The 983,927-nt window shown below is 43.4% G+C and overlaps 5 protein-coding genes across 21 annotated transcripts; 1 reads left to right on the plus strand and 4 right to left on the minus strand.

Moving 5' to 3' along the window:
- Nucleotides 1–11,520: 11,520 nt before the first annotated feature.
- On the minus strand, nucleotides 11,521–37,070 carry LOC132590609 (eukaryotic translation initiation factor 2 subunit 1). Its single transcript, XM_060263578.1, has 8 exons — nucleotides 36,933–37,070; nucleotides 29,877–30,118; nucleotides 29,545–29,624; nucleotides 24,188–24,339; nucleotides 22,432–22,538; nucleotides 17,910–18,007; nucleotides 16,344–16,487; nucleotides 11,521–12,033 (listed from the first exon to the last, which is right to left on the minus strand). Exons 2-8 carry the CDS (start codon nucleotides 30,115–30,117, stop codon nucleotides 11,908–11,910), a joined length of 948 nt encoding a protein of 315 aa, XP_060119561.1. The 5' UTR covers nucleotide 30,118; nucleotides 36,933–37,070; the 3' UTR covers nucleotides 11,521–11,907.
- A 120-nt stretch (nucleotides 37,071–37,190) lies between these two features.
- Nucleotides 37,191–58,251, plus strand: LOC132590611 (V-type proton ATPase subunit D). The gene is made up of 9 exons (XM_060263582.1): nucleotides 37,191–37,925; nucleotides 48,151–48,268; nucleotides 48,424–48,503; nucleotides 49,714–49,781; nucleotides 50,547–50,591; nucleotides 53,166–53,269; nucleotides 54,277–54,343; nucleotides 55,557–55,635; nucleotides 57,617–58,251. The coding sequence occupies exons 1-9, from the start codon at nucleotides 37,885–37,887 to the stop codon at nucleotides 57,753–57,755; spliced, it is 741 nt and encodes a 246-aa protein (XP_060119565.1). The 5' UTR covers nucleotides 37,191–37,884; the 3' UTR covers nucleotides 57,756–58,251.
- A 109-nt stretch (nucleotides 58,252–58,360) lies between these two features.
- On the minus strand, nucleotides 58,361–194,833 carry LOC132590610 (protein PALS1). 2 transcript variants are annotated; one of them, XM_060263580.1, is made up of 15 exons: nucleotides 194,452–194,740; nucleotides 162,789–162,872; nucleotides 148,693–149,212; nucleotides 131,900–132,108; nucleotides 125,374–125,451; nucleotides 123,646–123,792; nucleotides 112,760–112,921; nucleotides 107,823–107,900; nucleotides 106,026–106,209; nucleotides 76,799–76,870; nucleotides 75,095–75,166; nucleotides 72,590–72,757; nucleotides 71,167–71,369; nucleotides 68,385–68,495; nucleotides 58,361–61,321 (listed from the first exon to the last, which is right to left on the minus strand). In XM_060263580.1, exons 3-15 carry the CDS (start codon nucleotides 149,093–149,095, stop codon nucleotides 61,145–61,147), a joined length of 2,064 nt encoding a protein of 687 aa, XP_060119563.1. In that variant the 5' UTR covers nucleotides 149,096–149,212; nucleotides 162,789–162,872; nucleotides 194,452–194,740; the 3' UTR covers nucleotides 58,361–61,144. The 2 variants fall into 2 exon arrangements, with proteins under 2 accessions (XP_060119563.1, XP_060119562.1); XM_060263579.1 differs by lacking the exon at nucleotides 162,789–162,872 and having other exon boundaries at nucleotides 194,452–194,833.
- Nucleotides 194,834–231,154: 36,321 nt separating this feature from the next.
- On the minus strand, nucleotides 231,155–256,955 carry LOC132590607 (Golgi-associated RAB2 interactor protein 2-like). Its single transcript, XM_060263577.1, has 6 exons — nucleotides 256,787–256,955; nucleotides 254,053–254,255; nucleotides 250,217–250,466; nucleotides 247,237–247,490; nucleotides 245,579–245,625; nucleotides 231,155–231,351 (listed from the first exon to the last, which is right to left on the minus strand). Exons 1-6 carry the CDS (start codon nucleotides 256,868–256,870, stop codon nucleotides 231,305–231,307), a joined length of 885 nt encoding a protein of 294 aa, XP_060119560.1. The 5' UTR covers nucleotides 256,871–256,955; the 3' UTR covers nucleotides 231,155–231,304.
- A 29,775-nt stretch (nucleotides 256,956–286,730) lies between these two features.
- LOC132590604 (gephyrin) lies at nucleotides 286,731–973,592 on the minus strand. Of its 16 annotated transcripts, XM_060263559.1 has the most exons (27): nucleotides 973,346–973,591; nucleotides 856,572–856,650; nucleotides 805,741–805,798; nucleotides 724,098–724,190; nucleotides 649,927–649,965; nucleotides 616,944–617,038; nucleotides 565,413–565,479; nucleotides 512,924–513,196; nucleotides 510,723–510,821; nucleotides 489,734–489,868; nucleotides 435,708–435,764; nucleotides 427,186–427,227; nucleotides 395,486–395,548; nucleotides 392,897–392,939; nucleotides 382,168–382,305; nucleotides 363,272–363,364; nucleotides 356,428–356,483; nucleotides 354,479–354,598; nucleotides 353,606–353,664; nucleotides 353,280–353,433; nucleotides 351,408–351,529; nucleotides 324,712–324,799; nucleotides 322,916–322,989; nucleotides 310,310–310,374; nucleotides 308,772–308,875; nucleotides 301,026–301,122; nucleotides 286,731–287,730 (listed from the first exon to the last, which is right to left on the minus strand). In XM_060263559.1, the coding sequence occupies exons 1-27, from the start codon at nucleotides 973,407–973,409 to the stop codon at nucleotides 287,597–287,599; spliced, it is 2,511 nt and encodes an 836-aa protein (XP_060119542.1). In that variant the 5' UTR covers nucleotides 973,410–973,591; the 3' UTR covers nucleotides 286,731–287,596. The 16 variants fall into 16 exon arrangements, with proteins under 16 accessions (XP_060119542.1, XP_060119545.1, XP_060119544.1 ...); XM_060263562.1 differs by lacking the exon at nucleotides 510,723–510,821 and having other exon boundaries at nucleotides 973,346–973,592; XM_060263561.1 differs by lacking the exon at nucleotides 395,486–395,548 and having other exon boundaries at nucleotides 973,346–973,590.
- Nucleotides 973,593–983,927: the final 10,335 nt, after the last annotated feature.

Raw genomic sequence — 983,927 nt, forward strand, 5'->3', positions numbered from 1 at the left:
AGCTTTTAACAACATTGGAGGCCATTATAGAAAGGTCAAAGTTTTTTTTACAAAATAAACTGGAATTGAACTGTAATAATACTCAAAATCAACATAAATCATCCCCAAAAGGCTAAACAATCTGGACTGTATGCTTGAAAATAAATAATAAGCCCTAGGGAAAAAAGGAAAAGTTTTGAAAAAGTGAGGCTTGGAAATAGCGCGACCGCCATTTTGGAAATATAAAACCTTTAAAAATTAATTTCTCAAGTTAGGGAGCTCTGAGGGTGGCGATTTTGGGCTTGCTGGAAAGGGCATGCTCCAATCTATTAAATGCAACCATCAGATTGTGGATTGGTGAGATCAACTTGGGACCCATTATTTGTAATGGGCAGTCAGTAATGTCTGATCAGATGCAAGGATTAAGAGTTACACAGTTAAGAGCCTCCTCATTGGGAGAGGGAAAAATGTCTAAACAAGGGCAAGAGCAACTGCATGCTATGGAAGCAAGGCTGTTAAAAGCAATGAAGGACTTAATAACAGGAAGTGAAAAGAAGCTCACTAAGGAAATAATCAAAGAAATAAATTCTAGTGCTGAAATAAAGAAAGATATCAAAAAAGAGATTGATGAATTAAGAAAAGAGTCTCAAGCAATAGCCAAAAAGGCTGAAGAGATTGAAGTAAAAATAAAAGATCAAGATGCTACCATTAAGAAGATGCAGGAGAAAGCAATACTACAAGACTGTAAGCTGATGGAGAACATAATTCATCTAATGTGAGTGCCTGAGACTGACCAAGACGACTCAAAGAATTATATTGTTACAATAATGGCTGATTTTATGGAAGATGACCCTGTGGAGATGGGACGTTTGTGTGATTATGTCTATAGGGTCAGTTCAGAATTTGCCAGAAAGCGTAAGCTACCTAGGGATGTGGTAGTGAAGTTTACCACAAGGGACGTGGTGGGAAGGATCTTAAGTAAGCAATTTGAAAGCCCACTGGTGGTGGAGGAAAGCAGAGTGCGAATGATGGAGCTGCCAAGGAAAGTTATCACTGACAGAAAACAATTCAAGAAACTGACAGACAAGTTAAGAGACAAGGGCATAAGATACAGATGGATTTTACCTGAAGGTCTTAGCTTTGAATATAAAAGACTGAGAAAAACAATAGTGGATACGCAGGGCATGAATTAATTTTTGGCGGACAATAAAGAATTTGAGGATACAAAATAATTGAAAAATCATTATGGATTATAAATTAATTTCTTGGAATGTAAATGGACTTAATTCACCTCAAAAAAGAAACACCATCTTTCATTGGATTAAAAAGCAGAAATGTAATATAGTATGTTTACAAGAAGTACATATTAAGCAATTGGATTACAATTTTTTTGTGGAATAAGGTTTTAGGGGAAGAATTTTTTTCATTAGTGAAAGGGGAAAAAAGGGAGTGGTTTTTATATTAAAAAAGAGTTGGAGCCAAAATTGGTTTTTAAAGACAATGAAGGCAGATACATTGCTGTGGAGGTGTTTATGAATGGGAAAAAGACATTGTTGTTGGGATTATATGCCCCTAATAGGGCAAAAGATGCTTTTTAAAAAGATATTCTGCAACAACTTGATCAAATGACTTATGAACAGGTAATGTTAATGGGAGACTTTAATGGTACAATCAAGAACTTTTTGGATAGATCAGGAAATATAAAGAAAAAAAGATGGTAAGCTGCCAAAGTTTTTTTGAAATAATAGCAAGAAAGTTTGGAAGATATATGGAGAAAGTTCAATCCTAATGTACGTGATTATACTTTTTTTTCAGCAAGGCATGACTCCTTCTCTAGAATTGTATGATATGGACTACAAAGGATTTGGGACTTTTTACTAATAAAATAGAGATTCTTCCAAAAATAGGTGCAGACCACAATCCATTAATGTGGTTAGCAAAGGAAAAGAGAAAGAGAAGAAGATGGAGGCTAATAGAAAAATCTTCTCATAAGCAATTCTTTGCCTCTCGAACATATAATACAGTAGATATAATGGGATTAAGTACAGAAACCCATTGCTTCATTACAAGAAGCAAAACGCATTTACAGCAACTGCTGCAAGGCCAACCAAGTCAAATGTTCTTAAAAAATCATGCAGAACTTCCCTTGGTGCTATGCAATTAACTACTTCAGATCTTTATCTGGAAGTGCCTGCCATAAAACATAATTATTATTTACCAAAAATATGCCAAGATAATGCATATAGGTTTATAATTAAGCAAGCACTTGCCTGGTTGTCCATAGTGAATCAAAATTGGAGAGCCAGTTTGGTGTAGTAGTTAAGTGTGCAGACTCTTATCTGGGAGAACCGGGTTTGATTCCCCACTCCTCCACTTGCACCTGCTGGCATGGCTTTGGGTCAGCCATAGCTCTGGCAGAGGTTGTCCTTGAAAGGGCAGCTGCTGTGAGAGCCCTCTCAGCCCCACCCACCTCACAGGGGGTCTGTGGTGGGAGAGGAAGGTAAAGGAAATTGTGAGCCACTCAGAGCCTCTTTGGAGTGGAGGGCGGGATATAAATCCAATATCATCATCATCTTCTTCTTCAAAATGCCTCTAGATAATCAGGGCAACATTAAGATAGACAGCAGAGACCTAGCACTGGTGTTTTTCCCCAGGAGAAAAGTTCACTCCCAGTCACAGCATGCTGCTTTTTTCCATATGCTAGGCCTTTTTCACTCTATCCCAGCTTAATCTCTATCTTCTGAGGGCTCTTTTATATATTATGATGGATGTGGAAGCTGCTGTTTTATGGCATCCTCCCAAGCTATTTCTGAAACATTTGAAGCAACAGTGGCACAGTAACATGGCTACAGCAGCAGCAGAAAAGAGCAAAAGACCAGTAAAACCTTAAAGACTAACAAAATTTGTGGCAGGGTATGAGTTTTTGTGTGCCATTGCTCACTACTTCAGATACATCAGAATGTGAGTCCATCTGTCCTATCTTGTGGAGTGATTTTCAGATGCTGAATCACCTGCTATTGTAATTTGACATCTGAAATCAGTCCACTTTCCAATTATAAGGACTCACATTCCAGCTGTATCTGAAGAAGTGAGCAACAACTCACAAAAGCTCATAGCCTGCCACAAATTTTTATTAGTCTTTAAGGTGCTATTAGACTCTCTCTTGTTTCCTGCTACAGACAGACTAACATGGCTACTAGGATTGCCAGTCCCCAGGTCCAGCCAGATCCCCCAGTCTGTGGGGCTCCAATCTGCTGGCCCAAAGTTGGATGGTGTTGGAACACCCCCCCCCCCCACGTATCGTGAAGATGTCACTCGAAAGTCATGTCATCATGCCAGGGACTTTGCACAATGATATGCTGGTTTTTGGGCAAATCCTATGGTTTTGCAGCTAAAAACCCAGAGTTTTGCCCAAAACCTAGAGTGCCATGAGCAACGTCATGAGCGCCATGGGTGACATTGTCATGCAGTGTGTTTTGCACACAAGGCAGAAGACTCCAGGGACCCCCCTCCCCCCCCCCCCCCCCCCCGTACAGCAAGGTAGGACCTGGCAACCCTAACAATTATCCATCTTGATCTATGGCTGTAGTAGCTGCAACATAGGACTGTAAGGGCAAAAAACAAGGGAACACCAAAAGATGGAGTTGGGAACCTGGCATGTGGACCTACTAATAGATTGGTGGTGGTAGAAAGTGCTGTCAAGTTATAGCTAACTTAGAGAGACCCCCCATGGGATTTTCAAGGCAAGTAATGAACAGAGGTGGTTTGCCATTGCCTACCTCTACATAGTTGCCCATGTGTTTCTCCCTGCTTAGCTTCTGAGAGTTCCCTGCCTGCTGCTTCATAGCCTTGCCTACTACCCAGTAAAGGCTAGTAATAGATTATCACTATATGAAGCACAAATTTGCTGATAACTGTAACACCAGTTATTCTAATATCTAATTTGGATAACCAGACTAGAATAAAGTCAAAATCTATACTCATTCTCCAGGCAGACAACTGTTAGTATTATTTTCTGTCTTGTACTCTGAAAGAAAAATATACTTTTTCAAGGTAACATGAAATGACTTAAAGCATCTTAAATACTCAGCTTTCTTAGTTTTGAACATCCCCTTTTTAACTAGTATAATAACATAGATATGCTTAAATGCAGAATACTTTAAAGCATTGAGACATCCTGAGATGCGCATATAAACTGTAAAATGTAAAAGCCCTTTACACTTTTTTTTTTAAAATTTAGACTGAAACCAGATTTTGGCTAACAGATTCAGTGTGCGCACATGCATGCACACAAGGATGTTTGTATGTATTCCCAACATTTATTAGAGCATAAAATACATAAATGAATGGATCCAATGTATAAACAGGTTGCTTACCTGTAACTGATGATCTTCGAGTGGTCATCTGTGCAGTCACACACATGGGTCTTGCCGCAGGCAATGGATCCATACCTCGGAGTCTCCAATAGCTCGCCTAGAGCGTTTTTTGGCGCGCTTCCCGCTTGCCCTGGGGATCGACTGCGCATGCCTGGAGCGAGCAGGAGGCGTCATTCCCACTCAGTTTCTTCCAGCTGCTACTGACAGTCTACAAAGGTAAAAACCAAGGCAGAAAAAGCCAGCAGAGGGGAAGGCTGGGTGGGCGTGTGTGACTGCACAGATGACCACTCGAAGATCATCAGTTACAGGTAAACAACCTGTTTATCTTCTTCGTGGCCTCTGTGCAGTCCCACACATGGGTGACGAGCAAGCTGAAAGTCAAAAGGAAGGTGGGTGCTGGCAAAAAGAGACATTCTTATACTTACAGCGTGTGCATGCACTCACCTGGGGTAATTTCAGTGGAAGATGGACCTGAGGACCGCTTGGCCAAAGGAGGCATCTTGTCTGGCACGAACCTCCAGGGCGTAGTGTGAGATGAACGTGGAGGGCGAGGACCATGATGCAGCAGCACAGATGTCCTCCAAGGAAATGCCCTCCAGGAAGGCAGAAGAGGTGGCAACTGCTCTAGTCGAGTGAGCCTTAAGGCCTTCAGGTAAAGGTTGCTTGGCAACTGCGTAACACAAACAAATCGCACTGGATACCCATTTAGTGAGTCTCTGGGTAGAAATTTTGTGTCCTCTTTGAGGATTACCATATGCCACAAATAAGTTAGAGTCCTTACGGAATGATTGTGTACGAGAGAGGTAAAAAGACAAAGCTCTTCTAACGTCAAGGGTGTGTAGAGCTCTTTGTCCAGAGTCCTTAGGATCAGGAAAAAACCTGGGTAATGAAGTAGAAGTTGAAAGATGAAACTGTGATACAACTTTGGGTAGGAAAGAAGGATCCGGTCTCAGGACCACTTTGTCCCTATGAAAGACTGTATAAGGAGGGTCAGAACAGAAGGCACACAAGTCACTGGCGTGCTTGCTGGAAGTAAGAGCAACTAACAAAGCAATCTTCCACGCGAGAAGGTTAAGGTCCACAGTGGCCAAGGGTTCAAACGGGGGTCTCATAAGCTGTGAAAGCACTAACGACAAACTCCAAACTGGTACAATCTGTTTGATAGGAGGGTGAAGGTGTATCATGCCCTTTAGGAATGATTTGGACAGCCTATGAGAAAAAACAGTCTGACCGTCAACAGGTTCATGGAAAGCAGAAATGGCTGAAAGGTGAACCTTTAGAGAAGAATAGCTGAGTCCCCACACCTGCAGAGACAGCAGGTATTCCAGGATCGAAGGAAGAGGTACCAACTCTGGATGGAGATGTTGAGAGGATGCAAAGGAGCAGAAGCGCTTCCAGTTGCACTGGTATGAGCGCCTGGTAGGTTTTTTAGCATTCAGGATAACTTCAGCTACTCTTGGTGGTAGGGATGTGGCCGAATTCTCCAAGCCATAAGTCCCAGAATTTGAGGGTTGTGGTGCCATACCTGGCCGTGATCTTGGGTGAGGAGATCGTCTGCCAGGGGAAGGCGGCGATAAATGTGATGGGACATTTGAAGGAGCCTGGTGAACCACGGTTGTTGTGGCCACCATGGAGCTATCAGTATGCAGTCTGTACCATCCCGAGCAATTTTGAGTAGAGATCGGGTGATTAGAGGGGTCGGTGGAAAGGGATAATGAAGAGAACCCTTCCAGTTGTGGAGGAAGGCATCGTTGCCTCTCCTGGTATAAAAGAGAGGGCATTTCGAGTTGTCCTTCGTAGCAAAGACATCTATTTTTGGAATCTCGAAGCATGCAAAAATGCGATGCAGGTAGAGTGGATTGAGGGACCATTTGTGGTCGTCTATGCGAATCCTGCTGAGAGAGTCAGCCAGGACGTTCTCTATCCCTGGAAAGTGAATGGCAGTCAGGTAGATGCTGTTTTTGATGCACCATTCCCAGAGAAGTATGGCTATGCGACACAGACGGAGAGATCTGGTTCCGCCTTGCTTGTTCACATAGAACACTGTGGCCATATTGTCAGTTGTGATCTGGACATGTCGGTTAACCACAGATGGAAAAAAATGATTGAAGGGCCCTGTGAACGGCTATGAGTTCTAGGCAGTTTATATGCATAGCCCTCTCGGGCGCAGTCCAGAGACCTCTGACAGTCTTGTCCTCTAAGTGGGCTCCCCATCCCCACTTGGAGGCATCTGTAGTCACGATGACAGATGGAGGAGGAAGAATAAAGGGCATTCCTCAAAGTAAATTGTCCGGTACTGTCCACCAAACGAAAGCGAGCCGAACCCTCTGAGGTACAGTGAGAACGGTATTCTGCGGTTGTAGATGCGGATGGTAGGCACGAACAAACCAAAGCTGGAGATGTCGCATATGCAGCCTTGCAAACTGAAGGACTGAGGTTGTTGCGGCCATGAGGCCCAAAAGACGTTGAATGGTGACTGCAGGTTGCGTTGGGGTACACATGACCTCCTGGGCCAGGGACATAATGGTGTGGGCATGGTCCTCGGGGAGGAAAACAAGATGAGGAGATGTGCAAAGACGAGCACCTATGAACTGCAGGTCCTGAGTAGGAGTGAGGTGCGATTTGGTGACATTCACACACAGGCCCAGAGAGGCGAGAAGAGAGATTGAGGTAAGCTTTTGAACTATCGGATGGAGACGGACTGGGTGAGTGGAATCCGAGGCGGGAGAGCCTGGATGATCCTCGGAGTCGGAAGAGGCTGAACTGGTAGTAGTCGTATCCATAGTAGGTAGGAGAGCATGAGCAGGCGTCACGATGTCTGACCGGTGAGCGGGATCGAACATGCTGTGTGGAGACCTGTGTCGACGACTCTCAGAAGAGAGGAGAAACTCCGATGTCTCGAAAGGATCCAGCCTGCAGCGGTCGGAGGTGTTCCTGAGTGAAGGTCGGATCCGAACGAGGGTCGGGTTCGAGGATGTCGAAAGGCACCACACTATGAACCGAGGGCGAGTGTGATCGGATCGGAATCACCTTGACAGCACCGCTGGAGTGAGGTGTGAATAGAGGCATCTCGGAGATGATGTCGGAGGGCGCCAAAAGCTCAGGTGGAATAAGCGGTTGGATCAGAGCCGAGTGAGTGGAAGCCGACGCCATCGGTGCCGAAGCTGAAGCCCTCGGAGAAGTCGTAGGAGTCAACCATGTGGGCTCGCAGGAGTTTTTCGGCGCCGAGGTCGACGGTTCGGTATGTCGAGTCTTCTTTGAAGCCTTATGGCCGGAATCGGCGTGCTTCGATGGTCTTTTGTCAGGCTTATGCTTTTTAAGATGAAGAGCAGCTGACAAAGCCATATCTCCCGCGGTGTGGGGGAGGCGGTGAATCGGAGGTGGGCATCAGCCAGAGAGACTTTTCAATCAGGAAACTCTGAAGTCTAGCCGCTCAATTTTTTCGCACCTGTTTGCCAAAGTTGGCGCAATGCGGGCAAACATCTACCCGATGAGCTTCTCCCAGGCAAAAAAGACAGTAGCTATGACCGTCTGAAGTGGGGATCTTAGCTCCACACCGCCGACACTTTTTGAAAGTGATTTTCCCTTCCATACGCTCCGGACAGGGGAGGGGAGGGAGGGAAAGAAATAGGGAAAGGAAAGCGCAGAAACAAGGGCTTTTTAAAAAAAAAATTTTTTTTTATAAGGACGAAAAATAGACTAAATGTAGAGAAAGAAAAACAAAAAATACGATACCAAGTGGAAACAAGGTGGAGGGAGATGAGCTGAGGAGTGAGGAATGCAGCAAGGTAGGTGTTGTCCGGGCGGCAGAAAGGAAGAAACTGAGTGGGAATGGCGCCTCCTGCTTGCTCCAGGCATGTGCAGTCGATGCCTGCTCCCCAGGGTGAGCGGGAAGCGTGCCAAAAAAACGCTCTAGGCGAGCTATTGGAGACTCCAAGGTATGGATCCGTTGCCTGCGGCAAGACCCATGTGTGGGAATGCACAGAGAGCACAAAGAAGATCCATGCAAACACACACATTTCATTCTAGCTAAAGTATTTTAAAATCGCAAAATTTCATTCTAGCTAAAGTATCTTAAATAGTTTATGCTACTACAGAAACTTATGCCACAACAAATCTGTTGATGCTTAAGATGCCACAAGACTCCATTTTGTTTGGACTGTTGTTGTGGCTCAGAATTTTAGCACAGCTTGACTTTTCATCACAAGCAACTCCCAGTTTAGTGGTAAATATAACCACATACAACAGTACACATGTAGAAGCTTGAATGGATGCAAGACTCAACTCAATGTTAGTCTTCTGAGGAAGACAGATGTTGTGCATCTCTTCAGAGCCAGCTGAACACAGCTTTTGTCCTACAGGCCACCCCATATCATGGGAGGCGGAGCTGGCAGTCACCTACCTGTCTGGGAATTCATCAGAAGTTGTCTGCAATCCTGTTAAGATTTGTTAATAATAGGTATGTATGAAGTTCTCCCTTGGAGTCAAAACACCAGCTGCAAAACTGTCTTGTATTTTTCAGTCTTCACAGCAGATTCCTATGGTTATCAGTACAGGCACATATGCAGTAGTGACAATTTTCTACCCTGGGATCTCTAGAGGGTAGGGTTTCCATTATTACTTCATCTTGGTGGAATAATAGGAAAGAACATCTGCATGTGGAGAATTGTATGGCCACCCCAGGCTGTTGCAAAATTTGCAAATGTAAGATTTCACATATCACAGTCCACCCCCACCCACTCCAGCCTGCTTGTGTCCTTTCCCATTCAAGGCATGCTGCACCTTTCTAACTCTTGGAAAAACACCCGCCTCTTCTTTTGTTACAGGCTAACTAGACCACCCAGTCCTATACATTCTACAGTTTTCTCCACCAGCTGCCTTTTTGGAATCCTAGGCATGCACAATTGCAAATTCCCATTTGCTACTATATTATTTTCCCATTGCCTACACAACCTCTATCACAGTCACAGTGCAAAAGAAACAGGGCTCAAGTGAGACTGAAGACATTTCTGGTTACCTCTCAAAATAGAAGTAGTAGGAAGCCCTCAGGCATAGCTTAACCTGTACATATATAAACCATTATGAAGCCTTAAGCTTATACAAAGTGCAAACCACAGCTCTGTTAAACTGCTCAGAGAAACTGGTGGGCAGGATTCCCAGAAAGGACCAAACTAGCTGTAGAATCAGAGTAGGAAAGACTAATAGAGAAAACTGCCCAATTTCTAGATTACCACATGTCTCAGTTTGCCATGCAGCAAACATCGGGCACCACTGTCACTTCAGTTCAAGTGGATAGATCCAGATGGGCAGCCGTGTTGGTCTGAAGCAATAAAACAAAGTTGGCATCAAGCAGCACCTTTAAGACCACAAAGTTTTATTGAGAATGTAAGCTTTTGTGTGCTAAAAGCACACTTCATCAGACAATGAAATGGGTATGGTTAGCAGTGCTACATAAAGCTTACATTCTCAATAAAACTTCAGTTCAAGTGGCTTTCATTACAATGAACACTGCACCAGTCCTTGCAGGCGTGATCGTAGATACGCTATGTCAGATGTGAGCATATCAGTTTTCCTTAATAAAAAAAGTGGCTATAGCTTTGTGACCAGATGCAGTGACCGTTTAAGAATATTGGCAAACTTTCCATGGATTAAATTCTGTCTCCAAGGAACTAAATATTGGCAACAGTCAGTTTAGCACAGAAAGTACCCAAAATGCATGTATTTTTTTAAAATGCCTAGAATTCTGTAACTTATTTTATCTTTCTTATAGCACCAAAAATAACTAAAAGCTTAATTCACATCATCCAGATTACTGTGCCCCACACAAAAGAACATTTTCCTTCTTAGCTTGTCTCCTGCCTTCTAAATTACTAAATGTTCTTTCATCTCAGGCTTCTGTAAACTATCCATCTGTCCACAAGCCCCTCTTATCCTTTGTTTATTTGAACAAATGTGTAACTTGCTTCCTATGAGATTAAGGTGTTTTAAAAGACCTAAAGAAGTCAAAACTCGCATTCCACATTCTGCTGTTCCTGCCTCTTCAGTTTTGGAAGTGCCTCCTGTCATACTATCCAACTTTTCTTAAAACACAAGAGCTAATCTCAAAAGATTGACACTGGCCAGTATTTTTATCTGAAATTACTCATTAAACTTATTAAAAAGGTAAAGGTAGTCCCCCTGTGCAAGCACCAGTAGTTTTCGACTCTGAGGTGACACTGCATCACATCATTTTCACGGCAGACTTTTTACAGGGTGGTTTGCCATTGCCTTCCCCAGTCATCTACACTCCCCCACAGCAAGCTGGGTACTCATTTTACTGACCTCAGAAGTATGGAAGGCTGAGTCAACCTTGAGCCAGCTACCTGAACCCAGCTTCCGCCGGGATCGAACTCAGGTCATGAGCAGAGAGCTTGAACTGCAGTACTGCAGCTTTACCGCTGCACCACGGGGCTGCTTATTAAACTTATTGCAACTGGCCTAAACTTGAACTGGTAAAATAACAGCTAATACTATTAGCACAACTATGTAACCATTCTAGCACATACACGCTATATGCTATTTGTGTATGTAGAAAGCTAATTCTAGTTTAAAAAATATTTTTAAATTACTAGCTTAATTGACTTGCATGTTTCAACATGTTTGCAATCCCTACAGGCAAGAAACAGTAGGTGGGCAGAACAAGAGTAACCTTAAGCTGTGTTTATGTGTACACAACAGCTGTTCAATTATTAAGCACACCGAAGGCCTTATGTAAGAGGTTTTTATAGGACTGTAACAGATGAGGCATTTTGTAGGGAGCAAGCAGGCACTGATGCATCACCCTCTCTGTGAGTTATTCAGAAAACTCCCATTGTCAAATGAATTAGTCATTTATGGTTTGTCTGCCATAGATTAGCATCAAAGCTTCAGTTCCATCCAAGACTTCTAATTATAAAGTTTTAAAACATCAAGAATCAAAAGGTAAAACTACAGATTTGTTCTTTTCACCCTCTGAAATCTTACCCATCTGTATTTTAACCATCTCTACTGTTGCTTGCACTAATTATAAGAGCATAACCAAGACACAGCAGGATTTATCAGCTTTGTCTTCAAAATCTTCTCTTTTCCTCTTCACCTTGTGCTCCATATCTCTCTCAAGAACATGGAATAAGGAAGCAGCAAAGAGTTAAGTATCCAAGGAATTTATTGAATATATGCTTCAGTACAGTCTGTGTAGGAATACTGGGAATCCCAGAATTCTCAGTGACAGACTCACTAAACAATTGCCAATCAAGAGTTCTTAGATATGAAAATATTGAGCAAGGCCTTGAGCCCAACAACTGGAAGTGGGTGTTAAGAGTCTTGAGAGAAAGGCACCTTGCCTTTGAGGAAGTTAGCCCAAGTTGCAGCAGATAATTTCTTATTTCTTTAAAATTTGGTCTCATTAAAACTTGAAAGTGTTTTCCAAGTCTTTTCTTTTGGAGTTTTCCATACCAGCCATCTTGCCAATCAAGGTGTCTTTATTGGTGTAGTTGTATCTATAACTTGCCACCCTATATTCCTCCCAAGCCAGTTAGTCTTCAGTTTTTGCCTCCATCTCTTCAGCATCATCATCTCCATCCACTTCAGCATTTTCACGCTCCAACCTTTCAAGCTGTCTTGCAAGCTCAGTTTCATCAGTATCAGTAACGACCTTGGGCTGAAAAGTTACACAGATATGAACAACATTTAGCTTTCAGTGTGACCAACAAGCTACTCAACCAAAGGCACTTGCACCAAAAATACAGCTGAACAACATAACTTGCTTATTTAAACAGTAAGAAGAGTGGTGTATCAGCCTGGCAGGCAGCCACACCGGTGACAGCATTCAGAGACGCTGCACCACACAAGATGTTTAGCCAGATTATAAAACAGGTCTCTTTCCAAAATACTGACTTAACTGCTTTATAGCTGACAGTCTTAGTAATTTTTATATTCTGCATAAGGTGGATAAACACAAATAAGATAAAGGCAGTGTTTTGAATAATACACTGAGATCTGATTCCTTCAAATAGGGTTAATGAAAACAGTGAGCCAAACACTATTTACAGCACTACAATCAACCACACATGAGACAATGTAAAGTTGACATTAATTAAAAATCATAGAAAAGGAAAAATGTTATATTTTGATTTTAACCCAAAAAAAGTATTTGAGAACAAATACCAGCTGTCTAGCATAGAGATCCAAGCTGTACAAGATGGAATGTTAAGCTGCACAAGGTCCATTTTTCCTTCAAACACTGAAATCAGCGAAGGGCTGTTATTCTTTGCCCTTCCTCCTCCATCTGCCTTGGTGACACTCTGAAAAAGGCACACAGGTCTGCTCCAGCACTTACTTTAACAGAAGCACAGAGGAGGCTATGTGGACACTATGTTGGAACAGATGACATGTAGCCAAAGATTAGTTGAGGAATTTGATAAAAAAAATATTCAGAAAAGGCAGGAAAATCCTGTTTTGTGAAATATAATCACAGTTCTCAGATGCGAGCTGGAGGGGATTATCAGAAAATGAAGCCCACTTGGTTCTACTTGGGGTTCAGTCTTCATAAACTATCCATAGTCAGGCCACCAACAAAGACAAGGTATGAGACTGGGTAATAATAATAATAATAATAAATTTATTTTTATATCCCGCCCTCCCCCACCACGGCAGACCCAGGGCGGCTCACAGGACATGGTATATACCATGATTACATAAAATACAATCATTACTATAAAAGACAGTTAAAATATAGTTAAATTACATTCATAAATTAAGTTAAATAAAACAGTTAAAACCATTATAGATTATCAATTAAGGTGCTACAGTTCAATATATGTATAGGATGGCTAGATGTCATTACCTGGGTTCCATCTTAAAAGCATGTTGAAAGAGGACGGTTTTGCAAGCCCTGCAAAACTGATTTAGATCTCGCAGGGCTCGCACCTCCTCTGGTAGTTGATTCCACCATTGGGGAGCCATTGTTGAGAAGGCTTGCTCCCTCGTTGTTTTCAGTCTGGCCTCTCTTGGTCCAGGGATTTTTAAAAGATTTTGAGAACTAGATCTCAGTGCTCTCTGAGGAACATATGGAGAGAGGCGGTCCCTAAGGTAGGCAGGTACTCGGCCATATAGGACTTTAAAGGTAATAACCAGCACCTTATAACGAACTCGGTACACAATTGGCAGCCAGTGCAGTTCCCGTAGCCTAGGCTGTACATGTTCCCACCAAGGTAGTCCCACTAACAGCCTGGCCGCTGCATTCTGCACTAGCTGCAGTTTCCGCGTTCGGTATAAGGGCAGCCCCATGTAGAGGGCATTACAGTAGTCCAGCCTCGAGGTGACCGTTGCATTGATCACAGTTGCCAGGTCACTGCGTTCCAAGAAGGGGGCCAACTGCCTCACCCTCCTAAGGTGGAAAAAGGCGGATTTAGCAGTGGCAGCTATCTGGGCCTCCATTGTCAAGGAAGGCTCCAGTAGCACTTCCAAGCTCTTGACCCTGCGCACTGGTATCAGTGATGCACCGTCAAAGGTTGGTAGGGAGATCTCCCCTCCTGGCCCGCCGCGACCTATGCAAAGGGCCTCAGTCTTCGCTGGATTCAACTTTAGCCCACTTAGTCTGAGCCAACCTGCCACGGCTTGCAACGCCCGGTCCAGATTTATAGGGACATCGTCAGTCCGGCCGTCCATCGATAGAGCTGGGTGTCATCAGCGTACTGGTGGCAACCCAGCCCATACCTCTGGGCAATCTGGGCAAGGGGGCGCATGTAGATGTTAAACAACATCGGGGAGAGAACTGCCCCCTGAGGCACCCCACAATTAAGTAGGTGTCTCTGGGACAGCTCTCCTCCAATCACCACCCTTTGTCCCCGACCTTCAAGGAAGGAGGAGAGCCACTGTAAGGCTAGCCCCGAATTCCTGCATTGGTGAGGCGGCGGGTCATCAGCCGATGGTCGACCATATTGAATGCAGCCGATAGGTCTAACAACAGCAATACCGCCGATCCGCCTCGATCCAGATGTCACTGGAGGTCATCCATGTGGGCGACCAAAACTGTCTCTGTCCCATGGCCCGGGCGGAAGCTGGACTGGCACGGATCTAAGGTGGAAGTGTTATCCAGAAAATCCTGTAACTGCAACGCCACAGCCCTCTCTATAATTTTGCCCAAAAAGGGCAAATTTGAGACCGGTCAGTAATGAGCCAATTCGGCCAGGTCTGATGTAGCCTTTTTCAGGAGAGGGTGGACCACTGCCTCTTTCAGGGGTGTTGGAAAGGAGCCCTCTGAAAGAGATCTATTTATGATGTCCCGTATAGGACATCTTAGCTCCTCCTGGCAAGCCTTAATTAGCCAGGAGGGGCATGGGTCCAGATCACAAGTTGTTGGACGTGCAGTGACAAGGATTCTGTCGACTTCCTCCAAGCTGAGTGGGTCGAAGCAGTCCAAGATCAAACCAGAAGACACGCATTGGGCCTCAAGTTCACTTACTGTATCTAAATTGGCATGGCAGTTGTGGCCTCGCAGCCTATCTTCAATTCCTTAACTTTTGGATTGCCTTGTGGCATTGTAGTAAAATTCCGAATTATCCTAAACAGTTGTGCCGGGCACGAATTTGCAGACGCAATCTTAGTCGCAAAGTATGTTTTCTTTGCGGCCTTGAATGCCATCTCATAGGACCTCATAAACTTCCTGTAAGATGTTCTAGTCGCTTCGTCACGGGTACGCCACCATTGCCTCTCTAGCTGTCTGAGACCTTGTTTCAGCTGGCGTAACTCCGGGGTATACCATGGGGCCAGCCTAGTCCGAGGTTGTAGAGGGTGTCGAGGTGCGATCTCATCAATGGCCCTAGAGAGCCCGCTATTCCAGGTCTCAACTAGGCCATTGAAAGAATCACCAGAGGGCCAGGAATCCTGCAGAGCCATTTGGAACTGTTCTGGGTCCATCTGGCTCCGCAGGAGAGTCATAATAAGCTCGTCGCCTAAACAGGTTTGGGGTGGCATATCTACACGAGCCCTGAGGGCGAGGTGGTCTGACCATGGCACCGCTTCAGCGGTTATATCGTCCACCATGACCCCAGCCGCAAAGATCAGGTCTAACATGTGCCCGGCCTGTTGAGTGGGGGTTGTAACAAATTGAGAGTCCTAGCGTCGCCATTGAAGACACTAGGTCCATCGCCTGACTGGAGGTCGGGTCATCAGCATGGACGTTGAAGTCACCCAAGATTACCAACCTTGGGTGCTCCAGCACCCAGCCTGTCGCCGCCTCGAGCAGGGATGGTAAGGCGCTTGCTGGTGCATTAGGCGTACGGTACACCAGCCAGATCGCCAAACCCTCTCCAGCCTCCCACGCCAGACCGGCACATTTAATACCCTCGATCCTTGGGGCCGGGAGCGCCCTAAAGGAGTAAGCCTCTCGTATAAATAATGCCACTCCTCCCCCCCGCCCGCTAGTCCACGATTGGTGGAAGACTGAACAGCCCGGGGGAGCTGTTTGTGAGAGGGCTACTGTATCTCCCTCTCGAATCCAGGTTTCAGTCACGCAAGCCAGGTCCATGTCCTGTTCGAGTAGGAACTCTCCAAGGACTGAGGTCTTATTATTAATGGACCTGGCATTGCATAACACCAATGACGGAGGCGAGTTATTCAGCCTGACCCTACTACCTGTCACCCTTGGGATGGGACACAGAATGGAGGAAGATCGAGCACTGTCTTGTCTCAGTCCTCCTCCCTTATATCGTCTGTTCCCACCGCCATACCTCCCCCTCCCCAGGAGCACTGGAATCCCTAGGCCAGCCATTCCCCGCTGGTAGCAGCCGCTATCTTAGCTACCACCAAAGCACTACTATCAGTAATACTACTATCGGTAAAGAATATGCCCCCCCTTTACATGGGTTCTGTCGTCTTGAGAAGTTGCAAGGACACGAAAGTGGTATCTCCACATGCTACCAAAATTCTTGAAATCAGACATCATTTAAGCAAACAAAAGGTTCTTACTTCCATCTGCACATTGAACACTCCTCTCTTCTCTTCAATCTTTTCCTTGATTACAGTCATGGCTTGGCTGAGGACAGAAAGACCTTCAGTCCTCTCCAGTGTTGTAGTGGTCATAACATATCGTGGAGGGGCTATCAAATTTATCTGTCAGAGGGGTGAGATGATAATGGCAGACTTCAATGTCTCAAAGAAAAACAAGCCAGTGTTGATGCATTTTCTTAAATCTTGAACCACCAGAGAATGACTTATAGTTTTTGTTAATAAGAATACAAGAGGAAAAAAACAATACCTAGCTCAGCTTTACATAAACATAATAAAACCTTAAATTATTATATTTATATAAGGTTCAATGTAATGTTAATAAAACTAAGTGTCCAGTGACAGCATTGAGTTATGTCTATTCTTAAAGAAATTACTGATAAAAAGAAGCCATTTTTCTAATAAGTGTGATTTCCCAGATTGAAATTCAGATTTAACTATGTTGTCAGTTACCTTATCTAAAGTAAAATAGTCCCATACTTGAAGATACCATGAATGCACCATTGGGGGTTCCTTATCCTTCTACTTTAAAGCAAATTGGCTGCTTTAAGGATGATTATTATTAATTCTTTTTCCTTTCCAGAAATGTTGTAATTCTCTCATAAATTTAAGAAAATCAGCTGGGAGGGGCAAAGGATTCAGTGGCCAGTTGTTTTGTAGATTTCTGCTATAATTACCAAAAATGTTTAATTCTTCCACACAGCCACCAATTATGCACAAAGGTTCCCTGTTCTCCACATAATTCCCAGCAAAAATCTCATTTTCCACATTAAGGAAATTATTTATGAGTAAAAGTTGAGGTTTACAGCTAAACAGATGGTAACACAAAAACCATGTGCACCCAGTTATTATGCAACTTGCAGAAAAAGTGAAATGGATAATAGATGGGGTGTGCTTTCTGGTATACTGAAGTGCCACCTGCTCTTAGACAGCAGTAGGTTATTTGGCTTTGAAAACAATTTATCCAAAATAGATCCTAATCTCTTCGTGGGAGAGGGAATACTAGATGCATCTGTGGAAATGTAACCGTCACTTGGGTTAGAAGGCAGAACCAACATTATCTGCGCGGAAAAGCAGCCAAGCAAATTAAACAGTTTTGACTCGATTTCTCACTAATAATCTACAGACGCTGCAGGTGGCATGTGCCCTAGATAAGTTTTCTGTATAGATATTTGTTATTTTGGCCTTAAGCAATATGATAGTTTGGAATTACTAAGAGGTCACAGCAGCAGGCTTGCAAGTAATGTTGATAAGGCAGTTGCCCACATTGCCCTGGTTGCACATAGATACACTACCTGCAGTGAGTTCACGGGCAACTAGTTTCTGTGTTTCTATAGGCAAAGAGGAGCAGGAAGAGCATGCACAGCCAATTTAATGCTGAATAACAATCCAAAATTATGCTCCTTCCAACTACCCAAGGCAGCTGCTACTTGCTGCTAATGACCAGACAACAAGAGAACAGTACAGCTAAATAACTCAGCATACTACTAATATCAGAGCAGGACCCACATCAGTGATGTCACTTACTTTGATTGGCATACTCTCTGTAGAACAGCTCAGGCCAGCTCTCAGAGCTTCTTTCACTGCATCAATGCCCTCATAACCATAGCAAGCAACTTCAATATCTAAAGGGACCACAATGGGATTTCATTAAAATCTATACATATACAATCCTGTAAGAAACCCTAGAAATTACCACTCAGCTATACACAGTTCAGTAACATTGTCTGCAATCCCCTTTTAAACATTTCCTCCCAAAAAACAAACACAAAACTAGAAAAAGGAATAAGGGAAAACCCCTCAAAATCTAGCAACTAAACAGAATTCAAAAGAAGTATACATGAAGCAGAAACAATATAACTGGGGTGGCAGATCTAAACATAAGTTTCTATAAAAGGTTTCCAACTATCTAAAAACAGGTCCATACACAATTGTTGTCTATATGTCATGTGTTCAAGTACTGACAGAGTTCTAAGGTCCTCCATCCACTAATTTACTGGAGGTGGGCATTTATGTTTGCAAAAGCCTGCAAAAGAGCCTAAGATAGATAGTCCAACTGCAAGGAGTGATCCCAGTAATCAGTTGAAGTTAACAAGTATGGCTGTTGATATAAAACTAAGATCAGGGAAACCAAATTCTCCTTCATTGAATGGAAGCTGCATCCTCTTTAAAGAAATCCTATGAACGCTTACCTGAAAATAAGCATCACTGACTAAAATGGGACTTTCTGAGTAGACATGCTTCAGCTTACTCCTGCTATATTAAGAAATGTATACACAAATGGAAACTGGCAAACAACCATTCACAGAAAGACAATTATGTTCCACTCTAAATTCATCCCTCCTTAGAAAATTCATCCCCCAAAGGTCTCATATGCATGGTCAGAATTCTTCCAAATGAAAATGCACAGCAACTAGAAAGTAGTAAGAAAACTTACAGAGAACTCTGCTGAAATTCAGTCAATCATGTCTTTTTCCTCCAACAACAAACAAGCCCTCACTACAAACCCTATGCATTGACAAATGACACTGTAAGGCATTTCCAGCTACCGCTGCCTCCTCTTTCCACTAGTGCAGTATTCCTCTCTTGGTTCCCCACTTCCTATACTCTTCTTTTCCTAGGCCCCCCAATTCTGTTTCCTGCTTTGTTAATTCTCTCAGGCCCACTCTTGGCCTACTATTTATACCAACCTCTAGTTTCTTTTCTTTTGTATTCTCTCTCTCTCTGTATGTGTGTATATATATATATATACACAGTTTGGTGTGGAGAGCCAGTTTGGTGTAGTGGTTAAGTGTGCGGACTCTTATCTGGGAGAACCGGGTTTGATTCCCCACTCCTCCACTTGCACCTGCTGGAATGGCCTTGGGTCAGCCATAGCTCTGGCAGAGGTTGTCCTTGAAAGGGCAGCTGCTGTGAGAGCCCTCTCCAGCCCCACCCACCTCACAGGGTGTCTGTTGTGGGGGAGGGAGATAAAGGAGATTGTGAGCCGCTCTGAGACTCTTCGGAGTGGAGGGCAGGATATAAATCCAATATCATCATATATATATATATATATATAATTATGGTGGATAGAGCCTGCCCCTATCCTCTCAATTGGGTATTTCCAAAAAGTTTCCCATTCCAGTACTAACCACAGCTGACCCTGCTTAGCTTCTGAGATCTGATGAGATCAGGTTTGCCATGGTTATTCAAGTCAGGCAATCTCTAGTTTCTTTTGACTCCAATCTTTTGTCTTCCTATCTCCTCCAAACTTCTGTGACACTTAAGTAGAATGGTTATCAAAGGAACAAACTATACATGTTGAAGTAAACATGGGTTTTTGGGAGAGGTTTTTTTACTTGTCAGAATCATTATTTCAGAAATACAATTCCTCATTAATTTCTCCACAATTATGGCAAGTGCTCTCAAAAAAACTTTAGGAAGAATTTTGAAATACAGTAACAATCCCTATCTTCTTTTAAAACTTCAGTAGTTAGCCAGTAGTAACAGGGGTTTTTTTGTAGAAAAAGCCCAACAGGAACTCATTTGCACATTAGGCCACACCCACTGATGCCAAGCCAGTCAGAACTGCGCTCCTGCTCAAAAAAAGCCCTCAGTAGTAATCATATTATTTGAAATTTGAAAAAACAATATTATCTTCTAACGTAGAAAATTAGGGAAATTTACTACGGGAATTTTATAACCTGACCCTACCAGATACTGAAGAAAGATCCCATTAATTTTTACAGGGTTTCACCATTAATTGCAATCCAAAGCTTTACATGGCCCAGTGTGTAGATGAAACTCTGTATTTCTTTAATGCTAGGGCATGTTTTATGCACACAAGTAGAATGAACAAGGGAAGGGCCCATCTGCACAGTGGTGTCTCAGGATCAAGGCAATTATGTTTAGTAACAGGGAGCAATTCTTATGAATAAAGAGGAGAGTTACAAAGTCTCTACATCCTACATGTAACCTGTTGATTCATCAAGCAACACCCATTTCTGGTATTCATTCTGAAGCTGCAGACATGTCAGGATTAGCCGGAACCTGTTTGCCACTCAAAATCCCTAATGATTTGTAACATCCAACTAGTAACTGCAGCTGTCAAGACTGATCTTACATAATATCATAATTAGCCTTGTGAAAAATGTTATGGAAATTCCAGTATTTCCTTAAGAAATGTTAAAATCTGATTTAACTGTGAATGTAAAGTAAAGACTTCTAAGTAATTTTAACATAATCCAACCAAACAGCTTGACTGTGTCATCTTATTCAATATTCATACAATGTCTGAAGCTAAAATGAAATAATTCTTGGGTGTTGTAGGAGAAAGGCAGGTATATAAATAGTTTTAAAAAACCCGTAGAAGTCCTGCCTGACTTCAGCAGATGCTTGTCAGCAGGGAGACTTGCATATGCTCTCACAGACCTGACATCCTGGGATTGGCCTCTAGAGGCTCCACCCCTTTTGAACTCTCAAGGAATCTGAATAATTCTGGTGGAAAATTGTTTCCACTCATATCCCAGCTGTGACTCTCCTCTTTGCTTCCCCACCCCTGCTCAAGGCTGCATCTCAGCTACTCACCAGCTTGTTAGGGCTAGTCAATCAGGCAGTGGAGCAGCAGGCTTTCTCTTAAAAAGTGCTTTGATGCATGGACACTGCAAGAGAGTCCCTGGTATCCCTCAGAGGTGGAGAGCCGGAGGAGGAGATTGCTTAAGTCTTCAACATAAATAAATTTGACCTGGCAATGTATAACTCATACTACAACCAGTCCCCCTTTCGCTTATAGGTGCTTTTTCTACACATGCACATTAAGGTGCTGCTTCTACAAGATATTAAAAACACTAGAAAACAGAGACTAAAAAACAGGCCAGCAGTAGCTTTGGGCCACTCTGAAATTCATATCCTACTTCTCGTCTCTTATCAGCACTTTGTCTCTGCTTCCTTTGTCTTTTTCTTCAAGCTTCCTTTACCTTCCCTGACTTTGTGCCACCTCCTTTCGCCACTTTTTGCCTGGCTTCCTGCCTCTTCACTTACCTACCTTATGGGATCTCTTTCTAGTCTTTAGCCTGCCCTGCACACAGCTACTATCCCCCAAGATCAGCAGTTTTCAGTCTATCTAGATCCAGTATCCACCCTTAACCTTTAGACATAAAAGGGGCCTAGTGAAGTACAAAGCAATGATCAGAAGTCATGCAAGATCACAGCCACATTGCCACATATTGCTGGCTCCTCCAGAATTCCATAGATCCTGTTGGCTGGTCTGCTCACACACCAAAGGCATATAGGGGACCACTAACTGAGAGAAGGGGGCAAGACCTCTGACCATCCATCACATTCCCCTGTTCTCAAAAGGAAATTAGAATAAAGCTACAGGGCCGGATCTAGAGGAGGGCAGAGGGGGGTGCTTGCCCTGGGCGCCGATGGAGGAGGGGCGCCAAATTGGGTATGGAGTCCATTGTTTTCTATGGGACTATAAGATAGAATGGCCCATAAGGGGGCATCATTTTTAATTTTGCCCCCCCCCCTCAAAAAACATGTAGAGCTGGTCCTGTAAAAGCAAAATAAAATGCATGGCTTTTTTTTTTTACACTCAGGCTTAAATTCCAAGAAAGAGTGCAAGTGTTTGCTAGAAAGTATTTCTAATCTGATAAAACACAATTTCAAATTATTGATTCAGTGTTAAAACAAGTCAGAAACCTGTAATTTAGCTCAGTGGTCCCCAACCTTTTTGGCACCAGGGACCAGTTTTGTGGAAGACAATTTTTCCACAGACTGGGGAGGGGATGATTTTGGGATGATACAATTGTGCACTTTATTTCTATTATTACATTGTAAAATATAATGAAATAATTATACAACTCGTGGCCCGGTTGCTAAACCGCCATAAACCGGTCTATGGCCCAGGGGTTGGGGAATCCTGATTTAGCTAATGTATCTAAAATAATATGTAGCAAACAGGTCTTCTGAAGTAAAAAAAAGTAAGCCATTTTGTCTGTTGCCAGAATGATTGTCTATAAAACAGTAGTAATGAATTTTTCTAAATTATTTTGATTTTGGGACTTACCAGCTCGAATTTTTACTGCTTGTGGTGTAAGACGCCTATTAATATTGTCAATTAGCACACGTTTCTCATCTTCTGTCAGATCTAGCCCATCAAGAATGGCAGGATCCCTAGGTAATAAATATTTACCATTATTAATGATAATAAATTGTAATAAATATTTACCATTATTAATGATAATAAACTGTAATAAATATTTACCATTATTCCTTAAAATATATAATACAGCTTTCCAGAAACGACAGAAGTCATGTGTGGTGCAAAAACAAAAATAGGTGTTTGTTCATCAATTTAAACACCAGGGGGCAATAAAGCCACCTTGAGTGAAAGAGAAATATATTCTTAACTATGACTGTTGCCACACACTGGAGTTACTCATGATCTTCTTGGGATTGATTCGCAAGGACTAAAATTGGTCTGGGAAGAATTCTTCTGCACATTTGCCCTCCCTGCACATTTTCATGGTTGTGGAATCAGTTTATTTTCTTCCAAATGTGGCTTAAATAATGAGGATTTTCAAAAGAAGGTGCTGTCATCCTCAGTATTATCAGTGGTGTCAAATCTCTCTCCCCAGCTCTGAAGAATTGCTGTAATGCTGTAATGACAGTAGTTAAAGCAGGGTCTCTGAATCTTCAGCTTTCATTAAAATACAAAGTCTCTAGCTCCTTGCCCTGCAGAAATATGCTTTTTCCCTTATATCTCACCAAGGGATGAAGCTAGAGACTTACTTTTAAAAAGACAAAAGCTGGAAATTCAAAGAACCTGATTAAACTATCATTAGAATAATATAGCATTGTAGTGATAGTTTAGGGCCTTTAAAAAAATTGAAATCACCATCAGGCGTGGGGGGGGGGGAAGGTAGTGGTTTAATAATTATGACAGTCCAGTCATTGAAAAATGTGCTGAAGGTGGGTGGGAATAGGTAAGACAAAGAAAGTCAACATACACTAGAAAAAAGCCAAACCAAAATCAGCTTCTAGAAAAAGATCAGGGTAAAACTGGTTGCAAGAGATTGCGGGGGGGGGGGGGGGGGACGGGGACAGGTAGGAGTGAAAACAAAAGGCACAAAAGTGTGCAAAGAAATCAGGGAATACACCAAAGAAGTATGGGGCCAGAACTTTGACAAAAGAAACCCAAGTGGAAAAGCCCTATAATAATTTGTGCTGAATAACCAGTTTCCTTCATGATGTTCTTACTCCAACCTTGGTAATAATCAATGTGACTAGTACAAAACAATACAATGTGATTAGCACAAGAAGTAACAATATGTCTTCACTTCAGCACTGCAAGTTATTTTAACTAGCTGTAGCTGGTGGGAGGGGGGAGAGCCTGTCCCTTTTAACTACCATTTTAAAGGCAATCTGCTATGCACACATTTTTAGTGAGAAAAAAGTATTTGGCAAATAAGACACTGGATTTATATTCCACCCTCCACTCAAGAGTCTCAGAGCAGCTCACAATCTCCTTTATCTCCCTCCCCCACAACAGACACCCTGTGAGGTGGGTGGGGCTGAGAGGACTCTCACAGCAGCTGCCCTTTCAAGGACAACCTCTGCCAGAGCTATGGCTGACCCAAGGCTATTCCAGCAGCTGCAAGTGGAGGAGTGGGGAATCAAACCTGGTTCTCCCAGATAAGAGTCCGCACACTTAACCACTATACCAAACTGGCTCTCAATAAATAAATAAATAAATAATTAAAACCTATCCTAGCTGTTTCAGAGGCGGCAGAAAACAAGCTGGGAAAGTCGTATATACTTACGAAACTGCATGCTTGAAGGCATCATAGGCACCATATCCAGGCCTTTTATATTTGTCATCAAATACCCAAGCAGTTCTCTGGAACAGGCTCTCCAGTTGCTCATCCTTTGTGTATTCCAAAACTTCAGCAACGTGGCGAAGAATACTATAAACCTATGGCATAAGCATCAGTAATTAAAGCACAAGTGGCAGGGTGGGGGGGGGAGTAATGCAAGAATGCAATGTGGATTATAATTTCCATAGCAACAGCACTATATAAGATGCAATGACTCTCAATAATGGGGAAGGCATTGGATTGATTAAAGACATTACGGTAATTCAAATAAAGAACACACAAAGCTGACAATAACTTGTGGTGCTAAAAAGTCTTCCGGAACCTTAAGCATTTCATCTGTGATACACATAGTGTAAGTTAAGCATCTGTACCAATAATTATTCAGCTATTGCTCTAAATCAGGGGTGTCAAATGTGCGGCCCGTGGGCCAAACCAGCCTGCCCAGGGCTCCAATCAGGCATGCGGAGCTCTCTTATCCCCCCGCTCCTGTCCTCACCCTGTGAAGCTATGAGGCTGCAATGACATTTCCAGCTCCTTCTGCCTTCTCTTTGCAGAGAAGCCGAAAGCAAAGCAGTGAAGAAAATGCGGAATGAATTTCCCACTCAGGTTTATAGGCGGAGCAAATGTGAACAGGGAATCCACTCCATGTTTTCCTTACAACTTTGTCTATGTCTTTCAATGGAGAGGAACTTCCCAGCATTCCTAAGGCCAGCTGAAGTTTCCTAGAGTTGTGTTGCTGCAAACCAAGTGTTGATGTTTTGAGTCAGTTTTGTCTCTTCTCAGTGGAATAAAAACTAGTGCCTAGTTTTACAAATAATCAGTCGGTCCTGGAACATTTAGAAAGAATGGATGTGATTACTAAGAAACAGCAGGGGTTTCTCAAGAACAAGTCATGTCAGACTAATCTGTTCTCTTTTTTTGAGAAAGTGACTACCTTGCTGGATCAGGGGAATACTGTAGACATTATTAATTTTTAGAGTTTTATCTGTTTTAATTGTCTATTCCCTCACATGTTTAAATATTGCTTATTGTTATGTAGGATCTATTGTTGGAAGCCGCCCTGAGCCATTCGTGGGAAGGGCGGGATATAAATTCTAAATAAATAAATAAATAAATTGTTTATCTTGATTTCAGTAAGGCTTTTGATAAGGTTCCACATACTATCCTTGTTGACAAGTTGGTAAAATGTGGTTTGGATCCTGTTACCATTAGGTGGATCTGTAACTGGTTGACAGATCACACCCAAAGAGTGCTTGTGAATGGTTCCTCATCCTCTTGGAGAGGAGTGACAAGTGGAGTGCCTCAAGGATCTGTCCTGGGTCCTGTTTTGTTCAACATCTTTATAAATGGTGATGATTTGGATGAAGGAATAGAGGGAATACTTATTAAATTTGCAGATGATACTAAATTGGGAGGGGTTGTAAATATAGTAGAAGACAGAAACAGGATACAGGATGATCGTGACAGGCTGGAAAACTGGGCTAAAACCCAAAAAATGAATTTTAACAGGAAGAAATGCAAAGTTTTGCATTTAGATAGGAAAAATCCAGTATGGTTATAGGATGTGGGAGACTTGTCTTAGTAGTAGCATGTGCGAAAAGGATCTAGGAGTCTTAGTGGATGATATGCTGAACATGAGTCAACAGTGTGATGCGGTGGCTAAAAAGGCAAATGCAATTTTGGGCTGTATCAACAGAAGTATAGTGTCCAGATCACGTGATATGATGGTATCGCTTTACTCTGCTCTGGTTAAGACCTCACCTAGAGTATTGTGTTCAGTTTTGGGCACCACATTTTAAGAAGGATATAGACAAGCTGAAACGGGTCCAGAGGAGGGCGACGAAGATGGTGAGGGGTCTGGAGTCCAAGTCCTATGAGGAAAGTTTGAAGGAGCTGGGAATGTTTAGCCTGGAGAGGAGGCGGCTGAGAGGTGATATGATCACCATCTTCAAGTACTTCAAGGGCTGTCATATAGAGTATGGGGTGGAACTGTTTTCTGTGGCCCCAGAAGGTAGGACCAGAACCAATGAGTTGAAATTAAATCAAAAGAGTTTCCAGCTCAACATTAGGAAGAACTTCCTGACCGTTAGAGCAATTCCTCAGTGGAACAGGCTTCCTCGGGAGGTGGTGGGCTCTCCTTCCTTGGAGGTTTTTAAACACGAGGCTAGATGGCCATCTGATAGCAATGAAGATCCTGTGAATTTAGGGGGAGGCATTTGTGAGTTTCCTGAATTGTGCAGGGGGTTGGACTAAATGATCCTGGAGGTCCCTTTCAACTCTATGATTCTGTGAGTACTCTAACTTGGGAACCCACAGCCAAAGAGGGATATGACACAAGAGAGCCACAGCTAACCTGAGTAGACCTGGGGAGGTGGGGGGGGGGGAGCTTACAATGCCTTGCCATTTCATGTTTTCCCAGGCTGACAGCATTTTATTTTTTAAAGTTTCTGCTGTGATCTTTGAGATTTTTCTTGATGTTTTATTTTTAAAATTGCACTGCAAAATCCCACTATCTCCCCTTCCTTTTTAAATAAAATATTGCAATAGTTTTAAGCATGTTTGTATTTTAAGTTAAAATTTGATATATTTAATTGTGTTGGCCTGTGTCCTCTATGAAGTCTATCTCTCTGCTCTGGCATTACATTTTAGGATATGCATGGCTTGGCACCACAAAGTCCCATTTATGTCAGATCTGGTCCTTCGAACAAATGAGTTTGTTCGCTCTAAATTATCTTCTAGATTGTAGAGCATATTTCATTACTAACATTTAGAGTATGGTTTTGTCCAGAAGAAGCTTTCTGTGAGTTCACATTTTTCTGTATGTACTTCCCTGCCATCTGTACCCCTTCCTCTGGTACAGACTTTACCTGTGGAGCTATTTAAAATGTTATAATGAGTAAGACACTTTCCAAGAGTGGTTCCCTCAAAACTGGTGTGATGCCTTAAAGGACTCTAGCTGTGAGGTCCAACTGTGCACTGCCCTGATCATAGAATCAGTATTCTGCTGGTGGTGGGAGGGATATGCAATTTGCCCTTGCTCCCATGGCTGGGTCATCTGAACATAAACTTTGTTGCAAAGGAGCTGGTCACAGAAAAAGTGGTACCACATGACTAAGGTCTTTAAAGAGTCACACAAATGAGTATCTTTTCCATTTAGTTTGTGGAACTCCTGGTGTCATTCGAAAGTACATATTCATTCATTTTTGCAGTAACCCCGCAGCCCTGAGAATGTAATGTATAAAGGTTGATTAATGCACTTGTTCTAGAAGTAAACATCTGATAAAATCACAATGAGCAATTCCAACCAAAAACTAGATAGAATATGACTGGAAAATCCTTCACTACAGAAACAACTCAGTGTTCATTCACTTCAGAAGTATAAATTGAGTGTTATCATATCATGCAACAGCTCTAACATGTTAACTATATTAACAAACTACTGTACATTAAAATTCTGCCTTCATGAATGTTCTTCATGTACAGAGTTGAAAACCTGAGGAAAAACCCATAAAGATTCAGGGGGGGGGGGGAATCTTCCCTGTTTTTCACTTCCTATATTTCCAGTTAAACTGGAACACAGAAAAAAAGCTGTGAAATGCCTTCTCTTTTTGAGTGAGAAAGCCTTCTTTTTAAAAAGTATTTTACTAATCCCAAATGGAAAAATTGGGAAATTTCAGGAAACACTGAATCCCCTCCAACAATGCTATTTTATTCTACAAAATGAGTAAAATGAAATACAGTGTTTTACTTAAAATGTGCTGGACAAAAAATTTTATGCAACACAAACTACTGCACAGAATTCATATGTATCCAACATTTAGTAAAATTTATGTTTAAATGTAAATCATGTAGACAATATTGTCATTAAAGAGTTCAGTGTTTCAATTCTAAAATCCACAAGTATGCCAGATACTACAAAAGTGTGCATGTTAACTATGTTATAAACAATGCATTTATGTTGTTAAATCAGAAAAAAAATGTTTAGATTTGATAGGTAAATATGCATATACTTCATTTCCCCAAAAATTTCAATATTTTTCTCCCCAATAACTGAAGAATGAGCAACTATTTTTTCCTGTAGCTTTGAAATTTCTGGTAATTGGCTGTGCAGAATCATGCATTCAATATTGACATCTCTATTAGTTTAGCCATTAATTGGACAAGGAATTCTGTTCACATCAAACACTATGACTTAAGTAGAAAAAAACGTTTATATGCAAATGAAAAAGCCACTGCAATCTGATAAAATGAAGTTACATATACATTCATTAAAGCAATGTAAGGCTTAGGGTTCTCTCTGTCCTAAGAGACTAGGATATTATAGCAAAAAGGATATTATAGCATTGGAGAAAGTCCAGAGAAGGGCAACTAGAATGATTAAAGGGCTGGAGCACTTTCCCTATGAAGAAAGGTTGAAACGCTTGGGACTCTTTAGCTTGGAGAAACGTCGACTGCGGGGTGACATGACAGAGGTTTACAAGATAATGCCTGGGATGGAGGAAGTAGAGAAAGAAGTACTTTTCTCCCTTTCTCACAATACAAGAACTCGTGGGCATTCGATGAAATTGCTGAGCAGACAGGTTAAAACGGATAAAAGGAAGTACTTCTTCACCCAAAGGGTGATTAACATGTGGAATTCACTGCCACAGGAGGTGGTGGCGGCCACAAGTATAGCCACCTTCAAGAAGGGTTTAGATAAAAATATGGAGCACAGGTCCATCAGTGGCTATTAGCCACAGTGTATGTGTATATAAATTTTTTTGCCACTGTGTGACACAGAGTGTTGGACTTGATGGGCCGTTGGCCTGATCCAACATGGCTTCTCTTATGTTCTTAAAGACAAAACCATTCTAAGTTGGTGACTTCACAGGAATTTTCAATAGTTCAGTACTATCTCCTTTCAACTTAATATTGTTTGATTAAGTCCAGTCCAGAAAGAAAACCCTCGTCAGTGCAAAACAGTCTACAATTAGTCTATATATTTTTAGGTATCTATACACTACTTTTCTTGTAGGAACCCCAAGTGGCTTACCACATTATTCTCCCTTTCTCCATCTCAATCATGCAACAACCCAATGAGTTAGGTTAGGCTGATAAGCATATAACTTGCCCAAGATCAGCCAGTGAGTTTCCATGATTGCGTATGGACTGGAAGATGAGACTCCCAGATCCTAGTCTGATATCCTAACCACTTTGGTATAGTCACATAAACAGGGCCTCTCCTTTCAAAAACTAACCCAGTTTACTCACACTTTATTACTCTAGAATGTAGCACAGTAATGACCAATGGTATAGTAACTTACAGTTTTTGATTTGGTGAACTTGTCTTCACATTTAATTGCCTCCTCTGGGGAAACTCTTCTTTTTGACAAGTCAATATAGCCTAATACAGAAAGAAATATTTTAAAATGTAATTAAGATTCAACTCAACTCCTGATTTCCTTTTTAAAGAAAGCCAGTTCTATTCACTGACTGCAGCTAGAAAACTATGTTGCACTTCACATCTGAGAGAGACATCTTTTTAAAAATTCCTCTGATTCCAGATAAAACACCTAGGTCATGGCACAAGATGTCAGGATGAAAACTAAGTGTGCACGTAGGATTTAAAATAGCACTACATGTTTTTTTCACTCACCTTTTTCTTTATCAACCCTTATGACGACAACACATTCATTTCTGCCTATTCGGATTAGTTTGTTTATAGAACGGATACGCCTCCTGGACAACTCACTAAGCAGAATCATGCCTTCAATATTGTTGTATTCCAGGAGGCTAACATACGCTCCCATTTCTGCAATGGACCGAACATTGACCATGACAACATCTTCAACTTCCGGAAATTTATGCTGGTAAAACCTACAACTTAGTCCAGGCATCCTGTAATATTGGGACAGAGAAAGAGAGGCATTTAATTTAGTCATAACAGCAAAACCAGACCATGATTAAAAGAATGAACAAAGAACACTTACCTATGTACACTTTGAAACTGTGTATTAGACTTCACACCCTTGTAAAAAGCAGCATTAACAGATGTAACTGGTGGTGAAAAATGCTGTCAAGCTGCAGCTGACTTATGGTAACCCTGTAGGGCAGGAGACATTCAGAGGTGCTTTACCTTTGCCTGCCTCTGTGTCATGGCCCTGATATTCCTTTGTGGTCTGCCATCCAAATATTACCCAGGGTCGACCCTATTTCATTTCTGCGATCTGACGAGACATCAGGTTAGCTTGGGTTATCCAGGTCAGGGCTAGCAGATGTAGCTAGAGAGCAGTGTTCCCTCTAAGCTGAGTTAGTGTGAGCTAGCTCACAGATTTTTAACCTCCAGCTCACACATTTTTGTCTTAGCTCAGGAAAAATGGCCCCAGAGCACAATAATTTATGCAGTAGCTCACAAATTTAACACCAGTAGCTCACAATGTTAATACCAGTAGCTCACAATATAGAATTTTTGCTCACAAGACTCTGCAGCTTAGAGGGAACATTGCTAAAGAGTATCAAATCTAATGAAAAAACCCATGCAGTTAAATCAAAATACAAGGGGCTGAATCCCACTCACCACCAGCAAAAGGCACCAGTGGCTCTTTCTCAATGTTTTTCTTTCCCTGCTTTGAGCCCTGCAAAGATGATGCTAGGGGACTGGGTTAGCAGAGAGGGCTCCGGGCTGAAGAGGTATTGCCTCCAGATCCCACTCTTTACTGCAGCTGCCCATGCTTGTGTGGCTTTTTAACCGCACAGGTTCCTCAACCTCCAGAATCACCTTCTGGATGCCACCAGTACACAGGATCAGGTATTTATGATTATGCAGTTAAAATATTGGAAGTGTTAGCGTATAAAATTCTGTAAAAAGATTTAAAAAGCAAAACACAACAACTGTATTATATATTTGTGTGGTTCTTCAAAAAGGAAAAGGGAGGTTGACTGCAAATCTAAATCCATGGACACACACTCAAATCCTGCCAGATTCTGTTGGAAAGGTCTTGTGTTGTGTCACAGCTAAAAGTACATTTCAGATCTCACCAAAGCTAGAAATTCATTATGTCTTAAAGGAATGAGTCTCAACTACCTCAGCCCCCTCACCCCAAATCTGTAACAACAAATGTCCAAATGTACATAACAGTAATAAGGGTAACTAAAAATGTACTTTCTCTTCCTGTCTCCAATGGAGCTTCTTAGTTTCTGACTGTTTCGTTTCCCTTTAATTGAGGTTACCAGAAATTCAGACAGCTACACTGTGCCAAGAATCCCATGACTACATAGCCTTCCTTGGCTAGCCAACAAAATTTCATGGCTTTCTGTGAGCCTGCAGAATACTCATGAGAATGCAGTTTTGGCAACAAAAATCTCTAAATGGGACTGCTGTCATAACAATCCACTCAAAAGGGAAAAAATGGATTTTGGAAAATCTTACATTTTGCCTATTTCATAAATTGTTGCAGATCAGAACACTTATTTCCTTTACTTATAGCCCCTCTTCCTTATTGAAATGAAATGAAGATTACACAGTGCAAGTCAATATAATCAATAAGATGAAACTAATAAGCAATATAATAAAGCTAAGGTTACTGAAAGAAATTATGCCTGCAGTTATGAGATTTATACTGTTTTTATACTGAGAAGTACTGTTTTTCAGGCTTGAGGTACATATTGGAAGGTACTGAAAGACCTGCTGAAATATACAAGGAAACTGTCTGAGAGAGTAGGGAAGTACTACTGTGTTCTAAAAGAGGAAGAGGAAGTAGCATGAACAAATGTGTATCACACACTGGCAAATTTTCAGAAACCAAGGGTATGTAAGAAATTCGAAAAATTATTCTGACTGAGCCAAGTTACAGGAAGGCTCTATAAAACCTACCAGCATATCCCCTTCCCTAGGAAGTTAGTCCCTACATTTCTCTCTGTCATGGAGATAAGGATTTCCAAGGCAACTCAACTGCTTTTCTCCTTATTTTTCTCAAATCTAGGGATATGCATTTGGAGCTTCCTGAGCCAAAAATATACCCAAAGATACCTTACCTGTATTTTTAATGTATATTTCAACTTTCCAAATGTAGCTGGGTTCTCTTGGGGAAAGCGAAAAAAATCCAGTAGATCAAAAAACAGCAGAGAGGCAGGAGCAGATTGTTCCTGCCTCTCTGCTGTTTGTTGGGCTTCTACCAAAGGGACTTTAGAAGGCATTAACTGTGCCAGGGGGTGCAGACTGTTCCTGCCAGCTCAGCTTGGGGCTGGCTTCTCATGCAGTTTAAACTGGTTTGCACAATAAGCCAGCCTCAGAAGCTGCTGTGCCACAGGGAGCAATTTACTAGCAGCAGCACAGCCAATCTTGGGGCCAGTCTCTCCTGAAGTGCGGTTTAAACCACGCTGTAGGAAAAGCCATACCAGCTAGGTCTGCATGCAGTGAGAAGAGACCTTCCCATGGCACATAGATCCTGGGGCCAGTTTCTCCTAAAAAGTTTAAACTGTGCTGCAGGAGAAGCCAAGCCAGCCCCAGGGTTGAGCTTGGGTTTTTTTTTTAAGCTGGTATTTTTCTTTTTGGGTCTATTGGACCCACCAAAATTGAGGATTTCCAAACAATCCCAGATCCAAATACTGAATTTTTTTCAGGTCCAATAAACTTGCACCAATAATACCATTTTTAAAAATTGCACACCCCTAGTTAAATTTGAGGATTGAAACATTATTGTTCCAACAGCTAAAACAGGCAGACAAGGTTGAACAGTTCTGGAGACTAATTGATCTAGACAGGGCAGACGATTTTATATAAATCAGAGGTGAACAAATTCACATTCAGCAACTGAAAGGGGATTGTGAAGCAACAGAATCAATTATGGTACCAGTGAAGGCTTCCTGAACTGGCAAGATGACAAATTATACTTAGGAAGTTGCATACAATTACAAGTAGAGGCATTACTTCCAAGAGGCACTGCTTTCAAGGGTCAACCGGCTAAAACAGGGGTGTTAAACATGGGGTCTGAGGGACAAATCAGGGCCCCAGAGTGCTCCTATAAGGCCCCCGAGCAACTGGCTGTCGTCTTCTTCCTTCTCCATCTCTCTTGCTTCCTTCTGTATCACAGCTTGCTCAATCACACAAGAGCTACGGAGCAAAGCCTCTATTTTCTCCAATGGCTGAGGCTAATTCCGTGCGGCGGAATCATAGAATCATAGAGTTGGAAGGAACCTCCAGGGTCATTTAGTCCAACCCCCTGCACAATGCAGGAAACTCACAAATACCTCCCCCCTTAAATTCACAGGATCTTCATTGCTGTCAGATGGCTGTCTAGTCTCTGTTTAAAAACCTCCAAGGAAGAAGAGCCCACCACCTCCCGAGGAAACCTGTTCCACTGAGGAATCGCTCTAATGGTCAGGAAGTTATTCCTAATGTTGAGCTGGAAACTCTTTTGATTTAATTTCAACCCACTGGTTCTGGTCCTACCTTTTGGGGCCACAGAAAACAATTCCACACCATCCCCAATATGACAGCCCTTCAAGTACCTGAAGATGGTGATCATATCACCTCTCAGCCACCTCCTCTACACGCTAAACATCCCCAGCTCCTTCAACCTTTCTTCATAGGACTTGGTCTCCAGACCCGTCACCATCTTCGTCACCCTCCTCTGGACCCGTTCCAGCTTGTCTATATCCTTCTTAAAATGTGGTGCCCAAAACTGAACACAATACTCCAGGTGAAGTCTTACCAGAGCAGAGTAAAGCCATACCATCATATCACGTGATCTGGACACTATACTTCTGTTGATACAGCCCAAAATTGCATTTGCCTTTTTAGCCACCGCATCACATTGTTGACTCATGTTTAGTGTATGATCCCCTAAGACCCCTAAGATCCTTTTTGCACATACTACTGCTAAGACAAGTCTCCCCCATACTATAGCCATGCATTGGATTTTTCCTACCTAAATGCAGAACTTTACATTTATCCCTGTTAAAATTAATTTTATTGGTTTTAGCCCAGTTTTCCAGCATGTCAAGGTCATCCTGTATCTGTCTTCTAAAGTATCTGCAATCCCTTCCAATTAAGTATCGTCTAAAAATTTAATAAGCATTCCCTCTATTCCTTCATCCAAATCATTTATAAAGATTTTGAACAAAACAAGCCCCAGCACAGATCCTTGAGGCACTCCACTTGTCACTCCTCTCCAAGAGGATGAGGAACCATTCACAAGCACTCTTTGGGTGCGATCTGTCAACCAGTTACAGATCCATCTAATGTTAACAGGATCCAAACCACACTTCACCAACTTGTCAACAAGGATAGTATGTGGAACCTTATCAAAAGCCTTACTGAAAGGAAGAGCTTGCTTTGTCAGACTGTCTCAATCACACAGCAGAGCTATTGAGCCAAGCCTCTCTTTCTTCTATTGGCTGAGGATCCACCCCCTCCTGGTCCCCTGGGGAAAGAAGGAAAGCGCTAGAGCTTCCTTTGCCCAGTTCCTTGGATCGCACAGGAGAGATACAAAGAAAGCACCATTAAGACCAACAATGCTAATGTTTTAAGCTTTAAAAAAAAAAATCTTCAATTGTGTTTGTCTGTGTCCTTTATAAAATTTATCTCTCTGCCACCTGGCATTACATTTTATAACACACATGGCCCAGCCTGACAAGGTCTCATTTATGTCAGATTCAACCTTCATAAAAATGAATTTGACACTCCTGGCCTAAAAAGAACACTCAGTTTACCACGTTGGCTACAGTCTAAAGCTTAGATTCTGCCAAAAATTTCAACGGTAGTGCTTCACCAGCTCTCCCCTACAGTGCAGTCCCAAAGTGCACTGATCCTTAGGGGATCAGAACCCCCAGAAACAGGTGGGTGAGGGAGATGGAGATCTGCCATGGAAAGGAAGAACTGATGAAAATTCTACCCCCCTTCTTAGGCAGAATTCAACCCTATAAATTTTAAAGTAGGAAGGGAAAGTACACAACATATAAAATAAAAAAATGCTTCCACCCAAATAGCAGGATGTGACTGTAAATGTATGTCTTAGAACTCAATCCCTGAATGCACATGACCAGTCCCATGTTACGTTTAAATAAAAGGAGAAATAAAGGTACATTAATGTTTTAAACAAAAATTTAATTGCAGTTCTCCAGAAATATTCCAAGCAGGACATCACATGCATTGTTACTGAAACACTTTTTAAAAAGAAAAACTTTACTGCAAATTAGGGCCCGGGGCTTGTTTAAGGCCACCTTGAGAACAAATGACAGAAACAACATAGGAACTGGAAGCTTCTCCAATTAAGAGAGCGATCCTATTCGTCTAAGCCACCATATCAATACACAGACATGACACTGGCACAAACACACACCAAATGGCAACAATTGCCAACTGAGGGGAAGACTGCATAAGGGAAACACTTGTATCCCGCTTATGCCACATACATAAGTGTGGAGAATGATACCTGAGTTTTGTTCAGCCCTTCTTGTCTGGACAGTCTTTTACCACTGTACTGTGTTGATTATGTAAGTTGTATTCTCCAGCTAAAATGTTTATAGCATTAATCTTCTATTTCATTTTACTGATATATGTAATGGGCCAAAACCATATTATGGCATATTTAGCAACGACCTGCAGGATATAATTTTTAAAATCAAACTACATCAGTGTAATTTACTAGTGGAACTCCTTCCCTAATGCATTCTTTTGGTAAGGTCATTTATATGCTGCTCCTCCAAACTAAGCTGGGTCTAATGGAAAACAGGGCCAAATTTCATTAATATTTTATGATGATTGTCTGAGCTCAAATCTTATTTTTAAACTGAATTTAAGCCAGCACATTTGGGGGGGCTATTTTTGGGGTAGCTATAGAAGATTCTGGAGAGTCTCTTGGACTGCAAGAAGATCAAATCAGTTAGTCCTAAGGGAAATCAACCCTGACTGTTCCTTGGAAGCTCAGATGCTGAAGCTGAAATACTTTTGCCACCAAATGAGAAGGGAGCACTCGCTGGAGAAGACTCTGATGCTGGAAAAGACAGAAGGCAAAAGAAGGGGATGGCAAAAGATGAGATGGCTGGACAGCGTTACTGATGTAACTAACACGAATTTGAGCAGACTTCAGAGGATGGTAGAAGACAGGAGGGCTGGCGTGACTTGGCCCATGGGGTCGCAGAGTCGGACTCGCCTGTGCGACTGAACACCCCCCCCCCCAGTTGCATATATGGAAATAGAAGAATTCCAAAAACGACAGTTTGAAAATGGTCCCATGTGACTCCCAGTAACTCCTATTTATTACGGATTTTTATTTTGTTATTTTTTTGTGGGACGAGGAAGCCTAACCAATGAAGTCGAGTTATCTACCAAAGACCGTCTCTCAACAGACACGTTTACAGGGAGCGCCTGCATTTATCATTTGGCTGCCCGATCACAGGGCGAGGAAAGGCTCTTTGAGTTTGAGGCGACACTCGGCACTCTCTGGGAGGCCTGGAAGCCTCGCTTCAGGAAATCCTTCCGGAGAGGAGGGGTGTTCTCGCCGAAGAAAAGCTTCCACATCACCAAGACCCGCCCGTGGAATGAACGGCGGCCGCGTCAAGAGCGCGAAGTGCACCAGGCCCACAAGCGCCCCCTTCTTCGCAGCCACCCGGATGGCCTCAGGCCAGCTTCCATCGCGGATCCTCTGCGCCCCCCGCTTTTCTTACAGCCCCGGAAAGGAGGCAGCTAAGGCCCCCGCAGCTCACTTACCTGCCACTTCGAGGACCCCACTCTCTGGAGCGCTTCACTGGGCTCCGGACCAACGGCGTGTATCCGGTTCGACCGCAGCAAGCGAGCAAACTCAAAGTGCGCAGGCGCCACCCCGCCTCTTCCTGCTTCCCAGAGACCGGAAGCGGATGTATGTAGCTTCAGCCTGCGCTTTCTGCTTTGGTGCCTGTCGGTGTGGAAGAAGCTGCGTGGATCTCAACAACCGTGTCATTGTTAACTAGGTTTCCCCACCCTTTTTTTGGTTACCAAGTTAGGGATCTGCCAGCTTCAGTCCTTTATATGGGAACAGTTGCTATGAACTTGCTTCAGACCAGCACGGCTGTGCCCACCTGAATCTACGCACAGAGACATTAAAATAAAAGAATACAAACTGTTGTATCTGAAGTGCTTTGCTGGCCGAGCCAACATTTTGAGCGGTGTGAAATAACCAAATTCCAGGTGTCTTACTAAAACTCCTGCCTGTCTTACTACAACAGACTAACACAGCTGTCTTCCGGAGTAATGAGCATAGAACGCAGCCTGATCTAGTTCTTGATAAAGATACATTTCAGAATGAGGTTTGTGGCCACAATAGCTACTGCCCGAAGATCAACAAATTAATTAAGGCAGAGGGTTTTGTGAAAGTGACCTCACTTCACTGTCATTTCAGTCAAGCGTTATATTCGTTGCCAGTGTCTTCTGCCGGAAGGCGCTTCTCTTTCTCTTCTTGTCTATGGTGCTTAGCACAGCTGTAGGAGGCTGAGCTGCGCACTCCCCCTCCGCGAAGGAAGGCCCGGGAAGGTTAACATCCGGCAAAGACTCCGCCTTCTCTCTGGGGAATTGGAGGCGGCCCTTGACAACCGGTGCCAATCACGTGACCGAGGCCGGACTGCCAGCTGCCGGGAGAGAAGCGGCGGTGTTTCTTGGGTGCGTTTGTGCCGCCGCTGCCAGCAGGATGTCGGGCAAGGACAGGATCGAGATTTTCCCTTCGCGGATGTGAGTGGCCGTTTCCTTCTCTCCGAGTCCTTCTCAGGGGCTGCCTGGGGTTGTTCCAGACCGCCCTGACTGTTGAGCGCTGGTCCTTTAGGCGTCGAGGACACCAGCAGGTTTCGCTTGTTGTGGGCTCCTTATCCCTCGATATCCTTTTGCCCCCAGGTCGTATTCACTATGGAGGCAGCTTTTGCTGTCTTTGGCAATGCAGTGATGAGCAACACAGGAGGCTTGACTGGTGTTAAGCGACTTCAGTGGACTAGTTGGTCTTTAAGGTGACCTTACCTGCTGCTTTGGACTAAAGGACGGTAGTTGTTCTGGGTAATTTACTCGGTGGTTAAATACCGGAGAGTATGTTCTCTAGAGCTCTCTTTTTAGAAAGAGTACGTCTGTGAATCACGACTTTCTAAACATTTAAAAATATTGTGTTGTAAATGCACATAAAATTCAGTAACAGTCCATCATGAGGTAGACTGCAGAGTGAGGCAGAGGATCGGACACTCCACAGATTCAAAAACTAGCACAGCCAAGGACTTGCTGCCTGGCTTTGGGCATGTTGTTCTGCTTCGGTTGCACATGCCATCTTGTAAACTGAAGTAGCGATGACCTGCCGAGTGAATAAGACATGGAGGCTTATTGTGAACTTCAGTGATTGCATGAGTTACGAAGGGTAATAGTAGTTGGTGTATGCAATTATTACAGAACAACAAGATTGGTTTATTGTTTGTGAGAGATTGAATAAAATGATGATAAAATTCCTTTTGTTATCTTGGGAGGCAGATTCTTACATATCCAACTCATTTGTTCCGAGGTCTGGATCTGATGTAAATGAGGCCTTGTTGGGCCGGGCCATGTTGGGCCAGGCCATGTATATACCTATTTGAGATTTAGGGAGCAGAAATATAAACTTTATAAAGGACACAGACAAATACAATTAATTTTTTTAAAAAAAACTTTAAAACATGCTTAAAACGTTAGCACTCCTTGGTCTAAAAGGTGCTTTCTTTGTATTTCTCCCATGGAATCCAAGGAACTGGGCAAAGGAAGCGCTGGCTCTTTATTTCCTTCCCCGGGAGGGGGAGGAGCCTCAGCCAATAGAAGGAAGAGAAACTTGGCTCAGTAGCTCTGTTGTGCAGTTGAGATAGCCTGGAAAAACAAGCTCTGCCTTCTCCCCTTCCTCACCCTCCCCTTCTTCCCCAAGGGTGGAGGCTCAGCAAATGGAGAAATAGCGATTTTGCTCTGTAGCTCCTGTGTGATTGAGCAAGTCTTGCAAAGCAAGCTGTTATGCAGAAGAAAGCAAGAGAGAGGGAGAAAGAAGCAGATGACAACCAGTTGCTTGAGGGCCTGATGGGAGTCCTCTGGGGACCTGATGTTTGACACCCCTGTAAGTGCTTGTTACTGTCTGGTGTTGCTGTGTTAAATAAAATGTGTGATTCCTATATAGCATCAGGGGGAAGGACCTATATGATTGTGTTGTTGGGAAGTCAACTTGTGGCTGTGTTGCTGATCTTTTGATGGGACTCAGAACTGAACATGCAACTGTTACTAGTGGAGCAGAGCATTTTTTTACCATCACTGACTCCTTTACTAATGTACAAGGCAGGTAACTGCATTTGGGAAGGAAGGACCTTTAGGGTTAAGAAAATGAGGAAGTGTAAAACAAGTAATTTCCAGGCCTAGACAGCAAATGCTTTGTCATGTAGTCACATGTCTTTGACAGTTACAGAACAGGATTATCATCCTTTCAGAACATGAACTTCTTAGAAGTTATTATTTAACCCATTTGTACTAGAGAGAAAAGGTTGCTGAAATGTTCCTCCCTGTGTGAAAACTTGGGATTGTAGTGTTAATTCTCAAATAAAAACTGAAAATAATAAGTTGCTGTGTTTGATTTTTTAAATGAATTCCAAATTGAAGGTAACAGCAAATAATAATATAATTTAAAAATGAAAAGAGAAACTGCGATGTGCCATAGTTCACTGCTTCAGAGAGCTTAGACATGCCTAGATATACAAGACTGATCTGTTAACAACCACACCAAATCCTTCTGTGTCCTAGGTGTCTTTCCTTGGTTCTGTGGAAGGTCATACTTGAGAATGGCAAATACATTTAGCAGGATGTTTGCTTACTCTAATTTGTCAGGTTGCCATTGTTAGTTCTTATGGAATACTTATGCATACACAAAGTCAACCTTGCTGAATGATTACCCATCCACTGATAATATGGTGTATGTGACCTGTGAAAAGCTTAAAGAGTCCTAGAGATGTTAAACATGAAGGTGACCTTCTAATGTTTCTAAGCCAAACCTAGTTCCTCTGATTAATGCCTACATAGCAGAATTATCATTTTGTGACTGGGACTTTGACCTTCCAGTGGTTTTTTATATTCTATTTATCCAATAAACTGTAAAAATAGACAAGGGTGTTTCATCATGAATAGAAAATGCGAGCTTCCTCGAAATGTTTCACCTTTTCCTCTCTCCCTCCCTCAGGTAATCTTGTACAAGGAATTTAGTATTCCTTTTAAATATAATTGCAATGAAAATTGGTAGTTCATAAAACCAATGTATGGATGAAGAATAATTAAAAAAATGTAAGAAGTTATGTTTGCTTCATTCCTTGCCTTGATCTCAAGTGACTTGTGAAGGAACATCTATAGTTTGTGTTTGCTGAATCTGGTCTGACATTCTTGATAGTAAACACAACCATGTTTATTGCAGACACACAGCTCTGCAGAATCTTGTTCCAGCTAGTAAATGAATTAGGTTTCGATATGTAAACAGTGGTACAAGCCAGTTAGTACAGGAAAGCAAAAGCTATCTGAATTTTTACAGTTTGCCCAGCATGTCTAAATGATGCCCTAAATTAATAATGTTAAGGTTTTCTTTGAAGATCAGGGTTGTCATCAGGATCTGTTCAGGTGGGTAGCCATGTTGGTCTGAAGCAGTAGAACAAAGTTTGAGTCCAGTGGCTCCTTTTAGACCAACAAAGTTTTATTCAAAGTAAAAGCTCTCATGTGCAAGCACACTTCTTCAGATACAAACAATGGAATAGAATCTCCTAAAGTCCTACTTATAGGAAAAGAGAGAGTGGGGGGGCTGCCCTTAGGAGGGCCCAAGATGTGGGCTGAAGTAGGATCAGGTGGCTGGTAAACTCAATGAATGGCAGCAAATGAGCATGTAAATACAAGAGCTAACAAGGAGATGCAAGAACAAAGCTGCAGTTCAGCAGCACCTTCAAGACAAACCAAGCTCAACCCCAGGTAAATGAGAGAACAGAGAAGAGAAGGAGAGGGACGGTGGCTCAGTGGTAGAGCATCTGCTTGGGAAGCAGAAGGTCCCAGGTTCAATCCCCGGCATCTCCAAAAAAGGGTCCAGGCAAATGGGTGTGAAAAACCTCAGCTTGAGACCCTGGAGAGCCGCTGCCAGTCTAAGAAGTCAATACTGACTTTGATGGACCAAGGGTCTGATTCAGTATAAGGCAGCTTCATATGTTCATGTGCACACTTCTTCACCTACATTAAAACAGATTTCCTCAAATATTACATGCAGGTGTGTATGGGGGGGTTAGTTGTTGGGAAGAGCTAATTGGAGTCAAGATGCATAAGTATCTGAGCAATAAATACTGCTAAGATTTGAATATGGTCGGATATGTAAATAGCAGCAAACCCGGCATACAGGTCTTCTCCTTCTTGACTTGACTTCGTGAACGAAGATTTAAGAAAGGTGCAGTAGGCCACGTCTGCTGCAGGCTCGCTGGTGGCTGACAAGACCAATGTGGGACAGGCAGGTCCGGCCACAGTGGCTGCAGGGAAAAGTCTGATTTGGGGTTGGTGCTGTAGCAGTGCGATTCTTCCTCAATCTCCTTTTGTCCTCAAGACCAGCTATGCATGCATTCTCAAAGGAAGAGACAGCCTGGTGGATGGTGTGCCTCCATGCTTTGTGATCTGAGGCTAGGTCAGACCACTGGTGATGGTTGATGCAACAGGTACCAAGGGATTTCTTCAAGGAGTCCTTGTACCTCTTCTTTGGTGCCCCTCTATTTCGATGGCCGGTGGAAAGTTCACCATACAGGGCAATCTTGGGAAGGCGGTGGTTTTCCATCCTGGAGATATGCCCTGCCCAGCGCAGCTGCGTCTTCAACAGCAGTGCCTCGATGCTTGTAACCTCTGCCCGTTTGAGGACTTCAGTGTTGGTCACAAAGTCACTCCAGTGGATGTTGAGGATGGTGCGAAGGCAGCGCTGATGAAAGCGCTCAAGGAGTCGCAGGTGATGATGGTATAAAAGCCACGATTCGGAGCTGTAGATGAGGGTTGTCATCACAACCGCTTTATAAACATTGATCTTTGTGCCTTTTTTCAGATGCTTATTGCTCCATACTCTTTTATGCAGTCGGCCAAATGCACGGTTTGCCTTTGCCAGCCTATTGTCAATCTCCTTGTCGATCTTGGCATCTGAGGAGATGATGCACCCCAGGTAGCTGAACTGCTGGACTGTCTTCAAAACTGATTCACCCACAGTGATGCAAGGAGGGTGATAATCTTCCTGGGGTGCAGGCTGGTGGAGAACTTCCGTCTTCTTCAGACTAACTTCTAGGCCGAATAGCTTGGCGGCCTCTGCAAAGCAGGATGTCATATGCTGCAGAGCTGATACCGAGTGGGAGACAAGTGCAGCATCATCAGCAAACAGTAGCTCTCGGATGAGTTTTTCCATTGTCTTGGAGTGGGCCTTTAGTCGCCTCAGGTTGAACAGGCTGCCATCGGTGCGATAGCGGATATAGACACCATCGTCATCATCTAAATCTACTGTGGCTCTTTGAAGCATCATGCTAAAGAAGATCGTAAAGAGAGCCGGCGCGAGAACACAGCCTTGCTTTACACCTGTGCCTATTGGGAAGGGCTCCGAGAGATCGTTGCAGTGTCTGACTTGGCCTCGCTGGTCTTCATGCAGCTGGATGATCATGCTGAGGAACCTTGGGGGACATCCTAAACGTTCCAAGATTTGCCACAGGCCTTTCCTGCTAACGGTATCAAAAGCTTTGGTAAGGTCGACAGAAGTCACATATAGACCCTTGTTCTGTTCCCTGCATTTCTCTTGGAGCTGCCTGAGAACAAATACCATGTCGGTGGTGCTCCTATTAGCTCTGAAGCCACATTGGCTCTCTGGGAGGAGTTCTTCTGCAATGGTGGGCACCAGTCTGTTCAGGAGTATTCTAGCAAGTATTTTGCCTGCGATGGAGAGCAGGGTTATCCCCAGGTAGTTGGAGCAGTCTGACTTTTCCCCTTTGTTCTTGTGTAGAGTAATGATGATTGCATCGTGAAAGTCCCGTGGTAGTTTGCCTTGTTCCCAGCAGGTGACAAGTACTTTGTGAAGTGTGCTATGTAGTACTATGCCCCCATGCTTCCAGATCTCTGGTGGGATTCCGTCAACTCCCGCTGCCTTGCCACTTTTCAGTTGCTTGATGGCTTTAACAGTCTCTTCTAGGGTGGGGATCTCATCCAACTCTGTTTTCACTGGTTGAAGTGGGGTGAGGTGGATTGCTGAATCTTGAACTACACGATTGGCACTGAAGAGAACCTGAAAATACTCCGACCACTGGTTCAGTATGGATGCCTTGTCTGTGAGGAGCACTTGGCCGCCTGCACTACGCAAGGGACTCTGAGCCTGATATGATGGACCATATACTGCCTTCAGAGCTTCGTAGAACCCTCTTAAATCACCAGTGTCTGCACACAGCTGGGTTCTCTCTGCAAGCTTGGTCTACGACTCGTTCTGAATGTCTCAAAGTTTGCGCTGGAGGTTGCTACATGCAGCGCAAAAGATTGCTTTTTTCCCAGGACAGCGCGAAAGATTGCTTTTTTCCCAGGACAGGAGGGCTGAGCAAGATGTGCTTGGTAGGCAGATCTCTTTTTCGCCAGTAGTTCTTGGATCTCTTGATTGTTCTCGTCAAACCAGTCCTTGTTCTTCCTTGTGGAGAACCCGAGGACCTGAGGTCAACAGGATGGTAGTTTTTAGGTGTTCCTAGAGTGCTTCTGGAGAAGGGTCTGTGGGGCAACTGGGTCTGGGGTCCTCAATTCTTGTCTGGAGTTTTGCCTGGAAGGCAGCTTTAACTTCGGCTGACTGAAGGCTGCCAACCTGAAACTTCCTCCGGGGGATACCGCCTCTCCTGGGTGTAGATTTAAAGTGAAGACGGAGATTGCCGCGTACAAGACGATGATCCGTATGACATTCTGCACTGGGCATTACTCGGGTGTGTAACACATCTTGAAGGTCTCTCTGGCGCACCAGAATGTAGTCAATAAGGTGCCAATGCTTGGACCGTGGGTGCATCCAGGTTGTCTTCAGACTGTTCTTCTGCTGGAAGATAGTGTTGGTGATGGTGAGCTGATGCTCCGTGCAGAATTCTAGCAGGAGGCGCCCGTTATCATTGCAGTTGCCAATGCCATGTTTGCCAAGTACTCCTTTCCAGGCTTCCGAGTTTTTACCTACTCTGGCATTGAAGTCGCCAAGGATGATCACCTTGTCCTCTGTAGGGGTCTTCCGTACAAGGTTGTGTAGATCAGCATAGAATTTGTTCTTTTCTGCAGGATCTGCTTGAAGGGTTGGGGCATACACACTGAAGAGTGTTGCATGCTGCTTGTTTTGAAGTGGGAGGCGCATGAACTTGATGCGATCTGAGTGACCTGTTGGCAGGTTTTCAAGTTTAGAGGCAATGGAGTTCCTGACCATGAAGCCAACGCCAGAAAGGCAGCTCTCAGCCTTTGACTTACCTGACCAGTAGAGGGTATAGCCAGCACCGTGTTCTCGAAGACTACCTTCCTCAGGGAAACGGACCTCACTTAGAGCTGCTATGTCGATTTTCAACCTGAGAAGTTCGTGGGCAACTAGAGCAGAGCGTCGTTCAGGGCGACCACTATCTACTGTGTCAAGCATGGTTCTGATGTTCCAACACGCAAGCTTTAGTCTTTGCACACTTTGTGAGGCAGGTGCATGCCTTTTCTTTGTTATTTTTCGACCCCAAGTAAGGATGCCCGTTGACCGGGGCTAGCCAACTGGGGGGGAGGAGACGAGCTTTGTTTAGGCCACCTTTTCTAGGCCCCTCTCCGTACGGAGCAAGCAATGCTGTCCCTAAATAAGGCTGCTTGGTCGTTCAGGGTGCTGCCGAAAAATGATTTCATCTCCGGGTCAGCATCAGGCAACCAATACCCTGAACCGCCTACATGCAGGATCGGGACTGCGGCTTCCAGTGGCATCTTCCACCTGCCGTTTCACCCCTTGCCCATCGCTGCAGGACTTGATATGTTGTGGGTTGTGGATGTGGATACCTTTCAGGCCTGCGCAGAGGAATTTTTAGGTGAAGCGCAGTGTGCGCAGTACTGGCTCCACCCTTTCACCTTGGGGTCATCTGCCATGGCCCAGTACGCCAGGACGCCGGCAGCATATAGGTGGTAGATGTTACATTAACGAGCTCTGTCTGCCCGGGCTTGATGTTAGAATTTTCCTTCTCTTGGCTGGCGAGGTTGGTGAGCCCCGGCTGCCCATCCGGTTATACCGCCGGACATTCGGTCGCACCATGACGTGGCAAACTCTGTGAAAAACGGGGGGGACCAGCGAGAAGGTGTTGCCACGGATGCAGTAATGTAGGAGAGACCATTGCAGTGACCATCTGCCAGGCGTAGCCAGACAGTGACCACGCAGCGTTCACTACACCGGGAGAGGAGAGGCGATGTATTGCGCATACACTTTCCCGGGGGGGGCAGGACACCCAGAGGGAGCCCAGCCCCCCACCCCCCAAGAGGCATACAGGTAATAAAGGAGTTAACAACAGATGTGAGAACCAAGTTTGAGTCCAGTGGCCCCTTTCAGACAAATAAAGTTTAATTTCTGGGTACAAATAAGTACTGAGTGTATAGTATGTGTAGTGAGATAGGAAACTGATATCTCCATCATCCTGAGTGTTTTAATAACTTGTAATTCAGCAATCTGCTGTTTCAGTCTGTTTCTGAAATTCCTTTGCAATAAAACAGCTACTTTGAGGTCTCCCATTGAATTCCCTGGAAGGTTGAAATGGTCTCCCATAGGCTCCTTCAGTTTTGTGATTCTTGATGTCAAATTTGTGTCCATTTATACTTTGGCTTAGGGTTTGACCTGTTCTGTGTAGAGAACTTTTGTGGCTTTAATTTGCTGTCATTCATCAATCTTACTGACCACCTTATCTTATTTCAGTTCAACTTATGCATCTTGGCTCTTCCTAACAGCTGCTTCCACCCCAGGCCTGTAGCCATGGGGGTGGGGGCTCCTGGGACGCTGCCCCCAACTCATGTGCAAGGCCCCCCAACTTCCAAGCCATCTCTGGCTCCCGACTTCCCCATCAAAAATGTGCTACTGCGCAGTTATCATTTGTTTCACCTCCTTCATTATCCTAGCTTCCATTGCATCTAATTGGGCTTGCATTTTCTCTATTGAAGCAGACCTAGCATGAGTTTGTTTCGGGTCTGACATGTAAAAAAATCAAAAATTTTGATCTCACCAAATTAAATTTGAACCATCAGGTTTGATAAAGTGAAGCTTGCCCTTTCCAATGCACTTGATTTCGCTGTCCTCTGAGCCTCCCAGGTTCAGATATTAATGTTTAAAGCTTTTATTTCTCCCAAAATGGCGGTTGCAACTTTTGCTTCACTTTAAAAAAATTTGCTACTGTGCCTCATGCTGCCGTGCCTTGCACTGTCAGCCAGCAGCTGCCCTCTCCCCCTCCCCCTGTGCTTTTGCTCACTCTGTGACAACTGCTGCTGTTCCTTGTATTGCCAGCTGCTCTCTCCTACTCCCATCCTGAGCTGACTTGCACTCGCCTGTGGTTGTGGGTTCCAGGCACTCAGTGGCCTGCACAGCCGGGCAGGTGCTCCATGCCAGCGGAGATTGGGAGAGGAAGTGGGCTGCTATCTGCCTGCCTGCCAAAAGAGGAAGTGGCTGCAGCACAATTGATAGAAAGGAACCCCCCCCAGGCAGGCAGGGCAGGTGGTGGCTCAGCTCAGCTTTCCCTTTTGCAAGCAACTGTTTCTCACTACTGCCTTGTGGTGGGAGGGGGCACATAACCTCACCCGCTTCTCTCCTTGCCCTCATGCTCTTCTGTCCCCTTCTTTGCAGCCATTTGAGCACACACACTAGGCTAGGAAGAGTGTGCCACCACCACCCCAACTCTTGCCACGGCTTCTGCTGCTGCCAAGCTGGGTGGACAAGCAGCAGTGGCAGGGCTGGCCCTTTCCTTGGCCTGGAGGAGCCATAGTCATGGCTGACCAGCCAGGGAAAAGGGGTGCAGGCATTGGGAGTCCAGTGAAGAGTGGTAGCAGCATAGGGTCAGCTGGATGAAGTACCAGGCAGGTGGAACATGCACATGGTCTTAAAGTCCATGGATTGCAGACAAGGAGGGCATGTTCAGAATTTTCTGTTTTTTGGGGGGAAAAAAATATGTAAGAGCAGAATCCTGCCATTTAATACAGGGTTCCTGCTGGCCCTGCCATTCTAGATTGGGGGCTTTTGAAAAATTTGAGTGCTCCCTAAATTTTTAAAAAGCCCTCCGACCTAAGAAATCCTGGCTATGCCCCTGCCCCACCCTCTTTTTCTGTAAGTAGGACTTGCGGAGATTCTATTCCATTGTTTCTATCTAAAGAAGTTGCTGGCGCACGAAAGCTTATACTTTGAATAAAACTTTGTTGGTCTTAAAGGTGCCACTGGACTTGAACATAGTTCTACCAGGATCTGTGCTTACAAATGTCCAATTGGCAAAAGTTGCCTAAGGGAGCAATCCTAAGCAGATCTACTAGGAAGTAAGTCCCACATTATTCCATGAGGCTTACTCCCAATAAAGTGTTTTTAGGATTGCAGCCTAAGTCAAATGTACAGTTATATTTGTGGAATGGATTGTATGTAGAGTCTGACCATATGGTAAGGCAACTGTTGTGTCTTCCCTGCAATGATTGGAAGATAGAGAGAGTGAGGATATCAAATCTGTTTCATTGTATAACCGTTTGCAAGCAGCCATCAAATGGTAAACGTGTTTTACCACCATAAATCTTTATCATGTTTCTTAACTATATATTCAGGTTCTTTGAGCCAAAGAAAACTGATGAGTTTCACTTCTTTCGGGAATGTATATTTCCCCATTTCAGAAACATTTTTGTCTTTTATTGATAGCATGAAGTGATAGGATCAATTGTCCTTTTCTGAATTTGGCAGGGCTCAGACCATCATGAAGGCCCGTTTGAAAGGAGCCCAGACAGGCAGAAACCTCTTGAAGAAAAAGTCTGATGCTCTTACTTTGCGATTCCGGCAGATACTAAAGAAAATTATTGAGGTAAGTGAATAGTCTTTTAATGTGTTTCCATTAGTAGGAACATTTTAGCTTTATCAAATAAGGCAATTTGTGCCTGTCTTGATACAGTAAGTTTTGGTTTACTTTTCTTCATTATTGGTTGTAGCCTCCATGTTGGTATCTTGTTGCAATTGCAGACAAAGATGTTGATGGGTGAGGTGATGAGAGAAGCAGCTTTCTCATTGGCTGAGGCAAAATTCACAGCTGGAGATTTCAGGTAAGGCTTATAAATGTAGTTTTGGGAGTATCTGTTCTGCAAGGAAGGTAGAATAACTAGTGAACTATTGATTTTTCAAATCTATTCTGTTTATGGAGAAGAAATTGGAAGAGGATAATTCTGTAAGAAGAAAAAGCATTTGAACAGGGTTTGCAAAAATAAATAGAGAGAAGGCTGGGGTGGGGTTAAACTTTCAAAACTATTTTCTTACAGAAGAAGCAAGTTCTCAAGGAATTTCTATTACATTTACACATTAAAAGGGTAGCACAACATCTTTAAATACTGTACAGCGCTTGAGATGTCGGCTTAGTCCCACATCCGAAAAAGCAGTTCTTCCTGCTTTTATGTTTTGTAGTATAGTACTAACAACTGCAATGCAGATAGGAAGATACAAAAACATTTCATTGAATTATAGATTTTCTCTTTGCTTTGTTAATCTGTTTGAGGTATTGATGTGTTTTCCCACTGTTGATTTTATGTATAGGCTTGCTTTGATTTATTGAAACCTGTGGTGGCTGATAAGAAATCGTTCTGTGAGCAGAAGACTCAACCTTTTGGCAAGGGTTGACCAAAGAATTACTGTGTCTGGAGCAATGTTTCTGTGTTCTGTAATGAAAATACAGGCTGAGATAATGTCCACTGCATAATTTACTCAGATTCTAAACTTTTAACTGTTAGATATATTAGGACAAAAGATGCATGGAGAGATTTTATGTAGGTAGTTAATCTTATGTTAGCGTTTTATCAGTTTTATTCTGCTGCTGAATAGGCTATGGGCTGTTGTAAAGGCTGACTATATTACGTACTATACTGAGAAAGGTTGTGCTTAGAAGATGTAACAACTTAGTTGGTTTATTTTAATTAATCTCTACAGCCCTCATGTGTTGGGATTGGAAGTTCCCATGCATTTGAGAATTATGCAAGTTTCTTAAAGTAACCAGCTTGTTTGCATAGTTACCTGTAAGATACTAGTTATTTTTGAAAGCTAGTTTTACATGACACGTTTGAAAAACACCCTAGCCTTTCCACCCAGCAAATGTTGGTTGTGCCTCTAAATTAATATCTGAGCTTGGTTTTAAGTGTTTGAAATTGTATATACTGATTTGTTAGCACTAAAGCTGATGGTTGAGTAAATGTTTGACTATTACTTGATTGTCACAGAAGTGATGTCATATGATAATTGCAAAATGAAAATCTTTTGTTTCTGCAGTACTACAGTGATTCAGAATGTGAACAAAGCTCAAGTCAAGATCAGAGCCAAGAAAGACAATGTAGCAGGTGATCAAACTGTAGACTTATTTCTTTCCTAAGACCATCAGGATGTACACAGTGTGTTCTTGAAAAAGGATGCATCTACTCTTGCACAGGATAATCTCCTTACAGATGTGCTTTTTGAATACAATGAAGAACTGGCTAGGGTCTAAAAACTGTTGAGACTAATAGAATGCCATCCCAGTTAGAGTTGAAATGAATGGCCTTAGAAAGTTGTAACTTTGGTTAAGATGGCAATATAAGTATATGATCATTGTTTTTCTCCTAATCAGAGGTCATTCAGGTCTGCTTCTGCAATGTTGTAGAACATGTTCTTATGAATGGAACAGTATAGTCTGGCATGATTCCCAGACTTTCCTAACAGAACAGAACACAGATTAGAACAATGGTGTCTCGTCATGTACCTAATACTCCCAAAATTGTACTAGATACAGATTGTGTGGTGCATATATGTGAAGCAAACTTTCATCAGTACTGTTGTAGAATTTTGGGTTTTGAAACAGAATATTGAAAAGTGCCCGAGCTCACAGTATTTCCAGCTAGGGCCTGTCAGTGATCAGGGTGGTCCAAAACTGCATCCTTTGCTGTAGCATTCCTCCATGTAGCTATGTGTGCAACCCATCACAGGTTTATGCCTTCAAATAGCTGTTGGCTCTGAGTCAAAAGAACAAATGTTTAAACTCCTAAAGGATCCAGTTTCAGGAGTCATGAGAGAAAACTGGGTTGATGCTATAAAAGATTTTTATATAAAGTGTTGTCTGTCTTTTACAGGTGTGACCCTGCCAGTTTTTGAGCATTATCAAGAAGGAGGAGATAGTAAGTAAGAAGTTATGCCCTTCCCCCCCGCCAATCCTCAAGAAATCTCTGTGTTGTTTGTAAAGCAATATTGAATTGGGAGTCTTGGAAGCTATATTTTTTCCATTGTAGCCTCCAGGAAAAATGACAATAAACTGTTTGGGCTTTTTATTACTTCCCTGTTCATCAGTTCTGACCCAGTGGGTTGCTTTTAGCTGCTGGAGGAAAGAGTAACAGGTGAAAGCAGGCAGGACATGTTTGAGATTTAGGCACCAGCCTTGAGCACCTGATACTTTTAGATGCAATCCAGAGTTTTTGAAATGAATAAAAAACTCTTCTGTTTACTTCAGTGGCTAGCACTCTTTGACACTACTTGTATTTTCCATATCATATCACTTTATAATCTTATTGCCTAATAGTGAAGTGTGGCCCACTTCTGCAGACACCTGAATTTGTGGATCAGGGCCACAAAGCAAGAAATCATAGTTTTGCAAACTTGGGGGGACCCCCCCAGGTTTGCAGAAAAATTCAAATGCAATTTAAAAATGCACTGAGGGGTTAATCCCCTTCAAGTAAAGCAGCATTGTCTGCACAACTCAGAGAATGCACCCTACCTCCTCCTTCTATATCAGGCAGCAAGGAGGAGGACAACAACAACCACCGGTGGGAAGAGAGGAACCCTGAGTGGGCCTGGTGGTAGAGGCTGGGAGCTGGACTGGGCTTGCCAGCAGCTGTGGAGGAAGAGAGGAACTGTTGGCGAATCTGGTGGCAGAGGCTGGGAGCCATGCCAGGCCCTAGGGCAGCAGTGGGAGAGAATTATGGTCAGAGGGGAAAGGGATTCCTGTGAGTATTGCATGACCACTGGAGAGGACGCGAAAATCCTTCTAGAATTAGCTTTGAAGTACCGATCGGAACTGGCGCAGGTGCACTATATCCCATCGGTGTGAAGCACAGAGACCACGAAGAAGATCTTTTGCTTCCGTTTTGCAGAAAATCTGTTGCTACGTAACCATAACAATTTGGCTAGCATTCTATGCTTGGTTTCTGTGAGAAAAAGGCAAGGGGAGAGGGTGGGGTCCGTTGTGGGACTGTTTTGGTCTTTGAGAGAGGACTCATTGGACCCAGAGTTGGGAACACCCACTGGGCAACTTGATGTCACCTAGACTGTGTGACTCACTCAGGCCTGGCTGCTTGCTACTGTTCAGCAGCAGCCACCCCACAAAAAGAATGTAGTAGAATTATTAGAGTTTCAGACTGGGACTTCAAATCCCCATTCTGCCCTGGAAACTCACTGGATGACCTTGGGCCAGTTACACACTCTCAACCCAACCTGTCTCACTCGATTGTCGTGAGGATAAAATAAGGAAGAGAATGATGTAAGTTGTCTTGAGTCCTCATTGTGGGACATAAACCAAGTAAATAAATGTTAAGGAATTTGGGTATAAGAACCTTTCCTAGGACTCCCATCCCACTGGGCTCGACAAAGATTTTTAATTTTGAAACTGGTAGGACCCCTATAATTTGAGAAAGAGAGAAACCTGTTCCAGAGTATTCATGATTTATTGGAAAAAAACCATACTGCACATTTTCAAGCAGTATTGCAAGAACCAATTTCAATAGTCAGAAAAGACAAACCAATACTTATAGTGCACTTATTTATTTAGGAATCCATTCTGGCCACTTCTGGCAAGACCTAATCACAGTGTTGGCACAGGGTGTCCTTAGAATTTGAAACACTGGTGTTAAATACCTTTAGAATGCAGCTTTGCTGTCAATCGAGAAATCAAGGGGTCCTGATGAAACCAGACCCTTTTCTTTTCTGATCAGAAAATTCTGCATCAGTAAGTTAAAACAACCTTCCTGTCAAGACAAGGGCTTGGTGCCGCAGATAAGAGAATCTAGATGTTTTGACTTGACACTGATACTCAGAAATGTAAATCGTTCTTTTTACCGCATAGTTCAGTGTCAGTTAGAAGAGTATCCTGCAATGCCTTATGGGAGAAAACCAAATGTAGAGGCCTAGGCAAATTCAGGCTGCTGTATGGAACTGTCCTGTTTCGCCTATAATTCCACCACAGTAAATAAGATGGGTGGCAGATAAAAGTACATTGCATGGATAGGTGTGAAGGAGAGAAGGAAGTAGGGAAAAATTAGGATACAGAAATTGCCATGGTAAGGAAAAGAGGAGATAGTGTGGGACAAAGTGAGGTGCCCCCTTCAAGTAATTGCAGGTTTCTTCCTGTAACTGGGCCACAGTTTTCCTGAGGAGAGGCTGCCGGGGGGGAGGGAAAGAAAAAAACTGAAGGGGTGTGTGTGTGTGTGATAAAGGTAGGTTAGCTGGTGGGTGGAGAGTACAAAGCATGAAAAGCGGTGACGCTATAGGGGCTTTCAGTAAAGAAAAAGGATGTATTGAGGGAAGATAAAATGAGATGCCCCTGTAAATCTTTGCAGTCCCCCGTGTTTTAGAAGAGAAAGCTGAAATGAGTGGCTTGGCATTTCTTTAATGCTTAGAACCAGCCACCTCTATGTGATGCCTTCTGGTGATCTAAATCTGGTAGTATTTTTAATGCTACTATTTTTACTGAATTGCTTCAGGTTATGAGCTGACTGGTTTAGCCAGAGGTGGGGAACAACTGGCAAAACTGAAAAGAAACTACGCCAAAGCTGTAGAGCTCCTTGTAGAACTGGCCTCGCTGCAGGTAGGTGGCAACACAAGACCATCAGAAGGATTTTTGGTAGCAATGCATTTTAGGGCATCAACCAAAGAACTTAGGAACTGCACCACAGTATAATTTTAATGAGGTTCTACAGTATCTGTTCCCTTTTCTGACCCTTTTACTTGCAGTTCGTTTTACAGAATGATTAGCAAGCACATGATGTAATGACCTTGCAGTTCTGGGTCTGGTTGGTGCCTAGATGTGATGTCCGTGGGAATGCCATGTGTGGCACCTTGACTTCCAGGGTGGAAGAAAGGCAGGATATAAACAAAGTAAAAGCTGCAGCTAAAATGTACCACAAGGGCATGTATGCTGTTTTTCAGACAACTCACTGTGTGGCATGCTACAGGCTATCTGAGGGGCTGTGGCAACTATATGCTGGCATGGTTATGTTATGGGAAAAATAGACTGGCTCTGCTGCAGCCTTAGATTTGACTTCCAAAGCAGGCATTGTCTTACAAGTAAAGCATCCCACTTTGTTTTAGCAGGCTGCTGCTGCAACCTAATTACATTCATCTGTAGGGTGTGCCTATCAGCTAGCGCAGCACTGAGCTCAGTTTTGCATTCACATAAATAGACATGTTACAAAACCTTCCTACACCCCTCCTGAGCCATTGTTGCTTCAGATCAGGTATTCCATCCCAATTCTAGCATAATTGTGCAAGGCAGCACTGGGAATAGATAGTGGGAATCTGGTGAGGCCATTTCTATCCTGGTCCAGTGCCACCCCATACAAGTCTTGTGCTGATAAGGTTGTGCCAGGAAGCTTGAAGACTGAATTTCGAGTTAATACTCTGTTTTAGGAAGCTTCCCTGTGAAATACCATCTGAATTATTCGACGCCCATCCTCCAATCATGCCAATGTGACTGTATCTTTTGGGTAATGAAATCCCCAAAGATTTATGCCAACACGGCTTTAAGTCTTGGATTGAGATCCTGAAACCCAACTTGTCATGAATAATTTGTCATTTTTCTGATGCATCTCGTAGACTTCATTTGTTACATTGGATGAAGCCATCAAGATAACAAACAGGCGTGTGAATGCTATTGAACATGGTAAGTGAATGGGGACGGTGCTTAAATGCTGTTCCACATGAGTTGGCAATGTTAGGTAGGCTCAGGCAATATGGAGAGCAACAGGATTACTGTAGAAATAGTCTCCATTTACTTTGTGGTCTGTAATGTGTATTTTAATACCATCACTTGTAGTGATGAAGAGGGCATATTTGGGGGTCCCACTTCACAACAAGATCTTGGGGGAAGATTAGGAATCTAAAAAGAGCTTGTGTTAGGAATAAGTAATCCTTACCACAAGTACTTTAGGCTATTGTATAGTCCACTTCTCAGATTTCTCATTGTAATCATTAGTGGGAAACCTACTCTTTGAGCAGGGCATCTGAGATTTGATAGCTAGACAAAAGGACTTTGACAGTTGAAGTTCAGTGCTTTCTTTCTATAGATGTTATAGAAAACTAAAGACTCCCAGAGCCAAGCAATATTCTGTGGCAGCACACCCTCTTGATTTCAGTGAGATTGTGGCCCATTACCAGGAACAAAAAATGATTTGGAATTCACACATCTTGGGAGTGGTAAATGCATGTTACAACTGTCTGCTTGGGTGCAGCTCAGTTGTCCTCCTAGATTATCATATTTTGCTGTGACATGCTTGTGGTGTCACATACTGGCCAGTGATATGACCCTATGGTGTAATTATGAAGTGTCACAGAGTTAACTACATTATGAAATAACAGGAACTCCCATTCTAAGATCCTTATGCTGGTGCCACTGAGAGATATTTTAAGACTTCTCTTTTAACTACACCAGAGGTCTCAGTAGTATAATATTTCACTGGGGTTTATGCTTGGGGCTGGAAGGGTTTAAGAAGCTGATTGAGTCCTGCTCCATCCGTGGCATGTCCCTGAGATTACCCAGTTCTATACCAGTCTAGCAGGTACATTGGTGGGTGCCAGCACAATGCTGTCCAGGCTTGTTGCTGATACACCTTCAGAATACTCTGATGAAGGGCTTAGTTGCTATGCTAAGCTTGTTCTGGTGAGGGCTTAGGATGGGGTTCTTGATTAGTAACAGCAGAAAGTTTTTATTCTAGTGAGATAAAACCATATCTATGTGAACATGTTTGAAGTCAGAATGCAAAGCTATTAGGATTCTAACAAAAAGTTGTTTTCATCAGTACATTTTTTATGTGTTACTCACCAGGATAACATTTTGCATGACTACATAAATCATGTTTGTTAATTTATTTTCATAGTGATCATTCCCAGGATTGAACGTACACTTTCTTATATAATCACTGAGCTGGATGAGAGGGAGCGGGAAGAATTCTACAGGTGAGTTGGCAGTCTTTTCATTCAAAAAGATTGAACCTGTATTTGTATCCAGTCTTATGAACATTTTAAGTCTGGTTTGTTAACAATCGGAATTTCCTCAAGAACACAGTGAAATCTGTAATAATGAAAGAGTAATTTGATTCTAGGAAGTACTGCTGAACTGTACTACTACTTTTAAAGAGTGTGCTAGCTGCATTTTTCAAGTGGTCCCTCTTAAGCATCCACAGATACAGGTTTATGTAGAGAAGTATTAGTGTGAACAGGGTTATAGATGAACATTATCCAACAGTAGCTGACACCAGTTATTATGGTCTTGGAGATCATTAAAGATTGTTGGCTGTATCAATTTGCATCCTGGTTCACCCTGCTTCTTCTTTACATGATCCTGTACCAGTGAGACTGTCTGTAGGAAGATTCAGTGAAGTAGCTGGCTAGCCACTCCAAAGCCTTGAAACAGCTAAATTGGGTGTTTGGTGGTATATGCAAATAATTCCTGACTCATTTAGCCCCCTAGTCAGTACTGTTTTGCCAAGTGGTTAGCTAATTTTTAAAAGGTTATTGATTGGCAAAGTCTGGCATGTGTGGTGCAGAATGGTAGTTAACAATATTGAGTAAGAGCTCTGGTTTGTTGAAGGTATTAAAATAACAATGGTTTGAAACTTTACTGGCCAATCCTGTGAGTTGTTGTGGGGAGACACCAGCTTGTGCGTAACCCTGCCATTCAATAAATACTAAGGCCAGCACTTACCGTATTAGATTTGGCTAGATGACATCACCACTGAAGGCAAACTTAGTTATGAACAGAGTAGGAGTCAAGTAGCACCTTTAAGACCCAACGAAGTTTTATTCAGAATGTAAGCTTTTGTATGCATGCACACTTCTTCAGACGAGGAGATGGGGTAGTGAGCTGAAATACATATACCTGGTGGGTTAAGAGTGTAAACTGATACAAAGTTAGGATCAGATGGCAAAATAGTGTGATAAATTGGAAGACCATTTGGTCTGTATAGCATTTGCATGGGAAACCAATAAAAGGTAATAGAAGTTGCCTGTTAATTGCTTTTGCTACAAGTCTAGGAAAAACAAAAAGACATGTATTTCCTAGTGATGTTCTTGTCCACCTAACTGTTAAAAAGTAAATCAAACTTTAAGAATGGCGTAGTGGTGTGCAGGAAGGAGTATAAGGCTCTTGATAAAGTTTGGGTTGCTGTGGACAGCCCTGAAACACACATAAAAGTATAGTCGACAAACGCGTTGAGGAGGAAAGTGTTATTCTTTGGATCCTATTCTGTCTGGAGATATCTATTGAACACGGAGACACTCCCTTCTTGTTTACAGTCAGTGGGGTATTATGGATTGATTTCAGCAAAAAAATGAGACTTACCTGTATGGAACATTGAGTGGATATGAGTGGAGAGAGTCTCAAAGGAATTACTCTGGAACAAATTTGATTACCTAACTGACTGTTTTTCCACACACCTTTAGTATTGCAGTATTGTTGTTTGCCTTTAAGAATAGACTATATTGATTTTATTTACCCTTAGAGCTATAAAATTCTATTGGAAAACTTCTATAGCTTGGAAAGTGTTTTGCTGTTGTATATTTTATCATTTGAAAAAATCAGCTGAATGGGCGGGGGAGCTTTTTTCAGGAGAGTAAATGTTCATAAAACATTCAGCTATTCTCCTGTTTTAGCTCACTACTCAGTTGCTGGAGCTTCAGACCATTTTTGTTGTAACGTATCAATGGCAATAGAAAAGACAATAATGGGCTTTTATGAATTATAGTTTTATTACTCATGCATCACAGGTGAAATAGATTGAGAGCTGGTTTTGAAATATTTCAATTTCTATATGGTATTATTTTAAACTCAAAACATTTTCTAAGAATTGTTTTAAAGTTGGGCATATTCTGCATAAAAGCCAGTAGTGAATGTTCGTATGTACCAGAAAGATCAATTATATGAATTATTTATTCTAAGGTTAAAAAAGATCCAGGAAAAGAAAAAAATAATAAAAGAGAAGAATGAAAAAGAACAAGAGTTACGAAGGGCTGCTGGAGAGCATGAACCTGCCAATTTGCTTGCAGAAGACAAGGATGAAGATCTTCTATTTGAATAGCTGTGAACATCTGTGCTGAAGCAAGAGCAGTGATTCACTGAGATACGGTTCCAGACCTGCAGTGATGCTTATTTATGATGTGGTTCTTCATTTGGTGTATTACTCTGTGATCTAGACTCTGGATTTAATCTAAGGGTTCTTCTATTATGGAAAACAGCTCATGTTTGATCACTGAATATGTGCATGAAGCAGAATCATTTCCAATTCAATTTATCCAACCATTTCATTTCTTTGGCCACAGAAGAATTGGAACCTTTGCTTCTGCAGTGCTTTCAGCTATTCTTAGACTCCACTAGAAGTGCTTGTACACCTGCTTTGTGTTCACAGTCAAAATCAGGTACTGCAGCCTTGCAACCCTATTAAATACCAGTTATAGCTGCATCTTTTGTTACAATTTATCTTTCTTGTAAGGAAGGTCCTACTTTGGTTTCATGTTGTAGCTGTGTTGTAGCCATTTGCCTCTGCTGCAGGATCAGTAAAGGAAGCAGTGTCTAAACAGTTGTATGCATCATTTGTCGCCACTGGCTGGTACAATGACCACAGCAATACAGATACATACTTTGGAGTAATCCTAGTACAAGGGAAAACACATTTAGCATAACAGATAAAGTTACAGTGATTTATTTGATGCTGAGAAATATTTTACATCTTTACATTAGTGTGCAGTTCTTAACATCTCAAAATAGAGTACGTGGTATCAAGCTACAACCTAGGGCTACCATAAGTCAAGTTTTTATGCCTTTTGTTAAGTCATCCTATTTAAACACAATTACATTCATGTATTGTCAACAGAGACCCATTAGCAAAGGAAGTAATCTATCTAGAACAAAGTTTTACCAACTTTTTTGCTCTTTGTGATGTGGAATACCATAGGGCATAGGAACACATTTCTTATTTACTTCCCTTATACAAGCACATTCTTCTCCCATGACAAGGTAAGAAAACACTCTTTTATCATGTACACTTCAGCAGAAGGATTGATGCATTTTGATTCAATTATATTGGTCTTCCTTAAGACTTCACTGCAGCCTACCAGTGTTGCACTTCTATAACCTGAGCTCAATATGAATGTTTAGGCCAAACAAAGGCAAAGAACAGCAAATACACTTTGTAGTTTGTTCATTCAAAGACTATATTCCAATTAAATTTTAAACCATATCAAGAATTCAAAAAACAGTAATCAAAGAAATAAAATGAGTTTTATTGCTTAACATACTGATGGTGTGGGATACCAATTGCAGCATTTTACCTTTGATTACAATCAAGATTTAAGTGATAATGTCACATTTAACCTACAATATCAAAAAAGTTTTCAGATTTTTTTTTCTCAAGGCTACTGAAGTAATTAGAAATTTATATCTCACGAATTAGAACTATGCCTCTTAAATGAGGGACAACCAATACTTCGTAATTCTAAGGAAATGATAAGAAATATAACATTTTGCACCCTGACTAGGCATTCCCTTGTGCACAAATTCCACTAACGTTAAATACACATTTTCATGTCTGTATTAATTTTAACCATGATTAATCTCTAATCAGAAAAAGGTTGTAATCAGTTTCAAATGTCAGTTCATAGACTTGCCTTACCTATTGTTTAGGGAATGATATGGTTAAGCCCCCACAGCCCATTCCTGATTTTTAAATTATATCTGCACTGGCCCACGATGTCTTAATGCTCATGACTAAAGAAACCCCACACCAACATGCTCCTCTTTTCACCTGGCATTCCAAGCAAACAATTACTTGCAGGCTTTCTAGTGACACAGCTTATTCTATATTATTTCTTTCTCCTACCCAAAAGGCTTTATTGGATGGAGGCACATCTGAGTGATTTTGTGATCTCTCTATAAATTTGTTGCAGTGTAAAAACTTTTTGTGTATAGCATACACAGGAGTAGAGCCTCTGGGTTCTCCTAAATTTCTCTTCCTTCTCCTCTACAGTGAGGGCATAGCTTCATTTATGAAATTCTTCCAATCCATTTAAGTAAAAATGAAGCTTTTCACATACTCCATGCACCAATGAATAATATGTTCAGCTGTGAAAATGAAAAGTTATCAATCTTGTAAATTTGTTCAATTGAACCTTTTACAAAAAAAAAAATGAAATATGGAAAGACAACTAAATCCTTCACTATTCTATTCATATATGTTGAAGTACTTCCAGTGTATGACTGTATAGAAAAAAATAAGCTATGACTGAAAAGAAAACTATTAATATTCACATTCAAGGATGCCACCAAAAAAGCAACAAAAGTAGTAAAATTCAAAAAGCAAGCTACACTTGGCAGATGTTTTATAAATGTAATCAACATAATATTGGGACCTTCAAAGGTATTTTCAATTGCACGTAGAGATATGCTGGTTCTACAAAAGAGAATATGCCAAATTTTTAATTTAGCCATTCACATTCTCTCACTATTAATTTTATTTTACAGTACCAAGGGTAATAACTTGATTTAAATAACTCCAATTAGCTACCTATATGACAAACAGCCATGAGACATTTTGTAACTGGGTAAAAAAAATACAAGAATATATTCTGATGTTTATCATCCCAAAGTCTGTTTTCTTGGTTATAAAAGACATTTTACATTATAAGGAAGCAAATCCTTTTTTTAAAAATCCATATAAGAATGTCTATTTTCATAAAAATATAACCTTTCTTTCCCTTCTAAATTTTTCTACAGGGATAACAGTGGCTGCCAACCAGTAAGTTTAAAAATATCACATCTAAAATATCAGCTTATATATAGAATTCATGTCCTGTGAGATTTAGGGCTATTTAATAAGTCATCAAATCTGATTTACAAAATAATTCAAGACAAAAAAGTTGAAATATTTACATTATACATATTTTCTGTTCAAAACTGCAGTGCTATCAAGATAATGGAATGTTTTATCAGTAACAAATTCAAGCCTAGCAGGGCAACCCCAGATCAAAGTGGCCCCTTTATACCACTGAAAGAGAATTCAGATTAATTCCTCTATTCAAATTCTGTAAAGGTATGTTTGCAAACTACAAGCATGTCCACAAGACAATTAAGTTAACAGTGTTAAATAATAACCAATACTTATAACAATCAGGGGATTGTACATATATAAAACTTGCTTTAACTGTCAATTTTGAAGAAAAATTCTAAACAGAAAATGTAATTTAAAGCAGCTGCTTGAAAAGCTAACTCAAATGATTTTTAAAAAGGTAGTGGCTTGTTCAGTGTCCATGTCTGCTCAAAAGATGGTGAAAGTTCTTATATCCTAAATTGCACCAGAACTGTTCTGTTTGCTTGATTTCTTTGCACTGACCATCACATACCCAGAGGGAAAGAGCTTAACCCGTTATCAAACATCAGAGATGAGCCAGTCTTCTCTTGGCCAAAGACTTCTTTTTATCGTAGCCAGGAGGATGGGACCCACTGAGGTTCTGTATCAAGTTTGTTGATTAAACGAAGTAGTTCTTGATATGCTTTATCAATATCAGAGTTAACAATTGCAGTATCAAAGTAATGGCCATTATTTTGTTCCATCTCTCTGGTTTTTTCTATGATTTCTCGTAATTCTTCAGGCTGAAAGTGGACAGAAGTAAATACGCTCTTTCAGTGACAATTTAGGGATCCCACATCATAAACACATACAAATGCAATCACACATTGTGCAAACTGATCTGGAGGAAGCAAGATATTGTACCTATGGTAGGCTAGGGCTGCCAGCTCTGGGCTGGAAAATACCTGGATATTTTTGGGGTGCCGCCTGAAAACGGCTGGGTTTGGGGAGGGGAGGGACTTCAATGGAGTACAATGCCATAAAGTCCATCTTCTAAACTGGCCATTTTCTACAGGTAAACTGATCTGTGTTGCCTGGAAATCAGTTGTAATCCTGGGAGATCTCAGCCACCACCTGGAGGTTACTGAAGAGAACCATGATGGCTATTGTGACAAATTGTGAAGGACAGATTTCTTACCTGTAACTGATGATCTTGGAGTGGTCATCTGTGCAGTCACACACACGGGTTATCCGTCTGGATCGAACCCGACCTTGGAGAATTCAAAGCAATCTTAAGCGTTAATTTTGGCATGCACTCCTCGTTCTGGGGAGGAGGCATCCACTGTGCATGCCTAGAATGGGAGGGAGGCGCTCCACCCACTCAGTTTCTTCTAGCCGCTGTATAGAGAAATCTAGTAAGTAGAGAAATAAAACAACCAGCAGCGGGGAAGGCTGGGCAGGCGTGTGTGACTGCACAGATTACCACTCAAAGATCATCAATTACAGGTAAGAAACCTGTCCATCTTCTTCATGGTCTCTGTGCAGTCCCACACATGGGTGACTGGCAAGCTATTCTGCCTGGAGGCGAGTGCTGGATCTGTAATAAGAAGGCAGAGGTTAATTAAGCATATGAAAAAGCAAGGAATGTACTTACAGAATAGAAGACTGGGGACGTCAGTCAAAAATGGAGCGTAGTACAGCCTGTCCGAAGGGTGCGTCATGCCGAGCACGAACGTCTAAGGCGTAGTGCGTGGCAAACGTAGATGGGGAAGACCAAACCGCAGCGGCACATATATCTTCCATCGGGACGCCCTTGCAGAAGGCTGATGACGTGGAAACGGCTCGAGTGGAACGAGCTCGTAAATGTCCTGGTACAGGCTGCTTAGCCAGTCGGTAGCACAAGGTAATGGCCGCCACAACCCATTTAGAAAATCTTTGTGTTGAGATCCTGAAACCTTGGTTGTGGGCTCTATAGGCTACGAAAAGTCTATTGTCGTTACGGAAGGAACATGTTCGCTCGGTGTAGAAAGCAAGAGCTCTACGTACATCCAGGTTATGAAGGGCTCGCTGACCATCATCGCTAGGATGTTGAAAGAATGAAGGTAAAGTAGACGGTTTCCCTAGATGAAACGGTGAGACGACTTTGGGTAAAAAGGATGGGTCAGGGCGTAATATTACTCTATCATGGTGAAAGATAGTGTATGGAGGATCTGCCCTGAAAGCACAAATGTCACTGACGCGAGTGCTACCTGATGCGAGTGCCACCAGCAATGCTGTCTTCCATGACAGAAGTTGCAGGGGGATGGACGCCATAGGCTCGAAAGGTGGTTTCAAAAGTTGGCTTAAGACGAGAGACAAGCTCCAAGTAGGGTGTAATTGACGGATTGGAGGTTGGATATGTATGATTCCTTTCATAAATGCCTTAGTCGCGGAGTGGGAAAAAACAGTGCACCCTTCAATGCGTGGATGGAAAGCTGAGATGGCTGCCAGATGCACTTTCAAAGAAGAATAAGCCCTGCATTAGAAAGGAACAACATATACGTCAAAATCTGGGCTTTAGTGGAAAGTTCAGGGTGAAAGTTATGACGAGTAGCATATGCTGAAAAACGTTTCCATTTCAGAGAGTACAATTTCCTAGTGGAGTGTTTTCTAGCATTAAGCATGACCTGGCGAACATCCTGAGGAAAAATTCAAAAACTGATCTTCCAAGCAGTCAGTTTTAGAAGACCAGGGTCGTGGTGTAGGACATTGCCTTCCTGTTGGTAGAGTAAATCACGTACTCTGGGAAATTGGAGGAATGCGTTGTTCGACAGAAGAAGAAGAGTGGTGAACCAAGGTTGACAGGGCCACCATGGAGTGATCAGGATACAATTGGTCCGATCTAGCTTGATTTTTTGGAGTGACCTTGTGATGAGAGGAATTGGTGGAAATAAGTAATGAAGTGGTCCTGACCACAGGTGGAGGAATGCATCTCCCGGACCTCAAGTGTAGAAGCGTGGACACTGGGTGTTGTGCGCGGAGGCAAAGACGTCTATCTCTGGGACTCTGAAATGTTTGAAGACTGTCTGAAGGTATTGGCGATTGAGGGTCCATCCGTGGTCGTTGACTAGGTGTCGGCTTAGTGCATCCGCCTTCACATTCTGGACTCAGGTAGATGCACAGCTGTCAGAAATATGTCGTGAGCAATGCTCCAATGCCATAGGGACATGACACGTTTGCAGAGGTGGACGATGTAGAAGACAGTGGCAACATTGTCTGAAGTGACCTGAATGTGTTGGCCATGAAGAGATGGCAGAAAAGATCTCAGAGCTCTGTGAACTGCCAAGAGTTCTAGGCAGTTGATGTGGAGGGATCTTTCGTAATCTGTCCATTGACCTTGAACTGTCAACGTTCCCAAGTGGGCTCCCCATCCCCACTTCGAAGCGTCGATCGTGACAATGGCAGACGGGGTCGGCCGTATGAACGGCATTCCAGTCAAGAGATGGTGTTCCAGAGACCAGCATTCTAGAGATGGTAGGATGTACGATGGAACAGTAAGTAGGGTCATTTGGTATTGGCGATGTGGATGAAATGTCCGGACAAACCACAGTTGAAGAGGATGCATGTGGAGTCTTGCAAAGCATAGAACGGAAGTGGTGGCTGCCATGAGACCCAGCATGCGTTGGAAGATGAAGGCTGTTTGAGTATGGTGCATAATGATGGTACTGGCAAGGGATTGAATATGGTGCACTCTGTCCATTGAAAGGTAAGCCTTGTGTGCTAGAGTTGAGAGGTGTGCTCCTATGAACTGAATGTTCTGCATAGGGGTCAGGTTGGATTTCGCTAGATTGACCTGAAGACCTAGTGAGGCTAGGAGAGACAGGATGGTAGAAATGTTCCTTTAGAGTTGCTCTTTGGACTAAGCCACAACAAGCTAATTGTCTATGTAGGGGTAGACGGAGATCTTCTGTTGTCGTAGCGAGGCTGCCACCACCGCCATACATTTTGTGAAGACTCTCGGTGCTGTCGAAAGACCAAACGGAAGGGAGCGAAACTGGTAATGTTGGTCTCCGACGGCAAACCTGAGAAATCTTCTGTGCCAATGATTGATGGTGAGGTGGAAGTAAGCGTCTTGAAGGTCTATTGACGCCATCCAGGCCTGCTCTGGAATCTGGTAGAATAGACTGCAGTGTAATCATGCGGAATTTTTTGTAACGAATGTGCTGATTGAGTTTGCGCAGGTCTAGTATAGGATGTTGACCCCCGTCCCTCTTTGGAACCAGAAAGTAACGGGAGTAGAACCCTGTGTGATGGAACTGCAGTGGAACTGGTTCTATAGCCGCCTTGTCCAGCAAGGTGGCGATTTCTTTTTGGAGTCGGTGCCGTTGGCATTGAGGTTGAAGTGGGAGCAGTCAGGTACGATGCTGAGGTCATAGTGGGAGACCTAGGGACCGAAGACCTATGATCTGTCTTCGGCTTCAATCGGTGGGCTGTCGAATCCGATGGTTTTCCAGAAGTCGATTCCATACGATGCTTCTTTTTGGAATCATCAGACTTCTTGGAGTGCTTCCCGGACTTATGCTTGCTGGGAGCCGATGCCACGGAAGCTGCCAGTCGAGCCACTTCCCTTTGGTTAGTTAGGGATGTTGGCGAAATTTGGGATCCTGAAGCTTGAGACATCACAGGCCGTAAAGATGTCTCTAGAAGGTGGCTTTTGAGCCTGGCTGTGCGATTCTTTCTAGCCTGCTTCCCAAACTGGCTACAGTGGAGGCAAATGTCGGTTCAATGGGTCTCTCCCAGACAGAAAAGGTACAAGGAATGTCCGTTTATTGACGGAATCTTAGCCCCATGCTGAGTACACCTTTTGAAAGTGATTTTGTTGTCTTTCCCTTCCATCCGCCTGGGAAGAGGGGGGTGGAAAGGGGAAGGGGAAAGAGAAAGATAAGGGAGGATATATAGAATTTTTTTTTTTTTTTTACAATACCGGAGAGGTGAAGATCGAAAATTTGGAGTGAAGGGCAGTGAGGATGCAAGGAGCAAGGTGAAGATTGCAGAGAAAAAATGGAGCGCAGCGAGGTAGGTGTATCCAGGACAGCGGTAAAGAAGAAACTGAGTGGGTGGAGCGCCTCCCTCCCGTTCTAGGCCTGCGCAGTGGATGCCTCCTCCCCAGAATGAGGAGTGCGTGCCAAAATTAACGCTTAAGATTGCTTTGAATTCTCTGAGGTCGGGTTCGATCCAGACGGATAACCCATGTGTGTGACTGCACAGAGACCACGAAGAAGATGAATAACTTATCAACATAGTACTTTAAAAAAACTAATGCCAAGTGATACAAAATAAAACCAGAGATACTCCAGTGTGATCTAATAGAACTGCAAAAATATTTATCAACGTATTCAATACAGGAGTGCTTTCTTGTTGGAATTTTGTTGTTGGAGAATGGTCATCTTTTCAATGTCATTCTTCCATACCAACAAGGTGAAAACACCCCACAACACAGGGGTGAACATCCCTCACAACAGCTGATACATCTGTTTCAGTGTTAATTTCTTCAGGAAAGGGATTATCCACAACAGAATATTCAAAATAGGGAACAAAGTCTCCAATCTCTTGACAATTCAAACTGGGACTAAAAGTTTCCACAATTTACAAGATGGCATTTGCTCACCAGGCTTCAAGCTACCTGTAATACTTGGACTTTTTTTTTACTGGTGAGGTTTGGTTGTGGTTACCCAAGAAGCACTGCAGGAAGATAAAATCTAAATTGGATATTTGTATGGGGCAGGAGACACCTATTCTATCATCATCAAATAATCTTCTCCAGGCTGCTTTTTGTCTCACCCCCATGCAGTAAAAACAGGCTCAGAGGAAGCACCATAGATATGAAAAAATGTAGCTGAAAACACTTAAGTACCCCTCTCTCTCAATGTGAATTTGCAATCCAGACAGCAGGTTCCCACAGCTGCTTTGAGCCAAGGGAAAATATTTATATAATTGACCTTGTTTGAGCCTTACATCCAGGGTTGTTTTTTTTTGTAGCAGGAACTCCTTTGCATATTAGGCTATACGCCCCCCTCCCCCGATGTAGTCAATCCTCCAAGAGCTTAGAGTGGGCCTGTAAGAAGGGGGGGGGGCTTTTTTTGTAGCAGGAACTCCTTTGCATATTAGGCTAACCCCCCCCCCCCCGATGTAATCAATCCTCCAAGAGCTTATAGTGGGTCTGTAAGAAGAGGGGAGGGGGAAGAGCAGGAGTTCCTGCTACAAAAAAAGCCCTGCTTACATTGAAACAGCTACACTATAGTATCTTCCTTCTAGACCAGGGGTAGGGAACGTTGGCTCTCCAGATGTTTTTTGCCTACAACTCCCATCAGCCCCAGCCAGCATGGCCAATGGGAGTTATAGGCAAAAAAACATCTGGAGAGCCAACGTTCCCTACCCCTGTTCTAGACAGAATGTGCTTCCCAGAGTAGTAGTTAGCTAATTTTTAAAAACTGCATCCTGCTACTCCAATAATGGACCAAAAACATCTAAGCCAGTGGTACTCACCCTGGCTTGCAGAGAGTTACATTCACAATTACACTCAGCCTAAAAAAACAGATTTACTTCCATCCTTGGCATCTCAGGGAGGCTTGCAACTTATCTGTTACTCTGGCAGCAGCCGTTCTCCAGAACATAAGAAGCCATGTTAGATCAGGCCAATGGCCCATCCAGTCCAACATGGTGTCACACAGTGGTCAAAACAAGCACCATCAGGAGGTCCACCAGGGGGGCTAGAAGTCCTCCAACTGTGCCCCCCAAGCACCAAGAATACAGAGCATCACTGCCCCAGACAGAAAGTTCCAACAATACACTGTGGCTAGTGTCACCCAATAGCATAGGCTGGAATAATGTGTTCCAAACACAAAAATTGTTATCTTGTATTAAAAACAACCAAAAAGGTAAAGGTAGTCCCCTATGCAAGCACCAGTCATTTCCAACTCTGGGGTGACGTCACATCATGATGTTTTCATGGTAGAGTTCTTTATTGGGTTATTTGCCATTGCCTTCCCCAGTCATCTACACTTTCTCCCCAGCAAGCTGGGTACTCATTTTACTGACCTCGGAGGATGGAAGGCTGAGTCAACCTGGAGTTGGCTACCTGAACCCAGCTTCCGCCAGGATCGAACTCAGGTCGTGAGCAGAGCTTTGGACTGCAGTACTGCAGCTTTACCACTCTGCGCCACGAGGCTCTTCCCTATCTTGTAATACCTGTGTCCATTACAAGAGTCTGAAGCTAATGCATATTTGGATGCAAGATTCCTCTGCATTGCAATGCCTGCCTGAGCACTAGCAAACTGGTTTAAGGAGTCATGACAGGAATTGGATTGTCCATCTGCCTCCAGGACCACTAAACTAATTGCCTGTGACTACATTTTTGCCTGTGACAAGATTTTTTGAAGTGCAGGAACATCATCCATACAGCCCACACAACTACATCGACAAACATTAATAATGTATTATGAGCAGCTTTTAAAAAATTGTTCTGGGAAAGTGGAATATTTTTTAACAAAGAGAAAGAAATACTAAAGAAGGATGACCAACATGCAGCATGTGTTTCAAAATTGGCACAGGCAGCCATTTGCAGAACCCCTTGATAGGAGCAGGAGTGCCAATATGCATGGCTATGACATAGGGTTCAGCATGAAATCCTGTCTGCCTCTCTTATACTAAGTGTTGTGTGTTCCAGCTAAGCGTAGTAGAAGAAAATGCGCATCAGTATTTGGGGGTGGTGGTGGTACAGAATGGATTGCATTGTGCTTTAGAGAGAAATTCATACTTCGACCTTTGGAAGGCTTACAAACAAGGCTCACCATCAGCAACAGAAATGATACACAACATGAATGTTACCTTTGGATTTTTGCCCTCTTTGGCCAGTAATGCACGAAGCCGCTCTTGGGAAGGTGGTGCAATGAAGATAATATATGGCTTCAAGTCTGAATTACGTAAGCTCTTCAGTGACTGTTGGGAAATGTAATTTGCGTTTATTAAAATTACTCATTTCACACAGAACAATGTATTCCATTATTCATATCAATTATCCAGTGCCAGTACAATTTCCGCACTGCAACATTATACTTGGTGAATTTCTATGGGAATTGCAGTGCAAGATGTCTGCTTAGAAAAACTTGCTTGACAAGTTACTTGCAATCTTGAAAAAAAAACACTTTGTTTTGGACCACACAAGTGACTGCCAAAATGAACTCAGCTTAAACAGCATGAAGTAGTAAGAAATATACTATGCATGCTAACCTCTGGAACCCAGTACTGGAGGCAACATCAAGAGAAGAAAGCCTCATCTTCTGTGCCCTGTTTGTTGGCCCGGCAGAGCAACTGGTTGGCCATGGCATGAAAACATGAAGGTGGACTTCTTATGTTAACAAAAAATTGCAGTTTCTAATGGTGTTTTTTAAAAAATACCATGATGTTAAGAAGGCCGTTTTTATGTATCTGTCCAAATGTCATATAGTTTAGACACTGGCAGGATGGGGAGGACCACATAGCTAAGAAACAGAAACTGACATATCAGAAAATTTCATTATCCATTTTTAATATATTTATATATAGGAACTGAGACAATTAACTATTTTTAATATCCCCAAGACTCTAAATTTGGAGATGTCACATCCCTACCATGGCTTATTCTTTTTTTTTTGCAAAGAAAAAATATAATGCAACACACCACGGCAGGGTGTGGAAAGCAATAATTTGACAATTTATTACAAATGTGTTTTTGTAGAGTTGTTTTCTGTTTCTCACACAGTGGCACAATTTAGTGGTTAGCAGCATATGGCGCATGGACTCTCTTAAACAACAGCTGAAAAGTTAAAGATTCCAAGAAGTTTCTAACACAACTGTGGAAAAGCCTAAGAAAGTACAGTGACCCCCTTCCAGAGCCATTTCCTGCTGTACACTGCAGAAGGATGGTGCTTGCTGAGACAATCACGTAAAATGTGAAGGGGAGATAAGTACCTAAGCACTCAGGAACATGCCTGAAAATCACATGTGGTCATTGTTTCCTGGCACATGTCTACTATATGTTAGGAATATATGTCCCTCATTCATGCTTCACATATCTGCTACAACTAACTGTGGTGTAAATCAGCTGTTGCATTAAGTTTAAAGCCGCCCCAGAAATCAAGAAGTAAGTCAATTCTTTATCACTTGCATGGATCAAAGACGAGGCTGGTGAGAGGATTTGCACTTTCAGTGTGCTATAAACTTCTCCCACCAAAAGGTCAGAAAAACCTAATTTTAAAATATATGGACCTGATGAGAAAAAGGCTTCTGTATGGCCACTAAATAGTTATTTATTAGAATTCTACTTTTTTTAAAAAGACACTAACATTTACAAATCTGATGCAGTATGCACACAATTTTCCTTTTGGCAAGGCATAATAAAGGAATAAACAGACATTTTTGATGCTGGCTCAAAAAGGTCAGGGCTAACTGACCACCTCTTCCCCCATAATATCCCATCCTGCCTTTTAACTCTCACTAAATTTCACAGATGACATTATTAATACACGGCGGTATGCTGCCTCCCTATGTCTACTACTCAGCATCCAGTTAAATATGTTTTAACTATGTAAGTGTGTTCTAATTAACTATTCCAGGCTACATATTAGTCCACAACACATAACTCAGGCTGAAACTCTGGAGGTTCTTCAATGCTCAAACCTCAGTATTTTTTGAAGCTAATTGAAGATCTTTTTGGGTTGGCAACGGTAGCCAGAAAGGGCAGCAATTCATTTGCGTTATCAAAGCAGCTTGCTACTTTACAAAGGTAGCTGCAGCAGCTAGTGAGGGTTAATGTAGGACAGAAACCATATCTTTGCTGCAAGAATATGGAGAAAGCCAATGTTAAGCCAGTTCCACAACCTCTCTTGCCAGTACTCACTATGCTGAATACTGGTAATAAAGAGAATTCATAGCAGCAGGGACTCCCACCTCTGCATAGTCTTTCAACCTGTTATCCAATAAATCCAGTGATGGGTAGGAAAAATTACAAATAGTCTCCCACGATAAAACAGTATCTTCAAAATTAGGAAGTATTTAGCATTTATATTCTAAAAACAGATGTTCCATACAGCCATAGCACATGTACAGAGCAGACAATAAATATGCAAGTTTCGTGCCTGTGTAGGAGAAATTATAAAGGTCTGTTGTTGTATTACCTAATCTCAGAGGTAAAACAACTGTGCTCAACAGAGTGATTTCACAGGGCAATCAGTGCATGAAAGCTATTTCTAGAAAGAAGATCCTTCACCAACACGTTTATTTTAAACTACCGCAATGCAACAATTACAGCTGGACTGCTTATCTGGACTGGGGTTGGGCGGCATTGTTCTGCGATGGTTCTGATACTACTGGGAAAGTAGGTTTCAGAAAACAGTGCTGGGGACTACTGTTAAGCCCCCTGGCCTTTAGCCTATGGGCTACACCACAAGGTTCCATGTTGTCCCTTAACTCTTGGTAAAATTGTTTTAATGAAGTATGTTTGAGAGGGGGGATTATTTTTATGGTTTTATAATGTATTTTATCAAGAATGTTTAAACAGCCACTTTGGCAGCCCTTGTAAAAACAGAAAGATAGGATATAAATTTTGTAAATAAATAAACTTTGCTGATACCTGTGTATGAAGATTTAAGAGACATATCTTTCCAGAATTGATCACTTGCCGGACAGAGTCTATGCTGGTGCCGTACAAATTCTTCTCAAATTCACCATGCTCAATAAACTTCCCAGCAGCTATGTCAGCCTCAAATACTTGTCGTGACACAAAATGGTAATCTCGGCCAGCTACTTCATTGTCTCTCCTATTTCGTGTGGTATCTAACACCGTGCCCCCCCCCAAAAAAACAAGACAATAAATTAAGACAATTTTTGGAGATGGAAACAATGTAGAAAGCATTTTTATTTTAATTTGCAACCCTTACAGGGGAAAGGAACACCTACTTGAATCTCAGCAGAATATACTTGTGTTAGATGAAGAATACCAGTCTTTAAAGTTGTTAATCCAGAAAGATTTGCAAGTTTTAACCCCAATGGGGGTTAAAAATAGTTACAGAAGTCTCTGTAAGGTGCACAGTACATGTCCAGTCATGCAAAGACATACTTCCTAAAAACGTTATCACATGAAGGAAGGAATGTTATATGCAACTGAAACTCCTGAAGTATATGAAGAATGACAACTGTATCCATGTAAAAGAGTATTTAATCAAGCTGCTGTTAGTAACTAACTGACATCCTTGGGAAAGCAGCTATACAAAGGATTTTATTTTAAAGCAGGCTTTTTTTGTAGCAGGAACTCCTTTGCATATTAGGCCACACATCCCTAATGTAGCCAATCCTCCAGGAGCTTACAGTAGGCCCTGTAAGCTCTTAGGAGGATTGGCTACATCAGTGGTGTGTGGCCTAATATGAAAAGGAGTTCCTGCTACAAAAAAAGCCTGCTTTAAAGTACCCTCATACCTATAAAATACAGTATTTTCAACAGCACACACATACTGGTTTAGTGAATAATCTATTAAAGCAGCTTCCATTCCTACTAAGTTATAACCTGCTCTTGATTTCGTTTACATTGTGACATGGTCAGGCGGTAGGGCAAAGGTGCAGTGTGATATAATGGTTAAAAAGTAGGATTAGGAACTAGGGTACACGGATTCAAGTCCCTGCTTTGCCATGGAAGTTTGCTGGATGACCTTAGGTCAGTCAAACACTCAGCTAGGCTGATTGTTTTAAAGATAAAATGGAGGTGAGAAGAATCAGCTGAGTTGCTTTGGGGAAAAGTCAGTATGAATGAAAACATGGCCTGGGTGTCCCTGTGTAGACCCTGGTGTTCAGCAAACTAAAGAGAGTGGGGGAGAGAGAGTGCACTTGGCCAGACATACTGGGAGAACCTGAGCCCTAGCATTGGAGAATCAAACTGACAAGCTGAGCAAAATGAGTTGAGGTACTGCTAAAGTGCTTGGGGCTGGCTGCCTACCACTGCTGTTGGGGTTTAATTTTAGAACACAGGACCAGTGACAATGTATCCAAAGCTTCAAACTTACGAGGAACTGCAGAAGCAAACCGATCAGCTTCATTATTCATTAGCCTCTGCCGCAGTTCATTCTGGCCACAGTTCTGTGGACCGATCAGGACAATAGGTCGTTTCCTATTTGCGGGTTGGTGATAAAGTGACATTTCTTCATAAGTCAAAATCTCCTCATTGTCATAATCTTCAGAGAGAAAGACCAAAATAAAATGTGAATGTTTTCCAAAGTGAGCAATAATTACTATGACATTCAATAGGGAGGGAGTGTGACTCAGAAACAGGGCGCATCCTTTGCATGCACAAGGTCTCAATCACTGGCACCTTCAGTTAAGAGGATTCTCATGTCTGGATTACATAACAGTAGTCTGAGAAAGCACTATACATCCATACTCATACAAGCTTGTTCTCGAGTCTCTGAGAATATCAGGCAAAATTTCAGGCCATAAACACTATCTGGATGGTAGTTCTAATTTAAACAATAATCACTTTCTCCTTTTCCCTTGGTTTTATAATATATGGCATTTCATACACACATGATCTTGGTCCTGCCTAGATTTCTTTGGGTGCAAGGGGAGCGGGTGATTTTTTTGCTGATTCCTCCCTCTTGTGGATGCCCAAAAGAAACCCTGAAATGCTATTTCACCTTGCACCTGAGGAAATCTAGGTGAGATCGAAGCCATAATCATTGCATCTTGTGGCAATGATTTTCATAAGTTAGTTATGAAAATACACTTCTATTAAAAGAATATAAACCACCACTCAGTCTAGCATCTCAGAAAGCATTTTAGCTCATGAGTGCACACAGGTAATTTAATCAAAAATGGCACATCATTCCTTCTGGATCTACTATATTTCTAGAACTCCTTTCATGCATTTTATGTATCTTACACAGTTTTCAGGGCATCCTATTTATTTTAGGTATTTGTATCCCACAGCCTCTCAGCATTGTACAAATAAATGAAGATTCATAATAATAAAAATCATAATCACAAGCAAATGTAAAATAAATCATATTAAAAATTTAAAAATCAAGTCAGTGGGAACACACAAATAAAATCAACAAAATGTCTGGAAAAATAAAATTCCCTGCCATTGAATCTTAACTCTAACTTATTTCTTGAACTGTTGTCTGGAAAATATACTTCTCAAGGTTTTTTACCCACTTGTATATAGTTTGATTCCCCAATCCTCCACTTACAGCTGCTGGAATAGCCTTGGGTTAGCCATAGCTATCGCAGGAGTTGCTTTTGAAAGGACAGCTGCTGTAAGAGCCCTCTCAGCCCCACCCACCTCACAGGGTGTCTGTTGCGGAGGAGGAAGATAAAGGATATTGTAAGTCACTCTGAGTCCCTGATTCAGAGAGAAGGGCGGGGTATAAATCTGCAGTTTCTTATTTTTCTATGGTGGTTTTCTACAGTAATTCTTTATTTTCACTGCTAAGCTTTGGACTCTGGGTGTACTGATACTGTTCCTTTAATGCTAATAGCTCACAGCTTTAATACCAGTAGCTCACAAAGTAGAATTTTTGCTCACAAGACACTGCAGCTTAGAGGGAACACTGGATATAAGTACAAGTGCTTTGGAGATGATGAATTCAGAGACATATCTTTGATGTATGTCAGTCGGAACAAGGGAAAGAAGGCAAAGAAAGGAAAAAGAAGGAAAGATCAAGAGATCAAGAGAAGGCAGCAACAGTACATTACTATAGGTACTGAATCAGGTTTTGTATTAAAGTGAGCAACAGTTCAATCCAAGGCAGAGTTACATCCTTTTAAGTTCCACTAAAGAAAATTCATGGGGCTGTAAGTGAAATTTCTTAATTGCCAGCTTGTAAAAGCAATACATACCAGTTTCAGAAACAAGTGAACTACATTTTTTATTGCTCAGGATCATACCGATCTATTCCACTACCAGAAACCTTTTTCCTTCTGCTGGACGAGGCTCTTTACTCCCACTAACAGAATGTGCTTTTGCCAGAAGAACATAAGAAAAGTCATGTTGGATCAGGCCAATGGCCCATCCAGTCCAACACTCTGTTGTCACACAGTGGCCAAAAAACCAGGTGCCATCAAGTGGTCCACCAGTGGGACCAGGACACATGAAGCCCTCCCACTGTTGCTCCCCCAAAGCACCAAGAATACAGAGCATCACTGCCCCAGACAGAGAGTTCTACCTATACCTTGTGGCTAATAGCCACTGATGGACCTCTGCTCCATATGTTTATCCAATCCCCTCTTGAAGCCGTCTATGCTTTCAGCTGCCACCACCTCCTGTGGCAGTGAATTCCATGTGTTAATCACTCTTTGGGTGAAGAAGTACTTCCTTTTATCTGTTCTAACCCAACTGCTCAGCAATTTCACTGCATGTGTTCTTGTATTTTGAGAAAGGGAGAAAAATACTTTCTCTATCTTCTCTATCCCATGCATAATCTTGTAAACCTCTATCATGCCACACACTAGTGGGAGTCAATCCTTCAAGTAGGAAAAACCAACAACTCTTGAAATAATTTTAAATATCTTACCATCATTTTTATTGGCATTATACAGAACTTTTTTCCGTTTCTTTTTGTTTTTCTTTGCACACCAAAGTTTCCCTAGAAGTTTAAAATATGAATATGAGATTCAAAGTTGTACAAATATAATAACCAAAATTTCCTTGGTTGGCAGCTGTAATAATTGGAACACGACATTCACACTGTTTCCAAGTATCACACAACTGGTTAAATTAAATGTCAGCCACAAACATAACACTTTTTACTTGCTTTTCATACCAATACTGTGGATCTCTTACCAGCAGCCCATTGTTAATATCTCTCTTTACAAAATTTAATTATTCATTCTTTTTATCATTATTAATCATGATTGAATTCCTTGATAACATCACCATGACAAAGAATAAAACTGAAAGGCACCATGCTAATTCAAATCCTCGAGCAGACCCAGAAGTCAATTGACAATATAATGGTATATTTTATCTGGCTCATTCTGAAATTCAAAGAGCCCTTTCTAGCACAGCATTTATATATTTACTTTGCTCACAGTACACCTTTCTTGCTGAGATGCAAAGTCAATTACAAAATTTAGCAATGTAATAGAACACTAAAAGACAAATAATAAGCACTGAACACAACAGGATTACAAAGTTAGAAAACAACTCAATAAAAACAGTATAAGAAATGATGTAAGACATGCAAAAACTGGATTACAGAAATCAGAATACCATGCAGTAAAAACAAGAAATGCATACAATAAACAGCGCCATAAACTACACTCTTGCTCCCTTGCAAGAGTGTCTTCCTGAACAATTTCCACTTTACAGTCCCTTTTCCTTTTATACTCTCCTCCCAAGCAATTCCTTTTTACACATTCTACAGAATGACAGGATTGGGAGAACCTGCTTGATCTCCTCAGGTAAGCCATTCCACAAAGTGGGCATCACAACAGAAAATGATCAGGTATGGGCAGTCACTGATCAGGTATGGGCAGCATTGTGACAGAAAGCCTAACACCTTACTAGGGCAGAAGTGCCATCTAGAATGTCTGGGATCTTGGGCCCTGGAGAGGTACATTAAAATGACCCATTCATTCCCATTCCACATTGGAGCATCCTGGCAGACTTAATTCCTTTTGGACAAAGGACATTCTGGTTGGGACCAGACCACCTATCTGACTGATGGATGTAAGACTGCATATTATAGGGCTCTGATTGGTAAGAAGCCTCTGACATCACAGATGGAACTTTGCATAGGACTGACTAAAGCTGACTGTCACCCTTAGAAAGGAGGCCGGCTTAGGTCCAATTCCATTTACCATAAATATCTGGACATTTTGGGACTTTCCCTGTCTTCAGTTTTCAGTGGAATCTGAGTCCATAGGATATTAGGTAGGAATTAACAACTCCTTCAACTTCTTGTTACTACAAGGAACTCTGCACGTGCTCTGAGGAACCTGCTACAGCCTAGGTTGCATGTTAGCTTGGCTAGTTCAACTGTATTGCTTTCCATTTGAACATCTCTGTACTGCTATTGTTGTGTATTTTCCTTGTATTTTGTGTTTTGCCCTTTTCCTACCACCCCCGGAATTCACCAGCCTCCCCCCGCCTTTTATAATAAACTTAAAAAAAAATGAAGACCTTTTTAAGCTTTGCTTAGTATAATTTATTTCTCTGGCTTATTGCTCTTAATCTCTTCCCCCACATATTCGACAGTACAGTGCTACTGGCTTACCTGATTTTTCTGGTTCTTTATCTTCTTCTATAGTTTGTTTCATGGCTTCTCTTTGCTGCTGAAAGCTTTTTCCTTAATAAAAATGCATATAGAAAAATAATTAGCAATGGAAAACAACTGCAATTTCCCATGACAGATTACAGTAATAATTTTAAGATGACGGACAGTATCTCAGTGTGGATTCATACATCAATTCCATTAAGAACACAGAAGGAGGTAATTCCACAAGAGAATCTCTTATAACAGTACTGAACTAGTGTAGCACAATAGTACTACAATGACAACATGGAATCCTGCTTCAAAGTATTTAATTTCCTTCAAAATTCAAGAACTCTACAAAAGTAAAAGCTCTGGCCCATCAACAATATGGTCACATGAACTGCTACAAGTTTTCTGAAGGAGATCATATGACAAATATTCAGAATTTTTTTTTGTGTCGAAGGGAAACCTCAGAAATGTTCCTTCCCTTGTGCCGAAGGGAAACCTTAGAAATGTCTATGGACTAATTCCTTCTATTCCCCCACCTTACAGAAATAATAAGAGTAGCTACAAAGACAACTTTATCTTATGAAGCACAGTTCAGAACTTCCACTACTTTAAAAAATAAGACATTTCTCTACATAGATATGTTTGGTAAACAATCTCTAGCAATTGATAGTGATCTAAAGGACTTTGGGGCCTAGAATATATATAAGCAGTCTTATCATGAGTCATTATTTTAACAGAGAATGGAGGCACATGACAGAAATCAGACCTAGAAAGTGATCATTACCAAACATAGATCTTTTCCTCACAAATTTCAAATCTTTAGTGATACTTGCATATGAAGAACCTCTAAAGTTGTGTTACTGCAAACAACATGTCATTTATTAGAGTATCTCTATCAGCCACCCATGATGCATTTTTAGTTCCAATGGATCGCGAATTCTACTTGCATTTGTTGATCTCAGTCTTACTGGACCACATTCTTCTATGACTGAGATCAACAAATTCTATCTGGAATTTATGATCCATAGGGATTACATAAAGTATGTGTATCCCATAGAGGAATTGCAGTATGATGTAATTCCGTCCACTTTTGTAAGCAGCTGTGTTTATGTGGTGAAATGATAATGCTGTCACTTATAAAAGGAAGGGTCTGGTTAAAGGTGGATGCAAGTAGCAAACAATGTATCTAGTTCTTGGCTATTCAATATAGCTACAAATGATATAATACAAGGTTCAGCTTCTCAGGCTGGACATATAAAAACTGCTGGTATGCATACATTTTTATTTATGTAAAAATAACTCTTTTCAATATTTATTTTTCATTCCAAGAAAATATATGCTGGAAGGAATCCAAAAACATGCCAGTCCAAGTTATTGACACACAAGATCTTTTCAGCATCTACCGAATACACCAAGAGTCACCTAGGTGCAGTGGTTAGATCCAGGTTCCCATTCTACCATGAAGCTGGTTAGGTGACCTTAGGGCCAGTTGGTCTCTCAACCTAACACACCATGCAGGATTGTTGTGAAGGTAAAATGATATATGCTGCCTGAGCTCCTTGGAGGGAGGTTGGAATAAAAATGTACTAAGTAAATAAACAAGAAACCAATAATTTTAGCTTTTCTGATGTGGAAGAATGAGAAAATATACTCTAATTCTTTATATTAAAGAAAACAGCAAATATTACCAACATGTTAAATCACTAACAGATGCCAATACTGTTAATTAGAAAAAACAGTAACATGGAATCACAGTTCATATTACAGGAAACACAAACAAACACACACCGTAATAAGCTGGCTAACACAGTCAGTAAAACTGTTTTCCAAATCTTTTGTCACATTATAAAGAAGTACAACCTCATAATATTAAAGAAAATTCCATTCAATCAGTAGGCTTGCTAGTCCTCAGGTTTGGGTGGCGGAGCCCCTGGTTTTGCAGGCTCCTCCCTGCTGCCACCCATGATGTGCATTTACATCTCTGCAGGTTTAAAAGAAGCTACAAACTGTGCTTTGGAATATGTGCACACCTTTAAATCTTAGCTTGAGGAAAGCTGCAAGGGGGCAGGGACAAGCAGGCAGAGCCATGTGGCTCTTCCTGGTGCGTGAAAAAGGAAGAGCAGAGTCCCTGTGTTTGTTTTGCATTCATTTCAGAAGTTGTTTGTATAGTAGAACAGTAAAGAGTTAACTAGAAACTGATTATAGGATGGAAGAAAACTCCACCCCCTAGATTGCTCTGTTCCTTACTTTGCTTTTCCTGTGTTAGTCTGAAGGTAATTGAAATACAGCACATTGTTACAGTCAGCAACTCCCATGAGTAAACTGCCCATTGTCAAGCATGGCTAATTCTGATCAATAACTAATGGTTTTAGGGCCTGACTAGAAACAGACCTGGGAAAGAGCCCAGGGAATCAAATGTTGTTAGTTTATTATTCTTTCCTGGCTTTCCTCTCCTTTATGACTGTTTAATTAGAGTGAACAAAGCAATCAGCACCTTCCCCTGAATTCTCCTCTGGGAGGATGAGCCATCTGGGCATTGCAAGGCCGAATGCCTGATAACGCCCTGGGAATGTATGTAGTTTTGATATTCTATGTGTGAACACTCCCCTGCTTCCACCCCCCTTTGGAATCCCTTTGAAGTGTGTCTTAAAAGTTGTGTATCAATGTATCGGTTTCATTCTTTTCAAGCAATGGCTTTAGCCAAAATATCGGTCTATCAATAAACGTAGTCTTTGTATCAACCTCGACTCGTCATTGAACCCGCATGATTGACACCCATGAGATCACAAAACTGTGGGCTTGCTGAATGGAAGAGAATAATTACTTAATTTTATTTATTATTATTAAGGCAAAAGTCTCTAATGGTGCAAAATCCACAGTAAGGTAAGTAGCTTACAAGTCCATGTTCACACGTCCATATCAATGTCTTCATACGGATGCAATCTCACTGGTCGACCCACATGGGGGGCACAGAATTCAAATTCCAGCACAATAAATGATAACAGAATCTATCTTCTCCTCTACGCGATTGCCAGCTAATTACTTATCGCATTTCGGGGTTGCACAATGTAACTTCAGCTTTATCAAGAGCAATCTCATTCAACCCAGGGAAAGAACCTCCAAAATTTCTCACCTCTCACTTCTACTTTCTTACACACCAGATAGCATAAAAAATTGGCACCAGCTCTCTTCAAAAAGCTTGAAAACTAACTCTACTTAAAGAAAGCCATTCTAGGAAACTCCATGCAGCTGTGTCTCTTTCTTAAAGGTATAAAACACAATATAAGGTATACAACACAATATAACATTATCAAAGTTGTTGTGGACTGAAACCATGTATAATACTTCCACTTAGATGCACCTTAAATGTAATACTTTTCAGAGATAAACTACGGTCTGTTTCTTACATTTACTAAATAACTGCAGAGCCATCTGCTTCGATATATGAATTTGATATTTAGAACATTTTGAAACCATACCAGAAACTTATTGCTTCCCAGAGAATCTAATGGAACACCATTTATAATTCTTTATTATAGCTAAATGTTTACTAACCCCAAGTTTTACTAAATGTGTTAGCCAGTGTGTTTGTTTCCAGTATTGTTAATAAGCATATCAAATTTCTTTGCTAAAGCTATTGGCCAGGTCTTCCCCCTAACTTACCAAGGTAGCTATTCGGGGGTAGAACTGCAGTAGCATAACTGATTTTACTAATAAGTATTTAGCTTATTCAGTAGGGAGAACCCTACTTACTGTGATACAGGGGCAGAGTATTAACTTCAAGTGCATAGAAGCAACAGTTATGCAATAGTCTCTCAGAATGAAGAACTGATATATGGCAAGACAAATCTTCTATGCATACACAGAGCCTTTTTGCAATTCTGGCTGTAGCTTACACAACATCCTAACATGATAGTGTTGGCAGCCTAACAAGCGAGCCAAACAACTCTGGAAAATATATAAATTCTGACCTATAACTTGGGACTTGCCACAATGCTGACGCTGTTGTACAGGTTACTATTCAGAAAATGAAGACTGCTTATAATGTCATTGTCTATAAAATAGCTATACTGAAAATCCTTATCAACAGGATGGCCTTAGATTGGCAGTAAATATATTTCTGCACAGTTCTATGCATAATAGAAAGCAACCTAGCGAAGAACAAACATTTACTAAGCAGAAGCTTCTCATTAGCCAAGGTGATTAGAGGGAACAACATGGAGTTAAGAGTTATTTGTGTAAGAAAGACTACTTCTTCCTCTATTTATTTGAACAACTAGATAGATTTTTTTAAAAAAACTCTCTGGGGTTGAACTATGTGCTTCCCATCTCAAATACTGCCACTTAAATTACAGACAGGAAAGCAATAATGTCTTGACCCCCCCCCCCCCCGCCCCATTAGATCCATCCATATAGTCTACTGTTTTCAAATCATGACGTTAGCAAATCAAAGATCTTCAAAAAAGGAACTTAACAGTATTGTTTTTAACAAGACAACATTTAACCTTGTATTCTTTAGAGAACAACTTAAAGTCCTTATGGCACAGTTTTTGTTTATTGAACCTAACAAGATTGATGTAGCAGACTAAACAGGGAGCATGATGGTACAAAAACTAAAAAAAAGTGTACATAGAAACATTTTTCTGTTGGCAAGAATAGTTTCAAACTAGGACTTTAAACAAAAAAAGAGGACTACTATGAGCAAGAAATACAAGGTTAGAAAAAGAAATTAAGAGTGGTTTAAATGTTATATTCAAATGAAGTTAGCTTTTCATGTGTCAATTATTTGTATAATACCAGAAAAATACTTGAAACACAGTAAATAAACTATTATGTACTTCCCCTTAAATTGTTTAAACTGTAGAAGAAAACCCAAAGGCACTGAAAACTTTTGACAGAATAATTTTAGCATATCGAAAGTGGATGTGACTATCTAACTCAGAATTTCCCAGTCACGAAGCTCAAGGAAGTGGGTCATGGGTTCTTGTAGGTTTATGGTAGTCCTTTCCCTCTTTGCCTAGTGCCCAGACAAACTTATGCTGAATCTCTGAGGTGGGGAAGGTGGTGCATAGTCAACCAGACAAACAGCAGACTGTAGTGAGCAAGGCTGCAGCTCAGTGATGAGATGAATACTTTCTTGTCCAGCTCAGCTGCAGTCAGCTCCATCATTGTTCTCCTTTTCCTCCTCAGCAGGTAGCTGAGAAAAACTTCATGGTGACTGCAAAACACATTAATGCCACAGTTTCTGCTGCAGCAAACCAGTTTTCTATCTACCTCCTTAATTTGTCAGCTAGTAGGAAGAGGCAGAGAGGGATGCAGGCTGGACACTGCAATGAGTATGGGAGCGTGTGGGCAAAAGTGAGCTGCTTGGATGGGGTTAGGCAAGTTTAGCTGTTGCTTCTCTAATTTTTCACAGGGAGAATGCTTTGCTGAAGTCTTCAGAAGAGCTTTGCGCTTCAGACATAATACTAAAACTGCATTTCACTTTTAAAGATAACTTAAGCCTACTCTGTTGATTCATGAGCTACTGACTAGCAACATTAGTTTTTTAAAGCTGCCATTTGGCACTGATGGAAGAATACAATGATCTTCTCATATCTTTCTTTGAGTATATATTATTTTTCAGTCCAAGAAGTATCTCTCTGATGTGGTGGCCAAGCCTGTATCTCAGAAAAATAAAATGCCAACTTCATTCACTACCTAATTCTCCTCTTGGGTCTATTAGAGCCCCCCCAAATTCAGGATTTCTGAAAAATCCCTGATTCCAATACTGTGCCGGTATTGGGACCTGGGATTTCTTGGAAATCCCAAATTTTGGTGGGATCCAATAGACCTAAACCAAAAAAAATTTGTTCTCCTTCCACCCCCATCAACAGAATAACTAGAAATTTGGGGGAGCAGAGAAAAAAAGCGTTCTACAAAATATTTCCCCCTTTTGGAGTCAGTGAAATGCTTTTAAAGACAAATTTTACAGCGCAATCCTATGAGGGGGGCTGAAAGAGCTTTGGGAGCAAACTAATGGCTATGTCGACGGAAGTCAGTTATGAAGGCGCAAGCCCACTTACATTCGGGCAGAGGCAACTTATACAAGCATGGGTCCACTTGAGCGAGAGGGCAGCGGTGCCTCAGCCCTGTGCCCAAGCGGAAGTGCAGTGGAGATACGTACGCCAGCTTGAAGGGGGTCAGTGTCAGGGGCATGCCCCAGCTTAGTCAGCTCTCAAAGAACTTTGGGTCCTGACATGCCCCCCCCTCCCCGAGGTGTAAAGTTATGCCATGGAAAATGCTGGCGTGGTATTGAAACAGAAAACAAAGTCCGCTGCTGCCGCACCAGCTTGCAAACTCCTTAGGAAGCTGTGTAATTGCCTCACCAATCACTTCACACCCTGGGCTGGTCAAGCCCCTCCCCAACACCCAATCACCACTCCCCGTCTCCTAGGAAAGCTTCTGCTCTAGCCTCGCACAACTCTTTAAGTAGGGTAGGGCGCAAGGCATGGGACTCTGCCACAGAGCTCACTGCCATGTGGACTTAGCGTGAGGGTGGGAGCACTTGGTGGAGGGAGCTGCACAGAGAAGGCACGTAGGCAGTACAGTGTGAGCTATTTGACTTGCAAGGAGAAGAGCAAAGTCTCTACTCCGTGGCTAACCTTTCCTGTTTTCAAGCCCCAACAGGTTTACGGCCTCTGGAGTGTTCGCACATAGATGAGCAAGTGCGGCTGCGCACCCTTGCATTGCCCCCCCTCCCCTTGCTCAAGGCTGGGCAAATTACCAGCATCTCTGGCACAGGAACCTGGCAGCGTGCTTTGGCATGTGGCATTCACCCCAGTCCATGTATGCCACTGGAGGGCTCCCTCCCTTGTCTGTCCTCTGCCTCTCATTTCCACCCCTGGTGGGGCAATGGGGGGGCGTGTCTGGCAGCTGTTCCATTGCCTGTGGGGAGGCAGGTCAGCAACTGTCCCTTTAAGAGAGTCCATGGCTTTGACAGTCCCACGCTACAGCTCCCATGGCTATCGAAGTACAAGCAAGCCAGGAACACTTTAACCCAGGACAGGTGGCTGTGTGTTGGCTGGTTCCATCATGTGCTGCGGGGTTGTTTGTTCGCCCCTCCCCCGCCACCTTTGCTGCCCCAGTCAGGATGGCACCTCCCCAGCTGCAAGTGGCATGGCACTCCTTCCCGAATGCAATGGGTTTCTTTCTCTGTTTTGCAGGTGCGAATTCAACAGAGACTTTTGTGTGCGGCATTTCAAACCCACCCACCCCCCTCCACTCAATCAGTTGTTCCTTCCCTCCCCTCCAATTGGAGCCTGCCATGCAAGACTTTCCAACTTCCAGCTGGGATGCTATTCTGCTTGGTTGCCGCACAATAAAAGCTTAGATGTGCAACTGTGTTGTCTCTCCTGCTGGGCTTCTGCTTCGCTCCTCTCTGCCCCCGCCCCCGCCACTCTGTCAGTGGGCTTCCCAGAAAATGCCTTAGAGGGTGGGCTCGCTTGTTTCGTGAGGAGGGGACAAGGAGGAAAACTATGAGCCACTCCACTGCCGCAGGGCTGGACAGGGGAGGGGAGGTCTTCGCCCCATGCATCCCATGGGAGGGAGAGTAGTCTTGCACTGGGTGCTGCACCTCAACCTGCACAACCCCACAGGCTGTTGTGCTCACCGCACAACCTGGGGGGGGGGCTAACAGAGTGGATGCATGGCCAATATCTCACACTCTGAGGTCTGCAGCCCCCGGGGGAGGAGTTCCATGCACATAGCAGGGGGTGTCACAGTGACACAGGGGGTCTCTGACTCCGTGTGGAGAGGTTGTCTGTTGGATTTGGTGGCATGTTGGGGAACTGTCTGTTTGTTCCCATACACACATTCTGTCTTTGGCAGCAGACTCCTGCACTTTGTGCTTCCTGTTTGTCTGCGGCAAGGCAGAGGATGCAATGCCTCTGCCTGTCTGCCTGCCATTGTTATGAGTCTCTGATAGTGGGTGGCTGCAAGCGGGTTGACAGCCTCTCAGGCGCAGGCTTTCCACCCCCCCTCCCAGTCACATGCAATGGATTGGCCAATCCTGTGGTCCTGCACAACCCTGTCCCTCCCCCCACCCCCATCTCAGCAGCAAGCCAATAGCACACACATGGACAGAATCATTATGGCGACAGCTTCTCTCTCATGCCTATTTGTCCGGCTGTGCTCCATCCCTCTGAATAACTTCTGTTGGGAAGGGCATCATGACATAGAGGTTTGAGTCCAACTATCAGTCTGACGGAGTTGATAGCCCTCAATAACACTGCTTAACTAGACAAGGAACAAATAGGCCAGGTGGCCAGGGACGAGGTTTCCCCGTCAGGTTAGACAGGAGAAAGGTGGAGTGGGTGGTTCAACCGAGGGATAAATGCAGAGGAGGCCTTTTAGGAACCACATAGCATGAGAATGCATAGCAGGTACCCGTCAAAAGGGGGTACAATGTACTGCAGCACCCAGGAGGCCGACCTTAATAGAAGAGGAGCTGAGGACAAAAGTCTACTAACTATAGTGTAAGGTTATAGATGGCAGGAGGTCTCCCTCCCCCCCCCCCAAGGAGGCTGTCGGGGGTGGGCAATCAGGACTATCCGTAATTGTGTCATTAAAGAGAGGAGAGCTTCTACTACTCTACCACAGGGTGACTCCTGAAAGAGGAGTGCACAGTAAGACCTTCCAACCCATCTGTGAGAAGAGGAGTACACTGTGACACAATGTCTGGTCTCCATGCATCAGGCAAAGATCCAAGACAGGAGAAGGGTAGAAAAATGTCCCAGGAGAGTGACAAAGCAGAAGAGGAAACAACGACTGCAAGACCATGACGGTGCTGCAGAGAGCATTGAGGGCCATCCCTCAATAATTTATGGACTACCTTGGTGATTTGAGGGAGACATGAAAACATGTAGAGAGACTAGTTTAGTCCTGGGAACAGGAGGCCATCCCCCAAGGGCAGGATGTTTTGGGGCAGAATATTGACATTTCTGATCTTGAACAGTGGTAATGGAACAGTCGGAGGGGACCTCAAAGGCATAATGCTCGTCAGAGAGATGTTCAGGTGATTCCTCCACTCATGAGGGGCTGCTGCCCTGTGGCTCAAAGGATCCATCTGCCCATTCAAGTCTCCAAGTTAGTGGGAAACCTGCAGGAGTGAAATGGAGATCCATGCCGTCTGCCCATACTCTCAGAGCAAGGGCACAGAGAGTTCGGCAATAGTCCACCTTGACCGTAATGTGTATGAGAGCTGTGGAAGTTGTGTAAGAATGGAAACAGCCTTTGCTGCAAGTAGTCACTCAAAGAAGCATGGCAGTTCTAGGAAAGTAATAAGGTGGTTGGCCTAGTTGTGAGGTCTTGGGTTCCTGACACGACCATTTGTGTGCGCATTCCAGGGCCTAGGGAAGTTACTGGCAATGATTACAATTGTAAGAGTAGGGAGTTGGAAAGGTGTTCCCAAAAGCCTAGAGGGTCCTATTGTCCACCAGTTCTATGGCTGAGCCACTGGTTGATAGGGAGAGGAAGAACCATGAGGGGTCTTTGAAAGATCCAAGAGTTCTGAGGCATCAGTTATGGAAGAAGTGCATGGGGAGTTTGGTAGACATCTAGACTGAGGTGGTCAGGCCGTGAGGCAGAAGAGGCGTTGAGTGTAGGAAGCTGTGCCTTGTCTTAGTGCTTGGAACATATGTACAAAAAGGGGGCAGCATCCAACGCCCTGTGTAGGAAGGGGAGAAATCTTAAAAGTTAGGTTCCATGCTCTCCTATAGACTGGACCTTGGTGGGATTTTTCCTCCTTTTAATTATTTTTTTTTGGGGGGGGGGGGTAGATTTACCCTGCACCCAAAATTGGACCTAATGTAGTAAGTGAGGGTCTGTTTGGATTTTGCCAAAAGCCAGATAGCTAGTGTCACGTTCTCAGGGTGCAGGCAGGCAGGAGTCCAAAGCCAGTCCAAGGTCAAAGTCCAGGATGTCAAGCAGGAGTCAAGTCACCAATGCAGAATCACAAACCGGAATCAGAAGTCAATGTCCAAAAGCCAAAAGGTCAGGGTGCCAAGGAAATCAAGCAGGTCAGGATCAGGAATCAGGAAGGAGCATGGATGCAAGCCAACGAATAGACTTGTTGCTTCCACAAGGTTACCAGGTCCTGGATGGGAGCTATATGGGGGCCTCAATCAGCCTGCTCCCTGGGTGGCAGTGAATCTGCTAGAACTCAGGGCTGAGAGATCTGAAGCATCGGCGTGCCTCATGTCTTTGCTCTGAAAGTTCTTTCCGTAGTCTGCTTTGAACTCTTGAGATGGGAGGAGAGCTTGGAGGAGATTGATCGTCAACAGCTGACACTGGTGCCTGGAGAGTGATTGATGGGCCAGCTGCTGTTTGTTCAGCTAAGGAACTGGCTGGCAACTCTTCCAGGGCTGTTAATCCGTTCAGCTCCTCCTCATCAGGGCTCATGACAGCTAGTTGCAGGCACATAGTTATACCCCAGAAGTAGCTGTAGACTGCAAAGAGCATCATGGTTCTGATGAAGACTGTGTAGCCTTAGGATGCCAAATGGTGTCCCACGTGTAGATCTGACATCAGGGCAAATGTAGATTTGGAAATGTCCTATCCTCTTGGTGAATCAGCAGGAGGATATTGTTTAGGACAGACATGCCAGAGTTGTAGATGAAGAAGATAAGAAGATAAAGATATTGGATTTATATCCCGCCCTCCACTCCGAAGAGTCTCAGAGCGGCTCACAATCTCCTTTACCTTCCTCCCCCACAACAGACACCCTGTGAGGTGGGTGGGGCTGGAGAGGGCTCTCATAGCAGCTGCCCTTTCAAGGACAACCTCTGCCAGAGCTATGGCTGACCCAAGGCCATTCTAGCAGGTGCAAGTGGAGGAGTGGGGAATCAAACCCGGTTCTCCCAGATAAGAGTCCGCACACTTAACCACAACACCAAACTGGCTCTCCGTGAGATATATAGGGGCAGTGGTCTGTCTGTTTGTCTGTCTGTCTGTCTGTCTCTCTCTCCCTCTCTCTCTCTCCAATAATGACTCCCGGATTAGACTTTGGTGACTGAGCATAAGCTCAGTACCAGGTTCCTGCATGTAACATGCACCCAGAGGGAGGGACTTAGAGGAGGGATCAGCATGGATAAAGAATCCTTTACAGATTAAATTAAAGGTAAAGGTAAAGTCCCCTGTGCAAGTAGCAGTCGCCTCCGACTCTGGGGTGACGTCGCACCACGATGTTTTCACCTGAACTGAGTTTCTGCTGGGATCAAACTCAGGTAGTGAGCAGAGATGAGTGCAGTACTGCAGCTTACCACTCTGTGCCATGCCTTTCAATGATGAAAGCAGGGACAGTCAGTGACGTTTGGCCAAATCAAACTAGTGCAGAATGGCTGAAGCTTGCTCTGCATCAGAGAGGTCAACGTAAGGAGAACACCACCGACATGTGGTGCTGATGACAGAGCCTTGTCAGTTCACTCAAATTATTAGTGAGAGCACCCTTTCCAGTGTTGATCCAGTATCGGGTCGGTCTGGTTACTGCTGCCAACAGCCAGTATAATGGCTGCTTCTGGGAGGCTTCAAATGCTGGACTCAATCAAAAGGCTCTCGAAGCCAAAAACACGGAAAGATGCCTGGGACGGGGTGCACCCCATGCAGATATTGCCCCCATCACTTAACCCACATAAAGGGTGAGGGCAGCGGCGGCAACAGACGTAGCAAGTGTTACTGTCCTCGCCACCGATTAGCATCCACTGTTGAGGTCGGATGGTGGGGGTGGCGGCGAATGAAGAGCCGCCACCCTCGCCACTGATAGGCCTCCACTATCGAGGTCGAACATCGGTATGCAGGGACATTCTGGCACCGGTGCTCACAGGACCACAGCCGAGCAGGAAAAATAGGTTTCCTACCTGTAACTGATGATCTTCGAGTGGTCATCTGTGCAGTCACACTGATGGGATATAGGCGCCCACGCCGATCACGATCGGTAAACTCAAAAGCTGCGGATTTCCGCGCCCCAGGCCCAGTGCGCAGAAGCCCCACCACGCATGCCCACTGGGACCAGAGCGGACATCTCGCCAGTTCCTTCTGACCCCTGCGTAAGCCCTTTCAAGATGGACCAGCAGCAGAGGGGAAGGAGGGCGGGTAGTGTGACTGCCCAGATGACCACTCAAAGATCATCAGTTACAGGTAGGAAACCTGTTTATCTTCTTCGTGGTCTCTGTACATCACACTGATGGGAGACTAACAAGCCAACATCCTACCTGGAGGAGGGTGCAGCAGTGTATCAGCAGGGAAGCTCCTGGAGAACAGCACGGCCCACTGACGAACGTCTATGCCAGCAAAGGTCCAGCGCATAATGTCTAACGAAGGTATGCGGGGAGGACCACGTGGCAGCTTCGCAAATGTCTCTTAGCGGCACACCTTTCATGAAAGCCACGGAGGTGGCCATGGCCCTGGTAGAGTGGGCTCTAATAGGTCCAGGGAGAGGTCTCTTATTTAGTAAATAGCACAGCTTTATAGTCTCTGTAATCCACTTAGAGATTCTTTGGGATGAAACTCTGACGCCCCGCAAAGCCAGAGCATACGAGACAAAGAGTCTGGGGTCCTTACGACCCGGTCCTACCCGATGTAGGTAGAAAGAAAGTGCTCTTTTTACATCCAGGGCATGAAGCTTTTGCTCCAATTCTGTACGTGGATTGGGAAAGTATACAGGTAAACATATTTCTGAGTTCAAGTGGAACGAGGAGATCACTTTTGGAAGGAAAGTGATGTCAGGTCGTAGCCAAACCCCTTCAGTGCTGAATCGCAGATATGGGTCATCACAGCGTAACGCGGCAAGCTCTCCCACCCTACGTGCGGAGGTAATAGACACTAAGAAGGCTGTCTTCCATGACAGCAACTGAAGGGAACATGTCGCCATTGGTTCAAAGGGTTTCCCCGCCAACGCTTGTAAACCCCCTGGCAGGTCCCACATGGGGGCCGGGCGCCTTGTTGACGGATAGAGCCTCATAAGACCCCGTAAAAATCTTTTAGTATCTGGGTGTGTAAAAACCGAATGACCTTCGATTTGTTCATGGTTGGCTGAAATGGCCGCCAAGTACACCCTTATTGATGACACTGCTAGACCTTTGTCCAGTAAGGAGAGCAAAAAATCCAGAATAATCGGAAGGCCCGCTGTTCTAGGTTCTGCCGAGGCGCTTGAGGCAAAGTGCCCGAATTTCGACCACTTGTACTCGTAAGACTTCCGAGTAGATGGCTTTCTACTGTTCAGGATGACATGTAGTGCCCTTACCGACAATGCCCCTAAGCCAGCCTCCACGCCGTTAGCTTTAGGTGCAGGACGTCGTGGTGTATCACCTGCCCTTGGTGGGACAGAAGAAGGTCCGGAACCATGGGGAATTGATGGAAGATTCCCTTGGACAGTCGTAGAACTGGGGAGAACCACTGTTGTCTGGGCCACCACGGGGTAATGAGGATCCCCCTGGGATGCTCGCTGTAAATCTTGTGCACCACTCTGGTGATTAGTGGAATTGGTGGAAATAGGTACACGTGTCTTTGAGACCAAGGGAAGAGCAAGCCGTCTCCCAACGACAGCGGTTCCACTCCTCCCCTGCAGCAAAATTTTTCGCACTTTGAGTTGCTGCGTGTGGCGAAGACATCCACCTCTGGTGTCCCCCACTTCTAGAACACAGGTTGGAGAAGTTCCCAGTTGAGCTCCCACTCGTGGAGTGTGGCACCTCCTCGACTGAGAAAATCTGCACAGGCATTCAGATTGCCTGGAAGGTGAGTGGCCGTTAGAGTTGTGTTTGTTTCTCTGCAGATTTCCCATATCCTCAGTGCTAACAGACACAACTTCCTTGACACTGTGCCGCCCTGCCTGTTTATGTAGGCTAATGCGGTTGTGTTGTCCGTCAGGATCGCCACTGTCCTGTCTGCAAGTAATAGGCGAAAGGAGAGAATGGCGTGATGAATCGCCAATAACTCAAGAAAGTTTATGTGGTACCGTAGGTGGCATCGAGGCCACTTGCCTCCCACGCACAAGCCCTTTACCTGCGCTCCCCAACCCCACAGGGGTTTGTTTGTGGAATGGAGCCCCTTGTAGAAGGTGCCCTTTCCATTGCCACCAGTCCAGGGTAGACAAGACTGGTTGTGGAATGGTCATCTTGCGAGACGGGGGGTCCGTCTGGCATCTGAAGTTCTTGAGGAACCACAGTTGCAGTATTCGCATGTGGAATCTGGCGAACAGTAGAACCGCTGTGGTAGATGCCATTAGGCCCAGAAGGCGTTGGATCTGCAGTGCCGTGACCGATGAGTTGTGAAGGAAGACCTGTACCAGGGAAATGATGTCTTCTGCCCTCTTTACTGGTAGGAATGCCCTGCATGCTCGTGTGTCCAGGATAGCTCCTATGAACTGTACCCTCTGGGAGGGTTGAAGGGAGGATTTCTTCCTGTTGACCTGCAGTCCCAACTCTCGTAGGAGGGCCAGGGTGGTGTCTATCTGTTGTAGCAGGAGAGTTTCTGAATCTGCTACCAGGAGCCAATCGTCTATATATGGGAACACTGTGATTCCCTGTAGTCTCAGATGGGCTGCCACCACTACCATTGTCTTTGTGAAGACCCTCGGTGCCGTGGAGAGGCCGAAGGGCAGAGCTCTGTACTGATAGTGAGTGTTTCCTATGGTGAACCTGAGGAACCTCCTGTATGCTGGATGTATGGTGATATGAAAGTAAGCGTCCTGCAGGTCCAGGGTAGCCATCCAGTCTCCCTGATTGAGAAGAGGAAGGATGTTCGGCAGGGAGGTCATTCTGAATTTGTGGTGTGTCTTGCAGAAAAAAAAAGTATAGTCTCGCACTTCATGATTAAACTTCCTCCATATATCTTCTAAATTTTCTTGTTTAACTAATTCGAAGAAAGACTTTGGCAATTTCCCTTCTTTCCCATCATTTTTTTCCCCTCCAGATCTATCCAATGAGTTCTCGACTGTTCCATTAAGATCTCCCATTAAGAGTATTTGATCATAAGTCAACTCATCCAACTGTTGTGTAATGTCTTTAAAAAAAGCATCCTTTGCACCGTTAGGTGCATATAGTCCCAATAACAACGTTTTTTCCCCACTTAATATTATCTCAACTGCTACAAATCTTCCATCTTTATCTTTAAATATTAACTTTGGCTCCAATTCTTGTTTAATATAGAAAACTACTCCCCTTTTCTTCTGTTCAGCCAATGAAAAAAATTCCGTTCCCAATTGTTCATTCCATAAAAATGTATAATCCTTTTGTTTAATGTGTACTTCTTGCAAACAAATTATATTACAATTTTGCTTCTTGATCCAATGAAATGTTGCCCTTCTTTTTTGTGGTGAATTTAGTCCATTAACGTTCCAAGACAGTAATTTGTAATCCATCATGTTGCAAATTCTTTATTTTCTTCAAAAAATCTACTCAACTCCTGAGCATTTGTAATTGTAACTCTCTTCCCTTGAAGTTCAAAACTCAAACCTTCAGGTATTATCCATCTGAACCTCGTGCCATTGTCTTTCAGTTTTTCTGTCAACTTTTTGTATATTCTCCTGTCATTTATCACTTGTCTTGGCAGCTCCTTCATGATTCTCACTCTACTGCCTCCTACTATCAGTGACTTTTCAAAGTTTTTGTTCATGATCCTTCCCACCATTTCCTTTGTCATATATCTTATAACAACATCTCTTGGTAAATTGTTTTTCTTGGCAAAAAGTGAATTAACTCTATACATGTGATCATACATGTTTTTGGTCTCATCTGGGTCTTCTTCTAAAAATTCTGCAATTATTTTTATTATATATCCTTTCAAATCACCATTCTCTGCTTCAGGTACTCCTCTCAGACGTATCTGAGTTTCCATTAATTTACAGTCGTGGATTGTCACTTTTTCTTGAATTTTCAACAAGGTGGTATCATGTATTTTTACTTTCTCTTCCACCCCCTGCACTTTCTTAGCTGTTTCCTCAGGTTTTTTTTTTTTAATCATCCACTTCTTTTTTAATCTCTGTGATAATTTCTTCCTTTAATTCATCTATCATTCTCCTAACTCCTTTCATTATTCTGACTTCCATGGCATCCAATTGGTCCTGCATTTTCTCTAATGAAAGAGCCCTTTGTCGGGTCTGCTTGGGTTCAGACATTTAAGCAAAAAACAAAGGGATAGAAGAAGTAAAAAAAAAAATACCAAAAATTTTGGTCTCACAAGTTACAAGTTTAACTACCAAATTAAAAAGATCTCAATTTACTCTTTTAGTTAAACTTTATTCTATCTTCCTCTGAGCTTCCTAGGCCAAGATATACATTTTTTTAAAAAAAAATTCCCCTTTAAAAAATGATGAAATTTTTGACCTCACCAATTTGCAATCTGACAGTCAGGTTCAATAGAGCAGGACTTGCCCTTTCCAGCAAGCCCAATTTCGCTGGTTTCTGAGCCCCCAAAATCAAGATATTTATCAAAGAAGTCTCTAAAATTTCCAAAATGGCGGCCGCGATTTTTTACTTCTTCTTCTTCAAAAAAATTTCCCTTTTAAAATCACCCTAGGAGCCCACAAATAATGTAGCCAATAGTTCTTGTCTTCTTACCCTTTTTCCAGTTGATTCTGACAATTTTTAATGTCCCAGATTCTTTTAAGAACAATGTTTTGGATTTAGCCTCCCAGCAATGGCTGCCGATGTTTCTCTATGGTATAGAGTAGGCTTTTTTCTTTACTGCTTCCTGCCTCTGTCACCATCAACTCTCATGGAGATCTCACGATACTTGACGTACTTCCTGTCTTGCTCAGAAGTGCTGCAGGTCTGTTCCAATGTGACGCAGTTGCTTTTTCTTCAAAACCGCAGATAGACTAAACAATGTTCCTTTTCACTTTTTAGCAGTTTTTAGCACTGTCCTTTATATTTAAACAATCCAAACTTCACCCCTTCCTTCTTCTTCTTGCAAGCTTTCTATTTTTCTTTTTCCCACCTTTTAATTTTGTCCCTTTAAGCTATAAATAGCTCCGGAATGAAAAGAAAACTTCTGTACCTTTTGTTCCAGTTATCCAAGTTTCCACTGGTCTTTCAAAGCTTTAATTGTTTAGAAATGTCCAAGAAGGTTAGGATCCTGACGAGCTTATGTCAAATCAATGACTCTGAGAACTTTTGCAGACGTTGACTATGCAGACTCCATGAGACCCCTCAAAGCCTCAAAGAAGACCTCTCCAGGGCTTCCTTTCAGCCAAGGTAAATCTCTTTAAAGTTTCTGTGCAAGTCTTGGACCTTTCTCTCACTGAGAAAAGTAGGCAGTAGGCATTAATTTGCCCTCTACTACCCCGAACAAAAGTTTCAGCCTGCTCCCGTTATGAGAGACAGCTCAGCTCGTCATTTTCCTTCCCCGGAAGTCCCTGAATTTGTGGTGTGGAATGAAGAGATTTAGGCCCCGGAGGTCCATGATGGGTCGAAGACCCCCGTCTCTTTTGGGGATTGTGAAATATCGGGAGTAGAACCCTTGTCCCTCCTGGTTTGTCAGGACTGGTTCTATTGCGTTCTTCTGAAGGAGTGACTGAACCTCCTCTCGTAGTGTAGGTGATGTTGTAGTGTGAACGAAGGTGGGAACTGTAGGATTTTGCTGGAACTCTATCTGGTAACCCAGTTGGATTATAGATAGGACCCATCTGTCCGTGGTGATTCTGGACCATGCCTGCAAGTGGGGGAAAAGCCTGGTATGGTCCGAAGCTGAGGGGAGGGAGGAGGAGCAGGGGGAAGGGCAGTCAAAGTCCCTGTTTGGGCTGCCTATTTCCCTTCTGGTGAGAGGATTGGGAAGAGGCAGAAGAGTATTTAGATTTGGGATTGTATGGAGGCTTGGAGAAGGATGCTGTACTCTTTAGCCTCCATTGCTGCTCCGCGGGTTGTTTCGTGAATGGTTTCTTGTTCCAGGGCTTGTTCCAGGGTCGTCTGTTTTGAGATCTAGATGAGATGGGCACTCCCAGGTTTCTGGATGTTCTGATACTTTTGTCCATCTCCTGTAACACGGAGTCCGTGTTAGCGCTAAACAAGCCGTTTCCATCAAAGGGGAGGTCTTCGACGTATGACTGCATGTCTGGCTGTAGTGCAGTCGACCTTAACCAGGAGTGACGTCTTAGGGTAATGGCTGAGGTGATGGTCTTCGCCCCTATGTCACCTGAGTCTTTTGCAGAATTGAACTGCTGTTTGGCCAGCGTCATACCTTCCTTCTGAATCTTTTTGATGGCGCTTTTAGCCTGTTCAGGAAGGCCTGGCAAGATGCTCGACAGCTGGTCCCATAGAGCATATTAATAGCGCCCCATGCATGCTGAATAGTTTGCCACCTTGACTCCGAGCGAGCTCGCCGAATAAAGGTGTCTGCCTAAGTTGTCTAGCTTCTTCCCCTCTTTATCTGGGGGGGATGCATGTGTCTTCCTTGCCTTTGACGATGAGGCCACTACGACTGAATTCGGCTTGGGATGGTTAAACAGGAATTCAGCTGTAGATTCTTGGATACGGTACATATGGTCAAGCCTGTGCGAGGATATAGGTGTTGAAGCAGGCTTGTCCCAGGAAGATTTGGCTGTGTGCAGCATGACCGTAGTTAGCGGCAAGGCAATGGCTGTAGAGGTGTCCATCTGGACGATGTCGAAGACGTTGTCTGTGACCACAGGTTGAGGTTGGACTGTGGGCAAAGATAAGGTCTGGGCCATCCGTTTTACGAGGTCCCCATAGGATTTGAGGTCTTCTGACGGGGATATGGGCTGTTCTTCAACCACCTTGTGTGAGGGTGATGGCTCTTCTGGAGACGAAGAAACTCCTTGCTCCTCCTGGATCGAGCCCTCCTCTGATCTGGGGAGCCCTCCAACGATTCAGTGTGCTCTGATGGAGGTCTTGGAGTGTCTGGAGCCTTCAACGACTCTGGGGTTATGACCTGTTCCGTGCCTCGGGAGCGTGGGGAGACCTTTTGCTTACGCGGTGATTCAGCGTCTGGCGGCTTCGACATAGATGCCGATGGGGCATGTTTCGGGGGTCTATACAATGTTCGCGACCTGCACGAAGCTTCCCAATCCGACTGCCTTGGGGGGAACCAAGGAAACATTGAAGGCAACGGGTACGACCCGTACAGGTACTGCCATTGTTGCTGGTCCCAGGGTATTGGTGGTGGTGGCCTCCGAGGTGGAGAGCGGTCTCTGGGTAACGCCCTTGGTAACTGCGCGGGGACCTCCCTTCCTCCGATTCCTGAGATCGGCGTCGACGTCGAGGGCTCTTGGATCGATCTCTCTGCACGCTTCTGGAGCAATCACGCCTGAGGCTTCGGGATCGATGCCGAGGCATGGAGGAGCCTCCTCTAGGAGGGCTGCAGGATCGGCCCCGACGAGGGCTGTCCGAACGATCTCGAAGGGGAGATCGGGACAGAAGGGTTTCTGCCACAGTATGGATGAGTTCGGGTGGGCTATCTTCCGCCCCCGAGCGTTGTGTCAGTTCCAGGTCACGATCGGAGTCCGATGAGATGGCAATCTGGGTTGACATGGAAGCCAGCATCGGTGGGCTTAGCCGACGGCGTGGCGAAGCGAAGAGCTTCAGCGGAGGTATGGTAGTGGCCGTCGATTCTGATGGTGAGATGGGAGAGGAAGATGCAACAGCCCTGTGTTTGAGTTTGTCTGTCTTCTTCTTCCTTTTTGCTTCCGGATGCGCTCCCTTCTCCTCCCTTGGCCGTTTTGCAGGAGTGGAGGAGACCAACTTAGATGCCGAGCCCGTTCCTTTTGCGGGGCGATCGGCGTCGGTAGGGGGTCTGTCAGTATCGACCGACTCCGATGTCGACAGTTTGTGGTCTGCTGTCGACATTTTCTTGGGGGACAATGCCCGTTCCATTAGAGCTGCTGCTAGGCGGGCTGCCCGGTTCTTTTTGGTCTGCCTCGAAAATTTTGCAGTGTGTGCATGAGTCTGGTATGTGTGACTCTCCCAGGCAGAGTAGGCAAAGAGCGTCGCCATCAGGAGGGGCGATTTTGCTCCTGCACTTTGCACACCTCTTGAAAAATCCCTGCTTTTCCATGCGAGGGGGAGGGGGGGTGAAGAGCGGGAAAAGGGAAGGAACCAAAGAAAAACTGAAGATCCTTTCCGCTTCTACTCTCACCAAACAAAAATGAAGCATATATAGAAAGTCTCTGTGAGTTTTGAAATCTGAATTCTAACAACAACAAGAAAAAGTTCACCGACCATAGCGAATGATCGACTGATCCAAGCGGCGGTCAGAAGAGAACTGGCAGGATGTCCGCTCCAGTCCCAGTGGGCATGCGTGGTGGGGCTTCTGCACATGCGCACTGGGCCTGGGGCGCGGAAATCCGCAGCTTTTGAGTTTACCGATCGTGATCGGCGTGGGCGCCTATATCCCATCAGTGTGATGCACAGAGACCACGAAAAAGATCTGCTGGTGCTCAGAGGCTGCTAGTGCATTTGCACTCCAAGCTGCAAGAGCTGAACTACCAGGACGGAAGCGAGTTGAGTGTTGGAGAGCTCAGTCGGTGGGGAGGACCTCCGACTCCCGACACGGATCCTCTCATGGAGGCGAGTGGCATATGATGACTGTAGTCAAGTTTGCTAAGCTTGCCCTCCTCCTTATCCTCCCTGCAGCGCAAATTCTGACAGGTAGTGAGGACTTCAATTTCAATGTCGAGTTTGCTCCTTTGAGAGAGCAGTCAGCATCGGAATGGGATAAGAGCCATGAGAGTTTCCCCTGCTCTCAGAGGGCTCGGGCACCAACATAGCAAGTTGGGCCATGCATCATCCACTCTTTCCAGTCGGTGTGAGAGACGACTTGGGCTTTGTGCACAGGCGTGTAGCTCAAGTTTTCCTTCATCTGCGGGAACGACTCAGTACAATGCAGGAGTAGATCTACATTACGTTGAGAGTCGTCCTGAGAAAGGATGAGCAGAAGAGGGGGCCAACAGGAGAGGAATTTGCTTTCCCACATTAAGAGCCATTTTAAAAACACCCTCCAGCGCTGTTCCATTTAAGGAAAGGCAGTGAAAAAAGGGGGGGTGTCCGAGACTGAGGAAAGTAAAGTCTTGCACTTTCCCCTCCCACACTATGTTTATTTAAGGTTTCTTTTGTTTTGAGATGTAAATAAGAAGAGAATATTTGAAGAGGGGGAGAAGGTGTAGCGAAAAGTTCCGGCTGGAGCGAGGAGATTGACTGATCGGCACAGTGGTCAGAAGAGAACTGGAGGGATGTTTGCGCCCGCTCTGGTGAGCATGTGTGCTGGGGCTCCTGTGCATGCTCACTGGAGTCTGGGTGCAAAAATCCTTTGGCTTGTTAAGTACCGATCGGGGTCAGCGCAGGCACGCTACCCCATGGGTGTGATGCACAGAGACCACAAAGAAGCAAAACCATACCTTTTAAAATCCATTGACTTTGAGGGACTTCGAAAGATGTTAATCTGTATAGGATTACACTGTCAAACACTTATATATTTTAATTTTCATAAATATGCCCACCACTTTATGTGCCAAGTAATAAACTACTGAATCCATCTTCTTAAAGCAATAAAATAAACACAGGCTTGATAAAAGAACAGAACAAAGTTGGAGACCAGTAGTACCTTTAAGACCAACGAAATTTTATTGAGAATGTAAGTTTTTCTGCGCTAAAAGCACACTTCATCAGACAATAGTATGGGATGGAATTAGCAATCCTACATATATAGAGAGTGCACAGTGAATTAATATGCAAAATAGTGAAAATGTTTTTAGCATATTAAAAGAACGACCATTGGTACTTACCGCGAGGGGTCATTCTCCTCTGAGTACAGGAGGACATCTTGGGTGCTTTCCACTATCTTGTCAGGGAGGCAGGAAAAAGAATTATTCTTCTTCCTCTTCCCATGACCCTGGAACACCCTTCTCCTCAGTTGGGAAACTCCGGGAAGCAGTTCCTAGACTATCAACCTTACTCAGAAAAATCTAACAGTAATAATGAGTTAAGATGCAACAAGCATAACAGAAAAAGAAAGAAAGAAAGAAAGAAAGAAAGAAAGAAAGAAAGAAAGAAAGAAAGAAAGAAAGAAAGAAAGAAAGAAAGAAAGAAAGAAAGAAAGAAAGAAAGAAAGAAAGAAAGAAAGAAAGAAAGAAAGAAAGAAACAGACATGGCAGAATAGACTCTAGTATGAGCGATGTAGTGAGGTGGGCAAGATGTCCTGTACTCAGAGGAGAATGACCCCTCATGGTAAGTACCAATGATCGTTCTCCCTCTGAGTCGGAGGCCATTATGGGTTCTCCTATAGCAGTAGACTAATGACTGGGTGGGGCATTGCTCTCTTCCAGGAACACATGTTGTAAAACTTTTCTGCCAAATGCTGCTTCTGCTAAACTGTAAGTGTTTAGTTTGTAGTGCCGAACAAACGTTGAGATAGAAGACCATGTTGCGGCCCTGCATACTTCGTCTATTGAAGCATATTTGTTAAAAGCCGCATTAGTTGCTGCACTTCTGGCTGAATGTGCTGTGATCCCTCTGGGTACTTCTAATTTCATTGCTCTATAGGCTTCCGTAATGCATTGCTTAATAGCATAGCTGATGGCTGAGGCTGACATCTTTTGGCCCAACTTTGGTTGTGCAACGTTGATAAACATGGCATCCGTTTTCCGGATTGGTTCAGTCCTAACTAAATATGCCTTCAGGCAACGTCTAACATCTAAGTTATGCCACCTTAATTCCCTGGGATGTTTAGGATCTGGGCAGAATGATGGTAAATGAAGTTCCTGGGACTTGTGACACTTAGACACAACCTTGGGCTTAAAAGTGGGATCTGTACGAAGGATGTCCTTGTGAAAAACGCAGAGTTCTCTCTTCACAGACAGCGCATTAATTTCCAAAACCCTTCTTGCCGATGTGATTGCTATCAGGAAAATGGTCTTCAAACGTAACCATCTTAGAGAAATGTCCTGCGTAGGTTCAAAGGGTGGTTTCGTGAGTGCAGACAAGACAGTATGTAAACGCTATGTCGGAAATATGTGAGCCTGTGGAGGACACTTGAGGGTGGCCCCCCTTAGGAATTTCTGTACGGGTGCATGTCTGGAAATGTCTCTTCCCTGTATCATTCCCAATACAGAAGTTAATGCTGCTACTTGTCTACGTAAGGTGGCTGGTTTCAGTCCAGATTGTAGACCATCTTGTAGGAATTCCAATATGGATTGAATTGATGGATTTAGGGGGTCCCTTGCCTTTCTGCGACACTACCTATGAAATGCCTTCCAAGCAGTATTGTAAATCCTAGTGGTGGACTCCTTCCTGGAGGCCAATAATGTGTTAGTAATCTCTGAAGAATAACCTAACTTCAGGAATGTAGACCGTTCAATTTCCACACAGTCAATTGCAGCCATTCTGGGTGTGGATGCCAAATTGGGCCCTGCGTCAACATGTCTGGGGAACTCTCTAGCCAGAGAGGCGGAGTTGTCAATAGCTTTTGGATAGTAGAAAACCATGGGCGTCGTGGCCACCACGGGGCTACTAAGAAAACTTGCGCCTTCTGGTATTGTACCTGGCGAAGAAATCTCAATAACACCGGAATCAGAGGGAAGGCATACAGTAGGCCCTGAGACCAAATCACTGTCAGTGCATCCATTGCTGCTGCAGCCAGATGAAAAAATCTGGTGCAAAAGCTTGGTACCTGATAATTGTTGTGAGAAGCAAACAGATCCATGATTGGTCGTCCAAACTGTTTGACTATCTGTTGGAATACCAACGACTTTAATCTCCATTCCCCTAGTTGTATGGTCGTTCGACTGAGCCAATCTGCCTGAATGTTGGTAATGCCCTTGATGTGTTCTGCCCTGATGGACAGAAGATGATATTCTGCCCAGTTGAATAATGTCTTTGCTTCTCTGCACAGAGCCGAGGATCTCAACCCCCCCCCCCCCGATGGTTCAGGTAAGTCTTTGCAGCCACATTGTCTGTTCGTACTAGTATGTGTCGCTTCCACACTAGTTCGGTGAAGAATAATAGGGCTAGACGGATTGCTCGTAACTCTAATACATTGATCAGAAGTTGAGTCTCTGATGGTGACCAGCGACCCTGTGTTGGAATGTTGTCAAGTGTTGCTCCCCATCCTGACAGACTGGCATCTGTGAACAGCGGTATCTCCCCAAGAAGGTAGTAAATTCTCCCTTGTCGAAGGTTGGAATCCCTGGACCACCACATCAAAGATTGCTTGACCGCTAAGGTGACATTAATCTGTGGATTCTGTTTTTCCATGATCTGGTATTGGTGGGGGCAGAGTAAGTTTTGTAAAAGTCTCATATGTAGTCTGCCCCACTGAACTGCATCTATGTTCGAGATGAGCAAACCCATCAATTTGACTAAAGTCAATAACGAAGTGTGGACATTCCGGATGACCAGATTCATGAGCTGCTTGCTTCTCTGTATCTTGTCATTTGGGAGAAAAAGAGAATTCTTTCGTGTGTCTATGATCACCCCCAGGTGCTCCAACCGTTGTGTTGGTTCTAGAAAACTCTTGGATAGATTTATGAGAAAACCATGTTCCTGTAGACGCCAGATAGTTGTTTGGACATCTGATAGAGCTTTCTGATTGGACGATGATCTGATCAAAACATCGTCTAGATATGGATGAACATGAACCCCCTGTTGCCTGAGATGGGCCACAATGTTCACCATCACTTTTGTGAATACTCTGGGGGCTGTGGCTAAGCCGAAGGTGAGTGCCCTGAATTGGAAATGTCTGTGTCCCACGCAGAATCGAAGGAAATGTCGATGGGATAAAAGAATCAGAATGTGTAGATAAGCTTCCGTTAGATCCAATGACGTGAGGAACTCCCCTGGTTGCAGAGCCTCTGTGATTGACTTTAGGGTTTCCATACGAAAGTGTCGGAGATGAATGAATCTGTTGAGAAACTTTAGGTCGAGTATTGCTCTCCAATCTCCGTTCTTCTTGGGGACAGTGAAGAATATTGAATACACGACTCGACCCATCTGTTCTGTTGGTACGTGTTCTATAGAATTGATTTCGAGAAGATATGCTATGGCTTTGTTCATTATTGATCTCTTTGTAGGATTCTTTCGATTCGGGGACAGTAGGAAACGGTGGGGTGTTTTTGAATTCTACTGCATAACCGCACGATATGATCTCTAATGTCCAACAGTCTGCCTGGGAAGCCTCCCAGGCGTCTTGAAAATGATGTAGTCTTCCCCCTACCGGAATAGAAGTCCAGTCACGCCTTGTTGAACTTTGGTTCCCGGTCCTGCTTGTCTCAACGGTCTGAGTTCTGTTTGGAGAATCTAGGATTATTGAATCCTTTCTGAAGGGGTTGATTCCAGGACGATCTTTTGGTATCTGAGTAGGGTCTAGATCTGGCCAAGGTGTGTGAGGAACGAAAGGGCTGAGAATAAAAACATCTTCTATCAGGTCTCCGAATGTTCCTTGGCATGGCCTTCTTTTCGTCCTTAGTTTCCACTAAAATCTTGTCTAAGGCACTACAAAAGAGTTTTTCTCCTTGAAACGGATAAGAAATCACGATTTGTTTGGAGTGATTGTCTGCGGGCCATGCTCTCAGCCAGATGCCTCTTCTGGCTACTGTCCCTGAAGCCAAACCTCTGGAACAAAAGGTGAACGTGTCTAAAGAAGTGTCGGCCATGAACTCTGCTGCCTTAAGCAGCCTAGAGCTTCCCTCAATTAACTTCTTATTATTTTCTGGTAACAGCTGGGTGAGTCTCCTAGCCCAGACAACAGCTGCTCTACATACAATAGAGGATGCTGTACATGCCTTTATTGCCATGGTTACCGCCTTGTGTGACCTCTTTAGTGCCAAATCAATTTTCTTGTCCCAGTTATCCCGGATGGAACCATGGCCGTCTTCTGACACCAAACCCGAGTTTTGAAGTGTGGTCACTGGGACGTCCACTACTGGAACCTGTAACATCTCGTTTGCAAAAACAGGTAAATCATATAGCTTTTTCACAAACCCAGGAAACTGACAATTGGAGTCAGGTTTTCCCCATTCAGCTTTGAGTTGTCTCTCAAAGAATTGTGGAAATGGGAAAACCTTAGTAGTTGTGTGTGAACCTGGAAAAAACTCCCTATCCCCTGTAGTTTTGTTTCTGGGATTGGTATCAGTACTGGTATTCTCCTCAGAGGAGGAGGAATCCTGGAGTGCCAGTGCTGCCATGACTCTAGTTAACAAATATTGGAAATCATCAGCTTTAAAGCAACAAACTGACTGTTCCAGAACACAGACATCCTCCACCTCCTCATCTGAGATAAAACTCTCTTGATCTTTGGGCTGTGACTCCACATCTGAATGAATCTCCTCTGAGTCTTCCTCTAGTAATCTAGAGTCAGTAATCTGCTTTCTGGCTGCCTTAGTTGGCCAAATGGCCTCTTTGAGCACACTTTGTTCTGGGCGACGTGAAGGGGGAGGAGGAAGGGAAGGAGATCTGGACCCCACTGACCCCATGCCCATAACTTCCGATTGGCAAGCATTGAATAACTCGGGCCTAATCGTTTGTTGGAGCATAGCCATAAACTCGTTAGAAAAAGGCCCTTTTGGGTTGGGTACATTACCACACTGTTGCATCAGGGCTGGGTCTACCGTGGAGGCTTGATTTGACAGGGGCTGGCCTCCTGTAGTGGCTCCCGGCTGGAGATTGGCAACCATCCCATGGGGCAAAGCAGATAGCTCATGGCGCCGATCGGGTGAGATTCGCACCAAAAAACCCTCATCCAAATGTCTGCCGCCAGTTGCAAGCTTCTGATGAGGAGGAGCTTCAAATGTGTCCGCTGGTTCCTCTGGACGCTTCTGCCTGCAGTAACTGTAGTCACTAGAGCGGGAAACGTTGCCGGGAACCGCAGCAAGCTGAAAAGACATGCCAGTCCCGGAGTCTTTTCCCAAGGCGTCGGTTTGAGGGCCGAGGGAAGACGTGTCTTCCAAGAACTCGTCCCTGAAGCCTTCCATCTGCTGCTTCTTGCAGCGCTCAGCAAAGAAAAAAAAATCAGCTGCTTTGAAGTGTCCACGGCAGCGTCGTTCCCTCACTGATTGTGAGGGTATGAAGGGAAATAGAATTAAATCTAAACAAATGGTGACCATATAAACTAATCTTGTTATTTCTGTTTGATCTTTGCATCTGTTAAACATCTTCATTACGTCATATGCTAATTTGCTGCTTCCCCTCTACCTCTATATATGGACACTGTATCTGAAGAACTGTGTATGCACACAAATGCTTACGCCTTGAACAAAATTTTGTTGGTCTTAAAGGTGCCACTGGACTCCAGTACAAAAGACTGTTTTTGAAATATGGAGATTGCTCCTTAATCTGAGACCTGAAATCTCTCTTAAATTGTGTTGATACCATAATTACTGATCCCAGAGAAGGTTGCCCTAACCTCTGAGAGAATGATATTTGCACATTAGTGGAAAAAAACCAACATTGTCTGGCAAATTAGACTGGTTCATAAAGATGTGAGAATTGTTATCAATAGTGAAAGAAACAACAATTAAAAATTCTAAGAATAATTCAGAAAATAAAAATTGGCAACAATCAGCTGCATTTTAAAAAAACCGTTATGATTATATATGGTCCAAATTATATATTGTTGCATTTTAATAAATAATTTTTAAAAAAGAATTTTAGATTTGGTTTTGATTTAGGCTGAATCAGCCAATCAGGTGAATCCATATATATATATATATATATATATATATATATATATATATATATATATATATATATATATATATATATATATATATATATATATATTAATTTGGTATATTTCTATTTCTGGAGTCAGTCCTCCCTTCTCAGTTTGCAAGTCAACATAGATGTGTATAACATATTCTCAACAACCCCCTCTGAATGCAGATACTTATTTCCACAAACATAAGGCATACTCTCCCCCTGCAAGTTTTCTACAGACTCGGGGGGGGGGGGGGCTCTCTGAATATTTAAAAAAATACATTGGGAGGTTTAAATTCCACCCAAAATAAAGTGTTGTCTGTTGCATAAGCAGACAACGCAACTTACCATTGAGGGCCTAGCTGCTGCTCCTGTGGAGCTGATCCAGGCCCAGCTGTGGGGGTGGGGAACGCTGGGCGCCACTCTGGGCCTGGCCACAGCAGCAGGGATTACTGGGAGCTGTTCCAGGCCCGGCTGCAGCAGTGTGGAGACTCTGGGCACAGACACAAAAGTGGAGAATGCCTGGAGAGACTCCAACCTGGCCGCAGCAAACACCAGGAGCTGCTCTGGACCTAGCCACCACCAGGAGCTGCTCCCAGGCACTACCACCACTGCCACGTAGTAGAAAACAGGGTATTGACTTGGGGGAGAGAGAAGGAAGCAGGACTGGCTTGGGGGTGGGGAGAGAGAGAGAAAGATGGGGTATTGGCTTGGAGGAGAGAGAAGGAAGGAGGATTGACTTGGAGGGGGGAGAGAGAAAGACAAAGATGAAGGGACTGACTTGGTGGAGGGTTAGAAAGAAAGGGGAAGATGGGGAGAGGGAAGGAAGCAAAAGTGGGGGAATGCGCCTTCCTCATGAGCTTCCTGCAGTTTCCCACTTGTAAAACATAAATTGCAGTCTAGCACTGAAGAATATTAGCCCTCTGGATGTCTATCTGCTAAAAGCTATATATCAAAGCAGAGCATACTAGCAGTAAGAAGAAGCAGCTTTTATACATTAGGACATTTGCCCTACAAGTGGTATCATTTCCCAAAGCATGATAAACCAACAAAGCCCTAAGCTTGACTCTTACAGCAGAAATCTAAACATATCCTCCTCTTTCCAAGAGTATTTGTAGCACCTGAATTATACTTTGCTTTTGAGTTATTTAGGATAAAGGGGAGAGATTAACTGAAAGTCTTATCCTGAAGAGGACATTAGAAACCAGCATCTTATTACTACTATGTTAGATCAAACTGACTGGACAGTGAAATAAGGCAAGAGTAATGCCCAGTGACCCGAATCCTGAAAACACACATCAGGTCTGTGACCTCAGCTACCACAACACTAAAGCTCTCCTGCTATCATCCGGTTAAAGAAAGGGAGATTGTTGAAATATGGTCTTTGAGGTTGGCAAGTGAAAACACCTAAGATGAAATGTTCTATTTTTTTTTTTTTTGCCTATAGGCCAGCAGAAAATGGCTCATAGCTCAAACCACAGCAACAGTCCACATGTTCATAAAGTGTTTTGAACAGTACTACCTGAACTATTTTGCAACTATTTAGGCATTCCACGATAAAATACCTGGAATAAGGCCTGCCAAAGGCTGATTTTCTTCATCTCCATCTCGATAAGCTTGCCACCAGTTTGGATCTTCCTGGCTGATTACATGGAGTATATCTCCCTTTTGAAAGGATAGGCCTAACTCTCTGCAAGGGACATAGGGGTCATCAGATGGATCATAGTCAAAGTGAGCTTTCACGTGGATCTAGGAAACAAAGAAGTATAAGCATAAAACAAAAGTATGTATCTGGTGTATGTTTCCTTTTAAGTATAGGAGATAAGGCTTACTTTCTCATACAAAACAAAGATTCTCGCAGGAGCAGTTCTCAAAAGAGTTCTCTCAGTCCCACCTACCTCATAGGGTGTCTGTTGTGACGAAGGGAAGGGAAAGGAGATTGTAAACCACTCTAAAACTCCAAGTGAGGGTGGGGTATAAATCCAATCTCTTCTTTTATTATGATAATTTTAGGTTCCTAAAGTTTTAAGCTGATTTATGCTTTAATTGGTGTTTTTAATGGTTTGTTAACTTTAATGATTGTATTATATTTTCCGTCATGTTTTATTTTGGGAACTGCCTGAAGCCATTCTTTGAAGAGGTGGTATATAAAATTTCTCAATGTTTGTTAATTACGTCAAATGGAAAACGACCCAAAATTTTAAAAAGTACCTCAAATTAAGATGGGATACATTAAAATAGCAAGAGGTAATATATGAACTGATCACCATGAGAACACTAGAAGTCTGTATGAGCTTGCTATGAAGAACTGCATCAGTGGACTTGGATATATCAACTCTGATGCAGCTCTTGAAAGAATAAATAATTGGCTAGGGTAGCAGGGGGTGGCAGTCCTTCGGCTTCTTCATTTGAGGAAATGCATGAAGAGGTCCAGGAAGGATCTCTTATCTTCCACACACAGCATACCTTAAATTACAACTGAGTTTCAAATATTTCTCTGTGCACATTATTAGTGAGATGCTTTTTTCAACACGATCCACCTGTAACAAGCAGGCAAGACAGCTGGAAAATGTTATACTCTTCCACCAGATTTGCTTACAATATATAGTACCAATTTAAAAATAAAGTTCCTTTTTTAAACTCATTAACATTTCTCCATCCTTTATTCAAACATGCATTTCTCAAGGAGAGATCATTCTGTTTAGATAAGGGTGCGGCAGCAAGTGCTGAGCTGGCTCAATGAAAGGGCACTTTGAAGAATGACTGTACAAGGAATTTCCAAATGGCACAGAAGAAAATGGAGGAGTGGCAGGAAAGCAAATATCGAAACCGACTGCCTGTTCCAGATCAGGCTGATACTTATTTGTCAGCATGTACATCTGATTGCAAAACAAGAAGTCAATGTATGAATTTTGCACAGAGCAGCTTAAGATTAGTACAAGGAAATGCACATGAGGAATTCCTCTGCAAAGGATCAAGAATGATAGCCTTCCTTCTGCACTGTGACCAGGACGTTTGTTTTTTTTAAATAGCAGGAACGCACAGGAACGCAGTTCCGGTGTCTTGGGTGTCATGGGGTGTGGCCTAATATGCAAATAAGTTCTTGCTGGGCCTTTTCTATATAAAGTCCTATGTGGAACAAGGGTGACATCAGGGGCTGTGGCCTAATATGCAAATGAGTTCCTGCTGGACTGCTTCTACCAAAAAAGGCCTGACTGTGACACAATACAATAACAGCTATCTAAAAATCTATGAAATTAGTATTTTATGGAGGGAAAGAGGCATTGCATTCCAATAAACGAAGACAAAATACATCTGTAATTCAGTATGTTATATATTGTAAATGTATTAAAATCACATACCACTGTCTCCTTTGCAGGTGGTGGCTTGCTCTGCTGACTGGGAATCAGCACAAATGTCAAAGTGCCATGCATGTCCGCCTGTGATAAAAAACAGATTTTTCATTGAGAGCTTGCATTTTTTGATATATTTGCTTATTGTGATCAATGACTGTTTGGTGCATGTGTATTTGGGGGGGGGGCAGTTTTGAGAACAGTTGCTGCTTTTGCCAGTCTCTCACTCCATTAGAACATCCTTTAGTTTTCCAGCCTCCTTTATGGATGTGCTATAGCAGCATGGCAGCTGACACTTCCATGGGGATCTGGCATGCATGAGAAACAGTGTTTTTCTGTACTTGGAAACTAGCTGAGTTTACCAGACAAGTTAGACAGTGGGTAGCAAAAAGGAACAGCAGCACACTGGATCATTGCTGAGGGAGAATGAATGTTTAAACTGATGCCCCTTTGCGTGGCCAGCCCTAGACTGTCTGGCACCCTAGGAAAGGCTAATTTCTGGTGCCCCCCTTGTAATGATAACATCACTGAGTCACATGGGAGGTGCCTAATTCAGTGCCCCTAGAAGGCTGGTGCCCTAGGCATCTACCTAATGGCAGGGCCAGCCCTGTCCCTTTAGGTGGATCTAGGAACATTCTTATGTTCACATAGTGGGAAAGTTAGCACCTCTTTGGACAAGCCAACAAATTATTGTATTTTGAGCAAAATACAGAAGTGGAGCCTTGGCATGTTTTGGGGCATACAAGAAAAAACTAGAGGGCTCAGAACATCAGATCAAACAATCCAAGTATAAACACATGTATACCTTTCAAATAATTTAACCCTAGATTCAAGACCTCTAGAGTTCGGCTTAAATAAAATGATGCCTCACTCCAGAATGTGATGCTACTGGACTTTCATGGAAGAACAATTTTAAACCTATACAGTTACTAAACTTCAGACCAAAAACCTCATAAATAGGATTTATCATCTTTTAACGCTCTTGCTATATGAACTTGACATGCTGGGCTACTCTAAACTAATCTTAGTGGATACAACAAGATATACAGGAGGTGGTTAATTGCTAAATATGCAAGTACCCAACCTTTTTGTCACAATTACTGTATAGCAAAACAAACAGATCTGCACTACAATTCAACAGATTTAAATTCACAACTGGCAGGGTGATAACAAGCAGCAACTTCAACTGGCATGACAATAAGGACCCAAACAGATGAAACACTGGGAGAACCATGAATGGATCTTCAAATGTTTTAAGAAGTCTAAGGGCTGCTGTGCCTAATTTGAACTGGAATCATACTACTGGAAGGAAAAGGAGTTTAATTCTTCCACCCAGCCATCTTCGCTTACTGAAATAACATCCATTCTCATGCTGTGGTTTGTGGAAAGGAAAATACCCATCTTTATTGGGGGGGGGGGGTTGTTCTCTATGCTTATCAGAACCACTGGTGTCATTTAATAAAACTCTAGGAATGAAAGGGATAAATCCCAGGGCAAGATCTACATATTTTTTGAGTGGGGGCAAAAGTAAAAAACGGTATGTATACACACACACACACACACACACACATTACAGGGCCTTTTTTGTAGCAGGAACTCCTTTGCATATTAGGCCACACACCCCTGATGTAGCCAATCTTCCAAGAGCTTACAGGGCTTTTAGTGCAGCGTCTATTGTAAGTTCCAGGAGGACTGGCTACATCAGGGGTGTGTGGCCTAATATGTAAAGGAGTTCCTGCTACAAAAAAGCCATACATATATGTATGGATCAATGTTTTTAATATAGATATATAATAAACAACTCTTTTAAACAGAATAAAGTGTGTTGACGTCAATGAATTGTTAATAAGAACACTTTTACGTTATCCATCATAGGTAAGCATTCCTCATAGAATTCCTTTTGTTTTAGGGAGCTAAGGGAGTTCATAGCCAGATATGCATATTAGATATTAGGATTTTAAGGAACTCAGAGGCATGATGAGAGTCATTCCATGGCAAAAAATACTGGAAGGGAATACAACAATGAAATTCAATTCTATCAGAAATTCAATTCAACCAATTAACAATTGGTTTAGAAGTAGAAACTCCAATAAACAATGCATTAGGACTAGGATTTCAAAACTGGAGAGCAATGCAAAAAAATGACTTGGTAAGATAGCAAAAGTGAAGTCCTTTTCATTAATTTCAGTAGGAAAAATAAGCCCACTCATTCTTCCCTTGATTCCCAAACCAAAAAGCACAATGTTTCAGGAGTGAGATAAAGGGGCAAAGCAACTTGAAATGTTCACCATCTTCAAGTACTTGAAGTGCTGTCATATAAAGGATGGTGTGGAATTGTTTTCTGTGGCCCCGGAAGGTAGGACCAGACCCAATGGGGTGAAATTAAATTAAAAGATTTTCCGGCTCAATATTAGGAAGAACTTCCTGACCGTTAGAGCGATTCCTCAATGGAGGTGGTGGGCTCTTCCTTGGAGGTTTTTAAACAGAGGCTAGATGGCCATCTGACAGCAATGAAGATCCTGTGAATTTAGGGGGAGGTGTTTGTGAGTTTCCTGCGTTGTGCAGGGGGTTGGACTAGATGACCCTAGAGGTCCCTTCCAACTCTATGGTTCTATGATCTGAAGAAGTGTCCATGCACACAAAAGCTTATATCCAGAATTAAACTTTGTTGATCTTAAAGGCCCCACTGGACTCAAACTTTGTTCTACTGGTTGATCCTGGATTTAAGAAAGCATTCTAAAAAGCAGAAAGGGACCCTGATCTAGTTCTGTCCCTACCGCCTAACATGATTTCTCTGGTACGTTTGTTTTCCTGTCAATAAAGACAAGCAAGAACATATTGAGGGTGGGTGAGGGATAATGAAGTTTAGGTCCCCTTCTCCACCAACATAGCCAGAATAACCAGCCAGATATAACGCACATGCATACACAAAGACAAGATCTGCTCCCGAATAAGGCTGCATAGCATCAAAAAGCATTAAAAATAAACCCATTTTAGTAATATTTTTTTCAATATTACACTAACACAGAATGGAGGTGGGGAGTTGTGTTTTAACCACTAAAAATCCAAGTGTTTTTTCAGTATTACACTAACTTGGGGGAGGGGAGGAAAGTATCATTTAAACAAAGGAACAATAAATGACTGCAACAGTTCATAAAGCTCCAAGCCTACCAGACGCCAGCACAGTGTCAATCACCTTTCATGCCTTTGACAGAAGTTGGCTACAGGGCAGGCAGAAGCAAAACTAAACTACAAGAACCCGAGTCTTAGAAAGCCCCCTTTTTTTCCTCATTGGGGTACATTTGTGTTTCTTATTACAGCAATAAAAGCTTGTTCCTCCCCATCCTATCAAATACAGCTTGCATTCAGGGCTGGGTTAACAATTAGACCAAGAAGGCACTGGCCTATCCCCCATGCCTTTAGGGGCCCCGGGCTGGCTCCCCGCCCCTTTCCCCTGCTTGCAGCTCTACCAGCCTGCACACACAGCCAGCAACTGAGCTGCTCTTTGCCCAACTTGCCTGGTGTGCCTGTTGCTGCCGTCGTCACCAAGTTTGCCTCTCTCTGCCTCTCCCTCACAGCTTTGTCAAAGGGGCTTTTGAGAAGGTGCCTGAAGGCTGTAGTGGGGACTGCAGGCAGTGGGGCGGGCGTTCCAACTCTGAGATAATTTGTGAGAGGCCTCCACAGGGTTTAATCCAGCACTGCTTGCATTTTGTGATAAGACACACCTTGTGTTCCCTCCCCTGCCCTACCACTGAACTCGGAGAGAAAAATAACACAGACCAAACCAAAGGCTGCAACTGTTTGAAAGCAAAGGAGACCTGATGCCTAGCAAGAAGAGAGTAAGTCACTCATTCACCTGCCAGCCAGCGCAACTTCATAAATATTTTTTAAAATGTGATAAGAGCAGCTGAAACGGGGGAGGGCAAAGTGTCATAGCTGGAGGGGAGAATTGCAAGGCTCACCTAACAGCTGGTTCATTGGGCCAGTTTGGGCAACAAGGACAAGAGAGAGAGAGAGATGACGAGAGACAGCCAGAGAGCATGCATGCAGATCAGGGTCTCAAGCTGGCAGGGCTATTCCTTCTTCACCCCTTGCCCCCGGTCTACCTCCTCCTTCTCCTGGCTGCTTGTTCAGTCGGAGAACATGCATGCAGATCAGAGTCCCAAGCTGACATGGCTGTTCCTTCTCCTCCCGCCAATCTCCCAGGCCATGCTCTGGAGTTGCAGCTGTTGTAAGGGGCAGACCTGGGAAAGTTGCTTTCTGGCGCTGCTGTCTAAGCATGCAAGGAGGACACCTTAGGTGGCAAGGGCAGTGCAGAACAAAGTGATCGCTTCTCGCCATTCCCTAGCACTGGTAGCAGCAGCAGGATGTGCTCTGCTTGCTGCTGCCTGTATGCATAGAGCAGCTGCTTTGCCAGCATGGCGGCGCCCCGTCTAGTCAGAACCCGGAGCAACTGCCCCCTCTGCCCCCCTAAATCTGGCCCTGATAAATCCCCCCCATGCCATGATCTTAATGTGAAATAGTTATTACCTTTTAAGAATGCATAGACCAGGGTGGCCAAACCTGCTTAACATATAAGTCACAAGGAATAAACATCAGATGTCTGAGAGCCACAAGACATGAACATTGGATGTTTGAGCGTCACAAGACAAGAAGTTAATTAAACAGATGGGGGTGGAGGGAGAGAGAGGTGGAAAGAAAGCAACTTTAAATGTATTCTCCAAGCTGCTGACTGGCTTGGCTTGGCGAAGTGATTTAAAGGGAGAAATGCTTTCTCCAAGCCAGCCGACGAGGTGGTGAGGGCTTTGAGAGCAACACAAATGTGCGAAAGAGCCACATGTGGCTCTCAAGCCAGTTTGTTCACCCCTAGCATAAACTTTATCACAGCTCTCCCAACATCATGTCTGTTTAGGTCTTCAGTATTTTCTATAACAGACTTCACATACCAGTAAGTCAAAAACTTCATTGACATCTTTTCCACGAATTTCAATTCCATTAATTTCAAGAACTTCATCTCCTTCATGCAACAGGCCACTCTTCTCTGCAGCACCTCCTTTCACTATTCGACTAATGATGACAGAATCCATTTCATTGCGTACTGTAGCACCCTGCGTAATTTAAAAAGTAACCATTTTAACACATCAGAAACAGCCTTCAAGTACAAACTGACTAATCTGTTTTGGCCTTTATTCAACTGCATATTCTGAAGACTTAAGGATGCAGTCTTTCTAAAGAGATGACAACTTCTGTGGATGCCCCCTTGTCGCAACAGACCCTCACGCTCTCCCTCATGCTGTGCCTAAAAACTCACTTGTCTAAGGGCTCACTTGCTCACATGAACAAATACGGAGGGAGGGGGGTTCTTCCTGTATCCACTGGTGGGAGTTACACTAGTCCTCAATTCAGAAACTTCCCCAGACTGCTTTTAAAACTGCTTTTAGCTTCCCAACTGTACAGAAAATAGCTAGGTAAACACAAAGCTACTGCATGTAACAACAGATAAGAAAAGTCACTGAATGAATAAAAGCTTAAGACAGACATGTTAAATATATGGCCCAGTGGCCAGCCCAGGGTTCTTATCCATTCTGCAAGCAACTTGGGGGAAACCAGACTGAATGTGGACTTGAAGAGCCTATATTAGGTTATTATATCTCTTGCTGAGGTCAGGGTTGGTGCCAGGGTTTTGGGTGCCATTGGCACCCACCCTCCCGCCTCCGGACAGACAAAAGGGTGAGGGTGGCAAGGAGGGTCAGTAGCAGAGGGCTTCAGTGACTTAGAAGCGGGCCATCTTTCTTGGGATCAGGCACGAGACACTCTTTGCTTAATCTTAAAATGACTCTTTTGCACTAAAAGCCACTTTGATCCTGCTTATTTGGGGACTGAGGAGCAAGCCCTATGAAACAGGATAGGAGTCTCCCTCCCTCCCCATCCTGGGTCCAAATTCTGGACTGGGAGAGAAAGTGGCTGCGCAGGTGCGGCATCCTGAAGTCTGCCTCCCTGAGTGATTTCTGATTTGACAGGGACAATGGGCCCACCAACCTTTCTGCCGTTGCTGCCACTGTCCTCCCACGATCTGGTGGTTCTGGACTAGAAACCCTGCAAGTCCTCCCTCTCTCCTCAAAGGGCGGTCTGGGTTTGGCAGAGAGAAGCCCCCGACACACACCTTTTGTCTTGACAGAGCCTCCCGGTGCAAGCTGGCTGTCGAGGGAGGCAGCAGTGGGTGAGGCAGTGGGGCACGTGTGGGGAGGGGGTGCCCACCCCTGTGGTGCCGGTGCACACTAGGCAGCCGCCTACTCAGCTTACTGGGACACACCAGCCCTGGCTGAGGTCCTTCCTTTCCCAAAATGCAGGCCCTCCTCAGGGTCTTCCTTCAGATCTCCAAGGATTGCTCAACCTTGAGTTGGCAACCACAAGGGGAAAGGAGAGCTGGTTTGGTCCCAAGTAGGGATGGGCATAGACTGTGAAAATGGTGGTTCATTTAGTAGTTCACTGGTGTGCCCGAATCACTGGTTCAGTTCATGTTTTTTGATTTTGTGTACTAACTATGGTTCATTTGATTCAGAAGGGCTAGAAAGTGCTGGCGTGCCATGAATGTGCCCAGCATGATGACGTCACTGGAAGTGACACTATTGCACTGGGCTCATTTGCCAGGGAGCCATGCCTGGTGAAATAGCACCATTTCTGGGTGACCCCCTGCTGATAATGACACACATTAGCCACCCAAAACCCAGCAATAAAAAAGGCCAACGCCATGCTGGGAATTATTAGGAAGGGAATTGAAAACAAATCAGCCAGTATCATAATGCCCCTGTATAAATCGATGGTGCAGTCTCATTTGGAGTACTGTGTGCAGTTCTGGTCGCCGCACCTCAAAAAGGATATTATAGCATTGGAGAAAGTCCAGAAAAGGGCAACTAGAATGATTAAAGGGCTGGAACACTTTCCCTATGAAGAAAGGTTGAAACGCTTGGGACTCTTTACCTTGGAGAAACGGCGACTGCGGGGTGACATGATAGAGGTTTATAAGATAATGCGGAAAGAAGTAATTAGAGAAAGAAAGTAGAGAAAGAAGTAATTTTCTCCCTTTCTCACAATACAAGAACCTGTGGGCATTCGATGAAATTGCTGAGCAGACAGGTTAAAACGGACAAAAGGAAGGACTTCTTCACCCAAAGGGTGATTAACATGTGGAATTCACTGCCACAGGAGGTGGTGGCAACCACAAGCATAGCCACCTTCAAGAGGGGTTTAGATAAAAATATGGAGCAGAGGTCCATCGGTGGCTATTAGCCACAGTGTGTGTGTGTGTGTGTGTGTGTGTGTATAAATTTTTGCCACTGTGTGACACAGAGTGTTGGACTGGATGGGCCATTGGCCTGATCTAACATGGCTTCTCTTATGTTCTTATGTTAACCCATTTCATTTTGCAAGTTGTGCATAGTGTGAGCATCCGAACCAATTTGGAACAAACCACAAATTGGCTATCTTAGGCACGAATTGCAATTCGTACTTCGATTCATGCCCATCCCTAGTCCCAAACTCTGCACAGACAGTTCCTTTCAGGCCTGCCTACTGCCCTTGGCCAAAAGGCCAGGCTGCTCTGTCTGCTGCTACCTCCTCCAGCCATTGGGCTCCTGCCTGTGCCACCTAGGCTGCTGGAAAGATGGCTGGCTGTTCATGTGGAGGCAGCAGAATATTTTTGGCCCCACTTCCTTAAGCCCCATCAAGCTGTGGCTTCCAACTTGCAGGAAGCCCAGGGAAGGAGTTCATAGGCAGAGGTACCTGTAGAAAGCCTCTGGGTAGCTGTCCAAACATGCCCACTTATGGAAATGTGTGAACAGAATGACTGGCTAAGCCAGGCACATTGTGCATAGCAGCCTGGGTAAGCAAGAAAAGCCTGGTGCTTATGTAAGCAGAACAATGCATGTAGAACACTGAGAGTCAGGGGCAGAGGAGGCCCGAGCCAGGTGAGCCAGAGCCTGCTAACCCCCTGACCCAAACATGGACGGCTCCTCTCCTGTTTCCCTCCCTTGGCAGCATGTGGAGGATTAAGTAAGAGAAGTCATAACACATGTATGTTCCCTGGGCTCCCTGTACAGAATCACTGCCTTATGTAACAGTCTGGATGGAAGTGGAGAACAGGGGGTTTAGGCAAAACTCTAGGATGAGAGCAGGCATTCAGAAACATGCACAGGGTTTGCACATAGCAGAAAACCAGGTGCTGGATGTGCATCTGAGTGCTTGCAAATGGGGAGTATTTTGTGTGAATGGATAATTACCATGGAGCTGGTAGGAAATTAAAATCTTAAAAAGGTAATTAAAGTGGAGCTGGCATCTTTGGAGAGTGGTAGCACTTGAAGATTACTTGTGGTCCTGGGGGAGCACCGCAGTTCTTCTTGTGGTTCAAGCTTGTTGCTGAATGTGGGACTTTGACAAAGGGAGGTGTGGGCTAGCAATTGGCATGACAGAATGATATCTGACTGAGTCACATGCTGAGTGTACTGGACACCTTCTTCCCTACTGGACAAAGGATAGTGCAACTTGTCTTAGGTATGTTCTCAGGGCTCTTTGAAAGAGTTGGCTTTAGGATTAAAGGTAAGATCATTTCTGAGCATGACAAAACCCTAATAAAGACACAGAGGCCCTTTCAGGTGGACAAAGTCCTATGTTCTAACACCCTGCAGGTTAAGGACTTTCATAGTGAGAAAAAGAGAAATTATAAGATTATATCTTAGTCTTTCTCCCTGGTTTTATTGTTACCTGTGTTTTAGTATTTACATGGTTTTTATTGAGTTATTTTATGTATATTTTATTTTAGAAAAAGAACTGCAGATTTATACCCCGCCCTTCTCTCTGAATCAGAGACTCAGAGCGGCTTACAATCTCCTTTATCTTCTCCCCCCACGACAAACACCCTATGAGGTGGGTGGGGCTGAGAGGGCTCTCACAGTAGCTGCCCTTTCAAGGACAACCTCTGTCAGAGCTATGACTAACTCAAGGCCATTCCAGTAGATGCAAGTGGAGGAGTGGGGAAACAAACCCGGTTCTCCCAGATAAAAGTCCACACTCTTAACCACTACACCAAACTGGCTTTAGATGTTGAAATGTTTTAATGTTTGGATGTTCACCACCTTGTGTATTCTATCTGAGCGGAACAGCAGAATACAAATGTTTTAAATAAATAACTAAATATACACTTCAAGAACCCCTGTATGATTAACTGAGATGAGACTCCAAAATATGGACAGTATGACCTGTCTACTGGAACACTGGAAGGCTGAGCTGAACAACATGCTCAGTGGACATCAGGAAACAAATACACCCTCTGAACATGTGAGTATGATATGAGGCTGCCACCTGCTTGCATAAAGAGTTAGTTTTCACATCCTGGTCAAGACCTGCTTGAAATAAATGCAGTACATGTTTCATGGATCCCAGGAATGGGTCAAGGCTCTTCCTGTTAAACCAGTGGATGTGACCCTACAAAATAAATTCTAGATACTGAGCACCTTTCCCAGAAGTCATTGTCTTGGTTATCTCATCTCAGAAGCTTAGCCTTAGAAGACAGTGGCACTCACTATCCTTATGACAAAGTACAGCCAGTCTGATAGTGCATCTAAAATCACTAAAATCCTCCATGGTTCTAAAAACAAACTATCTGATAGGCTAAAGAAGCACGGTCTGTGCGGGCTATGACGTGCCAAGCAGCCCTGAGTGGCCTCCTTTTATCTAAGTTTCCTCATAAGCTTTGGAATGAGAGGGAGTGGAATGAAAATCATACATCAGATCCTCTAGCCAGGGAAATGTCAAACACAGACAAAGAAAATTATACGACAAAGTAAAAAGATGTGAGGGAAGCCTACTTTAGAGATCTCTCCTAGGCAGGAAATGAACCAAGGAGTAGGGTGACCACCACTTGTGCGGCAGGAAACTGACAATTAAGTCCTGCCTCAATGACTAAATGGTATGGATCACCCATGTTAAGATGTCATCCTCCCTGGAGTGAGAATAGGCAAAAACTTCCACTCCTTTGAGAAATGTGTACAAAGATACAGGCCACTGTTCTAGGTGGTTTTGTTCCTACAGTTTGAGTAGAAGAGCTTGCCATTACATAAGAGTTTAAATTAAACTTACATGAAGTATATTTTCTATGATGAGAATTGAGATAATACATATGATAATAAAATGATCACTTAACAGTATCATGAATATTAAAAGCCTTCAGTCTACAGTAACCACCAACAGACTCCAAAGGTTCTTTTAAAGTTCTGTCATACAACAGATGAAGCCTTCCTAATTTCTTCTGAAGAACCTCCTACAGTCTAGCTTAGGTGTGTTTAGCTTTTCATTTGAACATCTCTGAGCTGCTGATGCTGTGTGTTTCCCCCCATATTTTGATTTTGCCATTTTTCTACCATCTTTGGAATCCAAGCACCCTTCCCCTCTTCTATAATAAGCCTTAAAAAAGAAGTCATTTTTCTGGCTTCCCTTAGTACAATTTATTTCTCTGTGATATTTCTCTTAATATCTTTCCCACATGCTAGTCTGTATGGGTGCTATCAGGTTGGTAATAAGGAATTTTCTAGAAGAAGAAGGAGATATTGGGTGTGGACTGAGATTTTCAATCGTTCCTTGTCACAATCCATTGTTCCCACTTGTTTGAAGGCTTCCCTTATTGTCCCAATACCAAAGAGGACGCCAGCAAAGGTTTTAAATGACTATAGGCCAGTGGCCTTGACTTCTGTGATAATGAAGTGTTTTGAACAATTAGTTCGAAAATATATTATTTCCTGCCTTCCTGTTATTTTTGATGAATATCAGTTTGCTTACAGGAAAAATAGATCTACTGAGGATGCTGTTAATACTGTTCTTTATACTGCTTTATCGCATTTGGATAAAAAGGGGACGTATGTTAGAATGTTGTTTGCAGATTTTAGTTCTGCTTTTAATACAATATCACCCCATAGATTGTTGTTTAAGCTTAAAGATTTGAAGCTGTCGGACTCTATATGTGAGTGGATTTTGAATTTTTTGTCAGGTCGTTCACAAAGGGTTAAAATGGATGGATATATTTCCTCCGTGAAGATCTTAAATACTGGCACCCCTCAGGGATGTGTCTTGAGTCCACTTCTTTTCACTATTTACACGTCTGATTGTGTTTCTAGCAGTCTGAGTAACAAAATCATTAAGTATGCAGATGATACAACGTTGGTAGGGCTCATCTCTGAGGATGATGAGTCTGCGTACAGGAGGGAAGTTCAACAGCTGTCCCTTTGGTGTAAAGTAAATAATCTTATTTTAAATATAAATAAGACGAAGGAAATTATAGTGGATTACAGGAAGAGTAGTTTGGACACCCAGCCGTTGTTTATTGATGGTGTTATGGTAGAACAGGTGACAGAATGGAAGTTTCTGGGAATTACCATGAAACAGGATCTAACATGGGGGGCAAATACTTTAGCTCTAGAGAAAAAGGCCCAGCAACGACTATACTACTTAAGACTCTTAAGATCACTACAACTGTCAGGGAGTCTGCTGGTTGCCTTTTATCGTAGTTCCATTGAGAGCATTTTATCTTATTGCCTCTGCGCGTGGTTTGGGAGCTGCACGGAAGCAGAGAGAAGGGTGCTCCAAAGAGTGACAAGAAGAGCACAAAAGATTTGTGGATGTTCTCTCCCCTCATTGGTGGATCTGTATAATATGGCATGTAAAAGGAAGATACAAATGATCCTAAGGGACCATACACATCTGGGCCATTTGCTTTTTGAGATCTTACCGTCAGGTAGACGATATAGAGTGTTGAAGGCTAGGACAAACAGATTTAAGGACAGTTTTTATCCAAGTGCTGTGGTTAGGTTAAATGCAGGGTTATGAAGGATTATCTGTTTTAGATGTATTTAATGGTTTAAATGGTTTTAATGGTTTTATGAATGTTTAATGGTTTTATGAATGTTTATTTAATGGTTTTAATGGTTTTATGAATGTTTATCCGTTTTAGATGTATTTAAATGGTTTTAATGGTTTTAATGGTTTAATGGTTTTAGATGTATTTAAATGGTTTATGAATATGTGTGTTTGATGTGTTGGTATGTTTGTGGAAGAGCACCTCATTTCGTTGCTCTCTTTTTGTTGAGAACAATGACAATAAATTCATCTATCTATCTATCTATCTATCTATCTTATATCCCGCCCTCCACTCCGAAGAGTCTCAGAGCGGCTCACAATCTCCTTTATCTTCCTCCCCCACAACAGACACCCTGTGAGGTGGGTGGGGCTGCAGAGGGCTCTCACAGCAGCTGCCCTTTCAAGGACAACCTCTGCCAGACCTATGGCTGACCCAAGGCCATTCCAGCAGGTGCAAGTGGAGGAGTGGAGAATCAAACCCGGTTCTCCCAGATAAGAGTCTGCACACTTAACCACTACACCAAACTGGCTCTCTTTTCTAGTGTTTCTACCTTATCACTTTGTTATTGCTCTAGTACTAAGCTGGAAGAATGCCAGTCTAGATATTCTCAGGAGGCACTAGCAGTGGTCGCAGGTTACTAGCATATTTTTCAGGGAACCGTCAGTATGTTTCCCAGCAAGGAAAGCCACCATTTCCCCCTTTCTTCCATAATAGAGACCACCCAGCAGAGTCGGATTATATATAAATCACAAGCGGGGAAACTGAGATGTACAAAACCTGCATTCTAGCTTGATTTTCCAAAAGAATGCATCTTCAGTCACTCATTAGAGTTCTCATTATAGAATATACAGATATGGCAGTAAAAACTTTATTTTACAGATAACAGGAAAAGTTGATGTCCAGGTCTCCTTTTTAGCCCTCCCTCTCCTGTACAACAGGGTTCTGGGCAGGTAACAACAGTGTTCTTAAAACAATATCTATAAAGTTATTAAAACAGTTTTTACAATAACATTAACAATTAATCAGATGGCACATAAAGAGAATAGCCAAGTGCCCCTGTCCAGGGCTGGGGGGGGGGGGGGAGAGTAAAATATATTATGGTAAATCAATTGGAGGAATAGCAGATACAAAGACAGGACAGGGGATGGGTAGGAGGAAGGAGAGAGGCCAATCACTCTCAGCCATAAACTTGGAGGGACAGCTCTATCTTGCAGACCCTGCAGAACTGCACCAAGTACTGCAGGGCCCGGATCCCATTCAGCAGAGCGTTCCACCAGGTCAGAGCCAGGGCTGAGAAGTCCCTGATTCTGGTTGAGGACAGCCAGATGCTTTTAGGGCTGGGGATCACCAGTCGGTTGCTATCCCTTGAGCATATAGCTCTTTGGGAGATATATCAGGAGAGGAGGTCCCTGGAGGTATACTGGTCCCAGATCATTTGGGGCTTAAACAGACTGGAACCAAATTTTCAACAGAGCTTGAGAACATAAGCTTAAATTAACTACCTTTCAGTTTCCAATGCTGTACCCAGAGAATTGGTAATATTTTTGGGAATGCTATTTATAACAATCTGTCAACATTCTAACCTATATTTAGAATGTCAACATTCTAACCTATATTTAGAGGAGAATCTGTCATCAGACCAAACACTACGAAAAACATATGGAAACCATTTACAGCAAATGTGGGCTCAAGGTGATTTATTATACAAACCATAAAAACAGAGCATATATAGCTATATATTAATAAGAACTTGACACCTTAATAAATCTCTTATAGCAGTGTTTCCCATTTGCAGGGTCATGGCCCAGTACCGGGCCACGGAAGCCTCACTATCGGGTCACAAGAAAAGCCAAAGCTAGTCCCGCCCCCAGCAACACTAGCCCCGCCCCGTCTCTGTGTTGTGCAGAGAGGAGCTGGACTGCCTTTCCATCCTTCTCCCCCGCTCCCAGTGTTTGAGAGAAAAGTTAGCATCCACTGGCACTTTAGACCCATGAAGTGTTCTTCAAGGTATGAGCTTTCATATGTCTTGCAGTATGTTCTTTTGGAGAGATTTCTCCAGGAGGCCTGAGCGGCAAAGAAGGGTGTGTGTGTTTTTTTCAGCCGAGAGGGGTGGGGAGCGGGCATTACAGTAGCTATTTTTTTTAACCAAACGACCCCTGGGCAGAATTTTTGCTGGCTGGGGTCATCTGATGGTGAGGAAGGCTTTTTTTTCATCCCTCCTTCTTTCTTTTTCTTTCCCTGCAAGTGATGCTCTGTCCGTATTCTTGGTGCTGGGAGGGGGGGAAGCAATAGTGAGAAGGCTTCTAGTGCCCTATCCCCACTGGTGGACATTCTGGTGCCTTTGGGGCATTGTATGAGGGAATTTTGGACTGGATAGTCCACTGGCCTGATCCAACATGGCTTCTCTTATGTTTTTATGTTCTTTCTTTCCATGTCTTTCTTTCCCTTTCTTTCTTTCCTTCCATTTTTACTGGATGAAACTTTTCTGTTCATCATACTGTTGTTGCAGATATAGGAGCTCTGCCAATGAAAAGTTGGCACCCCCAGTTGTAGCCAGGTGGTCTTCTATGAGATTTCTGTGTGAGTGAGTGAGAGTAAGAGGTGTGGGGCAGAAAGAGATTATTGGAGATTACTGTGGTATATCTCAACAGCACTGGAAGAGATGGTACTACGAACTTGGCACCATTTTACTAGTCCTGCTTTTAACAGCTGTCTGACACCAACATTAAACTCTTCCTGTAGATATTAAAAAGGATGAAAGTAGTTCACTGGCTAAGTAGCTGCACAACAGGTTGCTTTTAAAAGCATGGGAAACGCAGCCAGCAAAAAGCTGCAAGCCCCTCATAAATATCCTTTTTGGGATAACTGCAGAAAAGCTTGTATGAACTTCATATAACTTGAAATTAATTCATTAATTGCACTACAATTCTCTGCTACTTGTCACAGCAATTTCCCCGTGTTTCAACAAAGTATGAAAAATAGCTGTCGAAAGGTTTTCTTGAAACCAAGCAAGTTTGGTTGTAGCTTGAGGAAGGATTCCAGTAGTAGCAGCTGAAGGAAGGGCCTACTAAATGTGTCAGCATATTTTGAGGTAGAGCAGCTTCCAGGGCCCAGTGTGGGTGGTACACAGTGCTGGCATTCCTGATGGCAATGGCAATAGCACTCCCAATTGCATACACTGGCCAGTGCTGTTGAGGAAGGGATGTGTAGGCAGTGCAGGCAACTGAACATGGGCATTAGGAGTGCTTGCAAGCTGGAGAAGAATACACAAACAGATAGGTGCATGCAGGTATGGGGGTGAAAAGAGAGGAGCGCCCACTTTCCACCCCCATTTTGGCTCAGCATGAGTTTCAGAGAGATTTTTCTGAAAATGAATTTACTTCCGAAGAAGAGGCAGGTTTGGGGGAGTGCCCTGAAAGTGACATCACAGGAAAAGGTGGAGTTTTGGTTCAGTGTGCCCCGGAAGTGACATCACTTGGTCCTTGACACCACAGGAAATGATATAATTCCTGTGTCTCAGTTCCACCCCCAAAGTCTCCTGGCTCCATCCCCAAATGTTAGTGGGCCACGATGGAGAAGTGTAAAAATAACCAGGCCACGGGAAAGAAAAGTTTGGGAAACGCTGCCTTATAGCAACAGTCAAAAATAAAGTGCACAAAATTTAAGAGAGCATTGACAAAATTTAACAGACCTCCTCCTTCCAAGGTTCTTTAACAGAACTATCTTGCCATGCTTAAAGAGTCTGCATCTTCTAAAGACACACATGGACCCCATGGTTCTTACTTCCATATGAAGTCTATGGCAAAATATTGGAACAACCATAAAAAAAACCTTCAGGAATGGGGCCATACAAACCTTCGTGTGGTAGGAGATCAAAAGGGAAAACTGGCTAAATTTTCCCCCCATGTCTTATATTATTATACTCACCAATGGAATATCTCTAGCCTTTTCAATACGGACTATTTTAACTGTCTCTCCTCCATACAGACCAACATTCTCATAAATCTTTTCATCTGTTAATGGCTCAGGTTGCATTTCCTGCTCAGCAACTTTATCATGAGCCAACAGCAGTGCCTGGTATAAAATAAACAAAGCCATTTATAATCATACAATGTCCTTAATGTGTACTAAATTGAATTTATGTACATTATAGTTTAAAATTCCACCAAGCAAATATAAATTTAACTCAAGGATTATAAGATTTAAGAAGATGATGATGATATTGGATTTATATTCCGCCCTCCACTCAAGAGTCTCAGAGCGGCTCACAATCTCCTTTATCTTCCTCCCCCATAACAAACACCCTGTGAGGTGGGTGGGGCTGAGAGGGCTCTCACAGCAGCTGCTCTTTCAAGGACAACCTCTGCCAGAGCTATGGCTGACCCAAGGCCATTCTAGCAGGTGCAAATGGAGGAGTGGGGAATTCAACCCAGTTCTCCCAGATAAGAGTCCACACACTTAACCACTACACCAGAAAGAGATCTCTTGTCAAAATGGGGCTATAAGCCAGAATCATATCTAAGGAACAAGATACTGTGATTTTAGCAATATGGACTGTGAAGTTAATGTGACAGAAAATGCTGCCAATTGCACTTTTATTTGTAGCTATCCTATGAAGGGCAATCCCACAGAGCATTCTCAGTGCAAATGAGGAACAGAATCTGATGTCTGAGCTGGCTTCTGTAATAATCCAGTCATGAGAGTCATGATTCAAAGAACAAAAATGTGCACACTGTAGAAACGCTATATATTTTAGAATTCTGATGTTCACAATGCCGCATTTTGAGTTCTAGAGACAGTTTTCTTATATAGGCCCTTTCTGCACTGTGGGTTTCCCTGCACTCATGGTATATTTTCTGCATTGACTCCCACTATAGACTCACTGTATATTTTTAATTCTGCATTGCCTCCAGGGTTCTCTCTGCATTTCCGTGTTTATCTTTTAATTCTGCACTGCTCAACTCTCAGTTCAATTTTGCAAGGACCCTCATTCAAGCCAAAAAAGGAAAACAGCTTCTAGTAAAGCAAAGTGATCCCTGCCCAGTTAAGAATGGAAACAGCTTCCAGAAAGAGAGGAGTGATCCTGGTTTGTGTATAAAGAAGGATTTTGGGAACTTTGATGTTTGTTCCTGCCTTCTAAACTTTATATGTTCATGAAACTCAGAAACCTATACTTGAGTGTTTAAGCAGAAACGGAAAAGTAAGCCTCCCCCCAAAGTTTTAAACACCTTGTTGAATAGCAGAAACAATTATTTTTTTGGCAACAAATTATCTGGGGTTTGTGTGCATAAAAATTCGGTTTTACTAACTGTTCACCTCATACGTCCTACACCTTATTCCTCCTGACGTTTTCTCCTCCAAGTTTTTGTTTATTTTGAAGTTATATATAAAGTGACTCAGTGGGACAGCCATAGACAAACAAATAAAAAGAAAATAGACAAGGGGGCTGCTCAGCAAGAAAGAAGACAGAAGGGAAAATTCTGTGTGTGAGGGAGGGAAGAGGGTGAGATTGTTATACATGCACTTATTATTTCTTTGGGTTGTGGCCATAAAAATTTACCATGCAAGCTAGGAACAAAAAATGTAAAATACACACACATCTTAAGAATGCTAAGGGAATTGGTTTTACCGTACAGATAATTAGTTGTTTCCTACCTGAATATGAGGAGCATTCAATATAGAATTAAGTTCCACCCCATCTTTCTGATGACTTGGTTTCAACACACACTGTACCTGAAAGACAACAGAACAAGAAAAAGTTGAAAGCAAGGTCCTCTCCAAATATGCTACCCTTTTGCTGGTATAACTTGTAGTTCCACCTTAAGATATATGAAGGGGTAACAGCCAGACAATGTGAAATTATACTATTTAAAGACAATCACTCATACTGATTTAACAGATTATTTTGTTATGGGATGATTTTTCTAAACTATAATGTGACCTAGCTCATTAAACATATAAAATTAAAATAATTCAGGAATGACCATGCAAGTTTATATTTTGACAAAAGTGCAATTAAAAGTCACCTACAAAATGTATAGAAGTAAATGCAAAAGATATTCATGTGGCTGTAATCAGACATGCAAAGTCATGCCAGGTAAACTGAACTGTGAATAGGTTATCATTTTTGCATTTCAAAGGGAGAAATACTTCCCTCTGTACTACTGTGGTACATGCTCTGATTCAGCATTAGTGCTTTTCAACGATACAAAAGTGAAGAGGGGAGAAAGCTGTTCACTCTTTTTTTATTCTGAACTGCAGCTAGTAAACAGAGTGGTAAAACTGATCAGACTGGATCACCATTACCTCCTGTCCTAGCTTCTTTATTTAGAAAATGTATGTGCCACCTTTCCAGAGACCTCCTTGTGGCAGCTCAGAAAGTAAAAAGAATACAATAAAAAAATAAAACTATAAAAATTATCAGGAAGCCAAAAACAAACAGCATACAACATCCAGCATGATAAACCAGGGGTGAAGCTCATTTGTTATGAGGGCCAGATCTGACATAAATGGGACTGTCAGGCTGGCCATGTGTGTCATAAAATGTAATGCCAGGTACTTGAGAACTGAGCGTAGGAAAACATGAAATAGCAGGGCATTGCAAGCTTCTGCCCCCCGCCCCAAGTCTACTCAGTGACTCTCCAGGATCTCAGGGTTTTTTTTTTTTAACAGGGTGGTTTGAAATAATTATTTTGGAGGATGTACTAAAAGGAATGACAGGATTGCCCATTGGAAACAATGGGAGATGCCTGAAGGCCTACTGGAGGTAATGGGAGCCAAGAATGCCAATTGACTTGCATGGGCTCCATTGAAATACATCGCAGTACAAAAAAAAGTTGCAATGAAAATGTGGAATGGATTTTTCATTAAGGTCTCTGGGCCTGACAGACTTCTCTGGGAATGGCAAATCCATTCCATATTTTCATTGCAACTTTTTTTGTGCTGCAATGTATTTCAATGGAGCCCAGAGGAGCTTCTGACCACAGGGGAAGCCAGCAAGGTCAAGCTGGGAAGTCTGGCAGCCCCGTCCTCTGCTCCCTGCACTCAGCAGAAGCTTGAGTTCAGAAGGGTGAGGATAGGCAGGGGGAGAAGAGAATGATGGGCCAAATTAAAGCCTTGAGTGGGCCACTTCTGGCCCATGGGGCATAGGTTTAACACCCCTGTGCTAAACAGTCTTTGGGACAGCAGTAGAACATAAAACAGCTTAAAAAGTTAAAAAGTTCAGACTTGGGGTAAAACTAAATATTTTTGAGTAGTGCCTAAAGGACAGTAAGATCAGTGCCAGGAAAGCCTGAAGGGGGAGGTCATTCTACAGGTGATGCCCCACCCCCCAAAAAAACTCCATCTCTGGTTGCCACTTGCCTCACTTAGGCAGGTGGGACCACAGAAAGCATGGCTTGGAAAGAGGATCTCAACTGGCAGGCTAGACAGTGTGATGAAAAGCAGTCCTTCAAGTACTCAGGCCCAAGGTGTTTAGGGCCTCAAAAGTAAGAAATGCCATCTTGATCTGTGTCCAAAATTACATTAACAGCTTGGATCCAAATTATGTAGGGGAGAGCAATTTTTGCTCATTCTTCCTTTCCACCAGACACTGTGGGGGGGGGAGATTTTAGGAGAATGGAAGGTTGTAGCAAGGGAAGAAATTTTGCTTCCAAGTGTGGCTGCATTTGCATAGCACAGCATTCTATCCAGTTTCATTTGTGAGGAAAACTTTAAAATGCATATTTCTGAGTACATTTGGAGAAACAGACCCCATATTGTTCAAAGAAAACATTCTATCATGTTTAGACTTCAGATTTTTTTCTTAACAGGTTAATGATAATACAAAAATAATCCTGGTCAGTAATCCTTCCACCCAAACCCAACAACCCAAAAATAATTAGAAATTTTAAAGACAAGACAGGAAGACAAAAGACAATGATGGCAGTAGAGAGAGAAGAGGGAAAAAAGGCTGATGGTGACAATTATAAATACTGCTAACATGGATGACAATCCAAACACTGCCTTCAGAAACAATTCTGTCTAGAAGTACAAATGGCTTCTGATTCTCTCAATATCCTTCCCTTTATTTAACTCATGAGAGATTTCCCCCCAAAACATATAAGAAAATGAACAGTTAGAGCCTTGCACTTTAAATAACAAAAAAAGACTACATAAATCTTCCTATGGATTAATGAATATGTACATATTCTTCATCATGTTCCCTCAGTACTGCTTCCTACTCCCTGAAAAATTATTGCTGATTCACAGTCTGACATTCATAAATTAGAGGGGTACTTAGACTAGTCTGTTGTAGCAAACTCATGAAAATTCATACTGAGATAAATGTTGTTAATCTTTAAGGTGCCACTGGACATTCCTTTTATTCATATCAACCTTGACTAAACAGCAAGTGACTATATTGTCCTTTTGAATGTCCACTTCTGTTCCAGGGATGCTGGTTAATGTTGCTGTGGAGAAACGCCATCTTGGTTAATGTTGGTGCTTGGTTGGAGGGGAACATGAAACTACTAGGCAGGCTGTGTGGCCTAGCCTTCCCTTCACTCCCCCCCTCCCTTCCGGAATTAAACCATCAACTCTAGGGGGAAAGCCTCCTAGAGGGGCAGGAAGTTCTTTAGCCTTCCCCTCATTCCCTCCTCCCTTCTGGAGTTAAACCAGCAACTCTAGGGGGAAAGCCTCCTAGAGGGGCAGGAAGTTCTTTTGGGGTTTTTTTATTTGAATTAGGCGGGAAAAGGGCAGTTCGCAGCTGGCCCTCAAAGAGAGAGGTTGTGAGTCTGTGGGCTCCTGACTGTGGGAGAGGCCTACTCAAGAGGCAGTCAGATTGAGTAAGTAATTCAGTCAGACTGAGTAAGTAATTCAGTCAGACTGAGTAAGTAATTCACAAGGTAGACCAAGTTTACACCAGGGACGAGAGGATGCGTTGAAATCCACCTTTTATTTGCCCTTCTTGTTGCTGATCAGGTGCTGTGCTAAACTGTTACATGTAACTATTTTTGTTTTTATTTTTCTTTCTCTTATTAAACTTTTTTTACTGTTTTGAATGCTGGCAGTCAAACTCTGTACCACATAGATCCCCAACCGCGTTAGACCATGCTGCTTTATGAAGGGAGCTCCGGGGAAGGGGGAAGGCATGCAGTTGGATAAGGTGCCAATCCTCCAGGGGTTCCCCGAAGAAGTGCTGTGGTCTCTGTGATACCCAAGTACAGGGTGGCAGAGCACCTTGAGGCCTGGCCTCAGAGCTGGAGAGGGGGATTGGGAGTCCTGTTCCTCTCAATCTGAACCCCTAGACTGAGCAGGTGGTGGCAGCGAGCCCAAGTGGCCAGAGGAGAAATAGCTCCCTCCAGGAGTTGGCGACTCAATAGGGAGTTGACGGGACCGGGTCTGAAGGCAGAATCGGGCCGGTTCCGTCACAGTTGCCTTCTACTTTCCTCAGCAATAACTACTAACATCCTTCATAATGTGAACAAAATTGTACAGTGAGCAGAGATATCAGGATCCATTAATGCTATGGAAAGAGGTCAATGCAGAAAAGTCCATGCTTTTGAATACACTGTAATGGAGACATGAGAAACTGCTGAGCAGAAGTTCTGTCAAAATCAACAGGATTTAACCCACAAGTGCATTTATTTAGGTTCAAAGTATAAGATGAAGGTCTCAAGCCAAATCACTCAGACCTTTAAATGACATGTTTTGGAAGAAACAAGTTCTAGTGAAGCTGATTGGCTTTGTTTTTCTCAGTAATGGAAATATATAAGGTTCAGTGCTTTTTGCTTTAAAAAGTATTATGCCATGAGAAATGCTAAATCTATTATCACCTAAGCACTTAGTGTAAAAAGGTCTATTCATTATGTGAAACATATCTTGATGGCATACCACAGTCTTCCATGTCAAGCTACTATGCTGATAATTGCATCAAATTATCTTTGAGGGTCACTCAGACTATGGTTCAGTAATCCTGGCTTCATTTTTGTCACATTTAACTGGCTTAATCAATTTAATTAAATTTGATGTTTAACAGCTATTTTTATACCAGACACAGATTGCACCAAATTATTTTAGGGAGTTAATCTCCACATAAATTCCTTAAGCCTGCATGCTTTACTCAGCCTTCTAATTAAATTAAAGTTTCAAGAAACAGATAAATCATATTTTCTTTGCTTTATTAAAATTACTTATTTGCCCCCAACCATAACTGAGAAAGCACCTAGACTTAACCCAGCAAAGTATTATTCAGAACGTAAACTGGAAAGCTAGCAAAACAATTTCTTTTGAATTTTTAACGTCTGATCAATTAATCAGAAAGGCTGCATTCCAGAAGGGTGTTTGCACAGCTTCCATGCATTCACTCAGGCTACTCCACAGTATTCTGTCAACTGCTGCTCCACAGGAATTCCAAACTTCTTTCTTGCTTTCTAAGTTTAAAAGCAATTTGGGGATTCTTACGAAAAATACTGGTTATGCACCGGTGGTTGGGTTGCCAGCCTGGGGCCTGGAGATCTCCCGCTTTTACAATAGATCTCCAATTGGCAGAGGTCAGTTCCCCTGGAGAAAATAACTGCTTTTAAGGGTGGACTGTATGGCATTGTACCATGCTGAGGCCCTTCTCCAAACCCCGCCCTCTCCCAGATCCACTCCCAAAATCTCCAGGAATTTTCCAACACAGACCTGGCAGCCCTAACTGACGGGCAGTTCCCTTCTAAAGGTATATACACGTCACCGTCTCACACCTGTTTCCTGATTCTCTTTACTTTCATATCATCACGCCACTTCGTATCATCTGACTATTGTTGGGGGGAAATGCAGACTGATCTTTCAGGTATTTGATGCTTTAAGGAACAAACAGGATGCTACAATGCTATACAAAGTAAAATTATTTATATCAGCTCAATTGCCTGAAATATGCAAATGAAAACAATTACACTAGGGCTAGAAAATTCCAAGTAACTGCGAAGTACTTCAAAAATCACCATGAGGGAAAAAATGAGACTAGATCTAGTCCTTTAGAGATCATGGGTGTTTTCAATGGTAATTTTTCAAGAAACAGACCTACAGCAAAGTATACATACGTTCCATTTCCAAGCCTCCCTCACATTCACACTGCTGCTGTTAAACAGCAACTTTTCAGAGGAGCTACTGAAGACTTGTTTGAGTTTGTTCTTAAAATTTAAGGAATTGCAGCCATCACTCACTGGACAGCTTTTCTGTTTATTTGTGCTTTCTCACTTTCACGTAGGTTAAGTAGATAAAGTTGCATGACCATTCTGCAGGAATCATTCAAGACCCATTAGGCTGGAGTTTTCTTGTTTTCTTGTCATTGTTTCAGAACTTTAATGGAAGGCATGCCAAAATAATTAAAGCACAATGTTCTAGTTAAGAGAGAATGCATACTATAGGCATGTGAAAATATACATTCCAGTAAATTTGAACAAAATTGTTTTTTAATATAATTCAAACTGCTGTGAGTTCTCAAAAATGCTGTATAGTTACTAATTAACACAGTTCTCCAATTTAACTACAGAAAAACAAAGCAAACAATCACCATTCAAATAATGTTAATAGAAAAGGTAAAGCTTGCTTCTATATCAGTCACCCATTTGGATGACAAGTAAAACAATAGAAAAAGTCAAATCCATGTTTGTTAGAATGCTAGTTCATCATATATCTGATACAGTTCCTTTTCAAGATGTCAATGGAAAGCACAGTTTTGTTCTGAACAGAACATCAAGCTTAGATGTTTGGCAGGAGATACTTTAAGATGTGCAAAGGGTTTCACATATTTTGCAGTTTCTTTGAACAATGACCCCCATGCCATGTCACAGTCTGCTTTTGAAGTCTCCTCTGGTTGGTTTGGCATGTGGTATGTTGGGCTGCTGTTTGATAAAAACAAGATTAACCCTCCTCTGGTATGCTGAAGTAGTGATGCAGTCTTTGGGATCCTGGCTTTCAAAGAACGAAAGATTAATGTAATTTGCCATTTATACTTCTTTCTCTCTGTCTCTATAAAAGCTAGCTTCTCAAAGTTTAAAGTTATTCTCTTTTAAGAGGAAAAAAAAGATAACACTGTAGGCTATGCATATGTTTGTTGTTTCCTATCTTCATATTTTTTATGATGTACTTATGTTTGGCTGTTTTGAAAAAGTTTACCATTAGTAGTGCTAGATAAAAGATACAAAATACATACCTCTTGTGCAAGTTCTTGTGCATTGGAGATTAGAGGGTATGGAGGACTTGCTTTGTTCATATGAACTGTAACAGCATTGTATATCTTAAATGCATTCTGAAAGTCAGTGTTTTGGACTAGCTGCAATATTAGAGAAATTTCCTCTTGGCTTTGGGGATCTATCAGAGTGTGCTGGACATGTTTAAGAGAAGATAGCAGCTCATCAACTTCTGAAAAGGAAATCAATACACATTAGTTAACATAGATGTATTAAATATGTAGGACAAAAAAAAAGCAAGTGGAGGGGCTAGCTATCAGATACATTACAACTTTCCCTAGATGCAGCCTTCTCGCTGCATCAGCCATCTTTAATAGAGAATTGTTTATTTCTGCATTGATGAAAACATCACTTCTAAGAGTAAAACAGGCAAAAAGCACAGAAATATATGATTATTTGCAGAAAGAAAAGCCAAAATTCTTTCTCAAATTATTTGTATGATTCCTATCATCAGTTTCAGCTAACATCAATATCTGTTCAATATAAAACACATTTGTTCTACACATTTTAGTGTGTTATTCCAAATAGAGGCAAATATGTTATTCTCCAGGATGTACTAGAAGAAATAGAGACAACGTCTAATAAACATTATATGCAGTCTATGGTTAACAGACCATTTCTCTCAAAGTTTCTGAACTTGGGCCTTCCCTTCTAAATCTATGCTACCTTGGGGAGCAATAGCAGGGGTGGCCAATGGTAGCTCTCCAGATGTTTTTTACCTACAGTTCCCATCAGCCCCAGCCATTGGCCATGCTGGCTGGGGCTGATGGGAGTTGTAGGCAAAAAACATCTGGAGAGCTACCGTTGGCCACCCCTGCAGTATAGCATCAATAAACTGTCCCACGGATGAACATGTAGATCCTTGCATGTAGTCAGGAGTGTATGGGTGAGTGCTAGAATCATTGAGCTAGGTAACAACATACTGACATCACAAAAGGAAGAGTAAGACCTGACCTGGAGAGCCCAGGCAAGCCCAATCTCATTCAGATGTTGAAAGTTAAGCAGGGCCAACCCTGGTAAGTAGTTGGAAGGAAGACCTCCAAAGGAATATCAAGTCCAGGATGCAGAGGCAGGTATATCAAGCCACCTCTCTGAAAAATGACCTAGCCCTGCCAGTTGTCACCAAAAGTCACAATGACTTCCACACATGCAAGCACATACACACACATGCACGTGACACCCATTTGGTGTAATAGTTAAGCACACAGACTTTGATCTTGGAGAACCAGGTTTGATTCCTTACTCCTCCACATGCACCTGCTGATGTGACCTTGAGTCAGTCACAAGTTTTCACAGAGCTGTTCCTCTCAAGAGCAGTTTCTGTCAGAGCTCTCTCAGCTCCAGCTACCTCACAGAGTGTCTGTTGTGGGGAGGGGAAGAGAAAGGAGATTGTAAGCTGCTCTGAGACTCCTTTGGGTAGTGAAAGCTAGGGTATAACTCCAATCTCCTCCTTCACACACACACACAAATACTTTTTAAAAATCTAAAAGGAAGAGTAAGGTCTTCCAGTTCATCTCCTAGAACCACATTCTGGGAAACTGAATGAAGCAATTCTTTTTGAACTCTCTTCATCCCAAATCATACTGGGAGAAGGAGGCAGTAATAGTGTCATAACTCCTACAAAACTGATGTGAACCAGTGAGGTTCCCCTGCCAGGAGACATTCAACCTATTCACATCTTGGCTGGTGGGAGAGGAAGGTACCACCTGCTTCAAGATCCTCCTCCCAGTACATATTAAAGTCTATCACATTAGGTGCCCCATACTAACAAAAGCAGTTCAAGAGCCACTACTCTATGCAAAATAGCTTTCTAAACTGCAGTCTCACTTTTTACTTAAATTATTATGAACATAAAAGTTATAACACTGATCTATTATATTCACACAAAAATCACACAAAAGAACAATAGTCATGTGTTGACAGTACTAAAGTACAGTCACATCTATCTTTTCTGGCTAAAAGCCAAGCAGTTTAAGGAAGAAAGCAAAGTATGCTCATTTCACAGCACATCATAAATCTTGAAACATGAAAGAAAGTGATAGTAAAAGAATCATAAATAGGCATTAGAACATAAAAGATATTTACACTTCTAAAAGAGGTCAACAGATTTTACTGTTATGTTTCAAAATGTAAGATAAATATGTAGAGTTAAGCGGTACGTAAATTAATTTATCTAATACATTTCTTAAAATCAATAGCAAAAGTGGCTTGAATCAAAAGACTTGACATATTTTGTAAGTGAAAATTCTGTGACTTCTTATACAAAGTAAAAGATGGACAAGGATAGTCATTCTAACAGTTTCTTTTGCATACATATCAGCACCTCTAACATAGTAACAAATTCTGACTATACACAAAAAGACTAACAATAATGTCCTCAGCAATTTGCCTCTTTTGCAGAGCCACCATTTACCATCAAAGTCCCTGTATCATAGTCCTTGTGCATCAGAGTCACTTCTCCGCCTGTCAGAATGAGGGCACATTTCAGAGAAGCACAAAACTCAAAGAGCTACAATGAGCAGCTGAATGGCTCCTGGCCAAGGATATCACCATACCCTACTTCTTGGGCTTGAGGAACAACAAAGCAAACAACAGTCTGCACTGTGACAGCTCAAGGTGTTCCATGGAACTGGGCTGCAAGAAACTAAAGGTGCATTTTCTCCTCCCACTAAATCCAAACTGCTAGAGAAGTTCAGGAAAGCAAAACAGAATGTCACAAGCCAGATACAATTACACAGTAAGTCAATTACATATTTAATTCCAGATTTGCTACTTATTTATTTATTCAATTAATTTGTACCATACCTTTCTCCCCAATGGGGACCCAAAGCAGCTTACAGCATTCTCCTCTTTCCCATTTTATCCTCACAAAACCCCCATGATGTAGGTTAGGCTGACAGAGTGTGACTAGCCCAAACTCACCCAGCAAGCTTCCATGGAATGAATGGAGATCTGAGCCTGGGTCTCCCAGTTTGCACAGGGGTTTTAATAAACCTTTACCTTTACTCCCTGCTGAAAGTCTGAGACTCTGAACCACTCCACTCCACTGGCTCTCTTAAATAAAGCATGGATGAATCATACTAAGTCCCATATTTCTTGACTAAAGTGCTTCTTCTGTGTTAACATTTAACATCCCCTTAAAAACAACTCTTTTCAATTAAATGAAACCCTAATCAGAATCTAAAGTGCTTGTCAGTTCCACATTTCTGGCAGCTAATGCTGGCAATACTTCAACAGTAACACCCCACAAAGCTTAAGGAGCTATAAACCTTCAGCCACCCTCTCCCCCATGTGCATACAGAAGTATTTTGAACCAAAAAAAGGGGTAGTCTACACACAAAAAGGCAAAATTTCTTCTCAACACTGATAAATGGCAAAGTATATTTCTCTACTCAATACACCTTTTATTTTGTATTATGAGTCAAATTGCACCTTTTTCTGGCTTCAGTGGCAGACAGAGAAGATAGCCAATCCAATTCCAAGAAAAGTAGAAAAGGAAGAGATCTGTAATTCTGAGGGAGGATTCTTTTTCAAGATAGGGAGGATAGCCAATCTACCAACTGAAACATCCTTTATTTTGTGCCAATGTAATTAGTTTGCTAATGGAATACTTTGTTTTCGAACTTCAACATCAAACAGAATGCAGAAGATGAGCTGAATGCATTTGAACACAAAACTATATCTTCACTTCCTCACTTTATTCCTTATCACACAAAACTCATACTAAACCCTACTTGCATCATGAGGAGAAATCGCCAAGATGGTTTGCTGTTTGAAACAATGGGGTCAACAGGCTTTATTTAGAATGAAGATTTGCTTTTACTTATTAGTGAACATATGGAGCAATTAATTCATTTAGAATTTTTATGGACAAGTTTGTTCTCATATGACAGAAATCAGAGAAGGAAGCCACAAGATTAGTGAACTACCATATTCTTCCTGATTAGAAAGTCCTGTTGCATTGTTTATTGGCTATTTTATGCTGTTTGTCATGTTCTCAGAGTGCAGGCAGGCAGGAGTCCAAAGCCAGACCAAAGTCAAAGTCCAGGAAGTCAAGCAGGAGCCAGGAGCCAAGTCACCAATGCAGAATCACAAATCGGAATCAGAAGTCATTGTCCAGAAGCCAAAAGGTCAGGGTGCAAAGGAAATCAAGCAGGTCAGGATCAGGGATCAGGAAGGAGTGTGGATGCAAGCCAGAGAATAGACGTTGCTTCTACAAGGTTACCAGGTCCTGGGTGGGAGCTATATGGGGGCCTCAATCAGCCTGCTCCCTGGGTGGCAGTGACTCTGCTAGAACTCAGGGCTAAGAGATATGAAGCATTGACGTGCCTCATGTCTTCACTCTGAAAGTTCTTTCTGGAGATTGCTTCGAACTCTTGAGATGGGAGGGGGGGGAGCTTGGAAGAGACTGATCATCAACAACTGACACTGGTGCCAGGAGAGTGATTGATGGGCCAACTGCTGTTTGTTCAGCTGAGGAACTGGCTGGCAACTCTTCCAGGTCTGTTAACCCTTCCAGCTTCTCCTCATCAGGGCTCATGACACTATTCCCCCCCGCAGGACCCCCCACACACACACAGACGGGCCAGGGCAGGCCGTGTGGAACTGCTGCACAAGGTCAGGGGCATGTTGGTTGTCCGCGGGTTCCCATGAATGGTCCTCGGTGCTATAGCCTTCCCAGTACACGAGGTACTGGAGGTCCCCGTGGTGGATTCGGGAGTTCAGGAGCTGGTGGACCTTGTATTCCTCCTTGTCATCGACCAGGACAGGTGGAGGCGGCGCTGGAGGCAGTGGTCAGATGGGATCCAGTGGTGTAGCAGGAACAAGGAGGGGTTGGTGGAAGACCGGCTGGATGTGGAGGGCAGCCAGAAGCTGTAGCCAGAAAGCAACGGGGTTGATTTGGTCTGTAATCAGGTAAGGCCCTGCAAAGTGGGGGTCCAGCTTGGGAGGCCGACGCAGGTAACGGGTGGAGAGCCAGACGTGGTCCCCAAGTTTCAGTGGGGGCCCCACCTGTCGCTTTCGGTCGGCGGCTGTCTTGTAGGCCTCTTTAGCCTGTTGGAGCTGCTCTCGGACCAAGTCCTGGAGAGTCCAGAGTTTCTGCAGGTGCGCATCAGCAGCAGGGACTGCTGTGGAGGGCAGGACTGCGGGGAAGAAGCGAGGGTGGTAACCATAGGTGGCTGCAAATGGGGTCTGTTGCATAGACGCAAATACGGCACTGTTGTAGGCAAACTCGGCTGGGGGTTGCAAGGCAGCCCAGTCATCCTGCTGGAGCCCATGCAGGCAACAGCAACAGCAAGCCTTTATTGGCATATAACAGATTTAGCAGTAAAATAGCAATATAAATAATATAAAATCCTAGATTATAGAGTACATAGGCAGCTAATATATTAAAATAAGTAAAATATATATGAGTAGAGTTTAGCCAAATTAAATAATTAAAACAAATAAAATGTGGTCATTCCAGAACCATTCTCTGTCGTATTTCCATGGCCTGTTGAAGAAATCTAGCCACCATTAAAGTTACCTCAGAGCAAGTGTCATTTAAAAGTTTGTGGACTTTGCCTGAATCAGCACAGCTGAACATATCTGCTAAGATATCTTTCAGGTATATACAACTAATATCATCATAAAGAGGACAGTTCAATAATACATGGGAAATAGTTTCAATACACTCGGGATTACAAAAACAGTGTCTATTAGAGTATTTAATCCTGTTAAATCTACCAAATAGGATAGCAGATGGTAATGCATTACATCTCGTTAACGAGAACGCACGCCGTTGCTGTGGAGCTTGTAGAGAGGAGAAATATGACGCTAATTTCCCTACTGAGAGAGGAAGTTTGAAATTCAGCGGGGAGCAAGATTTGTTGGCTAGGCTATAAAATGTTTGCATTTCAATATCTAGAATTCTGAGCTTAAGTTTCAAAAATGCATCTTTTAAGGATAGCATAAGAAGTGAATCTAAATCAATGCCCATAGATTTAATTTTCCTCTCAATAAATACTAGCCAATTTGACAAATTAGATTCTGAGAGCAGTTGATATAAAAAGCTCTCTGAGTCAGAGTGGAAATGTAGCCGTAGCCAGTATTTAAGTGACATTAGCCATGCTTGTGTTTCCACAAGATTCGTCCCTGTTTCTAAACACAAAATTGCATATGGTACGCACTTTGGGAATCCCAGAATTTTCCGTAGGAATTTTGATTGAACACCTTCAATGTTATCATCCAAAGCTGTGATCCACACTGGGACCCCATATAAAAGCTGTGGTATCACTTTAGCCTTAAAGATTTTTAGCGCGGCTGGGATAAACTGATTGCCTCTGCTGTAAAAGAAGCGCTGGATAGCTGCAACGCTAACATTGACTGACTTAATTATACAGATACAATGATTAGTCCAAAGTGTGTTATATTGAAAATGAATTCCTAGGTATTTGTAGTATTTTACTTGTTCTATCTCTTTGCCGCCTATTCACCATTTAGTTGGTTTCCAAGATTTGGAAAAAACAACAATTTTAGATTTGTCATAGTTCAATAGGAGCTTGTTGTTGTTAAGGAAGGTGATACAGCGAACAAGCAAACGCTTTAATGCAATTCTGGAGCAAGATAATAAGACTGTATCGTCCGCATATAACAATAAGGGAACATGTCTGGCACCAAGTTTTGGACTATGATGGTCAGTATCTGACAAAAAGGGAGCAAGATCATTAAGAAAGAGGTTAAACAAAAAGGGGGCCAACACACAACCTTGTTTAACCCCCTTTCTTAACAGGATTTTTGACGCAAGATTGCCTGATAAAGAGCATTTGTCTTGACAAAAGTTGAAAGTATATAATTTTTTAATGAGCATAAGGAGTCTTTTATCAATACTTGTTTGATTCACATTTGGGCTAGACTTCCAGTTTCCAGGCGATGAATCAAGGCGGCTGCCGCCGAAGCTCCAAAAACGCTAAGTTGTTTTATTAGCCTTTTAAACAGCATTTACTTTTTTTCTGTTCCTTTAGGCTGTTAATTGTTTGAAGCAGCTTAACAGCAACATAGTCAACTCTTCCTGGCCGACTTTTATCTCCTTGTTTTATAAATAGCTGGTCGCTAGGTATTTACTGGCTCGTTTTCCAGCTGATGTTTTTAGAGGAATAGCATGTAATTGCTTGCAACTTGAAAAGTTGCTAAATTTTGCCCTGGCTGAAAGAGACTGTTTGGTGATGCATCCCTGCGGTTTAATATCAGCCTGAGCCAAGGAAATAAAGCAGTTACTTTTTGCTATTACATTTTGAGACTAATATGGGTGTGTCTAAGCGTAGAAGAGACCAAGAGGAACCTTTATTACCTCCTCCTAAGCAAAAGAGAATTGGAGACTTTTACTCTGCACAAATTCCAACCTCCAATCATTTTGAGATTCTAGCCATGCAGGCGGAAGATGTTCTGGAGTTAGAGCTGGGCTGTTTCAGGATCCATGGGCAGCTTGGGACATGGAACAAAGTGAGCCATCTTGGTGAAGATATCCACCATCACCAGGATGCAAGTGTGCCCCTTGGACATGGGGAGCTCGGTGATAAAGTCCAGGGAGATAGTGTCCCACAGTCCTGCAGGTGTGGGTAGGGGATGCAAAAGCCCTAGGGGCTTGGCCGGTACATCCTTGGCCTGCTGGCAGACCTCACAGGAACTGACATAGTGGGCCACGTCGGCATGGATGCGAGGCCACCAGAACTTCTGCGTGAGCAGGTACAGGGTTTTGTGTTGGACGAAGTGCCCCACAGAAGGGGAGTCATGGGTCAGGCGGAGCACGTCGGCCCGAAAGGGCCTCAGAGGCACGTATAGGCGCCCATGGTACAGGAGGAGACCTTGACGGGTAGAGAGGTCCCCGGCCAGGCTGTCTTGCACTTCCAGGAGGCGTTGCTGAGTCCAGGGATCTTGGGCCTGGCTGACCTGGATGCCTGCAGCCAAGGTCGGGCGAGTCATGGAGGCAGCAAAGACCGAGGGTGCAAGGATGAGCCCAGTTGGCATCTCCTCCGTTAGAGGCACAGCGTACTCCAGTTTTCGGGAGAGGGTGTCCGCTTTCTGGTTCTGGTTCTGCGGGATGCAGGTGATCCGGAAGTCAAATCAGGAAAAGAAGAGGGACCACCGGATCTGACACTGGGTGAGGTGTCAAGCAGTCTGTAAATGCTCCAGGTTCCGGTGGTCAGTCAGGACCTGGACGGGGTGGCAGGCCCCTTCAAGGTGATGCCTCCAAACCTCGAAGGCGGTTTTGATGGCAAGGAGTTCCTGCTCCCAGATGGTGTAGTTGTGTAGATGGTGTAGTTGTGCTCTGCGGGCGTCAGCTGCCACGAGTAGTATGCGCAGGGTTGTAGTGGCTGGGAGGGGTCCTCCCACTGGGATAGCACTGCGCCGAGGGCCACGCTGGAGGCGTCCGTCTCTACTGTGAACTGGGTAACAGAGGGTCTGGGTAATGCAGGAGCGGCTCAGTGGTGAAACAGGTTTTCAGGGTGGTGAAGGCATGGTCTGCCTCTGGAGTCCAGTGAAATGGCTTTTTGGGCAGTTCAGCTGAGGAACTGGCTGGCAACTCTTCCAGGTCTGTTAACCCTTCCAGCTCCTCCTTGTCAGGGCTCATGAAACTGTCTGACTAGCAATAAATGAAGCAATTAAAAAAAGTTCCAGGGATACATTAGCAATCATTCACTGCCTCTTTCTAAACAAGCAAGCAGAGAATGTTGCAGCAACTCAGATTTTTAATAACCTATTATTCAACTAGTTTTTCAATACATACTGTGACAGTAAGGTATGGGTTAAACAGAAAACCAAGGATGCATAGAGCCTGCGTCAGGAGACCTGAGGGTGGGGGCCAGAGGGCTTGGAACTCTCAGTGAGATTGACAGCTAACGGCTGAGGGAGTCAGTTAGGGTCTGACAGAGGCTGAAGAGAGTGCCTGTCAGAGTCTGAGAGAGCTGGTGCCTGACAGAGTCAGAGAGAGTCAATCTTTGAGGGAGCTGGGTCAGTAGCTGTGGAGAGTCTTCGTGAGAGGCAAAGCTAACTGCTAGCTCTAGAAAAACAGCAAGGGGCTGTGTGTGACTAAAAGGAAGAGTCACCGTGAAGACCTGAACGGTCACAGACACTTGTACATCTCTCTTAAGAGCTAGAGAGGTGGTTGAGGGAATATATGTGGGTCTAAGAGTCTGAAGGGCTGGGAGTAGAGGCTCCAGTCGACTTGAGAGACTTGGCACATTACACCCAAAAGGCCAGCCTCTGCTAGTGTTAGAGAGTGTTTATAGAGGAACTGTGAACCTGAGAGACCTAAGAAGAAAGTTATATTAGAAAGCCTGAAACAACTGAGCAACTTGTTAACTGATTGAGACACATTATAGCCCGTGTATATATCTTCCATAACCCCAGTTAAGACTTTGTGTTTAAAATAAATATCTGTGGTTTACGTTAAAGTTCTCTGGTGCCTATAATTTGGGAAAACTGTCAAATCTGCTGTGGTCCCCTACGAAGTGCATTATATATCCATCTGAAAACAAATACCCCGAAGAGACTAATATAGAGAGAAATCCAAATCATACCCACCCCTTTGAGTTATATAGTCCTGAGGAAAAAGTTTTTAAGGAAGAACTGAGGAGATAGAGGGGCTGGGGTAGCCATAAACAGCACATAGAAGCAACCCAGTGGGACCGTGAGGCGGGTGCTGTGATATATACACATCTTACGTGTAGTTTGGCAGCGTTCAGAAGAACCTAAAATTTTGTTTTGAAGTTCAACAAAAGTGTCAAATCCTTGACTGAAACACAGAAAAATAAAGCAGGCTTACAGAAAAATAGAAACTTTAAGCACTGTTAATTACCCTTTTTATGATTTGAAGTCTGAATATTCACAGGTCAAATTAGGACAATTCTTCACAATCTTTCAGGTTCTAAACATATTTAAAATTTAGTTTTCATTTATTCTACAAGATTAGTTACTCAGAAACCTATATATATTCCTTCGTTTTATTCAAGCCTGTTGCAAATGAAGAAAATATTTAACAATGTATAACACTCTTTTTCTTTTGCACTCTAAGTCCTTCAGCACAGGAGGCTGAAAAACAGTTGTTACCAGGGTCCCCGTTCGTAGATGTGTGCTGTCTGCCCCAACTCCATCTTGGCTAAATTTGCTGTGGCAGTCATTTTAGGAACTAGCAATACCTTACTTTGGAGAAGGTGAGGTTAAGGCTCTCCTTGGGCTATGCTAAGAAACAGCCAAGATTTGGGCAGAAGACTGATTCACTGATGGGGCATCTGCAAGCCTATCCATCGCTATGGGGGCATGCACCCACCTAGATCTTTCAACATAATTTAATTAGCAAAGGCAAGTCTTCCTGAGCACAAAATCATATTTCTATTAAATAGCCGGGTGGGCTTGATTGCTTTTACTGGCCTTGCCTGAATATCTCCTCCACATGCATTAGTGGCATCCCAAGTCTTTTGCTCTTGTTTATTAACATAAGGATTGATAGAAAACAATTACAGTAAGGCTTTTGCACATAGCTGCAGAAAGCCAGCAATTCCGTACAGTGTCAGCAAAAAACAAGGTGTATGTGTGTGTGTGTGAGAGAGAGGAAGGTATACTTTGAACTAGTCATACTAAGCTTTTGATAAAGAAGTGTGTGTTGTTGCATAGCAGATCCAAGATACACTAGTATGCCACTGATGTATTAGCCAACATGTTGTACAGACACTGGCGGAGCTATACTCAGAAGCAGTATTGAAGCCATTCGAGTCTGTTGTTCAGACATACTTAGACTTACTTTTCAGGGACTGCCCTGCTTCTGCATCAACCCTATAAAATAACCAGAGTATAGACTCAAGGTTACAAGTCTAGAAATGGATTGCTACTGTAAGAGGGAACAGAACAATATTTTTCTCAAGGTGGCTCACTTGCATTTGAATCAGTGATCCCCATCCCCATACAATCTCTTAAAGGGGGGGGGGGGAATTGATGTGAGTTTGGTATCATGAAAGGGCAGCTTCTGTAAGCTCCTACTGAATTCAAGGCAGGCCTGGCTTATAAACTTCCTGGCTTCCCTGCTTATCATAGTGTGCTGTTAGACATGAAACAAAGTTAAGATTTCCTCTAAAATGGAATCTGAGCATACATTGATTTGATGTTAAAGGGATCGGCAGCAGATTCAGGACAGAGAGAAGTACTTTTTCATTCAATGAGTAATTAAATCATAACATTCAGTACAAGTGATGTACTGATGGTCACAACCACAGATGGTTTTAAAAGGGACGTTGACATACTCTTGGTGGTCCATCAATGGCTGCTAGTCATGACATTAAAAGGCAAGAGACTGATGACATTAAAGTGGATTTTCATATTCAGAGGCAGTAGACCCATGAAAATCCTAAATTGTAGGCATGGGAAGCCCTATTGTGTACATTTCTTTTATCATCATGAGGTTCAGCTCTAACTTAAAAGATATAATGATCTTGCCCTTCCAAAGAGCACATAATTATCTCCCTATTCTCATTTCATCCTCACCGCAACCCTGAGTGCTAGGTTATTTATTTATTTATATTTATTTGATTTATAACCCGCCCTCCCCACCAAGGCAGGCTCAGGGCGGTTCACAACATAAAACTTCACAGTAGTAAAACAATACATACTATAAAATAGCACATTTGATAAAATTATAGACTGAGAGATAGTGACTAGCCTAAGGGTACGTAGTGTGAGGATTTGAACCTCTCTCTATTGTCCTAACCCAATACTCTAAATGAAGGGTGTAAAATGTCTATCTCACAGGCCAGAACCGGCCCGCCAAGGGCTATGAATATATATACACGTCATTAGGTATTTGGCTCTTCTCCTGCCGATGTTTCGTTTGCTATAAATATATTTTGATAGGGCCAGTTATACTTTTGTGTTAGAGTAACTTTGTGTTAGCTTTCAGAAGCACAATTGAGACTAATTTATACACGGAAGTGTTGCTTTGTATCTCTGCCATCCTTATCTGTGTTTCACTTTGGTTACTTAATTCCCAGTTGGGGGTAGGGAATCCCCTGGTCTGGAAGCCCTCCCCCTGCCTCAGGGTTATCAGAACGTGGTAATGGGGAAATGTCCACTAAGCACTCCATTATACCCCATACTTGTCTCCTGATATGACTAGAGCAGAGTGGCCAACGGTAGCTCTCCAGATGTTTTTTGCCTACAACTCCCATCAGCCCCAGTCAGCATGGCCAGTGGCTGGGGCTGATGGGAGTTGTAGGCAAAAAACATCTGGAGAGCTACCGCTGGCCACCCCTGGACTAAAGTTCATAGCTTTCCAACTATTCCAACAATTCAAATCTTTGAATTACAAGCAATGGAATGCGCAACATCTGCTTGTTCATTTGTGCTAGAGCAGAGATGATGTGAAGGCTCAGCAAACCAGAAAAATTAGGAAGAACATCCATCCCAACCCACGGAAATGTTGGGGAGCAGTGAAAAAACTACTATGAAATATGTCCTTTTCAAGTGAGTGAAATGCTTTTCAAGGCTCACTCAAAAGGGTATAGCATGAAAATTTATATGCAAGTCTACAGCAGCAGTGGCCAAATTGTGGCTTGGGAGTCACATGTGGCTTTCACACATATTGTGTGGCTCTTAAAGCCACCACTGTCTCATTGGCTGGCTTGGAGAAGGCATTTATCTCTTTGAATCACTTCTTTAAGCCAAACCAGCCAGCAACTTGGTGAGTGCTTTTAAAGTTGCTTCCTGCCTCTCCTCCCTTCGCCTTATCTATTTGCCTTCCTTCCTGCTCTCAAACATCTGATGTTCATGTCTTGTGGCTCTCAAACATCTGACGTTTATTCTATGCAGCTCTTATGTTAAGCAAGTTTGACAACTCCATGTCTACTGCATTAAACAATGATAATGCCTATGTATAATGTAGACATTTACAGCATATTTTCAAGGATATGTTTATTGTTTAAATATGAATAATTTTTGCAACAGTGAGAATGCTATAATGCAGGGGTATCAACCGTGCAGCCTGTGAGCCAAACCATGCAGCCTGCGGGCTTCTCCTCCCTCCTGCTGTCACCCTGGGAAGTCCCGAGGCTGCCGAGAACGAGAACGTTCCCAGCTCCTTCTGCCTTCTCTTTGCAAAGGCTAAAGCTGAAAGTAAAGCTGCAAAGAAAATGCAAAATGGATTTTCTTTCAGGCTTAAGAACATAAGAAGCCATTGGATCAGGCCAACGGCCCATCCAGTCCAACACTCTGTATCACAGTGTGGCCAAAAATATATATACACACACACACACACACACACACACATACATACATACACACACACACACATACACACACTGTGGCTAATAGCCACTGATGGCTTCTGGGCAGAGCAGACATAAACATAAAATCCACTCCATGTTTTCCTTACAACTTTGTCTATGTGTTTCAATGGAGAGGAACTCTGTAGAGTTCCTATGGCCAGTTTAAGCTTGCAAATCAAGTTTGTGTCCTTGCAAATCAAGCTTTGTTTCTTCTCAATGGAGTGAGAACTAGTGCCTAGTGAATACTCTAACTTGGGAACCCACAGCCAAAGGGGGATATTACAATGGAGAGCCATTGTTCATCTGAGTAGGCCCAGAGGTGGGAGGGTGAAGCTTGCAATGCCTTGCCATTTCATGATTTCCCAGGCTGAGAGCATTTTATTTTTTAAAGTTTCTGATGTGATCCTTGTGCTTTTTCTTGATGTTTTATTTTGAAAATTGCATTGCAAAATCCCACTATCCCTTTTGTTTTAAACAAAATATTGCAAAAGTTTTAAGCATGTTTGTATTTTAAGTTAAAAAATGATATCTTTAATTGTGTTGGCCTGTGTCCTCTATAAAGTCCAGGGCTTTTTTTGTAGAAAAAGTCCAGCAAGAACTCATTTGCATGTTAGGCCACACCCCGATATCACCATTGTTTCACATAGGGCTTTTTGTAGAAAAGGAAGGCAAGGAAAGGTCTCCTGTGCAAGCATCAGTCGTTTCCGACTCTGGGGTGACGTTGCTTTCATAACTTTTTCATGGCAGACGTTTTACGTGGTGGTTTGCCATGGCCTTCCCCAGTCATCTACACTTTTCCCCCAACAAGCAGGGTACTCTTTTTACCAACCTCGAAAAGATGGAACGGTGACTCAACCTCGAGCCTGCTACCTGAAAACCCAGATCCGCAGGGGATCGAACTCAGGTCATGAGCAGAGCTTAGGACTGCAGTACTGCAGCTTTAATACTCTGCGCCACAGGGCTCTTGTCAAAAAAAGAAAAAGCCCAGCAGAAATTAATTTGCATATTAGGCCACACCCCCTGCCACCAAGCCAGCCGGAACTGTGTTCCTGTGCGCTCCTGCTCAAATAAAGCCCTGATAAATTCTATATCTCTGCTACCTGGCATTACATTTTAGGACACACATGGCTCAGCCCCACAAAGGGTATAGCATGAAAAATACTTAAAAGGTTAGCGCTCTTGCAATATTTTGTTTATGTCATTTATGTCAGATCCAGCCCTTCTAACAAATGAGTTTCACCCCTGCTCTATTTTTTCCATTGGCTGACCAGTACACTAAGCAGTTTATGTACAAAAGCTCACAATGCCCAGCCATTTCATGTTTTCCCCTGGACTCAAGGAATTGACCATGAGATTTCTGTAATGAATGTCAATAAATCAAAAGTAGGTTTGTAAGTTACGTCAACAGCATACTCAAGATTGCTACAGCACAGACATTGTCTCCAGATTTTGATGCAATAATTCAGAGCAAGAGGTGTCAGTTATCAGAAACTGTTAAATAAACAAAATATTGCAAGAGTGCTAACCTTTTAAGCATTTTTTATTTTTAAAGTTAAAAAAAATTAATTGTGCTTATCTGTATCCTTTATAAAGTTTATATCTCTGCTACCTGGCCTTACATTTTATGACACACATGGCTTGTCCCAACAAAGTCTCATTTATGTCTGATCTGGCCCTCATAACAAATGAGTTCGATACCCCTGCTATAATGTCTTTGATAATAACAAGCAATATCTGAGGGTAATCTTTAGACACACATTTAACCTGGAAACCTAAACGAAAGGCTGTGATGGCATGAGTGGCCTGCTATGGCACAGAGATCATGTGGGTTTTTTTCTAGAGGAAAGGCAGACAATACCTTCTGGCAGCAATTATAGCTTTTGACACTAATATATTGTCTCAACTACTATACGGAGCAACAATCTGGGTCCATAGGATAAATAAGACTATAGATCAGATGCTATTTGTGTGTCAAATCTCTGGGATCCTGAAATACATGGCTGGCAGCGCCTTTAGACTGGAACCTGGCCAGCATTCATTGAATCTAATATTGGTATTGGTATTAAATGCAAAACTTCTCTGCTTATTATATTACATTACATTTTCAGACAAATATTGTGGTTGTGATTTAGGGATCACAGAAATTGTGAAGCATGGTTGGTTTGAATGTCCACAGTATAGCAAGAATTGGATCAAACCACTTAAGAAGAACTGCAGATTTATATTTTCAATTGCAGATTTTTAATTTCAAGTTTTATTTTTCCTTACACTCAGACTGCAAAAATGTAAGATATATGTGCCAAGGGAGCATAAGGTATAGCTGTTTATAGTTGTCTCTCAAGTAGTGAATATTTTTTCAATTTAATTTGAATAAAAGTAAGGTACTTATGTTGAAATCCCATAAGAACACCAAAAAGTACAATTTTATATGCTAAGATTTTTTTTTTACTGTTTTAACAACAAAAGTATATGTTTGATAGGCAAATACTGCACATATTTCAATTTTCCAAAACACTTGTATATTTTTTTCTGAAAAATCATGATACCCCTCCCCCTAATTTCCATCTCTGTGATGGGGGTCTGCAATCATAAAAGATGACATATAAGGACACGGAACAGATCTGCATGCTAACACAGAAGCAAATAAATGTTTGAAAATAAATAGCCATGCTATGATTGTTTTTATGAGAAAGAGGCATCTAGTGAGATTTCTCAGAGGTCAAATGCACAGACAGATCTATTAAAAGACTTTTATCCTTGCCTGTCAACTGCCTAGTAACACAAGCTGACAAAGTGTCTTGGAAAGAGGCAAACAAGCAAATGTTTTGGGTTTTTTAAAAAAAAAAACCGTTATGGGGAAAGATTTTACTTTGTTGAAGTACAACTACAAATGAGTTCATGACTAAGCAAGGATTGAAGTCTAGACCATAACTTTATCATGTGATATTTTAAAGACAAACTGGACTAAGAGACAGTACCACATAGATATGAATCCATTTAGCATTTTTTATAAAAAGGTCTTTGGCTATACTAAAGCATGTTATTCATGCCAAAATTTAAAGCTATCCACCTGGAAAACAAAACAGCAGCATAAAAATTTTGACTATACCTTCCATTGTACTGAAGATTATACAAAAACTATGGATTTAACCTACAAGTATGATTGGATTTCCAGTTACTGAGCTGCAAACTACCAGACCTTCAGGCAAAGGTTTCAAAGGTTGCTTCAAATCTATGGGTAATGTTTACTCTAGTAACCATGTATCACGTTCTGAAAACTCTCTTAATAGGAATTAAAATGCTTTTAGCATATTTTATGATCAAAACAACTGGTACAATCACATCAATTAGTGGGTGGATTTCCTTCTTGGTAAAACTACTGTCTTAACAAGTCTAGCAAAGCTAATCTTATTTTAGGAGGCCTAACGTATATGAAAAGTTTCATTCCATTTGTAAGCAACACATACCTAAGACTTTAACAGCACAGTGTGGGCTCTCCAGAATAACTCCTTCGCCTGTATCAAACATAGGATTGTCTATTCCAGTTTTAGGAGGAATTTGAGCTAGCTTCTTTAGCCTCATGGACGAATTTAGGTCCAGTTCCTGTTTCTTTCCTTCTTCTTCCCGCCTTCGCCTCAGATCCTCCTGCTGTTGTCGAATCCGCTCAAGTTGAGCACTCCTTCGTAGTGGCATCATCCTGGTGCCCAGATCACCAGGGCAATCAACAGCCATCTCTCTATGTTTCTGAGGCTCTTCTAAAGGTGCAAGTTCCACATTTTTTGTTTCACTGTCTGAATCTTCTGTTAAATGGCCATTCATATGAGTGGTTGTCATCGTTGTACGTAAAAAGCTGTACAACTTATCAGACATAAAATTTATTATAAAGCCTATTTTTTTGATGGTACCACTTAAAATCCATTATAATTTCAAGCCACTCTTCTTATGCATTACCAAACCCAGATGAAAAGAAATATCCAGCGAGATAATCTATGAGAAAACATAAAACACAGGAAATAGAGTTAATAGGGAGAAGCTAATTCTTATCTCCAATATTTCCTGTATAATTTCATTGGTTTTAGCGAATTTAGTGGAAATATTCAAATACAGACTTCCATATATCAGCACAATTGTGGAAGTATAGGGAGAAGGTACTGCACATAGTAACGTTTAAAGAAGATACAGTTCTTCATTAACTAGCAATTAATTGACAATACAGTTAACTGCAATACAGTTACAGATTATCTATGAGCAAATGTCGTTTCAGGAGCCCTTGGGGAAAACCTTCAAGGCCTCAACCCTTTCTAAACTAGCCTCAGATTACAGATGCTTTGCCATGGGCACACAGACTCCTTGAATATTCACAGTACGGATTCAGGAACTTGCAAAACCACATTTTCCAGACTGGTAACAGCACTGACATTACAACAGACAAGAGGTTTCAAACAAAGGCTTTTGCAAAACTTCACTATCACTGCCTTCACCAGACAGTGAAAGGTCTGGCTATGCTGGAGGGGTGATATTGCTGGCAAGCATTATTAAAGGTGGGCCCAAACTTATCTGAGCTTTAGCTACTTGTTAAAAGCTGGAGGAAGGTGGGGAGGAGGAAAGGACTTGTTATGTTTGCCATTTTCTGAATTTCCAATCAGTAATTAGAACATAATTCATAAAGATCTTCTGTGAGCTAACTTCTTTACAGGAAGCAATTTTATTTTGCTTACATCTGCAGAATGAGTTGCTTTAATCATTTCTGCAATATAACATGACTGTCAAGGTCAGACTGACCATGATGGCCACTCCATAATGAAGCCTAATTTTAAGAAAATTCCATTTACACTGGTCAACTCCCTTTACTCCCATCCACTTAAAATTTAGTAATGGAATTGGTGGGAGTGCATTGTTTATAAAGCATTGTTCTTAGCTTTTGTGTATTTTCTTTAATTACTGATTATTGAGAGTAAGCTTTTTACTGTGTTTCAAAAGTATAATTTGCTACTCTGGATGGAAAGAAATTTTGCCAGATCACACCAACCATTCGTTTCACCATTCTGTTTCCAGAACTGGCCAGCAAGATGCTTCTGGGAACTCACAAGCAGGTTGTGAAGACGATGGCTATTTTCTGTATTACTCTCCCAAGAGGCGCCATTCAGAGATATACAGCTGCTAAATACTTAGGTTCCATTGATGTATCATGGCTAATCATCTATAAAAGACTTGCCATTCATTTCCCTAGGCCATGGCTAGGAGTCAAGAGCAGCAAAGAAGTGTTTGATTCCTCACCGGCTGTTGCTCTGCCCCAGGGTTTCTGCTTGAGCTGGCTCAAGCTATCAATTCCCCACCAGTTGCTGCGTGGACGCCTTTTGATCCGTGGCTACCTTCCATTCCCCTCACGGTGACTGGACCTCCAAAAAAACCAGATCTGGTCACTGTGAGGGGAATGGAACATAGCTGCAGATAAAAAGGAGAATGGATTGCTTGAGCCGGCTCAAGCAGAATCATAGAGTTGGAAAGGACTTCCAGGGTCATCTAGATCAGTGGACTCTCAACCTTTTTGGCCCTGGGGATCAGCCCCAGGGCCAGCAGGGTGGGGGCACCGAATTCAGCATCCGCCCGCCCCCCTCCGCCCCTTGCGCCTCCCCCCCTCTGTTTGCACAAGTTTAAGGCTGGGAAAGGGATGGTGAAGCACCTCCCCGGCTCTTTAAAGGCCGACATCCCCCCGCCGATCAGCTGGTCGGTGGGGGAAATCACGGCAGCAGCGCAAGCCACCCACTGAAAAATCCACACTGCCCTTGTCTCCTCCCCACTTCCTTCCTGGGTGTGGGAAGGCGGCAAGGGCAGCACGTTTTTTTCAGTGGGTGACTCGCACTGCTGCCGCACTTCCCTCCACCGATTAGCTGATCAGTGGGGGGAGGGGGGTTCAGCCTTTAAAGAGCCAGGGAAGCACTTCACTGCCCCTTCCCCAACCTTAAACTTGTGGAAACGGAGGGAGGAGGCGCCACAGAGGGGGGTGGGGGGTGAGGCTGCACAGCGCCACGGGGGGGAGGCGGGGCAGCGGGGTTGTGCGACCCGGTTGCTAACAGGCCATGGCCCAGTACCGGTCTGTGGGCCGGGGGTTGGGAACCCCTGATCTAAACCAACCCCCTGCACAATGCAGGAAATTCACAAATGCCTCCCCCTAAATTCAAAGGATCCACATTGCTGTCAGATGGCCATCTAGCCTCTGTTTAAAAACCTCCAGGAAAGGTGAGTCCACCACCTCCCAAGGAAGCCTGTTCCACTGAGGAACTGCTCTGTCAGAAAGTTCTTCCTAACGTTGTGAGCCAGAAATTCTTTTGATGCAATTTCAGCCCATTGGTTCTGGTCCTACCTTCTGGGGCCACAGAAAACAATTCTGCACCATCCCCTATATGACAGCCCTTCAAGTACTTGAAGATGGTAATTATATCACTTCTCAGCCGCCTCCTCTCCAGTCTAAACATCACCAGCTCCTTCAACCTTTCCTCATAGGACTTGGTCTCCAGACCCCTCACCATCTTCGTCGCCCTCTTCTGGACCCGTTCCAGCTTGTCTATATCCTTCCTAAAATGTGGTGCCCAAAACTGGACACAATATTCCAGGTGAGGTCTTACCAGAGCAGAGTAAAGTGATACCATCACTTCATATGATCTAGACGCTATACTTCTGTTGATACAGCCCAAAATTGCATTTGCCTTTTTAGCCACCACATCACACTGTTGACTCATGTTCAGTGGATGGTTCACTAAGACCCCTAGATCCTTTTCACACACACTACTGCTAAGACACGTCTCCCCCATCCTATAACTATGCATTGGATTTTTCCTATCTAAATGCAGAACTTTACATTTAACTCTGTTAAAATTCATTTTATTGATTTTAGCCAAGTTTTCCAGTCTGTCAGCATCATCCTGTATCCTGACTATCTTTTACCATAGTTGCTACCCCTCCCAATTTAGTATCATCGGCAAATTTAATAAGCATTCCCTCTATTTCTTCATCCAAATCATTTATAAAGATGTTGAACAAAACAGGTCCCAGGACAGATCCTTGAGGCACTCCACTTGTCACTCCTCTCCAAAAGGATGAGGAACCATTCACAAGCACTCTTTGGGTGTGATCTGTCAACAGATTCACCTAACGGTAACAGGATCCAAACCACATTTTACCAACCTGTCAACAAGGATAGTATGTGGAACCTTATCAAGGCCTTATTGAAATCAAGATAAACTATGTCTACAGAATTCCCCTGATCCAGCCAAGGTAGTAACTTTCTCAAAAAAAGAGATAAGGTTAGTCTGACATGACTTGTTCTTGAGAAACCCATTCTGGCTCTTAGTAATCACAGAAGTCCAGGGGTAAAGCAACTGCTGTTGAGGGATCAGTCTTTGATTTTTGGCATATGAACTAAATATCCATACCTTTAATTCACATTGCCAGAAGTCAAACACTTCTTGGTTTGAGTACAATCAAGTTTCATGGCTTCAACTGCAATTGATGGAATCCAGTGGTGGTAGCAGCTACTAAATCTCCCACAGTGCTTTGTGAGCAGAATTTTAGCAGTAAGCACCATTTTCAGCAGCAACCATGCTTGCTTACACTATATACCACAATCGGGCTCCATAGCCTTGTGAGTAAAGTGCAAAGTGACAAAAGAGCAGATTTAGATCAACAGATGTAGCCTTGTCCATTGTTGGAAGTAACCAATTCAAACTGTGTTAATTTATATTTACAAGTATTACATGGTGTCATGACCCAGATGGGGGTGCCACCTGATGCTGCCACCACTCTGGAATCAGGATCCCTTGGAAAGGCCCAGAGTCCCCTCCCAAGCCCTTCCTTTGGCCCAAGAAAACAGGTGTATTGACCAGGCAGAGTAACAAAAAACAAAATGGTTTATTTCAAACAGGAAATCAATAAAGGGTAAGTGAACAGATAAGGTGCATTAAACTACAGCAAGATGGGTGAAGGAAAATAAACGTAAAGCCCCTAACGCGACTAAACTTAACTGTCCAAGCCTGTTAGGCCCCAGGCCTCGGCCTGCTCACTCTCTCCGTCAGAGTGAGGGTCCTCCTCCTGAACAGCAGCTGTCCTTCCTGCTTGGCCTCTCAGTAGGAAAAGAACAGTGTTTGTCTCTAGAGAAAGCTTTTAAGCCAATCACCTCAGAGCCTACTTGGACACTAATTGGCTGAAACCAGCGCCAAGCATTCTGGGGATTGTAGGCTGCCTCTTTTACTGAGACACAGGCCTCACAGGCTCCCTAGACCCACTAGGCCTCTCTCTGCAATAGTTTTTCAGTCACAACTGATTTGGAATTCGGAACATGTTAAACGTTTTATGTTAGTTTAACTGGGGATTTTAACTATCATTATAAGCCACCCTGAACAAAGAGGAAAGTTGGGATGCAAATGTTTTAATAAATAAGCTCCTAATTTAGTGGTTTAACTAGGCTTCCCAACCCCCCCCCCGCCCTGTCGAGGGATCCCCGAATTAGCGACCTCCTCCCCCGCTCTCCAAAAATCCGGAAGCGGGGGGGGGGGGGAATGGCGCCGTGTCTTTCCCTGCCTGCCTCCCTCGCAGGCTTCAGGCTTCTCCCTTCCTCCAGGTCACAAAGACCCGCCCACCGCCGGCCTGCTATTCATTCCAGTCCGGCCTCCCTTCGCGAGGTGCATGCTGGGACTCATAGTCCTTGCGTCCTCTCCAGCTGCCGGGTGGTGTCTCCTTGGGGAGTCTGGCCGGTGTGGGGGGGAAGCTCCGCCCCCAGAGTGTTTGTATCTCGGGAGGCTTCAGTTGCTGATTGAAAGGCTTCCTCTTGGGATGTTGTGTCTGTTACTTTGAAGAAGTTGGCAGCAACTCGTGAGTAGAGAGGCCAATCCCTCGCTTCAGAGTGGCCAGAAATGGGGGGGGGGGAGGGAGTCTGCTGAGCACTTCATTATTCTCTATGTGGAGATTGATTCTCATAGGGTATAATGGGGAATTGATCTGGAGGTTTCGGGGGCTCTGGGGGAGCTGTTTTTTGAGGTAGAGGCACCAAATTTTCAGTATAGTATCTAGTGACACTCCCCAAAGTATCCCCCAAGTTTCAAAACGATTGGACCACGGGGTCCAATTCTATGAGCCCCAAAAGAAGGTGCCACTATCCTTCATTATTTCCTATGGAAAGAAGACATTTAAAAAGGTGTGCGGTCGCTTTAAATGTGATGGCCAGAACTCCCTTTGGAGTTCAATTATGCTTGTAACACCCTTGCTTCTGGCTCTGCCCCGATGTCTCCTGGCTCCACCCCCAAAGTCTCCTGGCTCCACCCCAAAGTCCCCAGATATTTCTTGAATTGGACTTGGCAACCCTAGGTTTAACATCCAACTGAAAATTATCTGAGAAGTTTAGTATTTCTATAGAGTAATGGAAAAGTCTGCTTCTAAACATATCTATAGGGTACTGTCCAGTTTCCCCCCTTCGCTGAGTTAGTGTGAGTGAGCTCAGTTTTTTATTCTCTGGCTCATACATTTTTGTCTTAGCTCACGAAAAATGGCCCCAGAGCAAACTAATTTATGCAGCAGCTCACAACTTTAATATTAGTAGCTCACAACTGTAATACTAGTAGCTCAGAAAGTAGAATTTTGGCTCAGAGATTCCACAGTTTAGAGGGAACAGTGGTACTGTCTGGCTTTAAAAATGAAAGCCTCAAAACATGTCCGGCAAACATAGTGCACTATAGATTATAAACGTAAATCGAAAGTATGTATACAACATGTTCCATGGCTGCCATTCCCATTTTGTCTGATGAAGTCTGCTTAAGAGCATACGAAAGCTTACATTCTGAATAAAACATACGGTAGTTGGTCTTAAAGGTACACTTGTCTACTGCTTTGTTCTATTGCTTCAGACCAACACGGCTGCCTACTGGGATCTATGTATTATAAAGGCAAGGTAATAATCTGCTTACACTGATGAAAGTCATGCAATTTACTTGAATAATCCACATGTCATCCAAAATATACATATTAACACAGATCAAAATAAAGCATATTTTTGAAATGTGCAAAACACATAGGAGTGTAAGTTATAAATAAGCAAAAAAACCCACCTACTTGGAAAGCCTAAACAGAACACTAGCAGCATCACAAAAGTAGCAAGTGCCAAATGGTCAATTCTACAAAGTCTCTGAAAATCACTCATCTGTACTACAAGGTAAAAGCAAGTCCCCTGTGCAAGCACCAGTCATTTCCGACTCTGGGGTGACGTTGCTTTCACAATGTTTTCACGGCAGACTTTTTACAGGGTGGTTTGCCCTTGCCTTCCCCAGTCATCTACACTTTCCCCCCAGCAAGCTGGGTACTCATTTTACCGACCTTGAAGGCTGAGTCAACCATGAGCCGGCTACCTGAACCAGCTTCTGCTGGGATCGAACTCAGGTTGTGAGCAGAGGGCTCTGACTGCAGTACTGCAGCTTTACCACTCTGCGCCACGGGGCTCACATGTACTACAATCGTATTATTAAAAGGTCACTGCATAGTTCCAAAAACGAAGGTATCTAATTTTGCTCAACATTGCTCAAGGCCCTTGGAATTAAAATCCCAAAGTTCCCAGTGATTACATGACTCACTATGCTGCTCTGTTTCTGCCCCATCTGCAAGAAATAGAGGGACCAAATTTCAGAGATCCTGTTGTAGACAGCTTCCTTCAAGGTACTTTCCCTATGTTATGCTCTCTCTTCAGCTACAATGTGCAGCACAACCTCTTCATTCCTTTTTGGTCCTTAATCACTCCTTTTGAAATAGAGAGACATACAAATTTCAAGATTTCTGCAGAAATACTGCAAGTTGGTATAAATTTTAAGAGATATCTTTCACTAATTTATCTAGCCCCAAGTTTCTTAAGCTTTGGGTGCCATGTGAAAACATTCATATTTTCACAAATGTTTTATTGCCTTTGTTTGCTTCTACTTTTTGATGTAGATGCAGTTAATATTGTTAATTTCACCCCGAACTTGTTCATCTGGTGTAATATTCTTTTTCTCCTGTTTTGTTTCTGTGCATACTGCAGACACACAGAACATATTTTCAAGCATATATTTAATTTGGCCACAAGCAGCCCCATGGCGCAGAGTGGCAAAGCTTCAGTACTGCAGTCCGAACTCTCTGCTCACGACCTGAGTTCAATCCTCAGTGGAAGCTGGGTTTTCAGGTAGACAGCTCGAGGTTGACTCAGCCTTCCATCCTTCCAAGGTTGGTAAAATGAGTACCCAGCTTGCTGGGGGGAAAGTGTAGATAACTAGGGAAGGCAATGACAAACCACCCTGTAAAAAGTCTGCTGTGAAAACATCGTGATGTGATGTCACCCCAGAGTCAGAAACGACTGGTGCTTGTACCTTTACCTTTTCAATTTGGCCACAACCAGTATAGTGTATATAACAGTTTTTAACTCAAGGGTTTAATGTTTGGTGTTGAGAGCCAGTTTGGTGTAGTAGTAAAGTGTGTGGACTCTTATCTAGGAGAACCAGGTTTGATTTCCCACTTCTCCACATATACCTGCTGATGTGACCTTGGGTCAGCCACAAGTTCTCTCAAAGCCGTTCTGGGAGAGCTCTCTCAGCCGCACCTATCTCGCAGGGTGTTTGTTGTGGGGAGGGAAAGGGAAAGTAGATTGTAAGCTGCTCTGAGGCTCCTATGGGTAGCGAAGGGCAGGGTATAAATCCAATCTCCTCTTCTTTTTAACTCTATATCCAAATACACTGCTAGTCCTCCTGTGACTGTATGAAACCATTTGTCCAAATTAAATCTTTGTTTACTACTGTTATTCCTGTCTCTCAAATAGGAAAAAACCTATGCAATACATGCAAAGATGACACAGAGTGTAGCATTTTGTAGCTCTTTTTCAAGTATTAGGTCTTTCACAATTTTACCTGTTGAATACTAAAGCCTTCTAATATAACCACCAAATTATACACTTTGATATGTAACATATTTGATATTATTAAAGCTGTGCAATATATTTAGGTTTTATAAGAAAGTATTGCGTATATCATTTCCCCCACCACAAGTTTTCGAGAGGGAGGGGGACCAACACATTTTATAATTCTAAGTTTTGGCAGAGAATGGGAATTTCTGAATAATCATTACATTGGATGCTACAATGTACTACTGGTTACTTCAACTGATATATTGCCTTATTTTTTAAATTACTATGAATGAAAACCATCTCAGGAGTTTATGAGCTGAGAATACAGAATATGTATCTTTTAAAGACCTAAAGCTTCTCACAGGAGACTGCTGCACACTATTCCCAAGGATCTTCTGACAGCTAGGAGTAGCTTTTCAGGGGACAGTGGCCTAAGCAAGCAGCAGGGGAGGTGGCAAAAATCCCTCCTGGTCTCTATCGCTTTAACATCTCCACTCTCAACTAGAATGGTCATTAGCAATAAGCATAGAAGGTTCTCGGATATCAGCACTACTGTTCTCTTTCACTCTCTCTAGCCTTAACTATTCAGCATCTGCTGCTGAGTAATGGAGATAACATTTCCACTAAGGGTTTCACTGGCAATCAGGCAAGACCTAAGCAAACACAACTGATTTGCAAATAGACAACATTGTGGCCAGACAGAAGGTTGACTCATACAATCAGTTCAACAAAAGATGAAATAGTTTGTCGGTGCAGCTATCAAGTTCTGCTGCCTGCATCTACAGGTTCTATACACTGAGAAAAGACAGAAGTGTCAAATGATATATAGTTCCTGATATTCACAGTTCAGTTTAATAGTAACATTTTGTACAAGTTGAAGATACTCTGGTCTCAGGAACCAAAGCCTCCAGAATAAATGCTACAGTATAGTTCTCCTTGACAAATCTGTGGTAAGTATATATAGTTTTTGAATTCTGTCAGTCAGAATTAGAAACGTCTATATTCTTCTATAAACAGACATTCTGCTAATGAAAAAGGCATCATCTCACTCTTTTTGGATGTCCTAAAGTAATACTGATGTTTACAAAATTAATGATTTTGGGCTGTTAGCTAGCTAAAGATGTTCCAATCATTCAATTACACTTCACATATCAGAAAGATTCAATGGAGGTAAATTTTAAATATTTCTATGCAGATCTCTATGCCCCCCAAAATAAGATCCTGGACCGTTGGGAATACAGCAGGATGCAATCAGAAGAAATCAGCCTCTGCTCTTTTGCATATGGAGCAAGAATTCACATAAAAGCATGTGTATGCATGTATGGGTGATTTCTGCCCATTCCTGCTTCTCTTCCCCCACCCTTGCACCTTACTGTTCCTTAAGAACTCCTGGACAAAGAATTGCGAAAGTAAGAGTAAATAATGAACATTCACAAGCATTTCCCATACAAGGAGAAGACAGACAAGGTTGCCCACTATCTCCACTCTTATTTATAATAGCAATAGAACAATTAGCAGAAAGGATTAGAAATTCGGGAAGAATAGAGGGCTATAGGATAGGTAACGAAGAAATGAAGCTTAATCTATTTGCAGATGACATTATAGTAATCATGACAAACCCTAAAGAGGGAGTTAAAGAGGTTAAGATTATCCTAGAAGACTTTGAAAAGTGCTCAGGGCTAAGGGTCAACATGGTAAAATCAGAAATCATATAGAATCAGAGAAGAAAGGCAAGAGATAAATAGGAGTACGAACATAGGATTGGGGGTTAAGAAATTTAAATATTTAGGTATAGTGTTGCAAAAAAATATTGATAAAATGATAAAGGATAATTATGATAAAACATGGGGAAAATAGAGACAAGAAAAGATGGAAAAATAAAATGCTGGGGATATCATCTAGAATAGGAGTGCTAAAATGTTTTGGGTACCAAAATTAACATACCTATTTCAAATGTTGCCTCTGGGAACAATGAAAAATAAAACTGAACAATGGAACAGAGCATTAAAGGAGTGGATATTTGACAGTAAAAATGCAGGTTCCATAAGAGAATAATTTATAGTCATAAATCAGAATTTGGATGGGGAATCCTAGACCTAAACAATTATTATGAAGCTTTTCAACTAAAACCATTATTAGAAATAGGCGAGGAAAAGACTCAGAAGTGGATTAACCTTGAGAATGAAACTAATAATAATATAGGTAGATTAGGCATTTTTTCTAAAGTTACGAATAAAGACTTAAAATTAACAATAGGCCCTAGAAGAGCATCATTAGAAGTTTGGAAGAAATGGCAACCCTATTGGTTAGGAAAAGTTTCTAGATGGGCACCCCTCGAGACTGTTAACGAAGGAGTGCAAGATATTAATTGGTGGGAAATGTTAAATCTTAAAGATTATCACAGAGTGGGGGATATGTTTAGAAGTGGAAATCTTAAGCTCTTACAGGAAGTAACAGAACAAACAGGTAAACAATATTGGCTAAAAATAGCTGGGCTATATAAGGCAGTAAAAACGATTAGCGAAAATGAACTCTGGATAGATGAACCAACGGAAGTAATATACAAAGAAATGGCAAAGCAGAAAAAGGGGTTGGTAGGGAAAATATATAGAAAGATGATAATAAATAAGGAAAAAATAACAGAATACTTACAAAGGAGATGGAGCCATGAAGGTCAGATATCAGAGAGGATTGCGGATAAAATTATGAAAGGAATAGAAGAAATCAAAGTAACCAAATTTAAAGAACTTGAATATAAATTCCTTACAAAATGGTACATGACACCAGCACAGCTAGCTAACATGATTCCAGGGTTAAGCCCGTTATGCTGGCACTGTAAACTCTCTAAAGGTTGGTATGCACACATGTGGTGGGAATGTTCGGAAGTAAAGACCTTTTGGAAGGAAATTATCGAAATTATTAGAAAAGTATGCAATATAACACTAACTATAGATTTTAATCTAATGTTGTTAAGTACAATAGGAGGCCCAATAATAGGAGTATTCAAAATTTAGTTAAGGCTATGATACTGGCAGGAAAAGCGGTTATAGCTTTGGGTTGGAAAGACAAAAGTAAATGGACAGTAGAAATCTGGCACAACTATTTGTTTGAATTTATACAGTCAGATATCGTGGCATCAATCAACAAAGAGACAACGTGGGAAGGGAAATCTAATGAAATCAAGACCAGATGGAAGACCTACCTAGATTGGTTATTGAAAGAAGGAAGAAAAGACATTCAGTGGAAGATTAAGGCTTTGTGCCCATGGCTGGGGTGAAAAGACTAAGAGTAAAGGGAGGGAGAAAGGAAGGGAGAGATCGAAATGTATATAGCTACAAATATTTGTTGTAATAAACTAAATGGAATAATTAAAAAATGGGGGGGGGAGAACTTCTGGTCAACAGAAACAACTTTTCAGTGGTCAAAAGAGGAAGGATCTGTTCTGATTATTCCTTCAATTTATTTTGTTTTACTAAAACTTTTATATCTCATCTTTCCCTGTTATTTCAAGTGGTTTACAATATACCATTAAAATATCCAAGGGACAATAAGGAACAGTAGAATCCCAATTCACTCCCAAACTAATGAAATATGTGTCACTTACACACCACAGGTCCATTTGAGGAACCCATCCCATAAAGTGGAAACCATCACAGAGAAAGTACAGGCTCTAGTCAATGCCAACCTTCGCGAGGGACACCCAGAAGATGGCAAACTGAAGACGTTAGATGCAGGATGCTCTAGGTTTTCAAGGCAAGAGACAAACAGAGGTGGTTTCCTATTGGCTGCCTCTGTGTAGCAACCCTGGCCCTTGGTGGTCTCCCATCCAAGAATTCCTTAGCTTCCAAGATCTGATGAGACAGGGCTAACCTAGGCCATCAAGGCCAGGGCATGTTTAATGTACATGTCTATTATGCAAGTGTTTTAAAATTACTGTATCATTTGCTAGCCATATTGAATTACAGTGCCAGCGAAGAGTAACTTCTGAAATAATGGAATGTGTTTTCACTCCCTTAACTTCCTCTTCTATGCCTCCCCACCTTTGGACAGCAGCTGGAACTCCTAATTTATACCAGATTAGCATTCCATTGGCACTCTCTGTAGCTGACTGTTTGTTTCCATGGTAACAGCTTTGCCAGCTAACATGCAACTAATGCAAAAAAACAAAAGTACATCATGCAATCATGAAAGATTTCTCCTCCGTCTTCCCAGATTCTTTCCCTCTGGTCTTAAGGTAATAGTGACTACCCTTCTAAGCCTGTTAAACAGTAAATTAGACGATTACCCATGTGCAGAACAGAAGAACATCTTTCTACTAGCTGTATCAAGCTCAGTCGGCAGATGGCTAAAGCTTCCTAGTAGTAATGATGCCAAAACATTTAAGGAACTGCACGTAAACTATCTGCTCTGTTTACGTCAATCATTGGCGACTGCTTAAATTTAATGACATGAGTGGAAAAATTTTAAGCAACAAACACAGAAAATAGATTCCATTTAAGAATGTAAGTTATCAGTTTCAATCACATTGATACAGGGTACACATCTGCTTAAGGTTAGATTATTCACAAATTCCCTTCTTCACCCATCAGCAGATAGCTCCAACTGAACTCTACATTTATTTCCTACAAGGCCTATTAAAACACAGAAATCCTCATTACATCTTAATTACCATTTATAATAGAGTTGAAACCTGGCTAGTCTCACTCTCTCACTTTCACACACACACTCACACACACGCGCATACACAAAAGCCGAATTGCTATCTATGTTCCTTCACTTCTCTTTTCAAACCCCCAATTAATGAAATAAGGGAATTGTCTTTCATAGTTAAATTTCTCTTTATGGTCAACAGAAGAGCTGCTGCACAATTTTTTTGGGGGGGCGGGGTATTCTGTCTACCTTTGAAGTTTCTTAAGAGAAATGTTATGCACTAATCAAGAGGTGCTGAATTCATTTGTTATAAGAGCTGGATCTGACACAAATGCCACTTTGTTGGGTCAGGCTATGCGTGCCATAAAATGTAACATGAGGTACCAGAGACTTTATAAAGGTGACTTTAGATGTTGAATGGCGATAGCTGGTTAATGACAATAACAGGCTTGATTGGATTAGGTGTGATAGATATACAGAGGAGTAGTAGACACAGAAATACGAGTGTTGGTAATGAGACAGGAAACCTAGGTCTCAATTCCATCCAGGAGGATGCAAAGAATAAATGGACATAAGTCCAACATTAGAAACCACATTCAGTTGCTGACCTAAGAGTAGCAGTGCTCTTATAAAGAAATTTCAATGGGAGATTAGAAAGAGAGTCTGCTGAATTGCAATTGATAATGAAGCTCAAGACAATGCAACCTCCTGGACTGAACTGAGAGTTAGTTTTCCTGTCTCATTACCAATGTGTGCTATGCTTTTATCACCTGAAATCACTCTGCTCTCCAAGATATAAGAGCCAATCCAAGTGTTCTAATTCCTAAACAGGGTATTTTTTTAAAGAAAATAATTCCAGCTAGGAACAGAGAAATCAATTAAAAAACCCTTTTTAGAATAAGCCAAAATAATGTCTTAAATGTACACTGTGCTTGTCAGAAGAATCCATTCATCCATCCACCATCCCTCACTAGAAGTGTGCTTGCACTCAAAAGCTTATACCTGGAATAAAATGTTGTTGGTCTTGAAGTTGCCATGGGACTCTTTCCTCCTCCTCCTCCTGTTCCCAAATAGAAGAGAACAGCCCTGGAAAAGGAGGCAGAGAGTGAGTGAGTGCAGCAGAAAAACCACTGAGGGAATGGGGGGGGGGGGGACAACCTCCAGTGTGGCTGCAGTAGCAGCCCTGGGAAAGGAAGCAGAAGGAGGTAGTTGTTGGGGAGGGGGGAATTTGAGCCCTGCATGGGCCAGATCTATCCCGCAGGCCACATGTTTGACACTCCGGCATGGCAAGCCAATGATTCATACTTAGGAGCATAAGAGTCAGGCTGCCAGCACTATCTATTCAGAATTGACAATTACTTATTTAAATTACAGATGCTAGAATACCAAGAGTCTATCCTCACATAAGGCAATATAAGCATACATTTAAGAACATCAGAGCTGATAAAAGTGCAGATTTTTCAGCAGAATCAAACTAAGCACTGATAAGCTAGTTACATTAGACTTGTAGTTGAAAAGCATGAATAAAATTCTGTGTATAAAGCCATAAGGCTTGGACTAAAACCTATGTTTTCTGCTGGCAGAAGGCACTTCCCACCAGAGGAATAGGGGTGGTCTTTTATATTTATTAGTTTTTACCAATTTTCCCCTCCCTCATGCTCTTCTTGGGGGTCCACTGAGGACATGTTTCAGAGGACCTAAAGGCTGCTACAGTGGGAAGGAAGAGGTCACAGCATTCCCTTCTGGAAGCTTCTCTCTAGTCATACTAAAATATGATCTAAACTATAGCACTATAGAGATGGAAGGGACCTCCAGGGTCATCTAGTCCAACCCTCTGCATAATGCAGGAAACTCACAAATACCTCCCCCTAAATTTACAGGATCTTCATTGCTGTCAGATAGCCATCTAGCCTCCGTTTAAAAACCTCGAAAAAAGGAGAGCCATTAGAGGAACTGCTCTAATGGTCAGGAAGTTCTTCCTAATGTTGAGCTGGAAACTCTTTTGATTTAATTTCAACCCATTGGTTTTGGTCCTACCTTTTGGGGACACAGAAAACAATTCCATACCATCCTCTAGATGACAGCCCTTCAATTACTTGAAGATGGTGATCATATCACCTCTCAACCGCCTGCTCTCCAGGGTAAACATGCCCAGCTCTTTCAACCTTTCTTCATAGGACTTGATCTCCAGACCCCTCACCATCTTCGTTGCCCTCCTTTGGACCCGTTCCAGCTTGTCTATATTGGTCCACCCTCTCTTAAAAAAATGTACAGCAGACCCGGCCGAATTGGCGAATTACCGTCCGGTGTCTAATTTACCATTTTTAGGTAAAATTATCGAGAGGGCAGTGGCGTTGCACTTACAGAGGTTTCTAGATGACGCTTCCGTTCTTGACCCGTGCCAGTCTGGTTTCCGGCCGGGCCATGGGACGGAGACGGTGCTGGTCGCCTTGGTGGATGACCTCCAGTGGCAACTGGATCGTGGCGGCATTGCAGTGCTGATGTTACTAGACCTGTCGGCGGCATTTGACACAGTCGACCATCAGTTGCTAACGCGCCGCCTCGCTGACATTGGGGTTGGGGGGTTGGCCTTGCAATGGCTCTCCTCCTTCCTCTCAGGCCGGGGACAAAGGGTGGCTATTGGGGATGAGCGATCCCAGAGACACACACTAGATTGTGGTGTACCTCAGGGAGCAGTTCTCTCCCCAATGTTGTTTAACATCTATATGCGCCCCCTTGCCCAGATTGCCCGGAGGTTTGGGCTGGGTTGCCATCAATATGAAGATGACACCCAGCTCTATCTACTAATGGACGACCGGCCCGACTCCGCCCCAGGGAATTTGGACCGGGCCTTACAGGCTGTTGCGACGTGGCTCAGACTGAGTGGGCTGAAGTTGAACCCAGCGAAGACAGAGGTCCTTTGTGTGGGTCGCGGCGACCGGGGAGGGGAAATAGCTCTCCCTGCCTTCGAGGCGCACCATTGAAATCAGCGCGCCAGGTAAAGAGTCTGGGTGTTTTACTGGAGCCTTCATTATCAATGGAGGCCCAGATAGCAGCCACTGCCAAGTCAGCATTCTTCCATCTGAGGCGGGCAAGGCAGTTGGCCCCTTTCCTAGAGCGTCGCGACCTCGCAACAGTGATCCATGCAACGGTCACCTCAAGATTGGACTACTGTAATGCCCTCTACTTGGGGCTACCTTTGTGCCGGACCCGGAAGTTGCAGCTGGTGCAGAACGCGGCAGCCAGGCTGTTGTTGGGACTCCCAAAATGGGAGCACATACGGCCGGGGCTGCGTGGACTGCACTGGCTGCCAATTACATACCGGGTCCAGTACAAAGTGCTGGTCATTACCTTTAAAGTCTTGTATGGCTGAGGACCAGCCTACCTGAGGGACCGTCACTTCCCATATGAACCCCAGAGGGCACTGAGGTCAGCTGGAAAAAATAAAATGACTATCCCTGGGCCGAAAGAGATCAAGCTTCAGAATACCAGAGCACGGGCCTTTTCAATCGCGGCCCCTACCCTATCGAATCAGCTCCCTGAGGAGGTGCGGGCCCTGCGGAACCTTGATCAGTTCCGCAGGGCCTGCAAGACTGCCCTCTTTAAACGAGCATACATCGACTGCTGAATTGTTGTTAACTAAGGACCCACCAACACGGTCCTGTTTTAAGGACCTATGTCATCATGGAATTTGTTTAAACTGGCAGAAACTAGCGTCAGAATGCCATCATTGCTGCCAGATCAATTCAAATTATGAATTTTTAAATACATTAACTGGTATTTAAATAAAGTTTAAAGTTCTTACTTTTAAATCTAATGTTTTTATTTATTATTGTATATGTACGAAATGTTGTTAGCCGCCCTGAGCCTGCCTAGGCGGGGAGGGCGGGATACAAATAAAATTTATTATTATTATTATTAAAATGTGGTGGCCAAAACTGAACACAATACTCCAGGTCTTACCAGAGCAGAGTAAAACGATACCATCACTTCACGTGATCGGGATACTATACTTCTGTTGATACAGCCCAAAATTACATTTACCTTTTTAGCCACCACATCAAGAAGATGATGATATTGGATTTATATCCCGCACTCCACTCCGAAGATTCTCAGAGCGGCTCACAATCTCCTTTACCTTCCTCCCCCACAACAGACACCCTGTGAGGTGGGTGGGGCTGGAGAGGGCTCTCACAGCAGCTGCCCTTTCAAGGACAACCTCTGCCAGAGCTATGGCTAACCCAAGGCCATTCTAGCAGGTGCAAGTGGAGGAGTGGGGAATCAAACCCGGTTCTCCCAGATAAGAGTCCGCACACTTAACCACTACACCAAACTGGCTCATCACACAGTTGACTCACGTTCAGCGTATGATCCACTAAGACCCCTAGATCCTTTTCGCACATACTACTGCTAAAACAAGTCTCCCCCATCCTATAACCATGCACTGGATTTTTTCTACCTAAATGCAGAACTTTACATTTTTCTCTGTTAAAATTTTATTGCTTTTAGTCCAGTTTTCCAGCCTGTCAAGGTCATCCTGTATCCTGTTTCTGTCTTCTACTGTATTTGCAACCTCTCCCAATTTAGTATCATCAGCAAATATAATAAGCATTGTTTCGGAGAGGTAGAAGAACTAGAGATCAAATTGCCAACATCTGATGGATTATGGAGAAAGCACGGGAGTATCAGAAAAACGTCTATTTCTGTTTCATTGACTACGCTAAAGTCTTTGATTATATGGATCACAACAAACTGTGGCAAGTCCTTAAAGAGATGGGAGTACCAGACCACCTCACATGTCTCCTGAGAAACCTGTATAAGGGTCAAGAAGCAACTGTCAGAATGGGATATGGAACAACTGATTGGTTTAGAATAGGAAAAGGAGTTCGACAAGGATGTATATTGTCACCCTGCTTATTTAATTTATATGCAGAGTACATCATGCGGAATGCTGGCCTGGATGAGCCCACTGCAATGGCGGTGTACTCGTGACGAAGCGACTAGAGCATCTTATAGGGAGTTTATGAGGTCCTATGAGATGGCAGTCAAGGCCACAAAGAAAATGTACTTTGCAGCTAAGATTGCGTCTGCAAATTTGCACCCGGCACAATTGTTTAGGACAATTCGGAACCTCACTACATTGCCACAAGGCAAACCAAAAGTTAAGGAATTAGAGATAGGCTGTGAGGCTTTTGCGAATTTTTTTGCAGACAAAGTCCAGTCACTCCGCTGTGACTGCCCTGCCATATTGGATACAGTGTGTGAACTTGAGGCTCTGTGCCTGTCTTCTGGTTTGATCCTGGATTGTTTCGACCCACTCGGCCTAGAGGAAGTTGACAGAATTCTCTCTACTGCACGCCCAACAACTTGTGATCTGGACCCGTGCCCCTCCTGGCTAATTAAAGCTTGCCAGGAGGAGCTGAGATGTCCTGTACAGGACATCATAAATAGATCTCTTTCGGAGGGTCTTTTGCCAACCCCTCTGAAAGAGGCAGTGGTCCGCCCCCTCCTGAAAAAGGCTACATCAGACCCGGCCGAATTGGCTCATTACCGGCCGGTCTCAAACTTGCCCTTTTTGGGCAAAGTCATAGAGAGGGCTGTGGTGTTGCAGCTACAGAGTTTCCTGGATGACGCTTCCACCTTGGATCCATTCCAGTCCGGCTTCCGCCGGGGCCATGGGACAGAGACAGTGTTCGTCGCCCTCATGGATGATCTCCGGTGCCATCTGGATTGAGGCAGTGTGGCAGTATTGCTGTTGTTAGACCTATCAGCTGCTGACCCGCCGATATGGTCAATCACCGGCTGCTGACCCGCCGCCTTGCCGGCGCAGGGATTCAGGGGTTAGCCTTGCAGTGGGTTTCCTCTTTCCTTGAGGATCGGGGACAAAGGGTGGTGATTGGGGGAAAGCTGTCCTGGAGACACCTACTTAATTGTGGGGTGCCTCAGGGGGCAGTTCTCTCTCCGATGTTATTTAACATCTACATGCACCCCCCTGTCCAGATTGCCCGGAGATATGGGCTGGGTTGTCACCAGTATGCGGATGACACCCAGCTCTATCTATTGATGGGCGGCCGAACTGGCGATGTCCCTGCAAATTTGGACCAGGCGTTGCAAGCTGTGGCAGATTGGATTAAGTCAAGTGGGCTGAAATTGAATCCAGCGAAGACAGAGGTCCTTTGCCTAGGTCGCGGCGGTCCGGAGGGAGGGATCTCCCTTCCAGCTTTTGACAGTGCGCCACTGGTACCAGTGCGCAGGGTCAGGAGCTTGGGAGTGCTACTGGAGTCTTCCTTGACAATGGAGGCCCAGATAGCAGCCACTGCCAAATCCGCCTTTTTTCATCTTAGGCAGGCGAGGCAGTTGGCTCCCTTCCTGGAATGCGGTGACCTGGCAACAGTGATCCATGCAAAGGTCACCTCGAGGTTAGACTACTGTAATGCTCTCTACATGGGGCTGCCCTTGTGCCGAACTCGGAAACTGCAGCTAGTGCAGAATGCAGTGGCCAGACTGTTAATGGGCCTACCTCGGTGGGAACATGTGCGGCCTAGGCTGCAGGAACTGCATTGGCTGCCAATTGTATACCGAGTTCGTTACAAGGTGCTGGTTATTACCTTTAAAGCCCTATATGGCCAAGGACCTGCCTACCTTAGGGACTGCCTCTCTCCATATGTTCCCCAGAGAGCACTACGATCTAGCTCACAAAATCTTCTGGAAGTACCTGGGCCAAAGGAGGCCAAATTAAAAATAACTAGAGAACAGGCCTTCTCTATAAAGGCTCCCCAATGGTGGAACCAGCTGCCAGAAGAGGTGCGGGCCCTGCGGGATTTTAATCAATTCCATAGGGCGTGCAAAACCGCCCTCTTCCAACTAGCCTTCTAAGATGGAACCTGGCATAAGCATCACGACATCTTTAACACAACTGAGATAGTAGCACCACTAAATTATATTGTTTTAGACTGTTTTTAGATTATTTAATGTTAATTGTGAATTGTATTTAATTGTATTATCCTGTTTTTATTGTTATAACATGGCTTATGCCATGTCCTGTAAGCCGCCCTGAGCCTGCCTCGGTGGGGAGGGTGGGGTATAAATAAAATTTTATTATTATTATTATGAAACACAAGCCAGAATGAAGATTGCTGGGAAAACATCAACAACCTCAGATATGCAGATGACACCACTCTAATGGCAGAAAGTGAGGACCTAACGAATCTCTTGTTGAGGGTGAAAGAGCAGAGCACAAAAGTAGGCTTGAAACTCAACATCAAAAAAACTAAGATCATGGCATCCGGCCTCATCACACGTTGGCAAATAGAAGGGGAAGACATGGAAGTAGTGACAGACTTCACATTTCTGGGATCCAAGATCACTGCAGATGGTGACTGTAGCCATGAAATTAAAAGATGTTTGCTCCTTGGGAGGACAGCTATGGTGAACCTGGGCAGTATAATAAAAAGCAGAGACATCACCCTGCCAACAAAAGTCCGTATAGTCAAAGCGATGGTATTCCCAGTAGTAATGTATGGCTGTGAGAGCTGGACCATAAGGAAGGCCAAGCACAGAAGAATAGATGCTTTTGAGCTGTGGTGCTGGAGAAGAATCTTGAGAGTCCCTTGGACTGCAAGAAGATCAAATCAGTCAGTCCTAAGGGAAATCAACCCTGACTGTTCCCTGGAAGGTCAGATGCTGAAGCTAAAACTCAAATACTTTGGTCACCAGATGAGACGGGAGCACTCACTGGAGAAGATCCTGATGCTAGGAAAGTTAGAAGGCAAAAGAAGAAGGGGACGGCAAAAGATGAGATGGCTGGACAGCATTACTGATGTAACAAACATGAATTTGAGCAAACTTCGGAGGATGGTGGAAGACAGGAGGACCTGGCGTGACTTTGTCCATGGGGTTGCAAAGAGTAGGACTCGACTGTGCAACTGAACAAGAACAACTATTCCTTCATCCAAATCATTTATAAAGATGTTGAACAAAACAGGTCTCAGGACAGTTCCTTGAGGCACTCCACTTGTCACTCCTCCCCAAGAGGATGAGAAACCATTCACAAGCACTCTTTGGGTGCGATCTGAAAACCAGTTACAGATCCACCTAATGGTAACAGGACCCAAACCACATTTTATCAACTTGTCAACAAGGATAGTATGTGGAACCTTATCAAAAGCCTTACTGAAATCAAGATAAACGATGTCTACAGTATTCCCCTGATCCAGCAAGGTAGTCACTTTCTCAAAAAAAAAAAAAAAAGAGATCAAGTTAGTCTGACATGACTTGTTCTTGAGAAACCCATGCTGGCTCTTAGTAATCACAGCCATCTTTTCTAAATGTTCCAGGACTGACTGATGATTTGTTCTAAAACTTTTCCAGGTATAGACGTCAAACTGGTGGGACGGAAGTTACACGGATCCTCCTTTTTCCTCTTCTTGAAGATAGGGACAACATTTGCCCGCCTCCAATCTTCTGGCACCTCTCCTGTTCTCCAAGAATTCTCAAAAATAATAGCCAGAGACTCAGAAATTACATCTGCAAGCTCTTTTAGAACCCTTGGATGCAGTTCATCTGGCCCTGAGGACTTAAGTTTCATTTAAATATGAAGCAGATATAGCACCAAAGAAATTAATTTTATGTATCTGGTTTTAATAATTAATTTTTTTAATTTTCATATTAATATTGTCTTATAATAGATTATTGTATTTTATCATGTTACTGTGTTGTTAGCCGCCCTGAGCCTGTTCGCAGGGAGGGTGGGACAAACAGAAATAAATAAATAAAATATATAATATACAAGTTCATGAATAACAAAGCTGTACTTTATCGACACACAGAGTATTTATTTACATCTTTGGTTCTCCAGAATGGAAAAGAAGCTGCTGTGTCCTTTTGCACTTTTTCTTGCTGTTTGGTTTATAATATCAAACAGAACAACTGTTTATTAATATGGATACCAGAAAGATTTTTCCAAGCCTAACAAGATGATCTGGAATTTGTGCTAGAGTAATAGATATAGTGATTTCTATTCACCTGATTGAATTCCAGAGTAAAATTCTGGTTGTCTGACATAAATATGACTGCACCTTTCCTAAATTATATATAAGGGACAAAACAGAGGGACTAAGTGTAAAATTGGAAAAAAAAGAAAGTTCTGAAAAATAAGTGCATGTAGGAATGTCCGTAACTATAATTTCACACACACAGAACAACAAGAAGAAAAAACTATTGTAGCTTTTTACCATAAGGACCTGAAAAAAACTTGCTGGGGGGGGGGGAGAGCTGTCACAGCCTTTCCCCTGCTTCTCCTCCTGGTCCTTGCCTCTGCCACTTCATACCTTCTCTCTTGAAGGGGGGGGCAGGGGAGAGAGAGAAAACATCAGCAGAGGCACTGGCGCATCTTTCTCCTGGCTGCTCTCTCTTCATTTCCATCTCTCCAAGGAAAGTGAGGGAGTGCTGCTTGGGACAAAGGAGGGTGCTGCTGCCTTGTTGCTTGCTTACTGAGCTTCTTGCCGTACACTTCTCTGTAGCTGTAGCAGCATCACCCAATCACACAAACACACCAACTACCACTACTTGCTCACCCTCTCTTGCTGCCTATCCAGCTTCTCTTTCTCCCTAGTATCCCCTGTTCCACTGCCACTAGCAATGAAGTCAAAGATTTTGCAGTGCTTTGTCAAGAAGACTCTTTTACTTTATGTTGGTTGTACAAGTGTAGACAGTGGCTCTCTAATTGGAGGTTGTTTTAAAATACCGCCTCCCTTTTTTAAATGGGATTTTTATGCAATGGCCCTGATTCCGTGGTGTTTTTGATCTTCAGTTTTTGATCTTCAGGTTCAGAATCAGATATACTGACTGATAAATTTGTTTGTCTTTTATGACATAATGTAATTCTATTATTCACTGCACTTCCCATAGGATAATAAACACAGTATATAAATGTATTAATATTACCAACTATTAAAATGCTGGTACTATATAATGTACCACCTTGAACAAGAACATTCTTCCACAATGAAATATTAAAAGAAACTGAAATGCATATTATTTCAAAGCACTGAAATTAAGTCGCTATACCCAAAATAATCTGAAATTTGTTCACCATTTGAACATTTCAGCTCAATTAATCTGAAAAGGGCTTTGAAATGTGTTAAGGGGGAAAAGTCCAGGGGGGCCAGATGTCCCCAAACAGATCAAACTCAGCTATGAAAACACTGGAGATCCTTGAGAAAATCAGCTTTCTGTCTGTAAAATTGAATTGGGGGTTTATCTCATAGGGTATTGTGACGAAATGAAGAATTATCATAACTGATATTTTATATAAGAAACTAATAAATTCGGAGGAGGAACAAACAGCAATTTGGAACTTGGGTGTAGATTCTGGAAGATCTTTAAATTTGCCAAGAAGGGTATAGTCAGTTACTGGATGATGTAAACTTAAACTAGTATTAGGCTACGCCCACTTCAAATAGGAGTGCCTGTCCATTAGTCATCCATTTAGTTTCATTCTCGTTTTGAACTTACTAGAACATTCATACACAACAATGACATCAGTTTATTGTATGATTCCAAGGCAGTAATTTTTCTCATGATACCTATCACATTCTTCAGTAGACTAGAGTGACAGATGTATTTATTAAGCAGAGTTATAACACTACATATGGTAGAATAGACATGTAATATAATTCTGCTTCATATGTACAGCCATGTTCATATTCTCAGAAACAGGAAAGGTATCGTGAAAGAAAATGACTCCTACAACAATTGGGGCAAATTGCTATTTTAAATGTTCTCACTATAGATATTTTTTCAACTGCATACAGAATGCTGATTTTGACTCATGTACATGATGATGATTTTAAGTGTGGGATTTCTGAATATGTTTACTGTTTAACTGGAATTCAGATGAACTGGAAAAAACTGGAAAAAATACTCCAGCTCACCTTTTCTTTCTACTTATTAAAAATTGTTTTGCTTACTCAATAGGAGCTTTAGAGCTCAGACTAGCACATCACAGAAATAAATACAACTAGAGGTTACTTATAAAGTACTGGATATAGGAAAGACTGACTTCAGAAGACAAAGAAAAACATGGCTCTATAACAATTATCTATCCAAATTTCTCAACACACAATGCTCAAAACACTTAAAGACAGAACAGTCTTTCTAGAGGTCTGAGGTCCCTTGAACATACAAGCAAGGTACACAAGTAGAGAGCAAAGGTATCAGATTTTCACAGAATAAGACATGCAACTGCTGTCAACTGTATTTACTCTTAGATCATAGCCTCACCAAACGTTTACCTTCTAACATTTACCATGGGTCACAGGCTAAAAAAGCAGACAGAACAACAAAACAAAGGAAGATATTTCCTGCCTCCTAAGACTTTGGATAAGACCATAACAAGAGCCTTGCTGGATCAGAGGTCAATCTAGGTCAGCATCCTGTTTTACACTGTGGCCAACCAGTTCCCCTGGAGGGCCAATGAACAGGGCATAGGCCAAGACCTTTCAACAATACTGTCTCCTACCAGAGATAGTACTGGTATTCAGTTGCTTATTGCCTTTGAACATGGATGTTCCCTTTGGTCACCACAAGTGGACCTGTCTTCCATGAATCTTTGTTACCTCCTTTTAAAGACATCTATGCTTACGGCCATTACTACATATCCTGACAATTAATTCAATAATTTAACTATTAATTGAATAAAGTAGTATTTCCTTTTATCTGCATCCTAAATCTACTGCTCATCAACTTAATTGGAAACCCTCTCAGTTCTAGTATTAGGGGAGAATACTTTCTTGTGGAATCTACTTTACTTAGTGCTCAAGGTCCTGTTTTTGTTAGAAGATGGGTGACTTTACAAAAGCTTTTTGAATACTACATTAAATAATTGGTTTCATATAAAGACAAGGAGCAAGGACAGTATCTTCTTGTCCTGTTCCTTTTTTCCATCACTGAATTTCTCACTAAAATGAACACAAAGGGACTCCTTTGAGAAGAAAGGGAAACAGGATTCATGACTACAGAGTACTTCTTAAACAGTTAAAAGTAATCCAACACATCACTTTGTGCAGTCACACACATGAAAGATTAGCAAACTGTCTTTTTGTAAATAGTATAAATGAAAACATCTGATTACGGATTCATAAGTTTTTGGCTAGTATTGGTAGCTATTTAAAAGTTTAGTATCCTGCCCTTCCTCCAAGAGGACCTTAGGGTGGGATACATCAGTCCCTCCCCCTCCATTTATCCTTACAACAAACTCTAAGGTATGCTGAGCTGACAAAGAGTGACTGCACTAACCAAGGGTCACGCAGAGAGCCTCATGGCAGAGTGGGGATTTGAACCTGGGTTTCTTCAATCTTAACCCATCACTCTACCTCCAAGTCAAACTTGCCACTTCTCCCTCCTCTTGTCATGCTCAGCTTCGTAGGAATTTGAAGAATCTCCAAAACAGGACATTAGGTATAAAACTTTGCTACAGTTCAGAGGTTAGGAGCCATCAGGTACTGCCTGCATAATTATACAGAGCTTTGGAGGTGCTCCCCACTAGGAGCTATAAGTGCTTCTAAAAGCTCCCTCCGCAGATGGGGAGCAAGGTGGTGATACCTATGTAACCAATGCAACATCAGTGACAGCCCCTGGTATTTAGGCTCTCTTTAACCACACACTGACTTTGGACACTATCAAAACAATGAAACATTTATGTCTCATCTCAGTCTGATCAAAATTTAGACTCTTGGACATCAGACCAGATAACTCCACAATTCTTGAAATAATCCAAGTAATGGAAAAACTCTCCCAAACTGGAGAATTCCAGAGGCACTGAAGTGTGGTGCTTTGAGTGTATGCCTAAGACTAAGAGACCTAAACTCAAATCTCTACATACATGGCACTCACTGGAAGACTTAGAGCAGTCAGTCATTATTATGGTCATTTGACCAATCATATAACACATTTACACATAAAAAAAAAATCAAGGCATACAATAAACCAGATAATACAATTTGAAATTAAGATCTATTTACAGTACAGTTTCTGATTTAGAGGACAGTCATTCTCTCTCAGCCTGGTCTATTTCAAAGGGTGCTGTGAGGATAAAATGGAGGGCAGAAGAACTACACATGCCAGGCCTCAAACAACTTGTCTTCAGATTCAGAAGCCGAGCCAAAAATGTAGGAGCCATACTAAATTTTTAGCTTCACATCTTAATGAGCATATTTTCTAATTGCTACTACCGAACCAAATTCTAACTTTTTCAGAGTTTCTCATTATTTTATTAAAGCTATGAAGTTCAATTTTTTTATGAAATTCAATACATAAACAAATGAAGGAGAAAACCATGAGTGAACATATGAAGCTGCCTTATACTGAATCAGACCTTTGGTCCATCAAAGTCAGTATTGTCTTCTCAGACTGGCAGCGGCTCTCCAGGGTCTCAAGCTGAGGTTTTTCACACCTATTTGCCTGGACCCTTTTTTGGAGATGCCAGGGATTGAATCTGGGACCTTCTGCTTCCCAAGCAGATGCTCTACCAATGAGCCACCGTCCCTCCCCATTGTGTCATTGCCACAACAAAAAGCTAACCTCTAACCCTAGTTTAGAAGCAATTGGTTAAGACTGAATTATTATTATTATTATTATTATTATTAATATTATTTATTGGACTTGCTTGATAACCCATCCTGGCCAAGGCCAGACTCTGGGCAATGTACAACAGATAGAACACTATAAAAAGTTAAATTAAAAAACTCTAAAACCCTTGACTGAGTTGCACTAAGTTAGTTCTCCTTCCAAACTATCAGAGCATATGGAGGGGGGGGGGGGGAGGAAGACTGCTGAACAGGGGTGGACGAAAAGGAAAGAAATGTGCCAGCTGTTGCTGTCCTCAATCGAAAGCCTGTCAGAACATCTCTGCCTTACAAGCCCTGCAGAATTGCATAAGATGCTGCAGGGCCTGAATGTCAACAGCTGAGAAAGCTACCAGGTGGGGGCGAGGACAGAGAAGGTCCTGGCTGTAGTTGAGGATAGTTGAGCCTTTTTAGGGCTCGGGATCATCAGCAAATTGCTACCAGAAGAGTCTAATACTCAACCAGGGATGTAACAGAAGAGATGGTCCTGCAGATACCTTGGTCCCAGACCACTCAAGGCCTTGAAGGTCAAAACCAAGACCTTGAATCTGACTCGCTACTCAACTGGAAGCCAGTGCAGCTGGTGTAGCACAGGTTGCATATGTGCCATCCATGGCATTCCCAACAGGACTCGCACTGCTGCATTCTGTTGGAGTTTCTGGGTCAGTCTCAAGGGTAGGCCAGTGTAAAATGAATTCCAGTAGTCTACCTTAGCAATATGTATAACATGGGCCTCCAATGAGAGAGAGGCATCCAGTGTCACACCCTGGCTCTTGATGGATGGCACTGGTGTTAGTGGCATCCCATCAAGTGCTGGTAATCTGCATCCCAGATCCAGCCCCATTTCCCCCAGCCACAGAACCTCCATCTTTGATGGATTCAGCTTCAATCTGCTCTTCCTTAGCCAGCCCACCATAGCTTCTAGGCCCTTGGCCAGATCTTGTGGAACATTGGCTGACTGGTCACCCAGTAAAGAGATATAGCAGAGTGTCATCTGCATATTGATGACACCCAAGTCTGAAAATTCCATGTCAGCTGGGCAAAGAGGCATGTATAGATGTTAAACAATGTCCAATAAAGGAGTGCTCCTTGAGGAACCCCACATACTAGGGAAAACCTTGTGGACACCTCCTCACCCTGCACCACCCTCTGTCCCTGGCCATGGAGAAAGGAGAAAGCCACTAAAGGGCTACCCCATATATTCCCACATCAGCAAGGCAGTGAACCAATAGATCATAGTCGACTGTGTCAAAAGCTGCTGTGAGATCTAACAACAATAGCAGTGCTAACCCACCTCAATCCAACTGTCTATGAAGACTGTTAGGGCAAACAGTACAGTCTCCATCCTATGGCTTGGGTGGAAGCCCAATTGGAACAGCTCTAGGGCCAACATATCATCCAGGAAATCCTCGAGCTGTTCAGCTACCACTCTCTCAATTACCTTACCCAGAAACAGTAAATTCAAGATTGGGCAGTAATTGGTTGGATCTAGAGAATCCAGAGATGCCCTTTTCAAGAGCAGTATGACCACTGCTTCCTTGAGGTCTTCTGGAAATTCCCCCCCAAACTCACTCTAGTCGTCTAAGCCAGAGGTGGCCAAACTACAGCTCGGGAGTCGCATGTGGCTCTTTCACGCATATTGTGTGGCTCTCAAAGCACCCACTGCCCCGTTGGCCAGCTTGAAGAAGGCATTTCTCTCTTTAAACCACTTCTCCAAGCCAAGCCAGTCAGCAGCTTGGAGAATGCATTTAAAGTTAAAGTTGTTTTCTTTCCACTTCTCCCTCCCTCCATCTATTTGCTTTCCTTCCTTCATTCTTCCCTTCCTGCCTTGCAAACATCTGATGTTCATGTCTTGTGGCTCTTAGATATCTGGCGATCATGTCTTGCAGCTTTCAGACATTTATTCTACATGGCTCTTACATTAAGCAAATTTGGCCTCCCCTGGTCTAAGCTCCGCTTCATCCTCCTATGTTCTGCCGTATACCAGGGGGATGCTTTTCCACAGGAACACAGAGAACATCGAGGAGCCACCTCATCAATGGCTCCACAAGCAAGCATAAATCAGCTCTCTGCCTAGATAGGGGGGAATGGGAATGTCCAGCCAGGTCTTTAGAATCTTTGGAATGGGAAGTGGCTTGAAGGAGAAAGCCTCCCAGATGATCCAAGCCACTCTACCTCCCACCCCTGAGTTCAAGATTGATGGAGGACCAAGTAACCTGGTGAAAGCCAGTTTGGTGTAGTGGTTAAGTCCATGGGCTCTTATCTGGGAGAACCGGGTTTGATTCCCTACTCTTCCACTTGCAGCTGCTGGAATGGCCTTGGGTCAGTCATAGTTCTTTCAGAGGTTGTCCTTTAAAGGGTAGCTGCTGTGAGAACTCTTTCAACCCCACCCACCTCACAGGGTGTCTGTTGTGGGGGAGGAAGATAACGATTGTAAGCCACTCTGAGACTCTGATTCAGAGAGAAGGGTGGGGTATAAATCTATGGTCTTCTTCCACCACCACATTAATCCACCATCACTGAATGGTGTAGAGTTTACATATAAAGAAGCAGTATGTACATTTATTTTTATACCATAAAATTTTCTAATGTAAAATTGCAAATAAACTTTAGGTTGGATCCAGCCAGCTTTGACATTCAATCTCAGCCAATTTCCCTTCTTTTTACAGAGTTCATTCCACATGGCTTTTGTCTATGCAGGTCCCATGATACCAAACATACCCTTTCTGGAAGTCAATTTCTCCTCCCTTTTTCACCAGTGGAAAAAATGGCTGACTCTAACCCCTTGTAATTCCACTTAGAACTCCTAAAACACACTACTGTAACCTCACTACTGAAAAAATTAGGCACCACAATGGAATTTCTAGGTTTCCCTTGTACCTGGGATATCTCAAGCCCTCAATGTGTGCTGCCCTGAGCTCCCAGGAGAAGGGGAAGAATAAAAATGTACTTAATATATAATTTTCAATTACTAGTTAGAAGGACAAAAGATGAAGTTATGGCTGATCCAAGACCAAGCCAGGGTTGCTGATGAACACAGGAAAGGAAGCATTGCACTACAGTATTATAATAACTGGATCAGTTTTTGCAAAAGAACGTAGAAACAGGTCTTCATTGCCTCAAATTATTAAGAACCAGAAACAGGTCTTAATTATCTGAGGACTTCTACCTCAACGTTTTCCAAAGGAAAACCATGGAAGCTCTGGAGAGCACTGAGAAGGGGGGAAAACTTATATGAAATATTTACTATTTTGGAATGAGTGAAATGTTTAAGATTTTACTCACTTGAAGTATATCTTACAATGATTTCTGCATAAACAACCTACAGCATTAGACAATTCCTGTGTATTATGGTTTAATGTGACTTATTTTGTCAACTACATTACATATATATATTATACCTGTGTTTGTGACTCCATCAGAACTACGAACATGGCTAACAAATTAAAGCATATTTAATAAAAACACATCTTAGAAACCATTAAAACTGAACAGAACACATAATTAAAGCAGTTTAAACCCATCTAAAATGGCACATCTCCCCACCCACAAAAGAAAACAGCTAAAATATAATTCATAATAAATGACGAGTTCAATGTTCTCAATGTTATAAGGTTTCTATTGTAACTGTATGAATGCCTACCCAAATATATACTATAAAAGTTATTTTCAACTTTTAATTCTTCCTACCTCTCCGATACCAAAAATGAATGCATATAAAGGCAGCATAAGGTACAGCAGTTGACAACTTTCTCAAATACTGATCATGATTTTTCTTGTAGAAAACTAATGTATTTTCACTTAAATGTGCTAAATAGAACAATTTTATATGATGTAACATAAGATGCATTCATATTGTTAAAGCATTAAAACACCAATTTGGTAAAGAAAGTATTGCATATATTTAAATTTCCTCCAAATTTCTATCCCATCCCCCAAAAGTTTTTCTACAACATTTCTGAAAATTTCACACCTCTGGCACTATTGAAAGGCTCCCAGCGGAAAAGGATTAGTGAAGGGTCAAACTGAAACTTCATATCACGAGATTCAATGTCTCCACAATGTGGAGTATTAACTGATTCTTGAATCAAACATCCAGCATAGATGTATTTCTGTATATATAGTAGCTTTGAATCCACATATAGGTAAAAGCAGAACAGAAATATTAATAATACTTTCCCTCCTCTTATACCTACCAATGCAGTTAGTTAGGACTGATGAGTTTACTTTACCACAAGACCCCTTTCCCATGGGAGCCATCCTTTAGACCCCTCCCCCCCAATATCCTCAGGCTATATACAGAGAAAGAGTAATCTGGTTCTCCCAGGACCTTTTGCATGTCTTAATCAAGACCAGGGGTGGCCAAACTGTAGCTTAGGAGTCATATGTGGCCCTTCCACACATATTGTGTGGCTCTTGAAGACCCCACCACCCCATCGGCTGACTTGGTGAAGGCATTTCTCTCTTTAAATCATGTCTCCAAGCCAAGCCAGGTAGTGGCTTAGCAAATACATTTAAAGTTAAAGTTGCTTTCTTTCCATCTCCAACTCTTTCCCCCCATCTATTTGCCTTAAGAACAAAAGAAGCCACATTGGATCAGACCAATGGCCTATTCAGTCCAACATTCTGTGTCACATAGTGGCCAAAAAACCAGGCGCCATCAGTAGATCCACCAGTGGGGCCAGGACACTAGAAGCCCTCCCAGTGTTGCCCCCCCCCCAAAGCACCAAGAATACAGAGCATCACTGTCCCAGACAGTGAGTTCCATCAATATGCTGTGGCTAATAGCCACTGATGGACCTCTGCTCCATATGTTTATCCAATCCCCTCTTGAAGCTGTCTATGCTGGCAGCTGTCACCACCTCCTGTGGCAGTGAATTCCATGTGTTTATCACCCTTTGAGTGAAGTAGAACTTCCTTTTATCCATTCTAACCTGACTGCTCAGCAATTTCATTGAGTGCCCATGAGTTCTCGTATTGTGAGAAAGGGAGAAAAGTACTACTTTCTCTACCGTCTCTATCCCATGAATAATCTTGTAAACCTCTATCATGTCAACCCCCCCCCAGTCGACGTTTCTCCAAACTAAAGAGCCCCAAGCATTTTAACCTTTCTTCATAGGGAAAGTGTTCCAAACCTTTAATTCTAGTTGCCCTTTTCTGCACTTTTTCCAAAGCTATAATATATTTTTTGATATATGATATAATTTTCTCTTATATCAGGTGCTCTTTTCCATGGACTATGAGGGTGGGACACAGTAATTTAGGAGTAAAGTGATTTGAACTGGACGACAGAATGCTTTGGAGGACATTAATTCATAGGGTTGCCATTAAGTCTGAAGTGACTTGATGGCACAACACACACACACACAGATATGCATCTTGGAAAAAATGGGGGGGTTGGATCTGAATATCAGGGAGCCAAAAATATTTCTATTCTCTATAATCCAGGATACAACTATCTGGTGGTAGTGGGGATTCCAATATTATCTGGCTCCATTATTCCCTATGGGGAATCTTTCTGAAGAACTAGAAGGGCTGTTTCTTCAGCAAACTGCACCAAAACTGTAGCACAGCTGCTGGGATCTGTCCTTTAAATAATCCCCAAGTTTCAAATGAATTGGACCACAAGGTCCAGTTCCATGAGACCCTGAACAAGATGCCTCCATGCTTTCTCCAGGAGAAAGAATAGCCAAAGATGCAAAACAATAACTGGCCAAACACCTCTCAAAGCAGAAACAAACAAGCCCAAAGAAACAATACAAAACCAGGGAATTCTGGCAGAAGCACAGAACAAAGTGGCTAGCCTAACACAACAAACATGCAACCCAAGAATTCAAATCAATGTCAAACTAGAGAATCATTCAAGCCAAACCTAACAGCAGGAGAACCCAGCATGGTGTATGTGGGCGCCATGGCACTCACCAACTTCTTTTTCAGTGCCCATCAAATGTCTTTAGGAAGTGGGTGAGGCTAGGTAGGGCTTCTGCCCAGCAAGGCTTTTTGATTGGCAGTGCAGGTTTTTGAAAAATTGTTGCTTTGGTAGCAACAAGGATCTGCACAGTATTACTGAAGTTAAGCTGTGGAAATCTTTTTGTGGCTGACTCTGCCTCCTGCAACAGCCATTTGTGGTAGCCATTTTGCTGCTATGTCCACCATTCCATGTCAGGATTTCAAATGTGCCTGCAAGCGCAAAAAGGTCAGGACCCCTGCTAACAGGAAAGCTGTTGCAAGCCCAACTGTTTTACTCAAATCAGTCTGGCATACTATGAAGATGCTAACAGGAGGTGTTAAGATCACATTTTGCAATATTTCTCTCCCACGTTGGCATCTAGCCTTGTGAAGCATTCTGGAGAACTTGAAAGTCGGCACTGTTTTTTGTTATTAGATTCAGGAGGGTAGCTGAGTCAGTCTGAAACAGCTGAACAAAATTTGAGCCCAGTGGCACCTTTAAGGCCAACAAAGTTTCATTCAAAGTATACGCTTTCATGGGCACGTATATTTCTTCAGGTACCTATCTGAAGTGCACACAAAAAACTTTGTTGGTCTTAAAAGTGCTGCTGAAAAACTTTGTTCTTGTATTGTTATTGATAGTCTTAACAGGAGATATCGCACAGCTTTTGTTTTTGGATTCAGCTGATAGGAAATCACAGATAAGAGAATAAAGAGCTGGGTTAGATACTACACACACTTGATCTTAGCCGAGAAGCTATGAGAGGTGGGTTAGGAAGCTGCAGGATGGCAAATTCCACAACAGCGACAGAATATTTTTCAGATTCCAGCATGAAATGATCACAGGAACTTTCTTAATATTTTACAATGTCCCTTGTACAACACAGAAGCTAAAGAAGCTGGTTTGATTCCTAGTTCCTCTCAATACATTTTGCAGTATTAGCATATCAACTGTGCCTGATACAATTAACATCTAAAATCTTGAATCCAAAGGGTGAATATCATACTTCCAAGTTCAAAGTCCTTGCCATTCTGATTCTTATGCAATCTTTCTATATTTATGACATCATATTTACACATTCAGAGTCCCACTCATGAATTCTTGGTGAAATGTTGAGAAGCCAGAGGTGAATTCAAAATCTGTTTCTTGTTTACCTAGCATACAAACTGGAAAGGTGATTTCTTTCTAACACAGAAGCTGTTGCTGGCTTCCTGAAAAGCCACATTTCCAGCTTGACAAAAAGTTGTGTTTATTAAGACTGCCATTTCTACCATCTGCTGAATCTTGGTGGCAGGTCTCCTTATACAGAATTGTGGAAAGGGGTAGTGAAGCAACAATATTTGCTGTAGATGCACAGGTCGCTGCAGAATTTCACAAGGTACACTTTAACAAGTCAATATACCAGAGTGCAGCAACAAACATTAACAGATAATTACACTGATAAGTAAGCACTAAAGAAGTCTTGAAAATAATGTGCAAATAAGAACCAGCTTGACAGCTGATGAGCCCATATGTACATATATGCCACAAAGTAGTTCCAGCATGGAATCTTGCTTGCTAGATTTTATTTAATTTTTAAATAAACCATCCTTTCAAGGCTGAAACCACAATTACAGGTAATGAATAATTAAAACTCCTCAGGACTGATAATAAGTCACAAGACAAAGGCAAAAGAAAGCTATGGAAGACACTAACAGGGAAAACTGGGATAATGCAGCAGAAAAACAGTGCAATCCTTACCCTCAAGTTACACCAGCTGAATGAGCACAGAACTGCAAGCAAGTCCCCTTTATCAGCATAATTTATGCCAGCACAGCGAGATTACCGTCATGGCCAGTGCATGGGAGTAGACCTAGTAGGCGGCTGCCTAGGGCAGCACATGGGCTATAGGGGCACCGTCAGGAACCCCCTCTCCCTACACATGGTGTGTGTGCTCCTTGGAGCCTGCCTTCCCCAATGGAAGGCTCTGAAGACAACACTGTGCAGGCACTGCCCAGTTGCTTCCACATTCCCTGGGTCTATAGCACAGACCCGGGGGACATGAAGGTGGTCACCCCAACCCTGCCCAGCCTTCCCGGGCCCTGGGAAGGATAAGAAGGGTTGATGGGGCGCCTTGGCAACAAGAAAGCTCAGAGCCTGGCTCCGAGCGTGCCTGCTGCCACCACGACCCTGCTCAAGTCTTTCCAGGAACCAGGAGAGCTGGGCAAGGTTGGGGGGCAGGGAGGCAGCAAGTGCACTCAGAGCCAGGCTCCAAGCACGCCCACTGCCACACTGCCCCCCCACTGGAAGATGGGGGCAGGGTTCTGCCTGAGGCAGCAGAACCTCCAGCGCTGGCCCTGATTACCGTAGTGACATCATTAACAGTTTTAAATCAGAAGAAAACAACACCTTAAAGAGTAACAAAATTTATTCCAGCATAAGCTTTTGAGAGTCTGACTCATGAAAATTTGCAATTAAGTAAATCTTGTTACTCTTTAAGGTACCACTGCTGCTACTGACTAACACATCTAATATTTAGCCTTCAATCAGAACAAGTCCTATCTAGTATGACCATGATGATGTAAGGGAGAAGACATAGCTGGATTTGAGAGGGTGGCAGGCAGAGGACTGATGGAATAGTCACATTGGTATCTTATCCAAGAGCAAAACCCTATCTCACCTGAAGACATAACATTAAAAAAGCAGTTATCAAAGGAACTCAGATGTCTTATATCAAGTTGTGTGGCCTGTAGTTATGTCATTCTGTCCCTATGTGAAGAGAACTAAAAGCACACAAGTGAATACTCTGGTGAAGGGAAACTCTGGTATTTAAAAAAAAATCTGAGCAAACAACATCCAGCCTCATAAAATTCATATAGGAAAGACGGTTGGCCAACATTTCTTAAACCATCAGAGGCACGCAGAGAATACCCTCCATTGCTGGTAAAAATCATACATTTTACTCCAACTATTAATACTGCAGCCTAGGCACTCACCTTCAACATGTTTCCTTGCTAGATAAGAACTACAAGCTATGTAGAATAAGAGGGAACTGTATCATCTTCCTTGTGCTGCATTGTCTGCCACCTATATAATTCATCTTTGCATTGGAATGTTTATGGAATGTGATGTCATATCTGTTTGCAATGTTTTCTAGTTTAGTGATTCTAGTCCTATTGAGTTATTTATGGAACGTCTAATGCTGCCTGACTGCATTATTTTAAAAAATTGTGTACTCCGCCTTGAGTTTCAGCAACATGCAGGATATAAATAAACTAAGTTGTCCCATGGGGCATGAAATACATGTTCTATTCCTCTTGCCTTCCTCCCTAGCCATTTAAAACGATGTCAGCCATATACTCTTAAGGTTTTATCTCAAAAATCTGCATTTCACCAAGGTAAGGAACTGAAGTAGTAATCACTGTAAAATGTCTCCAATCCCGAAATGCAAGATAAAACTAAAAAAAAAAAAAAATCTAGCTAGATTGAGCCGCCCTGAGCCTGCTTCGGCAGGGAGGGCGGGGTATAAATAAAAATTTATTATTATTACAGAACATTAACATTTATCTGAAACAGGTTTTATATCTGCAGTGGCTAATAAGACTGTTCAATTCATACTATCTACATATTTTATATCTACCAATGATGGTTACTAAGCACATTATATCATGTATCTAATTCTGAACTTGACCACCATGTGAATCAAGAACCCCAGAGAATGGGGCTAGATACAGATAAGGGTTGTCTCTTTACATATCTGGGAGACTCTTCAGGTTTGCTGAAAAATCCTGAAAAGAAAAAAAAGTGACATTTTAAACAGAAGATTATGATCTTGTAATAACTGTCATATGACCTTGGCTGCCATTTTGAAAGTCTGCCACTATAGGTGCAGGAGTTGCTGCTACACAAGCCAGTCAGTCAGTCAGAAGCAGGAGCCACCATAACTTCATGAACTGCTGCTGCTGCCCTCCACTGCGGTGTGAGCCAGGCAGCCAGAGGCACCGCAAGCAGGCGGGCAGGGAGAGTTGTCACCCCAGCACCACTACCAAACAAGCCAGGCAGATGGAGAAACTGTGGGCCTGTGGCTGGCCAAGAAAGGAGGAGGAGGATAGGTTTTGGGGGGTCACTGCTCACTTCTTCAGACTTACGTCCATTTATTTTTTCAGGCTCAGTAGGCTATAACCTGAGGGGAGAAGACAGTACTATTCCCTTCCGTTGATGAAAGTGCCTTCTATTCAGGGAAACTGATCCAGGTATCCAACCTACTGCATATAGTTGAAGAGGAGGAGGAGAAGACTAGATTTATACCCCACCCTTCACTTGGGAGAGCAGCTTACAATCTCCTTTCCTTTTCCCTCCCCACAACAGACACCCTGTGAGGTAGGTGGGGCTGACAGAGCTCTTGAGAGAACAGTTCTGAGAGAATTTGTGACTGACCCAAGGTTACACAAGCAGTTGTGTGTAGAGGAGTGGGGGAATCAAACCTGGTTCTCTCATGCTCTTAACCACTAAATTAAACTGGTTCTCTAAAAAAAGGGTAGTGCTGAAATGGAGCAGAAAAGCATAACCAGAAAGATCCTTAAGCACCTTCCATAGGAGGAAGTGTTCAGAAGTTTGGGGCTTTTAAATTTATAGAAACAACAACGAAGGCAGGACATGATAGAAGCTTACACAATTATGCATAGGACAGGAAACACAGATTGGAAGAGCCTATAATGCCACTATGTGCAAGCACTCAGTGAAGCTGATGCATAATAGATTTAGAGCAGGCAAATAGAAAGCACTTATTTACTCAGCGCAATTAACTTGTGAAATTCAGTGCCACAGGATGCAGTGATAACTGCTAGCTTAGTTGGCTTTAAAAGGGAATTAGACAAATGGATTGAAGATGGGTCCATCAATGGGTATTAGCCAGGATGACTAAATGGAACCTTCATGGTCAGAAACCAGTGGTATGGAAGCAACAACACAGGGAGACCTTTGCCTCCATTCATGAGAACACAAGAGAAGCCATGTTGGATCAGGCCAATGGTCCATCCAGTCCAACACTCTGTGTCACACAGTGGCCAAAAAAAACCAGGTCCCATCAGTGGGGCCAGGACATTAGAAGCCCTCCCACTATTGCTCTCCCAAACACCAAGAATACAGAGCATCATTGCCCCAGACAGAGAGTTCCAACAATATGCTGTGGCTAATAGCCACTGATGGACCTCTGCTTCATATGTATATCCAGTCCCCTCTTAAAGCTGTCTATGCTTGCAGCCAGTGCTGGCTTTAGAGCATTTTGTGCCCCAGGCAAAAATAACTTTCCCCGCCCCTCTGCAGCACCACACTGAAAAAGGGGTTTCAAGTTTAAATCCCCTTCTCTAGAATCATGAAGCAGCAGCCGCAGATCCCTCCATTCTATCCTATAGGCCCATAGGAAAGAATGGAGTCCATTCTATCGTATGCGGCTATAGAATAGAATGGACTCCATTCTTTCCTATGGCCACATAGGGTAGAATGGAGGGATCGTGCCGCCTCTGCAGAGCAACGCTAGAGAAGGGGATTTAAACTTTAAACCCCTTCTCTGGCATCATGCTGCAAAGGCGACACGATCCTGCCATTCTATCCTATGGGTTCACAGGAATGAATGGGCCAATGGGGGGGGAGATCTTCTCCCTGCTTTTGCACCCCAGGGGTGCAAAGGCAATGAGAAAGACCCTGCCTCTCAGGAAACTCTGGAGAGGCATGGGGGGGGGGAGAAATCCTCTCCCTGCTTTTGTACCCCTGGGGTGCAAAGGCAGGGAGAAAGCCCCCATCCCTCGCACCTCTCAGGTGATTCAGAGAGGAGGGGGAAGGGAGATCCTCTCCCTGCATTTGCACCCCTGCCTCTCAGGAAACTCCAGAGAGGAATGGGGGGGGGAGACATCTCTCCCTGCTTTTGCACCCCCGGGGGTGCAAAGGCAGGGAGAAAACCCCCGTCCCTCTCGGGAGACTCCGAGAGCAGGGGTGAGGGAGATCCTCTCCCTGCTTTTGCACCCCAGGGGTGCAAAGGCAGGGAGAAAGCCCACACAGCCTGCACCTCTCAGGAGACTCCTGAGAGGCTCTGGGAGACTCGGGGAGGCAGCCACTGGGTAGCTGGCACCCTAGGTAACTGCCTAGTTTGCCTATTGGCAGATCCGGCCTTGCTTGCAGCCACCACTATCTCCTGTGGCAGTGAATTCCATGTGTTAATTACCCTTTGGGTGAAGAAGTATTTCCTTTTATCATTTCTAACCCACACAACTGCTCAGCAATTTCATTGAGTGCTCACAAGTTCTTGTATTGTGAGAAAGGGTGAAAAGTACTTCTTTCTTTGCCTTCTCTATTACCTGCTTGTAAGCCTTCTGGGCCACATGGCTGGTTACTGTGTGAAACAAGCATGCTGGACTACTGGTCTGATCCAGCAGAGCTGTTCTTACAATGAAGACATGATTTGGGGCTTGTAATCAAAGTATAATTATACCCCAAAAAGATGCACTTTAACCAACCTCTTGCCATTAATTTCAATGGAATAATAATTAAAACACTGAAATGGCTTGTGGCTCAAACAATGGACAGATAACTCAAAATAAAAGCAAAATTCCCCTCCTTGTAGATATGTTAAAATTCAAACATCTCTGAAGAAAATCTTTCTTTTGTATGAACTCACTATTGACAGCTAGGGTTAAGCAGGAAGACAGAGAAAAGTAAAATAAAAATAATTACTGTAACTCACTAGTGTACCACAGAATGAGGCACGTTAGAAATTCAAGCATCTAAAGTAAGGTTGAAGCTATAAACTAACTTGTTGCTATCTGATGCCCTTCTCGGCTTTAAATGATTGGACAGAATAGATTGTTTGAATGGTCAAAGCAGATCCTTAATACTAGTAGCTCAAGTACGACTTATCGACCACCCAGCAGGTGAAAAAAAAGCCTAGCTGATCAGCTCAGCTCATTAACTCTAAAAGTCTCCCTTAATGCTACTGTTGCTAACCAAGAGATCAAATTTAGAATTTATCTTCTTGGCTGAAGATGAAATTTCTTTTCCTATAACAGTGTGGGGGGAGGGGGAGACAAATCTAGTACTCCCCCCCCGAATTATCAGTTCTTTTAAGGCTCTTTTCTACTGTGGGCAGCTAAAAGAACATGTTGGAATGGCATAAAAGCAACATATACAGTCCATCAAAAAGATAAAAATATCACACGGGTTAAAATGCAGCCAGATCTGTCAAAGCAGTTTACCTTATGCCCTCACATATTTCTAAATGCATTGAGTGAAGGTGTTATGTGAATGCACACAGGTAAGCCTTCCAGAGGATTGAACCTATCACAAAAGACTGGTCCTGCCACTTACAAGTTGTATTGGTTTTGAAAGAAGAAATTTAAGCATGACTGAGGATTTAAAAGCATTTAGCTACCCTGTCCATATTTCCATTTCTACAACAATGTTTTTTATTGATGTATTAACATTGTACTGTAGTTGTAACAATTAGCTACCCTTGAGTGGCTCCGTATCTTCAAGTGGCATTGTCTAACCAAGGGTCTATTTACTGGTAGAAATAAAATCCAGTAATACTCAACTGAAAGCAGTTCTTACATACAGTGTGTTAATAACTTAGGGATATAAAATGTTGAAAGTCTGAGCAACTAAACTGTAGTCTACTTATTTATAGAATATTGTAAAAGCTTAAACAATACCAGTTAAATCAGATATAACTCCTTTTTTCTGCACAACATTCTTCCTGCTCTGGAAATGCAGTCTACAAATGTTGTGATAATCTATATTACCTTTATGGTGCTCATGTCACACGACATTCCCATTTGCTGGCACTGAGGAGCCAGTTTTAATCAGATATTACAATTGTGTAGATCCCTGCAGTGATCCCAGCTCAATTCCTATCCACCCACTATACGAGTAAACTGCAAGACACGGATCAGAATTTGTTCACTTCATGAGTAAACACGTTGCTTGTGTAGCAATCCCAATCACACTGAGTTTGGTCATATTATAGTATATTTGTGTAGAATGCAGATTTAGATCTCTATACAGCTAGACATCACTCTGTGGGATATATACAATTGCAACAGCTGATTAAAGCTACTTATTCAGTGCCAGCAAATAGGAAGTTGGAGTTTGTCACATACTGCTGGTAACACAGGTTTATTGTGAGTTTTGCTAATGGTGTTTCCAGAGGGGGGAAAATGGTGCAAAACAGAGTGAAGCCTGGAAATACTTCACAAGAACTCAGAAGGCATTGTTAAATGTGATACAGAGCTAAGATACACAAAAAGCACTGGATCAGTGTTGAACCATTTGAGGCTGGTAACACCCTGTTTACTAATGTTTAAATAATAAAATGTTACTAGATTAAACGTTTACTTTTAAAAATTAGAGTATTTCTGAGCTAAATACAGTAGAAAAGAGGATAAATCCAAGCAGCACCTTAAAGACAGCTTTCTCTGAAGAAATGAGCAGTGACTCACAAAAGCTCACACCTTACCACAAATTTTGTTAGTCTTTAAGGTGCTACTGGAATCTCACAATTTTCTGCTGCTGCAGACAGACTAAGACAGCTACCCATCTTGATTTTTCTGAGCTAAATGTAAATGCTCTGGAGTCCCCCCCCCCCCCCCCCGCTGAAACTGTCACTGAGTTGGACAGCAAGAACACTGGAGAAGGGGATGGTTGGGCAGATGAGCCAACCCCCCCTTTTGTTGTTGAGAGTTGCCAAGGAGAAGCATGAGCTTCTGCCCCCTCCCCCCCAATATCCTCATTTTGCCACAACTGCAACATGATGTAGACAATTGGGATGTTGGGTATCTGAGTAGAGCAGCAGCAGAGGGTATGTGGCTGAGCCAGAGCAAGGGAGGTACAGCAGTGCAGTGTGTATGTGTGTGTGAGCTAGCTCCCCCATGAGTCTTGCAGGCAAGGGAAAGAGATAGAGTGACAGAGAAGGGCTGGCAGGAGGAAGGAAAGGTAGAGGGAATGGAATGCCCTCTCCCTGCGTCCCTTGCAGATCTCCAATTGCATATCCAATTGGAGGAGGAGAAGGTGGAGGTGATATTGGATTTATATCCCACCCTATACTCTGAATCTCAGAGTCTCAAAGCAGTCACAATCTCCTTTATCTCCCCACCCCACAACAGACACCCTGCGAGGTAGATGGGGCTGAGAGAGCTCTTACAGCAGCTGCCCTTTCAAGGACAACTCCTACAAGCAGCCCTGGCTCGTGGGCAAACAGTGCCCTAGGCAGGCGCCCCACCACCTTGGCCCCCCTGGGCATGCTCTGCATGCCATCCCCCGCCGCGGCCAGCCTCCTCCGGCCACCCCACCGCGCTCCTCTCACCCCCCGCTACTGCCTCCTCCAGCCCACCGCTGCCATGCTCTGCTTGCCTCCACTGCCACCGCACTCCGCTCACCCCCCCTTTGCTGCAACTAAAACAGCCTTACAGGCTTCTTGCAGCCCGCGCCTGCACGTTTAACCAGGCGTGGGCTGCTAGAAGCCAGTAGGGCTGTAGTCGTGGTAAGTGGGAGCAAACAGAGCATGGTGGCGGCAGGGCGAGAGGAGTGCCGTGGTGGGGGGAGTGGAGCGCTGTGGCGGCGGCGGGCCAGAGGAGGCTGGTGGCAGCTGCGGGGGAGGCAAACTAGTCAGTTGCCTTGGGCACAGGAGGGGGGGAGCCCAACTCGGTACCCCCTGCCTCTCAACGCCCTAGGCAATTGCCTAGTTTGCCTAGTGGATGAGCTGGCCCTGACTACAAGAGCTATGGCTGACCCAAGGCCATTCCAGCAGCTGCAAGTGGAGGAGTGGGGAATCAAACCCAGTTCTCCCAGATAAGAGTCTGAGCATTTAATCACTACACCAAACTGGCTTCCTACACCAAACTTGGCAACTTCTGTGGATATTTAAATCCAGAGACTGGAGCCATGAACAGACCAGATAACTCTTTTTTACAAACCTTCAAAAAGTCCCAGGTTTGCAGCAAAATCTGAAATTTAAAACACACACACAACATTGGGGGCTTAAACCCACCAAAGTAGCAAATGCAGCATCCATACCTTTAAGAAATAATGTTCTCTTGGTGGCCATTGTTGGGGTTGCTGGAAAACCACAACAGCATTGCCAGCCTTTAAGCCCTGGTTTCAGTCAGGAAAAGTCAAGGCTCTTTCCAAGGGAGGGAGGGCTCTCCAGCAGCCATTGGGAAACCTGATGCCATGCAACTTGCTTGACTCATATATGAATGGCTACTTGTTGCTGTTCAAAAACAGCTACCCTACAAAAAAAATCAGTGTGGTGTAGTAGAGTTTCAGACTAGGGTCTGGGAAACCTGGTTTCAAAACTCCATTATGCCTTGGAAGCTCGCTGGATACCCTTAGGCCAGTATGCATTCTCTGCTTAATTTATCTCACAGGGCTGTTGTGAGGACAAAACGGAAGATAGGAGAATGATGTAAGCAGCTTTGGGTTCCCATTGTGGAAAATGCTAAAGTATAAATAAGTAATAAATATAGCGAAGGAGGCAGATAAAAGGTTGTTTTGGCATGTGAGACAGAAAGAAGGAAGCAGGGGAAGGTTGCTAAAAGAAGGTAAGGAGGAAATTTTGTGGGAAGACTGATAATGGAAGACTGATATGTCACCTGCAAGTGCTTACAGCTTCCCCAGCACAACTGCCAGAACCACACCTCTGGGCCATAGTTTTCCCAAGTACCAGCTGCCAAAGGGAGGGAAGGAAGGAAAACTGAAGAGAGGGAGGCAAATAAAGGTAAGTTGGTTGGTAGGAAGGAGAAAAGGAAGCAGGAAAAGGGGAGAGGCGATGATGGTTTTTGGGGAAGGGAAAAGGATGCAGTGGGAGGGGGGAAATGAAATGTCCCCTGCAAGTCTTTGTGGGTCCCCTGCTTGTAATTTCTTAAAAGCCACTGACTGGTAAAGAGCACTTCTTTCAAAATGGCATTGGAATTTCTTTGTGCTAAAATGCTAAATAATGACATGAGTTGGAAGTGGCTTAATTCTATACAAGCAGCACTAACTTACACAATATGTTTGTGATTAGTTGCGTCTGGATTTGATTCACTTTCCCTATAGCCACACAGCAGCTGTAGGAAATGTCATTTTGAAATCCTGTGGGGCCCAATTTGGATCATGGCATGGGGGAGAAGGGCTCCCACACTGTGCTCCCTCGTGCTTTTCCCCTCAAGTGGAAATGGCCCCAGCAGAGTAATCTGCTCCAGAATGGAGCTGTATGTGTACATAATCCTGCACATATAGCTTTAAATGAGGCAGATAACACCCCCTGGTGCTGCTGTGACTAAAAAAAACCAGTATGGGGAGGAACACAGGAGCCCTTCTACCCTTTAAATGGATGTTCCCCACAATTACTGCATGCTTGCAGGGAAAGTTAAATCTGGTCTGGACTTCTTTCAAAAATATTGTGTTGTTTGTCTCACAGTGCCTTCTGCTTCCTCCCTTGTAATGCCTTTGCTGGGTAGTCTGTATGCTTTGCCCCTGGAAGTGAAAAAGTCTTATTGGCTTCTAGAAACAATGGTCCCAAGCCTATTCAAAATGCCTTTATTTCTGTATATGTGAATCAATCATAATCCATATTCTCAATCTATAAATTCTCAACATCTAGGAACCATGAAATATAACGTTGCATTCTGGGCCACTGCTTACCAGCTATGTATGGCTCTGCTCAGCTATGTATGGCTTTGCTCACTGTGCTGGATTCCTCGTCTGATGAAGTGTGCTTAAGAGCACACAAAAGCTTACGTTCTAAATAAAAATTGGTTGGTCTTAAAGGTGCAACTTGACTCCTGCTTTGTATAACAATTATTCTGTAACATAAGTATTAACAAAGCACCATGGTGCATAGTTCATCAGAAAAGGCAGCAAAAAGTGAAATATTTTGTATTTCTAGGATATTGCAAAACTTCAGGGTTTTGGAATCAACCTGTCTAAAAATTCTTTACCATCCTTACTGTTCAGCAGAAATGAACCATTAACATCCAACAATTTCCTTTCAAGAAACTGTACTTCATCTTCTGCTCTTGTTCCACAATATCAATGCATCCTGTGTCAGGTACAGAGAAGAACCTTCTAATACTTATAGATATTTGTTCTAAACAAATAAACCTAAAAACAGGAAAAGTGAATACCCTGAAACTTTAAAAAAAATTAAAGTGCCAGGGTTTATACACTCACAGTGGCATAGGAGTCGCTTGGCTTCTCTGCAAAATATTCTGGAAGATTCACCTCCTTGATCATGATTCCTAAACAGCACTACTACTCCCAAACAGTTTAAAGAGATAAACGTGTTGCTGTATGCATAGCTTCCACCGGTTCATCAATTTAATCCTTCCTGCAAGATTCCTGTGTGCCAGTTGAGGCTAATGGCTTTATAAGGCCAGTTCCCCAAACATGAGATTTCCAGCAGGTGGGGGCAGGATTAACTGCAGGACACACTGAAATAGACAAGGTAAAGCAACAATGAAAATAGCAAAAGGGCCTCAACTAAGCAATCTCGAGCCTCCTTCGTGCCAGCCGGAAGCACAAACGCAGATTAGACACGAAGTACAAGATCGGCAGGATCAACACACGGGAACACAAACTACTTCTACGCACACCCTCAAAGAAGCGTAACTAAACAAGTTCCCTACCAGGCACAGACAGACACTTTCCCTCCCTCCCCAATAACTACAGGCAGGAAAGAAAAGCCCAGCGAGAAAGGGGCGGGATATCAGGGATAGCATTTGGAGGCGACCAGCTAGATACAGAGACAAAGTTCACACACTCGGGGACGAGGGGAACAGAGAAACGGTACCACTTCTTCCCCTAAGACATCCACGCCGAGAAAGACGTCTCCATGGCTACACCAACACCCAGCATAGGAACGACGAGCAGGGGATCCGGAGGTGCAATTCTAAAGCACTTGTCTGGGAACAACGCCCACTGAATAAAATGGGACTTACTACTGAGTAGACTTGCGCTCAAGCCTGCTCTTTAAATTGGGCAGTAAGGCACCTCCCCACTCCACGCCAGCCTCTCCCTGGAGGAACCTGTTGAATGTCTTCAGGGCTATGGAAGAAAAAGAGATCAAGGGGCCTCTTCTCACCTTTACATAGCCAGCCACACCAGACGGGACTCAGCCTACACCTTGAGAAGGCGCGCCCGGCACCACTTCCCTTCAGGCCCCTCAAAATAACAAACACGGGCCCGAGCCGAGCAGGGAGACAAGCTCTTCCCAATTCACTCCGCGCGCAGACGCCAGGGAGCGAGGGAAAAGAGAGCGAGAAGCACCACAACTTCAGTCGACATCGCCCCGCCCCCTGTGCCAGATCCCAGGGACAGAAGCACCGCCTTTTCTCAGCGCGCAGGCGCTGTCACGGTCTTTCCTAGCGCCCTGCGATCCGCTCTCGACCACCTTATCTAGAGGGAAGGAATAAGGAAATCCGCGCCGGCGCTTGGCTGTCCATCTCACACAGACGTCATGGCCCACGGGCGCGCGCGTGCTCGCTATTTCACCCCACCCCCTTCGCGCGAGCGAGTAGCCTCTTCCTTTCTCTGACCAATCGGGCAAAAATGCTGGTGTTGCAATGAGGGGGTGGAGTAGAGTAGTAGGAAGGGGTACCGTTGTTGCCTCACATCTCTCCGGCAGGAAATTATATGAATAAATAAATAAACCAAATTATTATTAATCGAAAAGAATAATTGCGCAACTCTTTTGGCTGATTACATTAAATTCAAACACCCAAACCTAATAGTATTTTATGAGAAACTGAAGAGAAAATAACATAGTTTAATAAATAAGGGCAAAGTGCTGGTAATAAGACTGTGTTAAAGCAGCAACCAAGTTGTGTGGAATTTAGAGAATGACAGAGTGGCAGGCCATCCCACCCTAAGCACAGTTAAACCGTTCTAAGTCCATTAAAGACAATGGGCTCAGAAGGGTGTAACTCTGGTTTAGAAGGGTGTAACACTTTATTGTGGCCTGGTAAATTGAGTTCACAAAGCTTATACCACAATAACTCCATTAGGCTTTAAAGTGCCACACAATAATCCTAGTTGTTTAAACAATAGCTGCCCATTTTGAGAAGGAAAGGTCATTTTTAATATTTTCTGTGCTGTGTTAGAGTAATACAAAAGGCCCAGATCGTTTGGAAGACAGAACCCAAACAGCAAAGTGGGCTGTCCTCAGTTCACATTCTGAAATAATACATGCACACCCAAATCTCTTCCCAAAACATGGAAATTCAAATGAACATTAAACTGTGTAGCTCAAGGCATAAACCATAATACTGAAGACAACAATATGTTTAGATAATACTATTCAGTTAGGAATTAATTTGCAGAAATAGTTCTGTCTGTGGATGTTTCCAACCGGAGAATTGCACCTTAGAAACAAAAAATTAGGCACTTTATTTATTTCAGCTGATCAGAAGAAAAACCGAGGCGTAGCAACTAGGGTTGCCAAGTCCAATTCAAGAAATATCTGGGGACTTTGGGGGGGGGGAGCCAGGAGACATTAGGGGTGGAGCCAAGATCAAGGCTGTGATAAGCATAATTGAACTCCAAAGGGAGTTCTGGCCATCACATTTAAAGGGACGGCACCCCTTTTCAATTCCTTCCTTCCAAAGGAAATAATGAAGGATAGGGGTACCTTCTTTTGGGGCTCATAGAATTGGACCCCCTGGTCCAATCTTTATGAAACTTGGGGGGGTATTTTGGGGAGAGGCACTAGATGCTATACTGAAAATTTGGTGCCTCTACCCCAAAAACAGCCCCCACAGAGCCCCAGATACCCATGGATCAATTCTCCATGATTTTTTATGGGAATAAATCTTCATAAGGAATAGAATTCCCAGAAGACATTTCCCTCCCCTCCCCACGCTTTCTGATGACCCTGAAGCGGGGGAGGGCCTCCAAATTGGGGGGGATCCCCTGCCCCCACCTGGGGATTGGCAACCCTCGTAGCAACTTATGAGAAGGACTACTTAGACCCAAAGCAAGTTTATTCCTCGGATGATGGTAGAATATTATTGGTAGATAGTACTCTTGATGACAGAAGGATCTTACTAGCTAACGTTTACGCACCCAATGATTCCCAAGATAAATTCTTCCAAGAAATTATGCTACAAATTGGGGGAGTTAGACTATCAGGAACATTGTATTATTGGAGATTTCAATGCAGTCGCTGAGAGGAAAATAGACAAAAAGACCAGGGAAGGGAAGAAAGAATCAGGACACCAACTTCCAAAAAGTTTTTTAGAAATAGCAGAAGAATTAAACTTGGCTGATGCATGGCGTACTAGATACTAACATTCAAGAAATTATACTTTCTTTGAGACACATAAATTGTTGTCACATATAGATAACATAAGAACAACGGCCCATCAAGTCCAACACTCTGTGTCACACAGTGGCAAAAAATTTTATATACACACATACACTGTGGCTAATAGCCACTGATGGACCTGTGCTCCATATTTATATCTAAACCCTTCTTGAAGGTGGCTACACTTGTGGCCGCCACCACCTCCTGTGGCAGTGAATTCCACATGTTAATCACCCTTTGGGTGAAGAAGTACTTCCTTTTATCCGTTTTAACCTGTCTGCTCAGCAATTTCATCGAATGCCCATGAGTTCTTGTATTGTGAGAAAGGGAGAAAAGTACTTCTTTCTCTACTTTCTCCATCCCATGCATTATCTTGTAAACCTCTATCATGTCACCCCGCAGTCGACGTTTCTCCAAGCTAAAGAGTCCCAAGCGTTTCAACCTTTCTTCATAGGGAAAGTGCTCCAGCCCTTTAATCATTCTAGTTGCCCTTTTCTGGACTTTCTCCAATGCTATAATATCCTTTTTGAGGTGCGGCGACCAGAACTGCACACAGTACTCCAAATGAGACCGCACCATCGATTTATACAGGGGCATTATAATACTGGCTGATTTCTTTTCAATTCCCTTCCTAATAATTCCCAGCATGGCGTTGGCCTTTTTTATTGCAAACGCACACTGTCTTGACATTTTCAGTGAGTTATCTACCACGACCCCAAGATCTCTCTCTTGGTCAGTCTCTGCCAGTTCACACCCCATCAACTTGTATTTGTAGCTGGGATTCTTGGCCCCAATGTGCATTACTTTGCACTTGGCCACATTGAACCGCATCTGCCACGTTGACGCCCACTCACCCAGCCTCAACAGATCCCTTTGGAGTTCCTCACAATCCTCTCTGGTTCTCACCACCCTGAACAATTTAGTGTCATCCGCAAACTTGGCCACTTCACTGCTCACTCCCAACTCTAAATCATTTATGAACAAGTTAAAGAGGATGGGACCCAGTACCGAGCCCTGCGGCACCCCACTGCTTACCGTCCTCCACTGCGAAGATATGTGTGATATGTGTTGGATTACTGCGAGTTTAATGAAAGAAGTGGAAGAGATAGAGATACTCCCACGATCCTTTGCAGACCACAACCCAGTTTGGCTAAAGCTGAAGAATTACCACAAAAAATGTTGATGGTCGTTAAGTTTTCAAATTTTGAGAGAAGAGCAATTTACCAAAGAAGCAACAGAGGAATTGAAGAATTTTTTAAAACAAAATATACAACCTGAAATTAGCATCCAACGGTGTGGGATACAAGTAAGGCTTTTTTAGAAGTATTGCTATTAGATACCTAGCAAGACGAAACAAGGAAAAGAAGAAAAGACATCAGGACCTTTTGAAAGATAAAGAGATTCAATTAAAAAACGAACTACAAGAACCGAGGTTAAGAGAGAAGGTTCTCTTAAGTACTGCAGCTTTAACACTCTGTGCCACAGGGCTCTTGCTTATGAATAAGCAAGCATAATAAAACATTATATTGAACTGCAAAGCTGAAATCTGAAAGGTTAATACTACTGAACTCAATGGGATCTCAGCAGACTAAGTTAAAAAATAGTAACTTACATAACACTAGCAGTGGGGATTCCCATCTTTCCTCTATTGCAGGGGTGTTGAACTCATTTGTTATGAGGGCTGGATCTGATATAAATGACACCTTGTGGGGCTGGGCCATGTGTCATAAAATGTAATGCCAGGTAGCAGAAATATAAATCTTATAAAAGATACAGACAAACACAATGATTTTTAAAAAGCTTAAAATAAAACATGCTTAAAACATTGGCACTTTTAGGTCTTACAGGTGCTTTCTTTGTATCTCTTCTGCATGATCAAGGGAACTGGGCAAAGGAAACTCTGGCTGTTTCCTTCCTTCCCCAGGGACCAGGAGGAGGAGTACCCTCAGGCAATAGAATAAAGAGAGGCTTGGCTCAGTAGCTCTGCTGTGTGATTGAGAGAGCCTGGCAAAGCAAGCTATTCCTCCCCCCTTCCTCCTCAAGGGAGGAGCCTCAGCCAATGGTGAAAATAGAGGCTTTGCTCTGTAGCTCTTGTGCGATTGAACAAGCCTGGGAAAGCAGGCTGTGATGCAGAAGGAAGCAAGAGACAAGGAGAAGGAAGCAGATGACAACCAGTTGCTCAGGGGGCTGATAGAAGCCCTCTGGGGGGCCTGATTTGGCCCCTGGGCCACATGTTTGTCACCTCTGTTCTATTGCCTAGCCTACCATAAAAATATATACGAAGTAATTCTTATTGTCTATGTTTGTTTCCAATAATACCAAATACACAATATATCAAAATGTTTCACAAAAGGAAAGGAGCCACAGTATTTCAATGTCAAGAGAATGTCCAGTCTTTCTCCCTTCTTGTTCAATCCTCTGTGATATCCAAATTCCTTACAAATCCTGGCTCCAAAGGTGATGTTCCCTTACGTGCCTGTCAACTTGGATCACATTTCGCATACAATGCTTCCTCGAAGAGCCAATCTGCTCCATTTTTCTTTTTGACGTCAACTAAGACCACCTGATCAAATTTCCAATAGGCACTAGCTCAATTTCATGGCAGTCCTCTGTCATGGGCTCAGAGCTTCTCCTGGTATCCACTGCCACAGCAGCCAGACCATAAACGTCTCTCAGTGTCCTCCCCTGCAGTGGCTGGGCCAGGAGTGGCTTCCTGCAGCAGCTATTGCCAGCTCTGCAGGTAAGTGCAGACAATGCTTTTTTAAAATTTTGGAGACAATTTAACCCACCCCTCTAGTATATTTTAGTTAAAATTTCAGATTTCTCTGCAAATTTAGGGTATTTCCCAAGTTTGCAGAAAAATCTAACATCAGTGTGGCTCTGAGCTGCAGATTTAGGTTCCACAGATGGGGGCCCAACTTCGCCATTAGATATACAGATTCCTCACCTTTCTGCTCTCATAAGGGTTCATAAGGCGACTAACATCTTAGAATCACATCTTAGAAATCATTAAAACCAACAAAAACATATCAGAACAATTAAAACCTGAGTTAAAATACACATTCAAAAACATAAAAGCAACAATTGAAATTTTGGGCAGGAAGGATGGATCACTGAGGAACACCAAACAAAACAAGCATTCACCTGCTAGAGAAAGACAGCAACTGAGGGGGGACAGATGAGCCTCACTGGTGAAAGAATTTCAGAGTTTTGGTGCCATGATCAAGACTGTTTTCTCCCAGGTTGTATCCACTAATCTCAGACAGGCCTGGGAAGATGACCATCGTGGTTGGGGTAGGTTCATAAGGGAATAGGTAATCCTTCAGGTATGTTGGTCCTTACCACATAGGGTTTTAAAGGTCAACTCCAACCACTTGAATTGAGCCTGGAAACAAACTGGGATCCAGTGTAGACAGGGCCAAGACTGAAGTCATATGGTCCTACAACTTGCTCCAGTCAACATCCTGGCTGCAGCTTTCTGTTCCAACTGAAGTTTCCAAACACGTTTCAAGGGAAGCCCCATGTAGAGTACGCTGCAGTAATCTAATCAGGGCATGCCCTACAGTGGCTAGATCTTTTCTGTTCAGAAAAGGCTGCAGCTGGCTAACCAGTCAAAGCTGCCACCTGCATATTCAGCAGTAGGCCTGAGTCTAAGAACACTCCAGACTACAGACCTGTTTCTGCAAGGGGAGTGTACGTCTATCCATAATTTGGGAAACCTTAAATCCCAGGTCATAACTTCCTCCCATTGTCTTGTCAGAATTAAGCTTCTGTTTATTAGCCTGTCTGCACTCCAAAGGTGCCTTCAGGCATTTGTTCAGAGTTTCTACAGCCTCTCTAGGATTAGCCAGAAGTGACAGATAGTATTGAGTCATCAGCATATAACCCAACTCAAATCTCCAGATGACCTTACCCAGCTGTTTCATGTAGATGAAGAGAATAGGGACAAGATGGAGCCTTGCTGGAATCCACAGGGCAAATGCCAAGAGGCTGAGCAGAAGTTCCCTAGCACCACCTTTTGAAACCTAACCTCCAGGTAGGATCGAAGTCACTGCAAAACAGTACCTTCAGGTCCTACCCCAGAAAGGCAGTCCAGAAGGATACTATAATTGATGTTACAGAATGCTACTGAGAGGTCCTGAAGAATCAACAGAATCAGTCCATAATTTGTCCATCTCCTGGCACAGGTCATCCAGCAGGGTGACCAAGGCTGCTTCACAGGCCTTAAGCCAAATTGGAAAGACTTCACAACCTGTTTCAAGGAGTCATTACCTACTTCTCCAATCCAGACAGGCAGCCCCTCAGCAGATTTAAGTAGCCACTAAGGGTTGCTGTGGATTAACCCTATGCCTACAGGGTTGCTGTAGTTTCCATAACTCTATATATTGTGTGTTCCATCTAATTTGAAATGTATGAAACTGAGTCATGTTCCTATTACCAAAGGTGGTATTAAGAATGGCCAACTGTGAAGCAAGTAGGACCAATCCTGATCTCAGCTGAAGGTTTGTTTGATGTTGACATTGCCAAAGAGATAAGCCACTTTCCATTTAAAAATAGCTTGTCTCTTCAGCTTTGGGAACAAATAAAACTCCAGTTGCATTTTGCCTCTCTGGATTGTATTATTTGGGTAGCGTCCTTTATAGTTATATTTTTATTGGAGTAAATCTCAGCAAACTGATTTTAGTTTGCTTATCATTAAACATTTACAAGAAAACCACTGTATTTTGGCAGAAGGAAACGTGTCTGAAAATAATCAATTTGCTACAGGGCTGGTCAAAATATGTGTGACACTGTTGCCATCTAGAGGAAGAATGGAAAACTACAGGAAAGAGAGCAAGGGTAATTTCTAGGTGCTTAAAAAAAAGTTCATCTAGTCTCTCTATGGCTTTGCCTCGTACAGTTATCGGTGATTGATTTAGCCCCTTTCCAACCTGATCCATCAGATCTGTGTTTTGCCACATACATTTGGTTCTTAGGACTGTTGCCATAAAATGTAGTGTTTTATTAGCTTTTACAGAGCTGAAATGCAGTGGGAACCAGTGACAGCCAGGCATAGTGGTCTAATACAACACACAGCTTTAATTAATTCCATAATTAATAAATAGTGGGATTACTGGAGCCATCTCTCCAAACGAATCTCTGTTTTCATTTAAGAGATGTCAGATTCAATATGAGGTAGGAACTGTTACTGTTAATAGATGCATAGACAGAAAATCTGATTGTACTGAAGGAGAAATGAAAATCTGTTTAACTACTAGAGCAGTGGCCCCCAACCTTTTGGCACCAGGGACCACTTTTGTGGAAGACAATTTTCCCATGGACAGGTGGGGGTGGGGGTGCTGGGGTTTTTGCTGCCCCAGATTGCACCCAAGCCCACACCCTATCCCTGCCCTCCCATAAAGGTAAAGGTAGTCCCCGTGCAAGCACCAGTCATTTTCGACTCTGGGGTGATGTTGCTTTCACAACGTTTTCACAGCAGACTTTTTACGGGGTGGTTTGCCATTGCCTTCCCCAGTCATCTACACTCCCCCCCTCCCACCCCAGCAAGCTGGGTACTCATTTTACCAACCTCGGAAGGATGGAAGGCTGAGTCAACCTGGAGGTGGCTACCTGAACCAGCTTCCACTGGGATCAAACTCAGGTCATGAGCAGAGGGCTCCAACTGCAGTACTGCAGCTTTACCACTCTGCGCTGTGGGGCTCTCCCTTGGGGGTCTTTAAATAAGGAGTAGGTGAAAGTCTCTGCCTCACTCCATGGTCCAGTTGCCAACTGACCGGGGGTTGGGGACCCCTATACTGGAGAGTTATATTTCAACACTATAGCACTACATTTAGAATCTCTGCTTGCTTCAGTGAGACAGGCCCCATATTGAATAAAATCTTTTTTTCATTACTTATTTATTTGTTCATTCAGTTTATATCCTGCCCCAAAGCAGCTGACATATATAAAAAGGCAATACAATGAAAATTCAAAATTAAAATATAAAACCATGTGTTATTATTGGGACCTTTATGTATTCCTCCCAGATCATAGGTACCCACAATGGTAGTTATTCTAACAGGATCTCTATCTGTTCAGATAACAAGCATGCATATGTCAATTCATAATCAGTCAATTACAGAAAATGAAAATAAAAGAATGAACACTGGATTCCAGACTGTTGCAGCTCATAATTTTTGAATTAGGCAATCATTTCCTAACACTTTACTACTAAATTAAACAACTTAAAATATTTGCCCATAACTGCTGTGAAAGTTTTTTTTTTTAAGGAGGGGGGGAGAAAGTGTGCTCTAGATGGGATAAAAAAATAAAGCTATGTAGAATGTAGAAGCATTTGGCTAAAATAAAGCATATTCCGTCTTTTAAAAATAATTGTTTTATTTAAAAATTGACATCACGGCCTTCAATTTATCTTTGATTTCTCTCTTTCTCCCTTGTCCCCCACTTATGACATTTCTTTGCTGAACCATGTACATTTTTATTCCAGCACTGCAAAAATCCTTCATTAATTCCTGTGCATTGATATTATGAGCAGTATTGGGGAAAGCTTGAGCACCTTTTGATTTCCTACCAGAAAAATTTTGAAGTTCCAGTTTTTTCTTCTTCTGGATTATTTTAATGGCCTGATTCTGTAAGTATGGAAAATTAATTCTGTAGCTGATATAGAAAATTCCTTTCTTCCATTAATCCCTTTTGGACAACTGGTGCTATGAATCATCATTGTGCTTTGCTTAAAAATGAATTTTGTCTGTAAATTTTGAATTATAAAATTTGGTGAGGACACTTGGGTCTGTTTAATAAGTTTTTTCCTTCTCTTCTTCAGAGAAAAAAAACTGGATACATTGTACTCCTGACTTGACCCTTGCTCTGGTTTTCTAATTTTAGAGGAGCAGTTCAATCTAATAATTGTCAGTATTTATTATACATTCAGACTTGTCCATTTAATGCTGTGAAAAATCACACCAATAAAACATACTACTAAAGAATCTGAAGCAATACACACCAAGAATATTGAACGAACAAGCATATGATGAGAGGCTCCTAAGCTTAATGCTGACAGATTTCTTTCCGATAGAACTGTTGTCATGGACTCCTCAAAACAAATGAATGAAATCCAGAGAACCCCACATATTTTCTGCTCAGGCATTTATGGATCCTTGATACTGTTTTTATACTTAAAGTCCTTAATTTAAGTTCATGGGTTCACTGCCACAGTTCCACTACAGATGCCACATTTGTATGAGGATTTGTATGTTGCAAAGCATTATCATTTTCTTGCATAATTTAATCTTATTAAAATGTTTATGAAAGTTTAGAGAAATTAAATCTCCATATATTAGCAGATTGTTTTGTAAGCAAAAGGAAGCATAAATTGCTGTATTTCCTCATCCATCTTTCTATCTTCCATAGAATCCATGGGTATATTTGGACACTGAACAATCCCTAAACCACAGCTGGCCCAGAAAAAGTCAAAACTATAGTGCTGGTGAAGAATTAGAGTTGCCAAATCCAATTCAAGAAATATCTGGGGACTTTGGGGGTGGAGCCAGGAGAGATTGGAGGTAGAGCCAGAAGCAAGGGTGTTACAAACATAATTGAACTCCAAAGGGAGTTCTGGCTATCACATTTGAAGGGATCGCACACCTTTTAAAATGCCTTCCTTCCATAGGAAAAAAGAAAGATAGGGGCACCTTCTTTTGGGGCTCATAGGATTGGACCCTCTGGTCCAATTTTTTGAAACATGGGGGGTATTTTTGGGAGAGACACTGGATGCCATACTAAAAATTTGGTGCCTCTACCTAAAAACACACACACACACCCCCGAGCCCCAGATATCCACGGATCAATTCTCCATTATTTCCTATGGGAATCGTTCTCCTTAGGGAATAATAGAGTGCCCAGCAGACATTTCTCTCTCCTCCTCTCGCTTTCTGATTACCCTGAAGCGGGGGGAGGACCTCCAAACCAGGGGATCCCCTGCCCCCACCTGGGGATTGGCAACCCTATGAAGAATAGATACGAGGCAAGTGTACCCCAGACAAGTAGATTGTTCTCAACTACCTCTCCCAGTTGCTGGGCTCATATCTGTCTCACAGTGACAGAAGAATTGGTTGAGGAAGATAACTTTGGATCTGGAAGGTAGCAATAAATTCCTTTTCAAACTGCTTACATTCAGTTCTCCCTGTAATCTCTTCTTTTTGTGGAGAGGATTTATAGCACTCCTCTCCACTATCTGTCTTATGCTCAAGGGGCCATCTATTGAAGCCACCAGTAGACGGAAGTTGATAGGTATGAGAATGAAAGATTAACATTTGGGATACTCTCTCCTGTCATCTCTGTGCCAACCAGTAATCCCAGCTTCTTTGTGTTCCACCAGGTCCCAATAGATAGTGCAGTGTCTTGCCTATTTCTGTTATGGAGTCTCAAGTTCCATCTTTGTTGTAGCAGAGTCACATTGTATCAAGTCTAAAAGACAGAACTGTGGTGACATGAGGCGAGTTTACCAATGTGTAGTTTTTGCTGGTTTAGAATGGTTTTGTATTTATGAAAGATGAACAAATTGTGGGAGAAAGTGTGTTGTAACCCCAGGTTTCTGTTTGGGGAGAACAAGGTCTTAAAATCAGTAAATGTTAGAGAATTTGCACGCAGCAGAAGACACTGAAGAAGAGGGACAGGGAAAACACAGGAATTAATAGACAAGAGAGACAACTGTATTCAACAGTGGAATATATTTACCAGGGCAGTATCCAATATTCAAAGTCGTTTCCAGGCCAAGGTCATACACAGTAATCAGTACACACAACAGTAGATAACAGTATACACCAGTAAGTATACACAGAACGATCCAAGCACAGTAGCACAGGATCAACACAAGCAGTGTTCGCTGTCACCCGGACGGTAAGTTACACAGTACCCACAATCCTTACAGGCAGAAAGAGCAAGCTCACTGAGCTTCCCTAAATACACACATCAATCATGCCAGCTCACCAGAGGTTGCATCAGCTCTGTGAGTCAGCACAAAGCCTAATTACAGTTGAGGTCATTCCACCTTACCTCAGTAACAAGAAACAGCAGGGCCATGATGCAGCATGACTCAGCATGACATTTGCAGAAACAACATTACTATTACTAAGATGGAGTCAGCCATTTTAGGACTGATTTCCAACAGTAAATGATATCACCATAGTGAAAAATTGGTAATATTAAACTAGGGGAATACACAATGAGAGAAAAACAAACTCATACCTAAGCCCCAGGATGAGGTTGTTTTTTGGTTTTGTATTTTAATGTTGGAGTGAGCATGCCTGGACATTGGAGTGTGTGCTACATCCTTGAATGGGATGCCTCCCTTTTTTAAAATCTGGAATCTGCCTTCTGACCCCTCCTCTCTCACACTTTGTCCTCTCCACAAAGCCTTCCATGAAGGCACATGTCTGTGGAGGTCTGTCCTGTATTTACAGTGCTCTCATACTTCCACACACTTGATGCTGGACAAGCTGGCCATGTTTTATATGGAAGGTACTGGGCCTGTTGCCATGCTGGGTTCCCCAGATGCCTGGACTTCCAACTTCTCACCAAGGCCACTCAACTCATTACCCAGCCCTGGCCCCCCAGCTTCCAGTCCAACATTGTACCACCCACACGTTTGCCACCTTCACCCTCCTCCTCCCCTTTTGAGCTTCAATTCTGAGAAGCTTCTTGCCCAGAGCAAGGCTAGTCCAGCAACCCACACACTGCAGCCAAGGTAAGGGGCCTGCAACCTGTGCCAAGGAAGTGCCCCACCAAGGGTGCCTCTCCTGGGCTCCAGTAATATGAGTTCTCAGTCCCAGCAAGCCCTCTCTGTCTGGTCAGGCAATCTGGGGTGCACCCGGCCTGGGCCTCCGTGGGCAGCAGGGCATTTCACTCACTGTACCTGCTGATCGCAGCAGCCCCTGGCACAGCCCAGGACTGCCATGGCACTGGCAAGAGCAGCTAGGGTTGTGGTTTTGCACCAGGCACAACATTTCTGGGCAGAGTGGGGTGGCATCTTTGGGGAAGAAGGGAGAGGTGTCTGCCCTGCCTGCCTGAGGAATGCCAAATGAGACCCCAGCCAGCCAGGGGCACATTGGGAAGCTTCCCTTTGGAATGAGCTGAGGGCGCGTTCAGAAGCTTTTCCCCTCATGCATTTGTTTTTTGAAATCCCAAGCTCTTCAAACCATTTCTGAGGAATGAATGAATGAATTAGTGAGTTGGCTATGTGGAGAGGAGTCCAGGCTGGGGAAGCCCCCTCTGGGGAGGAGAGGAGGAGGCCATCAATTGAGGACTGTACAAAAGTGGTGGGGCATTTAATTAAGTTTAAGGTAATTAACTTTAAATTAAATGCCGCCTAAGAAATTTAAATGCCCCCCACAAAAAAAATCCTAGCTACAGGCCTGGAAAGTACCCTTTAGATTAGTCTTCTTCTTCTCCTTTCAGCTGCAACCTGAATGTGAACTGAATCTATTTGAATAAAAGTAAGTTTTCTGTTTTGCAATATATTTCTTGGGAGACTTATATACTGCACTCAGTATTGTATTTCTGTGACTGGGCAAAACTCTGTTATATTAACCAGATATCCTAATATTTAATACCATTAGTAATTAAGTCACAGATTGAAATTTTAGAAGGAAAAAAATTAAGACATTTCAACTAGGCTTTGAAAATACAGGGAAATAAAATATTGATAATTTATGTAAGGGTGTAATAAAACAAATTCTATAATCATATTATGGGGGTTAGCATTAAGAAAGCTATGAAAGGACTACATATTTTGGGGGGGTGGGGGTGGGAAGGATTCTGCACAGATTGCACAACTTTGCATTTCATGTGGTTAGTTAACTTTTCCATTAGTGCTATTTTTCAAAACCTTTGGTACAACGTAATGCACTGGATATGAAGTCATTATGCCACTAATGGCACTTATGCCAATGTACCTGCACTTCCATTACTGGATGAGGGTACATGATTTTTGCTGATATCCTCTTCCCTGTGCAGACCTCTAGCTCAATGTTTACCACCTTTATGCCATTTCCTAAGGATCTCCTGACCCCTGGGAACAGAATTTCACTGGGCTACAGCAGAAAGAGCCCCATGGTGCACAGTGGTAAGCTGCAGTACTGCAGTCCAAGCTCTGATCATGACCTGAGTTTGATCCCAGCGGAAGCTGGGTTGAGGTAGCCAGTTCAAGGTTTACTCAGTGTTTCATCCTTTCGAGGTCGGTAAAATGAGTATCCAGCTTGCTGGGGGGAAAGTGTAGATGACTGGGGAAGGCAATGGCAAACCACCCTGTAAAAAGTCCACCATGAAAATGTCATGATGCAACGTCATCCCAGAGTTGGAAACAACTGGTGCTTACCTTTACAGCAGGTGGTGGAAGAATCCTGCCCTTTGAGCTTTTTCCTGCTCATGGTAATTTGGACCCAACCCATTCAGTTGCACTGAAGATTTCCATTGCTGAAATATGATAAAGTGGGCACATACTAGAAAGAATTGATTAAAGGTTTATGAATGACCATATGAATATTATCTCCGGGAAAATGTAACACTACTAAATTTGGGTTCTGGGACCAGATTTGGTTTGAGAATTTTGTTAATTTCTAAAAATAGTACATGCCAGGTTCCTCAGTTTCTGAAGGTATGTTTGCTTTGATTTGTGTAACAATTTGTCAAAGTTTATTGTGCACTATTTTACAAGAAACTTGTGATACAGTTCAGAGATCGTGGATTTCTTCCATCCACACCCAAAAGGCCCTGTGTGGCTGCTACCCGTATCTACTCCAAAGGATAGTTCTGTCTTGGCCATCACCTGGGAGGCAAGTTCCAGTAACCACAGAGTCTGACAGCAGAAGTTCTAGGATCACAGCCCTGAGCCCAGGGTTCAATAACACAATAATCAGTAATAAATAAAAGCCCAACTTTGGTGGCAAATCTGAGGATATTCTTTGGTTGGATGTGGCCTATACAGGATTGGCTCGCACTCAGTCTCTAGCATGCCATTGGCTGATTCTGCTCTCCCCTGCCCACCACTGGCCCCGTCAGGCAAGCACACCACCAGAAGGCCACTCACCTTTGAGGGAGACAGTTCTCTGCTGACAGGCTCTCTTGGGGACTTACTGATCACTACTGCCTCTCCTCAGGGTCCACTGTAGGAAGTCCAGGACAGTCCGTCTCCCCTCCCCCACCACCATAAACACCACTGCCACAAAGCAATCAGTGAAGCAAACAGTAAACTGTGAGAGACATGTTCATGAAACAAAACAGCAGTAGTTACTGCTCTTCAACAGACACAAAAGGAATGTTGATTCACAGCAGGGAGAGGCCAGTTCCACAGCAGCAGATAAACAGACTGACACTATACAATGACACTGTACAAAGCCCCCTTTCCACCTGCACTTTTCACTCTTTCTATTCAAATTAAGCTACAGTGGGCTCATAAGATAGAATGGGCTGTGAAGGAGAGGCCTTTCTTCCTGGGGAACCACTGTTGCCAATCTCCAGGTGAGGAAAAAAATGTATAAAAGTAACAAATGTTGATACAAGTCTTGGCTTGCTACTCTGTATTTTGAAACAAACAATTTATTATCAATATTATTGACAACAACACTTCATACTAGATGCCAGATTTAAACAACATTGACAAAATTACAATAGAGGGTTGATGTTACAGCAACAGCAGCAGCAATGGATTGCCTAGGTAACTATCCATTTCATTTGTCTTCTTCAGGCTGCAGTACACTAGGTAAAGTCTTGAATTCAATAATGGAATACCCAGTATTTCCTTCAAATTTATATTTAGACATTCTCCAGCTTTTACAATTGTTGTGTAGGCAGTTGCAGTTGGAGCCTCAGAGATCAACAGTCTTCTGTTAGAGGTTACCCTTTGCCAGGCTCAGTCCATAACTTATGAGTCTCTTCCAGCATTTTCTTAGCAGAGGGTAGGCCTCAGGCTGCCAGGTGTGCACTCCTGTGCCTGATCCATGCCTCACCCCCAGTCCTTTGCCTCCTCTGCTCCTGGGGTGCTTTTAGAGACTGTGGTGGTCTGGTCATGTGCAGGTCCATGCTGGGGCCTCCAGGCCTGAGAGTGCTGCTAGCTTAAGCAGTGGTACCATTTCAAGGTCCCTTCCAGGAGGAGAAGGAGGAGGAGGAAGACAAAGAAGAAGAAGATGATATTGTGTTTATAGTCCGCCCTTCACTCTGAATCTCAGAGTCTCAGAGCGGCTTACAATCTCCTTTACCTTCCTCCCCTTTAAAGGACAGCTCTGCAAGAGCTATGGCTAACAAGGCCATTAGAACAGCTGCAAATGGAGGAGTGGGGAATCAAACCCAGTTCTCCCAGATAAGAGTCCATGCACTTAACCAATAAACCAAACTGGCTGTCTACTGAGACACTGAGGTACAGAGACACCAGCCTCACAGGAAGGTTCTGTCAAGGTGGGCTTGGAGACTAGGCTTCCCAATCCCCAGGTCCCAGCGGGGGATCCCCTGGTTTTACAAGCTTCCCCCCTCCCCCAGCCAGCTGGCTGGCGGGGGAAGCTCCACCCCCACAGCCATTTGTGGGAAGGGCGGGATACAAATCACGAATAAATAAATAAATAAAATAAATAAATTATGCACCTCCAGGAACGATTCCCATAGGGAATGATGGGGAATTGATCCGTGGGTGTCAGGGGCTCTAGGAAGGCTGTTTTTTGAGGTAGAGGTGCCAAATTTTCCATAAAGCATCTAGTGCCTCTCCCCAAAATACCTCCCAAGTTTCAAAAGGATTGGACCAGGGGGTCCAATTCTATGAGCCCCAAAAGAAGGTGCCCCTATCCATTATTTTCTATGGAAGGAAGGCATTCTAAAAGGTGTGCTGTCCCTTTAAATGTGATGGCCAGAACTCCCTTGGAGTTCAATTATGCTTGTCACACCCTTGCTCCTGGCTCCGCCCCCAAAGTCTCCTGGCTCCACCCCAAAGTCCCCAGATATTTCTTACATTGGACTTGGCAACCCTATTGGAGACAGGTAGTCCACCTCCTCTTCTGATGAGGCCTCATGCTACACCAGGTTGGTCCATGATAAATTCATTCTATTCCAGCAGGTAGCCTATCTGTGTCTTTGCCCTCTTTGTTGGCCTGTTGACATTATTCTTTAAGACTCCATGAAGAGTAGCCTCCCTTTGCCCCTTCTCTTCCTGAAATCAGTACCCTCTCCATCCTCCTTGGTCTCTGACCTGGCTGACTCTGCTAGCTCGGTATTTTGCCAGCATATCAGTGGATTGAAATTAAATCAAAAGAGTTTCCAGCTCAACATTAGGAAGAACTTCCTGACCGTATGATCACAGCCTAGAAGTAAAAAAAAAAATCAATGTATTTAGGGTTCTAGAAAATTAATGCATTTAGGGTTCCAGATCCTACCTTATTTTACATGTGGGGTGTGATGACACCGCTTGGAAGTGACATCATCATACCATCTGTATTGCATGGCAACACTCAGTTTTTGGGCAAAACTTTATGGTTTGAGCCCAAATTTACTATAGAGTTTTGCAAAAAAACTAGAGTGTCACTGTGCAACATTGGCCCTGCAATGATTTCACTTCCATATGTTGCCATCATGCCGCATTTGGGGGCATGTGCAGGCAGGAAGGAGCTTGCAAAAGCAGGGGGGCCCCCATTTGGACCAGGAGGATGGCAACCCTAAATGGTACAGACTAGGGGACTTGTCTCGCAATTTCCAATATCATTCCATTCTTCTTGAAGCAAGCTTGTTCCAATATCTGTTCCCCAGACAAGTCATAAAGAACTGGTGTCATGTTAAGGAGGGTTAAATATCTATTCATTTTTGAGACCAGATGCTTATTAGTGTTAGTATTTGAGGTAACATATTTTTCAAATGTCAATAATTTCCTAACTATTGGTGACTGGTGATAGAATGTCATAACTGATATATCTGATTTCAGTTTATTTTTGTGCCTTCATGCCTCAGATTTGACAGGTCATCATATACAGTTAACTTTCTAAATGTTTGTCTGAAACATACATGTTCATTTATGAATGGCAACTACTAGGAGCTAGTGGACTTGGATAATTTAATACCTTTTAAAGAAGTGTCTGAGTACTAATGGGATGGTCTGTCTGCTCAGTTCCTGTGGCGGATGAGGGTTAAGAGGACAAGGTTTAGTCATGCTTCTTGTGGTCTCTGTGGAAAACTACTTCTTATTTTTCTGGTCTTATTCATGTGAGAATATTAGTGGTGAGCACTGAACTTCTGCTTCAGTGGCAATAGTGTGGCTGGTTCTCATCCTCCAAATTGTATGTAGCTTCTGTACTTGAGAAATATGTAGTGGATTCAGCCAATGTTTTTACTCAATCTCACCCAATTACCCTCCTCTCATGGTTTTTGCCCATGCAAGTCCCATAATCCCCCAGGTAGAGTTTTTGATTGCCAGAAAAGGACCATCTCCTCCATTTTGTCTAGTGGAAAAGCTAGTTTGATCCACCCCTATAGATGGAAAAGGGAAATTGTGTTGGTTAAAGAATCTATCTTGACCCAGGTTGACAGCTCTGTAATGACAGCTGGTGATCTAGCCGGCATGCTAGGTCACAGTGACCTTATCAACAGGCTGGTTTGAGCCGGCTGAAGACAAGAGAAGGAACCTGCTGAGTCAGCATGACAATGCACTGCTAGGATTGGCTGACTGGACTATAAATGAACTGTGTGTGTAATGCACAGGTCTCTTTCTTTTTTTTTTCTTTTTTTTTTTCTTTTCTTTTTTTTCATTTTTTTTGACTTTATTGAAACAGATGTGGAACACAAAAATAAACAATATACCAAATTATAAACATCCTTTCCCAATTTATACAGTCTAAATTCATATCCGAAGGGGTTGATTGTGGATTTTCTCCAATCTTTGTTAGCATCTCCTGTTTAGGTAAGTCAAATAGCAAGAGAGAAATATTTACATAGATACAGACCTTACATCATTTTTTTTTTCCAACCAATCATAAAAAATTTTCCATTTTTCTAAAGCTTCACATTTTGACATTCCTCTATTCAAATTAGTTAAGACATCCAATTCGGCAACCTGTAGTATTTTTGAAACTAATTCATCTTGCTGAGGAGGGCTCTTTTGTTTCCAGAATTTGGCAAACAGAATTCTAGCCGCCGTCAAAATATAAACTACTATGTATTCATCTTCCCGTGGGATCTCGTTTCTAACAAAGGAGAGTAATATTAGTTCTGCTTTAAGTTGTGTGTTTGTCTTTAATATCTCGGATAGCATCTTATGCACACCAACCCAATATCTTTTCACTATTTTGCATGACCACCATAGGTGGAAGAACGAGCCGTTTTTTGTGCCACACTTCCAACACTTCGGCGAGATAGATGGATTAATTTTATTAAGTTGGAAGGGTGTAATATGCCATCTGTGGAAGAGCTTAAAAACATTTTCCCTATGATTAGTCGGTTTGAGAATTTTATAGTTGACCTTCCAAAATAAGTCCCATTGTTCTAAAGTTATATTTTTGTTAAGATCTTTTGCCCACTTTATCATAGGTACCTTAACCAATTCATCCTGAAGTTTCCTTTGTAGCATATAATTGTACACTTTTTTAATCACTTTACCTTGTCCTGTAGTTAATATTCTATCAAAGTTAAAATCTTCCTTGGTGAACCCAAGCAGTTTATCTTTATTGTACTTAGTTGTTATTTGCGTCATTGTCCACCAGTCTAGTTTTATCCCCAGGACTTCTAAATCCTCTTTCTTTCTCAAATTATTCTTTCCATCAAGCAGATCTATATATCTGATGACCTTCATCTTGTTCCGTAAGTGGGGTTGTACTGAGGCCTCTTCGGGAGAGACCCATCTAGGTGTAGTATTACCGTATACATTTCTCTTAATTTTCAACCAGACCTCATAGAGGGACTTTCTGATCAAGTGACTTCTAAAATATTTTTGGCTTTTTTCTATGTACCAAAGATTAGCGTGCCAACCTGCCTGGAGATCGAACCCTTCCAGAGCCAATACGCGATTATCTTGTAATGTTATCCAATCTTTTAACCATAAAGTAGTACATGCCATATGATAGATCTCAAGGTCAGGAAGGCCTAATCCTCCGTTTTGTGCGCAAGGTCATAAAAGAAAAGGTATGGAAAGAAGCCAGAGAACAACAGTTAATGATTAAAGGGGTAAGAATTAAGATTATGAAAGAAATTCCATGGTGTATAAGGACCAGGAGGAAGGATTATACGAGATTAACTGAGTTGTTACAAGAAAAAGGTATTATGTATAAATGGTTGGTCCCGGAAGGTATTTTATTTACCTATGCAAATACTAGATTCAAGATTGACTCTGTTTACAAATTAGATGAATTTATTAAGAATCACACAAAGCATTGGCAAAGGAAACATAGAGGGAAAAGTTTCAAAGAGACGGAGGAGCAGACACTACCGAGAGAGTCCACGCATCTGGTGGACCTTCTGGATGTAAGTGAAAAAGAGGAAGGAGAGGTACCCGCAGGTGAGGAATTGTCCCAGAGAGAAACGAGGCTGCAGAAAAAAAAGAAGTTTCAACTAACAGAACAGTAGAAGCTTTATAATAAAATGATGGCTAGCAAACTGAAAATTGTCTCGCTGAATGTTAACGGTCTAAATTCCCCGCAGAAACGAAAAAGAGTTTTTTTACAACTTAAAAGATTAGACGTGGACATTATTTGTTTGCAAGAGACCCACATAAAAAAGAAAGATGAACACTTGTTAACTAATCGAAGATTAGGAAAGGTGATTATAACTTCAGAATTAGAAAAAAAGAAGAGAGGATTAGTAACATATATTAAGTCAGACATCCAAGCTGAATTAATTTTTGAAACTAGGGATGCAAGATGCCAAGGCATCGAAATAATGAAAGACCAACATAAATTTTTTTTGATAAACGTCTATGCACCCAATGATAAACAGGGCCCATTTTATAAGGACTTGTATAATCAAGTGTTAAAGTCTAAATATGAAAATATCTGTGTTATCGGCGATTTTAATGCAGTCAGTGTTCCCAAAATTGACAGAAGTCCTAGAAATCCCAATAAAAAGAAAAGAAACAAGAACAATAAATTGTCAGGTAGTAATGTACTACCCGAGGTTTTTTTTCAAAATGGCAGAAGAATTTGTTTTAGTGGACGCATGGCGCTCTATCAACCCGAATAAGAGAGATTATACTATTTTTTCTAATAGGCATAAGTCATGGTCAAGGATAGAGCCAGTTTGGTGTAGTGGTTAAGTGTGCGGACTCTTATCTGGGAGAACCGGGTTTGATTCCCCACTCCTCCACTTGCACCTGCTAGCATGGCCTTGGGTCAGCCATAGCTCTGGCAGAAGTTGTCCTTGAAAGGGCAGCTGCTGTGAGAGCCCTCTCCAGCCCCACCCACCTCACAGGGTGTCTGTTGTGGGGGAGGAAGGTAAAGGAGATTGTGAGCCGCTCTGAGACTCTTCGGAGTGGAGGGCGGGATATAAATCCAATATCTTCTTCTTCTTCTTCTTCTTCGTTAGGTCTAGCGAAATTGATCGAAGATGTAGAAATTCTACCCTCTGCTATAGCTGATCATAGCCCTATTCTTCTATCTATAGGGCCCAGGAGAAAAAGACCCTCAGGATGGAGGATGCATGCAGGTCTGATGAAAGACAAAAAATTTATACAATTTATAAAAGCAGAATTAAATTTTTTTTTCAAAACAAATGCACAGCAGGAGGTTTCACATACAACAGTCTGGGAAACCAGTAAGGCTTTTTTTAGAGGATTAGTTATTAATTTTTCCGTAAATAAAAAAAGAGAAGAAAGCAAAACTCTCCTGAATTTGACAGACCTAATTAAGAGAAAAGAAAGACAATTAAAGATGACTCCGTCTCTGCAGGATATTAAGACGGAAATTAGAGATCTGCAACATAAGGTTCATTTATTATTTTTAGAAGAAATGGATAGGAAGATAACTTATTCTAGACAACAATTTTTTGAAAAGGCCGACAAACCAGGAAAATGGTTAGCGTACAAAATCAGGAAGGAAAAAGAAAGGAAAACAATTAAAGTTCTGAAAGATAAAGAAGGAAGATATAAAACCCGAATAGAAGATTTGAAGATAATAGTAAGAGATTTTTATACTAAGCTATTTAATAAGGTCGAATTGAATAAGGAAAAACAAGATGATTATTTATCTAATAAACAATTGATAAAGTTAACAGAGGAAAAGAAGAAGATTCTAAATGACCCGATTACGATGTGCGAAGTAGAGGAAGCTTGGACTAAATTAAAGAAAAATAAGGCGGCTGGTCCAGACGGTATCCCTCCAGAGTATTATATTACTTTTAAAGATGTTATTATAAATTATTTTAAAAACTTAATAGATGAGGTCTGGTTCTCAGCCAAATTACCAACATCTTGGAGATCCAGTAATGTTATCCTTATCCCAAAAACAGAGGGAGAAGCTGATGATATTAGAATGTATCGACCCATCTCTTTACTCAATGTGGACTACAAACTATATGCCCTTATTTTGGCCAATAGAATGAAAAAAATTCTAAATACAATAATACACTCAGACCAGACAGGTTTCCTTCCCAGGAGACACATGCGTACCAATATTCGGATGTTATTAGATTTATTAGAATATTATGAATTAAATAGGGATAAGGCCGTGGCTTTTTTTTTTTCTTGATGCAGAAAAGGCATTTGATAATGTAGACTGGAATTTTTTATTCCAAATATTAATTAAAATGGATTTTGGGTCTGATTTTATCAGGAACATACAAGCAATTTATGACAAACAGGTAGCCAGAGTAATTATAAATGGGGACTTGACCGAGGAGATAACAGTAGGCAAGGGTACAAGACAAGGCTGTCCCCTATCACCTCTTTTATTTATTTTATCATTGGAAATCCTTAATAATGTTATAAGAAAGAATAATAAAATTAGAGGTCCAAAGATAAAAGGGGAGGAATATAAACTTCTAGCATACGCGGATGATATGGTGTTGATTCTCTAATGCACAGGTCTCTTTCTGAGAATTGACTTGCTGGCGGAGCATTCTGTTCCTGTGATCAATATATTGGACTGCACTAGTGAGCACGTATTGTATATACTGTAAATACACTACTTTGGCACTAGCTGCAGGTGTCTGGCTGATTTCTTTCCTGGAGCTCTGTGTCGGGCTCATCACATCGCTCCCTCTGCTAGCGTCCGCACCGACAAATTGATGGTAGAAAACAGTTGCAGAAAGCACATTCAGAATAGTTCAAGTGGTAGTGATGGAAGAAACAATATACATACATAGGTGCAGCAAAAGTGTGGATGGTGGCTTCAAAAATTCAGATGGTCAAGGCAGTTAGAGCTGAGCAAGTGCTATCATTAATAAGATATTCAGAAGTTGAAAACTTTAGAGGCCATAAAACTGGGCCACTTTTTGAGACAAATATATGTTCAGATCATCAACATTAAAGAACTTGATTTTTGCCATGGTAACCACTTTTATCCTATTTCCAAATAATACTATTTTAAGCTTAGGTATTTATCAGTGTACAGTTCCATAAGTGATGTTAACAAATGTCTACAATGTACAATATGGCTCTATTATCTTGTAAAGGAAGAGACTGAAATGTCACACAAAGCCCATTTCTCAGGTGGAGGTGCTCTAAGCATAATAAACTAAAATTGATTTTTGTGTAGTTACTGTGACAGAATTAGAATGTTATTATGAAGCTCCTAGGTAACAACAGCAGTCCCTGAGCAAGATGAAGTTACTTGGGGTCTAATATAGTCAGGTCTAATACAGTTCAGTAAGACTGACCCAGCTAAAAGATAACTCCATTTTCCGATCTCTGTGAATAATATTCCATGGTTTTATTGCTTAGAAATTAGAATAATTGTTAGGCATTTATCTGCCTCAAGTTACGCTCCAAAACTGTTGGAAAAGTGGCACCTTAATCCACTGAGATATCTAAAACTGCAACAGTGGTAAGCAATGATTTATATTATGACAGCTAAGGCCTTAGTCTGAAATGAGGCATCAGAAAACTGCTACCCCTTACTATCAACCATGGCTGATGCAAAAGCTTGCATTGTGTCCATAAGCTTTTTTGATCCATGCATTTTTGTATACTAGTGCACGAGAAGACTTCTTGTTCTTCTGGAAAGATGTGGTAACCTTTTAAATGTGCAGCACAAAAGGCATTCACCTCAGCATTATCCTACAGATGACATGGTACCACAGGGATATTGAACGTGTGGCCCTTGGGACGACTGAGGCCCCCAGAGGGTTCTTATCAGGCTGCGAGCAACTCACTGTCATCTGCCTCCTTTTCTCTCTCTTGCTTTCTTCTGCATCTGAGCTTGCTTTGCTAGGCTTTCTCAATTGCACAGGAGCCATAGAGCAAAGCCTCTGTTTTCTCCATTGGTTGATGCTTCTCCCTTGGGGAGGAAGGGGAGGGAGAGAGCTTGCTTTGACAGGCTCTCTCAGTCACAGAGCAGAGCTACTGAGTCAATCCTCTCTTCCTTCTATTGGCTGAGGCTTCTCCCCCTCCTTGTCCCTGGGAGGAAGAGAGAGGGAGGGAAGAAAAGAGCAAGAGCTTCCTTTGCCCTGTTCCCTCAATCATATATACTCCATTTAAGGAAAATAGTAACTTTCAGAGAAATAGCTGTTTAAGCGCAAGAGCTAGAAAAACAGGAAATATGTTATACTTGGGTGCCAAAAGCACTTAGTTAACAAAGCCAAACCGCCATCATAGGAAACTTTGGTGGAAAAGGAATATGCTAATGAATCGCATCATGTAACCCATGCTTTCACCTCGCTCATAGTATAAAAGTGTGTGTAGACCTCTCGGGGGCAGCTCAATTCTTCGGTTGTGAGACCAATTGAGCTCTGACATGCCAATAAATCTGCTTCAAGCTTCCTTTGTGGTTCCTGCCTGGTTTTTCTTGGTTTTCCTGCTACATTTTTTGTGCATTGGCTGGGAAAAGGGAAAATCCCACAGGAAAATTCCACGGGAAAATCCCAAGCAGGAGAGTACTTGGGACCCCTTGGCCCTAGGCTCTGCCAGCCTCGTGCTGCAGGACTCTTGGACCATGACTGCCGCAATGATCTCTTTTACTAAGTCTTGCTCCCTGAGTCCTGTGCCACCTGTGCTGCTGCCCAGATCACCCAACAACCCTGGCAGGAAGCTGAACCAGAGTCCTGGGAAAAATCCTCCGGAGGTGAGTATCTGTAACTGGGTATCTGGCCACTCCCGTTTGGAATGAAGAGGGGCTTGATCACCCCCTATATCCCGACCTGTAGAGGAGATCAGAGGGATCTCGCTCAACCTTCAGAGATAAGGTTTGGATTTGGGAATTGTGGATTGCATGTGTGACTGAGAGGCAATTTGATTGCCAAGCAAGTGTGGACTCCTGAGTAGTGCATTTCCCAGCCAGGAGACCTGGGTCACGAAGCCAGGAGTCTGGGTCACAAAAAGGGGTAAGTGCCTGGAAAAGGTAACAATTCATGAATGACTTTTGTAAACACGATTGGAGACACTGGACACAGAAGGAGAGATTCAAGGCACTGGTCCATCTTTGGGTAGAAATAGAAGGGAAGTTATCTGTTTGCTGGGAGGGGGAATTGTGCCCTAAGTATAGGTTACAACTTTGGAAAGGAATAGATCAGGATACAACAGCATGGGTGATTAAAAGACAAGGGAAAACACGGAATGAGAATTGGAGGGCCTGGTGGAATAACTGGTATTTCCTTTGGCAAATTCCTTTGGTAACAACTGCATTCGGGCGTGGGAAATAACTAACACAAGGACTGGAGAGAAGACTACCTGTTATACAGGAGGATGGGAAAATCAGATTCCATATCTAAACAATTTCCATTCAGATAATTGCTTCCGGTTTGGAGAGATGGAATTACACACAGGAAGTTGATCCGAGTCAGACACGTTAAGCTTGGAAGGGTCAATAGATTCTGAGGAATATTGGTGGGAGGAAACCCTAATCCAGGGACTACATCCTTGGGAACCAGAAGACATAGAAGCAGTGCAGGAGGCCTATTTGTTTACAGCCCACAAGAAGAAGAACTGGCAATAGTTGAAGAGGCCCCAGGAGGTAACGAAAACGAGAAAATAGAAGTGGAATATCGAATCACATGTTTGCCTTTAACCCCCAAGACTTTGGACAGGAGGATAATCCAGAGTGGTCTCCAACTTGGCATTGGACTACGTTTGGTCTTCAATTTGAAGACCCCCTTCAACATTTTTATGGTCCAATAATTACTGAATCAGGAAATCTCTGCCCTTGGTTTAAATATAGAATTTGGTATTATAACGAAGAAAGTGCAGGAGGCTGGGGTAGGATAGAATACAAAACCCGACTCCACTTCCCCACACGAATTTGGACAATTCATTTTTATTTTCAGCACAGACCAGGAAAGCCTGAAAGGTTTTGGATGTTCAGGCAAATATCAAAATTTCACCAACCAGAATTGTTCTTAGCACAGGAAACATCCAGTCCAGTAATCTCTTCCGAAGGAAAATTAATAGATAAGACAGGATTACACTCCCTAAATTGTTCCAAGGGCACGCCACCACCCACACAGCCCCCATCCTCACAGGAAACCCCTGAATACACGCCTTCTGAGGTAGAGCGTGACACGAAATGATTCCAGAGGGGAATGTAACTGGAGAACCAGAACAACAAGAGGCATGTATATGCATATTGTTCCCCCTTCTAATTATTTTTGCTATATTTGTTTGGATATGGGACACCTATTGGCTGTAGTGTGGGCCCTCCTCCTTCTCTTGGGAGGAGGATGAGCCTCTCCACAAACTATAAAAGCAGATTGGAAAGAAAGGGATTCTGGCTCCCTCCCCTATATAGAACAGTTAAAAGAAAATGGTGCTAAAGAGGAGCCGAATATCCAGTTAAATTATGGACCAACCTCACAAAGATGACAGGGGCCCAAACTGTACAATTTGATGCCTAGTTAATATTGAAATGAGGAAACTTAATAGAACAAAGGAAATTAAATAGTGGTGATAAATATCTATGCCCTGAAAGTCAGAGGCGGATGCAAATGCCTGGGTGGAATGGGTCAAATATACTGTAGCAAGCCTGAACAAAAGTAACTGCTATGCTTATGCATCAGGCAGACCAGTAGCACAAGAGGTTCCCTTCCCATTGGACAGAAGACCCCAACACAATATGGTGCATGTTACCCTCACATCAGCAGAAGGCGCCCTGGGGCAATGAGTCATGCAGATCTCACTCATTGCTTTCCCCATCTCTTAAGGATAGGGACCTAAGGGTACCCCCTGCATTCTCGGAGGCCTACGAAAACCACTCTGCCTGCCTGAAGAGGCAAGGAAACAATACACCAAGGTTTTAGGCACTCTGAGAACGTGCACAAGAATCCTTAATCTCACAGGGGTGGGAACAGAGGAAAGAATCTACTCCCTATGGCAATACTGTGGAGGAAAAATGTTGAGGTATACTCTTCTGTCTGATTGGTCTGGAACCTGTGCAGCAGTACAATTGGCTATACCTTTCACTCTGGCATTTAAACAAGAGCCTACACCTAAACAAAGTAAAAGGGATGTATAAGGTACATAATTTAATGAATTATATTACTCATCAAATGGCAGATACACATTTATAAGGCCATGACTGCAGGTAAAAGCCATATAAAATGCTTGCAATTAGGAATAATAAAAAAGGGTTTGCTTGCTTGCTGTTAGAAATCTGCTAGTTGCTGCCTGAAAGTAGACTTGTGGTTAGGTTAAGACATTAACTAGGTAACAAAAACAGGAAACCGCTCTAAAACTGAACAGAAATGGTAATAAATGTAACATGAAAGATTCTTCCCACATGAAAACTGCTGCAGATTTTTAAAGCAGAAGCTTTTGTGGGCTGAAGCTCCCTTCATGCATTCAAAGATGTGCTCTAGCTTGTGAATCTTTTGTCAGTAAACCAGCTAGTTTCTATTCATGCCACATAAGTCTTCTCTATAGCTCTTGTGAATAGTGAGTTGTCTCACACATGAACAAAGGGGGGGAATTGCTCCTCAAGAAACATAATATCTCCTCTAGCTCAGAGGAACTAATTTCTTGTGTCTTTGGATTTTGATCTGGGAATATTCCATTTTTATCAAAGATTTCAGGTTTTCACGGCTGGTAACATCATTAGGGTTTGTAGAATCTTTCGGGCTCAAGTGCCATGTTCTACTGGAGAAAGTTTTTCTTCCAGATGTTTCGTTCTCGGCTGTGGAGAACATCCTCAGTGGCGTTGCAACCAGAGCAGGCGCTCTGATCTTCTTGGCTGAGAAGGTCAGCCAAGAAGGTCAGAGCGCCTGCTCCGGTTGCAACGCCACTGAGGATGTTCTCCGCAGCCGAGAACGAAACGTCTGGAAGAAAAACTTTCTCCAGTAGAACACGGCACTTGAGCCCGAAAGATTCTACAAACCCTAATAATTCCATTTTTAAATTATCAGTTAGCATAAATTAAATTGTATCTAGAGGTTTTACTCTATCATCCTTGCACTGAGTAGATCTTCTGGCATGAGGAAATTTGTTCAACCATATTCCTGGCATGTGGTATATTCTAATCTACAAGGTGTGAGTTCATAAGTAAAACAATATGTATACATTCAACATGCATGCATTGTAAAAGACCATAAGACCCACTCCCCAGGTCTGCAAAAACTCCACCAAACCCCCAAGAAATTTTCCTCTTGTGAATGGTCCGATCCACATAGTAGGGTTTCCCATGGAAATTAGATATATGATAAAATAAGTATTTCAGAAGATGGTGTGATAGCAAACTGTTAAAGCTGTAAACCAGTTTGAGAACCTTGGGTGATAGTATTCAAATTTGGTATTATTTTGCAGGCTTAATCACTGCCCATCATCCATATGTAACGCTGCTCACTGTACCCTATTTCATTGTCTAAATAATAACTCCAGAGTTCTGGTAAAGTCAAGTGAGCCAACAGATAATTAAAATTGACTATGTCTGAAATCTGTCAAAAAACAAGGCTGCCTTGAGTTAAAGTCCTGCCAAATTGCCTTATTCAGACCACCCTTAGGCATCAAGTCTAAAAAACCCCCCAAAACTCCTGACACAGTTAAGAAACGTAATCATTTAATAAAACTGTAAACACTAAGAAAAGCTGTAAACAAAATGTCAAAGTGTGTTGAAAGGAAAAAACAAAAACAAAACTCAGACCTTGTAGCCTAAATGGGAAGGTCCTTATGTGATGCTGGTAAGCTCCCCCACAGCTGTTGAAGTGTCCGGGGATTGTTGCCTGGGTTCACTGGTCGCACTTTAAGCCAGCAACCAAATCCTGGGCAAAGCAGTCTGTCGCTGAGAAATGCCTAAAACCTCCAGATCCAGAAATTGACACCTGATTCTTAGTCCACTGGGAGCGTGTAAGCCAAAATGCCCTCAAAAAGAGGTTGGAGAATTGTTAGATGGGCACCTTTAGCTTAATAAGGATTTAGAATCGATATGTACAGGATTCCACCTCCAGAAATTATTGCTTAAATCTACCAAGGACACTAACTAAGAGAAACTATCTAAACTTTATTACAGAAAAATATAGAACATACACATACAAGGTCATGAATTTATACAACACACATACAGTTCTAATAAAAATAGAGAGAGATTCAGAGTTAACACAAGGATGTACAAACAGGGTGATAATTACCAATCGTAGTCTCCAAGGAAGGCTCCAATGGCAGAAAAATGAGGACTAGGGGGAGGGGACCCTCAACTGGACAAGAATCGGGGATGTATCTAGACAGCGGAACTGGGGTTCTGCTAGATGCACACGTGTAAAAGGTTGGGTTATAAGGCTTCCCTTGAGCTCTTAGGGGATGGGAGGTACAGGGGCGGATAACAGGTGGTCAGCTGGTGCATGACCTCAAAAAAAGGGGAGGCTCTACAGTGACCATAAGGGCTGGACTTATGCAGTAGCCAATAGCCAGTTAATTGGCACCCCCTGATTGGATGCTCATAGCTATCCAATGAGCAGACTTGGCCTTAGTTATCTGATTGGACTTCCAGGTAACAATGAGCCAAGGGGGAGGCTCCAGGATGACCATTAATGGAAAGAATGGGGGGAAACTCCTGGGGTGAGGGTGATTAAAAGCTGTTAAACATGTCTAAAAGGTGACAATGGATAGCCAAATAGCTACCTAGGTGACACCAGGTCTACACAAAGATACTTGGCCTTTAGGTGAAGATGTTGCTCCTTGGCTGGCACCATCCTTTGTTTTGGGTTCCATGGGACAAAAGTTTATGCAGTCTGACAGGGTCTCCTCCTGGGGTGAGCTTGATTGCCCTATGCACAGGTGACATCCGCTGAGTACGTGAGCCTCCTGCTTCGCTGTTATGGAGTCTGGCGCTGTGGAAAGATAGTTGCTGGGTCTGTTAGCCTTTCCCTAGCGATTCGGTGGTTGAGACTGAAAACCGCTTGCTTGGACAGCTCCTGGTGGTGCAACTTCTTTCGCTACAATGGCTGAGATGGGGATTGCGCAGAGCGACTGGAAACCATCTGTTCTCCTGGTTAGCATTCCTCCAAAGACATGGAGTGCTGCTGCAACGTTATGGCTGTTAGTACTCACATAAGTCCCTTTATATTCTGGTAGACAAAACCCAAAGTTTCTGGCAGATGTGTGCAAGTTTAATCTCCAGGCAGCCTGGCAACCAAATGGGTGACTATGACATTCTGCAGTTGGGGGCTCTTTGCTCACAATTCCCCCCCTTCAAGCCTGACGTTATCAAATGGTTACGCTGTCTTGACTGGTAACAACGTCCACAGCTGATCTCGATAGGTGACGTTTTCTTTAAGGGCCAAGTGTTAACCTGGGTGCACCTCCTAACTAAAGGTTGGAGCCACTAAGCTAATAATACTCAAAAATAAATTTGAAAATACAGTTTCCAAAGGGCCAGAGGCTACTTCCTTAAAGACTATGATGTGATGGCGACTGACATTGGAAACATTGTTCATCATGCAGTGTCTTTGAACACAAGGTTGCAATTTTAATAAAACTGGTGATCTCATAACAATATTGTTGTTACTCAAACGAGATAACAACTACTGATTGGCTATGTATACCTTTAAATCAATGCTTAAATGAAATGATACATAATTGAATCAGATTTCATGGTTACAAGTTAGATTCATACATCATTTTCCTACAACTATTCTAATACATAGGTTTCCTATTCACTACATAGCCTTGAGTCTTCTCCTCCCCCCCCCTCGATAGTCTTCTCGTGCTGGGGGAGGAAGAGGATCTTTTTCCTGCCTCACTTAAGTAGGTACGCTTCCTGGAGGAGGGAGAGAGATAGAGAATGCCTGGTGGCAGTCATTAATAGTCACCCCCCCCTCACATAGGGAATGCCCGATCTGAAGCCAATTCTCCACAGAGCATGCTCAATGCAGGACTTCTCGAAGTTTCCTGAGTCGAATCGGGTATTTCCGTGTTCCCCAGTCCTGGGATCACATGTCATAGTGGGATCCTATTAAGAGGAGTTTTGCGTTTACATATGTAAATAGGCACTTGCAAGGACTCCTGGGGGAGATGTTTGTGCCCTTGTTGCATGTAAGTGGTCCTCAAACAATACATATACCATCCAATACAATGATTTTTTTTATATCACCCAGACCCTAAGGTCACCTTTGTGCTTATTGAAAACTGCACACTATATTCTCAAGGCGTGTCCATTGGCATGCCCTGATTGCTAGCTGCAGCAGCTGGTCATGTTTCCTGGGTGAAAATGGCCACTGGGTTAGCGCTCCAAACCAGGGAGTATGCACCTCTATGATGCCCCTCCCCTTGCATTGGGTTCGGAGAAGCCAGCCATGTGTGCTTTTCTCCTTTTTAATTTAGAGCCTTTGTGGCTCTGAGGGGCCCAGTATCCGCTTGGCCCCTTTTTAGGGCCTCCCTGGAGTCCCTCCCTGGCTGGGAGGGGGGGACTTCCCCTTTTCAAGTAAAAGATAGAATAATCTATAATACGCATAGCCTGTCACTCACTCGGATGTCCGTCCCTCAAGGGGAGGGGTTATCACAGCGTTGTGCCACAGAACTCATTGTACACGTGCACATTTCTCTCGGATTTCCCCGGGCCCCTTTAAAGTGTGGGCTGTCTTATGCAAATAGACCCGAGTGGTTGCAATGCATGATGGTACAGTATATTTCATAGTAATAATATACAAACATAACCGTGTTAGAAATATCCTCATTTTTAGCAAGCATTTGTATTCAGTTAAACCACTGTCTTAGGTGCTGGTCATTTACCCTAGGGTAAATTTGGACACTTAGACCTAACAATGGGTCAGATAAGATGGACTGCTGGCATGTTAGGTGGGAAATCCAGGTAGAGGCTGTCTTCTCTGACCCCTCTGGTGAAATGCTGCTGGTTACCTCTGCCATTTACGGCCTGATACTGGACTCCCTTGGGGTCCTTATACAGACCTAGGTAGAGGCTGCTGCCTCTGAACCCTCTGGGGAGTTGCCCTGTCCACCTTCTGGACTCCCTCAGGGTCCTGATACAAGTTCATACTTTCTGGTTTGGCTGACAAACTATCTCAAAATCCAGCCCTCCCAGGGCTGGCTCCCTTTTCTTGTAAAGAATAGATTGAAAAATACATACACATATCCATATTTTAGTTGAAAACACAATTTTAGTGACATCTCCCACCCGGGAGATGGCACCCGTCAACTGGATACGTCACACACTTTACTCAGTGCTGCCTCCCGCTGGCGGCTGAGGCGGCTTACAAGAGGCTAAGGAGGGAGTGTAAGCACGGGTTTGGATAGGAGGAGCTATGTAGATTACCCCTTTCAATGGAAACAGGACTTCCAGACCTTTGTGTGTTATTTTCCATAAACACATAATATTTTGACATTGGCAAAACACAGTGTACAATAATATCTCTGTACTGGGCAGTAAAACATGCAGTTGAATTCTGTTACTGTAACTGCCTAGTGCCTTCCATTGCGTGTCTCGGCCCGGCTGAGATGGACCCAACCATTCCTCTCCCACCAGGGACTCAAATGCCCGATCCAAACTCTAGACACCCTAGATGTCTGAGTAGGATCTGTTCTGGCCCCCTGAGTCCCTGGAAGGGAGAATTTCTTAGCTGGAGCTCCATGCTCCAGAGGGCAAGTGTCACTGCCTGTCCTCTTTTAACCCTTTGGGCCGATGGTACGGCCCTACCTTTTTTGGTAAAAGATAGATTTCAATCAATACACAAACTTGTGTCCATACGCTGTGAAAGAACTCTATTTCTCATCTTCCCCTGCACACATGCCTTGGGTTGGAGCACGTGCAGAGTGTAAAAATGCAAATGATCCAAAACCACGGCTGGCTGGGGCAGTGGGTAGGTGGCAGGTTAATCAAAAACGAACATGCTTGCAGGTAGAAAACCAAGGGGAAGATTATAAACCTGTGACAGGGAACCCAAAGAGCCATTTCCACCAAGAAGCCGTGCCTGAGCAACCCTAGCTATGACCAGAAGGCTAATCGACGAGCAAGGACTGTCCAGGAAAAGCGGTCGATCTCAGCTCCCTGGTTTGGCTCTTTGCACCCACTCTGGTTCCCTTCTGCAATGATGCAGTCAAGGGCTGCATACCCAGATGGCTCTGTGGGTCAGAACAGGTTCTGCTCAGGTGTTGAACTTGGGTGCCGTTGGGCAAATTTCTCCTTCCTCCAGACCCTGTTTGCACTGAAGGCTCATGGAGGTCCAAAAAGAACCCACAGTGTACAACAGCTTGTTGTGCATTGGCTGTCTGACTTCTGGAGGGCTCCATGGGTCAGAACAGTTTCTTTCTGGGTGCCAACTCGGAACCCAGTAGTGAAGGATTGTCTATTGTGCATTGGAACTTTTAATTCTGCCATCGCAGTCCCAACACACAATACTTTCAAAACCACTCAGGTATCAGGAGTTTGGGAATACCTGCTCTAGGGAACTCTCTGGTTTGGACCCCCCCCCCTCCACAACTCCCAGGGCTTTTCAGCCCTCCTTTACATGGTAAAAGACAGACTGAAAACATCTATGAAGGGGAAAGGACTTCATTTCCCATCCTTCCTTGCATCCTGGCTTCGGGTTGGAGCATGTGCAGAGTCTGACCATGCAAATGTCCCAAGACCAATGCTGACTGGGTGCAATGGATGGGTGATAAGTTAGTCCTGACAGGCACGTTTACTGGTTAGAAACCCAAGAAAAAAAAAACTTAGACACTCGACCAGTAGGTATAAAGAGCCATGGTTGTGTTGGTGTACTCCTGACTATGACCAGTAGGCCAGCTGGTGGTAAAAGCTGTCCTGTAAATGTTGCCGACCTCAGTTCTCGGGTTCAGCTCGGCAGCCAGTCCGTTTCCCCTTTGCAGCAATGCAATCAAGGGATGCATCTCCAGATGGCTCCAAGGGTCAGAACAGACTCTCTTCTGACACCGACCCTTATATGGTCAAAGACGGAATAAGATTCATAATAACAAATACAACCCCCCCCCCCAAAAAAAACCACTAAAGTCTTTTAACCCTTATGTCCTAGGTTAAGTGAATCAGGGCAAACATACAAGAAAAAGCCCTTGGGATAAAAATGCAGGATCAGTGTTCCACAATTACTCTTTCTCCTGTGGCAGGGGACAGTATCTCCACATTGTTTGGAACACTTCTATTTTCCTAAGCTGTTAAAAATCACGGGCAGTGGCTGCAAGTCCTCTGCTCCCACCACACTGGAAGCTGGCAGGTCTACGCACAGGAGAAGATGAAGTAAAATCTACCAATCTTATTCACTGTGGTTTTGTGATTTCCTGTCAGCTACTGAATGCTGGGTCTGTAAAAAGTTTAACCACACCAATTGCTGCTTCCAGATAAATGATAATAGAAAAGATTAGCCTCAGGTTTAAAGGATAATAGCCTTGCTCTGCCTACTCTCCATTATTAGAACCATGGTCACTAGCGGTGTGAAGAAACTGCAGCCTGCCCCAAAACCAGATACAGTCCTGCTGTTGAAAGCAAGGAAGAGCATATATGCAAACAGTTTGGCTTCCAAATATTTGATCCCCTTAGTGATTATGCCAATAATGGAGAGCCAAGTTATATGCATATGTGCCCTTAAGACAAGAATGGTCAGACCCTCTTCCCCTTTGGTCAGGGTTACTCAGGTCTGAAAGGGGGGAATGTGGCAGGCATGGAAAATATTATGCAATTAATAGGTCAAATTATATGCCATTGAAGGGTCAGTGCTGTAGATTTGTGCTCACACAGAACGCAAGAGGTTTAAGTATTTGTGATGTGTTATGCTTCATTTAAGGGAAATAGTAGCTTTCAGAGAAATAGCAGTTCAACCGCAAGAGCTAGAAAAACAGTAAATATGTTCTGCTAGGGTGCCAAAAGCACTTAGTTAACAAAGCCAAACCACCTTCATAGGAAACTTTGTTGGCAAAGGAGTATGCTAATGAATCGCATCATATAACCCATGCTTTCGCTCAAAGTAGCACCTCGCTCATAATATAAAAGTGTATGTAAACCCCTCGGGGGCAGCTCAATTCTTTGTGAGACCAATTGAGCTCTGGTGTGCCAATAAATCTGCTTCAAGCTTCCTTCGTGGTTCCTGCCTGGTTTTTCCTGGTTTTCCTGCTAGTTTTATGATGTAAGCCACCCTGAGCCCATTTTGGGGTAGGGCAGGGTATAAATTTAATAAATGAAATGAAAATGTCAAAAGTAGGTTTGCAACTTACAGATACACACCTGAACAATATCCGAACAGCCTACTTAAGATTGTTATAGCACAGACATTGTCTCCAGGTTGATGCATTAATTCAGTGCAAGTTATCAGAGATTGTTAAATAAACAAAATATTGCAAGAGTGTTAATGTTTTAAGCATGTTTTATTTTATATTTTAAAAATATTTGTGTTTGCCTGTGTCCTTTATAAAGTTTATATCTCTGCTACATGGCATTACATTTTATGACACACATGGCCGGGCCAAACAAGTTCTCACTTACGTCAGAGCTAGCTTCATAACAAATGTTTGACACCCCTGACACAACCTAAGTTTGTGACATGGGAATTATGTGCAACCCTATTGCTTCTCTATGATCTCTTGGCTTTTCCAGCAAATTTCAGGGAAGCTGTGGAAACTGTGAACTAGTGCCTTGAAGCAGTTTTGGGATGGATGAGGGCTAGCAACCTGAAACTTAATCCTGAGAAATGGAGGTGCTATTGGTGGAGGGAAGGATTGGCCCAGTAACTGAGGTGTCACCTGTTTGATATAGAGCTGCATTTTCCACAAAGAGCAGGTCCATAGCTTGGGAGTGCTGCTGGACCCAGGCCTCCTGCTGGAAAAGCAGGTGTCAGCAGTGGCCAGGAGGGCCTTTCACCAGCTTCGGTTGGTGGGCCATCTGCAACCTTTCCTGTGAAGAAAAAGATCTTGCCACTATGGTGTGTGGCCTGGAACCATCTAGATTAGTAGGACTGACCTTGGAGAGTATCCAGCAGAATGCTGAGGCTAGATAGGCAGCAACCTGAGGAAGGGCCTTCTTTATCATAGTTCCAAAGTTATGGAATTCTCTCCTCAGGGAGATTAATTTGTTATCTTCTGCAGGGCTTTTTTTCTGCTGGAGCCCACAGGAGCGGAGTTCTGCCTGGGCTGGCCAGGGCCCTGGCTAGCCCGACCCACCATGCGGCTGCCATGTGCTCCCAGGCTGGGCAGGTGTGGCCTAATATGCAAATGAGCTCCTGCTAGGCTTTTTCTACAAAAAAGCACTGATCTTCTGTAAGAGCAACAAAGAGGCATGACCCTTGTCTACATCCAAATGGAGATCATCAGCTAAAGCTACTAGTGCCTCTCCATTCTATACTCTGACCTGAAATCAGACTGAAAAGAGTTCAGAGCAGAGGAGTCATCTGAGAAGAACTGGAGTCATTTAACAACCACTGTCAATCATCTTGTCCAGAAAGGGCAGACTGAAGACCACATGATAACTGGCCACATAATTCTTCTCTAGCAATGTTTTCAAAAGTAATATACAGATAATCTCCTCTTTGACAGACAGATTAAGTGATTGTTTTATGATCAGAGACATGTTAATGTGATCCTAACATGATTCCAGTAACCAGGATGGACAAGGATCCAAAGTAAAAGTGGTAACCTTGACAGATCCCAGGATTCTGTCAACATCTATCCTGGTACGTGAGTTACAGTGATCCATAAAAAAGAACAGACAATGCTCTGGGCGCCACTTCTGTCTAAATTATATATTAGTTGTAAATGTATATAAGAGAAATTTATTTATGCACAAGTATTTAAAGGAAGTCATGTTTGAGCCTTTTGCTGGAGTCAAATTAGTTCTTATACCCACAGAAATAATGAGCATTCCTAGATGGATCCATTCAGATATTTCCTTCCACTCACAGAACAGGAACAAGAAATATATGTGTATAATATCATGGTTTCAATAATGTTTAATTTTGTAATATTGGAACTGAACAGCTCTTCAGGTTCTATATTTCTACCCATCTCCATGTGTACGTCTGTTTTCTTCTTTCACTTGGTATCTTCAGTTTCTTTTATTTCTGTTTATCTGAGAATCCATTGTCAATGTTACTTGTAATAAACAACTTCAGGCTTACTGACATTCTTGAGGATTCCTGTAAAGAAACAGGAGGAACATGAGGAAAATACAGTTGAGGAAAGCAGAGAAAAAAGAAGGATGGTGAGCCAGTAACATAGAGAGAATCTGAGGAATCAGGTTGGGACATGGATTTATGAATTTTTTTATTAAATCATGGGACTATTTTCTCCAGTTTTAGGTAACCTCAGTTCTCAGCTGTCTGTTTCAAAGAGGGAGATATCAGATATAATCTTAATTAAGATGAACGTGTCTGATATGAGCAGTTTTGTCAGTTTTGGAGAGGTGTCATGTATCTCGACTATTTGATATAATATGGAAATTAAATATCCCCAATGGACAGCTGATATTTCTTGAGGAGAGCCTAGCTGGCTTATGGGAATGAGTACATCATTTGCAGGAGAAGGTTGGAAAGAATACAAAGGAGTTGGAGAGGAATATAGAGAATAAAACAGACTGAAAGAGACCAGGAAGGAGGGAGAAGGTATAGTGGATCCAAGACATATTGAAATCAAAGGGGTTTTTTTAGGAAAAAAGAGGTAACTTAGAGTAGAATGGGGAAAGAAAAGTTAACAAGAGAGAAAACTGTTGCACTAGAAACAGCTAAAGAATATGAAGAATCCAGCATAGCAGGAAAAAGTAATGGTGTAAAGAAGAGAACAAGAAAATAATGAGAGGAGAAAGTCAGTTTCTGATTGGTTAAAGAAGCATCCTGAAGAAACTCACAAAACATACTGGTATTTTATAACTTTACTCTCAGTTCTGTAAAGTATAACTGAAGACATTTGCTAAACTAGTGGACAGTATATAACTGAATTTAAGGTAATGACATGAATGATTGTGCATGTTTTTGCATACAGCATTGACACTATTTGGTTGAATTTTTTTGGCTGTCGATCCACATAGGGAAATCTAAAAGTCAGTTTTGGTCCTAATGACTTTGGGAAATATTTGAAGTCAGTGTTTCCTCTAAGATGAGCTATTGTGAGCTAGCTCACAGTTTTTTAGCCTCCAGCTCACACATTTATGTCTGAGCTCAGGAAGGATGGCCCCAGAGCAAACTAATTTATGCAGTAGACAAACTGCTTGCTAACACCTTTAATGTCAGTATTTATTTTATTTAGAACATTTGTTAGCTGCCTTTCTACCTTGCAGAACTTAAAGTGACTTACAATATAAATAAAACATGATGAAAAACCATAATAAAACAACTATTATAAAACTCATAAAAGTCACAGATTAAAAACTCCAATGAGGTTGGCCAATAATAAAAACTAATCAATCAAAATGCAGCCCTAAATAAAACTGGTCTGCCTTTCAACAAATGTAGAGAACCTCTGCTTTCAGGATTAAGTTTCAGATAGGACTTAAACCACCATATAGGGTGTCCCTAAATCCTAGTGCTGAGACATGGTTCAGTAAGATACAATGTTCTGATGGCCTCCTGCCTCCTGAAGATCATCAGTGAGGGGGCCAGGCACACCTCCTTGGGGAGGTTGTTCCATAATTGTGGGGCTGCCACAGTAAAGGCCCTTCTCAAGTACCCACCAAACAGGAGGGCATCACCCTGCAATCCTAATTCATGGGCAGGAACACATGGAAGGTCTTTCTAACACCCTGGTCCCAGGCTATGTAAGACAAAACTAACACCTTGAAATGGGCTTAGGAGTGAATCAGTAGCCAGTGTAATTGCTTCTGTAACATATGGACTTGATAGCTGGCAATGACCAGCAATCTAGCCACAGCATTCTGCACTCACTGAAGTTTATGAACACTCTTCAAGGGTAGCCCCAATTAGAGTGCATTGCAGTAGTCCAGTGTAGATGTAGATAAGATCTACTGTGGCTAGATCAGACTGAACCAGGAATGGATGCAGTTGACACACCAGCTAGAACTGGGCAAAAACACTCTGAGCCACAGTAGCAATCTGGGTTTCTAAAATGACTACCGTGTCAAGCAGCACTCCCAAACTGTGAACTAGACTTTTCAAGGGAAGTATAACCCCAGCCAAGACAGGAGATCTGAAGTCCCTGGTCTGCCTTTCAACAAATGTAGAGAACCTCTGCTTTCAGGATTAAGTTTCAGATAGGACTGAAACAACAACCATATAGGGTGTCCCTAAGTCCTAGTGCTGAGACATGGTTCAGTAAGATACAATGTTCTGATGGAATATAGTCCCTTGCATGTGTTGCTTTCTGCAGGAGTGCTGCCTATTGGACAAATTGTTCTTAACCTAAAATCTAATTGGTGTCAATCCATTCCACTAATCTTTGATACAGAAGGGAAGACCATTCCTGACAGATGATAAAAGGCTGGTCAAATGCTAATGACATAGAGTCCAGCATGAGCATGTTCATTTTGCATAATATTGATCAACACACGGGCATGTTGGGTAAAGCCTTGTTTTGTAGTCCTCAAATGTTACATTCAGTGTGTATGAGATGTGTCTGTGGTTAGAGCAGTATGCCGACAGAATGAAGTAGACACCATCCTACTCTCCACACAAGTAACGCTTGCTTGCTATGTCTGAGGGAAAAGAAACTTAAAGATGCTCCCCATGAAGAAGGTCAGCATTCCCAGCTCTGACTGACCTTCTAGGTTACTGTTATCTCATGGTGTCTGTAACTGTTTCAACTTTTTGTGTGAACTAATCGTTTCGCTAAGCATGGGATTTTTTGCTTGAATTCTGGCAGGACCCTAATGGTCACAATGAAGGTATATAATCCGTGCACCCCTCAGCTGTATTTTAGTTCCCTCAGCTGTATCAGAATGTTTTTTTTACAGTACTTATAAATTGATGGCTCTTACCTGTTGTCATGATCTGAGGCCTAGTGCGGCCTAGAGAAGCCTGCCTAGAAGTAGATATACAGGGGCCTACACCTCTCAGGATTCTTTCTGTCCCTCTGACTGGGTACCAGAGTTTCTGGAGGGAAAACTAGCCCAGAGGGGGTGGGACTTGGGAGGAAAGGATAAAAGGCCTAGCTACATGGGAAGGTTTGTTCTCTTCTTGGAAAGGCTGCAGAGAGAAAGGTTCTCTCTGGGAAAGCCTGCAAGGGAGAAGGCAGCTGGAGAAAGGGATCCCTCACCCTAAAGAGGTGGTGAGTTTGGGGCAATAGAGACAGGGAATGTCTAGTCAGATGCGTCAGGGTTTTAATTTATTTACGCCAACCTTTACTGTTTCTTATTTCACTGTTGCATTAAATGTTTTGCTACCCACTGTTGTTTGGGTGGTATAAAAAAACTGTTGTTGTTATTGTTAAACTGCCTGGATCCTCACGCCTGGGTCTGGCCATGGTTAAAAGGTATCTGTTTTTAAGGGATAGAGGGGTTGGGTGGATGCTCTGGCACCTCCAGACAGACCTTAGCCAGAGTGGTGGCAGCCAGTAGAAGGCCCTTCCTGGTCCCCTGCTGTGTGACAGCTGTTTTTTCACATTTCTCATTTAATAATTTTCAAAGAAATGTTATTCCCTATCTGATGCTAGTCAGTGATCCAACCTTATTGGTTGTTAAATTCTTTTATATCATAATGTCATTCAGAAATCAATTTAGAGAAACAGAAATGTTTGCTTAGATAAAAGTTGAAGAGACGGGATAGAAATAATCGTTATCTGGTTCGGTTTGCAAGACACAATTGAAATACTGTTTATTGTTTTTGTCAGAGGTCTTTACATTGGTCAATATAATTAGAATAGCTAGTATTTTACACATGCATACTTTGTTAATATGCTTTATTGAAATATATTATTTGTGTTTGTAATTAAGATAACACTCTAAAATCATTTAAGAAGTAATACAATATCATGGTAAGATTAAAATAATATTGGAATTATCAGTTTTGATCTGTCTTTTAAGTAAATAGGGTGTATAGTGTATGTATATGAATACAGTTGGACGTGTTTTGTATAATTCATATGTATATATATGCACAACAGATGGAATATATATATATATTCCATATGCATAATTTGTATTTATGAACAGTCTTTGATGTATGCAAATGTCTAAAACTTTTTCTTTATATATGTTATCTTCCCTTCCCTGTCTTTTTCTGTATCCCTATATGCTTTCCCCCCAAAATATAAAGAAAATATTATAAAAGAGGAATCAATTGTATTTATTTATTTATTATTGGATTTATGAATCGCCCATACCTGTTATAGCAGGGCTCTGGGTGATGTACAACAGAGATAAAAACATCAAACATAAATGAACAAAATAAGAGTTATTTACAGTCTAAAATCAGCTGGCAAAATCTTAGCTATTACAAAGGGGCCAGCCACTTTGCGAGCACAGGGAAAGAGGGCAAGATGAATGCAGAGAGCGGAAGAGGGTGCCAGCCAAGATAGTAACTAACGCTGTCCTCAACCAAAAGCCTGATGGAACACATCTGCCTCACAGGCCCTGTGGAATTGCAACAGATCCCACAGGGTCCTGATGGTATTCGGCAGAGAGTTCCACCAGTTTGGGCCCAGGACTGAAAAGGCCCTGGCCCTGGTCTAGGGTAGTCGGACGTCCTTGGGGCCAGGGACCACCAGCAGATTGCTGTCCAAGGTGTGTATCACTCTCCTGGGGACATAACAAAGGAAACGGACCTGTAGAAATGTTGATCCCTTAAAGATCAATACCAGGACCTTGAACTTGACTCGATACTCCACTGGCACAGCACTGGAGGTATATGTGCTGTTCGTGACATTCTCATTGTAACACTCGCACTGCCACATTCTGGGTCAGTTGGAGCTTCCAGGTCAGTCTCAAGGGCAGCTAAGCATAGATCAAGTTACTGTAGTCTAGCCTGGAGGTGACAGTTGCATGGATTACCATGGCTAGGTCAGGGCATGACAGGAAAGGGGGCAATTGCTGAGCCTGGCACAGGTGAAAAAATGCCAACCTGTTAATATGTATGACTTGGGCCTCCATAGTCAAAGAGGCATCCAAGATCACTTCCAACCTCTTGACAGACTGTGTCAGTGGCACCCCATCAAGATCGAGTAATCTGTGCCCCAATCATGAGGGCCCCCCCTCAGCCACAGAACCTCTGAATCCAACTAAGAATTTTGCCACCCAACCATGGCCTCCAAACCCGCAGCCAAATTTGGTGGAGTGGTATCTGGGTGGCTGCCCAATAGCAGACACAGCTGGGTATCATCAGCATACTGGTGACACCCAAGCCCAAAACTCCACACCAGCTGGTTGAAGGGGTGCATAAAGATGTTAAACAACATTGGGAAGAGAAGCACCCCCTGAGGGACACCCACTAGAGGACACTAGAGGACACATTTAGTATTCTTCTAGTCCAGGGGTGGCCAAACTTACTTAACTTAAGAGCCATGCAGAATAAATGTCAGATGTTTGAGAACTGCAAGACATGAATATCAGATGTCTGAGAGCCACAAGGCAGTCAGACAGGCAGGCAGGGGAGGGAGAGGTAGAAAAAACAACTTTAAATGCATTCTCCAAGCTGCTGGCTGACTTGGCTTGGAGAAATTATTTAAAGAGAGAAATGCTTTCTCCAAGCTGGTTGACAGGGCAGTGGGGGCTTCAAGAGTGTGAAAGAACTACATGTGGCTCCCAAGCCACAGTTTGGCACCCCTGTTCTAGTCATTGCTCAAGATCTATTGATCAGAAGAGTTTTAAAAAGAAAAGGACTGAACTGTATGTTAAATTCCTCATATAAATGGTATGTCTATGAAAACATTAGCAAAATGTGTCTGGGGCTGCCTGGAGCCCTGGGTGCTCCCCCACCATGATTGTCTGTTTCTGGCTTAGAATGAGTGACAGAGGCAATCTGGATGTGGGGGAGGTGGTGTGCAGTGACTCACCTGGGTTCTGCTAAGGAAACACTGCTGGTTAGCTGGGCTTACTGGAGAAGAATGCTGCTGCTGGAGCCCAGGAACAAGGCCTCTGCAAGCTGCGAAAGTCTGGGCGGTATTTAACAGGGCCTGCAGCAGGAGCAGTTCAGGGGGGGGGGGGGCAAGGGGCAGGTAGAGAGCAGCCAAGCTTGGATGAAGGGCCCATGTGGGGAACGACTGGGTGGTTAACAGTGGCTCCTAGCAGGGCGGAACATCCAAGAGAGCCACAGATGGCAGCAAAGCAAGTGCAGCTGGATGGGTGATGGAATCAATGGGAGAAGCCACACCAGTTGCAAGATCAGTTGTCTGAAGGGCACTTAGGTGAAGGAGATGGGAGTTGATATAAATTAATGTAGTGCAGTGTTGAATGTGTGTGTGTAAGGGTATAGATACATATACACACAAACAAACTAATGACAAGTTTATGTGTGGCCCCACTTGTTTAAAAGCTGACATGAGCCACAAGGAGAAAGCAAGGTATAAATATTTTAATACATACAAATTAATGATAGGCAATAGAAAGCACAGGACATTCAATCAGACATAGTTTTTGCCTGCTTACAAAACTTCACATTTTGATTTATGGAAAGCAGCTGGTATTACTAGCCTCCAAGATCTTGCATCCAATAATTTGATGCTATCCAAATAATTTTTTGAAGCCAAACTGAAATTATCAGGACCTTGGGGGCAACATCTACAGGTCAGTCATATGTGCTCACAGAGTAATCTGACTAACATCTTAAAACAACCTCTGAGAACTCTAGAATTAATTTTTAAAAGAGCCCAGAGCTCTAAGAAACATTGGATCTCTACGGTCAAGCATGGCTAATTCTGATGAATAACTGATGGTTTTAGGGCTTTGCCAGAGGCAGGTCTGGGAAATGTCCCCAAGAACCAAATGTTGCTAGTTTATTATTCCTTCCTGGCTTTCATTCCGCTTTATGGCTGTTAAATTAGAAGCAGTGTGAAGGGAACGAAGTAATCAGCACCTTCCCATGAATTCTCTTCCAGGAGGATGAGCCATCTGGGCATAGCAAGGACGAATGTCTGATAACGCCCTGAGAACGTATGTAGTTTTGATAGTTTATGTGTGAATGCTCTCCCACGTCCCCCCACCTTTGGAATCCCTTTGAAGTAAGCTTTAAGAGCTTTGTATCAATGTATCAGTTTCATTCTTCTCAAGGAATGGCTTTGGCCAAAGTATCGGTCTATCAATAAACGTAGTCTTTGTATCAACTTCCACTCGTCATTGAACCCGCATGCTTGACATTTACTTGCATTCAGCTTTCTTCGCTATTGCTTCATCTCAACCCCTTAACTATCAGCTCTTGTGGAACAAAATATGTGGTCATATCATTTCAGAAAATCACTGGGGGCGTCTCTGGAATACCCCTTCTTTTAAGTCCAATGTTGCTGGTATAAAATTGCAAACTTTTAAAATCTTATCCTTGTGTTACCTCACCCAACAGCAGTTACCACATATGCTACACTCTGCTAAACCTGTGTTGGAAGAATTGTGGAATGAAAGGGGACTATATACACTGCTGGGCTCTCTGCCCCCAAAGTGAATAATAGAATCATAGAGTTGGAAGGGACCTCTAGGGTCATCTAGTCCAACCCTCTACACAATGCAGGAAACTCACAAATACCCCCCCCCCTCAAATTCACAGGATTTTCATTGCTGTCAGATGGCCATCTAGCCTCTGTTTAAAAACCTCCAAGGAAGAAGAGCCCACCACCTCCCAAGGAAGCCTGTTCCATGGAGGAACTACTCTAATGGTCAGGAAGTTTTTCCTAATGTTGAGCTGGAAACTCTTTTGATTTAATTTCAACCCATTGGCTCTAGTCCTACCTTCTGGGGCCACAGAAAACAATTCCACACCATTCTCTAGATGATAGCCTTTCAAGTACTTGAAGATGGTGATCGTATCACCTCTCAGCCGCCTCCTCTCCAGGTTAAACATCCCCAGCTCCTTCAACCTTCTTCATAGGACTTGGTCTCCAGATCCTTCACCATCTTTGTTGCCCTCCTCTGGACCCGGTCCAGCTTGTCTATTTCCTTCTTAAAATGTGGTGCCCAAAACTGAACACAATACTCCAGGTGAGGTCTTACCAGAGCAGGGTAAAGCGATACCATGACTTCACATGATCAGGACACTATACTTCTGTTGATACAGGTCAAAATTGCATTTGCCTTTTTAGCCATCGCATCACACTGTTGACTCATGTTCAGCGTATGATTCACTAAGTCCCCTAGATCCTTGCCCCCCCCCCATCCTATAGCCATGCATTGGATTTTTCCTACCTAAATGCAGAACTATACATTTATCCCTGTTAAAATTTTATTGGTTTTAGCCCAGTTTTCCAGCCTGTCAAGATCATCCTGTATCCTGTCTCTGTCTTCTACTGTATTTGCAACCCCTCCCAATTTAGTATCATCGGCAAATTTAATAAGCATTCCCTCTATTCCTTCATCCAAATCATTGATAAAGATGTTGAACAAAACAGGTCCCAGGACAGATCCTTGAGACACTCCACTTGTCACTCCTCTCCAAGCACTCTTTGGGTGCGATCTGTCAACCAGTAACAGATCCACCTAACGGTAACAAGATCCAAACCACATTTTACCAACTTGTCAACAAGGACAGTATGTGGAACCTTATCAAAAGCCTTACTGAAATCAAGATAAACAATGTCTGCAGTATTCCCCTGATCTAGCAAGGTAGTCACTTTCTTAAAAAAGAAAAAGAGAGATCAGGTTAATCTGACATGACTTGTTCTTGAGAAACCCATGCTGGCTCTTAGCAATCACAACCATCCTTTCTAAATGTTCCAGTACTGACTGTGATTATTTGTTCTAAAACTTTTCCAGGTATAGATGTCAAGCTGACGGGTCGGTAGTTACCCGGATCCTCCTTTCCCCCCTTCTTTTCTGTTTAAAACAATTTTATTCCAGTAACATATGGTAAAAATCAATTCTTGCATTATTAATTACTTCTTTTTATCTATCCCATATATTACTTTTCTAACCCCTCCTCCCCCCGTTACTTGACCCCTGCTGGTGTTGTATACTTAAAATACTAATACTTAAAGGTACCCCTATCTAATAAAACAAACATTTCTATTTTTCTTTCTTTTAAGACTTAATCATTATCAAACATTGTCCAATGTCCTTTTATTTTCCACTCTTTTTCTATATAACTTCTAAACTTCTTCCACTCCAACTTAAAAGTTTCTAGATCATAGTCTTTTAAAATTCTTGTCAATTTTTTTCCATTTCACTCCATGTTATAACTTTTATAATCCAATCCCATTTCTCTGGTATTCTTTCTTGCTTCCACAACTGTGCATACAATGTCCTAGCAGCTGAGAGCAAGTACCAAATTACAGTTCTATCTTCTTTTGGAAATGTGTGCATAGTTTCTAATCTATGTCTAGTGATACAGTCCATCTGAGTTCTTCTTCCCCCTCTTGAAGATGGGACAACATTTGCCTGCCTCCAACCTCCTGTTCTCCAAGAATTCTCAAAAATAATAGCCAGAGGCTCAGAAATTACATCCGCAAACCCTTTTAGAACCCTTGGATGTAATTCATCTGGCCCTAAGGACTTAGTTTCATTTAAAGAAACAAGGTGTTTATGTACTATCCCTATGCTGATCCTAGGTTGGAACTTCATACCCTCATTATATGTTCTGTTTTTGCCATGTTGAGCACTTTTTCCCTCAGAAGAGAAGGCTGGGGAAAAGTAGGAGTTCTGTCCTCTCTTCATTATCTGTTACAATTTCACTTTCCTGCCCTCGCAGTGGGCCTACCATGTCCTTGCTCTTTTTCTTACTCTGAACATAAGAAAAGAACCCCCCCTTTTTGTTTTTAGCATCTTTGGCCAGCCTAAGCTCACACTGAGCTTTAGCTTTCCTAACTTTTTCTTTACAAACACTGGTGATTTGTTATATTCATTCTTGGTTATAAGGCCCTCCTATTACCTTCCAATTCCTAAAGGAGTCTTTTTTATTTCTCAAGCCTTTAGAGAGCTGTTTATGGAGCAAACTCAGCTTCTTTAGACATTTTCCATTTTTTTTCTTCTCATAGGAATCGTCTGTGATTGTGCTTTCAGTATTTCACTTTTAAGAAACTTCCACCCCTCTTGAACCCCCTTCTTCCTAAGTATTTCTGACCATGGGATTTTATCCAGCATAGTTCTAAGTTTATCGAAGTTTGCCTTTCTGAAGTCCAACCTATAAGTCTTTTCCCTCCCCTAAGACTGTAAATTCTAAAATCTTTTCCCTTCCCTAAGGCTGTAAATTCCAAAGTCACTACTGCCCAGGGTGCCCACTATTTCCACTTCTTCAATCAATTCTTCCTTGTGGGTGAGAATCAAATCCAAGATAGCAGATCCCCTTGTTTCCTTCACTTTCTGGAAAAGGAAGTTGTCAGCAAGACAAGTCAGGAATCTATTTGACCTTTCATTTTTAGCAGAGTTGGACTTCCAACAGATGTTCAGGTAATTGAAATCTCCCATGAGCACTGTATCCCTTCTCTTGGAGAACTTTGCAATCTGTTGTAGGAGTATCTCATCCAAGTCCTCTGCCTGACTTGGTGGTCTATAGCAGACCCCCACAATAATATCACTGTTATTTCTTACTCCTTTTATTTTTACCCAGAGACTCTCAACTAAGCTGCCAACCTCATATTCACATATTTCCTCACAAGTATATATCTCCTTCACATATGCTGCTATGCCTCCGCCCTTTCTCATTTGTCTGTCCCTTTTAAATAAGTTGTCAGTCAGTCAGTCAGTCAGTCAGTCAGTCAGTCAATATTTTATTTGTATCCCGCCCTACCCGACCAAGCGGCTCAGGGCGGCTAACAGCAAAAAACTCAATACATACATTGTACAATAAATAACATTTAACTGCAATTAATTAAAATCCATTAAAATTCTAAAAACATTAGTGCATTTAGTGCTATAATTGCTGGCAAGTTTACTTGGTAGTTTAGTAGTTTCAGCTGGTGAAGGCCGTTTGGAACAAGATGGTCTTGCAGGCCCTGCGGAACTGTTCAAAGTCCCGCAGGGCCCGCATTTCTTCTGGAAGCTGATTCCACAGCTGTGGGGCCATAACAGAGAAAGCCCGAGTATGGGTACTCTGGAGTCTTACCTCCTTTGGCCAGGGGATAGTCAGCAGGTTCTTTCCTGCTGACCTCAGTGCTCTCTGGGGTTCATACGGGGAGAGACGGTCCCTAAGGTAGGCAGGTCCTCGGCCATATAGGGCTTTAAAGGTAATAACCAGCACTTTAGTTGTACCCCTGAATCCTAATATTCCAGTTGTGAGTGTCATCCCACCAAGCTTCAATAAGGCCTATAATGTCATAGTCTCGGTCCTGTATTAGGACTTCCAGTTCTTCCTGTTTATTTCCCATACTCTGTGCATTAGTGTAGAGACATCAGAATCCATGTTTTATCCATCCCGAGGGTTTTGTTTCCATACATACCTGCAAGTTAACATTACCTAGTGTATGCACCACTCTCTGCAAATCTTTAGTGTTCTTATCCCCAGTTTCTGGCATTATACGAGGCTTTGAATTATTGTCTCGCTCCCCCATGCAATTTAGTTTAAAGCCCTCCTTATTAGGTTAGCAAGGCTGTTACCAAACATCCCTTTTCCTACCGTCGAAAGGTGCAAACCATCTCCTGATAGAAGACCACCATCTCGAAAGTGTTAGCCATGGTTCAGAAATCCGAATCTTTCCTGATGACACTATCGATGTAGCTAGTCATTTATTTGAAGTATTCTTCTTTTTTTTGTCCTAAGCCACAGTCTTGAACAGGAAAAACTGATGAGAACACAACCTGTGTACCCAGTTCTTTCAGCTTCTGACCCAGAGTCACATAGTCTTTTCTAATACATTCAGGGCTATGACAGGCAGTATCATTCATTCCCACGTGGATCAGCAAGAAAGGATAATAATCCATGGGCTTAATAAGTCTTCCAATCCCTTCTGTCACATCCTGGATGCATGCACCTGGCAGACAGCAGACCTCTTGAGATGACAAGTCCAGTTAGCACACTTTGGGCTTCACCCCTCTGAGCAAGGAGTCTCCAATTACCACCACTTTCCTCTTCCTATATTGGGGAGCAGAAGCTCCAGGCTTCTTATCCACAGGAGCCTGAGAAACTTTCTTCAAGCTTTGCAGAGGCTGGGGAAGTAGCTCTTGTTCCAATGGTTCAGAATCAGTTACTGTGGGTAGATCCTGGAACCTATTGCTGAGCAGCAGAGGCTCAGAACCTCTGGTGATTTTCTTGCTTCTTTGGGTTACATTTTCCAGGAACCCTCCTCCTATGTTGGGTTCTCTTCCAATTACTGAGATACCACTTCCTCTTCCTCCTCTTGTCCTTTCAAGAGCACCTCATGGGTTCTGTCAAGAAAAATCCTCACCTTCCTTTATACACTGCAGTGTGGACAATCGTGCCTCCAGTCCCTGTATCTTTTCCTGCAGCAGGGCTACTAACGTACACTTGCTGTAAGTGTAATTGCTGCTACTCTCAGGTAGAAATACAAACATCCCACAGTCTTTGCACACCACTGCCTCAGCTCCCTCACAAGCCATGCTACTGCAATCCATTTCAAAATTCTCTTTGTCTTGACTTCCCTGTAAATTCCACCACCAACTGCCCCTTGAAACTACTTGTAGAAACACCTTTCTACAGAACCCCCAGGCTAGACCCCCAGACTAAGAGCCACAGGCCAAGAGCCCTTTGGCTCGTGCCAAAGGCTCATGCCTCTGGCAAGGATGAGCCTTGCAAATTAAAGGCTCAGGCCCCCACCCACCTCTGACTCAACAGCCAGAGCAACAGCAGAGGGTGGGGACAGCAACCACCCCCAGGCAAACAAGCTATCCTCTCTTAGCAACAGCTACATAAAAGACACACAAAAGCAATCAGAAATCCCTCTCCAGCAGGCACCAAGCACTCACACAGTTCCCTTCCACAGCAACCCTAGGTAATGCTCCCCAGCAGTTTTAGAAAAGCAAATCAACACTCACCTTACCAGCAGTTCTGTCCCATCTCCAAGCACCTTCCTCTAATGCAGCTGAGCCACTTCTGCCTCTGGCAAGGATGAACCTTGCAAATTAAAGACTCAAACCCCCACCCACCTCTGACAGCCAGAGCAACAGCAGAGGGTTGGGCCAGTAACCACCCCCAGGCAAACAAGCTCTCCTCTCTCAGCAACAGCTTATCAGCAGTTCTGTCCCAGCTCCAAGCACCTTCCTCTAATGCAGCTGAACCACTTCAGTGGTGCCTTTTTGGGATCAGTTTTGGAAAGAATTAACTCAGTCACAAATCTAGATTTCAGTTACACTCTGGATCACTATTTCTAAACGGGGAGATTCTATCAGATTGTGCACAATACAAAAAGGACATGGTTTCCCTCCTCCTCTTTGCTGCCTGAACAGCAGTTGCCACATGGTGGAACTACCTCCCAACTTGAATTTTTGGCAAAAAAAAAAGTGGGATGCCTATATTATGGCAAAAATAACTAATAATATTAGAAACACTGAACATCCAACCTCATCTTCAAACTTTGTGGCAGTATGGTTTCCTATTTTGGAATACTTAAGAGTACAAAATGAAATTCCTAAAACAATAGATGATATGTCACTTTGGTAGGTTTGTGTTTAAATTTTCTTTATATCTTTTTTATATTATGCCTTTTGTTTGTTATACAACTGTATCAATGAATACAAGGAACATTATTGTATATCTAATCCAAATGTGTTTCACCTTATATATCTATATCGTATTATGCTGTAGCAATAATGTACTTAAATTCTATATGTTATCTTTGACTAAAAAAATTAAAAATATATTTGAAATTAAAAGCATAGGACACACAAAGTTGTATTCCAAGCGGCAGTGACTCTAAGTCACACAGAGGCAGCACAGACTTTAAATCAAACAAGCTGAAGATTTTTATAGCAACAAGGTCAACTCCAGTATTTTTCCATAATTGTCATGTAGGTACAACAGCCAAATAAATTCATTGTTAATGTAAGAAAAAAAACCCTTTAACAGTTGATATTGCATGCAATACACTACCAGACTGCTATTGTTCAGGCATTCATGCATCAGAGTGAGTGGTGCTGAAATGTAGACATGAATGGCAGCTCATAGGAACTTGCACTACTGATAACAAAATGATTGTGAACATTCTAGGAAGTACATAGAATACAGGAGAAATCATCTACTTTGTCTTAGAGAATAATCTTTGCTATACACACAAGCCATAGAGAAAAGCCAGATATTTCAGTTGCATGAATTAGAACTCACATTTGTCACAGAGAAACATTAGAAGGGCAGAATAGAAAAATACATAACAATGTCAAATAACAACTAATACCTGAAGTTTGCAGTCTTTTTTCTGAATAAGAAAAAGGCTCTCGTTCCCTAGAACCAAAAAAGACGATCACATTTTTAAGCCACAAGAGTTAGCACATAAAAAGGGTTACAAATTGCACTGTAATTTCATGGCAGCCCTACATATGATGTCAGTGAACATGGATTCAAAATGAGTGAATGTAGGGGGCATTTGCCGGGGGAAAGTGGTGCAGTACTTAACCCTTCCAGCCCCCAGTTCTCTTCGTCTTACTGTTTTACCCCCATTTTTACATCATGAGGGCATTTCACAACTGGAAGTAAGCTGACTTGGAGGAGAAATGGACTGGGGGGAGGATTGTGTGATAAATAGAGGGCAGGGAAGCTTTCATATTACCTTGGCCATCATTTCTCCCTGAAAATGCCCTCAGTCCCTGCATTCCTGTTACTCAGTAAAGGCATTGGAATTTGAGGCCACATTTCCTGACATAACATTTAGTTCTGGCTTCATAATTTGGAAATTGACAAATCACCCTTTGTCAGTTTCATACAGCTGTTCTGCCTTTGGTGGATATATGTGAGCATACTAACATAAAAAGAAGTACAAGCATAGACTTATGGTTCTCCAGCTTTTAAGGTTCATGGCCTATTTGGAATCACTGATAAATCCTAGCAGGCATTTTGCAATCCAATAAATAGCTTCAAGTGCACAACCATCTAATACAAGATGCCAATAACAGTCTTTCTATTATACAGAGAAGGAAATGAGGCTGTTTAATTGAAGGAAGAAGCCACATTGACCAGAAAATACATTCAGTTTAGAAAGGGCTCTTTCCCACTTACTACATCACATTAGTTACATTTGGAAATGGTGCATTAGACACTAAAGGTGTTTTTTAGTATCACTTAAAAAATGAGTACTGAATCTGTAAAAATGCAGGGGACTTGCAATCACAAGCCCAGAAGAAGAAGAGGACTCCAGATTTATACCCTGCCCTTCTTTCTGAATCAGAGACTCAGAGAGGCTTACAATCTCCTATATCCTCTCCCCCCACAATAGACTCCCTATGAGATGGGTGGGGCTGAGAGGGCTCTCACAGCAGCTGCCCTTTCAAGGACAACTTCACGATAGCTATGGCTAACCCAAGGCCATTCCAGCAGCTGTAAGTGGAGGATAATAGCTCTTGAATTGCATCTGTTCTCAGTACAAGCATGAACATCTTCTACTATTAAATGCCTCACGTTTAGGATGTTTTCTACTTGCAGAAGGTGCTGTTAAAAGGATCCTGAAGAAATGAAGAAAATTAAATCAGTACTATCTTGTAAATCTTTGGTTTCTGTAATATGGAACTAGGCGAAGCGGCTGTCTACAAGAAAATGATCCAAAATATTGAGATTTTTAAAAAAATGGAATGAGATTTAAAATGAGATTGGTAACACATTGTTCAGGATATGCATATCTAGGCATCTTATTCTGTCCGAGACTCTCTCCACCTTGGGCCCAATACTGATATTCCAAATTCTGAAAAAGGAATAGAGGTTCATAGCTTTCTTTGTTTGCTTAAAGGGTAGACTAGCAACCAAAGGAGCCTTATAATTTTAAAGGCTGTGTTACTGAGCAGATGAATCTAATGCAAAATAATATTGAGAAGCCTAAGACTAAACATTGTGTAGCCCACATACCTAGATTTCTTTTTGGTGTCATTCTTCCTTAATTCTTGATGTTGCTTATTTTGTTTCCCTGAGCCCATACTGGATTTTCTGATGAAGCTGTAGGAAGAAACTGCCCCTTGGCTTCTGCTCTTTCCAACCTGTTCAATAGGATCCACAATTTCAGAAATGGTGACTCGCTTGGAAGATATTTGTTTAAGGATTTGTGCTTTCTCTGGTTCCTGTCTTTTCTCTTGGTCCCGGACAGACTGTTCTTGATTGTTTCTCTTTGGGGAGCAAACAATATATAGTTTTTAAAAACTGGGCACAGGTGAGAGTTGAGATTCTGTGTACTTGCAACAGTGAAGAGTTCAGAGTTATTACTGTGATGGACTGACATTTTCTGAATAGTTAGAAGGTCTAAAAATTAAAAGGGGAGAAAACACCAACATACAATCAAGAAATAACAACATCTGTTCTACAGTCCTGGGATGTAAGCAAGGAAAATTTAACTCATGACATTATCAACAGTTTGCTTTGGAACACTTTAAAGCACAGAGGGACTATAATGGATATAATGTACCATCTTAATAATAGTAACAACAGTTTGTTGCAACCACATACATACAGTTGTGGTGTTACCTTAATTAAGTCTCATTAAACCCCATTGTGTAGATAGTGCTATACATATTTACTTAGAAGTCAGCCCCACTCAATATTTGGAGAAACTTCCTAATGGTAAGAAAAGTTACATAATAGAACCAGTTACCATATGTGTATGTGCTCTACTTTGGATATCTTGAATTAAGCAGGCAGTTGGACTTCTATGTCCTATAATTCTGAATTCAGAGGAGCTTACTCCCAAATAAGCATGCATGGGATTGCAGTCTAAAATGAATTATTTTAGCTTAAAACCAACATAAGTTGAAAGTATATATTACTTATTCTTTCTGTTGAAAGAAAAAAGTGGGTTCACATAGAAGTAACACCAGCATATGGGAACGAATTCTCAGCATTTAGGAGTCCTGTTTTCATGGTCCTGCTTATTTCAGGCAGCAACTCAGTGGGTCAAAATGTATCTAAATCAAATGTATCTAAAATGGCATTGGGAAGCCTCTGTAATGTAGATAATATCTTGCCAGCCAGAAGCCTCAGTACAGAATTTCTGCTATACTTCTGCTTACACTTCTTGCTCTTCCCTGATTGTTTCCAGGCAGTGATTTTGCTCATTTGGAACCCAAACCAGAGCAGTATTTTTGTGAAGTATCTACACAATGTGATCCCCTATCATCCAATTTCCAGGGTTTCCATTTTTTGCTCCGTTCTTTCTCAAACCTGGTTTGATATAATTGTTTAAAAAGATTGCTTTTCAAGGTGAGGTGAGCTTTTTTAAAGTTCTCATTCACACTGGCACCATTTTCCTTGCGTCAGTTGTTTCCCCTCCCCAAGTCATCAGAAGAGTTTTTGAGCTTTTGAAACGTCCCCTTGAAGCTCACTTGATGCCTACTTTACTTTCTTTTAGGCACTCAGCTAAAACACTTCCCCATGGCTTTTAATTAGGGGTTTTATCTTACCAGGTTTTGTTTTATGCATCTTTTAAATGATGCTTTGTGTCCAGTGGCTTGTGTTTTAGTCGTTTGTGTTTTCACCCTTTGGTTTTTAATTGTAAACTGCATTCAGCACAACTCTGAGGAGATGTATGGAAATTTTAGGGTTGTCAGGCTGGAAAATACCTGGAGACTTTGGATCTGGGAAAGGGGTGGGGAGGGGGGACTCAGTGTGATACAATGCTGTAGAGTCCACCCTTCAAAGCAGCCATTTTCTCCAGGGGAGCTGATCTCTGCCAGCTGCAGATCAGTTGTAAAAACAGGAGATCTCCAGGCCCCACCTGGAGGCTGGCAACCCAGGGAAATGTTCTAAATAAAGTAAATAAATAAAAATAAGTAATTGCTGGATCGCTATAATGTTATAACATCACAATTAGAGCCTCTGTCTACACATTCCTCTAAATTCTCAGCTGTCTCTAAAAACAAAACAAAAACTTAGCTTTTTTGTTGTGGGGATAGCCGTTCTCCTTCTGCTTCGGCAGGAAGGGAGGGATATAAATCCAATAAATAATAATCTCCACAACAATAAGGGTTGGAGACTTAGGCTGCCTACACCGAGGGGTGGAAAAGATGTCCCTGCTGCAGAAGCAGTGCAAATGATGAGGAAGAGGCAGCTGTCCACATTGGGAAAAATCTTTGTATGGCGGTAAATTCAGGGGAACTGGTGGATGTTGGAGGAAACTGTACTTGAAACTCTTGTGTGAATGCTACATCAGCAGTATGAATGTCCCTGCATTTGCAGCAGCACTGACAAAGAAACAGAATCCTCACCATATAGATAGACCCCCAGGGCCAGTGCCAGGCTTCCTAGCACCCTAGGCTGGGAGGGTGGGGGTCATGCTCTTCCTCCTGGGCAATTTAAATTGTGCAGGAGGGCCCCCAGAACTGCCCTTGCCCTCCCCACACCAGTAAAAGGTCCACACTGATCAGTTGATTGGTGGGACCTTTCACTGGCATGGGGAGCACCAGCAGAAGCAGTTGGGCTGGCCTCCCTCTTCATTTAAAGGTCTTTTAAATCAAGTGGGGAGGTGTGTGGCTGCTTCTACCGCCTCTCCCACACAATTTGGACTGCCAGCAGGGGCACCTAGTGGGGGTGCCAGCCCTGCAGACCCCATTGCCCTAATATTTATGTGAACATTCCAAAGAAAGCATTTACATATTCCCCTTCAAGCCACTTTTTTACATATACCAAGACAATTAGAATAATGGTTTGTAAGGTGCTTTTCTTGGCATTCATCATCCCCATAGGGGCTTGTTATTGCAGGCCCTGTTGTGCTGAGCGTTTTAAATGGATCTTAAATTTGATGACTTTCATAAATATCTGTTGTAGGCCATCAGCCCCCCAAGGTCTTATTTTCCAAAATAATCCCAGTCTATGAGGAGGTCCCTGCCTGATTAATACTCACTTTCCATGGTGTGTTGCTGGTAGCTTTCTGTTCCTCCTGCATGTCAAAATTTTTAAATACAATACTGGCATCAGAATTCTTAGATTTCAATAAATTGATGAGTCGCACCCATTGACGGAAAAGGAACGCCTGTTTCTGTGGTGGACCAGAAAGCTCTAAGTAGTAGGCACGACCGCTCACCAGCTTTAATTTGATGCGATTCCTCTTAAGAGAGTGAATAGAAATCTTCACATATTTCAAGGGTAGGAACCTATTAAAAAATGTCACGTGAGTATTTGAAAGGAGTGGAAACACTGGAATCAAGAGCATGGGGAAGTGATCTGGAATTGGACTCATTTCTGAAAGGGCACAGTTTTGGGTTTTCAAACCAGGTTTATGTGTCTGCAGCTCACTCTGGCCATAGCCAACTTTCTATCAATTGTTCTGGCTTGTCGAATAGCTTCACAATAGGTTGATGGAACAGTAATTTTATCATCATCATGTGTGTACAGCAGAAGAGAAATGCATATAGTGTATGTCTCATATAGTGTATGTCACCCATGGATGGGTGCTGCTCTGTCATTTGAGGGGGGAGGGGGAGTCCATAACTCTATTTGTACTCTGCATACAAAGAACTCATTTATTGTTTCATGTTGATTAGAGAGTTATGGTGACAATTATGACTTACACTTTAAATATGTCTGCTATTAATTGAAACTCTGGCAATGTGCTACTTAGTGAACAAATCCTAATACATTGGTTGGCTCTTTGCCTGTTTCTCCTTGCCACACACCCCTTGCTTTGAGCTTAGAACGAAGATTTTGCATTGGTCCTCTTGCTACTCCTTTGGGCAGGATCAAAGAGTCAAGCATATTTTCAAGAGGACTTTGCCACTGGAGGTGGAATGAAAGAACCATACTTTTATTCCCTCTGTAAACATACCATACCAAATAAACTCTTGGGTACTGAACTCCTGGTAAAATACAGAAATTCCTCAATGAAAACCATTGGTAAAACATAAAACCAGAAGAACATAAGGGAAGCCATGTTGGATCAGGCTAATGGCCCATCCAGTCCAAAACTCTATGTCACGCAGTGGCCAAAAAACCCAAGCGCCATCAGGAGGGCTACCAGTGGGTACAGGACACTAGAAGCCCTCCCACTGTGCCCATCCCCCCAGCACCAAGAATACAGAGCATCACTGCCCCAGACAGTGAGTTCCATCAATATGCTGCGGCTAATAGCTACTGATGGATCTCTGCTACATATGCTTATCCAATCCCCTCTTGAAGCTGTCTATGCTTGTAGCCACCACCTCCTGTGGCAGTGAATTCCATGTGTTAATCACCCTTTAGGTGAGGAAGTACTTCCTTTTATCTGTTCTAACCCGACTGCTCAGCAATTTCATTGGATGTCCACGAGTTCTTGTATTGTGAGAAAGGGAGAAAAGTACTTCTTTCTCTACCTTCTCTATCCCATGCATAATCTTGTAAATCTCTATCATGTCACCCCCCAGTCAACGTTTCTCCAAGCTAAAGAGCCCCAAGTGTTTTAACCTTTCTTCATAGTGAAAGTGTTGCAACCCTTTAATCATTCTAGTTGCCCTTTTCTGCACTTTTTCCAGTGCTATAATATATGTTTTGAGGTGCGGTGACCAGATTTGTACACAATATTCTGAATGAGGCCACACCATCAATTTATACAGGGACGTTATGATACTGGATGATTTGTTTTCAATTCCCTTCCTAATAATTCCCAGCATGGCGTTAGCCTTTTTAAAATTGCAATCGCACACTGTCTCGACATTTTCAGTGAGTTATCTACCATGACCCCAAGATCTTTCTCCTGGTCAGTCTCTGCCAGTTCACACCCCATCAACTTGCATTTATAGCTAGGATTTTTGGCCCCAATGTGCATTACTTTGCACTTGGCCACATTGAACCTCATTTGCCATGTTGATGCCCACTCACCCAGCCTCAACAGATCCCTTTGGAGTGCCTCACAATCCTCTCTGGTTCTCACCACCCTGAGCAATTTAGTGTCATCAGCAAACTTAGCCACTTCACTGCTTACTCCCAACTCCAAATCATTAATGAACAAGTTAAAAAGCATGGGACCCAGTACTGAGCCCTGCGGCACCCCACTGCTTACCATCCTCCACTGAGAAAATTGCCCATTTATACTCACTCTCTGTTTCCTATTAATTAGCCAGTTTTTGATCCACAAGAAGACTTGTCCTTTTACCCCATGACTCTTTAGCTTACTCAGGAGCCTTTGATGAGGAACTTTGTCAAAAGCTTTCTGGAAGTCAAGGTAAATAACATTTATAGGGTCCCCTCTGTCCACATGTTTGCTCTCACCCCCTCAAAGAACTCTAATAGGTTAGTGAGACAAGATCTTCCTTTAAAGAACCCATGCTGAGTCTTCCTCAATAACTTTTGTTCATCAATGTGCCTACTAATTCTGTCTTTGATAATGGTTTCCACCAACTTTTCCGGTATTGAAGTCAGACTGACTGGTCTGTAATTTCCCGGATCTCCTCTGGAACCCTTTTTAAAGATGGGGGTGACATTAGCTACCTTTCAGTCCTGAGGAATGGAGGTAGATTTCAATTAAAGATTATATATTTTTGTCAGGAGATCCACAATTTAGTCTTTGAGTTCTTGAAGAACTCTTGGATGTATGCCATCCGAACCTGATGACTTATCAGTTTTTAATTTGTCTACCAGTTGTAGAACCTCCTCTCTTGTCACCTCAATCTGACTCAGGTCTTTCAACACCCCTCCCAAAATTAGCAGTTCATGGGTGGGCAAACACTTTTTTTCTTCCATAGTGAAGACGGAGGCAAAAAATGCATTCCGTTTCTCAGACATTTCCCTATCTTTCTTCAATAATCCTTTTATCCCTTGGTCATCCAAGGGCCCCACTGCCTCCCTGGCTGGTTTCCTGCTTCTAATGCATTTGAAGAAATGCTTATTGTTGGTCTTTATGTTTCTTGCAATATGCTCCTCATTGGCCCTTTGTACCTGCCTGATCACAGACTTGCATTTGATTTGCCACAGCCTATGTTCCCTTTTATTAACCTCACTTGGACTAGCTTTCCACTGCTTAAAGGAATCCTTCTTACCTTTTACAGCTTCCATTACTTTGTTTGTTAACAATGCAGGCTTTTTAAAATACCCATTTGTGCCTTTCCTGACCTGTGGTATATATTTTATCTGAGCTTCTAGGATTGTAGTTTTAAATAGCCTCCAAGTTTCCCCAAGGGTTTTGACCCTACTTACCTTTCCTTTCAGTTTCCTCTTCACATGCCTCCTCATCTCACAGAATTTACCCCTTTTAAAGTTAAAAGTGGTTGTGTTGGTCTTTTGGGGCAACTCCCCATTTATACAAATGGTGAAATCAATAACATTATGGTCACTGCTTCCAAGCGGTGCAATCACTTTTACATCTCTCACCAGGTCTTGGGCACGGTTTTTCTATGTATGTCTTGTGATTTCAGTAGTCAGGAAAACTCGTGACTATTTGGCCAGCATTCCCCACTCCCTGCCCCACCCTGGCATGGTATTACAGAGCACCTGGAACCAATACTCCCTCTAAGTTGCAGAGTCTTGTGAGCAAAAATTCTACTTTGTGAGCTACTGGCATTAAAGTTGTGAGCTACTGCATAAATTAGTTTGCTCTGGGGCCATTTTGCTACTGCATAAATTAGTTTGCTCTGGAGCTAAGACAAAAATGCATGAGCTGGAGGCTAAAAAACTGTGGGCTAGCTCACACTAAACTCAGCTTAGAGGGAACACTGCCTGGAACTTATGCTTTGTGTGTCAGTCTTTCACTTCTCCCCAGTACCAACATACCTGGTGAGTACTAACTCATCCTCTGAATATGACGTCTTTGTACATGATGAAGATGTTGAAATGCTTTCCTGAGAGGATACAGGAACGGTATGTGCGAGCAGCATCACATTTGGCAATGACTGATTTGGACTGGCGGCACAGACACCCATTGTCACATAGTTGGGCCGATTATGAAGGTAAATTGATTCACCTCTTCTATTGACCTTGTGAAAACAGTATTAAAGCATATTAAAGAAATAATGTTATTTCAAGAGCAGCTATAACCTGCTGTATTACTATTAGGATTCACATGATAGCAAAGGAAGAGAAGAACTGAGAACAATATAGACCTAAAGTTAGAAAATAATGATTTGATTTGTTAAAATGGATAGTAAAAACCAACTATTTATACAGTTCTCTTTTGCATTCTCCTATTTCTTTACATATTATTTTTGCTGTTCCTATAAAACAGGATCTGAATGACTGGCTACTGTGAGATTTGGGAGAGTGCATATAGATTTTCTTTTGTGGGTCCTTTTTTGGTATTTTTGTATTCGGTGTGCATGTGTGTGTATGCACTAGAAGTCATGGCAACTTCAGGTGACTGACCCCTACTGGGGGCCTAGAGGATATGCAGAGAGGTGGCTGAATAAGGCCTGCCCCAGTCCTTCTGACTACTGGTATTTCAAGGAGTCTCCCATCGATGTGCTTGCCACAGTCAACCCTGCTTAGCTTCTGAAAGCTAATGAGATTGGGTTTCCCTGGGCTATCCAGGTCAGGATCTCTTTTGTGGATGCTTGATAGGAAGACTGGGTGCTCACTGATGCTGGAGTGGGGAGATGGGTCCTGATAGTCTGTCCTCAAGGAAAGGCAACCTCTACATTAGCAAACTTCCCTTCAGTCTGGCCTCCACTGAACTCAGTGCTCAATCCTGGGGAAGAGACCATTTTCTGGAATTATTAGGGACCAATGGAGATAGAGGAGTGGGAAACATGCTAGATGTGGTAGGAAGAAGGGAACATTTCTATATGTTCTTTGGAGGCAAACATAGAAAGCTGGGAAGGCAGGCTAGCCCTTAGCAGTGGTAGAAGAAGAGGAAAGAGCTACAAGGAAAGGCAACACAATGTAGAGGAGATGGAAAAGGAGGTGGATGGTAGTGAAGAACCTACACATGCCCATGGAGAGAGACACTCACCACATCATGCATCTTGGTCTAGACTCTAGAGCTTTGAGCACTCTAATAACACCTGAGCAGGAGTGGTTATCTAATGAATTGTGGTTTGGGCAGTTGATGTTAGCATTAAACCACTGGGGCAACTCTGTGAGTAAACATCTTTGGGGTGGATCCCTCTATAGTTAACATACTCCTCTGGCTTGGAGGGTGTCACTACAAGATAGAAGTTTATGGAAAAGTCCTAGGGGGGCACCTTATTCCAGTTTCCTATGGCTGGTATCACATTCAGTTCAGGGTAGTTCTGTGACTCTTTCCATCTATAATAATACTCAGATTCTTGTGGTCTTCTAAGGGCTGATTACAAAACAAACAATGGAAGTGTGAGTCATTTGCACATCTGATCTGACTGCTTTGGTTATGATTGGACCTGATGAATACTCAGAGGATGATAACACCAGAGTGGTAGATCCTATGAAGGACACAATTATGACAGATCCCTGCAGTATTTGGGCCCTTGGATCTCCAGGAAGTTGTCATGGAGGCTCAGGAGCAAGAGCCACCCCGCAGAACCTGAGATTATTTCTAAATTTCTCAGGGGGACTCACTGGACAGTTCCCAGGAACAAATGCAACTGGTACAGGTTGCACGGATGGTTCTGCTACTGTAGCGTGGCCACAGCTGCAGTCAGTTGGGCCACTTGGGCCCACAGTGTTTGCTTCTCAGCTGCAGTGTCCTCTATCTGCCATGTGTTGTGATTAAACTGTCCTGTTCACACCCAGAGACCCTGGCAGGAGTCACATTGAGGCAGGCACAACTAGCCCTGAGACCAAAAGATGACCATTGATAGCCTCCACCAACAGAGGGGCCACTTTGAAGGGCAAGAGAATCTGCTGAGGGAGCTCTGAAGGGGCATGGCCAATTGTCAAGAACTTTGTGGTTATTTTCCCCAGGACCCCAATAGCAGAGAAGATAGAATCATAGAATTGGAAGGGACCTCCAGGGTCATCTAGTCCAACCCCATGCACAATGCAGGAAATTCATAAATACCTCTCCCCACGAACACCTGAAAGATGACAAAAAATAATCTGAGCCCAGTCATAAACACAGCTTAGATGGTGGAGTGAATGATTAGCTGCCTGAGGCCTCTTTGTTGACCACAGGGCATCTGTAGAACCAGATCTATATAGCTTTGTGGGATGCTGCCTGCAGTCTCCAGGCCACTACTACAGTGACAGGCACTCACTCCTACAAATAACATCCTTTCGGCTCTGGTTATTGTGGGATCAACAGCTGTGGTAGTGTTTATCACGTTCTGGTCCCTGGTGCCAACAGGACAATTTCACTTTGAGATGTGACTAGGGCAAAAACCAGAGGATAAAGCATGATGCAGCTGTTTCTGCTGCTGTGTTTTATATGGAAATATAGTATTTATACATACAAAGATGGATGTGAGCTTGTATTTATGGAATAAAAAGTGGAAATTAAAAGTTTAAAAATGAGAAAGTAAGTTTTTAATACAATATGAAAGAACTCATGGTCTGCTAAATTGTTAGTCTAACAACCTTTCTGCAAACTGATTACCTGAATAAAGTTGCTCTCAAATACTGGAACTGATCTCAAAGGAAGATACTCTCCTCTATCAAGAATTTTTTGAAGATCTCCCATTATGAGTAGCTAACTTGCAGATTGTCTGTTTGGTGAGGTTCCTAAAAACTGGTCACTTCTTATTAGCCCTAAACACAAGAAGAGAATAAACCAACATGGGAAAGAAATGGATACGGGGAAGAATTTGCTGGTGGGAGAAAGTACTGTAATAGGCTATCTCATATAGAGAATTAAGGAAAAAACAAATATTATAATTTCTAATCCTTTCTAATTGTAATTCAGTTTCTAATTTGTAATTCAGCAATTTGTAATTCTAATTTGTAATTTGTAATTCAGCAATTTCCTGTTTTAGTCTGTTTTTGAAATTCCGCTGTTATAAAATAGCTACCTTGAGGTCCTCCACTGAGTGCCCTGGGAGGCAGAAATGTTCTATAGGTTTCTCCATTTTGTGATTCTTTATGTCAGGTTTGTGTCCATTAATCCTTCGGTGTGGGGTTTGACCTGTTTGTCTTATGTAGAGAACTGAAGGCATTGTTGGCATTTAATGACATATACAATGTTAGAAAATGAGCATGTGAATAAGCCTAAGATAGTATAGTTGATGTTGTTAGGTCCTATGACTGTTGTCTGCGTGTATGTGGCAGCAAAGTTGCATCTGGGTTTGTTGCAAGCTCTGATATCAGTGCCCATATTCAAATTAGTTGTTGTATTATTGTGGGTGAGGAGTTGTTTGAGACTGGGGCTGCTGTCTGTGTACATGAAAAGGTTTGTCTACCAGTACTCGTGAAAGAGAATTGTCATTATCCAGTAGAGGTTGTTAAGTTGCTGATGATGCATTGAACTGTTTTCATTTGAGAGCAGTATGTGACCACTAGTGGTGTTCTGTTATTGTCTCTTTTAGGTCTGTTCAGGGAATATTTTTATAAAGGGAATCGGATTGCAGATAATGTTTGTGACATTTAGAAAGTGTTTACTGCTTTGTTCATTGTATATGTTGGGCTGGATCCATCCAACATTCCCTATCCATTTTACCTAATTATCCTTCTTACTATGCCCCTGTTCCACATCGTTTTTTCCATGCAGGTGCTATGATCCCCAGCATGGGCTTTTTGGTGGACCATGGGGAGACCCTTGTCCTTTTCTCACCAACAGATAAATTGGTTGGATCCAACCTACCATTATATTGTTTTTTTCTCTAATGTTGCTACCCATTTTTGTATTGTTTGTTGTATGTATTAAACTATTCTATACCATTTTTAGAGCTGTGCTCTCTAATTTTCATAATCCAGTTTTATTCCACTTCTGGTTGTACCTATTATACTTAGGGTTGCCAATCCCCAGATAGGGGCAGGGGATCCCCTGGTTTGGAGACCCTCCCCCCGCTTCAGGGTCAATAGGAAGCGGAGGGAGGGTAGGGAAATGTCTGCTGGCCACTCCATTATTCCCTATGGAGACTGATTCCCATAGGAAATAATGGAGAATTGATCCACAGGTATCTGGGGCTCTGGGGGCGCTGTTCTTTGAGGTAGAGGCACCACATTTTCAGTATAGCATCCAGTGCCTCTCCCCAAGATACTCCCCAAATTTCAAAAATATTGGACTAGGGGGTTCAATACTATGAGCCCCAAAAGAAGGTGCCCCTATCCTTCATTATTTCCTATGGAAGGAAGGGAATTAAAAAGGGGTGCAGTCCCTTTAAATGTGATGGCCAGAACTCCCTTTGGAGTTCTATTAGACTTGTGCCCTGGCTCCACCCTCAATGTCTCCTGGCTCCACCCCCAAAGTCCCCAGATATTTACTGAATTGTACTTGGCAACCCTAATTATACTGTCTATTGCATTGTTTTTAGCTGTGTAATCTGCCTTGAGTCTCAGCAAGAAACATGGACTATAAATTAAGTAAGTAGTGTTTTATGATTGTGTTTGTATCTTGGCCTTAACTGTGTGGTGGAAAATTTCTCCAAATCTCTTAAGAAATCACTGAAATGTAAAATACTAATATCTTATCACTAAACAATGGTTCACATTACATTAATGGTAAATGGTCACATTCCTGATACCTAATAACACCTCTCTTTCATACAGTGGCTCCCTAAAAGAGGTTTACTATCTTATTCTCCCCATGCACTCTTGTAAGATTTAAATGATTAAATTTCTTACATGGAAACCAAAGAAGACAGAAGACCATAACTTTCTGCCCAAGCCAAACAGCAAATATTTATCTTTCATTTTCTCTAACCAATGCAAATATCCAGAGGTGAGATAAAATCCATGTCGCAATAGGGACACACTGTCTTGTTGAAGTAGCATCATAATGCTGTGGTTTAGCCTGATATGGGAAGTCATCAGTATGTGTGAGACACAGGAAAGCAGCATGTCAAGAAAGACAGGCCTACTAATTTTGTGTGCAAGGAACTTTTCCAGACCTGAGCATTCAAACAAGCAGCTGCCCAACCGAAGCCTGAAGGAGGACAGTTCAGAAAGTTTATCACTTGATTCTGCTGATGTAAAACTAACCCTAACATAGTTTTTAGAAAGTTCCCTGAATATGTATTGCAACTGGTAATTTTCTTAGTATGAATAAATTACGTGTAGCTGCAAAAATGCAAACTGTTTTAAAGTAGTGTAATCTGAAATATTGTTCTGATGATTGTTAACTATTTATTTGGAAAATTCTAAAAATTATTTACAATCACGCTTTATCACAGCTGTGAATAAATGCCTTTTCCCCTGAGAGGTTTAAGCTGAGCAAAACCTCAACTGTACATTTAAAGTCCCCCCCCCCCCTCTGGGCAGGGAACAGGTTGTGGGGGGAGGGGAAGGAATAAGTTTAATTGCTTCCCAGACATACCTCAGCTCACCTTCATACAAATGTTAATAGATCTAGCAGGGGAGATAATGGGTAGGTCAAGATTTCCCCTTTCCCCAAGCTGGGAACATAGATTTGGAGGAATATTTTATTTATTTATTTTATTCCACTTTTATCCCACCCTCGCCACCAAGGTGGGCTCAGGGCGGCTCACACAGACATGCATGTTCATGATTCAACATAATAGTACAGCATTAAAACCATAAAACATAGAGTAAAATAGACATAAAATACATAAAAAATGTTTCGGTGCCATGATCTTATATTTTCCAATTTTATAATTCTCTGTATAGATCTTAAGTTATCCTCTCTGCAGCTGCTATACAACAGATTGTTGGTGGTGGTTCACAAGTTGCTATAAACTGTAGTGGCCAGCAGCCTAGTTCACAAATGCCTGGTGGAAGACTGTTGTCTTACAGGCCCTGCGGAACTGTATGAGCTCTCGCAGGGCCCTGACCTCTTCCGGCAACTCATTCCACCAGCTTGGGGTCACTACGGAGAAGGTTCTGGCTCTAGTTGACATGAGCCTGGCCTCCTTAGGGCCAGGGATTGTAAATAGATTTTGTGATCCAGACTGAAGTGCTCTCCAGGGAACATGTGGGGAAAGGTGGTCCCTCAGGTATGCAGGCCCCTGGCTATATAGGGCCTTAAAGGTGAGAACCAATATCTTGAAACAAAACCGGTATGCTATAGGCAACCAGTTCAGCGCTTTCAGCACAGGCTGAATGTGTTCCCATATAAGAAGGCCCATTAACGACCTGGCTGCTGCGTTCTGCACCAATTGAAGCTTCCGGGTTTGAGACAAGGGCAGCCCCATATAGAGGGCATTGCAGTAATCCAATCTTGAGGTGACGGTGACGTGGATCACTTTCGCCAAGTCACTGCGTTCGAGGTAGGGGACCAACTGCCTTATCAGCTGTAGATGATAGAAGGCTGATCTGGCTGTTGCTGCCACCTGGGCCCCCATATTTAAAGGGGAATCCAGGAGCTCCCCTAAGCTTTTGACCTTGGGCACCGGTGTAAGTAGTGCCCCGTCCAAGGTCGGTAGTAAGACCTCGGTTCCCAGACCACCACAACTTAGGTACTGGACCTCTGTCTTCGTCGGATTCAACTTCAGTTGACTCATCCTGAGCCACCCTGCCACAGCTTGAAGTGCCATGTCAGATCTTCCATGGAGGAGTTGGACTGGCCGCCCATCAGTAGATAAAGCTGGGTGTCATCCACATATTGATGACATCCCAGCCCAAACCTCTGGGTGAGCTGGGCAAGAGGGTGCATGTAGATGTTGAACAACATTGGGGATAGAACTGCCCCTTGTGGCACACCACACACAAGTGGGTGCTGACGGGACAGTTCCTCCCCTATTGCCACCCTTTGTCCCCAACCCTGAAGGAAAGAGGAGAGCCACTGTAAGGCCAACCCCCGTATCCCAGCGTCGGCAAGGTGGCAGGTCGGCAACTGATGATCGACCGTGTCAAATGTGGCTGATGGATCTAGAAGCATCAGTACTGTCGAGCCACCTTTATCCAGATGCCTCTGGATAAATGCTAAAATAAAATGCTAGAGTCTTCAGAAAGGAGATTCCTGGAGATTTCCAGGAAAAGCCTCTTTGACCTGGTCTGACCAGGTCAGTGGGAAGGGAAAGGTAGAGTCCAGAAGAGCACACAGACCTCACCACTGGGAAGACAGGCACTGACTATTTGCTTGCCTAAAAAGCTGGAGCACGCTTCAAGGTAATGAACACTCTGTAAAGATCTGTAACTTCCTAAGCAAAAGGCACTTGCCCTGTTTTAACAGCTGATAGGGCATGTAGAGAGAGAGGGAAAGAGGATTTGTGTTTTACCCATTTCTTGCTCAACTTGGTGCTGTGCTAAAAGTATGCTTGCACACAATTTCTTTTAAATAAATATTTTATAACTTTTGATGGTGGCATGTACCACATAGACCTCCATTGTTTCAGACACACTATTTTAAGAGGAGCACCAGGGAAAGGCAGGCAGTTGGCAAGTGGCTATTCCTCCAGGGGCGCAAAAGGTAGAGAATTGTCCCCTTGATGACCAGGTGCTGAGCAGCGGGTTTTGTTGCTGCTAATTTACAACATAACAAATCACCAAACACAAGTAAAATCAGGCCTCATTTTGGGCAGAAACTCACAGCTTTGGAACCTCTACATTTTATTGTGCTCTTTCTTTCTTAACCCCCCCCCCCAATAATTGCTTATGGGCTCCATTTTTCAAACCCCCTGTGAGAATTTTGCTGAACTCTTAAGATTTGACAATTTTTCTAATATTTCCCTCCACAAAAAAGGGGAAAATAACCAAAACATATAAAGCAGACAGATGGAAATCTTTATCATGCCACTGTGGCCATGTAGGAGAAAGTAATTTTAAAAGTATGGTGGGAGTAAGGTTTTATTATGACAATTATAATTCAAGAAGCATTTTAAGGTAGATGCTGAGCTGATATAATTTAGTACACCTTTCGGTGATGTTAAGGGTGCGTGGCATATGCAAATGAGTTGCACTAATGAGCTCTAGCACCTCTTTTTTATGAAATGACCCCTGAGTAAAATTGATTTAGACAATAAATATTTTAAACTTAAAACAGCAATATCAAAAACCTTTTGTGCTAAGTAACAGGAATATATTTTTATAATCAATAAAACAACCAATTAGAGAATAAATGGAGAAAACTGAATATAACAAAAGTATAATCAAATTATTACTCATACTGATTTAGGATTCCTGTGCAGAATTTAAGGAACTTACCGTGTCTTTTTTTTAAAAAAAAAAAGTCTTGATGCAGGAGATAGATGGCAGGTGAGGATAAATTGCCTGATAAACTTATATCTGTAAAGCTGACCAGCTGAGTTGGCATCCCATGGCTTACTCCAAGGAGTGCCAAGTGCCTCTTAATCTTTCATGAATTTTGTTCCTGGAAGGTGGTCATTGGCTTAGTCAAGAGCAAACAGTCAACCTGGTAAAAAACTTTTGAAAAATAAACTGACTTCCTTTGTCTCATGTGTGAGGTAATAATGCCTTATTAGCATAGTTGAGTCACACAAAGGAGTTGAGCAAAATAAACCTTCTCAGGTGGTGGACAATGACCTGTGAAATAAGAGTAAAAAAGGTGAACAGGATGTTTCAAGGGAGAATGAAAAGACTCACAGAAAATAGTAAAAGCACTTTTAAAAAGCAGTTAAAGCACAGAACTCCCCAAATATATGATACTGTTTAAAAACAGCTCAGAGATTCAAAATGCAGACCTGAAAACAGTCAGCAATACTGAAATATCAGCTTGTCTTCAAGCACTTGTGCTTTTAAAAGTCCAGTGGAGATGCCTGTGGAATAGGCTTCAGAGGAACGGTAGTAGACCTCTGGCCAGACTCTGACTAGAGGTAGTGTGGAGGATTCCCATATTCTCAGCAGGCAGTACTGAAAGGAGGAGGTAACAAGTGAACTGGGATAATGCAAACATAGGACAGGGAAAGAAAGAGAAGGGGAAGTGGATTAGCCAGCTATTCAGTAGTTTTAGATATGATTAGCACATTTCTAATTAGATTCTAGATATGTTGGCTGGATTTGTTCATATATGTCCAGGTTCCCCTTCTACAAAATAATACACATGCTCTTCTTGTGAGCACATTATCTTGCCAAACACTGCAGGCAGAGGTGGGGCTTTCAGGATTATTCAACAAGAATGCTCTGTGGGGACCACTTTGCATGTACTTGACTACAGTTGACACTGCTGGTGCAAGCCAAAGATAGCAGTAGCAGGGGAAATCTCTTTTATTTCCTACCTCTCTCAGAAATAAAGCCACCATCAGACACTGTCAATGAAGTACATATTTCATGTATGTGCTCTTATTTTTGCAAACTTTTTGGGTATCCAGTAGATTCTTGGGATCAGTTTTTGAACTGAGACATAGCAGCAAATTACTGGACTGAAGGACATTTTCCATTTATGCTGAAGTAGCCCACAATGCTTTGTTCCATCTTAGCCATCTGTGCTCAAAATTGTTTATAGGCACACGGAAACTGATCTCTGTAACTCAGCAGATTCTTGTAGAATTTGTATGCTGTCTCTGGAATGATGCAGGAAGTATCTGGGAAATACTCTTGAGTTTAGTTTAGTTTCATTTCATTTTATTTAGTTTATATCCCGCCCTTCCCACCAAAGCGGCTCAGGCAGCTCACAACACAAAAGTTCTAACATAGAATTAAGTTTTAAAATACATCAATTTACAACATTTAAACAATAAACCAGTAAAAACAATAAAACAGTAAAACAAAGCCATCTAGTTAGCAATCTGTACTTAAACTGTAGTGCTCCGAATTTTACAAAGCCTCCCCTTGTGTCTCTCAGTTGGCAATATGCAAATCTTTTTCATTCAAGACTTCCAGAATGTGGAAGCCAATTTTCCTTTTGGATTTCTGAAAAGTGTTGCAGATTCATGTGGGTATATGTCCACAGTCCCCTTTAAGTCTGATTTCAAGCCATCTTCAAACTAATCTCAGTGATTAGTGATGAATCAGTGAATCAGTGATGCTTCCCCCCATCCCAGATTTTGAAGAGCAAGTGCCCAGTGTTTCACCATTAATAGGGGAGCAAACAACTTCATTTTTGTGACTGCCCAAGTTGATGTTAATGGCCTTAGGTCTGTGTGCATGTATTGAGAGTACACTAGAATATAAGTGTTGTGATAAGGTTGGAAGTTCATTATTTGACTTTCACCATATATGTATATCTTGTGGCCAGTGTCAGGGATTATGCTAATTTTATCTCACATCACAGTAGCCATCAGAGTAGTTAGCAATTTGCTTGTTTTTATTTATTTCTTTAGGATGCTTATATACTACCTTTTTCAGTTATATATGTTTCAAACACACACATTTTAGATACAAGCAGTAATACAAAATATAACATTAAAGAGGAGAAAAAAAAAGAGGGGGAAGGGGAAAGAACCCACCTACGGCCTGTTATTACCCTGTCCCACATTGGTCTTGTCAGCCACCAGCGAGCCTGCAGCAAACGTGGACTATTGCACCCTTCTTAAATCTTCGTTCGCGAAGCCAAGCCGAGAGAGAGAGAGAGAGAGAGAACCCACAGCCGGGCACGAAGGTCTTGCCCTAAAGAAATTATACATCCTAAAATAGGATGAAGTTTAAATATTTTCTTGGCATTTCATTTTTCTTCGATGAATTAGCATTTACATAATCAAAGAAAATAAACCATTTTTCCGTAAAGTTTTCGGCTGCACTAGGGTTGTCTGTAAAGATAAGTTGTGAGGTAATTTTATCTTGAATGATTATATCCCACACTTTCTGGAACCATAGGGTCAGCGAAGGAGTTCTAGCAGCTTTCCAGTATTTTGCTAGCAGAGTTTTCCCTGCCAGTATCAAGAGAGCAATTAGATCTTTCTTTTGTTTAGTAAAGTTGTTGTTTGGCCAGAAATTAAATAAAATAGACTCAGGGGTACGGGGAATTGATTCATTTGTAATGGCTTCAATTTTGTTTATCAAGGCATTCCAAAAAATTTGAAGTTTTGGGCAAGTCCACCAGCAATGAAAAAAGGACCCTATTTCTCCACATCCTTTCCAGCAGAGGGGAGCAAAACCTTTTCGCGCATAGCTCAGAGACAAAGGGGTTAGGTACCAGCGTAGAGATAACTTGTACTGTTGGAGCTTGAAGTTTGTGCACCTCGATTTACTTAAAGGAGATGACCATAATATAGACCATTTCTCCTCCGATAAGTCAAGAGGACAATCTTTGCTCCATGCTTTTTGCTGATGTGACTCCTGTGACCAGTTTTTTTGATTCAATAAAGTATAAATTTTTGAAATCACTCCTTTCCTGTTCGTGTCTTCTTTTAGAATTAATTTCTCAAAAATATTTACTTGATCAGCAGGAATCATAACCGGAATTATCTTATTTAGAGTGTCAAAAAGCTGATGATATTCATACCAAGGAATATTGGTCCTGTGTTTAGATTCCAATTGATCCCTGGTAAGCAGCTTTCCCCTTGAACTTACATCGGTTATTCTTAAGATGTTTAACTGTCTCCATGTTTTAAAGCTTCCTTCGGAATTTCCCGGAGGAAACCAAGATTGGCCCAAGAAAGCCATAACCGGTGAGGAAGGCTGGACCACGTGCATCCTATACTTATCCCATGTCTCTAGAGTGGAACGTAAAAAAGGGTTAGTTAGCCGTACTTTGGCTCTGTCCGTTTTAGAATTCCAGAGGAACTCCCTAAGGTGTAAAGGATGGATGCTAGCAGCTTCGATTTGGGCCCAGGACAGATGACATTCTTTCCTAGCATAGAGTAAAGCACTTCGTAGCTGGGCCGCCACGTAGTAGCTGTTCAGTAGTGGTGCTGCCAATCCTCCCTTAATGAGTGGCCTAGAAAGAACCTGATATGAAATCCTGGGTTTTTTGTTGTCCCAAATAAAAGAAGACAGGCATTGTTGCCACGTTTTCATATCCTTATTCAGAATAGGAATAGGTAAATTCTGGAATAAAAAAAAAATTTGGGCAGGACAAAAGTTTTTAATAAGTCAATCTTTTCAATCAGATTGAGTTTGAGTTTAGCCCAAATAACTAAGTTAGATTTAATTGACGCAAATCGTTGTCTAAAGTTGGCATCAAATAATTTGGACAAATCTAAAGGTATATGGATCCCCAGGTGGCGCCATGACCTGGCAACCCATTTAAAAGGAAACAGCTGTTCAATCTGTAGATAGACGTCTGGTGGTACATGAACCGGGTACAACTCAGATTTAGTCATGTTAATAGTTAGACCTGAAAAATTCCTAAATAACTCCAAAGTTTTCATTACTTTTGTTAAAGAATGCACTGGATTACTCAGATAAAAAACCGTATAATCCGCAAAGAGACTGATTTTATGGGATACATCTTTCACTCTGATGCCTTCAACTTCAGGGTCCGATCTGATTACATGTGCTAGTGGTTCCAACGATATTGCAAATAAGATCGGAGAAAGCGGACAGCCTTGACGCGTACCTCTAGTCAGTTTTATTTCCTCTGACCTATAATTATTAATAGTTAATTGCGTTTTAGGATTTTTGTAAATAGCCGAAATTGAATTAAGAAAGTTTGGGCCAAAACCCATGTGATTTAGGACCGCTTTTAGGTATTTTATTTCAAGCATGTCAAATGCTTTCTCCGCATCCAAAGAAAGGATTAGTGAAGTTAGTTTGGATGACTTGCTATGATGTATTAAGTTAAGGGTCCTTCTGATGTTGTCGGAGATAGAGCGACCAGGAATAAATCCTGCCTGATCTTCATGGATATAGGTACAAATAATTTTGTTTAATCTGCGGGCTAATATAGTTGAGAAAATTTTAAAGTCGTGATTCAATATTGAGATTGGTCTGTATGATTTGGGGTTTTGTTTGTCTTTGCCCTCCTTATGAATCACTATCATTCTGGAGTCCCTCCACGTGTCTGGGAGAGCTCCTTTTTCCATTGCCAAATTGCAGGTTCTCAAAAGGGGTTGCAACAATTCGGAACTGAATTTCTTATAAAATTCTATCGGAAACCCGTCCATGCCTGTCGCCTTATTGTTTTTTATAGACGATAGTGCATCCAAAATTTCCGATTCCGAAATCGGTCTATCCATGAAGTCAGTATCCTCCATTGTTAGTTTCCTGTCAAACTTAGCATTTGTTAGAAAGGATTTAAAATCTAGGTCACCATCAATAGAGGAGGTATATAAGGAGGAGTAATACTCTTGGAAAACCTTGGTGATTTCCTGAGGAGTAATACAGATATCACCCTGAGATGAACTAATAGAGTGTATCAATGTGGTAGACTTCTTTTGATGCAACCTAAACTTTAAAAACCTTGGCGACTGCGAAGTTTTAGTAACGAATTTTTGTTTCAAGTATAACAACTTTTTTTGTATATCAGAGGTTTCTAGCAGTTCCAATTTTTTCCTCTCCATAGTCAACTTTTTCAGCAGTTTTTTCCCACCAAATTTAATATGTTTCTTTTCCAATTCAGCTATCTTAAGCTGATGTTCTTTTATTTGTTTGGTTCTATCCCTGTGGCAGGCCGCCGCAATTGAGATTAAATTCCCCCTAAGCACAGCTTTGAATGCGTCCCAAATGACATGTTGAGAAACTCCACAATCTTCATTATGCAAAAAGTATTCCTGAATTGATTTCCTAATTTTCCCACAGACACTCTCTTTAGAGAGAAGTAATTTGTTTAAGGTCCAAGAGGGGCCTTTATCATCAGAGCATACAAACTCCAGTTTACCTGACACCCAAGAGTGGTCAGAAATATTTCTCGAGCCAATATCTACACTTTTAACTGATTTTAACAGATTTGGTGAAACTAAAATGTAATCAATTCTGGAATAAGAGTTGTGCACGTGGGAAAAGAAGGTAAAGTCTCTTGCTCCCCGATTGAATGCCCTCCAGACGTCCACTACATTAAAAGAATGAAACAGTTCAGATAAACCTGTCTTTTTAGTTGTCTTAAGTTTGTTTCCATTGCGGACCGATCTATCCAGGGTAGGATCCACGATGTAGTTCAGATCCCCACCAATGATGAGTTCCCCTTCTTTAAAGCCCATCAAATCAGCAAAGGTGTCTTCCAAGAACTTTAATTGGCCACTATTTGGAGAGTAGATAGAGGCAATAGTTAATAAGTGGCCATTCAGAATACCCTTCACAAATATATACCTACCATTAGGGTCTGCCTTCATGCCTTGCAAGGTAAAAGAGGATGTTTTCGAAATCAATATTGCCACACCCCTGGCTTTGGAAGACCCAGTGGCCTGAAAGATCTGGGTAAACCATTTAGAACGTAGCAATGAGGTAGTTTGTTTCTTTACGTGGGTTTCCTGCAAACAAACTACTTGAGGTCTCTCTTTAGCTAAGAAATTAAAAATGCGTGCCCTCTTAATTGGATTTTTAAAACCCCTACAGTTCCAAGTGAGAATTTTTACTGGGTTGGCCATTCTGGAAAACGTAATAAAACAAACAATTAACACAGGATCAAGAACCTTCCACCCCGCCGTGGAGTACTGGAGCAACAGCTTATTCTTACACCCAGACAAAACTAGGGAAAACACACAAGGTAAGTTAAAAAAAAACAAAAGAAAATAAGGACAAAGTGTCCTTATAAAAAAAGGTAACAAGTAAAAATAATAACAGGGGTATTATTAGCTTTCTTGCAACACAAAAGAAAGGTAAAATAAACTTAAAATAGAAACAGCACACAAACAAAACACAGCAACTAAATACTAATACCCTAATATGGGTAACTTTTCAAAGTCTCCCTTAGATAGGGAGATTAGGGAGAGCACCTGTATGTTCGTGTCTCCCTTCTTTGAAACACCTACTCTCCTCACCAGAGGGCGAGAATAACCAATAAGAATTTATATTATAATTCCTAACCATTCCTCCTTCCCCAACAGTATTAATAAGTTACAAACTCTTTCTAACCAAGTGCATCAAGCAAATTCAACTTAAAGCAAAGGTAGTAACATTCATAGTCCCAACAACAGTTACTCCTACTAGCACTTTTGACATGACATTTCCTCTTACCATTTGTCTTAACAAAATACATGCAACAAAACAAAAGGTAACTTGTACTAATAATATCACCCAGTCACACTTAAGTTTCTATTCAAGGGGATCCAAACGGTGTCCATTAAACGCTCTAGGAAATAGGGATAACTAAAAAAATTGTGTCCTAAAATTCATTTAAGGCAGATCAATATTTAAATGCATGACTAAGAGATCTTAAACCTCTACTGTCAATAAATAAATTAGTACAATACTGGGTATCATAGGCACTCCTCCACGCCATAAATAGGTAAAACAAATTTCCCTTTGGTTGGACCCATTAAGGAAGAATAAAGGATCTAACAGTCCTGTAGAAATACAAAATTGATTAGGTTTAGAGAATACAAGTACCAGAAAGAATTCATTAGACTTCAAAATAGAAGAACTCATTTTTAAAAAAAAAATTCCTTCCCTTTTAGATTTCATAATATTTGATTATAAACCTAGCATACTATAATGTCAATCCAGAGCCTGTGAATTAAATGACTTAATGTTACTTCTGCATTAATATAAAAATAAAGTAGATTGCCAACCACATTCAGCCCTGCAAGAACTAAGTTAATACAAAGCCCATCTATTACCTATAGATGGTAAAAAAAAAGATCTATTTCAAAACCAACATAGCTCAAGAACAAGCTGGCTGGTTACCTATTTTGAAACAAGTTCTCAATATCTAGTCCTCCTAGTGACAGGTAACAATAACAATATAAACTAGATTAATTTAATTAATCCAAGAGAGGGGAAAAGCCTATTTCCATTCTCAGACTTAACGCAGTAGCTTTCCTATTCCACAATTCCTCTTTCCCTCTTTCGTTAAAGGTTTGAACACAAAAAAACAGGCATCAAACAAGAAAAAGACCCGCAGGGAGTCGCCTTAGGGCGCTTCAACAGAGCGTTAAGTAGGCACTTCACCAGCTGTCTTTTTAAGCGTTGAGCTTTCCCGCGCCGGAAACAATACCCTCAAAGCGTCCTTCTCTTCTAAGGATCGTCCTGGCGTCAAGGCTTCAAACATAGCGGCTCCAGTCTTCAAGAAGGAAACATCGTGCCCCGCTCCCCCAAGTAAAGTGCAGAGGGAAAGTCAGGAGCAGAGATCAACAATCTAAAAGGGTTGCAGCAAGATTAGGTCTCTATGCAGTCGCTATGCAGTCATTCACATCAGGCGGTGGGCTTCCTGCCGGAAATAGCTGCCATAAGTCGTCCTTCTCTTCCGGAGTTAGTTTTAGCGCCAAGGCTTCCATCATGGTGATTCCTGACTGTGCATCAAAGGCTCTATGCATGACACCATTTTTGAAAATCAAAACCTCAGACGTTGGGCTCCAGCGGAACCTTAGGTTGCTAGCATGGAGTTTATTGGTGATGATTTTTAAATTTTTTCTTTTTTCCAACGTTTCAGGAGACAAATCTAGTAAAAATAAAATTGTTTTTCCATTGCACGTTAGAGCGTCCGCTTGTCGTGCTTTTTGTGGAACTATGTCTTTAATTCTGGAATTAGAGAATTGTACTAAGATATCTCTAGAAAAGTCACTTCTTACTGACTTCCTTGGGCCCAGCCTCTGCACTCTTACCATGTTACTGGCCATGTTGCCCGGGATTGAGAGCTTTTCTTGGAGCCATTGCGCAATAAACAATAAAAGATCGTTTTTATCTTCAGCCCCCTCCCCAAAACCGCGTAGCTTCAAGTTAAGGGCTCTCCACTTATTTTCCAACATTAATATTCTGTTTTGTAGCTTCATTTCATCATTCTTTAAGGAGGTAAGCTCAGCTTTAATTGACAGCCCCAGCTCTGCAGATGTCTCTGCTATTTTAGCAGTAGTAGCAAGATACTCCGTCAACTCCTGTACTTTATCCTTTAAAGGCTTAATGTGCTCAAGTATAGAGTCATTAAAATATTTGTGGATGTCAAGCCTTAATAGATCTAGATCGCTACGGCGAATTGGACCATCTTCATCATTTCCCACTGAAGAGGGGGAAGAGGACTGATTTGAAAGAGCGGGAACAGGGCTGAGCGCCATTTTCTCAGGGGCCGGGGAGCATGCAAGTAGGCCACCAACCTTTAACGAGTTTTCTGGTGAAAAATAGCTTGGAACCACCGCTTTTTTCGCCGAAGTCAGACTTTTCTTCTGTTGCACCACCTTTCCTTTCACTTTAGAGGACATTTGAGTTTGTATTGATGTCAAAGTAGTAGGTTGGGGAAGGAGGCAGTCAGAGCTCACTTATTTTGCGTCTGCCATGATCGAGCGACGCTCCGCCCCCCCGTTATATATGTTTCAAGGTGGTTAAAAGATATAATTTAGCACACATAAATCAAAATTATAAATAAAATAGACAATAAAAACCAAACTTCAGAAAACTACTATAAGTTCTTTGCTCTTAATATAAATATTAAATCCATAAGCAATCTCATGGACTGTAAAAGCCAAGAGGCGCACAATTCACTTAATTTAGCTCAAAAACCTTCTAGAACAAAACACTTTACTCCAGAAAACCTACAAGGGGTGTGTGCTAATCTTACTTTCTAGGGGAGAGAATTTCACAATTTGAAGTTTGCTGCTGAAAGTTTTCCTGGGGATCCCAGCCTTCAGGTATGCCCAATTCCCGCAGGAAAGCACCATCCATTGACTACAACTCTCCAGACCCTGTTTTAGGACATGCTATCTCTCTGGATTTAGATGACAGGCAAAGTAGATTATAGTGCTTCCAATCTCCAGATGATCTAAACAGCTTCATGTAGATGTTAAAAAGTGCAGTACCCCAGGAGCCAAATGCCAGGAGGCTGAACAGAAGTCTCCCACCAACACATTCTGGAAACAGGACCAAAATCAATACTGCATTCTGCCTTCACAGGGCCATGTTGACTGAGCAGTCCACAAAGATTTCATGGCTGATGGTATCAAAGGCTATAGAGATATCTTCCTGAGGACCATTAGGGACAAACTTCCTATTTCATATCTTGGCGATCAAGGTGGTTCTGTTCCATTATCAAGAATGAATTCACCACTGAAAAAAATCTACATAATCCTTTCCAGGAATATCTAGAGTTATTTAGCTATTACCATCTCCAACATATATGGGAAGCTGGGTACAGACATAATTATTTAAATCTGCTGTTCCTGAAGATGGTTTCTTGAACCTGTGATCCATAATGAGAATGGCTTCCCTCAGGAAGTGGAGAAACAAGGATGTTATTGAGTGCATGATTAACTGGAAATTTTGGGAATTGGGGTATGTAACAGAAATATGGCTGTCTCCAAGGCAGAAGGAAATACCAAGCTGGGCTCAGCCAGATTCCATTGGGGTATACCCTTCATATTCAGTCTGCTATTAGGCTTCCCAACCCTCCCCCCCGGCGGGGGACCCCAGGATTTCCACCCTCTTCCCCCGCTCCCCCAAAAAATGGAAGCGGGGGGAGGGGGGGAAACGGCGCCGGGGAGCATGGCGAGCCGCCCGATCCTGGAGTGGGCGAGGCTGCCACACCGCGCCGCTGCCGCCCCCTCCCCACCCACCGCAGCTGCTCCTCCAAGATGGGCCCAGGCTGAGCCCATCTCAGAGGAGCAGCCAAGAGGCGGCAGCAGTGGAGGGGAGGGCGAGGCAGGCCAGGAGCATGGCGAGCCGCGAATCTGGGCCCTTCTAGGACCCGGACTTGCGGCTCGCCATGCCCCCAGCCTGCCTCCACCCCCCCCCGCTTCCACCCCAGAGGCAGAGCGGGCGAGGCCGCCGCGCCGCTGCCGCCTCTTCTCTGCTCGCCGTGACTGCTCTTCCGAGATGGGCTCAGCCTGAGCCCATCTCGGAGGAGCAGCCACGGCGAGCGGAGAAGAGGCGGCAACTGCGGGGCGGCTCGCCACGCTCCCCGGCGCCGTTTCCCCCCTCCCCCTAGCTCCACCCCAGTGTCTCCTGGCTCCACCCCCAAAGTCTCCTGGCTCCACCCCCAAAGTCCCCAGATATTTCTGGGGTTGGACTTGGCAACCCTATCTGCTATAGATATGTTAGTTTTAGCCTTGGAGTCAATAGGATTTTGATGTGGGGATGGGAACTGTAGATTAAATTGAGAAGAGCATTCTTTATATGTAAGGTGGTGTAGTGCTAGAGAACATTTATAGATGGGCAATAAAGATTAATAGAAAGAAAAGAAACAAGTGGAACTGTCATTGTCTAACAAAGAGACAAACATATATTATCTCAGGCACAATTTGACCAGGCTAATAAGAATCTTACTATTCTGAAGGATATAGGAATCCTTAAGACACCCTTCCCTCCTTCACCCTTCTTCTTTTTTAGCCTTACTTGTTCCTCCAGTTTCACTATTCCAATTCCATCTCATCTTATAAACCTTTCAGTTTATTTTCCCCTCCACCAGTATTGTTACTAACTGAGGCTGAGAATTCTTAGCAAAGCTGGAAAGTAAGATCTGTGTTGTTTTAACCTTAATCAAATATGTCTTTACTCTACTTGTATGCATGTCTCAATAAATATTATTATTTCCTTGTCTATTTTCACTGTTGGGCAATAATCAAATTGAGTTGGATGGGCATAGGGAAGAAACAAAGTACTGACAGGATCTTTTTAAAAAAATCTATCCTTGATTTTATCCCAAATTTAGATGTTTATAGTTTTAAATGGCATTTTCTTTTTATTATATAATTGTATTGCCTCCTACTTCCTGCTACCTGGATTCCTATGAACAAATGCCTAATAAAGGTTTCAGTATCAGGAATCCTTAAGAATGTTTAAGGACTATGCTTTAAACCCTCCATCACCACCTTCTGTTTTCACAGCTGTTTCTGACAGCTGAGTTGACAAGTTCATTACATTAGTGATTTTTACAAGAAGTGCTGAACAGCTTTCAGATGATAATTTTTAGTCCTAATCATTTTCTCTGAGACTTGAACTAGTGACAAATGAAAGACTCTATATCTATTAGCAAAACCCTTAGTCATCCAGTTATTTAAACATGATGCATTATCTCTTTTATGTGACATGAAGGCTGGCAGAATTTAATATCCTTCTACAAGAGAAAACGAAAAAAAATGTAATTGTTGTAATCCATGCTGGAAAAAAAAGCTATTAGGACAGCTCATCATTCTGCTCACCCAGAAAATAGTGTAATAAATGTTCCATATGCAAGTGCTGTGCTCAGAGATCCAGTAAGGAGTTTGTTACCAGCAGACACATATCACAGAGAAGTGTCACATAGATTTGCAGAGTTGGATGAACTGAATTTGGAACCACTGAAAAAGATTTTGATATGGACTGTTCTCATGATATAGCTCAAAGGTAATCTTCAGAGTACAAAAGTAAAAGTAAAACCACATTAAATGAAAACAGAAATAACATATCTCATCCATTCAATATGCTGTTTTTAATTCTAGGATTCATACCAGTTTGACTCCATTTACTCTAGTCTACAGGGTTTATATCCATAAGGCAGATATAGCCAGGCTTCAAAAAGTTCAAATTCTAAGTGAAAATTTAGGAGTAAAGTTTAAAACCCCAATGTAGATCAGATCTCTGCTTTCTGAGGGGAACCAAGCGACCATTAATTCCCGCTATTAATCCCAGTTTATTGTGCAAGCACCACAGTCACACACTGTGCTGTGATAAACAGGCCTTATTCTTTTAATTGGTTGCAATAGGATTTTGGAGAGCCAGTCATAGCTTCAAGAGTATACTGAAAGGAAGCCCAAACTCTGAGTGCAAGGAAGTCTCCAGGGAAGCATAACGCATAAGACAAAGCATCTTGAAAAAGCTGAAATAGACAGCATTGTTAAGCATCTCTGCAAGGTATACCACATGGCAAGGATGCCATGGCATGCTCTTTCACTGTCTTCAGGAAACTTTAGAATAACTTCACAGCTACTCCCACAGGAAGCAGTGATCACCATTGTTTTAGATGTTCTTAAAAAGAAAATAGAAATTCATGGGGCATATATCCATTAATGGCTATTAGTCATGGCTAATAGGAACCTCTGTTTCAAGAGGTAATATGCTGTTGGACTCAAACTTTGTTCTAATACTATTTGCTGTGAGGTGACAACATTGGGAGGCTTTGGGTTCTATGCCTTTGTTGGTGCACCTCCTAGGACATCTAGATGGCCATTTTGGGAAGGATGTTGAACGATGGACCTAGCAGGACTTTTACTTTATTATATACTCTGGTAGATGAAGACTTTTTATTATCTTTGGGGAATATAGAAGAGCTGCAAATATCTGTAAACTATTACTATTTTGCCTAAAACTTCAGGCTAGGATAGGCAACTATCCTAAGTAAAAGGCACTAGCTCTATCTGCCTTTTCTAACAGACACAAGTAAGATATATGAGTAAAGTTTAAAAATGCAAATTAAATTTCACAAAAATTCCAGCCATCTTAAGGAACATCTCTCTTGAGCAACATCTTTTGGTAACTGGACTAGATCGCTGGAACAGTCTCAATCCAGAAATAACACCCAACATATTTTAGAATCCAGACCATGGTTTGCACTTCTGAATATACAGGCAAGCCACTATTTTGAGCTGTTTGCTTTCATTTTCCATATGTTCTGCTCAGCATCCCTTGGAAATAGAGCAATCTCTTTAATTATGGTTAGCAATTTATACATTCTACCAAATTATAGCAGAAAACATGGTTTGCAAATCCACTTACTCTACAGTTTCTGATTCTAGTTTGCCAGATAATAGACCTAATGTGTGACTCCAAGCATCACATGAAATGAAGCCAGTTGAGTTCCTTGACCACAATCTGTGTAAAGTACTGGGGTCGACGCAGTAAGAAACCAGAGTCGGAGAGTGATTTCAGCAAGCTTTACTTCAGGTACACAAACACAGACTGAGCTCTATTCAAACCTCCCGCTCCTTTATACAATTCTTGCCCCCTTCTGATTGGTCCTTAACTATGTACATGGATTGGCTATTTACAGGGGCCTAAGGGCCTATCAGGGTACAGTATGAGCCTAGATGTTAATTGGCTACTTATGTTTCAATCCTTCCCCTGATTGGGCACGCTTAGGCCTTCTCTGGAACCCTGGTGTGGACTACAAGCTTTGGCTTTTTCAGCTTCCCTCCAAAAGTAACAGTTCCCTCCAAAAGTAACAGTTCTCCCATTTGAGCCTAGGACACAACACCCCTCCCCCCATAGTTCCAGCTATCAGGTGACATAGTCCTGGAGATATGCCGGAGGGCGGCGGTCTCGTGTCGAGCGTCGGAGCTCCGAGGGGACTGGGCGTTCCGACTCGGTTGGTGGTTCCGTGGCTGCAGAGCTGGAGACATCTGGGACGGCGGCCCCGGGAGACCTGGGTTCAGCTGCGCGGTCGGGGGTCTCCTCCTGCTGGGCCGAAGCGGGCTCCACGGAACCCTGTTCTGTGTCTGTCTCACGGGGACTTACGTTGTCCGGATCTGGAGCCTCTGACCTTGGCTCCCCGGCAGGCAGGCGACCACGGAGTTGGTCGATGTGTCGCCTCAGGAGATGTCCACCCTCCAAGGTCACTGCATAGGAGACCGGTCCGGTAACGTGGTCCACCTTTCCAGGGAGCCAGGCGGGGCCTGTGGTGGCATAGTTCCGTGCCCACACTGTCTCACCTGGGTAGAACCCTCTGGGGGCTTTAAGGTGCTCCGGCGCCGGTCGCCTGTCTGGGGCTCGGTCAGGGTGCAGCTTTTCCAGCAGGGTGGTGATGCGGCGGCCCATGAGGAGTTCGGCTGGACTGCGACCTGTGGAGGCGGTGGGTGTGGTCCGGTAGGCCATTAGGAAACACGCCAAGTCTTTTGGCCAGTCTGAGGGGCCCAGACGGTTCAAGGCCTCCTTTGCCGTGCGCACCATCCGCTCTGCCTGGCCGTTGGTGGCTGGATGAAATGGGGCAGAGCGAATGTGCCTGATGAGGTTCCTGGCTAAGAAGTCCTGGAACACTGCGGACGTGAATGCTGTGCCGTTGTCGGTGACGATGGTCTCTGGCAACCCGTGGGTTGCAAAGATGGCCCTCAGAGCCGTGATGGTCGCCTGCGATGATGGCGAGGGCACCTGGAACACCTCCAACCACTTGGAGTATGAATCCACTAGTATGAGTAGAGTCCGCCCATGGAAGGGGCCAGCAAAATCCATATGCAGTCTTGACCAGGGGGTTTTGGTAGATTCCCATGGTTGCACTGGGCCACGTGAGGGGTCAGGCCTTGACACCTGGCATGTCGGGCACCTTTTAACCCAAGCCTCAATTTCAGCATCGAGGCCGGGCCACCAGACATAGCTCCGTGCGAGAGCCTTCATGCGGACTATGCCCGGGTGTGCCTCGTGCAGGGCTCTAAGCACTCGGTCTTGCAAGGGTTTGGGGATGACGACTCTGTTGCCCCATAGTAGGCAGCCTTTGTGGGTGGATAGTTCGTCTTTCCGGGCTGCAAACGGAGTAAATTCCGGCCCAGTTGAGCCCTTGGGCCACCCCCTCCCCACCCAGTCCAAGACACAGGAGAGGACTGGATCACGAGCGGAGCGGGCAGCAACGTCGCGGGCGAGCAATGGCCTGTCTGGAAGCATGTCCATCAGTAGGATCTGATGAGCCGGGGCTGGATCGGGATCCACGTCAGGCAAGGGCAAGCGGCTCAGGGCGTCAGCATGGCCCATTGCCTTGCCCGGGCGATGCACTAGGGTGTAAGTGTAGCCGGCTAGAAAAATGGACCAACGGAGGACCCGTGGGGACAACACCTGAGGGGTCTGCCGGTCTGATGCAAAGAGGCCCAAGAGGGGTTTGTGGTCCGTATAGAGGGTAAAGGGCCGGCCATAGATGTAATCATGAAATTTTTTGACGCCGGCCACAACTGCCAACCCTTCTTTGTCGATTTGGGCGTAGTTCCGCTCCGCCGACGAGAGGGTCCGCGAGTAGTACGCGATAGGGACTTCGGTCCCATCAGGGAGTCGGTGGCCCAGAACTGCCCCCACGCCATAAGGGGATGCGTCGCATGCAAGGACCAAGGGCAGGGTCTCGTCGAAATGGGCAAGGACAGAGTTAGACATCAGGAGGCCCTTGATATCCTGGAAGGCTTTAGCGTGCTGGCGGCCCCACGCCCAGGGTCGGTTCTTGTCTAGAAGCCGGTGCAGGGGTTCGGCCACCGCTGCCTTGTGGGGGAGAAAAGCATGATAAAAGTTTAGGAGGCCGAGGAAGGCCTGGAGTTCTTGCTTGTTGGTGGGCGCTGGAGCATCTCTGATGGCACGCAGCTTGGCGTCGGAGGGGTAGACCCCCTGGGCATCGATGGAGAACCCCAGGAATTCCACCCGATCCACGCCCAGGAGGCACTTCTCCCGTTTGACCTTGAGGCCGGCTGTTTCAAAACGTTGTAGGACTCCTCTAAGGCGGGCGGCGAATTCTTCAGGCGAGGCTGCAGCGATCAGCACATCATCGAAGAATGGAGTGACTCCGGGAAGTCCTTTTAAAAGAGAGTCCATGAGTTCCTGTAACAACCCCGGAGCCACACTCACGCCAAATTGCAACCGCTTTACTCTAAAGGCCCCCCGGTGGGTCACAATTGTTTGGGTGTTGGCCGTGGCCTCATCCACCGGCAGCTGTTGGTAAGCTTGGGCCAAGTCCAACTTGCCAAAAAATTTTGCGCCGGCTAGGGTGGCTAAAACGTGGCTGACGATGGGCACAGGGTATGCGTGGGCCTGAAGAGCCTTGTTGAGGGTGCACTTATAGTCTGCACAAATCCGCACCTCCCCACTGGGCTTGACTGGAGTCACGATGGGAGTTTCCCAGGTTGCGTGGGTGACAGGCTCTAGTATTCCCTGTGCAATCAGTTTATCCAGTTCCTCCTCAATTTTAGGCTTGAGCGCGAATGGAACTCGCCGCGCTTTAAGCCTAATAGGCCGCACTGTGGGGTCGAGGTGTAGTGTAACCGGGGGACCCGTGTAGCAGCCCAAGGTGCCATCGAAAACGGCCGGGAACTCTTCACAAACCTTGTTAAAGTCCACTCCGACAGTCTTATTGACCCCCCTGATCTCTATTCCCAGGGGCTTGAACCAGTCGAGACCCAAAAGGTTTGTAAGGTGGTTCTTGACCACTAGCACTTGTAGCTGGCCCTTGAACCCCTTGTATTGGACAGGGACCTGGCCCACTCCCAAGATAGGCACCTTATTCTTCTGGAAGTCCACTAAGGTAAACCCCGGGTCCCTGAGACGAGGCCTCAGCCTGGTGGGGATTTTAAAAAATGTCTCTGCCACTATAATAGATGATGCTGACCCAGAGTCCACCTCCATTTGGCAGGGCACCCCCCCCCCCGATCCCTACATTGACCCGGATTTTGGAGGGCCTGGCTGGCGAGGGTAGGTACTGTACCGGGTATGGGTGGGCGTGGAGAGCGTCGGTCTCGAAGTCTGGCTGGCCTTCGGAGTGCGCAGATCTTTGCGGGACGCGTGCTCGGGATGTAGATCTGCAGGCACAGGCGATGTGGCCTTCCTTGTTGCAGCGTCGACAGGTGGCATTCCGGAATCGGCAGGTCTTCCGCTCGTGCTGGCCCCCGCAACTTGCACATGCAGGTGGTGTCTTGTGTCTCATGCCCTGTGGGACATGGGTGGTCTTCCTTCCTGCTGAATGATAGCCGGTTTGTAGAGCTCTGTGCTCGTCCGAGTCCTCCATAGATGGTTCAGGGTTGGTCTGGTGTGTCGCAGCCTGTCTTGTCAGCCGCGGCTCTGCTGATCTGCCCTTCTCCCAGCTGGTGGCCACGTCGATTGCCTTTGTTAGGTCGCACTCGGAGAGGGACAGGAGTTTCTGTACTAGTTTTTCGTCCCTCAAGCCCCATACAAACTGGTCAAGCAGGGCTTCATTGAGGTCTGCGAAACTGCATCGGCTTGCCACCCGGCGCAGGCTTGTCAAGAACGCCATGGTGGTTTCGCCTGCCTTCTGTGTCCTTTGTCGGAAGTCCCAGTGCCGGGTGAGCTTGGTTGGCTGGGGCTGGAAATACTTCTCCAGAGCGCTGATGATGTCGTCCACCGGCGTCTCTGAGAGCTTCCTGGGTTGGAGAAGAGCCCTGGCTAAGTCCACGGTCTCCGTGCCACACGTATTGATAAGCAGAGCTCTTTGCATGGTAGTCTCTGTAATCTTCCGGAAGGTCAGGTATGACTGGAAGCCTTCGACCCATGAGTCCCACAGCTCGGGGCGATCGATGCTAAAGGGCTGCAGGAGGTTAGCTGAAGCCTCCATTCTTGGCAGCGTGTCTGGGCGGCTTGAGAGATGGGGTGTGCGCAGAGCGGAGGTGTGGACCCAGATGGCTTGGATTTAGCCACCTTTCCGTGTTCCTGGTTCTGTTGCTGGTTCTTACTGGCATCCCATCCTCGTCGCCAGTGTAAAGTACTGGGGTCGACGCAGTAAGAGACCAGAGTCGGAGAGTGATTTCAGCAAGCTTTACTTCAGGAACACAAACACAGACTGAGCTCTATTCAAACCTCCCGCTCCTTTATACAATTCTTGCCCCCTTCTGATTGGTCCTTAACTATGTACATGGATTGGCTATTTACAGGGGCCTAAGGGCCTATCAGGGTACAGTATGAGCCTAGATGTTAATTGGCTACTTATGTTTCAATCCTTCCCCTGATTGGGCACGCTTAGGCCTTCTCTGGAACCCTGGTGTGGAGTACAAGCTTTGGCTTGTTCAGTTTCCCTCCAAAAGTAACAGTTCCCTCCAAAAGTAACAGTTCTCCCATTTGAGCCTAGGACACAACAATCTGCTTTGATGTCTCAAATGAACCACAGAACCTTTCCAACAAAAGGATTCCATAACCCAAAGTTATGTGCCAGCAATGCATTCTTGCTACCTTTTACCCTAGTTCCAATGTAGCTAATTCAGTGTGAAAGCACACCAAGTCCTTTCTGCTGAAGAAACACATTTTGAGAAACAACCAGAAATTGTTTTCCCTCAAGGAATTTTAAAGGAAGTTGTTAACAGTCTTAACATACCAACTCTTAGTGACAGCTCATCTCCAAAACAACATGCACTACATGAGCATATGAGTATACACACTCTCCAAGAAATGCGGAGAGTTTCATAGTTGTATTGCTTTCTAAGATGCTTTTGCCTTGAACAGGAAACTGGAGCTCTGCTGTATGAGAAACCACAAATCTCCTGGACCCCAAGCAACTTCACCAACCACTTACCTTATTTCCCCTTTCATAATAAGACTAACCACTGCTATTCCCGGCTCATATTTAAGCTTTTGGCTCCTGCGTGTATCTTACACTTATCATTTGTCTCAATTCCTGCATAATTCCTGAGCCATCCTAAACCCTTCTCACAGTTATTCTCCCTTCTCCCCAGCCCTCTCTATTCCACTTTATCAACTTGACTGCTTCCTTGGACTGAATTTAGGTTGGCTTCCTAACAAGAGAACTGCCTAATCTCTTAGATTGATATTAGCCTCTCTCTCTTGTATGGCAAGACCCATTCAGGAAGCACTCTGATACCCAGCAGAGACTCTAGCAAGTAAACACCAGGCCCCTCCAAGGCATGACAACTTTATAAGAACATAAGAGAAGCCATGTTGGATCAGGCCAACAGAACATCCGGTCACCAACACAGTGGCCAAAAAACCCCCTCCACACAACACAACCCACATGGTGGCCAAAAAACAAACAAACCAAGTGCCATCAACAGGTCCACCAGTGGGGCTAGAAACCCTTCCACTATGCCCCCCCTCAAGCACAAGAATACAGAGCATCACTGCCCCAGACAGAGAGCTCCAACAATACGCTGTGGATAACAGCTACTGATGGACCTCTGCTCCATATGTTTATCCAGTTCCCTCTTGAAGCTGTCTGTGCTTGTAGCTGCCACCACCTCCTGTGGCAGTGAATGCCACATGTTAATCACCCTTTGGGTGAAGAAGTACTTCCTTTTATCCGTTCTAACCCGACTGTTCAGCAATTTCATTGAATGCCCACGAGTTCTCATTGTGAGAAAGGGAGAAAAGTACTTCTTTCTCTACCTTCTCTATCCCATGCATAATCTTGTAAACCTCTATCATGTCACCCCTCAGTTGACGTTTCTCCAAGCTAAACAGCCCCAAGCGTTTTAACCTTTCTTCATAGGGAAAGTGTTCCATCCCTTTAATCATTCTAGTTGCCTTTTTCTGCACCTTTTCCAATGCTATAATATCTTTTTTGAGGTGCGGTGACCAGAATTGTACACAGTACTCCAAATGAGGCTGCACCATCGATTTATACAGGGGTATTATGATACTGGCTGATTCGTTTTCAATTCCCTTCCTAATAATTCCCAACATGGTGTTGGCCTTTTTTATTGCAATTGCACAGTCTTGACATTTTCAGTGAGTTATCTACCAGGACCCCAAGATATCTCTCTTGGTCAGTCTCTGCCAATTCACACCCCATCAACTTGTATTTATAGCCAGGATTTTAGGCCCCAATGTGCATTACTTTGCACTTGGCCACAGTGAACCTCAGTTGCCAGCCTCAACAGATCCCTTTGGAGTGCCTCACAATCCTCTCTGGTTTTCGCTACCCTGAACAATTTAGTGTCATCTGCAAACTTAGCCACTTCACTGCTTATTCCCAACTCCATTAATGAACAAGTTAAAGAGCATAGGACCCAGCACTGAGCCCTGAGGCACCCCACTGCTTACCACCTTCCACTGTGAAAATTGCCCATTTATACTCACTCTCTGCGTCCTATTAATTAGCTAGTTTTTGATCCACAAGAGGACTTGTCCTTTTATTCCATGACTCTTGAGCTTACTAAGGAGCCTTTGATGAGGAACTTTATCAAAAGCTTTCTGGAATCAAGGTAAACAACATCTATAGGGTCCCCTTTGTCCACATGTTCGTTCACCCCCTCAAAGAACTCTTAACAGGTTAGTGAGACAAGATCTTCCCTTAAAGAACCCATGCTGAGTCTTCTTCAATAACGTGTGTTCATCAATGTGCCTGCTCATTCTCTCTTTGATAATGGTTTCTACCAACTTTCCCGGTATTGAAGTCAGACTGACTGGCCTGTAATTTCCCGGATCTTCTCTGGAACCCTTTTTAAAGATGGGGGTGACATTAGCTACCTTCTAGTCCTGAGGAGTGGAGGCAGATTTCAATGAAAGATTATATATTTTTGTCAGGAGATCCACAAGTTCACCTTCGAGTTCTTGAAGAACTCTTGGATGTATGCTGTTCGGGGCTGGCGATTTATCAGTTTTTTATTTGTCTATCAGTTGTAGGACCTCCTCTCTCGTCACCTCTACCTGACTCAGAGCCTTTAACACCCCTCCCAAAATTAGCGGTTCGGGATTGGGCAAACACTTCTCATCTTCCACATTGAAAATGGAGGCAAAAAATTCATTCAGCTTCTCACCCATTTTCCTATCCTCCTTTAGTAATCCTTTTACCCCTTGATAATCCAAGGGCCCCACTGCCTCCCTGGCTGGTTTCCTGCTTCTAATATATTTGAAGAAATTTTTATTGTTGGTCTTTATGTTTTTTGCCATATGCTCCTCATAGTCCCTTTTTGCCTGCCTGATCACAGACTTGCATTTGATTTGCCACAGCCTGTATTCCCTTTTATTAACCTCACTTGGACTAGCTTTCCATTTTTACCTTTTACAGCTTCTATTACTTTGTTTGTTAACCATGCAGGCTTTTTAAATACCAATTTGTGCCTTTCCTAACTTGTGGTATATATTTTATCTGAGCTTCTAGGATTGTAGTTTTAAATAGCCTCCAAGCTTTCCCAAATGTTTTTGATTCTATTTAGCTTTCCTTTCAGTTTCCTCTTCACATGCCTCCTCATGTCAGAGAATTTGCCCCTTTTAAGTGGTTGTGCTGGTCTATTTATACAGATGGTGAAATCAATAACATTATGGTCACTGCTCCCAAGTGGTGCAGTAACTTTTACAATTTGTGCCTTTCCTAACTTGTGGTATATATTTTATCTGAGCTTCTAGGATTGTAGTTTTAAATAGCCTCCAAGCTTTCCCAAATGTTTTTGATTCTATTTAGCTTTCCTTTCAGTTTCCTCTTCACATGCCTCCTCATGTCAGAGAATTTGCCCCTTTTAAGTGGTTGTGCTGGTCTATTTATACAGATGGTGAAATCAATAACATTATGGTCACTGCTCCCAAGTGGTGCAGTAACTTTTACATCTCTCACCAGGTCTTGGGCATTATTTAGGACCAAATCCAGGCTCGCCCCAACCCTGGTAGGTTCTGTGACCATCTGCTCCACAGCACAGTCATTGAGATTGTCTAGAAACTCAATCTCTTTCTCCCAATCAGAACACATATTGACCCAATCAATCTGCGGGTAGTTAAAAACACCTATTATGACAGTTTTTACATTTAGTTGCTATCTTTAATTCTTTCATCGTATTATAATCATCCTCTAACTTTTGATCCGGTGGGCGATAACAAACTCCTATAGTTACATTTCCTTTTGGACCCACTATTTTGACCCAAAGCATTTCTAGAAGGGATTCTAATTCTGACCATTTCTATCTTACTGGACTGTATACCCTCTCTGACATACAGAGCCACCCCACCTCCAACCCTTCACTCCCTATCCTTCTGGTATAATTTATATCCAGGAATCACTGTGTCCCACTGATTTTCCTTATTCCACTAAGTTTCTGAAATGCCCACAATGTCTATGTTTCCCCCCGACACTAAGCATTCCAACTCCCTGATTTTACCTTGGACACTTCTAGCATTTGTATACAAACATCTATAATTTCCCAGGCAAGTTAGAACTGCAACCTTCCTCCTACTGCCTCGAGACTTTAGCAGACAGTCCATACCGTTTGTCACCATCTCAGTGGACAACTCTAATCCATTGCCTGGTAGAAAAGTAACAGCTAACCCTTCATCTCTTTGAGATGAGTCCTCCCAAACCAGACGTTTAATCTACTGTTTGCTTTTCCCCAACTTCCTTCTCCTCCAACAGAATAAGGGTTTATGTATGAATTCATGATGATGCAAGAGAGCATGGGGATACTGTTGGGCTTGCAGCCAGACAACGCTCTCAGGGAACTGCTACACATATGGCCACCACAGTTTCTATGATGGTGGCAGCTTGAAGATCAAAGCTGACTTGACACTTGAAGGTGACTTAACCAACAGTTGACTCCTATCTACAAAAAGTCACTTGAGATTTAGTGAAAGATGTCATTGGAGGAAGTACAGATGTAGGGGCGAACATGGGAAAAAAATCTCAATTCATTTGCTCATCATGCTTGCAGTGTATTGGTCAGTTACAAAAGCAGTGCACATCCTGGGAAGAAATGATCTGAACTACTGGAAATTGAAACAGAACCAAGTCTTCCGTATACTACTGGGAGGTTTTCAGCAAGCCTACCAGAAAGTATTTTTGTCATTAATTTTCTCTGAAATTAACAAATGCTTATGTCTATGCATAATAAATATTATTACAAAAAAGAGCAGGGAAGTAAATAATAACCAGTGAAAAGACTACAGTAAAGAAGTTCCTGTGCACTAGACTAACACATACACCACAGTTGTAAACAACCATGTTATATAATTCACAATGAAGTGTGAAAAACACAGGAATACAAGACAAGACAACAATGCAGTTTTAATTATAAAGGTATGCTGTGGAGCACTCCAGTCTCTTCAGCAGGATGCCAGGATCATACTTAATCAGTGGATCAGCATCTGACAAAGGGACATCAATTATTGTTTGGTTTTTGCTGAAAATCTACCTTATTCCTGTTGCTATATCTATGTATTTTACTCTTCAATGGTTGTTTCTGATAGTTGTTCTTGGTTTGAAAATATAGTGTATATGTAACCTATTACAACATTGGGTTTTGTGTTATATTATATAGTTTAACATACAGGGGATGGAAAAGGGGAAAGACAAACTCAATCCTAAAATATACCAGCTCATGTTGATATTTTTAGACTGTTTTTACTTTTAAAATATTTGCTACTGTATACACCATAAATAAAAATATATATTTGATTATATTTATTTTGAAGTCAGCTTAACCCTTCAAACAGTTTAATGTACAAGGTACATCTGTATGTTGATTTTTGTGATTCATTTAAAAAAATGAGTTGGATCCTATGGAGCATGTTTACTTTCTTTCCTTTCTTGTCCTTCCCCTTTCCCCAGCAGCCCCCTGAGATTTCCAAAACACTGGTTCCTGAAATTTTCTGTGATAAAAAGTCATGTGACTGGGGGAAGGCTGCCGTGAGGACTAGGAACCAGGTAAAATCAATACACAGTTCTTCAATTTTAACTTATTAATGTTTGTCAGGGTCACATATTGACTGGAAATTTATCCAGGAACTCTAGTCTAAAATCACCAAGAAGGACCCCACTATATTTTGTTCAGGAGACACTGTAAAATCTCTCCACTAGTGCTCTTTTTGTTAAAATATAATTCTGCTCATTTAATTCTTGAGTGAAGAAATCCCCCCAATTGAAAACAATATTCTTTCTCTTTATCAAATAACAAGGCTAATCACTCATCTTTTAAATAATGATCAAGGATTTTTTTTTATTCATTTAAGTTTCAGTATCATTACAGAAAATGTTATGGTACAGAGTTGTTTAACATTAGTTTTATCTCTTTGCTCATTTAATTTGCACACAAATGCTGGTAACACTAATATCTGTACAAGATCAGTCTTTGATTTTTTTAGATTTTAATTCTGTACATTTTTAAATGTATTGGTTAAAAAGGCTGTCAGCACTTAAGGAAGCAATTTTTGTTGTTTGTTTAAACAAAAGATATCCAGTTACTGCCCAAGAGTACTGAGCTGGGTGGCTGCTGGGATGACAGATATCCCTGAATGCGCAGCAAGGGGGGAAACCTCGGGACTTGATCGGGTTTCCAATCCAGCCACTCTGCTTTTGGCACTGTGCACATCAACACGAGATACAAGATAAAGAACAAGCAGAAGCTCTCTGTGAAGCGGTTATGAAGCATACTAATAAGGGAAATCCAAGTGTTGTCTACGCTAGTATAAATAAGCAGACAGCCTTGTTTTAAGAGCATAAGTAGTTGTATCTTAAAGATGAGAAAAAACACAAGTTCTGCAGGCACCTACCGCTGTCTACTAAAAGCTACCGCTATCAGAACTAGCATTGAACACACAAAGCAATTGCAAGAAAGGAAAAAGCTGCTTTGATATAATCAGAATAGATTTCTTTAATATTTGTTTTTTAAAGTTTTTTTAAAAGGTATTTATTTAAATCCATTTGAAATATAGTTCAAGGTGTTGACTATACTGATCAACTTTTATCCAAATCAGAAAAACTAGCTGTGCCGTTGCATATTACAGGATACAGTCAATGATATGTGGACATGCATCAAAACTTCTTTTGCTGATGACATCATAGCCTTCCAATGACCATGACATCAACCACCTCTCCCTTATGAAGTTCCACATACTGCTCTGTCTTTGGAGGTAGCATCAACAGTCCATTGGCACTGCGCATACTCATCAGACGACTGCTCATCTGATTCCCTATAGAGAAACAGAACAATCTGGTTAGCTGGGCAAATGCCACAAAGTGGTGTAACACATACAGCAATTTCCAAAGATGAATTCTAGGTTTAGAATAGTAGGGTTTGTCCAGAATGGCAATGAGAGAAGTTTCTGAGAATCTCCAACAAAGCTCATTGCAAAAAGCACTGGGGTCTAAAAAGTCACATAAATCATTCTCCCTCGCACCTTGTTTTCCTTTTTCCTCTCCTACTTACTAGTGCAGACTTATTTTCTTCCCATTAGACTAGTAGGGACAATTTTATTTATTTATTCATATTATTTTATATTTAATTTAATTATACCCTGCCTTTCCTCATGCTTCAAGGCAGCTTCAAGTTGTCTGAAAATAAAATGTGGCAGATGTCCAGGAAATAAAATTTTCTGTAATAAATTTTGATTTGGGTTGGAACACATTGAAAACCCCCACAAATGCAATTTATCCATTTATATTTATTTTACATAGCAGTACCCTTAGTCATTAATCTGTATCATAAACATGGCTGTCTCAGCAGCTGGAAAACAGATGTGGTCCAAAGTCTTTTCACATTTTAATAAAATCCCCTGGCTAGTTCTATCTAAAAAGCCTCCTAAGATACCTTCCAAAACCTGGAGAGTCTTCTTGGTTCATTTCTGCAATCAATAGGAAATGTTTTATGAGTAAATTTTTAGTCCAACATGTTGCCTCTTTTGGTTTCCCCATTCTAGTTGTTCCAGTTTGTAGCTTACCCCATTTTGTGCAATGCAGGTACGTTGCACTATATAGTTTCCATTTTCAATTAGGGGCATTACTTTTTATAAGGAAGAAAGGGAACAAGAGCCCATGTAATGCTACACACCTGCATGACAGTCCTTCAGATGTTTAAATGAACCTCCTTTAAAGGGATTCATTTTTCTTCTACTCCTTTTTTGTTTCCTAAAGGAAATGTTTATTCAAACAATGGATGGGGACAGTGAACATACTTCAAGAAGACTCTTCAAAAGAAAGGGAGTGACTTGCAGTATTTGAGGCAATTTTTTTTTTTTGAAAGGCCTTCTTGAATGTGTTTGTGATAGAGAAGGAATGCACCCTTCAAAGAATAAAATATATTTAAAAAATCTTTATAATTACCCACGCATGGTGTTGTGATAAAAGAGGGATTGCTTCCATTTTCGTAAGTAGCATCATGGGCACTGTACAATAGTTACACACCTAACACATACACTCATGATGAAGAATTGTGTTATGGTGTCAGTAGATATGATTTACCAACAGATATTATATACAAGTCCAAACTAAACATAGTATGCTATTGAAAACAGAAGTATCTCCATTCCTAAAATGGACACAACAACTGTCAGATCTATGGCAGTACCAGATTCTCTTTTTTTAAAAAAATTTCTTTTTTTTTGTTATTACTTTTTATTTTCTTTCCAAAACCCAAAAAAACACAAACAAGATACAAACAAAGCCAACAACCATCCTGACAACAACAAAACTAAACAAATAACATAACATAAATCAGGATGGAGAATGCAGCCTCCATACATTCAATAGTGCACAACCCTATATCTTTTTCACCGTTATTTTTAACTCCATTTCTCAACATATTCACTTACTATTCACTGAATAAATATTAAGTATATCCACATACCATTATTTACATTTACCTATCCAATAATTTACCTTATTTCTTTTTGTTCCCAACATATTTGGCAGAAGGAAGAACAAGAAAACAACATTCTAGGGAGAGGGGGGGACCACTCTCACCCAACTGGGAGATTCACAACAAAACAAGCATCTTTCTTTCTTTCTTTCTTTCTTTCTTTCTTTCTTTCTTTCTTTCTTTCTTTCTTTCTTTCTTTCTTTCTTTCTTTCTTTCTTTCTTTCTTTCTTTCTTTCTTTCTTTCTTTCTTTCATTTCTGGAGGGTTCCATAATTTTTAATGGCTGGTCTATTAGGACTTTGCACCTCGTCTCCTTACTCATTTTTCTATTGACAGTACTATGGTCTTCCTTCTGAGAGGGATAGTTCTTATTATGGGCTGAATTACCCTTATATGGATCCTCTATTTCTTCCTCTGTATCCAAGGACTCAATTTCTGTTACTACCACCAATACATCACTTGCACCATGTAAAAAGTCTTTTTCTTGGTTTTGTTTCAAAACCTCTTGGGGTCTCAAACTATAAATAACCTTTTTCAGCTCAGAACTGACTAGCTTTCCTTCTTTAATCACTTGAGTTGTCTCATCTACCTCCACTATTTGATTCTCAGCCTTCATTTTAACATCCAGAGGTTTTAAAGACTGGCTTAAGTCCAAAAACTCTTCCTTAATTCCTACTATTTGTTTCTGTAGGCCATCCATTTTTAAATGTAATCCACCCATCTGCTCTACTAGATTTTCCTGCATCTGATTTAGTACTGTCCTAAAATACATTTGCATGTTATCTTGTAACTCTTTAATCATGTCCTGAAATATTGCAGGCCCCAATGATTTCGGAACATCTAGTGAGGCTACTGTATTGACTGACATTTTATCCTTATTTGTATTAGTATTCACATCCCAATTACTATATCTTCAATTTTTCTTATCTCTCAGACAAGATTTATGGTCCAAAAATTTTATAAACTATAGCTTCAAGTTCATCATTCCTAAATTTCATCTCTTACATAATCTCCTTACTACAGACTTTCACCACTTCATACTCCATACTTCCAGCACTTCCCCTCACACGCACTGCCACATCTTTCAACCAAAACTCAGCCTATATATTAACTTCTCTTCATACAACACAATCATATCACTTTATCCTTAAACATTCATTCACACTCACTCCTAAACTCACTCTCACTATTACATATGTAGCCGCTTCTCTTCGTCTTGTCTTCCTTTCTTTTTAGCTTCTCCTTACATTACTCTCACTACCATCTCATAGCATAGTCCTTTCTCTCTTCTTCTTACTTCTTCTCACTTGCCATTCTTCTCCCCGTCAAAATTCATCAAGATACTCTCAAAATACTCTCAAAAGTAGTGCCAATTTTAACAATGTTCAATAATTTCAGTTTGCTCAGTCCAGTTTCTTTTCCACCATGCCGAACCCACACTACTGCTCCATTCCACTCCTCCACTTCCTCTGAGGCTTTTACAAACTAGACAGTATATAATAATTTGATCTTACTCAAGTCTAAAGTCTGTTTGATCACGCCGAGCCCACTCTGTCACTCTGTTCCTCTCCTCCACTTCACCTGAGATTCTTCTAGCCTTCTACTCCTTCGCCTCACTTTCTACTCTGTCACCAGTGATCTTCCCCTCTGCCTCCTCGCTCTCTGGCGTCCTGATAGTCACTCCACTTAGCTCCTCTCCTCTCTTTGACTTCTTCTGAAACTTTCACTGGGTGTTCTATAATTTTCAACTCCTTCGCCTTGCCTTCGCCCCCTCTCCAGTAGCCGCCCTGAGCCCGCTAAGGTGGGGAGGGCGGGATAGAAATAAAATTTATTATTATTATTATTATTATTTTCCTCCGCCTCCTCGCTCCTCACCTCCCTTCTGTCCTCTGCATCTGTCTCAGTCTTCCAAAAGGTTTGCCTCAAGGGGTGAGAATACTCAAAGAAAAGATAGGGGGGGGGAAACCTTTTTTGGTTGTTTTTAAAAATCTTTGCAGCTTCTCTCCTCTTGTCTAGCAATTGTATCTTAGTTGCCAATATGGCGCCCGTCTCAGCCTGGGTTGGGGGAGGAAAGGGGGAGCCCAAACCGTAACTTGTGCCGCAATACATGTCTCCCCCCAAAAACCCCTGCCTAAGAAACCCCCCGACCAGGGCCCTATCGAGTCTTCCCACCTCAGAAGACCCCCAAAGCTGTGCAGTCCAGCACATTTCTGCAGAGCCCTGCAGAACATGTCCATTCGTCATTGCGCTGAAACCAGAAACTCCTCTATGGCAGTACCAGATTCAATGTGTTGTTATCAGGCAATACTCTTAGCAGATCTCATTAAACAATATAGAGAATCTCATGAAGCTGACTGGAAATGTATTGAAAATCATTATTTCCTCCTCAGATTTTTTCAGGAAATCTTGTGGGTTATACATGATAAACATTTGTGAGGATTATGTAAAGAAGGGGTCCTGAACTGACTCTTTTTTGAATATTTCCAAGCTTGTATTTTATCTTTTCTTAAGTGCCTGAGTACTCTGTATACCATCACAAATGCTACTGAAACTGATATAAATACAGAGACCATGCATAAAGTTGCCAAATTTTGTTCCCATGCAATCAAATTGCATTTTATGGTTCTTACAAGTTAATGTCGAGGTAACAGATTGTAATTTTAACCAGTGTATTCTAGTTAATATTTTTTCTGGAGCTGTATAATTTTTAAATTTTTATTATATGTACTATATTTATTAAGCTAGAAGATGTTTGACCACTACCGTATTATTTGTCATATCTCATTATTCATACTAATGTCCTATATTTTATTTTCACATTTATTTTTAAAATATCTTACGTTTCACCTATTTAGGTCCATCTTGATTTTTACAATTTTTATGTGGTTGTTGTTGGCCTGCATTGTGCTGTGTATTTGGTCATGGACCGTAATAAAGCAAACTGAAACTGAAACTGATAAACATTTGTATTCAAACTATAATAATCCCTTCATTGAAGCTACATTAAAAATCTGGACTAAGACTTGTTCAAGGCTGGCTCCACCACCCTCCATATTGATAACCTTTGTAGGCAGGTCCTGGTTTCCCCCAGAACAAGAATGTAATTCCTTTTAGAAATGGAGAACAACGTGTCTGACTCCATTTTGGGATGTTACCAGCAAGGGGGCACCACATAATAAATCAAAACTTGAACAGGTATCCTTGCCTTGGTCTGAATATATACAACTTATCTCTACTTTGAACTCTGAAAGGTACCCTCTTTCGAAATCCTTAACAGAATTTGAAAGATTGCTGGTCAGCAAAATTAGTCTGGTTCAGGGTCTGCTCTCTACAATTTACAAAATTTTATTACAGCCAGCTTCCATTAGGAAGATAAAATATCAATTGCCTGGGCATGCAGACTTGAATAAAGAGCTCACGGCAGACCAGTGGAACCAAATCTGGGACTCCCTGCTCACCACCTGAAGAGTTCTGAATATTCAACTTCAAAATTTATTTATGTTATTCGATTTTTAGCCTGCCCTTCCCGTAGAACAGGCCCAGGGCGGGTTACATCATAAAAAGAGTCAATAGTAACGGTCATTTCATGTTGGTACCTAACCCCTGTGCAATTAGCTCACTCAAACCCCATGATGCCTCCAACCTTCTGGAGACAATGTGGGGAACCGGGACATTTTTTCCATGGCTGGTGATCTTGTAATTTGATAGGTAAATTTTGGAAACAAATCTAACACCAAATCCATATAATAACAGGTCATTTGATCCCCTTAACTCTGGAATTAATTCTTCTCAATCTGTGGGAAACTTGAACAATTTCCAAAACAAAACAAGACCTAATTATGATAATGATAATCGCTGCTAAATTCTTATAGCGTCACATTGGAGGTCTACTTCAATTCCATCACTCCAAGAATGGCACTTGAAGTTATGGGAGTTATTTATCCTAGGTAAGATTACATATACTTTATCCTAGGTAAGATTACATATACTTTAGATAAGTTTAAAGATACATCTGGCCAATCCAGGCAGATTCTGCACTCACCTTGCTCCGGGGCAGGCTTCCGTTTCTGTGCGGAGCAAGCTGGCGATTTCGCACTGGTTGCTCCATGCAGCCATTTTGTGCGGGGCAAACCCACAATTTGCCGCACCATACAGTGTAAACCTGTTGCTTCAGGTTTATCTTGCGCCGTGGCAAATCACGGGTTTGTCCAGCACAAAATGGCGGTGCGGAGCAACTGGTGAAAAATCGCCAGCTTGCTGTGCATAGAAACAGAAGCCTGCCCCAGAGCAAGATGAGTGCGTAATCAGCCTCAGTCTCCTAGAGAAATGCTCAAGTGTTGGTCTGCTCTCTCAAATGACTGCTGTGTTGTAAGTAAAAGTCACCTCTCTCTTCTCTGTTCACACTGATTAGATGATATCTATTCCCTAATCTAATACACTGATATACTGCTGGTGTTAATCTCTGTTGTCCAATTTACTTCTCAGCTCTGCATTTGTATTTTTAGTTTACTGTGTGCAGATGTTTAGACTCAGTTTTACTGACGATCTGTAACATTATATTTCATTTCTGTATACTCTGATTAATGTACTAATTTCTATTGAAAGATTATAATATTATTTAATTAAATAAAATATTATTTAAAATAAAAAAGGAGCTATGGCCCATTGTAGTAAGTACTGATGGTAATTTGACTGAGTAAACTAAAGAATAGGGTCGCTGTGAGGCAAAGCATCCAAGTTTCACCAAGGGTTAACACAAATAATAGTGCATCTGCTTCAGCTTGCAGGTGTTTGTAATTAGCCTATCTGTATCTCTTTCAATGTGTGATAGTGGAACGTAATAACTGGTCAAGTGAAAAGGCCTGTGCTCAATTCAGAAATTAGATGGGAGGGGGAGTCAGGAGTAAATTGCATCATATCTTGGAGGGCTCCAGTGAACGAGCACTTTGATTGGATTCTGAAGACCACCTGATGTCACAGAGCAGAGAATTATAATTGGGCCTTAGATAATGGTGACACAATGCTAGCTTTTTATCCCATGGGACAGATGTATAACCTTCTAGCCTGGATTCTGCTATTTTTAATGGTGCACCAGTTATTGCTAGGTACTAAAGTGTTAGAAAGAAAATTATATTGTTTTTTCTAATTGATTCTAAAGACTGTGTTACTTAATAGTATTCTTAATTTTGTCTGTTCAGTAAATCTGTATGTATTTTTTAAAGGCACTGTTTGCTGGGCAGTAAGGCGGTAGCTAAGAGGACCCAGGATTGGATTTCCAAACAGTCTCAATCTAACATATGCAGGTTTCGTGTTTATTATCTAATAATTATTGTTATTTCTTTGTATTCCAGACTTTGATTCCCCCTGGAATAAAATGCACATGCTTGTCTTATATATTTGAATAGGAAACAGTAGACAGTATCAATGGATTTTGTCTTCGTTGTTGTCAGAAAAAATTAAATACTGTATGTCATTATTATTAATGTCAGGGCAGTTCTCTCAAGTTCAATCATCTATAATCAAGAAGAATACACAAACTGGAACATGTGCTGTCACTACCTTGGGTCACAGGCTAAAGCAGTCTGTAGGCCCTCAATGAACCCTCTCTTCTACAGAGTTCTGAGTCTTTTGTGTAAATTTTACGATAGGCCTACAGTTCCCAAGAACCTCTATGGCTTATGATTGGGCTGATGAAGAAGCAGAAGCTAATCACAGGTGATGTACAGCCTGGAGAAAAAGCAAATAAGGCCCTGCATTAGGGTTGGTAAGCCTGGCAACCAGCAAGAGGGCTGAGGGCAGGGAAATGGGGGAGTTGAGGGACTTCAGCTATGTCATTCCAGGGAGAACCCCAAGGTGATGTAGTATAGCTCTAGAAATCAGCAGAAAGTCTGCAATAAAACCACATAGTTTCTTGTGCTTCTTAGAGCTACCATATGTCACTTCCAGGTTTTCTCTGAAAGTAATGTCATGACATAGCCAGGGTTTTTTTTTTTAAATTATTCCACTCAGAGCAACACTGGGCAAACAAGACTGCCAACAGGAGGCCTCCCACTAGATGGAAGGGGGTCACTCCTTGAAGCTAAGCAGCAATGAGGCTGCTCTTGGAAGGAGTTATTCCCTTGCCCCTTGGTGGGGTTAGTCTGGTCTACTTGGACCAGGTATTGAAACAGAGTAGGGACTAAGTAAGATAGCTGCATCAGGGAGCTTTGTTAATTTCTGGTGATCTTTTTTCTTTGTGAGTTTTGCCCTTTCAAGGACAACGCTTGTGAGAGCTATGGCTAACTCAAGATCATTCCAGCAGCTGCAAGCGGAGGAGTGTGGAATCAAACCCGGTTCTCCCAGATAAGAGTCCACGCACTTAACTACTATATCAAACTGGCTCTCTACATCACTATACCAGACTGGCAATAGGGTCTGTTTAGTAAATTTACAGTGGAGATCTGAATGTTATTTTCTTTATACTAAATGGATCCTGAACAGAAATCAGCTTAAACTTCCACAAAAATATTCAAAAACCTAGTTAGCAGATGAAAATGTTACACTGGTAGTCACATTTGCAGGAATGGCATACTACCTTGACTACTAAAAAAACTAGAGGGTCTAATGCAGGGGTGTCAAACATATGGCTCGTGGGCCTGATCTGGACCCCAGAGGGCTCTAATCAGGCCCACCAGCAACTGGCCATTGTCTGCTTCCTTCTCCCTTGCCTGCTTTTTTCGGTTGTCATTTTGGGTTTCTCCCCTGCGATCAGCCAGCAAAGCAGCCTCTCCTCTCTTTCCCTCTTCCTCCTCCTTTTTCCCAAAGGGAGGAGGAGAAAGGAGGAGCTTGATCTATAGGAGCTTGGATCTATAGCTTTGCTGTGTGATTAAGTTTGCCAGGCTCAATCAATCACACTGCAGAGCTACTGAGCCAAACCTCTTTTCCTTCTAGTGGCTAAAGCTCCTCCCTCTTGTCCTCTGGGAAAGGAAGGAAAGGATCAGAGCTTCCGTTGCCTGTCACCACCATTGGAAGAGATACAAAGAAAGGGCTTTTAAGACTAGTGACATTTTATTTGAAGGTATGAGAACATAAGAACATAAGAGAAGCCATGTTGGATCAGGCCAACGGCCCATCCAGTCCAACACTCTGTGTCACACAGTGGCAAAAAATTTTATATACACACATACACTGTGGCTAATAGCCACTGATGGACCTGTGCTCCATATATTTATCTAAACCCTTCTTGAAGGTGGCTATACTTGTGGCTGCTTTTTGCCTTGCTACAGAGAGCAAGAGATAGAGTTTTGTTGGGCTTGTTATGGGTGCAACTGAGTTCCCCTCCTCTTTTTCACTGTATTCATGCCATCCAGTCTTTCTCAATAAGAATGCATGTGAACTATTTAGAAGAGCAATAACAACAAGCCAGGATTAGGCTGAGAGTGTGTGTGTCCAGCCCAGGTTTACTCGGCAAATTTCCCTTGATTTTTCTTTCATATTTTCCTTTGATTGGTGATCTTGAATTTAGACTTCTCAGATAGTAGACTGATACTGACCACTGTACATGGCTGTCTCTCTGTTCTTGCACTGCCACATAGGAGTTGTAGTTATTTTTCTGGGGAAGACTATAGTTTTGTAGACCAGCACATAACTCTCAGTCTATGCCATGGTGCCTTCACATGTTCTTGACCAGCACATGAAGCAACTTATGTACAAAATCTCACAATGCCCAGCTGCTTCATGTTTTTCTCTGAGTCTTAGGCTCAAAGCACTGACTATGAGATCTCTGTAATGAATGTCAATAAATCAAAAGTAGGTTTGCACACTTGAACAACACCTGAACATTATATTCAAGATTGATACAGCACAGACATTGTCTGCAGTTTTTGATGCAATAATTCATAGCAAGAGGTGACATTTATTAGAGACTGCAAAACAAAATATTGCAAGTGTGCTAATGCCTCTACCTGGCATTACATTTTATGGCACACATGGCCTGGCCCAGCTCAACAAGGTCTCATTTATGTAAAATCTGGCCCTCATAACAAATGAGTTCGACACCCGTTGTCTAAGGTTTTTTATTATTACAAGTATAAAATATTGACATAGCCATTACAGGTAAGTTGTAGGAGCGAACAACCTGCCTGATTTCTGAACAGTGTTAGCAAAATAGATGAAGGATGATTTATGATTTTTCTTTTGTTTGTTTGGGACCAATGAAAGGTGGCTTTCTCCTTCCGGGCTCTCCCGGCCCCAACGATCGAGGGCGTTGAATGTGTTGGCCTAGCGTGGGATGTCGGAGAGGGGTTGGCAATCTGGCTGGTGTATCGTCCGCCTAATGCACCAGCCAGCGCCTTACCATCCCTGATGGAGGCGGCGTCGGGCTGGGCGTTGGATTACCTGAGGCTGGTAGTCTTGGGCGACTTTAATGTCCACGCCGATGACGCGGCCTCTAATCGGGCAATGGACCTAGTGTCTTCCATGGCGACACTGGGACTCTCTCAATTTGTTACGACTCCTACGCATCAGGCGGGACACACATTGGACCTGATCTTTGTGTCCGGGATTCAAGTGAACGATATCGCAACGGAGGCGGTGCCATGGTAGGATCACTTAGCCCTCAAGGCTCGTATGGAGACGCCACACCAACCCTGTAAGGGCGGAGAGCCTATTTTGGCTCGCCCGTGGGGCCTGATGGACCCGGAACGATTCCAGATAGTCCTTCGGGACCCCTGGCCCTCTGGCGATTCCCTTGACACCCTAGTCGAGGCCTGGCAAGATCGGCTGTCTGGGGCAATCAACGAGATCGCACCTCGACGTCCTCTGCGCCCTTGTTCGAAGCTGGCTCCATGGTATACCTTGGAGTTACGCCAGCTAAAACAAGGGCTTAGACGACTAGAGAGGCAGTGGCGGCGCACTCGTGACGAAGTGGCGAGAACATCCTATAGATCGTTTATGAGGTCTTATGAGATGGCACTCAAGGCTGCGAAGAAAGATTACTTCGCAGCCAAGATTGCGTCTGCAAATTCGCACCTGGCTCAATTATTTGGAATAATTGGAGACCTAACTACACTGCCTCAGGGCAGGCCAAACGTTAGAGAATTGGAGATAGGCTGTGAGGCTTTTGTGAAATTCTTTGCAGACAAAATCACGTCGCTCCGCCAGGACCTGCCCATCACATGTACAGTACATGAACTGGAGGCTCCGTGCCTGTCTTCTGGTTTAGTCTTGGATCATTTCGACCCACTCAGCCTGGAGGAAGTCGACAGAATTCTCTCCTCTGCATGCCCAACAACTTGTGATTTGGACCCGTGCCCCTCTTGGCTGATTAAATCTTGCCTGAGGGAGCTTGGATGTCCTTTACGGGACATCATAAACAGATCCCTCTTGGAGGGGCACTTTCCAACGCCTCTAAAAGAGGCCCTGGTCTGTCCCCTCCTGAAAAAGACTACAGCATACCCGGCCGAATTGGAGAACTACCGGCCGGTCTCAAATTTACCGTTTTTACGTAAAATTATAGAGAGGGCAGTGGCGTTGCAGTTGCAGGGTTTTCTGGATGACGCTTCCATCCTGGACCCTTGCCAGTCTGACTTTCGTCCAGGTCATGGGACGGAAACAGTGCTGGTTGCCTTGGCGGATGACCTCCAGCGGCATCTGGATCAAGGCGGTTTGGCGGTGCTGATTTTGTTAGACCTGTCGGCTGCGTTCGAAATGGTCGACCACCGGCTACTGACCCGCCGCCTCGCCGATGTCGGGGTTCGGAGGTTGGCCTTACAATGGCTTTCCTCCTTCCTCGAAGATCGGGGACAAAGGGTGGCAATCGGGGGAGAGCTTTCCCAGAGACGCACACTACATTGTGGGGTGCCTCAGGGAGCAGTTCTATCGCCGATGCTATTTAATATCTATATGTGCCCCCTTGCCCAGATTGCCAGGAGGTATGGGCTTGGGTGTCACCAATATGCAGATGACACCCAGCTCTATTTGCTAATGGACGGCCGGCCTGGATGCGTCCCAGGGAATTTGGACCTGGCACTGCAGGCCGTGGCAACTTGGTTAAGACTGAGTGGGCTGAAACTGAATCCAGCAAAGACAGAGGTCCTTTGCTTCGGTCAGGGCGCTCTGGGAGGAGAAATATCTCTCCCGGTTTTCGACGGGGCGCTGCTGACAGCGGCGCACCAGGTCAAGAGCCTGGGAGTTCTACTGGAGCCTTCATTATCAATGGAGGCCCAGATAGCAGCCACAGCCAAGTCAGTCTTTTTTCATCTGAGGTGGGCGAGGCAGTTGGCCCCCTTCCTAGAGCGTCGAGACCTGGCAACAGTGATCCATGCAACGGTCACCTCGAGATTAGATTACTGTAATGCCCTCTACATGGGGCTGCCTCTGTGCCGAACCCAAAAGCTGCAGCTAGTGCAGAACGCGGCCGCTAGGTTACTGCTGGGGCTCCCAAAGTGGGAGCACATACGGCCAGGATTGCGTGAACTGCACTGGCTGCCATTTACTTACCGGATTCGTTACAAAGTGCTGGTCATTACCTTTAAAGCCCTATATGGCCGAGGACCTGCCTACCTTAGGGACCGTCTCTCCCCACAGGAACCCCAGAGAGCACTGAGGTCAGCAGGGAAGAACCTGCTGACTATCCCCGGGCCAAAAGAAGTAAAACTCCAAAGTACCCGTAACCGGGCTTTTTCTGTTATGGCCTCACAGCTATGGAACCAACTTCCAGAAGATACCTTGAGCAATTCCGCAGGGCTTGTAAGACCAGTTTGTTTCGAATGGCCTTCGCAGACTAGAACTGCTAATTAAGTTCGCCATTTAGACAATAGCACAATTTAATTTTACTGTTTTAGAATTTTAATAGTTTTAATTAATTATGGTTTAAAATGTTGTTTTGTATTATGTATATTTGAACTTTGTTGTTAGCCGCCCTGAGCCTGCTTTGGCGGGGAGGGCGGGATATAAATAAAAGGTATTATTATTATTATTTGTCCGAAGATCTTGGATCCCTTTTTTCTTTTTCTGTAGCATCTCAAATTGTGATAACAGAAAGCCATAGACATCAGCCTAAGTGACAAGAGATTTTTCTTTTGGAACACTTCATTGAATGGGTTTTGCTTCAAACTCAGATTCTATTAAGTGTCATTCTCTGTAAGTAACACTTGTCACAAAGTCTTAGATTTAATCAATCACATATAAAATGTGACATACAAAACCATGGTTGCTTGAAGCAGGATGATTTTAAAGTCATTTGACTGCCCATTGTCAACTTACTTCCACCTGATTCCCACTAAATAGCAGCTGCAGAAGTAATAATAATTCTGAATTGGAACACCAGCACAAGCTGTGATATAAAAATCTAAGGGGAAAATCCTGCCAGCTTAAATTAGTATTTTTTCTAGAGCAAGTAGGTTTCCTAATGTTTTTAAAAGAAGCAGTACAGGAAGTTTAAACTCCTTATTTTTTGCTTTATCCAAAGTTACTGAAGTGCATGAACTCCATAATGTGAAGAAGGTAGGGGTAGGAAGTTTATGCATCTCACGTGTACAACTTTGTTTCAGACATTTCACACTAATTATGATGGAGTGAAAGTCACTTGTATTTCTTCTTTCTGCCAGAGAGAGAGAGAGAGAGAGAGAGAGAGAGATATTCTGTAGCTAACCTGTACTTTGTGCCCAAGGCAGTGGTTCTTGGTGATGCCAAGTCAGTATGCACCGATGGTATTCTGGACGAGGGTCCAATTTCACATCACATGATAACTGAAGAAAGCATACAGAGAAATAAAATATAATTTCCTTCATACTATTTATTTACATTATTTATAGTTCATATTTCTCACTGAGATTTAAGGCAGATTACACAGTGTAAATCAATTAATCAATAGGATGAAAAATCAATTTATCAATAGGATGGAACATCTAATTAGCAATGTGGTTGGACTAGGATTACAGAAACCTGAAACAAAGCACAGAATATTAGACATGTACAATGCAGAAAATGTTATTACATAACTACAAAAACAATACAATCAGAGCAAGATTATATATGCAATAGATAACATGTATTATACACAATATCACAGTCCACAGACCTGTCCCCTTTATTGAAACAGCTTTCTGAATCACTCTGTTATAATATAGCCAAATTATCTTTATAAAAATACCCTCCTGGAAAATTTTGTTTTACATACTTTGCAAAATGATGGAAGTATGGGGGCCTTCCTGATCTCCTCAGGTAGGTCATTCCACAACAAAAATTAAAAGGACTCTGAACTGTAATGGCTAAACATCCACAAAATCACCCCAAAACCTAGCCCACAAGTGCAAAATGTTATTCTGTAGTTGGCTCAGATTTACAAGAAAAGCATACTGCTTTGACTACTGAAAAGCTTTATAAAAATATGCATGGGGTGGAGAGAGATGACAAAGATAAATTTTTCTCTCTGTCCCAAAATGCAAGAACTCAAGGGACTTCCGGAGTTGGAAAGATGGGGAACTGACGCATCTCCCTTTCGTGGCGTGGACCAACGCCTTTGTTCTGGACATAAAAGGTGTTTTTATCACCTGCTGCCTACCCTCCCAGTTATGGGAAGAGTCCAAGACATGCTTGCAAGATTTTGAGGAGTTTAACTTTGGCTGGCGAGGAGTCCTGCTGGGGCTCTTTTTTGGCTTTGAAGAATCTCCCGTGAAAAATTGCATAACGTCTACAAAGGCTTTTTGGAGTCATTAAGTTGACATAAGTTCACCCAACCCCAACTTTCTATGGACTATAGACTACTGAAGATTGGAATGATCAGTGTAAGGAAGTTTTGGACACTTGATAAGGTACAATTCTTATCTTTCATTCCGGGTCTAAAAGAACTTTTTAAACTAAAGAAACAAAGATTTGGAACTATTTGCAAAGAAGTAAAGCTGTGTTACAGAGGCTGGGGGTAAAATCGTGGCTTTGGGACTTTAATAGGTGCTGTAAAACTCAAAAAACCCCACAAGATTTGTTTACCTTTGTGGCTTCTGCAAAAAAATCCCCCGTCATAACAAAGCCTCGGCTTGCAATTGGGAAACAGGAAGTGACGATCGAAATATCTCGAGAGTGGAAACCATTGAGAACAGAACTTCATTTCCAGAGAGTCAAGAAACAGCGCTGGGAGAAGAGGGACACATCCTAGACCTCCAGGCCTACTCTAGCCCAAAAAATCATAGAGTAGGGGCCTGAAAAAGTTGCAGCCGCCATTCTGAATGTTTACAAAACTTTAAATATTAATATCTTGGCCCAGGAAGCTCTGAGGACGGCGATTTTGGGCTTGCTGAAGAGGGCATGCTCTAATCTATTGAACCCTGTTATCGGTTTGTAGTTTGGTGAGGTCAACCTGGGGTCTATTATATGATATGGGAACACTGACGTCTGATGTCTGATCCAAAATACGAACTAAGAACACGTGGAAGAGCTGGCTCAGTAGAGGGCAAAATGTCTAAGATTGCCCAAGAACAGCTGGATGCTATGGAGGCCAGATTAACAAAGGCAATAAAAGATTTGATAACTACAAGTGAGAAAAAGTTGACTAAAGAGACTAAAGAAATAACAAAAGAGATAACTAAGGAACTAGCAAAAGAAATAAATTCCAGTGCTGAAGCTGTAAAGAAAGAGATCAAGAAAGAAATTGAAGATCTGAGGAAGGAGTCACAAGCAACAACACAGAAGATGCAAGAAGTGAAAAATAGAGTTACAAATCAAGATGTTACAATAAAGAAGATTCAAGAAAAAGTTCTACTACAAGACTGTAAGCTGATGGAGAACTTTGTACGTCTGAGGGGGGTGCCAGAAAATAATCAAGAGGACTTAAAGAAATACATCATGACTATTATTGCTGAATATTTGAGTGAAGATCCAGAGAAGACTGAAGATCAATGTGATTACATGTACAGGGTCAATTCAGAGTTTGCCAGAAGGCGTAAATTGCCAAGAGACACAGTAATTAAATTTACCATTAGAGATATAGTGGGAAGGCTCTTGAGCCAACAATTTGCAAAAGAATTGGTGGAGGAGAGTAGAGTCAGAATAATGAAGGAACTACCAAGGAAGCTCATCAGTGACAGAAGACAATTTAAACCTTTGACGGATAAATTAAAGGCAAAAGGTACAAGATATAGATGGATTTTACCAGCCAGACTTACTTTTGAGTATAAAGGGCTGAAGTATTCCATAATAGACATTCAAGGCATGGAAGGGTTTTTGGCGGACAATAAGGATTTGGGGGACACAGCTTAATTGAAGAATCATTATGGATTACAAATTAATTTCTTGGAATGTTAATGGCCTAAATTCGACACAGAAACGAAGAGCGACATTTCATTGGATTACAAAACAAAAATGTAATATAATTTGTTTACAAAAAGAACACATTAGACAATTGGATTACAAATTTTTGCGTAACAAATTTTTAGGGGAAGAATTTGGTTCATTGGCTAAAGAAAAAAAAAGGGGAGTGATTTTTTACATAAAGGAGCTGGAGCCCAAACTGATTTTTAAAGATAATGAAGGTAGATATTTGGCAGTAGAAGTTTTGATGTATGGCAAAAAGACTCTATTGTTGGGACTTTATGCTCCTAATGGAGCTAAGAGTGATTTTTTCAATGATATTATGAAACAACTGGATCAAGTAACATACGATCAGATAATGCTTATGGGTGACTTTAATGGAACTATCCAGAACTCCTTATATAGATCTGGGGGAAAAAATGTAAATGGGAAACTACCTAAAGCATTTTTTGAACTAATTAAACAAGAGAGCTTAGAAGATGTGTGGAGAAAATTCAACCCCAGGGTATGAGACTATACTTTTTTTTCAGCCAGACATAATACCTTTTCTAGGATTGATATGTTATGGGCTACAAAAGAGCTGGGGCTGATCACAAAAAAAGTAGAGATTCTTTTGAAAATAGGTGCAGACCATAACCCGTTGATGTGATTGGCTAAAGGGAGGAAAAAAGAGAGGAGGTGGAGGATAAATGATGACTTATTACAGAAAGTGGAGGTAATGGCATCTCTAGAAAAAGAAACCAAAGCTTTTTTCCAAATAAATGACAACCAAGAGGTACAATTTCAAACGGTTTGGGATGCCTATAAGGCTGTGATGAGAGGAACATTAATTACATTGAATAATAAGGAATGAAGGGCAAATGAAAAGCAATTGTTGGACTTACAAAAGGAAATAAGTAAAAAAGAAATTGAATTAAGAAAGAGACCGGGGAAAAAGAAAATTTTGCGAGAAATTACAATTTTACAGCGTCAGTTAAGTCATTTACTGAATAAAGAGATAGAATGGAATTTGAAAAGACTCCAACAAAAATCTTTTGAAGGGGCAAACAAACCTGGAAAGTATTTGGCGTGGCAAATGAAGAAAAGTAGGGAAAATAAATACATAAACAAGATTAAAACCGGTGGCAAAGAAATTGTAGACCAGGAGGGCATCAAAAGGGAATTCTACAAGTACCGTGCTAACTTATTTAAAGGCCAGCGAGTTGATAAAGAAAGAATAGAAGCTTATTTACAAAATGTGAACAGAAATGATGAAAGAAACATTGAATGATCCAATTGAAAAAGGTGAAATAGAAGCTGCAATCAGTTCAATAAAAATAGGAAAAGCACCGGGACCAGATGGCTTTTCAATAAAATTTTACAAAGTTCTTATAAATATATTAGTTCCAATGCTCCAAAAATTGATGAATAATATCCGTTTGGATGGGCAACTGCCAAATACTTGGAAAGAAGCAGTTATTTCATTGTTACCAAAAGAAGACAGAGATGCTACAAATGTGAAAAATTATAGACCGATTTCATTGCTTAACAATGACTACAAAATTTTTGCAAAAATTTTGGCAGAAAGGCTAAAACAATACCTGCATAGGTTTATCTGTGAGGAGCAAGCAGGCTTTCTCCCGAAGAGGCAAATTAGAGACAATATCAGAATAGTGGTGGACATTGTAGACTATTATGAAAAACATCCAGAAAAAGAAGTGGCACTCTTTTTTGCTGATGTGGAGAAAGCCTTTGACAATCTTAATTGGGACTTTTTGTTTGCTGTGATGGAAAAAGTATAGTTGGGAAAAGACTTGGTGAAGGTGATATATACTGAACAGCGAGCTAAACTATGTGTTAATTCAGATTTAACGGAGCAAATTGTTATCAGCAAAGGTACAAGACAAGGTTGCCCTCTATCCCCATTGCTATTTATAATGACTCTAGAGATTTTGTTGTTGCAAATAACAGAAGATAAGGAAATAGAGGGGCTAAAATTGAAAGGATGGACTTATAAATATAGAGCCTTTGCAGATGATGTGATGTTTATTACTGAAAATCCAATACAAGTATTACCATTGTTATTGGAAAAAATCAGAGAATATGGTGACCTTGCTGGGTTTTACATAAATAAAAAAAAATTGCAAATTTTAAGTAAAAATTTATTATTGTGCAAACAGAAAGAACTTCAAAATGCAACTGGATGTGAAGTCACCTCGAAAGTAAGATATTTGGGTGTAGAGATCATGATGAAAAATATAGATCTGTTTAAAAATAACTATGATAAACTTTGGCATAAAATTGAAGCTGATATGATGAAATGGAACAAACTGAACTTGTCTCTTTGGGGCAGGATAGCTGCCGTGAAAATGAATGTCTTACCAAGAATGTTGTTCCTCTTCCAAACAATTCCAATTGTGAAAGATGTTAAACAATTCAATAGATGGCAAAAAAAAGATTTCTGAATTTGTATGGGCGGGAAAAAAACCCAAAAATCAAAAGGAAAATACTAATTGATGCAAAAGAACGAGGAGGTTTTCAACTGCCGGATCTTAAATTATATCATGAAGCAGTATGTTTAGTATGGCTCAAGGACTGGATAACCTTATCCAACCAGAAGTTATTGGCGTTAGAAGGTCATGGAAATCTATCTGGTTGGCATGCATATTTGTATTATGGGAAGGAGAAGATGGATGGTTTCTTCCAACATCATTTTATAAGAAGAAGTTTGTTGAATACTTGGAAAAGATATTTTAAATATGGTGATGAGAGGAAACCACTGTGGATTGTACCAATGGAAGTTATAAAATGGATTTCTGACTCATGGGTTACATACAAACAATTGCTAAAAATTAAGGGTGGCAAAGTAGAATTAAAAGCAGAGGAAGAACTGCAAGACAAATTTAATTGGTTCCAGATGCTACAAATTAAAAGTTTAGTGGATAAAGATATCAGGACTACAGGTATAAGGCAAGATCAGACAGAAATGGAAAAAGTGCTATTAGGGGAAGATGAAAAGTTGATTGCAAAAATGTATAAATTGTTATTGAAATGGTCTACAGAAGACGAAGTAGTAAAATCTCAAACGATTAAATGGGCAATAAATATGAATAAAGAAATTTCAATGGAGACATGGGAACACCTATGGAAGAACTCTATGAAAATATCAGCATGTAATAATATAAAAGAAAACTGTTTGAAAATGCAATACAGGTGGTATATGACACCTAAGAAGTTAGCAAAAATGAACAAGCAGGCATCTGATCGGTGCTGGAAATGTAAAAAGCATGAAGGCTCTTTTTACCATATGTGGTGGACATGTGAAAAAGAAAGACAATTTTGGCAAATGATTCAACAAGAGATGTCGAAGATTTTGGGATATGCAGTTAAAAGGGCACCAGATACCTTTCTGGTAGGATTACAAATGGAAAGTTTTCCAAAGCAAGACAGGACTTTGGTGTGGTATATGTTGTCAGCTGCAAGAACATTGTTTGCACAAAGGTGGAAGCAAGCTGAAATACCAGATAAATGGGACTGGATTTTAAAAACTTTACATTGGAGTGAAATGGATAGACTTACTAGAATCTTGAAAGACAGTGATGCAGAAAAATTTAAAGATGAATGGTAGAAGTTTTGGGACTATATTGAAAAGCAATGGAGAGTTAAGAGACATTTGGTGGTTTTTGAAAGTATAACCTGAAATTGGGGAAAATGGGGAGACAGGTGATTAGAAAGAATTTTTTGAATCAATATACGATAGCTCCTTTTATTAGCAGTTAGAAAATATAATGATAATTACAACAGTTATAATTGATGTGATAATAGATCGATGAAAGATAAGTGTAATACTTAAAAAGAATTAAATAGCTATAACTGGTGTGATAATAGATGAAAGATAAGTGTAATACTATGGGTGAACTAAAAGGTTAAGGTGATATGATTTAGTATATTGAGATAAATAAGTTCAGGATGTGCTAACAATGTCCTGAAGGAAATCTAGAAGACCGAATTATAAATAGAGATATAGAGATGTTATTAGATTTTATGTAAGTTTTATAGTGCAAGATTCTAAAACGGATGGTACCTTAATTGTTTTTTCTCAATAGCTTGAAGCACCGACAGAGATCAAAGAAAAGAGGGGAGGGAAGTGAGGGGGAAAAAAAAGAAAATGTGTAATGTATTGATAAGGATTGAAATATTGTTTTTTTTCCTTTTTATTATTTGATGTACATTTCAATATATTGCAAAAATTTAATAAATTTGGTTAACACACCAAAATGCTGGAGCTCAAGGACATCCAATGAAGCTGATGGGCAGAAGATTCAGGGCGGACAAAAGAAAATACTTCTTTACACAGAGAGTGATTAAAATGTAGAATTCACTGACAGAGGATATAGTGATGGCCACAGGAATAAACAGTTTTTAAAAAGGGATTAGTTAGATTCATGGAGGATGTCAATCAATGGCTAATAGCCATGGTCGCGGCTGAGGGTAACTTCAACATTCAGAGGCGCTAAACTTTTCAATCCCAGAACCAGGAAGCAACATCAGGGGAAGGCCTTGGCTTTCTGGTTGACTACAGTGTGAGACAGGATGCTGAACTAGATGGACAATTGGTCTCATCAAGAAGGGGTCTTCTTATGTTCTTAAGCTACAAAAGTAAACCTGATCACACCTAATTAAAATGTGTACCTTTCTCACAGAATATCCACAGTCTATCTCTTCTCTATTCTACATGTATAGCTTAATTAGAAAAGATGTTGGGAGATCCAGAATAAGTTCTTTCCAGCATTTTTAAAAAAGGCCAATAGCAGCTGCATGAGCCCAATTTGGATTGGGAGCATGAACAGGAGAAGAAGTCAAATCAAAAATAGTTTTGCAAAACAATCTCTCTCCATACTGAGGCTGAAGAAGAAGAAAAGGCAGGCATATTAGGCAATATAACCTTTGCCAGAGTGCTGCTTATTTCATGGATGATCGGGAGTGGAGGGGGAGGGGATGGGATTTTAGGCCAAAGATGTTTCTGTAGTTTATAGGAGATTTCTTTAATACTGTAAAACTCATACCTAGATGGAGCAACTCAGAGGCTCATCTTATGTTTAAAAACTCTTACCCTGGCTTTTATAATAGTGGGCCGAGGGTCCAGGATTCCCTGCATTTTCCTCAGTGCTGGGACAACAAAGAGATTGCAGGTAACAACAGCTGACACAGGATTCCCTGGAGATCAAGAAACAATAGCAGTGTACATATGAGCTATTTTGAATTATTTATGGAATTATAAAGACAATGATTACACTGCTATAACAGTATTCAAGATTACCCCACTGTGTAATAGAAGAAAAGAGCAAGAGTTTAGTAGCGCCCTAAAGATTAACAAAATTTGTGAGAGGGTATGAGCTTTTGTGAGTTACTGCTCACCTCTTCAGATACAGCTAGAATGGGAGTTCATCTGTCCTTTATATTGGAAAGTGGATTGATTTCAGATGCCAAATGATATTAGCAGGCATGATTGGATTAGGTGTGATATGCAGAGGGATAGTAGGCTTGGAGAAATCAACATTGGTTATGCAGCAGGACACATAAGTCTCAATTAAATCCAGCTGGATGCATTGTTTCATTATCAGTTGCAATTCAGTGGTCACCTTCTTATCTCCCTTTGAAATTCCTAGTAAGAGAACTGTTGCTCTTAGGTCAGCAACTGAATGTCCTGGAGGGTTAGAATGTTGCCTCATTGGTTTTTGAATGTTGTGGTTTCTAATGTCAGACTTATGTCATTAATTCTTTGTTGAAGGGACTGGCCTGTTTGTCCAATATAGAGGGTGGAAGGGATTGCTGACATGTGATGGCATAAATCACACTAGAGGATGAGCACGAGTATGAACCCCACACGGTATGGCTGATGTTGCTGAACCCACTGCCAGTGTTGCTAAGATCCATATGACAGCAAAAATTGGTTTGTTGCAGGCCTTGGTGCCAGAGTCTATGTTACTGTTAAATTATCATTGCAAGTGAGAGGTTGTTTTAGGTTAACAGACTGTCTATAAGCAAGAAAAGGTTCACCCCTCCCCACAGTACTATCAGCCATACCTTCTGAAGTTCATGCTCCTGCCCATCATCTAATGTGATTTATTATCAGCAGTGTCCTTCCAACTTCTATATTCGACAAACTGGTCAGTCCCTTTGACAAACAATTAATGATTTCTCCATATCTACCATCCCTCTGCATATCACACTTGATCCAATCACTCCTGTTGTTGTAATTTACCTGCTAATGCCATTAGGTATCTGAAATCACTCTGCTTCCCAATATATAAGACAGATGGACTCGCATTCTAGCTGTATCTGAAGAAGAGAGCAGTGACTCATGAAAGCTCATACCATGCTACAAATTTTATTAGTCTTTAAAGTGCTACTGGACTCTTGCTCTTTTCTATTGTGCAGGGGGTTGGACTAGATGACCCTGGAGATCCCTTCCAACTCATATTCTATTACTACAGACAGACTAACATAGCTACCCACCTTGGCCTAATTCCACCAGACCATATGGAAGATGTAACGGGAGGTTTACATTTCCATACTCAAGTTCTGCTGTTTTATACTTTTTGTGCATCTGTCAAGAACAATTATATGTCTCCTTTTAGCAAGACTTACCTGGGAGTGCAAATATTATTTTTCTTACTCCATCAATATCCAAAGTTGCAAAGGTTGTTGGCAAGCTAGGAAGAAAGACTAAGTGTTAAAACTATACAATAATCTTTAATTAAGCTTTGGAGTACTATTGAAATATATAGATATTTACATTTGGTATATATTCTGGGGTTTCTTGCCAACTTCTATACCCTGGGAATCACTGTCAAGTTTAACATTTTGCAATATGATTGGATCCTGACCATAACAGTCTCCAAAGACACGCTTTTGCCAAATATTCCAAAACATTTGGTTTCTAACAAGATCTATAAATACCTTAGAAGTATACCATTTTGAAATGATGAGACTTACTCCCTAGGATTTCTGTTCACATGTCAGCTGCAATATTCCAATGGTTAAGAGCCTTCTAAACACTTTAACCTAAGACATTTACATCTGTTAATTATGAATGAGCATATTTCCTCAGTTCTGAAGTTCTATTGTGAATTGAGTTATTGGTCTGGTTGCCTAACTGAAGCTAACAAAGGAGAATTTTGAGAAATAGACCATGTCAAAGGACCTTAAAGCCAAAGTCCTGTTTAAGAGGCAGGCTGGACTAGCCAAAATCAAGTCTGGAGTCCTCACACCTCAGGGTATCACCTCCAGCAGTCCCCCTACTTCCTTATCAATCAGAGACTGAGGGAATAAGCCTCCTGGTTAGAAAGACGTCAACCCTGTAAAGTAGGATATTTCCAAGGCAAGTTCTAGAAACAATAACTCTGGTAGCTATAGCTAATAAAGGATTGAAGGCCCAAACCCCAAGAACATCACAAAATATGTGACCTATTATAAAAGTTTGCAGCAATATATCATAAAAGAGCAGTGAACAGTGAGGATTAGATAACAAAGCTGTATATCTAAGCTAAGCACGAGGGACGGACATGAACCAAAGGTTTGAGCACAAACTTGGATTGTCTGTGGCTCATTTCAAATTGTTTTGGAGAGAAAGTGCCTCCCATGAACTCTCCCTGAACCTCCCATGGAGGCTCAGGTTGGGTTCATTCCTTCCCTCCAAGCCTTGGCTTTCCCAGGCACCCCATAGCTGCAGGATTCCTGAGGACACCAAGGGGAGGCAGTTTAAACTGTCCTTCTCCAAGACTTGCCTTCCCTAGGTGACCTGCAGTCATGAGGTGCCTGGAGAAATAAAGGTGAGGCAGTTTAAGCTGCCCCCTCTCCAAGCCTCAACTTCCCTAGGTGTCCCATGGTTGTGGAGCACCCGGAGAAGCCAAGGGGAGGCAGTTTAAACTTCCCACCCCTCCAAGTCTCAACTTCCCTAGGTGTCTTGTGACCATGGGGCTCCTGGAGAAGCTAATCCCAGGAGGAAAGGCGGTGCAAGCTGCATTCCCTTAGTTCCCCAGTTGAGCCTACAGGGAGACCTCTCCCTGCAGGATCAGCTGTCTTGCGAGCTCTGCTGGGCTGTCCAATCTCAACTGGGCAGCCCAGAAGATCCCCAGCTGAGCCAATGGGGAGACCTCTCACCGATCATTCTTCACTTCCCCAACCAGCCTGCCAGGATTGGCTGGTTGCAGAAGGGAAGAGAAAAAGGGAGAGATCTCTCCATTGTACCTTATGGCTCTATAGCATACAATAGAGAGATCATGGGCTGGAGAACGGAGGGAGTGGCATTTAAATCCCTCCCCCTCTCTCCCCCAGCCATGTGGGGGAGTTACTGGTCAAGACCCTACTAACTCAAGCAACGCAAACAGTCCACCTTAATAAATGGCAGTTTTATTCAGTCACTGATGCTACTGGTAGCAAAACGGGTTTTGCTAAGACTAGTGAGTCAAGGCAATGGCCCCCTTATATATACTTTTGAATAACAGTTACATTTTCAAAGCAAGGCAGGAAGTGATTTAGGCGGGAGCTTTAGGGAATTCCAGTTCAATAGTCATATTATTAATAATCCGTTTGACTGGAGAAGGTCCCAGATATTTAAGCCCCAGCTTCTTTGAATGCTGCGAATTAGGGAGATGTTTGGTGGAAATATATATGGAATCTTCCACTTTAAGGTCCCACAATTTGGAGTGTTGTTTATCATACTGGCCTTTGTAGGTTTCTTTAGCTTTGACAAGTTCCTTTTGGATTATGCCCCACCCTCAGGTTATCAAACTCCATCACTCATTAAACTCTGATAGATAGATAGATAGATAGATGAATTTATTGTCATTGTTCTCAACAAAAAGAGAGCAACGAAATGAGGTGCTCTTCCACAAACATACCAACACATCAAACACACATATTCATAAACCATTTAAATACATCTGAAACCATTAAACCATTTAAACCATTAAAACCATTTAAATACATCTAAAACGGATAAACATTCATAAAACCATTAAAACCATTTAAACCATTAAATAAACATTCATAAAACCATTAAACATTCATAAAACCATTAAAACCATTTAAACCATTAAATACATCTAAAACAGATAATCCTTCATAACCCTGCATTTAACCTAACCACAGCACTTGGATAGAAACTGTCCTTAAATCTGTTTGTCCTAGCCTTCAACACTCTATATCGTCTACCTGACGGTAAGATCTCAAAAAGCAAATGGCCCAGATGTGTATGGTCCCTTAGGATCATTTGTATCTTCCTCTTACATGCCATATTATACAGATCCACCAATGAGGGGAGAGAACATCCACAAATCTTTTGTGCTCTTCTCGTCACTCTTTGGAGCACCCTTCTCTCTGCTTCCGTGCAGCTCCCAAACCACACGCAGAGGCAATAAGATAAAATGCTCTCAATGGAACTACGATAAAAGGCAACCAGCAGACTCCCTGACAGTTGTAGTGATCTTAAGAGTCTTAAGTAGTATAGTCGTTGCTGGGCCTTTTTCTCTAGAGCTAAAATATTTGCTGGGTCCCTTGTGGTTGTGAAGGGAGTTCTGGAAACAGCTTGCCCTCATAGCCATCCACGATTAGGAACAGGCTGGAGTTGGTGGAGCTGTGCACACTATTATTATAAGCATATTCCACAAAGGGAAGGAGGATGACCCAGTTATCCTGTTGAAAAGAATCATAACAGTGCAAGAATTGCTCCAGCATGGCATTCGTGCATTCAGTCTGTTCATCTGTCTGAGGGTGGTAGGCAGAGCTACAGCCCTGTTTGATACCGGTCAATTGGCATAGGTGGCCCCAGAAATTGGCAATGAACTGGGGCCCATGGTCGTGGAAGCCGTGAATCCTAACAATGTGTTGTAGGAACAGCTGGGCCATTTTCGTAGTGGTGGGTAATTGCTTATATTGAATAAAGTGGGCTTGTTTGGAAAAAGTATCCACTACTACCCAAACAATGGTCTTCCCCTGGTTATAAAGTCCATGGAGTTGCATTCCCATGGCCGGGAAGCCATCGGTGGTGGCTGAAGTTCTTCAAAGGGTTCCCCCCCCTCGTTTTTTAGCCATGATGCAGGTAAGACAGCCTTGGACATATAGGGAGATGTCCCGCCATAGCCTGGGGCACCAGAATTGCTATTGCACCAGGTGTAGAGTTTTGATGAACCCAAAGTGCTCCCCCCAGTTTCGAGTCATGCGACCGCTGCAATACTGTGGGACATAATGATTCCGGTTTGTATATTTTAGAGTCTCTAAGCCATAGCACATCTGGAGACTGGGAAAGCGCCAAGTCAGGAGTGGGTGGGAGCTTGGCTAGCTTATCTCACAACGCAGTGAAGAAAGTCTCATCCAGGCCCACCTCCCATTGCGCCTGTGTCTGACTGCGTGTGGTGATGAGGGCTCCCAGGTGTGTGGGGGAGAACGAGTCAATGATCACCTCCCTCTTGCTTTCATGTTGTGGGAGGCGGGATAGGGTGTCTGCCAAGAAGTTTTGCTTCCCCGGAATGTGCCCCAGGGTACAGCGGAATCTATGAATGAACCCTGCCCATTGGACCTGTTTGGTGCTGAGTTTGCTCATGGCTACCAGGAACGCTAAGTTTTTATGATCGGTCCAGAGCTCAAAAGGCACTCTAGCTCCCTCTAGGTAGTGTCGCCAAGTCTCTAAGGATAGTTCAATGGTGGATGCCTCCTTGTCCCATACTAACCAGTACTGCTCAGTGGGGGAGAACTTCTTGGACAGATTGGCACTGGAATGTAATTTCCTGTCCTTCTCCTCCTGGAGCAACACTGCCGCTTGGGCCACATTGCTTGCGTCACATTGCACCACAATTTTTTTTTATTTTTATCGGGGTGTATTAGGATAGGTTCAGAAGTGAATAGTTGCTTGAGTTCATTAAACACTCTTTGATGACCATGCTAAGTGGGCGCTGGGTTTTTGAGCACTGGGTCCCTTTCCTTTTGTCTTTAGGAGATCTGTGAGGGGCAGGGTAACTGTTGCAAAGTTGTTTATGAATCCCCTATAAACGTCTGCGAAAAAACAGGTTGCTTACCTGTAACTGATGATCTTCGAGTGGTCATCTGTGCAGTCACACTGATGGGATTAGGCGTCAGTGCCGATCTCGATTGGTAAACTTAAAAGCTGCAGATTTCTGTGCTGACATCCCAGTGCGCATGCCCAGAAGCCTCACTGCGCATGCCCACTGAGACGGGCGCAGACATCTCGCCAGTTCCTTCTGACAGCTGCATAAGCCCAAAGATGGACCGGCAGCAGAGGGGAAGGAGGGCGGGTAGTGTGACTGCACAGATGACCACTTGAAGATCATCATTTACAGGTAAGCAACCTGTTTATCTTCTTCGTGGTCTCTGTGCATCATACTGATGGGAGATTAGCAAGCCCAAAATCCTACCTGGAGGAGGGTGCAATGGTCCATCAGCAGGAAAGAGACTGCAGAACAGCACGGCCACCGACGAGTCCTGGCGAAAACGTAGGTCCAGCGCATAGTGATTCACAAAGGTATGCAAGGAGGACCAGGTGGCAGCCTTACAAATTTCCTGGATCGGAACACCCTTCATGAAAGCCGCCGAAGTTGCCATAGCTCGAGTGGAATGGGCTCGTATGGGCCCTGGCAGGGGCTTCTTGCTCAATAGATAACAGAGTTTTATGGTTTCAGTTATCCATTTAGAAAGTCTTTGGGACGAGATCCGCTGCCCTAAAGAAGCAGTGGCATAGGAACCAAAAAGCCTGGAGTCCCTCCGAGAGGGATTTACACGATGGAGATAGAACGATAGTGCTTGTTTCACATCCAAGGCATGAAGTCGCCGTTCTGCGTCATTAACCGGATTAAGAAAAAACACTGGCAGGTAGATTTCAGTGTTCAAGTGAAAGGAAGAAATCACCTTGGGAAGGAAGGTGATATCTGGACGAAGCACTACACTTTAATTAGATAGGGGGCGTCGCATCTGAGTGCTGCTAGATCACCCACTCTTCTTGCAGAAGTAATTGCCACCAAAAAGGCCGTTTTCCACGCCAATAATTGAAGAGAGCAAATGGCCATCGGCTCAAAGGGTTTCCCTGTTAGCGCATGTAGAACCAAAGATAGGTCCCAAGTCGGAGTAGGCTGTCTCACAGCAGGATACAGTCTAGAGAGACCCTTGAGGAACCTCTTCATATCAGAATGCATGAAAACAGAATGTCCATCAATCTGGGAATGTTTAGCAGAGATGGCAGCCAAATAAACGCGTAACGATGAGACTGCTAATCCCTTATCCAAAAGGGAAAGAAGAAAATAAAAAATTGTAGATAAGCCTGCTGCTGATGGGTCTAAGGAAAGATTAGAAGAAAACTGAACGAATCTTGCCCATTTATAGGCATAGTACTTGTGTGTAGAGGGCTTCCTGCTGTTCAATATGATGAACTGAGCTCTGTCTGACAGTAAAGTCACTGTAGACGCCACGCTGTTAATTTCAGATAAGGAATATCGTGGTGTACCACATGCCCCTGGTGAGTGAGAAGATTTGAGGCCTGAGGAAAGTGGTGAAATGTTCTGTTGGCTAGGTGAAGGACCAGGGAGAACCAATGCTGTCTGGGCCACCAGGGTGTCATGAGGATGCCTACAGGTCTTTCCCTCAATATCTTCTGCACCACTTTGTTGATCAGGGGAATGGGAGGAAACAGGTACACATGATGTTGACTCCATGGAACGAGGAGGCCGTCCCCCAAGGACAGGGGATCCGCCCCCCCTTCAGAAGAAGAGTTTGCATTTCCTGTTGTTGCGTGTGGCAAAAACGTCTATCTCCAGAGTTCCCCAATGCAGAAAGACGGGTTGAAGGAATTCCCAGTTGAGTTCCCATTCATGGAGCAAAGCTCCCCCTCGACTGAGGAAATCTGCACACACATACAAGTCCCCCGAGAGATGCGTCGCCACCAAGGACACACTCATTGACATGCACATCTCCCATATGTTCACAGTAAGTATACAGAGACTGCGGGAGACCGTACCTCCTTGCCGGTTTATGTAGAACATGGCCGTCGTGTTGTCTGTCAGAATGGCTACCATTTTGCCCTTGAGAAGCGACTGGAAAGATTGGATAGCATGGAAGATCGCCAACAGTTCCAAGAAATTTATATGGTGGTGTGAGTGCTGACTGGTCCACCTGTCCCCACGCAGAGGCCGTTCATATGTGCTCCCCAACCCCATAGGGACGCATATGATGTTATTGTGACTGAGGGGATGGTCTGTGGAAGGGAGTCCCCTCCATCAGGTGCTGCCGCTGTTGCCACCAGGTAAGAGAGGATAGAACTTCTGGAGGGATGGTCATCAGACGAGATGGAGAATCGAGATTGCATTTGAAGTGTTTGAGGAACCATAGTTGCAGGATCCTCATATGCAGCCTGGCGAAGATCAGAACCGAAGTGGTGGCTGCCATGAGGCCCAAAAGACACTGTACCTGGTGAGCTGTGACTGTGGGACTGCGCCGAAAGGTCTGAACAAGACTGATTATGTCGTCCGCTTGATTTGGAGGCAGGAAAGCCTTGCAGGCAAGGGTGTCTATTATGGCTCCTATAAACTGCACCCTCTGAGAGGGTTGTAGGTGCGACTTCTTTTGGTTGACCTGTAGTCCTAGCTCCCAAAGAAGAGGGAGAGTGACGGTAATGTACTGCAAAAGACTGGTCTTGGATTCTGCCATGAGGAGCCAATCGTCTATGTACGGGAACAGGGTTATCCCCTGCAATCTCAGATGGACTGCGATAACTACCATAGTCTTGGTGAAAACCCTAAGGGCTGTAGAAAGACCGAAGGGCAATGACCGATACTGGAAATGGGCTTCTCCAATGGTGAATCTTAGGTACTTCCTGTGGGAGGGGTAAATGGAGCTGTGGAAGTACGCGTCATGTAAGTCCAACGTGGCCATCCAATTTCCTCGATTGAGAAGAGGGAGGATGTTGGGTAGTGAGGTCATTCTGAATTTGTGGTAGGTGATGAATAAATTCAAGGCTCGAAGGTTCATGATCGGCCGAAGACCTCCATCTCGTTTTGGGACCGTGAAGTAGCGTGAGTAAAAAACGAGTCCCCTTTGATTTAAAAAAAAAGGTCTTCAAACCCGCGCTCCCCCAAATGCTTATTAACTACTATAACTAAGAACTATAACTAACTACAACTATAACTATATATATTTATTTTTGAATAAAGAAGTTCACCGACCGAAGCGACGAAAAATCGACTGATCAGAGCGGCAGTCAGAAGAGAACTGGCAGGATGTCCGCGCCTGTCTCAGTGGGCATGCGCAGTGGGGCTTCTGGGCGTGCGCTCTGGGATGTTGGCGCGGAAATCCGCAGCTTTTAAGTTTACTGATCGAGATCGGCACTGCCGCCTAATCCCATCAGTGTGATGCACAGAGATTATGAAGAAGATCTAAGTAAACTTTGTAGTTGTTTCTGGGTTTGGGGGGGGCACTCAGTCTACCACAGCTTTTATTTTGGCCGGGTCCATCCCGAGTCCACCCGCTGACACACTGTAGCCCAAAAAAGTCTAACTCTGTTTTGTGGAATTCACATTTGGATAGTTTGGCAAATAGTTTATTCTCATAGAGGGTCTGTAGGACCTCCCACTCTAGCTTGATGTGGGAAGGGAGGTCCTCGGAATAAATTAAAATGTAATCCATATAACAAACCATGCCCTTATACAGAAATTTTTGCAAGGTTTCATTGATCAAGTGCATAAAGATGCCGGGCACCTCCTTTAGTCCAAATGGCATCACTAGGTACTCGAACTGTCCCAAGGGGGTATTGAATGCTGTTTTCCACTCATCCTGCTCCCTGATGTGCACACAGAAGTAGGCATTGCATAAATCCAATTTAGTGAAAATTTTGCCCTGGGAGACCTCACTGAGGAGGTCCTGAATTAGGGGAAAGGGATAAGCATTGTTCATAGCTGCACTAATCCGTGCAAAGTATAAGGCTCCCGTCTTTTTTTTTCCTAAATAGTATGGGGGCCACATGGGGTTACTGGGCAGGCCAGATAAATCCCTGCTGCAAGTTAGTGTCCACAAATTTCTGTCGACTCATTGGGTAGAGTCTGGCCTTGGGCAGGGGCTCCCCTTTGCTGAACTCGATTGCACAGTTGATGGGCTGATGTGGGGGGAAGCTCATCAGCCTCGGCAGGCTCAATCCCCCTCAGAGGTCCCTGTACTCCGCTGGGATGCTGGAAACCTCCTGGATGGTGAGGCATAATTTTTCCATCCCAGGGGGGGGGGGCTCGGGACCCCAGTCTGCATTCCACCTATGCTTTTGGCACCCCTCATCTTGGAAACAGATAGCTTGCCCGCTCCATTTGACAAAAGGGTCATGATCGGACAACCACTCAAGGCCCAGCACCGCTTGAAAACGTGCGGCCGGTGTGATCACAAACGTCCTGGCCTCCCAGCGTTCCCCTACCCCCAGGGCCATTTGCTAAAACAGCAAGGAGGTGGTTAGTGTTTCCTGTTTAAGGCCTAATGCTTCCACCACACTAGGGGATAGCAGGTCCTTGGAGCAGCCCAAATCTAGGAGGGCTCTCACGCACGAAAACCTCTTGGTTACCGGATTCACTAGGGTGACTGGTATAAAATATAAAGTTCCAGAAACTCTCACCCATAAAGGAGCGGCTGTCAAAGTGACCTACTGGTGCACGCTCTTCACATCAGGTCATTGTCGCTCCCCTCATCCGAAGCCTCGGCTGCTTGGTCTATGTAGTGTAAGGCGGCCGCCTCTCCCCCCCGGGCTGTTTTGTAGTGCTTCCTCCTGGCTTCTTCTTCTGGTCCCCTTTCTTCAGGAGTTGGGGTTGGGGCTCCTGAGGCTTGCTGGGACATTTGTTAGTGAGGTGATTCTCCTCCTGCATTTTAAACATAGATGGCTTTTTGAACGCCTCTCCTTTTCACCAGGGGATAGGGAACTTTGCTTGGCCCCCCCTTCTCCCCAGTTTAGTCCTTGAACTCCTTCGTCCCTTGCCCTGCTTGCTGCTTGCAGTGGAGGGTGATGACTTTCTGGTGATCTTCATTCTCACATGCCAGCTGGATCCACTCAACCAGGGTCTGGAGGATCCCCAATTTTATGGCCTCTGCAAAGATGGAGGAGTTAAGGCTCTTCTTATACTGTTTGATTCGGGCCCTGTTGTCCCAGCGATGGATCTTGGTATTCAGGAGTCAGAATTCAGCCATGTAATCTTGCACTGACTTGCCCCCTGATGGAGGTCCTGGAACGTCGATATGGCATTGGTTTCTTGCAAGGGGTCCTCAAATTGCACCCTAAGAACCCTCAGGAGGTCTCAAGCCATGCCCAGGGTGGGGGACTTCGCCTCATAGAGAGTCATGAACCAATCCACTGCCGCTTCTTCCAGGCACCCCCCAATGTAGTGGGGAAATTCTCTGCCCAGACTCTCAGGTGCCCTCTGACTAGGACCAGGGAATACCCCAGCCTCCATTGAAGTAGGCTTTGCGGACCTTTGGTCCCCCTGGGGCGGCTCTGGGTTCTGGGGGTCCCCCCAGAGGAACACGTGGTTGCCCTGGGTCGACCGGTTGGCTGGGTCCCCCCCCAGCTGGCGCTGCCAGCAAACCCCGCCCCAGTGCTCCTGCTTCGTCAGGGGGTACTGGGGGGCGTGGGTGGGTGTTGAGCGGGAGGTGTTCCAGCAACCTGAACAGCTAAATCCTGTAGCTGACGGGCAAGATTTTTCACCTCCCACATAAAATAGTCATTCATGGTCAGCATTTTGTCTCTCATCTGATGGCCTTGCATCAGCATCGCATCCTGGAGCCAGCTGGGCAATCTGTCACTCCCTCAATGGCGCGCTGCTAGCTCGGACTCTTCAACTTCTTCTTCTGACCCCCAGGCTCGAAAAGCCCCATGGAGGGCCAAGGAACAGGGCCAATGGCGACCAGTAGTGTCTCTGGTCTCTCTGTCCCCATAGTTCCCCACGCTGTGTTCTCTTCTTCTGACCATTACGAATGTAGGTACCAGTGGTAGCCCTTCTGATGGAAGTAACTCTGGTTCGACCCAGTCAGTTTGAATGTCCTTAGATTTGACCTTCTCTTTTGACATTTTCAGAGTTAGGTGGTCCACTAGGGTTGGGAGTCTTAGCAATATGTCAAGACCCCAGTATCTCAAGCAATGCAAATAGTCCACTTTAATAAATGGCAGTTTTATTCAGTCACTAATGCTTCTGGTAGCAAAACGGGTTTTGCTAAGACTAGTGAGTCAAGGCAATGGCCTCCTTATATATACTTTAGAATAACAGTTACATTTTCAAAGCAAGGCGGGAAGCGAAGTGTGGGCAAACATAACCCTTACCCAGTTGTCCAGTCCCTTCTCTAAAGAGATGCAGTGCTATCAATGGCCTGGCCTTGAGGTTCTGCCTCTGGCCAAAGGAAAGGAATCTTGTTATTCGTTACAGAGATAAAGAGGCAAAAGTGGCAGCGCAGAGCATAGCACAATTAACAATTGGTACTGAAGCATAATTCACGGCAAGACCACTTGACACTATTTTCTCCAGCTTGTCTGTGGTAGGCCAGCTGGGGAAGGGAGTGGGAGGTAGAGTGGGTCAGTTTCACTCCCCTTGGCTTCCAAGCGAAGGGACTGAAACTGACCTGCTCTACCTGCCTTTCACTTCTCACAGCCCACTGGCTGGCTGGGAGAAGGAAGGGAAGAGACAGCTGGTCAGTTTCAATCTGCTGAAACTAATCATGTACAAGGGAAACTGAGGTCTGAAGCTCACCTGTCTTTGGAGCTCATTGAGGATGGGACAAACTGGATGAACCATGAAATGGTTCAGGAAATTAAACAAACCACAAAGCAACACAAACCACCATTTTCCCGATTCATGTCCATCTCTAATAAGTACATTTTCAAGCACTGTTTCAAAATTCAGATATTATCCAGCAAAACTGAGTCCCAAAGGGTTTCAAAATCCAAGACAAGGGCTCTAAGACAGTGACTCACTCAGAATCAAGAAGTGTCCCAAAGTTCAATTTAATCCAGAAAAAGGACAAAACTAGAATGAAACTAGAATGCAATATCTTTCCTTTATGCTCAATGACTTCTGTTGGCCTGATACTAGTTGACCAATCACATATATAACAAATAATGTAACTTGACCAATCAAGTAAGTTGCTAACCAGGTGACTTAACCAATCAGATGAGTTTGTCAATTAGATTAGACACTCTGCAGTTGCATTGGGTTCAATTAAGCAAACTCCTTCTCCCATCCATGAATTTGGGAGCTAAGGAGGTGGAATGTACCCTCCTAGATTCTTGTGGTCTAATGGTTCCCTCCCATCTCCTTTATCTGACTCTTTGAAGCTACAAGCAGCTTTACTTGAGTTCTCAGAGATAGAAGCTTCCATGGTTTTTAGCTAGGCCTCAGCTTGAACCATTGTTGGAATTTAGCATGAAACTGCTTAAAGGGGCCAGGTTCTTGACAGACTATATAGTTATGTTTTTAAAGTGCTAATTTTTATCTTGTGCTAGGAATTCACTTATACTCTTCTCAAACCTAAAAACAAGCAATCCTTCTAAACCTCTTTCTATGGGAAAACATTTTAAAAACATATTTTTGATTTTCAAAAGGTTATTTTTGAAGGGGTTGATCATATTTTATTCCTATTTACACATACATTTTGGAACTATTACTCTAGAAGAATCCTAAAGTGTGGCATTATGAGTTCTGCCCTGGAATATTTATTTCCAATAATACAAAATCCAAAAATTTGGATAAATTTGACAGTGATAGATTATGTAGGCATTTTGATGTCTGGGGTCTGGTTCATAGGAATATTTGCCAAAAACGGAGCAATTTCAGATACTCAAGTGTGTTGTTACAGTCAACAACCAGCTTGCAATCAATATGCATAAAGCATTTGGGTACAGAATTAAAATAAAACCAACAGTGACATTGGATATTTGTGACTGTAACAATCGAACAGATTAAAACAGCCAAAAGCTCATCTAAAATTACTTTCAGATACTCAAAGATGGTCAGGAGCTTAAGTTAACCAGTAGGCAATTTTAGTTTAATATTTGAAAGAATATTTATAATCAATGAAACAGCTCAGCAGATTTACACCATAGCATCCTCTTTTTGATACTTAGAGATATGTAACTGTAGGGAGCCATGTAAAATGTCAACATCAACATAAAATGTCCCCACACTGTTTTGTAGTATATCTAAGACTAACATTGCGTATGAAAATATTTCTTACCCTGGTTTCATGAAAACCCTGCCGAAGTGAATTTGAGCATGAAGATCAATGTCCAGCACCTGTTTAAGATAGTCCTGTTTTAAAAAAGCAAAGAGAGCTTTAAAAAAAAGGTAATTAGTCCCAAGAATTGTGGAATGAAGCCCTATCCTGTCCTGAGTGTTATAAATATAATGTCTGATGCAAGTCAGCTTCTATTGGAGCTGGTGTAGCACACTGACTAGTGAATGAACTGTGATTCAAATCTGACATCTGCCATGCTCTCACTGGGTAGCCTTAAGCAAAGTCCTCGTGCAATAACAGGTTAGTAACAAAGGGCTGCCTTATAAGGCTGCATAAAGATTACCGATATCATCTATGTGATATGTTTTGACCATAAGAACATAAGAGAAGCCATGTTTTGGATCAGGCCAATGGCCCATCCAGTCGAACACTCTGTGTCACACAGTGGCAAAATTTTTATATATATATATATATATATATATATATATATATATATATATATGTGTGTGTGTGTGTGTGTGTGTGTGTGTGTGTGTGTATGTGTGTGTGTGTGTATGTATATGTATATATATGTTTGTGTATATATATGTGTATATATATATATATATCTGTGGCCGGACCTGCCTGTCCCGCATTGGTCTTGTCAGCCACCAGCGAGCCTGCAGCAGACGTGGACTATTGCACCCTTCTTAAATCTTCGTTCGCGAAGCCAAGCCGAGAGAGATATATATATGTGTGTGTGTGTATATGTGTGTGTATATATACACACATATATACATATATATATACACTGTGGCTAATAGGCATTGATGGACCTCTGCTCCATATTTTTATCTAACCCCCTCTTGAAGCTGGCTATGCTTGTAGCTGCTACCACCTCCTGTGGCAGTGAATTCCACATGTTAATCACCCGTTGGGTGAAGAAGAGCCTCCTTTGACCACTGAAAGTGCTGTATAAAATTATCACCATCCTTTAGTGAAGGGTAAAGATATCCATAAATTATCTGTGATAACTGTGCTACACTATTAAATATAAGACAAGCAGTTCTGCGAAGGCCTTTCAAAATAACTGCTGAAATAGTAGCACATTTTATCCCCTATGAAATATTCTTACAAGTAGTACAAACACCAGTCTGCAACCTAATAGAATGGGATGGAGTCTGAGAAGACCTTTGTAGCAAGTGAGACTAGGGATGGGCATGAACTGAGTTATGAGCCAAAATTCATCATAAACTGGGCACGGTTTGTGGTTTGCGAACCTTGGCTCGTGCCATCCTGCTGGTACCGGCAGCAGGGCATGGAAAACACAGTGGCACAATAGCTTGCAAAAGCCATTTAAATGGCTTTTCAAGCTGCACTACAAGTCAGTTCATTAAACAAAAAGGTTTGTGGTTTGTGAGACGAACCACAAACCTTCATAGACCTCCATTTTACCCATTCGTACCCATCTGTAGATCAGACAGCCCCACTTAGGAAAACGGAACATCGTAGCCTCAATGATACAGTATGTTCAGCAACCCAACAACATCAACTCACTGTTTCGATTTGTGTTTGGTTAAGTGTACTTTTGCCATTAAAATCTATGCTGTAATGAATTTGTTAGTACTTAATGTGCAACAAGACTCCTTATTCAAAGCAGAACTGAAAAAAATTAATGTGTTGGTGAGCCAATTCAGACCTGATCCCAATCCTTCTTCAATGGAATCTACCATTCCTTAATGTGCTTCATTCCCATCACAAGCTTGTCCATGCTGCACTTCTCTCCATTTCAACCCAACACAGTTCTGTACACATACCTTTTCTCCCATGGACACACCCCCTGATGTGATGATGACATCAGCACGGCTGATTCCCTCATTCAAGGCATTAAGTAAATCATCTGGGCTGCAAAAAATAATAAAAACGAACAGATTAACAATAATGTGCTTTCTAAGAAAAACTAAATATGTATCTGCAATGTAACTCTTTTTTAAAAGCTCTAAGTAGACAAAACATATAATTAAAAAATAAGACTAACAAGATATTATACTAGTTATGAGACCTTTTTCTCCATAAACAGCAAATATTAATGCACTGGGAATCTCTTTTGTATATAGTATGCTTGTACAGTCTGGCTAGAAATACAGCAACATACGTATCAATTCATAATCACTTAACAAGAATTTTAGCCTGATGGACTGCTAGATAAGATTATTCTCAACAATTCATTATAAACAACAAAGATAACGAACTGCTTGAGTGTTTTGGGTTGTATCCAACCTCCCTACAATGATGAATGTCATTTATGCAGGGCATAACACACTGATGAAAGACCCTCCTCCATCAGCAGGACACACCTTCTGCGAATAGAACATGGCATCCTTAGCTGAGTGGAATGATTGGCTAAAACCTAGTGCCTGCTGTTAGAAATATAAATTAATAGTGAGAGAAGATAAAATTAAATTTGCACTGTCTTTCTAATCATGTAAGTTCTGATGGGATCACTTTTATATTCCAATGGGATTCCAAGCTACAGATGACAGTCTCGGCTGGCCAGAAGATATTGTTAGCTAATACATTAAAATCATGTCTACAACCCCTGTTAATAGCAACATTAATGGTCTAGGGTCTCCTAGTAGGGCAGCAAAATGGGACCGCCCACAGATAAAGACAGGATTTCTTCATATTTTGGGGTCTCCAAAAGTATGCAGAAAAATATTTAACCAGTCTGATAAACACTGAATATGTCTACTGCCACTGAGGAGCCACTGTTGATGGCAGTGGTGCATATCTTGCAGGGGGAAAGTGGAGCGGGAGAGGAAATGGTCTTCTAGATCCTCAGTGAATGTTAGTATCCTAGAGAAATAGTTTTGGTTGCGGGGATATTAATCCATTATTATTTATTTATTAAATTTCTAGACCGCCCTCCCCCACAGGTTGGGGCTTGGGGCAGTGTACAAGAACAGAAACACATTCATAATTAAAATACAAAGTCAAAACAATAAAATATAACAATAATTCTGATTAGATGGCACAAGACTACATCAGATTGTACTTCTGTCCCATGGGGTGGGGAGGGGCAGCGGCAGGGAACAGGAGTGCCAGAGTAGATGGAAACTGTCACTGTTTGTGGAACATTCTTATTCTTAAGATTTGTGAATTGCCTTATCCCAGCCAGTGCTGGGCTCTAGGAAATAGACATCAGCATAAAATATATATAAAAGCAGTAAATCCAATCAATTAAACAAATTTACAACCCAATGACATCCTTTGTAAATGTGCAACAATTCAGCTTTCAAGGCACTGGGAGCAGAGAGGAGGGGGAAGGAGGGAGGGTGACAGCCCAACAACTGTCATTGTTCTCAGGCAAAAGCCTGGTGGAACATCTCAGCTTTATAGGCCCTGTGGAATTGTAGAAGATCCCGCAGGGCCCTAGTATCTTCTGGCAGAGCGTTCCACCAGGTTGGAGCCAGGACTGAAAAAGTCCTGGCCTTTGTTGAGGACAGCTGGACCTCTTTGGTGCCAGGGATCACCAGTAGATTTCGACCTGTACAGCATAATGCTCTTCCAGAGACATAGCAGAGGAGGCGGTCCCATAGATACAACAGTCCCTGACCACTCAAGGCCTTAAAGGTCATAACTAGAACCTTGACTCTAACTCAGTACTCAGCTGGAAGCCAGTGTAGCTGGCGCAACGCAGGTAGACTATGTGCCATCTGTGGTGTTCCCATCAGGACTCACGCTACCACATTCTGGATCCATTGGGAGTTTCTGGGTCAAAGTCAAGGGCAGGCCAGTGTAGAGTGTGTCTAGCCTGGAGGTGACTGTTGCATGGATTACTGTGGCTAGGTCTAAGCAAGGCAGGAGGGGAGCCAGTTGTCTACCTTGGTGTAGATGAAAGAATGCCACTTTAGCAATGTGTGTGACTTAGGCTCCCATTGAGAGAGAGGCATCCAGGGTCACTCCCAAGCTCTTTACAGTTGGCATTGGTGTTAGTAGTGCCCCATCAAGGGCAGGCAATCTGCACTCTAACTCCAACCCCAGTCCCCCTCCCCCCCCCCGCAACAGAACTTCCGTCTTTGAAGGGTTCAGTTCCAACCTACTCTACTTTAGCCAGCCCACCATGGCCTTCAAACCCTCAGCCAGAGATGATGGGATTGAGGCTGACTAGTCACACAACAGCAAATACAGCTGAGTGTCATCTGCATATTGATGACACCCTAGCCCAAAACTCCATACCTGCTGGGCAAGGGGGTGCATATAGATGTTAAACAACATCAGGGAGAGGAATGTCCCTTGGGGAACCCCACAGACCAGGAGGTATCTTGAAAACACATCCTCCTCATGTGCCACCTTTTGTTCCTGACCGTGGAGAAATGAGGAGAACCATTGAAAGGCCAACCAACAAGAAGACAGCCTTTATTGGCATATGTAAGAATATAAAATAGAGGGTTGACTAGGTTACATATTAAAAGAATACATAATCCATACAGAATAAAATTAGGATTACAAGATAAAAACAAAGTAGCAATATAGTAAAACCTGATACATAGTACTACTTATCAGGACGAGTAACCATGACTCTATAAAAAAAAGTGCTACAAATTCTGTTATTTCTGGATCAGAATTATCTAGCAAGAAAAGCACCTTAAAATCATCAGAGGTCTCTAAAATTTGGGCCAATATGGAGTATAAAAGATCCCAGCGGTACGCCAAATAGAGGGGACATTGGAGAAGAACATGGGCAACAGTCTCAACACAATCCATTTTACAGGGACAGCACCTACTTGAATAGGGAGTCCCTTGGAATCTGCTTAAAATGGCTGACGGAAGGGCATTGAATCTGGCCAAGGAAAAGGCTCTGTGCAAATTTGGAGCTAGAAGTTGGTAGAAGTACACAGCTGGAATATTTGCATTTGGAACAATCCCTAAGTTTAGGGGAGAACAGGTTCTGTTGGCAAGACTATAAACAGTTTGTAGCTCTGAGGTCAGTAGGCTAGATTTTATTTCTAAAATAGCCTCGAACTCAGAAAGCAAGGATAAGGAATCTAAAGATAGATTCAGGAAACTTATTTTAGCTTCAATGTAACATAGCCAGCTGAAATTATCAGATTTGGAAATTAGCTGGTACAGAAAACTAAGTGGATCAGAGTTGAAGTGGAGTCGTAACCAGAATTTAATAGTGTGAACCCATGCCATGCTGAAAGGTCAACCCACAAATTCCCAGATCAGCAGTGTGGTGAATCAACAGATCATAGTTGATTGTGTTGAATGCTGCTGTAAGATCTAACACACACACAGACACAAACTTTATTGGCATAACATGGAAGAATACAAAACCCAAGGGAAATTAGAGGGCAAATAAAAACAGTCCACAAGAGTTCTCAGTAAAGTAAAATATAAGTACAATCAGAACTCAACCAAGACGAGTAGAAACATAATCTTCTCCTATCTAACTCCTTTACCACTTTTAGTTTCTATCTCTTTCGCTGCTAGAGCCAGAAACTCTGCCACCTGCTTGGTGATTGAGGGACATTTATCAGCCAACAAGAACGCTATCCCATCTATTTGTCGCAAGACTGAGGTCGTTTTCGCACTTAGCGTTTGCTCCCCTTATTCCACGGCGCAATTATGTCTGGCTCATTTTCCTCGTTTTCGCACATGGACTCATTTGCGGAGTCGCTTTCCATGAAGCCCCGGCTCAAATCGTTTCCCCACTGGCATCGACTTGAGTTCGATGCCCTGTCAATCATTTTTTTTTAAGCGCAAGTCTGGTTGCGTAAGGACGTAATAACATAACATCGAGCAGCCACAGCTGTTCCCTCCCCTTCTTTTTGTGGACAAACCGCATCACGTGTGCTGCTGCTGCTTATGGATTGGCTGCAGCTGTAGTATCCTCCACAGCCCTTTATGTATTAACAGAAGCATTCACAGTGGAGAATCCTAGCACTAGATTCCCCCCCCAAATTCTGAAGTTGCGAAATATCGCAATAACGAAGAGAGAGAAATCGAGGGGTTTGTGTGTGTGTGTGTGTGTGGCAGCTTCTTCCTTTCCCAGCCTCGCTCCCTCCCGGGTGGCGAAGCTGGGATTTCCTCCGCGCTCTTTCCCCTCCCCGGCTGGCGCTTGCAACGGGGACCTGATTCCTGCTGCCAGAGCTCCCCCCCCGCCCCATTCTCTCCTTCCCCTTCTGTGGCGCGTGTGAAGAGCGAGCTCGCGTCTATTTTCTAACCGAGCGGAATGTAGCCAGGGAGAAGAATTCAGGACTCCAACTTCCCATTTTATACATGGCGATTTTGTGCAGGTCCAGAAATCCTGGTGGCACAGCTGAGGGAGGCATTGCCTTTTTAAAACACACACACATGAACGCTTTGGCCCGCGCCGGCACTAGATTTCCCCCCCCCCAACAATGTATAATGTAGTTGCGAGATAACGCAACAGCGAAATAACGCAACTAAAGTCAATAATAATAAAAAAAAATTCTAACGAAACCAATTGAAGTGGCAATTGAGGCTATTCCAGGAGGGGTTTTTTTTTTCTATTTGTTAATTTCGAAATATCGCTATTACGCAAGAAAGATGAAGTTTAAAAAAAAAATGGCCCTGCGGGCACTTTTGGGAAGCGCCGCGAACAGCTGATGATTGGCCAAGGGGGTGGATGGGGTGGGAGGACGGAAAGGGAGAGGGTGACGCCCACAAAGCAGTCGATCCGGCGTGGATGGATTTCCCACAGCAAACTCCGCAGAGTGGATCCGGTGTGGATCCGGAGGTTTTCAAAAACTCTGGAAGGAGGTGGATCTAGATACTCCGGCGTGAAACCCCTGCAGCACCGGAGCAAGACGCAGCGCCGGAGCAACAGGTGCGAAAACCAGGAAAAGATCCGGAGGTAAATGGGGTGCTACGCCGGAGTAAACGCTAGTGCGAAAACGGCATGAGAGTCAAGAGAAGTGGTTTGATCAGGCAACAGTGCCAACTTGCCTCAATCCAGCTGTGTTCAGAGACTGTCAGTTAGACTGACCAGGACAGTCTCAGTTCTGTGGCCAGGGTGGAAACCCGACTGGAATGGGTCTAGCACTGATGTGTCTTCCAGGAAGCCCTGGAGCTGTTCTGCTACAGCTCTCCCAATTACCTTACCCAGAAATGGTAAGCTTGATATTGGGTGGTAATGCGCCAGATCTGCAGGATCCATTGATGGCTTTTTAAACAGTGGTATGACCACTGCCTCCTTTAGGTCCTCTAGAAACACCCAACTCTCTAAGGACTAGTTGATAATTTCCTTCATAGGATCCCAGATCCTCTCATCACCAGCCTTAACCAGCCACAAGGGACATGGGTCTACCAGGCAATGGTTGGCCTAATGGCTCTCAGGACCCTGTCAACGTCAGCAGAGGAGAACAAGTTGAAAGAATCACAAACTGAACCCAAAGACAGCTAAAGGACCTCCAGTTCACTCGCTGTAACAAAATTGGCAGGTAGGTTGTGATGCAGCGACACGACTTTATCTGTGAAGAAGATCAAAAATGCCTCAGAATCAATGGCCAAATTACTACCTCTTTTTGAACCTCTTGTTGCGAGGGATGTTAAAGACCGAATTATCCTAAACAAATGAACTTGGCGTGAGCCCGTGGGTGTGATGGAGGCTGAGTAGAACTCTGCAATCTCTTTGATGCAATCTCTTTGATGGATTCAGTGAGACGGGAATTTAGTTTCCTACCAGCTCACCTAAGGAGGTGCAAGGAGGACTGTGGATCCCGCAGAACATTCTGGAACCCAATGGCATCCATTAGTCTCCATGGGCGAGCATAAATTGGCTCATCACCTAGATAGGGAGGAGCAGAAATGTCCAGCTGGGCCTTCAAAACCAAGTGGTCTGACCATGGCAACTCTTCTTTTGAGGTTAGGTCCACATTCAGCCCCATGCCAAAGATCAAATCCAATGTGTGGCCTGCCTGATGTGTAGGGCTCGAGATAATTTGTTTGAGTCATAATGCTGCCACGGAAGACATTAGTCCTGAAGCCTGGACAGAGGCCGCAGGTTCGTTCGCATGGACACTGAAGTCCCCTAAGACCAGCAGCTGTGGGTACTCCAGGGCCCACCCAGCCACTGCCTCCAACAGGCTCAGAAGGCCATCCGCTGGTGCGCTAGGCTGATGGTGAGAGTCTCACAGATGGTGAGACTCACCTCTGACTCCCACACCAGGCCAACACATTCAATTCCAGTGATCTTTAGGATGGTGAGTGGCTTGAATGAAAAGACTGCCAGATGAGCAAAGCCAACTCCCCCCGCCCATGGGTTCGGGACTGACGCAAGACTGAGAAACCTGGCGGGGCAAGCTCTTCCAGGACAACTGTTTTGCCCTCCCAGACCCACATCTCAGTCATGCAAGCCAGGTCTACTGACTGAGCTGCAAGATAATCTTGTTGTTTATAAACCTGGCATTGCATAGCATCAGTGTCGAAGGGGAGTATATAGTCCACATCTTCTCGCCAATTTCGTGGAATGGGACGAAGGTTGGAAAGGGACCAGGCATGTCCATATCTCCATCCCCTTCCATACCAAGACCTTCTCCCATTGCCATATCTCCCCCTGCCCTGGATAACTGGGATCCCCTTGCAGGCCCTGCAGAACTTATGTCCCACAGGGCAAAGATGTTACTTGGCAGAAACTTCTGCCAGGTTGGAGCCAGGGCCAAGAGGACAGCCGAGTGTCTCTTGGGCTGGGGAGCATTAATAGGTTTTTTTAAATCAGCAGAACACAGTATTCTTCAGGGGGTATACCAGGAGAGGCGGCCTCAAAGGTACTTGGGTCCCTGACCATTTAAGGCCTTAAAGGCTAATACCAGAACGTTGAACCTGATCTGGTACTCCATCTGGAGCCAGTGCAGCTCACACAGCACAGGGTGAATATATGTGCCCTTCATGGGGTTCCTGTGAGAACCCATACTGCTGCATTCTGTACTAGTCAGAGTTTCTGGGTGAGTCTCAAGGGTAGCACTGTGTAGAGTGAGCTACAGTAGTCTAGTCTGGTGGTGACCATTGCATGAGACAGGTAGGGGGCTAGTTGCCTGACCTGATGCAGCTGGAGAAATGCCAGTCTGGCAACATTTGTGATCTGGGTCTCCATTGATAAGGAAGCATCCAAGACCACACCTAAGCTCTTGACAGCTGGTGCCTGTATTAGGGGCACACCGTCAAGGGTGAGGAGTTGGCACCACAAACCCAATCCTCCCCAAACCTGATTCTATCTTAGTAGGACTGAGTCTCAGTTGCACTATTTCAGTCATCTCACCACAGCCTCTAGTCCCTTCAGGGGGTATACCAGGCATGTCTATATGAGATTCACTGGGCCAGTATCCAACTGGCTGCCCATCAACAGATTTAAATGAAGAGCATAACCAGATATAATTCCTGGTGTCCAATCAGTCTAGGGTGCAATACATTTTAGATCCATGAACACTCTTTTAGACTTAAAACATTCAAGTGGTGGGATTCATTAGATTCAGGGGAAGAGTATTTAAACACCATAATAAATAATGACATTGCAGGCTTATAGGAAATCACGTAAGAAAGTGCAGATAATGTGATATATAAAATAATGAACTATCACGCAGTTAACTTTACTAAACTTGCTTGAGTTAAAAGCATGGTACAGTGGTTACAGTGGTAGACTATGATCCAAGTTCATATACTACTTAGCCATGAAGGTTGCTGGGTGAAACTGGGCCACTCACTGACTCCCAGCCTAATGTACCTCACAGGATTACTGTGAGATAAAATACAGAAGGGTAGTAATGCTGTATGCTGCCCTGAGCTCCTTGGAGGAAGGGCAGAATAAAATTATGTCTGTCTGTCTGTCTATCTATCTATTTGGTTCAATTTCTATCCTACTCTTCCCACAAATGGGCTCAGAGCAGTTTACAAAATTGGTTATACACAATAAAATCAGACTTTAAAAACTATAACATCTGTAACCATGGCATTCAGAACTATTTCCATGCTGTCCCAGTATCAGACAATTGTAAACAGAGAGGGCTGAATCCTATATAGCAGGAGTGGCCAACGGTAGCTCTTCAGATGCTTTTTGCCTATAACTCCCATCAGCGCCAGCCATTGGCCATGCTGGCTGGGGCTGATGGGAGTTGTAGGCAAAAAACATCTGGAGAGCTACTGTTGGCCACCCCTGCTATATAGGTATCCAGATGGTAAATATCCTTCCCTTGGCTAGCTAAGGTGTGTGTGTGTGTGTGTGGGGGTCATCCAAGTCCTTGAAGATTGAAGACCTTGGTGATAGTAGGAGGGGCCAGATGGTATTTGATGTCCGCTTCCTCATCCAAAAGCTGGGTGGAATAGCTCCATCTTGCAGGCCCTGTGGAACTGTAAAAGGTCCCACATAACATAATAAAGAAAGAACGGATAAAAATGTATGCATATAGGTAAAGTATGAAGGGTATTTAAACATGCATGTAGACATCAAAAAGAATGAAATTCTAAAGTTGGATTTGGCTTTAAAATTCCGTTCAATATATTAAATTCTTCCCACCTTTATTAGAATTTGCCCTGATCTAATCAGTTAAGATTTTTAAACTGCTAAAGGGATACAACTAATACTTAACTTTCAGGATTAGGTGACAAATGTAAGATCAAGGGATTGTATGCCATGAAGCATATACATTCCCAAACCCCAATCTCTCTCTCCAAACAGCAGGTCATGGAGAAGTAAAAAAAAGACAGGTTGCTTACCTGTAACTGTAGATCTTCGAGTGGTCATCTGTGCATTCACACTCATGGGATAAAGCGCCTGCGCCGATCCCTGAATCGGTAACTAAAAAGCCCAGGATTTTTTCACGCTCAGCACCAACAGGCATGCGCAGGCATCCCAATGCGCATGCTCGCCAGCGCCAGAGCGAGGATCCCGCAAGTTCCTTCTTGACCGCTGTAAACCCCTACTGGAGGGAGACCATCAGCAGTGGGGAAGGAGGGTGAGTAGTGTGAATGCACAGATGACCACTCGAAGATCTACAGTTACAGGTAAGCAACCTGTCTATCTTCTTCGTGGTCTCTGTGCTTCACACTCATGGGAGATTAGTAAGCAAGACATACCTGGAGGCGGGAAAACGGTCAACCGGAAGAAACAGTTTGCAGCACCGCAGCTCCCAAACGAGTCCTCTGCTGAGCATGCACGTCCAGCGTGTAGTGCTTCTAAAGTAAGTTGCAACTACGCTCAGATCGACAAGGAGGCTTTGGCAATCGTGGCGGGCATACACAAATTCAACGACTACCTGTATGGTAGGCGTTTCATGATTGCCATGGACCATAAGCCGCTCCTGGGCCTCCTCGCTCCAGACCGTCAGACCCCACAAATCTTATCACAGCGAGTCCTGAGGTGGAACCAATTTCTGAACTCATACACATACACCCTGGTGCACCACCTGGGCAAAGCCATGGGGCACGCCGACGCCCTTAGCCACCTGCCGCTTCCCTTGACGGACCCAGATTCCACCCCGGCCCACCATGTGATGCTTCTGGAGTCTTTGCCCGAGTGGCCCCTCCATGCTGCTGAGGTGGCTCGGGCCACAGGCAAGTACCGTATACTTGCACAAGTTTTGGACTGGGTGGGAAGGGGGTGGCCTACGGGCAAAGTGGACACTGAATTCAGGGCATTCACATCATGCAGAGACGAGCTATCCATATACAAGGGATGCATACTCTGGGCAGGGTGGTGGTTCCCCCCCTATGCGGAAGCAAGTATTAGACGCTTTACACGAAACACACCCGGGGATAGCGAGGACGAAAGCCCTGGCCTACAGTTACGTATGGTGGCCGGGTATGGATGAGGAGATAGAGGGGTGGGTGAGAAGGTGCCAACCCTGCCAAGAATCCCGGCCCGATCCGCCGAGCGCCCCCGTCCACCACTGGGAGTCCAACCGGCGGCCGTGGTCTCGCCTTCACTTAGATTTTGCAGGGCCATACCAGGGCCAAATATTCTTCATCCTGGTCGATGCATATACTAAGTGGTTAGAGGTGATCCCCGTAGCTTCCACCTCCACAGCAGCGGCGGTCAGAGCCCTGCAAAGGGCCTTTAGCACGCATGGGATCCCCGATACCCTGGTCACGGACAATGGGACCGCTTTCACCTCCCAGGAATTCTGGGAGTTTGTAAATAGGTACCTCATCAAGCACATCCAGTTCGCCCCCTTCCATCCGGCCACCAACGGCCAGGCAGAGCGCATGGTGCACACCACCAAAGAGGCCCTGGGTCGCATTATACAGGGGGATTGGGACCACCGCCTGGCAGACTTCTTATTTCATAACAGAATTACCCCCAACCTCGTCACCAGGTCAAGCCCCGCCGAACTACTAATGGGGAGGAAACTGATTACGAGGCTGGACAGGCTACACCCAGACAGGGCCACAGACATCCGCAGTTCCCCCGAAGTCAGGGAAGCGGCACGGGGATTCTTTCCGGGGGACCCGGTCTATGTGAAGAACTTCGCAAGCAGCCCAGAGTGGGTTGCTGGCCGGGTGCTTCGGGTAACGGGGTCCCGCTCGTACGAGGTCTCGTCCAAGGGGGGTCAGATACTAAGGAGGCACATAGACCAGCTGCGCCGCCGCACCTTGCCGGAAGAACCAACAGGGGTTGGGGAAGCGGCAAGCGGGGGAGAGCTAGCATCGGAACCCCCAGAAGCGGCCCTGCAGCCGCCGACCCTACCGACAATGTGAGTGGAAGGGCCAACCAGTGGGGAGTACGACCCACCGACTGGCGGTTCTGGAACCGCAACCAGTGCCGGGCAGCCAGCCGCCGGTGGCGAGTCCCCGAGAAGAGACCCCTTCCATGGCGGCAGCTCCAACGCCCCAAGTAACCCTGAGGCGGTCAACCCAGGAATGCAGGGCCCCAGCCTACTTGAAGGACTATGTATCTTGAACTAGGGGGGGGGGGAGGAGTGCTGTGTCTTGAAATCCAGAAGTACTGCACAGCAATGCGGCAGAGGTGACCAGAGGAAGTCCCCTGGTCACTCGCGCAGACAGAGGAGACAAAGGGAATGGCCGCTGGGGGGGGGAATCTTCTTCCCACAGGAGCAGCACCTCTTAACCCCCCCCAACATCTTTCCATAGACGCCCAGGAAAAAAACCCCACCCAGGAAAGTCTCTGAGGGGGAAAACACGGGGGAAAAACCGAGCCCCGAAGGGCAAGTCCAACAACCTTTTTTTTTTTAAACAACACTATCTAACAACTAACTAACTACACTAAGAAAATAACAAACGGGCTATATACAACAGGAAAAAAGCAATCTAAGATTACTTTATTGACCGGGGACACGAAAGGAGATCCTCTCAGCGCAGCGGTCAGAAAGGAACTGGCGGGATCCTCGCTCTGGCGCTGGCGAGCATGCGCATTGGGATGCCTGCGCATGCCTGTTGGTGCTGAGCGTGAAAAAATCCTGGGCTTTTTAGGTACTGATTCAGGGATCGGCGCAGGCGATCACGCCCTTCCTATGAGACACGGTACTGTAGTACTGCAGTACTGTGATCTGAACTCTCTGCTCATGACCTGAGTTTGATTCCGGCGGAAGCTGGATTCAGGTAGCCAGCCCAAGGTTGACTCAGCCTTCCATCCTTCTGATGTTGGTAAAATGAGTACCCAGCTTGCTGGGGGGAGGGGGAAGTGTAAAAGACTGGGGAAGGCAATGGCAAACCACCCCGTAAAAAGTCTGCTGTGAAAACGTCGTAAAAGCAACGTCACCCTAGAGTCGGAAACGACTGGTGCTTGCACAGGGGACCTTTCTTTCCTTTCCTATGTGACACTACTCAGATTTGGGATGAAATAAGCCATCGGTGCTGTAAGACAACTGGGAAGAAAGGTAGGCATAAATAAAGTAAAAAAATAAATAACATTGGCAATCAAAGAGAGAGTTGCCCAGCCCTAAAAACCAGCCATGTCAAGCTATGGAGTATCAGAGTCATTTTAGTCATTTATTCACCCTTTACTCAGTGATTTTCTATAAGCCTCACAACTTGTCATAATCTAACATATTGTATTTCAGACAATTTTCCACTGGCATCTAGGAATGTGGACATTGAAAAAAAATCAGTATTTAAAAGATTTGGATACAAAGGAACCAAGTAATATCTGTATGCCTGGTCAGTCAGTCTGTCTGTCTATCATCCATCCATCCATCCATCCATCCATGATCCATTCATCTTTGGATTTACCGTATTTTTCGGACCATAAGACACACTTCCCCCCAAAAAAAGTGGGGGGGAAAGTGTGTGCGTCTTATGGTCCGAAGGTACGTACCTTGGGGGGGCGATCTGCTGCCTCTTCCTCCGATCCAGCGCTTCCCCCGCGCCTGCCTGCCTGGCTCCATCTTCTTCAGGCAAGCGCTGGGATTGCTCCACGTGGCCCCACCGCAAACCCAGCGCTTCACAAGCGCTGGGTGCAGAGGGGGCAGCATGCTTCCTCCTTGCCTGTGTGCCTGGCTTCAGCTGTGATGTTTAAAGGAAGCGCTGGGATCGGAGGGGGGAGGGAGCGATCCCAGCGCTTGCTTTAAACATCACAGCTGAAGCCAGGCACACAGGCAAGGAGAAACACGCTGCCCTCTCCACAGCCGGCGCTCGCAAAGTGCTGGGTTTGCGGAGGCGGCGGGTGTTTCCTCCTTGCCTGTGTGCCTAGCTTCAGCTGTGATGTTTAAAGCAAGCGCTGGGATCGCTCCCTCCCCCCTCCGATCCCAGCGCTTCCTTTAAACATCACAGCTGAAGCCAGGCACACAGGCAAGGAGGAAGCATGCTGCCCCCTCCGCAGCCGGCGCTTGTTAATTTGTGATCCACTTTCTGCATTATGGTACATCGTGCTTTTGACAGTTTTTTGTTTGTATTGTTTTTCAGTTCTGTAATCCTAGTCCTAGTGCATTGTTTATTGGGTGTCTTTTGCTGTCTGATTAAATTGTTTTTTTTTTAATAATTTGTAATTACTTTTCAGTCTCATTGAAAAAAGTGATCTATAAGCAAATATTTTTATAATATAAATAAACATTTCATTACATTTTTCACACATTTTCCCAGAGATATTTGCTTCAGCAACAGGTATCTGCTCAACCATTTCCATAATGATGACAGATGTAAGGAATTCAATCATCTTATCCACAAACTCCTCCTCACTACAGTAATCTTCTCACACCATTGTCATCTAGTGATTCAACAACTTCCCTTGCTGATTTTTTTTTTTTTTTTGCTTCTGAGAAATTTAAATATATTCTTGTTGTTTGTCCAAAGGCTTCTAACAATACACTCCTCAAGTTCCCTTCTGTTTGCCTTACTTCTGTCCTGCATTACTGTTGCCACAATTTGTACTCCCTCATATTTTGTTGAGTTGGGCTAGACTACTACTTAGTAAAAGAAGCCTTCATGCCTTTTATAGTTTCATTACATTTTTCACACATTTTCCCAGAGATATTTGCTTCAGCAACAGGTATCTGCTCAACCATTTCCATAATGATGACAGATGTAAGGAATTCAATCATCTTATCCACAAACTCCTCCTCACTACAGTAATCTTCTCACACCATTGTCATCTAGTGATTCAACAACTTCCCTTGCTGGTTTTTTTTTTTTTTTGCTTCTGAGAAATTTAAATATATTCTTGTTGTTTGTCCAAAGGCTTCTAACAATACACTCCTCAAGTTCCCTTCTGTTTGCCTTACTTCTGTCCTGCATTACTGTTGCCACAATTTGTACTCCCTCATATTTTGTTGAGTTGGGCTAGACTACTACTTAGTAAAAGAAGCCTTCATGCCTTTTATAGTTTCCTTGATATAGTTCATTAACCATGCTGGGCTCTTCATGGCATTGTTTCTACCCTTCCTAATTAAATGCTATATTAAGTTTCTATCATTTGGGTTTTAAATAATCTCCAACATCAAGAGCCTCCTTTTCCCTTTCAATTTTCTTTTAATTAATCTCATTATCTTGGAGAAGCTGTCTTTTTGAAGTTGAATATGAGCATGTTGGACTTTCCAGATAACTTACTCCAGGGGTGTCAAACTCATTTGTTATGAGGGCTGGATTTGACATAAATGAGACCTTGTTGGGCTGGGCCATGTGTGTCATAAAATGTAATGCCAGGTAGCAGAGATATAACCTTTATAAAGAACACAAACACAATTAAAGGTGTTTTTCTAAAAACTTAAAACATGCTTAAAACATTAGCACTCATTGATCTTAAAGGTGTTTTCTTTCTATCTCTCCCATTGGATCCATGGAACTGGGCAAAGGAAGCTCTGGTTCCTTTCTTCCTTCCCCAGGGGACCAGGAGGGGGAGCAGCCTCAGCCAATAAACAGAAGAGAGGCTTGGCTCAGTAGTTCTGCTGTGCAACTGAGCAAAGCAAGCTCTCCCTCCCCCCTTCCTCCCCAAGGGAGGAGCACCAGCCAATGGAGAAAATAGAGGTTTTGCTCTGCAGTTCCTGTGTGATTGAGCAAGCTATGATGCACACTGTAAACGTTTATGCACATTCCTGGAAGGTAACTCTCTGCTGAGGGGTACAGAAGTCATGTGTCCAGGCCTGATCCCTTATTTTTTATTTTATTGCAATTATATCCCACCCTTCCCTAACAGGCTCAGGGCAGCTAACAACAGTTAAAATAACACAGTGTTAAAATTAAAGTACAATAAAATCATTAAAACATTTCAACAGTTCAAAATATGTAGTATGGTTCCAGGCTCACTCGCCAGGATCCACATGGCGGGTTTTCATTCTTATTGAGTGCCACATTTAATGATATTGTAAGATGTTATTTGGCACTCTGGATTTGTACTGGGATGGTTCAGGTGTCAGTGCTGTGGGCTGGTGGAATAGCGGTCACCTCCCCATTGCTTGCCAGGGGCAATGATTAAATATGTGGCAAACCATATGCCAAAATTGGTCAGATCTACAGATAACCCATTTGTGATGGTCCACATGGGAACAAATGACACATCCATGAACACCATCACAAGCATTAAGGATGACTATGAAGTTCTCAAGAGAAAGCTGAAGGCAATGGGGGTACAGTGGTATTCTCTTTAATCATTCCCATAAGAGGAAGGGGAACGCAATGGGAACAGAAGATAATGGAGGGGAACCATTGGGTGTATTGGTGGTGCCAACAGGAGCAATTTGGATTCTGAGACCATGGGCTAGTTTTTTTGGAACACAGCTTACTAGCATGTGATAGACTTCACCTAACAAGGTTGGGGAAGAATGTGTTTGGCAGGAACCTGGGGAAAGGTGATAGGCCCACTATTTGGTGAAAATGGAGAAACATGGATACAGAGGACAGAGAGAAAGCAGAAAGACTCACTGACTATTTTGCCCCACTCTTTTCCCTGAATAAGAGAATAGGATTATTTAGAGATGGTAGTTGGTAAGCATGATGTCTGGGCTGCTGGTTGACATGAACAGAGAGGCTGTTGAAAGGGATCTGGCTGCACTGGATGAGTACAAAACCCCTGGACCAGATGCGGTGCATCCAAGAGGGTTCAAAGAACTTTCTAGAGAGCTTGCAGAACATTTTCTATCATCTTCAAGGCCTCTCGGAGGATGGGAGATGTGCTACAAGACTGGAGGAGGACAAATGTTATCCTAATCCTCAAAAAAGGGAGGAAGGATGATCCAGGAAACTACAGGTCAATCAGTCTGACCTCTGTCCTAGAGAAAATACTGGGCCAGATTTTAAAGTGATTATTCTGCTAGCATCTGAATGATAACTTGGTGATATGGTTAAGTTAGTATATATTTGTCCCCAAAAGGTCCTGCCAGACCAATCTTGTTTCCTTTTTTTATCAGTGATGAGCTTACTGGATCATGGGAATGCTGTCAATATTGTTTATCTGGACTTCAAGAAAGCTTTTGACAAGGTTCCCCATTATGTTCTGATGTGTAAACTGGAGGAATATGGATTGGATTCTAGGATAATAAGGTGGATAGGTGACTGGTTAAAGAACTTCACTGAAATAGTAAGTTGTCAATGGCATTTCATCTGACTGGAGGGAGGTATCCAGTAGGGTGCCACAGCGCTTGGTTCTGGGCCCAGTAATTTTTAATATTTTGATAAAGAATATGGATGAGGGGGTGGAGGGACTACTCATTAAATTTGCTGATGACACCAAATTAGGAGTTGCAAACGCACCAGAAGGCAGAGAGAGAATTAAAAAAGATCTGAACACACTAAAAAAATGAGTGGATGTGAATTGAGACGCATGTATACAGACAGGGAAAGAATTCTACATAGCAGTTTGTGAACAAGATCTCGGGGTATGGGTGGAATATAAGCTAAATATGAGCAGCCAGTGTTATGCAGTGGCAAAAAAGGCTAATGTGGTTGTGGGACACAGCTTTAGTTGGGAAGGCCACACACATGCTTAAGTAACATCTTTAAGGGTTAATTCACACAGCTAGGCCTGACTGAGAAGAAGAAAAGACAGAAGAGTAACAACATTCCAGTCCTTTCTATAACAGAAACATAACTTACACTATGCCTTATGGAATCTCTACTTTGTTTCTAACAATAAAGTAAAGGGGGCCCTAAACCCCCAAACTGGATTTATCTGGTCAAGGTTCATGCGAAGTAGAATTTCTTTCTGCAACGTAAATTCTGACCAGTTAACTGGCACCAGCCTGGCAAAACTGTGTGTCATGAGAGCCAACTAATGTGTAGTTGGCTCTCATGACAAAATTATGCTGGATGTTACAGCCAATTAATATGTTTATATGCCAACATCCACCAACATGTCATCAAGGCTATATAAAGTACTGCTCACTCTGGAAGAGGGTAGAGCAGCCCAGTATACAGGCTTTGGGATAGCTTTGCTCTCAGTTTATTGCAAGAAACTTTTTTTTCTTCCTCCTCCATTAGACTTTGCTGATTGTTTCTATTGGTCAAGAACACTTAGAGCACAAATTTGTGAAACACGATCTTGGGGTGTATAACGTCCAGATCACAGGATGTCATCATCTTGCTGTATATTGCATTAGTCAGGTTGCACCTGGAGTACTGTCATCAAAAAGGATGTGGACGGAATGGAGCAGGTAGGGAGATCGACAAAGATGATCAGGGACCTAGAGACCAAACCCTACAAGGAAGGGCTGAGGGATCTGGGAATGTTCAATCAGGAAAAGCGGCTGATGGGGGACATGATAGCTCTCTTTAAGCATTTGAAAGGTTGTCAGAGTAGGGCAGAAAGCTGTTACTGCTGGCAGAAGACGATAGGGCCCATAATAATGGTGGAAATATACTGGTTGGATATTAGGGATTTTTTTAAACAGTAAGAGTAGTTCAGCAGTGGAATCAGCTGCCTAAGGAGGTGGTGACCTCCTCCTCATTGGCAGTCTTCAAGCTGCAGCTGGATGAACACTTGTTAGGGATTTTTTAAGCTGATCCTGCACTGAGCAGGGGGTTAGATTAGATGGCCTTTATGACCTCTTCCAACTCAATGATTCTATGGTATTTCCCCCCTACCATTAGACTTTTTTTGCTTTGCAGATCAACAACATGGAAAGTGCTTAATGGGGAGATTTATAGTATTTACTAACTGACTGCAGTAAGTTACTCAAAATATAAGAATGCTCAATAATTGAAACAGCAGTCTTTAAAGATTTTTCTTACAGCTAAACATAAATGGAAACTAACTAGGGGATTTTAATGTATTTTTAAAATACAGTTCTTCAGTCCCACGTATTTTGGATTAGAATTTAGCTATTTTAAAAAGTGTAACATTTCTTTAGGTTATGAGGTTGATTGATAGTAGTGTTTGAACTATCTGCTATCCTTTGGTACATCTTTCTCTATTGTTTAAGAGAGAATGCCATAAAAAGGAGGAGGAGGAGGAGATTGGATTTATATCCTGCCCTTCATCCACAGTCTTAGAATAGTTTACAATCTTCTTTCCCTTCCTCCTCACAACAGACACCCTGTGAAGTAGGTGGAACTGAGAAAGCTCTGTTGAGAACTTCTCTTAAGACAACAGCTCTGAGAGAACTTGTTACTGACCCAAGGTCATTCTAGCAGCTGCAAGTGGAGGAGTGGGGAATCAAACCCAGTTCTTCTCACAGATTAGAGTCCATGCTCTTAACCACTACACCAAACTGGCTCTTACTTAAACTTACTTGCTTAAACCTATTTAATGGTTTACTTAAACCTAGCCATTACCTATTAGACTTGCTAGAATGTTTTAAGGAGTCAGTAAGATCAAGGCCCAAGAGAGATCTGGCTGTTCTGCTGACATGAACCTCATGAACCTCCCAAAGCCACCTGGGAGGGTCATGGGAGGTCTGTGGTGGTGAACTACAAACTGGGCCCGGTTGGTCACAAATTTAGGTTTGTGAGCTGGTTCATGCCCATCCCTACTGGTAACAACTAAATAGGAAATGGGATAAAGTTTCAGTTACAGCTCTTTCACAAGGGCAGAGTACCTGGAAGCAGCTAATACCCTAACAATGACTTAACAATTCTGTAAGTAGTAAACCATTTGTTCCATCAAGTAGAAATAGTTGGTGATAAAGTGGGACCATTAAAAAAGTAAAATATTGTGGCAAAACAGAAAAAAGAGGGGTTGAAAGGCCCCAGAAAAATGCAGTGTCTCTTGATGTCTAAATTAATAGCCTCAACATCTAATCACCTCAGCAAGATGAGAGTCTTCTTTCTTACTTCTGGGACATCCATGGGGGACAGGCATTGATTAAACTCTAGACTAAGCAATTTATCCTCCATTAATTTATCCCAGGATAATTTATGAGAATCAAGTGGAGTCCATTTTAAAAGCTCAGGTAAGAACTCACATTCTACCAGGAAGAGTTTAGATTTTATTACAGCTGCCCAGGCCATAAGAGAAATTTGACTACAGCTTATTTCATAATAAATTAGAATTTGAAATACATTTGGGAGCTTGCAGAAGTGTGCATGGGAAGGAAGCCTGCATGCTCTCCAACCTATCTAAGGCTGCAGAGATCCAAATAGGAATTCCATATAATAGGAAGAATGACTGATAATATTAATCAGACACAGGATTCAGAGACATATTTTAAAGTACATTAGAGTCACATAAAAATAATCCTGAAAAAGGAGCATGCTAGGTTAACAATACCTCATTGAAACGTAAGTCCGAACTGTATGACATCATTGCACTTCAGTGTTTAATACTTGTCAGGAACCACCTCCTTGGGGTTAGAATTCTGGCTTGAAGCTTCTTTCAGCATCCTTTTCATGGGGCTTTAGGGCTGCCTCGGTGTTTAGACAGGAGGGGGTTACCACTCACCTGTAGTTTGAATCCTCTTCTCGAGCAGTTGGAGAGCTCCCACATTTTCTTCCCTGGAGCCCATATGGACTTTGTTTTAAGTGAGTGGTTGCAAGGAGGCTGGATCAGGGAACTGTGTTTAAGGAGACTGCCATTTCATAGGGCCTGTAAGACAGAGCTGTTCCACCGGGCTTTTGGTTGAGGCAGTGGGTGTCCTATTCCACCAACTATTCTATCTGTCGGCCTCCCTTGTTATGACATCATGCTTTACAGCCTGTTGAGGTGCTGAATCTGATTTTAATGCCATCACTTCTTGGGCCAAAAACTGTATTTTGTGGAATGTGCCCTTTCCATCGGTGAAGAACCGTATTTAGTTTTATCGTTGTTGTTTTGGTCTTATTGTATTGTTTTAAATTTGACTTGTTGGTTTTTACTGTGTAATCTATGTTGTGATCCGCCCTGAGCCCAGTATGGGAAAAAGTGGAATATAAGTTTTCTAAATAAATAAATAAAACCCATTAAAGTCTTCAGAATCTTGCTGTGGAGTTACATGGCTTAGAGAAGGCATTTAAAGTGACAGCAATACCTTTAAACACCTTTTTCCTCCCCCCATTGGAAACAGTGGAGGATGGGGGCACCTTCTTCTGGGGCCCCTGGAATTAGACCCCTAGTCCAATCATTTTGAAACTTGGGGGGGGGGAGTGTTGAGGAGAGGCACCAGCAGCTATGCATTAGATGTGGTACCTCTACCTCAAAAACTGTCCTCCAGATGTTCCCAGATCCTGAATAGTTACTAAATCTGAATACCATATCAGTATTGGGATTTGGGAATATTGGGCTTTTTTTTTTAGGTTCAATATACCTGCACCTGAAAAAGACTTTTTTGTGTGTGTGAATACCCCTGTTCAGGAGTGTATAGAATAGATCCTGTGCAAGCTAGAGACACCAAAGTCACAGGGGTTCTCCGACTGACTCTCCTCTACCTACTCTCCAAGTTCGGTGAGGATTGGGTTTACGGGGTCTGAGTTATGGCCCCCAAAGAAGATGCTCCCATGAAAGTGCTTTCTGGATAAATGTTTCTCCAGAAAGCACTTCCTTGGGGGCACCTTTTTTTTGAGGGGGCATAACTCAGGCCCCTTAAATGCTGTGGGAGCTGTTTTACCTGGTTACAAACCTCACTGGTTCGTTTGGCCCCTAAATGTTCATGATAGTTTGTGGTTTGCAAACCAGGCATGCCATGAATGGAACAGTATTTTTCTGGTTCATGCCCATTCCTAGCCACACCCTCCAGAGGGCACAGCTGCTTAGAGGTGCCATGGCCTGTTGCCATTATCTGGTGCGGCTGCTTTAATAACCTGTGCCTCTTATTTCATTTAATTAAGCAAATTTCATTTAATATATTTAAAGTAATGTTAGCTCCCTTCCAAGACATACCAATAGACTTTGAATCCTTTTGGAGGAGTGGCCAAAGGAAGAAGAGCAGGGGGTCACCCCAATTATAGTGTTGGACTTGATTCAACAGTCTCGGCTCAGTTCAGCAATTTTTGGGCCACATCGATTCAGTCTGACAGCTATCAGCACACAGAGACCTTCCAGAGGCCTCTCAAAGAAGAGAAGATGAGATCGGTTGCAGAGATTCTTGCTGTGAACTGTTTTTATGACCAATGGAGAAGCCTTTTATGTTTCTGTTATGACCACCTTCAATTTAATTTAATTATTAAATTTCATCAGCATGCAGCACTTTAGATTTAGCACTTAACACCCAGTGCTTGATAACTAGTACTCATAACTATTTACCTTAAACTTGCTGCTATAGCCATATAGGATCAAATTTACTGCTGCTAAGCTATGCAAGATTTTAGTTTTATGCTAATGAAATGTATTTTTTTGTAACCATTAATGCAAGTTATTGTTAGTTCTACAGATTGTGATTATTTATTGATTGTATTAGAATTTATCGTTATTAATTGACTAAATTGGAATTTTTAGTGGTTAATTAGTTAATTGATGAGATAGATTATAATTAGGAAATTTAGCTGTGGAAATTGATTAATTAATTAATGTACATATTAATAGGAACAAATTAGGATTTTAAATATAGATTGTAACGTGGCTTTTGCTAGCTAGTGCATTGAATTTGCTGGGAGAGTGAGAAGGGTAGACTGTTACTGTCAGGGGTCAGTGGGGAGTGGGTATAGGAGGAACTGGGCAGAGATATAGAAGGCCCACATTTTGGCCCACCAGTAAATGCTAGCAGGGTCATTGCCTGGCCTGATAGCACTACACTGGGGAGGCCATGTTAGGGTCGGGGATATTGGTCATTGAGGGGCAAGGAAGGTATGGCGGTGGGCATAGAGTGTGAAGACAAGGAAAGGGCCAGAGATATGGAAATGCTCGGACCCTTTCCCACCTATGTCCCATCCCAAAGCATGCTGGTTGTGGGGCTAGGAAGACCCCATCTCCGACACTGGTGTTGATTAATGCCAGGTCCATCAATGATAAGATTGCTACTCTGCAAGATTTTCTTGTGGAGCAGCAGGTGGACCTGGCATGTATGACGGAGACCTGGGTGTGGGAAGGCGACACTTTTGCCTTGAACCAGCTTACCCCACTCGGGTTCTCTGTCCTCCACCAGTCTTGGACAAATAGGCGGGGGTGGGGGGGGGAGTTGCTGTGTTTGTCCGGGATTCTTTTTCTTTCAGGGTGCTTCCTGTCCCAAACATCGCTGGCACTGAGTGTGTCGGCCTTGTGTGGGAAGCTGAGGAGAGTTTAGCAATCTGGGTGGTGTGCTGACTGCCTACTGAACCTACAGCTGGATGCTGTGTCCACCTGGGCATTGGACTTCCCCAGGCTATTAGTTCTGGGGGATTTCAACGTCCATGTTGATGACGCAGCATCTCAACAGGCACAGAACCTGGTGTCAACCATGGAGTCACTAGGACTCAGCCAATTTGTATCAGCTCCCATGCATCAGGCCAGTCACACGCTGGATTTGATCTTTGGGGCAGGTATATTACCAGATCTGGTGACAGCAGAGCGAGTTCCATGGTCAGATCTCATTATGCCCCAAAAGCCCGGTTAGACCTGAAACCTCCCCCCTGTTCAGGTGGTGAGCAGATTTATGCTTGCCCGCGGAGCCAAATGGACCCAGAGCGGTTTCAGGAGGCCCTGTGGGATCTGATGCCCCTTGGCGGGTCATTGAATGAGTTAGTGGAGGACTGGTACTCCCGATTCTCCACTGCCATCGATGACATTGCTCCCCGGCGCCCTCTTCGTTGTCGCATCAAAGCTGCCCCTTGGTATATCGTGGAGCTGCTGAGGATGAAACGGCAACTTAGATGGCTAGAGCGAGTATGGCGATGTGCTCATGACGAAGAGTCAAGAAGCTCTTATAGAACGTTTATGAAGGTCTATGAAGAGGCTGTGAAGTCCGCTAAGAAAGAGTTCTATGCGACCTCCATAGAGTCTGTGAAGTCACGCCCAGTCCAACTTTTTAGACTAATTCGGTCATTAACAGTCTTGCCATCAGGCAATCAGAATGGTAGAGAATTGGATATTGGCTCTGAGGCTTTTGCAACATATTTCGCAGATAAAATCCTGATTCTCCACCAGGACCTACCTGCTACGATTGATACATTACACGAGCTGGAAACCCCTTGGCCGTCTTCTGGTCCTATATTGGACTGCTTCAGCGGGCTCTTACCAGAGGATATGGACAGGATGCTGGCTGCAGTGAAGCCTACCACTTGCCTCCTGGATCCCTGTCCATCCTGGTTGGTGAAAACCAGCCTGGATGGTATCAGGGACTTCCTGGGTGATATTGTCAACTTGTCCCTTTCAACAGGGACCTTCCCAGAGAAACTGAAAGAGGCAGTGGTTTGTCCGCTTTTGAAAAAAAAACGTCATTAGACCCTGGGGTCTTGGCCAAATACCGCCCAGTTTTGAATTTACCGTTTCTGGGTAAGGTAGTTGAGAAAGCGATGGCGGAGCAGTTACAGGTTTTCCTGGATGAGACATCCGCCTTGGACCCATTCCAGTCTGGCTTTTGCCCAGGCCATGGGACAGAGACTGTCCTAGTCGCTCTCACAGATGACCTAAGACGGCACCTGGATCAAGGCAGGTCAGCGCTGCTGATACTTCTCGATCTGTCAGCAGCATTTGACACCGTCGATTACAATCTTATGACCCACCACCTCGCCGTCACTGGAATTCGGGGGGGGGGGGGTGGCCTTACAATGGTTTTCCTCCTTTCTCCAAGGACGGGGACAAAGGGTGGTGCTTGGTGAGCAGACTTCCTTGTGGCATCTACTTATATGTGAAGTGCCGCAGGGAGCCATTCTCTTGCCAATATTATTTAGCATCTATATGTACCCCCTTGCCCAGATTGCCCAAGGTTTTGGGATGGGTTGCCACAGGTACGCTGATGACACCCAGCTCTATCTGTTGATGAGTGGCCAGCCAGTCGCCGCCCCTGACCAGTTGTCTGAGGCATTGGGAGCCATGGCTGGGTGGTTACAACAGAGCTGGCTGAAATTGAATCCAGCCAAGACGGAGGTCCTGTACCTGAGTCGAGGTGGGGTGGGTATGGGCATCGAGCTCCCAGCTTTGGATGGTGCCACATTGGTGCCAGCCCAACAGGTAAAGAGATTAGGAGTGACCTTGGATGCCTCCCTTTCCATGGAGGCCCAGATCATGGTGGTTGCCAGGTCTGCCTTTTGTTATCTTTGGCAGATCAGGCAGCTAGCACCATATCTATCCCCCCAGGCCCTAGCTACAGTGATCCATGCAAAGGTCACTTCCAGACTAGACTACTGTAACTCGCTCTACGCTGGCTTACCCTTGGGACTGATCCAGAAACTGCAGCGGGTGCAGAATGTGGCGGCTTGCCTGCCGACTACACCGCCTTTATGGATGGGCATTCGGCCAGAGCGCCACAGTCTGCACTGGCTGCCCATTGAGTACTTGATCCACTTCAAGGTTTTAGTTCTAACGTTTAAAGCCTTATGTGGCCTGGGACCAACATACCTGTGGGACTGTCTCCCTCCACATATACCCAGGAAGTTGTTACATTTGGCCTCCCAACATCTGTTGGCCGTCCCCAGCCCAAGAGATCCCCCCCCTTGCCTCAACTAGGGCCAGGGCTTTTTTAGTCCTGGCCCCAACCTGGTGGAATCAGCTCCCTATTGAGATCTGGGCCCTACCTGGCTTATTAGCCTTCTGTAGGGCCTGTAAAATGGAGCTGTTCCGCCAGGCTTTTAGCTGAGGCTGTGGGCGTCTATTCTTGATCTGGTTGGCCTCCCCGACCAGCACTGTCATCTGTGCTAGGAAATGGATTAAAAACTGCCATGATGTGAGACGACTAGGCTGGGCAATATGTGATGACATGGTAATCTGAGTGCTGTTGAGTTGTCTGTTTATAGAAGAAGAAGAATTGCAGATTTATATCCCGCCCTTCTCCCTGAATCAGAGACTCAGAGCGGCTTACAATCTCCTATGTCTTTTCCCCCCACAACAGACACCCTGTGAGGTGGGTGGGGCTGAGAGAACTCTCACAGAAGCTGCCCTTTCAAGGACAACTCCTGCGATAGCTAAGGCTAACCCAAGGCCACTCCAGCAGGTGCATGTGAAGGCGTGGGGAATCAAACCCAGTTCTCCCAGATAAGAGTCCGCACACTTAACCACTACACCAAACTGAATGTTTTTATTGTATTTTATTGTTTTATCATATGTTGTACTCCGCCCTGAGTCCTACGGGGAATGGCCGGAATAGAAATATACTAAAATAAAATGAATATATTTATAACCTGCCTCTTAGTAATTATGCTCCTGAACAAACCATTTAAAACAATGAAAATATTAATCAAATTTAAACAATAGCAAGCAAAAATGAGTCGTGAAATAAAACATCTGAAAAATCACTCATACATCCTACAGGAAGAAAAGTAGTGATAAATAAACCTCATAATGTAAAAGCATTTGAAGTTGGCAAGGTGTCCACTGACAACCCACCCCCCCTCAGTCTCTGCTTCTTATGCTATGGATTACTTTTTGTCTAGCAACTTAGACTCCTACCTCAGTATTTAGATCTCCACTTAAATCTTCAAGGGATAAGTTCTCTTTCTTTCCCTCCCACTCATCCTTCTTTGGCTACTCCTTTTTCTTTTTTGCATTTTGTATGTGTGTGTGTGTCCATGCATGGAAGTAATGGTGACCTCTGGCAGCTCCTACTGGGGCACGGAGGACATTCAGAGAAGTGGCTTGATAGCCTGTCTCTGCCTTCACTATATGTGATAACGGCTTTCTCATGACTGTCACTTTGAATTGTGCATGGACACTAGCCAGCAGCCAGTACAGGTATTTTAAAACTACATTTTGCATCAACAGTAGCTTTTGAACATTCTTCAGAGGCAGCCCTTGAAAAGGCTCCCCCCCAAGTCAAGTCACAGACTAATGGCAACCCCATGGGGTTTTCAAGGCAAGAGATGTTCAGAGGTGGTTTGCCATTGCCCAACTCTATGTCACAACCTAATATTCCTTGGTGGTCTCCAGTGTTCCCTCTAAGCTGAGTTAGTGTGAGATAGCTCACAAATTTTTAGCCTCCAGCTCACACATTTTTGTCTTAGCTCAGGAAGGATGACCTCAGAGCACCCAAATTTATGCAGTAGCTCACAACGTTAATGCCAGTAGCTCACAATTTTCGTACTTGTAACGCACAAAGTAGAATTTTTGCTCACAAGGAGTCTAAGTTGCTAGACAAAAAGTAATCCATAGCATAAGAAGCAGCTTAGAGGGAACACTGGTGGTCTCCCATCCAAATATTAACTAGGGCCAATCCTGTTAGCTTCTGAGATCTGATGAGATCAGGCTAGCTTGGTCTATCTGGGCCAGGGGCTTCAGAAACAGCATTTTGAGTGGCATTTTTGTGCTGCAGTGGGTGGAGAGAGGTAGGGAAGTTGCACTCTGTGGACAGAAATCCCTTCCAGCAGGAGAAATTTCTGGTGGATATAAACTAGTTACCATAAAAGTTAGCTGAGAAAATTTATAGTGAAAACAACTTCTGTCTATAAAAGGCCAACACTGCAAGAAGAACTGACTGGTCAAATAGTGGACACAAATGGCTACTAATATACCTGTGTGCCTTTCGAAAACAGGCTATTACCTTTTGCACAAAGGTGACAAACCTGTCAGATAAATAAAAATGATAACCTTTTGGCAAGCAAATAAAAATAAATATGAAAATGCAGTACATACTTATCTCCCACAATTCCCAGGTTGATTGTTGGGTACCCATGTTCTTGAATTGTTGCTAGAAGGGTTGAACGATTACTGTCTCTAATCTTTCCTGGTAACAAGTCATCTTCAGGATTCAGTAGCTATACATGCAATCATAAAATAAAATGCTTCAATATTCAACCAGAGCTAATGAAACATAAAGGCATCTATTCTGTACATGTTCAAATTTCAGCTGAATTTAGGAAACAAAATGCTAGTCATTTTAATTTTTAAATTCATTTAATCAGGAAGAGCTTTAATGTAGTATTATGGTTTATTTGCTATACACTATACTAGAAAATAGCTTATTTGAAACAATGTTAAAATTTAGGAACATATGATATTAACAACGCAATCATATGCACAGTTGCCCTATTTTAAACTCACTGGAATAAATGGGCTTTGACTAGAATAACTCTGGTAAGATTACAGTGTTAGTATCTTGGATCATGATTATTATTTCTGCTGTTACATTCCACAGTAACTGTTTATCTGAGATAATATACTTGACTATAACATATATGTATGAATATGTGTATGTAATCCCTATGAAAAAGGCATGCTGCTCATTGGTGGCTGACTATAATTTCTCTCTCTTGAGAGATTTACAAAAAATTTAGGCTGCAGTATTTTCCAGAAATTAAAATCAAGGCCTAAGGTTTGGGCTACTTCAGTGAACTGTTACATACTGAATTGGTATTCTCTTAAAACCAGGTGCCTGCTGCTGTCTAGCAGAACCAAAAGCAAGGAGAAAAACAGAGGAAAGGATGAAGGCTGAACCTTTACTTAACAAGCAGTTTTGTCAATGATGTAAATACTGTAGTTTTTTCTGAGTATAAATGTTTATCCTTTCTCATTGTCTTTCTTGTTCTCCTTCAAAATCCAAGCAAGCTCCATTCATCATTTTTCTACATTTTCACTTTTAAATCTATATACATAGCAAATTAAGTGTTCCTATTTAAAAACAGTCCAAATCTCTGCACAGTGAATTTTATCTCTTCCTAGTCAGCATCAGCTTCTGAGCCACTGATCTGTTCATCCCCATGTTACAGTATGAAAGACAACACTTTCAAAACCAGCGCTTTGTTGAAATATTTAATATGCAAGAATTTCAGCATGCAACAAGCACATTAGGAACATAATTTTATTATATTTTGTTTCTATGGTACGGCAGAACACAGTTGTGGACTTATACAATAAAAAACAAAAGCCTCTTCAAAACTAGCCACTTATATGCTGAAAAATTTGAAAAAGACACTTTCTAGTTTGAGTAATTTGGAAGAGATTTGGAAGAGATTTCTATTTATTTGTGTGTGTTCTGTTTTGCAGTGCCCAGGTGAGCCTTCTCTAGAACCTCAGAATCTTGAGATCACAAATATGTGCACCTATGGAACAACAAAAAAAAATCTCCGGTGTTTTGGTTTATTTGAACAAGAGGGGAAAAATCAAAAAACAAAAGTGTAAACCCCACTGGAGTGCTCACTGGTTTGCCCTTGCAATCTGAAGAACAATCCAACTTTAGAGAGGAAAATTTGTGATTTATCCCTATAAAAATAGCTCTGATTTTTTTGGAAAAAAGGTATCAGTAATATTGGAAACAGTCTATATAAAATAACAGTAGTCAAACCACAATCATTTCCAGGACATGACCTGAAAGCACATGTTGCAACAACCCTGCTTTAGCTAACTGCTATCGCCTAGTCAGGGTCTGGATGTGAGATTGCTTAAATATCTAAAGCACGCTACCTTTAGTTCCTCAAAAAAAGAGGATGGATATAAATGTAATAAAGAAATAAGTACTATCATGCTTGTAGAAGACTTGTAAATGTTTGGATAGCAATATTTTATTACCTCATTCCCTGTGGACATGACTGCAACCACTGGAAACTTATTAACTTCAACTTCTGTTACCCCAACAGTTGCTAGGAGACCTATTTCTGATGGGCCCATGTGTGTTCCCTTGGCCAACACACATTCACCTCTTTTAATGTCATGTCCTATAGGTCTGAAAATGCACACAAAATGGAATACAATTGAAATGTATTCAAGTTAATAGACCGTTATCAAACAACTAACAAGATGAGATTTCAAAACCTATTCATACCAAACCACATTCAACTGACTGTTATCCTTATTTTCAAAACAAGTGTAAGGGTGACAACAAGCAATTCACTAACCTGATATCTTGGCCTGGTCGAGCCTGCACCAGAATACGCACCTCAAGTTCTTCAGTGCCCTGCATTTAAAGAAACAGTAAACATAATTTCTTACTAATTATTACATAGCTGCTATTTTATTATTAGACTGCATTGTGTATGAATGAATTTCAAATTTTGTTATTGTATAATCTCTACAAAGCATGTTATTAGATCCAAATATAACTGACTTTCAAAAATCTGTTGAAAAGAATGGTCCTAAGTCCACAATGCAGGAGAAAGATGATTCATTCTCCATTGTAGTACATCTTCTGTATTTTTAAAAGTGAGCAGGGGGTTGTATTCCTGACATAACTGCTTGTGACCCAGTTCAGTAGTCATAAAAAGTAATGACAAAATGCACGCATGTGTATATGTACCTCCTTCCACAAATGATATAGTACAGCTGTATAATTGTAAACTGATTTATTAATCAATTACATTTCAATACATTTACAAATATTAACATTTCAAATAAAATGTTTTAAGAAGGTCTTGAAGGAAGGAAACAGTTTCTCTTAAGCTAAATCTTTATTTAGCACTCTGGAATGAGATCTGTGTAAGTCATGTTAAGTGTTGCAGCATTTACAGTTATACAACTCCAGCTGTCTCCTAAAAGCTCCACATCTCTTTCCAAATATTCTCTCCTGCTACACATGCTGATCCCTATCATTCTCTCCCTCAACCCAATGAAAAACAAATTATACCAATTCAATTTAGGTGGCAGAAACTGTAACACGTGTACAGTGTTCTGTGTTTCAAATATGTATTGCTGGAGTGTATACAGCCACACAGCTGGGACTATAGAATGCCTCCTATAGTGATGTTACCATGTACCATTTTATTATCACTCACATCATCTGATTCCCTGATGAGTTCTGTGTCTTCTACTTGCACCACAGCATCAGCACCACAGGGTATTGGAGCACCAGTTGTAACTCGCATTACCTGACCAGGCATCACAGTCTGAGTCGGCTGAAAAATATCACTCAAGATCAACTAATTTTTAAAAGAGAGGAAATCTGAGAGCTGCATGACACTGCAGAAATAATTAGCAATGTTAAAAATAACCTTTGAAATACAGATACTAATTTTCTTAACACATTGCAATTAGCACTAGTCACATGCTAGACAAAATAACACCTGTTCAGCCATCCTGTGTCTAAGGCTTTCTCATCGATACATACAGACAAAAACGGTTCCATTCATATATCAAACAAAGCCATTTTATTAAACCAGCTATGTGCACACCAGTTAAATGCTTCAACAGTTAAATGCTATTTCCAGTTAGTGACTGTACTATCATTATGTGTTACTCAATGAGTGAATAGGCCTTATTGGCATTCTCACAAGGCAATTTTGGCTATATAGTATAATTAACTCATAGAGGCTATAAAAGAACTACCTGAGTCTGGCAGATTCTAACCAGCAGGGGCACTATATATCATCCCACAGGTCTCAGACTGAGAGTGTACCTCTCTCCTAACTCTGCTCCTTTCAACTTGAGCAAGAGTCAGTATGTTCTCCTCAGCCAATTTCCCTCTGCTTTATGAAGGGCTTGTCCCAGGGGTGGCCAAACTGTGGCTCTTTCACACATATTGTGTGGCTCTCAAAGGCATTTCTCTCTTTAAATCACTTCTCCAAGCGAATCTAGCTGGTGGCTTGGAGAATGCATTTAAAGTTAAAGTTTTCTTTTCACTTTTCCCTCTCTCCCCCATCTGTTTTCCTTCCTTCCTGCCTGCCTGCTTCTCAAACATCTGATTTCATGTCTTGTGGGTCTCAAACATCTGATGTTTATGCAATGTGGCTTTTACGTTAAGCAAGTCTGGCCACCCCTGTCCTGTCCTTAGGGTTGCCAGGTCTGGGTTGGAAAATACCTGGAGACTTTGAGGGTGGAGAGGGTGGGGTTTGGGAAGGGGAGGGGCCTCAGCATGGTACAATGCCATAGAGGCCACCCTCCAAAGCAGCCATTTTCTCCAGGAGAGCTGATATCTGCCAGCTGGAGATCAGTTGTAAAAGCAGAAGATCTCCAGGTCCCAGGAGACTTAGCAGCCCTACCTGTCCTGAGGCCAGTTCCTTTAGATGTTCCACCCCTCTGGAACTCTCACAGGATCTAAGCAATTTCTGGGAGAAGCTGCTGCCATGTCCACATTCCAGCAGTGACTCTTCTCCTTGTTTCCCACTTGTGGCTCAAGGCTGCTTTCCACCTAATCATCAGTCAGTGGGCTGTTAAAGGTCCAGTCCCAGTCTATCATTGGAGCAGCAGCCTTTGTCCTGAAGGCACCATGTGGGTTGCTGCTTTGGTGTGTGCACCCTAAGGAGTCTCAGAGTGGCTTACAATAATCCTACCTTCCTCTTCCCACAACAGACACGCTGTGAGGTAGATGGGGCTGAGAGAACTGTAACTGACCCAAGGTCACCTGGCTGGCTTCATGTGGAGGAGTGCGGAATCAAATCCAGTTCTCCAGATAAGAGTTCACCACTCTTAACCACTATACCATACTATCACTCACTATGTAATCTTACAATATAAACCTCTGTCATTTGTGGTATTCTACATAAGTAACTGACACAACTTTTCTTTGTTTAGTAGTGACCTAGCCTAACTGCATTTTTTTCCCATATATGATGTGACTGGGTTGGATCTAAGGATTTCCTTCTTTTAAGAGAGGAATTGTCCTCCACCAAAGGAAGTCTCCTCAGTTAGCAGAAGGGAACCTTCAGACCCAACCCACTATGTTCATGACAAATGAAGAAATGCCTCTGATATTAAAATTATCACAAGGAAAACATATTGCACTCACTTGCTCACCAGCTTGGGATTCCCCAATGATGAAACGATCCCCAGGTCCATCAGCAGCTGTGAAATAACACAGCAGCAAGGTAATTATAATTGTAGACAAATCATAGAATTATTGCTATTATTATACTCATTCTACTATATGTTTTTATATTTTTATGTGTTTATACTATGTTTCATTTAATTTTTAAATGCTCTTAATGTTTTGCTTTAATGTTTGCTGCCTTGGAAACCCTGAACTGGGAGAAAAGGTGACTCATAAATGTTTTAAATAACTAAAAGAAAATAAATAAAACAATGCGGATGTTTTTGCTTCCAAATTTGAGCATTTTCACAAGTTGCAACCATTGTTCCCTCTAAGCTGAGTTAGTGTGAGCTAGCTCACAGTTTTTTAGCTTCTGGCTTACACATTTTTGTTTTAGCTCAGAAACAGTGGCCCCAGAGCAAACTAATGTATGCAGTAGCTCACAACTTGAATGCCAGCTCATGAAGTAGAAGTTTTGCTCACAAGACTCTACAGCTTAGAGGGAGTACTGGTTGCAACATAATGCAGTAATCATAACTGGATTTATGCAACAGGGTGCAAGTGCTCCCAAACTCTGTTAACCTCCTCCCCTCAATTCCATTTTAAGATTTCGTAGCACAAACTTTTTTACAAGTTTTATTTATTTAGAGTTTGGCTTTAAGAAGTAAAAAGCATTTACTGCGTTGTTTCAGTTTCTGAGCATTCTCTCTTTTTTTAATTGACTGATCATTTACGCCATGACCTTTCAAAATGTGTCTGTTGGAAAAACACTATTATTTATTTTTGCTTTAAAAAAACCAACAACACAGATTCCTAAAGCGTGACATAAAATAAACCCTCTGATAGTGCAAGTTGGGTTGGTTACCGAAAACCCCCTGGCATGTCCCCTCATGAGCTTCAGGGGTGGCTTGTTCTGAGAATCTTAGTCTGGATATGACCTTCCCAAGAGTCATTGAAAATCCTACCATTGGAACAGCCTGGCAGAGACTGGGTCAGAATAGGTTGTGCCTTCCCCTGACCACTCCCTCTCTTATTTATCTTCCATGGAGACAGATCAAGATGGGTAGCTGTGTCAGTTTGTCTGTAGCAACAGGAAAGTATAAAAGTCCAGTAGCACCTTACAAACCAACACAATTTGTTCACTTGACCATAAATTTTAAGTCTTTAAGGTGCTACTGAACTGTTTTTTCTTTGTCTGAAGCTATGAAGTCTGAAGCAAAGTTGGAATGGTGAAAGAGGACAGAGTGTCTACATTGAATGCAAGTCTTGGGGCCTGCCAGGTCTAGAGGAAAAGTTGCAGTGGCTGGTCCTGGGATCTGAGGAATAACAGCCAGGGTCCTCAGAAAAATGCAACTGGTACCTGCAGCTCTTCCAGGGTATGGAAAAAGTATAGAGGGGGAGAAGGAATTGTAGTCCCTTTGTCTATTGTGTGTTCTTTTTTTGCACTTTTTTCATTCAGATGCTATTTAATGTGCTTCGGCACTTTCTGAATAATAAAGGCAGAGAGTTGGAGTGAAGCCCCATTGATAATTGAGGGAAGTGAAGGGGAGAGCTACCCTCTGAAAGCTAATGAGCCTTCACATTGCCCCCTCTGCTGCCTTGGGGATCTTTTCTCATGGCCAAGGCCAGTGGAGGTGCTAGGGAAGCACTCTTTCAGTGCTGGTACTTTCAAGGGCTTTCTGGCCTTGTATAGTTGGGGGAGTGAGAGGTGCTAGCGTGCATGAACTGCAGGTGGCCTACTGACGGGCCCAACTGCTATGGGTGCTTTGGAGTGAGAAAGAGCCTGCTGTCCACTCCCAGTCCCTGCCAGTGCTTTGGTGGGTGAGAAGAATAGGGCTGCCAGCCCCAGATTGGGAAATACCTGGAGATTTTGGGTGTGGAGCCTGAGGAGGGGAAGGGGAGGGACTTCAGTGGGTATAATACCATAGGTTCTGACTTTCAAAGTGGTCTTTTTCTCCAGATGAACTGATCTGTATCACCTGAAGATCAGCTGTAGTAGCAGATCACCAGCCACCACCTGGAGGTTGGCAGCTCTAGAAGAGAGTGGCAGCTGAAGAAGACACAAAGGTTGCTATTGTGGAGGTTTGTACCAAGGCATTGGAAAATGAAGGAGCAATGCTGTCCTCCTGAAGCAACTCATTGCCAATGGCTACTGTGGGACATTCTTTCCAAGACAGCTTTTTCTCCCCCACCCCCCGGCTCCTGCTAGCAAGCAGAAGGGATGGAATTGCTGCTGATTTCTTAAGGTGTTTCAGCATTTTCTCCTGCTTTTCCATAAATAAGATGAAAGAGCTGTAAACTTTGCAGAAAGGCACAGGAAGCCAAAAGCAGAGCTACTACTCTTTATTGATACTAAATTGGGAGGGGTTGCAAATACAGTAGAAGACAGAAACAGGATACAGGACGACCTTGACAGCCTGGAAAACTAGGCTAAAACCAATAAAATGAATTTTAACAGGGATAAATGTAAAGTTCTGCAATTCGGTAGGAAAAATCCCATGCATAGTTATAGTATGTGTGAAAAGGATCTAGGGGTCTTAGTGGATCATACGCTGAACATGAGTCAACAGTGTGATGCAGTGGCTAAAAAAGGCAAATGCAATTTTGGGCTGCATCAACAGAAGTATGGTGTCCAGATCACGTGATGTGATGGTATCGCTTTACTCTGCTCTGGTAAGACCTCACCTGGAGTATTCTGTTCAGTTTTGGACACCACATTTTAAGAAGGATATAGACAAGCTGGAACAGGTCCAGAGGAGGGTGACGAAGATGGTGAGGGGTCTAGAGACCAAGTCCTATGAGGAGAGGTTGAAGGAGCTGGGCATGTTTAGCCTGGAGAGGCAGTGCCTGAGAGGTGATATGATCACCATCTTCAACTACTTGAAGGGCTGTCATCTAGAGAAGGGGTCCCCAACCCCTGGGCCACAGACTGGCCCCGGTCTGTGGCCTGTTTCTGAGTTGGCTGTGCAGCCGCCTGCCCACCCCACCAGCGCAGCCTCGTCGTCACCGCACTCAGCCTCACTGTCCCCCGTTTATACCACTTTAAGGACAGGGAAGGTGCCATGAAGTGCTTTCCTGGCCGACCTCCCCCGCCCCCTGCTGATCAGCTGATCCAATCAGCAGGGAAACCTGCAGCAGCAGCGGCAAGCGACCGCTGAAACAGCTGCGCTGCCGTAGTTTTCCGGCCGATTGGATCAGCTGATCGATGGGGGGGGGGAGGTCGGTCTGGAAGGCGCTTTACCTTCCCTGGCCTTAAAGTGGTAAAAACAGGAGGTGGTGAGGCTACGTGGGGACGGGCGGCAAGGCTGTGGGGGCTAGGGCAGAGGAGGGAGGAGGAAACGGGGGGAGGAGGAGGAGGCGGCGCCGCGGGGGGGGGGGCAGCTGCTGGCTCTGGGGCCGGTCCCTGGGATAAAAAAAGTTGAGGGCCTCTGATCTAGAGGATGCTGTGGAATTTTCTGTGGCCCCAGAAGGTAGGACCAGAACCAATGGGTTGAAATTAAACCAAAAGAGTTTCCGGCTCAACATTAGGAAGAACTTCCTGACTGTTAGAGCGATTCCTCAGTGGAACAGGCTTCCTCGGGAGGTGGTGGGCTCTCTTTCCTTGGAGATTTTTAAACAGAGGCTAGATGGCCATCTGATAGCAATGAAGATCCTGTGAATTTGGGGTAGGTATTTGTGGGTTTCCTGCATTGTGCAGGGGGTTGAACTAGATGACCCTGGAGGTCCCTTCCAACTCTATGATTCTATGATTGTGCTCTGTTTTCCCTGTGCTTCTAGTAGCTGTAGTGCAGAACTGCATTAGAAGTGAAATTAATCAGACACATTCTGCGGGTAGCCTGATGCTGGCTTCAGGGGTCCTCCAGGTAACTTGGGCCTGGGAATTTTGTGCCCTAGCTTCCTCCCCCCGAGGCCCTAGAGTACCTCAGAACTCACAAGCAATGGACTTATTACAAGTTCCTTGGGCCAAGCTACAATGTTATGATTTTTAGCCAGTTGTATCTTGGCTCCTTGACCTGACTTTGAACCAGTCAGTCACATGTCTCCCTGTCAGCCATGGTCCCAGTCCAAACTAGGACCCTGCATGAGTTGGAAAATTACTTCCCAGCAAGTAGCTTGCCACTGATGTTTGAATGTCAGATACAAAGTCAAGTTAGGGTACAGAGACACAGTACATTAAAATCATAACATATAGATGGTCCTACAGATAACCTAGTAATTTTCCATCTGGTAGGACAGAAGGGATTTGAAAGTACTTAAAAGGGAAACTTTCAGAAAAAAAGAGGAAGACAATTTTAGAATGGGAAAGCTTTAAGTAAGAAGAGAAACTTGGCTTGTAATAGCCAGAAATAGCTTGGATAAAGAGGCCAAAATAAGGAACTTCAATGAGAAAGTCTATAAGTGAAAAAGAATAAAACAGAAGTCTATTCTGCCTAAAGAACACACCATCATAAAGGGGCAGAGGGGATGATGTTTACCACTTATTTTATTTTCTCTTGCCCATTTGTGAAATAATTTTTGCTTACATACTTTCCTTTTTTTTGTAACCAATGATACTACCTCTAAATGATAATAATTATTTTTTTATGGTATAAGTTTATGATTATCTTTCTGTACCCATATAAAAGCCTAATTTGGCCTCTGCTTACCAATCTACAAAGAGAGAGTCTCCTGCTTGGATCTGAACTCTAACAAGCAAGATTTTCAGGGCTTCTCCCTATGTCCCAGATAATTTGGAATATGTGGTGATGAAAGGCATGGGGAGGTGTCTTAATTTTAAGAATTTTAAAAGACAAAAATAGAGAATTTAGATTCCAGAAAACTAATCAGGCATCTCTTTAAAATAGTCTGGGAATTGTGGTAGTTAAAGGAATCTTATTTTGGGGGATGGTTAGTAGAAGAAACTCATTAAAGACTAATGGCTTGGGACCTGATCCAGTTAGTTAAATTCTGCAAAGCCAATGGCAGAATGAGGTGTGTGTGGAGGGTGATGGTGGCCTGTTTTGGCACAGTCATTATGGAAACTCTCAGAACCCTCAAGTCTCAAATAAGAACATGTATTTTCATTCACTAATCTGTATGGAGATAGTGACATTCAGTGAAATGCAATGTAATTTTTCAAAGACTAGCTTTCCACACACACCTTCCCCCTCCCAGTTGGCTACTGCCAGTAAAAATCAAGCCGCTGCCTTGGAAAGAGAATGCTAAAAGAGACTGGCATGTAGAATTTGAGTTCAGATACAGATAGTAAGTATTTTGGCTTTTGGAAGAAGCTATTATACAACGAAACGTGACAGGACAATTATAGGACAGGTAGCACGTGAAGGACAATTATACCCTTCAAGTTGACTGTTTTGTATGGACTCCTAATACGCCTCTGAATAATGGACAGATGTTTACAATTTAGTGATTAAGGAGAATTTTGGAGCCATATATATATATATATATATATATATATATATATATATATATATATATATATATATATATATATTGCACTTACATTTTGGTGCTGTGCTTGTCAGTGTTATTTGTACTTTGTGTATTTGTGAATGAATTTTTGATACTTCGTATATTTGAGAGTTATTATTTTCCTAGCACAGTTGTTTGATATAGCCTAGTAAAAATCAGCTGGCAGATTTGTTCTTTCCCCACTTTTCTATAGTTAGTTTTAGACTAATTCTAAATAAGTCTTTTCCAAGATGATTGCCTGCCTGATTGCCACATAGTCTCAGTCTATTTATCACCAGAATGTGGATGGGCCCTAATGTGTACAGAGATAATTTTTACGATAACGTAGACACCAATCGCTTCTTTCCTTTCAGTGTTTTCTCACTATAATGGCCTGCAGCTCAGCAGTGGGTCTCCTGAAGTATTCTGGTAGGGTCATGCCATATGGGGGAACCACTCTCTACTGGGCCCTGCCAAACACATCTGGCAACATTTCTAAAATGCAAGGAATATGTCTGGATTTTTTTCACACACTAGTATCCTTACTAACAGTGACAAAAAAGCAAAAGAAACCATAGCAGAACAGTAGAACCACAAAATTAAAAGTGAAACTGATTTACTTCCAGTCTAATACATTTATTGGACTACAATAAGAACAAGTATAAATAAAGCTTATGAACCTTAGATGAATATGAATCTGTCCATCTTTATGTACTCTAGCTACACTTGAATATGCATTAGTTACAAAACAGCTGGAGCACCTTAGATGCTAATTTATAAAGCCTTCAGTGAAAGTAATAACAGTTGTAATCTCAGATAACAAACTTTTTGAAGACCATTTAAATTATATTAAAACAGCTTGAGTAAGATTGCTTAGAGTAAGGACTACAGACTGAAGGCACAGTCTGGCAGTGTTTCTGAAGTTAAACATGATATGTGCTGGATTAATCCTTGGATGGAACTCTGCTTGGGAATGTCTTCCATGCTGCCAAGTTCCACCAGAGAAAAAAGGCATGGCATAAATTTAATAAATAAATAATATATCCTTGGATCTTTGGCCATCATTGGACTTGCTGCTCTATACAGCATATAGCTTCGATCTGTCAGAGCATTTCTGCAGACAGAATTTCTGCCTATAGATAGTGAGTTTCTCCCCTCTTGCTGTAGTGCTACATGCCCCCTGAAATGCTGACTGAGAGCAGAATTTCAGGTGACATTTGGGGCTGCAGTGGATGGGGAAATGAGAAAGTCACCATCTGCAAGTAAAAAAACTTCTGCCATGGAGAAACACTGGTTATGCCTAGATAAGCAAGTAATCCACTATAAAGCTAGATGTATAAGAATCAACTTAATGGGCAAAGTCATAAGCACTTACCTCTGACGGCATAACCATCTTTTACTGAAGCTGGAAATGGTGGTAGGTTGTCTTTTGCATAAACATCTTGGGCAAGAACTCTGCCCATTCCATCTAACAGAGGTGGGAGAGACAGAAAGAAGAAACAAATCCTTGTTAGAAAATTCAGAGTAAAAAGACTAAATCTGCACGTTTCTACTGATTAAGTTCATCTATAGATAACACCTCTCCGTTAACTTTTGGTTTCTGCAAATATCAATAAAGTGATTTGAAAAACTTAAGATTCAAATAAAGAAGTAAGATATGTGGTTCAATCAATCTCCAGTTTGCATAAGGATTATCATGGTAGTGTTTTACCCATAGTTTAATAGCTAGACTGTGTGCAGGCAACTAAGAAACAAATTATTTATCTATTACCTGAAAAACCATTTTAAAAATACACTAAAAACCAACTTAGAAAAGATAATATTTTGTGCTAGATGTTATTGCAGAATTGTGAGCAGAACAGTAATATGGTTTTTTTTCTTTAGATAGGTACCTTACTAGTAACACATTACTAGTTGGAGAGATTTTAGACCTTTTGAAATCAATTTTGTTAATGATGTACAGATTGATTAAAAAAACTAGAGGGATAATGCTTCTATACTCTGTGAAAAGCATCAAGTATATCAATACAGCAACATTTTAAGCATATGTCTATTTATTCAGAAATATGAATATGTAGAATAAAGCAGGTTACATTGTATGTATGACAATGACTGAATTAGGCTTGCCAGCCTCCAGATGGAGTGTGGAGATCTCAGCTCCCCTGGAGAAAATAGGAAAATAATCAAATCACCGGTCAACAATAAATATTCACTCTCATTGTATGTACATGCTATTGATTTAGTGCAAATATAAGACAAAATAAAGAAAGAAGGAACAAATAAGGTATTTGTACTCCCCCAAATTATACACTTAAATGTTTCTGCATAGGAAAGACAGGTTGCTTACCTGTAACTGTAGATCTTCGAGTGGTCATCTGTGCATTCACACCCATGGGATAGTGCCTGCGCCCGGGATTTTTCCGCGCTCGGCGCCAATGGGCATGCGCAGGCGTCCCAGTATACATGCTCACTGGCACCAGCGCGGGGATCCCGCCAGTTCCTTCCTGACCGCCGGAAGCCCCTACTGGAGGGAGACCGTCAGCAGTGGGGAAGGAGGGCGGGTAGTGTGAATGCACAGATGACCACTCGAAGATCTACAGTTACAGGCAAGCAACCTGTCTATCTTATTCGTGGTCTCTGTGCTTCACACCCATGGGAGATTAGCAAGCAAGACATACCTGGAGGCGGGAAGACGTTCAACCGGAAGAAACAGCTTGCAGCACCGCAGTTCCCAACCGAGTCCTCTGCTGAGCATGCACGTCCAGTGCGTAGTGCTTCATGAAGGCATGCGGAGAAGACCAGGTGGCAGCCTTGCAGACATCAGAAAGGGACACACCTCTCAGGAACGCCACCGACGTGGCCATCGCTCTTGTGGAGTGTCCATGAACAGGCCCAGGTAGCGGCTTCTTTGCCAACAAATAACAGAGTTTAATCATCTCAGTGAGCCATTTTGAGAGCCTCTGAGATGAAATCCTGGAACCTAACTTGGGAGCAGCATACGAAACAAAAAGCTGCTTGTCCTTACGAAACACCTTTGAACGTTTCAAATAAAACAGTAAAGCACGCTTAACGTCCAGAGCATGCAACCTACGTTCCTCGCCCGAGGAAGGGCTAGGGTAAAAAGTGGGCAACCAAACTTCTAAATTGAGGTGGAACTGAGAGACCACCTTCGGAAGAAAACTAATGTCCGGAGCCAAGAAAACTCCAGCCACTCTAAAAACAAGATAAGGGTACTCACACCGCATTGCCGTGAGCTCCCCAACACGACGTGCTGATGTGATGGCAACCAAAAATGCAGCCTTCCACGACAAGAGCTGCAAAGAGCATGTCACCATCGGCTCAAAGAGGTGACGGGTTAGTTTGTCCAGCACTAAAGTCAAGTCCCACAACCGTGGGGGTGATCTTGACGGTGGATGCAGCCTAAACAACCCCTTCAAAAATTTCTTGGACTGAGGGTGTGCGAAAACGGAGTACCCCTCCACCGGATCATGGAAGGCAGATATTGCCGCCAAATAAACTTTGATGGAGGAGAAAAACAGGCCCGCATCCACTAGGGACAGCAAAAAATCAAAAATTGCCGCCAATCCCACCCTGCTAGGTGAGACCGAAGGGTCAACTAAAAACTTGGTAAATCTCTGCCACTTCCTGTCAAAGGAAGCGCGGGTGGACGGTTTTCTGCTGTTCATAAGAACTTGCTGGACCCTGTCAGAGAACCCTACTGGTCGATGAACCACGCTGTCAGCTTCAGATGGGGCACGTTATGATGGAGTACATGCCCGCCCTGAGCTGACAGAAGGTCCGGCTCTGCCGGGAACTGGTAGAAGACCCCCCTCGAGAGTTGGAGCAGGATCGCGAACCAGTTCTGGCGAGGCCACCAGGGAGTCACCAGGATGCAGCGTGGTCTCTCCCTTGCTATTTTGTTGACCACCTTCGTCAACAACAGCAGAGGTGGAAACCAGCCCTCCCAAGGAAGCAGGAGCCCGTCTCCCAGAGATGTTGGATCCGCTCCCACTCTGGAACAGAACCTGGGGCATTTTTTTGTTCTCGGCCATGGCAAAGACATCCAGCTGCGGGTACCCCCAAAGCTGAAATACAGGCTTCAGGAAACGCCACTGCAGTTTCCACTCGTGTGGGTAAGCCCCACCTCTGCTGAGGGAGTCTGCCTGAACGTTGAGGACCCCTGGAACATGCGCCGCCTTCACGAAGATCTCGTACTGGAGACACTCCAACCAGAGATCCATCGCCAATGCGCAGAGCCGATGAGACACTGTCCCCCCTGCCTGTTGATGTAGCACGGGGCAGTGGTATTGTCCGTAAGCAGCGCTACAGTCTTCCCCGCCACTAGGGGACGGAAAGAGTGTAGGGCAAAGTGAACTGCCAGTAGTTCCAGGTAGTTTATATAGAACTGAGTCAGTTTTGGCGGCCACTGCCCCCCCCCCCACACACACAGGCCTTCCATGTGGGCCCCCCAACCCCACAAGGAAGCATCTGTGGTGATAGTCACAGTGGGAGTTGGCAGATGGAAGGGAGCTCCCTGGCAGATGTTGTTCTCTGACTCCCACCACTGTAGCGTCTGAAGAGTCCCTGATGGGATGGTGAATCTCTTTCGAGGTGAGTCTCTGAGTGGACGAAACTGGTGAAGAAACCACAACTGTAGGCCTCTCATCCTCAGTTTCGCGAAAAGTAGCACGCTTGTTGCCGCCACCATCAGCCCCAGCATTCGCTGAAGCTGCTGTGCTGTGCCCCACTTTTGCCTCTGAAGCAGTTGTACCAGACCGACAATGTCCTTTGCCCTCTGCGAAGGCAGGTATGCATGATGCTGGTCTGTATCCAGCAAAGCCCCTATGAACTGCACAGCCTTGACGGAGTAAGATGGGATTTCTCCAAATTGACCTGTAACCCCAAGGTGTCAAGAAGACGTAGAGTGATGGCAATGTGCGTTGACAAACTTTCCCTCGACTTTGCCACAAGGAGCCAGTCATCGATGTATGGGAAAACGACAACTCCCTGGAGATGGAGATGGGCAGCCACAACGCTCATCATCTTCGTAAACACCCGAGGTGCCGTGGACAGGCCGAACGGAAGGGCTTTGAACTGGAAGTGCTGGGAACCCACTGCAAACCTGAGGAAACACCTGAACGCCAGATAGATGCTGACATGGAAGTAGGCATCCTTGAGGTCCAGGGTCACCATCCAGTCCCCTTGGTTGATGAGGGGCAGGATTGTTTGCAGCGTGGCCATTCTGAACTTCTGGTACAGAATGAACTTGTTCAGATTCCGAAGATCCATAATTGGTCTTAAGCCCCCGTCCCTCTTGGGAACCAGGAAGTAACGAGAGTAAAAACCTCCCGTCCTGGCCTCCGCCGGAATTCTCTCTATGGCTTGTTTCTGTAGGAGGTTGTTCACCTCCGCCAGCAGAGGTGGGGAAGGGGGAGTGGTAATCACCATGGATTGGTTCGGAATCTGCACTAACTCTATTTTGTAGCCCTCTTCTATGATGGACAGAGCCCACCTGTCTGTAGAGATCAACTCCCAGACAGGTAGGAAAGGGCGGAGGCGGATAGATGCTGAAGTTGGGGCGATGATGCGTGCCACAAGAAAGTAAAAAGCCCTGCTTTTGAGGGCGGGTACCCTTAGACTTGCCCATGGCCTGAGAACCATAGCAGTTCCTGTTGTTGCCTGAGTACGATGGTCTGTCAGGCTGGGTGGAGTGAGGTCGCCATTGTTGTTCAGGCGAAAACTTCTGGTAAGGCTTTTTGGCCCATGGTTTGTGCCACTGCTTCGCCTTAGGAGCCCTGGAGGTGGCCTGCACACCCAGGTTCCTGGAGGTCTTGAGGCTCTTATCGATTTCCTGCAGTGCACTGTCTGTGGTGGTGCTAAACAGGCCATCCCCTTCAAAGGGCAAGTCCTCAACAAAAGCCCTAATGTCCTGCTGCAGGATTGTTGATCTTAACCAGGAGTGCCGACGAATGCACACAGCCGACGTGATTGCCTTTGCCAACACGTCCACCATGTGCTTTGCTGCAGCCAATTGCTGTTTGGCTACAGCAAAGCCTTCTTTCTGCAGCTTCCTGGCAGCAGCCTTTTTGTCCTCGCTCAGGGAAGAAAGGAGAGGGGTGAGTTGTTCCCATACGGAGTACTGGTATCTAGCCATGCAAGCCGCATAATTAGATACCTTTACTCCTAGGGCCCCTGCAGAATAAACCTTTCTCCCTATGTTGTCCAGCTTCTTTCCCCCTTGTCAGGTGGGGATGAGTGGACCTTCCATGCCTTGGAGGAGGAAGAGATGACCACTGAGTTCGGTTTCGGATGGGTGAAAAGGAACTCAGCCCCCGTCTCCTGGACCCTGTACATATGGTCCAGCCTTCTGGATGACACTGGAGTCGAAGATGGTTTCTTCCAGGGCTCCTTCACTGCCTGCAGAATCACTTTGGTGAGTGGCAAAGCGATTGCTGTGGATGTGTCCCTTTGCATAATGTCAAAGACATTATCATCCACGACAGGCTGTGGTTGTATCACAGGCAGGGAGAGGGAGGTTGCCATCCTCTTCACTAGGTCGCCATAGGACTTCAGATCTTCCAATAGCGAAAAAGGAAGATCTTCGGCCATCTGGGAACCTGGCGAAGGCTCCAAAGCACCTTTCTGGGCATCGGTACTGCTCTCTGAGTCCAATGAAGAAGACTCCTGGTGTACGGAGTGCTCAGAGAGGATCGGCGTCGATTCCCGGATCGGTGAACGGATCGACGTCGATGGTTGCCGACGAGTCTCAGCAACTGGGTTGGTGCGCCTCTTCGGAGGGATAGATACCGATGGCCATCGGGAATGGTGCGACAGCCTCGACATGCAGGATGCCTCTGACTGTTGGTCCCACTCCGCAAACTCCCTCGGTGGATACCACTGGTAAGGAGAGTAGGGATACAGGTAGGTGGGCGGCCACTGACGCTGCTCCCATGATGGTAGCGGTGGGAAACGGCATGGTGCCATGGAGGGCTCTAGCTCCCGTCTGCCTCTGGGCTCCATCGGGGGAGACGGGTCCATTGGTGCCGAAGCCTCCACTTCCGAGAGTGAACCGCTCCCGCTGCGATGCCGTGACCGGGATGACGAGGATTGCTGTGTGAGGTCAATCTCCTGTTCAGACAACGAGAGACGGGGCTGTTGAGTACTGCCTCTTGATGCCGATGGGCTGTGGCACGGGGACGCCAGGATCTTCCTCGGCGCAGCAGAGGTCATCAGTGCCGAAGCGTCATAAGAAGGCAATGGAGTGCGGGGCCTCTTCCGCTTCTCCTTGGACTTGGCCTTCTTCAAAATGGATGCTCGGAGCCCCGAGTCATCCCGACGCTTCTTGGCGGGCGTGTCCACTGATCCCTCATGGGATCGTTTTGTGGAGGAGCCTCGCTCTATCAGCATTTTGGTCACGACCGGGGTCACATCGGCCAATGTGACTGTCAGGGCCGGGGTGTCTGCCATGGTCGATGCTGATGGGCCCGATGCTGATCTCTGAGGGCGAAGTGCCGACTCAGTCAAAGCCGCCGAAAGCCACGCTGCCCGGTTCTTCTATGTTTGCTTGGAGAAGCAGAGACAGTGTGGGCAGGACTCCACGTGGTGCGCTTCACCCAAGCAGAGAAGACACAGGGAATGGCCGTCTGGGGGGGCAATCTTCTTCCCACACGAGCGGCAGCATTTGAAAAACCCCCAACGTCTTTCCATAGACGCCAATCGCCAAAAAACCCACTCAGAGTCCTCTGAGGGGGAAAAAACTTTTGGGGGAAAACAAACAGGGGGAAAGGCCCCGAAGGGCAATCCAACAAACACACACAAACTTTCCCCCCCCCCCCCCAAAACTATCTAACTATCTACTCTAAGAAAACAACAAACGGGCTATATACAACGAGAGAAAAGGCAAAAACCCGATATCTCACCGACCGGGGACCGAAAGGTAAACCTCTCCGCGCAGTGGTCAGAAAGGAACTGGCGGGATCCCCGCGCTGGTGCCGGTGAGCATGCATACTGGGACACCTGTGTATGCCCATTGGTGCCAAGCACGGAAAAATCCCGGGCTTTTCAGATACCGATTCGGGGATCGGCGCAGGCGCTCTATCCCATGGGTGTGAAGCACAGAGACCATGAAGAAGATCCAGCCTTAACCAAGTCCATAAGTAAGTGTTTTAGGGTGGAGTCATTAAACGTTCCGCTGTGACGTTGCAATAGAGAAAAAGGAGGGACCGTATATAAAGGAGTCCTCACGGTTTCGCCCATCTCAAACTTTGTCAGCCTCTTTTCTGTGTTTCTTGGAGCCACAGTAATTATGTTACAGACATGGATCAACGCATGCTCTAAACCTCTGCTGCCGGAATGTCTGTAACATAATTACTGTGGCTCCGGAAAACACTGAGAAAAGCGGCTGATGAAGTGTGAGAAGGGCGAAACCGTGAGGACTCCTTTATATACGGTTCCTCCTTTCTCTCTCAATTGCAACGTCACAGCAGAATGTTTAAGGACTCCACTCTAAAACACTTATGGAGTTGGTTAAGGCTGGTTCCTATGTAGAAACGTTTAAGTGTATAATTTGGGGGAGTACAAATACCTTATTGTTCCTTCGTTCTTTATTTTGTCTTATATTTGCACTAAATCAATAGCATGTACACACAATGAGAGTGTGAATATTTATTGTTGACCGGTGATTTGATTATTTTCTTATTTACACACTGGTACCAGTCATTTATATTGTATTACCCCCTGGAGGAAATGGCTGCTTTGAAGGATGTACTATGCTGAGGTCCCTCTCTGAACCCTGCCCTTTCCAGATCTACCCCCAAAGTCTCCAGATATTTTCCAACACAGGCCTGGCAACCCTAACTGACCTGCCCATCTCCTTCCAAAGGCTAAGAATGGCTATGATTAACTGTCCTTGAAAGGCTCACAATTTGAATACATAAAGGAAGGGGAACAAAACAGATGGTTGAACATAAGATAAGACAGAGATCAAAACATATATTAAATGATGAGTATTCTTTTAATTTGGTACAGTACAGAAGCTTTATCTGCCAGCATTCTTTCTTACTCAAAGTATGTGTCAGGGTCCTTTCCTTCACCCCTAAAATTTCCTTCAAAACTTTTCTATCCTCTGTGTCCATATTTTGAATGCTTTCTAGGAAGATGTACTTACTCACAAGTATAATCACAAACTGCTAGTTGTAATTTCTACTGAAAGCCTCTTTTACAGCACACCTAGTTTGGAAATACTAATGCTGGTGTTACAGTGGAGCAATAAAATTCAATTATAAATTCAATATAACAATAAAGAAAATATGCCAGATACTGAGCCAACTTTTTTTTAAAAAAACAAAACATTTAACAAGGAAAAATCTGAGACAGAACACTTTATAATGCTTTCTAAAATTCAATAAAATTATGCTGAAATGGGCTTGCTGTGGTTGTGAGCTTCGTAGTGCTGGAACTATGAAATTTTAGAGAGGCATTTTAATCAGGGACCCTCTGGGTGATTATAGACCAGCTTTTTGGGCCAGCTCAGAGATGCCTCAGAAATCAACTAAAAAAATTGTGGAAGCAAGACAAAATACCAGAGAAATGGGATTGGATTATAAAAGTTATGACATGGAGTGAAATGGACAAATTAACAAGAATATTAAAAGACTATGACTTAAAAGTTTTTAAGGCGGAGTGGAAAAAGTTTAGAAGATATATAGAAAAAGAGTGGAAAATAAGACATTGGACATTTTTTGATAATAATTAAGTTTTAAAAAGAAGAATATAAATTTTTGTTTTAATAGTTAAGGGTACCTTTAATATTTGTTTTTTTTTAAGTAAATAACACTGGCGGGGGTCAAGTAACGGGGGGAGGGGTGGGTGGAAAGTAATATATGAGGTAGATAAAATAAATTTTTAAAGATGTAAGATATAGATATAGATTTATTACCATATGTTACTAATAAAAATTGTTTTACATCAGAAATCAACTAGAAAAATCCTTCCAAATGGCAACATCTGCTGCCCGTCCCCATCCCATACTCACCCTGTCCTCCAGCTGTCGGAGAGTGGCTCAAAAAGCTACCACTTTGAAAGTGGTAGCAAATTTTTGAGCAGCACGTCAGTCGCCTCCTCACCATCTGGAAGTGGATGGGTGCAAGCAAGGTGCCTCGGTGCTGTGAAATCACCAAGCCACCCCAAGCTGCATCTGACTTTTTGTGTGTGTGTGTAAAAACTACCCAGGGCATTTGAGCATGAGTACTTGACTCGTTGGGGGAGAAAAAGAGCAGTCCAGCCTCTGAGGCACTCTCATCTGATTGTGCCAAGCCACCTTGCAGATGGGATGAGGCCGACTCACACTGGAATGTGTGGAGGCTTCGGGACGATTCTTTTTGAGCTGGCCTGATTTGGGATGCCTCCCATCCGCCTCAAAATGCCTGCCTGTTAGCAGTGAGAATGTGCCTCTCTAATTTTCATTTCCTCTTCCTTTGTGTGCATCATATGCAGAAGTTACTTCTGATTTATGGCAACCCTATGAATTAATGACCTCTACCATTGCTTAGGCCTTGCAAATTGAAGGCCATGACGTTTTTGTTGAGTCAATTCATCTGAAGTGGGACTCCCTCCTTTCCTACAGAAACTAAATGAGTGTGTGCCAGATTATAGGATTCCCAATCCCCAGTTGGGGACAGGGGATTCCATGGTTTGGAGGCCCTCCCCCCACCTCAGGGTTATCAGAAAGTGGGGGAGGGGCACTCCATTACACTCTATGGAGACCAATTACCATAGGGGATAATGGAAAATTGATCCATGGGTATCTGGAGCTTGGGGGGGTTGTTTTTTGAGGTAGAGGCACCAAATTTTTAGCATAGCACCCAGAGCCTCTCCTCAAAACACCCTCCACGTTTCAAAAACATTGGGACAGGGGGTCCAATTCTCTGAGCCTCAAATGCAGGTGCCCCTATCCTTCATTATTTCCAAATGGAGGGAAGGCATTAAAAAGGAGTGCAGTCCCTTGAAATGTGATTGCCAGAACTCCCTTTGGAGTTCAATCATGCTTGTCACACCCTTGCTCCTGGCTTCACCCTCAAAGTCCCCAGATATTTCTTGAGTCAGACTTGGCAGCCCTAATCAGATATATTATTTTCATAGAATGCTCCACCTGGGCCTGCTGTTGGAAAGCTGTTGCTTCCTCTTCACAGTGGTAGATAACATAATGCTAGGAAAAGGTAGCACTTTATATCCCAGTGAATGAGCTACCACTGCTAGACAAAATAAGTTAAATCTAGGGGGAAAGCTATACCATACCATTCCACACCCCCTAGAATTCCTTTAGTTAATTTTATTTTGAAAAGATCCATATATAATAGCAAAATGTAAGAAAAAGAATTCTTTATACAGCACACACCTTACATTTATCTCCCACTGACTTTATTAAGAAATGTTTAAGATTAAGAGCACTCTTGGTATCTTGGTATTCAGTAATAACAAAAAGTGACAATACAAAATATTGTACAAGTATATAAAGTATTTTGTGCAATGCAATCATTTATCTATAATGAACTACTAAATGGTATGTCCAAAATAAAATGGTTAGGCTTGTGCTCTAGTGTTTTGATTTTTAAGTGTCTCAATCCATTTAGGAAAGGCTGCTGTTTAATATATCTGTATCTTTTATTTACTGCAAAGTGATGTGGACACTTTGAATGCATGAATTTACAACTGGATCAATATTTAGCTTAAGGCATTTACTGATTTGGCAGTAATACTTTTTTTACTGTTGTTTTTTAAAAGCCTGTGTGATTGCTAAACTGCCTTGGAAATATATTGCTGTGTTCCTTGAGAAATTCCCTCTAGAATATTAAAAATGATCCCACAAATAATCAATAAGACTAACAGAAAGGACAATATGTAAAGAGTTTCACATTAAGAGATATCATAATACATTTAACACTAGGGGGAGAAAGTATGACCTTGACTATGTTTCCTCCAGTCCAGAACCATTTGAATTCTGTGACTCACCCAAATTATGCAGATTAAACATATCTGTGTGACGTCTCTTATTTTGCTGTTTCTTTTCTAATTGTACCTGAGCACTCCATTGCAGTTTTGAGCATTGCAGGCTGGGCCTAAGCAGATCCATGGGCATATGAGATACTGTAAACCTTGATGAGTTGTCCACAAGGTTCTTTCTAGCAGAAGTTCCTTTGCATATTAGGCCATGCCCCCTGATGTAGCCAATCCTCCAAGAGCTTAGAGGGCTCTTAGGACAGGGCCTACTGTAAACTCTAGGAGGATTGACTACATCAGGGGGTGTGGCCTAATATGCAGAGGAGCTCCTGCTAGAAAAAAAGCTCTGGTTGTCCATACTGCATCTCAAGAATATTGATCACCACTTATTGCATGGGTGAACATCTGTGTGAGTAAGGTCCATTCTGCGTAATCATACAGAGTTTTATGTATATATTTGTTAATTTTATGGTTACCTTTCTCGTGTAGGGTTGTGTTTTCTCTCTCCTTTTGGTTGCACTTGTGTCTCTTATTTTGCATAATATACTGTTAGACCACTGTATGAGCAGGAAAAGATAGCTCTTAAGTGCCTGGACCCAGCCATAGCCTTAAAGAGTTGTTGTGATGATAAAATGGAGCAGAGGAGAATGAAGTATGCAGCTTGGGATCCCCAATGGGGAAAAAAGTGAGGTACAGGGTTGCCAGGTCTAACTCAAGAAATATCCAGGAACTTTAGGGGTGGAGCTAGGAGACTTTGGGGTAGAGCCAGGATCAAGGGTGTAACATGCATGATTGAACTTCAAAGGGAGTTCTGGCAATCACATTTAAAGGGACCCCACGCCTTTTAAATGTCTTCCCTCCATTTGGAAATAAGGGATAGGGGCACCTTCTTTTTGAAACCTGGGGGGTGTTTTGAGGAGAGGCACTGGTGATGCTGAAAGTTTGGTGCCTCTATGCCTCTACCTCGAAAAATAGCCCCCCACCCGAGCCCCAGATAACCATGGATCAATTCTCCATTATACTCTATGGGGATTGGTCTCCATAGGGTATAATGGAGTGCCCAACAGACATTTCCCTCCACCCACTATCTGATGACCTTGAAGTGGAGGGAGGGCCTCCAAACCATGGGATTCCCTGCCCCCAACTGGGTATTGGTAACACAACCCGAAGGTTATAGTGAGAAAAATTACTATAGACTTGTAACAACAAATTCTAAATTGCAAATTTATATGGTAAAGACAATTAACAATCTAACAAAACCCAATACGTTATATAGAGGCCAATAATGATTAGCCATCCCCAGGAATTCTATTCAGTACTGTACACTTCCTTTGATCATGCTGTTAGCCTACTGCAGTATTGTGATCCTAGGGTCCCTTATGGCCTAGTGCAATAGGCATTTGGCATTCTGGTTACTGCCTGTCCATCCTGAGGATTTTTGCCTGTTGAGCTTTAAGTTGAATTGACAGAGGGCTGCTTGGTCACCTGCACAGCCTTCTAGACCTTCACTATGTTTTTAGACTGGGCAGCCAAGGACTGCGCCCAGTTTCTTCAAGTCACACACTACTTGATAATTCCTATTTGTTAGTCCCACCAGAAGTCCTGCCTGTGCCACTTATTTGGTACAAATGGCTTCCAAGCACTTGGATTGGGAGCAGAGGAAAGTGCTGAGAGACACTTGCATCCACCATCACTTGGCACATCATATTTCATGGACCTCCAGATGCTTTGGTCATCCAAGTTGACAAAAATGATCTTTCTACCAAAACAAGATTGATGTCACAAGGTGGAAAGTGAGCAGAGCAGCTGAGCAGCTCATAGAGACATCAGGTGGATCTATCATATGGCATCCAGACATTTCTGGGGAAATATAGCCATTCAGTAAAGTATTCAAACTCAAAAATTGCACCAAAACTATTCATATATATTCAAAACTATCAGCAGCTCACGGCAAGAGCCAGGCACATTTTGAAAATACTTTCATTTTAACACAAGATATTACTCCTTTTTTTGGAGTGAAATGGACAAACTTACTAGAATCTTAAAAGAATATAATTTGGAGAACTTTAAAGAAGATTGGAATAAATTTCAAAACTATGTGGAGATGCAATGGAAGGTGAAGAGACATTTAGTGGTTTTTGATAATATTAACTGAATCTAAAAGAGAAAAAGGACTGTGATTACTGAGTACTGTTTTAGTAGCGAAATATAAGTATGGTAGCTGAGTTTATACAGTAAATTTATGTGAATTAAGATAAGATTAAGATTTGAATAATTTTTAGTGATGATTTAAGGACTATGAAATATATGTTTAATGTTTAACAAGTAATAATTGAATTTTTAAAAGTGCAAAGAAGAATAGATTATGGTTATCTGATTAAATCTGTAATACTGAGGATTAAGAAGTAAGTAATGAGTAAAAGAATAAGAATAGTAGTTATATTGGAGTTAAGATAAAGTTAAGTGAATAATAACTTTCAGTTAAGATTCTATATATGTGAATTTTTACTTTTAAAAGGTTTTTAATTTGTTTTGTATACCGGTGGAGGTCACAATTTGGAGAGTGGGAGGGGTAAGAAATTGTGTAATGTATTGATGAACTATATTTAGATTTTGTTAGTAGAATACTTTTCAATATATTGCAAAATAAAAATTTTGTTCACAAAGATGTTACTCCTTTTTTCAGAATATTAAGTTTTATAAATGCTTTATTGATGATATCTTTTTGTTGTTTGAAGTTGAAGTTATGGATTTTTTTAATCAGCTGAACTCCCTGCATACAACTATCAAGTTTGAAATTCATTATGATTTATCGTCTATTAATTTTTGGACATTGTGATGTACAAGACTATGGACCTCAAATTGGCAGTTAAATTACATCATAAACCTACAGACAAGGTTTCATTTTTACATTTGACTCTTTTCACCCCTGGCATCTACAAAAAAAATTACCATTTGGCCAATTTGTTATGGCCAAGTGTAACTCTACTGACAATTATCAACAGGAATCCAACCATCTTTTAAAACAGTTTTATTCTTGTTTCCCCCCAGAATATAGTGGTTGGAGCAACGAAGAAAGTGGATAGGATGAAAAGGATGAAACTTACAATATAAATAGAAGAAATCATTTGCATCAGTCTCCTGTGCTTTTCAATTTTCTAATTAGCCACTGGCATCCACAAAGCAATTTTACGCCATTGGCATGTTACTTTCCATCTACCAGGTTGTATTTTTCCTCCTAAAGCTGCTCTGTGTAGACAGAAAAACATTAGGAACCTGCTAGTACGAGCAGTTGTTAATAAAAGGACGAGGACTAAAGACATACTTAGTAATGGCAACTACAGATGTGGCTACTGTAAAGCATGCAGATTTATCAAATCTGCATGCAGCATCGAGCATGCAGCATTGAGCAGTCGGCCAAGCTGCGCAGTTTGCACTGGCTATCAATTGAGTACTGGATCCGCTTCAAGGTTTCAGTACTGACGTTTAAAGCCTTGTGCGGCCTGGGACTGGCATACCTGTGGGACCGTCTCTCCCTTTATGAGCCCCGGAGATCATTGTGATCAGCTGGCCAACATCTTCTGATCGTCCCTGACCCAAGGGACATCCAGCTTGCCTCAACCAGGGCCAGGGCTTTTTTGGCCCTGGCCCCAGCCTGGTGGAATCAGCTTCCTCTAGAGGTTTGGGCCCTGCTGGATCTGTTGCCATTCCGGAGGGCCTGTAAGATGGAGCTGTTCCACCAGGCCTATGGCTGAGGCAGGCAGACGTCCTTACCCTATTATGTCATCAAACTGGCCTGCCAATACTGTTGCTGAACTTGGGCCAATGACAGTTGACTTAAATGATGTGTCCACACCATGCCATGCTGCTTAAATTCAACTTCTGAATTAATGGCTTAACTAGCTTAAATTTTAATCTGTTTTAATTGTTTGATATTATTTATTTCTTGATTATTTTTACTGTTGATCTGATTGTTTTATTGTGTTGGAACCCACCCTTAGCCCATTATGGGAAAGGGCAGGCTATAAGTTGAAAGAAAGAAAGAAAGAAAGAAAGAAAGAAAGAAAGAAAGAAAGAAAGAAAGAAAGAAAGAAAGAAAGAAAGAAAGAAAGAAAGAAAGAAAGAAAGAAAGAAAGAAAGCTGACTGGTGATGTGTTTGAGGATGCAGATAAAGGCATAACATTACAATTTCCTTTTTTTGCTACCTGTGTAACAAAACAGGTGGCCTACCTCATAATCTGCCCTCATAGGTTTTATTACATTGGGATGTCAATGAGGGCTGTGAGAACTCGTATATCGGAACATCAAAGCAGAATCAGGAGTTCAAATATGGACCCACCCATGGTGGATCATTTTTTGAGTAAAGGTCACACTCCAGAACAACTTAAGTTCTGTGTCCTTTATACCTACCGATCACCAAGATACACAACTGAACATGTCCAACAAATATTGCTCCCAAAGGGAAACCCAATTTATATTCAAACTGAAATCCTATTCACCTTTAGATCTCAATTTAGCTTTACATATTTCTCCATCTATTTAAAATATTATGTACCTTTAAATTTCAAACACTGCTATCTCTAGTCTGCAATGTAAGAAGCAGGGGTGGATTTATCTGCCAGGAGAATCCACTATAGGATGAGAAATGAAGTTGTGGCTAGCATTAAATGTTTTAAAGTTGGGGGTAAGCCTACTTGCTTCTGTTTTTGCATATTTAACTGGCTTTATATTTGCATTATTATATCACACACTTATATTTAATGTGTAATATAAGCAGCAGGGGTGTGGTCATCTGCTAGGAGAACGCACTCCAGGATGAGAATTGAAGCTGTGGCTAGAAATTAATGCTTAAAAGTTGGGGGTAAACCTACTTGTTTCTTTTTTTTTATGTATTAACATTATATTTAACTGGTTGTGTTTTTTGTATTATTCCTGTACATAATTTTATTCTGCAGTTCCACTAAAAAGTGAGGTTGAAAAAGTGCATGAAACATGCTGAGATTCTGGACTAAGTGTCTTTCTAGGTCTTTCCAAGATAGTTTTGGACTTTTTCATGAGTTGGCAACTGGAAGTTTTCTTTTACACCAAAAAACAGGTTCTTTAAAGACTTCTTTGGTCCTCTCCAGGAGAGCTGGCAACTGAAAGACTTCATTTGTACCAAAAAGGTTCTTTAAAGTCTTCACTGTAAATATCAAGACTTTGTGTTTGAGCAGGGCCTTTTTTGTAGAAAAAGCCCAGCAGGAACTCATTTTCATATTAGGCCACACCTCCCAACATCACTATTGTTTAGCATAGAGCTTTTTTGTAGAAAAAGCCCAGCAGAAGCTCATTTGCATATTAGGCCACACCCCTTGGTGCCAAGCTAGCTGGAACTGCGTTCCTGTGCGTTCTTGCTCAAAAAAAGCCCTGTGTTTGAGTATCCTTACTATTCTGGGGCAGTGACTGTGAACTGCAACTTTGTGGACTGTTTTTTGCCTTTGTGATTCTTTACTGTTACATACGTACTGCGTCTTTAATTGCCATTGTGCTTGTTGTGCCTGGCTCTTGCTGTGAGCTGCTGAGAGTTTTGAATATATATGAATGCTTTTGGTGCAATTTTTGAAAGTTTGAATACTTTATTGAATGGCTGTATTTCCTCAGTGATTCTTGTATTGGCTTTACACACTGGGAGACCTCATTTTTTTTGGCTATCCAGACATTTCTTTCAGACAGACAGCCCTCTTTGAGGCAGATGCCCTGCATCTCTCCAAATGGGATTAGAACATTTAGCTTCACAGCATCCATGAAGGCCTGTTTTCTTGGGTGTGGTTGCAGGAGTGTTGGTGGGAGCTTAGCTGTCACCCATCTGTGTGGCAGTTTGGGCACTGGGCTGGATGCAATTCTGTGGGGAGGCTGAGTCTGCATGCCTGCTTCCCCTGGTCTTGGGACCCCCATAAGGAGTCTCGAGGGTAGGGCCATTCTGCATCATACCCAGCATGGGGGCAGGTAGCCAGCTCTAACACTCAGGTGGCAAGGGAATCATGTAGAGGGGCATGCACATCCCACATTGCTCTCACAACAGGGAGGCTGGGGGTAGGATTGGTAGGAAAGGCCTAGAGAGGGTAGGAAAGGCCTAGAGAGACACTTAGTCCAGAATCTCAACGTGTTTCACGCACTTTTTCAACCTTACTTTTTAGTGGAACTGCATAATAAAATTATGTACAGGAATAATACAAAAACCACAGCCAGTTAAATATAATGTTAATACATAAAATGCTGTGCAGCGTTATTATGATTGCATTCAATAAAAGTTGAGGTCGTTTTTCCCTCCATCAATGTGCTCTGCTTTTGTTGCTTCTTTTGCCCTTACTCCCTCACTTTGAGCAGTTTCAATCCTGATAGTCTCCTTGAACCTGTCATTGTTTTCCAATCTGGGGACAGATTTTTTGGTTACTGAGTCTGATAGATGCAGACCACACTTCAGTCTTGCCTTCAGATCTCAGTCATATTACTCAGGCTCTCAAAGGAAATGGACAGAAGTTACCTATGATTTGACTCATGATGAATAACTATGGAAAAACTCGTAGGCCGTTTTCCCACTCACGTTTTACTGGCGCCACGACCATCCTGACGCCGGCGAATCTGCCTGGATTTCGCAACAGAAGCGCCGGCGCTCCCAGAAGCGCCGGCGCTTTCCGTCGCTAAGCCAGCGCAAATGTTTTCCTGCATCTTTGCGATTTCCGTTTGCGCTGGCTTAGCGACGGAAGTAGCCGGCGCTTCTGGGAGCGCCAGAGCTTCTGATGCGAAATCCAGGCAGATTCGCCGGCGTCAGGATGGTCGTGGCGCCAGTAAAACGTGAGTGGGAAAACGGCCGTAGTGTCCAACCCAAGATCTAGCTTGTATTTTATGCCAGAAAAATATTTCTTGTTCTGTTCCTAAGAATTCCACTATAGTATACAAAACAGAATAATTTTATTTCTAGCTATCTGTGTGGCTTCTTTCCCAAATGCTCACTTAGAGTTGGTTCATACATTTTTTTTACCTGAACAACCCTGATCTTCCCTAAAATGGTCACCACATATATTGTGAGGGAAAATGTACTGTGCTAATTTGAAGAGCATAGAAGCCAAGAACATGACAGAAGCATTAACACAGGGAATTACATTGACAGCTTGTATACTGTGTATTTTCATCCAAAGTCAGGACCACCTGAATGGAAGATACAGTATGTAAACTTGCTCAAAACATTTACACTAGGCATTTCAAAAGAAGCCATCTTGCTAATGCTGGAACACCACTCAATAAATTCAGCTGATTTCACCCTGACCTGGATAGCCCAGGCAAACCTGATCTTGTTAGAACTTGGAAGCTTTTGCTGTTGTTGTTCATTTGTACAGTCGAGTCTGACTTTTTGCGACCCCATGCACAAAGTCATGCCAGGTCCTCCTGTCTTCTACCATCCTCCGAAGTCTGCTCAAATTCGTGTTAGTTACATCAGTAACGCTGTCCAGCCATCTCATCTTTTGCCGTCTCCTTCTTTTGCCTTCTTTCTTTCCCAGCATCAGGATCTTCTCCAGTAAGTGCTCCCTTCTCATTTGGTGGCAAAAGCTAAGCAGGGTCAACTTTGGTGAGTATCTGGATGGGAGACCTCCTTGGAATACCAGAGATGGGAGACGGGCTCAGGCTTTATTCAACTACCTTTCTGAATACATTCCAGGCCTCCAGTAGGGGTCAGTCACCAGAAGTTTCCATGATTTCCAGGAGCGCACACACTCACATGATCGCACACACACATGCGCATATAAAATACAAAAAAAAGGAAGGTGATTTCCATGAATTAATTTTTTGGGCCTTGGTAGCAGTTCTGACTAATCTGCCAAATTAGTTACCATTTTTCTTCTCTAAATGTGTTGGGTTACACAGCAGTATTTTCTCTCTGTAAGGAAAGATCTATTTTTTCACTAGTGAAAACCTGCAGTCTCTTTATGGAATAACCCAGTTTAGAAGTTCAAGTGTGAAATATAGCAGTTCTAAGCTGTGAACCAGGAAAACCCAGGATCTAAATTAAATCTGTTGCACAAACTCACTAAGCAGCCTTAGGCAAGTCTCTCTCTCTCTCTTAGACTCATTCTCATCTACTATACAATAATAGTGTTATTGATCCACTGTACAGAGTGCTTGCAAAGTTTCCTATATATTGTTTTGAACACTATATATTACAACAAAGTAACCAAACAAAACTCCAACTGTTTTCCCTTTCCTTTCTATCCAGAAGTCCAAGATTGTTTGATATACCTCGATAATTGATTATTTCTGTTCCAAGCACTGGGGTCATTTCCAGTACTGTGATGAAGGCTTTGTCCATTGATGTTAATGGAAATGGAGACATACGGTGTCTTCTTGCCACTTTTGTAATGTCTACGGCACTATGACCTGCAGAGGAATAATATTAAAATTAGAAAATATTCCTTGGTATTTTCTTAGAAAGATAATACTGTGATGTATACAGGGTTCCCCTCCCCTCAACAGAACAATCACATGCTGACAGTATAGTATATGCTGACAGTATACTCCTGGTATAGCCTATTGTGGAATGCAAGAACCGTTTAAAGAATCACTTGGATCTAGTGATTAAAATATATAGTACTCAAGATAATACACAGGCAAAACTGGAAACAGAATTAGAAATGTTCATTAAATTACTGTTCCACTAAAAATTTCATTAGTGTTTTTATTGACTACCACAATGTATTTGTTGATCTATAAAACAAATGAGACAGAACATCTATATTAATTTCTTCTTCCATTACTTATGTCAGAGAAAAGTTCATCGTACAAAACTGAGATGGATATATCCAATAGTCCATAACAGTTTAATTGCACTTAAGCAACTGGCATTCATGTACAAATTTCTCGAAGCTCCCCCATTGCAAAAATTATGAAAGAAGACTCTGAAATGTCTATGCCCACTTGGATCTATGCCTGAAGCACTTTTCCCTCATGGACAGCAAATTACAGCTGGCAATTTGATTATGTTTACAAGCACAAAACTAAACAAGTGTGAGCTGGATGAAAGTACAAATTGGACCTAGGGAAAATTCAGAGATTGTCATTTTGAATTAATACTGCCTCATCTTTATTTAGATAGCACAATCATTGTATTGCCATAGTTGTGTGTATAATATGAACTCCTTGTACCCAAGCTTAACTCTGGTATTAGCATTATTTATGTGGTCGGTCATGGCCCCTATTATAAGCTCAATTATGACCTGAGGAATGGAAGCTCATGTTTTTTACTTGTCTCTGTATCAAGTTTATGTCTTAACTGTGAGCATGTTTGAGATTCAAGTGAGTTATATGGTTGCTAAACTCGTCAGTTTCAATAAACCAAGGATGATGATGTGTTGGGCAGCCCATTCCTGAGAATGGCTGCAGTCGGCTCCCAAAGGGGAGACGTAATGCCAGGGGGGGGAGCACGGGCGGACGAGTGAGAAGCTGCTGCCATGGTGATTCCGCCCATGTCCATGCCATTGGCTCGCTGCCAAGGTGAGGGTGGTGGAAGGGACAGGGTCGCGCCCGACTATGGGATTGGACAGCCCGTTGTATGTGACCAGAAGAGGGGGTGGAAAGCCCGTGCCTGAGAGTCTGTCAATCCCCTCACACACTCCTGCTGTTAGAGACTCTGCCAATAGGCAGAGGCATGCGCAGACGAACAGGAAGCACAAAGTGCAGGAGTTCACTGCCATAAACAGTGGCTGGAATGTGTGTATGAGAGTGAGCAGACTGAGTCCAACAGACACCCCCCCACACACTCAGAGACCCCCTGTGTCACCCTGACACCCCCTGCTATGTGCACAGAACACCTCCCCTGGGGGCCGCAGAACTCAGAGTCTGATCTGCTGGGCATGCATCCACTTCATCATCCCCCCCTTTGTGCCCTGCGCACAACAGCCCTGTGGGGTAGGGTAGGCTGTCAGACGGGGCAGGCTGAGGGGCGGCACATGGGGGCAGTGTGGTGGCTCATAGCCCTCTGCTCACCCACCCCCAAGAACCAAGTGTGCCCACTCTCCCAGGCATTCCCTTGGAAAGGCCACTGACAGAATGGTGGTGGGGAGTGTCCAGGGAACTTGCAGCAGATGCCAAGCAGGAAAGACAAAGGAGGGCACAGCTCAGACTTTATTTTTCTGGAACAGAGTGCAACGGTTTCCCTAGTGTTCGTTGGGCAGTCTCGCTGGGGGTGGGGCTCCATTTGGGGTGGCGGGCAGGAACAGCTGAGTGGAGGGGGGGGGTAGAGTGCCACACACAGAGCCTCTGTGTTGGATTCCCACCTGCAAAACACAAAGATCAAGAGCATCTGCAGGGGCAGCAGCTGGAGGAGCAGACTCCATTTCAGCCGGGCGCTCTCTTAAAGGGACAGTCTCTGACCCACCCACCTCCCCACATCGGGGCAGCTGCCAGACACCCCCCCTTGGTGCCCTGCCAGGAGTGGGAATGTGCCGGAGGACAGACCAAGGGAAGGGAGCCGGCAGCAGTACAGGTGAGCAGGGCCAGCAAATGCTCCCTGCCGAAGCCCACTGCTTGGTTCAAGTGCCAGAGACATTTGCACACCACTCGGTCTTGCAGGAGGGGAGGAGGAGGACATTGGGGGTGTGCAGTTGCATTTACCCAGCCATGGCCGACAGTCCTCGCACGCTGAGCCTCCGGGAGCCAGGAACCTGTGGAGACCTTGAAACAAGAGTAGTTAGCCTCAGGGGAGAGACGTTGCTCTCTCCATCACAGGTCAAAGATACTGTCTAAGCAATCGCGCAGTGCAGTGCCCCGTCACCAACGTGCCTGTCCCTCGCTCTAAGTCCACATGGCAGGGAGCTCCCCGGCAGAGCCCCTTGCCATGTGCAGCTGTCCCTAGCAAATCAGTTGTGCGAGGCCAGAGCAGAAGTATTTATAGGAGGGGGGAACGGCAATTGGGTGTTGGGGAGGGGGCTCGCCCAGGCCGGGCTGCGAGGGGATTGGTGAGGCAATTACATTGCTCCTTAAGGGGTTTGCGAACTCCCGCGGTGGTGGGGCCAACCTTTGTTTTCGGTCTCAACGAGTGCCTATGGGTTACACCACCATTTCCATGGACGTAACTTTACGCCTCTTGGGTGTGTGTGTGTCATGACCCAATGTCCTTAGGGAGCCGCCTAAGCCTGGCTACGCTCCTGATTCCACCCCCTCCTGTGCTGGAGCAGCTCGCTCCGCCGCACTTCCGCCAACGCTTGAGCGCACCCCTCATGCGCCGCTGCTCTCGGCTGGGGTGGTGCTCCGGCAGCCCCACGGCCACGTAAGTCTCCTCCGCCATGGCACTACTGGAGTTACGCAGGCACAAATGCTACTTGCGCCAACATAGTGATCCTCTGCTCCCAAAACACTTTCTGCCCCCCCCTTTAGGATTGTGCTCTACCAAACTTTGGATTGCTAGTTTATACCCTTCATCATTTTAAGCACTGGTTATCATGAATTAAGATATGTTAATCAATTATCTTCATGTATGCTTAATTTTATGCATTAATATAGTACCAATCTAGATAGCCCAGGCTAGCCGAATCTTATTTGATCTCAGAAGCTAAGCAGGATCAGCTCTGGTTACTATCTGGATGGGAGATTATCAAGGAGGTCCAATGTTGCTATGCAGAGGTAGGCTATGGCAAACCACTTCTTCTCTTGCCTTGAAAACCCTATGTGATTGCCATGTCTGCTGTGAATTGACAGCAAAAAAGGTACAAATAACTGTATTAAAATTATTTTTTCTTTTGAAGTTCATTCATACTACTATTGTAGTTCATTCAAATTCAACAATCAGTAAATGGAATCCTCACAATGGTAAAAAGGAAGCACCTATATAGCCACTTATATAGCAGTGAAATAAGCATTTTCTTACAACATTGATAGAATTATCAAATTAAATTAAATCTCTCTATATTCTCCTCCTCAAGGCTCTGCAGATCTCAAGCAACTCATTTTTGAATCATACAAAGCAAGAGGAAGAAAATAAGGTAATCTCAGAGCATTAACTTGGTAGAAGTTATCTACTGATTTATTGATTCAAGAATGTATATTCTGCTTTTTGTTGACATTCTCAGTGTGTCTTAAAATACAAATGGCCTTCAAACACTAAAAAGTTATAAAAGCACCAGAATAATTTGAATAATACAAATAAGTTTCTGAACTGCCAGGAGACAGTCCTCCACAATCAGCAGAATAAAAACAAGATACTTAGGCAACAGCAGTAGGAAACATGTCTGAAAAGAAACTTAAATAAATGCCTTCCAATGCTTTTAATAATTTTTTTTAAAATCAGCATATTAGGATAGAATCTTTCATATATTGGATGCCTGGATTTAAGAAAATACATGCATTTTAGAAAAAGTTTCCTAAAAGCAAAAGGATGCTGATGATCTACACTTAATTTTCATATATTTTCAAATGAGTGAGTTATAAGGAGTATTATATATTGAATTAGGTCCCATGGCTGATTATGTTCTTCTATGAGACATAACAGCAACATTTTAAAACAAGGACCAAGTGTATGTTTACTTGGTTCCTGTCTGTAAGTGGCTGCAAATAGTATGGGAATTAAGACTCCCTAAATAATATATGTATACCCAAAAGATGCACTTGCTGTCTTTTCAATTATACATTCATTATTAACTAATCTCAAGAGACAAATTCTGAAAGGAAAACTAAATATTATCAACGGGAAAAGAAAGCTACAGATTTTAAAAACTCTGTTATGTAATAACTATCAAGGGAAACAATGGTTATAAGGATGACAGCTCTGTGGGACTCTATGCTGCATGTACTCACAAATTTAAGTCATAGCCTAAAATGACTCATTATGTTATTTAAAAGAATTGATATATTGGAAAGAAATGTTACACCCATTGAAAGGGTCATAATTTCATTATATGCTATGCTCACCAACCTAAACTACTCCAGCTTCAAGCAAAATTATGGCAGCAGCAACACTGAAATAATAAATGCTTTACTCTGCTCTGGTGAGACCTCACTTAGAGTATTGTGTTCAGTTTTGGGCACCATAGTTAAAGAAGGATCTAGATAAGCTGGAACATATTCAGAAGAGGGCAACAAAGATGGTGAGGGATCTGGAGACCAAGTCCTGTGAGGAAAGGTTGAAGGAGCTGGGTATATCTAGCCTGAAGAGGAGTTGGCTGAAGTCTTTTCTACACTAAGTTCTGCTCCAGATTTTGTGAGTGCTCAACCTGTCTGCTACAGATCCACATCACTCAAATTGATTCTGCATTTAAAATATTCCTTTGTGCCTTCCCACAGGAAACAAGTTTTATCTGTGGATTTTTACTTCTATATTTGTGCTGTTTAATGCACTTCTGGGTTTGTGAGGCCCCCCGAGAGTCCTTTTTCCTCTAAGCGAGTAGCCAGCCAGCCAGCATTGTCAGGAGAAGATGCATGTGTGTGTGTATGTGTCTGTTTGTGAATGAGTGTGTGAGAGAGTGTTAGCGGGGGAGGGGAGTCTGCGCGAGTCCTTTCCCCCCCTCAGAAATTGGCATGCCAGTTCAGTGCTGTCAGGAGAAGATGCATATGTGTATGAATGATCGGGAGTGTGGTAGCAGCTGGGGGAGCCTGCAGAAGTCCTTTTTCCCATCAGAAATTTGTATGCCAGCCAGCACTGTCAGGAGAATATGTGCATGTGTGTGAATGAGTTGGAAGTGGTAGTGTGTGTGTGTGGGGGGGACACAAGTCTTTTTTCCCCATCAGAAATCAGCATGCTAGCCAGTGCTGTCAGAAGGAGATGTGTATGTGTGAATGAGTTGGAGAGTGGGAGTGCAGGCTACATTGGTTTCAGTAATGTCTTGAGGTCCGGATCAAAACTAGTTTTGAGGACCACAGGGCAACAGCAGGGGTGAAGCGGTGTTGGTATACATTTACATAAAACAATGTAGAAGGTAGAAGAAACCATGAGACAAGACGGAACTGAAGGCAGCAGGTAATGTAGAAGGTCACTTTGGAACGCGCGCAAAGAAAGGATCAAATGGCTAGGTAAAAAGGGCCTGAGAGGTGATATGATAACCATATTCAAATACCTGAAGGGCTGTCATATAAAAGATGGCGTGGAGTTATTTTCTGTTGCCCCAGAAGTTCGGACCAGAACCAACAGGTTGAAATTAAATCAAAAAAGATTTCTGCTAAATATTAGGAAGGACTTCCTGATAGAGCAGTTCCTCAGAGGAAAAGACTTCTTGCGAGGTGGTGGGCTGTCCTTCTTTGGAGGTTTTTAAACAGAGGCTAGATGGCCATTTGACAGCAGTGCTGATTCTGTGAACTTAAGTAGATAATGAGAAGGAGGGCAGGGGGCAGTACTTGTAATTTTCCTAGATGGGGCAAGTGATGCTCTGTATTCTTGGTGTTTGGGAGGGGCAACAGGATGAGGGCTTCTGATATCCTGGCCCCACTGATGGACCTCCTGATGGCACCTGGGTTTTTTGCCCATTGTGTGACACAGTGTTGGACTGGATGGGCCATTGGCCTGATCCAACATGGCTTCTCTTATGTTCTTATGACCCTGGAGGTATCTTCCAGCTCTATGATTCTATAGTCTGTAATTGGGATGAAGTCAGGGAACATTGTAAAGGTCAAGGAATAAGAGATGAATTTCAAAGACCTCTGCAGCTGATGAGAAATAACAGGTTGGATCCTACAGATCTGTTGACTAATGGCAGTGACTCTGTTCAGTGCAAGAGGTTCTTCTTCCATTGGTAAAATACTTCTTAAACTAGAGAAAAGAGTTAATCAACAGAACATCTATGGGATTCAACTCAATTTCTTTTACTTCTTCAGCTCTGTTCCTTTAATACAGGAAGGGGCAATGGGTCATGGTATTCTGCTAGAAATTATATTTCTAGATACCCCCAAAGATGTGAATGTGCTTCAGAAGCTCATCATTCCACTCTAAGGACTTCCTACGTATCTAGCTTTGAGATGTTCTGCTGCATGGCGTGGAGAGCAGGAACAGGACTTCCTTTCTCCTTGGTTTTTATTTGTAATGCCACTTCCCTCTTTCTGTTACTTAAAAACTCTCTAGATAAAGCGGTTTTTACACTAAAATTAGAGTAGACTTCTTATATAGGGGACGGTTATCATGCTTAAGCACTCAAGACTAGGAGGTACGTCCTCATATTTTAGAAGGCTGTGTAGCAAATTTCATTAAAAGAATGCAGCAGCAACTTAGGATCTTTCTCACAGGTTTGCCCAAGGAAATGTTATCTGGAAATTCTTTGTGATGTAATCTTTCTCAGACACAGATGCCCCAACAAAGGCATTAAAAAAAAGCATTTGTACAAGCGGAAAATGTTAGAGAGATTTATTGTTAATTTTATGCTGGGAATCTTACAGGAGCAATGAGCAGGCCTCAGATTCAGTGGGAGCTCACAGGAGCACAGCTCCTGAATTGTTCTGAGAGTTTCACCTCTCCTGAGAGTTCCACTTCCTTGTCCACTGAATAGTATTGCAGTTGCATCACAATCCCTGGATGAGCTCCATCACCTATTTTTCTACAAAATGACCTCTGGCAATGAGTATTGAAAAGAGGGTGCCTACAGCAGCAATGACATCTGTGGGTCAGTTTTCCTTCAGTCTAGAACAGGCTGCTCCCAAGAGTTGGCCTGTTTTGCCCCTGGATTTGCCCCAGCTACATGGATTTCAGGAACAGAGTATGTTCAGCCCAAAGCACAGCTTCAACTAGATCCTAGGCAGAGAGGATCTGACTCTCCTAGTGATATTCCTTATGGTTGTTTCAAGGAACAAGGTTGTTCCAGTCTCTAGTCATTTTATTTACGAAGAAAAACAAGCAATATTTCACTGATTGCTTGGTAGGACATATCTCTGTCATTTCCTTGTGGTCTTCTGCCCAGTGAGTGCAATGTCACAGGGGTCAATTTTTGAAAATTTCTCCTGCTTCTATACACATTGCAGAAACCAATGTACAGTAAAGACAATTAAAATCACAAAATATAAAGGAAATGCAAACAGTAAAAAAGGAAGCAAACTGGAGGAGAAACCCACATCACACAGAAAGCACATATATCAAGAACTGCAGAAGGATTTATTTATTTAAGGCAGGATAACTGAGTAAGCATTTATTTTTTAATTCTACAAAAATGATTTAATCCACTGAATAATTTCAAAATATTTATTTATTTAAAACATTTCTAGGCCACCTCTCCACTCAATTCAGGGTTCCCAAGGCAGCATGTATTAAAACATTTCAAATGTTAAAAAGCATTTAAAATACAAATATATATAAAACACATCAGACAAATAGATGACAACTGGTCCATCTAGTCTCTTACAGTGGCCAACCAGTTTCTCTGGAGGGCCAAAAACAGGGCACAGAAGCCAAAGTCTTCCTCTGATGTTATCTCCTGGCACTGGTTTTTGAAGTTTACTGTCTCTGAATGTGGAGGTTCCCTTCAGTGATGATGTCTAGTAGCCATGATATACCTATCCTCCATAAATCTGTCTAATCCCATTTGAAGTTGTCTATGCCTGTGTTGATCACTACATCCTCTTGCAATGAATTCAGCATTTTAATCACTCATTGTTCAAAGAAGTATTTTCTTTTGTCCATTCTGAGCCCATTAACTTCACAGGATACCCTCAAACTCCAGTATTTTGGGAGAGGGAGAAAAAGGTTTCTCTGTGCACTCTCTATACCCTGTGCATAATTTTATTTATTTATTTATTTATATTAAGATTTATACCCCGCCCTTCTCACCTAAGTGTCTCAGGGCGGCTATTTTATATTCCTCTATTACGATCTTCCTTAGTTATCTTTTGTCTAAATCAAAAAGTCCTAGACTCCTCACCCATTCTTCTTAGGAAAGGTGCTCCAGCCTCCATTTATCTTGGTTGCCCTCTTAAATATTTTTTTCCAGCTCCACAATATCCTCTTTGAAATACAGTGACCAGAACTACACATAGTATTCCAATGAGGCTGCACCACAGAGCTATACAAAGGCCTCATATTATTGGTTGCCTTATTCTCAGTCCCTGTCCAAATAACCCTTTTCACAATGACATTTTCATTGAGCTGCCCCTTATGATCCTAAGTTTCCCTCTCAGTCTCAGTTCAGACACCATCAGCATATACTTGGAATTTTTGTTGTTGTTCCAGTGTTCATCACCTTACAGTTAGCTACTTTGAATTCCATTTGCTACATCGTTGCCCACTCATCCAGTTAGTGGAGATCCTCCTAGAGCTATTCACAGTCAGCTTTGGTTTTTATCATTCTGAATAATTTTTTGTCATCTGTAAACTATATATATAAAAAGTGTTTTATTCCTTGCAGTTGTGGACTTGCCTCACCTTCTCAAAAATAGTTTCTGGAACAAACAGAAATTTGCCTATATTTTGCTGAAAGTATGTGGGGCACTGAAAGTGTGTGGGGGCACTGAAGCCATGCTCCTGAATGTGGTAATATTATTTTTGGCTATTATGTGGTAATATTTATTTTGTGGTAATATTATTTATTTAGCCATACCTCTGTGTTTTGACATTTCATCAGCTGTTTCATATATATTTTGAAGTCTATTTTCCAGTCAAATCAGAGCAGAAATGAATCCTTTAGTAATAAAACCTATGTTGTGGTGGCAATATAGAGCAACCTGATTCGCTGGGATTGGGTAGGCCTGTGGGACATCAACTATTGGCTCATCACATGTCCATCATCCCCTCTGGCCTCCCTCGCCCACTGCAGGCCCAGGAATGCTGAACAAACTGACAAAAGCATCTTACCTCAGGAGACAGCCACATCTCCAACTCTTTTATATTCTGTCAACTGGCCTCAGAAAGGGCCGGAGAGCTATTGCAGCCTCATAAAAGGCCTCCCAGCACACGCAACCTTCAAGGGTCACAGAAATATCCAGGGAGGCCAGGCCCTGCTGGGAATGTTTCCTTAGGCCCAATGGCTGCCCCCTGGGAAGTGCTAGCCAGAGGCTGTTGCTAGGCAACCCAGGCTGCTTTTGTCATTAAAGGGAAAGACCTCAGGTGACTAGAATGCCACAGATTCCACCCTCCAAAGCAGTTATTTTCTCCAGGATGGGGAGAGAGATCTGCTGTCTGGAGTTCAGTTGTGATCCCAGGAAATTTTCAGGCTCCACCTGGAGGTTGGCTACCCTATGCGTGGCTGCTTGCTACTGTTCAGCAGCAGCCCCCCTATGACAGCCAGTGTGGCATAGGAGTTAGGACTTCAGAGCAGGATCTGCCAGACCCAGGTTCTTGCTGTGGATGCTGACTGGGTGATTTTGGACCAGTCATAGACTTCCAGCCTTACCTACTTCACAGGGTTGTTGTGCAGTTCAAAGTGGGGAGAGGAGAATGATGTAAGTCAGGGGTGGCCAACGGTAGCTCTCCAGATGTTTTTTGCCTACAACTTCCATCAGCCCCAGCCAGCATGTAGAGGCTGCACGGAGGGAGAAGGCAATGGAAAGCTGACATCAGAGGGGCAGATAAATGGAAGGAGATGTTGCCAACTCCAGGTTAGGAAATTCCTGGAGATTTAAAGGGTGTGGCCTGGAGAGAGTGGGGTTTGAGGATGGGTGGGGCCTCAGACAGGTACAATGCCATTTTCTCCTGCGGAACCACATTGCCAATCTCCAGGTGAGGGCTGGAGATCACTCAGAATTACAACTATTTTCCGGATGGCAGAGATCAGCTCCCCCTGAGATAGAGGGGAATGAATTCCATCACTTGGGTGGGTGGGAAGACAGCAAGGGAGGGGGGGCACTCACTCAGAGCCTCTTTCTAGATCCCATTGTAGTTTTTTTCACAATGGGCCTTATTACCAGTGAATAAATAAAAATTGAATTCTATTTCTGGAACCACATTCTCAATGTGTGTTTTTTGTTAATTTTTTTACTGTGCTTTCATGGACTATCAAAAGATAGATAGCTAGTGCTGCAATTTAAATGGGAATTATAGTCTACAAATAGCCAAAAATGCAATACTTACTGGCTCTGAGGATGTTCTCCTTACTGCTGCACCTGGATTGGACCTGTAGAGAGAAGTACACAACTGATGAGTCAGAACAAACAACTGTACAAGTTACCATGGAAATATAATGGGCAAGCTCCTGGGACTTGGAGACAGAGGGTCTATACAGTTTACCAGTTACGTATGACACAAATTTTATGCAAGTGGTTCTTGGACAACAGCCTGAATCAAATAAAAACATTAAAACATAAATCAGACCTACAAGACAATTTTTGGCAAAAATTTACCAGTTCAAACATGCATTTTGAACTTGAATGACAAATTCCACCTTCATTGTTCTATAACGGAGACAGAAAGGGACCTAAATCTAGTTCTATCTTACTGCAAACCACAAAATAGGACAATATAGGCATCATCTTAAAGATACTCAGGTGAAAAATCAACATGTGGTATTGGTTCTGTAGCCCTTTTACCATTTGATCAATGACTTTTCCTTGGATTTGACAGAATTAAAATTGTTCAGATATTGATATGCTGAAGAAACAGTATGCCTAACATGTCCTGATAGTGTCATTTCTCATTAAAATGCCTGCATAATAACAGCACCTATTTCATCTATAATGAGATTTTCTATGAGTGTATAGGCAACCCCAAATGTCATGAGTTTGTATGGTATCTGTTTGTTTTAGTTATCCAGACTGGTTATTTAAACAGGTGCTCTAGAAAAATGTGTAGTCAGTTCTCAGAAGAAAGTGCTTCATTAATGAGCAGATATTGCATGGATACAATCTCTGTGAGTGTGGCAGCATTTGCTTTCCTGCTTGAAAGCATTCTTTGTATGCTTGTCTGATTATAGTGAACTTATATTAGTGAACTTCCTTACATCTTACTTACAGCAGTACTTACTTACACTAGTAAACTTGACATTATCCTGTGACATATACAATTAATTTAGATCTAATGTTAACTTGGTTTCATGAGGCTAATAGGATGAATTGTCTTTTGCTTCTTGCTAACCATTTAGAATACAGCTAAAGGGAAAGAGTGTATTAAGCGTTTAGCTCTCACTACATTTCCATCTTAGGTCCAATAAGTCATACATTTGCAAAGATAAGTTATTCATCCCAATCCTAACAACAATGCAATGGAAAGAGCCAATTTCTCAGTGTTCACTAGCAAGGCTCTGAATTCATGGGAACATCATACATGTTAGGAGCTCTGTGCCATATTCATACATGAATATGCATGAACAGCTGAATCAGGGAGTAAGAATTTTCATATGGCACACCACGGACACCATCTGCCTTTTAAAAATTTGTTACTTCTGAACAGGAATGAAAGGGGGGGAAAGTATGTTACCAATTAAAATTCTATATATCAGGGGTGGCCACACTTGCTTAACGTAAGAGCCACAAAAAATAAATGTCAGATGACTGAGAGCCGCAAGATATTAATGTCAGATATTTGAGAACTGGGAGGGAGGGAGGGAGGAGGGAAGGAAAATAGATGGGGAGAGGGGAGGGAGGGAGAAGTGGAAAGACAGCAACTTTAACTTTAAATGCAGTGTTTTAAAGAGAGAAATGCCTTATCCAAGCCAACTGATGGGGCTGTGGGGGCTTCAAGAGTTACATAATAGATGTGAAAGAGCCACATATGGCTCTCGAGCCACAGTTTGGCAACCCCCGCTATACAGTATTTGAAGGTTTACCTGTAAAGGAAGCAAATTTGGTATGTGGGTTATGGAATGGGCAAAGACTGTCCCTGTAACACAGTCAGTTACTTAACTTTCAGGAACACGGCCATTGTTTACATATGTCCAAATAATGATTATTTATTTTAAAACCTCTTTCTTCTGTTCCACAGTAGCTTGCCCCAAACACATATTGATAGAGCTGGAGTTTACAGAATTATAACACGATCTCTTTATTGCAATGGGGTAACATGACAATAATGTTGCAACTTAGAGTGGCTATGGTTGTCCTTCCCTGAAAAAACAGTAATGTTTAAAAAACAAAAACAAGCCCCCCATCACTACACATTTATATGTCAAATAAAATATTAACAATGCTACATTTTGTTCCAGAATCTTTTTCCAACTTAATCAAAGCAATATAAATTCAAACAGAAAAAAGAAATTGTTTGCTTGCGACTACTGTAAAACAATTCTGGACTAAAAAGATAAAATGATATGTGTGCACACAATATGTGTATAAAAGAGAGAGATAAAGGGGGAGAGAGAGAGAGGAAGAGAGAGAGAGATCTGGACTGGAACAACTTGAAAGGGGTGATATGCAAAAGAAATGGACATCTTAGGTACACAGGACATTGTTTTAGAAATGGTGGGAAAAATGGGCAATGTACAAGGTAACTAAACTACAGAGACCTAAAAGAAAAATGTACAACAACAAAACACAAATACAGAGGTGCGTGGGGAAATAACCAATCAATAGGGTACAAATAAGAGGAAAAAAATGTTAACAAAGACAATTCTAAGAACATGGAAGTCAAGAAAATCTGCAACGAAGTGTAGAAACAGAAGGACCCAAACCCATAACGCAAAGCAATGTTTGCGAATGGAAAACAGCTCCTTTGATCATTAATAGTTACTCTCGAGTCGTAGCCTTTATTCCTCCTGAGTTCATCTTTAAGCCCTTCCAATTTATAGTGGAGCTAGCACATGAACAAAAAGAAGACATTTACAATGAACAAAGTGTCTGAGATTTATGTTGACTCCTGTAATATTAAAAGGCTATCTTGAAAAGGCAGCAAAAAGCAGTTTCAAAAGTAGTGTTGAGAGGAATTTTGTGAATGAATACAAGGACAAATTCATGGAATGCCTTGAAGGATCTCACTGTACACCTCAAGTTTACAGTTTATCCTTTACATTATTAATGAACATGTATAATGTGAAATTATTTTATCACTATAAAAATAGCAGGGCTACAAAATGATATGAGAATGAAGTCAGCCTCAATTAAGATTTGACCAGTTATTATCTATAGCTATAGCTTATGGATATAAACCCTGAAGCTAGTATGGAATTTATAGCTAGTTAGTGCTTCCATTTCCTTTATAAAAATATCCTGTAAATAACTTAATTTCAAATGGGGTTATTCAAAGTTATTCTAAATTTCTAAAGAATACATGTTTTTGCAATACAAAGATCTCTTTATTAATAATGGGAAGCACAAGTTTCTTGCACTCTTTCCCCCATACTTCTTCATACTATATGATATAAAATCTTTTTAAATCTTCACCTCCATATACTCCTGTTCTTACTACAGAAACTCTGTTTGGGTGAAAAAGAGAAGCACCAAAACAACCCCCTCCCCTCCAAAAAAAAGAACTTGCACTTCTGGCACTCTTTGTTACTGCAGACATCTGAAGACACTCTCAGACCTGACTCATACATTATCAAAATATCATGAGAGCTCTGGTGCCTTGCTGTTTCCCTCACAATTCTTGTCATGAATAAGGAGAAGTGGTTATGTAGACAGCCTAATAGACGAGGTTACTTCCAATGCGAATGCCTACATCAGTGTGTAAACATATGATTGGGGTGGGGGATGGTGCCATAGAGTTTTTACCCAAATGCAATGACATCACTTCCAGGTAACGTCATTGCACCAGGCATGTTGGGTGCTGATGGAGCTCTTCGGGGGTGGAGATCCCCTGTTGGCCAACTCCATGCCTGTGAGTTTGGGGGTCCAAAGCTGGGGGAACCCCCACCCCCAGAAGGAGGCTGGGAACCCTAATTTTGTAACATTATGGGATGTGTATTTTTTAACGATGGCAATTTCAGTCCACTCACATTGAACAAGAGAAAGTAAAATATGTATGTTTTCTATAGCATTATCCTGGACAATGTTGTTCTGTGTTTATCCTCCTTTTGGAAAGGTAAAAGATATCTGAGCAACTGGAATTTCATCCATATTACTCTGCTGTTTTTATTGGTTTGGAAGTTCTCTGTGGGTTCTTGCATTTTTGTTTTGTGAATGGTGACATATCTTCCCACAAAAACAAGCATTAAGCTTTAAGTGAAATAGAGCATTTTAATTAAATCACAGAGAATGGTGAAAAGATAACCGACCACATCAAACTTAACATCATAGTACAAGCAAAAGCAGAGAGGGACCTTGAACATATGACTATACTCATTAGAAAAAAAATCAAGAGATTACTTACCTTTTATAGATCATAACAAGATTAGCACACAGTATAAAGTCAGCTCTTCATTATGGGAAGTACAATTAAAAGTGAAGAGTTGGGGTAATATGAATTGCTACACAAAGATGAAGATTTTTCAGCCCAACATGAAAAGCTAACTCTCATGAAGAACATTTTAACTCACGTTTAATACAGTACATAGAACACTGACATCAAAACAATTTTGCCACCAACAGAGAAAAGTGATTTTTTTCAAAAGAAATAGTGGAAAGCTAGCCCATAATATATATAATTTATGGGAAAGCTTATCAGTTATAATCAGAGGCATGCAGAATGTGGAACCACCAGCAGAAACCAAATTAGTAGACACACACACACACACACACAAAGTGTGGACTAAGATAAGGAAAGGGTAATGGATTAGCTTAGCAGGTAAGCTAAAATGAAGGGAGCAAGATAAGCAAAGCACAGCAGCAACTATGAAGTGAGAGCTATTTTCTTCTGTCTTTATAAATTCCACGTTTATTTAAGGCATAAGTAGGATATTCTTCAATATTGCATATATCTCAGGTTGTGGCTTTGTATTGATGTAGGTAGCTATCTTATTTACTATCTCAAGAACTACAACAAGATGTTTTAGTCTCATACAATGTTCTTTGGCTTTTTCAACAAATACTGAACTAAACAGAAAATACTGATCCTAAAATCTATCCCTGAAATATATCTTCATAGTTAATATATGGTCTCATTTAAAATGCTCCACTTGCATACAGATAGTTTCTAGCCTCCACTCACTCTTAGTACATACTGATTCTCATAAAATCACAGAATTGGATGGGACTATACAGGCCATCAAGTCCTTGCAAAATGCAGGATCAGCCTAGAGCATCCCTTACAAGTGTTTGTCCAGCTGCTGCTTTAAGACTGCCAGTAAGGGGGAGCTTACCATCTCCCTAGGTGGCTGATTCCATTGTTGAACAACTCTTATCGTAAAAAAGGGTTTTCCTAATATCCAAGTTTTTCCCAATATCTCTCCCCCCCCCCCCTTCATTTAAATCCGTTGTTGGGAGTTCATGATAATATCTTTGATGAATAAATAGTATCTAAGACTGGCTTTGAGAGTTGCTGGAGTGCTCCCAACTGAATATCTAGTGACTTTTCCCAGTCAATTGGCAATTCTTTCTCATAGCACACATATATTTGAGTTTTATGAGAATCACTGAAAGAGGAAAAGCAACACAGATTCAGCTCGTGGCACTGCTTTGGCAATGTCTGAAGCAACTTACAAGCTGAAGGTATTAAAAAAATACATGAAGCCCGAGAAATATATTAAATTTGTAGAGAAGATCTTCTCTGTTGGTTCTTGTACTATGAATAATTTTTCTCACATATAGTATATCACAATATACTACATTTTTGCATATTTTCTGACATAGATCCTAGTTGACAGAGTACATATGTTAATTAAAAATTAAAAGTTGTACCAACAGAAATTCCAAACATGGTTTTCCCTAGAACTCCTTAGTCTCTTGAATAAATTACTTTATTTCAGTCTCTTATGTTTCAGAATTGTGTGCTTTTGTGCATTGTCAGGAAATTTTAAACAATGCAGTCCTATGACCTTAAATAAGTAGGAACTTGTCATAGTCATAGGGGAGGATCCCTTCCTCCCATCACTGCAGCCAGGCCTAGCACGGCTTCCAGCTTCCACTGCCAGGCCTGCTGAGCCCCACCACCTGTCAAGGCAGAAGACTGCTTCCAGGTGGCAGGCCCTTTGAGGCTTGCTCCCCACTCCGCTGATGGTGGTGAGCCCTCCTGGAGCCATTTAGACATCTCTCCACTATCATTTACACCTTTATTTCCCTCCTCCCTCACTGCTGCCAGGATATCACATGGCTCCCAGCCTCCACTGATGGGCCCACCAAGGCTTCTCCCCCCCCCCCTGGTCAAAGTTGACAGCAGCAAGTGTGGCTCCAGGCAGCGGGGCCCACCAAGACTTTTTCCATTCTCCTATTTTGGTGAGCCCTGTGCATGTCCTGGGCTGTACTGTTGGGCATGTTGAAGCTTCTCTCCCACACCATCAAGGAGGAAGATAGCAGTAAGTCATCCAACAGAGGAGGAGGGTAGGTTCTTTGTCTATATATGCATAGACAACAAATTTGTCTTGGGGGGGCAGAATTTAACCTGCTTAATGTATTTTTAAAAGTTTTCCGATTTTTATGTAAACTTGGAGAGTACCCCAAATTTGCAGAACTATCTGATTTGGGTAAGAGTGGCACCAATCCACAATTTAGATATTCATAAATGGGGTCCACATTTAAGAAATAAATATACAGATTACATGACTATTACAATGCTATCATTTTTTCCTTTCTTGCCCTTCATATTTATTACATCTGATGAATAGTAGTGACGCAGAAAAAATGTTCTGACACTGAAGACGAGAAGATAGGTTTATATTTATTTGGGGTCTCAGATTACATTTTGCGTGTTCACTGAAGACATTTTGCCTACTAAAAATTCCCTTAAAATGCATTTCAGAACATCAATAACTGGGAGCTGAAGATTTCCCCCCCTTTCTTTCTCAATATGCTTCCATCAAAAACATGGTGAGCAGATTTCTATTATTCCCTCCAAGATCTAAAAATACCACTTGGCAATAATTCATACTTCACAAAAATTACTGATACATCTCCTGTTTAAGAGAGATAAAAAAGCTGTTTTTTCCACAGTGATATTTCACTGACCCAAGGGTATTTCTTTCTTTGACTGCTTTTTAACATATTGTTACTGTCCTGGGACCCAACCAGAACTCCAGTGGAAGACCCCTGCAGCAGCCCCCTCATCGCCAGGTGCCCCCGAGCCCACCTCACCCTGCGGCGACCCCCTGACCCAGAGCTGGCAGACCTACTGGGGCAGCCTGAGGGAGACGACAGGAGGCTGTGGCGAGCTCGACAACAGCAGCAGTGGAGCCCAACCGGCCAAGAAGAATCCCAACACCACAAGAGACGCCCCGGGCACTGTATGGGCCAGACTGCACGTCTGGGGAGGGCAGATGAGCCACAATGCATGAGGGCACCAAGAGGCACCGCCCAAACAGAAAGTCGGCCTCGTGGCTAATGCCATTCAGCCGACAGCATGCCTGGAGGGGGAGGGCAGAGGAGAAAGGGGAAGGCAGGGGGAGACATCCGGGGAAGGAACAAAGGCGCCTGGTGCAGAACATCCTTGCTGATAAAGGGAGTAGGGTTGAAATGAAGGGAGGAGAAAAGAAACAAGCCAGGAGATAAAAGGGAAGGGCCAAAAGGGATCAAGGAGGAGCATCGCCAGGGACTGGGCAGCACAAAGAGGGAGATGGTGCCAGTCCTGGCAGGGGTGTGGAGACCACCTGGGTGAAGTTAACCTGGTCTTCCATCCACAACTGAGACCCTGGCCCAGCAGCTTGGCACAGGGGCAGCAACGGCGGGGTGTGACAGTTACTAAAGAAAAGAGGGGGCCTAAGAACATAAGAGAAGCCATGTTGGATCAGGACAACGGCCCATCAAGTCCAACACTCTGTGTCACACAGTGGCAAAAAATTTTATATACACACATACACTGTGGCTAATAGCCACTGATGGACCTGTGCTCCATATTTTTATCTAAACCCTTCTTGAAGGTGGCTATACTTGTGGCTGCCACCACCTCCTGTGGCAGTGAATTCCACATGTTAATCACCCTTTGGGTGAAGAAGTACTTCCTTTTATCCGTTTTAACCTGTCTGCTCAGCAATTTCATCAAATGCCCACGAGTTCTTGTATTGTGAGAAAGGGAGAAAAGTACTTCTTTCTCTACTTTCTCTATCCCATATATTATCTTGTAAACCTCTATCATGTCACCCCGCAGTCGACGTTTCTCCAAGCTAAAGAGTCCCAAGCGTTTCAACCTTTCTTCATAGGGAAAGTGCTCCAGCCCTTTAATCATTCTAGTTGCCCTTCTCTGGACTTTCTCCAATGCTATAATATCCTTTTTGAGGTGCGGCGACCAGAACTGCACACAGTACTCCAAATGAGACCGCACCATCGATTTATACAGGGGCATTGTGATACTGGCTGATTTGTTTTCAATTCCCTTCCCAATAATTCCCAGCATGGCGTTGGCCTTTTTTATTGCAAACGCACACTGTCTTGACATTTTCAGTGAGTTATCTACCACGACCCCAAGATCTCTCTCTTGGTCAGTCTCTGCCAGTTCACACCCCATCAACTTGTATTTGTAGCTGGGATTCTTGGCCCCAATGTGCATTACTTTGCACTTGGCCACATTGAACCGCATCTGCCACGTTGACGCCCACTCACCCAGCCTCAACAGATCCCTTTGGAGTTCCTCACAATCCTCTCTGGTTCTCACCACCCTGAACAATTTAGCGTCATCCGCAAACTTGGCCACTTCACTGCTCACTCCCAACTCTAAATCATTTATGAACAAGTTAAAGAGCATGGGACCCAGTACCGAGCCCTGCGGCACCCCACTGCTTACCGTCCTCCACTGCGAAGACTGCCCATTTATACTCACTCTCTGCTTCCTATTACTCAGCCAGTTTTTGATCCACAAGAGGACCTGTCCTTTTACTCCCATGACTCTCAAGCTTTCTAAGGAGCCTTTGATGAGGAACTTTTTCAAAAGCTTTCTGGAAGTCAAGGTAAACAACATCTATTGGGTCTCCTTTGTCCACATGTTTGTTCACCTCCTCAAAGAAATGTAACAGGTTAGTGAGGCAAGATCTTCCCTTGCAGAACCCATGCTGAGTCTTCCTCAATAACCTGTGTTCATCAATGTGCCTACTCATTCTGTCCTTGATAATGGTTTCTACCAACTTTCCCGGTATTGAAGTCAGACTGACTGGCCTGTAATTTCCCGGGTCTCCTCTGGAACCTTTTTTAAAGATGGGGGTGACATTTGCTACCTTCCAGTCCTCAGGAACGGAGGCAGATTTCAATGAAAGATTACAGATTTTTGTTAGAAGATCCACAAGTTCAACTTTGAGTTCTTTCAGAACTCTCGGATGTATGCCATCCGGACCCAGTGACGTATTAGTTTTTAATTTGTCTATCAGTTGTAGGACCTCCTCTTTTGTCACCTCAATCTGACTCAGGTCTTTCAATACCCCTTCCAAAATTAGTGGTTCTGGGGCGGGCAAAAAGTTCTCATCTTCCACAGTGAAGACGGAGGCAAAAAATTCATTTAGCTTCTCAGCCATTTCCCTATCCTCCTTCAGTAATCCTTTTACCCCATGGTCATCCAAGGGCCCCACTGCCTCCCTGGCTGGTTTCCTACTTCTAATATATTTGAAGAAAGTTTTATTGTTGGTCTTTATGTTTTTTGCAATATGCTCCTCATAGTCCCTTTTTGCCTGCCTGATCACAGTCTTGCATTTGATTCCATTTTAATTCTAATTCCATTTTAGTTCTAAACCACATTGTCGCATAGCAGTTATTTTCACACAGTGGTCTGTATGTCCTAGGCTTGCCAGGCCCCAAGTCTGGGCAGGGGATCTCCTGGTTTTGCAAGCTCCTCCACACCACCAGCTGGCTGGTGGAGGAAGTCACACCCCAACAGCCATGATGTGCCTTTAAATCTCAGCAAGTTTAGAAGAAGCTTGCAAACTATTTGTGCTTTGGAATGTGTGTGTGCTTTAAATCTCAGCATGGGGGGAAGGCGAGGAGGTAGAGCCACATGGCTCTTCTCAGTGAGTGTGAAGTGTAAAGAGAGCACGGTCACTCTATTTGTTTCGTATTTGTTTCAGAAGTAATTTGTATAGTAAAATGGATAGTTTAAAGTAGCGTTTTCCATTTGTTGGGTTGGGACCCGGTCCCGGGCCATGGAAGTCTCCATGCTGAATCACAAGAAAAGCCCTAGGTAGCCCCGTCCCTGCTGCTCTCAGCTTTCCGGGTGTGCAACCCAGGATCCACGAGAGACACAGGGTGCTTGCAGGAGGTGAGCCGGCTTCTCATATTGGGGAGGAGGCAAGAAAAGACCCTCTCTGCCTGCACTTTCTACCTGGGGCTGCATAATTGGAGCAGTCCAGGCCCCCAGCCCTGCTCCGTCATATCCTTCCCAAATGAAGCAGCTGCCCTCCAACTCTTCAGTCTTTCCATGTGGGAGGGCAGCGCCAAGAATGTTTCAAGGCTCCCTTTTCCCGCCAGACACATTCACTTCCCATCCACATGGCACGAGGGACAGCAGCGGCAACAGGATCTCTGGCTGGACCTCCTGCTGGCTCCTCAAGTGGAACTGGAGTTCTGCTGCTTCCCCTTGCCCGAGGAGACAATATCAAGCCGCCTGGATCTGCGTTGCAGAGGTGCCTCTCTTGGCCTCTCTGAGGCACCAGTTTGTTACCTGTCTTCATCTCCCGGGTTCTCTTCCGGCTTCCACCAACTCTTTCCCCAGGTCTCTTTCTACTTGGCTACTCAGCCAGACAGTAGAAGGGGCTAGAAGAAGCTGAGGGTCCCCGTGGCATCTCTGAACACAGGAGAGATGACGCTACCAGCTTAAATAGCCACTGGCCATTTCAAAAGAAAAGTCCTGTTTCCCATGTGCATTAAGCTGATCCCCTGGATTTTTTTTAAAAAAAGATTATTTACTGAATTTGGTGGGTGATATATTTTTCCATTCTGTAGAGAAGTAAAGCTAAGGAAAGAGGGGCTTTTAAAAGGCCAGAACTCCTTTTGCAACCTTGGTGAGAGAGAGAGAGAGAGCATGCATGCAGAGAGGAGGAAGAAGCCGGTGACAGGAGCCCTGCAGGCAGCAGCCCCCTCCTAAGCCATGCTCACCTTGCTCTGAATGTCAACCAAAGTCCATAAAATAAAGTAAATAAAAGTTCTTTAGAACGATCCTGTTGGAAGTATGAGAGGATTGAGGGATATCAGAGTTATCCCAGGGAGGGAGGGTCCTCTGTACTTGTTCTGGGCTGGCTGGGCAGGGCCCTTCCTTATTATAGCAGCTCTGTTGAAGGGAATGAGGCAAAGATCTGGAAGGGGCAGCAGAACAGGCAAGCAGAGTGCTTGATGAGGAGCTTCTTGAAAGACAACTGGCTGCTTCCCCGCTGGTGAAAAGAAGGGGGCATGGAAAAGAATAATTAAGGGGGGGGGCATGGATCATGCCATGTCAGAAATGATCCCTCTTTCCCACCCCCCACTCCCCTATCTGATTTCACTTTCCTTTTGAAGCTTTGTGATCATCATTAATGAGGTGTGAGGCATTTTCCAATGTGCAAAGCCGAGGTAAGAAAGCTCTTTTGCTGTCCATTAAGGCAGTAGTGCACTACCGGAAGTATTAAAGCCCCTTCTGGGTATGCTACCTCTGGCTATAATAGAGAGGTGCTACTGGACTGAGTATGTATAAAGCAAATTCCCTTTAACACCTTCCAGACTCATGTGAAAATCAGCAAGAAAACATGACAAAACTAGACTGATGCACAAGGTTTGAGAATTAAAAGGAAATCTTATTCAGGATTTCAAGTGCTTTGCAGTTATGTTTGGTAATGGGCTGGGCAAAGAGATTGTTATGTAAAGTTTTATTTAAAAATGCATAAAGAAATGAAAGATGTTTCAGCTCCAAGTAATTACAGGCCTATTGTCCTTCTTAACTGTGATTATAAGATTTTTACCACCATGTTAGCTAAAAGATTGAAGCAGATTATCAATAATCTGATTCAGTGAGATTAGACTGGTTTTATCCTTGGGAGGGATATATCAGAAAATATTAGAAGAACTTTGGACATCTTGAATTATTGTACAGTAACCAAACAGGAAGCAGTCTTAATTTCAATCAATATTGTTAAAGTTTTTGATTCTGTGGAGAAAGATTTTTTTATGACTGTCTTTGAGAATATGGGATGTGACAAGAACTTTTTAAATGGTCTCCGTGCTCCATACAACAATCCCTCTGCTCAAATCAAGGTTAATGATTGTTACTCTCAATTCTGTTACATAAAATAGGTACACGCCACGGGTGTCTCCTTTCATCATTAATTTTTGCTATCTCAATGGAACCCATGGCAGAAAGTATCTGAAGAAATCACAATATCGAGGGTGTCTCAATAAGTTCTAAACCCCATAAAATAGCGCTCTTTGCTGCTGATGTTGTATTATATATCACTTCCTCGTTAAAGTCACAACAGGTTATCAATCAGATCTTACAACACTTTAGTCTTATGTCTGGGTAGAAAATCAACCTGGAAAAAACAATTTTGCATCCAATCAGTCTGTCAGCTGATACCGAATCAAGGCTAAGAAATCTAGTCCCTTATTCATGGGCAGATAAGAAGTGGTTATATTTAAGGATAAATATCCCCTAAATGAAGGCTTTAATAAAATTCAACTATGATGAATTGCTAAAGGAAGTTCAAGTATTATTACTAAAATGGAACAGAATCAACTCTTCTTGGCATGAAAGAATCATGAGTATCGTGTAGAAAAAAGTAGGAGTCAAGTGCACCTTTAAAACCAACAAAGTTTTATTCAGAACATAAGCTTTTGTGTGCTCCAAGCACACTTCATCTGATGAGGAATCAGATACAGTGAGCAGGGCTATATATAGCTTTTAGGCAGTGGTTTAGAATGCAAAATGGTACAAATTTAAGATTCAATGACAGAATAGTAAAATTCACAAATTGAGCAAACTTTTGATCTGGGTAGCATGAGCATGCAAAAGAAATAGAACAGTAATATGTCAAAATGTGAGAATGTCTGTCAATCACTCTATTATATAAGCCTGGGTCAAAAAGAGGGCATTACTTTCCCAGTAGTTTTTTCCATCCAACTAATTTACCTTTTAACATGTAACATATGTATAGTTTGCCATTAGAAGAAAAATATATTAATATAGTGGAAGATGAGTTTAGTATATGCAATGAGATAAACAGACAATATCCCCATTTGAGTATGCCTACTGCCTACCAGCTATATATAGCCCTGCTTACTGTACCTGATTTGTCTGGTGAAGTGTGCTTGGAGCACACGAAAGCTTACATTCTGAATAAAACTTTGTTGGTCTTAAAGGTGCACTTGACTCCTACTTTGTTCTACTGCTTCAGACACGGCTGCCCACTTAGATCTATGAGTATTGTGTGTTATTCTTCCTAATTTTTTATATTTATTCTGGGCTATTCTAATAGAAATATCAGAAAAAAACTTTGAATAAATGGCAACAAATTTTAAATCAATTTATTTGGAATAATGCTAGGCTGAGGATAAAATTTTCAATGAGGTGTACACCTATCAAGAAGGGGGATTTTCAAATACCCAATTATCTACTATTATGCAGCTAGGGTGGCCATAATATCCGCAGGCCAGCCAGGGACACCTTGAGGGGGTAATGAATGTGTGTGTGTGTGTGCGTGCTTTGCGCGCACCGCTGCAAACAGGAAGTGACGGCACTTCCGGTGACATCATGCCACCGCCGGAAACAGGAAGTGACATCACTTCCTGTGACATCGTTTCAAATAATAAAGCTAACAGTATGTTAGTTTGAAGTGATCAGTCGGGAAACATGTCCTTGTCCGTCCCCCACAACCCGGCCCCAGCTTTTCAAAATATGCTCACCCTAAGTTTCCTGCAACTTGTTTGCAAGAGATCCACCCACGCTCCAGGGGACTGCTCTCGTCCAGCAGCTCCTTGAGGTCGCCGGAGCAGCTCTGGAAGGACGCGCCGGGGCCCCCCGCCAGCAGGGCGGCAGCAGGAAAAGGCTCGGCGCTGGGCGGCTGCAGCCCTTTGGGGCCGACGGGCGGCTGCACCAGCGGCAGGTAGGTGGGCAAGGAGGCGCCGGGCTGTTGCTGCTGCTCTCGGGCGGAGGTCGGTGGGCTCGTCGCACTCTCCGCTGGGGCTCTGGAAAGCCTCGCACACGCTCTGGAAGAGGCTCTGGAAAGCGCCGTGGAAAGTCTTGCCCGGCGGCCGCCCGTACACCCGCCCCAGCCCCATGTGCACCTCCATGGCGGCGGCGAGTGGAGCGGTCGAGGCGGGGTCCTCCTTCCGGGCTCCGGGAGAAGCGGCGGCGAGCGACTCTAGCAGGGGCGGGCCATGCCGAGGCCACGGGCAGGAGACGGGGCGCCCGTACAGGTGCCGCCGGAGGAGGCGATGAGGAGCCGGCGGGGCGCTGCGGCGAGCGAGGGAGGGAGCCGAGCCAGGATAGGGCAATGATTAACTCGGCAATGTTCACAAGGCAGGCGGGAGCCGCCTGCTTGGCTCTGCGTGCGGCGAGGGGCAGCTGCAGGAGCGGCGAGAGCAGCAGGCACCGAGGTGAAAGCCCCGCCGGGGGTGGCGCCCAGCCGCTCGGCCCTTGACCCGCTTCGCCCGAGCGTCCCACGCCGCCGCACAGCTGCCCGAGCCCGAGGCTTCCTGTTGCGGCCCGGCGCGCGCTAGCGAGAGTCCCAGGGTGGTGGTGGCGGGCTCCTGCCTCCCCGCCTTCTTTCCTTGCCGGCTCGGGCAACAAGTGTGTGCGCGGCGCAGGTGGGGGGAGGCGGCGAGGGGGGCAGCGGCTGGCCCGGGCTTGATGCTTTCCCCTTTTGCCTGCTTCTCTAGCTCCTGCTCCGCCCCACTGGAGTCTCGCCGTGCTTCCAAATCCGGTTCTTGGGGGTTTGGCTTCTCCTCGCGCTCTCGCAGCCTGCCTGGAAAGAGCAGCGGCCCGGCCCAGCCGACAGCTGGAAGGCCTCGAGAGGCGAGGCGAGCTCCACGGGCGGCCCGAAGCCCCGCGACTGGAGTCCAGTTGCGGGGCTTTGGGCCGCCCGTGGAGCTCGCCTCGCCTCGCTCTGCCAGAGCGGCACAGGCAACCCCTTCGCTTTGCGCCCGACGGCTCGCTCGCTTCTCGCCACCGGCGCTGGAGGTTGTGGCTGCGGGGAGGGGAGGCGAGACGGTCTGGGGAGGGGGCTCCATGAGGGGATGCTCCTGATTGGCCGCCCGCTCTCCCGAAGGCGCCGGGGCCTTCGGGAGAGCGGGATTTTGGCGAACCCGGGATTTGCTTGGTCCCGAGTTAGCCAACCCGTGAGGCGGGAATTTGGGGGCAGGGGCGGGACTTTCCCGGGTGGTCGGGACGATCTGGCCACCCTATGCAACTAACCTTACCCAAACAGTTAAAATTATTAGGACAAATCTGGTAAAAACTTGGATCAGTATAGAACAAGAGTATGTTATCCCCTTCTTTTTGAGAGGAACTTTCTGGTCTAAATGTCAGAAGAGATCATATTCTATACCAGCGAATCCCTTCCTGAAAAATTCATTAAGAATATGGGATAAACTAAGAAAGTGGATTGTGCCGGGTATTTCCCTAGTAGGTGGTTTTTTCAATGAAGATTGGTTCCCACAATTTATAAAGGCTAACTCCAGCCATGCATGGGGGATTAAGGAGTTGGATAGAATTGGGGAGTGGATTAAAGGAATAGAATAGAAATAGAAATATGTAAATACCTAATTTAAGATATAATTTAATGAAAGCAAGAAACAAAATATGCCCATATTGGTTGCAATTTTTTTGGGGGGGGGGGGATCTAGTATTTGAATGTTAACATACTTTCAGGGTAAATAACTGTTCTCCTCTAAAGTAAAGATAATTTCCCTACAAACAAAACAGGAAATAGGAATTAGAAAGCAACTAACTCTTCAGTAATGTAGCACTTGGTTCCTCTGTATTTGGAAGAACCCAACTATATGGCAGACTTTAAAGAAATAAAGGTGACAGCTTACTAAGTGGAAAATGTTGGGAAGCCTTACCGTTTGGTAAAGAGCACAAATTCACCATACATTAAAAACTGTGGCAGGAAAAATTATCCCACACGAGTCGTACAAACTTGCTGAAGACACCACTTTCCCATGGCCTAAATTAAACAAAACCCAGAGTCCAGAAGCAGCAGTTTTGGAGACTGCACATAACAAATGGCGCAATTTGTTTTTAAGTTCTTGTTTGAATGTATTTTGAATTCTGTAATACTGTGAAGCTGAATTGCTTAATTGTTTGTCTGTAATCTGCCCTAAGCCCGCTTATAGGGAGGGCAGAATATAAATGTGAAAAACAAACAAATAAACAAAGGGGACTCTAGTGCACAGATGTTTATGGTATAATTTAAAAAGTTAATTGATAAGGTGCCACAGGACTCCTGTTTGTTTTTGATACAACAGACTAACACAGTTGGAATTGAATCATACATCAAATTTTATCTTGTCAGGTCATGTTGAAATAACATTTGTTTGTGAAGCCCAATTTGAGACCTAATAATAAGACTTTTGCAGTTGGTGAATTTGGTTTATTTTCAAGGCTTACACATGCCTTCTGGTCTGTTATCACATGGAGAGCTGCGATCAAATATTTCTGGTTTGGAATCCCAGTTATTAGGAAAGAAACAGACTCCATTTGTTACAGTGTTTGCATTCATAAGCCATTACAAACTAAAGACTTTGTAACCCAAAAGTTTCCTACTGAGGTACCATGTGTAAGTGAAGGAGAAAACATTCAGGTCTGCGAATAAAACAGGTATGAGTTGATCAAACAAACAAATTTAACTGAGATGTCTGAATGAAACTAAATTTTTTACTGTAATGGGCATATATTCCTGAGGTCAAGTTAATCATTCTCAAAAAATAATATAAGAGAGAAGATTAAAAATACATTTTTCTTAATGTATTCCATGGCACACCCAACTTGCTTCATGGTCATGGTTTAAAGTTGTTCTTTGTTTTCAGACGGAGGAACAATTGTGGGCAGGGCTTTTTTTGTAGCAGGAACTCCTTTGCATAATAGGCCACACACCCCTGATGTAGCCAATCCTCCAGTACTAAGAGCCCTGTAAACTCTTGGAGGATTGGCCACATCAGGGATGTGTGGCCTGGTTGTGAGAATTACGGTTGCCAATAAAATTTAAATGTGTGAAATGAGTTAAATCCAGAAACTCTTTTACAACCTATAAATGTAAGTTCTGCATTTTAAAATGTAAATTTTGTTCATGATATAATATCCCTAATATTATTAAAATATATGTTATGCCTTGTTTTTTTTTCAAGGTACAACCAACTGTTTTTAAAGTAGACATTTTGAAGTTAGTTATTATTGGTTATTATTCCTTGCATTTTGTGATACATACTAAAAGCTAAGTATTGGAAGAACTCTGATGGATCAAAATTGAGGTGTCCATAGTTCAGGGGTCCTCAGTGTAGTTGGTGCCTGTGGGTGCACCATGGCACCCACTGACACATTTCCTTACACCCTCCAACTTTTTAGAAAATGGGAGGGGCCATGTGAGGCTTTCACCCAGCAGGTCTTCTGATTAGCCACTGGAGATCTGATTGGTAATGCAGATTAAAAGGTACCCTGTTAAAAGAGCTTCTGTCTGAAATATTGAAGTGTTACATGGAGCCTTTCTTCTTGACATTTTGTGGTTGGCTTCACCTCTTGTGACAACTATTTTGTTGTTGCACCCACCATCCTGTGTCACAATTCTGAAAGTGCTTGTAGCTCAAAAATGTTGGGGAGCCATGCTGAAGTTATTCTCTTATCAGCTAAGTCATACTGCCATAACTTTTGAACCAACAATCAGAACCACAGCTTACATTGCAGTCCCACAATAGTTATTCCAGTCTAACCCACTGATTTCAGTAGATTTAGACTAGAATAACCCTGTACAGGATTGCATAGCTGATCTGTCAAACAAAGGCAGGTAGACTTTTTGCTTGGACCACAGGTTTTGAAGGCTTGAATTAAATATTGTTTTATTAGCAAGAATTAAAGAGTTAACTATAGATAGTTATATTTATACTATACTGTTGGCAGCTACAAATAAACTGATACCTTTGATATGCATTGAGCTATGTGTGTGTGTATTTTGCTGTTAATATAATTGGCTTGGATCTAGATCAGTTCTTCTACCTAGTAACAGGGAGATTTCATCCAATTCCTTCTGCAGCCACCATAACATCTTCCGTGCAGTATCCAAGGATGCCCTGATGCTCAGGACTATGCCCATAGCCAGAACTTTTTTTATTGGTGGGGCAAATGAGTATAGTTGTAGTCAGCCCATCGTTATTTATTTACTTTATTTATACTTTATTATTTATTTACCAATTTTCTTCTTGAGACTCAAGATGGGCTACCATCCAATAGCATGAAAGATCTAATAAGCAGTGCAATAGGACAAAGATTACAAAAATTAGAAAAATGCAAAATATATCAGACATGCTGTGTCAAGCAATGCAAAAAATGGAATTACAAAAAATAAAACAATGCTGTAAGAACATGATAGAACATGTAGGGAAGGGCGGCCTAGCGAACAGAATTTAATATTTATTATTGTTGTTGTTATTAATAATACATAGCGTACACTGTAGCATAAACTACAGTCTGGTTCTGTATTACATTTATAAAAACGTGCTGCCAAACAACTGTTTTACATAGTTTGCAGAACTGAAGTAGTACAGAAGTCTTTCTTCCAGTTACTGATGCCTGAAACTGTAAATACAAACTTCTTTTCTCTGTTAATCAACAGTTGATCAAGGCTTCTAATAGTATCACTCAACAATTAGGTAAGCTCAGGAACTGCCCAAACACATGCATTTTTTGTTGGCACTTCCATTTTGTGAAAGTCAGGAAAGCTCCCTCACTTTTGTGATTTTGTAAACTATGTAAAATAGAATGGTTCAAGAGGAAGTTTTTGTAAAGGAATCAGGGCTATGTGATAATGGAATGGTTCAAGAAAGAGCTTTTATAAAAGGAACAGGACTATGGTTATATCATGGTATATTATGTATTATCTGTTTGCCATAAGTATTTTTTTTTGTTCTTATTGCTTTCTGCAGTATTTCACATCTCATGTGTAATGATTTTTGATCTCTTTCAAATTGCTGTAATCCTAGTCTTTTTGCATTGTTTATTAAATGTTTTATCTGATTGGCTGCATTGTTTTACATTGTGTAACCAATTCTGGGTCTCACTGAGAAAGGTAGATTATAATAAAGTCAATAAAATGCATAGGATCAGGCTGTGAGTAGGATTCTTTTCTAGTGAATAAACATAGGGTCATGCAGCACTGGCATGATCCCTGAATTTCCCGTGGGAAAGATGCTTTCCCACCAACATTTCATCATCAGAGCAAACACCAAAACCTTCCCTGTGAATAAGACTGCTGTGGGGTAGAATATATTGACAAAAATATTTGTATTTACTTACCTCTGGGCCTCAATCTCTTATTAGTCTCCTGTTCTGTCAAAAATAATTACCCCAGTGTTAAGAGTTTTACAGGACTATTGTGGGACACTGTCCTGCTCTAGCTTTTTCTTGCTTTCTTCTGAGTTTTACCCCATCCCTTAATCTCTCTCTCTTTCTGCTTTATTCCAACATTATTTTACTTTCCTCCCCTCTGCAGGGTTTTAAAATCAGCCCTGCTTTTAATTTTGTTCTAGTCAAATGCATAGAGAAGTCGCCACTGGAAGGTTTTTGACAGGATTAATAACATTTATCTCAACTCCTTCCTGTTATACGTAAAGAATTTGCACTTGAAATATCTAATTTCACATTCACGCTTAGTGTTGATTGGTGGGGCATGACAAAATGGTTTTTGCACCATTATGACTATGAGCCTGCTCAGGACTCACTTTTCACTGGGCTGCACCAAGAAGTGGGAGGTGGAAAAAAATCTGCTCATGGGTCATTAAAGCCAAGGTAATAAATTATTAAGGCAAAAGAAGAAGGGGATGGCAAAAGATTAGATGGCTGGACAGCATTACTGATGTAACTAACACACATTTGAGCAGACTTCGGAGGATGCTGGAAGAGCAGAGGGCCTGGTGTGGCTTTGTCCATGGGGTCGCAAAGAGTCGAACTCGACTGTGTTACTGAACAACAACAACAATCAATTATTCTTTTGTTCCTGCTAAACAGAATAGGGCGAAATTTTAAAAAGAATCAAGCTTTATTATTCAGTTCCTCAAAAAATGCATGTACCGGTATTAGGCTTCCCAACCCTCCCGCCCTGGCGGGGGACCCCAAGATTTCCACCCTCTTCCCCCGCTCCCCCAAAAAACAGAAGTGGGGAGAGGGGGTGGAAACGGCGCCGGGGAGCATGGCCAGCCGCCGCATCCCGGAGCCGGCGAGGCCGCCGCGCCGCTGCTGCCCCCTCCCCTCCCACCGCAGCTGCTCCTCCGAGATGAGCCCAGGCTGAGCCCATCTCAGAGGTGCAGCCAAGAGGCGGCAGCAGCGCAGGGGAGGGCGAGGCAGGCCAGGAGCATGGTGAGCCGCGAATCTGGGCCCTTTTAGGACCTGGACTCGAGGCTCGCCACGCCCCCGGCCCGCCTCCACCCACCCCCCCTCCACTTCCACCCCAGAGGTGGAGGAGGAGAGGCAGCAGCGGCACGGCGACCTCTTCTCCGCTCGCCGTGGCTGCTCCTCCGAGATGGGCTCACCCTGAGCCCATCTTAGAGGAGCAACCACGGCGAGCAGAGAAGAGGCGTCAGCTGCGCAGGGGTGGCTCGCCGTTTCCCCCCTCCCCTAGCTCCACCCCTTGTCTCCTGGCTCCACCCCCAAAGTCTCCTGGCTCCACCCCCAAAGTCCCCAGATATTTTGGGGGTTGGACTTGGGAACCCTAACTGGTATTCCTGTTCCACATGAAAAACTGTGCCAATTCTTAGCCATATTACAGATCTCTTACAACCTCTTTCTCTTAATACACTCCAGACAAGGGTCAAAGGTAGAGCTGCCAACCTCCAGGTGGGCCCTGGAGATCTCCTGCTTTTACAGCCGATTCCCAGGCAACAGAGATCAGTTCCCCTGGTGAAAATGGCTGTTTGGGAGGCTTGTCTCTCTGGCACTTTGCCCTGCTGAGGTCCCATTTCTTCCCAAATCTCTCCCTCTCCAGGCTCCACCTCCAAATCTCCAGGTATTTCTCAACCAAGGGTTGGCAACCCTTGTCAAAGAACCATCTTATTCACATTTGCTTTCTTACCTAATTTTTAGTAGTTGGAATTATTGAACTAGATAAATATTTAACTGCTGCCATACCTTTCCTAAGTATATTGGAAGGCTTCCTTCATCATTGTCTTTCAGCATTCTGTCAACCAGGCCTCATTTTCGGCAGGAGCTCACAGGAGCGGAGCTCCAGAACCTCTAAATTTTATTGTGCTCTTTCTTACCCCCTCCCCCCCCAAAACCCTGCTTGCTTCTGGGCTTCATTGTTCAAACTCCCTGTGAGAATTTTGCTGAACTCTAAGATTTGACAAACTTTCCAATATTTTCCCCCACAAAAAAAGAGAAAATTACAAAAAACATATAAAGCAGACAGATGGCAATCTTCAACATGCCACTGTGGCCACATAGGAGAAAGTAATTTTAAAAAGTATGATGGGAGTAAAGGTTTTATTATGACAATTATAATTTAAGAAGCATTTTAAGGTAGATGCTGAGCTGATACAATTTAGTACACCTTCCAGTGATGTCAGGGGTGTGCGGCATATGCAAATGAGTTATGCCAGTATGTTGTGCTAATGAACTCTGGCACCTCCTTTTCTATGAAATGACCCCTGCTGTCAACCATAGCACATGCAGAAGCTAGAGACAAATGAGCAGAGATACAGAAAGAGAAGGCTGAAGGCAACAACGAATTTTTAAAAATGTGCCATTGGATAAACGGTCTACAAAGAATGTAATAAATAAGCACACTTTGGCCCATCCACTCACATACCAATTATAGGTGGCATTACATAAAATGCAAAAGTGAAGTTCAAATAAATCTATACATGAGCACAGCTAACATGATCTAACACTCTGTGTGAGAGTTATGGTAATGAAATGTCTATTTTTTTAAAAAAATATATATAATAAATGCATTTATAACAACAGAAACTTCTATTTATATGTTTAATGAAGTACACTTCAGAAATCTTCTTAACAAGAATTATACATAAAAATATGTACCATATGGGCAAATCTTTATCACAGACTGCAAAGTTCTACCACAAGAGAAAAATGTAAAGTGAATATAGTGCATCATAATATAGCCATAGGACACTATGAAGCAAGAGAGCAATCTCCATGCTATGAAATATTTACTGAAAAATCAAAACTTTAACATTACAGGATTATGTTGGCTTGGAAGAATTTTGAAAGAATTGCTATACTATGTAATATCATTAATGCTTAGAGATGTAAAAAATATTAAGAAAATGTTAGTTTGGTTAGTGCAATGGAGATTGCCATGAACAATCCGTAAAGATGCAACACAATTAGGCTTAAAGCAGGGCTTTTTTTGAGCAGGAACGCAAAAGAAAGCAGTTCCAGCTGGCATGGCATCAGGGGGTATGGCCTAATATGCAAATAAGTTCCTGCTGGGCTTTTTCTAAAAAAAAAAAAGGGGGCCCTGGCTAAAGGTATTCAGAGATAACACAGTTTCTTGTGGTGATGGGGGCAGACTTTTGGTTCTTGCAAATTGTTTTGGTTGACAGACTCTAGGTTACTGAAATCATATAAAGCCCACATAAATAAGTCACTGACTAAATTCTGAAACTCTTTCCTCAGGGAAACTTTTTTGTTTCCTTCTGTTGTCATCTACCACTAGTTGATAAAAGACTTGTTTCATTTAGCTTCCTCAAGGATCCCTTCTTCCTGCCCTGTTTTATAGGGTTTTCATGTCCAATTCAAGAAATATCTGGTGACTTTGGGGGTGGAGTCAGGAGACATTGGGGATGGAGCCAGGAGCAAGGTTGTGACAAGCATATTTTTACTCTAAAGGGAGTTCTGGTCCCCTTGTACTCCAAAGGGACTGCGTACCTTTAAAATGCTTTCCCTGCACTGGAAATAATGAAGGGTAGGAGCACCTTCTTTTGGGGTTCATAGAATTGGATCCCCTAGTCCAATCTTTTTGAAATGTGGAGGGTGTTTTGAGGAGAGGCATTGGATGCTATGCTGCAAATCTGGTGCCTCTACCTCAAAAAACAGCTCCCCCCCAGATACTTGTGGATCAATTCTCCATTATACCCTATGGGAATTGGTCTCCCAGCTTGGGATTGGGAATTCTTATGTTTTGTTTTTATGCTTTATATGTATTTCAGCTATGGTTTAAATGGTTTTTGTTGGTTTTCACTGTTTTTAATATGTGGTTTTATTATGTTTTAATTTGTTAACTCCTTTGGTAGTCATTGGAGAGAAAAGGGGAGAGGGGAGAAAAGGGGAGAGGGGAGAAAAGTGGGTGTAAGAAAGAGACTGGCTCAGGCCCAAAAGAGAAACTCCAATGAACTAAAAGCAGAGCATTGACTTTGCAAGTAGTTGCAGAAACAGTCCAGCATTCATCTAGTCAGAGCTTCTGAGTCATGTTAATTAATAGCTGGACTTGATGGAGGGAGGGGCAGAGAGTTAAGGTTTTCTCTTTCAGAATAAAGCTAAGCAGGAGGAATTTTTTTTAAAAAAAAAAATCATGCACATCTTTTTTTTGGGTAGGAAACTTTCCCTGTCTTCGACGTCTGGAAAATTTTTGCCTGATTTTAATTGAAGTTGCTGCTTGTGAGCCTCTGGAAACACTTTAATTTGCTTTGCCTTAATAATCACTGTTATTGGAGGTCACTTCACCTTCTCTGCAATAATTAAGAAAATTTTTGCCTGACCTGCTGGACTGGCATATGGACCTTTGAGCTGTGGATCCCAGGAGGACTTTTAAAGCCTAAAACCATATAGTGGGGTATACATTTTGTAAATTAAAAAAAAAGTAAATAAATAAAATTTATGTCTATCATAAATCATTCACTGACTCAGGGCATCTTCCCTAGGCCATTCAAGTTGATGGTCATTCATCCCTTGCTTAAAAAACGAACCCTACAGAAAAATGATGTGGCCAATTATTGCCCTGTTTCTAGAGAAAGAGCAGTTGTAGACCAACTATAGGCTTTCTTGAATAGTTTATGTGCTCTGGATACTTTTCAGTCCAGCTTCAAGTCAAATTAGGTCATGGAATAGGGTGCTGGTAGCTTTAGATCATTGGTTCCCAAAGTGGGTAGTACCACCCCTTGGGAGCAATGTGATTACCAAGGGGGGCACTAAGAGGCAAGGGGCTGGTGATGGGCACTGGAGGTGGATGCCTTTGACTGTATTGTTCACCTATTTATGGTACCATGCTGGCAAATGGGACTTCAAGTTTCTGCCTCTGCATAGTGCTGAAATATGGTGGAAATGATCAGAATTTTTACTAAATGTCCTGTAAGCCGCCCTGAGCCTGCCTCGGCGGGGAGGGCGGGGTATAAATAAAAATCTACTTACTTACTTACTAAATACTCCGTCAGCCTACTGCATTCTGAGAAACTGTCATCACCACATGTGTTTTTGTCTCTGTCATTTTTAAAGCTTTTGCTGGTAAATCTCGAGAGATTATTCCTCTCAGCAACAATGCCGCGCAAATATGCAGAGATGAAATGGCTGAAAATGTGGACAATACATTGTACAGAACACTAAGGACAACAGAATTTGCATTACAGCTAGGTGAGTCAACTTTGTCAGGCAATGAATCTTTCCTTCACACTTATGTCCACTTTATAATAGTTTGGCTCATCAGTTATTATTTGCAAGGCAACTAAGAACAGATAATATTCAGTATTTTGTGTTGTTGAGCAGTTCTTCAAAGACAAGTAAATTCCACTTACTAATATAATTGCTTGTGCAACTAACAGAGCACCATCAATGTCTGGTCACTATTGTGTGTTGCATATTTGGAAAAAAAATGTGCCATATGTCTTTACCATTAACTGTGTCCATTCACTGCCAACATTTGGTTGTGAAAAACTGCAGTGATTGCCAGCACAAGTCATTACATACAGTCATTATTGCAGTGAATAAAATTAAAATCCATGGTCTCAATGACTGACTATTCAGGAGCCCTATGTTGAGAATGACGAACATTTTCAACATTTGCTACTTCGCATCAACATTTGTTGGCTATCAGAAGACAACTGTGTGAGATGCTTTTATAACCTTTTTAACACTGTTATGGATTTTTTAAAGACACTAGTGCTTTGCACAGTGATGAATGTAGAGATCAGGCATGACATTGCTTATTTATTAGAACTATTTGTGAAGATCCATGAAGGGAAATTGCAGTTGAAAGGAAATGAGATCAATCTTAATAAGGCCAAATCTGTTATCTCTGTATTTAATTCAATTAACTCTATTAAAATGAAATGAAATATAAGCCGTCATGAGCTATACCAATTCCTGAGCTTGTCTGAGCTAGAAGAGGAAGGTGGGATACAAGAAAATGACCACTGGATTATGCTGCATGAAGATATATGCAAGTGATTTGAGGATCTTCTTCAACGTAAATTCTAGATTGGGTGATAAACCCATTTTTAGATATTAAGGAGGCTGGGGTAGTGGAGGAAGAACTAAATGAATTACAAACTGATACTGAGCTGAAGCCAGTATGGTGATTTGACTCCTTCTAAGTGAATTTGAATCAGGCATTGGAAAACTGGTATCACTTCAGCAAGCTCATTCATTGCATTAAGAATGTACTGAACAGTGAAGTAACTACTAAATGTGGTATCTCAGGTAACTGCCAAATGATTGTAAGGGCCACTATGGTATAGTGGTTAAAGGCAGCAGACTCAAATCTGGAGAATGATTCCCCACTCCTCCACATAGGAGACCTTGGGTCAGTCACAGTTCTCTCAGCCCCACCTACCTCACAGGATATCTGTTATGGGGAGAGAAAGGGAAGGCAATTGTAAGCTGCTCTGAGACACCTTTGGGTAGTGAGAAGCAGGGTAGAAAAACAAACTGTTCTTCCTTGAAAAACTGGTATCACTGGATCAAGTTCATCAATTTTGTTGAATAAACTAAAAAGTTTTAATTGGATTTTGAATAAACATGCAATTAACTGTTACTGTTTTGAATTTTATTGTTATGCTCTTCACTAGTGGCTGGTGCAAACTACTGCTTTGCATAATGCTTCTTATAGGATAGGGTAGGGGACACTGGGGATGAGTTTATAGAACCAAGGGGAGGTGGCCTAAAAAATTGGGAATTACTATTTTAACTGATGATTTCTGTTTGAATGTAGACAATAGTCTCTTTGTTGCTCCTACTGGATTTATCTGCTGCCTTTGACACAGTAGACCATGCTATTGTGTAAAAGTATTTGGAGGCAGAAATAAGTATCAGGGGATGTACTTTGAATTGGTTTAAATCCTTGTAGTTCAAAGAATTGCCTGTGGAGACCAGTTGTTATCAGTGTGGGATTTGTCCTGTGAGGTTCCCACAGGGTGTAGTCTTATTCCCTATGCTATTCAATCTCTATATATGAAGGCTTTATGAGAAACATCTTAATAGTTTTGGAACTGGATGCCATCAGTACATTGATAACATTCCACTCTATCCAAATCTTCTGGGGATGAAGCAGAGATCTTGAGTCTCTGCCTGGCTGCTGTGGTTAAATAGCTGAAAGTGAACAAATTGAAATTGAACCCTAATAAGATGGAGGTAACGATGGCTTAGAAGCTTGAGGTCTTGACAGATATTGTGCTTCCCAGTTCTGATGGGGTTCAGGTGACTCTTGCTGACTGGGTTAAGAGCTTAGGGGCTATACTGGATCCAACATTAATGCTGGAGAAATGAATTAACGCAGCTGCAAAAAAAAAATTGCTTTCTTCCCATTTAGTTAAGCCTGGTAGATGATGGCTGATCTGGCAACCTAGATCCACAAAATGATAACATCAAAACTAGACAACCACACTGCATTCCATGCATCTCCTTTCAAAATCAACTTGGGAATTCTAGTTAGTGCAGAATGTTGCTGCTCACTTAAGATCAGGAAGTAGGCAGTGCACACATATTACTCCCAATCTACAGCCACTCCAATAGCTGCCTATTAGTTACCAAGCTCAAATCAAGATACTAGCCATTGCATACAAAGCCCTTCATGGCCTTGGGACTCATATCTGCAGGGCTGCCTCTTCTCTGATGCCCTACCATGGAATGGTCTGCCTGAGGAGGTCAGAAAGGATTCTGCACTTTTGGATTTTGACAAATTATGTAAAACAAGGGCAATAAAGGTACAGGGCTGTATTATAAAAGAATTATTCAAGAAGATGTTTCAATAGAGATAACAGGGCTGTAGACTACACTATTACTATTTATTTATTTAGTTTTATTTATCTTTGGATTTTTGTCCCACCCTTCCCACAAGTAGGCTCAGGATGGTTCACAGCAATGAAGTAACAACTAAAAATACAATTGATAATAGCCTAACTTAAAAACAATGACAACAACACCGTACACAACCATCTCTGGCACTCACCAACGTCTCCCACTGGTGCAAGGCATAACAAACTAACAAGAGCCAGGCTGGTTCTTGAGGATAGTTCACTTGGGCAGTGTGGGCAGAGGAGGCCAAGACATGGCAACCCTAGTCCTAGATTCCAGTAGCACCTCACAGACCAACAGAAGTTTCAGGGTATAAGCATTTGACAGTCAAAGCTCCCTTTGACAGACTCAAGAAAAAATGGAGATCTTGGAGTTCTTTTATTCTAGTCAGCAAGTGGGAGAGATGCTGTAAAGCAGTGGTCCCCAACTTTTTTGGCACCAGAGACTAGTTTCATGGAAGACAATTTTTCCATGAACCTGGGGGGGAGGGGAATGGTTTCAGGATGATACAATTGTGCACTTTATTTCTATTATTACACTGTAATGTATAATAAAATAATTATACAACTCACGGCCCAGCTGCTAACAGGCCATGGACCGGTACTGGTCCGTGGCCGGACGGTTGAGGATCCCTCCTGTAAAGAATGTTAGTAAAGGATTCAAAGGTACCATGCATATTGTAATCAGCTTGATTAGAGCAGATGGAAAATGCTTCGGACAGAAAACATATGAACTTGTGAATTAACTTAAGTTCAGCAATCACACATTGTAACATCTCCTTTAATTTTTTTTCAAGGACTAGGGTTGCCATGTCTTGGTTGAGAAATACCTGGATATTTTGTGGGTGGAGCTTGAAGAGAAGGAGAGGAGCTTCAATAGGATTTAATGTCATAGAATCGTGCTTCCAAAGTCATTTTTCCAGATGAACTTATCTCTGTGACCTGGAAATCAGTTGTGTAATCCCAGATCTCCAGCTGCATCCTGGAGGTTGACCCAATTGAGGACTGGCACTCTTTACAATAATCATGGCACTTCTGCATCCTTTACAACATCCCTCCCACCTTTTGGCTACAATAAAAGGACACTGAGATCTCCATTTTTACTTGTGCCTGATGAAGGGAGTTCTAAAAGCTTATACCCTGAAATTCTTGTTGGTCTTTGAGGTGCTACTGGACTTGAATCTGTTTGATTGCAGACCAGCTAACTTAGTTAACCCTCTGAAATTATGTATTATCTATGGGAAAGGAGTATGTTATTAGTGCCTGGGCCAAGCCCAGTTGTGTGCTGATGGGGAACATGCAAGAACTTGCAGATGGCACATCACTTTCTGCTGGTTCCATCTGTCTTTCCCACCCACCATACTATTTTTATCTGCCCCGATATTCAACTATATTTATTTATTTACTTGATTGTTGCTGTACATTATTCTTGCTCCCTCTGTACAATATTGCTACTTACACAATAACCTTTCTTGCATTGTTTATGTTATGTTTGATATTTGTGTTTTATTTCAATTATTGAAATCCTAGTCCTATTACATTGTTTATTAGATGCCCCCTGATCCTTTCAATTGTACTTCCTTATGTAATCTCCCTTGAATCTTGAAAAAGGCAGACTACAAATAACACAAAATAAATACATTTCTCAAACATACGTTCAGACTGGCATTTTCTGTATCTTTGCTAATGCCTTCTAAACTTGGGTAGAAATCTTAAAATGTATTGCAATAAAAATGCCTCTGCTGTAACACCAATAGGAATGCATCTATCAGGACTTGTAGTTTTTTATCTGACAATATACTAAAGGTCTTTGAAAAAATGTTATAACGATAATCTTGGCAAAGTACTTGATTTCGTTGAATATAATGAACTAAAATTATGAAAGTGTTGGTAGATATGAATAGGAAATATCCTATTAAATAAAATAAATGCCCCTGTTTTCCTAAATTCAAACTTGTTAATATAATTGTGGTTTTCTGCTATTTAAATTCTGTAGTATTTTTTAGAAATTGCCTTCCAAGATGCTGTATAGCATTGAAAATTTGTAATCCATTTGGATTATAAACAGTTCCAAGAATCTGAAAGCCTATCTATAAGGATTAACTGTAAATAGCATTAAAGTGACTTTCTAAAACGCAAGAAAATATTGAAGAGAGAGCACAACATAGATAGTTTCCCAAGAAATAGCATTCAGCAGAACAAAGCAAAGACCAAATATTTGCAGAGAAAACACTAAAATCAATCTGATAGATTCAGGTGAGTAGCCATGTTTGTCTGAAGCAGCAGTATAAAGTTTGAGTCCAGTGGCACCTTTAAGACAAACAAAGTTTTGTTCAAGATATAAACTTTTGTGTGCAAACACACTTCTTCAGAAATCCACTCAATTAGCCCTGCAGAATGAACCTAAGAATAATCAGAAACTGAGGTCTGTACTCTAATATGAAGAAAAAATGAAACTGATTGGTCAGTCCTTTATAAATATGCCTCTTACCCTGCTTCAAAATACTTACCTTACCTGCTTACCTTAGGGATCGTCTCTCTCCACACGTTCCTCAGAGAGTACTTAGATCTGGAACCCAAAACCTATTAGTGATCCTTGGGCCAAGGGAGGCAAAACTAAAATCCACCAGAGAGAGGGCCTTCTCGGTAGCAGCCCCCTACTGCTGGAACCAGCTGCTGGAGGACATGAGTGCCTTGCAGGACCTCGCCCAGTTCCGCAATGCCTGTAAAACCACACTCTTCTGGTTGGCCTTTAACTGACTTAGAGTTACCATTACGGTAGGAGAAAATGTAAGAACACTGAAGCCATCGGAAGTGAAACAACTACATATGATGTTAGCACCAGATTGTTTTTAATTACTGAATTTTAAATTGATGTATTAATGCTATGAAATTTTAATTGATTGTTGTGATTTTATTGCTGTAAGCCGCCCTGAGCCTGCTTCGGCGGGGAGGGCGGGATATAAATCAAATAAAGTACTTGATTTTACTTCTCAAAGGAAGCTCCAGTTCCCTTTCTAAGCAAAGAACCAATTAAAATGAAGTAGAGGCATGAAATATGAAAAGGTGAACGAAAGGTTTTCTGTTATTCAGATTATTATTGTCCAGGTGATATGTCATATCTGACACATATTAATGTTTCTGAGCTTTAAAATATTATGTTTAAGCATGGTTTAAACTTTAACTGAACACCTGCATAAACTGTTCTGCCATCTAGTCCAGCATTCAGTTTCCAGAAGCAGGGCTTTTTTAAGCAGGAGTGCACAGGAACACACTTCCAGCTGCCTTGGTGTCAGGGGTGTATGGCCTAATATGCAAATGAGTTCCTGCTGGGATTTTCCCACAAAAAACCCTATGCAGAACAATAGCGATGTCAGGGGGTATGGCCTCATATACAAATGAGCTCCTGCTAGACTTTTTCTACAAAAAAGCCCTGTCCAGAAGTATGCCTCTGGGTGCTCCAAAGCACCCAAGTTATATCTGTGTAGGTTATAACCTTCCCTTCCGTTTATTCCCTGGCATCAGTTATTCAGGTGTGTACTGTACCTTATATCAACAAAAGGGATAAATATGAGGCTGTCATAGCATTCCTATACATGCCAAGAATAAACCTGAATACACTCTCCATTTATAAGCATGACAAAAATGATAGATCCAGTAGTACTGTTTATATTTGGAACAGGCTAATGGCAGAAACAACAAATGTAAAATTAATAATTAGAAGTGAAAAGGTTCAAGACTGTGTCAAGGATCTTAAAGAGAGAACCATAAGACACCCAAAATGTACTGGTGGTCCCATAAATCCCCATCATTGCCAAGCCTGTATAGCTTCTCATACTGCACTGGCTGGAGGGCAATCAAGGACAATAAACCTTTGGCTTAATGAATGAGCAAAGCAACAGAAACTCAGCTGTGAAAAAGTTCAAATCTTCTTTTAGCAAGTCCTCTCATCCCCTTATGTTGACCCACACTACACTTTATAAATAATGATACCAGTACTTGGGAGTTTAATTTGGGGAGATAGCATATATTTTCTGGAAAACAAAACCTAAAGGGACATTTTGTTGCTTACTGAAGGTCAAGATAGTGAAAAAATGTCTTCTTCTAACCATCTTACATTAACTTGGTGTTAGAACAATACAAATATTTAATGATTAGGAATATTAATTTGCCATTTTAGTCTTATGAACTCCAGTGTCTCAGTCACTGGTCCGTCCATATTCATGATTGGTTCTGCCCCAAATTCCAGTAGTAGAGCATGTCAGATATGTGGACACTTTGTTGATACACAGCACATCTACAGTTTGTTATGTGGGAATCTGAAGATGTCCAAAGTTGTACTGGGACAATTGAACTGAAGTGACCTCACAACTCTGTTTTTAATGAATTAATGGACTTCAGCAGCAAGGGGGAAAAAATACTATTTGCAGATTCTCTCTTTCCCTACACATTGAAGTCAACAGTGCCTGTGGTGGAGAGGCCATCCAATCTGTGTCATAAACTTTAGTTCTTTATTTACTCCTACTGACTTCCAGGAGAAAAAGCCCATCAAGCCCATCAGTGGAGGGTACTAAGCTTGCATTTGTAATACTAATAGGCACGAACCACCTCCTCCCACATACGCACAAGAAATCCCAGCTAGTGTTCTATCTGAATACTTCGCAGAATGCCACAAATTGGTTATTATTGGGAGCTAGGCAGAACATGCATATTACTCCCATCCAGCAATCATTTCATTGGCTGCCCATAAGAGTCAGTTTGGTGTAGTAGTTAGAGCGGCAGACTCCAACATGGAGAACCAGGTTTGATTCCCCACTCTTCCACATGAGACTTGCTTGGTGACTTCGGGCCAGTCACAGTTCTCTCAGAACCCTCTCAGTTCCACCTACTTCACAAGGTGGCTGTTGTGGGGATGATAAGGTATAAAGAAGCAGGGAAAATTATGTTTCATTTTGTTATAAGACACCTGGTGGTGCTGTGTAACAGGATGTAGCTAAACCCCAGGGTCAAACAGTTATGCAGCAGGATGCTTCGCTTAGCCAAGTAGATAAGAATGTAGCTTACATTCTATGCTTCCTATCCATTCTGTATTTCAGAATAAAGAAACAAAAGTTAAAGTGAGCCAAAAGTAAGAAAATGAAACTTAAGGTTTAATGGTCGTAAAAGCGCCGAGAGGAGGGGGGAAACACGGGGTGCACATGTGTTAGAGTGTACGCGATAGGATGAATAGATTGTGAGCCTGTGTGCCAATTGGTCCACAGAGCCAGAATAGGTGGGACAGGGGAGGCTTAAAATGAGCTGCACTGCATTGCAGACTTTGGATTTCTGGGTGGGTTCACTCGCCCTGACTTCCCCATGCTTTGCAAACCACGCAATAAAACTGCTTGCTTCTTTGACCCACGTCCAGAACTCCTTTCTTTCAGATAGATTGGCCTTCTGGCCATAACAGGGAGAGCCACTTTCAGACTCCTTAAGGACCAGTAGAAGTCCTTTCCAACTCTATGATTCTTAGAGAACAGTGGGGTATAAAAACCAGCTCTTCTGCCTGCTGGAATTAAAATGGCCCCCATTTTCCTGGCATTCCTCAAACTGTGCAAAACTGAATTACTCATGAGGGCTTTTTTACACAAATCATAAGGCTGTATTGTAATAAATTGGTTCAGGAAAGAGACTTTGGACTGCAGACTATAATACTGTATTCCTTCTGTTGTTGTAAGTATGCTCCTACAGTGTAATTTCTGCATCATATAATATGTCATGTTTAAATGCTTATGCTTTGTTTTCAGCTATTTCAGATTTGTTTTCAGATTTCTGCAATCTAACCCTGTTCCACAATTTACTGAATATCCCATCCTGTTGATTGTATTTGATATTATGTAATCTGCTTTCAGTCTCAGTGAGAAAGGGAAACTATAAACAATGTACATAAATAAGACTTGAACTGAGCGCACAGCTGCTGGTCTTCCTGTACTGCAACATTTTTCTGTACTTCCTGTACTGCAACACTTGGTCCCATTAAACTCTGCTGCATCTCTTATAGTCATCTGGCAAGCTGATGCTCTCAGATCTCTGGTATGCAGGCTACTTCCACAGAAAGCATGAATATGTAAACATGAGCACAGTGCAGGGTGCATAGGGAGCCATGTGCACTGTATTGCATTGCATAGTCATGTGCACTGCCCAGCACCACATTTGGCTGAGAATGTGAAGGGAACAATATCTCTACATGCATGGAGCTGTATGCAGAAAGACTCTGCATGCACAGGGGGAGGCAGAATATAGCAATTACATTCTGATGATGCTTGAACAACAAAGGATGCATAACAGATCTGCACAGGGGACATTTTACACCTAATGTATCTTCAGCCCTTCTTGACAATTGGGACTTGAATTGTGTTCCATAGAGGGTATGAGAACATGAGCTATGATTCTGAGTTCCTGAAGTTTTCCAGTGTTTATAAGTATTTGGTTGAAAATAAAAAGACTGACAGGAAAGCATTATGTTGAATGAAAAAGTGATTCTGCCACCATTCCTGAAATTTCTGGGTACATTGTAGTTAATACCTTATTTAATGGTAAAATGTAAAAGTGCTTCTATACCAAAGGAATTCATAGATTAAAAAGGTAATAATTTGGATACATTGTTAAAACAGCTAAACTATCACCAGAGTTCAAGAGATACTAATGAGATTCTGGGTAAAACAGTTGTTTAAAACGGCACTGCATTTTGAGTTTCTAAGCACTATTTAAACAGCTTCCTAATAAAGAAATCATTCAAGGTATCTCCTATGGTGCTAAGGAATAATTGCTTGATTGGTCTTTACACTGAGAAGATATAGTAGTATTAAACCATGCTGGACATGGTTGCAGGATAAGCATGCAGAATCAATCCAACAAATTGATTTTTCCTCACTTGTGCACAGTGCAAGACCAAATAAAATTAAAGAAAAATGACTAAATAAAGGGTGATGGGTGAAAGTTTTGACAGTGACAGACACATGCAAAGTATACCTCAGAAACACTATAGGTAGATGAACACGAAGGGAGCCGAGCCTGGTTGTGCAGTGGGAAAAAGAAAACATTGTTAAAAAAGGAAAAGGTGGCACAGTAAGGGCTTTAGAAGGTTTTCTGTTTAGGTGGTTCCAGCACTGAAATATTAGCAAGGGTTTCATTTGGTTCCTACAACCAGATTCTTTCAGGTGCAATTATTATATATGTTAGGCCATTTAAGGTGGAAGCTTTATGCAAGCATTTTTAGACTAAAGTTACATCAATAATTCTAAATGACAATTGAGTTTTAAGTCTTCTCGAGAGGTAAGAGTTTAATGAATATGAGCCTCATTCAAAATGCAGAATATTCAAACACAGTTCTGAATTTCATAAGTATAGACCTGAAAATTGTTTTGAGCTTCTTTCCAAATAAAAAGCATCCTCTTGGGTGGCTTATTTTGATGTTTCCAGATATCAGTAAAAAATGAGAAGCTGGAGAAAATTAGGAAGTTGTATGTGAAAATACTTTCACCAGTGCTTCAAATGCTGCACCATGATCATGAATATGTTTATGCAAGTCTTTCTGAATTCTACGGAATGTACTTCCTAGTAAATATGCTTAGGCTATAGCTTTTCATAAATCATCCAAATGTCTGTATTTATTGCTGTATTTACACAGGACACTGACAGGGTGGAGCTTAAACATGCAGTGAAAGCACACAGGATACACTGGTCCTATCCATAACCATATGATAACCATGCACTGGACACAACACTGGAATATAGCAAGAGTTGGCTGACTTCAGTCTCTGTTTTTATGAGAATTCCCATCATCCATTAATATATTTCAAACTTATATTGCAAGAGTGAATACTCAAGATTTGTTAGCATTTTAGGCACAACTGATTTGTATTCAGTCACTCTCAGTGCGCTTTCTTAAGGACAGAAGGAGTGGATGCTGCAGAAGACCAGGTTCAATGTTTTCTGCAAGGCCTCCAAGCAAGCAGCAGCAGTTAAGTGATTCACTGGGAATCAGACAGTTTATGGCCTGCTGACAGAGAGAATTTGGGACTAATACACTGCATAATTTTATATGTCAGCAGGTGTAGTTAACTAGGTTTGCTAACTCTATGCTGGCCAATTCCTGAAGATATGGGAGTGGAGACTTAGAAGGGCAGAGTTAGGGGAGGGAGCTTAGCAGGAATGTGATGGCAAGAAGTCTATACTCCGAAGCTGCCATTTTCTCCAGGGGAACTTATCTTTGTAATCTTAAGATCACCTATGATCCCAGAAGAACTCCAGGGCCCACCTGGAGGATGACAGAACCAGGTCAGTAACCCAAGCATTTTATACTTTTGATGGGTTCCTTAAGTTAGGTATTGGCTAGGCATAGAGGACTTTTAACCATTTCTGACAAGGCAATATTGTTCTATAACTATATCTTAAGTTAAATCCAAATAAATTTTATGTATCTTCTCATTACATTAGTCTCTAATGAAATGATTAGTATCTTATTGTCTTGTCAAATTATCCCCTGGCATCATCATTTTTTTTAACCTAAACATGATGTGAGAAAGCTATTCCTGCTGACAATCAACATTGGAAACTTCCATTTGTCTCTTCTCATGTTGCTTTTAATTTGTTTGAAGGCAACACTACAATATTCTAAATTTGTCTTCTTATTGGGTATTCAGAACAAGTAATTTAATTGGTAAGTTAAAGCACTTTATGTTCCTTCAGTTATTATTAATTAAAAATCCATATGAAAGATAACAGTCCCCAGCTTACTTTCTCTATCTGTAAATAGGTAGATAGTCAGATAGCTAGAATTCTGGAGTTCCATGGAACAATAGCAGGTCTATCAAAAAATGAAGGCAGAGCAAGTTTATGCACATGAAGTGAAGAGGCTATTTGAATATATTTCTCAGTTCTTAATCACTTATATTGTGTTGTATGGGTCAAATTAAATCTGGGGCCCTCTCTTACAGACAGTAGGCTCACCAGGGCAAGTTAAGCTCCAGCTCCAATTTGCCTTCCTTAATTTACATCCATTAAGTGTAAACCCAAATCTATTCCTATGGAATAAAGTAAAACATAAAATCTTCCCACCACCCCTGACACAGAGCCGGGGTTGCTGCAGTGTAAGTTCTCCCTCCTCCACAAATACAAACAGTACCTACAAAAATGCCAGGTTTTCACTACTTTTTTATTATCGGTTGTGGGACATATTCAGTTTTTAGATTGCCTTTTGGTAATATATAGTTTCATTTGGAGCTTTAAAAAGACATCCTTGATATGGACTCAGTGTTCTCTATTTACTAAGAACTATACTGAGTAGTCAATAAAATAATGTGTTAACCATAAACTATGCACAAGCCTGTTATGCAAATATCTGACCTTTTATGGAAAGTCAAAAAGTAAAGTTCAGCTTGATTTTCAGTGCAGTGGAAACATGTTTACAATTTCTCAACATAAATTTAAGTGATGAGAATGCTTTCCTGAATAGTTTAAAATTTCTAGGATGTTTTCAGGACAGCAACAGATGTTATACAGGCAACTGAAGCCTGTGGAGTAAAATGGCTTGGGTGAAATATTCAAATCCACTCTGAGAAAGTTGGAGATTTTAAAATGTAAGAGACAAACTTCTCAATGTCAACATTAATACTTACTTCATAAGAGATATTAGACCTAAAATGCTCTCTAATTCTTTCACATTAATACGCAACCCCCCTAAAATACTGTATTCTATTGTTTTATCTATTCTTGTTTAATATACACAATGCTGGGAATATGAAGAGCACGAAAGATAAAAGAAAAATCCCATTCTAGAAGAATGCCTTTTAATGCAGTATAGAATACTAAAAATCAGGTTTATCAGCCCCTTCCTATAGTTGGTAAGTATTTTTGAAAATTAAGACTTTTAAAAATATTAACATTTTCAGACAACCCATCATTTCCTCTTGAATTGCAGTGGGCCCAATAATTAATGTCACAGGTGTGGTTTCTGAAATAACACAAAGGTTCCACCTTAAATAGGAATAGAATTGTGTAACTGGGTTTAGCCTACCATGCAGCTGGGGGGGATGTTCTAGCCAAAAGCTAACACAATACTCTTAACATTCATCTTGATTGTTCCACTGTATTAAGTTGGGTTCCTGAGTTAAATCCTTTTCCAAAATCAGTCTAGGAGATATGAAAATTAGCTATTCATTTGTTTGTATTTCAGATTATTTTGTAAAATCAGCAGGCCTTGGGTACTTTCTTATTCTATAAAATAACTGTCCCCAGGAATATTACTGTAGTGAGGATGAAGACAAATTTAAATGTCTCAATAGACAACTGACATTAAAAATGAGTAACTTATAGTTAATATAACATTTCTAAGACTCGTGTGTTGAAATATCCGGAATCAGAACAAAATGTCCATGAACTCTAGAACAGTAGCCAACTTTTTGTGTGTGTTCACTATTATCGAAAAAAATTATCCAGGAGTATGGAAGTAAAGATTTACTTTTCATTTCCTTCAGAGAAGGAATGAATTTTAAATGGGTAAAAAAGCAATGCGCTCCTGTCAAGTCATGCAGAGCAACACAGAATATTTTAGAACATTGGTGAAGAAATTATGCCAAAGAATTCTTGTGAATTAGATAAACTGATGGATACTGCCAGCCAATCTAACTGTATTTTCTTTTTGACTCACTGTCTCTGTGAAGGAAATATGACTTCAATTTTGTGAAGAATTTGGTCACCAAGTGTTAGGTATACACAGAACATACAATATCCGATTTCATGTTTAAGCTAAGTGAGTGGGTTCAGGAGATTCAAATAAGTTTCTTAGTATATATACAGACATCCATTTACCCCATGGCCACTTATGTTCACATGTAAACACATACCACCGACAGAATCCATGTGACAAAGGGAATTTTATACATCACTGCTTCCTAACGTTTGTGCCCTAAAGCAAGACAATGGTAGCATGCTCTTCACTGACTAGCTTTTAAAGCTATTGAAGCTAGATGACTAGCTTTTAAAAACCATTCAGTAAACAGCCATGATTTAAGAGGTCCTCTCTAGCCTCCTTTAGACTTGCCATTTCATATATTCTTTAGGGAACAATGGAGCAGCATAATAATCTGATATGAGAACCTGGGTAGGACTTCTATATTCACAACATTCAATTTCACACAAATCACCAGTAGGTTTGATCCAAATCTTAATTTTGTCAGCTTTCCAAAGTTTGAGGTTTCTGTGTATATGATTTCTAATTCAAGTCTGAATGTCAAATATAAGAATTTATTAACTATATATGATCCTCTGTGATCCAAAACACCATGGTTAATAACAAATTTAACCTGTACAATGGACATTTGGTACTGCTATGGCATTAGGACCTGGATAAGGAACATTTGTGATTTTTTTGAAGCAGTATTAACATTTCATCTCTTGACATTCACTCAGAATTAAATGAGACACTGAAAGATCCAGCATGGTGTGGTGGTTAAAGTGGACTAAGCTCTGGGGAAACTCAGGTTGAGATCCCCAGTCTGCCATGGAAGCTTACTGGGGGACCTTGGGCTATGCACACACTGTCAGCCCTAACAGGGTTGTTGTGAGGATAAAACAGAGACTTGGAAAATAATGTAAGCCATTTTGGGTTCCCACTGGGAAGAAAGGTGGGATATAAACAAACATATCAGTCAATTCATGAATGCATTTACAGAGCATGTTTTATTGCTAAATAGCAACTGCAGGATCCCCTGGTTTCGACTGGGGTCATAGCACTGGCTGACAAGAGTTCAACTCTTTCCATTTGCCAACCTCAAATGTTCCTAGAGATGCTATTTGTTGTTGGGCAAAAGATACAGGTTGCCTCAACAGGGAAAACAGCAGTTCTCAAGAGCCATTTCAAATTCAGGGGAAAAAAATGAGAGAGATTAACCCCTTCTCATTAGCTTCATTCAGAACTGGGATCTTTGGAAGCTGTGATATCACAGTAAATGATGTGCTGGGGATCCATGAATGGATTTTCCATCTTCGAATATAATTTAATTTTAGATTTATGGCCACAATACATATTACAGGTATTTACATGTTTCCCTTAACTGTTCTTTTAAAATTACTGTTACTAAATACCAACTACCATTAAGAGTGGAAGAGAAACAGGTAAGAGGAGCTGCTTAAGTCTCCACTTTGATAATTCAAAATCACATGTCCCAAGCTCCTTTCCCACACATAAAGAAAGGGATTGAGGGAGAATGCTTTTCAATAAAAAGAAAAGAGAACCAACAACATGTAACATGTAGTTTGGCCATCAGGTGTGGCTTATATGTGCATTTCTATGTTAATATGTAAGAGTAGTGCAATCCTAGGAATTATAAACACAGAATCTAAGAGAAGGGGAGAGGTTTGAAAAAGGCAAAAATAAATATGAGCCAAATCTAACCAGGGACACTTGATATGACATAGTGTTCCCTTAGAATAAATCCTCTAGGCACTAGTTTAACATGTAGCAATTAAGAAATGGATTCTAGCATAGTACTGATTTTGGAAAGGATTTTTTAGTCAAGTAAGAACCTGAAAACCAGCCAATATTTGCTCTACATTAAGAAGAAGAAGATGAAGAAGATATTGGATTTATATCCCGCCCTCCACTCCGAAGAGTCTCAGAGCGGCTCACAATCTCCTTTACCTTCCTCCCCCACAACAGACACCCTGTGAGGTGGGTGGGGCTGGAGAGGGCTCTCACAGCAGCTGCCCTTTCAAGGACAACCTCTGCCAGAGCTATGGTTGACCCAAGGCCATACTAGCAGGTGCAAGTGGAGGAGTGGGGAATCAAACCCGGTTGTCCCAGATAAGAGTCCGCACACTTAACCACTACACCAAACTGGCTCTCCACACAGGATATTTTAAATTGGAACCTGTGAAATTCTGATAATTTTCCATGTATATTATAATGAAACCCCAGCTAGAAAACAAAACATAAGAGTGGAAAAGAGAGAAAGGAAAAGAGATGGGGATGAGAGGACAAACCAATCAGATTTGGTGTTACCAGCCAGAAGAAGTTTTTTTAAAAAATAAATCACCGAGTGAAATCGTACATTTACTCGGAGAGAGCATCCTTTGACATTTCCTTCTAGGTGATCTCTGAGCTCCTCCAGCTTTCGATGGAGCTACATGTAAACATCAGAAAATGAATTCAAAAAGCAACCTGTTCTCTTTTATGTTCTCTGTTTCCTTTTTTTTTTTACAAGCTCAAAGTGAAACACATTTCTCACTGCCTTTGCCACACATCCAACATTGTTTTACAACACAAATATGTTTCATGTAAAACCACCTATCTGATTAAATCGGCAATTATTTTTAGCATGTAAACAAGAGTAAAATATAGGTTAATAATATTTGCTTTAACCAAGCTTCCAAAATTTCAAATATTACTTAAAGGAAGCAGAGTACATAGCATATTCTAGATAGTTTCTGTGGAAACTAAAAATAAGGTGGAAAACATGGAAAACAAAAATAAATAACAAAACATGGAAAACAAAAATAAAATGGAAAACAAAAATAAGGTCTTCAAGAAATTTTTGAATGGTCATATTTCATTCTGATGCTTAAGAATATATATTTATAGCAAAAAAAATCTAGCATTTAGTAGACAGAAATAAGAGTTCTGATGAAGATATCAATATTTTATGATAAATCATTATTTTAAATTACAATCAGATTTAAAACATACTTTATTACATTAGGTAAACTTCCATCCTTCCGAGGTTAGTAAAATGAGTACCCAGCTTGCCGGGGGGTAAAGTGCAGAAAACTGGGGAATGCAATGGCAAACCACCCTGCAAAAAAAGTCTGCCATGAAAACATTGTGATGTGATGTCACTCCAGAGTTGGTAACAACTGGTGCTTGCAACTGGGGGACCTTTTTTTTTTTTTAAACTGAGTTTATAGTTCGAAATGTTGCATTTATTAATAATGCATTTAAATAGTAAAGAATACATTTGGAGTACATTTATAGTAAAGAATACATTTGGAGTAAGAATACATTTGGAATACATTTATATGTACAAATAAGTTTAATTTTCTTGAAAGTGTAGTGAAATGGTTATAATGTATATTGAAACAACTGTGTCCGTGAATGCACACAGTATTTTTCTCAGCTATAATATCTTCTAATAAAGCAAAAGAAAAATAAATTAAGCCTCACAGAAAGACAGTGAGGAATGCTGTAGATGTCTTTACATATCATTAGCTTAAATACAGGTGCAACATTTTTTTTCTTTTTCTATTATGAAATTAGTTGTGGGTTTGAATAGAAAAATATGTGCATAATTAAACTTTTCCTTCCCCCAGTTTATGCTCAGTGCAACAATATCTTCACACAGAGCAGCTTATAGAGTAGTAATATTGAGAGAAAAGATGGCTTGTCCTGTAATAAAGGTGAAACACACGCACACATACAAAAACAAAATAAACTGTTTTTTTAAAAATTGAAAAGGCAGGATTGGTAAGGAGAGTGAAGAAAAGAAATCAAAGTTAGTGTCTCATATGGTGCATAAAAGAACTGAAGTGAAATAGTGCAAAAGATTAAAAAGGGGCCGCTACTGCTGCTAGATATTAACTGGGTAGCTATACTATGTACTTTCTTTCTTTTTTAAAATAAGCCTAGGTTTTTCAGATATGCCTAGCAAATATCTGGCATCTGACAATGGATGTAGGAACAGGGAGAGAATAAAGTCTTCTTACGATATGAGATACTATAGAAGATGACCATTAGTTCAGAAAGCTGCCTGGCTCTGTTAAGACAATATACATGTTAGCAGTTCTTTAAAACAATAAGAAGGTGAGTGCCTAAATTAATATTTAATATGAATGGTGTCTCTCACAGGAATCTCTACCATTTCACACTTTGGGTTTTTTTAATCTTTTCCAAGAGTATGTATTCTCAATGAATGTGGTTACTTCAGTTATACACTGATTATTTTTGAAGAACAAACTATGAAAACTAACAAAAAACTAACAATTTAATTATTCTTGAAATAAGAAAGCAGCAAGCTTGAAAATAATGTTATCCACAAACCACTTAAACCAGAATATTTACATTTAAGCAAATTAAGCCATTTAAATAAATGAAATGAAGACTTATTTAGTGAACTAAGCTGGTTTAAGAGGGTGTAGAGTCATGCCTGAGACCTCTCTCCTATGCAGCATGGCTATAATATTAAGTCACTGATGTCTACACTGTTTACTATTCCCCAATTATGGGCACCTTAATAAAGTTACGTTTTGTTTTTTAAATATGGTAACATTCAGAGTTAGTTTCTTGGCAACTTGCCTTCAGCTAGTTGCTTTATGGTGGCTCTTGTGTAGCACAGAAACAAACAAAATATGATGCAACAGTGTTAAAAACAATTAAATAAAAACAATGAAATGGTGAGAAATGTAAAAGCCCCACCCTTTGCCTTCCCTCCCGCCCCTCCAAACAAAAAGTGTAGGCTATAGAAGAAAACTTGCAAAATAAAAGTCAGAAACATATTTACTTTGAGGGATCCAACTCTACTAGCAACTCCTTTGCTTTCATCCGGGCGTCTAATTTGCTACAATGGGGGAAGATGGGTAAAAAAGACAGAAGAATAAAGAAAAAAAGTGAACTTAAAAAAATTTCCACACAGTCAGTTAGCAGTGCATGCAAGACATCAGTTTGACTTTCTGACACACTTCTAGGGAACAAGGACACAGACTCTTGTTTCTGGTTTACATTATGACTCTTTCACTGAATAGTTCTTTAATTATACTACAGATTTGACATGGAAAGTGTGCATGCTATATTCATTCATTAATCTCACTTTTAAGAGTACATATGCGACAGTATATTGTGACAGTCTGGATTAGTTCATGAAGAATGAATTATTAACAAAAAGATAGGACAAATGTCTGTGTCTTTTAGGCCAGTCAGACCTGTCAAAGGTAACCATGGATAATTTCAATTACATACAACCACCCCATGTTTAAAACAAACAAACAAAAAAATCAGGAAAGCACCACTGTTCTTATTTCCCAATTAAATAACTTTGCTGCCCAACCAGAAAATTTTAATGCCATACCAACAACTTAACAATAGCCAAAACATCCCTTTAGTTTTATTTTCTATACTAGCTGCATTGTTCTTTTCCTTGTACTGTGTAGAGGAATGAAGAATCTGTACTATTGCTACTGCTTAGTAAACTTTCACATTGCTAGTAAATAGTTTAAAGGTATATAGAGAAAAATTATATACTATTGTACAAATGCTTTATTCTTTGAGTTTTGATGAAAAATATTAACAATGCTATCAAGACCAAATATTTGTATGTATAAAATGTGCCATAAATCCAGCTGAAACATTTTAGAGCTATGGAATCAAAAAGAAAGGTTCCCACTTAAATGGGCTAGATCACAAATTGTAATGCCAGTAGGATAAAATGGGTGCTCATTTTAAACAAATTAATGTTTATATTTGCAGAAGACTCAACTGATCAACAGGATAATCAGACCAGTAGTTGTTTTGCTTTCTGACTGCAATAAGTAGTTAACTCAGAAGCTGAAGCTTTATTCTTTGTAAGCATCAATTAATTCAATAGCATGTGTCATGGATTTCTTCGGTAACATTAAGTACGTTGTTTGATTACTGTGTATCTTAATTCCTCATTTGTAAAACTGGATTGTTAAACAAATGATCTGACTGAAAATTAGTGGAATGTGGCGAGTGTAAATACAGAAAGTAGATGAGAAAATGAGAAATACAGAAGTAAAAAAATAAACAGGAGTCTTGTGGTGCTGTGAATACCAGTACTGCAAGTTCCTATTCAGACACTAAGCTTGTAAAACACTCTAGACAGAAAAATGGAATTGGCAAAAACATAGGCGAGCCAACAGAATTTGATAACGTAACACAGAGATATCAGTGCAGAGGACTACATAACAAATAAGAAGGAATAAAAAGAAAAATTAAAAAGCAAATGGAACCACAAGAAAAGAATGAACATGAATGGAAATTTAACAGCTAGAAATATATTTCCTCATCCAGGCTAAAAATTTTATTTCTTGAAGTCCTAATATATTGTGTTTTAATTTTTCAAAAGAAAAATACAGAACTGCACTGTAAATACATTAGAAAAGACAAGTGGGGGATCACAAGGACTTGCAGGGGGCACCTCATTTTTCTTTTTCTCACTATTTCCTTTTTCCATTTATTAAAACCCCCACTGCCTCTCCCTTTTCCCTGATCCCTTCTCTTCTTCCCACCCCCAGCCAACCTACTTTTACTTGTCCCCGTCTTCAGCTTTCCCTACTTCCCTCCCTCTGGCAGCACCTACCTGGGAAAACTATGGGAAAGGGGTATGTTACTAGTGCCTGGGCCAAGCCCACTTGTATGCTGCTGGGGAACATGCAAGGACTTGCAGGGGGCACATCACTTTCCCCTGTATCCCCCTCCCCCAAATGTTTTCGCTTTCATACTTTCTGGCAAATTTTCCCTGGTTCCTTCTGTACTTCCCACTTACCCACCGTCCTATCTTTTATCTGCTCCCATATTCAACTATATTTATTTATTTACTTGATTTATATCCCACCTTTCTCCCCAGTGGGGAACTTAAAGCAGCTTATATCATTATCTTCTCCTCCATTTTATCCTAAGAACTTATGGAACAGACCAGTAGTCCATGTCCTCTAGCATACTGTCTTATACTGCAGCCAACCTGTTGCTCTGAAGGGCCAACAACAGCGCATAGGAGCCAATATTTTCCTCTGATGTTGCCTCCTGGCAGATATTCAGAGGCTTACTGTCTCTAAACTTGGAGGTTCCCTTTAGTCCCCAAGAGTAGTCACTGATAGACCTATCCTCCATAAAGCTGTCTTAAAGATTTAAAAACCTATCAGCATCACTTCCTCATCAGTCAGTGAATTCCACATTTTAAGAAACATTTCCTTTTGTTTATACTGAATCTACTGCTCAACAACTTCATTGGATGCCCTTGAGTTCTAGCATTTTGGGAGAGGGGGAAAGAGTATTTTCTGTCCACTCTCTCTACCCTCTATCATAGAAACACAGAGTAGGAAGGGGCCTAAGGGTCATCTAGTCCAACCCCCTGCACAATGCAGGAAACTCACAAATACCTGCTCCCCCACACCCAGTGACACTTGCTCCACACTCAGAAGATGGCCAAAAAACAAAACAAGACAACACCCCCCATGAAAAACAAAACAAGACAACACCCCCCATGAAAGAAAGGTTCATGAAAACTAAGCACTTCCTGCCCTCCCTCTCATGATCTGCCTAAATTCACATAATCAGCATTGCTGTCAGGTGGCCATCTAGCCTCTTTTTAAAAACCTCCAAAAAGAAGAGCACACCACCAAAATGATTACTGGGGTGGAGTTGTCCCTGTGAAGAATAACTGAGACTTTTCAGTTTAGAAAGCAGATTAAGGGTGATAAGGATCTGTCCCGGTACCTATTTTGTTTAATATCTTTATAAATGATTTTGATGAAGGAATAGAGAGAATGCTTATTAAATTTGCAGATGATATTAAATTGGGAGGGGTTGCAAATACAATAGAAGACAAAGCCAGGATACAGGATGATGTTGACAGGTTGGAAAACTGAACTAAAACAAATAAAATGAATTTTGGCGGGGATAAATGTAAAGTTCTGCTTTTAGGAAGGAAATATCAAATGCAGTTATAGGATGGGGGAGACTTGTCTTGGCAGTAGTGTGTGCAAAAAGGATCTAGGGGTCTTGGTGGACCATACACTGAACATGAGTCAGCAGTGTGATGCAGTAGCTAAAAAGACAAATGCGATTTTGGGCTGTATCAACAGAAGGGTAGTATCCAGATCACATGAAGTGATGGTATCACTTTACTCTGCTCTGGTTAGACCTCACCTAGAGTACTGTGTTCAGTTTTGGGCACCACAATTTCAGAAGGATCTAGACAAGCTGGAACGTGTCCAGAGGACAGCAATTAAGATGGTGAGGGGTCTGGAAACCAAGTCCTATGAGGAAAGGTTGAAAGAACTGGATATGTTTAGCCTGGAGAGGAGATCTGGTTTCACACTGTGAAACTGATGCTATATTATCCCGTAGGGAAAAAAACCTACTTGAGTTTGGTCCATTTCTGGGCTATCAGACAGCAGCCGCTGAAGGGCCAGGCTCCCAGCAGCTGTCTGTGGTTGTCCATTCACACTGCTAGTGTGGCTCAACCATGGACACGGAGCACAAAGGGCAGTTCTTTTTAAAAAAGTCCTCTGTGTGTGCGCTCAAGCAGAGAAGCGTACAAGCGCTCCTCTGAGAGGGATTGGGGAAAGCCCCTCCCTGACCCTGCTGGAAACGGCTTGGCACAATCACACAGCTCTTCTACTTATGAGTTGCCCTGGGGCATTCAGACAGCAGCCGATTATGCGACCTACATCTGATTCAGGGGAATGCTACCAGGAAAATCCAGGTAGCTTTTAAATGTGGATAGGAGGCGTCTGGAGACGGGGTGAGAACGGGTGCAGCTCGGAGGACAGATGTGTTTGTGTGATCATGCGCTTTTAATCTGAATGTGAGGCAGGGCTATGTTGGGCCAAATCTCCTGTGTGAAACCACCCGAAATGACTGAGAAGTGATATAATCACTATACTCAAGTACTTGAAGGGCTGTCATAGAGAGGATGGTGCAGAGTTGTTTTCTGTAGCCCCAGAAGGTCAGACAAGAACCAATGGGTTGAATTAAATCAGATTTTTAAAATTAAATATTAGGAAGACCTTCCTGATAAGAGTAATTCCTCAGTGGAACAGGCTTCCTTGGGAGGTGGTGGGCTCTCCTTCTTCGGAAGTTTTTAAAGGGAGGCAAGATGGCCATCTAACAGCAATGCTGATTCTATGACTTTAGGCAGATCATGAGAGGGAGGGCAGGAAGGGTTGCATCAGTGCTTAGTTCTCATGGCCGTTTCTTACATGCTCAGGGAATGCTGTTCACCACTTTGAGGTCAGGCAGAAATTTTTCTCCAGGCAGTTTGGCCAGGGATACTGCAGGGGTTATTTTTGGTCATCTTTTGAACATGAGGCAGGTATCACTGGGTGTGTGTGTGGAAGAGGTATTTGTGAATTTCCCGCATTGTGCAAGGGATTGGACTAGATCAGGGGTCCCCAACCCCTAGGCCGGGGACCAGTACTGGGCCGTGGCCTATTTGGAATGGGCCGTGCAGCCTCGTTGCCCCCCCCCCCCCCATGGCACCTCCCCCCCATTTTTACCATTTAAAGGACAGGGAAGGGTAGGAAGTAAGGGCAGCGTTGCTCACTTGTGCTGCTGTGGCGGTTTTCTTGACAATCAGCTGATTGCTGGGGGGGGGGTCAGCCTGGAAGGTGCTTCATGGTCCCTTCTCTGGCTTTAAAATAGTGAAAACGGGGGGGGGGGGGGAGCGGCAGTGAGGCTGCGTGGGGGAGGATAATGGGGGGAAGGCTGCGAGGGGGGCCGTGAAGGAGGGAAGAAGAAAATGGGGGGAAGAGGAGGCTGCGAGGCTGTGCAGGGGGGTGGCGAGGCTGTGCGGGAGGGCAAAGGAGGGAGGTGGAAATGGGGGAGGAGGAGGTGCTGTGGGGGGGAGATTGAATTGGGTGTCCCCACCCTGCCGGTCCTGGGGCCGTGGTCAGCAGGCTGGCCCTGGGGCTGGTCCCTGGGGTGAAAAAGGTTGGGGACCACTGGACTAGATGACCCTGGAGGTGTCTTCCAACTCTATGATTCTAACTAGCCCCTTTCCTGCCACACCCTGACCTAGCCACTGTAATCCATGCAAGAGTCACCTCAAGGCTAGACTACTGTAACTTGCTGTACACTGGCCTGCCCTTGAGAGTGACCCAGAAGGCTTCATATGGTCCAAAATGCAGCAGCGCAAGTCCTGACAAGAATTTCACAGACAGCACATATACAACTCATGCTGTGCTAGTTACACTGGCTCCTGTGGAATACTGAGTCAGGTTCAATGTTTTGGTTTTGACCTTTAAGGCCTTGAGCAGTCTGGGACCTGCATATCTGGCTCCTCCAGTATCCCTGGAATAGCGTTACACTCTGCTGAGAACAATCTACTGGAGGTCTGTGGCCCTAAAGATATATATCTGCCCTCAACTACAGCCAGGGCTTTTCTGTCCCTGGATCTAACCTGGTAGAACTTTCTGCCAAATATCATCAGGGTCCTGCAGGATTTAATGGTTTCTATAGGAATAGCAGAGATTTGCTGGGGTGAGATAATTGCAATTTTTTTAAATCTTGCTCTCTGCCACCAATTATCCTACCTCAGCTACTGAAACCGCTTCTGGTCGCCTGCTGTTAATTTCATGTCCAAGGTGATGTTTTAAATGTTGGAAATTGACAGAAGTTTATACTTCAGGAATTCTGTTTGTTAATATATCAGACATTATATATCAGATGAGATAAGGTAACAAATCAGCAAGAATTCCCTTTTAGATGCAAAACCAAAGTATTGGCTACAAATATTTGGTATGGGGAAACATCTGTACAGCTAAGAGAGCAAACTTACTCTGTAAATTTAAATCACATAATAAGAATATAGTGGAATCTGATAATGACAGGAATACGCAGATGGTAAGCAACGATGATAAAATGGAGCTGGTTGATGAACTCCTACAAGTGAATGAAGTAGATAGACTGCTTGTCCAGGAAGGGAATTAACTGAAGTGATACCTTGCTTAGTACATACTTGTAGCAAATGTTCCACCATGCACATAAGCATCCTTCTTGTATATAACATTTCATGGGACAAAAACAAAAAATGCTTTATTGCTGAAATGACATAAATACATATCATAGTACAATCTGGACTTCATCCCCAATAAAATGTACTTAATATCCATCCCAGGCTTTAGCCCTGTCCATGTGGAAGCATATGAAGTTTGCTAGATAATAGAAACTGGCACTGTCTAGATGCAACAAAAGACAGGAAAGTTGCTTACCTGAAATGCAGAATCCTTCCAGATTGGCCTTGATTTTTCACACTGATGTGTATACAGTCTGCACTAAGAACCTGATACCTTGTTCTAGCAGTGCTAATGGGGGAAAAAAATCCCCTGACTTAAATCAGGACACAACTTGAATTTGGTTTCCTCTGTTCCTTTAAATCCTCTACTAGGTGAAAAACTCTGTTCCAAGGAAAAGAGGAATAAATGGGGCTACTCTGGAAAAGCAGTCCTGACAAATTATTAGACTAAGAGGCAAATGAGAAGCAGAATTTCACCTGTAGACATCAGTAGAGGACTCCCTATTGAAACAAAAATTGTGTTCTGTTCTTCCATGTGGTTCTGGTATTGACAGCAATAGGTAGTGAGGGCATGCTCTAAAGACTTCTTTTTCGTTGCATCAATGCCTATGAAAAAGTCATTTTAATGAAAGGTAGCAAGGGAATAATAATTGAACACAATGTGCTTCTAGGGAATGTGATGAAAATCTGATTGCCATGGTCTGCAATATACAACAAAACCTATCACTTGATAGCTTTGCTAAAAGTGCTAGGCTTGGTATGTGAAGAAGCTACATGAAGTGGTAAATAATGCAAACTCTATTTTTTGCATATTTAGGACAGGGAAGAATGTCTCATGCAGTTGAGAGTCTGTTTTGTTTTTATGGAACATAGTGTGGACATCAGTGACATTATCTAACTGACTTGGGCTTGCTGGGGGAAAGCACAAGAAGGCGAATGGTGATGATTGCTATCAGTGTTCCCTCTAAGCTGATTAATGTGAGCTAGCATAGCTTTTTAGCCTCTGGCTCAGATAGTTTTGTCTTAGCTCTGGAGAGCCACTGCCAGTCTGAGTAGACATTGCTGACTTTGATGGACCAAGGGTCTGATTCAGTATAAGGCAGCTTCATATGTTCATATATTCAAAAATGGCCCCAGAGCAAACTAATTTATGCAGTAGCTCACAATTTTAATGTCAGTAGCTCACAACATAGAATTTTTGCTCACGAGACTCCACAGCTTAGAGGGTATATTGATTGCAATATGTTGCTGAGTATCCTTTGAGGAAATACCAAGTATCAAATTGGTTGCTTGAAGGCAGACAGAGATCTGTTTCAACCTCACAATTGTGGCTATTGCCTACTAGGACAATTTTAGTAGCACAGAAAATCTAACAGGAAGCACCCTGCGTTCACAAAAGCAGTTGAGACTATGCATAAGAAATCTTGTTATGAATAAGAACATAAGAGAAGCCATATTGGATCAGGCCAATGGCCCATCCAGTCCAACACTCTATGTCACACAGTGGCCAGATTTTATACACACACACACACATATATACACACTGTGGCTAACAGCCACTGATGGACCTCTGCTCCATAGTTTTATCTAACCCCCTCTTGAAGCTGTCTATGCTTGTAGCCGCCACCACCTCCTGTGGCAGTGAATTCCGCATGTTAATCACCCTTTGGGTGAAGAAGTACTTCCTTTTATCCGTTTTAACCTGACTGCTCAGCAATTTCATTGAAAACCCACGAGTTCTTGTATTGTGAGAAAGGGAGAAAAGGACTTCTTTCTCTACTTTCTCCACCCCTTGCATTATCTTGTAAACCTCTATCATGTCATCCCGCAGTTGACATTTCTCCAAGCTATAGAGCCCCAAGCGTTTTAATCTTTCTTCATAGGGAAAGTGTTCCAACCCTTTAATCATTCTAGTTACCCTTTTCTGCACTTTTTCCAATGCTATAATATCCTTTTTGAGGTGCGGTGACCAGAATTGCACACAGTATTCCAAATGAGACTGCACCATCGATTTATACAGGGGCATTATGATACTGGCTGATTTGTTTTCAATTCCCTTCCTAAAATTCCCAGCATGGTGTTGGCCTTTTTTATTGCAATCGCACACTGTCTTGACATTATAGTTATAGGGGTATGTTATAGTTACAGGGGTATGTGGAAATACACTCTGCTGCTGAGAAATTTTAACCAATTTTCAGTCGTGGTCTCTGTAAAGGAGAGCATCTAAAACTGTGTGGATATTTACTTTAAAAAATATTATTATTATAATAAAATCAAAAGTAGTACAATCATCCTAGCTGTGTTAGGCTGTGGCAGCAAAAACAGAAAATTTTATTTTTTCATAAACTTTGGTGAAGTTACTCTTCCTGATAAATTTCATGTTTACTCAGCTCTTCCATATAATTTTGTAGAGATTTTTTCCCTATATGAGACCCAGAACAAGTAATGAGTGTTCATTGGAAGACAGTATCATTAAAACCATACTGAATGATGAACATGTTGATAGCTCCAGGATCGGTTCCCTGATGTTGTGCCTATGATATTGTATCTGCTTATTGGAGATAATGTGCACAGTGGTGCAACTGTAAGAGAGGACTAGATTTTTATTTACCATTGCCCAACAGCAGATGAAGCGTAAGCTGGAAAAACTATGGAATTTATTGAGATGACATGAAATGAAACATGACACTGAGCAAGCAGACTGGGAAGAAATAGAACAAGGAATGGATGAACTACAAGCCAATTTCCAAAATACCAGAACTGGGTCTGACGAGATAGCATGAACAGGTTCTTCAGGGTTGAAGCTGAAACAGCCAACCAAGCAACTATTCTATAGCATTCCTTTCTTCCATACATAATTATAAAGAATGCATTACCTTGCCTATATCATTGCAAGGAAAAAACCTGAAGGAACCTATGTATCGTAAACCACTAGTATGGAGGAACAAAAAACCCTATCTAAGAGGGAAAACAAGAGAAAAAACAAGACTTATATTAATTCTCCATTTATTTTGTGAGCTTTGTTGCTAAACAATTATTTCTCTGTTCTCTGTAAGCATCTATAAGTATTGTTACCATAAGAAAGGACAGTTTGCAAATTTAAATAAAACTGCTGAATCTGAAATCTTTAAATATATGACAAGGTTTTTAAAATTAGCAAGGATTATAGCTGGACATGACTGTTAACACATTGAATCTGGATGATTACTTGGGAAATAATTAAAATGAATTTGCCTGAGGATAACAACAAATATTAACATAGATGCGCACATTCATTTAGGATAAGATTGATGTTTGCTGTTTGTTTCTGACAATGTCCTGCACAAAATATTTTTATTATTAAAGAATTTAACATTTTGTATGTCCCTATGACACATTCATATCATGTCCATTTCAAAAGATGACAAAAATGCAAAATTTTGCAGCTTTGTGGTTCATAAAATGAATTACATCAAAAGAAGTTAAAAGACTATTCTAGGCAGGCAGCAATTAAAGGTCTTAAAAATAAAGGCAAAACCATATTCCAGTAATATCAAAATAAAGTGAGGCAGAAAAGTTATTCAGTAGCAGGAAATCATGTAGGTTAATTTAAATGCAGTTGTTTTCTTCAAAAAAGACCAAATTTCTGTGTTATGCCATGTGTTGAGTTTATGCCATCTATATTTTAAATAACCATCAGAACTGCATTGGTTTCAAGCCAAAGGATCTTAGTTATAGGAGAACAAGACAAGTAGCTAATTTCAATACACCTGAATGTTTAAGAGGTTGAATGAAGCCTGGATAGGGAGTTTTAAATGTGTAAACATTTCTCTGCACAAGCAAGTATAAAGAACTGGTAGAAAATATATATAGATGATCAAGTAGAGGAAATATTAAAGTTTTTGGAACCTGTTTTCTGGTCCCCAAAATGAAAATGAATTGTGATTGGGAGGGAGGAATTAATCTATTTTTCATTAATGCTACAGAAAATCAATTGAACCTATCATCCAAAGTGGTCTGAATGAGACTTCCAAAACAAGTGCCCTGCGAAGGGCAGAGTGGCTAGATTAATTTAGAAAGACATGGGTACAAATCTCAGCTCTGCCACAAAATATACTGACTGAAAGTGACACATCTGGACATACAGTCCTGCATACCAAGGACCATCACCTTGCCATGAGCAAGCTAACCTATAAAACCTGAAGTAAACCACTGTGCAGTCTTGCAAGAGGCCATCTGACAGACTGTATCTTGGGCTAGCCCAGCAGAGACATGTGACAAGGGAAAGCCAGTTAGAGCAGAGCTGAAATTCTATATCTTCAGTCCTAACTGACTTAACTGCAGACAAATGACTTATGTCTAATACCTAGGCCTGATAGTGTTGTTGAGCCACACCTGATTAAAGCCCTCTGGCCTCTGGTCCCTTTTATCTATTTCTGCTGTGTCAGATTTGCTCTCCTGCCTTTGGTCCCCTGGACCTGCTGTTTGCTGCATTAGACTTGACCCTTTCTAAAAAGGGGCATTATCTTCTACACTACAGTTGCCAATCTGCAGGTGGGGGCAGGGGATCCCCCGGTTTGGAGGCCCTCCTCCCGCTTCAGGGTCATCAGAAAGCGGGAGGGGAGGAGGGAAATATCTGCTGGGAACTCTGTTATTCCCTATGGAGTTATTCTCATAAAAATGGAGAATTGATCTGTGGATATCTGGGGCTCGGTGTGTGTGTGTTTTTTTAGGTAGAGGCACCAGGATAGCATCCAGTGCCTCTCCCCAAAATACCCCCCCAAGTTTCAAATAGTTTGGACCAGGGCCCCCAAAGAAGGTGCCCCTATCCTTCATTATTTCCTATGGAAGGAAGGCATTTAAAAGGTGTGCAGTCCCTTTTATGTGATGACCAGAACTCCCTTTGGAGTTCAGTTATGCTTGTTACAGCCTTGCTCCTGGCTCTACCCCCAAAGTCTCTTGGCTCCACCCCCAAAGTCTCCAGATATTTCTTGAATTGGACTTGGCAACCCTATTCTACACAGATATACAAATGCAGGGGTCGTTTTGTAGAAAAAGAGGCGGTGCAGCTCATTACCATAAGCTGCCACTCCACCAGCCAAAAGCAACCCAACGCAAGAAAGGAGAGCCCCAGAGAGCCCCAGCCAGCCTAAGCAGGCCTCATTCAACTGGGGATCTCCTTGGCTGCCCGCTCCCCACAGTCAAAAAGCCAGCAATCCACCAACTGCCCAAAATCACATAAGAAGTGGAGAAAGGGTGGCATGGGCTTCTCCAGAGGTTATTGAGGGCTGCTGGGGGTGTGGCAAAGCTCCTGGTGGCTGGCTGGCTGCCAGCTCTTCTAATCTAGGAATTGTTATGCAGCTGCACTTACTATTCAATGGACAAGATAGGTGGGGAGGAGGAGGGGGGCTGTCAGAAGCTGTGCTCCTGCTGAATTCAAGGCATGTATAAATGTACTCCCTTCCTGGCAACACCCTTCCCATCCTCTACCTATATGTAATGGTTGGTGACTTCTGTTTCAATGCATCTGAAGGTGTGCATGCACACGAAAGCTTATACTCAGAATAAAAATGTGTTGATCTGAAAGGTACCACTGGACTCAGATCTGATGAGTGTGAGAGGTGATCCACTGTGCACAGAGATAGAGTGGCAGACTGTTGGTGAAAGTACGCCAACTAGGCCTCATTTGGGGCAGGAGCTCACAGGAACAGAACTCTGGAACCTCTAAATTTTATTGTGCTCTTTCCTTCCCCACCCCCACCCCCCGCCACAAATTGCTTCTGGGCTCCACTGTTCAAACCCCTGTGAGAATTTTGCTGAACAATATTTGACAACCTTTCGAATCTTCCCCCCTCCATGGGAAAATAACCAAAACATATAAAGCAGACAGATGAAAACCTTCTTCAGGCCACTGTGGCCACAAAGGAGAAAGTAATTTTAAAAGTATGATGGGAGAAAGATTTTGTTATGACCATTATAACGCAAACATTTTAAGGTAAATGCTGAGCTGATATAATTTAGTACACCTTCTGGCGATGTCAGGGATGTGTGGCACATGCAAATGAGTTGTGCTAATGAGCTCCGACACCTCTTTTTTTACAAAATGATCCCTGTCAACTCATTAACCAGCAGAAAGGAGGGGCAGCATCTGGTAAATACTACATTTCAAGGGGAGAGAGGAGGAGTCTTGTGGACTTGCTGGATAACTTTAGAAACGACAGCTCATTGCCTAGAAAAAGGTAACAAGCAGTAGAACAGTGGGGATGGATTTGGTTATCAGTCTCAGTCTGTTAAGAAATCAGGGAAATTTATATTAATATACAGACAACATGAGAAACATAAATATACTTTTTTAATGTTAGGAAGTGATGCTATTAAATGCCATATACAAAAATTTTGCAACTCCAAGGTCATTTTCGCACTCACCTTAATCAGCAGCGACGACCCTCTTCACCGCGCAGGATCTGCACGGATTTCGCACTAATTGCCGTGGAGCACCCAGAAGAGTCCCGGGACTTTCCGGCTCTTCTGGGTGCTCCGCAGCAATTAGTGCGAAATCCGCGCAGATCCTGCGCGGTGAAGAGGGTCGTCGCTGCTGATTAAGGTGAGTGCGAAAACGACCCAAGAGTCACATTTGGATCAGTATCTGCTACTAACTTAGCTACAACCTCTTGATTTGTGACAGAATTCCATTTTTGGATGTAAACTGTGATCTATTTGTCATGGGCCAAATTGTATTTGTTGCAATCAATAAAAAAGTGTTAGATGGTGTCTAAATCACTGGATTTGCAGTCATATAGCTGCTCAAAGAAAATAATTCCAAGGAGCCTGCCTGCTATTTCCCCTAGTAGCAGTGCATATAGTTTAGTACATCCTTGCCTTCAGTCACCGATATTTATCATAACATAATTTTCACTTGGTCCTATATTGATTAATATTAGTATTGTAATAATTGAGCCTACATGCAACATTTATACTTGACCACTGAAGACAGCCGACAGACTGAAATGCATCTGTATGATCTGTGCATATTGTATGACTACATTTCGGGCAATAATTGTTTTTAAATTAATATGTGTATGTGTATTTTTAATAATTTGTAATATTTATGTTGTATTTTTAACATTGGCCCCCCTAACGTATCCATTTAATCTTTCAGGTTCTTAATTCATTTTTGGGTTAAGTTTTTGTTCCTCTGTTTGTTTCCCTAGTGGTGAAAGTGTTCACCAGAAAGGTGACTACCAGTGTCATTTATATAGAGGTTAAAAGAGTAGTAAGCCAAAAGGCAGCCCTATTAAACAGCTCTATTTACGTTGAACTCTTTGGTCAGCTAGCCATAGTTTCTGCATCTCACCTATGCAATATTATTTTTGGTATAATTTAAGGATTAACTAGGTTGCCAAGTCCAATTTCAGAAATATCTGGGGACTTTGGGGGTGGAGCCAGGAGACTTTGGGGGTGGAGCCAGGAGACACGGGGGTGGAGCTAGGGGGGAGAGGGGGGAAACGGCTGCCACCGCCACCTCTTCTCCGCTCACCGTAGCTGCTAAAATGAAGCCGAGAAGAGGTGGCCCTGCTCTTCCGGCAGTTTCTGCAGGAAACACCGCTGGGCAACTGGGCCTCTGAGGAGGGTATGGGGCCGCAGAAGCCGCCTGCCCCGTGCCGGGGAAGCCGCGAAGGCAGCAGAGAAGGGAGGGCGGCAAGGGCAACCCACCGGGCCTTGGCAGCTCCATCCCCCCTCCCTCCCATGCTGCGGCGGGACAGGGCAGGGCGCTCACTCACCTGGGGTTGCTGGGGCTTGGGGGGGGCGGCGGCTGTGCTGCTGGAGGCGGCTGACCATGTGGTCGGTGTAGAGGACAGGCTTGAGGGTGTGGGAGCGCTGTGGCCAGCCATAGCAGAAGGTCTCCACGCCCCGCCCGTTGCGCCCGTAGCGCACCGATGAGGAGCACATGGAGCGCGAGCGCAGGCGGCCCCCCAACCGCCGCTGTTGATGCTGTTCACCCCCAGCATCCTCCCTGGCAGCCCCCGACGCTGCCAGCAGCAGCAGCAGCAGCAGCAGGAGGACGCCGAGCGAGTCAAGGAGGAGCATTTACAGTGAACTCCTTGGTGCCGTTCCCCCCCCCCCCCGCTTCCATTTTTTTGGGAAGCGGGTGGAAATCCTGGGGTCCCCCGCCAGGGCGGGAGAGTTGGGAAGCCTAGGATTAACCAGAGCAGCCACAGAAGTCACTGCTAGCCCCCCCCCCCCCCGCAATCTGGCATGAGAAACACAATTAAAAGGCCCTTTTAGGTTGGTGAAAGCCACGTAAGGTTTATCTCAAGATGCTTTAATGCTTTTTTTCCCCAGCCAGATGGGAAAGTACTGCACAATGATCTAAAGAAGAGGCTCATCTTTTAAAACCAATCTGAGAGGGAATAAGGCTTGTCTGACGACCAAAATAATAATTTAATAAGCAGGTAAGAAATAATTTACCTAGACAGGAGAGCAAACTAATCAGTCTATAATTATCAGGAAAAAAAAATTGCCTTTTTAATGGATAGGAATAATTATTGATTTAAACCAAGATTGTGATATAGAGACAGAGTTACAAATATTTGAAAAGAAAGGGGCTAAAATCTTACTCCAACTGTAAAAAGTGCTCTTAAAAAATTTGTTGACAATAAAATCAGAGTCAGGGGCCTTATCAATGTTGAGGTTTGAAATGAGATTGGCTATTGCTTTCTCTGTCCGGGGGGGGGGGGGGGACAAGGATATCTGCTAATCTACTGAAGATGTCACTGGCTCAGAATACAACTCCACACCAGCTTTTGCTTCTTTCCCTGTGCTTCTTGCCAGAACTGCCTAACAGCTGGGGCTCTTTCCTCCCTTGAGAGAAAAACTCAAAAAGCCTGTGGGTTTTATAGCAGTTTAGCAAAACATTAGCAATTGCTGCTATGAGTTTGTGGACATTTTAGATAGGGAAGGATAATGCAAATGGTTAATTTTAAATAGCCCTGCTGGACTGGTGAAATAACACCTTTTGCTGGAAAAGTGTAACTTAGCCCCACTGCTCAGCTATTTCATTCTTTCTTGTGCAATTCCTTTAGACTTTAAAGAGACTGCTCAAGAAAGCTGGGAAGAGGAGCAGCCTGTCCAGGATTGGGAGCCATCTCAGTAGGGGAAGCCCTTGTCCATTGCTCAGTGATCCAAGAGAGCCTGGATGCTCACCCACTCTCCTCCCATTGCCTGAGAGTTCCCCCTTGACCTCCCATTGGGAACTCACCCAGGAATCCAACAGAGGTGGAAGCTGATGGCAGAGAATGGGTGCCCAGCTGAGGTAGTCAATGGAGGAGATAGCAGTGGCAGCAGGGTCATGGCAGAAGTACAGTGGCCAGGCGCACCCCAGGAGCCCAGGGTAGGGGAGGAGGCTGCTCCAGCCTGGGGATCATGTGGGTTGGGTGTCTTTTGGTGGCAGCAGAAAAGTCAAGCCCAGTAGGAAGGGGACTGGCTGCAGAGGATGCCCAACCCATGATGTTGTCTCCAGGCAGGAGTGGCCTCCTTCCTTGTCGGCACCACTTCCCCCGCTTGAGGCTCCTGGGGTGGGCCCAGTCACTGTACTGCCACGGCAGCCCTTGGCCACAAACCTGTTGCTACTGCAGCTTGCCACAGCCATCCTCTCTGCCAACTGCCTCAGCTGGCTGCCCCTTCTCCAATACTGGCCTCCTCCTCCACTGGCCTCCTGGATGAGTTCCCATTGGGAGGTCCAGGAGGCATCCTCAGGTAATGGGGGTGGGTGAGTGTTATGTATGTGGACTCAAGGGAAGACTCTGGGTGTTCCTGCCTGGCTCATTGGAGCCATACGGACTGAGTTTGGGGACTTGGGAACAAAGGGCTGCAGGATCCAAATCTCTGCAGACCTGAACCAATCACAAGCCCCCACCGGTTTTAATGACCCAATAACATGCTTGCGTGGGAAACCAGAGATGTATATAAGTTTGGCCCCATTGGCCCTGGCCCCAGTCTTGTAATGTAGCTTTATACTATGCTACTTCTATTAAAGAGCTTGTTATCACTCATCCTGAGACTCCTCCATGCATAGAACCCACTATACAATAGTGCCGGCAATGATGGAATCTGGATGAGCGAGGCCCAAGGCCCCCCAGCACCACCAAGCACACCAAGCTCCAATGCCACTGCACAACAGGCACCGCCGCCCAGCCTAACCATGGTCACCATGCCTGGATCACAAAATTCCATTCTGGAGTTTGACATAATGCAGCTCGAGGTCTGGGATACCTGGGTCAAAAGACTCAAGTACCACCTCGTGGCGCAACGAATCAAGGATGATGAAATGGAGATCAAGAAGGCCATCCTGCTGAGCAACTGTGGCATCACCACCTTACAGCTCGCTGAGGGCCTGGTCATGCCAGAAACACTTGAGATGTCCTCCTTTGACGAGATCATCAAGGTGCTGACCGGCCATTTCATCTCGAAGCCAACCTGTCTCATCCAACAGCTACAGTTCCTCAACAGGTTTCAGGAACCGAACTAGACTGTAGCAACCTTCCAAGCCCGCCTGCGCGGCCTGGGCAGGAAGGCGGAGTACGGTGCACAACTTGAAAACGCCCTGCTCGTGAAGTTCACTCACAGCCTCAGGGACCTGAAGGCACGTAGGAAAATCACAATGGAATCCGATCCAACCCTGGCCAAGGCACTACAGATAGCCACAGCTCTCGAGGATGCGCACAAAAAGAAGGTCTGCTGCCTGGGTGCCTGCGCTCACCAGCTGGGACTGGCCTCAGAGTCGGACGACTGCGATGGGGACGACGCCCTCAAGCTGCATCAGGCAGGTCAACAAAAACTTAGGCCACAGGTGACAGAACCGACCACCCACAAGACATGAGCCAGCTGCGTGGAGTCACACGAGCGATGCACCTGCAGGTTCCAAAGCACAACCTGCCACACGTGCGAGAAGGTCGGGCATCTGACACAGGTATGCCGGTCATCGGCGCTGCGCCAAGGGAAACCTCCACACCAACACATCCAGGTACTCACCACTACAGGGACCCAGGTATGCCAGCTGCCCCTGCCCTCCCCAGACAAATATCAAGTGACTGTGTTCATAAAAGGCAAACCCTGCAAAATGGAGGTAAACTCTGGGATGGGCCAGACAGTCATTTCAGCCTGCACGTTCAGGGAGTTGTGCCCTGGGGGGAATCCCAGTTACAACCATCCCCATTCATAGTCCATGATTTTCAGAAGAGAAAGGCTGCAGTCCTGGGGTGGTCCTGGTTCAAGGCCCTGGGAACTGAGTGACAGGTTTCCGTCATGCTCTCTTTCAAAGAGATTTTCAAAAGGTGTGCAAAGAATTCCCCACTGTTTTCAACGGCACCCTGGGGACATACACCAGGGCCCCTGTAGCATTACAGCTGAACCCCAATGCGCAGCTCATACGGCTGAAGGCCAGGTGCATGCCCCTAGCTCTGAGACCCAGGACTGAAGAGGAGCTAGACTGCCTCATGGCCCAAGGGGTTCTGGAACCAGTTGCTAATGCAAAGTGGGAGACTCCCATTGTCACCCTGATCAAACCCAATGGCAGCATCTACATTTGTGCCGATTACAAATGTACGATTAACAAGGCATTGCAAGGTCATGCCTACCCGGTCCTGGTGATGAGCCACGTGCTAGCGCCATTAGCGGGGGCAAATTTTTTCGGGAAACTGGATTTTGGGAAATTTTTTGGGAAACAGCTTTCTATGGATGCCACCACAGCTGAAACTCAAACTATCGTAACACACCAGGGGGTTTTCAGAGTTAAGCGCCTGCAGTTTGGGGTCAGCATGGCTCCGGGAATTTTTCAGAATTTGATGGACTCTCTTCTTAAAGGTATCCCCGGGGTCCAGCCATTCTTCGACAATATTCTGATAGCAGCAGCCACCGAAGATGAATTCACTAGCCACCTCTGGATGGTTTTACAGCATTTTGATGAGGCAGGGTTGAAGGTAAAACAGGAGAAATGTGTATTGGGGGTGCCCACCATAGACTTTTTGGGGTATACAGTGGATGCAAGCAGCATTCACCTGGCCCAGGACAAAATAAAGGCCATTTGTGATGCCCCAGCTCCCACCAACAAGGCATAATTACAATCTTTCCTGAGCCTCCTCAATTTCTACTATGCCTTCCTTCCCCACAAGGTGGCAGTAGCAGAGACCTTACACAGACCGTTCGACAAAAGGACGCCGTGGGTTTGGGGTCGCTGGCAAGCTGCTGCCTTCCAGGCAGTAAAGGTCATTTTGACTTCAAACAGCTTGCTGGCACACTTCGACGAATGGCTGCCCGTTGTTCTAGTGTGCAATGCTTCACCTTACAGGATGGGTGCCGTGTTGGCCCACATGTTACTAGATGGCCGTGAGGTTCCAGTAGCATATTATTCTATGACTTTACAAAAACCAGAGTGAAACTACGCTCAGATAGACAAAGAGGGGCTGGCCACTGTGGCAGGGGTTAAAAAATTCCACAATTACCTGTACGGCCAGCCTTTCACCATCTTGATGGACCGCAAGCCCCTGCTGGGCCTGTTTGCCCCGACTGACAAACGCCCCAAATGCTTTCACTACGGGTGTTGAGGTGGTTCATCTTCCTGGCGGGGTATCAGTATGACCTCAAGTACTACCCAGGGAAGGTGATGGGTCACGCCAATGCTCTGAGCTACCTGCCGCTGCCCTCAACGGACCCGGATCCAACCCTTGCGTTCCAGATCATGTCACTAGAGTCTCTTCTGGACTGGCCAGGGCATGCCAAGGACATTGCCTGTTGCTCATCTAAGGACAAAATCCTCTCCCGGATTCTGGACTGGGGGTGAAGGGGGTGGCCTGAGGGCCAGGTGGGCTCGGAATTCTTGGTGTTTGCATTCCAACAGGACAAACTGTCTGTGCATAAAGGGTGCCTGTTGTGTGGAAGTAGGGAGGTTGTGCCCCTGGTACTGTGGCAGCGAGTCCTAACAGTGCTGCACAAAACCCATCGAGGGATTGTGCGCATGAAGGCGCTGGCCCGCAGCTATGTATGGTGGCCGGGAATTGATGCCATTGAGTCCTGGATGGCCCGTTGTCAGCCATGCCAGGAGACCCGTCCGGTGCCGCCCCATGCCCCAGCCCAACAATGGGAGTCCACTCGCAACCCCTGGTCCCGCCTGCACCTCAACTTCGTGGGGCCTTTCCACGGGCAGATATTCTTTCTTATTGTGGACTCCTACTCCAAGTGGCTGGAGGTAGTACCAGTAGTGTCCACATCCTCCCGAGCGACATTAGGGGCACTCCGCAGGGTTTTCGCCACATATGGCCTCCCAGAAACATTGGTATCGGATAATGGGACAGCTTTCACCTCGGCCGAGTTTCAGGATTTCTGTAGCCGGAACTTAATAAAGCACATAAGGTTGGCCCCCTTTCACCCAGCCACCAATGGCCAAACGGAAAGGATAGTGCGGGCTACAAAGGAAACGCTTCGCCACATCACATATGGGGAGTGGGAAGCCCGTCTCGCTGAGTGCCTCCTGGCACAACATTTCACCCCCAGAACTGTCATTGGCCGCAGCTCAGCCAAGTTTCTCATGGGCCGGCGGCTGACAACCCTGTTTGATCACATGGACCATGCCCCAGATCTACAAGAGGTGCCAGAGGTGGTCCGGGCTCCCTGGGGTTTCGATACAGGGGACTTAGTGTTTGCCAAAAAACTTTGGGAGGGGGGCCCAGTGTGGATACCAGCAGGTGTATTCAGAGTTTTGGGTCCTGTCATGTACGAGGTCACCTCCGAGGGGGGGTTCACAATGGCAGCACATCGACCAATTATGGGCACATGAGGCGCCCGGGGTGAAAGATGAAGATGAGAGCTCTGCAAATCCAGCAACCGCACCAGATGCAATGACCTATGAGCCGGAGGAAGCAGAGAGGCCAGCAGCAACACCCCTGCTGGTGCCAGAGCCAGCGCAGCATACGGGACAACCATCAGCATCAGAGATCCCTGGGGTCCCGGTTCAGCTGATTGAGCTTCCCTTGGCGCCTGGACCTCTGCTCACTGCGCTTGAAGCCGCAATTGCATCGCCACCCACTCCAGCGCTCAGGCAGTCGATGCAAGAGCACCGCAAGCCTGCGCACCTAAAAGACTATGTCCACTAGGGGCTTGTGAACTAAGGGGGGAGGGATGTTATGTATATATAAGTTTGGCCCCATTGGCCTCGGCCCCAGTTTTGTAATGTAGCCATACTATGCTACTTCTATTAAAGAGCTTGTTATCACTCATCCTGCGACTCCTCCATGCATAGAATCCACTATAGTGAGTGTCCAGGCTCTCCCAGATTCCTGGGAGTTGGGCAAGGGCTTCCCCAGTTGTAGTGGCGCCTGACCCTGGGCAGGTTGCTCCCCATTTCCCTGCTTTCTTGTGAAGTCCCATTAAACTTTAAAGAAACTGCACAAGAAGGCCCAAAACAGCTGAGCGGCTGAGAGTGCTCCTGCTGCTCAGCTGTTTCTACTTTCTGAAAAACCTGTTAAAAAGGACTTCAGTCCCTTTCAATGAGGTTTGTTGGACCCAGAAACCATTAACCCAACCGGTTTGGTTCATGCCCATGCCTATTGAACATTAAAAATGTTGTTTATAAAACACACTGATTAAGTAGGGCTTAAAATATTCCATTGCAGATTTTCAAATTTGTTGTTTAATACTCTAGATCTTTGGGAGCTATATAAAAATATCAGCAATTTATCAAATGGACCATCAGTCAAGTCAAGTTTTATACAGTAAGAGACCCATCTAAAAAAAAAAGAAAAATAAGTAACAAGTGGCAATAAAAAACCATTATATGCCAGGGGCATTCACAAGTAGCTATGCATATCCAGCACTATTATTTCCCTTGAAACATATGCATACTCCACAAAGCTTTTGAAGTTCTCACTGAAAACAGCACATTTAATACATAAATTGATTTTTTTGGAGAATGTGGCAGTAAATACACAAGTTTTCTCATGCTATTGAATTAGACAACAGGTTTACTGCTATAGAAAAAAGCTTCAAATAATCTAAACATGATGTATTAAGAAAAATTATTGTCTAAGGCGACTTTTAGTTAGTCTTGTATTTCTTGATTACAGGGTTACATAACAAACAACCTCTAACAGATGTGGGTTTTTAAAAAGACCTCTATATATTGTTCTTAAACATGTCAAAGAAAATGAAGTATAATATTGTTCCTGGTAATAAAATAAATTATGTTTTCGGTATCAGAACTCTTTCAGAATGGATTTATTTAAAAATATTAACATGCACCTTGTTCATACACAAATTTATTTATACAAATATACTGAAACAGTTCAAAAACAGTAATTATACGTACAAACACCAAAAAGAAAAAGGTTCTTCACAGCACCAATCATATCAAATCTGTAACAGCTGCTCATTGCCTAAGAGTCTTCTCACATAAACAGGCAGTATAACCACTCTGAAGGGTTCTGTAGCACTTTAAAGACTAATAAAATTTGTGCTAGGGTATAAGCTTTCAAAATTTGTGCTAGGGTGTAAGCTTTTGTGAATCACTGCTCACTTCTTCAGATACACTTCAGTAACTCACAAAAGCTCATACCATGCCACAAATTTTGTTAGTCTTCAAGTTGCTATTGGACTCTTACTCTTTTCTACTGCTAGAGACACATGGCTACCCATCTGAAAGGTTGTATTTTCTGATTTCACAATATAAGTAATTACAAATCACTGGTACAACTGTAATAAAGACCTGCCCTTCTGCGGTTGATGTTTTTACTAGAGTTATTTACATTATTTTTTCAATGCTAAAAAGATTCTATCAGGGGTCTTGAAACAATCTGCAAACTATGTCCCCATAGACATTTTCCATTTATTCTTCATGGCCATCTACAGCTATTTGCTCTTGCAGTCTTTTGTATAACTTTCTTCTCCTTTCTTTATCATCTTGATCAGTCTAGGATCATGCACTGAGCAAGACAACATCATAATCAGATATGAACAATTTAGGGTCATCTATATACTCAAAGCAGCATCTTACTTGCAGCTAGAGAGACAATTCCTTTATTGTGAAGGCAACTAAGGACCCCCCCCCCCCCAATTTTGGCACTGTAGGAGACATTTCATTGTATCTTCTATAAATCACAGCATGGTAAATCAAGAAGTGTTGTTATGTTGCTTCCTGTCTTTGCAGGCTGCTGTGAAATCACCTTTATTGAAAAGAAAGATGGGGAGTGTCAGTCAGTTGCTTTGGCAACACAGGGATGTGCTCCCCTTTCCTCTATCTCAATACTGCAATTGGATATGAAAAAATGTTAGTTTAAGAAAGTAGCTCATTATAATACAATGGTATGCAAGCATGGATGTTCCTTAGGGACTGGCACTGCCCCATTTGCTTTTCATTTCATTCCAGTTTCCTTGCTGCAATGCAGTACATCAAAACAGGGAACATTGGTTTAGTTGTTAAGGCAACTGGGGCATTCCTTCCAACATGGTTTCTCTTATGTTCTTAAGTTCTTTGCAGTGCTGGCAGGCACTAACATAAAATCTTATTTTATTTGAGATTTCTGACATAGGTGAAAATCAGCAACCTGGAAGGCAATACAGGCCTAAACTGTTGGTGGGCCATGCAGAAAGCAAGGCAGGTCAAGAGGTCCTCAATAGTGAAGTGTGGCTGCAGCTGGGGAGGGGGGCCTTTCTCTCCTACAAGCCACCCTATCTTCATTTATCCCTTTAAGTGGGACTGGATAACTGAGGGTTTGCCCCTGTTGCGTCTTCCAGCTGCAGCTGTGCTTTCCTATTGATGGGGGGAGGGCCTCTCAACCTGCCTTGCTTTCTGCACAACCCACTGATGGTTTAGGCCTCCACTGCCTTCCACACCCGACTCCTGAATGAACACTGGTTGTGCCCATCTCTGCTCCACACAGCAACTGGGGTCTGTGATAGAGGGTGGCTGGGAGCCATGTGGAGCCAGCACAAATCGGCACTGTTCCCAGCCTCGGACACAGAATAGCTACCAGGGCTAGAAGTGTAACCTCCCCAATCAGTCAATCAATCGTATGTTTTCACTGGTCCTCAGGAAGGGGCTGTGAACCAGTGGCTGACTGCTTGCTCTGCAAGCTGAGGTGCCCAAGCTTGGTCCCTGGCACCCCCCAATATGGGTTCAAGAGACAGATGCAGTATGGGTCCTTTGCCTGTGTACCTGGAGGGATGCCTATTTGTAGACCACAGATGTTTATGATGGGAAAGCTAGGCAGTGGGGCATAGGGAAGATAGAAGAGGAAGGTAGACAGGTCAATGGGGGGATAATAGATAGGCAGTTAGGAAGTAAGATGTCAGGTAGTTAGATAGGTATAAGACTTTGGGGCTGCGGCTCAGTAGCTCTGCGTCTGCTTGGTACACAGAAGGCCTTGGTTTCAAAGATCTGGCAGTAGGTGTGAAAGCACCTGCACTGCCTGAGATCCTGGAGATCTTTGAGAGGCACTGTTATTTAAGTCAAATCAATCATAGAATCATAGAGTTGGAAGGGACCTCTAGGGTCATCTAGTCCAACCCCCTGCACAACGCAAGAAACTCACAAACACTTCCCCCTAAATTCACAGGATCGTCATTGCTGTCAGATGGCCATCTAGCCTCTGTTTAAAAACCTCAAAGGAAGGACAACCCACCACCTCCCAAGGAAGCCTGTTCCACTGAGGAATCGCTCTGTTAGGAAGTTCTTCCTAATGTTGAGCTGGAAACTCTTTTGATTTAATTTCAACCCATTGGTTCTGGACCTACCATCTGGGGCCACAGAAAATAATTCCACACCATCCTCTATATGACAGCTGTTCAATTACTTGAAGATGGTGATCATATCACCTCTCAGCCGCCTCCTCTCCAGGCTAAACATCTCCAGCTCCTTCAACCTTTCCTCATAGGACTTGGTCTCCAGACCCCACACCATCTTTGTTGCCCTCCTCTGGACCCATTCCAGCTTGTCTATATCCTTCTTAAAATGGGGTGTCCAAAACTGAACACAATTCTCCAGGTGAGGTCTTACCAGAGGAGAGTAAAGCAATACCATTACATCACGTGATCTGGACACTATACTTCTGTTGATACAGCCTAAAACTGCATTTGCTTTTTTAGCCACCGCATCACATTGTTGATTCATGTTCAGTGTATGATCCAGTAAGACCCCTAGATCCTTTTCACACATACTACTGCTAAGACAAGTCTCCCCCATCCTATAACCATGCATTGGATTTTTCCTACCTAAATGCAGAACTTTACATTTCTCCCTGTTAAAATTCATTTTATTGATTTTAGCCCAGTTTTCCAGCCTGTCAAGGTCATCCTGTATCCTGTTTCTGTCTTCTACTGTATTTGCAACCCCTCCCAATTTAGTATCATCTGCAAATTTAATAAGCATTCCCTCTATTCCTTCATTCAAATCATTGATAAAGATGTTGAACAAAACAGGTCCCAGGACAGATCCTTGAGGCACTCCACTTGTCACTCCTCTCCAAGAGAAGAAGATGATTTTGGATTTATATCCTGCCCTATACTCTGAATCTCAAAGTCTCAGAGCGGTCACAATCTCTTCTACCTTCTCCCCCCACAACAAACACCCTGTGAGGTAGGTGAAAGTGCTTTTATAGCAGCTGCCCTTTCAAGGACAGCTTCTATGAAAGCTATGGCTGACCCAAGGCCATCTCAGCAGGTGCAAGTGGAGGAGTCGGGAATCAAACCCCGTTCTTCCAGATAAGAGTCCGTGCACTTATCCACTACACCAAACTGGCTCTCACTGGTGGATGAGGAACCATTCACAAGCACTCTTTGGGTGCGATCTGTCAACCAGTTACAGATCCACCTAACGGTAACAGGATCCAAACCACATTTTACCAACCTGTCAACGACAGTATGTGGAACTTTTATCAAAAGCCTTACTGAAATCAAGATAAACAATGTCTACAGCATTCCCCTGATCCAGCAAGGCTGTCACTTTCTCAAAAAAAGAGATCAGGTTAGTCTGACATGACTTGTTCTTGAGAAAACCATGCTGGCTCTTAGTAATCACATCCATTCTCTCTAAACGTTCCAGGACTGACTATCTGATGATCTGTTCTAAAACTTTTCCAGGTACAGATGTCAAGCTGACGGGTCGGTAGTTACCCGGATCCTCTTTTTTCCCCTTCTTGAAGATGGGGACAACATATGTCCGCCTCCAATCTTCCGGCACCTCTCCTGTTCTCCAAGAATTCTCAAAAATAATAGCCAGAGGCTCAGAAATGACATCCGCAAGCTCTTTTAGAACGATTGGATGCAATTCATCTGGCCCTGAGGACTTAGATTCATTTAAAGAAACTAGGTGTTTATGTACTACCCCTATGCTGATCCTCGGTTGGAACTTCATACCCTCCTTATAAGTTCTGTTTTTGCCATGTTGAGCACCGTTTCTCTCAGAAGAGAAAACTGAGGAAAAGTAGGAATTGAGCAGTTCCGCCCTCTCTTCATTGCCTGTTACAATTTCACTTTCTTGCCTTCACAATGGGCCTACCGTGTCCTTGCTCTTTTTCTTACTCTGAACATAAGAAAAGAACCCCCTTTTTTGTTTTTAGCATCTTTGGCCAACCCCCCTTTTTTGTTTTTAGCATCTTTGGCCAGCCTAAGCTCATGCTGAGCTTTAGCTTTCCTAACTTTTTCTCTACAAGCACTGGTGATTTGTTTATATTCATCCTTGGTTGTAAGGCCCTCCTTCCAATTCCTAAAGGAGTTTTTCTCAAGTCTTTAAAGAGCGGTTTATGGAGCCACTTTGGATTCTTTAGGCTTTTTTCATTTTTTCTTCTCATAGGAATCGTCTGTGAGTGCGCTTTCAGTATTTTGCTTTTAAGAAACTCCCACCACTCCTGAACCCCCTTCCTCCTAAGTATTTCTGACCATGGGGTTTTACCCAGAATAGTTCTAAGTTTATCAAAGTTTGCCTTTCTGAAGTCCAACCTGTAAGTCTGACTACGTATAGCTTTCCCCTTTCCTAAGACTGTAAATTCCAAAATCACATGGTCACTACTGCCTAGGGTGCCTTGAGGGTCATGAGTCCGATTCAGTATGAAAGAATGGTTTATTTTCCGTGTAAGCCTTTCCTAAGACTGTAAATTCCAAAATCACATGGTCACTACTGCCTAGGGTGCCTTGAGGGTCATGAGTCCGATTCAGTATGAAAGAATGGTTTATTTTCCGTGTAAAGGGTCTTTATGGCAATATGCCCACATGTCAAGCCAGACTCCCTATTCATCCCTTTCCTCATAAGATAACAGTTCATTGTGGTTCTGAGAACTGGCATAACCAGTGTCGGACTTCCCCTGGGAACTTTGGACCTCATTCTCCCCCCCCCCCCAATCCCACCATTGGGGAGGCAACTGCAGCTTCCAGACTAGGCATGGAGCCTGCAAACATCCAAACCATAGGAAGGTGGTGTTCTGAAGCCTACCAGACTTATATTCATCTACACCTGGTGCCTGCCATTTAACATTGACTCTTTAACTTTGACATCTTCAGTTTCAGGGGGATGATGCTGGTTGGTCTGGATTTGTGGACACAGCATTGTACTTTGGGCAAGCATTTATGTAATTTCTTCTGGTTGAAGTAGGGACCTTGGCCTGCAGGATAAGTTGGGAATCACTTGGATGGGTGAGCGTGGGATGGGATAGAACACTCTTCTACCTATGGTGTGGTTCCATTTAATAATCATAAGCCTCAGGATGTACTGGTGATACAGCTCAGTGAGAATTACTTGGGGGCCCACTCTGGACTCAAACTGGTGCATCGGGCTGCAGAGGACCTGTGTAGGCTGAGGGGTTAACTCCCAGATATGGCCTTTTTCTGGTCTGATTGGCTTCAATGATGCTGCTGGTGAGAGCGGGTCATGCTATCCTGACTGAATTAGTAAGGCAGAAGGTGACCAAGAGGCTGGGCAGGACCTTAGCAGCTATGGGGAGGGTCACTGGATTAACCATCCAGAATTTTGCTATGCCTGGGTGCCCTGTTCCTACCTCTTAAGGTTCACTTTTCTCACTGGGGAATGAATATTCAGCTGCATGACATTGGGGATGGCCTATGCAGTCAGCTGTCATGGGCGGCGGCAACAGTCATGCTGGGCTCCTGCCCGAGTTGACAGCACCAGCAGAGGCTGCAGCCAGCCCCTCTGATGCTCCAGAAGCTAACAGCTTGCCGCTGCCTGAGTCAGCCTCCCCTGCACCTGTCCCGTCAGCAGTTGAGGAGGTGCAGCTGCAAGAGGAAAGCCTGCCAGACTCACCCCTGTCAGTAGCTCGGCTAAGGGAGCGACTCCGCAGGGACTTAGCAACGCATTGGAGAGACGTACACCTGCGAGGAAGACGGTCACTGAGTCCTGAGTTATGACAAGAGCTTGCCGTGTGCTAACTGGAACATTGCCAGAGACTCATTTACCCCCTGCTTGGGGCTGGGCTCCTCAAGGAAGCAACAAGTCGCATACGTGATGACACTGGATCCACCAAGGCTCTTGCACTCCTGATCAAATTCCTGACTATCGGCTCCGGACGATCTTGTCCTCCGACCCCCAACCTGACTTGGCTTTAGTTCAGACTCCCTTGGCTTGACCCCGGACAGGACACAGACTTTGCTTCCCGGCTGCACCTAGCCAGTGACATTAGCTAAAGCTGTAGGAGCAATTATAGGAACTGGGTGTGACGGAATTGGAAGGGTTAATAGAAAAGCTAAGGACTCAGGGAGTCTGAGTCATGTGATCTGAGGGTGGGGACCGGAGTGCTCGGAACTCTCAGGATGAGTGAGTGACAGATAACGGCTGGAAAGTCAAGTGTCAGAGAGAGACAGTGGAAGTGAGCAGTAGATGGTCAGCAGGAGAGCTGTGTCGTAGTAGGTGATTTTAACTACCCGCAGATTGATTGGGTCAATATGTGTTCTGGTCGAGAGAAAGAGATTGAGTTTCTTGATGCTCTCAATGACTGTGCTATGGAGCAGATGGTCTCAGAACCTACCAGGGGTGGGGTGATCCTGGATTTGGTCCTAAGTAATGCCCAAGACTTAGTGAGAGATGTAAAAGTGATTGCGCCACTTGGGTGCAGTGACCATAATGTTATTGATTTCACCGTTTGTATAAATAGGGAGTTGCCCAAAAAGACCGCCACAACCATGTTTAACTTTAAAAGGGGTAAATTCTCTGTGATGAAGTGTCATGGGTGCTGGGGACCCTGCAGAGGAAGTTGAGCCTGCAGAAGAAACTGTGCCCCTGCCACCTGCACCAGTGCCCCTACCTCCTGCTGGAGAAGATCCCAGCCCCCCTGCCTCGCCCTCTTGGGTGGCGCGTGTGCGTGACCGCCTCCGTCAGGACCTCAGGTATCGGAGGAGGGCGGCACGCTCACAAGCAAGACGCTCCCTGAGCCCTGAGTTTTGAGAGGATTCTGGCCCTTCTAAGAGCAAGGATGCTTGAGTTGTAACAGGATCCTGGCTGCCTCTCTGAGCCAGCAATTAGCCCAAATGGACAACAGCCAGCAGAGGGCTATATAGCTGTAGGCTTTGGGAGGAGGCTTTGTGGAAGCAACTAGTCATCTCCCTGACGTTCTAGCATCCACTCCGGCTTGACTTTGGTTTCTGGACTCCCTGACTTTGGCTTGTGACTTCTGGACTCCCTGACCTCGGCTTCTGGACCTCGGACCCGCGATACTTGTACAGTGATTCGGATTTGGCGCCTCGGACCCTCCTGCTTACTGGCTACAGACCTCGGACTGCCCCTGGACTTTGCCTGACCCGGCCCCAGCCGTGACATGAGGAGGCATGTGAGGAGGAAACTGAAAGGAAAGGTAAATACGGTCAAAACCCTTGGGGAAGCTTGGAGACTATTTAAAACTATAATCCTAGAAGCTCAGATAAAATACATACCATAAGTTAGGAAAGGCACAAACAGGCATAAGAAAAGGCCTGCATGGTTAACAAAGTAATGGAAGCTGTAAAAGGTAAGAAGGACTCCTTTAAGCGGTGGAAAACCAGTCCAAGTGAGATTAGTAAAAGGGAACACAGGCTGTGGCAAATCAAATGAAGACTGTGATCAGGCAGGCAAAAAGGGACTATGAGGAACATATTGCAAAAAACATAAAGACCAACAAAAAAAAATTCTTCAAATATATTAGATGTAGGAAACCAGCCAGGGAGGCAGTGGGGCCCTTGAATGACCATGGGGTAAAAGGATTACTGAAGGAGGATAGGGAAATGGCTGAGAAGCTGAATGAATGTTTTGCCTCCGTCTTCACTGTGGAAGATGACAACTTTTTGCCCGCCCCAGAATGACTAATTTTGGAAGGGGTGTTGAAAAACCTGAGTCAGATTGAGGTGACAAAAGAGGAGGTCCTACAACTGATAGACAAATTAAAAACTAATAAGTCACCGGGTCCGGACGGCATACATCTGAGAGTTCTGAAAGAACTCAAAGTTGAACTTGTGGATCTTCTGACAAAAATATGTAATCTTTCATTGAAATCTGCCTTCGTTCCTGAGGACTGGAAGGTAGCAAATGTCACCCCCATCTTTAAAAAGGGTTCCAGAGGAGATCCGGGAAATTAAAGGCCAGTCAGTCTGACTTCAACACCGGGAAAGTTGGTAGAACTTTGAGGTTACTGAGGAAGACTCAGCATGAGTGCTGTAAGGGAAGATCTTGCCTCACTAACCTGTTACGTTTCTTTGAGGGGGTGAACAAACAAGTGGACTAAGGAGACCCGATAGATGTTGTTTACCTTGACTTCCAGAAAGCTTTTGATAAAGTTCCTCATCAAAGGCTTCTTAGAAAGCTTGAGAGTCATGAAGTAAAAGGACAGGTCCTCTTGTGGATCAAAAGACTGGTTGAGTAATAGGAAGCAGAGAGTGAGTATAAATGGGCAGTCTTCACAGTGGAGGACGGTAAGCAGTGGGGTGTCACAGGGCTCAGTACTGGGTCCCATGCTCTTTAACTTGTTTATTAATGATCTGGAGTTGGGAGTAAGCATTGAAGTGGCCAAGTTTGCAGATGACACTAAATTGTTCAGGGTGGTGAGAACCAGAGAGGATTGTGAGGCACTACAAAGGGATCTGTTGAGGCTGGGTGAGTGGGCGTCAACATGGCAGATGAGGGTCAATGTGGCTAAGTGCGAAGTAATGCACATTGGGACCAAGCATCCCAGCTACAAATACAAGTTGATGGGGTGTGAACTGGCAGAGACTGACCAAGAGAGAGATCTTGGGGTCGTGGTAGATAACTCACTGAAAATGTCAAGACAGTGTGCGATTGCAATAAAAAAGGCCAACACCATGCTGGGAATTATTAGGAAGGGAATTGAAAACAAATCAGCCAGTATCATAATGCCCCTGTATAAATCGATGGTGTGGTCTCATTTGGAGTACTGTGTGCAGTTCTGGTTGCCGCACCTCAAAAAGGATATTATAGCATTGGAGAAAGTCCAGAAAAGGGCAACTAGAATGATTAAAGGGCTGGAACACTTTCCCTATGAAGAAAGGTTAAAAAGCTTGGGACTCTTTAGCTTGGAGAAACATCAACTGTGGGGTGACATGATAGAGGTTTACAAGATAATGCATGGGATGGAAAAAGTAGAGAAAGAAGTACTTTTCTCCCTTTCTCACAATACAAGAACTCGTGGGCATTCGATGAAATTGCGGAGCAGACAGGTTAAAACGGATAAAAGGAAGTACTTCTCCACCCAAAGGGTGATTAACATGTGGAATTCACTGCCACAGGAGGTGGCGGCCGCCACAAACATAGCCACCTTCAAGAGGGGTTTAGATAAAAATATGGAGTAGAGGTCCATCAGTGGCTATTAGCCACAGTGTGTGTGTATATATATATAATTTTTTTGGCCACTGTGTGACAGAGTGTTGGACTGGATGGGCCATTGGCCTGATCAAACATGGCTTCTCTTATGTTCTTATGAAGAGAGGTCTGATACAGAGAGCTGTGAAGAGACTTCTGGTGAAGTGAAGCTCGCTGTTAGCTCTGTGGAGACAGCCAGGTGGCTGAAAGTGACGATCGAGTGTCACAGTGAAAGGCCTGAGTGGTCACAGAAATATTTACACTACTCTTAAGAACTAACAAGGTTGCTGAGGGAGAGATGTGAGTCTGAGGGAGTCAGTAGGGCTGGGAGCAGACACACCAGTCAACTCAAGAGACTAGACACATAAAGCCCAAGAGGCCAACCTAATTAGAGTTTGGAGAGCGAAGAATATAAGAACTGTGGACCCTGAAATGCCTCAGTGGACCTCTGTATTGTAAAGCCTGAACTGTTTAACAACTGTTATTCATCCAAGATACAAAATAGCCTATGTAAATAAATCCCTTCCCCCCAGCTGGAGGCTGTATGTAAATAAAAATCTGTGGTTAACTGTTAAGTTCTCTGGTGCCTGAGTATTTGGGAATCAGCAGCAAATCAGCAGTGGTCCCGTACATGCATAGTTATCCGTCTATCTGAAAAGAAAAGAAAACCCTGAAGAGACTAGAAATCCTTATTATACCCACCCCCTTTACTTAGTAGTTGTGAGGTAACACCAGAAGGAAGAAACAAAGTCTGCAGGAGGGGCTGGGGTCGCCATAAGTCGCCTTAAGTGGTGCAGGGCGGTCATAATTGGTTGCCAGCGTCGGGATTTTGAAGTAAACCCCAAATATAAGTGTCATTCTGACACACAGACAGTAAAGGGACACTGCAGTAATGGAATTAAGGCTGTTTGAAAGAAAAAAAAATTGCTGTCAGAAATGGCACCACCAAAGAGAACAACCACAGCCACTGGGGATGGACAAGATCAGGAAGGGATTCCTGAGGAGAATCCTAGACAGAGCATAGAGGCTATGAAACTACAGTTAGAGTTAGCCAACATCAAAGCAGAAAAAGAAATCCAAATGGCTAGACTGCAGGCAGAGAGAGAGAAAAGAGAACATGAGGCTGCATTCGATACAGTCGACCATCAGCTACTGACGCGCCGCCTCGCCGACATTGGGGTTGAGGGGTCGGCCTTGCAATGGCTTTCCTCCTTTCTCCTAGGTCGGGGACAGAGGGTGGCTATCGGGAGTGAACAGTCCCGGAGGCGCACACTGGACTGTGGGGTGCCCCAGGGAGCAGTGCTCTCCCCGATGTTGTTCAACATCTATATGCGCCCCCTCGCCCAGATTGCTGGCGGTTTGGGCTGGGTTGCCATCAATATGCGGATGACACCCAGCTCTATCTACTAATGGACGGCTGGCCCGACCCCGCACCAGGGAATCTCGACCGGGCCTTACAGGCTGTTGCGACATGGCTCAGGCTGAGTGGGCTGAAGCTGAACCCAGCGAAGACAGAGGTCCTTTGCGTGGGTCGCGGCGCTCTGGGAAGGGAAATAGCTCTCCCGGTCTTCGATGGCGCGCCATTGAAAGCAGCGCGCCAGGTAAAGAGCCTGGGTGTTTTACTGGAGCCTTCACTATCGATGGAGGCCCAGATAGCAGCCACTGCCAAGTCAGCATTCTTCCATCTGAAGCGGGCAAGGCAGTTGGCCCCTTTCCTTGAGCGCCGGGACCTCGCAACAGTGATCCATGCAACGGTCACCTCAAGATTGGACTACTGTAATGCCCTCTACTTGGGGCTACCTTTGTGCCGGACTCGAAGACTGCAGTTAGTGCAGAACGCGGCGGCCAGGCTGTTGTTGGGACTCCCAAAACGGGAACATATACAGCCGAGGCTACGTGAACTGCACTGGCTGTCGATCATATACCGGGTCCAGTACAAAGTGTTGGTCATTACCTTTAAAGCCTTATATGGCCGAGGACCTACCTACCTGAGGGACCGTCTCTCCCCGTATGAACCCCAGAGGGCACTGAGATCAGTTGGGAAAAATCTAATGACCATCCCCGGGCCGAGGGAGACTAAATATCAGAATACTAGGGTACGGGCATTTTCAGTCGCGGCCCCTACCCTATGGAACCGACTCCCCGAGGAGGTGCGGGCCCTGCGGAACCTTGACCAGTTCCGCAGGGCCTGCAAGACCGCCCTTTTTAAACTTGCATACCTGGACTGTTAAGAAGATCGGCAATTAAGCACCCGCCAATGCGGTTAAGACCACACCGCTGAATAACTGCACTTACTGGATTGTTTTAATGTTATTAAGTTAATGTTACTGTTTTATATTGTTAAATGTAAAAGTTTTAACCATTATATGTTTTTATGAAATGTTGTTAACCGCCCTGAGCCTGCCGAGGTGGGGAGGGCGGGATAGAAATAAAATTTATTATTATTATTATGAGGAAAGAATGTATAATTTGAAGCTCCAGGAAATTCAGGCGAGGCCAGAGCTTCAAAATGACTCTAGTAATGAATGTCGCCTCACAGTAGAACAGAAGAAATTCCCCAGATATCAAAAAGGGGATGACGTAGAGGCTTTTCTGTTCAGTTTTGAAAGAACCTGTAAGGATTTGAAAATTGCTGATGAGTACAGAATGATCTATTTGAGACCACAAATTTGTGGGGGGCTAAGTGAAATTTACTCTGAATGAAGAGACGAGGAGACCTCTAACTACCAGCTATACAAGGAAAGAGTTAGAGTCCGCTTTGGCTTAACAGCAGAGCAAAGCAGAAAGACATTCAGAGAAATCAGAAGAAAGCCTGGAGAAACATATTCTCAATTAGGATGTCGGTTAGATAGAGCCCTTAATAGGTGGATTGAAGGGAGTAAAGTCACCACAAAGGAAAACTTGAAAAATCTAGTGGGCTTGGAACAGTTTTATAGCTAAGTCCCCTCTCAGTATAGATGGGTTCTAAGGGACAAGAAATTAAAAACTGTGGAAGAAGCAGCTTTGATTCTAGATGAGATCGAATCAGACTTAGGGAGATCTATGTGGACTGCTCCTATGAAAAAACCCAGAGTCTGGAACTCTTCAGAAAAGTCTGGGGCGGGTAACAACAACCCTGCAAGGCGGTACAGTCCACCTCCATATAAAAAGAATGAGGCTGCCTGTTTCCAATGTGGAGTAATAGGGCATTATATTAGATCATGTCCAAAGAAGGAGAAAGGGAAACAGACACCACCACATAAAACAGTCAAAGTGATGAAGTGTTTAAAGCAAGAATCAGATAAAAACCCCTCACTTCCAGAGAACGCACAAGAAAGATCCAATAGTGTTTTGCAAGTGTGGAAAGTGCAGGAAGGCTTGAGTGAGGAATATACTGAGACTGTAACAGTAAATGACAAAGAAGTCATAGCTTATAGAGATACAGGGGTGCAAGTTTCCCTGATCCAGCCAGGATTAGTACAAAGCCATCAGTATTTGCCTGGAAAATCCTACACCATTAAAGGCATTAGAGGACCTGCATTTGAAGTGGCCCTGGCAGAAGTTCCTCTAAAGTACAGAGAATTCCAAGGAGATTGGATAGTGGGAGTTCTCAATGATATTGGAACATCGCTTTTAGTAGGAAATGACTTAGCTTCTGAGTTAAAGAAACAGCAAGCTAATCCAGTAAACATTGTTACGAGAAGCAGGCCAGAACAACCAACTGGTGAGTCAGAACAGCAACCAGAAGAAGAGGAAACGTTGCAGACCATCCATGCAGCAGAATTTCTCAGAGAGCAGCAACAGGATGACAGCCTAAAAGAACTGTGGCAGAGAGCTGGGGTGAGTGATGCAGAGATCACAATTGAAAAGACTTGCCAATTTAAAGTGATAGACCAAAAACTGTATCGGGTTGTGTTAAGAAGAAAATATAGCGTAGTCTGGGCGAGAAAGAAACAATTAGTTCTTCCCAGTAGATATAGGATGCAAGTGCTGGAGTTGGCCCATGCAACACCCATGGCCTCTCACCGAGGCATCAACAAGACAAGGGACCGAGTACAGGAAATGTTCTCTTGGCCAAATATGAGCAAGGACATAAGGGCTTTTTGTAAATCTTGTCAGGCCTGCTAATTGGTAGGGAAAGGCCTGGATAAGACAAAAGGACTATTACAGCCAGACCCTATAGTCACAGAGGCATTTGAGAAGATCGGAGTAGATATTGTGGGTCCTAACTCCAGAGTCACCAGAAGGAGAAACAAGTACAGTATTTTTGGTACATCCTTACCATCATAGATTATGCCACAAAGTTTCCAGAAGCGGTTCCTCTTAGGGACATTGAGGCCAAAACCGTAGCGGAAGCCCTGCTGAATGTGTTTTCAAGGCTGGGTTTTCCAAAAGAAATGGTGACTGATTTAGGCACCACTTTTATGTCAAATGTGATGCAGGAGTTATTGAGAGCTTGTGGGATCCGGCATGTAACAACAACAGCATATCATCCTCAAGCCAATGGATTGAATGAAAGGTTCAATGGCACCTTGAACCATATGTTGAAAACATATGCCTACAAGCATCCCAATGATTGGGACCAGCGTTTGCAACACCTGCTCTTCGGGTACAGGGAGGTACCCCAAGAAAGTTCCGGGTTCAGCCCATTTGAACTACTCTATGGGAGACAAGCCAGAGGACCCCTTGATGTTTTGAAGGAGGCGTGGTCCGGGCACGAGGATAGCCAGGAGGCAGATGTCATCACCTATCTACAAAAGCTACAACAACATCTGCAGGAGGTGAGGATGGCCGCTGCAGACAACATGAGCACAACAATGGCAGAAACTGTGGTATGATTCCAAGTCCAGGGACAGAGAGTTTAAGCCGGGGGACCGAGTTTTAAGTTTTGAAACCCAGGAGGAAGAACAAGCTGGATGTGGCCTGGGAGGGACCTTATACCATCACCCATAAGGTCTCCAACGTGAACTGTTTGGTAACCCTAAGTGAAAATGGTGAACAGTGTAAAGTGTTCCATGTAAATATGTTAAAACCTTATTATGATAGAGGTAATTTGGTACTAATTGCTAAAAAGGAAATGTGTGAGGTTACTGAATTGTCGGTGAGGTTCAGTTCGCCCCTTCTCTTACTAGAGAACAAAGAGGCCAAATACAAGCAATTTTGGGAAAGTACCAAACCATTTTTTCCAATGTACCAGGGAAAACAAACTTAGCATTTATAAGATTGATACTGGGGATTTGAGGCCTGTGGCACTTCCACCGTATAGAGTGACCGGCCCAAATGCCTCGTGTGTACAAAAGGAGGTAGAGGAAATGTTAAAGTTGGGTCTGATTGTACCATCTGAAAGTCCTTAGGCCTCACCTGTAGTCCTAGTACCCAAGCCTGATAAAACCATGAGGTTTTGCGTAGACTACAGGAAGTTAAATAAGGTTATGGTACCTGATGCCCCATCCCACACATAGATGAGTTGGTGGAAACAACTGGAGCTGCCAATTTTATTACAACTCTAGATTTAACAAAAGGTTATTGGCAGGTGGCTATGGACCCTAAAGATGAACAGAAGACAGCATTTGTAACCAAAGAGGGACTCTGAGTTTACAGTGCTCGCATTTGGATCGAGGAACGCTCCATCCACGTTCCAAAGGTTGATAGATAAAATGTTAGTGGGACTTAAAGAATTTGCTCTTGCATATATTCACGATATTGCTGGTTACAGTAACACCTGGAAAGAACACTTACAGCATTTGGCCATTGTGTTCCAACGAATAAAAGATGCGGGTCTTACCATCAAGGCATCTAAGTGTCAGTTAGCCATGGCCCAGGTGAAATATTTAGGGCATGTGCTAGGAGGAGGTAAGATAAAAGCAGATTGGGGAAAGGTGCAAGCCATACATGAGTGGCCCAGACCCCAAACGAAGAAACAAATTAGAGCATTTTTGGGCGAAGTAGGATACTACAGAAGATTTATTCCTGAGTTTAGCTCAATAGCAGCCCCACTATGTGAGTGCACAAAGAAAAAGAACCCTGATCCAGTAAAATGGAATGCAGAGTGTCAGAAAGCTTATGAGCGTCTGAAAGTGGTTCTAACTACTGAGCCAGTGGTAAGAACTCTGGATTTTTCCAAGGAGTTTACCCTATTTACTGATGGGATAGGTGCAACATTAAGCCAACATGGAGAGGAGGGACAGTATCATCCCATCCTTTATTTGAGTAGAAAACTTTTAGACCGGGAGCAACATCTCTCAGTTATTGAGAAAGAATGTCTAGCAATTGTATGGTCCATAGGAAAATTGAAACCATACCTATGGGGGAGGAAGTATACTTTATGCACAGACCATTCCCCCCCTGAAATGGTTAAACCAGGTGAAATATACCAACAGTAAACTAATAAGGTGGAGTTTACAGCTCCAGGATTATAATTTTGACATACAACATATACCTGGAAAACAAAATGTAATTGCGGATGCACTGTTGAGAACAATGTAAATGTTGAAAAACTGTTTTGTATTGTGCCAGTATTGAAGGTATTATTACTTATACATGAAGAAAAATGTACATAGTTATGAATTTAAGATTATAGCATAATGGTTAAAGTTATAATGAAGTATAACCCAAGTAGGTGTGCCCCATGTGCCCATTGCTCAGCAAAAGGCTAAGACCTTTCGCCTTACGCAATGATTCAGAAGGGAGGGACATGTGACAGAATTGGAAGGGTTAATAGAAATCTAAGGACTCAGGGAGTCTGAGTCATGTGATCTGAGGGTGGGGGCTGGAGTGCTCGGAACTCTCAGGATGAGTGAGTGACATAACGGCTGGAGAGTCAACTGTCAGAGAGAGACAGTGGAAGTGAGCAGTAGATGGTCAGCAGGAGAACTGAAGAGAGGGCTGATACAAAGAGCTGTGAAGAGACTTCTGGTGAAGTGAAGCTCGCTGTTAGCTCTGTGGAGACAGCCAGGTGGCTGAGAGTGACGATCGAGTGTCACAGTGAAAGGCCTGAATGGTCACAGAAATATTTACACTACTCTTAAGAACTAACAAGGTTGCTGAGGGAGAGATGTGGATCTGAGGGAGTCAGTAGGGCTGGGAGCCCTACTGAATTGTGGGAAAAATGAAAAGCACAAAACTTGAAACTGCTCCCTGGCCTGGATAGCCCAGGCAAGCCTGATCTTGTCAGATTTTGGAAGTTGAGCAGGGCCAACCCTGGCAAGTATTTGGATGGGAGACCTCCTTGAAATAACAAAATTGGGAGGACAGGCTCTATTCAGCAACCTCTCTGAATATCCTCCAGGCATAGTAGAGGTCAGTCACCAGAGGTTGACATGACTTCGAGGTGTGCATGTGATAAACAGGTTTCCCAGAAAAACTTTCCTGTCTCTAACTAACGTTAATATATTTGATTTTTCTTTAGATTTCATGTTATTACATTTATCCAGAGCTTTTTTTGAGCAGGAATGCATGGGAACGCAGTTCCGGCTGGCTTGGTGTCTGGGGGTGTGGCTAATAGGCAAATGAGTTCCTGCCAGGCTGTTCCTACAAAAAAGCAGCGCGAAACAATGGTGATGTCAGGGTGTGTGGCCTAATATGCAAATGAGTTCCTGCTGGGCTTTTTCCACCAAAAAATCCTTGCATTTATCAATAAAGTTATGTAATTTTAAACAGTTCAGCCTGGTCCAGACACATAAAAGCCAGAGGCTTTTCTTTTCTACATAAAATTTTACATAATTCTACATAATTTTTTTCATAAATAAATCCTGGTATGGAACAGAAGATAGATATGTCAGTGTGGATTGAACTGTATGTAAACATAGTCAGCCGTGACAATCAGACTAATTTCCTACTAACCTTATGCCGCTCTCACTCTCCTCTTCTCTATGGGGCTTCTCTTGGATTTCACACTATCTGCCCTGGGGCTGCAACTTGCTCTTTTTCGTGCATCAAACAAGATCCTCTAAAAACCAGTTTCTGTTTGCTGTGCGAAAAAGGCGAAGCCAGTTGCAGCCCCAAGGCAGATAGTGTGAAATCCGATGGAAGCCCTGAAGAGAAGAACATAAGAACATAAGAGAAGCCATGTTGGATCAGGCCAACAAGTCCAACACTCTGTGTCACACAGTGGCAAAGAATTTTATATACACACATACACTGTGGCTAATAGCCACTGATGGACCTGTGCTCCATATTTTTATCTAAACCCCTCTTGAAGGTGGCTATACTTGTGGCCGCCACCACCTCCTGTGGCAGTGAATTCCACATGTTAATCACCCTTTGGGTGAAGAAGTACTTCCTTTTATCCGTTTTAACCTTTCTGCTCAGCAATTTCATCGAATGCCCACGAGAAGAGGAGCGTGAGAGCGGCGTAAGGCCAGTGGGAAATCGGTCTCAGTAATTTCTTGGATGATGATTGCTGGAAAAAACAGCTTCCATAATAAGGAGCACAGTGCGTGCGCGCACACACACACACAGAATTTTGGACCCTCCAAGATTGCTGGAGGGATTTGCAGGCAGGAGGTGCCAAACTCATTCTCAGGGGTCTCCAACTTTTGAAAAGGATTTCCATGCCATTTAAAAGGTTTCAAAAGATGGCCGGGGTTGGGGGGGGGGAGGAGGGATCTCCTTGCTTCCAATCGGACAGTACTGAGAAGGCAATTCATTATGTCAACAGTTTGTGGATATTTGGACATCCTTGTCTTCTTTTGCCGACTGCAACATTGAGATTCTGACATACAAACTTCTAGTGCCAACAGTCAGAATAAGAGCCCCAGGTTCAAATCTTCCACTCTGCCATGGAAACTTAATGGAAGATCTTGGGCCAGTCGCCTTCTCTCAATCTGACCTACCTCAGGGTCCTTGAGAAGACAAAATGAGGGAGAGGAGAATGGTGTAAGCCACTTCCAGTCCTTGTTGGGATGAAAAGTAAATACTATTCCCGTAAATACTCAGAAAATGTGATTTTGCTTGTGCTGTTTATGATCCAAGGCTTTGATACAATGTTTCCAGTCCAGGGAACCATCTTCATCTGAGTTGTTTTAAGAAAAATTAAAAGCATTCGCATTCAGCTCCATCAGAGATTTCTCAAACATGGCAAAATTAATAGGAACATCCTGTAGAATCCTGCATTCTAGCACACTGGGTTTGAGGCAAACTGCTGGCAGGAAAGAGATAGACCAGTTTGGTTAAGATGCTTGTAGATCCCTTTGAGAAATTTGGGAAGCAGCCCTGAACACCCTTACTTCCTTCCTAAATCTAAGGAACTCTCCTTAGAGCTGCTTTGCGGGACTGTATCCAGCTCCACACGATCCCTGCTAACATTCAGTGCTCAGGTCCCCAGGTAAGCTATTTACCAGATCCAGGTAAGCTATTTTCCACAGCCCATACGCCGAGAAAGGCATGCACTGAAAACTTTCCCCACTAGATCCGGTCTTTAAACAGGCTTTGTTTTGGCTGGATTCCTTCTCGTGGGCCAAGGATCCATGTGAGAGATCTGACCCCTGCTCCAAGTGCCAGCCACCTGCACACCAGCTTGCCAGGGGCACCCAATCACTTGTCCACCACACCGCGATCCTATGCAGAGCTCCTCCAGTCTAAAGTCCATGGGAATCAATGGACCTTGACAACTTGAAGCCAGCATAGGAGTGTGCGGTCAGTGTGACCTTTCCAGAATTCATTAAAAGACTCTGAGACCCCCATCAGCAACAATCTATCCCTCCCAATCTCCAGCAATTTGTTTACAAGGATTCCCCCCCCCCCCCAGCAATCTTTATTCCAGATTGCCTGTGCAGGAGCAGGAAAAGAACTTGTTCCAAAACATGCAAGAAAGTTCCTAAAGTCCACTAAAGCAGGGGGATGACCCACCCTTGCCTGCCTTGCTCCCCTGCCAAAGTATTTTCCAAGGTAAGCCACTAGCACTGCCAGCAGACTCAGGCCAGCCTTGAAGGTGCATATGGTGGTGCACGGCTGGGCAGGGTGCATGGATAGAGGGAAGGCAGTGCACAGGAACCTCAAATGACAGGAGTGGCGGCAGCAGCACACACTCTTTCCGGCTGGCAGCAGTCACTCACAGACAGGTGCCTGCCTACCTTTGCCAGCCAGTGAGGAAAGCTGCGCCTTTTAAGGCTGGCTCTACAGGCTCTGATGCTGCTGCTGGCTCACTTTGCCGCTTTTGTGCAGGTGCAGCCCAGCATTGTGCAAGCGGGCCAGTAGCCAGTAGCAGTGTATGACTGTCACTTAGTCACATGGGATGCCCAATTTGGTGCCCCCCGAGGACTGGCGCCCTAGGCAATTGCCTATTTTGCCTAGTGGCAAGGCTGGCCCTGCAGGCAAGTCTGATCTTGTCAGTTTTTGGAAGTTAAGCAGGACTGACCCTGGCAAATACCTGGATGGGAGACCTCCAAGGAATACCAGAGCTGGGACGTAGAGGCAGGTAATAGAAGCCACCTCTTTAAATGTCCAAGTTCCCAGTAGGGGTTGCCAGAGTCAATCACAATTCCAGGCATACATATGCATGTACATGAAGGCAGAAACAATTTTTAAAACCCCCCTAAAACAAGCAATGAACACAGAAAATAAAAACTGAAAGTGATAATAAAAGAGATTTATTACCATTACTACAAACTATCCATAATTACCTTATTTCTAACTAGGGATGGCATGTAAAGATTCCACTGTTTCTCTGCATTATATTACCATAACCTTGAACCTTGCCTAAGCATAACTTCAGTACATCTGGTGGTATTCAAGTACTCATCACTGAATGCATTAGCTTATCTATAGGAGAAGGCAGGCTATTTGGTGTTCAACAGTGAAAACTGTAAACCTCTAAAGCTTTGAAAAGGATTAAACTCATCCTAAGCTTTCTGGAAATAACCAACTTTTAGCAATAAAAAGGTAAATAAAGCATTTTAAAAATCTAAGTCTAATTACTGTTGAAATTTTTGTATCCTCCACTGAAACACCTTTTATTAGCTATTAGTGAAGAGAAGACACTGACACATACAGACTTATTGATTTAGAAAATATTTGTTGCTCTAAGTCAGTACTATACAAACAGTAATACAGGTATGTTCAACTGGTTATTCAACTATCTTACTGAAGGAACAGGGAAAGACCTTATCTCAACTTTTGCTAATTTTCCTGCTGCCAGCTATTAGGGTTGCCAGACCCCTGGTCTGGCCAGGGGTTCCCTTGGTCTTTGGGGCTCCAATCCATTCCCCAACCCCGCTGGCTGGTTAGGGAAATCCCACCCCCAAACATGGATGTCATAGCACAATGACCCTGACATAGACAGGTTGCTTACCTGTAACTGTAGATCTTCGAGTGGTCATCTGTGCATTCACACTCATGGGATAGTGCGCCTGCGCCGATCCCCGAATCGGTAACTGAAAAGCCCGGGATTTTTTCGCGCTCGGCACCAATGGGCATGCGCAGGCGTCCCAATGCGCATGCCCACCGGCGCCCGGGCGGAGGATCTTGCCAGTTTCTTCCTGACCGCTGAAAGCCTCTTACTGGAGGGAGACCGTCAGCAGTGGGGAAGGAGGGCGGGTAGTGTGAATGCACAGATGACCACTCGAAGATCTACAGTTACAGGTAAGCAACCTGTCTATCTTCTTCGTGGTCTCTGTGCTTCACACTCATGGGAGACTAGCAAGCAAAGCATACCTGGAGGCGGGAAGACGGTCAACCTGAAGACACAGCTTGCAGCACCACAGCTCCCAACCGAGTCCTCTGCTGAGCATGCACGTCCAGCGCGTAGTGCTTCATGAAGGCATGCGGAGAAGACCAGGTAGCCGCCTTGCAGACATCAGAAAGGGACACACCTTTCAGGAACGCCACCGACGTGGCCATCGCCCTTGTGGAGTGTCCACGAACAGGTCCAGGTAAAGGCCTCTTAGCCAGCAAATAACAAAGTTTAATTGTCTCAGTAAGCCACTTGGAAAGTCTCTGAGACGAAATCTTGGACCCTAACTTGGGGGCAGAGTAGGAAACAAAAAGCTGGTTATCCTTACGAAAACCCCGTGAACGATCCAAATAAAACAGAAGGGCACGCTTGACGTCTAGTGCATGCAACCTACGTTCCTCATCCGAGGAAGGGCTAGGGTAAAACGTGGGTAACCAAACTTCTAAGTTCAGGTGAAATTGGGGAACCACCTTGGGGAGAAAAGTGATGTCTGGAGCTAAGGAGACCCCCGCTTCCCTGAAGGCAAGGTAGGGGTAGTCACAGCGCATCGCCGTGAGCTCCCCCGCATGACGTGCCGAGGTGATGGCAACTAAAAATGCAGTCTTCCAAGACAAAAGTTGTAAGGAACATGTTGCCATGGGCTCAAAGGGACGACGAGTCAACTTGTCCAGAACCAGAGTCAAGTCCCACAACTGTGGAGGGGATCTAGAAGGGGGGTGAAGGCGAAACAGCCCCTTCATAAACCTCTTGGAATGAGGGTGAGCAAAAACAGAGTAACCCTCTACTGAAACATGGAAAGCAGAGATAGCTGCCAAATAAACCTTGATGGAAGAGAATACCAGCCCCTCATCCACCAAGGCTAAAAGAAAGTCAAAAATTGCCGACAGCCCGACAGAGTCAGGAGGCGTAGGGGAGTCAGCCACAAAGTTACTAAACTTCTTCCACTTCCTCTCGTAAGAGGCACGAGTGGAAGGCTTCCTGCTGCTTTGGAGGACTTGCTGGACCCTGGTGGAAAACCCTACTGGTCGATGAACCACGCCGTCAGCTTCAGGTGAGGCACGTTGTGATGGAGTACGTGCCCGCCCTGGGCCGACAACAGGTCCGGATCTTTCGGGAACTGGTAAAAGACCCCCCCCCCCCGACTGCTGGAGCAGGATCGGGAACCAGCTCTGACGGGGCCACCACGGAGTCACCAGGATGCAACGTGGCTTCTCCTGCACTAGCTTGTGGACTACCCTCGTCAGCAGAGGCAAGGGTGGGAACATATAAAGGAACCAGCCCCCCCACGGAAGTAGGAGTCCGTCTCCCAGCGAGGCTGGATCCGCACCTCCCCTGGCACAGAACAAGGGGCACTTCTTGTTCTCCGCCGTGGCGAAGACGTCTAGCTGTGGGTACCCCCAACGCTGGAACACCGGCTCCAGGAACCGCCATTGCAGCTCCCATTCGTGTGGGAGAGCAGCACCCCTGCTGAGAGAGTCCGCCTGAATGTTGAGGACCCCCGGCAGATGTGTTGCCTTCGGAAAAATGTCCCACTGGAGGCACTCCGTCCAGAGATCCATCGCTAGCGAGCACAGCCTGCGGGACACCGTCCCCCCCTGTCTGTTTATATAACACAGGGCAGTGGTGTTGTCCGTAAGCAGTGCCACAGTCTTCCCTGCTAGCAGAGGGCGGAAAGAGCGAAGGGCGAAGTGAACTGCCAGCAGTTCCAAGTAATTTATATGGCACCGACTCAGTTCCGGAGGCCACTGGCCCCCCACACACAGATCTTCCAGGTGAGCTCCCCACCCCCACATGGAAGCATCAGTAGCGATATTCACGGTAGGGGTTGGTAGATGAAAGGGAGCCCCTTGACAGATGTTGCTCTCCGATCCCCACCATTGCAGAGATTGGATAGTCCCAAGGGGGATGGAAAACCTCTTTCGAGGCGAGTCTCTGAGAGGACGAAAATGGCGTAAGAACCATAGTTGCAGTCCTCTCATTCGCAGTCTTGCGAAACGTAGCACGCTTGTCGTCGCAGCCATCAGCCCCAGCATCCGCTGGAGCTGCTGAACCGTGCCCCACTGCCGCCTTCGAAGAAGCTGTACCAGATTGATGATGTCCTTTGCTCTCTGTGGAGGAAGGAATGCTCGGTGTCGATCTGTATCCAATAGGGCCCCTATGAATTGAACTGTCCTGGATGGAGTAAGATGGGACTTCTCCAGGTTGACCTGCAAACCCAGGGTGTCGAGCAGACGCAGAGTGATGGCAATGTGCATTGTTAAACTCTCCTTCGACTTCGCTACAAGAAGCCAGTCGTCGATGTATGGGAAGACAACAACTCCCTGAAGACGAAGGTGGGCAGCCACCACACTCATCAGCTTCGTGAACACCCGAGGAGCGGTAGACAGTCCAAACGGCAGGGCCCTGAACTGGAAATGCCGAGCACCCACTGCAAACCTTAGGAAACGCCTGAACGCAGGGTGGATGCTGACATGGAAGTAGGCATCCTTGAGGTCCAGGGTCGCCATCCAGTCTCCCTGATTGATGAGGGGCAGGATAGTTTGTATGGTGGCCATTCTGAACTTCTGGTACAGAATGAATTTGTTCAGACTCCGAAGGTCCATGATAGGCCTCAAGCCCCCGTCCCGTTTGGGGACCAGGAAGTAGCAGGAGTAGAAGCCTCCTGTCCTGGCCTCCGGTGGAACTACCTCTATGGCTTGTTTCTGTAGGAGGTTGTTCACCTCCGCCAGCAGAGGTGGGGAAGGGGGAGTGGTAACTACCACGGACTGGTCTGGGGTCTGAACAAACTCTATTTTGTAGCCCTCTTTCACGATGGACAGCGCCCACCTGTCTGTGGAGATCAACTCCCAGGCAGGCAGGAAAGGGCGTAGGCGGATGGAAGAGCCAACAGTGGGAGCGATGACGCGTGCTTGTAGGAAGTCAAACCCCCTGCTTCTGGGGACGGGCCCCCTTAGACTTGCTGGAGGGCTGGGTCCCGTAACGGTTCCTGCCGTTACCAGGGTAGGAGGGTCGTTCAGGCTGTGCAGGCCGGGGACGCCATTGTTCAGGGGAGAACCTTTGGTAGGGTTTCTTGGTCCAGGGCTTAGGCCACTGCTTGGACCTAGAAGTTTTGGGAGTGGATTGGACGCCCAAGTTCTTAGAGGTCTTGACGCTCTTATCGAACTCTTGCAGCGCCGAGTCGGTTGTGGTGCTGAAGAGTCCATCACCCTCAAAAGGCAGGTCCTCAATGAAGGTTTTTGTGTCTTGGTGGAGTGCCGTGGACCGAAGTCAGGAGTGACGCCTAATGCAGACTGCAGAGGTGATCTGTTTGGCTGAGGCTTCCACCATGTGTTTCGCTGCAGCCAGTTGTTGTCTGGCCACAGCGATACCCTCTTTCTGCAGCTTGGTTGCAGCGGCCTTTTTGTCCTCGCCTAGAGAAGAGAGGAACGGGGCAAGTTGTTCCAGCACGGCATACTGATACCTAGCCATGCAGGCTGCATAATTAGATATTTTTATGCCGAGTGCCCCAGCTGAGTAGACCTTGCGGCCCATTCCGTCGATCTTCCTCCCTTCTTTGTCCGGTGGGGAGGAGTGAACCTTCCTTGCCTTCAAGGAGGAGGAGACCACCACTGAGTTCGGACGTGGGTGGGTAAACAAAAATTCGGCACCTGCCTCCTGGACCCTGTACATGTGGTCCAGGCGTTTAGAAGAGACCGGTGTCGAAGAAGGCTTCTTCCAGGGTTCTTTGACGGCCTGAAGAATCACCTTAGTAACCGGGAGGGCCACCGCAGTGGACGTGTTCCTCTGCATTATATCGAACACGTTGTCGTCCACTACGGGTTCAGGCTGGGTCACAGGCAGTCTGAGGGTGGCAGCAATACGTCTCACGAGGTCCCCATAGGACTTCAGATCCTCCGACGGCGAAATCGGGAGGTCCTCCGCCGTCTGGGAACCTGGTGAGGGCTCCAAGTCCTGAGCTTCACTATCCGACTCCGATGACGAAGAGTCACGTTGGGTGGAGTGTTCTGAGAGCCTCGGGGTCGACTCTCGCGGTGGCAGTTGAAGCGGTTGTAGTCTCCGAGGGGCTTCAACCGGAACTAGCTGTCGATCCGGAGGAACCGACGCCGACGCCTTCCGGGAACGATGCGAGACCTTCGACACCGAAGAGAACTCCGAAGCTTGCTCCCAGTCTTGGTAGTCCTCCGGGTACCAACGGTAGGATTCATACCGGGAGTAGGGAGGCTGCCACCAACGCTGCTCCCATGGTGGTATCGGGAAGCGTTGCGGGGTAAAGGGTGGATCTCGCCTGAGTCGGGGCTTGAATGGCGGGTCTATGACCGGTGCCGAAGCATCCACTTCCGACGCCGAATCGCTGATCGACCGTTGACGTGAGCCCGAAGACGAAGACCGTTGGGTGAGGTCAATCTCCGGCTCCTGCTCCGACGCCGACAGGCGTTGCTGGGACGCTGGGCTTCGGCGCGGGGAAACCCGAATCGTTTTCGGTGGGTTTGCCGATGTCGATGCGCCCCCCAACGGGGAAGGAGTGCTGGGTCGCTTCCGCTTCTCCTTTGACTTCGCCTTTTTCAGAACTCGGGTCCCCGAGTCCTCAAGGCGTTTCTTAGCGGGCGTATCCACCGAGCCCTCGCGGGAACGTTTTGTGGAGCCACGCTCTTCCGGCAGTTCTACCATCGGGGTCGGAGCAGCATCGGCCAATGCGAGCTCCTGTGCCGGGGTGTCAGTCGATTTCGGCGCCGATCCCTCCATCGGTCGATGAGGTCGAAGCGCCGATTCGGTCAACGCCGCCGATAATCGAGCCGCACGGTTCTTCCTGGTCTGTTTCGAGAACCGAAGACAGTGCGGGCACGACTCTACTCTGTGCGACTCTCCCAAACACAGCAGGCACAGAGAATGGCCGTCCGGAGGGGCAATCTTCTTCCCGCAAGCACGGCAGCGCTTGAAAACCCCCCAGCGACTTTCCATAAGCAGTCGCGCGAACACAACTTCTTTCTACTCAGAAACGCCTGAGAGAAAGGCGGGGGAAAAGCGAACGCGGAATACCCCAAGGGGCAGTCCGCCGGACAACGAAGAACGCTTTTTTTTTTTAAAACTAACTATCACTAACTAATACTAAAGACTAACTAACTAACTAACTATTTACAAAGATAAACGGGCTAAAACGAGAGAAAAGTGCTCTCACCGACCGGAGAAACAGAAAGGGAACCTCTCTAGCGCAGCGGTCAGAAAGGAACTGGCGGGATCCTCCGCGCGGGCGCCGGTGGGCATGCGCATTGGGACGCCTGCGCATGCCCATTGGCGCCGAGCGCGAAAAAATCCCGGGCTTTTCAGTTACCGATTCGGGGATCGGCGCAGGCGCACTATCCCATGAGTGTGAAGCACAGAGACCACGAAGAAGATGAAGATGTTACTTGGAAGTGATGTCATCGCATTGCCGTCTGATCCCGCTGCCAGCAGCCAGGTAGGACCTGGCAACACTAGCTATGATTCATGAGCCTTTTTGCATCTAAAGTTGCCTGCATGGCTTTTCTCCATTCCCAGTCCCAATGGGAGACAAATCTTGGAGTTTATGTGATACCCATTCCCTGATTCTCACAGCTGTTAAACACACTATTTTTTTTTTTTTAAAAAGCTTTGGTTAGTGAATACACATGTGGCTACTAGTTTAGGGATGGCTCTATGACCAGATCACTAGAGATAGATTGATGCATGTACTTTAGTTTAGGAGTTGAGAGCATATGTATCTGGGAACGGGATGAATCAGAGGGATGGGAAAACTGGAAACATTGTATCAAAGCCTTGGATCATAAACAGCACAAGCAAAATCACATTTGAGGAAAGTATCTTCTCCCCCCTCCCCTCCCACTGCAGCTTTCTGTGCCTGCAAAACTGTCTTCCTGCACTGTGTGTGTGTGTGTGGGGGGGGAGCAAAGTAAGAGGCTCCAGCAGCAGGAATAGGCATAAATTGCCTCCCTTTCTTCACAAACTCTGTTCTGTCTAAGGAACTGCTGTTGCACTAATGAAATGGCATCTCAGAAACCAAGCCATGGTTTATTCTGGATCTTGAACACCTAAAGGTCAGTCTTGGCAACTTCAGTTGAAATGATCTCAAATAAAAGGGGTGGAAAAGACCTCACTTGAAGGCCTAACTACACATTACAAAGTCCTCCTGCTTGTCTACCCCAGTCCTCTTGACTAGTTTGAGAGCCAGTCTGGTGTAGTGGTTAAGAGTGCGGACTCTTATCTTGGAGAACCAGGTTTGATTCCCCACTCCTCCACTTGCAGCCCATCAGTACATGTAAATTTCCTCAACTGAGCCATTTTAGGTTCCCTTCTCCCCATGAACTATGGTTCCAACTTGCATGACCCTGGAAATCAAGTTCTAAGTGCTAAATTTCCAGACATGCTTCAGTGATAGAACTGTGGTGGACATGAGGAGGCACAAGGACTTTGTAATGTTCCCTGAGATCTTGGAGAGCTATTGCAAATAGATTAGTTGGCACTAGATTGGCTGAAACATTACATTTAAGTACACGGAAGCCTAATATGTTAATAAATTGAGTAACAAGTGTACACTGGCTGTGGAGATGGGTAAAGCCGTTACCAGGACTAAAATGAATGAGAGCAACTGGTGTAACCTATACTGAAATAAATCTGGCCATATAATGAAAAGTTAAAAAGGTAAAAAGGTGAAGGTAGTCCCCTGTGCAAGCACCAGTCGTTTCTGACTCTGGGGTGACATCATTTTCATGGCAGACTTTTTACGGGGTTTGCCATAGCCTTCCCCAGTATCTACACTTTATCCCCAACAAGCTGGGTACTCCTTTTACCAACCTTAGAAGGCTGGAAGGCTGAGTCACCTTGAGCTGGCTACCTGAACCCAGCTTCCACCGGGATCGAACTCAGGTCATGAGCAGAGCTTGGACTGCAGTACTGCAGCTTACCACTCTGTGCCACAGGGTTCCTTAAATGAAAAATTAGAGTCATACAAATAAATTATGGTTCTTGGTTGCAAGAAATTAATACTTACGATTCATTTTCTATTTTAACTTCTTAGTATAATTTTAATCCTCTGAAAACAGTATGTTTTCTATTTCATTTTAGGTTATGTAAACTAGCCTGAAAAGCATTTTGCTTTAACCTCACATGTTTTCTCCTGCAGGTAGCTATTTCAAACCACCTCTTTGTTAATTGCTAACATTAAGGTCAGATAAACCAAAGAAACATTAATATTGCATTTAAATTCAACATCAAAAATCTGCATGTTTCCTTCTTGGGGGCTTCTACCCAGAGAAATTAAGGCACAGACCAAGAATTGAGCTTATAGTCTAATTTATCTTGTTGAGTCTTAAGTTTAATAAATTTCCAAGCTTTCTTTGAATAATAGTAATATCCTGAAATATGCCTCAATTTATTTTGGTAAGGAAAAGAAGGAAATAATTTTTTAGTAAAATTTACAGTACAATCCTAAGGCGGGGGAGTGCTAACTATAACTATCCATTAGTTCAGAGTTATGCTGGTGTAAGTCAGAGTTATATACATGCTGACTACAGGCATAAAAAATCATCTCCCTCCCCTGTGGTGGCCAAATCCCCTCCGCAGGACCCAGTCATGCCCCCACCCCCTGGCTTACAAAAACTCCAGGCAGGTCGCTCCCAAACTCACTATGTAGGACATGTGGTATGAAATTCTATCTTGGAACTCCCTGTCATACAGACTTAGTACAAGTGGCGTGACACTTTGGTCATGGAAAAAGAACAGAAGAGTCACTTAGCACTACTGGGGAGAACGAAGTCCTTACTGTGTGGCTAACATGTCTCACTACAGAACCCTAACAGCTACGTTATCTCTGAAGGCTCGGCCCAAATGGTGAAAGAACCGATCCATCAGAATGCTATCAAATGCTTCAGGATACAGACTGGCAGTGGCATTCCAATAAGAGATTCCATATAAAATATCAATTTGGAAGGCCAGGATATGAAATACAGCACTACAACACTACTGAACCCAGTATAAAAGACAGTCCCCTCAAGAAGGGTTCTTCCCGAAATGAAATGGACTGGTTCTTTTTATGATTCGTTGGACTTTAATTAATTTTGTATTGTTTGGACAGTAGGAGTGTTGTGCACAAGATGTTTTTTTGTCTGTACCATTGAGATATTTACAAGAGGATATGTTTTGGAAAAGACTGAATACATACTGAATACAATTGTATATATTTTTCTACATGGAGTGAGAGTGTCATTTCACTGGTTCTGACTCCATGACAGCAACTCTATGCCTCTCCTTCCCCCACCCCTCCCCTTTAAGGCTGCCCAATAACACATCCGAGGGAGGGCTCTGACCCAGGAATCCCCAAGCTTCGGTGGTTGCAGTTGATCGTTCAGATGAAACTGGTCCCCCATCATGGTCATTTGTCAAACATAGCAGAAGTCTGGCACCACTTCCAAGGATGACCTCACACCTTGGCCCACCACTCACCTTGCTGGCTGCTGCGTGAAGGGGGGATGGGTCTGTGGGTGCTCTGGGTGAATGTGTGCCTGCTCTAAGGGGGCCCCTGTCATCTTGGCAACAAACATCTAGAAGGGCTATTACTGTGGATGCATGGGATCAGTCAATAGCTGGGTGGGGAGCCAATGCAGCAGGCAGGCTCAATGACTTTGGAGGGAATCACGGGAATGGGGAGGGCACTAGTGGGGGAGGCAAGCAGTTTCCTCAGGCTCTAAGTGCTGTAGCAGGGGACTCAGAGTCCTTACTGGGGTCCTGGGCATTGGGCCTATGGCTGGCAAAGCCCATCTGCCCTACCTTCTCTTCCATGTGGATGGTAACTGAGCAAGAGTGGCTGGAGATCTGCCAGAAGGGGAGGGATGCTGGAGTTATGAGTGCATGGAAGGGCTGGTGGCTGTCATGAGGGACACTGAGGCAGTCAGGAGTTTCCAGCTCAACATTTGGAAAAACTTTCTGAGCATTAGAGCAGTTCCTCAATGGAACAGTCTTCCTCAGAAGGTGGTGGGCTCCTCCTTCTTTGGAGGTTTTTATACAGAGGCTGGATGGCCAACTGACAGTAATGCAGATCCTGTGAATTTAGGGGAAGGTATTTGTGAATTTCCTGCATTGTGCAGGGTGTTGGACTAGAGGACCCTGGAGGTCCCTTTCAACTCTATGATTCTATGTTGTTACTGAGAGATGTAGTAAAATGAATGACAGGAATGGCCGCTGGGAACAACGGGATATAATGGAATCCCATTGGATATAATGAAAGCCAGGAATGTCAATTGACTTGCATGGGATCCACTGAAATACATTACTATACACAAAAGTTACTATGAATGAGAATGGATTTAGAATGATAGTCTCTTGGAAGGGACAGATTGCTCTGGGACTGGAATGACATCATCCAGAGTGGACTTACGGCCCCTCAATGCTGAAGGCAGTGCTTTGGAAAAGCAATGACAGCGTTCTGCAGTGGAATGATGGTTGTTCCTGTCTCAAAATACTTCTGTTTCATTAAGGAGGCTGTTAGTGATGCTGCATGCCCCCACAGCAAAACCACAACAGTGGCCTCCCTTCCGCTCCACCACCAGGAGTGCGCCCAGGGGTGCCCTTGGCAGAGTGTTGGCTTGTCAGGATGCACCCCTGCTGGTGAGCAGCAGAGTTCCTGGCTGGGCACAGTCACCTTGTCATTTCCCTGTGCCCCTTTCTTGGCGACTGCACCCTTTGGGTCATGGATTCGTCTTGGGTTGCTGTTGGTGAGAGACTGCTGCAGCCTTTGCCTACCCTGTCAGCTGCAATGTTACTGTTAGGCAGGGTTCTGTTCCTTTAAAAGAATGGAGTGTGTGCTGTGGACAAGGCCCTGCAGTCCATGGCCCCTCCCCTTCCTGCCCCTTGGCTGTGATGTGCACAGGCCTGGGTTCCCAGTGCTGCTGCCCCTTATTGCTTCTGTTTGCCCTGTTCCTCACAGCTTTGCCACTGCACCTTGTGAGCTGTTTGGGTCACAATGGCGTGGTTGCTGTGGATGATGGCATGGTTGTAGCCTGTACAGCCCAGCTTCTTGCTCTTTTCCCTGCCTTCTTGTCTCTGCCAGAACCCTATGCCAGCACTTGACCACTGTGGTGTGGGCATCCCTTAGGATTGCACTGTCCATAATTCAAGGAATTTTCTTATGAAGCTTAATTTATGCTAATCAGCAGGGCTCTTTTTCTAGCAGGAGCTCCTCTGCATATTAGGCCATGACCCCTGATGTAGCCAATCCTCCTGGAGCTTACAGTAGGCCCTGTACTAAGAGCCCTCTAAGCTCTTGGAGGATTGGCTACATCAGGGGTGTGTGACCTAATATGCAGAAGAGCTCCTGCTAGAAAAAGAGCCCTGCTAATCAGCAGCACCTCTGGTCTGCTCTAGTCATGGCATGCAGTTCATAATACATGCTGAAAATGCCAATAATTTAAACAAAGTGCTGAATAATTAATATTAAAAAATAAGAAGAAAATTAATCATTGCATATGTATAATAATTTTAAGAACCAGAATTGGTTGAGATGGAACTATGTTGTTGGCCATTTGCTCTGTTAACCATAGCAATAATAATTATGCCAGCAAAACAAGAATTTATTTGCAGAAAGGAACGATTTTTTACTGGCCTTGCTACTTGTCTAATTTTGCTAGAAAATACTATATTGAGTTTTATATGAAACCGAATGGATCATCTGCATAAGTAAATCAATGTGAAATAATATCTAAGCTACTGACTAATATTCTCAAAGGTTGGCATTAAAACTTTCTTTCTATATAATTTAGAGTTTCCAAATAAGAGGCAGCAAGTATCCAAGTTAGAGCAAAACTGTTTGGCTTGGAAGTCCTTTGGAGATATTAATACCATACAGAGGGAGGGAAGTGCCACAACCTAGAGAGCTTCAGACACTTTTGTGGAAAGCATACTGTTAGTCTACCTCTCACATTCAGGAGCAGGCTTACCTGCACTTCTCTAGGTAAATAAAGCATTGCTAGGGTCCACATTTTCATACACATATAATAGAGAACAGGTAAGCACCTTCAGACATAAGACGTTTTAGTATAGATAAGTATACTTATTATAGATTTGCTGTTCTACATAATTTAATACAAGACCTTTCATATATTGTTCCTTGTATCACAGTGTTGCTTGGGTAGCAATATGTATACAAACTATTCTTTACCCATTTATCACTTTTAACACACTAATCTTGCATGAAATCTAAACTTGAGCAGCAGAAACCATTTCTCATTTAGACAGATTGCAACCCATCCCCCACTGTGAGTGCTGACTGGGCTGTTTACTTACTTTTGGTGTTGGACAGGAAGCAGTGGAGAGGCGAGAAGTGGCCTGGGCACGAGGAGATTCAGAAGGGGTAGTGCTGAGTGAGGCCGTGTCTCGTGGAAGCACTTGAACACCACGAGATATGATGGAATCTGGAATCTAAACATGAAAATAGATTCAGTAAATTTCTCTAAAACCATGATGAATAATAAAATCTCTCAATACCCAGACATCTGTATTCAAAAGAACCTGGAACACTGGTTTTCCATACCCCTGCTTTACAGTTCTTCTGGCAATAATACCAACAAGCCACTCCCAATCCATCCAGTAAGCTTTTAATTAGAAATTAATCTGAGATTTCTTATGGGACAATATCTTTTAGGTGCTAGCCTGGTAACGCCACCTCCCACAAACAGGCCAAGCATTGTGTTCATGTGAGGACAGCATAAGCCACAGCCTCCTGGTACCATGCCCTGTCATGTGACAGGAAAAGTTTCCAGAAAAGTTTTGCAGGCAAAATGAGCTGTTAGCACATTCTTTTGTTTTACAGGGGAATCTTTAATTACCATGAAATAGTGAGCTAAATTGTATCTGGGCTATTTATAGAAAAGGATTTTTAAAAATATCTGGCTGTCCAAGTATGGTATTGAAAAGTAAGTCCATTATACTCATTTCCTTAATTTTCCTTAAGAATATTGAAAACCTCTCTATCATTTTCTTCATTGTGTTTATTTGATTCTTTATCTGTTTAGCCTTAATATTTTGTGGATATTATACTAATATTTCACTTTCAATTAAAACAGATATATGCACATTGCAATTACCAATCTTTCTTAGATTTATCATCAATGCATGATGCTACTTTTAATTAATAAACTATCAGGCATAAAACTCAGAAAGTGAATAACTTCAGCACTGCATTTGCTAACAGAGTCTAAAAATAAAATAAATAACAGAGAAAGAAATAGGCTTAATGAAATTAACTGAGAAGAAGACTGAAAGGAAAATACTTGAAAATAATAATCTATTCTATGTGTTTATTTTGGAAGAATGACTCTGACAAGTGTACTGAAGAAGTTGATCAATTCCCTTTCCACTTCATCTTCCTCCTCATGCTTCTGATAGCTATATCCCAGGAGCACTAAATTTACAGGTCATAATGCCTTTTCCAAGCAAATAGAAAATAAATGGCAGTAACAAATCGGGGAGAAAGCCTGAGGATTTACAAATTGTGAAGGCGTTCAGGTGATAAAGTGAGATACCATTCAGAAGATTAAAGGAGACTGGGAAAGTTAAAATAATGTGGAGAATACCTGGCACAGTTCAGTATGGATTCAAAGGAAGGAGCTTCTCAGCACCATTTTAGAGCTGAACTTGGCCATTTAAAAATGCTGTGAGAGCCAGGCCTGCAAGAATGGCAGGTCCATGCGGTCTTGTCCCCACCCCTAGCAGCTTTTAAAATGCCAAATACACTTGGCTCTTTAAAAAGTGTGTTTGTGTATGGGGGGGGGGGGGCAAGATCACCTGGTCTCACTGCCCTACAGGTCCAATTGTGGCATTTTAAAATAACTGAGTCCAGCTCTAAAATAGCATAGTCTGTTGAGTCTCTCTTTATATAAACTACTACTGAGGCTGGCGCCATGGATTCTGACACCCAAGGCCCTGCTCTCACCAGACCTGGGAGGGCGAAAGTGGTGAGGTGGCACCTGGGCGCTTCTGAAGCTGCTTTCCCTTGAAAGGAAGTTGAAAGCAGCAGGGTGGCACCTGCACTCTGTGGAGCCTACCTTAGGCAAGCTCCAAGGAGCACACGTGCTTCTTCTGCCTTCCCAGGTCTGCACAGACCGGGGAAGGTGAGAGCAGCACAGCAGTGTAGTGGGAGGGGGCACCCGCCTACCTGGCCTACTCCTACACACCAGCCCTGACTGAGAAATTATATTGAAGCAACTGGAATAAATTTATCCTCTGATGTACTATCCACATCCTCAAACTTACACCCACAGTTGCATCAGTTTGGTTTGTTTTGTCAGAGACAACCCACTCTGGTCAGGACCTCCTCCCCCTTGTACGAGGACATTTTTGCTTGCACAAGAGGGGTGATTTTCAGCAATTTCCTCCCCCCCCCCCACAATAGCTGTCTATATTTAGGGGCTCCCATTCCTCAGGAGCAGCTTTACGGGGCTGCAGCAAGATGGGCAGCAAGAAGTTGCATTCTGTTATGTGGATTTCTGAATCCAAGCCATTTCTTTTCCTTAATTCTGTGACATAAAGATCTTAATTTTGCAGATGCAGTTGCCTGAGAACATTTTGTATAATTAAATCATCTAACAACCTAAATACTTGAAGAATAGTCAACTATGAAATTGATCCACAAAACAACAATTGCACAAGACTTCATGCTTTTATGAAGATGAAGGACAAATGTATCCCTTTGTTACTGTTGTCGAATGATTGATTGATACTTCAGCCCAGCAGTTCCCTGAATAGGTAGGCTAGCAACAGAGGTGAGAACTTTTCATATATCTGATTCCTACATGTAGTGATTAATACAGAAATTGAGCCACCTTACTATTTGATTTGCTAGGTTAAGGTGGGCTGGGGAGAACAGAAGAAGAATATTATTGAATAACCCTCTTACTCAGTCCAACTCTAGTGGCTTTCCAATCTAGTCTGTTTTACTTCTAGTATATGCATTGAAAATCCACAGGTGACATGCTTTGCCAGTTGATGGACCACTTTATGGAGTTTGAGGACTGTGTGGTGGACTTAGTCTATTTTTCTGCAAAAAAACAGATCACCTCTGTGGTCTCCCAGCGTTACTGGCTATCTGAATGGATGGTCACATTTGCTGATAGGATGAAGTTAGGGGCAAGAGAGAGAGAGAGAGAGAGACAGATGTAGGAAATTGTAGATCCAGAAAGAAACAGATTGCTTACCTGTAACTGATGATCTTTGAGTGGTCATCTGTGCATTCACACTCTTGGGATCTATGGCGCCTGCATCGACTCCAACTGGTACCTCTAAAGCTCCAACAGAGGGATTTTTGTGCCCGATTCTCTCAACATGACCAGGAACTCCACTGCATATGATTAATTAAGGGACACCAAGATCTCACCAGTTCCTTCTGACCGCTGATGAACATAATTAATACTGCGACTGGGCTGACAGCAGAGGGGAAGAAAGGCCGGGTGGTGTGAATGCACTGATGACTACTCGAAGATCATCAGTTACAGGTAAGCAACTAGTTTATCTTCTACATGGTCTTGGTGCTTCACACACTTGGGAGAATAGCAAGCTGTGGCCTACCTGAAGGAGGGAACTGTCAGTCATAAAGCAGCAGTCTGCAGAACCGAGCATCCAACCATCATCCACTTCCTCTCACAGATGTTGAGCATGTAATGCCTGGCGAAGGTGTTGGGAGTCGCCTGCATTGCAGCACTGCGGATGTCCTGTAGAGGGAACCTTTGAGAAAGGCAGTGGAAGTCACCAGTACTCTGGTAGAATGTGCCCTTAAGTGTCCTGGCAGGGGCTTTGTGGCCTGCAAATAGTACAGCTTGATGGTCTCAAAAATCCACTTGGAGAGTTGTTGAGAGGAGACCTTAGAGCCCTTAGAAGGTCCAGAGTAGGTAACAAAAAGGTGAGTGGTTGAATGGAAGTCTTTAGTTCTCTCCAGATAGAAAAGTAAAGCTCTTTTAACTTCCAGCACACGAAGAGAGTGTTCCTCTGGAGTTTGAGGATTCGGCAAAAAAGCTGGGAGCATAGTTTCCATGTGAACATGAAAGGCGGAGGCCACCTTCAGGAGGAACTTAATGTCTGGGTAAAAGGCTACCCCCTTGACTATGAAATCTCAGATAAGGCAGGTCAGAGCATAATGCTCAAAGTTCATTGATGCTTTTGGCCAAAGTGATCACAATAAAAAAGGCCATTTTCCAGGATAGCGGATGTATGGGGCAGGCTGCCAGAGGTTCAGAGGGTTTCTTCATGAATCCCTGTAGAATAAAGTGCAGGTTCCAGGCTGGGGTTGGTTCCCTGGTGGGTGGATGCAGGTGCAGCAACCCTTTTAGAAAATGTTTAGAATGAGTGTGAGAACACGATGAACCATCGATCAGGGCGTGATGAGCTGAGATGGATGCTAGAGGACCCGAATACAGGAATGGTTAACGCCTTTATCCACCAGCTGAAGAAGTTTTTTAAAAAATAGTTGGCAACCCTACTCCATCAGGAGAGACCGAGGGGTGGGAAGCAAAGGAGACAAACTTCTGCCACTTGTAGTCATAAGATTTCCATGTTGCAGATTTCCTGGAATCGTATAGAACATCATGGACTCTAGTGGAGAAGGGAGTAATCAATCCTCCACACAGTGAGTTTCAGGTATAGGACATTGTGGCGAACTACCTAGCCCCCTTGAGCTAAAAGGAGGTGATTAGAATACACCTCAGTTTTTCTCTCTGTATCCTCATGATTACCATGGTGAGAAGTGGAATCAGTGGGAAGAGGAAGCAATGAGACCATGTGAGGAGTAGGCTATCCCCTATCAACAACGGGTCCCATCTCCCTCTGGAACAGAAGTCTTGTTCTCTCTCATGGCAAATACATATAAGTGATGGGTTCCGCACTCCCAAAATAAAGGAGCCAGGTAGTGTAGATTCAGCTCCCATTCATGCAGGACAGTACCTCCTCTCCTCAGGAGGCCTGCTTGAGTATTCTGGATTCCTGGTAGGTGTGTAGCAATCAAAAACATTCCTTGAGACAAACACAGTTCCCACAGTTCTATTGCCAGATTGCACATCCTCCTGGAGACAGTCCCTCCTTGGCAATTTATCTAACTCAGTGCTGTGGTGTTGTCTGTAAGAACTGAGATCAGTTTCCCTCAAAAGATGGGGTGGAAAGATCAGAGAGCATAAAGAATGCCTAATAGTTCCAGATAGTTTATGTAGGGACAGGCACACCCAGAGTCCCAACAAGCACCCTCTTAGATGTGCTCCCCATCCCAACAGGGAAGCATGCGTGCTGAGAATCTCTGCAGGAACAGGGGTCCTGAAGGGGGCACCTACCAGGAGGTTGGTCTGGTCTTCCCACCAAGTCAGGGACTGTGATAATTCCAAAGGTAAGGTGAGAGCATGTGATGGAGGGCATATAGAAGGCCAAAAACTTCTCAGAAACCAGAGCTGCAATGGGAACATCTGCAGCTTTTCATGATGATGGCCGTGGTAGTAGCTGCCATGAGCCCTATAAGTCTTTGGATGGAATGTACCGAACTTTGTCCCTGTTCCTTCACGTGCATTATTAGAGAGATTATGATCTGAACCCTCTGGGGTAGAAGATAACCTCTGCAGGCTGCAGAGTCTATGGTGGCCCCTATGAACTTTAGAACTAAGTTGGATTTCTTTAAATTTACACAGAAACCAAGGTCTTTCAGAGCAGACAGTCTGAGAGATCTGACAAATGAGTTGGCTTTGTGAGTCGGCTACCAGTAACATCGTTGATATAAGGAAAAACTACAATGCCTTGCAGATGAAGGTGGGTGGTAACCATCACAATCCTTTTGGTGAAGATCTTTGGGACTGTGGAGATCCCAAACAGGAGTGCTATATACTGGTAGTGGTCAACACCTACTATAAATCTGAAGTACTGCCTGTGGCATGGTCTTATCATTAGATAGAAGTACGCATCCTGCAAGTCTATCATGGCCATCCAAGCTTCTTCTTTCAGCAGTGGGAGAATGTGGATCATTTTGAATGATCCACATTTTGAATTGTCATTTTGAATTTGTGACAGATGATATGACAATTTAATGTATGAGGTCCATGAAGGGGAGGAGTCTCCTTTCCTTCTTGGGAATGGTAAAATAACGGGAGTAGAAGCTGCTGTCCCTGGAAGTTGCAGGGACTGGCTCTATCACTCCCTTGGTGAGGAGGGATTGTACCTTTTCCGGAAGGACCATAGAGGATGGTGTAGAGATGACCCATGGCAGCTGAGGTAACTGTTCAAACTCACATACCCCTTGGCAATGATGGAAAATACCCATCTGTCTGATGTTATGTTCTCCCAAGCATGGAGATAAGGGGAGAGACAGGTGGCCAAGGGTATTGGTGAAGGAACTGGAGGATTTAGAACTGGTGAGCCGACAGCAAGGAAGTAAAAGATTCCATGTTTGTTCCCAATGGACTGCTGCTGGTTGTCAGAAAAATTCTGCTTTGCGGAATATGGTCTGCTATGGCCTTGGGGATGTCCATGTCAGGAGTGCTCTGGAAAGGAACGACTTTGAGAGTGTCTGAACCATGGCCTAGTGTATGGTTTACCCTTAAATTGTTTGGAGGAGGATGAAACTTTGAGTGTACTAGAAGTCTTGATATTTTTGTCCATCTCCTGCAATGAAGAATCTGTAGTGGCATGGAACAGCCCCACCCTATTGAATGGGAGATCTTTGATGGCTGATTTGGTGTCTTGGTTAAAACTGTTAGAGCGAAGCCAAGAGTGGCATCTGAGAGTGTCAGTTGATGAAAGTCTTTTTGGAACAGTATCTATGTTGTGTTTTGCAGAATTTACTTGTTCTTTGGCTACTACCATGCCTTCTTTCTAGATTTTGAGCACAGTGTTCCATTTGTCTTCTGGCAGACATGGTAAGAGAGGTGACTTGATCCCACAGTGCAAACCGGTAGTGTCCTAGACAGGCTAGGTAAGTTGGTAATCTTTTTTTTTTTAAACAGAACAAAAATTTATTAAACACTCAATACAATCCCCTGAAACAGAGGATAAGTTTCAAACCTTAAAACAAGGCTGTATAAAGGGATGCCAAGAAAATGATCCCTACTTTGAAACCTTTATATTAACCAACTTGGGGGGAAACTACTGAACTGTTGCTGAGAAACCATCTCTCCCTTTAGTTAATATTTGAAGCATAAAACAAATTTAAAGTGTATTAAAGGTTTTAGAAGCACCAGAAGGTATAAGTTTGCAAAGTCCTGAGCTTTATAACCAAGTATATTATGGTCTGAACAACATTACCAAAGATATAAGCAATATTAAAATAACATGCACATATTTGTTAACTAGTCCAAAATAGTGTACTGTAGCACATACACTTACATGACCTAACATTTGTCCAGTCTGATATTGCTGCACTGATATGGAACTATAGAGGTTAGCATAGAGAGAAATATAAAAAAACAGTAATGGCACAGGTATCTAAGACTAAGGTGGAGTTGAGATGATTAATAATAATAATAATAAATTTATTTTTGTATCCCACCCTCCCCCGCCAAAGGCAGGCTCAGGGCGGCTCACAGACATGGAACAACCATGATTTCAGTAAAATACAATCAATAGAATAAGACAAATTAAAATACAATTAAATTACAGTTGTAAATTAGGTTAAAATTAGATAAAACAGCTGTTATGTATTAATAATTAAGGTGCTACAATTCACATATATAAGATGGCTAAAAGTCAATTTAGCTGGGTTCTATCTTGAAAGCGAGCTGAAAGAGTGTGGTTTTGCAAGCCCTGCGGAACTGATTCAGGTCCCGCAGGGCTCGCACAACCTCTGGAAGTTGATTCCACCATCGGGGGGCCATTATTGAGAAGGCTTGCTCCCTCATTGTTTTCAGTCTAGCCTCTCTTGGTCCAGGGATTTTTAAAAGGTTTTGGGAACTGGATCTCAGTGCTCTCTGGGGAACATATGGGGAGAGGCGGTCCCTAAGGTAGGCAGGTCCTCTGCCATATAGGGCTTTAAAGGTAATAACCAGCACCTTATAGCAAACACGATACACAAAAGGCAGCCAGTGCAGCTCCCGCAGCCCAGGCTGCACGTGTTCCCACCGAGGTAGTCCCACTAACAGCCTGGCCGCCGCGTTCTGCACTAACTGCAGTTTTCGCGTTCGGTATAAGGGCAGCCCCATGTAGAGGGCATTACAGTAGTCTGGCCTCGAGGTGACCGTTGTGTGGATCACAGTTGCCAGGTTGCTACACTCCAAGAAGGGAGCCAACTGCCTCGCCCTCCTAAGGTGGAAAAAGGCGGATTTAGCAGTGGCAGCTATCTGGGCTTCCATTGACAAGGAAGACTCCAGTAGCACTCCCAAGCTCTTGACCCTGCGCACTGGTATCAGTGACGCACCGTCAAAGGCCGGTAGGGAGATCTCCCCTCCTGGCCCGTCACGACCTATGCAAAGGACCTCAGTCTTCGCTGGATTCAGCTTCAGCCCACTCAGCTTGAGCCAGTCAGCCACGGCTTGTAACGCCCGGTCCAGGTTTATAGGGACATCGCCAGTCCGGCCATCAATAGATAGAGCTGGGTGTCATCAGCGTACTGATGACAGCTCAGCCCATACCTCCGGGCAATCTGGGCAAGGGGGCGCATATAGATGTTAAACAACATCAGGGAGAGAACTGCCCCCTGAGGCACCCCACAATTAAGTGGGTGTCTCTGAGACAGCTCCCCTCCAATTGCCACCCTTTGTCCCCGACCTTCAAGGAAGGAGGAGAGCCACTGTAAGGCTAGCCCCCAAATTCCTGCGTCGGCGAGACGGCAGGTCAGCAGCCGACGATCGACCATATCGAACGCAGCCGATAGGTCTAGCAGCAGCAGTACCGCCAAGCCGCCTTGATCCAGATGTCACCGGAGGTCATCCATGAGGGCGACCAAGACTGTCTCCGTCCCATGGCCCGGGTGGAAGCCATACTGGCATGGGTCTAGGGTGGAAGCGTCATCCAGAAAATCCTGTAACTGCAACGCCACAGCCCTCTCAATAATTTTGCCCCAAAAGGGCAAGTTTGAGACCGGTCGGTAATGCGCCAATTCGGCCGGGTCTGATGTAGCCTTTTGCAGAGGGTGGACCACTGCCTCTTTCAGGGGTGTTGGAAAAAAGCCCTCTGAAAGAGATCTATTTATGATGTCCCGTATAGGACATCTTAGCTCCTCCTGGCAAGCCTTAATTAGCCAGGAGGGGCATGGGTCCAGATCGCAAGTTGTGGGTCGTGCAGTGCCAAGAATTCCGTCGACTTCCTCCAAGCTGAGCAGGTCGAAGCAGTCCAGGGTCAAATCAGAAGACACGCATTGGGCCTCGAGTTCACTTACTGTATCTAAATTGGCAGGGTAGTCGCAGCGGAGCGACTGGATCTTGTCTGCAAAAAACTTCGCAAAAGCCTCGCAGCCTATCTCCAACTCCTTAACGTTTGGATTGCCCTGTGGCAATATAGTGAAATTCTGAATTATCCTAAATAATTGAGCTGGGCGCGAATTTGCAGACGCAATCTTAGCCGCAAAGTATATTTTCTTTGCGGTCTTGATTGCCATCTCATAGGCATTACCATTACATTATTAACTTTTTGCATGAGGTACGATGACTAAAAATCCATTGCTTTAAATACCACCAAATAATAATAGTAGGAATGAAAAAAATCCTAGTGTACATGCCAGTATCAATGCATTTACCCAACTGCACCTCAAAAGGGAGAAATACTACTACTACTAATAAAGACACTTATTCTTGTATTTTACAATCTTTTTTGTAAGGAAAAAAAACATGAACTCAATTTGAATAAAACATATTAAAGCTTATAAGGACTTATGTAAACTTTAGTCCATGTATAAGTTTGCTATTTAGTGGTTCTTAACATCTGGTATACTATAACAACAAATAAAATTAAAATTCATGTTGACATACAATTCCCTCATATAATTACTAACATATAAATTTATTTTGACAATCATGTTAAACTACGATTAAACTATGATCAATCATGTTAAACTAGCAGCATTCATACATTATAATCAAAAACACACACACCACACAACACAAACAACTAATACATAGACATCATACTGTTAATTAATTTATAACTATATTACAACTAAGCTGAAATTCATTTTTTGATCTAAGTATTACTTAAAATGAATTAATATTGGGGATTATTATTTATACCTTAACCTCCTATACTTCCACACATCATTCAATCTCCTAAACAACCTAACACTCACTCATGCCATTATTTAGAATTAATATGTGATTAAACGCTCATGCACTCCCTTACAACGTACAAAGTACTTTACCACACTAACAATCACACCAACATACAGCCAAACAGACCATTGAACTCTATGCGTCTATGTTGAACTCTCCTACCCTAAGCAAAACATTAATAGGTTATTTAATATGAAAAAACAAATACCTCTCCATCCATCAAAACGTATTGATCAATACACAAGAACAAAATGAGTCTTAACAGCGAAAATCTTCTTACACATAGGTATACTCTTAAGGGTCGTTAGGTGCTGCCATTTCCATGAGAGTCTTTTCCTCCTCTTGAGTAACTTTCACATTCAGAGCTGCTAGCAGCGCTTTGCCAGTTAGACCGTCTGACGCTTGAAAAATAGATCCATTTTCATATACAATGATGTCAGAGGCGGGGTTTCATCAGAATTTGATTTTATTTTCAAAGAGTTTGCTGCAAACCAAGTTTAGCCAATGACGTTTAGGCAGGGTTTCTGGGGATAAATCAAGCAGCAATAACACACGCTTCCCATCAAAGAAAATCTTCCATCGTCTTGCCTCCCTCATAATGGTGTCTCGTTGTACTGATGAGATGAGCTGCACTAAGATGTCTCTGGGTCGCCCCCTACGTGCAGACGCCATAGATCCCACTCTGAAAGCATTTATAACTAACATCGCTACGTCTCCATGGGCGGGAAAAGTTTTTTTGAGCCAATTTTTTACAAAAATAAAAGTCGAGGCACTTTCTTCTGCCCCTTCATCAATCCCACGAATTTTAAAATGACATGATCTCCATCTGGCTTCTATTTGATTTATACGTTCTGTTAGGTGTTGTTCTGAGCTTTGAAGTGCCTTCACTTCATCTTGTAAGGTGAAAGCCAACTCCACAGCATTTTCTGCTGTTTTAGACGTTTCCTTGAGCTCCGCTGTTAGAGCATCAAGTTTTATATTGACTGGAGAGAGTAATTTAGACATAGAAGTGGTGAAAAAGTTGCACAGATCTTCTCTCAAATTTAAAAGATCCTGTTTTGTTAAGGGCGCCAAATCAGCCTCTGCATTGGCATTAGTATTACCATTTGAGTTAGGCGGGGGGAACTGATGCCAGGTGCCATATTGGCTTTGTTAGAGTTGCTGGGGCCCAAGCGATGAACTGTTTCTCTTGGTGAAAAAAAAGTCTTACCAACTCTGATGATTTAGCAGCTAACTTGGAAGAAGATCTCAATTTTCTTCTCATACTTTTTTCGCCGTTTGTAAGTGATTGCTTTGCGCTATAGCACGTATTTAGGGGAGAGTTGTTGGAGCCTCTCTAAAACACGTCCGCCATAGTGAAGCGACGCCCCGCTCCCCCAAGTTGGCAATCTTTATTCCCAGGACAGTAGTGGAATAAAATTTTCTTTCAAATGCGTCTAGTTTCCTACCCTCTTTGTCAAGGGGCGAGGAGATGGAGTGTTTGCCCTTTGATGATGAGGGCATACCATAGAATTGCGTTTGGGATGGAAGAATAGAAACTCTGCACCCTTCTCTTGTACCTGTTTGTAGCCAGTTTGGTGTAGTGGTTAAGTGTGCGGACTCTTATCTGGGAGAACCGGGTTTGATTCCCCACTCCTCCACTTGCAACTGCTAGAATGGCCTTGGGTCAGCCATAGCTCTGGCAGAGGTTGTCCTTGAAAGAGCAGCTGCTGTGAGAGCCCTCTCAGCCCCACCCACCTCACAGGGTGTCTGTTGTGGGGGGAGAAGATACGGGAGATTGTAAGCCGCTCTGAGTCTCTGATTCAGAGAGAAGGGCGGGGTATAAATCTGCAATTCTTCTTCTTCTTCTTCTTCTACCTTATATATATATGAGCCAGCCATTTAAAGGATACATCCGAAGATATTGTCTTGTCCAATGTGCCCTTCACAACATATTTGTGAGTGGGAGAGCAACTGCTGTGGAAACATCTTGTTGCAAATGTCGAAGACTAAGTCATACACCTCTGGTTGTGGTTGGGAGACTGACAAACCCAGGGAGGTGGCCATCCTTTTTATTAGGTCCCTGTAGGACTTCAGGTTCTCAGATGGAGAAATAGGAACATTCTCCATGACTGAAGTCAGAGCTGACAGGTCAGTGGGTGAGTGATCTGATTCACTGTTATCAGAGTTGGCTCCACCCATTCTTCGAGTGTTGTCAATGTCAGATGAGTCAGCATCAGAATGTTGACACCCTTTTTGGCTTGTGCGGATGAGATATCGGAGTGGAGGGTGCTGGATGTTTCAGCTTCAGTTTTGGTGGTGCATCCTGTTTGTGGGATTTGGGTGAGTGTCAGAAGGAGCACCAGTCCCATTCTGTCTGGACTCTCAGTGGTAGCCAAGAAAATGGCGAATGGTGGGGTCTGTAGATGTAGTTGAGCTGCTGATGGTCCGATGAAGGAAGTCCAGGTTGATCATGGTACCAAAAATAATGATCACCCTTGAAGTGATTGTGACAATATGGACTATGGAGTGGTTCTTTAGGATTGTTTTTGCCATGGTCAAAGTTGCTGGTGATCAAAGCCTGACACAGTTAGTACTGAGGAGATCTTACCCAGCTGGCTGATGCTGATTGGGAAGGGTGTTGGGATTGTTGCATGAGGTCAATCTAATCTATGTCTGAGTACAGAACATGCAATGATTGGATGCTTTGCAATAGTTGAGTCTGTACTGGGGAGTTCACCTGATGCAGTGATGCCAAGATTTTCTTTGGCATTGATGACAGAAGCATCAGATCTGGTAAGCCAACTGCAAGGGCTTGGTGTGTGCAAGCCAGAGAAGCCATGGATGAGCTTGGGGAAGGCTTGCACTTGGAGCAGTGTGACTTGTGCTCTTTAGTCGACTTATGCTCCTTATCCTTCTTTGGCTTTTTTGGTGGGGTAGAAGAGGATGAATTTGGCCCTGACGCCAATTTAGGAGCCGATGCTCTGGTAACAATGATTGATACTGCTGATGATGGTTTTGCTGGGGAGGTCAGGAAAAAGACAGGTTGCTTACCTGTAACTGTAGATCTTCGAGTGGTCATCTGTGCATTCACACTCATGGGATAGTGTGCCTGCGCCGATCCCTGCATCGGTATCTGAAAAGCCCGGGATTTTTTCGCGCTCGGCGCCAATGGGCATGCGCAGGCGTCCCAATGCGCATGCTCACCGGTGCCAGCGCGGGGATCCCGCCAGTTCCTTCCTGACCGCTGGAAGCTCCTTACTGGAGGGAGACCGTCAGCAGTGGGGAAGGAGGGCGGGTAGTGTGAATGCACAGATGACCACTCGAAGATCTACAGTTACAGGTAAGCAACCTGTCTATCTTCTTCGTGGTCTCTGTGCTTCACACTCATGGGAGACTAGCAAGCAAAGCATGCCTGGAGGCGGGAAGACGGTCAACCTGAAGAAACAGCTTGCAGCACCGCAGCTCCCAACCGAGTCCTCTGCTGAGCATGCACGTCCAGAGCGTAGTGCTTCATGAAGGCATGCGGAGAAGACCAGGTAGCCGCCTTGCAGACATCGGAAAGGGACACACCCTTCAGGAATGCCACCGACGTGGCCATCGCCCTTGTGGAGTGTCCACGAACAGGTCCAGGTAAAGGCTTCTTTGCCAACAAATAACAAAGTTTAATCGTCTCAGTAAGCCACTTGGAAAGTCTCTGAGATGAAATCTTGGACCCTAACTTAGGGGCAGAGTAGGAGACAAAAAGCTGATTGCCTTACGAAAACCCCGTGAACGATTCAAATAAAACAGGAGGGCACGCTTAACATCTAACGCGTGCAACCTACGTTCCTCATCCGAGGAAGGACTAGGGTAAAACGTGGGTAACCAAACTTCTAAGTTAAGGTGGAATTGGGAAACCACCTTGGGGAGAAAAGTGATGTCCGGAGCCAGGGAGACCCCTGATTCCCTAAAGGCAAGGTAGGGGTAGTCACAGCGCATCGCCGTGAGCTCCCCAGCACGACGTGCTGAGGTAATGGCAACCAAAAATGCAGTCTTCCAAGACAAAAGTTGTAAGGAACATGTTGCCATAGGTTCAAAGGGACGACGAGTCAACTTGTCCAGAACCAGAGTCAAGTCCCACAACTGTGGGGGGGATCTAGAAGGGGGGTGAAGGCGAAACAGTCCCTTCATGAACCTCTTGGAATGAGGGTGAGCGAAAACAGAGTAACCCTCTACTGAACCATGGAAAGCAGAGATAGCTGCCAAATAAACCTTGATGGAGGAGAATACCAGCCCCTCATCCACCAAGGATAAAAGAAACTCAAAAATTGCTGAAAGCCCAACAGAGTCAGGCGGCCTAGGAGAGGCAGCCACAAAGTTACTAAATTTCTTCCACTTCCTCTCGTAAGAGGCACGAGTGGAAGGCTTCCTACTGCTTTGGAGGACTTGCTGGACCCTGGTGGAAAAACCTAGTGGTTGATGAACCATGCTGTCAATTTCAGGTGAGGCACGTTGTGGTGGAGTACGTGCCCGCCCTGGGCCGACAACAGGTCCGGATCTGTCGGGAACTGGTAGAAGACCCCCTTCGACTGCTGGAGCAGGATCGAGAACCAGCTCTGACGGGGCCACCAAGGAGTCACCAGGATGCAACGTGGCTTCTCCTGCACTAACTTGTGGACTACCCTTGTCAGCAGAGGCAAGGGTGGGAACATGTAAAGGAACCAGCCCCCCCACTGAAGTAGGAGTCCGTCTCCCATCGAGGCTGGATCCGCACCTCCCCTGGCACAGAACAAGGGACACTTCTTGTTCTTCGCTGTGGCAAAGACATCTAGCTGTGGGTAACCCCAATGCTGGAACACCGGCTCCAGGAACCGCCATTGCAGTTCCCATTCGTGTGGGAAAGCTCCACCCCTGCTGAGAGAGTCCGCCTGTATGTTGAGGACTCCCGGCAGATGTGTTGCCTTCACAAAAACGTCCCACTGGAGGCACTCTGTCCAGAGATCCATTGCCAGCGAGCATAGCCTGCGGGACACTGTCCCCCCCCCCTGTCTGTTTATATAACACAGGGCAGTGGTGTTGTCCGTAAGCAGTGCCACAGTCCTCCCTGCTAACAGAGGACGGAAGGAACAAAGGGCAAAGTGAACCGCCAGCAGTTCCAGGTAATTGATATGGCACCGACTCAGCTGCGGTGGCCACTGACCCCCCACACATAGATCTTCCAGGTGAGCTCCCCACCCCCACATGGAAGCATCGGTAGCGATAGTCACAGTAGGGGTTGGTAGATGGAAGGGAGCCCCTTGGCAAATGTTGGTCTCCGATCCCCACCATTGCAGAGATTGGAGGGTCCCAGGAGGGATGGAGAACCTCTTTCGAGGCGAGTCTCTGAGGGGACGAAAATGACGTAAGAACCAAAGTTGCAGTCCTCTCATTCGCAGTCTTGCGAAACGTAGCACGCTTGTCGTCGCAGCCATCAGCCCCAGCATCCGCTGGAGCTGCTGAGCTGTGCCCCACTGCCGCCTTTGAAGAAGCTGTACTAGGCTGATGATGTCCCTTGCCCTCTGCAAAGGAAGGAATGCTCGGTGTTGATCTGTGTCCAACAGAGCCCCTATGAATTGAACTGTTCTTGAAGGAGTAAGATGGGATTTCTCCAGGTTGACCTGCAACCCCAGGGTATCGAGAAGACGCAGAGTGATGGCAATGTGCGTTGTTAAACTGTCCTTCGACTTCGCCACAAGAAGCCAGTCGTCGATGTATGGGAAGACAACGACTCCCTGAAGACGAAGATGGGCAGCCACCACACTCATCAGCTTCGTGAACACCCGAGGAGCGGTAGACAGTCCAAACGGCAGGGCCCTGAACTGGAAGTGCCGAGCACCCACTGCAAACCTTAGGAAACGCCTGAACGCAGGGTGAATGCTGACATGAAAGTAGGCATCCTTGAGGTCCAGGGTCGCCATCCAGTCTCCCTGATTGATGAGAGGCAGGATAGTTTGCAGGGTAGCCATTCTGAACTTCTGGTACAGAATGAATTTGTTCCGACTCCGAAGGTCCATGATAGGCCTCAGGCCCCCGTCCCGTTTGGGGACCAGGAAGTAGTGGGAGTAGAAGCCTCCTGTCCTGGCCTCTGGTGGAATTACCTCTATGGCTTGTTTCTGAAGGAGTTTGTTCACCTCCGCCAGCAGAGGTGGGGAGGGGGGAGTGGTAACTACCACGGACTGGTTTGGGGTCTGAACAAACTCTATTTTGGAGCCCTCTTTTACGATGGACAGAGCCCACCTGTCTGTGGAGATCAACTCCCAGGCAGGCAGGAAAGGGCATAGGTGGATGGAAGAGCCAACAGTGGGAGCGATGACGCGTGCTTGCAGGAAGTCAAACCCCCTGCTTCTGGGGACGAGCCCCCTTAGACTTGTTGGAAGGTTGGGCCCCGTAACGGTTCCTGCCGTTACCAGAGTAGGAGGGTCGTTCAGGCTGTATAGGTCGAGGACGCCATTGCTCGGGGGAGAACCTTTGGTAGGGCTTCTTGGTCCAGGGCTTAGGCCACTGCTTGGATCTGGAAGCCTTGGGAGTAGATTGGACGCCCAAATTTTTAGAAGTCTTGACACTCTTGTCGAACTCTTGCAACGCCGTGTCAGTTGTGGTGCTGAAGAGCCCGTCACCCTCAAAAGGCAGGTCTTCAATGAAGGTTTTTGTATCTTGGTGGAGTGCCGTAGACCTGAGCCAGGAGTGTCGCCGAATGCAGACTGCAGAGGTGAGTTGCTTGGCTGAAGCCTCCACCATATGTTTCGCTGCAGCCAGTTGTTGTCTGGCCACAGCGAGACCTTCTTTCTGGAGCTTGGTTGCAGCAGCCCTCTTATCTTCACTTAGAGAAGAAAGGAACGGGGAAAGTTGTTCCCACACGGCATATTGGTACCTAGCCATGCAGGCGGCATAGTTAGATACCTTGATGCCGAGTGCCCCCGCTGAATAGACCTTGCGGCCCATTCCGTCAATCTTCCTCCCTTCTTTGTCAAGCGGAGAGGAGTGGACCTTCCTGGCCTTTGAGGAAGAGGAGACTACCACCGAGTTAGGCCGTGGGTGGGTGAATAAAAATTCAGCCCCTGTCTCCTGGACCCTGTACATATGGTCCAGCCGTTTGGATGATACAGGAGTCGAGGAAGGCTTACTCCAAGGTTCCTTGACAACTTGAAGGATCACCTTGGTGACCGGCAGGGCGACCGCAGTGGACGTGTTCTTCTGCATGATATCGAACACATTGTCGTCCACTACGGGTTCTGGCTGGGTCACAGGCAGTCTGAGGGTGGCAGCAATGCGTTTCACTAGGTCCCCATAAGACTTCAGATCCTCCGAAGGCGAAATCGGAAGATCCTCAGCCGTCTGGGAGACCGGTGAAGGTTCTAAGTCTTGGGCTTCATTGTCCGACTCCGATGACGAGGAGTCTTGATGGACGGAGTGCTCCGAGAGAATCGGGGTCGACTCTCGCGGTGGAAGCTGGACCGGCGGTGGTCTTCGTACAGTTTCGACCGGGACTAACTGTCGATCCGGGGGGACCGACACCGACGCCTTCCGGGATCGGTGCGATACCCTCGACATGGAGGAGAATTCCGATGCTCGCTCCCAGTCCTGGCAGTCCTCAGGGTACCAATGACAGGATTCGTAGCGGGAGTAAGGAGGTTGCCACCTGCGTTGCTCCCATGGTGGTATTGGGAAGCGTTGAGGTGCATAGAATTGTTCCGGCTCACGCCTGTCTCGGGGCCTGAATGGGACCGGTGGGACTATCGGTGCCGACGCCTCCACCTCCGAGGTCGATCCGCTGGCCGACCGTCGACGGGACCCGGAAGATGACGAGCGTTGAGTCAGGTCGATCTCCGGTTCCTGCTCCGACGCCGACAGACGCTGCTGAATCACAGGGCTTCGGCGTGGAGAGGCCATGATCTTCTTCGGCGGTTGAGGGATCGCCGATGCCGGTGCGCTGACCAACGGGGAAGGAGTGCAGGGTCGCTTCCGCTTCTCCTTTGATTTCGCCTTCTTAGGAGCTCGGGTCCCCGAGTCCTCTCGGCGCTTCTTAGCGGGCGTATCCACCGAGCCCTCGCGGGAACGTTTTGTGGAGCCACGCTCTTCCGGCAGTTCGGTCAAAGTCAGTGTCGGAGCAGCATCGGCCGATGCAAGCTCCTGTGCTGGGGTGTCGGTCGATTTCGGTACCGAAGACTCCATCTGTCGATGAGGCCGAAGCGCCGATTCCGTTAACGCCGCCGATAATCGATCCACACGATTTTTTCTGGTCTGCTTCGAGAAGCTGAGACAGTGCAAGCAAGTCTCTACTCGGTGCGCTTCTCCCAGGCACAGCAGGCACAGGGAATGGCCGTCCGGAGGGGCGATCTTCTTCCCACAAGCACGGCAGCGCTTGAAAAACCCCCAGCGACTTTCCATAGAAAGAAGCCGCACGCAAAATTACTCAGAGTGGTCTGAGAAAAGCGGGGGAAAGCGAGGGCGAAATACCCCAAGGGGCAGTCCGCCAGACAAACAAAGAACGCTTTTTTTTTTTTTACTAACACTAACTAAACTATCAAACTACTAACTAACTAACTAGGAACAATAAACGGGCTAAGAACGAGAAAAAAGGCAAAGCCAAGAATTCTCACCGACCGGGGAAACAGAAAGGTAAACCTCTCAGCGCAGCAGTCAGAAAGGAACTGGCGGGATCCCCACACTGGCGCCGGTGAGCATGCGCATTGGGACGCCTGCGCATGCCCATTGGCGCCGAGCGCGAAAAAATCCCGGGCTTTTCAGATACCGATGCGGGGATCGGCGCAGGCGCACTATCCCATGAGTGTGAAGCACAGAGACCACGAAGAAGATCCAAACTCGATGAGGCAGAGCCCTTTGTGGAGGATTTGGTGCCCTTTTTCAGAGGTGTCAGTGCTGATTAAGAAGTGCAGCTTGGAGGTGTGCTGCACTTTTTTCCGGGCTTGTTTACTGAATTTTTGGCAGTGCACGGAAATATTGGTACGCTTCCCCCAAACACAGGAGGCACAGCGAGCGTCCATCCGTGGGAGAGTGTTTATTCCTGCATTGCAGGCAGTGTTTGAAGAACCCCCACATAAGCCAGGAGGCCTTGAGGCAGCTGGGGTGGGGGGTTGGAATGGCAAACCCAGTCCCCTGAGATGACTAATTCACATTGTTGGTTTTATTTTGCAGAATCTGGAGAATGAAGCAAGAAACAAGCAAAGAATGATAAAAAAACAAAGAGAAAAAAGGAGGAAAGAGGTTCACTGACTAGAGAGCGAAGTCCTGTAAATGTGGCAGTCAGAAGAGAATTGGCGGGATCTTGGTGCCCTGCCCTCCGAGTGTGAATGGTGGACTTCCTGGGCATGGTTGGGTGATTGGGCACAAAAATCCCTCTGTTGAAGCTTTAGAGGTACCCACAAAAAATAAAAAAGGCCCAGCAGGGATTCACTTGCATATTAGGCCACAACCCCTGACATCACCATTGAAAATGGAGACAGAGATTCTCTATCTAAGTCGCAGCGGCCCGGGAAGGGTGATCCCTCTACCAGCCTTTGATGGGGCACCATTGATGCCAGTGTCAAGGGTTAAGAACTTGGGAGTGCTTCTGGAGTCCTCCTTGACTATGGAGGCCCAAGTAGCAGCCACTGCCAGAGCTGCTTTTTTTCACCGGTGAACACGGCAGTTGATCCCCTACCTTGAGTGTGGAGACTTAGCAATTGTGATCCATGCCTTGGTCACCTCAAGAATTGATTACTGTAACGCTCTCTACATGGGGCTGCCCTTAACGCAGATTCAGAAGCTGCAGTTGGTGCAGAATGCTGCAGTCAGGCTACTAATAGGGCTTCCCTGTCAGGAGCACATTCAGCCTGTGCTGAGAGTGTTGTACTGGCTGCCTGTTGCATACCAAATCTGTTTCAAGATCCTGGTATTAACCTTCAAAGCCCTATATGGCCTAGGACCTACCTATCTGCGGGACCACCTTGCCCCACATGTTCCCCAGAGAGCACTGCAATCAAGCTCTCAAAATCTTTTGGCTGTTCCTGGGCTAAAAGAGGCTAGGCTTAATTCTATCAGAGCAAGAGCCTTCTCGGTTGCAATCCCAATACTTTGGAACACCCTCCCAGAAGCCATCAGAGCCCTGCAGGATTTATTGCAGTTCCGCAGGGCCTGCAAGACTGAACTGTTTCTCATGGCATATAACTTCTAATGGGAGAGGGCTGCCACCACATCTGGATCTATCACACTTTAGTACTAACTGACTAGGATCTGTGTGTGTGAGAAAGAAAATATTACACGATCCACCTGAAGTAGCACCACTGTCATTTATCTGATTGTTTTATTTTTTATTGATTTAATATTGCTTTTGTTTACTGTCTATTTTATGCTGTTAGCCGTCTTGAGTCTGTATAGAATGGGCAGGATATAAATACAATTTATGTAAATAAACATAAATAAATAGTTTCACACAGGGCTTTTTTTGTAGAAAAAACCCAGCAGGAATTCATTTGCATATTATGCCACGCTCCCTGACACCAAGCCAGTCAGAACTGTGTTCCTGCTCAAAAAAAGCCCTGGAGGTACCGATTGGAGTTGGTGCAGGCACCATAGATCTCAAGGATATGATACACAGAGGCTACAAAGAAGATCTATTATTCAGTATGACAAGAAAATCTGATGCCTGACCTAAGTGGCAATGTCCATATTTTCTTTAAACTACAGAGCATGGCAAATTTAAGAAGGGAACTGACACAAAAGTAGTATTTAGATTTCATTCTGTGAGTGAAACAAAGCCGAATGACTAGAACTGAACATGAGAGATAGTAAATGACAAAAACTAGAAAAATGACAGCGATGGATGATCAATAGCAGCCTCTACCAGAAATATTTGCAGCCCAGATGCAGCCACCAAGTCTCCTTAGTATTAACCACAGAGTGCATGAAATAGGAAGTTAAGACTTCTTTGCTAGAGACTAATATTATATATTGGTGGGAATAAAATGAACAGCTCCTTCTTACACACAGAGAGGAGACAGGAAAAATATCTGCAGATATTAGTAATTAAAAACCCTCCGGTAGGTGTGTCTTACCGGTTCTCCTGCTGCGTGATGGGAATAACGGATGATACCAGGGATGGGATGTTCACCTTTTGCCATGATAGCAGCATAACTGGTGTAGGATGGATGCTTCTAATGTACAATACATAACAACTATGAATACAGTGACAGGAAAACATGATACTAAACAAGCAAAATGAACAGAGGGAACAGGAGTAAAAACAAGTGAAATATACAAATGCAAGATGCATAGGAGTTTAGACGAGCTCAATTAGTTTATATCTCAGGTATTTTCTGCTTTTAATGTTTACTGCTTGTACCTTTCCAGGACAGCAAATACTCAATATAGAACTTTGTGAACTTAGTAAAAATCCAACTTTCCATTGATAATAAATGACTAACTGCATTATGTTTGCAAACATCTGATAATGCTTTTAAAGAGGATTGTTGTAAACATGATGAAAATACTGTATAGAGATGGTTTGGAATGTTGATTTTGGTTGTTTAGTCCATAAAAAAGCAAGTGCTAGAGGGGTTGGGCTATTGTGAAATTATATCCCATGGCTCAGACACTTTGACCTCTAGAAGTGGTCCAAGGTTCAGCTATGGTTTGACAGGACTCAGACTGTCAAAGCTTGGCTCAAACTATGCATTGCTGGTATTCCAATTTGACACACAGAATCACAGAGTTGGAAGGGGCCATTCAGGCCATCTAGTCCAACCCCCTGCTCAATGCAGGATCAGCCTACAGCATCCCTGACAAGTGTATGTTCAGCCACTGCTTAAAGACTGTAAGTGAGGAGGACCTCACTACCTCCCTAGGTAGCTGATTCCACTCTTACTGTAAAAAGGTTTTCCTAATATCCAGCCAGTACCCTACTGCCCTTAATTTAAACCCATTATTGCAAGTCCTATCTTCTCGAGCTAACAGGAACAGCTTCCTGCCCTCCTCTAAGTGACAGCCTTTCAAATGTTTCAAGAGAGCAATCATGTTCCCTCTCAACCTCCTTTTTTCCAGACTGAACATTCCCAAGTCCCTCAGCCTTTTCTCATAGGGCTTGGTCTCCAGAGTCCAGACCTGTGATTACTTGTGTTGTTCTCCTCTGCACCTGCTCCATTCTGTCTACATCCTTCTTGAAGTGAGGCCTCTAGAACTCCACACCGTACTCCAGGTGTGGCCTGACCAATGCAGTGTACAGTAGGACTATGACATCTTGCTATCTGGACATTATGCCACACTTGCTACAGCTAAGATCATATTAGTGTTTTGGTGCTGCATCACACTGGCTGCTCATATTTGATTTATGGCCCACCCATACCCAAAGATCTTGTTCACACATACTGCTACCCAGAAGTGTATCCCCCCTCCAGAATATATGTTCCTCATTTTTGTTACCCAGATGTAGAAATCAGCACTTATCCTTGTTAAATTGGATCTTGTTTACATCTGCCCACTTTTCCAGCATGTTCAAATCTCACTGAATCCTATTTCTGTCTTCTGGTGTGTTTGCTGCTCCTCTCAATTTGGTGTCACCTGCAAATTTATTGAGTACCCCTTCCACACCCTTATCCAGAATATTTATAAAAATATGCACACCTCCCTCCATTCAGATGAAATGCCAAAAAGTTCCCTTTCCACCTAACTATCCTAGAGTCCAGTCCACAGTACTCTAGTTTACCCAACAGACATCATGGGGAACCCTGTCAAAAGCTTTACTGAAATCCACACAGGGTATTTAATTCAGAGCTTCATTCTTCTTACAGACATAGCACGATAGATACCAATGAAACTAATCCAACTCCCACTAATATTTTGTCATGCAACCTGGACTTCATGAAAAAGTTGGGTCCAACTGCGTACCTTTCTACAGCTGCACAGGTAATGCCTCCCTCCCTTTGTCCAGCTTCTCAACTTTCCCACAAAACAAATTCTCAGCATAAAAATGAGAGCCTTGGGAACAATGGTATTAGAAAATAATTATATTATTTTAGAGTTATCACTTTATAGGATGGTTATGTAGGATGGTGGTTAATTTCTGGGGTGGTTTAAACTGCTGTAAATAAAAAATGAAAGGGAAACTGAAAGTTAAAATTATTTGATTAAACATTAAGATAGGCTTTCCTTATTGCCATAGCACTACATTTAAAAAACATAAATGTATGCCTGAAAGGCTAAAGGAAAGTACCTGAGATAGAAACCAATGTGCCTCTTTGGCAAATGACCCCCAACTCACCTTAGCTGCAATGGCTGCAGCAGTTATATGTGAAGAGGAACTATCCTCTGTTGAAGCAACTCCACTATCTTTTTTCTCTTCCTCCTCTTCCTCACACTGTACACCTTTGTCTTCTGTCTGCTTGTGTGGGCTGATGGTTGGAGGAGGAGAAAGAGGTGGTGGTGGTGAAGGTAGATCCTCAAGTTCATCATGCACCTCTTTTACTTTTACAATGGCATCTCGCAAAAGGTCAATGGCATGAGGTAGGGCTGGCAGTATAAACTGAAAGCATTCCTGTGCACAATGAAAAAAATGACAATGAAGACTTACCTATAGGACACAGTAGTTATAGAACAGTTAAACTTACTCAAGGTGTCTAGAGATGTGAATTAGCATGATGATCTTATGTACACTTTATAGACTTTTTGAATATATTAATACTGCAGCTTAATTTTTCTATTCAGCTTTAACATATCCACATCATAGTCCCATACTAGAGCTTTCACTTTATGCAGTTTTGTCCTTGTAGACAAAACTATATTCTGTAGTTTGAAAACAATTCGAATAGAAATTTTAGACAAAGGAACTGTTGCAAAAAGTGTTTATATATACTAGTTAAATATTAACAACTTCATTTGACTATAGAATATAGTACATTGTGTTCAATTTGAAAATATTATTAAAATTAATTTTGTTCCTTTTTCATCTCCTAATAGGAAAGATACTAAGCTTTTCCCATAACAAGTTCAACTTTGTACTCCTTAGTTCACAATGCCTTTTTTGTTTAGGTCTTCTACCCCATTTGCACTTAGAATAATGTGTCCTTATATATCCTAAGATCACATTCTGTCTTTTCAACATACTTTTTCTGCATCTTAAAATGATGTTTAGAATAAAAACAAGAACTTTTGAATGAGCTCCATCCCCCTTGCCGCCCTGTAATATGTTGCCATTATATATTGTCTAGTTGAGAAATAGATCTCCAAGGTTTCATGTAGAGTTTCTTCTCATTCCTACTAGGTTAGGATCTTTTAAGAACTGAAGATGCAGGGGGCTGTACCTGAGATGCTATATATGCAACTGTGGCTCCCTCCTAATGTGTGTGTGGAAACATTATCAGATTGTGACCATAATTATGAAGTAAAATTCACCTGTCAGTTTACTCCTACAGAAGAGTCTTTGGCTTCTACCCAGCATCACAGCACATCTGTCTGAGTTTTCTATTTCTTGGAGGCGGGAGTACTGGAAGAATACTGTAAATTGTCCTTCTTTCTCTCTTGTCAGAATTTGGGGGGGGGGGGGGGGTGTTGCACATAGGCTTAAGTACATCTGAAGTACTGGAGCAGGGACATTCAAAACGTATACCTGTCCATTGATGTTCCCCTTAATGCCTGAGGTTCTTGCAAAGAAAAGCTGGAGTAGGTGGGCTTTCAGGCAGGCCTGATCAAGCAAAACACACCTCCTTTTCTAATGTTTTTAAACATGAGTGCAAGCTCAACACTAACAAAGATCAGTTATGACTTTGTTATGGTTAAGAACTCCTGATTATATATTTACCAAAAACCTATCTATTTAACTTTTCAGGTAGCTAACACCAGATTTTTAAAATGTAATGCAACAATAAAACCAAATCATATACATATATGAAACAAAAGTGAAAGCAGTAGCAGAATTCAGCAGTAGATGACAATGGCAGGAAAAATGATTTCAAATGATCTCCCAACAAAAGCCTGGAACATGGCCTACAAAGACAATCTCAGAAAACAGGCAGGAAGATTTAAATAAGTAAATTTGTCTTTCAGATACTCTGGATTGATTGTGTATTCTTGCTTTATAGGCTGAACACAAACTGGTGGATTACAGAGATTCTAGTTTTAAAAATAAAAATCATACAAGACTGGAGCCAGATTTCTCCTTAGTCAAAACAATGAAGGGTAGGTTCTCAAGAAAAAAACTTAAAAAAAAGCCCTTTAGACACTAACCATAGCCCAATTTATTTACATTAATCAGCTCAATATTTCTACACATGCCATTTACCTATTTAAATTATTTATTTTGCCAACTTAGTTTGGACCCAGTTTAGAATTTCACTGTTTGCTGTCTTCACAGAAAAATTCTGGTCCCCCAAAAATGAGTCAATTTTTTAAAAGTGTTAATTGTGACAATGTCAGGGCAATAGCTAGTTTTTCTGTTCCTTTGCTGCTGCTCTCATATCAGATTCAGTAAGTCATTAGGTAGAATTAAAAAGAAAAGAAAACCCCACCCTTCTTGAACTCTGAAAAATGTCTCCCAATGACCTGGTAACTGAATATGTGAAAAATATGGGATACTTCATGTTAGGTCTTGTGGCACAGAGATCTGCCTCAGTGTTTCCATTATTGAAATACTGTAGCTAGATGATTTTTTCTTTAGAGCCCAATGCTTGCTTACTGAATCTGACCAGTTGAGAGTATCTAGCACAAACTGGTATTGCATGTCATGTGAGTGGCACTGGAAGTCTGATTTTGAAATTTGTTTAGCCTTCCTAAAAACATGAGAGAAATTGATTCACCTTGATTATGTAGTATTTTGTCATCATGCTGTCTGTAGCCAACTGAACCATCTTCCCCTTCAGGACAGGGGCTACAGAAATAAGCACTCTTGATGGTTCAATTAGTTGATGTCCAATCCTTCAATCCTTCCTCCTGTTTCCATACAACATATGCACACCAACATCATAGGGATGTATCTGTGGTTAGACCAAGAGGTATCCTATTAGAAAGCTGCCTGAACTCACAGCATAGTTTGTCCAACAGGAGTGTCTCTTCCCTCCACTCTTTTTGTCTGTCCTAAAGTATCTTTAATAGAACCTATTCTGATTATATCTAAATGTACCAATGCTATTATTTATTCTTGGAGAAGCTCCCTGATCTCCTAAACTGGTAAATATTCTTAATGTTCACTGCACAGCCTGTAGAGAGTAGAGTTTATTTTGTAGTAATCTTTGGTTACCATTTCCTGAAGGGAGATAATGTCACTGAAGACATCTCACACACTATTAGCAGATCTTGAATTCATTTTTGGTTTCCGGAGTCATTGCTAGCATGCATAGATATGTCATAGACTCCATATGCAGTAGTCTGAAATACATAGGCTGTTGCTGACTGTTCTATCCTACCTATGGATGAAAACACTTTGGATCTCTGGGAAGACTGAGATGTAGAAGTACCTGTAATCTGAACTTGATTTATTTTTTTTAAGAAATAATCTGTCTGAGAGCTGAATAGTTCTATTCCTTCAAACAGAAGACATTGAACTTTTCTCAGCCAGCAGCCCTGTGAAATGGAACCATGCATGTCTTAGAAAAATACCCTGAAAATACAGTAGTGCCATACTGCCAGCCACATGTCCAACCATATTAATTTCCTCTTTTAGACAATTTTCTATCCACTCATTGAAGAACCTTAGCTGATGGTTGCTTATCACTAGGGTCAAGGCAAATATATATTCTCAAAGAAAAAATTGATATGTGTCAGTAATTGTTTAGAAATTGGGTGTTAGAATTGAAGAATATTTTTCCAAACAATTCCATTTTATATACATTAATGAGTGATGAGTATGGGGTATGTTTGTTTGCCTCATGATACCTTCCCTCCACTAGCAAACAGACAATATATACACACACACTATATATGCTAATCTTATTGAGTCCTTACATCTGTATTCTCACCAAGAAGGGCCATCCTCCTCTTTGTTTTATTGTATTTCTTATTTGGAATTGTAGATTGCAATAATAATTGTAACATAATGCAGTGAATAATAGAATGTAATGTAATTTGGAATGGTAGACTGGAATGTATTTTATTTTATTTGTTGGATTGCTATCCTGCACTTCCCACAAGCAGGTTCAGGGCAGGTAAAAACAGAGATGAATAAATATTAAAAACCAATTAACATAGTAAAATCTTTAAAACAATTAAAACAATTTCAACTACTTAAAGATGGTGAAACATAGATAACATTATAACATAACCCCATAAGCTGGAGCAGATGGTCACAATGAGACTTATATCAGTACTCCATGGGCAGGTGGATGGGTTTTTCTGCAAGTAGGCCAAAAAACTGAGTGTCCACTGCCTCAACCAAAGGCCTGGTGGAACAAGTCTGTTTTATATGCCCTGAAGAACTGCAATAAGTTCCATAGGGCCTTGACCTCTAGTGGGAGCATGTTTCACTTGGTAGGGACCAGGGCAGAAAAGGCCCTGGTGCAACTGAAGCTAAGTGGACATCCTCTGGGTCAGGGATAACCAGCAGATGTTGATCAACAGAGTGAAAGGCTTTCTGGGGAATATATGGGAAGAGATGGTCCCTTAGGTATGCTGGTCTCAGGCCACTCTTTTTCTGGTCTGGTGAGTTAACAATGCACAACCAATCACTCCACCTTAAAGAAAAGGATGTTGTTAGTTACATCCATGCTTCAGAGGAGACAGATGGAGCATCACAACAGGGTCTCAGTTAATTACTCTTAGTATTCCACAATGAAGGGTACATTTACACATCCCTAACTGTAATGTATTTATTTGCTTCACTATGCCCCCCCACCCTGAATTAAATCCAAACAAATGGTGACCATATAAACTTAGCTTGTTATACCTGTTTCGTCTTTGCATTTATTAAACATTGCCATTATACTGTTTGCTAATTTGCTGCTCACCATCTACTTATATGCAGGGCTTTTTTTGAGCGGGAATGCACAAGAACGCAGTTCTGGCTGGCTTGGTGTCAGGGATGTGATCTAATATGCAAATGAGTCCTTGCTGGGCTTTTTCTACAAAAAAAGGCCTGCCTATATGTATAGACTGGCATTTCAAGGTATCTGAAGAAGTGTGCATACACACAAAAGCTTACACCTTGAATAAAACATTGTTAGTCTCAAAAGTGCCACTAAACTTGAATTTTGTTCAACAGACACACAAATAAAACTATACAATCCTCCTGTCGAAGCTTGTGATCTCTGTCTTATAGTGACTGCTGTCAATGCTTGTTTCATTATTGTACCTCCACATTGAGGTCTAAAACAGTGAATATCTCTTTCTCATAGTCACACCAGTAAAAATAACTTTGATCCTTCCAAAACATTTTTCATTTCCAAGTTGGGCTCCAACATATCGGAAGGTCTTTCATTGTTCTGGTGGTTTGTCTTAGTTTGCCTGAATGACAATCACCTTTGACCTCCCTTCACAATCTCGGTTTTAAACAATTTATTAATAACATATGGTTACAATATTTAATTATATCCTTTCTATCTCTAACCCATATGATATTTTCAATCCCCCCTCCCTCCATTACTAGACTTCCCCCGAAGTTATATATTTAAATTCAATTATAAAGGTACCCCTAGCCAATTGGAGTTCAATGTCTTTCTCTTCCCATTCATACTAAAAAATTGTCCAATGTCTTTTTACGTTCCACTCTTGCTCTATATATCCTTTCAATTTCTTCCACTCATTTTTAAACACGTCTAAATCAAAATCTCTTAAAGTTCTTGTTACCTTATCCATCTCACTCCACGATAAAACTTTCACAATCCAATCCCATTTCTCTGGTATTTTTTCTTGCTTCCACAACTGCGCATACTGTGTCTTAGCAGCTGAGAGCAAATACCAAATTAAAGTCCTATCTTCTTTAGGAAATTTTTCTATTTGTAATCCTAGCAGAAATGTCTCTGCCACTTTCTTGAAATCACAACCCAAAATTTTAGAAATTTCTTGTTGATACATCTGCCAAAACTTTTTCGCTTTTTTACATGTCCACCACATATGAAAAAAAGAACCCTCATGGTTTTTACATTTCCAACATCTATCCGACATCTTTTTTACTCATCTTTGCCAATTTTTTCAGAGTCATATACCACCTATACATCATCTTAAAACAGTTCTACTTAATATTTTGACATGTTGATATCTTCATCGAGTTCTTCCAAAGGTACTCCCAAGTATCCATTTGAATTTCTCTGTTTACATTGATTGCCCATTTGACCATTTGAGATTTTACTACTTCTTCTTCAGTAGACCATTTCAATAATAATTTATATACTTTCGATATTAATTTTTCATTGTCTCCAAGCAAAACCCTTTCCAGTTCTGTTTGCTCACGTCTAATTCCATCCGACTTAATATCGTTTTCCATCAAACTTTTTATTTGTTGCATTTGAAACCAGTCATATTTGTTATTTAGCTCTTCTGCAGACTTTAATTCAACTTTATCACCTTGAATCTTTAGCAGCTGATTGTATGACATCGCTCTTTCTTCATCAGATTCAGCTGTTATTTTATTACTTCTGCTGGCACTATCCAGAGCGGCTTCCTCTCATCACCATATTTCTTATATTTTATCCAAGTATTTAGCAAACTATTTCTAATATAGTGGTGAGAAAAAAAACCATCCATCTTATTTTTCCCATAGTACAAATACGTGTGCCAGCCGAATTTATTCCCATGAGCTTCTAACCATAAAAGTTTTTTATCTAACAGCATTATCCAATCTTTAATCCATGTCAAGCAAACTGCATCATGATACAATCTTAAGTCCGGAAGCTGAAAACCACCTCTTTCTTTGGCATCTGTTAAAATCTTCATCTTAATCCTTGGTTTCTTTCCGGCCCATACAAAATCAGAAATCTTCCTTTGCCATTTATTGAATTGTTTGCTATCTTTCACAATCCGGATAGTTTGGAACAAATACATTATTCTTGGCAAGATATTCATCTTAATTGCAGCAATCCTGCCCAGCAAAGACAAGTTAAGTCTATTCCATTTCATCAAGTCTTTGTCCATCTTGCACCATAACTTTTCATAATTATTTTAAAACAAATCAATATTCTTCATAATTATTTCTAAGCCAAGATATTTAACTTTAGAAGTAACTTCACATCCCGTCAAAGTCTGCAATTCTTTCTGTCTATTTGGTTGCATATTTTTACATAAAAATTTCGACTTCTCTTTGTTTATGTATAGTCCTGCTATCTCTCCATATTCTTTTATCTTGGCTAATAGCAACGGTGTCACTTGGATTGGAGTCTCTATTATGAACACAATATCATCTGCAAATGCTTTATATTTATAAGAGAATCCTCTGATTTTTAATCCTTCTATTTCTTTGTCATTTTGTATTTGTTGTAATAAAATTTCAAGAGTCATTATAAACAACAATGGTGATAGCGGACATCCTTGTCTTGTACCTTTGCTTACCTTCAATTCTTTTGTGAGATCTGCATTTCCACACAATTTTGCTTGTTGTTCCGTGTATATTCCTTTCGTCATTCTTACAAAATGTTCCCCTAAGTTAATTTTTTCCATTACTGCAAACATAAAGTCCCAGTTCAAATTGTCAAAGGCTTTTTCTGCATCTACAAAAAATAAGGCTGCTTCTTTTTCAGGATGCTTCTCATAATATTCCACAACATGAATAACAGCTCTTACATTGTCTCTTATTTGCCTTTTAGGAAGAAATCCAGCTTGATCTTTTTTTATAAAATTTATCAGATATTGCTTCAGTCATTCTGCCAAAATTCTTGTATAGATCTTATAATCATTATTTAGTAGTGAAATTGGTCTATAATTCTTTACATTTGTGACGTCTTTATCTTCTTTAGGAATCAATGAAATTACAGCTTCTTTCCAAGTATTTGGAATTTTCCCTTTTTCTCTTATCGTATTCAACAATTTCTGCAGTTTGGGTATTATCTCATCTTTAAGGATTTTATAAAATTTAGATGTAAACCCACCTGGCCCAAGAGCCTTACCTTCTTTCATTGCTTTTATTGCTGCTTTGATTTAAATTTTTTCTATTGGATCATTTAAAATCTTTTTCATATATTCAGTCAGGGGTGCTATTTGAATATTTCGTAGATACTCTTCCATTTTTTCTTTTCTAATTTTCACGCCTTTGAATAAATTTGCATAATATTTAAAAATTCTCTTTTGATTCCATCCTGATCTACTATTTCTTTTCCATTCGCCATAATTTTATTGATGGTTTTATTTTCTTTCTTTTTCTTCAATTGCCAGGCTAAATACTTCCCAGGCTTATTCGCACCTTCAAATGATTTCTGTTGCAAACTTTTTAAATTCCATTCTAATTCTTTATTCAGCAAATGTCTCACTTGGGATTGTAATATAGTAATTTCTTTTATTAACTTCTTCTTTCCTGGTCTTTTTTTAATTCCCCTTCTTTTTTGTTTATTTCATTTTGTAAAACTAGCAACCGTTCTTCTTTAGCCTTCTTATCTTTATTATTCAATGTGATTAATAATCCTCTCATTACTGCTTTATAAGTGTCCCAAACTATTTGAAATTCCACATCATCAGTTTCATTTATTTGGAAGAATGCTGCAGTTTCCTTTTCTAAAAATGCCGCAATGTCTTTATCTTGTAGCAGGTCCTCATTTATTCTCCATCTTCTTGTTTTCTTTGCAGTTTTGTAGTCCAGCATATTGGATTATGATCTACACAAAACTTTGGTAGAATCTCTACTTTTTTAGTCATGAGGCCCAAGCTTTTGGAGCCCCATAACATATCTATTCTGAAAAAACAATTGTGTCTTGCTGAAAAGAAGGTATAGTCTCTTACTTCAGGATTAAATTTTCTCCAAATATCTTCCAAATTTTTTTGTTTAACCAACTCAAAGAAAGAATTTGGTAATTTTCCTTCTTTGTATTTCTTTTTTTGGCTTGATCTATCAATATTATTTTGTATTGTCCCATTAAAATCGCCCATCATCAAGATCTGGTCATATGACATTTCGTCCAACTGCCGATTAATGTCTTTAAAAAACCTGTCTTTTGCTCCATTAGGCGCATATAATCCTAGTAACAACGGGTTTTTTTTGTCTCCAACGTCACTTCTACTGCAATATATCTTCCTTCTTTATCCTTGAATATCAATTTTGGTTCTAATTGTTCTTTAATATAAAAAACTACCCCTCTTTTCTTTTGTTCTGCAAATGAAAAAAATCCCAGTCCCAAATTTCTGTTCCGCAAAAATTTACAGTCTTTTTGTTGTATATGAACTTCCTGTAAACAAATTATATTACATTTTTGTTCTTTAATCCAATGAAATGTTTTTCTTTTTTGTGGTGAATTTAGTCCATTTATATTCCAAGATAATAACTTGTACTCCATTATGGTGCAGAATCTTTATTCTTCTCAAAAAAGCTATACATCTCTTGTTCATTCTTTATTGTAATCCTTCTTCCATGTTGTTCAAAGCCAAGACCTTCAGGTAGTATCCATTTGTATCTTGTGCCCTCTGCCCGCAGCTTCTCTGTTAGCCTCTTATATTTCTTCATGCCATTGATCACTTGTCTTGGTAGCTCTTTCATTATTTTAACTTTGCTTCCTTCTATTGTCCAAGCTTTTTGAAAGCCTTTGTTTAGGATTTTTCCTGCTATGTCCTTAGACCTTAGTTTTATAACAATGTCTCTTGGTAGGTCTTTGTCTTTTGCATATGCTGAGTTAACTCTGTAGACACTGTCCAGCATACTTCTGAATTTTTCAGGATCTTCTTCTAAGTATTCAGCAATGGTTTTCACCATGTAATCCATTAGGTCCGTTTCCTCTCTTTCGGGTAGTCCTCTCAGACGCACTTGTGTTTCCATCAATCTGCAATCATGGATTGTGACCCTCTCTTGGAGTTTTAGCAGAGTAGAATAATAATAATAATAATAATAATAACATTTTATTTATATCCCACCCTCCCCACCTCGGCAGGCTCAGGGCGGCTAACAACATTTTATAAAAACATACAATAGTAGATAAAAGCCTTTAGATTTAACAATATAAAACATTAAAACATTAAACTTAATAACATTAAAACCAATCCAATAAGTACAGTTATTCAGCGGTATAGATCTTCAACCCGCATTGGCGGATCCTTAATTACCGATCTGTGTATCCACTTTCTCTTCAACTTCTTTGACTCTGTTTTTGACCATTCCCAGTTCATCTTTAAAGTCCTCAATGTCCTTTCTAAGATCTCCAATATCTTTTTTCATTTCTTTTTTAAAGGCCATTAACATTTTGTCCACCCCTTTCATAATCCTGGCTTCCAAGGCATCAAATTGGCTTTGCATTTTGTCAAAAGAATGAGCCCTTGCAAGGGTTACTTTCTCTCCTGACATAGAAAACTCACAAAAACTTAAAAAGTCTCCAAATCAAAGTTCAACACCAAGTCCAATAACTTAGAACATGCTGTTTGAAACAAGACTAATTTCGTTTTTCTCCTAGCTTCCTGGGCTGAGATATTGATTTTTAACAAATTTGGCAGGTTTCCCTCCTTTTAAAATGGCGATCGTTATTTCTCTATGGTTAAACAAAGTTCCTAGAGAGGTCCTTCTTGGTCTTAATTCCTTCCTGGTTCAGATGTCACAACCTTTATAATCCTTAGAGGCTTTACTTCATTGACCAGTAGCTTTTACTTCCTGGTTTAAGTTGCTCAGTTCTCATCCATCAAGTATCGCAGCCTTTGAAACTTGCATGTGGGAATGTGGAGCGACAAACAAAGAAGCCTGCATCATCAGCCACGGGTATTCAAAACAACTTCCTTCTTTTTCAAAATCTATTAAAGCATTTAATTCAACTAAGTTCAAATTTGGAAGGCTCTTATCTTCCTTCTATTCCTCTTCAGTTAAGTCTATTTTCAATTCCCAGTGCTGTTTAGATTAGCTTAAAAAAGTTCCGGAGCAGAAATATAAATCAAGGTACCTTATCAGTTACGTTCTTGCACTTTGGCTTTTCTGTTTTGTTGCAATTATAAATCAGTCCTTAAAGTGCCTGAGTTCCAACAGGCTTAAGCCAATTTAATGGCTTTTAATCCTTTGTAGATGATAGCAGACGTTCCCTCTCAAGCGTCAGATCTCAAGGCTTCCAGAAGGCAGCTTCAGCTACCTAATTTCAGCCGAAATCTACGACTAAAGGTATTTCGACATCATCATGGTCTAATCTCTGACTAAGATTAGTGGGCAGAGACCCCCCAAAGGGTCTTTTCTACCCTGAACAAAGGGGGGGGGGGAAATTCCCCTTATTTAGAGGGCTGCAGCTCTGTCTTTCAGCTCAGGCCGGAAGTCCTACCTCCCTTCACAATCTCAAAAGGTTTTCTGGATAACAAAAAACAAATGATTACTGCCATAACTGTGAAATAAAAAGCAGCAGAATTCACATAACACTGATCAGAACCAAATCTAAAATGGCAACCAATAAACTTAAGAGTGTTCATAGATGGTGATAATGATGGGGATAACATAAATCTCAGAAAATCCCACCTTCCAACTATAATTATCTGTGGGTAATGGGCTTTTAAGTGACACTTAACAGGAAGCTTATAATGACTCAGTTTCTCTGGAAGATCCATAGACTCTGTGCTTAGAAACAATTTCATTATCAAAACAAAACTCTGAAACTCCCTTTTATCACAGGCAACAGTAGGATCAGAATACACACTACAAACAACCCCCCTGGTTGCAAACCTCATCCAACTCTGAAAAGAATAAACCATAGTTAGCCTCCAGTTTAACAGATCACAGGACAACAACAACAACAATAAGCCTCTTCAGATTACCTATTAGTAGTTACACATTCACTCACACTTCAAATGGGAATATATGGGAATTGGGAATATATGGGAATTCCAATATGGGAATTGGAAGATAAGACTGCCACTTTAACTTATGTAACTACCCCAATGTACAACACTTATGCAACTACCCCCAACAAAACTACCCCAATCTACAACACCAACAAAAATTCCAAACATATGTGAACTATCTAATTAATTTAATAAATATAATAAATTTGTATATGTCAGAATTATTGAATAAAAATTACACTTCCATCCAGTCAAGACATATATGACCCAGCAATACAATGGAACCCAATGGATAATCAATAACTATATATAGTCCTTTTCAGGTGGATTTCTTTTTCAAGGGTCTAGTTATGTATATAAGGTCAATAAACTTGCCTGGACAAAAACAGGCACTTTCAGAGCATTCCATGTTATAAATACACTGATATGTAATTATTGACTTCAAGGTGAAAAACTGAGCTACATACAGCCATTTTAAAATAAGGGACTCCATATGCTCCAGGAACTGAAAATGAGCAGTTTTGAATGAGCGAGCACAGCTGTGAGTTTATTGACCTTCTATTAAAAAATATACCCTTGAAAAAAGATTCCATCTGAAACTGACTATATATAGTTATTAAGTATCCATTGGGTTTCATTGAATTGCTGGGTCAGAGTTTCTTGCTAGCGCGTTCATTATGGAGACTATGTCATGTATATGGAGTGTGTTTATCTGTTACTGATATATGTCTTGACAGGATGGAACAGTGATATTTTTTCAATAACTTTGACACATACAAATGTATTATATTTATTAAATTGATTAGATAATCCTTCCTTCCTTTGACAGTGTTTCTTTCTTAAACAAATTTACATTCCTTTCAATGAACCTTGCGTGCTATTTATTTTAAGATGTCACCAAACTGTTATTCAACATTTATACAGAACTGATCTCACCTTCACTGTTGCAAGCTGGGAATGAAAGAGCAAGTAACCTAACTTACAATTCTTTGGACCATGAGTGAATCTTTAAGTGTCACACAATTGTTCTGCTTTCTGGAAAAGGAAAATAATTTAATCACATGAGCACTCTATGTTGGAATATGTTGCAAAAATTTTTTTCTTGCCTTTGCACAGCATTCCTCTGCAACATAAAAATAAGATTAAAAAACAACACCTTCAAAGTTTACCAGAGCTGGAGCTTCCTTTGAACAAAGCTCATCCTATGGAATCTACACTATGAATAGACAGGTTGCTTACCTGTAACTGTAGATCTTTGAGTGGTCATCTGTGCATTCACACTCATGGGATAGAGCGCCTGCGCCGATCCCCGAATCGGTACCTAAAAAGCCCGGGATTTTTTCGCACTCGGCACCAGCGGGCATGTGCAGGCGTCCCAGTACGCATGCTCACCGGCGCCAGCGCGAGGATCCCGCCAGTTCCTTCCTGACCGCTGGAAGCCCCTACTGGAGGGAGACCGTCAGCAGTGGGGAAGGAGGGCGGGTAGTGTGAATGCACAGATGACCACTTGAAGATCTACAGTTACAGGTAAGCAACCTATCTTCTTCGTGGTTTCTGTGCTTGACACTCATGGGAAATTAGCAAGCAAGACATACCTAGAAGTGGGAAGACGGTCAACCAGAAGAGACAGCTTGCAGCACCGCAGCTCCCAGACGAGTCCTCTGCTGAGCATGCACATCCAGCGCATAGTACTTCATGAAAGCATGCGGAGAGGACCAGGTGGCCACCTTGCACACGTTCGTCAGGGAAACGCCTTTCAGGAATGCCACCGACGTCGCCATCGCTCTTGTAGAGTGTCCACGAATGGGCCCAGGCAACGGCTTCTTTGCCAACAAATAACACAGTTTAACAGTCTCAGTGAGTCACTCTGAAAGCTGCTGAGACGAGATTCTGGAACCCAATTTAGGAGCAGCATAAGAAACAAAAAGATGCTGGTTCTTACGAAAACTTTTGGAGTGACTCAAATAAAACAATAAGGCATGCTTAACATCTAGAGCATGCCACCCACGTTCCTCATCCGAGGAAGGTGTAGGATAAAACGTGGGCAACCAAACTTCTAAATTAAGGTGAAACTGAGAAACCACCTTGGGGAGAAAAGAAATATCAGGAGCTAAAGACACTCCAGACTCCTGAAAAACTAGATATGGGTAGTCACAACGCATAGCTGTGAGCTCCCCTGCATGGTGTGCTGATGTGATGGCTACCAAAAAAGAAGTCTTCCAAGATAGAAGCTGTAACGAGCATGTGGCCATTGGCTCAAAAGGACGCCGAGTCAGCCTGTCCAACACTAAGGTCAAATCCCGCAACTGTGGGGGTGATCTCGATGGAGGATGAAGCCTAAGCAAACCCTTCAAAAATCTCTTAGAATGAGTGTGTGCAAAAACTGAATGCCCCTCAACTGGCTCATGGAACACAGATATTGCTGCCAAATAAACTTTAATGAAAGAAAAAACAAGGCCAGCATCCACCAGAGATAACAAAAATTCAAAAATTACCGATAGTCCCACCCTTTGGGGTGAAACTGTAGGATCAACTAAAAACTGAAGAAACTTCTGCTACTTTCTATCATAGGAAGCGCGGGTAGACAGCTTCCTGCTGTTCAGGAAAACGTGTTGGACTCTGCTGGAGAACTCATAGGGTCAATGAACCACGCTGTCAGCTTCAGGTGAGGCGCGTTGTGATGGAATACATGACCATCCTGAACTGACAGAAGATCCGGTTGCGCCGGAAACTGGTAGAAGACCCCCCTTGCCAACTGGAGCAAGATCGGGAACCAGTTCTGCCGAGGCCACCACGGAGTCACCAGGATGCAGCATGGTCTCTCTCTTGCGATCTTGTTGACAACTCTTGTCAGCAGTGGCAGAGGTGGGAACAGATATAGGAACCGACCTTCCCACGGGAACAACAGACCGTCTCCCAATGACTCTGGATCCGTGCCCCCTCTGGAACAAAACAGAGGGCACTTCTGGTTTCTGGCTGTGGCAAACACATCCACCTGAGGGTACCCCCAGAGCTGAAACATGGGTTGAAGGTAGCGCCACTGTATCTCCCACTTGTGCAGGGAAGCTGCACCCCTGCTCAGCGAGTCTGCTTGCAGATTGAGCACCCCTGGGAGGTGCACAGCCTTCACAAAGATGTTGTGCTCTAGGCACTCCGACCACAGTTCCAGTGCCAGCGCACAGAGCTGTCGAGAAACTGTCCTCCCTGCCTGTTGATGTAACACAGGGCAGTAGTATTGTCTGTTAGCAGAGCAACAACCTTCCCTGCCACCATGGGGCAGAAGGACCGAAGAGCAAAGTGAACCGCCAGCAGTTCCAGGTAGTTTATATGACAGTGAGTCAATTGAGAAGGCCAAGGGCTCCCCCCACACAGAGAGTCCACGTGAGCCCCCCAGCCCCATCTGTTGTGATCGTCACTGTTGTTGCAGGTAGGTGGAAGGGAGCTCCCTGACAAATGTTGTCCTTTGATTTCCACCACTGCAGTGTTCGGAGTGTCACAGGTGGAATTACAAACCTCTTCCAAGGTGAGTCTTTTAATGGTCAAAACTGTCGAAGAAACCATAGTTGTAGGCCTCTCATCCTCAACTTTGCAAAGAGCAGCACGGTTGTAGTCGCTGCCATCAGCCCCAGCATCCGCTGCAGCTGCTGCGCCGTGCCCCACTTTCGACTCTGTAAAAGCTTGACAAGATTGATAATGTCCATTGCTCTCTGCTGAGGCAGAAAGGTGTGGTAAAGGTTCATATCCAGCAAAGCCCCTATGAACTGAACTGTCCGTGATGGAGTAAGATGTGACTTCTCCAAATTCACCTGCAGACCTAAGGTGTGAAGAAGATGAAGAGTAGCGGCAATATGGTCTGACAAACTCTCTTTCGACTCTGCCACAAGGAGCCAATCGTCGATGTATGGAAAGATGACTATCCCTTGAAGCCGGAGGTGAGCAGCCACAACACTCATCATCTTTGTGAACACCCAAGGTGCAGTGGACAGACCGAACGAAAGGGCTTTGAACTGGAAGTGTTCAGGACCTACTGCGAACCGAAGGAAACGTCTGATCGCAGGATGGATGCTGACGTGGAAGTAGGCATCCTTGAGGTCCAGCGTTGCCATCCAGTCCCCTTGGTTGATGAGGGGCAGAATTGTTTGCAGAGTGGACATTCTGAACTTCTGGTACAGAATAAACTTGTTCATACTCCCAAGGTCCATGATTGGTCTCAGACCCCCATCCCGTTTGGGAACCAGGAAATAATGAGAGTAGAAGCCTCCTGTTCTGGCCTCCACCGGGACCTGTTCTATGGCTTGTTTCTGCGCCAGCAGAGGTGGGGAAGGGGGTGTGGTGATTACCACAGATTGGTTTGGAATCTGAGTGAAGTCTATTTTGTAGCCTTCTGCGATGATGGAAAGCGCCCACCTGTCCATAGAGATGGACTCCCAGCCCTACAGGAATGGGCAGAGGCGGATAGAAGAAGAAATGAGGACGGTGATGCGTGCTACTAGAAAGTCAAAGGCCCTGCTTTTGGGGGTGAGCGCCCTTGGACTTGCCAGTGGTCTGTGCTGAGGCGTATCGGTTTCTGTTGTTTCCCCTGTAAGGGGACCTCTCAGGTTGGGCAGAGCGAGGTCTCCACTGCTGTTCCGGGGAGAACTTTTGATATGGCTTCTTGGACCAGGGTTTGTGCCACTGTTTTGGTTTAGCAGCTCTGGAAGATGCTGGGACACCCAGGTTCTTGGACGTCTTTATGCTCTTATCCATTTCCTGAAGAGCATTGTCCGTGGTCGAGCTGAAGAGGCCTTCGCCCTCAAAGGGCAGATCTTCCACGAAAGCCCTGGTGTCTTGTTGGAGGGCCGTTGATCTAAGCCAGGAGCGGAGGCAGACAGCCGATGTGATCGTCTTCGCTGACACAACTACCATGTGCTTTGCTGCAGCCAGTTGTTGCTTGGCTACAGCAAAGCCTTCCTTCTGCAGCTTCTTTGCAGCAGACCTCTTCTCGTTCAGGGAAGACAGGAGGGGGGGGTGAGTTGTTCCCATACAGAGTATTGGTATCTAGCCATGCACGCAGCATAGTTAGATACCTTAACCCCCAACGCTCCAGCTGAATAAAACTTTCTTCCCACATTATCCAGCTTCTTTCCTTCCTTGTCTGGTGGGGAGGAGTGTGTCTTACGAGCCTTTGATGAAAAGGACACGACCACCGAGTTTGGCTTTGGCTAGGTAAAAAGGAATTCGGCACCAGCCTCTTCGACGCGATACATATGGTCCAATCTTCTTGATGACACAGGTGTAGAAGCCGGTTTCACCCAGGGCTCCTTCACCACCTGTAAGATGACTTTCGTAACAGGCAGGGCAACTGCCATAGATGTATCCTGCTGCATGATGTCGAATACGGTATCGTCTACGACGGGTTGCGGTTGTGTCACTGTAAGGAAGAGGGAGAGTGCCATCCTCTTCACCAGGTCCCCATACGACTTCAGATCCTCCGATGGTGAAATTGGAAGATCCTCAGCAGTATGTGACACTGGTGAAGGTTCCAAGGCCCTGTCTGGATCGTCGGTACCGACCTCGGAGTCCGAAGATGAAGACACTCTTCTCAAGGAGTGTTCCGAAAGCACCGGCGTTGACGCTCTGCCGGGTGACCAGATCGACACTGACGACCTAGCCTGGACCTCCTCCACCACCATGCCACGTCTTTCAGGCAGGATGGACACCGATGGATGCCGCCTAGAGTGCTGTGAAAGCCTCGACATGTGAGACGCCTCGGATTGCTGGTCCCAGTCGGCAAACTCACGAGGGGGGTACCATTGGTACGGCGGGTATGGGTAGGCGTAGGGAGAAGGCCACTGGCGCTGATCCCACAGTGGAAGCAGTGGGAAGCAACGAGCTATGGTGGATGGTTTCAGCTCTCTCAGACCCCTCGCCTGATCCAGAGATGCCGATGGTTCCATCGGTACTGACACCTGTACCTCCGAGACAGAGTCGCTCTCACTCTGATGCCGCGACCCGGAAGAGTGGGACAGCTGAGTAAGGTCGATCTCTTGCTCCAATGCCGACAGACGCAACTGCTGAGAAGCGCTGCCTCCCGACACCGAAGGGTTACGATGCGGGGACGCCAAGATCTTTCTAGGTGGAGCAGCTGGCATCGATGTCGAAGCTTCCTGAGAAGGGGAAGGAGTGCGGGACGATCTCTTCTTCCGCTTCTCCTTGGATTTCACCTTCTTCGGTACGGATGATTGGGTCCCCGAACCATCCCAACGCTTCTTAGCTGGGGTGTCCACTGACCCTTCAGATGGTCGTTTTGTGGAACCCCTGCGCTTGACCGGCATCTTGGTCCTGATCGGCGATGTATCGGCCGATGTGACCGTCAGGGCCGCGGCTTCTCCCATCGGTACCGACGGGCCTGATGCCATCTTCTGAGGACGAAGTGCCAATTCCACCAACGCGGCTGAAAGTCTCGCCACCCAATTCTTGCGTGTCTGTTTCGAAAAGCTCAGGCAGTGCGAGCAAGAATCAACACAATGTCACTCGCCCAAACAGAGGAGACAGAGGGAATGGCCGTCAGGAGGGGCAATTTTCTTTCCACAGGAACGGCACCTCTTAAAAAAAACCCCAATGCCTTTCCATAGACGCCAAGGAAAAACCCACACAGGAATAACTCTGAGGGGAAAAACGGGGCCCTGAAGGGCAAAGTCCTACAATTTTTTTTTTAAACAACACAAACTATCTAACAACTAACTAATTAACTACACTACAAAAACAACGAACGGGCTATATACAACGAGAAGAAATAATCCGAAGATTACTTTACTGACCGGGGACACGAAAGGAGATCCTCTCAGCGCAGCAGTCAGAAAGGAACTGGTAGGATCCTTGCGCTGGCGAGCATGCATACTGGGACACCTGTGCATGCCCGCTGGTGCTGAGCGTGAAAAAAATCCCGGGCTTTTTAGGTACCGATTCGGGGATCGGTGCAGGTGCTCTATCCCATGAGTGTGAAGCACAGAGACCATGAAGAAGATAGGGTTACTATCTCTCTTTTGTTTTTAAACCTGCAGCGCATTCAGATAGAGCTGAAATTGGTCTGCTGGAACTTCTACAAAACATAGAAACACCCTTTATAGCTTGACAGGGTATAGATCTTGTACTAAACCTTTCTCCCACATAACTTCCTCCAAGTGTAAAGTACTTCACAGCACAGGTACAAACTCAGGAGCAATCAATATTATACCTTTTGCCCAAATTATAAAAGCAAGCTACAATCACTAAACTGGGCAACCTTACATCATACCATACCACATACAGATCCAGGTGGGCAGCCGTGTTTGTCTGAAGCAACAGAAAAAGTTGGAATCCAGTAGCACCTTTAAGACCAACCAAGTCTTATTCAGAATGTAAGCTTTCGTGTGTATGTGGTCTGTGTTTTTTGCTGAAGGGATGGCCACCTGTCATGTAGTCTTTTCCTTCCACCCATGTGTCTATTGCTGGGGAAGTATGATCAAAGCAAAGAAAATGCTTTGCTTTGCTCATTATTTAGCCCATGTAATCTTAATGGAATGGAGTATATGGCAGATTCACAAGCAAGCCATGGCCTCCCTTTGTTCCTTGGCCTCGAGATGCAGGTGTTTATCTGTACTGCTGGAAATAACAGCTTAAAGTTTCATTTTCAGAGAAAGACACTTAGTGACTAGGGGGGGGGGGGAGTTGAACACATTAAAATGCTTTTCTGCTACTTTTGTGTGCCTTCGGTTGCTGATGTCATTAACTGCCATACCTAGAGAATAAATTTTTGGCCCTACCCTCTGAGGTCAGTTCTAACAAGAAAGGTCTTGCTGTGAATATATATCTTTTTCAATAAAGTCCTTATTTGATTCAAATCTAAGAGGCTGAGTTGATGAGAGCTGCACAGAACCTGACAGATTGTTAGAACTCATTTCTGCCTGCTGTGGCCCTATTCCTGCACCTCCAGCACCGTGTGTCATGGGTGCTGGGGACCCTTCAGAGGAAGTTGAGTCTGATGAGGAAACTGTGCCCCTGCCACCTGCACCAGTGCCCCTGCCTCCTGCTGGAGAAGATCCCAGCCCCCCTGCCTCGCCCTCTCGGGTGGCTCGTGTGCGTGACCGCCTCCGGCAGGACCTCAGGGATCGGAGGAGGGCGGCACGCTCACAAGCAAGACGCTCCCTGAGCCCTGAGTTCTGAGAGGATTCTGGCCCTTCTAAGAGCAAGGATGCTTGAGTGGTAACAGGATCCTGGCTGCCTCCCTGAGCCAGCAATTAGCCCAAACGGGCAACAGCCAGCAGAGGGCTATATAGCTGTGGGCTTTGGGAGGAAGCTTTGTGGAAGCAACTAGTCATCTCCCTGACATTATAGCATCCACTCTGGCTTGACTTTGGTTCCTGACTCCCTGACTTTGGCTTTGGACTTCTGGACTCCCTGACCTCGGCTTCTGGACCTCAGACCTGCGATACTTCTACAGTGATTCGGATTTGGCGCCTCGGACCCTCCTGCTTACTGGCTACAGACCTCGGACTGCCTCTGGACTTTGCCTGACCCGGCCCCAGCCGTGACAGATTGCTTCCACCGACAAACACCCACTCCACAGGATGGATGCTGAAGCAAGTGAAACCACAGAACTACTGGCTGCGCTCCAAGCCCAGGTACAGCAGCTAACACAGGCAGTAGTGCACTTGCAGCAACAACCTGCGGCCAGTGCTCCAGCCAAGTGCCCAGTTCCCCCACCTGACAGATTTGGGGGTGCCGTGGAAGAATTTCCTGCCTTCCTAGCACAGTGTCGGCTGTACTTTGAACTGAGAGCACGGGACTTCCTCAATGACAAAACCAAGGTGTGTTTCGTCATCAGTCTGTTAAAGGGGCAGGCGGCCAAATGGGCCACACCCTTACTGGTCGCGTCCTCTCCCCTACTGACTGATTACCAGGGGTTTGAGGCCCACCTGTCTGCTGCTTTCTCAAACCCAGTCCAAGCAGCCACAGCCAACCGGAAGATCAGGGCACTGAAACAAGGCAACTCCTCGGTGGCTCAATATGCCACTGAATTCAAGCTCCTGACCCAGGACTTGGCGTGGAATGAGGCTGCCCAGATGGACCAGTTTACTGAGGGGTTGGCAGAGGAGGTCCTGGATGAACTGGCCAGGGTGGAGCAGCCACCCACGCTCCAAGAACTTATCACCCTCTGCCTCCGCATCGATGGCCGCCTGGAAAGTCGCCGCCAAGCCAAGACCAGAGGGCGCCAGCTCCCTGCGCCGTGCTACCTGGCTCCTCGCCCGTCCCCAGCTAGTACCAGCACCAAGGATGAGCCTATGCAGCTTGGAGCTGCTCGACCCCGCCTGACCCCAGAGGAAAAGACCAGACGCCGCACGCAGAATCTGTGCCTCTACTGCGGCACGGCAGGCCACTATGCCTCTGGCTGCCCTGCTAAGCATCGGATACCTGGACCTTCGCTGCCACCGCCGCCAAAAGGGCAGCCCCAGGCATAAGTGGACCCCCCAGCCTGGGGCGACTAGCTGGGTCCTCCGAACAGCGGGCTGATACCCCAGGGCCATTCCTGCTACCAGTCAAACTCCGTCTGCCTGACGAACGCTGGCTGTTCGTGTATGCCATGCTGGACTCGGGAGCGGCCCACTGTTTTATAGATGCCGCCTTTGTGAAGCAGCACCAGATCCCTGTGCAGACAAAAGGGATTCCGTCGCTGGTGGAGGCTATTGACGGGCGCCTCCTCCGTTCTGGCCCCGTCACCCAGGAGACCTGTCCCATCACCTTCCACGTCCAGCAGCACCAAGAACAGCTGCGGTTTGATGTCGCCCGCATGCCTCGCTTCCCGCTGATTCTAGGCCTTTCCTGGCTGAAGCTGCACAACCCCATCGTGGACTGGGCCCAGCAGGAACTACGCTTCCGAGACCCATGCCCCCATCTGACTCCTCCCACCACTCTAGCAGCTGGCATCCCGAGTGGTGGTCCTCAGCTCCCTCAGAAGTATGTGGACTTTGCTGATGTCTTCGAAGAGACAGGAGCTGATCAGCTTCCCCCTCACCGGCCCTACGACTGTGCCATTGATTTGGTACCTGGGGCACCACTCCCGGTGGGGCGTCTGTACCCAATGTCGGAGCCGGAGTTGGCAGCTCTGCGAGACTTCCTGGACAAGAACCTGAAACGCGGATTCATCCGACCCTCAACCTCTCCCCTATCTGCTCCAGTGCTCTTCATGAAGAAGAAAAGTGGGGAGCTCCGGCTGTGCAATGACTACCGGGCCCTGAACAAGATCACCATCCGCGACCGGTACCCTCTACCACTGATCCCTGAACTCTTGGATCGCCTAAAGGGGGCCCAAATCTACACCAAGCTGGACCTCCGTGGAGCGTACAATTTGGTGCGCATACGGCCCGGAGACGAATGGAAGACCGCGTTTGGGACCCGATACGGGCAGTACGAGCACCTGGTAATGCCCTTCGGACTGACCAATGCCCCCGCTGTCTTCCAGAGGTTCATGAATGACATATTCCGGGACCTGCTCGACCGCTTCGCGATCATATACCTGGATGACATCCTAATTTACTCCCGCAATCCTGCCCAGCACGCCGAGCACGTCCGCCAGGTCCTGCAGCGCCTACGAGCCCATGGTCTCTACGCCAAGCTGGAGAAGTGCGACTTCGACCTGCGCTCCGTCGAGTTCCTTGGGCACATCGTGTCACCGCAGGGGATCCTCATGGACCCGAAAAAAGTAGAAGCGGTCCTGACCTGGCAGGCTCCTCAGAATCGCAAAGACCTGCAGCGGTTCCTCGGTTTTGCCAACTACTATCGGCAATTCATCCCGGCCTACGCATCCCTGACCACACCCCTGACTCAACTACTCCGCCCCAAAGAACCCTTCCACTGGTCCCCAGAGGCCGATAACGCCTTCTCCACCCTGAAGACTCGCTTTGCCACCGGGCCACTCCTGAGATACCCCGACCCCCAGCTTCCCTTTACGGTGGAAGCTGATGCCTCCAACGTGGCCCTGGGAGCAGTGCTGTCCCAGCGCGAGGAGCCGTCCCAGCCACTACAGCCCTGCGCCTATTACTCGCGGCAGCTCACTGCTGCAGAGAGGAACTATACCATCTGGGAGAGGGAGTTGCTCGCGATCAAGGCGGCGTTTGAGGTTTGGCGACATTACCTCGAAGGGGCTCGCCACCCTGTTCAAGTGCTCACCGATCACCGGAACTTGGAACACCTCCAGACCACCCGCCGTCTCAACCAGCGCCAGATCCGGTGGTCCCTATTCTTCTCTCGCTTCGACTTCCGGATCTCCTACATCCCCCATACCCAGAACCGGAAAGCAGACGCGCTCTCCCGGAAACCGGAATACGCCCCTGCCTCAACTGAGACCGCGCCCGCTGCTCCAATCCTGCCGCCCTCAGTATTTGCAGCCACCTCCACTTCACCAGCACTCGTGGAGGACATTCGGGCTAGCCAGGCCAATGATCCCTGGGTCCAGCAACACCTCCAGGCTCTCCAAGATGACCCAACAGGGGAGTTCACGACTCGAGGCGGCCTCTTGCTACACCGCGAACGCCTCTATGTGCCGCCCGGGCCCTTGCGGGCAGAAGTGCTACGCCTGACCCACGACTCGTTACCCGCCGGGCACTTTGGACAGCATAAGACCACCCACTTGCTGACAAGGGAATTCTGGTGGCCACGAGTTCGCGCTGATGTTGCCCGCTATGTCAGCTCCTGTGACGTCTGCCGACGGGCCAAAGACATCCCAGCCAAACCCTCAGGGTTGCTGCAGCCCTTGCCCACATCTTCAGGACCCTGGGATACCATCTCGATGGACTTCATCACGGAACTTCCCCGCTCCAAGGGTCAGACTTGTATCTGGGTGGTCGTCGACCTATTTACCAAGATGGCCCACTTTGTTCCGTGCCCGAAACTCCCCACAGCTCAGGAGACGGCCCAGCTTTACCTGCAACACATCTTTCGTCTGCATGGACTCCCAGCCCATCTGATCTCCGATCGGGGCCCTCAGTTCTCCTCTCGGTTCTGGCAAGCCCTCCATTCCAGCCTGGGTACTCGAGTGCACCTGTCCTCGGCCTACCACCCACAGACAGATGGCCAGACAGAGCGCACCAATGCCACGCTAGAGCAATATCTCCGCTGTTACACCTGTTACCAGCAGGATGACTGGACCACTCTATTGCCCCTAGCGGAGTTTGCATACAACAACGCGGTCCATTCATCCACCCAAATGACCCCGTTTGCTGCAACCTACGGGTACCACCCTCGGTTCTTCCCAGCGATCCTACCACCCACGAATGTCCCCGCCGTCGATGCCTACCTGCAAGAACTCCGTGCCAGCCAAGACTTGCTCCGAGAGCAGCTACAGCAAGCCAAGGAGGCATATAAACGGGCTGCGGACCGAAAGAGGCAAGAAGGCCCTCCAGTGCAGCCGGGGGATCAGGTGTGGCTCTCAACTCGCTACCTGCGCCGGCCTGGTCGGTCTCACAAGCTGGATGCACGGTTCATTGGACCCTACCCCGTCGTTGAACAAATAAACCCCGTCGCCTTCAGGCTCCAGTTGCCACCCCACCTCCGCATTCACCCCGTGTTTCATCGCTCCCTCCTTGTTCCGGCTGCACCCCCTGACCCAGCTCGGACTCCTTCCCCACCGCCGCCACCACCAGTGTTGGTGGATGACGAGGAAGAATATGAGGTGCGCCAGATCCTGGACTCCCGGTACCATCGTGGAGGCCTCCAGTACCTGGTGGACTGGGAGGGATACGGCCCAGAAGACCGGTCTTGGGAGCCCGAGGACAATCTTCATGCCCCGGACTTGGTGCACCAGTTCCACAACGACCACCCCGACCTTCCAGGTCCCTCGACGGAGGGGGGCCCTGGGGGGGGGATAGTGTCATGGGTGCTGGGGACCCTTCAGAGGAAGTTGAGTCTGATGAGGAAACTGTGCCCCTGCCACCTGCACCAGTGCCCCTGCCTCCTGCTGGAGAAGATCCCAGCCCCCCTGCCTCGCCCTCTCGGGTGGCTCGTGTGCGTGACCGCCTCCGGCAGGACCTCAGGGATCGGAGGAGGGCGGCACGCTCACAAGCAAGACGCTCCCTGAGCCCTGAGTTCTGAGAGGATTCTGGCCCTTCTAAGAGCAAGGATGCTTGAGTGGTAACAGGATCCTGGCTGCCTCCCTGAGCCAGCAATTAGCCCAAACGGGCAACAGCCAGCAGAGGGCTATATAGCTGTGGGCTTTGGGAGGAAGCTTTGTGGAAGCAACTAGTCATCTCCCTGACATTCTAGCATCCACTCCGGCTTGACTTTGGTTCCTGACTCCCTGACTTTGGCTTTGGACTTCTGGACTCCCTGACCTCGGCTTCTGGACCTCAGACCTGCGATACTTCTACAGTGATTCGGATTTGGCGCCTCGGACCCTCCTGCTTACTGGCTACAGACCTCGGACTGCCTCTGGACTTTGCCTGACCCGGCCCCAGCCGTGACACCGTGAGTGACAAAGAGGAAAATGGGAAGGGGACAAGAAATGTGTCGGTCACCCAAAATGAAGAGGTTCCTGAGGCCTAGGACTACCTGAAAGGTGACCAAAGGACCAACCAGATGTGCCATGGCATATGCTGGTAAAGAGAAGAACAAAGCCAGTCAGTGTATGGGACGACTGGCCAACAGAGATGCCAAAACAAGTGGCAGCCTCAACCCTTGGGAATTAGAGAGGAGAAGAAATCGCAAGGTTACCAACCTTGTGATGACAGCGACTCAGAGGATGAGAGAGGCGCTGTCAGTGGATTACCGTGACTGAAGCGAGGAGAAGCTCACTCCCTGAAAATGGGCTAGGTGTGAGCAGAGATAGAGGAACTGGTGCAACAGCTGCAAACTGAAATGACTCTTTTTGGAAGATAAATATAAGCAATGTGATAGCAGGTTCGGGCACCACCTGCCAACGTGCTTCCACCCAGGCACCAACCCCAGATGGATGGCAGGTCCTTGGGCAACCCTGGTCTGGGAGATAGGGGCCAACTCAGAGTACCAGCCGTCCCTGCTGAACCAGCGGGACCTGTTCCACAGCTGCTCGCAGCTCCACCAGCACCAGTTTCTGTAGCTCCCCCAGGACTGTGAGACCCACCCAGAGCCAGAGGCTTGAAGGTGAAGTTCGACAGGGATGCGGACACCCAGAGCTACTTTCTCATTCAGGCCCAGGGTTACATGCAAGAATGAGAATACCGCTTCCCGTCTGAAGTTGGTAAGGTGAATTATCTGTGGCCAAAACTGGCCAGAGCCACTGCAAATTGGTACATGACCCTCTATGAGACACACACCCCAGAATTGTGCATGGCTAGTGGATTCTTACAAGTCCTTCGGTTGCAGTTTGAAGACACACTTCACGAGATGAGAGCCCATGTGTCACTACAACAAACTCCACCAAGGGACTAAGTCTTCTGGTCCCACACTACCACAATTCAGGGGTGGGATGAACAGATGAAAGTGGACCAATACCAGAAAAAAATGAATGCTAATTTACTAGATCAGGCCCTGATGCAAGATAGAAGAAGATATTGGATTTATATCCCACCCTATATTCTGAATTCAGAGCGGTCACAATCTCCTTTACCTCCCCCCACCAATAGACACCCTGTGAGGTAGGTGGGACTGAGAGAGCTCTTACAGCAGCTGCCCTTTCAAGGACAATTACTATAAGAGCTATGGCTGACTCAAGGCCATTCCAGCAAGTGCAAGTGGAGGAGTGGGGAATGAAACCCAGTTCACCCAGATAAGAGTCTGTGCGCTTAACCACTGCACCAAAATGGCTCTCTCCATATTTTGATGATCTTGACACCTTTCTAGGGTGGATTCAACTGGAGTACGAGATCGAGAACTGACTGCAAATGGTGGCATTCCCAATTCCCAAACTGTATTCCATGAGTAGAAAAGAAAGAACTGAATTGTGGAAATTTTTGGATACAAACCTAGCCCAAGGGTTCATCCACCTGGCAAACTCCCCCATGCAGTTCCAGTACTGTTTAGAAAAAAGAAAGATGGAGGACTGATTCTGTGCACTGATTACTGTGGCATTAATGCAGTCTCTATGTCAAATGCTTACCAAATCCCCCTAATCAAAGACCTACTAAGAGTAGTCACACAAGGTCAGATTTTCATAAAACTGGACTTAAGAGATGCTTATTATTGGGTGTGCATTTGAGAGGGAGATGAGTGGAAAATGGCGTTTAACACCCTACAGGGCCAGTTTGAGTACCTAGTGATGCCGTTCGGACTACAGGCCCCCCTCAGGGTTTTTATAAAGTAATGAACAAACGTTAAGAAAGTTTCTGTACAAGAGGATAGTATTGTATCTGATGTTTTAATTTATTCTCAAGATAAGGAGTCCCATGTGAAATTGGGAGGGAAGTCCTTGTGACATTATATCAAAACAAACTGTTTACAAAATTGTCCAAATGTGAATTCCACAAAACTGAGCTAGATTTCCTGGGATATCGAGAACCCCTCAAATGAGGTGCCAGTTACAATAATTTCTGAGATTCACAAATTTCTATAGATGCTTCAAAAAAAACTTTGCACAGGATGGATCTAGCTTTGATGGATTTGTTAAAAACTAAGGGAAAGGGCCTGGATTACAAAAAACTGGAGACTAAACTGGACTGCATAGTGCCAGGCTGCCTTTGATCATCTAAAAAGACTGTTTACCTCTGAACCTGTGTTACAACAACCTGATGAGAACAAACAATTTGTGGTCCAATGTGATGTGAGGGATGTGGCCAGGGCAGTGGTGGTGGTCACCTCCAACCCTGTGCTTTTTTGTAAAAAGAAACTGATGAGACTGGTTGGTGTGGGACAAAGAAGCTGCCTCAATTAGGCTAGTTTTAAAAACTTAGTGCCAATGGTTGGAAGGCATCAAGATGTCATTTGAAATCTGGACCAATCATAAGAATCTGGAAGTGCTCAAAACCCTACGCAAATTGGGCACCAGACAGATTAGATGGGTGGAGTTTTTCTCAAAGGGCGTATTCGCACTTACCTTTTACTGGCGCGACCACCCTCCTCACGCCGGCGGATCTGCAGGGATTTCGCACCAGAAGCGCCGGCGCAGCCAAAAGAGCCGGCAACTTCCGTCGCGGAGCCAGCTCAAACGTTTTCCTGCTTCTTGGCGGTTTCCGTTTGAGCTGGCTCCGCGACGGAAGTTGCCGGCTCTTTTGGCTGCGCCGGCGCTTCTGGTGCGAAATCCCTGCAGATCCGCCGGCGTGAGGAGGGTGGTCGCGCCAGTAAAAGGTAAGTGCGAAAACGCCCAAAGTTTCAAATTCACCCTTAAGCACCTCCCAGGGAAATTTAAAAAAAAAATGTATTTATGTTATTTAGTCCAATTTAAAAGTTAAAAAAGAAGCTTTATCTTGATAGAAGGGAAGTATTTCCTGTAATGAGCAGTAAATCTTGTTAGGATTCTCCAATGCAACCAAGAAAATAAAGTTATAAAAGTTAGTAAGATGAACTTTTAAATAATGTTCTGAGTAAGGTCTGTTTGAAAATATTCACAAAAAGTAATTGGGCAGGCAGATTTACTCAGTTTTCCAACAAGCGTTCTTGAGACATGCTTGATGGTAGCTGCAGAGCAGAAGCTGGGAGACACTGAGTCCACTAATTAAAGGAGACTCAAAATCTTCCATGCTTCCAAATAGGCTTTGCTGGAGTCCTCCCTGTATTGGAAAGGGAGTGGGCTGGGGTTTCCCTCTCGGAAAAACAATTTTTGGATGATGCCCTGTCCTGCCTCCCACAACACAAAAACAAGAGGGAGGAGATTACTGACACTATGTTTATGCAACATAGGGTGAGGTGGTGACTACATGGAGTCAGTCCTTAAAAACCACCACTGGCCACCTTGATCCACCTTTCATAGAAAAGGCTGATGGATGTCTGTATAAACATGACAGACTGTATATTCTGGAAACACTATGGAAGGGCATTTTAAAACATTGTCATGATAACCTGCTTGCTGGACACTGGAGATATGTAAAAACATTGCACTTAGTACAAAGACAATTCTGGTGGCCAGGTATAAAGAAGGACATTTCACAATATGTGGTAACTCGTTAGCAGGAAAGGCCTGTGGCAAATCTTGGAACGTTTAGGATGTCCCCCAAGGTTCCTCAGCATGATCATCCAGCTACATGAAGACCAGCGAGGCCAAGTCAGACATTGCAACAACCTCTCGGAGCCCTTCCCAATAGGCACAGGTGTAAAGCAAGGCTGCGTTCTCGCGCCAACTTTTTTACGATCTTCTTTAGCATGATGCTTCAAAGAGCCGCAGTAGATCTAGATGATGACGATGGTGTCTACATCCGCTATCGCACTGATGGCAGCCTGTTCAACCTGAGGCGACTAAAGGCTCACTCCAAGACAATGGAAAAACTCATCCAAGAGCTACTATTTGCTGATGATGCTGCACTCGTCTCCCACTCGGTATCAGCTCTGCAGCATATGACGTCCTGCTTTGCAGAGGCTGCCAAGCTATTCGGCCTAGAAGTTAGTCTGAAGAAGACAGAAGTTCTCCACCAGCCTGCACCCCAGGAAGATTATCACCCTCCCTGCATCACTGTGGGTGAATCAGTTCTGAAGACAGTCTAGCAGTTCAGCTACCTGGGGTGCATCATCTCCTCAGATGCCAAGATCGACAAGGAGATTGACAACAGGCTGGCAAAGGCAAACCGTGCATTTGGCCGACTGCACAAAAGAGTGTGGAGCAACAAGCATCTGAAAAAAGGCACAAAGATCAATGTTTACAAAGCGGTTGTGATGACAACCCTCATCTACGGCTCCGAATCGTGGGTTTTATACCATCATCACCTGCGACTCCTTGAGCGCTTTCATCAGCGCTGCCTTCGCACCATCCTCAACATCCACTGGAGTGACTTTGTGACCAACACTGAAGTCCTCAAGAGGGCGGAGGTTACAAGCATCGAAGCACTGCTGTTGAAGACGCAGCTGCGCTGGGCAGGGCATATTTCTAGGATGGAAAACCACTGCCTTCCCAAGATTGCTCTGTATGGCGAACTTTCCACCGGCCATCAAAATAGAGGGGCACCAAAGAAGAGGTACAAGGACTCCTTGAAGAAATCCCTTGGCACCTGTCGCATCAACCATCACCAGTGGTCTGACCTAGCCTCAGATCGCAAAGCATGGAGGCACACCATCCACCAGGCTGTCTCTTCCTTTGAGAACGCATGCATAGCTGGTCTTGAGGACAAAAGGAGATTGAGGAAGAATCGCACTGCTACAGCACCAACCCCAAATCAGACTTTTCCCTGCAGCCACTGTGGCCGGATCTGCCTGCCCCGCATTGGTCTTGTCAGCCACCAGCGAGCCTGCAGCAGACGTGGACTACTGCACCCTTCTTAAATCTTCGTTCGCGAACAAGCCGAGAGAGAGAGGTAACTCGCCCCATTTGCCTCATGGCAAAGAAAAGGAGAGGACGAGCTCCTGGTCAACCCTAGTTTTTAGAGACAGCTACTAGATCTTCCCTGGGCAGTAATTTCTGTGGACTTCATAACAGATCTACCACCTAGCAAAGGGAAATCTTAGTGGTAGTAGACACGTTTTCTAAACAAGCTCATTTCATTCCTTGCTCTCAGTTGGCCTTGGCCAAAAAGTTGGCCAAGTTGTTTTTACAGCACATAGTTTCTCCTTCCCTGAGAAAATAATCTCAGATCGGGCCCCACAATTTATAGCAAAATTTTGGAAGGAGTTTTGTAAAGTGGCTAATACAGAACAAGGGCTAAGTTTGGCTTGTTATTTCCAAATCGATGGGCAATTGGGAAGACTAAGTTCAATTTTGGAACAATTTTTGAGATACTATATTAATTTCCAAAAGGATAATTGAGTCGACCTTTTCCCCTTTGCTGAATATGGATACAATAACAGTGTGCATAGTTCTACCCAGGCTAGTTCTTTCATGGTGGCGAACAGTTATGAAGGGAAATCCTTTCCAGGGCTGCCGAGTGGCACCACACAAGAATCAGGAGATTTTCTAACGTGATAGTCAGAACTAGCCAAACAATGGCAACTAATACAAAAAAATTGAGGAAAGTAAAAAAGAAGTACACATCTCAATATGACAAACACCATGCACCTGTATGGGACATGACAGTGGGGGGATCTAGTGTATATCTCCACTAAGAACCAAAGATAGATGGGACCCACCAAAAAGTTGGGGCCAAAATAGGTGGAGACCCTTTCCTATTAAGTGAGTAATTAATACCATGACTGTGGAAGTTGACTTGCCAAAGACATTTAAAATGTCCACCTTGTTTTTCATTGTAGTTTTCTAAAGAAAGATCCTGGTACGAGCAAATGGCACTCACAAACAGCGGCTCCTCCTCCTGTGGTGGTTGATGGTCAGACTCACTAAAAAGTCTAAGAAATATTGGACTCTAAACTAAAAAAGAGGAATGCTTTACTACTTCATTTCCCTGCTTCCCACAATGAATGGATCCATTTTGACCAAATGAGGGAGCCCAAGCTGATTAAACAATTTCATTAAAAATACCCAAACAAACCTGGGGGGTAAGAACTTCTTTTGAGGGGGGGGGGCAGAATGTCAAGACAAGGTTTCTTGCCATTATTTCATGTCAGCCAATTTCCAATGTTGACTGCTAATACTGAATATATGTCTTTCATATATTGTCTTTCATAAAGCATTCACTGATCAGTTATGCTTTGCTCTGCTCATTATTTAGCCCATGTAATCTTATAATGGAATGGAGTGTATGGCAGACACAAAAGCAAGTCATAGCCTCCCTTTGTCCCTTGGCCTTGAGATGCAGGTGTTTATCTGTACTGCTGGAAATAACAGCTTGAAGTTTCATATTCAGAGAAAGACACTTAGTGACTATTGAGGGGAGGGATTGACCACATAATAATTCAAATGCTTTGCTGTTACTTTTGCGTGCCTTAGGTTGATGTCACTAACTGCCATACTTAGAGAATAAATTTCTGGCCCTACCCTCTGAGGTCAGTTCTAACAAGAAAGATCTTGCTGTGAATATGTATCTTTTCAATAAAGTCCTTCTTTGATTCAAATCAAAGAGGCTGAGTTGATGACAGCTGCACAGAACATGACAAGGATTAGGGAAGGCGTAGGAGGCTAGATGTGTCTCCATGATCCTTAGGCCCTGCTTCTGGTGTACATGATGGGGTTTCAACTCCATGGATGGAATGATGGCTCTTCCTATTGGATAAGAACCTGTGTGCAGGAAAAACACACAGGGGAACGGCCACCAACATTCCTCGTTGGCAGCTTTTAGGGCATTTGGTAGTCCTGGATGCCATTTCTGGCACTCCAATTCTGCAAGGGGGACCCAATAGGTAATGGAATCCAAATCATCCACACCTGATCCAGTGTCCTGTTAGAACCCCTGTGTATCTGGACGTGTATTCTGTCAGCAGTGTCAGGTCATTTTGTACCTGCAAGGGAAGAGTTTGGGCATCAAGTGGGAGCACTTGGCACTCAGGTTAGAGGTGGTGCATTCTGTCCGCTGGTGCATTCTGTTCAGAGGAAGCACTGCCAATGGGCAAGGTATGCAGCCTAGTGCTGTGGTGTCACCTTTGGCCCCCTCCCCTGGCAGCTGCCTTGGTTGGCCTCCAAAGCACTGAACTTCCTGGTGCATGGGATCCATGTCCATCTGGGGGAGTGCATCTGGCTTTCTAGCTGCCAGGTTTGGAAATGAAAGATACCATGTCCAGTGCAGCTCAATGCCACTGTTGTTGGCCAAGTGGGGAGAAGAGGGTTGGGGAAGGGGTTCCTTGCTTACCTGTTCATGTGTGGCTCTTCCTTGGGATCCCAGCAGATAAGCTGCTGTATCTGTGCAGCCTGAAATCTGGGAGAGGTCAGACATCAAGTGTGTATTTTACTCTTCTGGTGACCTCTCCCCCACCCTCCGGGGCTTACTCACTGCCACTGAGGTTTGTGCACTCTAGCTCTCTGTCCACACAGCTGACAGCCAGCATCCCATGTTGCACACACTAACTCTGGAGTTGGGGGGGGGGGGTTTGACCTTCCAGAACCATTTGTAGCATGGGGGTGGGCTGTTACATATGAACATACGAACATACGAAGCTGCCTTATACTGAACCAGACCCTTGGTCTATCAAAGTCAGTATTGTCTTCTCAGACTGGCAGCGGCTCTCCAGGGTCTCAAGCTGAGGTTTTTCACACCTATTTGCCTAGACCCTTTTTTGAGATGCCAGGGATTGAACCTGGGACCTTCTGCTTCCCAAGCAGATGCTCTACCACTGAGCCACCGTCCCTCCCCTGTTATTGGGCCAAGGAGAAGTGAGGAAGATGCGAAGTGTGTGCTGACTGGGTGCACATTTAATTGGTATCCTGAGCTGCTTGGGTACCCAGCTGAGCAGGGGGAGTGAAAAGGGAGTTACAATGGCCACCAATGGAGTGCTCTGTAATTTTTGCCGGTGCAATTTCACACCTGTTCTGGGGGCATTTCTATGCTGAAAATGCTTTGGGAGCTGACTGGCTGGTGCCATGCCCCCAGGCATGCCCACATTTCTGCCAGCACTGGGGTTCACATGTGGTGCAGCTGTGCCAGTGGAAGTGTGCCATGCAGTGCTGCTCATGACTTCTGCTGGTGTAAAAGCCCTTTACACCACTGTATATCCTAGTACACTGGCATTTAGGTCAGTTGCCTCCTTATTCCGATTCACAGCCCCCTCTCCTAGGATTGCTCTTATGAATCCTCTTGTTAATACATATTTCCACACTTCATTTGATATTTCATATCCTAATGTTAAATCCCACTTATGTTTAAACTTTGGTATCTATGTTGTTTCTTGACTGATTACATGCCTGTGAAACTTGGAAAATAAATGCTCTGGATCTTGAATCATGGCCTTTTCTAAATTAGTTGTTTGTCTTAAGTTAATATCATTATGCATTAGACTTTCTAAATAGTTGTTACAGAGTATCCAACCATTACTCTTCCTATAGACCAGTGGTGTCAAACATATGGCCCATGGGATGGATCTGACCATCCGATCCCAGGGAAGGGAAGTCCCTTGAGCGACTTACTTTTCCCTGCTTTCTTTACCAGGGCTACTATTGCAGCAGCACCATAGCTTGCTTTTCTCCCAATTCCCCCAGTGGCTCTTTGCTTCCTGCCTCCCTCCCCCCTCTCTCTCACAGACACAGGCACACAGAGAGCTCTGTAGCTGCTTCTTGTGGGAGAGATAAGACAACTCTTATCCATGCATGCGCGCGCACACATACACACACACACAGAGAGCTTCTGCTTCATTATCTGGGGCTGCTCCTCCTCTTTTGGGAAGGAAGGGACGTTGGGGGGGGGGGGAAGAGAGAGAGAGAGAGAGAGAGAGAGAGAGAGAGAGAGAGAGAGAGAGAGAAATGAAGTTGGAGTCCCATGGCAGCTGTAAGACTAACAATGTTTTTATTCCAGCTTCTGGTGTGCAAGCACACCAAAAAAGTTTTTAAAAAGAAGAAAAAAGACTTGATTTCTCTTCCTATCTGGATTTTAATTTATTTTTAAAAAACCTCTGGGAATTAGAACACTTGGATTGGTCCTTATATCCTGCAGAGTACAGTAATTTTAGATGTCACATGATAAGAGCACACACTGGCAACGAGACAAGAAAACCAGGTCTCAATTCAGCCTTGGAGGATGCATTGTGTTGAGTTGCATCATCAACTGCAATTCAGCAGTCTCTAATCTGTTTGAAATTCCTTTGCTACTCTTAGGTCAGCAACTGAATGTTGTGGTTTCTAATGTCAGATTTATGTCCATATATTCTTTTTATCCTCCTGGACTGAATCCTACTGAAGGGAATGAGACTTAGGTTTCCTGTCTCATTACCAATGCTAGTATCTCTACATCTATTACCCTTCTGCATATCACAACTAATCCAATCAAGTCTGCTATTGTCATTCACCTACTATTGCCATTTGGCATCTGGAATAACCTTTATAAAGTTTATATCTCCAACATCTCATGTTACAGTTTATGGCATGCGTGTCTTGGCCCAACAAAGTGACATTTGATCCAGTCCTCATAACAAATGGGTTTGACACCTCTGCTATAAGCAATTTCATTATTTTACCTGAGATAATTAGACTACTGTAAGAATCTAATTTACTTGCTTCCCATTTAGAGAAACATTGTAACTTAAAATGCTAAAGATAATCTAAAATCACAGTTAAAGTTAATGGTGAAATCACTGGAGGATAATATATCTATCCCAAATTACCAAAGGTTATCTATTATTAGATTTCCTTTAATATATATCTTTTCCCTAATTTTCAGAGAGGCCCCCCAGAAAGTTCCTAATGGCATTTTTATTTCCATTTCTTTGACAGATATCACATTCGAGCTATTCTAAAAGCTTACCCATGCTCATAATCAACTGAACTGAGCAGTATCATGATATATGTCTTTATATCTTCCTCAGACCACTTGGACCAGGCTGTCATTTAATCTTAGGGCATTTAGCTCTCCAAATGATCTCATTACTTTGCTACTTCTTTAGTTTCTTGTCCTATATTACTATTGGTTGTTAATTTGGGAATTATCATCATTTTGATTGCATTTATCTGGCCTAAAACAGATTGTAATTCTTTACACCTAAACAGGAGACATAACTATCTATCACCTTCATCTTTTTTAGCCAATCTGAAGGATCTATTTTTTATACACTACAGAAAGAAGGGCTCCATGTGGACTCCCCCTGAAGGCCACAACACTACACTGGACCTATATATAGAATGCTTCTGCTGCCAAGCTCAAGCTGAAATGATCAACTAACAACATTGCTCAAGTTTCAATCTCAGCCACACAGAGAAGAATGGCAAAGAAGTCCTTGAGAGATTTCAACAGGCTTTCCACAACTTCTACCCCACCATCAGTCAAAATATGAATTACTCTACACAAGAAATAAACTTCGTGGACACCACAATATGGATACACAAGGTTACACTTAAGTTCCATATTATACCAGAAACTGAAAGCTCAGCACACATATCTACATGCTTCCAGCTACCACCACCCCAACTACATCAAACAATCCATTGTGTAAAACCAGGTCCTACGCTATAGCTGCATCTGCTCCATCCTCTTAGACAGAGATATTAATTTGAAGGATATGAAACAGGCATTTTTGCAACTGCAATACCTTCCTGATATGGTAGAACAAAATAGGAGTCAAGTTGCACCTTTAAGACCAACTTAATTTTATTCAGAAAGACAGGTTGCTTACCTGTAACTGTGGATCTTCGAGTGGTCATCTGTGCATACACACTCATGGGATAGAGTGCCTGTGCCAATCCCCAAATCAGTATCTGAAAAGCCCGGGATTTTTCTGCGCTCGGTGCCAATGGGCATGCACAGGCGTCCCAGTACGCATGCTCACCAGCGCCAGTGCGAGGATCCCGCCAGTTCCTTTCTGACCGCTGGAAGCCCCTACTGGAGGGAGACCGTCAGCAGTGGGGAAGGAGGGCGGGTAGTGTGAATGCACAGATGACCACTCAAAGATCCACAGTTACAGGTAAGCAACCTGTCTATCTTCTTCGTGGTCTCTGTGCTTCATACTCATGGGAGAGTAGCAAGCAAGACATACCTGGAGGCGGGAAGACGGTCAACCAGAAGAAACAGCTTGCAACACCGCAGTTCCCAACCGAGTCCTCTGCTGAGCATGCACGTCCAGCGCGTAGTGCTTCATGAAGGCATGCAGAGAAGACCAGGTGGCAGCCTTGCAGACATCAGAAAGGGACACGCCTCTCAGGAACGTCACTGACGTGTCCATCGCTCTTGTGGAGTGTCCATGAACAGGTCCAGGTAACGGCTTCTTTGCCAACAAATAACAGAGTTTAATCATCTCAGTGAGCCATTTTGAGAGCCTCTGAGATGAAATCCTGGAACCTATCTTGGGAGCAGCATACGAAACAAAAAGCTGCTTCTACTTACGAAAACCCTTCGAACGGTTCAAATAAAACAGCAAAGCACGCTTAATGTCCAGAGCATGCAACCTACATTCCTCGTCCGAGGAAGGGCTAGGGTAAAAAGTGGGCAACCAAACTTCTAAATTGAGGTGGAACTGAGAAACCACCTTTGGAAGAAAACTAATGTCCAGAGCCAGGGAAACCCCAGCCTCTCAAAAAACAAGATAAGGATAATCACAACGCATCGGCATGAGCTCCCCAACGTGACGTGCTGATGTGATGGCAACCAAAAATGCAGCCTTCCATGATAAGAGCTGCAAAGAGCACATAGCCATCGGCTTGAAGGGGTGACGAGTTAGTTTGTCCAGCACTAAAGTCAAGTCCCACAACTGTGGGGGCTATCTTGATGGTGGGTGCAGCCTAAACAACCCCTTCAAAAAATTTTTGGACTGAGGGTGTGCAAAAACGGAGTACCCCTCCACCGGATCATGGAAGGCAGATATTGCCGCCAAATAAACTTTGATGGAGAAAACCAGGCCCGCATCCACTAGGGACAACAAAAAATCAAAAATTGCCGACAGTCCCACCCTGCTAGGTGAGACCAAAGGGTAAACCAAAAACTTAGTGAATCTCCACCACTTCCTGTCATAGGAAGAGCGAGTGGACAGTTTTCTGCTGTTCATAAGGACTTGCTGGACCCTGTCAGAGAACCCTACTGGTCGATGAACCACGCTGTCAGCTTCAGATGGGGCACGTTGTGATGGAATACATGCCCGCCCTGAGCTGACAGAAGGTCCAGTTCTGCCGGGAACTGGTAGAAGACCCCCCTCGACAGTTGGAGCAGGATCGAGAACCAGTTCTGGCGAGGCCACCAGGGAGTCACCAGGATGCAGCACGGTCTATCCCTTGCTATTTTGTTGACCACCTTCGTCAACAACAGCAGAGGCGGGAACATGTAGAGGAACCGGCCCTCCCAAGGAAGCAGGAGCCCGTCTCCCAGAGAGGCTGGATCCACTCCCCCTCTGGAGCAGAACATGGGGCATTTCTTGTTCTCGGCTGTGGCGAAGACATCCAGCTGCGGGTACCCCCAAAGTTGGAATACAGGCTTCAGAAAACGCCACTGCAGTTCCCACTCATGTGGGGAAGCCCCATCCCTGCTGAGAGAGTCTGCCTGAATGTTGAGGACCCCTGGAAGGTGTGCTGCCTTCACAAAGATGTCGTATTGGAGACACTCCAACCAGAGATCCATTGCCAATGCGCAGAGCCGACGAGACACTGTCCCTCCCTGCATGTTGATGTAGCACAGGGCAGTGGTATTGTCCGTAAGCAGCGCTACAGTCTTCCCCGCCACTAACGGGCGGAAAGAGCGCAGGGCAAAGTGGACCGCCAGCAGTTCTAAATAGTTTATGTGGAACTGAGTCAGTTTTGGCGGCCACTGGCCCCCCACACACAGGCCTTTCATGTGGGCCCCCCAACCCCACAAGGAAGCATCTGTGGTGATAGTCACAGTAGGAGTTGGAAGATGGAAGGGAGCTCCCTTGCAGATGTTGTTCTCTGACTCCCACCACTGTAGCGTCTGAAGAGGCCCAGATGGGATGGTGAACCTCTTTCGAGGTGAGTCTCTAGAGTGGGAAAAACTGGCAAAGAAACCACAACTGTAGGCCTCTCATTCTCAGTTTCGCGAAAAGTAGCACGCTTGTCATCGCTGCCATCAGCCCCAGCATCCGCTGAAGCTGCTGTGCCCCACTTTCGCCTCTGAAGCAGTTGTACCAGACCGACAATGTCCTTTGCCCTCTGCGAAGGCAGGTATGCACGATGCTGGTCCGTATCCAGCAAAGCCCCTATGAACTGCACTGTCCTTGACGGAGTAAGTTGAGATTTCTCCAAATTGACCTGCAATCCCAAGGTGTCGAGAAGACGTAGAGTGATGGCAATGTGCATTGACAAACTTTCCCTCGACTTCGCCACAAGGAGCCAGTCGTCGATGTATGGAAAAACGACAACTCCCTGGAGATGGAGAAGGGCAGCCACAACGCTCATCATCTTCGTAAACACCCGAGGTGCAGTGGACAGGCCGAACGGAAGGGCTTTGAACTGGAAGTGCTGGGAACCCACTGCAAACCTGAGGAAACGCCTGAACGCCGAATGGATGCTGACATGAAAGTAGGCATCCTTGAGGTCCAGGGTCGCCATCCAGTTCCCCTGATTGATGAGGGGCAGGATTGTTTGCAGCGTGGACATTCTGAACTTCTGGTACAGAATAAATTTTTGCAGATTCCAAAGATCCATAATTGATCTTAAGCCCCTGTCCTTCTTGGGGACCAGGAAGTAGCGAGAGTAAAAATCTCCCGTCCTGGCCTCCGTCGGAACTCTCTCTATGGCTTGTTTCTTTAGGAGGTTGTTCACCTCTGCCAGCAGAGGTGGGGAAGGGGGAGTGCTGATCACCACAGTTTGGTTCGGAATCTGAGCAAACTCTATTTTGTAGCCCTCTTGTATAATGGACAACGCCCACCTGTCTGTAGAGATCAACTCCCAGGCAGGTAGGAAAGGGCGGAGGCGGATAGATGTTGAACCAGTGGGGGCGATGACGCGTGCCACGAGAAAGTCAAAGACCCTGCTTTTGAGGGCGAGCACCCTTGGATTTTCCAGTGGCCTGAGAACCATAGCGGTTCCTGTTGTTGCCTGAGTACGATGGTCTGTCAGGCTGGGTGGAGCGAAGTCACCATTGCTGTTCTGGCAAAAACTTTTGGTAAGGCTTCTTGGCCCACGGTTTGTGCCACTGCTTCACCTTAGGAGCCCTGGAGGTGGCCTGCACACCCAGGTTACTGGAGGTCTTCAGGCTCTTATCTATTTGTGGTAGTGCTAAACAAGCCATCCCCCTCAAAGGGCAAGTCCTTAACAAAAACCCTAGTGTCCTGCTGCAGGGCTGTTGATCGTAGCCAGGAGTGCCGACGAATGCACACAGTGGACGTGATGGCCTTTGCCGACAAGTCCACCATGTGCTTTGCTGCAGCACATTACTCAACTGTTTACATTCCTTGTTCTATCCCCCGCCCATCAGATCTAAACTGCCAATTGAGTGACATTATTTATTATTGTTTGTGATTTATAGGCTATTTAAATTAATTAGAGATTGTTATTGGCTAAAGTGCGAGTTGGAATTATAGCAAATTAATTATGGGGAGGGTTTTTTATGATTTATGGGGAGGGTTTTTTATGATTAATGAGCTTCTGAAATTAATAATTGACTTGTGGCAAATTAATTAGGGAAGAATTTATTGGGAGGGTTTTTTATGATTAATGAGCTTCTGAAATTAATAATTAACTTGTGGCAAATTAACTAAGGAGGGATAATTATTGGGAGGGTTTTATAGTTAATAAGCCTTTAGATTATACTAATTTAAATTTTAGCTAATAATTGTTGGGAAGTTAAAAGGGGATCTAGTTAAATAGCTGATTAGTAAATTGGCAGATTAGTTTAAAATAGATAGATTAGCTGGGAGGAGGGGGTGGAAGAGAGGGTAACTCTGACGGCTCCATCAAATCAAGGGGGCATTAACAGGGGATGATCGGCCTGGGGATTCCAGTGCTCCTGGGGAGGGGAAGATATGACGGTGGGACGAGGCAGAATTATAAGGGAAGGAGGTCGAGACATAATAGTGCTCGACCCCCTTCCAGCCTTCGCCCCATCCCGATGGTGACAGGTAGCGGGGCCAGGTTGAATCACCCGCCTCCGTCACTGGTGTTATGCAACGCCAGGTCCATTAATAATAAGACCTCTGTCCTGCAGGAGTTCCTGACTGAACAGGACATGGACCTGGCTTGCGTGACCGAGACCTGGGTGCGCGAAGGGGAGACGGTAGCTCTCTCCCAGACCGTTCCCCCGGGATACTCGGTCTTTCATCAGTCACGGACTAGCGGGCGGGGGGGCGGGGTGGCACTTTTCATACGAGAGGCTTACTCCTTTAGGGCTCTTCCGGCTCCAGAGATTCCGGGCGTTGAATGTGTTGGCCTGATGTGGGATGTTGGGGAGGGGTTGGCGATCTGGCTGGTTTACCGACCGCCTAACGCACCGGCCGGCGCCTTACAATCCCTGGTGGAGGCCACGGCGGGCTGGGCGCTGGAGCACCCAAGGCTTTTGGTCTTGGGTGACTTCAATGTCCATGCCGACGACGCGGCGTCCAGCCAGGCAATGGACCTGGTGTCATCCATGGCGACACTAGGACTCTCGCAGGTTGTTACAACACCCACTCATCAGGCGGGACACATGTTAGACCTGGTCTTTGTGGCCGGAATATCAGTGACTGATATTGCAATGGAAGCAGTGCCATGGTCAGATCACTTTGCCCTTAAGGCCCGTATGGAGGTGTCACCCAAAACCTGTTTAGGCGGAGAGCGTATTTTAGCTCACCCGCGGAGCCTGATGGACCCGGAACGGTTCCTAACGGCTCTACGGGATACCTGGCCCGCTGGCGATTCCCTGGATGATCTGGTAGAGTCCTGGAACGATGGGCTCTCCAGGGCCATTGAGGAGATCGCACCCAGGCGCCCTCTGCGCCCCCGCCGGAAACCGTCGCCATGGTTTAACCGGGAGCTGTGGCAACAAAAGCGGGGGCTCAGACGACTAGAGAGGCAATGGCGGCGTACTTGAGACGAAGTGACCCGAACATCTTATAGAGAGAGTTTGAAGGCCTATGAGATGGCAATCAAATCCGCAAAGAGAGTATTCTTTGCGGCTAAGATTGCGCCCGCAACTTCGCGCCCGGCACAATTATTTGACATAATTAGAGGACTTACAACGCTGCCACAAGGCAGGTTAAATTCTATTGAATTGGAAATTGGCTGTGAGGCTTTTGCGAAATTTTTTGCGGATAAAATCGCATCACTCCGTCCCGACCCCCCTGCCAGTTTGGTGACAGTTAGCGAACCTGAGGCCCCGAGCCTGTCTTCGGACTATACTCTGGATGGCTTTAGGCCCCTCAGCCTGGAGGAAGTTGACAGGATTCTCTTATTGGCTCGCCCAACAACTTGTAAATTGGACCCATGCCCTTCCTGGCTTATTAAATCTTGCCAGGGGGATCTTAGATATCCTGTGCGGGATATCATAAATAGATCCCTAACGGAAGGGCACTTTCCAACGCCACTTAAAAAGGCCGTGGTCCGTCCCCTCCTAAAAAAACCATCCTTAGATCCGGCCCAATTGGCACATTATCGGCCGGTTTCAAATTTGCCCTTTTTGGGTAAACTTATTGAGAGGGCAGTGGCGATGCAATTACAGACTTTCCTGGAGGACGCTTCCATCCTTGACCCATTTCAGTCCGGCTTTCGCCCGGGACACGGGACGGAGACAGTGTTGGTTGCCCTGGTAGATGACCTTCAACGGCATCTGGATCGAGGTGGCTCGGCGGTGCTGATGTTGCTAGACCTGTCGGCGGCGTTCGACATGGTCGACCATCGGCTACTGACGTGCCGCCTCGCCGACGCGGGGATTCAGGGGTTGGCCTTACAGTGGCTTTCCTCTTTCCTGGAAGGTCGGGGACAAAAGGTCGCAATAGGGGGGGAGCTATCCCAGAGGCGCACACTTGATTGTGGTGTGCCCCAGGGGGCGGTTCTCTCCCCGATGTTATTCAATATCTACATGCGGCCTCTTGCCCAGATTGCCCGAAGGTATGGGCTGGGGTGTCACCAGTATGCTGATGACACCCAGCTCTATCTACTAATGGATGGCCAGCCGGTCTGCGCCCCGGAAAATCTTGACCGGGCATTACGGGCCGTGGCTGAGTGGCTCAGACTGAGTGGGCTGAAGCTAAATCCAACGAAGACAGAGGTCCTTTGCTTGGGTCGCCGCGGCCCGGGAGGGGGGATCCCCCTGCCAGCTTTTGACGGTGCGCCGCTGATGGCGGCGGACAGAGTCAGGAGCTTGGGGGTGCTGTTGGAGCCTTCCTTAAAGATGGAGGCTCAGATAGCAGCCGCTGCCAAGTCCGCATTTTTTCATCTTAGGCGGGCAAGGCAGCTGGCCCCCTTCCTGGAGCGTGACGACCTAGCAACAGTGATCCATGCTACGGTCACCTCGAGGTTGGACTACTGCAATGCCCTCTACATGGGGCTGCCCCTGTCCCGGACTCGGAAACTGCAGCTGGTGCAGAATGCCGCGGCCCGGCTGCTATTGGGTCTCCCAAAGTGGGGACACATTCGGCCGGGTCTTTGGACCCTGCACTGGCTTCCAGTGATGTACCGAGTCCGGTACAAGGTGCTGGTTATTACCTTTAAAGCCCTATATGGCCTGGGACCTGCCTACCTGAAGGACCGTCTCTCCCCACATGTTCCCCAGAGAGTACTGAGGTCAGGAACACAAAATCTCCTCTCTATCCCCGGGCCAAAAGAAGCCCGCTTGAAAGTCACCCGAGAAAGGGCTTTCTCCGTTATGGCCCCCACTTGGTGGAATCAGCTGTCGGAAGAGGTGAGGGCCCTGCGGGACTTGGCTCAATTCCGCAGGGCCTGTAAGACGACCCTCTTCCGGCTAGCCTACACCTAGCTGGGATAAAACTTGACGTAACTGGCCAGCCATCTGTTTATATATAATGACATGTTATTGGTTTTAAGCTGTATTGTTTTATGGAGTGAAATGTTACTGGTTTTAATGTTTAAATGTTAATTATTTAATTGTTTTATATTTAAAATTGTTAAATTTATGTTGACTAGTTGTTGGAAGCCGCCCTGAGCCACTTGTGGGAAGGGCGGGATACAAATCCCAAATAAATAAATAAATAAATAAATAAATAAAAGCCAATTGTTACTTGGCCACAGCAAAGCCTTCTTTCTGCAGCTTCCTAGCAACAGCCTTTTTGTCCTCGCTCAGAGAAGAGAGAAGAGGGGTGAGTTGTTCCCATATGGAGTACTGGTATCTAGCCATGCAAGCCGCATATAGTTAGATATCTTTACTCTTAGGGCCCCTGCAGAACAAACCTTTCTCCCCATGTTGTCCAGCTTCTTTCCCTCCTTGTCAGGTGGGGATGAGTGGACCTTCCGTGCCTTGGAGGAAGAAGAGACGACCACTGAGTTCAGTTTCGGATGGGTGAAAAGGAACTCAGCCCCCGTCTCCTGGACCCTGTACATATGGTCCAGCCTTCTGGATGACACCGGAGTCGAAAATGGTTTCTTCCAGGGCTTTTTAACTGCTTGCAGAATCACTTTGGTGACCGGCAAAGCGATTGCTGTGCATAATGTCAAAGACATTATCATCCACGATGGGTTGTGGTGGCGTCACAGGCAGGGAGAGGGAGGTTGCCATCCTCTTAACTAGGTCGCCATAAAACTTCAGATCCTCCGATGGCGAAATAGAAAGATCTTCGGTCGTCTGGGACCTTGGCGAAGGCTCCAAAGCACCTTCCTGGGTGTCGGCAGCGCTCTCAGAGTCCAATGAAGAAGACTCCCGGTGTACGGAGTGCTCAGAGACGATCCGTGTCGATTCCCGGATCGGCGAGCGGATCGACGTCGATGGTCGCCGACGAGTCTCATCCGCCGAGGTAGTGGGCCTCTCCGGAGGGATCGATGCCTCGGGAATGGTGTGACAGCCTCGACATGCAGGATGTCTCTGACTGTTGATCCCATTCCGCAAACTCCCTCGGTGGATACCACTGGTAAAAAGGGTAAGGATATGGATAGGTGGGCGGCCACTGACGCTGCTCCCACGATGGTAGCAGTGGGAAACGGCGTGGTGCCATGGAGGGCTCTGGCTCTCATTTGCCTCTGAATTCCATCGGCATGGGAGACGGATCTATCGGCGTTGAAGCCTCCACTTCTGAGATTGACCCGCTCCTACTACGACGCCGCAACCCGGATGACGAGGATCGCTGGGTGAGGTTGATCTCCTGCTCAGACATCGAGAGACGGTGTTGTTGAGTACTGCCTCTCGATGCCGATGGGCTGTGGCATGGGGACGCCAGGATCTTCCTCGGCGGAGCAGTCATTGCCGAAACGTTGCGTAAGGGCGATGGAGTGCGGGGCCTCTTCCGCTTCTCCTTGGCCTTCTTCAGGGCGGATGCTCAGGCCTCAGAGTCATCCCGACGCTTCTTAGCAGGCGTTTCCACTGATCCGTCATGGGATCGTTTTGTGGAGGAGCCTCGCTCGATCAGCATTTCGGTCACGATCGGGGTCACATCAGTCGATGTGACTGTCGGGACCGGAGTGTCTGCCATGGTCGATGCCGACGGGCCCGATGCCGATTTCTGAGGGCGGAGTGCCAATTCCGTTAGAGCAGCCGAAAGCCGCACTGCCTGGTTCTTGTTTGCTTGGAGAAGCGGAGGCAATGTGGGCAGGACTCCACACGGTGTGCTTCACCCAAGCAGAGAAGACACAGAGAATGGCCTTCTGGGGGGGCAATCTTCTTCCCACAGGAGCGGCAGCGTTTGAAAAACCCCCAGCGACTTTCCATAGACTCCAGTCGCCAAAAACCCGCTCAGAGTCCTCTGAGGGGGAAAAAACTTTGGGGGAAAACAAACGGGGGGAAAGGCCCCGAAGGGCAGTCCGACAGACACACACACAAACTCTTTTTTTTCCCTATCTAAACTAACTAACTATCTACGCTAAGAGAAAACAACAAACGGGCTATTTACAACGATAAAGGCAAAAAGACCAATATCTCACCGACCGGGGACACGAAAGGCAAACCTCTTCGTGCAACGGTCAGAAAGGAACTGGTGGGATCCCCGCGCTGGCGCCGGTGAGCGTGTGTACTGGGATGCTGGCGCATGCCCATTGGCGTCGAGCGCGGAAAAATCCCGGGCTTTTCAGATACCGATTCGGGGATCGGCGTAGGCACTCTATCCCATGAGTGTGAAGCACAGAGACCATGAAGAAGATCATAAGCTTTCGTGTACTCTATAAGCACACTTCATCAGACGAGGAATCTGGTACAGTGAGCAAAGCCACATGTAGCTGGTAGTCAGTGGCTCAGAATGCAAATTGGTACAATTTAAGAACCAATGACAGTATAGTAAAATTATCTGGTAGGGAGTAGTTTAGAATGCAAAATGGTAAAAAAAAATTAAGATTCAATGACAGAATAGTAAAATTAACAAATTGAGCAAACCTTTGATCTGAGTAGCATCAGCATGCAAAAGCAATAAAACAGTAATATGTCAAAATGTGAGAATGACTATATTGTATTAAGCCTGGGTCAAAAGGAAAGTATTTATATCTCATAAGATTTCCCATCCAACTAATTTACCTTTTAACATGTAACATACATATTGTTTGCCATAGGAGAAAAATACATTAAAATTAGTGGGAGATGGGGTTCTGTATATGTAATAGGATAAACAGCCAATATATCTGTTTGAGTATGTCAATACAGCTAAAAGAAAAATGCATTGGTCACTATCCAATGCATCACTATCCAATACCTGCATCAATTTCTATCTCTTTTGCCTTCTATAAGCAATGGCGTAAACAGCTAAGATTCTACAAGTATGATTTGGCTGTCTCCCAAATAGTTACTGGGGAAATATTTCAGTCATTATTTATCCTAAAGAATTCCTGTACATCTTTCTGCATTTATTCTTTTATTTTTAAGTTATTTAAAGTTATTGTCTAATCACCATGACCTATCTTTAGGTTTATCAAATGACAGATTCAGTCTTATAGGGGCATGGTCTGCATAAGAAATCGGTTCAATTATAGCACTTTTTATGTAATTTGTAAGTTATTTATATATTAAGAAAAGGTCTTTATGTGAATATGTGTTGTGAAATCCCAAGGGAAAAAAAAGTATAATGACTTATTTTAGGATTCAGTATTTACCAAGTATTTACAAAGCTAAACCTTTTAACTACATTCTTCATTAGATTTACTAATGGTCTCCATCTGTCCTTAGCACTCCTATGATATCTATCTAAATTAGGATTTATAACAAAATTGAACTCACCACTGATAATGAGTTCACCTCCAAACAAATCCAACACTCTAGCCATTTCATTATAGATGATTTTCTGTTTAGTATTTGGAGTATAAACATTAACTGTTGCTTTTTGTTCCTTAAAAATAACTTTTATATGTAATTATCTACCTGTATCCTCAATTAATGTGAATAGCCAACGTCTCTTTTGTTATTTGGTCCAGAGGCTACATATTCTTCACCTAGCTTAGGGCAATGCAATAGATAGTTATGACATTTCTTAATGTGAGTTTCTTGAAAAAAGACTAATTGCTTTTTCTTTCCTTAATTTATGAAAAAAACCTAAAGCTTTTTGATGGTTCATTGAGTCAATTTACAATTGTAGAAAAAAAGAGATTTTAACACAGATTTTATCTCTTAACATTTAATTATCTATCACTTATGAAAAATAGTGTTTCAGCTTCCTTGGCTGTTCTAATAGTTTGCATTTCCCCTTAAAATTTAAAATTGAGTTTAAATGGAAATCCCCATCTATATACAGTTTCATTATTGCTCAAACTTTCTGTCAAAAACCTTAAAATTGTCTCTTTTCTGGATAGTCAGGTGTGAGATATCCTGGAATAATTGAATTGTCTTATCATTAATTATTAAAGATAATTAGGTTTTTTCCACTGTTCTTTCATGGGATAAAGATTCAAAAGATACTTCAATATCTTGACCAGGAGTTTTGTTTTTGTTTTTTGTAGAAAAAGCCCAACAGGAACTCATTTGCCTGCTAGACCACACCCTCTGATGTCACCATTGTTTCACACAGGTCTTTTTTGTAGAAAAAAATCCAGCAGGAATGCATTTGCATATTAGGTCACACTCCCTGATGCCAAGTCATCCAGAACTGAGTTCATGTGCGTTCCTGCTCAAAAAAAGCCCTGATCTTGACATACCTATTACTTTTCATTATCTCTGAATTAATTCTAGGGCTTTATTAGTCTTAACTCCTTCTCCAAATCAGATCCTAACACACCTGAAATAAAATTTTCTAAGTAAGCAATTCTCATTCTCTAATTCCCCTAAGTTTCAACAACACTCCCCTTAGTTTATTATAAAGTTCAAGATTTTACCATCATTTCATTGTGAAACTGCCTCATTGATAATGCATTTTGAATCCAGCAATTAATTTGTATTTGTTGATCTTTAATCTTACATGAATTTTCAAGAATCTCCTGTTCATTTCCATTGATTTTTAACCTTTTATCTAGAAACTGAAGTTTCTTTTCAAAGCTGAGTGGTAGTTATTTTGAAATTCTTCAATATATTCACAAAAAGTTCTCTAATACTATCTAGAGAGCGGGTAAGTGGTTAAGGTGATGAACTCATTTTAGGTAATTCATTAAATTTCTTCATTGGCATCTTAATACTCTAACAACCAATTCCTTCTTTTAAAGAAAGTTCATTTCATTGACCCTGTCCTTTTGCTCACAGCATATAAATTCCCGTCCAGAGATGAAACTAAGAGCAATGTCTCTGGAAGAGTCACTGAGTTGGTATTTCCACAGCTCAAGATATAACACAAGGCCTGGAAACCCTTGTCTCCATCGGCACACTGATGAGTACTGTAAGTGACTGATGTCCAGGTGGATCAAATCTCTTTGTCTCTTCCACCCAAGCAATTAGGGAAAGAGATGCTACTGTACAGGCATGGAGATGAGCCTGATAACACCAACTCCTATATATGGCAAAAACAACTGATTGCAGAAATACAAGCTCTCCTCTTCCCTTCCTGACCCAAATTCTGGCAATAATTGAGACCATGACCCTACAGTAAAACTCCTCTAGTGTATTTCACAGAAGATTTTTTTGTCTTCTCCACTCATCAAAATACTTTTCACAATTGTATAATACATCTCAAAGAAACTGTTTTTACTTTCTAATTTTGTAGCTATTCCCTTTGCCTCCAAATCCAAATAGTTTTGTTTAACCTAAACAACATCCCACTACCTGTGTTTGAAAAATAACAAAATACATAAAATTCTTCTCTGCCTGGGATAAATTAGCGATAGATAGACAGACAGACAGATGGATTTTTACAGTTACAAATTTACAATTATGAATGTTAAAAGGCTAAAGAATTGGGCAGATTTGAAATATGAATTTAAAAAACGACTGGACAGAATGATGGATATGATAGAAGGCAATCACACTGTATCGTTTTTAGAACCATATATATTAAGATACCATTGGAAATGCTTCCATTCTTTTAGCACTTGCACAATCAAAAGCTTTATGCAAAGATCAGCACTCACACCATAATTTTACAAAACTGATATATTTTCAACTATTATTATAGCATCCTCTACACTTGCAAAGATTGCTCTGTAAAATCTATCTCATTTTAACAGAAATGGGTCATGTTCAAATGGATACGAGCTCTTATCAACTCATATTCCTGATTCTCAATGTGACTGCCTGCTTAAAATTCCTTTTAAAATTTTGTGTGTGGCATCAAAGGTTAATTTTCTTAAAATATAGTACAGATTAGGGGTCTACAATGTGATGCACATAGGTGCCATGGTGCCCACTGACACCTTTCTTGATGCCCGCCAAGTATTCTTAGAAAGTGGGCAGCGCCATGTGGAGTTTTTGTCCCGCTGGGCTTCTGACTGACCACTGGAGATTTGATTGGCTGTGCAGATTTTTTTAACACGTTGGCAGCAGCTGCCACCACAGCACAAGACTCAAAAAAAGGTTGGGGACTTCTGGTATAGATTTCATTATATACCTGAAATACTAAAAATAAAATATTTAAGGATCAAAATTATCTTCTTGCACTAAGAAAATATTACTGGAACATAACTGTTCCACTGTGGAACATATAGTGACAAAATGTACAAGTTTATTGAGGGGGGGGGAGTATGTCCAACAATGACTATAGTGGGTCTAGCCTTTATCAATTTTATTAGGGTATATGAGTCAGAATGAAAGCAGCTAGATTCAAGTCCAGGAGAACCTTAAGAGACCAATGAGGTTTTGGGCATACACTTTCAAGGGTCAAAGCTCCTCTTGTCAGCTGCCCACTCTCTATATGTATGACTGTTATTTTATTTCCATTTCATTGTGTCTGACGAAGTGTGCCAATACATGAAAGCTCATACCTTCAATAAACTTTTGTTGGTCTTAAAGGTGCCACTGGACTCAAAATTTGTTCTACCCAAAATCTTGTTAGTCTTTAAGTGCTACTGGATTTGAATCTAGCTGCTACTGAAGACTAACATGGCTACTCTCTGAAATAATGAAAGCAGTTTGTAAACAATTGCTAATTTTTATGTTAACTACGACAAAAGTTTGATGTCTGCTTTTTTGGCAATAGAGAATTACTCTCAATACATGTATGAAAACACAAAATTTGAAAGGAAGAAACTGATGCAGCTGCCATTGAAATATATAGTATCTATATTTACTATAGTAAAAATTCTTATCTGGTTATCTCATGGGGAATAGGGGTTGCCAGTTAATCAGATGTGCCAGATACTTAAGTTTACCACTCCACTTTGCCCCCTACGCTGAAGAATATGCAGTGATCAAACCTCACCCACTGAGCTGTTCTACACAGCAGGCAGACAAACAGGCCAGCTGTCTGGGAGCCCTCTGGCAGAGCTGGGGTCCAACAGGCCAAGAAAAGCTAAGAGGAAGGAAGACATGAGGATGGTGTCTGCTGGCAGTTATAGACCACAGGCAATCACACCCTATCAGTCCTTCGAGGGCATCTGAACACTGACTCCCAGCTAAGGGTTGGTGTTTCCTCTCCTTGCCTGAGAAGCCTCTCCCAATGATGCTGTTGAGACCTGGGAAGCAACTTTCTGGGCAGGAGAGGTATCAGAATGTCAAAGACAGGAATTGTTGTTTTTATGCCTCCCTCCAGCCCGACAATGCTCACTTGGTGCTGGTATGGATGTTGTGAAAGGCTCGTAACACTGGGCCTAGTCCAAGCAGCTTTTTTATCAGGAAGTATGTCAACTTCAGGCATCCATTGTTCTCACTGCAAGAATGTATTTTGAGCAAGCCAGCAGTGAGAAACAGGACACTCCATGGTTGCTGGGGCTTGGTGAGAGGATTTCGGTAGAAGGTAGGAATTAGCAACACTCTCAGATGGCAGGTGGTGCTCCCATCCCTTCTTCATACACCCACCTGGGAAGCCTCTTGTTGTAATTCTAGGCAAGAACAACTAAGAAGCACCATTCTGACCACCTCAGTTACATGGGCCATAATGGAGCCATGTGTGGTTATGGGGTAGCCATGTTAGATCCTTTATGGCCTACATAATGGTCTGGAGTTCTGCATCTTGACCAAGTATTTATAGAATACAGGCATAGCTAGGGGTGTCTAACCTGGAAACCAGTATGAGACCCAGGAGGGGGGATATGGGGGTGGCCATCAGCGATGGTGATGGCACACCACTATAGGAATCCCTGGAAACTCTAACACCATGGAGCTTCCAGTGATTCCTAGAGAGGGCTGATTCACTTTCCCAAGAAGTAACATATGCTGCCAGCTGTATTTTTATTTTCTTTTGCCGCTACTCTGAGAGGCAACAGAAAGAGAGTGCTGGGGGTGGGGAGTTGTATCCCACCAGTGGGCTGGACTAAAATACAGAAGATAAAATTGTAGATGAAATTATAGGATAGCTCCATACATTTTCTCACCATGGCTGCACTTTCCTTTTTAACTTCTCTGGGTGAAATTAGATGTTCAGCTTTCTGCGTTTTTACATTTTAACAGCTTCATCAATATATACACACTGGCTTCAGTTCTATGAGTCAGTGTCAACTGCATGGAAACGGGTGTACATGCATACAAAAATTACCATGTATAAGTTCATAGGGTTGCCAGCTTCCAGGTTGAGCCTGGAGATACACTTTTACAACTTATCTCTAGCTGGTAGAGATCAGTTGACTTAGAGAAAACAACTGCTTTGAAGGGTAGACTCTATGGCAGTGGTGGCCAACAGTCTCCAGACTTTTTTTGCCTACAACTCCCATCAACCCCGGCCAGCATGGCCAATGGTTGGGGCTTATGGGAGTTGTAGGCAAAAAACATCTGGAGAGCTACCGTTGGCCACCCCTACTCTATGGCACTGTACCATGCTGAGCCCCTCCCTCTTTCCTGGATCTACCTCCAAAGTCTCCTGGTATTTTCCAACACAGACCTGGCAACTCTATTTATGGAGGAGATAAGTACAGATCAGCCCAATGATCTAGAGATTTGATGTATTTATGTATGCTTCAACTTCATATGGCATGCCAGTTTTTACACTCATGTGATAGCTCACTATACTACTGTTTTTATAGCAAAAACCAATATTAAACCTTTTGGCTATGTTAACAAACTGTAATGTAAAGCAATGCCAACCTCATACAAAGAAAATCCTTGCTTGCCATGTGTATGACATTTAACAGTTTTTTATATTATTGAATCACATCATTCTCATGATCAGATTTTTATTTATTTAAATATGTGCTGAAAGACAAGCATCAGCAGTGCTCACATGATAGAGGGGGAGAAGCATTAGAGTATCCATGTAATAAACCAGACTAAGAACAGTAACTTACATAGGAATTGATCATAACAAGGATTTTTTCTTCCCCATCACAATTCTTTTATTATTATTTGACACAGGGGAAAATATTTGGAAATTCTCTCTCCTTTAAAATATCTTACTCTAGGAAATAATACTAATATACCCTAATCCAAAAATCTGTTCCATTAATCATCGTTGTTCTTGCAGTTCCATTAACTGCAGCACAGCTTACACATTATGAAAAGATCTTATACAGAACCACTGTGGTGAATCCAGCCACTTGGCTCAGCAAAGTCTGAAGTCTTCCTCCAACTCAATGATACTTCCTCCAACATAAGTGGCTCTTCCTTTGCAGGAATACTTCAAACCTTACTGAGCAGAATGGCTGGATCCACCCCAATATTTCTATTCAGGATCACAGTGTATATTTTAAGATCTACCCCCCCGCCCCCGCCATGAACATTGCTTACCTGTGACCCTTTCTTGCTACCTGGAAGGTTAATTATGAGAGTTTTCCCTCTGATTCCACATACAGGCCTGAAAAGAGAGAAACACTGCTGAAACCAGTGTGTGGGAAATATTAACATTAAAACAGGGATTGTTAATCAGACTTTTTATGATTAATAGCTAAAACAATGAAAATTTTATGATGTTTTCAACTCAAATTTTCGAATGTGTTCAATTCAATGTAACTATCTTTTATCTACACATGCTGAAGTATTTCTGTGATTGTGAAAGTCTTTCAAATGGGAGGATAAAAGTAGAGTTCTTGGTTCTTAATGAAACACGCAAAATTGAATTATTTAAGTAGTGACATTTTTGCAACAAGAATCATAAAATGCTTGAATTAAGAGGAATCTGGGTCAGGGTTATAGGAAACAAATAATCCATATCCATAACGATATGGCAAAGGACATTGTACCTATTCTTCAAGTAAAATTCTGCTCTGTTTTTCTTGATTAATTAGGTACAGTAGAGTCCTGCCAAACAAAGTGAACTCTTCTGCCTAATCAAGAAAAGGAACATGTGTACTACAGAGGAATATGTGTACTACAGTGAAAAGTTTCTTGAGGGGGACAGTAGAATTATTCAACTTAACAAAGTTTGAGTCCAGTGGCACCTTTAAGACCAAGTTTTATTCAAGGTATAAGCTTTCATATGCAAGCACACTTCTCAGATATCTGAGGAAGGGTGTTTGGGCTCAAACTTTGTTCTGCTGCTTCAGATCAACCTGGCTACCCATCTGAATCTATTACTCAGCTTGAATGCCAAGTGGCATCTGCCTTCTCTCTCTCAAGCTAATATACTTGGAATAGGACTATCAATTGATTATTAAAACCTTAATTGATAAATAGTATAAGAAAAGATGGAGCTAGGAAGAATAACAAGAGGGGGGAAATATTTGGAAATTTTTCCCCTTTCGAATCTCTTCCTCTAAGAAATAATAAACTTTCAGGTGGTTAAACAGATTAAATTTCTCTCTAAACTCTATGCTACCTGGATCATCCTCATGAGGCCTTTTATTTTACTCTTTCTTCTTTTACATTATTTTGTCATATTTTTCTGCATTCCTCGGGAGTTCTGATGTATGTAGAAATCCATATGTTGTCTTTGAATGGCCTAGTTTTGTGAGCTTGTGATAATTTATTTATTTGAAATATTTAAATACCCTCCTATCTACCAGATATCCTGGAACCCAAGATGGGTAACAACAATGTAAAAACAGTGTGATGGATCCAACTGCCCTCCAAGCCTATGGAGCCCTCCTCCAAATCGAAGGATTCCTCCAATGGAGGAACCACATAATCTGGAGGAAGGCTTCAAACTTGAACCAAAAGGATATCTAGGGTATAATATTTTAATAAATAAACTTTGCTCAGTGGACTGGTAAAATGGGGGCAGGATCCACTCCAAAATAAACAATGTAATAATGTAATCCATTAAAAACAAACACAATTTATAACCCAATCAGTAGGTTGTTCCTCTTTTGTCTTGACTCAGGCTCTTCCCAAAACTTTCTGGAACAGTTCAGTGAAAGGACTTCAAAATAAGTGTAAAAACAGGTTTCTTACCCGTAACTGATGATTTTCAAGTGGTTGTCTGTGCAGTCACACACTTGGGTACTGTTTCTCAGCAGGGTCCATCTCAGAGGATTAAAAAGCTCTACCACCATTCTGGTGCATGCTTTCCTTAGCTCTGGGGAGCAGGGAGCCCATGCACATGCCCGGAGCTAAGGAATGGTGCCCCCTCACTCAGTTCCGATGCGCTGCTGCCAGTACGTCCTACTAACCAGGCAAGTAGATGAGAGATGTCAGCAGCAGGGATGGCTGAGCAGGCATTTGTGATGCACAGACAACCAATCAAAGACCATCATTTACAGGTAAACAACCTGTTTATCTTCTTTGAGGTGTCTGTGCAGCCCAAACTTGGATGACTGACAAGCAATTCCCAACTGGGCAGTGTGTGTTGGCATTACTCCTTCAATTGTTTAGAAGTTAAGAAATGTTCTAATTAGTATGCCCATTTCTAGTATTAATCAACAATCAGCATGTCAACAAAACATTTTGTTTTTATTTTCCAGGAACTTATACATGTTTAGATATGTCTAACAGGAAAACAGAGAACAAAGAACTTTATACCTAAAGGCTGTGTCTTGGTGTGCTCTCAAGCCAATGCATAGTGTGAGATAAATGTTGCTTTTGAGGACCACATGGCTGCAGCACAGATTTCTTCTATTGAAGTGCCACAAAAGAGAGCAGATGATGTCGACAGTGATCTGGTGGAGTGGGCAGTCAGGGGTTGCTTGGCTAGTCCATAACACAGAGATAAGATATAATCCACTTTGCCAGCCTTTGGGAAGATACTTTACTCCTCTTCTTTGGATTACCATAGACGACAAACAGGTTTCTGTCTTTACGGAATGCCCATGTGTGGTCAAGATAGGATGACAGTGCCTGTCTCATATCTAGGGAACGCAAAGCCTTTTGGGTTTTATCAGCTGGATTTGGGGAGGAAAGCTGTAAGAACTGTAGGTTGTGATGAATGAAACCTGGATATAACTTGAGGGAGGAATAAGGGATCATGACGAAGCACCACCTTGTCTCTGTGGAACACTGTGCAAGGTGGGTCAGCCGTAAATGCAGCCAATTCACTGTATCTTCTCACTGATGTAATAGCTACTAAAAACACACACCTTCCATGAGACCAAGTGGACTGGTGTTGTGGTCATAGGTTCAAATAGTCATCCCATCAGTTGTGAGAGAATCAGGATAGGTTCAATGTAGGAACAATTGGTTTCACTGATGGATTTAGTCTTAACAGACCTTTTAGGAAAATTTTTGTCAGTCTGTGAGAAAAAATAGTACTCAAGTCCACTGGTACATGGAAAGCTGAGATTGCTGACAAATGAATTTGTTTTGTAAGGAGACTATATATGAGAACAGGTATGGCAGTGCTGATTTCTCTAGGACTATCCTGTCTTTCTTTGCAGTCTCTGTAAAGCATTATCACTTTGCCATGTACAAATGTCTAGTACTCAGCTTATGAGCATTTTCCGCAACATGCATCACTTCAGTCAAAAAAGCTCATGGGTGAATTAACTATGCCATGAAGTGTAGAAAGGCCTGGTCACAATGTAGTGCCTGATCCTCCTGCTGTGGCAGAAGATCTGGGACCACTGGAAGGTGGTGGTAGGTCTGATGTAATAGACTTAACAGAAGAGGGAACCATGGTTGATGAGGCCACTATGGAGCCACTAGAATACAGTATGTGCCGTCCATGACAATCTTCTGGATTACATGAGGAATAAGTGGAAGAAGTGAAAACATGTAGCAGAGGTGTCCTGTCCACCTGTGCAGAAAAGCATCCCCCAATGACCCTTGGCATGGTTGGCCTCGACTGAAGAAGGCCTTGCACTTTGCATTGTGATAGCATGCGAAGGCATCCACTGATGGATGTCCAAATAGGGTGAACACTTTCTCCACATTATCAGGATTCAGGGACCATCAGTGCTCATTCACTTTTCTTCTCCTGAGATGATCTGCATAAATATTGTCCACTCCAGGCACATGAATTGCCAATGGTAAGATTTTCTTTCTGTATGAACCAGTTCCAAAGACGCAGTGATAGGCTGCACAACTTTCTTGTTACCATGCCCTCCTGCTTGTTTAAATAGCACACTGTTGTTGTATTGTCTGTCATGACCTGAACTGCTTTGCCCACATTCTTGGGTAAGAAGGACTGAAGTGCCCTGTGTACTGCAGTCAGTTCCAGACAACTGGTGTGAAGTCTTCTTTCCACTGGTAATCATTGGTCTTGGGTTGAGAGATCTTTGCATTGGGTTCCCCAACCCCATTGTGAAGCATCTGCAGAGACTGTTATCTGTGGAATGATAAAAAGGCATCCCTACCAAAATGTTCTCTAATGTCCATCATTTCAATGTCTGTAGTAGTCGACGGAATCAACATGCATAGATGACCATGATGTGTTCTCAAATTTCTCAAAAAATGTTATTGAAAAGAGGCCTCATGAGGCACTACAAAGGTGACTGATGCTATCAGCCCCAACATGGTTATTGTATATTGAGGCAATTGTTTTGGATTTTGGATGAGTTTCCTTCTCAACGTCTGCAACTTCAAGGCTCTGTCTTGACGCAGATACACTCGATGATTTAGGGTGTCTAGATTAACCCCAATAAACCGCAGATATTGTGTTGGTTGGAGAAGAGACTTTGCCTGGTTGGCACAGAGTCCTAGTCTTTTCAGAGTTTCTAACATGACCTTGATATCTGATTGCAACTTGTCTGCCGAATTGGCAGCCAGGAGTCAGTTGTCTATGTATGAGAAAATAATATTTTGTTGTCTCAGAGCTGCCGCCACTATGGATATGCGTTTGGTAAACACTTGTGGCACAGCTGCCTGGCCAAAAGGAAGGACTCTGAACTGATAATGGACATTCCCAACCATGAACCTTAAGTACTTTTGATGCTGAGCTCTGATTGTAATGTGAAAGTATGCATCTTGGAGATCTATCAACACTAATCATGCCCGAGGTGGTATGAGTGATAGGATGGATTGCAAGGTGACAATTCAAACATGGGTTTGGCAACATACTTTTTAATCCGCTCAGATTCATTACTGGCCTCTTTCCCCCCATCTCTCTTTGGAATAATGAAATACTTGGAGTAGAAGCCCTTGTGGGACATTGTTGCAGATACTTCTACGCCCCCCTTGGCCAGCAAAGTTTGAACCTCATCTTCCAGGTTGACATGACATAACCTGTAGTATGGTTACAAAGTCTATAGCATACTCTACCTGAATTATGTAAGGCACTCAGGCATCGGTGGTGTTAGCATCCCACGGATCATAGAAGGGATGCTGCCTGGTGTCCATGGGTGAGTGACAGTGGCTGGCTGAATGTTGACAAAGTCAAAGAGACCACTTGGGGCCCTGCAGGGAGGGTGATAATCTTCCTGGGGTGCAGTCTGGTGGAGAACTTCTGTCTTCTTCAGACTAACTTCTAGGCCAAATAGCTTGGCAGCCTCTGCAAAGCAGGACGTCATATGCTGCAGAGCTGATACCGAGTGGGAGATGAGTGCAGCATCATCAGCAAATAGTAGCTCTTGGACGAGTTTTTCCATTGTCTTGGAGTGGGCCTTTAGTTGCCTCAGGTTGAACAGGCTGCCATCGGTGCGATAGCGGATGTAGACACCATCGTCATCATCTAGATTTACTGCGGCTCTTTGAAGCATCATGCTAAAGAAGATCGTAAAGAGAGTTGGCGTGAGAACGCAGCCTTGCTTTACACCTGTGGCTATTGGGAAGGGCTCCGAGAGGTCGTTGCAGTGTCTGACTTGGCCTCGTTGGTCTTCATGTAGCTGGATGATCATGCTGAGGAACCTTGGGGGACATCCTAAACGTTCCAAGATTTGCCACAGGCCTTTCCTGCTAACGGTATCGAAAGCTTTGGTAAGGTCGACAAAAGTCACATATAGACCCTTGTTCTGTTCCCTGCATTTCTCTTGGAGCTGCCTGAGAACAAATACCATGTCGGTGGTGCTCCTGTTAGCTCTGAAGCCGCACTGGCTCTCTGGGAGTTCTTCTGCAATGGTGGGCACCAGTATGTTCAGGAGTATTCTGGCAAAGATTTTGCCTGCGATGGAGAGCAGGGTTATCCCCCTGTAGCTGGAGCAGTCTGACTTTTCTCCTTTGTTCTTGTGTAGAGTGATGATGATTGCATCGCGAAAGTCCTGTGGTAGTTTGCCTTGTTCCCAGCAGGTGACAAGTACTTTGTGAAGTGTGCTATGTAGTACTGTGCCCCCATGCTTCCAGATCTCTGGTGGGATTCCATCAACTCCCGCTGCCTTGCCACTTTTCAGTTGCTTGATGGCTTTAACAGTCTCTTCTAGGGTGGGGATCTCATCCAACTCTGTTTTCACTGGTTGAAGTGGGGTGAGGTGGATTGCTGAATCTTGAACTACGCGGTTGGCACCAAAGAGAACCTGAAAATACTCCGACCGCCAGTTCAGTATGGATGCCTTGTCTGTGAGGAGCACTTGGCCGTCTGCACTACGCAAGGGACTCTGAGCCTGATATGATGGGCCATATACTGCCTTCAGGGCTTCGTAGAACCCTCTTAAATCACCAGTGTCTGCACACAGCTGGGTTCTCTCTGCAAGCTTGGTCCACCACTCGTTCTGAATGTCTCGAAGCTTGCGCTGGAGGTTGCTACATGCAGCGCGAAAGATTGCTTTTTTCCCGGGACAGGAGGGCTGAGCAAGATGTGCTTGGTAGGCAGATCTCTTTTTCGCTAGTAATTCTTGGATCTCTTGATTGTTCTCGTCAAACCAGTCCTTGTTCTTCCTTATGGAGAACCCGAGGACTTCTCCAGAGATCAACAGGATGGTAGTTTTTAGGTGTTCCCAGAGTGCTTCTGGAGAAGGGTCTGTGGGGCAACTGGGGTCCTCAATTCTTGACTGGAGTTTTGCCTGGAAGGCAGCTTTAACTTCGGCTGACTGAAGGCTGCAAACCTGAAGCTTCCTCCGAGGGATATCTCCTCTCCTGGGTGTGGGTTTAAAGTGAAGACGGAGATTACAGCGTACAAGACGATGATCCGTATGACATTCCGCACTGGGCATTACTCGGGTGTGTAAGACATCTCGAAGGTCTCTCTGGCGCACCAGAATGTAGTCAATAAGGTGCCAGTGCTTGGACCGTGGGTGCATCCAGGTTGTCTTCAGGCTGTTCTTCTACTGAAAGATGGTGTTGGTGATGGTGAGCTGGTGCTCCGTGCAGAATTCTAGCAGGAGGCGCCCGTTATCATTGCAGTTGCCAATGCCGTGTTTGCCAAGTACTCCTTTCCAGGCTTCCGAGTCTTTACCTACTCTGGCATTGAAGTCGCCAAGGATGATCACCTTGTCCTCTGTAGGGGTCTTCCGTACGAGGTTGCGTAGATCAGCATAGAACTTGTTCTTTTCTGCAGGATCTGCTTGAAGGGTTGGAGCATACACACTGAAGAGTGTTGCATGTTGCTTGTTTTGAAGTGGGAGGCGCATGGACATGATGCGATCTGAGTGACCTGTTGGCAGGTTTTCGAGTTTGGAGGCAATGGAGTTCCTGACCACGAAGCCAACGCCAGAAAGGCGGCTCTCAGCCTTTGACTTACCCGACCAGTAGAGGGTATAGCCAGCACCATGTTCTTGAAGACTACCTTCCTCAGGGAAACGGACCTCACTGAGAGCTGCTATGTCAATATTCAACCTGAGAAGTTCGTGGGCAACTAGAGCAGAGCGTCGTTCAGGGCGACCACTGCCTACTGTGTCAAGCATGGTTCTGATGTTCCAACACGCAAGCTTTAGTCTTTGCACACTTTGTGAGGCAGGTGCATGCCTTTTCTTTGTTGTTATTTTTCGATCGTAAGAGTGCCCGTTGACCGCGGCTAGCCAACTGGGGTGGGGGAGACGAGCTTTGTTTAGGCCACCTTTTCTAGGCCCCTCTCCGTGTGGAGCAAGCAATGCTGTCCCTAGATAAGGCTGCTTGGTCGTTCAGAGCGCTGCCGAAAAATGCTTTCGTCTCCGGGTCAGCATCAGGCGACCAATACCCTGAACTGCCTACATGTAGGATCGGGACTGCGGCTTCCAGTGGCATCTTCCACCTGCCGTTTCGCCGGTTGCCCATCGCTGCAGGACTTGGTGTGTTGTGGGTTGTGGATGTGGATATGCCCTTTAGGTCTGCGCAGAGGAATTTTTAGGTGAAGCACAGTGTGCGTGGTACTGGCTCCACCCTTTCACCTTGGGGTCATCTGCCATGGCCCAGTAAGCCGGGACGCTGGCAGCGAGTCCTCCAGGTGGTAGGTATTACATTAACAAGCTCTATCTGCCTGGGTTTGATGTTAGAGTTTTCCTTCTCTTGGCTGGCGAGGTTGGTGAGCCCAGCCTGCCCATCCGGTTATACCGCCGGACATTCGGTCGCACCCTGATGTGCCAAACTCTGTGAGAAACGGGGGGGGGGGACCAGCGGGAAGGTGTTGCCACGTATGCAGTAATGCAGGAGAGGCCACTGCAGTGACCATCTGCCAGGCATAGCCGGACAGTGACCACGCGGCGTTCACTACACCGGGAGAGGAGAGGCTTTGTATTGCACATACACTTTCCTTGGGGGGGCAGGATACCCAAGAGGGAGCCCACGCCTCCCCCCCATATAAACATATATATCATGAAGATAGAATGCCAGCAGGGGGGTGGGGGCTTTCCAGTGTTTTGCACTGAGTGTCACATGTACGACTATCTGCCCAAAGGACCAAAGTCTTGCGTGTGTGCTCGATGCAAGGAGCTCCTGGTCCTCAGGGAACGAGTGGGGCCGAGGTGACTGCCCTGGGGAAGCAGAGACAGTCAGTCAAGCACTTGGGGAAGACTCTCGCGGGCGTATTAGATGAGCCCCGCTTTGAACGTAGCAGCCCCGTTGCTGCCAGAGAGCGAGAGGGTCGAGAGGAAATAGGGCACCGTGCTGAGGATAAGGGGAATGTGCCCTCAGAAGGGACCTCTTCTTCGGTTGGTGAGTGGGAATCCTTTCGCGCCAAGGAACCATCCCTGGGCAGGGGGAGAGGTGGGGTTTTGGTAGTTGGTGATTCAATCCTTATGCAAGTAGACATTTGGGTGGCGAAACCCCGTACTGACCGTATGGTGACTTGCCTGCCTGGTGCGAAGGTAGCGGACATTACGCGTGTAGTAGATAGGCTGATAGACAGTGCTGGGGAGGAGCCTGTGGTCGTGGTGCATGTTGGCACCAACGATGTGGGGAAATGCAGTCGTGAGGTCCTGGAGGAAAAATGTAGGCTGCTAGGCGGGAGACTTAAGGCCAGGACCTCCAAGGTAGCCTTCTCGGAAGTCCTACCTGTTCCACGTGCAGGGCAGGAGAGACAGGCACAAATTAGAAGTCTCAATGTGTGGATGAGACGATGGTGTAAGGAGGAAGGGTTTAAGTTTGTTAGGCACTGGGATGCTTTCTGGAACAAGCGGGAGCTGTACAAAAGAGACAGTCTCCACTTGTCCCCAGATGGAACCAGGCTGCTGGCGCTTAAAATCAAAAAGGTGGCAGAGCAGTTTTTAAACTAAATCTTGGGGGAAAGCTGACAGGAGATGAAATGTCTCTGGTTCGGGAGGACTCGTCTCAAAGAGATGAAGGGTTGGCTGCTATTTTTCTACCGGGTAATGGATCAGAGTTGTCCACTGTGATGGTGACAAGCAGTATGGACTGTCTGCCAGAGTCGCGAGGCGGCAGGAGGAAGGTGGCGGGCCTAGCTTTCCTGGGAAATTATAGATGTTTGTATGCAAATGCTAGAAGTGTTCAAAGTAAAATTTGTGAATTGGAATGCTTAGTGTTGGGAGAAAACATACACATTGTGGGAATTTCAGAAACTTGGTGGAATGAGGAGAATCAGTGGGACAGGAAATGTATAATTAAGTTTTGTAACCATATGTTATCAATAAATTGTTAAAACACGAGGAGAATCAGTAGGACACGGTGATTCCTGGATATAAGTCATATCGGAAGGATAGGGAGGGAAGAGTTGGTGGTGGGGTGGCTCTGTATGTCAGAGAGCGCATACGGTCCAGTAAGACTGAGGTCAGAGAATTAGACTTTCTTATTAGAAGCACGAAACCAGCCAGGGAGGCAGTGGGGCCATTGGATGACCATGGGGTAAAAGGATTACTGAAGGAGGATAAGGAAATGGCTGAGAAACTGAATGCATTTTTTGCCTCCGTCCTCACTGTGGAAGATGAGAACTTTTTGCCCACCCCAGAACCACTAATTTTGGAAGGGGTGTTGAAAGACCTGAGTCAGATTGAGGTGACAAAAGAGGAGGTCCTACAACTGATAGACAAATTAAAAACTAATAAGTCATCGGGTCCGGATGGCATACATCTGAGAGTTCTGAAAGAACTCAAAGTTGAACTTGTGGATCTTCTAACAAAAATCTGTAATCTTTCATTGAAATCTGCCTCCATTCCTGAGGACTGGAAGGTAGCAAATGTCACCCCCATCTTTAAAAAGAGTTCCAGAGGAGATCCGGAAATTACAGGTCAGTCAGTCTGACTTCAATACCGGGAAAGTTGGTAGAAACCATTATCAAGGACAGAATGAGTAGGCACATTGATGAATACGGGTTATTGAGAAAGACTCAGCATGGGTTCTGTAAGGGAAGATCTTGCCTCACTAATCTGTTACATTTCTTTGAGGGGGTGAACAAACATGTGGACAAAGGAGACCCGATAGATGTTGTTTACCTTGTGTGTGTGTGTGTGTGTGTGTGCATATATATAATTTTTTTGGCCACTGTGTGACACAGAGTGTTGGACTGGATGGGCCATTGGCCTGATCCAACATGGGTTCTCTTATGTTCTTATGTTCTTAAGTTGATGGGGTGTGAACTGGTGGTGACCAAGAGAGAGATCTTAGGGTCGTGGTAGATAACTCACTGAAAATGTCAAGACAATGTGTGACTGCAATAAAAAAGGCCAATGCCCTGCTGGGAATTATTAGGAAGAGAACTGAAAACAAATCAGCCATTATCATAATGTATAAATCTGTATAAATCTATGGTATGGCCTCATTTGGAATACTGTGTACACCTCAAAAAAGATATTATAGCACTGGAAAAAGTGCAGAAAAGGGCAACTAGAATGATTAAAGGGTTGGAACACTTTCTTTATGAAGAAAGGTTAAAACGCTTCTGGATCTTTAGCTTGGAGAAACGTCGACTGTGGGGTGACATGATAGAGGTTTACAAGATTATGCATGGACTAGAGAAGGTAGAGAAAGACAGGTTGCTTACCTATAACTGTAGATCTTCGAGTGGTCATCTGTGCATTCACACTAATGGGATAGAGTGCTTGCGCCCGAATTGGTACCTAAAAAGCCTGGAATTTTTTCGCGTTTGGCACCAGTGAGCATGTGCAGGTGTCCCAGTACGCATGCTCACTGCAGCCAGCGCGAGGATCCTGCCAGTTCCTTCTTGACCGCTGGAAGCTCCTAACATAGGGAGACCATCAGCAGTGGGGAAGGAGGGCGGGTAGTGTGAATGCACAGATGACCACTTGAAGATCTACAGTTACAGCTAAGCAACCTGTCTATCTTCTTTGTGGTCTCTATGCTTCACACTCATGGGAGATTAGCAAGCAAGACATACCTGGAGGCGGGAAGACGGTCAACCAGAAGAGACAGCTTGTAGCACCGCAGCTCCCAGACGAGTCCTCTGCTGAGCATGCACATCCAGAGCATAGTGCTTCATGAAAGCATGCGGAGAGGACCAGGTGGCAGCCCTGCACACGTCCATCAGGGAAACACCTTTCAGGAACGCCACCAACATCGCCATCGCTCTAGTAGAGTGTCCATGAATGGGCCCAGGCAACGGCTTCTTTGTCAACAAGTAGCACAGTTTAATAGTCTCAGTGAGCCACTTCGAAAGCTGCTGAGATGAAATTCTGGAGCCCAACTTAGGAGCAGCATAAGAAATAAAAAGATGCTGGTCCTGATGGAAACAATTAGAACTACTCAAATAAAACAATAACGCACGCTTAACATCCAAAGCGTGCCACTGACGTTCCTCATCTGAGGAAGGCGTGGGATAAAACGTGGGTAACCAAACGTCCGACTTAAGGTGAAACTGGAAAACCACCTTGGGAAGAAAAGAAACATCAGGAGCCAACGACATTCCGGACTCCTGAAAAACTAAATATGGGTAGTCACAACGCATAGCCATGAGCTCCCCTACACGGCGTGCAGATGTGATTGCTACCAAAAAAGCAGTCTTCCAAGACAGAAGCTGTAGCGGACATGTTGCCATTGGCTCGAAGGGACGCCGAGTTAACCTGTCCAACACTAAAGTCAAATCCCACAACTGTGGGGGTGACCTTGACGGGGGATGCAATCTGAGCAGACCCTTTAGAAACCTCTTCGAATGAGGGTGCGTAAAAACTGAATGCCCCTCCACGGGCTCATGGTACGCTGATATTGCTGATAAATAAACTTTAACAGAAGAAAAGGAAAGTCCAGCATTCACCAGAGATAACAGAAAATCAAAAATCACCAATAGCCCCACCCGTTGGGGTGAGACTGCAGGGTCAGCCAAAAACTGAAGAAACTTCCCCCAATTCCTGTCATAAGAAGTACGGGTAGACAACTTCCTACTATTTAGGAAGACGTGTTGGACTCTTCTGGAGAACTCACAAGGTCGATGAACCGTGCTGTCAGCTTCAAGTGAGGCACGTTGTGATTGAGCACTTGACCATCCTGGGCTGACAGAAGGTACGGTTCCAGCGGAAACTGATAGTGAACCCCCCTCGCAAGTCAAAGCAAGATCGGGAACCAGATCTGCCAAGGTCACCATGGTGTCACTAGTACGTAGTGCGGACTTTCTCTTGCAATTTTGTTGACAACTCCTGTCAGCAGAGACGGAAACGAGTATAGGAACCAGTCGTTTCACGGGAACATCAGGCCGTCTCCCAAAGATTCTGGATCCATGCCCCCCCCTGGAACAGAACAGAGGACACTTCCGATTGCTGGCTGTGGCAAACACATACACCTGAGGATACCCCCAGAGCTGAAACACAGCTTGAAGGAAGCGCCACTGTATCTCCCACTCGTGCGGAGATGCTGCTCCTCTGCTCAATGAGTCTGCCTGCAGACTGAGCACCCCTGGAAGGTGTGCAGCCTTTACGTAGATGTCGTGCTCCAGGCACTCCATCCACAGTTCTAGTGCTAGAGCACAGAGCCGTCGAGAGACTGTCCCACTCTGCCTGTTGCCATAACAAAGGGCTGTAGTATTGTCTGTTAACAGGGCCACCGCCTTCCCCGCCACCATGGGATGGAAAGACTGAAGGGCGAAATGAATTGCCAACAGTTCTAGATAGTTTATGTGGCAATGAGTCAATTGCAGAGGCCAAGGGCCCCCCACACACAGAGAGTCCATGTGAACACCCCAGCCCACAAAGATGCATCTGTGGTAATTGTCACTGTTGTCAAAGGTAGGTGGAAGGGAGCTCCCTGACAGATGTTGTCTCTGGATTTCCACCATTGCAGGGACCAGAGGATTGAGGGTGGAATTGTGAACCTCTTCCGAGGTGAGTCCTGTAAAGGCCGAAACTGTCTGAGAAACCACAGTTGAAGACCTCTCATTCTCAATTTTGCAAATAGCAGCACGTTTGTAGTCACCGCCATCAGCCCTAGGATCCGCTGTAGCTGCTGTGCCTTGCCCCATTTCCGACTCTGGAAAAGATGTTCAAGATTGATGATGTCCATCGCTCTCTGCTGAGGCAGAAAAGCGTGCTGAAGGCTTGTGTCCAGCAAGGCCCCTATAAACTGAACTGTCTGTGATGGTGTAAGATGAGACTTTGTCATGTTGACCTGCAGACCTAAGGTGTGAAAAAGACGAAGAGTAGTTGCGATATGGCCGGATAGACGTTCTTCCGACTCCGCCATAAGGAGCCAGTCGTCGATATATGGAAAGACAACTATACCTTGAAGCCGGAGATGTGCAGCTACAACACTCATCATTATGATGAACACCTGTGGTGCAGTGCACAGGCAGAATGGAAGGGCTTTGTACTGGAAGTGGTTGGAACCTATTACAAAACGAAGGAAATGCCTGTACGCCGGGTGGATGCTGACGTGGAAGTAGGCATCCTTGAGATCCAATGTTGCAATCCAATCTCCTTGATTGATGAGAGGAAGGATTGTTTGCAGAGTGGACTTTCTGAATTTCTGGTACATGATAAACTTTTCAGATTCCGAAGGCCCATAATTGGTCTCAATCTCCCATCCTGTTTGGGAACCAGGAAATAATGAGAGTAACCCCCCCCCCCCATTCTGGCCTCTACTGGGACCGGTTCTATGGCTTGTTTCTGCAAGAGGTTCCTCACCTCCGCCAGCAGAGGTGGGGAAGGGGGTGTGGTGACTGAGTCGGAACCTGAATGAAATCTATCTTGTATCCTTCTGCTATGATGGAAATAGTCAACCAGTTGTTGCTTGGCCACAGCAAAGCCCTCCTTTTGCAGCTTCCTAAAGAAAGATCTCATCTCCTTGCTGAGGGAGGAGAAAAGGGGTGTGAGCTGCTCCCAAATGGAGTATTGGTAGCAAGCTATGCACACGGCATAATTGGAGACCTTCACTCCCAATGCTCCTGCTGAATAAAATTTTCTTCCGGCATTATCCAATTTCTTTCCCTCTTTGTCAGGTGGGGAAGAATGGGTCTTGTGCTCCTTGGATGATGAGGAGACCACCACCAAGTTAGGCTTGGGGTGGGAGAACAAAAACTCAGCACCAGCCTCCTGGACCTGATACATATGGTCCAGTCTCCAGGAAGAAATAGGTGTAGATGCCGGTTTCGCCCAAGGCTCCTTCACCGCCTGCAGGATAACTTTTGTCATAGGCAGGGCCACAGCCGTCGATGTGTTCCTCTGCATAATATCGAAGACCGTGTCATTGACGACTGGCTGCGGTTGAACCACTGTGAGGAAGAGGGAGTGTGCCATCCGCTTCACCAGGTCCCCATAAGACTTCAGATCTTCCGATGGAGATATGGGAAGATCCTTAGCAATATGCGACTCCGGCGAAGGTTCCACCGCTCTGTCAGGGTCATCGGTACCGACCTTGGAAACCGACGACGCAGAGTCTCTTCTCACAGAGTGCTCAGAGAGTATCAGAGTTGAAGCTCACTCAGGTGACCGCAGAGATACCGACGATCTCATCTGCACTTCCTCCACCCTCTCTCTACGTCTCTCGGGAGGGATCGACACCGAAGCCGACGCTCGATGCTTTGAGTAATGCAAGACTCTCGAGAGATGAGAGGCTTCCGACTGCTGATCCCATTCGGGGAAGTCACGTGAAGGGTACCACTGGTATGGCGGGTAAGGGTAACCGTAGGAGCAAGGCCACTGACGTTGATCCCATGGCGGAAGTGGTGGGAAACGATGAACCATAGCAGCTGGTTCCAGCTCTCTCCTTTTCATAGTTGAAGCAAGAGGTGCCAGGGGTTCATTCGGTACCGAAGCCTCGATCTCCGATATCAAACCACTGTCACTCTGACAATGCAATCCCGATCTGTGGGTACACTGGGTCAGGTCTATCTCCTGCTCCGATCCCGACAGGCGGATCGGCTGCGAACCTCTGTTTCTCGACACCAAAGGACTCCTTGGACGTGAAGACACCAGGATCTTCAAAGGTGGAGCAGCTTGCATCGATGCTGAAGCATCCTGAGAAGGAGTGTGGGAAAGTCTATTCTTTCACTTCTCCTTCAACTTAAACTTCTTTGGGAGGGACGATCGGGTCTCTGAATCATCTCGACATTTCTTGGCCGGAGTCACAACTTACCCTTCAGAGGGTCGTTTCGTGGGTCGGCCTATCCGTCTGCACTGGTGATGATGGATCGACCGATGTAACCGTTGGGGCTGGGGTGGCTTCCCCCATCAATACCGACGGGCCCGTTGTCATTTTTGGTGGACGAAGAGCCGATTCCACAAGTGCTGCCGATAGCCTTGCCGCCTGGTTTTTATGGGTTTGCTTAGAGAAGCTCAAGCAATGCGGGCACGAATCAACTCGGTGTCCCTCGCCCAGGCACAGTAAGTAGAGGGAGTGACCGTCAGGAGGTGCAATCTTGTTACCACACTTGTGGCAACATTTAAAAACCCCCCAACGCCTTTCCATAGGCACCGAAAAACACACAGAAATATTTCTGAGAGGATGAGGGGGGGGAAAATAAAGCCCCGAGGGGCAAAGTTCAACAAAACAGTCTTTTTTATTTTAACAACAACAACTATCTATAACTATTTAACTATCTAACTACTAAGAAAACAACAAACGGGCTATATAACAAGAAGAAAAATCCGAAGGATTACAGTACCGACCGGAGCAATTGAAAGGAGATCCTCTCAGCACGGCGGTATAAAAGGAACTGGCGCTGGCTCCGGTGAACATGCGTACTGGGATGCCTGCGCATGCTCACTGCTGTTGAGCGCGAAAAAATCCCGGGCTTTTTAGGTACCGATTTGTGGGATCGGTGCAGGTGCTATATCCCATGAGTGTAAAGCACAGAGACCATGAAGAAGATAGAAGTACTTTTCTCCCTTTCTCACAATACAAGAACTCATGGGCATTCAATGAAATTGCTGAGCAGTCGGGTTAGAACAGATAAAAGGAAGTACTTCTTCACCCAAAGGGTGATTAACACCTGGAATTCACTGCCTCAGGAGGTGGTGATGGCTACAAGCATATACAGCTTCAAGAAGGAACTGTCTAAACATATGGAGCAGAGGTTCATCAGTGGCTATTAGCCACAGCGTATTGTTGGAACTCTCTTTCTGGGGCAGTGATGCTTTGTATTTTTGGTGCTTGGGGGGGCACAGTGGGAGTGCTTCTAGTGTCCTGGCTCCACTGATGGACCTCCTGATGTCGCCTGGTTTTTTGGCCACTGTGTGACACAGATTGTTGGATGGGATGGGCCATTGGCCTGATCCATCATGGCTTCTGTTATGTTCTTATGGGGGTGGAGTCTATGGTATTATAAACCCTTTAAGGTCCCTCCCCTCCTCAAACCCCACCATCCCCAGGCTCCCCCCCTCAAATTTTTAGGAGTTTCCTAACGTTCCCTCCTCTTGGCAATCCCCATAACTTCTCCCTGCCTCATTCTCAGTCATTCACCATTCTATCTTTTAGCTACCTTCCATCTTCAGCTATATTTATGCTTTGTGATTTATTTGAATTATTTTTACTGTATTTATACCGCAGCTTCATCCACAGTGGGACTAAAGCAGCTAATATTCTCTCTTCCTTTTTATCGATATGATAATCTGTGAGGTAGGTTACGCCAAAAGTACGAGGCTCATCCAAAATCACCCAATGAACTTCAACAGCAAGATGGGGATCTAAACCTGGGTCTTGCAGACTCTAATCTGAAGCTCTAACTGCTGCATCACATTGGCTTTCATAGGGTTTCTGCTGTTGAACAGTAGAGTAGCAAGGAGCCAAGCCTTCTTGAGTCATGCAAGTCAGATGAGGCTGCTGCCAGGTCTAGGGTTGCCAACCTGCAGATGGGACCGAGTACCAGTGTTCCCTCTGAGCCGAGTTAAGCTGAGAGAGCTAGCTCACAGATTTTTAGCCTCTGTCTCACACATTTTTGTCTTAGCTCAGGAAGGATGTCCCCAAAGCACAATAATTTATGCAGTAGCTCACAACTTTAAGAACATAAGAGAAACCATGTTGGATCAGGCCAATGGCCCATCCAATCCAACAATCTGTGTCACACAATGGCCACCCCCCCCCCCCAGTGCCATTAGAAGGTTCACAAGGGGGTCTAGAAGCCCTTCCACTTTGCCCACCCCAAGCACCAAGAATACAGAGAATCACTGCCCCAGACAGTTCCAAAAATATACTGTGGCTAATAGCCACTGATGGACCTCTGCTCCATATTTTTATCCATCCCCTCTTGAAGCTGGCTATGCTTGTAGCCGCCACCACCTCCCTTGGCAGTGAATTCCACATGTTAATCACCCTTTGGGTGAAGGACTTCCTTTTATCCATTCTAACCCAACTGCTTAGCAATTTCATTGAATGCCCACGAGTTCTTGTATTGTGAGAAAGGGAGAAAAGTACTTCTTTCTCTACTTTCTTCAACCCATGCATAATCTTGTAAACTTCTATCATGTCACCCCACAGTCGACGTTTCTCCAAGCTAAAGAGGCCCAAGCGTTTTACCTTTCTTCATAGGGAAAGTGTCCCAACCCTTTAATCATTCTAGTTGCACTTTTTCCAGTGCTATCATATCCTTTTTGAGGTGTGGTGTACACAGTATTCCAAATGAGACCGCATCATCGATTTGTACAGGGGCATTATGATACTGGCTGATTTGTTTTCAGTTCCCTTCCTAATAATTCCCAGCATCGAGTTGGCCTTTTTTATTGCAACCACACACTGTTCCAGGACAGATCCTTGAGGCACTCCACTTGTCACTCCTCTCCAAGAGGATGAGGAACCATTCACAAGCACTCTTTGGGTGCGATCTGTCAATCAGTTACAGATCCACCTAACATTAATAGGATCCAATCCACATTTTACCAACTTAGAATCATAGAGTTGGAAGGGATCTACAGGGTTATCTAGTCCAACCCCTGCACAATGCAGGAAACTCACAAACACCTCCCCCTAAAAATTCACATGATCTTTATCGCTGTCAGATGGCCATCTAGCCTCTGTTTAAAAACCTCCAAGGAAGGAGAGCCCATCACCTCCCAAGGAGGAAGCCTGTTCCACTGAGGAATTGCTCTAACAGTCAGGAAGTTCTTCCTAATGTTGAGCCGGAAACTCTTTTGATTTAATTTCAACCCATTGGTTCTCGTCCTACCTTCTGGGGCCACAGAAAACAATTCCACACCAACCTCTATATGACAGACCTTCAAGTACTTGAAGATGGTGATCACCTCACCTCTCAGCCGTCTCCTCTCCAGGCTAAACATCCCCAGCTCCTTCAACCTTTCCTCATAGGACTTGTCCAGACCCCTCACCATCTTTGTTGCCCTCCTCTGGCTTTTAGTATTTCGCTTTTAAGAAACTCCCACCCCTCTTGAACCCCCTTCTTCCTAAGTATTTCTGACAATGGGATTTTACCCAGCATAGCTCTAAGTTTATTGAAGTTTGGCTTTCTGAAGTCCAACCTATAAGTCTGACTATGTATAGCTTTTCCCTTTCCTAAGGCTGTAAATTCCAAAATCACATGGTCACCACTGCCCAGGCGGCCACTATTTCCACTTCTTCAATCAATTCTTCCTTGTGGGCGAGAATCAAATCCAAGATAGCAGATCCCGTTGTTTCCTTCTTCACTTTCTGGAAAAGGAAGTTGTCAGCAAGACAAGTCAGGAATCTATTTGACTTTTCATTTTTAGCAGAGTTGGACTTCCAACAGATGTCTGGGTAACTGAAATCTTCCATGATCACTGTGTCCCTTTTCTTGGAGAACTTTGCAATATGCTGCAGGAGCATCTCATCCAAGTCCTCTGCCATCCTTCAGGTATTTGGGTTGCTTCCATCAGTTGGCTTCCACTTTCTAGGAAAACTTTTTTAGAAAAGTGCACAGCATGCTTTAGATTTAGACTATGATGAAATGGGTGCCTGTATAAACTCTCATTTGGGATAGCTACACAAAGCCACAAGAGCCTGCTAGATCTCCCTGCCTATGGTTTATTTATTTTAAAAACCTCAACTCTTGGCTCAGAACAGGCCACCAAGGCTGTTAGCAATTTAAAGCAGAGCATTGTATAACCCCTAATAAAATCAATTAAATCCATAAATTAAAACCTAGTAGATGTAGCTTCCAATGAGAATTAAAAAGGTCAAGGTAGTCCCCCGTGCAAGCACCAGTCGTTTCTGACTCTGGGGTGACGTCACATCATGGCAGACTTTTTACAGGGTGGTTTGCCATTGCCTTCCCCAGTCATCTACCCTTTCCTCCCAGCAAGCTGGGTACTCATTTTTCCGATCTCAGAAGGATGGAAGGCTGAGTCAACCTCGAGTCAGCTACCAGATAACCCATTTTCCACTGGGATCGAACTCAAGTCGTGAGCAGAGAGCTTGGACTGCAGTGCTGCAGCTTTACCACTCTGTGCCACGGGGCTCTTCTCCAATGAGATTTAATCACCAGGAAGATTTCAGGAGATGTTTAGAAGTGTGAGAGACATTTGCTGGGGCTATGAGGAGGACAGGACTTCTCATGGTGGGGGGGGGGTGAGGCTCTCTCCTGCGCCCTTGGGCCTTCTTCTGATGCTCCGGGGTGACTTGAAAGGCAGAGGAACTGTGGAGCTGAGCTGGACATAAGAACATAAGAGAAGCCATGTTGGATCAGGCCAATGGCCCATCCAGTCCAACACTCTGTGTCACACAGTGGCCAAAAATTAAATATATATATATCTATCTCACACATACACACACACTGTGGCTAACAGCCACTGATGGACCTCTGCTCCATATTTTTATCTAACCCCCTCTTGAAGCTGGCTATGCTTGTAGCCGCCACAACCTCCTATGGCAGTGAATTCCACATGTTAATCACCCTTTGGGTGAAGAAGTACTTCCTTTTATCCGTTTTAACCTGACTGCTCAGCAATTTAATTGAATGCCCACGAGTTCTTGTATTGTGAGAAAGGGAGAAAAGTACTTCTTTCTCTACTTTCTCCATCCCATGCATAATCTTGTAAACCTCTATCATGTCACCCCGCAGTTGACGTTTCTCCAAGCTAAAGAGCCCCAAGCGTTTTAACCTTTCTTCAAAGGGAAAGTGTTCCAAATCTTTAATCATTCTAGTTGCCCTTTTCTGGACTTTTTCCAATGCTATAATATCCTTTTTGAGGTGCAGTGACCAGTTCCAAATGAGACCGCACCATCGATTTATACAGGGGCATTATGATACTGGCTGATTTGTTTTCAATTCCCTTCCTAATAATTCCCAGCATGGCGTTGGCCTTTTTTATTGCAATCGCACACTGTCTTGACATTTTCAGTGAGTTATCTACCACGACCCCAAGATCTCTCTCTTGGTCAGTCTCTGTCAGTTCACACCCCATCAAATTGTATTTGTAGCTGGGATTCTTGGTCCCAATGTGCATTACTTCGCACTTGGCCACATTGAACCTCATCTGCCATGTTGACGCCCACTCACCCAGCCTCAACAGATCCCTTTGGAGTGCCTCAGAATCCTCTCTGGTTCTCACCACCCTGAACAATTTAGTGTCATCTGCAAACTTGGCCACTTCACTGCTTACTCCCAACTCCAGATCATTAATGAATAAGTTAAAGAGCATGGGACCCAGTACTGAGCCCTGTGGCACCCTACTGCTTACCATCCTCCACTGTGAAGACTACCCATTTATACTCACTCTCTGCTTCCTATTAATGCCAGTAGCTCACAAGTAGAACTTTTGCTCACAAGACTCTGCAGCTTAGAGGGAACACTGCCCAGGACCCTCCAGAATGACAACTGAACTCCAGACATCTGTCACCTGGAGGATATGGCTGCTTTGGAGGATGGACTCTGTGGCATTATACCATGCTGAAGCCTCTCCCTTCCCCAAACCCTGCACTCCTCAGACTTCATCTCATTATCTCCAGGAATTTTCCAACCTGAAGCTGGCAACCCTAGCCAGGCCTGGCCCCTAATGAGTTTTTCCTCAAAGGACAAAACAGGGCTGGAAAGGGCCCTAATCCTTCCCACTGTATTTTACTGACAGAACCAAGCTTTTAATACTATGGCTGCCTAACAACAGCCACCAAGGGTTCAAATTCTGGGTTCGATACATGAGGATGCACTGGTCATGTTGATCACAGCTCTTTTATTGTGATTACAGCATGGTAACTGGGAAACTGAGACTGGAGAACTAGGCCAATGGGGCGAACTATATACAGCTCATGTTCCCGCTCGAAAATGTCATTGGACCATTCAAACCAGCAGGGGGCTTGCTATTGGTCAGGGAAAGTAAAGAGTTGAATCCTGCTTCCCATTGTTTCAATGTCCCCAAGCTCAGTCCTTAAGGATCCAATGAGCCAGGCAGGAACTAGCAACCCAACATCTATGCAATGTATCACATACATAAGAATGCATCACATACACTGTTTAAAGGTACAGGCACCTTTATCATTTTTGAATTTTTTAAGCTGCCTGGTGTACCCCCCACCCCCCAAATTTCACATTGTTCTGCAAACCTATGGCCCTTTTCAGGTTTTTTTTAGAAAGATCAGTAACTGGAATTAAGTATCCAAAGATATCCTGACTTTGCTATTAGAATATAAGACCATAGTTAAATCACTGTTTTGCATTACGTCTGAACAGAGCCATAGTATTTCTCTATTGCTCTTGGTGCATAAATAAACACACTCAGAGAACAACCCAGAGTAATGAAATACAGTCAGGTACAGGTCAAAACAACATAAAACTTGATAAATGAGAAGACGGCAATTAATTTTTTTAATGCATGGCTCCTAGAAGTGTCAGGGTTTCTTTGGAGATTACTCATAATATTACTCATCAGGCCCTTTTTTTGTAGAAAAAGCCCAGCCAGAACTCATTTGCATATTAGGCCTTACCCCCTGACATCACCATTGTTATTCATAACTTAAAAGTGTAAATGAGCAGAGGGCAACCCCCCCCCCCCCCCCCGATTTAATGGCTGAATGACTAGATAAGAATCTGATATTCCAAATTTTATTAGCCACAGGCATATCTGTTCATTGTTTTCCCTGTCCCTGTATGTTTAAGGTCTAGTTTACACTTATTTGAAGCAGGCTTTAAGGGTCTGCAGCAGGCCATAGGACTGTATATGTCCTCTTCTGTATATCCTCTTGCATGAGTCCCACCTATTTCTCCCCATGTAATGCTAACATAAATTAGTAGCACGATTCCATAAAAAGGAACAATGGTTTAATAAGGTGCAAATGCATTCTTCAGGCAAAGTGTTAATACAGATCTTTCATCAACCAACCTTTATCTGCCCCTTTGACTTCAGCTTTCCATCTCCTCCCCTCTCCCTGAAGTCTCTACCTAGGATGAGGACAGTCTTTCTCCACAGGGAGACCAAAACAGCTTACATAATTCTCCTCTCCTCCTTTTGATCTGCACAGCAACCCTGTGAGGCAGGTTAGGCTGAAAGTCTGTGACTGATCCAAAATCACCCAGTCAGCTTGCACAGCAAAAACCTGGGTCTGGCAGATCCTGCTCTGAAGTGCTAACTGCTCCACCACACTAGCTTTCATATGGGAGCTGCTGCTGAACAGCAGCAAGCAGCCAGGTCTAATTCAGTCATGTCAGTCAGGTGGCATTGAGTCACACAGAGGGTGCTGCCAGGCCAAGGGTAGTCAACCTCCAGGTGGAGCCTGAAGATCTCCTGGTAACACAACTGAACTACAGACAACAGATTTCTCTCTCCCTGGAAAAAAATAATTTAATTTAATTTGCGATGTATACCCCGCCCTATCCCACAAGGTGGGCTCAGGATGGCTTACAACATTAAAACATTGCAATAACAATAAATAAAACATATCCAATTAAACAACAAATTTGGATTTCCGGGGGAGGAAAATGTCGAGCTAAACTGCTTCTCATAATGGGAGCAGGCTGGAACTTCTGTTCGGGGTATTGGAAGGCAAACTAATGCCTTCTGCCTACTTTTCTCAGTCAGAGATTAGTCCAAGATATGCACAGGAAACTTTGAGGAGATTTACCTTGGATAAAAGGGAGTCCTGGGGGGGGGGGGCTCCTTTGAGGGGTCTCCAGGAAGAGTTGCATTTTCATCATCTGCAGAAGTTTTCAGAGTCATTTATTTGAGATAAGTTCGACAGAATCCTAACCTTTTTGGACATTGCTAAACATCTAAAGCTACGCAAGACTGGTGGGAACTTGGATAATTGGAAGAGAAGATACAGATTACTATCTTTCACTCCGGGACTATTTACAATTTAATGGAGTAAATTTAAATGGTAGGAAATGAAAATCTAGAAAGCTTGGAAGAAGGGAAAAAGAGGTGAAATTTGGACTTTGTAAATATAAAGGAGAGTGCTAAAAAGTGGAAAGGAATTTATTGTTTGGTCTACTTGCGGTTTTGAAAAAAAGAGGACCATCGACACAGACCTGCAACATATTCAAGCAAAATAGGAAGTACGTCAAGTATCGTGAGATCTCCTTACTAGTGTGAATGAGACTTCGTGGCAAGTAAAACAGGAAGCAGTGGATGGAAAACCTACTCTAGAAATATAACACCATTGAGAAATAGCGGCAGCCATTGCTTGGAGGTCAAAATTAAAATAAGGTTTTTAAAGTGTTTGGGACATTAAAAATTGTTGGAATTAACTCAGAAGAGGACAAGAAGATAAGTATTATTGGACATATGTGTGTGGACTTTAGAAGTTTTTAAAAGGGAAAAAAAATTGTAAGGAGCAGAAAAAGTCGCGACCACCATTTTGAAACATTTAAAGACTTTAAAATAAATATCTTGATTTTGGGAGTTAGGAGGATGGCGAAATTAGGCTTATTATAAAAGGCAAGTCCTATTCTTTTGAATCTGATAGTTGAATTTGAATTTGGTGAGGTCTAAATTTTCGCTGTTTTTTAAATGTCAGAACACAAGCCACCCCGTACAAGGGCTACTTCATTAGAAAAAATGCAGGACCAATTAGAAGCAATGGAGGCCAGAATGATGAGAGGTATGAGAGAGATGATAACTGAATCGAAAAAAGAAATTATCGAAGAGATTAAAAAAGATATGGAGGATCTCAGAAAGGAAACTGAGGAAACATCTAAGAAAGTGCAGGAGGTAGAAGGTAGAATGAAAGTCTATGATTCCACCTTGTTGAAAATGCAAGAAAAAGTGACAATCCATATCCGCAAACTGATGGAGACTCAGCTACGTCTGAGAGGAGTACCTGAAAAGGAAGATGGTGATCTAAAAGAATATATAATAAAAATAATTGCAGAATTTTTAGAGGAAGATCCTGAAGAGACTAAAAACATGTATGACTATATGTATAGAGTGAACTCACTTTATGCCAAGAAAAACGACTTACCAAGAGATGTTGTTATAAGATTTATGACAAAGGAAATGGTGGGAAGGATCATGAATAAAAACTTTGAAAAGACATTGATAGTGGGAGGCAGTAGAGTAAGAATTATGAAGGAGTTGCCAAGGCAAGTGATAAATGATAGAACATATAAAAAATTGACAGAAAAATTAAGAGATAATGGAATAAGATTTAGATGGATAATAGCTGAAGGTCTGAGCTTCGAACTTCAGGGGAAAAGAATCACAATTACAAATGTGCAGGAAATGCGTAGATTTTATGAAGAAAATAAAGAATTTGCATCATGACGGAATAAACAATTGGGACTAGATTTTTTTTTCATTGGCTGAACAGAAGAAAAGGTGAGTGATTTTTTATATTAAACAAGAATTGGAGCCAAAATTAGTGTTTAAAGATGAAGATGGGAGATTTGTAGCAGTAGAAACAATATTAAATGGAAAGAAAACGTTGCTATTGGGACTATATGCACCTAATGGTGCAAAGGAGGCTTTTTAAAAAGACATTATACAACAGCTTGATGAACTGACCTATGATCAAGTTTTGATAATGGGAGATTTTAATGGAACAGTTAAGAACTCATTGGACAGGTCTGGAAGGAAAAAAAACAACAGTAAAGAAGGAAAACTGCCAAAGTCTTTTTTTGAATTGGTTAAACAAGAAAATCTAGAAGATATATGGAGGAAATTTAACCCTGAAGTTCGGGACTATATTTTTTTTCAGCAAGACATAAAACTTTTTCTAGAATTGACATGTTGTGGGAAACTAAAGATTTGGGTCTTATAACAAGGAAAATAGAGATTTTACCTAAGATTGGGGCTGACCATAATCCAATAATGTGGATGACAAAATTGTCCAAGAAGTTGAGAAGATGGAGATTGAATGAAGATTTGCTACAGAATAAAGAAACAGTGACATACCTAGAAAATGAAACTAAAGCCTTTTTCCAAATGAATGACAAAGAGGACAGAGATTTTCAGACGGTCTGGGATGCTTACAAAGCAGTAATGAGAGGAATGTTTTTTTTTTATTATTATTTTTCACGTTTTTATTGGGTCAATCAAATCATACAAGTAAATAAAAAAAAAGGTACCAAACAATTTCAAAAGCAAATAACATCACCATCATGATATCGCATTATACAGACCAAAATAGGATTAACATTAGTAGTAGTAGTATAACTACTTCTTTCATACAGTGTGAGTTAGTACTGTGGTATTAGAATCACAGATCTAAAATTGGTAACTTTCCTTTCTTCCAAACATGAAGTAACCGTTTAAGTTAGTAATGATAGTAATAAAATAATAATAAATTGATATTAATATTATCACAATAAATTTAATTTCTTTCCAACCACGCATATACTTTTTCCCATCTTTTTTTTGCATCCTCCTTCAGATTTCCTTTTATCACATTAGCTAATATATCCATTTCAGCAACTTGCGTAATTTTTTGAATTATTTCTTCCCTCTTTGGGAGCGCTTTGGATTTCCAATTTTGGGCAAATAAAATTCTCGCCGCAGTTACAATATATACTGTGATGAACTCATTCTCACGTGGGACCATCTCTCTAACTAATGAAAGTAACATACACTCAGGTTTGAGGGGAAAATTAACTTTAAGTATATCGACCATTATTTTATGAATCTCCTTCCAATACTTTTTAGAGACACTGCAGGTCCACCATAGGTGATAATAAGTTCCTACCTTTCCTTCACATTTCCAACAGATAGGTGGGATAACATGATTAATTTTATTTAATAATACCGGTGTAATATGCCATCTATAAAAAAGCTTAAAAAATTTTTCTCGAAAATTAACAGGCTTTATAATCTTATAATTATTTCTCCATAACATCTCCCATTGTTCCAGAGTAATATTAATCTTTAAATTGTTTGACCATTTTAACATCACATTTTTGACAGTTTCCTCTTCAAGTTTTATTTGTAAAAAGTAATTGTAAACCTTCCTAATCAGTTTTCCAAGTGTCGTTGTTATTATCATATCAAAATCAAAGTCCTTCTTAGTAAATCCAGCTATTTTATCTTTATTGTATTTTGCCAAAATTTGTGTCATGACCCACCAGTCATAACTAATCCCTCTAGCTTCCAAATCCTCCTTCTTTCTTATTTTATTAGTTTCGTCCAATAAATCTGCGTATCTTATTATCATTCCAGGGGACCACAACTGCGGTCGAATTGCTGCCTCCACAGGGGATAACCACCTGGGCGTTTTATCATATATTTTCTTCTTTATTTTCGTCCAAACTTGCAATAAAGCTTTGCGAATTAAATGATTTTTAAAATAATTATGGGGTTTTTGAATATACCACATATTTGCGTGCCAACCCGCGTGTAGATCAGCCCCTTCTAATGTTAATAAACGAGTATCTTCTAACGTTACCCAATCTCTCAACCATAAAGTTGAGCAGGCTGTGTGGTAAATCTCATAGTCCGGGAGGCCGAGGCCTCCATTTTCTTTTTTGTCCTTTAAAATTTTCCAACTGACTCTAGGTTTTTTTCCCTGCCATATAAAATTTTTGGACAATTGATTTAATTTAACGAAAAAAGAATCTTTTGCGGCAAAATTTGCCATTTGAAACAGAAATAAAACTTTAGGGAGTATATTCATTTTAAGAAGAGACACTCTTCCCATAAGTGAAAGTCTCATATTAGCCCATTTTTTAAATAACATATCTATTTCCTTTAATAATGGGTCGTAATTATCTTCATAAACAGTACTGCATCTCTCAGAGATCACTAAACCTAAATATCTAACTTTTTTGTCCCTTTTAAAACCCGTTTTCCTTTCAAGATCAGAAATTGCCTGTGCTGTCATATTTTTAGTTAACAGTTTCGACTTGTCTTTATTTATCTTCAAACCAGCAACTTTTCCGTATTCCTCAAGATGATTAAAAACCACCTCTACCGACTCCAGAGGATTTTGGAGAACCAGCACCATATCATCTGCATAGGCTAGTATTTTATAATCTTCACCTTTAACTTTCAAGCCCTCAATATTGTTGTCAGACCTAATTATTTCACTTAATAATTCTAAAGAAAATATAAACAGTAATGGGGATAAAGGACAACCTTGCCTTGTACCCTTACTGAGACAAATTTCTCCTGTCAGATCTCCATTAATTATTATCCTGGCAAATTGTTTGTCATAAATTGCTCGGATGTTATTTACAAATTTATCACCAAAATTTGACTTCTCTAAAAGTTCCAACATAAAATTCCAATCCAAATTATCAAACGCTTTTTCGGCATCTAGAAATAAAAGTGCTAATTGTTTACCTCTATTAAACCCAAAATATTCCAAAAAATTAAACAACATACGAGCATTTGTTCGCATGTATCTCTTTGGTAAAAACCCTGTTTGATCAGGATGGATAATTTCTCTCAAAACTGATTTGAGTCTATTAGCTAAGATCGTCGTGAATATTTTATAGTCTGTATTAAGCAGGGATATAGGACGGTAATTCCCAATATCATCTGTGTCCTTGCCTGGTTTTGGAATAAGCGCAATATTGCTATACCGCCATGACTCTGGGATTTTAGCCAGGGACCAAACCTCATCTAATAAATTTTTAAATGGGTCTAATAAGTTCTCTTTAAAGATTATATAAAATTCCGGTGGTAGACCGTCGGGTCCTGCGGCCTTATTACGTTTTATCTTATTCCAGGCTTCTACAATTTCCACCATCGTTATCGAACCCATTAACGTTTCTCTCTGCTCAGCTGTTAACTTTGTTCGCACCTTATTCGAAAGATATTCTTCTAATTTAACCTTATCTCTCTCCTTCTTTTTGTATAAATTCTCATAAAACTCTTGGGCTATTACTTTCATATCCTCCAGCACAGAGGTATTCCGCCCACTTTTATCCTTTAAAGTTTTTATCATTTTCTTTTCTCTCTCTTTTCTGACTTTATATGCGAGCCACTTACCAGGTTTATTTGCATTCTCGAAGAATTGTGCTTTCGAGTAGGCTATCTTTCTCTCCATATGATCTATAAAAATTAAATGAACTTTATGCTGAAGATTTCTGATCTCAGACCTTAATTCCTTTGATGTGGGATTAGTCTTTAACAAGCTTTCTTTAGTTTTGATTAGATCTGTCCATTTCAACAAGTTACTACTCTCTACACGCCACTTATTTGCACTGTAACTAATAACCAGCCCTCTGAAGAAGGCTTTACTAGTTTCCCAAATAATTGACTGAGGTACCTCCTTCTGTGTATTTATAAGAAAAGAAAAAAACTTCAACTCTTCCTCTATATATCAAATAAATTTCTTATCTTTGAACAAACTTGGGTTCATTCTCCACCCCGATTTCCTCTTAGGAGTATTTAATGATAGCATAATGGGTGAGTGATCAGCAATAGTGGAAGGGAGAATTTCCGCTTCTTGCACCATTTTCATTAAACCTAACGATATCCAGATTGAGTCAATCCTAGACCAGGAGGCATTTCTATTAGAAAAATACGTATAGTCTCTTTTCCTAGGGTTAAGGGTACGCCAAACATCCACTAGGGCAAGTTCATCCACCAATCTCAAAAAAGGTTCAGGGAGGATATGACTACTGTTCTTTTTACCTTTCTTTTTATCATTTTTGGGAGTCCTATCCAGCTCTGGGTTTTCAACTGCATTTAAATCACCAATAATACAGACATTCTCATAATCAGCATCTATTATCTTAGAATATAACTCTTTATAAAATAGTCTTTGATTGTCATTAGGCGCATAAACATTTATCAAAAGGAACTTTTTTGAATCCTTTATTATTTCAATTCCGTGCATTCTAGCTTCTTTACCTTCGAAAATTAGTTCTGCTTGTAGTCCCTCTTTGACATATGTCACCAACCCTCTCTTTCTCTTATCCTTTTCCGATGTAATAAAAGCCTTACCCAGTCTTTTATTATGTAACAAAACTTCATCTTTTTTCCTCATGTGAGTCTCTTGTAGACATAAAATATCTGCATTAAATTTTTTTAGCTGAAGAAAAGTTCGCTGCGTTTTCTGGGTGGAATTCAAACCATTGATGTTTATCGAATAAATTTTTAAACTGTTTGTCATATTGATTTCTCAGCTTTCTCAACTTTCTATTGGTTTCTCTTTTTTTTCTGTAACCTAGTCTCCCTTTGTAATTCTTCCGTTTGCACAACCTTTCCCCCCTCTTGTTCCTCTAAATCCAGTAGTTGAAATGTATATGATGGGTCTCTTTGTTCTAGCTGTCTCTCACCCCCATTTAAATTTATCCCCTTAGTTTTCTTTAACCAATTGCCACTGTGAACTCTAATGAATTCTTCTAGTTTTATGATCGAGTCTATCTTAAATCTATTGTTTGAGTAAGTAAACAGCAAGCCTTCTGGGACTAACCACCTGTACAAAATCCCTTTTTCCTGTAAGGCAAGAGCCAGCTGCATGTATTCTTTTCTCTTAATCCTAATTGACCATGGTATTTCCTTCATTATCTTTATTTTTATCCCGTTTATGGTCAGCTGCTGATCTCTTGCTTCTCTCCAGACCCTTTCTTTGATCATCTTACGTGCAAATTTTAAATGGACCTCCCTGTTGAGTCCATTTTTCCTGGCATATGTAGTGTTGACTCTATACACAAAATCGAATTCTTTCTCCATTTCTGTCTTATCCATCATCAGTAAGTCTGCTAAGGCTTCACTCATCAATTTAACCAAGTTTTCGTTCTTCTCCTCAGGTATATTTAAAAACCTGAGCACATACTCCGCTTGACTCATTTCCATTTTTGTAAACTTCACCTCGGATCTCCCCTGATTTATTTCTATCTCTTCCATTTTACCTTCCATAAGTCTGAGCTTGCCCTCTATTGATTTAGTCATTTTGACCACCTCAGCTATGTCTTTCTTCGTTTCGCCAAATTTATCATCAAGACTTTCAATTTTACTTACGACACCTTCCATCTGTTTCGTTAATACCTCCTTCATTTGGTTTAGCGCCTCTAAAAAATTTGATTGAACATCTTTCAGTGTATCCTGTGAAAATGCTGCACCAACGGCCTTTGGCTGCCCTGGCAAAAATTTAGTTTTACCTGGTTGCGACATTGTTCTAATATACAGAGTCAATTTTAAACTGAACTAGAACAGTGTCTCAGTAACTAAACCCACAGGTCTGGCAGATTTGGCAAGGTTACAGCAGATAGTGAAGAAGTCAGCACTACTTAAATTATTAATCAGATTTGTAACAGACCAAGGTAAAACAATACCACAGGGAGACAAGTATTAGAAAACAGAAATCATAAGGTTATTAGGCCAAAACTCTCCAAATAAAATAAAATAAAACTCTCCAAATAAAATAAAATAAACAAAACAAATAAAAGTGGTCACCAACATCCAGCAACCAGCTAAGGCTGATGAGTCTCCGTTAGAGTAGGATATAATTCACTTCAGTATTAATACTATTAAGATCTCAGTCTTAGTCCCTTTGGTACCAATATAAATGCACCAATGTGAATAGAGCACTTCAGTATTAATACTATTAAGATCTCAGTCTTAGTCCCTTTGGTACCAGTATAAATGCACCGATGTGAATAGAGCACCTTTTTCTAAGTCCTGTTAAAGTTCGGTTGGAGCGTATATAATTTCTCTTAGGCTTCTTGTGCGCTTTATCCACCCTATCCGCTCTGTCAAATCTTATTTATGACCAAAGAAAAGGGAGACTAAACAAGTAAACAGAGACTGCAGGTCCTAAAAGCCCAGCCTGACCTAATTCATCTATGAAAGTTCCTTTCCTGTCTTCCTGAATCGCAACGTCTGTCTTCCGCTTTTACCCCGTCCTTCCAAAGTCTCTTCTGTCTTCTGTTGTTCTTTTACCGTATAACGTCAAATACGCCCACACGTCCAGACGTCAGGCGTCCGACACGTCAGTATGCCTCCCCCACTTCTTGCAGTTTAACCCTCTCACCACTGGACTGGTCCTTGTGAGGGAAAAGACGTATAAAGATGGCTAGTTCTTTCTCCTTTTAAACTTCGTCTCTAGCATTTAATTATCAGTCCCGTCTCAGAAAAAAAACCCACGTTGTCAGAACAAAACAGAGGACATTCTTTATTCCTCTCCCCAATCGCTTGCACAGACCTCCAAGCCCGCGCTCTGCGCCGTCTCAGTTCTCCTGCCCCCCTCAGGAAGGCGAAATGCTGAAGGAAAAAAAAAACACTTAAAGTCTGACAAAGAAAAATACCGATGAAGAGGTAAGCAAATAGCTTAAAACTTCTCCTTCAGCGCCTCTTCCTCCTTAACCGCCAACCACAGTCTAGCTCAGTAATCCGGTGGCTGGGGCTGTTTCGCCCAAAGACGTTTTCAACCGTGGTGCAAAAGACTGAGAGAAAACACTTGGAGAACACCCGTAGGGCTCCCCACTATTCCCCCTCACTCTTCCTACGCACTTTACCTCCTCGACCGAAGGTTGTGCAGACCCGAAGGCCCCCCCAATGGGTTGAAATTGCAGTTCGTCCCGAGGAGCTTTCTCAGAACGCCGCCGCACCGCCCCGCCGGAAACCAGAAACCCCCCAGTAATGAGAGGAATGTTGATTACTTTGAATAATAAGGACAAAAGAGTAAAAGAGAAACAGATGTTGGACATTCAAAATGAGATAAAGAAAAAGAAGGGGAATTGAAGAAAAGGCCAGGGAAAAAGAAAATTATAAGGGAAATTACAAACTCTAATGAGACATTTGTTAAATAAAGAAGTGGAATGGAGTTTGAAAAGATTGCAGCAGAAAACCTTTAAGGGAGCAAATAAACCGGGAAAGTATTTGGCTTGGCAATTGAAAAAAAAAGAGGGAAAGTAAAATTATTAATAAAATTGTGGTAGATGGAAGAGAAGTGGTTACCCAAGAGGGAATAAAAAGAGAATTTTTTAAGTATTATGCCAAATTATTTAAAGGTGTTAAAATAAAGAAGGAGAAGATGGATAAATATTTACAAAAGGTAAAAATAGAGCCCTTAACTGAAAATATGCGAAAAGTTTTGAATGATCCAATTGAAAAAATAGAAATTGAAGCAGCAATCAACGCAATGAAAAATGGAAAAGCACCTGGGCCTGATGGATATACAACTAATTTTTTAAAATCTTCAAAGAGGAATTAATACCAAAGTTGCAGAAGCTGATGAATATGATAAGAATGAAAGGGAAAATACCAAACAAATGGAAGGAAGCTGTTATTTCGTTGATACCTAAGGAAGACAGAGATGTCACGAATGTAAAAAATTATAGACCAATTTCGCTATTAAATAATGACTTTAAAATTTATACAAGAATCCTGGCAGAACGGCTTAAACAGCATTTGATAAATTTTATAAAGGAAGATCAAGCAGGTTTTCTTCCCAAAAGGCAAATAAGAGACAATATTAGAACTGTTGTAAATATTGTAGAATATTATGAAAGACATCCAGAAAAAGAAGCATTAATCTTTGCAGATGCAGAGAAAGCATTTGACAATTTAAACTGGGACTTTATGTTTGCAGTAATGGAAAAAATGGAGCTTGGGGAAAGCTTTATAAGAATGATAAAAGCAATATATTCTGAACAAAGCGCAAGGTTATGTATAAATGCAGATCTTACAGAAGATATGAAAATCAGCAAAGGTACTAGACAAGGTTGTCCACTTTCATCATTGTTGTTTATAATGACTCTTGAAATATTATTGATGCAGATACAAGAAGAAAAAGATATAGAAGGATTAAGAATAAAAGGATTTACTTATAAATACAGAGCTTTTGCTGATGATATAATGTTTATAAATGAAAACCCCATACAAGTTACACCTTAGTTGTTAGCTAAAATACAAGAATATTGGGAGTTGGCGGGACTTTTTATTAATAGAAAAAAATCAAAAATTCTGTGTAAAAATATGCAGATAAATAAACAACAAGAATTGCAGAAACTAACGGGCTGCGAAGTCACCTCTAAGGTAAAATATCTGGGGGTGGAGATAACAATGAAGAATATTGATCTGTTCAAAAATAATTATGAGAAGTTATGGTGTAAAATGGATGAAGACATGTTAAAATGGAACAAGCTTAATTTGTCATTGTTGGGTAGAATAGCTGCAATTAAAATGAATATTCTACCAAGAATAATGCATTTGTTTCAAACTATTCCTATTGTGAAGGATAGTAAACCGTTTGATAAATGGCGAAGAAAAATTTCAGAATTTGTGTGGGCCAGGAAGAAACCAAGGATTAAAATGAAAATTTTGACAGATGCAAAACAGAGAGGTGGATTTCAACTACCGAATTTAAGATTATATCAGGAAGCAGTTTGCTTAGTGTGGATAAAAGAATGGATAACGCTGTTAAACAGAAAACATTTAGTGTTGGAAGGTCACGGAAATAAATTTGGCTGGCACGCATATTTGTATTATGGAAAAAAGATGGACTTTTTTTCTCTCACCATTATATAAGAAATAATTTGTTAAGTACATGGATGAAATATAAGAAGTATGGAGATGAGAGAAGACCGTTATGGATTGTGCCGGTGGAAGTAATAAAAATAATAGCTGAGATAGGGGTAGAAAAGTAGTTGTCATATAGTCAACTGTTAAAAATACAAAGTGGCAAAATAGAACTGAAAACTGCTAAAGAGTTGAATAATAAATATGATTGGTTTCAAATGCAACAAATAAAGAGAATGATATTGGTGGAGAATGATATTAAAACTGAAGGAATAAGGAAGGAGCAAACAGAAATGGAAAAAGTTCTGCTTGGAGACAATGATAAATTAATTTCAAAAGTATATAAATTACTTTTACAATGGTCTACAGAAGATGAAGTAGTAAAATCTCAAATGATTAAATGGGCAATTAATGTAAATAAAGAAATACAGATGGAAACTTGGGAATATTTGTGAAAGAACTCTATGACACTCTCAACATGCCAGAATATCAAAGAAAATTGTTTTAAGATGATGTACAGATGGTATATAACTCCTAAAAAATTGGCAAAGATGAATAACAAGATGCCAGACAGATGTTGGAAATGTAAAAAGCATGAAGGTTCTTTCTACCATATGTGGTGGACTTGTGAAAGAGCTAAAATGTTTTGGCAGATGATTCAGCAAGAGATTTCTAAGATCTTGGGATATGAATTTACAAAGTTGCAGAGACTTTTCTGTTAGGATTACAAATGAAAAAATTTCCAAAAGAAGACAGAACTTTAATCTGATACTTGCTCTCAGCTGCTAGGACATTGTATGCGCAGTTGTGGAAACAAGAAAAAATACCAGAGAAATGGGATTGGATTGTTAAAGTTATGACATGGAGTGAAATGGATAAGTTAACAAGAACTTTAAGAGACTATGATTTAGAAATATTTAAGATGGAGTGGAAGAAGTTCAGAAGATACATAGAAAAAGAATGGAAAATAAAAGGACATTGAACAATCTTTGATAATGATTAAGTATAAGTGGGGGGAAGATATGAACTTTGGTTCTTATTAATTAGGGGTACCATTTAAAATGATGTTTTGAATTTACTACACTGGCGGGGGTCAAGTAAAGGGGGAGGGGTATGTAGAAAGTAATATATGGGATTAAAAAAGTAGTTATTAATAATATAAGAAATTGAATATATTGCCATATGCTACTAATAAAAATTGTTTGAAACAATTAAACAACAAATTTAAAATATCTCATAAACGTAATACATAAAATAGAGGGTCATAACTCCAACAACTGTCCAGCCAAAGGCCATAGTTCAGCAGTTGGTACGACTTCAGCTACCGTATTTTCAGACCATAAAAAAAAGTGGGGGTAAAAAAGCAAGCACTGGGATCGGAGGGCGGAGGGAGCGATCCTGGCGCTTGCTGTAAGTATCAGAGCTGGAGCCAGGCAGACAGGCACGGAGGAAGCACACTGCACCCTCCACAGCCGGCGCTGGCGAAGCGCTGGAGGGGGGGGTGCTTCCTCCGTGCCTGTCTGCCTGGCTCCAGCTCTGATGCTTAAAGCAAGCGCCGGGATCGGAGGGCAGAGGGAGCGATCCTGGCGCTTGCTGTAAGCGTCAGAGCTGGAGCCAGGCAGACAGGCACGGAGGAAGCACGTTGCCCTCTCCGCAGCTGGCGCTCGCGAAGCGCTGGGTTTGCGGTGGGGGCAGCGTGGAGCGATCCCAGTGCTTGCTGGAAGAAGCTGGAGCCAGGCAGGCGCGGGGGAAGCGCCAGGATCAGAGGTGGAGGCAGCGGATCGCCCCTCAGGAGGAAGGTGCGTCCTATGGTCCGGAGTGCCTTATGGTTCAAAAAATACGGTAGTTAACACAACTTAGCACAGCTTTAGGTCACTGACACTACTTAAGGTTGTAACTCAGACGCCTGACCCAACTCAAGCACATGGATAGTAAAGTGTTGAGGGAAGGTTTCAGAGGATGCCTGATAGATTAAAACGCTGGTGGAAGAGCTCCATTTTACAGATCCTGTGAAACTTAGGTAAGTCCCGCAGGGCCCGGATCTCCAATGAGAGCTCATTCCACCAGGTAGGGGTTGGATTGAAAAGGCCCTGGCCCTTGTTGAGGCCAGCTGGGCATCCTTAGAACCAGGGATCAAAAGTAGATGTTGTGCAGGTGATCTCAAAGTCTGTGTGTGGGGGGGACTCATATGGGGAGAAGTGGTCCTGTATGCTTTGGAGGGTGGACTATATAGCATTATGTTCAGCCGATGCCTCTCTCTGGCAACTCTAGTCACAACTGGCCCAATGAGTTCTCCCTCAAAGACCAAAATAGGCCTGGAAAGGGCCTCCCACTGACAGCACCAAGCTTGGAATACTATGGATGCCTAGCAATAGCCACTGAGGGAAAATGAAGGACCTAGCAGGACGGGCCAATAGGATGCAAAGCCAGCTTCCCTAGTGACTGAATTCTCATCTTTCCTGGGGCTGGATGGTGGGGTTGTTCTCCATGGAGACTGAGCAACACACAGCTCTCAGCCAATGGGAGGGTAGGTGAGTTGTGGCCAAGATAGCTTGCTTTTTATATCTATAATGACTGTATGGATTGGTTAATTCTATGTATTGTTACTACTCCCTTGTTTACCAAAAAAAGTATTTTTTAAAAAAAGAACAGCTTGTTTTCCAACTAATAACATCACGATCTTGTCTGGATTCAGTTTCAGCTTGTTCGCTCACATCTGCTTAATCACAGGATCCAAGCAGTGAATCTGGATAAAGACAGCTGTGCTTGGAATATTAGACAAAGAAAAAATATAGCAGAATGCATATGAACATATGAAGCTGCCTTATACTGAATCAGACCCTTGGTCCATCAAAGTCAGTATTGTCTTCTCGGACTGGCAGTGGCTCTCCAGGGTCTCAAGCTGAGGTTTTTCACACCTATTTGCCTGGACCCTTTTTTGGAGATGCCAGGGATTGAACCTGGGACCTTCTGCTTCCCAAGCAGATGCTCTACCACTGAGCCACCATCCCTCCCCAATGCAGGTAGTTTACAAATCACAATCAATTCTAAAATTCCAGATGATCTCATTCTGAAAAGCATAGGTGAGAGTACTGAGCCCTCAGATACACCACAAGACAATTTCCATGGTGCTGACTTGATTTATTTGAAATAAATCCTCTACTATAAATGTGATAGCAAAGACTGAAACCAAGTAAGAGATTCCCAGAAACTCCAAAACCATGCTTGGTATAATTAAACAGGATGGTATGGTCAACCACACCCAATGCAGTGGTCAGATCAGGGTTTGCATTTACCTGTAACTGTTGTTCATAAAGTGGTTTTCTGTGCAGTCACACATGAGACAACACTTGTGCAGGCCTGCCACAGAGATCTTTTTATCTAAAAACTCTCTAGAAGGTTCAGAGCACTCAGCTTCCTCCCCTCACAGGCTGGCTTCTTCCCACTGAATCGACATGTGAGGGCAAGCACTCCTTCCCCCCAGTCCCTTCTCACCACCGTGGAAGGAGCTCAATAGTGCAAAGATTGCACAGCAAGGAAAGGAGGGATACGTGCCTGCACAGAAGATCACTTGATGAACAACAGTTAGAGGGAAGTGTAATCCTGTTTTTAGCATCTGTGTGTAGGGTTCATTCCTTATTCGATTTTTTTTTTGGGGGGGGGGAGAAAAAACACTGGCAGAACTGTGTCCTCAGAAAAGTACATAAGAACATAAGAGAAGCCATGTTGGATCAGGCCAACGGCCCATCAAGTCCAACACTCTGTGTCACACAGTGGCAAAAAATTTTATATACACACAAAGTAAAAGGTGGACAAAAACTTTGGGAGGCATTTCAGATTAGGCTGGAAAATAATCTTATTGGAGTGAAACTTGGAAAAAGGTGGAGGAGACTGCAATTCTCCTACCCTTTGTGCGGAAGGCTACCTTACAGGAGAGGAAGGACAAGTTGCACATGGCAAGAGGCTCAAAGGGCTTGAATACCAATGCAGAAAGACCCTACTGGGGAATGGAAGGAAGTGCCAGAGGGTGTAAGTTAAATAAATCCTTTAGGAATCTTTTAGAAATTGGGGTAAAAAACCCAGAAAAACCCACAAAGGGGTTAGAGAAGTCTGAAATGGCTTGGACTTTGATTGAGGTAGCAGTCAGGCTACTATATAGTAGTAGTCAGGCTACTATATTTCAAGTGTAACACATATTCCAAACAAACAAAAAACTTCAACTGGCAGGATTCAGAGGAGAGGCTACAAAAATCTGTAATCTAACAAAAAAATCTAACAAAAATCTGTAATCTTTCATTGAAATCTGCCTCCGTTCCTGAGGACTGGAAGGTAGCAAATGTCACCCCCATCTTTAAAAAGGGTTCCAGAGGAGATCCGGGAAATTACAGGCCAGTCAGTCTGACTTCAATACCGGGAAAGTTGGTAGAAACCATTATCAAGGACAGAATGAGTAGGCACATTGATGAACACGGGTTATTGAGGAAGACTCAGCATGGGTTCTGCAAGGGAAGATCTTGCCTCACTAACCTGTTACATTTCTTTGAGGGGGTGAACAAACATGTGGACAAAGGAGACCCGATAGATGTTGTTTACCTTGACTTCCAGAAAGCTTTTGATAAAGTTCCTCATCAAAGGCTCCTTAGAAAGCTTGAGAGTCATGGAGTAAAAGGACAGGTCCTCTTGTGGATCAAAAACTGGCTGAGTAATAGGAAGCAGAGAGTGAGTATAAATGGGCAGTCTTCGCAGTGGAGGACGGTAAGCAGTGGGGTGCCGCAGGGCTCGGTACTGGGTCCCATCCTCTTTAACTTGTTCATAAATGATTTAGAGTTGGGAGTGAGCAGTGAAGTGGCCAAATTTGCGGATGACACTAAATTGTTCAGGGTGGTGAGAACCAGAGAGGATTGTGAGGAACTCCAAAGGGATCTGTTGAGGCTGGGTGAGTGGGCGTCAACGTGGCAGATGCGGTTCAATGTGGCCAAGTGCAAAGTAATGCACATTGGAGCCAAGAATCCCAGCTACAAATACAAGTTGATGGGGTGTGAACTGGCAGAGACAGACCAAGAGAGAGATCTTGGGGTCATGGTAGATAATTCACTGAAAATGTCAAGACAGTGTGCGTTTGCAATAAAAAAGGCCAACGCCATGCTGGGAATTATTAGGAAGGGAATTGAAAACAAATCAGCCAGTATCATAATGCCTCTGTATAAATCGATGGTGCGGTCTCATTTGGAGTACTGTGTGCAGTTCTGGTCGCCGCACCTCAAAAAGGATATTATAGCATTGGAGAAAGTTCAGAAAAGGGCAACTAAAATGATTAAAGGGCTGGAACACCTTCCCTATGAAGAAAGGTTGAAACGCTTAGGGCTCTTTAGCTTGGAGAAACGTCGACTGAGGGGTGACATGATAGAAGTTTACAAGATAATGCATGGGATGGAGAAAGTAGAGAAAGAAGTACTTTTCTCCCTTTCTCACAATACAAGAACTCGTGGGCATTCGATGAAATTGCTGAGCAGACAGGTTAAAACGGATAAAAGGAAGTACTTCTTCACCCAAAGGGTGATTAACATGTGGAATTCACTGCCACAGGAGGTGGTGGCGTCCACAAGCATAGCCACCTTCAAGAAGGGGTTAGATAAAAATATGGAGCAGAGGTCCATCAGTGGCTATTAGCCACAGTGTGTGTGTGTGTGTGTGTATATATATATATATATTTGGCCGCTGTGTGGCACAGAATGTTGGACTGGATGGGCCATTGGCCTGATCTAACATGGCTTCTCTTATGTTCTTATGTTCTTAGGTAACCGCCCAGGAAGAAAACTTGGACCATTCAGCAGCATAAGATTTCCTTTCTGAGCAGTGCCTAAAGGACAGTAACACCTCTGCAAGAAACTCAAACCTTGGTCTCTCTGAGCTACTGCCTCACAATCTAACAATCAGTACTTAAACTCATGGGTCCCTGAGGGTAAATGTGCACAAGAAAATCAAAACCACTAAAAATACATATAGGTTTATTGAACAGACAAAAGTAAGAATACCATTAGACAATACAGTCTCTAAAATCAATTAGTGAAAAACACAATAATAAGGTAACTTCATACCAAAAATTTTTGGTTTTGAAACCTTTGTAGAAATGGCTTACAATCTCCAGAAATCGTTTTCATGAAAGCCATTTTGCACTTCATGAGTGGATCTTGCATTGCAGCTTTTATACAAATTGCAGATTTACTGTGAGGGAGTTTTGCTTCTTCCACATATTTCTTGATGTTGTCAAAAACAGTTATAGCTCTATCAGGGCACTTAACATTCTCCAACCACCTAGTGGAGTAAAACTTCAGGGGAAATAGTGTACCTCCAGTCACAGCACTGTATTATGCCCTCCTAACTGGGGAATCTTTGAACAGATAATACATGTTGCGCAATACTGAATTCAGGTCCCATTTCACTGCTTGCAATCCTGTTTTAAAAGACCCATGTACAACATGAAGGCTACAAGTCCCAAAATCATAAGAACATAAGAGAAGCCATGTTGGATCAGGCCAATGGCCCATCCAGTCCAACACTGTCACACAGTGGCCAAAAAAAATTATATATATACACACACACACACACACACTGTGGCTAATAGCCACTGATGGACCTGTGCTCCATATTTTTATCTAAACCCCTCTTGAAGGTGGCTATACTTGTGTCCGCCACCACCTCCTGTGGCAGTGAATTCCACATGTTAATCACCCTTTGGGTGAAGAAATACTTCCTTTTATCCGTTTTAACCTGTCTGCTCAGCAATTTCATCGAATGCCCACGAGTTCTTGTATTGTGAGAAAGGGAGAAAAGTACTTCTTTCTCTACTTTCCCCATCCCATGCATTATCTTGTAAACCTCTATCATGTCAGCCCGCAGTTGACGTTTCTCCAAGCTAAAGAGTCCCAAGCGTTTCAACCTTTCTTCATAGGGAAAGTGTTCCAGACCTTTAATCATTCTAGTTGCCCTTTTCTGGACTTTCTCCAATGCTATAATATTCTTTTTGAGGTGCGGCGACCAGAACTGCACACAGTACTCCAAATGAGACCGCACCATCGATTTATACAGGGACATTATGATACTGGCTAATTTGTTTTCAATTCCCTTCCTAATAATTCCCAGCATGGCGTTGGCCTTTTTTATTGCAATTGCACACTGTCTTGACATTTTCAGTGAGTTATCTACCACGACCCCAAGATCTCTCTCTTGGTCAGTCTCTGCCAGTTCACACCCCATCAACTTGTATTTGTAGCTGGGATTCTTGGCCCCAATGTGCATTACCTTGCACTTGGCCACATTGAACCACATCTGCCACGTTGACGCCCACTCTCCCAGCCTCAACAGATCCCTTTGGAGTTCCTCACAATCCTCTGTGGTTCTCACCACCCTGAACAATTTAGTGTCATCCGCAAACTTGGCCAATTCACTGCTCACTCCCAACTCGAAATCATTTATGAACAAGTTAAAGAGCATGGGACCCAGTACCGAGCCCTGCGGCACCCCACTGCTTACCGTCCTCCACTGCGAAGACTGCCCATTTATATTCACTCTTTGCTTCCTATTACTCAGCCAGTTTTTGATCCACAAGAGGTCCTGTTCTTTTACTCCATGACTCTCAAGCTTTCTAAGGAGCCTTTGATGAGGAACTTCATCAAAAGCTTTCTGGAAGTCAAGGTAAACAACATCTATCGGGTCTCCTTTGTCCACATGTTTGTTCACCCCCTCAAAGAAATGTAACAGGTTAGTGAGGCAAGATCTTCCCTTGCAGAACCCATGCTGAGTCTTCCTCAATAACCCGTGTTCATCAACGTGCCTACTCATTCTGTCCTTGATAATGGTTTCTTCCAACTTTCCCGGTATTTCTTTTTTACAGTCAAGGTTTGTTTTAATTTCTTCTTTTAGTTTTCACAGAAAAAGGTGATTTATATTTGGCCCATTCATAGACACTTGTAATAATTTTGCAACTGATAAAGAAGACACGCCTTCTTGAAACTTCTGAAGAAGGTCTTCAACAGTAGCAGTTTGAAGAAAAACTGGTTAGATACTGTGTGGAAACTTTATGTCAGAAATCATCCCAAAAATGAACCACTAAATCCATCTATCGCTTTGGAACCACCTTATTCAAAGCTTCATCAAAACAGATAACAAATGTTTGGCATTGTTTCAGCTGTTTCAGTAAAAGATCAGAAAAATATGTTACGAAGCCAAAAGCAACAGCATACATTGCTTTTGTTTTTCCACGATGAAACTGTTGAGCTATCTGGCTATCTGAAAACATTCGCCTGAATAGCTCACTGATGTTGTTACAAGAGTTAAATGACATCTTCATCACCAGTTGCAAAACCCACAGGCACTCTGCTGTCCTGATTCAGTCCTTGATTACATAAGCAGCTGTACTAGTTTGTGTGGTGGGTAATTCTTTGCTACTTTCATCACTCCGGTTATGTTTTCCAGTTTCCGCAAGGGCTGCATCTTTACCCTCTCTGGTTTTACTATCTGAACTTGTACTTGGCTTTGAACCTAGACATATTGTGATGAAGTGCTGACTTGATTTAATTTTTAGGTTCTTCTGATGTAATGGTCCTTGTGCATGAGAATCCATAGCTCTAATTCCCATATTACTTAGTTCAAAGGTTTTGTAGCGCACTTTACAATAACCTTTGCATTTGTCTCTAGCAACTGGTGATAGCCATGGAATGAAGTCAGGATGAAGTTTGAAATCCAGTCACAGCATATTAAAAACTGTCCTCTTAGAAGCCAACTTCAAAACGTGGTTTCTGATACAGCTGTACGCAGAACCACCTGCCTGACACCAAGGTGTTAGCAGATTTGATTCTGGCAAGCAGAAACTTTCCAAAGCTGGGAAAGTTTCACTTTCTGGTTCCAGAAAGTGTAATGAGCAGATCAGCAGTAAGAAAGGAGGTGGAGTTTCTGCACTCTAGAAAAGCAGACAACCCTGATTTGCAATCTTTATGCATGGGAGAAGTCAGGAAAGAGGGTGAGAAGGCTGGTACTCTGTAAACTTCAGCAGGAACAAGCAATCACATTTGCAAAATTTACTTTGCATGGTACAGAGTGGAAAGTGCTAGTTGTCTGTGAAATCCAACAGCGGCAAAACTCATTTAAAACTCTGTGCTGGGTTTAGCAGGATACAAAACATTCATTCCATACACAAGCATGATCTAAAAACATGCTTATCTTTATATGTAAGTTAAATGCAGTACTAGCAGGTAAGGATAAAACAGATGTTTAAAGTTTGTATATTGCTAAACTTTTAAACTAGCCTTGCTTTGCAAATGCTACAAGCAGACCTTGGAAATCATGCAGGGACAGAATTCAACAAACACATTAGGCTGGTTGCTGATTGTGGAGCTGAGAAAAAAGGTGGAGCTGGGAAAGGGCATCATTAAGATTTGCTTCTACTACTTCTCTATTCCAGTTGCCACAAGAACAGATCATGCTCTTGCAGCAGCAGGTCAAAAATCCACTGCTTGAATATATTTTAATCACAATTTCCCTGACTTCAGACCAATTTCCCTGATTTCCCCTGACCAATTTCCATTTCCCCAACTTTTCAGAAAGTGGCAACCCTGCCAGGACAAGGAGCCCTCTAGGCTGTGCTCCAGAGGTATCAGGAGTGGCTGTAGGCTCCTCTCTGGGAAAGCTGGTGAGTTGCATAGCCAACCTCCCAAGCTCCCGGGCAGGTTTGTTGGGTGGAGTGGAAGTTTTCCCTGTCAGGGACTGCTGGAGGTGGGGTGTGTGCAGTGGAGCTGGGCTTACTGTCCCCAAAATGGAGACACTCCAATGCCTCGGATGGATTCTGTTGCAGTCTCTCTTCCTCTCTTCACTGTGGGAGTTCCAGAATCTCCTTACCCTTCTCTGTAGCAGGGACTGGAAAAGAGGCATACAGACACAGGGTTTTTTTTCCCATTAGTCCCAGGAGGGAGAGGTTAAAAAACATGTAGAAAAAACAGCCCTCCTGCTTAAAAACAAAGCAATGACCCCCCCCCCCACACACACCTTTTTTGCTCCTGACAGTGAGTCTTCTGCACTCAGGATGGCTTTAAAAGCAAGCCTGCATCTGTCAGCAAAAAGCCAGCTTCAGTTGGGAAGCAGGGGCTGGTGTGAAAAAGAAAAAAAATCTGCCTACTCTTTCCCCCGTCCTCCACTTCAGGCTTCTGAGAGAGGGCATGGAGAGGAAGCAACGATTTCTCTTCCACCTCTGTTGAAAATTTAGAGGCATGGTTTGGGAACAGAGCAAAACAAACGTCTCTTCCAGCTCCAGAGGAAGTGTTTTAAATGCTTCAAGGTGCTGGTTGTGACCTTTAAAGCCCTATATGGTCTGGGACCTGTGTACCTCTGGGACCACCTTTCCCCATATGAGCCTCAGAGAGCACTTTGATCAAGTACACAAAATCTCCTTATGATCCCCGGGCCAAAAAAAGCACGGCTGATCACCACCAGAGCAAGAGCTTTTTCAGTGGCAGCCCTGCTTTGTGAAATGCTCTCCCTGAAAACACCAGGGCCCTGTGGGACTTGCCACAGTTCTGCAGGGCCTGTAAGACAGAATTGTTTAAACTGGCATTTAACAAATAACGGGGAGGCGACCACTATTCCACCACCCCACAGCATTGGCACCTGAACCACCCCAGTACATATCCAGAGCACCAAATAGCATCCTATAATATTATTATATGCAGTGGTCAATAAGTAAGCTCTGCTCACGACCTGAGTTTGATCCTTAGTGGAAGCTGAATTTTCAGATAGCCGGCTCGAGGTTGACTCAACCTTCCATCCTTCCAAGGTTGGTAAAATGAGTACCCAGCTTGCTGGAGGGAAAGTGAAGATGACTGGGGAAGGCAATGGCAAACCACCCCATAAAAAGTCTGCTGTGAAAACGTTGTGAAAGCAACGTCACCCCAGAGTCGAAAACAACTGGTGCTTGCACAGGGGACCTTTCCTTTTCCTTTCCCATAAGAATAAAAACCCACCATCTGGATCCTGGTGAGTGAACTTAGAACCATATTACACATTTTAAACTGTATGAACTGTTAAAATGTTTTAATGATTTTATTGTACTTTGATTTGAATACTCTATTATTTTAACTGCTGTTAGCCACCCTGAGCCCGTTAGGGGAGGGTGGGATAGAAATACAATAAAATAAATAAATAAATAAATAAATAAAAAACAGGCAAAAATCCCTAAGACTGTTAGAGCCTTCCAACTTAGGCAGTTTATAAGTGAAACTAATCAGTGTTCCTTAGCATTTGCTCATTATGTCATTTTAGAGTATTGTTTTCCCTTTGCTTGCTTCCCTTCCTCCCTCTCTACCCATCTCTCTCTCTCTCTCTGCCTGTTCTATGATTTCTGCCAGCCCCTATTCGAAGTCTCTGAATCAGTAGTTCTTGTGCTCAGGCTTCATAGTGTTGGGACCTTAATGGAGTCTTTCATTGATCAGGATAATTGATTATAAACATGCTACATGGAAGTATATCCCTATGATTTCATTCACTCATCAATCAGCTTGCCTATGTAGACTTCCCAATGCAATCCTAAACTGAGTTACACCATTCTAAGCCTGTTGACTTCACTGGACTTTGAAGGATATACCGTATTTTTCGGACCATAAGACGCACTCCCCCCCCCAAAAAAAAGTGGTGGTGGTGGGGAAAGGGCGTGCATCTTATGGAGCGAATGCTGAAAAAAGGAGACGAGGCGGGGGGGAGGGGACCTGCAGCCCCCGGGAGACAAGCGCCGGGATCGCTCCCTCTGCCCCCACCGCAAACCCAGTGCTTTGCGGGCACCGGTGGGACACGTGGCCCTTGAGCAGCCCTTTTCATGGAAAGTGCAAACTATAGTATCTAAACTTGGATGTAATTGCAAATTATGGCACAATGCAACCTCAGGAATATCTAGCTATTTGGAAGTACAAAAGAGGAGGTGGGAGGAGAGATGAACCCAAAGAATCCTCTAGCTTGTTATTTTAGGAGCAAACTGTGGTTTGTTATTCCATCTGAAACTAACCATAGCTTTATATCCCTAACTTGCATAGAGAAAAAGCAGAAAGATTAATTCCTGTGAAATACGTATCAATAAATTCTTCATTTTTTCCATATTCACTTTGAAAATAAAATGAGTAGATACATAGAGCTAATACCATTTCCCCATAATCACAGTCATAGCCAACTCAAAGTATTTCTTCTTTTATATATTGAAGGGGATGGAGTACATTTAGACTTCAAGCAGTATAATCCTAAGCATTAAACTCTTCTGTTTACTAAGGGGTGTAACTGTGTTCGGAATACACAGGGGTCATTTTGTAGAAAAAAGGTGCCTGAGTTCATTAGTGTAACTAATATGCCTAATATTTGCATATGTCACATCTCTTTGACATCACCAGAAGTGCATCAGAATGCCAGGAAGCAGAGATATAAACTTCAGAAAGGGCACAAAGAAACACAAAGATTTTTTTAAAACATGCTTAAAACATTAGCACACTTGCAATATTTTTGACAGTCTCTGATAACTGACACCTTGTGCAATTATTGCATCAAAATCTGGAGACAATTGTGTTGTGGCAATCCTAAGTATGCTGTTCAGGTGTTTTCAGTTGTGTGCCTGTAAGTTGCAAATCCACTTTTGATTCACTGACATTCATTACAGAAATTTCATGCTCCGTGCTCTAAGATCCAGGGGAAAACATGAAATGTCTGGGCATTGCGAGCTTTTAGACATAAATTGTTTCATGTGCTGGTCAAGAACTTGTGAAGAAACTATGACACAGACTGAGGGCTATGTGTCTGTCTACAAAACTATAGTCTTCCCCAGAGAAATTACTACAACTCCTATAAGGCAATGCAAGAACAGAGAGACAGCCACATGTAGTGATCAGTATCAGCCTACTATCTGGGAAGTTTAAGTTCAAAATCTCCAGTCAATCAAAGGAAAATGTGAAACGTGAAAGAAAAATAAAAGGAAATTGCTGGGTGAACTTGGTCTGGACACACACTCTCAGCCTAATCCTGGCTTGTTGTTATTCCTCTTCTGGATCATGAAGACATGGATCATGAAGGCATTAATACAGTGAAAAGGAGAAGGCAAATTCAGTTGCACCCAGAAAAGCCCAGGTATAATAAGCCAACAAAACACACTCTTTCTCTCTCTCTGTAGCAAGGCAAAAAGCTCATATCTTGAATAAAATGTTGCTGGTCTTAAAAGTGCTTCCTTTGTATCTCTCCCATGTAATTGATAGAGGGAACTAGGCAAAGGGGACGAGGGGGGGAGCAGCCTCAGCGAACAGAAAGAAGAGAGGTTTGGCTCAGTAGCTCTGCAGTGTGACTGGGAATGCCTGGCAATCCTGGCAGACTCAATCACACAGCAGAGCTAGAGAGCCAAGCTCCTCCATTGGCTGAGGTTCCTCCTCCCTTCTCCTTCCTTTGGGAAGAGGGAGGGAGAAGAGTGAAAGAGCAAGAGGCTGCTTTGCTCAGCTATCTCATCACAGAGGAGAGGGAAAATGGTGGCCAAAGCAGGCAAAGGAGAAGGATGCTGTCAATGGTCTTATGCTTGGGGCCTGATTAGAACTTCCGGAGTGGCGCTTTGGGGAACTCTGTCCCCAACTGAGGCCTGGGAATACAATGACCCAAGTAAGACACCTGATTTAGGCTGCAATCCTGAAGTGTTTTTGTATCTATGTTATTTATCCATTCAAAAAATCTCAATGATATGCAACATCCATTATTGTCAGTTAATTTTGTGACAGCTGAAACAATTCTATAAACAACAGAGCTGCAGACTGCTAGGACAAATCCAAGCTGGGGCCTGGACTCGCCCAGGTCCTGAGAGCCAGTTTGGTGTAGTGAGCCGACTCTTATCTGGGAGAACTGGGTTTGATTCCCCACTCCTCCACATGCAACTACTGGAGTGACCTTGGGTCAATCATAACTCTGTCAGAGCTCTCAGTCCTGCCTACCTCACAGGGTTTCTATTGTGGGGAGGTGAAGAGAAAGGAGACTGTAAGCTACTCTGAGACTCCTTTGTTTGTTTGTTTTTGGAAGCTAAAGTTTAATGCTGATTATGTTAGCAATTGGAATTTTATACTGCTTCACAAAGCTATATTCTAAGCACCAGAGAAGGCTGAATGCACAAGCAACTACTATGAGATAAGATATATAAAGATTAACACTACAAGGTAGACAAAGCTCTATAAAAACCAGAGTTAACTGTCAGATGCCAAGTAATACCCCAGGAAAAACACACAAGTATGAAGCTTATATTTAAGTGATAACAACTACTGAAACAATTTTGAAACGTAATGAACAAGCAATAAGAAAGAGTGATAGTTTCATGAACTCCAGAAGAACAAGAAATAAAGATGAAAATAAAACCCCGACCTGGAATTAAGACTATCCTGTACCAAAGACTATCAATAACACGGAGGCAAACTTGAGAAGCGCCCCCTCCCCGATAATAACTAGCATCAGAACACTGCAAAATGTTAAAGCCAATATATAGAAACATCAATGAATAACCAGTGTATAGAGATAACGTCAGACACGAGAACTTAGTACTAAACCATAGATATGGCAGAGCTGGTAATTAATTCATTTCATCATTAGAGAACGACGTGGAAGCACAGCGCCATTTTGAGTTGGCTTTTTGGGCATCAGCAGCAGGTTTAATGTTAAGGGTTTAAAGCACCTTCAGTCCTGAAGTCAGATCGTCTACAAAATAAAGTTTATCTTTGAAAGAAATCTGGAGGCGCATCAAGTTTCACCACTTATAGTGAACTCGCGCATGTCGCAGGGCTTCAGTAATGCTCTTGAGGATCCGCTGCTTGCTGAATACTGCAAGAGGTAAATCTTGAAAAACCAAAATACGATCCCCTTTTAATGTAAGATGACCTTGGCTTCGTCCAGTTTCTAGGATAGCTTTTCACACTCTAATATCAGGGATGACCGCAATAATGTCTCGAGGACCCTGTCATGAAGGATTGTGGAGGGGACACAGACGGAAACCATTAGAGAGAAATGGAGCTGTAACTTTGGGCAATTCTATAGCGTTTTCTAGCCAGTCTGAGACAAAAGCCACTAAATCAGCAATTAATGTTAATTGCTCATTAAAGCCACAGAATTTGAGGTGAGATTGGCGTGCCTGCGACTCTGAATGGAGTACTCTGTCATGCATAGCACCATTTTCTTGTTGTAGGGCAGTTACGTCTTCCTTCAACGAAAGCCCCATTTCTTTAGCCCCCTCAGCTGTTTGATGGACTGCTTTTAAGGCTTGTTTAAAGGCAGAAAACTGGTCAGTGAGGGGCTGAATTAAGGCATTCATGGTCTCTTTAAGTCTGATCTCCATAGAGCCTAGAAGCAAAACACCAGATCTGTTGATGGCAGGAAAACAGGGGCGACAGAAGCCTCGGCAGTCACCATGTTTTTGGCGGCAAGCAGATCAGGGTCTTGAGTTTTATCAGGACAGGATTTGGCAAAAAACCCAGATATGTCCTTACAACTAGCAGGATTTAAAGCTGCCTTGTCTCCACTTTTATTGACCATGTCAAAATAGTCAAAGTTCTGTTTATAACGCTGATAGATGGGGTTCAGAGGGAATTCAAGAGAGGGAGCACTTCTCTTAGGCGGCCATTGTCCTTGGCGTCTAAGCCACACACCCCTGAGACTCCTTTGTGTAGTGAAAGATCAAATATCATCTTCTTTTGTTCGTGGCACTGCAGGGAGTGTGAGGGAAGAGCAACGAGGGTGATGGCAGCTGTGGCATCTCTCGCCAGTGGGGAGAGAGCTGGGTTGTAACAAGTGCAGGAATCCTGGTCCCACCCCAACCTGCTGCTGGACCTAAACTGGAGGCTGGAAAGGGCTGGAGAGCAGCCAATAGGGCTATATAAGGGTCTCTGTTGCCTTCTTTACCACATGGGCTTTTGCCCAACCACCCTCCCCTTTTTTTCTTGTTACTGCTGTGAGGCATCATATGTGGCATTTATGCATCAGTTCATTCTCAGACCTGTCACAGCATGGGTGGTATCATGCTGTGCCAAGGCTTCTTACAGCTGTAACAAATAAAGTTGTGGCTAATTTATTCCAAGCCAGGTTATGTGTGTGAGTTGTAAACCGGGTTAATGGGGTACAATGAGTAAGGTAACCCCCCTTGTGCCCTTTGGCACCCTCCCTCACACCCTCCCCTTGGCGCTGTGGCTACAATAGGAACTACAAACTAATCAAAGGTGGTTTTAATCATTAATGTAGGCTAATTTCTTGCCATCTTAAAATAGTACTGATACAAAAGTTAATTACCATTCAATGATCTCATTATCATCCAGAAAAAATACAGTGATATTTTTAATGGTGTCCATGTTATGGAAAACACTACTATTATTATTATTATAGGGTGAGGGTAGTAATGAAGAACCTGAGCTGTGAACTTAGAAATCCTTGGCCTAAATCTTGGCCAATAGCCATGAACTAACTCACTAGGCAGCCTAAAAAAGCATCGGCTACATCATTACTGCCACAAATACAAAGACCTTCACACTGGCAATGGAGTACCCACATGGGAGTTTTATGTGCATTTTCCTCCATTAGCCATCATATTTATTTACAAACTGTATACCTCACTTTTCTGCCCTCATTAGTGCCACCCTTCATTTCCCTTTTACTGCTCCACGAGAGGTTTTTTCCAGAGCTTAAAAAAAACTCAGCAAGGGCTATTGCACTGCACTGCAATAACATCATAATCAACAACTTCCTCTGAATTTTCTGATTTTTTTTAAAATTCTCAAACTCTTTAAATTGCAGCAATATAAAGAGAAATATCTCTCTGAGAAGTTGATGAAAGAAAAATGGTGCCAGTGTAGCTTCAAAAATACCCCTACCTTTCCATCCAGAAAAACTGCTAACATACTTAGACTGTGTTCTTTCTTGAAATATTATACCAAGCCACGTTTGAGAAACAATGTATGGGGAAAAGCTTAGAAAGTGGATGATTAGAGGACGATGTTGTCCCCCCTCCCTGAAAAAAACACTGTTGTTGTTTGGAAGCTGAGGCAGAAACAAAATCTCAGCACAATGCAGATAAAGCCTTTACTGTCTAGTCTCAGCCTTATTCACAAACTGCAACACTAGATTCTAACACTGACCTAGTCTGTTGAAAGGATTACACACAATGAATACTTTGAACACTAAAGAGCTGTATACATTTGTAGTATATGTTGATTCAGGTAAAGGAACCTCCAACATAAAATATTTCCAGAGAAAAGGAAAGCCCTGTTTAACAGCACGTGCCAGACCTACCTAAAAGCAATTCAACAGGCATGAGAGTAATGAGCCTACAAGTAAAAAAAGGGGCCAAGAATCAGTGTATCACTCAATGCAGCCATCCTGCCATCTTAAATATTTGTGAAGAAAGATTTAATTTTGTTATTTTTGTTAACATTCTTACCTAGAAAGCATGCCCAGAGGTGTAACATTAAGTGATCCCATCAGCATTGCCAAGGCCATCCCTGGGGCCTCCCGTTCTATTACTTCTTTAGTGGCCTGTAATCAAAGATTAAACAGCAGACTGAGTAAAAACAACAAAAAGTAAAATAAATATAATCTAACTAAAATTTATGAAAGAAACTCCATTCTTTCCCTCAAAATTAACATGAGTTTCAGCAGTGAGTTAAAAACTCAGGGCACAGAGTCACTTTACACTCTTACCACTAAAATTAGCCCCTGTGGGAGTCTCATTCTGCCAAAATTTCCATAATCTGCTGCCAAACACACTTTTTATTTCTCTTAGATTTATCTTACAGGAGGCATATGTAGCTGTCAAACTTCTAAACTAATTAAATGAAATTTGATTGGTCAATGGCTAGAAACCACTGGCCACAAAATACTTCAACCATGCAAATGTTAAACAATGAATGCACCCTCACAGGGTACAATAGATTTCTCAAGGAAATCCAAACTACTTAGTATTAGGCACGGTCAGTAAGATCAAAGCACTCTTCAAAATGAAGACATGCATACAGCATATGTTTCTTATCCACTTGGGGTGATGAATGGTTTAGTAAACCTGTACTGTCTCTATCTAGAAGCCAAAAAATTCACAGACAGGTGTGATGAATCTTGTCTTACTTATTTGGATCACTTTCAATCGGGGCTGCAAGCTTTAATCTATCATTTTAACTTGTTAACAAAGTTTCTGTTGATTAATCATTAAGTCTAATTTTAATTGATGGGATTGAAAATAAGGACACACCATTGAGTCTATTTTGATTCTGGTAACAGAATTTAAAAGACAATACTAAGAACAGTCTTTAGAACTGGACTTTTTAAATTTATGAAGTACAAATGGGGACACCCCCCCCGAAACTTGTGGGGAGGGGGTCATTCCCCCATCTTTGCTTCTTTCCCTTACCCTCTCTTCTTTCATCATCTCATCTATGTCAGTCTTCCCCCACCCCTTGTATGTCAATATCCCCCCTCTTTAACCCCCAGTCCTTCTCAATGTTCCCTCTTTCCCCCACTCCTTCTCAATCTGCCTCTTTTCTCTTCCCTTCTCTCAGACAATATCCCCTCTTCTTTTTCTCCCCCTTCCTCAATTTCCCTCCTTCTTTCTCTCCTCCCCTCCCTCAGACAATAGCCCCCCTTCTTACTCCTACCTTGGGAGTCACAGTGGCTGTGGCAGGGCTCCAGGAGCTGCCATGCCATACCTTCTGCAGGGCCCCAGAGAACTGCCATGGCTGCAGCAGGGCCACAGGAGCCATTGCAGCAGTGCCCCCTGGGAGCCAAGGCGACAGTCTGGTCATCAAAAGCCACAGTGGCTATGTCAGCCCACCCCACAGGAGCAACCATGCTGCCTCTGTAGGACCCCCAGAAGCCATCTGGGTTAGAATGGATAAAAGGAGGTACTTCTCACCCAAAGGGTGATTAACATGTGGAATTCACTGCCACAGGAGGTGGCGACGGCAACAAGCATAGCCAGCTTCAAGAGGGGGTTAGATAAAAATATGGAGCAGAGGTCCATCAGTGGCTATTAGCCACAGTGTGTATATATACATAAATAAATTTTTTGGCCACTTCGTGACACAGAGTGTTGGACTGGATGGGCCATTGGCCTGATCCAACCTGGCTTCTATTATGTTCTTATGTTCTAAGCTCCACTGATGGTAAGTACTCTATGCCTGCACATAAAACATTTTTGTTTCCAGGGGGGGAATTTAAACACCTCCCAATGTAGATTTTTTTGCAAACTGAGTTTAGAGAAAAATCTCCTTTGTGTCAGTGTAGTTGTGATCAGCAGATTTAGATACCACAGATGGGGGCCAAACTTGAGAAATAGATATATAGATAATAAATGCCTCTTATAAATCCTATAAACCTATTTAAGACACATTTTTTACAATTGATCCAGGATCATTTCCTGTCATTTAAAAATATTTGATGTATTTTCTTTTTAGATGTGTAGATATTCCCTTAAAAATGCATGAATCCATGGACTTATACCACATATGGCTTAATTTCTAATGAGAAGATCTGGGGCTCTACTTTGTCTGCAAGCCACGGCCTAACCTCTCATAAGCAAACCATTCCCATTATTCATGGGTGTACTGATGGGGGCCCACAGCAATTGTTCAAAGGCACTTATTCCTCAGCACTGAGCAGAGTATGGTAAGGGAGAACTTATAAATGTAGCTCCATCAATTTAAAAAGTCAACAGCTGCCAATAATCAAAAACACTTCCTGCATTCAGACATAATGATAATGAGCCTTGGAAGTGCTGAGGCTCAAATGATCTCTTCCCCCCTCTCCTATACTTGTATATAACTCTGACATTGAAAAAAATCCTAGATCACAAGAAAACAATATTCCAACTATAAACTAGGATTTGTTTCTTATCTAACAGGCAGAATACCAAACAAGGATTAAACCATGGTAATTCTGGTTTATAGGCAATAAACAAATCCTAGTTTGTGATTTAAATGTTACAACAAGCAATGGCTTATTGTGAACCAGAAAGCCTTCTATATTCAAGCCACATGTAAGTGAGGTAAGGAAGAGTCCAAACCTGAGGATTTTGAAGGTTCATTCACATAACAACTAGGAGTGGAGCTATATGTTTTTTGAGGGGAGGCAAAATTAAAAAATGATGCCCCCTTATGGGCCCATTCTATCTTATGGGCCCATAGAATAGAATGGACGATACCCAATTTGGTACCCCCCCTCTGGTGGCACCTGGGGCAAGCGCCCCCTCTGCTCCCCGCTAGATCTGGCCCTGATAACAACAATGGTTTGCCGTTGCTTGTGAATGCCAATATTGCATTAAGGGATATTTCTCAATGGGTTAAACATATCTGCAAAACAACCTGCTGATTTTCCTTATCTCTTCTTCTGCTGAACAATAGTATAAAGGTGATGCTGAAGATTCCACAGCCCACATGGGCAGAAAACCACATGGCCCAGGAGACTGCACTTAGCAGCAGGCGCTGGCAAAAACATCACACATCACTCTTGTACCAAGGGTAGAAGATGATGATGTTGATGGAAGGCAATTTTGTCTAGTTTTCCCTCCTTAATTAAGTTCCACAGGCCACAGCTTTAGAACCATATAGCTCCTGTAACAACTAGCACTAGTTTTTCAGAGGTTTCAAGGACACATTTTCTTTGTCTTTTGTATTCTATATGTAGGTCCCAGGCTGAAGAGAGTGTTTGTTTAGAATTGTACTGCCAGTCTCCTATGTCAGAGTTGCACCCTTGTAAACCTATTAATTTTAACAGACTTAGAAAGGTGTAATTCTGCTTAGGATTGCATTACTCAGGTGTTATAGGGAGAAAAATCCATATTAGGTGATGTCAACTACACTGCCTATGTGTGCCTGTTCCATATTCCAGATACTCTTTAGTTACTCAGTTCATCACAGATTTCAGTCATGCTACACCAGCAGTAATAATGAGAAAAAGCATTAAAAATATTGTACATCATTGGTCAACTTTTGTTCTGCACACTTTTGAGCTACGTAGAATACGTAGTTGTGATAACTGAAGAATTCATATTACTGTTCCTATAAATCCAGTTGAAGATACTACATTTGTTAACATTTATAACTACAGGATTTAAAAAATCTGAATTTAATGATAAACAAAAATAAAAAGTATGCTCAATGGGAAGAAATTACCTTGCTATATACTGAAACTAAGTCCACAGAAGCTTGGGTAGGGGTTAACAACTCTTCCAACTTCTTATTACCCTTCCAATTTCTTCCTTGTTATTGAAAGGAACTCTGCACATGCTCTGAGAAACCTACTACCGTCTAGGTCTAGGTAGAAACCTGCTACCATCTAGGTAGCAGGTGTTTAGTTTAGTTAGTTCAACTGTATTGCTATTTATTTGGACATCTTTGTGCTGTTGCTCTTTTGCCTTCCTTCCACAATTTTTTCAAAACCAACTGCCCTTTTCTTTTTTCTCTTTAATAATAAACTTTTTATAAAGACCTTTTTTTTTTTTGCCAAGTACAATTTATTTCTCTGGAATATTTGTCTGAATCCCTTCTCGGCACACTAAATTGCAGTTGGCTATAAGGCAAAGGTATCAAACAGGCAGCCCGTGGGCTGGGTCCATCCCCTAAAGGGCTCGGATCCGGCCTGCAAACAACTGACCCCCCCCCCCCCGCAATGCCTCGCTGTCGGAGAGGCGCAGGCCAGTTAGGCTTTCCTCTTGTTTCTGCAGCCTCAGCTGTAGAAGCAGGAGGAATATATCCCCCGGTGTTCCTCTTTGACTGTTGGAGAGGCAGGGCTGGTTGGACTTTTCTCATGCTTCTGCAGCCGTGGAAGATGTCCCTGCCCATGTCTCTCCCAATTGTTGGAGAGGTGGGGAGATGCCTGGGCTTTCCTCATGTTTCTGCAGCCGTGGCTGCAGAAGCACAAGGAAGATTTTTTCTCCCCACCCCAGTGCTTCCCAGGCTGTCCTGGAACATAAGAGAAGCCATGTTGGATCAGGCCAATGGCCCATCCAGTCCAACACTCTGTATCACACAGTGGCCAAAAATTTATATATATATATGTGTGTGTGTGTGTGTGTGTATATACACACACACACACATATATACACACTGTGGCTAATAGCCCCTGATGGACCTCTGCTCCATTTTTTATCCAATCCTCTCTTGAAGCTGGCTATGCTTGTAGCCGCCACCACCTCCTGTGGCAGTGAATTCCACATTTTAATCACCCTTTGGGTGAAGAAGTACCTTCTTTTATCCGTTCTAACCCGACTGCTCAGCAATTTCATTGAATGCCCATGAGTTCTTGTATTGTGAGAAAGGGAGAAAAGTACTTCTTTCTCTACCTTCTCCATCCCGTGCATAATCTTGTAAAGCTCTATCATGTCACCCCGCAGTCGACGTTTCTCCAAGCTAAAGAGCCCCAAGCGTTTTAAGGTGTGAGGTGGTTGGGCTTTCCTTGTGCTTCTGCAGCCAGGCTACAGAAACACATGGAAGATCTCCCCCCCCCCCGTTCCTGGACTGTCTGGGAGTGCAGGGTGGCTGGGCTTTCCCTGTGCTTCTGCATCCAGGCTGCAGAAGCACAGAGAAGAGTCCCCCCGCTAGGCTTCCCAAACCTCCTGCCCTGGCGGGGGACTCCAGAATTTCATAAGAACATAAGAGAAGCCATGTTGGATCAGGCCAACGGCCCATCAAGTCCAACACTCTGTGTCACACAGTGGCAAAAAATTTTATATACACACATACACTGTGGCTAATAGCCACTGATGGACCTGTGCTCCATATTTTTATCTAAACCCTTCTTGAAGGTGGCTATACTTGTGGCTGCCACCACCTCCTGTGGCAGTGAATTCCACATGTTAATCACCCTTTGGGTGAAGAAGTACTTCCTTTTATCCGTTTTAACCTGTCTGCTCAGCAATTTCATTGAAAGCCCACGAGTTCTTGTATTGTGAGAAAGGGAGAAATTTCAAGCCTCTTCCCCCGCTCCCCAAAAAAATGGAAGCGGGGGGAGGGGGGAAATGGCGCCAAGGCTCAGGCTGAGGTGAAGGAGGAGGCAGCCAGTGGCCCGTCCGCGCCGCCACCAACCGACCCTCGACGGCGCTCCGGGGCAGCCTCCCCTCCCCTCAGGGCTGCAGCGGCGCATGGCCTTGACTGGTGGCTGCTGGGGCCGGCGGGGGGCTTCAGACGGCACGGGCGGCTGCTGGCCACGGCCTCGGCACTGCCCGCAATGCCGCTGGCACTGGGCCTGGCTGCGGGGCTCCTGCTCTTCGCCACGCCGCCCCACCGGAAAGTTAAGCGGTGCCGCTGGCGCTGGGCCTGGCTGCGGGGCTCTGAGGGGAGGCTGGGGGTTTTAATAGTAGTCTGCTCTTCTCGGGGAGTAGGAGGGATCTCAGGGCAGACCGGTGCCCTCAGCCCTGTCCGCTTCCCTAATGATGGGGGCCGGTGGGGCTCAACAAGAGCTGAGTAGCCTTTGCTCCCTTAGCTTGGTTGGGGGTGTGAGTGAAGTTCTGAGGAGTGGGCTGGTAAGGAAACCAGTGACTAAGATAAAGATCAATATTGAAATGTAAGCACGTGTGCTGTCCCTTTAAATGTGATGGCCAGAACTCTCTTGGAGTGCAATTATGCTTGTCACACCCTTGTTCCTGGCTCCTCCCCCAATGTCTCCTGGCTCCACCCCCAAAGTCCCCAGATATTTCTTGAATTGGACTTGGCAACCCTACCCCCCGCCCTGGCCCAACAAAGTCTCATTTATGTCAGATCCAGCCCTCAGAAAAATGAGTTTGACACCCCTGCATATTTTCTAGGGTTTCTGCCTTGTCACTTTGCTATTGCTCTAGTACTGTGCTAGAGGTGAACCTTCCCAGTAGGACAGTCTAGATGTTATCAGGAGGTTTTGAGTGGTGGTGGCTGATTTATAGGGAGCTTTCCAGGGAACTGTTTGTATAAGGGAGTTTCCATGCAAGGGAAAAAAACCCACTCTCCCCTCCCTACCATGACACTTTTCCTTTTAAAACCATCTATTATTGTAACCATCATTACATTTACTGGCAGTGAATTCTACAATTTAACTACTTGTTGAGGAATGATGTATTATGTTTTATCTGTCTTGTACCTACAGTCTATCAACTTCATTGGGTGCTCCTGAGTTCTATCTTCTTTCTCTACCCCATGCATAATTTATAAACCTCTATCATTCCCCTCTTAGCCTTCTGTTTAGTAAACAAAAAAAATCACATTCTTCAGCCCTTTTTCATAGGAAAGATGCTCCAGTGCCTTGATTATCTTTTTTGCCCTCTTCTGTACTTTTTTCAGCTTTGCAATTTCATTGTTAAAATATGATGGCCAGAACTGTACATAGTATTCCAAGTAAGGCTGCACTATTATGATTTTTGTTGTTTTATTCCCAATTTCCTTCCTAATAATCCCCAGCATGGTGTTTCTTTTTCACTGCCGTTGCATATTAAGTCTACATTTTTATTGACCTACCCACTATAATGCCAAGATCTCTCTTTTTAAAATAATTTAAATTTTATTGAAACTTTTATAACTAATATACACTTAAACAAAACTAAAAAACGATCAAGAAGTACATACAGTAACTAATGATTTAAAAGATTAAGAGACAATAACTTGTAGATCATTCAATACAACACATAGCAACTCGGAAAAAGTACTTCAAAACATTATAAAATACAATTAGTAAATCATTTACAATTAGTAAATTTATAATTAGTAAATCAAGCCGCCCTGAGCCACTTGTGGGAAGGGCGGGATATAAATCCTAAATAAATAAATAAATAAAAAAAATAATATTCATATATTTCAATGAAGTTTTTCCCAAATTAGGTTCCTTGTTATTAACATATTCCAGAAAGACAAACTATTTTTTCCAGAAACCAATCCCCTGCTTTAGGATTATCATGAGCCAAGATCTCTTTTAATCTTGATCACAAGCAGTTCAAAACTCATGAGATTCAGACTTAAAACCTCTGGGAGAATGGTTAGGAGGGTCCACTCCAGGATATTAATGTCCTGGATGGTTTCCATGAGAACTTCATGACCCTGTTAAGTAGGCTGATGCCAGATGAAAAAGAGTTTGAGGTGTTTACCACTGAGTACAAAAAGGAAGCATTAATTCTAGGTTTATGGAATTAGACCATTATTTTTGAGCTTCAGGACTTTGAAGGAAGAAGAATATTTGAAAGGCATACTTCTGGAGCCTGATCACCCCACCCCAATACCACCCCAAAACATCTGCTATCTTTGGGGATTCAGCCCCATTATCAAGTCTCTGCACCCAGATAAACTACTCTCTTAATGAAAACTCCATTCTGTGTTTTCCTTGCAACTTTGTCTGTGCTGTAATGTATTTCAATAGAGTTTCACTTTCCAGGGTTTGTATGGCCAGCTGAAGCTGTTGCTTGCTGGAATTCCCTCCTTGCAAATAAAGAGTTGCCTCTGCTGAATGGACCTGAGAACGGGTGCATAGTGAGTACTCTAACCTGAGAACCGACAGCCAAAGGGGGATATTTCACTGGAGAGCCATTACCAATTGGAGTACACCTAGAGAGGGAGGGAAAGCTTGCAATGCCTAGCCATTACATGTTTTCCTAGGCTCAGAGCATTTTATAGTCTTTGTTTATATTTTCAGTTTCTGCTGTGATCCTTGTGCTTTTTCTTGATGTTTTATTTTTAAAATTGCATTGCCAAATCTCATTATTCCCCCACTTTTTCATTTTGAACAAAATATTGTAAGAGTTTTAAGTGTTTGTATTTCAAGTTTAAAAAAATCCTTTGAATTGTGTTTGTCTATGACCTTTAAATAGTTCTTATCTCCTCTACTTGGCATTAAACTTTATGATACACATGGCCCAACCCCATAAAGTCCCATTTATGTCACATTCAGCCCTCAGAACAAATGAGTTCAATACCCCTATCTTACCGTATTGCCTTTGAATATTTTTGTCAATATCAGTGTGTTTATTCTTTCAGTTTTATTTACAGATGGTTTCCTAACATCTCCAGGGGGGGGGGGGTTCAATCAGCAATTGGTGAGCCTATCGTTTTGGTTAATCTGTGGAATATGGGATGCCTGTGCTGCTGACATGATTGCTCCACAGTCCCCTTTACCCTCCTGCAGAGCCTGGAATATGCCTTGGTTTACTGAAGAGCTTAGAGCAATGAAGTGGTTAGGTAAGCGGTTGGAGCATAAATGGAAGAAAAGAAAGCATATGTGACGGTGCAAGTGAGAGCATATTATTGTGCCCACTCTGCAGTAGTGGTAGAGGCAAAACTTAAAGAGTATTTGGTGAGGTACCTTGTAAAAAGTCCAAGTATATAATATCTACTAGATTACTGATTTATATACTTGCTAACCTACTCAAAGAATTCCAAAATATTGCTGAGGCAGCACTTTCATTTCCAGAAGTCATGCTGATTTTCTTTCGATGGGTTTTGTTCCTTAATACGCTTGTGACAGGGACATAGATGAGGAAGGCACTGCCCCCGTGAAAATCGTCCTGTAACTCAACTTGACAATTCAAACACACTCAGAATACTTAGAACACAAACTAATATCCATTTTTACAAAAAAAATAGTTGAATAAATAATAAACAACCACTAAACAACCACAGAACAACCATAAGGTGGAACAGGTAATGTGTCAGAAATATATTAAAAAGTCCTTAGTTCACAGACAAATATATTAAAAAGTCCTTAGTTCACAGACAAATTCATTCATGTTTTTCCTCTATTCACATCAAAACAGGTACTGTTCCAGCCTCTAAATTAGAACCTGCTTGGAACTTTTAAGTGTGAAAAGGTGAAGGACCTATGAGAAGTTTCTCCATGAAGAATATAGCTTGAATACAGCTTCTTGCAAAAATGGGGTTCTAAATATTCCAGAAATACTTGTTAGCTGTGTGGCTGTATGCCTGAAGTTTCTACCTTATCCAGAGCAGAATCTTCTTCTTCAGTGGCTGGAATGTGACCTGTTTTGTTGTGAATAGAGGAAAAGCATGAATGGATTTGTCTGTGAACTACCATTAAGGACTTTTTGATATATTTCTGACGTCACTGGTGAGTTTCATTAGTAAGTCACAATCTCAACTAGGGTTGCCAAGTCCAATGTAAGAAATATCTGGGGACTTTGGGGGTGGAGCCAGGAGTCTTTGGGGGTGTAGCCAGGAGACATTGGGGACGGAGCCGAGAGCAAGGGTGTGACAAGCATAATTGAACTTCAAGGGAGTTCTGGCCATCACATTTAAAGGGACTGCACAAATTTTTAAATGCCTTCCTTCCATAGGAAATAATGAAGGATAGGGGCACCTTCTTTTGGGGCTCATAGAATTGGACCCCCTGGTCCAATCTTTTTGAAACTTGAGAGGTATTTTGGGGAGAGGCCCTAGATACTATACTGAAAATTTGGTGCCTCTATCTCAAAAAACAGCCCCCCCCCAGAGCCCCCGATACCCGCGGATCAATTCCCCATCATTCCCTGTGGGAATCGTTCATAGAGGTGCATGATGGCTCTGGGGGCGGGGCTTTCCCCGCTGGCCAGCTGGCTGGGGGAGGGGGGAAGCCTGTAAAACCACGGGATCCCCCTCTGGGACCTGGGGATTGGGAAGCCTAATCACAGCCTTAAGTTTTCTCAGCACTAGTGTGATACTCTTAACCACATAATCACTCAGGCTCTATATATTCTGCCATATCAACAGATACTCATAGTGGTTTACAGTTTATTATATTTCAGGTGCAGATGAATATGTAAAGGGATATAGTAAATAAATGTATGTTAGTAATACACATACACATTACATACATAACCTTGGAATGCATGTGTTCATTCGTGTGCACACCCACACATATATACACACTGTTCTCCTGTCTTCAACTAATTAAATGCTTTTCTGAGCATTTCACAAATAGTTCACCCCTAATTTATGTACTGTAACCTCTTTATTATGCCCTTGAGCAGAGTGGCATTTAGAAGGCTGGGTTAGCTCTAAAAAGGTTTCAAAGATAGTGCAAGAGGAAAACAAACAATCAACCCTCTATAAATAATGATCAGGGAGCCCTTCAGCATAATTCAGGTCCATTCTTAACTTTGTAAGAAAAATGACCTTGACAAATAGACTTAGCAAGAAAGTAGTGTGATTATTAAATATGTATGCGCTATGCAACACTAAAAATGGAAAAAGCAGTAAGCACAGCTAAGCAGTTTTATCTCCTCCCTGCATGTGACATTTACTATAGTAGATTTCAGAATATGTATGTACCTATTTCCAGTTGTACACCATTAGAATTATGGCCAAGTTGATTCCAGAGTTTTTTTAAAAAGCACATTGAACAAGTCAGGTGTTACTTTTGGAAGAATAGCTGGTTTTTATAACCAACTTTTCTGTATCCTAAGGAGTCTCAAAGCAGCTTATAATCGCCTTCTCTTTCTCTCCCTACTTTGTGAGGTAGATGGGGTTGATCGAGTTCTGAGAGAACTCGCCCAAAGTCACCCAGCAGGCTTTATGTGAAGGAGTAGGGAATCGAACCTGGTTCTCCGGATTAGAGTCTGCCACTCTTAATCACTACATCACTAACTGCATCCTTTGGGTGAAACAGAAACATTGATTTTCATCATCACAAGGTGGTGCTATATTTCACAATCAGAGGCAGATCTATTTTTTTTTTAAAGGCAGCAAAATAAATGTATGAATTTGTATGTCAACAGGGAGGGCTCCTTCCTGCTGCTTGAAACATAATACCGCCCATCCAGTTGATTTGCACCTGTTGAAAGGCTGCTGTATATCTGCTTGCTATGTAGCAGGATGGGGCCTTCCTTGCTGCCAAATCTACACATGAGTAAGCACCTAGAAAAAAATGTATGGGCAGAGGGTTCATGCTATTACTTTCAACACGTCCTAGTTAGCAGCTCTCGTCTGGATTTCCTGATGACTGTGCTCAATTAAATATCTTTTTCTTTGGGAATTAGTGTTTTCAATGTAATAACATTTAACTTGAAATTCAGATATGTTTGTTGGTAGTCCTGAATGTGACTGTTTGTCCAAATAATATACTTTCTTTTATTTACACTGATGGACCTCCTGATGGCGCCTGGTTTTTTTGGCCACTGAATGACACAGAGTGTTGGACTGGATGAGTTATTGGCCTGATCCAACATGGCTTCTCTTATGTTCTTATTACATAATTTGTTTTCTCAGAATTTCCACACAGACACAATTCCTCCCCAATGTCTTCAACATTTTTGGAAACTGTATTTCTCTAAAAGTAACTCATTCCTTCACTATTCAACTGCCTGTAACTGAGTTAAGGCTTACTCAGTCCTTATGAACTGGGTAGCTGTCAGATAACATGTTCAAAACAGTTTAACTCCACCCCCCCAATCACTGTCCTACGTCTTTAAAACCTATTGCATTTTCCCCTCTTCCACTAGCTAGTACTCTAATCATACAATGTTCATATGGACACAAAGGAGCACAATTAAACAGTTGGATTAGTTTTCAGTTCCAGCACTAACAACCTAGTTCATTTAGGATCAGCATATACATTGGAAGGGGGATATGTTAGTCAGTATCTTTTAAAAGTAATTTTATTCATGAAAAATAAAGTTGTGTACAAAGCTTTAGAAATTCCTCCTCAATTCCAAAAACAAATCATATAGATGTTATTAAATTCAGTTTACCATCTGAGTCAGAACAACCATCCATTAATCAAATGTACTAAATTTTCACTATGTAATTATGTAACATACACATTCCTTTAGTTTTTCCAACTATTAATCTTCATTTGGATTTATGTTCCTTTTTCAGTATCTAGCAAATACTAATCTGGCAGATTACACTTGGATCAAACACCTCCCCAGTACTCAAAGAAGATATTGGTTTTTATGCTAAACCCTTTCTCACCAAGTAGAGTTATACATCCACTGTATTCTAATGTATTTCTTTTTTCTTTTTTTGTATTAGTGTAGTGGAATAACATTTGTAATACTATGCAACATATTAGATTGGGGAGGGACAGTGGCTCAGTGGTAGAGCATCTGCTTGGTAAGCAGAAGGTCCCAGGTTCAATCCCTGGCATCTCCAAAAAAGGGTCCAGGCAAATAGGTGTGAAAATCCTCAGCTTGAGACCCTGGAGAGCTGCTGCCAGTCTGAGAAGACAATACTGACTTTGATGGACCAAGGGTCTGATACAGTATAAGGCAGCTTCAAATGTCCATATATGTCCATATTAGATTTCTCTGACAGAACAGAACATCTCTTAACCCATGGCTGAGAGGAGACCAATGCAGCATGACAACAGACTTTAAATTTATTACTCCTTACAATTAAGAAACCTAATGACAACTGCACACCATCAAGGACACATCAGACTTCAGACTGGTTTTAATTATAAATATTTGTATTTTTACTTACTGTTGTACATCACCCAGAGCCTGGCACCAGCCGAGATGGGGCGATTAATCAAGTTAAATACATCATCATCTCCAATTCTGACATATTTATGTGCTTGTGATGTTGTTCCCCTAGTTGAACCCTAACAGGTGACAGCCATATACCTAACCTTATTATTCTTTTAATCTGTTAAAAAATCTTCATTATTCTGTATGCTAATTTACTGCTCACCTTCTATATGTACGTTTCCACTCCATTCTGTCTGAGGAAATGTGCGTGCATAGGAACAAAACTTCATTGGTCTTAAAGGTGCCACTGGACTCTTAACTTGGTTCTACTTCTTCAGACCAACATGGCTACCCACCTGGATCTAATCTGGCAAAAGTTATGGCATTTAAAACACATTGAGTATATTTGCTAAGGAAATCTGCATCATTCAACAAGAAACATTTAGGGGAGAAAGGTAACTCTCCACCTATTCCATGGGAAGTTAGTAATTATCTTAATACTATGCCAATATATAAGGATTTGAAAGGTGGCTATCAGATTGACTGCTTTAGATATTCTATTTTGTGATGTTTTTATTGGCTTAACTAAACATAGTTAAGTTCATGTTCATAAAAAGTTCAACATAGTTAATTATATTCCATAATTTATTATATTACAACTGCCAAATAAAGGAGTAAGTTGGAGGCCAGAAGATCAGCAATTCAGCACGGAAGAATTCAGAATGTGTGTTTTATTTCTCTTCTGACTAAAAAATGGAAAAGGATGTGTTATTATAGGTTTTTGTCTGGGGGGAGGGGGATTTAAAGGGTTAAGATTTTGTGAATATTTGACTGCACTTGTATATCTTTTTTTTTTTTAAGTTTAATTAAAAAAAGAGAATGCAAACAAAAAAGTAAAGGATTGAAAGACAAGAATAATGAACATGGGGAGGGAGAGAGAGAGAGAGAGACTGTGAAATGGCAACTACTCTGCATGGTTAAAAACTTACTGGTTTCCCCCAGGAAAAGATAGACAAGCCTTTACATCATGGCATCAAGCGGGCATCTCTTATAGTGATGATCTATTAAAGAAAAATGTGGTGTTGGATAAAGCTCAACTAGAAAAGTTAGGAGAAACAATCCCTTGGTTCCAGTACTTTCAGGCTCATAACATGTTACTGTTCAGATTTCTTACAGATAACAGGACCTGCCCTCTCACAGAATTTGAATTCATTTTACAAGAAAGAGAGGAGGCTATCCCTGGTTTATTGTCTGTTCTACAAACTTTTGTTGGCTAATGGTAAGGTGAAGCTTGCAACCTGTCAAAAGAAGTGGCACAAAGATGTACAAGAAATGATAAAAGAAGACTGGTAACAAGCCTGGAGCACCCCTGGTTATATGTCCAAAATATTCAAAATGAAATTTTAGTCAATAAAAATGGCCTCTAGGTGGTATTATACACCATCACAGCTATACAAAATTAAGTGGTCGCTATCCCTTCATTGCTGGAAAGAATGTGGAGAGATTGGGGATTTCATGCATACTTAGTGGTCTTATCCCAGTTAATAAATCTGGAGAGATGTTGTTCATGAAATTAACACAATCACTGGAGAGTCATCCCACTGTTGCCTGAAGCCATTCTCCTAGGTTGATGGCCAGAAAAGCCACAAAATAAAATCTCAATGGAAAGACTATTATTAATAGTGACAAGGTTGACCCTTGCAAAACATTGGAAGAACCACATGATGCCCTCAGTCCATGATTGGAGAATCCAGCTCTGGGACTATTTTATACTTGGAAAAATATCCTCTTACAGTTCTCCAGCACACACACAAATCCCAGGAAGTCTTCGTGAAGCTATAGTTTCCTATTGTTACATACTTCTCTGACCTTGACATTTTGCCAAAAAACAAATTTTATCATAATCTGATATTTTTCTAAAAGCAGTGATACTCCTTTACTATTGCATTTTGGCTTTATTGTGCATATGTTTGTTGTTGTTGTTGTTTGTTCTCCCCCTTTCCCCCTCACCTTCCTTTTCTATAAGCTGAGGTCTTTTGAACTCTGCCAGCGTGTATTCTCTGTATTGGGAATTTATTATGCAGCTTTTTATTTTGATCATGTTGTTGGTGTACCTACCTCTTGAACCTTGCCTGTCTGAGTCTGATCCTAGAATAATGGTATAGATGTGTTATTATAGGGTTTTGTCTGGGGGGGGGGGTGGAGGAGGAGGGATTTAAAGGGTTAAGTATTTTGTGAATATTTGACTACACTTGTTGTATATCGTTTTTAAAAGTTTAATTAAAAAAAGAGAATGTAAAAAAAAGAGAGAAGTTACTCCTAAGACTTAACTACAGTAAACAGACAGTCCACAGATGTGGGCTTGAGATCTTTTCCATTACATTTGTGATATAAATAGTACAGAAACCTTTCTGCTCAGCTTGAGATCCTATTTTGTTTGGCTGACAGCACACTGACCTCATTCAAATGGGTGTATTTTAGGCATTTCTGATGTATCTGACATATCTTAGAGAACGGCTGACTGCCAAGTGATTGTATAAAGCTATGCATTTGCTTTTTTCTCACTCTAGTATTGAGGTAATTTCTCTCTAGTATGATTAAATCACAATAATTTCACACTTGCAAATTTTTAAAACATTTCTAAAACAAACACCAAGCCATCATGGGATAAGCATAGTGCACATAGGTATCGGATTCCAGAAGACTTAGTAGAACCCCTGCATATCTACATGCACAGCTGCCTATGTATGCAGTGTAACAGGCTAAGAATGATCATATTGTTGTTGTACCTACCTCTTAAACTTTGCCTGTCTGAGTCTGATCCTAGAGTTTGTGGGTACCTCCCAAGAGGTATGATTTTGTATGCCCCTCCAAAATCTTCTAACTCCATGTAATGCAGATCACTCATACTCCAGTGTATCTAGACCTCCCATTTACCCCAGTGGCCTACTGTACTTCCTGTGCACATACTCACATAAAAAGGTGTGTTGAGCATATGGGAAGCTTCCAAATGGGCACTGTGTCGGTGGGGAATTATTAGAGAATTACACATGCCTTAATTAGTACACAAGACACAGGATGTGTGTATAGCCTGATCTTGTCAGATCTTGAAAGTTAAGCAGGATGGTAATTGGATGGGAGACCATCAAGGACTTTGCAGAGGAAGGCAATAGCAAACCACCTCTGCTTAATCACAACCCTTGAAGTGTCTCTATAAATTGGTTGTAACTTGATGGCACTTTACACAGATAATCATTGAACAAATGAAAAAAAAATATTGTGGAAGTAACAAAACGATCTCTGGTTTTGCAAACATAATGAAAGTTAAATGCAAGTTTAAAGACTAACCAAAATACCACGATTCAGGGTCAGTTCAGACATAATGCAAAAAACAACTTAAGCTGTGGATAGTTAGCAAAACCAGGATTGGGTTGACATATAAGTGAATGTTGTCTCAGTAAAACCTGGCTTCATTGTTTCAGTTTTCATTCACGTAACACACAGGTGATTTGCGTTAAATGCACTTGACTGAACAGAAAAAGCTGTTGGAGTAAATGGGACTCAGCATGCCAGGACAATGGAAGTGGGAATGTGCATTCGGTTCGGCCGAACCGTATTTACAGCCGAATCACCACTGATTCAGCTGTATACGGAATAGGCTGAAGCCGATCCCCATAGGCGCCCATTACACAGCAGCCGAATACGGCTCGCCGTATGTTTCCGAATAGCTATTCGGAAGTATACGGCTGTCAATTCAAAAGGCGGGAAAGTAGCTTCTGCAGCCTCAAAGGAGCTGCTTGCCTACTTTCCCGCCTTTAGTTGCCTTTTCCCGCCTCTCCCATAGCCTCCCTGGGATCAGGGAGGGGGGGAGGGGGAAGAGGAGCCCCAGCAGCCAATCCAAAGCATGCATTTGCAAAATGCATTGCAAATGCATGCTTTGCAGGGCTTTTTAAGGAGTCTTCCTGGCTGGACTCCTCCATTGCTGCTGAGATTGTGCTGCTGCTGGCTGGCCCTTGGCTTCAGCTGCTGCCTGCTGCTCTCTCACTCAGCCTTACCAGCCTTACCAGACTTCCCTGGACTAGAGAAGACAAGGTAAGACAGTCTTGGGGTTCTTGTTTTTATTTATTGTTGGTAAAAGGACTTTATAAGACTCAGAGTCCCTTTACTTATCCAGATTTGGGTGGTGGTGGTGGTGGGGTAGCTTATTTGGGGTTAGGGGTTTCTGCTTGGGGAGGGGGCCTGGGGTGGGGTGGGGTTTGCCAATTTGCCCATATCTTAATTTAGTGAGAGGACTTTTAAAAGTGCAGTGTCCTTTTACTTTTCCTGATTTGGGTGGCTTGGATTTCTTGGGGTTAGGGTTTTTTTTGGGGGGGGGGGTGTTGGCAAAGTTCCTGTATTGTTAAAAGTTGAGGGTTTTTTTACTGTTTTAAAAGTATTCAGTGTTTGATTTGTTGCTGCTGCTGTTACTTTTATCTTCAGGTTATTGGGGGGGGTGCTGTTTGGCCTAATTTTCATTGTTTAAAAGGCCACTTTTGTCTCCCTTTTCCTGGTTCTGGTTTTAGGGGTGGGGGTGTTGTTGTTGACTAATTTGGCCTGAGCTTTCTTGTTGGTGAAAAGGCCACTTTTTAAACACTTGGCCTTTTGTGATTCTGCTGGTTTTGTTTTGGTTTTTTTAAATTACCTCTGGTTGGTGTGGGGGTTGGCGAGGGTGTATGTAGGCTGTGTGGGCTGGGTCACTTTCTTGTTTTTATAGAGTAGATTGTGTGTTCTGTGGCAGGGAAGCTGGCACCTGGGTGAGAGACCCAGAGCCAGAAGGCTTGTTGTGGTTGGCCAGCTCTCCCCGTGTTGTTTGGGGCAGGGCTGGAGAGCTGGCATCTGTAGATTGTATGTTCTGTGGGAGGGAAGCTGGCACCTGGGCGAGAGACCCAGAGCCAGCAGGCTTGTTGTGGTTGGCCAGCTCTCCTCGTGTTGTTTGGGGCAGGGCTGGAGAGCTGGCATCTGTAGATTGTGTGTTCTGTGGCAGGGAAGCTGGCACCTGGGTGAGAGACCCAGAACCAGCAGGCTTGTTGTGGTTGGCCAGCTCTCCCTGTGTTGTTTGGGGCAGGACTGGAGAGCTGGCATCTGGGTTTGCTGCAGCCAGGTCTGCCTCAAACCCCCTGCCCCCCCCCCCACAGTAGCCTCTAATTATGCCCTATGTTGCCATTGATGTCAATGGCCCATAGGGTATAATGATGGAATAGGGGCACCCTTTTTGGGTGCCCCTGGAATGGGATCCCCTGGCCCAATCTTTTTGGGACTTGGGGGGGTTGGAGGGGAGAGTCCCCTGCAGGTCCCCTGCAAATTTGGGGGCTCTCCCTCAAACCCCCTCCCCTCCAGGCAGCTTCAAATATACTCTATTTGCCATTGATTTCAATGGCCCGTAGGGTATAATAGGGCTGTATATTCGGAAATAGCCGCGCATCTACCGTATATGCGGCTATTCTGAATGCGGTATTCAGCAGTATACGGGGATTCCGAATTCCCCCCCCCCCCCCGTATACTTCCGAATCCGTGTAATGCCGAATTATTTTTTTTGCACACCCTTAAATGGAAATCACTATATTTCTCTTTGCACTACAAGCAGATTGTGTGTATTGTGCAGGTTTGCATGATGGTGCAGGTTGCACAATCAAATAACTTTGTTTAATTAACCCATGGCTGTGCATTATGTCTGAACCAAACTACAGTATACAGCCTCTTGTTTCTATAAGTTCTTGACTTCTCCAGAACTCTTTATTGGGCTGGATGTTAAACCCCCCCAAAAAACACACAAAAAATAGGATCATTTATTAGTGGGCCTGGTTTAAATGGGCAGTCTTGTAATTAAGAAGACTGGAACAATATCACTAGAGAAAGTTTAAGCAACAAAGTCAACTGAAATTAGAATACTCTCTAAAATGTGATTAATTCAATCAATTTCAGCAAAAATATACAGTAAATTTAGCTTTTTAATGCAACCACAATAAGAGAAAGAAAAGCATGGACAGACATTTTAACAGTATGTAGTACATATTAAGCTAGCCAAATTTTTAGCCCTGTATATCTTATTTATTAATGAAGTACTGCTGAAACCAAATGTCTTAAATATGAATCTGTATGTGATATCTGATGGGGAAAATACAATTCAGAAAGATACATGGATGACAACTTCACTGAAATTTCTTGAGCAGTATCTGTATTGCAGCTTTCACGGTGATGCCATTTGAAATAACTTTTACATTTTTTGTTAGGCTGAAGTTATTCATAGAGACTCCTCTGCCAAACTACCTATGAAAAGGTAAAGGTAGTCCCCTGTGCAAGCACCAGTCATTTCCGACTCTGGGGTGACATTGCATCATGATGTTTTCATGGCAAGATTTTTTACGGGGTAGTTTGCCATTGCCTTCCCCAGTCATCTACACTTTCCCCCCAGCAAGCTGGGTACTCATTTTACTGACCTCGGAAGGATGGAAGGCTGAGTTAACCTTGAGCTGGCTACCTGAACTCAGCTTCTGCTGGGATCGAACTCAGATCGTGAGCAGAGCTAACTAATGCAAAACTTTACTACCAGTTGTGGAAATCTGATCAGGATTCTAGAGTTCACTTTCACTAAAATGCTGAGTCTCTTTCTTGACTATAACGAGTCTTTTAACATATTCTTCAGGTGCATTTTGTATAGTGGACTCATTGTTAATGTATGCAATTAAATCCACAAAATTAACCCCCAGTTCTAGATCTGGCAAGCCGTTTACTCTCTTCTGGTTTCAGTTCTCCAACTGTAAAGTGATTTTATAATTTTCACTGAATTATTTAGAACTCATGTTTTATAGAATGATGCTATGTAAATACATGGAACTTCTTTCCAAGATCATAACCCTTTAGCATTATCTGTATCTTGCTCTAAAACATGGTTTCAACAAATTATTTTATATGTATTAAAGTTTCCCACTTTCTCTATGGAGCTCAGTTTGGTTACATAGGGTTCTCATTCACCTTTAAAAGACTGGGAGATAATGATTTGTCCCATAGCTATCTATCTAAATGTAGTGAAGCAGGAGCTTTAAAGTGCATTTTCTAAAACCTAAACAAAACACTTTAGTCACTACATCCATTGAGCATATTTGAGTGGTTGCATATTGTTTTACAAGGCAGCCTTTCCTCTATTGTCCCCAACCCATCTTGAGTCTGAATCACTTTCTCTTTTTTTCTGTCATGGAACAGCTTTTGGTATTCACAAAAACAAAAAGAGTAACTAGTTTCATCATATTAATTGGACTAGAATGGAGATGTCTCACGTTGTCCAGTATCTGGCCAAGAGATTGTTAATCAAAGACTTTCAGAGATAAACCACAAAAGAAAAATGCTGCATTAACATTTGCCAAAGAAAGAAAAGTTTCCCAAATCAGCATCTGCAACAATAAGTTCTCCCATCTTAATTTAAACTATTTGGTACAGCCTGCCTAAGCAACACTCTTGTGATTGACAAAAGCTGCACACAAACACCAAAGTGATGATGGCGAAAAGGCAGTACCTCTCTACCACCATTGAGCCTGCACATAATTGTCCAACTGAGCTGTTTCATGTGATTCAGGGGCTTTTACATCATAATGCCAGGAAATTGGATTCTGACCACATGTCAACTCGCTGTTATCAAATTGCTACTTACTTTGCAGACAAAATTGCCCAGATCCACTATGGGTTAGATGGCACCATGGATGCATGTTCCCAGGGTTTCTTCTGTAGAAAAATCCCAGCAGGAACTCATTTGCATATTAGGCCACACCTCTGACACCAAGCCAGCTAGAACTGCATTCCTGTATGTTCCTACTCAAAAAAGGCCTGAATGTTCCCATTATGTATCTCTGGCACCTGCTTGTCTGATTTATAGATGGGTTTCAACGTGATGGACTTTTAAGGATGTTCAGTCCATTTCAAGTGGAATACAATGACCTTTTAATAGCAAGACATGAAAAGCCCATCCAGGAATGCTTTGATTAAGGTTATGTATATTAGAATGCCAAAATATATCCATCACAACAGATAAATGAAGTGGAAGAAGTCAGCTGCTGGTTCTTGTTTATTCTTTCTGCCAAAGTGGATTTGGAAGGCTTTTATCCTGGATTTGGAATACTTTTAGTTCACTCACATCAAGTTCTAAGACTAGTTTGGTCTTAACAGGGAACTTGAAATTTACTGAACACACTAAACTCAACTGGTAAATATAACTGCTTATTAAATTATTTTTACTCTCCTTCCTATCTTCATAGGACTCTCGAAGTGGCTAGCAATTATAATAAATCCAATAAAACAAAAATGAAGTATCATTAGCACGGCAATAAATGAAAAGAATAAAACTACAGATTGGAAGAATACAGACAGAACCTAATAAAATGTAATAATCAGTAACAAACACAGAATCAAAGAATGGTAGTTATTTATCACAGAGATCAAAATGTTTATGCATGTGACCCCGAGAAATAAAAATGATTTTTTAACTTATGGCAAGATGATAAACACTCAGAGGAATATAAAGTCATGGCAAGATATTAAAGATTAAGGTGTAAACATTCAATTGTTGATATTAGAACAATCAGGCCAATGGCCCATCCAGTCCAACACTCTGTGTCACACAGATGCCAAAAAACCCAAGTGCCATCAAGAGGTCCACCAGTGGGGCTAGAAGCCCTGCCACTGTGCAACGTGATGGACTTTTAAGGATGTTCAGTCCTTAAAAGTCCCCCCCCCCCCAAGCACAAGAATACAGAGCATCACTGCCCCAGACAGAGAGTTCCAACAATATGCTGTGGCTAATAGCCACTGATGGAACTCTGCCCCATATGCTTATCTATTCCCCTCTTGAAGCTGCCTATGCTTGTAGCCGCTACCACATCCTGTGGCAGTGAATTCCACATGTTAATCACCCTTTGGGTGAAGAAGTACTTCCTTTTATCAGTTCTAACCCGACTGCTCAACAATTTCACTGAACACCCACAAGTTCTTGTATTGTGAGAAAGGGAGCAAAGTACTTCTTTCTCTACCTTCTCTATCCCATGCTTAATCTTGTAAACCTCTATCATGTCACCCCACAGTCGACATTTCTCCAAGCTAGAGTACCATGTGTTTTAACTTTTCTTCATAGGGAAAGTGTCATTCTTTAATCATTCTAGTTGCCCTTTTCTGCACTTTTTTCAATGCTATAATATCTTTTTTGAGGTGCGGTAACCAGAATTGTACACAGTACTCCAAATGAGGCTGCACCATCGATTTATACAGGGGCATTATGATAGTGGCTGATTTGTTTTCAATTCCCTTTCTAATAATTCCCAGCATGGTGTTGGCCTTTTTTAATTGCAATTGCACACTGTCTTGAAATTTTCAGTGAGTTATCTACCATGACCCCAAGATCTCTCTCTTGGTCAGTCTCTGCCAGTTCACACCCCATCAACCTGTATTTATAGCAAAGATTTTTGGCCCCAATGTGCATTACTTTGCACTTGTCCACACTGAACCTCATCTGCCACGTTGATGCCCACTCACCCAGCCTCAACAGATCCCTTTGGAGTGCCTCACAATCCTCTCTGGTTTTCACCACCCTGAACAATTTAGTGTCATCTGCAAACTTAGCCACTTCACTGCTTACTCCCGACTCCAAATCATTAATAAACAAATTAAAGGGCATAGGACTCAGTACTGAGCCCTGCGGCACCCCACTGCTTACCATCTTCCACTGTGAAAATTGCCATTTATAATCACTCTCTGTTTCCTATTAATTAGCCAGTTTTTGATCCACAAGAGGACTTGTCCTTTTACTCCATGACTATCTATTAGGATCATGAGTACTGAAGATGGCGTTCTAAGAGATGTGACTGAATTTGAACAGCTGATTATTAAACAAAAAGAGCATTTACTGCAATGGATATATAAGATGTTACTCCAGCTAGAAATGGAAGATGAATACGAGGGAAAAAATGTATGATTAAGTGGATGCAAAACCTTAAAGAACAGATGTAACAATGGGAACAACTACAGGGAAAAGATACCAAATTTAGTTAGCCAGACACTAAAATTGGTACAAAATGTTTTTCAGGTGGTATGTAACTCCAAAGAACATAAAAATCACAAAGGAAAATACTGGAAATGTCACGACATAGAAGGAACTTTCTTTCATATGCGGTGGACTTGTAAAAAAGAAAAAAGATACTGAAAATACTCCAAAATATGCAGAATATATTAAAGTTCAAATTCTCACTGGAAGCCCTATAAGGTGTTCTGTCTAACAAATTACCAAAAATTTTAGAAGAGCTATTCAAATACATGGTAATAGTGGCTAGAACTATTAATACAGCAAAATGAAAACTAGACATCTGTCGGTGATGACGACTGCAGATTTATATTCCGCCTTTCTCTATGAATCAGAGACTCAGAGCGGCTTACAATCGCCTTTATCTTCTCCCCCCACAACAGATACCCTGTGAGGTGGATGGGGCTGAGAGGGCTCTCACAGAAGCTGCCCTTTCAAGGACAACTCTTACGAAAGCTATGGCTGACCCAAGGCCATTCCAGCAGCTGCAAGTGGAGGAGTGGGGAATCAAACCCGGCTCTCTCAGATAAGAGTCCGCACACTTAACCACTACACCAAACTGGCTCTCATTTAGAATGGGAAATAAACTTGTTGAATGTGAGAAGCAGGTCTATTACAACATTTGAGGAAAGACAGAGTGCATATTTATGTGCATTACACTAGCAGGAGACAAACTTAAAGTGATAAAATATATACAAATGTACAGTATTGAAAAAGAAGTAGAATTAAAATATATCCCAAACATAGTATCCCAAATATAAATGGGTTCTCTATATGAGATATATGATAGACTTTCTTTACCACTGTGATATACTATTTATCTATTAAAGGTTCTAATGGATATGTAGAAGTAGCAAAAAATAAGTTATATTGAATATGTAGTAATATGTTGAAACCAGTGTAGTCAATATAGATTAGTTATCAAGTTTGAAACTTAAAACTTAAATGAGGAATGCAATTGTACCCCAACAGAAATAAAAATTATTTTATTTTATAAATAATACCTTAAAATTATAATGAAGAGGATGAAAGGGAAATGTCTGTGTCCTATACATTATGCACTATGTGATTGTCTTTGACAAATGTAATTATGTTGTACAACCCATTTTTTCCTTTTTCATTTCTGTATCCTCACTGTTTTTCTAAAAGAAATATTTTTTTAAATGCTTTTGTCTGTAAAAACAAAGAAGGTAGGCAACCCTCTCAAGGCAGATTTTCAAAGCATAGTGCCACCATGGAAAAGGTCTATCTTATTTGCCCATAAACCATCCCTTAGACCACAATGATAGGTCATGGAACCAGGTCTTGACCTGGATGTAGGGTTAGTTTTAGATGGGTATGCTTTAGGTATGCTGGCTCTAAGCAACTTAGAGTCTGAAAGTACATTTTCTGTATACTATTTTCGGTCTCTTTAAGGGGAAAAGCGGCATAGAAATGTTATAAAAACCAAAGAAACAAATATAACCCTGCACACCATATCTTCAGAAAACTTTCCCTGCAGTTTTTAAGCAGTACACAGGAAAACAGAAATTCTAATGTATCTGACTCAAAACTACATGGTGTCAAGCAGAAGTCCCCCAAGAACACATTGCAGGACCTGCCCCTTAAGGAACAATTTCAAGAACAAAACACTGCTTCCAAGCTACATCCCAGCCAAATTGATAGGACTGAACATTTCTGAAAGATACAGACGAACTTCTAGGGCTTTATTATTCCTTTCTAGTTCCTACCCAAGGCCATATATCAGTGTAACTAAGAAACTGGGTTAGAAAAGAGACCAAAAAAGATCTAGGCATCTGGTATAATAATTGCTATTATTCAGAAGTTTCCATGACTACCTTCAAATATCATACCCCAATAGCAACGTATTTAGGACACACCAACAGCAGTTCAAATTGATGGCATGTAAAGAAAGATATTTTCAATAAAATCCTGACTATATTTTACAAATTTTTCAGAGAAGAACTTGAAGAGCTTCACTTCTACCCTCACATTAGAAAAAATAAAGGCCAGTTCTTTCTGTGATTCCTGAAGTGTCTGCATTGATCAAAACACATTGGTTGTTCAAGCATATCTACTATCCTAAAACCCAAAGCAGTCCTGTTTGGGACTCTTATCTGTAAACCTACACAGCATAATAAAAAGTAGAGACATCACACCACCAACATACAGTTCATACAGTCAATAGGCTTCCCAAATCCCCCGCCTAGCCGGGGCCCCCCCGATTTGGAGTCTTCTCCACCCGCTCGCCAAACATCCGGAAAGCGGAGGAGGGGGGAATGGTGGCCCTTCCCACCCAGCCTTGATCCCAGCAGCTTCTCCTTGCCCTTCCCTTCCCACCCAGCCCCGATCTCAGCAGCCTTTCTTCAGTTTTCCCAGGCTGCTTCCCACCCCCAATCAGCTGGCTGGCGGGGGGGGGGGAGAGGAAGCCCCGCCTGCAAAGGACCATGTGCCTTTGCACCTCTGGAGGCTTGACTTGAAAGGCTTCAATTTAGGATGGTGTGTCTGTGTTTCTGTGAAGAAGCTGGCAGCAACTGGTGAGTAGAGAGGCCGATCCGCTGCTTCAGACTTGCCAGAAAGGGGGGGGGGGGAGAGAGAGAGAGGGAAACGTCTTCATTATTCCCTATGTGATCGATTCTCATAGGGTATAATGGGGAATTGTTCTGGAGGTTTCGGGGGCTCTGGGGGAGCTGTTTTTTGAGGTAGAGGCACCAAATTTTCAATATAGTATCTAGTGCCTCTCCCCAAAGTACCCCCCCAAGTTTCAAAATGATTGGACCAGGGGGTCCAATTCTATGAGCCCCAAAAGAAGGTGCCCCTGTCCTTCATTATTTCCTATGGAAGGAAGACATTTAAAAAGGTGTGCTGTCCCTTTGAATGTGATGGCCAGAACTCTCTTGGAGTTCAATTATGCTTGTCACACCCTTGTTCCTGGCTCCGCCCCCAGTATCTCCTGGCTCCACCACCAAAGTCCCCAGATATTTCTTGAATTGGACTTGGCAACCCTAACAGTCAAAGCAATAGTATTTCTAGTGGCTATAAGGAAGGCTGAGCACTGAAGAATACGTGCTTTCAAATTGTGGTGATGGAGAAGACACAAGAGTCTCTTGGATGGCAAGGAGATCAAATCAGTCAATCCTAAAGGAAATCAACCCTGACTGTTCTTTGGAAGGTCAGATACTGAAGCTGAAGCTCGAATACTTTGGCCACCAAATGAGAAAGGAGCACTCACTGGAGAAGACCCTAACGCTGGGAAAGACTGAAGGTAGAAGAAGAAGGGGATGGCAAGGGATGAGATGGTTAGACAGTGTTATCGATGCAACAAACGTGAATTTTAGTGAACTTAGGAGGATGGCGGAAGATAGAAGGGCCTGCTCTGATGTGGTCCATGGAGTCAGGAAGAGTTGGGACTTGCCTGTGCAACTGAACTGAAAATCTGAATTTCAATTCAACCTGAATGTGGCCAGCTGGCTGACAGGGGAAGCCCTACCCCCAACAGTCGATCATAGCCCCCGCTTGAAAAGAGCGGGTGCCATGTACGCCTGCCCTGCAAGCCGCAAATTTGCAGCTTGTGGGGAAGGTGCATGTGGTGCCTGCTCTTTCCCAGTGGGGACTCTTCACTCCTGCCCTGCAAGTGGCAAATTCATGGCTTGCAGGAAAGGTGTGTAAGGTGCCTGCTCTTTCCAAGTGGGATGTGTCTGTTCCTGCCTACAAGCAGCAAATTCACAGCTTACAGGACAGGCATGTGGGGGCAACCTGCTGTTTCCAAGAAGGAGCTGTGTGCACCTGCCCTGCAAGCGGCAAATTAACATGATGCTATCATAAGAAAATGAGAGAAACCATGTTGGATCAGGCCAATGGGCCCATCCAGTCCAACACTCTGGATCACACAGTGGCCAAAAAACCCAAGAGGTCCATCAGGTGGTCCACCAAGGCACTAGAAGCCTTCCCACTGTTCTCCCCCCAAGCACCAAGAATACAGAGCATCAAGCCCCAGATAGAGTGTTCCACAGTGCCTATTAGCTCTGTGGCTAATAGCCACTGATGAACCTCTGCTCCATATGTTTATCCAATCCCTTCTTGAAGCTGTCTATGCTTGTAGCTGACACCACCTTCTGTGGTAGTGAATTCCAAGTGTTAATCATCCTTTGGACGAAGAAGTACCTCCTTTTATCTGTTCTAACCTGACTGCTCAGTAATTTAATTGAGTGTCCACAAGCTCTTGTATTGTGAGAAAGGGAGAAAAGTACTTTTTTCTATACTTTCTCTATCCTATGCATAATCTTGTAAACCTCTATCATATCACCCCTCAGTCATAGTTTCTCCAAGCTAAAGAGCCCCAAGTGTTTTAACCCTTCTTCATAGGGAAAGTATTCCAAACCTTTAATCATTCTAGTTGCCTTTTCTGCACTTTTTCCAATGCTATAATATCTTTTTTGAAGTGTGGTGACCAGAATTACACACAGTACTCCAACTGAGGCCGCACCATCAATTTATACAGGGACATTATGATACTGACTGATTTGTTCTCAATTGCCTAATAATCCCCAGCATAGCACTGCCATTTTTTATTGCCGTTGCAGACTTTCTAGACATTTTCAGTGAGTTATCTACAACTCCAAGATCTCTCTCTTGGTCAATCTCTCTCTCTTGGTCAATCTCATACAGATCAACTTACGTACATTTTAGTTTGGATTTTTGGCTCCAATGTGCATTATTTTGCGCTTGGTTACATTGACACCTACTCGCCCAGCCTCAACAGATCCTTTTGGAGTGCCTCACAATCCTCTCTGGTTCTTACCACCCTGAACAATTTAGTGTCATCTGCAAACTTAGCTACTTCACTGCTTACTCCCAACTCCAAATAATTAATGAACAAGTTAAAAAGCATCGGGCGCAGTACTTAGCCCTGTGGCACCTCACTGCTTACCACCCTCCACTGTGGACTCTACCCATTTATACTCCCTCTTTGTTTCCTATTAAATAGCCAGTTTTTGATCCACAAGAAGATTTGTCCTTTTACCCCATGACTTTTGAGCTTACTTAGGAAACTTTGATGAGGAACTTTATCAAAAGCTTTCTGGAAGTCAAGCTAAATCACAGCTATTGGGTCCCCATTTCCCAAGTGTTTGTTTACCTCCTCAAAGAATTCTAACAGGTGAGACAAGATTTTCCCTCACAGAACCCATGCTGTCTTCCTCAATAGCTTTTGTTCATCAATGTGCCTACTAATTATCTTTTTAATAACAGTTCCCACCAACTTCCTTGGTATTGAAATCAGACTGACTGGCCTGTAATTTCCTGGATCTCCTCTGGAACCCCTTTTAAAGATGGGGGTGATGTTAGTTACCTTCCAGTTCTCAGGAATGGAGGCAGTTTTTAATGAAAGATTACATATTTTTGTCAGGAGATCCACAAATTCATACTTGAGTTCTTTCAGAACTCTTGGATGTATGCAATCCGGGCCCGGTGATTTATAGGTTTTTAAATTATGTATTAGTTGTAGGAACTTCTCTCTCGTTGCCTCAGTATGACTCAGGCCTTTTAACACCTCTCCTGAAATCAGAGCCAGGGATGCCCCCCCTCCCAGAACACCCCCCCCCCATCCCCCTGCTTGGGAGAAGATGGGACTTGGCAACCCTAGTTTTAGCCAAACTCTTTTTTTTAAAAAAAAAATAAGCTTATTGTAGTGGATGACTGCTTCAATGATATATAAAGACTGGATTGGCCATAACTGGGAGAATTTTATTGGAAGGGTGAGTTGTCTGTGTTGATGTAGTTAATAATCACTGATAATACCAATGCTGAATATGATTGTTTACACTCATATTTCAAATTCAGTTTTGAAATGTACTGTTTATTCATTAGTTCCTGTCAGAGCTTTTTTTGAGCAGGAACACATGGGAATGCAGTTCCTGCTGGCTTGGTATCAGTTCTGGCTGACTTGGTTTCAGAGGATGTGGCCTAATTTGCAAATAAGTTCCTGCTGGGCTTTTTCTACAAAAAAAGGCGTGGTCCTGTATTTCACTATTTGAAAGGAAGCTGCAATGATGAGGAAATGTCTTAAACATAAAAACTTTGCAGAACTGAAAACTGGAGGCAAAGGAACACTGGTGCCATAGCGGCCATAAAAAATCCATTTGGTTCACGTGACAGGGGAAGTCACATAAGCAAGCTGAGAACTGCAGTTTCCTTTGCTTGAAATACTGGATGCATCGAATGTTGATCAGAATAGGCACTATACGAGTAATTCAATCTTTTCAAAGTGAACACCAGATGGATTAACATGCTATTGATACCATGAAAATTGCAGGAAGCAGATTACAAAGGAGACCAAAAGTCATGGCTTGACAAAAAAAGATGTACCTGGTTAGAAGGGAAAGAAAAATAAGTAAAAAGGTTTTAAGCTTGATGTTGTGTTTAGTCTTCCCTACAGCTGATATTCAAGCTTTCATCTATTTTACAAGAATAGCTACACATACCTTCTGGTACTATACTGATGATATATAACTTCTTAATCTGGATTTATAGAAAGATCATCATTGTTCCAAGTCACAGTCTGGTTTGAAAATTACATTTGTGAAAAAATAATCACAGAAGTCCACTCATGAAAATTACATCCGTACTGCATCATTACTGAAGACTGGTGTCTCTTAAATAATTTACTTATTCCAGAAAGAATATCTGAATATTTTCATGTAAAATATTATAAGATACAAAGGAGGATTTTAAATGTAACATGTGGTTCTAGAGAAATTAGAATATTCAGTGATTATACTATAAAAAAGAGAGAGCTTCTGAATTTTTAGGGAGACCAAGAATTCTATTAGGGAAATTTTGTGTCATTGTTCACATATATATTTTTAGAAGTATAAGAATCTCTGACAGATAAAATTCCTGAATACACAACTAGGATGCTTTAAAAGAGAAGAAAGAAAAGCATACATACAAGAAAACAGGATCTGAAATTCTACTTTAACTGTAACAGACTGAAATAATACAAAACTCTTATTTTAGCAAGAAATTCATCCAAAAGCTATTAGTTCGAAAATATTAAGCTTTTGGTCTACATGAAAAAACACTTCCCTGAAAGAGACACGGTAACAACAAAAACTGCTTTGAACTAGGAGTGGTAATTCCGATTCAGGCATGTAAGGCCACAGATCTTTTAAAAAATAATTAATAAAGTTATGATATCACTGATGAGCAGATAAGACAAAGCAGTCCTGAAAAAGGACAAAATCTGAGAACATGGTTGGAAATGCTAGACAGGCTGTTTTCAAGGCAGAAAGAAATTATAAATAAAAACATTTTCCTTAATTACAAAAAAATCTACAAGTTCCACTAAAATTAATATGTATTTGTGTTATGTTTAAAATAAACTCTAGGAATTGTATGTAATTTGCTATCCCACTTGGAAGTCAATGTTACTTAATAAAAAAACTCCTCTTGAAAATTTTGCTCTGATAATTTTTTCAGATATAATTTTTTACGTTAAAGAATATCAGATAACTAGTACTACATGACTGCAGTTATATTTACCTTTTAAAAAAATCTAACCAGATGGCAACTTGCTAGCATAATGGTTCAATTTAAAACGAAAGATCTACAGCAGCATTTATAAGCTACGTTAAAGATAAAAGAATCAACAAACTGAAGATTTTTGATTTCTGGAACAGAAGAATGAGAATTCTTCCAAGATACTCTCAATTGTCTCTGAAGTAAACGTGACCAATTCCCATATGAAAGTTGAAAAAAACAGTGAAAGTTAAATTGGGCAAAGATCTGAGTCTGGAACTTAGGGAAGGTTGGAATTCTTTGTAATTCCTGTACAAGTTTCACAATATTGTAAAACAGATTGTAGTTACACTCAGATATATGATTTTCAACATGAAGCCATCAATGTAATTTTCAGCAGGCATTACATTCTGCCACCCAACTATGAAAGTGAAAGGATGTTGGTCCAGCCAGGTTCTAGGTCATGTGTACAGATATGGTAAAGAGAGAGAAGATAACAGGAACAAAAAGCAGCACAGATTATTGTGTGAAACACAGAATTGGCTTTTGTAGTAGATACTGTAAGTATTCTCAGCATTGTAAGGGTACATCTGAAGTGGAAATATTATTTTGGAAGGTCCTTTTCTATTGGGAGTGCTACATTGAGAAAAACATATAATTCCAAAGGAAAATTATTTTAAAATATTTTAAAAAGTTTATACCCTTTTGCTACACTTGTAAGAATGAAGCTCAATAATTTGCAACCCTACCTTTCTTCGCAAACTGCCAGAAAGTTAGTCATTGAATGGAATTATTGTTCCTAGTTTTTCTTTTGGAACAGGCTAAATGTTCTTTAATTATCCTAACTGCATCAACATTGAGATCTCACAAGCTTTACACCATAACATACCCTAGATTATTTTTTTTCTCATCTTTCTGCTTTTAATGCAGATAATTTCCTCCTCTGAAATCAATAAAAGAGCCAGGATTCATTACATATTATTCTCCCTCAATCTTTAAGACCAACACTGCTATTACTTGCTATACTCTGGGCATGAAAACAAAGTTTCCAAATTTAGGAGCAAGTAGTCAGAAACAATTCCTTTACAATTTCTTTCCTCATTTGTATCTATCAAAATATAATGTTCTTAGCTGATCTGAATATCAATAAAATGGGCATGTAATAAACTATGCCAAGCAGCCTAACTGAACGATTCCAAAAGGAACAGTCTGAACCCATTTATAAACAGCAAGTATCCTCATTACTAAATCTTTACACACCTTGAGAAAGATTTATGTGATAAATAGCTGAAGAAAAGGCTATAAATGAGACCCAGACCCTCTCAATCTTTCTAGATGAGATTTGAGAATTCTGATGAAAAAAGAGCAGAAAGAAAGAGATAATGTTTTAAAAATGTGGGCTTATGAGCTTGAACAAGGACATTTTGGTGCTATATCTGAGCATTTTCACTTCCTCCCATTATTATTTGCATGTTTGGAAGAGTAAGCAGTAAAGAAGCAGAACAGGAGTGGCAAACAATCAGCAGATGGACAGGATGGCATAAAACAGCAATGCTGGTCTGAAGTCAGGTTTCAAGGGCAGCATAGGGTCAATGTAAGCTAGTGGTCAAGCGGACATGGCAGGAAGGAAAAGACAGACACGCAACCAGTTGATAGAGCAGTTATCAATCAATCAGCAGGTGCTCAAAACATCAGGGTAGCAATTTCATGAAGTCAGCAGATGCATACAGCAGCAGGGGAGCAATGCTAGCCAACCAAAAGAGGGAAGAAGTTCAGCAGGAGGTAACTGCCCATTAACAGTCATATACAAATGGCAGCAAGTAGTCATGGGCAGTACCTTGGGTAGTCCTATGTCAGACAATCAATGATGAAGAGGATCATTCCAGGTAATCATTCGGTAAAACTTGAGTTGCAATACCAGACAGTCAGCAAATAGACAAAGCAGAAAGAAAGCAATGAATGCCATATACTTTTTACAATGCAGAGTATCAAGAGGGCAGTGCCCATGAATAACCAGATTAAGGTCCTGGCAAGGACAAAGAGAAGCTCTTGAATAGATTGCCAGGCAGCAGGATGGCATTAAATTTTTAAGTAATTAAGGATACTGTAAGTGAAAGAACCCCAGAATCTGGATGCTCATCTTCCAACAACAGCATTAGATCGACGAAGTGTATAATGAAAATCCACAAGAGTACAGCACACAAATGGAAATGAAGCTGAGCCCTGGTGTTTAGGGAGGTCTGGGGACCCTCCTATAAACAAAATTTTAAAAATGAGAATCCACAAGGAAATTAAATAGATGAGAAAGCATCTAAAACTGCTTCTAGTAATAAAATAAAACAAACTAAAATACTAGCAAAGAACTAGATCAGAAATGTGGCTGGGATTGAAGATGTTGCTTACCCCTTTCTGGAGCCCACAAAATGGGAATGTTGGGAATTTCTGCAGCAGAAAAACAGAAGAGAAAAAGGGATTTCTGACTCCCAGGTTCAAGGAAAAGCAGATCAATTTAGGGATGGTGATGTGCTTAGTGCAAAACAAGAACTGGATAGAACCTTTGCCCATTCCCAGATGCAAACGTTTTCTGAGATTTGAGAAAGGTTTGAAAACCCCACAGCATTTAATATTACAATCTCTCCCCCCCTCCATTTACAAAGCAAGAATATCACTTACCTGTAATTAATTTCTCTTGAGGAGTTTGCCCACATACAGCCTACATACTAGGTGATGATGGTATTTTTCATGGAAATAAGCTTTATGTCTAGGCACAACCCCTCCCCTTGAATAATGAAATCACGTATGTACATGCACACACACACAGAGCTGTCTGCAGACAATGCCAAGCAGTGGAAAGATTTTATATCATAACAGTATTCACCCTCTAAATTCTCTAAATTCAAAACAATATTTCCTCTAAATAAATCCTCTAAATTCAAAACAATATTTCATAACTTGCAAAATTTTGCACATTTTTGCATTAAAAAGTTGAACTAAGACTTTATGCAGACAATACTTTTCTAAGTGATTTAATTACAGGTAGCATTCTTCCTTCCTCAAGTTGCCCACACAGAGCCACATATATTGAAGAATGAAGTACTATTAACAACATCAGAAATGGTTTAAGGTTCTTTAAATCACAGTTAAAATCTGAATTGTAAATACTGATCTGCATTCCATAAATTAATCTATTATCTAACAACAAAAAGCAATTCAATACCTTTTATTAGAAGCAATCAAAATAACTTGTTATGCAAACTAGAAGTCTCAAAAGCTTTGCATATTGTACTGTAATAATATTGTAATAAAGGTATTATTATATACGTGACCCCCACTTCCTAAACATTGATTTATATTAATTCTGAATCAATGAGACTATTTCATCTATCTGATGATAATTTTATATGGTGCATCTGCTAAGAAAGCACAAAGCAGGGAAGAAGGAAATGCAGCCAAGAGGTGCTGCCTGACTAATGGAAGCACCCCAATAGCCAATAGGGTCCCCATGCTCTGACCTGAACCAGAAACGCTATAAAAAACAGGTCAAGTGAGAACACTCTCTGCTTGTGCAAAAAGACAGTCATGGCTCTCAAAACAGGATTTCTGGCAAAGGTTACAAAACAGCATCCTCGAGGCTAGTTCCAGTTTCTTTCCCCTCTCATCCCTCAATGGAATGTTCAAGACAATGGGTTCTATCAGGTGAGTATCTCCATATCTAAAGGTGCCTGGCAACATATGCCTAATTCTCTCTTGTCCTTGGTACTCCCTCCTGGCACCTATTGTGTTATCCTATGCTAACGTGCAAATCCAATGCACAAACCCTCTTTCCCTCCTGCCTCCTCCCCAGAGTACTGAGGTAAAATTAATCTCAAAAATTAAACCATTATGGCTCTTCCTGACACTCATTAGGAACCCATTCCCACCTTTTGTTTCAAACTGGGAATCCATTCAATACACCCAAGAAAGCCCATCAACGATTGTTAACTCAATTATTTTCACGGAGGGAGCAGTATAAAACATGTATAAAACATGACAGTAAGCTTGGCCCCTTCGTGCATTCTGTGGGCGCCATATACAGTTTGTACTCCCTGTTACTCTGTGTAAGTGGGTCTCCTTGATGTGTCACGCTGGTCATGCATATCCCCATCTCTATTTTTCACTACGAAGACTTCTGCACATTTGAACAGGTAAATATACCTCTTTAATAATCCCTGGAAGTCTGTATTTCTCACCCCTATTTTTCCTAGACTCTTGATTGTGTGTGTATTTTGACTGCTTATGTGTGATTTTTTCTAAGTAAACATTTTAAAATGATTTAAATCTGGAGTCTTCTTTCTGATACTGGACATTTGTATATTTGGTGAGAGAACCCTCTCCAAAAACAGCTCTACCTATGGTCTATCTCTTGCTAATTCTCCCATCAAAAGAGTAAATCCCTGCATTTCTGCTAACGGAAAGTGGCTTGAAGTTTATACCAAGTTGCATAGGATAGCATTTGACAACCAAATATAGCATATTCAATGGTGGCGGAAAGAGCCATCAAGTCATAGTTGACTTATGGTGACCTTGTGGGGTTTTCAAGGCAAGAGACATTAAGAGGTAGTTTGCCATTGCCTGCCTCCAAATTGTGACATGGGTATTCCTTGGAAGTCTCCCATCCAAATACTGGCAAGGGCTAACACTGCTTAGCTTCCAAGATATTACAAGACTGAGCTAGCTTGGGCTACCCAGGTCAGGGAGAATATCTGATAACACTGAATGAAATTAGATACATTTTATAGTTTTGAAATGTAACACAGTTTATATAAGAGGTGTATCAGCAAAAATGTAAAATTAAGAGATGTGTAAGGAATTTGATCAGTCTACTTCTGTGTATTTGCTGGAAGGTAGTGCATACCCACACACCCCAGTGTGACATAGGAAATTACCATATGCGTGATTCCACAGCCATTTTGTAGAGTCAGTCTAGAATACTACAACAGAGAAACCATTCTGAGCTGGAAGAAGTAAATTTATCATACTTTATCAAGCAAAGGATCATCAAGTTGTATACCTTTCAGGGAAAATATTCAGGAGACATAGAAGACTATTGAATAATGTATTACATAAAAATGTAAACATCTTAAGATCAGACACTTAAACATCCCTATTTCAATCATACATATTTCATTTTACATTTCAAGCAAAAATGCTTTTTCTGAATACTTTTTTACAGAAGTAGCATATTAGACAATGCAAAATATATTTTGTTACAATTACAGATGTATCATCTGAGAGGCAACTTAACGTGATCCTAAGAATAAGATATATGTACAAAAGCAAGACAAAAAGGAATACCTTCACCAAATGAATTAATAACCTGGAAAGCAGGAAAGAGAATGTATCTGGAATAATAAAATAATAAAACCTTGCATTCTGGACTAAGAAGCTGGGAACTAAACACCTACAGGGAATCAATTTCAAAGGCTACATAAGTGAAAGAGACCAACGAACAATCATATCAAGAAAAAAACTTCTGTTGACCAACATCATCCCATGACCAAAATCACTGCACTGAACAATTAACATTAAATTTATTATATAAGTTGAAACCTTTCTCCAGTATACTTACACATACTGCTTGGCTCCAAAGAACTGCTTTGGATCACACACAAGCCTTGCTCTCTAAAAACAGAATTTTGGTCTTTTAAAAGAATAGCTGATCCCAATTCCACATTGAAAACTATTTTCAAAGTACCCTTATTTCAAGGCAACCTTCACATTCCAGAGGCAGTAAACCTCTGCATACTAAAGCTAGAAGGCAACAGGGGAGAAATGGTTATCTATGCCCTGTTTCTTGGCTATGATGTGTGTGGGTTCTCCTCAAGAACCAAAAGTCTAAACTCCTGAAGCATAATTTTACAATTATTTGGATCCTGACTAAATACACATAAAACTAAATTAGGGAGGCTTCTTCAAAGATGGTAGATATATGAAAACATGTTTTTCAAGGAGTATCTTGAAGTCTGAGCAGTACCATGAAATGTATTTTGTTATTTTATTATTTTAAATTGTCACCTTAAAATTGTTTTTAAATTGACTGTTAGCCACCCTGAGTCAGCTTGTGGAGAGGGTGGGAGAAAAATCTAATTAAATAAATAAATAAAGGACAGACTCAACTGTCGAACTAACAACACTTGTATAAAGGAATTACATGTCACAGATGAGATTCATGAAAAAAGAAGCATGCAAATATGTACCTAGGCATTGTTCCACATAAATTTAAGTTAACTGAATATCTCTACTTTCTCTTTGACAGGAAGCTTTATTAATCAGTTTGCATGCAAGGCAGATAGGATAGCACACGAGGAAAATAGAATGAACAAGTGGGAACCTGAATAAAACATGTGGAGTCCGGAGTAGTGGCAACGGGTATAGTGGGGGGGGGGCAGGGAGCTGAGCCAGGCCAGGGGTGGAAGTGGCAGGGGTTGGGGCAACAACGTGAGGGGACAGGGAACCTGGCAGTGACAATGGGGGGGGGGGGGTAGTAAGGAGAGACTATAGGGAGAAGCAAGTCTGGAACTATGTGGGGAGCAAGGAGGATTCTCTGTATCCACTTACCCGTCTCTAGTGCTGTTTCTCCCTGTAGTCAAATTGATTAGAAGCTGATGGAAAAGTGCGTGGAGAGCAACTGAGGTGGCGGCTAAGGAGGTGTGGGTGGGTGAGAGGAGGCTCCTTCTCACCCCTGCTTCAGCTATCTTCTTTAAATTTTCCCATCAGCTTGTAAGTGGTGAGACTGCAGGGAAAAGCAGTGCTGCAGATAGGTGAGTGGATCTGAAGAATTCTCCTTGCTCTTTCCATAGCTCAAACTCTGCTTCCAACAGCCTTGTTGTTTAAAAGCCAATGGGAAAGTTTAAAGAGGGCAGCTGAGGCATGGAACCATGATAGGCCTGGCCTGGTGGTGACGGCAGGAACTCTCCTGACTATCCCACAGTCATGCTGCTGCAGTGGCAGCAGCAACAACTCTGCTGGAGGTTTGGCCCACTGCTTCACTGTCTCAGCAATGGTTCACACAGACTCCTGTGTTTTCCTCATTTATAAGGGCTGCAGCAATGGTTCACCCAAACTCCTGTGTTTTCCTCATTTGTAAGGGCTGCTCCAATTTCTCTTCCTCTCCTACTGTTCTCCTCCTTGCTCACCTGCTAAGAACAGTTCTCTACACTGGCACTATTGTTCGCTGTTTCAGGTATTTTAGTAAATCCCTCCTTTTTTGTTTTCTGGTTTTTCTGCAAACATCACCCAATTGTAGAATGATCTGTTTTGTGTTATTTTGGCCCTAGTCCAAGGATTTAAACATCTACAGATTGGGCAATGACCTATTAGAAATTAAGATTTCTTTTAAGCTACTTAGTGTAGTTCCAGTTGCAGAAGGATTTGTGGAAGTTCTTGTGATACTCATTGTTGTGTGTCAGTCAGGACTCAGCAACAGTGAGGCCTTCTCTGGGGAAGAAAAGCCTCAGGAAATGAGCTCTGAACCACCAAAAATGGCAAGCAAGAAGATGTCCTGCAGGCTTGTAGGAGTTCATAGCTGATGGATGATGTCTGCTGGAATGTCACCAGCAGATTCCAGCCCCATTCCAACTAGGGTTGCCAATCCCCAGGTGGGGGCAGGGGATCCCCCAGTTTGGAGACCCTCCCCCCACTTCAGAGTTGTCAGAAATCGGGGAGAGGGGAGGGAAATGTCTGCTGGGAACTCTATTATTCCCTATGGAGATTTATTCCCATAGAAAATCATGGAGAATTGATCTGCGGGTATCTAGGACTCGGGGGGGGGCTGTTTTTTTGGGTAGAGGCACCAAATTTTCAGTATAACATCTAATGCCTCTCCCCAAAATACCCCCCAAGTTTCAAAAAGATTGGACCAGGGGGTCCAATTCTATGAGCCCCAAAAGAAGGTGCCCCTATCCTTCATTATTTCCTATGGAAGGGAGGAATTGAAAAGGTGTGCCGTCCCTTTAAATGTGATGGCCAGAACTCCCTTTGGAGTTCAATTATGCTTGTCACAGCCTTGATCTTGGCTCCACCCCTAATGTCTCCTGGCTCCACCCCCAAAGTCCCCAGATATTTCTTGAATTGGACTTGGCAACCCTAATTCCAACAGAGGAAACTCAGATGTTGTTACAAGTCCTCCAGTTTCACCCACACCCTTTGAGTGCTGACGACAAAGGCTTAAAATGGAGCTTCTGGAAAGAAGACAAAACCCACATCTCCTGGCCTGATGCAGCTGCTTACTGATTATGGGTAGCTGCAGATGGCTTCGCAAGCAGATGGCTGCAATTAAGACCTTCCAGTAGAGACCTATAATAGCCAGTCACGGGAGACTGTTCAATCTGGAAGCAGCAAGTCACCAACTTCTTGACTCAGTGACTGCAGCTCTGACCACTGTTCTGTTTTGTTCATGTGGCCCTTGGATTAGTTCTTTACTCTGACTCTGGAATCTTCCTCCCTGCACTTGTAAGTGACCTTGCTGTTAGACCTTGCTTCCCAAATAATGCTCTGAAATGGACTCTGCTCTCTCGGTAACTGACCTTTGAACTAAACTTTGACTCTGACCTTGGAATTGAGCTTGGACTGATCCTAATTCCGACACACACATACATAATGTGCAATTCTAAGCAGCGTTATGTCTTAAGTTAACTGAAGTCAAGGTTGTCATTAGAAGGGCTTAATACTGTTTAGAATGTGCTGTTTGCCTCCAAACTGAAAATGACAGAAATTCCCAGATAGGTACCACTAGGCCACAGCAGATAGGTACCAAATAGATAGCCCCATGGCACAGAGTGGTAAAGCTGCAGTATTGCAGTCTGAGCTCTCTGCTCACGACCTGCAATCTGCAGTTGTGTGCTACTTTGCCTGAGAAGCACCCCAATGACGTGGGAACTATAAGAGAAACAGTTTCAGTGACTCTAGAGCCTAAACGTAAATTGCCAGTGAAAGAATCACCGTTGGAAAAAGGTGTTTTGCATGTGCTATCTCAAGTGTTGCCCAAGGATCCTGCAGAACATGCTATTAACAATGCTTACAAGAGTTACTTTGTGAGGTGGGGCCCGCCGCGGACGCGGAGGCAACCGAGGCAGCGATTTGGGCTGAGGCGTGGCCAACCGATTGATGAGTGAAGCCAGGTGGTGTTGAGCGGAGCTGGCCGACGCTGAGGGGAGTGGGGCCGGAGACTCCCATACGACGGGCACGACGATTGGGGGGCTGGGTTGCTGATGCAGCCGGCCGCCGGAAAGGAGCGCCAAGGAAGGGGGGATTGGCAGCGACTGAGGTGCCATCGGCAGAGAAGAGAGTCCGGGCGCTGTTAGGCACGTGAGTGGAGCAAGGACCCTCAAGGAGCAAAGACCTTCAACAAACTGGTCAATTCCACAGGTGGAACTGTGGAGCCCTGTAGCGTGATGGGGGGGGCACGAGGGGGGTTTCCACCCCCCCGGACCTGCCAGGTTATGCGGGGGATATTGGACTTGGACCCTTGCTGCCAGACATGTGTTACTTTACGCCTTGGTGTGTGATTGCTACTCTCTGTATTCCATCTAATACGGCACCATTTCGACGCCTGCACTCTGCACTTTACTCAGCACTCTACTTCGCGCTTTATCCCGGTTGGGAAGAACTTGCACTGATCAGCATGACAGCACTTTCCTGTAGTTATTACCCCCATCCGCTCATGAACTGCTAGTTTAATTTGATTTTGGTCAATTAACTCATTGTGATTGTTTTATGGTACTGATTGGGTCTGAATGATACAAATTTTTGGCAAATTAATTTGAGGGTGGTTTATTAGGGAGGGATTTATAATCAATTATTGCCATTAGATTTAAATTATGTGTTTTACCAATTAATGTACAAAGGGAGATTGTGGGTTGGGCTTGATTGGGTTAATTTGAAAATTGGAAGCTGGCGGGCGGAGTGGATTGGGGAGTTATCTGAGGGTGGTGGTAGTCGGCATTGGAGGTGGTGGTTACGACAATGGTTCCACTAGCGGGGGATGACTGGCCCAGGGATTCCAGTGCTCCTGGGGAGGGGGAAGTATGGCGGTGGGAACAGGCAAAGATATAGGAGAAGGGGGCCAAGACCAGCCAGTGCTCGACCACCTTCCAGTCTGTGTCCCATCCCGACGGTGACAGGTAGTAGGGCTAGATTGGACGACACGCCTCCATCATTGGTGTTATGCAATACCAGGTCCGTTAATAATAAGACCTCTGTCCTTCGAGAGTTTTTATTCGAGCAGGACATGGACCTGGCTTGCGTGACTGAGACCTGGGTTCGAGAGGGAGATACGGTGGCCCTCTCACAAACAGCTCCCCCGGGTTACTCAGCCTTTCACCAATCGTGGACCAACGGGTGGGGGGGGGAGGAGTGGCGCTGTTAATACGAGAGGCTTACTCCTTTAGGGCGCTCCCGGCCCCAAAGATCGAGGGTATTGAATGTGCCGGTCTGGCATGGGAGATTGGAGAGGGGTTGGCGATTTGGCTCGTGTACCGTTCGCCGAGCGCACCAGCCAGCGCTTTACCGTCCCTGCTTGAGGCTGTGGAAGGCTGGGCGTTGGAGCACCCAAGGCTGGTGATCCTGGGTGACTTCAACGTCCATGCTGATGACCCGGCCTCCAGTTCTACCGACCGGTGTCTAATTTACCATTTTTAGGTAAAATTATCGAGAGGGCAGTGGCGTTGCAGCTACAGAGATTTCTAGATGACGCTTCTGTCTTAGACCCGTGCCAGTCTGGCTTCCGGCTGGGCCACGGGACGGAGACGGTCCTGGTCGCCTTGGTGGATGACCTCCAACGGCAACTGGACCGAGGCGGTGCGGCAATACTGATGCTATTAGATCTGTCGGCTGCATTCGATACAGTCGACCATCGGTTGCTGATTCACCGCCTCGCCGACATAGGGGTAGAGGGGCTGGCCCTACAATGGCTTTCCTCCTTCCTCATGGGTCGGGGACAGAGGGTGGCGATTGGGGGTGAGCGATCCCAGAGGCGCACACTAGACTGTGGGGTGCCCTAGGGAGCAGTTCTCTCCCCGATGTTATTTAACATCTATATCTGCCCCCTCGCCCAGATTGCTCGGAGATTTGGGCTGGGTTGCCATCAATATGCAGATGACACCCAGCTCTATCTACTAATGGATGGCCGGCCCGCCTCCGCCCCGGGGAACCTGGACCGGGCTTTGCAGGCTGTTGCAACGTGGCTCAGACTGAATGGGCTGAAGTTGAATCCAGCGAAGACAGAGGTTCTCCACGTGGGTCGTGGCACTCTGGGGAAGGAAATATCTCTCCCGGCCTTTGACGGGGTGCCACTGAAGACGGCGCAACGGGTAAAGAGCCTGGGTGTTCTACTGGAGCCTTCATTATCAATGGAGGCCCAGATAACAGCCACTGCCAAGTCAGCTTTCTTTCATCTGAGGCGGGCGAGGCAGTTGGCCCCTTTCCTAGAGCGGCAGGACCTAGCAATGGTGATCCATGCGACGGTCACCTCAAGACTGGACTACTGTAACGCTCTCTACATGGGGCTGCCTCTGTACCGGACCCGGGAGCTGCAGCTAGTGCAGAATGCGGCAGCCAGGCTGTTACTTGGTCTTCCAAGATGGGAGCATATACGGCCGGGGCTGCGCGGACTGCACTGGCTGCCGATTGTATACCAGATCCAGTACAAAGTGCTGGTCATAACCTTTAAAGCCCTATATGGCCAAGGACCGACCTACCTGAGGGACCGTCTCTCCCTATATGAGCCCCAGAGAGCACTGAGGTCAGTAGGCAAAAACAGACTGAATATCCCTGGGCCAAAAGAAGTAAAACTGCAAAGCACCCGCACTCGGGCCTTTTCCGCTGCAGCCCCACAACTCTGGAACCAGCTCCCAGAGGAGGTGCGGGCCCTGCGGAACTTAGACCAGTTCCGCAGGGCCTGCAAGACCGCCCTCTTCAGACAGGCGTTTACTAATGATTGTACTAATGTTTATGGCTAGATTAATAATACTTACCGCCACTGTTAGTTTAGGAATGTTTTAATTACTGATTGGCTTTAATGTGATTTTAATGTTTTATTATTGTATTCTTCATTTAAATGTTGTAAGCCGCCCTGAGCCTGCTTCGGCGGGGGAGGGCGGGATATAAATAAAATTTTACATTACATTACATTACAGTTCGGTGACGGACCTAGTGTCATCCATGGCGAAGCTAGGGCTCTCTCAATTTGTTACATCTCCCACCCACCAGGCCAGGCACATGTTAGATTTGATCTTTGCGGCCGGGTTTACGGTGGACGATATAATCGTGGAAGCAGTGCCATGGTCGGACCACCTCGCCCTCAGGGCTCGTGTGGACGCTCCACGCCAAACCTGTCTAGGCGACGAGCGTATTATGGCTCACCCGTAGAGCCAGATGGATCTGGAACAGTTCCAAATGGCTCTGCGGGATCCCTGGCCCTCTGGCGATTCCCTCGACAACCTGGTTAAGACCTGGCATAGCCGGCTCTCCAGGGCCATTGATGAGATCGCACCTCGATGCCCTCTGCGACCTTGGATTAGGCTGGCGCCGTGGTATACCCCGGAATTACGCCAGCTGAAACAAGGTCTCAGACGGCTAGAGAGGCAATGGCGGCGTACTCGTGACGAAGCGACTAGAGCATCTTATAGGGAGTTTATGAGGTCCTATGAGATGGCAGTCAAGGCCATAAAGAAAATGTACTTTGCGACTAAGATTGCATCTGTAAATTCGCGCCCGGCACAATTGTTTAGGACAATTCAGAACCTCACTACATTGCCACAAGGCAAACCAAATGTTAAGGAATTAGAGATAGGCTGTGAGGCTTTTGCGAATTTTTTTGCAGACGAAGTCCAGTCCCTCCGCCATGACTGCCCTGCCATATTGGATACAGTATGTGAACTCGAGGCTCCGTGCCTGTCTTCTGGTTTGATCCTGGATTGTTTCGACCCACTCGGCCTGGAGGAAGTTGACAGAATTCTCTGTACTGCACGCCCAACAACTTGTGATCTGAACCCGTGCCCCTTTTGGCTAATTAAAGCTTGCCAGGAGGAGCTGAGATGTCCTGTACAGGACATCATAAATAGATCTCTTTCAGAGGGTCTTTTTCCAACCCTTCTGAAAGAGGCAGTGGTCCACCCCCTCCTGAAAAAGGCTACATCAGACCCGGCCGAATTGGCTCATTACTGGCCGGTCTCAAACTTGCCCTTTTTGGGCAAAGTCATAGAGAGGGCTGTGGCGTTGCAGCTACAGAGTTTCCTGGATGATGCTTCCACCTTGGATCCATTCCAGTCCGGCTTCCGCCCGGGCCATGGAACAGAGACAGTGTTGGTCGCCCTCATGGATGATCTCCGGCGACAACTGGATCGAGGCGGTGTGGCAGTGTTGCTGTTGTTAGACCTATCGGCTGTGTTCGATATGGTCCATCACCGGCTGCTGACCCGCCACCTCGCCGACGCAGGGATTCAGGGGTTAACCTTGCAGTGGCTTTCCTCTTTCCTTGAGGGTCGGGGACAAAGGGTGGCGATTGGGGGAGAGCTGTCCCGGAGACACCTACTTAATTGTGGGGAACCTCAGGGGGCAGTTCTCTCTCCAATGTTATTTAACATCTACATGCGCCCCCTTGCCCAGATTGCCCGGAGATGTGGGCTGGGTTGTCACCAGTATGCGTATGACACCCAGCTCTATCTATTGATGGGCGGCCGAACTGGCGATGTTCCTGCAAATTTGGACCAGGCGTTGCGAGCTGTGGCAGATTGGATTAAGTAGAGTGGGCTGAAATTGAATCCAGCGAAAACAGAGGTCCTTTGCCTAGGTCGCTGCGGTCCGGAAGGAGGGATCTCCCTTCCAGCTTTTGACGGTGCGCCACTGGTACTAGTGCGCAGGGTCAGGAGCTTGGGAGTGCTACTGGAGTCTTCCTTGACAATGGAGGCCCAGATAGCAGCCACTGCCAAATCCGCCTTTTTTCATCTTAGGCGGGCGAGGCAGTTGGCTCCCTTCCTGGAACGCGATGACCTGGCAACAGTGATCCATGCAACAGTCACCTCGAGGTTAGACTACTGTAATGCCCTCTACATGGGGCTGCCCTTGTGCCAAACTCGGAAACTGCAGCTAGTGCAGAATGCAGCAGCCAGACTGCTAATGGGCCTACCTTGGTGGGAACATGTGCGGCCTAGGCTGCGGGAACTGCACTGGCTGCCAATTGTATACCGAGTTCATTACAAGGTGCTTGTTATTACCCTTAAAGCCCTATATGGCCGAGGACCTGCCCACCTTAGGGACCGCCTCTCTCCATATGTCCCCCAGAGAGCACTACGATCTAGCTCACAAAATCTTCTGGAAGTACCTGGGCCAAAGGAGGCCAAATTAAAAACAACTAGAGAACAGGCCTTCTCTATAACAGCTCCCCAATGGTGGAACCAGCTGCCGGAAGAGGTGTGGGCCCTGCAGGATTTTAATCAATTCCGTAGGGCGTGCAAAACCGCCCTCTTCCAACTAGCCTTCTAAGATGGAACCTGGCATAAGCATCACGCCATCTTTAACACAACTGAGATAGTAGCACCACTAAATTATATTGTTTCAGACTGTTTTTAGATTATTTAATGTTAATTGTGAATTGTATTTAATTGTATTATCCTGTTTTTATTGCTATAACATGGCTTATGCCATGTCCTGTAAGCCGCCCTGAGCCTGCCTCGGCAGGGAGGGCGGGGTATAAATAAAATTTATTATTATTATTATTATTATTATTATTATTATTATTATTATTATTATTATTAATGTCACACACACAATATTTTGTGTAACCTGATGAACCACAAAGTCAGCCTGCCGCTTTATGGGATTGTCCTATGATATCCCTGATCTATCATTATGTCCCTTTATGTACACTAGAGCTCTGTGAAGACATACTCAAGAGAAACTGCAGGGCTTTTATTTATTGGTCTCCAGAAACACAACAAAATCTTCCCTCTCCCATATTGTATCTCATAGAGCCACTTTGAGAATGAGGAAGCAACTAGGTTAACTTTTGGAAAACCTAGGATAGGTTGCCCAATATCTTGTGCAAAAGGAGACACAAGTGGGTATACAGTGAGATGATAATGAATTGTCACAGTCAAATATTTGATGTGTTCTGCAATTTAAGATCTAGCCAAGTTCTTGGGAATTGCAGATGTATCTTCACATGATTCTTTCTGTTCCAAGTAACACTGTGTTCTGGAGCAGAGTTGGTGTTATTTGTCGAATGCCCAGAATGTTCAGGTGTTTCTTGAGACTTCCGAGCACTCCTCCAAGGGCTCCAGTGACAAGGGGCATTCTAATTCTGTTGTAGATATATTTTGTTTAAATTCAAATGTAAACTTAATTTCTAAAAAAAAGTTACAAGCAATGGATTCAAATACAAATAAAAATAAAAACAAAGCTTACAAATACCATTATGATTGCAGAAAAACAGGAACAACCTTTAACAACAAATCTATGACTCAGTCTATGAATACAAAATCTATGAAACAGTCTACGAATAACAATAAATCTATGTAACAGTCTACGAATACAAAATCTCTCTATAAATCTTATTCTTATTGAAAGAACAAACATATATTGGATCATTGTCTATTTTCGCCAGTATTGGAAACCATTTAGCAACGAACTGTTGACATATTTCATAAGGGTCAGAATGATCCAAAATGGAGGAAATTTTATCCAAAATCAAATGGTCCTATATTTTAGAAAACCACAGAACCACAGAGAGGAGTTTAGAACCTTTCCAGCAGTGAGTGATTACTGATTTAGTCACTGTAAGAAACAGGTTTATTAATGATCTCTGATGAGGAAGTAATTTAACAGGATGCCAATCATTAAGTAAAACTAACGCTGGATTAGCAGGAACTATGATACCAGTAAGGTCTTTAATGAGATGTAGAAATTATTCCAAAAAGTTTTAACTGAAATACAATCCCACCAACAGTGAAAATAAAAAGGTAAAGGTAGTACCCTGTGCAAGCACCAGTTGTTTTCGACTCTGGGAATAAGCTGCAATAAAACCATAACTCCTCCAACATAATGGAGAAAAATGTGCATTGATGTGAGATAGTTTCACTGGGGCAGGGCTTTTTTTGTAGCAGGAACTTCTTTGCATATTAGGCCACACACACCCTGATGTAGCCAATCCTCCAAGAGCTTACAAGGCTTTTAGTACAGGGCCTACTGTAAGTTCCAGGAGCATTGGCTAATCAGGGTGTGTTTGTCCTAATATGCAAAGGAATTCCTACTACAAAAAAAGGCCCTACTACCACCTAACCATGATTTTGTCGTTTTGTTGAAAAACATTTAAGAATCTGGTTTGAAAAGCTTCTGAGGACCAGATAGATTCCAATTGTTATGAGGTCAGAGAAAAATTGCAGTCCTTATGCCAAGAGACTCTGTAATTAGGTAACTGAATAAACTGCAAGCATAACAGAAGTTGTTAGATTTTTGAAATCGAACGTTTGCTATTTTGATTAAAGTGTAAGGATAAATGCCCAACAGCTGTAAATGGCCATTTGAGAGATTCTTTGATCTTTGAGCTGTCCAAGAAATGCAATAACTGAAGATATTCAAACCATGGTAAGGGGAAAGAAGTTTTCTTTTCCATGTCTGATTCAGACAGAATTTCCCCCTTTAAAGTAGTATCAGAGAGAGAAGTCAAGGAATGTTTAAGTTTATATTTGTTTAATTTGATTTATATCCCGCCCTCCCCACCAAGGTCTGTTTCCACTTACTGAAAGAGTTTGGTAATCAGGCCAGGGGAAATCAGGGTTGACCCATAAAAGTCAACAGGGGAGACAGGTCTAGAGCTAAGCAGCAGTATTAACATGTCACAAATAGATAGGCAAGGCATTAGCAAAGGGATTTGAAATATGCCAAGGAGGTCTGGCAGATTTCTGGAGCCAGATGAATTCATAGTATTTACAGGGGGTGAAATAGGATTCTTCAATTAGTACCCATTTTGGATGAGGTTTGAGATAGAGAATATTGAGCATGCCTGTTAGCATAATGGCTTGGTAGTATATAAAAAAGTCATGGACAGCTAGTCTGCCTTGAGATTTAGGTCTGCAATGGTAGACTGACGAGAGCAAGGTTGCTTGTTTGCCAAGATAAAAAGTGTAAATATTTCCCCCCCCATTTTTTCAACAGTGGAACAGGGAGTTCTACAGGTGACGCACTAAAGAGAAATAATACTTTGGGAGAAATGAAGGGTTTAATAGTGTTAATTCTCACTAACCATGACAGGCCCATTCAATTCCAGTGATGAAGCAATTTGGTGAATTCAGACAGGGTTTCAACATGGTTGACTTTAAGCAAATTTTTAGATGTAATGGGATATGGATACCTATGTAGGTCCAGTAGTTGGTAGCCCATATGTAATCATAACTAAGTTTTTTAAAAAATTGGGTAGGTATTGATAATTTGATGAGATATATGTAGTTTGGGTTGGATTGATAGCCAGTCCTGAAAGAGAAACAAAAGATGTAAGAATTGAAGTTAGTTCTTCAAGGGGATGAACTGGATCATATAGGTAAAAAGAACTTTGTCATTGACAGAGACTTAGTTTGTAAGAAGTTCCCTGAATGTCAATGCCTTTGAACTTACTGGAGTGACAGATCATAGTGGCGAGGGGGGTTCAATAAGGCAAATAATAAGGGGGAAAGTGGACAGTCTTACAATCATAGAATTGGAAGGGACCTCTAGGGTCATCTAGTCCAACCCCCTACACAATGCAGGAAACTCACAAACACTTCCCCCTAAATTCACAGCATCTTCATTGCTGTCAGATGGCCCTTTAGCATCTGTTTAAAAACCTCCAAAGAAGGAGAGCCCACCACCTCCCGAGAAAGCCTGTTCCACTGAGGAATTGCTCTAACGGTCAGGAAGTTCTTCCTAATCTTGAGCTGGAAACTCTTTTGATTTAATTTCAACCTATTGGTTCTGGTCCTACTTTCCAGGGCCACAGAAAACAATTCCACACCATTCTCTATATAACAGCCCTTCAAGTACTTGAAGATGGTGATCATATCACCTCTTAGCCACCTCCTCTCCAGGCTAAACATCCCCAGCTCCTTCAACCTTTCCTCATAGGACTTGGTCTCCAGACCCCTCACCATCATTGTCACCCTCCTCTGGACCCGTTCCAGCTTGTCTATATCCTTCTTAAAATATGGTGCCCAAAACTGAACACAATACTCCATGTGAGGTCTTACCAGAGCAATACCATCACATCATGCGATCTGGACACTATACTTCTGTTGATACAGCCCAAGATTGCATTTGCCTTTTTAGCCACTACCACTTTTTAGAACTGTTGACTCATGTTCAGCATATGATAATCTAAGACCCCTAGATCCTTTTCGCACATACTACTGCTAAGACAAGTCTCCCCCATCCTATAACCATGCATTGGATTTTTCCTACCTAAATGCAGAACTTTACATTTATCCATGTTAAAATTCATTTTATTGATTTTAGCCCAGTTTTCCAGCCTGTCACGGTCATCCTGTATCCTGTTTCTGTCGTCTTCTGTGTTTGCAACCCCTCTCAATTTAGTATCATCTGCAAATTAAACAAGCATTCCCTCTATTCTTTCATCCAAATCATTGATAAAGATGTTGAACAAAACAAGTCCCAGGACAGATCCTTGAGGTACTCCACTTGTCACTCCTTTCCAAGAGGATGAGGAACCATTCACAAATACTTTCGGTGCAATCTGTCAACCAGTTACAGATCCACCTAATGGTAACAGGATCCTAACCACATTTTACCAACTTGTCAACAAGGATAGTACGTGGAACTTTATCAAAAGCCTTACTGAAATCACGATAAACGATGTCTACAGCATTCCACTGATAAAGCGAGGTAGTCACTTTAAAAAAAAAAAAAAGAGATCAGGTTAATCTGACATGACTTGTTCTTGAGAAAACCATGCTGGCTCTTAGTAATCACATCCATTCTTCCTAAACGTTCCAGGACCAACTGTTTGATGATTTGTTCTAAAACTTTTCCAGGTACAGATGTCAAGCTGACTGGTCGGTAGTTACCCGGATAGTCTTTCTCCTTCCTGAAGATGGGAACAACATTCGCCCGACTTCTATCTTCTGGCACCTCTCCTGTTCTCCAAGAATTCTCAAAAATAATAGCCAGGGGCTCAGAAATTACATCCTCAAGGTCTTTTAGAACCCTTGGATGCAATTCATCTGGCCCTGAGGACTTTGTTTCATTTAAAGAAACTAGGTGTTTATGTACTACCCCTATACTGATCCTAGGTTCGAACTTCATACCCTCCTTATATGTTTTGTTTTTGAGCACCCTCCTTATATGTTTTCCCATGTTGAGCACTGTTTCCCTCAGAAGAGAAGACAGAGGAAAAGTAGGAATTGAGCAGTTCTGCCCTCTCTTCATTACCTGTTACAATTTCACTTTCTTGCCCTCGCAATGGGCCTACCATGTCCTTGCTCTTTTTCTTTCTCTGAACATAAGAAAAGAACCCTTTTCTAAAGTTGTGACTGTCATCCCACCAAGTTTCAGTGAGGCCTATTATGTCATAGTCTTCTTCCTTTATTAGGACTTCCATTTCCTCCTGTTTGATTCCCATACTCTGTGCATTAGTATAGAGGCATCGGGATCCACATTTTATGCATCCTGAGGGCTTAGTTTCCGGACAAGCCTGCAAGTTCACATTACCTAGCGTATGCACCACTCTTTGCAAATCTTTGATGTACTTATCTCCAGTTTCTGGCATCATATGGGGCTTTGAATTATTGTCTCGCTCCCCCATGCAATTTAGTTTAAAGCCCTCCTTATTAGGTTAGTAAGGCTGTTACCAAACACCCTTTTCCCTACCGCCGTAAGGTGCAAACCATCTCTCGATAGACGACCACCATCTTGAAAGCGTAAGCCATGGTCCAGAAATCCGAATCTTTCCTGATGACACCATCCACGTAGCCAGTCGTTTATCTGAAGTATTCTTTCTCGTCCTAAGCCATGGCCTTCAACAGGAAGCACTGACGAGAACACAACCTGTGCGCCCAGCTCCTTCACCTTCTGACCAAGAGCCACATAGTCTTTTCTAATACGTTAAGGGCTATGATGGGCAGTATCGTTCGTTCCCACGTGGATCAGCATGAAAGGATAGTAATCTGTGGGCTTGATAAGTCTTCCAATCCTTTCTGTCACGTGCTGGATGCGTGCACCTGGCAGACAGCAGACCTCTCGGGATGACAAGTCTGGTCGGCACACTTTGGGCTCCACCCCTCTGAGCAAGGAGTCTCCAATCACCACCACCTTCCTCTTCCTATATTGGGGAGCAGAAGCTCCAGGCTTCTTATCCACAGGATCCTGAGAAACTTTCTTCAAGCTTTGTGGAGGCTGGGGAAGTAGCCCTTGTTCCAATGGCTCAGAATCAGTTACTGTGGGGATTCTGGAACCTATTGCTGAGCAGCAGGGGCTCAGAACATCTCCTGATTTTCTTTCTCCTTTGGGTTACATTTTTCCAGGAACCCTCCTCCTGTGTTGGGTCCTCTTCTGAGATACTGTTTCCTCTCCCTCCTCTTGTCCTTTCAGAAGCGCCTCATATGTTTTGTCAAGAAAATCCTCATCTTCCTTTATATATTGCAGCGTGGACAATCGTGCCTCCAGTCCCTGTATCTTTTCCTCCAGCAGGGCCACTACCTTACATTTGCTGCAAGTGTAATTCGTGCTGCTCTCAAGTAGAAATACAAACATCCCACAGTCTTTACACATCACTGCCTCTGCTCCCTCACCAGCCATACCATTGCAATCCATTTCAAAAATTTCCTTATCTTCACTTCTCTTTAAATCTCACTACCAACTGCCACTTGAAACTTTTGAGTAATTACCCACCTTTCTAAAGAACCCCTAGGCTAGACCCCCAGGCTAAGAGCCACAGGCCAAGAGCCCTTTGGCTCTTGCCCTTCTTGACAGATCCCACGACTTTAAACAAAGTCAGAAGAATCAGCACCATTAATATGAAGCTGAGCTGAAGGGAAAGAGTATAAAGTATTGATGGTAGAAAGAAATTCTGGATTACACTTCTTTTCCTGGAATACAATTATTAAGAATAAGGGTTCTACACTGTTGAAGGCCTTCTCTAAGTCTAAGGCTAAAATGCATGAATCAAAGCATTGATAATGGTGGTATTGAATGATATTTAAAGTTTTACAGTGATATCTCAAGCAGTGATAAATCCGGTTTGATTGATATGAATATAGTTACTAATAAAAAGACTCAGTCTATTTGTGAGAAATGATGTGAAAATCTTATAAAGAGATTGGGCAGTATGATGTAGTGTTTAAAAGATCTTTGACTTTTTGGGGTATAATTTAGCCTGTTTCCAGGAAGTAGGCAGATTACCAGTATCCAAGACTAAATTGCATAATTTAGTGAGGTGAGAGGAAAAAGTTTCAGCAAACGTTTTGTAGAATTCAGAAGGTAAGCCATCCTTTCCATAAATTTTATTTAATTTAGATAGGCAAATTGTGTCAAGAACTTCCTGGGTTGTTATAGGAGACTCCATCAGTTGTTTTTGAGCTAATGTGATTTCCTTAATTAAATTGTGTTTTTGGAGGTAGGTCTGGATTTCAAAGGGATTTGGTTCCGTTGAAGAGTAAAGTTTTTAATAGTACTGCTGAAAGACTGCCAAAATTTGTTTAGCTGAAGATTGTGTTTTGCCTGCTTGATCTCTAATGAGATTATTTGTCTATCTGCAATTTCTTTTCTCAATTTTCATGCTAAACGTTTTAAGGATTTAGGGTGACTATACCAATATTGCTGCTTTATGAAAAGCGGGTGTTTACGTATCTTTGAAGTCTCCAGCAATCCAGTTTCTTTCTCTAGTAACAATTTACAATAAATTCTCTTAGAGCCAGTTTGTTTATGCTTAGTTTCAAGAATTTGAATAGAGTCTAGGATCTGATGTCTAAGTTGTTGATTTCTTTTTTTACAGGCTGTGTTTAAGGAAATGCATGTACCACACAACACTGCCTTCACTGCGTTCCATACTATGGTTTCATCAACTCCACAATTGGAATTGTTGTCAAAATAAGTTTGAATTTTAGATTCTATGCTATGACATACTTCTGGGTTAAATAAAAGGAATTTATTCAATGATCAACTCTTTGTAGTAAATTCCTGTTGGGTAAATTGTAGGAGACATTCAATCCATGCATGGTCCGATAATGTACAGAGGCCTATATCTGAATGCAGAACATGAGCGATAAGAGGAGAGCAGAAAATAATCTATCATTGTGAAGATGTTATATCTAGGGGAGTAATATGTGTAGTTTTTAATGCCTTCCAAATGTCACATAAGTTATGGTGTTGCAATTAAGCCTGCAGTTAAGATGGAACATACATAGGTTTCGGAGCTTTAAGATAAGATCTATCCCATTTTAGGTCTATAATCAAAATAAAGTTGCCTCCAATGATAACTGGCTACTTTGGAAAAGAGTCAATTTAGACCACGTGTCGTCTATAAACTGGAGTTGGGAGTCTGTAATGGACCAATGAAGTTAGCCTGGGTGAGCAGAGAACAGCTCACTCTGATTGGATGAACCGTGTGTATCAATTGCAATGTCTGGTGCTTAGTTATTTTTCTGACAGGATTTTAGTGTGCCTGAGGTATTGGGTGAAGGTGACAGAAAAATTCACAGTGGCCATCCAAGCTGACCCTGACCACCCCTCACATTTATTGATGGCAACACCATGCTCTGTAAATACCCACAGAAAATAAAATCAAATATTTATATTTTTGTACCTCAGAAATCTTTTTAATAAAAATTTCCTGTCTGAACTGGCACCTCCATAAAAGGTGGGAAAACCTAAGGGAGATAGCTCGATGAAGCAGCTGCTGGGGAGAACCCCAGTCAGTAGTTAAAAGTTGTAGAGCAGCATTTTTAAATAGATGGAGAACAGAAGAAAAGATCAGTTGCTTCTTCTCTGCCTTTGAGGGATACTTTACTTTCTTCTTCTCAAAATTTAGGAAGCATGCAGAAGTAAATCTGCTTGTATACCCTTCAGTTGGCCTTCTTGATTGTAGGTTAGGAGACAGTTACTAAAGGATCCTCTGTCAGTTAAAGATTAGTGTGAGCCCATTATTGAAAAAAACTTGATCCAGCTAACTGATAATTTTCATTCTGTCTCCAACTTTGAAAAGGTGTTCAAAATGTGTAATTTCAATATCACTCGAGGGATTACTGGATATTAAGATGTATTCCAATCAGGTTTGGGGGCAGAAACTGCCTTTGTTACCCTTGTAGATGATCTACTATCAAATAGTGAACATTCCGCTGAATAAAACAAGTTCAACAAGTGGCGATCTGTGCAGTCACACATGGGTTCTGCATGTGCACAGGCCAATAGGGGAGAGGTTTTAAAAGCCTCTGTCGAACTGTTTGCATGCTTTTTTTCAGGGTGAAATGGAAAAGAGCATGCTTCCCTCGATTCCATGAAGCTGCTAAGAACATAAGAGAAGCCATGTTGGATCAGGCCAATGGCCCATCCTGTCAAGCTCGACGGATTCTGACCAAAGACTGTTGGGTTCTGGCCTGTCAAAATCAGGCCTGGGTAAAATCATGATGAACCAAATGCTGCTAGTTTTTTATCCTTTAGTTGCCCCCCTTTCCTTTATGACTGATAACTGTTGAGAACAAAGTAATCTGTGCCTTCCCACAGGGCCTCCCGAGGAAGGAAAATTTGCATAAGAATACAAGGACAACCAGCTTGATAACTGCCCTGGGAAAATATCTTTGTAGTTATGTGTGAATGTTCCTTTGCTCCCCCCTCCCTTAGGAATCTCTTTGAAGTGTACCTTAAAACTCTTGTATCAATGTATTGGCCTCATTCCTCTCAAGCCACCAGCTTGAGCCAAAGTAACCCTTTATCAATAAATGTAGTCTTAGTATCAATTTTGACTCATCATTGAATCCGTCTACTTGAAACCATCCAGTCGAACACTCTGTCACACAGTGGCCCAAAAAACCCAAGTGCCATCAGGAGGTCCATCAGTGGGGCCAGGACACTAGAAACCCTCCCACTATGCCCCCCAAGCACCAAGAATACAGAGCATCACTGTCCCAGACAGAGAGTTCCAACAATACGTTGTGGCTAATAGCCACTGATGGACCTCTGCTCCATATGGTTATCTAATCCCCTCTTGAAGCTGCCTATGCTTGTAGCCGCCGCCACCTCCTGTGGCAGTGAACTCCATGTGTTAATCACTTCCTTTAATCAGTTCTAACCCGACTGCTCAGCAATTTCATTGGATGTCCACGAGTTCTCGTATTGAGAGAAAGGGAGAAATGTACTTCTTTCTCTACCTTCTCCATCTCATGCATAATCTTGTAAACCTCTATCATTTCACCCTGCAGCTGACGTTTCTCCAAGCTAAAAAGCCCCAAGCGTTTTAACCAGTGGTGGGATTCAGCAGGTTCGCACCAGTTCTATGGAACCGTTACCTAATGCGCTATCGGTTCTATAGAACCGTTTGTTGGTCGGGCACCCTCGGATCAACAGGGACTTTCCCCTCTAAGTGCCTAAAACTCACCAGTTTCTTTTCCCCGCCAGACTGCAAAAAAGCCCAAGCGAACAAGTTAGACGCGCGCCCTGCCAGGAATTGCGTCTCACTCCCTCCAGCCCCTTCCAGCTTCACCACTCCCACGTGTGATTAAAACCCAGGCGCCGAGGAAAAAGCAGCTCAAGCTAACCACCGCGGCGCCTTCTGGGACTCGTAGTCCTTGCGCTCGGTAGCGCAGCAGGCAGGAGGCTCAAAAGACTACCAGACCCGGCATGCCCCTCGGCAAAGAAGGGCTCCGCTCGCTCGTGCGCGCTCGCGGAGTCAGGAAGCCCCGCCCACTTTCATTCCTGGAAGGATGAGTAGGCGAAGGTCTGTGGGCTGCAAACGCTTGTGGGGGCATCGGGCTTGTTTGGTTTTTTTGCAAATGGCAGTCAAATTAGGTGACAGATTTTTCTTTTTGCAGAGAGATAAATATTGGAGCGTGTTGCCATGTATGCAAAACAAGGCTTGATAGCCGGGCTTTTCCCCAGCCAACGGTTGATCTGTTCAGATGGGTTCTGTGGCATGCGTCTGGGTGCCCCAACTGTAGTAGCTTTCAGGTGATGGTAAAAAAAAAACCTCTGCCTGGACATGTGAGTCCTCCACCCGTGTTTGCTCAAGCTTGTATAATCAGCTTTGGTTGGCACACTGCTTTTTCTGCTCTATCTGCTAATGGACGGCCGGCCCGCCTCCCCCCCGGAAGGCCTGGATCGGGCGTTACAGGCTATCGCAACGTGGCTTAGACTGAGTGGGCTGAAGTTGAATCCGGCAAAGACAGAGGTTCTCTGTGTGGGTCGTGGCGCTCCAGGGGGGGAAATATCCCTCCCGACCTTCGATGGTGTGCAGCTAAAGGCGGCGCAGCAGGTGAAGAGTCTGGGTGTCTTACTGGAGCCTTCATTATCAATGGAGGCCCAGATAACAGCCACTGCCAAGTCAGCTTTCTTCCATCTGAGGCGGGCAAAGCAGTTGGCCCCTTTCCTGGAGCGTCGGGACCTAGCAACGGTGATCCATGCGACGGTCACCTCACGATTGGACTACTGTAACGCCCTCTACATGGGGCTGCCTCTGTGCCGGACCCGGAAGTTACAGCTAGTGCAGAACGCGGCGGCCAGGCTGTTACTTAGTCTCCCAAGATGGGAACATGTACGGCCGGGGCTACGCGAACTGCACTGGTTACCGATTGTATACCGGGTCCAGTACAAAGTGCTGGTTATCACCTTTAAAGCCCTATATGGCCGAGGACCAGCCTACCTGAAGGACCGTCTCTCCCCGTATGAACCCCAGAGAGCACTGAGGTCAGTAGGAAAGAACAGACTGACTACCCCTGGGCCAAGACAAATTAAACTACAGAACACTCGCTCTCGGGCCTTTTCGGCCGCAGCCCCACATCTCTGGAACCAACTCCCAGAGGAGGTGCGGGCCCTGCGGAACCTTGATCAGTTCCGCAGGGCCTGCAAGACCACCCTTTTTAAATTAGCTTATGAATAACTGAAAATCCGCCATCAGCATCAACTAGAAGAGTGTCAAGGATAGCGTTATAATATGTTTTAGTTAATTGTTTTAATTCAGGTTTTTAAGGTTAATTCAATGTTTAATTTAATGTTTCTAATGTAACTGTTTTATTGTTGGTGCACCATTGGTCACCGTATTGTTAGCCGCCCTGAGCCTGCTTCGGCAGGGGAGGGCGGGGTACAAATAAAATTTATTATTATTTATTATTATTATTTTTTAGGGAGGCCAGCCTTTTAAGCTCACATTGCCAGAGTGACACTTCGTTCTGCAAAGCCGGGGTGTCAAACATCTGACCTGGGGGCCGAATCAGGCCCTCGGAGGGCTCCTATCAGGCCCCTGAGCAACTGACTGTCATCTGCTTCCTTCTTTCTCTTTTCTGTATAACAGCTTGCTTTGCAAGGCTCCCTCAATTGCACAGGAACTGCAGAGCAAAACTTCTATTTTCTCCATTGGCTGAGGCTCCTCCCTTGGGGAGGAAGGAGGAGGAATAGCTTGCTTTGCCAGGCTCCCTCAATCGCACAGCAGAGATACTGAGTGAAGCCTCTCTTCCTTCTATTTGCTGAGGCTCCCCCCCCAGTCCCCTGGGGAAGGAAGGAAAGAGCCAGAGCTTCCTTTGCCCAGTTCCCTGGATCCCGTGGGAGAAATACAAAGAAAGCATCTTTAAGACCAACAAGTGCTAATGCTTTTAGCATGTTTTAAGTTTTTTAGGAAATATATTTGTGTTTGTGTCCTTTATAAAGTTTGTATCTTTGCTACCTAATCTTTAAATAGGAACACACATGGCCCAGCCAGACAAGGTCTCCTTTATGTCAGCTTCAGCCCTCATAACAAAATGAGTTTGACACTTCCATAGCAGTCTGTACACTGGTTGTAACGGGCTTGAACCTCCCACCCCCACCCCGCTTCAGGTTCCACTGCAAGATTCTCTGGTTTGATTTTGGTTCTCTGGCTTGACACATTGGCTTGTGGTTCCTCTGGGATTACTGAGTTCTGTAGAAGTTCTGCTGAACTCGCTGTCTGTCAGTGATTCCTACTTGCAGACATGGGGGGGGGGGTTGCCCTGGAAGCAGCTTGCAGGGTTTTCTGTCCCCCCTTCCACTGGAAATAATGTTCAGAGGCCCATAAAATTGGACTCACTCCTTGGTCCAATCGACTTGAAACTTGGGGGTTATTTAAAGCAGGGGTCCCCAACCCCCAGGCCATGGACCGGTCCCGGTCCGTGGTGTGTTAGCATCCAGGCTGCACAGGGACAGCACTCTTGGCTTCCTGGGTCACAGATCTGGGAAGCTGAGAGCGGTGGGATGGATCAGCGGCGTGTGCTCTCCTCCAAGCCCTGCTTCCCAGGCATAGAGGAGAGCAGGCTTGCTCCACCACCCCTTTTGCCCACCCACACAGCCTCACTCCAAAGACGGTGGTGGACGAAAGAGGCAGTGTGGCCTCGCTCTGAGGCTGCCTCCCCTTCCAGGGGAGGTGGCCAGAAGCAGCCCCAGTCTCCCCCATATTTAAAGACCCCCATGGGGGCAGGGACATGGGAGCAGGGTGGCCTGGGGCAGCAAGAACCCCTGCACCACCCCCCACAGTCCGTGGAAAAATTGTCTGCTACAAAACTGGTCCCTGGTGCCAAAAAGATTGGGAGCCACTGATTGAAAGGACAGGCACCAGCAGCTTCCCTGCGATTGTGGTGCTTGTGCCTCTAAAAGCCAGTTTGGTGTAGTGGTTAAGTGTGCGGACTCTTATCTGGTGAGTATAAATGGGCAGTCTTCACAGTGGAGGACGGTAGTGCCTCTCCCCAAAATACCCTCCCAGTTTCAAAAAGATTGGACCAGGGGGTCCAATTCTATGAGCCCCAAAAGAAAGTGCCCTTATCCTTCATTATTTCCTATGAAAGGAAGGCATTGAAAAGGTGTGCCATCCCTTTAAATGTGAGGGCCAGAACTCCCAATATGGAAATATCTTCAATAAATCTTTCTTTAAACATAATCTAGTTGTCTTTACCTCTTTTACTGTTCTTATTGCAGTATTTAATGCGGGAATTATTAAACTACCTTTCGGTATATCTTTTGATATAGTTAAAATGGTCATTAGGACATAGAACCTGTTGTTAATTTATTTGAATCCCACCACTGGTTTTAACCTTTCTTCATAGGGAAAGTGTTCCAACCCTATAATCATTCTAGTTGCCCTTTTTTGCACTTTTTCCAATGCTGTATTTTTTTTTAGGTGCGGTAACCAGAATTGTACACAATATTCCAAATGAGGCTGCACCATTGATTTATACAGGGGCATTATGATAGCGGCTGATTTGTTTTCAGTTCCCTTCCTAATAATTCCCTGCTAGAGAGAAGTGCCAATATGCAGAAGAGAACTCACAACAAGACAGGAAAGAGGGATGCACAGGTAGAGATGCCAGCCCCCAGGTGGGACTGGGGGATCCCCCAGAATTGTAGCTTTTCTGTAGACTATAGAGATCAGTGTCCTTGGAGTAAATGGATGTGTTGAAGATGGACTATAGAACTGTATCCCATTGAGGTCCCTGTCCTCCCAAGGCTCCATCCCCAAATCTCCATATCTCCCTGGGTCTCACAATCCTACCTCTCATCCACTGATGGTAGCCAGAGTGGGCCTAGCAATCCTATGCACAGGTGAGCGCTTGATGAACAAGTAAATGCAATCATATTGACTGTCCTATAATTCAACTTAAGTGCAAGCAACTTCTACTGCTATTGACCATAGTCCCTCCAGTGGTGCAGCCTGGAAAGTGGCAACCTGGTCCTCCTCCTGTACATTTTCACTGCATAACTTAATGAATGTAGATTCTACAAAAGATGCATAAGTTGGAACAGTGGTTCTTCAATCTTTCCTAAACGGCAGCTCACACGTGCCTTTCACAACCTGGTAAGTCACCATTCTCCCATTTGGGGATTGCACAGGCTGCAGAGGAAGTGGAGTCTTGCTCTCCACCAGTTGTTACCGCTGACACGGCAGAGTCTGTCAGAGTACAGTAATCAGACCACAGCTAGAGCTGCAATAATCTACTGGACAGTAGATGATCTAACTGACAATTGACAGCTGGCAGTCCTCCAGATTGCATCAGCTAGAATGATGTAAGGGGGAAGAGTATAATGACTCAGCACTAAGCTGATTGGATAATGAACTGTGCTGAACTGTATAAATGTAATGTAGCTCAGTGCTACGTGTGGTGGATGGATGGTGGTTGTATATGCAGAGCACTTTGTTAGTCTTGACAATGGAGGCCCAGGTGGCAGCCACTGCCAAATCCGCCTTTTTTTCATCTTAGTTGGACAAGGCAGTTGGCTCCCTTCCTGGAGCGCAGTGACCTGCCAACAGTGATCCATGCAACGATCACCTCGAGGCTAGACTACTGTAATGCCCTCTACATGGGGCTGCCCCTGTGCCGAACTCGGAAACTGCAGCTAGTGCAGAACGCTGCAGCCAGACTGCTATTGGGCCTACCCCGATGGGAACATGTGCAGGCTAGGCTGCGCGAGCTGCATTGGCTGCCAATTGTTTACCGAGTTCGTTACAAGGTGCTGGTTATTACCTTTAAAGCCCTATATGGCCGAGGACCTGTCTACCTTAGGGACCGCCTCTCTCCATATGCTCCCCAGAGAGCACTACGATCTAGCTCACAAAATCTCCTGGAAGTACCTGGGCCAAAGGAGGCCAAACTAAAAATAACTAGAGAACAGGCCTTCTCTATAAAAGCACCCCAATGGTGGAACCAGCTCCCGGAAGAGGTGCAGGCCCAACGGGACCTTAGTCAATTCCGTAGGGCGTGCAAAATCGACCTCTTCCGGCTAGCCTTTCAAGATGGAGCTTGAAATAAACATCACGCCATCACAAATACTAATAACTGAGATAACAGCGAGTAGAGATTATTTTAGACTGTTTTTAGATTGTTTTAGATTATGTAGAAATGTAACAGTAAATTGTAATTTTATTGAATTGTGTAACTGTTTTATTGTTCAATGGCTTTGCCATACCTGTAAGCCGCCCTGAGCCTGCCTTGGCAAGGAGGGCGGGGTATAAATAAAATTTTATTATTATTATTAGTCTGTGTAAATATCTGTAAATAAATAGTGTATATAGTTTGCCTAACAGCAGCTGTGTGCAGACTTTATTCCTTTGAGTCTCAAGAGACCACACACTAAACGCCAACAGTTATAGTCCGAGCACGCTTCTGCTGCGCCTTCGTACCTTGAGTAGTGGTGGTTCGTTGGAAGGCGACGAAGGAAAGCTCAGGGAGTGAGGGAGAAGGCTGCTCGGAGGAGGAGACCAGTGAGGCTGATAACCAGGTGCGGAGTAGAATGTCTCAGGCTACAGCTACGTTGCTGGTGGAGAAGCTAATTCCCGTCAACTACAATGTGTGGGCGGTGCGGATGGAACACTATCTGAAGCGAGAAGGGCTGTGGGAATGCATATCCGATCCTCCCGATGCACCCACACCTGCAGAGACCATCCGGGACCAGAAAGCCCTTGCCACCATAATCCTCAGTGTTGCAGACGACCAGTTGGTGGATGTGTCGGGAAAGACGTAGGCAAAGGAAGCCTGGGAAGGTCTGAAGGCCGTGTACGTGCAACACACTGCTGGCTCACTGATTGCCCTGACAAGGAAGCTATATCATAAAAGAATGCTGCCAGAGGAGTCGGTGAGAGACCACCTCAAAGCCTTGCCAATGTGTTTCCAGGAGTTGGAGCAGAGAGGAAAAGTGATTCCTGATGAAGATAAAGTCTATATAATCTTAAACTCTCTCCATGAGCAGTTTGCAATGCTGCTCATGGCTTTTGAAGCGCAGGATGCTGATAAAATCACGTTGAGTTATGTGACTGAGAAGCTCTTGGCAGAGGACCAGCGGCAGAAGGAATGTAGAGAGCAAGCTGCCCACGCTACTCTCAGCCAGATGCTGGGGAAAGAACCAGACGAGAGAGCAGTTACGTCCAGCTGGAAGCAGCCAGAGGAGCGAGCTCTGCAAGTAAGAAAATGTTTTTCCCGCGGGTCCAAGAAACATCTGAGAAGAAATTGCCCTGAGGTGCAAAGAGGCAAGAAGAAGTTGTCTCAGAGACAGCAGGCTATACTGGTGAGGACAGACTTGCACTTGCAGTATGCTCCGTGGATTGTGGACTCAGGAGCTACACAGATGTTTTGCTGTGAGAAGAAACTACTCCAAGACATTGCACCAGCAAGTCTAAAATCTGTCAGTCTTCCAGATGGCAGGACGGCTGAGGTACTGTGCATGGGGAGTGTATATTTCCCAGAGCTAGAACACAGGTTTGAAGATGTGCTGTGTGTTCCAAGCTTAGAGACTAGCCTGCTGAGTGTGTCAGCCTTGGCCAAAGCAGGTTTTTCTGTGTCTTTTGATGATAAGCAATGTAAAATCTTTAAAAGACGTAAATTGTTAGCCAAAGGTAATTTTAAGGAGAATGTCTTTGTGCTAGAACAAAATGCAGTAAAAGCAAAGTTGGTGTTGAATAACAAGCCGCATCACGAGAACTTTTTGCCCGCCCCAGAACCACTAATTTTGGAAGGGGTGTTGAAAGACCTGAGTCAGATTGAGGTGACAAAAGAGGAGGTCCTACAACTGATAGACAAATTAAAAACTAATAAGTCACCGGGTCCGGATGGCATACATCCGAGAGTTCTGAAAGAACTCAAAGTTGAACTTGTGGATCTTCTAACAAAAATCTGTAATCTTTCATTGAAATCTGCCTCCGTTCCTGAGGACTGGAAGGTAGCAAATGTCACCCCCATCTTTAAAAAGGGTTCCAGAGGAGATCCGGGAAATTACAGGCCAGTCAGTCTGACTTCAATACCGGGAAAGTTGGTAGAAACCATTATCAAGGACAGAATGAGTAGGCACATTGATGAACACGGGTTATTGAGAAAGACTCAGCATGGGTTCTGTAAGGGAAGATCTTGCCTCACTAACCTGTTACATTTCTTTGAGGGGGTGAACAAACATGTGGACAAAGGAGACCCAATAGATGTTGTTTACCTTGACTTCCAGAAAGCTTTTGATAAAGTTCCTCATCAAAGGCTCCTTAGAAAGCTTGAGAGTCATGGAGTAAAAGGACAGGTCCTCTTGTGGATCAAAAACTGGCTGAGTAATAGGAAGCAGAGAGTGAGTATAAATGGGCAGTCTTCACAGTCGAGGACGGTAAGCAGTGGGGTGCCGCAGGGCTCGGTACTGGGTCCCATGCTCTTTAACTTGTTCATAAATGATTTAGAGTTGGGAGTGAGCAGTGAAGTGGCCAAGTTTGCAGATGACACTAAATTGTTCAGGGTGGTGAGAACCAGAGAGGATTGTGAGACATCCAAAGGGATCTGTTGAGGCTGGGTGAGTGGGCGTCAACGTGGCAGATGCGGTTCAATGTGGCCAAGTGCAAAGTAATGCACATTGGGGCCAAGAATCCCAGCTACAAATACAAGTTGATGGGGTGTGAACTGGCAGAGACTGACCAAGAGAGAGATCTTGGGGTTGTGGTGGATAACTCACTGAAAATGTCAAGACAGTGTGCGTTTGCAATAAAAAAGGCCAACGCCATGCTGGGAATTATTAGGAAGGGAATTGAAAACAAATCAGCCAGTATCATAATGCCCCTGTATAAATCGATGGTGCGGTCTCATTTGGAGTACTGTGTGCAGTTCTGGTCGCCGCACCTCAAAAAGGATATTATAGAATTGGAGAAAGTCCAGAGAAGGGCAACTAGAATGATTAAAGGGCTGGAGCACTTTCCCTAGGAAGAAAGGTTGAAACGCTTGGGACTCTTTAGCTTGGAGAAACGTCAACTGCGGGGTGACATGATAGAGGTTTACAAGATAATGCATGGGATGGAGAAAGTAGAGAAAGAGGTACTTTTCTCCCTTTCTCACAATACAAGAACTCGTGGGCATTCGATGAAATTGCTGAGCAGACAGGTTAAAACGGATAAAAGGAAGTACTTCTTCACCCAAAGGGTGATTAATATGTGGAATTCACTGCCACAGGAGGTGGTGGCGGCCACAAGTATAGCCACCTTCAAGAGGGGTTTAGATAAAAATATGGAGCACAGGTCCATCAGTGGCTATTAGCCACAGTGTGTGTGTATATATAAAATTTTTTGCCACTGTGTGACACAGAGTGTTGGACTGGATGGGCTGTTGGCCTGATCCAACATGGCTTCTCTTATGTTCTTATCACAGGTGTATCCACCTGTTGCATAGGTGTCTGGGGCATGCGACTTTCAACACAATAAAGAAGACCTTGGCTATTCTAACAGGGGAGAAGGTTCTGCCCTTTGATACATATTTGGATTGTAACATATGCAAACAGGCTAAGTCTAAAGCCTATCCTGTAGCAAAAAGGAGTTACAGGCTCTCTGAGAAGCCATTTTAATTAATACACGCAGATGTTATTGGCCCGTACCCCCCTAATGTGTCTAAAAATAGGTTTGTCTTAATATTGGTCAACAATAAAAGTCATTTTGCATGGGTATATGCTATGAAAATTAAATCTGAGGTGTTTACCACATTTAAATTCTGGGCAATGTATTCACACCTGTGGTTCTACCAGCGGGTAAAACAGTCTTTGGCTGTAAGTGGCTGTATAAACTGAAACGCCTGGCTGATGGATCTTTACAGAAAAAGGCGAGGCTGGTAGCTATAGGGTTAACACAGCTAGAGGGCAGAGATTGTTACGAAAGTTTTGCACCTACTGTAAGAATTGAAACACTGAAAGTAATGCTGTGTAAAGCAGGGGTGAGTGGCATGGCAGTACATCACTTTGATGTTATGACCGCATATTTAAATGCCTCCATAAAGGAGGAATTATAGCTACAGCCAATTTCTGGGTTCCCTAATGCGAATGATTTGCCTGTCCAAAAATAAACAGAGCCTTGGATAGGGAAATGGCTGAGAAGCTGAATGCATTTTTTGCCTCCGTCTTCACTGTGGAAGATGAGAACTTTTTGCCCGCCCCAGAACCACTAATTTTGGAAGGGGTGTTGAAAGACCTGAGTCAGATTGAGGTGACAAAAGAGGAGGTCCTACAACTGATAGACAAATTAAAAACTAATAAGTCACCGGGTCCGGATGGCATACATCCGAGAGTTCTGAAAGAACTCAAAGTTGAACTTGTGGATCTTCTAACAAAAATCTGTAATCTTTCATTGAAATCTGCCTCCGTTCCTGAGGACTGGAAGGTAGCAAATGTCACCCCCATCTTTAAAAAAGGTTCCAGAGGAGACCCGGGAAATTACAGGCCAGTCAGTCTGACTTCAATACCGGGAAAGTTGGTAGAAACCATTATCAAGGACAGAATGAGTAGGCACATTGATGAACACGGGTTATTGAGGAAGACTCAGCATGGGTTCTGTAAGGGAAGATCTTGCCTCACTAACCTGTTACATTTCTTTGAGGGAGTGAGCAAACATGTGGACAAAGGAGACCCGATAGATGTTGTTTACCTTGACTTCCAGAAAGCTTTTGATAAAGTTCCTCATCAAAGACTCCTTAGAAAGCTTGAGAGTCATGGAGTAAAAGGACAGGTCCTCTTGTGGATCAAAAACTGGCTGAGTAATAGGAAGCAGAGACTGAGTATAAACAGGCAGTCTTCGCAATGGAGGATGGTAAGCAGTGGGGTGCCGCAGGGCTCGGTACTGGGTCCCATGCTCTTTAACTTGTTCATAAATGATTTAGAGATGGGAGTGAGCAGTGAAGTGGCCAAGTTTACAGATGACACTAAATTGTTCAGGGTAGTGAGAACCAGAGAGGATTGTAAGGAACTCCAAAGGGACCTGTTGAGACTGGGTGAGTGGGCATCAACGTGGCAGATGCAGTTCTGTGTGGCCAAGTGCAAAGTAATGCACATTGGGGCCAAGAATCCCAGCTACAAATACAAGTTGATGGGGTGTGAACTGGCAGAGACTGACCAAGAGAAAGATCTTGGGGTCGTGGTAAATAACTCACTGAAAATGTCAAGACAGTGTGCGTTTGCAATAAAAAAGGCCAACGCCATGCTGGGAATTATTAGGAAGGGAAATGAAAACAATTCAGCCAGTATCATAATGCCCCTGTATAAATGGATGGTGTGGTCTCACTTGGAGTACTGTGTGCAGTTCTGGTCGCTGCACCTCAAAAAGGACATTATAGCATTGGAGAAAGTCCAGAAAAGGGCAACTAGAATGATTAAAGGGCTGGAACACTTTCCCTATGAAGAAAGGTTGAAACGCTTGGGACTCTTTAGCTTGGAGAAACGTCAACTGCGGGGTGACATGATAGAGGTTTACAAGATAATGCATGGGATGGAGAAAGTAGAGAAAGAGGTACTTTTCTCCCTTTCTCACAATACAAGAACTCGTGGGAATTCGATGAAATTGCTGAGCAGACAGGTTAAAACGGATAAAAGGAAATACTTCTTCACCCAAAGGGTGATTAATATGTGGAATTCACTGCCACAGGAGGTGGTGGCGGCCACAAGCATGGCCACCTTCAAGAGGGGTTTAGATAAAAATATTGAGCTGAGGTCCATCAGTGGCTATTAGCCACAGTGTGTGTGTGTGTCTGTGTGTGTATATAAAATTTTGGCCACTGTGTGACACAGAGTGTTGGACTGGATGGGCCATTGGCCTGATCCAACATGGCTTCTCTTATGTTTTTATGTTCTTGTATGGTCTTAGGCAGTCAGCGAATGAATGGAACAAATGTTTAAGTAAAGCACTGGAGAGTATACAATTTAATCAAAGCGTGGCTGACTCTTGTTTATTCAGTCATGAGGTATATGGGCAAGAATGTTACATTTTGTTCCATGTAGATGATTTGTGTTTTCTATGTAAAAGCAATAAGCAACTTGAGTGGTTTGTGGAAGAAGGTCAAGCTCTGTTTAAAATCAAACACCTGGGGGAGATACAGCACTATCTCGGCATGGAGATTACTAAGAGTGCAGAAGGCCATTACCAATTAAGCCAGAAAGAGAAAATTCAAAAGCTCTTAAAGGTGTATGGGATGTTTGAGTCAAAGGTCGTGCAGAGTACTATGACAACTGGTTATATAAAAGAAGAGGATATTGTTGTAGAAAATAAACAAATGTATCAGTCCTTAGTGGGATCACTACTATATTTGGCATGCTGGACCAGACCCGATATTTGTATGGCCATACATCTGCTAAGTCAAAAATGTGCAGAGCCAAGGCAAGGGGACTGGATTGCAGCCAAACGGGTCCTTAGGTACCTGAAAGGTACAGCAGGACACAAATTAATGATGAGCAGTGACAGTGAACAAGTGCTAATGGCTTACAGTGATGCAAGTTGGGGGGAAAGACCGGACAGGAGGTCTACCTCTGGAAGCGCAACATTCATGTATGGTGCACTAATTAGTTGAAAAGCGCTGAAACAAACACATATTTCAATGAGCAGCTGTGAAGCAGAATACTCTGCAATAAGTGATACTATCATCCAAATTGAATGGTTAAGACAGCTAATGAGGGATCTGGGAATACAAGATCCAACACCGGTGGAGGTGAAATATGATAGTACGGCTGCTCAGCATCTAGCAGTTGACAGAGGAATAAAAAGCAGGAGTAAGCACATAAACATCCGTTACCAAAATGTTAGAGAAGCTGTAAATAACGGAATGGTCATTCTTAAACATTGTAAATCTTGTAGTAATGTGGCAGATGTATTTACAAAGTATGTAGCAGTGGACAGATTCAAGCTGAGAGAAATGTTGAAGCTAGTGGTCTAAGACATGAGGAGGGGTGTCAGAGTATACAGTCATCAGACCACAGCTAGAGCTGCAATGATCTACAGGATAGTAGATGATCTAACTGACAGTTGACAGCTGGCAGTCCTCCAGATTGCATCAGCTAGAATGATGTAAGGGGGAAGAGTATAATGACTCAGCACTAAGCTGATTGGATAATGAACTGTGCTGAACTGTATAAATGTAATGTAGCTCAGTGCTACGTTTGGTGGATGGATGGTGGTTGTATATGCGGAGCACTTTGTTAGTTTGTGTAAATATCTGTAAATAAATAGTGTATATAGTTTGCCTAACACCAGCTGTGTGCAGACTTTATTCCTTTGAGTCTCAAGAGACCACACACTAAACGCCAACAGAGTCAGGGATTGGTTAGGCCCAGGACCAGTGGATATGCCCAGGTGTGTAACGAAAGGGGAGCTCCAAGACCAGACTGAGAAGGAAAGAAGGGACTGAGCTCTCAGAGTCAGAAAGAGAAGGAACTTCCCATTCTGAGACTTGAGGGGAATCTGCCCAGTCCCAACCAGGATAGCAGAGGGTGGGAAGACAGGGCATAGAACTTCTCTGGACTTAAAAATCTTAAGAGGGGTAATGGTGGAGAGCCTGAATCTCATTGACCAAACAGGCAAATGCTATTGCTATGAGGAAATTTTGAGGGGACAGCACATTTAAACTGTTATACAAACTGCAGACTCACTACTTTACATTGTAGCCAAGTGTCATTTCTTCAGTGTTGTCACATAAAAAGATATACTTAAATATTTACAATATATGAGGGACTTCTGTGACATACTGTATACCACTGCCGGAGTTGGCACTGCAATCCCTAAAGTGTGAAGCACAGAGACAACAAAGAAGATCTGAGACTTGCTGAAGCGCTATTAATATGACAGTGCTTTCTGCAACAAGAGCCTGTTCTTCTATTGAGGTGTGGTATTTTATTGTGAAGCAATACATTTTAACAATTTTAATTAACTTACTTAACATGCATAAATTATACACAAACACCTATCATTTATTTACCACAAGAAAATAAGAACGTAAGAGAAGCCATGTTGGATCGGGCACTACCCATCCAGTCCAACACTGTCACAAAGTGCCTCTCCCCCCAAAAAACCAAGTGCCATCAGGAGGTCCACCAGTGGGGCCAAGACACTAGAAACCATTCCACTTTCCCCCCTGCAAGCACCAAGAATAAAGAGCATCATTGCCGCAGACAGAGAGTTCCATCTATACCTTGTGGATATTAGCCACTGATGAACCTCTGATCAATATGTTTATCCAATCTCCTCTTGAAGCTTTTATGCAGATAGCTGCCACCACCTCCTGTGGCAATGAATCCCATGTGCTAACCACTGTTTGGGTGAAGAAGTATTTCTTTTAATTTGTTCTAACTCAACTGCTCAGCAATTTCATCGAATGCCCACGAGTTCTTGTATTGTGAGAAAAGTACTTTTTTCTCTTTCTCTATCCCATGCATGATCTTGTAAACCTCTATCATGTCACCCCTCAATCATTGTTTCTCCAAGCTAAAGAGCCCCAAGCGCTTTAACCTTTCTTCATAGAGAAAGTGTTCAAACCCTTTAATCATTCTAGTTGCCCTTTTCTGGACTTTTTTCAATGTTATAATATCTTTTTTGAGGTGTGGTGACCAGAATTATATACAGTACTCCAACTGAGGCTGCACAATCAATTTATACAAGGGCATTACGATATTGGCTGATTTGTTTTCAATTCCCTTCCTAATAACCTCCAGCATAGAATTGCCCTTTTTTATTTCAGTCGCACAGTCTTGACATTTTCAATGAGTTATCTACTACGATACCAAGATCTCTCTTTTCGTCAGTCTCTGACAGTTCACACCCCATCAACTTGTATTTATAGTTAGGATTTTTGGCCCCAATGTGCATTACTTTGTGCTTGACCATGTTGAACCTCATTTGCCACGCTGACATCCACTCACTCAGCCTCAACAGATCCCTTTGGAGTGCTTCACAATCCTCCCTGGTTCTCACCACCTGAACAATTTAGTTTCATCCACAAACTTAGCCACTTCACTGCTTACTCCCAACTCCAAATCATTAGTGAACAAGTTAAAAAGCATCGGACCCAGTACTTAGCCCTGTGGTACCCTACTGCTTATCACCCCCCACTATGAAAATTGCCCATTTATACTCACTCTCTGTTTTCCATTAATTAGTCAGTTCTTGGTCCATGAGAGGACTTGTCCTTTTACTCCATGACTACTGAGCTTACTTAGGAGCCTTTGATGAAGAACTTTATCAAAAGCTTTCTGTAAATCAAGGTAAACAACATCTATTGGGACCCCCTTTTCCACATGTTTGTTCACCCCCCTCAAAGAACTCTTAACAGGTTAGTGAGACAAGATCTTCCCTTAGAGAACCCAAGCTAAGTCTTTCTCAATAGCTTTTGTTCATCAATGTGTCTACTAATTCTCTCTTTAATAACAGTTTCCACCAACTTCCACGGTATTGATGTCAGATTGACTGGCCTGTAATTTCCTGAATCTACTCTGGAACCCTTTTTAAAGATGGAGATGACATTAGCTACGTTCCAGTCCTCAGGAATGGAGGCAGATTTCAATGAAGGATTACATTTTTGGGGACTTCTGGTCATGCACCTTACAGCGAAGTCCGGCCGCGGACTTGCTCCGGTGGCCATGCTTCAATCCAGCGACCGGGGGGGGGGGGTCTCCTGGAGTGGGAGACTTGATTCTGGGGTCTGGGAAGGGTCCTGGAGGGCAGACGGCTTTACATCGAGCTCGAGAAATCGGCGGTAGTCATTTCCTTGAGCCATTGTCGCTGTGGAGCCCCTGCAGCTGCGATTACCATTTTGATGGCCCCAGAGGCATCTGCCGGCTTTCTTTTCTATATCTTCTTTGTCTCTTCTGCTTTCCAAGTACCCTCTGCATAAACGGATTTAGAGAGAAGGCTGACAAATTGAGCAAACTTTGTTGTGAGTTCTTTGCATTTTATTATAACCTTTAAGATCGAATATAAACTTTTCCTGGAAGTGTGGACGTAAGTAGAGAACTTAAAAGGGAGGAGGGGGGACAAGTAGCTGGCACCCTCTCCATCCTTGCATTACAAGGCTTCACATAGGCTTTATTTTAAAAAAAACAAAAAACTGGTTGCTTTTAAGAATATGAATCGTCCTGAAAATAAATTGCGCTCACGTCAGTGACTGATAAACTTGGATTTAAAGTTATAAAACTTTGTTGTCTCTGAGTGGAAGCTGGACACTGCTTTTAGAGTGTGTGAAGTTTACAGGAAGTTACTATATCAGAAGAGAAACTTGGCTGGCCATTGTACTTTGTCTGGGTTGCTTGGTTCTATTTAAGTGGAGTATATAGTTGAAGTAGAGTTGGCATTATTTTTGGAGATGTCCTCTACCAGTGAGTAAAAGTTGTTTTTTTAGCCCACCTAAGGGCCTTGGATTATTAATCTCTTTTTTGGATTACAAACCTGCACCTTCTACCAGTGACTAAACACTGTTTGTTTGTTAGCCTATCTAAACCCCAAATCTCTTTTTGGATTATAAACCTTTGTCCTGGATTCTAGGATTACAAATTTACACCATGGATTACAAATCTCTCTTTTGATTTATTAATTATAAATACCTGCCTGGGATTAAAGAGCACTGTTTTGTATTATACAAGTGGCTGTTCTGGATCATAAATACCTATATTGGAGTATCAATCAATCTATTTATTATTCCAATGTAGATTCCACCCTCCCTTCAAGTGGGCTCAGGGCAGATCACAACATAAAATAAACATATAAAACCAGTCAATATAAATAACAATTCCCTTTGATAAAACAGCATGCAAATATTTAATATACAGGGGTTTCCAGCTGGATTTAATTGGTCTCCAGCATCATAAACTGGGCTACATACAGTAGTGGATGATACTTGAATAATATCAGTAGTATCAGCAGCATCAAGAGGAGCTAAGATTTTCCGGGATGTCCGGTTGCCTCATTCAAAGGCCTGACGGAACAGCTCTGCAGAATGGCAATAAATCCCACAGGACCCTGGTTTCTGCTGGGAGCATGTTCCACCAGGTCGGGACCAAGGCTGAGAAAGCCCTAGCCCTGGTTGAAGCTAAATGGGTGTCCTTTGGGCTGGGGACAACCAGAATATCTTGATCCATAGAGCGCAAGGCCCTCCAGGGCACATATGGGGAGAGACAGTACCTAAGGTCTGTCAGTTCCAGGCTGCACAAAACTTTAAAGGTTAATACCAAAACCTTGAAACAGATCTGGTACTCAGTCAGTAGCCAGTGCAGTTGGCAGAGCGCTAGCCGAATGTGGGCCTGAACAGGCAGTGCCATCAACAGGTGCACCACTGCATTTTGCACCAGCTGGAGTTTCTAGATCAGTCTCAAGGGCAAGCCGGCATAGAGCAAGTTACATTAGTCAAGTCTGGAAGTGGCCATTGCGTGGCTCACTATAGCCAAGTCCTGAGGAGAGAGGTAAGGTGCTAGTTGTTTAACCTGCCAAAGGCAGATTTGGCCTCTGTGGCAACTTGGGCCCCCATAAAAAGTGAGGCATCCAGGACCACCCCCTAGGCTTCTCACCTTCTGGATTGATGCAAGCGCTGCACCATCCAGAGTGGGTAGTCTGATTTCTGATCCAACACACACACACAATTCAGGTAAAGGACCTCTGTCTTAGTTGAATTGAGCAACAACTGGCTCTGCTGTAACCATCTACCCATGGCCTCTAAAGCCCTAGCCAATTACTCTGGGGTGGAGACTGGGCAGGTAGAGCTGGGTGTCATCTGTAATACTGATGGCAACCCAGCCCCCAGACCAGCTGGGTGAGGGGGCACATGTAGATTCTGAATAACATAGGGGAGAAAATTCCCCCCTGCATGGAATAGAACATCAGGTATTTGAGAGCCACAAGACATGAACAAGTATTACACACATGTCTTTATTAAAACTGTTATATTATTTTTTTTTGCACAGAAAGATAAAATACATATGAACACAGTTTACACCACACCCATGCTAGAAGGAGACTTTTTTCAAAACAAAGGCTGGGAATAACAACCCCCATATGACCAGCATATGGAAAGGTTAGGGAATTATTTTTTGGCGCTAGCGGGAGAAGGACACACACATGTACCATATAAACCATTGACCACGATTTGCATCATTATCCATCTCTCTTTGCTTTGATATCAAGGAAAGTAAATACAGCTTCTAAAAGGGCTAAGAAACTACAGGAGAACTCTGTGCCACCATCTTTAATTCCGTCCTTCCTTCCAGAGGCTCCCTTGGCTCTTCCACTCTCTTTCCCTGCTCTAGGTCTCCAGGCAACCTCTGTGGTGGAGAAGAACTTGCAAGCCTGCCTAGTTCCCCCTCTTCCCCACTTCACACACGGTAGAAATAGTCACCTACCTATGGGTCAGCACTCAGAGGCTGACTGAGGTCCCAATACTAAGCATGCTTACTTTAGAGTAAGACTGCATTAAGTTCCTCCTCAACCTCTGGGAGCCTCACAATATCTGTGAAAGAGCTGCATCTGGCACCCAAGCCGCAATTTGGCCACCCCTGGTATAACAGATATTACAACGCTTTTTCTTAGAGATTGTTTGTTTTAGTTTGCCTTTGAACTTCACACTAGTTAAGCACACAATCTTGAGAATGTACTCAGTTTTATCCCTAAGACTAGGATTTTTCAGCTAGTCCCTTTTCTCTGGCAAGATTGTTGTCCTCTTGTCTAAGTAACCTAGGCTTTGGGCATGTTTAGGGCCTTTCAATGCCATTTCAAAGGGGAAAAAAGGAAAGGTCCCCTGTGCGAGCACCAGTCATTTCCGACTCTGGAGTGACGTTGCTTTCACAACATTTTCATGGCAGACTTTTTACGGGGTGGTTTGCCATTGCCTTCCCCAGTCTTTTACACTTTCCCCCCAGCAAGCTGAGTACTCATTTTACCGACCTCGGAAGGATGGAAGGCTGAGTCAACCTTGGGCTGGCTACCTGAATCCAGCTTCCACCAGAATCGAACTCAGGTCGTGAGCAGAGAGTTCAGACCACAGTACTGCAGTATTGCTTTACCACTCTGCGCCACGGGGCCATTACAAACCAGCTGACAAATTTTTGTCTTCCAAATTGACAGCCTTCTCACATTGGATATTAAGCTTAAAACTGGAAAACTAATTCCCCTCTCAAGTTGTGATTCTTTGTTTTACACACAGATAAGACTGTCTAGACCATGGGTGTCGAACTCATTTGTTATGAGGGCCAGATCTGACATAAATGAGACCTTGTTGGGCTGGGCCATTTCAGGCCAGGCCATGTGTGTGCCTATTTAAGATTAGGTAGCAAAGATATAAACAAGGCCAGCACTAGGGGTTCCGCCGCTGGAGGCAGACCCCTGCGCAATGCCCCTCCAGTTCCTTTGAGAAAATAAATTGTGCGCGCAGCAAGATGACGTCACAAAAGTGACATCATCAAGCAGGCTAGGGGACGAGGAGTGTGGGATGCAAGCGCAGGGGTGAAGCTGAGAATTGCATTGAGTGCGCCTTGGAAGGTGCGCAGAACGCAAGTCCCAGCTCCGATCAGGATTCCTTCCTTGCAGGAAGCCTGATTGGGGGCAGGGGGGAGCTGATGATTGCATCCAATGCGCCTTGCAAGGCACGTTGGATGCAAGCCCTGGCCCCAGTCAGACTTCCTGCCTTGCAGGAAGCCTGATCCGGGGCGGGGGGGAGCTGATGATTGCATCCAATGCGCCTTGCAAGGCGCGTTGGATGCAAGCCCTGGCCCCAGTCAGACTTCCTGCCTTGCAGGAAGCCTGATTGGGGGCAGGGGGGAGCCGACGCTCATGTCCAGCGCGTCTTGCAAGGCACACAGGACACAAGCCCCAGCCCCGATCAGGCTTCCTGCCTTGCAGAAAGTCTGATTGGGGCAGGGGGAGGGGGAGCTGACACTTGCATCCAGCGCACCTTGCAAGCAGGTGCCTACCCCACCTACTCCTACGCGCTGGCTCTGGATATAAACTTTATAAAGGACACAGACAAACACAAATAAATATTTTTTTAAAAAACTTAAAACATGCTTAAAATGTTAGCATTTGTTGGTCTTAAAGGTGCTTTCTTTGTATTTCTCCCGTTGGATCCAGGGAACGTGGCAAATGAAGCAGTGGCTCTTCCTTCCCCAAGGAACCAGGGGGGAGCCTCAGCTAATAGAAGGGAGAGAGACTTGGCTCAGTAGTTCTGCTATGCGATTGAGAGAGCCTGGAAAAACAAGCTCTGCCTTCCTCCCCAAGGAAGGAGCCCCAGCCAATGGAGAAAATAGAGGTTTTGCTCTGTAGCTCCTGTGCAATTGAGCAAACCTTGCAAAGCAAGGTGTTATGCAGAAGGAAGTAAGAGATAGGGAGAAGGAAGCAGATGACAGCCAGTTGCTTGGGGGCCTCTTAGCAGCCCTCCAGGGGGCTGATTAGGCCCAAGGCCACATGTTTGACACCTCTGGTTTAGACAATTGGAACAGTCACATTCAGAGCCTATTCTTTTTCCAAAGTCATACCACATTGGCTCTGAAACAGACTCAGTTTTTACCCTGTTTTCACACTAGAGCATCTCTGAAAATCCACCACTCTCTTCTTTATTCACTCTCCAGCTCTTCAACCACTTGTCACCTTCTTCTGGACAGTTAGCTGCAGTTCCTAATCAGAGTGAGTTCCACTGTCAGTCAGGTCAGCTAACTCACTCTCTTCCAAGCAGCACTGCCTTTAACCTGCCACTGCTTGCTGCCCATAACAGTTTGTCTAGCCATTGCTTAAAGACTACCAGTGAGGGGGAACTCACCACCTCCTTATGTTGAACAACTCTTACTGCAAAAAGGTTTTTCCTGATATCCAGCTGCTACCTTCCTGCCCTTTATTGCAAGTCCTATCCTCTGCTCCCCACAGAGAAGCATCAGCAGCTATGCTGAAAAGTTGGTGCCTCTACCTCAAAAAACATCCCCCCTGACCCCAGATATCTCTAGGTCGATTCTCCATTATAGCCTATAATTATTGACTATAGTGGTCTCTCTAAACTATAATGCAGCAGGGAAAGAACTGAATTTTTTGCACACCCCTGCTATGCTTTTCAGTATGATTTGTAAGCTGCCTTGAGTCACAATAAAAGTGGGATATGAATATTTGAATCAATAAGTAGTTTGGGCAGGCTGATAACGTTTAAGGAACTTCCTGTTTGTTAGGTATGGCAGGGTTCTGACAGTGATTATTCTAGCTCTGTTATACTTGACCTGTAAATATGTCATATTTCACTTTAAAAAAAAAATTAAAATTAAACTGCAAGAGCCCCTACCCCCCAAAGTGCTGATAAATTTTCTGAGGCTCAGGGCAAGATGACAGCCCAAGGCCAAGTCTACCAATACAGTCAAAACGGGAGGGTAGATCTGTTTTCCCAGAGGTCTTGTGTACATTTTCTGTAATGAAATTTTATTTCATTCTGTTTTGATTTCTCCCATTTTTTTATTTCATTCTGTTTTCTCTTTATATATTTAAATTATTCTTAAAATATAGTTTAAAATGATTAATTCTGATATTTTTACAAGGTTATGGAAATAACCTTCTAAAAAGCTAATTTGTGCAATCGTCAAATGTAGACTCGCTCACAATTTTAATGCTACTAGCTTTTTCCACTCATGAGGTAGGATTTTTGCCCTTTGGAGCTTAGAGGGAGCATTGATCATACTGCTCCACAACCTCCTCTTCTCCAAGCTAAACTTTCTCATGTAGATAGATCCAGCCATGTTGGTCTGAAGCAGTAGAACAAAGCAGGAGTCAAGTAACACCTTTAAGAACAACAACGTTTTATTCAGAATGTAAGCTTTCGTGTGCTAGAAGCACACTTCATCAGACAATAGGATGGAATAGCAAGCAGTCCTTAATATAGAGAAAGTGGGCAGTGAATTAGTATGCAAAATCATGGAAATGTTTTTTAGCAAATTAAAAGAATCACGTTGGGGTCTGGTGATTGCTAATTTGGGTTGACTGGGCTAAAACAATAAAAACAAGGCAATATACGTCAGAATAGCATATTGGTGTCTATGTCATTAGGTATCCTGTGACCTGCAATAAATAAGTCTGTTGCAATGTTAAAAAGGTAAAGGTAGTCCTCTGTGCAAGCACCAGTCGTTTTCGACTCTGGCGTGACGTTGCTTTCATGGCAGACTTTTTACGGGATGGTTTGTCATTGCCTTCCCCAGTCATCTACATTCCCCCCCCCCATCAAGCTGGGTACTCATTTTACCGACCTCGGGAGGATGGAAGGCTGAGTCAACCTGGAGCCAGCTACCTGAACCAGCTTCTGCTGGGATCGAACTCAGGTCGTGCGCAGCTTTATCACTCTGCGCTGCAGGGCTTTTAAAATGTTGTAATGTTAGCTCTGGGTTAAAAAGAGGGCATATGTTTCTCAGAGGTTTAATTTAAAAATGTAAACCTCTGGTCTTAAAGGTGCTACTTGACTCCTGCTTTTTAAAATTTATTATTATTATTATTAATAGTTTATTTATCTTCCTCCCATTCCCCCAAGGGGGCTCAGGGAGGAGCACAACATAATAAAATCACATTAAAATCATATATTAATAAAAGCAATTACAATTATTCCATAAAGAAATAACTCGGCAGAACAGTTTTGATGAGATGGTGCAGCTGGACAGTGCAGCGAGTCAGCGCTGTAGGATATACAGTATATACAGTAGGGGAGGCTGACCGATCTAATGGGCGGATGCCCGCCGCTTCACCCGAAAACCTGGCGGAACAGCTCCATTTAACAGGCCCTACGAAAGGCTAGTAAGCCAGGTAGGGCCCAGATCTCTATAGGGAGCTGATTCCACCAGGTTGGGGCCAGGACCGAAAAGGACCTGGCCCTGATAGAGGCAAGACGGGCATCTTTTGGGCCGGAGATAGTGCAGGCCACGAAGCACCGGCCACATGCTCACCCATATAGGTGATGCAGTCAGCAGGCGAGCTACCATGTTCTGCACCCGCTGCAGTTTCCGTTTCAGCTTCAAGGGCAAGCCCACGTAGAGCGAGTTACAGTAATGTAATCTGGAAGTGACCGTTGCATGGGTCACTGTGGCCAAGTCCTGGGAGGAGAGATATGGTGCTAGTTGCCTGATCTGCTGTAGATGGTGAAAGGCAGACCTGGCAGCTGCCACAACCTGGGCCTCCATGGAAAGTGAGGCATCCAGGATCACTCCCAAGCTCTTCATCTGTTGGGTTTTCACTAAAACCGCGCCATCCAAGGGTGGGAGCTGGGTACACAAACCCACCCCCCTCGACTCCGTCTTTGCTGGATTTAACTTTAGTCGGCTCTTCTGTAGCCATCCCGCTACGGCTCCTAATGCCTTGGACAGGTGTTCAAGGGCAGAAAACAGTCTGCCATCCATCAGCAGATAGAGCTGGGTGTCATCAGCATACTGGTGACAACCCAGCCCGAAACCTCGGGCAATCTGGGCAAGGGGGTGCATATAGATGTTAAATAATACGGGCGAGAGAATAGCTCCCTGTGGCACTCCACATATAAGTGGGTGCAGCATGGAGGTTTGCTCACCCAGCCTCACCCTTTGTCCCCGCCCCTGGAGAAAAGAGGAAAACCATTGCAAGGCTGTCCCCCGTATTCCAGTGACGGTGAGGTGGTGGGTTAATAGATCATAATCAACCATGTCGAACACTGCTGATAGATCAAGAAGAATCAGCAGCGCCAACCCGCCTTGGTCCAGATGTCTTCTTAGGTCATCCATGAGGGCGACTAGTACCGTCTCTGTCCCATGGCCCGAGCGGAAACCGAATTGGAATAGGTCCAGGGTGGATGTTTCATCCAGGAAAGCCTGTAGTTTCAAAAGTGGCTGAACTTCCGCCTCCTTTAACTTTTCTGGGAATGTCTCGGTTGTCAGGGACAAGTTAACAATGTCACCTAGAGAAGCCCTGACATCATCCTGGCAAGCCTTCACAAGCCAGGATGGGCAGGCGTCCCGGAGGCAGGTAGAAGGCTTCACTGCAGCCAGGACCCTGTCTACATCCTCCAATGTGAGTCGACTGAATTGGTCCAATGTTGGACCATGTGACAGCCAAGGGGCTTCCAGTTCATGTACTGCATCAACTGTGGCTAAAAGGTCCTGGTGGAGAGTCAAGATTTTATCTGCGAAATATTTCGCAAAAGCCTCCAGACCAATATCCAATTCCCTATCTTTTGATTGCACGATGGCAAAGTAGTCAAAGACTGAATCACTCTAAACAATTGAGCTGGGCGTGACTTCGCAGACTCTATGGAGGCCACGCAGAAATTCTTCTTAGCGGACTTCACAGCCTTTGTTCTAAACTTTCCCAGTTACACCTAATAATCCTCACTGGTCTCATCTGTATCCGCTCAAAAGTTTACACAATATAATACTGCAAATGGGATATACCATGGTACAATCCCATCTTGTGTCCTAGACCCTACACAAATGTTGATACATCCTAAAATTGAACTTGCCTCCTTTGCTGCCACATATGCTGCCTACTCATTCTCATTTTACAGTCCACCCCTCAAGATCCCATTCATACACATTACTACCTAGAAGAGTGTATCCCATTGGGTATATGTGAATAACATTTTGCTACCCAGATGCAAAACCTTATATTTATCATGATGAAATTGTATCTTGTTCACATATGCCCACTTTTCCAACATATCCAGGAATGGCTCTATTTTATTTCTATCTTACAGAGTGTTCTTTTCTCCACCCAATATAATGATAATAATAATAATAATAAATTTTATTTGTATCCTGCCCTCCCTGCTGAAGCAGGCTCAGGGCCACTCACAACATGTAAATCTATATACAAATGTTGTATATTTGATGTTTTATGCAGATTTAATGTATGACTATACATACCAACATCCTCAGCTAGATAATTGATAAAAATATTTAAAAGCATTTGGCCCAAAACTGATCTCTTTGACACTTCACTAGGTATTACTCTCATATTAGACAATATACTATTAAATGCCACTCTGTGATTATCTAACCGATTCCTTATGCACATAACCATCCTAAAATCCAATCCACAGCTCTCCAATTTGCTGTTCAAAACACTATGGGGAACCTTATCAATTGCCTTACTGAAATCCCAATATATAATATCTACGGTATCCCTATGATCAACCAAACCTGACACCTCCTCAAAAAAAGAAATGAGATTAGTCTAACAAAGGAAGGAAAGGTCCCCTGTGCAAGCACCAGTCGTTTCCGACTCTGGGGTGACGTTGCTTTTACAACATTTTCACAGCAGACTTTTTACAGGGTGGTTTGCCATTGCCTTCCCCAGTCATCTACACTTACCCCCAGCAACCTGGGTACTCATTTTACCAACCTCGGAAGGATGGAAGGCTGAGTCAACCTCGAGCCGGCTACCTGAAAACCCAGCTTCCACCGGGGATTGAACTGAGGTCGTGAGAAGAGCTTAGGACTGCAGAACTTCAGCTTTAACCCTCTGGCCACGGGCCGGTTCTAAGTCTAACAGAACATAGAGACAAATACATGCCACTTTGCAGTTGAACCCAGGCTGACAGTAACCAGAACTGAATTCGTTATTCTTTTAATCTGTTAAAAACATTTTCACTATTTTGCATAAAAATTTACTGCCTATTCCCTACGTATAGGACTGCTGGTTCCATCCCATACTATTGTCTGATGAAGTGTGCTTTTAGCACACAAAAGCTCAATTTTGAATAAAACTTTGTTAGTCTTAAAGGTGTCACTGGACTCCAACTTTGTTCTATTTATCTCCATGTTATTCTCTAGATTAGGGGTGTCAAACATACAGCCTAAGGGATGGTACCGGCCCCTGCAGGGAACGGAACCAGTCCACAAGCATATGGCTGTCTCCTGCTTCCTTCTCTGGGACTGCTGCTGCTTCCTTTTGCCTGATTTCCTCAATCAAGTATGGGAGAGATAAAAACCAGACCTCACTTCATTCCATTGTCTGAGGTTTCCTCCTCCTCCTTTGGGGAGGAAGGGAAGGAGGAGGAAGAGAGAGTGCTAGAGAGAGAATAAAGGTGGAGTTCCACCTTTAAGACCAACGAAGTTTTATTCCAGGTATAAGCTTTCACGTGCATGCATACTTCTTCAGAGGATGGGAGGGGGGAATGATTATGACAAGTACAAATTACATTGAGATTGCCTTGCCCTGTTCTACTGTTTACTCTGAGCCATGATCACACACATTGACTAAAGTCTCCTTCCTCCTCTTCCAGGGAGGATGGGAGGGGAGAGGGAAAGAAAGAAAATAAAGTCGGAGTCCCATGGCACCTTTAAGACCAACATTTTATTCCAGGTATAAGCTTTCATCAAACACATGTTAAAAGGAAGGAGTGCAGCAAAGAGATATGCTGGGATAAGGGGAAAGGAGAATTAAAAGGAAATTATTTTGGCTTATGCTGAAAAGTTTGGGGGTTTTTTAAGATTAGATTTCTCTGAGCCTATCTGGGTTTTTATTTTCTATCCTGATTAGGAATTACAGCACTTGGGCTGGGTTCCATTCAATGAATGGAAGTAGATGGCTAAGTATTTAAAATACATTTATTGTTCCATATGTTCCAATTCAATATATCTCCCTCTCTCCGCTCCCATCTCACTGGCTGCCTTTCTTCACAATAACCCTCCCCCTTTTTTTTGCTTTTTAACGGTTTCATTATAATCACTAGCATCGTTAGAAATGAGTAGATTTTGCCCAGTCTGAAATCAACACGTTAGTTCACTTGCAGAGATCCCTATCTCCAGTTCTAAAAGATGAAGAATGAAAAAAGGAAACCTAATAGCACAGCTTGCAATCTTTATTAGGATAGGTGTAGTGGCGCTTGAGCAAGACTATTATGATTTGAGTAGTTGGTGGTGAACCACAGTTCCTTCATTCCTACCCAAGATGTCCTATGGACCAGGGCTGAAGAGGTTACAGGTACTGGAAATGTTGTCTTTAAAAACATTTTTATAGAATCACAGAATCATGGAGTTGGAAGGTACCTCTAGGGTCATCTAGTCCAACCTCCTGCACAATGCAGGAAACTCACAAACACTTCTCCCTAAATTCACAGGATCTTCATTGCTGTCAGATGGCCATCTAGCCTTTGTTTAAAAACCTCCAAGGAAGAAGAGCCCACCACCTCCCGAAGAAGCCTGTTCCATGGAGGAATCGCTCTAACGGTCAGGGAGTTCTTCCTAATCTTGAGTGGAAACTCTTTTGATTTAATTTCAACCCATTGGTTCTGGTCCTACTTTCCAGGGCCACAGAAAACAATTCCACGCCATCCTCTATATGACAGCTCTTCAGGTACTTGAAGATGGTGATCATATCACTTCTCAGGGGCCTCTTCTCCAGGCTAAACATCACCAGTTCCTTCAACCTTTCCTCATAGGACTTGGTCTCCAGACCCCTCACCATCTTCGTCGCCCTCCTCTGAACCTGTTCAACTTGTCTATATCCTTCTTAAAATGTGGTGCCCAAAACTGAACACAGTACTCCAGGTGAGGTCTTACTAGAGCAGAGTAAAGCGATACCATCACATCACGTGATCTGGACACTATACTTCTGTTGATACAGCCCAAAATTGCATTTGTCTTTTTAGCCACCGCATCACACTGTTGACTCATGTTCAGCATATGATCCACTAAGACCCCTTGATCCTTTTCACACATACTACTGCCCAGACAAGTCTCCTCCATCCTATAACCATGCATTAGATTTTTCCTACCTAAATGCAGAACTTTACATTTCTCCCTGTTAAAATTCATTTTATTGATTTTAGCCCAGTTTTCCAGCCTGTCAAGATCATCCTGTATCCTGTTTCTGTCTTCTTCTGTGTTTGCCACCCCTCCCAATTTAGTATCATCTGCAAATTTAATAAGCATTCCCTCTATTCCTTCATCCAGATCAATTATAAGGATGTTGAACAATACAGGTTCCAGGACAGATCCTCGAGGCACTCCACTTGTCACTCCTCTCCAAAAGGATGAGGAACCATTCACAAGCACTCTTTGGGTGTAATCTGTCAACCAGTTACAGATCCACCTAACGGTAACATGATTCAAACCACATTTTACCAACTTGTCAACAAGGATAGTATGTGGAACTTTTATCAAAAGCCTTACTGAAATCAAGATAAATGATGTCTACAGCATTCCCCTGATCCAGCAAAGGTAGTCACTTTCTCAAAAAGAGAGATCAGGTTAGTCTGACATGACTTGTTCTTGAGAAAACCATGCTGGCTCTTAGTAATCACATCCATTCTTTCTAAATGTTCCAGGACAGACTGTATGATGATCTGTTCTAAAACTTTTCCAGGTATAGACATCAAGCTGACGGATCAGTAGTTACCCGGATAGTCTTTTTTTCCCCTTCTTGAAGATGGGGACAACATTCGCTTGCCTCCAATCTTCTGGCACCTCTCCTGTTCTCCAAGATTTCTCAAAAATAATAGCCAGAGGCTCGAAAATTACATCCGCAAACTCTTTTAGAACCCTTGAATGCAATTCATCTGCCCCTGAGGACTTAGTTTCATTTAAAGAAACTAGGTGTTTATGTACTACTCCTATGCTGATCCTAGGTTGGAACTTCATACTCTCCTTATATGTTCTGTTTTTGCCATGTTGAGCACCGTTTCCCTCAGAAGCAAAGACTGAGGAAAAGTAGGAATTAAGCAGTTCCGCCCTCTCTTCATTACCTGTTACAATTTCACTTTCTTGCCCTCGCAATGGGCCTACCGTATCCTTGCTCTTTTTCTTACTCTGAACATAAAAAAAGAACCCTTTTTGTTGTTTTTAGCATCTTCGGCCAGCCTAAGCTCATAGTGAGCTTTAGCTTTCCTAACTTTTTCTCTACAAGCACTGGTGATTTGTTTATATTCATCCTTGGTTATAAGGCCCTCCTTCCAATTCCTAAAGGAGTCTTTTTTATTTCTCAAGTCCTTAGAAAGCTGTTTATGGAGCCACTTCGGCTTCTTTAGGCTTTTTCCATTTTTTCTTCTCATAGGAATCGTTTGTGATTGCGCTTTCAGTATTTCATTTTTAGACTTCCGGGCTCCGTCATCTTGGCTTCAAAGGGGCTTGCAGATCATCTCTCTGTGGCAACTTTGACTCTGACTATTGGAGGGGTGTCACAGAAGTGATGCCTCTGTAGAAAAAGCCCAGAGAGTCTTATTCTTAGGCATGGTTTTTTTATGGGGAGAGAGGGGCTCAGTGGCGGCTGCCTCTGTGTTCCCTGTATGTCCGGAAGCTCCGCGACCATGAAAGCTGGCATGTCAGCAGAAAATGAACGCCCGACCGCTTTTTTGCTTTCGTTTCCTCCAGTACGTCTTTGAAGTAGCGTTCTTCTACTCCTAAAGCAATGATTCTACGTAGGTGTTTTTCTAATTCTACTCCCTGATGGGTCACTCTGCATAACAACGGGAGACTAGCTCAAAAGAAGAACAAGAGGCCTCAGAATGTCATGAGCAGTCTTAACTATTTAAATTGGATTGAATACATTTACTAAAATCGACCCGACTATAATTGGGCACATACTAAAGAGATTATAAAGAGGTCGCAATACTATCTGAACATAAAGGAGATATATTTTAGAGAGATCTCTCTCTATCGCCTGACTGTATTTGAAAGAATGACAATTAAAATTTCATATGGAGCTGTCGTGGAATGTGGATTAGCAGGAGCTTGAAGGTATTTTACAAGCTGATCTAAGAGACTGAGTTTTCTTATCGGAGAAAAATGGAACTGTTTAGCGAAATGTCTCATGGAAAAGATATCTGTTCAAATCTCATTTCTCTGAAAGAAGATCTTATCTTATTTATGCAGCTCCTTAAAGATCAAATGAGTGGTTTTATGCTGACAGCTAATGAAATTGTAAATCTATAGGGGCTGAATGCTAAAGAGAGTGTAATGATGGCTCTGAAATTGGAAGGGGGAAGTGATAAGATTAACAAAGGAAAATTAAGATGGTCTCCTGTGTCGCAGTTTTAAAACCAGGCTGGAAATCAAGACCCAGTAGAATTAGGCTGAGAGGGGAAAATGGTGTTGAATTCTTCCTCCCGTGGTTGAGGGGGCAGGCCATGTTGAGAAGAGAAAAGCTGCACTCCAATCACAAATTAAGATATGGAAAGCTTTTCGGAAAAAGGATTTTGGATTTTTTCTTTTATTTTTGTGAATGGCTGGATATTGAACTCTGACTAAGAAGTGGTATATGATTCTAAAAGGCAACTGTGATCAAATGGGCTGCCTCGGATGTAATATGGGTTCAGAAATCAAAGGAACTGAAAAGTGTTTAACCTTTGGGAAGAAGGATTCTGGAATTTTTCCTTGTGGATAAACAAACGTAACCATTAATAATGAACATATGTTCAATTTTAAAAGAACAAGGGAGATTCTGAAGAAGTAGAGAGTTGGTAAAATTGTAATTAAATATAGAGCCATTTGGGATTAATGTTAACGAGTGCAAATAACATATTTCTCTATATAGTAAATGTATTTACAGTATGCCTACTTAATGAAATTGCTTATAAAGCTGTAAGAGTTGGATTAAGGTTTGAAAAGGCAGATAGAATAATTGCTGTGTAATCTGGTAGGTTTGGTAACTTGGTAGATTTGTTTTTAATATGTTATTTGGAGAAATGTTATAGACTGAGAGACAAATTATTTAGTTGTATCTTATGAAATTTACTAAGGATAAAGAAATGATTCCTATGTGCTTGTTTTAATAAGGATCTTGTTAAACCAATAATCTAATTTGTGCTTATAATAGGCTTAAGGTAAATTAGATCAAATTTGGCATTGAGAGAGATTTGAATTTTTTTTTAACTTGTTATACCTACTTGTGTTTAAGAAGAAATGTTTAACTTTATATTGCTATTACCAGTTTATTAAAAGAAGTTTTTATGTTTTTTCTTTCCTAGTAAAGGAAGAAAGGAAGGTAAAATTTACGAAGATTTTTATACCTGTAGCTAGAATGATTTGATTAGGAGGTAGAATTATAATTGATATATTTGTACTGGTTTCTGTTTCTGTTTTCCTCATTCTGTTAATGCCCTCTTTCCCCCTTTTGCCCTCTTTTTATGTATTCTCTGCAATGCTTCTTTCTTTTATAGTTTAAAATAATAAAAATTACAAAATGTCCAGGCAGTATTTTGCTTTTAAGAAACTCCCACCCCTCCTGAACCCTCTTCCTCCTAAGTATCTCTGACCATGGGATTTTACCCAGCATAGTTCTAATTTTATCGAAGTTTGCCTTTCTGAAGTCCAAACAGTTAGTCTACTACATATAGCTTTTCCCTTCCCTAAGACTGTAAATTCCAAAATCACATGGTCACTACTGCCCAGGATGCCCACTATTTCCACTTCTTCAATCAATTCTTCCTTGTGGATAAGAATCAAATCCAAAATAGTAGATCCCCTTGTTTTCTTCTTCGCTTTCTGGAAAAGGAAGGTGTCAGCAACAAAAGTCAGGAATCTATTTGACCTTTCATTTTTAGCAGAGCTGGACTTCCAACAGATGCCCAGGTAATTGAAATCTCCCATGATCACTGTATTCCTTCTCTTAGAGAACTTTGCAATCTGCTGTAGAAATATCTCATCCAAGTTCTCTGACTGACTTGGTGGTCTGTAGCAGACCCCCACCATAATATCACTGTTATTTTTTACTCCTTTTATTTTACCTGGAGACTCTCAACTGAACTGCCATGCTCAGATTCACATATTTCCTCACAAGTATATACCTTTTTCACATATACTGCTACGCCTTCGCCCTTTCTCATTTGCCTGTTTCTTTTAAATAAGTTGTACCCCTGAATGCTAATATTCCAGTTGTGAGTGTCATACCACCAAGTTTCAGTGAGGCCTATTATGTCATAGTCTTCTTCCTTTATTAGGACTTCCAGTTCCTCCTGTTTGATTCCCATACTCTGTGCATTAGTGTAGAGACATCAGAATCCATGTTTTATGCATCCCGAGGGTTTAGTTTCCAGACAAGCCTGCAAGTTCACATTACTTAGCGTATGCACCACTCTTTGCAAATCTTTAATGTTCTTATCCCCAGTTTCTGGCATCATACGAGGCTTTGAATTATTGTCTCGCTCCCCCATGCAATTTAGTTTAAAGCCCTCCTTATTAGGTAAGCAAGGCTGTTACCAAACACCCTTTTCCCTACCGCTGTAAGGTGCAAACCATCTCCTGATAGAAGACCGCCATCTCGAAAGCATAAGCCATAGTCCAGAAATCTGAATCTTTCCTGACGACACCATCCATGTAGCCAGTCGTTTATTTGAAGTATTCTTTCTCGTCCTAAGCTACGGCCTTCAACAGGAAGCACCGACGAGAACACAACCTGTGCGCCCAGCTCCTTCACCTTCTGACCAAGAGCCACATAGTCTTTTCTAATACGTTAAGGGCTATGACGGGCAGTATCGTTCGTTCCCACATGGATCAGCATGAAAGGATAGTAATCCGTGGGCTTGATAAATCTTCCAATCCTTTCTGTCACATGCTGGATACGTGCATCTGGCAGACAGCAGACCTCTCGGGATGACAAGTCCGGTCAGCACACTTTGGGCTCCATCCCTCTGAGCAAGGAGTCTCCAGTCACCACCACCTTCCTCTTCCTATATTGGGGAGCAGAAGCTCCAGGCTTCTTATCCACAGGATCCTGAGAAACTTTCTTCAAGCTTTGTGGAGGCTGGGGAAGTAGCCCTTGTTCCAATGGCTCAGAATCAGTTACTGTGGGGAGATTCTGGAACCTATTGCTGAGCAGCAGGGGCTCAGAACATCTCCTGATTTTCTTTCTCCTTTGGGTTACATTTTTCCAGGAACCCTCCTCCTGTGTTGGGTCCTCTTCTAATTGCTGAGATACCATTTCCTCTCCTTCCTCTTGTCCTTTCAAGAGTGCCTCATATGTTTTGTCAAGAAAATCCTCATCTTCCTTTATAAACTGCGTTTGGACAATCGTGCCTCCAGTCCCCGTATCTTTTCCTCCAACAGGGCCACTAACTTACACGTGCTGCAAGTGTAATTCATGCTACTCTCAGGTAGAAATACAAACATCCCACAGTCTTTACACGTCACTGCCTCTGCTCCCTCACCAGCCATACTGCTGCAATCCATTTCAAAATTTTCCTTATCTTCACTTCTCTTTAAAACTCACTACCAACTGCCACTTGAAACTACTTTTGAGTAGCTACCCACCTTTCTACAGAACCCCTAACCTAGACCCCCAGGTCAAGAGCCACAGGCCAAGGGCCATTTGGCTCTTGCCCTTCGGCTCGTGCCTCTGTCAAGGATGAGCCTTGCAAATTAAAGGCTCAAGTCTCCTCCCACCTCTGACTCAACAGCCAGAGCAACAGCAGAGGCTGGGGCCAGCAATTACTCCCAGGCAAACAAGCTCTCCTCACTCACCAACAGCTACACAAAAGCAATCAGAAACCCCTCTCCAACAGGCACCAAGCACTCCATAGTTACCTTCCACAGCAACCCTAGGTAATGCTCCCCTGCAGTTTTAGAAAAGTAAATCAAGTCTCGGACTTCCGGTGTAATGGCGTGGTGAGACAGAACTAATCTTCCGAGCTCCGGGAGACAGTTCTGGTTTAGAGGGCAATTGTGAGAGCTTCCCCCAGGGAAGCGTCTCCTAAGGGGCACCAGGGGGTACCTCTTTGTCCGGGGAGCTTTTTGGAGTTGGAAGAGAAGCGGAGGCTCTTCTTTCAGCCCCATTCTGTCCCCTTGGCCGATGCCCTCTAACACTTCGGTGCCTAACTGGGCCACCGGGTAAGGAGCTGACGAGGTGAGCGCAATTTCCGTAAAAAATTTCCAGGACAAGAGAGCAGAAGAAGCTAAAATTGATTCCAACAGAAACATTTTGGGACTTTTTCACAAAAGATAAGGTCCGACAGAAATGGGCAACAGACTTGCGGCTGGAGCCAGAGACGCGGCGCCGATGGAGGCTTGAGAGAGGAACCGCAGCAACACAGACCTCCGTCGGACTGCTGGTAAGCGAGTCTTTTGTGGTTGGAAGACGATATCTTATACTTAATAGAGAATAAAAGGAAGAGTGGCTGCAGACTTCAGAACTGAGAAATTGAAAAGCTAACTCACCGAACGCGGAGGAGGCTTGAGGGATCTGTGCAGCTGCAGAGAGAGAAGTACAGCGGCCGACGGAGCCCGGCGGCAGACGCAGACGCTTGAAGCACGGGCGAGCGCTGGGGTGAGTGAAAACGACATAAATAGAAGAAAACAGAGAGACTGAGAGATTGAGAGAGAAGGATAGTTTGATCAGGTGGGATTGGTGAAGAAGAGAAGAAAGGAAGAAGAGTTAAGTTAAGAGGTGGAAGGACGGTGTGCGGACCAGAAACGGTGAGGTCTAATGGCGGCTCATGTAGTTAGAGAAGCAGAAGAAAAAGAAATGGCGTTCTATAGAGAACAACAAGAGAGAGCAGAATAAGACTGTATGAAATTAGTGGAATGTGGAACGTGGAGTAACACAGAACAGAGGAACAGAGAACCGAGTTGTCAAGGGAAGAAGAGCCAGAAGGCAGAGAGACAGAGTTGCGGACATAAAATGTTGCAAGGGTGAGGAAATAGTTTTTAGCGGTTTTTGTGCCGCGGCTGTTCTCTCGCCGAAGATGGGCTTCTGGACAACATAACGTGTCGAGAGAGACTATAGACTAGAGACATTGTGAGAAAGAAAAGGTAGACATCTGGAGGGAAGAGGGAAGGAAGAAAGAAGGAACTGACAGAAGAAGAAGAAAAAGAAAGAAGAAGAAGAAGAAGACGGTTAAGTTGGAAGTTGGACTGTGTGAGACTGTAATTATTTTGATCCAGCTTGTGTTGAGTGTGGGGCTGGGAAAGTAAGCAACGCATGTGGCTATTTTAGGCATTGGTAGTAACTGTAAGAAATTGTAAGAACTTAAACAACACTGCTTTATAACTGAATCATTGGTAGTAAGAGAGAAGATTGATATAATAATAGGGGGAAAATATTAAAAATATTAAAAACTGGTGAAGGGGTGGAATTATAAGCAGAACTGATTAATCATGTGTAAATGATTTTCTTAGTTAAGAGGGTTAAGTGAGTAAATGATAGTTTAATGAACTTAATGAGTTAATGAACTTTTGAATTAATTGGAATATAGTGATTTGAGTTAGGTATGTTGTTAAGTGAACTTTACTTAGTATGCTTAAATGGAATGTTCTTTCTTTTTTCTGAGTAATTGTTAGATTATGGAATTGACATTAGGAACAAGGCCTGGGAAGTGATAATATTGGTATTTGTAGGTATTTGTAGTTTCTGAGACTATTGGACATCATAGAATAATTTATAAGGTATAGTAAAATTAATAGTTGATGAAAGTGTGAAGGGAAATACTTGAACCACAAGAGGGCAGTATATAACAAGGAACAAGGTATAAGGAACTGAGAAAGCAACTGCTAGCATAAGCCAGCAATAGATACTAAAGTAAAGAAGTTTGGTCAGGGTACTCCCCCAGGGGGTGGGGGGGAAATGACCTCAGTACCGGTCAATCAAGATGCGCTGGAGAAATTACAGCAAATTGTGACAGAAGGGTTTAAACAAAATCAGGAAGCTCTGACGACCATGAAAGCTGATCTACTAGGGCAAATAGAGAAAACTAACAAACAGGTAGAAGATTTTCAAAGACAACTCCTAGTTAATACACAGCAAATACATAATCTATCTGCAAGGGTAGAGAAAATAGAAGAAAAGGGAAAAGACACAACTAACTCAGTCCGGGAAAACAAAGCGTCCATGACAGACTTAGAAGACAGAATAATTAAACTGGAAATGGAGAAGGCTGCATATATATTACATTTTCAAAATATCCCGGAAGAAAAAGAGGAAGATATAATGAACAAAATCTCAGATATCTTAATTATAGATGAAGAAGACCTTCTAGAAGAGGGAACAAGAGACATTGAATGGGCCAAAAGGGTTTCCTCCAACTACACGAGAAAGCTTAATTTACCCAGGGAGGTACAAGTTAAATTTCTCCGTGCAACAACTTGCGAAAAAATCTTGAAGAAAGCAAGGGAGTGTGAATTCAAATGGAAGGATGCCAACATCAAAGTGCTTAGAGAAATACCCTGGAGTATAAGACAACGCAGATTCAAGTACCGCAAATTGACATCTTGGTTACAGAAACACTCAATACAATTTAAATGGCTTATCCCGGAAGGGATCTTTTTCTTATACCAGACCAGAAGGTATAACATAACCTCTGTTGATAAGCTAGAGGACTTCTGGGGGAAATTTGTAGACCCAAGTACTGGTGAATCAGAAACAGAAACTGGAGAAGACTTAGAAGAAGGTGAAGTATTGAAGACAATAAATAAGGAAGATCCTCCAAACTTTGGAGGGGTTAAAACAAGACTGCAATCAAAGAAGGCACTAAGAAAAACCTTAGATAGTACTGAATTACCAAAATGATTTCTAAAACAGGATTACGATTAACTTCAGTTAATGTTAATGGTTTAAATGAACCAGGGAAAAGAAGAAGGATTTTTCAACAACTGAAAAAAACAGATTCTGAAATAATCTGCCTACCGGAAACCCACATCAAAGAAAAAGATATCAAGTATTTACAAAATGAGAAATTGGGCACACTATATTACTCATCGGATCCAGAGAAGAAGAAAAAAGGAGTTGCTATTTATGTTCAAAAGCATATTAAATCGGACTGTGTATTTACTGATAAGCTGGGAAGAATAGTAATCATTCAATTAGAACTCAATGGTGACAAAATGCTACTGGTGAACATCTATGCCCCGAACTAGAATTTGGAAAAATTTTATAAGACATTACATGGAATATTATTGGATTTTACCTCCCGAAATTGTTGCATCATAGGTGACTATAATGCAGTACTTGACCCAGATAAAGACAAAAAAATTGAAGAAAAAAAGAAAAGAAGACGGAGATTTTGCAACACCTTCCCTAAAACGTTTTTGAAAATGGTGGATGAACTTAATCTGGTAGATGCATGGAGGACGAAAAACCCTCAGACGAAGGATTTCACGCATTATTCTTCAGTACATAAAAGCTGGTCAAGAATTGATATGTGCTGGTTATCCATGGATTTGATTGCATCCCTTAATCAAGCGGATATATTACCCAAATCCTTTGCAGATCATAACCCAATCCAAATATCCTTTTCAAGAATACAGAAAAATACACGCTGGACTCTTAACTTACAAATTCTGAAAGAACCAAGATTCATTGAGTTAGCAAAAAAAGAAATGAAAGATTTTTTTTTACCATAATCTTAACAAAGGTACTAAGGTACATTCAGTTTGGGATGCTTTCAAAGCTTTCTTTAGGGGAATTGCGATACAATATTCGGCCAGAAGAAAGAGAGAACGTATGAAAACTTATAGTGATTTAGTAAGTAAACTGAAGGAACAAGAGGAACAACAAAAGAAGAAAAATACGAAAGAAATAAGACTTAAGATTCTTGCTACCCAACATCAACTGAATATATTACTCACAGAAGAGATGGAGAAGAATTTGAAATGGGCCAAGCAAACCCATTTTAAAAACGCTAATAAAATTAGTAGATGGCTAGCTTACAAACTGAAGAAAGAAAAAGAAAGAAAGATCATAAAATCCCTGGAAAATGATAAGAAAGAAGAATTAACTCAAAATAGCCAGATGAAGTCAATTATTCAAGAATTTTACCAAAGATTATATAAAAGACAAGAAATCTCGGATCTAAGGCAAGAAGATTATACTGAAAGTGTTAAAATTAATCGAATATCTGAAGAACAGCGAGAAAATATGGAAAAGCCGATTACGCAGCAGGAAATTGTTGATGCAATACAATATCAAAAACAGAATAAAGCACCGGGCCCAGATGGGCTGCCCATTGAATTCTTTAAAACTTTTGAAGAAATTCTGTTAACGCCATATAAATATGTATTAGAGGAAATTCAAGAAACTAGTGAGATCCCAGCTTCCTGGCAAGAAGCTCTTATCTCTTTAATCCATAAAGAAGGAACCGATTCTGTTAATATCAAAAAATTATAGACCTATCTCTCTATTGAACAGCGACTATAAGATTTTCGCGACAATCTTGGCAAACAGATTCAAAAAAGTAATTACATCTGTGATACATGAAGACCAAACTGGCTTTGTACCAGGGAGGCTAATGAGACAAAATGTCAGACTGTTATTGAATTTGATGGAGTATTATAAAGAACACCCGGAGAAACAGTTTGCTGGGATTATGATAGATGCTGAGAAAGCCTTTGATAGAGTTAATTGGAACTTTATATTAAAATCGCTAGTAGCAATGGGATGTGGAAATAAATTTACCCAATTAGTAAAAGCTATATACACGAAACAGAACGCAAGAGTCAACTTTAATGGAACTAGAACGGAGTTAATTGAAATAGAGCAAGGCACAAGGCAAGGATGCCCATTATCCCCATTACTTTTCATCGCAACTTTAGAATTCCTAACTAAAAAAATAAGAGACGATAAAAGGATTAAAGGTACTAAAATCAAGAATGAAGAATTCAAGATACAAGCCTTTGCAGATGACTTACTCTGCATTTTGGAAGAACCAATGTCATCGATAGACCATCTGAAGGAAAGGCTACAACAATATAGTGATGTATCGGGCTTCAAAGTTAATATGCAAAAAACAAAATTTTTGACGAAAAACCTGAACAAAGCACAAATTACACAATTAGAAGAAAAATCTGACTTTAAAAGTGAAAAGAAAATAAGATATTTAGGAATCCAATTTACAAATTATTTAAAAGATCTTTTTCGACTAATTATGAAAAAACGTTAAAAGAAATCCGATCTGATCTTGAGAGATGGACAGGTCTACAAATCTCCCTTCTGGGCAGAGTTGCAACAATTAAAATGAATGTGTTGCCCAGAATCCTGTTTCTTTTTCAGATGGCACCAATTATCCTACCAAAGGCATTTTTCCATGATCTTAACAGGATGATTTCGGAATTTATATGGCAAGGCAAGAGGCCTAGAATCAAACTTAAAATATTACAGGATAGTAAATCTAGAGGAGGCTTCTCACTCCCAGACTGGACCTTATATCATAAAGCATGTTGTATTGTGTGGCTTAGAGACTGGTTAACCTTGGAGAATAAGAGACTGCTGGCTATTGAAGGAGCAGGATTAGAGAGAGGCTGGCATAATTACCTTTGGTATCAAAATCCACCCAAGGCTAGTCTATTTTTAAGACACGAAATAAGAAAATCTTTATTTAGAGTGTGGCTTGAAATTAAAAGTAAGTACGTATACACTCCTTTATGGTTGTCACCTATTGAGGCTTCCACGCATCCGAATTTGTTTAAGTGGGGAAGCTTGAATACATATGGAGATCTATTAGATAAGCAAAATAACTTGAAACTGGAAGAAATTAGTAATTTAGATTGGTGGCTGCAATGTCAGGTAAAGTCTAAATATCAAAGAGATAAAGAGAAAGGCTTCCCGAAGAAATCAAAGCTAATTGAGTTGGACCGGCTGTTGCAATTAAAACCAAAATTTATTTCTAATGTGTATAAATGGTTGCTCCAGGATAAAATGCAGGGTGAACTAGTTAAAGAAGCCTGGATTAATTGGTTAAAAGATTTTGGCTATAATATAGAACTAGAAGAGTGGGAGAAAATATGGAGACACAACTTTAAATTGACAAGATCTGCAGTCTACAAAGAGAATTTGTATAAAATGGCATATCGCTGGTATCTCACACCGGTACGATTAGCAAAAATATATCCTGACTACAATAATAAACGTTGGAAGTGTAAAAAAATTAAAGGGTCCATGTACCACATATGGTGGCAATGTGACTATGCAAAAAAATATTGGGCTTTGATAAGTACATGGATCAAAAAAATTCTTAAAACTAACTTACCCCAATCAAGTCTCACTCAGCTTACCAGCAGCTCTGTTCAAGATCCAACAGCTCCTTCAACTGCAGTTCAGCCACTTCTGAGCCACATTTTACTTGTTTAATATTCATTTGTCTTTTATTGTCATTCACTATGGGAATGGGTTAGTATCATATAGAGTTGGTAGGGACCTCCAGAGTCCAGTAGCACCTAATAAAATTTTTGGCAGGGCATGAGCTTTGGGGGCCTCTCATTTCTTCAGTTACAGCTGTAAATCCACTGTTCCTTATATCTCGGAGAGTGGAATGAATTCAGATAAAAAATGACAATAGCAGGCATTAGTAATGGGACAAGATACCTAGGACTCAATGGAGGATGCACTGAGCTGCATTTTCAGTTGCAATTCAGCAGACTCTCTAATCTCCCTTTGAAACTCCTTTATAAGAAAACTAAACATAAGAACATAACAGAGGCCATGTTGGACCAGGCCAATGGCCCATCCATTCCAATACTCTGTATCACACAGTGGCCAATATACACAAACACACACACATACACACACACTGGCTAACAGCCACTGATGGACCTCTGCTCCATATTTTTATCCAATCGCCTCTTGAAGCTGGCTATGCTTGTAGCCGCCACCACCTCCTGTGGCAGTGAATTCCTCACGTTAATCACCCTTTGGGTGAAGAAGTACCTCCTTTTATCCATTTTAACCTGACTGCTCAGCAATTTTAACCTGACTGCTCAGCAATTTCATTGAATGCCCACAAGTTCTTGAATTGTGAGAAAGAGAGAAAAGGACTTCTTTCTCTACTTTCTCCATCTCATGCATTATCTTGTAAACCTCTATCATGTCACCCCGCAGTTGACGTTCCTCCAAGCTAAAGAGCCCCAAGCGTTTTAACCTTTCTTCATAGGGAAAGTGTTCCAAACCTTTAATCATTCTAATTGCCCTTTTCTGGACTTTTTCCAATGCTATAATATCCTTTTTTTGAGTAAAACAATTTTTATTATTCAGCAACATTAATCAGTTATAATCTAAAAATAAACATAAAAAATATTGCATCACATTTCCATCTCCCTCCCCCCTTTTTGTGACTTCCCCAGTGCATTCAACTTAAAATATAAAAAGAATAAAAGGTAATATTAACCTTTTAAGAACCTATTAAAAATAACAATAACAAAAAAAACTTATGACTATAATAAAATACAAATAAGAACAAAATTACTTATTACTATTATTATCTATCTTGATTAATAGTCCATTTATAATATTGCTATACTTAATTCTTAATGTTATCTATCCTAATTATAATCCATTAAACCCAAACCTTATATGCAAAAACACTGTATATTTCCATAATTCTACTTTACCTATAGTTAACACTTTACATTAAAAAAAATTAACCACTGTTAAAAATCACCAAATGTCCTTTCACCTTCCAGTGTTTTTAAAAATACTTTTGAAATTTCTCCCATTCCTTGTCATATTTATCTATATCAAGTTCTTTTAATGTTCTAGTAAGCTTGTCCATTTCACTCCAATGCATAACTTTCATAATCCAGTCCCATTTTTCTGGTAATTTATTTTGCTTCCACAGCTGCACATATAATGGCCGTGCACCTGAAAGCATGTACCAAAGTAATGTTCTATCTTGTTTAGGAAAATTTTCCATTTGTAATCCCAACAAAAAGATTTCACGTGCTTTCTTTATATTATAACCCAAAATCTTTGAAATTTCTTGCTGAATCATTTGCCAAAATTGTATAGCCTTTTCACAAGTCCACCACATGTGACAGAAAGATCCTTCATGTTTTTTACATTTCCAACATCGATCAGACATCTGGTTATTTATTTTCGAAAGTTTCTTAGGAGTCATATACCATCTATATAACATTTTAAAACAATTTTCTTTAATATTACTACATGTCGATATTTTCATAGAGTTCTTCCATAAATATTCCCATTGTTCCATCTGAATGTCTTTATTTATGTTAATTGCCCACTTTATCATTTGAGATTTAATCACTTCTTCCTCTGTAGACCACGTCAATAATAATTTATATACTTTCGAAATCATTTTTTCATTATTGCCAAACACCATTCTTTCCAGTTCAGATTGATCCTGTCTTATTCCTTCATTTCTAATACCCTGTTCAAGCAGACTTCTAATCTGTTGCAATTGAAACCAATTATACTTATAAAACCAATTCTTCCGCTGATTTTTATTCCACCTTGCCGCCTTGTATTTTTAGCAATTGTTTGTATGTTATCTAATTTTCTTCCTTAATATCAGAATATTTTTGAGGTGCAGTGACCAGAATTGCCCACAGTACTCCAAATGAGACCGCACCATCGATTTATACAGGGGCATTATGATAGTGGCTGATTTGTTTTCAATTCCCTTCCTAATAATTCCCAGCATGGCGCTGGCCTTTTTTATTGCAATCGCACACTGTCTTGACATTTTCAGTGAGTTATCTACCACGACCGCAAAATCTCTCTCTTGGTCAGTCTCTGCCAGTTCACAACCCATCAACTTGTATTTGTAGCTGGGATTCTTGGCCCCAATGTGCATTACTTTGCACTTGGCCACAATCTCTTGTCACCTCAATCTGACTCAGGTCTTTCAACACCCCTTCCAAAATTAGTGGTTCTGGAGCAGGAAAACACTTCTCGTCTTCCACAGTGAAGACGGAGGCAAAAAATGCATTCAGCTTCTCAGCCATTTCCCTATCCTCCTTCAGTAATCCTTTGACCCCTTGGTCATCCTAGGGCCCCACTGGCTCCCTGGCTGGTTTCGTGCTTCTAATATATTTGAAGAAATTTTTATGGTTGGTCTTTATGTTTTTTGCAATATGCTCCTCATAGTCCCTTTTTGCCTGCCTGATCACAGTCTTGCATTTGATTTGCTACAGCCTGTGTTCCCTTTTATTAATCTCACTTGGACTAGCTTTCCACCGCTTAAAGGAGTCCTTCTTACCTTTTACAGCTTCCATTACTTTATTTGTTAACCATGCAGGCCTTCTCTTATACCTGTTTGTGCCTTTCCTAACTTGTGGTATATATTTTATCTGAGCTTCTAGGATTGTAGTTTTAAATAGCCTCCAAGCTTCCCCAAGGGTTTTGACTGCATTTACCTTTCCTTTCAGTTTCGTCTTCACATGCCTCCTCATTTCAGAGAATTTACCTCTTATAAAGTTAAACGTGGTTATGCTGGTCTTTTGGGGCAACTCCCTATTTATACAAATGGTGAAATCAATAACGTTATGGTCACTCCTCCCAAGCGGTGCAATCACTTTTACATCTCTCACCACGTCTTGGGCATTACTTAGAACCAAATCCAGGATCGCCCCACCCCTGGTAGGTTCTGTGACCATCTGCTCCATAGCGCAGTCATTGAGAGCATCTAGAAACTCAATCTCTTTCTCTCAACCTGACACATATTGACCCAATCAATCTGCAGGTAGTTAAAACCATCTATTACAACACAGTTTTTACATTTAGCTGCTATCTTTAATCCTTCCATCATATTATAATCGTCCTCTATCTTTTGATTTGGTGGGCGATAACAAACTCCCATAGTTAAATTTCCTTTTGGGACCTCTATTTCGACACAAAGCATTTCTAGAAGGGAATCTAATACTTTGACCTCAGTCTTACTGGACTGTATACCTCTGACATACAGAGCCACGCCACCTCCAACCCATCCCTCCCTATCCTTCCGATATAACTTATATCCAGGAATCACTGCATCCCACTGATTCTCGTCATTCCACCAAGTTTCTGAAATTCCCACAATGTCTATGTTTTCCCCCAACACTAAACATTCCAATAATACAATAGAATACAAACACCTATAATTTCCCAGGCAAGTTAGGCCCGCAACCTTCCTCCTGCTGCCTCGAGACTTTTGCAGGCAGTCCATACTGTTTGTCACCATCTCAGTGGACAATGCTGATCCATTACCCGGTAGAAAAGCAACAGCTAACCCTTCATCTCTTTGAGATGAGTCCTCCCGAACCAGAGACATTTCATCTCCTGTCGGCTTTCCCCCAAGATTTAGTTTAAAAACTGTTCTGCCACCTTTTTGATTTTAAGCGCCAGCAGCTTGGTTCCATCTGGGGACAAGTGGAGACTGTCTCTTTTGTACAGCTTCCGCTTGTTCCAGAAAGCATCCCAGTGCCTAACAAACTTAAACCATTCTTCCCTACACCATCGTCTCATCTACACACTGAGACTTCTAATTTGTACCTGTCTCTTCTGAGAAGGCTACCTTGGAGGTCCTGGCCTTAAGTCTCCTGCCTAGCAGCCTAAATTTTTCCTCCAGGACCTCACGACTGCATTTCCCCACATTGTTGGTGCCAACATGCACCACGACCACTGGCTCCTCCCCAGCACTGTCTATCAGCCTATCTACAACACACATAATGTCTGCTACCTTTGCACCAGGCAGGCAAGCCACCATACGGTCAGTACATGGTTTTGCTGTGGCAGGGTGGCTCAGGCTGAGTCAACTGTAGTTGAATCTGACGAAGGCGGAGGTCCTGTACCTAAGTCATGGTGGGCTTGGAACCAAGGTCTTACTACCAACCTTTGATGGGGCACCACTTACACCGGTGCACAAGGTCAAAAGTTCAGGGGTGCTCCTGGATCCCTCTTTAAATACAGAGGCCAAGGTGGCAGCCACTGCCAGATCAGCCTTCTATCATCTGCAGCTGATAAGACTGTTGGTCCCCTACCTCGAACGCAGCGACTTGGCGACAGTGATCCATGCCACAGTCACCTCAGGATTGGATTACTGCAATGTCCTCTACATGGGGCTGCTCTTGTCTCAAACCCGGAAGCTTCAACTAGTGCAGAACGCAGCAGCCAGGTCGTTAATGGGCCTTCCTTTACGGGAACACATTCAACCTGTGCTGAAAACGCTTCACTGGTTTCCTATTGCATACTGGGTTCGTTTCAAGGTGTTGGTCCTCACCTTTAAGGCCCTATATGGCCAGAGGCCTGCATACCTTAGGGACCGTCTTTCCCCATATGTTCCCCAGAGAGAACTTCGGTTTGGATCACAAAATCTACTTATAATCCCCGGCCCTAAGGAGGCCAGGCTCATGACAACTAGAGCCAGAGCCTTCTCTGTAGTGGCTCCACGCTGGTGGAATGAGTTGCCGGAAAAGGTCAGGGCCCTGAAAGAGTTCATACAATTCTGCAGGGCCTGTAAAACGGCACTCTTCCACCAGGCATTTTTAAACTAGACTGCTGGCCACTACAGTCCTAGGTAACTTATGAATCATCCCTTGTAGTCCGCTGTACAGCAGCTGCGAAAAAGACAATTTAAGTTCAGCTTACAGAGAATTGAAAACTAAGATTATAGCACCGAAACATTTTATGTATTTTTTGTTTTTATATTATTTTATGATCTATTGTTTTAATGTATTACTGTGTTTACTCATGCATATGCATGTCTATGTGAGCCGCCCTGAGCCTGCCTAGGCGAGGAGGGCAGGATACAAATGGAATGAAAATAAATAAATAAATAAAAATAAATAAATAGCACAATTCATTGGGCACACAATCTTAGATACTTGTGCTGTATGACTCTGATGTTCATTCATTCCGGGCCACATAGAAGTGGTGTCTTCAGTGGGGGATGACTTTTTTATTGGATGCCCACTGTCTCAGCCAAAGGCCTGGTGGAACAGCTCCATTTTACAAGCCCTGAGAAATGGGAAGAATTCCTGCAAGAGCTTGATCTATGACAGGAACATGTTCCACAAGGCTGGGGCCAAGACAGAAAAAGCCCTAGTCCTTGTCAGGGTGAGGTGGATATCCCTCAGGCTGGGAACAGCCACCAGATCTTGTTAGGCAGAGCACAAGCTCTCCAGGACACATATGGAGAGAGGTAGTCCCTCAGGTATGTCAGTGGTATATACTTTATCTGATCTTGTAGGATTGTAGTTTTAAATAGTCACAAAGCTTCCTGAAGGGGTTTGACCCTTTTTGCCTTTCCTTTCAGTTTCCTCTTTACATACCTCCTCATCTCAGAGAAGTTACTGAACATGTATTGACTCAATTCATGTGTGGTTACTTAAAATCACCTATTATGACAGTTTTATGTCTAGCCGATATCTTTAATTCCTTCATCATTTCATAATCATCCTCTATCTTTTGATCTGGTGGGCAATAACGAACTCCCAGACTTAAGCATCCTTTTGGGCCCACTATTTCGACCCAATGCATTTCTAGAAGCAAATTGAATTCTCTTATCTTCTCAATCTTACTGGACGGTATACCCTCTCTGACATACAGAGCCACCCCGTCTCCAACCCTTTCCTCCCTATCCTTCCAATATAATTTATATCCTGGAGTCATTCCACCAAGTTTCTGAAATACCCACAATCTCTATATTTCCCCCCAACATGAAGCATTCCAACTCTCTGATTTTACCTTGGACACTTATAGCATTTGCATATAAACATCTATAATTTCTCAGGCATGTTAGGCCCACAACCTTCCTCCTCCTGCTGCCTCCAGACTTTGCCAGGCAGTCCAAACTATTTGTCATGGTCTCTCAGTGGAAAACTCTAATCCATTGCCCTGTAGAAAAGTAACAACGAACTTCATCTCTCTGAGATTCGTCATTCCGAAGCAGACATTTCACCTCCTGTTGGCATTCCCCAAGATTTAGTTTAAAAACTGCTCTGCCATGTTTTTGATTTTAAGTGCCAGCAGCCTTTTCTTCTCAGGACAAGTGGCAACTATCTCTTTTGTACCTGCTTGTTCCAAAAAGCATCCCAGTGCCTAACAAACTTGAAGCTTCCTCCCTACACCATTGTCTCATCCATGCATTGAGACTCCTAATTTGTGCCTGTCTCTCCAGCCCTGCACATGGAACAGGTAGCACTTCTGAGAAGGTTACCTTGGAGGTCCTGGCCTTGAGTCTCATGTGTACCAACCTAAATTTTTCCTCCAAGACCTCACAACTCCATTTCCCCACATCGTTGCTGCCAACATGTACATGACCATTGGCTTCTCCACAGTAAACTCTATCAGCCTATCTAGAACACATGTAGTGTCCACTACCTTTGCACCAGACAGGCAACTTACCATAAAGTCAGTACGCAGGTTTGCCACCCAGCTGTCTACTTGTCTAAGGATCAAATCATCATCTACCAAGAGCCCTCCACCCCACCCAGGGATGGTTCTTTGGTGCGGAAGGTTACCTGTTCACCAACTGAAGAAGAGGTCCCTTTTGAGGGCACATTCCCCTTATCCTCAGCATGGTGCCCTATTGCCTCTTGACCCTCATGCTCCCTGGCAACAGCAGGGCTGCCATTTCCAGAGTGGGACACATCTAACAAGTCCTCAAGAGTCTTCTCCAAGTAACTGTCTCTGCTTCTCCAGGTCAGCCACTTCGACCTCAAGGGTGCAAACACATTCCCTGAGAACCAGGACCTCTTTGCACTGAGCATTCACACAAGACTTCTGTCCAGTGGGCAGACAGTCATACATATGACATGCATGCAAAACACTGGATAGCCCCCAACCCCCTGCTAGCATTCTGCCTTCAAAATTGCTTTTTTAAATTTACAATTCCCCCTTTAATAACTTTTGTGTTTATGTGACTCTCTTTGTGGAAAGTCTACTTACCTTATTGTGAACACAAGGAGACTATGGCACTGGGTTTCTCACTTGGCTTCCTGGTCCTTCCTGGGCTTCTTTCAGAGCTCCTAGGCCAAGAGCCCTTTAGCTTGCACCTCTGGCAAGGTGCAGCCTTATAAATACAAAGAGGATGGGGCCAGCAGACAGCCCCAGGCAACACAGACACTTCCGATCAGCAACAATCACCTGATGCAATCAGCTACACTCAGCTACAGCCCAGTCAAAACAGACAACAGAAACAGCAGTTCCTCTTCCCCAGCAAGCAAACACAAAAACTCAGACTCACTCCTTCCTCACAGTAGCACTCAGCTAATTCTCCTCAGCAGTTAAGAAAAGGCAGTTAAGAAAAGGCACTCACACCTTCAGCAGTACCCTTTTCCGCTCTCTTTCAGAGCTCAACTGACTGCAGAGGACTGCACTGTTAGAATACCACTTTGGCTTCTATAAAATTAAACTTTTGTTTCTAATTAGTTTGAGTTAAATATGCATACTTTTGTCTCCCTTTTCATATTTGGGGTTAAATTACAGGCCAAATACCACAACTGCTTTGTCCAATATAATCCAAATGTATTGAACACTAACCTGAACAAAACTGAAATGTAATATCTAAACAGAAAACTAATACTGTTTATTATTGTTTATATTTAAAGGATTGGGGACAAGTATATGGATCCCAGGAGAAGACACTAGCATGGGCCAGGATAAAATCACTTCTTAATACTTTTAGATTTTTGAGGTTTTTCTGCAGAATCCTAATCCTCTTCTTCCATTTTTTAAATTACTTGATTGTGGCTATCGAACAAAAATCTGAAATGCTGATACAAAAATTACGTTGCCTGGTTTAAAAAAATTAGATTGATAGGAAAATGAGCAATATTAATTACATGAGACATTTAGAATGAAAATATAAAAAGGAAATCTATCTTTGAAGGCTATTTGGGTCTTACAGAACAACCAACAGAGTGGCCCAAAATACAGAGAAATTAAGGGAAAGAAGCAAATAATATTCAAGTCAGCATTGTGTTGTGATTAGAAAGCTGGACTAAGATCTGCGAGTCCTGGGTTTGAATTCCTACTCTACCATGGAAGTTTGCTGGGTGACCTTAGGCTACTCGCATACTCTCTGCCTAAAGGTTTTGAAGATAAAACAGGAGAAAAGAACAATGAAAGTTGCTTTGAGGCCCCACTGGAAAGTAAGATAAGGGTATGAATGAAGTAAATAAATCTGGAGTTGACAATGGTGTTATAGAAGCATGTAATGTTATTGGATCTATAATTACTGCATTAAAATAGTATACTGATGCTTAAAAACATCAGTTTCTGAACTATCCACAGCAGGAGTGTCAATCTTGGTAACTGGAAAAAAGCCCACAGGAAAAAAAGCTCACAGAAAAACCCCACGCTCATAAATGCTCACAGGAAAAAAGCCCACGTGGGAAAAGTCCACACAGAAAAAAAGCCCACATGGAAAAATACCATGTAAAGTACCAAAGATATTTATAATTGTGGATAGCCATTTGCCTCCATTTATGAGAATGAACAGGTATTACCTATGTTTTATGTTGCTGTTTTAGGATTAAAATAAAATATTCACATGCAACCATTTGTGTTGTGATTTTATCAAGTATAATTAAATAATTTTGCTAAGTTATTTGTATATTTGATGGACTGCAGAGGGACCTGGCTTGTCCATGGCTGGCGATTGGGAATAGGTGAGGTAGGTGGCAACCTGGGGCGTCACCTCAGCTATGAAACCCTGCGAGGTCCCTCCCCCCCCCCCAAATGCTCTTGGCTTCCCGGGTCACAGACCTAGGAAGCTGAGAGTATCTGGATGGTGCATTGATGGAGCTCCAACACAGGCCCCCTGCTGGTTTGAATGATCCAATAACATGCTTGTGTGTGGACCCAGAGTTGTATATAGTTGGCCCCATTGGCCCTGTTCTCCAATCTTTTAGTGCAGCCCTATACAATGCTGTATCTAATAAAGAACTTCCATTTCTCAACAGTTTTCCTCACTGCATCTACAACCTCACCTCCTCAGTGCATTGAACCCACTATATTATAGGCACCAACAACTGTCAAGAGCTTGGGTGTAATTCTGGAGACTCAGATCACAAATATTGCCAGACTGATGTTTTTCCATTAGCACCAGGTCAGGAAACTGGCCCCCTACCTGTCCCACCCTGATCTAATAACAGCAATCCATGCAACCGTCAATTCCAGATTGGACTACTGTAACTTGCTCTACATGTGCTAAGTCTTGAGACTGATCCAGAAACTCCAGCTGGTACAGAATGGAGCAGCACAGGTCATTACGGAGACACCATGAACAGCACACATTTGATCTGTGCTGTGTAAGCTGCACTGGTTACTAGTTGAACACTGGATCAGGTTCAAGGTTTTGATGCTTACCTTTAAGGCCCTAATGGTATGGGTATTTTCAGGACTGCCTCTCCTGGTAAACCCCCTGATGGGCATTACACGCCGCTGATAAGAACTTGCTTGTGCTCCCTGGGTCAAGAGATATCTGGTTGTCCTCAATCAGGACCAGAGCTTGTAGTGTTCTGGTCCCAAGCTGGTGGAACTGTTTGCTGAGTAACATCTGTGCCCAACAGGGCTTGATGCAGTTCCGCAGGGCATGTAAGGCATTTGGTTAAGGACAGTAACAGCTTTCATCTGGCTGGCATTTCCTCCCCTTTGCAGGATGATAGTATAACTGGAAATTCAGATTGCTATCTGAGCAAATTTGACTGATATTTTATTGTAATTGTAATGATTTAACCTATATGTTGTTTGTTTATTGTTGTACACAGCCCCAAGCACTGTTTACAGGGAACAAGTAGTATAAAAATCAAATTTAATAAATAATAAAGAAATAATAGAACATATTAAAATCATACATAAAATAATCATCATGAGAACAAAACATAATTACTGTAAGTCTTGTCTTTGTTTTACTTTATTTTTGATTTTTTACTGAAAAAGTTAATGAACTTCCATTTCTCAACAGTTTTTCTCACTGCATCTGCAAACATTTTTTCTTGTCCTCTATTTCCCCCAAAATACAGTATTGAAAATAAATTTTTAAAACCCCACAAATTGCATTCGCAAAAACAAAGAAATGACTTTACTGACCAGCGTTAAAAAAAATCCCACACCTGACAAATTACTGACCAAGATGGAAAAAAACTTTTACTGATTTTACTGACCATTTTCCACCCCTGATTGATAAACAACATAGTATAAAGTACAGATACATACTATGCAAGGAGCAACATGCAAGTCATACTTCAATCCAGGATAATGCTGAGTGATACTTTCCAAACACTATACGAAATGATACCAGTGCGAATTATTTCTGCCAGCTAGGTTATGATAGAAATAAAAATGAAAGTTCCAATCTTTCCCAGGGAAACGGCAGTTTAATACATAGAGTGGGAATGTTCTCCAAAACACCTTTCATGGGTGCAGCCAGCAGTTTGAGTCATTTTTGCTGGTTTGATCTCATGCTTTCAGGTTTCACATTAATAGTAAGACCATATGGTTGGGGTTGATCACATGGATGTCACTCGTATTACTGGTTCCCTCCCCTCTTGGCAATATCTAAGTACCATGGGATAAAAGGATGCAATTGGTCCCACCATGCAGTCATGTTATTCATTAGGGTTGCCAGGCCTGACTCAAAAAATATCTGGGGACTTTGGAAGTAGAGCCAGGATACTATAGGAGTGGAGCCAGTAGCAAGGTTGTGACAAGTATGATTGAACTCCAAAGGGAGTTCTGTCCATCACACTTAATGGGACCATGCTCCTTTTAAATTCCTTTCCTTCATGGGAAATAATGGAGAATGGGGGGCACCTTCTTCTGGACTCCCCTGGTCCAATTTTTTTGAAACTTGGGGGGAGGGGGTTGAGGAGAGGCACTAGATGTTATGTTGAAAATTTGGTCCCTCTACCTCAAAAAACAACCCTCCCCCCCAGAGCTCCAGATACCCATGAATCAATTCTCCATTATACTCTAAGGAGACCAGTCTCCAAAGAGTATAATATAGAGTGCCCAGTTGACATTCAACCCCACCCCGGCCTCCAAACCAGGGGATCCCCTGCCCCCAACTGGAGATTTGGTAAACACAAGTGAGACTCACAGATGAAGGTGGAAGGAGATCAAAAGCAACGCTTCCGTGTAAACTGAACAGATTTCTTAAAGGAATAAAGCCAAAAACCATCAAATTAGCAAAGTTTCTAGTTTTATTATTAGTGCAACTATTGAACATAGAAAACCAACGAAACAAAGCAGTAAACTGGAAGAGGACGCAGCCTACTAAGTATCTCAGTCCATAAGTAGTTCAGTCCTTTTTTTCTTACCTGTTGAACTACTTATAGACTGAGATATTTAATAGGCTGCGTCCTCTTCCAGTTTACTGCTTTGTTTTGTTGGTTTTCTACGTTCAATAGTTGCACTAATAAGGAAACTAGATATTTTGCTAATTTGTTTTATGTCTTTATTCCTTTAAGAAATCTGTTCAGACAGTTTAGCATTGTTTTTGATCTCCTTCCCCAACTGGAGATTGGCAACCCTAAAAATTTGCCTTTGAAGTATAGGAATACATCATGCAGAAGCAGATCCAGCACTGCTAGCTGAACACACTTAAGAAAACAAAACTTTATTAGGGTCAAGAAAACAATTGGTGAACATCAAACAATTGTTTGATAAGGAAGGAAGGAAGCCTACACAAAAATATAAGTACTTTATTGTTCCTCTTTGCCAAATCAAGGCATACACTGGGAAGGATTGGCAAGGAATATGACCTCCTGTGGGAACTATTAGCATCTCCGCAGGGAGTTCTAACTCATTCACTGAGGTCCAGTGTTATAGAGGAATGTCTTGCCCAATGCACAAAATTCTAGCAAAACAATAAAATCAGTTGCTACCTTTATGACTGTTCAGCGTAGGCATTTTTTGGCTTGCTTAGTTGCAGAATGATATTGTGTATTATATCAAAAAGGGCATAATACCTTCAGAAGGTTTACATCTAGAGGAATATTACAGATGTTTGAGAATGTTAAACAGTTATAAAGACAAACTATCTCACCTCTGGTGTGACATCCCTTGGTGCAAAACCTGTTCCTCCAGTTGTTAAAATCAAGTTAAGTTCCTTTTCATCACACCAGTCTATCAGAGTCTCCTGAAAAAAGAACAAAATTGTCAGCCTTCCCCTGTTAACAGCTTACTGAAATGCAGCTAAACATTTGTTTTACACTGCAAATCCAAAGCCTTTTAGTATTATAACAATGCAATCTTAGGACAGTTACACTCTGTTCAGAGTAGAGCATTTAAAGGAGCCCAAGAAGTCCAGAATTGCACATCACATGAAAATTACAATAATTTTATCACATAATCTATTTACATAACTGATCTATTAAAATTACTATGGTTTTAACATCTTTTTAGAAATAACCAGATAAACACCATAAGCAAATGCAGTTACACACACTTAGGGGTAATTAAAAAGTTAAAGGATTAAATGGGAAAAGTGCCTTCTGAGAAGAGATTTGAATGGTGGAGAAACTAGTGCCCTGACACAGATATTAAAGTATGAGTACCAGGCAGAAAACAGGCAACAAAGAGAATTATTAAACATATTTAAAAGACAGAACAAGAAATTTTTGGTGACTGGCTGAACTAGGGCTGCCAACCCCCCGGTCCGGGCGGGGAATCTTCCGCCCAGGAGGTTCTCAACCTGCCGGCTCATGTTGAGCCGGTGGGGGGAACCTCCCCCTGAATCACTGGTGCGATGACGTCACCCAGAAGTGATGTCATCAAAATGGTGGCGCCCATTCAGGGCCACTCTAGGCATTTCCGGAAAAACTCTATGGTTTTCCCGGACGCTTTAGACATGTGGGAGGTAAAACTCTATGGTACAATAGGTACCATAGAGTTTTAACCTCCCAAACGGTTACAGCGTGTGGGAAAACCATAGAGTTTTCCGAGAAATGCCTAGAGCAGCCCCACATTGGCACCGCCATTTTCATGATGTCACTTCCGGGTGACGTCATTTCGTTACGGGGTGCACAACGCACACACGAATGTCCCTCGCTGGGAAATGAAGAGGACTTGGCAACCCTAGGCTGAACTTATGGTGCAAATGTCAGAAGCAGGGATATGATGCTCATCATAAGAGTGGAAGGATTGGGAAGGCTAGATTTGCGAAGGCATGGGGAGAAATGGAAAAAATGAAAAAAAAAGTTTCTTTCTCAGGAACATTCATTCCTCCTTAAAAAAATGGACATTTGGGGCTGCAAGGGGGGAAAAGTCTCATGAAATATTCTCTTTTACAGAATGAATGGAATGCTTTTTTTAAAGACAAGCCTTTTCTCGCTCAAAAGGTATAGTATGAACAAGTTTGATCACTTTTTGAATTTTTGCAAAGGGAAAATTGGGAAATTTGGGGGACAATGAACCCCCACACACATTTCTGTAATCACTGAAATGAAAGATGAGGTTTTATTCAAAATGTGCAGTATGAAATTTTATACCTGAGACAATCTACATCAAAAACAAAGCTCCCTTTCTTCAAGACCTTCCACTCACAAGTAGCCCTTCCATCTTTTCAGCATTTGGCTTCAGTTTATTAGCCTCAATCCCCTCAAAAAACTTCCCCCAAATACTGGCTCAGGGTGTCTACAGCCTCCTGTCACGTCCCAGCAGGGATCCCAGCTAACTACCACTCTCAGTCATCTCACTGATGGTCTAGTGCTGAGAATTCTTGGAGCCTAAGAATGGGAAGAAAGGGATTATGGTCACCCTGGTCCTATTTCTCACTGGCTAGCTGCTCCTTTCTTGCCGCCTGGAGTTCAGCTGCCTGCTTTCTCTCTGCTTCATCATCCAGACCCTCCCTATATCCTCTTGTCCCTCATTAGCTCCTTCCCACTCTACCATTGCCTGGTCTCCTGTCTGTCAAACCAGGAAGAACTCCATTAACCTGGAGTTCTTCTTTCCCTCCCCTCCTCCACCTACCGCATAGCATCTTTCTGGCCTACCTACATGCAAATGAGGGCACAGCAGCTGTGGGCAAGACTGGGCAGGGTTTGGCCTGTTTAGTGCATGTGGCTGTGCATGGGCTGCCCACCCCCCACACCTCCTGATCTGGGGTCCTGGAAGACCAACTTTCCCTGACTCCTGAGAGCCCAAGCAAGGTTGAAGGCACACCGCCAGTAATTCCCTTCCTGCAGCAGGGTAGGAGTGGCTCCTGGGATGCTGTGATGAGCAGAGTGCTTACCACTGGCTGCTCGCTCCCTGTGGAGTGTGTTGGGCTCACAATGCTCCATGTTGGAGTCGCAGGAGAGAACCCAGATGCCACAGTTGGCTTAATGGGGCCAAGTGAGTCTCTTGTTTGGGCCATAGTTCTGGGGTGCTGGCAGGCTGCTGTTGGGCATTCCATCTGGCTACTTTCCTGTTTGGCATGGGGGAACTTGGATCATTGCTGCCACTGGCCCCAAACACCTTCCTGGATCTGCCAAAACAATAAGAGCTGTGTCATCCACATACTGGTGACAGCCCAGCTCAAATCTCTGAATGACTACACCCCATGGTTTCACATGAATGTTGAAAAGCATAAGGAACTAGATGGAACCTTGTAAACTCCTAAAGGTCAGAGTGCTCAGACTTGCACAGCTGCCTGTTGCTGCAATTTGATATTTAGTACACCTGAGGCTCCTATTTCTTATTTCGTTCTATAATACTTTGAATCTTATTCTTGGCTTCTTCCCATTCCATACAAAAAATTTTATCATCTGACATTTTTTTTAAAAAAAATATTTTCTTCTATGCCAGGGGTGTTGAATTCATTTGTTATGAGGGCCAGATCTGACATAAATGAGACCTTGTTTATTTATTTATTTATTTATTTGGGATTTATATCCCACCCTTCCCACAAGTGGCTCAGGGCGGCTCATGTTGGGCCGGGCCACGTGTGTACCTATTTAAGATTAGGCAGCAGACATATGAACTTTATAAAGGACACAAACACGATTAAAGATTTTAAAAATAAATAAATAAATAAAACATGCGTAAAAGATTAGCACTGTTGGACTTAAAGGTGCTTTCTTTGTATCTCTTCCATGGGATCCAGCGACAAAAGAACCTCTGGCTCTTTCCTTCCTTCCCCAGGGGACCAGGATGGGGAAGAGCCTCAGCCAATAGAAGGAAGAGAGGCTTGGCTCAGTAGTTCTGCTGTACAATTGACAGCCTAGCAAAGCAAGCTCTCCCTTCCCCCCCCCCACCCTTCCTCCCCAAGGGAGGAGCCTCAGCTAATGTAGAAAATAGAGACTTTGCTCCTGTGCTACTGAGGAAGCCTTGCAAAGCAAACTGTTATGAAGAAGGAAGCAAATGACAGCCAGTTGCTCAGGGGTCCGATAGGAGTCCTTCAAGGGCCTGATTTGACCCCTGGGCCACATGTTTGACATCTCTGTTCTATGCTAATTGGCAACATTTGAAACAAAAAGCTCAACTTTGATAATATGTTCATTTTAATTGCAGAGATTCTTCCTAACCACATAATTTTCAATTTTTCCCATCTTCACAAAACTTCAGGAATGTTTGCTCAGGTTTTTTTGATAGTTGTTCTTGTTCAGTCACACAGTTGAGTCCAACTCTTTGTGACCCCATGGACAAAGTCACAATAGGCCCTCCTGTCTTCCACCATCCTCCAAAGTCTGCTTAAATTCGTGTTTGTTACATCAGTAACGCTGTACAGCCATTTCATCTTTTGCTGTCTCCTTCTTCTTTTGCCTTCTGTCTTTCCCAGCATCAGCATCAGGGAACAGTCAAGGTTGATTTCCCTTAGGACTGACTGATTGGATCTTCTTGCAGTCCAAGGGACTCTCAAGTTACCATTCTACAAATTATCGTTTTGTCCTGTTACATATATTCCCAAATATTCAATCAGTTTTTAGTTACACCACATTCTGTCATTTTTTCCCTATCTCTTCCTATTCTGCTATCTTAAGTCTTCTTTTTATTCAATTTACATCCAGAATGATTTCCAAATCTAATTATTTGTGCCATTATATATTTTAAATAAATATTTGGTTTTGTTACTGATATTACATCATCCACATAACTTTTCATTTATGTGGATGAACTTTTTCATTCTTAATTTTCCTTTACCCCAGCAATTCTAGGGTAAGAAACCAGAATTTATTGAGCCCTTCAAATTCTCTGTTCATGCTCCCAATAGAAGACTACCACAATAAAAACACAAGAAATAAAAATTATTTTTAACATATTGTATGATGATAAATACTCAGGAAAAATCAAGTCATTTGAAGATATACTTTCAAGATTAGAGAAGACCATGAATACTGAGCTCTAACAAATGTGACTGAATTTGAAACAAAAACAGCACTTACTGCAATGAATATAGAAAATATTACTCCAGCTAGACACAGAAGTTAAAAATGTAAAAGAAAATTGGTATAAAATGTTTTAGACAGCCAATAACTCCAAAGAATATTGAGAAAGCAGACAATTTACAGGTGAACATGACTGCTCACTAGATGCACTATGTGCGTTGTCTCTACTCCACCAAGGATGTTTCTGAGGAAGGGATTTGACACACAGGCTTATCTGGATTCCTTCCAGAATAGCTCTGATAACATCAAGGCCATGGGGAAAGAGAGACATAACCTGCTGGTAACAACAGACCTTTCACTATCCCTTTTGGACTTCCCTTGGCTCTTTCCATAACCCTCCTCATTAGGTCTTGTTTTTTTTTTTCATTTTAATTTCTTCTTTTGCATACAAGTACATTATACAGCAAACTAAGGGAAGCAGTATAATGAAGAGCTATCCCCCCCTTCCATGTTGTCTCATCTCCCTACAACAGTCCTGTTCTGGAAGGGAAATATTTCTCTCTGAATGGCAACAAGATATAAAGAACTCATAAAACTCTTCGAACTCTTTGAATTTGGGGAAATGCTAGATTAATGAGGTTTATCTTCAGATAAACTGTTCAACACAAATGTTAAGATGTTAAGATCTGGCTCTACTTCCAAGATGTCTACCCATCTCTAAGTATTTGATATTGCTAAATGTTTTATTTTTTAAAGACTACTGTGAATAAGTTCCACCCCCCCCACCCCCCAATGCACAGTAGGATAAGAGCCTGAACTTTTACCTTATAGGACCTGTGGGATTCTCCCCCATGCTTCTTTATCTTTGTGGAAATTTTAGGTTTTTTTTTAACTTATTGACTGTATATATCTTACCCACTCTTACGTGTGCAGACTGGACATTTTCAGGACTGGATCAGATTCATATAAGGAGTAAACTGAACTTTTTACTAGGCAAGGGCACGAAATGAGAAAATCATGGTTTGCGTTAGTTCATGCCTCACGTGATCACCCCAAGTCGAAGGTTTATTTTGGAATTTATCCAGTTGCCTGAACTGGTTCATGGTCCATTGTTTTGTTTGGTTCAGGAGGTGTAGAACCCACTGGGAGTCTTCAGCAGACTCTATTCCACTCGCCCTCCAAGTCTGGTGAAGATTGGATTTAGAATGTCCAAGTTATAGCCCCCTCAAAGCAGGTGCCCCCAGGAAAGCTCAGCTTCACCTCTCACAATTAAAACTTAACTCTTCTCTCTTTGTGCTACAGTGCAAAGTGAAAGCAGTGGAACATATTAGTTGTATACTGCCCTGGAACATACTAGTTGTATTTGCACACAAGAAAATAAGAGATTTAAAACTGAATAAACACAGACACATCCCCACTTATAGTTTCTGATAAGGAGATACAAATTTCCCAATATTTACCTACATCTGTATCTGAGAAAAGAACAGATATTAATATCCTCATGCAAATCATACGAAAGAAAGGAATAAGATACCACTAGAGAATCCCATTCCCCCTGGAGAGCCAGTTTGGTGTAGTGGTTAAGTGTGTGGACTCTTATCTGGGAGAACCGGGTTTGATTCCCCACTCCTCCACTTGCACCTGCTAGCATGGCCTTGGGTCAGCCATAGCTCTGGCAGAGGTTGTCCTTGAAAGGGCAGCTGCTGTGAGAGCCCCCTCCAGCCCCACCCACCTCACAGGGTGTCTGTTGTGGGGGAGGAAGGTAAAGGAGATTGTGAGCCACTCTGAGACTCTTCGGAGTGGAGGGCGGGATATAAATCCAATATCTTCTTCTTCTTTATCTACAGGCAAAAGTGTAATTTTGACAAATCAACAGGCCAGGCTTCTAGCAAAAAAAGTGACAGGGAAAGAACTAGAGGAATTGGAAGAATCAAGAAAAGAAAAAGAAAACTTAAAAAAGACAAACATGACAAAGCCACAGCTTTTTGTCAAAAATGGATACTATGAAGGTCTTATCAGTTAATACCAATGGCTTAAACTCTCCTTCCAAGCGATCAAAGACATTTAATTTGTTAAAAGAACAAAATTTATCTATAATTTGTATGCAAGAAACTCATATCAAAAAGGTACACGAGAAAAAGTTAAATAACAAGAAACTGGTCAAAGCATATGCAGCTTCATCTGCTGAGAAGAAAAAAACTGTGATTCATGTAACTGATCAATGCTTAAGTGTAACAGAAAAGTGAAAAGACCCTGAGGGAAAATATATCTTGTTAAAAATAAGATCTCCAGAAGATAAAATCCTTACAACTGGCTTCACTCTATGCCCCAAATAATGGAAGAGAAAAATTCTATGAAATGTTTTTTCAAACACACTTGGATTTTCAAGAGGGAAGAATTCTAATCTTTGGTGACATGTATGGAGTACTAAATTCAAAAAAGGATAATTTCAAAAAGTCTAAAGGAGGAAAACTACTTAAGGATCTTTTCATCTATATGCAAAATGCAGAACTTAGAAGCTTTATGAGGAACCCTCAAAACTCATGTAAGACACTATACCTTCATTTTAGCCAAACAACAGACACAGTCAATAATTGACATGTCCTAGACATCTAAGATTTTACTCACAAAATCTAGTTGGAAAAAATTGCTTAACATAATTCACTATTGGTTACATGGCTCTGTAACAAGAAGATTGAGAATGAACAGTAATATCTTGCTGCAGATATAGAAGAATTTTTTTAAACTGAACATCAGTTTAAATCCTTAAACTGAAAGGATCTTTCTGTGACAAATATTTGGGAAGCAACTAAAGCATATAAAAGAAGAAAGGTAATTGCCCTTGCCATTAAGAAAAGGAGGAAAAGATTGGTACAATTTTTTTAAAAAATGAGAAAAATCAGACCTTAGAAGGCCAGGATAAAAATCTTTAAAGAAAATAGTTTTAGCAAAAATCAGACATTTAAGAAATCAGTTGGATAGGCTTCAAACTAAAGAAATGCAGGAAAAAACTGAGTTTTGTAAAACATGCAAACAAATGGGGAAGATACCTTGAATACTGACTACATAAAAAAATTGAAAGGTGAAAATTACAGAAAAAAGATGGCATCAGCTATGCAGAGAAAGAAATTCAAGAACACTCTGAATTATTAATTTTATTTAAGGATTTATAAGAACATAACAACATAAGAGAAGTCATGTTGGATCAGGCCAATAGCCCATCCAGTCCAACACTCTGTGTCACACAATGGCCAAAACAAAACAAAGTGCCACCAGGAGGTCCACCAGTAGTGTCAGGACACTAGAAGCCCTCCCACTGTGCCCCCCCAAGCACCCAGAGTTCCAACAATACACTGTGGCTAATAGCCACTGATGGACCTCTGCTTCATATGTTTAGCCAATCAAGCTGTCTATGCTTGTAGCCACCACCACCTCCTGTGGCTGTGAATTCCATGTGCTAATAACCCTTGGCGTGAAGAAGTACTTCCTTTTATCAGTTCTAACCAGACAGCTAAGCAATTTCATTAAATGTCCACGAGTTCTTGTATTGTGAGAAAGGGAGAAAACTACTTCTTTCTATACCTTATCTATCCCATGCATAATCTTGTAAACATCTATCATGTCACCCCGCAGTCGACGTTTCTCCAAGCTCCAGAGCGCCGTTTAAACTTTATACATAAGGAAAGTGTTCCAGCCCTTTAATCATTCTAGTTGCCCTTTTCTGCACTTTTCCCAATGCTATCTTTTTTGAGGTGCGGTGACCAGAATTGTACACAGTATTCCAAATGATGCCACACCATCGATTTATAAAGGGGCATTATGATAATGGCTGATTTGTTTTCAATTCCCTTCCTAATAATTCCCAGCATGGCGCTGGCCTTTTTTATTGCTATCACACACCGTCTCATCATTTTCACTGCGTTATCTACCATGACCCCAAGATCTCTCTTGGTCAGTCTCTGCCAGTTTACACCCCATCAACTTGTATTTATAGTTAGGATTTTTGGTCCCAATGTGCATTACTTTGCACTTGGCCACGTCGAACCTCATTTGCCACATTGACGCCCACTCGCCCAGCCTCAACAGATCTCTTTGGAGTGTCTCACAATCCTCTCTGGTTCTCATCACCCTGAACAATTTAGTGTCATCTGCAAACTTAGCCACTTAACTGCTTACTCCCAACTCCAAAAAATTAATGAACAAGTTAAAAAGCATTGGACCCAGTACTGAGCCCTGCGGCACCCCACTGCTTACCATCCTTCACTGAGAAAATTGCCCTTTTATACTCGTTCCTATTAATTAGTTTTTGATCCACAAGAGAACTTGTCCTTTTACTCCATGACTCTCAAGCTTACTAAGGAGCCTTTGATGAGGAAAGGTATCAAAAGTTTTCTGGAAGTCAAGATAAACAACATCTATTGGGTCCCCTTTGTCCACATGTTTGTTCACCCCCTCAAAGAACTGTAACAGGTTAGTGAGACAAGATCTTCCCTTACAGAACCCATGCTGAGTCTTCCTCAATAACTTGTGTTCATAAATATGCTTATTAATTCTCTCTTTAATAATGGTTTCCACCAACTTTCCTGGTATTGAAGTCAGACTGACTGGCCTATAATTTCCTGGATCTCCTTTGCAACCTGTCCCTAATGTTTTAAATGGTTTAAATGTCTTAAAATTTTAAATTTATTAATTATTTTAACTGTTTTTATGCTTTAATTCTATTTATGTGAAACTTTGTGTTGTGAGCCGCCCTGAGCCACTTGTTGGGAAGGGCGGGATATAAATCATAAAATAAATAAATAAATAAACAAACAAACAAACAAACAAACCCTTTTTAAAGATTTGCACCCTTCCAGTCCTGAGGAACGGAGGCAGATTTCAATTAAAGATTACATATTTTTGTCAGGAGATCCACAATTTAGCCTTTGAGTACTTTCAGAACTCTTGGATGTATGCCATCCGGGCCTGGTGGCTTATCAGTTTTTAATTTGTCTATCAGTTGTAGGACCTCCTCTTGTCACCTCAATCTGACTCAGGTCTTTCAACACCCCTTCCAAAATTAGCGGTTCTGGAGTGGGCAAACACTTCCACAGTGAAGATGGAGGCAAAAAATGCATTCAGCTTCTCAGCCAATTCCCTATCATCCTGTCAATAATCCTTTTACCCCTTGGTCAACCAAGGGTCCCACTGCCTCCCTGGCTGGTTTCCTGCTTCTAATGTATTTGAAGAAAGTTTTTTTGTTGGACTTTTGTGTTTTTGCAATATGCTCCTCATAGTCCCTTTTTGCCTGCCTGATCACAGTCTTGCATTTGATTTGCCACAGCCTCTGGTCCCTTTTACTAACCTCACTTGGACTAGCTTTCCACTGCTTAAAGGAATCCTTCTTACCTTTTATAGTTTCCATTACTTTGTTTGTTAACTATGCAGGCTTTTTAAAATACCTATTTGTGCCTTTTCTGATTTGTGGTATATATTTTATCTGAACTTCTAAGATTATAGTTTTAAATAGCCTCCAAGCTTCCCCAAGGGTTTTGACCCTATTTACCTTTCCTTTCAGTTTCCTCTTCACATGCCTCCTCATCTCAGAAAATTTACCCCTTCTAGCGTTAAAAGTGGTTGTGTGGGTCTTTTGGGGCAACTCCCTATTTATACAAACTGTGAAATCAATAACATTATGGTCACTGCTCCCAAGCGGTGCAATCAGTTTAACATTTCTCACCAGGTCTTGAGCATTACTTAGGACAAAATCCAGGACCGCTGCACCCCTAGTAAGTTCTGTGACCATCTACTCCATAGCACAGTCATTGGGAGTGTCTAGAAACGCAATCTCTTTCTCCGGACCAGAACACATATTGACTCAATCAATCTGTGGGTAGTTAAAATCACCTATTATGACACAGTTTTAACATTTATATTCCACCCTCCCCAAAAATGGGCTCAGGGCAGATCACAGATAATAATTAGGCCATTTGGTGAACATAATTGATAAATAATTAAAATGCATTTTGTAATTTAAAACAGTAGCACGATTCATTGTGCATACAATCTCAGATACTTGTGCTGCTGGACTCTGATGTTCATTCATTCCAGGCCACATACAAGTGGTGTCTTAAATGCGGGATGACTTTTTTATTGGATGCCCACTACCTCAGCCAAAGGCCTGATGGAAAAGCTATACTTTACAGGCCCTGAGAAATGGCAAGAATTCCTGCAGGAGCTTGATCTATGACAGGAACATGTCCCACAAGGCTGGGGCCAGAATAGAAAAAAGCCCTAGTTCTGGTCAGGGTGAGGTAGATATCCCTCAGGCTGGGAACAGAGCACAAAGCTCTCCATGGCACATATGGAGAGAAGTAGTCCCCTCAGGTATGTCTGTCCCAGGCCGTGCAAGGCTTTGAAGGCCAATACCAGTACCTTGAAGTGGATCCGGTACTCTATCAGAAGCCAGTGCAATCGGCACAATTGCAGCTGAATGTGTGCTTGCATAGGCAGTGCCGTCAGCAGGCGTATAACCGAATTTTGCATCAGCTGAAGTTTCTGGATCGATTGCAAGGGCAAGCCTCCATAGAACAAGTTGTAGTAATCAAGTCCAGAAGTGACCACTGCATAGGTCACTGTAGCCAAGTCCTGAGGGGAGAGGTACAGGTCCAGTTACCTGACCTGCCAAAGATGATAAAAGGCAGACCTGGCATTTGCTATGACCTGGGTCTACATGGAGAGCAAGACATCCAGGAGACATCCAGGAGGTGGCGAAGACTGACCAATAGAGAGATCTTGGGGTTGTGGTGGATTATAGACGAAAAATATGTTGAGAAAGTGTGAGACTGCAATAAAAAAAGGCAATGCAATGTTGGGTATTATTAGGAAGGAAGCTGAAAACAAATCAGCCAGTAATAATGCATACATTGATGGTGCAGCCTCATTTGTAACACTGTGTACAATTCTGGTCACCGCACCTCAAAAAAGACATTATAGTATTGGAAAAGGTTCAGAAAAGGGCAACTAGAATGATTAAAGGGTTGAAACACTTTCCCTATGAAGAAAGGTTAAAACGCTCTATAGCTTGGGAAAATGTCAACTGAGGAGTTTTCAAGATTATGCATGGGATAGAGAAGGTATAGAAAGAAAAACAGGTTTCCTGTCTGTAACTGATGATCTTCGAGTGGTCATCTGTGCAGTCACACCGATGGGAGAAGACACCCGCGCCCATCACGACCGGTAAACTTCAAAGCTGCGGATTTCCGCGCCCATGTCCCAGTGTGCATGCCCACTGAGACGGGAGCGGACATCCCGCCAGTTCCTTCTGGCCACTGTGTGAGCCCCCCAGATGGACCGGCAGCGGAGGGGAAGGAGCGCGGGTAGTGTGACTGCACAGATGACCACTTGAAGATCATCAGTTACAGGTAGGAAACCTGTTTATCTTCTTCGTGGTCTCTGTGCATCACACCGATGGGAGATTAGCAAGCCAAGGCCTACCTGGCGGAGGGCGCGACAGTCCATCAGGAGGAAACGGATTGAAGTACAGCACGGCCCACCGAGGAGTCCTGGCATCGCCTCAGGTCCAGCACATAGTGCGACATGAAGGTATGTGCCGACGCCCACGCGGCAGCAGATGTCCTGGAGCGGGACCCCTTTCATAAACGCTGCCAAGGTTGCCATTGCCCGCGTGGAGTGGGCCCGAACCGGCCCTGGTAGCGGCATCTTGCGCAGGAGATAACAAAGCCGGATGGTTTCTGTAATCCACCTGGAAAACCTCTGGGACGATATCCACTGACCTCGCGATGCAGTCGCGTACAACACGAACAGCCGAGGGTCCTTCGAGACCCCTTCGTACAATGCAGGTAGAAGGAAAATGCCCTCTTCACATCCAAGGCATGTAACCTGCGCTCAGACTCCGTAGCCGGGTTAGGGAAGTAGACCGGCAGAGAAATCTCGGCATTGAGATGAAACGAAGAGATCACCTTGGCAAGAAGGTGATGTCAGGGCAAAGCACCACCCCTTCAGGAGTGAAGGTCAGATAAGGGGCGTCACAACGGAGCGCCGCCAGCTCTCCCACTCGCCTGGCAGGTGTCACGGCCACCAGGAATGCTGTCTTCCAAGCCAGAAGCTGGGGGGAAGAGGTAGCCATTGGTTCGAACGGCTTCCCGGTCAGCGCCTTCAGAACCAGGGCCAAGTCCCAGGCTGGGGCAGGCACCCGAACCGCAGGATACAGCCTGGCTATCCCCTTGAGAAATCTCTTGGTGTCCGGGTGAGCAAAAACGGGATGCTCCGACGAAATGGCTGCCAGGTAAACCCGTACAGAGGGCACTGTTAGATCCCTGTCCAGCAGGGAGAGCATGAAGTCAAAAATCACGGGCAAGCCCTCCTGATGCGGGACAACCCCTGCGGTCTCAGCAAACTGAGCCCACTTATACAAATAGGACCTCCGCATGGAAGGTTTCCTGCAGTTCAACATGACGAATCGCGCCCTCTCAGATAACTGCGAGCCTCCAAGCGCCACGCAGTCAGCTTCAAGTGTGGAACATCGTGGTGCAGGACCTGCCCCCGATGGGAAAGCAGGAGGTCCGGAACCTGCGGAACGTGATGGAAGCTCCCCGCGGCTAGGCGTAGGACCAGCGGGAACCACTGCTGCCTTGGCCACCACGGCGTTATAAGAATGCCCACTGGTTGGCCCCTCAGAATCTTTTGCACCACCCTGGTGATCAGGGGAATAGGGAGAAAAAGGTACACGCTGTGGTAGTTCCACGGGGCAAGGAGTCCGTCCCCCAGAGACCCGGGGTCTGCCCCCCCCGCTGCAGAACAGTTCACACTTCCTGTTGTTTCGCGTTGCGAAAACGTCAAGATCTGGCGTCCCCCAGCGCTGGAAGATTAGCTGCAGATACTCCCAATTGAGCTCCCACTCGTGAAGCGACGCTCCTCCTCGGCTGAGGAAGTCTGCCCGGACATTCTGCTCCCCCGGCAGGTGAGTCGGCAGCAGCGATACCCCCAGGGCCCCACACATCTCCCAGATGTCCATGGCGAGCCGGCACACCCTGCGAGACACCATGCCCCCCTGCCGGTTTATGTATGCCATGGCCGTTGTATTGTCCATCATAACGGCCACCGACCTGCCCCATACGAGCATCTGGAAGGACTGGAGAGCGTGATAAGCGGCTAGCAGCTCCAAAAAGTTGATATGGTACTGGAGGTGGTGGCTGGGCCACGGGGCTCCCACACAGAGACCCGATGTGTGTGCCCCCCACCCCCAAAGGGACGCATCCGTCGTGATGGTGATTGACGGCAGCGGTTTCTGAAACGGCACACCCTCCGTCAGATGGTGCCCGAGTCCCCACCACTCGAGAGACGCCAGCACCTCCGGAGGGACCGTGAGCATGCGGGAAAGAGGGTCGATGTTGCAGCGAAAGACCCAGAGGAACCAAAGCTGCAGTGGTCGCATGCGAAGCCTCGCTAGGCCCAAGACCGCGGTTGTGGCTGCCATGAGTCCGAGGAGCTGTTAGACCCGCCGGGCAGGGACCGTGGGGTTTTGACGAAGAGAGCGGACCGCCTGGACAATAACGTCCGCCCGACTTGGAGGGAGGAACGCTCTGCAGACCGTGGTGTCCAGGATCGAACCTATGAATTGCACTCTCTGGGAGGGCTGAAGATGGGACTTTCCACAATTGACCTGAAGACCCAAGTCGGCCAGGAGAGCAAAAGTGGTGTCGATATGCCGTACTAGGAGCTCCCTCAAGGCTGCCAGTATCAACAAGTCGCCGATATACAGGAACACGGTCACCCCTTGCAGCCGCAGGTGGGCCGCGACCACGACCATCGTCTTGGTGAAGACTCTTGGGGCTGTGCAAAGGCCAAAGGGCAAGGCCCTGTACTGGAAGTGATCTTCCCCTATTGCAAAGCAGAGGAACTTCCGATGGATCGGCAGGATAGAGATATGGAAGTAAGTATCATTTAAATCTAGCATGGCCATCCAGTCGCCCAGGCTGAGAAGCGGGAGGATGTACTACAGCTAAACAAGAAAATAGAACAAAGTTCACCGACCGTAGCAAAGGATCGACTGATCAGCGCGGCGGTCAGAAGAGAACTGGCGGGATGTCCGCTCCCGTCTCAGTGAGCATGCACAGTGGGGCTTCTGGGCATGCGCACTGGGACATGGGCGCGGAAATCTGCAGCTTTGAAGTTTACCGATCGTGATCGGCGCTGGCGCCTTCTCCCATCGGTGTGATGCACAGAGACCACGAAGAAGATGTATTTTTCTCCCTTTCTCACAATACAAGAACTCACAGACATTCAATGAAATTGCTGAGCAGTCTGGTTAGAACTGATAAAAGGAAGTACTACTTCACCCAAAGGGTGATTAACACAGGGAATTCACTGCCACAGGATGTGGTGGCAGCTGCAAGCATAGACAGTTTCAAGAGGGGATTGGAGAAACATATGGAGCAGAGGTCCTTCAGTGGCTATTAGCCACAGCGTATTGTTGGAACTCTCTGTCTGGGGCAGTGATGCTCTGTATTTTTGGTGCTGGGAGGGCACAGTGGGAGGGCCTCTAGATAAGAAGATGATGATATTGGATTTATATCCCGCACTCCACTCCGAAGAGTCTCAGAGCGGCTCACAATCTCCTTTATCTTCCTCCCCCACAACAGACACCCTGTGAGGTGGGTGGGGCTAAGAGAGCTCTTACAGCAGCTGCCCTTTCAAGGACAACCTCTGCCAGGGCTATGGCTAACCCAAGGCCATTCCAGCAGGTGCAAGTGGAGGAGTGGGGAATCAAACCCAGTTCTCCCAGATAAGAGTCCACACACTTAACCACTACACCAAACTGGCTCTAGTGTTCTGGCACAACTGATAGACCTCCTGATGGTGCCTGGGCTTTGATTTTTATTTTGGTCGCTGTGTGACACCAAGTGTTGGACTGGATGGGCCATTGGCCTGATTTAACATGGCTTCTCTTGTGTTCTTATGTTCTAACATCTCAAGCTCCTTAACTGCTGGACTGACACAAGTAATGCGGCATCCAAGGTGGGGAGCCTGATTCAATTTTTTCCCATAACTTTATTAAAAAGTAAATTGAATGGATTAATATATTAAAGAAGCCTTAACTTGGGTGTCAAACATGCTGCCTGGGGGCCGAATCAGGCCCCTGGAGGGCTCCTATCAGGCCTACGAGCAACTCAGTGTCCTCTGCTTCCTTCTCCCTCTCTTGCTTCCTTCTGCATCACAACTTGCTTTGCCAGTCTTTCTCAATTGAACAGGAGCTACAGAGCAAAGCTCCTCTCTTGGGGAGGAAATGGAAGAAGGAGAGCTAGCTCTGCCAGGCTCCCTCAATTGCACTTCGAAAGAAACACACTCTCTCCGTTTACAAAATAGTAACAATGTGTAATACAAACTGCATTCACCAAAACACCTTGAATAAACAATTCGCTAATGCAGTTACAAAACCATCCTGTGCAGAACATAGCTCCTGTCCAGAATTCTCTGGATGATATGATAAACTTGCAAGTTGTGACTAATATGTGGCGAGAGATCAAAGAAAACGGAAAGGAGATACAATGATGGATATATTTTAAAATTGCTTCCAGACTAAAAAAATGATATTTGTACCAAGAAAGATGGTATTAAAGAATTGAATTTCAAAATGTTGTTTTACAATCTAAAGACTACCAATTAGGATGAATTTAATTTACAAGTTACTGCTTCGGTTGTAAAACAATTTTATTATTAAGAACATAAGAGAAGCCATGTTGGATCAGGCCAATGGCCCATCCAGTCCAACACTTTGTATCACACAGTGGCCAAAAATTTATACACACACACACACACACTGGCTAATAGCCACTGATGGACCTCTGCTCCATATTTTTATCTAACCCCCTCTTGAAGCTGGCTATGCCTGTAGCCGCCACCACCTCCTGTGGCAGTGAATTCCACATGTTAATCACCCTTTGGGTGAAAAAGTACCTCCTTTTATCCGTTCTAACCCGACTGCTCAGCAATTTCATCTAATGCCCACGAGTTCTTGTATTGTGAGAAAGGGAGAAAAGTACTTCTTTCTCTACCTTCTCCATCCCATGCATAATCTTGTAAACCTCTATCATGTCACCCCGCACTCGACGTTTCTCCAATGCTATAATATCTTTTTTGAGGTGCGGTGACTAGAATTGCACACAGTATTCCAAATGAGACCGCACCATCGATTTATATAGGGGCATTATGATACTGGCTGATTTGTTTTCAATTCCCTTCCTAATAATTCCCAGCATGGCGTTGGCCTTTTTTATTGCAATCGCAAACTGTCTTGACATTTTCAGTGAGTTACCTACCACGACCCTAAGATCTCTCTCTTGGTCAGTCTCTGCCAGTTCACACCCCATCAACTTGTATTTGCAGCTGGGATTCTTGGCCCCAATGTGCATTACTTTGCACGTGGCCACAATGAACCTCATCTGCCATGTTGATGCCCACTCACCCAGCCTCAACAGATCCCTTTGGAGTTCCTCACAATCCTGGTTCTTACCACCCTGAACAATTTAATGTCATCCGCAAACTTGGCCACTTCACTGCTTACTCTCAACTCCAAATCATTTATGAACAAGTTAAAGAGCATGGGACCCAGTACTGAGTCCTGCGGCACTCCACTGCTTACCGTCCTCCACTGTGAAGACTGCCCATTTATACTCACTCTCATTATTCTGCATCATATTATATTTATATTCATTATTAAAAAATTAATACCAATACATTGCATCACATTTTCCACCTTCCTCCCCCCCTTTTTTGTGACCTCCACCGGTGCATTTACTTAAAATATTAAAAGGAAATAAAAGGTAGTTTTAACAATTTAAGAATCTTTATAAAAAAATCTTATAACTATAGTAAAATAAAGATAAGGAAAAAAACATTAACTGTGATTATTATCCATCTTCTTTATATCCTTTAGTCCGCAGTCCTTTTCATAAAAATAAGGTTGAAGAAATGTATATTCCCATAGTCTCATTTTAACGATAATCCTTATCAAAATAGGTTGGGGGAAAAAGAAAGTATATAATCCCATAATCACATTTTTTAACTATAGTCCATTTACCTTTCCCCTAGCATTTAACTATTGTCAAAAATCACCAAATGTCCTTTCACCTTCCATTGTTTCTCAACATACTTCTGAAATTTTCCCCACTCATTTTTAAACTTTTCTATATCATGTTCTTTTAAGATTTTTGTAAACTTGTCCATTTCACTCCAATGCATCATTTTCATAATCCAGTCCCACTCTTCTGGTATTTTGTCTTGCTTCCACATCTGCATATATAATGTGCGTGCAGCCAAAAGCATGTACCAAAGTATCGTTCTATCTTGTTTTGGAAAACTTTACATTTGTAATCCCAACAAAAAGATTTCTGGTGCCTTCTTTATGTTGTAACCCAAAATCTTTGGAATCTCTTGCTGAATCATTTGCCAAAATTGTTTTGCCATTTCACAAGTCCACCACATGTGGTAGAAAGATGCTTCATGTTTTTTACATTTCCAACATCTATCCGACACCTGATTGTTCATTTTCGACCGTTTCTTAGAAGTCATGTACCACCTATAAAGCATTTTAAAACAGTTTTCTTTAATATTATTACTTGTCGATATCTTCATAGAGTTCTTCCATAAGTACTCCCATTGTTCCAGCTGTATTTCTTTATTTACATTTATTTCCCATTTTATCATTTGAGATTTAACCACTTCACTTTCTGTAGACCATTTCAATAATAGTTTATAGATTCTTGAAATCAATTTTTCATTCTCGCCAAACAGCATTCTCTTCAGTTCTGTTTGTTCTTGTCTTACTCCATCATTTCTAATATCCTGTTCAAGCAAACTTTTAATTTGTTGCAACTGAAACCAATTATACTTACATTCCTATTCTTCCGCCAATTTTAATTCCACCTTACCGCCGTCTATTTTTAACAACTGTTTATATGATAACCATTTCTCTTCATTAATATATGAGTATAACTTTATTACTTCTGTTGGCACAATCCAAAGAGGTTTCCTCTCATCCCCGTATCTTTTGTATTTCGACCAGGTTTTTAACAAATTACTTCTAATATAATGATGTAAGAAAAAGCCATCCATCTTACTTTTCCCATAACACAGATATGCATGCCAACAAAAACATTTCCATGGCCTTCTAATGTTAATAATTTTCTATTTAATAACGTTATCCATTCCTTAATCCACACCAAGCATACTGCATCATGGTATAATTTTAGATCCGGCACTTGGAAGCCTCCCCTCTCTTTTGCATCAGTTAAAGTTTTCATTTTAATTCTTGGGTTCTTGCCAGCCCATATAAATTCTGAAAGTTTCCTTTGCCACTTATTAAATTGTTTGTCATCCTTCACTATTGGAATTGTTTGAAACAAGAACACAATTCTTGATAACACAGTCATTTTGATGGCCAAAATTCTGCCCAGTATAGACAAGTTTAACTTATTCCATTTTAATAAATCTACATCAATTTTCCGCCAGAGCTTCTCATAGTTATTTTTATAGAAATCAATGTTTTTTGTTATTTCTACACCTAAATACTTTACTTTAGAAGTCACTTCACATTCTGTTAAGCTTTGTAGTTCTTCCTGTTTATTCTTTGACATGTTTTTACACAAAATTTTTGAATTTTCTTTATTTATATAGAAGCCTGCCAGCTCACCATATTCTTGTATCTTACGAAGCAGCAATGGTATAACTTGAGTTGGGTTTTCATTTATAAGCATTACATCATCAGCAAACGCTCTGTATTTATAGGAAAAACCTTTCAATTTCAGTCCCTCTATCTCCTTATCTTCTTGGATTCGCATAAGCAATACCTCTAAGGTCATTATAAATATCAATGGCGATAGATGTCTCGTTCCTTTACTGATTATCATTTTTTCTGTCAAATCTGCATTTATACAGAGTTTTGCTTGTTGTTCAGTCTAAATCGCCTTCACCATTCTTATAAAATCTTCACCCAATCTCAATCTCTCCATTACTGCAAACATAAAGTCCCAATGCACATTATCAAATGCTTTCTCTGCATCCGCAAAGAATACTGCTACTTCTTTTTCAGGATGTTTCTCATAATATTCAATAATGTCTATCACTGTTCTGATGTTATCTCTAATTTGCCTCCTCGAAAGAAATCCTGCTTGCTCTTCTTTAGTAAAGTTATTCAAATGCTGCTTCAAGCATTCTGCTAATATTCTAGCATATATTTTATAATCATTGTTAAGTAATGAAATTGGTCTATAATTTTTTACGTTCGTGGTGTCTCTATCTTCTTTCGGTATCAACAAAATTACTGCTTCTTTCCAAGTATTAGGTATTTTCCCATCTTTTCTTATAGTATTCATCTACTTCTGAAGTTTTGGTAGTAGAGCCTCCATGAGGACTTTATAAAATTTTGCTGTGAAACCATCAGGCCCGGGTGCTTTTCCCAATTTAATTGATTTGATTGCCGCCTCTACTTCCTCCTTTCCAATTGGTTCATTTAATACCTTCTCCATATTTTCAGTTAAGGGATTTACATTAATTTTCTGCAAATATACATCAATCTTTTTCTTCTCTACCACATGACCTTTTAAAAACTTGGCATAATATTTATAAAATTTTGATTCATTTCTGGTCAACAATTTCCTTGCCTCCCAAAATAATTTTATTAATAATTTTATTCTCCCTTTTTCTTTTCATTTGCCAGGCCAGGTACCTTCCAGGCTTATTCGCTCCTTCAAAAGATTTTTGTTGAAGCCTTTTTAAATTCCATTCCACTTCTTTGTTTAACAAATGTCTTAATTGACTTTGTAATATTGTAATCTCCCTTATAATTTTCCTTTTTCCAGGCCTCCTTTTAAGTTCCTTCTCCCTATTTCCAATCAATTTTAGTAAGTCTATCATTTCTCTTTGGGTTTTTTGTCTTTATTATTCAATATAATTAGAATGCCCCTCATTACCACTTTAAATGCATCCCAGACTGTTTGAAATTGAATGTCCTCATTTTCATTTATTTGAAAGAAAGATTTAGTCTCCTTTTCTAGAGAATCTACTACCACTTTTTTCTGCAGCAAATCTTCATTTATCCACCATCTTAAAGTCTTTTTTGTGGGTTTTGCAGACCACATTAATGGATTGTGGTCTGCCCCTATTTTAGAAAGAATTTCTATTTTTTTCATTATGAGTCCCAAATTTTTTGTAGTCCATAACATATCAATTCTTGAGAAAGAATTATGTCTTGCTGAAAAGAAAGTGTAGTCCTGTTATTTAGGATTGAATTTCCTCCATATGTCCTCCAGACTTTCTTGTTTAACTAGCTAAAAAAATGACTTTGGAAGTTTTCCTTCATTATTTTTTTTCCGCAGATCTATCCAAAATATTCTTTACCATTCCATTAAAATCTCCTATTAACATAATTTGCTCATATGTCACTTGATCTAATTGTTGCATAATGTCCTTAAAAAAAGAATCTTTTGCTCCATTTGGGGCATACAATCCCAATAACAAAGTTCTTTAATGGTTCAACATCACTTCTACCGCAATAAATCTACCATCATCATCTTTAATAATCAGCTTTGAGTCTAGTTCTTGCTTCACATAAAAAACCACACCCCTTTTTTCTCCTTAGCCAATGAGCAAAATTCCACACCAAGTTGCTTATTCCATAAAAATTAATCATCCATTTGTTTGATGTGTACTTCTTGTAGGCAAATTATATTACATTTTTGCTTCCCAATCCAATGAAAAATTGCCCTTCTTTTTTGTGGTGAATTAAATCCGTTTACATTCCAAGATATTAATTTGTAATCCATCATGGTTTTCTGATTTTAATCTGTACCCCCAAATTCTTTATGTTCCTCCAAAAACTTTGTCATGTCCCGTGTGCTTGTGATGGTAAATCTCTTCCCTTTGTATTCAAAATCCAAACCCTCTGGAAGTATCCATCTCTCTCTCATTTCACTTTCTCTCAACTTGTCAGTCAGTTTTTTATTTACTTATTTTATTTATTTATTTTATTATTTATATCCCGCCCTTCCCAGCAAGTGGCTCAGGGCGGCTCACAACATAGAATCTCACATAAATAAGGTTTAAGCATATAAACAGTTAAAATAATTAAAACATTTAAAACATTAAGGACAGCAGAAATCTAGTAAAACCACACTTAGTTTCTTGTGCCAGCTAGTTATAGGCCAGCCAGAAGAGGGTTGTCTTACAGGCCCTGTGGAACTGAGCAAGGTCCCGCAGGGCCCTCACCTCTTCCGGCAGCTGGTTCCACCAGGAAGGGGCCATAACAGAAAAGGCCCGGTCCCTGGTAGATTTTAAACGGGCTTCTTTTGGCCCGGGGATAACAAGGAGGTTTTGAGTTGCCGATCTCAATACTCTCTGGGGAACATGTGGGGAGAGACGGTCCTTCAGGTAGGCAGGTCCTAGGCCATATAGGGCTTTAAAGGTAATAACCAGCACCTTGTATGGAACTCGGTAAGTTATTGGCAGCCAGTGCAGATCCCGGAGCCCCGGCCGGATGTGCTCCCTTCTTGGGAGTCCTAGCAGCAGCCGGGCCGCGGCATTCTGCACTAGCTGCAGCTTTCGAGTTTGGCACAAAGGCAGCCCCATGTAGAGAGCATTGCAGTAGTCCAACCTTGAGGTGACTGTGGCATGGATTTCTGTTGCTAGATTGTCGCACTCCAGGAAGGGGGCCAACTGCCTTGCCCGCCTAAGATGAAAAAATGCGGACTTGGCAGTGGCTGCTATCTGAGCCTCCATCATTAAGGAGGACTCCAATAGTACCCCCAGGCTTTTGACCCTGTTCGCCGCTATCAGCGGCGCACCGTCAAAAGCTGGTAGGGGGATTTCCCTCCCCGGACCACAATGACCCAAGCAAAGGACCTCTGTCTTCGCTGGATTTAGCCTCAGCCCACTCAGTCTGAGCCACCCAGCCACTTCCTGGAGATTTTCTGGGGCGGAGACCGGTCGGCCGTCCATAAGCAGATAGAGCTGGGTGTCATCAGCATACTGGTGGCAACCCAGCCCATACCTTCGGGCGATCTGGGCAAGGGGACGCATATAGATGTTAAATAACATCGGGGAGAGAACCGCCCCCTGAGGCACTCCGCAATCAAACGTGCGCCTCCGGGATAGCTCACCCCCAATCGCGACCCTTTGTCCCCTGACCTTCGAGGAAAGAGGAAAGCCACTGTAAAGCTAACCCCTGAATCCCCACATCGGCGAGGCGGCAGGTCAGTAACCGATGGTCGACCGTGTCGAACACAGCCGACAGGTCCAACAACATCAGCACCGCCAAGCCACCCCGATCCAGATGCCGTTGAAGGTCATCTACCAGGGCGACCAACACCGTCTTCATCCCATGGCCCGGGCGAAAGCCGGACTCGAGTGGATCGAGGACGGAAGCGTCCTCCAGGAAAGTCTGTAACTGCATCGCCACTGCCCTCTCGATAAGCTTGCCCAAAAAGGGCAAGTTTGAGACCAGCCGGTAATGCGCCAATTGGGCCGGGTCTAGGGTTGTTTTTTTCAAGAGGGGGCGGACCACTGCCTCTTTGAGCGGCGTTGGAAAATGCCCTTCCATCAGGGATCTATTTATGATATCCCGTACAGGATATCTAAGCTCCCTCTGGCAGGATTTAATAAGCCAGGAAGGGCAAGGGTCGAAATTACAGGTTGTTGGGCGTGCAGGTAAGAGAATCCTGTCAACTTCCTCCAGGCTGAGAGGACCAAAGCCGTCCAGAACACGATCCGAAGACAGGCCCGGAGCCTTGGTTTCACTAGCTGCCTCAAATATGGCTGGGGGGTCGAGGCGAAGTGACGCGATCTTGTCCGCAAAAAATTTCGCAAAAGCCTCACAGCCAATCTCCAATTCAATAGAATTTGGTCTGCCTTGTGGCAGCGTCGTAAGACTCCGAATTATATCAGAAAATTGTGCCGGGCGCGAAGTTGCGGACGCAATCTTAGTCGCAAAGTATGTTTTCTTTGCAGCTTTGATTGCCATATCATAGGATTTCAAAAGCTCTCTATAGGATGTTCGAATCGCTTCATCTCGAGTACGCCGCCATTGTCTCTCTAGTCGTTTAAGTCCACGTTTTTGTTGCCGCAGCCCCTGGTTAAACCAAGGCGTCATGGACGCAGAGGGCGACTAGGTGCGACCTCCTCAATGGCCCTAGAGAGTCCATCGTTCCAGGACTCTACCAGGTCCTCCAGGGAGTTGCCAGTGGGCCAGGAATCCCATAGAGCCGTTAGGAACCGTTCCGGGTCCATCAGGCTCCGCGGGCAAGCTAAAATTGTGCAATCTTCTGTCACTTATAACTTTTCTTAGCAATTCTTTCATAATTCTGACACTGCTGTCCACCTCCAGTTTTTTCTCAAATTGTTTGCTTAGAATCGTGCCCACCAAGTCTCTTGTTACAAATCTCACTACCACATCCCTTGGTAGTTTGTTTCTCCTTGCATAGTCTGAGTTAACCCTGTAAATATAGTCATAAAAATAACTAGTTTCATCAGGGTCATCTCCCAAAAATTCAGCAATGTTTTTTATTATATATGTCCTTAAATCAGTCCCCTCAGATTCAGGCACCCCTCTCAGACGTATCTGGTTTTCCATTAGCTTGCAATCTTGTAGTACTGCTTTCTCCTGCATTTTTTTAATACTGGAGTCCACTGTATTGATTCTTACATCATGGTCTTTCACTTTTTCTTCAACCTTCTGCATCACTGCTTGAGAGTCTTTTCTGAGCACTTCTATATCTTTTTTTAATTCCTTCTTGCATTCAGTTATTGACTCTTTAATCACTTTAACCAATCTTGCCTCCATGGCATCATTTGGACTTGCATTTTAAGCCTTTTCACTTCCTCCAGTGTCCTAGCCCTTGTATGGATCAGCTTTTCTCCTGGTTTGTGGATAGACATCACTGCCTTTCCATTGTAAAAATAGCCTTTGAAATTAACCTCACCAAATCAATTTTAAATTTTAAATTATATAGTCTTATAGCTTGGAGCTTGCCTTTTCCAATAAACCCAAAATCGCCATTCCTTGATACTCCTAGGCTGAGATTTTAATTTTTTAAACTTTTATTCTATCCAAAATGGCATCCGCGGCTTTTCTGCCCCCCTTTTTAAAAAATTTCCTTTTTCTTCTAAGAGGCTCCAAAATTAGTTCAAATCATATAGTCCAGTAAGTTTAGGCTTCTAACGATGATATTTGCCGGCTCTACTGATTTTTAAAGTCCCGTTGTCTTTTTAATTTTTTTTTAAACTTTGACCGTCTTTTAATGGCCGCCTACGTTTCTCTATGATTATAGTCCTAGAGAGGGCTAGGAGGCTAGCAATTTTCCCTTCTCTTAATGGCCTTCCTTTCTTGCCACAAAGTCTCATTTTCTATAGTTGAGAAGTCTCGCGTTACTTCAATAACGCCACTTCCTGTGACGTCCTGTTGATCTGCAGTTCTTTTCTGTTTCGGAGGGGGCTGCCCAGCCACAGGTATGTCAAACAATATTGATTCTTTCTTTTTTAACCTTGTTCTCTAATTTTCTTAGTCCCAAATTTACCCCTTCCCTCTTCTTTACTTTAAGATAATATAGATAAATCCAGACCTTTATTTTTTCTCCAAATCTTATTTTAGTCCCGGAGTGATAGATAAAGATCTTTACCTTTAAAGATCGTGATCCTTTCAGGCACCGTTCTTTTCCAAAGTAGAAATTAATTAGTCCCAAAGAAGCCTTGGATCATGATGAATTTAAGTCGATTTAACGACCCCAGAAATCCTCTGTAGATGTTGGAATGCAATTCTTCTCCAAGGACTCTTCAAAGCCAAAAAGGAACCCCACTGGGATCCCTCATCAGCCAAAGTAAATCCCCTCAGAATTTTATAAGCATGTCTTGGCCATCTCCTTGCCTAGAAGATGTAGGCAGCAGGCGTTTAGATCACCTTTGCCCAGAACAGAGGCTCTGGTCTGCTCCTCTATTGAGAAGCACGTCAATCCTCCATGACACCAAGCCGGAAGCCACAAGTTACTGCTTCAATATGATTCTGAAAAAAAAAATTAAACCCTACAGGATGCAAAATTTTGGTAAATAGTTTCAATCATAGGAAAACTTATGGACTAAGGCAGGGATGGCCAAACTGCAGCTCAGGAGCCACATGTGGCTCTTTTAAACAAATTATGTGGGTCTTGAAGCTCCCACTGCCCCATCAGCCAGTTTGGAGAAGGCACTTGTCTCTTTAAATCACTTCTCCAAGCCAAGACAGCTGGTGGCTTGGATAAAGCATTTAAAGTTAAAGTTGCATTATTTCTTCCTCCCCCTTCCCCATCTATTTGCTTTCTTTCCAATTTTTTTTCCTTCCTTCCGGCTCTCAAACATCTGATGTTCATGTCTTGTGGCTCTCAAATATCTTGATGTTTATTCTATGTGGCTCTTACGTTAAGCAAGTTTGCCCCACCCCCTGTCCCCAGACTAAGGATATTAAGAGAAAACTGGTACAAGATATTCTACAGATGGTACATCACCACAAAAGATATTTAAGATCCAATGACAGTATAGTAAAATTATCTGGTAGGGAGTGGTTTAGAATGCAAAATGGTACAAATTTAAGATTCACTGACAGAATAGTAAAATTAATAAATTGAGCAAACCTTTGATCTGAGTAGCATAAGCATGCAAAAGCTATTCAGATCAAAGGTTTGCTCAGTTTGTTAATTTTACTATTCTGTCATTGAATCTTAAATTTGTACCATTTTGCATTCTAAACCACTCCCTACCAGATAATTTTACTATACTGTCATTGGATCTTAAATTTGTACCAGTTTGCATTCTGAGCCACTGACTATCAGCTATGTGTGGCTTTGCTCACTGTGCCGGATTTCTCGTCTGATGAAGTGTTTAGAGAGCACACGGAAGCTTACATTCTGAATAAAATTAAATTGGTCTTAAAGGTGCACTTGACTCCTATTTTGTTCTACTGATTAAATATATGTTGATAGTGGCCAGAGTAATATTTACAATGAAATGGAATACAGAAAATTGTCTGGTAATAGAGATCTGAAAAGAAATAGTGGCTGAGTAAGCAACAATGGCAAAATTAATTATATAAATAGAAGACCACTAAAAGAATTTCAGCAGAGACAGCAAGCTTACTACTTACATTAAAGGAATAATTAAAATGTCTTTACTTTTGAAATTATTTGAATGTTATGTTAAAGATGAAGATATTGATTATAGTTTTAATTTTTTTATTTAGTATTTAGTGTTCTACAAGCAGTTAAATATTTACTAAGAATTCAGATGGGCAGAGCGATCCTAGGCAGCCACCATGCAACCTTGGCACCAATAATCAGCTCCCTAAGGGCCAAGTTATGCTGTGGCAGGGGGGAAGTATAGCTGGCTGCTTGCGAGGCAGTGTCCATGGCAACTCTGCGGCAGCATGGTCTCATTGCACACCATTGTGGTGAGGCATGAGGGGAGGGAAACTTTGGGTTGATTGGAGTGGCCAGTCCAGGGCAAATGCCATTGCATGTGACAGTTGGGGGAGGTTAATGGCAGTTAAGGAAAGCCCCATTATCCTCTACCATCCCTTGCAATGGCTCTCCCCAACACTGACTCAGGGAACCCCATGATCCAGTGTCCCCAAATGTGACTTGCACAGATGCCTCCCCCCCTGGGTGCCATAGGAACACCATCCTGGAGCAGAGACAGAGTTAGGAGCCTCAGCCATGCACTAATTTCATTAACAATCTCACCGCCACCCCCCGCCCCCGGGATGGTTGCATCATTTCACTCTTCTCTGTTGCATGATTACAACAACCCCATGAGGTTGGTCAGGCTGAGGGTATACATCTGGCCCAAGGCTACCCACTTAGCTTCTATAGTATGAATGGGGAACAGACCCTAGGACTCCCTGGCCTAGCCTCACACTCTAGCCAGCGCAATGAAGTGACTCATTTACACAGAGGCTTGCAAGGTGAGTGAGCCCTCCCTCTTAGACATTTCCTTTGAAAGCCCCCAGGAGGAGTGAAAGATGGGGTGGAGAGGGAGTGGGGCAGAGAGAGGTGTGAAGTTCCGGCTATGTAGCAGAAGCCAAGCAGCAGAGACAAAGTTTGGGCCACAACACAGACTTCATTGCTCTGGTATCCACAGCAGGGGGTGATGACCCCATCCACTTCCACTCTGGGGACCAAGGGTGCTTGGCTTGGCATGAGCCTAAGTGGGATGACATTGCAGGTGGAACTCTGAAAGACATGCTGGTTGAAAAGTTCCACTTCAAGAGGAGGGCTGGAATAGTTGACTGATCACAGTGTGTGGGGGAGGGACTTGCAAAACCCATGTGCTTCTGTGTTGAATCTCCACTTGCAAGACAGTAAAACAGAGCCATGGTGAAGGTGCAAGTGCCATGGCATCTGCCATGGATGTCTTGTCCTGACAGGGACTGCAAATACAGCTGGGGAGGGGCGGGGGCTCACCACAAAACCCCTCTGAGGTGAATGATGGAACCTGCCAACGCACACTCACCTTTCATGTGTTGAGGTGCTCTCAGATAGCTTGCAATCCTTCCCCTGCAGCAGCTCCAGCTGAAAGCTGTGAATTGGAAAGAAGGCTTTGTGGCTGAAAGTGTTATAAGTGAATCTGGACACAATTTTCTGAGACGGGGACCTGCCAGGAGTTTCCTGGTTTCTCCAAGAACATTAGAGACTGCCAACCAAAGAACTATACAATGCATTTGCTGTTATGAGCTTGATATAGCTTGTGGAATTGAACTGCATGATTTATAAACTCTATATTCTGAATATGTTTTCTATAGAAATAGTTTGATATTCTTCAGTCCGATAAGAAAAACAGACAGATAACATTTTGATAATTTAGATACAGCTTTATTGTGTCATTATCACAGTTTCTTGGCTTTTTGATACTGTCTTTGGGCTGTGATTCCTTTTTGGTTTTGCTGCAAATCGGAAAGAGACACTTGCCAAGCTGGTTCACCACAAGCCGTAGAGCAGCTGTCAAACCCCCCAACCACAGGCACACCCTGTACCCTGCTGAGTCTCATGGAAAACCTTTCAGGGGAGTTTTCCCATGTCATGTCAGGGGCCATGTTACTGTGCAGTGGCAGCTTGCACCACCCCACACCTGAACTCAATTGTGGGCTTGAGTTCAGGAAACACTGCCATGGCACCTCACCTCGAGTGATGGGAGCGGGGAAGCAAGTTTGGGATGCTTGCCCATGCTTACCTGTTTATGTGCGGGTGCTCTTGTGCACTAAGCGTCTGAAGGCCGAGTACCTGTTGGCGTTCTGAAAGGGAATTGGCAGCCAGAGAGTATAGATTTCACTCTCTCCCTGGGATGTCAAAATGCTTGCCCTGTAGTGCTAAGTGCCCTCTCTGTGTGTCTCCCACTACCAAGGTGCCTCGCCCTGCACTCTATGTCTGTACAAGAGGGAGATCTGAGACAATCTTCTGCTGTGTGCCCTACCTACACTGTTGTGAGATGCCCTAGTGGAAGTTTTTGTAGAATGGGGGGGCTGTGATTGGGTGCTGGGGAGAGGGACTGGCTGCCCTGGGAAGGAAGGGGTTTGGTCAAGGATGTAGTTGGCATCCTGAGCCCCTCAGAGGACGACTTCATTTTTGCAATCTATGGGTGCCTATGGCCTACACCAGTTTTGTTGTTGGTGTAACTTTCTGCCTCTCGCAGGAGGGCATTCCCAGGCTGAAAGGGCACAGGAAACTGACTAATTCTGGCCACACCCCCAAACATGTCAGCATAGGGTTCTATGCTTCGGTCATGCCAACAGTCACCTGCCACACACCCAAGCAATGGAGTGCTGCAGCGGCCATGCACCGTTGTAAGTGCCAGTTACATCAACATACCTCGACTTATGCTGACATAACTGAGGCTTATGCCAACATATGGCTAAGTTTGCTCTCAGAGAATTTCCCCACATTCTGATGTTAATACTCAGGTTTTAAGGACAGTTTAAATTTAGCACAGAAACTTGTTTAACAGTTAAAGATGTAATCTGTTTTATTGTTAATAGGTTAATACAAATATTACGAAAGTTCTTGTCATAATTTGCATAACAGAAAATGTGTATCAATTTTTTGTAACTGAGTCCACACTTTGTACTGGCTCAGAGGATACGAAGTGTCTTTTGCAGGCTAGGAAAGGGGAAGGAGAAGGAGGGATGGGTACGACTGATTTCCCAAGCATGAAGATCTCCAGTGCCACAGAAATGAAAATGACTCTCAAGAAATTAGTTGCAGTTAAATGTGTCTAAATGGAACCAATGGAAAAGTGGACTGGGACTGACTTTAATTTGTTTCCCATAATGAAACACTTAAAGATAAGAGAAACCCCCCCCCCCCCTCAGGACAGAATATAAAGGAAGGCCCCTTTTCATCCACTAGTCACTGTTAACCTATGTAACAGACATTTCTTTCATAAAATACATGACAAGATTCCAATTCCAATAAAACATTATTCTTTCAGAAGAATCTATTAAAAAACATAGCACAAGACCACCACACCTAGCAAACCTAATTACTATTAAGATACACTATCCCATAACCAGGACTATTTATTTATTTATTTTGTTAATTTCTATAACACATTATCCCACAAGTGGGTTCAGGTCAGATTATATCAAGTTTAAACAGTGAACAATAAAATTAACAATACATTTAAACAGTTAAGACAATAAAAACAATAAAACAAAATTATTTGATTTCAGGTGGAAGAAACTGATCAGGCCATAACATAAACAGAGCAGGAACTGATGATATCGCAACAGGCCCAATAGAAGGGATACTGTGGCAAGGGAAGACAGACTTAATGTACTGTGGGGGCATCCCCTGCCTCAATCAAAGGCCTGGTGGAACAGCTCCGTACTATGGGGGCATCCCCTGCCTCAATCAAAGGCCCGACGAAAAGGCAGTAGATCAGGAAGGGCCCAAATCTCTAACAGAAGCATGCTCCACAAGGCTGGAGCCAGGGCAGAGAAAGCCCTGGTTCTAGTCAAGGAAAGACGGACGTCCTTTGGGCTGGGGATGACCAGCAGATGGTGATTAACTGAACATAAAGTCCTTTGGGGCAAATACGGGGAGATATAGTCCCTCAGATATGTCAGTCCTAGGCCATGCAGGGCTTCAAATGTCAATACCGAAACCTTGAGGCGAATCCAGTACTCAATAGGTAGCTAGTGCAATTGGTGTAGCGCTGGCCGGATGCTCGTCCATAGAATCAATGCAGTTATGAAGTGCGCCACTGCATTTTGCATCAGCTTGAGTTTCCAGATTCATCCCAAGGGCAAGCCCACGTAGAGCGAGTTACAGTAATCCAACCTGGAAGTGACCATTGCAAGGGTCACTGTAGCTAGGTCCTGAGGGGAGAGATAGGGTGCTAGCTGCTTGATCTGCTGAAGATGGTAAAAGGCAAATTTGGCAATCACAGTGACCTGGGTCTCCACAGAAAGTGAAGCATCCAAGGTCACTCCCAAGCTCTTCACCTTCTGGGCCGGTGAAAGTGGTGCACCATCAAGGGCTGAGAGCCGGATAGCTGACTCTACTCTACCTTAGCTAATGTACAGGACCTCCATCTTAGTTGGATTAAGCTTTAGCCGGCTCTGTTGCAGCCCCCCAGCCACAGCTTCCAAAACCTCAGACAGATGATCTGGGGTAGAGTCTGGATGGCCATCCTTCAACAGAGAGAGCTGGGTGTCATCCACATATTGGTGACAGCCCAGCTCAAAACCTCGGGCTAAATGGGCAAAGGGGCACAATATAGATGTTAAACATCACTGGTGAGAGGATTGCCCCCTGCAGGATACCACATACAAGTGGGTGTTGCAAGGTGATCTGCTCACCAAGCACCACCCTTTGTCCCTGACCACAGAGAAAGGAGGAGAACCACTATAAGGCAATCCCCTGAACTCTAACATTGGCGAGGCAGTCAGTTGTAAGATTGTAATTAACCATGTCAAATGCTGCTGAAAGATGGAAAAGCAACAGCAGCACTGACCCACCTCTATCCAGATGCCTTCGGAGGTCATCTGTGAGAGCGACCAATACAGTCTCTGTCCCATGGCCAGGGCGGAAGTCAGAATGGAATGGAACAAAGATAGATGCATTCTCCAGGAAGGCCTGAGATTTTAAAACTATTTTGACTTTCTTCTGGGACTTTTTAATTGTAATTTTAAAATACAGAATCACAAATTTTAATAATATTTTAATTGAAAAACTTTAATAAGGAAATCACACAAATTCTGTAAGTAGTATACATTTTGGTTGAATTATCCTAAAATAAAATGTTGTATGGAAAAGGTGACTTCAGAATGTTTTAAATAAATAAATCTCATACCCTCTGACATCAGTCTCAATCCTTACAATAACTCACCCTCTTATCTCACTAGAAGGTTAATGCTGAAAATAATAAGGGATGAAAAAATATTGTTTCTTTGTACCACTAGGTGTATTAAAAACAGAGCTAATGATTCAAAGTGTAGGCTTCAATCCTGTTGAAAGTATCTGCTGATTGAAGGATTTCTGTCAGCAGATCATGGCATTTCACTAATGACAGTGGGGGGATTACTTGTTCCCTCCTCCCACAGTAGATCGCCAATTCCCTTATTCAGACTATAATGGGTTTCTCTGTTTTCCAGGATCCGCATTTTGGGTTGAAGTGAGGAGAATGGAAGCAAGAAAGTCATGCTCCATTCACAGAAATCTTGTCAATGAATATTTTTAGCGGGATTCAAGCCATTGGCTAGAAAACAACTGTTTGCTTACTTGGAAGTGAAGTGGGCACATTTCCCACTGCTGCATCTGCACAAAGCCATACAAATTGTGCTGTTTCAAGTGGTGAGGGAGAGCTTTATATCTTGCCGCTGGAAGTTTAAAGGCAGAATATTTAAAATTGTGTTGTAATATATTTGCTAAACATTTTGCAGCTTTCATCTGGTGACAGCTGGATGTCACCAGTCCAGCAAGCCAGTCACTGAATATCAGTGTTCTGCCTACTCGTGATGGCTTGAATTAATTTCAGTTATTGCAATTGAGAAAGTAGACGAGTTATCTAGGGTATGCTCAACCTACAAGATCAGTGTTCTGCTACTGCACTTTTACACTGAACCGCAGTAAAAACCTGGATGTGTCCTGGATGTAATAACTGCCTCACTGCAGGAAGATATATGTAAAAACTACCTGTTGTGGGTCAGCCTGCGTTAGCTGATGCTCAACCAGCTGACACTGTTAACACCCCTGACAGTGATTCTGATGCTCAACCAGTTGTTGCTGTTACCACCTCTGTCAGGGACTCTAAGGCAGCAGAAGCAGGTCCTAGTGCACCAATTGCTGAGGACAGCATATGCTCTAGCCTCATGAGCACCAAGGCTGACTCACTACCCCTTTCTCCAGACCCAGGTGAATGCATGAAGTGGCGAGCAAGCTGCAAACTCCTTGAGAGGAGGCGGAGCATGCACCTCCCCACCCAGTGATTACCAAATCAGGAAGAACACGTGGGTTGAATAGGCCAAACAGATAGCTTCATCACAAGCTCAATGAGACCTAGTTGCGAGGTGCTCATAAAGGAAGGGGCCCCAGATAGCTAAGGTGTGAGAGAAACTCATCACCATTCTATAGATGTTGCAACTATAGCTCTAGATCCTGCTTTCCCCTGAACTCCTGGCCTTGACCCCCGGACCTGCTCAACCGCACTTCTTGGACCTGCTCATACCTTGTTCCTTGGACTCTTATCTGGCTTACCTTGTGCTTGACTTAGACTGAACTCCTGACTACAAAAACCTGAGTAGCTCCTCTGCCTTGTCGTCTTGGTTTCTGTTGCCTGAGGCTAGGCTAATCCAGGACACTACGGTGAAGGATGGTCAAGCACTTGCCTCTCTTGGCTCCACCCTTCTCACTCTCTCTCCTCCCACCCTGTTCCTTGGACTGTGTCAAGTGGCAGCTACAGCATGGACAGTGGAAACCACCTGTCCACTTTCGAACAGATGCCACAGCCATGTGAGACAGGGAGAAGGAAAAATCAGTGTAGGCAGCAAGAGTTGAGGGCTGTACCACTTACTGGTCATCCAAAGGTACAGGAGTTGCTGAGGGACTGAGCAGAGATGAGGCACATGTGAGGCTGCTGGGTGGTGCCTGAATTTTATCAGTCGGGGGGGTCACCATTTGCCCTCACCTCACACCATCAGGGCATTGGAGCATTCCAACTGCATGACATGAGGACGATGGATCCAGTAAGTTGGCCTGAGAGAACCAGAGCCTGGTATGAAGTAGTTTCTGCCACCGCCACCATGGCCAAAACTAAGGGTTTACTGTGACGGAGATGACTATCTCCTTCTTAGAAGTACCAACTTCTAAGGAAGGCTTCTCTGGACCAAGATGAAGTTAATAGCTTCTTGATAGCAAAAATCCTCTTTCTCAAGCGCGCAATAGCTAGACACTTTCATGCTTTCTTGAATTAGATTATCAAAATGGGCTTGCTTCAATATGATTTAAGGCCTAGTTTTGGAATGGAAATTGTCATGGTCATGCAGCTAGAAGACGTTTGCTGGGAGAGTGATGGAGGAATCTGACCCTGCTGGTTCTTTTTTGAGGAGGAAATTTTAATTTTATTTTTTTACTTGAAAACATTTTAAAGTATTCCTGAGATTGATTACAACATCCATTTAAAACACAGGGAGAAAAAGAAGACATTGTACAAATTATCATAGATGGCAACATTAATTTTTATATAGAAACGTTATTACTCCACAACTCCCTATTTCATTAAACCAAATTTTATAGCTTATACAAACTTCAGAGCCACTACTTAGAATTTGATTTTCAAACAATTAAAAATTAAATAAATTAAATATTTCCTCCTTGCCAGTTATTTTTCCCAGCAGGGTTGCAAGCATCTGATATACAGCCCTATGATTATTCCCAGAACATTTAAAACTAAAACAGCAATTATAGGTTACAATTCAAGAAAACAGAACCCCATGATTTAAGAATAGCTTACTAATGGATGTTAACCGTAATTCTTTACTTGCCAATATTAGTGTCATTTAAAAAAAAAACCCAACATTTCAAAAGACTCTTAAGTTTAATCTCCAAATGAACACCAGCTGTAGACAGTGTGGGACCTGATGGGAAAATTAAGATATTTATATCCATGCACAAATTTCAAACAGCCATTAATAAACAGAAATGAACTAGACATAGGGGGATCTCATTACTAAAAAAGTTATCACCACAAACGCTAACTTAAAAGAACACAATAATAGAGAACTGTTTCTAATGCCATCTCAATCAAAGCAACCTGCACCACGTCAATGAAAAGACAACTCAATATGACCAAGACTGTTGTCAGTAATATAGCCCAGGGATATCAAGTGTTTGGTCCATGGGCCAGAAACTTTCCCACCAAGTGTTTTAATCAGGCCATTTCCCCCCACACACACACGTTCTGTCCTCACGCTCTGAGGCTGCTCTTTCTGCCTTGTCTTCGCCAGCTGCAGCAGGAAGCAAAGCTGCAAAGAAAATGATGAATGGATTTTCCATTAAGGCCTCTGTGCCCCGATAGGTAGGGCCCAGAGACCTTAATGGAAAATCAATTCCACGTTTTCCTTGCAATTTTATCTGAGCTGCAATGTGTTTCAATGGAGTGGGGGGGGGGACCAGTTTCACATTCAGCATTCCTATAGCCAGCTGAAGCTCATGCTTCCTGAAGTTGGGTCCTTGCAAATAAAGGGTTGATGCTTTGAGACAGCTTGTCTCTGCTCAATGGACCTGACCTAGTGAGAACTCTAACCTAGGAACTCATAGTCAAAGGGTTCCTACACTGGAGAGCCATTACACTGGAGAGCCATTGCCGATCTGAATAGACTGGGGGGGGGGGGGGAGAAGCTTGCATTGTTTTCCCAAGCTCAGAGCATTTTATATTTTAAATTTGGTGTAGTGGTTAACTGTGCGGACTATTATCTGGGAGAAAAACAGGTTGCTTACCTGTAACTGATGATCTTCGAGTGGTCATCTGTGCAGTCACACACGTGGGTCTTGCTGCAGGCAACGGATCCATACCTCGGAGTCTCTAATAGCTCGCCTAGAGCGCTTTTTGGTGCGCTTCCCACTCGCCCTGGGGAGCAGGCATCGACTGCGCATGCCTGGAGCGAGGGGGAGGCGCCCTTCCCACTCAGTTTCTTCCAGCCGCCACTGACACTCTATAGAGTTAAACATTAGGCAGAGGAAGCCAGCAGCGGGGAAGGCTGGGTGGGAATGTGTGACTGCACAGATGACCACTCGAAGATCATCAGTTATAATAATATAATAACTTTTTATTTGTATCCCGCCCTCCCCGCAAGCAGGCTCAGGGCGGCTCACAACATGTGAATACAGTATACAATAAAACCATATGCAATCAATTATAAATTCATATACAATTTCAATATAAAATCATCCCTAAAATCATTAAAATTACATTAAACTTAAGATTATGGTGCTATAATTAAGATCTGTCATAAAATCCAGTGATTAAAACATAAAACATAGAACATATCCAACAGGGCTTTCTTGGCTCGGTTTGTGTGAAGGCTATTTTAAAGAGGTGGGTCTTACAGGCCCTGCGGAATTGATCTAAGCATCGCAGGGCCCGTACCTCCTTCGGGAGTTGGTTCCACAGTAGGGGGGCTGCTACAGAGAAGGCCCAATCCCGGGTAGAATTCAATCTGGCCTCCTTTGGCCCAGGGATATTCAGCTGGTTACTCGGTCTTTCACCAGTCATGGAATAACGGGCGGGGGGGAGGGGTAGCGCTGTTCATACGGGAGGGTTACACCTTTCAAGCTCTCCCGGCACCAAAGATCGATGGCATTGAATGTGCCGGCCTGACGTGGGATGTTGGAGAGGGGTTGGCGATCTGGCTGGTGTACCGCCCGCCCAACGCACCAGCCGGCGCCTTACCATCACTATTGGAGGCAGTGGCGGGCTGGGCATTGGAGTTCCCGGGGCTTATGGTCCTGGGTGACTTCAATGTCCATGCCGATGACACGGCCTCCACTCAGGCGATGGACCTAGTGTCTTCCATGGCGACACTGGGGCTCTCTCAATTTGTCACAACTCCCACGCATCAGGCCGGGCACACATTAGACCTGATCTTTGCATCCGGGATTCTGGTGAACGATATCGCGGCTGAAGCGGTTCCATGGTCGGATCACCTAGCCCTTAAGGCCTGTATGGAGACGTCGCCCCAACCCTGTATGAGCGGAGAGCCTATTTTGGCTCGCCCCCGGGGCTTGATGGACCCGGAACGGTTCCAAACAGCCCTGAGGGATCCCTGGCCCACTGGCAATTCCCTCGATGACCTGGTGGAAGTCTGGCAGGGCCAGCTATCCAGGGCTATCGATGAAATTGCACCTCGGCGCCCTCTGCGCCCTCGTAAGAGGCTGGCTCCATGGTATACCTTGGAGTTACGCCAGCTGAAACAAGGGCTCAGACGACTAGAGAGACGGTGGAGGCATACTCGGGACGAAGCGACGAGAACACCCTATAGAACGCTTATGAGGTCTTATGAGATGGCAGTCAAGGCTGCAAAGAAAGAATACTTTGCAGCCAAGATTGCATCTGCAAAATCGCGCCCAGCACAATTATTAAGAGTAATTGGAGATCTTATAACATTGCCACAAGGCAAACCAAATATTAGAGAATTAGAGATGGGCTGTGAGGCATTAGCGAAATATTTTGCAGATAAAATCTCGTCGCTCCGCCAAGACCTGCCTATCACATTAGATACAGTAAGTGAAACTGAGGCTCCGCGCCTGTCTTCAGATTTAATACTGGACCACTTCGACCTGCTCAGCCTGGAAGAAGTCGATGGAATTCTCTCTGCTGCTCGCCCAAAAACATGTGATCTGGACCCTTGCCCCTCTTGCCTGATTAAATCTTGCCAGAGGGAGCTTAGATGTCCTTTACGGGACATCATAAATAGATCCCTCTTAGAGGGGCATTTTCCAACGCCTCTGAAAGAGGCCTTGGTTCGCCCTCTCTTAAAAAAATCTACAGCAGACCCGGCCGAATTGGCAAACTACTGACCGGTGTCTAATTTACCATTTTTAGGTAAAATTATCAAGAGGGCAGTGGCGTTGCAGCTACAGAGATTTCTAGATGACGCTTCTGTCTTAGACCCGTGCCAGTCTGGCTTCCGGCCGGGCCACGGGACGGAGACGGTCCTGGTCGCCTTGGTGGATGACCTCCAACGGCAACTGGACCGAGGCGGTGCGGCAATACTGATGTTATTAGATCTGTTGGCTGCATTCGATACAGTCGACCATCGGTTGCTGATTCACCGCCTCGCCGACATAGGGGTAGAGGGGCTGGTCCTACAATGGCTTTCCTCCTTCCTCATGGGTCGGGGACAGAGGGTGGCGATTGGGGGTGAGCGATCCCAGAGGCGCACACTAGACTGTGGGGTGCCCCAGGGAGCAGTTCTCTCCCCGATGTTATTTAACATCTATATCTGCCCCCTCGCCCAGATTGCCCGGAGATTTGGGCTGGGTTGCCATCAATATGCAGATGACACCCAGCTCTATCTACTAATGGATGGCCGGCCCGCCTCTGCCCCGGGGAACCTGGACCGGGCTTTGCAGGCTGTTGCAACGTGGCTCAGACTGAACGGGCTGAAGTTGAATCCAGCGAAGACAGAGGTTCTCCACGTGGGTCGTGGCACTCTGGGGAAGGAAATATCTCTCCCGGCCTTTGACGGGGCGCCACTGAAGACGGCGCAACGGGTAAAGAGCCTGGGTGTTTTACTGGAGCCTTCATTATCAATGGAGGCCCAGATAACAGCCACTGCCAAGTCAGCTTTCTTTCATCTGAGGCGGGCGAGGCAGTTGGCCCCTTTCCTAGAGCGGCAGGACCTAGCAATGGTGATCCATGCGACGGTCACCTCAAGACTGGACTACTGTAACGCTCTCTACATGGGGCTGCCTCTGTACCAGACCCGGGAGCTGCAGCTAGTGCAGAATGCGGCAGCCAGGCTGTTACTTGGTCTTCCAAGATGGGAGCATATACGGCGGGGCTGCGCGGACTGCACTGGCTGCCGATTGTATACCAGATCCAGTACAAAGTGCTGGTCATAACCTTTAAAGCCCTATATGGCCAAGGACCGACCTACCTGAGGGACCGTCTCTCCCTATATGAGCCCCAGAGAGCACTGAGGTCAGTAGGCAAAAACAGACTGAATATCCCTGGGCCAAAAGAAGTAAAACTGCAAAGCACCCGCACTCGGGCCTTTTCCGCCGCAGCCCCACAACTCTGGAACCAGCTCCCAGAGGAGGTGCGGGCCCTGTGGAACTTAGACCAGTTCCGCAGGGCCTGCAAGACCGCCCTCTTCAGACAGGTGTTTACTAATGATTGTACTAATGTTTATGGCTAGATTAATAATACTTACCGCCACTGTTAGTTTAGGAATGTTTTAATTACTGATTGGTTTTAATGTGATTTTAATGTTTTATTATTGTATTGTTCATTTTAAATGTTGTAAGCCGCCCTGAGCCTGCTTCTGCGGGGGAGGGCGGGATATAAATAAAATTTTACATTACATTTACATTACATATAATAATTTTTATTTTTATCACTGTATTAAGACATACAACATAAAACACACCCAGTGTCACTTTTCTCCACACCCCGTGCATTTCGCCACTCGTAAACATTTAGTTAACCTTCTCATATCCTAAATGCTATTTACAAAATCTAACCACACTCGTTCAAATTTCGCCCCCTGTCCTTGTCGTACACAAAATACTTTTTCATGAAATGCCAGTTGTAACATTTCATCTTTCCATTGTAGAAGAGAGCCAAAAAAAGGGCCTTTCCATTGTCTTAAAATGATTCTTTTAGATGTTATCATTGCCCGATATAACAACATTTTCTGTTCCATTGTTAACCCCCACAGTGCCGGAACATAATTTAAAATATATAATGTCAAGGGGAACATTACATTTCCAGCTGACCTCAGCGCTCTCTGGGGTTCATGCGGGGAGAGACGGTACAGGTTCATGCGGGGAGAGATCAATTACAGATAAGCAACCTGTTTATCTTCTTCGTGGTCTCTGTGCAGTCCCACACATGGGTGACTAGCCAGCTAAATGGTCACGGAGGTGGGTGCTGGTAAGAAAAGAAAGTGTTAGTCACACCATATAATCACATAACTGATAGATAGAAGCGGATGCACTCACCGGTCACTTCAATGAAAGATGGACCTGAGGACCGCTTGGCCGAAAGAGAAACGTCCCGTCTCGCACGAACGTCCAAGGCATAATGTGAGACAAACGTGGATGGTGAGGACCAAGATGCGGCAGCGCAGATGTCCTCTATGTGCAGGAAGGCTGAAGACGTCGAGACCGCTCTGGTAGAGTGAGCCTTAAGGCCTTCGGGTAAGGGCTGCTTAGCCAACTCGTAACACAACTTGATGGCACTCGATACCCACTTAGATAGTCTCTGGGTAGAAATTTTGTGCCCCTTGTGGGGATTGCCATAGGCCACAAACAGGTTAGGGTCCTTACGGAACGGTTGTGTACGAGAGAGGTAAAAGGACAAAACTTTTCTGACATCGAGGGCGTGTAGAGCTCTTTGCCCAGGGTCCTTTGGATTGGAAAAAAACGGCAACGATGTGAACGTTGACAGATGAAAGTGGGACACAACTTTTGGAAGGAAGGAAGGGTCCGGTCTTAGGACTATCTTGTCCTTATGAAAAACTGTGTAAGGGGCATCATGTCGAAAAACACACAGGTCACTGGCACGCTTGCCGGAGGTAAGGGCAACTAATAGAGCAGTTTTCCAGGACAGCAGATTGAGATGCACTGTGGCCAGGGGTTCAAACGGGGGTTTCATAAGATGTGAAAGCACGAACAACAAACTCCAAACTGGTACAAAAGGTTTGATAGGAGGGTGGAGATGCAACATGCCCCTTAAAAAGGATTTGGACAACCTATGTGAAAAAACAGTCTGGCCATCAACAGCATCGTGGAAGACGGAGATGGCCGAAAGGTGGACCTTCAACGAGGAGTAGCAGAGACCTGACCCTTGTAGGATCAAGTGCAGGGGTACAGACTCTGGGTGTAGATGCTGGGATGATGCAAAGGAACAGAAACGCTTCCATTTGCACTGGTAAGAACGCCTGGTGGAAGGCTTTCAAGCATTTAGAATAACTTCAGCTACTCCTGCAGATAAAGATGTGGACGGATTCTCCACTCTGTGAGGGCCAGAATCTGAGGGTTGTGGTGCAGTACCTGGCCGTGAGCTTGGGTCAGGAGATCGGCTGCCAGTGGAAGGCGGCGGTAAGTGTGGCGGGACATCTGGAGAAGTCTTGTGAACCACGGTTGCTGTGGCCACCATGGCGCAATCGGAATGCAGTCTGTACCGTCCCGAGCAATCTTCAGCAATGACCGCGTTATCAGGGGGGTCGGAGAAAGATGTAATGCAGAGGACCCCTCCAGGTGTGTAGGAAGGCATCGTTGCCTCTCCTAGTGTAAAAACGAGGGCATTTCGAATTGTCCTTCGAGGCAAAAACATCTATTTCGAGGACTCCGAAGCAAAGAAATATGTGATGCAGACAGAGTGGATTGAGGGACCATTCGTGGTTGTCTATGTGAATCCTGCTGAGAGATTAGGCCAGAACATTCTCTACGCCTGGGAGGTGAATGGCAGTCAGGAAGATGTGTTTGATACACCATTCCCAGAGCAGTATGGCTATGCGGCACAACCGGAAGGATTTGGTGCCGCCCTGTTTGTTCACGTAGAACACTGTGGCCATATTGTCTGTAGTGATCTGGACATGTTGACCTCTGACAGATGGAAGGAACGAATGATGGGCCCTGTGCACAGCAATCAGTTCCAAGCAGTTTATGTGCATAGCCCTCTCGGACGGAGTCCAAAGCCCTCTGACAGTCTTGTCTTCTAAATGGGCTCCCCATCCCCACTTGGAGGCGTCTGTGGTCACAACGACAGATGGAGGAGGGAGAAGAAAAGGCATCCCGGAAAGCAAATTGTGTGGCACTGTTCACCAGGCAAGAGAGTGCAAAGCCTTCTGAGGGACTGTGAGAAGAGTGCTCTGTGGTTGTATGTGTGGATGGTAGACGCGAACGAACCAAAGTTGAAGGTGTCGCATACGCAGCCTTGCAAAACGGAGGACAGACATGGTTGCAGCCATGAAGCCCAGGAGCCATTGTATGGTGAATGCAGACTGCAGAAGAGTATGACGAACTAGCTGGGCTAAGGAGATGATGGTTTGAGCACGATCCTCTGGAAGGAAAACAAGATGAGGAGATGTGAATAGATGAGCACCTATGAACTGCAAGTCCTGGGTCGGTGTAAGGTGTGATTTGGTGACATTCACACAGAGGCCCAAGGAGGCTAGAAGAGAGAGGGTTGTGTCGAGATTCCTCTTCAGTTGGTGCTGTGTTGGTGCAATCAGCAGCCAGTCGTCTATGTGCGGGAAGACAGGGATGTTTCAGAGACGCAGGGCAGCTGTGACTACTGCCATGCACTTGGTGAACACTCTGGGCGTGGTGGAGAGCCCGAATGGCAGGGACCGGTACCGGAAAGGTTGATGGTGTCCTATGGCGAATCGAAGATATTTTCGGTGCTGAGGCCTGATGGTCACGTGGAAATAAACATCCTGGAGATCCAGGGAAGCCATCCAGGAGTCCCTTGGAATGAGGGGCAGAATGGATTGGACGGAGATCATTCTGAATTTCCTGTAGCCTATACGCTTGTTCAGCCTCCGAAGATCCAGAATAGGACGCTTGCCTCCATCCCTCTTGGGCACCAGGAAATATCTTAAGTAGAAACCCGTCACGCGGTGTTGAGGATGAACAGGTTCTATGGCATTTTTCTGGAGCAGGTCCAGAATCTCTTGTTGGAGGTGAGCGGAGGGCAGAGTAACGATAAAGTAGTGGTGGTGAGGTGGTAAAACGAACTCTATTGCATAACTGAGATGGATTATGGTGAGCACCCAAGAGTCCGTGGTGATTGAGCTCCAGGTTGGATAGAATGGGAGGAGACGTGTGCAATAGAGGGGGTTCATCTGTGGAGTGGAATGGAGAGGGGAGTCAAAGAGACTGCTTGGGTTGTTGCGCAGACTTCTTTGCAGGTTGGAAAAGTTGTTTGTGTTGTGGAGGTTTCTTCCTCCAATAGTCAGGTTGCCTGGGGGAGCGCTAACAACGTTGGAAATGTGGCCTCCAAGGTTTAGGCCTATTAAAGTGTTGAGAGGTAGGTTGGGAGACACCCAGATGCTTAGCTCTCTTACGACCGTCATCGACGGATGTAAGGACCTCATATGTTGAGGTGTGGAACAGGCCAAGGCCATCAAAAGGCAGGTCTTCGATCTTCTGCTTAATGTCGGATTGTAGATTAGTTGACCTAAGCCAAGCGTGACGACTAAGGGCCACCGAAGAGGCAAAAACCTTTGATGAGCAGAATACAGCATGTCTTAGAAACTCGTGACAGCTCAGAGACCAAGTTGGAAACAACCTTCTGGGAAGTGTCAGGCATAGATGGAATATGAGGTGTAATATGGTTGGCCAGATTATATGTATAAACTGCAAAGTAGGCTAGATAATTGTTGAGCTTGGAGTTTGTGGATGCAAGGCTATAAATCTTACGAGCCAATGTGTCCAGCTTTCTGCCCTCACGATCAGGTGGGGTTGGATATCGGGATGGTTTGGCCTTAGTGGCTGAATGGACGATGATAGAGTTGGGAGCCGGGTGAGAGGCTAAAAACTTGGATTCAGGTGCATGCACTCTGTAAAGGGAGTCGAGGCGCTTTGAGGTAGGAGGTATCGAGGCTGGTTTATCCCAGGACTCACGTAGGCCCTTGAGATGGATGGGTAACATGGGTAGAATTGAGCCTGTTGGAAAATCAACCTGAACTAGATCGTGAACATCGGAAACCTTGGGAGAATCAGAGGGGAGAGGAATATTAAGGGCTTCAGCCATGGTGGTAATTAGGTTGAGGTAAGCCTTGGAACTATCCGAGGGCGATAAACAGGGGTGGGGGGGTCGAATCCGATGCAGGGGAGACAGGAGGGTCCTTCAGAGTCTGAGGGATCCGATGAGCCCATCTCGGATTGAGATTCCTCAGGTGGGGGCGACATATGAGGTTTGGTAGGAGCGGAGGGTGTCTGATCTCTTGGAAGCTTAGGTTGAAGGTTGGATGTTAGGGCTGGAACGGGTGATGTTGTCGGGGCTGTAGATACTGTGGTGGATGTACGGGGTATCAAGGGCTCCTTAGATAGGTCTCGGCCTCGAGAGGATTCCAGGGGTCGAAGGGTTTCACGGGTCTGAGGGGAGTCATATTCCAGGTCTCCATAACAAGGAGGACGATAGTATGGGGATGTGCGACGGTATTGGTATTGGGGCGATATACGTTCTCAGGCTCAGGATCGATAGGATTCACGGTACCGGGGGGAATCGTGGAGATTTCGGATTCGAGGAGTCAGCACGTCACACATGCGGTCGGTATCAACATCATGGTAACAGGATCGGTGGGAACTCTGCTCAGAAGGGGCGTGGGAGTAACGTTGGTGGATTCGTCGTGGTCGAGGGGACGGTGACCGGGGCGAAGAGGAGTAGTCGTAATGGCGACGTCGATAGTATTCCTGGTACGGAGAAGGAGAGTGATGTCGAATCGGAGAACGGGACCGGAACCGTTGCATAGAGACTTGAGTGGAAGACTCTCGATATAATGGAGAGATTGCAATGTCCCCAAAGGATCCACATTTGAATCTTGAACGGGTCGTGTGCGGGGAAGGATTGGGTTCCAGGATGTCGTATGGCACATCGCTATGGATCGAGGGGGAGCGAGACCCGATCGGTATAACCTCCACGGTAGGTGGAGAGTGTGGAGTCAGCTGCAGAATATCCGAGATGACGTCGGAAGGCGCCAAGAGCTCTGCTGGGATAATCGTGGCCGAAGCCATCGGGGTGGATACTGAGGCCGACATCGATGGAGCCGGATTGCGGGGCTTCTTCAGAGCCGAGGCCGACGCGCCCGGATGATGTGATTTTGGCGAGTCCGGATGACACAACTTCGAAGCCGAATTCGGCGAACCCAAATGACGAGACTTCTTCGAAGCCTTATGGCCGTCGGAATGCTTAGACGGTCTCGTCAGAATGTGAAAAGCGGCCGGCGCAGCTGAATCTCCCGCTCGTTGTGGGGGAGGCGGCGAATCCGAGGCGGGCATAGGCCGAAGAGATTTTTTGAGCAAAAAACTTTTGAGTCTAGCCACTTGGTTTTTTCACGCCTGTTTTCCAAAGCTGGCACAATGAGGGCAGGTATCCACTCTATGTGATTCACCCAGGCAAAAAAGGCAATAGAAGTGTCCGTCCGAAGTTCTTAAAAGTAATTTTCCCTTACATACGCTCTGAACGGGGGAGGGAGGAAGGGGGGGGGAGAAAGCAAGCAAGCGCAGAGTTGGGTTCTCGTTTTTTTTTTAAAAAAAATTTTACGGACGAAGGAAGTAGGAGAAAGGAATAAAGAAGAAATAGAGACGAAGAAATACGATAACAAAAGGAGGGAGACGAGCCAAAGAGAGGAATGCAACAAGCTAGGTGTTGTTCGGGCGGCAGAAAGGAAGAAACTGAGTGGGAAGGGCGCCTCCCCCTCCCTCCAGGCATGCGCAGTTGATGCCTACTCCCCAGGGCAAGTGGGAAGCACACCAAAAAGCGCTCTAGGCAAGCTATTAGAGACTCCGAGGTACGGATCCGTTGCCTGCGGCAAGACCCATGTGTGGGACTGCACAGAGACCACGAAGAAGATCCAGGTTTCATTCCCCACTCATCCACTTGCAGTTGCTGGAATGGCCTTGGATCAGCCAAAGTTCTCATAAGAGTTGTCCTTGAACGGGCAGCTGCCATGAGAGCTGTCTCAGCCCCACCTACCTCACAAAGTGTCTGTTGTGCAGGAAGAAGATAAAGGAGGGATGGTGGCTCAGTCGTAGAGCCTCTGCTTAGTAAGCAGAGGGTCCCAGGTTCAATCCCCAGCATCTCCAACCAAAAAGGGTCCAGGCAAATAGGCGTGAAAAACCTTAGCTTGAGACCCTGGAGAGCTGCTGCCAGTCTGAGTAGACAATACTGACTTTGATGGACTGAGGGTCTGATTCAGTATAAGGCAGCTTCATATGTTCAACATATATGAGATTGGAGGCCGCTCTGAGACTGATTCAGAGAGAAGGGCGGGGTATAAATCTGCAGTCGTCTTCTTTCTGCTGTGATCCTTGTGCTTTTTCTTGATGCTTTATTTTAAAAATTGCATTGCCAAATCCCATTACTCCCCCACCCTTCCATTTTAAACAAAATATGGCAAGAGTTTTAAGCATGTTTGTGTTTTAAGTCAAAATATAATATCATAAATTGTGTTTGTCTGTGTCCTTTATAAAGTTTATATCTCTACTGCTTCACATTACATTTTCTGACACACATGGCCCGTCCCCACAAAGTCCCATTTGTGTCAGATCTGGATCTCCTAACAAATGAGTTTGAGACCTCTGATATAGCCCTTAATACATATGTTAAACGATCCAGGTTAGTAAAATAATCCAGAAGCAATTTTCAGAGTTAGCATAAACCAAAAAAGATGTAATTCCAACAGGTCACTGTTTATTCAGAGGAAGATGAAAGGCTTACAGATGTTTCTTCTGATTGATATAAAACAAAATCAAGACAAATTGTTCCATCTGATACAGAAAGCTATTAGATTATTATGTATCAGTCAAACAAAATGTACAGTCCAGACAGGTGGACTGTTATGTTGACCTTGCAAATGTGCTGCCCAACTCAACAGATTCACATCCGTCATTACCACCAACTCCGATCTGAATTTCACAGAAAGTGAGGTCTTTTTGTGTGAGATCTAGGTCTAGGGACCTAGAAGGGGAAAGGGAACTGCTGAGGAGGGTAAGCATGAAAAACCTGGTCCATTGAAGGATCTTATACAGTGACCCTCATGCCTAGGAGATGGGCCAGAAGCATCAGCTCTATGGGATTCATCCCCATTACCTGTGATAACCTGTGAATTTTTGATATCTATTGTGAGAACACTCCATCCCAAACAATGTCAATCTGAACCCCTAGGTGAACCATCACCTGGGTTGGAAACAGAGTGGTCCTCTGCATGTTGATGACAAAGCCGTGGTCTCTTAGGACCTCCATAAGTCATCTGTAAGGACTTGAGAATCTGATCCCGGGAGACCACCTCAATTAGGATGTCGACTGGAAAGGGAAAATGGTTCAACTCCCTGCAGCCACAGAAAACTAGAACCAAGGCGGGGACTTCAGACCCAAAGGAAAAGTCCAATATTGAAAATAAAGTCCTATATGCAAATAGGAATGTTGAAATATACCTCAGATAGATCTATGAAAGCCATGAAGTCTCCCTGCTGGAAAGCAGCCACAATGTCCTTCAGGGTCTCCATTCTCAATTTCCTGGTGCCTACACCTTGTTAATCTGTGTTAAATCCAGGATGACCCTACCATCCCTGTTAAATCCAGGATGACCCTACCATCCCTGGACTATGAAGAACACTGTGACTGTTCTTGAAAGGACACAGGCTCTACAGCTCTTGTGTCCAGCTGATATAAAAAGGCCAGCTGGAGAGGACTGTGTTTGTTTGGGATATCAGTTCTTGGGAACTTCCAGGAAAATGATGGCAAGTACACTTTAACCCCAGCAAGCTGGATACTCACTGTACCAACCTCAAAAGGATGGAAGGCTGAATAAACCTTGAGCTAGCTAACTGAACCCAGCTTCTGCTGGGATCGAGCTCAAGTCATGGGCACCCTCGGGGAAGCTTGGAGGCTATTTAAAACTACAATCCTAGAAGCTCAGATAAAATATATACCACAAGTTAGGAAAGGCACAAACAGGTATAACAGAAGGTCTGCATGGTTAACAAACAATGTAGTGGAAGCTGTAAAAGGTAAGAAGGACTCCTTTAAGCAGTGGAAAGCTAGTCCAAGTGAGATTAATAAAAGGGAACACAGGCTGTGGCAAATCAAATGCAAGACTGTGATCAGGCAGGCAAAAAGGGACTATGAGAAGCATATTGCAAAAAACATAAAGACCAACAATAAAAATTTCTTCAAATATATTAGAAGCAGGAAACCAGCCAGGGAGACAGTGGGGCCCTTGGATGACCAAGGGGTCAAAGGATTACTGAACATATGAAGCTGTCTTATATTGAATCAGACACTTGGTCCATCCTCACTGAAGGAGGATAGGGAAATGGCTGAGAAGCTGAATGCATTTTTTGCCTCCGTCTTCACTGTGGAAGATGGGAAGTGTTTGCCTGCTCCAGAACCACATATATTGGAAGGGGTGTTGAAAGACCTGAGTCAGACTGAGGTGACAAGAAAGAAGGTCCTACAACTGATAGACAAATTAAAAACTAATAAGTCACCAGGTCTGGATGGCATACATCCAAGAGTTCTGAAAGAACTCAAAGTTGAACTTCTGGATCTTCTGACAAAAATATGTAATCTTTCATTGAAATCTGCCTCTGTTCCTGAGGACTGGAAGGTAGCAAATGTCACCCCCATCTTTAAAAATGGTTCCAGAGGAGATCCGGGAAACTACGGGCCAGTCAGTCTGATTTCAATACCGGGAAAGTTGGTAGAAACCATTATCAAGGACAGAATGAGTAGGCACATTGATGAACACGAGTTATTGAGGAAGACTCAGCATGGGTTCTGTAAGGGAAGATCTTGCCTCACTAACCTGTTACATTTCTTTGAGGGGGTGAACAAACATGTGGACAAAGGAGACCCGATAGATATTGTTTACCTTGACTTCCAGAAAGCTTCTGATCAAGTTCCTAATCAAAGGCTCCTTAGTAAGCTCGAGAGTAATGGAGTAAAAGGACAGGTCCTCTTGTGGATCAAAAACTGGCTAATTAATAGGAAGCAGAGAGTATAAATGGGCAGTCTTCGCAGTGGAGGACGATAAGCAGTGGAGTGCCGCAGGGCTCAGTACTGGGTCCCATGCTCTTTAACTTGTTCATAAATGATTTGGAGTTGAGAGTAAGCAGTGAAGTGGCCAAGTTTGCAGATGACACTAAATTGTTCAGGGTGGTGAGAACAAGAGAGGATTGTGAGGCACTCCAAAGGGATCTGTTGAGGCTGGGTGAGTGGGCATCAATGTGGCCGATGAGGTTCAATGTGGCCAAGTGCAAAGTAATGCACATTGGGGCCAAGAATCCCAGCTACAAATGCAAATTGATGGGGTGTGAACTGGCAGAGACTGACCAAGAGAGAGAGATCTTGGGGTTGTGGTAGACAACTCACTGAAAATGTCAGGACAGTGTGTGATTACAATAAAAAAGGCCAATGCCATGCTGGGAATTATTAGGAAGGGAATTGAAAACAAATCAGCCAGTATCATAATGCCCCTGTATAAATCGATGGTGCGGTCTCATTTGGAATACTGTGTGCAATTCTGGTCACCGCACCTCAAAAAGGATATTATAGCATTGGAAAAAGTGCAGAAAAGGGCAACTAGAATGATTAAAGGGTTGGAACACTTTCCCTATGAAGAAAGGTTAAAACGCTTGGGGCTCTTTAGCTTGGAGAAACGTTGACTGCAGGGTGACATGGTTGATGTTTACAAGATTATGCATGGGATGGAGAAGGTAGAGAAAGAAGTACTTTTCTCCCTTTCTCACAATACAAGAACTCGTGGGCATTCAATGAAATTGCTGAGCAGTCGGGTTAGATAAAAGGAGGTACTTCTTCACCCAAAGAGTGATTAACATGTGGAGTGATTAACACTGCCACAGGAGGTGGCGGCGGCTACAAGCATAGCCAGCTTCAAGAGGGGGTTAGATAAAAATATGGAGCAGAGGTCCATCAGTGGCTATTAGCCACAGTGTGTGTGTGTGTGTGTATATAAATTTTGGCCACTGTGTGACACAAAGTGTTGGACTGGATGGGCCATTGGCCTGATCCAACATGGCTTCTGTTATGCTCTTATGAGCAGAGCTTGGATTGCAGTACAGCAGCTTACTATTCCACACCACCAGATCCCTATGGCAGTGACAGACCTGTGCCACCGGAATGCAAACCTCTGTAAATGACCCCCCAATTCTGATGCCATGCAGGTTCGTGGCATAGTCACACTGAATTTGTTTCTTAGTACCCTTAAAAGCTCGACCCTGTTTGCCAGAGACGGAAGATGATCTATTCTCTCTGGATTTGTACTGCAACTTCCCTTTAAAGGGTTTGTTGCAGGGCCTGGGATCACGTCTGTCAAAAAAAAAAAAATCACAAAATATGGTTAGCGCCATTGAAAGTGACTGTTGCCACTTTAGCTCTTGTTGCTGGGACTGCATCCCAGTATCTGGTGCTGTTCACATTGGCCAGGTCAGAAGCCCAGGAGATGGCTGCTCTAGTGAAGGCAGAACATGTGACTGAGGCACTATAGGGATTGTTCAAAGTTTCTCAGGGACCCTCTGAAGGACCTGTTCTGTCCTTTGGCATGCCATCTGTGTCCATGGGGAGCACTGAGAAGGATGCAAACCAACTGATAGGATCATCCACTGCTGCAAGTCTGAATTTTTTGAAAGCTTCTGGTATGACGAATAAAACTTAGCAAAAAGAAGATTTAGCTTTAGGTTTCACTGGCTGTTCCCATTCAGCTTCATCACTGAGTAAAACCCCAGCTGACAGAGGAACCCAAAGTGGATTTATTCCAACTTTAGCAGTGATTTTATCAGAACCCTTGTGAAATTCAGCATCCTCCTCTATTACCCCATTTGGGGTATAAGAGAGGCCCAGGGTTGCCAGGACCTTCAATGAGTGTCTAACATAAAGCTCTTAGGGAAACAGCCTCACTACTCTGGCAGCAGACAAAATCTCTTCCACTTCCTCATACAATTCAACTTCTTCTTTAGCAGAAGAGAAGGCTGAGAACTCAGAACCTCTGTTTTTGTCACTAAACATAAGACTGATCCAAGTGGGCACCCATGTTGGTCTGAAGCAGTAGAACAAAGCAGGAGTTAAGTGCACCTTTAAGACCAACAAAGTTTTATTCAGAACGTAAGCTTGGAACACATGAAAGCTTACGTTCTGAATAAAACTTTGTTGGTCTTAAAGGTGCACTTGACTCCTGCTTTGTTAAATAGAAGACTGCAATCCCTGTGGGGCCTGTAATTTCTTTTTTTAAAAAATGGATTTAAAAATTTACCCACACCCTCATCTCTGCCCCATTTCTTGGGCTTAGAGTCTGCCTCTGTTTTGGGAGTCCTCTTTCCAAAGGTCTCCACAATCCTACCTGATTCAGCCATGAAGATGATTGGCTTTGGCACTTTCCCCTGAAATATCCAAGGTTTGACTCTCAAACTGTGTGCCATTATTGGATAAAGGGGAATTTGGCAGTTAGAATTCACATGCTGAGTCCTCCACATTGAAGCCCTGGGCTGCAACTGAAAGTGAAAGCAGTCCCTCAGTCTGAAGAATTAATCCCTCTAGGACCTAGAAGCTGATTCAGTATAAGGCTGCCCCTAAAATGGCTGCCTTTCCCTCTCTTTTCCTCCCTGAAGGCCTGAAACCTGAGGGAAACAAAGGGGCCTTATTACCCAGGGAAAAACAAACCTCCGGCTCCCAACCACACCAGAAGGAAGGGAGGGGGGAAATTTTCTTAGCCATTTGCCCACCAAGTTCCCTTTACAAATGAGTAACACTGGGGCCCAGGCAGAAGAAAAGGGAACATGCTGGATCAGTGCCCAGGGTACAACCCTACCTTATATGCAGGGTGAAGCCTTGGACCTCCACTGGCTTTGAATAAATCATCTGTGCCGGGAGTGATGAGGTCTCAGCCTTCTGGGCTAGCGTGCCTAGGCAACACAGCTCCAGAGAGTGCTGCTGACTCTACCGCTTACTTTTGAGTCCCCACAAGTGTAGGATCATGAAAGAACCAGCCAGGAGGGATACTGGTGGCAAAAGTGGGAGTCAGTGAAGCTCCAAGAGGACTGAGGGACCAGCCTGTGGTTTCAGTGTCAAAGGAGCCATGCGGCCAGCTGCCGCAGCAAAAAATAAAATACCAGAGAGACTTGGGTGCCTAGGTATTTTCCTGTCTGGTTCCCTGGTCACCTCAATTTCTTTCTTCTTATCAGGATCTTCAAGCTCAATAGAGCTCAAGCTGACACATCCTGCTTCAAAGGCAGGGCCGGTAAGACTGGGAATGCAGTATACAAAATTCTTCCTTGCTGTCAAGAGAGTTATTGAAGTTCATGAAAGCACAAACATAACAATATATTTTATGTAGCTTGCAGAAACAAATGCATTACATTATTATGCCACAATTATATTTATAATCTGAAACGCAACAATCTGGAACTGAATTTGCAATGGAACTGTGAATGCTTATTAATTCCAAGCATGTTTCATTCACAAAAACTAAAAATAGTTCAACCATTACATACACAATAAATAATGAAAACTCCCATAAATGCAGTCCATGAAGTTACCCAACCAAACTGTAAATTTATTTGCTTAATCAACTTGCCCTTTCAAGAATATATACAGTTCTAGCAAAAACAAACACATGCAATCTCTGTTCTCAATATGTGGGTAATGATGTTCATATTAGAGACAGAATAATAAAGCAGTGATTTTAAGCAAGCATTTATCACATAAAACTACATCATTTGAAGCATGTTTTCAAAAACATTTTGCAATGACAACACATTGTATTCTGCTTATCGTGCTTTCCATCAATAGAAAAAGTCCTGGGGTTCACTATTCTGCACTTCAGTTTTCTTCTTTTACTGGCTTTTTCAGCTATCACATTCGTCTTTGGGTACCTGATCATTCAGTTTGTTTCTTAACACAAAAGCTGACCTGGAAGGGACTTTATAAGGCAAGGGGTGGCCAAACTTGCTTAATGTAAAAGCTGTACAGAATAAACATCATATGTTTTGAGAGCCACAAGACATGAACAACACACATTTTTATTAAAACTCTTAATGCTTTCTTTGCACAGAAAGATAAAATACATATGCATACACTTTACAACATGACCATGCTATAAAGAGACTTAAAAAAAACAAAATCTGGGAATAACAGTTCCCATAAGACCTGCATAGGAAAAGGTTAGGGAGTTATCTTTTGGCACCAGTGGTAGGAAACACACATATACCATAGGGATCATCGGCCACTGTTTGTTTATTATTTATTTATTTATCACTTTAAATTTCTATTCCGCCTCTCCGCAAGTGGACTCAGGGCGGCTAACAACATACATTTTTTACGATTTAACCAATAAAACTACAATTTAAAATGATTTAAAACACTTAAACATTAAAACATTCCATTGCATTTTTGATGCTGTATCACTATGATATAATTTAACATAAATATAAATGTAAATGGTGATCATGGTACTCTTTAATGGTATAAAGTGGCAGCTCTCTCCCAAATTAGGTTAGATCTCAAAGGCCTGTCAAAACAGTTCGGTCTTACAGGCCCTGCGGAAAGTGGAAAGATCCTGCAGGGCCCTTATGGCCTCTGGGAGAGTATTTCACAATTCTGGCACTGCCACCAAGAAGGCCTTAGCTCGCGTCTGCCGCAACCTAGCCTCCCTTGGTCCAGGGATGGACAACAGATTTTTTGTCCCTGAATGCAGTGCTCTCCGGAGAACGTGTGGGGAAAAGTGGTCCCGCAGATAGACAGGCCCCTGACCATAGAGGGCTTTAAAGGTCAATACCAACACCTTGAAACGGACTCAGAACACAATAGGTAGCCAGTGCAGCTCTCTCAGCACTGGCCGAATATGCTCCCACCGGGGGAGCCCCATTAGCAGCCGCGCTGCAGCGTTCTGCACTAGCTGTAGTTTCCGGGTCAGCGCCAAGGGTAGCCCCATGTAGAGAGCGTTACAGTGATCTATTCTTGAGGTGACTATAGCATGGATCACCAGTGCTAAGTCGCTGCGCTCCAGGAAGGAGGCCAACTGCCACACCCGCCGAAGATGAAAAAAGGAAGATCTAGTAGTGGCTGCTACCTGGGCCTCCATTGTAAGAGAGGACTCCAGGAGCACACACAAGCTCTTGACCTTGGGGGCCGGGATTAGTGACACCCATCAAGAGCTGGCAGAGGGATCTCCCCCCCCCCCGGACCACCCCGACTCAGATAGAGAACCTCCATCTTCGTCAGATTCAACTTCAACCGACTCAGCCTGAGCCAAGATGCTATAGCTTGAAGAGCCAGGTCTAGATTTTCCGGGGTACAGTCGGAGTGACCACCCATCAATAGATAGAGCTGAGTGTCATCTGCATATTGGTGACATCCCAGCCCATACCTCCTGACAATCTGGGCAAGGGGGCGCATATAGATGTTAAATAACATCGGGGACAGAACCCCACCCTGTGGCACACCACATATAAGTGGGTGCCTTCGGGATGATTCTTCCCTTATCATCCTTATGTACTCTCTTTGCCTTGACACCAAAGTTAGTAAATATAGCTCCTAAAAGAGCTACGAAACTAAGCAGAAGCCTGTGCTGCCCTCTATAATTCTGTCTCCTTCCAGTGGGACAGCCTAAAGGGGGGGGGCACCTGAGAAAAGGTGTGAAGTATTATCACAGGCAAACCAAAGGTCACCACAACTTCACCAGTGCTTCTGCAGCAGCAGGCAAGCTGGTGGAAGACTAATTAACCCACTTACTTCTAAAACCCAGTGCAGGAGGTTCCCCCATGCTCAGCAGGCCCACAAACCTGTCAGGGGACAAGGATGCTTGGCTGGATGCATCCCCTCGTTACCAGGCCTGCACCAGCTGGCAGGACAAGGGAGAGAGGCAAGCCTCTTTTATCTATGATGCAGCTTGTTCAGCTAAGCTGCAGGGATTGCCACTGGCCATTCTGGTGCACCTTGCAGAGGAGAGGTGAGGGCAGTTGTCACCCTCCCCTCAGTGCCACTACCATAATTGCTCACCAAGCCAAGGGCTAGCACTGGCATTTACCCTCTCATATTCCTTTCCTTCCTCACTGCTCTCAATCTTGTTACACTTCTTGGTGGTGGCTGCATTCCGGTCACTCTGTTCAATAGGAGAAGGCAAGAATCCCAAGTGTGTGTCCAGCTGGACTCAGAAGTGCGGCTGACAGTTTCCCTTCTCTACATAGTCACTTTTCTTTCTCAGCTCTTGTGCTCTCTTTCCCTGCTCTAGGTCTCCAGATTACGTCTATGGTGAAGGAGAAGAGCTTGCAAGCCTGCCTATTTCCCTCTCCTTCCCCACTCCACAAACTGTGGAAATAGTTGCCAACCTATGGGTCAGCGCTCAGAGGCTGACTGAGGTCCTGATGCTATGCATGCTTACTTGAGAGTAAGCCTGCATTGTTTCCCCTCAACCTCTAGGAGCCACACAATATATATAAAAGAGCCACATGTGGCTCCCGAGCTGCAATTTGGCCACCTCTGTTATAGGCCATCTAACCCGACCCTTGGCTCAGTGCAGGAAATCCAACATGACTGATAAAATCAATGATTTTTTGTTAAACTGCATTTTTAGGGGGGGGGGGGGGGGTTTAAATGCTTTCAATTTTTTTTAAAAAAAACCTACATGTAGTTTTCATATAGGTTATGTTAAAGCGCTGATCTAACGATGAAATGCGGATTGACTTCTAATTACATATTGTGAAGCAATTTATTTACTTAAACTTGCTAAAGAAGTTTTATTATTAGAACTTGACAAGGTTTTTTGTTTTATTCTATTATTTGATTGATTTTATTGCTATTTATTAAGTTACATTGTATTTTAGAATGTTTTATTGTATAGTATGAATTTTTACATGCTTTGAGCAGGTTTCAGCAGAGCAGGCTAGAAATTAAATTAAATAAATATATAAAATAAATAAAATACTATATATCAGGATACACTCTTATACGACTTCTCAGGGCTCCTCTGTATTTTGAAAGATTAACCATTTTACTCAATGGGACTTCCCTCTAAAAGACTGATGGTTTTAAAACTGCAAAACTGAATATCTCCAGACACAACATACTTGTGGTTAGCAGTCTCTCTCTCGGCTTGGCTTCGCGAACGAAGATTTAAGAAGGGTGCAATAGTTCACGTTTGCTGCAGGCTCGCTGGTGGCTGACAAGACCAATGTGGGACAGGCAGGTCCGGCCACAACGGCTGCAGGGAAAAGTCTGATTTAGGGTTGGTCCTGTAGCAGTGCGATTCTTCCTCAATCTCCTTTTGTCCTCAAGACCAGCTATGCGTGTGTTCTCAAAGGAAGAGACAGCCTGGTGGATGTTGTGCCTCCATGCTTTGCGATCTGAGGCTAGGTCAGACCACTGGTGATGGTTGATGTGACAGGTGCTAAGGGATTTCTTCAAGGAGTCCTTGTACCTCTTCTTTGGTGCCCCTCTATTTCGATGGCCGGTGGAGAGTTCGCCATACAGGGCAATCTTGGGAAGGCGGTGGTTTTCCATCCTAGAAATATGCCCTGCCCAGCGCAGCTGCGTCTTCAACAGCAGTGCCTCGATGCTGGTAACCTCTGCCCGCTTGAGGACTTCAGTGTTGGTCACAAAGTCACTCCAGTGGATGTTGAGGATGGTGCGAAGGCAGCGCTGATTAAAGCGCTCAAGGAGTCGCAGGTGATGACGGTATAAAACCCACGATTCGGAGCCATAGATGAGGGTTGTCATCACAACCGCTTTGTAAACATTGATCTTTGTGCCTTTTTTCAGATGCTTGTTGCTCCACACTCTTTTGTGCAGTCGGCCAAATGCACGGTTTGCCTTTGCCAGCCTGTTGTCAATCTCCTTGTCGATCTTGGCATCTGAGGAGATGATGCACCCCAGGTAGCTGAACTGCTGGACTGTCTTCAGAACTGATTCACCCACAGTGATGCAGGGAGGGTGATAATCTTCCTGGGGTGCAGGCTGGTGGAGAACTTCTGTCTTCTTCAGACTAACTTCTAGGCCGAATAGCTTGGCAGCCTCTGCAAAGCAGGACGTCATATGCTGCAGAGCTGATACCGAGTGGGAGACGAGTGCAGCATCGTCAGCAAACAGTAGCTCTCAGATGAGTTTTTCCATTGTCTTGGAGTGTGCCTTTAGTTGCCTCAGGTTGAACAGGCTGCCATCGGTGCGATAGCGGATGTAGACACCATCATCCTCATCTAGATCTACTGCGGCTCTTTGAAGCATCATGCTAAAGAAGATCGTAAAGAGAGTTGGCGCGAGAACGCAGCCTTGCTTTACACCTGTGCCTATTGGGAAGGGCTCCGAGAGGTCGTTGCAGTGTCTGACTTGGCCTCGCTGGTCTTCGTGTAGCTGGATGATCATGCTGAGGAACCTTGGGGGACATCCTAAACGTTCCAAGATTTGCCACAGGCCTTTCCTGCTAACGGTATCGAAAGCTTTGGTAAGGTCGACAAAAGTCACATACAGACCCTTGTTCTGTTCCCTGCATTTCTCTTGGAGCTGCCTGAGAACAAATACCATGTCGGTGGTGCTCCTGTTAGCTCTGAAGCCGCACTGGCTCTCTGGGAGGAGTTCTTCTGCAATGGTGGGCACCAGTCTGTTCAGGAGTATTCTGGCAAGGATTTTGCCTGCGATGGAGAGCAGGGTTATCCCCCGGTAGTTGGAGCAGTCTGACTTTTCCCCTTTGTTCTTGTATAGGGTGATGATGATTGCATCGCGAAAGTCCTGTGGTAATTTGCCTTGTTCCCAGCAGGTGACAAGTACTTTGTGAAGTGAGCTATGTAGTACTGTGCCCTCATGCTTCCAGATCTCTGGTGGAATTCCATCAACTCCTGCTGCCTTGCCACTTTTCAGTTGCTTGATGGCTTGCTCTTGCTCAGCCCTCCTGTCCCGCGCTGCATGTAGCAACCTCCAGCGCAAGCTTCGAGACATTCAGAACGAGTGGTGGACCAAGTTTGCAGAGAGAACCCAGCTGTGTGCAGACACTGGTGATTTAAGAGGGTTCTACGAAGCCCTGAAGGCAGTATATGGTCCATCATATCAGGCTCAGAGTCCCTTGCATAGTGCAGACGGCCAAGTGCTCCTCACAGACAAGGCATCCATACTGAACCGGTGGACGGAGTATTTTCAGGTTCTCTTCAGTGCCAACCGCGTAGTTCAAGATTCAGCAATCCACCTCACCCCACTTCAACCGGTGAAAACAGAGTTGGATGAGATCCCCACCCTAGAAGAGACTGTTAAAGCCATCAAGCAACTGAAAAGTGGCAAGGCAGCAGGAGTTGATGGAATTCCACCAGAGATCTGGAAGCATGGGGGCACAGTACTACATAGGTTAGCAGTACAATTCATTTATAATAAGTTAAACCCTTGGAGATAAATGGGAAATACAGGGAAGCATGAACACGGAAGTGTACCTAAGATATCTCAGCGAGGCCTTCCAATAGAAGCTCAGTAGACATTATTATGAGGGTGCAGAATTGCAAGAACAAAACCATGGAAACCCAGTTCTAATGCCCAGTGTGTTACACAAATGTGCAACCTTAGAAAAATAGCTAAAATATATTTTTGCCAAGACAGGACGAATACAAAATATGTAGAGAATCACAGATGCCTACAAATCTCACTGATGGACAGGTGAATGGTGGGTACTGTGATATCTCTAAACCGGTCTCAGAGCATGTTGTCTTGTTCTCCATATACAACAATGAGAAAGATTTGAGTGATTGGTAGCAGCTTGAAATAGGCAGCCAGAAAGCAATTTTAAATGTATAACACAGTAAGTCTATTATCTTCACAAGCCTCCTAATTCCTTCACTCATTAATTATTAAGGAAGGCACTTACAAAAATGCTTATATTCTTTTATCAAGTCTGCAGTAGTTGATATTAAATTGAAATTGATACTGAAATTAAAATAGTTTTATGGTGAACTATGTCAGTTTGGCTTTTGTAAGCCGCCCTGAGTCTGCCTCGACAGGGAGGGTGGGGTATAGGGTTTTGTTTAATAACACCCAAACTGAGAGTCCTACAAGACTGCTAACTATTTTGAAACTTGGATTCCTAAGAGAGTTATTTAATGGTGTAGAAGTAGTCTTATATTTCCATACACACAGGGAATGATAAGAGAGGGAGAGAAGGGCCCATGAAACCCGTGGAAGGATCGATGAATCGTCATATCCAGGCCTCACCTTGCAGCCTGGCCAGAGCAGAACCCAGCATCCACCACTGCCACAGCAGGGTCCAGAGTGGCTCCTAGTGTTCACTGATGCTGCAGCTGAGCCCAGAGCAGGTTCTGATGTGTGCTGCAGAGGCAGCTGGGCCCAGAGCAGCTCCCAGCATCTACTGCTGCTGGACTCAGCAGGGCTGCTGCCCCCCTCTGCCACCACAGCTGGGACCTATGTGGCTGCTGGCTTCTTCCACCACCATGGCCAGGCCTAGTGCAGCTGCTGGCCTCCTCCACCACTGCCATGGCTGAGCCTGGTGTGAATGCTAGCCTCCTCTGCCATGGCTGCCAACCTCTGTTGCCAGGGTAGGCTGGAGCAGCTTCTTGGCTCAGCAGGCTCCTGGGCTGCATGGCCAACATCACTGGGCCCAGCACGGAGTCCTGGGCTGTAGAGCCACCACCACTGCTTTTGACCACCAGAGATAAGTGTGTCCTTTACACCTGCACAGAGAATGCTGTTTTATTTTATTTTTTTGGGGGGGGGGGGATTTAAACCCTGTGTATTTTTAAATATTTCAGATTTTTCTGCAAACCTAGGGAATTCCCCCAAGTGTGCAGAAAGATCTGCTTAGCTTCCCTGTGGCCCCAAGCTGCAGACTTAGCTACCTGCAGATGGAGGCCTCGGGTAGCTAATAGTATATAAATACAAGGGGATGTGTTCTAAGCATACTACCCTATGGCATGCACCTGCAAAACCTAGGGAAACAAGGAGGGGAGAGAACTATGTGTGGTGCAAACCAAACAATCTAACAAATTCACTGCCGAATTATGTACATTAAATCAGACACTGCATTACAGCAGGGGTGCTACTTCACATTGGAAAGAGGAATTGCATTAGTGCCTTGCTGCAGCTGGAACAATTCACACATTGGAACTATGAATTTTCCTTATAGCTAACAGAACATGGTGAGCATCAATTAGTGGAGTGAGTTCACTAGGAGCACCTGCACCTACTCTTTGCAATCCACTTCTGAAATTTTAACATGGAGAAGGGGTGGAAGAAATCCAAGTATAAACGCACTTTTAGAACAATGGAAGCAATGGAAGTATTGGCTCTATAGACAAATGGGAAAGAGACTAAGAGAGATAGTGATGGTTGTATGTGACATTCTCTGCCATCTTTCCCTCCCCATTTTGTACAGTACTCCCAAAACATACCTAGACACCTAAGACAAAATCAGTGTGCCCTGCTGTGTAAAATAATAAGGATCTCATTCTGTGTGTCTACTATTCAAGACAATCTTGCAGCCCTTGCAAGAAAGATTCTGAGAGCAAAGACACTACTAGGAACAAACTATTGATAATTCAGAATGAAAACAACTTTTGGTCCTTATATACTTGCTAACATACTGTCAACAAATCTGCCACTTACTTTTTTGCCAACTTGTCATGCCTATTCAGAAGTCAATGACTGAGCACAGCTCTTCAGTACTTTGGCACTGAATTCTTTCCCTCTGTTCCACTGACCATTCAATTACAAAAAGTTGTGAACTGCCTGCCACCATCCTTTGAAGTCCTGGAGTACCACCCATTTCACCCACTCAGTTTATTATTTTTTTTAATGAATCTTCAGTCTTGAAAAGTGGTGATCATCCATTGCATTTGTATTTTTCAGGGCTTCCATGGATCTATCAGTATGAGCTGTTAGGGAGAAACAGAGCTGGGTATTATCCACATATTTGTAACAGCTTGCTAACAAACGCCAGATGATATGTCCCACAGATATTAAAAACTGTGCAAGACAGACTATGGTCAGTGGTGGTGGGACTGCTGGTTAAAACCACATTTGAGGAAGACACTGGTGCCAAGTTCTGAAACCAAAACCAGAATGAAGTATTTTCACTGCAACTGTGTAATATATCATGCCGAAGTGGATACAGCTGCTGCTGCAAAAGAACACAATTATACAAAAAGGTGTAGCACTACACATATCCTTAGCCCAGAAAAAGCTCTGTTATCCAGCATTTCATTTTCTAGAACATCTGACTCACTGGCATTAACCATAGGGCAAGTTTTTCCCCTTCAGTCACATGCTCCTAAGCTTTCTTGTGTGCACAAGCCCCACTCCCATCTTTCCAGCTGGTCAGTTTGATGCTTCTGATTATTCTTGGGCATCTGACAGCAAATGACGGCAGCTGACATCATCCTCAGGTGCCTCCTTCAGCCTGCCGCAAGCTATCAGGAGCCTGCTCTGCTGAGGAGTTCCTAGGCAGCTGGCCCACTAGTATTCCTTCTTCATGGAACAGCTCTATAGCTTGGGGGGAAAAGAAGCATTTTTCCTAGTGTTGAGTCTGTTGCCACAGCATTCCCAATGGAGTATGTTGGTTGCTAGGTAAGGAGAGAGGGCACAACAATAGCTTAAGTACCAAGCAAATTTCATTAATCAACAACCCGCACTCCCTAATAGAGCCCAATAACAAAGCTTTTACTGCATTATTTATCATCTTCTTAGATACTATTACTTTCTTATTACTCTTACTTTCTTCTATAACAAGAAATAGAAAAGAAAGATTCTTATGTTGTGAGAACTGGAGGTAGAGACAGTTTTGAAGTAACTGAAGATTCCAGTTTTCAGAGATAGCCCATCCTAAATATAACGTCACAGCCAAATCTATGCCACTGTACCTTGCTCTACATTGTTTTATCTTTGGGGAATGTTAGTCAATGTGGTTATTGTAAAATAAGCAAAATGCATGGTGAAAACACTGAATATAACCTTATATAATGCACAACTGATTACAAAATGTTTCCTAACAGTCCTGCATCACTGTATCAGTAAGTAGGAAGGTAGTATGAAAACATTACTAAATAGCTGAGTTTTTCTCTTTATAAAAATAGAAAGCTGAACATTTAGAGATGAAAGACATAGAAAACTGCCTGTTTAAAAATCAGACACCAGGCAACATCTTAAGGAATATAAAAATACATTTCACAAGATAAAAGAGTTGGAGTAATGGGGAATCATCTTAAAATCAGTAAGAAACCTACTGATAAAAAGTATATACACATATATTAATGAGATTTCAAAAGAGAAGAATTTTGAACCAAGAATTTTAAACCAAGGGAATTAATCAAAAATTATAAGAGAATCAACAAAAATATATGCATCAGAAAGAAATATTGATTGTTCACCTTTCATTTTCTTCGGATGCATAAAGCTAAATATTAACTTGTGTAATTTCATATTTATTCTGTAGTTTATACTATATCCACTATTTTATATGTTCTGGCTTTCAGGACAAACTGTGTGCAATGATGGGGGGGGGATTAAAGTCTAGCAAAATAAATTTTCAATCCCAGGTGAGCCAATTGACATTTTTAAAATTATGAATGCTTATAACATAAAAAGTACTGAAATTTTGACTTCACAATAAACCTTAATCACAACAGATATTTCTGTTGTGTTCTGGTAAATGATCATATGGATATTTATGCTGAGATATCCAAGATGCTTACATAAGCAAAAACAAAAGACTGTCCATGTACCAGTAATGTTAATCTTAAATAATCTTGTTACATAATAATAAACTACTGTAAAAATCAGAGTTGTCACTTAACATTTCTGCCCCAGTGCAACCTTACTCATTTGTAGAATGAATACTCTACTTATCACAATTCCAAAACTATGAAGATGGAACAATTTCAATTCTGCAATACCCTTCAACACAAAGACCCACCACTGTAAATCTGTACGTAGCTGATACTAGAACAGGAACAACTTGTTTGTGGACAATGGGCCACGGAATGGAAACAATCACAGGACCTAAAACCAGGCCTCAGATTCAGTGGGAGCTCATAGGAGCACAGCTCCTGAACCTTTCTGAGAGTTCCACCTCTTCCTTCTGAGAGTTCCACCTCTTTGTCCATTGAATAGTATTGCAGCTGCATAACAATCCCTGGATGAGCTCCACCACCTATTTTTCTACAAAATGACCCCTGCTTAAAACCAAACCAACAACAACACAAAACAAAGTAGGCATAAAAGAGATTAAATAGGTCACAGAATATGGGAAGATTTTCATCCCTAATGGAATATCTGGACTGATGGGACCACAAAAACCTCAAGACAGGTAATCTCAACATTTTGGGACAGCTACCAAAAAGCCCCGGCTGCACAAAAAGGCATGACCAAAGCCTTATTTTTTGGGACCCAGTACAAACTTGTAACACATCACTCACACATAAATGAACACCGCAGTTTCTCATTTCCTACATACAATGTCATGAGCCATGAAGAAAGTGTGCTGTAATTTTGAAATTGCCATTATAAAGTTTACATCCCTGGAAGATGCCCAGCTTTGACACTTTTGTTTAATAACACCCAAACTGAGAGTCCTACAAGACTGCTAACTATTTTGAAATGTATTGTTAGTCAAAAAGGGATTGTCCTCTCATTTAAGAATGGGCACAAAGTGGTTCATGAATGGAAATTTGGTAATCTTCTTCGTGGTCTCTGTGCAGTCCCACACATGGGTTTTCCCGCTGGGACGAACCCGACCTCAGAGAATTTAAAGCTAGCCTAGGCGTTTATTTTGGCACGCATTCCCTTCCACTCTGGGAAGCAGGAATCCACTGCACATGCCTGGAGCGAGGGGAAGGCGCTCCACCCACCCAGTTTCTTTCTGACTGCCGCCCGGGATAGTCCTTCCTCGCTGCATCTCCTTCGTTACCTAGCCTATTTACCTCATCCTTACCTCATCCTTGACTGATCTTTGTACTCCGTTTTCGATCTTCACTACTTCCTCTTCTGGTATCGTATATATATAAAAAAATTACCTGCTTTACCTTCTTTCCATACCCCCCCTCCCCTCCCGGGCGTATGGAAGGAAAGGATTCAAAAGTCACTTTTAAAAAGTGTACTCATTGTGAGACAAAAATTCCCTCATCTGACAGCCGCTCTCAGTGTTTGTTTTGTTTGGGGGAAGCCCACAGAACAGACTCTTGCATCCACTGTAGTCAGTTCGAAAAGCAGGCAAGGAAAAACCTCAACGTGAGACTGAAGAGTCATCTTTTGGAATCCTCACTACGACCTGTGATGTCCCACACCTCTGGGTCCCAAAGATCACCACCTTCCCTGACCTCTCAGGGCGATGTGGTGAAACAGGCAGCTTCAGTGGCCTCGGCTCCCAGTAAGCCTAAGTTTGGCAAACATACAAAAAAAATCGGACGACTTCAAGAAAAAGCACTTGGAATCGTCATCTAAATGACATCAGGAACCGAGAGCTACATTGAGATTCCAGAGCTCCCGACTTCATGGCTACAACAACTTTGGTACCGAAGACTATGACACCAAAGTCGACAACTCCAGTAGTCCCGCCAGAATTGTCAATGCCGACAGACATGATCGAGGACAAAGTTATAAGGATTCGGTCCCAATCGCCATCTGTCCATGATTACATGCCTGAAGACTTCTTGGCATAGGAGCCTATGGAACAGTCACCTTATCCCCAGACTCAGAAAAACATACTCGAGCTGCGGTCATTCCAAGATATGTCGGCGCTGAGACAGTTCAAAGACTCTGCTGTATCCTCACTACATCGGGAATCCCCTCACCATCAGGAACCACGTACCCATCGGTACCGAGAAAAATCTCCGAGCCGAGGAAGAGATCGAGAATCGCATACTTGTCAGTACCGAGAAAGATCTCCGAGTCGAGGAACAGATTGGTATTACTACTACAGCCAGTCTAGAGCTCGATCTCCATACAGGCATTACCACTACAGACCTTCAAGATCGCCTTCTGTCGAATACCATCGGTACCGTGATCAACCTCGGTACCATGTCGAGCCCTACCAACCACGATATCGAGATGCGGAACCTCAGTACCGTGAGGAGTTTTGCCAACATAGAGATAGAGAAACACACCAGTCTAGCCAGCAGGAACTGAGTCATACATCACCGGCTCCGTCAACGTCCGCTGCATCCACGGCTGCCTTGGTGACAACGCCTCCTGTTACGGCACCGATACTAGACACGACTCCAGCTGACGCTCCAGAAGAATCTGAAGCTGAAAGCTCTGCATCATCCCACTCAGTTTCCTCTCCAGCATCACCTGCATGTGACATCGTTAAACTAGCAGAGCTGTCTCCATCTGAAGGAGCCAAAGCTTATCTGGATCTAATCTCCAACATGGCAACCACACTCAATATTAAATTAACAACTGATCTCCCAAAGATTTCTGACGTGGTCCATGACCTGGTTCATGCTGACTTGCCTGCGGGATCCTCCTTACCCATGCTGCCGGTTCATTTGGAAGCTCTTAAGGAAGCCTGGGATAAACCAGCCTCCATCCCACCAACGTCTAGGCGCGTAGAGTCATTATATAAGATTCATGCACCAGAGTCAAAGTTCCTGTTTAACCACCCAGCTCCAAACTCGATGATTGTTTATTCTTATTCAGTCTAAGCAAACGCGCCATCCTGTACCACCGGAAAAAGAAGGAAGTTGGATACATTAGGCAGGAAACTCTATTCCCTTTCAACTGCCACAGCCAAAATCAACAATTACTTAGCTTACTTCGCTGCCTACTCCTTCAATATCTCTTCCCAATTGAGCATTTTTGTACCATCTTTACCTGAAGCCTCTCAAAAACAAGTATCAAAGTTGCTACAAGAGCTTAATCGCCTAAGCAAGCAGCAAATCAACAACATACGACACGCTGTCCTCAAGATCTATGGCTGCTTCCATTGCCCTACGCAGACATGCCTGGCTCCGTTCATCTTCTTTTCAGCCGGACATAAAATTCAAGATAGAGGATCTCCCCTTTGATGGTCAAGGTCTGTTTAATGCAACTACTGATGACATACTAACCACAGCTATAGAGTGGTGGACAGTACAAGATCATCTCCTTGCAGGGATGCCATTCTTGAGACAACCTCCGTCAGCCATTGTCACCACAGACGCCTCGAGGTGGGGTTGGGGAGCCCATTTCGAGACACTAACAGTACAAGGACAGTGAACAACCTACAAAAAATCTCTCCACATCAACTGTTTGGAACGTCTAGCTGTCCACAGAGCACTCAAATCCTTCCTACCATCCCTTCACGGTCTACACATTCAAGTCACATCAGACAATGTTGTGACTGTGTTCTACATCAACCGACAAGAAGGGACCGCACCCACCCATCTGTGCAAGAGAGCTCTAGCTCTTTGGTACTGGAGCATTGCGCACAATATACACCTGGCAGCTGTACACCTACCTGGGATCCAGAATATCCAAGCGGATACCCTGAGTTGACAGCTGGTCAACGATCACGAGTGGACACGCAAACGGTCGTACCTCCAACCTGTCTTCAAAAAATTTGGAGTGCCTCTTGTAGATGTGTTTGCCTCCCGGGACAATGCCCAATGCACACAATTCTATATGCTAGGCCCCCCTTCGGCTCACTCTGCAGGAGATGCTTTTCTCCACCAATGGAACGGGCCACTCCACTATCTTTTTCCACCCATTCCATTGATAACAAGGACTCTCCAGAAGATCCAACTGGATCAAACCAATTGTATATTAGTCACACCATGGTGGCCCCGCCAACCTTGGTTCACCACACTTCTCCTCGTCTCCAACAGCATATCTCATCGCTTCCCTCAAGCTCGGGACCTTCTATCACAACAGAATGGCAAGGTCCTACATCACGACCCAGGACTGCTGCGACTAACTGCATGGAAAATCAGTTTTTAGGGTTTCCTGCGGAAGTCAGACAAGTTCTGTTGAATGCCAGAAAACCATCTACTAGAAGGTCTTACTCTCTGAAATGGAAGCGCTTCACTGAGTATGCCACTCATCACAATTTCCAACCTATGTCATCTTCCATGCCTCAAATTCTATCATACACCCTTTCTCTATCAGAGTCTGGTCTTACCTATTCCTCGTTGAAAGTACATTTAGCTGCCATTTCGGCTTTCCATCCGCATATCGACAGACACACAGTATTTTCTCATCCTGCCACAAAATCGTTTCTCAAGGGCATCCTACATCTCCAGCCACCAGTACGTCAATTACACCCCACTTGGAGTTTATCTTTGGTTCTCAGCCAATTAATGAAACCTCCCTTTGAACCGATGGCATCTATCCCACTGCATCTTTTATCATGGAAAACAGCGTTATTAGTGGCGCTTACATCGGGCAAAAGGGCCAGTGATATCTGCGCTTTTCGGACAGACCTTCCTTACACTGTTTTCCACCGTGACAGAGTAGTTCTGCGTCCTGATCTTACGTTCCTCCCGCAGGTTGTTTCACCCTTCCATTTAGGGAAACCTACTACTTTGCCGTCCTTCTTTCAGAATCCTACTGACAAGGGCCAACGAACTTTACACAGTCTTGATGTACGTCGAGCCCTTGCTTATTATATTGACAGGACGAGCTCTTTTTGTAAGGACTTGAGATTTTTCATAGCCTACGGAACTCATAAACAAGGGCAGAGAATCTCTACTCAGAGACTCTCTAAGTGGTTGGTAGCTGTCATTTCGTTATGTTATCAACTAGATAAACAACCTGTCCCAGAACATCTACGAGCCCATTCCACGAGAGCTCTCTCTACGTCCTCTGCCTTCTCCAGAGGCATGCCTATAGAATATATCTGTGCTGCTGCAGTCTGGTCTTCTGCATCGACGTTCGCCACACACTATGCCTTAGATGTCCGTGCATGGTGAGACTCGTCCTTCCGACAGGCTGTGCTCCGCTCTATCTTTGATTGAAGCCTACAGTCTCTCCTCTGGTGAGTGAAATCAACTTGGGTGCCTATATGAATGTCTAATTTATATGCATGTATAATCTTTGCAGTTCTTTTTCAGAACCAGCACCCACCTCCGCGCACTTCAGCTTACCAGTCACCCATGTGCGGGTCTGCACAGAGACTACGAAGAAGATAAACAGGTTGCTTACCTGTAACTGATGATCTTCGAGTGGTCATCTGTGCAGTCACACACGCCCACCCAACCTTCCCCGCTGCTGGTTTAAATGCATTCTACACTTATACTACTATTTGTACAGCGGCTAAAGAAACTGGGTGGGTGGAGCGCCTTCCCTTCGCTCCAGGCATGCGCAGTGGATGCCTGCTCCCCAGAGCAGGAGGGAATGTGCGCCAAAATAAACGCCTAGGCTAGCTTTAAATTCTCCAAGGTTGGGTTTGTCCCAACGGGAATACCCATGTGTGTGACTGCACAGATGACCACTTGAAGATCATCAGTTACAGGTAAGCAACCTGTTTTTTTCCCCAAACATTTCCCAGACTTTTGTCTGGTTTGACTTTTAAGACCATCTAAAACTAACCGCTGAGCAGCATGGGTCCATAATTCACCTATTAGGTTTAAACGGCTGGCAGCCACTTGAACAGTATTTTTTGCTACCCCACTTGCAGCCATTTAAACCTAATAGTGAGGAAGGTGTGCTGGGTGTAAATGGCTTGCAGCTATTTCAGTGCTCTGTTTTGCTCCCCCTGCTCCCCTGAGAGGCCTTTTTCTCCCTGCTACCCCCTCCTGTCCTCACCCTTTGGAGCTCTGAGGCTGCCAAAATTCCCTTGACTTTCTATGTTGTTTTAAGAACATCGAATCACAGAGTTGGAAGGGACCTCCAGGGTCATCTAGTCCAACACCCTGCACAATGCAGGAAATTCACAAATACCTTCCCCTAAATTCACGGGATCAGCATTACTGTCAGATGGCCATCCAGCCTCTGTTTAAACACCTCCAAAGAAGGAAAGCCCACCACCTTCTGAGGAAGACTGTTCCATTGAGGAACTGCTCTAATGCTCAGAAAGTTTTTCCAAATGTTGAGCTGGAAACTCTTTTGAGTTAATACTTCAGGTGAAGTCTTACCAGAGCAGAGTAAAGCAATACCATCACTGGACACGATACTTCTGTTGATAAAGCCCAAAATTGCATTTTGGCCATGCTGGCTGGGGCTGATGGGAGTTGTAGGCAAAAAACATCTGGAGAGCTACCATTGGCCACCCCTGTTCTACTGTATTTGCAACCTCTCTCATAAGAGAAGTCATATTGGATCAGACCAGTGGCCCATCCAGTCCAACACTGTCATGCAGTGGTCAAAAAACCAAGGTGCCATCAGGAGGTCCACCAGTGGAGTCAGAACACTAGAAGCCATCCCACTGTTGCCCCCCCCCCACCCCAAGCACCAAAATACAGAACATCACTTGCCCCAGACAGTGAGTTCCATTTATACCTTGTGGCTAATAGCCATTGATGGACCTCTGCTCCATGTTATCCAATCCTCTCTTGAAGCTGTCTATGCTTGCACCTCCTGTGGCAGTGAATTCTCTGTGTTAATCACTCTCTAGGTGAAGGATTATCCGTTCTAACCCAACTGCTCAGCAATTTCATTGAGCGTTCACGAGTTCTTGTATTGTGAGAAAGGGAGAAAAGTACTTCTTTCTCTGCCTTCTCTATCCCATGCATTATCTTGTAAACCCTTATCATGTCACTCCTCAGTCATCACTTCTCCAAGCTAGAGGGCCTCAAATGCTTTAGCCTTTCTTCATAAGGAAAGTGTTTCAACCCTTTAATCATTCTAATTGCCCTCTTCTGCACTTTTTCCAAAGCTATAATACTTTTTTTGAGGTGTGGTGACCAGAATTGTACACAGTACTCCAACTGAGGCCGCATCATCAATTTATACAGGGGCATTATGTTACTGGCTGATTTTCTTTCAACTCCCTTCCTAATAATCTCCAGCATAACACTGGCCTTTTTTATTGCAGCCACACACTCTCTCAACATTTTCATTGAGTTATCTTCCATGACTCCAAGATCTCTCTCTTGGAGTCAGTCTCTGCCAGTTCGGACCCCATCAACGTGTATTTATAGCTAGGATTTTTTACCTCAATGTGAATTTCTTTGCACTTGGCCATGTTAAGCCACACTGACACTCACTCATCCAGCCTCAACAGGTCCCTTTGGAGTGCCTCACAATCCTCCCTGGTTCTCACCACCCTGGACAATTTAGTGTCATCCACAAACTTAGCCACTTCGCTGTTTACTCTTACCTCCAAATCACTGATGAACAAGTTAAAAAGCATTGAACCCAGTACTGAGCCCTGAAGTACCCCACTTCTTACCACCCTCCACTATAAAAACTACCCATTTATACTCACTGGCCATTTTCCCACTGACCTTACCCCAGAGCGACATCCCTCTTCACCGCGCAGCGTCTGCGCGGATTTCCCACCAACTGATGCGCAGAACCAGGAAGGGCCACGGCTTTTGCGTCGCAGATGTAAACCGCTAAAAACCAGTTTACATCTGCGACGCAAAAGCCGCGGCACTTCCTGGTTCTGCGCAGCAATTGGTGGGAAATCCGCGCAGCGGTGAAGAGGGACGTCGCTCCGGGGTAAGGTCGGTGGGAAAATGGCCACTCTCTCCTATTAATTAGCCAGTTTTTGATCTACAAGGGGACTTGTCCTTTTACCCCATGACTATTGCGCTTACTCAGAAACCTTTGATGAGGATCCTTATCAAAAGCTTTCTGGAAGTCAAGGTAAACAAAGCTTTATGGAAGTCTTCGCCAGCTGAAGCAGGAAGCAATTCTGGGCTTGCAAAACTGCAAGGAAAAAGTCAGATGGACTTTCCACAAGGTCTCTGTGCCCAAATAGAGTAGTCTATCTGGCTCCAGAGACCTTAATGGAAGATCCATTTTGTGTTTTCCTTGCAGCTTTGTCTATGCTGCAATGTATTTTAATGGAGTAGAGCTTGGTTTCACTTCTCAGTGTTTTTATGGCCAGTTAGATGCTATTCCTTGCTGGAGTTGTGTGACCTTGCACAAAAAGGAATGATGCTTTGAGCCAGCATGTCTGCTGAATGGACCTTAGAATTGTTGCCTAGTGAGTACTCCAACTTGGGAACCCACAGCCATTGCCCAATCTGAGCAGATGGGGTGGGGGGGCAGGGAGAGAAGCTTGCAATGCCCAGCCATTTCATTTTTTCCCTAAGCCCAGAGCATTTGTTATTTTTGGTTTATATTTTTAAATTTCTGCTGTTATCTTTGTGCTTTTCCTTGATGTTTCATTTTTAAAACTGCACTGCCAAATCCCACAATTCCCCCACCTTTCCATTTTAAACAAAACACTGTAAGAGTTTTAAGCATGTTTGTATTTTAAGTAAAAATATAATATATTTAATTGAGTTTCTCTGTATTCTTTATACAGTTTATATCTCAACTACCTGGCTTTACATTTTATGATATGCATGGCCTGGCCCCACTAAGTTCCATTTATGTCAAATCTGGCCCTCATGAGTTTGACACCCCTGACTACCCATTGTCCCTTCCCTTCCCAAAATTACCACCACCCATTCATCCACCCCAGTACAACTCTTTTAATGCCTTTTTTCCTAGTTCTGCAAATGTGTAGTAGGAAGTATCTCAAGTATAAATTCCATTTTCCTTGAAGCATTCTCATGAACTCATTAAAATATGGGACACATGACATTGCTACAGAGGTTGGAAGGGGTGGGGGGTCAGCCTGTCAGTGCTCAGACCATATGCCACACACTGCAGGGCTGTCGTCCCAGAAGGAAGCCTCTTCTAAAGATGATGCACAAGAAAGCCCGCAAACGGTTTGCGGCAGACAAGCAGACTAAGGACATGGATTTCTGGAACCATGTCCTGTGATCTGATGAGACCAAGATAAACTTATTTGGTTCAGATGGTGTCAAGCATGTGTGGCGGCAACCAGGTGAGGAATACAAAGACAAGTGTGTCTTGCCTACAGTCAGGCATGGTGGTGAGAATGTCATGGTCTGGGGCTGCATGACTGCTGCCGGCACTGGGGAGCTACAGTTCATTGAGGGAACCATGAATGCCAACATGTACTGTGACATACTGAAGCAGAGCATGATCCCCTCCCATCGGAGACTGGGGCGCAGGGCAGTATTCCAACATGATAACGACCCCAAACACACCTCCAAAACAACCACTACCTTGCTAAAGAAGCTGAGGGTAAAGGTGATGGACTGGCCAAGCATGTCTCCAAACCTAAACCCTATTAAGCATCTGTGGGGCATCCTGAAACTGAAGGTGGAGGTGTGCAAGGTCTCTAACATCCACCAGCTACGTGATGTCGTTCTGGAGGAGTGGAAGAGGACTCCAGTGGCAACCTGTGAAGCTCTGGTGAACTCTATGCCCAAGAGGGTTAAGGCAGTGCTGGAAAATAATGGTGGCCACACAAAATATTGACACTTTGGGCCCCATTTGGACATGATCACTTAGGGGTGTACTCACTTTTGTTGCCAGCAGTTTAGACATTAACGGCTGTGTGTTGCGTAATTTTGAGTGGACAGCACATTTACACTGTCATACAAACTGTAGACACACAACTTTACATTGTATCCAAGTGTTATTTCTTCAGTGTTGTCACATGAAAAGATCTACTTAAATATTTACAAAATGTGAGAGGGTGTACTCACTTCTGTGATGTACTGTAAATAGAATAAAATAGCTGTTTTAAGATATGGAAAATAAGTTCATGACAGTCAGCCTCTGACAACAAGTGGCCTACCATGAGCAGGGCCTTTTGCAGGTGCTACCATGCAAACAGGCAAAGGAAGAAACTGCCTGTATGTGTGTACATTCTCTGTTGGGGTCCCCAGCCATTCATGACAAAGTTAGGAAGGTTCCCACTCTTTTCATAAACTATGCAACAAACAATTATTCAGGAGGGCCTCTTTACATAGGTAATAGTACTATACTGTAGTAAATTATTCAGGAAAATGCTTTGGTAAAGGTATATGAACTGTGGACTATACTACTGTATTCTGTTGCTGTATATATATTCCTACTGTGTAATTTCTCTTTTGCGTAACGCATCATGTTTAAATGTGTATGCTTTGTTTCAGCTTTATATAAACAGGTTGGTTACATATAACTGATTATCTTCTAGTGGTCAGCTGTGCATTCACACCCATGGGATTAGGGAACCTGTACTGACCCCAATAGGTAATTTACAAGCTCAGCAGAAATTATTTTCATGCTCTTTCCCTGTTCCATGAGCAGGAACTTCCACCACGCATGCTCACAGAGATGGGTGAGGACACTCCACCAGTTCCTTCTAACCACTGTGTAAACCCCAAGGTATACAACTGGAGGCTGACAGTGGAGGGGGACTTTGGGCAGGCAGTGTGAATGCATAGGTGACTACTGTTTCCTGGAAGGGCTTTGGAGAACCAAAGGTAAGTTCCATGTGGGAACCAGAGTTTTGATTGGTAGGCACATATACTAAAGACCATTTAGGAATCCTTTGGTATCAAGATGGGCAAAAACAGAGTAACTGTTGATCCTTTGGTGGTGTGCCAATACAACTGCAAGGTAGATTCTCAAAGAGGAATGACTCATGCCAGCATCCATAAGGGTGACACGTAGTCAAAGATCAAGGGAAGGCCAGACTCGTCTGGAGGTGCCATGACACTCTGATGCGGGTGAGGAATTTCTGCCATTCAGAGTCATAGTCAAAGGCCTTCAGCTGTTTATCACATGTTCAAGGAAGGGTCCAAGATGATCCACCAGTTTGTCAGTTTCAGACATGGGATGTCGTGGTGCCAAACTTGACCCTTTTGTGCAAGAAGGAGGCCGTTGGCTCATGGAAAGTGATACAACTTCCCATGGGGCAGCTGAAATATAATGGTCATGGCCTGTCACCTGTCATGGCCACCGGTGTGATCAGTAAACAATTCAGTTCCTCCCTCATTATTTTGTTGATGACTCGGGTCATGAAAGAAACAAGAAGACAAATTTGTGATTCCAAGAGTAGAGAAGATCATCTTCCAGAGAGAGCAGGTCCATGGCTCCCTGCAGCAAAAGTCCTGACATTTCCTGTTTGCTCTTTTGACAAATGAGTCTATTTTGGGTTGACCTCTCTTGGCGAAGATGGGTTGTAGATAGTTCCAATTGAGTTCCCCACTCATATAGGAGCACCCCTCCACTACTGAGTTCCACTTGGATGTTTTGTGCACCTGGGAGGTGAGCGGCAACCAGGAAGATCCCTTGTGTTTATGCACAAGGTCCATAAATTGGTTGCCAATCCAAGGTTTTCTGGATACTGTTCTCCCTCAGCAGTTATGTAGGTATCAGGGCAGTAGTATTGTCGGTAAGGATCGATACCTCTTTCCTTTTTACTGCAGGTTGGAAGGAGCATAGAGTAAATTTCATAGCTAACAGTTCCAAATAATTTATGTGGTGGTGGTGTTCCATTCCAGTCCTATGCACCTGCCCCTCAGCTGAGCACCTTGCTCCCAGAGGGAGGTGTCTGTAGTTAGGGTCTCCATAGGGGAAGGAGGTTGGAACAGAGCTTTCATTAAATTGGTTCTGTGTTCCCACCAGGGCAAGGATGCTAATACATACAGGGGTAGGAGAAGTATCATGCACTGTGAATGACAGGATGATTTGAAGTGTCTGAGGAACCATGGTTGAAGGATCCTCATAAGGAATCTAGCAAAGACCAGTAAAACTGTTCTTTGTGGCCATGAGGCCCAGCAGCCATTTGATGGATATTGCAAATGGATATTGGGGCCTCAGTTGGTGGATCAGGGAAATTAACACAGATGCCCTCTGGAGGGGAAGGAATTCCTAGCAGACCCTTGAGTAAAGCAGAGCTCCAATAAATTGTGTTTTTCTGGAAGGAGTGAGATTGGTTGTAGTTGATGCAGAAACCCAAGTCTTGTAGTAGTGATGTCCTTTGGATGTCTCTGAGGAGGTGTTCTTTGAACTCAGCCACCAGAAACCAGTTGTCTATATAGGGGAAGATGACAGTACCCTGAAGACAGTGGTAAGCCACAACAACCATCGTGGTTTTCATAAATACTCTTGGTACTAGTAATGGTAGCCTCCTACCATGAACCGTAGGTATTGTCTGTGCTGTGGTTTGATGCCCAAGTGGAAGTAAGTGTCGTGCAGTTCTATTGTAGCCATCCATACCCCCTCCTTGAAGAGTGGTAAGATGTTGTGGACCATCGTCATATGGAATTTGTGATTAATTTGTTCAGCACCCTTAAATCCATTATCAGTCAGAAACATGCTTCAAAATCCGGAAATTGCGTAGTGTGGAGTTATATTTTGAGGCTACTATTTTCAAGAATATATACTCATTTGAAGGCAACATTGACTATCATTAAGAGACTGCTTGAGTAAAGAGACTGCTTGGCTGGAAGGACTTTTTTTGTAGCAAGGACTGTGCCAGTGTATTGTATGAATTTGTTGAATATGTTTCTTTGTACATTGTATATTCTTTGTAGCGTTACTGAACACAGATTCTTGGGTGTGTTTGCTTTGGGATATTTATGCTATGTTCCCCATTCTGTTATATTTGACTTTCTTGGGGATAGTGCAATATTAAGAATAAAAACTATGTTCCATGAATCTGTCAGTATTGGTTCTATCGCTTGCTTTTCTAGCAGAGTCTTCACCTCCTCCAATAAGGTGTCAGATAAAGGGATGGTGACAAGCACTGGAGCAGGAGATATCTGAACAACTATATTGCATAGCCCTGCAAGATTATAGAGAGGATCCAGTTGTCTGATGTGATCCATCACCAGGCTGGAATGAAGGGGTGGAGGCAGGTGGTTCAGACGCAGGGTTGGTGGGTGGTAGTCAGTGGCTTCTGTGGACCAAAGGCAAGTAAGTTAAAGGTCTTGGGCCTATGTGCTTGTTGCGTGTCTGAGAATTTGGTCTTGGGTGTGTAGGAAGACCTAGGAGCAGTATGAGCCAGGTTCCCCATGTCAAAGGCCTGTTGCACGAATGCCTAGACCGGGATCATGACAAAGACCTGGATTTGTAAGTGCGGGTGGTGGTCATGATGCTTATGTTGCATGAAGCTTTAATGCTCATGTCCATCTCTTAAGGAACTTTGTCCATCATGGAATGGAACAGGCCATCCTAATCAAAGGGAAGGTCTTTAATGTAGGAATGTGTCTCTGGATGAAGGGCTGTCATTCTGAGTCATGAATTTCTCTGCAGGGCAATGGCAAAGGTAAGTGTATTGGCAAAAGTATCGGAGGAGCTGCTTGGCCAACAAAATGCCTTCTTTTTTGGATTTTCCCAGCAGTCAGCCTTTTGTCCTCAGGTAGTGCAGAACGCACTTCAGAAAATTGTTCCCAAAGAGCATACTGATAATGCTCCAAGCACACTAGGCAGTTGGTAGTCTTAACTCCCAGTGCTCCTGCTGAGAATATTTCTCTTCCAAAGGAGGCCAGCTTCTTGCCCTCTTTATCTGGTGGGATGTGTACGTTTACTTTTAGAAGAGGAGGTCGACTCCAGAGAACTGGATTTGGGGTGGCAAAACAAAAATACAGCCCCTGTCTCTTGCACTATATACATATGGGTCCCAGTGTCTAGAGGAAATAAGGGTTGGTGCCAGTTTGTCCCAGGGAACTTTGAAGGCTTGAAGCATTACCAAGGTCATAGGAAGCACTATGGCTGTGAAGTTGTCCAACTGAATAATGTCAAAGATAACATTTTATTTTATTCAATTTGTGTACCGCTCTCCCCATCAAGGTGGGCTCAGGGTGACTCACAGGCTCAACAGCAATTTAAAACATAGAACCATTATAAAAACACTAAACCATTAAAACATAACAGAGGGGGTGAAAAAACATGTGGACAAAGGAGACCCAATAGATGTTGTTTACCTTGACTTCCAGAAAGCTTTTGATAAAGTTCTTCATCAAAGGCTCCTTTGTAAGCTCAAGAGTCATGGAGTAAAAGGACAGGTCCTCTTGTGGATCAAAAACTGGCTAATTAATAGGAAGCAGAGAGTGAGTATAAATGGGCAGTCTTTGCAGTGGAGGATGGTAAGCAGTGGGGTGCCACAGGGCTCAGTACTGGGTCCCATGCTCTTTAACTTGTTCATAAATGATCTGGAGTTGGGAGTAAGCAGTGAAGTGGCTAAGTTTGCAGATGACACTAAATTGTTGAAGGTGGTGAGAAGCAGAGAGGATTGTGAGTCCTCAGGGCCAGATGAATTGCATCCAAGGGATCTAAAAGACCTTGAGGATGTAATTTCTGAGCCTCTGGCTATTATTTTTGAGAATTCTTGGAAGAAGCAGAGATGCTGAAAGATTGGAGGCAGGCAAATGTTGTCCCCATTTTCAAGAAGGGGAAAAAAGATGATCCGGGTAACCACTGACCCATCAGGTTGACGTCTATACCTGGGAAAGTTTTAGAACAAATAATCAAACAGTCGGTCCTGGAACATTTAGAAAGTATGGATGTGATTACCAAGAGCCAACATGGATTTCTCAACAAGTCACATATCAGACTAACCCGATCTCTATTTTTGAGAAAGTCACTACCTTGCTGGGGAATGTTGTAGACATCGTTTATCTTGATTTCAGTAAGGCTTTTAATAAGGCTTCACATACTATCCTTGTTGACAAGTTGGTAAAATGTGGTTTGGATCTTGTTACCGTTAGGTGGATCTGTAACTGGTTGACAGATTGCACCCAAAGAATGCTTGTGAATGGTTCCTCATCCTCTTGGTGAGGAGCGACAAGTGGAGTACCTCAAGAATCTGTCCTGGGACCTGTTTTGTTCAACATCTTTATCAATGATTTGGATGAAGGAATAGAGGGAATGCTTATTAAATTTGCAGATGATACTAAATTGGGAGGGGTTGCAAATACAGTAGAAGACAGACAGGATACAGGATGACCTTGATAGGTTGGAAAACTGGGCTAAAACAAATAAAATGAATTTTAACAGGGATAAATGTAAAGTTCTGCATTTAGGTAGGAAAAATCCAATGCATGGTTATAGGATGGGGGAGATTTGTCTTAGCAGTAGTATGTGTGAAAAGGATCTGAACAGAAATCTGAAGCAGAGCTGATCCTCATCATGGTCTCTGTGCATCACACCTATTGTGTTCAGTTTTGGGCACCACATTTTAAAAAGGATATAGAAAAGCTGGAATAGATCCAGAATAGGGCGATGAAGATGGTGAGGGGTCTGGAGACCAAGTCCTATGAGGAAAGGTTGAAGGAGCTGGGTGTGTTTAGCCTGGAGAGGAGGTGGCTGAGAGGGGATATGATCACCATCTTCAAGTACTTGAAGGGCTGTCATCTAGAGGATGGTGTGGAATTGTTTCTGTGGCTCCAGAAGGTACAACTAGAACCAATGGGTTGAAATTAAATCAGAAGAGTTTCCGGCTCAACATTAGGAAGAACTTCCTGACTGTCAGAGTGATTCCTCAGACTTCCTCGGGAGGTGGTGGGCTCTACTTCCTTGGAGGTTTTTAAACAGAGGCTAGATGGCCTTCTGACAGCGATGAAGATCCTGTGAATTTAGGGGGAGGTGTTTGTGAGTTTCCTGCATTGTGCAAGGGGTTGGACTAGATGACCTTGGAGGTCCCTTCCAACTCTATGATTGTATGAACATTGTGAGTAGTTTGAGTCAGAGAGTTCACTCATCTGAAGCCAGGAGAGGGCAGACTGGAGCAGAATGGCAAAATATAGGTACCGGAGCTGTTGTTGGTTCCAGGGAATCATTGGGGATGCAGCTGGGAACTGAAATAGAGGGCCTTCATCTCACAGTCAGTGGCCGTGTCTAGAGAACGAACACCAAAGTTGGGGTCTGACATGGCTGGTATCCGCATGGACATCATGCAAATGGGTTGATACTTGGTGTCAATCTTAACGTTGAGAACCTGGAGTGGGATGTTTTAGGCGAGCTTCACTATTTCTTCTGCCTATAACACTAAGAAATGGATTGCTGAGGAGTTGATACTAGTAGTTTCACTACTGGGTAGTTCTGCCAATGTATCATTGAGTGGAGAAGCTGCAAGGTGGAATCACTGAGATCAGCATCTGGTCCAGAAGCGGGGACTTAGCAATAGTAGCATATTTAATAATCTTAGAGCCATGAGAGGGGTTTTGAGACTTTCTTTTGAAGCCTGTCTTGGGGATTTTGTGCTTACTCGGTGTAAGGTCTTTGTCATTCCTACACTTTTTGATAGGGGAAGAGAATGATGATTTCAAAGCAGAAAGATTTCAAAGTGGGCATCAACGTGGCAGATGAGGTTCAGTGTGGCCAAGTGCAAAGTAATGCACATTGGAGTCAAAAATCCCAGCTACAAATACAAGTTGATGGGTTGTGAACTGGCAGAGACTGACCAAGAGAGAGATCTTGGGGTTGTGGTAGATAACTCACTGAAAATGTCAAGACGGTGTGCGATTGCAATAAAAAAGGCCAACGCCATGCTGGGTATTAGGAAGGGAATTGAAAACAAATCAGCCAGTATCATAATGCCCCTGTATAAATTAATGGTGCGGTCTCATTTGGAATACTGTGTACAGTTCTGGTCACCGCATCTCAAAAAGGGTATTATAGCCCTGGAAGAAGTCCAGAAAAGGGTAACTAGAATGATTAAAGGGTTGGAACACTTTCCCTATGAAGAAAGGTTAAAACGCTTGGGACTCTTTAGCTTGGAGAAACGTGACATGATAGAGGTTTACAAGATTATGCACGGGATGGAGAAAGTAGAGAAAGAAGTACTTTTCTCCCTTTCTCACAATACAAGAACTCGTGGGCATTCAATGAAATTGCTGAGTAGTAGGGTTAGAACGGATTAAAGGAAATAGTTCTTCACCCAAAGGGTGATTAATATGTGGAATTCACTGCCACAAGAGGCGGCTACAAGCATAGCCAACTTCAAGAGGGGTTTGGATAAAAATATGGCGCAGAGGTCCATCAGTGGCTATTAGCCACAACATATTATTGGAACTGTCTGGGGCAGTGATGCTCTGTATTCTTGGTGCTTGGGAGGGGGGCAAAGTGGAAGGGCTTCTAGCCCCACTTGTGAACCTCCTTTCTTTTTTGGCCACTGTGTGACACAGAGTGTTGGACTGGATGGGCCATTGGCCTGATCCAACATGGCTTCTTTTACATTCTTAAGTTATGTTCTTAAGCCAAGCCTAATTCCTTTGGTGCCGACCAGTTGGAGTCAGATGGAGCCTTTGTCAAAGCCTTCAATGCTTGCTCTGAGGATGAAATGTGTCCAGTTGACAAAGGTGTTGATCTGACATTTTCCATGACAGCAGAGGTTTTTGTGGCCATTTTGGTGGGAGAAGGGGGATTCCAGCAATGCTGCCTGGAGTCTCACCACTCAGTTTTTCCTTGTCTGCTAAGATAACTTAAAGCAGTTGATGTAGAAATCTGACTGGTGTGACTCTCCAAGGCAAAGGAGGCATAAAGAGTGGCTGCCCAATGGAGTGAGTTTCCTCCCACACTGGGAACACCACTTTAAAAATTCCCACAGCTTTTCCATAGACTAGGTAGAGAGGTGATGATGTAGGTAAAGGTTGAAGTAAAGTGGGTTTACAAAAAAAAAATTGTGAAGAACCAAGATAAAATGGAGGGTCAAAAGAGGTAGGTTGGAGCTGAATGAAAAAGACTGGAGAAGTCAAAAGGTCAGTTCCTCCTCTGGAGTGCTGAGAAGACCGTCTGATCTGCCCAACAATCAGAAGAGATCGGTTGAGATGTCCATGCCTGTCCGTGTGAGCATGCACGGCAGAAGTTCCTATGCATGGCACAGGGAAAGAGCACAAAAATCCTTTCTGCTGAGCTTGCGAGTTTCCAATCAGGGTCAGTTCAGGTGGCCTAATCCAATAGAATCATAGTGTTGGAAGGGACCTCAAGGGTCATCTATTTCAGCCCCCTGCACAATACTGGAAACTCACAAATACCTCTCGCTAAATTCACAGGATCTTCATTGCTGTCAGATGGCCATCCAGCCTCTGTTTAAAAACCTCCAAGGAAGGACAACCCACCACCTCCCGAGGAAGCCTGTTCCACTGAGGAACTGCTCTAACAGTCAGGAAGTCCTTCCTAATGCTGAGCCAGAAACTCTTTTGATTTAATTTCAACCCATTGGTTCTGGTCCTACCTTCTGGAGCTACAGAAAACAATTCCACACCATCCTCTATATGACAGCCCTTCAAGTACTTGAAGATTGTGATCATATCACCTCTCAGCCGCCTCCTCTCCAGGCTAAACACACCCAGCTCCTTCAACCTTTCCTCATAGGACTTGGTCTCCAGACCCCTCACCATCTTCATCGCCCTATTCTGGATCTATTCCAGCTTTTCTATATCCTTTTTAAAATGTGGTGCCCAAAACTGAACACAATAGGTGTGATGCACAGAGACCATGATGAGGATCAGCTCTGCTTCAGATTTCTGTTCAGATTTATGCATTGCATTGTTTATTGGATGTCCAATCCTGTTGACTACATTAACTTACACTGTTTAATCTGCCTTGAGTCTTAATGAGAAAGGTGGACCATAAATAATGTAAATTAAAGCAGATTCAGCTGTGATGCACCCACCTGGGATGAGCTCAGAAGTCAGCACTTTGCTAGCAAGTAAGCTGGCAAGGAGTTACTGGCTTACTCATTGAAGATAACTGATGAGAGGCTGAAGTAGTCATGGTTGGATTCAAAGTTACATCAACAGCAACTTGATTTAACTAATTTTCCATCAGTTTCCTCCTCACCAGCAGACTGCTGCACCCCCTGAAAACCTACAGCTGAGGATCTGGGAACCCTACAGAATAGAATGTCATATGGCATAGAGCTTTGGTGAGCAAGAAACTCAGCAGGAATCATTCTCCTTCCCTCTTTGATGATAATCTCATGAACAGAAGCTAGGTTTCCTTGAGCTGGAGAGAGGGAGAATAATTCCTACCAAGTCTCTCTCCTCACTGCATTTCTTAGACTGCAAGGCATCCTGAGTGGTCCCCCAACCACATGAGGCTGTTGAATAAAGAGAAAGCAGATAAAAACTCTTTCTCCAAAGTTGTGATCTGACATGTATTTGGATTCCACACCAAAGACTCTATATATTGTTTAACTAAATACTTAACAGCATAAATGAACAAACTGGTTAAAAACAAAATTACTTTCCAAGTTGAATCAAAATTTTCTGACTATACACAGTTGAAATAATTATTCAGATTTCTCTGTAAAAAGGTACTTCAACATATGAACACAAAGGACAAAAGCAATTTTATTATGTTAATTAATTATGCAGATTACTTCAATAGTCACATTAGCCATTGAAAGAGGCAGTTTTAAAATTTAGCAGTGAAACCAACACTGTATTCCAGGACAAATAAAAATGAAAGTTTCAACACTACAGTGGTTTTTCAACAACAACAACAACAAAAATACAATGAAGCACTGAGAAAAGATTACTGTACCTTAATTTCTTCTATTTCATCGGGCACTATTTTGTAAGCTGATATAGTCCCACCCAACCTGTAATCGGGAAAAGAACACAGTCTCAAAATCCAGCCAGAAATAGCATGGGAAACACTAAAGTTTCAATTGCTATTTAATTCAGAAAACAGAAACCTCCTTCCTACAGTTAACTTCTAGGAACAAACTGTACTTGGCCAGCAAAGGCAGTAAATTGACGCATAGCTGCCACTAGAAGTATGCACAAAATAATCAGTATTTTTTTTGTTTGGGCATACCAAACACAAAAAATATCAGTATATAATTGGGAAATAATCTGCATTGCCAATTATTTTCTGTTCCATATCTTCCCTTCTCTACCAAGTCGTACTGTGGGGGTAAATGCTTTAGGGAGTGAAGGGAAGGTAGAAGTCCCTTTAAATACCTTCCATTTAACCCCTGACACATGCTGCCGCTGTGGCATTATTGAAGGAAGGAAGGGGAGATATTTAAAGTTTAAATATCCTTCCTTTCCTTCCTGGGTCACACCTCAGCAGCAGTACATGACAGGGAAGGTAGGTTTAAAGGCTTCCTTCCATGAAAGGTGATCAGCAGACAAAGCAGACTTGCCAGGCTGATAGGCTTCCCCTGGGAGGAAGCCATTTAACCCCTCTGTTTTGCTCCCCCAGCAAAGCAGAGGAAGAGGGGTTTAAAGGCTTCCTCTAAGGGAAGCCGATCAGTGGACTGGCAGAATCCCCAGGATGATCAGCTTCATCGGGAGGAAGCCATTTAACTCCTCCATTTTACTCCCCACACTTCAGGACTGGGGAGAAACAAAGCAGAGGGGTTTAAGGCTTTCTCCCAGGGTGCAAATGATTCAACAAGAAATTTCAAGAATTTTGGGATATGAATTCAAGAAAGTAGCAGAGACTTTTTATTGGGATTACAAATGGAAACATTTCCAAAAGAAGATAGAACTTTGATCTGGTACTTGCTTTCAGCGACTAGGACATTGTATGCGCAGTTATGGAAGCAAGAAAAAATACCAGAAAAATGGGATTGGTTTGTAAAAGTTATAACATGGAGTGAGATGGACAAACTAACAAGAATCTTAAGAGACTATGGTTTGGAAGTGTATGAAAAGGAGTGGGAAAAGTTTAGATGTTATGTAGAAGAATGGAATATAAAAGGATATTGGACAATTTTTTTAATAATGATCAAGTACTAGAAAAAAGTAGAATATGAATATAGGTTCTTATGGTTTAAGGGTACCTTTAAATGTTAGTATTTTACGTATATAACTTCGGCAGGAGTCAAGTAATGGGGGGAGGGGGGATTAGAAAATAGCATATGGGATAGATAAAAAGAAGGTATTCATGGATATGGTTACCATATGTTATCAATAAAATTGTGTTTTCACGAAAAAAAGCTTTCTCCCAGGGAATACAAATCAGCTGACAGGTAGACCCACCAAGCTGATCAGTTTCTCTGAGAAGAAGCTATTCCATTGCTCCTTTAGCTCCAGAGCAGGGGGAGAAAAAGGAGCCTTGAAATGGCTGCCAAGCATTTAAATGAACAGCTGACTTCACTCCTCAGCTGTTAGGTTTAAATGGCCAGGAGTTTTGATATAGCTGAAAGCATGTGAAAAAAACTTTATAAAATTGGCTTTTGGGGGGCTCAGCTATATTGGTAGCCAAATATAGACTCCTGATACAGCTGGAAAGGCCATAAGCATGCTTAAGTAACATCCCTAAGGGTTAAACACAGTGGTGGGATTCAGCCGGTTCTCACCGGTTCTGCCGAACCGATACCTAATGTGCTATCGGTTCGGCAGAACCGTTTGTTGGTCCGGTGAGCGGCAGCAGCAGAAGGAGGAAGGGGGTCGCCTTTGCTTTCTGCGCCCCGATGAAGGAGGCCGTGCAAAAGATGGCTGCAGCAGCAGCCGCGGAAGCAGCCCCGCCGCAGGCAACAAGCCCCGCCGGGTGCTGGAGCTGGCCGGGAAGCCACCACCGCCTGCCACCGCCAGGGCCAAGTGCTCGGGCTGGGAGCAGCCATCGGGGAGGCTGGGCCCTGGTGCCCACCATCTGCCCTCCCTCCTGCAAAAAAGTCAGGCCTGCCGGCTGCCTCAAGCTGCCCCGTCGACCATCCAGCGAGCGTCAGCAGTAGCAGAAGGAGGAGGAAGGAGGAGCGCCTTCGCTTTCTGCGCCCCGATGAAGGAGGCCATGCGAAAGATGGCTATAGCAGCAGCCGCGACAGCAGCCCCGCCACGGGCAACAAGCCCTGCCGGGTGCTGGAGCCAGCCAGGTGCCTGCCACATTACTAGGGGACAGGAAAGACCATCAGCAACAGATATATTGTTTAAAGCACACAAATGACCGTATGTAAACCTGTGCAATTGAGCTGGGACCTCTTTGTTCTACATTGGCTGACCAATGATGAGTGAAATTTTTTGCGTGGAAAGTTCATTGCATTCTATATGTCTGTACTTTTGCTGCCCACACATAGAGCCTTAAGGGCTTGGGCTGGGAGCAGCCATCGGGGAGCTCGGCCCTGGTGCCTGCCATCTGCCCTCCTGGAGCGCCCGCCCGTGCCCCCGCCCAGGCTTCTTGGAGCTGGGAGCCGCGAGCAGCGGATCGCCCCCCCAAGGAAGGAGGTTATGTGGAAGATGACTATGGCAGCAGCTGCGGCAGCAGCCACCAGAGAGCCAAGTGCCGCCCGCCGTGGCTCTCCAGTGGAGAAGGCGCAGCGGCAGCGCAGCCAAGAGGGAAAGTTCCAGTCTGGGCGATCTGCCCGCTGAAACTTCATTTTCCCATCACAAACAGTCCTCCAAAGGCAGCCGTGAGTCGCTGCCATTTAAATACAGTATATTACAGGCGGCCTTCGGGAAGGAGGGGGCGGGCCTCCTGTAGGTGGGGCTAGGGAAAGTGCTGGTAAGCCGGCTTCCTTGCTTTATGAATTGAACCGAGTGGGAAAGAAAGGGGCAGCGGTGTGAGCGTGAAGGGAAAGTGATGAGGTCTGTTGCACGTCCCGTCTCGAACACATGTTGTGGGCCCTGGAGATCACCTAGCCAGGCATGGAAGCAGCCGTGGTCGCCGCCGCCCTTTCGTCTTGGGGGAGCAAATCCTGCTGTTGGATTCACAGAATCATAGAGCTGGAAAGGACCAATCATCTAGTCCAACCCCCTGCACAATGCAGGAAACTCACGAACACCTCCCCCTAAATTCACAGGATGCACATTGCTGTCAGATGGCCATCTAGCCTCTGTTTAAAAACCTCCAAGGAAGGAGAGCCCACCACCTCCCGAGGAAGTCTGTTCCACTGAGGAATCGCTCTGACAGTCAGGAAGTTCTTCCTAATGTTGAGACTTTTTTGCCTTTTTTTCATTCCTGGCATGGTCAAGATTCTTCCAACTGTGTTGACTCTCTGATCAGTGGCATTACTCTTTGGCTGCAGCTTGACTCACAGCTTTTTACCTGTTCTCAAACTGTCTGTACAGTGAGGGAAGTCCCCATGCATGCAAGACACTTGCAACAAATGGTATGTAAGAATGCAGAATTTCTCAGAATCGGCTGCCTGCAACTCAACACACACAATCTAAAGACTTCATAATATCCTTTCCTTTTTGATCCTTTTGCTTTCAGGCCAGGGAAGCATGGAAATTGTCCCATTGGTCGTCAGCGGGGGGAGAGGAGGGAAATGTCTGCTGAGTACTCATGATTCCCTATAGAGACTTATTCCCATAGAAAATAATGGAGAATTTATCCACGGGTATCTGGGGCTCTGGGGACCCTGTTTTTTGAGGTAGGGGCACCAAATTTTCAGTATAGTATCTAGTGGCTTTCCCCAAAATACTCCCTAAGTTTCAAAAAGATTGGACTAGGGGGTCCAATTCTATGAGCCTCCAAAGAAGGTGCCCCTACCCATTATTTACTATGGAAGGAAGCCATTTAAAAGATGTGCAGTCCCTTTAAATGTGATGGCCAGAACTCCCTTTATAATAATAATAATAATAATAAATTTTATTTGTATCCCGCCCTCCCCGCTTAGGCGGCTCAGGGCGGCTAACAACATTTCATACATTTACATAGATAGATAAAACTTTAAATTTAACAATTAAAAATTAAACATATAAAAACCAGTCAATAGAATTAAAATACATAATTTAAGTTAAGTTAAATGTATCTGGCAGCAATAAAACTATTCTGGCGCTGGTTCTGCCAGTTTAAATATTTCCATAGTAATATTATAGATGGCGGTTCCTTTATTCCTAGCAACTCAGCAGTCGATATCAGTGTAAGCTTGTCTGAAAAGGACGGTCTTGCAGGCCCTGCGGAACTGGTCAAGGTTCCGCAGGGCCCGCACTTCCTCCGGAAGGTGGTTCCACAGTGCAGGGGCCGCAGCTGAAAAGGCCCGTGCTCTGGTGTTTTGGAGCTTGACCTCTCTCGGCCCAGGGGTGGTCATTTTATTTTTTCCCATTGACCTCAGTGCCCTCTGGGGTTCATATGGGGAGAGACGGTCCCTTAGGTAGGCTGGTCCTCAGCCATATAGGGCTTTAAAGGTAATGACCAACACTTTGTACTGGACTCGGTAGATAATTGGCAGCCAGTGCAGTCCGCGCAGCCCCGGCCGTATGTGCTCCCGTTTCGAGAGCCCCAATAGTAGCCTGGCCGACGCGTTCTGCACCAGCTGCAGCTTCCGGGTCCGGCACAGAGGTAGCCCCAAGTAGAGGGCATTACAGTAGTCCAGTCTTGAGGTGACCGTTGTATGGATCACTGTTGCGAGGTTGCGACGCTCCAGGAAGGGGGCCAACTGCCTTGCCCGCTTCAGGTGGAAGAATGCTGACTTGGCAGTGGCTGCTATCTGGGCCTCCATTGATAATGAAGGCTCCAGTAAAACACCCAAGCTCTTTACCTGGCACGCCGATTTCAATGGTGCGCCTTCCAAGGTTGGGAGAGCTATTTCCCCTCCTAGGGCGCCGTGACCCACACAAAGGACCTCTGTCTTCGCTGGGTTCAGCTTCAGCCCACTCAGTCTGAGCCACGTCGCTACAGCCTGCAAGGCCCTATCTAGGTTCCCCGGGGCGGAGCCGGGCCGGCCGTCCATTAGTAGATAGAGCTGGGTGTCATCTGCATATTGATGGCAACCCAGCCCAAACCTCCGGACAATCTGGGCAAGGGGGCGCATATAAATGTTAAACAGCATTGGGGAGAGAACTGCTCCCTGAGGCACCCCACAATCAAGTGTGTGCCTCTGGGATCGCTCACCCCCAATAGCCACCCTTTGTCCCCGACCAGAGAGGAAGGAGGAAAGCCATTGCAAGGCCAACCTCCCAACCCCTATGTCGGCGAGGCGGCGCTTTAGCAACTGATGGTCGACTGTCAAATGCCGCCGACAGGTCTAGTAGCATCAGTACCGCGGCGGCGCCCGGATCCAGTTGCTGCTGAAGGTCACCCACCAAGGCGACCAGCACCGTCTCCGTCCCATGGCCCGGTCGGAAACCAGACTGACACGGGTCAAGAACGGAAGCGTCATCTAGGAACCTCTGGAGCTGCAGCGCCACTGCCCTCTCAATGATTTTACCTAAAAATGGTAAATTAGACACCGGACGGTAATTTGCCAATTCGGCCGGGTCTGCTGTACATTTTTTTAAGAGAGGGCGAACCAACGCCTCTTTCAGGGGCGTTGGGAAATGCCCCTCTGTGAGGGATCTATTTATGATGTCCCGTAAAGGACATCTGAGCTCCCTCTGGCAGGATTTAATCAGCCAAGAGGGGCAAGGATCCAAATCGCATGTTGTTGGGCAAGCAGCGGAGAGGATTCCATCGACTTCCTCCAGATTGAGCGGGTCGAAGTGATCCAGCACCAAACCCGAAGACAGGTCCGGAGCCTCAATTTCGCTCACTGTTTCCAAGGTGGTAGGCAGGTCTTGGCGGAGCAATGAGATTTTATCCGCAAAGTATTTCGCAAATGCCTCACAGCCAATCTCCAATTCTCTAATGTTTGGTTTGCCTTGTGGCAATGTTATAAGGTCCCCAATTATTCTAAACAATTGTGCTGGGCGCGAATTTGCAGATGCAATCTTGGTTGCAAAGTAGTTTTTCTTTGCAGCCTTGACTGCCATCTCATAAGACTTCATAAACGTTCTGTAGGATGTTCTCATTGCTTCGACCCGAGTATGTCTCCACTGCCTCTCTAGTCGTCTGAGCCCTTGTTTCAGATGGCGCAATTCCAAGGTGTACCATGGGGCCAACCTCATACGAGGGCGCAGAGGGCGCCGGGGTGCTATTTCGTCGATGGCCCTGGTTAGCCGGTCTTGCCAGGTCTCCACAAGGCCATCGAGGAAATTGCTAGTGGGCCAAGGGTCCCTCAGGGCCGTTTGGAACCGTTCTGGGTCCATCAGGCCCTGGGGGCGAGCCAAAATAGGCTCTCCTCCCATACAGGGTTGGGGTGGCGTCCCCACACGGGCCTTAAGGGCTAGGTGATCCGACCATGGTACCGCTTCTACAGCGATATCGTTCACCAAAATCCCGGATGCAAAGATCAGGTCTAGTGTCTGCCCAGCCTGATGTGTGGGAGTCGTAACAAATTGAGGGAGCCCCAGTGTCACCATGGAAGACACTAGGTCCAGCGCCTGAGTGGAGGCCGTGTCGTCAGCATGGACGTTGAAGTCACCCAGGACCATAAGCCCCGGGAACCTCAACGCCCAGCCCGCCACTGCCTCCAATAGTGATGGTAAGGCGCTGGTTGGTGTGTTAGGCGGACGGTACACCAACCAAACTGCCAACCCCTCTCCGACATCCCACGCCAGACCAGTACATTCAATACCATCAATCTTTGGGTCCGGGAGGGCCCGAAAGGAGTAACCCTCCCGTATGAGTAACGCCACTCCTCCCCCCTGCCCGCTGATCCGTGATTGGTGAAAGACAGAGTATCCCGGGGGGGGGGGGGCATTTAGGAGAGAGCTACTGTCTCTCCGTCCCTCACCCAGGTCTCGGTCACACAAGCCAGGTCCACATCCTTTGGAGTTCAATTATGCTTGTCACACCCTTGCTCCTGGCTCCACCCCAATGTCTCCTGGCTCCATCCCCAAAGTCTCTTGGCTCCACCCCCAAAGTCCCCAGATATTTCTTGAATTGGACTTGGCAACCCTATTCCCTGTGCTAATCTTGAACTCCCTGATTGTGTCAGGTGCAGTTCTGTATGCCCCAGCAGCTGGCTCATCCTCATCAATGCAAATAAGGCAAGTGAGGATGCCAATCAAACAGCAATATGGAAATATCTTCAATAACTGTCAGGTATTTAATATTATAAATCTTTCTTTAAACATAATCTAGTTGTCTTTACCTCTTTTACTGTTCTTATTGCAGTATTTAATGCATGAATTATTAAACTACCTTTCGGTATATCTTTTGGTATAGTTAAAATAGTCATTAGGACATAGAACCTGTTGTTAATTTATTTGAATCCCACCACTGGTTAAACACACATCTAGGCCTGACTGAGAAGAAAAGACAGAATAGTTACCAACATTCCAGTCTTATCTATAACAGAAACATAACTTGCATTATGCCTTACTACATTTCTATTGTGTTTCTAAGCGACAGAAGTATGATTCAAAACTTGGGGGCATCCAAACTCCCCAAGTCTCCATCAGAATACTTTTCCATAAGTAGCAGGAAAAAATCAAGACTAAATGAGAGAGAAGAATCCAAAGCTTACAAAGCATTAAACCAAAAATATATATTCTTTTTAAAAACTCTCACTATTTTTAGATACCATAACTGTTAAGCTTAATGCAAAACTGCCATAATGACAGTCAGCGATATTTTTTTAACGAATATTTTTGTCCAAGCATAAAAAATAATGCTATTTCCTGGAGCAGAAATCAAAGCCTCAGTTGGTTTTTCTCAAAGCCCTATTACCTGATTTTAAGTGCTTATGCATGCATATTACTACCTTGGATAAATGTCAAGATATATTTCATAGCTGTGAAGCTCTTTACTTTATGCTGTCAAAAACCTGTGCTTTCCAAATTCACTATGGAACTTCAAAGCAAATGAAAATACTTACTGGAGAAGTTTTTGTGCCTTCTGGAAATAGGCCACAATAACCAATAAAGAACCTCACTTTTTAAATGCTACTTGTCAGTCTCCTATTCTTGTAAATATTTTCCTTAAGTCTTAATGAACAAAAATAATTTAAAATACCATATTGCAGTATATCATTTAAGAGTGACAATCCATTCACCAAAACTCTTCCCCATCCCAGTTGCCACTTGAACTACAGAGATAACTATCCTGACAAATTTCCTCATTATCTACATTATCTATTGCACATTCCATGGCAAAGCAAAAAGAAATGTTGAAGGAATAAATGAACACCATACTCCAGGGGTGGCCAACGGTAGCTCTCCAGATGTTTTTTTGCCTACAACTCCCATCAGCCCCAGTCAGCATGGCCAATGGCTGGGGCTGATGGGAGTTGTAGGCAAAAAAATATCTGGAGAGCTACCGTTGGCCACCCCTGCCATACTCAGTGGACAATGAGACATGTAGAAATGAAAGAGGGAAAGAGAAGTGATTGAGACATGTAGAAATGAAAGAGGGAAAGAGAAGTGATTGCAAGGCAGTTATGTATTTTTTTTCCAAATCTGTAGTCTCCTCCACTCCCAAGTTATTCTAATATAAAACAGGAGAAGGGTATCACTTGTCAGTACCAAAAGAAAAATGCAATAATACATCAGTCTGACATTGTTGATAGATTTCACTCATAGGTCATCCAGGTTGCCTACTACTATCCTACATATCAATGCTGTTAACACTAATACTACACACCTAGTGAAGTGTATATAGCTTAGCGATTCCATCCTTAGGGCTCGAGTAATTCTAAATAGTTGTAGCTTGTCATGCCACTAGTCCAGGAATTCACTATATATAGTACAGAAAACCCTTCTTCTTCTACACATACTATTAAGAGAAATCCAACTGTAGGACCTTCTCCACATCTTCTTTGGAAAAGTACTGTGGGCAGGGGGCATAAGCATTGAAGCAACTGATGTAAAACTGATGCAGAGGGCACTGCAGTATTATGCTGCAGCTGATGGTTCAACAGTTTCATTTTAATAGTGTTTATAGTCTGCCTTTCTTGCTGTGAATTAAAGTAGATTACAGTAAACAAAACAAGTGCAGAGACATAGACCAATTTCCCACTAGCACTGCTCCGCCCTGAGGCTTCTGTTCCTCCCCCCCCCCCCCAACCCAGTTCAAGTGATCAATTTCCCATCAGTTGCTCTGCAGGCACATTTTGAGCCATGGCAACCTCCAGTTCCCTGCGCCATTTTTAGATTCTGTCTTTTCAGGATTACGTAGAGAATTGGAGGTTGCCGCAGCTCAGAATGCACCCATGGAGCAACTAGTGGGAAATCTATTGCTTGCTCTGAGGAAAACAGAAGCCTGGGGGTGGAGCAACGCTAGTGGGAGAAGCAAGTTAATGCAGCTTCAAAAATGTTATTCTACCATTTTCATTCACTCAGCTGATCTGACCACTTATTCCATGGTGTGTATCCATACCTCCAGGCTAGACTATTGTAATGTGTTCTACATGAGTCTTGCCCTTAAAGAGCATGTGGGAAACCTGTCATAGTTTTAAGACAACCAATGAACAATGCAATGATTAATAGAACAATGTGAACAACAAACTAAGGCACGGGATGAGACACGCACATTCTGCCTGATACCCAAAAGTAGTAACCAGGCTGTTCTATTCTGCACTAACTGGAGTTTCCACATGCTCTTTAAGGGCAAGACTCATGTAGACACATTACAATAGTCTACACATTACAATGGAGGTATGGATACACCTTGAGTTGTTCTGCCACTGCACCCACTGTCATTTTGCTGAGAAAGGAAAACTAGAAAATGGGACTACCCTTACTCGTAAACTTTATTTATTGAATGGTCTTCTAAGCAGGCACACATGGGGACTGCACAGTCACAGGCCAGCTGCAGAAGAGTTTAAAAGCTTTAAAAATGTCTACTAAGAGCCTGTGTGTACTCCTTCCCACCCCGGTCTTAGTGCACAAATGGTCATGCGAGGGGAAGAGCACTCCTCCCTCAGTTCTCCCTTCACCACTGTGAGGGCTATGATGGACCTGTAATGATAAATATCCCACAGCGGAGGAAAGGAGGGAGGGATGAGTGCCTGCACAGAAGACCACTCGATGACCACTTGTTTTCAGGTAAAGGCAACCCCATTTTCATCATTATGGCTTTTGTGCAGTCCCACGTAGGAGATTAGCAAGCTCACTCACCAATGAGGTGGCTGTGGGCTGATTAGCAGAAGACAGACTGAAGAACCACTTTCCCAACCAATGCATCCTTATGAGCATCCACGTCCAAGGAGTAGTGTTGAACAAAGGTGGAGGGCATTGAGCAGATGGTTGCTTTGCATATGTTATCCACTGCCATGCAAGATAAGAAAGCTGTCAAAGAAACTTGAGCTCTTGTGGAATGTGCTCTGATGTCAACAGGACAAGGTACACTAGCTGCAATATATGCTGTCTTGATCATGTTAACCACCCACCTAGATATCTGACTGATGATGCTGATTTCCCCTTATTGACACCTTTAAAACAAACAGGTGTTTGTCTTTTCTAAATTGCTCTGTATGTCTTAAATAAAACAAAAGTGCTCTTCTGACATCTTGTGTGTAGGATTCTTTCAACAGTGGATGTAGAGGAAGGAAAGAAAACAGCTAGAACAATATCTTGGTTGATGTGAAATCTGAAAACCACTTTCGGTAAGAAATCAAAGCTAGGCCTCATAACAACATTGTTTGCATAAAATCTGGTGAAGGGTGGATCACATCTCAGGGTGATCAACTCTCCCATCCTACGTTCAGAGGTGATAGCCACTAGAAAGGCAATCTTATGTGAAAAAATGACAAATCAGCCTTTGCTATTGGTTCAAAAGGTTTATTAATTAATTTTGACAGAACAAGAGAGAAACTCTATTATGAGAGAGGACAGATAGATCGAAGGTGCAGGTTATATCAACCCTTAAGGAATTTTCAGGATTCTAGAGCAGAAAACACCAAGGAATTATTAATACTATAATGAAAGACTTCCGGTGTTCTATTGTCCTGCGTTTTCTAAAAGTGCTTTTGGAGCAGACCTTTTATCTACTCTGTTTTGAATTCTGTTCTCTCTTTAAAAGTAGAATTTTTCCTATGGGTATTCAAGCACCACCCCCTACCTCTTCTTCCCTTTCTTTTTGCAGTGAGGGAGGGAAAGTTCTGAAAGATATTTCCTCTTAGACGAAACAGCCAGTTAGCTCAGTCACTTAAGTGTGTTTATCATACCAAAGTTTGTCAGTTCAAGCCCTGTGGTGGGAAGTTACTATTTACAAAAAAAAAAAGTTTTTTAAAAAAAACTCAGGGATGATTTATTATTAAAAATTTGATCACTGGTGAAAAATATTACTGAACTGTGAGGCATGTGTGTGTTCTTAGGGCACCAGAACAACTTCCTGATTTCCTTTTCTCTTAAAGGTATAGTATCCTATACTCTGTTCTCATGTTCCCTAAGATGAAAACACCAGCAACATTCAACCAGTATCCTCTTCAGCTCTCCCCTCCCTTAGTTTTATTTACCAGGTTTTTAAATTCTCTACACTTAAGACAATGCCTCCAAGTTGGCCAGCCCCATGCTCATCACTTTTCTATCTCCAACTAGACTACTCAACTGCAAATATCCCCCTGTGATGGGGTGGAAATGCATAATCCATAAGTATAATCCACATAGAGTAATGTTCCAGGCACAAAATACCAAGAAAATTCAACATATGCCGAATGAAAGCAAATGATCTGATTCAAAGACATAACTTGAGTGCTGGGAAACTATGGAGTAAAAACAGAATATAGAAAGAGCCTTAATTGCAGAAACTGATGAGATTTTGTCTCAAATAATATCAGGTAGCTGTGTGCTCCTTTGACACCAAAATGGTGGTACAGGGTGACCATTATTTTACATGAGATTTTCTCTTTCCTTAGATTCCCAATATACTATTGTAGCTGGCACTGATTTATAGACCCTGCTGTTGAGTATAAGAGACAAGCCCAGACCTGGATATCCCAGGCTAATCCAATTTTGTCAGATCTCCAAAGCTATGCAGGGTCAGCCTTGGTTAGTACTTGATGGGAGACCACCAAGGAAGCCCAGGGCTGCTGTGCGGAGGCATGTAATGGCAAACCACCTCTGTCCATCTTGGGCCGAAAACGGAAGATTCTGTTCACTTACTGTGAAGTCTTCCTTCTCTGTGGTCCCAGAGTGCATCAGTCCTTACTTCTGGGATCTAGCTCCTCTTCTCCTTATGCAGGGCCGGCAACTTTTAGCCCAGGAGGGGAGGGGCTTGCTCCCTTAATCTTCAGTTCATCTTCATGCCACAAACTCTCATAAAACATGTCTGAAAAAAGTTATCAAAGGGAAGCAAACTCCCCATCTTTATGAAATGTCCCCCTCCTGGACCAGAAAAAAAACATTTTGCAGATTAAGGTATGATTATCAGCCCGAAATATAATAGTCCAGATGGTAAGTCATTGTAGGGAAGGACAATGGATGGTATAAATAGTAGAGAAAGGATGCCCGCTTGCCTCAACCGAAAGCCTGGCAGAACAGCTCCATCTTGCAGGTCCTACGGAATGGTAGTAAGTGGGAGCTGATTCCACCAGGTCAGGGCCAAAGCCGAAAGAGCCCTGGCACTGGTCAAGGCAAGTTGGACGTTGATCAGCAGATCACAACAGTCTTTGGGGCTCGTATGGGGGGAGGCAGTCCTGCATGTATGTCAGTCCCAGGCCATGTAAGGCTTTGAATGTCAGTACTAGAACCTTGAAGTGGATCTGGTACTCGATTGGTAGCCAGTGCAATTTGCACAGCATCGACGAACTGCTTGCCCGTAAAGGACTGCTTGTCCACTCTGTATGGCACATCTCTTGTGCCAACCCAGAAGGTGAGGAGCTTGGGTGTGATACTGGAATCCACCCTCTCTATGGAGGCCCAGGTCACAGCTGTTGCACGATCTGCCTTTTATCATCTTCAGCAGGCCAAACAACTAGCACCCTATCCAGCCCCTCAGGACATAGCTACAGTGATCCTTGCAACAGTCACTTCCAGACTAGACTACTGTAACTCGCTCTACGCAGGCTTACCCTTGAGGCTGATCCGGAAGCTCCAGTTGGTGCAGAATGCGGCAGCATGACTGCTGTCTGAATCGTCTGTACGGGTGAGCAGTTGGCCGATGCTGCACAGTTTGCACTGGCTACCCACTGAGTACCAGATCCACTTTAAGGTTTTAGTACTGACATTCAGAGCCTTGCACGGCCTGGGACCTGGCCCAAAGGACGTCCAGCTTGCCTCGACCTGGTGGAATCAGCTCCCAGAGGAGGCTCTGTTATCATTCCGGAGGACCTGTAAGACGGAGCTGTTCCATCAGGCCTATGGCTGAGGCAGACGGGCATCCAATCATTTAAACGAGACCCCCCCTGCACCAACTGCACTGTACTGATGCTTTGAAACCAATATAGCCAGGATTTGAACACCTAGGTTGCAACAAGCAAGCCGAATCAATCTGTTAATACCATCTTTGCTGCCCCACCTAATGTGAGCTGTGGCTTAATTGTCTTAAACTGTTTAAACTATTTTAATTGTTTTAAATTGGTTTTATTGTGTTGGAAGCCGCCCTAAGCCCATTATGGGAAAGGGCAGCCTATAAATCTACGCAAATAAATAAATAAATAAAAGGCAATCCAGTTAGCAGCCGTGCTGCTGCATTTTGCACCAGTTAGTTTCCAGATTAGCCCCAAAGGCAAGCCTGCGTAGAGCAAGTTACAGTAGTCCAGCCTGGAAGTGACCGTTGCATGGATCGCTGTAGCTAAATTCTGGGGAGTCAGATTGCAGATCGCACAACTGCTGTGACCTGGGCCTCCATGGAAAGGGAGGCGTCCAGTATCACTTCTTTTATTCCTTGTATTTAAAATTTAAACATGGAGTACAAGTGCCTAACCTGAAATATAAACTGAAGTAATACTTCTCAAAAAAGGGAATATATCATTATTTGAAAAAAATAAAATATGAAATATGTTGGCAAAAGACACATATTACAAAAACCAATATAAAATTTTTGACTTATAGGAAAGGGTGGGCGTGAACCAGATAAATGAAGGTTCTTGGACATTCCTGATTTGGGATTTTCAGGAACCCCAAACTTCTACTAACTTTTCCATTGCATGAAACCTGTTCATGCTTCAGGCAGTTAGTGAAACAGCAACCCCTCCCAGAAGTGAGGTCCAAAGGCAATTAAAATGCCTTTGGGGCTCACTTCCAGTTGGTAGTGTGGCTGCTACATGACCCAGAGGTGGGCTCTGATGGCATTTAAATGCGTTTGGAACCAATTTCAGCAGCAGCCCCACCTAAAAGTGAGCTCTGAAGGTGACCCAACTCAACTGAGCTCCCAGAGTGAGCTCTGAAGGCTTCAATCTTGGAGTTCAACTGGGCCAGCCTGACCCAGAGGTAGGGTCCAAAAGCACTGAAATTCTTTCAGAACTGGTCAGGCTGCCCAACCCAGAAGTAAGCTCTGAAAGCATTTACATGCGCCATTGGCGCTCACTCAGATTGGGCCACAGCCCAGTGGTGAACTCCAATTGCATTTAAATGCCTTTGGAGCTCACATTGGGTTGGGCCACCAGACCCAGAAGTAAGCTCCAAAGGTATTTAAATCCCTTTGGAGTGCAATTGGGTCAGGCGACAGGCTGGTGGTGGGGTCTGACAACATTTAAATACCTTTGGAGTTAACTTGCTATTGGGCTGCAGGACCTGGAAGTAAGCTCCAAAGGTATTCAAATGCCCTCAGAGTCCACATGAACCCTTCCATGCACCTCCATGAAAACCATGGAGGTTCGTCTGTGGATCATGGGAGACACATTCTCCCAAACCCTGTTTGTGAAGCACGAACCAGCCTGGTTCATGCTTGAATTGGGGTTCATTTGGCAGTTCATGCCCATACCTACTTATAAGTCTTTGGGTGAAGAATTTGTATTGGCTGATACTAAAAAGAAAAATGGAGTGGTACTGTATATAAATCCGCAAGAGTTGGTGCTGTTTGATTAACATGGTAGGTTGGTGAGAGCAGAAATATACTTTTGGGGCGTTAACACTATGGTGTCAAGGATCTATGCACCAAATGAAGATAAAGAGATTTTTTACAAACAACATGGATACTGGTCTTGTCCTATGAAAACTGGTGTTTCATGGGTGATTGGAATGGACAAGAGAGGGCAGGTTTCAAGAGGGAGAAGGTAAAGTATTTGAGTATTCCTTTGGCAAATATGAATTTGATTTTTTTCAAAATAATTATGTTCAAACATGGAAATAAATGCTAAAAGATCTGTTAAGATGGGATAAATTGCAATTGTCATTGATGCAAAGAATAGCAGTAGTTAAGATGAATGTTTTATCTAAGATGTTACTTCTTTTTCAAACAATGCCTGTTTTGACAAATGATATAGCATTTAAACAATGGCAACAAGACATTTCTATTTGTGTGGCAAGGAAAAAACACATATTAAATTTAAAGTATATTTGCTGTCTGTTGCCTGGTGTGGATGAAATAATAGCTTCTGTTAAGAAATAAACAACTGTTGGAGCTGGAAGGTTATGATTTAAGACTTGGGTAGACTGCTGATTTGTGGTAAAATAAAGTAAAGGTGAATGTTGATTTTAAAATCATTTTATTAGACATGCCATTCTAAGAATATGAAATATTTAAATATAAGCCTAGGCTTTCTCAGAAAACACTTTTGTGGCACTCAACACATGAAGCATTTTTAGATAAGAGATGGTAACCAAACACAAGTGGTTAACATACCATGATATATTAGAGTTTACACAACGAGATTGCAAAATGAAATCAAGAGAAGATCTGATAATATAAGGATATAATTGTCAATATTTTTATACACAATTGCTAGAAAGGTTTAAAACAGAGAAGAAATTTTGTGGTTTTGAGCACCCTGTAACAGAATTTGAATCAGATTTATGTAAGAACAACAAACATGCAATTCCAAAAATATAGAAGCTGTTGAAATCTGGGAGAGGAGGAAAAACAGGTTGTTTACCTGTAACTGATGATCTTTGAGTGTTCATCTGTGCAGTCACACACATGGGTCTTGCTGCTGGCAACGAATCCATACCTCGGAGTCTCCAATAGCTCACATAGAGCGTCTTTTGGCGCACTTTACAGCTCGCCCTAGGAAGCAGGCATTGACTGCGCATGCCTGGAGCGAGCAGATCAGTTTCTTCCAACCACTACTGACAGTCTAAATAGGCATAAATCAGCAGAAAAGCCAGCAGAGGCGAAGGCTGGGTGGGCGTGTGTGACTGCACAGATGACCACTTGAAGATCATCAGTTACAGGAAAGCAACCTGTTTATCTTCATCGGGGTCTCTGTGAAGTTCCACACATGGGTGATTAGCAAGCTGAAGAACAAATAAGGAGGTGGGTGCTGCAAGTAAAGTCTAAATACTCACAATATATGCAGGCACTCACCTTGGATGACTTCAGTGGAAGATGGCTCTGAGAACCGCTTGGCCAAAAGAGGCACAAACGTTCAAAGCATAGTGGGAGACGAACTTGAATGGAGAGGACCAGGATGAAGTAGAGCAAATGTCCTCTAAGGAGACACCCTCAAGGAAGGCCGAGGAGGTCGAAACAACTCTACTTGAATGAGCCTTGAGACCTTCAGGTAAAGGCTGCTTAGCAACTTCGTACCACAACCGAATTGCGTTGGACACCCACTTAGAGTAGAAATTTTGCACCCCTTACAGGGATTGCCATAGGCCACAAACAAGTTAGGGTCCTTACAGAATTGCTGTGTACGTGAAAGGTAAAAAGACAAAGCCCATCTAATGTCGAGTGTGTGTAGAGCTTTCTGTCCAGAATCCTTAGGTTCACGGAAAAACATAGGTAACAAAGTAGAACTGGAAAGGTGAAATTTCAAAACCACTTTAGGGAGGAAGGAAGGCTGGATCTGCTCACAGGACCACCTTGTTCCTGTGAAAAACTATAAGGAGGGTCAGAGCGAAATGCACACAGATCACTAGCTCATTTGCCCGAGCTAAGTGCAATCAACAAAGCAGTCTTCCAGGAAAGAAGGCTGAAATCAACAGAAGCTAAAGGCTCAAATGGAGGCTTCATGAGTTGTGAAAGAACCAACAACAAACTCCAAACTGGCACAATAGGTTTAACTGGAGGGTGGAGGTGTAACATACCCCTGAGGAATGATTTAGATAACCAATGGGAGAAAACAGTCTGACCATCGACAGGTTCATGAAAAGCTGAGATGGCAGGAAGATGAACCTTCAAAGAAGACTAAGTCCAGAAACTTGTAACGATAGTAGGTATTGTAAGACCAAGGGGAGCGGTACAGTCTCAGGGTCAAATTGTTGGGACAGCGCAAAATTTTCCATTTACATAGGTAAGAACGTCTTGAAGAGGGTTTTCTGGCATTCAGGATGACATGCGCAACATCTGATGGCAAACCTATGGCCGTATTCTCCATGCAGTGAGCCCCAGAATCTGAGGATTGTGGTGCCATATCTGGTCCTGATGCTGGATTAGAAGGTTGACTGCTAGAAGAAGGCAAAGGTGATGAGTCAGCTGAAGGAGTCTCGTGAACCATGGTTGCCGTGGCTAGCATAGTGTTAAGATGCAATCTATACCATCCCGAACAATCTTGAGGAGAGATTGAGTAATTAGAAGAGTTGGAGGAAAAAGGTAATGTAGAGGTCCTGTCCAAATATGGAGAAAAGCATCGTTCGTGCTCCTGGAGTAAAAGCGGCGGCATTTCATGTTGGCCCTTGTTGCAAAGACATCTATGCCTGGAACCCTGAAGCAGGTGAATATACGATGGAGATAGCGTGGGTTGAGAGACCATTCGTGGTCGTCCAGGCGAATCCTGCTTAGGGAATCGGCCAACACATTTTCTATCCCTGGCAAATGGATGGCAGTCAGGTAGATGTCATTCCTGATGCACCACTTCCAAAGGGCTATGGCTAATCTGCATACGTGGGATGACCTGGTTCCACCCTGCCTATTCATGTAGAAGACTTTAGCCATGTTGTCTGTCGTAATCTGAACGTGTTGGTTGATTAAAGATGGGAGGAATGATTGAAGAGCCCTGTGAACAGCAATGAGTTCCAGACAGTTTATGTGCATGACGCTCTCTGAGAGAGTTCACAGTCTTCTGACAGCCTTGTCCTCTAAGTGGGCTCCCCACCCTCACTTGGAGGCATCTGTAGTTATAATCGCAGAAGGAGGAGGAAGAACAAAAGGCATCCCTAAGTGAAGGTTGTCCTGAACGGCCCACCAGGAGAGGAAGAGCAGAACCCTCTGAGGTACAGTAAGGATGGTGCTCTGAGGTTATATGTGAGGCTGGTAGGCACGAACAAACCAGAGTTGAACAGGCTGCATTCGCAGTCTGGCAAAATGGAGTACAGAAGTTGTTGCAGCCATGAGGCCCAAAAACTGTTGGATGATGATCGCAGGTTGTGTTGGAGAAAGTATGACAGCTTGAGCCAAGGACTGAATAGTATGAGCCCGATCCAGGGGGAGAAAGACCAGGTGAAGGCACGTGCACAGATGAGCACCTATAAACTGTAGGTCCTGTGTTAGGGTGAAATGAGACTTGGCAATATTCAAACACAGGCCCAAGGAGGCCAGAAGAGAGAGAGTCATTTTGAGATCCCTCTCGAGTTGATGCGACGAAGGAGCTATTATCAGACAATCGTCTATGTAAGGGAAGATGGAGATGCTGCAAAGACGAAGGGCAGTTGCCACCACCGCCATACATTTCATGAACACTCTTGGGGCAGTTGACAGCCTGAAAGGGAGAGCTCAGTATTAGAAATGATGATGACCCATGGCGAAATGCAGATATTTCCAGTGGTGAGGCCTGATGGTTACGTGGAAATAGGCATCCTGGAGATCCAGGGATGCCACCCATGAGCCCTGAGGTATTAAGGGAAGGATTGACTGAACAGAGATCATTCTGAATTTTTTGTAGACTATCAGCTTGTTTAGTCTTCTGAGATCCAGAATGGGTCTTTTGCCGCCGTCCCTCTTGGGAACCAGAAAGTATCATTAGAAACCTGTGCCTCAGTGGTGTTGGGGAACAGGTTCTATTGCACCCTTTTGCAGCAAGTCCAGAATCTCCTGCTGGAGATGATGAGATGACGGAGTGGCAATTAAGTGGTGGTGGTGTGGGGGCAAAGTGAACTTGATGGCGTAGCCTAGACAAATTATGATGAGCACCCAGGAGTCCATGGTGATCGCCTGCCAAGTTCGGTAAAAAGGGAAGAGTCTGGTCTGATAGAAAGGATCCAGAAGTTGAAAAGGACAAGGAATGAAGTCAAAGAGACTGCTTGGATGGTGGTGTAGACTTTTTGGCTTATTGAGAGCGGGTTTTTTGGTGAAAAGGCTAGACTGGGTCTTTCGCTTCCAATACTCAGATTTTTTAGAGACCGTTGACGCCTTTGATAGGTCTGGAATGGTTAGGCAGCTGGGGAGCGGGTTGCATGACTCCAAGCCGCTTAGCTCTCTTGCGACCATCGTCTACAGACGTGAGAACCTCATCAGTTTTTTACATTTCCAACATCTATCTGGCATCTTGTTGTTCATCTTTGCCAATTTTTTAGGAGTCATATACCATCTATACATCATTTTAAAACAGTTCTCTTTAATACTATGACACGTCGAGAGCTTCACAGAGTTCTTCCACAAGTATTCCCAAGTTTCGATCTGTATTTCTTTATTTACATTAATTGCCCATTTAATCATTTGAGATTTCACTACTTCATCCTCCGTAGACCATTTTAAAAGTAATTTATATATTTTTGAAATTAATGTTTCATTGTCTCCAAGCAGAACTTTTTCCATTTTTGTTTGTCCTTTTCTTATTCCTTCAGTTTTGATATCATTACCCACCAAACCCTTAATTTGTTGCATTTGAAACCAATCATTTATTGTTCAGCTCTTCAGCAGTTTTCAATTCTATTTTGCCACTTTGTATTTTTAATAATTGATTGTATGACAACCACTTTTCTTCACCTATCTCAGCTGTTATTTTTATTACTTCAAGCTGGCACTATCCATAGCGATCTTCTCTCATCTCCATATTTCTTACATTTCATCCATGTATTTAACAAATTATTTCTTATATAATGGTGAGAGAAAAAACCATCCATCTTCTATTTTCCATAATACAAATACGCGTGCCAAATTTATTTCCATGACCTTCCAGCGCTAAGAGTTTTTTATTTAACAGTGTTATCCATTCTTTTATCCGCACTAAACAAACTGCTTCTTGATATACCGTATTTTTTTGTCCATTGGACGCTCCAGACCATAAGATGCAGGTGCCTGGCTGGCAGACAAGGGCGAGATCGCTCCCTCCGCCCCCACCGCAAACCCAGCACTTCGCAGGGAGCGATCTCGCCGCTTATCTCCCAGCCAGGCATGCAGGCATGGAAAAAGCATACCGCCCCCTCCGCAAACCCAGCGCTTCACGAAGGTTTGCGGAGGGGGGGGGTGCTTCCTCTGTGCCTGGCTTCAGCTGCTGCTTATAGCAAGGGCTGGGATCGGAGGCAGCCAAGCAAGCGCCAGGATCGCTCCCTCCGCCCTCCGATCCTAGCGCTTGCTTTAAGCATCAGCAGCTGAATACAGGCAGACAGGAACAGAGGAAGCACCCCCCCCCTCCGCAAACGCAGCGCTTCGCAAGCGCCGGCTGTGGAGGGGGCGGCGTGCTTTCTCCCTGCCTGTTTGCATGGCTTCAGCGCTGATGCTTAAAGCAAGCGCTAGGATCGGAGGGCGGAGGGAGCGATCCTGGCGCTTGCTGTAAGCATCAGGGCTGGAGCCGGGCAGGCAGGGGCGGGAAGCGCCGGGACGGAGGCAGCGGATCACCCCCCCCCCCCGAGGAAGGTACGTATGGTACCTTCGCTCCATAAGACGCACACACTTTCCCCCCCACACACATTTTTTGGGGGGGAAAGTGTGTCTTATGGTGTGAAAAATAAGGTAATTTTAAATTCAGTAATTGAAATCCACCTCTCTCTTTTCCATCTGTCAGAATTTTCATTTTGATCCTTGGTTTCCTCCCAGCCCACACAAATTCTGAGATTTTTCTTCATTTATCAAATTTACTATCTTTCACAATAGGAATAGTTTTAAACAAATACATTATTCTTGGTAGAATATTCATTTTAATTGCAGCTATTTTGCCCAGCAATGACAAATTAAGTTTATTCCATTTTAACATATCTTCATCCATTTTACACTATAGCTTCTCATAGTTATTTTTGAACAAATCAATATTCTTCATTGTTATCTCCACACCCAAATATTTTACCTTGGAGGTAACTTCACAACCTGTCAGTCTCTGCAAGGCCTGTTGCTTGTTTATTTGCATATTTTTACATAAAAACTTTGATTTTTCTTTGTTAATACAAACTCCCGCTAACTCCCCATATTCTTGTATTTTGGCTAACAACAAAGATGTAACTTGTATAGGATTTTCATTTATAAACATTATATCATCTGCAAATGCTCTATATTTGTAAGTAAATCCTTTTATTCTTAATCCTTCTATTTCTTTATCATCTTGAATCTGCATCAATAATATTTCAAGAGTAATTATAAACAACAGTGGGGAAAGCGGACAGCCTTGTCTTGTACCTTTGCTAATTGTCAAATCTTCTGTAAGATCTGCGTTTATACATAGCCTTGCACGTTGTTCAGTATATATTGCTTTTATCATTCTTATAAAGCTTTCTCCCAACTCCATTTTCTCCATTACTGCAAACATAAAGTCCCATTTTAAATTGTCAAATGCTTTCTCTGCATCCGCAAAGAATAATGCTACTTCCTTTTCTGGATGTCTTTCAAAATATTCTACAATATTTACAACAGTTCTGATACTGTCTTTTATTTACCTTTTGGGAAGAAACCCCGCTTGTTCCTCCTTTATAAAATTTATCAGATGTTGTTTAAGCTGTTCTGCCAAGCTTCTTGTATATATTTTATAGTCATTATTTAATAGCGAAATTGGTCTGTAATTTTTTACATTCGTGACATCTCTATCTTCCTTTGGGATCAACGAAATAACAGCTTCCTTCCATGTGTTTGGTATTTTCCCTTTTATTCTTATCATGTTCATCAACTTCTGCAATTTCGGTATTAACTCCTCTTTAAAGGTTTTAAAGTATTTAGCTGTATATCCATCTGGCCCAGTTGCCTTTCCATTTTTCATTGCGTTAATCGCTGCTTCAATTTTTGTTTTTTTTCAATTGGATCATTCAAAACTTTTCGCATATTTTCTGTTAAGGGTTCTATTTTTATCTTTTGTAAATACTCATCCATCTTTTCTTTCTTTATTTTAACACCTTTAAACAACTTGGCATAATACTTAAAAATCCTCTTTTTATTCCCTCTTGATTAACCACCTCTCTTCCATCTACCACAATTTTATTAATAATTTTATTTTCTCTTTTTCTTCAGTTGCCAAGCCAAATATTTTCCAGGTTTGTTTGCACCCTCAAAAGATTTCTGCTGCAATCTTTTCAAATTCCATTCTAATTCTTTATTTAACAAATGTCTCATTTGCGTTTGTAATATTGTAATTTTCCTTATAATTTTCTTTTTCCCTGGCCTTTTTTCCAACTCCCCTTCTTTTTTCTTTATTTCATTTTGAATGTCCAACAACTGTTTTTCTTTTGCTCTCTTATCTTTATTATTCAAAGTAATCAATATTCCTCTCATTACTGCTTTGTAGGCATCCCAGACCATCTGAAATTCTATATGCTCTTTGTCATTCATCTGAAAGTTTTCGTTTCATTTTCTAGGTATGTCATTATTTCTTTATTCTGTAGTAAATCTTCATTCAATCTCCGTCTTCTCAACTTATTAGACAATTTTGTAATCCACATTATTGGGTTATGATCAGCCCCAATTTTAGGTAAAATCTCTATTTTCCTTGTTATAAGACCTAAATCTTTAGTGCCCCACAACATGTCAATTCTGGAAAAAGTTTTATGTCTTGCTGAAAAAAAGGTGTAGTCCCGCACATCACGGTTAAATTTCCTCCATATATCCTCCAAATTTTCTTGTTTGACCAATTCAAAAAAAGATTTTGGCAATTTTCTTTCTTTATTATTATTTTTCCCCCAGACCTATCCAGTGTATTCTTAATTGTTCCCTTAAAGTCCCCCATTATCAGAACTTGATCATAAGTTAATTCATCAAATTGTTGTGTAATGTTATCAAAGATTTCAGGTTTTCATGGCTGGTAACATCATTAGGGTTTGTAGAATCTTTCGGGCTCAAGTGCCGTGTTCTACTGGAGAAAGTTTTTCTTCCAGACGTTTCGTTCTCGGCTGCGGAGAACATCCTCAGTGGTGTTGCAGCCGGAGCAGGCGCTCTGACCTTCTTGGCTGCTGTGCATTGAGTGAGGCCAGGGCTGCTGGAGAGCTGCTATTTCTAGGCTGGAGGGGTGTGGTGAAAGGGCAATAGGTTTGTGTATGTGCCCATTGTTTGGTGGGGCTTCCTGGAAGGGTAGTGATAAGGAAACTTGCTGTTGAATGTGACCATTGTTCTGTGTTAATTGCTGGGAGGGTTGGAAGGGGTGTGAAGATAAGGAAGATGGTTGTTGACTGTGCTGATTGTTCTGTGGAATGTTCTGTTGTTCTGCGAATTTCTGCAATTTATAGTCTGTAGGGTGTTTTGCAGAGCTGGATACCAAGAATGGTGGATGGAAATGCCTTCTTCCTTTCTGTTAAAGTTGTGCTGGTCTTTTGTAATGTCTTTTTAAAAAGCATCCTTTGCACCATTTGGTGCATACAGTCCCAATAACGTGTTTTTTTTTGGGGGGGGGTTGCATTTAATATAATTTCTACTGCAACAAATCTTCCATTTTTGTTTTTAAACACTAATTTCGGCTCCAATTCTTGTTTAATATAAAAAAATCACTCCCCTTTTCTTCTGTTCAGCCAACGAATAAAATTCTAGTCCCAATTGTTTATTCCATAAAAATTTATAATCCTTTTGCTTAATATGCACTTCTTGTAAACAAACTATATTACAACTTTGCTTTTTAATCCAATGAAACGTTGCCCTTCTTTTTTGTGATGAATTTAGTCCATTTACATTCCAAGACAATAATTTGTAATCCATCATGATGCAAATTCTTTATGTTCTTCATAAAAGCTACGCAGTTCCTGTGCACTTGTAATTGTGGTTCTTTTCCCCTGAAGTTCAAAGCTCAAGCCTTCAGGTATTATCCATCTGTACCTCATTTGATTGTCCCGTAATTTTTCAGTCCGTTTTTTATATGTTCTTCTATCATTTATCACTTGCCTTGGCAACTCCTTCATAATTCTTACTCTGCTGCCTCCCACTATCAATGTCTTTTCAAAATTTTTATTCATGATCTTTCCCACCATTTCTTTTGTCATATATTGTATGACAACATCTCTTGGTAATTTTTTTTTTTTGCATAGAGTTCACTCTATACATATAATCATACATATTTTTAGTCTCTTCAGGATCTTCCTCTAAAAATTCTGCAATTATTTTTATTATATATTCTTTCAAGTCTCCATCTTCGTTTTCAGGTACTCCTCTCAGACGTATCTGAGTCTCCATCAATTTGCAGTCATGTATTGCCACTTTTTCTTGTATTTTCAACAAGGTGGAGTCATGTACTTTCATTCTTCCTTCTACCTTCTACACTTCCTTAGATGTTTATTCTATCTCATTTCTGAGATCTTCAATCTTTTTTTAATCTCTTCTGTAATTTCTTTTTTAGATGCAGTTATTTCTTTCATCATTCTAACCTCCATTGCCTCTAATTGGTCCTGCATTTTCTCCAATGAAGTAGCCCTTGCACGGGTTTGCTTGTGTTCTGACATTTAAAAACACCGAAAATTTTGATCTCACCAATTTCACATTTGACTACCAGTTTCAAAAGATTAGAGCTTGCTTTTTACAACACGCCTATTTTCGCCTTCCTCAGAGCTTCCCAGACCGAGATATTAATTTTTAAAGTTTTTAAATCCTTCAAAATGGTGGTCGCAACTTTTTGCTTCTCTCTAAAAAAAGTTTTTCTCTTTTCTTTTAAAGGCTTCTAAGGTCCATTATAAACAATATGTCCAATAATATTTATCTTATCACCACCTCAATTATTTCCAACTTTTTAATGTCCCGAACACTTAAAAAAAATATTTTAATTTTAACCTCTTTGCAATGGCCGATGTTTCTCTATGGTATTATAATCCTAGAGTAGGCTTTTATCTGCTACTTCCTGTTTTACTTGCCACCAAATCTCGTTTTCACTGGTAAAGAGATCTCACGATACTTGACGTACTTCCTGTGTTGATTGGTTATATACCATATATTATTCAAGCTAAAAATGAATACAAGGCTTTTTAAAGTTAGCTTAAAAGCAACCATGTATGCCCTGATTTGGATAGCCCAGGCAAGCCTGATCTCATCAGATCTTGGAAGTAAGCAGGCTATCAAGTCACTTTTCTGAATGTTCTCCATGCCCCAGCAGGAGTTGCCAGAGGTCGCCATAACTTCCTGGAATGGGCACACATGTACAAAAAAAAATGCAAAAAATACCACCCCGTAAAAAAAAGCAACCATGTAAGTTGGAAAAAAATGATTTTCTTGTATTATATTGTTGAGGTACATTCAATGGAAATTTTAATCTTGCCATATATACCATGGCTGCATAAAAATGGACACAGATACATTTTTGTATTTTTTTTTTCTGATGTTCATCCCTCATGGTTATGGGGAGGAGCACAGCATCTGTTTGGTATCAGGGATACCAGTTAAAGGGTCTAGCAGTAGGTGACGCTGGAGAGCCACTGACAGTCTGAGTAAACAATACTGATGGACAAAGGGTCTGAATGAGTATAAGGCAGCTTAATGTGTGTTCATGGATACAAAAAGAAGGCTGGGTTGAATTCTGAAAGAGCTGGTTTGACAACTAACAGAAAGTAGGTCTGCTTTAGATGCAACTCGCAAGATGTTCTTGATGGATCAAAACTAGCATAATATCATAAGGCCTCTGGGGGAAATCTCCATCTAGAAATCCCAGACTTGGAACTGCTTCACTACAGGCTTAGTCTCTGCTCTTCCACAGAGGAAAAGATACCAAGACAGTCATGACTATGTACAGAGGGTGAATACTCTCTTGCATTTTGCTCATGTCAACAGACACTTTGACCTGACTTGATTCCTATTAGATTCTAAAACTATTTTTCCAATCCCCCCCCCCCCCCGCTTCTCTCTCCATCTGTTCAGGAGGGGAAAAAATTAAGACATACACACAGAAGGTACCAAAATGTTCTGTGCTATTTTTATATCATTTTCTACAAATTTTGAAATCACAAAAAATGCATCTGAAAAGATCACTCTTAGTAAATTAATAGGAGATAATGTAGAAATTATAAAAACAAAGCCAAGAACACTGGAAATAACACAAAATGTGCTTCTTAAGGCTGTACGGATTAGACAGTCAAATGCACAGGCTTGCCGCTCTGCTAAACCTTGATAGGTGTTAGGCTGGGGATTAGAAAGTGATGCTTCCTATCCCAACTCTACCTCCAGGAGTGGTTCTGTACTCTTGATGTCAGCCAACTCTCCCTTTCACCCTGCACTTCAGGAGGATGAGAGACAGTGTATAAGAAAACAGGGCACCTTCTTACAATATTTCTCTGTACCCTCATTTCAGGAGTTCATCTCAGACAGCGAAGGAGGGAAAGAGATGACTTTTCAGGAATGTTCTCTTAAGACAGTATGGGCAGCCATTAGGGAGAGTCTGTGGGAAACAATGTCTGTAGTAATGGAACAACATACTCTATCAAATAAAGTGCAGCATATAGCTTATACAGTTTTTACACAGATCTCAAAAAACATAGTCCAGAAGTCCCCAATGAAAAACGCTGGCAGCAAAATTACAATGAATTCAGTAGATCACTAAAATGTAGACAATGATACTGCTCACATGTAGCAAACTAAGGTTTGTTAGAAATCACTATAGATTAGTTTTAGAAATCCTCAGTCATACATTCCTTTCCCCATTCCCGTCTTACACGTGAGACTCAGAAATTAATCAATTACACTTTTGTAGCAAACTAGGATTTGTTGTGGTCTAAATCAAAAGCTATAGTTTGTTTTTGTGCCTCAAACCCTGGTATAAACTATGGTTTACAGCAGTGGTTCTCAGCATGGGCTATCTGGACCCCCAGGGGATCATGGCAGATTTTACAGGGGCCATACGATAGTAACTGCCTTATTTCTAGAAAGGCAACCATAAGTTTCTGAGGGGACCAAGAAACTTAACTGCTAGGTTGTCATGAACCTGGGCCTCAGCCAAGGCATATTGGGAGAAGGTACTGGAATGGAAAGAGATGGAGATATAGTCATGCTCGGTCTCCTTCCAACCTTTGCTCCATCCTTAGACATACTGGTGAGAGGGGCTAAAAAATACACCCCCTTTTGACACTGATGTTCTGTAATGCCAAGTCCATTAATAATAAGACCATGATGCTACAAAATTATACTGCAACACAAGATGTGGACCTGGCACGCATGACCAAGACCTGGACAAGAGAGGGCAAAATTGTCTGGGAGGGCCCAGAACATCCACCCAACTCTTGGATCTTCCTTCTTAAAATCTTCTATCTTTGACCAAAGAGATGTGAGGGACTCAGGCAGTTTAGCAATAACAAGTTTATGATAGAAGCTCAAAACCTTTGTAAATATGAAATAAGAATATGAAAACAGTAAAGATTGGTACAAAGAAATAAAAGCCCTGACACAACTAACTGGACATTGCCTTCCTCTAATGCCAAAGACTCACCACCAGCTGCAGTCTTCTCCAGCCCAACCTTTTAAAATAGAACAACCTCTCTCTCCAGCTAGGCCAATTTATTCTGTCTTCCCAGGTCCCACCCATCTTGATCTTCACTGGGCAAGTTTTCCCTCCTAAATGTCTGCATCCCAATCAGAAGGACAGAAGCGATTCTGGGAGATGTAGGCTCACTAGCAAATCAAGATAGGCCTCCTCAGACCCTCTAGGCCTCATGGCTTAGGTCCAGGACATAACAACAATGTATACCTCATTTGAGATTCTGAAAAGAGTTTGGATGTATGTCTGGTGTACCAGACTGAGCCCATCTCGGAGGAGCAGCCACAGCGAGTGGAGAAGAGGCGGCAGCGGCGCGGCGGCTCGCCACGCTCCGCCTCTGGGGTAGAAGCGGAGGGGGGGTGGAGGTGGGGGGGAGCGTGGCCCGCTTCCCTCTCTACATTTGAACTTTCTATATTTTAGTCACAGAATCAATTATCAGCACAAGGGTTTGACATCAATTAAAGGCATTGTGTGTGCTGGGAAATAATTTGTAATAATCAAGGGAAGGGGGGGTGTTTTCCCCTCCCTCTGCGGCATCTTCTAAGAGTAAGCAGAAAGAATCCGAAGTCTAGCAACAACAACAAAGTTAGAATTTGGTGCTGGAAACAATGCACTTTCTTTTAGGCATCAGAAGGCAGGGGTGGACTTCTTTAGCAGGAGATGGGCTCCTCCAAGATGGAGGAGCAGCCACGGCAAGCAGAGAAGAGGCGGCAGCGGCGCGGTGGCCTCGCCCGCTCCGCCTCTGGGATATAAGCGGAGGGGGGGTGGAGGCGGGCCGGGGGCGTGGCGAGCCGCAAGTTCGGGTCCTAGAAGGGCCTGGATTCGCGGTTCGCCATGCTCCTGGCCTGCCTCGCCCTCCCCTTCTCTGGTTTTGCCTGCTCCTCCGAGATGGGCTCAGCCTGGGCCCATCTCGGAGGAGCAGCTGCGGTGGGCGGGGAGGGGGCGGCAGCGGCGCGGCGGCCTCGCCCGCTTGAGGATGGGGCGGCTCGCCATGCTCCCCGGCCCCCCTCCCCCCGCTTCCATTTTTTTGGTCTTCTTTGATGTTTGTGGGCGAGCCCTTTGTTGATAGGGCTGCTTAGATTGAGGAGGCTTACGTTTCCATGCTTCTGGCTGTCTAGGAGATCTTGAGCTTTTATAGTAGTAAGGTCTCCAATTTCTTTGCTTGGCAAGATGAGGTTGAGGCTGAGTGACTCCCAGTCTCTTGGCTCTCTTACGGCTATCGTCTACATTGGTGAGGATGTCGTCTGTGGTGGCATTAAACAGTCCAAGACCATCGAAGGGAAGATTCTCGATTTTGAACTTAATATCTGGTTGGAGCGAAGAGGATCTGAGCCAGGCATGCCTGCGTAGAGCTATGGCTGAGGCGAGAGTTCTGGAGGAACATTGAGCAGCGTGGCGTGCTGTGTTAATTTGTTGCTTGCACACTCTGGCAATCTCTTGCAGGGTGTTGGTAGCTGGTTTCTGTGTCTCCTCCGGTAAGGAAGGGATCAGAGTGTTCAGATAAGATGTCAGGTTAAATGTATAGGCTGAAAAATATGCCATTTAATTATGGATTTTAGTCGTGGCAGTGATGAGAGAGTAAATCTTCCTCCCGATGGTGTCTAGTTTCTTGCCTTCCTTCTCCGGAGGCACAGGGTGTCTGGTTTGCTTGGATTTAGAGGAGGAATGAACTATCATAGAGTTCGGTGCAGGGTGGTTGAACAGAAACTTAGATTCTGGAGCATGGACCTTGTAGAGTGCTTCGACCTTTTTGGAGGTTGGTGGTACCGATGCCGGCTTGTCCCAGGCTTCCTTGAGAGTTTCTAGGTGAACGGGAAGCATGGGAAAGGATGAGCCAGCAGGAAGGTCAGCATTCACTAGGTCGTATACAACGTCAGAGACTCTGGGGGCATCAGAGGTGAGTTTGATATTAAGCGAGTTGGCCATATTAGCCAAAAGGTCCAGGTAGGATTTTGGACCTTCAGAAGGCGATAGTTCTGCCGGCTTGGCTATGTCAGAGAGTGGAGAGTGAGGGTCTGAAGTCGAAGAATGAGAAGAGTCGGATTGCTTGGCTTCGGAGTCGATATCGGGTTCGTCCCGAGGTTTGGCCGGAGGTTCTAGGGTAGGAGGCTGTTTCTTTGAAGCCGAAGAAGTGGACCTCGCTGGAGAAGTTGGTTTGGGTTTAGAGATGTAGCGAGCCGGTTCTTCTCTGTGTCGAGGTCGATCCTCATAGCAGAGATAGCGTCTGTGAGGAGAGTAATCGTAGTATCGGTCTCGATGATCTCTGTAGGCTCGATCATGGCGTCGAGGAGAGTCTTGTCGGAAATCCTCACGGTACCTAGGCTCCGCCAGACGATAAGGGTCTAGAGAGGGAGATCTTCGATGTCTCCGACGGTCCCGGGGAGACGGTGATCTGGACCTCGATCTGGACCTCGAAGGGGAATAGTAATAGTAACGTTCCCTATGGTGGCTTCGGGATCGTTGTGTTCGATGACGGAGTGGTACATCTTTAGGAGTCGAAGGTTCCCTGGCCAGGGAAAGGGCCGACAGAGGTTGCAGAGGTACTTCACGGAAGGAGCGTACATCGAGAGTATTTAGACGCTGGCTTTTAGGTGAGTCAATGTCCAGTATTTTCTCCGGTGGAGAGCCGTGAATAGAAGGCGATTTAGACGAGATACGGACTATCTCGAGCGGCGTAATGGCAGGGGTCGAAGTCGATCTCGAGCCTGGCGAGATAGGAATCGAGACGGTGGAGGTTGTCATCGGGTTCGAAGTCGAAGGCTTAGAGTCGGAAGACTTATGAACGGTCTTAGGCTTCTTCGAAGTTTTAAGGCCGGTCGAGTCCGAATGAGTCGAATCGGAACGATGGCGCTTTTTGGAGTCATCCGATTTTTTAGGATGTTTTCCGGACTTAAGCTTGCAGGGAACCTGAGCCACGGAAGCTGCCGGCTGCGCCGCTCCCGTAGTAGTTAGGGAAGCTGGCGTAGATTGGTGGGCCGCGTGAGACATATCTGGTCGAAGGGAGGATTCCAGGAGATGGCTCTTAAGCCGCGCGGCGCGGTTTTTACGGGCCTGCTTGCCGAACTGAATGCAGTGATGGCGGGAATCCGTATGATGCGCCTCGCCGAGGCAGAAAAGGCACAAGGAATGTCCGTCAGAAGACGGGATTTTAGCAGAGCAGCGAACGCAGCGTTTGAAAGTGATTTTGTCTCTTCCTTCCATCTGCCCGGAGGGAAAGGGGGGGGAGGGGGGGTAGAGAAGGAGAAGATCGAAAATAGTAAGGTTTTTTTTTTTTAATACGATGCCAGAAGGAGTAAAGTGGTGAAGAAGCTGAAGAAAGCTGGAAAAGAACGTTGAAGGTAGATTGCGATGAAAAAGCAGGAGACTCAACGAGGTAGGTATGATCCGGACGGCGGTAAAAAAGAAACTGAGTGGGCTAGCGCCTCCCCCTCGTCCAGGCATGCGCAGACGGTGCCTCCTCCCCAGGACGAGGAGAAGGCGCACCAAATTTAACGCTTAAAGATTGCTTTGAATTCTCCGAGGTCGGGCCCGATCCTGCGGATTACCCATATGTGGGACTGCACAGAGACCACGATGAAGATACAATACTGACTTTGATGGACCAAAGGTCTGATTCAGTATAAGGCAGCTTCATATGTGACTGTAAAAAATTGTATGATCAAGTGGGCCCAAAATTTGGGACATAACATAGACTTAGAAGCCTAGGAGAAAGTTTGGAAATGTAATATAAAATGACCAGATCAATGGTCTTAAAAGAAAATATTTACAAAATGTTTCATAGATGGTACTTAACTCCAGACAAATTAGCAAAAAATGTACCAAAATGTGTCAAATAAGTGCTGGAAATGTAAGACTACAACCGGAACTTTTTATCATATGTGGTGGTTGTGCAATAGAGCCGAATCTTATTGGAAGATGGTACACAATTTCGATCCCGGCAGAAGCTGCGTTCAGGTAGCCAGCTCGAGGCTGACTCAGCCTTCCATTCTTCTGAGGTCAGTAAAATGAGTACCTAGCTTGCTGGGGGGGGGGGGGAAGTGTAGATGACTGGGGAAGCCAATGGCAAACCACCCCATAAAAAGTCTGTTGTGAAAACATGGTGAAAGCAACGTCACCCCAGAGTCGAAAGCGACTGGTGCTTGCACAGGGGACTACCTTTACCTATACACGATCTACTACAAAAGATTCTGAAAATACAAATTAGATTTCAGCCAGAGACTTTCTTACTAAATATGTTACCAGAAGATTATTCCAGAAAGACCAAAGTGTTTTTAATATGCCCAGTGACTGCAGCCAGAATAATCTTTGCTAAATATTGGAAATTATATGAAATACCGAGAAAAGAGGAGCTACTAGTTAAGTTTTTAGACTGCAGAAATAGATACATTATCAGCAAGATTGAAAGATGTTAATCTGTGTGAAACTAAGAAAATATCTGAACCATTATATAGCTGGCTACGGTATAATACATGAACTTCTAAGATAAGATAATAATGTGATTTATAACAATTATTGCTGCGTAAAAATATTTTCTTGTCTTAGTAGGAGTTTTGAGAGATATTAATTATTAATGAATTATAAGATGTAATTGCAGAAAATGTTATAAGATGACTGATATTGATGATGATAATATGAAATGAATAATGTATAAGTAGAAATAACACAAAAATTTAATTTATGTACCCCACCCTTTTCCCTTCCCTTCTATCCCCACTTCCTATTTTGCCTGAAAACCTAATAAATCTATTTAAAACAAAAGACTATGATTGCAATATGACTCCAGAGGTTACCTAGCTGAGATGGACTGCAGGCCTATTTCTATGCTTCACAACTACTGAGACCATAGACCACACTAAATAGAACTTTGTGCAACCTAACAGAGCTCCTAAATAGTGTTAAATTGTTTCATTTTTTGTTTCATTTGCTGTTTGAACTTTCTAATCTGTTGGATATATTTTCATTAAATACATATATTTTTTAAAAATACTACCAGTCTAGTTATTTGTGTGCAACCTCCCTGGAAGCGCATGGGGTCAGTCCCTTGATAATGGGCAGATGAATACAGTGGTAGTGAGCACATCATCATTTATTTACTGCATTATGAATGAGATATAATGCAGTGCTTTCCTCAAATACGGTTATATCTATTTTGTTTAAACCAAATATTCCCTTCTTTTCTTTCTTTACACATGACATAAATGCATAAAGATTCCCAACCCCCATATTATTTGTCCTATTTCCACAGTGTGGGTTGCAGGGTGCAGGATGGGAATCCCTCCCCTACCAATGTATCACTATAAAAGTATCTCTTTCTTTCTGAGAATGAAGTAAGGCTTTGCTAATCAAACTCAAAGATGAAGGTGCATTTTCTTGTATGTATGGCCCCTTTGATTCACAACACAATCTTCCACTGAACTCACTTCCCCCTCCCCCGCAAAAAGCCACCACCCCTGCTCTGGTTTGGCCCCAAATAACTTGCTCCACATAACTGGCCTTGGGTCAGCCGTAGCTTTCAAAGGAGTTGTCCTTGAAAGTGCAGCTGCTGTAAAAAAAAGCTCTCTCAGCCCCACCTACCTCACAGGGTGTCTGTTGTGGGGGGGAGAAGGCAAAGGAGGTTGTGACTGTTCTGAGACTCTGAATGTAGGATGGGATATAAATTCAATATAATCTTCTTCTATAGAAGACTCAAAGGTAGCTATAGGCACTCAGACAGTATAGGGTTGACAAACTCCATGTGGAGCCTGAGATCTCCCAGAATTACAAGTCATCACCAGACTAGAGAAATCACTTTCCCTGGTAAAACTGCCTACTTCAGAGGACAGAGACGATGTGTAAGGTTTTGCCCAGAGTCCACCATAAGACTTCTTGCATAAATGCAGAAGAAACTTTAATGAAGAAACATATAGCAAACACTTATAGCATGTATACGCAAGACTATTGCCTTTGCCAGACTGATATAAAATGAAACTTACAATCCAAATAAATGTTACAGTTAACGGCCCATCACCCCTCCCGCTTAACTCTCCCACTCAAATGTCTTTGAATTATTTCTCAGGCTGCAAGTGTTACTTTTTTCAAGGTCACATTCCAACTCACAGGCATCTTTCATTGGTATCTATCTTCCATTACTAGGGAGATGAGATTAGGCCCTGACTTCCCACTGTGGCTTACCCTCCACAGTGGCCTCCCTTGTTGCCAATACTATTCTACATAACACCTGAAAGAATATAAGGAGTGTATAGAAGGGTTAGTGAATACCGATATTCTAATACATGGCTTAGTGCAGTCATGAATATATGTGTATAGATACATGTATGACTACAGACAACAATACAGATATAGATATATGAATACACTTTGGATAATTGGCTCTTCATCAGCAAATAATTTCGGCAGGCTATCCGGTTATAAAATTAATTGGCAAAAATCAGAAATTTTACAGATCGGGGGTGAAGCGGCATTGACGGGAGATATTGGGCAGTTCTCAGTTCAGGAGGCTTTTATTATGTATTTGGGCATTCTTATTCCTAAACAGCCTGAGATGCTCATATCGTTAAATTTAAACAAAGTAATAGGGAAAATACAGCCGGAACTTGAGCGATGGTCCGCTATCCCCTTGTCGCTTTGGGGTAAAATAAATGCTCTGAAGATGATCATCTATCCCTGTTTTTTTTACGTGTTGCGTGGTATCCATCAACATATACCGCAGAAGTGGTTTCGAAAAATCAACTCAATATTAGCGAATTTTCTGTGGGAGGGGAAACCCCCTCGGTTGTCGTGGGCACGCTTACAATTACCATTTGACCGAGGTGGATTTGGCTTGCCAAACTTATGTCTATACCATCGGGCATACTTGCTGGCTGGTATTCAGCGATGGGCCCCACTTAAACATTTTGTCGAGTCTCCCTGGATGAACTTGGAAACTGCTGTTCTTACTCCTTTGTCGACATGGAACGCGCTTGGATCAACATACTATCAGGGAGAGTCGGTTCTTCCATCAATTCGGGCGACAAGACAAACGTGGCAATATTTGGGTGATATTTACGGATTTGACAGCTTTATACATAGTCGGATGACTCTATGGGGCAATCCTGAAGTGAAGATAGGGGGACGGCCGGTGATTTGGAAGTCGTGGGCGCAGAGGGGTCTCTTAACTCTCAATCAGCTTAAAGACAGCAACGAGGACGCATTTCTTTCTTTTGAGGATCTACAAAGTGTATTTGGGTTACCAGCTAACCAATGGCTGCAATTCCAGCAACTGAAGCATTCACTGTCTACCTCTTTTGGCATAGACGCTTTGGCAGTTCCGGATGCTCCGCCTCTTCTGCAGACCCTAGAACATGCAATTGAACAAAATAAGCCAGTCCGTGTTTTATATCTATGTCTGAAAAAAGATGTGCAATACTCTATGGAAGACTTGTGATGTCAATGGAGCGAGGAAATTAACTGCCCTATTTACCCTTTTCAATGGGCAGCTATCTGTAGTGGTCTCCGCCATTGTTCGAAAGATCTTCGCTTGATTTTAATTCAACAAAAGCTTTTGTTCAGGATTTATTGGACTCCTCTTCGTCTGTATAAGCACAACTTGGCTGAATCCTCGGCTTGTTGGCGGTGTCTACGCTCAGAGGCGGGTCTGGTTCATATGCTGTGGAAATGCCCGATGTTAAAAAATTTCTGGGATGGGATTGCTCGATGGATGCAAAAGGTACTTAACATTGACCAGTCTATTTCTGCCATGCAGATATTACTGAATTACTTCCCGACGACCTGGTCACTGACTCGTTGGCAGCGAAGATGGGCGGCACGTGCGATAATGATTGCGAAGCGGCTTATCCTGCTGCAGTGGCGTGAAGACTTCACCGGCACAATTACTACTTGGCTAGAGGGAATGTATGCTTTGGCTGTGCAAGAAAGGATAGCATATCGCCGGCAATGTCAACAACAACAATTTGAAGAGATTTGGGCGGCTTTTCTAGAAGCATCTAATGTTTAAAGCTCTGCATTTTGAAGTCTGGGACTTGTTTACCCGGGGGGTCTTGAGCTGGGGAACTGGCACGCCGGCATCTAATTAACTTGATCAGTTCAGGCAGTTCAGATTAGGAGAATATGTGGTGGCGGTGCACAAGGTGTTGGATGAGTGCCTCTGTTCGTAATATGCTTTATGGAAAACTTAATAAAGTATAAATAACAAAAAAAAAATCAGCAATGATAATACTATTACTAAAATCAGCAAACTGTTTCTAACCCACAAGTTTGAAACAAATCTTTGTCAGGGATTTGTACCTGACACTGTGGTATTATGCCTGATTAAGAACATAAGAGAAGCCATTTAAGATCAGGCCAATGGCCCATCCAGTCCAACACAAAAAGCAAACAAACAAACAAACAAAAGTGCCATCAAGAGGTTCACAAGTGGGGCTAGAAGCCCTTCCACTTTGCCCCTCCCCCCAAAGCACAAATAATACAGAGCAACATTGCCCCAGACAGAGAGTTCCAACAATCTCTCTCTCGGCTTCACTTCGCAAACGAAGATTTAAGAAGGGTGCAGTAGTCCACGTCTGTTGCAGGCTCGCTGGTGGCTGAAAAGACCAATGCGAGACAGGCAGATCCGGCCACAGTGGCTGCAGGGAAAAGTCTGATTTGGGGTTGGTGCTGTAGCAGTGTGATTCTTCCTCAATCTCCTTTTGTCCTCAAGACCAGCTATGCGTGCGTTCTCAAAGGAAGAGACAGCCTGGTGGATGGTGTGCCTCCATGCTTTGTGATCTGAGGCTAGGTTAGACCACTGGTGATGGTTGATGCGACAGGTGCCAAGGGATTTCTTCAAGGAATCCTTGTACCTCTTCTTTGGTGCCCCTCTATTTCGATGGCCGGTGGAAAGTTCGCCATACAGAGCAATCTTGGGAAGGCGGTGGTTTTCCATCCTAGAAATATGCCCTGCCCAGTGCAGCTGCGTCTTCAACAGCAGTGCTTCAATGCTTGTAACCTCCGCCTTCTTGAGGACTTCAGTGTTGGTCACAAAGTCACTCCAGTTGATGTTGAGGATGGTGCGAAGGCAGCGCTGATGAAAGCACTCAAGGATGATGACGGTATAAAACCCACGATTCGGAGCCGTAGATGAGGGTTGTCATCACAACCGCTTTGTAAACATTGATCTCTGCGCCTTTTTTCAGATGCTTGTTGCTCCACACTCTTTTGTGCAGTCGGCCAAATGCATGGTTTGCCTTTGCCAGCCTGTTGTCAATCCCCTTGTCGATCTTGGCATCTGAGGAGATGATGCACCCCAGGTAGCTGAACGGCTGGACTGTCTTCAGAACTGATTCACCCACAGTGATGCAGGGAGGGTGATAATCTTCCTGGGGTGCAGGCTGGTGGAGAACTTCTGTCTTCTTCAGACTAACTTCTAGGCCGAATAGCTTGGCAGCCTCTGCAAAGCAGGACGTCATATGCTGCAGAGCTGATACCGAGTGGGAGACGAGTGCAGCATCATCAGCAAATAATAGCTCTCGGATGAGTTTTTCCATTGTCTTGGAGTGAGCCTTTAGTCGCCTCAGGTTGAACAGGCTGCCATCGGTGCAATAGCCGATGTAGACACCATCGTCATCATCTACATCTACTGCGGCTCTTTGAAGCATCATGCTAAAGAAGATCGTAAAGAGAGTTGGCGCGAGAACACAGCCTTGCTTTACACCTGTGCCTACTGGGAAGGGCTCCGAGAGGTCGTTGCAGTGTCTGACTTGGCCTCCCTGGTCTTCATGTAGTTGGATGATAATGCTGAGGAACCTTGGGGGACATCCTAAACGTTACAAGATTTGCCACAGGCCTTTCCTGCTAACGGTATCGAAAGCTTTGGTAAGGTCAACAAAAGTCACATATAGACCCTTGTTCTGTTCCCTGCATTTCTCTTGGAGCTGCCTGAGAACAAATACCATGTCGGTGGTGCTCCTGTCAGCTCTGAAGCCGCACTGGCTCTCTGGGAGGAGTTCTTCTGCAATGGTGGGCACCAGTCTGTTCAGGAGTATTCTGGCAAGGATTCTGCCTGCAATGGAGAGCAGGGTTATCCACCGGTAGTTGGAGCAGTCTGACTTTTCTCCTTTGTTCTTGTGTAGAGTGATGATGATTGCATCGCGAAAGTCCTGTGGTAGTTTGCCTTGTTCCCAGCAGGTGACAAGTACTTTGTGAAGTGTGCTATGTAGTACTGTGCCCCCATGCTTCCAGATCTCTGGTGGGATTCCATCAACTCCCGCTGCCTTGCCACTTTTCAGTTGCTTGATGGCTTTAACAGTCTCTTCTAGGGTGGGGATCTCATCCAACTCTGTTTTCACTGGTTGAAGTGGGGTGAGGTGGATTGCTGAATCTTGAACTACGCGGTTGGCACTGAAGAGAGCCTGAAAATACTCCGACCACCGGTTAAGTATGGATGCCTTGTCTGTGAGGAGCACTTGGCCGTCTGCACTACGCAAGGGACTCTGAGCCTGATATGATGGGCTATACACTGCCTTCAGGGTTTCGTAGAACCCTCTTAAATCACCAGTGTCTGCACACAGCTGGGTTCTCTCTGCAAGCCTGGTCCACCACTCGTTCTGAATGTCTCGAAGCTTGCGCTGGAGGTTGCTACATGCAGCGCGAAAGATTGCTTTTTTCCCGGGATAGGAGGGCTGAGCAAGATGTGCTTGGTAGGCAGATCTTTTTTTGGCTAGTAATTCTTGGATCTCTTGATTGTTCTCGTCAAACCAGTCCTTGTTTTTCCTTGTGGAGAACCCGAGGACTTCTTCAGAGATCAACAGGATGGTAGTTTTTAGGTGTTCCCAGAGTGCTTCTGGAGAAGGGTCTGTGGGGCAACTGGGGTCCTCAATTCTTTTTTTTTTTTTTTTTTTTTCTTTTTACCATAAATTTTTTATTGAATTATTCCACCTTATAAGGACAAAAGCATATAAACATACAAAACATACAAAACATATTTCTGTACAGATACATATAACTCACAATCATCTCAACGCTTTCAATCCCCCTCCACCTCCCAGACATCCTCCCAAACACACCGGGAGTGACCAGAGAATAATGTTTTACTTTCCTCTTATTCCAACAACATACCTTTACTTTTTACCCAACTATATATCGGTTCCCAACTCTCTTTACATTTTTGCGTGTTTCCATCACATAACCTTGTGGTCATTAAATCAAGTTCCGCAGCTTCTGTAAGCTGAACAATAAACTCTTCCCTGGAAGGTATTTTTGGTAGCTTCCAGTATTTTGCATATAATATTCTTGCAATAGTTACAATATACATTAGCACCTTAGTTGTTTCAGGTGGAAGATTTTCCCTGCAAACATTTAAAAGATAGAGCTCCGGTGAGTGTCTAAGTTTAATTTTCAAAATCTTCTGGGTCCAAATACTAATTAAGGACCAATACTTTTTGGCATGTTCACATTTCCACCATATGTGGAAAATTGACCCCTTAACCTTTCTGCATTTCCAACACTTGTCTGAGTAACTGGGGTAGGCTTTAGCTAATCGTTCCGGCGTCAAATACCATCGATAAATCATTTTATACAGATTCTCTTTATACAAAGCTGGTTTGATCAATTTTATATTCCGTCTCCATATTTTTTCCCAGTCATCTATTGGTATGCTGTAACCGAAATCTCTCAACCATTTAACCCAAGATTCTTTCACCACCTCTCCCTGCATTTTTTCCCTGAGTAGCCACTCATAAGTTTTAGAGATTAACTTCTGATCCATTTGGATAATTTGGTCAAGGTCATTTAATTTTCTGGAAAAGCCTATTTCTTTATCTTTCTGATATCTTGATTTTATTTGGCACTTCAACCACCAATCCAGATGGTCCATTTCTTCTGCTCGGAGGTTGTTTTGTCCATCTAATAGATTTTGGTAGCATATATTGTTCCAAGTGTAGAGATTCGGGTGGGTAGATGCCTCTACCGGTGATAACCATGATGGGGTATAAGAATAGAACTTTCTAATTTCTAACCAGGCTCTATAAAGGGATCTTCTGATCTCATGTCTCCAGAAAGAACTGTTTTGCGGGGGACTATGGTACCAAAGGTATCCGTGCCATCCTTTCTCCAGGCCTGCCCCTTCTAATACTAGTATTCTTTTATTTTTCAAAGTGATCCAATCCACTAACCAGACTATTCGACTAGCCATATGATAGAGGTTCCATTCTGGCAAAGTAAATCCACCTCTAAGTTTGCTGTCCTGAAGTACCTTAAGTCTAATTCTAGGTTTTTTATTCTGCCAGATAAACTGTAAGATTATTTTGTTGACCCGTTGAAAAAATGACTTTGGGAGCAAAATAGGAATCATTTGAAAGAGGAATAATATTCTTGGCAGCACATTCATTTTGATAGTGGCTATCCTGCCCAGGAGTGAGATTTGTAAGTCTTTCCATCTGGATAAATCTTGTTGTATCTCTTTCACTAATTTCTCATAATTGTTTCTGTATAAATCTTTTAAATCTTTGGTCATTTGAATTCCTAAATATCTTACTTTTTTCCCCTGTAGAAATTCCGACTTTATTTCAAATTGGCTAATTTGCTCATTATTCATATTTTTAGTAAGAAATTTTGTCTTCTGAGCATTAATCTTAAGTCCCGCTACTTGCCCATATTGTTTAAACGTTTCTTTCAAATAAGCAATAGATATATTGGGATCTTCCAGCACACATAACATATCATCTGCGAATGCTTGAATCTTCAACTCCTCTCCCTTGATTTTTATTCCTCTTATTCTGTTTTCGTCTCTTATTCTTTGCAATAATGGCTCTAAAGTTAAGGCAAACAAAAGAGGTGACAACGGGCATCCTTGTCTTGTTCCTTGTGCCATTTCGATCATGTCCGACTTAATGTTGTTAAAATTGATTCTTGCCTTTTGTTTAGTATAGATGGTTTCCACTAAATCACAAAAGTTTCCTCCGCAGCCCACTGCCTTTAATGATTTTATGATAAATTCCCAGTTCACATTATCGAAGGCTTTCTCTGCATCGACAAAGATAAACGCTACCTGTTTCTCTGGATGTTCTTTGTAGAATTCGATAGCGTTTAGTAAAAATCTTAAGTTTTGCCTCATTTGTCTACCTGGTATAAAACCTGTTTGGTCTTCATGGACAATAGTTCCTATAACCTTCTTAAGTCTATTAGCCAGGACACTGGCAAAAATCTTGTAATCGACATTCAATAAGGAGATAGGTCTGTAATTTCTCACTTCTGCTGGATCTGTGTCTTCTTTGTGTATCAATGAGATCAACGCCTCCTTCCAGGATGCTGGTATTCTGTGATTTTTTTGAATATCCTCAATTACATTTTTGTACGGAATGAGGAGTTCTTCTCCACAGGTTTTGTAAAATTCACTTGGTAATCCATCTGGGCCTGGTGCTTTATTTGGTTTCTGCTGGTTTATCGCCTCCACTATCTCATGCATAGTAATTGGTTTTTCTAATTTTTCTTTTTGTTCTTTGGATAGCTTTCTCATCTTAGTCTTGATTAAATAATCATCTTGCCACTGTTTATCTATATTTTGACCTTTATATAATTTTTGATAAAAATTTTGAATTATTGTTTTCATCTCGTCGTTTTGCGTTATCTCCTTTCCTTCTTCATCTCTAAGTAGCTTTATGATTCTCTTATTTCTTTCCTTCTTTAATTTATATGCCAGCCATCTACTAGTTTTATTTGCATTTTCAAAATGGGTTTGTTTCATCCATTTCAACTGTTTTTCCACTTCTTCCATTAATAGTAAATTAATCTGATGTTGAATAGCGGCAATCTTTAATCTTATCTCTTCTGTGTTTCTTTCCTTTTGCTGTTTTTCTTGATTTCCTAATTTGAGGGTCAGTTCTTTATACGATTTCAGTCGCTCCTTTTTTCTTTCCGCAGTATATCTTATTGCGATACCCCGAAAAAAGGCTTTGAAAGCGTCCCAAATAATGTCCATGCTAGTGTCTTTGATTACATTATTTTGAAAAAATTCTTTAGTTTCTTTCTTGGCTATTTCCAAAAATTTGTTCTCTTTCAAAATCTGTAAATTGAGGGTCCAACGAAAGCTTTTTGCTGTTTCTAATAGTTTGACCTGTATCGGGTTGTGATCAGCATAGGTTCTGGGTAAAATTTCTGCCTGATGAAGACGTAACACTAAGTCCGCCGACAACCAACACATATCTATCCTCGACCAGGACTTATGCACGGATGAGTAAAACGTATAATCATTGGTTATTGGATTCTTAGTTCTCCACGCGTCTATTAGGTTTAATTCATCCGCTAATTTTAAAAAAGCTCTAGGCAAGGTATTTCGCAGCTTTCTTTTCTTCTGTTCCTCAAATTTTTTATCCTTTTCTGTATCAAAAACCGCATTATAATCGCCTATAATGCAGCAATTCTTTGGGTTAAGTTCTGTCAGTTTTCTGTGTAAAGCCTGGTAGAATTTTTCCAAATTCTCATTAGGGGCATAGATATTGGCTAATGTCACTTTGTTGCCATTAAGTTCTATCTCTATTATCACCACTCTTCCTTTTTTATCCGTATAAAGGCAATTTGAGTAAATGGATTTGGATACATAAATGGCTACCCCTCTCTTTTTCTTCTTTGGATCAGATGAATGGTAAAGAACCCCTAGTTTTTCATTTTTCAGATATTTTATGTCTTTTTCTTGAATATGTGTCTCCTGTAAACAAATTATTGATGAGGAAGACTTTCTCAGCTGCTGAAAAGTTCTTCTCCTTTTTCCTGGGTCATTTAAACCATTAACGTTAACCGATATTATTTGCAGCCCAGGCTTAACACTCATTTTGTCTGATCTATACTATCCGGTATTAATTTCTGGGTTTTTTTAGTTTTAGTCTTCGTCTTGATTCTTTCTCTTTGCGACCTCTGCGGAGCTCTTTCTTCTGAATTACTTTGACCGTCTTCTTCTTCTTGTTCATCCTCCGTTTCCGACTCTCGACTGCTTTTCTCAATATGTTGTTCCCAGAATTCTTCTGCTTTCTCAATCGAGTTTATATTATGTCTTCTAGATTGATACGTAAAAAGTAATCCTTCTGGAACCAACCATCTGAATTGTATCGAGTGACTAATCAACCATGATGACAATTTCCGATATTTCACTCTTCGTTGTCGAACTTCCCAGGGCACTTCTCTCAAAACCTTAATTTTAGCATCTTTCCATTTCAATTCTCGTTCTTTAGCTTTCCTTTGAATTTTCTCACATGTTGTGAGATGAACAAATTTGACTTGAACTTCTCTTGCCAAATTATGCTGTCGTGTGTAATTTGATGAGACCCTCTTAACCCATTCAATTTCTCTACTTCCTTCCTCCAAACATTCTACATCCTCAGAAGACAGCATTTCTATTACTTTCTCCATTATGTTTTCATTCTTTTCTTCTGGTATATTTTGAAAGCGTAATATATAAGCTGCTTTCTCCATTTCTAGCCTTATTACCCTTTCTTCTAATTGGGCCAAGCTTGCTGCATTGTCCCGAGTTCTGTTGGACATCTCTTTTTCTTTTTCCTCTATCCTGTCCACTTTGGCGGTCAATCTATGGATCTGTTGAGTGTTCCCCAATAATTGTTTCTGAAATTCTTCAACCTGTTTGTTAGTTTTTATTATCTGCCCCAATAGATCAGCTTTCATCGTCTCTAGCGCTTCTTGATTTTGTTTGAAGCCCTCCATCACCATATGTTGTAACTTTTCAATGGCATCTTGATTTGTTCCCTCTGCCCCTGATTTCCCCCCTCCCCCAGGCGTGGGTGGGGGGGTCGCTTGTCCAAGTTTTTTTGGGCCCATATCTGCCCCCTAAGATCTTTGTTTGATTCTAAATTAAATAGTTAGTGTTATTTTTAGAAGCTTCTTCCGTTTACGATTCTCAATCCCCTTATCCAGGAGGTTCCTTCTATTAAATAATTTAGTATAATTACTTATTTCTAGCCCTCTATAATCAGCAACAATTCAATTCCTTCAGCAATCAGATATAATTCACTTCAGTTCATCCAATACTTAAAATCAATTCAATTCATTCCATACAGAAATCAAATAACCTTCATTGCTAATTATTAAATCAAATTATTTTCATTACTACTCATTCAATACCTTAATTTAAATTCTATTTCTTTCTAATATATAATTACCTTGAATCCTAATAGCAAATTCACCTTTAAACAGTTAATTTCTATTTCTATTCCAACTACAGCAAAATAGTTTTCTTACCAGTTAGTCACTATACTATTAACAAAAGTGTTCAGTTCAATTCTTTACCCTCTAGTAGAATTCAATTCAGTTTTCTGTCTTCCAGCTCTCTGCAGTCCAGTTCTCTACAGTCTAAATAATTGTCTCTTCTGTAATTTATCTCCTGTTCTGTTCCCCTTTTCCAATTATTTCTATTTGTCCCGTATAGTCCCTTTATTTTTCTTCTATTCTTCTGTTCTTCTGTTCTTCTTCTTGTCTATAATACTGTCTATATTACTCTATGTGTTCACTGTCTATGTCCGCGCCGTTTCTTGCAGTATCCCAATCAGCTCCAGAAGCGCCTAAAAGCCCATCTTCAGTGGGGAGACAGCCGCAACAAAGCGTTGCTAAAAACCGTCTCTCCACTCTTTATCCGATATGTGATTTTTCAATTTCTATTTCTTGGCCTCAGTTTATCCTCTATCCAGTAAAAAAGCTCACCAGCCTTGTATATTTTTATTTTTAGTAGGGGACGCCATTCTCTCCCCGCCTCGTGGTTTCACTTTCGACTACAGCAGAGCCGCCATCACACTGTAATCCACACCGCGTCTTTCATAGCTCCCCTCTTTCGCTTCTATCTTTTCCTGTTTCTCCCTCCTTCCACCTTCAGTATCTTTCCCTTAAACACTTCAAACCACCTTCTCGACTCAACTACTTACTCCGTCCATCAGTCTACTTGCTCAGTCCATCAATCTACTTACTCAGTCCATCAAATCCATCTCTTCTTTCCCGAATACGACCTCCGCCGCCGCCACCGCTGCTGTCCGCCGTCTGTCGTCCGTTTCTCTGCCCGGCCGGCTCGGTCTCAATTCTCCCACCTTAGTCTTGGCTTTAGTTTTCAGTCTTCTTCTCCTATCCTTGTACTATAGTTCTAGCCGTCAACAGTTCTCGCCATCAATCAGTCTCAGTTGCCTTTCCATCCCGCTTCTCTCCACTTCTCTCCGCTTCTCCTTCCCTCCATGTTCTTCACCTTCTTTTCCTCCGTTCTGCGTCTCTCCGACAGAGCGCTCCCTCCGCGACCCACATGCACAAGTTTCAAACTTCGATGAATCCTCTTGGAAGGTACAGTTATGTTTCTTCTTGTTGTTTCGTGCGATGGATATGCATGTTATCTCCGTCTGCTCCCTTGTCCGGTGGCCCGGTTAAGCACCAGAGTGTTGCTGGGCATCGGCTTCAGGGGCTCATTGGATCTGAATAGGGAGCCTCCGCTACCCATCCAGTCTCCAAATAGCGCCCCAAACTGCGACGCGTCTTCCGACGCTTCTTTAGGGGGTACTTTCAGGCCGAAAGCCCCCCCAAATGCCCAGCAAATCCAAGCTTCTCCCGGAGCTCGGGAAAATGCTTAGCGACACCACGCCATTACACCGGAAGTCCCCCTGGGGTCCTCAATTCTTGACTGGAGTTTTGCCTGGAAGGCAGCTTTAACTTCGGCTGACTGAAGGCTGCCAACCTGAAGCTTCCTCCGAGGGATACCTCCTCTCCTGGGTGTGGGTTTAAAGTGAAGACGGAGATTGCAGCGTACAAGACGATGATCCGTATGACATTCCGCAATGGGCATTACTCGGGTGTGTAAGACATCTCGAAGGTCTCTCTGGCGCACCAGAATGTAGTCGATAAGGTGCCAGTGCTTGGACCGTGGGTGCATCCAGGTTGTCTTCAGGCTGTTCTTCTGCTGAAAGATAGTGTTGGTGATGGTGAGCTGGTGCTCCGTGCAGAATTCTAGCAGGAGGCGCCCGTTATCATTGCAGTTGCCAATGCCGTGTTTGCCAAGTACTCCTTTCCAGGCTTCCGAGTCTTTACCTACTCTGGCATTGAAGTCGCCAAGGATGATCACCTTGTCCTCTGTAGGGGTCTTCCGTACGAGGTTGCGTAGATCAGCATAGAACTTGTTCTTTTCTGCAGGATCTGCTTGAAGGGTTGGGGCATACACACTGAAGAGTGTTGCATGCTGCTTGTTTTGAAGTGGGAGGCGCATGGACATGATGCGATCTGAGTGACCTGTTGGCAGGTTTTCGAGTTTGGAGGCAATGGAGTTCCTGACCATGAAGCCAATGCCAGAAAGGCGGCTCTCAGCCTTTGACTTACCCAACCAGTAGAGGGTATAGCCAGCACCATGTTCTTGAAGACTACCTTCCTCAGGGAAACGGACCTCACTGAGAGCTGCTATGTCAATATTCAACCTGAGAAGTTCGTGGGCAACTAGAGCAGAGCGTCGCTCAGGGCGACCACTGTCTACTGTGTCAAGCATGGTTCTGATGTTCCAACACGCAAGCTTTAGTCTTTGCACACTTTGTGAGGCAGGTGCATGCCTTTTCTTTGTTGTTATTTTTTGACCATGAGTAAGGATGCCCGTTGACCGCGGCTAGCCAACTGGGGTGGGGGAGACGAGCTTTGTTTAGGCCACCTTTTCTAGGCCCCTCTCCTTGTGGAGCAAGCAGCGCTGTCCCTAGATAAGGCTGCTTGGTCGTTCAGGGTGCTGCCAAAAGATGCTTTCGTCTCCGGGTCAGCATCAGGCGACCAATACCCTGAACCACCTACATGCAGGATCGGGACTGCGGCTTCCAGTGGCATCTTCCACCTGCCGTTTCGCCCCTTGCCCATCGCTGCAGGACTTGGTGTGTTGTGGGTTGTGGATGAGGATATGCCCTTCAGGCCTGCGCAGAGGAATTTTTAGGTGAAGCACAGTGTGCGCGGTACTGGCTCCACCCTTTCACCTTGGGGTCATCTGCCATGGCCCAGTAAGCTGGGACGCCGGCAGCGAGTCCTCCAGGTGGTAGGTGTTACATTAACGAGCTCTATCTGCCCAGGTTTGATGTTAGAGTTTTCCTTCTCTTGGCTGGCGAGGTTGGTGAGCCCAGCCTGCCCATCCGGTTATACCGCCGGACATTCGGTCGCACCATGACGTGGCAAACTCTGTGAGAAACGGGGGGGACCAGCGGGAAGGTGTTGCCACAGATGCAGGAGAGGCCATTGCAGTGACCATCTGCCAGGCATAGCCGGACAGTGACCACGCAGTGTTCACTACACCGTGAAGGAGAGGCTATGTATTGCGCATACACTTTCCCTGGGGGGGGGCAGATTACCCAAGAGGGAGCCCACCCCTCCCCACCCCGTTCCAACAATACACTGTGGCTAATAGCCATTGATGGACCTCTGTTCCATATGTTTATCTAATCCCCTCTTGAAGCCGGCTATGCTTGTAGCTGCCGCCACCTCTTGTGGCAGTGAATTCCACATGTTAATCACCCTTTGGGTGAAGAAGGACTTCCTTTTATCTGTTCTAACCCAACTGCTCAGCAATTTCATTGAATGCCAATGAGTTCTTGTATTGTGAGAAAGGAAGAAAAGTACTTCTTTCTCTACTTTCTCCATCTCATGCATAATCTTGTAAACCTCTATCATGTCACCCCTCAGTCGACGTTTCTCCAAGCTAAAGAGTCCCAAGCATTTTAACCTTTCTTCATAGGGAAAGTGTTCCAAACCTTTAATCATTCTAGTTGCCCTTTTCTGCACTTTTTCCAATGCTATAATATCCTTTTAGATGTGCGGTGACCAGAACTTTACACAGTATTCCAAATGAGACGACACCATCGATTTATACAGGGGCACTATGATACTGGCTGATTTGTTTTCAGTTCCCTTCCTAATAATTCCCAGCATTGGAATTATTGGAATTATTATAGTGTTGGCCTTTTTTATTGCAATCGCACACTGTCTTGACATTTTCAGTGAGTTATCTGCCACGACCCCAAGATCTCTCTCTTGGTCAGTCTCTGCCAGTTCATACCCCCATCAACTTGTATTTGTAGCTGGGATTTTTGGCCCCAATGTGCATTACTTTGCACTTGGCCACATTGAACCTCATCCGCCATGCTGACACCCTCTCACCCAGCCTCAATAGATCCCTTTGGAGTGCCTCGCAATCCTCTCTGGTTCTCACCACCCTGAACCATTTAGTGTCATCTGCAAACTTAGTCACTTCACTGCTTACTCCCAACTCCAAATCATTAATGAACAAGTTAAAGAGCATGGGACCCAGTACTGAGCCCTATGGCACCCCACTGCTTACTGTCTTCCACTGCGAAGATTGCCCACTTATACTCACTCTCTGTTTCCTGTTAATTAGCCAGTTTTGATCCAAAAGAGAACTTGTCCTTTTACTCCATGACTCTCGAGCTTACTAAAGAGCCTTTGATGAGGAACTTTATAAAAAGCTTTCTGGAAGTCAAGGTAAACAACTTCTATTGGGTCCCCTTTGTCCACATGTTTGTTCACCCCCTCAAAAACATCAAACAGGTTAGTGAGGCAAGATCTTCCCTTACAGAAACCATGCTGAGTTTTCCTCAATAACTTGTGTTCATCAATGTGCCTACTCATTCTGTCTTTGATAATGGTTTGTACCAACTTTCCCGGTATTGAATTCAGACTGACTGGTCTGTAATTTCTTGGATCTTCTCTGGAACCGTTTTTAAAGATGGGGGGTGACATTTGCTACCTTCCAGTCCTCAGGAACGGAGGCAGATTTCAATGAAAGATTACATATTTTTGTCAGAAGATCCACAAGTTCACCTTTGAGTTCTTTCAGAACTCTTGGATGTATGCCATCCGGACCTCTAAAATTAGTTTTAATTTGTCTATCAGTTGTAGGACCTCCTCTCTTATCACCTTAATCTGACTCAGGTCCTTCAACACCCCTCCCAAAATTAGCAGTTCTGGAGTGGGCAAACACTTCTCATTTTTCACAGTGAAGATGGAGGCAAAGAATGCATTCAGCTTCTCAGCCATTTCCCTATCCTCCTTCAGTAACCCTTTTACCCCTTGGTGGTCATCCAAGGGCCCCACTGCCTCTCTGACTGGTTTTCTGCTTTTAATATATTTGAAGAAATTTTTATTGTTGGTCTTTATATTTTTTGCAATATGCTCCTCATAGTCCCTTTTTGCCTGACTGATCACAGTTTTGCATTTGATTTGCCACAGCCTGTGTTTCCTTTTATTAACTTCACTTGAACTAGCTTTCCACAGCTTAAAGGAATCCTTCTTACCTTTTATAGCTTCCATTATTTTGTTTGTTAACCATGCAGGCTTTTTCTTATACCTGTCTGTGCTTTTCCTAACTTTCTGAGTTTCTAGGATTGTAGTTTTAAATAGCATCCAAGCTTCCTCAAGGGTTTTGACCGTATTTGGCTTTCCTTTCACTTTCCTCTTCACATGCCTCCTCATCTCAGAGAATTTACCCCTTTTAACGTTAAAAGTGGTTGTGCTGGTCAACTCCCTATTTATACAAATGGTGAAATCAATATGAACATATGAAGCTGCCTTATACTGAATCAGACCTTTGGTCCATCAAAGTCAGTATTGTCTTCTCAGACTGGCAGCGGCTCTCCAGGGTCTCAAGCTGAGGTTTTTCACACCTATTTGCCTGGACCCTTTTTTGGAGATGCCAGGGATTGAACCTGGGACCTTCTGCTTCCCAAGCAGATGCTCTACCACTGAGCCACCGTCCCTCCCCTAACATTATGGTCACTGCTCCCAAGCGGTGCGATCACTTTTACATCTCTCACCAGGTCTTGGGCATTACTTAGGACCAAATCCAGGATCACTCCACCCCTGGTAGGTTCTGTGACCATCTGCTCCATAGCACACTCATTGAGAGCATCTAGAAACTCAATCTCTTTCTCCCAACCAGAACACATATTGACCCAATCAATCTGCGGGTAGTTAAAATCACCTATTAAGATACAGATTTTACGCTTAGCCACTCTTTAATGTCCTTCCCCCCACCTTTCCCAGACTCTATCCCCCAAATCTCCAGGAATATCCCAACATGGAGTTGGTAACTCTAGCAAGTACACACTTCGCAGCGACAGCCTGCCTGGCATGCAGAGGAAGGATGGCTTTTTTGCTTCATGCAGATGGGAAAATTAAACCGGGGAGGCTCCCTTCTGCAGGTAGAGATTGACTCCCCCCACACACACACACATACCTTGCTGAGCCCAGTTAAAAGAGAAGGAAAACTGTTGCCAGTACCAATTCATTATCAGCATTCTACATTGATTTTAAAATGCTGTGATGCCCTGATCTCCAGTGGGCTTGTGGTGCTGCTGCCACCCACTCACTCTGATTCAAACCACCTTTGAACACTGCCCACCCAGGCTAAAATAGAGCCTCCAAAAAAAACACCTTCTACCTTAATATGCTGATCAGAGGAATCCATGACTGATACAACCTAGCAAGCTAAGACAGGAAAAGGACTGTGCTACATGCTTCAGGACACAGCAGAAGCAATTACTTTGGGCAGGAAGCAAAGAAAGAGCCTGGGAGAGAGGTGGGGACCATGGGAGGAGAGAAAGAGTCTCTCTCCCTCATTGGCAAAGCCTGGGAGGGAGGAAGGAAGGAGATGCAGAAGACTCATTGGCAGAAGACTTGTGACAAATTTCACACCAACCCCTAGTGCTGATCGGAGGGGCATGACAAATGGTTGGTAGGGGCCTGACACTTTCTGTGGCTATGAGTCTGAGTACCTGTATTCCAGGCTAACTGTGTATCAATCATTGCCCATTTTGAAATCTATTATTCACGCTTGAAAGCAGATACTTACAAAGAAGGATCTTGGACGAGGTCTTTAAGGTTTATCCCACTACGATCCTCTGCGAGATTCCTGAAGCAGCTGTCACTCACTAAAGAAGAAAGAGGGGGGGGGAAAGTATTATCATCCTAATCAATTTGCAACCTAGCTTTCTCACTGAGAATCAAGGTGGATTACAAAACATGATAAAAACAATTCAAACAGCAAAAATCTCTAATGAACAAACAATGCTGTGGGGGTGTGCATGAAGAACTGGAAAACAATACATGAAAATAGAACAACAGTCTAAAGCAGGGGTGTCAAAAATAAGGCCCTGGGGCCACAACTGGCCTGTCCAGGACACTTATCCAACCCTTGAGCAACTGGTGCAAACAGTAGGATGCTGGAGGAGAGTGGGTGGAGCCACTCTGATTGTAGCTTCAGCACAAACTTTGTCTGAAGAGTCAAGCAGAAGCCTTTGCTTCAGTGGCAGACTCACTGGTAAATAGGGCACCACTGCAGCCACATTCATACCAACTAAAGGTTCCAGGATGAGGCTGCACACATCTCCGCTCAGCCTGTAGCTCCAAGGATGCAATCCTGAATGGCCACAGGAATCGGTGTTTGCTCAAGGGGGGGCACAGAGGATCCTCTGCTGGAGCTGATAGGTCAGCAGAGCCACCATAGTCATGACCCGCCCCCCCCCCCCAAGAGGCAGATGTTTTGGCCCATTTTGGCAATTTCTTCCACACATTAGGAAGACAGGTTGCATACCTGTAACTGTAGATCTTCAAGTGGTCATCTGTGCATTCACACTCATGGGATACAGTGCCTGCACCAACCCCCCAAATTGGTACCTAAAAAGCATGGGATTTTTTCGCACTCAGCAACAGTGAGCATGTACAGGCGTCCCAGTACACATGCTCACCGGAGCCAGCGGGAAGATCTCACAGTTCCTTCTTGACCGCTGGAAGCCCCTAACATAGGGAGACCGTCAGCAGTGGGGAAGGAGGGCGGGTAGTGTGAATGCACAGATGGCCACTCGAAGATCTACAGTTACAGGTAAGCAACCTGTCTATCTTCGTCGTGGTCTCAGTGCTTCACACTCATGGGAGATTAGCAAGCAAGACATACCTGGAGGCAGGAAGACGGTCAACCAGAAGCGACAACTTGCAGCATTGCAGCTCCCAGACGAGTCCTCCACTGAGCATGCACGTCCAAAGCGTAGTGCTTCATGAAAGCATGCAGAGAGGACCAGGTGGCAGCCTTGCACACGTCCGTCAGGGAAACACCTTTCAGGAATGCCACCGACGTTGCCATCGCTCTAGCAGAGTGCCCATGAATGCGCCCAGGCAATGGCTTCTTTGTCAACAAGTAGCACAGTCTCAGTGAGCCACTTCGAAAGCCGCTGAGATGAAATTCTGGAGCCCAACTTAGGAGCAGCGTAAGAAACAAAAAGATGCTGGTCCTGACAAAAAACCATTAGAACGACTCAAATAAAACAATAATGCACACTTAACATCCAAAGCGTGCCACCAACATTCCTCATCCGAGGAAGGCGTGGGATAAAACGTGGGTAACCAAACGTCCAACTTAAGGTGAAACTGGGAAACCATCTTGGGAAGAAAAGAAACATCAGGAGCCAACTACACTCCGGACTCCTGAAAAACTAAATATGTGTAGTCACAACGCACAGCCATGAGCTCCCCTACACGGCGTGCAGATGTGAATGCTACCAAAAAAGCCGTCTTCCAAGACAGAAGCTGTAGCGAACATGTTGCCATTGGCTCCAAGGGATGCCGAGTAAACCTGTCCAACACTAAAGTCAAATCCCACAACTGTGAGGGTGACCTTGACGGGGGATGCAATCTGAGCAGACCCATTAGAAGCCTCTTCGAATGAGGGTGCGCAAAAACTGAATGCCCCTCCACAGACTCATGGTACACTGATATTGCTGATAAATAAACTTTAACAGAAGAAAAGGAAAGTACAGCATCCACCAAAGATAACAGAAAATCAAAAATCACTGATAGCCCCACCCGTTGGGGTGAGACTACAGGGTCAGCCAAAAACTGAAGAAACTTCCCCCACTTCCTACTATTTCGGAAGACGTGTTGGACTCTCCTGGAGAACTCACAAGGTCGATGAACCACGCCGTCAGCTTCAGGTGAGGCACGTTGTGATGAAACACTTGACCGTCCTTGGCTGACAGAAGGTCCGGTTCCACCGGAAACTGATAAAGAACCCCCCGCGCTAGTCAAAGCAAGATCAGGAACCAGTTCTGCTGAGGCCACCATGGTGTCACTAGGATGCAGCACGGCCTTTCTCTTGCAATTTTGTTGACAACTCTTGTCAGCAGAGGCGGAAATGGGTACAGGAACCAGTTGTTCCACGGGAACATCAGGCCGTCTCCCAAAGATTCTGGATCCATGCCCTCCCTGGAACAGAACAGAGGACACTTCCGATTGCTGGCTGTTGCAAACACATCCACCTGAGGATACCCCCAGAGCTGAAACACAGGTTGAAGGAAGTGCCACTGTATCTCCCACTCGTGCGGAGATGCTGCTCCTCTGCTCAATGAGTCTGCCTGCAGACTGAGCACCCCTGGAAGGTGTGCAGCCTTTACGTAGATGTTGTGCTCCAGGCACTCCATCCACAGTTCTAGTGCTAGAGCACAGAGCCATCGAGAGACTGTCCTGCCCTACCTGTTGACATAACGAAGGGTTGTAGTATCGTCCGTCAACAGGGCTGCTGCCTTCCCCGCCACCATGGGATGGAAAGACCGAAGGGCGAAATGAATTGCCAACAGTGCCAGATAGTTTATGTAATAATGAGTCAATTGCAGAGGCCAAGGGCCCCCCACACACAGAGAGTCCATGTGAACACCCCAGCCCCACAAAACGCATCTGTGGTAATCGTCACTGTTGTCACAGGTAGGTGGAAGGGAGCTCCCTGACAGATGTCTCTGGATTTCCACCATTGCAGGGACTGGAGGATTGAAGGTGGAATTGTGAACCTCTTCCGAGGTGAGTCCCGTAAAGGCCGAAACTGTCTGAGAAACCACAGTTGAAGACCTCTCATTCTCAATTTTGCAAATAGCAGCACGCTTGTAGTCGCCGCCATCAGCCCTAGGATCCGCTGTAGCTGCTGTGCCGTGCCCCATTTCCGACTCTGGAAAAGATGTACAAGATTGATGATGTCCATCGCTCTCTGCTGAGGCAGAAAAGCGTGCTGAAGGCTTGTGTCCAGCAAGGCCCCTATAAACTGAACTGTCCGTGATGGTGTAAGATGAGACTTTGTCATGTTGACCTGCAGACCTGAAGTGTGAAGAAGACGAAGAGTAGTTGCAATATGGCCAGATAGACGTTCTTCCAACTCCACCACAAGAAGCCAGTCGTCGATATATGGAAAGATGACTATACCTTGAAGGCAGATATGAGCGGGTACAACACTCATCATCTTGGTGAACACCCGTGGTGCAGTGCACAAACCGAATGGAAGGGCTTTGTACTGGAAGTGGTTGCAACCTATTGCAAAATGAAGGAAATGCCTGTACGCCGGATGGATGCTGACGTGGAAGTAGGCATCCTTGAGATTCAACGTTGCCATCCAATCCCCTTGGTTGATGAGAGGAAGGATTGTTTGCAGAGTGGACATTCTGAATTTCTGGTACATGATAAACTTGTTCAGATTCTGAAGGTCCATAATTGGTCTCAATCCCCCATTCCGTTTGGGAACCAGGAAATAACGAGAGTAGAACCCCCCCGTTCTGGCCTCTACTGGGACTGGTTCCATGGCTTGTTTCTGCAAGAGGTTCCTCACCTCCGCCAGCAGAGGTGAGGAAGGGGGTGTGGTGACAATCAATGACTGAGTCGGAACCTGAACGAAGTCTTTCTTGTATCCTTCTGCTATGATGGAAAGAGCCAACCTGTCTGTGGAGATGGACTCCCAAGCCGGAAGGTATTGACAAAGGCGGATGAGTGATGAAGAAGGGGCGGCAATGCGTGCTACTGAAAAGACAAAGGCCCTGCTTTTGTGGCCGAGCACCCTTAGATTTGCCAGTGGTTTGGGATGCTGAAGCAGACCTGTTTTTATTGTTTCCCCTATAGGGAGACCTACTCTCTAGTTGGGAAGAGCGAGGTCTCCACGGCTGGTTGGGGAGAATTTTTGGTAGGGCCTCTTGGGCCAAGATTTATGCCACTGCTTAGGCTTGCCTGCCCTAGAGGAGGCCAGGACACCCAGGTTTCTTGAGGTCTTTATACTATTGTCCATCTCTTGGAGGACACTGTCGGTGGTTGAACTGAAAAGATCTTCACCTTCGAAAGGCAGGTCTTCAACCAAGGCCCTGGTGTCAGGCTGAAGAGCTGTGGATCTTAGCCAAGAGTGACTGCGTAGGGAGACAGCAGAAGTGATGGTTTTTGCCAATACGTCCACCATGTGCTTTGTTGCAGCCAGTTGTTGCTTGGCCACAGCAAAGCCCTCCTTTTGCAGCTTCCTAAACGAAGATCTCTTCTCCTCACTCAAGGAGGACAAAAGGGGTGTGAGCTGCTCCCAAATGGAGTATTGGTAGCGAGCCATGCACGCAGCATAATTGGAGACCTTCACTCCCAATGCTCCTGCTGAATAAAATTTTCATCCTGCATTATCCAACTTCTTGCCCTCTTTGTAAGATGGGGAAGAGTGGGTCTTGCGTGCCTTGGATGATGAGGAGACCACCACCGAGTTGAGTTTGGGGTGGGAGAACAAAAACTCAGCACCAGCCTCCTGAACTCAATACATATGGTCCAGTCTCCGGGAAGAAATAGGTGTAGATGCTGGTTTTGCCCAAGGCTCCTTCACCGCCTGCAGGATAACTTTTATCACAGGCAGGGCCACAGCCGTCAATGTGTCCCTCTGTATGATATCGAAGACCGTGTCATCGACAACTGGCTGCGGTTGAACCACTGTGAAGGAGAGGGAGTGTGCCATCCGCTTCACCAGGTCCCCATAAGATTTCAGATCATCCGATGGAGATATGGGAAGATCCTCAGCAATATGTGACTCTGGTGAAGGTTCCACCGCTCTATCAGGGTCATCGGTACCAACCTCGGAATCCAATGACGAGCTCTTCTCACAGAGTGCTCAGAGAGTATTGGAGTTGAAGCTCGCTCAGGTGACTTCAGAGATACCGACAATCTCATCTGCACTTCCTCCACCCTCTCTTTACGTCTCTCAGGAGGGATCGACACCGAAGCCGACACTCGATGATTTGAGTGATGCGAGACTCTCGAGAGATGAGAGGCTTCTGACCGCTGATTCCATTCAGGGAAGTCACGTGGAGGGTACCACTGGTATGGCGGGTACGGATAACCTTAAGAGCAAAGCCACTGACATTGATCCCACGGCGGAAGTGGTGGGAAACGACGAACCATAGTAGCTGGTTCCAGCTCTCTCTTTTCCATAGTTGGTGCAAGAGGTGACAGGGGTTCATTCGGTACCGAAGCCTTGATCTCCGATATCAAACCACTGTCACTCCGATGACACAATCCCGATCTCGATGAGTGGGTGCACTGGGACAGGTCTATCTGCTGCTCGGATACCGACAGGCGGATCAGCTGAGAACCTCTGCTTCTCGACACTGAAGGACTCCTTGGACGTGGAGACACCAGGATCTTCCGGGGTGGAGCAGCTTGCATCGATGCCAAAGCATCCCGAGATGGAGGAGTGCGGAAAAGTCTATTCTTTCGCTTCTCCTTCGACTTCTTCAGGAGGGATGATCGGGTTCCCAAATTGTCTCGACGTTTCTTGGCCGGAGTCACCACTAACCCTTCAGAGGGTCGTTTCATGGATCGGCCTCACTTAGTCGGCATATCAGTCTGCACCGGTGACGATGAATCGACCGATGTAACCGTCGGGGCTGAGGTGGCTTCCCCCATCAATACCGATGGGCCCGTTGCCATTTTCAGCGGACGAATAGCCGATTCCACAAGTGCTGTCGATAGTCTTGTTGCCCTGTTTTTACGGGTTTGCTTAGAGAAGCTCAAGCAATGCGGGCACAAATCAACTCGGTGTCCCTCGCCCAGGCACAGTAAGCAGAGGGAGTGACCGTCAGGAGGTGCAATCTTGCTACCACACTTGCAGCAACATTTAAAAAAAAAACCAACGCCTTTCCATAGGCACCGGAACCCGCACAGAACTATTTCTGAGGGGGTTGGGGGGGGGGGAATAAAGCCCCGAGGGGCAAAGTCCAACAACAGTCTTTTTTTTAAACAACAATAACTATCTATAACTATTTAACTATCTAACTACTAACTAAGAAAACAACAAACGGGCTGTATAACAAGAAAAAAAATCCGAAGGATTACAGTATCGACTGGAGCAATCGAAAGGAGATCCTCTCAGCACGGTGGTCAAAAAGGAACTGGCGGGATACTCACGCTGGCTCCGGTGAGCATGCGTACTGGGACGCCTGCGCATGCTCACTGGTGCCGAGCGCGAAAAAAATCCCAGGCTTTTTAGGTACCAATTCGGGGATCGGCGCAGGCGCTATATCCTATGAGTGTGAAGCACAGAGACCACTTGAAGATCTTAGTCCTGCCATCAGGCACTTGGCAGCCAGGCCTCCCTCCCCCATGGAACACCCAGTGGCCTTCAGCCATAGGCAGTTATCATCTCTGGGAAGCAGTGCCAACAATCTCCAGCTATACTGATCACGAGGTGACCTGGGGCCTCTGCTGCACATGTGGCTTTGCATATGTGGTGCCTTCTGTCTGTGGTGGCTCCTGCCACATGGGCATGGAACAGAATACCAATGATCTCTGTCCTGAACCACCAGCATCACCCCACCATGGATCAACTGGTAGCCTTGGCTGGGGGTGGCCACTACTGCACAGGCATCTCCAATTTATTGGGCTTTGATTGACATGGATCCACCATGCACATGGGCCACGGGGGGAGGGTTAGTTTCACAGGGGAAGGGTTAGTTCAGTTTGTCTTCCCAACACCCTTTCATGGTTACTCAGGGGTAGGGGAGAGCTCAAAACAGCAGACCACTGCATTTTTATCCTGGGACCCAGGGTCACAGCACTGCTGTCTGGAGCGGATTGAGGAAGGGGTTTGCCACCTCTCCATACACACAGGAGTGTCTGCCCAATACTGCACCTCTGGCTCTTCAATCTGCCCATACCAGTTTTCCTCTGCCACACACACACAGCCCATGGGGCCGCAGTGAGGATACCAACTCCAAGCTTACCAACTACTGTCATTTATAAAGTCTGTATCTCTGGTACCTGGCATTACATTTTATGGCACACTTGCCCAGCGCAACAAAGTAACATACATGCAAGAGCCAGCCTTCATAAAGCAACAAAATAGTCCATGTAGACAAAGAACTGCAAGGCAACAAAACAGTCTGACAGTAGACATACCATACTGAAGAGGATTACAAAGGTAGAATACAGTGAATTGCACTTAAGGGAGGGCATATATTATAATACTCCCCCTTTTAGAAGTACCCTCTTGAGCTAATCCATTATACTATCATTCTGATCCCTTTACAAGAATGCCCTTGTCAATATTTTTTCCTTAGGACATTCTGTGAAATGATAGATGCCTAGGGGCCTTAGCTTGCTTGCCCAGCGGTAAATCTATATCTAGTGTCACCCCTAGGCTCTTAAATTACTCAGTGGGAAGTGTTAGCTGGACCTTATCAAAAGGACGAAGCATCATGTCCTTCAGGATGTTAACCTTCCCAATATATATTATCTCTGTCTTGCCAGAATTCAGTTTCAGCTTGCATACCCTTGTGAAGTATGTACAGAATCTGGGAAATAATACACAGATGAGCTCTTTCCACACATTACATTTCTCATGGTCTTCACAACATGTACTCAAAGCGTGCACTATGTGTGACCATCTCAGTACACATAATCACCATTTTGTCTGAAAATGACATTTTTATAGCTTCAGAAAGCATAGTGCAAATGTGTACTCAATAATCTAGTGTTGAGACAGCAGATACTGAAGCTGCATATGCCTCTTTTTCAGACAAAATGGCGATGGAGTGTGAGGCAAAATGTGCCTTATCTTACCTGTTCTTCCCTGGCCTTCCTGGTTTTTTCTCAACACTTGGAGAGGCTTCCCCCCCAACCTTGTCTGGTAACCACCACCACCACCAGACCTTGTACAGGATCAGGACTCTCAGGTTCCAAGTTCTGAGGCCTTGCCTCTGTGTCTCACATAACCCAGTGTCTGGTCACCACAGGGATGGTTTTCTGCCTTGCGCATCCCTGGAAGAATGACCACTTGCCAACTGCCTGCTTTCCCTTGGGGCCTTTAAAATAGTGTGTCTGAGATGCTGGAGGTCTATGTGGTACAGAAAATCATTCCCACCATCAAGTCATAAAGTATTTATTAAAAAAAAAAGTTTGCAAACATACTTTTAGCACAGCACCAAACTGAGCAAGCAGTTCCCAAAAATGGGTAAACCCCATTTTTTTTCTATACTTTTTTTCTCTATACATGCCCTATCAGATGTTAAAATAGGACACACTCCTTTTGCTTAGGAAGTGACAGATCCCTATAGAGTACCACTACTTTGAAGCTTGCTCCAACTCTTGAGATGAACACATAGTCCAGGGGTGTCAAACATCAGGCCCCCAGAGGGCTCCTACCAGACTTCTGAGCAATTGGCTGTTGTCTGCTTCCTTCTCCCTCTCTCTTGCTTCCTTCTGCATAACAGCTTGCTTTGCCAGGCTTGCTTAATCGCACAGGCGCTACAGAGCAAAACCTCTGTTTTCTCCATCGGCTGAGGCTCCTCCCTTGGGGAGGAAGGGGGGGGGGAGACAGAGCTTGCTTTGCGAAGCTCTTAATCACACAGCAGAGCTACTGAGCCATACCTCTCTTCCTTCTATTGGTTGAGGCTCCTTCCCCTTCTGCTCCTTTACCCAGTTCCCTGGATCCCATGAGAGAATTTTTTTTAAATAATCTTTAATCCAACAGTATTACATTTAAAAATCAAACAGAAAACCAATGGAAACATAAATAGATACATTGCTATATCTAATCTAATACAATCCTTCAAAATCTGACTTTTATTGTGTGTTACATAAAACTAACCAAAGTTTAACAATTGGTTGAATATATACATAAGTAACAGGACTATCAAAAATAAATTAACTTTCTATAATATTGATTCTGTGGAATTATGTCATTTTTAAAAAGAAAAGTAAGGGGTACCAAACAGACACTACATGTCTTTCATATTGGTTGTAAGATATGAATTATATCAATGATAAGGGATTTTGCATAATATGAATGTTTCCCACAGCCCTTGCTACCAGGCTTCTAATGTGGGTGGGTGTTTATCTACCCAATGTGAGGCTATGACAAGCCGTGCCGTAGCTATTAAAATATGAATTAATTCTGATGTACTGGAATTTAACTTTTGGTCTTGCCAATTATGAAGTAAAAAATATCAGGTTCCAGTGCTAAGGTTGTATGGGTAATTTTGCTTATTTGTCTATTTACCTGTTGCCAAAATGCATAAATCTAACTGAATCACCACCAACAATGGATAAAATCTGCTTTTCGCCACAAGACTTTTTGCAGAGAGAAATACAACGAAAGCACCTTTAAGACCAACAAGTGCTAATCTTTGTGTTTGTCTGTGTCCTTTATGAAGTTTATATTTCTGCTGCCTAATCTTAAATAGGTACACACATGGCCTGGCTCAACATGGCCTGGCCTGACAAGGTCTCATGTATGTCAGATCCGGCCCTATATCAAATGAGTTTGACGCTCATAGTCAATGCCTGCTTTCCCTGTGGAGAAATCTGTGCGTGCTTAGGGACACAGCATCCTAGGAAAAGAAATCTCCTTCCTTTTGCAAGGAGTTTTTAATCATATCTCTTTCCCCACCCACTGACTAAGTCATGTCAGATCAAAGAAGCATTTGCTGGAGAAATCCCCATTCTGAAAACTAGTATTCTATTCCTCCAACTCTCTTTTCCCTGCTTGAAGGGGAAAGAAAAGGGGAGAGCTGGACCCACCCATTATTTCTCCTTCTAGATCCAGGCCCGTAGCTAACTAGAGGTCCACAGGGCCTGTCGTGTCCCCTTGACAGTTTTTTGGGGGCCCTCATTCCCCTGTGTGATTTCAACTGTGCAGGAGGGGCACCCAGGAGCAGTCACTGCCCCTCCCATGCCATTTAAAGAGCCCACAAATCAGCTGATCGGTGGGCTCTAAATCATGCTGGAGGCGCAGCAGGAGCAGTCAACAGCCTCCTGCATAATTTAAAGGTTCCCCTCCCTTTGTGGTCCCCATGGCCCCCTCCTCCTGCAGCCTCTATGGGGCTGGCTAGATCTATTTGCATTTGTATGAAGGTGAGTTGAGGTGCATCTGGAAAACCATTGATGACTTCCTCCTTCCCAGCCTGATCTCTGCCAGAAGGGAGAAAAAACATTAAAATGCAGAGTAAAGGTTTGGCTCAGCTCAGACCTTCCAGAACAAAATGCATTTCTTCACAGTGTATCCTAAGATTAGCAGGTGTAGCATGATCTAGTACACAAGATCAAAGTGCCAGAAAGTTAACACCTGAAAATGGTTACTGAGATCTAAATAAAAAGGCTCACGTATAATCTCAGACTCAAAAACTTTTCAGATAAATTGACAAAACGCATGTCAGTAGAACATTCAGGGCTTTTTTTTTAGCAGGAACGCACAGGAATGCAGTTCCGGCTGGCTTGGCTCCAGAGAGTGTGGCCTAATATGCAAACAAGTTCCTGCTGGGCTTTTTCTACAAAACAATTGTGCAAAACAATGGTGATATCAAGGGTGTGGCCTAATATGCAAATGAGTTCCTGCTGGGTTTTTGCTACAAATAAAGCCCTGAGAACATTAGATGTAGTATATTAATTATTAATAAATGCCTCATCTTGCAGATCTTTAGCTCTGAACACTATCACAACACCAAAGCACACATGAAAGAACAGCAAAGGGAAGTGGCAGAGGTAACAGGGCTGGGGACTCTCTCCTGTAGTAGCCAGGGAGCCATTTCATTGTGTCCCTCCCAATACCTGGCTAGATGAACGCCTCTCACCCTTCTGGCAGTAAAGAGGGAATGGAAAAGTCAAAGCAAAATCTACACAGAATGCAATCCAAGGCACACTTGCAGCACCTTAGCTAAATCTTTCAGCAGCAGTGGATGAAAGTGGAAACAGTACAGAGGAATCTCCCCTGTCATGGTAATGGAGCCAGTTCATCACAGCTCTCCCCTCATGATACCTGGCCAGAGAGACACCTTTTGACCCTCCAGCAGCAAAGAGGGAATGGAAAAGCCAAAGTGCAACCAGTCTGAGAAGAAAATACTGACTTTGATGGACCAAGGGTCTGATTCAGTATAAGGCAGCTTCATATGTTCAACCTACGCAGACTGCAATCCAAGGCACACTTCCAGTATATCAGCAACATCTTTCAGTAGAGGCCTGCAGCTGCACAGCAAGCACACACCAAGGGCAATGCATAACAGTGATGTCAAAAAGTATGTCACCCTCTGGCATGAACCTAAGGCCAACTGCTGGGTTTTTTTTCCTTTTTGCTTCTGAGAAGTATAAACAGCTGTTATCTATATTTTGATCTTATTCCAAGTATTCCATTAACTGGACTATTAGCCTCATAGTCTCTACAGAAATAATTCCAGTCAGTAATATTAGTGTAAAGCTACTGGTAATGTTCTAAAGAAATGTAGTAGTATTTTTAGGCTACACTGTGGTTTTGCTAAATAAATTTAGTGATACAAAGTTAGGATAAAAATTCAGGAAAATAACTTAATGAAGTAACAATAAAGAATTAAAACATGCCCCAAACAGTCTGCACTCTCTTCTGGAAAAGACTCCTTACAATGTGGTTCCTTCTTTGGGCAACATAACTGAGTTCAACCCTTTTGATGAAAAAATAATTTAAAAGTTTAAAGAGCAGTTTTAGACAGTAAAGTGGAATCCACAGAAAAAAGAATTCAGTTTAATGAGAAAAAGACCAAATAAATCTTGCAGCGCTTAAAAGAATTAAAGGATTTTTAAAAACTGTAGTTGAGGAACTGAAGAATAAACTTGAGAAACTAGAAACAAAATGTACTATTAATAAGGATACATAGGAATAACAGAATTATTGAACTTGAGGACAAACAGGAAGAATTGCACAATGAAACATAGAAGATTATCCCCTCAAACTGAGAGTGGTTAAGGAAAAACTGGAGGAAGAGAACTTGCTGATTTATTTAGAGGATTTATTTTCCGGCATTTTAGGTTCAGACTTTGCAGATAGTGTTAAAACTTCTCATGTTTTTAGAGTTAATTCCCAAGTTGCAAAACCCAGGAATGTCTCTAGAGATTTCATGGTGACTTTTGATTCACCAGCAACAGGCAGGGAGAGGTGGGAACTTACAAAAGGAGAGGGATCTCTGTCATCAATGCATGATGATGCAACTTCTGGTGCAACCTAGAAGTGACAGCATTGTGCCGAGGTGATACTCTAGCATTAATCCCAAAATTCTATGATCATGCATGACCCATGCATGAAACCATTGCTTCTGGGTTGCTCCAGAAGTTGCAGCATCAGATGCACGCATGTGCGCGCACACACACACACACACACACTTGGCTGCCCTGTTTCCATCTGCCAAACAATTAAGAATCAGCAGGCAACAGGCGCAATAACCTGGAAATAAGTTTAGCGGAAGGACATAGTAAAATTACCAATTATCCAACATAGCTCTGCTCAGGCTACATAGGATCCAAACACTGGCTGGACTTCAGCTGATCTACTACAATTTTTATTTTATTTTATTTTTGTTAACCTGCTGTAACTAGATCCTGGACTAAGAAATTTAACGCAGTTGTTTTTCTACCAGCTTTTTTGATTAATATTTCCCAATCTCCCTCCTATTTACAGCCCTAATCCATATGCCTTTTGTTAACATGGATTCCAAGATCAGCAGCATAATCTTTTGGAGGCCAAAAGGGACCCCTCCTCCCTACTTCACCAGCAGAAAGGCTAGTAGGAATCAACACAAATCATGTTTCCCCCTCAAAAAAAGGATGGGGAATACTACGTCTTGTATGGCCAGGTTTTTTTTGCATGTGCAGAACACACAGAATATTATTTGCCAAAGAAGAATATTATTTACACACACAGAATATTATTTGCCAACGCTGGGACACAGGGGTTGGCCTTACAGTGGCTCTCCTCTTTCCTACAGTGTCAGGGACAAAGGGTGGTGGCAGGGGAGGGACTATCCCGATGGCACCCACTTGTATGTGGTGTGCCGCAAGGGGCAGTTCTCTCCCTGATGTTGTTCAACATCTACATGAGCCCCTTTGCCCAGATTGCCCAGAGGTTTGGGCTGGGATGTCATCAGTATGCAGTTGACACCCAGCTCTATCTGCTGATGGGTGGCTGGTCCAACTCCTCCCCAGAAGACCTGACCATGGCACTACAAGCTGTGGCAAGGTGGCTCAGGCAGAGTCGACTGAAATTGAATCCAACAAAGACGGAGGTCCTGTACCTAAATCATGGCGGTCAATCCAAGGTCCTATTACTCACCTTTGATGGGGCGCTACTTACACCGGCGCCCAAGGTCAAAAGCTTTGGGGTGCTCCTGGATTCCTCTTTAACTATGGAGGCCCAGGTGGCAGCCACTGCCAGATCCGCCTTTTATCAGCTTCGGCTAATAAGGCAGTTGGTCCCCTACCTTGAATGCAATGACTTAGTGACAGTGATCCACGCTACAGTCACCTCAAGGTTGGTTACTGCAATGCCCTCTACATGGGGCTGCCCTTGTCTCAAACCCGGAAGCTCCAACTAGTGCAGAATGCTACAGTCAGGTTCTTAATGGGTCTCCCCCTGCGGGAGCACATTCAACCTGTGCTGAAAGCTCTGCACTGGTTGCCCATTGCATATCGGATTTGTTTCAAGGTACTGGTTCTTACCTTTAAAGCCCTATATGGCCAGGGACCAGCATACCTTAGGGACCGCCTTTCCCCACATGTTCCCCAGAGAGCACTTTGGTCTAGGACAAAAAAACCTGCTTTCACTTCCCGAGCCTAAAGAGGCCAGGCTCATGACAACCAGAGCTAGGGCCTTTTCTGTAGCAGCCCCACACTGGTGGAATGAGCTCCCGGAGGAGGTCAGGGCCCTGCGAGAGCTCGTACAGTTCAGCAGGGCCTGTAAAACGACACTCTTCCACCAGGCATTTGTAAGTTAGACCACTGGCTGCTACAGTCTCTGAAAAATATCTGGACCACCTCTTGCATATAGATCATCTGGACCATTAAGATATGCTTCACGGAGAACACCTAGCTGGAATAGCAAGACAACACACTTAAGATCATAGCACCTGAAACGTCAATTTCTATGTTTTAACTTGTTTTTACTGTTATAATGTTTTATTGTATGTTTATATTCATGCATATGCATGACTATGTGAGCCGCCCTGAGCCTGCCTCGGCAGGGAGGGCAAGATACAAATTGAATTAAATAAATAAATAAATTTACACAAGAAAGGGGACTAGAGAAGGAGTGACTCACTCTTCCAGCATCATCCCTATTGAAGGTTATTTTATTTTGATGACAGCTGATTATTATATTATATCTGGATATGTTTGACTAACATAGGATGCCTTGAATTTTCAGATGCAACCAGAATATGTTTTCGAATAACTAAGTTAATGTCTTAACTTGCTATTCCTTTTTACACATTGAAAGGGCTTTGCAGCACTCTGTTCCTGGGATGCAGAGAACACAATCTTGCTGCCCCAGCCACATTCTGTCCTTTATTTATTTATTTAGTCACCACTCACCCAAAAGGCTCTCTCATGGATCGCTGCCTTGATGTGGCGAGAGGGCCATGCCATGCAGGGCTACCCAAGAGGGACAGGCCACAGCTGAGAACCCAGACAAAATGCGATCCACTGGAGAAGGAAATGGCAACCCACTCCAGTATCCTCACCAAGAAAACCCCATGGACAGTAACAAAAGGCTAAAAGATATGGCACTGGAGGATGAGTCCCTCAGGTCAGAAGGTGCCCAATATGCTACTGGGGAAGAGCGGAGGGCAAGTACAAGTAACCACAGAAAGAGTGAAGCGGCTGGGCCAAAGCTGAAAGGATGCTCAGCTGTGGATGTGTCTGAGGGTGAAAGGAAGTCTGATGCTGCAAAGAACAATACTGCATTGGAATGTGGAATGTAAGATCTATGAATCAACGTAAGCTAGATGTAGTCAAACAAGAGACGGCAAGACTGAACATAAACAATCAGTGAACTAAAATGGACAGGAATGAGTGAATTTAACTCAGAGGATCACTACAATCTATTTCTGTGGGCAAGAGTCCCGTAGAAGAAATGGTGTGGCATTTATAGTTAACAAGAGAGTGAGGAAGGTAGTAATGGGATACAATCTCAAAAATGACAGAATGATCTCAGTCTGTATCCAAGGCAAACCATTCAATATCACAGTAATCCAAGTCTATGCCCCAACCACTGATGCAGAAGAGGCTGAAGTGGACCAGTTCTATGAAGATCTACAACACCTTCTAGAACTAACACACAAAAAAAGATGTCCTCCTCATCATAGGGGACTGGAATGCCAAAGTAGGAAGTCAAAAGGTAACCGGAACAACTGACAAGTTTGGCTTTGGAGAACAAAATGAAGCTGGGCAAAGGCTAATAGAGTTAGTCAAGAGAACAAGCTGGTCATAGCAAACACCCTCTTCCAACAATCTAAAAGGCAACTCTGCACACGGACATCACCGAAAACAGATTGATTATATAGTCTGCAGTCAAAGATGGAGAAGCTCCTTACAGTCAGCAAAAACAAGACCCAGAGCTGACTGCAGCCCAGAACATGAGCTACTCATTGCAAAATTCAGGCTTAAACTGAAGAAAACGGGGGAACCCATTAAGCCATTCAGGTTTGACCTTGATCACATCCCTTATGAATATATAGTGGAGGTGAAGAATAGGTTTAAGGAACTAGAGCTGACAGAGTGCCTGAAGAACTATGGACGGAGGTTCATGACATTGTACGGAAAGCAGCAATCAGAACCATCCCAAAGACATGCAAAGTGGCTGTCTGATGAGGCTTTACAAATAGCTGAGGAAAGAAGGAAAGTGAAAGGCAAAGGTGAAAAGGAAAGATTCACCCAACTGAATGCAGATTTCCAGAGAACAGGAAGGAGAGATAAGGAGGCCTTCCTGAAGGAACAATGCAAAGCAATAGAGAAAAATAATAGAATGGGAAGTACAAGAGATCTCTTCAAGAAAATTGGAGAAATCAAGGAAACGTTTTGTGCAAAGATGGCCATGATAAAAGACAAAAATGGTAGGGATGTAACAGAAGCAGATGAGATTAGGAAGAGGTAGCAAGAATACACAGAAGAATTATACAAGAAGGATCTCAATGTCCTTGACAACCATGACTGTGATATCGCTGATTTTGAGCCAGACATTCTGGAGTGTGGGCCTTAGAATGAGTCTTAGAAAGCATTACTAACAACAATGTGAGCAGAGATGATGGTATCCCAGTTGGGCTATTCAAAGTCCTAAAAGACGAGGCTGTTAAAGTGATGCACATATTATGTCAGCAAATTTGGAAAATGCAATAGCGGCCACAGGATTGGAAAAGGTCAGTTTATATTCCAATCCCAAAGAAGGATCATACTAAGGAATATTCAAACTATCGCACCATTGTACTCATTTCACATGCCAGCAAGGTCATGTTAAAGATCCTACAAGCTAGGCTTCAGCAGTATGTAGATCGGGAACTACCAGAAGTTTAAGCTGGGTTTCGAAGAGGTAGAGGAACTAGAGATCAAATTGCCAACATTCACTGGATTACGGAGAAAGCACAAAAGTATGAGAAAAACCTCTATTTCTGCTTCATTGTCTACGCTAATGCCTTTGATTGTGTGGATCACAACAAACTGTGGCAAGTCCTTAAAGAGATGGGAGTACCAGACCACCTCACACGTCTCCTGAGAAACCTGTATAAGGATCAAGAAGCAACTGTCAGAACGGGATATGGAACAACTGATTGGTTTAGAATAGGAAGGAGTTCGACAAGGATGCATAGTGTCACCCTGCTTTTTAATTTATATGCAAAGTACATCATGCGGAATGCCAGCCTGGATGAAGCACAAACCAGAATTAAGATTGCCAGGGAAAACATCAACAATCTCAGATATGCAGATGATATCACTCTAATGGCAGAAAGCAAAGAGGGCCTAAAGAACCTCTTGTTGAGGGTGAAAGAGGAGAGTACAAAAGTAGGCTCGAAACGCAACATTAAAAAAACCTAAGATCATGGCATCTGGCCTCATCACTCCTTGGCAAATAGAAGGGGAAGACATGGAAGTAGTGACAGACTTCACATTTCTGGGATCCAAGACCACTGCAGATGGTGATTGTAGTCATGAAATTAAAAGACATTTACTCCTTGAGAGGACAGCTATGGCAAACCTAGACAGTATAATAAAAAACAGAGACATCACCCTGCCAACAAAAGCCCATATAGTCAAAGCAATGGTATTCTCAGTAGTAATGTATGGCTGTGAGGGTTGGACCATAAGGAAGGCTGAGTGCAGAAGAATAGATGCTTTCAAGCTGTGGTGCTGGAGAAGACTCTTGGGAATCCCATGGACTGCAAGAAGATCACATCAGTCAGTCCTAAGGGAAATCAACCCTGACTGTTCCCTGGAAGGTCAGCTGCTGAAGCTCAAATACTTTGGCCACCAAATGAGAAGGGAGCACTCACTGGAGAAGATCCTGATGCTGGGAAAGACAGAAGGCAAAAGATGAGATAGCTGGACAGCATTACTAATGTAACTAACACAAATCTGAGCAGACTTCAGAGGATGGTGGAAGACAGGAGGGCCTGGCGTGACTTGGTCCATGAGGTTGCAAAGAGTCAGACTCGACTGTGCAACTGAACAACAACACCCAAAAGGACTCATGGTGACAAAATTTAATTACAAAATTAAAACCATATAAGTTTAAAAACATAAAAGCAAATAAAATATTAACATTAATGTGTTAAACAATTAACATATGTGGCTATCCAGGGCTTTCTTTTGAGCAGGGAAGCAAAGGAACACAGATCCAGCTGGCTCGGCCAGGGCTCTGGCTCAAAAAAGGTCTCAGAGGGGCATGGCTTCAGCGCCGAAGATGATGGATGCCTAGAGGCATTGCTCCACTTCCCCTCATACCCCAAACCTAACAAATCTAGCCAAAATTAATCTTAAGTGCCAATATATTATGGGCAGAGCAAGGGCTGACAAAGCTTCAGAGCACCCGTCTACTTCTAAGAGCATTATAGGAGTCTTTCGAAGGCAAACTCCATCTCGATCACCTGACAAATACCAGGACAGAATTGACAAGATGGTGGCAGATGACTCGAATAACACACCCCTCTCCCTCTACAGACAAAAACTATCTTAATGGGAATGTTCAAGCGCATGGAAAACAAATTATTAGAGAACATGTCCAATTTAATCAAACCACTTATAGATCAGTTTGCAGAATTTAGAATTACCTTGACAAATATAAGAAAGATGGCAAACAACATAAAAGATAGGTCATTAAATGAAGTAATGAGAGGGCTTAGAAAGGATAATCATACACTCAAAGAGAGGGTCATCTCATTAGAAGCTGCCAATCATCACTCCAATCTAAAACTTAGGTTTTAAAGAGAACATAACTTTAGTGTAGAGCTGCCTAACTTTATAGCCGAATGGCTTGTGTGGGAACTGCATCTAGTAGAAAGTGTCCTCCTGTTTGTTTCTGTTACCTACTGCTTCGGACCAATCCCACATTCAACAATAAAGAACCCAGAGACATTGTAGCTCAGGGGTGTCAAGCTCATTGATTAAGAGGGCCAGATCTGACATAAATGGGACTTTGTGGGGCTGAGCCATGTGTGTCCTAAAACGTAATACCAGGACACTGCAAAGTTAAGCTCAGTTCCACTCCACTGAAACAAAGGTGCAAGGAAAATATGGAGTGGATTTCTCATTCCAGTCTGCTCTGCCCACAGGCCTGAATAGGAAATTCCACATTTTTTTTCCACATTCCACATTTTTTTTTTTTTTGCAGCTTTGCTTTGTTCTTTAGCCTCTGCAAAGAGAAGGCAGAAGGAGCTGGGAACATTGCAGCAGCCTCGGAGCTTCAAAGGGGGAGGGCAGGAGTGGGAGAAGAAAGCCCTTGGACCTGATTGAATTCCTCGGGGGGGAGGGAGGGAGCAGTTTGGCCCACGGGCCGGATACTTGACACCCCTGTTCTAGCTGTTATAAGAAATTTTTAGAAGAAGCTAGAATTCAGGATCCTTTACCTTTAATGGAGATTCAAAACTGATCTTCCCTGACTCACCACTGGAGGTTCTTGCAAAATGCTGGGAATTACATCCAGTAACAGAAAAGCTTTGCCATGTTAACGTTCACTATAAATGGTCGAATCTATCCCATTTACAGGTTGTTTATATAGACAAACTTTACTTTGCTAATGATCATGAGTCTGGAATGACACTTCTAAAATCTCTCCATCTCACTTTCCTGCAGGACCCAGGTAAGATGCCATAAAAGCAGAGGATGCCTCCCTCCATCAACAATAAAAAAAGTAAAATCATTATCCATATACGAAATCATGCTGTTTGCATAGTACTATCCATGAAGTTTTCTTATTTGAATTCAATCTGATCAGTTGTTTACTATAATGAAGTTCCTTGTTTCATTCACACTTTACATAAAGCTTTCACAAGGTAGGGGAAGGGGCTTGTTCTCTTATTCCCTGCCTTCTTGTTAGTAAACAGTCTTTGCTGATAGAAAGTATTCCATTAACCACTCTGGTCTATATTCCAAAGTGGTTAAGTGAGACTGTTCCTTCTACTAAATTTCATTGTATCTAACACTGAATAGTCATTTAGAATTTTTTGTATAACAAAAAACATAAATATTTTAACACCAATATTCCATCAACTCATTTTTCAATATAAAATAATATATATCAGGGGTGGCCAACGGTAGCTCTCCAGATGTTTTTGCCTACAACTTCCATCAGCCCCAGCCAGCATGGCCAATGGCTGGGGCTGATGGGAGTTGTAGGCAAAAAACATCTGAAGAGCTACCGTTGGCCACCCCTGATATATATATTGTATATTCCCACTTTTAAAAACTCATAATTCATTTTGCAGCTAATTAATTTGAGTCATAAACTGATTGTATCTGTTTTCAGCTACCTTCACCACATACGGATTAATTCTATAGAATTAGTTCTGATGGGGGGGAGTACAAAGGTAAAAAATATAATACAATTATTTAAAAAAATAATAATACAGAGATCAGTTCAAAAATCCCCATTATTTATAACTTTTCCTTATCTTATAGTGTTAAGTATAACATTTCTTAAACTTATAGTGCTGTTTCTATAGCAAATTATAGTTCAGGGGCAAGTGTATTATTGCATCCATTTCCCCTCAATTTAATAGGTCATAACATTAACTGTTAGAGTGGTTATCAATTCAACAAGTAACTTTACTAATAAACTATAAATTAGAACTAAGTGTGTTACATTTATCATAATATTGCATTGAGCATAATTATATTAGATCTTATTTACCTGTCTTTCATCTGTCATAATATTAAGGCAGAAGTGTTCTATCCAGTGTCATTTTCTTTATAGTAATATCACTTAGTGGTTGTTTCAATAGCAAAAACGAAATCTATTGTTAAGTGAATTTATTATTCTATTATTAGTTATACTAAATTGCTTTGGTGTTTGAGTGTGTGCATGACTGACTCTGTGGGATCCAATCTTTTCCTAATTATTTTACGATCCTCCTCCTCTTGCCAAACAAACAGACACAAAAAAGAAGGGGGGGGGGACCAAACAAATAGGGAATTGACAAATACTCATGCACTCACACATCTTAAATTCAACAACAGCAATAGAAGAACACACAAACAAAACACTACTGGAAAGGAGTAATTCTTCTACTAACAAACAAAATACTACTGGAAAGGAGTAATTCTCCTACTACTATCCAAGAACACATATTTTGCAGAAAAGAATACCAGTACGTCTGACAGACACTTCACTTGGACTGAAAATGACCCCAACTTAGAATGTTCTTTCACTTAATGTCTGAAGTCTTAATACTGTCATAAAGAGGAAACAAGTTTTCACCGATATAGCAAAATTGAAAGCAGACCTTCTTCTTCAAGAAACCCACTTTCATTCCCAATCTCGACCAGTCTTAAAAGCTAATTGGATCAAACAATAATTCCATGCAGAGGGTAGTTCTAACTCTCATGGAGTGGCAATCCTTATTATTAATAAAATTCCAACATCATGCAACAAAACTTGATTCCTGTGGACGTTTCATCTTTATAAGAGGTCTACTGGATGACTGTAAGGTCACAATCACCTCTATTTATGAGCCTACTGACAGTTGCAATTTATTGAAGAAACTCTTCTTGCATTAACCTCATTTCAGGAAGGAGACACAATTTTAGGGGGAGACCTCAATCATATTGTAGATTTTAATATGGCTTGCTCTCACCGAGTCAAAAAGAACTCCAAACAGAACAAAATCCACAAAGCTAACAAAACTTTTCAAGGATTTCCATTTGATTGATGCCTAGTATCACATAAACCCTTCAATTCGGAACAACACCTAATTTCCCCCAAAACACAATGTTCACACTTGGATAAATTTCCTCATCTTGACTTCTTTAGCTGACGAGACATAACAAGCTGATATAGCGCCAACTTTCTGTTCAGATCACACTTGTGAACTGAAGAATCATAATGATCCAATAACTGCAAAACAATGGTCTCTTAATAAAGCCATTTTATTCAATGAAGATTTGATTGCAAAGATTGATAATGACATCCAACAATTTCTTCAAACCAATTCCATAGACAATGTCTCACCTTCAGAGGTATGGAATGCACTCAAGGCAGTTACTAGAGGTCAAATAATATTGTTATCTCACTTAAAGAAAACTAGAGAAGTCTTAAGAAAAGAACTAGTAGATAAGATTGCACAGTTAGAAAAACTACATAAAGAGAGGGGAAGAAACACACAATATTAGTAACATATGAAAGCCCCAATATCCAGAAGAATCTAGTATTTTTAAAACAGAAATACTGGAACAATTCTCTGATGGTCTGAAATGAGGTCAAATTGGGTCCCCATGAATTTAAACTCAGCTTGTTCACTGCCGACATGCTTCTTTACTTGACCAACCCAGAAGCATTCATAGCAAATTTACAGAAACACCTAAAAACCTTCAGCTGTGTTTCAGGACTAACAATTAACAAATCTACCTATCAACCTAATATGTGACACTAAGGGAGCCATTTGAAAAGAGTACAACTTCCTTTGGTCTAGCCTACCTCGGTACCTTGACCTACCTCGGTATTCAAATACCACAAGGCCTTACAGACTTAATCAAAGTTAATCATCTATACAAATTCCAGGAAGTTAGATTAGACCTAAACAAGTGGAATAAACAAGCAATATCCTTTCTGGATAGACTATATGTAATTTAATCTTTTGTATTCCCCAAATTTATCTTCCTGTTTCATGCGATCCCTGTCAGTTTATCCCCAGATCTACTCCATAAATGTCAGACAACTCTTAACTCCTTCCTGTGGCAACAAAAAAAATTGAGAATCAGTTTCAAAACGATCTGACAACATAACTTTCTAGGTGGGTTAAATGTATCTGGACTTACCAATTTACTATGAAGAATAATGCTTTCCAATACAATCAAGATATTGATCAAAGGAGATCAGGCAGTCTGGGTGAAACCACTCTACCCGATAACATACCCCATGTCTATTCAAGCAGTCATCTGGAATAAACCAACTGACCGTCCCAAATTGATTCAATCTAACAACTTTCTTACTACTATGCTCAAGATTTGGGATAGTATCAAACATTACTACCAACAGTCTCCAGATATTCAATTTTTTTTTCAAAAATGGTTTCCCCCAGGAAACAAAATTAAAATCACCAAAATCTGGATCCAAGCTAACTTTTCATAATTAACAGATATGGCTTTGATGACTGGTCTGCTACCAAAACTATTATTAGAAAAAAATGAACCACTCTATTCCTTTTTTTTTTTTTTTTTTTTTTGAGGGGGGGTTATCTACAACTCAATTATATGATTTCAAAGCGTCAATCTTTGGGGGTTTTGCATGCTCCCAAAAAAGCATTATAAGTGTTTTTAGATAATAATGGAAGTTCATTAATGGGATAATCTTCAAAATATGATATTCTGATTAAACTTGACAACAGAAAAGAACTGTTTTTGCAAAAATGGCAACCAGATTGTAAACTTCCAAATATTGATGAAATACAGGAACAAATCTGGGCATCTAAATTAATTACTTCTCCATTTGTTAATACAAGATTACAAAATTATTGCAGGCTGGTATATCACACCTCAAAAGATTAGCTTTTTCCTCCTCATCCCTCTCTCCTCAGTGCTAAAAGTGTGAGAATTTAGGAACAACATATGCTCACTGCTGGTGGAAATGTCCAGTTTTTGTAAACTTTTGGCATGACATTCTTTCCCAAATTGAAAGAAGACTGTAGATTTTTACCCTGCCCTTCTCTCTGAATCAGAGACTCAGAGCGGTTTACAATCTCCTAAATCTTCTCCCCCCACAATAGACACCCTGTGAGGTGGGTGGGACTGAGAGGGCTCTCACAGCTGCCCTTTCAAGGACAACTCCTGTAATAGCTATGGCTAACCCAGGGCCATTCCAACACCTGTAAATGGAGGAGTAGGGAATCAAACCCAGTTCTCCCAGATAAGAGTCTGCACACTTAACCACTACACCAAACTGGCTCTATAAAGTTCCTTTTGCACCAGAAATTTTGTTCTTTAACATTTGGCACAACAACTCTATTCCGATCATCTGACTTGATTTAATCTCCAGTCTCATAGTTGCAGCCAGAATCTCAATTGCCTTCAGCTCCTACAAATGAACTGTGGTATTCAAAAGTACGGGGCTTCTTCATAATGAAGAGGATTACAGATCACATGAGACGAGCAGATCTATGCCCCAAAGAAACTTGTTTCTACCAGAAATGGTTACCATTCTTTGAATTCGTAACTGCTAATGATACCCACCTTCACAAACAAATTTATCAGAAGTTAATGTATATTTAGTTGCCCAAGTCATAACAATACAGTTAATCGTGCACACATCCTTACCATTCCTAGCTATGATTTACTTATTTGATTAGATATATTTTTAACTTACAAGTTATTTTACTCATTCTATTGGATTTTCCTGCACATGAACCCATGACATTACTTTGTATTTGTTAAAGAATTTAAACTGTTTTCTGTATAAACTGTACCTGACTTTAAAAAATTAATTAAAATTAATGTATCTTTTAAAAAAAATGTCTCTAGCAGAGGGAAGGCACTAGGGCAGCCTCGTGCTCCCAGACTGCGCACTCCGTCCTCTCTGTCGCCTCCAGCCTCCAATAGGCTTGTGAAGACTGGTCTGTGAAGACGCAGAGCTGCCCACAAACTCCCCCTCCCAGGAGAAGTTGGGTCTGTCCCTGCCTGCTTCACCACACATGGCTCGCTCTCTCCGGCCATATTTTGGGAGGGGGTGAAACAAGGTCTCTTACTGGGCTGTGTGAGCACACACATCCATGAAATTCAGCTGATGGCACCATACTGTTCTATGTTAATATGCAGAAAGTATCCTACTGAACAGACAACGTCACTTCCAGTGACAGCAGGTAGTGTGGCCTAATATGCACACCACCTGTGACCAGCGCTTCCTCTAAGCACTTTGCCAGGCTTGCTCAATCACACAGGAGCAGGGAAAGGAAGGAAAGAGCCAGATGCCTTTGCCCAGTTCCCTAGATTCCAATGAGTGCTAATGTTTTAAGAATGTTTTATTTTTTAGCTATATAAATAAACACACACACACACACTCAATTGTGTTTGTCTGTGTCCTTTATAAAGTTTATATCTCTGCTACCTAATCTTAAATAGGTACACATACAGCCCGGCCCAACATGGCCTGGCCCAACAAGATCTCATTTATGTCAGATCTGGCCCATATAACAAATGAGTTCAATACCCCCGCTGTCAAGTCTGCTGTATTTTTATTAACATGTTTTCTAACTCTGGTTCAGAAGCAAGGGATTCTGGGCTCATACTGAACACCGAATGCTGCTAGCTACCTCCCCTTCCCCCCCTCCGCTTAGCTATGCCTTTGTTGTGTAGTCTGCTTTGAAATGCTGATATGTGAACAAGATAGTGGAGCCTTCTCAAGCCGGGTGTCTGTGGGAGTGTGAAGCGCCAAGGCCTTGGCTTGGGAACGAGGGAGTAACGTCCTAGTGTGAAAATATACTGCATGGAGTACCCCGCCCGTAGGAATCCTTTGATCTATACCTTAAATGCTTGGTTAATGTCTATGTACCCCAGTCCTTCAATCTCTATCATGGTCTTCAGTTCTGCTTTCAATAAACTAGCAACTTTGTTTCAACCAAAGACTCGTTATTGAATTCAGCCGACTTGACACCTGCTCTAAGCTGAGTTAGTGAGAGCTTGCTCAGTTTTTAGCCTCCAGCTCATACATTTTTGTCTTAGCTGAGGAAAAATGGCCCCAAAGCAAACTAATTTATGCAGTAGCTCACAACATTACTGCCAGTAGCTCACAAAGTGAAATTTTTGCTCACAAGACTCCAGAGGGAATATTGCCTGTGACTAGCACTATACTGCTAACAAAACCAACCCATACATGTGGATTACACTCCAAAGGCGAACCTAAACAATTTGACCTTGCATGCCCTGTAGAAACGAAACAAATCCAATACGGAATGGGTGTCCTTTCTATGCAAAACAGGAAGGATAATTTGTGGAAACTCTATAAAGAAGGGAAAGGAGACTATAAGAGGAAAAGTTGGGACATGAATTGCTGGGCAGAAAGACTTTCATATCAAAATTTGCTAGGGAGGAAGACTTGCTGGGCAGAAAGACTTTCATATCAAAATTTGCTAGGGAGGGGGGAAATTTTACCCTGAGATCACCCCCCCCCCTTTCCTAACAAAAATTGGGAAACCATGAAAAAAGGCTGTTGTGAATTTTTGTCTCTTATAGAATGAGAGATGCTTTTTAAGACAAGGTTTTTCCTGCTCAAAACATACGACATGGAAAGGAGAGTACTGTTGGGGGGGGGACTCCTATTAAGTATTTTCTCCTCAAATGAGAAAACCTTGTCTTAATAAAGTACTTCACTCATTCCAAATGCACAGCATAAAGCCTGAAGACTTTTCTTGTTGTTCCAATGGAAAAACTGGGAAATGTTTGGGAGCTGTGAAAAAAATATTCATACTTTAGACAAAATATATTTTAGACAAAATATACAATCAGGGCTGGCCTCAGGGCGTCTGGTACCTGAGATGAGAGCCTGTCTCACCACTTCACACCCTTCTGTCTACACCCTTTTTCCCTCGCCCATGGCGCCAGCATCTCAAAGCATGAACACCACCTGGCCGCCATCCCTTCTGGAAGCGACAGCGGCCAGGCTGAATAATGGTGGCTGGGCAGCACACACGCTCTGAGGTGCAGGCAACACAGCACTGCACTCGTCCATTTCCTTTGCCTAGGGCTGTCAAATGGACAGCCCAGCCCTGTATACAATTTTTTCAAATATATTTTTAAATGTAAATGATTTGGGCAACAAAATATATTTTAGACAAAATATACAATCAGGGCTGGCCTCAGGGCGTCTGGTGCCTGAAATGAGAGCCTGCCTTACCACCCCCCACCTTTCTGCCTGCACCCTTTCTCCCTCGCCCATGGCGCCTGCACCTCAAAGTGCGCAGACCATCTGGTCGCCATCCCTTCTGGAAGCGACAGTGGTCAGGCTGAATGATGGCAGATGGGTAGCACACACGCTCTGAGGTGCAGGCACCACAGCACCACTCTCGCCCATTTCCTTCGCCTAGGGCTGCCAAATGGACGAGCCCAGCCCTGTATACAATGTTTTCAAATATATGTTTAAATGTAAATGATTTGGGCAACAATAAATATTCTATAACATTAGAAAAGAGCAGGAGTCCAGTAGCACCTTGAAGACTAACAACATTTGCGGCAGAGTATGAGCTTTTGTGAGTCACTGCTCACTTCAGATATTTGATATCCATTTCAGATATTTGATATCCACTTCAGATATCTGAAGTGAGCAATGACTCATGGAAGCTTATATCTTTCCACAAATTTTGTTGAAGTGCTACTGGACTCTTGCTCTTTTCTACTGCTACAGAGACAAACACAGCTACCCATTTTGATGCTTTAATGTGTTTAGTACATTATAATTTATTATAAACAGTTCAGTATTTTCTATATTGTAGAAGTTTAGCATAATATCTAAATATTTTGGCAGTCCTATCTACTGTGTTTCTGTGAGAGTCTCTGTCCATATATTACAGAATATGCTTTCTGAGAAAGAGGGAAAATAAATGTTGAAGGTAAAAAGCAAATGTGGCATAGAATGCAGCAGTCAGCAACCCTTTCTTAAGCACTTAGTATACTTTTAATTTTTCCTATGGAAAATGAAATATATATACTTCTAAACTCCATAAATATGCGAGATTATAAAAAAATATATAACTGATGCATTTTTATGTAATTTGGTCACAAAAAACAAGGTTAGGTCTGATAAGAAAATGTTGCATATATTTCAGTTTTCCCTCAAATTTCCCACCCCCCACGAAAATTTTTCTCTCATGGCTTCAAAAACTTAGAAATTTTACATCTCTGCTATTTGCAAAACTGGAAGATATGCCTTAAACTAACTGTTCTATAGTTTTTAATTTTCTCCCAACTACATTTTAGGCTGAGGAGAACTGAATGGCCCAGCATTTCTCAGGGACCTTCATGGAAGTGGGGATTTTATATCTTATCTCCCAGATTCAAATTCTCACTCTGACAACTTCACTACACTGGCTCCTTAAGCTTCAAGGAATAGAGTATGCTGCATACTTGTGATTAATAGATGATCACAGTTATTTTACAAAGAGGTTACCTGGAAGTCACCTTAAAAGCAAGTGACTGTTACATATACCTCCATACTTTAAGTTATCATCCACAAGTAGGGGTGATCAACCACTTCCTGGATTCAACTCTTAAGCTTCCTTGTACATTTCTATCACCAGAGTCAAATTACTAAATAAACTGAATGCATCTGGAAAAGAGACTGCACATGAACAGCTCCATACTGCTTTGTTACAGCTGCCTTCTTCTCTGCAATAGTCACCCTGTCCAATTCTGAGATTTAAAAGGCATACTGTTAAAAGTAACACCACCCCCTCATCACATTCTGAGAGGGGATTTGCTTGCTGGTTAGGTGGTTTCTCTGTCACTCTTATGGAAGCAACTGCAGTGTCTTGGTCTGGATAAATTTGCAAATCATTGCTCTGTCTCAGAAGTTCATCTGTCTCACAAGAACTGCAGTTTCTCCCCCATCATCATGAAATCTTGCTTTTTCAGAGTTTTAGAGACTAACACAAAAATTTGGCTTTTTTGACACAGCATTTCTGTTTGACACAGCATGCCCACTGAAAATGAAAGGGAAGCAGCCAAATGTGAGATCAGCACCAGCATATATGCCATTTGGACACTGTAGATCACAGCCAATGCATTCAGTTGCAAGTGATTTGGTATCAAAAAGCAGGTAATGTTAATGCGCCTCACCAGTATGTGCCTTGTTCAAAAAGATCTGGTTTGGGGACAGCACAGACTGAGGAGAAGCTGAAACACATGCTACAAATGTTCAAGGGAGCATTTTTATAAAGGGAATTTTGTATAGCTTTAAAACTTGTGAAAATTCTAGGTAGTTTTATGGATCTATTCCTAGCTTTTATCATATTTATTGTATTATTTTAATATCTGCACTTCATTACATTTTATGACACATTTTAATTTCTGCCCAACATTACATTTTATGACACACATGGCCTGGCCCTGGTCTCATTTATGTCAGATCTGGCCCTTGAAACAAATGAGTTCGACACCCCAACCCCAGAGGATGCTTGGAAGGTGCCAAGACTAAAAGAAGATGCAACCAAAGAGATACATCACTGTGATGGCAACTTTCAACCTCTGGAAAACCATTTCTTCAGGGCACTTTCAAAGAGGCACCAGAACAACATCCATGACCAAATTCATTTCAAAGAACCAGAAATCCTTGCAAACATGTTTTTCACAAAACAGAACCCTGTCAGAGGAAGAACAAGAACATCCATATTGCAAGGTGTATGAAACATCTGTTGCATGCCATGAATTTCTTTTATTTCTTTTTTATTATTTTATTGGATTTATATCCCACCCTCCCCACTGAGGCAGGCTAAGGGCAGTTCACAGACCAATTGGCAATATAAAACATCCAGTAATAACTATAAAACATATAATAATATAAAAAACAATAAAACATATAAAGACATTACATTAGGTGTTATCTTACATTTATGCGAATAAATAACTAGGCGGAATCTGGGGGTATCTTCATGGTCATAACTTACACCTGGTTGCCTAGGCAATGTTTCTCACAGGTTGTTTCAGCAATTACTCCATCCAGTTCGGCATTCAATAATTAAATGCTTGATGAAAAAGTGCAGTCTTACAGGTTTTGCAGAACTGAGAAAGATCCTGCAAGACACTAATATACTCTGGAAGTTCATCCACCAATAGGGTTCAGCTACTGAAAAAGCTCTGGCTCTAGTTGTTTTCAGCCTAGCCTCTTTCGGCTCCGGGATCCACAGAAGATTTTGCATTCCTGAATGTAGTACCCTCTGGGGAACATATAGAAAAAGGCAGTCCCTAAGGTAAGGTTACTGCAAAAACCAATGTAAGCATTTTATTTCCCCTTGAGTGGGGTAGAGATTGGAACAAGCACTTTATTTCCCCTTAAGTGGTGTAGAAACAAGACTTTTTGAGGGACTTTGAATAGGAATACTGCAATTTAAGAAGAAGAAGAAGAAGATTATGATGATATTGGATTTATATCCTGCCCTCCACTCCGAAGAGTCTCAGAGCGGCTCACAATCTCCTTTATCTCCCTCCCCCACAACAGACACCCTGTGAGGTGGGTGGGGCTGAGAGGGTTCTCACAGCAGCTGCCCTTTCAAGGACAACCTCTGCCAGAGCTATGGCTGACCCAAGGCCATACCAGCAGCTGCAAGTGGAGGAGTGGGGAATCAAACCCGGTTCTCCCAGATAAGAGTCTACACACTTAACCACTACACCAAACTGACTGTGAACATATGAATACAAGGATATTTATAAAAATAACATAGTTATATAAAATGTGTATGAGTATAATTTAGTTATTTTTCACGGTGATATATCTCTTTGGTTGTATCTTCTTTCCATGCATCTGTTTGGTTGTTAAGTCTAAAAGAAGGCCTGCTCTCTTCTGCTCCACCAAGTGCTTAAGCATGGTACAGGTGGCGTTCCAGAGAGTGTTCATATCACCAAGCAGGCAGTGAACCAGCATGCCTGTTAACACCTGCTTCTCATGTCCTTCACACAGCACAAGAAGTCACCTGTGATATTTCAGCATTTATGAAGGAGATACCTGAACTCACAGGTCTCAGCATCCAGACTGAGATTCTGTGCAGAACCCAGCCGCAATTCATCCTTTATCCACCAGGTGGAGAAGGGCCATGCAGTGAATGCACCTAAGATCTGAGGCCTGTGCAGCTGCCCTCAATCAAGTTCATGCCACCATCGGTCACCATGAAGCCCATGGAGAGGTCCCTGCCTACCCATGCCACTGTTTTTCAGTAGTGGCTGATAGGTTGTCCACAGTGAGTACCTCAGTGTGCAGCAGAGCTGGCCCAGCAGCTCTGACCCTGCCTAACACTACTTTCCTAACACTACCTCCACCCATAATGTTGCTTGATTGCCACAAGTGTGCAGCCAGAGCACCATGTACCTGAGAAGAGGTCCAGAAGTTGGATGTGAAGTGCGCACTTCTCCTGCAAGCATGGGACAACCGTGCCTACACATAGTCCCTGGCAGCCCTGTACAATGAAGGCAACCTGAGCCTGCTCAGGGTAGTGCGAGTAGAGGGCGTGTACCAGGGATAAACATCCTAGAGCAGCATCCAGAAAGTAGTGCCTTTGACCATGGAGAAGGGGCGGCCATCTACAGCAACTATTAGGCAAATGAGGTGACCCTCTTACTCACCTGCTGTTTCCCCCACAGGCACCCAAGTGGCAACCTTACCTTGTATCGTTGTCAGAGATGCTTGGTGTACCTTACCTACTGTGGAATGTTTAGGGACAGCACTGGAGGTGGTCACAGGACAACTCACCTCCTGCTTGTCTGATGGTAGTTACTTGGGTACCCCAGCAGCAGCCTCCCTCTCCTCCAGGTGGTGCTTCTTTTTTTTGGGGGGGGGGGGCTGCTGCTGGGGTACCCAAATGGCTACCAACAGCCAAACAGGAGGTGAGTTGTCCTGTCAGATGATTCCGCAAACTGGTAGTCATAAAATGATTGAGGTCTCTCCCACAACTTATCCAGATCCTACATAGCTGGCACTGTGTAAAGCAGGTTTCTTCCATTTCACTTATCAAATCCTGTCTGTTAGCCGCCCTGAGCCCGCCTGGCGGGGAGGGCGGGATATAAAAATAAAATATTATTATTATTATTATTATTATTATTATTATTATTATTATTATTATTATTATTATTATTATTATTATTATTATTCTCCTTGAGGCTTCCTTGATGCCTATCCTATTCTTTCAAGTACCAGGCCAGAACATTTTTTTTATCCAGGTTTTTAATTAAGAACTTAAGCTTTTGAACCTAGCCTGAGAACTATTTAATGAGAATCATTTTTAAGTTGCTATGTGTTTTATGCTGTGGCCAAGTTTTTAATGGTTTTTAAAATTTTTAATAATATATGCAGTTGAATGTTTTATCTTGTCTTCCATTGCAAGCACTTCCAAACAGGTTTCCTGGAGATGCAGCTCATACATTTACTGAATCAAGAAATAAGTGGCACAGGATATGAGGGGGTTTTTTGGGGGGGGGAGGCTCATAAGAAGACAGAATGGGGGGAAAGAAAAGTTAAGGAATAAATATATCTTCAGGATTCTGGAGAAAATACATAAAAGGCCATGGATTTGGGGAGAAGTAGCAATTAGCACAAAGCTCTTTTCAACCATCATTGAAGAGACAAAGTTACATCACATATTAGTCAGTTGGATTCTATTATCTTGGTTTGGACAACTAAGCTTAGAATTCTCTAAGATTTGTTGGTGTGATTATGAATTCTGTAAAGTACTTTGTAAAGCTATTAACTGGCAGTATGCATAAGGGCTACATATGAAGTAAGAAATTCTGTAAGAAACTATATATGTGCTTTGAGAAATAATATATGTTATGCCTGGTTGTATTCCATCTCAAGCACACTCCAACACAGATGAAAGATCCCCTCAGTAGTGAAAAGTCTGCTGGTTCCCAGTTAAGTGAGGGTCAACAGCATGTTGCAGGTGATTTGCCCTAATGACAACCACCAACTGCAACACACTGATATATTGACAGCAGGCCGAGTGTGTTAAAAAACTGATTTTTAAAATTAAAAAAAAAATTAGAATGCTTTTTGAGGAAAAACTGTATTTTAGGATTTTTTTTACCACAGACTATAGCAGTGGTGCTCACTCTGTGCATTGTGGAGAGCCACTTCAAAATTCCCATTAACCAAAAGCACTATATGAATACTGTATGCTCTACATGCCACTCCAAATACACTAATAATATATAAATCCTTTAATTATCAAAGTTCCTCTGAGCTTCCCCACCAATGGGAATTTTGTTTTATGGACTAGCATTCAGCAGAGTATGATTCATTCCAATAATTCATTCAGCTGCATGTTGACCCAGCCTCCAACACAGAATCCCAACATCTGCACAACCTTGATATAACTGTCATGGACAAGCTGTGTTGAATTTTAAAAATAATTATATCTTAGTATTGTTGAAATTAATTTCTAAAAGAACAGTGCTCAGACAAGCCACATGTAGCTCCTCAGTCACTGAGTAAGTTCACTGTGTTATAGTTTTAAAGAAATCTCATGACAGAAAAACAATTATAAATTCTATATTCATAATGTTTAATGAAAATTTTGTAAATGTGTTCTAACAGTTCATGGATTAGGGACTCAGTTTTATAGGGGGTAGATTATTTAGGTTAATCTTTATATCAGTGCTCAGTCTACAAAGTCTCTCTCTCTCTCTCTCGGCTTGGCTTCGCGAACGAAGATTTAAGAAGGGTGCAATAGTCCACGTTTGCTGCAGGCTCGCTGGTGGCTGACAAGACCAATGTGGGACAGGCAGGTCAGGCCACAGCGGCTGCAGGGAAAAGTCTGATTTAGGGTTGGTCCTGTAGCAGTGCGATTCTTCCTCAATCTCCTTTTGTCCTCAAGACCAGCTATGCGTGTGTTCTCAAAGGAAGAGACAGCCTGGTGGATGGTGTGCCTCCATGCTTTGCGATCTGAGGCTAGGTCAGACCACTGGTGATGGTTGATGTGACAGGTGCTAAGGGATTTCTTCAAGGAGTCCTTGTACCTCTTCTTTGGTGCCCCTCTATTTCGATGGCCGGTGGAGAGTTCGCCATACAGGGCAATCTTGGGAAGGCGGTGGTTTTCCATCCTAGAAATATGCCCTGCCCAGCGCAGCTGCGTCTTCAACAGCAGTGCCTCGATGCTGGTAACCTCTGCCCGCTTGAGGACTTCAGTGTTGGTCACAAAGTCACTCCAGTGGATGTTGAGGATGGTGCGAAGGCAGCGCTGATGAAAGCGCTCAAGGAGTCGCAGGTGATGACGGTATAAAACCCACGATTCGGAGCCATAGATGAGGGTTGTCATCACAACCGCTTTGTAAACATTGATCTTTGTGCCTTTTTTCAGATGCTTGTTGCTCCACACTCTTTTGTGCAGTCGGCCAAATGCACAGTTTGCCTTTGCCAGCCTGTTGTCAATCTCCTTGTCGATCTTGGCATCTGAGGAGATGATGCACCCCAGGTAGCTGAACTGCTGGACTGTCTTCAGAACTGATTCACCCACAGTGATGCAGGGAGGGTGATAATCTTCCTGGGGTGCAGGCTGGTGGAGAACTTCTGTCTTCTTCAGACTAACTTCTAGGCCGAATAGCTTGGCAGCCTCTGCAAAGCAGGACGTCATATGCTGCAGAGCTGATACCGAGTGGGAGACGAGTGCAGCATCATCAGCAAACAGTAGCTCTCGGATGAGTTTTTCCATTGTCTTGGAGTGCGCCTTTAGTCGCCTCAGGTTGAACAGGCTGCCATCAGTGCGATAGCGGATGTAGACACCATCGTCCTCATCTAGATCTACTGCGGCTCTTTGAAGCATCATGCTAAAGAAGATCGTAAAGAGAGTTGGCGCGAGAACGCAGCCTTGCTTTACACCTGTGCCTATTGGGAAGGGCTCCGAGAGGTCGTTGCAGTGTCTGACTTGGCCTCGCTGGTCTTCGTGTAGCTGGATGATCATGCTGAGGAACCTTGGGGGACATCCTAAACGTTCCAAGATTTGCCACAGGCCTTTCCTGCTAACGGTATCGAAAGCTTTGGTAAGGTCGACAAAAGTCACATACAGACCCTTGTTCTGTTCCCTGCATTTCTCTTGGAGCTGCCTGAGAACAAATACCATGTCGGTGGTGCTCCTGTTAGCTCTGAAGCCGCACTGGCTCTCTGGGAGGAGTTCTTCTGCAATGGCGGGCACCAGTCTGTTCAGGAGTATTCTGGCAAGGATTTTGCCTGCGATGGAGAGCAGGGTTATCCCCCGGTAGTTGGAGCAGTCTGACTTTTCCCCTTTGTTCTTGTATAGGGTGATGATGATTGCATCGCGAAAGTCCTGTGGTAATTTGCCTTGTTCCCAGCAGGTGACAAGTACTTTGTGAAGTGAGCTATGTAGTACTGTGCCCCCATGCTTCCAGATCTCTGGTGGAATTCCATCAACTCCTGCTGCCTTGCCACTTTTCAGTTGCTTGATGGCTTTAACAGTCTCTTCTAGGGTGGGGATCTCATCCAGCTCTGTTTTCACCGGTTGAAGTGGGGTGAGGTGGATTGCTGAATCTTGAACTACGCGGTTGGCACTGAAGAGAACCTGAAAATACTCCGACCAGATGCCAAATTATACAATGAGAGATTCACAAAGAAAGAAAACTAAGTTCTATAGAGAAGATCTTACTAAATGTTCTTCCTAGCATGCTATCACAAAGGAATCAGAAACTCAAACCAAAGATGGGGATAGGGTTGCTAAATCCAATTCAAGAAATATCTGAGGACTTTGGGGGTGGAGCCAGGAGATTTTGGGGGTGGAGCCAGGAGAGTTTGGGGTGGAGCCAGGAGCAAGGGTGTGACAAGCATAATTGAACTCCAAGGGAGTTCTGGCCATCACATTTAAAGGGACAGCACATCTTTTTAAATGCCTTCCTTCCATAGGAAATAATGGATAAGGGCACCTTATTTTGGGGCTCACAGAATTAGACCCCCTGGTCCAATCGTTTTGAAACTTGGGGGGGATTTTGGGGAGAGGCACTAGATGCTATACAAAAAATTTGGTGCCTCTACCTCAAAAAACAGTCCCCCCAGAGCCCCCAATGCATCCAGATCAATTCCCCATTATACCCTATGAGAATTGATCTCCACATATGGAATAATGAAGTGCCCAGCAGACATTTCCTCCCCCTCACCCAACTCTGGCAACTCTGAAGTGAGGGACTGGCATCTCTACTCACGAGTTGCTGCCAACTTCTTCAAAGTAACACAGACACACCATCCCAAGAGGAAGCCTTTCCAATCGGAGACTGAAGCCTCTGGAGGTGGAAAGTCACATGGTGGCTGTGAGGGCAGGGCTTTCCCCCGCCAGCCAGCTGACTGGGGGTGGGAAGGAGCCTGGGAAAGCAGAAGAACCCCCACTGGGACCTGAGGATTGGCAAGCCTAAATGGGGAGAAATTACCTACTTAACAGAAAACTGAAATCAGCCTACTTCCTCCCTTCAGGAATTGCTGGTGGACAACTACCCACTTCTTCCAGAAAGTCCTTTTCATCCCCAGTGAAAATATACATTTCTCAGACTGTGCATTTATATTTCCAGAGGTAACATTTGTTAACTGCAAAAATGTTTAAAATTATTTAAAATATTTATTTACATACATATATAAAGGTGAAAAAAAATAACAAACCTCACATCCATTCCCCCCCCCTGAAAATTTGCATACGAAGAGTTAACTCTATGCTCCTCTGAGCCAACTATGATCTTCAGGCTGCCACCTGCTGGCTGTTCACACAGTTAAGTGACACAGTAGCCCAAGTCTTTACTGACATAACCCCCACTCTGTGGACATGGATCCTTGATGAGGAGAGAGGTGCCCCCTCACCAGGAGGCACTGCAAGTCCTGTTTGCTATGGCTTTTGATGGGTTAAGAATAGCAGGCATTTTTAGAGGGGAGGGAAGTATTTAGGGCTATTGCAGGTGATGTTTGCATGGAGGCAGAAACATGCCAGGGCATATAACATGGAGAATGTGTCTGCAGTATCAGACAGTACACTCTATGCCTTAGGGCACAAATGGGATGCTTAGCAGAAAATTGTACAATTTGTGTGCAACAGTTACATTCAAACTGGCAGCAGGAGTTTATTTTTCTAGGTTTTGATGAGGAAAGGTTAATTCAAAGGCCTTGCAATTTCCTTTAGCCTTTGAGCAGAAAGAACAGTTTTGTTACATGTGGTCAATGGTAAATGAGATCACAATGCACTGGGTGTCCTGAAAAAGAAAGGGATAGTAGTGGAGTCTCTGGTGCAGAGAACGGGAAACAAAGAACTGAATCTAGGATTGATACTCTGCAAGCCAAATCTTAATATCATTAATTTTAATGTAATTCAATTTAATTTTCGATATATATTCTGCCCTATCCTGCAAACGGGCTCAGGGCAGCTTACAACATTAAAAACTTTACAGCAACATTAAATAAACCACATCCAAACAAAACAATATCATAATTACAGAATTGTCAAATTAGATCAAAAACCCAGATCCACGTCATTGGCTACAAGTCATAAACCCTAGATATTAAGGTGCTGGGGGAAGCGATGACTTCAGGGGACACCCACTGGATCAATTAAAAGCCTGGCGGAAAAGCTCTGTCTTACAGGCCCTGTGGAACTTGGATAAGTCCCACAGGGCCAGGATCTCCAGCGGGAGCTCATTCCACCAGGTAGGGCAGGGGTGTCAAACATGCAGCCTGGTGGCCGAATCAGGTCCCCAAAGGGCTCCTATCAGGCCCCCGGGCAACTGGCTGTCATCTGCTTCCTTCTTCCTATCTCTTACTTCCTTCTGCATAACAGCTTGCTTTGCCAGGCTTGCTCAAGCACACAGGAGCTACAGAGCAAAACCTCTATTTTCTCAATTGGCTGAGGCTCCTCCCTTGGGGAGGAAGGGGGGCGGTAGAGCTTGTTTTTCCAGGCTCTATCAGTCACACAGCAAAGCTACTGAGTCAAGCCTCTCCCCCTTCTATTGGCTGAGGCTCCTCTCCCCAACCTCTGGGGAAGGAAAGAAAGAGCCACAGCTTCCTTTGCCCAGTTCCTTGGATCCCATGAGAGAGATACAAAAAAAGCACCCTTAAGACCAACAAGAGTTATGCTTTAAGCTTTTTTAAAATTGTGTTTGTTTGTGTCCTTGTCATGATCCTGGGCCTAGCGAGGCCTGCAAGCCCCAGGGAAGCCTGCTTAGGAGTTACTGCATCTTCCAGGATCCCCTCTGTCCCTCTGATTGGGTAGCAAGGGTTTTGGAGGGAAACAGGCCCAGAGAGGGGTGGGGCCTGGGAAGAGAATATAAAGGCCAAGCCCAGGAAGTGGGTGTTCTTTCCCTGGAAGGCTTAGCTGGAGGCAGGCTGTCGTCTGGAGAGCTGGAATGTGTCTATCTCTACAGTCCCTACTCTAATACTACACTTACCCCAAGGGGGGGGGGGGGTAAGTGTAGTATTAGAGTAGGGACTGTAGAGATAGACACGTTAGGGCATTTGTTTATTTTTCCTTCACCCTTTTACTGGTTAATGCACCTTGTTAATTTATATTGCACTGGAATAAACCTTTTTGTTGTTGTTTACTTTGCCTGGTCCTCACGTCCATTATTTGGCCTAGCTAAGGGAGGCCTGAAGGGCTTGGGAGGGTACTGTGGGCCTTCTCAAGGGGAACCCTTAACCTAGAGTGGTGGCAGCAATTGGTGAGACCCCCCCTGGGTCGTGACAGTCCTTTATAACGTATACTTAATCTTAAATAGGTATACACATGGCCTGGCCCAACACGGCCCAGCCCAACCCGACATGACCTGGCCCAACAAGGTCTCATTTATAGCAGATCTGGCCCTCGGAAGAAATGAGTTCGACACCCCTGAGGTAGGGACCTGGACCGAATAGGCCCTAACCTTAAATAACCACTATAAAATATGGTATGTTTGAGATATATATCTAAAGTGTATGTTTCCTGAGAAGTCTATTCCTGATGTTGGACCGTAATAAACTGACTGCCACATACCAGTGATGGAGAACTGATGACTGTGTGTGCACGCATTTTTTACTTTATTACAGATGAGGGGTTTTTTTAGGGCCAAGGACACTGTCAACTGCTAGAAGACTGCAATACGGTCACATAAAATCAAGTGTAAAAGTGGATGACTGAAAAATGTGTGTGTGCAAGAGATGCTAAACACAACAAAAAGGGGGAGCGTTCTTTAGAGTAAGAAAAAGAACAAGGAAGTGGTAAGCCCACTGTGGGAAGAAGAAAGAGAAATTTTAACATGTGATGAAAAGAGTGAAGAACTGCTCAATTCCTACTTTGCCTCAGTCTTCTTTTTCAAGGAAAGGGAATTGCAGTCTAGGATAGGCATGGGGTTGTAAATAAACATCTAATTTCTTTAAATGCAATTAAGTCCTCAGGGCCAGATAAACTGCACACAAGAGTAGTAAAGGAACTTGCTGATATAATTTCAGAACCTTTGAACATTATTTTTGAGAACTCCTGGAGAACAGGCAAGGTGCCATGTTGGAATTCAAGTTATCTACATTTCAGTCCTCATGGAGTTAAACAAATGTTAGTAGCTAGTAAGCAGGATATGATGTATTGTAGTTTGTATACCATTAGAAACTGTCTATAGTAAGTCTGGGAAAATCAAGAAGAAAATGGATTGATCTGTAACCTTACTATTGGTCAGCTAACACCTTTTTGTAAGAATGCTTTGATGCAAGCTTAACAATTGTCCTTCCTGTCTCTGTGCCTGCTGGGAAGAAGAAAGCAACAAGGATCTCCATTACAGAAATAGCCATGTAGCAGTTAGAATGTACATAGTATTGTGTGTGTGTGTATGTATATATATATATATATATATATATATATATATATATATATATGTGTGTGTGTGTGTGTGTGTGTGTGTATATATATATATATATATAAAATGCCCTCCCCGCCGAAGGCAGGCTCAGGGCAGCTCACAGACCAAAGGTCGACACAAGCACATTAGTGTGACCGATAAAATAAACAATAAAAACATAAGACATAAAAACAATTTTAAAACATTTGCATGTGCTATTATGAATTCAAGCAGCGATTAAATTCTGGTGGTTAGCTGTACTCAGAGGTCTCAGGATCACCAGTGTGGTGAGATAGGCCATTGGTGGTGTTCTTATGGGCCAGCCCCGTTGCTGGCTCTAACTGGAATGTGGAAGGGGGGGAAGGGTGCTGCTTCATTGGTAGGAAAAAGGCGCTTTTTACTCTAATGAATAATGATCTGAGCCAGCCGATATATCTGACTGACTGTACCTGGATTACCAGCTGTAGTAGAATATACTGTTTATTTTATTTCATCCCAACTACCTTTCCCTAATGTTTTTCAGTAAACTTTATTTCCTTTAAGCATTACTTGTCTCATCTCTGACTTTTAAACAAATACCCAAACATGCCAGAAGACTGGAGGCAGGCAAATGTTGTCCCCATCTTAAGGAAGCAAAAAAAAGGAGGATCCAGGTATCTAGTGCCAACCCATCAGCTTGATGTATGTACCTGGTAAAGTTTTAGAACAAATCGTCAGTCTGTCCTTGAGCATTCAGAAAGTATTACTAGAAGCCAACACAGGTTCCTCAAACATAAGTCATTTCAAGCTAACCTTACCTTCTTTTTTTGAGAGATTTACTTCTTTTTTAGGTAAGGTTCCACATTATATTCTTATTGACAAGTTGAGAAAATGTGGTTTGAATCTTACTACTGCTAGACGGATTTGTAGCTGGTTGACAGATCGCACCCAAAGAGTGCTTGTTAATCTTTCTTCATCCTCCTAGAGAGTGTCAAGGTATACCTTGCCATAAGCAATTCCAAATTGGTTCAGATTATTCTAACAATAGGCATTGTGTTTGTAGAAGCAGCTGGCTAACTAATCACATATATAGTGTCTGTGAAGTTTACATGCATCCTTCTTATAGCAGCGCCAACCTCACGGCCTCACTAGATCTCTTTATCAGTCTCTTCGGGGTATTTTACTTTGTTATTTGATGGAAATAGAATTCTCTTCGTAGGGGACCACAGCAGCTTTGTTAGTTTTTCCCAAAAATATAGGCTCTCAAGAACTTTAACTCAAACCACAGATTTATTATAACACACAGTCTTAAACTGGGGATATGGGAGATATTTACACAGGCTAACACGTTGCTCAATTGTTTCAGGCTTTACATTAACTTTTTCCTTCTCGAGTCTCTCAGGTTTCAGTTCACAGTTTCCCTATAACTTGCTCTCTCCACCTCTAGCCAAGGTCTGGCCTCTTGGGAATGATGTGCCAAGTCTCACCCCTCGACTGGAGCCACTACTACCAGTCCTTCTGGTGTCTCAGACCCACATCCACTCCCTCAACCACCTCATTAGATCTTCAGAGTTGTCTATAGGTGTCTGTGACCGTTCAGGTCTTGACTGACTCACACTTGTTCCTCACACTCAGCCCTCTTGGCTGGTTTTGTCGAGCTTGCAGTCTCTGGAAGACTTTCCCGTCACTGTCTCAAGCTCCTTCACAGGATCAGCTGCCCTCCCAGCCTCGGTCAAGCACGAACTGACCCACTCAGTCTCTGTCAGGCCCCAACACTGACAGACTTCTGACAGGCACCAACTCTGTCAGACACCAACTGACTGAACGACTGCCTCAGCAGTTTCTGTCACTCAACCACTTTCCCTCCCTGAGAGCTCCGAGCACTTTGCCCCCACCCTCAGGTCAGCCCTGTGCGTCTTCAGTTTCTGGTTAACCCCTAGCTTTCCGTCACACTTCTCTCACCCTGAGGTATGTGGTAGGCTTGGGTCTTCAAGGTTGCTACTTTCAGAAACTATTCCTTGGCTGCAGCTGGCTCTAACTGAAATGTGAAAGGGGGGAAGGAGTGCTGCTTCATTGGCAGGAAAATTGCGCTTTTTACTCAAATGAATAATGGTCTGAACCAACCAATATATCTTGACTGACTGTACCTGGATTACCAGTTCTATCAAGACAGAGTCTTGCCTGTAACAATTTTGTTATATGAATTAAGCCTACTATGATTAAATCAACATAGAGTCTTCAACATTAAGTCTTCATTAATGAAGACTCTGCAATACTTGACAAAGAGGAGTCACAAGTAGAGTGCCTCAGGGATCTGTCCTAGGTCCTGTGTTGTTCAACATTGTTGGATAAAAAAAATAGAGGAAATGCTCATTAATTTTGTGGATAGTACTAAACTGGGAAGGGTTGCAAATACAGTAGAAGACAGAGCCAAGATACTGGATGATTTTGACAGGCTGGAAAACTGGGCTAAAACTAACAAAATGAATTTCAATAGAGGTAAATGTAAAGTTCTGCATTTAGGTGGGAAAAATCAAATGCATAATTATAGGATGCAGAAGACCTGTCTTGACAGTAGTACATGTGAAAAGGATCTGGGGGTCTTAATAGATCATACACTGAACATGAGTCAGTACTGTGATGCAGTTGCTAAAAAGGCAAATGGGATTTGGGGCTGCATAAACAGAAATATACTGTCCAGATCAGTTTCCTCTGCTCTGGTTAGACCTCACTTGGAGTATTATGCTCAGTTTTAGGCACTGCAGTTCAAGAATGATGTTGACAAGCTGGAACGTGTCCAAAGAAGGGCAACATAGATGGTTAGAGGTCTGGAGACTGAAGAAAGGTTGAAGGATATGTTTAGCCTGCAGAGGAGACAACTGAGAGATGATATCTCAAGGGTGGCCAAACTTGCTTAACATAAGAGCCACATAGAACAAATGTCACACGTTTAGAAACATAGAATCATAGAGTTGGAAGGGACTTCCAAGGTCATCTAGTCTGCCCCCTGCACAATGCAGGAAAGTCACAAATACCTCCCCCTAAATTCACAGGATCAGCATTGCTGTCACATGGCCATCCAGCCTCTGTTTAAAAACTTCCAAGGAAGGAGAGCCCACCACCTCCCGAGGAAGCCTGTTCCACTGAGGAACGGCTCTAACCGTCAGGAAGTTCTTCCTAATATTGAGCCAGAAACTCTTTTGATTTAATTGGTTCTGGCCCCACCTTCTGGGGCCACAGAAAACAATTCCACACCATCCTTTAGATGACAGTCCTTCAAGTACTTGAAGATGGAGATCATATCACCTCTTAGCTGCCTCCTCTCCAGGCTAAACATCCCCAGCTCCTTCAACCTTTCTTCATAGGACTTGGACTCCAGATCCCTCACCATCTTCATCATCCTCCTCTGGACCCATTCCAGCTTGTCTATATCCTTCTTAAAATGTGGTGCCCAAAACTGAACACAATACCCCAGATGAGGTCTTACCAGAGCAGAGTAAAGCAATACCATCACTTCATGTAATCTGGACACAATACTTCTGCTAATACAGCCCAATATTCCATTTGACTTTTTAGCCACCACATCACACTGTTGGCTCATGTTCAGTGTATGGTCCACTAAGACCCCTAGATCCTTTTCACACCTACTACTAAGACAAGTCTCCCTCACCCTATAACCATGCATTGGATTTTTCCTACCTACATGCAGAGCTTTACATTTATCCCTGTTAAAATTCATTTTATTGGTTTTAGCCCAGTTTTCCAGCCTGTCAAGGTCATCCTGAATCCTGTTTCTGCTTCTACTGTATTTGCTACCCCTCCCAATTTAGTATCATCTGCAAATTTAATAAACATTCCCTCTATTCCTTCATCCAAATAATTTATAAAGATGTTGAACAAAACAGGTCCCAGGATAGATCCTTGAGGCACTCTACTTGTCACTCCTCTCCAAGAGAATGAGGAACCATTCACTTTTTGGGTACGTTCTGTCACCCAGTTACAGGTCCACCTAATGGTAACAGGATCTAAACCATGTTTTACCAACCTGTCAACAAGGATAGTATGTGGAACCTTATCAAAAGCCTTACTGAAATCAAGATAAATGATGTCTACAGAAATTCCCTGATCCAGCAAGGTAGCCACTTTCTCAAAAAAAGAGGTTAGCCTGACATGAGAGCTACAAGACATTAACATCAGAGGGAGGGAGGGAAGAAAGGAACTTTAAATTTAAATGCATTCTCCAAGACAAGCTGCCGCCTTGTTTTGAGAAGTGATTTAAAGAGAGAAATAACTTCTCCAAGCTGGCTGATGGGTTGGTGAGGGCTTTAAGAGCCACACAGTATGTGGGAAAGAGCCACATGTGGCTCCCAAGCCACAGTTTGGCTATCCCTGTGATATATCAAGATGGGTAGCCATGTTAGTCTGTCTCTAGCAGTAGAAAAGAGTAAGAGTCTAGTTGTACCTGGAGTGAGCAATGACTCATGAAAGCTCATACCTTACCATAAATTTCATTATTTTTTAAGGTGCTACTGGACTTTTACTCTTTTCTCCTGCTGAGAGGTGATATGATAGCCATTGTTCAAGATTCTGAAAGTCTATCATATAGTCAGTGGGTGAAGCAGAGTTGTTTTCTGTTAGCCTAGAAGGTTAGACTAGAACCAACAGAGTTTTCTGCTAAACATTAGGAAGGACTCCGACAGAGTAGTTCCTCAGTGGAACATACTTCCTCAGGAGGTGGTGGGTTCTCCTCCTTTGCAGATTTTTAAGCAGAGGCTGATTCTATGAACTTACGAACCTCATGAGATGAAAGGCAGGAATAAATAAGTCAGTGCTTGCCTCTCATGGCCCTTTCTTACATGCCCAATGTAAGGCCAGATTGGTCCAGGGATCCTGGAGGGGTTTTTGTTTTGCCTTCTTCTGGGCACAGAACAAGGGTAACTGGGGGAGTGGAGGGGAGGTAGTTGTGAATGTCCTGAGTTATGCAGGGGGTTAGTCTAGATAACCCTTAAGGTTGCTTCCAGCTTTATGTTTCTATCAATATACTAACTGCAGCACCTCACTACAACAGTACTATTTCCCACACTAATATTTAACAGCTATTTACTATAAGCAGCTGTACAAGCGTATAACGCATACAATAAATATTTCATGCTCACACCCACATTTTCTCTTGATGGCAAGGCCATATTTACATATACTGTGTATTCTTAGAGTACAAGAAAAAACACCCAAGCCAGCTTTTTTTTGGGGGGGGGGGGTCATGAATTTTTCTCCATATAGTTATCATTCTTGCCCATAGTAGTATGCTTCCAAATACTTATATTTATTCATTAGACAATATTTTCCAAATGCATGTGCACTCTTCCTTCAAGTATCCTTATCAAATGTCAAATATGTTTTACTTTCTGTTCAGTTGTAAACATTTTGTTTACTAAAAAGGAATGCATCTATTTTACTTCCACTATACCGAAATGGATCAGTATAACATGAAAAAAAAAAAAAGGAAACTACCATTGGACACCTACCGTGAAGGGCCCCTCTCCTCTAAGGATAGGAGGACATCTTGTGGATGATTCCCATCTGACTTGTAGGGAGGCAGGAACAATCTTCTTTCCACTTCTTTTTCCTGCTGGGAGTCACTCTCAACCTCAGTTTGGCAACACCAAAAAGCAGTAATACTTGAGAGAGAATGACTGATTCAAACATTAACAGTAAAAAGCACAGTGCAAAACAGGAAGTAATCACAATCAGATAACAATTAAGGAGAGAAAATAACAATTAAGGAGAATCAGATAACAATTAAGGAGAACTGAAGTAGTAACATCTTTCTGGAGAAAACGACAGTGCTTGGGAGCAGCCAAGATGTCCTCCTCTCCTCAGAGGAGAAGGATGCTTCATGGTAAGTGTCCAATAGTTGTTCTCACTCTGAGTCAGAGGACATCTTGTGGGACATTGAAGCAGTGTGTCACTAAGGTAAAGGAGGGTGGTCACCATCAACCTCCTCCAGAGCATATTGCAAGATCCTGTGACCAAAAGTTGCATCAACAGAATCACAGACATTGCTCTTGTAATGTTTAATGAAGGTGGAGACCAAAGACCACAAAGCAGCTTTGCACACCTCTTCCACTACAGTTTGCTTGGCAAATGTTGTATTTGTGGATGCACTCCTTACCAAGTGTGCTGTTATTTCTGCTGGCACTGATCAGATGTCACATATAGGCCTCTGCTTTTTTAAAAAAAATAGATTTTTATTTTATTAAATCTAATCCAATACAAGGGGAACACAGGAAACATAGAGAACATAGGGAAAATAAATAACAAAAGTATAAGTCTAACATACAAGAATCCAATTTAGATCACTGGATGCATATAACAAACAATTTACAAAAGCAATACATAATATGCTAGGTATTAAGAATTAAGAAAAAGTCTACAATTCATTCTATTAGGCAAAAAGGAAATATTCCCAAAGAATTGCAAAACGGGCCCAGAGCAAATCATAATCTATAGCCAAATCAGTATCATTTTCGAAGAAAGGGTTATCCATTGTCTTACCCATTACATACTTGTCCCATAAGTTATCATACCACACTTCATTCATGAGGTTTTCCAATTTTTAGCGATCGTCATACGAGCTATCGCCAACATTATCAAGATTAAAGATTTCTGATCTTTACTCATCAATTTATCAGGCCAGATATCAAATAAAAGCAGTTTAAAATCTACTGGAACGGTTAGATTGAATATAAGTTTTATTTGCTCTACCACTTTATTCCAAAAGTTTGACACTGTTGGACATTCCCGCCACATATGATATGGGGAGCCTTTAGTTTTACAATTCCTCCAGCAATCTGGACTTGAGACCCTCTGTTACGTGTAATCTTATAGTTTTGCTGATAATCATGTTGAACATCTTCTTGCCCACGTGTTGGGGCAAGAAATGTATATATAGCGCATCTGTCTTGCAGATGTGTTCTGTCCTGAAGATGTATGGAGTTCATCAAACACCTTCCCCTATGAATGTACAAGGTATAGGCAGAAAGAAGATAAGCAGATCTTTTGGGATCTGTAAAAAGATGAATTTACCTTTGGCTTGAATACTGGGTCAATGCGAAGCATGACTTTTTCTTTGTGAAAAACACAGAGCTCAGACTTTACCAATAGGGCACCCAGTTTGGAGACACTTCTAGTGGAGGTTATTACCAGAACAAAAATGGCATTCATTCTAAGAAATGTAATCAAATTGCCCTTAAGAAGCTCGAATGGTGGTCTTGTTAGAAGAGAAATAACTGTATTTAGTTTCCACATTGGGAATCTGTGTATCTGTGGTGGATGTGACAATGTTGCCCCTCTTAAGAAGCATAGAATGTGAGACTGCTTTGAAACACACCCCTTCTAAACGTAAGAGAGCACTGAAGAAAGAGCTGCAACTTGTCTTCTCAAAGTAGTGGCTTTCAGACCCAAGGACAGGCCATCTTGGAGAAAAAGGGAACCCCCATGGGCTTCAACTTATCCACTTGTTTTCTGCATCACCAACACACAAACTCCTTCCAGGTGGTGATATAAATGCTGTTTGTAGAAGATCTATGGAAGGCCAAAATTGTATCAATAACTTGAGATGGATATCCTAGGAGGAATAGGTTCTTCCTTTCAATTACCATACGATCAAATGATACCATTCCGGACATGGATGGACTATCAGTCCTTGGTAGAGAATGTCTTCTGAGACTGGAAGGGTTAATGGAGGTTTCACTGCTAGATCTTGGAGGCCTGCAAAGCAATGTCTTCCTGGCCAGTATAGAAGCTACTACCAGAATTTCTGCCTTGAATTCTCAGACTCTCCTGATCAGTCTGAATAGAAGTGGAGTTGGAGGGCAGGCAAGGTGCCATCAGTGCCATCTCAGCCATGGTGCCATCAGTGCATCTGTAGTTTCTGCCTTGGTGTGGAAATTTCTGAAGTAAGACCTCTTTAGTAGATGGTTCTGTGGAGGCACAAATAAATTGATCTTCAAGGAGATGATTATTCCCATGGAGTGACCATTCTCCCTGCATGATGACTTGGCAACTCAGTCAGTCGGCATGGACATTTATTACTCCCATCACCTTTTCCACCTTGAAGGATGCCAGGTGTTTCTGAGCTCTTACAAATAGCTTGTGAACTTTCTTCTGAAGGGGTGATGATCTGGATCCCCTGTGCTTGTTGATATAAGCTTTGGCAGGTATGTTATCCATCCAAGTAAGATGAGTAATTCCTTGAACTGTATTGCAAGTCGTAATAATGCCAGCCTGATCGCCTTCTGCTCCAATACAATGGAAATTTGGATTCTTTCTTTGATCACTGACCCTAAATCAGGTATTAATTGAACATGGCTCCCCAACCACTCAGCCATGAAGATTTGGTGCTGTTCCGGAATCTCAAAATATTTTCCTTGTAGAAGAGTGGTCATCTTGGTCCACCAATGAAGGTTGTACTTTACCACTAATGGAATTTGAAGTGAAACATCTATCTTTTGGAGATGTGGATATGATAAGGTCATACCTTCATGTGTAGCTGTCTAGTATGAAAACTGTTTGAATCTATAGGAGTGATTAGAAGACCCTGGAGTTTGGCCCACATCATCAGAGAAAACAATTTACTTTTGATCACTAAAGAAGCAAGTTCCTTGATCTTTTGTGCTTTTTGAGGAGTGAGGTACATACTGATTTCACCAACACCTTTGTAAACATTCACAGCACTGAGGCTAGCCTAGAGGGAAGTGCCCTGCATTGGTTGTGGTGGTTGCTGAAGCAGAAGCAAAGGTCCTTCCTGTGACCCCTGAAGACTGGGATGTGAAGGTAGGCTTCAGTGAGGTCTGTGGATGTCAGAAACTCTTGAGACCGTAGAGATTCCACTACTGACCTTAGGGTTTCCATCCTAAAACGTTCTGGCATCACAAAGTTGTTCAAGAACTTGAGGTCCAAGTCTTCCGGGTTATGTCGCCTTGAGCTCAGTGGGGGTCCGCGGAGCGCGTCTCTAGCTGCCCCCCGAATCAGGCAGTTGGAGAGGTTCCAACGATGTGGCATCTCCAGGGAGACCCTAAAGGGGTTTCCTTTTGGCATGGGACTTTGCAAGAAGCCAGGGGCATAGCGGCGGCTGTTCCTGTCCTTGTATGACTCAAAGCACCACCACCACGATCCCTATTACGCCAGTAAGAGGTGAACACCCAACCGCTTGCTCTTTTTTTTCTTAACAAACTTCTGATGCATCGCTTTCCTACCTCAAGCACGGCAATTCTACTCGGCAAGTAAGTATGTTTTCAATACCACCGGCTAATGGGTTGTTTTACATAACAACAAACAGGACAGTTCAAAGGAAGGAAAAGAGGTGGATTCCCTCCCCCCCCCCCCCCCCCCCACTTTCCCGTGAATGAGGCTTTGAAAAGACAAAGAACAGCTTTGAGCACTGGCAACAATTTGAATTAGACTGAATATAGATACTCAAATCAACCCGGATTATAATTGAATATGTGTTAATGAGACTATTACCTGACTATAATACGGTTTGAACAAAAACAAGATATATTTTAGAGAGATTTGTCTTTGCCATCTGAGCGCAACTGAAATGGCAACAACCAAAACACCTGGCTGGAGGAGTTTTGGAAATACAGACTAACTGGGTATCTGAGTTACTTTTCAACTTGGATTAATAGACTGAGTCATTTGGTAGAGAAAAATGGCATTACCAAGCGAAATGTTTTATAAAAAAGATATAATGGTTACCATAACTCATCTAAAGCAAAATCTTGGTTCATCAACAGAGCTGATTAAAAAGCAAATAGGAGCTTTTATGCTGAAAGCTAGCGAAATCTCAAATCTACATGGGGAGAGTGTTAAAGAGATCTCAGTGACGTCTGTGGAATTGGAAATGGAGACTGATCCACTGGGAAACAAACAGAAGAAAACCAAAATGGAACCTTATTGTGCAATTAAAAAGAAGGACCAGAAATTGAGACTGATTAAAGTTTTTTCAAGAGGAGCAAGTGATGTGGGATCCTTACTATTTTTACCGAGAGAAATGACTGCATTAAGGAGAGAGAAGGTACATCTCAGTAAAAAAAATTAAGACATGGAAATATTTCAGGAAGAAGAGTCTTTGAACTGTTTCAAGCCAGTTTGGTGTAGTGGTTAAGTGTGCGGACTCTTATCTGCAAGAATTGGGTTTGATTCCCCACTCCTCCACTTGCACCTGCTGGCATGGTCTTGGGTCAGCCATAGCTCTGGCAGAGGTTGTCCTTAAAAGGGAAGCTGCTGTGAGAGCCCTCTCCAGCCCCACCCACCTCACAGGGTGTCTGTTGTGGGGGAGGAAGGTAAAGGAGATTGTGAGCCGCTCTGAGACTCTTCGGAGTGGAGGGCGGGATATAAATCCAATATCATCTTCTTCTTCTCTCTCTGTGGGTAACTGGATTTGGAATTCTCAACAAGAACTGATATGCAATTTTAAAAGGCTAAGTGAGATTTTTGGGTCATATTAAGTTGTTCCTCTTACAGCAATGTGGATATAAAAGTTAAAGGATTGAAAAGTTTTGAAAAGAATTTTATATAAATAAATAGTTAACTTGGATCAATTTTTAAGAAGGCAGACAACACAATTATTCTGTAATCTGGTGGATCTGCTCTTAACTGTTAGTTTTACATGTTGTGAGCCGCCCTGAGCCTGCTTCGGTGGGGAGGGCAGGATATAAATAAAATATATTATGATTATTATGTTTGGTTGGAGAAATTGTTTATACTGAGACAGAGAAATTAGTTTTTTTCTGCTTATTACTCCTTTTTCTCTCTCTGTTTTATGATATTGTAAATCTGATTCTTTTTCTTTTCGTTTGAAATAAGTTAGAAGGATAAAGATATTTGTTTCTTATGCTCATTTTAATGATGACATTGTTAAAATAACATTTAGTCTGCATTTTTAATATGGTTAAGCTTAGCCAGTTAGTTCTGTGTTGAGACTCTCTGACTTTTCTGTACTTATATGTGCTGAAGAATAGTTTAGTCTTGTATTTTAAGTAATAGTTTAGTAAAAAGTCTATAATGAAAGATAAAGATAGTAAAATATAAGGGGAAAACTTAATATTCGGTATTTCATTTGGAGGTAGAAATTTAACTGATATATTTGCATTTTTCTCTGTTTCTGGCTTCTCACTTTGTATCCACCCCTCCCCCTCTTTAATGCCTCTGTATCTATGCTTATGCTTTTTCTTTTTATAGTTAAAATCAATAAAAAATTACAAAAACGCAAGAACTTGAGATCCAAGATGGCTTACCAGTCTCTCAATCTCTTTGGGACTGTGAAAAAGATGGAATAAACTCCTAGATAATCTTTCCTCTGTTGGAACTGGTTCAATTACCTTGATGTCCAGAAGGCGTTGTATGGCCTCTAGAGTTTGCAGCCTTTTTACAGATTCCCGTGATTGTTGGTGATTGTACAAAACGATGTGGAGGAAGCATTTGGAACTCTATTTTGTAGCTGTACCAGTTGTCCACTGTTGTTGAAATGGAGTAGACGTGCTCCAATGGATAGTGCCGTATAGTCATGCCTTGCTGCTTTTGGGCTCCTTATCAGGTCTCTCGGATTGCTTTCCTTCTGACTTGTGAAATCTGTGGCTGAAGCCTGATTTGAGAAAAGGCTGTTTATTACAATTTCAAGTGGGTCTTTTTTTAGTCTTTTTGTTTGTTTTAACTATGGTCTTGTCTAGACTCTCTCCAAAGAGTCTGTCTCAGTGGTAAGGATACGCAGTGACTATAATCTTGGAATGATAATCAGCAGGCCAAGCTCTTACCCACAGTGTGTGTGGAGAGAGACCTTGAGGTCATGGTAGATAACACTGAAAATGTCAAGACTGTGTGCAACTGCAATAAAAAAGGCCAACACCATGCTGGGAATTATTAGGAAGGGAAGTGAACACAAATCAGCCAGTATCATAATGCCCCTGTATGAATCGATGATGTGGCCTCATTTGGAGTACTGTGTACAATTCTGGTCACCGCACCTCAAAAATATATTATAGCATTGGGAAAAGTTCAGAAAAGGGCAACTAGAACAATTAAAAGGCTGGAACACTTTCCCTATGAAGAAAAGTTAAAACGCTTGGGGCTCTTTAGCTTGGAGAAAGATCGACTCAGAGGTGACATGATACAGGTTTACAAGATTATGCATGGGATAAAGAAGGTAGAGAAAGAAGTACTTTTCTCCCTCTCTCACAATACTCGTGGGCACTCAATGAAATTGCTGAGCAGTCGGGTTAGAACAGATAAAAGGAAGTACTTCACCCAAAGGGTGATTAACATTTGGAATTCACTGTCACAGGAGGTGGTGGCTGGCAGCTACAAGCATAGCCAGCTTCAAGAGGGGACTGGATAAACATAAGGAGCAGAGGTCCATCAGTGGCTATTAGCCACAGCGTATTATTGGAACTCTCTGTCTGGGACAAGTGATGCTCTATATTCTTGGTGCTTGGGAGGTGCAACTGTGTGAAGACTTCTGGTCCCACTGATGGACCTGATGGCACCTGGGGTTTTTGGCCATTGTGTGACACAGAGTGGTGGACTGGATGGGCCACTGGCCTGTTCCAACATGGCTTCTCTTATGTTCTTACATTCTTATGTCTGGCTGCTGCCATTGAGGACATTATTCTGGAAGCAGAGACCATAGTATGTAAGGTGGAATCTCTGAGAAAGGAGACTGCCTTCATAATTCTGTTAGCTGCCTCAACTGCCCAATGATTATCTTCAGGAATAGAATGCATGAGCTTTCTCATCCAGACTGTAGTTGCCCTAGCTATCATGGAACCAATGGCAGAAGATCTAATGGCCATTGAGGATGCTTCCCGGATCCTTCTCATGACAAATTCTGTTTTTAAAAAAAATCAGGATTGTCTTTGATAGTGCCATGGCCATCTTCAGCTAGGATGCCATAGGGTTGCAAAGATATAACAGGTGCATCTCCTAAAAGAACCTTAATAAACCAATTAGTAAAGGCTGACAAATAATATAACTTTTAAAGAGAAGCTGGATATTGTTTGTTAGCAATACTCCCTCTAAGATGTGGAGTCTTTTGAGCAAAAAATTCTACTTAGTGGGCTACTGGCAATAAAGTTATGAGATACTGTATAAAGTAGTTTGCTCTGAGGCCATTTTTCTTGCGCTAAGACAAAAATGTGTGAGCCAGAGGCTAAAAAACTAAGCTATCTCATACTAACACAGCTTAGAGGGAACACTGTTAACCAGTGATTTGGCCCACTCAGCCCTCATTTGTGTCTTGAAGTAAGACGGGAAAGGGTAGGTTTTCTCATGAACATACTCCCCAGGAAAGAACTCTCTATCTCCCTCCTTCCTAATATACTTTCCATGCTTGTTCTCCTCTTGGTCATCAAAATCCTCATCTTCCTGGAAGGCTAAGGCAGAAAGATTCTTTGTCAGTAAATATTGGTAATTCTCTGCTTTAAAAATCTCAGCCTCCTACTCATCTGAGAAAAATTCCCCTTCCTCACAGTCACTATGCCTGTCAGAGTGATTCTCCTCTCTCTCTGGGGATGCATTTCTACCCCACCCCCCGGCCGCCTTTTAATGATTTTTTTTGTAGCCTTAGTTGGCCAGTGTGCATCCCTATTATGACTCAGTCCACTAAGAGGAGAGGGGAATGATGAAGAATGGGATCTTGATCTAAATAAAAGTACTTCTGCTCTGTCTTGCAGAAAGAATGCATTTCCTCCCTCATCTGCTTTCTCATAACAGGGGAGAAACAACAGCCCAATGCCCATTTGTGAGCTTCCCTTAGAACTTCTTGGTGGTCTACTCTAAAGCCAAGTGAAGAGGAGGATGGACCCTCAAGAAGATTAAGCTCTGTGCTGCCCACTTGCCATGCTCACTAAATGCAGCCTGGTTGGATGAGTAATTCACCACTAGTTGTTCTCTGTGCTGATTTGAGTGCTGGACTGCATTGTCTGCTTCCCAGAGGCATGCTCTCTGCTGCGCCATAACGGCTTTTGGTGCCTTTTTCGTCTTTGCCTCCTTCAAGTGAGACAGTTGGAGAGTCTGAGACAAGCCATGAATGGGTCTTGCCAGCTCCGCTCTGAAGGCATCCTCTGAGAATCTCCCAGAGTTTGCGCAAAAGGAAGCCATTAGGGAGTCTGAGACAAGCCGTGAATGGGTCTTGCCAACTCCGCTGAGTCTCCTTCTCTCAGTGCAGAAGGAAGCCATCGTCCTTGCTCCTTTTCAGAGCCCCATTAAATGCAAACAGCCCAGCAAAGCAAGCCCCTTGATGGCAAATTGCTGTGGCAATGGGTAAAATGGACACCAGGAATGATGCAGCCTTGTAACTCTGCAAGACAGTAAGAATTAAAGAGGGAAAATAGTAGCGGAAAATGCACAGGACACTGCAGAGAAGAATAGAAGGAAGTTAAGAAGAAAAATTGGACTTTGTAGAAGGAAATTCTCTCTCATGGAAGCCACTATGTAGAATAGGATAGGGCAAAACCTATCCTAGGTTGCTCTCCCTACTGAGGCAGGAAAAGAACAGAGGTTGAGAGTGACTCCCAACAGGAATAGGAAGTGGAAAAAAGATTTAGTTCCTGCCTCCCTACAAGTAGGATGGGAATCACCCACAAGATGTCCTCCGACTAAGAGGGAGAACTGTTTCTCATACCTATATGCTATTGTACCTGTAATAATACAAAATTATGTCCTATTAACATACTGTATACATTTGGCATCTATGGATGGTATACAATGACTAGTGAAAGGCAATTCATGTGTAAATGCAGTTAGTTCACAAAAGCAGTTTGTTATAAAATAGATATGACACAAATTATATGAACTGCCATGTTAGAAAATAGTCAAGCTACAGAAAGCACGGCACATTTTGGTTCCTCCCCTTTGTTCTCATTCAGGCATATGAGAGAAATGTATTGTACTCTCTTCTTTTATTTTAAAAAGCAACACTCCCCAGCTCTGGGAGCATGCATGCACCTGAGGAATCGATTCCAAGAAACAGGGTCTTAACAGTGTCGTGTTGCGCAAGACCTCCACACAAAAGGACTTTGGACTCTTTTGGATTGCAGATTAATACTGGGAGCTCTACGGAGCCAGTAGAAATTGTTCACTAATTTGTACGGGCCCTTAAGGGTTGTTGTGAAATAGAGCATTTGCTCTTTATGAACTACTTTAAGTATTTTTACAAGTCAGCACACAGGATTAAATGCATTCATGAATTCATGTATGTCTTTACTATAAATCTGTGTATACAAGTGTTTGCAGCAATATAGGTTGTGTGCCCTCTGGGCTTTTGGTTTGTTTGTGTCTGTTACACAGCCTTCTCATTTGTCAGGTTATTTTCTCTTCCACCTTGTCTTGATTTCTGGCTTTCTTGGGTATATTTACCAAAAAGGAGAATTTTTTTCTAGTTATTTGAAGGCTCCACATAAAATTTTAATCCCTCTATGTTAGATATAAGAATCACTACCCTGATATTATCAACAAGGATCCTGTTGTCAGTTCTTTAATTAAATCTTAAATAGCTAAGTCTCAAGCGTTAGGACCTACAATCAGATAATTCTACAAATAATCATAGCATATCTCACCCCTCCCCTGCAGCACTGGGTTCAAAGCAACTCAAGACATTTTAAAATATATACAACTGAACCATAAAGTTCATCATTATAACAGAATAAAACAGTTAAAATCTTGTTCTTCTACCTAGATACACCACTTATTTAATTATTCCACGATCTAAGATGTCCAACAGTTTAAAAGAAATTTAAATTTTATTTATAAATAAATAAAGTCACACACGTAAAATTAGGAACATTTAAAGAAGCAAATGATTGATTTCATTACACTGGCACCAAAGGTTAAAAGCTTAGGGATGCTCCTGGATCCTTCTCTTACAATGGAGACTCATGTGGCAGCCACTGCTAAATCAGCCTTTTATCACCTTCAGCTGATAAGGCAGTTGATCCACTTTCTCGAATGCGATGACTTGCTGACAGTGATACATGCCATGGTCACCTCAAGACTGAATTACTGTAATGCCCTCTATGTGGGGCTGCCCTTGTCTCCATTCCAGAAGCTTCAACTAGTGCAGAATGCTGGAGCCAGACTGTTAATGAGGCTTCCTTTACAGCAGTACATTTAACATGTGCTGAAAGCACTGCACTGATTACCTACTGCTTACTGGTTTTGCTTCAAGATGCTGTTTACTGCCTTTAAAGCCCTATATGGCCAGCCCTATATGGTTTACCTTTGGGACCGCCTTTCTCCACATGTTCCCCAGAGAGCACTTCGGTCAGGGTTGCAAAACCTGCTTTCGATCCCCGGCCTTAAAGAGGTCAGGCTCAAAATGACTAGAGCCAGGGCCTTTTCTGTTGTAGCTCCGTGCTGGTGGAATGAGCTTCCAGAGGAGGTTAGGGCACTGTGAGAACTTTCACAATTCCACAGGGCTTGCAAAACAGTGCTCTTCTGCCAAGCATTTGTAAATTAAGATAAATGACAACAGACTACAACAGATATTGAACCATCTGGCCCATAACAAGAGACACTGAATTATCTGGCCCACCTCAAATACACGTTCACGATTTAGGACCTTTCTCTGGATAGAACATCTCATAGTAACAGCCAAACAACAAATTTAACATGGGTTGAATTGGCAGCTATCCATCATTATTCTATTTTAAGACCAAAAAAGCACCTGATATAATTTAATTTTTTTAATGTATTTTTTTGTTTGTGGTTTATATCAAAACTGGTTTTTATATGTCTTTTGTGGAATGTAAGCCGCCCTGAGCCTGCTTCAGTGGGGAGGGCGGGATATAAGCCAAATAAATAAATAATATTAAACATACATGGAATTAGATATCAATAATGAACCTATTATTTATTCAATTAAGTTGATCAGAGAGAAGAAAATTATTCAGTTTTAAATAATTTTATTGATAACATATGGTAACAATTTCCGTTAATATGCTTCTTTCTAATCACCCCTCCCCCATTACTTGATCCCCACCAGTGTCATTTACTCAAAATACTAACATTAAAAGGTACCGTTAATTACTAAGAACTAAAATTAATATTCTTCTTTCTTCTAAAGTTTAATCATTATCAAAAATTGTCCAAAGTCCTTTTACTTTCCACTCGTCTTCTAAATTTTTCCACTCCCTTTTAAAATCTTCTAAATCATAGTCTCTTAAAAGTTCTTGTTAATTTGTCCATCTCACTCCATGTCACAACTTTTACAATCCAATCCCATTTTTCTGGTATTTTTTCTTGCTTCCATAACTGCGCATATAGTGTCCTAGCAGCTGAAAGCAAGTACCAAATTATATCTTCTTTTGGAAATTTTTCCATTTGTAATCCCAACAGAAAAGTCTCTGCAGCTTTCTTGAATTCATATCCCAAGATCCTAGAAATTTCTTGTTGGATCATCTGCCAATACTTTTTCGCTCTTTCACAAGTCCACCACCTATGGTAGAAAGAACCTTCATGTTTTTTGCATTTCCAACATCTGTCTGGCATCTTGTTATTCATCTTTGCCATTTTTTAGGAGTCATATACCATCTTATACATCATTTTAAAACAGTTCTCTTTAATACTCTGACACATTGAAAGTTTCATAGAGTTCTTCCATAAATATTCCCATGTATCCATCTGTATTTCTTTATTTACATTTATTGCCCATTTAATCATTTGAGATTTCACTACTTCATCTTCTTATAAGTAACATAAGTTTTTGAAATTAATTTTTCATTATCTCCAAGCAGAACTTTTTCCATTTCTGTTTGCTCTCGTCTTATTCCTTCAGTTTTAATATCGTTTTCCACCAAACTCTTTATTTGTTGCATTTGAAACCAATCGTATTTGTTATTCAACTCCACCATGCTGTGTCAAAATTCCAAAGGTACCTGCAGGTTTGAAAAGGTTGGGGACAATGATCTCATCAAACTTTCATTTAAATACACTTTTTAAAGAAGAATCATCATACAGAAGGCAAAAAAGGGGCCATCAAAACACCTGGTTCTTGCAAAGGGCATCCTTGCCTCCTCTTTGTCAAAGTCCAAGAACAACAGCAAGGGCATTCCTTTGCCCTTCACCTATGTGGTGTGTTCCAAGGTGCAGTTCCAGCCACTTTCTCCACTTTAACTAGGTACGTTATTGGAGCTATATAGTAGAACTACCATATTTTTCGCACCATAAGGCGCTCCGGCGGATAGGACGCACCTTCCTCCTGGGGGGCGATCCGCTGCCTCTTCCTCCGATCCGGCGCTTCCCCCGCGCCTGCCTGCCTGGCTCCATCTTCTTCAGGCAAGCGCTGGGATCGCTTCACGTGGCCCCACCGCAAACCCAGCGCTTTGCAAGCGCCGGCTGCGAAGGGGGCAGCGTGCTTCCTCCTTGCCTGTGTGCCTAGCTTCAGCTGTGATGTTTAAAGCAAGTGCTGGGATCGCTCCCTCCCCCCTCCGATCCCAGCGCTTGTTTTAAACATCATTTAAACATGGAGAGGCTGCTGCATGGAGCGGCTGGGCCCCACGATCCTCACTGGCCAGCCAGGCCCCAGGGAGGCTGCCACATGGCAATCTATGTATCTGTCCAGCAATCCCCGAGGGCCAAACCAAGTGACCTCGAGGGCCATATACGGCCCTCGGGATGGAGGTTTCCAACCCCTGCTTTAAGCGGTGGAAAGATAGTCCAAGTGAGATTAATAAAAGGGAACACAGGCTGTGGCAAATCAAATGCAAGAATGTGATCAGGCAGACAAAAAGGGGCCATGAGCAGCATACTGCAAAAAAACATAAAGCCACTTGCTGGGAAGGGCAGGATAGGAATCATCAAATAAATAAATAAATAAATACCAACAGTAAAAATTTCTTCAAATATATTAGAAGCAGGAAACCAGCCAGGGAGGCAGTGGGGCCCTTGGATGACCAAGGAGTAAAAGGATTACTGAAGGAGGATAGGGAAATGGCTGAGAAGCTGAATGCATTTTTTGCCTCCGTCTTCACTGTGGAAGATGAGAAATGTTTGCCCATTCCAGAACTGCTAATTTTGGAAGGGGTGTTGAAAGACCTGAGTCAGACTGAGGTGACAAGAGGAGGTCCTACAACTGATAGATAAATTAAAAACTGATAAGTAATCAGGCCCAGATGGCATACACCCAAGAGTTCTGAAAGAACTCAAAGGTGAACTTGTGGATCTCCTGAAAAAATATGTAATCTTTCATTGAAATCTGCCTCCGTTCCTGAGGACTGGAATGCAGCTAATGTCACCCCCATCCTTAAAAAGGGTTCCAGAGCAGATCCAGGAAATTACAGGCCAGTCAGTCTGACGTCAATACTGTGAAAGTTTGTGGAAACTGTTATTAAAGACAGAATCAGTAGACACATTGATGAACAAAATCTATTGAGCAAGACTCAGCATGGGTTCTGTAAGGGAAGATCTTGCCCCACTAACCTGTTACAATTCTTTGAGGAGGTGAACAAATATGTGGACAAAGGGGACCCAATGGATGTTGTTTACCTTGACTTCCAGAAAGCTTTTGATAAAGTTCCTCATCAAAGACTCCTTAGTAAACTCGAGAGTCATGGAGTAAAAGGACAAGTTCTCTTGTGGATCAAAAACTGGCTAATTAATAGAAAACAGAGAGTGAATATAAATCGGCAATCTTCGCAGTGGAAGACAGTAAGCAGTGGAGTGCCGCAGGGCTCAGTACTGGGTCCCATGCTCTTTAACTTGTTCATTAATGATTTAGAGTTGGGAGTAAGCAGTGAAGTGGCCAAGTTTGCAGATGACACTAAATTGTTCTGGTAAGAACCAGAGAGGATTGTGAGGCACTCCAAAGGGATCTGTTGAGGCTGGGTGAGCGGATTTCAACGTGGCAGATGAGATTCAATGCGGCCAAGTGCAAAGTAATGCACATTGGGGCCAAGAGTCCCAGCTACAAATACAAGTTGATGGGGTGTGAACTGGCAGAGACTGACCAAGAGAGAGATCTTGGGGTCATGGTAGATAACTCACTGAAAACGTAAAGACAGTGTGCGATTGCAATAAAAAAGGCCAACGCCATGCTGGAAATTATTAGGAAGGGAATTGAATACAAATCAGCCAGTATCATAATGCCCTTGTATAAATCAATACTGTGGTCTCATTTGGAATATTGTGTACAATTCTGGTCACCACACCTCAAAAAGGATATTATAGCACTGGAAAAAGTCCAGAAAAGGGCAACTAGAATGATTAAAGGCTTGGAACACTTTCCCTATGAAGAAAGGTTAAAACGCTTGGGGCTCTTTAGCTTGGAGAAACGTCGACTGTGGGGTGACATGATAGAAGTTTACATGATTATACATGGAACGGAGAAAGCAGAGAAAGAAGTACTTTTCTCCCTTCCTCACAATACAAGAGCTCGTGGGCATTCAATGAAATTGCTGAGCAGCCGGGTTAGAACGGATAAAAGTACTTCATCACCCAAAGGGTGATTAACACGTGGAATTCACTGCCATAGGATGTGGTGGCAGCAACAAGCATAGCCAGCTTCAAGAGGGGTTTGGATAAAAATATGGAGCAGAGGTCCATCAGTGGCTATTAGCCACAGCATATTATTGGAACTGTCTGGGGCAGTGATGCTGTAAAGCATGCTTATTTCTGCAACATAATGGGTTTTCAGACACAGAGCAGATCTCCCGCTCTTTACTGCTCCACCCTTCTTTACAACCATGGGGCAAGTAATAAATCCATCTGGCTCAAGGATGTTTATGCTACAGCCTGGCTGGTACCACTTTCAAGTCGCCTCTCCCACAGGTTCACATAGACAGCACTTATCTTTTGCTAGAGAAGTGTGAGAATGGGAGATGTTTTTAGTAGCCTAAGTTCCTTAGTAAGAAAAGAGATAGTGTTTAGCAACCTTTGGACCCTTGACTCAAGTATGCATCTGTAACGTAACCTTTGAATATATCCTATATAGCAACTGTGTAACTCTGTATACGCCATTACTCCCAAGGCTTGTGTCCTTGGTACAGCTTCTGAGTTGCTTAAATAAAACAGCTTTGATTTAAAACAAAAGGCTGCTTATTGAGAAATATTGACGCTTGACAGATGCTCTGTATTATTGGTGTTTGGGGGGGGGGGCAAAGTGGAAGAGCTTCTAGCCCCACTTGTGAACCTCCTTTTTTTGGCCACTGTGTGACACAGTTTTGGACTTGATGGGCCACTGGCCTGATACAACATGGCTTCTCTTATGTTCTTATTACAACGGATAGTAGCAGCACATGGACCCTTAAAATGCTAAGCAGAAAAGTCCTTGCTGAAAGGGAGCAAACCAAATCTGTACTAGTAGAATAATAAGAGTAAGAAATATGCTCTTATACTAGTTAAACCTCAGCTGAAGAAATCTTCTGTAATTAGTAACATTAAAGAAGCAGACCTCAGTAGAAAATGCAATGTTTATCAAGCCAGGAACAGAACATAAAAAGATCTAAGTGCCATAACTGAGATTTAATACATTTCTATGAAATTGTAAAGTGCATACTTAATGACAGATACTTTCGAAATGCCCAACAAACTAGGTGGGTGCTCTGACTAAAGTTTCTGAACAGTCTGCAAGTGACTGATTTATAAAGGCTGTTTTAAATATTCTGAAAATTAAATTCAAGCTTCTCTTGTGTTTCTCTCTAATATGAATTTCTATCCAATGATTCTCAAGAAACAAAGCTGGTTTATCTGGCTTCTAAGCAAATCTGACACAACCCTAGTTGCTCTGTTCTGCATCTGTAACAGAGGCACTCATACCAAAGACGTATAATTAGCATTTAGCTCTTTGATTGTAAGAGGTGCTGAAAATCCTAAGTCTTCATTAATAGCCACTTAAAGAATCACATTCAAGATATAGCAATATCATTAAATTAGATTCTATGAACTAAAGATAACTCGTTACTAAAAATATGTTTCTTGTCTGAAATGTGATGATGTACCTGACACAAGGGACAAAATGAAAGTACAGTAAGAAATGCAAAATGTTCAGTACACAAGGTGTAGGGAATCTAAATATTCTTGTTGAAGACTGAACTATTTAAACTACACTATTTAGAATGCAATATCTGAACCGAGCTGGTGAGTTAGGCTGGCTCCTGCCTGATTGTGCATGGTGACAGCAGCTGCTAGCCATTTAACCATTCAGTTTTGCTCCCCACCACTTGAAAAGGGGTGAAGCAAAACTGAAGGGTTAAATGGCTCAGAATCATTTAAGCCTAACCACTGAGCAGGTCCACCACTCAGCTTTTATGTTTAAATCGCTGGCAGCCATTTAACCCTTCAGTTTCACTCCCCACCTTTGGAACAAATGTTTTCCGTCTGTTTCATCCAGTTTGTTTCTTAGTGTAATGCTAAATGTCTCCTATCTATACTTGCTTTGATCAGTTCTACAGGAATTGATTGTTTTCCCTTCACATGTAAGTAACAAAATACTTCTTGGTAATTACTAACAGTAATCATAATACCATTCAAGAGTCTTGCTACAATAGGAGGCATACTGGATTCATGCTCTACAAACTCATTAGACTTTTCATCCTTTTTATAGAAACATTTTAACTTAATGGGATACAGCTTTGTTATTAATTTCTGTAACAATTGTTCTGGCTCCTTAATTTTTTAAAAAATGTTGAAATCTACACTTTTATGTACTGTACCTTTAATAATTGATAGCAGCTGTGAAGACTGCAATTTAGGACTGACTAGCAGTTATTCACCAATGTTATGAGAAATGTGTTTGAGGAGCTGCTGCCACAGAAAGGAGTTTGAGCTGTGATGTAAGCTGCTGTAATAATAGACTGAAGGCATGGGTAAGTTATTGCAATTTAGTTTCTGTTTTGCTGTGTGCTGTCTATATTGGGATATGTGATGTAACCAATATGTGTTTTATTAGCTCTAACTTAACTGGGACTTGATCTAAATAGCCTGTTGGCTTTGAAAAAGAAAGCTTTTGAAACTAGCTGAATCCAAAGGCATGGTAACCAACTCAAGCCAACACTGACAGTGGTTGACATGCAGGGAAGCTTCCTATTTATGAAAAGCTACAGCTACTGAATTTCATCTGATCATTTATCACTACACTTGTTCAACATCCAGCTGGCTATCTTGGCATTCTGTCTGCAGTAACCGTGGTTAACATAATAAGATACATCTACAGGATTCTTTGCAGTATGGAGTACTTCAATATGCTGTAAAGCTCACTAGATGTCAGGACCATGGAGGTATAACTACTAGGAAATAAACACCAATAACACCTCTCCATGTATAAAGTGCAAAAATCCAACAATATTCTATAAACGTGTTTACTCCAATTTAAATCAAACCATACAGTAGTTGCTATGAAATAATACAGTGAGAAAATCATGCACTACCTACAACACAACTACAGTCAGTTATATAATGACTAGTTTAGATTTCACAAATTTTCTGATATAAGTCCGATGATGGAAGAACTGGTCCAATATAGTTTCGGATTAAGCGATCCTTCTTCCTGGGACCACCTTGTAGTATAAAAAGTCTAGTAGTTTGGTAGTGCCACAAATATTTTTACAATTCACTGTTGCCATTCTTCCTGGCTTCCTCTAATGTTACTCATTTGCTTGTGGAACGCTGCTGCCAATTTCTTACATGTCAGCATTAATAGCGTGAACCATCATAGAGATACCGTTGCTGGAGACTTTGCGTCCTAATGAATTTTGCCTTGAGAATAGTGATATTTATTATCTTTTGAGACTGTGAAATATCCTTCATTGATAAAGATCACTGAAACAGGTGTGGCAGAAGTCGACGACCTGTCCAGGGTATTTTAATTTTACTAAGGAGAATTCTGCACAGTGGATACATCAATTAAGAAATTCTTCATTGAAATAACTGCATTACTGAAACATCGTTAAGAGGAGATCCATTGTTAGTCCTTCAAGATCGGGATACAGACGGACTTTCATAAGGATCTTATGACTTATTTTGTATAGTTGTACTATATTGTAATATATTTGTCATATTGTCACTATAACCTAAGGGCTGTATTTATTTGTATGTTCTTGAGTGACTTTTCTCATTGTGTTTGTCCTTAGGCAGCATCTCTAGGCAGGATGAAATGTCATCACAAAAGAACTGATAGTTAGCCATGATACATTGGTAACAAGTGATCTTAAAGCCAAGCACAGAGGTATCATAGATTTTTATGCCTATTCCATATAGTATTTGGCCAGATGAATGTTGAGTACCCTTATTTTTTCCCTACAACCAGGGTGTAATCTACAACCAGGGTGTAGGAAGAGGAAAGATCATCCCTCATGCTTCTCTCCCCGCAACAGACACCCTGTGAGGTGGGTGGGGCTGAGAGGGCTCTCACAGTAGCTGCCCTTTTAAGGACAACTCTGCCAGAGCTATGGCTCACTCAAGGCCATTCCAGCAGGTGCAAGTGGAGGAGTGGGGAATCAAACCCGGTTCTCCCAGATAAGAGTCCGCACACTTAACCACTACACCAAACTGGCTCTCTTCTGTATTAATTCTGTACTAATTTTCAGTATGCCTAGCAGAATGCAATACCAGACAGACCCAAGGGCCAGCAGTGGCTTTGAGAAAATCTTCTGTGACTGGGAGTGTGACAGGCCCAATATTCCTAGGGTGCATTACTCTAAATACGGGATTCATTGCCCATGGAAAGGCACATAAGACATCAGTTTTTATTGAACTTTCTATTCAAATTAGCTGTTCATTGTATATGTGAAGTTCTTCGGGGAAGGTTCACAGACAGTTCCAGCAAGAAATTCGTGGGAGAGGGTTCAGAAGTATAATCCAGCTGTCTTCATCAGTGGGTAGGAGACCTGGTAAAGGTCTACTTCTGCTTGGCCAAAACCAAAGGCAGCACAGAGATTCCATCCTTAGTCATAATAATCACATTGGAGGTCTTGGCATGGTAACCAATGCTCCCTTTAAGCTGTGGAGTCTTGTGAGAAAAAATTTTACTTCATGAGCTACTGGCATTTAAGTTGTGAGAGAGCAATTTGGCTATTGCATAAATTAGTTTGCTCTGGAGCCATCCGTCCTGAGCTAATACAAAAATGTGTGAGCCAGATGCTAAAACAACTGAGCTAGCTCACAGTAACTCAAGTCAGAGGGAACACTAATGGTTACTGTGATTATGTCATTCATATATTGTTGAAACTGACTAGAGAAGTGAATCCAAATGGTGAAATGAAGGGGGATGATGACACAGGAAGTTCCAAGTTCTGAAGTTTACCTTCCATGACAGAAAGGATAAAGGGTGGTAAGCAACCTGAAAGGAAAGGGGCTCTCAAGAATGGATACTCATACTTTGATTGATTCCAATGATGCTTTATGAAGAACCCACCTGGATTTATGAAGAACAAGTTCCTTACTGACAAGGACAGGAGGGGCTGGACAACTTTGATTTGGAAGGCTTTTCTCAGTGTTTATGCAAAAGCCTTTTATAATGAAGGTTCTAAAGAGCAGCGCTCCAGGGATGTGGGAATTGACCCTGTAGGCTTCTCTGTAGTTTTGGTCAGGTCTGGATTGACCGGTTTCAGTCTTGGAAACACTGGAATCAAGGATGCTCATTTCCTTCTATTGATAGTGGAAGGTGGCAAAGTGCTTAGATCTTTTTCTTGAGAACTGCACACATGGCTTTTCTCCCTAAAATGCTGCTTTTAGATGGGAAGCTCTATCATGCTTTGCCTTCAGGGTGAACTGGTGACAAATATTGTCTGAAATGTCAGGCTCGTTTGTCAAAGCATAAAAGACATTGCTCATAATCATCTGAGTGGAGAACTTTTGACCCAAAAGACCTGCATTTCTTAAAGAGCACTTTCTGTGCCAACTTTTAAGCTGCAAGCTCCTGTTGAGTAGACAAGGTGAATTCATAGGCAGCAATTGCTGGTGAGGAAGAGACAAAAGATTTTGTAAATGAACCACTGTCAGCAGTGGCAGGAAGAGAACTGAGAAAAGGGCACTCTGTCCCCTCCCCCCATATCACAATGGGAAATAGCTTGGGTCAGAGAGACCATAGGCATTTTGAGCTTCAAAAAATCCTGTATGCAGCAGGTCTGCATGTGAGCAGTACCTATGTGGGACTGTCAGGTACCACAGCAATGAACTCTTTATTCCTCTTGGGTTTAGCTTTAGGGTTTTTTTTCCTTTGTCCCAGTTTTGGGGGTTTAATTTAATTTTTAGATTTATATCCCACTCTATTCTGCAAGTGGGCTCAGGACGGCTTACAACAACAAAACAACAGAGTTTAAATAATATCATAAAAACAGACATTACAAAACAAGAGCAGCACAGTAAACAATCTTACAGACATAGGCGGTAAATAGCATGCGGCTGATAGCTAACAGCATAACGTAACACCATAATGCTGAAATGCTGGGGGAAGTGATGACTTTCAAAGGATGCCTGCTTGATTAATTAAAAGGCTGGCAGAAGAGCCCCATCTTACAAGCCCTGCGAAACCTGGGTAAGTCCCATAGGGCCTGGATCTCCAGGGGGAGCTCATTCCACCAGGCAGGGGCCCGGATCAAAAAGGCCCTGGCCCTCATTGAAGCCAGCCAGGTGTCCTTAGAACCAGGGACTAGGAGGAGATGTTGAGCAACAGACCTCAGAGCCCGAGGGGGAGATACGGTCCCGAAGATATGCAAGCTCCTGGCTGTAAAGGGACTTAAAGGTAAAGACCAACACCTTAAACTGTATCCAGTACTCAAGAGATAGCCAGTGCAGTTCATGCAGCACCAGATGCATCCGTGCCTGCATAGGCCTCGATGCCAACAACCGGGCTGCTGCGTTCTGCACTCCCTGGAGTTTCTGGAGCAGGGTCAAGAGAAGCCCCACATAGAGAGAGTTACAATAATCTAATCTGGAGGTGACCGTTGCATGAATCACAGTGGCTAGATCACAGGAGGTAAGGTAGGGGACCAACTGCCAGGCCTGCCTCAGGTAAAAAAGGCGGCCCTTGAAGTGGCAGTGACCACTTCATAGTGGTCACTGTGACCACTTCATAGATAAAGAGGCATCCAAGAACACCCCCGGACTCTTCACCTCTGTCGATGGCATCAATTGGGTGCCATCGAATTGTGGGAGTCTGATCCCATTCCTACCCCCTTCTGACCCAGACACAGGACTTCCGTCTTTGATGGATTCCGTTTTAGCCAGCTCTGATGTAACCAACCAGCCACAGCCTGCAATATCTCACCCAGTTCTTCAGCGGCAGAGTTCAGGCGGCCATCCATAAGCAGATAGAGCTGGGTGTCATCAGCATATCGGTGATAACCCAGCCCATATCTTTGGACCATCTGAGAGAGCGGGTGCATATAGATATTAAATAGCATCAGGAAAAGGATTGCTCCCTGCGGCAATCCACATTCGAGTGGGTGCCGCTGGGACAATTGGGGGGGGGCCCAAGAGCCATCCGCTGTCCCTGACCACGGAGAAAGGAGGTCAGCCACTGTAAGGCTAATCCCCAAATTCCTGCATTGGTGAGGCAGTGGGCCAGCACCTCATGGTCGACCATAATGAATGCTGCTGACAGATCTAACAGTATCAGCAGCACTGAACCGCCACGATCTGAGTTCTGAGAGATTCAGTGTCACTACTGCCCTGAATAATAACTCTTGATAATCTTCTTGTTTAAATAAGCATTTGGGCTGCCCGGAACCACTACATCTTTGTCACACAATTCTTCTTTATCAAAGGAGTTGTCTGAATCTCTGAACCCTTAGATATGGAGCCAGAGCTCCTGTCAGAAGAGTGGAATCTTTTGCATTGTGTTCATCAACCCAGGACTGTGCCCAAAGTCTGTCCATTGTCTAAGGGATCTCCCCTGCTCTTCTGCCTAGATGATCAGAGGGAAGAGGATGATGGCAATCTGGAAGAGTGAACACTGTCTTTTCTGATTCCTGTGTGGTGAAAAGCAGACTGTTGGGTCCATAGGCGTAAACGGGGGGGGGGGGGGGGGGGCTCAGGGACTCGAGCCCCCTCCGGACTTTTCCAGGGGGACTGAGCACCTCCAAGCAATCAATACAAGACTTGGGGGCTCAGGTCTCCCCCAGGCAACCAGTGTTAGGCATAGTGACAAACTCCTTTGAGTGTATGAAACTGTTTTCCAGATTTTCAAGGAGAGATAATGATCTTCAAAGGCATGAATGGGGTTGTGGATCCTGTGAAGAAATGCATTTTTCTCCTGGGACGTTGTGAGGAAGGAAAACCTCCCTGTGTGTGTTTTTTTCCTCTGGGCTGGAAAGAAAGGAATAATTGGTGTAATGATCTTCCAAGCTCACCTTCTTACAAATGGTAATTGGGCTAGCAGACCAGATGACTGATCGATCAATCGATGATCAACAGACGATCGATAAATGATAGACAGACAGACACCCCACTTATCCAAGCAGGAAACAAATAGGAACCCCTTCTCTCCCCTCTCTTCTCCAAGAAGGAAACAAATAGGAAGACTATCTCTGGAGACAGAAAAGGCTGTTTTAACCTGAGCACTCCTGGGTCAAGGGGGTGGGGAAAGAGTTTTGATAATGTTTCTGGGCAATAGGAAAAGAAGTTTTCTTGCTGCTGGATCCATCAGAGAGGTCAGATTTCTCACCTGAGATCTAGGAAAGGTAGCTATTTTGTTCATCCATCCGGACAGCCTAGACGGCTGAAGGATGCTTGATACTGTAAAAGGTAATTGTGATCTGCGGAAGTTTTTGGCTGTATCTTTGGACTCTCTAGATTAATTACTAAGGTTTTGATATCCAGAACACATCAATACTTAAATATGTTTGGTGCCTGTTGGAAAAGAAAGTATAGTCCTTAACCCTGGCTGGCAGCATCCACTTTCAGTGTGGCAACAGTCAGACTGCAAGGCCTTTGTTGGGCTCAACATACTTGCAATGTCTCTAATTTACCCTTGGGGAAAGTGAGATTGGGTGGAAGGGACATGAAGATCAGAGGCCTTTTAAATTTCCTTTCGTCCTGTGTGCAGTCCAGAGACAACATTGCCAAGGAGTGTGCACTCTATACATATTCATGCTTTCCATGTTGCTGTTACCTAAAATGGCGTGCTACAGGTTCAAAGGGACAGGAAAGGAAAGGTCCCCTGTGCAAGCACCAGTCGTTTCCGACTCTGGGGTGACGTTGCTTTCACAACGTTTTCACGGCAGCCTTTTTACAGGGTGGTTTGCCATTGCCTTCCCCAGTCTTTTACACTTCCCCCCAGCAAGCTGGGTACTCACTTTACCAACCTCGGAAGGATGGAAGGCTGAGTCAACCTTGGGCCGGCCACCTAAATCCAGCTTCCGCCGGAATCAAACTCAGGTCTTGAGCAGAGAGTTCAGATCACAGTACTGCAGTACTACTGCTTTACCACTCTGCGCCACAGGGCCGCCAAGGGGCAACCCACTAGCTAATGGATTCAGGTGGGGTAGTCCTGTTGGTCTGAAGCAGCAGAACAAAATTGCACCTTTAAGACCAACCAAGTTTAAATTCTAGGTATAAGCTTTCATGCGCATGCACACTGTTTTATTTAGATCCATGTGGGTAGCCATGCTGTTCTGAAGTTTGAGTCCAGTGGCACCTTTAAGGCCAACAATTTTATTCTGGGTATAAGCTTTTGTGTGCAAGCACATTTCATCAGATACAGCTGAAGCAGAATTTAGAGTCAAGATGCTTAACTACTAGGTAATTATTGCTGAGATTGGATGTGTGAGAGATCTGTGAATGGCAGTAAACTAGCAAGCAAATATAAGAGTTAAGCAGGTGTGGGAACAAGGTTTGAATCCAGTGTTACCTACGAGTCAAGTAAAGTTCCATTATGGGTATAAGCAAGGACTGAGAGACTTCGTATGTTCACTCCCTAAGATTAATTGAAACAGATTTCTTAAAATATTACATATTGGTATAGATAAGTGGGGTGGGGTTAAATTGCCAGGAAGAGTTAATTGGAGTAAAAATGTCTAAGTAACTGAGCAATACATACAGCTAAGACTGGAATAACATTCATTAAGTAAGACTTGAAAATTGCAGTAAATTGGTATACAGATAATAAAGAAATTTACAATGGATGTGAGAACTAAGTCTAAGTCCAATGGCACCATTTAGAACAACATAAGTTTGATTTCTGGCTATAAGTGAGAACGACCATTGGTACTTACCGTGAGGGGTCATTCTCCTCTGAGTACAGGAGGACATCTTGGGTGCTTTCCACCATCTTGTCAGGGAGGCAGGAAATAGACTAATTCTTCTTCCTCTTCCTTGACCCTGGAGCACCCAGATCTCCTCAGCTGGGATACTCCAATAAGCAGTTTCTAAACTATCAACCTTACTCACAATAAAGAAACAGTAATAACAGTCAGTTAATATGCAAAAAGCATAACATAAGGAACTGTAAAGAACTACAAAGAACTGTAGAGCAGCAGAAGAAAATGGAATAGATATAGCAGAATAGACCCTAGTATGAGCAATGCAACGTGGTAGGCAAGATGTCCTCCTGTACTCAGAGAATGACCCCTCACAGTAAGTACCAATGGTTGTTCTCCCTCTGAGTCAGAGGCCATCTTGGGAACTCCTATAGCAGTAAATTAATGACTGGGTAAGGCATTGCTCTCTTCTAGGACCACATGTTGTAAAACCTTTCTGCCAAATGCTGCTTCTGCTGAACTGTGGGAGTTTAATTTGTAGTGTTGGACAAATGTTGAGATAGAGGACCATGTTGCGGCCCTGCATGCCTCGTCTACCGAAGCATAATTGTTAAAGGCTGCATTAGTTGCAGCACTTTCATTGCTCTATAGGCTTCCGCATTACATTGTTTCATAGCATAGTTGATGGCTGAAGCTGACATCTTTTGGCCCAATCTTGGTTGTGCAATGTTAATGAACATAGCATCGGTTTTCCGGATTGGTTCAGTCCTGATTAAATATGCTTTTAGACAGCGTCTGACATCTAAGTTATGCCACATTCGCTCCCTAGGATGTTTAGAGTCTGGACAAAATGGTGGCAAGTGAAGTTCTTGAGACTTGTGAAATTTTGACTCAATCTTGGGTTGAAAAGTAGGATCTGTACGAAGGACTACTTTGTCCCTGTGAAAAATACAAAGTTCTTCCTTTACAGACAGTGCATTGATCTCTGACACCCTTCTTGCTGAAGTGATCGCTATTAAGAAGATTGTCTTTAAGCATAACCATCTTAGAGAAGTGTTTTAGTGAGTGCGGACAAGACAGTGTGTAGACGCCAAGTCGGAAACCTATGAGTCTGTGGAGGGCACTTGAGGGTGGCTCCCCTTAAGAACCTCTGTACATGTGCGTGCTTGGAGGGATCTTTACCTTGTATCAGTCCCAATACGGAAGATAGTGCTGCTACCTATCTCCGTAAGGTGGCTGGTTTCAGTCCAGATTGTAATCCATTTTCTAGGAATTCCAATATGTCTTGAATTGATGGATTTAGTGGATCTTTTGCTTTTCTGCGACACCACCTATGAAAAGCTTTCCAAGTGGTATTGTAAACTCTAATGGTGGACTTCTTTCTGGAGGCCAATAATGTCAGTGATCTCTGAAGAATAACCTAACTTTAGGAATGTAGACCGTTCAATTTCCACACAGTCAATTGCAGCCAATCTGGATGTGGATGCCAAACATGTCTGGAACGATTTCTAGCCGGAGAGGTGGAGTGGTTGATAGCCTTTGGATAGATGAGAACCATGGGCATTGTGGCCACCACGGGGCTACTAATATGACCCGTGCTTTCTGATGTTGTACCTGTTGAAGAAATCTTGATAACACCGGAATCGGGGGGAAGGCATACAGTAGGCCCTGAGGCCAACTCACTGTCAGTGCGTCCACTGCTGCCGCAGCCGGGTGAAAAAATCTGGTGCAAAAGGTTGTTACCTGGTAGTTGTCGTGAGAAGCAAACAGGTCCATTATAGGTCGACCAAACTGTTCGCTTATCTGCTGGAATATTAACGTCTTTAATCTCCATTCCCCTGGTTGTATGGTCATTCGGCTGAGCCAATCTGCCTTAACATTGGCAATGCCATTGATGTGTTCTGCCCTGATGGAAAGAAGGTGGTGTTCTGCCTAGTTGAATAATGTCTTTGCTTCCCTGGACAGTGCTGATGACCTCGAGCCCCGCTGATGGTTCAGGTAGGACTTTGCAACCACATTGTCTGTTCTTACTAGTTCATGCTGTTTCTGTACCTGATCGGTGAAGAATAGGGCTAGGCGTATTGCTTGTAGTTCCAATACATTGATCTGCAGTTGGGTTTCTGATGGTAACCATAGACCCTGCATTGGTATGTTGTCAAGCATTGCTCCCCAACCTGACAGACTGTCATCTGTGAACAGCTGCATCTCTCTGGGAAGATAGTAAACTCTCCCTTGTCACAGATTGGAATCCCTGGACCACCACATCAGAGATCTCTTGACCTCTAATGTGACCTTGATCTGTGGATTCTGTTTTGTTGTAATCTGGTACTGGTGAGGGTGGATTAACCTTTGTAACAGTCTCGTATGTAATCTGCCCCACTGAACTGCATCTATGTTTGAGATGAGCAAACTCATCAATTTGGCTACAGTCAATAATGGAGTGTGAGTGTTCCAAATGACTAAATTCACGAGTTGCTTGGTTTTCTATATCTTGTCGTTCGGAAGAAAGATAGAGTTCTTTCGTGTATCTATAATCATCCCCAAGTGTTCCAACCTTTGTGTTGGTTCTAGAGAGCTCTTGGCTATATTTATAAGAAAGCCATGTTCCTGTAGAAACTGCATAGCTGCTTGGACATCTGACAGAGCTTTCCGGTTGGACGCTGATCTGATCAGAAGGTCGTCTAGGTATGGATGGTGGATCCTGTTGTCTGAGATGTGCCACAACATTTACCATCACCTTCATGAATACCCTGGGGGCCGTGGCTAGACCGAAGGAAAGCGCTCTGAATTGAAAGTGTCGGTTCCCCACACAGAACCAAAGGAACCGGCGATGAGGTAGCTGGATCGGAATGTGCAAATAAGCTTCCGTGAGATCCAGTGAGGTGAAGACCTCTGTGATCAACTTCAGGGTCTCCATACGAAAGTGTCAGAGATGAATGAATCTGTTGAGAAACTTTAGCTCGAGTATTGCTCTCCAGTCCCCGTTTTTCTTGGGAACCGTGAAGAATATTGAATAAACACCTCGACCCCTCTGATCTGTTGGAACGTGTTCTATGGCATTAATCTCTAAGAGATGTGTGATGGCCTTGTTCATTATAGATCTTTTTGTAGAATTCTTCCGGATTGGGGACACCAGAAAACATTCCAGTGGAATGCTTTTGAATTCTATCACATACCCGCATGATACAATTTCTAATGTCCAGCAATCTGTTTGGGAAGCCTCCCAAGCATCTTGAAAATATTGAAGTCTTCCCCCTACCGGAGTTGAAGTCCAGTCACACCTTGCTGAATTTTGACTCCCTCCATCAATGTCTTATTATTTTCTGGTAGCAATTGAGAGAGTCTCCTAGCCCAGACTATGGCTGCTTTAGATACGATGCAGTACATGCCTTAATTGCCATAGTTACCGCCTCGTGTGATCTTTTTAGGGCTAGGGCTAGGTCAATTTTCTTGTCTCAATTGTCTCTAATGGAACCATGCCCGTCTTCTGACACCAAACCTGGATTTTGAAGAGCCATCACTAGTACGTCCACTACTGGAACCTGCAACATTTCGTTTGCAAAAACAGGCAAATCATATAACTTTTTTACAAAGGCAGGAAACTGCCAATTAGAGTTAGGTTTTCCCCATTCAGCTTTTAATTGTCTCTCAAAGAATTGTGGAAAAGGGAAAACCTTGATAGTGGTGTGTGAGCCTGGGAAAAACTCTCTATCCCCAGTAGTTTTATTCTTGGGATTGGTATCAGTACTGGGATTCTCCTCCCCAGAGGCAGAATCTTGGAGTGCCAGTGCTGCCATGACCCCGGTTAACAAATACTGATAGTCATCAGCTTTAAAGCAGCTAACTGACTGCTCTGGGACACAGACATCCTCCACCTCCTCATCTGAAATAAAACTCTCTTGATCTTTGGACTGTGACTCCACATCCAACTGATTCTCCTCTGAATCTTCCTCTGACAATCTAGAGTTAGAGATCTCTTTTCTGGCTGCCTTAGTTGGCCAGTTGCGCTCTCTGGAAAGATTTTTCTCTGGGCACCTTGAGGAGGAAGGAGGGGAAGGAGATCTAGATCCCACTGACCCCATGCCCATAGCCCCTGATTAACAGGCATTAAACATTTCTGCTCTAATTGTTTGCTGGAGCATAGTCATAAATTCAATAGAAAATGGCCCTTTAGGGTACAGTACATTACGACTTTGTTGTATTAGGGATGGGTCGACCGTGGAGGCATGATCCCATAGGGACTGGCCTCCTGTATTGTCTCCCACCGAGAGATTGGTAACCGTCCCAAGGGACAAAGCATAAGGCTCCTGGCGCCTTTCTGGCAAAACGTGCGCCAAAAATCCTCCTTCAAAATGGCTGCCTTCAGATGCGAGCCTCTGGTGGGGAGGGACTTCAAGCCCTTCTGTTGAAGCCCCTGGACATTTCAGCCTGCGGTGACTAAAGTCACTAAAATGGGCAACGTTGCCGGGAACCGCAGCAAGCTAGGAAGACATGCCAGTCCCAGGGTCCACTCCCACAGCCTCAGTGCGAGGACTTACAGAGGACACGTCTTCTAGGAACTCGTCCCTGAAATTTTCCGTCCGCCACTCTTTGCCGCATTCCGCAACTGAAGGCAAGGGGGGAAAAAAGTCAGCCGCTTTAAAAACAGCTGCGGCCGCGCCACTCTCCCAACTACTGTGAAGGTGTGAAGGCAGATGGAAAGTGAAAGTAGCTCAGTGTAACAGACTGGAACTTAGGAAGATTGTTAGACAGAGGAGTAAGGTTGGGGAAAAAGGAAGAATTAGATTAGGAATAAAGAATAGGATTAAAATTGCTTCCTATCTTCTAGGAGCAAGCTAGCTAGTTGCTCTCCCTCTAGAGGCAGGAAAGAAACTGAGGAGATCTGGGTGCTCCAGGGTCAAGGAAGAGGAAGAAGAATGATTCTATTTCCTGCCTCCCTGACAAGATGGTGGAAAGCACCCAAGATGGCCTCCGACTCAGAGGGAGAACTGAGTGACTTAGCTTGTATAGTTACAGAAGAAGCCAATATCTCTGTTAAGTTCCGGGGGTTCCATTGTTCTGAGTGTTGTAATAGCTTGCAATTCAGCAATCTCCAATTCTTATCTGTTTATGAAGTTCCTCTGCAATAAAGCAACTACTCTGAGGTCCCCCACTGAGTGTCCTGGAAGGTTGAAATGTTCTTCTGTTCTTGAATATGTTGGAAGTACTCCATCTGCATAGATGGCAGAAAAAGTCTTTCAGATCCCCAGACACAATGGACACAAATCTGACACCAAGAATCACAAAACTGAGAAGCTTGTAGGAGAACACTTGAACCCTCCAGGACACTCAATAGGGACCTCAGTGGCTGTTTTATTCCACAGCTGCTTTGAATGCACAGCAACTGTTTTCTATTCTGCCCTAGCTCAGAGACTCCAGCTATGCATTTACCAAATGAAGGTATCTGTGATGTCATAATTTTGTAAATTTCAGTACGGTGTTACCCTTATGAATAAGGCAGAAACAAGACACCTGTAAATGATCATCCAGGGAAACTTTTTTAAAAATTCCTCTAAAGGCTTTTCTGCGTTGCATTTTACCATCAAATTTGTGACCATTAGTTTATCCTATGTACATGATATGCATGTCTGCTTATCTTAAAAGTGACTCTTCATTCTAAAAGTGAATTTCAAAAACAGGACACAGAAAGAGACTGCTGAGATACCACTAAAACCACTGGCCAATTCCCACCTTTTCCTGGGTTCCTGCTAAATTTCTGGGAGGCTTCTCCCTAAATCCCCCATTGCCCCACCTCCATAAGTAAGAACACAGATATTTCAGAATTTAGAGCAAAGTATTAGTGATTTATTCCTCTTGTAATCTGAGGCACCAGCAACTAAAATGAATTATACAATAATTTGTGTGTTGGCTACAACTTAAAAGCTATGGTAGCTGTCTGAAATTAAATCTTTTCTTGATTCCGTGCTTCTAAATTAAATGTTTAATATTAGGTACCCTACTAGGGATCCCTAATGGTAGTATAGTTGAAAACCATTCCAAAACCCTACTTCAGCCTCTTCCATCACCTTCTCCAGGATTCAGTCTCAGCAGGCTAATTTGGCCCCTCTCTCCCCCAGAATTTTTCTTCTTTAACACATGCTCAGCTGGTCTCAATATTTCCTCTATTCTCATCATTTTTTTACAACACGCTTTACAATGCATGTGTAGCTATCCTGCAAAGGCAGAAAAATCTGTGTGGCTCTCCTGCAGCCATTTTAATTATAGCATTAAAGTAACTTAATAGTTAATGTAGACCAGCCCCATACAAAATTCATTTTCCTGAAACAACCTCTGACCAATATTCATTCAGCCACATCTAAATGATTTGTGATAAATAAGAAAACAATCCATTGTTTTAGGTATTCTGTTAAATGTTGACATACTAATAATTACTATGCCTTGATTTACAACTTTCTGTTGATGTAGTGCCATGGTCTGACCACTATGCCCTAAAGGCCCATGTGGATACTTTTTCTCTACCCTGTTTAGGCGGTGAGCAAGTTTTGGCTCACCCACGAAGCCAGATGGACCCTATGCAGTTTCAAATGGCTTTGCAGGATCCCTGGCCCTCTGGTGACTCCTTGGATGAGCTGGAAGTGATCTGGAATAGTCAGCTCTCTACAACCATCTATAAGATCGCTCCTCGATGCCCTCTTCATCCCCGTTCACGATCCATGCTGTGGTATACCCTGGAGCTGTGATCGATGAAATGGCAATTAAGATAACTAGAGAGACACTGGCGATGTACTCGTGACGAAGCTATGAGAACATCTTATAGGTCATTTATGCGGACCTATGAGATGGCAGTCCGAGCCACAAAGAAAACTTACTTTGCAACCTGGATTGCATCTTCGACCTCATGCCCAGCCCAGCACAATTATTTAGTATAGTTTGGTCACTGACAACCTTACCGCAAGGTAAACCAAATGTTAATAAAATTGGAAATCAGCTGTGAGGCTTTTGCAAGCTTTTCCGCAGATGAGGTCTCGTCGCTCCGACAAGATTTCCCTGCCACAATTGACAAAATGAAAGAACTCGAGGCACCAAGCACGTCTTCTGATCCATTTCTGGATTCCTTCACTCCACAGCCTAGAGGAGATTGACAGGATCTTTTTTGCTGTACACCCTACCACCTGTGGATTGGATCCATGCCCATCCTGGCTTATAAAAGCTAGTCAGGCAATGCTATGGGAACCAATGCAGGCTGTTGTCAACAGATCCCTCTAAGAAGGGATCTTTCCCACACCTCTTAAAGAGGCTGTGGTCCATCCCCTCTTGAAAAAACCATCTGCAGACCCAGCTGTAATGGCAAACTATTGGCCAGTATCGAACCTTCACTTTCTGGGTAAGGTCATATAGCGAATGGTGGCGATTCAGCTACAGGGATTCCTGGATGACACTTTCACACTGGATCCATTTCAGTCCGGCTTCCAGCCCATTCACGGAATGGAGACGGTTCTGGTCGCCCTCATAGATGACCTCATGCGACATCTGGATCAGGCGGCTCAGCGGTGCTGTTGCTATAAGATCTGTCAGCCGCATTTGACACAGTTAACCATTAGCTACTGTCTAGTCGCCTTGCCAACATAGGGGTCCAGGGGTCTGCCTTGCAATGAATGGCCTCTCTTCTCCAAGGTCAGGGACAAAGGGTGGTCACAGGGGAAGAATCATACTGAAGACACCCACTTATATGTGGTGTGCCACAGGGTGCAGTTCTGCCCCTGATGTTATTTAACATCTATATGCGCCCCCTTGGCCAGATGGTCATGAGGTGTGGGCTAGGATGTCACCAATATGCAGATGACACCCAGCTCTATCTATTGATGGGTGGTCAGTCCAACTGTACCCCAGATAATCTAGACCTGGCTCTTCAAGCCATAGCATCTTGGCTCAGACTGAGTCGGTTGAAGCTGGATCTGATGAAGACAGAGGTTCTCTATCTGAGTCGTTGGCCTGGGAAGGGAGATCCCTTTGCCAGCTCTTGACGGGGTACCACTGATACCAGCCCCTAAGGTCAAGAGCTTGGGAGTGCTTCTGGAGTCCTCTCTGACAATGGAGGCCCAGGTTGCAGTCACTACCAAATCCACCTTTTCCCATCTTCGGTGAGCTCGGCAGTTGGCTCCTTTCCTGGAACATGATGACTTAGCAATGGTGATCCATGCTATGATCACCTCGAGAATAGATCACTGTAACGCTCTCTACATGGGGCTACCCTTGATCCTGACTCGGAAACTACAGCTAGTGCAGAACACTGCAGCACGGCTGTTAATGGGGCTCCCTCGATGGGAGCACATTCAACCAGTGCTGAAAGAGCTGCACTGGCTACCTATTGTGTTCCGAGTCCATTTCAAGGTGTTGGTATTGACCTTTAAAGCCCTATATGATCCGGGGCCTGCCTATCTACAGGACCATAAATGTTCATAAATGATTTAGAGTTGGGAGTGAGCAGTGAAGTGGCCAAGTTTGCGGATGACACTAAATTGTTCAGGGTGGTGAGAACCAGAGAGGATTGTGAGGAACTCCAAAGGGATCTGTTGAGACTGGGTGAGTGGGCGTCAACGTGGCAGATGCGGTTCAATGTGGCCAAGTGCAAAGTAATGCACATTGGGGCCAAGAATCCCAGCTACAAATACAAGTTGATGGGGTGTGAACTGGCAGAGACTGACCAAGAGAGAGATCTTGGGGTCGTGGTAGATAACTCACTGAAAATGTCAAGACAGTGTGCGTCTGCAATAAAAAAGGCCAACACCATGCTGGGAATTATTAGGAAGGGAATTGAAAACAAATCAGCCAGTATCATAATGCCCCTGTATAAATCGATGGTGCGGTCTCATTTGGAGTACTGTGTGCAGTTCTGGTCGCCGCACCTCAAAAAGGATATTATAGCATTGGAGAAAGTCCAGAGAAGGGCAACTAGAATGATTAAAGGGCTGGAGCACTTTCCCTATGAAGAAAGGTTGAAACGCTTGGGACTCTTTAGCTTGGAGAAACATCGACTGCGGGGTGACATGATAGAGGTTTACAAGATAATGCATGGGATGGAGAAAGCAGAGAAAGAAGTACTTTTCTCCCTTTCTCACAATACAAGAACTCGTGGGCATTCGATGAAATTGCTGAGCAGAAATGTTAAAACGGATAAAAGGAAGTACTTCTTCACCCAGAGGGTGATTAACATGTGGAATTCACTGCCACAGGAGGTGGTGGCGGCCACAAGTATAGCCACCTTCAAGAGGGGTTTAGATAAAAATATGGAGCACAGGTCCATCAGTGGCTATTAGCCACAGTGTATGTGTGTATATAAATTTTTTTGCCACTGTGTGACACAGAGTGTTGGACTTGATGGGCCGTTGGCCTGATCCAACATGGCTTCTCTTATGTTCTTATGACCACCTTTCTCCGCATGTTCCGCAGAGAGCACTACATTCAGGGACACAACACCTATTGTCTATCCCCGGACCAAGGGAGGCCAGGCTGTGTTCCACACGGGCCAGGGTCTTCTCAGTGGCAGCACCAGAAATGTTGAATGCCCTCCCAGAGGCCATAAGGGCCCTGCGGGATCTATCTCAATTCCACAGGGCCTGCAAAACTACTATTTCGACAAGCCTTCAACACCTAAACTGGAAGAGGATTGCCACCATACACTGCTGAGGAACTACAATTATTATAGGACCACTGTTAGAAAAGAAAGATCCTGTCTATACTGAAGTTGAACAGCACCATAAAATGTTTTAATTGTATTTTATTGTTTTTAAACTGTAATTATAGATGTTTGAACTGATTGTTAGCAGCCCTGAGTACACTTGCGGAGAGGATGGGATAAAAGTCTAAAGTAATAAATCAATAAATAAATATTCTAACTAAAAAACAGAACTTGTTAACAGAAAGATTAATACAACTGTAACAACACCAAGCAACAGAAGTATACAAATCTAGAAGAGAACACAGAGCAGGAAAGAGAGTGAATACCAGATTAATCCTAGATGATGATGCAGGGAGCTGCAAGATGTGCTCCTGACCTCTGAAGAGAAGGATCCTTTATGGTAAATACCAATGGGCCATTCTCCCTCAGAGGCAGAAGATATCTATGTGGGACCTTCTAGAACTGTATCTCTTAGTTGGGTGGGTCATCATCATCTTTAGCCAAGATCAGAATATGTTGTAGAACTCTTCTTCCGAATGCTGTGTCCACCACTGATGCTACAGTGTAGATGTTATAATGTTGCACAAAAGTTGAAATAGGGGACCATATTGCTGCTCTACAAATTTTCTCCACTGAAGCATGGTTGAGGAATTCCGTGTTGGCAGAAGCACTGTGCAAGGAATGTGCGGTGATGCCCCTGGGAACTGGCAAACCTGAGGCCTTGTATGCTTCCATGATGTATGCCTTCAGAACTGAACTGATGGAGCTCCAGGACATTTTGTCTCCTGTTCTCAGGGGAGTGATGTTAATAAACATGCAGTCTGATTTGAGAATGTTTTGAGATCTAGCAATGTAGATTTTTAAGGCTCTCCTAACATCCAGGGTATGCTAAATAAACTCCTTAAAATGTTTCGGCTGTGCGCAGGTGGGCTAGCAGATTTTCTGAGAATTATGGAATCTTATAGCTGCTTTTGGGAGAAAGGCTGGATCCATTCTGAGTACCACTTTATCCTTATGAAACACGCATAAGCCCATCTTGATTAAGAGAGATCTGAGCTCTGACACCTTCCGAGCAGAAGTGACAGCAACCAAAACATAACCTTCATGTGGAGCCATTTAAGTCCCACTTCTCTCAGAGGTCAAACGGTGGTTTGATAAGAACCGTTAGCACTGAGTTGAGTCTCCAAGTAGGGAAGCGATGTATCTGAGGAGGAGCCTTCTCTGTAGCCCCTTGGAGAAAAAATTGGACATGTGGGTGTCTGGACAGTTTGTATTCACCTGTGTGAGGCAGAACAGTGGTCAGAACTTGCCACCACAGAGTAGAGGCCTTAAGTCCTGACTGAAGGCCGTTCTGAAGAAAGAGGAAGACTGAAGACACTGGTGGAGACAAAGGTCTATTTTTTTACATCTGAACCACCTCACAAATGCTTTCCAAATCATATTGTAGATGCAAACTGTAGATTGGTGTCTGGAGGCCAGAATGGTATCAGTCACCTCTGAAGCATAACCTAGCTGCTGGAGGATACTCCACTCAACCGCCAAGCGGTCAAATGTAGCCATTCTGGATTGGGGTGGCACACTGGACCCTGGTGGAGCATGTCCAGAGACACTGGAAGGATGACCAGAGCTTGCACTGAGAATTCCTGTAACATTGAGACCCAGGGACATTGTAGCCAAAAGGGGGCCACCAGGATGACTTCTGCTTGCAGTTTCTTCGCCCTCCTATGGGGTCCAGAGGGCCCAGCCTCCTTGTGGATTTTATGGGCCCCCTCCCCAATCCTTGGCTCCCCCCAATTGCCTCAGCACATAAAGCAGGTAGCAGCACCAGCAAACTCTTCCTTGAAGCAGTCTGAGCAGAGTTGGGTGGGTGGGCAGATTCCGAAAGTTGGGTGGGTAGGTGGGCAGCTAGCCCCACCGCCTGCTCCCATCAGCCTTTAGTCTGGCCATGAAGAGCTGGGTGCTGTGCTGCCTTTTTTCCACTGCCATGAGCCTGAATGGTAAGTTCTTGGGTGGATGGGAGGAGAGAACCCTAGATTGCACAGGCTGCAAGAGCAGCTAGAGTCCTTTCGGGGTGGGGAGGGAGGGACAAGGGCAGCCAGGACATGTCTCCCCCAGCCAGCGTGTACAAGCCATGTGTGTTCCCTGCTGCTCCTAGTTGGGGAAGGGCACAGGAAAACAGGGGAATGAGGGAACACAGAGATACAAATCAGCCTTCTTTTGAACTTCAGAACTGGAAGTTGATCAATGCAGGCTGAGCTCCAGGAAAGGTAGAATTGACCACTGGTACTTACCGCGAAGGATCCTTCTCCTCTAAGGTCAGGAGGCCATCTCTGTGGGTAATTCCCATTCATCCTTCAGAGAGACAGGAAATACTTTTTTCTACTTCCTGTTGGCACCTTCAGAATGACCCTCCATTCAGTTCTGGGACTCTGAAGCAGCAACCGTAATTCAAGTAATACCCTAATTCTGTTAAAGAAAACCTACTAAACAAGAACATTAATGGCCACATAACAGTACCCAGTGAGATATAGGGTAGAAAGGCAAGAAGAAGAGAACGGCACATAGAAACAGGAATATGGATGATGATGGGAGAGCCAAGATGGCCTCCCGACCTCAGAGGAGAAGGACCCTTCATGGTAAGTACCAAAGGTCATTCTCCCTCTGAGGTGGAGGCCATCTCTGTGAGACCTTCCACAGCCATGTCCCTTGAGTGGGTCATCATCATTAAGAACATAAGAGAAGCCATGTTGGATCAGGCCAATGGCCCATCCAGTCCAACACTCTGTGTTACACAGTGGCCAAAAAAACCCAGGCGCCATCAGGAGGTCCATCAGTAGGGCCAGGACATTGGCTGTTATCGTGGTTTGTGCTGCAAAACTCTTCTTCCAACCGCAGCATCAGCCGAAGCCAAATAATTCAGCTTGTAATGACAAACAAAAGTGGAAATGGAAAAACATATATGAACATATGAAGCTGCCTTATACTGAATCAGACCTTTGGTCCATCAAAGTCAGTATTGTCTTCTCAGACTGGCAGCGGCTCTCCAGGGTCTCTCAAGCTGAGGTTTTTCACACCTATTTGCCTGGACCCTTTTTTGGAGATGCCAGGGATTGAACCAGGGACCTTCTGCTTCCCAAGCAGATGCTCTACCACTCAGCCACAGTCCCTCCCCCATGCAGGGAAGGACATGCAGTCGCTTTACAAGTGTCTTCTGCCAATGCTCTATTAAGTAGGGCTGCATTAATGGATGAACTACACAAGGAATGTGCCATAATTCTGGTAGGTGTCTCCAGGTCAAAAGCCTTACAGGCTGCAATATTACAAGCCTTGAGAACTAAGCTAATGGAAGCCTTAGACATTCAACCTCCAGACCTGGAGGGTGATATGTTGCTGAAGCAGTTGTCTGTTTTCCTGATGGAGTCTGTCCTCAATAGATATTGAGCGCTCTGCGGACATCCAAGGTATGCCACACAAATTCCTTGGGATGCTTGGACTGTGGGCAAAGTGTGGGAAGATAGATCTCTTGTAATCTGTGAAAATTCAAAGAAACTTTAGGCAAAAATGTTGGCTCAGCCTGGAGCACTACCTTATCTGTGTGAAAGATGCAAAGGTTTAATTTTACAGATAAGACACTAATCTCTGAGACTTTGTGAGCTAAGGTTACAACAATTAAAAAGAGACATACTCAGACATACTCCCTACAGGCCAACTTCCCTGAAAGGCTCAAAGGGAGACTTTGCAAGGGCAGACAATACCATAAACTCCAAACAGGACAGCGATGTACCAGAGGAGAAGCCTAGCATTTTGCAGGAAAACCCAGGACATGATGTTGGGTCAGCTTGTATCATCCATAAACAGGAAGAACTGTGGTAAGGGCTGCAATCTGTCTGCAGATAGTGGAGGACTTTAGATCTAATGTCAGACCATCCTGGAGAAAAACTAACACAGACAAACAGGGAAGGGTGCCTCAGTTTGATCTGGTTTTGTTTGCACCATCTCACAAAAGCAAGTAGACAGCACTTCTTGGCCTGTCAGTTGGCCACTGCTATCGTTGACTGCTGAGCTCCATCGAGACGGACAGCACGGACAAGCCGCGAAGGCATGTCGGCCCCGCCTAAAAAGTACACCGCAATCACAGCTGCAGATGCCCCTGACTCCTTGTCAGTCAGAAAAGCCTCTGAGTGTTCTGCCTCCACCATTTGGGGAGAGAAAAAATATGCAGGAGCACTTTGAAAGTGCAAAAAAATATAAATCCTCTGTAGGCCTCTGAAGAGAGAGAGGGAGGGAGGCAGAGAAGAAAAGTGGTAAAATATAGAAAAGAAACATAGAACATGAAGGAACATTCTCCTCTGCGGGAAAATGTAGATTTTTTTTGTTAGTCTTCACCAAAATGAGTAAGAATATAAGGAAGAACAGTGATGAAATTAAAGGAAGTAGTTATGAGGGAAAATAAGAAAGAGTTTAAGAGTTAGATAAAGGCAAGGCCTGATGTAAGCTGCTCTCCCTGTAGAGGCAGGAAAAGAACTGGGAGGAAGGTCATTCCAAGGGTGCCAACAGGAAGTAGAAAAAAGTATTTCCTGCCTCCCTGAAGGATGGATGGGGATCACCCACAGAGATGGCCTCCACCTCAGAGGGAGAAGGGGAATCGTAGCTTACATGCAATTTAAATCACACTGGAGAGGGGTGGCCCCCACTCTCCAGCTTCTTGCTCTCACCCCCATGCCCCCCCTCCTGCAGCCCCTCTATGGCCCCCTCCGCCTGTGACTTTTAGCTGTGGGGCTGTAGGGGAAGGAAGGCATACAGCAGCTCCCAAGGCCACGACTATGTTAATGTGTTGATCTGTTCCTGATTAAAATATCTGGAGAAGAAGTGAGGAAGCTGACTATTCATTGGGATGCAAAGAAGTTCACTTAGGATGACCTAGCAGTTGGCGAATGAGCTGAAACAGCTTCAGATCATCCTCTTCGTGAATGATCTATCTGCTCAGCCAATCTGCCTGTCCATTTTCCTGACCTTTGATGTGTTTTGCTAGAATGGAAAAGAGGTTCCTCTCCACCCACTGGAGGATTTTCAGTTTCCCTGTATAGCTGAGATGATCTGAAGCCCCCGTTTATTTAGGTAAGCTTTGAAAGGCTTATTTCCCTGTACTGAAAGTGTAGATCCCCAATTGCAAATCTTAGGGAAAATCTGTGTGCTGGGTGAATTGGCACATGAAGGTAGACTTCTGTCAGATCGATGGAGGTAAGAAATCCCCCAGGTTGAAGAGAGTCAATTATGAACCTCTCAGTGTCTCCATCCAGAAATGCCAGAATTTGACAGATTTGGTCAGGAATTTGTTCACATCCAAAATGGCTCTCTAGTCTCCATTCTTCTTGGGTACCATGAATAGGATGGAGTAGACTCCTTGTTCCTGTTCCTAGAGAGGGATAGGTTTGATAGCTTGAATATCTAAGAGGTGCTGGAATGCCCTGGGTGTAATCTGCTTCTTGATGGGATTCCTGGCTTGAGGGGACCTAAGAAATCTGTTGGGTGGTAATGAGTTGAACTCGATGGTGTAACCCTGAGATACGACATCTAGTGCCCAAGAGTCTGTGTGAGAAGTCTGCTAAGTTGGTAGAAATTGGCGTAAGCATGCTCTCACTGGAATGTGCTGACAGTCATGCCTGTTTTGTTTGGTATCATGATTGGATCTGTGACACTGAAAGACTTCATGCCAAATCTAGAGCTGAAGGAGCCTCTTCTGAAGGAAGGCTTGGATATTTCCCAGATAGGCTTCTTGTTGTCCGAACAAAATCTAGCCAAGGAGTGCTGGAAATGAAAGGAATGTGATCCTCTTTTTTCTGCTTGTCTTACAGATCTTGGCATGACTTTTTTTTTCCTCCCTTTTCTCAAGGGTGTTGTCTAAGGACTCATCAAATAGCTTCTCTCTGTAAAATGGATAGACTGACACCAAGGTCCTGGAAAGAAAATCAGCGTGCCATACTCCGAGCCATAGTAATCTTCTGGTGACAGTGGTAGCTGCTACGGCCTTGGAAGGAAAGGATATGATATCCAGAATCGCATCAGCTGTAAACGAAGCAGCCTTAAGGATGCGAGTGATGCCCTCCAGCAGCTGATGGTTATCTTTTGGTAATACCTGTAGAAGTTTGCATATCCAGACAATGGAAGTTCTGGAGACCAAAGATTCTGATTCATGTACCCTTTCGAGTGCTGATTCTGCCTTCTTGTCTAGGGCATCCCAAATGTTGCCACACCTGTCTTCAGACAGAAGACCAAAGGTCTATAACGCTGCCACCGGACCATCTAGATAGAGCATTTGCTAGTAGACTCTAACAGGTTTTTGCATTCAGTTACAGAAAAGGCACAGGACTGGCCTGCTTAAAATCATACACTTAAGCGGCTTTGAGCTAATTTGCTGTCAAAAGAATGACTTGCTCGAAATTAAAAATAAATAAATATTATAGAGCAGGGGTGTCAAACTCATGAGGACCGGATCAGACATAAATGAGACCTTGTCGGGCAGGGTCATACCATGTCAGGCTGGGGCCATATGTGTACCTATTTAAGATTAGATAGCTGATATATAAACTTTAGAAAGAACACAAACACAAAGATTTTTTTAAAACTTAAAAAAAAAAACTTAAAACATTAGCACTCATTGGTCTTAAAGGTGCTTTCTTTGTATTTCTCCCTTGGGATCCAGGGAACTAGGCAAAGGAAACTCTGGCTGTTTCCTTCCTTCCCCAGGGGACCAGGAGGGGGAGGAGCCTCAGCTAGTAAAAAAAGAGAGGCTTGGCTCAGTAGCTCTGCTGTGCAACTGAGAGAGCCTGGCAAAGCAAGCTATCCCTCCCCTGCTTCCTCCCCAAGGGAGAAGCCTCAGCCAATGGAGAAAATAGAGGCTTTGCGCTGTAGCCCCTGTGCGATTGGGCAAGCCTGGCAAAGTAAGCTGTGATGTAGACGGAAGCAAGAGAGAGGGAGAAGGAAGCAGATGACAGCCAGTTGCTCAGGGGCCTGACAGGAGCCCTCCAGGGGCCCGATTTGGCCCCCAGGCTACATGTTTGACACTCGTTATAGAGAGTATAAGAGCAATCGGCCATTTAAAAGAACAGCTTGTTTCTAATAAAAATAATAAAAATATTACAGAGAGATACTGGCCAGCAAACTCCAAAAGGCTTGTGCATCTGGTTAAATTAATAAGTTTGGACCGGCTTAAGCTCCTAATATAAATATGTGCACTTCTGTGTTATTGAGTGGATGAGAAAACTTGAGATAGAAGATGTTGCAGAAGAGCATTAACACTGGGTTGTTGCAAGAGGCTGGTATCTCGAAGAAATATAGGAAGGATTACTCCCGAGGAAGTCCATTGACAAAATGAGCCTATATCCGAGTGCTCATAGGATTTTTCCTATTGGAATGTGAGAATGGACCTCTGTAATAATATTGTTATGTGAATGAATATTTCTAGTGAAGTATAAAAAGATATTTTAAAAGTTTTTAAATGGTTTTATTAAACACTGTTAACCAGTACATCACAGTATTTGTTTCTTTCTTTACCGGACCATCTACAGCAGGGACCTGTAGTAACTCAGTAATGTATGTAGGTAGTGTATATGATTTCTTTACCAAGTGGGGAAATTGTCTATTATAAGCAGGTTTTTCCCATTTAAATGCTTTTCAAAGTACAGTGGGAAAGGAAAAACCTTTTCCAAAGTCTCACCTCTGGGAAGAAATTCTGAATTCCAACTGGCCCTGGACAAACCTCTTAAGAGCTAGAAACCTTGGGTTTTGCCTCTGTAGGAAGCTCGCATATTTCCAGGGCAGTTAAGGTTTTTTATAACAAATACTAGTAGTTGTCAGCTTTGGAGAAGCAACGGGACTATATGGGAACTTTAACCTCCTCTTCCTCATCATCAGATAGGAACTCCCCTTCCTCCCTATCACCAGCCTCAGAGACTGAAGCTCCTGAGGACCCCCCCCCCCGACTCTTGAGGCAGCCTGTACACAGGAATAGCCTTATGTGCAGCTTTGGTGGGCCAGGAAGAGGGATGTTGGGAAGGAGAAGTGTATGAGAAGGATGCAGCCACTATAGCGTTAAAGCCTACTCATGAGTAGAACTTAGCCATCTCCTCCTACATTGTCTGTCTGAGAACCAGGAGAGACTTGAGACTAACTGTACCCGGGAGCGCAGGTAAGTTACCCATGCCACATGAAAAGGTAGTCGTTGAGCCGGCAGAAGGGTATTCTGGAGTGCATCGATCTCCCTCAACCTTGAGAACATTGCAGCTGAAGGGCAGGAACTGCCTGGGATCGAGTCCCAGGAATCCAAAATGCCCACCACTGCTTGCAGCCAACAGCCCCAATGTGGCTGGAAACTTTTTCTGCAAATGACACTTCTTTTGGGTGGCAGCATCGATGGTGGCTCCCTCCTGGATGGTGCACCATCATGGTGTGAAAGAGCATCAGCCCCACTCGTGGCACACAGCTACAGCCACAGCAGCACGTCCCAATATATCTTCCTCAGAAAGGAATCCTTCCGAGTGCTCTTCAGATGCCATGAGTGGTCGCCACACTCTTGTACTTGTCCCTCACTATCTCCTCATCGGGAAGGAAAGCAGAGAGGGGAGAGGGAGGTGAAGAGAGAGCGATCAAATGTAGAGGAAAAGGGGTTTAAACATACAAGGAAGGAAAGTAATAATTTTAAAGAATTTTGAAGAAAAGTGAAGCCTGATCCTATTTTGCTGCTGCTCCCTATAGAGTCAGGAACAAAACTGAAAGGTGCAGATTATTCCATAGGCGCAAAAAGGAAGGATAAAAAAGTGTTTCCTGCCTCCCTAAAGGACCATGGGAATAACCCAAACAATGTCTGCCACCTCTGAGGGAGAAGGTCCTGGTTGAGGCTAAGCAGAAAGTTTTTGGGCCAGGAACTGCCAATAGGTGTTAGTCTACATATCACAAGGCTCTCTGGGGCACATATGGGGAGAGACAGTCCTGAAGATATGCTGGTCCCAGGCTACATAGGGCTCTAAAGGTCAACACTAGGGATGGGCATGGACTGAACCACAAATCACAATTCACAATTCAAGCTAAAAATGGCCAATTTGTGGTTCATTCTGAACCAGACTTTTTTCTTGGCATGATGTTTGACTCATGTTTGCTTAATATTTCCAGACAGCCTGGTGCTGGCTTGATAACTCAGCCTCCTGCGATTCTGGTCAGTTTCCAGTGAAACTGACAAGAAGCGGCAGTTCCACTCTCCCTACCCCCCTGCACTTCTGGTCAGTTTCCAATGAACAACACCATGCCCTTGAAGCGGATCCAGTACTCAACTGATAGCCATTGTAGTTGGCATAGCACTGGCTAAATGTGCACCCGCACAGATAACACTGTCAGCAAGTGCATCACCACATTCTGCTCTTGCTGGAGTTTCCGGGTCAGGTTCAAGGGCATCCCCACATAGAGTGAGTTATATTAATCCAACCTGGAAGTGACCCTTGCATGGATCACTGTAATTATGTTCTGGGAGGAGAGATAGGAAACAAGCTGCCTGGACTGCCTCAGATGATAAAAGGCATGCCCTACATACAATTTGTAATAACAGCAGCAAACTTCCACACACTCAAGGGCAATTTCTCTTTATCCCTCCTCTGGTGGCTTCCTTAAAATATCACTGATAAGGTTCACTTGGGTGACAGTAGACTCCCAGAAACACTATGGGGAAAAGCTGGAGACTGTAGGGATGAGATTGATGAAAATCACCCCCCCCCCAAAAAAAAACCCCTGTATTCGTTCAACAGGATCCAACCCGTTGGTCAGTGGCATGGAGAAGCTGCATTTGGGATTCTTTGACTGTTCTCAGAAAAGCATGCTGCCTCTTCCTATGAAATTAGCAAAGGAAGCCACAAGGCTTTCACATTACCTGGTCAAAAGTCATTTTATGTGCCCCATGCAAATTCAACCAAATACCCTCCAAAGTCTCAGCGCCATGACAAAAGATTCTTGCAGCAGATACCGTAAGCACCCCCTCTAGACTTATTCATATCTCCCCACAAAACCAACCACATAACTAGAATACTGGTATATGAAGTTCCAAATACAAATGTAGCCCTGAAAAACCTGCACTCATTACCACTTGTGATAGAACCAGCCTGATTTGACTTTCAGATCCAATCCCATCAGCCCCCTCCTGGCCTCGTGTCCCTTCTTGGAGGGTGCTATTCTTTCTGCCACTAGGGCACATTGCCACCACGTGCTCAGTTTTGGACTTCAGACTGAGAGGAACAGGACTCTCAATCTCCCTTTCCAGTTCTGAGGCCTGGCCTCAAAGTTCTCTGCTACCCGGCACCTGGTCAATCAAAGATACCAAAGTCTTTCTTTGGGAGACCCCTGGAGGATTAGCATCCCTGCCAACTGTGTGCCTTCCCTCTTCCTGGGACTCCCCTCTTAAAGTATTGTAGTCTGAGTTAGTTGGGGAACTATGTGGCACAGAGCTGTACTGCCAGCATTCAAAACTGTAAAATGTTTATTAAAAAGAGAATAACGTTTCAAGCATTAGTTTAGCACAGAAACAAATTAGCAATCAGGACAAATAAAAGTTGGTTTTAATATAATATAAAAACAACTTGCCCTAAGAGATGTTGAAGAAGGGCAGGCAAATCTAAGCTTAGTAAATTACAAAATGCTCTAAGGATAGCACATTGCTTCAGATTTCCTGAATCCAGCCAGGCCCAACTACATGGTCAATCAATATGGCCACTGGCTGTTGACCAGAGCATAACAGTCTGTCCTCTTCCAAGGCCCAGCTCCAAGAGAGAAAGAGAGAGCTCTTCTGAGCAAGCACTTTTATTAATCCCCTGACTACACCCATTTTACATCACTCTCCAGTCTCTACTCCTTGCTACCTGGCCCACCCAGGACCCAAAGGCATCATGGAATCACCCAGGGGCATCCTGGGAGCCCTCCTGGGAAGCATCCTGGGATATCTCTAGGAGTCTCCTGGAGATAACTAACACCAAATATCTTAGTTCCTCTGCATACTCAGTCATTTGTATAACTATGGTGGGTAGTTAGGCTAGCTTCCTGATCTCCCGGAGAGCAGAGATAAAGAATGACACCTTTGAAACTCGGGGGGGGGGGGCATTCCATCACATCACCCACGAAGAGACACAAAGTGGTGTACTGAACAGAGAAAGCAAGTAAAAGCATGAACAGCTGTGACACCTTAATGAGGTTGGATATTTTGTGTGTAGAGAGGGGCTGGCCACAGGAAAGCCAGGGAGGAAGACTTTAGGGTAGGTGTGAACTTCAGGCACCCCTTGACACATAATATGTATTGATCCAGATGTACTGGTTGATGACCAGGGCTTTTTTTGTAGCAAGAACTCCTTTACATATTAGGCTACACCCCACAGATGTAGCCAATCCTCCAAGAGCTTACAAGGGCTCTTCTTACAGGGCCTGCTGTAAGTTCTTGGAGGTCTGGGTACATCAGGGGGCACGTAGCCTAATATGCAAAGGAGTTCCTGCTACAAAAAAAGCCCTACGTGATGACTATACAGATAGCCTTTGCCTGCCCAGTGAGGAAGTAGAAAAATCAATCAGTGCCCAGGATGAGGACCATGCCCCAGAACTTAGTGTGTGCATGTTCTGGAATCTCTCAGCCAATTAGCCAACCTATGTGCAATCTGCAAGCCTTCAGTCACCACTGAAGTGCTAGAATTAGAAATGCTAGTAGTGTCCAAGGTAAGATCAAGGAGTTGGAATGCTTAGTTTTGGGAGAAAACATAGACATTGCAGGTATTTCAGAAACTTGGTGGAATGAGGAAAATCAGTGGGACAGGGTGATTCCTGGAAATAAATCATATCAGAAGGATAGGGAAGGAGGTGGGGTGGCTCTGTAAGTCAGAGAAAGTATACAGTCCAGTAAGATGGAGAGGGTCAAAGAATTAGATTCACTTACAGAAATGCTTTGGGTCGAAATAGTGGGCCCAAAAAGTTAGTTTGGGAGTTTGTTGTCGCTGGATCAAAAGTTAGAGGATGATTATAAAATGATGAAAGAATTTAAGATAGCAGCTAGACGTAAAAACTGTGTCATAATAGGTGATTTAACTATCCGCACATTGATTGGGTCAGTATGTGTCCAGGTCAGAAGAAATAAGATTGAGTCTCTAGACACTCTCAATGACTGTGCTATGGAGCAGATGGTCACGGAACCTACCAGGGGAGAGGCAATCCTGGACTTGGTTCTAAGTAATACCCAAAATCTGGTGAGAGATGCAAAAGTAACTGCACCGCTTCTAACATTCATTACAGAAATCTCATGGTCCTGGCATAAATCTCTCTCTCTCAGAGCATAATACCACAAAACGTTGCTCGTCTTAAAGATGCTATAGCAGCGCCCGCCTCACTGGATCTCTTTATTTCAGTCTCTTCGGGGTATTTTACTTGTTTTGTTGATGGAAATATAATTCACTTCCTAGGGGACCACAGCAGCTTTGTTTTTCCCAAAAATATAGGCTCTCGAGAACTTTAACTTAAACCACAGATTTATTATAACACAAAGTCTTTAAACTGGGGATATGGGAGATATTTACACAGGCTAACACGTTGCTCAGTTGTTTCAGGCTTTACATTAACTTTTTCCTTCCTTTTGAGTCTCTCTCAGTTACACAGTTCACAGTTTCCCTATATCTTGCTCTCTCCACCTCTAGCAAAGGTCTGGCCGCTTGGGAATGATGTGCCAAGTCTCACCCCGTCACAGATGCTTTCTCAGTCTATATATCTCTCGTGCAACTGAGGGAACTGGGAAAAGGAAACTATCCCTCTTTCCCTCCCTCCACAGGGTATGAGGAGGGGGAGGAGTCTCAGTCAACAGAAAGAAGACTTAGCTCAATAGTTCTGCTGTGTCATTGAGAGAGCCTGGCACCCCAGGCTCTCTCAATCACACAGCAATAACTATAGAGCCAACCTCCTCCATTGGCTAAGGCTCCTCTTCTATCCTCCTCCCTTTGGGAAGAGGAAGTAGGAAGAGGGAAAGAGTGAGAGGGTGTTTGGCTCAGCTGCCTCATCATGGGGGAGAAATAAAAAATGGTGACTAAGCAGGCAAGGGAAAAGGAAGCAGACAATGGCCAGTTTCGTGTGGGTCTGATAGCCCTGTAGGGAACACATCAGGCCTGCGGGCTGGACATTTAACACCCCTGGTCTACTGGGCTTACATTTACCTCACCAACTAAGCTATAAAAAGTAATGAGTTGAACAAAAGCATGCAAGTGCACTTGATGGGGGAACATGAAAGAACAAGTTTTGTTAATACAGGTCCAAATAATAGTATGCTGCTACATGTGAACCAACATATTCTTAGCTTGGAAATGTATCTTTAATATTTTATTTGACATTCTCTTTTATTAACACACAAGAGTGAAGACAGTTGTAAAAGTGTGCTCTTAATTTTCAGCATGATCAAATAAAATTTGCCTGTATCTATATATCCGCTAAAGCTTCTAGTTGATTTACTTACCAAATAAAGTATGTAGTCTTAACATTAATGTACTTATCCCTTTGGTCTCAAAAACGTGCATTCCAGCAATTCCTTTTCAAATACGTGGCAAGCACTACAGAATGTACAGACAGTTTTCAAAATGGCAGAAACAAGTGGAGAAGACAAACATCTTTTAGTTCACTGTCATCGTCCATCTCTTCTACCAGATATAGTAGGGCTTTCCTGGGGGCTTCACAACTGCTAAACAGTATGGGTCACATAACTATTACACCAAAAGTTTTTTTTCAAGTCATATTTAGGCACTTGGGGGGGGTGCTTAGATTTGAAGTTAAACTAACACACATATTCCATACAATGAATACACTGAAAGAAAAATGTAGCATGATCATCAACATGAGATTTGACCAATGCATAAATTAACCTCAACATGCCATATGGCAGCAGTTTGTTTGCATATTCTCCACTTGAAATCTTAGTTCAACCATGAAATCACTACATAGCCTGCCTCTATAATATGAAAATAATGCTAGTGCTAGCTGAATGGGCTAGGGACCTGGGCTGCTACACATGCTATGGCAGGGGTGTCAAATCTACAGCCTGCAGATTAGAACCAGCCCAGCCAGGACTTTAACCAGGTATCTCTTCTTCCCCTCCCACCTGTCCTCACCCTTCTAAACTCAAGTTCCAGCTGCCACTGAGCACAGAGAGCAGAGGGCAGGGTGCTGAACTTCCCAGTTCATTTCCACTGGCTTCTCCTCCAGACGGAGCTCCTCTGGGCTCCACTGAAATACACTGCAAGACAAAAAAAATTACGATGAAAATGCGGAATAAATTTTTTCATTTCCAGAGTAGTCTGTCTTGGCCAAGAGACCTTAATGCAAAATCCATTCCTTATTTTCTTTGCAACTTTTTTTTTGTGCTGCAATGTAGTTTAATGAAGTTTATACAAGTCAACTGGCATTCTTGGCCCCCATTACCTCCAATGGACCTTCAAAGCTCTCCCATCTTAAATCACCCTGTAAAAACATCTGAGACCCTGGAGTGTGGCATATTTATTGTATTTAAGTAGTTGAACAATCTTCTCCCTGCCCCCCACAATATCTGTGTGATTCAGTTTAGTCCTACTGGATGCAGCTCTTGTTTTAATTTCCAGTTTTGCATGATAGCTGCAGTAAATGGTTGTGAGATTTGTTCCTACACAAATAAATTGTTGATATTTTGAGCCAGCATGTCTCTGCTGAATGGACCTAAGAACTGGTGCCTTCACCAGGCTCGGACTAGCGGGCGGGGGGTGGTGTCCTTTTTTCATACGGGAAGACTGCCCCTTCAGGGTGCTTCCACCGCCAAAGATTGTGGGCATAGAGTGTACTGGCCTGATGTGGGATGTGGTGGAGAGTTTGGCAATCTGGCTGGTGTACCGTCTGCCTAACGCACCGGTCAGTGCCCTACCATCCCTGATGGAGGCTGTAGCTGGGTGGGCATTGGAGCATCCTCGTCTTATAGTCCTGGGTGACTTCAATGTCCATGCCAAGGATGCAGCTTCCACTCGGGCAGCGGACCTAGTGTTTTCCATGGCAGCACTGGGACTCTCCCAATATATAACAGCACCTACGCATCGGGCTGGGCGCACATTAGATCTGATCTTTGCGGCGGGAGTTGTAGTGGATCAGATTTCTGCCGAGGCAGTGCCATAGTCTGACCACCATGCCCGTAGGGCTCGTATGGATATTCCACCCCTACCCCGTTTAGGCAGTGAGCAAGTTTTAGCTCGCCCACAAAGCCAGATGGACCCTTTGTGGCTTCAAATGGCTATGCGGGATCCCTGGCCCTATGGTGACTCGCTGGATGAGCTGGTGGAGATCTGGAATAACCAACTCTCTACAGCCATCAACGAGATCGCCCCCCCCCCCCCGACGTCCTCTTCATCCTCATTCACGATCCACTCCATGGTATACCCTGGAACTGCAATCAATGAAACAGCGATTAAGATGACTAGAGAGACAATGGCCATGCACTTGCAACGAAGCTACAAGAACATCTTATAGATCATTTATGCGGACCTATGAGATGACAGTCTGGGCCACAAAGAAGACCTACTTTATGTCCCAAATTGCATCTGCGACCTCACACCCAGCACAATTGTTTAGTATAATTCGGTCATTAACAACTTTACCGCATGGTAAACATAACATTAGAGAATTGGAAATTGGCTGTGAGGCTTTTGCAAGTTTTTTCGCAGATTAAGGTCTTGTCACTCCGACGCGACCTTCCCACCATAATTGATACAGTGAAAGAACTTTGGGCACCGAGCGCGTCTTCTGGTCCAATTCTAGATTCCTTCAATCCACTCAGCATGGAGGAAGTCGACAGGATACTTTTTGCTGTACGCCCTATGGCCTGTGGGTTGGACTTGTGCCCGTCTTGGCTTATAAAAACTAGCCAGGCGTTGCTATGTGAGCCACTACAAGGTATTGTCAACAGATCCCTGGTAGAAGGGATCTTTCCCATACCTCTTAAAGAGGCTGTGGTCCATCCCCTCTTGAAAAAACCATCTGCAGATCCGGCCGTATTGGCGAACTATCGGCCGGTATCAAACCTTCCCTTTTGGGGTAAGGTTATAGAGCAGGCGGTGGCAACTCAGCTACAGGGATTCCTGGAGGACACTTCCACACTGGATCCATTCCAGTCCGGCTTTCGCCCAGGTCACAGGACGAAGACGGTTCTGATCGCTCTCATAGATGACCTCATGCAACATCTGGATCGGGGCAGCTCAGCAGTGCTGTTCTTATTAGACCTGTCAGCCGCCTTTGATACGGTTGACCATCAGCTACTGACTAGCCGCCTTGCCGACATGGGGATTGAGGGGTCCGCCTTACAGTGGTTGACCTCCTTTCTCCAAGATCAGGGACAAAGGGTGGTGATAGGGGAGGAATCATCCCAAAGGCACCCACTTATATGTGGTGTGCCACAGGGTGCGATTCTGTCCCCGATGTTATTCAACATCTATATGCGCACCCTTGCCCAGATTATCAGGAGGTATGGATTCGGTTGTCACCAATATGCAGACGACAGTCCGACTGAACCCCGGAAAATCTAGACCTGGCTCTTAAAGCCGTAGCATCTTGGCTCAGGCTGAGTTGGCTAAAGCTGAATCCGACAAAGACAGAGGTTCTCTACCTGAGCCGGGGTGGTCTGGGGGGGGGGAGAGCCTTCTGCCAGCTCTTGACGGGGTGTCACTAACACCGGTCCCTAAGGTCAAGAGCTTGGGCATGCTCCTTGAGTCCTCTCTTACAATGGAGGCCCAAGAAGCAGCCACTATTAGATCCGCCTTTTTTCATCTTCAGTGGGTGCAAGAGTTGGCCCCTTTCCTGGAGCACAACGACTTAGCAATGGTGATCCATGCTACGGTCACCTCAAGAATAGATCACTGTAATGCTCTCTACATGGGGCTACCCCTGACATTGACTCGGAAACTACAGCTAGTACAGAACGCTGTGGCACGGCTGTTAATGAGGCTCCCTCGATGGGAGCACATTCAGCCAGTGCTGAAAGAGCTGCACTGGCTACCTATTGTGTTCCGAGTCTGCTTCAAAGTGTTGGTATTGACCTTTAAAGCCCTTTATGGTCAGGGACCTGTCTATCTGCGGGACCGCCTTTCTCCACATATTCCCCAGAGAGCACTGCATTCAGGGACAAAAAAATCTATTGTCCATCCCTGGACCAAAGGAGGCTAGGCTGTGTTTGACGCGAGCTAGGGCCTTCTTGGTGGCAGCACCAGAATTGTGGAATGCTCTCCCGGAAGCCATAAGAGCCCTGCGGGATCTCTCTACTTTCCGCAGGGCCTGTAAGACCGAATTGTTTCGACAGGCCTTTGATAACTAACCAGGAGAGAAAGCTGCCACCTGACATCATATAGAGTACTTGGTGATCACCGTCTGAAAAGAAGAACTTGTCTATATTGGACATTGTAGCAATACAGCACCATGAAATGGTTTTTTAAAAATTTAAAATTGTAATTATGTTTATTGGTTTTTAACTTGTGGAAATGAATGTTGTGAGCCGCCCTAAGTTCACTCACGGAGAGGGCGGGATAGAAATTTAATGTAATAAATAAATAATAATAAATAATGTTTTGTTTATATTTTTAGTTTCTGCTGTGATCCTTACGCTTTTTCTTGACATTTTGTTTTTAAAACTGCATTGCCAAATCCCACTATTCCCCCACCTTTCCATTTCAGGCAGGCATCTTTTAAGGGTGAGAGGGGGAGGTTTGGGAGGTATCGGATAGCAAAGATGGTGCATAAACAAAATATTGCAAGAGCATTACTGTTTTAAGCATGTTTGTATTTTAAGTTTAAATTTTACTTGTTTATTAATTGCCCTATACCAGCTTACACTGGGCTCTGGGAAATGTATCAGGCATAATGCCATAAAACAATACACAAGTTAAAAACCGTTACACCACTTAATATATTAAAAACCAAAAAATGAGGGGGGGATTTAAAAATCCCAGATGGTGTTCTATGAGTTTGTTCCCATTTTGGACTACCTAGGTATCTTCGGGGGGGGGGGGCTTACAAAATGTCTGGGGGGGAAAGGGGGGGTTAAAATCCTAGATGGCAATCTATGAGTTTCTGTTCCCATTCTGGACTACCAGGGCATCCTTTGGGGGGGGGGGGAGAGAAAACTTACAAAGTGTCGGGGGGGGGGGGGGAAGGAGAAAAACTGTTGCTGCCCTCAACCGTAAGCCTGGCAGAGCCTTACAGGCCCTGTGGAACTGCATAAGATCCCGCAGGGCCCTTACATTTTACATATGACACACCATTTATGTCAGATCTGGCCCTCATAACAAATGAATTCAACATCCCTGTCCCACAGCACCCCATTTCAAAGGTCATTCCCTTGCTGACTCAGAAAATACAGTAGCAGTGGGGGTTACCCTCCTGGCCTCCTCCTGCCTGGCTGGCTTTCTCCTCCTCCAGACTTGTGGAGAAGAGTTTAGCCCAGCTCGTCCCTGGCTGGCACTCAGGGCACTTAAGCCATGCGTACTCAGCAGGCCTTGTGGACTACATGCATGAAAAGCCCTCCCTACAAGCGGTTTAAAGGGCAAGAGGCTAATACATTCATCCTTGCCCCCTGCTCTTCACCAGCCAAAGTACCTGTCACCCAGCTGGCAACATTGTGGCCACAACACTTAAGAGGTCTGCCACCATTCACAGACTGGCTGTTCCTTACTCAGGCGGAGGAGCCTGAGTAAGGAGAACTATCAGGTTGAAGGAGCTGGGGATGTTTAGCCTGGAGAGGAGAACATCTTCAAGTTCTTGAAGGGCTGTCATATAGAAGATGAGGTGGAATTGTTTTCTGTGTCCCCAGAAGGTAGGACCAGAACCAACGGGTTGAAATTAAATCAAAAAAGTTTCCGGCTCAACATTAGGAAGAACTTCCTGACCGTTATAGTGATTCTTCAGTGGAACAGGCTTCCTCAGGAGGTGGTGGGCTCTCCTTCCTTGGAGGTTTTTAAATAGAGGCTAGATGGCCATCTGACAGCGATGAAGATCCTGTGAATTTGAGGTAGGTATTTGTGGATTTCCTGCATTGTGCAGGGAGTTGGACTAGATGACCCTGTAGGTCCCTTCCAACTATGATTCTATTATTCTTGTTTAATATGTTAATCCACTTCTAGCTGCAGTTACCACTGTGCCATTTTGGCATCTAGATTCTAATGATGCTTCCTGGCAACAAATCTCCCCCATGAAATATGAGGAGACACCCTTTTCATTTAATCTCATGGAGCTCTGGTGGTGGTTATACCACCTAGCATTGTCCTTCGCTTGTCTTGAGGTGTCACTGGCACACTTCTAAATGTTATTCTCTCACATTTAGGTGTTCAGGTTTGTAGTTGTATGCTGCTGTATTTTAACCTTGCTCCATTTTTAGTTATACTCGGTGAACACCCAGTTATTAGTATGCATTTGACTCTAACTGGTTGAAAGCCAGTTTGGTGTAGTGGTTAAGTGTGTGGACTCTTATCCGGGAGAACCAGATTTGATTCCCCACTCCTCCACTTGCACCTGCTGGCATGGCCTTGGGTCAGCCAAAGCTCTGGCAGAGGTTGTCCTTGAAAGGGCAGCTGCTGTGAGAGTCCTCTCAGTCCCACCCACCTCACAGGGTGTCTGTTGTGGGGGAGGGAGATAAAGGAGATTGTGAGCCACTCTGTGACTCTTGAGTGGAGGGTGGAACATAAATCAAATTTCTTCTTCTTCTTCCTGACCGTCAACCAACCCAGCAACCATGCTCCCCCAATAAGACCAAAATCAACTAAATCCAAACCTGATTTCAAACTGCAACAAAGACAGAAAAAGTAATCAGGTAACCAGAGGAAGCAAGTCACAAAGAGTAATACAAGACTGTATCAGTAACACCAGCTGCAAGGCCCACCCAGGAAAAAAGGGCAAAAACACAAGTCTGTATAAGACAAAACAACACAGAGAAACACAGCAACCCACCAACATCCACCACCAGTCCCCCTCCCCAGCAACCAGAATGGGGGGGGGGGGGGGAGGAACTATAAAAAACCAATCCTAAATTCACAACAAATCACAATGTCCAGCAAAAAACACACACACAAAAGCAACAACAGTATCCAGGAGAACCAAACCAGAAGACACAACCCCACAACAGCAGCTGCTCATCTACCTCAAGCAACAAAGGAAACACAAGTAAATTCTTTAAAAACATCTGTCAATGCCTACAAAACAGTAACAATAATTAAATCTGCAAACAACCATTAACACAAGTTGTGATCAGAAATTTAACAAAACATTAAGTTAACAAAACACCCTGCCCCCTATCCAGCAACAAAATAATAACAGCAGTAATACAGTAATATCTTGAATGAAAGTATTGAAATATTTCTACAACAAGCTTTTAAACCCTGCACAAAATTTCAACTTCTAAAGACCTGACCAAATCCCACCCCACCGCAAAAGAAATCCCTAACCCACCCCAAGCAGGCAATCATCCTAAACCGGGATGCTCTTTTAAAACCAACGGAGTCTGAATTCTGGGGAATATTAAGAGCTGAGCAAGTTATTATGTCCACTGAGATAGGAAGCCGATATCTCTATGAAGTCCTGGGGGTTGGTTCCTGGGTCTTGAGTATTTTTGCAGTGACTGGTCTCTCAGCTTTGTTATCATAGATAGGAATACTTCTTTCTTCATGCCAGAACCAAGAACTGGAACAAGTACAGTGCAGTGACAGGTTTCCAAAAAAAGACTAGAGGTGATGTCCATGCAACTTATTGCCACATAAGTTAAGGTTCTCCTTGAGCAGCCTTGACTTCCCAGAAGCTTCTTTTAAAACCCAACTGTCCTGTTCTAGTTTCCAAAGTTTTCTTTCTTACAGTGTAGTGTTACAGGATTCCCCATAGGTATTTCTTATTTAGGGCTACGGTTCAGTATGCAACTCCTTTGCACATGAAAAGTCCATGCCCCATCTCTGCTGATTGGCATTTGTGCATTCAATGTACTGGTTTTGTGCTGCAATTCCTACATAAAGCCCCTATTCCCAATTTTTAACTCTGAGAGATTCTTTAATTTGAACTAAGGTCCTGTGCACTGCACTACCATTGCCACAGTAGCACTTGTTCTGTGGGGTGATTATGTTCCTTGCAAGCTAGCATCCTCAGCACAGTTGACTTGACTGCAGAGATTCTCTATGAGAATCTGACTGCTGCCTGGGTTAGGTTTTCATAGATGATGCCCTTAGAGTTGAACCCCCTGCTCCAATCCTTTTGGAAATTAGAGGTTCCATGTGAGAGAGGCACCAGAAGCAGCTTTACAAATTTGGTGCCTCTCACTCAACCCCGCCCCCCTCCAAAGGCACTTTTCCAACTGTAATTACAATGGGGAAAGTGACCAATTGTTTTTTCCTATCATAGGGGGAAAGGGCCCTATTTGGGTGCCTCTAGAATTGGATCCCCTGATCCAATCTTTTTGAAACCTGGGGGTTCTGTGGAGAAGAGGCTCCTGCAGCAACCCTGCAAATATGGAGCCTTTATCTCAACCCCCCCCATCCCCCAGCTGCACGTCATTATACCCTATTTTGCCATTGACTTCAATGGCCCATAGGGTGTAGGGTCTAACTGTCAAGCATGCGGGTTCAATGACGAGCCGAAGTTGATACAAAGACTACGTTTATTGATAAACCGATACTTTCTGTAGAACAGATTCTTGAGAGCAATGCTGACAATACATTGATACAATACTTTTAAGGCTTACTTCAAAAGGATTCCAAAGAATGGGGGGTGCAGGGTAGCACTCACACAAACTATCATAAATGTCTACGTTTCCACTCATCCCCCTCCTTGATGCACACTCTAAAATACTCATCCCTCAAGTCCAGCTTTGTGAAGACCTTCCCCTCCGACATCGTGCTGAGTAAGTCCTTGATGAGGGGGACTGGATAGGCATTGGAGGTGGAAATCCCATTAATCCCTTGAAAATCAGTACAAAGTCTGAGCGAGCTGTCCTTCTTTTTCCTGAAAAGGACTGGAGCTGCATGGGGGGCTGTAGCGGGTCGGATGAAACCTCTTTTCAAGTTCTTATCTAGGAATTTCCGCAGTTCCACCTTTTCTGCCCACCCCATCGAATACAGCTTAGCCTTAGGTAAGATCTGCCCCGGAATCAGTTCAATGGCACGGTCTGTGTCCCTATGGGGCGGAAGTTCATCGGCCCCCTGTTCACTGAACACCGCCCTCAAGTCTCTATAAGCTTTAGGGATCGTCTGGACCTCCTCCATTGTCAAGCAGACCTTCTCATTTCGGGGTGGTGGACTGGGACCCCACTCCTTAGTCCAGAGATGGGCTTTACATCTCGGGTCACTGAATTCTATTGTCTGGTCGCCCAGACAATTAGCTACATGCACTAAATGTCTGGTTCATGCTTGGCCAACCATCCTACTTCCAAAACCACATCATATGAGGAGGAGGGGGCAATTACAAAGGCCCACCGGCACTAACTGAGTCTCTAATACGCATGGCTCCCCCCTCATTACTGACCCATCCATCTGTTCAAATTGGATGGGATGCGGCAAAGCCGTCGTGGGAAGCCCCAATGCGTCCACCAACTTAGGGGTGATTATGTCTCTTGTGCAGCCCAAGTCAATCAGGGCTTTCACCTGCACAAACCTCATGAGTTTGCTATTTAGCAAAATTACTGGCACAAAATATAGCGACCCCATTACTCTCACCCTGGGTGGTGCCGGTTCATCGGCGACCTGCTGGCTGGCACCATTTAGAGCAGGTCATCCTCGTTTCCCGACGGCTCGTCCACCCAGGACATCTCACTCAGCTCATTGGTGACGATGGTGTCGTCGTCCAGCATCGAACTCGCAGCTGCGCTGCTCTTCTCTGCTTCCTTAGGGCGGCTGGCCTGTTTCTTTGGAGCCGGAGTGCTCATCTTGGAGGTGCTCGATGGTGGTCTGGGAGGGTTCGGACAGCTGCTGGCCAGGTGGTTCGGGTCCCCGCACCTGAAGCATTTGCGGGTACCCGGTGGCTTCCCGCTGGCTCCCCCTTGGGAATTCTTCGCCTCCGTCTTCCCTCCAGGTTTCGGGTTATGACCCAACTTACTGCTTTGATGTTGGTGCTGCATGGCCACTCTCTTCATGTTGGTTTCCACTTCTCCCGCCAGCTGGATCCATCCCACCAGTGTGGTTGGTCTGGCTTGCTGCAGGGCTCGATCCAGGATGCTCGCATTCAGCCCACAGGTGAAGTGCTCAATCTTCATCAACTCACTCCACTTCCTCACCTTGGCCGCGTTGGTATGGAAGCCGCATACTCCCGAATCGTCTTTGAGCCCTATTGCATATCTCTCAGGGCAGCCAGTGCGCAGGTCTCCTGGATCGTGAAATACTCCACCTCCTCGGGGTCCCCATCAAAGGTGGCTTCCAACTTCCTCCCGCGGCCCCCTAATCGAGGGGCTGGGGGCGCCGTCGGTTGCGGTTGTAGCGGTGCTGCCAAGGGTCTAGCCGCAGTCGGTTGCGGGGTTCTTCTTGGGTCGGCCGTTCCCAGGACTCTGTCGATTTGCCTGTTGAACTCTCCGGCAATCATGGTGGTCATCGCCTGCATCTCATCCCGCAACCCCTTGGCAACCTCTTCGACCTCCTTTCATCATCACTCTGAATTCTCGAGCCATCTTGTCTTTCTCCTCTCTTGGGCCCGGTATTTCGGGGTTCCCAACCCCTGCATCCAGAGGGGGGTCAGCTTCCGCACCGGGTACTACTGCGGCCGCTGCACCCTCTTCCTCTCCAGGTCCGGGATTCTCACCCCCTTCGTTGGCCATCTTCACCCAGCGCATGTGCCTAGTTAGGATGGCCTCTCGGCACACCAGGGCCTCATCCATCATGGTGGTAGAGGTACGTGGGTGCCACTGCCACAGGGTTACCAAGAGTTGTTGAATGTGGAGAGGGGAACTCGGTCCAGCGACTCTCTAGGCGTCCAGCACGTGCCACAGCGGAGTAGGTGCTCTCGCCCCTTCTTCAGGTTCTGGAAGTTCACTGCTTACTGGAATCTTTTCAGCCATTCGGTTATAAAGTTGCCAGGGCAGTTAAACTTCTTGCCAGTTTACTCACAAAATGTCAAGCATGCGGGTTCAATGATGAGTCGAAGTTGATACAAAGACTACATTTATTGATAGACTCATACTTTCTGTAGAACACATTTTTGAGAGTAATGCTGACAATACATTATTACAATACTTTTAAGGCTTACTTCAAAAGGATTCCAAGGGATGGGGAGGTGCGGGGTAGCACTCACACATAAACTATCATAAATGTCTACGTTCCCATAGTGTTATCAGGACTTCGTCTTTGCTTTCCCCAGATGTCTCGTACTCCCTTACAGGAATGTATGGGAAAGTGCTGATTACTTAGTTTCAGTTCTTACTACTTCTAATTTTAAGCCATAAAGCAAGACGGGGGGAAGGGAAAGAATAACACAGCTAACAAAGTTGGATCCTCCATGACACTTCACAGACCAGGTTTAGGCAGGATCCTACAACAATCAATTATCAATGGAATTTCACCATGCTTGGCACTAATGGCCGCTGAATTTCGGCGGCAATTAATGGCTGCAGTATACGGCTCCTGAATCAGATCAAAGAATCTGATTTGGTTCTATATAGCATGAATATAGCCAAATCAGCTGTTTTGGGGGGGGGGTGTATCTGGTTTGAATGCACACCCATAGTAACCATCATCTGATTACAACATAATATGGAAGAATCTGCATGTGGGTGGTTAATATATGAATGTGTAATTGTGGCTGAATTATGTGTAATTGTGGCTGAATTATAACAAGATTAATGACTTAGTGTCCATTTCTAAAAGCACTGCTAATTGTGATTAACACATTATCATTGCCTGCTTTCACTGCAGATACAAAATAAGGCCAAGGCAAAATCAGGTAAAATTATACTTTATTACTCAATTAAATTTCCAAAAATTCCCTACATGTTTCACCAACAGACTTCATCAGAGGAATCTGTTCATCTTTCAGAAGTTCTTCAAAAAGAGTAAAAGATCAGTCTAAGGAAACTGCCATTCTAATAAGGAAAATGTATTGACGGAACACCAAGCTTCTAGGACCTCACCTACTCAGTTCCTCTATAACAAGTAATGAGACAGAAAGCAAAAAAACCCTTGCTACATTATCTAACATCTCCACCCCATACCCTGAAGGAGGACATATTAAGAGCTGACATCTGCACTAATAAAAGAACTTGTTCTGGTTTCAGTCAGTGGGATGAATGGCAACCAGAATTACCTCACTGCTTTACTAAAGAATAAAGAACTTTAGACTATTCAGACCAGTGATACTCCACTCAGTGGCCTGGGAGCCATGTGGCTCTTTGATATGCTACCTGTGGCTCTTCTGAGTATCATTTCCCCAAAGTGGCTGCTGCCCTGTATTTCAGGAAAGGAGTGGAGCTATTGCCAGGTGGTAAGCAGGTTACCTCCTTGAAGCAACCACCAAAGGAACAGGTAAGCTGTGAACCTCCCTGAGGCACAGGCATCACATCAAGAATAGAATTAAATTGCTTTTTAATTGATGGTAATTGCAAATGTGCCCCCCCATAAACAGTTAATATCACTCAAAAAGTTTAAAATATATACATCAGAGAGCAAAAAGTTTAGAATATGCACATTAGAGAGCAATCACTACACCATACAGTAGTTATAGTTTTTCTAGAAATCTTGATCTTAATTGCAGTTTTTTTAAAGAAATCCCTGTGTCTGAGAGCAGACAATCAGAAAATCGTTCATCATAATGAATCATTCTTAACAGCTTGAGGACTTTTGTGGTGGGATTCCCTTTCATAAATTTGAGGTCAACAGAACACTACTGTAAGTAAATATTACTTTTAAAAAATAAATACATAAGCACCATCTTCATCCCAAAGCAAATTTTCTTCTACTACTTCTCTCGGTCTCTCTACTGAACAAATGAGCATTCAAATCTTTAGGGGATTCATAATCACATTTTGAGATCAGCAAAAAGAGAAAGACAGAGGATAGTAAGATAATTGATGTTTCCCATGCATAAGAATGAAGCCAAAGTTTATTTTTATTTATTTTAAAAATGTAACAGCCACTTCTGCAGAGATCTGCTCACAGAGGCTTAAAGGAAACAAATTAAAAAGTAAAATAATTCAAAAACATAGAAGAGCACAAAAGACAAGTAAAACATCATGAAGCTAAGTAAATTAGGAGTTTCGATGCATGGATGAAACAACGGTGTCTTGAGGGAGGGGGTGAAGTTTGGTAGGCACTAGGATGCTTTCTGGAACAAGCAAGACCAGTACAAAAGAAACCGACTCCACTTTCTCATGAAGCAACCAGGCTGCTGGCACTTAAAATAAAACTGAGGCCAAGCAGTTTTTTAACTAAATATTGGGGGGAACCGAACACAAGATAATATGTCTCTGATTTGGGATGGCTCATCTCAAAGAGATGAAGGGGTAGCTACTACTTTTTTAGAGGGAAATTGATTAGGACTGGTCACCGACAAACAATTCTGATTGCCTGTCAAGGTCTAGAGGCCACAGGAGGAAGGCTGCAGGCCTAATACATCTGAGAAATTATAGACATTTGTATATAAGTACTAGAAATGTCCAAGGTAAAATGGGGAGCTGGAATGTTTAGTGTCAGAAGAGAATACAGACATTGGTGGGCATTCCAGAAACTTGGTGGGATAAGGATAATCAGTGGGATGCAGTGATTCCTGAATATAAATTATATTGGAAGGGTAGGGAAGGAAGGGTTGGAGCTAGAGTGGCTCTGTATTTCAGAGAGGGTACACAGTCCAGTAAAAACTGAGAATGTAAGAGAAACAAATTCACTTACAGAAACACAATGAGTGGAAATGGTATGCCCAAAAGAAAGCTTAACTCTGAGAGTTTGTTATCACCCACCAGATCAAAAGTTAGACGACAATTTAAAAACAGCAAAAGAATTAAAGCAGCTACATGAAGTTACTGTATCATAAGAAACAATCTTAACTACCCACACATTGATTAGTTCAATATACGTTCAAGTCTGGAGAAAGAGACCGGGTTTCTAGATACTCTCAGTGACTGTGCAACAGAGCAGATGATTACAGAACCTACTAGGGAGGAAATAACCCTGAACTTGGTCCTTTGTAATATTCAAGCCTGGTGAGAAAGTAAACATGCTAGCACCAGTTGGGAACAGTGACCATAATGCTATTAAGTTTAGCATTTATGTAAATAGGGAGTTGCCAAAAAAGACCAACACAACCACATTTCACTTTAGAAAGGGTTACTACTGTCAAATGAGGGACCTTGTGAAGAAGAAACGGAATGGAACGGAATGGAAAGGAAAGTCAAATCCCTTTGGGAAACTTGGAAACTATTTAAAACTACAACTGGAAGCTGTTTTAAACTATTTAAAACTAAAAATCAAAGCTTAGATAAAATTTATACCACATGTTAAGAAAGGTACAAATAGGTATAAAAAAGGTCTGCATGGTCAATGAACAAAGTAATGGAAACAGTAAAAGGTAAGGATTCCATTAAGTGTTGGAAGACTAGTCTGAGTGAGGTAAATAAAAGGGAGCACAAGTTTTGAAAAATAAAATGCAAGATGGTGATCAAGCAGGCAAAAAGGGACTATGAGGAACATAAAAACCAACAATAAAAAATTCTTCAAGTACATTAGTAGCAGAAAATCAGCCAGGGAGGCAACAAGACCACTGGATGGCCAAGGGGTAATAGGATTACTAATGGATGATTGAGAAATGGCAGAGAAACTTAATGCACTTTTTGCTGCTGTTTTCTCTGTGGAGAATGTACCTGCCCACTCCAGAACTGCCAACTTTCGGGAGAAGTGTCAAAAGACCTGAATCGGATTAATGTAACAAGAGAAGAGGTCCTATGCCAGATAGACAAATTAAAAACTGACAAATCACCAGGCCCTATTGATGGCATAACTATAAATATATACTAAAAGGGTCCAAACTGGTGGTAACTGACCATGAAAGAGCTCTTGGAGTGGTGGTAGATAATTCACTGAAATTGTTGACTCGGTATCCAACAGAAATTAAAAAAAGGCAAATGCTATTTTGGGAATTATTAGAAAGGGGATTCAATCAGCCAGTATCATAATGCCCCTGTATAAATCTACAGTGCAGCCTCATTTGGAATGCTGTGTACAGCTGTGCTGACTGTGTCTCAAAAAAAATATATGGAAAAGGTATAGAAAGGGCAACTAAAATGATTAAGGGAATGGAACACCTTCTCTATGAAGAAAGGTTAAAAAGGTCAGGGCTCTTTAAGCTTGGAAAAATGAAGATCGAGGATTAACATGATAGTGGTTTACAAAATTAGGCACGGAATAGAGAAAGCAGAGAAAGTAGTATTTTCTCTCTTTCTTACAATACAAGAATTTGTGGGCACATAATGAAATTAATGAACAGTAAGCTTAGAACAGATCAAAGAAGGAACTTCTTCCTTTGAATAATTAACACATGGAATTTACTGCTGCTAGAAGTGGTGGCAGCTACAAGCATAGACAGCTTCAAGAGGGGACTGGATAAAATATGGAGCAGAGGTCTATCAGCAGCTACTATTCATAAGGTATAGACAGAACACTATGTCCGGGGCAGTGGCGCTCTGTATTATTGGTGCTTGCGGGGGCACAGTGGGAGGGCTTCTAGAATTCTGGCCCTGCTGATGGACCTCCTGATGACACTTAGGTTTCGGCCACTGTGTGACACAGAGGGACTGGACGGGCCATTGGCCTGATCCAACATGACTTCTCTTATGTTCTTATAAGCCCAGTTGCACCTTAAAGACCAACAAGTTTCAGGGCATAAACTTTTGAGAGTCTAAGCTCCCTCTATTAGACAAGGAGGAATGGAAATCCTGAAGTCTTTATGACCCAGTCAAAAGATGTGAAGGGTGATGTAAAGAATCCATAAATCTTGGTACCCAGCTCTGCAAAACACCCTACAGACTATAAATTGCAGAAAGTCACAGAACAACCAGTACATTCCACAGAACAAGCAGCACAGTCAACAACCATCTTCCTTATCTTCACACCCCTTCCAACCCTCCCAGCAATTAACACAGAACAATTCACATTCAACAGCCAGTTTCCTTATCACTACCCTTCCAGGAAGCCCCACCAAACAATGGGCACATCCACAAACCTATTGCCCTTTCACCACACCCCCTCCAGCCTAGAAATAGCAGCTCTCCAGTAGCCCGGGCCTCACTCAATGCACAGCAGCCAAGAAGGTCAGAACGCCTGCTCCGGCTGCAACGCCACTGAGGATGTTCTCCACAGCCGAGAACGAAACGTCTGGAAGAAAAACTTTCTCCAGTAGAACACGGCACTTGAGCCCGAAAGATTCTACAAACCCTAATGACGTTACCAGCCATGAAAACCTGAAATCTTTGATGTAAAGAATGCTGTGAAAAATGCAAAAGTACAATGCATAGTGTAATTTGCATGATTAGAACAGAAGGGAAAAGCTTGGTGGCAGAAAATTAGCATCTGCAGGCAGGTAAGAATCCCACAGAATCATAGAGTTGGAAGGGACGTCCAGGGACATGTAGTCCAACCCCCTGCACAATGCAAGAAATTCTCAAATCACTTCCCCTAAACTCACAGGATCAGCATTACTGTCAGATAGCCATCCAGCCTCCGTTTAAAAAACCTCCAAAGAAGAGCCCACCACTGTCCGAGGAAGACTGTTCAACTGAGAAACTGCTCTAACCCTCAGAAAGGTTTTCCTAATGTTGAGCCGGAAACTTTTAAAATTTATTTTCAACCCGCTGGTTCTGGTCCTACCTTCTGGGGCCACAGAAAACATTTCTGCACCATCTTCTATATTACAGCCCTTCAAGTACTTGAAGATGGTGATCATATCACCTCTCAGCCGCCTCCTCTCCAGGCTAAAACATGCCCAGCTCCTTCAACCTTTCTTCATAGGACTTGGACTCCAGACCGCTCACCATCTTTGTTGCCCTCCTCTAGACCCGTTCCAGCTTGTCTATAGCCTTCTTAAAATGTGGTGCCCCAAACTGAACACAATACTCCAGGTGAGGTCTTACCAGAGCAGAGTAAAGCAGTACCATCACTTCACGTAATCTGGACACAATACTTCTGTTAATACAGCCCAATATTCCATTTGCCTTTTTAGCCACCACATCACACTGTTGACTCATGTTCAACGTATGGTTCACTAAGACTCCTAGATCCTTTTCACAGATACTACTGCCCAGACAAGTCTCCCCCATCCTATAACCATGCATTAGATTTTTACTACCCAAATGCATAACTTTACATTTATCCCTGTTAAAATTCATTTTATTGGTTTCAGCCCAGTTTTCCAGCCTGTCAAGACCATTCTGTATCCTGTATCTGTCTTCTACTGTATTTGCAACCCAACCCAATTTAGTATCATCTGCAAATTTAATAAGCATTCCCTCTATTACTTCATCCAAATCATTTATAAAGATGCTGAACAAAACAGGTCCCAGAACAGATCCTTGAGGCACTCCACGTCACTCGTCTCCAGGAGGATGAAACCATTCACAAGCACTCTTTGGGTGCAGTCTGTCAACCAGTTACAGATCCACCTAACGGTAACAGGATCCAAACCACATTTTACCAACTGTCAATAGGGATAGCACGTGGAACCTTATCATAAGCAATACTGAAATCAAGATAAACTATGTCTACAGCATTCCCCTGATTCAGCAAAGTAGTTACTTTCTTTAAAAAAAAAAAAAAAAAAGATCAGGATAGTCTGACATGACTTGTTCTTGAGAAACCCATGCTGGCTTTTAGTAATCACAGCCATCCTTTCTAACTGTTCCAGGACTGACTGATAATTTGTTCTAAAACTTTCCCAGATATAGACGACAAGCTGATGGGTCGGTAGTTACCCAGATCCTCCTTTTTCCCCTTCTTGAAGTTGGGGACAACATTCGTCCACCTCCAATCTTCAGGCACCTCACCTCCAAGAATTCTTAAAAATTATGGCCAGAGACTCAGAAATTACATCAGCAAGCATTACTACTCTTGGATGCAGTTCATCTAGCCCTGAGGACTTGGTTTCATTTAAAAAAACTAGATGTTTATGTACTATGCCCTATGCTGATCCTAGGTTGGAACTCCATACCCTCATTGTATGTTCTGGTTTTGCCCATGGATGTCCCCATGGAGCTCTGGAGGTTGTCCATTGTTCTGAACTTGTGAATTAATTCAAGTTCAGCAATCTAACATTGTAATTTCCCCTTGAAATTTCTTTGTTTGAAGGCTGCCACTCCTAAATCAGCAATGGAATGACTTGGAATATTAAATTATTATCCCACTGGTTTGAGGGCATTGTGGTTTTTATCACTGAATTTATGTTCATTTGTTCTTTTGTGTAGGGACTGACCTATTTGTCCAATGTAGAGTGGAAGGGCACTGATGACATTTGATCAGGTCCATCGCTACACTAGGGCCTCTTGGGGCCCGGCCCCCAACTTACTGCCAAGCCCCCCCCCTCAACTTCCCTGAGCTCCATTTTTTTATTTCATTTATTGTGCCTCTCTCTCTGATCACCAGTAAGCCCCACAGTCGGAATCAGTAGCAATGGGGAGAACAGTGTCCTTGCTTTTGCTCTTCCATTTGAAGAGTGAGTGTGTGCACCTTTTAATCTCTTTGCTGGGAAAGTTTACTCACTGGGAGCTCATATTTGTGTATTAGAGTTCTTGCTTTTGTTTTGCATTTGAGTGTGTGTTTAATCTTGTGAGGAAAGCTCCATGGTGGGTAGAGAAGTCAGACTCCAGGTGGGACCATGGGGATCTCCCATCTCCAGACTACAGATATCAGTCAGTTTCCCAGGAGTAAATGAATGCTCTGGAGGGAAGTCTCTACGGCACTTTACCCCACTGAGGTCCCTGTTCTCCCCAGGCTCAATCCCAACATCTCCAGGAGTTTCCTTACCTGTCTTCAGTTAGCTAAGCCCTTGTACACTTATGGGCTCTGTCTGCAGGGCCTGGTTCATAGTTTTTTTTTGGGGGGGGGGGTTAAGTAAAAGAAACCGTTCATGTTTGTTTTGTTTTCCAATGTAATCTTATGTGGGGGGTTGCGGGGTGCAGAGCCAAATGTCTTGTTTATCTTTATTATTTACTTATTTTTAAAGGTATAAGTATAAGCATAATGAGTGTCCCACAGGGGGGGAAAAACTGCCCCACAAACAAAAAAAATCCTGGCTACAGCTGCATTTGATGGCAGATATAACATTGGAAGATGAACAAGTGAATGAACCTGAGATGGTATGGCTGGTGTTGATAGTCTGATGATGCTGGTCGGTCTGGTGGTTGTGTTGTCAGAGTAGCTATGGGGACAGAGTTGACATCTTGGTTTGTTGCAGGCTCTGGTCCAGACACCATGTCCATGTTAGGAAGAGTACTACTGTGGCTGAGAAGTTATTTAAAGTTAAGAGACTGTGGTCAAGAAGAGGTTGTGAGAGGGGGAGTATCATTGTCCAGCATAGTTTGTGGCTTGTTAATGATATTTTGAACTAGTCTGAGCTAAGAGCTGTATGTAATCACAAGTGGTTTTCTCTTGCTGTTTTATTTGGGCCTATCTTGTAGCAGGATATCCCTAGAAAACATACTGGTTTTGTCGATCTGTTTTCTTACTACATTGAGTGGATATTATAGAAGAAAAAGTGAAAAAGCTTACAGTAGGCCCCGCACTAAGAGCCCTGTAAGCTCTTGGAGGATTGGCTACATCAGGGGTGTGTGGCCTAATATGCAAAGGAGTTCCCGCTAACAAAAAAGCCCTGGAAGTAACTATTTCTCTTTAGGCAAAGCAGAAGAGTTTATAAATATTCAGAACTGCAGTTTTACAAACTTTCCACCAAAGTAAATGCACAACTGTTTCTTGTTTTACTGGAATACTCCATACATCTGCCCCTGGATATTTCAGTAAGTGAAACTGAGCATGGGCTTTACTGAACTTTACCCTGAAATTTTGTCAAGTTAGCAAACTAGAAAGGAAAATGAAACTGGCACTTTCCACCACTACAAAATTTAAGATGAAGTCTTAAGAAGAAAAAGACTGCAGATTTATACCCCGCCCTTCTCTTTGAATCAGAGACTCAGAACGGCTCACAATTTCCTATATCTTCTCCCCCCACAACAAACACCCTGTGAGGTAGGTGAAGCTGAGAAGGCTCTTCACAGTAGCTGCCCTTTCAAGGACAACTCCTGCAATAGCTATGACTAACCCAAGGCCATTCCAGCAGCTGTAAGTGGAGGAGCAGGCTTCCCAATCCCCAGGTCCCAGCGGGGGATCCCCCGATTTTACAGGCTTCTCCCCTCCCCCAGCCAGCTGGCCAGCGGGGGAAGCCCCACCCCCACAGCCATTATGCACCTCCACAAAAGATTCCCATAGGGAATGATGGGGAATTGATCTGTGGGTATCGGGGGCTCTGGGGGGGGCTGTTTTTTGAGGTAGAGGTGCCAAATTTTCAGTGTAGCATCTAGTGCCTCTCTTCCAAACACCTTCCAAGTCTCAAAAGGATTGGACCAGGGGGTCCAATTCTATGAGCCCCAAAAGAGGGTGCCCCTATCCTTCATTATTTTCAATGGAAGGAAAGCATTTTAAAAGGTGTGCTGTCCCTTTAAATGTGATGGCCAGAACTCCCTTGGAGTTCAATTATGCTTGTCACACCCTTGCTCCTGGCTCCACCCCAATGTTTCCTGGCTCCACCCCCAAAGTCCCCAGATATTTCTTGAATTGGACTTGGCAACCCTATGGAGGAGTGGGGAATCAAACCCAGTTCTGTCAGATAAGAATCTGCACACTTCCTTCTAGAAGGAAGGAAAGAGCCAGAGCTTCCTTTGCCCAGTTCCCTGGATCACACAGGAGAAATACAAAGAAAGTACCCTTAAGTCCAATGAGTGCTAATGTTTTAAGCATGTTTTATTTTTAAGTATTTTTTAAAAAAAATCTTTGTGTTTGTCTGTGTCCTTTATAAAGTTTATCTCTCTGCTACCTAATCATAAATTGGTACACACATGGCCTGGCCCAACGTGGCCCTGGCCTGAAAAGGCCTCATTTATGTCAGATCTGGCCCTCATAACGAGTTTGACACCCCAGGCTTAGATAATCCCCATTCAAAATTAACACACAGAGCCAACCACTGAACATATACCTAACTGAAAACATATGTAAGATGGGACCATTGCAGCAAATTTGTTACTGAACTACAGTTTATTACTGGACCACAGTTACAATCACACATAAATACTATAATTAACTTGCAATACAGTAAATACTACTTTCAAAAAATCTCCCGTTTGCTACTAAATTAATTCAACACACTATTTTTAAAACGTAATGCTAGGAATGAATTGAGGGACGGAAGAGATTATGCAAGACACTGCAAATCACACATGATTTGTCAACCCAGAAAATTCAAGGAAGAAAATTATCATTGGCTGAAATGGAAAAGTTAAATCAAAGAAAGTATTACCTTACTTCAACAGTCCCAGTTAAAGTACTATACCGCAGGAATAAACAATATTTCATAAAATATATATTTATTATAAATGTTTTCGTATATTATGATTTCATATTATTAGCAACTAATAACAGAAGGGTTTTGAATCCCATGGTAATTTTCATGTTCTGCTCCTCCAAACAGTGCTTTGTGACCCCAGAAAAGGAGTCTTTCTAGTGTCTGAAAGATCTGAGTTGGAAGGGTGAGGAGGGGGAAGTGGACAAAACTGCCCTTCTGTCTCTTCTGTGAGGAGTGCTGTACAGATGAAAGTGGCAGAAAGGGTTTCCCTTCCCCCATCCTTACTGCAGCCAAGTGTCCATTAGATGATAAGGATCCCACAACCACAGAATAAAACTATCCAAGCGTCAGAAATGACTTCCATGGGCTAGGAAAAGTGGATAAAACCTATGATCCCAGTGTCCACAGATCACAAGGTCCAATCCAATGTAGAGACATTTTGATCCCATAATATATAATTTTATATTTATATATTTATAATTGTAATATATTTCATAAAACTGAAAATCAATGCAACAATTTACAGTACATCCAAATTCTTGTGTCTATAAAAACTTCACAGATGGTGTAATTAGTGAGACACCATCAAGAGTTTGTAGAATTTTATTGGCTTAACTTGCTGAAATGTTTTAAGTTGACTTTTTGTATGTTGTATCTGCTGTACATTGCCCAGAGCCTGGCCTAGGCCAGGATGGAGCAATTAAGCAAGTCAAATAAATAAATAGGATTTTGCTGAATCAAAGCAATTAGAAGAATATCCAAGAACGTACGCCACACTAATGAACTAATGATTAATTGTTCCTAAATACTACAGGAGACAACACTGATAGTTAAACTTTTCTGAAAGTATAATGGAACTGAAACTAGCACAAATATAATGCGCTTCTTTGTTTTTGCTGTCAAAATTGCCGAAACCTTCTCCAAGAGACTATCCTTCATACTGGTTATTAACTTACAGTCAATAAAGCAAAATGCACCAAAAGTACGAAACTGCAACAAAACAATTCTAAAAAATAAAATTCAAAGGCGGCACAATTCTTGTATTACAATTGTAATACAGTTCTTGTATTATCACATCCAAAATTAAGACCTATTGGTAAATAGAAACAGTTATGTTTGCTTTATTCCCAATAGCAATATAAGAACAGCCACAACACTTAAAAAAAATCCCAGCCCACAAAGCAAAAATTCAGAAAATATGTGAAACCCATATTTGCCTATTTCTGTGCCTCCTGCCTTTAGAGGCAACCTTATCTCTTAGAACATAAATGAAGGGAGAACACATCAATAGCAAGGGAACAAATTCCAGCAATTTGATTTTCATACTTTGTCAAGTCAACAAATTCCAAATTTAACAATGCAGTTGTCTTAGAATACAGAAGCATTAGTGAGAATTATGCTTCTCTTATAGCAGAAGCTTCTAGACATTTGTATCCTGCCACAACATTGTTGAAGAAAAAACCTTAACAGAAAGCATAGAAAATAACTTTCAAACCTAACATCTATATTTTATCATTTATACTGTAGATGAAAATCAAGGGCTGGAAATTTCAATACCAAAAAGAGAGAACAGCACACCATCAGACTCTGGGATTTCCCTGTCACACTCAGGAAGGCTCCAAGCAGCTATTCATAGGCAGACGACAGGCTCCTCCAAAATCTAGGGCAGCCAAGTATGCAGTACACAAACACAGAACATTTTTTTAAACACTGTTATTTTATTTAATACCACAAGACTGAATTAATAAGTTTTTTATTAGCTAGCCCTATCTGACTCCGCAGTGTTCAGCTGTGTCATCCCTTTTCAGCCTGCAGCCTTAGATTTTTCAGAAAGGCTCTCACAAGTCCCCATTAAGAGGAATTTGAATGGAAATTACACAAGAGAACAAAATATCTTCAGGATTTTCCTCCCGCTTTCCCCTTCCCTCCTCTTCATCTCTACACACACAAACCTCTTCCGATTTAATTTGACCATTCAAACCCTTTGGCTTTATTTGTGAATATATATAGCTCTTCCTTCAAAAGAATCAAGATCTCAAAGACAATACATACCCAGACGGTCACACCAGCAAAAACAGAGAAAGAATATATCAAAGCTTCACACTTGACAACAGATCTCGGCTATACGCGGGGGGGGGGGGGGGGGAGGATTTTAAAGAACCAGTTCAAGCGGCATCCTGCACGCACCCATGATCCCGACCTTTCCTCTCCCTTAACCATACATAGCCTCTCGCGGATTGAAAAGGAAGAGTGAGATTTGCAAAAGTCTCTCCAGTTTAAAATTGGCTAATCTCAAGGCGTACCCCGGAAGAGGGGAGGGGGATACCGATTCTTCTGGGGCCCGTAGAGAGAAGATCATGCAGCTTCAGCACTCGCAGTCAGGGCAGGCATCCACTTTTCCCAGGCACCTTTGCACCTGGATCTCCCTTAATGCCCGAGGCAAACCCGGCATCTCCAGGTCCCCCCTCCCTCACATGAGTTATTTACAGGCCAGTCCCCAGCGGGAGCGGAGAGCTTGAGGCTGCGGCACTGAACAGCCTCCCGCCCGCATGCGGCAGCAACAGCAGCGCCCAATCCCACCGTCCCTACGCCCGCCAAGACTGTTTTTTCCCGTCCTCCCTCTCTTCCACTTCAGCCGATGAAGCCGAGCCTTGACTCGGAGGAGGAAAGGGGGGGGGGGGTTCCCGAGGAGGTCTCTTCCCAAAGCAGCGAACGGTTCCCCGGGTCCCAGAACAGCGGTGGAAGAGCCCGACAGGCGTTGAAGGAGCTAAAGAGACGGCGGTGCCGGTAGCAGGAGCGAGAACCAGCAGCCCATGCGGAGCGGCCTTGACAGCGAGTCCCGACCCGTAGCCACCTCTGCCCGGCTTCCCGGCCGCGGTTCGTTACCTGTGAGGACCCCGACGCGGATTTGGTGGTCGTGGTTCGTTAAAATCATCCCCTCCGACGCCATGTTTCCCAGCGCAGCCACCACACTGACAGGGAGGCGGGTGGGGGGAACCGGGGGGAGAAGAAGCGCGAGAGCGGGGAAGGGGGAGGAGGGGAAAGGAAAAGCGCGTGAGGTGGAGCCAGCGTGAAGGGGAAGGGGGACGAGAAGGCGGGCCCAGCCTCCTAGAGGCAGGCTGACGGAGTGCGCGCGACTAGATTAAAGCGCACTAGAGGGGGAGGAGCCAAAGACACCGATGGGGCGGGGCCTAGAAGAGTTGGGCGAACCAGGCCTGCCCTGGGCGGAGCCGAAGAGAACGCGGGCGGGTTCTTCGCGAGACATGCGCTCTTCAAGTGTTAGTCTTAGACAGCGGTAATCGAGCGTCGAAAGAACTGCCTGGGTCTTGCCTGCTTGTGTCCTTTCTACTCTTCCTCCAAATGTCCGATCCGATCGAGTTACGTGAAGAAGCGGGGATGGGGGGAGGTGTCCTGCTTTGTGGGGGCGGGGGAAAGCTGAATGGTCTTGATTGCACAGAAAATCTTCACTGTCTTTTTCCGTACTTACGAAGCAGCAGGAACATGAAGAGAGCTCTCACGTCCTGCGTTGCTTAGCACAAGCCGGTATGTCACTTCACGCACCTACACTGCACCCACACATGTACCAGTCACCATTTTTACATCCATACGTATTTGACTGCATCTCGATGCACTGGCACATACTACTCTGCATTCATACGTGCAAAGAACTGCACGCGTACCTACTGCAATTGACGGCCCACCTCTCGTCTTGCAGACACATTCTACTTATTTACATTATAACCACGTTTACTGTTCTGCATTGCATTGGCTGCAGGGTGCTTATATCCAGTGGAATATGAGAGTATGTCAAGCCCTAGAAAAATGGGAGACTAATTCATTCTTCTGTTGTTTGTGTTTTGCATGCCAGCCAGGACAGCTTCCATTCTGTACCTTCCTTGTCTTAATGTATAACACATGCAAACCCACTGCAATGCATTCTCCTACATTCTATTCACATTCGCTATATTGCATAACCCTGCATCACTCTGCAGGTTCACACACCTGCATTGCTTTGAAAATGCATTCTATGGTAGCACATGACTACAGAGTATCTGCTTTCACTTTCAATGCATGCACATAGGTTTTGCAACCACATTTTTAAAGGCTGCAATGGGAACTTGACAATAAACATTTTCATTATTTTTCCTTTGAAAACATTTGCATCTTGCCTTTTGTCCTAGGAGTCCAAAGTAGTTAATATACCATAAAGAAACATACCCAATTAAAACTCACTAGTCCAATAAACAGGCAAGTACTGCACACACACACGTGAACACACAGACTGATAGAAATAATTTCTCATAAACACCCACTGAAACAATACTGTTTTTGCTGCCTGTCAAAAAGCCTGAAACAGCAAATCTTTCAGAGTTCTACAAGATTTTTCCACAACAGCAGAGCCACTAGTGAGAACAGAGGGTGGGAGAGATCAGATGTGCTGCTAGTTTAATTTGACAAAGAAAGGATGGAGTGCCAGATCCACAAACAATACCACATTGTTCACAACAAAGATATTGCAGCCGACGAATACCTGCCTATTATGATCCACACGTTTCATGCAGGTATTCTGCAGATTCTAACCATGTACTGTTTTGAAAAATTCAAAGGTGTTAGACTCAATTCTACAGAAATATATAAAGCAAGGCAGCCTTTGGGTGAAGTTTGTTGGGAGATCCATCAGGCAGCTGGTATGCTTCAGCTGTGTCTTCACCATCCATGCTTCCTACCCTGCTTGATATTGGGGGTACATTTTTAATAGTTTTACATTTTTAAAGTTTATTTATTGTATCTTTTGTATTGTTTTTTATTGGTTGTATTTTATATGTTGTTAGCCACCCCGAGTTCCATTCGGAGAGAGGGAGTGGGATATAAATTTGATAATGATAATAATTTTTTAAAATGTAGAAGAAATATCTTCACCCATGAGCCAGTTTGGTCTAGTGGTTAAGTGTGCGGACTCTTATCTGGGAGAACCGGGTTTGATTCCCCACTCCTCCAATTGCACCTGCTGGAATGGCCTTGGGTCAGCCATAGCTCTGGCAGAGGTTGTCCTTGAAAGGGCAGCTGCTATGAGAGCCCTCTCAACCCCACCCACCTCACAGGGTGTCTGTTGTGGGGGAGGAAGATAAAGGAGATTGTGAGCCACTCTGAGACTCCAGTTAAAACATTCCAGTGAGTTGAACCAATAAAACTCTAAAAACCTTTGATGATATCCCACTAATTAAGTTCTTCAGAACTATCACAGCATAAACAGGAGGAGGATAAAAGCGGGGTGGACAAAAGAGGAAGGAAAGGTGCCAGCCGTTGCTGTCCTCAGTTAAAAGCCTGGCAGAACATCTCTGTCTTGCAGGCCCTGCAGAATTGCATAAGGTCCCAAAGGGCCAGATGCCATCTGGCAGAGAGTTCCACCAGGTTGGGGCCAGAACAAAAAGGGTCCTGGCCCTAGTCAAGGACAGCTGGGCCTCTTTAGGGCCAAGGATCACCAGAAGATTACTACCAGAAGAGTGACCAGAGAAATAAAGGAGATGGTCTTGTGATTATGTTGGTCCCAAAAATTAATTTGTTTCATAATTGTACGCATCATAACTGCAATCCAATGAGTTGCTTTAGGTTCCCTTAGGGGGAGGGGGGAATTCTTATTTCCTCTGTTGAGCAGCAGACTCCCATGCCATCTCTTATTATTCTTTGAGAAGTCACAAGGGATTTGCTATGTGACATGGTAGGCTTCTGTTTAAAGAAGGGGGAATACCCCTGAGAGTCCTTTTGTAAATCAAAATTAGTTGTGTATGTTTTTAGATGCAATACTTTTAAATTTTTGCCCTGCTTAGTCCTACAAGATTCAGTCCAGCAAAATAAAAACACTAAAGTAGACAAAAACCCCAATTACTATTCAAATCACATTTAAACCAGACATAGGAGACCAAACAATCTTAAGTAGGCCTACTCAGAATCCTAGTAAATCCTAGTATTCAATAGGTCTTACTACCAGGAAAACGTTCTTAGGATGACATTATCCTGTTAAGCTGTTACAGCTTTCTCTAGTTATTGAAGCAGATTGCTTTTTGTAACTCTGTTCAGGATTGCACTGTAACTAGTACAATAAAATTTATATGCCAGTAACAGCCTATATCAGAAGTGTCAAACATATGGCACGAGAGACAGAACTGGCCTGTCCAGGGCTCTCATGTGACCCACAAGCAACTGTTCATTACCTTTTCTACCAGATGACATTGGCTGTGCGTTATGTCCCTGTACACTGTCCCAGTGAGGAAGCGGGAGAGTGGCTGTCATAAATCAAAATGGGAGTGAGCATTTGGCCTGAGATTGGCCTGTCTGTGATAGACAGCAACAAGTGCAGTTAAACTGGTCTGAACTAGCTCAGAAACTGGGTAAAAGAAGTGTCACAGCAGAGATCAGACAGACCACCAAGTTATTAACCAGTCAGAGAGCCAGGTTAAGTGTGCGGACTCTTATCTGGGAGAACCGATTCCCCACTCCTCCACTTGCACCTGCTAGCATGGCCTTGGGTCAGCCATAGCTCTGGCAGAGGTTGTCCTTGAAAGGGCAGCTGCTGTGAGAGCCCCACCCACCTCACAGGGTGTCTGTTGTGGGGGAGGAAGGTAAAGGAGATTGTGAGCCACTCTGAGACTCTTCGGAGTGGAGGGCAGGATATAAATCCAATATCATCTTCATCTTCATATGTTTTCCTGCCAAAAGGTCTATGCTGGAAATTATAACAATGTTCCTTCCTAATTTCAATAAATATGTTGTATGAACTCACATCAGGATCCTTGAGCTTGGTTTCAGGGCTGGCCCTGCCACAAGGCAAACTAAGCAATTTTCTAGGGTGCTGGCCTTATGGGGGTGCCAAATTGGGCACCCCATGTGACTCGGTGATGTTATCAGTGAAGGGGGGGTGCCAGAAGTTAGCCTTGCCTAGGATTCCAGACAATCTAGGGCCAGCCCTGCTTGCTTCTCTTTGACCCACGCATGTAAAATGAATTCTGTTTTTCTGTTAAGGAGTCTCTGGTTTGGGGTGTGTTTGTTTTCAGATTCAATTTTTAGAGTGACCTGGTGTGTCAAAGAAATTCCAGGACAATTTGTTGAGTCATCCAGCAGGTACGCTGTAAGTGGCATGATAGGGATCCATTTCTAATGAACATCTGCCAGCACTGACTCTATTTGAGTCTAATCTCCACTGAGGATTGGTCTCTTGAATGCCTTTGGCTCAAGTAAGGCCCATCCTCACCCTTGTATCTGTTTAGCATGGGACAGGATCATAGTAAATTCTTAAGTGTTTCCAGTTTTTCCCAATTGACTCCTCTGGGTTATATTTTGATATATTAAAGGTAAAAGTAGTTCCCTGTGCAAGCATCAGTTGTTTCTGACTCTGGAGTGACGTCGCATCACATTTTCACAGCAGACTTTTTATGGGGTGGTTTGCCATTGCCTTCCCCATTTGAAATATTATGCATGTCTAAAAAAGATTTCTGAGAATCAGGCCCAGAGTTGGCCAGAATTAAGAAAAATGGATCCCTTTCACTTGCAATGACCCAAAACTGTCTGAAGTTCTGAAGAATTTGCATGACAATATTGAGCAACGACTTACGTGCAGGCCTCAGTTTGGGGCGGAGCTCACCGGAGTGGCTCGCCGGAAGCTCCAGTAGGGCTCCTGACTGTCTTGGAGCCCCCCCCCCACACCCCTGCTTTAAAAGTGGAAGTGTATTTGCAAGGCTCCCTTTTGCTTCCACCGCCTGCAGCTGCTCTCCTTAGAGAAAATGGCATTGGGAGGAACAAGTCCAGATACAAGTTTCCAAACAATGATAATGAACATTCTTACGGAAATGAAAAATGAGTTCAGCCAAGGCATTGACTGTTTAAAGGGGGAGATTGAATACTTAAAAACAGAGCTGGGGAAACCCCAGGGAACTGTTGAACCAATGTAGAAGAAGTTTAAACAACTGATGACCATAACGAAGGATACAGAATTAAAAGCAGAAATGGCTTTACAAGAATAAAAAAACCAGCAAGAGATTTGAAAGCAATGAAAGACTTTGAGATGTGGGCAAAGAATAAAATTATATTACAGAACATAAAATCAAGAGAGAATGCAAAGCTAAAATTAGAGAAGTTTCAAAGAATTTCTCACCAGAAGAAGATTTGCATTCGTCCTTAAACGCCTGGCTCTTATCTCTGCTTGGAATAACAACTTTAAATCAAAAGGTAATTACAATAGCTTTTCGTCTGCCTTTGTCGAAAAATGCCCCAATAGAAGCAACTCCAGCTATATTAGTGGAATTTGTAGACATTGAGCAAAAGAATAAATTACTTCAAATGGCAAGAGAAAAACAAGGATTGCAATTGGCTGACACGTTAGTGCAGCTCTTTCCTGATTTACCTCCTGAAATTCTCGCTTCACAGAGGCCGTTTTCCCACTTAGCGTTTGCTCCCCTTATTCCCCGGCGCAATTATCTCCGGATCATTTTTCTCGTTTTCCCACTAGTGACTCTTTGCGGAGTCGCCCTCCCTGAAGCGCCGGCTCAAATCGTTTTCCCACCGGCGTTTTCCCAGTGGCATCGACTGGAGTCGATGCCCTGTCAATCATTTTTTTTTTAAACGCCATTCTAGTTGCGTAATTACGTAACAACACAACAACGCGACAACGTAATAGAGAATCCCCTTTTTCGCGGGCAAACCATCACGTGACGGCTCTGTTTTAATACTGGCCGCAGCGGCGTCCTCCACACTGCCTCGTATCGTCAGAAGCATTCACAATGGAGAATCCTGATGACGAGACTATGGCGCTGCTTTATTCAGCAGTGCAGCTTCTGATTTTGTGTATCTACGCCGGGCGCCAAGTCCTCCGCACCGGAGAAAAACTCCTCGCTCATGGACTTGGATCACCGAAACCTCTGGTCGCCTCTAGGAAGTCTGACGCCCGGCTTCGGCTGATTAGAGGTGGCAGTCGCCGCCAGCAACGTAGATGGCACTACCTTGCCGGTATCCGGTTCTCGCCCAGGTATTGGGTGTTCCCCCGTGAACTCGGCTGGTGGGAGAACTTTGTGCTTGTGTACTGGGGCGACGAGCAATGGCTGGATAACTTCCGGATGACCAGAGGGACCTTTATGGAGATTTATGCCGCTTTGAAGGACAAGCTGGAAAGGCAAACCACAAGGATGAGGTCTCCGGTCCACCCTGAGAAGCGGCTCGCGGTAGCGCTATGGTACCTCGCTACCGGAAGCGCCTATCGGGAAGTCGGTACGCAGTTCGGGATCGGCGTTACCACCGTCCATGGGATTGTGATGGAGGTCTGCGAAGCCATCGAGAAACGTTTGTTCTCAAAGGTCGTGTGCCTCGGTGACGACATCGGAACGGTGTGTATATTTTTTTTCTTTTTTCCCTAGTTTTGCGTTATAACGTAACATCGATATATCGGACCCTGATGTGATTCTCTATTGCTAATACAGTGGAAGTTGAAATATCCCTGATCCATTGTACTCCATTTCTCTACAGATTATGGATGGTTTCGGTAAACTCGGTATGCCGCATACGGTGGCTGCTGTGGATGGATCGCATATCCCGATACGGGCGCCTGGGGGCAGATCGGAGGAGTTCTGCAACCGGAAGATGTTCTGCTCCGTGATCCTCCAAGGCACGGTTGATCACACAGGACGCTTCGTGGATGCAGAGTTTGGCCACAGCGGAAAGACCAACGATGCCTTTGTTTTCGCGAACAGCCATCTCTGCTCTGGCAATGATGCAGGGCTCTGGGTTCCGGGGAACCCCAGGGTGACTTTGGGAAATGTAACCATACCTGCGCTTGTATTGGGCGACGGAGCGTACCCCCTTAGACCGTGGCTGATGTCCCCGTACAGGACACCCGTCGGGCCCGTGCAGAAGCACTTTAACAAGAAACACGCCAGGGCCAGGAACGTGGTGGAGCGTGCTTTCGGGAGGCTTAAGGCTCGCTGGCGTGTCCTGCTAACGCGAATGAACGCACAGTACCGGAGTATTTTCTCCATCGTGACCGCATCTGTGACTCTGCACAATATTTGTGAGGGAAAGGGACATGCGGTCACGCTGGACATTCCAGATAAGGAGATAACACTCCTCCCAGACCCAGAAGAACCAGACTTCAGGGTTATAAACAGGAGGCAGTTAGAGAGTGGGAGGATTGTGCGGGATGCTGTCGCAGAATATATTTATCAAAGGAGATGATTCTTCGGCTTTCCGTCCCCCATGCCTCTCGCTGCCGCTGCCCTTGAATGAAAGACTGCTTTTTCGGTGCTGCGAAGTTACGCTGTTTCAACCGTTCTATGTATAACCGCCTTAACGTTATGCCTGCGTTTGTTTAGACTGCTTCCCGTTTTAGCGAATAAAGCTTTGGGCATTATAAACTGCATAGTTTTCATTTACTTTGGTTAAGGTTGGGGGGGGGCAATATTTCGGTGCACCGGTGGTCCTACACGTGCTCCTGGGCTGGCTCTGTTTTTGCCTTGTCGATCATAAAATGCCTTCCCCATGACTGGATGGAAAACTGTGAACGCAAAACTGTGAAGTTTAAAAAAAAAAAAAATGGTCGCGCCGGCACTCCGGGGAAGCGCCGCGGAAGGCTGATTGGCCAAGCGGGTGGATGGGGTGGAAGGACGGAAAGGGAGAGGGTGCCGCCCACAAAGCAGTCGATCCGGCGTGGATGTATTTCCCACAGCAAACTCCGCTTAGTGGTTCCGGAGTGGATACTTCCACCCAGTAATACTACATATTTCTTAGCATTATGCCTGCGTTTATTTAGGCTGCTTCCCGTTACAGCGAATAAAGTTTTGAGCATTATAAACTGCACTGCGTTCATTTACTTTGGTGGTGGTTGTGGGGGGGGGGGGGTAATTTTTTGGTGCACCAGGGGTTCTGACACGTGTTTCTGGCCTGGGTCTGTTTTTGCCTTGTCAATCAGGATATGCCTTCCACATGATTGGATAAATCAAATCAGAAAGGGGAGGCTGCTATTTCGCAACATCGAAAGAGCGTTAGTTCGAAATGGCTGCCAGGGGAAGGAGAGGGACGTTCTGGCAGCGGGAGGAGGTGCTGGCGATGTTAGAGATTGTTGAGAGGAGCGGGCACGCTCGCGAAGTTATGTCGAGCACCCACCTCACCACAAGCCACATCTATGCGGCGATAGCCCGGAGGCTGCAGCGGAGGGGTTTGACCGGACTGCCGCGCAGTGCCGGTCAAAAATCAAACGCCTCCGCTGCAGCTTCATGGCTAGCCTGCAAGCGTGGGGCGGTATCCCCAGGGCGTCAGGCAGGACGCCCTACCACGACGCCATGGTGCGTCTTTGGGAGTTGGCGGGGCGGCCCCGTTGGGAGGACCGTCATCATGATTGTGAGTAACACCACACACACACACAACACACAAACGCCACACACACCCCTCCCTTCTTTATTACTGCCTCATTACTGTAATGGGGGGGGGGCATGGATGATCACAGAAACCTCATTAATTGGATCCCAGCCCCCAAACCTTCCTATGCTCTGCTGAGCCTTCCTGGTAGAATGGGGGGGGGGGGGGCATGGATGATCACAGAAACAGAAACCTCATTAATTGGATCCCAGCCCCCAAACCTTCCTATGCTCTGCTGAGCCTTCCTGGTGGAATGGGGGGGGGGGGGCATGGATGATCACAGAAACAGAAACCTCATTAATTGGATCCCAGCCCCCAAACCTTCCTATGCTCTGCTGAGCCTTCTGTGGAATGGGGGGGGGGGCATGGATGATCACAGAAACAGAAACCTCATTAATTGGATCCCAGCCCCCAAACCTTCCTATGCTCTGCTGAGCCTTCCTGGTGGAATGGGGGGGGGGGGGGCATGGATGATCACAGAAACAGAAACCTCATTAATTGGATCCCAGCCCCCAAACCTTCCTATGCTCTGCTGAGCCTTCCTGGTGGAATGGGGGGGGGGGGGCATGGATGATCACAGAAACAGAAACCTCATTAATTGGATCCCAGCCCCCAAACCTTCCTATGCTCTGCTGAGCCTTCCTGGTGGAATGGGGGGGGGGGCATGGATGATCACAGAAACAGAAACCTCATTAATTGGATCCCAGCCCCCAAACCTTCCTATGCTCTGCTGAGCCTTCCTGGTGGAATGGGGGGGGGGGGCATGGATGATCACAGAAACAGAAACCTCATTAATTGGATCCCAGCCCCCAAACCTTCCTATGCTCTGCTGAGCCTTCCTGGTGGAATGGGGGGGGCATGGATGATCACAGAAACAGAAACCTCATTAATTGGATCCCAGCCCCAAACCTTCCTATGCTCTGCTGAGCCTTCCTGGTGGAATGGGGGGGGCATGGATGATCACAGAAACCTCATTAATTGGATCCAACCCCCAGCCCCCACCCCATTCTATTTCCTGATGTGCCTTCCTGGTCCAGTACATATTACCTGCAGGTTACAGTGCAGTTTTCACATATGCTGTGTGCTTTCATTCACACCACTTGCATGTATGAGTTTCATTGTTTGGTTTTTTTCTAGTTGACACCTGTCCACGAGGCACGGCGGAGCGGCCAGGCCACCCTCGGAGGGAGAGGAGGAGCAGGGTGCGGAGGAGCAAGAAGGTACATTACCTGACAAAGCGGCCGCCTCTTGGTTACTGCGCAGTAAACGCATTAATAAGCCATGTGCGCAGGGGGTTCAAGATAATAATATAATGATTACTTTTGCAAATCTTAGGCGGTGTGAGCCCAGCAGCACAGCAGGCAGGAGGCGCTGAGGAGGCGGGAGGCGCTGAGGAGGCGGGAGGCGCTGAGGAGGCAGGAGGCGCTGAGGAGGCAGGTGAGTTCGCTGAGCTGAGCGCAGATAGAAATCAATAGGCATGGCATGCAAGTTTCTAATAAATATGATGTTGCAGCCCTTGTCAGCCGCCCTGTCAGATGATTACAGGAGTGCACTAACTACCTGCCTCTAGGGCCACGAGGCGAGGCAGAGCGGCCAGGCTCACCCTTTGGGGGAGAGGAGGATGAGCAGCAGGGTACTGAGGAGCAAGAAGGTACATTACCTGACAAAGCAGCCACCTCTGGGTTACTGCACATTAGAGGCATTAAAAAGCCATGTGCGCAGGGCGTTAGAAAAATAACTTAATGATTACTTTTGCAAATCTTAGGCGGTGGGAGCCCAGAAGTCCCGCGGGAGGGAGGGCGGTGATCCGGCCAGAGAGCAGGTGGGTTTGCTGAGCTGCCTCAGGGCACTGCGAACTAATGTTGCTATACAATGGACACATGCCTATACAATGCACACATGCTATGTGTGCATTGTATGTGCTATACAATGCACACATGCCTATAATTTTCTAATGTGCATGCATGGTGTGCTTGCATTTCAGTGGTGGAGGAGCCGGTGCAGCAAGCACAAGAGGACACCATTGCCTCGTCTCGAGGGCCCTGATGCGCCGGATCGAGGCCCTCGAGCG

This window comes from Heteronotia binoei, unplaced genomic scaffold (genome assembly GCF_032191835.1).
Source record: "Heteronotia binoei isolate CCM8104 ecotype False Entrance Well unplaced genomic scaffold, APGP_CSIRO_Hbin_v1 ptg000334l, whole genome shotgun sequence".
NCBI classification, from domain to species: domain Eukaryota; kingdom Metazoa; phylum Chordata; class Lepidosauria; order Squamata; family Gekkonidae; genus Heteronotia; species Heteronotia binoei.

Bases quoted from the DNA above. Each gene is read 5' to 3' on its own strand.
- LOC132590604 (XM_060263559.1), bottom strand. From the start codon at position 973,409: ATGGCGTCGGAGGGGATGATTTTAACGAACCACGACCACCAAATCCGC. The intron at 513,197-565,412 runs GTAAGCAATGTT...CATTGTGCACAG, and splicing joins GTAGCAAGAAAGGGTCACAG to GAATGCTTTCAGTTTATACT. The intron at 301,123-308,771 runs GTAAGAGTTTTT...TGCTTTCTTCAG, and splicing joins CCACTATTATAAAAGCCAGG to TTATCATGTGATGTGAAATT.
- LOC132590607 (XM_060263577.1), bottom strand. From the start codon at position 256,870: ATGGGAGATCTTCAAAAAATTCTTGATAGAGGAGAGTATCTTCCTTTG. The intron at 254,256-256,786 runs GTAATCAGTTTG...TGTTTTCACAAG, and splicing joins TTGAGAGCAACTTTATTCAG to GTCAATAGAAGAGGTGAATC. The intron at 231,352-245,578 runs GTATTAGTTGTT...GTTTCTTTACAG, and splicing joins AAAAAGACTGCAAACTTCAG to GAATCCTCAAGAATGTCAGT.
- LOC132590609 (XM_060263578.1), bottom strand. From the start codon at position 30,117: ATGCCTGGACTAAGTTGTAGGTTTTACCAGCATAAATTTCCGGAAGTT. The intron at 24,340-29,544 runs GTAAGTTACTAT...CTTATGCCATAG, and splicing joins AGTTCACCAAATCAAAAACT to GTTTATAGTATTCTTCGCCA. The intron at 22,539-24,187 runs GTAAGTATATAC...TTTATTACCTAG, and splicing joins GCCTTCAAGCATGCAGTTTC to GGATCCTGCCATTCTTGATG.
- LOC132590611 (XM_060263582.1), top strand. From the start codon at position 37,885: ATGTCGGGCAAGGACAGGATCGAGATTTTCCCTTCGCGGAT. The intron at 48,269-48,423 runs GTAAGTGAATAG...TTGCAATTGCAG, and splicing joins TACTAAAGAAAATTATTGAG to ACAAAGATGTTGATGGGTGA. The intron at 53,270-54,276 runs GTAGGTGGCAAC...TGCATCTCGTAG, and splicing joins TAGAACTGGCCTCGCTGCAG to ACTTCATTTGTTACATTGGA.
- LOC132590610 (XM_060263579.1), bottom strand. From the start codon at position 149,095: ATGTCTGATAAGTTGTACAGCTTTTTACGTACAACGATGACAACCACT. The intron at 123,793-125,373 runs GTAGGAAACAAC...ATTTTATACCAG, and splicing joins TGAATGCTCCTCATATTCAG to GCACTGCTGTTGGCTCATGA. The intron at 61,322-68,384 runs GTAACATTCATG...GTCCACTTTCAG, and splicing joins AAGAGGGCAAAAATCCAAAG to CCTGAAGAATTACGAGAAAT.